At 50.2% G+C, this 1,039,415-nt stretch overlaps 24 protein-coding genes, 2 long non-coding RNA genes and 1 pseudogene across 108 annotated transcripts; 14 read left to right on the plus strand and 13 right to left on the minus strand.

Annotated features, from left to right (window-relative positions):
* Positions 1–2,435: 2,435 nt before the first annotated feature.
* On the minus strand, positions 2,436–40,753 carry ZSWIM4 (zinc finger SWIM-type containing 4). 2 transcript variants are annotated; one of them, XM_050770069.1, is made up of 14 exons: positions 40,372–40,753; positions 35,416–35,617; positions 31,245–31,601; positions 26,303–26,451; positions 26,068–26,218; positions 22,802–22,969; positions 21,138–21,488; positions 18,667–18,804; positions 18,044–18,298; positions 16,697–16,832; positions 10,601–10,755; positions 8,437–8,600; positions 5,297–5,378; positions 2,436–3,840 (listed from the first exon to the last, which is right to left on the minus strand). In XM_050770069.1, exons 1-14 carry the CDS (start codon positions 40,522–40,524, stop codon positions 2,981–2,983), a joined length of 3,321 nt encoding a protein of 1,106 aa, XP_050626026.1. In that variant the 5' UTR covers positions 40,525–40,753; the 3' UTR covers positions 2,436–2,980. The 2 variants fall into 2 exon arrangements, with proteins under 2 accessions (XP_050626026.1, XP_050626025.1); XM_050770068.1 differs by having other exon boundaries at positions 26,068–26,451.
* LOC126942919 (uncharacterized) lies at positions 16,828–26,040 on the plus strand. Its single transcript, XR_007721647.1, has 4 exons — positions 16,828–17,899; positions 18,114–18,266; positions 23,034–23,172; positions 24,735–26,040. It is a non-coding gene; the product is annotated as an uncharacterized LOC126942919 (long non-coding RNA).
* A 16,909-nt stretch (positions 40,754–57,662) lies between the features above and the next one.
* C19H19orf53 (chromosome 19 C19orf53 homolog) lies at positions 57,663–599,689 on the minus strand. Of its 50 annotated transcripts, none has more exons than XM_050770964.1 (4): positions 599,686–599,689; positions 61,861–61,972; positions 61,728–61,783; positions 57,663–58,052 (listed from the first exon to the last, which is right to left on the minus strand). In XM_050770964.1, the coding sequence occupies exons 2-4, from the start codon at positions 61,955–61,957 to the stop codon at positions 57,906–57,908; spliced, it is 300 nt and encodes a 99-aa protein (XP_050626921.1). In that variant the 5' UTR covers positions 61,958–61,972; positions 599,686–599,689; the 3' UTR covers positions 57,663–57,905. The 50 variants fall into 50 exon arrangements, with proteins under 50 accessions (XP_050626921.1, XP_050626903.1, XP_050626930.1 ...); XM_050770946.1 differs by lacking the exon at positions 599,686–599,689 and adding an exon at positions 597,367–597,370; XM_050770973.1 differs by lacking the exon at positions 599,686–599,689 and adding an exon at positions 591,233–591,236.
* MRI1 (methylthioribose-1-phosphate isomerase 1) lies at positions 62,141–71,948 on the minus strand. Of its 2 annotated transcripts, none has more exons than XM_050770617.1 (6): positions 71,752–71,948; positions 71,428–71,666; positions 68,035–68,123; positions 67,745–67,921; positions 67,419–67,643; positions 62,141–64,349 (listed from the first exon to the last, which is right to left on the minus strand). In XM_050770617.1, exons 1-6 carry the CDS (start codon positions 71,881–71,883, stop codon positions 64,189–64,191), a joined length of 1,023 nt encoding a protein of 340 aa, XP_050626574.1. In that variant the 5' UTR covers positions 71,884–71,948; the 3' UTR covers positions 62,141–64,188. The 2 variants fall into 2 exon arrangements, with proteins under 2 accessions (XP_050626574.1, XP_050626573.1); XM_050770616.1 differs by lacking the exon at positions 68,035–68,123 and adding an exon at positions 70,305–70,480.
* On the minus strand, positions 73,347–668,881 carry YJU2B (YJU2 splicing factor homolog B). Its single transcript, XM_050770555.1, has 10 exons — positions 668,860–668,881; positions 87,820–87,855; positions 81,462–81,515; positions 79,539–79,621; positions 78,351–78,406; positions 77,976–78,036; positions 76,259–76,401; positions 75,997–76,169; positions 74,207–74,345; positions 73,347–74,051 (listed from the first exon to the last, which is right to left on the minus strand). Exons 5-10 carry the CDS (start codon positions 78,397–78,399, stop codon positions 73,567–73,569), a joined length of 1,050 nt encoding a protein of 349 aa, XP_050626512.1. The 5' UTR covers positions 78,400–78,406; positions 79,539–79,621; positions 81,462–81,515; positions 87,820–87,855; positions 668,860–668,881; the 3' UTR covers positions 73,347–73,566.
* On the plus strand, positions 319,454–320,734 carry LOC126942927 (uncharacterized). The gene is made up of 2 exons (XR_007721655.1): positions 319,454–319,544; positions 320,208–320,734. It is a non-coding gene; the product is annotated as an uncharacterized LOC126942927 (long non-coding RNA).
* On the plus strand, positions 333,267–640,859 carry CACNA1A (calcium voltage-gated channel subunit alpha1 A). 6 transcript variants are annotated; one of them, XM_050769983.1, is made up of 47 exons: positions 333,267–333,635; positions 384,382–384,488; positions 386,575–386,714; positions 466,111–466,202; positions 472,653–472,805; positions 478,275–478,468; positions 502,056–502,159; positions 503,443–503,558; positions 505,010–505,064; positions 507,586–507,680; positions 521,422–521,631; positions 526,232–526,344; positions 530,446–530,558; positions 530,723–530,854; positions 531,128–531,200; positions 535,142–535,259; positions 535,413–535,480; positions 538,397–538,503; positions 540,014–540,823; positions 553,368–553,831; positions 555,125–555,263; positions 556,863–556,992; positions 563,373–563,432; positions 564,853–564,959; positions 578,189–578,288; positions 579,697–579,857; positions 581,954–582,091; positions 584,262–584,463; positions 586,793–586,957; positions 589,595–589,705; positions 598,628–598,711; positions 608,718–608,834; positions 609,168–609,233; positions 609,413–609,528; positions 612,138–612,288; positions 613,744–613,871; positions 615,161–615,257; positions 619,219–619,324; positions 632,389–632,496; positions 632,664–632,764; positions 634,561–634,670; positions 634,779–634,917; positions 635,092–635,205; positions 636,659–636,694; positions 637,810–637,996; positions 638,319–638,569; positions 639,272–639,371. In XM_050769983.1, the coding sequence occupies exons 1-47, from the start codon at positions 333,344–333,346 to the stop codon at positions 639,272–639,274; spliced, it is 6,783 nt and encodes a 2,260-aa protein (XP_050625940.1). In that variant the 5' UTR covers positions 333,267–333,343; the 3' UTR covers positions 639,275–639,371. The 6 variants fall into 6 exon arrangements, with proteins under 6 accessions (XP_050625940.1, XP_050625939.1, XP_050625938.1 ...); XM_050769980.1 differs by lacking the exon at positions 615,161–615,257 and adding an exon at positions 616,435–616,531 and having other exon boundaries at positions 333,270–333,635; positions 505,010–505,066; positions 507,591–507,680; positions 639,267–640,859; XM_050769977.1 differs by having other exon boundaries at positions 333,270–333,635; positions 639,267–640,859.
* Positions 579,908–701,523, plus strand: STX10 (syntaxin 10). Its single transcript, XM_050770726.1, has 9 exons — positions 579,908–579,911; positions 694,278–694,431; positions 694,673–694,842; positions 694,995–695,089; positions 695,488–695,550; positions 700,193–700,300; positions 700,709–700,815; positions 700,908–701,002; positions 701,095–701,523. Exons 2-9 carry the CDS (start codon positions 694,397–694,399, stop codon positions 701,169–701,171), a joined length of 750 nt encoding a protein of 249 aa, XP_050626683.1. The 5' UTR covers positions 579,908–579,911; positions 694,278–694,396; the 3' UTR covers positions 701,172–701,523.
* LOC126942584 (histidine-rich glycoprotein-like) lies at positions 601,323–606,642 on the plus strand. 2 transcript variants are annotated; one of them, XM_050770363.1, is made up of 3 exons: positions 601,323–602,568; positions 602,628–603,414; positions 604,035–606,642. In XM_050770363.1, exons 1-3 carry the CDS (start codon positions 601,792–601,794, stop codon positions 604,193–604,195), a joined length of 1,725 nt encoding a protein of 574 aa, XP_050626320.1. In that variant the 5' UTR covers positions 601,323–601,791; the 3' UTR covers positions 604,196–606,642. The 2 variants fall into 2 exon arrangements, with proteins under 2 accessions (XP_050626320.1, XP_050626321.1); XM_050770364.1 differs by having other exon boundaries at positions 601,323–603,414.
* Positions 686,009–686,785, plus strand: LOC126942887 (60S ribosomal protein L12-like). The gene has a single exon (XM_050771028.1). The coding sequence runs from the start codon at positions 686,150–686,152 to the stop codon at positions 686,645–686,647; it is 498 nt and encodes a 165-aa protein (XP_050626985.1). The 5' UTR covers positions 686,009–686,149; the 3' UTR covers positions 686,648–686,785.
* IER2 (immediate early response 2) lies at positions 689,718–692,734 on the minus strand. Its single transcript, XM_050770748.1, has one exon. It carries the CDS (start codon positions 691,431–691,433, stop codon positions 690,762–690,764), a length of 672 nt encoding a protein of 223 aa, XP_050626705.1. The 5' UTR covers positions 691,434–692,734; the 3' UTR covers positions 689,718–690,761.
* Positions 701,524–704,034: 2,511 nt separating the features above from the next.
* Positions 704,035–730,694, minus strand: NACC1 (nucleus accumbens associated 1). Of its 4 annotated transcripts, XM_050770436.1 has the most exons (7): positions 730,604–730,693; positions 729,420–729,558; positions 709,653–710,606; positions 709,401–709,574; positions 707,846–707,951; positions 707,647–707,744; positions 704,035–707,075 (listed from the first exon to the last, which is right to left on the minus strand). In XM_050770436.1, the coding sequence occupies exons 3-7, from the start codon at positions 710,596–710,598 to the stop codon at positions 706,816–706,818; spliced, it is 1,584 nt and encodes a 527-aa protein (XP_050626393.1). In that variant the 5' UTR covers positions 710,599–710,606; positions 729,420–729,558; positions 730,604–730,693; the 3' UTR covers positions 704,035–706,815. The 4 variants fall into 4 exon arrangements, with proteins under 4 accessions (XP_050626393.1, XP_050626396.1, XP_050626394.1 ...); XM_050770439.1 differs by lacking the exon at positions 729,420–729,558 and having other exon boundaries at positions 730,604–730,694; XM_050770437.1 differs by lacking the exons at positions 729,420–729,558; positions 730,604–730,693 and adding an exon at positions 715,745–717,512.
* A 75-nt stretch (positions 730,695–730,769) lies between these two features.
* TRMT1 (tRNA methyltransferase 1) lies at positions 730,770–743,184 on the plus strand. Of its 3 annotated transcripts, none has more exons than XM_050770278.1 (17): positions 730,770–730,887; positions 731,109–731,393; positions 731,487–731,542; positions 731,772–731,914; positions 732,074–732,261; positions 735,018–735,133; positions 735,212–735,324; positions 738,097–738,245; positions 738,393–738,479; positions 738,556–738,625; positions 738,710–738,844; positions 738,928–739,013; positions 740,250–740,358; positions 740,459–740,535; positions 742,485–742,604; positions 742,695–742,824; positions 743,010–743,184. In XM_050770278.1, the coding sequence occupies exons 2-17, from the start codon at positions 731,134–731,136 to the stop codon at positions 743,154–743,156; spliced, it is 1,986 nt and encodes a 661-aa protein (XP_050626235.1). In that variant the 5' UTR covers positions 730,770–730,887; positions 731,109–731,133; the 3' UTR covers positions 743,157–743,184. The 3 variants fall into 3 exon arrangements, with proteins under 3 accessions (XP_050626235.1, XP_050626236.1, XP_050626237.1); XM_050770279.1 differs by having other exon boundaries at positions 730,776–730,887; positions 731,201–731,393; XM_050770280.1 differs by lacking the exons at positions 730,770–730,887; positions 731,109–731,393; positions 731,487–731,542; positions 731,772–731,914; positions 732,074–732,261 and having other exon boundaries at positions 735,064–735,120.
* Positions 743,185–745,227: 2,043 nt separating this feature from the next.
* On the plus strand, positions 745,228–749,541 carry LYL1 (LYL1 basic helix-loop-helix family member). Its single transcript, XM_050770707.1, has 5 exons — positions 745,228–745,290; positions 745,407–745,571; positions 746,960–747,318; positions 747,407–747,498; positions 748,413–749,541. Exons 3-5 carry the CDS (start codon positions 746,984–746,986, stop codon positions 748,826–748,828), a joined length of 843 nt encoding a protein of 280 aa, XP_050626664.1. The 5' UTR covers positions 745,228–745,290; positions 745,407–745,571; positions 746,960–746,983; the 3' UTR covers positions 748,829–749,541.
* A 763-nt stretch (positions 749,542–750,304) lies between these two features.
* NFIX (nuclear factor I X) lies at positions 750,305–851,862 on the minus strand. Of its 8 annotated transcripts, none has more exons than XM_050770378.1 (11): positions 851,632–851,862; positions 821,939–822,470; positions 774,654–774,716; positions 774,280–774,354; positions 773,758–773,878; positions 772,149–772,285; positions 769,088–769,210; positions 765,986–766,161; positions 760,052–760,199; positions 757,803–757,894; positions 750,305–753,523 (listed from the first exon to the last, which is right to left on the minus strand). In XM_050770378.1, exons 1-11 carry the CDS (start codon positions 851,656–851,658, stop codon positions 753,509–753,511), a joined length of 1,509 nt encoding a protein of 502 aa, XP_050626335.1. In that variant the 5' UTR covers positions 851,659–851,862; the 3' UTR covers positions 750,305–753,508. The 8 variants fall into 8 exon arrangements, with proteins under 8 accessions (XP_050626335.1, XP_050626337.1, XP_050626333.1 ...); XM_050770380.1 differs by lacking the exon at positions 851,632–851,862 and adding an exon at positions 823,465–824,273; XM_050770376.1 differs by lacking the exon at positions 851,632–851,862 and adding an exon at positions 822,809–823,156.
* GADD45GIP1 (GADD45G interacting protein 1) lies at positions 815,578–897,789 on the plus strand. 6 transcript variants are annotated; one of them, XM_050770750.1, is made up of 3 exons: positions 815,578–815,585; positions 894,811–895,165; positions 897,421–897,789. In XM_050770750.1, the coding sequence occupies exons 2-3, from the start codon at positions 894,816–894,818 to the stop codon at positions 897,737–897,739; spliced, it is 669 nt and encodes a 222-aa protein (XP_050626707.1). In that variant the 5' UTR covers positions 815,578–815,585; positions 894,811–894,815; the 3' UTR covers positions 897,740–897,789. The 6 variants fall into 6 exon arrangements, with proteins under 6 accessions (XP_050626707.1, XP_050626712.1, XP_050626709.1 ...); XM_050770755.1 differs by lacking the exon at positions 815,578–815,585 and adding an exon at positions 827,604–827,611; XM_050770752.1 differs by lacking the exon at positions 815,578–815,585 and adding an exon at positions 829,845–829,850.
* On the plus strand, positions 836,289–929,769 carry FARSA (phenylalanyl-tRNA synthetase subunit alpha). The gene is made up of 14 exons (XM_050770457.1): positions 836,289–836,292; positions 918,798–918,960; positions 922,089–922,226; positions 922,311–922,409; positions 922,488–922,606; positions 923,817–923,909; positions 924,001–924,129; positions 924,207–924,322; positions 927,085–927,169; positions 927,255–927,354; positions 927,451–927,619; positions 927,731–927,808; positions 928,012–928,126; positions 929,362–929,769. The coding sequence occupies exons 2-14, from the start codon at positions 918,814–918,816 to the stop codon at positions 929,498–929,500; spliced, it is 1,527 nt and encodes a 508-aa protein (XP_050626414.1). The 5' UTR covers positions 836,289–836,292; positions 918,798–918,813; the 3' UTR covers positions 929,501–929,769.
* On the minus strand, positions 878,192–881,762 carry DAND5 (DAN domain BMP antagonist family member 5). The gene is made up of 2 exons (XM_050770763.1): positions 881,263–881,762; positions 878,192–878,575 (listed from the first exon to the last, which is right to left on the minus strand). The coding sequence occupies exons 1-2, from the start codon at positions 881,671–881,673 to the stop codon at positions 878,330–878,332; spliced, it is 657 nt and encodes a 218-aa protein (XP_050626720.1). The 5' UTR covers positions 881,674–881,762; the 3' UTR covers positions 878,192–878,329.
* On the minus strand, positions 898,306–906,024 carry RAD23A (RAD23 homolog A, nucleotide excision repair protein). Of its 5 annotated transcripts, none has more exons than XM_050770629.1 (9): positions 905,878–906,024; positions 903,911–904,072; positions 903,569–903,750; positions 903,377–903,432; positions 903,116–903,243; positions 902,770–902,848; positions 902,596–902,651; positions 899,096–899,260; positions 898,306–899,013 (listed from the first exon to the last, which is right to left on the minus strand). In XM_050770629.1, exons 1-9 carry the CDS (start codon positions 905,947–905,949, stop codon positions 898,900–898,902), a joined length of 1,014 nt encoding a protein of 337 aa, XP_050626586.1. In that variant the 5' UTR covers positions 905,950–906,024; the 3' UTR covers positions 898,306–898,899. The 5 variants fall into 5 exon arrangements, with proteins under 5 accessions (XP_050626586.1, XP_050626584.1, XP_050626585.1 ...); XM_050770627.1 differs by having other exon boundaries at positions 902,521–902,651; XM_050770628.1 differs by having other exon boundaries at positions 902,596–902,654.
* CALR (calreticulin) lies at positions 907,227–912,848 on the minus strand. The gene is made up of 9 exons (XM_050770556.1): positions 912,661–912,848; positions 912,198–912,299; positions 911,802–912,005; positions 911,285–911,379; positions 910,983–911,192; positions 910,782–910,895; positions 910,549–910,692; positions 908,088–908,180; positions 907,227–908,010 (listed from the first exon to the last, which is right to left on the minus strand). Exons 1-9 carry the CDS (start codon positions 912,749–912,751, stop codon positions 907,810–907,812), a joined length of 1,254 nt encoding a protein of 417 aa, XP_050626513.1. The 5' UTR covers positions 912,752–912,848; the 3' UTR covers positions 907,227–907,809.
* Positions 929,770–932,373: 2,604 nt separating the features above from the next.
* Positions 932,374–951,757, plus strand: SYCE2 (synaptonemal complex central element protein 2). Of its 2 annotated transcripts, XM_050770767.1 has the most exons (6): positions 932,374–932,439; positions 933,226–933,341; positions 946,452–946,626; positions 950,184–950,372; positions 950,730–950,843; positions 951,453–951,757. In XM_050770767.1, the coding sequence occupies exons 1-6, from the start codon at positions 932,425–932,427 to the stop codon at positions 951,495–951,497; spliced, it is 654 nt and encodes a 217-aa protein (XP_050626724.1). In that variant the 5' UTR covers positions 932,374–932,424; the 3' UTR covers positions 951,498–951,757. The 2 variants fall into 2 exon arrangements, with proteins under 2 accessions (XP_050626724.1, XP_050626725.1); XM_050770768.1 differs by lacking the exon at positions 950,730–950,843.
* On the minus strand, positions 950,848–961,610 carry GCDH (glutaryl-CoA dehydrogenase). Of its 2 annotated transcripts, XM_050770532.1 has the most exons (12): positions 961,439–961,610; positions 961,246–961,370; positions 961,118–961,153; positions 960,660–960,803; positions 960,456–960,518; positions 958,386–958,556; positions 955,640–955,769; positions 955,340–955,556; positions 954,761–954,864; positions 954,347–954,472; positions 953,912–954,072; positions 950,848–951,371 (listed from the first exon to the last, which is right to left on the minus strand). In XM_050770532.1, the coding sequence occupies exons 2-12, from the start codon at positions 961,334–961,336 to the stop codon at positions 951,298–951,300; spliced, it is 1,317 nt and encodes a 438-aa protein (XP_050626489.1). In that variant the 5' UTR covers positions 961,337–961,370; positions 961,439–961,610; the 3' UTR covers positions 950,848–951,297. The 2 variants fall into 2 exon arrangements, with proteins under 2 accessions (XP_050626489.1, XP_050626490.1); XM_050770533.1 differs by lacking the exon at positions 961,118–961,153 and having other exon boundaries at positions 961,439–961,509.
* On the minus strand, positions 955,778–957,818 carry LOC126942758 (40S ribosomal protein S6-like; annotated as a pseudogene).
* A 4,554-nt stretch (positions 961,611–966,164) lies between the features above and the next one.
* KLF1 (KLF transcription factor 1) lies at positions 966,165–968,947 on the plus strand. Its single transcript, XM_050770631.1, has 3 exons — positions 966,165–966,312; positions 967,232–968,057; positions 968,312–968,947. Exons 1-3 carry the CDS (start codon positions 966,226–966,228, stop codon positions 968,485–968,487), a joined length of 1,089 nt encoding a protein of 362 aa, XP_050626588.1. The 5' UTR covers positions 966,165–966,225; the 3' UTR covers positions 968,488–968,947.
* Positions 968,948–972,075: 3,128 nt separating this feature from the next.
* On the plus strand, positions 972,076–978,746 carry DNASE2 (deoxyribonuclease 2, lysosomal). The gene is made up of 6 exons (XM_050770578.1): positions 972,076–972,376; positions 972,513–972,693; positions 972,785–972,863; positions 975,137–975,301; positions 975,392–975,589; positions 977,930–978,746. Exons 1-6 carry the CDS (start codon positions 972,162–972,164, stop codon positions 978,301–978,303), a joined length of 1,212 nt encoding a protein of 403 aa, XP_050626535.1. The 5' UTR covers positions 972,076–972,161; the 3' UTR covers positions 978,304–978,746.
* A 799-nt stretch (positions 978,747–979,545) lies between these two features.
* Positions 979,546–1,023,541, minus strand: MAST1 (microtubule associated serine/threonine kinase 1). 2 transcript variants are annotated; one of them, XM_050770020.1, is made up of 28 exons: positions 1,023,538–1,023,541; positions 1,023,102–1,023,264; positions 1,018,929–1,018,960; positions 1,016,712–1,016,800; positions 1,016,179–1,016,254; positions 1,013,725–1,013,803; positions 1,008,919–1,009,079; positions 1,008,712–1,008,787; positions 1,008,342–1,008,551; positions 1,003,483–1,003,584; positions 1,003,271–1,003,403; positions 1,003,123–1,003,190; positions 995,944–996,023; positions 995,646–995,854; positions 988,085–988,223; positions 987,852–987,984; positions 987,549–987,714; positions 987,211–987,312; positions 986,927–987,049; positions 986,244–986,353; positions 985,351–985,529; positions 985,026–985,273; positions 984,172–984,378; positions 983,737–983,966; positions 982,345–982,467; positions 982,119–982,255; positions 981,003–981,190; positions 979,546–980,890 (listed from the first exon to the last, which is right to left on the minus strand). In XM_050770020.1, exons 2-28 carry the CDS (start codon positions 1,023,138–1,023,140, stop codon positions 979,629–979,631), a joined length of 4,701 nt encoding a protein of 1,566 aa, XP_050625977.1. In that variant the 5' UTR covers positions 1,023,141–1,023,264; positions 1,023,538–1,023,541; the 3' UTR covers positions 979,546–979,628. The 2 variants fall into 2 exon arrangements, with proteins under 2 accessions (XP_050625977.1, XP_050625976.1); XM_050770019.1 differs by lacking the exons at positions 1,018,929–1,018,960; positions 1,023,102–1,023,264; positions 1,023,538–1,023,541 and adding an exon at positions 1,018,585–1,018,777.
* Positions 1,022,494–1,032,095, plus strand: RTBDN (retbindin). 2 transcript variants are annotated; one of them, XM_050770742.1, is made up of 6 exons: positions 1,022,494–1,022,619; positions 1,026,925–1,027,111; positions 1,027,969–1,028,053; positions 1,028,156–1,028,266; positions 1,030,704–1,030,800; positions 1,031,640–1,032,095. In XM_050770742.1, the coding sequence occupies exons 2-6, from the start codon at positions 1,026,943–1,026,945 to the stop codon at positions 1,031,865–1,031,867; spliced, it is 690 nt and encodes a 229-aa protein (XP_050626699.1). In that variant the 5' UTR covers positions 1,022,494–1,022,619; positions 1,026,925–1,026,942; the 3' UTR covers positions 1,031,868–1,032,095. The 2 variants fall into 2 exon arrangements, with proteins under 2 accessions (XP_050626699.1, XP_050626700.1); XM_050770743.1 differs by having other exon boundaries at positions 1,022,531–1,022,619; positions 1,026,937–1,027,111.
* Positions 1,032,096–1,039,415: the final 7,320 nt, after the last annotated feature.

A 1,039,415-nucleotide genomic window follows, 5' to 3' on the forward strand; every position in this document is an offset into this window, starting at 1 on the left:
AGAATGCTGGGGGGGAACTTGGGTTTGAGGGATGTGACATGAAGGAAACCCCAGTTCTTAAGGGGGACATTTGGATGTGGCTGGGACCTGCGTGATGCCCTAGGTACATGGGAACATTCGTGGGTGAGTGACACCTGAGGGGCACAGTAAAGAGTCCCCCAGATCCAAAGGCGGCAGGGACCACAAGGGGGTGCACTCCGGGCTCTCCACCCACCTCCATCGTCCCAGACCTCCAGGCGGCGCCACGGAGCGCGCGGGGCAGTCCCGGGTCAGCCCGCACATACCTGCGGGATTACGCGCGGCGGGGCAGGAGGTGGGGCCGTCTCCGATTGGTCCACTCGAGCGGAGGGGCGGTGCCAAAAGCCAATCCTCGTGCCCAGCGCCGCCAAAGTCCCGCCCCCGGCTGTGGGCTCCACCTTCTAGCGGCTGGCCCCGCCACTCCGGGAAGCCTCTGTCCTCTCCTGCCCCGGCTCTGACAGTGATCCAGACACAGTACTTCCATTCGTCCAAAAGAGAGGAAGGCCCCGAGGAAACTGCTTTTCGGGGAGCCAGGGACTTTACACAACCACGGGCTTTCTCGACGTTCCTTGGATCCCTCACTCTATTTGGCGATTGGGAGCCTCTTCAGTGGTGCAAGATCCCAGACACGCCCTGGCCACGTCCCATGGCGAGCGTCCACGCGCCGACCACGCCCACTCCGTTTTTCTTCTCTTGGCCAGCGCCCCGCCCACCGAGGTCGAGTCTAAACTCGGGGTGTCTTCCACATCCAGCTGCACCCAACACTTGCCACAGCCTCCCATGCTCAGCAATTTGGAGACAAGGACCCCCAATATTGGTGTCTGGAGCCAGGGCGCTCCCAACCCCCATCTTGACCCTTCCCAGGGGCTCAAGGGCCCTGCAGCCAGGGGTGGGAAGGGGTCAGTGGCTGCAACCAGGTCCTAAATCAAACGTCCTAGCTGGTGCCCTTTTTTTTTTTTTTTTGAGACGGAGTCTCGCTCTGTCGCCCAGGCTGAAGTGCAGTGGCGCGATCTCGGCTCACTGCAAGCTCTGCCTCCCGGATTCACGCCATTCTCCTGCCTCAGCCTGGCAAGTAGCTGGGACTACAGGCGCCCGCCACCACGCCCGGCTAATTTTTTTTGGTATTTTTAGTAGAGACGGGGTTTCACCGTGTTAGCCAGGATGGTCTCGATCTCCTGACCTCGTGATCCGCCCGCCTTGGCCTCCCAAAGTGCTGGGATTACAGGCGTAAGCCACCACACCCAGCCGCTGGGTGCCTTTTCTTTCCACTTTGCAACCTCAGTTTTCTCATCTGTAAAATGGAAAAGATAATCCTACCAACTCATAGGGCTGTGGTGACAATTAAATGACATCGGTAACGCATTCGGCCCTGTGCTCCCTCATGGTGAGCTGTCCATCCCTGTTTTGAAATATTTACATAAGGCCTGGCGCGGTGGCTTACGCTTGTAATCCCAGCACTTTGGGAGGCTGAGGAGGGCAGATCACCTGAGGTCAGGTGTTCGAGACCAGCCTGGCCAACATGGCGAAACCCCGTCTCTACTAAAAATACAAAAATTAGCCGGGTGTGGTGGGACATGCCTGTAATCCCAGCTACTCCGGAGGCTAAGGCAGGAGAATCGCTTGAACCTGGGAGGCAGAAGGTTGGAGTGAGCCCAGATCGTGCTACTGCACTCCAGCCTGGGCAACAGAGCAGGACAATAAAAAGAGAAATATTTACGTAAGTACCATGGAATGAAGCCAGCAGTCGCTCCCATCCCACCCCTTGCTTGACGCTGCACCCAGAAATGAGGTCGTTTTTTTTTTTTTTTTTTTTGTAGAGGAAACGGGGTGGGAGACACACCCCAGTCTCAAAATTAAAAAAAGCTCTGTTCAGTCTTTAAAAAAAAAAAAAAAAGGACATATAATACACCGTTCAATAAATAGAAAAAAAGTTACAAAATGATGTGATCTTTTGTCCTTAATATACAGAAGGGAGATGTGGGGGTGACTGGGGGGGTGATGTTCTCCCTTCTCCTCCCTGGGTCAAGGTGGGGGAAAGGAAGGATGGCCAAAGAGAGACGGTGGCAGGGACTTAGGTGCGGAGAGAAAGGCAGGTAAGTGCCAGGAAAAATGAAAACAGAGTATGAAGGGGCGAAGCAGAAAGACAGGAGGAGAAAGGGTGAAGAGAGAGCCAGAAAAATGCCAAGATGCAGGTCTCTTTCCTTTCCTGATCGGGGGTGGGGTCTCTGGCTCTCTCTCATTTGTGTCCCCCCACCCCAGGTTGGGAGGGGCAGTGTGAGCCTCGCTCAGTTCCTGAGTTGTACGTCCAGTGACTAGCAGGTGAGAGGAGAGGGCAGCAATGACTTCCCTAACCCTGAGCCCACCCTGGGACCCTAGTGCCCAAGGAAATGGGGGTCCTGGCCACACAGGAGGATAAGGGGGTGAGGTATGAGGCTGAGGCCTGAGGCCTCTTCAATTCCTTCAGTGGGGGTGAGCCATTGGTCCGGGCTGGGCAGCCACTTTGGAGGTGGCATAACGGGGGGCCCTGAGGAGTAAGGGGTTGGGGAGGACCCCTGGCCACCCAGGGTGGGGTTGGGGGAAAATGTGCTACATTGATTTAGAGGGCTGATTTCTGGAAAGTCCTGCCTCCCAGCTTCCCTCCTGGAGCCCAAGCCAGTCTGGGTAAGGGGAGTTTCTCTATTGCTTTTGGGGGGCCCAAAGTGGGGTCATACCAGCAGCCCAAGGACACACCCCTTCTAAGCTTCTGGGTGGTAGTATGGCTTCGGCTTCTGGAGTCTTGCACACTTGCTCACACACTCCCAGGCACACATGTGGCAGGATGCCCCTTCCCCTGCCCCCCATCTCCAGCCGGGCTCCTTCCCTGACTTAATAATACTGAAATGCCACGTGGGCCTCATTGGAGAGCAAGGGTGGGGGACGCAGGGGCGAGGGGGATCCCCACTCCCACGCACCCCACTGCCCCTCAACCAAAACGCTCCCGCACCAAAAGCATGAGTTTCTTCTTGCCCTTGTAGGTCTGTTTGAGGTTCTCCAAGAACTGTGCGAACTGGAGGTGCCCATCGGGCGCCAGCAGGAAGGTCTCCCGGGCCTTGCCCAGGAATTCAATGAAGTCCCCATAGTGCCGCGGGCTGATGTGCGTGAGGCGCGAGTGGCTGGTGGTGATGTAGGCGGTGACTGCCGCATCCAGGAGCTGGCAGAGCGGCGCCCGGTCAGCACCCAGTGGCTTGGTGGCCCGGCGTGCCCCTAAGGGGCCCAGGCCGGGCGCCGAGAGAGTCCAGCGGCGCAGAATATCGGACAGCATTGGGGCACAGTGGATGCTGCGGATGATGAGGGGGACGATGGCAGAGAGCTCGTGCCGGCCCAGGGAGTGGCTGAGCGAGCAGGCCCAAAGCACGTCGTTGACGGCAGGGTGGCTGTCCTGGTTGAAGGCAATGCTGAGCTGCGCCAGGGCCAGCGTTGCCAGCTTGTAGGCCCGGAGCGGCAGCCCGCGGTGCTCCATATAGCGGGCCACAGTGAAGAGGTGGGCGTGGCCCAGGCCGCCGGCCGCCGCGTCCAGCACGATCTGGTAGGCCGCCTCGAAGGCCGAGTGGTTCTTCTCACACAGGGTCAGGGCAGGCAAAGCGCAGTTCTGAGGATCCTTCATGGCGCACTGCAAGGCCAGGGTGCGGGCGCAGGCCCAGAGCTCCTCCCTCCGGGGTGTGTCCAGCTGCAGTCGCAGCAGAGTGGCGTGTGTGGTGCCCGTCACTGCTACGATGGTGGCCGCCTCCACCGGTGTGAATAGGGAATACCAGTTCTGCATGATATTCATCAGGGCTTGCGGGCCTGGTGGGAGGTGAGGGGGGAAATCCATCAGGAGAGGGGGCAGAGACATGTGTATGTATGCGTGGGTTAACCATGACACTGTCACCTCCACTTCCACCTACACACCATGCTGAACAGAAACTTCCTTTCCAAATCACCAGGGTGCAGCTGGACCAGGTGGGAATGACCTGTGTAGAAGGCTAAGCTTTGGAGCCTCTTTCTGCACCCGCCTCACCCCGCTGCAGCCACATTAGCCTGGCCAGTCTCTAGGCCTCTGTCCAGCTCCATTGACTGGCCGGCCATTCCCTCCTGGCCAAGCCCTGAGCACAGGCTGGAATCGGGGAAGAGTCTCTACTTCTCTGTCCCTTTTTTTTTTTTTTTTTTTTTTGAGGTGGAGTCTCGCTCTGTCGCCCAGGCTGGAGTGCAGTGGCGCGATCTCGGCTCACTGCAAGCTCTGCCTCCCGGGTTCAAGCCATTCTCTTGCCTCGACCTCCCGAGTAGCTGGGACTACAGGCGCCGGCCACCATGCCCAGCTAATTTGTTAATATTTTTAGTAGAGACAGGGTTTCACCCTGTTAGCCAGGATGGTCTTGATCCCCTGACCTTGTGATATGCCCGTTCTGAGATGGAGTCTTGCTCTGTCACCCAGGCTGGAGTGCAGCAGCGAGTTCTTGGCTCACTGCAACCTCCGACTCCTGGGTTCCAGAAATTCTCCTGCCTCAGCCTCCCAAGTAGCTGGTATTACAGGCACATATCACCACACCTGGGTAATTTTTGCATTTTTAGTAGAGATGGGATTTTGCCATGTTGGCTAGGCTGGTCTCCAACTCCTGACCTCAAGTGATCCACCTGCCTCAGCCTCCTAAAGTGCTAGGATTACAGGGGTGAGCCACGGCGCCCGGCCCTCTTTACTTTTATTAAACAATTTTTTAGAGACAGGGTCTCACCCTGCCACTCAGGCTGGAGTGCAGTGGTACAGTCACAGCTGACTGCAGCCTCAATCTCCTGGGCTCAAGTGATTTTCTCACCTCAGCCCCCCCGATAGTTGGGACTATAGGTGTGTGCCACCACGCCTGGCTTGCTTCTCTCTTTTTTTTTTTTCCCCAGAGGGGGTTTTCCTCTGTCGCACAGGCTGGAGTGCAGTGGCACAATCATGGCTAACTGTAGCATTGATCTCCTGGGCTCAAGCGATCCTCCTGCCTCAGCCTCCCAAGCAGGTGGAACTATAGGCACGTGCCACCATGCCCAGCTAGTTTTTAATTTTTTGTAGAGATGGGGTATCACTATGTTACCCAAGCTGCTCTTGAACTCCTGGGCTCAAGTGATCCTCCCGCTTTGGCCTCCCAAAGTGCTGGGATTACAGGCGTGAGCCACCGCGCCCAGCTGCTTCTCTCTTTCTTGTCTGTCTGGTTCTCTCAGTGCCCTCTGCAGAACCAGAACAGCGAGGTGGGTTGCAGGTCCCCTTAGGGGCTCTCACCAATCTCTGTGGCACAGCTGACCAGCCAGCGCACCATCTCCCTCCGCCGCCAGGTCATTATGTTCAGAGTCATCCGCATCACCTGCAGGGTAGGGGTGGGGAGAAGGGGGTTAGCCCGAGTCTTGGGCTGGCCTATGGAGGGGCATTGGGAGATGGAGGACCCCAGAAACACTTGAGGTTAAAGCTGAACCAATGAACCTGGGTAAGTGATCTCAACTCTCTAGGCATCAGTTTCCTTACTTAGAAAAATGGAGATAAAATAGTATCTGTCTCATAGGATTGTTTTGCTGTTTTTGTTTTTGCTTGTTTGTTTTTTGAGATGGTTTGTTTGTTTTGTGAGATGGAATCTTGCTCTGTCATCCAGACTGGAGTGCAGTGACGCGATCTTGGCTCACTACAACCTCCGCCTCCCAAGTTCAAACAATTCTCCTGCCTCAGCCTCCCAAGTAGCTGGGATTACAGGCGCCTGCCACCATGCTCAGCTAATTTTTATACTTTTAGTAGAGACGGGGTTTCACCGTGTTAGCCAGGATGGTCTCAATCTCCTGACCTTGTGATACGCCAGCGTCAGCCTCCCAAAATGCTGGGATTGCAGGAGTGAGCCACTGCGCCTGGCCTTTTTTTTTTTCCTTTTTGAGATGGAGTCTTGCTCTGTCACCCAGACTGGAGCGCAGTGGTTCGATCTTGTCTCACTGCGTGCTCTGCCTCCCAGGTTCAGGCCATTCCTCCTACCTCAGCCTCCTGAGTAGCTGGGACTACAGGCACCTGCCACCACACCCAGCTCATTTTTTGTATTTCTTTTAGTAGAGACGGGGTTTCACCGTGTTAGCCAGGGTGGTCTCGATCTCCTGACCTCGTGATCTGCCGCCTTAACCTCCCAAAGTACTGGGATGACAGGCATGAGCCACCGCGCCCGGCTTCCTTTTTTTTTTTTTTTTGAGGGTCTCACTCTGTCACCCAGGCTGGAGTGCAGTTGTGGTCTCTCGGCTCACTGTAACCTACACCTCCTGGGTTCATGTGATTCTCCTGCCTCAGCCTCCCAAGTAGCTGGAATTACAGGCGCCCATAACCACCTGCGGCTAATTTTTGGTAGAGATGGGTTTTCACTGTGTTGGCCAGGCTGGTCTTGAACTCCTGGCCTCAAGCGATCCACCTCGGCCTCCCAAAATGCTGGGATTACAGGTTACAGGTGCGAGTCACAGCACCTGGCCCCAATTTCTTTTTTCTTTTCTGCTTTTTCTTTTAGAGTTGGGGTCTTCTTGCTCTGTAACCTGGGGTGCAGTGGTGTGATCATAGCTCACTGCTGCAGCCTCAAATTCCTGGCCTCAGGCAATCCTCCTGCCTCAGCCTCCTGAGGAGCTGGGACTACAGGGGTGCACCATCACATCTGGCTAATTTTTAAAGTTTTTTTTTTTTTTTTTGAGACGGAGTCTTGCTTGTCGCCCAGGCTAGAGTGCAGTGGCGCGATCTTGGCTCACTGCAAGCTCCACCTCCCGGGTTCACGCCATTCTCCGGCCTCAGCCTCCCGAGTAGCTGGAACTACAGGCGCCCGCCACCACGCCCGGCTAATCTTTTGTATTTTTATAGAGATAGGGTTTCACCGTGTTAGCCAGGATGGTCTCTATCTCCTGACCTTGTGATCTGCCTGCCTCGGCCTCCCAAAGTGCTGGGATTACAGGCATGAGCCACCGTGCCCGGCCCTAAAGTTTTTTTTTTAGAGCAGGGGTCTCACTATGTTTTCCAGGCCAATCTCAAACTCCTGGCCCCAAGCAATCCTCCCATCTTGGCCTCCCAAAATGCTGGGATTACAGGTGTGAGCCACTGTGCCCGGCCCTATTCCTTATCTTCTTAGTGAACTTCTGCCACCCTCTGAGGCCCCACCCCCACAGGTCTCTTACCTGTCTATTCCTGCAGTCTCCGCCCTCCTCCAGGTCCCATGGGACCCATACCCTACGGACGACTTCTTTCCAGCAAGCTGCACCCAAGATTTGCCCTTGCAGTACCACCCTTTGTTTGGCCCCTGGGGATGACCCAGACGCTCAGCTGCAGGCCCTGCATACAGGACTTTTTTTTTTTTTTTTTTTTCATGAGACAGAGTCTTGCTGTGTCCTTCAGGCTGGAGTGCAGTGGCGTGATTTCGGCTCACTCCAACCTCTGCCTCCCGGGTTCAAGCGATTCTCCTGCCTCAACCCGAGTAGCTGGGATTACAGGTGCGTGCCACCACACTTGGCTAATTTTTGTATTTTTAGTAGAGATGGGGTTTCATCATGTTGGCCAGGCTAGTCTCGAACTCCTGGCCTCGTGATCTGCCCGCCTCGGCCTCCCAAAGTGCTGGGATTACAGGTGTGGGCCACCACACCCTGCCGCATACAGGACTTTCAACCACAGACCCCACCCCTAGAGTTGGCTGGCATCTCATCTTCAGGACCTTACCCAGGGCCAGCCTCTCAGTGGTGAATCCCTTTCCATAGATGGGCGATCCTCTTCAGGCCCCACCCCCAAGGAAGCTCCTTATTGGTAGGCTCTGTCCCACCCTCGGCTTCAAACCCACCCACCCATGATCTTTAACCAATAGCACATCACTCCCAGGCCCCACCCCCAGATTTCGCTTGCTATCCATCCGCTGGCTTGCAGGCCCTGCCTCTCTGCTCCAGTGACAACTCTCCCCTAGACCTCAGTCTCCTCCATAGGTGGATTCTATTAATAATTCATAGGCTTCACCCCTAATGGGGACCCCATTCCCACACTCCCAAGTCTTACAGACCTTGCCCTTCTGTGGCTCTGCCCCCAAAGGTGAGGTTGACAGTCAGGCCCCACCTGCAGAGGTGTGGCCCACATGCAGACCCCATCGCCGAGACACGATTCATCTAATCCCCATTCCCAGGGGAGTGGCTCACTCATGCCACGCCCCCAAGGAAGTGGCCCACTCATGCCACGCCCTCAGAGGTGTGGCTCACTCACAGTCCCCGCCCCAAGGGAGTGGCTCTCGCTCAGGCCCCACCCCTGAGGAACAGCTCGGGCAAAAGCGGGGTCCCCAGCGAAGTGGCTCACTCACAGCCCATGCCCCCGGAGGCGCAGCTCACAATCAATCCTGGCCCCAAGCCAGCATCGCCCTCCCGCATCCACCTGGCAGCCCTCACCTGCAGCCCCAGCTCCAGTGCGATGCCCAGCAGCGTGGTGTCTGGTGGGGCGCTAACCGGGGTGGCTGTCTTGCAGGCGTCTTGCGCCAGCTTGAAGAGCAGGGCGGGAGAGTGGATGTTCTGCTGGATGGAGCCCAGTACCGCGTGTAGCCACTTGGGGTCTCCTGGGTGAAGGGAGGGACAGAGGACACCGTCAGGTACACCCCAGCACCAGCCTTTGACAACCACCCGACCTGTTCACACAGATCCTTCCAGAGACACGTGTGAGTGTAGAGGGATGTGTACTGGGCAATGGTTCTGTGAAGATTCAGACCTCAGCGCCCCCAGGCCTTGCCAATTATCTCCTCTGTGGCCCTTTCCTGTTACAGAAAGCCACCTAGGGGCAGGGTGCAGTGGCTGCTCACACCTGTAATCCCATCACTTTGGGAGGCCTAGGTGGGCGGATCACTAGGTCAAGAGTTCGAGACCAGCCTGGCCAACATGGCAAAACCCCGTCTACAAAAATTAGCTGGGCATGGTGGCGGGCACCTGTAATCCCAGCTACTTGGGAGGCTGAGGCACGAGAATCACTTGAACCCGGGAGGCACAGGCTGCAGTGAGCTGATATCGCACCACTGCACTCCAGCCTGGGTGACAGAGCGATATCCATCTCAAAAAAAAAAAAGAAAAAAGAAAAGAAAGCCACCTAGGGATCCTGTGGACCTCTCCCTCATCTCAAGGGCATCGGATGCACACCCAGAATGCCTGGGTTCAAATTCTGGTCCTGCCACCCACTAGCTGTGTGACCCTGAGTAAGTCACTTTACCTCTCTGTGCCCTGGCTGCCCCATCTGTAAAATGGGTAACACTCAGGCAATGGAACCCACCTCACAGGGTGGTGGTGGGCCCATACTTGGCAAGGCCTTAACATGGCAAGGAGCTGCTCAAATGTTAGCTTTTATTATTATTTTGAGATGGAGTTTTGCTCTTGTTGTCCAGGCTGGAGTGCAGTGGTACAGTCTCGGCTCACTGCAACCTCTGTCTCCCGGGTTCACGCGATTGTCCTGCCTCAGCCTCCCCAAGTAGCTGAGATTACAGGTGCCCGCCACCACGCCCAGCTAATTTTCGTATTTTTAGTAGACACAGGATTTCACCATTTGGCCAGGCTGGTCTTGAATTCCTGACCTCAGGTGATCCCCCTGCCTTGGCCTCCCAAAGTGCTGGGATTACAGGTGTGCGCCACTGTGCCTGGCTAATTTTTGCATTTTTAGTAGAGACGGGGTTTTACCATATTGGCCAGGCTGTTCTTGAACTCCTGGCCTCAAGTGATTTGCTGGTCTCAAACTCCCGGCATCAAGTGATTTGCCCTCCTCGGCCTCCTAAAGTGCTGGGATTACAGGCATGAGCTACCGTGCTCAGCCAATAATGAGGTTTGGATGAGGTCATGAAGTTCAGGTACTCATGAGAGGGTTACTGACCTTAGAAGAAGATACACTGGAGAAATTTAACTTTTCCTCTCGGTCTCTCCTCTCTCCCTCTTCTCTTTCTTCTCTCTCTCCTCTCTGTTACCTGACTCCTCTCTCTGTCCCCCTCCTACTATCTCTTTGTCCCTCTCTCTCTCTCCCCACCTCCTCTCTCTCACTTTCCTCTCTACTCACCCCTCCACTCCCCCCAACTCTCAACACAGCAAGAAGGCAGCCGTCTGTAAGCTGGGAAGAGAGCCCTCACCAGGAACTAGCCATACTGACGTAGTGATCTTAGACTTCTAGCCTCCAGAAATGTGAGAAAATAAATTTTTGTTGTTGAAGTCCCGCAGTCTCTGGTGTTTTGTTACGGCAGCCTGAGCTAAGACACCAGCTACCTGCATGGCTCCACCTCACCTTCCAGTCTCTGCTTAAATGTTCACCTGTTTTATTCCACTCCATGGTACTTGTTCCTTTCTCATTTACTGCATCACTTGCTTCTCCCCACTAGAATGTCATTCCACAGGGCAGGGGATCTGGGACAGTTTTGCCACCTGCTACATCCCCAGCACCTGAGACAGTGTCTGGTATATATAGGAGGCGCTCAAGGAATGTGGGTGGAATTTCGTGAAAGGATAAGAGGAAGTAGGAAAGTTAAGAGGGAAGGAAGAAGGAGATGACAGAGGAGGAAGATAAAGGAATCAGGACAGCTGCCACCCTCACCCTTGGCGGCTGTCAACATGGTGGAAGCCAGTTCACACTGGCGGGTCTCCAGGTGGCCAAGGATGAACCAGCGGGGGAAGCGGTTGCTCATGATGGAGTCCAGTGGGCTGGGATGAGGTTCTCCAGCAGGAAATGCTGTCTCCAGTACAGGCAGCCTGGGTAAGAGGAGAAGTGAGCCATGGTGAGGTGGGTCTGTTGTCCCCATTCTCTCTAGGAGACAGAGAAGCCCCCTGTCTTGGCCTCCCCACTTCAGCCAGCAGAGCCCTGACAACTCAAGATGGTGGAAGATGTGTGTGCAAGATGTTCACTGCAGTGTTGTTTATAAATTGATACATTTGGCCGGGTGCGGTGGCTCAAGCCTGTAATCCCAGCACTTTGGGAGGCTGAGACGGGCGGATCACGAGGTCAGGAGATCGAGATCATCCTGGCTAACACGGTGAAACCCCATCTCTACTAAAAAAAAAATACAAAAAAAAACTAGCCGGGCGAGGTGGCGGGCGCCTGTAGTCCCAGCTACTCGGGAGGCTGAGGCAGGAGAATGGTCTAAACCCGGGAGGCGGAGCTTGCAGTGAGCTGAGATCCGGCCACTGCACCCCAGCCTGGGCGACAGAGCAAGACTCTGTCTCAAAAAAAAAAAAAAAAAAAAAAAAAAAAAAAAAAAAAATATATATATATATATATATATATATATATATATAAATTGATACATTTACTTATTTTAGAGATAGGGTCTCACTCCGTCACCCAGGCTGGAGTCCTGTGGTGCAATCATAGCTCACTGCAGCCTTGAACTTCTGGGCTCAAGTGATCCTCCCATTTCAGCATCCTGAGTAGCTGGGACTACAGGCATGTGCCACCATACCTGGCTTTTTTCTTTTTGAGACCGAGTTTCGCTCTTGTTGCCCAGGCTGGAGTGCAATGGCGCGATCTCGGCTCACTGCAACCTCACCTCCCTGGTTTAAGCGATTCTGCTGCCTCAGCCTCCCTGGTAGCTGGGATTACGAGCCATGCGCCACCATGCCCGGTTAATTTTGTATTTTTAGTACAGATGGGGTTTCTCCATGTTGGTCAGGCTGGTCTTGAACTCCTGACCTCAGATGATCTGCCTGCCTCAGTCTCCTAAAGTGCTGGGATTACAGGTGTGAGCCACCAAGCCCAGCCTTTTCTTTCCCTTTCCCTTTCTTCTCTTCCTTCCTTCCTTCCTTCCTTCCTTCCTTCCTCCCTCCTCCCTCCCTCCCTCCCTCCCTCCCCTCCCTCCCTCCTTCCCTCTGTCCCTCCTATCTCTCTCTTTCTCTGTCTCTCTCTCTATAAAGATGGGGTCTTGCTATGTTGCCCAGGCTGGTCTCAAACTCCTGGTCTCAGGTGATTCTCCTGTCTCAGCCTCCTTGTAAGCTATATTGCTAAGTGGCTCACCATATATGCAGTTTTGTGTTTAGAAAGTTATTCAAGGCCAGGCACAGTGGCTCATGCCTGTAATTTTAGCACTTTGGTAGACTGAGGCAGTCAGATTGCTTGAGTCCAGGAGTTTGAGACCAGCATGGGCAACACAGCGAAACCTTGTCTCTACAAAAAATACAAAAATTAGTTGGGGGTGGTGGTGGGCTCCTGTAGTCCAAACTACTCAGAAGGCTGAGGTGGGTGGGAGGATCGCCTGAGCCTGGGAGTTTGAGGCTGCGGTGAGCTGTGACAGTGCCACTGCACTCCATCCAGCCTGGGTGACAGAAAGAGACCGTCTCAACAAAAACAACAACAGCAACAACAAAAAAAGTTATTTTTTTTTTGAGACGGAGTCTCGCTCTGTCGCCCAGGCTGGAGTGCAGTGGCCGGGTCTCAGCTCACTGTAAGCTCCGCCTCCCGAGTTCACGCCATTCTCCTGCCTCAGTCTCCGGAGTAGCTGGGACTACAGGCGCCCGCCACCTCGCCCGGCTAGTTTTTTGTATTTTTAGTAGAGACGGGGTTTCACCATGTTAGCCAGGATGGTCTCGATCTCCTGACCTTGTGATCCGCCCGTCTCGGCCTCCCAAAGTGCTGGGATTACAGGCTTGAGCCACCGTGCCCGGCCAAAAAAAGTTATTCAAAGTTGCCCAATGGTGGGATTAACAGCATGCAATAGGACTCAGGCTAGCCTCATTCCAAATATTACCTAAGCTTCCTTGCTGTTCCTGTAGATGGAAAATGAGAGTAAACATACTTATTTTGCTAGGTTGTTTTGAAGATTATATAAGGTACTGAGTCATGGACTCAGACAAGAGGCCAGCATATTTTTTCTTCAAAGGGCCGGACCACTAATATTTTGGGCTTTGCAGGGTCTTTGGTCTGTATTTCTTTTTTTTTCTTTTCTTTTTTTTTTTAGAGAGTCTCGCTCTGTCATCCAGCTGGAGTACAGTGGCGTGATCTTGGCTCACTGTAACCTCTGCCTCCCAAGTTCAAGCAATTCTCATGCCTCAGCCTCCTGAGTTGCTGGGATTACAGGCGTGCGCCATTGTGCCCGGCTAATTTTTACATTTTTGTTTTTATTTATTTTTTTTTTTGAGACAGAGTTTTGGTCTTGTTGCCCAGGCTGGATTGCAGTGGCACAATCTCGGCTCACTGCAACCTCTGCCTCCCGGGTTCAAATGATTATCTTGCCTCAGCCTCCCGAATAGCTAGGATTACAGGCGTGCACTACCGTGCCCAGTTCATTTTGTATTTTTAGTAGAGACAAGGTTTCTCCATGTTGGTCAGGCTGGTCTCGAACTCCCGAATTCAGGTGATCCGCCCACCTCGGCCTCCCAAAGTGCTGGGATTACAGGCGTGTACCATGGCTCCTGGCCCTAATTTTTGTATTTTTAGTAGACATGGGGTTGCATCATGTTGGCCAGGCTGGTCTTGAACTCCTGTCCTCAAGTGATCCACCCCTCTCAGCCTCCCAAAGTGCTGGGATTACGTGAGCCACCGTGCCCGGCCGCTGATCTGTATTTCAACAACTTAATTCTGTCATTGTCCTGCCAAAGAAGCCACAGACAGTTCACAGATGAATGGACATGGCTGTGTGCCAATAAAGCCATTTCTGGACACTGAAATTTGAATTTCACATATTTTTCATGTGTTATAAAATATTCTTTTGATTTTTTTCAACCGTTTATAAATGTAAAAACCATTCTTATCTCATGGGCTGTACAAAAACAGGTGGCAGGCCAAATTAGGCCTCATGGGCTGTATTTTGCTGAGAAAAAAATTTTTGCATAGAAAAGTCTGTTGTCTAAATCTTGGCTCTTACATGCTGCTCTTTCTAAATATTCTGGGAAAACACTCCCAACTCTGTGTGTGTGTGTGTGTGTGTCTGTGTGTGTGTGTGTGTGTGTTTTAAAGAGACGGGCCAAGATGAGAGGGTCGCTTGAGACCAGGAATTTGAGACCAACCTGGGCAATGTAATGAGATCCCATCTCTACAAAAAAAAAATTTAAAACTAGGCCAGGTGCGGTGGCTCATGCCTGTAATCCCAGCACTTTGGGAGGCCGAGGCGGGTGGATCACGAGATCAGATCAGACCATCCTGGCTAACATGGTGAAACCTTGTCTCTACTAAAAATACAAAAAGTTGGCCGGGCGCGGTGGCTCAAGCCTGTAATCCCAGCACTTTGGGAGGCCGAGACGGGCGGATCATGAGGTCAGGAGATTGAGACCATCCTGGCTAATACGGTGAAACCCCGTCTCTACTAAAAAATACAAAAAACTAGCCGGGCGAGGTGGTGGGCGCCTGTGGTCCCAGCTACTCGGAGGCTGAGGCAGGAGAATGGCGTAAACCCAGGAGGCGGAGCTTGCAGTGAGCTGAGATCCGGCCACTGCACTCCAGCCTGGGTGACAGAGCGAGACTCCGTCTCAAAAAAAAAAAAAAAATATACAAAAAGTTAGCTGGGAGTGGTGGTGGGCACCTGTAGTCCCAGCTACTGGGGAGGCTGAGGCAGGAGAATGGCGTGAACTCGGGAGGCGGAGCTTGCAGTGAGCCGAGATTGCGCCACTGCACTTCAGCCTGGGCAATGGAGTGAGACTCCTTCTCAAAAAAAATAAAATAAAATAAAATAAAAACTAGCCAGGTGTAGTGATGAGTGCCTGTAGTCCTAGTTACTTGAAAGGCTGAGGTGGGAGGATCCTATGAGCCCAAGTATACGAGGCTGTGAAGAGCTATGATCCTGCCATTGCATTCCAGCCTGGGCAATGGAGTGAGACTGTCTCTAAAAGGACAAAAAAAGAGAGATGGGGTCTTGCTCTGTTGCCCAGGCTGGAGTGCAGTGGCAATTCATAGGTGGGATCATAGATCACTACAGCCTTGAATTCCTGGCCTCAAACAATCCTCCCTCCTCAGCCTCCCAAGTAGCCGGGACCATAGATGTGTACCACCAGGCCGGATCCCAAGTTGTTTACAGGTATCTCTGAAGGATGGTTTCAGAAGGCGTGGAATAGGTTTCACCTTGTTGGGCATGGTTTACTATCGAGTTGGCCTTTTTTTTTCTCGAGACAGAGTCTCTCTCTGCCGCCCAGGCTGGAGTGCAGTGGCGCAATCTGGGCTCACTGCAAGCTCCGCCTCCCCAGTTCATGCCATTCTCCTGCCTCAGCCTCCCTAGGACTATAGGCGCCCACCACCACACCCGGCTAATTTTTTTTGTAGTTTTAGTAGCGATGGGGTTTCACAGCATTAGCCAGGATGGTCTCGATCTCCTGACCTCGTGATCCGCCCCCCTCGGCCTCCCAGAGTGCTGGGATTACAGGCGTGAGCCATCGCGCCTGGCCCCAACTGGTTCTTTTATGACATGTCCTTACAGTGGAAGACTACGCAGTGATTCACGTCCTGTGTGATACGACAAATCCTATAAGATGCAAAGCTCAATGAAAAAAAAGGTGCAAAGAATAGATACAGGATGTACCACCGGTATAAAAGGAGGACCAGCGTTCAATTTCCAGATTCTGGATTTGCAGAAACCTCAATTCTTTTTTTTTTTTTTTTTTTTTTGAGACGGAGTCTCGCTCTGTCGCCCAGGCTGGAGTGCAGTGGCCAGATCTCAGCTCACTGCAAGCTCCGCCTCCCGGGTTTACGCCATTCTCCTGCCTCAGCCTCCTGAGTAGCTGGGACTACAGGCGCCCGCCACCGCGCCCGGCTAGTTTTTTTATATTTTTAGTAGAGACGGGGTTTCACCGTGTTCGCCAGGATGGTCTCGATCTCCTGACCTCGTGATCCGCCCATCTTGGCCTCCCAAAGTGCTGGGATTACAGGCTTGAGCCACCGCGCCCGGCATAGAAACCTCAATTCTTGCAGGATAGATACGAAAGTGATAAATAATCACTCAAACTCAAAATAATACTACACATTTAGCCAGGTGCAGTGGCTCACGCCTATAATCCCAGAGCTTTGGAAAGCCGAGGTGGGCAGACCACTTGAGCTCAGAAATTCGAGACCAGTCTGAGCAACATGGTGAAACCCCGTCTCTACAAAAAATACAAAAATTAGCCCAGTGCGGTGATGCACGCCTGGAGTCTCGGATACTCAGGAGGCTGAGATGGGAGGATCACTTGAGCCCAGGAGGCAGAGGTTGTACTGAGCAGAGATTGCACCACCTTACTCCGGCCTGGGTGACACAGCCAGACCCTGTCTCAAAAACAAAAAACAAAAAACTCACATTTATACTTAACAATAGAAAGCACAGCTGTGCGAGGTGGCTCATGCCTGTAATCCTAGCACTTTGGTAGGCCAAGGCAGGTGGATCATGAGGTCAGGAGTTCAAGACCAGCCTGGGCAATATGGTGAAACCCCATCTCTACTAAAAATACAAAAATTAGCTGGGCGTGGTGGTGCATGCCTGTAATCCCAGCCACTTGGGAGGCTGAGGAAGGAAATTGTTTGAACCCAGGAGGTCGAGGTTGCAGTGAGCTGAGATCATGCCACTATACTCCAGCCTAGGTGGCAGAATGAAAAGCACATGGCATCATCATCAAATGCCAGGGTGAGGGAGAATCAATTAACTAGACTGTGAGTTCAGGCTGGCCGGGTGGGACTCTGAGCTCCCCTCCCATGCCCGCCCCTCTTCCCCCCAGCTCCCCCGCCCTGGCCACCTATCCTCACCTCATGGCTCGCAGCGCGAGGCGATAGGCCAGGTCGGGGTCATGAGGCAGCAGTGCAGTGAACAGGTAGCGGGCACAGGTGTGCATGGGCACGCTCTCCCGGAACAGCACCTCCCCGAAGCCACTGAAGGGACCCCCTGCAGGAATAGCCTGAGCTCAGTGCCCAGGTGTGGGCTTGCCTCAGCCCCTCCCCAGGTTTCACAAGACCCCAGGCTTTAAGTAGTGGGTGGGCTGGCCCCTGGGTAGAGTGGCTGTGGCTAGATGGGTCCCCAGGGGTAGGGGTTCAGGGCTGAGACTGAGACAAGCTCTGGGTAATACAAATAAAAGAGGAGGCCAGGCTGGGCGCAGTGGCTCATGCCTGTAATCCCAGCACTTTGGGAGGCCGAGGCAGGCGGATCACGAGGTCAGGAGTTCGAGACCATCCTGGCTAATAAGGTGAAACCCTGTCTCTACTAAAAATACAAAAAAAATTAGCCAGGTGTGGTGGCGGGCGCCTGTAGTCTCAGCTAGTCAGGAGGCTGAGGCAGGAGAATGGCGTGAACCCGGGAGCAGAGGCTGCACTGAGCCGAGATCGCGCCACTGCACTCCAGCCTGGGGGACAGAGCGAGACTCCATCTCAAAAAAAAGATAAAATAAAAGAGGAGGCCGGGACCGCGGCTCATGCCTGTAATCCCAGCACTTTGGGAGGCTGAGGCAGGAGAATCACTTGAACCCAGGAGGCGGAGGTTAGAGTGAGCCGAGATCGCGCCACTAGAAAAAAGGAAAAAAAAAAAGAAGAGACTCCAGGCACACTCCCAGGTGAGGAGCAGGGCTCAGATGCAAGGTGGGGCCAGAGGGTGGAGGTGGGGCTGCACCTGCCTTGGGGAGCGGGACCAGCGGCCAAGACCAGCAAGTCCGATAGCGTAGAGGGCCTGGAAGGGGCAGGGATAAGCGGCTCCCTGCGGCGCTAGGGGACGGAGTCTCACAACATACAGGCCAATAGGGCCAGGCCATGGGCGGGGCCCCTGAGGAACAGGCCGGGCCAGGGGCGGTGCCTAAGTTGCAGATGAAGGTGGGACGCCCTTGCTTTAACATCAGCCACTTGGCTCATTGGCTCCCGGGAGGGAAGGGGGCGGTGCCTCAGCACAAGCAGCAGTTACTGGCTGGCAGCACGCATTAGGTGGCGGGAAGAAGAGCCGGATCTCTCCTTTTAGAAACTGCCAAGGTATGAGTGGACGGTATGACCAGGAGGCGGGGCCAGGGGCGGGGCTGAGGCGGGGCCTCCCATCTTGCAGCAACCCGGCCGCTACAGGACCAGGGGCAGGACCCTACCTTTCAGGAACAGCCAGGCCTAGGGGCGGGGCCTCACCTTCCAGCAGCAGCCCCGCCTGTTTGCGCAGCACTTGCACCAACCGCTCATCCAATTCCACTTCCTCCAGCAGGGCCAGCAGCTGCTCCTCGTTGCGCACCACCTTGTCCTGGGCGTACAGCCCCTCCGGCAGGGCCCGCTGCTGCCCCAGCCCCAGCAGTGCCACCTCCAGCGCCAGCACCAAATAGGACTCTCCAGGGCTCCCGGGCACAGGCACGTGCTGGTAGGCCACCTTCCGCTTCTCGGGGCCTGAGTCTGGGGGAGACAGGGCCAGGGCTGCTGGAGACAGATCCCCTTCCCTAAGATCCCTGTAGCCCTTGGCCCCAAGCATGGAGACTTGGGCACAGGGTAGGTTTTAGAGGGAGCCCAGAAGCTCCCAGCACTCACGGGGTTGGGGGAGCGCGGGAGCCCCACCTTCTAGCAGCAGCTAGGCCTATGGTGGCCTCACTTTCAGGAGAAGCTAAGCTTACTGGCTCTGGGCACTGGCCAGGGGAGGTAGCCAAAGGTAGGGGCGTGGCCAAGGGTAAGAGTCTCAGAGTTAACTTATAGGGGTACTGGGCCAGGAGGCATGGCCAGCGAGGAGGGCTTGTCCCACCTCCTCCAAGAGTCCCCCATGTGAGTACCTGGGTAAAGGGTAAGTGTCTCCTCCTCCAGACGACAGGCCTCCAGGAGCGCCCTGCAGAGGCAGCCAATGGGGTCCAGGGGGTGCCCCACCCATCCTTCAGTGTTGGTGATGCAGGTGGAACCCTTCTGGAGCAGCTCTGCGGGTGGAAAGATGGGGCTCAATGCCCACACACCTGCCCAAGTCTCTAGGAGGGAGGGGTATTCCTCTTCTTGACCTGCCGTCCAGTCTAGCCCCATAATGCCCACCACCTGCTCACCCGATGGTCACCTTCAACTTTTTGTTTGAGGTGGGGTCTCGCTCTATTGCCCAGGCTGGAGTGCAGCAGCCTAATCATAGCTCACTACAGCCTCGACCTCTGGAGCTCAAGCGATCCTCCTGCTTCAGCCTCCCAGAGGGATTACAGGCATGGGCCACCATGCCTGGCCACTGGACGCTTTTTAAAACACCCAAAGTGTCATTCCCCTCCTCATTGCCCTTATTCCCTCTCCACCTCTCTGAAGATAAGGCCCCAACAGCCTTTAGGGCCCCCAAGGACCAGTATGAAGTTTTTTCATATACTGGTGACCTGTCTCATCTGGAAGCCAGTCCTCCAGCCTTGTCCTCCAAGCCACGTACTCTCTTCCCTCCTGGCTCCTGTTCACGGTTTCCTTCTATTCTGAGCACTTCCTCCACCCCCTTCTCCTGGGTAACTCCTGCACATTCTTTTTTTTTTTCTTTTTTTGAGACGGAGTTTCACTCTTGTTGCCCAGGTTAAAGTGCAATGGTGTGATCTCAGCTCACCGCAACTTCCAGGTACCTCCCAGTTCAAGCGATTCTCCTGCCTCAGCCTCCTGAGTAGCTGGGAATACAGGTACACGCCACCAGGCCTGGCTAATGTGTTTTGGATTTTTAGTAGAGATGGGGTTTCACTATGTTGGCCCGCCTGGTTTCAAACTCATGACCTCAGGCAATCTGCCTGCCTCCGCCTCCCAAAGTGCTGGGATTACAGGCATGAGCAACCTCGACCAGCCGTGCACATCCTTAAATACTCAGCTAATTAGCCACCTGGCTAATTTTTAAAATCTAGGTGCCTTTCACTGATGCTGCCAAGCCTGGTCAGAGCTCTGCTCAGGTCCCAGGGCCCCCATGTTTCCTCCATGACACGCTTTTCTTTGTTCAATTTCCTGACAGCTGATCCATCAACCCCATCAACCAGCTCTCTCAACTGGTGGCCTCCCTCCTGTCCCCCACCCCCATATCTAGTACACAATGTGGTTTTTGGGGCTGATACAGCCTCCTTCCCTCCCTCCCTTTCTTCCTTCCCCTCTCTCTCCCCCCCTCCCTCACCCCCTTTCTTTCCTCGTCTCTTTCTCCTCACTCTTTTCTCTTTTTTTTTTAATTTTTTGAGACGGAGTTTCGCTCTGTCACCCAGTAGAGTGCAGTGGTGTAATCTTGGCTCACTGCAACCAACCTCTGCCTCCCGGATTAAAGCAATTCTCATGCTGCAGCCTCCCCAGTAGCTGGGAATACAGGTGTGCGCCACCAAGCCTGGCTAATTTAAAAAATATTTTCAGTAGGACAGGCATGGTGCCTTATATCTGTAATCCCAGCACTTTGGGAGGCTTAGGTGGGTGGATCAAAAGGTCAGGAGCTCAAGACCAGCCTGGCCAACGTAGTGAAACCCTGTCTCTACTAAAAATAGAAAAATTAGCTGGGTGTGGTGGCGGGTGCCCGTAGTCCCAGCTACTCAGGAGGCTGAGGCAGGAAAATCGCTTGAACCGGGGAGGTGGAGGTTGCAGTAAGCCGAGATTGCACCACTGTACTCCAGCCTGGGTGACAGAACAAGACTCTGTCGCAAAAAAAACCAAAAAAAATTTGCCAGGCGCAGTGGCTCAAGCCTGTAATACCAGCACTTTGGGAGGCCAAGGCGGGCAGATCACCCGAGGTCAGGAGTTCGAGAACAGCCTCACCAACGTGGAGAAACCCCATTTCTACTAAAAATACAAAAAAAATTAGCCAGGCATGGTGGCGCATGCCTGTAATCCTAGCTACTTAGAAGGCTGAGGCAGCAGAATGGCTTGAACCTGGGAGGCGGAGGTTGCGGTGAGCCGAGATCGCTCTGTTGCACTGCAGCCTGGGCAACAAGAGCGAAACTCCCTCTCAAAAAAAAAAAAAAAAAAAAAAAAAAGAGAGGAAAAAAAAGAGATGAGGTCTTGCTCTGTCACCCAGGCTAGAGTGCAGTGGCACAATTATAGCTCACTGCACCCTTGAACTCCTGGGCTCAAGTGATCCTCCTGCCTCAGCCTCCAGAGTAGCTGGAACTACAGGTGTGAGCCACCATATCCAGTTAATTTTTTTTTTTGTAGAGACATTGTCTCACTGTGTTGCCCAGACTGATGTTGAACTCCTGGCCTCAAGCAATCCTACTGCCTTGGACTCCCAATGTGCTGGGGTCACAGGCACGAGTCCCCGTGCCCGGCTGAGGCTGACCTTTTTTCTGCTGCTTGTAGCTCTCCAGCTGATGCCGCCGCTGCAGCCGGAGCGTGTTGATGATGGCACTGGCCAGCCGCAGGGCTTGCCGGGGGTATCCGTGGGCACGCAGGGTGTCCACACGGGCGCAGGCAGTGGGGAAAGGTTCTCCCAGCCACAGTGGGCGGCCCTGGGGGTCGAAAGTCGGTTTGTCCCCACCCACGCTGCCTGTGAGGCTGGGCCCGTAGGAGTCACTGGCCAGGATCCTCTGCAGGTAGGCGTCATTCCAGTGCAGCTCTCCAGCCAGCAAGGCGCGGCCAAATACCGTGTGGCGGGGACTTGTGGCTGCCACCTCTTCCTCTTCCTCCGAGCCTGCAGAGAGGCACCCAACATGGCCCAGTGAGGGGTTTCCCTATAGCAGTTGAGCTGTGGCCACTTTCCCCACCAAGTACTAATTGGGGTTTAGGCCTGGGCAAAGCTATCAGCGTACACCATCTCCCCAGTCCTTGAAGCCACCCTTCGAAGATGCCTGTGTGGGCTGGGCATGGTGGCTCACACCTGTACTCCCAGCACTTTGGGAGGCCGAGGTGGGAGGATCACAGGAGGCCAGGAGTTCGAGACCAGCCTGGCCAACATGGCGACACCCCATCTCTACTAAAATTAACCCTGGCGTGGTGGTGCACGCCTGTAATCCCACCTACTTGGGAGGCTGAGGAATGAGAATTGCTTGAACCCGGGAGGCAGAGGTTGCAGTGAGCTGAGGTTGCGTCACTGCACTCCAGCCTGGGCATCAGAGTGAGACTGTCTCAAAAAAAAAAAAGGGAAGCATGTATGTGTTAGGAACTAACACTGATGGAAAACAGGTTGAGCAACTAACTGGCTATCTGTCTTTCTCTTCCTACTTGCTATTTTTCTTTTCTTTTTTTTTGAGACAGGGTCTCACTCTGTCGCCCAGGCTAGAGTGCAGTGGTGCGATCTCGGCTCACTGCAACCTCTGCCTCCCAGGCTCAAGCGATTATCCCATCTCAGCCTCCTGAGTATCTGGGATTCCAGGCGTGTGTCACCGCACCCAGCTAATTTTTGTATTTTTTGTAGAGACAAGGTCTCACCATGTTGCTCTGGCTGATCTCGAACTCCTGGCCTCAATGAATCTGCTTCCCTCAGCCTCCCAAAGTGCTGGGATTATAGGCGTGAGCCACTACGCCTGGCCTGTACTTGCTATACATTTTTTTTCCCTCTCTCCTCAATCTCTCTCTGTCTTCCCTCCTATCTACTCCTCTGTCTGCCTCTTCCCTCTCTCTATCCATCTCTGCCTCTCTTCACTTGTCTCTCTCTCCTCAGTATCTCACTTTCTCCTGTTTGAGTCCTCCTATCTTTTTTCCTCTCTCACCATCTCTTTGCTCCCATAACTAGTAGGAAGCCAAGCCAGACCAGCCCAGGACTGCAGGTGTTTTAAGCATTTTACTTCACTTGTCCACTTGGGCTGCCATTGCTCCTGCCCTCGGCACTCACTCTTTCCTGGCTGGACAAGTTGGGATTAGTCCTGGGAGGACAGCCAAGGACTGGGGTCCGCTTTGCTCTGCCCCACTCTCTGTCTCTCCTGGGAAGAGCACCATGATGATAAGTGGGGCCACAGTTAGTCGTGATGGTTTTGGGGGGGCATGGTAAAGACCCCTCTCTCCTACCTGGGATGGGGGCCACGGTGGGCTGCAGGCTGGGGCCGTCGAAGGAGTAGTTGCCTTCTTCCAGTGGGCACACGTCGAGCTTGTCCCACCTGCTGAGCAGCTGGAGCCAGCCTGCCCTTTCCTCTGGTTTGCAGTGGGGGCTCAGGACGACGCAAACCCACAGGGCCCCTGAGGAGGCACGGGGCAGGCTCAATATTCCTGCCAACAGTGGCAGTGACACACATTTCCGCAGTGCCCACTGTGTACCACTTGATGATATGCTAACCCCTCACCTCGACCCTCGGAAGTTGCAACCTACAGCCTTTACACCTTACAGACAAGCAAACTGAGGCACGGAGATGTAACACGGCTTGCACAGGCTCACACCGCTGGTAAATTAGAAGTTGGGATTAGAGGGTCAGGCGCAGTGACTCACGCCTGTAATCCCAGCACTTTGGAAGGCTGTGGTGGGCGGATTACCTGAGGTCAAGAGTTTAAGAACAGCCTGGCCAACATGGTGAAACCCTGTCTCTACTAATACAAAAAAAAAAAAAGCCGGGCACGGTGGCTCAAGCCTGTAATCCCAGCACTTTGGGAGGCTGAGACGGGCGGATCACAAGGTCAGGAGATCGAGACCATCCTGGCTAACACGGTGAAACCCCGTCTCTACTAAAAAAATACAAAAAACTAGCCGGGCGAGGTGGCGGGCGCCTGTGGTCCCAGCTACTCCGGAGGCTGAGGCAGGAGAATGGCGTAAACCCGGGAGGCGGAGCTTGCAGTGAGCTGAGATCCGGCCACTGCACTCCAGCCTGGGCGACAGAGCCAGACTCAGTCAAAAAAAAAAAAAAAAAAAAAAAAAAAAGCCGGGCATGGTGGTGGGCGCCTGTAATCCCAGCTACTTGGGAGGCTGAGGCAGGAGAATGGCTTGAACCCGGGAGGTGGAGGCTGCAATGAGATGAGATCACACCACTGCACTCCAGCCTGGGCAAAAAGAGCAAAGCTCCATCTCAAAAAAAAAAAAAAAAAAAAAAAAAAAAAAAAAAAGTTGGGATTACAACCCAGGCCTCTGTAGTCCTAGCTACTTGGGAGGCTGAGGCACATGAATCGCTTGAACCCAGGAGGCGGAGGTTGCAGTAAGCCGAGATCACACCACTGCCCTCCAGCCTGGGCAACAGAGTGAGACTCAATCTCAATAAATAAATAAATAAATAAATAAATAAATAAATACCAAACCAGGCCTCCAGACTCCTCTCAAGGTGTTTTGGGGTTTTCTGGGTAGCACTTATCACAATCTAACACAGGGGTCAGCAAAGTAGCAAACCACTGCCCATGGTGAAAACTGAACCACCCTTTATTTTTGATTAGCCTGTCTGCTAAGATTTATTTTTCCATTTTTATTTGTATTTGTTTTTATTTATTTATTTTTTGAGACAAGAGTCTCAGTCTGTCACCCAGGCTGGAGTGCAGTGGCGCAATCTCAGCTCACTGTAACCTCCACCTTGGGTTCAAGCGATTCTCCTGCCTTAGCCTCCCGAGTAGCTGGGATTACAGGCGTCTGCCACAATGCTCGGCTAATTTTTGTATTTTTAGTAAAGATGGGGTTTCACCATGTTGGCCAGTGATCTGCCCACCTCGGCCTCCCAAACTGCTGGGATTACAGGTGTGAACCACTGCAACTGGGCCTATTTTTCCATTTTTAAATGGTCAGGGAAACAAAACCAAAAGATTATTTTGCAACTTGTGGGAATAATATAAAATTCAAATACATTAATAAGTATCCATAAATAAAGCTGGTCTTTAAAAAACTTTGAGACAGCGTCTCACCATGTTGTCTAAGCTGCACTCAAACTCCTGGGCTCAAATAATCCTCCTGCCTCAGCCTTCCAAGTAGTTGGAAGTACAGGATCCCACCACTGTGCCAAGCCCCTTTTTGTTGTTTTTGTTGTTGAGACAGGGTCTTGCTCTGTTGCCCGGGCTGGAGAGCACTGGCATGATCGTGGCTCACTGCAGCTTCAACCTCCAGGGCCCAAGTGATCCCCCTACCTGCCTGCAAAGTGCTGGGATTACAGGTGTGAGCCACCGCACCTGGCCTCCCAGCTCTTAAATAAAGTTTTACTGAAATGCCACCATGCCCATTTGGTATATATGTCTGTGTCTGCTTTTTTTTTTACTATAATGGACAGAGTTAGGTTGTCATGACAGAGATCAAATGGCCTGCAGGGCTGAATAACATTAACTCTGCAGCTCTTACAGAAAACATGTGTTGGCCGGGTGTGGTGGCTCACGCCTGTAATCCCAGCACTTTGGGAGGTCGAGGTGGGTGAATCACGAAGTCAGGAGTTCGAGACCAGCCTGATCAACATGGTGAAACACCGTCTCTACAGGTGGCATGCGCCTGTAATCCCAGCTACTCAGGAGGCTGAGGCAGGAGAATCACTTGAACCCAGGAGGCGGAGGCTGCAGTGAGCCAAGATTGTGCCACTGCACTCCAGCCTGGGAGACAGGGTGAGACTCTGTATGAAAAGAGAAAAAAAAAAAACAAAAAACCAAACATATGTCAGCTTGGTGTGGTGGCTCACGCCTGTCATCCCAGCACTTTGAGAGGCCAAGGCCAGAGGATCACTTGAGCCCAAGAGTTTGAGGTTACAGTGAGCCATGATTGTGCCACTATACTTCAGCCTGGGCACACAGTGAGATCCTGTCTCTAACAAAAGAAAAAAAAGAAAGAAAACATGTAGGCTGGGCGTGGTGGTTCATGCATGTCATCTCAGTACTTTGGGAGGCTGGGCGAGAGGACTGCTTGAGTCCAGGAGTTCAAGACCAGACTTGGCAAGATAGTGAGACCCTGTCTCTTCAAAAAATTAAAAATTAGCTGGATGTGGTGGTGTGCACCTGTAGACCCAGCTACTTGGGAGGCTGAGGTGTAGGATAACTTGAGTCTGGGAGGCAGAGGTTGCAGTCAGCCGAGATTGTGGCACTGCATGCCCGCCTGGGCAATAGCGTGAGACCCTGTCTCAAAACAAAGAAAACATGTGTATCAACCCCTGGGCCAATGACATTTGATTGCCTGTGCCTCCTATCAGATCCACGTGAACAGGATTTTCACTCTCTTGTTCTCTGCTGACCACCAGTTCCCAGTACCATGCCTGGCACTTTAGAGGCGCTCATACATGTTTGCCAAACGAATGGAGGGCGGATTCAGGGAACAGACCCCAATTTCGGAGTGGGCCAGCCCCCATGGGAGCCGAAGTCCCAGTGTCCACCACGCACCGGGGTTCGGGCCTCACCCAGCTCATCCCAGAGCTGCCGGCACTTGTCCGTCATGCCGGCGCCCTGCTGCCGCCACAGGGCCAGGCGCGGGTCCTGCAGGAACTGCTCGGTCATGAGGATCAGCATGCGCGCTCCGTTGGAGTCCCGCATTCGCAGCATCTCCCGCACCTGTGCCGGGGACAGGGTGGTGAGGAAGGGCTGGGCGTCCACCGGGGCCTTCTGCACCCCGTGCCCCGCCGGTCCGCACGGCACCTTGCTGAACATGGAGCGCAGCTGCTGGCTAGCCCCGTAGTAGCCGCCGTTGGACAGCAGTTGCTTCACCTGCTCCTGGATCTGCTCCTCGTCCAGGTGCCAGCAGTTGGCGTCCTCGATTCCTGCGCCAGCGGTGGGGTCTGGGGCGCCTGTGGGGAGGGAGGGAAAGGAAGCTGAGGCTGGGACTGGGGTTGGGGGTTGCGGAGAGATAGCGACTGCCCCTGCCATCTGTCCTTTTTTTTTTTTCTTTTTTTTCTTTTTTTTTTCTTTTTGAGACGGAGTTTGGCTCTTCTGGCCCAGGCTGGAGTGCTGTAGCACCATCTTCACTGACTGCAACCTCTGTCGCCCGGGTTCAAGTGATTCTCCTGCATCAGCCTCCCAAGTAGCTGGGATTACAGGCACACCCCATCACACCTGGCCAATTTTTTTGTTATTTTTAGTACAGGTGGGATTTCACCATGTTGGTCAGGCTGGTTTCAAACTCCTGACCTCAGGTGATCCACCCACCTTGGACTCCCAAAGTGCTGGATTACAGGCATGAGCCACCGCACCTGACCCATCTATCCGTTCTTCCAAGTCACCCAACCCATTCCAAAGTTCCATCCATCCCACCTAAACCCCACCCACCCACTTGTCCATCCCACCCGAACATCTATTTATCTATTTATCCATCCATCCATCCCTCCATCGATCCATCTATCTCGTCCTAAACATGACTAGCTCATTCAACCATTTTCTCATTCATCCACTTAGTCATCTGATATGGTTTGGTTCTGTGTCTCCACCCAAATCTCATGTTGAATTATGATCCCCAGTGTTGGAAGTGGGGCCTGGAGGGAGGTGATTGGATCATGGGGATGGTTTCTAACGGCATAGCACCATCCCTTTAGTGTTGTCTCATGATAGAGTTCTCATGAGATCTGGTTGTTTGAAAGTGTATAGCATCTCCCCCTTTGCTCGCTCTCTCCTGCCAGCCATGTGAAGATGTGTTTGCTTCTCCTTCACCTTCTGCCATGATTGTAAGTTTCCTGAGGCCTCCCCAAATGCAGAAGCCTGTGTAGCCTGCAGAACTATGAGCCGATTAAACCTGTTTATTTTAAATTACCCCATTTCAGGTATGTCTTCATAGCAGTGTGAGAACAGAATAATACATCACCCATCCAATCCATTCATCTATCTCACCTGAAACACAACACACCCACACACCCACCCATCCATCCACCCATCCATCCATCCATGCATCCATCCATCCGTGCATCCATCCATCTATCCAACCATCCATGCATCCATCCATCCATCCATGCATCCATGCATCCATCCATCCATCCATGCATCCATGCATCCATCCATCCATCCAGCCGTGCATCCATCCATGCATCTGTGCATCCATCCATCCATCTGTGCATCCATCCATCCATCCGTGCATCCATCCATCCATGCATCCGTCCAACCATCCATCCATCCATCCATCCATGCATCCATCCATGCATCCATGCATCCATGCATCCATCCATCCATCCATCCATGTATCCATCCATCCATCCATACATATATCCATCCATCCATCCATGCATCCATGCATCCATCCATCCATCCATGCATCCATCCATCAGTGCATCCATCCGTGCATCCATCCATGCATCCGTGCATCCATCCATCCATCTGTGCATCCATCCTTCCATCCATCCATCCATGCATGCATCCATCCATCCATCCATCTGTGCATCCATCCTTCCATCCATCCATCCATGCATGCATCCATCCATCCATCCATGTATCCATCCATCCATCCATGTATCCATCCATCCATCCATCCATCCATCCATCCATCCATCCATCCATCCATGCATCCATCCATCCATCCATCCATCCATCCATCCATCCATCCATCCATCCATCCATCCATCCATCCATCCATGTATCCATCCATCCATCCATCCATCCATCCATCCATCCATCCATCCATCCATCCATCCATCCATCCATCCATCCATCCATCCATCCATCCATCCATCCATCCATGTATCCATCCATCCATCCATGCATCCATCCATCCATCCATCCATCCATCCATCCATCCATCCATCCATCTTGTCCAAAACACCACCAGCTCATTCATCCATTTGCTCCTTTATCCACTGAGTCATCCATCCAATCCATCTATCTCACCCGTAATAATATCCATCCAACCATCCATCCATCCACCCACCCACCCATCTTGCCCAAAACACCAGGAGCTCCTTCATCCATTTGTTCATTAATCCATTTACTTATCCATCCAATCTATTCATCTATCTCTCCTGAAACACTACACATCCATCCATCTACCCATCCACCCATTCATTTACCCATCCCACTCAAAACACCACCCACCCATCTGTTTACTCATCTGTCTCACCTGAAACACCACCCGCTCATCCACCCCGACCCAAGTCATGACAGTATCTATCTACTTGGCCGTGTCCCCCATATTCATACCCCTTAAACAACCACCTACCCCATCAGTCCATCATCCACCCTACCCATAATTCCCACCCACCTACTCATCTTATTGATTTATCTGCCCACTCACCCCTTTTAGCTTTCCAATCCACGTGAACCAACCACTCAGAATACCCACCCTCCCATCTGTCCACTGACTCATACAAGTACACTATCCACCCCACCCAATAACTATCATCCAATAACTAACCCTAGTTATCTAGGTGATAACTATTAGTTATCACCCAGTAACTAACCCTAACTCTCTATTCTTCCATTAAACCATCCATTCATTATCAAACCATCCATTCATATGTACCTCTCAAAACACCCACTATCCCATTCGTCCATCTATCCACCCTACACAAAGCGCCTGCCCACTTGGCCCACCCACAATGTTGATCCACATATATGAACCTTCCATTCACCCATCAACTCACTCCCAATCCATGTACCCATTGGATCTTTCATTCTTTTACTGACTTCATCTGTCCACCACTATCAGTCTACCTTAAGCCCACTAGTCAAAGCCCTCGCCACCCAACCACTTATCCTCACCTCCAATCACCATCAATTCCGTCCTTCCCTTCTTTTCTTTTTTTTTCTTTTTTAGTCAGGGTCTCAGTCTGTCATCAGGTTGGAGTTTTAGTGGCGTGATCATAGCTGACTGCAGCCTTTACCTCCCAGGCTCGTGATCCTCCCATCTCAGCTTCCCAGGTATCTACAGGTGTGCATGTGCCATCACACCCAGCTACTTCTGTTTATTTTTTGTAGCTCACTATTTTGCCCAGGCTGGTCTTGAACTGCTGGTCTCAAGTGATCCTCCTTCCTCAGCCTCCCAAAATGCTGGGATTATATGTATGAGCCACCATACTCGGCTTCCAATTCCCATTCACCTAACGGCATTCTTTTTTTTTTTTTTTTTTTTTTTTTTTTTGAGACGGAGTCTCGCTCTGTCACCCAGGCTGGAGTGCAGTGGCCAGATCTCAGCTCACTGCAAGCTCCGCCTCCCGGGTTCCCGCCATTCTCCTGCCTCAGCCTCCCGAGTAGCTGGGACCACAGGCGCCGCCACCTCGCCCGGCTAATTTTTTGTGTTTTTAGTACAGACGGGGTTTCGCCGTGTTAGCCAGGATGGTCTCAATCTCCTGACCTAGTGATCCGCCCGTCTCGGCCTCCCAAAGTGCTGGGATTACAGGCTTGAGCCACCGTGCCCGGCCAAACCTAACGGCATTCTTAATATCCCGTCCAGGCCAGGCATGGTGGCTCACGCCTGTAATCCCAGGACTTTGGGAGGCTGAGGCAGGTGGATCACCTGAGGTCAGGAGTTCAAGACCAGCCTGGCCAACACGGTGAAACCCCCATCTCTACAAAAATACAAAAATTAGCCGGGCATCATGGTGTGTGTCTGTAATCCCAGCTACTCGGGAGGCTGAGGCAGGAGAATTGTTTGAACCCAGGAGGCAGAGGTTGCAGTGAGCTGAGACTACACTACTGCACTCCAGCTTGGGTGACAGAGGAAGACTCGATCTCAAAAAAAAAAAAAAAAAAAAAAAAAAAATCCCACACCCACCCATTCGTTTTTCCACACCATCAGTTGTCCCCAGCGCCTGATCATGAACACTTTTTTCTTTTTGGAGACAGGGTCTCACTTTATCTCCCAGGCTGGAGTGTAGTGGCATGATCTCAGCTCACTGCAACCTCCGCCTCCCGGGTTCAAGCAATTCTCCCACCTCAGCCTCCTGAGCGGCTGGGACTACAGGCACCCGCCACCACGCCTGGCTAATTTTTGTATTTTGGTAGAGATGGGGTTTTGCCATGTTGTCCAGGCTGGTCTCGAACTCCTGACCTCAACTGATTCGCCCACCTCGGCCTCCCAAAGTGCTGGGATTGCAGGTGTGAGCCCCTGTGCCCGGCCAATCATGAACACTTTCTGTGCCCACCCAGCACCTCCCTCCATCATCCATCCATGCCTCCACCTTCTACTCGTCTTCCCCATCCTAGCTAGGCAGCCCAAGCCCCTCAGAACCCCCCCAAACCATCTCAGCCCTCACCACACCTCCTGGTGTATCCCCTCACCCATATTGCCTCTGACACCCACAAATGTCCCACATTCCCCTCACGTCCCCCTCCTCTCCTCCCACACCCAGGATGCTCCATCGATTGACACCCCCAGCCCTGGGGCTGGACCTCCCACTTGCCCTCTAACACAGGCTCTCCCCTCCTGCCCTCGCCCTCCGCCCATAGGCTGATTTGCAACTACTCATCAGTCCTGTGGCCAGATGATATCTGGGATCTGCCACTCACCAGGTGGATGACCTCAGATGATGCAGGCCATGGCGCGTTTTCCGCCCCCCGCCCCCACAACTTCCTGTCAGTAAGTGACCAGTGCTGGGCACACAGCAAGTGGCGTGGCTGTGCGCTTGGGCATCCTCTCCCCACCAGACCCCCGGGGTGCCCTTACCATGCACCAAGTTGATCTCAGAGCCCAGCAGGAGGATCTCATCAGCCAAGCGCTGAGCGGTGGGCAGCACCTCAGTGTGGTGGGCGCTGATGAGGTATTGCACGAACTTCTGCAGCTGGTCCCGGTTCATCTGGGAGAGCGTCTCGGAGATGGGCAGCCGTAGCTCCACCTGGCGGGCGTGCCGAATGCGGTACAGGGACAGGGCCACGACGTGGGCGCAGTAGAAGAGGTCGCGGTTGTCACAGCCGCAGCTCACCGACGTGATCTTGCAGCGATCAAAGCTGATGGAGACGTGGTAGAGGCGCTCGGGCTCTCCAGGACCCCCCGGCTCGCGGATGTTTCCACTCAAATGGAATCCTAAGATCAAAGCCAAACCGTCCCATCTGTGTCATCCCAGAGACAGGCGGTGTTTGTGACGCACCGCAAGACCCAGTTGCAAAGCCCAGCCAAGTCACTTCACTAGTGCAAGTCACTTCACTCTCTTTGCTTTTTTTTTTTGAGACAAAGTCTCGCTCTGTGGCTCAGGCTGGGTGCAGTGCTGCAACCTGGGCTCACTGCAACCTCTGCCTCCCAGGTTCAAGTGATTCTCCTGCTTCAGCCTCCCGAGTAACTGGGATTACAGACGCACACCACCACGCCAGGCTAATTTTTTTTTTCTTTTCTGAGACAGAGTTTTGCTCTTGTTGCCCAGGCTGGAGTGCAATGGCACAAACTCGGCTCACCGCAACCTCCACCTCCCAGGTTCAAGTGATTCTCCTGCCTCAGCCTCCTGAGTAGCTGGGATTACAGGCATGTGCCACCATGCCCGGCTAATTTTTGTATTTTTAGTAGAGATGGGGTTTTGCCATGTTGGTCACGTTGGTCTTGAACTCCTGACCTAGTGATCTGCCTGCCTCGGCCTCCCACAGTGTTGGGATTACAGGCGTGAGCCCCCAAGCCCAGCCCAACACTTGCTTTTAATTATGAATAATAGTATCATAGCCACGTCATTGAAGGTGGTTTTCTGAATCCCTGGGTTACAATGAATACGGCCAGGGCTTCAGGAGCCCCTCAGTTTCCTAAGACGATGCCAAAGGCCTATGGCGTTCGGGGCAAGGGGCTGATGAAGTAAGCCAGGGACCAGGTCTCCCCTTCACTTCCCCTGCCCCTCCCTGGGCAGCCCAGGTGCCAGGCTCATCTGGCTGGTTCGGCAGCTGAGGCCCAGCCTGGGTCATGCAGGGAGATGGTTTCCTCATACCAGCTGGAGGTGGCAAGGAGCCTGTGGTCAGCCGGACCATGTCCCAGCAAAGCGGCTCCAAGTCAGAGCCCACGGAGGGTCATCTCAGCCCAGCCTCGGCCTCCAGCTGGGAGAAATGGCCTGCTGCCGCCGGAGATCTGGAGTCCCAGGCCTCACTTGTTTTCTGGCTCAGCCTCTATTGGTCCCGTTCTGAGTCCAGCTGCCTGAGGTCTAAGGCCCTTCCACTGTTCTCATTACATCTCCCCCAGTCTCTGCAGCCCTTTTGTTTTCTTAGCTTGAGGTCTGAGCCCACCCCTCACAGCTGATCCTAAACTGCTACTTGGCCGGGCATGGTGGGGCACGCCTGTAATCCCAGTACTTTGGGAGGCTGTGGCAAGACGATCTCTTGAACCCAGGAGTTGGAGACCAGCCTGGACAACAGAGTGAGTCCAGGTCTCTACAAAAAACTTAAAAACTAGTCGAGTGTGGTGGTCTATGCCTGTGGTCCCAACTACTCAGGAGGCTGAGGTGGGAGGATCACTGGAGCTCAGATGTTTGTGGCTGCAGTCAGCTATTATCACACCACTGCACTCCAGTCTAGGCAACAGAGTGAGACCCTACCTCTTTTTTTTTTTTTCCTTTTGAGACAGAGTCTCTCTCTTTTGCCCAGGTTGGAGTGCAATGGCGTGATCTTGGCTCACTGCAACCTCTGCCTCCCAGGTTCAACTGATTCTCCTGCCTCAGCCTCTCAAGTAGCTGGGATTACAGGCACGCACCACCACACCTGGCTAATTTTTGTATTTTTAGTAGAAATGGGGTTTTACCATGTTGGCCAGGCTGGTCTTGAACTCCTGACCTCAGGTGATCCACCCGCCGAGGCCCCACAAAGTGCTGGGATTACAGGTGTGAGCCATGGTGCCCGGCTGAGACCCTATCTCTTAAAAAAAAAAAAAATTTGGCCAGGCGTGGTGGCTCACGCCTGTAATCCCAATACTTTGGGAGGCTGAGGCAAGCAGATCACGAGGTCAGGAGATCGAGACCATCCTGGCTAACACGGTGAAACCCCGTCTCTACTAAAAAATGGAAAAAATTAGCTGGGCGTGGTGGTGGGCACCTGTAGTCTCAGCTACTCGGGAGGCTGAGACAGGAGAATGGCGTGAACCTGGGAGGCAGAGCTTGCAGTGAGCCGAGCTCGTGCCACTGCACTCCAGCCAGGGCGACAGAGCGAGACACCATCTCAAAAAAAAAAAAAAAAATTCTAGGCCAGGCATGGTGGCTCACACCTGTAATCCCAGCACTTTGGGAGGCTGAGGTGGGTGGATCACCTGAGGTCAGAAGTTCAAGGCCAGCCTGGCCAACATGGTGAAACTCCATCTCTACAAAAATACAAAAATTAGCCAGGCATGATGGCAGATGCCTGTAGTCCCAGCTACTCGGGAGGCTGAAGCAGGAGAACCGCTTGAACCCGGGAGGCGAGGTTGCAGCGAGCCGAGATTGTGCCACTGCACTCCAGCCTAGGCAACAGAGCGAGACTCCATCTTGAAAAAAAAAAAAAGAACTCTAAACTTCTACTCTATATTCCCACCTCAGCCCTGTCGCCTTAGGTCTAAGACCATTGCCCAAAAGTAGCTCTAATCCTTTGAAATCCCAACCTCTCTGCCTGAGGTCTAAGACTCTCACCTCTGGCTCTAAAGCTTTGTGTCCAACTCCCACCTGGGCCCCGCTGCCTGAGGTCTAGGATCATTCTTACCTCTGGCTCTAAAGCCCTGACCCAAAGCATCACTGCTCTCAGCCCGAGGTCTGGAGCCTCCTCTCACTTCTGGCTGACAGCTGCTCCTCTGATCCTTACCTGGGACCTGCTCTTCTCCCCATCTCACTACTTCATTCCCCGTTCCCCAGCTCAGCAGCCTGAGGTCTAGGACTCTAGAAGCACTTTCTACCTTCAGCTCATAATCCCGAACCCGACCCCATCTGGGCCTGAAGCCTGAGGTCTGGCACCTTCACCACCGTGTCTCAACCTCTATCCTCATCCGTAGAGTGCCCTCACCCATCTTCCTTTTTTTTTTTTCTTTTTTCTCTTTGAGACAGGGTCTCACCCTGTAACCCAGGCTGGAGTACAGTGGTACAATCAGAGCTTATTGCAGACTCGAACTCTCGGGCAAAAGTGATCCTCTTGCCTTGGCCTCCCATGTAGATGTGACCACAAGCACCCACCACCATACCCAGCTCATTTTTTGATTTTTTTTTGGGCAGACAAGGTCTCACTGTGTTGCCCAGGCTGGTCTTGAACTCTCGGCCTCAAGCCATCTTCTTGCCTTGGCCTCCCAAAATATTGAGATCACAGGTGTGAACCACCACATCTGCCCTCACCCCTCCTTTACATGGGCTCTGCTGCCTAAGTTCTGGGATCTCCCCTCCCCTGATTTCTGGTTCACCATCCTCTCCCCTACCCCCTTGTCTAAACCCTGCTGTCTGGGTTCTAGGGTGATCCTTGAGCTTTTGCTCAAAACATCTTGTACAGGCTGGGCGTGGTGGCTCATGCCTGTAATCCCAACACTTTGGGAGGCCGATGCAGGCGAATCACAAGGTCAGGAGTTCGAGTCCAGCCTGGCAAACATGGTGAAACCCCGTCTCTACGAAAAATACAAAAATTAGCCGGGTGTGGGGGTGCACCCCTGTAATCCCAGCTACTCAGGAGGATGAGGCAGGAGAATCGTTTGAAGCTGGGAGGCAGAGGTTGCAGTAAGCCAAGATCGCATCACTGCACTCCAGCCTAGGCAACAGAGCGAGACAATCTCAAAAAAAAAAAAATCTTGTACAATCCTACCTGGGCCTCGAAGCCTGAGGTCTGTAACCTCGCATCCCCTGGCCCCAGGCCTCCCTCCAACTCCCCCATTTCCAGGCCTGGTATGGACCTCCTGTCCTCCCTGGCAGGAGCGGGGGACAAAGACTCACCCACTTGCAACACGCGGTCCACGGCCCCGCTCTGGAGCAGGTGCAGCCCACGGGTAAAGGGCACCCGGGCGTCGTGCTCGCCCTCTGGGGGCGGGTAACCCAGCGACGAGTACATACATATTTCCCGTTCACTGCGTGGAAACGACCAAAACACGATGCGCTTCTGGACCGGCTCAGGCACCCGGGAGAACCGCTCCTCCACCTGTAGGAAGGGCCACTGGGTTAGGAGCCTGGGGTTGATGTAATCTCAGCACTTTGGGAAGCTGAGGTGGGAGGATCGCTTGAGGCCAGGAGTTCGAGACCAGCCTGGGCAACATAGAGAGGCTCCCGTGTTTACAAAAAAACTGGCCGGGACGATGGCTCACGCCTGTAATCCCAGCACTTTGGGATGCTGATGCAGGCAGATAACCTGAGGTCAGGAGTTCAAGACCAGCCCGGCCAACATGATGAAACCCTGTCTCTATTAAAAATACAAAAGTTAGCCGGGTGTGGTGGTGCACGCCTGTAGTCCCAGCTACTCGGGAGGCTGAGGCAGGAAAATCGCTGGAAGCTGGGAGGCAGAGGCTACAGTGAGCTGAGATCCCACCACTCCAGCCTGGGCGACAGAGGGAGACTCCATCTCTTAAAAAAACAAAACAAACAAACAAACAAACAAACAAAAAAACACACAAAAAAGTAGCCAGGCATGGTGGCATGCGTCTGGAATCCCAGCTACTTGGGAGGGTGGGGCAGGAGGGTCACTTGAGGCCATGAGTTTGAGGCTGCAGTGAGCTATGATTGCACTAGCTGCAGTCCAGCCTGGGCAAAAGAGCAAGATCCTGTCTCAAAAAAAAAAAGGTCAGGGCAGTGGCTCATGTCTGTAATTCCAGCACTTTGGTTTTTTTTTTTTTTTTTTTTTTTTTTTTTTTTTTTTTTTTTGAGACGGAGTCTTGCTCTGTCACCCAGGCTGGAGTGCAGTGGCCGGATCTCAGCTCACTGCAAGCTCCGCCTCCCGGGTTTACGCCATTCTCCTGCCTCAGCCTCCCGAGTAGCTGGGACTACAGGCGCCCGCCACCGCGCCCGGCTAGTTTTTTTTTGTATTTTTAGTAGAGACGGGGTTTCACCATGTTAGCCAGGATGGTCTCGATCTCCTGACCTCGTGATCCGCCCGCCTCGGCCTCCCAAAGTGCTGGGATTACAGGCTTGAGCCACCGCGCCCGGCCAATTCCAGCACTTTGGGAGGCCAAGGCAGGTGGAGCCCTGGAGCTCAGGAGTTGGAGAGCAACCTGGCCAACAGGGCGAAACCCAAAAATACAAAAATTAGCCAGGCATGGTGGCATGCATCTATAATCTCAGCTACTTGGGAGGCTGAGGCACGAGAATCACTTGAACCCAGGAGGTGGAGGTTGCAGTGAGCCAAGATCGTGCCACTGCACTCCAGTCTGGGCCACAGAGCGAGACTCCGTCTTGAATAAATAAATAAATAAATAAATAAATAAATACGTAAAAATGAAAAAAGAGAGAAACCAGGCTTGAATCCTAGTTTTGCTATTTAGGAGCACTGTGACCCCAGGAAGTCACTTGGCCTCAGTGTTCTCAGGTGTAAAATGGGGAGGTCCACGGCACCAACCTCTTGAGGATTGTGGAGAGTAAATATGTGTTATGGTTGTAAAGAGCTTACAATAACACCTGGCCCATAGTTAGCATTCTGGAACTTTCTTGCAGTTTCTCTCCTGGATCCTCCTACCTGCAGGGTCCTGGGATTCTGGTGTAAGATCTTCCCATCCACCAGGCTTTGATGGAGCAGGAAGAAGTTAGGAAAAAGGAATAGGCCGGGCACGGTGGCTCACGCCTGTAGTCCCAGCACTTTGGGAGGCCAAGGTGGGCGGATCACGAGGTCAGGAGATCGAGACCATCCTGGCTAACACGGTGAAACCCCATCTCTACTAAAAATACAAAAAAATTAGCCGGGCGTAGTGGTGGGCGCCTGTAGTCCCACCTACTCGGGAGGCTGAGGCAGAAAAATGGCGTGAACCCGGGAGGCGGAGCTTGCAGTGAGCCGAGATTGCACCACTGCACTCCAGCGTGGGCGACTGAGCGAGACTCGTCTCAAAAAGCAAAAAAGAAAAGAAAAAAGTGATAATAATGATTAAGGTGCCCATCTTGACTGGACACCTGTAATCTCAGCACTTTGGGAGGCTGAGGCAGCAGCATCGCTTGAGCTCAGGCATTCCAGACCAACGTGGGCAACATAGTGAGACCCCATGTCTATACACATGCACAAAATTAAAAATTAGCCAGGTGTGGTAGTGCGCGTCTGGAATCCCAGCTACTCAAGAGGCTGAGGCAGGAGGACTGCTTGAGCCCAGGAGTTTGAGGCTGCAGTGAGTTATGACTGTGTCACCGCGCTCCAGCCTGGGTGACTAAGCAAGACCCTGCCTCAAAAAAAAAAAAAAAAAAAAGGCCGGGCGCGGTGGCTCAAGCCTGTAATCCCAGCACTTTGGGAGGCCGAGACGGGCGGATCACGAGGTCAGGAGATCGAGACCATTCTGGCTAACGTGGTGAAACCCCGTCTCTACTAAAAAAAAAAAAAAAAAAAACAAAAAACTAGCCGGGCAAGGTGGTGGGCGCCTGTAGTCCCAGCTACTCGGGAGGCTGAGGCAGGAGAATGGCATAAACCCGGGAGGCGGAGCTTGCAGTGAGCTGAGATCCGGCCACTGCACTCCAGCCTGGGCGACAGAGCGAGACTGCGTCTCAAAAAAAAAAAAAAAAAAGAAAGAAAAGAATGCACACAGTGTGCTGAATGCTTTATGTATGTAATTTCCAAATTCTCACAGCCACCTAGTGTGAGCTTGTCCAACCCACGTCCCACGGCCCTGGCCCATGATGACTTTGAATGCAGGCCAACACAAATTCGTAAGCTTTCTTAAAACATTATAAGATGGGTGCGGTGGCTCATGCCTGTAATTCCAGCACTTTGGGAGGGAGGCTGAGGTGGGCAGATCACTTGAGGTCAGGAGTTTGAAACCAGCCTGGCCAACATGGTGAAGCCCCATCTCTACTAAACATACAAAAATTAGCTGGGCACGGCGGCCCACACCTGTAGTCCCAGGTACTCAGGAGGCTGAAGCGGGAGAATTGCTTGAACCCAGGAGGTGGAGGCTGCAGTGAGACGAGATGGTGTCACTTGCACTCCAGCCTTGGCAACAGACTGAGAGTCTGTCTCAAAAAAAAAAAAAAAAAAATTTTTAAGCTCATCAGCTATTGTGTTAGTGTATTTTATATGTGGCCAACGATGGTTCTTCCAGTGTGGCCTAGGGAAGCTAAAAGATTGGACACCCTTGATGGCGCATTGATACTAAATCATGACCTTGTTTTATAGCTGGGAGAATCTGAGACTCAGTGGGGTGAATTCACTTGTTCAAGGTCTCAGAGCTGTGAGTTCTTTCAACTCCTAAGACAGACTCTGTCGTTCCTCAGTTTCCCTTCCATGCCCCATCCCTGGGAGGGGGCCCCAGGAGGGGAGGGGGTGTCCTGGCCACCGCTGTGGGCTCTGGGCAATGCAATGAGCTGGCTGAGCCTGCCTTCCAATCTGGACTTGCTATTCCCTGGCTGGGTGACCTTGGGCAAGTTTCTCAACTTCTCTGTGCCCCAGTTTCCTCAAAGTGGGAACGAGAACAACTCCCAAAGGGTTGCAGAGGATTCCATGAGCTTCTGTGGGCTCGGCTTGGCCAGGGCAGGTTTGTGGGAGACTTGGAGATGGTTTTCAGATTATTCTGTGTGTCTTACATGCAATGAAGGGGCAGCGGACCTCCTTAGCCCCCACTCCCACCTGGGTTTCTAGGGGAAGTGGGAGAGGCAATGACCAGCCCAGGCCTCAGGGACAGTTGGCAGATGACTAAGGAGGGATTTTCCAGTCCATGAATCAGAGCCTGCCCGTCCACACTTGGCCCAAACCCATCTGTCCAGGCCGACTTCCTAACTCCAGAGAGACCGGGCAGGAAAGAACGCCCTCTGAAGCTGGACAGAGGATAGAGCCCGTGTGTGCTTCCTGTTCAGGTCTGGGCCATGTCTCCAGCTCCTTGGGGGCCCACACTGAAGCTGAAAAAGGGGACTTAAAGGGCCCCCAGCTCTGGGACATTCTGGCAGTGCCCCCAGAAGCCAAAGAAGAGAGGTTCTAGGTGCACCTGTCCCGGGACCACCACCCAGGCTCCGCCCCTGCTGTTTTCCTCTGGGAAGGGATAGGATAGGATAGGGAGGATGAGTGGGGGAGGAGGAGGGACCCTGGCACTTGAGTAATCCCTGCTGCAAGCCAGAAGCTGGGCAGCCCTGAGAGAGGAATCTGGAGGAGTAGAGAGGGGTCCCCAAGGAACAGGTGGAATCTGGAGGCCTGAGGGCAGGAATGAATGGGGAAAAAAGGGGTGTCTTGAGCTGGAATCTGGAGAGATGGGGGAGTTATTTACTTGGGGTGTAGGATAGGGAGCTGGAGAGCAGGAATGGGGTAGTGTGTCTCTAGGGGCTATGATGGAGGGAGACAGGGTGTCCCCAAGCGGGGGGCTGAAGACTGAATGGGGTGCCCTGATTGGAGAACAAATATGCGGTAGGAAAAGAGGGGTACCATTGGGGGATGAGGTGGGAAAAGAGGGGTGCCTGGCGTTGTAGGCGGACCATGGGGGCCGGATCTCAGACATCTGGGGTTGGTAGGAGAAGAAGGAAGTGTCCTGACTTGGGATCTGGGGCGCTGAGGGGCAGAGATGGCAGAGAAGGGATGGGGATGGGTTACTGGGTTTGAAGGACAGAAATAGGAGGATGAAGGGGTATTTCCGGGCAGGGTTAAGGGTCCTGGGGGTGGAATCTAAGGGGGTGTCTCTGATTGGGGTAGCTCTGGAGTCTGGGGATCGGGGAGGAGAAGATAGGTAGGGAAGGCGTTGGGGGTGCGTCCCTGTCCCTGCCCCCGCCCCCTTCCCCCGCGGTCACCTGCTCGAAGGCCCAGCTCTCGGCTACCCGCTTGGCGCTGAGGTCCAGCAGCGCCTCGGGCCGGCCCTGGCCACGCGCGGCCCCAGCCCCAGCATCGCGCTCGTCGGGTTCCACGGGGCAGCCCCGGCTCCGCTTGGCCGCGGGGGGTTCCATCCGGCCGGGCCGGGGCGGGGCCTCTCTGGGGGGGGTCGGTCCGATGCCCGTTCCGCTTCGTCGGCTCCCGCGGCCCCTGCCCGCCTTTCCGTCCGTCCTCTGCTCTTGGCCGCCCCGGGACCCCAGCCGCACCCACCCCCGACCCGCGCCGGGCCGGCCGGGTGATGCGGCCCCTTTAAGACTCTTCACAACAATGAAGCTGCTTCGGCCGCCGCTTTAGCTCCGCCGTGGTCCCGCCCCCGCCGCCGGTCCCCATTGGCACCCCCCTCGGCCTCCGCGGCTCTCCCTCGCCATTGGCTGCGCCGCCAGACCCCTCTCCAAGCCTCGCTGTTCACTCGATGACTGCGATGCCAGTCTTTTCGTGTTTACCCAACCAGAGCGCGAAGCGAGGGAAGCTGTCAATCACGGGGCACCAGAGGCCAATCAGAGCGGGAGGACCCCCGCGGCCCAGGCCTTATGCGGAGTTTCGGGGCGGGCCCGGGGTTCATTCACAACATTCCTCCCCCGCCTCCCTTGGGCTGGACTACGCGCCCCGGGCTGCTGGAGCTGCGCCCACACACGGCTTTGTTTACTGAGGGTCGCTTCCGGGCGCCGCGAGGGGACAATCAACATAGCCCGGCCGGTGAGCGAGACGGAGCAGCGGGATCCCTTGGCAGTGGCTCAGCCCCTCGTCCCTCCGAGCTGTGCGACCTGAGAAACTCACTCAACCTCTCTGGGCACTGGCTCAAGTTTTGGGTCTGTTGGGGGCGGAGGGGTCGCAGGCTCACTGAGGGAGCTCATGTGGGCCGTGGACCCCCTCTCCAGAAACAGCTCGGTTATGGGGTTCATGGGTCATCCCTTGAGCCTCAAAACTAGTACCCCGCCCCTCCTTTCCATGCCCTAGATACTACCTTGGGTCATGTGAAATTGCTAATTTTGTTACCATTTTTGGCCTGTTAAAATGGCAATTCCATGAGGTTCAGTCTAACACTTATCAAACCCCAGCACCTCTGAGCATTTTTTCTGACTCAGCTTGTCTAGGCCACCATCTCTGGCCTGGAAGCCGGCCATGGCTTCCATCACCCGTCCCGTCCCGGCTCCTTGCCAGTGTCCTCAGAGAACCCTGCATTTTCCCTTCCTCATACTTCTCACCATTACCATTTATTTATCTGTTTTGGCGTTTTGTTTTTGTTTTTGAGACCGCCCAGGCTGGGGTGCAGTGGTGCGATCTCGGCTCGCTGCAACCTCCGCCTCCCAGGTTCAAGTGATTCTCCTGCCTCAGCCTCCCAAATAGCTGAAATTACAGGCGCCCACCACCACGCCCGGCTAATTTTTGTGTTTTTGGTAGAGACGGAGTTTTGCCATGTTGGCCAGGCTGGTCTCGAACTCCTGACCTCAAGTGATCCGCCTTTGGTGGTTGCTTAATTTCGATCTCTCCCTCTCCACTTTGAGCCTCAGGAGGCAGGAGTTTGTCTCATCTGTGCTTTACTGTACTGACAGCACCTGGAAGGTAGGCGCTCAACCTAGTTGGTTGAATGCACCAACCAACTCATGCTTTGCCTCCATTCAGTTAAATGATAGGCACAGCAGGAAAAAAAAAAAAGAAAAACAACAGTGATTATCCGCCCATCCATATGGAAGCACTCGCTTTTTCCTGGAGAAACTTTTGAGTCTCACAGCTGCCCCTCTGGCCAGTCTTCACCCACTCCCCCCGCCACCCCCTCAATTAATTGAACTCCCCTGTAGACCTGTACTGTCCAGTATGGTCACCAATGGTCTCTGAGCCCTTGAAATGGGACTGGCTGGAATTAGGTTGTGCTGGAAGGGTAAAATACAGAGTGGATTTTGGAGACATAGCAGGAAGGGAACGAGGAAAAATGTTTCTTTTTTTTTTTTGAGACGGAGTGATTTCGGTTCACTGCAACCTCTGCCTCCTGCGTTCAAGCGATTCTTCTGCCTCAGCCTCCTAATTATCTGGGACTACAGGCACCCACCACCACGCCCAGCTAACTTCTGCATTTTTAGTAGAGTTGGGGTTTCACAATATTGGCCAGGCTGGTCTCGAACTCCTGACCTTCTGATCCGCCTGCCTTGGCTTCCCAAAGTGCTGGGATTCCAGGCATGAGCCACCACACCCGGCCTAAAATGTTTCATTAAGAATGTTTGGCCAGGCGTGGTGGTTCACGCCTGGAATCCCAGCACTTTGGGATGGTGAGGTGGGAGGATCACTTGAGCCCAGGAGTTTGAGACCAGCCTGGGCAACATGGGGAAAACACATCTCTATTTAAAAAATAAGAAAATTAGCTGGGCTTGGTGGCACAAGCCGGTAGTCCCAGCTACTCTGGAGGCTGAGGCAGGAGGATCTCTTGAGCCCAAGGGGTCCGGGCTACAGTGAGATATGATTTTATCACTGTGCTCAAGCCTGGGTGACAGAGTGTGACCATCTCAGAAAAAAAAAAAAAAAAAAAACGAGGCCAGGCAAGGTGTCTCACGCCTATAGTCCCAGCACTTTCAAAGGCTGAGGCAGGTGGATCACCTCAGGTCTGGAGTTTAAGACCAGCCTGGCCAACATGGTGAAACCCCATCTCTACCAAAAATACAAAAATTAGGGCCTGGCACAGTGGCTCACGCCTGTAATCCCAACACTTTGGGAGGCCAAGGCGGGTGGATCATGATGTCAGGAGATTGAGACCATCCTGGCTAACACGGTGAAACCCCGTCTTTACTAAAAATACAAAAAAATTAGCCAGGCGTGGGGGTGGGCACCTGTAGTCCTAGCTACTTGGGAGGCTGAGGCAGGAGAATGGCATGAACCCGGGAGGCAGAGTTTGCAGTGAGCTGAGATCGTGCCACTGCACTCCAGCCTGGGAATAGAGCAAGACTCCGTCTCAAAAAACAAAACAACAAAAATTAGCCGGGCGTGGTGGCGGGCGCCTGTAATCCCAGCTGCTTGGGAGGCTGAGACAGGAGAATCACTTGAACCCGGGAGGCAGAGTTTGCAGTGAGCCAAGATTGCACCACGGCACTCCAGCCTGGGCAACAGACTGAGACTCTGCTTCAAAAAAAAAAAAAAAAAAAAAGAACAAAAGAAAACAAATGTTTAGTGTTACTAATGTGTTGAAATTATATTTTAGACAAATTTGGTTTAACACATTATTAAAATTGATTTCATACATTTCCTTTTACATAGGGACATTTAAATTACATATGTAAGCTGGGCACGGTGGCTCGGGGTTGTAATCCCAGCACTTTGGAAGGCCAAGACGGGCAGATTATCTGAGGTCACGAGTTTAAGACCAGCTTGGCCAACATGGTGAAACCTAAAAAAATTAGCCAGGCATGGTGGTTTGCGCCTGTAATCCCAGCTACTTGGAAGGCTGAGGGAGGAGAATCGCTTGAACCTGGGAGGCGGGCCTTGCAGTGAGCGGAGATCACACCACTGTACTCCAGCCTGGGTGAAAGAGTGAGACTCCATCTCAAAAAATAATAATAAACAAAATAAAGTAAAATAAAATAAAATAACGTGACAGGGCACAGTGGTTGGTGCCTGTAAACCTAGCACTTTGGGAGGCTGAGGGGGGAGCAGTACTTGAGCCCAGGAGTTCGTGACCAGGCTGGGTAACACAGTGAGATGCTATCTCAAAAATAACTAACTAACTAAATAAAAGTATATATGTGTCTCGAGTTGTATTTCTTTTCTTTTTTTTTTTTTTTTGAGACAGAGTCTCGCTCTGTCACCAGGCTAGGGTGCAGTGACACGATCTCGGCTCATTGCAACCTCTACGTCTTGGGTTCAAGCAAGTCTCCTGCCTCAGCCTCCCAAGTAGCTGGGACTATAGGTGTGTGCCACCACACCCAGCTAATTTTTGCATTTTTAATAGAGATGGGATTTTACCATGTTGGCCAGGCTGGTCTCGAACTCCTGACCTCAAGTGATCTGCCTGCCTCAGCTTTCCAAAGTCCTGGGATTACAGGTGTGAGCCACCATCCCTGGTTTTTTTTTTTTTTTTTTTTTTTTTTTTTTTTTGAGGTGGAGTTTCACTTTTGTTGCCCAGGCTGGAGTGCAATGGCGTGATCTTGGCTCACCGCAGCCTCCATATCCCGGGTTCAAGCGATTCTCCTGCCTCAGCCTCCGGAATAGCTGGGATTACAGGCGCCTGCCGCCAAGTCCTTCTAATTTTTTTATTTTTAGTAGAGACGGGGTTTCTCCATCTTGATCAGGCTGGTCTTGAACTCCCGACCTCAGGTGATTCGCCTGCTTCTGCCTCCCAAAGTGTGAGGATTACAGGTGTGAGATAGCACGCCTGGCCAATTTTTTCTGAATTTTAATAGAGAAGAAGTCTTGTTATGTTACCCATGGTCTTGAATTCCTGAGCTCAAGCAATCCTCCCGCCTCGGCCTCCCAAATTGCTAGGATTACAGGCGTGAGCCACCACATCCGGCTTGAGTTGTATTTCTGTTAGACAGTGCCCGTCTTGAGAAACCACAGCCTGCCACAGTGACAGCAACAGAAACAGCAATACTAGTAACGCGCTGAGTGCTCATGCAATGCCCGCAGCTATGGAGATATACGCTGACGTGTAAGCCCTCAGTGTTGCAAAGTGGGGATTGTCACTTCCTTTTCTTAGAGGAGGAAACTGAGGCTTGGAGAGGCTGAGCCACTTGCTTGAGGTCACCCAGCAGTAGGAGCTGGACTAGTGGAAGTCAACTGGGGGCTGCTTTGGAGCCCTAGACTTACTGGGGTATCTCCTTGCAAAGGATTTGGGGCAATGATAGACCTATGGGGAAGGAGTAACTGGGGTCAGAGGACACACAGGGAGGAGTTCAAGCAAAGGATGGCCAGGTGCAGTGGGTCACGCCTGTAATCCCAGCACTTGGGGAAGCTGAAGTGGGAGGATTGCTTGAGTCCAGGAGTTCAAGACCAGGCTGGGCAATACAGCGAGACCCCCCACCCAATTTCTAAACATTTTTTTGATGTTTATTTATTTATTTATTGTATTTATCTATTTATTCTTTGAGGTAGAGTCTTACTGTGTAGCCCAGGCTGGAGTGCAGTGGTGTGATCTCAGCTCACTGCAACCTCTGCTTCCCGGGTTTAAGTGATTCTCCTGCTTCAGCTTCCCGAGTAGCTGGGGTTACAGGCGTGTACCACCACACCCGGCTAATTTTTTTGTATTTTTAGTAGAAACGGGGTTTCACTGTGTTAGCCAGGGTAGTCTCGAACTCCTGACCTTATGATCCGCCCACCTCGGCCTCCCAAAGTGCTGGGATTACAGGCGTGAGCCACTGCACCCGGCCTATTTATTTATTTTGAAATGGAGTCTTGCTCTGTTGCCCAGGCTGGAGTGCAGTGGTGAGATCTCAGCTCACTGCAAGCTCCACCTCCCGGGGTCAAGCAATTCTCCTGCCTCAGCCTCTCGAGTAACTGGGACTACAGGCGAGTGCCACCAAACCCAGCTAATTTTTGTATTTTTACTAGAGACGAAGTTTCACCATGTTAGCCAGGCTGGTCTCAAACTCCTGACTCGGCCTCCCAAAGTGCTGAGATTACAGGTGTGAGCCACGGTGCCTGGCCTAAATTTTATTTTTTTATTTTTATTTTTTTTTTAATTAACCGGGTATGGTGGTGCGCATCTGTAGTCCCAGCTACTCAGGAAGCTGCGTGGGAGGATTGCTTGAGCCCAGAAGGTTGAGGCTGCGATGAACCATGATTTCACCACTGCACTCCAGTCTGGGCGACAGCCAGACCCTGTCTCAAGAAAAAACAAAAATGAAAAACATCTCTTTCTGGTGCTCCCCTTGCAAACAGGACCTTGGGGCTGGCTTTTCCCAGCAGCCCTCTTCAGCGTCTGATATGTGGCTATGTCAGCTAAGTCTAGCCTTGAAAGGGCTCCAGTGTATGTCCTGCAATGCTGAATCAGAGAAGTCACTCTAGGCCAGTGGGTAGACTTTAGGGGGAACAGAGAATGGGGTATCAGAGGGTGAGAATGTCTCATTTAATTCTCTAACAACAGATACTAATATATATATACGTGTGTGTGTGTGTGTGTATATATATATATAGAGAGAGAGAGAGACTCTCGCTCTGTTGCTCAGGCTGGAGTGTAGTGGAGCGTTCTCGGTTCACTACAGCCTCCGCCTCCCGGGTTTAAGCTGTTCTCCTGCCTTAGCCTCCTGAGTAGCTGGGATCACAGGCCACACTCGGCTAATTTTTTTATTTTTAGTAGAGACAGAGTTTCACCATGTTGGCCAGGCTGGTCTCCAACTCCTGACATCAGGTGATCCACCCACCTCTGCCTCCCAAAGTGCTGAGATTACAGGCGTGAGCCGCTGCGCCAGGCCTCTCATATTTAACATCAAGCTCATCTCTCAGGTGAGAAGACTAAGGCATGGTCTCAGGTGAGAAGACTAAGGCATGAACGGTCATGCGCCTTGCTCAAGGTCCACAGCTGGAAAGGGTAGGGTCTGCACATTATTTGGAAAGCAAGAATATTCTATTCACCTCCTCTGATTTTACAAGCGAGGGAAATGAGGTCAAAAGGGGTTGGAAAGCTGCCCAAAGGCCACCCAGTGGTCCTGGGACAATGTGGGAGGTTGGAGCTGTCCTCAGGATGAAATCTCCAGGTTTATTGCCTGCCTCCACTTCCTAGCAATTTTTAGAAAGGGAGAACTGGGCATGATGGTGCGTGCCTATAGTTCCATCTATGTGGTTTTTTTTTTTTTTCTTTTTTTCTTTTTTTTGAGACAGAGTCTCACTGTGTTGCCCAGACTGAAGTGCAGTGGCTCGATCTCGGCTCACTGCAAGCTCCGCCTCCCGGGTTCACGCCATTCTCCTGCCTCAGCCTCCTGAGTAGCTGGGACTATAGGCGCCTGCCACGACATCCAGCTAATTTTTTGTATTTTTAGTAGAGATGGGGTGTCACCGTGTTAGCCAGGATGGTCTGGATCTCCTGACCTTGTGATTCGCCCACCTTGGCCTCCCAAAGTGCTGGACTTACAGGCGTGAGCCACCACGCCTGGCCTTCTTTTTGGTTTTGTTTTGTTTTGAGACAGGGTCTCGCTCTTTTGTCTGGCTTGAATTGCAATAGTGTGATCACGACTCGCTGTAGCTTCAACCTCCCGGACGCAAGCGGTCCACCCGCCTCAGCCTCGTGAGTAGCTGAGAATACAGGCGTGTAGCACTATGCCTGGCTAATTTTTTAAAACAATTTTTTTAGAAGAGATGGGGTCTCACTATGTTGGCCAGGCTGATCTTGAGCTCCTGGGCTCAAGCGATGGATCCTTCCACCTTGGCGTCCCAAAGTGCTGGGATTACAGGTGTGAGGCACTGTCCCCAGCCAGTCCCATCTACTTGAAAGGCAGAGGAGGTAGGATCGCTTATGCCTCGGAGTTCAAGACCAGCCTGGACAACATAGCAAGACCCTGTCTCAAAAAAAAAAATAAATAAATAAAGGGGAAAAAAGGAGTTTGATGGGGGTAGTTCCAACCACTTGCGTCCTTCCTTCTCAGTAAAGCCAGCAAGCTTGGGCTTTAGGGAAATGGAAGCCACATTGATCCTGCCCGCGCCCAGCGTGAGCTCACTGTCTAGGCATGTACAGCTCCTGACCCCAAACCACGTGTGCTCTCAACCTGTGGGAGATGGGGCTACCCCGGGGGCTCGGATGAAGGCAGAGACAAGGACCCCCAGCTCTGTGGATGTCTCCACCCCAGCTTTCTGAGGGTCCCTCCCTTCTGCCAGCCCCCTGCAGCACCCCAAGTCCCCGTTGACTCAGGCAGGAAACCAGCTGGGTAAGCTTCGCTTGCTTCCCGGTCGTGACGACGCAGCCCCTGCGGCATGCCCAGCTGGCAAGATTTCCTTCTTGCATTTCTTTTCTTTCTTTTTGAAACAGAAGTTCATGGGCAAAGTGTCAGGTCCCTGCCAGGAGAAGTGGGCATGCCAGGTCGAGGTGGGAGAAGGTGGAGGCAGGAGAGAAAGGCTTAGGCAAGAATAACTGTATCCTTTTTTTTTTTTTTTTTTTTGAGACAGAGTTTCGCTCTTATTGCCCAGGCTGGAGTACAATGGTGCAATCTCGGCTCACTGCAACCTCCACCTCCCAGGTTCAAGTGATTCTCCTGCCTCAGCCTCCTGAGTAGCTGGGACTACAGGTGCCCGCCACCACGCCTGGCTAATTTTTGTATTTTTAGTAGAGACGGGGTGTCACCATATTGGCCAGGCTGGTCTTGAACTCCTGACCTCAGGTGATCCACCCACCTTGGCCTGCCAAAGTGCTGGGATTACAGGCATGAGCCACAACGCCCGGCCCATAACTGTCTTGAAAAGCCACATTTAACGACCCCCCTGTCCCTGGGAGAGGGGAGCTAGGGAGGGACAGAGAGGACGGGGGATGGCAGGACTTGGGTTCCCACCCGCCCTGCCCCCAGCACACAAGCGCAGCTCCTAGTCACATTGCTATGTCCTGCCGGGTGCGGTGACTCACGCCTGTAATCCCACCACTTTGGGAGGCCGAGGCGGGTGGATCATGAGGTCAGGAGCTGGAGACCATTCTGGCGAACACGGTGAAACCCCATCTCTACTAAAAAATACAAAAAAATTAGCCAGGTGTGGTGGTGGGTGCCTGTGGTCCCAGCTGCTCGGGAGGCTGAGGCAGGAGAATGGCGTGAACCCAGGAGGCAGAGCTTGCAGTGAGCCAAGATCGCGCCACTGCACTCCAGCCTCGGCGACTAGCGAGACTCCATCTCAAAAACAAAACAAAACAAAACATAAAAACAAAATAAAAAAAAACTGGTATGTCCCTTATCCTTAGGCTCCTGAATTCACACTGAGGGGGAGTGGGGGGATCCCAATGTAATAGAGAAACTGAGGCTCAGAAAGGTTTTAAATTTTTTTTTTTTTTGAGACGGAGTCTTGCTCTGTCACCCAGGCTGGAGTGCAGTGGCCGGATCTCAGCTCACTGCAAGCTCCTCCTCTCGGGTTCGCACAATTCTCCTGCCTCAGCCTCCCGAGTAGCTGGGACTACAGGCACCCGCCACTTCGCCCGGCTAGTTTTTTGTATTTTTTTAGTAGAGACGGGGTTTCACCGTATTAGCCAGGATGGTCTTGATCTCCTGACCTCATGATCCGCCCGTCTCGGCCTCCCAAAGTGCTGGGATTACAGGCTTGAGCCACCGCGCCCGGCCAATTTTTTTTTTTTTTTGAGACAGAGTCTCACTCTGTCGCCCAGGCTGGAGTGCAGTGATGTGATCTTGGCTCACTACAACCTTCGCCTCCCAGGTTCTCCTGCCTCAGCTTCCTGAGTAGCTGGGACTACAGGCGCCCGCCACCATGCCCGGCTAATTTTTGTACTTTTGGTAGAGACGAGGTTTCTTCATGTTGGCCAGGCTGGTGTTGAACTCCTGACCTCAAGTGATATGCCGGCCTCAGCCTCCCAAAGTGCTGCGATTACAGGCGTGAGCCACAGCCCCAGGCTGAGGCTCAGAAAGGTGAAGGGATTTGAAGCTCACACAGCCAAAAAGTGGCAGAACCTGGCAAAGAACTCAAGGTGTGGTTCTTCCGGAGTCTAGGGCTCCTGGCTCCAGCACTCATGAGGGCTTGGGGGAGTGCAGGAGGGAAAGTCACCCAGGAAAGTGAAGGGGAAAATGAGGCTGTCTGGGGAGGCCCCAGGGGAGAGGTGAAGGGAGAATGGGTGAGTGGACATTCCAGACCCCATACCTGCAGTGCCTGAAAGCCCCTCCTTGCCCCTGGGGTCCTTCTCGAAGGGGCTGGCGTCAGAGGCACAAAGGGAGCCAAATTGCAGGATTCCTGGGCTGGTCGGGACACCACCAGCCTGCGGGTGGGCTTAGCCCTGGTTAGAGGCGCCTCCTGGTGTCCAACTCCGGTGCCAGATGGCACCCAGAGCCCACCCCGTCCTGGCCCTTGCCTTTCTGATTCTGGGAAGCTAATTTTTCAAAGACGTCGAAATCACCACTCCCTTAACATATAAAGATGAATGGGTGCTAAAATGTTTATTTCTTCCTGTTCACCAGGTCAGAAATGTTTTTTACTTTGTTTCTTCTTTTTGTGTTTTTTTGTTTCTTCTTCTTTTTTTTTTTTTTTGAGACAGAGCTTGCTCTGTTGCCCAGGCTGGAGTGCAGTGCAGCGATCTTGGCTCATTGCAACTTTCGTCTCCCGGGTTCAAGCAATTCTCCTGCCTCAGTCTCTTGAGTAGCTGGGACTATAGGAGCGTGCCACCACGCCCGGATAATTTATTTATTTTTAGTAGAGACAGGGTTTCACCGTGTTGGCCAGGTTGGTCTCGAACTCCTGGCCTCAGGTGATCTGCCTGCCTTGGCTTCCCAAAGTGCTGGGATTACAGGTGTGAGCCACCGCACCTAGCTTTGTTTTTTTTTCTTTTTTTTTTTTTTTTGAGACTGAGTCTCGCTCTGTCGCCCAGGCTGGAGTGCTGTGGCCGGATCTCAGCTCACTGCAAGCTCCGCCTCCCGGGTTTACGCCATTCTCCTGCCTCAGCCTCCCGAGTAGCTGGGACTACAGGCGCCCGCCACCTCGCCCGGCTAGTTTTTTGTATTTTTTTTTTAGTAGAGATGGGGTTTCACCGTGTTAGCCAGAATGGTCTCGATCTCCTGACCTCGTGATCCACCCGTCTCGGCCTCCCAAAGTGCTGGGATTACAGGCTTGAGCCACCGCGCCCGGCCTGTTTTTTTTTCTTAATTTCACTGATGTGGGGAACAGGCAGATGTTATGTTCAAGTCTGAAAAATATACTTCTTTTTTTTTTTTTTTGAGATGGGGCCTCGCTGCATTACCCAAGCTGGAGTGCAGTGGTGCAATCTCGGCTCACTGCAGCCTCAACCTCCTATGCTCAAGTGATCCTCCCAGTTCAGTCTCCAGCGTAGCTGGAACTCCAGGCATGCCCCACCACACCCAGCTAATTTTTAAAACTGTTTTGCAGAGATAAGGTCTTGCTGTGTTACCCAGACTGGTCTTGAACTTCTGGCCTCAAGTGATCCACCCAACTCAGCCTCCCAAAGTGCTGGGATTAGGCTGGGCACAGTGGCTCACACCTGTAATCCCAGCACTTTGAGAAGCCAAGGTAGGCAGATTACTTGAGGTCAGGAGTTTGAGACCAGCCTGGGCAACATGGTGAAGCCTCGTCTCTACTAAAAATACAAAAATTAGGCGGGTGTGGTGGCGCGCGCCTGTAGTCCCAGCTACTTGGGAGGCTGAGGCGGGAAAATCGCCTGAACCCGGGAGGGGGAGGTTGCATTGAGTAGAGATCATGCCATTGCACTCCAGCCTGGGTGACAGAGGGAGACTATCTTAAACAGCAACAACAACAAAATCCACACACAAACACACACAAGGTGCTGGGATTGCAGCTGTGAGCCAAGGTGCTTGACCTTGAGAAAGACACTTTGCCAATCAGGCTATTCACGCAAAGGTGTGAATGGAGGCAAACTGGGTTTTCCACAGGGGAATAAGGGCTGTCAACTGACCCTCTAGGCTGGACAGGATGTGACATTTGCATGTCTGTAGATAAGACCTATTTTGTATTGCTAGCAGTTCTCACAACTTAGAGAGTTGTAAAATAGTTCAAAGACAATGATATGAATCAGGTATTCGGGAAGGGTGCGGTGTTTATAGCTAACAGGCTGAATGAACCATTGAATAATCATAACTCATTCACTGAAACAAAAGGTTTTAGAAGGAACCGTTCCTTCATTCAATAAACACCTGCTCATCGAGTGCCTATTGTGAGCTGTTCTAGGTGCTTGAGATACAGCCCTGAACAGAGTCGGGGCCCTTGAGAAGCAAGGTAGAAACAGAAGAAAGTCGCAGAAAGTGACCCTGGCTAAGACGACAAACAGGCCACTTCTGGGGGCAGGGGACAAGGAAGGCTCCTCTGAGGTGACGTCTCGGGGGGAAGGAACTGTGGGCGCAAAGGCAAAGAGGACGGTGGCCTGGATAGAAAGGGGATACAAACTTGGTGGTGTCCCTTTTATCTGTTACTAGAATGTCAGGTTTTTTTTTGTTTTGTTTTTTGAGACAGTCTCGCTCTGCCACCCAGGTGGAGTGCAGTGGCACCATCTCAGCTCACTGCCACCTCCGCCTCCTGGGTTCAAGCGATTCTCCTGCCTCAGCCTCCTGAGTAGCTGGGATTACAGGTGCATGCCACAACGCCGGCCAATTTTTGTATTTTTAGTAGACAGGGTTTCATCACGTTGGCCAGGCTGGTCTTGAAGTCCTGACTTCAAGTGACCAACCTGCCTCAGCCTCCCAAAGTGCTGGGATTACAGGCGTGAACCATCACGCCCGGCCTGAATGTCAGTTCTTAGTTCTGCCTAGAACAGAGGTTGGTATGAAGTAGTCACAATAGCTGGGTGTGGTGGCTCATATCTATAATCCCAGCAGTTTGGGTAGCTGAAGTGGGAGGATGGCTTCAGGCCAAAATCGGTCTGGGGAACATAGGGAAACCCTGTCTCTATGGAAAATAAAAAAATTAGCTGGGCGTGGTGGTGCATGCCTGTGGTTCCAATTACTTGGGAGGCTGAGGTGGGAGGATCACTTGAGTCTAGGAGTTTGAGTTTGCGGTGACTTATGATCACACCACTGTAGTCACGACACACCAAGATGCTGTTTCTGAAAAAAAATAAAAGTAATCACAATAAATACTGAACGAGGAGAACTTCTTTCTCAAGTTGCCCATCTGGCCCTCTTCCAAGTTATACTTTCCTTCTTTCCTTATTGTTTTAAAGCTTTTTAATAAACTTTTTTATTCTGCTCTGGAAAAAAAAAAACTGAATGAGCCAGGTGGCCCTATCTGAAAGGCCTTAAGTCAGCTGGGTGTTGTTGGTGGCTCATGCCTGTAATCCCAGCACTTTGGGAGGCCAAGGCAGGAAGACTGCTTGAGGTAGAAGTGTTTGAGACCAGCCTGGACAACACAGTGAGACCCCATCTCAAAAACAAAACAAAACAAACAACAACAACAACAACAAAAAACAGGCCAGGCACAGTGGCTCATACCTGTAATCCCAGCACTTTGGGAGGCCGAGGTGGATGGATCACCAGAGGTCAGGAGTTCGAGACCAGCCTGGCTAATACGGTGAAACCACATCTCTGCTAAAAAAAAAAATTAGCTGGGTGTGGTGGTGGGTGCCTATAGTCCCAGCTACTTGGGATTGCTGAGGCAGAATTGCTTGAACCTGGAGGCGGAGGTTGTAGTGAGCCCAGATCGCGCCACTGCACTCCAGCCTGGGTGACAGAGGGAGACTCCATCTCAAAAAAAAAAAAACAAACAAAAATAAAACAAAACCAAGGGCAGAAGTCAATTAGTGCCTTAGGTGGGCAGACGGCCAGAGAAACCAGGTTCCCTGGGTGGGGCTCAAGGATGTGTGCCCCGGGAGCTGGCACAGCCAATCCCTGGCCCTAAACAGAGGCCGGGGATTGGCTGTGAAAGGGAAGCCCAGAAAGGAAAGAGCTACCCTTATACCCTCAGTCTGGGATCTGGACCTCATTCATCCTCCAGCCCCTCCCTGCCCCGCCAGAAACAATGAGGGCGGGGCCTTCCTGGCAGCTTGGGAAATGCCAGACTACTCAGTCTTTCCATCGGATGCTGCTTCCACTGCCGCAATTCCTGCTTTTTCAAGATGCTAAGTTAGGACTTTTTTATGGAATTTCTCTCTGCATGTTTGGGCGGGGCGGGGTGGTGGTGGTAAAATTCACCATTTTAATTATTTTTTGAGACCATGTCTCACTCTGTCGCCCAGGCTGGTATGCAGTGGCACCATCTTGGCTCATTGCAACCTTCGCCTCCCAGGTTCAAGTGATTCTCCTGCCTCAGCCTCCCAAGTGGCTGGGATTACAGGCACCCACCACCATGCCCGGCTAATTTTTGTATTTTTAGTAGAGTTGGGGTTTTGCCATATTGACCATGCTGGTCTCAAACTCCTGGACTCAAGTGATCCACTGGCCTTGGCCCTGCAAAGTGCTGGGATTACAGGCGTGAGCCGCCACGCCCGGCTTAATGCACCATTTTAAAGTGTACAGTTCAGTATAGTCACAATGTTGTACAATCACTTCTGACTCCAGGACATTTTCATCCCCCCTGAAAAGAAACCCCATTCCCGCTCCCTCAGCCCCTGGCAATCACTCATCTGCTTTCTCCTCCCATGGATTTGCCTGTTTGGGACATTTCATGTAAGTGGGATGATTCAAAATATAGCCTTTTTTTTTTTTTTGTCTGGTTTTGTTCACTTAGTTTATTTTCAGGCTCATTCTTGTAGTTTTCTGTATCAGTGCTTCATCCCTTTTTAAGACTCGGGATCTGGCTTTGTCACTCAGGCTGGAGTAGAGTGGTGAGATCATAGCTCACTGTAGCCTTCAACTCCCAGGCTCAAGTGATCCTCCTGCCTCAGCCTCCTAAGTAGTTAGGATGACAGGTGTGAGTCACTGCACTTGGCCTTCCTCCCTAAGGGCAACTCTTCTATTGAAGGATAGACCTCAGTTGATCCCTTCATCTGGAGATGGACATGTGGGCTCTGTCCACTTTTTTTTTTTTTTTTTTTTTTTTTGGAGATGGAGTATCACTCTATCACTCAGGCTGGAGTGCAATGGCACGTTTTCCGCTCACTGCAACCTCGGCCTCCTGGGTTCAAGCGATTCTCCTGCCTCAGCCTCCTGAGTAGCTGGTATTACAGGTGTGTACCACCACGCCTGGCTAATTTTTGTATTTCTTTTTTGAGACGGAGTTTTGCTCTTGTTGCCCAGGCTGGAGTGCAATGGTGCAATCTTGGCTCACCACAACCTCCACCTCCCAGGTTCAAGCGATTCTCCTGCCTCAGCCTTCCCAAGTAGCTGGGATTACAGGCATGCACCACCAAGTCCAGCTAATTTTGTATTTTTAGTAGAGATGGGGTTTCTCTGTGTGGGTCAGGCTGGTCTTGAACTCCTGACCTCAGGTGATCCGCCCACCTAGGCCTCCCAAAGTGCTGGGATTACAGGCGTGAACCACCGTGCCCAGCCTAGTTTTTGTATTTTTAATAGAGACAGGGTTTCACCCTGTTGGTCAGGCAGGTCTTGAACTCCTGACCTCATGATCTGCCTGCCTCAGGCTCCCAAAGTGCTGGGATTACAGGCGTGAGCCACTGCACCTGGTCTGGTCTGTGTCCATCTTTTAGCTATTGTGAGTAGTGCTGCTATTTACATGGATATGCAAATCTACAAGTGAACACACCTGTCTTCCATTCTTCTGGGAATACACCTAGGAGCGGAATTGCTGGGTCATATGGTAACTCCAGAATGAATTTACTGAAGAACTACTGAACTGTTTTTCCCCTTTAAATAAAAAAATAGCCTGTAATCCCAGCACTTTGGGAGGCTGTGGTGGGTGGGTCACTTGAGGTCAGGAGTTGAGACCGGTCTGGCCAACATGGTGAAACCCCATGTCTACTAAAAATACAAAACTTAGCTGGGCGTGGTGGCGCGTGCCTATATTCCCAACTACTCAGGAGGCTGAGGTGTGAGGATCGCTTGAGCCTGGCAGGTGGGGGTAGCAGTGAGCCAAGATCATGCCACTGAATTCCAGCCTGGACTACACAGAGCAAGACTGTCTTCAAACAAACAAACAAACAAAAACAAGCAAAAAAAACCATTGTCAGTCTTGACTGTCACTGTATGGAACCCAGAAAACACACTTGGGATGGGGTTTGGGGGCAGCTGCTGGTGGCCCAGCACCTCTGTCTCCTTGGTAGGTGAGGTGGCCAGGAGAGGGTAAGATAGCAGGGAACCAGTCACCCTGCCCCGTCTCAGGCTGGAAGCTGACTGTATGCACAGGTACCACTCCCCAAAGACAGCAGCTCAGTATCACCCTGACTACAGCCCATCTTTTCCCTGTGCTATGACCTTGACCTGGATCCAGCAGAGGGAGAAAAGGTCATCAGACCAGAGATCCCAGAATATTCCACAGGCACTGTGTGGCACAACAGACTCAAACAATTTGGAAGTGGAGGAACCCCAGGATGGGCAGAAGTGAATTCTGCTCTTGTGACAGTGACAGGTAGCAGAGGGCCAGCTGAGAGCATGGATCAGGACTCTGCTAACTACAGGTTTAATTCTACTCTGCAATGTTATGCAGGACCTACACAGGGCATCCTGCTAGATGACATGTATAAAGCATTAGAACTGGCGGGGCGTGGTAGATCACACCTATAATCTCAGCACTCCGGGAGGCTGAGGCAGAAGGATCGCTGGAGGCCACGAGGTTGAGACCAGCCTGGGCAACTTAGCAAGACCCCACCACTATAAAAAGCAATAAATCAGCTGGGCGTGGTAGTGCATGCCTGTAGTTCCAACTACTCGGGAGGCTGAGGTGGGAGGATCACTTGAGCCTGGGAGATGGAGGCGGCAGCGAGCTATGATTGTGCCACTGCACTCCAGCCTGGGCGACAGTGTGGCCTGGCTCACAGGTAGTGCTACCGCTGGCTGTCCTGACTCCCTTACAGTTGGCACTTTTTTTTTTTTTTTTTTTTTGAGACGGAGTCTCATGTCGCCCAGGCTAGAGTGCAGTGGCCGGATCTCAGCTCACTGCAAGCTCCGCCTCCCGGGTTTACGCCATTCTCCTGCCTCAGCCTCCCGAGTAGCTGGGACTACAGGTGCCCGCCACCTCGCCCGGCTAGTTTTTTGTAATTTTTTTTTAAGTAGAGACGGGGTTTCACCGTGTTAGCCAGGATGGTCTCGATCTCCTGACCTCGTGATCTGCCTGTCTCAGCCTCCCAAAGTGCTGGGATTACAAGCTTGAGCCACCGCGCCTGGCCAGTTGGCACTCTTTATCCAGGTAGCACCACGTGGTTTCCAAATGCATTCCGGTGTAATCAGCACCTTGGTCCTGTGAGGTGGCATCTGACCTACTGATGTCCAGCTTGACTCTGGTTGTGTCCCCAGGGCTGAGGACTGGCCAGGAGGAGGGAGGGAGTCACCCGGGGTTACATGGAGAAAAGACTGTTTCCCGGCTCTTAGGCTCAGGGCCGGGGGTGCAGAAGCCCAGCTGTCCCCTGGGCATGTGGCTGCTAAAGGCGGTGGGGTGGGGTGGGGCACGCCGGGCCACGTCACTCATGGAGACTTGTGGGCTCACCTGGCCTGCTCACCGGAACACAGGTCTGCAAGAGGGATGACCAAGCCAGGTTTATTGTTCTGGGTTAAACCTGTGGAGGCAGGACCTGGGAAGGGGCATGGGGACAGATGAAGTTGGTGACTGTATCTTCCTGGTCACTGCTGGGTTCTCAGCACCCTTGGCCCCCACTCAAGTTCTAGGTGAAGCCCAGTGCTGGGGGACGGGGTCCTCTTCCTGACAGTGCAGCCTGTGGGATCACGTGTAAGATCCCACATGGAGGTAGGGGGTGGGGCCAGTGTCCTCAGGAAGGTGTCTTGGAGGAGGTGGCGGCAGCCGCCCCATTCTTCTTGGCCGGGGCCTTCAGCAGGGCCAGCTTCTTGGGCAGGCTGCTGCTGGCTTTCATCACCACGTCATGTTCGATCTTCTTCCGGATCCCGACTTCCAGGTTCTGAGGGACAAGCACAGGGCAGTCAGACTGTGACCTGGGGCTGAGAGAGGGCCTGACCAGTCACCCTCTTCCCGGCTACAGCTCGCCGGCGGTTAGATCCGCAACTGTCCCCTCAAACTGCCCCTGACTGTGGGTCTGGTGGCTGGGGTTTAAGTCCTGCATTCTCTGGGGCCTCCACACACACAAAAATCCTCACCTCTGCACCTTGACTTCTAAACCTCTGCTCATGCCCGTTTTATGGATGGGGAAACAGTCTGCTGCAGCCAGGAGGCACTGCTTGCCCAGGTCCCTAAACCGGATGGGATCCAGCGCGCCCACAGCCTCTGGTCCCAGCTTTTAGGTGGGCGCCTCCTCTGCCCCAGGTCATCTCTGCTTTGCAGACAGCAAGCTGAGGATCTGAGGGGTGGGCAAGGGAGCTGGCAAGTAAGGCAAAGGGGTGGGACAAAACCAGCAGTGTGAACCCCAAACTGGTGGCTCAGTCTCCTTCCCCAGACTGCCCCTGCCCTGCCGCTATGAGTTCCAATGGGCTGGGTGTGGTGGCTCAAGCTTGTAATCCCAGCACTTTTCAAGGCCGAGGCAGGAAGATCACTTGAGCCCAGGAACTTGAGACCAGCCTGGGCAACATAGCGAGACCGCATCTGTACTAAAATAAAAAATTAGCACAGTGTGGTGGTGCGTGCCTGTTGTCTCAGCTATTTGGGTGGTCGAGTCCAGGAGGTCCAAGCTGCAGTGAGCTATGATCGTTTCACTACACTGCGGACTGGGGGACAGCGTGAGACCCCGTCTCAAAGGAAAAAAAAAAAGTTCCGGTTGGGTGCAGTGGCTGTAATCCCAGTACCTTGGGAGGCCAAGGCGGGCGGATCACCTGAGGTCACGAGCTTGAGACCAGGCTGGCCAACACGGCGAAACCCAATCTCTACTGAAAACACAAAAAGGCTGGGCGAGGTGGCTCAAGCCTGTAATCCCAGCACTTTGGGAGGCCGAGATGGGCGGATCACGAGGTCAGGAGATCGAAATCATCCTGGCTAACATGGTGAAACCCAGTCTCTACTAAAAAATACGAAAAACTAGCCGGGTGAGGTGGCGGGTACCTGTAGTCCCAGCTACTCAGGAGGCTGAGGCAGGAGAATGGCGTAAACCCGGGAAGCGGAGCTTGCAGTGAGCCGAGATCGCGCCACTGCACTCCAGGCTGGGTGACAGAGCAAGACTCCGTCTCAAAAAAAAAAAAAAAAAAAAAAAAAAAGATAACACAAAAAGTACACAGGTGTGGTGGCAGGCACCTGTAATCCCAGCTACTCGGGAGGCTGAGGCAGGAGAATTGCTTGAACCCAGGAGGCAGAGGTTGCAGTGAGCCCAGACCGCAGCACCAAACTCCAGCCTGGGCGATAAGAGCGAAACTCCATCTCAAAAAAAAAAAAAAAAAAAAAAAAAAAAAAAGTTCCAATGACCACAATCACCAGCACTGGGACAGTTAACCAGGTACCTGGGCGCAAGGGTCATGGAGCCGGAAGTCAGTGCATGTACCGGGACAATATAAGCGTCAGTGGCGTAATATGTTACACTGTTAAAGGATGGTAAGCGCTGCTATGGCAAAAAGGAAACAGGAGTGAGGAGGAATGGGTACAGGTCACCATCAAGGCAGAACTCTCTGAAGTGAGCTGGAAGAAGGCAGCAGTGTGGATTATTGGGAGAGGAATCCAGGCAGACGAAACAGCCAGTGCAAAAGTTCTGAGGTGGGACAAGGAGCCCAGCAAGGGCTCCGGGAGGGAGGAGCCAGGGGCCAGTAAGGCTAGAGGGAGTGAGCAGAGGAGGGTGGAAGGAGACGAGGGCAGATTCTGCAGGGCTTTGGGGCTGAGTGAGGACTGGGCCTTTTTCCTGGGTGAGGTGGAAGCCATGGAGGATTCTGAGCCAAGGAGGGAAGGAGCCGACTCAGGTGCTCATGGGCACTCTCTGGCTTCTGTGAGAGGACCAAGTGGGATCCAGGAGATGAGAGAGAAGGTAGCTGCACCGGTCCAGGTGGGAAATGATGTGGGTGGGACCAGGTAGGGGCCAAGGAGGTGGGAGGCAGGTGGATTCTGGATTGATTCTAAGGGCAAAATAGGGGCGAGCCCAGTGGCTCATGCCTGTAATCCCAGCACTTTGGGAGGCTGAGGCGGGCAGATCATGAGGTCAGGAGTTCGAGACCAGCCTGGCAATATGGTGAAACCCCATCTCTACTAAAAATACAAAATAAATAAATAAATAAAATAAAAATAAATTAGCTGGGCGTGGTGGTGCACGCCTGTAATCCCAGTTACTTGGGAGGCTGAGGCAGAAGACTCGCTTGAACTCAGGAGGCGGAGGGTTGCACTAAGCCAGCATTACACCATTGCACTCCAGCCTGGGCGACAGAGCGAGACTCTATCTCAAACAAAACAAAACAAAACAAACTAAGGGCAGAATGGATGGGATGAGACCGGGACGTGAGAGAAAGGAGGGATTCAAGGACGACTTATGGCATTTGGAAGGAAGTGATCACAGGTGGAGGAGGGCGGAATGGGAAGGGAAGATCAGGAACTTGGTTTTGGACATGCTGACTATGAGGTTCTCCACCCCATGGAGGTAAGAGGGCCGCTGGGTACCCAGTTCTCAGAAAACCGACACTCTGGGGAGATGAAACAATTTGCTCAAGATCACCGGGCTGTTTACTGTGGAGTACAATTCAAACCCAGGTTTGACTCCCACCAAAACCAGTTTTAAATCTCTTTCCAACTTCTTTACAAGTTCAACCTCACCCATCTACACATAAATGTTACACTTAAAAACCACCACAGGGTGGCTCACGCCTATAATCCCAGCACTTTGGGAGGCAGAGGCAGGAGGATGGCTTGAGGCCAGGAGTTCAAGACCAGCCTGAGCAGCACAGTGAAACCTGTCTCTACCAAAAATACAAAACAAAATTAGCCGCATATTGGCGCGCACCTGCAATCCTACCTACTCGGGAGGCTGAGACGGAAAGATTGCTTGAGTCCAGGAGGTTGAGGCTGCAGTGAGCTATAATGGGGCCACTGCACTCCAGCCTGTACAACAGTGAGATCCTGACTCAAAAAAAATTACGATAACCAACGCACCTCACACTTCTTTGAGCCCTCTGTTGTTCTTGGAGGTTTACAAAGCTGGGCTTTCAATTCCCTTCCCATGTCACCTCGCTCCCTTCCTGAGTTCCATTAAAGAAAACAGTAACAGCAAAAGGCTGACGTTATTGGAATACTTTTTGCGCCGCAGGTCTTGCTTCTACGAGGCCCTGTTGAAACGGTAAGTGGTGTTCCTGCACCCTTTGCACAAGGAAGAAAAGGGAGGCTCACAGAGCTGGGAGTCCTCCAGGTTTCATCCCTTGCCCTTTGCCGATCCCTGTGCTCCTTCCCTTGCCAGGCCTCCAGGTTTCATCCCTCGTCCCGAGCACGTCCCCCAGCCCCTATCCCTCGCCAGCTTCCACCTCTTGCCCCCCTGCGCCCCGGGCTCGATCCTTCGCTCCTAACGCGGCCCCTGGCTCTATCCCTCGCTCCTAGCTCGTCCCCGGGATTCATCCTCTTTCCTCACCCACCCCCGGGCTCCACCCCTCGCCCCTCGCCGTCCTCCGGGGTCCACCCCTCGCTGCTCGCCGCCCTCCGGGATCCATCTCTCGCCCTGGCACACCTTCTTGAGCTTTTGCTGCTGCACGACGCGCGCCTTCTTGGGAGCGATAACACGACCTGGGGAAAGATGCGCTCACGTGAGGCCTGGAAGCCGCGGGTCCACCTCGCCCCCAAGTCCCCGGGCCGCTCCTTACCGCCTTTTCTCGGGCCCCGATTCTTTTCAGAGGCCGCCGCTGCTGTCTTGCTCTTTGCGGGCTTGCGCGCCTGGAACTTGGGCTGCCCCTGCGCCATGATCCGGCACGCAACGGAAGAGGCGTGGCAGTAGTAGCCGGAAGGCACAGGGAACCATGGGATACAGCGGGGCGGAAAAACGCAAGAACTCACGGGATACAATGTGGCACAGAGTTAAAGAGACAGTATCCCGTAATAGTAGTGGATCACAGCCGGAGTTTTCAAACGTTACGAACAAAAAGGTGACAATGATAAAGCTAACGTTTATTGAGTGCTTATGTGTTTTAGAAAACTTACAACGTTTTATGATCTTTACACATAAAAACTCAGACTAGGTTTAGGGTGCGGCACTCACCTCTGGTGCGGAATTTAAGAAGGTCCAAAAACTTTGGTAATCGTAAACAATATTTTCAAGACTTAAAAAATATTTTAATATCCAAAATAATCAAATTGTCAAACTACATCCTGCAGACCGGCAGCATAATTCTGTAAATAAAATTAGAGTGGAACCAGGGTATTGAGGTCAGTAAGCTCAAGGCACAAGTGCAGGGTTCCAGCCTCTTCAAAATTTTATTTAGGCCGGGCTCGGTGGCTCATGCTTGTAATCCCAGCACTTTGAGAGGCCGAGGTGTGCGGATCACCCGGGGTCAGGAGTTCGAGACCAGCTATGACCAGTATGGTGAACCCCTGTCTCTAATAAAAATACAAAAATTAGCCGGGCATAGTGCCGGACTCTGTAATCCCAGCTACTCGGCAGGCTGAGGCAGGAGAATCGCTTGAACCCAGGAGGCGGAGGTTGCAGTCAGCCGAGATGGCGCCACTATACTCCAGCCTGGGTAACAGAGCAAGACCCTGTCTCAAAAAAATATCTTTTTTGTTTTGTTCATCATGGATTTTTCTTTTTTTTCAAAGAGATGGGGTCTCACTCTGTTGCCTAGAGTGAAGTGCAGTAGTGCAATCAAAGCACCCTGCATCCTTGAACTCCTGGGCTCAAGCCATCCTCCCACCTCAGCCTGAGTAGCTGGGGCTAGAGGTGTGAGCCACCATGCCCAGCTCATTTTTTAAAAAATTTTGTTTGTAGAGACAAGGTCTCGCTATGTTACCCAAACTGGTCTCAAACACCTGGGCTTAAGCAATCCTCCCACCTTGGCCTCCCAAAGTGCTGGAATTACAGGCATGAGCCACCAAGCCTGGCCTCATCATGAATTTTTGCATTAATTTTGATTTTTAAAAAATACTGCTATACGGTCAGGCGCAGTGGCTCATGCCTGTAGTCCCAGCACTTTGGGAGGCTGAGGTGGGGGGGGGGGATCATTTGAGGTCAGGAGTTCGAGACCAGCCTGGCCGACATGGTGAAATCATGTCTCTACTAAAAATAAAAAAATTAGCTAGGCATGTTGGCGCATGCCTGTAATCCCAGCTACTCAGGAGGCTGAGGCAGGAGCATCTCTTGAACCGGGGAGGCAGAGGTTGCAATGAGCTGAGATCACGCCACTACACTCCAGCCTGGGCAACACAGTGATACTCCGTCTCAAAAAAAAAAACAACCAAAAACAAAATATTGCTTTAAAATATTTTTTATCTTGGTTGCTGAGCTTTTTTGGTGTCCTCTTAAAATTCTGCCCTGGAAGTGTCACCCTAGCTCCAGCTCTGACCTTAAGAGGGAGGTACTAGTGTTATCCACATTTGTTTTTTATTTTTTAATTAATTAATTAATTCTTTTTTTTTTTTTTTTTTTTTTTTTTGAGACGGAGTCTTGCTCTGTGGCCCAGGCTGGAGTGCTGTGGCGCAATCTCGGCTCACCGCAAACTCCACCTCCCGGGTTCACACCATTCTCCTGCCTCAGCCTCCCGAGTAGCTGGGACTACAGGCGCCCGCCACCACGCCTGGCTAATTTTTTGTATTTTTAGTAGAGACGGGGTTTCACCATGTTAGCCAGGATGGTCTCGATCTCCTGACCTCATGATCCCCCTGCCTCAGCCTCCCAAAGTGCTGGGATTACAGGCGTGAGTCACCACACCCAGCCTGTTATCCACATTTTATAAATGACAAAACCAAGGCACAGAGAGGCGAAGTGACTTGCCCAAGATCATATAGTGGAAAAAGTGGCAGAGTCAGGATTTGAATCTGGGCAGCCTGGCTCTAGATGCTGGGCTGTAGATGGAAGGCCCTGTCTGAGCTCCCTGCACTAGGAACAAGTGTGGTCAGGGGCAAGAAGGTCAGCTTTTGGGTAGCCGTTCAAGAAATGTATTAAAAAACCTAGAGAGGCAGGCTAGGGAGAGCTGTGTTGGTTACATCTGGGGTCCATCTAGGGTTCCATTCCTGGAAGAGATGGTGGTGGTTAGGGCTGCCCGGAGCTCCTCAGGGGCAAAGACCCCCAGTTCTGTGATGATGCCGCCAGTGATGAGGTCATGGGGGGTGACATCGAAGGCAGGATTCCAAACTCCAATCCCTGCAGGGGAGAGAGGGGAGGCAAGGAGGCAGGAATTTGCTTCTGTGAAAGTTCTCAGGTTGTGGTCACCTGTTTCTATCACAGTGGTTCTTGGTATTAGGGAGTCCTTGAGAACCTAAGGATTCTCACCTCAAAAGTACATGCAGGCACGGACATTGTATGCAATAGTAAGTTTAGATTCACCACCGCTCTTAGACTGTCACTCCCCAAGGAGAATTCACAGTCCTATACACATCTATCCCACTTATTTTTTTATTTTTTGTGAGATGTAGTTTTGCTCTTGTTGCCCAGGCTGGAGTGCACTGGCGCAATCTCGGCTCACCACAACCTCCACCTTCTGGGTGCAAGCGATTCTCCTGCCTCAGCCTCTTGAGTAGCTGGGATTACATGCATGCACCACTATGCCCGGCCACTATTTTTAGTAGTTAGTCCATGTTGGTCAGGCTGGTCTCAAACTCTCGACCTCAGGTGATCTGCCCGCCTCGGCCTCTCAAAGTGCTGGGATTATAGGTGTGAGCCACCGTGCCTGGCCTATCCCACTTATTTTTTTAGTTTTATTTTTAATTATTATTATTATTTTTTGAGACAGAGTCTCGTTCTGTCACCCAGGCTGGAACAGTGGTGTGATCTCGCCTTAGTGTAGTGTAACCTCTGCCTCCTGGGTTCGAGCGATTCTCCTGCCGCAGCCTCCTGAGCAGCTGGGACCACAGACGTCACTACCATGCCTGGCTGTTTTTTTGTTTTTTTGTTTTTTTTGAGATGGAGTTTTGCTGTTATCACCTAGGCTGGAGTGCAGTGACATGATCTCAACTCACTGCAACCTGTGTCTCCCAGGTTCAAGATATTCTCCTGCCTCAGCCTTCCAGGTAGTTGGGATTACAGGTTCTTGCCATCTCGCCCGGCCAATGTTTTTTTGTATTTTTAGTAGAGACGGGGCTTCACCACATTGGCCAGGCTGGTCTCGAACCCCTGACCTCAGGTGATCCGCCCACCTCAGCCTCCCAAAGTGTTGGGATTACAGGTGTGAGCCACTGTGCCTGGCCTTTTTTTTTTTTTTTTTTTTTTTTTTTTTTGTGAGACAGAGTCTTCCTCTGTTGCCCAGGCTGGAGTGCAGTGGCGCAATCTCGGCTCACTGCAAGCCCCGCCTCCCAGGTTCACACCATTCTCCTGCCTCAGCCTCCCGAGTAGCGGGGACTACAGGTGCCTGCCACAACGCCCAGCTAGTTTTCTGTATTTTTAGTAGAGACGGGGTTTCACCGTGTTAGCTGGGATGGTCTCGATCTGCTGACCTCGTGATCTGCCCGCCTCAGCCTCCCAAAGTGCTGGGATTACAGGCGTGAGCCACCACATTCGGCAATTTTTGTATGTTTTTAGTAGAGACGTGGTGTCGCTCTGTTGGCTAGGCTGGTCTGGAACGCTGACCTCAAGTGATCCGCCAGCCTCTGCCTCCCAAAGTGTTGGGATTATAGGCGTAAGACACTGCATCCGGGTGCATGGACTAATATTTAAAGGGCCAGTCATTGATCTAAATGTCCTGTGGGTTAATTCACTGATGGCCGTTGGGTTTATGCAGCAGGTTCTAGCCAAAGCCCATTTTACAGATAGGATCAGTGAGGATCTCAGGGAATTAGAGAATTTAGGGAACTTGCTAATGGTTGCACAGCCAGGAAGTATAGGCAGCTAAGAAAAGTCTTGCAGCAAGGCATGGTAGCTCATGCCTGTAATCTCAGTGCTTTGGGAGGCTGAGGCAGGAGGATCGCTTGAGGTCAGGAGTTCGAGACCAGCCTGGGGAACACAGCGACACCCTATCTCTATGAAAATAAACAAATAAAAATAAAAATAAGTCTAGAAATATCTTGTTTTTTCTTTTTTTTTTTTTTTTTTTTTTGAGACAGAGTCTCACTCTGTTGCCCAGGCTGGAGTGCAGTGGCGCAATCTCAGCTCACCACAACCTCCGCCTCTCAGGTTCAAGTGAGTCTCCTGCCTCAGCCTCCTGAGTAGCTGGGATCACAGGCGGATGCTACCATGCCCAGCTAATTTTTGTATTTTTAGTAGAGACGGGGGTTTCACTATGTTGACCAGACTGGTCTCGAACTCCTGACCTTGCGATCTCCCTGCCTCGGCCTCCCAAAGTGCTGGGATTACAGGTGTGAGCCACCTCGCCTGGCCGTCTTGGTTTTTCTTTACCAACACGTGGCCAGGCAGATATTCTTATTTCCTCTTAAGAAAACCTAAGTGGAGATTAGCAAGACAGTCATTCAAGACCATTCATATAACCGGTTAGTTGTAAGTTCTGATGTTGGATCTGACCTCCAGGATGTAACTGTTAGAAGAAGCGGCTTGGCCCAGGCACGGTGGCTCACACCTGTAGTCCTAGCGCTTTGGGAGGCAGAAGCAGACTGATTGCTTGAGGTCAGTAGTTTATAACTAGCCTGGTCAACATGTTGAAACCCCATCTCTACTAAAAATACGAAAATTAACCGGGTGTGGTGGCGCCCACCTGTAGTCCCAGCTACTCAAGAGGCTGAGGCAGGAGGATTGCTTGAACCCAGGAGGTGGAGGTTGCAGTGAGCTGAGATCACACCACTGCACTCTAGCCTGAGGGACAGAGCAAGACTCCATCTGAAAAAAAATAAAAAGAAGAAAAAGTGGCGGCCGGGCGCGGTGGCTCAAGCCTGTAATCCCAGCACTTTGGGAGGCCGAGACGGGCGGATCACGAGGTCAGGAGATCGAGACCATCCTGGCTAACACAGTGAAACTCCGTCTCTACTAAAAATACAAAAACTTAGCCGGGCGAGGTGGCAGGCGCCTGTAGTCCCAGCTACTCGGGAGGCTGAGGCAGGAGAATGGCGTGAACCCGGGAGGCGGAGCTTGCAGTGAGCTGAGATCCGGCCACTGCACTCCAGCCTGGGTGACAGAGCGAGACTCCGTCTCAAAAAAAAAAAAAAAAAAAAAGAAAAAGTGGCTTGTAGGAGCTGTGTATGTTCCAGAAGGATGACAAGGCCCTGCATATCACCTGCCTCCATGAAGTGCCCAGAAGCTGGGGTGTCGCCTGAGGGGGTGGCTTACCGGGTGCCGCAATCCGGACCCCATTAACATCAGTCAGCTCCTGGGCTGGTCGCTCTTCAATAATGATCTCCTTGCCGGTCTCCAGACGGAGGTCACATGAGGAGCTGGGGGCAGCCACGTAGAAGGGAATGCCGTGGTGCTTGGCGACAATGGCCAGCTGGTAGGTGCCCACCTTGTTGGCTGTGTCACCGTTGGCAACCACGCGGTCAGCTCCCACGACCACGGCTGGGGAGGGGGTGCATGAGAAGTTGGGGGTCATTACCTGGCCCCATGCCCCAGAGCCCCGCCCCCAGGCCTTACCCCCCCAGGACTTACTGTCTGCTTACCTGACACGCCCCTATGGGCCATGGCAGCAGCCACCATGCTGTCGGCGATAAGGGTGGCAGGGATCTGCTCATAGACCAGCTCAAAGGCCGTCAGCCGGGCTCCCTGGTTGTAGGGCCGGGTCTCTGTGCAGAAGGCATGCTCCAGGCGGCCCAGGCTATGCAGTGAGCGGATCACACCTGCGGGGGCCCCACACACCAGGAGAAGGCCCCGGGGAGGGGCAAACAGACAAGGTGGTCCATTGGTTAGGGGTGCAGGCTCCTAGACTGGGCGTGGATTGCCCAAGGCTTACCGAGCACAGTCCCACCCAGGGGCCTTCGCAGTGGCAGTTCTCTCTGCCTGGTATGCTCTTCCCAGTGCTCACATACCTCTGTTTCACGTCTGTTTAAAGGACACCTTCTCGGTGAAGCGTTCTCTGATCTCTCAGTTTTGCATAGCAATCCCCACACTTCCAGTGTCCTGCTCTCTTTCCTTAGCATTTATCACTTTTTTTTTTTTTGAGATGGAGTCTCACTTTGTCACCCGGGCTGGAGTGCAGTGGCACAATCTCTGCTCACTGCAAGCTCTGCCTCCCGGGTTCATACCATTCTCCTGCCTCAGCCTCCCGAGTAGCTGGGACTACAGGCGCCCGCTGCCACGCTGAGCTAATTTTTTGCATTTTTAGTAGAGACGGGGTTTCACCATGTTAGCCAGGATGGTCTCGATCTCCTGACCTTGTGATCCACCCGCCTCGGCCTCCCAAAGTGCTGGGATTACAGGCGTGAGCCACCACACCTGGCCCCAGCATTTATCACCTTCTAACACCTCATGTGTACAGGCAGTCCCCCTTTTCTGTGGGTTCTCCATCCATGGACTCAACTACGTGGACTGAAAATATTTGAAAAGAATCGCTGGAACCCAGGAAGCAGAGGTTTCAGTGAGCCGAGGTCATGCCATGGCACTCCAGCCTGGGTGATAGAGCAAGACTCTGTCTCCAAAATAAATAACTAAATAAAAAGCAATCCTCCCATCTCAGCCCCCTCCCGAATAGCTGGGACCACAGGTGCATACCACTACACCAGCTAATTTTAGTATTTTTTGTAGAGATGGGGTTTTGCCATGATGCCCAAGCTGGTTTTGAACCCCTGAGCTCAAGTGATCCGCCTGCCTTGGCCTCCCAAAGTGTTGGCATTACAGGCTTAAAAATAGAGACGGGGTCTTGCTATGTTGCCAAGGCTGGTTTAGAACTTCTGAGTTCAAGCAATCCTCCCACCCCAGCCTCCCCATTACAGGCCTGCACCGCCACTACACCTAGCCAATAACAACAATATACATAGTATTTACATGGTACTAGCTATGATATGCAATCTAGAGATGTTTTAAAATATAGGGGTGGGCTGGGCGTGGTGACTCATGCCTGTCATCCCAGCACTTTGGGAGGCCGAGGCTGGCGGATTACCTAAGGTCAGAAGTTCAAGACAGCCTAGCCAACGTGGTGAAACCCCGTCCCTACTAAAAATATAAAAATTAGCTGGGTGTAGTGGCTCACGCCTGTAATCCCAGACACTCAGGAGGCTGAGGCATGAGAATCTCTTGAACCTGGGAGGCGGAGGTTGTAGTGAGCTGAGATCATGCCACTGCACCAGCCTGGGCGACAGAGCAAGACTGTCTAAAAAAAAACCAAAAACAAACAAACGAACAAAAAAAATATATATATGAATGTGCATAGGTTATGCAAATATGATGGCATTTTATATTATGGACTTGCGCGTCCATGGATTTTGGTATCTGTGGGAGGTCCTGGAACCAGTCCCCCACGGATATTGAAGGACGACTGTATTTATCTTGCCTGTTGACTGTTCCTGCTGCTTGCCTGGGACCCCTGAAAGCAGACGTTTTGTCTGTTTTGTTCACTGCTGCGTCCCCAGCAAATGGAAATGTCTGAGCACAGCAGGTGCTTACTAAATGCTGTGTGAGTGAATGAATCAAAGGCAGAGGTCTTGCCATCAAGGCCTCGGTTCCCAGGGATGAAGGTGGGACTCAGGCAGGTAGGGAAATTTCCTGGGGGATTTAGGGTCAAGTGGAATCTGCTGCCTTGGCCCCCTACAGCCCACTCCCCCTGTCTCCTGGTCACAGCTACCTGATCTTTCTCTGCTCACTCCCTTCTCCCCAGTTCCTCTTGGACTCCACGTCCTGCCCTGGCTCTAGGCATATGGCTCAGGCAGCGCCCATCGAATGACTGCTCTGGGATGGGCAGTTGGCCCTAGTAGACCCCTGAGATACTTTTCTAGTACAGGAGGCTCTTTTCCTCCTGATTTGAACCCTAACACCCCCCTGCCAGCCCATGGAACCTGAAGATGAAGGAGGGCAGAGCTGAAGAACAGAGATAGATAGGTCCTGATGCTACTGGTTGAGCCCCTTGATCTAGCCATACCTGAAGCCAACCCTATAAGCGTTTCTGTACTAGAACTAATACCTTCATATTTTTTTGTGGAGAAAATGGTTGGGGTTTGGGATTCTTCCTCTTGTATCCAAAAAAGGTCCTAGAAGGCCCTCCCCTACCCCCTTAGGAGGCCCTCTCACCTAGGGCTGTACCATAGCCAGCGGTGGCCAGAGCACCGGTGTTACAGTGGGTCAGCACAGTCACCTTGCCACCGCTGGGGGCCACCCGCTCCAGGAGGTGGCGGGCTCCCAGGTCCCCAATGCTTCGGTTGTCTCTGAGGTCTTTCTCCAGCATGTCCTCGGCGCAGCGGATCACTCTGGGGCCGACAAGGAGTTTTAAGCACCAGCCACCAGGCCCCGGGGCCCAGGCCAACCCCTCCTCTCTGTCCAGCGCTGCTGTCCTGGAGCCCTCCTGCTCAAAGCCTCTCATTGCTGTGGGGCCTGGACCCTTCCGCCACGGCCACCGAAGTGTCACTCCATTCATTCATCCAAACACATGTTTACTGAGCAGTTCCAGTGTGACTCGGCAGTAAACACGACAAAAAAATCTCTGCCCCTATGGAGTTGACACTGGGGTGAGGGAACCAGTTGATGAATAATAAAATAAAATGCTCAAGCCTGAAAAGACTTTGGGAGGTGGAATCACGAGGCAGGAGAGAGCAGTGAAACCCCGTCTCTACTGCAGAGAGCAGCCGGGGGTGAGCTGGTCCCAGCTATCATATAGGGATGTAAACCCGGGAGGCGGAGCTTGCGCTATGGATACCTGGGCGACAAAGCTGCACCAATGGCATGGTGAATTGCAAAGAGCTGTAAGGCAGGATTGAGCATATTGGTGGGGCTATAAACCTGGCCTGTGACATTGCATGTGCAAAGGCTGTAAGGCAGGATTGAGCTTGGTGGGGTAAAGTGACATTGCAGGGAGGGGCTGGAGCAGAAGGGAAGTGGGGGGAAAAAGATGGCAGGAAGGGGACCAGGACAGGAAAAAAAGTTCTTCAAAAGCAGAAACCAAGAGGACAAGGTGACACCGAAAAGGGCCTCCAAGGGTGGATAAGGGGTTGGCTGTATTCAGGGGAGGCACGATTAAGGAGTTGGGTTTCCGGGTCAGGCTGACCAGGCTAGACTCCGGGCCCCATCTTTGGGACCCTGGACAAGGGACTTAAGGGCGCCGTGCCTCAGTTTCCCCATCTGTATAATGGGTCACTGTACTTAAAAAGCGTCAATATGATTCCTGCTCAGCACAGTGCCTGGTACCAGATCCCCGTACCTCTCCCGAACCGCCTCTTCCGTAGCGCCTTCCCGCTCGGCCTCCCGGGCTGCAGCGTCAGCCAGGTCGCGGGCGGCGCGGGCCATGTTGACAGCGGTGGGCCTGGAGGTGACGAGGAAGCTCAGCTTGTCGCGCACGAAGGCCACGAGTGCGGCGAGTCCTGGACCCCCGGCGCCCGCCTGCAGCTCCACGGCGAGACTGAGACAGCCCACCAGGGCTATGGCCGGGGCGCCCCGCACCTGCGGGGAGGAATTCGGGCGTCGGAGGCTGCAGGCGCGGGCGCATTCCCACCTCCAGCCCCGCCGCCCAGCCGTCCCGCCGCACCTTCATGGCGCGGATGGCTTCCCAGGCCTGGCGCACCGAGCCCACCGCCTCGTAGCGGCTCTGCTGGGGCAGCAGCAGCTGGTCTAGGATCTGCAGGGAGCCCCGCGAGTAGCGAATCGCCTCCAGGGTCATGGTGCAGTAACCAAGCCCAGCACAACTCACGAGGAGTGGGAGTCCTGCGCGCACTTGCGGGGGCGGGGCCTCCCCCGGAAAAAGGGACATGCGCATGCGCATCCAACCCGACCCCACAGGTTCCCAGAACTCGCAGTCCAGGTGGCCGAACCCACTGCACGTCTCACGCCAAACGCGGACGGAGTAAGCCGCCTCCTCGGGACCACAAAAGTGGCAGCATTTATGGGACGCCTACTGGATACCAGGCCCTGTGTTTAGCATCCTGCAGTCTAGAGTTAGGGGTGTATCCCCAGTGGCAAGGTAACATCAAGTGTTCAAACGAAAGAATTTGTTAAATGATCTTCCTTCTCCAAGGTTGAGGGGGAGGCAGTGGGGGGTCGTGTGCCCCTTGATGGATGCACGGCTGTTTCTGGGCCATTTTCTGCTCGGTTTCATTCAAAAGTAACATGCAGGATGGGCGCTGAGGCTCACGCCTGGAATCCCAGCACTTTGGGAGGCCGAGTCTGGTGGATCACTTGAGGTCAGGAGTTCGAAACCAGCCTGGCCAACATGGTGAAACGCCGTCTCTACTAAAAATACAAAAAATTAGCCAGGCGTGGTGGCAGGCACCCGTAGTCCCAGCTACTTGGGAGGCTGAGGCCGAAGAATCTCTTGAACCCAGGAGGCAGAGGTTGCAGTGAGCCGAGATTGCGCCACTGCACTCCAGCCCGGGTGAGAGCGAGACTCAGTCTCAAAAACAAAACCAACAAAAATACCCCCAAAAGTAACACGCATGGGGGGCTTTTCCATGGGCCACCCCTGGGCTGGGGATAATAAAAAGCTCACACCGGGCCGGGCGCGGTGGCTCAAGCCTGTAATCCCAGCACTTTGGGAGGCCGAGGCGGGCGGATCACAAGGTCAGGAGATCGAGACCACAGTGAAACCCCGTCTCTACTAAAAATACAAAAAATTAGCCGGGCGCGGTGGCGGGCGCCTGTAGTCCCAGCTACTCAGGAGGCTGAGGCAGGAGAATGGCGGGAACCCGGGAGGCGGAGCTTGCAGTGAGCCGAGATCGCGCCACTGCACTCCAGCCTGGGCAACAGCGTGAGACTCCGTCTCAAAAAAAAAAAAAAAAAAAAAAAAAAAAAAAAAAAGCTCACACCTGTGGGCTCCAGCCCCCACTGCATGTGGCACAGATCCTGGGTACCCTGTATGCCTTGTCCCTGGCCTTGTGTGTGTGGTTCCTGGCCCCCTTTTCACCCTTCACACTCGGCCCATGCCACCTCCTCCAGGAAGTCTGTCCTGGTTCCTGGCCAACCTGAACCACCACCTTGAGACTCTTGTCACTCTGGGAGGGGACCACGTCCATGGTCACAGCTATGACCCTATACTAGAATTTGCCCATGAGAGGTCCGTCAAGTGTGGTCAACTTGGGGCTTGTGGGGGGAAGCCCCAGGGCCCAGCTAACAACCCAAGACAGGGAAGAAGAGACAAGTCTTTAATGTACGGAGTCTCACAAGGCACAAACACCCTCACCAAGACCAAATAAATAACTCCACGGTTGCAGGAAGGTGAGGTCTGGGGAGGGGGTGGCATCTGAGCTCTCCCAGGGCTGGTGGGCGAGCGGGGGTCTGCAGTCTGTGAGGGGCCTCCTGGGTGTGTCCGGGCCTCTGGAGCGGGGCCAGTCCTCAGGCTGGGGACTGCTCACTCACTCTCCGAGTCAGAGTAGTCCGCCACGAGGGAGGAGCCGAGGCTGCAGGGGTGCCGCGTGTCTGCGGGGTCGGGGTCAGCTGCCTCCTGGGAGGAGCCTGCTAGTGACAGGGGCTTGTCCTGATGGCTCCCTTCCTGCCCCCTCGGCCTGCTGCACTTGGGGGTCTCAGCTGTTTCTGGAGGACAGTCTCCGGGGGACATGGGCCGGTCCTGGGCAGCCTCCTCTGGGACCCGCGGTTCCCCAGACTTGCGGGTGTCAGCCGCATACTGGGGGCTCTCCGGGACATCCCGAGACCTCCGCCGCACGATGCCCAGGTCCCCCACGGTGATGGGGGAGGTGGCAAGCGCGGTTCTGCGGCTCTGGGCCAGCTTCTTCAGGACGCCGCTGACCTTGCTGCTGGAGGCGGATCCGGGGGTGGAGGGGAACCAGGAGCGGCTGATGATCTCGGTTCGCTTCAGTTTCTGCTTGTCCTCGTAGGCTGGAGGAGAGGAGAGGACATTTCAGGGGCGGCAGAGGAGGGGGTCCAGAACTGCCCTACAGTAGACTAGAGTCCACTCAAGACTGAGGACCGCCCCCCATCTCCAAGCAACTCTGAGCCTCCCCGCCCGCTTTTCCCCATGGCTTTCTACGCACAGTCCAGGGTGTGGAACTTCAGCAGGGCCGCCAGCCTGCGGTCATCTTCCGTCTCGGGCACCAGCGGGATGGTCAGGCTCGCCTTGGCCTGCAAGGCCTGATCTCGCTCCTCCTCCTCCTGGATGGCTTTTTTCTTTTCCTGTGTGGAGGGCCAAGAACACCAGAGACAGGGGGTGTGTGTCAAAGCCCTGTCTCTTCTGTGTGCTAGGGGGCACTGCTGCAACTCTCGGGGTCTCAATTTACTCTTCTTTTTTGAGAAAGAGTCTCATTCTGTCACCCAGGCTGGAGCGCAGTGGCACAATCATAGCTCACTGCAGCCTCCAACTCCTGGGCTCAAGCGATTCTCTCATCTCAGCCTCCCAAGTATCCAGTACTACAGGTGTGCACCACCATGCCCAGCTACTTAAAAAATGTATTTTTGTAGAGGCTGGGCCTGGTAGCTCATGTCTGTAATCTCAGCACTTTGGGAGGCCAAGGTGGGTGGGTCGCTTGAGGCCAGTAGTTTGAGACCAGCCTGGACATCATGGCGAAACCCTGTCTCTATTAAAAATACAAAAATTAGCCAGGCGTGGTGGCATGTGCCTGTGGTCCCAGCTACTCAGGAGGCTGAGGCATGAGAATCACTTCAATCTGGGAGGTGGAGGTTGCGGTGGGCTGAGATCGTGTCACTGCATTCCAGCCTGGGCGCAAGAGGGAGACAGTCTCAAAAAAAAATAATAAAAATTTTTTTTGGTAGAGATGGGGTCTCACTATGTTGCCCAGGCTGGTCTCCAACTCATGGCCTCAAATAATCCTCCCACCTGAGCCTCCTAAAACACTGGGATAACAGGTGTGAGCCACCGCGTACAGCCTCATCCCACAAATATTTCTGGGATAGCCACCTTGTGCTAGGTTTTGTTCTAGACACTGGGGATGCAGCGGCAGGCAGGGAAAAACCCTTGCCCTCGTGAAGCTGGCCTCTAGTGGTGAGACAGTGATAAGGAGAAAAAAAAAATGCAGGACAGGTGGGTAGGGGATGGGCTGGGAGGTTCCATTTAAAATGTGGTGGCCAGGTCGGGTGCAGTGGCTCACGCCTGTAACCACAGCACTTTGGGAGGTTGAGGCGAGTGGATCACATGAGGCCAGGAGTTAGAGACCAGCCTGGCCAACATGGTGAAACTCAGTCTCTACTAAAAATACAAATATTAGCCAGGCATGGTGGTGGGCACCTGTAATCCCAGCTACTTGGGAGGCTGAGGCAGGAGAATCGCTTGAACCCAGGAGGTGGAGGTTGCAGTGAGCCGAGATCACGTGATTGCACTCCAGCCTGGACAATAAGAGCTAAACTCGGTCTCAAAAAAAAAAAAAAAAAAAAAGGCTTGGCGCGGTGGCTCACGCCTGTAATCTCAGCACTTTGGGAGGCCGAGGCGGACGGATCAAAAGGTCAGGAGATCGAGACCACGGTGAAACCCCGTCTCTACTAACAATACAAAAAATTAGCTGGGCGTGGTGGTGGGTGCCTATAGTCCCAGCTACTCGGGAGGCTGAGGCAGAAGAATGCCGTGAACCCGGGAGGAGGAGTTTGCAGTGAGCTGAGATCGCGCCACTACACTCCAGCCTGGGTGACAGAGGGAGACTCCGTCTCAAACAAACAAAAAAGACAGGGCATGATCACCATGTAGCAGATGGGGAAACTGAGGCTCAGAGGGTCCAGTGGCCTGCTCACAGCTAAGATGTGGGGCAGTGAGGGCTGGACCTGGGCCTTGGCCCACCAAGCATCCTCTCTGACCCTGGGCTGGAGCCCCCCTCACCCGGAACCTTCTCCGCAGCATGCTGTTCAGGGCGAAGTCGTCCTTCCAGGCGCTCTGGGCCTCCTGGATGTGGCTCAGGGTGGGCAGTGCCTTCTTGAGCGTGCTCCGGTCAGCCTCGCCATGCTCCAGCCGGAACATGGCGTCCGTCTCCAGCTTCTGCTTCTTCTCATGCTCTGCAACGACCAGAGCTTGGCTGGGCTTTGGGGAGCCCAGCGCAGACTCAGGGCCAGGGACCCCAGGCAGTTAAGTGGGTGGCGCTCACCTGTGGTCAGCACCTGCTCATTGTCCGCCATGTCCCAGCGCTCCTCCTTGCGCTGGGCGCCACTCACGATCACGTAGTCGCAGTTGGCGGGGTCCGTCTGCATCTCGATGTAGTTGACACAGAGGTGGCATTTCATCCGGAATCTGGGAGGAAGCGGTGGGCAGGAGTCAGGAGGCTATGGCTGTGCCCCAGGACAGCCCTGTCACCTCTGCCTGCTTCTTTCCACCCAATGGTGTCATTCGACAAAAATTCACTGAGCACCCACTGTGTGCTGTGTAGAACCATGGGCAAAAGGGGCACACCCCGTCACCCAGAACAGACCTTCTGTCAGTGGGGCTGCAGTTGGCTTCTTCATTTGTTCATTCAGCTGTTTGTTCATTCATTCATTGACTCATCCGTTGTTTTGATTCATTTATTCATTAATTCATTTGTTCATTCAGCTGTTTGTTCCATTCATTCATTCACTCATCCTTTTTTTGGTTCATTTATTCATTAATTCATTTGTTCATTCAGCTGTTTGTTCATTCATTCATTCACCCATCTTTTGGTTCATTTATTCATTAATTCATTTGTTCATTCAGCTGTTTGTTCATTCATTCATTCACCCATCTTTTGGTTCATTTATTCATTAATTCATTTGTTCATTCAGCTGTTCGTTCATTCATTCATTCACTCATCCTTTTTTGGTTCATTTATTCATTAATTCATTTGTTCATGCAGCTGTTTGTTCATTCATTCACTCATCCTTTTTTAGTTCATTTATTCATTAATTCATTTGTTCATTCAGCTGTTTGTTCATTCACTCATCCGTTTTTTGGTTCATTTATTCACAAATTCATTTGTTCATTCAGCTGTTTGTTCATTCATTCACTCATCCTTTTTTGGTTCATTTATTCATTAATTCATTTGTTCATTCAGCTGTTTGTTCATTCATTCATTCATTCATCCTTTTTTTGGTTCATTTATTCATTAATTCATTTGTTCATTCATTAGTGCATGTTTGTTGGTTCCCTGATTCATTTGTTAAATTAATTCATACGTTCATTTGCTCATCCATCCATTTGTCCATTCATTCATCATCTGTTCATTCGCTCCTTTGTTCATTCATTCATTCATTTGTCCATTAGTTCATTTATTCCACAAATCCACCCAAGACAGGCTGCTCTGTGGCAGGCTCAGTGCCAGCTGCTGGGGACGTTGCTGAGTAGTGGAAAAGCCAGCCTGCTCGTGGCAAGGCTGACGTCCCAGCAGGGGCCACCTTGATAGCAAGGGCACAAGCAACCAGTGTCGAGTCTCACTTTAGAAAAGGTGTCTCTGAGGGGTGGTGTTTGAGCAGAAACCCTGGGTGAGGGAGGAGCCTTGGAGCCACCTGGGGAAGAGCGTTCCAGGTGGAAGCACAGAGGTGGGTGTGTCCCTGGAGTGTGTGAGGGACAATGAAGAGGCCAGGGAGGGGGACAGCAGGAGGCGGTTAGGGTGAAGAAAGGACAGGCAGAGTGTGCGGGGCCTTGTGAGCCAGAGGGAGGACTTGGGCTTTTCCTGAGGAAGGTGGGAGCCATGGAGGGTTGGGGGTGGGGTGGGGGCAGGGCTGATTTACCAACCAGGGCGGTTTCCAGGAGAGTCCTGCAGGGAATGGGTTCCCTCCCACTCAGGCTCTTTGTAGTCCCCTCGCCCTGTGGCCACCCCACCTGTTCCCAAGACGCCACCAAGCCGCCCTTACCTGTAGATTGGGGTTGTGTAGTAATTGCCCACCTTCTTCTTTTCTGCGTTGTAACGAACACCTGAAGGGGGTCAGACGTGGGTGGTTATTTCATTGCCATGTGAATTTTGCAGATAGGTAAACTGAGGTACAAAGAGGCTCACTGTCACTTCCTGAGGGTTCCCCAACTGGTAGGAGTTAGAGATGGGACTGGAAGCCAGAGCTTGGCTTCTGCAAGGAGCTCTCTGCAAAGGAGCTTCCATGGCCAGCCAGTCACTCGGGTGCCGGTCTCCTCCCGCGTTCCTGATCAGGACTCTCCCACCCGCCCCCGGCAGCACCTAGCAGTTAGGGGGTCTGATGTCTGTGGGATTGAATGGAGGGCGGGCAGAGGCTCACCCATGCCGATGTGGTTCTTGCAGCCATCGCACCAGATGTTATACGGCATTTCGAATCTGCAAAGACACACAGCATCTTACTTGCTTTTGTCTACTTGGACACTCCCTGGGTGTCCACACCTGTGACTGGCTGCGGTTGTGATTTGAGCGGTGGGGTATTAGACTGCCCCCTCTGGATGGGAGTTGCTGCAGTTACATTACACAGGAAATGGATACATAGAAGAAAAAGAATCACAACCATTGTAACTGAGCAGGAACTTCCTGCCTGCTCGAAAGCAGACTGACCTGGTCCAGGGACAGCTGCCTTTGGGTGTTGCTGAGACTTTTTTTTTTCTTTTGAGACAGAGTCTTGCTCTGTCCCCGATGCTGGAGTGCAGTGGCGCGATCCCGGCTCACTGCAACCTCTGCCTCCTGGGTTCAAGCAATTCTTATGCCTCAGTCTCCCAAGTAGCTGGGATTATAGGTGTGCACCACCACATCCGGCTAATTTTTTTTTTTTTTTGAGACAGAGTCCCGCTTTGTTGCCAGGCTGGAGTGCAGTGGCACGATCTTGGCTGACTGCAACCTCCGACTCCATGGTTCAAGCGATTCTCCTGCCTCAGCCTCCTAAGTAGCTGGGATTACAGGTGTAAGCCACCGCACCCAGCCTAATTTTCTCCATTTTTAGTAGAGACAGGGTTTCACTGTGTTGGCCAGGCTGCTCTTGAACTCCTGGCCTCAAGTGATCCACTCGCTTCACCCTCCCACAGTGCTGGGATTACAGTCGTGAGCCACTGCGCCCAGCCACAATCACTGTATTTTTTGAGAGTCCTGTGTGATCAAGTCCAGGTTGGCCTACCACTGGATGAGATACAACACAGAGCAGAGCCCAGTTGTAAAGGTCAAGGCCCCGCTAGACCCGCCAGTCCCCAGCCAGCCAACTCGGAAACACATGGGAGCCCAGCCCAGATCAGGCCAGCCCAGCCCAGCCCAGCCCAGCCCAGCAGAGGTATTTTGCTGAGCTGCAGACATGTGAGCAATAATAAATGCTTATTGTTTTGTTACATGGCAATAACTGACTGATACAGTGACTTTCTGCTTTATGGACTGAAGACCCCGCAGCACTGGGCCAACGAGGGCACTTGAACTGTCCTTGAGACTGAAGGACGGGGGCAGGACGGTGGGGTCCTCAGGTGATGCCGAGCCTTACCGGATGATGAGGATGCCCTGTGACAGCTTCCGAGCCCGCTCCCGAAGCGGGTGGCTGTTGTGGTATCGGTTGAGAGAGCCATGCTGTGTGGAGAGGATGAGGGAGCGGATTAGTGCTGTGGAGCTGGGGGAGCTCATGCTTTTCTGCCACCCGTACTGCTTTGGGACAAGTGCCTCACAGGTGGGAGGGGCCTTGATTCTTATGTCCTGCAGGACAAGGTGTTCACAGCAATATGGGAGGCATCCAGGTCTTACGGGAACACGTAGGCTTGGAACCAGGAATGTGAGTTTGAATAGTCCCTCTCCTATTTATTTACTTTTTGAGATGGAGTTTTGCTCTTGTTGCCCAGGCTGAAGTGCAATGGCACGACCTTGGCTCACTGCAACCTCTGCCTCCCGGGTTCAAGCGATTCTCCTTCCTCAGGCTCCGGAGTAGCTGGGATTCCAGGCACTTGCCACCACGCCCGGCTGATTTTTTTGTATTTGTAGTAGAGACGGGGTTTCACCATGTCACCCAGGTTGGTCTCGAACTTCTGACCTCGGGTGATCCATTCACCTTGGCCTCCCAAAGTGCTGGAATTACAGGTGTTAGCCACTGTGCCCAGCCCCATTCCCATTTATGAGCTGAAAGAGCCAGGGGACCCTGGGCAAGTGACCTCACGTTTTGCCTTCCTGAGCCTCGGTTTCCCCTGTCAACTATGTATAATGGTCATTATCACTTCCAGGTTTTATAGGGAGGATGAGGCGAGGTGACAAGACTGGCAAACATTTGCTGGGGACTGCATGTGCATTACCTCATTTTTTTTGAGACAGAGTCTCACTCTGTCACTAGGCTGGAGTGCAGTGGCGTGATCTCAGCTCACTGCAGCCTCTGCCTTCTGGGTTCAAGTGAGTCTCCTGCCTCAGCCTCCTGAGTAGCTGGGACTACAGGCGTGGGCCACTGTGCCCAGCTAATTTTTTTATTTTTAGTAGCAATCGGGTTTCATCATGTTGGCCAGGGTGGTCTTGAACTCCTGACCTCGTGATCTGCCTGCTACCACCTCCCAAAGTCCTGGGATTACAGGCGTGAGCCACCATGCCCAGCTTTTTTTTTTTTTTTTTTTTGAGGCAGGGTCTGGCTCTGTAGCCCAGGCCGGGGTGCAGTGGCATGATTATGGCTCACTGCAGTCTCCACCTCCTGGGCTCAAGCAATCCTCCCACCTCAGCCTCCCGAGTAGCTAGGATTTATCCCTCAATGATTCTGTAAGGTCAGCTCAATTTATTTCCGCCTTCTGACATATGGAGAAACTTTGGCATAGAGAGGCTAAATCCTATACTCAGGACGAGGCAGCTGGGACACTCGGGCCCTTACTGAGCACCTACTGTGTGAGGACACAGCCATAAATAAGACAGACAAACATCTCTGCCCTTCTGGAGAGAATGTTCTAGTGGGGGAGATGGACAAGACACAAATAAATGAGTAAGTGAGGGAGTTATAAGGGTTGTGAGGTTATATAAAGTGCTCAGCAATGCAACAGAGAATGAGACAGTGGTCAGGGAGGACCTCTGAAAGAAAAGCACTTAAGGAAGTGAGAGTATGGTCAAATGGGGGAAGAGATTCCAGGCAGAAGGGACAATCAGGATGCCAGAGGTGCTGGAGCTGGGGAAGCCAGGGGATCTGACCCTTCATCCGTGCACTCTGTCTTATCCTGGGCCCCTGCTGTAAACACATTATACTCTATGCCGGACATGGAGTTACAGGTCCCTGAGGAAAGCCACAGTTACCATCCCAAAGTGAAGACAGCCTCGAGACTCAGGTGACGAGCAGAAGACAAAAAGACCTCGGCGGCCTCCCATCCTTCCATAGCAGTGACCCCAGCCCCAGGAGGGGATGACGTGGGTCTTTCTGCTACTGTGGACCCGGAGCGGGGAGCCTGCTCCTTACCTTCTCAGGGTTGAAGTCCGGAGGATAGTACTTGTTGACCCCTTTCCTTTCACCCTGCAAAGCAGAACAGAGACATGACTCAGAGAGAGGCTGATATGGTTTGGCTGTGTCCTTACCCAAATCTCATTCAAGACAATTTTTTAACATTTCTTATTTTACTATTAATTTTTAGAGACGGAGTCTTGCTCCGTCACCCAGGCTGGAGTGGAGTGGTGCGATCTCGGCTCACTGTAACCTCCGCCTCCCGGGTTCAGGCGGTTCTCCTGCCTCAGCCTCCCGAGTAGCTGGGATTACAGGCGTGCACTACCATGCCCGGCTAATTTGTGTATTTTTAGTAGAGATGGGGTTTCACCATGTTGGTCAGGCTGGTCTCAAACTCCTGACATCAAGTGATGCGCCCACCTCGGCCTCCCAAAGTGCTGGGATTATAGGCCAAATCTCATCTTGAATTGTAGTTCCCATAATCCCCACGTGTCATGGAAGGGACCCGGTGGGAGGTAACCGAATCGAATCATGGGGGCGGTTATCCCCATGCTGTTCTCGTGATAGTGAATGAGTTCTCGAGAGACCGCGTGGTTTTGCAAGGAGCTTTTCCCCTTGCTCATTCTTCTCCTTGCTGCCGCCATGTGAAGAAGGACGTGTTTGCTTCCCCTTCCACCATGATTTTAAGTTTCCTGAGGCCTCCCCAGCCATGCTGAACTGTGAGTCAATTAAACCTCTTTCCTTTATAAATTACCCAGTCTTGGGTATGTCTTTTTTTTTTTTTTTTCCCCAGACGGAGTTTCACTCTTGTTGCCCAGGCTGGGGAGTGCAATGGCGCGATCTCGGCTCACTGCAACCTCCACCTCCTGGATTCAAGCAATTTTCCTGCCTCAGCCTCCCGAGTAGCTAGGATTACAGGCATGTGCCACCACGCCCGGCGAATTTTTTTGTATTTTTAGTAGAGACGGGGTTTCACCGTGTTAGCCAGGATGGTCTTGATCTCCTGACCTCGTGATCTGCCTGCCTCGGCCTCCCAAAGTGCTGGGATTACAAGTGTGAGCCACCGCACCCAGCCCTTTTTTTTTTTTTTTTTTTTTTTTTTTTTGAGACAGAGTCTTGCTCTGTCACGCAGGCTTGGGTGCAGTGCTGCAATCTTGGCTCACTGCAAACTCTGCCTCCTGAGTTCAAGCGATGCTCGTGCCTTAGCCTCCTGAGTAGCTGGGACTATAGGAATGTGCTACCACATCCAACTAATTTTTGTATTTTTTTTTTTTTTGAGACGGAGTTTCGCTTTTGTTGCCCAGACTGGAGTATGGTGGCATGGTCTCAGCTCACTGCAACCTCCATCTCCTGGGTTCAAGAGATTCTCCTACCTCAGCCTCCCGAGTAGCTAGGACTATGGCCTCCCGCCACCATACCCGGCTAATTTTTGTATTTTTAGTAGAGATGGGGTTTCACCATGTTGGCCAGGGTGGTTTCAAACTCCTGACCTCAGGTGATCTGCCCAGCTTGGCCTCCCAAAGTGCTGGGATAACAGGCGTGAGCCACCGCACCCAGCCTAATTTTTGTATTTTTAGTAGAGACGGGGTTTCGCCATGTTGGCCAGGCTGTTCTCAAACTCCTGATCTCAAATGATTTGCCTGCCTTGACATCCCAAACTGCTGGGATTACAGGTGTGAGTCACTGCACCCAGCCTCGCAATGGTTAATTTTATGTTATATGAATTTCACCTTCTTAAAAAAAATGAAAGAAAGAAAGAGAAAGGAAGGGAAAAGGGAGGGGGAGGGGGAAGGGGGAAGGGGAAATTTAGGTCGAGTGTAGCGGATCACTTGAGGTCAGGAGTTTGAGACCAGCCTGGGCAACATGCTGAAACCCCGTCTCTACTAAAAATACAAAAATTAGTGGGGCGTGCTCACTTGAACCCAGAAGGCGGAGGTTGCAGTGAGCTGAGAGCGTGCCCACTGCACTCCAGCCTGGGCGACAAAGTGAGACTGTCTCAAAAACAAAAGAAAACCAAACAAAAAAACATTGAAAAAGCGCCCCTGGGTGATGTTAGTGCACAGCCACATTTCAGACCCACTGCACCAAAAGATGATGATCCAGAGATTGAAATCATCATCTTAGAGCTCTGGGAGGGGAGGAGGGGCTGCTTTCGGGGTCCTACAAAGACTGGGAGAGAAACCCAGGCACACGCGGCTGTCTACTCACCATCTTGGGAACTGCCTACCGGTCCTCACCCTCAGGGTGGACAATCAGAAACTGGCCTTGTGAACACACTGTCCTGTCCTGACCTCTTGCAGTGCCTGGCAGAGGGTCCACAGGCTTCCCTGAGAAGATGTTGTGGGCCGTGTGGTGGTGCCGGCTCAGACAAGACTCTCGCCAGGCACAGGAGGCATCCAAAAAGCGGCGTGTCTGTTTAGAAAGAGAGAGTCCTGTCCACTCTACAGCCAATATACACATCACATCTGACCCTTTCTTCCCTCTGTGACCCCACCGGGTCCAGCACCCATCATCACTCACGTGGGCCAGCACAGTCTTCTCCTCTCTCCTAACTCTGCCCTTGACACTTGCTCACCCCAAGCTGCCCGAGGGATCTTTTTTTTTTTTTTGAAACGGAGTCTCGCTCCGTCACCAGGCTAGAGTGCAGTGGCGCGATCTCTGCTCACTGCAACCTCTGCCTCCTGTTCAAGTGATTCTCCTGCCTCAGCCTCCCGAGTAGCTGGGATTGCAAGCATGTACCACCACAACCAGCTAATTTTGTATTTTTAGTAGAGGCGGGGCTTCACCATGTTGGCCAGGATGGTCTCGATCTCTTGACCTTGTGATCCACCCGCCTCAGCCACCCAAAGTGCTTGGATTACAGGCATAAGCCACCACGCCTGGCTGGGATCTTTTTTTTTTTTTTTTTTTTTGAGGAGTCTCGCTCTGTCGCCCAGGCTGGAGTCCAGTGGCGCAATCTTGGCTCACTGCAAGCTCTGCCTCCCAGGTTCACACCATTCTCCTGCCTCAATCTCCCGAGTAGCTGGGACTACAGGCGCCCACCACCAAGCCCGGCTAATTTTTTTGTATTTTTAGTAGAGACGGGGTTTCACCGTGTTAGCCAGGATGGTCTTGATCTCTTGACCTTGGTCTCGATCTCTTGACCTGGTGATCCACCCACCTCAGCCTCCCAAAGTGCTGGCATTACAGGCGTGAGCCACCGCGCCTGGTTGGGATCTTTTAAAATATGAACAAACATGTCACTCTCCTGCTTAAACCCCTCCCATGATTCATATTGTTTTTAGAATCAAGTCAAACCCCTTCCCAAGGACTGTGGGGCCCCTGCCTGCATCTCCAAACCCAACTCTTATCCCTCTATCTCTCGCTCACTCTGTTCCAGCAACACTGGCTTCCTGGCTGTCTTCAAAGGCCAAGTGCAGCTGTTCCTCAGCTTTGCGAGCTCTTTGTTACAGGTTGTTTTTTTTTTTTTTTTTTTTTTTGTGAGACGGAGTCTCACTGTATCACTCAGGCTGGAGTGGGGTGGCATGATCTTGGCTCACTACCTCTGCCTCCCAGGTTTAAGTGATTCTCATGCCTCAGCCTCCTGAGTAGCGGGGATTACAGGTACCCGCCACCAAGCCTAGCTAATTTTTTTGTATTTTTAGTAGAGACAGAGTTTCACTGTGTTGGTCAGGCCAGTCTGGAATTCCTGGCCTGAGGTGATCCACCCACCTAGGGCCTCCCAAAGTGCTGGGATCACAGGCGCAAGCCATTGCACCCAGCCCCTTGTCACAGGTCTTGACCTACATATCATATCCATCAAAGACCTCATCCGGCCAAGTGTGGTGCCTCACACCTGTAATCCCAGCGGTTTGGGAGACTGAGGCAGGTGGATCCTCTGAGGTCAGGAGTTCAAGACCAGCCTGGCCAACATAGTGAAACCGCATCTCTACTAAAAATACAAAATTTAGCCAGGCATGGTAGCAGATGCCTGTAATCCCAGCTACTTGGGAAGCTGAGGCAGGAGAATGGCTTGAACCGGGAGGCGGAGGTTGCAGTGATCCAAGATGACGCCACTGCACCCCAGCTACAAAGTGAGACTGTGTCTCAAAACAAAACAAAAAACAAAAAATGACCTCATCCGACCACCGAATCCATAGTCACTTGTTCCTGGAATTCTGATCACATCACCCTGTGTCTCCCCGGGCAGGTCACACTGTGCCATATCCCCAACACCTAGGACAGTGCCAGGCCGAGATAAATGTCAACTGGGTAAAGACTGAGATAACTGAATGAGGCTCCATAAGGGTCACCATCAGTGCAGGTGACACAAGTGGAAATACAGGGGCTCCTCGAACTAAAGGTGGTGAGACCCCCTCCCATGTTTGGAGGGAAGCTTTTAGGTCATATAGAAGGAATTTCTTCACGCCTGTAATCCCAGCACTTTGGGAGGCCAAGGCAAGCGGATCATGAGGTCAGGAGATCGAGACAATCCTGGCTAACACGGTGAAACCCCATATCTACTAAAAAATACAAAAAATTAGCTGGGCGTGGTGGTGGGCACCTGTAGTCTCAGCTACTTGGGAGACTGAGGCAGGCAGGAGAATGGCGTGAACCTGGGAGGCGGAGCTTGCAGTGAGCAGAGATTGCGCCACCACACTCCAGCCTGGGCGACAGAGTGAGACTCGTCTCAAAAAAAAAAAAAAAAAAAAAGAAGGAAGTTCTAGTTTACACTAAAGAGAGACTCTGCGAGGCAGTGAAGCGTATTCTAGAACAGAGATTGGCAAAGTTTCTCTGTCGAGGGCCAGAGAGTAAATATTTCTGGCTTTTTAGGCCAGATTATCTTTGCCCCAACAACTCAGTTCTGCCTTCATAGCTAGAAATCAGCACCAAACAATATATAAATGAACAGGCGTAGCTGCATGCCAATATAAATTTTATTGATGGACACAGAAATTTGAATTTCACATAATCGTCATCTATCACAAAGCATTATTATTCTGATTTTTCCCCAACCACTAAAAACTTTAAAACCATTCTTGGGGGCCGGATGCGGTGGCTCACACCTGTAATCCCAGCACTTTGGGAGGCTGAGGCAGGTGGATCACTTGAGGTCAGGAGTTCGAGGCTAGCCTGGCCAACATGGTGAAACCCCATCTCTACCAAAAATACAAAAATTGGCCAGGCCTGGTGGTGCACGCCTGTAATCTGTAATCCCAGCTACTGGAGAGGCTAAGGCAGGAGAATAGCTTGAACCCGGGAGCCAGAGGTTGCAGTGAACCAAGATGGTGCCACTGCACTCCAGCCAAGGTGACAAGAGTGAGATTCTGTCTCAAAAAAAAAAAAAAAAAGAAGCTGATGGAAGAGCTTCTGATGGAGTGGGGGTGGTGTAGTGAGGTGGTGAGGCCGTGGTGCAAAGTCCCGGATATAAACTGTTCCACCTTCACCTTAGTCTTGGATGCTGCAACTATAAAGTGTGCCCCTTAGATTGGATTATTCCAAGGTCCGTTCCAACCTAAAAATACTTTTGCCAACCAAATAGCTAAGTGCCCCTTGAGGTGTTAGGGGTCACGGTTCCCTGGGCTTGAATCCCAGCTCCACTCCTCATCAGCTGGGTGACCTTGGTCAGTGTCTGCGGTTCCCTGGGCTTGTATTTCGTCACCGGTAAAGGGCGAATGATGACGAAAAGACTGACTTTCTGGGGATGCTGTGAATCAACTAACACACGGGAAGAGCCTGCAAAGAGCAAATACTCCGTTTACAGGAGCTTGAGGGTGTGTGTGTGTGTGTGTGTCTTACGATGGTTTTGTTGACCCGGTAAATGGCAGACGGGGCTATCGGGTGGGCGTGTAGGTATCTCCGGTCCTTGCTGCAAAAGTAATTACCGACCCTGTTTGTCCTGGGCGTAAAGTTTGGGCTGGGAGCTCCACCCTGCTGCTTCCTATTTGCTTGATTTGAGGCAAATTGTTTTCTAAGCCTCATTTTCCTTACGTGTAAAATGGTTAAAGTATTTAGGGCAGCGCCTGACTCCCGAGTTAAATGCTGGCAGTTTAGTCATTTCTCCTGCTCACGGTTTTACAAGAATCATTTTTATAAAATCTGGTGAGGTAGGGACTTATTGGTCCCATTTTCCCGATGCAAAAACCCAGGGCCCTTCAGGCATAATATGGATCCGGGCTAGGAAGGGGCCGGGTCCCAGGCACTTGGGTCAGGGGTCTCAGCTGGGGCCTCAGGGACTTTGGTCCTGGGTGGGACTTGGGCCGGCTCCAGGCATCCAGATCGGGTCCTCAGCCCCGCGTCCCCCGACGCAGATGGGCGCGTCGGGCGGCTCCGAGGCCCGGGTGAGACGGCTGCCGGACCCCCGGCCCTCCCCGCTCCTCCGCCCGCGGGGACTTACCTGCCCTCCTCCCGACGTCACGCCACGACCGTGCCCGGAAGTGCGCGCTTAGAGCGCAGTGAAGCTGGGCGCCCTCTCCGCACCACCCGGACGCTGGCGTGAGGCGGGGCGAGGCAACAGCGCCGCACTGATTGGCTGAATGCCGATTCGCCGCGCGCTCTGCGACGCCGAAGTGGGCCAATCCGGGCATGCCCCGCCCAACCGCGATGCTCCATCCTCTGTCCAGAAGCCCAATCCGAGGCCCGGCTCCTGGCACCGCCCTCCGAGGAGTGCTGTCCTGCGCGCTGCAGCCAGTCTGCGAGGGTGAGCAAACTGCAGTACGCGGGTCGAAGCACACTATGCCCGTGTTTTTGAACGGCTAGTGAGCTAAGAATTACTTTTCCAGTTTATTTTTTATTTTTGAGACCGAGTCTCTCTCTGTCGCCCAGGCTGGAGTGCCGTGGCGCAATCATAGCTCACTGCAGCCTCGAACTCCTGGGTTCAAGCGATCCTCCCACCTCAGTCTCCCAAGTAGCTGGGACTACAGGCGCAAGCCACCGCGCCCCGCTGATTTTTTTTTTTGTTTTTTTTTGTTTTTGAGACGGAGTCTCGCTCTGTCGCCCAGGCTGGAGTGCAGTGGCCGGATCTCAGCTCACTGCAAGCTCCGCCTCCCGGGTTTACACCATTCTCCTGCCTCAGCCTCCTGAGTAGCTGGGATTACAGGCGCCCGCCACCTCGCCCGGCTAGTTTTTTGTATTTTTTTTAGTAGAGACGGGGTTTCACCGGGTTAGCCAGGATGGTCTCGATCTCCTGACCTCGTGATCCGCCCGTCTCGGCCTCCCAAAGTGCTGGGAATACAGGCTTAAGCTACCGCGCCCGGCCGATTTCTAAAATTATTTGCGGCCAAGCATGGTGGCTCACGCCTCTGATCCCAGCACTGAGAGGCCGAGGCAGGCAGATCACTTGAGGTCAGGAGTTCAGGACCAGCCTGGCCAAAACGGTGAAACCCTGTCTCTACTAAAAAAAAGACGAAAATTACCGGCTGTCGTGGCAGGCGCCTGTAATCCCAGCTACTCGGGAGGCTGAGGCAAGAGAATCGCTTGAACCCGGGAGGCAGAGGTTGCAAGGAGCCGAGATTGCGCCATTGCACTCCAGCCTGGGCAACAAGAGCGAGACTCCGTCTCAAAAAACAAAATTATTTGCACAGGCAAGGTCTTACTGTGTTGCCCTGGCTAGTCTTGAACTCATGGGCTCAAGCAATCCTCCTGCCTCCCAAAGTGCTGGGATTACAGGCGTGAGCCACTGGGCCCAGCCTTTCTGATCCTTTTTGGAGTCTCGTTTTTTGTGGGGCTCCCCTGCATAGGTACATAATTAAATATGGCTTTTGCCCTGTCTGTTTACATGTCAATTTAATTTGTAGCCCAGCCAAAGAACCTATAAAGGTGAAGGGAAGCCATTTTTCACCTACCTACAACAGGCAGGCCCATTCATTTATATATTGTCTATGGCTGCAACAGGGCTGAATTCAATGGTTGCCACAGAGTAAGAGCCCAAGGAGTCTAAAATATTTACCATCTGGCCTTTTACAGAAGAAGTGGGTGGACACTTCTCTTAGAGCCTTCAGATTAGCCTGGCCCTGCCTTCTGCACAGGTGAATGGCTTTTGAATTTATTTATTTTTTTGAGATGGAGTCTCACTGTCACTCAGGCTGGAGTGCAGTGGCGTGGTCTTGGCTCACTACACCCTCCGTCTCCCAGGTTCAAGTGATTCTCCTGCTTCAGCCTCCCAAGTAGCTGGGACTACAGGTGCCCACCACCACGCCTGGCTAATTTTTGTATTTTTAGTAGAGACGGAGTTTCACCATGTTGGCCAGGCTAGTCTCGAACTCCTGACCTCGACTGCCCGCCTCGGCCTCCCAAAGTGCTGGGATTACAGGTGTGAGCCACTGCGCCCAGACTGAATTTACTTGTATGCCTTGTAGGGCCTAACAGAATATATTTGTTCATTCAACAGCTAAGCTGTTCATTGGACACCTGCTATATGTCAAGTCCTGGGGATTCAGAGAGGAAAGAGCACACCCTTTTCTCAGTGATGAAGCAGACACTTCAACTGGCAATTTATCAAAGACAGGGTGAGAAGTGATGACAATATTACTACTATTCCTCCTGATGTATATATATATATTTTGAGACGGAGTTTTGCTCTTGTTGCTCAGGCTGGAGTGCAAAGGCGCGATCTCGGCTCACTGCAACCTCCACCTTCCTTCCGGGTTCAAGCAATTCTGCCTCAGCCCTAGGATTACAGGCATGCGCCACCACACCCAGCTAGTATTTTTAGCAGAGACGGGGTTTCTCCATGTTGGCCAGGCTGGTCTTGAACTCCTGACCTCAGGTGATCTGCCCACCTCGGTCTCCCAAAGTGCTGGGATTACAGGCGTGAGCCACCGCGCCCGGCCTCCTCATGCTATATTATTCGGTGCTAGGTTCCATCTCTGTTCTAAAGCCAGGCTCTAACAAGTGAATTCTTATGTAATCATGCTGCTGCATACTGAGTGCTCACCACCCACTAGGCACCACTGAGCAATGCTCGGTACTCACTTACATGCATAATCTCATAGAATGCCCCCTAGAAGGTATACTTTTCATCATTTCTGTTTTACAGATGATGAAACAGGCCTAGAGAGGTTAAGTCGCACAGTTAGTGAAGGGTGGAGGAGCTGACCTGCAACTCCGCATGCTAAACCTTGTTTCCTTATCCTCTGAGCTATACTGTTTTGGGTTGTGTGCATTCGACTTAAAGACCATGAGACGCCAGAGAAATCTTTAACGAGGGTAGGGTGTTTGGGAGTGGGCCGGAGTGAGGGTCAGTGAGACCCTGAGACAGAGCAGGGATCCCCTTCCTTACAGGACCCTAAGCATGGAAATACAGGAAATTTCTAAGTTCCTTCAAGGGAAATTCCAGGCCCCCAGCTAGCCCTGAGAAGTACATCAGTAACTTGTTAAACAAAAAAGTCATAATGACCTAAAACAAAAGCTAAGGAAGTTAGAGTCCCAGAGATGTTTGGTTTCCCTATAGAAATTAAAGATAACATCTTAACATATGTCCCTGCATTGTCTTTCAGAGTCTTGGAAACCCCAGATAAGGGGGGAAGTGAAGACTAAACTTTAGCTATGCCCCTTTTGTTCCAAGTTTCCTCCTGAGGGGCTTAGAGAAAATTACTTCCCCTAACCAGTAGACATTTCTCTACCGACTCAAAATTTGAAATTTTTAAATAAAGCCTCTCTTCCTTAATCCATTGCAAATCAGAAGATGTTTAAATCTTTTTCTTTTCTTTTGAGATTAAGTCTCACTCTGTTGCCCAAGCTGGAGTGCTGTGGCACGATCTCAGCTCACTGCAACCTTCACCTCCTGGGTTCAAGTGATTCTCCTGCTTCAGCCTCCCGAGTAGCTGGGATTACAGGTGCCCGCCATCATGCCCAGCTAATTTTTGTGTTTTTAGTAGAGACGAGGTTTCACTATGCTGGCCGGGCTGGTCTTGAGCTTCTGACCTTGTGATCTACCCGCCTTGGCCTCCCAAAGTGTTGGGATTACAGGCGTGAGCCACCGCACCCGGCCTTTCTATATATATATATTTTTTTTCTTTTTTCTGAGACTGAGTCTTGCTGTCACCCAGGCTGGAATGCAGTGGCGTGATCTCGGCTCACTGCAACCTCAACCTCCCAGGTTCAAATGATTCTCCTGCCTCAGCCTCCTGAGTAGTGAGGATCACAGGCATGTGCCACCACACCTGGCTAATTTTTGTATTTTTAGTAGAGACAGGGTTTCGTCATGTTGGTCAGGCTGGTCTCGAACTCCTGACCTCAGATGATCCTCCCACCTTGGCCTCCCAAAGTGTTGAGATTACAGGCGTGAGCCACCGCGCCCTGCCTAGAAGATGTTCAAATCTATCTACAAACCTGTAAGCCCCCACTTTAAGATATTCTTCCTTTTTAAGTGGAAGCCAATGTGTAATCTCCATGCATTGATTTATGATTTTGCTTGTAGCTTCTGGTTTCCTGAAATTTACACCTGCCTTTAACAACTCCCACCTGCAAGCCATTGGTGATTTCAGGTCTTAAGCATGAGCTGCCCCGATTCTCCTTGCATGGCGCCCTGCAATAAACACCTTCCTTTCTATCACTGCAAAGACCTTAGTGTGGGTATCTGGTTTTACTGTGCTGGGTGAGCAGACCTCAGCTGGGTTCTGTGAGAACTGCTGTAAGGAGGGACCTCTGACCTGGATGAGGCGGAATGAGTCAGGTGGGGGGTGTGCAGTAGAGAGGCGTGCTCGTGGATCCCCAGGAATGGCATTTCACCCCAGTAATCTCACTCAGTCCATCTGGATTTTGATTGAGCCCTTGTCTTGTACCTGAACCAAGAGGTAGTGACCGAAAAGGCACAGAATGATGTCATCTTTGGAGCAGTACTTCGCAGGGAGAGTGAGAAGCCTTGGCGTGTAGAGTCTCACTGTTACTACTTAATGCACAGGGCGAGTGATGGAGCCTGAACATCAGCCTGGGATACAAAGAGGCTGTTCTATAAAGATGCCAAATGCAGGCCAGTTCTGGTGGGGCCAAAGGAATTGATACAGGAAGGGGAAGGCATAGGGCGAAGGGAAAACTTGCCTTTCACCTTCTGAAGTTTCACTGAAATGAACTGACAATAGACAAATTAACAAGAGAAAGGGCATAGAAATCGATGAACGTGCATAATCGTGGGAGCCATATAAAATGTGAGACTTGTAATTCCAGCTACTTGGGAAGCTGAGGCAGGAGAATCGCTTGAACCTGGGAGGTGGAGGTTGCAGTGAGCCGAGAGAGATTGCACCACTGCACTCCAGCCCTGGCGACAGAGTGAGACTCCATCTCAAAAAAAAAAAAAAAAGAAAAAATTGAGACTCAAAGAAGGGCCAGATGGTTGTGGCTTAAATACTCTCTTCCTAGAGGAGAGAGAAATGGAGAGTGTAGGCAGCTTTGAGGGGAAATGAATGATTTTCAGGGGGATTGTAGGAGCCCAATGAACAGACAATGGCCTGGGACAAAGTTCCTCTGAACTCTGAGGGAGGCGACAGAAAGGTGAGGGGCAGAACTTTATATTGAATAAAGGCTGTCTTATTATACAGATAAAGTCTCCCATGTAATCTCCAAGCTGCCCACAGAAGAGTAGATGAAGTCTGTTGACAATATTTAGTCTTTTCTCTTTGCCAATGGTTAATATTTCTTGGATATTTGATGAGATTCTTAGGGAGGGGTCATCTTAAGACAACTGCATTTCTTTTGGAAGAAGTTTTCATCAGTCACATAAGGGAACTATAAAAAGAGAGCCCCTCCCCGTGCTTGGGAGATGGGGAGAAACAAGAGAAAGTTAGGAAGTCCTTGGTTCTGAGGCAGCTTATAAGGCCTTCCAATTTCCTTTATTTTATTTTTTTATTTTTGGTTTTTGCTTTCTTTGTTTTTTTTGAGACAGGGTCTCCACTGTCACCCAGACTGAAGTGCAGTAGTGCAATCACAACTCACTGTAACCTTGAACTCCCGGGTTCAAGCCATCCTCATACCTCAGCTTCCTGAGTAGCTGGGACCACAGGCATGTACCACCATGCCTAGCTAATTTTTTTTTTTTTTTTTTAATTTGTAGAAATGAGTTCTTCCTATGTTGCCCAGGCTACTCTTGAGCTCCTGTGCTCAAGTCATCCTCCCACCACTCCAGCCTGGGCACCATAGCAAGACCCCACCTCTTAAAAAGAAAAATTTCTGGCCAGGCATAGTGGCTCACATCTGTAGTCCCAGCACTTTGGGAAGCCAAGGCGGGTGGATCACGAGGTCAGAGGTTCCAGACCAGCCTGACCAACATGGTGAAACCCTGTCTCTACTAAAAATACAAAAATTAGCCAGGCATGGTGGCGTGTGCCTGAAATCCCAGCTACTCAGGAGGCTGAGGTAGAATTACTTGAACCCAGGAGGCAGATGTTGCAGTGAGCTGAGATCGCGCCATTGCACTCCAGCCTGGGTAGTAAGAGCGAAACTCCGTCTGAAAAACAACAACAACAACAACAACAACAACAACAACAACAAAAACTCTATAAAAGCCAAAAGCCTCTAGCCAGCACAAAGAAAGAAACAGACATCTGGAAAGACTAATTAAAGCCTACCTGGTTTTGACAATATGTTATCTCTGGTTGCATAACAAATTACCCCAAAGTATAGAGGCCTAAAACATTTATTATCTCACTGTTTCTTTGGGTCAGGAGTCTGGGTGTGGCTTACCTGAATCCTCTGCACAGGGCTGCAATTGAGGTGGTGGATGTTCTCATATAAAGAGGAGGGTAGGGCTGGGCAGACATCCCAAATGGCTTTGGTCACAGCCACAAATAAAATATAAAAATGTCTAAGGCCAGGCGCGGTGGCTCACGCCTGTAATCTCAGCATTTTGGGAGCCCGAGGCAGGCAGATCGCAAGGTCAGGAGTTGAAGACCAGCCTGACCAATATGGTGAAACCCCATATCTACTAAAAATATAAAAATTAGCCAGGCGTGGTGGCACATGTGTTGGGAATACAGTCCCAGCTACTCAGGAGGCTGAGGCAGGAGGATTGCTCGAGCCCAGGTGTTTGAGGCTGCAGTGAGCTATGATCGCAGCACAGTACTTCAGTATGGGTGACAGGGAGACCCTGTGTCTTAAAAAAGTTAAAGACAACAGAAAGCTATATGTATTTGAGTGCAACTGATTTATATAAATAACTATAAATCCATTTATTTGTTTATTTATTAATTTAGAGATGGAGTCTTGCTCTGTCGCCCAGGCTGGAGTGCAGTGGTGCAATCTCGGCTCACTGCAACCTCTGCAACCTCCCCGGTTCAAACAATTATCCTGTCTCAGCCTCCCAAGTAGCTGGGATTACAGGTGCCCACCACCATGCACAGCTAATTTTTTTTTCTTTTTTTTGAGATGGAGCTCGCTCTGTTGCCCAGGCTGGAGTACAGTAGTGGCTCGATCTCAGCTCACTGCAAGCTCCGCCTCCCGGGTTCACACCATTCTCCTGCCTCAGCCTCCCGAGTAGCTGAGACTACAGGCGCCTGCCACCATGCCTGGCTAATTTTTGTATTTTTAGTAGAGACGGGGTTTCATCGTGTTAGCCAGGATGATCTCGATCTCCTGACCTCATGATCCGCTTGTCTCGGCCTCCCAAAGTGCTGGGATTACAGGTGTGAGCCACTGCACCCGGCTTTTTTTGTATTTTTAATAGAGACGGGGTTTCACCACGTTGGCCAGGCTGATTTCGAACTCCTAATCTCAAGTGATCCGCCTGCCTTGGCCTCCCAAAGTGCTAGGATTACAGGTGTGAGTCACCTCACCCAGCCTTATTTTGTTTTTATCTGGCAAAGGAACTTAACACAAGAAACTTCTGTTAGGTAAGCAGTCAGTCTAAAGAGTTTTAAACACATGTGAAGAAATGGGTACCAAGAACTCAGGAGAAAATGAATCCGTAACAGTGATGATCTATGATGGCAATGATGTTATGGCTGTGATGATGTCATAATGATGGATGATGCCATTCCACGTGACTTTTCATCCCCTTTTCCACTTCTTCTGTTCATCCACTGAAATTTCCCGGGGGCCCAAGGCCACGATGAAGAGGAAACTTCCCAGAACAGACATGACATGGAAAAGTCATGCTTCACTAATTAGTGGAAAGTTAGGTGTTGAGGGACAGTCCAAAAGACACACTGAGCCTTTTCGGTTGAGGAGGAACATTTGAATCATAAGAATCAGTGTGGCCAGCTTTGTCTAGAATCCAATGGCTACTGGGATACTCAACACCAAGTGGCAGATGCCCTGTTTCAAAACAGGGAAGGCCAGAAGAGTGATCATTCTGATAGATTCGTCCATACAAAGAGCTAGCAGCACTTCGTTGGCATTCCTGAAGCTTATTTACCTTTGGAAAACTGTCTCATTTATATTATTTCCCAAGGGCATGGAATATGCTCTAGAACTGTCCAACAGGAGAATCACCAGCTACATATGGCTACTTAAATTTATTTATTTATTTTTTGAGATGGAGTCTTGCTCTGTCGCTCAGGCTGGAGTGCAGTGGCACGATCTCGACTCACTGCAACCTCCATCTCCCGGGTTCCAGCGATTCCCCTGCCTCAGTCTCCTGAGTAGCTGGGATTACAGGCACTTGCCGCCTTGCCTGGCTGATTTTTGTATTTTTAGTAGAGACGGGGTTTCCCCATGTTGCCAGGCTGGTCTTGAACTCCTGACCCCAGGTGATCTGCCTGCCTCAGCCTCTCAAAGTGCTGGGATTACAGGTGTAAGCCACCGTGTCCCGCCAGCATCCACCTGCTTTTTTTTTTTTTTTGAGACGGAGTCTCGCTCTGTCGCCCAGGCTGGAGTGCAGTGGCGTGATCTCGACTCACTGCAACCTCCACCTCCTGGGTTCAAGCAATTCTCCTGTCTTGGCCTCCTGAGTAGCTGGGATTACAGGTACGCGCCACCACGCCCAGCTAATTTTTGTATTTTTAAGTAGAGACAGGATTTTGCTATATTGGTCAGGCTGGTCTTGAACTCCTAACCTCGTGATATGCCTCAGCCTCCCAAAGTGCTGGGATTACAGATGTGAGCTACCGCACCCGACCCCACCTGCTTTTCTATGTACTCTGCAGTTGCTGGATTGGGACAAAGGGCCAGGAGTTTCTATGAACTACCTGGGAAGAGCAGGAACTTGAATAATTGGGATCCTGCTCCTAGAAAATGGTCTGACCAGTATCATCCACACTGAAGACACTAGAACAAAAGCTGAAGAAAGCAAAGAAGTGGCCAGGCATGGTGGATCATGCCTGTAATCCCAGCATTTTTGGGAGGCTGCAGTGGGAGGATCCCTTGAGCCCAGGGGTTCAAGACCAGCATGTGAAACCTAGCGAGATGCTCTCTCTTCAAAAAAAGTTTAAAAACTAGGCTAGGTGTTCTCATGTGCTTGTAGTCACAGATACTGTGGAGATTGAGGCAGGAGGATCACTTGAGCCCTGGAGTTCGAGGCAGCAGTGAGCTATGACTGTGCCACTGCACTCCAGCATGGGTGACAGAGCGAGACCCTCTCTTTCTCTCTTTTTTTTTTTAGAAAGAGTCTTGCTTTGTTGTTCAGGCTGAAGCACAGTGGTGCGATCTCAGCTCACTGCAACCTCCGCCTCCTAGGTTCAAGCAATTCTCCTGCCTTAGCCTCCCGAGTAGCTAGAATTACAGGTGGTCACCACCTGGCTAATTTTTGTATTTTTAGTAGGGACGGAATTTAACCTTGTTGGCCAGGCTGGTCTCGAACTCCTGACCTCAGGTGATCCACTCGCCTCGGCCTCCCAAAGTGCTGGGACTACAGGCGTGAGCCACCGCGTCTGGCCGAGACCTGTCTCTTAAAAAAATGGAAAAAAAAGAGCAAAGACTGCCTATTTTGTTTATCACTGCATCCCCAACATTTAGAGCTATGTAGTAGCACTCAGTAAATACACTGAATGAATGAATTGATAAATGAATGAGGGAGTACTTAGAAGATTTGGGTAAGTACAAAATAAAATTAGGCTGGGTGTGGTGGCTCACGCCTGTAATCCCAGCACTTTGGGAGGCCAAGGCAGGTGGATCACTTGAGGTCCGGAGTTCAAGACCAGCCTGGCCAACATGGTGAAACCCTGTCTCTACTAAAAAATACAAAAATTAGCCGGGCTTGGTGGCAGGTGCCTGTAATCGCAGCTACTTGGGAGGTTGAGGCAGGAGAATCACTTGAACCCGGGAGACAGAGGCTGCAGTGCGCCGAGATTGCACCACTGCACACCAGCCTGAGTGACAGAGTGAAACTCCATCTCAAAAAAAAAAAAAAAAAGCAGGTGGAGGCTCTAGAGAATTAATAAAAGGGAGTAGCCATGGCTTTTTGTACGCATATTAGCCAGGTCAGAAGAACTAATGATAATGGTATATCCTATAATTGACTTGGATATTCCTATATTCCAGACTTGGGATATTCCTAAAATACGCACCACAACATAGAGCAACAGGCCAGTTTTACATTTTATTTTTCCTCAGGCAAACCCCAGGGTGTCTTGTGCTTAAACACCATAATTTCCCACAAAGGAGCCCCTGCCACTGCTGTGTTAACCACCACCATAATTTACTCGTTAGCATCAGGAATAACAATGAGTTTGTCTGAGTGGTAACAACAGCTTGGAAGAGCTGACTCCAAAAGATGTGTTTACGGGACCGGGCTGGGGGCTGGAGAAAAAGAAAAAAAAGACAGGACACTGGGGCAGCTGCGTGGCTTAAATAACTTCTGGTGGGGGACAGTGAGGGAGCATCCTGTCAGAATCTGGGTGTTTATAAGTCCTTAGAAATCACCTCCGCCGGGCGTGGTGGCTCACGCCTGTAATCCCAGCACTTTGGGAGGCCAAGGCGGGTGGATCACAGGGTCAGGAGATCAAGACCATCCTGGCTAACACGGTGAAACCCCATCTCTACTAAAAACACAAAAATTAGCTGGGTGTGGTGGCGGGCGCCTGTAGTACCAGCTGCTGGGGAGGCTGAGGCAGGAGAATGGTGTGAACCTGGGAGGCGGAGCTTGCAGTGAACCGAGATTGCATCACTGCACTCTAGCCCGGGCGACAGAGCGAGACTACATCTCAAAAAAAAAAAAAAAAAGAAATCACTTCAACATCCTCATTCGACACAAGGGAAAACAAGTCCAGGGAAAAGTTAAGTGATAATGTCACAGAGCTTATAATGGCAGAACTGGGAACAGACTCAAGTCTCCTGATTTTTTGAGACAGAGTCTCGCTCTGTCTTCTAGACAGAGTCTCGCTCTGTCTTCTCGGCTCACTGCAACCTCTGCCTCCGAGGTTCAGGCGATTCTCCTGCCTCAGCTGGGAGTAGTTGGGACTACAGGTGCCCACCACCATGCCCGGCTAATGTTTTGTATTTTTAGTAGAGATGGGGTTTCACCATGTTGGCCAGGCTGGTCTTGAACTCCTGACCTCAGGTGATCTGCCCGTCTAGGCCTCCCAAAATGCTGGGATTACAGGCATGAGCCACTGTGCCCTGCTGAGGTCTCCTGAATCTTGGCCAGGGCTAGTTCCACTCAGTTGAACTGTTGATTACAGTCATCCATTGTGTTTCATATAATCCAACTGGGTCAACCAGTTTCCAGAAAATCTGGCTGTTTTAAGAATCTTGGCCGGGTGCAGAGGCTTATGCCTGTCATCCCAGCACTTTGGGAGGCTGAGGTGGGAGAATCACTTGAGCCCCAGGGAGTTTGAAACCAGCCTGGGCAACAAGGCAAGGCCTCACTTCTACAAAACAGAACCAAAACTAAAACCAAAAACCAATTAGCTGTGCATGGTGGAGCACACCTGTAATCCCAGCTACTTGGGAGGCTGAGGTGAGAGGACCCTTTGAGCCCAGGAGGTTGAGGCTGCAGTGAGCTATGACTGCAGCACTGCACTCCAGGCTGGGTGATAGAGTAAGAATCTGTCTTAAAGCAAACAAACAAAAGGGCTGGGCATGGTGGCTCACACCTGTAATCCCAGCACTTTGGGAGGCCAAAGCAGGCGGATCACTTGAGGCCAGGAGTTCAAGACCAGCCTGGGCAAACATGGTGAAACTCTGTCTCTACTAAAAATACAAAAATAGCCGGACGTGGTGGTGCATCCCTGTAATCCCAGCTACTTAGGAGGGTGAGGCAGGAAAATCACTTGAACCTAGTGGCAGAGGTTGCAGTGAGTGAAGATCGTGCCATTGCACTCCAGCCTGGGCGACAGAACGAGACTCCATCTCAAAAAAAAAAAAAAAAAAAAGAATCTCTACAGTGAGAGAATTAATATAGTATACACTTTCTGGTAGAGGACAATGGTTAAAGAATTCAAGACCAGGAGTGCTGGCTCACGCCTGTAGTCTCGACAATTTGGGAGACAGAGGTGAGAGGGTCTCTTGAGGCCAAGAGTTTGAGACTAGCCTGGGCAACATAGTGAGACCCTGTCTCTACAAAGGATACAAAAATTAGCCAAGCAGGGTGGTGCATGCCTATAGTCCCAGCTACTAGGGAGGCTGAAGTGGGAGGATCCCTTGAGCTCAGGACTTGGAGGCTACAGTGAGTCATGATTGCACCACTGTACTCCAGCCTGGGGGACAGAGTGAGATCCTGCCTCTCAAAATAAAATAAAACAAAAACAATAAAATAAAGAATTCAAATCTATTTAGTGAAAACTAACAGATTTCTCCCTTTTAATTCTTGGCTCGTGGCCAGTGTTTCTCAACAGGCGCCCTCTTCACCCCTCCAGGGGCAATGTCTGGAGACATTTTTGGTTGTGACAAATTGGGTTGGGAGGGAGTGTTCATGGCATCTAATATTTGTTTTTGTTTTTTGAGAAGGAGTTTTGCTCTTGTTGCCCAGGTTGGAATGCAATGGCACAATCTCGGCTCACTAGGACCTCTGCCTCCTGGGTTCAAGCGATTCTCCTGCCTCAGCCTCCTGAGTAGCCCGGATTAGAGGTACGCGCCACCACGCCTGGCTACTTTTGTATTTTTAGATGGGGTTTCTCCATGTTGGTCAGGCTGGTCTTGAACTCCTGACCTCAGGTGTTCTGCCCACCTTGGCCTCCCAAAGTGCTGGGATTGCAGACATCAGCCACCGTGCCTGGCCATGGCGTCTAATGAGTAGAGGTTGGATATGCTGCTCAACTTCTCGAAGTGCACAGGGCAGCCTTTGCACTACAAAGAATGATCTAGCCCCAAATGCCAGTAGTACCAAGGTTAACAAACTCAGAAATCAAAATAGGAGCTCAGTTTGAACAGGAAGTTGGTGGGCCGTTTGACTAAGATGGAGATGCCAGGTGGGTTTAAGAATTTTCCAGCAAAGGTACTGTTTCAAAAAGTATGCATTTTTTAGGCCGGGTGCAGTTGCTCATGCCTGTAATCCCAGCACTTTGGGAGGAAGAGGCAGGTGGATCACTTGAGGTTAGGAGTTTGAGACCAGCCTGGCCAACACGGTGAAACCGGTCTCTACTGAAAACACAAAAATTAGCTGAGTGTGGTGGCGCGTGCCTGTAGTCCCACCTACTGGGAGGCTAAGGCAGGAGAGCTGCTTGAACCCGGAAGGTGAAGGTTGCAGTGAGCCGAGATTGTGCCACTGTACTCCAGCCTGGGCAACAGAGTGAGACTCTATCTCAAAAAAAAAAAAAAGTATGCACTTTTTTTTTTTTTTTTTTAAGGAGACAAGGATCTCACTCTGTTGCTCAGGATGGATTGGCACTCCTGGGCTACGGCGATCCTCCTGCCTCAGCCTTCCAAGTAGCTGGGACTACAGACTTGGGCCACCAGGCCTGTGAAGGTTAGCATCTTTGAGCTCCTAAGTCCAACACTATCGCCATCACTTTTATGGTCCGGATGGCGTTTGGGGCATTTTGGGCATTCTATTTCTTGCCTTCATTCCTTCTCCTCACTCATAATATTTAAATATTATCCGCCTCCCTCTGCTGAGATAGGTACAAAGCTCATCCCACCTCTGGATTCTCCAGTGAGGGTTACTCCAGGGCGGGCCCCTTCCCCTTCACGTCCTGCCAGGCGATCCCATTGGGGCGAATCATAACTTTTCTGGACCTCAGTTTCCTTCCCTGTAAAATAAGAACAATAATAATACGTCCTCGGGCTGTTGTCGGGACTCTTCAGCCCAGCACTCCCAGCCAGAAGTCCTACCCAGCGCTCACCACAAAGCCTACCCTCTTCTGAGTTTTCTGAATCCTCAAAGCCTCCTCTGAGGTAGAGGCTGGGAACCCCTTTCCTACTAATGGGGAAACTGAGGCTGGGAGACGCGAGAACTGGACCATGATCTCAAACTTTTGAGGGAAGGAGCTACCCCGGAAGGCGATGGTCTTCTCCAGAGCCCTCCCAAGGGCGCTCAGTACCAAGTGGGCACCCAGACAAGTTTTCTTATCCCTCCTGGGCCCTTCGGATCTTAATTCTCCGCTCGGCGAGGTTCCCGGAGGCGGATTCAGCCTTCGCTGGTTGACGCCAGTTCCGAGGCGCAAGCGCAAGTGAGCGCGCGCGGTGGCCTGTGGGAGGCTGACTGTGAGCCTGAAGCTCAGCCCAGACGCCGGCGCTGTTGTCAGGGAGACCGGGGTGGGGCGGGGCCAGAACGTGGCCACGCCTTTATTTGCTCTTCAATGGCCCCTTGCTTTCACTGGGCCAACCTTCTCTTAATTGTTCTTTGTTGTCAGTTCGTTCCCTCCCCAGTCGGACAGAAGCTGACTTGTAGCGTGTGTCGACCGAAGGACAAGCGCAAGCAGGAGGATCTCGGCCATGATTAAGCGCCGGTGGAGACCTCTGTGTCAATTCTGTTCATATACACGTGTCATTTTTTTTTTCTTTCCTCTTTTGCCTTTTAATTTATTAGCGACATCTGTAATTTATCTACTTCTCCGGCCAGATCGTGCTTAGGCAAAACCGCAGACCTGAAGTTTGCAGAAATGACTCAGTGGTGACTAATTCCATTAGGAAAGCATTCTTCACAAAAGAGTTCACAGCAGGATTTCTTTAAATAGAAAACTTCCTCAGTGCACTGAAAACGATTCATTTTATATAAAACACATTTGGATACCGGATCCTCTTTCACTTTTTTTTGAGACTGAATCTTGCTCTGTCGCCTAGGCTGGAGTGTAGTGGTGCGGTCTCGGCTCACTGCAACCTCTGCCTCCCAGGTTCAAGCGATTCTCCTGCCTCAGCCTCCTGAATAGCTGGGACTACAGGTGCCCGCCACCGTGCCCAGCTAATTTTTGTACTTTTAGTAGAGACGGGGTTTCACCATATTGGCCAGGCTGTTTTCGAACTCCTGATACTCTGATCCGCCTGCCTTGGCCCCCCAAAGTACTGGGATTACAGGCGTGAGCCACTGCGCCCGGCCTATTGTTGTTTTTGTAGTTGTGTACAGACCTAGTCAGGGCCACTGTGTACGGTTGTGCACGTTGTGCCCTGAACAAGTGTGCCTGGCTAAGAGCATGAGAATGGGGCTGAAGCCCTCCAAGTTGGAGGATAGGACACCTACTTCTAATTTGTCTTTTAGACAGGGTACTTTATTCTATTTGCATGAAGTTTCCGTGTGTGCCAGCTGTCTTTCTGCACACGATACTTTTAGTGTCAAAAATGTAATCAGGCCGGCCGGGCGCAGTGGCTCAAGCCTGTAATCCCAGCACTTTGGGAGGCCGAGACGGGTGGATCACGAGGTCAGGAGATCGAGACCATCCTGGCTAACCCGGTGAAACCCCGTCTCTACTAAAAAAATACAAAAAAACTAGCCGGGCGAGGTGGCGGGCGCCTGTAGTCCCAGTTACTTGGGAGGCTGAGGCAGGAGAATGGCGTGAACCCGGGAGGCGGAGCTTGCAGTGAGCTGAGATCCGACCACTGCACTCCAACCTGGATGATAGAGGGAGACTCCATCTCAAAAAAAAAAAAAAGTAATCAGGCCTGGCGCGGTGATTTTATATATATATATAAAATCAAATACAGGTAGAAAAAATTTAAAAGTTCTTTGTCATACAGCAAGTACATGTCTTGATCCAGGAGATGTCAAATCAAGTGGTAAGTTCTCTTACAAAAGTTAGGGCAAGTTTATAAGGCAAAAAGGAAGAAGTATTTTGAGCTTTTTTTTGGTGATTGGCTGTTTTACATTAACTTCTTTTTAAGGCAAATAGAGACGTTTAAGCTCATTTGTCTACAGCGGATTGGTTTAATTTCACTGAATCATGCTGACAAGGATGTAAAACTTACATTTTTGTGTTTCATTTATGATTAGAGCTAGCGTTTCAGGGGAATCAGGATGACAAACTTTGATTGTGTGGTTATGGGTGGTTGGCCTTGGGTAGGGGGGATGAATCTAAACTACAGTCTTCATTTTAATGTTTTTTTTTTTTTTTTTTTTTTTTTTTTTTTTTGAGACTGAGTCTCACTCTGTCTCCCAGGCTGGAGTGCAGTGGTGTGATCTCAGCTCACTATAATAACCTCCTCTTCCCAGGTTCAAGTGATTCTTGTACCTCAGCCTCCCCAGTAGCTGGGATTACAGGCGTGCGCCACCAAGCCTGGCCCACAATATGCTCTTAATTCCAGGAAGTGGCACAAAAATATATAGCCGAGGAGAAAAGAGGCTGAAGTGTTGAAATGTCCCCATCTCATTGCTATTAGAAAAGTATGTTGAAACCATGCCTAGCATTTATCCTCTTGTGAGCAAGAGACTTAATTTAATTTATTTTATTTGACTATTGTTATTATTTTTTATTTTATTTGACTATTGTTGTTATTATTTTTTATTTATTTATTTTTCTTTTTGAGATGGAGTCTCGCTCTGTCGCCCACACTGGAGTGCAGTGGCACGATCTCAGCTCCCTGCAACCTCTGCCTCCCGGGTTCAAGTTATTCTTCTGCCTCAGCCTCCCGAGTACCTGGGAGTACAGGTGCACGCCACCATGCCCAGTTAATTTTTGTATTTTTAGCAGAGACGGGGGTTTCGCCATATTGGCCAGGCTGGTCTCAAATTCCTGACCTCATGATCCACCCGCCTTGGCCTCCCAAAGTGTTCGGATTATAGGCGGGAGCCACCATTCCCTGCCCTTAATTTTATTTTTTAAAAATTTACTATTATTTTTTTTCCCTAAGATGGAGTCTTGCTCTGTCACCCCGACTGGAGTGCAATGGCACGATCTTGGCTCACTGTGACCTCTGCCTCCTGGGTTCAAGGGATTCTCCTGTCTTAGCCTCCAGAGTAGCTGGGCTTAAAGGCTTGAGCCACCATGCCCAGCTAATTGTTGTATTTTTAGTAGAGATGGCGTTTCACCGTGTTGGCTAGGCTGGTCTCGAACTGACCTCAAGTGATCTGCCCGCCTTGGCTTCCCAAAGTGTTGGGATTACAGACGTGAGCCACTGGGCCTGGGCAAAAAAGACAGTGATATTGAATGAAGTCTACTTAATAGTATTGTACCAATGTTAATTTCATAGTTTTGACAAATGTGGTGTGGTTATGTAAGACACTCAGATTAGGGGAAGCCGGCATTGTCCAATATTTGCTTGCTTGCTTTCCTTCCTTTCCTTCCTTCCTTCCTTCCTTCCTTCCTTCCTTCCTTCCTTCCTTCCTTCCTTCCTTCCTTCCTTCCTCTCTCTCTCTTCCTCTCTCCTCTTTCTTTCTTTCCCTTTCTTCCTTCCTTCCTTTCTTTCTTTCTTTCTTTCCTTTCTTTCTTTCCTTCCCTTCCTCCCTCCCTCCCTCCCTCCCTCCTCTCTCTCTCTCTCTCTCTCTCTCTCTCTTTCTTTCTTTCTTTCTTTCTTTCTTTCTTTCTTTCTTTCTTTCTTTTTTTTGAGACGGAGTCTCGCTCTGTCACCCAAGCTGGAGTGCAGTGGCCGGATCTCAGCTCACTGCAAGCTCCACCTCCCGGGTTCACGCCATTCTCCTGCCTCAGCCTCCCGAGTAGCTGGGACTACAGGCGTCCGCCACCTCGCCCGGCTAGTTTTTTGTATTTTTTTAGTAGAGACGGGGTTTCACCGTGTTAGCCAGGATGGTCTCGATCTCCTGACCTTGTGATCCGCCCGTCTCGGCCTCCCAAAGTGCTGGGATTACAGGCTTGAGCCACCGCGCCCGGCCTCTTTCTTTCCTTCCTTCCTTCCTTCCTTCCTTCCTTCCTTCCTTCCTTCCTTCCTTCCTTCCTTCCTTCCTTCCTTCCTTCCTTCCTTCCTTCCTCCTTTATTTTCTTTCTTTCAGAGTTTCACTCTTGTTGCCCAGGCTGGAGTGCAATGGAATGGCACAATCTCGGCTCACTGTAATCTGTGCCTCCTGGGTTCAAGTGATTCTCCTGCCTTAGCCTCCTGAGTAGCTGGGATTACAGGTGCACGCCACCACGCCCTTTGTATTTTTAGTAGAGATGGGGTTTCTCCATGTTGGTCAGGCTGGTTTCAAGCTACTGACCTCGTGATCTGCCCGCCTCGGCCTCCCAAAGTGCTGGGATTACAGGTGTGAGCCACAGTGCCTGGCCCAAAATTTGCTTTCTTTTGCTTCCATAGCAGTGGTGGTGTTTCTGCTTGGTGGCCCAGTTAAGGGGTCACTTGTCCCAGCCTTCATTGCAGCCACGTGTAGCCATGGAGGGCACCGTCTGTCCAGTGAAAAATGAATAGTGATGAGGCATGGCATTTCTGGATATGGGCCTTCAAACACCTAATGTGGGCTATTCTCTGCTCTTTCTCCTCCATGGAGTGGAAACAGGGACATTCCTCCAACCCAGCACCAACCCTGCAGTGGGGACAGTGCTCGAGGTGATGGCTGTTAGGAGTTACCTTGTGTCCCCTCAAAGATACATCAATGTCTTAACCCTCAGTGTCTGTGAATGAGACCTGATTTGGAAATCTATTTGCAGATATTACCAAGTTAAATGATGTCAGTAAGGTGGGCCCCAGTCCAAAATGACTTCATGCTTGGATATTCTTGAAATTGCTACATTCTTGGGTCTCTATTATATAACAGCTTATTTTTTATTTGTTTTTTATTTTCATCTTTTGAGATGGAGTCTCACTCTGTTGCCCAGGCTGGAGTGCAATGGTGTAATCTCGGCTCACTGCAACCTCCGCCTCCTGGGTTCAAGCGAATCTCCTGCCTTAGCCTTCCGAGTAGCTGGGACTACAGGCACCTGCCACCATGTCTGGCTAATGTTTGTATTTTTAGTAGAGACAGGGTTTCACCATGTTGGCCAGGCTGGTCTTGAACTCCTCAAGTGTTCCTCTCGCCTTGGCCTCCCAAAGTGCTGAGATTACAGGCGTGAGCCACCTCGTCCAGCCATAGCTTAGTGTTTCTGTTTATTTGTTTTTGGAAATATTGGACTAGTGTCTTTTTATTATTATTATTATTTGTTTGTTTGGAGACAGAGTCTCGCACTGTCGCCCAGGCCGGAGTGCAATGGCGCGATCTCGGCTCACTGCAACCTCCGCCTCCCGGGTTCACACAATTCTGCCTCAGCCTCCTGAGTAACTAGGATTACAGGTGCCTGCCACCATGCCCAGCTAATTTTTTGTAATTTTTAGTAGAGACGGGGTTTCACTGTGTTGGCCAGACTGGTCTCGAACCCCTGACCTCGTGATCCACCCGCCTCATCCTCCCAAAGTGCTGGGATTACAGGCGTGAGCCACTGCACCTGGCCTTATTATTATTATTCTTTTTAAAGAGACAGGGTTTCCCTCCTGTTGCCCAGGTTGGAGTGCAGTGGCATGATCATGGCTTACTGAAGTCTAACTCCTGGGCTCCAGTGATCCTCCTGCTTCAGCCTCCCAAATAGCTGGGACTACAGATGCATACTACTATGCCTGGCTAATTTTTTATTTTTGGTAGAGACAGGGTATCACTATGTTGCTCAGGTTGGTCTTGAACTCCTGGCCTCAAGCCAGGATCCTCCTACCTTGGCCTCCCAAAGTGCCGGGGTTACAAGTGCCATCCACCATGCCTGACCTGACTAGTGGCCACTTTACAAGAAGAAGAGATGACAGAGAAAGATAAAGGGAAGATGGCCATGTGAAGATGGAGGCAGAGATTAGAGTGATGCGACCGCAAGCCAAGGAACACCAGGGGCTACCAGATGCTGGAAGAGGTAAGAGCGAGCCTTCAGAGGGAGTGTGGCCCTGCCGACACCTTAATTTCTGACTTCTGGCTACTTCATAGTTTTGACAAATGTGGCACGGTTATGTAAGACACTCAGATTAGGGGAAGCCGGCATTGTCCAAAGAACTGTAAGCGAATACATTTCTGTTGTGTTAAACCACCCAGTTTGTGACACTGTTATGGCAGCCCTTGGCAATGAAAACCTTGGTAGAACAAGAAATATCAAGAAGCTACGTCCCAAGTGATCCAACAGAAAGATGCTCTCGGCCGGGCGAGGTGGTTCATGCCTGTATTCCCAGCACTTTGGGAGGCCGAGGAGGGTGAATTGCTTCGGCTCAGGAGTTTGAGACCAACCTGGGCAACATGGTGAAATTCTGTCTCTACTAAAAATACAAAAATTACCTGGGGCCGGGCGCGGTGGCTCACGCCTGTAATCCCAGCAGTGTGGGAGGCTAAGGCGGGTGCATCACCTGAGGTCAGGAGTTTGAGACCAGCCTGGCCAACATGTTGAAACCCCGTCTTGACTAAAAATGCAAAAGTTAGCTGGGCATGGTGGCGGGCGCCTGTAATCCCAGCTACTCGGGAGGCTGAGGCAGGAGAATCACTTGAACCCAGGAGGCAGAGGTTGCAATGAGCAGAGATTGTGCCACTGCACTCCAGCACGGGCAACAGAGTGCGACTTTGTCTCAAAGAAAAAGAAATAAAAGAGAAGCTTTCATGCCCTTTGGTACCACTTACCTCAAGGTAGTTACCCGAGAAAGAGTCAAGCTTGGATGTTCTCTAAAATGCTCCCTTTTAGAGTCTCTGTTACAGCAGCTTAGTTTAGGTTAGTTTTTTTTTTTTTTAAGACAGGGTCTTCTTCCTCAGTTACCCATACCGGAGTGCAGTGGCATGATCATGGATCACTGCAGCCTCAACATCCAGGGCTCAAGCGATCCTCCTGCCTCAGCTTCCCAAATAGCTGGGACCAAAGGCATGCACCACCATGCCTGGGTAGTTTAAAGAAAATTTTTTTTCGTAGAGATAGGCGTCTTGTCGTATTTCCCAGGTTTGTCTTGAACTGGTTTCACGCAATCCTCCTGCCTAGCTCTCGCAAAGTGCTGAGATTACAGATGTGAGCCACCGTGCCTAGTCAGCTTTATTATTATTATTATCATTGTTTTCTTTTGAGATGGAGTTTTGCTCTTGTTGCCCAGGCTGGAGTGCAATGGTGCGATCTTGGCTCACCGCAACCTCCGCCTCCGAGGTTTAAGAGATTCTCTTGCCTCAGCCTCCCGAGTAGCTGGGATTACAGGAACCCACCACCACACCCAGTTAATTTTTGTATTTTTAGTAGAGACAGGGTTTCGCCATGTTGGTCAGGTTGGTCTCGAACTCCTGACCTCAGGTGATCCTCCTGCCTCGGCCTCCCAAAGTGCTGGGATTACAGTCGTGAGCCACTGCACCTGGCCTATTTTTTTTTTTTTAATACTCTACTAATAGACTTTGTGACACTGAACACTAATGTGTCTTTCTCCCGGAAGCTCCTCCTTCATTTTCCTTCTTCTTCCTTTTTGGCTCTTTCCATCTGTTTTGGGAAAGTTAACTTTCTCCTGTCTTGGAACATCCCTTGTTGAGCACCCTATCTTTGTGACTGTCTGCTTTTGAGTACTGCTTTCGAGAGAGAATAGTAGAAGTTGTAAGAGACGTATGTGACAAATTTGGCATCCTGGAACACCAAGAGGATTACCAGTTTTTTAGAAAGCAGCATGAATCAACCTCAATTATTCGTAAGTAAAATTAGAGTAGTTTCAAGCTGTCACTTCTTTCTGTCCTACACACGTTATTCAAATAAGTTGGTGGAAGAATGTTGTTTGGGTTTACAATAGGGAATTATGGGGACATAAATCTGGGTCTAAATTAGTGAAATTTAAAATGGGAAGTTGCTTAACTGTTAGAGGCAGCAGACTGGAATGATCGAGAGGGTAGACTGTGACACTGGGTTGTCTCGTTGGAGCCTTACCTCTGCCATTTCTTGGCTGTGTGACCTTGGGAGAGCTCCTTAACTTCTCTGGTCCTGATATGGTTTGGATCTGTGTCCTCTCCAAATCTCATGTCAGAGTGTAGTTCCCAGTGTTGGAGGTGGGTCCTGGTGGGAGGTGATCGGATCATGGGGGTGACGTCCTCATGGTTTAGTACCATCCCCCCGGTGCTATATAGTGTGTGGGTTATCATGAGATCTGGTTGTTTGGAAGCATGTAGCACCTCCTACCTCATTCTCTCTTCTCCTTCTTTGGCCATGTAAGATGTACCTGCTTCCCCTTCCCCTTCTGCCATGATTGTAAGTTTCCTGAGGTCTTCCCAGAAGCCGAGTAGATGCCAGTATCATGCTCCCTGTACAGCCTGTGGAACCATGGCTGTACTGTGGGTAAAAAAGCCAATGAAACCTCTTTTCTTTATAAATTACCTAGTCTCAGGTATTCTTTATAGCAATGCGAGAATGGACTAATACAGGGCCTCATCTCCTCATCTGTTACATGGGCTTGTCTTAGGTCTTGGCTCACTGCATCCTCCGCCTCCTGGGTTCAAGGAATTCTCATGCCTCAGCCTCCGAAATAGCGGGGATTACAGGCATGTGCCACCATGCCTGGCTAATTTTTTTTTTTTCTTGAGGCAGAGTCTTGCTCTGTTGCCTGAGCTGGAGTGCAGTGGCACGATCTCGGCTCACTGCAACCTCCGCCTTCTGGGTTCAAGCGATTCTCCTGCCTCAGTCTCCTGAGTAGCTGGGACAACAGGTGCATGGCACCACACCCGACTAATTTTTTGTATTTTTAGTAGGGATGGGGTTTCACCGTGTTAGCCAGGATGGTCTCAATCTCCTGACCTCAGGTGATCTGCCTGCCTTGGCTTCCCAAAGTGCTAGGATTACAGGGGTGAGCCACCACGCCCGGCCGAACAATTCTTTCTCTTTCTAACTGTGGCAAAATACACACAATATAAAATGTACCATCTTAACTTTTTTTTTTTTTTGGAGATGGGATCTCACTATTGGGAGATGGGGTTGCCCACGGCGGTCTCAAACTCCTGGCCTCAAAAAGCCTTGACCTTCTAGAGCACTGGGATTACAGGCATGAACCATCGCCTCCAGCCCGTCTTAACAATATTTAAGTGCACAGTTCAGTGACATTAACTACATCACATTGTTGTGCAACCATCACCACTATTCTGCTCCAGGATCTTTTCATCTTTCCAAACTGAAGCTCTGTAGCCACTGAGCAATAATTTCCTACTCCCTGCTTCCTCGCAGTCCCTGGAAAGCACTATTCTACCTTTTGGTCACTGTGGATTTGACTACTCTGCATATGAGGTTATGCATTTCTGGCAGGAATTCCACAGAAATGATGCGTCCTTTTGAGTATAGCCTATCAGGGCACATGTGATACGATGTGCTGATATTAAGTGTGATCAATTACACCCTGGATTTTTTTTTCTTTTTTTTTTTTTTTTTGAGACAGGGTCTCTGTTGCCTAGGGTGAAATGCAGTGGTGTGATCATAGCTCATTGCAGCCTTGATCTTCCACCTCAGCCCCTGAGTAGCTGGGACTACAGGTGCATGCTACCACGCCTGACTTTCTACAATTTGTATTTTTAGTAAAGACAAAGGCCGGGCGCAGTGGCTCAAGCCTGTAATCCCAGCACTTTGGGAGGCCGAGATGGGCGGATCACGAGGTCAGGAGATCGAGACCATCCTGGCTAACACGGAGAAACCCCGTCTCTACTAAAAATACAAAAAACTAGCCGGGTGAGGTGGCGGGCGCCTGTAGTCCCAGCTACTTGGGAGGTTGAGGCAGAAGAATGGTGTGAAGCCGGGAGGCGGAGCTTACAGTGAGCTGAGATCCGGCCACTGCACTCCAGCCTGGGCGACAGAGCAAGACTCTGTCTCATAAAAAAAAAAAAAAAAAGACAAGATCTGCCTATGTTACCCAGGCTGATCTTGAACCCCTAGGCTCAAGTGATCCTCCCGCCTCAGCCTCCCAAAATGCTGGGATTACAGTCATGAGCTACCATGTCCAGCTCACCCTGGGGTCTTCAGCCCCAAACTTTTGGGCTTCCTTGAGGGGTTGGAGAAGGCTGAAGGAAGCCAAAAGATGTGTGGTCCAGGCTTGAGTTGGGACAGGTAAGTCAGGTCTCTCAGGGAACTGTCTCCTGCAGATGCAGAGAGGGGACTTGAGGCATCAGAGGGACCGCTGCATAGGTGGTGATAAAACAGCCCATCAGGCCAGGCACGGTGGCTCACGCCTGTCATCCCAGCACTTTGGGAGGCCGAGGCGGACGGATCACCTGAGGTCAGGAGTTCGAGACCAGCCTGGTCAACATGGTGAAATCCCATCTCTACTAAAAATACAAAAATTAGCTGGGCGTGGTAGTGCATGCCTGTAATCCCAGCTACTCCAGAGGCTGAAGAAGGAGAATTGCTTGAACCTGAGAGATGGAGGCTGCAGTGAGCCAATATTGTGCCACTGCACTCCAGCCTGGGTGAGAGAGCGAGACTCTGTATCAAAACAACAACAAGAGGCCGGGCGCGGTGGCTCAAGCCTGTAATCCCAGCACTTTGGGAGGCCGAGACGGGCGGATCACGAGGTCAGGAGATCGAGACCAGCGAAACCCCGTCTGTACTAAAAAACAAAAAACTAACGAGGTGGTGGGCGCCTGTAGTCCCAGCTACAGGCTGAGGCACAATGGCGTAAACCCGGGAGGCGGAGCTTGCCTGAGATCCGGCACTGCACTCCAGCCTGGGCGACAAAGCGAGACTCCGTCTCAAAAAAAAAAAAAAAAAAAAAAAAAAAACAACAACAAGAACAACAATAAAACCCCAGCCCATCAGCCCACAGGGTGATTGTCAGGATTAAATACATTAATGCAGTGCTTGGGACGTAGCAAGTGTGCAGTGGCTGTTAGCCAGTTCTACGAGATTTCCAACAGCTGGCAATATCATGCTGAGACTATCAAGTTGCTCACCACTCCAGCTTGCCTGGTAATAGTACCTTTATTTCTTGGCATTTCCCAAGACTCGAGAAATTCAGCAGCCCTGCTGGCACTGAGACCAAACATTCTGTGTCCCTCAAGAAATATTTCATAAATAGGACAGGGTAGGGTGGCTCATGCCTGTAATCTCAACACTTTGGGAGGCCAAGGTGGGAGGATCGCTTGAGCCCAGGAGTGTGAGACCAGCCTGAGCAACATAGCGAAACCCTATCTCTGAAAAAAAAAAAAAAAAAAAAAAAAAAAAAATTAGCCAGGCATGACGGCACACATCTGTGGTCCCAGCAACTTGGGAGGCTGACGTGGGAGGATCATTTGAGCCTGGGAAGTAGAGGCTGCAGTGAACTATAATTGCACCACTGCACTCCAGCCTGGGTGGCAGAGGGAGACCTTTTCTCAAAAAAAAAAAGAGAGAAATATTTCTTTTATTTATTTATTTTTTTTGAGACAGAGTCTAGCTCTGTTGCCAGGCTGGAGTGCAGTGGTGTGATCTCGGCTCACTGAAACCTGTGTCTCCCGGGTTCAAGCGATTCTTCCGCCTCAGCCTCCTGAGTAGCTGGGACTATAGGCGTGTGCCACCACGCCCAGCTAATTTGTATTTTTAGTATAGACGGGGTTTCACCATGTTGACCAGGATGGTCTGGAACTCCTGACCTCGTGATCCACCTGCCTCGGCCTCCCAAAGTGCTGAGATTACAGGCGTGAGCCACCACGCCCAGGTGAGAAATATTTCATAAATCATAGAACTAAGGAAAGTATAATAACTGAAGTTCAAGAACTGAGGAATACCCTACAGCTTTCTCACGACCATCACAATCCACTTCTGCCGCATGGTGTGGTCTATTCTCCACACTGCAGCCAGAGGGAGCCTTTGTTTTTCCTTTTTAGCAAAAGTGTTCACATTTATATATCAGTTTTTTTCTTTTAGAAATTGAACTAGGCAGGGTGGCTCTTTCCTATAATTTCAGCACTTTGGGAGGCCAAGGCAGTAGGATCACTTGAGACTGGGAGTTCGATACTAGCCTGGAAAACACAGTGAGACCTCATCTCTACAAAAAATACAAAATGTTAGCTGGGAGTGGAGGTGCGTGCCTGTAATCCTGGCTGCTCAGGAGGCCGAGGTGGGAGGATGACTTGTGCCCAGGAGTTCGAGGCTGTAGTGAGCCAAGATCACGCCACTGCACTCCAGTCCACTGCACTCCAGTCCACTGCACTCCAGTCCACTGCACTCCAGTCCACTGCACTCCAGCCTGGGTGACAGAGAGAGACCCTGTCTCAATAAACAAACAAAGTTGAACTGAAATTCACAAAACATAAAATTAAGTTTTAGGCTGGGTGCGGTGGCTCACGCCTGTAATCCCAGCACTTTAGGAGGCTGAGGCGGGTGGATCACCTGAGGTCAGGAGTTTGAGACCAGCCCAGCCAACATGGTGAAACCCTGTCTCTACTAAAAATACAAAAAATTAGCCGGGCGTAGTGGCGGGTGCCTGTAATCCCAGCTACTCGGGAGGCTGAGGCAGGAGAATTGCTTGAACCTGGGAGATGGAGGTTGCAGTGAGCCAAGATCGTGCTACTATACTCCAGCCTGGGCGACAAGAGCGAAACTCTGTGTCAAAAAAAAGAAAATAAATTAAGTTTAAAAGGAACAGTTCAGTGGCAGTACGTTTGCAATGTTATGCAACTGCTACAACATGAAAACAAACAAAAAAAACCACACACACACACACATACACACACATACAAAATGAGACATGTTCTCACTATGGTTCCAAGGCTGATCTCAAATTCCTGGGCTCCAGTGATCCTCCCGCCTTGGCCTCCCAAGTAGCTGAGATCACAGGCAGCTGACCACCTCTAGTTTCAGAATATTTTCATATCACCAAAGCAAACCTGATGTCACTAAACTTGTGTTGAAGGCCATGGCCAGAATTCCTATAGCATGGGGGTTTTTGGGGAGGTGTTCTATGCATGATGTTGTGGGGGCATCCTTTACTGTGCCCTCATATTATCCTACTTTGCTTTCCCCCTCTTCCCATTTAGGTCTTTTTTTTTTTTTTTTTTTTTTGAGACAGAGTTTCACTCTTGTTGCCCAGGCTGGAGTGCAGTGGCGCGATCTCGGCTCACTGCAAGCTCCGCCTCCTGGGTTTACGCCATTCTCCTGCCTCAGCCTCCTGAGTAGCTGGGACTACAGGCGCCCGCCACCGCGCCCGGCTAATTTTTTTGTATTTTTAGTAGAGACGGGGTTTCACCGTGGTCTCGATCTCCTGAACTTGTGATCCGCCCACCTCGGCCTCCCAAAGTGCTGGGATTACAGGCGTGAGCCACCGCGCCCGGCCCCCATTTAGGTCTGAGCTGGGTAAACAATTAATTGAATCACTCATTGATTTGTTCATGGATGGTCATTTATTTTGTGTCAGGCATTAGACCAGATGGTAAGGCTACCAGGATGGAATCACTTGCCCTTGCACTCAAGGTAGTTTCATTTGATAGAAGAGATGAAACAACACGCTGTTATATGTGGTATAGGCCAAGCATGGTGGCCCATGCCTGTAATCCCAGTGCTTTGGGAGCCTGAGGTTGGAAGATTGCTGAAAGCCAGGAATTTGAGACCAGCCTGGGCAATATAGTGAGACCCCTGTCTCTACCAAAAAAAAAAAAAATAAAATTAATTGGGTATGGTGGTACGTGCTTATAGTCCCAGCTACTGGTGAGGCTGAGGTAGGAGGATCCCTTGAGCCCAGGAAGTTGGGGCTGCAGTGAGCTATGATCATGCCACCCCAGCCTGGGCGACAGAGCAAGATCCTGTCTCAAAAAAAATAAAAAAAGTGGTATATATTAGAGGTCAGCAAAGTATTGCCTGAGGGCCAAATCTGGCCCCCTGTGTTTCCTTGTAAATAAAGTTTTATTGGCACAGAGCTGTCAGAGGTGTTTGAACCAGAGCAACTCCATCTTGAATAGGGGCTGGGTAAAATAAGGCTGAGACCTACAGGTGTGCATTCCCAGGAGGCTGAGGCATTCTAAGTCACAGGATGAGATAGGAGGTTGGCACAAATACAGGTCATAAAGACCTTGCTGATAAAACAAGTTGCACTAAAGAAGCCGCCAAAATCCACCAAAACCAAGAGGGCGACAAGAGTGACCTCTGGTTGTCCTCACTGCTGCACTCCCACTGGCACCCTGACAGTTTACAAATGCCATGGCAACGTCAAGAAGTTACTCTATACGTTCTAAAAAGGGGAGGTATGGGCCGGGTGCAGTGGCTTACACCTGCAATCCCAGCACTTTGGGAGGCCGAGACAGGCGGATCACCTGAGGTCGGGAGTTGGAGACCAGCCTGACCAACATGGAGAAACCTCGTTTCTACTAAAAATACAAAATTAGCCAGGCATGGTAGTGCACGCCTGTCATCCCAGCTACTCGGGAGGCTGAGGCAGGAGAATTGCTTGAATCTGGAAGGCAGAGGTTGCAGTGAACCGAGATTGCGCCATTGCACTCCAGCCTGGGCAACAAAAGCGAAACTTCATCTCAAAAAAAAAAAAAAAGGAGAGGTATGAATAATGCACCCCTTGTTTAGCATATAATCAAGAAATAACCATAAAAATGGGCAACCAGCAGTCCTCAAGGCTGCTTTGTCTACAGAGTAGCCATTCTTTTATTCCTTCTCTTTCCTAATAAACTTGCTTTCACTTTACTCCATGGACTCGCCCTGAATTCTTTCTTGCACGGGATCCAAGACCCGTCTCTGGGGAGTCTGGATCCGGATCGCTTTCCGGTAACAGCCCTGAGCATTTGTTTACGTGTTGTGTATGGCGGCTTTCACGCTGCTATGGCAGAGTTGAGTTGCTGGGGAAGAGACCATCTGGCCTGCAAAACTAAAAATACTTACTACCTGGCCCTTTAAGGAAAAAGGTTTGCTAACCCCTGGTATATATAATTAGGGCAAATTTAATTTTTTTTTTTTTTTTTTTTTTTTTTTGAGATGGAGTCTCACTCTGTCACCCAGGCTGGAGTGCAGTGGTGTGATCTCGGCTCAATGCAACCTCTGCCTCCTGGGTTCAAGTGATTCTCCTGCCTCAGCCTCCCGAGTAGCTGGGATTACAGGCGCGTGCCACCACACCCAGCTAATTTTCGTATTTTTAGTAGATACCAGGCTTCACCATGTTGGTTAGGCTGGTCTCGAACTCCTGACCTCGTGATCCACCCACCTTGGCCTCCCAAAGTGCTGGGATTACAGACGTGAGCCACCGTGCCCAGCCTAATTAGGGCAAATTTAAAGTGTGGATGGAAAGCCTTGGAGACTGAGAGGGTCCATTAATAGCTGGGGTTGGGGAAGGTTGCAAGGGTAGAAAAGTTTTGCTGGTGCTAAAACTTAGGTAAATAAATGCATAAACCTTAAGCATATGGCTTGACGAGTGTTTTTTGCATATATATATATATATATATATATACACCATGTAACCACCACCAGTATCAAGAGATAAGGCATTTTGGCCAGGTGAGGTGACTCATGCTTGTAATCCCAGCACTTTGGGAGGTTGAGGCAGGAGAATCACTTGAGGCCCAGGAGATAGAGACCAGCCTGGGCAACATAGTGGGGTCCAGTCCCTAGCAAAAAAAAAAAAAAAAAAAAAAAAAGAATTAGCTGGTTGCAGTGATGTGCGCTTGTAGTCCCATCTACCTGGGTGGCTGAGTGGGGAGGATTGCTTGAGCCCGGAAGGTCGAGGCTGCAGTGAACCATGGTCGTGCCACTGCACTCCAGCCTGGGTGACAGAGCGAGACTCCATCTCAAAAAGAAAAATAAAATAATAATAATTTATAAATAAATAAATAAAATGAGATAGGGCATTTTCAGCTCTAGAAGTCTCTCGGAATCATTTGTTTAAAGCACACTGTGCTGTCAATTGAGTGCTACATCCAACCTTTTTCTTTTCCTTTTCCTTTCTTTTTTTTTGAGACAGAGTTTCGCTCTGTCGCCCAGGTTGGAGTGCAGCAGTGCAATCTCAGCTCACTGCAACCTCCATCTCCTGGGTTCAAGCGAATCTCCTGCCTCAGCCTCTCGAGTAGCTGGGATTACAGGTGCCTGCCACCACGCCCAGCTCAGTTTTGTATTTTTAATAGAGACGGGGTTTCACCATGTTGGCCAGGCTGGTTTCCAACTTCTGACCTCAGGTGATCGGCCCGATTCGGCCTCCCAAAGTGCTAGAATTACAGGTGTGAGTCACCACGCCCGGCCACCATCTCTATTTGTTTAATACAAAATGAAAATAAATTTAGAAAACACATTTAATGTATTCCTTCTATCTTACTGTATATTTGTACCCTTTAACCCACTTCCCTTCATCCTCCTCCCACCCTTGCCAGTTTCTGTTATCAATTTTTCCACGGAATACATTTTTGAGATCTCACAGCATGGTGACTACAGTTAATAATAACATATATTTCAAAATTGCTAAGAGAGTAAATTTCAAATGTTCTTACCACACACACACACACAAAAGAGTACGTGAGGTGACGGATATGTTAACTAGCTTGGTTTAATTATTCCACAATGTATACATCTATCAAAACATCACCTGGCATCCCACCCATATATATTATTGCAATTATTTTTTAGGTCTGGGTTGGGTAAACAATTAATTAAATCACTCATTGATTTGTTTATGGATGGTCATTTATTTTGTGTCAGGCATTAGACCAGATGGTAAGGCTATAAGGATGGAATCACTTGCCCTTACACTCAAGGTAGTTTCATTTGATAGAAGAGGAAAAAAAGAAGGCTGGGCATGGTGGCTCACGCTTGTAATCCCAGCACTTTGGGAGGTTGAGGCGGGTGGATCTCCTGAGGTCAGGAGTTCGAGACCAGTCTGGTCAACATGGTGAAACCCCATCTCTACTAAAAATACAAAAATTAGCTGGGTGTGGTGGTGCATGCCTGTAATCTCAACTACTCGGGAGGCTGAGGCTGGAGAATTGCTTGAAGCCAGGAGGCAGAGTTTGCAGTGAGTCGAGATTGCGCCATTGCACTCCAGCCTGGGCGACAGAGTAAGACTCCGTCTCAAAAAAATAAAAAAGGTTGTCGGCTGTGTTGTCCAGGCTGGTCTTGAACTCCTGGGCTCAAGTGATTTTTACGCTTTGGCTTCCCAAAGGTGAAGGCAAAGTAATCCTTGCCTGCTATGGTTACGGGCACGATCCACGGTGCCTGGCCATATTCCATGTTTGATAGCAGAGTAGAATGACTATACTTAAAAAAATGTATTGTACTTAGGTGATGACTACCCTGGATACCCTAAATACCTTGATTTAATCACTATGCATTATATACAAGTAAAAAATTTCTCATGTACGCCATAATTTGCACAAATAAAAAAAGTATTCCTTCTCGGCCAGACGCGGTGACTCATGCCTGTAATCCCAGCACTTTGGGAGGCTGGAGGGGCGGATCACTTGAGGTCAGGACTTCGAGACCAGCCTGGCCAACATGGTGAAACCCTGTCGCTACTAAAAATACCTGTCAGTACTAAAAATACAAAAATTAGCCAGGTGTGGTGGCACGTGCTTGTAGTCCCAGCCACTTGGGAGGCTGAGGCACGAGAATTGCTTGAACCTGGGAGGCGGAGGTTGCAGTGAGCTGAGATCACACCACTGCACTCCAGCCTGCATGACAGTGAGACTCAGGTGATGGATATCCTAAATACCCTGATTTAATCACTATGCATTATATACATGTAAAACCTTTCTCATGTACACCATAATTTGCACAAATAAAAAAAGTATTCCTCCTGTCTAACTGCAACTTATACTCAGACAAAAATCTCTCCACTTGCCACCACTTCCCATTCAGCCCCTGGTAACCTGGTAACTCCACATCTTTGAGTTCAGCTTCGTTAGAACTCAAAAAGCAGTGAGATCATGGTCTTTCTGGGCCTGGCTTTTGCACTTAGCATAACACCCTCCAGCATTTTGCTTGCATGCTAATGCTGGCCTTGGGGCCTGTAACTCCACTGATGGATGCATGCTTGTGTCTGACAAGCTTCTCCCAGCTGCGCCTAGAGCTGCTCTCCCGATCTGAGGCATGATGCCCAAGGGAGGGCACAAGAGTTCCGTCATCACATCTAGGTTTTAGGCGTCACCTCAAGGGGAGTTTTTTTTTTTTTTTTTGAGATAGAGTCTTGCTCTGTTGCCCCAGGCTAGAGGCCAGTGGCATGATCTCGGCTCACTGCAACCTCCACCTCCCAGGTTCAAGCGATTCTTCTGCCTCAGCATCCCTCAGCATCCAAGCCGGGTGTGTACTACCATGTCCGGCTAATTATTTTTACTTTTTGTAGAGATGAGGTCTTGCTATGCTGCCCAGGCTGGCCTTGAACTCCTGGACTCAAGTAATCTTCCCCTCTTGGTGTCCCAAAGTGTTGGGATTACAGGTGTGAGCCATCACACCCGATCCCACCTGGATTTTTTTAGAGGATAAATTGTATGTTTAGTCTTTGCCTTAGAATGGGTACAGGTGGGACTGGCTGGCTCTCTAGGCATTAACTCATATAAGGATGGTTTCCTATGGGTTTTCATGTCCTTAGGAACTTTGTTTTCTTTAATATCTTCAATAACCCCACTCATGAGTTGGGAGGACAGAAATTAGGCAGAGATAAATGGGAACATGTTGATTTGCTTTCTCTGTAAATTTTAATTAACACAGAAACTATTTTTAGAAAAATCACTAAACCAATCACTTCTCCAATTACTTCTCCTTTTGTCCTGAAAGTAGTTAATGATTTGAAATGGCTGTCCCCAAGTCTCAATTCTTTTTTTTCCCCCGCCTCTGTCTCACTCTGTTATTCATGGGCTGTCTGCTTTTATTTGACATCATGTGCACTCCTGGTTTTTCCAAGTGTTCTCTTTTTTTTTTTTTTGCTGAGAGTCTTCCCCCAGGCTGGAGTGCAGTGGCATGATCTCGGCTCACTGCAACCTCCGCCTCCTGGGTTCAAGCAATTCTTCTGCCTCAGCATCCTGAGTAGCTGGGATTACAGGCGTGCGCCACCACGCCTGGCTAATTTTTGTATTTTTAGTAGAGACAGGGTTTCACCATGTTGGCCAGGCTCGTCTTGAACTCCTGATCTTGTGATCTGCCTGCCTCGGCCTCCCAAAGTGCTGGGATTACAGGCGTGAGCCACTGCGCCCAGCCCCAAGCGTTTTCTTCGATTGCGTCTTCATTTTGCTTTTCTGATAGTTTATTTGGAACATGGCTTCAGGAAGCAGTAACAGGGATACTGGGAAAGGCAGACAGGTTAGGAGGAAAAGCCAATAAAGCGTGCATTATTGAGCTACTCCTGCAAGTAAATAGTGCAGGAAAAAAGTCAGAATGGTGCCCCTAGCGGATGAGGGTGGGGAGTGACACATTCATTTATTGACTCTCATTCTGCACTGGTTGAGAGTTACCTCCTGGGGGCTTTATTTCTTCTTAACTTCTGGCAGCATCTGCACGCAGGCAGCCTTCAATAGCTGCAAAAAAGCTCCGAGGCAGAAAAATGAGTTACTGTGGCTAATACTTGAGGTGGGAGGCAGTCTGGGTGCATGGAACTTTTGCCACTTCTACAGGCATGAGCCACCTCACCCGGCCCAGGGCAGGGATTTTTTCCCTGTTGTGTTTACTGACACATTCCCATTGCCTTAGACAAAATCTGAGGACTTAACACAATAAATCCTAAAGAAATGCTTGATGGATCCTAACTGCTAATGCTTTAGTTTAGGTCTTCGTGACTCATCTGGATGCTGTCGAAGAGACAGAGCTGGACACAGTTAAAAGTGGTAAAGACAGTTTTATTCAGTACTATTGTAATAGGGGAAAAGAGACTTCAGCAGAGAAATGAGCTCAATTTCCAAAACAGCAAAGACAGATTGGCATTTACAGCCGATGAGCAGAGTGAGGGGTTTAGTGGATGAAAAATGACTAAGAGGAAGCATCAAGCATAGGGGGATTCTTTTTTATTTTTAATAGACACAGGGTCTTACTATGTTGCCCAGACTGGTCTTGAATTCCTGGCCTCCAGCAATCTTTCTGCTTCTCCCTCCCAAAGTGCTGGGATTGCAGGCATGAGCCACTGCACTCGGCAGATAGGGGGATTCTTGCCAAACCAGTTGCTGTAGACAATGTTTGTGTCTCCTTCAAATTCATGGGTTGTTTTTTTTGTTGTTGTTGTTTTTGTTTTTTTGTTTTTAATTTTATGGAGTCTTGCTCTGTTGCCCAGGCTGGAGTGCAGTGGCATGATTCTTGGCTCACTGCAACCTCTCTCTGCCTCCCGGGTTCAAGTGATTCTCCTGCCTCAGCCTCCCAAGTAGCTGGAATTACAGGCACATGTCACCATGCCTGGCTAATTTTTGTATTTTTAGTAGAGACAGGGTTTTTCCACGTTTGCCAGGTTGGTCTCGAACTCTTGACCTCAGGTGAGCCACCTACCTTGGCCTGCCTCAGCCTCCCAAGTAGCTGGAATTACAGGCACATGTCACCATGCCTGGCTAATTTTTGTATTTTTAGTAGAGACAGGGTTTTTCCACGTTTGCCAGGTTGGTCTCGAACTCTTGACCTCAGGTGAGCCACCTACCTTGGCCTCCCAAAATGCTGAGATTACAGGCGTGAGCCACTGTGCCCGGCCCAAATTCATGTGTTGAAACCTAATCTGCAATGTGATGGTGTTAGAGGAAGGGCCTTTGGGAGGTGATAAAGTTATGGGACTGGAGCCCTCCAGAATGGGTTTAGTGCCTCTATCAAAGAGACCCCAGAGAGGTCCCTCAACTTTCCCACCATGTGAGGACACAGTGAAACAATGGCCATCTACGAATCAAGAAGCAGATTCTCAGCAGGCACTGAATATGCTGGTGCCTTGCTCTTGGACTTCCCAGCCTCCAGAATTGTGGGAAATGAATTTCTGTTGCTTTTAAACCACTCAGTCTATGTTATTTTGTTAGAGTAGCCCAAATGGATTAAGATGCTAACTTAAAAGGATTCTTGCTGAAGGCTGGCCAGGGTGATAAAATACTAAGGGTTGGGGTGTAATTTAGCAGGATTCTTTGCCAAGACTGACAGAAGCAGGCTAAGGACAGGACCCAAGAATGATGCCTAGTTGAAAAGAGGGGTCAGGCACGGTGGCTCATGCCTGCAGTCCTAGCACTTGGGGAGGCTAGTGTGAGGCTTGCTTGAGCCCAGGAGTTCAAGACCAGCCTAGCCAACATAGAGAGTCCCCATCTTTACAAAAAAAAATTTTAAAAATTAGGCGGGCATAGTAGTGCATGCCTGTGGTCCCAGCTACCCAAGAGGCTGAGCCAAGAGGATCGCTTCAACTCTGGTGGTTGAGGTTACAGTGAGCTGTGATCACCACTGCACTTTAGCCTGGGTGACAGAGCGAGATCTTGTTTCCAAAAAAAAAAAAAAAGAAGAAGAAGAAGAAAAAGAGTCTATCAATGCTTTCACGGCCTCTTTTTTTTTTTTTTTTTTTTTTTTTTTTTTTAGGTGGAGTCTGGCTCTGTCACCCAGGCTGGAGTGCAGTGGCATGATCTCCGCTCACTGCAAGCTCCGCCTTCCAGGTTCATGCCATTCTCCTGCCTCAACCTCCTAAGTAGCTGGGACTACAGGTGCCCGCCACCATGCCTGGCTGATTGTTTTGTATTTTTACTAGAGATGGGGTTTTACCGTGTTCGCCAGGATGGTTTCAATCTCCTGACCTCGTGATCCACCCGCCTCGGCCTCCCAAAGTGCTGTGATTACGGGCGTGAGCCACCAATCCCTACCTTTTTTTTTGAGACAAGGTCTTACTTTGTTGCCCAGGCTGGAGTGCAGTGGCACAATCTCACCTCACTGCAACCTCTGCCTCTCGGGTTCAAGCAATTCTCCTGCCTCAGCCTCCCAAGTAGCTGGGACTACAGGTGTGCACCACCATACCCGGCTAATTTTTGTGTTTTTAGTAGAGATGGGATTTCACCATGTTGGCCAGGCTGGTCTCAAACTCCTGACCTCAAGTGGCCTGTCTCAGCCTGTCTCAGCCCTCAAAAGTGCTGGTATTATAGGTGTGAGCCATAGTGCCCAGCCCTTTCATGGCCTCTTAACTGGAATTTTTGCATTGTATCCCCCTTCCAATCCTCCACATACTACAGATGGATCTTGCTGAGGTACAAATATAATCAGATCATCTCCCTCTTTAGCCAGGCTTGAATCAGATCTGCACTACGTCTTCATTCTCATTTTTTGACACAACTCATGCTCACTGTATGGGCCAGCCACACTGAACAATGGGCTATGTCGTTCATGCCCATGGGCCTCTGCGTAACCTTTCCAACAGCCTTCACTTTCTCTTAACTGTCAGGTCAAGCATCACTTCTTTCTGGAAGTGTTTTCCAATCCTCACAGTTAGTTCCACCCACTTCTGTGAATTAATAGCATTTATCACAATGTCGTGATCTTTAGGCTTCTCCTCTAGGAGAAGTATAGCACGGTGCTGAGAGCCTAACTCCGGAGTCAATCTGGATTTGAATTCTGACTTTACTCCTTACTGGCTATTCACATAACCTGTGTGGTTCTGTTTACTTGGGTCTGCCACATAGTGAATGCAATATAAATGCTACTTATCATAGCAATCAGCTATTGCTGCACAAGAAAAGAGACCCCAAAACTCAGCATCTGAAATAACAATACCTTAAGCTTTATTTCATTTTTCATATAGGCATTCAAAGCTATGCCTTTCCCTCTCAGCACTGCTTTAGCTGCATCCCACAACATTTTTTCAGGTATGTTCATTAGCACTCGGTTCAAAATATTTTCTAATTTCCACTCTGATTTTTTTTTTCTCTGACCTAGAAGTTATTTAGAGATGTGTGGTTAAATCTCCAAACAATCGTAAATCTCGAGTTATCTTTTTTGTTGTTGACTTCTAGTTTAATTCCACTGTGCTCATACTTTGTAGGATCTCAGTTCTTCAAAATTTGTTGAGACTTGCTTGACAACCTAGCATATGGGCTATTGTGGTGGCTATTCCAAAAGTAGCAATCATTTATTTTTGCCCACATGTCTGAGGACTTGGCTGATGTGGGTGGGGACCAGCTGAACAGTTTTGATGCATGCTTTGGCCTCTCTCTGCAGGTTGGGTTTAGATAAATTCTGCATGTATTCATTCTTTTTTTTTTTTTGAGATATAGTCTCACCCTGCTGCCCAGGCTGGAGTGCAGTGGTGTGATCTCGGCTGACTGCAACCTCCGCCTCCTGGATTCAAGGGATTCTCCCGCTTCAGCCTCCTGAGTAGCTGGGATTACAGGCACTTGCCACCACACCCGACTTTTTTTTTTTTTTTGTATAGATGAGATTTCTCCATGTTGGCCAGGCTGGTCTCGCACTCCTGACCTCAGGTGATCTGCCTGCCTCGGCCTCGCAAAGTGCTGGATTTACAGGCGTGAGCCACCGTGACTGGCTGGCACGTATTCATTCTGAGACCTTGGCCAAAGGAATAGTCATTCCTGGGAGGAAGCTTCCCTCATGATGATGACAGTGATAAGAAGGCAAGTGGAGACATGGGAGGCTTCTTGAGGGATACTTGGAACTGGCTACCTGTTGAGGAAAGCTGGTCCCACAGCCCAAAGAGCCCAAAGTCAAGAGGCAAGAGTTCTGCCTTTGGTGAGAATAACAGCAAAGTCCCATGGTACACAGCGTGTGGATCTACAGAGGGCTGAAAAAACTGGAACAATAATTCAAGCAGTGCCTTGTAACCCCAGCTACTTGGGAGGCTGAAGTGGGAGGATCTCTTGAGCCCAGGAGTTTGAGGCTGCTGTGGGCGATGACCGCACCACTGCACTCCAGCCTGGGCAGCACAGCAAGACTCCGTCTCAAAAAAAAAAAATTCAATCAAGCGTATTGTCACTACTTCTCCATTTCCCTCGCTGGACGACAAACTCGCAATGGCAGGAACTGGGAGAAGCTACTGTGTTTTCCAGAGCTTGGAACATAAGCACTCCATGAATGCATACTGCACAAATCAGTTAATCACCGGAAGCCAGAGTATTTTGGCGCCCTGACAGACTTGGATTAGGTGATGTTGCTTCTCAGATGCTGAGAAAGTGTCCTGATGCCGCAGTTGAGTGCTGACCCAGATTTGGAAGGAGATGAAAGGAGTATGTTTTCATGCCTAGTTTCTGCCCTCCTCTTTCAGCTTCTCAAAGTCTCCACTCAACATTTAATCACTCCGGCATTTGTCTGACATGCTGTGAAAGGGTGTTTTGAACAGCTCTATTTCAGGATTTTGGCAACGTCACCTCCCCACCCATCAACTCCTTCCACTCAATCTGTTCCCACGAGGGCAGAGAAGTGTTACTTGTCCTGTTTGTTGACTGGGTTGGGGAGGGGGGTGGGGTGGTGGCGATGGTGCTAATTTGTCTTGCAGATGCCTCTGCCTGGACATCCTTGTTTTACTTCAATTTTTTTCTCACCAGCTTTAAAATATTCTAACAACCCACATTCCAAGATTCACATCTATCCCAAGGTTCCCTGGCTCCTAAATGGCTTATGCAAATCTTAAAGGAGTCTGTACTTTCTGAGGAGGAAAACGGCTCTTTAATCTGGACTCCATGATGCTGTTGAAAACACACTTGCAGGTAGAGTTGGAAATGGGGAGCAGCATCTGGGGTTAATGTCTAAGCGGCAACCAAGCTGTTTCTGAGATTCTCAAATCTTCCTCTGTTTCCTTCATTAGGCTCTCACGAGGAGGATGTTTTGATACCCAGAGTCCATGCTTGAAATAATCAAAACACCGGCGATAGACTAGGTGGCTTCTTTTCTTTTTTTTTTTTTTTTTTTTTTTTTTTTTTTTTGAGACGGAGTTTTTTCAGCCCAGGCTGGATAGTGGGTCTTGCTTTGTCCCGGGTTCACCCATTCTCCTGCTGCCTCCCGAGTGACACAGGCACCCACAACCGCGCCCGGCTAATTTTTTGGTGCGATGATCCGCCCGCCTCGGCCTCCCAAAGTGCTGGGATTACAGGCGTGAGCCACTGGCCTCTTTTTTTCAAGATAGGGTCTTGCTTTGTCGCCCAGGCTGGAGTGAACTGGTGCGATCTTGGCTCACTGCAACCTCTGCCTCCCCGGTTCAAGCAATTCTCCTGCCTCAGCCTCCAAGTAGCTGAGATTACAGGCATGGGCCACCACCACACCTGGCTAATTTTTTGTATTTTGTAGAGACGGGGTTTCACTAGGTTGGTCAGGCTGGCCTTGAACTCCTGACCTCAGGTGATCTACCCACCTCGGCCTCCCAAAGTGCTACGATTACCCGTGTGAGCCCCTGTGCCTGGCCCTTTTTTTTTTTTTTTTTTTTTTTTTGACAGGGTTCTGCTCTGTCACCCAGGCTGGAGTGCAGTGGTGCGATCTTGGATCACTGCAACCTCCGCCTCCCGGGTTCAAGCAATTCTCCTGCCTCAGCCTCCCGAGCAGCTGGGATTACAGGCGCCTGCCACTATGCCCAGCTAATTTTTGTGTTTTTAGTAGAAACAGGGTTTTGCTGTGTTGGCCAGGCTGGTCTCAAACTCCTGACCTCAGGTGATCCAGCTGCCTCGGTCTCCAAAAGTGATGGGATTACAGGCATGAGCCACCATGCCCGGCTGTGACTTATTTTTTCAATATTTTATTTTGAAGATGTTCAAATCTGTAGAAAAATTACAATACAATGAACACCCATAAACCCTTCACCTAGACTCCTTAGTTGGTAACGTTTGCCATGTGGGTTCATCTGTTTCTGTCTCTACAGATACATACACGGATATATACATACACATACATTATTATTATTTTCCTGAATATTGTGAGAGTTAGTTGCAGACATACTGATCCTTCACTCTCAAATACTTTAGTGTGCATCTCTTAAGAATCAGAACATTCTCTGGCTGGGCACGGTGACTCACACCTGTAATCCCAGCACTTTGGGAGGCCGAGGTGGGTGGATCACTTGAGGTTAGGAGTTCGAGACCAGCCTGGCCAACATGGTGAAACTCTGACTCTACTAAAAATTTAAAAATTAGCTAGGCATGGTTGCAGGTGCCTGTAATCCCAGCTACTTGGGAGGCTGAGGTGGGAGAATTGCTTGAACCTGGAAGGTGGAGGTTGCAGTGAGCTGAGATCACACCACTGCATTCCAGCAGTGACAGAGTAAGGCTCCGTCTCAAAACAAACAAACAAACAAACATTTGCTACAACCATTGTAGCAAATAATTACAGTTATGTGAATGTGGTCTCTCTCTCTCTCTCTCTCTCTCTCTCTCAAAATATCTTATTGTACGGTATTCACCTATTTTCAGACTGCAGTTAACCGCGGGTAGCTGAAGCTACAAAAGTGAAAGCGCAGATAAGTTGGTGGTGGGGGGACTGGTGCGTTCCATGAAATTGATGTCAACATCCAGAAGATTGGGGCATGGAGACTTTAAGATCTGTGGATGGAGAGAATTCTAGAGGCTGAGGAATGGAATTTGAACCCAACTAGGATATCTCAGAAAGGAAGAAAGAAATGAAAACCTACCCCCAAGGTCAAACTGAGGTATTTCAAAGTCAGATCCTCCAAAAGTTCTAAAAGTTTGATATTCCAAAACAAGTGGCGGGGGTCTTGCTCTGTTGCCTGGGTGGCAGTGCAATGGTACAATCATGGCTCACTGCAGCCCCGGGGTTCAAATGATCCTTCCACCTCAGTCTCCCAAGTAGCTGGGACCACAGGTGTGTGCCATCATGCCTGGCTAATTTTTAAATTTTTTGTAGAGATGAGGCCTCCTTATGTTGCCCAGGGTGGTCTTGAACTCCTCACCTCGGCCTCCCAAAGTGCCGGGATTACAGGTATGAACCACTGCATCTGGCTTGTTTTTGTTATTTTTGGTAACCACTTCGCACATTTTACATTTTAGGATGATAGCTGCATTTTTATTTTATTTTATTTTTAAAAATATTATTATTATTTTTTTATGAGATGGATTTTTGCTCTTGTCACCCAGACTGGAGTGCAATGGCGAGATCTCCGCTCACTGCAGCCTCTGCCTCCCGGGTTCAAGTGATTCTCCTGCCTCAGCCTCCTGAGTAGCTGGGACTACAGGCGTCCACCACCATGCCCGGCTAATTTTTTGTATTTTTAGTAGAGATGGAGTTTCGCCATGCTGGTCAGGCTGGTCTTGAACTCCTGACCTCAGGTGATCTGCTCGCCTCGGTCTCCCAAAGTGCTGGGATTATAGGCATAAGCCACTGTGTCTGGCCGATAGCTGCATTTCTATGCATTACAAATTTGTTGCAATGGTTTGTTTGGGCAAAGGAAATCATGCACGGCAGAGAAAATTAGGCTGTTAAAAAAGTCCAATGTTGCTAAATTTAATATATGTAAACTTCTAGGACTGCCTGAGCTGTTATGATAATTATTTTTCTTTTGCAAAAGTTTTTTTTTTTTTTCTTTTAACTTCTTATCCTGCTCCAGGCATTTAGGCATTCACACGAAATGTCTGTGTGCCAACCTTTCATGTTCTAATTTGATGAATGTGACCTTTCAAACTGAGGACACAACACAACAGGGGAGAGGAGAGGAAAAACTGGAAGTAAATTTGGATATAATCAGTTGTGGGCGCAGAGAACTGTTTCCATGCTAAGGACAGACCAAACATAAGCAAACAGGCCATTTGTTAATTTCAGTGAGTTTGTTGGCAGAAAGAGGCAAGAGGGTGTTGCCAAAATCTCTTCCAAGTTTAAATTTAGGACAGCAGGTTCCCCAGGAGTGGGGAAGTTTTAGAATCCTTGCTCCCATTCTCACTCTTAACTTTTTTGTGATCTTCAGGGTTGCCACATGGAGGGAATTAATTCCAAATTTCCCTCTCTGCTTCTCTTCCCCAAATTATCATCCAGACTGAAACTAGAATTAGCTTGTTTTTTAAAAAAATTATTTATTTATTTATTTTTGAGACAGAGTCTTGCTCTGTCGCCCAGGCTGGAGTGCAGCGGCATGATCTCGGCTCACTGCAACCTCGGCCTCCCGGGTTCAAGTGATTCTCCTGCCTCAGTCTCCCAAATAGCTGGGATTACAGGTGTCTGCCACCATGCCCGGCTAATTTTTCTATTTTTAGTAGAGACGGGGTTTCACCATGCTGGCCAGGCTGGTCTCAAACTCCTGACCTCAGGTGATCCACCAGCCTCAGCCTCCCAAAGTGCTGGGATTACAGTAATGAGTCACTGCACCTGGCCCGATTTTTTTTTTTTTTTTTTTTAAAGAGAGGGTCTCACTCTGTTGCCCACACTAGAGTGCCATGGTGTGATCATAGCTCACTGCAGCCTTGAACTCCTGCATTCAAGGGATCCTCTCGCCTCAGCCTCCTGAGTAGCTGGGACTACAGGCATGCTCTGTCACACTGGGCCAATGAAAAACATTCTTTTTAGTAGAGATGGGTGTCTCACTATGTTGCCTAGGCTGGTCTTGAACTCCTGGCCCCAAGCAATCCTCTCACCTTGGCTTCCCAAAGTGTTGGGATTATAGGCATGAGCCACCTTGCCTGGCCAAAAATTTTTTTTGATGAGGAGATAGATTGCAGAGACCTTTCCATCCAGCCTTCCAAATGAGGGAACTGAGATTCACATGGGCGAAGTGACTGATATACATCACTGCTAGGAGAGGCTCTTAGCTATATCCTCTTTACAAAGAAGCTTGATATTCATCACATAATAAGTAAATTTTCCACTTGGCAAGGTGGCTTACTCCTGTAATCCCAGCATTTTGGGAGGCTGAGGTGAGTGGATCACTTGAGCCCAGGAGTTCAAGACCAGCCTGGGCAACATGGTGAAACCCTGTCTCTACAAAAATACAAAAAAAATTAGCTGGGTGTGGTGGTGTGTTCCTGTAGTCCCAGCTACTCAGGAGGCTGAGCGGGGAGGATTGCTTGAGCCCAGGAGGTCAGGGCTGCAGTGAGCTGTGATTACACCACTGCACTCCAGCCTGGGCAACAGAGTGAGACTCTGTCTCAAATTTTTTTTCTTCTCAAACAAATGGGACCAGCAAAGTGCTGCCTACCTATCTTTGGTAGTTCTTTGCTAAGTTCTGTGAGTTCCTCTCAGCAAATGAATTATGTAAATTGTAGCTGGGGATAATGACATGTAATGTTTGCAAGATTCCCTGAGAATTCATCATTTTTCCAGAAATGATGCTTGCTAGACAGCATAAGGCTATATTCAGTAGCAATAACAAACAAATCAGAAACTTCAGTGGCTTTATATAGCACAAGTTTGTTTCTTATTCCTGTAAGCTAGTTAGCAGGGCTCGCCTCCAAGCAGTGATGCAGAGATCCAATCTTCCTCCATTTTGAGACAGCACCATCTCTCACATGGCTTCCAAAGCCACCTCAGGGGAAAGAGAAGGACAGAGGAATGAATGTATCAGCTCTTAACTGCCTCATCCCAGTGGCGATAATCCATTGGCTGGAATGAGTCACATGGGTCTGTCTCATCTGCAAGGGATTCTGGGAAATGTAGGGGAACATATAGGTGAGCACCAACACATGGCTTATTATTTCTATTGGAAAGTAGAGAGAGACTTGCCTTTTAGGACCTAGAATATGGCAAGATAATTACGTTTGGATATCACCAGCATAATAAAAGGGCAAAACACTTTTCTTTTTTTCCTTTGAGCAGGGTCTCACTCTGTCACCCAGGTTGGAATGCAGTGGCACAATCCTGGCTCACTGCAGCCTCGAACTTCTGGGCTCAAGCAATCCTCCTGCCTCAGCCTCCTGAGGAGTTGGGATTACAGATAAGCACCACTACCCCTGGCTAATAATTTTTTTTTTTTTTTTTGTACGGACAGAGTTTCATCATGTTGCCCAGGCTGGTCTGGAACTCCTGGGTTCAAGCAATCCTCCTGCCTTGGCCTCCCAAAGTGTTGGTATTGCAGGCTTGAGCCACCACACCCAGCCACAGAACATGTTTCCCCTTAGACACAGCCATTTAGACATACTATTGGTCTTGACTATACATAGCTGACAAATCCTGTGTCTTCCACAAGACCAAGTAAACTATATTTGTTTGAGGGTGACGTCCTGCTCAGAGATTTAAACCCCTGGCTTTCAGCAGAGGGTGAATACGATGAGGGTGAGTCAGTCGGGATAGGCTAAATTTTAGGGGTGTTAAAACAACAAGGATTTATTTCTAACCCATTCCACCCATTTCAGTTATCTATTGCTGAGTAACAAACTGTCCCAGAACTCAGGCTGAGAACAATGATGATGATTTCTCATGACTCTTATGATTGGCTGAGCTCAGCTCGGCAGTTCTGTTCCATGTGTTGTAGGCTGAAGTTCCTCATTGGAAGGTGAGAGAGCTGGGGTATTTATCCACCAACTTTTGTCAGTTGCTAGTTGAAAGCTGCTCTCAGGGGCATTCATTCTGTGGCCTACATGTGGCAAGGCAGGTCTCAATAGCAAACAAAAGGCCCCAGTTTTGGCACTTGGGAAGCAGTCTGGTTTGCAGACTGTGAAGAGCTAAGGGCAAGGGGGCATGGCTAGAATTCCTGTGCAATTAGTAAAAACCAGATGGAAAATGCAGCATGGTTATTGTGGCAGAGACTGCTAATTGCAGTCTCAGTATTCATTTTTCATTCTTTTTCTCCTTCCTTCCTTCCTTCCCTCCCTCCTTCCCTCCCTCCCTTCCTTCCATTTTTTCTTTTTTGTTTTGAGGCAGGGCCTCACTTTGTTACCCAGGCTGGAGTGCAGTGGCGTGATCTTGGCTCACTGTAGCTTTCACCTCCCCAGCTCCAGTGATCCTCCCACCTGAACCTCCTGAGTAGCTGGGATCAGAAGTATGCACCACTATGCCCTGCTGGTTTTTATTTTTTGTAAAGAAGGGGTCTTACTATGGTGCCCAGGCTGGTCTCAAACTCCTGGGCTTAAGTGATTGTCCTGCCTCAGCCTCCCAAAGTGTTGGGATTACAGGTGTAAGCCACTGTGCCTGGCTCTATACTTCTTTTTAACAGAACCCCTACCCTCATATTTGTTGGGGGTAACAATGTGCTCAGGTAAAAGACTACATTTCCTAACTTAATGCCGATAGCAGTGGCCTAATGAGCTGTAAGTGGAAGTTATTGAATGAGGCTTTTAGTAAACTCTTTAATGATGATGGCTCAGTTGAGAAGTGTACCCTTTAGCCCTAACCCCTTTCCTCTTAATATTGCCTGGAACATGGACATGATGCCTGGTGCTCTTGCAGCCATTTTGTGGTCATGAGGCAACCTTGCGGATGGAAGCCAAGGATGACAGCAGAAAGTTAGAAGGCCTTTAGGTCCTTGATAATTGTGGAGCTGCCTTGCCAGCCATGAACTGCCTACTGTGGTACACCTACATGGGAGAAAAATATACCTCTGCTCTGTTTAAGCCACTGTTATTTTTTTCTTCTATGCAGCAGAATTGAATTTTAACTGATACATATATTCGCATACCGAAAGGGAAAAAAATGACTATTATTAAAATACTTCCTCTTCCCTCCTTTTCTCTCCTCCTCCTTCTATTCTTTTCCTCCTCCTCTTTCTTTTCTTTTTTTTTTTGAGACAGAGTCTTGCTCAGTCGTCCAGGCTGGAGTGCAGTGGCGCAATCTCGACTCACTGCAAGCTCCGCCTTCCGGGTTCCCTCCATTCTCCTGCCTCAGCCTCCCGAGTAGCTGGGACTACAGGCGCCCGCTGCCACGCCCGGCTAATTTTTTGCATTTTTTTTAGTAGAGACGGGGTTTCACCATGTTAGCCAGGATGGTCTCAATCTCCTGACCTCGTGATCCACCCGCCTCGGCCTCCCAAAGTGCTGGGATTACAGGCGTGAGCCACTGCGCCCGGCCCTTTTTTTTTTTTTTTTGAGACGGAGTCGCGCTCTGTCGTCCAGGCTGGAGTGCAGTGGCCGGATCTCAGCTCACTGCAAGCTCCGCCTCCCAGGTTTACGCCATTCTCCTGCCTCAGCCTCCCGAGTAGCTGGGACTACAGGCACCTGCCACCTCGCCCGGCTAGTTTTTTGTGTTTTTTTAAGTAGAGATGGGGTTTCACCGGGTTAGCCAGGATGGTCTGGATCTCCTGACCTCGTGATCTGCCCGTCTTGGCCTCCCAAAGTGCTGGGATTACAGGCTTGAGCCACTGCGCCCGGCCCCTCCTCCTCTTTTTTCTTTGCTAAAATGTGCTTAAGGGGTCTGGATATTCCAGCCAGGCATGGCGGCTCACGCCTGTAATCCCAGCGCTTTGGGAGGTTGAGGTGAGCGGATCACTTGAGACCAGGAGTTCGAGACCAGCCTGGCCCACATGGTGAAACCCCATCTCTGCTAAAAATGCAAAAAATTAGCCAGGCCTGGTGGCACATGCTTGTAATCTTGTAATCCCAGCTGCTTGGGAGGCTGAGGCAGAAGAATTACTTGAACCTTGGAGGCAGAGGTTGCAATGAGCCAGCCGAGATGGAGCCAACGTACTCCAGCATAGGCGACAAGAGTGAAATGCCGTCTCAAAACAAAACAAAACAAACAAAAAACAAACACACAAAGGTTCTGGATACTCCTGGCTGGGTTGTGGCTAGGATCAAGTAAGGCAATGGTCTTGGGGCACATGGAATAATGCCTAGTACCTAGAAAGGACCCAGAAATTAGCAGTACTTACTATTCTAAAGTAGAATAAGTCAGAAATTACACTTCCTGGTAATGGAATACTTTTCAGTGCGCTATGCTCCGTATTTTGATTAATCCGTGGCTCAGCGTGACTCTCCCGGGGGAAATAATGAACCATATTTTGCTTTTCAAACATCCCTGGCATTTGGCTATTTATTCTTGTTATGTGAAACCCCTAGATGGTCTGCTTATTTAATTGCCCTGATTGGAGCTGTAAGAAACTGCGTTGAACATCTGTAAGCAAGGTTTTTATGACATAGGCTTTTGACTAACAGAGGAGAATGTTATTGTCCCCATTTTGACCAGGGGGAGTGTCTTTCAGTTCGTTCCCATGTTCATTTAACAAAAACACTCCTTTAGGCTTTAAAGGCGTTTTCCTTGCTTTCTGATACAAGTAGATATTCTGAACTCTGCCTGTTCATTTCCAGGGCACAGATTTTTGTTTTGGTCATTCTTGTAGTCTCAGGGCTGAGAACAGAGCCTGATACTGAATAAATGAATGAATGAATGAATGAATGAATTTTTGCATTTCACTCCTTCCTCTGCTTCTTCCCCCATAACTCAATTTTCATCATTGATTAAGTCAGAAATCAGAACTTGGATGTTACTGGGCCACTCCAAAGGCTCTCTGAGGTGCCACCTGCCCCCCGATGTCCCATCCTTTCAGCTCAGTCCAGCTGGGCCCCAACTCCAGGATCCTAAGGCTAAAAATACCTCAGTGCAGCCTTGACAGCTCCCAGCATCCTGGCTATTTTTAGGGTAGAGGAAAGGATGAGGGATAAATGTGACTGAGGGTCACCGCCAGGGAGGAACATCTCCTTCCACCATCCAGAAATGGCCACATCTGGGAAAGACTCAAATCCAAGAAGTAGATGATCACACGATATGGTATCCCTGAATTCTGGATTTTGAATGCCTGCTGGGCAGCTGGCCTGCGCTGCTGGAGATGAAAGGAAACAATGTTGCAGAGTCAAATCAGAGAAGCCACTAAGATTCTATGCAGACTCTGAACTTTTATTACCAACCACTGAGCAGTTGTTATTGGATAACTCAGGGAATACAGTTATCCCTTGGTGTCCAAGGAGGATTAGTTCCAGGACCCCTACAGATACCAAAATCTGTGGATGCTCAAGTCCCTGACATAAAACAGCGTAGTATTTGCATATCACCTATGCATATCCGTCTATATACTTTTTTTTTTTTTGAGATGGAGTTTTGCTCTTGTCGCCCAGGCTGGAGTGCAATGGTGCGATCTCAGCAGCTCACTGCAACTTCTGCCTCCCGAGTTCAAGTGATTCTCCTGCCTCAGCCTCCTGAGTAGCTGGGATTACAGGCGCCCGCCACCACGTCCAGCTAATTTTTTTGTATTTTTAGTAGATACAGGGTTTCACCACGTCGGCTAGGCTGGTCTTGAACTCCTGACCTCAGGTGATCCACCCACTTTGGCCTCCCAAAGTGCTGGGATTACAGGCATGAGCCATGGCGCCTGGCCTCCGTATGTATACTTTATTTTTATTTTATCATATTTTATTTTATTGAGATGGAGTGTCACTCTGTCGCCCAGGCTGGAGTGCAGTGGCTCGATCTTGGCTCATTGCAACCTCCACCTCCCCCGGGCTCAAGCAATTCTCCTGTCTCAGCCTCCTGAGTAGCCGGGACTACAGGTGCCTACCACCATACCCCGCTAATTTTTGTATTTTTAGTAGAGACGGGGTTTCACCATGTTAGCCAGGCTGATCTCGAACTCCTGACCTCATGATCCACCCACTTCGGCCTCCCAAAGTGCTGGGATTACAGGTGTGAGCCTCCACGCCCGCCCCTTGCCTGCTTCTTTCTTTGGAAATCACAATAAAGACCTTTGCCTATGTTTTCCCCACTACCTCTGCCTCCTGATCAACCCTGGTGCTTCCCCATGTGGCCCTATATGGCATGGGGTGCCCTGTCCTCTTGGAAACACAGATTTTGTGTTTTCTAGTGGCAGTCATATCCTGATCTGTTGGCCTCACCATACAATAATAATAATACAACTTATTTTTTGTTTGTTATTTTTTTGAGGCAGGGTCTCATTCTGTCACCCAGGCCAGAGTGCAGTGGTACGATCTCTGCTCACTGAATCCTCCACCTCCCGGACTCCAGTGATCCTCCCACCTCAGCCTCCCGAGTAGCTGGGACCACAGGTGCTGCACCACCAATGCCTGGCTAATTTTTTGTATTTTTTTGGTAGAGACGAGGTTTCACCATGTTGCCCAGGCTGATCTTGAACTCCTAAGCTCAAGCTATTCACCTGCCTCGGCCTCCTAAAGTGCTGGGATTACAGGCATGAGCCACCACTCCTGGCCCTCAAAAAACTCAGGTTTTATTTTATTTTTTGAGATGGAGTTTTGCTCTTGTTGCCCAGGCTGGAGAGCAATGGTGCGATCTCCAAGTGCAATTAGCTAGGTATAGTGGCATGTGCCTGTAGTCCCAGCTACTTGGGAGGCTGAGGCAGGAGAATCACTTAAACCTGGGAGGCGGAGGTTACAGTGAGCCGAGATTGCACCACTGCACTCCAGCCGGGGTGACAGATCAAGACCCCGTCTCAATAAATAAAATAATAAATAAATAAATACATTCATTATGGTTACCTTGAAAATTGTCTCCTGGAAAAGCCTTGTTGACGCCCAGTTATGTTATTTACAGATTATTTCACTCCAAATTTCAGATGGCAGGGTATATCAGTCAAGGTTTTTGTTTGCATGCAACAGGAATGGGTTCTGTGGATCTTCAATTTAAGGAATGGGTTTTATGGAAACAAGTGCCGATGTTCACAGAATAGACAAGAAGCTGCAAAAACAGGCTTGGAGGAAGGGCAGAAATTCTGGGAGCTCTGGGGGTCTAACGAATACCATGAAGGTTATAAATTGTTGTAGCTGATACTAATGTTGAATTGCCCTAACCCTGGGAAGATGCTACCAGCTACCAGTATTTGTATCTTCTTGCCCAAGGGCTTTTTTTTGTTTTTGTTTTTTTGAGACAGGATCTTGCTCTGTCATCCAGGCTCAGTACAGTGGTGTGATCATAGCTCATTGCAGCCTCAACCTCCTGGATTCAAGTGATCCTCCCACCTCAGCCTCCCAAAGTGCTGGGATTATAGATGTGAGTCACTCTACTCGGCCCCCAACAGCTTTCTTTCATGATGGCCAGGCTGGTCTTGAACTCCTGACCTCAGATTATCTGCCTACCTCAGCCTCCCAAAGTGCTGGGATTATAGGTGTGAGCCACCATGCCTGGGCTATGCCTGGCTATTTTTTTTTTTTTTTTCATTTTTAGTAGAGATGGGGTCTTGTTATGTTGCCCAGGCTGGTCTCAAACTGCTAGGCTCAAGCGATCCTCCTGCCTCAGTCTCTCAAAGTGCTGGGATTACAGGTGTGAGTCACTGTGCTTGGCCCCAAGGGCTTTCTTTAAAGCTGCCAAAGACTGAATAGCAGACTGGAAGTATCTGAGAATTAACAGCCACATTCTTCATCCCCTAATAAGCCCTCCTAATCGGTGACCAATGGGAGCTGGTGGATAAATACCCCAGCTCCCTCTCCCCTCAAGTGGGATGACTCTAAGGTATGTATTCCACTCAGTCCCCAGGATTTTCCAGCAGGACTGAACCTTGTTGCCCACAGAGGTAACTTGCTCATCATGCACGTTTATGGACTGCCCTCTCTTCTCTGTGTCACACCCCTGTTCCCCTACTGGTATTGCCTGGCGTCTCTCTTGAACAAACTACTTGCCCATGAGTCCTTGGGTCATTGTCTACTTCTAGGAGAACCTAAATGAAGACAATTGCATTCCATGGCAAAAGCCCGCAGACCCATGAATTTAGGTGTCAATATTAGCACCTAGAGGTTCCTCAGAATTCTCCCAGTCACTTGGGGACAGTATTCTCCCAAGATAGGAGGCAGGTAGAGTGGAGGTCTCTAGGTCTGAAAGCCAGCTCTGTTCAGTTTCCTTCCTTGATATTGTGGAAGCCTTCAACAAAGCTCAGCACATCCCTTCTCCTGGTCACTTGTGTGTTACTGCCAAACATTCATGCGTTCACGCTGGATAAAAAGTTCATAGGAAGTTCATCCTTGGCATGTCTGTGTTAGATAAATCTTCCTCCTTGGAGCCCAGCTAGAGAGTTCAGAGCCAAGGTCACACGGCAAACAGCTCTGGCTACGTGCCATCTCTGCCATTTTCCTACAAACATTCTCAAATGACACTGGGACACTCATCCAGGAGCCAAAACAATGAGCTTTGGGTTGGCCACGTGTGTGTCACAGGCTTGCCCTGGGAGCCTAGTGTTGGGAACAGTCCTTGTGTTAAGACAACTTTCAGCTAGACAATTCCCCCTCAAAAGGGAAGTCTGGGTGCTAATGGGAAGGTGCGGTATAGCCAGAAATATAGCCAATGTCAGCTACCCAAGGGGAAGGAGGGCTTGTCACCTTCATGATTTCTTTGTTGCATTTACAGATTTTCCAGAGGGTGGGGGAAAAAAAAAGTATCCGGCTATAGCAGATGCTGTAAGTGTCCCTGCTCCTACCCCCTTAGACTACCCTGAAGGTCACTTGCAGGCTGTTCCTTTTTATTTTTATTGTATTATTGTTGTTTTTAGAAACAGAGTCTCATTCTGTTGCCAAGGCTGGAGTGCAATGGCACAATCGTAGCTTGCTACAGCCTTGAATTCCTAGGCTCAAGCAATCCTCCCACCTCAGTCTCCCAAGTAGCAAGGACTACAGGCATGTGCCACCACACCTGGCTAATCATTTTTATTTTTATTTTTATTTTTATTCATTTATTTATTTTTGAGATGGAGTTTCATTCTGTCGCCCAGGCTGGAGTGCAGTGGCACGATCTCAGCTCACTGCAACCTCCACCTCCTGGGTTCGAAGCGATTCTCCTGTCTCAGCCTCCAGAGTAGATGGGATTACAGGCACCTGCCCCCATGCCCAGCTAATTTTTGTATTTTTAGTAGAGACAGGGTTTTACCACTTAGCCAGGCTGGTCTCAAACTCCTGACCTTAGGTGATCCACCCACCTCAGTCTCCCAAAGTGCTGGGATTATAGGCCTGAGCCACCGTGCCCAGCCTAAAACATTTTTAAACAGGCTTTTTTAGGCCGGGCATGGTGGCTTATGTCTGTAATCCCAGCACTTTGGGAGGCCCAGGTGGGTGGATGACCTGAGGTCAGGAGTTCGAGACCAGCCTGGCCAACATGATGAAACCCCATCTCTACTAAAAATACAAAAAATTACCAGGCATGGTGGCGGGCACCTGTAATCCTAGTTACTTGGGAGGCTGAGGCAGGAGAGTTTCTTGAACCCGGGAGGCGGGGCTTGCAGTGAGTTGAGATTGCGACGCTGCATTCCAGGTTGGGCAATAAGAGTGAAACTCTGTCTCATAAAAAAAAAAAAAAAAAAAAAATGCTGGGCGCGGTGACTCACACCTGTAATTCCAGCACTTTGGGAGGCTGAGGCAGGTGGATCACCTGAGGTCGGGAGTTCAAGACTAGCCTGACCAACATGGAGACACCCCGTCTCTACTAAAAATACAAAATTAGCTGGGGTGGTGGCGCATGCCTGTAATCCCAGCTACTCGGGAGGCTGAGGCAGGAGAATCGCTTGAACCCGGGAGGCGGAGGTTGCGGTGAGCCAAGATCGCGCCATTGCACTCCGGCCTGGGCAAAAAAAAAAAAAAGAGCGAAACTCTGTCTCAAAAAGAAAAAAAAGGATTTTTTTTCTCTGTAAGTTAACTCTACCTGATCCATGGAGCCTTTTGGTTTCTATTTCTCTATTGTTGCGTCACAAAAACCTAGTACTGCTGATGTAGCAAGATTCTGCTCCCCAGGAACTCAAGGTCACACCTATCCCCTCACCCTCATCACTTTAGCAGACAGTGGCTTCATTTCCAGCTCCCCAAGACCTGCTCTGAGCACCTGCCTGTCTTTCCCTGGGGGCTTTCTCTTGCAGCCAGGGTCTGTTTTGTTTTCACTGTGGCATCCAGAAGTACTGGGGAATCTAAGTCCCCCAGGAGCCATCTTCTGCTAATGACTGACAGAAGTCACAGATCCATTCCCCAGCTCCCTTGCCCCTCTAGTGGGATAACTGTCAAGTGCATTTTCACCTCCCATTTCCCAGGGGATTAACCCCTCATTGCCCACAGCAGTAACTCACTAAGGATATATCCTTTGCTGGCTGCCTTCTCTTCCCCATCTTTCTTACTTATTCTCTACCAATGCTTCCTGGGGGCTATTTCCTAAATAGTCTGCTTATCCTCAAATCCTTGTCTCAGGCTTGGCTCCTGGGGGAATTCAAATTAAGACATTCTCAAAGTAGATAAGTAGATTGAGAATCTTAAGTCTATGCAACTCGAACTTGATTATTTGTGTGTGTGTGTGTTTGTGTGTGTAGAAAGTATAATTTAAGCTGGGTGCAGTGTGTGTGTAGAAAGTATAATTTAAGCTGGGTGCAGTGGCTCATGCCTGTAATCCCAGCACTTTTAGAGGTCAAGGCAGGAGGATTGCTTGAGATCAGGAGTCCAAGACCAGCTTGGGCAACATAGCAAGACCCTATCTCTAAAAAATAAAAAATAAATTAGCCCAGTGAGGTAGCGTGTGCTTGTAGTCCCAACTCCTCTGGAGGCTGAGGTGGGAGGATCACTTGAGCCCAGGAGTTTGAGGTTACAATGAGCTATGATTGTGCCACTGCACTCTAGCCTGGGCAACAGAGTGGGACCTTGTCTCTAATAATAATAATAATAATAATAATAACAATAACAATAAAAAAGAAAGCAGGCTGGGCGCGGTGGCTTAAGGCCGGGCATGGTGGCTTACACCTGTATCCCAGCACTTTGGGAGGTCGAGGTGGGTGGATCATCTGAGGTCAGGAGTTCGAGACCAGCCTGGCCAACATGGTGAAACCCCATCTCTACTAAAAATACAAAAATTAGCCGGGCTTGGTGATGGCTGCCTGTAATCCTAGCTACTCAGGAGGCTGAGGCAGGAGAATCGCTTGAAGCAGGGAGGCGGAGGTTGCAGTGAGTCGAGATTGTGCCACTGCACTCCAGCCTGGGCAACAAGAGTGAAACTCCATCTCAAAACAAAACAAAAAAAGAAGAAAAGAAAAGAAAAGAAAAGAAAGAAAGCACAAGTTGAAAAGGTAAAACCTTACAAAGAGTTCAAGTTGCCCCAGTAAAATTTTGTCTTACTCAGGAGAGGCTGAGGTAGGAGGATTGCTTGAGCCCAGGAAGTCAAGGCTGCAGTGAGCCATGTTTGCACCGTCACATTCCTGCTGTCTGGGGGACAGAGTGAGATCCTGACTCAAAAAAAAAAGAAAAAAAGAAAAGACTTTGTTTTGCAGTCTCCTATAGCACATGGAATAGGATCCCAGCAGAGCTGTGTATCCTAGAAATGGCTGGGTTGGTTTGTGATTTGAAGTGGGGGGAAGAAAACCAAGGAGACATTTTTGCCAGCAACCTAGAATTGCTAACAATTCTTTTAATATTTTGAAATGGGTCGTGGAGGAGTTGGCAACTCCCCACCTCCCTTCAGCATGCAACTGGATAGAACTGCAGACGTTTCTGAGCACAAAGAACATCCACACATCCATTATGCACCCGCTGACACTGTCAAAGGAGAATCTCCATCTTTTGACCCCATTTTGGAAACTAGCAGGCTGTCAATATCTGTTAAAGGGCTGAACGGTTTCTTTGCCAAACACGACTTCAACTGGTAGAAAACTGTCGGTCTTCCAGCTCAGGAGCACCTGGGATGCTTGGCACCCCACCTGGCTTGGCTGCTTTGGGGGATCGTGGAGTGCCACCTGCCCTCCTGAGTCACAGCCTCTCTGTGGGCACACGCCATTGTCAGAGATGCCAGCTCACTGACGGATGTCTCATTGCAGCTGCACCAACCACTGACTTGAGTCTTGAGTCACTGCCTGTTCAAGGGCCAAGAAATAGAAGCAGAAAATGGAATCTTTTCTATTTCACAGAAGTTGGCTGGCTTTCAAGGCAAGTGCGCTTTTTAAGACAAATGCTTGATTGGGCTTTGGGCACAAGTTTCTCCGTTTTTTTTGCTCAGTCTCGGAGCAGTTTGACAAGGACACCAACCAGGGCTTGGCATTGCCCTGGGGCCAACTGGATGAGGAGAAATCAAAGCCCTGCAGTCACTATTGGGGATTTTTTTGAAACATCTGGGATTTCTTTTGGCCAAATTACCAGACTGTGAGAGGAGACTGGAGATAATTCCGTGGAAATTTTTAACTCCAGCAGAAGAGATCTGCAGGCTGGCGTAGAGTGAGAGAAATCTGCAGATGTATGATTAAAGTTTGCTTCCCCCATTACAACAGGAATTTATAAGCTGTTTCTTGCTGATACAGCATTAGAGTAGCAGGCAGTGTGGGTAGCCACACCCAGACCTCACCCCACCTCGGCACGCCCATCCCCTGGTTTCTTAATGCTTACCTGATACCTGCTCACACCTGTGACCTTCAGAAGTTATTCTTGGGCCCTGGAGCTGCCCTGCCCATATGGAGGGCCAGAATGCCTTGGAGCTACGTCGCTCAACCTTCCTGGGCAGCCAGTCGTCAATAGGTTTACGGGTCAGTTATGGACTAAATGTTTGTGTGCCCTCCAAATCCCTGTGCCCCGCGATGTGACTGTATTCAGAGATAAGACCTTTAGGAGGCAATTAAGGTTAAATGAAGTATTCAGGGTGGGGCCCAATAGCATTAGCGTCCTTATAAAAAGAGGCAGCAGGCCAAGGTGCCGTGGCTGGCACATGTAATCCCAATGCTTTGGGAGGCTGAAGTGGAAGGATTGCTTGAGCCCAGGAGTTTGAGACCCAGCCTGGGCAACATAGCGAGACCATCTCCACAAAAATACATGAAAAAATAACTATCCAGGTGTGGTAGTGTACATCTGTAATCATAGCTACTAGAGACGCTGAGGTGGGAGAATTCCTTGAGTCCAGGAATGAAAGGCTGCAGTGAGCTATGATTCTGCCACTGCACTCCAGCTTGGGCAATAGAGCAAGACCCTGTCTCTTTTTTTATTTTTTTATTTTTTTTTTTTTTTATTTTTTATTTATTATTATTATTATTTTTTGAGACGGAGTCTTGCTCTGTCGCCCAAGCTGGAGTGCAGTGGCGCGATCCTGGCTCACTGCAAGCTCCGCCTCCTGGGTTCACGCCATTCTCCTGCCCCAGCCTCCTGAGTAGCTGGGACTACAGGCGCCCGCCACTGCGCCCGGCTCATTTTTTGTATTTTTAGTAGAGACGGGGTTTCACCGTGGTCTCGATCTCCTGACCTTGTGATCCGCCCGCCTCGGCCTCCCAAAGTGCTGGGATTACAGGCGTGAGCCACCGCGCCCGGCCAAGACCCTGTCTCTTAAAAAGAGAGAGAGAGGCCAGGTGCAGTGGCTCATGCCTGTAATCCCAGCATTTTGAGGGGCTGAGGGGGGTGGATCACTTGAGGTCAGGAGTTTGAGACCAGCCTGGCCAAGATGGTGAAACCCCGTCTCCACTAAAAATAGAAGAATTAGCCAGGCGTGGTGGTGCATGCTTGTAATCCCAGTTACTTGGGAGGCTGAGGCAGGAGAATCGCTTGAACTTGGGAGGCAGAGGTTGCAGTGAACTGAGATTGTGCTATTGCACTCCAACCTGGGCGACAGAGTGAGACTCTGTCTCAAAACAAACAAACAAACAAACAAACAAACAAACAAAAATAGAGAGAGAGAGAGAGAGACACCAGAGTTCTTTCTGTTTCTGTCTCTCTCTTCATGCATGAGAGAAAGGCCACATAGGGACACATGAGAAGGTAGTTGTCTATAGCCCAAGGGGAGAGCCTTCTGCAGACACTGACTTTGCTGGCACCTTGGACTTGAACTTCTCAGCCTCCAAAACTGGGAGAAGATAAATTTCTCTTAAGTCACTAAATCTGTGGCATTTTGTTGTAGCAGCCCAAGCTGATGAATACAGGGTCCAAAGCCCTTCTCCTTTGTCTCTAGGTGGGACCAGCTTTGAGGTATAATTTGTGCCCCAGGGGTCCCTGGCTAGAAAAGTCTGGGTATGAGACTTCAACTGGCTTTGAATATTTGTTTTGCTTCTTTGTTTTCCCTGTCCTCCTGCTTTCCCCACCACCCCCTTATTGATTACCCTGGGAACACTTCTTTTTTCTTTCTTTTTTTTTTTTTGAGAACACGTCTCACTCTGGCATCCCACCTGGAGTGGCTGCTTTGGGGGATCGTGGAGTGCCACCTGCCCTCCTGAGTCACAGCCTCTCTGTGGGCACCAGAGAGCCTCTCTGTGGGCACCCAGGAGGCAGAGAACCCAGGCTGGAGTGCAGTGGTGTGATCTTGGCTAACTGCAATCTCCGCCTTATAGGTTCAGGTGATTCTCCTGCCTAGCCTTCTAAGTAGCTGGGATTACAGGCACCCACCACCACACGGGCTAATTTTTGTATTTTTAGTACATACGAGGTTTCGTCATGTTGGCCAGGCTGGTCTCAAACTCCTGAACGCAGGTGATCCGCCTGTCTTGGCCTCTCAAAGTGCTAGGATTACAGGCGTGAGCCACTGTGCCCGGCCGGGAACACTTCTTAATAAATTATTTGCACCTAGATCCTTGTCTGAAGGACTGCTTTTGGGAGAATCTGACCTAAGAAAGTCAGTGATGGAGAACTTTGCCAAAGATAACCTCAGTACTGAGCTGAGGACAAAGGAACTGTCAGGACATGCATGCAACTTGCAGAGCCTTGGTAGTTCCTATTAATGGCTGTTCTGCTTCTCTCTGGGTATTAGTTAGACTAAGGAATGCCAGCTGCTGCAATAGTTAAGTCCTGAAATCTAGTGGCTTAGTAAAACAAAGGCTTATTTCTCACTCATGCACAGTCTGAGACAGGTTGGCCAGCCCTCTTCTCCCATCTAGAACATATGGTTTCCAAGGTTATTGGGCAGGGGGAAGAGAGAGAGAGGAGGAATGCCAGTTTTTCACTGCCTCAGTCTGGAAATGGCATGCATCATTTATGCTTACAGCCCATTGGCCAAAACTAATCACATGATGCTAATCAAGGCACAAGGGATACTGGGAAACGTAGGCAGCACATGGGATATTTGAGGGGCCGCAGTTGTTTTTACAGTGGAGTTGCACCTTCTACAGGGTGTAGGTTAGGAAGGCAGGGACAGAGGCAAAAATTGCACATGGCCCAAACTGCCTTTGAAGGCAACATTAATACAAGAGTTGTAGGCTGGGTGCCGTGGCTCAAGACTGTAATTCCAACACTTTGGGTGGCTGAGCTGGGAGAATTGCATGAGCCCAGAAGTTCAGGGCCAGCCTAGGCAACATAGTGAGACCCTGTATGCACAAAAAAATAAAAAAAATTAGCCAGGCATAGTAGTGTCTGTCTGTAGTCCCAGCTGCTCGGGAGGCTGAGTTGGGAGGATTGTTTGAGTGTGGGAGGTTGAGGCTGCAGTGAGCTATGATGGCACCACTCCCCTCCAGCCTTGGTGACAGAGTGAGATCATTTCAAAAAATAAAACAAAATAGCCAGGCATAGTAGCGTCTGTCTGTAGTCCCAGCAGCTCGGGAGGCTGAGTTGGGAGGATTGCTTGAGCCTGGGAGGTTGAGGCTGCAGTGAACTATGATGGCACCACTCCCCTCCAGCCTTGGTGACAGAGTGAGATCATTTCAAAACAAACAAACAAACAGGTGGGGCATGGTGGCTCACACCTGTAATCCCAGCACTTTGTGAGGCTGAGGCGGGTGGATCACTTGAGATCAGGAGTTCGAGACCAGCCTGGCCAACATGGAGAAACCCTGTCTCTACTAAAAATATAAAAAATTAGCTGGATGTGGTGGCATGTACCTGTAATCCCAGCTACTCAGAGGCTGAGGCAGGAGAATTGCTTGAACCCAAGAGGCGGAGGTTGCAGTGAGCCGAGATCATGCCACTGCACTGCAGCCTGGGTAATAGAGCAAAACTCTGTCTCAAAAACAAACAAACAGGCAAGCAAACAGACAAACAATAAGAATTGTAGACTCTTATATCGTCTTTTATTACAGAGAAATAATAACAGAAAAATATCTTCCTCTTTTTTTGAGTAAAAAGTAATAAATACTTAAACATTTTTGAAATTTTGCTAATAAAAACACCTAACATTTGAGTGGACTTTTGTGAATTTCAAGGAGAAGGTATATTATTTGGCTTGGATAAGCTGAATCAGATCCCAAAAAGCACTAATCATAAAGTAAAATACTGATTAATTAGACTTCATTAAAATTAAGAACTTTTATTCATCAGAGATCCCATGAAGAGAGTGAAAAGTTAAGTCACAAACTGGGAGAAGACATTTGCATCATGTCTTATCTCAAAGGACTCATATTCGAAATATATAAAGAACTCCCACAAATCAGTAAGTCAGGTGAGTGAATAAGAAAGTGGGTGAAGACTTAAACAGGCACTTCACAAAACAAAGATGAAAAAGTGAGGCTGGGCACGGTGGCTCACACCTGTAATCCTAGCACTTTGGGAGGTCAAGGCAGGTGGATCACTTGAGGTCAGGAGTTCTAGACCAGCGTGGCCAACATGTCAAAACTGTCTCTATGAAAAATACAAAATTTAGCTGGGCATGGTGGCGCGTGCCTGTAATCCCAGTTTCTTGGGAGGCTCAGGCACAAGAATCACGTGAACCCAGGAGACAGAGGTTTTAGTGAGCTGAGATCGTGCCACTGCAGTCCAGCCCGGGTGACAAAGCAAGAATCCACCTCAAAAAAAAAAAAAAAAAAGAAAAAAGAAAAAGCGGCCAGTATACAATAAGGTACTTAACACCCATGCAGAGTAGAGAAATACAAATTAACTATATCTCCATCCAAATGGCTAATATTTAAAGGACTGACCAGGCCAGGCCCGGTGGCTCATGCCTATAATCCCAGCACTTTGGGAGGCTGAGATGGGAGGATCACCTGAGGTCAGGAGTTCGAGACCAGCCTGACCAACATGGTGAAACCCTGTCTCTACTAAAAATACAAAAATTAGCCGGCCGTGGTGACTCACACCTGTAATCCCAGCTACTGGGGAGGCTGAGGCATGAGAATTGCTTGAATCCAGGAGGTGGAGGTTGCAGTGAGCTGAGATCGTACCATTGCACTCCAGCCTGGGTGACAAGAGTGAGACTCTGTCTCAAAACAAATAAATAAATAAGTAAATAAATAAATAAATAAAAGGACTGACAATAAATACTAAGTGTGGGTGAAGCTGTGGAGTGACGGGAAGGAAGGCTCATACATTACTGATAGGAGTGCAAATTAGTACAGCCACTTTGGAAAACTGGAAGGATCCACTGAAGCTAAATATACATTTATCTTACAATCTAGCAATTCTACAGCTAGGTGTATGTCAATAGAAATGGGTGGTTATATGCACCAAAACACGTGGAGAAGAATGTTTATGGCAGCCTTTTTAGCCAAAACTTGAAACTCAAATATCTATCAATAGTAGGATAATAATTTTTTTTGGAAACGGGGTCTCACTCTGTTCCCCAGGCTGGAGTGCAGTGGCACGAACATGGCTCACTGCAGCCTCAACCTCCTGGGCTCAAGCAATCCTCCTGCCTCAGCCTCCCGAGTAGCCGGGACCACAGGCATGTGCCACCACACCCGGCTTTTAGGTGCATTTTCTTTTTCTTTTATTTATTTATTTATTTATTTATTTTTGAGACAGAGTTTCACTCTTGTTGCCCAGGCTGGAGTGCAATGGCACAATCTCGGCTCACTGCAACCTCTGCCCCCTGGGTTCAAGCAAATCTCCTGCCTCAGCCTCCCAAGTAGCTGGGATTACAGGCATGCACCACCACACCTGACTAATTTTGTATTTTTAGTAGAGACAGGGTTTCTACATGTTGGTCATGTTGGTCAGGCTGGTCTCAAACTCCCAACCTCAGGTGATCCCCCCACCTCGGCCTCCCAAAGTGCTGGGATTACAGACATGAGCCACTGTGCCCGGCCCTGTAGGTGCATTTTTGTATGAGATTTTATTTCTTTTGCTGGTGTTGGTTCTGGGTGCAGGTGATGAATGACACTCTTGCACGTGAATGTTGAGTGGTGTGTGGATAATGACTCAGGAATACGGGCACATGCCACCATGCCAGGCTAATTGCTTTAATTTTTTTTTTTTTTTTTTTTTTTTTGAGACGGAGTCTCGCTCTGTCGCCCAGGCTGGATTGCAGTGGCCAGATCTCAGCTCACTGCAAGCTCCGCCTCCCGGGTTCACGCCATTCTCCTGCCTCAGCCTCCCGAGTAGCTGGGACTACAGGCGCCCGCCACCTCGCCCGGCTAGTTTTTTGTAGTTTTAGTAGAGACGGGGTTTCACTGTGTTCACCAGGATGGTCTCGATCTCCTGACCTCGTGATCCACCCGTCTGGCCTCCCAAAGTGCTGGGATTACAGGCTTGAGCCACCGCGCCCGGCCTAATTTTTTTTTTTTTTTTTTGAGTCAGTCTTGCTCTGTCACTCAGACTAGAGTGCAGTGGCACAATCTCGATTCTTCTGCCTCAGCCTCCGGAATAGCTGAGACTATAGATGCACACTACCATGCCGGCTAATTTTTGTATTTTTAGTAGAGACAGGGTTTCCCCATGTTGATCAGGCTGGTCTGGAATTCCTGGCCTCAAGTGACCCGCCTGCCTCAGCCTCCCAAGTGCTGGGATTACAGGCATGGGCCGCCCGGCCTTAATTTTTTTTTTTTTTTTTTTTCAGAGATGGGGTCTTCCTGTGTTGCCTAGGCTTGTCTCAAATTCCTGGCCTCAAGTGATCTTCCTGCCTTGGCCTCCCAAAATGCTGGGATTACAGTTGTTACTATAATAATGCCATGTAACAAACCACCCGAAACTCAGAGGCTTGCTTACTCACAATAAGCCTTTATTCTTATGCTCATGGGTCTAAAGGTCCAGTTTGGCTTAGCCGATCCTCCATTCAAGACTTGGATAAACGACTCTGCTTCAGGCTGTTGGATTGGTTGGGTTCTGTTGGTGCCAAGTCCAAGGCTGCGTTTACTCTGCTCCACATTTGATAATACTCAGGATAAGGGTAAGCAATTCCCTGGGGCATGCTCTTCTCCTGGCAGAATACTTGATCGAAAGAGCTCAGCTAAGTCCTGCGGGCACGTTTACATCTGTTGTTCACATCTGCTGACATCCCATATGCCAGAGGAAGTCACATGACCAAGCCCAGTATCAGTGTGGTGAGGAAATATACTTTACCCACAGTGAGAGGGCACAGTCACATGCAGAGTGCAGAGGTACTGCATTTCTGAAAATGCAATCCGGCCAGGCTGGTGGCTCACACCTGTAATCTCAGCACTTTGGGAGGCCAAGGCAGGTGGGGATCACTTGAGGTTAGGAGTTCAAGACCAGCCTGGCCAACATGGTGAAACTCCGTCTCTACTAAAAATACAAAAATTAGCCAGGAATGGTGGCGGGCGCCTGTAATCCCAGCTATCCAGGAGGCTGAGGCAGGAGAATCGCTTAAATTCGGGAGGCAGAGGTTACAGTGAGCTGAGAGAGTGCCACTGCACTCCAGCCTGGGCGACAGAGCAAGACTCTGTCTGTGTCTCATAAATACATAAATAAAAATGCAATCCTATCCACCATAGCTCTCATGGTGGTTACGGGAGAGGGGAGATCCTGTGGGTGGCAGAACTGACAGATGGAGAGAGAGTGTGACTCCTAATATTATCTTTGGTCAGCCCTGGATCTAGCCATGTTTGAAGCCAGATTTATCTTTGGACATCCCAGAGTCACCAATAAGCTCCCCTGGCACTTTCCTTTTTTTTTTTTTTTTTTTTGAGACAGGGTCTTGTTCTGCAGCCCAGGCTGGAGTGCAGTGGCTTGATCATAGCCCGCTGTAACTTTGAACTCCTGGGCTCCAGCAATCCTCTTGCCTTGAATAGTTAGGACTACGGGCACATGCCACCATGCCAGGCTAATTGTTTTAATTTTTTTTTTTTTTTTTTTGTCACCCAGGCTGGAGTGCAGTGGCACAATCTCAACTCACTGCAACCTCTGCTTCTTAGACTCAAGCGATTCTTCTGCCTCAGCCTCCGGAGTAGCTGAGGCTACAGGTGCGCACTACCATGCCGACTAATTTTTGTATTTTTAGTAGAGACAGGGTTTCCCCATGTTGGCCAGGCTGGTCTCGAATTCCTGGCCTCAAGTGGTCTGCCTGCCTCAGCCTCCCAAGTGCTCAGATTACAGGCATGGGCCACCGCGCCCGGCCTTAATTTTTTTTTGTTTTGCAGAGACCGGGTCTTCCTGTGTTGCCTAGGGTTGTCTCAAACTCCTGGCCTCAAGTGATCTTCCTGCCTTGGCCTCCCAAACTGCTGGGATTACAGGCATGAACCACTGGAACCAGCCTTTGGTTTACTTTTAGAATGTGATGATTTTTCAGGCTAAAGTTGGGTTTGCAACAAGGATACATTTCCCAAGTGTTTTGGGTGCTGAAATGGTTTTTTTTGCTGTTGATTATAATATCCCTCCAGGCTGAGGGTGCTTCTGTCTTATTGTAGTCGATGTTTCCTGTTGAAACAGCACAGAATGACATGTTGCCTTTCCCAAGCAGGCTCATTGAATGTTATTTTGGGTTACAGAGCCAGAGTAAGAAAAGACAGAGGGTGACACAGCTGTCACAAGGTCTCCAGAAAGTGGCATCATATTTCACAATTTCATGGTAACTGCTCCTTGGAAGTGTGACACCTGCCTAGGAGAAATTCAAAGCTCGAAAGAGAATTTGCCTATTAAGAAAACTGAATATATGAATCCAACTGATTTCCAGAAGGGAACAGTACAGAAAGGGCAAAACACTTTTAGGAAGCTATTATTGGTTGTCATTTAGATATCTGAGACTAGAACTTGGGAATCTGGACAGTTTCTTTTTCTTCTGAGACAGAGTCTTGCTCTGTCACCCAGGCTGGAGTGCAATGGCACGATCTTGGCTCACTGCAACTGCTGCCTCCCCGGTTCAAGCAGTACTCCTGCGTTAGCCTCCCGAGTAGCTGGGACTACAGGCGTGCACCACCACGCCCAGCTAATTTTTGAATTTTTAGTAGAGATGGGGTTTCGCCATGTTGGTCAGACTGGTCTCAAACTCCTGACCTCAGGTGATCCACCCACCTTGGTCTCCCAAAGTGCTGGAATTACAGGCGTGAGCTACCATGCCCAGCCAGTTTCTTTCTTTCTCTTTATTTTTTGTTTTGAGGTAGGGTCTCACTCTCTTAGCTAGGCTGGAGTGCAGTGGTACAATCATGGCTCACTGTAGCCTCGACTTCTTGGGCTCAAGTGATCCTCCCACCTCAGCCTCCTAAGTAGCTGAGATTACAGGAGTGCACCATCGTGTACAGCTAATTAAAAAAAAATTTGTTGAGATGGGGTCTCACTATGTTGCTCAGGGTTGGACAGTCAGTTTCTAACTCTTAGGGGAGACAAGGGAGTGGAGTGATTTAAATCCTTGCTCCTCAAATCCATGGCCCAATAGCATCAGCCTCAGCTGGGAGCTTTCCAGAAATGGAGAATTTCAGCCTCTGTCTAGGACCTACTGAATCAGAAACTTCTCCATGGGCTTGAAACTTGGCTTCCAATTCTGTCTGCATTCTTTGTTGGTTTGGGGATGGGGGTGGGGGGTGAAATATTTAACTTCCTCTGAGTCTCAGTTACCTTATTTGTGAAACGGGAATAATAATAGTAACCAGCCCACTGGATTGTTGTGAAGATTAAATGAACTAGTCTACTGTGTTAGGGCAAAGGTTAAGAAGCTATAACAAGCCCGGGCACAGTGGCTCAGGCCTGTAATTCCAGCACTTTGGGAGGCTGAGGCGGGTGGATCACCTGAGGTCAGGAGTTCGAGGCCAGCCTGGCCAACATGGTGAAACCTTGTCTCTACTAAAAATACAACAACTAGCTGAGTATGGTGGTGCAGGCCTGTAATCTCAGCTACTTGGGGGGCTGAGGCAGGAGAATCGCTTGAGCCCGGGAGGCAGAGGTTGCAGTGAGCTGAGATCGCACCACGGCACTCCAGCATGGGCAACAGAGCGAGACTCTGTCTCAAAAACAAACAAACAAACAAACAAACAAAACCAAGCAAACAAACAAGCAAAAAAAAAAAAAAAAAAAAAAAACTCAAAAAGGACTCCCAGATACAGTGGCTTATGGAGGACAGATGATTACCTCTCTTTCACACAATATTTGGCCATGAGCAGTCCAGGTTGGCAGGGAGGAGCTGTTTTACACACAGTCATTTGGGGATCCTGCTTCCTCTCATCTTGTTGCTAGGTCGTTACTTAGGGCATTGTCCTCATCTAACAGATTGATGCTGGGTCTCAGGCACATCTATGTCCCAGTACTTGGGCAAGCAACTCATCACTTTGGCTCACATTTCATTGGCAATAAGAAAGGAGACAGGCAGGACTCATCTCTGGACCAGATTAAAGGCACCAAAAGCACCTCTTTGTTGCCCATCACCATAAGACACTTCCACCAGCACCATGAGAGTTTACCATCGCCATGGCAACACCCCAAACTACCGCCGCTTGCCATGGCAACACCCAAAGTTACCGTCCATTTCCTAGCTATTTCTGAATAATCTGGCTCTTAACTAGCATGTATTAAAAGTGGGTATATGTATGACCACAAATCATTACTACTCTTGGTGCAATGCCTATGGGAAGCAGGAGTAGTCACAGAGCTGCAACACTGCTGCTACCTCAGTAAAGCTGCTTTCTCCAACCACCGGCTCAATCTTGAATTCCTTCTTGAGCAAAGCCAAGAACCTGCCCTGCATCAGCAAGACCTTACTCATCTGGTTACACCCAGCCCCAAGAGAGGCTGGGAGACGTAGTTTCCAACCAGGCATCCCTGTGCCTGAAATCGTCCTATAAACTTTATAAAATTAATCAGGGAGAAAGGGAGGGGGAGAAGTGAAAATAAGCCAAGCTTGTAGCACATTCAGTGTTAACCATTAAGTCACCTTGCTCTCTGGCCTGCTTCCTTATAGCTGTTTGCTTCCTATTGCATCAGAATCATGTAGACCCTGTTACAAGATTATAGTTTCCCTTAACTGCTCTATAGATGTCATCCTAAGCATTGTGAGGCATTAAATTTTCTATTTGAGATGTTTTTTTCAGACCCTGCATATTGGTGAAACTACTATCTCTTATTTTTTTGAGATGGAGTTTTGCTCTTGTTGCCCTGGTTGGAGTGCAATGGCGTGATCTCAGCTCATCACAGCCTCCGCCTCCCGGGTTCAAGCGATTCTCCTGCCTCAGCCTCCTGAGTAGCTGGGACTACAGGTACGCACCACCACACCTGGCTAATTTTGTATTTTTAGTAGAGATGGGGTTTCTCCATGTTGGTCAGGCTGGTCTCGAACTCCTGACCTCAGGTGATCCGCATGCCTTGGCCTCCCAAAGTGCTGGGATTACAGGTGTGAGCCACCGTGCCTGGCCAGTGAAACTACTGATGTCAACTGGTCTGAAGGACCCCACAAAGAGCTGACTTACCAAAGAATGGAGTTTCCATATCTTGATGATTTCATCCTCCTTACCCCAACCAATCAGACTCCATTTTCCAGTCCTTGCCCTCCATGATCCTCTTAAAACCCCAGCTCAGAACTCCTTGGGGAGACAGATTTGGGGATTCCTCCTTTCTCCTCACTCAGCTGCCCTGTGATCATTAAACTCTTTTCTCTGCTGCAAACCCTGTTGTCTTGGTGGATTCGTATGTTACTGCACAGCAGGCATACAAACCTGGTGGGTCTGTAACATGCCCACTCTATGAGTCTCCACTGCTCCTGTGTCAGGTACTTCTCACAGGGGCTGGCTCTGTGAATTTCAGCTTCTATGATGCATCATTTTTATCGTGATATTTCTCAGCCCAGAGGCACTTTCCACCTCTTATCCTGCGACACAGCTTGTGGACAGGTGTGATATATCACTGCATCTGCTATTTGGCTAAAGTGATTATCCAGTTCTTTCTAATTACCTGGTCAGGAGGGGAATGGATATCAACGCAGTCAAGACTGGGATTTAGCAGCAGTGGTGTATTTAGATACTTCCCATGTGTGGAAGGCTGATTAGCTCCATTTGCTAAGTAAGTAGCAGCTGCTATTAGTCTTTAATGACCTTAATTCCCAAAGTAGCTTGGTGGCAAAAAAAAAAAAAAAGAAAAAAAAAGAAAAAAATCTTAGATTTTTTTTCCTGCCAAGATTCCCAGGAGACAAATGTTTGCTCTCAGCATCTGTATATTAGGGAAAGGAAAGCAATATTCTTTGGCTCCCAAAGATTTCTAGCCAAAGGAGTTAGTAATAGAGACCATATTTGGCAGAAAGATTGGATCCTGAGATTGAAATTGCTCTGACTTCATCCTAAGGGCAAATAGATTATGTTCTCAAAGCAGTTACTTTTAGAGATAACTAGAGAGAATTTTTTTTTCTCTATTTGGTAAATGGTTTGCCTTCCTTGAACTAAACTAGAAACCAGTCGCTTTGCTAGCTTTCTTTTTCATAGTCCTAGAAATGTTCTTTGCATTTCCTCAAATAATTACTTTATAGGTGAATGCAAAGTCACTTTTTTTTTTTTTTTTTTTTTTTTTTAAGAGATGAGGTCTTGTCCATTGCCTAGGCTGGAGTGCAGTGACATGATCATAACTCACTGCAGCATCCAACTCCTACACTAAAGTGATCCTCCTGCCTCAGCCTACTGAGTAGCTAGGACTAACAGGTGCAAGTCACCATGCCCAGCTAATTTTTAAGATTATTTTTAGAGATGGGGTCTTGCTAAGTTGCCCAGGATGGTTTTAAACTCCTGGCCTCAAGTGATCCTCCCACCTCAGCCTCCTGAACAGCTGGGATTACAGGTGCAAGCCACTGCACTGACCAAAATCACTGTTTGAAAATGAATTTTCTTAAGGCTTTGACTAAAGAGTTTTAACATTCTAGTTGTACCACTTACTAGACATATGTCACATTATTTAGTCTATGTCTTTTTCTCATTTACAAAATGGGATTAATAATAGTAACTACCTCAGAGAGTTGAGGATTAAAGGAGTTGATACAAATGCTTAGAATAGTGCCCGGTACATTGTACATAAGTGGTAGCTATTATTACTATTTCTTAAAAATAATTGTGAGTTAACTGTAGCATCCTCTTTTTGATCTCCTGTCCCTTCATGGCAGACATTGTCATCTGTCCCAGAAATCCCTCTCCACTTCCTACTTTTGGGAATAGAACTCCCTTGAGTATCAGCAGGGCCCATGGTTGCCCAGTTAGAGACTACATTTCCCAGCTTCTCTTGCAGCTATATAAGGCCATGTGAACAAGGTCCCAGCAATAGAGTATGAGTGGAAAAACAATGTAACTTCTGTGTTGCTTCCTTAAAAAGAAATGCTTGCTGTCTACTTTTTCTCTTTACCCATTTCATGATGACTCGAATAAGGACACTGTGGTGAGCCAGATTGGCATACAGATGAAGACATATCCTGGAGATAATGGATCAGTGAGGTAGAAAGAACTGAGTTTCTGGGTGACTTTGTGCAGTGGAGCCCCCTGCTTGTGTCAGACCATCTGCCTCCTTCTGGATTCTTAGGTGAGAGAGATTATTACACTTGTTTCTTATTTCAGCCATTGTTTTTCTGAATCTCTTTGTTTAGTTTTTATTTTTTTTATTTATTTATTTTTTGAGACAGGGTCTGGCTCTGTTCCCCAGGCTGAAGTGCAGTGGTGCAGTCACGGCCCATTGTAGCGTCCACCTCTTGGGCTCAAGTGATCCTCCCACCTCAGCCTTCTGAGTAGCTGGAACTACAGGAATGCACCACTGCACCCAGCTTCTTCAATATCTTGACATCTTTGTTTCAGAATCTCATTTATATGCTAATACATTCACTTACTATCTGGGCAATAGAGTGTATCTGAGACAAATGGATTCAGTGCTTAACCTGAGCCAAAGTTTGTAAACAAAATTTAGAATTTATTGGTCAGTTAGTCGACCCTAAAAGCAAAAAAGTCCAGTCCCAATTAGACTGAATACAAATGGGGTCACATTAACATTAATGCCTGAATTTCAATAACTCATTATTTTCCACATGGAGGACCTCAGCATCTCCTCTCTACAAGCTTCTTACACTAGGTTGCAGGATTCTCGGGGGGATATTTCATTTGTGTCCAGGAAAAACTTTGCTCATAACAGATTTGCTGCTCTTAAAGTCCCAGTGGCAAGACTGGGCACGGTGACTTACGCCTGTAATCCCAGCACACTGGGAGGCCGAGGCGGGCAGATCACTTGAGGTCAGGAGTTGGAGATCAGCCCGGCCAACATGGTGAAACCCTGTCTCTACTAAAAATACAAAAATTAGCCAGGCGTGATTGCAGGTGCCTGTAATCCCAGTTACTCGGGAGGCTGAGTGGGGAGAATCACTTGAACCTGTGAGGCAGAGGCTGCAGTGAGCTGAGATCGTGCCATTGTAGTCCAGCCTGGGTGACAAAGCAAGACTGCATCTCAAAAAACAAACAAACAAACAAACAAACAAAACCCAAAAAACCAAAAATTAACCCAGCATGGTGGCAGGCACCTGTAATCCCACTACTGGGGAGGCTGAGGCAGGAGAATCGCTTGAACCTGGGAGGTGGAGATTGCAGTGAGCCGAGATTATGCCACTGCACTCCAGCCTGGGTGACACAGTGAGATCCTGTCTCAAAAAATAAATACATAAAAAAAAAAAAGTCCAAATGGCAGTCTCCTTGCTATCGTCTCTGCTTCTAGTGCTTTCCATGAGTGACCTGCTTTTTTGGATGCCAGAGCCCAGTGGTCCTCACTGGTGACCTTCCTCATCCCTCATGGCACCAAAGCTGTCAAGGGTCTTGAAGGGAGAATGGCTTTTGTTCCAATTATGTCAAGGTATCATTCCAATGCCTTCCATCTTCCACTATTACTGATGGAAAGTCAGCTGGGTTGAAATGGCCAGGCTTTGTAGATGATGTAAACTTTCTTCCTGGCTGCTGTTAAGATCTTCTCTCTATCTTTGGTGTTTCGTTTCACCAAGATGGGCCTAGGCATATATTTCTTTTTATTTATCCTGGTTGGATCTTCAATCTGTTCATCTTCAGTTGTGGACTTCAGTTTGTCATCAATTTTAGAAAATTTGCAGGTCTTATCTCTTTAAATCTTGTCTCGCCTCTATTTTCTCTATTTGATCCTTTGGGATGTTTGATTAGGTGCATCTTGAATTTAATTTTTTTTTTTTTTTTTTGATAGAGTCTCGCTCTGTTACCCAGGCTGGAGCGCAGCGGCATGCTCTAGGCTCACTGCAATCTCTGCCTCCTGGGTTTAAGTGATTCTCCTGCTTCAGCCTCCTTAGTAGCTGAGATTATGGGCATGTGCCACCATGCCCAGTTAATTTTTGTATTTTTAGTAGAGACAGGGGTTTTGCCATGTTGGCCAGGCTGGTCTCTAACTCCTGGCCTCATGTGATCTACCCACCTCGGCCTGCTTTCCAGAGTGCTGGCATTACAGGTGTGAGCCACCATACCCAGCCAAATTTAATACTCTTATCCTTCATCTCTCTTACTGTTTCATATTTTATTTTATTTTTTATTTTTATTTACTTATTTTTTTTTTTGAGACAGGGTCTCACCCTGTTACCCAGGCTGGAGTGCAGTGGTGCGATCTTGGCCCACTGCAGACTTGACCTCCTGGGCTCAAGCAATCCTCCTGCCTCAGCCTCCTGTGTAGCTGAGACCATAGGTGCATGAACCATGCCCAACCTTTTTTTTTTTTTCTTTTTAGTTTTTTGTAGAAATGAGGTCTTACTTTTTTGCCCAGGCTGGTCTCAAACTCCTGGGCTCAAGCAATCCTCCTGCCTCAGCCTCCCAAAGTGCTGAGATTATAGGCGTGGGCCACTGTGCCCAGCCTGTTTCATATTTTATATCTCTTGTCTCTTTGTGTTACATTCGAGGTTATTTCTTCAGCTACATCTTTGAGTTCATTCATTTCCTCTTGGGTTGTGTTTAAGCTGATTTTTGTCAGTCGAGTTTTTATTTCAGTGACTATATTTTTCATTTGTATAAGTTATATTGAAAAGCATCTATTTGTTCCCCAAAGTGTCTTGTTGTTTGATCACTTTTTTTTTTTATTTTTTTAAATTTTTTATTTTTTTTTGAAACGCATCTAGGTTTTACAGTGGCTGGATCTCCCAAAGTGTCTTGCCATTCTCCTTGTTTGATCACTTTTATGACTGCAGGATGGTCTCGATTCCATCGGCCTTCTTTCTTTCTTTTATTTCTTTCTTTTTTCTTTCTTTCCTTTTTTTTTCTTTTTTATTTTTTGAGACAGAGTCTTGCTCTGTTGCCCAGGCTGAAGTGCAGTGGCATGATCTCGGCTCACTGCAACCTCTGCCTCCAGGTTCAAGCAATTCTCCTGCCTCAGCTTCCTGAGTAGCTGGGATTACAGGCGTGCACCACCACACCTGGCTAATGTTTGTAATTTTAGTAGGGACAGGGTTTCATCATGTTGGCCAGGCTGGTCTCGAACTCCTGACCTCAGGTGACCCACCTGCTGGGATTACAGGCATGAGCCGCCACACCCAGCCACCTTTCATTTCTCCAGTCATTTCTCCTGTGGCTACTCTTCATCTGTATCTGACAATCCCAGTATCTGCAGACAACGGAAGAGGATTTACATCTCCTTTTGATTATTTCTTCTGTCTTTCAGTCAAAGCAGCTTCTCATATGTTTGGTGACTTTTAAGTTATGAGCTAATCTAGCATTGTGCCTGTGGTATCAGATTCCTGTGTTTGAATTCTTTCTCTGCCACCCACTATTAGCGTGGATTTTACTTTTCTGTATCTTGGATTCCTCATCCGTGAAATAGCGTAACGAGGGACATTACCATTAGTTGGCTACGTCATAAGGGTGTTTGAGGGTTTCAAGAATAAATATCTGAAAAACGGTCCAGAACAGTGCCTGACGCATCGTTAGCTCTCAATAATGGCGAGCCCTTGTCAACATCCAGTAAGCATTTGTTGAATGAATGACAAATAGGTGAATGCAGTCTCAGTTTTCTCACCTTTAAGAAAGGAGACAAATTGGCCAGGTGCAGTAGCCCACGCCTGTAACCCCAGCACTTTGGGAGGCCAAGACGGGAAGATCACAAGGTCAGGAGTTCGAGACCAGCCTCGCCAACATAGTAAAACCCCGTCTGTACTAAAAATACAAAAATTAGCCAGGCGTGGTGGCACATGCCTGTAATCCCAGCTACTCAGGAGGCTGAGGCAAGAGAATCGTTTGAACCCAGGAGGCGTAGGTTGCAGTGAGTTGAGATCATGCTACTGTACTCCAGCCTGGGTGACAGAGCCAGACCCTGTCTCAAAAAAAAAAAAAAAAAAAAAAAAAGAAGCCAAATTAAAAATTATCTATATAGTCTTTTAAAGTCTTAAATTCATTGATTTCCATACTTAATGTGTCCTGCAGCTAACATTTCTAAAAGCATATTGGGGACATAAAATGTGACATGACATTTTGGCTGGGTGTGGTGGTTCATGCCAGTAATCCCGGCACTTGGGAGGCTGAGGCTGGAGGATTGCTTGAGCCCAGGAGTTTAAGACCAACCTGGGCAAGACAGTGAGACCCCATCTCTACAGAAAATTTAAAAATTAGCTTGGCATGGTGGTGCATGCCTGTAACCTCAGCTATTTGGGATGCTGAAGTGGGAGGGATCCTGGGAGTTTGAGGTGGCAGTGAGCTATGATCACACCACTGCACTCCAGCCTGGGTAACAGATCGAGACCTTGCCTCTAAGGAAAAAAAATGTGACATTTTATTAACAAAATTTGTTAATAACATTCAGAAGGACTATAGGACAATATACTTCATTAAAAAGCATAGACCATGACCTAGATAGAACTTGGTAAATTTTACCTCTGAACCACAGTTTCTTATCTGTAGAATGTAGTAATGACAATGCCCACTGCACCACAGTATGTGAGGATTAAATCCACTATTACAAAGAAAATGCTCAGTACAATGCCTGGTACACAGTAAGCATTCAATAAATGTTATTTGAAATAATGAAAATTGAGGCTGGGCCTGGTGGCTCATGCCTATAATCCCAGCACTTTGGGAGGCCAAGGTGGACGAATCACGAAGTCAGGAGTTCGAGACCAGCCTGGCCAACATGGTGAAACCCCATCTCTACTACAGATACAAAAAATTAGCCGGGTGTGGTGGCGCACGCCTGTAATCCCAGCTACTCGGGAGGCTGAGGCAGGAGAATCACTTGAACCCAGGAGGCGGAGGTTGTAGTAGCCAAGATCCCACCACTGCACTCCAGCCTGGGCAACAGAGCGAAACTCTGTCTCAAAACAAAACAAAACAAAAACAAAAAAAGAAAGAATGAAAATTGAATGACTTGTTTGGAAATGCAATGGAAGTAGATAGGACAGAGGAGCTGAGATTCTATGAACTGTAAGAGGAATGGAATGGTCGGGGGTGGGATTAAGAATTCTTCCAGTTGGGTGCAATGGCTCACGCCTGTAATCCCAGCACTTTGGGAGGCCGAGGCAGGTGAATCACCTAAGGTCAGCAGTTGGAGACCAGCCTGGCCAACTTATTAAAAATACAAAAAATTAGGCGGGCGTGGTGGTGGATGCCTGTAATCTCAGCCACTCAGGAGGCTGAGGGCAGGAGAATATTTGAACCCGGAAGGCGGAGGTTGCGGTGATCCGAGATCGCGCCATTGCACTCTGGCCTGGGCAACAAGAGCGAAACTGTCTCAAAAAAAGAAAAAAAAGTTCTTCCAAGTCCCTGAAATAAAACTCTGCTCCATCAGAAATCTTCCCCATCTCAGCACTTTGGGAGGCAGAGGCAGGTGGATCACCTGAAGTCAGGAGTTCGAGACCACCCTGGTCAACATGGTAAAACCCTGTCTCTGCTAAAAATGGAAAAATTAACCGGGCGTGGTGGTGGCTGCCTGTAATCCCAGCTACTTGGGAGGCTGAGACAGGAGAATCACTTGAATCCGGGAGGTGCAGGTTGCAGTGAGCCGAGATTGTGCCACCGCACTCCAGCCTGTGCCACAGAGCAAGACTCTGTTTCAAAAAGAAAAAAAAAAAAAGAAAGAAATCTTCCCCATCTTAGTTGTGGATAAACTAATATGCAGTTTTTGAGTTTATCAAAGTTGCTTTTGTTTTGGAAGTTAATGTTATAAATGTGAGTGGTCTGTTTTCTGGGGAAGCCAGAGTCCCTCACCTGGTACAAACGGTCCATGTTAGCAAGTCAGCTCCTGGAAGTCACTCAGGTTTCCAGTCTCCTGTTCTCAATTTATGCTTCTTTAAGGCAATTGTTTTCAATGTAGCTACATTTTGGAATCATTCTGGAAGCCGTAAAAAAACACTGATACCTGGGCCCCACCTTCAGAGATTTTGATTTATTTTGTCTGGGGTAGGGCCTGGACATGGTTTTTATCTTTTTTCTTTTCTTTTTTTAAAAAAAGTTCCCAGGAGATTCTAATGTGTAGCCATGTTTACAATCCCCTGTCGTGTGGCATTGCTTTGTCTGCCTGGTCAATGCTGGATCCCCACTAAGTCTCAATTCCAGCCAATAGGAAGGAGGAAGAGCCTATGAAGAAAGTGCTTATGATGTCCTAAGACTCAGACCAGGAAGTGGAACATGTTACTTCTTCTCACACCCCATTGGTGAGAATTCAGTCATGTGACTCCATATGACTGCAGAGAAGGCTGGGAAATGTCAATCTGGGCAGCCATGTTCCCGGTCACCATTCTATTACTTTGAAAGAAGAAAATGGACTTAGGACGAGGGATGTGGCTCGGACATCTAGGAGATCTGAAGTGGTGAGAACAAGAGTGGATCTAGCCGTGAATACCACTGGGCAATGTGTTCATTTCCAAGGACTGCTGTAACTAAGTAGCACAAACTGGGTGCTTAAAACAACAAAATATATCACCTCACACTTCTGGAGGCTAGAAGTCTGACATCAAGGTGTTGTAGGGCTACATTCTCTAAAACCTGTAGGGGAGATAGCTTCTTTGCCACTTCCTGGCTTCTGGTGGTTTGCCACCAGCTCACCTTGGCATTCCTTGGCTTTCAGCTGCAGCACGTGGATCTCTGCCTTGTTACACGGTGTTCCTCCCTTGTGTCTCTATGTCTCTTCTCTTTTTCTTTTTTCTGAGACAGAGTCTCGTGCTATCACCCAAGCTGGAGTGTAGTGATGTGATCTCAGCTTACTGCAACTTCTGCCTCCCTAGTTCAAGCGATTCTCCTGCTTCAGCCCCTAGTAGATGGGACTATAGGTGCATGCCACCGAGCCCAGCTAATGTTTTTATTTTAGTAGAGACGGGGTTTCACCATGTTGGCCAGGCTGGTCTTAAACTCCTGACCTCAGGTGATCCACCCTCCTCGGCCTCCCAAAGTGCTGGGATTACAGGCGTGAGCCACTGCACCCAGCCTCCTTTTCTTAAAAGGACGTTAGTTATATTGGATTAAGGGCCTGCCATACTCTGATATAACCTCATCTTAACTAATTCCATCTGTAATAACCCTAATCAGGTCATATTCTGAGGTACTAGGGGTTAAGAGTGAAACATACCTTTTTGGGGGATGCAGTTCAACTCATGGCAGACAATAATCAAGCATCACAATTTTGAGGAACCCCTCCATGAGGCCATTGTGAGGAGGCAATGACTTGGCAATTTATTGCACCCTTCTGTCTCCCACGTCTAGGTACCATCCAAGCCCCAGGGAAATAAGATGCAGCACCAAGATACCAAGGAAAAGGGTAAAAGCACTCCGAGTTGACCTGAGATGAACTTTTCACCACCCTTGAAGAATGAGGACTTGAACTAGTGATCACTTTCAGTTCTTGAAAAATAAGGTGGCCAGGCGAGGTGGCTCACGCCTGTACTCCCAGCACTTTGGGAGACCGAGGTGGGTGGATCATGAGGTCAGGAGTTTGAGACCAGCCTGGCCAACATGGTGAAACCCCGTCTCTAGTAAAAATACAAAAAAAAATTAGCTGGGCATGGTGGCAGGCATCTGTAATCCCAGTTGCTCGGGAGGCTGAGGCAGGAGAATCGCTTGAACCCGGGAGGCGGAGGTTGCAGTGAGCCGAGATTGCACCACTGCGCTCCAGCCTGGGCCACAGTACGAGGCTCTCAAAAAAAAAAAAAAAAAAAAAAAAAAAAAAAAAAAAAAAAAAAAAAAAAACCCACACAAAACAAAAATAAGATTCCATCTCTTAAGTCTCTAAATTGGCAACTGAAATTGATATCTGCAACATCTTCAATGATCCAATGGAAGGAAGTCCAAACTCCTTGACCAGGGTTGCACAAATTATGGCCCACGGGCCACCTTTGGCTGGCTGCCTGTTTTGGTTATTAAAGATGTTTTGGAACACTGCCATGCCCACTTGCGTATGTATTGCCTCTGGCTATTTTTGTACGGCAGCATCAGGGTTGAGTTATTGTCACAGAGACAGTAGAGCCTGCAAAACCAAAAAGATTTATTATCTGGTCCATTTTAGAAGAAATTTGCCAACCTTTGTCCTAGATCAAATTTTCAAGACTGTCCACAATTTAAGACCTTTTTTTTTTTTTTGAGATGGAGTCTTGCTCTTGTTGTCCAGGCTGGAGTGCAATGGCACGATCTCGGCTCACTGCAACCTCCGCCTCCCAGGTTCAAGCAATTCTCCTGCCTCAGCCTCCTGAGTAGCTGGGATTGCAGGTACATACCACCACATTCGGCTAATTTTTTATATTTTTAGTAGAAATGGGGTTTCACCATGTTGGCCAGGCTGGTCTCAAACTCCTGGCCTCGTGATCCACCTGCCTCGGCCTCCCAAAGTGCCAGACATGAACCATCGCCCCCGGCCTCAGATTAGTTTTTAAAACATATACTCTGCCATTCTACCACATAAACTTTCCAAGGTACTAAAACCAGTGTATGCCAAATTCTCTAAGTTATCTGCTCTAAATTTTTTCCCACAGCCCAATTAGGAGGGAATTAAGGTTTCATCCCCATTCCCACTTTCCAGCAGAAAAACAAGTAGTTGATAAAAATGGAATGTCATCCTAAAAGCCTTCTAAAAGTTGAGGAATTGTGGGTACATCTGCTTAAGCAATAGGAGTACAGATGATTTCTATTTCTGCTCGATGCATACATGACTTAAAGTCTATTTATTGAACAATTATAGGCCAAAAATACTGCTGATGAAAATGAGTATTATTAAACACTGTAGAATTTGCCACACAACCCACAACAAATTAAATTGCTAATAACAAGCTAAACAGTGATTTATCATTAGCTAGGCAAAAAGAACAGCGGTTGAAAACCGTGGCCAATTCAAGATAACACAAAGACAAAATGTTCCTCCAGGAAATTATGGAAATTTATACTATCAGTGTACACTTGTGTGCAATGCTGTGAGGTATTGTGTGTCTGCCAGGCTTCTAGGTGGAATACCAAAATAGAGTGCTCAATAAATTACAGTAACTTTCTATTCTTAATATATGAACACTATGTTTCAGTAAGCTTAATGACTTGCTTAGCGTAGGTGGCCTGGGTATCAGCTGCATTTGCGGGTGCAGCATCCATGCCTCTTTCTTCTGATTTTCCCTGGGGGAGCTATGGTTCCATTTGCATCTCTGTGCTTGGAAAGGGGCCAGCTTTAGAATGGGGTACGTAGGGCCGGGCGCGGTGGCTCACGCCTGAATCCCAGCACTTTGGAAGGCTGAGGTGGGCAGATCACCTGAGGTCGGGAGTTCGAGGCCAGCCTGGGCAACGTGGTGAAACCCTGTCTCTACCAAAAATACAAAAATTAGCTGGGCGTGGGCTGGGTGCAGTGGCTCAAGCCTGTAATCCCAGCACTTGAGGCCGAGGCAGGCGGATCATGATGTCAATAGATCGATACCATCCTGGCCAACATGGTGAAACCCCATCTCTACTAAAAATACAAAAATTAGCTAGGTGTGGTGGTGCGTGCCTGTAGTCCCAGCTACTCGGGAGGCTGAGGTGGGAGAATCGCTTGAACCCGGGAGGTGAATGTTGCAGTAAGCTGAGGTTGCACCACTGCACTTCAACCTGGGCAACAGAGGTCTCAAAAAAAAAACCAAAAAAACCCACCAACAACCAAAAAACTAGTCGGGCGTGATGGCATGTACCTGTAATCCCTCAGGAGGCTGAGGCAGGAGAATCTCTTGAACCCAGGAGGCAGAGGCTGCAGTGAGCTGAGATCACGCCATTGTACACCAGCCTGGGCAACAGAGGAAGACTCCGTCGCAAAAAAAAAAAAAAAGAAAGAAAATGGAGCACATGACCCAGACTGGCCAATCTCATCCCTCTGCTCATAGTTCAATCATAAGCACATATCTCAAGACAAGCCAATGAGACGCCATCCCAGGACTTCTGTTAGAATTGCTAACCTTGGAGAATGGCATTGACAGTTGATGAAGCTGACACAAAGAAGACCGGGGTTGGGCGGAGTGTTTTATGCCTGTAATCCCAACACTTTGGGAAGCCAAGGCGGGAGGATCGCCTGAGGCCAGGAGTTCGAGATTAGTGGGCAATGTAGTGAGACTGTGTCTCTCCAAAAAATAAAATATTGGCCGGGCACAGTGGTTCATGCCTGTAATCCCAGCACTTTGGGAGACTGAGGTGGGTGGATCATTTGAGGTCAGGAGTTTGAGACCAGCCTAATCAACATGGTGAAACCCTGTCTCCCTAAAAATATTAAAAAAATTAGCTAGGCATGGTGGCACATGCCTGTAGTCTTAGCTACTTGGGAGCCTGAGGCAGGACAATCACTTGAACCTGGGAGGCGGAGGTTGCAGTGAGCCAAGATTGTGCCACTGCACTCCAGCCTGGGTGACAGAGTGAGACTGTCTGAAAAATTAAAAAATAGGCCGGGCGTGATGGCTGCTACCTGTAATCCCAGCACTTTTTGAGGCCGAGGTGGGTGGATCACCTGAGGTCAGGAGTTCAAGACCAGCCTGGCCAACATGGTGAAACCCCCGTCTCTACTAAAAATATACAAAAATTAGCTGGGTATGATGGTGCGCACCTGTAATTCCAGCTACTCGGGAGGCTGAGGCTGGAGAATTGCTTGCATCCGGGAGGCGGAGGTTGCAGTCAGCCGAGATCACACCACTGCATTCCAGCCTGGGCAATGACAGAGCGAGACTGTCTCACAATAAGTAAATAAATAAGTAAATAAAAAATTAAGCCAGGCATGGTGGCACACACCTGTGGTCCCAGCTACTTGGGAGGCTGAAGTAGGAGGATCACTTGAGCCCAGGAAACCGAGGTTGCAGTGAACCATGATTGTGCCACTGCACTCCAGCCTCGGTGACAGAGTGAGACCCTGTCTCTAATAAATATATAAATGAAAGAGACAGGTTCTAGATTCCTGAGACTGTTCAGGGACCTGGATCCAGCTGAGCCTGAAGCCAATGTGTGAGAGTCTCTTTCAAGAACTAAAGCAGGGGAGGGTGTGCTGGCTCACGCCTGCAATCCAGCACTTTGGGAGGCCAAGGCAGGCTGAATCACTTGAATCCAGGAGTTTGAGACCAGCCTGGGTAATATAGTGAGACCTTGTCTCTACAAATTAAAAAAAAAAAAAAAATTAGTGGGGCGTGGTGGTGTCACCTATAGTCCCAGCTACTTGGGAGACTGAGATGGGAGGATGGCTTGAACCTGGGAGGCAGAGGTTGCCACTGAACTCCAGCCTGGGTGATAGAGCAAGACTCCATCTCAAAAAAAAAAAAAAAAAAAAAAAAAGGTAGGCCTTGAACAGTGTCTCCCTCTGTTTCCCAGGCTGGAGTGCAGTGGTGTGATCTGGCTCACAGCAGCCTCAACCTCCCAGACTCAAGCGATCCTCACATCTCAGCCTCCTGAGTAGCTGGGATTACCATGCCTGCTAAGTTTTGTATTTTTATTGAGACAGAGATTTCACCACGTTGGCCAGGGTGGTCTCAAACTCCTGACCTCAAATGATCCACCCGCCTCGGTCTCCCAAAGTGCTGGGATTACAGGCATGAACCACCGTGCCCGGCCAGCTGGAATTTTTCTAAAGAAACTTCGCTTCACAAGGATGTAGAGAGAAAGCAAACAAGGCAGTAAAGACAATGCAATCCACAGAAAAAAGGAAAACTCGCAAAATGAAAGTTCTCATCCCCAGGTTTTACTAAAGGCTGCTGTCAAGACTTGTTGGTGCCTCCTGACGTGAGTGTGATTCCTGTCCTTAGCATTCATCGATCTCAGATGCTAGGCGCCTGGTGGTGGGAATCCCGCATGCTGTGCGTCTTCCCACGAGGGCTTTTGGGTTTCATTTGAAGGTGGAGGGAGATGTTATTTTGTACTTGTATCCTGTAGGCTATGGAGAAAAGTGACGGTTGGTTTGGATGCTTGTGCTGGCGCATTTTTTTTTTTTTTTTTTTTTTTGAGAAAGAGTCTTACTCTGTCACCCAGGCTGGAGTGCAATGGCACCATCTCAGCTCGCTGCAACCTCCGCCTCCTGGGTTCAAGTGATTCTCCTGACTCAGCCTCCCGAGTAGCCCAGCAGCATTTTTGAACGAGTTTGGAGACGACATAGAGATGAAGAGAAAGCTGCTTTTTTTTTTTTGAGACGGAGTCTCACTCAGTCACCCAGGATGGAGTGCAGTGGCACAATCTTGGCTCACTGCAAGCTCCACCTCCCAGGTTCCTGCCATTCTCCTGCCTCAGCCTCCCAAGTAGCTGGTACTACAGGCGCCCACCACCACGCCCGGCTAATTTTTTGCATTTTTAGTAGAGACGGGGTTTCACCGTGTTAGTCAGGATGGTCTCAATCTCCTGACCTCGTGATCCGCCCGCCTCGGCCTCCCAAAGTACTGGTATTACAGGCGTGAGCCACCGCGCCCGGCCGAGAAAGCTGCTTTCTTAAGACTTTGAGAGACTAAAGGCCCAGGGCACATTGCTTTGGGGCTCAGATGGCATAGGGTAAGACTACATTGGGGAGACACACCAAGCACCTCCTGCTGCGTAACTAAACTGGCGGAAGGAAACCCTCCTGCAGTCATGGCCAGCCCTACAAGATGTAAAGTTTCTCGAATGATCTTGCCCCCCAGGCATCGTGGTGGTGCGCACCTATAATCCCAGCTACTCAGGAGGCTGAAGCACGAGAATTCGCTTGAACCCAGGAGGCGGAGGTTGCCGTGAGCCGAGATCGCGCCACTGCACTCCAGCCTGGATGACGGAGTGAGACTCAGTCTCAAAAAAAAAAAAAAAAAAAAAAAAAAAAAAAGGCAACTCAACAAAACGCATGAAATAACAGATAACAGAAGCAGTTTTATTACTCACAAATCCCAGAGAGAGGAGGACAGAGTGCCTTGCAGGGCGATCGGAAGAGGGGAGCCATTTGGGACACGCCAGATCAACCAGAAGATGGGGAAGTGTGAGGCGGGGGGACCTGGAGGCCAAGGCCCTTATTGGGGTTCAGGGCATTACCCAAGAACGTTTCCCCTGGGGAGTTCTAATTTTTGTGTTTAGAGGAAGCAGCACAAATTCTGTGGGGTCACACTGTGGCTGAGAGGTGGTCACTGCCACCTGTACACCAGGGGTTCCCAATCCAGTACCAGTGGCCTGTTGGAAACTGGGCCACACAGCAGGAGGTGAGGGGCAGGCGAATGAGCGAAGCTTCATCTGTATTTATAGCTGCTCCCCATTGCTTACATTACCGCCTGAGCTCCGCCTCCTGTCAGATCAGCGGCAGCATTAGATTCTCATAGGAGCACGAATCCTATTGTGAACTTCACATGCGAGGGATCTAGGATGTGTGCTCCTTATGAGAATCTTTTTTTGTTTGTTTGTTTCTTCATTTTTTGAGATGGAGTCTCGCTCTGTTGCCCAGGCTGGAGTGCAATGACTCGATCTTGGCACACTACAACCTCTGCCTCCTGGGTTCAAGCAATTCTCCTGCCTCAGCCTCCCAAGTAGCTGAAATTATAGGCACCTGCCACCACGCCTGGCTAATTTTTTGTATTTTCAGTAGAGACAGGGTTTTGCCATGTTGGCCAGGGTGGTCTTGAACTCCTGACCCCCCAGGTGGTCCACCTGCCTCAGCCTCCCAAAGTGCTGGGACTACAGGCGTGAGCCACTGGGCCCAGCCAGGAGCCCTGGTTTAGAACGAAGGGGTAGAAAATGCCTGTCTTCAAAGAAGCAATTTTTTTTATCCCAAGCTTCCCTTCCTCGGCTAGTCAATCCTTATGATTTCCTGCTTGTCAATCACATACCTGGAATTGCCAATGTCCAGATACCTTATCAACTCAGGAAATCCTCACATAAAGCCTCCTTGCCCCATGAGTGAGAAATGTGGTTTCCATGGCAGCGAGGTTAAAGTTCTCTCCAACTTTATTTCACTTTGTTTGGAGTTTAGTTCCGTAGGACAAGAAAAAAAAAAAAAAAAAAAAAAAAAAGGCCGGGCGTGGCGGCTCAAGCCTGTAATCCCAGCACTTTGGGAGGCCGAGGCGGGTGGATCACGAGGTCAGGAGATCGAGACCATCCTGACTAACACGGTGAAACCCCGTCTCTACTAAAAATACAAAAAATTAGCCAGGCGTGGTGGCGGGTGCCTGTAGTCCCAGCTACTCAGGAGGCTGAGGCAGGAGAATGGTGTGAACCCGGGAGGCGGAGCTTGCAGTGAGCCGAGATCGTGCCACTGCACTCCAGCCTGGGTGACAGAGCGAGACCCATCTCAAAAAAAAAAATTAGCCAGGCATGGTAGCATGCACCTGTAATCCCAGCTACTTGGGGGGCTGAAGTGGGATGATTTCTTGAGCCCAGGAGGTGGGGGTTGCAGTGAGCCAAGAGTGCGCCATCGCACTCCAGCCTGGGTGACAGAGCAAGACCCTGTCTCTGAAACAACAACAACAACAACAACAACAACAACAAAACCAAAAAAACCCCAAACTATCTATTTACCGCAATGGGTGATTTTATTTGTCTGTGTCTTCAAGTTGTTCCTTGTTTTGAGATGGAGTCTCGTTCTGTTGCCCAGGTTGGAGTGCAATGACCCGATCTCGGCTCACTGCAACCTCTGCCTCCTGGGTTCAAGCGATTCTCCCACCTCACCCTCCTGAGTAGCTGGGACTACAGGTGTGTGCCACCACACTGGGCTAATATTTGTATTTTTAGTAGACACAGGGTTTCACTGTTGGCCAGACTGGTCTTGAACTCCTGACCTCATGTGTTCCACCTGCCTCGGCCTCCTGAAGTGCTGGGATTACAGGTGTGAGCCACCAAGCCCTGCCCATCTTCAAGTTTTTAACCAATGGTATGTGTTACTTCTATAATGAAATAAATATTGTTAAAAATGAAAGATTTTCCCAGGATTCTCTTTTACTTTGTTCGTGTATTCTTTATGGCTGTGTCCTTGTAGGGGATGTGCACTTGGAAAGACCCTACGATTGAATGGGAGACAACCTTCCCAGCTATGACCAACTGGCTTCCTAAATGGACACCAGATGTTTGAATTGTGGGCCTTTTGTTGTTTTTGTTTTTTGAGACACAGTCACACTCTTTTGCCCAGGCTGCAGTACAGTGGCGCCATCTTGGCTCACTGCAACCTCTGCTTCCCAGGTTCAAGCGATCCTCCTACCTCAGCCTCCTGAGTAGCTAGGATAACAGGCATGTGCCACCACACCTGGCTAATTTTTGTATTTTTAATGCAGACGGGGTTTCACCATGTTGGCAGGGCTGGTCTCGAACTCCAGACCTTAGGTGATCCACCCGCCTCGGCCTCCCAAAGTGCTGGGATTACAGGTGTGAGCCACTGTGCCTGGCTGAATTAAGGGCCTTTTAGAGGAAACATGTGTTTCTGTGCGGATCACAGGTTTCTAAACCAGGCACTTTTGCTCTTTAATTTCTTAACATGTGTGATGCCAAAATTCTGTGGTGATCTGCCGCTGGAAAGATACCTAACTCTATGATTCTCAGTGATGCCCTGTGGGTGCCGTGGGACCTCTCCAGGCAGGAAAGACTACTAGGCACTAGAATTAGGAGACAACTGTCCTGATGGAGTTAGGAGGGAGTTCAGGGCATCAGGACGGAGTCTATTAATAACTTTCCGAATGGCTAACACAATGCTGAAATTACCCAGGAAACATTAAGAAAGCAATATGTTTAGAGCAAAGGGCTCTACAGAGGTAGTTGTTAGAGATGCTTGAATTTTTTTTTTTTTTTTTGCTGTATTTATTTATTTTATTATTATTTTTTTTTGAGATGGAGTCTCACTCTGTTGCCTAGGCTGGAGTGCAGTGGCGCGATCTCGGCTCACTGCAACCTCTGTCTCCCAGGTTCAAGCGATTCTCCCACCTCAGCCTCCCGAGTAGCTGAGATTACAGGCACCCGCCACCATGCTGGCTAATTTTTATATTTTTGTAGAGATGGGGTTTCACTCTGTTGGCCAGGCTGGTCTCCAACTCCCGACCTTAGGTGATCCGCCTGCCTCGGCCTCCCAAAGTGCTGGGATTACAGGCACCCGGCCTTTTTTGCCCAATTAAAAAAATTTTTAATTTTGTTTATTATTGTGTTAGAGACAGGGTCTTGCTCTTTCATCCAGGTTGGATGCAGTGGTGCGATCACAGCTCACTGCAGCCTCAAACCCCTGGTCTCAAGGGATCCTCCCGCCACAGCTTCCCGAGTAGCTGAGACTACAAACACAAGCCACCATGCCTGGGTAATTTTTGTTTTTAAATTAATTTATAAAGATAGTGTCTCACTATGTTGCCCAGGCTGGTCTTCAGCTCCTGGCCTCATCCTCCTGAGTAGCCTGAGACTACAGGTACAAGCCACCATGCCCAGCCTACCTATTTAGGAAAAAAAAAAAAAAACAAAAAACAAACAAAACAAAAACCAAAACAAAAAACCAAACCAAAACAAAACAAAACTATGGTAAAAATACACATAAATCAAATTTACCACCCTCAGCATTTTAAAGTGGACAGTGCAGTGGCATTAAGTACATTCTCATTGTTGTGCAATCATCAACGCCATCTGTCTCCAGAGCTTTTTCTTGTAAAACTGAAACAACTCACCAGGCACGGTGGCTCATGCCTGTAATCCAAGCACTTTGGGAGGCTGAGGCGAGTGGATCACCTGAGGTCAGGAGTTCGAGACCAGCCTGGCCAACATGGTGAAACCCTGTCTCTACTGAAAATACAAAAATTAGCTGGGCGTGGTGGTGGGCGCCTGTAGTCCCAGCTACTCAGGAGGCTGAGGCAGGAGAATTGCTTGAACCCGGGAGGTGGAGGTTGCAGTGAGCTGTGATTGTGACACTGCACTCCAGCCTGGCGACAGAGAGAGACTCCATCTCAAAAAGAAAAAAAAGAAAAAAAGGAGAAAAAGAAAAAAAAGAAAAAAAAGAAAAAAAAAAAACCAAACAACAAACTGAAACAACTCATTTCTTCTTGCAAAACTGAAATTCTGTCCCCATTAAATACTCATGCCTGCATCCCTCTTATTCCCAGCCGCTGGCAACCACCATCCCGCTTTCTATCTCAATTAATTTGACTACTTTAAGACCTCATGGAATAATACAACATTTGTCTTTTTGTGACTTACTTCACTGAGCATATATAGAAATATATGCGCTCCTACATTATTCATCAGAGTATAAATTAATGCAATCTTCCTGGAGACAAATTGGAGATAGTTACTAATAGGCTTTGGCCTGGAAATCTTATTGCTAGATTATTTACTCTCCAGATAGAGTTTGCCAAGATATAGGGTTGATGATATTTTCTTTTTTCTTTTCTGTTCTTTTTTTTGAGATGGAGTCTTGCTCTGTCACCCAGTCTGGAGTGCACTGGCACGGTCTTGGCTCACTGCAACCTCCACCTCCTGGGTTCAAGCAGTCCTCCTGCCTCAGCCTCTCGAGTAGCTGGGATTACTGGTGTGTGCCAATGTGCCCGGCTAATTTTTGTCTTTTTAGTAGAGACAGGTTTTCGTTATGTTGGCCAGGATGGTCTCGAACTCCTGACGTCAGGTGATCATCTGCCCCGGCCTCCCAAAGTGCTGGGATTACAGGCGTGTGCCACCACACCTGGCCAGGTTGAAGATATTTTCTGTAGCCTTATTTGAAATAGCCCAAAACTGGAAAGTGAAATAGCCCAAAACTGGAAAGTGTACCTCATTTGGGGTTTGATTTGAACAAATTAATGCACAGTGTTAGTATTGCAACACTAATGCAGTTATTAAGAAGAAATGGCCGGGCGCGGTGGCTCAAGCCTGTAATCCCAGCGCTTTGGGAGGCCAAGACGGGCAGATCATGAGGTCAGGAGGCGGAGCTTGCAGTGAGCTGAGATTTGGCCACTGCACTCCAGCCTGGGCGACAGAGCGAGACTCCATCTCAAAAAAAAAAAAAAAAAAAAAAAAAAAAAAAAAAAAAAGAAGAAAGACATAGACCTGCGTAGAGTGTAATATTCTGGAAAGATCCCCACTATATATTACTATGTGAAAATGTACAAGTTGCAGAACGCTTGGCTGAGTGTGGTTTTGCAGAAGTGATCAGCATCAAAATGGAGTTACTTACATCAAATCCTAATACAATGGAGCCCGGAGGCCATGAAGAGGCAGCCTGGAGCACGTATGCCCTGGCTAAGGATTATCCAAAGAATTTTTCAGAGCTGTGGTATTCCAGATAAGCTACTTGCTTTTCTAAATAAATAAATAAATAAAATTTTGAGATGGAGTCTCACTCTGTCACCCAGGTTGGAGGGCAGAGGTACAATTTCGGCTCACTGCAATCTCCGCCTCCTGGGTTCAAGCGATTCTCCTGCCTCAGCCTCCCGAGTAGCTGGGATTACAGGTGCCTGACAACCACGCCTGGCTAATTTTTGTATTTTTAGTAGAGACAGGGTTTCACCATGTTAGCCAGGATGGTCTCGATCTCCTGACCTCGCGATCCGCCCATCTTGGCCTCCCAAAGTGCTGGGATTACAGGCGTGAGCCACCGCGCCCGGCCCAGATAAGCTACTTGTGCAAGGACACCTGCCTGAGTGACAAGTGTTTGCGTGTCCACCAATGAACTAACAAACTCCCGCAACAAGCTCCTGTAACCAATGGTCTTTGTTTCAAAACAGCTTATGTGGGCCTTTCTTATTTTTCTTTCTTTTAAATTAAATTAAATTTTATTTTTATTTTTTAAAGAGACAGGGTTTCTGTCACCTTGACTGGAGTGCATGGCATGATCATAGCTCTCTGCAGCCTCGACCTCCTGGGCTTAAGCAATCCTCCCACCTCAGCCTCCCTAGTCATTGCGATTGAAGGCCTGAGCTACTGCCCTTGGCTCTTTTTTTCTTGCGAAAGCTTTCCCCTGCCCTAACCTCTTTGGATGCTCCTACGGTGGGCCATAGCATGCGGATCTCAGATTGTAATCCCCTGCTATTCCCGAATAAATTATTTGTTGTCCGGCAGTGGTGGTTGATGCCTATAATCCCAGCACTTTGGGAGGCTGAGGTGGGTAGATCACGAGGTCAGGAGTTTGAGACCAGCCTGGCCAACATAGTGAAACCCCGTCTCTACTAAAAATACAAAAATTAGCTGGGCATGGTGGCGCACGCCTGTAGTCCCAGCTACTTGGGAGACTAAGGCAGGAGAATCACTTGAACCCGGGAGGCGGAGGTTGCAGTGAGCCGAGATTGCGCCACTGCACTCCAGCATGGGCAACAGAGCAAGACTCCATCTCAGAAAAAAAAAAAATTATTTCTTAAGGAGAGTTGATCTCTCTGTTGCTTATTTCAGATTAACAGTTCCTTTTAAATAAATAACAAAATTAAAGGCACATATAGATAGATCCATATGGAAAACAATATGGAGATTTCTCAAAGAACTAAAAATAGAACTACCATGTGATCCAGCAATCTCACTACTGATTATCTACCCAAAGGAAAATAAATCATTATATTAAAAGGGTACCTGCACCCGTATGTTTATTGAAGCACTATTCACAATAGCAAAGATGAGGAATCAACATAAGTGTCCATCCATGGATAATTCGATAATGAAAATATGGCACATATATACCATAGAATACTATTTGATGATAAAAAAAAATAATGGAATAATGTCTTTTGCAGGAACATAGGTGGAACCAGAGGCCGTTATGTTAAGTGAAACAAGTCAGACACAGAAACACAAATACCACACATTCTCACTCATAAGAAGGAGCTAAATAATGCCAACATTTGGACTTAGAGAGTGGAATGATGGGCAAGGGAGACTCAGAAGGGGTGGGAGGGTGGTGGATGATGAAAAATCAATGAGTGCAAAGTATGTTATTGAGGTGATGGTTACCCTAAAAGGTCTGCACTGCTATGCAATCTATGCATGTAACAAAATTGCACTTGTACCCCATAAATTTATTTTATTTTATTTTATTTTATTTTATTTTATTTTATTTTATTTTGAGATGGAGTTTCGCTTTTGTTGCCCAGGCTGGAGTGCAATGGCGCGATCTCGGCTCACCACAACCTCTGCCTCCCGAGTTGCCTCAGCCTCCTGAGTAGCTGGGACTATAGGCGCCTGCCACCACGCCCGGCTAATTTTTGTATTTTTAGTAAAGACAGGGTTTCACCATGTTGGCCAGGATGGTCTTGATCTCTTGACCTCATGATCCACCTGCCTTGGCCTCCCGAAGTGCTGGGATTACAGGCATGAGCCACTATGCCCAGCCTATTTATTTATTTATTTATTATTTTGAGACGGCATCTCGCTCTATTTCCCAGGCTGGAGTGCAGTGGCTTGATCTTGGCTCCCTGCAACTTCTGCCTCCCGGGTTCAAGGAATCTCGCTCTGTCTCCCAGGCTGGAGTGCAGTGGTGCGATCTGGGCTCACTGCAACCTCTGCCTCCCAGGTTCAAGTGATTCTCCTGCCTCAGCCTCCCAGTAGCTGGGATTACAGGCGCCCGCCACTATGCCCAGCTAATTTTTGTAATTTTAGTAGAGACAGGGTTTCACCATATTGGCTAGGATGGTCTTGAACTCCTGACCTCATGATCCGCCTTCCTTGGCCTCCCAAAGTGCTGGGATTACGGGCGTAAGTCACCACGCGAGGCCAATTTATACAAATTTTTAAAAAGACGGTAGTGTGTCTCCTTGTTGGCATTGTGGGGGTACTTTTCACTCCTGCCTGCATCCCCAGGCTGGTTTTCCACTCTTGTCAATTCTTCGACCTCCAATATCCTTAATAAATTCCACTTTTGCAACCACAGTTGCTACTTGCAACAAAAACTGTTAATTGACACAATGTCTAAGATGCTTTGTTTTTGAGGGAATCATGCACTGTTAAAAGTATTATAGTTATCCTTGGCACCAATTGCTGTCTTCCAAAATCCCATCTTCCTTTCCCCTAGAATATAGTTAAACTGGGCATCTGGTTACTCAACTATATTTTCCAGCCTTTTGGGGCCAGAATGAAACCATGCCCCTCTGTCCAGGGTTGATAAGGATTGCATGCCAGGTTCTGGATGGAAATATAGTTATAATAAAATGTGAATCAGGCTGCATTTTGGCCCGCTTCCTTGTTGCTAAACTAGACACTGACTATTTGCATCTCCATTGTTCTTTTGTTTTTATTTATTTATTTATTGGAGATGGAGTCTCGCTCTGTTGCCCAGGCTGGAGTGCAGTGGCGCATCTTGGCTCATTGCAACCTCCATCTCCTGGGTTCAAGTGATTCTCCTGCCTCAGCCTCTTGAGTAGCTGGGATTACAGGCACCCGCCACCACACCTGACTAATTTTTGTATTTTTAGTAGAGATGGGGTTTCAACATGTTGGCCAGCCTAGTCTTGAACTCCTGACCTCAAGTGACCCACTCACCTCAGTCTCCCAAGGTGCTAGGATTACAGGTGTGAGCCACCACGCCGGCTTCCATTGTTCATTGAGATTTCCAGCAAAACAGCTGATGCCAACCTGTTTGAAGACCCTCACAAAGGAATAGGATCAGCAGGAGACAACCGTGTCTTCATCTTCCAGTCACATGACTTCATGCTGCATTCTTCAACCAATGAATGATTTCCACACTTCAGCCCCCCTCCAACATGCATAAAAACTCTAGCCCTGGCTGGGCGCGGTGGGTCACGCCTGTAATCCCAGCACTTTGGGAGGCCGAGGTGGGTGGATCACCTGAGGTTAGTTAAGAGTTTGAGACCAGCCTGGCCAACATGGCGAAACCCTGTCTCTACTAAAAATACAAAAGTTAGCCAGGCGTAGTGGCGCGTACCTGTAATCCCAGCTACTCGGGAGGCTGAGGCAGGAGAATTGCTTGAACCTGGGAGGTGGAGGCTGTAGTGAGCCGAGATCGCGCCATTGCACTCCAGCCTGGGTGACAGAGTGAGACTCCATCACAAAAAAAAAAAAAAAAACAAAAAACAAAAACAAAAGCAAAAAAACAAAAAATAAAACAAACAAAACAAAACCAAAAAAGCCCTAGCCCCAAACTCCTTGGGGAGATGGATTTGAGGTTCCCTCCCAACTCCTCATTCAACTGCCCTAGAGTTAAACCTCTTTCCATGCTGCAACCCAATGTCTTGGCATATTCACTTGCTGTGTTCATGAGCCAATGGGCTTATTATGGTTACAAGGTGTGAGTCCACGATTATCACCACTGGAATGTGTTCAGAAGCAATGCATGCGATGTCTGCTGCAGGGGCCAGGGAAAATTTCCCCTTCACCCTTTGAAGTTTCACTGAAAAATCAACTCACCGAAGGCAGGTGAATCGGAGAAAAGGCATACACATTTCTTTGATCATAGTTTTACATGACATGGGTGCCTTCAGAATGAAAACCCAGAGATACAATGGAAACTGTCTATTTTTATGCTTAGGTTCCACAGAGTATGGACAGCTGTGCAGAAATAATGATTGGACATACAGGGTTTGATCTAATGGTAATAGACTGAGTGGAGAAATCTGGCAAGGTCTGTCTATCTAGATTCTTCTTGGCTTTTCTGTGCAGCATTACTTCCTTCTGGGTAAGGTAGGAGGCACGACTCAACTCTGGAGGTGGGACTTGAACACTGGACCAGGTTGAAGACTAGCTAAAACAGGGAAGAGGCAAAAGCACCTCTCCATGAGACACGCCCACTAGTGGGCCGTGTCAACTTACCATTGCCATGGTAACACGTAGACGTTACCATCCCTATCCTTAGCAATGATCCGATGACCTGGAATTTACCATCACTTTTCTAGAAATTTTTGCATCATGCACTCCTTAATTTGCACATAATTAAAAGTGGGTTATAAATATGCCTGCAGCACTGCCTCTATGTTGCTACTTTGGGCACACTGCCTACGGGGTGGCGCTGTTCCACAGGGAGCTCTCCACGGCTGCTGTCACTGCTGCTTCAGTAAAAGTGACTAACACCTCTGGCTCATCCTTGTATCCTTTCCAGGCTGAATCCAAGAACCCTCCCAGGCTAAGCCCTAGTTTTGGGGCTTTCCTGCCCAGCATCCTGGCTATGGGGTAGGACCCTCTCTGGAATGGGTGTCTTATGACCTACAGTCAAACAGGGTGGGTCGCATAATTTCTTTATGGCCAGTTTTTACACAAAAAGGCAGAGAAAAAGAGTCATATTTTTAGGTCTTACGGTTAACTTTGGGGAAAAAGGGGTTGTGGTTCTAAGACCCACCTTGGGGAAGGGGGATTCTAGTTTCTATGGCTAGCCTCAGGGGAGCATGGGACTGAGAGACAGGTGGTCAGGAGAAGACCAGAGAAAAACATTTGCTTCTGAGGCCGTTATTTTGGGGTATTGTTTGTGAGTCCCAACACTGCCTTACTTGCTGTATCAGTTAGTTATTGCCACAAAAACGCTGTGTAACAAACCATCCCCAAACTCAGGGGCTTAAAACAACAATCATGTATTTTCATTTACTTCTATGTGTTGTCTGATCTCAGCTGGGGCAACTGAGTTTTGTTCCACATGTGTCTCATTCTCCTCCTAGGACCAATGGACTAGTCTGGGCATGTCCTCCTCATGATGATGGCAGGGGCAAGTGGTAACATTCAAGGCTTCTCGAATCCCAGGGTGATGGTTAATTTTATGTCAACTTAACTGGGCAAAGGGGTACCCAGATTAAACATTATTTCTGAGTGTGTCTGTGACAGTGCTTCTGATTAATAGCATTAGTCTGCTGGGTGTGGTGGTTCACGCCTGTAATACCAGCACTTTGGGAGGCCGAGGTGGGTGGATCACCTGAGGTCGGGAGTTCAAGACCAGCCTGACCAAGATGGAGAAACCCCATCTCTACTAAAAATACAAAATTAGATGGGCGTGGTTGTGCATGCCTGTAATCCCAGCTACTCAGGGGGCTGAGGTGGGAGAATTGCTTGAACCCGGGAGGTGGAGGTTGCATTGTGCCATTGCACTCCAGCCTGGGCAATAAGAGAGAAACTCTGTCTCAAGAAAAAAAAAATACCATTATCCTTTGTTTTCTTTTGAGACAGGGTCTCACTCTGTTGCCCAGGCTGGAGTGCAATGGTATAATCATAACTCACTATAGGCTTGACCTTCTGGGTTTAAACGATCCTCCCACCTCAGTCTCCCAAATAACTGGGACCACAGGTGTGTGCTACTGTGCCTGGCTAATTTGTGTTTATTTTTTGTAGGGATGGGGTCTTGCCATGTTGCCCAGTCTTGTCTTAAACTTCTTGGTTCAAGTGATCCTCATGCCTCAGCCTCCCAAGGTATTGGGATTATAGGCATGGGCCACTATGCCTGGCCTGATTGAGAGTATTAGTGAAGTGGCATTGTTCATCTGGGGTAATACCCACGGTTCATTGCCTCACACCAAGGAAATCAAGGATGTGGACACACAAGGAGTGAGGTTAATAGTAGAGGTTTAATAGGTGAAAGAAAGAGAAAAGCTCTCTCTCCTGTAGAGAGAGAGGGGCTCCCAAGCAGGGCTTCCTGTTTGCGGCAAAGTACGGGATGTTTAATAGATGAGCTTGAGGAAGTCATATCTGATTTACATAGGGCATGAAGGATTGGTCAGACCATGTATGCCATTTGCATAGCACATGAAGAACTGGTTAGGACTAGGGGTGCCGTTTGCATAGTGCACAAAGAAGCTGGCCTCCCCACCCTAATCTTTTATTATGCAGGTGGGTTCTCTACCTGACTGGCACCATGTTGACTGTTTTTCTACTGCACATGTGGTGACAAAGAAAAGGGAAGATGGAGACTCCACATTGAACATACCTGGCTTCCAGGCAGTCCTTTTCTATTAGCACAGCTGCTGGCATTCACCTGTGCAAGCTTCCAGCTTGCTTATCTATGTTTGCAGCTCAATTGTTCTTTGTTAGAAAAGAAATTATTTGGGGGCTTTTTGTTAAAAGGGAAATTCTGCCGAGGACTCTCTTACCCTCACTGTCTGCCTAAATAATTTCTTTTTAACTCCTGTATCATTAGCCTTTGAATCACTGGACTCAGTAAAGCAGGCTGCCATCATTCCCAATTGAGTGGACATCATCCAATCTGTTGAGGGCCTGAGTAGAACAAATGATGGAGGAAGGAGAATTTTGCCTCTTTTACGGCTTTACTGCTTGAGCTGGGACATCTCATCTCATCTTCTCTGGCCCCCAGACTATGATTTATATCATGGGCTACACTGGTTCTCAGGCCTTTGAGACTCAAACTGAATGACACCACTGACTTTTCTAGATCTCCAGCTTGGAGATGGCAGATTGTCGGACTTCTCAGCCTCCGTAATCATGTGAGCCAATACCTCCTAATAAATCTATCTTTCCCTCTGGCTCTCTCCCTGTCTCTGTCTCGTATACTACTATACTACTGGTTCTGTTTCTCTGACTATATACCTAGGCTCAAAAATGACACACTGTCAGTTTTGTGGTTTTTAAAATTACTGTCCAAAGAAAGTCTTATAACGAAATCCAAAGTCAAGAGGTGAGACCATATGTTCTGCTCATAATAAGAGTATTGCAAAGTTACATAGCCAAAGGTGGGGATGCAGGGAAGGGCAACGATATGAGAACATTTTTGGGGGCCGGCATGGTGGTGTGTGCCTGTGGTCCCAGCTACTCGGGAGGCTGAGGTGGGAGGATTGCTTGAGCCCAGGAATTTGAGGCTGCAGTGGGCTACCATCATGCTACTGCACTCCAGGCTGGTTGACAGAGCAATACCATATCTCAAATGAAACAAAACAAAAGAAAACAAAAACCAACCCCAAATCCAAAAAACAAAACCCAACCGTGCCCCAAGTTAGGGCATAAAATAGAAACCAGTTTATGTGCTATCAGATTCTGTGGGTCAGGAATTCAGAATGGATGCAGAAAAAGATGTCTTGATTTTGCTGCGTAATGCCTGGGTCTTTACTGGGAACATTCAAAGTTGAGATGACTCAGCACTCAAGGTTGAGGTTGAGGTGACTCAACAACTGGAGGCTGAAATCATCTGAAGATTACTCATTCCCATGTCTGGTGGTTGATGTTGACTGTCAACTGGACCTCGGCTGGGGCTGTTGGTCAATACATACCATTTGCATCCAACACATTAATCTGTAATGTGAGAGAGATTTGGAGTATGAATGATCCTACCTAGCACACACACACAAGTCACAATATGGCTATGTGTTTTCTAGGCCGTTGAAGGGAAAAAAGTCAAGTTTTAAAACTTAAAACAAAACAAATTATTTATGCAATTCGAGGAGAGAGGTCTGAGAAGGAACCAATCTTGCTGATACGTTGATCTTGAACTTCCAGCCTCCAATACTGTGGGAAAATAAATTCTTGTTGTGTAAGCCACCCAATTTATGGTATTTTGGAGGCCCCAACAAATGAATACATGTGGGTCACAGGTCCTAGAATCGTACATTCAATGAATTCTATAGTTTCAGGGAACCATAGGGACCCCTTTTTTGATGAGATTACATGATTGTGTCCTGCTGCTAGTTGATGATACTTGGAATTGGACAGCAGATCTTTGGAGCCTAAATTCATTTAGAATCATTTCTGTTCCTCCTAGAAGAAGAGCTCATGAGTTTATATGAATGAAATTTTGGGTCTACACAAAGATCTCTTGGACTCATTGGACTGTGTTTTAACTTCCTGACATTACCAACAATTGACTGAAGGTCATGGCTTATGGTGTTAGCCAACAGGAAACTTGGATGGGCCCAGTTTACACAGCAAAGCTATTATTTTGACCCAGCAAGAATTTCAAGCAGGATATCCTACAGTGAGATGACAGGGTCCAACTTTCCCAGTGGTAAGTATTTTTGAAAGAGTAGAGACCAAGCCAGCTATTCTGGTTAAGATAGGACCTCTCTCATAGGTTCAGTTGCTTCTGACAATCAATTATGCAAGTAACAGCTGAATAGTTCTTAACAACTGGCCTTGCGGACAAAGCCACTCTGTGGTTTGCATTCAGCTCATTATTATTATTATTATTTTTGAGATGGAGTTTTGCTCTTGTTGCCCAGGCTGGAGTGCAATGGTACAATCTTGGCTCACTGCAACCTCCGCCTCCTGGGTCCTAGCAATTCTCCTGCCTCAGCCTCCCAAGTAGCTGGGATTACAGACACCCACCACTGTGCCCGACTAACTTTTTTTTTTTTTTTTTTTTTGAGACGGAGTCTCGCTCTGTCGCCCAGGCTGGAGTGCCGTGGCCGGATCTCAGCTCACTGCAAGCTCCGCCTCCCAGGTTCACACCATTCTCCCGCCTCAGCCTCCCGAGTAGCTGGGACTACAGGCGCCCGCCACTTCGCCCGGCTAGTTTTTTGTATTTTTTAGTGGAGACGGGGTTTCACCGTGTTAGCCAGGATGGTCTTGATCTCCTGACCTTGTGATCCGCCCGTCTCGGCCTCCCAAAGTGCTGGGATTACAGGCTTGAGCCACCGCGCCCGGCCCCGACTAACTTTTTAAATATATTTTTAGTAGAGACGGGAATTTCTCCATGTTGGCCAGGCTGGTTTCGAACTCCTGACCTCAAGTGATCCGCCTGCCTTGGCCTCCCAAAGTACTAGGATTACAGGTGCGAGCCACCGTGCCCGGCCCCAACTCATTAATTGTATCGTGTTTGAGGGGGATTTGAGGTATGAATGATCCTGGGTAGCACACACAGACAGGTCAAAATATGTCTTTGTTCTTGTTACGTCTTTGAAGAGGAAAGAGCCAAGCTTTAAGACTTAAAAAAACATAATTATTTAGAGCAGTGGTTCTCGAGCTCTTTGGTCTCAGAACCCCTTTGTACTCTTAAAATTATTGAGGCCCCTACAGAGTTTCTGTCTATGTGGGTTATAATTATCAATATTTCTTGTTTTAAAAATTAACATGTAGCCAAGTGCAGTGGTTCATACTTGTAATCCCAGCACTTTGGGAGGCTGAGGCAGGAAGATTGCTTGAGGTCAGGAGTTTGAGACCAGGCTGGGCAACACAACAAGGCCCCATCTCTACAAAAAAAAAAAAAAAAAAAAGCTACCGTGTGTGGTGGTACTCGCCTGTAGTCCTAGCTACTCAGGAGGCTGAGGCAGAAGGATCGCTTGAGCCTGGGAGTTCGTGGCCTCAGTGAGCTATGATGGCACCACTGCACTCCAGCCTGGGTGCCAGGGCAAGACTCTGTCTCTAAAAAACAATAAAAAAAATTAACATTTGAGAGAATTTAAAATATTTATTTTTAATTCACTTAAAATAACAATGAAAACCAACTGCATGTTAACACAATGAAATCTCTCTCTCTCTCTCTCTCTCTCTCTACACGTATATATACACACACGTATATGTGTAGACGTGTGTGTATATATACGTATATACACATATACGTCTACACATATACGTGTGTGTGTGTGTGTGTGTGTGTGTATATATATATTTTTTTTGAGATGGAGTCTTGCTCTGTCACCAGGCTCGAGTGCAGTGGCGCAATCTCCGCTCACTGCTACCTCCGCCTCCCGGGTTCAAGTGATTCCCCTGCCTCAGCTTCCCAAGCAGCTGAGATTACAGGCGAGCAACACCACGCCTGGCTAATTTTTGTATTTTTAGTAGAGACGGGGTTTCACTATGTTGGCCAGGCTGGTCTCGAACTCCCGACCTCAGGTGACTAGCGCGCCTTGGCCTCCCAAACTGCTGGGATTACAGGCGTGAGCCACTGTGCCTGGCCAACAAATTTTAAACAAGATTTTCTAGACATCTAATCTTGATTAATTATGTTCTGAAAACAGTCAATACTGAAAACAGTGGTAAGGACACTGGAAGGGGATTACATGACTTTGTCCTTGCCCTGGCTGTCATGCTACTGGTGGATGTGGGGTGGTTACCCTCTGGGGTAGACTGGAACCTTGACCTGTATGAGTCAGGGCAGGGACGTGATATTGACTCTGGCCATTGAGATGTAGAGTAAATGTAGTGGCCATTGTCATGCCCTGCCCAGATCCCCTCTGATCCCTTTACCAGTTCTATGTGTTTTGCTGCTGATGTCCAGCTTCTGTGGCCATCACAGTGTTGCCTTTGGACACGGGCACCTTCTTGCCTACACAGAGACTAGGGAATGTCTATGTATTTGCATCTTCCCTGGCGGCACCTATAGCCAGTAGCTAACTCCTTTTTCTCCAGGTGGGATATTTGGCTTTGGATAATGTCAATTTAGCCAAGCTGGAAGAACATTTCCCCCTACTCTCTTCCTTGTAAAGTTCTGGGTTAGAGTCGGCTAGAAGAATAACCTGCATAAGATTTGAAAGATGGATGTAAAGCAATGACCCTAATTTTTGTCTCCCTGGAGGTGTCAGGCATGGCGGCAACACACACACACATATTGCTGCAGGTCTGTTGGCTCTTCTCCAGCTCTTGCCAAATCTCTTTCATCTTCCCTGAGAACTGGGCCAAGTGAACACACAGTTCCAAGGTGAAGGATGACAGCTTCACTTGCAGGTCACTCACGACGTTGAGGTTGCAGGTGGTGCGAGACAGACGCAAGTCCCTCGTGGGTTCTGCTCCTCCCTGCTCTTGTGCACAGCTAGTGTTCTCTCCTGAAGGATGGGCTGGCTGACCTAGAGTGATTGCAGACCCAGTACCAGACAAAGGGCCACAGTCTGCTCCACTAACTCACTACTGCACAAGGTCAAATCCCATAATAAATTCCCTGTTCTAGATCACACTCATAGTGGTTCTGCTTCTCTGACCGCGAGACACAATGGGACAGTCTCCAAGATGGAATTTAGGCTCTGGAGCTCTTTGTAGGGGAGGGGTTCGGCTGGGACGTCCCCTCCATGTCTTGGCTTCTTCCCTTTCCTTGTTCTGCTTCCTTTATTCCCTTCCTGGTTTCTCCTGGAGCAAACCTTCTCAATAAACCCTTTGCATCAGGATGGTTATTTCAGACTCTACACTGGGAGAACTTGGCCTCTGATAAGGAAGTTTGCTGGAGGGCTCTTGAAGATGCAGATTTATTCCTTGTTAAAAGGCAAGAGCAGACTGGATGCAGTGGCTCAGGCCTGTAATCCCAGCATTTTGGGATGCCAAGGCAGGTGGATTGCTTGAGCCCAGGAGTTCGGTACCAGCCTGGCCAACATGGCGAAACCCCCATCTCTACAAAAAAAAAAAAAAAAAAAAAATTAGCCACGCCTGATGGGGGGTACTTGTAGTGCCAGCTACTCAGGAGCCTGAGGTGGGAGAATCACCTGAGCCGAGGAGTTCGAGGCTGCAGCGAGCTGAGATCATGCCACTTCACTCCAGCCTAGGTGACGGAGTGAGACCCTGTCTCATTAAAAAAAAAAAAAAAAAGAAGAAAAAAAGTAAATAAGTAATACAAAATTGACCGGGCAGCCCGCCTGTAATCCCAGCACTTTGGGAGGTGGAGGTGGGCAGATCACTTGAGGTCAGGAGTTCAAAACCAGTCTGGCCAACATGGTAAAACCCTGTCTCTACTAAAAATACAAAAAATTAGATGGGTGTGGTGGTGCATACCTGTAATCCCAGCTACTCAGGAGTCTGGGGCAGGAGGATCACATGAACCCAGGAGGCGGAGGTTGCAGTGAGCCGAGATTGCGCCACTGCACTCCAGTCTGGGTGACAGAGTGAGACTGTGTCTCAAAAAATAAAAATAACGGCCAGGCGCGGTGGCTCAAGCCTGTAATCCCAGCACTTTGGGAGGCCGACACGGGCCGATCACGAGGTCAGGAGATTGAGACCATCCTGGCTAACCCGGTGAAACCCTGTCTCTACTAAAAAATACAAAAAAATAGCTGGGCGAGGTGGCAGGCACCTGTAGTCCCAGCTACTTGGGAGGCTGAGGCAGGAGAATGGCGTGGACCCGGGAGGCGGAGCTTGCAGTGAGCTGAGATCCGGCCACTGCACTCCAGCCTGGGTGATAGAGCGAGACTCCGTCTCAAATAAATAAATAAAAATAATAAATAAATAAATAAAAATAACAAAAATTTTAAAAAAAGTTTTATTTTTAATTAACAAATAGTTGTACATGATACATACAATGTATAGTGATTAGATCAGGGATAATCAGTATACTGATCATTTCAAATATTTATCATTTCTTTGTGTTGGGAACGGTCACTATCCTCCTTCTAGCTATTGGAAACTGTATATTATTGTTAGTTATAGTCATCCTACAGTGGTATAGAACACTAGAACTTACTCCTCCTATCCAGCTGTAGCAGCCACCTTTGAGACTATGAAGTGATTAAATTTAAGGAGGAAAAGCAATATAGTGAGGATGGTGGGTGAAAGGAGAGAAGAATGGCTTTTTAATTCATTTATTTATTTTTTTGGGACAGTCTGGCTCTGTCGCCCAGGCTGGAGTGCAGTGGAGTGATCTTGGCTCACTGCAACCTCCGCCTCCCGGGTTCAAGTGATTCTCCTGCCTCAGCCTCCTGAGTAGCTGGGATTACAGGCACCCGCCACCACGCCTGGCTAATTTGTGTATTTTTGGTGGAGACAGGGTTTCACCATGTTGGCCAGGCTGGCTTCGAACTCCTGACCTCAAGTGATCCAACCGCCTTGGCGTCCTAAAGTGCTGGGATTACAGGCAAGCCACAGACAGAGGCCTGAGAATGGCTTTTAAAAAAATGGCTATCATCTACCTCCATACTTTTGCTTTGTGAGAAAAATAAAGTCCTATTTATTTAAGCCACTCTTACTCAGTTTATTGGTAACCTACAGATGACAACATTCCTAAATAACCCACTTTCCATGCATGTCTTCCAATATTTTCCCTTTCTCGCTGCTTTTCACTTGGGACTCCATCTATTTCTAGGGAAGTGAGTTTTTCCTTAGCTTCCGGGTAGACCACGTGACCCAGTTTAGCCGATCAGCATACCCCATCTACCTGGCTATAGTCATTGGCTCAGAGGTGGTCATGTGATATGGACTGGGCCAATCAGAGTGAATCTCAGAATGGAGGTACTCTATATCCATCACCGGTTGTGAACGTGGGGCGTGAAGTTGTAGGAGCTCCTCCTGGCAGCCATCTTGTGAGCCAACGCATCAAACCTCTTTTGAAAGCACATGCTACTTTTTATTTATTATATTTTTCATGTGAGCCAATAGTTTTCTTTAATGTTTAATTCCGTTTGGGATTTTAGTTATTCACAATTAGAAGCATCCCATGTGACGCAGTGGAAACTAATTTTTAACTTAAATGAAATAGCTTAAATTAATTTTTAATTGACATAAGCCTCAGTTTTCTCATGTGTAAAATGCATTAGAGGCAAGAGCTCTCTGCTTGCCTCCTAGTGTTATCCTGCAGATTAAGTGAAATAAAGAATTTTTGAATATTTGGAAAACTATGAAGTCAACAGAAGGTATTTATGAAAGTTAATATATGCCAAAGACTGTCAGACAAGGGTCAGGAGTGGGTATGGTGAGGCAGGGAAAAAAGGAACACAACATCCTGTTTTTCTGTAGAGACAGATAAACAGCAGCGTGAGCATGCATATTGGAGTATGCATGCCTGACTCACAAATCCAAAAATAAGTCATAAGGCGCTATATGGAGAGATTAACTATAAATAGAGCAATATTAGCTGTGAGTGACAAGCCCAATTAGAGGACATAGAGATGATTTAGAAGGTCTCCATGCAGTGCATCCTGAAGAGCTGTAAAAATACTTGATGTTTACAGCTTAAGAAAGAGATGAAAATTAGGAGATAGTTTATGATCTGATTATATATTCACTCTATAGAAGGAACGGTCAGCCCCTGGCCTTCCCCACTCATCCTCAGTCAGCACACCCTGGCCTAATTTCCAGTGGCCAGCACCTGCATTCCTTTGTTTGAGGACCGTCTCTGGTCTTTGGGGTACACATTATGATCTACACAGTTGGGCCAGAAATGGTAGAGATTTAATGTCCTCCATGAGGGGCTGTCAATCAGTGACTGGTAGGAAGGTGGAGGATAAATATCCCAGCTCCCTCACTCCTCAAGTGGGCAATTCTGAGATCTGTATTCTATGTTGTCTCCTAAAAGTCCCAGCAGATTGAGCGTCACTTGCCCACAGTGGTAACTTGCTTGACGCTTGTTGTTTTCCTTCCCTGTGTCACTTTCTTTTCCCATACTGGGTCTCCTGGAACTGACTCTAAAGTAAACAATTTTCACTTGAATCATGTCTCAAGGTCAGCTTCTGAGGGAGCCCAAACTAAGGCAGACTTTCCTTCCTGCATGTAATATTTTCCAAGAATAATAAATCCTTACAATTTTATACAACATTTCACTTTTATAAAAAAAAAGTGATGGAATATTCACATACAATGGAATATTATTCAGCAATAAAAAATACCAATAGGTGAATATCAAGTGTATTACTCTGAGTGAAAGAAGCCAGACTCAAGTGTCTATGTAGTGTACACTTTCATTTATGTGACCTTCTAGAGAAGGCAAGACTATAGGGACAGAAAATAGATCAATGATTGCTATGGGCTAAGGCTGCAGGAAGAGATTAATTACAAAGGACCAAAAGAGAACTGTCTGTGGATGATGGAACTGTACTATATCTTGATTTTTGCAGTGGCTACACGACTGTGTAGGTTTGTCTGAACCTACAGAACTGTATACTAATAAAAAGTAGATTTTACTGTATATAAATTATACCTCAATAAAAAATTCCTTAAAGAGCATTCACCACCATTATCTTATTTGGTTGTCATAACAACCCTGCAGCAATCAGGCATTATTCTTCATTTATTCAGCCAACTGTAATTCCACTTCCTTCTCTCCATTCACTCCAAACCCACTGTTGTTTGCCTTTCAATCCACCATTCCTATCAAATTGTTTTTGCCAAGGCCACTAATGACCTGTTATTTGCTCAAGCCAATGGCCACTTTTCAGCCCTTCCTTGACCTTTATGAACAACTTGGTGGTGTTGATACATCTGCCTTGGAGTTCCTTTGGCCCAGGCTGTTGCAGCCCACAATGCTGCTCTGTCCAGTCTAACTTTAGCTGTCCTCAGTTGCCCCTCTATCCTGTCCTTCCCCATTTATCCGCCCTTTCCTCTTCTCATATTTCCCCCCACACTCCCTGGGGGATCTCAACCATCCTTTTGACATCAAGGATCACTTATATACTTAGTCTATTTTGCATTACTATAAGCAAATATCACAAACTGGGTAGTTTACAAAGAAAATAAATGTGGTCGGGCACAGTGGCTCATGCCTGTAATCCCAGCACTTTGGGAGGCTGAGGCAGGTGAATCGCTTGAGGCCAGGAGTTTGAGACCAGCCTGGCCAACATGGCAAAACCTGCCTCTACTTAAAATACAAAAAAAAAAAAAAAAAATAGCCGGACATGTTGGCACATGATTGTAAGCCCAGTTACGTGGGAGGCCGAGACATGAGAATCACTTAAACTCAGGAAGTAGAAGCTGCAGTGAGTTGAGATTGTGCCATTGCACTCCAGCCTGGGTAACACAGCAAGACTCTGCCAAAAAAGAAAAGAAAAGAAAGAAAGAAAAGAAATGTATTTCTTACGGTTCTGGAGGCTGGGAAGGCCAAGACTAAAGAACTGACATCTGGTGAGGGTCTTCTTGCTGTGTCATAACATGGCAGAGGGCATCCTGTAGTGAGGGGGCAAGAGAGTTCATGTAAGCTCAGATCTCTCTTCCTTTTCTTGTAAAGCCACCATCCTATCATGAGGGCTTCACCCTGATGACCTTATCTGATCCTAAATACCTTCCCAAAGCCCTGTTTTGAATTAACATATAGATTTGGGGATTAAGTTTCAAATACATAAAATTTGGGGACACATTCAAGCCATATCATATACTCATAACTTCTAAGAGTGTTTTATGTTTTATCTCCTCATTATGTAGTTATTTGGATTTCCAGTTTATTTTATTTTTTAGAAAGAAGGTGTGACCCTGTCACCCAGGCTAGAGTGAAGAGACATGATCTTCACTCACTGCAGCCTCGAATTACTGGGCTCAAGAGATCCTCCCAAGTAGCTAGAACTGTAGGCGTACACCACCATGACTGACTCATTTTTTTTTTTTTTTTTTTTTTTTTTTTGAGACGGAGTCTCGCTCTGCCCAGGCTGGAGTGCAGTGGCCGGATCTCAGCTCACTGCAAGCTCCGCCTCCCGGGTTCACGCCATTCTCCTGCCTCAGCCTCCCGAGTAGTTGGGACTACAGGCGCCCGCCACCGCGCCCGGCTAGTTTTTGTATGTTTTAGTAGAGACGGGGTTTCACCGTGTTAGCCAGGATGGTCTCGATCTCCTGACCTCGTGATCCGCCCATCTCGGCCTCCCAAAGTGCTGGGATTACAGGCTTGAGCCACCGCGCCCGGCCAACTGACTCATTTTTAATTTGTTTTTGTAGAGATGGGGTCTTGCTATGTTGCTCAGGCTGGTCTTGAACTCCTGGCCTTAAGAGATCCTCCTGCCTTGGCCTCCCAAAACACTGGGATTACAGGTGTGAACCACCACACCTGCTTTTGGATTTCCAGTTTAATACGCAACAGTTGATTTTTCAGCCTCCCAAAATGCCATTAAGTCAGCCAAACTTTTTCTAAAGTTTCTGGGACAAATCTATAGCTCAGGGCTACTATTACAAGATCTAGTAGAATGATGTAGCTATTTTGTAACATCCATTGGAGAGCAGCTCTCTGAACTCTTATGAAACCATATTGTTCAAGAATAATTGAAGAAAGAAGAAAAATCCTGACTTTCATACATATGTGAAGTGAATATGTGTTAAAGATTTTATCTTCCTCGTGAATGACGGAACCAATGTTACAACTCATTCAAAGGAGCGTTCAAATGAAAGACACAGTTATGGATCAGAAACATGGAAATGATTGTGCAAATTGAGCTCTTCCGTAGCGGTGGAGGGAAGTAGGTTGAACTTCCGGTGGACATTACAGCTTTTTCTTGTCTACAAAAAGAGGACTATTTTGCATGGCTCTCAGTTATCGAGAACTTACAGAATTGTAAAATAGGTCAAAGGCAAGGAAAGGCTAGAATCAGGTAACTCAGAAGAGTGTTCTTTACCCTATGGGTTGCCAGGCTTTTTTTTGTAAAGGGCCAGGTAGTAAATATCTTCGACTTTGCTAGACATATGGTCTACGTGGCAACTACCCCACTCTTTCGCTGTAGCATGAAAACAGCTGTAGAAAATATAAGCAAATAGGAGTGGTTGGATTTGGTTTCTGGGCTGTGATTTGCCAATCCCTGCTCTCGACACTGTCTAATTCCCACTGAAGCAGAATTTTTCCTGTGGCCAGGCACGGTGGCTCATGCCTCTAATCCCAGCACTTTGGGAGACCAAGGCAGGAGGATCACTTTAGCCCACGCGTACAAGACCTGCCTGAACAACATAGTGAGACAAAAAATAAATACAAAATTAAATAAAAAATTAGCCAAGCACAGTGGTGCACTCCTATAGTCCCAGCTAGTAGGGAGGCTGAGGTGGGAGGATTGGAAGAGCTTGGGAGATTGAGGTTGCAGTGAACTGTGATCGTGCCACTGCACTCCAGCCTGGGTGACAGAGGGAGACCCTGTTTCAAAAAAAAAAAAAGGTATAAAAAAATTTTACCCTGCAATAGGACAGTGCCTAGAAGTCTTAAAAAATACCTTAAGACGATGACTGACATTAAAATATCATTTTGATAATCATGAATTATGCAGCGATCAGCCTAATTCATTCACAGTGAATTACTAATTTACTGGATTTAGGGGTTTGTTGGAAATCTCATGGAAAGGTAAAGCTTGGTCAGCTTTACTTTGAAAGTTCTCAGGCTGTTGGATTAAGGCAAGGGTCAGCAAACTACAGCCCGTGGGCCAAATCCACACGGCCCACAAAGCCTAAAATATTTATTTTCTGATCCTTTATATGAAAAGTTTGTTGCCCTCTGGAGTCAGGGTTTAGAAGCAAGGACTCTTTGATTCTACCCCTCACTAGCTATGGGCTTTCAGGCCAGTTATTTAACTTCTTTGTGCCTCAGTTTTCTCATTTGCTGAGTGGATATGTTAGTGATACTTATCTCGTTACCTGTGAAGCTTTTTGAGCAGTGTCCAGAACATAAGAATTGTTCAGTAAATGCTAGAGTTGATAAAGGAAGAATGGAAAGGGAAGGAGGAGGAAGAGAAGCAGATGTTCTGGCTGGATGTTTTCATCACCTCCTTTCCACCCCATTGGTGAGGGTGCCCCAGATATATGAGCAATAAACTTAATGTTGCATGCCACTGATGTTTTTGTATCCATTTGTTATGCAGCATTACCATGGCATTAGGTAACTGATACAGGCTGTTCTGAACATTTGTGCAATTGTCTGTCTAGGTTAGAGTTAAGGTTAGAAATGAAGTGCCGAGATAATTGTTATTGTAGTGAGCATCTTTTGGAGTGTCTACTTGTCTAAAATCTAATTTTTGCTGGTGAGCCAGTCCAGGTTTTACACTTTGCCACACAAAAGAATCTGAGAGCAAGTCCAAAGTAAATGTAAGCAAGAGGCCAGGCATGGTGGCTCATGCCTGTAATGCCAGCACTTTGGGAGGCTGAGTCGGGTAGATCACTTTAGCCCAGGAATTTGAGAACAGCCTGGGCAACACAGCGAGATCCCTGTCTCTACAAAAAAATACAAAAATTAGGTGTGGTGGTGCGTGCCTGCGGTCTCAGCTACTTGGGAAGCTGAGGTGAGAGGATCACCTGAGCCTGGAGAGGTCTGAGCTGCAGTGAACTGAGATTGCACCACTGCACTCCAGCCTGGGTGATAGAGTGAGATCCCATCTTGAAAAAAAAAAAGTTAGCAAGAAAGTTTATTGCAGCGTGAACGTACACTCTGACAGCTGATTAGGGTGGGCTGCTCAAAAGTGAGACAGAGATGACTGACACTGGGGAACCTCCCTTTATGGGAGCCTTACATGATTATTCATGAAAGAGTGGGAAGGGGTGTTGGTGTTAAGCGTGTTTTATGCACTATTGTCATACATGCTAATGTGTATATTGCATGCCTCATTAGCATCTTAAATCTCTACCCAGGGGTGATTTTCTTTTATTATCATAATGAGCATAGGTCAGTCCAAGGGTACTAATTATGGGTTTCTGAGCTTGTGCGAATTTGGCAACTCTTTGTACCTCCCCTCCCCTCCCCTCCCCTCCCCTCCCCGCCTTCCCCTCCCTTTCTCTCTCTCCCCCCTCCTTTCTCCTTCCCTTCCCCTTCCCTTCCACTTCCCTTCTCTTCCCTTCCCTTCTCTCTTGAGAGGGAGTCTTGCTGTCACCCAGGCTGGAGTGCAGTGATGCGTTCTCAGCTCACTACAAACTCCGCCTCCTGGGTTCAAGCCATTCTCTCCCCTCAGCCTCCCGAGTAGCTGGGATTACAGGTGTGCACCACCACGCCCGGCTAATTTTTGTATCTTTGTTAGAGATGGGGTTTTGCCATGTTAGCCAGGCTGGTCTCGAACTCCTGACCTCAGGTGATCTGACCGCCTCGGCCTCCCAGAATGCTGGGATTACAGGTGTGAACCACCACACCCGGCCCCTTCTTCTTTTCTATCTCCTTGTTGCAGGATGCTCTAACCACGAGCCCAGGATGAGTTTTGTGCACTGTTGGGTAGTTTGCTCTTCCTATATTTAGCAAGTTTGTTTCCCTTTAAGGGAGGATATGACCACCCTATCTAACCGAACTCACAATTACCTTCACCCCTTTCCTTGGAAATTATTCTCCATCCAAAGGGAAGGTTCTGGAAGCTATGTTGGTACAATGCCATCACTCCTCCTCTCCTCTCACCCTCTTCCCAGCAGAATTGATTGGACTGGGGAGGGCGTCTCACCCAAACCAGCTATTTCAGAACCTTTACTTTCTTTTGGAATTGGCACTAAAAGCTTCTTTGGTTTCTCCCAGATTGGTTTCTTGATTGAAAGCACCACAGGAGGGATTGTTTTCATTTCATTCCCAACATACTGAGTGCCCGGCACTGTTCAAGAAAATAATAACAAACCCATATTGAGTGTTTAGCTGTGCCAGGCACTAGGCACGTATTATCTCATTTCCTTACACCAGCCCTAGAATTCAAGTCCCATGATTATCCTCATTTTACAGATAAGAAAACTGGGACTCAGAGAGATTAAAGACCTTGTACAGGGCCAGGTGTGGTGGCATGCTTCTATAGTCCCAGCTACTCCGGAGACTGAGGTGGGAGGATCCCTTGACCCCAGCTGCACGTGAGCTCTGACCATGCCAACGAACTCCAGCCTCAGCAACGGGGTGAGATGCCATATCTAAGAATTTTTTTTTTTTTTTTTTTTTTTGAGATGGAGTCTCTCTCTGTCACCCAGGCTGGAGTGCAGTGGTGCGATCTGGGCTCACTGCAACCTCCGCCTCCCCGGTTCAAGTGATTCTCCTGTCTCAGCCTCCCGAGTAGCTGGGATTACAGGCACCCACCACCACACCTGGCTGAATTTTTGTATTTTTAGTAGAGACAGGGGTTTCATCATGTTGGCCAGGCTGGTCTCAAACTCCTGACCTCAGGTGATCCACCTGCCTCAGCCTCCCAAAGTGCTGGGATTACAGGCGTGAGCCACTGCGCCCGGCCAGAAAATTTTAAACATTAGTCAGGTATGCCAGCGCAGGCCTGTACTCCCAGTTACTTGCAGGGGCTGACATAGGGGGAATACTTGAACGCAGGAGTTCGAGGCTGCAGTAAGCTGTGATCGTGCCATTGCACTCCAGGCTGGGCAGCAGAGCAAGACCTTGTATCAAATAATAATAATGATAATAATAATAATAGTAAATAAAGACCTTGTACAAGAGCACGGAGTCAGGAAGAAGCAGAAACGAGACTTGAACCCAGGTCTGCCTCTCACGTGGTTAACCACAGTGCTATATATTCTGCCATCACGTGGTAGGAGCTCAATGAATATTTGAGGATGAACAAAGGGATGGATGCAGAGTGAGAGGATTAAAGATCGACACATAGACATGGAGGAGCTACTGCATTCAAATGCTTTTATGATGCCTGGTTTTCTGATGAGAGACCCATTTGATGCTTGACCTTGTATCATCGGAGCTACGGCCCATTCTTTCCTTCTTATCATCAACATCAGCATCATTTTGCATAGACTACCTTTAGTTTCTGCTACATACTTCCAAAAAAATCCAAATAAATATAAGTATGCATGTTGATTTTAAAATAATTTTAGGCGGGGCATAGTGGCTCATGCCTATAACCCTAGCACTTTGGGAGGCTGAGGCAGATCACTTGAGCTCAGGAGTTCAAGACCAGCCTAAGCCACAACGTGAGACCTCGTCTCTAAAAAGCAACAACGACAAAAAAGTAAATGAATTTTATTTTAAATAAATTTAAATTTAAAATAAAATGAATTATTTTATTACTAATGTGAAATAATAAAACTAATACTTTTATTTATTTTATTTTTTATTTATTTTAACAAAATTAATGATATGAATATTTAATCCCAGCCTTTTGGGAGGCTGAGGCAGGAGGATTGCTTGAGGCCAAGAGCTCAAGACCAGCCTGGGCTGCATAGGGAGATCCCGTCTCTACAAAATATAAAATAAAAATAAAAATGAATATGAATATTAGTAATATTAAATATGATTTAACAAGTGCATATTAGATTTCATATTAATACTACATTCCTAATTAATAAACAAATAATCACATATATTAAAGTATTAGTATATAATATTAAAATGATAATATTAAAAGATTCATATAATTTTGGCCTCCCCACATTTTTTAACAATGTATATACCCACAACAGAGTAAATTTTGGGTTTTTTTTGAGGCAGGGTCTTGCTCCATCACCCAGGCTGGAGTGCAGTGGTGCAATCATAGCTCACTACGGCCTCAACCTTCCAGGCTCAAATGATCCTCCCACCTGTCTCAGCCTCCCGAGTAGCTGTGACTACAGGCACTTGCCACCACACTTGGCTAATATTTGTATTTTTGGCAGATTTTTGTTTTTTTTTTTTTGAGACAGAGTATCGCTCTGTCACCCAGGCTGGACTGCAGTGGCATGATCTCAGCTTACTGCAACTTCTGCCTCTCAGGTTCAAGCGATCCTCCTGCCTCAGCCTCCTGGCTAATTTTTGTATTTTTAGCAGAGGCGGGGATTTTACCATGTTGCCCAGGCTGGTCTCAAACTCCTGACCTCAAGTCATCCACCTGCCTCGACCTCCCAAAGTGCTGGGATTACAGGAGTGAGCCACCACGCCCGGCCGAAATGGGGTTTTGCCAAGTTGCCCAGGCTGGTCTTGAACTGCTGGGCTCGAGCGATCTGCCTGCCTTGGCCTCCTAAAGTGTTGAGATTGTAGGCGTGAGCCACTGCACCTGGCCCAACAGTGTAAATTAATGTCTGTTTCCCACGTCCGAGAGCATGCTGGCTATTACCTGTATGTATGTGTTTTCAATGTTCAGAAAAGAGATGGCTGGGTACAGTGGTGCACGCCTGTAATCCCAGCACTTTGGGAGGCTGAGGCGGGCAAATCACGAGGTCTGGAGTTCGAGACCATCCTGTAACATGGTGAAACCCCATCTCTACTAAAAATACAAAAAAATGAGCCAGACGTGGTGGCACATGTCTGTAGTCCCAGCTACTCGGGAGGCTGAGGCAGGAGAATCACTTGAACCCAGGAGTCAGAGGTTGCAGTGAGCCCAGATTGTGCCACTGCACTCCAGCTTGGCGACAGAGCGAGACTCCATCTCAAAAAAAAAAAAAGTATACATATATGTATATATATGAGCTCCCCTGTGCTCACCTTGGGCTAGCGGAGAGTCTTCCTGGTACCCTGTCCCTAGATGTGGTCCTACCAGGATCCCTGCTTTATACAGGGAGCCTCAGTTCCTAATCACCGTCTTGCAAAGACCTGAGGCCTCATGTCCCACCCTGTGGTATGCCCAGTATGCCCCTCCAATCCACCCCCTCACTCCCACACCCTAAAAACCTCTGCAGTGCCATCTCACATGCCCACCTCCTGACACTCAGCAATGTCTTCTCTGACCCCCGGGCTTTCCCTTCCTCTCTTTGAAGCTTACTCATGCATGTGTATGCACACGACATCATTAGTCATTAGGGAAATGCAAATTAAAACCCCAGGCAGATGTCACCACACATCCACTAAAATAGTTATAATCAAAAAGACGGGCGATACCAAGTGCTGGCCAGGATGTGGAGTGATGCACACACTGTTGGTGGATGACAGTCTGGTAGCTTCTTATGGGGTTAAATGGACACTCACCAGGTGACTCAACAATTCCGCTCTCTGGTATTTACCCAGGATCCCCACAAAGATGTTTTTGTTTGTTTGTTTGTTTTTGAGACAGAGCCTCACTCTGTAGCCCAGGCTGGAGTGCAGTGGTGCAATCTCAGCACACTGCAACCTTCACCTCCCGGGTTCAAGCAATTCTCCCACCTCAGCCTCCTGAGTAGTTGGAGTTACAGGCATGCATCACCCTGCCTGGCTCATTTTTGTATTTTTTGTAGAGACGGGGTTTCACCATGTTGGCCTGGCTGGTCTTGAACTTCTGACCTCAGGTGATCCTCCCACCTCGGCCTCCCAAAGTGCTGAGATTACAGGCGTGAGCCACTGAGCCTGGCCCCCACAAAGACTTTTATACATGGATGTTCATAGCAGCTTTATTCATGCTAGCCAAACAGTGGAAACAAACCATATGCCCATTCACAAGCTAGAGGACAAACAGTGGTCCACCCATACACTGGAGTGTAATAGGAACAGATTCTGATAAAAAGATCAGAAGGATGCATCTCACAAGTGTTAAGTTGAGTAAAAGAAGCCAATCACAAAAGAGGACAGACTATATGATTCTATGATTCCTTTTCTTTCTTTTTCTTTCTTTCTTTTTTTTTTTTTTTGAGACAAGGTCTTGCTCTGTCACCCAGGCTAGAGTGCAGTGGCATGATCTTGGCTCACTGCAACCTCCACCTCCCAAGTTCAAGTGATTCTCCTGCCTCAGTCTCCCGAGTAGCTGGGACTACGGGCGCCCGCCACCTTGCCTGGCTAATTTTTGTATTTTTAGCCGAGACGGGGTTTCACCATGTTGGCAAGGCTGGTCTGGAACTTCTGACTTCAAGTGATCCACCTGCCTCAGCCTCCCAAAGTGCTGGGATTACAGGCATGAGCCACTGTGCTCAGACATTTTTTAAGAGACAGGGTCCTACTCTGTCACCCAGGCTGGAGTGCAGTGGCAGGATTGCAGCTTACTGCAGTTTTCAACTTCTGGGCTTAAGCAGTCCTCCCGCCTCAGCCTCCTGAGTCCTTGGGATTACAGATGTGAGCCACTGCACCCAGCTCAGGTACATTTTATTGTAGTAATTGATATCTTTTTTTTTTTTTTTTTTTTTTTTTTTGAGATGGAGTCTTGATGTGTCACCCAGGCTGGAGTGCAGTCGTGTGATCTCGGCTCACTGCAACCTCTGCCTCCTGGGTTAAAGTGATTCTCCTGCCTCAGCCTCCCGAGTAGCTGGGATTACAGGATAGCACCACCACTCCCGGCTAATGTTTGTATTTTTAGTAGAAATGGGGTTTTGCCATGTTGTCCAGGCTGGTCTTGAACTCCTGACCTCAGGTGATCTGCCCGCCTTGGCCTCCCAAAGTGCTGAGATTACTGGCATGAGCCACCATGCCCAGCCTGTGATCTCAGTAAAATTGATGACAGTGTTACATGATACCTAGCGTCACTCACTGATTTATCTGTAGGCTTTTCTCTGTGTTTCCTACAGCCCTGGACCACCCCGCCCCCGGAAGTCTTTAGTACATCTTTTGCTAGCCTAACGGTTTTTTGAGGACCCACTCTGTGCCAGAAACTGTTTTAAATGCCTCCCTTTTTCACAATCATTTCTTCAAGATTATTTGTCCATTCAAGGTTCTTAGCCTGTTTTACAGGGAGACTGAGACTCAGATTAAGTTACCATTTTGGGTTGAATTATGTCTTTGAAAGTTCATAAGTTGAGCTGGGCATGGCAGCACATACCTGTAATCCCAGCTACTCAGGAGACTGAGGTGGGAGGACTGCTTGAGTCCAGGAATTTGAGGCTGAAGTGAGCTATGATCACGCCACTGCACTCCAGCCTGGGTGACAGAGCCAGGCTGTGTGTCTTAAAAAAGAAAAAAGCTCCTAAGTTGAAGTCCTAACTTCTGGTACCCTAGAATGTGACTTTATTTGGAACTTGGGTCATTAGAGACATAATTCATTAAGATGAGGTCATTGGGGTGGGCCTAGTCTTAGTTCGTTCCTGCTGCTATAACAAAATACCGCAGAATGGGTAATTTGTAAACAACAGATATTTATTGCTTATGGTCTTAGAGGCTGGGAAGTCCAAGATCAGGGCACCAGCAGATTCAGTGTCTGGTGAGGGCTTGTCATCTGCCTTTGAGATGGTATCTTGTTGCTGTGTTTTTACATGGCAGAAGAACAAATGGGCAGCCAGGCATGGTGGCTTGTGCCTTTAATCCCAGCACTTTGGGAGGCTGAGGCAGGAGGATCACTTGAGCCCAGGAGTTCAAGACTAGCCCAGACAACATAGCAATACCCTGTCTCAAAAAAACTTTTTTGTTTTTTGTTTTCTAAAAGAACAGATGGGCAAAGGCCCTAGCTAGTTCCCTCAAGCCCCTTTTTAAGGCACTAATCCCATTCAGAGGGGCAGAGTCCTCCTGACTTAATCACCTCTAAAGGCCCCACTGCTTAACACTATCACATGGGTTTTAGGGTCCAACATTTCAATTTGGGTGCATGCATACATTCAAACCCTAGCAATCCCTAATCCAATATGCTCGTAGAAGGAGGAGAATTTTGAACATAGGTGGTGAACACACATACACAAACACACACAGAGAGAGAGAGAGAGGAAGGAACGAAGAAAGGAAGGAAAAGAGAGAGAGAGAAGGAAGGAAGGAAAGAAGGTAAGAAGGAAGGAAAAGAGAGAGAGGAAGGAAGGAAGGAAAAGAGAGAGAGAGACAGAGAGGAAAGAAGGAAAGAAGGAAGGAAGAAAGGAAAGGAAGAGAAACCACAGCTCCAGGAAGTGATAAAGTTGGGGTCTGAGCACAGAAGGATTCGATTTCAGAGACTGTGTGTCTTCTTACAGTTTAAATAATTGGCTCACACAGGCAAGGAGAGTGTACACTTTATCTCATATATTATTTCTTGGTTTCCTGTATCCTAATTGTCCTTCCCTCGCTGTTAATGCATGACTAGACTTTGCCCAGGATATGCAAGCAGCGATTTTCTTGCCTGGGCCAATGGCAAAGGCGTTCACTCTGCTGATGGTGGATGGTGTCAAATTTCCCAGTAGCGCTGTGTGTGCGGGGCTCAGCTGTTGGGCTCAGAAAGAGACCTCTGCCCCAATGGAGGGCATTATATGTTTGGCCAGCTGCCTGCTCTTTGGGCCAAGAGAAATACGATCAGAACATAAACAGTACAGTAACAGCACTCCACTCACAGTGGGGCTGGCTCAAAACCAGATGTCACGAGGAACATAAATGCATAAATGGGATTGTCCTTGAGGCTTACTGCAGGCTTCCCTGGAGAATCAGTTTTCCCTTTTGTATCTGTTTCCTTTGGTAGCCAGAGAAGGAAAAAAGAGTCAGATCAGCCAAGCCGGCTGCTGAGAAAGATGACCTGAATTGCAGGGATGTAGAAAGTGCTGAAGATGCTTTGTCAGCTGAGAATTGGTTAAGGGAAAGTGGTTAAAGCCTATTTTTCCTTCCAGCTCTACTCTTCCTCACCTTCTACCCTCCTCTGTTCCTGAGGCTGACCCTGGCTTTTGGTTGGCTCAGCCAATGGGAGTTACTCACAGATGAAAAGTGGGAGAAGGGGCCGGGTGTGATGGCTCATGCCTGTAATCCCAGTACTTTGGGAGGCTGAGGGGGGAGTATTGCTTGAGGCTGGGAGTTCATGACCAGCCTGGGCAGCATAGGGAGACCCCATCTCTCAAAAGAAAGGAAAAGAAAGAGAAAAAAAGAAAGAAGGAAGGAAGGAAGGAAGAAAGGAAGGAAGGAATGAAGGAAGAAAGGTAGGAAGGAAGGAAGGAAAGAGGGAGGGAGGAAGGAAGGAAGGAAGGAAGAAAGGAATTAGCTGAGTGTGGTGGCACCTACTTGTAGTGCCAGTTACTTGGGAGGCTGAGGCAGGAGGATTGCTTAAGCCCAGGAGGTCGAAGCTGCAGTGAGCTATGATCCCATCACTGCACTCCAGCCTGGGTGACAGAGCAGAAAAAAAAAAAAAAGTGTGAGAAGGATGAGGTTGAGGGAATTTATTTTATTTTCTTTTATCTTATTTATTTATTTTTTGAGACGGAGTCTCACTTTGTCACCCAGGCTGGAGTACAGTGGCACGATCTCGGCTCACTGCAACCTCCACCTCCTGGGTTCAAGTGATTCTCCCTGCCTCAGCCTCCCGAGTAGCTGGGATTACAGGCGCCTGACACCACACCCGGATAATTTTTGTATTTTTTGTAGAGATGGGGTTTCATCATGGTGGCCAGGCTGGTCTTGAACTCCTGACCTCCAGAGATCCACACCCCTCGGTCTCCTAAAGTGTTGGAATTACAGGCGTGAGCCACCGTACCCGGCCGGTTGAGGGAATTTAAATTTATTTCCTTGACTTCCTCTGTTTCAGGTTGCTATGGGTTGTGTGCGTCCCTCTTTCAGGCTGCCTTCTCTGCAAATTCTCCCTGTGTCTGTGGAGCCTGAACCTTCTCCTCTTCACTCCTTCAGGTTTGGGTGGTAACAGCTTCCTGCTGTTGCATTATCCAGCCGATCCAGCCTTTGCTGTAAATATATTTTATTAAATGCTTCTCAGGTTACCCAGTTTGAATGTGCCCTCTGTTTTTTGCGTGGGCCCTTCGGGGTAAGTGAGGTAGTACTCTCTGCCCCGCTCCTGGACTGGCTGACCAAGGCCCTCCCAGTTTTCTAACTGGATCAACACTTGACATTGCTTTCTAAATGGTTTTGCTTCCAGCATCTTTTCTTTTCTTTTCTTCCTTTCTTTTTTAAATTTTTTAAATTTTTATTCTTTAGATGGAGTCTTGCTCTGTCGCCCAGGCTGGAGTGCAGTGGCACAATCTCGGCTCACTGAAACCTCTGCCTCCTGGGTTCAAGTGATTCTCCTGCCTCAGCCTTCCAAGCAGCTGGGACTACAGGCGCCTGCCACCACGCCCGGCTAATTTTTTGTATTTTTAGTAAAGACGGGGTTTCACCATATTAGCCAGGATGGTCTCCATCTCCTGACCTTGTGATCCACCCACCTTGGCCTCTCAAAGCGCTGGGATTACAGGCATGAGCCACTGTGCCTGGCTGTTTTTTTTTTTGAAGGCAGAGTTGAAAAACCAAATGGAATCATAGAGAAGGTGCCCAGACTTTGGCTGTTGGACAGAAGTTCCTCCCCTTTTTTTTTTTTTTTTTTTTTTAAGACAGGGTCTCCTTCTGTCACCCAGGCTGGAGTGCAGTGGGGCAATCTTGGCTCACTGCAACCTCTGCCTCCCAGGTTTGAGCAATTCTCCAGCCTCAGCCTCCCAAGTAGCTGGATTATAGGCATGTGCCACCACACTTGGCTAATTTTTTGTGTTTTTAGTAGAGATGGAGTTTCACCACGTTGGCCAGGCTGGTCTCTAGCTCCTGACCTCCCAAGTGCTGGGATTACAGGCATGAATGAACATGGTGAAACCCCATCTCTACTAAAAATACAAAAAATAATGAGCTGGGCGTGGTGGTGCTAGCCTGTGATTCCAGCTACTCAGGAGGCTGAGGCATGAAACAGAGATATTTCCCGTTCTTCTGCTTTTTTGTTCTATCCTTGCCCTCAAAGGATTGGAAGATGCCGCTGCATCAAGGAGGCTGAATCTTTTGTACTCAGTCTACAAATTCAAATGCGAATCTCTTCTAAAAACACAGACACACCCAGATATAAGGTGTAACTAGCTATCTGAGCATCTCTTAGCCCAGTCAAGTTGACCCCAAATTAACCATCACAGCTGCATTATACATGATTCCAAAACTTAGTGGCTTAAAGCAATAGTCATTTATTCCCCATGAACATGTGCACCAGCTAGGTTTGGCTGATCTGGCTAGGGCTCAGCTGGGTGACTCCTCTGCTCCACATGTCCCTCCTCTTCCTTCTGGGACAGTTGTTTCTGTGGTGAGAGCAGATGTGCAAGAAGGCACACAGAAACACATGTGGCTTCTGAATCCTGGTTTGAAACTCACTCCTTGCCATTTCTGCCCACATGCCATTGACTGAAGCAAGCCATGTGGCCAAACCCAAGGCCAAGCAGTGGAGAAGTACCCACCACCTACGATGAGACCATTGCAAAGATAGGCACACAGGACAGAGTGACTCATCAGGGCCAATAGTTTAATCTATTTATGGTCACCAACTCTGGCAAAAAACACAAGAGTTTAAAAGATGGTTGACTCAGGATGGTCTCATTTGCATAAGAGGAAAAGTAGAACTTTTTGACATTTTCAAAGGACTTCTAAGGAAACCAGGATGACTATTTATGTTGATCATGGAGTGACTCATACAAGTCATGTGATTTAAAAACAGGAAAATTCAATGCTAATTTCATAGACTTATGACTCCCTGCATAACAATAACAGCTTATATGACATAGCATTTTTGAGTTCACAAGGCACTTTAATAACCATGACTTATGTTATACTAGAAACAACCTTTCTCCTTTTTTTTTTTTTTTTTTTTGAGACAGAGTCTCACTCTGTCATCCAGGCTGGAGTGCAGTGGCTTGATCTTGTCTCACTGTAACCTCCCTCCGCCTCCCAGGTTCAAGTGATTCTCCTCTCTCAGCCTCCTGAGTAGCTGGGATTACAGTCATGCGCCACCATGCCTGGCTAATTTTTTGTAGTCTTAGTAAAGACAGGGTTTCACCATGTTAGCCAGGCTGATCTCGAACTCCTGACTTCAGCTGATCCACCTGTCTTGGCATCCCAAAGTGCTAGGATTACAGGCATGAGCCAATGCACCTGGCCAAGTCTAGTATTTTTATTATCTGGCCTTTGACCAAAAAAAAAAAAGTATGCTGTCTCTTGACATGCTCTTGACATGCATGATCTCACATTTTAAGTAGATAAAATTTTTAATCGACAAGTAAAAATGGTATCTATACTTATGAATGTTTTGATATATATACATACATTGTAGAATGGCTAAATCAAGCTATTTAACATATGCATTAACTCATATAATCCATATTGTACTCACATGGTTTAAATTTCCTAAATATAAAAAAAATAAGCAGAGAAATGTCCCCTCCACCTCCAAAGCGAACTCCTATGATTGATTTCTTTTTTTTTTTTTTGAGACGGAGTCTCGCTGTGTCTCCTAGGCTGGAGTGCAGTGGCGTGATCTCGGCTCACTGCAAGCTCTGCCTCCTGGGTTCACGCCATTCTCCCGCCTCAGCCTCCTAAGTAGCTGGGACTACAGGCGCCCGCCACCACGCCCGGCTAGTTTTTTGTATTTTTAGTAGAGACGGGGTTTCACCATGTTAGCCAGGATAGTCTCGATCTCCTGACCTCGTGATCCACCCGCCTCGGCCTCCCAAAGTGCTGGGATTACAGGCTTGAGCCACCGCGCCCGGCCCCTATGATTGATTTTCATGTGTCTTTCAGAGATGGTTTTTGTCTTAGCCCTTTTTCTGTTGCTTATAACAGAATACCTGAAACTGGGCTGGGCTTGGTGGTTGACGCCTGTAATCCCAGCACTTTGGGAGGCCAAGGTGGGAGAACTGCTTGAGACTAGGAGTTTGAGACCAGCCTTGGCAACATGGCAAAACCCTATCTCTATAAAACATTTAAAAAATTAGTTGGGTAGGGTGGCACACGCCTGTAGTCCCAGCTACTTGGGAGGCTGAAGTGGGAGGATCACTTGAGCCAGAGATGTCGAGGCCACAGTGAGCTATGATTGCGCCACTGCACTCCAGCCTGGGTGACAGAGTGAGACTGTGTCTCTAATATTAAAAAAAAAGAAAAAGAAAAAAAAAGTATACCTGAAACTGGGTAATTTATAAAGAAAAGGAGTTAATTTCTTCCAGTTATGGAGGCTGAGAAGTTCAAGGTCAAGAGGCCAAATCCGAGGAGGACCTCCTTGCTGGTGGGGATTCTGTAGTCCCAAGTCGGTGCAGGGGATGGCATGGTGAGGAGCTGAGTGTGCAAGCTCAGGTCTCTCTTCCTCTTCCCTCTTCCCATCCCTTCCCTTCCCTCTCCTCCCCTTCCCTCCCCTCCCCTCCCCTCCTCTCCCCTCCCCTCCCCTCCTCTCCCCTCCCCTCCCCTCCTCTCCTCTTTCTCTTTTCTCGTTTTCTTTCTCTTTCTTTTTAAAATAGAGACAGGGGTGTCACTATGTTGCCCAGGCTGGTCTCAAACTTCAGGTCTCTCTTCCTCTTCCCCTTCCCTCTCCTCCCCTCCCCCCCTCCCCTCCTCTCCCCTCCCCTCCCCTCCCTTCCCCTGTCCTATCCTCTCCTCTCCTTTTTAAAATAGAGGCAGGGGTCTCACTATGTTGCCCAGGCTGGTCTCAAACTTCAGGTCTCTCTTTCTCTTCCCCTTCCCTTTCCTCCCCTCCCCTCCCCTCCTCTCTCCTCTCCTATTTATTTATTTATTTATTTATTTATTTTTTGAGATGGAGTCTCGCTTGTCGCCCAGGCTGGAGTGCAGTGGCGCAATCTCTGCTCGCTGCAAGCTCTGCCTTCCAGGTTCACGCCATTCTCCTGCCTCAGCCTCCTGAGTAGCTGGGACTACAGGCACCCACCACCACACCCGGCTAATTTTTTGTATTTTTAGTAGGGACAGGGTTTCACTGTGTTAGCCAGGATGGTCTCAATCTCCTGACCTCGTGATCCGTCCACCTCAGCCTCCCAAAGTGCTTGGATTACAGGTGTGAGCCACCGCGCCCGGCCATCTCCTTTCCTTTTTAAAATAGAGACAGGGGTCTCACTCTGTTGCCCAGGCTGGTCTCAAACTTTTGGTCTCAAGCAATCCTCCTGCCTTGGCTTCCAAAAATGCTGGGATTACAAGCATGAGTCACCACCCTCAGCTCATCATTCTCTTTTTATAAGGCCACCAGTTCCACTCCCATAACAACCCCTTAATCCATTAGTCCATTAATTCATTAATCATAAATGAATCACTCCATTCATGAAATCAGTCCATTCATGAACTCAGTCCATTCATGAGGGCTCTCATGACCCAGTTACTGTTCAAAGGTCCCACCTCCCAGTACTGCCATATTGGGGATTCAATTTCAACATGAATTTTAGGGGGGACAAACAGCCAAACCACAATAGTTTTAGAAGCAAATATTATTTTCTCGTCGTTCGTTTTTAACACGCTCTCATTTTTTTTTTTTTTTTTTTTTTTTTTGAGACCGAGTCTCGCTCTGTCACCCAGGCTGGAGTGCAGTGGTGCCATCTCAGCTCACTGCAAGCTCCACCTCCCAGGTTCACGCCATTCTCCTGCCTCAGCCTCCCGAGTAGCTGGGACTACAGGCGCCCGCCACCACGCCCGGCTAATTTTTTGTATTTTTAGTAGAGACGGGATTTCACAGTGTTAGCCAGGATGGTCTCGATCTCCTGACCTCATGATCCGCCCACCTCGGCCTCCCAAAGTGCTGGGATTACAGGCGTGAGCCACCGCACCTGGCCAACACGCTCTCATTTAATGCTCACAAAATCCCCACCAGGTATGAAGGATTAGCCTGGTCTTACTGATGTGGAGATGAAGCTTGGGCAGCGTCCCAGGCTGGCAGGGTGGATCGGGTCCTTTTGTTCTCCAGGCCCAGGGACCCCAGGGCTGACTTCTTCTCCACACTCCAGTGTAGGTGACGGACCTGGAGGCCTCCTGGCCTGGGGAAAATCCCACCAGCTTTGCTTTGAGTTGCTTCACATCCTAGTGGCTCCCTTGGCTGCTGAACTAGGGGCTGGACTCACCCAATGGTGCAATCTTGGCTCACTGCAACCTCCGCTTCCCGGGTTCAGGTGATTCTCCTGCTTCAGCTTCCCAAGTAGCTGGGATTACAGGCATGCACCACCTGGCTAATTTTTTTGTATTTAGTAGGGACTGGGTTTCACCATGTTGGTCAAGCTGGTCTCAAACCCCTGACCTCAGGTGATCCACCCTCCTTGGCCTCCCAAAGTGCTGGGATTACAGGTGTGAACAACTGCACCCAGCCAAAACCCCCAATCTCTGTCTGTTGGTCCAAGCCCATTGACATGGGCTGCATCCTTCCTAATCCACACTTCCCAGACATCTCTTTAAAATAGAAAATTTCAATAAAAGAAAAGAAAAGGAAACAAAACAAAAAAAAAATTAAAAATAAAATAGAAAATGTCCAGCCTGGGCAATATAGTGAGGCCCCATCTCTACACAAAAATCAAAAAAATTAGCTGGGCATGGTGTCGTGAGCCTATAGTACCAGCTACTCAGGAGGCTGAGGCGGGAGGATTGCTTGAGCCCAGGAGGTTTGGGCTGCAGTGAGCCATGACTGCACCACTGCACTCCATCCCGGGCATCAGAATGAGCTCTTGTCTCAAAAACAAAAACAAAATTTCAAAAATACACAAAGTAGAGAAGTAGAGAGAATACAATGAAAAATATAGCAAATCACCAAGGCCCTATCACCCAGCTTCTCCAGTTAGCAATTCCCTTCCCTTCCCTTCCCCCTTCCCTTCCCCCTTCCCCCTTCCCCCTTCCCTTCCCCCTTCCCTTCCCCCTTCCCTTCCCCCTTCCCTTCCCCCTTCCCTTCCCCCTTCCCTTCCCCCTTCCCTTCCCCGCCACCACGCCCTGCTAATTTTCATATTTTTAGTAGAGATGAGGTTTCACTGTGTTGGCCAGGCTGGTCTCAAGCTCCTGACCTCAAGTAATCGCCTGCCTTGGCCTCCCAAAGTACTGGGATTACAGGCGTGAGCCACCGCACCTGGCCAGAATTGCATTTTAGAATAGTTAAGTTTATGTTACGTGAATTTCACCTCTATTGAAAAAAAAACAAACAAAAAAATCCTACCAGAAAAGAAGGGAAAAGATACACCTGAAGAGCAGAAAACTAACTGGCCACGCACGAGGGTGGCTCACGCCTGTAATCCCAGCACTTTGGGAGGTTGAGGCAAGAGAATCGCTTGAGCCCAGGAGTTAGAGACTAACCTTGGCAACATAGCAAAACCCTGTCTCTACAAAAAAATACAAAAATGCATGCCTGAGGTCCCAGCTACCTGAGAGGTTGAGGTGGGAGAATCACCTGAGCCTGGGAAATTGAGGCTGCAGTGAGCTATGATCATGCCACTGCACTCCAGCCTGGGCAAAAGAGCAAGACTCTGTCTCAAAAATAAATAAATAAATAAATAAAAATACATAAATAAAATGCAATTCCATAGTACATTCACATTGTTGTGAAAACCACCACTTTTATCTAGTTCCAGAACATTCATGTCCCCAAAAGGAAACCCCATCCCTGACAGCAATCTCTCCAAATTTCCTCTCCCCTTGCCCCTGACAATCACTAACCTGCTTTTCATCTCTATGGATCTGCCTATTCTGGACATTTTGCATAAATGGAATCATACACCATGTGGTCTTTTGTGTCTGCCTTCTTTCACTCAACATCATGTTTTTGAGGTTCATCCACGTTGCAGCATGGATCAGTGCTTCATTCCTTTTCATGGCTGAATAATATTCCATTGCATAGCTATACCATATTTTATTTATCTGGTGCTGTTTCCTGGAGTTTTTTAAAAAGCAAATCCAGGTATCATATCACCTTATCCATAAGTACTTCCATATGCATCTCTAACAGACAAATACTTTTAAAGAACATCATAACAAAATACCGCCATCAGTCCTTAACAGAACTCACATGAATTCCTTAAAATCCCCTAACACCCAGCCAGGTTCGATTTTCCCCATCTGTCTAAATGCTGCTTTGTTCTTAATGAGGTAGATTCTCCCCATTTTGGCTCAGCTTTGGGAAAAATACAGAGACTCTCTGTACCTTTGATGCTGCTGCTTCTTTTTTTAATGAGAGTTTCTCTCTTGTCGCCCAGGCTGGAGTGCAGTGGCACAATCTCAGCTCACTGCAACCTCCGCCTCCCGGGTTCAAGCGATTCTCCTGCCTCAGCCTCCTGAGTAGCTGGGATTACAGGCATGCACCACCACACCCGGCTAATTTTTGTATTTTTAGTAGAGACGGGGTTAATCCACGTTGGTCCGGCTTGTCTCAAACTCCTGACCTCAGGTGATCCACCTCAGCCTCCCAAAGTGCTGGGATTACAGGCGTGAGCCACCGCACCTGGCCCCTTGATGCTGCTTATAGGAAAAACACAACCCCCATCTTTAACAGGAGGCCCCTTTGAAAAGAGACACGGGATTACCCTAGTTTTGGGAGCATAAGTCTACACAGATTGCAAACAAACTTACCAAGTTGCAATCGATCGCTGTTTTGCATGAAAAGACTCAACTTCCCTTTTCCCTGCCTTTCTTTTTTAACAATACAACCCCTCTGCCTAAGGGAGGAGATCAGCTACGGGGAAGCTGTTTCCAGAACCAACACGACAGACTCAGAGAGGAGGCTAGCAGCTGTCCTCTAATTATCATTTTTCTAAGCGCATAAATAATTTAGGTTGCAACGTGGCAGAGTGGAGATGGTTAAATTATAACACGATTCCATATCCCTGCTGCCTGCTGCCTGTTCTACACGCCCCCTCCCCGGACCCCCGACAGGAACCAGTGCAAGAGAGAGAATTCTCTTCTTAACACCGTTCCTCTGCTCTTTAAGGGATGCCTGAACGGGGGGGGGAAAAAAAAAAAGAAAAAAAAAGGCTCCTTTCTGAGACGACAGTTCTGCCCTGTGCTGGGAGGTCACGGTGCAGTGTTAAAGGGCGTAAAGAGGAGAGTAAGAAATCGTAAATTATTGTACCCCCTGAGGAGCAGTGGGCTGGCTTGCTCTCAGTTTCTGCTCGGATTGATCTCCCCAGGCTGGGTCCCCATGTAGCACTTCGCTAAAACGATCAGGAGCTGAGAACGATCGGTCCTCCTTTCCCTCCTCCCAGCATCAGGGAAACCTCCTCCTCCTCCTTTTTTTTTTTTTTTTTTCCCCTTGGCAGCTGGTACAGCATCCCCGTTCAGTGTCTGCTTTTGTGGGGAGCCCTCTGCTCAGAGAACTGCTTTTCTTGGCACCCACTTTCCTCCCTCCTCTCTCTGGGCCACCCTTCTTCTTTCCACTGGATGGGCCATGAATGCATGGACTTCAGATGGCTCAGACCCCTGGGTGCTGACGAGGTGGGACCCTCTGGACCCCTGGAGGACTCGCAGTGCTGACCACTAGCCGCGTCGCCTGAGCCCCAGCGCTGATGCGAGACAGGTGAGTGGGGCTTCTGAGAGTGGGGGACGCTGGAGGCAAAGTCCTGTAGGCAGTTTAGGTTTTCTTTCCTTGCTGCAAATTACCTCCATCTGCAAAGGTAGAAATACAAAGATCTTCCCCTGCTCCCTCTATGAAGAGTTTTTCTTGGCGGGTGGGCAGCTTATTTCTGAATTTCACTTGCTTCTGTCTTGAGAACCTCTTCCCGTTTCTGAACAGTTTCTCTTGCTGGGAAGAAGGGGGGCAGACTCTTCATTTCCAGCGTATTCCTGTTTCTTTCTTAAAAATCCATTTTCATTCAATTGCCCTTGGCAACCCCCCTCCCAGCAACCAATGTCTTTGCCATCTGCCCTGAACGTGTGACGTTTTCCCAAGAATGAGAATTTCTGACCTAAGTCAAATTCTACTTTTTAATATCTCCCCCACCCCCCCCAATTCAAGTCCACATTTTAAGTCTCGTGCTGCTTTGAACAAGTGACAACATTTAGAATTATGCAATATCCCCTCGCCGCCCCCAACCCCCCAATTGCCCATGGCTTTGGGGACCCCGAATAAAAGTTCCCGACGCCCGCATGCCTGGGCCTTGTTTGCCGTGATCAACGCAGCGCAAATGTGTTGGGAAAAGAGAGATAAATGGCAGATGGAGTTTAGGCTGTTGAAAATAATTACATCGTCTTAGGAAACCACTTCTTCCTTTTAATATTTAATATTCTTCCCTCCCTTGCCCCACTGGAAGGAAAAGCAGAGAAAGAGCTGGACACCCCCTCTAAGCCATCCCTCTTGCCCCTCCCCCTCTTTTCTTTACTTTTGGACCGAGTTGTCTCTCTGGGTGGCTTTTGTTTCTCAAGAAGTGGGAAAAACTGGCAGAATTCCTCTTCTCCCCTCTCCTTCCTTTGAACCTAACAGCTTCATACAACAGATGCTGCTGGGGACGGCAGGGCAAGGATGGCGGGGCATGTCTATTGCTCCAGGCTCCTTCCTTAGAGGCTCCTGAGAGGTTGACCCAGGAGAAGGGCCAATTTAGAATGTCAACAGGAGGTCAGAGCACCTTCCCAGAGGCTGAACCAACAAGAAGGAAGCTTCTATCTCTCCTTCTCCCCAAAGTCCTAGGTGCTATGGAGGAATATTCTGTAGGTATCCCCAGCTCAGGGCTCCTGGCCTGTTCAGGGACAGTGACTCTAGGGCAGCCTCGCCATATCCCGCACCTGCTCTTTCGGGGATAGCCTTCGGTTGCTTGCAGGGATCTCAGGTGCCTATAGCTGACCTCGACCTCTCCTTACCCATGTGACCCCTAGTCCCCCGTCAACACCCCAGTACTAGGCTGCAGGAAGGCCCCCCAACTCCAGAAGTCTAAGAGGCTGAGTTTATCCCTGTGTGGATACTCCATTTTCCTCCAAGACCCAGAGATCTCAGGAGATGTATCAAGATGTCACTTGGTGGCCAGGTGCGGTGACTCATGCCCGTAATCCCAACACTTTGGGAAGCCGAGGCGGGCGGATCACTTGAGGTCAGGAGATCGAGACCATGCTGGCTAACACGGTGAAACCCTGTCTCTACTAAAAATACAAAACATTAGCCGGGAGCGGTGGCGGGCACCTGCAGTCCCAGCTACTCAGGAGGCTGAGGCAGGAGAATTACTTGAACCCGGGAGGCGGAGGTGGCAGTGAGCCGAGATCGTGCCACTGCACTCCAGCCTGGGTGACAGAGTGAGACTCCATCTCAAAAAAAAAAAAAAAAAAAAAAAAGATGTCACTAGGCGCAAATGCCACTTTCCCTCCACGTAAGATGGGTTCAATTCAATGCAGCCTCCCCTAAGAGAAAACAGAAGATCATTACAGGGGTCGGGAGGGAGACGGTGGATTTGACACTGAGTGAAATTACTGGGCAAATGAGCTGTAAAACTCGTGGACATCAAAAGCTCTGGCGAGGGTTTCATTTATTATTATTATCTAAAATGTTAGTGTATAGGACCAGAGGACCGTCTGGTCCCAGGGCAAATGCGGGAGCTTCTATTCCAGGATCTTTCAACCCTAGCTGTCTCCACAGTGACAGACAGGCGATAGCTCTGGGTAAGCATTTTCCGACCCCCTCAGGCAAGGCCAAGTTTGTCCAATGGATGAGGGAGGACTGACTTAGCCTCCGGGGAAGAGATCCTCCCCTCAAAGTGCTGGTCTTGGCAGGGTGAGGTGGCTCACGCCTGTAATCCCAGTACTTTTGGAGGCCAAGGTGGGTGGATCACCTGAGGTCAGGAGTTCAAGACCAGCCTGGCCAACATAGTGAAACCCCGTCTCTACTAAAAATACAAAAATTAGCCAGGCACGGTGGCAGACACCTGTAATCCCAGCTACCTGGGAGACTGAGGCAGGAGAATTGCTTGAACCCAGGGGGCAGAGGTTGCAGTGAGCCAAGATTGCGCCACTGCACTCCAGACTGGGTCACAGAGCGAGATTCCGTCTCAAAAAAAAAAAAAAAAAAAAAAAAAAAAAAAAAAAAAAAAGTGCAGGTCTTGGCCAGTCTGGGGCTCCACTCAGCCCTGCTGAGTTAGAATCTGCGTTTGAACTTGAGGCTGGATGAGTCATGAGCCAGTCAGCATCTGAGAAGCCCCGGAGGGCGCACACTCATTGGTGTGTGACCCAGGGAAGCCAGTCAGCCCTCTGTGCCTCAGTGTCCCCTGCTGACAGCAAGGATGACAATGGCATCTGTGTCTTAGCATTGCTGGGAGGCCCAGCCAGGTGATACCCAGTGCCAGGCACCTAGTACGTGCTCACTAAATGTTGGCTACTTTCAAATTACTCTCCAGAGCGTGTGTTTAATTTCTTTTTATTATTTACTTATTTATTTATTTTGAGACAGAGTCTCACTCTGTCGCCCAGGCTGGAGTGCAGTGGTACAATCCCGGCTCACCGCAACCTCCACCTCCTGGGTTCAAGCCGTTCTCCTGCTTCAGCTTTCCAAGTAGCTGGTACCACAGGCGTGCACCACCACGCCCAGCTAATTGTTTGTATATTTTTGTAGAGATGCAGTTTCGCCATGTTGCCCAGGTTGGTCTTGAGCTCCTGGGCTCAAGTGATCTACTCGCAAGAGCCTCCCAAAGTGCTGGGATTGCAGGAGTGAGCCGCTGTGCCTGGCCTTCATTTTAACCATTTTAAAGCAAACAATTAAACGGCAATGTACTTCGTTCACAATGTTGTACCACCACCTCTATCTAGTTCCAGAAATTTTTCATCACCCCAAAGGGAAACCCTGTCCCCATTCGAAGTCACTCCACATTTCCGTCTTCTGCGGCCCCTCAGTGACCACTAATCTACTTTCTCTCTCTATAGACTTTTTTCTGTTCTTCATATTTCATATAAATGAATCATACAATAGGTGGGTCTGACTTCTTTCAGACTGTGGGTCTGACTTCTTTCACTTCTGATTTATTTAATTTAATTTAATTTATTTTATTTTATTTTTGAGACAGAGTCTTGCTCTGTCGCCCAGACTGGAGTGCAGTGGTGCCATCTCGGCTCACTGCAACCTCTGCTTCCTGGGTTCAAGCAATTCTCCTACCTCAGCCTCCCAAGTAGCTGGAACTAAAGGCACACACCACCACACCTGGCAAATTTTTGTGTTTTTAGCAGAGTCGGGGATTCACCACGTTGGCCAGGATGGTCTCGAACTCCTGACCTCAAGTGATCCACCTGCCTCAGCGTCCTCAAGTGCTGGAATTATAGGCATGAGCCACCACACCTGGCCTCTGATTTCTTTTTAAATTCACACTTCTTTCTTCTCCTCTACCACTTGTCTTACCCTCCATGAAATCGTCCTGGTCAGATATAAGTAACAGAACCATATTATGGACCCTACTAACTCATACATGAATTCTTGGCGAACAACACCAAAATCTTGAAGATGGTAGGCAGACACCATCTTTAAACATCTTTTTTCAGGACTCAACTCAAGGGCTACTCACTTTCTTTTCCCCAAAGGGACTACAAATTTTGGTGTCCAGTTATTTTTTTTCTCCAGCGAAAGCATCACTACATTTTCTTTTGACCCCGCCAAGGGGACACAGATTTTGTTTTTGCTTTGTTTTGTTTTGTTTTTGAAACAGAGTCTCAGTCTGTTGCCCAGGCTGGAGTACAGTGGCACAATCTCGGCTCACTGCAACCTCCGCCTCCCGAGTTCAAGTGATTCTCCTGCCTCAGCCTCCTGAGTAGCTGGGATTACAGGGTGCGTGCCACCACACCCAGCTAATTTTTTATATTTTTGGTAGAGATGGGGTTTCATCATGTTGGCCAGGCTGGTCTCGAACTCCTGACCTCAGGTGATCTGCCTGCCTTGGCCTCCCAAAGTGCTGGGATTACAGGCTGAGTTATAGTGCCTGGCTGGGAGGCAGTTTTTAGGTGATTTCTCTAGAGTCTTATGATCCGAAGGTGAATGATAATTGGATCGCAGTGGTACACTGTTGGTAGTTAATAAATATTTGTTGAACAAACAAAGCAAATCAGAATTCAAAATGACCACTGCAGGCTGGGCGCAGTGGTTCACGCCTGTAATCCCAGAGCTTTGGGAGGCCAAGGTGGGAGGATTGCTTGAGTTCAGGAGTTTAAAACCAGCCTGGGCAACAGAGCAAGATCTCGTTTCTATAAAACATTTTAAAATTAGCCAAGCGCGGTGGCCGATGCCTGTGGTCCCAACTCTCGGGAGGCTGAGGTGGGAGGATCACTTAAGCCCAGGAGTTAGAGGTTGCAGGGAGTTCTGATCATGTCACTGCATCCCAGCCTGGGCAACAGAGCAAGACACTGTATCTAAAAAAAAAAAAAAAAAAAAAAAAAAAAAACCAGAAAATGACCTCCGTAATGAATTATTGCTTTAACATGTTAATATGTTGATGACACACACAGACACTGTCTCGCCAAAGAGGCGGGATAAAAGAGGGAGATGGTGAAACACCTACCAGTTGCTCAATATTGAGGAGTCAAGAATACCTAATCAGGAAAAAAATTCAAGGAGATAGAATATAAGCAACATTACCCACCCACTCCTGCCCAAGAATGACTTAAGAGAACAGATGCATGGTTTAGTTTGTGGGAGATACATTAGAGAAATACAGTCCCCGTGGGAGAAGTTTTATTTTTTTCCTGGTACTCTGTACTGTTTCCTTTTAGCTCTCCAGTGCTGATGAAGTCAAGCAAGTTTGTGAGAGAGACAGAGAGAGAGAGAGAGAGAGAGAGAGAGAGAGAGAGAGAGAGAGAGGACGGACAGGGGATAACACATGGTGTTAAGTGTCCAGGTATTTGGTTCAGTTTCAGTATTGACCTGATGCCACTGGTTTTGCCCTGCTTGGACAAGAGGAATAATTGATCCACCCACCTTCCTTCCTTCCTTCCTTCCTTCCTTCCTTCCTTCCTTCCTTCCTTCCTTCCTTCCTTCCTTCCTTCCTTCCTTCTTTCCTTCCTTCCTTCCTTCCCTCTCTCCCTTTTCCTTCTTCCTTCCTTCCTTCTCTCCCTTTTCCTTCCTTCCTTCCCTCTCTCCCTTTTCCTTCTTCCTTCCTTCTTTCTCTCCCTTTTCCTTCCTTCCTTCCTTCCTTCCTTCCTTCCCTCCCTCTCTCCCTTTTCCTTCCTTCCTTCCTACCTTCCCTCTCTCCCTTTTCCTTCTTCCTTCCTTCTTTCTCTCCCTTTTCCTTCTTCCTTCCTTCCTTCCCTCCTTCTCTCCCTTTTCCTTCTTCCTTCCTTCCTTCCTTCTCTCCCTTTTCCTTCCTTCTGTCCCTCTCTCCCTTTTCCTTCCTTCCTTCCTTTCCTCCCTCCCTCTCTCTTTCTCTCTTTTTTTTTCTTTCTTTCCTTCTTTCTTTCTTTCTTTCCTTTCTTCCTTCCTTCTCTCTCTCTCTTTCTTTCTTTCTTCTTTCCCTTCCTCCCTCCCTACTTCCCTCCCTCCCTCCCTCCCTTCCTTCCTTCCTTCCCTCTCTCCCTTTTCCTTCTTCTTTCCTTCCTTCCTTCTCTCCCTTTTCCTTCCTTCCTTCCCTCCCTCTCTCCCTTTTCCCTCCTTTCTTCCCTCCCTCCCTCCCTCCCTCCCTCTCTTTCTTTTTCTCTCTCTCCCTTTCTTTCCCTTCCTTCCTCCCTCCCTCCCTCCCTCCCTCCCTCCCTTCCTTCCTTCCTTCCTTCCTTCCTTCCTTCCTTCCTTCCTTCCTTCCTTCCTTCCTTCCTTCCTTCCTTCCTTCCTTCCTTCCTTCCTTCCTTTTTCTCTTTCCCTTTCTTTCCTCCCTCCCTCCCTCCCTCCCTCCCTTCCTTCCTTCCTTCCCACCTTCCTTCCTCTCTCTCTTTCTTCCATCTTTTTTCTTCCCTCCTTCCTTCTCTCTCTCTGTGTCTCTCTCTTTTCTTTGTTTTGCTCTGTCACCTAGGTTGGAATGCAATGGCTTGATCATAGCTCACTGCAGCCTCAACTTCCAGGGCTCAAGTGAACCTTCTACTTCAGTCCTCCTCGTAGCTGAGACTACAGGTGTGCACCACTGCACCTGGCTAATTTATTATTATATTTTTGTTGAGATAGAGGGGTCTCCCTATGTCGCCCAGGCTGGTCTTAAACTCCTGGCCTCAAACAATCCTCTCGCCTGAGCCTCCCAAATTGCTGGCATTACAGAGGTGAGCCACTGCACCTGGCAATCTGCCTTTCAGCAATTATTTATTGAGTTCTTACTGTTGGCCAGGCACTGTGCTAGGCTTAGAGGATTCAACAGAGAATGAAACTATCATCGTAAACACAGTAATAACAATAGCAAACGCTCATATTGGGGCTTACATGTGTGGGACACTGTCCTGGACATGCTGCAGAGAATTAATTATTTCATCCTCACAATGACACTGTGAAGGATGTGCTTTTATTGTCCCCATTTTACAGATGAGGAAACTGGCCCAGAGAGGTGAAGTGATTTACCCAAGGTCACACAGCAGGAGGTGACTGATCCCGAATCCGAGCGCAAGCAGGCTGGTTGCAAAGACGGGGATATTTCTCTACCAACTCCTGGCAGCAACCATTGGTTGAGGAATATTCCAGGGGTAGCACCTGTGACCTGTCTGTCCCCTGCAGATGGTCCTCACTCTTGCAGCCAGAGGAACCGCGGGTCGGGAGCAGCAGGTGCTAGGGGCAGGGAGCCATGGGCAGACAGGAAGTGTGGGCACTGGTAGGATTTTCTAGAAGAGGCTTGTGAAGCAGAAATGTCTTTTGAGCTGGACGTTGGGATGGGGAGAGGGAAGGGTATTCAGGGTGGTGAAAGTCAGGGCTGTGGTCCGGATTGTCTCAGAGCATCAGCTTCATGTAGTGGGAAGTGAGAGTGGAAGGAATTCTGGGGCCACATCGTGGCACATATACGGGGCTGGTGAAAGGACTCACACTTTATTCAGCTGGCTGTGGAGAGAGTCTTTACGGGATTGACTGATGGATGAGCTGATTGCTTTTATGTTGTTGTTGTTGACTTTTTGTTTGTTTGCTTGCTTTTTTTTTTTTTTTTTTTTTTTTTTGAGATGAAGTTTCGCTCTTGTCGCCCAGGCTAGAGTGCAATGGTGCGATCTTGGCTCACCGCAACCTCCGCCTCCCGGGTTCAAGCGATTCTCCTGCCTCTGCCTCCCAAGTAGCTGGGATTACAGGCGTCCACCACCACACCCAGCTAATTTTGTATTTTTAGTAGAGATGGGGTTTCACCATGTTGGTCAGGCTGGTCTCGAACTCTTGACCTCAAACGATCCACCTGCCTTGGCCTCCCAGAGTGCTGGAATTACAGGCGTGAGCCACCACGCCTGGCGAGGACTCACGCTTTATTCAACTGGCTGTGGGGAGTCTTTAGGGGACTGACTGGCTAATGGATGAGCTGATTGTTTATGATGAACTGGAGGAGACAAGATTCAGGGAGGGATGAGTGTGGCCTACAGCAAATGGGAGGGGAAGGACAAGAGGACATCACCAGCTCTGATGATGAGTAGAATGTGGAAGTGAAGGAAAGAGAGAAGGAAGGAACCCCACAATATCTGGGGTGATCGATTCCACTGCATTTGGGGTTTCTTGCAAATGTGACCTCCAGAGGGCTCCCGTGAATACCTGAGTCAGGCCACATCCCTCATCTCCTTAGAGCCTTCCATGGCTCCCACCTCCCGCAGAGCAAAAGCCAGAGTTCTCCCTATGGCCCACAAGACCCTGCACCATCTGTGCCCCTCACCTCCCTGCCCTCACCTCCTGCCCCCTCACTCACTGTGCTCCAGCCACACTGGCCTCTGCACCGTCCCTTGAACACATCAGTCACACGGTCAGCCACAGTGCCTTTGCAGAGGCCTTTTCCTCTGCCGTGGAATGCTCTTCCCACAGACACCCTCCTGCATCCTCCCTCATCCTCACCTCCCTTCAGGTCTTTACTAAATGTTTCTTTCTCAGTGAGGCCATTCTGGCCACTTTACCTAAATGACAGTCAGCTTCCCCTTCCCCCTCCTCCTCTACCATTTTCTTTTCTCTGTCTGACGTTCTGTCTATTTCATGAGTTTTTCCTCTTTCTTATCCATCTCCTTCATTAGAACGCCAGCTCCAGGAGGGACTTTTGTCTCTGTTATTCATGCCTTAGTCCCCAGTGTTGAGAGCAGTGCCTGGCATACAGTAGGTGCTCAATAAATATTGCCAGATGAATGAATGAATGACGAATGGATGCATGAGTGATGGGGAGGACAACAGAGCCACGAAGTGAAGTTGGGAGGAAGAATTCAGCCTGAGATTCAGCCCAACAGCCTGCACCCCCGGGGATCTCCTCCCCTCCTTCCCCCGTCCTGCAACCTCACTCAGTGTCCTGGGGCTGCGCAACCATCCAGCAATCCTGGGCGATCTGTTCATCTCAGTGGGAGGGTACGTGTTTGTCTCACCGCACCGTGATCACACCGTCCAGCTGGTGAAGAAGAAAGTGGGTGGAACACGAGACCAGCTGTGACATGGTTTATTCTCACCAGGGAATGAACACTTCCAGCCACACTCGGGGCTATGCTGGCTTGCTGGTCTCAGCTTCCGTTCAACCTTGGCCATCTGGCCTGGCATTTTATTTAGCTCTGTTCTCATGTATGTGGGGCAGTTCTGGAGTTTTGCCCCAAGTGATGAGAGCTCTCCTTGGCCCCAGCTTTACTTTTTCTTTCATCTTGCTGGTTGCTTGTCTATGCAAAGTTGGGGCGGGAGGGGTTCCACCCTGTGCGAGATGGGGAAGCTCTGGGATGTAGCCAGAATGAGCATAAAAACCCTTGTATCTAACTATTGATGCTATCTCTACTTGTTGGTGCCTATATCCATTTATTGATGCCTATATCTACCTATTGATGCCTATATCCACTTATTGGCGGCTATATCCATCTATTGATGTCTATATCCTCTTATTGGGCCTGTAGCTACTTATTGATACCTATACCCACCTATTGGTGCCTATATTCAGTTACTGATGCTACGTCTGCTTATTGATGCCTATATCTACTTATTGGTGCCTGCGGCTACTTATTGATGCTTATGCCTACTTATTGAGCCCTATATCCACTTATTCATGCCTATATCTAGTTACTGGTGCCTATGTCTATTTATTGAGGCCTCTATCTACTTATTGATGCCTATATCCACTTATTGATGCCTGTATCTACTTATTGATGCCCATATTCACTTGTTGATGCCTATATCCATGTATTGATGCCTATATCCACTTATTGATGCCTATATTCACTTGTTGATGCCTATATCCACTTATTGATGTCTATATCTACTTATTGGTGCCTATATCCACTTATTGATGCCTATATTCACTTATTGATGTCTATATCTACTTATTGGTGCCTGTGACTACTTATTGATGCTTATGCCTATTTATTGAGGCCTGTATCCACTTATTCATGCCTATATCTAGTTACTGGTGCCTATGCTTATTTATTAAGGCCTATATCTATTTATTGGTACCTATGTCTACTTATTGGTTCCTGTATCCATGTATTGGTGCCTATATCCATTTATTGATATTTATATCCTCTTATTGGTGCCTGTAGCTACTTACTGATGTCTCTAACCACTTATTGATGCCTATATCTACTTATTGATGCCTGTATCTATTTACTGATGCCTATATCCACTTATTGATGTCTGTAGCTACTTATTGATGCTTATGCCTACTTATTGGTGTCTACATCTACTTATTGGTGCCTATGTCCATTTATTGGTGCCTATATCCATTTATTGGTGTCTATATCTACTTATTGGGGCTTACATCTTTTTTTTTTTTTTTTTTTTTTTTGAGACACAGTCTTGCTGTATCACCCAGGTTGCAGTGCAGTGGTGTGATCCCTGCTCACTGCAACCTCCACCTCCTGGGTTCAAGTGATTCTCCTGCCTCAGCCTCCTAAGTAGCTGGGACTACAGGTGTGTGTCACCATACCTGGCTAATTTTTTTTGTTTGCATTTTTAGTAGAGATGGAGTTCCACCATATTGCCCGAGCTGGTCTCAAACTCCTGAGCTCAAGCAATCCGCCTGCCTCAGCCTCCTAAAGTGCTGGGATTACAGGTATAAGTCACCGCACCTGGCCGTGCCTACATCTATTGATTCATGCCTATATTCACTTACCGGTGCTAATACCCACTTATTGATGCCTATATCTACTTATTGGTATTTATATTCAATTATTGGTGCCTATAACCACTTATTGATACCTGTATTCACTTATTCTTTTTTTTTTTTTTTGAGACAGAGTCTCGCTCTGTCACCCAGGCTGGAGTGCAATGGCACGATCTTGGCTCACTGCAACCTCCACCTCCCAGGTTCAAGCGATTCTCCTGGCTCAGCCTCCTGAGTAGCTGAGATTACAGGCATGTGCCACCATGCCCGGCTAATTTTTGTGTTTTTAGTAGAGATGGGGTTTCACACATTGGCCAGATTGGTCTCGAACTTCTGACCTCAAGTGATCATGCACCACCCACATCATTTTTTTTTTTTTTTTTTGAGATGAAGTCTCGCTTTTGTCCCCCAGGCTGGAGTGCAATGGTGCGATCTTGGCTCACTGCAACCTCCGCCTCCCGGGTTCAAGCGATTCTCCTGCCTTGGCCTCCCGAGTAGCTAGGATTATAGGTGTGCACCACCACGCCTGGCTAATTTTTGTGTTTTTAGTAGAGATGGGGTTTCTCCATGTTGGCTAGGCTGGTCTCAAACTCCTGACCTCAGGTGATCCACCCCCCTTGGCCTCCCAACGTGCTGGGATTGCAGGCGTGAGCCCCCACACCCGGCCGCACCACATGTTTTTGTTTATCCATCCCGCTGTCAATGCACATTTGGGTTGTTTCCTGGTTCTGAGTTTTCAATTCTAGGAAGATCCTTATCAGTTGCTCCACACCTGGCTCCCTACCATGGAGAGTGTTTGTTCAGGGCCTGGAAATCGCTTTTACTCTCAGCCAAATAAAACATCATCCGGAAGGTGACAAATGCATCTGAAGGTTGATTACAAATGACATTTAGATGATCTTCATCCCGGCGCCTCCTTAGGAGCCGTTAGAATCCACGGTCTGCTGATTTTCACACTCTGTGGCCTAGAACTTGGGAGGGGAGGCCATTTCCCTGGGTCTTAGCAACCCTGGTTTTGTCCAGGGCTGGATTAAGATGTTTAATTGGTGGAGCTTTTAGCACACAGAGAAAGGCAGGGTCAAATGACAAGTGGAAGAGAGAGGATCAAGGCCAGAGAGAGAGAGAGAGAACAAGAGAGAGGAGGGGAGGAGATGTGATTTCAAACATAGATGTGTTTTTAAGCTGCTTTTCTTTTTTATTTATTAAAAAATTTTCTTTAGACAGTCTTGTTCTGTTGCCCAGGCTGCAATGCAGGGGCGCAGTCTCGGCTCACTGTAATCTCTGCCTCCTAGGCTCAAGCGATTCTCGTGCTTCGGCCTCTCGAGTAGCTGGGATTATAGGTGCCTGCCACCACACCTGGCTAATTTTTGTATTTTGTATTTTTAGTAGAGACGGAGTTTCACCCTGATGGCCAGGCTGGTCTTGAACTCCTGACCCCAAGTGATCTGCCTGCCTCAGCCTCCCAAAGTATTTAAGCTGCTTTTAAAGGAACACTTCTGTGCTCTCAACCAGGACTCCACACCTGTGTATATTCCACTCGAATGCAAACCCCCCGAAGTGCTGGGATTACAGGTGTGAGCCACCTCGCCCAGCCTTACACTCTTTGACAGGGCAACTCCACCTCTGGGGATTTATTCTACAGACATACTTGTAGCAGAACCTGAAGGTCTACAATGCAGGACATTGGCTGCAACATTCTTGGGAATAGCAAGAAATCAGAAAGACCCAGAGATCCAGACCAGATACATTTGATGGAGTCATTGAAAAATACTATCGGAAACTGGGTATGGTGGTGTGTGCCTGTAATCTCAGCCACTCGGGAGGCTGAGGCAGTAGGATTGCTTGAGCTTAGGAGGTTGAGGCTGCAGTGAGCTATGATCGTGCCACTGTACCCCAGCCTGGGTGACATAGCAAGACCCCATCTCAAAAAACAGCAACATAAAAATAAACTATAGGAACTGATATGGAATGTTGGTAAGAAACATTCCTATAGGAGCTGATTTGGAATGTTATCTATTACTAAGTATAAAAAAGTTGTAGACTTTTAATATATATGTATGTATGTATATACACATATATAATCTCACAAATTCCATGTTTGTAAAAAATTATTCTACATGTAACTGCCTATTAATTTTTCTATTGCTGCCATTCCAAATTACCACAAAATAAATGCCTTAACCACACTCAGTGGGCCGGGGGCGGTGGCTCACACCTGTAATCCCAGCACTTTGGGAGGCCAAGGTGGGCGAATCAGCTGACGTCAGGAGTTCAAGACCGGCCTGGCCAACATGGTGAAACCCTGTCTCTACTAAAAATATCAGAATTAACCAGGCATGGTGGCAGGTGCCTGTACTTCCAGCTACTCCGGAGGCTGAGGCATGAGAATCGCTTGAACCCAGGAAGTGGAGGTTGCAGTGAGCCATGATCGTACCACTGCACTCCAGCCTAGACGACAGAGTGAGACTCCATCTCAAACAAAACAAAACAAAACAAAAAACAAAACAAAACAAAACAAACCACTCACTTAATATCTCACAGTTTCTGTAGGTCAGAAATCCAACAGGCCTGGCTGGACTGAAATCAAAGTGTTGCTTGGCTGTGCTTCCTTCCAGAGGCTCTAGGGAAGAATCTTGTTTTCTTTTTCTTTTTCTTTTTCTTTTGATGGAGTCGCACTCTGTCACCCAGGCTGGAGTGCAGTGGCACAATCTCGGCTCACTGCAAGCTCTGCCTCCCAGGTTCACACCATTCTCCTGCCTCAGCCTGCCGAGTAGCTGGGACTACAGGCGCCCGCCACCACGGCTAATTTTTTGTATTTTTAATAGAGACGGGGTTTCACCGTGTTAGCCAGGATGGTCTCGATCTCCTGACCTCGTGATCCGCCCACCTCGGCCTCCCAAAGTGTTGGGATTACAGGCGTGAGCCACTGTACCCAGTCCTGTTTTGTTGTTCATTTAAGTTGTTGGCAGAATCCAGTTTCATGCTGTGTAGGACTGGAGTCCTGTTTCCTTGCTGGCTGTCAGCAGGGGTCATTCTCAGCTTCCAGGGGCGGCCTGCATTCCCCGGCTCGTGGCCTCCTTCATCTCAGAGCCAGCAATAGCGGTTCGAGTCCATCTCTTGGACTTTCTTTTAAGAAACAGGGCCTCGCTCTGTATGCCAGGCTGGAGTGCAGTGGTGCGATCATAGCTCACTGCAGCCTCAACTTCCCCGGCTCAAGTGATTCTCCCACCTTGGCCTCTCATTTTTAGTTTTTAAATTTTCCTCCAAGATGGGAGGAAAAAGACATTTTCCCATTCCAGAGAATAAAAGGAGAGCTTGTAAGGTTACAGTCCAGCCCCTGCCTGGCTCTATGTTGAATTCCTTAGATAAAGGACATATTGGGGCTTCCTGAGCTCCCATCCCCTTCCAAGGAGCATCTTTCCCCTTCCTTTTTTTTTTTTTTTTTTGAGTCAGGGTCTCACTCTGTCATCCCAGCAAGAGTGCAGTGGTGCAATCATAGCTCACTGCAGCCTTGATCTCCTGGGTTCAAGTGGTCCTCTGGCCTCAGCCTCCTGGGTAGCTAGGACTACAGGCGCACGCCACAATGCCTGGCTCCAGCATCACGTGCTTTTCCAATATGTATGATGAACCTGCAAAGTTTCAGAGAATGTTTTTCCTTTACTTTTCAAAAATTAAGTGCTGTATCTTTTACTCGTTTTTACCAGTTGTGACCACTTCTTTCGTTTGTGAGTGGTGAAGCCTGGTGACTGCCACAGCCATGTAAATGTTTCTGTCCACATGGGAGGGTGACAGAAAGCACCCCCAGACTTCCCTGTGGTCCTTCCTTCTCTGTCTCTTCCCCTAGAGCTCCTGGACCAGGCTGTGTGAATCGGGAGCATCTCCAGCTACCATCCGGTTGCCATGGCAATTCAGGCCAGTCCAGGCTTGCCGACGGTGGGGTCAACCCCCATTTCAGGTGTGGGAAAGTAGTGGGTACCACCGATACCTGGCATAGCGGACAGCTGCTATGATTGTTATTCCATCAACAATGAGGCCTTCTGTGGCCTCAGGCTTCGGGTTGTTTATTTTCTTCTATTTACTTTTTCCATTGTCTTCTCTTTGGCGCTGTCTGTTGGTGGAACCCGGCTGATTCTCGATGAAGCCATGCCCGTGCACTTTGCCACTTCCTCCGTGCTGAGGTTAGGCAAACAGAGAGAGAGAGAGAGAGAGAACAGCACATTTGGTCATGGGGTCCCCACAGGTGCCAGGCGCAGGCACCCAGCTGGGGAGGGAGCGACCGCTGGCTGGAAATGTGTTTGTTTCTCGTGTGTACACAAAGGACAGCTGGGGCTCCGTTGGAACCGCTCACGAGCGCTCTGCAAAGCATCCTTGGTGGTGTAGCTGGAGCGGCTGACCCCCTTTCCTGCAGATGCCCCGCTCTGCCCACCTGCCCCAGGTTAACACTAGACCAGGTGTGGACCTAGCCCTTTCCGTGGCCCAGCGCTGTGCTCATTGCACTGACTTCTCATGGCGGAGCCTAATAACCCTTCACGACAACGGCTCTTTGAAGTACTTGCCATGATCCCCACATTGTGGAGAAGAAAACGGAGATTCAGAGGCTTAGGCAATTTTCCTGGAACCCAACAGTTCATTGTTGTGTGAAGAGGTGGGACCAGAATATGCCTTATTTCCTGGCATACTTTATCCCTTCCCTACTTAGAAAAACATCCCAGGCTGGGCACGGTGGCTCATGCCTGTAATCCCAGCACACTGGGAGGCTGAGGCGGGAGGACCATTTGAGGCCAAGAGTTAGAAATCAGCCTGGACAATATAGTGAGACCCCTTTTCTCAAAAAATAAAATAAAATAATTAGCTAGGCATAGTGGTGTGCACCTGTGGTCCCAGCTACTCGAGAGGCTGAGGTAGGATGATCGATTGATTTCAGGAGTTCTAGGCTACAGTGAGGTAGGATCATGCCTCTGCACTCTAGCCTGGGTGGCAGAGACCCTATCTCAAAAATAATAATAAAATGGCTGGGCACGGTGGCTCACGCCTGTAATCCCAACACTTTGGCAGGCCGAGGCGGGAGGATCACCTGAGGTCAGGAGATCGAGACCAGTCTGGCCAACATGGTGAAGCCCCATCTCTACTAAAAATACAAAAATTAGCTGGGCATGGTGGTGGGCGCCTGTATCCCAGCTACTCAGGAGGCTGAGGCAGGAGAATCGCTTGAACCCAGGAGGCAGAGGTTGCAGTGAGCTGAGATCACGCCACTGCACTGCAGCCTGGGCGACAGAGTGAGACTCTGTCTCAATAATAATAATAATAATAATAATAATAATAAAATTAAAAATAAATACATAAAATTGAAAAGTCCCAGACTGCTGGTGGTGATTTGGAAGGGGCTTAATGACATTTTCCTGGGTAGACTCATTCCTAAAATTATTCATTCATTCAGGCAAGAAATAGTGAAGGTACTGGGGACTCAATGGCAAATGAGGCAGGCCAAGATCCTTGTTCAAATTCAGCTGAGATCCTATCAGGGAGGTGGATGTTATAGAAGCCCGCATGTATGTACTGGTCTCAGGGAGCAACAAACACCATAAGGAAGACCTCACAGGCGAGTGTGATGAGAGCACTTGCTGGCGGTGGTGCTTTGGGCGGATGTTTCTGCAAGCCGGCATCTGATCACGGCCTTGCATGAAGACAGGAAGCTGGCCTGTCTGAGACTAGCGGAAAAGCATTCCAGGAAGAGGGAACAGCAGGTGCGAAGGCGGAATGAGCTTGGCACAGCCCAGAAACAGGGAGGAGGACAGTGATTCTGGGGCTAAAAGGGTAACAGGGAGAAGGGGAGGGGACAAAGTTACAGGGATGGGGCAGCCTGGGAGGATGCCGCTTGTGTTCCAGCAAAAGCAAATGTGCTGATTGACATTTTTTATTTTTATTTTTATATATTGTTGTTATTATTTTTTGAGATAGAGTCTCTGTTGCTCAGGCTGGAGTGTAGTGGCACGATCTCGGCTCACTGCAACCTCTGCCTCTTGGATTTAAGCAACTCTTCTGTCTCAGCCTCTTGCTGGGGTTACAGGCACGTGCCACCATGCCCGGCTAAGTTTTGTGTTTTTAGTAGAGACGGGGTTCCACCATGTTGGCCAGGCTGGTGTTGAACCCTTGACCTCAGGTGATCCGCCCACCTCGGCCTTCCAAAGTGCTGGGATTACAGGGGTGAGCCACTGCGCTCAGCCTTGTTTTTATTTTCACTTTTTTTTTTTTTTGAGACAGAGTCTCGCTCTGTCACCCAGGCTGGAGTGCAATGATGCAATCTTGGCTCACTGCAAACTCCTCCTCACGGGTGAAAGTGATTCTCCTGCCTCAGCCTCCCAAGTAGCTGAAATTATGGTGCCCAGCATCATGCCTGGCTAAGTTTTGTATTTTTAGTAGAGACGGGGTTTCACCATGTAGTCCAGGCTGGTCTCGAACTCCTGACCTCAGGTGATCCTCTTGCCTTGGCCTCCCAAAGTGCTGGGATTACAGGCATGAGCCTCCATGCCTGGCTTATTTTTATTTTTGAGACAGGGTTTCACTTTGTCGTCCAGGCTGCAGTGCAGTGGCTTGTTAATAGCTCACTGCAGCCTCAACTTCCTGAGTTCGGGTGATCCTCCTACCTCAGCCTTCTGAGTAGCTGGGATTACCATTGCCGTTGCGTGCCACCACGCTTCGCTAATTAATTTTTTTTTTTTTTGCACAGAGTCTCGCTATGTTGTTCAGGCTGGTCTTGAACTCCTGGGCTTAAAAGATGCTCCTGCCTTAGGCTCCCAGAGTGTTGAGATTATAGGCATAGCCCCCACGCCCAGCTCTCAGGATATATTTTGGAAGTGAGTCGATGGTACCTGCGGATGGATTTGATGCCCGGAGTTAAGGGAAGCAGGAACCATGATTGACAACTCAATTTCTGGCTTGGGTATCAGGGTGAATTTGGGGGCCTCTAATGAGATGGGGGAGACGGGGAAATTGAGCATCCCATGTCAGGCTGTGGGATAAGCACGTGCACGTCTCCAAAGATGTCACCTGGGATATGCGCCTTAGGTTTTGACTTCCTGCTTCTCTTCCTACCTTCCCAGGTAGAAACACTCCTTCTTCTTTCAGAACTTAATTAATTAATTAATTAATCTTCAGAGATGGGGCCTCATTCTGTCACCCAGGCTGGAGTTCAGTAGCGTGATCATTGCTCACTGCAGCCTTGACCTCCTGGGCTGATTCTCCCGTCTCAGCCTCCTGAGTAGCTGGGACCACAGGTGAGAGCCACAGAGCCTGGCTTGTTCAGAATCTTTGCCACCAAAGTGCTTACACTGTGTCCAGTTTCTGGGATTTTAGTTAATGTGTGGGTACTACACAGCCCACCCAACCTGTAAACTGGATTCTTTCTCTTTTTTCTGAGAAGGAGTCCTACTCTGTCGCCCAGGCTGAAGTGCAGTGGCGCAATCTCCGCTCACCGCAACCTCCACCTCCCAGGTTCAAGCGATTCTCCTGACTCAGCCTCCCGCGTAGCTGGAACTAGAGATGTGCACCACCACACCCGGCTAATCTTTGTATTTTTAGTAGAGCTGGGGTTTCACCATGTTGGTCAGACTGGTATCAGATTGCTGACCTCAAGTGATCCGCCCGCCTTGGCCTCCCAGAGTGCTGGATAACAGGCCTGAGCCACCGAGCCCAGCCGATTCTTTCTTTCTTTAATATTGATGTGGCCGGGCGCGGTGGCTTACACTTACCATCCCACAGCTTTGGAAGACCGAGACAGGAGGCTCATTTGAGGTCAGGAGCTTGAGACCAGCTGGGAGATCCCGTCTCTATGAAAAATTTAAAAATTAAAAAAATTAGCCTGCTGTGGTGGCACGGGCCTGTGGTCCCAGCTGCTTGGGAAGATCACTTGAGCCCAGGAATTCAAGGGTGCTGTGAGTTATGAGGGCGCCACTGTGCTCCCACCTGGGCGACAGAGCAAGACCCTGCCTCTTAAAAAAAAAAAAAAAAGAAAAAGAAAAAGAAAAATTTATATGTGCAGTAAGAATATTTTGGGGGAGGGGTGAAATAAACCCTTGTACCTGGAGCACTCTTGAATCAGTTTTCAGTTTTATTTCTGTGAAATGGGAAGAAAAATGGCATCCGTGCAAAAGTGGTTATAAAAGGAAAGCAGATTTCTTTTTCAGTGCAATGGGAAAGTATTTGGCAAAACAACAAAAGACTTTACAGATGCACAATCGTGGGCAATTAAGAGTGAGGTTTCACAGGAGTAAATTGAAGCTTAAAGACGTCATGAAGGATAGATCTATTAAACTCCATTAATTATGGGATTTGGAAAGAAACCAGAAAGTACCTGCATTTGTTAAGCTGATACTGAGTTGATCTGCTTAGGAGAGGCTGGGAGAGTTCTCGTTTCTTTGCATGCTTAAAGCAGGGTGAGAGGAAATGGAATGGAGATCATTCTTCCCTCCTTCCTTCCTTCAGCTGGTTCTTTGCAATCTGGGGGCAGCCTCATCCTGTGCACCACCTACTTATACCTGTGGGTGTTGGAGTGACTTACGAAATGTTTCTGCATGGGGTTGAGCTTCTTAATTTGTTTTCTTTGTTTCTTTTTCCTTTTTCTCTCTACTTTCTTTCTCTCTCTTCTCTTTTATTCCTCCTTTCTTTTCTTTTCTTTCTCTCTCCTTTCATCCTTTTTCTCTTTTCTTTCTTCTTTCTTTTTCTCTTATCTGTCTTTCTCTTCTTTCTCTCTTTCTTTCTCTTCCTCTCTCTCCTTTCTCTCTTTTCTTTCTTTTTCTCTTTCTCTCTCTTCTTCCTCTCCCCTCTTTTCTTTCACTTTCTTTCTTTTCCTTTTCTTTTTCTCCTTCTCACTCCTTTCTTTTCTTTCTCTTTCTCTCTTTTCTTTGTTTTTCTCATTCTCTCTCCTGTCTTTCTCTTTCTCTTCTTTCTCTCCCCTCTTTTCTTTTTTCTCTCTCATTTCTTTCTCTCTTCTCTTTCTCTTCTTTCTCCCTCCTTCCTTCCTCTTTGACAGGTTCTTTCTTTCTTTCTTTCTTTCTTTCTTTCTTTCTTTCTTTCTTTCTTTCTTTCCTTCTTTCTCTTTCCTTCCTTCCTTCCTTCCTTCCTTCCTTCCTCCTTCCTTCTTTCTTCCTTCTTTCTTTCTTTCTTTCTTTCTTTCTTTCTTTCTTTCTTTCTTTCTTTCTTTCTTTCTTTCTTTCTTTCTTTCTTTCTTTCTTTCTTTCTCTCCTTTTGAGACAGGGTCTCCCTTCCCTTCCCCTTCCCCTTCCCCTTCCTCTTTCTTTCTCTCTTTCTTTCTTTCTTTCTCTTTCTCTCTCTCTCCCTCCCTCTCTCTTTTCCTGCCTTCCTGCCCTCCTGCCTGTCTACCTGCCTGCCTTCCTGCCTGCCTGCCTGCCTGCCTGCCTGCCTTCCTTCCTTCCTTCCTTCCTTCCTTCCTTCCTTCCTTCCTTCCTTCCTTCCTTCCTTTCTTCCTTTCTTCTTGATGGAGTCTCAGTCTGTCACCCAGGGCTGGAGTGCAATGGTGTGATCTTGGCTCACTGCAACCTCTGCCTCCTGGGTTCAAGTGATTCTCCTGCCTCAGCCTCCCGAGTAGCTGGGATTACAGGTGCCCGCCACCATGCCTGGCTAATTTTTGTATTTTTAGCAGAGACGGGGTTTCACCATTTTGGCCAGGCTGGTCTTGAACTCCTGACCTCAAGTGATCCTCCTGCCTCGACCTCCCAAAGTTCTGGGATTACAGGCATGAGCCACTGTGCCTGGCCTCTTTCCTTCTCTTTCTCTCTTTCTTTCTGTCCTCTTTCTCTCTCTTTTCTTTCTGTCCTCCCTTCTTTCTCTCCCTTTCTTTCTTTTTTCTCTTTCTCTTTTCTTTTCTTTTCTTTTATCTTCTCTTCTCTTCTCTCTCTCCCCTTCCTTCCTTCTTTCTCTTTCTTTCTAACAAGGTAGCCTATCTGTAGCCCAGGCTGGAATGCAGTGGTGCAATCATAGTTCACTGCGGCCTTGAACTCCTGGGTTCAAGGTATCCTCCCATCTGTGCCGTTTGAGTGTCTAGGACTACAGGTACATGCCACCTGGCTAGTTTAAAAAAAAATTTTTTTTTTCATTTTTTTGTTTCTGTTTTTAGAGACAGGGTCTTACTATATTGCTCAGGCTGGTCTCAAACTTCTGGGCTGAAGTAATCCTCCGCCCTCGGCCACCCAAACTGTTGTGATTGCAGGCGTGAGCCACTGGGCGTGGCCTAATTCTATTTCATTCATGCCAGCCTCCGAATAGGTACGCTTTTCTTGGACAGATACTGAGAGGCTAGTCGCAGGGGCTGACTCAGGTGGGAAACATCACTATGGGACTGGAAATATGCTTTTGGGTGAGGTGTGGATTCCAAAAGCCATGGACCACGTCACCCACAGCCACACGGGCCTCGTTGTTCCTTGAGACACACAGTCCTGTCTCAAGACCCTTGCACGTGCTGTTCCTTCGGCCTGGAAAGCTCTTCCCTCAGATACCCACGTGGCTCCCCTCCTCCCTCAGGCCTCTCTCAGATGTCACCTCCTCAGTGAGGCTGTCTCTGCGTCCCTATTTAATAAAGTAACCAGGGCCGGGCGCGGTGGCTCAAGCTTGTAATCCCAGCACTTTGGGAGGCCGAGACGGGCGGATCACGAGGTCAGGAGATCGAGATCATCCTGGCTAACACGGTGAAACCCCGTCTCTACCAAAAAAATACAAAAAATTAGCAGGGCAAGGTGGCGGGCGCCTGTAGTCCCAGCTACTCGGGAGGCTGAGGCAGGAGAATGGCGTAAACCCGGGAGGCGGAGCTTGCAGTGAGCTGAGATCCAGCCACTGCACTCCAGCCTGGGCGACAGAGCGAGACTCCGTCTCAAAAAAAAAAAAAAAAAAAATAAATAAATAAATAAAATAAAAAAATAAAGTAACCAGTCTACCCAACCCTTCTTCTTCTTCTTCCTCTTCTTCTTCTTCTCCTCCTCTTCTTCTTCTTCTTCTTCTTCTTCTTCTTCTTCTTCTTCTTTTGACACAGGGTCTCACTTCATTGCTCAGATAGGAGTTCAGTGGGACGATCACGGCTCACTGCAATTTCAACATCTCAGGCTCAGACAATCCTCCTGCCTCAGCCTCCTGAGTAGCTGGGACTACAGACACGTGCCACCATGCCTGGCTAATTTTTAAAAAATTATTTGTAGAGACAGGGTCTTATTACGTTGCCCAGGCTGGTCTTGAACTCCTGGCCTCAAGTGATCCTCCTGCCTTGGCCTCCCAAGTGCTGGGTTTACAGGCATGAGCTACTGCACCCAGCCTACACACCTTACCCCTCTTTGTTAAGGACTCAGTGGTGTCTTCCCAAATTCGTATGTTGAAGTCTAAACTCCAGTATCTTAGAATGTGGCTGTATATGGAGACAGGACCTTTACAAAGGTAATTAAGGTAAAAGGAGGTCAGGTGAGTGGCGCTAATTCAATATTACTGGTGTTCTTATAAGAAGAGATTAGCCACAAAAAGACCTCAGTAAGTGTGTGAGGTAATGCATATGTTAATTAGCTCAAGTTAGCCATTCCACAATGCATACGTGTTTGAGAACATCATGTTGGACATCATAAATATATACAATTTTGTAATCCCAGGTACTCGGGAGGCTGAGGCAGGAGAATTGCTTGAAACTAAGAGGTGGAGGTTGCAGTGAGCTGAGATCGTGCCACTGCACTCCAGCCTGGGCAACAAGAGTGAAACTTCATCTCAAAAAAAAAAAAATACATATATATGTATGTGTGTGTGTGTGTGTGTGTGTATATACAATTTTTATTTGTCAATTTAAAAACTTGTTTTTTTTGAGACATGGTCTGGCTTTGTCACCCAGGCTAGTGTGCAGTGGCACAATCTTGACTCACTGCAACCTCTGCCTCCCAGGGTCAAGTGTTCCTCCCACCTCAGCCTCCCAAGTAGCTGGAACTACAGTCATGTGCCACCATGCCTGGCTAATTTTTGTATTTTTAGTAGAGATCGGGTTCTGCTACGTTGCCCAGGCTGGTCTCAAACTCTTAGGCTCAGAAAATCTGCCTGCCAAAGTGCTAGGATTACAGGCATGAGCCACCACACCTGGTCTTTTGGCCCTTCCCAGCACTTTTCTTTTCTTTTCTTTTTTGTTTTGAGATGGAGTCTTGCTCTGTCCCCCAAGCTGGAGTGTGGTGGCGCTATCTCGGCTCACTGCAAGCTCCGCCTCCCGGGTTCACGCCATTCTCCTGCCTCAGCCTCCCAAGTAGCTGGGACTACAGGCGCCCGCCACCATGCCCGGCTATTTTTTGTATTTTTAGTAGAGATGGGGTTTCGCCATGTTAGTCAGGATGGTCTCGATCTCCTGACCTCGTGATCCTCCGGCCTCAGCCTCCCAAAGTGCTGGGATTACAGGCATAAGTCTCCGTGCCTGGCGACCCTTCCCATCACTTTTCAACTCCTAATCTCTATATAATGTACCCACTTATTTTGTTCCTTGTCTGTCTCCCTCCTAGAATGTCTTGTCCATGAGGGTGGGGACATATGCCAGTCTTATTCATGGTTGCGTCCCCAGGATCTAGCACAGGGCCAGGCACAAATTGGGTGGTCGCTCAGAGTTTGTTGAATGATTAAGTGATTGGAGATAAAGATCCTGGGGCTACAAGGTCCTTTGGTGTGTTGAGTGTCCACTGATAAATGTGTGAGTGTAGGAAACCCTGTCTCTTTTCTCTTTTCAAAAACCAGCTGTTGGCCGGGCACGGTGGCTCATGCCTGTAATCCCAGCACTTTGGGAGGCAGAGGCGGGCGGATCACTCGAGACCAGGAGTTCGAGACCAGCCTGGCCAACATGGTGAAACATGAAACATGGTGAAACCCTGTCTCTACTAAAAATTGAAAATTTAGCTGGGTGTGGTGGCAGACACCTGTAGTCCCAGCTACTCAGGAGAATCACTTGAACCTGGGAGGCAGAGGTTGCAGTGAGACAAGACCACGCCATCACTCCAGCCTGGGCAACAGAGTAAGACTCCATCTCAAACAAACAAACAAACAAACAAACAAACAGCTGTAACCTGGTGTGGTGGTGTGCACCTGTCATCCCAGCTACTCAGGAGGGAGGCCAAGGCAGGAGGATCACTAGAGTCCAGCAGTTCCAGACCAGCCTGGGCAATGTAGCAAGATCCCATCTCTAAAAAAAATAAAAATGAAGTTAAAAGAAACAGAGAACCTGGTGAGAAGCAGTGTGGCTGGACAGGTGGCCACTCCCATGTGGATTTATTTATTTATTTATTTATTTATTTTTAGAGACAGAGTCTCACTGTCACCCAGGCTGGAGTGCAGTGGTAAGACCATGGCTCACTGCAACCTCCACCTCCTGTGTTCAAGCAATTCTCCTGCCTCAGCCTCCCAAGCAGCTGGGATTACAGGCATGCGGATTACAGGCATGGGCCATCACACTCGGCTAATTTTTGTATTTTTTATAGACAGGGTTTCACCATGTTGGCCAGGCTGGTCTCAAACCCCTGACCTCAGGTGATCCGCCCGTCTCTGCCTCCCAAAGTGCTAGGATTACAGGCCTGAGCCACTGCACCCGGCCTCCCATGTGCATTTAAAACTGCCTCTTGAACTCACCCTTTCAGCTTTCCAGAGCTCGCAGGACCCAGGGACTGAGGGCGAGCGAACCCCCAGGCTCATGGTGGCTCATTTTGCAGAAGGGGACGTAGAGATGCTGACAAATCCAGCATCCCGCCCTCTGTGGCCGGCACCTGGGAGGTGGAGGGAGTGTCCGCGGCACAGCCTCGTAGTCTTTTGCTCCATGGGGCACATCTGTTGCCGGGCAGCTCCTAAGAACTGGCTTTCTGGGCCCTGAGTTGCCAAGGAACTACTAAATCCCGGCCAGCCGGGGCTGGTGTGTATTTTGACTTTCTGCGAAGGAGGGTGGTGTGGCCTCTCTTGTCTTCTAAGTTCCCTTCTCTTTGCCCTCCGTGAGCTCTGCCTGCCTCTCCCTCACGCTGGCCCTCTCTCTCTCCTCTTTCTTCCTCTAGTTTCCCCCTCACTGTGCTGGAGGGAGAAGACCCTGGGATTTCTGAGCGAGGCCCATGGATGTTGAAGTCTTCCGGGGTCCCCGACTCCATGCTCTCGCGCCCCAGTTACTATGACGCCCTGCACAGCCGCAGCTCGGGGCACGCCCAGCGCCCTGCAGGACACTCGGCCTCCCCGGCTCAGCATCTGCTTCGAGGGGCCCCCTCTGAGGCGGCGGGGTGGCGTGGTGGATCACCGAGATGTCATCTTGGCCCACCAGGCCCACAAAATCCACAGCACCCCCCAGGCCAGGAGGAAAGAATGGGAGTGAGTATGCCCGGGTGGTGGTGTTGGGGCGGGGTGGCCGGGGCGTGCGGCTGTACTGGGGATCCCTTAGGGGTTAGGATGTTTTTGGCAGGCTTTTTGGGGAGCAAATTCATGCAGATGGAACACATTGATAAGGCTGTGCTGGCTTCTGAAATCTCAAAATCCTTCCCTGCTAATTGATCAATAATGGTTGCCTTAAGCCCCCTGGGCACCCCCATCCGGCTCTGCAGATCCCTGAGCTGCCTCACCCTGGGGCAACAAAGAGATTAACCATGGATGTGGCAGCCAGGACCCAGCTCCCAGGATTGTGAGTGTCCGCTCTGATAGGTTGGCAAATATTCCTTCCTTCCTTCCTTCCTTCCTTCCTTCCTTCCTTCCTTCCTTCCTTCCTTCCTTCCTTCCTTCCTTCCTTCCTTCCTCCCTCCCTCCCTCCCTCCCTCCCTCCCTCCCTCCCTCCCTCCCTCCCTCCCTCCCTCCCTCTCTCTCTCTCTCTTTCTTTTTTTCTTTCTTTCTTTTTTTTTTTTTTGATGGAATCTTGCTCTATCACGCAGGCTGGAGTGCAGTGGCCTGATCTTGGCTCACCGCAACCTCTGCCTCCTGGGTTGAAGAGATCCTCCTGCCTCAGCCTCCCAAGTAGCTGGGACCACAGGCACACGCCACCACGCCCAGCTAATTTTTGTATTTTTAGTGAAGACGGTGTTTCACCATATTGGTCAGGCTGTTCTCAAACTCCTAACCCCAAGTGATCCACCCGCCTTGGCCTCCCAAAGTGCTAGAATTACAGGCGTAAGCCACCGCACTCAGCCAGCAAATGTTTCTGTTGAGATGGCTGAGAAATGCTGCTTTCTGGGGAAAAAGTGGGAATCCCATTTCTACTTCCAGTGTTGAGTTGAAATCTGAGGGTTTAAGGGCTGGAGACAGAAGTGTGTGAAGGCAGAGCGGGACCTGGATAGGGCTGGGAGTACGCGGTGGCGTCAGTTGAGTCTGGTCCTGGGTTCCCCTTTTTCTTTGTCAGTGACCCCAGCAGTGGGTCTTCTGGTGGGAGACAGTGGGGGTGGAACTGGCTCCGTCGTGTAGTTGCTGCTGGGCAATGTTGGATGAACGGCTTTCCTGAGCTGTTGCCGGGCAGCTCCTAAGAACTTGGGGTCTTGGCTGTTGGAGGGTTGAAGGTGGTTTGTGTGAAGGTTCAGTCTCAGGCCAGCCCCTATGCATCGTTTTTCCACACAGTGGGGGAGCTAGTGGGTTTTTTCTCCTCCCTCCTTCCCTCCGTCCCTCCGTCCGTCCGTCCCTCCCTCCCTTCCTTCCTTCCTTCCTTCCTTCCTTCCTTCCTTCCTTCCTTCCTTCCTTCCTTCCTTCCTTCCTCTTTCTTTCCCTCCCTCTCTCCTTTCTCTCTTTTCTTTCCTTTTAAGACAGGGTTTTTCTTCTCTCTCTCTCCTCCTTCCTTCCTTTTCTCCTTCCTTCCTTTTTTCCTCCTTCCTTCCTTTTTGACAAGGTCTCTCCTTCCTTCCTTCTTTTCTTTCTTTCTTCTTTCTTTTTCTTTCTTTCTTTCTTTCCTTCCTTCCTTCCTTTCTTTCTTTCTTTCTTCTTTCTTCCTTTCTTTCTTTTTTTTTTCCTTCCTTCCTTCCTTCCTTCCTTCCTTCCTTCCTTCCTTCCTTCCTTCCTTCCTTCCTTCCTTCCTCTTTTCTTTCTTTCCTTTTGAGACAGGGTCCCTTCCTTCCCTTTCCTTCCTTTCCTTCCCTTCCCTTCCCTCTCTCCTTTTCTCTTTCCCTCTCCCCTTCCCCTTTCCTTTCCTTTTCCTCAAGAGTGTTTTTTTTTTTTTTTTTTTGGCAAAGGCACAGGCCTAGGGTGGATTCCTGAGCAGACATCAGGAGTGTGGGATGAGAATATAAATATTATTTTGTTTGGAGCTGAGGCTGATATGGACACTAATCAATTTAGGGGACCCCAAAATTTACTCTCTTACCCTCTTGATGCTCCAGACCTGACCGTGTGGGAAGCACACTTCACCAGACAGACGCCCTGGCCCCATTTTTCCATTTGCAGGAGGGGAAGTGGGGTTACAAATGCCATTTGGGTTGGGAGGGTGCTGGTGAGGGGGTGTGTAAATACAGGGTGCAATGCAAACTGTTTTATTAAAATGAGCCATTGCTCATTTTGAATCAAAGAGTTTCAGGATGGGGCTCAAAGTGTTGCAAGCTTGGCCCCGAGGTGATTTCCTGAGGTTAGTCTGACATCTACTGGTATGTTTGAGCATCGTTTAGGAAGGCATGTTGTGACTTCCCCGCCACCCGCCACAAAACTGGGTTCCTCTTAACTTTCCTTCCCCTCCATCCACTCATCCGTCCACTCACCCACCCACCACCCACCCATTTAAACTTCTAATTGTACATGCATCCATCCATCCATCCATCCATCTCGCATCCATCTTTCTACCCATCAATCCATTCATCCGTCTCCCTATTCTTTCTCCCATCCATCCATTTTCCAGCGATCCAACCATTTTCCCATTCACCCACCTGTCCACACATCTATCCATCCACTCAACCCACCCACCAACTCACCCATTCTTCCATTCACCCATTCATCCATCCATTCTTCCATTCATTCTTCTGTCCATCCACCCACCTATCATCTTATATACCAATCTGTCCATCCACCCATCCATCATTCCATAAATAACCAGGAAATGCACCCATTCCCTTTAACGTCTGCCTTGGTTTCTAGAACCCATAAAAGTTTCTTTTTTTTTTCTTTTTTGAGATGGAGTCTCGCTCTGTCTCCCAGGCTGGAGTGCAGTGGTGCGATCTGGGCTCACTGCAAGCTCTGCCCCCCGGGTTCACGCCATTCTCCTGCCTCAGCCTCCCGAGCAACTGGGACTACAGGCGCCCGCCACCTTGCCCGGCTAGTTTTTTGTTTTGTTTTGTTTTGTTTTTTTTTGTATTTTTAGTAGAGACAGGGTTTCACCGTGTTAGCCAGGACGGTCTCGATCTCCTGACCTCGTGATCCGCCCGTCTCGGCCTCCCAAAGTGCTAGGATTGCAGGCGTGAGCCACCGCGCCCGGCCAAAAGTTTCTTTAATTTATTTTCATTTTTACAAATTTTAACTAATTAATTAATTTTGGAGGCAGGGTCTTGCTCTGTCACCCAGGCTGGAGTGCAGTGGCCCTATCACGGCTCACTGCAACCTCTGCCTCCTGGGTTCAAACGATCCTCCCACCTCAGCCTTGCAAGTAGCTGGGACTAGGTGCATGCACCACACCATGCCCAGCAAATTAAATAATTTTTTTTTGGTAAAGATGGGATCTTGCTATGTTGCCTAGGTTGGTCTCAAACTCGTGGGCTCAAGCGACCCTCTTGCCTTGGCTTCCCAAATTGCTGGGATTACAGGCATGAGTCACCATGCCTGGCCCAAAGTGTCCTTATAGCCATGATGTCCAAATTTCTGAACTCCTACCCCAACTAGCAAAACAATTTTTCAGCACACTCATAGCTGAAATGAATAGCCACAGTGCATGCATTTTTATTTATATATAATTTATTTTGCTAAATGTGTTATATGCACATAAAATATACACAAAAATAAAAATGTGAAAAGGATGAGAGCTCAATGAGATATATCATCTTTCCAAATGGCTTTAATAGTTTGATTTAATAGTACAACATGCTTTTGCCCTTATGTTTTAGAAGTTTGCCTTTGCTTTTTGAATACCATGTTCTGTAAGAGCGTTGTATTCTGAAAACGTTCCAATATGCTAAAAGTAGGAAGAAGAGCTCAGTGAAACTTTCTTATCCATCAAAATTTAATAATGATCAGGGTTGTGCCAGACTTCACATCATAAATCCATATCCTCTTTCTGAGATATTTAAAAGTAAATCCCTGACCTTATGTGATTTTTTGCAAACTTCAGACTACATCTCTAAAGCATACAGACACATCTTAGTAATATCACACTGACAACATTAATCATGATTTTTATATCTGATTTCCGGTCCACATTCAGATTTCCTTGCTCGTCTTTTTACAGTTGAGTTTTTTGAATCAAGAAGGCCTGTGTGTTGCATTTCATCATTTCTATCTCTTTTTATTGTGGTAAAATATACACAACATAAAATTGACCATTTTAACCATTTTTAAGCATACAGTTCAGTGGCATTAAGTACATTCGCATTGTTGTGCAACCGTCACCACCATCCATCTCCAGAACATTTTGTTTGTTTTGAGACAGAGTCTCACTCTGTCATCCAGGCTGGAGTGCAATGGCATGACCTTGGCTCACTGCAACCTCCATCTCACGGGTTCAAGGGATTCTCCTGTCTCAGCCTCCCGAGTAACTGGGATTACAGATGACTGCCATCATGCCCAGCTAATTTTTGTATTTTTAGTAGAGATGGGATTTCGCCATGTTGGATAGGCTGGTATTGAACTCCTGACCTCAAGTGGTCAGCCCCGCTCAGCTCCCAAAGTGCCAAGATTATAGGCATGAGCCACCATGCCTGGCCGATCTCCAGAACTTTTTCATCACTCCAAACTGCAGCTCTGTCTCCATGAAACACTCACTCCCCAGACCCTATCCCCCAGCCCCTGACACCCACCATTCCGCTTTCTATCTTTATGAATCTGATGACTCTAGGGATCTCATATAAGTAGAAACATATAGCATTTGTCCTCTTGTGTCTAGCTTATTTCACTAAGCATAATGTCCTCCAGGTTTATCCATGTTGTAGCATGTGTCAGAATTTTCTTACTTTTTAAGACTGAAAAATATTTCATTGTATGAATAGACCACATTTTGTCTATCCATCCATCCATCCATCCATCCATCCATCCATCCATCCACCCATCCATCCACCCATCCATCATCCATCCATCCACCCATCCATCCATCCATCCATCCACCCATCCACCCATCCACCCACCCACCCACCCATCCACCCATCCACCCATCCATCCATCCATCCATCCATCCATCCATCCACCCATCCACCCATCCACCCACCCATCCACCCATCCACCCACCCATCCATCCACCCATCCATCCATCCACCCATCCATCCATCCACCCATCCATCCATCCACCCATCCATCCATCCATCTACCCATGCATCCACCCATGCATCCACCCATGCATCCATCCACCCATCCATCCATCCATCCACCCATCCATCCACCCATCCACCCATCCACCCATCCACCCATCCACCCATCCATCCATCCATCCATCCATCCATCCATCCATCCACCCATCCACCCACCCATCCACCCATCCATCTACCCATCCATCCATCCATCCAACCATCCATCCATCCACCCATCCATCCATCCACCCACCCATCCATCAATCCATCCACCCATCCATCCACCCATCCACCATCCATCCATCCATCCATCCACCCACCCACCCACCCACCCACCCATCCATCCACCCATCCATCCACCCATCCATCCACCCATCCATCCATTCACCCATCCATCCATCCATCCATCCACCCATCTATCCATCCATCTACCCATCCATCCATCCATCCATCCATCCATCCACCCATCTATCCATCCATCTACCCATCCATCCATCCATCCATCCATCCATCCATCCATCCATCTACCCATCCATCCATCTACCCATCCATCCATCCATCCATCCATCCATCCATCCATCCATCCATGAACACTTGGGTTGCTTCTATTTCCGGGCTATTGAGAATAATGCTACTATGAACACAGGTGTACAAATAACTCTTGGAGACCCTGCCTTCCATTCTTGGAGATATATTCCTAGAAGTGGGGTTGCTAGATCATATGGTAATTCTATATTTAATTTTCTGGTAGTCATGTCTTCAATGTCTTACTTAGTCTATAGCAGTCTCTTCCTGATCCCCTATTTTCTATCCTATTGACTCTGAGAAGAAACCAGATAAATCATCCTGTAGAATGTCTCCCATTGTTATTATTATTGTTGTTGTTATTATTATTATTATTTAGAGACAAGATCTTCCTCTGTTACCAGGCTGGAGTCCAGTGGAGCAATCATAGCTCACTGAAGGCTTGAACTCCTGGGCTTATGTGATCCTCCCTTAGCCTCCCAGTAGCTAGGACTACAGGTGTGCACCACCACATCCGGCTTTTTTTTTTTTTTTTTTTTTTGTAGAGACAGGGTCTCAATATGTTGCCCAGGTTGGTCTCAAACTCCTGGCCTCAAGTGATCCTCCTGTCTCAGCCTCCCAAATCACTGGGATTATAGATGTAGGCTACTGCATCTCCTAAGTGTCTTCCATTCTTCATTGCTGTTTGGAAGCTTTATTTTTATAACTGTAGTGGTTTTGTCCATCAGTAGGAACCCCACCTAGGCACAGTACATGCCACAGTGAAGCTCACAAGATTTCACCTCGCCGATTGTCTTCATTGAGAATTCTGAATGTTTTCTGGCCACCTTCTGATAGCAATTGAATTAGATCACCGTGATTACTTCTCGTGACTGACAGACTTTGGTCTCTTTGCTCCTGTCTGCTTGCATTCTATCTTCTTCAATCTTCTTTTTTTCTCTCTTTCTTTCTTTTGTTTTTTGAGACAGAGTCTTGCTTTGTCACCCAGACTGGAGTGCAGTGGCGTGATCTCAGCTCACTGCAACCTCTGCCTCCCGGGTTCAAGTGATCCTTCTGCCTCAGCCTCCCACGTAGCTGGGATTACAGGCACCCACCACCACACCCAGCTAATTTTGTATTTTTAGTGGAGATGGGGTTTCACTATGTTGGCTAGGCTGGTCTTGAACTCCTGGCCTCAAGTGATCCGCCCACCTTGGCCTCCCAAAGTGTTGGGATTACAGGCATGAGCCACTGCGCGTGGTCTCAATATTTGCTTTCTAGGCAGGAATCTTTTAAAGCCATGTGTCCACTTTATCAGCCAACATCCCAGTCCATCAATCCACTCATGCAGGTCTAAGCAGACTGCAATACATTGCCATTCACTGGAATTGTTATTTATCTCATTTCTAGTGGTCTGTCTTGCCCACTGGAATATCCCCAGTGGGGTTGCTTGTCTGTCCTGTTCACAACTGTGTCCCCAGAGACTGAGGCCAGCACCCAGTAGGTGCTCATAAAATATTTCTTGAGTAAAAGCATTGACTGACAATGAATGAGAGTCACTGCCAGCTAGCCAAGTGGATTTGGGTCAACCATTGGTTAAGGACTAATAAAACTCAACACTTGTCTTATTTTTATTTTTGAGACAGAGTCACATTCTGTCACTCAGGCTGGAGTGCAATGGCTCGATCATCGCTCACTGCAGCCTCAACTTCCTGGGCTCAAGCAATCCTCCTGCCTCAGCCTCCCAAAATCTTGGGATTACAGGTGTGAGCCACCACATCTGGCCTATAGGGTCTTCTTAAATGCAGATTCTGTTTCAACAGGTCTAGGCTAAGACTTGGGATTCTGCATTTCTTTCTAACAGGCTACCGGGTGAGGCTGACGCTGCCTGGGTCTAAGCAGCAAGCAGCTAAACCGTCATCTTCATCAGAGAATAGAGAGAACATTGGTGTGAATAGGGAGCAGAGAAAGGAGAGTTAAGGGAACTACCATGAGTATCATGAATAATACTTATTAGGCCATAACAATAATAATAATAACAACAAGGTTTTATGTTTGTTTGTTTTTTTGTTTGTTTGTTTGTTTTGAGACACGCTCTGTCGCCCAGGCTGGAGTGCAGTGGCGCAATCTCAGCTCACTGCAAGCTCTGCCTCCCCGGTTCATGCCATTCTCCTGCCTCAGCCTCCCGAGTAGCTTGGACTACAGGCACCCGTCACTATGTCTGGCTAATTTTTTTGTATTTTTAATAGAGACGGGGTTTCACTGTGTTAGCCAGGATGGTCTTAATCTCCTGACCTCATGATCCTCCTGCCTCGGCCTCCCAATGTGCTGGGATTACAGGCGTGAGCCACCCGCCTGGCCCAACCAGGTTTTTTTTTTTTTTTTTTTGAGATGGGGTCTCACTATGTTGCCCAGGCTGATCTCAAACTCCCAGGCTCAAGCAATCCTTCCGCTTCAGCCTCCAGACTATCTGGGATTATAGGCATGAGCCACTGTGCCCGGCAATAACCTGTAATCCAAGCACTTTGGGAGGCCAAGGCAGGTGGATTGCTTGAGGTCAGGAGTTAGAGACTAGCCTGGCCAGCGTGGTGAAACCCCGTCTCTACTAAAAATACAAAAAAATCAGCCGGATGTGGTGGCGCATGCCTGTAGTCCCAGCTATTCCAGAGGCTGAGGCAGGAGAATCGCTTGAACCCGAGAGGTGGAGGTTGCCGTGAGCCAAGGCCACACTACTGCACTCCAGCGTGGGCGACAGAGTGAGACTCTGTCTCAAAAACAAAACAAAAACCCAGTGTTGATGGAGCACTTACTATCTGTGGGGCACGGCTCCAAGACCTTTATATGCATTAACTCATTTAATCCTTATCATCATTGTTATAAATAGATTGTGGCGCATGTCATTGTTTTCCAAAGTGTTTCTGTGCAGCACATCTTATCAAATGCACACAATGATCTCCTGAAACAGCTAGGGCAGCTGTTGTTGGTATTGTTATTGTGGTTACTTATTATCTTATTATGATTACTTGTTTTTTTTTTTTTTTTTTTTGAGACAGAGTCTTGCTCTGTCATCCAGGCTGGAGTGCAGTGGCGCGACCTCGGCTCACTGCAACCTCCACCTCCAGGGTTCAAGCAATTCTCCTGCCTCAGCCTCCCAAGTAGCTGGGATGACAGGCATGTACTACCATGCCTAGCTAACTTTTTTTGTATTGTTAGTAGAGAAGGGGTTTCACCATGTTGGCCAAGCTGGTCTCGAACTCCTGACCTCAGGAGATCCACCCACCTCAGCCTCCCAAAGTGCTGGGATTATAGGAGTGAGCCACCATGCCCAGCCATGATTATTATTACCAGTAGTACCCTTATTATTTTGCCCCTTATATAGATGGGTGAACAGATCCTGAGAGGTGAACTCCAGGTTACTGAGGCATCCGAGAATCAACCCAAGACAGAGATGACATGACCTTGAATTCCAGGACAGAACTGGCCATTTATAGGATATGGGGACCCAGGCTCAGCCAAACTGCAGGTCACCAGCTAGGACTGGGTGACTTTCCCAGCTAGAGATCGGATGGCTGGCCTGAATTGTCCTGGTCCCCGAGGCCTGAGCTGAGAGAATAAGCCACACAAAGTGAGACTTTTATTTTATTTTTAGAGACAGGGTCTCACTCTGTCACCCAGGCTGGAGTGCAGTGGTGCAATGATAGCTGACTGCAGCCTTGACCTCCTGGGCTCAAGTGATCCTTCCACCTCGTCCACCTGAGCAGCTAGGACCACAGGTGCATGCCACCACTCCTGGAAAATTTAAAAATTTTTTTGTAGAGGTGGGGTCTTGCTATGTTGCCCAGGCTGGTCTCAGACTCCTGGCCTCAAGTGATCCTCCTGCCTCGGCCTCCCAAAGCATTGAAATCATAGGTGTGAGCAACTGAGCAACCATGCTCAGCCCCCAGAGAGATCATATTTTAACACAAGTCAGATTATATCCCTCCTCTGCTCAGAACCCCCCATGGCTCCCACCTGAATCATAGCAAAAGCCAAACTCCTCACCAAGACCCATAAGGCCCTGCCCCATCTACTCTGTCACTTCCCTGCCTTCACTTCCTCCCTCTCTCCCCCTTGTGTACTCTGCTCCAGCTGTACCAACCTTATCACTGTTCCTCCAATGCACTAGGGTGGTCCAGCCTCAGGGCCTTTGCACTGGCTGTTTCTTCTGCTAGGAATACTCTTCTCGGCACCCACACGGCTCCTTCCTTGCCTTCTTCCAGCCTTTGATTAAAAGTTTCCTCCTCATTGAACTTTTCCTCATCACCCTATTTAAAATGCAGCCCCGGCTGGGTGCAGTGGCTCATGTCTGTAATCCTAGCACTTTGGAGGCCAAGGTGGGAGGATCACTTGAGGCCAGGAGTTTGAGACCAACCTGGGCAACATAGCAAGGCATCTCCACAAAACATAAAAAAAATTAGCCAGGCATGGTGGTGTGTGCCTGTGGTCCCAGCTACTTGGGAGACTGAGGTGGGAGGATCCTTTGATCCTGGGAGGCCAAGGCTGTAGTGAGCCATGATCATGCCACTGCACTCCAGCCTGGGCAACAGAGCAAGACCCTGTCTCATAAATAAGTAGATAAGATAAAAATAAAATAAAATGCAGCCCTACTCGTGCTGATTCCCTGCCCCCCCTTAATTTTGCCCACTAGCACTCATAACCAGATCCTATGTGTTACACATGGAGCTTTCTCCCTTGTTCACTGTACTGGGACCTGTAGTCCTACCTACTCAGGAGGCCAAGGCAGGAGGATCCTGAGAGCCCAGGAGTTTGAGACCAGCCTGGGCAACATGGCAAGACCCCATCTTTACAAAAATTAGCTAGGCGTGGTGATGCGTACCTGTAGTCCCAACTACTCAGGGGACTGAGGTGGGAAGACTGCTTGAGCCTAGGAGTTGAAGGTTGCAATGAACTATAATTGCACCACTGCACTCCAGCCTGGGCAACAGAGCGAGATCCTGTCTCTAAATAAATAAATATAATTGAAAGAAAATAAAATGCAACCCCTACTTATGTTGGTTCCCTGCCCTGCTTAATTTTCCCCACTAGCACTCCTGACCAGCTCATATGTGTTACACATCGACTTTCTCCCTTGTCGATTGTCATATTTGCTCTGCAAGCTCCACGTGGGCCTGATTTTTATTTTTATTTTTATTTTTGAGACAGAGTCTTGCCCTGTCACCCAGGCTGGTGTGCAGGGGTGAGATCTCGGCTCACTGCAACCTCCATCTCCCAGGTTCAAGCGATTCTCCTGCCTCAGCCTCCTGAGTAGCTGGGACTACAGGTGTGCGCCACCACACCCAGCTAATTTTTGTATTTTTTAGAAGAGGCGGGGTTTCATTGACCATGTTGGCCAAGTTGGTCTCGAACTCCTGACCTCAGATGATGCGCCCACCTCGGCCTCCCAAAGTGCTGGGATTACAGGCGTGAGCCACCGCGCTCGGCCCGTTCATTAATTTTTGTTGTCGTATAATAAAAAGAAGGATAATTCTTGATAGGTGAAAGTTCTATGAAGTTCAAAATTTGGTGTCCATAAAGTTTTTTTGGAACACAGCCTTGTCTATTTGTGCGGATGTTATCTGTGGCTCCTTTTCTGTTACAACAGCAGAGCTGTCTCTGGGACAGAGACTGTCTAGCCCTCAGAGCCAGAAGCATTTCATCTGAGGTCCTTTATGGAAGAAGTTTTTGGACCCTTAAGCTGGAACAGCGCCTGACACACACTATGCTCAAAAAACAGTCTGCGCGGGTCTCCCCTGCGTTCACCCTGTGTCGCCCGCCGCTGCTACGACTGGCCACCAGGTGGCGCCATGGCTCCCCAGCCGGGCAGGCGCCAGGCAGCAGAGCGCTCAGCTCGCCCTCCTGGGTACCCACCTCCCTGCCGCATCCTTCCTGCTTGTTCCGAGAAATGGAAGGCAGGCCCAAATCAATAATTGAATTCCCAACATGTGATAACTAGTCATTACATATATGGCTATCGCTTTTTCATGCACAAAGGGCTTGGTAAAGACCAACTGGGGCGGCGGGGGCGGACTCGGGGCCTTGCAGGGCTCCCTGAGGTCTGATGGGTTACAAGCAGGTCCTGAGGTCGTGTGGGGCTTGCCTGGCTTCAGTCTGGGGTGTGGTTGAGTGCCCCGGCCAGGGTTCAAATCCCAACTCTGCCACTTGCTGACTGATTCTGGGGAGGAGGGTTCCTGTCCCTTTCTGTGCCTCAGTTTCCCTATCCGTCAAATGGGGAAAACAACAGCACCCGTCTCTGGGGCTCTTACAAAGATTAAGTTCACTGCATTATTACATAGAAAGCATTTAGAACAATGCAGCCACATAGCACTTATAATCGTTTTCCGTTTCTGCAGTGGGTATGCCATTAAGCATTTGAGGCCTCAGTTTACACAGTTAAAAAAAAAAAAAGGCTGGGCATGGTAGCTCATGCCTGTAATCTCAGCACTTTGGGAGGCTGAGGAGGGAGGATCGGTTGAGCCCAGGTATTCAAGATCAACTTGGGCAACATAGGGAGACCTTGTCTCTATGAAAAATTAAAAAAGAAAAATTAGCCAGGTGTGGTGGTGCACACCTGTAGTCCCAGCTACTCGGGAGGGTGAGGCGGGAAGATCGCTTGAGCCCAGGAGTTCCAGGCTGCAGTGAATGATGATCACACCATTGCACTCCAGCCTGGGTGACAGAGTGAGACCTTGTTTTGGAGGAAAAAAAAAAAAAAAAAAAGAAAAGCAGGTTGTTTTGTTTAGAAATCACAATTAAACTGCAACCTAACCTTTTAAAAAGAACCTACCTAGAAATCAGAGCTCTATTTCTCTTCTTTTTTTTCTCTTGTTCTTCTTCTTTTTAATTAATTATTCATTTTTTTTTGAGATGGAGCCTTGCTCTGTTGCCCAGGCTGGAATGCAGTGGCACGATCTCAGCTCACTGCAACCTCCGCCTCCCAGGTTCAAGTGATTCTCACCTCAGCCTCCCAAGTAGCTGGAATTACAGAGACCCACTGTGATTAGCTGCCACGCCTGGCTAATTTTTGCATTTTTAGTAGAGACGGGGCTTTAGCATGTTGGCCAGGCTTGTCTCAAACTGCTGACCTCAAATGATCCGCCTGCCTCAGCCTCCCAAAGTTCTGGTATTACAGGCGTGAGCCACCGCGCCTGGCCTCTTTCTTTCTTTTCTTAAGGGAGGCAGGCTGGCCAATGCTAGCCTAGTTGATATTTAAAAAAAAATAGGTCTAGTCCCAGGGAGCTTCTTTTTCAGTGCAGCTGGCTGACTTTCGGTGCAGAGAGACCCTTCTTTGTTCTTTGAATTAGCAGCTTTGGCAGCCATGGAAGGTCTGGGTAGGGCCCCCCAGAGATGGGGCTCCCCTATCTCTTTTGGTCTATCAGATTCTCCATGCTGGTCCTTGAAACCAAGCAGCTTATGAACAAACATCCCCTCACTACCCCCACTGCCAAATTATCCTCTCTGTTCAATGTGACTTTTCTATCTAGAATTTATCTGTACCTTGGGTTTCCAATTATGGGAACAACTATGCCTTATTTATTTATTTATTTACTTTTGAGACAGAATCTCACTCTGTTGCCCAGGCTGGAGTGCGGTGGCATCATCTCAGCTCACTGCAACCTCCACCTCCCAGGTTCAAACGATTCTTCTGCCTCAGCCTCCTGAGTAGCTGGGATTACAGGTGCGTGCCACCACACCCGGCTAATTTTTGTATTTTTGGTAGAGATGGGGTTTCATCATGTTGGCCAGGCTAGTCTCGAATTCCTGACCTCAGGTGATCCACCCACCTCAGCCTCCCAAAATGCTGGGGTTACAGGTGTGAGCCACTAGACCCAGCCTCTTCTCCTCTTATTTTTCTTCTTCTTCTTCTTCTTCTTTTTTTTTTTTTGAGATGGAGTTTCACTCTTGTTGCCCAGGCTGGAGGGCGATGGTGCGATCTCGGCTCACTGCAATCTCTGCCTCCTGGGTTCAAGCGATTCTCCTGCTTCACCCTCCTGAGTAGCTGGGATTACAGGCATGCACCACCACGCCTGGCTAATTTTGTATTTTCAGTTGAGATGGGGTTTCTCCATGTTGGTCAGGCTGGTCTCGAACTCCCGACTTCAGGTGATCCGCCCACCTCGGCCTGCCAGAGTGCTGGGATTACAGGTGTGAGCCACTGCGCCCGGCCTCTTTTCTTCTTGTGGGGTCTGCATACTCCCACTTGCCTACTGTTGATTCCTCTTTCCTCCTCTTCCACTTCCTCTTCTTCTTCTTCTTCTTCCTCTTTCTCTTCCTCTTCTTCTTTGACAGGGTCTCTCTGTCACCCATGCTGGAGTGCGGTGGTACAATCACAACTCACTGCACTCTTAAACTCTCAGGTTCAAGCAGTCCTCCCAACTCAGTCTCCCAAGTAACTAAGATTACAGGCATGTGGCACCACACCTGGCTATTTTATTTTATTTTACTTTACTTTTCGTAGAATTGAATCTTGCTATGTTGCCCAGGCTGGTCTCAAACTCCTAAGCTCAGGTGATGCCCCTCCCTCAGCTTTTAGCGTCCCTGGGATTACAGGCACGAGCCATTGTGCCCAACCTGATCCTTGTCTTTTATTCTGCCACCATCACTCCACGATTCTATCCTTTTGACACCCCAGGGTTCTTTTTGTTGTTGTTGTTGAGATAGAGTCTCACTCAGTCACCTAAGCTGGAGTGCAGTGAGGCGATCTCGGCTCACTGCACCTTCGCCTCCCAAGTTCAAGTGGTTCTTCTGCCTCGGCCTCCCAGGTAGCTGGAATTACAGGCACACGTCATCATGCCTGGCTAATTTTTATATTTTTGGTAGAGACGAGGTTTCACCATGTTGACCAGGCTGGTCTCGCACTCCTGACCTCAAATGATCCATCTGCCTTGGCCTCCCAAAGTACTGGGATTATAGGTGTGAGCCACTGCGCCCAGCCCTCAGGGTTCTTTTGACGGAATCTGTCCACACTCCAGGCTCCCTTAACTGCTTGAGCCTTGGTGCAGGCCTCTGCCCATGACTCTCTGTCCGTGAGTCCATCATTATTGCCTTCATTTTGGTTGAGTCCCGGTGGCCTTCCTTCTGTCCCCTGCATTTTCAAGGCCTCTGCACTTGCTGTTCCTCCCCCTGGAATGCTCTTCCCGTGGCTGGCTCCTTCACACACTGTGGTTTCAGCACAAATGTCACCTTCTCATGTAGAGACCCCTCCCCTGGGGCCGCTGCTCATTTTGCAGAGCCATTCTGCTTATTATATAAAATTACGTGTTTCTCGGCTCACTGCGACCTCTGCCTCCCAGGTTCAAGCAATTCTTCTGCCTCAGCCTGCTGAGTAGCTGGGATTACAGGCGCCCGCCACCACGCCCAGCTAATTTTTGTATTTTTAGTAGAGACGGGGTTTCACCATGTTGGTCAGGCTGATCTCGAACCCCTGATCTCATGATTCACCCACCTCGGCCTCCCAAAGTGCTGAGATTACAGGCGTGAGCTACCGCGCCCGGCCCTATGTGTTTCTTTCTAAATTGGATTGTCAGCTCCATGAGGGCAGGTTTGTCTGTTTCTGGTCTGTCTTTTCTGCTACTATGTCTCTAGTGCTTAGAAAAGTGCCTAATGCATAATAGATACCAATGTTTGTTGAGTGAATAACTAATGGACCCTTGTGAACTTAAACATCTATGTGGATCACCTCTTTATGGCTCTGGCTTTGAGACTGCAAGCCTCTTAGAGCAAGTGAACCCCATTTTCTCTTCCATTCTCTGCCCAGGGGATCTTCTGGTTCCAAATTTATGCACTGTACTCAAGGGGGCCTGCCTGGAGGAGGAGGCGGACATGTAAACAGCAGCTGTACAATGTCTATGAACTACACAGAGACTAGTCCCCATTTATTCCACACCCACCATGGGCCCAGCTCTAGGCCAAGGGGCTTTGAGTATGAGCTCATGGGTTACTCACCCCAGTACCCATTTCACGGAGGAGGCAACTGAGGCACAGAGAGGTTAAATAACGAAGCCAATAAGTTAGAACCAGCTTTGGAAACCAGGTCTGTCTGAATCCAGAGCCCATGTTCTTGACTCCTGCCTTTTCAAGGTCTTGAACTTGGAAATGCCTGGCATAGAGTGAATGAATGAATGAATGAACAGGTGAATGAATGAAATTGTGATCATTAACCTTTTCCCTGACCTTCAAGTACTAAAGTCTACAAAGGCGAGTTCCTTTTCTTATTTGACCCTTGAATCTATGGGAGTGCTCTGCATGGAGCTTTGCAGGAGGAAAGCACGCGATGTCTGTCGAACTTGGTTGTGTGAAGTCTCAAACAAACTTAGGATGAAATCTATACAATCCTGAAGGCCAGCCATGGCACATACAACCCATTCTCTAAGTCCTGGCCACTAGAACCAGCTTGAAAGAGACCAAACTGGGATTAAAATAAAATAAGACCTCACCTTCTGATATTTCCAGATTCTCACAGTCCTTTCACCTCCTCTGTCTCTTGCAACCATGAAAACGACATTTGGGAGGGCAGGTCTTGTAATCCCCAGATCGCAATTGAAGAAATGAAGACCAAGTACACATAAAGATGAGTCCTGGGTGAAAATCTAATGGTGACAATGAAGTTAAAAAACAATCCCACTATCCCCAGAATTTTGGGAGGCCGAGGTGGGCAGATCATCTGAGGTCAGGAGTTCGAGACCAGCCTGGCCAACTTGGTGAAACCTCATCTCTACTAAAAAATATAACCAACCAACAAAAAAACAACAATTAGCTGGGCATGGTGGTGGCACACATCTGTAGTCCCAGCTACTTGGGAGGCTGAGGCAGGAGAATTGCTTGAACCCAGAAGGCAGAGGTTGCAATGAGCCAAGATCACACCACTGCACTCCAGCCTGGGCTCAAAAAACACCAAAAAGCAAAAAAACAAAACAAAACAAAAAAACACAAAACACAACAACAACAACAAAAGCCCCAATCCACTATCTCTCTGAAATGCCACGTTGCAAATCAAATGTATTCCTTTGCCATCCAAGAAGGCCATTCTTGCCTGGTGAAATTCCTCTGGAGGGCCCCACATATGTTGCAAAAGACAGATTTGGGGACAAAAGGAGCCACCTTGAAAATCCCAGCTCATCCTATTACAGCTGGGCGACCCCGGGCAACTGCTATAGCCTCTCTGAGCGCTGAAGGAAGATAACAACAGTTCCTAGTGCAGAAAGTCTGGGAGAAAGCACTGACAAGGCCAGGTTCAAATAACAGTGTCTTGAAGGATAAGTCACTTTCATTTTTTCCCTCCTGTGGTCTGGGCACTGCGTGGTCAATATTTATGTGCAGTGCCTCCAATCTGTGTGCTAGGTGAAGGGCTTCTGAATAAGGAGACTGTGGAGCTTACTGGCTCTGGAGTTAGCCTGGCTGGATTCACACCTGGTTCTAACTATTTGCTGTGTGACCTTGGACAAGTGACTTCACCTCTCTGAGCCTCTGTTTCCTTGCCTACAAAATGCAGGAAAAGAATAGCACTGACTTCATAGGGTTATTACAAGAATTAAGCCTTTGAAAAATGCTTAGGACAGTACATCTCATAAGCAGGAATGGCCTGTTAAATTATTATTATTATTATTATTATCATTATTACTGTTTTGAGAGGAGTCTCACTATATTGCCCAGGCTGGAGTGTAGTTGTACGATCCTGGCTCACTGCAACCTCCACTCCCGGGTTCAAGCCATTCTCCTGCCTCAGCCTCCAGAGTAGCTGGGATTACAGGCATCTGCCACCATGCCCGGCTAATTTTTGTATTTTTAGTAGAGACAGGGTTTCACCATATTGGCCAGGTTGGTCTCAAACTCCTGACCTCAAGCAATCTGCCTGCCTTTGGCCCCCCAGAGTGCTGAGATTACAGGCATGAGCCACTGCGCCTGGCCAGACCTGTTAAATTAAGTGAAATGAACACATTTCCACCCACATCCCGAGGTGTGACCTCCAAAATGGCGTGGACTTTATCTTATTGGTTATGTTTCACCAGAGCCTAGCATATAGCAGGTGGTTAGTAAAGGCTGGGTGAAAGCAAGATATGAGGTTGGAATGTGTTTGTGGCTGAGAGATGAAAATCTGACCTCTAAATCTGGGATTTGCAAACTTCTGTAAAGAGCCAGATAGTGGGCAGTATCTGGCCTGCAGGACGTTGACTGCTAACTTCTGCTATAAATCACAGTGAGAGGTTAATGGGAACTAAGAGAGGATGTTTCAGATGGTGCTTTCTGGAAAGATGGTGATATCAAAGGCCCTTAAGTCTTAAGTCTTGTTACTTATTAACATTTATGAAGCACATTATCCTGTCCACATGCCAATCATTGTAATAGGCACTCATATTCTCTTTTTTATCTTTAGGACAATCTTGGAAAATCGTATCTTTAATTATTCCTCTCTCCTTTTAATTTTTTTATTTGTACAAATATATAGGATACATGTACAAATTCCTTCTTTTTTTTTTTTAAGAGACGGGGCTGGGCATGGTGGCTGACACCTGTAATCCCAACACTTTGGGAGGCCGAGGCGGGTGGATCACTTGGGGTCAGGAGTTTGAGACCAGACCGGCCAACGTGGTGAAACCCCATCTCTACTAAAAATAAAACAAAAATTAGCTGGGCATGGTGGTGCCCACCTGTAATTCCAGCTACTTTGGAGGCTAGAGCAGGAGAATGGTTTGAACCCAGAAGACAGAGGTTGCAGTGAGCCGAGATCGTGCCACTGCACTCCAGCCTGGGCAACAGAGCGAGACTCTGTCTCAAAAAAAAAAAAAAAAAAGCCAAATAAATAAAGGGACAGGGTCTTGCTCTGTTGCCCAGACTGGAGTACAGTGATACAATCATAGCTCACTGCAGCCTTGATCTCCTGGGCTTGGGTGATCCTCCTGCCTCAGCCTCCTGAGTAGCTGAGACTACAGGTGGGCACCACCACACCTAGCTAACTAAAAAAAAAAATTTTTTTTTTTGTAGAGACGGGGATCTTGCTATGTTGTCCAGGCTGGCCTCAAACCCCTGGTCTTTAGCACTCTTCCTGCCTCAGCCTCCCGAGTAGCTGGGATTATAGGAATGAGCCACAGTATCTGGCTCACCTCTTCCCTTTTTTAAATCAGGAAATTAGGGCCCAGAATGGTTAAAAAAAAAACTTTCCCAAGTTCATACAAGTTCAAATGGGTCCATTTTCTTTGTTTCTTTTTTTTTTTTTTTTTTTTTGGAGACAGAGTCTCGCTGTATCCCCCAGGATGGAGTGTAGTGGCGCGATCTCGGCTCACTGCAACCTCTGGGTTCAAGTGATTCTGATGCCTCAGCCTCCCGACTAGCTGGGATTACAGGCACCTGCCACCACGCCTGGCTAATTTTTTTTATTTTTATTTTTTAATAGAGGTGGGGTTTCACCATGTTGGCCAGACTGGTCTCGAACTCCTGATATCAGGTGATCTGCCTGCCTTGGCATTCCAAAGCGCTGAGATCACAGGTGTGAACTGGGTCCATTTTCAAAGCTCTGGCCTCTTCTGTCCGGACCAGAGAACAGCTGAGGCCTTGTCTCAAAGCTGTCATTTAAATGTTCACGGCTGAGTGCACAGGCCCTAGAAGCAAACTTCCGAACACAAGGCAGCATCCGAGGCACAATGTGTGAGGCTTTTCAGTAGACACGCATGACTACAATCCATCACAAAGTGGCATGGGGTCCGTGCATTGGTCCTGTGGGTTGGCCTGCAGGAACATTCTGGAACTCTTCAGTGCTTGCCTTAGAATGAGGATGTCCCCATTTAAAAAGAGGTTCCCTTGGCCGGGCGTGGTGGCTTCCAACATTTTGGGAGGCCGAGGTGGGAGGATCACAAGGTCAGGAGATCGAGACCATCCTGGCTAACACAGTGAAATCCTGTCTCTACTAAAAATACAAAAAATTGGCCAGGCGTGGTGGCAGGCACCTGTAATCCCGGCTACTCGGGAGGCTGAGGCAGGAGAATTGCTTGAACTCGGGAGGCTGAGGTTGCAGTGAGCCGAGATCGTGCCATTGCACTCCAGCCTGGGCAACAGAGCGAGAAAAAAAAAAAAAAAAAAGAGAGACTCCCTAAAGCAGGAGCACATGAAGCCCATTGGAGATCTCCCTGGGCTTCTCAAGTGTGGAGGATAGGACTCATTTTCATGCATTTTCTTTCTCCCCTTGGCAGGACCTCTCAGGCTTACCATAAATGTTCCCTTGGTTGGCTCCCACAGGCACAGCCAATTTTCTGGAATCTGGTTCAGTCTCTTGCGATCTGTGTCCAAAATCTCCAGCCCATGGCCAGGCACAGTGGCTCACGCCTGTAATCTCAGCACTCTGGGAGGCTGAGGTGGGAGGATTGCTTGAGGCCAGGAGTTTGAGACCAGCCTGGGCAACATAGTGAGATCCCCATCTCTATAGAAAATAAAAAATAAAAAAATTAGACAGGCACGGTGGTGCGTGCCTGTGGTCCCAGCTACTCGGGAGGCTAAGGTGGGAGGATCGCTTGAGCCTGTGAGTTCGAGGCTGCAGTGAGCTGTGATCATAGCACTGCACTCCAGCCTGCATGACAGAATGAGATCCCCATTTCAAAACAAAAACAAAAAACGAAGTCTCCAGCCCTAGATTAGCCTGTGTGCTGGACTTGGAGACCCCAGCATGTTCATGGCACAGTGGAGTTTTGGAGAGTTTTCACTGACCTTGCGGCCACGTGGCATGGAGGTCTTGCAAGAGAAACAGGTAATGGATCTTTCATTCTGCCAGCTCTCTGGTCCTTGAGCACACATCAGCACCCCCCTTGGAGGGCTTGTTAAAACACAGTTATTTCTGGGCTCACCTTAGGGTCACTGATTCAGTAAGTCCCAGCAGAGCCTGAGAATCTGCATTTCTCCAAGCTCCTAGGTGCTGCTGCTGCTGCTGGGTTGTGGACCACATTTTAAGAAGCATGGTTTTACATCAGTGGTTCCCAACCTGGGCTGCACAGTCACCTGGGCCGTTTTAAAAAGCGTGATGTCCAGGCCCTACCCCATTAAATCCAACTCTAGATGTAGGGTCCTGGCATTAGCACTTTTCAAGTTGCCTGGTGGGCTGGGCATGGTAGCTCATGCCTGTAATCCCAGTGCTTTTGGGAGGCCTGGTTCCTGGCTTTAGGCCAGGAGTTTGAGACCAGCCTGGGCAATATAGCAAGATCCCATCACTACAATTTTTTTTTTTTTTAATTTAGCCAGGCATGGTGGCATGCACCTGTAGTCCCAGCTACTCGGGAGGTTGAGGCAAGAGGATCACTTGAACTCAGGAGGTCAAGACTGCAGTGAATTATGATCACGCCACTGCCCTCCAGCCTGAGCAACAGAGCAAGACTCTGCTGCTATAAAAATAAAATAAAAATAAAGTTCCCAGGCGATTCTAGCCAGCGTGCGAGTCATCACGTTCCACTTTACTTATGATACACTCAACAGAGGCCCCCAGGTTTATACCCAAGTTGAAAATTTAAAATCCACTGGGGAATGAAAAAAAAAGATGATGGTGTCTAATCCATTTCTAAGCCAAGGCGGAATGATTGCGGTATGATTCATGGCTTGGATTCTTATTATTTTGGCTTCAATAATCTCCTTTGTGTGTATTCAGAGCAGATATTCATCTGAAACACATTGGTACAACTGATTGTTAAAATATTAAAATATTTCCATACCAGTTAGTAAATAGCTGTTGCCTGGAGGCCCCCAAGTGAGCTCCCCCACCCACCCAAGTCCCTTCCTGGGTCCTCCCATGCCTCCTGACAACCAGTACTCCAGGGATAGTGCCTCCTACTGGTAGCTACATACTTTAACCTTCCTCGCAGTGTGTTTGATCTGCTTACTCATGTCTTTATCTTTAGTTTTTATGTCTGAGCATGTGAGTATCTCAAATAGATAAGAAGGTCAGTTTGCAAACTCAGGAGTGTGAGAAAACTCCTCTATGTTTAGAGAGGGGGTACTAGTTCGAATCTTGGTCCTGATATTGACCAGCTAGGCAAGTAATCTAATCTCCCTGTTTCCTCACGGGTAAAATGCTAATAATATCTTCCAGAAAGGTGCAGGGTGAGGTTTAAGTGAATGAATGCATGGACAGGCCTTATAACAGGGCCTGGTGTGTAGTTAACATCTTATAAGTAATAGTATTTGTATTAACTAGCAATTGCTGTGTAACAAAATGACCAAAAATTGCGTGGAAAATGGCCACAAACTTAGTGGCTTTAAACAATACGCATTTATTTTCTTGCAGTTTCTGTGAGTCAGGAATCTTGATGTGGCTTAATTGGGTTCTCTGTTTTACGGTCCCTTATAAGGTCCTTATAATGTGTTGTCAAGAATTGGGTCTCATCTGGTGGCTTGACTGGGGAAGGATTTGCTTCCAGGCTCACCTGGTTGTTGGCAATATTCAGTTCCTTGCAAACTGTTGGACTAAAGGCCTAAGTTCCAGCTGTCTGTTGGCCAGAGGACATTCTCCGTTCCTCCCCAATGTGGCAGCTTGCTTTGTCAAAGTCAGCATAGAGAGGTGTCTACTAGCAAGACAGAAGTCAGAATATTTGGTAATCTAATTGTGGAAGTGACATCCCCCAACACTGACGTATTCCATTGGTTAGAAGCGAGTTCCTCAGGAGAGGGAATCATGCAAGGTCATGAGTACCAGGAGGTGGAGACTCCTGGGGACCATCTTAGAAGTTGCCCGCTACAGTGTTGCTAGTTTTTTCACTTCTTGGATGTAGATGATTTAATCTAGGTCATCATTGCTTGTTCTTAGGGCATGACTTTTATAAAGTGTTAAAACATCTGGCGACTCCTTGGCTCATAATCCACATTAGTTACCTTTGGGATGCTCTGTTGCCCCATCAAGCAAGGTCCACTCAAGTTGGAGGCTCGACTGCTTCTGGGCTGAGTTTTGGGGCTCAGAAATCTTTGGGGCAGCCCAGAATTCTGTCCTTAGGGTCATCCTTCCACTCTTGGGGAACACCTAGGGAGTGGGCTCCAGTCTGCATGTCTTCTCAGTTGCTCCCCACAAAGGCATCCTCCTCCCCTCTATCCTTGGGAACATGTGATATAATTTCTTCATTGAGTTCAGGAATTCTTAAGAGACAAGAGAGGTGTCGACCTTCCAGAAATATTTATTTCCTCTGAGACAGGAGACCACAACTTCCTATAATAGAGAGTTAAAGGAGAGGGACAAGGAAAGGACTGGGGACATACATGTGGGAGAGGGTCTGGGGAGTCAGGGGTGTGTCATTGAGATGGTGAGGAAGGTTTTCTAGGGCAAGGTTTGAGAAGAATAGTATTATGCCAAGGAGGAACAGCAAGAGCACATCCCCAAAGGTGGGAGATGACACACTGGAGCCGTTGACCAAGAGAGAATCAAGTGGGTTGAAGTTATGGTGAGAGAATAGGCTGGCCATGTTTTTGTTTTGTTTTCTTTTTGTGAGTGGTCAGGGGGACAGGGTCTCCCTCTGTCACGCAGGCTGGAGTGCAGTGGTGTGATCATGGCTCACTATAGCCTCAACCTCCTAAGCTCAAGCAATCCTCTCACCTCAGCCTCCTGAGTAGCTGGGACTGTAGGCATGCACCACCACACCTGGCTGATTTTTTTTTTTTTTTTTTTAAGAAATGGAGTCTCACTCTGTTGCCCAGGCTGGTCTCGAAGTCCTGAGCTCAAGCGATTCTCCCTCCTTGGCCTCCCAAAGTGTTGGAATTCCAGGCGTGAGCCACTGCACCCAGCTCCGTGGTCATTTAAAGCATCAAGAATTAATTATTATTTCTTGCAATTATTTAAGTCAAGGATTCTGTGGAACTCAGCTGGATGGTTCTGTTGTAATCTCAACATAATGCAGTTTCTCATTTAGCTGCATTATGTTGATGGCTGGCAGGGCTGGACAGTCCATGAGGTTTCACTCACATGTTTGCACCAAACATGAGCTTTTTCAGTATATTCTTTCTCTCCATGTGGCTAGCTTGAGCTTCCTTTTGGCATGGTGGCTTTGGATAATTGGACATTCAAGAGTCTGGCTTTCAAGAAGGGGCATGTCAAACTTGAAAGCAGAAGCTGCAAGGGAGGCTGCCAGGTTTGAAGGAGCTCAGATATCACCTTGGGAAGCTTGGGATTTATCCCATTATCATTGACCAGGCTATTGGAGATCTTTCTTCTTAGAGATAGGGTCTCACTCTGTCCACCATTGGCTGGAGTGCAGTGATGCAATCGTGTATGGCTCATTGCAGCTTGGAACTCCTGGGCTCAAGTAATCCTCCCACCTCAGCCTCCCAAGTAGCTTGGACTACAGGTGCACGCCACTATGCCTGGCTAATTATTTTATTTTATTTTTTGAGTGACGGGATCTCACTATGTTGCCCAGGCTGGTCTTGACCTCCTGGACTCAAGAGATCCTCCCACCTCAGCCTCCTGAGTAGCATTGGAGGTCTTCTGATGGGAGACCATGCATTTCAACACATCATAGTGGTATTTTACAAAGTAATTTCAGAAAAGAGTCCAGGTCGGTGGGAAGGACAGAGTCTGCAGAGAAAAATGCCAGATCTTTCTACTCTTATGCGACCCTGCGTTTTATTTAACTTTCCTGAGTTTTCAGTTGCATCCTCTGTGAAACAGAATAAGAATCTGTAACATATACACTCTGCAGGGCTTTTATAAGGATCTAATAAGGAAGTATTCATAAAGTACTTTGAAATCTAGGGTTGCCAAACTCAATTGTATACAGGGGCCAAGTGGGTAATGGTGACTGGGGCAGCTTCCATGTCAGGGAGACATTAGGGAGTGGTGAGGTCTTTGGGCAAACCGGATAGCTCCAGGCTCATCTGAAGGATATGACCATTATTCAATAGAAGCTGATTGCTGTCGTGCAGGAATGTAGGCTCAGCTCGGGTAAATCGTCTGAGTTTTTGAGAAAAAGCAAAAATTTCACTTTTATGTGTAATCTCCTGACTTGTTCTGAACATATTTTTATCTTAAGATGTGGATAGATCAAGGAAGTAATTTGTGAGCTCTGAGTTTGTAACATCTGCTGTAAACCCTAAAACTCAATGTAAATACTAGTTATTAATTTTGTCATAGATTTTTAAAACTGGGAAGGGAAGATGAGCAAGAGGGAGATGTGGAGGGAGGTGATGCCAGTGAGTCAGGAGATAGCTGAACTAGGACAGCCGTGTTGGGAATAAAGGTGGGGAGAGGATCTCAGAAACACTTTAGAAGGAGAATCAATAGGATTCACTTGCTAATTGGCTGGGGTGAAGATTCTTAACATTTTCTGAGCCATGGAGCCCTCTTCAGTTCGACAAAAGCCAAGGGATCTCTTCTCAGAATTGTGTTTTTTAAATGCATAATATCAAATGCAGAAGAAACCAATTACATTGAACATAGTTATAAAAATATTTGAAAGAACAGATTTGTCATACCATCACTAATGTGTTTCCTTCACAATGCGTAAAAAACAAGAGCTAGTGACAGACCTAACAACTTCAAGGTAGTCGTGAGAGTAAGTGAATTTCAAGATATCTGCAATAATTACAATGTGACATAATAAAAATGTGATTTCTGTTTTTCTGCGTTGGTTGGTTGTTTTGAGATAGAGTCTCACTCTGTTGCCCAGGCTGGAGTGCAGTGGTGAGATCACAGCTTACGGTAGCCTCTATCTCCCAGGTGCAAGTGATCCTCCAACCTCAGCCCACTGGGTAGCTGGGTCTACAGGTGTGCACCACCATGCCCAGCTAATTTTTGTATTTTTTGTAGAGCTGGGGTTTCACCACATCCCCCAGGCTAGTCTCGAACTCCTGAGCTCAAGTGATCCACCTGCCTTGGCCTTCCGAAGTGCTGGGATTATAGGCGTGAGCTACTGCACCCAGCTGAGATGTAGTTTCTGTTGATGACAAAGTCACAGGTGCCATGAACACTGCTAATATTGCTGCAATTTGTTGCCTGCATGCATAATTACAGCTAGAGGCAGTGAAAATGAATATGCGAATTTTCCCAACCAAATTTACAGGCTCCCTGAATTATAAACAAGTTAAGTACCACTTCATCTAGGAAGTGAAAGAACAGGTGAGTTCAAAGGGAAATCTGAGATTTCTAGTTTGGGGAGAGTCAAAGTGGAGGCTAGGAGGCTATAAGAAATTAGGGGATAGCACAGAAGAGACTAAAAGTGAGTAGGAATAGTGTTTGGGGAATTGTGAGAAATTGAACAGAGTGATTAAGCCTGTAGGCTCAGGAGCCACAGTGCCTGGCTTCAAATCCTGGCCCAACTTCTTACCAGCTTTGTAATCTTAGCGCATTTAACAGCACCCCACTTCTGGTACCAAATCCAGATTTCACTGGCTTGTATACCCAGTTACTGGACCAACATCCTGTGCCTCAGTCTTTTCAGCTATGAAATGGGGATGATAATTGCATCACCTACCTCTCAGAGAGATTGTTAGCATCAAATTAATTAATACATGCAAATTACTTAGAACAGTGCTTGGCTCACAGTAAGTGCTACACAGACATAGTTATAGAAGGGATGGAAGTGGATGAGGTTCATTCATTAATCATTCACTCAACAGAGTTCCATCAAGCAGTTTTAAAAATGATTTTAATTGACGAATAACAATTGTGTATATTTATGGGGTACATGTGATGTTTCAATCTATGTGTACATTATGGAAAGATTCGATCAAGCTAATTAACATATCCATCACCTCACCAACTTATCACTGAACACTTTGGAGGCAAGAACAAATCAGACAAGGACTTTATTCTCATGGAGTTTAAATTTTATAGGGGAAAACAGATAATATACTAGTAAATAGATAATAAAATAATTTGAGGCAGTGAGAGTGACAATAACACTGTGATGGGGTAAAATGTGACTGAAACAGGAGAACCTAAGACAAGGTGGTTAGGGGTGGTTCATCTGGTGAACTGATATTTGAATTGAATACTTAATGAAGAGGATGAGCCAGCCATGCAAAGTTCTTGGGAAAGGAAGTTCCAAGCAGAGAGAGCAGCAAGTGCAAAGGCCCTGAGGCAGGAAAGTGCCTCGTGTGTTTTGAGTATCAGCAAGACAGCTGGTGTTGGTTGGGACAAGGTGAGTGAGGTGGGGAGTGATGGGAAATGAAGTCAGAGGGGCTGATGTGGATCAGCTCCTGTGTTATCCATCAGGCATATATGGATGAATACATTATAGTCAGTGCCCTCAATGAATTCAAAATCATTGCCATAGACTGTCCCAGTGAGGTAAATGCTTTAAGAGAGGTATAACTGATGGATTAGCAACAGCTTCCTTCCTTCCTTCCTTCCTTCCTTCCTTCCTTCCTTCCTTCCTTCCTTCCTTCCTTCCTCCCTCCCTCCCTCCCTCCCTCCCTCCCTCCCTCCCTCCCTCTCTCGCTCTTTCTTTTTCTTTTCCTTTTTTGAGACGGAGTCTCATTCTGTCGCCCAGACTGGAGTGCAGTGGCGAAAATTTGGCTCACTGCAACCTCCACCTCCCGGGTTCAAACGATTCTCCTGCCTCAGCCTCTCAAGTAGCTGGGATTATAGGTGTGCGCCACTATGCCCAGCTAATTTTTGTATTTTTGGTAGAGAGGGGTTTCACCATGTTGGCCAGGCTAGTCTCGAACTCCTGACCTCAAGTGATCTGCCCACCTTGGCCTCCCAAAGTGCTGGGATCACAGGAATGAGCCACCGCGCCCAGCCTAGCAATAGCTTTCTAAGGGACTCATGAGCTGAAACCAAAAGTAGGAAAATAATCAAGAATGAACAAGAAGCCTGTGAGTTACGCGTTAGCATTATCCCCATTTAGAAGATGAGGAAACTCAGGCACAGAGGGGCTAGGTAACCTGTCCTAGGTCATATAGGGTACAAGTGGCACTTGAACCCAGGCAGCTTGACTGTGGATCTTGTGCCCTGTAACCACCAGCCTATTGTCCTCTTGAAGTTTGCCAGCTGTAGTGGCTCAGCCTCCGGCATTTCATTTAATCTTTTTACAGAAAGCCAGTGAGATGGGGAATCACCGATTTACCATTCATGGGATGCATTAAAAACCACGTGTAAAGGCCTCCTTGCAGGTCAGTTGGAGAGCTGGGATTGAACCCAGCTCTGCCTGAGCTCAGCGTGCAGCTGTTCACATCCCACGCCAGGCGGCACCCTTGGTCCCTGTACCAACCCCAGCTCCTGAGAGGCGGCCGGCATGGAAATCAGAGTCATTATTGTGATCGTTGCAAAATATTTTAGTGAGTGGGTTTCAAACACTGTAAACAGGTTTAGTCCTCTTCCGCTCCTTTGCAAAGAGGCAATTTACTCAGAGCAAAGGAAATCAAGCTAAATTGAACAAACTGAAGCTGGTGAACGGCTCAAGGAGCCCTGGGGAGGAACGACCTTGGCAGTGTCAGATAAGGTGGCCGAGAGCCTTCCTGGATGCTTTTCTCCCTCTCCCCGTCCAGTGGTCTCTTGAGTATTCCAAGCGGGGCAAGAAGCAGAGACGCCATGCCAACCGGGGGCGAAGGACTGAATAGAAGGGGCTGCCCAGGGCTGGGAGCGGTGGCTCATGCCTGTAATCCCAGCACTCTGGGAGGCCAAGGCGGGCGGGTCATTTGAGGTCAGGAGTTCGAGACCAGCCTGGGCAACTTGGTGATCTGCCTCTACTAAAATACAAAAAATTAGCCAGGTGCCCGCCACCACAGCTTCTCGGGAAGCTGAGGCACGAGAATCACTTGAACCCAGGAGATAGAGGTTGCAGTGAGCCAAGATCGATCTTTCCAAGTAGCTGGAACTACAGATCAAGTCACCGCACTCCAGCCTGGGCATCAGAGTGAGAGTCCATCTGAGAGAGAGAGAGAGAGAGAGAGAGAGAGGAAGGGGCTTCCTATTTCTCTCTTGTCTGTCTCTGTTTCTGTCTATCTGAATTCTGTTTTCTTCCCTTGGTCTGTCTTTCTTTTTGGGTCTCGCTCTTTCTTTGTGTCTCTCTTTTTCTTTTTTATTTCTGTCCCTTTCTGTCTCTCCCTTTGGGTCTCTCTCTATCTCTGTCTTTGCGTCACCCTCTCCCTCTTGTGTTCCCTCTTCCTCCAACAGCCTCCCTGCACCTGTGTGTGTGTGTGTATGTGTGTGTGTGTGTTTGTGTGTGTGTGTGTGTTGCTCTTTCTTTGTCTCTGGATCTCTCTGTCTCTTTCTCTTATTTCCTCTGTCTCTGTCTGTCTCTGGGTCTCTCTGTCTCCCTCTTTGGGTCTCTCTCTGTATCTTTCTTTCTTTTTCTTTTTCTTTTCTGTTTTTTTTGAGACAGGCTCTTGCTTTGTCAGCCACGCTGGAGTGCAGTGGCACGATCTCCGCTCACTGCAACCTCTGCCTCCCGGGTTGAAGCAATTCTCCTGCCTCACCCTCCTGAGTAGCTGTGATTATAGGCGTGCACCCACCATGCCTGGATAATTTTTGTATTTTTAGTGGAGACGGGATTTCGTCACGTTGGTCAGGCTGGTCTCGACCTCCTGACCTCAAGTGATCTGCCTGCCTCAGCCTCCCAAAATGCAGGAATTACATGAGCCCACGCGCCCAGCCATTCTCTTTGTATCTCTCTATATGGCTTTGGGTCTCCCTCTGTGTGCCTCTATGTCTTTGGGTCTCTGTCTGTCCTCCTGTCTCTCTCTCCCTCCTGCCCCCGCCTTTCTCTCTCACACATGCTTTCTCTCATTGCCCCCTTTCGCCCACCCCCGTTCTTGCTGCTCCATCTGCATGACCAGAAGGCTACCCTGGTTGTGGGCTGGGCTCTGGGCCTGGAAGAGGAAACTCCTGCACCCCCGGCATTGGGTCCTAGCTGCTAGTAGGCGCTTTCGGTGGACAGCAAGTGCGTGAGGTCAGATTCCCTGGAAGTGGAGCCTAAGCTGGCGATTCTTGGGTAAGGAGCTTACAAAGCGGGTGTTCTCAGGGGAGACCTCAACGGCAGTGCTTCTCTAAGTCAGCGCACTTTATAATTGCCTAGGGAGATTGTTCAAAATCCGTGTGGCTGGACCTCACACCTTACCAATTAAGTCAGGACCTCTGAGGGTGCTTCCAGTTGGAGAACCGGTGGTCTGAGGAGAATGAGAAAAGCAGCACACGGCAGAGGAAGAGAATGCGGTTCAGCCCAAGTTCAGCCTCCACCTGATCCTGGGGGAGGTTCTGGATGGTGAAGAGCTCATTGATTCGCCGCCTCAGGGTGGATCTACCCACCAGGGTATATGAGCAAGGGGTCTGGGCTCTTTTTTTTTTTTTTTTTGAGACAGAGTCTCACTCTGTCACCCAGGCTGGAATGTAATGGTGCGATCTTGGCTCACTGCAACCTCCGCCTCCCGGGTTCAAGCGATTCTCCTGCCTCAGCCTCCAGAGTAGCTGGAACTACAGGCATGCGCCACTATGCCTGGCTAATTTTTGTATTTTTAGTAGAGACGGGGTTTCACCATGCTGGCCAGGATGATCTCGATCTCCTGACCTGGTGATCCGCCCGCCTCAGCCTCCCAAACTGCTGGGATTACAGGTGTTAGCCACCACACCTGCCCAGGTCTGGGCTCTTAAACCCTAACTTCAGCCAGCTATGGGCAGTGGCTGCCTCCCGGAAGAGGGGGCATGGGTCTCAGGCATCTCATGGTGAAGCAACTCCCATCAGCTAAGGGGGTGTCTGGGAGCCACTAAGAACTCAACTGGGAGCTGTGGCTCACGCCTGTAATCCCAGCACTTTGGGAGGCTGAGGCGGGAGGATCACTTGACCCCAGGAGTTTGAGACCAGCCTGGGCAGCATAGCAAGACCCCCGATTTCTACAAAAAATTAAATTAAAAAAATTAGCCGAGTGTGGAGGTGTGCACCTGCAATCCCAGCTAATCGGGAGGCTGAGGCGGGAGGATCACTTGAGTCCAGGAGATCAAGGCAGAGAGAGCCATGTTTGTGCCACTGCACTCCAGCCTGGGCAACAGAGCAAGATCCTATCTCTTAAAAACAGAAGCAAAACAAAACCCCAAAACCAAAAAAAAAAAGCCAACTCACAGTAGCCTGGGACAGACCCCCAGCTGAGTCAGAGGGATCTGGCCGGGGGACCAGTAGCTTCCCATCATGACGTAGAAACAGCTGGATAATACGGTACCCGTAATATTAACATGTTTACATTTCTTTTTGGAATCCCATGCCTTCACTCCTGGGAGCCACTGGCCCTTGAACCAAGAGAAACTGAAGGTGCTAATGAGGTGGAGTTGATACATTTATTGAATTCCTATAACATGCTAAGGCCCGGAGTCTGGTGGTGGATAATATCAATGTGGAATTTACATTTGCTTTGTTTTTCTTTTTTTTTTTTTTTGAGACAGGGTCTCGCTCTGTCCCCCAGGCTGGAGTGCAGTGGTGCAATCACAGCTCACTGCAGCCTCGACCTCCCAGCCTCAAGCGATCCTCCCACCTCACCCTTCCAAGTAGCTGGAGCTACAGGCACGTGCCATCACACCTGGCTAATTTGTATTTTTAGTAGAGAGGGGGTTTCGCCATGTTGCCCGGACTGGTCTTGAACTTCCGAGTTCAAGCCATCTGCCCACATCAGCCTCCCAAAGTGCTGGGATTACAGGTGTGAGCTAACACCCCTGACCGGAATTTACATTTTCACGGGAAAGACAGATAATAAACGATTAAGCCCAAAAGGAAGCATGTCATTTCAGATTAGGGTTTTGAAGAGATATGTTTTCAGGAGTGATTATGAGATGGGCTAAGGAGGGGTGAGCAGTTGGGTAGAGAAGGCCTCTCAAGAGATGGCATTGAGGCCTGGATGGGGGAGAAGGAGGCAGCCGCTGAGGATGCAAGGATAGGCGTTGCAGGCTGAGGGAACAGAAAGTGCAAAGCCCTGAGGCAGCGATGAGACTGGTATGTTTTAGGAGCAGAAGGGAGGCTGGTGAGGATGGAATGGGATGAGTTGGGGGAGAGAAGTAGAAGATGAGGTTGGTAGGAGTCAGATTATGTAGACTCCTGTAGACCAGCATGGAGAGGCTGGGTCATTTTTTAGTTTTCTTTTAAATTTAATTTTATTTTAAGTTCCGGGATACATGTGCAGAACATGCAGGTTTGTTACATAGCTAAACATGTGCCATGGTGGTTTGCAGCACCTATCAACCCATCACCTAGGTATTAGGCCCAGCATGCATTAGCTATTTATCCTGATGCTCTCTCTCCTCCTCCCCCTCGACGACAGGCTCCAGCGTGTGCTGTTCCCCTTTCTGTGTCCATGTGTTCTCATTGTTCAACTCCTACTTATAAGTGAGAATATGTGGTGTTTGGTTTTCTCTTCCTGTTTTAGTTTGCTGAGGATAATGATAATGGCTTCCAGCTCCATCCATGTCCCTGCAAAGGACATGATCTCATTCCTTTTTATGGCTGCATAGTATTCTATGGTGTGTATGTTCCACATTTTCTTTATCCAGTCTGTCATTGATGAACATTTGGGTTGATTCCATATCTTTGCTATCGTGAATAGAGATGCAATGAACATGCACGTGCTTGTTTTTTCTAAGTGCAATGGGGAGTCATAGGAGGTTTGAAGCAGGGGAGTAACAAGATTTGATTTTAATTTTTTTGTTTTTTAAGAGATGATCTTGCTTTGACACCCAGGTTGGAGTGTAGTGGTGCCATCAGAGCTCACGGCAGCCTTGAACTCCTGGGCTCAAGGAATCCTCCTGCCTCAGCCTTCCAAGTAGCTGGGAATACAGGTGTATTCCGCCATGCCTAGCTAATTAAAAAAATTTTTTTGGCTGGGCGCGGTGGCTCATACCTGTAATCCCAGCGCTCTGGGGGGCCGAGGGGGGCGGATCATGAGATCAGGAGATCAAGACCATCCTGGCTAACGTGGTGAAACCCCGTCTCTACTAAAAATACAAAAAAAATTAGCCAGGCATGGTGGCGGGCGCCTGTGGTCCCAGCTACTTGGGAGGCTGAGGCAGGAGAATGGCGTGAACCCGGGAGGCGGAGCTTGCAGTGAGCCGAGATTGCGCCACTGCACTCCAGCCTGGGCAACAGAGTGAGACTCCGTCTCAAAAAAAAAAAAAATTGTTTTTGTAGAGATGGGGTCTCTCTATGTCGCCCAAGCTGGAGTGCAGTGGTGCAATCATAGCTCACTGCAGCCTCAAAACCCTGAGCTCAAGTGATCCTTCCACCTCTGCCTCCCAAGTACCTGGGATTTATAGGCCCTCACCCCCATGCCTGGCTATCGATTTAGAAATTTTTAGAAGATGTAAAATTCACATAACATGCAATTAACCATATTAAAGCAAACAATTCAGTGGAATTTAGTATATTTACGATGTTGTGCAACCATCACCTCTAGTTCCAAAACAGTTTCATCACCCCAAATGGAAATCAGACCAGTGTCTGATGCACAGTAAAAAAAGTCTGTCCAGATCATGCAGGGTTGGATAGCTGCTACAGTCAGATAATGATGTGTGTTCAATATCCACGGTGGTTAATTTTATTATGATTATTGGAATAATAATAATGTTATTATAGCAATACTAGTAATAGAGGCAGCGATAGCAGAGCAAGTCAAAGAAGGGAGAGCGGGTCCAAATGGCCTGGGTTCAAATCCTGGCTCTGCCACACTCACTAGCTGTGTGATCTTGGAAGAGTCACTTCACCTCTTTGGGCCTCAGTTTCCTCACCTGTAAAATGGGAGAGCAATTGGCCAGGTGCAGTGGCTCACACCTGTAATCCCCAGCACTTTGGGAGGCCGACGCGGGCAGATCACCTGAGGTCAGGAGTTTGAGACCAGCCTGGCCAATATGGTGAAACTCTGTCTCTACTAAAAATACAAAAATTAGTTGGGCGTGGTGGCATGCACCTGTAGTCCCAGCTACTTGGGAGGCTGAGGCAGAAGAATCACTTGAACCCGGGAAGCAGAGGTTACAGTGAACCGAGATCATGTCACCGCACTTCAGCCTGGGTGACAGAGTGAGAGTCCATCTCAAAAACAAACAAACAAACAAAAAAAAAAAAAAAAAAAAAGAAAGAAAAATAAAGAAAAAAAGAAAAATGAAAAACTGGGATCACAATCATATCTATTTCATAAGGTTAGCTAATACATGTGATGTGCCAGGTATGCAGTGACTGCTATGAAAGTACTTCCTATTTATCCTTCTTGCTATTATGAGATCTGTCACGTTCAAATCTTCCGGAGTTTGAGATATTTTCCATGTGTATCAAAGTGGGTAGCAGGTTAAAATAGCTGTTTCCAAAATAACCTCATTGGATGGTTCTTCTAATCCTGAATCGCTTCCCTCTTCTCCAGCTCTCCCTCTACCTTTCCTAGTTCTTAGCAAGATGGTGGCCATCTACATGGGATAGGAAGCCCACAGAAGGTGAGCAGAATAGATCCAGGCAGGACTGAATCCTTCCCTTCCTTTCCTTCTCCTCTCCCTTCCCCTCCCCTCTGCTTCCCTTCCCGGCGGAGTCTCGCTCTGTCCCCCAGGCTGGAGTGCAGTGGAGCAATCTCGACTCACTGCAAGCTCCGCCTCCCGGGTTCACGCCATTCTCCTGCCTCAGCCTCCCGAGTAGCTGGGACTACAGGCGCCAGCCACCACACCCAGCTAATTTTTTGTACTTTTAGTAGAGATGGGGTTTCACTGTGTTAGCTGGGATGGTCTCGATCTCCTGACCTCGTGATCCACCAGCCTGGGCCTCCCAAAGTGCCGGGATTACAGGCGTGAGCCATCGCGCCTGGCCTCTTTTCTTTTATTATTATTTATTTATTTATTTATTTTTTTTGAGGCAGAGTCTCATTCTGTTGCCTAGACTGGAGTGCAGTGGCACGATCTTGGCTCACTGCAACCTTAGCTTCCTGGGCTCAAGTGATTCTCATGCCTCAGCCTCCTGAGTAGCTGGGATTACAGGCATGCATCACCACACCCACCTAATTTTTGTATTTTTAATAGAGACGGAGTTTCAACATGTTGACCGGACTGGTCTCCAACTCCTGGCCTCAGGTGATCCACCTGTCTCAGCGTCCTAAAGTGCTGGGATTACAGGCGTGAGCCACCACACCCAGGCCATTATTATTATCATTTAGAGACAGGGTCCCACTCTGTCACCTAGGCTGGAGTGCAGTGGTGTGATCATAGCTTACTATAACCTCAAACTTCTGCTCAAGCAATCCTCCAGCCTCAGTCTTCCAGTTAGCTGGTACTACAGATGCATACCACCATGCCTGGCTATTTTTAAAATTTTTTGTAGAAACAGAGTCTCACTGTGTTGCCCAGGATGGTCTCAAACTCCTGGTTTTCAAGTGATCCTCCTGCCTCAGCCACCCAAAGTGCTAGTATTACAGGCGTGTACCATTGCACCTAGCCTGAATCATTCAAGTAGAATCATAGAATAGCCAGGAATGATGGCTCCCACCTGTAATTCTAGCTACTCAGGAGTCGGAAGCAGAAGGATTGCTTGAGTGCTTGAGTCCAGGAATTCATATAGTGAGCTATGATGGCGCCACTGCACTCCAGCCTGGGTGACAGGGTGAGATCCTATCTCAAAAAAAAAAAAAAAAAAAAAAAAAAAAAAAAAAAAAAAAAAGAAGAAGAAGAAGAAGGAAATCTTGTTATTTGCAACAACATGAATGAACCTGAATGACATTATGTTAAGTGAAATAAACCAGACATAGAAAGACAAATGCTGCAGGATCTCACTTACATGCGGAATCTAAAAAAGTCAAACTCGCAGAGGCAGAGAGTAGAATGATGGTTACCAGGGACTGGGGGCAGGGAAGAAATGCAGAAATGTCAGTCAAGCAGTGCAAGCTTTGAGTTAGGCAAGATGAGTAACTTCTGGGCAGTTAATGTACAGCATGATGACTATAGCTAACAATACCGTATTGTCTACTTGATTTTGTTTTGTTTTGTTTTATTTTGAGATGGAGTCTTGCTCTGTCACCTAGGCTGGAGTGCAGTGGTATGACCTTGGCTTACTGCAACCTCCACCTCCTGTGTTCAAACAATTCTCCTGCCTCAGCCTCCTGAGTAGCTGGGATTACAAGCGCCCACCACCACGCCCAGCTTTTTTTTTTTTTTTTTTTTTTTTTTTTTTTTTGAGACGGAGTCTTGCTGTGTCTCCCAGGCTGGAGTGCAGTGGTGCGATCTCAGCTCACTGCAACCTCCGCCTCCTGGGTTGAAGCGATTCTCCTGCCTCAGCGCCTCTGGGATTACAAGCACCCACCACCATGCCTGGCTAATTTTTGTATTTTTAGTAGAGACAGGGTTACATCATATTGATCAGGCTGGTCTCGAACTCCTGATCTCAGGTGATCCACCTGACTTGGCCTCCCAAAGTGCTGGGAGCCACCACACCCAGCCAGAGCTCTTTTTAATAACCAGCTCTTGCTGGAGCTAATAGAGTGAGAACTCACTCACTCGTTACTGCGAGAAAGCCACCAAGCCATTCACAAGGGTTCCACTCTGCTCCCATGACCAAAACACCTCCCGTCAGACCCCACCTCCAATACTGGGGATAAAATTGCAACATGAGGCCAGGTGCGGTGGCTTATGCCTGTAATCCCCGCACTTTGGAAAGTGAGGTGGGAAGATCACTTGGGGCCAGGAGTTCAAGACCAGCCTGGGCAACAGAGCGAGACCTCGTTTATACAAAAACAAACAAACAAAACACACACACACACACACAAACAACTAGCCAGGTATGGTAGTGCATGTCAGTAGTCCCAGCTATTCAGGAGGCTGAAGCAGGAGCATCACTTATGACCAGGAGTTTGAGGCTGTAGTGAGCTATGACTGCATCACTGCACTCTAGCCTGCGAACAGAGCAAAACCCTGTCTGTAAACTAATAATGATAATAATAAAATTTTTAACATGAGGTTTGGGGACACAAATATCCAAACTATAGCAAATGTACACCATTTTTAATTTGTCAATTATATCTCAACAAAGCTGGAGAAAAAAGCAAAAGCCTTCAAAGAGGGCAGGAAGAACAGCCTCGACGAAGGAGGAAATGAAGCCAGTGATGCAGGCAGAGGCAGATAAAAAAGCACCCCACCTCCTTTAAACTTCCTGGGCCTAAACAAATCCCATCCAAGGGTTGAGAGAGAATTTACACGTCTGGTCGGGGAGCCACTGGTTGCAGACTGAAAAGTTTGAAGCAAGCCAGACTGGACCAGGACCAGGGTGAGGTAGGGGAGGTGCTTATTTTAGGCACAAACTCTAAGAGTACCAACAAATTCAGGGATCAAGATAAATAACATTTTAGTACAGTAATTTTAAAAATAAAAATCAACGCAAAAATCCACGATGAGTAAAAATATCAACTTTCTCAATAAAAACGAGATCAGTATTTCAGATTTTTCCTTTGGCCTCGGGATGCAATATGGCTTGGCATGTGTGAAGTGTTTCCCTCTCCTACCCCTCACACTCATATGTTAAGGTCCTAATGTCCTGCCTTAATCTGTTTGGGCTGCTATAACAAAATGTCCTAGACTGTGTAATTTACAAACAATGGAAATGTATTGCTCACAGTTCTGGAGGCTGGGAAGTCCAAGATCGAGGCACCAGTAGATTTGGTGTCTGGTGAGGGCCCTTTCTCATAGACGGCACATTCTATGTGTCTTCAAATAGTGGACGTGGTTTTTTGTTTGTTTGTTTGTTTTTGTTTATTTATTTTTGAGATAGGTTGCCCAGGCTGGAGTGCAGTGGTGCAATCATGGCTCACTGCAGCCTCGACCTCCCAGACTCAAGCAATCCTCCCAACTCAGCCTCCCAAGTAGCTGAGACCATAAGGGCACACCAACCACACCTGGCTAAGTTAAAAAAATGTTTTTTTTGTAGAGACGGGATCTTCCTATGTTGCTCAGACTGGTCTCAAACTCCTGGGCTCAAGCAATCCTTTTGTCTTGACTTTGCAATGTGCTGAGATTACAGGCATGAACCACCCTTGAGCCTCTTTGATAAAGGCACCATTCCCGTTCGTGAAGGTGCAGAACCCGTGACCTAATCACCTCTCAAAGTCCTCCCTCTTAATACTATTGCACCGTGGACTAAATATCAACATACAAATAGTGGGCTGGCGTGGCGGCTCATGCCTGTAATCCCAGCACTTTGGGAGGCTTAGGTGGGCGGATCACTTGAGGTCAGGAGTTCAAGACCAGCCTGGCCAACATGGTGAAACCTTGTCTCTACTAAAAATACAAAAATTAGCTGGGCGTGGTGGCGGGTGCCTATAATCCCAACAACTCGGGAGGCTGAGGTGGGAGAATCACTTGAACACAGGAGGTGGAGGTTGCAGTGAGCTGAGATTGCACCACTGCACTCCAGCCTGGACTACAGAGCAAGACTTCATCTAAAACAAAAACAAACAAACAAAATACACATTTTGCAGGAACCCAACATTAAGACTATAGCATCTTGAGTACCCTAGAATGTGACCTTTTTTGGAAATTGCAGACATAGTTGCAGACATAATTAGCTAAGATGAGGTGGGCCCCTAATCCAATGTGACTGGGTCGTCCATATAGAAAGGGGGAAAACTGAACACAGCCATGTGCACTAGGGAGAATGTTGTGTAACGATTGGAGTTGTGGGTCTGGGGGCGGTGGCTCATGCCTGTAATCCCAGCACTTTGAGAGGCCAAGGGGGGTGGATCACAAGGTCAAGAGATGGAGACCATCCTCACCAACATGGTGAAACCCCATCTCTACTAAAAATACAAAAATTAGCTGGGTGTGGTGGCATGCGCCTGTAGTACCAGTTACTCGGGAGGCTGAGGCAGGAGAATTGCTTGAATCCGGGAAGTGGAGGTGGCAGTGTGCCAAGATCGTGCCACTGCACTCCAGCCTGGTGACAGAGTGAGACTATGTCTCAAATAAATAAATAAAATAAAATAAAATTAAATTAAAAAAAAAATTAGAGTTGTGCTGCCATACACTGAGAGACTACCAGAAGCCAGGAGAGAGGCCTGGAACAAATCCTCCCTCAGCCCCGTTGACACCTTGATCTATGAATTCTAGATTCCAGAACTGAAAGACAGTCTGTTTTTGTTGTTGAAGCCACTCAGTGTGGTGTCTTGTCACGGCAGCCGTAGCACACTCAAAGAGCCCAGCATGTAAGTGTTTAATTTTGTGTTCAAAGCCGGTGCTCATTCTCCTCACTCTGGTCCCAATCTCGATGCCCAGAGGTGTCAGGAAATGGGGTTTAGGCTGTTGTTTTCTCTCCTTTAAATAAAACAGAACTTTGGCAAGGCACAGTGGCTCACGCCTGTAATTCTAGCGCTTTGAGAGGCTGAGGTGGGAGGATCTCTTGAAGCCAGGACTTCGAGACCAGCCCGGGCATCATAGCAAGACCTTGTTTCTACCAGAAAAAAAAAAAAAAAATTAAAAGTTATCCAGGCATGATGGTGCACCTGTAGTCCCAGCTACTCAGGGAGCTGAGGCAGGAGGAGGATGGCTTGAGCCCAGGAGTTCCAGGCTACAGAATGCTGTGATTGTGCCACTGCATCCCAGCCTGAGCAACAGAGTGAGGCCCTGCATCAAAAAATAAATAAATAAATAAATAAATAAATAAATAAATAACTATTGGGCTATAACTCACATGCCATAAAATTCACCCCTTTAAAGTGTACTATCCAGTGTTTTTTAGCACGTTCATAGGTTGTATAATCAACAACACCATCTAATTTCGTAACATTTTTATCACCCTCCAAGGAACCTTATACCCACCATAGGCTGCTATTTTCTGGGTTAATAAAAAAAACCCTATTCTGGGCCTTACCTGACCAGCTCAGGTAAAGCGGATGACACCTTCCTTGTCCTCCCCACTGAGGACGCATCTCTACGATAGTGAGAGACCCGGCACAGGCATCAGCCAATCAGCGTGCAGTTGGCCCATAGCTCAGGACTGGTAGCCTAGGGTTTCCCTGAGTGCCCGAACTATCCCTTTATTTATTTATTTTTATTTTATTATCATTATTATTATTATTGAGATGGAGTCTTGCTCTGTAGCCCAGGCTGGAGTGCAGTGGCGTGTTGAAACCTTGATCTAGGAATTCCATATTCCAGAACTGAATTCTAGAATTCCAGAATTCTCAGCTCACTGCAACCCCCACCTCCCAGGTTCAAGTGATTCTCCTGCCTCAACCTCCCTACTAGCTAGGATTACAGGCATGAGCCACCATGCCAGGCTGATTTTTGTATTTCTAGTAGAGACGGGGTTTCTCTATGTTGGCCAGCCTGGTCTCGAACTCCCAACCTCAGGTGATGTGCCCGCCTCAGCCTCCCAAAGTGCTGGGATTACAGGTGTGATAGGGCCACCACGACTGGCCCTATCCCTTTATTTGATGGGTCAAAAGGAGGTCTGGCTTAGAGGAAAGACCCAGAGAGCAGGTGGGGGGCTCTCAGGGCAACTCATGTATTAATCAAAGTTCTCCAGAGAAGCAGAAACAATAGGATGAAGCCTATATCTCTAGCTCCATCTCCATCTATGCCTATGTCCATCTTCATGTATGTCGATTCATATCCACATGTATATCTACGTCTATGTCTGTATTTATCCCGTTGGCTCTACATGTGTATATGTAGGAGAGGGTTTACTATAAGGTATTGGTTCATGTAATTATAGAGACTAAGAAGTCCCCTGATTTGCCATCTGCAAGCTGGAGACCCAAGAAAGCTGGTGGTGTAGTTTGAAGGCCTGAGAACCAGAGGGCTGATTCCAGTCCAGGTCTGAAGGGCTAAGAACAAGGAGCACCAAGGGCAGGAGAAAACTGATATCCCAGCTCTGCAGTCCAGCAGAGTTAATTCAACCTTCCTCCACTTTTTTGTTCTATTCAGGCCCTCAACAGATGGGACAATGCCCACCTACATTGGGGAGGGCCATCTGCTTTACTGAGCCCCCCAGTGCAAATGCTAATCTCTTTCAGAAACACCCTGATACGGTTTAGCTGTGTCCCCACCCAAATCTCATCTTGAATTGTAGCTCCCATAATTCCCACGTGCTGTGGGAGGAACCCGGCGGCAGATAATTGAATCATGGAGGTGGTTTCCCGTATACTGTTCTTGTGGTAGTGAATAAGTCTCATGAGATCTGATAGTTTTATAAGGGGAAACCTCTTTCACTTGGTTCTTCTCTCTTGTCTGCTGTCAAGTAAGATGTGCCTTTTGCCTTCTGCCGTGATTGTGAGGCCTCTCCAGCCATGTGGAACTGTGAGTCCATTAAACCTCTTTTTCTTTATAAATTACCCGGTCTCTGGTATGTCTTTATCAGCAACATGAAAACGGGCTAAGACACAACCTCACAGACACACCCAGAAATAATGTGTAAGCAAATATCTGGGCATCCCATAGCCCAGTCACGTTCACATACAAAATTAACCATCATAACTCAGGACAGTGGCTATCTATGAACTTATATGGAATATTTCACCATTTTAACAGCCTGCGCAGTGAGCAGCAGCCATGATTACAACCTCCCAGTTGGTTTGGTGTTTCTCCCTTTAAATATGTTCTCCCTAATTTGACCTTCAGCTATTTGAGATCAGGGTCAATGAATCAATGTGGTGTTAGTACTTGGTATACTGTGGGTGCTTAATAAATGTTTGCCATATTTATATTTAAAGCCTAGACAGTCACAAGCCTGTGGGAAAGAGATGATGAGGGTGGCTTTACCCATAAATGTGCTTGAGAGGAGAGGATTCCCTTGTGGAGAAGTCCAGCTTACTGGACAGCAATGGAGTTAAGAGGTTGAATCCTGGAGTCAAGATGGGAATTTGGGTCTCAGCTATGTTACCTCCTTGCCGCATAACCTGGGATGACTCTGGACTTTCTATGTGTCCTGGTCTGTGCATTAAAGGTGATAATAATTTATCCCCAGACTTCGTCTGGGGTCTCCTGAGGCAGACTCTGAGAAAACAATTCAAGTGCAAATAGTCATTTGGGAGGTTATTCCAGGTGAGAGGGGAAGTGAAAGAGGGTAGGGAAGGTAGCTAGTGAATGGTATGTTATTAAGTCATCACTGTGGGCAATCGGGGCTCAGCCCCATCAGGAAGCACTGGAGGATAGCATAGACCTCAAGCATCCTACTTTAGAGGTGAGGGAGCTGGGGTATTTATCCACCAATTCTCATTATTCATGGGTTGAGGACATTAATTGTTTCCAGGGGTGTTAACTCCCAGCATTTCTGGGTGTACTCCCTCCCTCAAAATTTACTGAGGGGTTATTACTGGTGGGCTACCAAATCAGTTGGCATAGGCTTCTCAGGAATATTCAGTGAAATAATGCATCAAAACTGCAGATACTCAATGTTGGGTGCTGTTCTCTCTGAAATTGCAGCTTTCAGGCTCAGTAGAAAAAAGGCTGATATATCTGTTAGGCTAAGGCTAGGCTGCCGTTAACAAAGAAGCCCAATATTATTAATATTTCAATGCCTTAAAGAGAGTGGGAGTATTTTCCTCTCAATTGTTACAGTTCAAGTTGTTACAGTCTAGGTTGATGAGAGTGGCTCTCCTCCAGGCAGTCGTTCAGGAGCCCAGGTTCTTTCCGTTGTGTGGTTCTGCCATTGCTGATACTATAGATGTTCCAAGTGCCATCCTTCTGGCACTTCCCATATCTATACCTTCCGATCCAATGGTCAGCTGACAGCAACTGCATCTTTATGTCCTGGAAGCCAAAGTTCTCTATGTGTGCAACCAAGGCAAGCCTGAAGTGTTGGGGAGCAGGCCCAACAATGACTACTGAGGATTGGTGTATAAATACCCCAGTTCCCTCCTGCTTGGGTGGATCCCTCCAAGGTCTGTGTTCCACTCTGCTTCCCAGAACTCCCCAGTGCTATTCAGTCCCAGGTGCCCACAGTGGTACCTGGTTCAACAACACACCACTCACTGGCTGCCTTCCATTCCCTGTCTCACTTCCTTTCTGCCCTACTGGTGTTTTCTTGGGTCACTTCATAAATAAATGCAGCTGTATGCCACATAATGATGTCTTGGTCAATGACAGACCACATGTGTGAAAGTGGCCCCATAAGATTATAATGGAAGGCCGGGCACAGTGGCTCATGCCTGTATTCCCAGCACTTTGGTAGGCTGAGGGGGGCGATCACTTGAGGTCAGGAGTTTGAGACCAGCCTGGCCAACATGGTGAAACCCTGTCTCTACTAAAAATACAAAAAAATTAGCCAGGTGTGTTGGTGCGTGCCTGTAATCCCAGCTACTCAGAAGGCTTAGGCAGAAGAATTGCTTGAACCCAGGAGGCAGAGGTTGTAGTGAGCCGAGATCACACCACTGCACTCCAGCCTGGGCAACAGAGTGAGACTCTGTCTCATTAAAAAAAAAAAAAATCTAATGGAGCTAAAACATTTATATTGTCTAGTGACATCTTAATGATCCTGACCCTGTGTAGTACTAGGCTAATGTGTGTGTTTGTGTATTAAACTTTAACAAAAATGTTTTAAAAATAAAACTATTTTTAAATTAAATATAGAAAAAAGTATATAGAATAAGGATATAAACAAAGAAAATTTTTTTTACAGATGTGTAATGTGTTTGTGTTTTATGCTAAGTGTTATTATAAAGTTTATCAGTGTTACTCCAGTGTTATTACAAACAGCAGTGGCATCTAGATTCAGTAATCTTCAATTACTGAAGTGTTACTACAAAAAGTTTTTAAGGCTGGCACGGTAGCTCACGCCTGTAATCCCAGAACTTTGGGAGGCTGAGGTGGATGGATCACCTGAGGTCAGGAGCTCAAGATCAGCCTGGCCAACATGGTGAAACCCCGTTTCTACTAAAAATATAAAAATTAGCAGGGCATGGTGGCGCATGCCTGTAATCCCAGCTACTCGGAGGGCTGAGGCAGGAGAATCACTTGAACCCGGAAATCGGAAGTTGCAGTGAGCCGAGATTGCGTCACTGCACTCCAGCCTGGGTGACAAGAGTGAAACTCCATAAACAAAAAACAAACAAACAAACAAAAATTTTTAATTAAAAAGTTCATAAAGTAAAAAAGTTATAATAAACTAGGGTAATTTATTATCGAAGAAAGAAAATGTTGTTTTTTATAAATGTAATGTGGCCTAAATGTGGAGTGTGTGTAAATTCTATAGTAGTGTATGGTAATGTCCTATACCTTCACATTCACTCACCCTTCACTGAATTAATTTGTTGTCCTGTAAGCTCCATTTCTGATGAATGTCCTATATCGATGTACCATTTCTTATCTTTTATATCGTGTCTTTACTATATTTTTTCTATGGTTAGATATGTTTAGATATACAAATACTTTCCAATGTGGTAAGTATCTACCTGATCCAGTCCTGGAACAGGCAACTGCAACCTCTCCCATTTCCCTGGTCATATGACCACATAGAATTGCAAGGGCATCTGGGAAATGTAGTCCATGCCGTGCCCAGGACGCCGGTAGACACCAGCTTTCTCTTCTCATCCAGGAGTCGCAAAGGTGACTGATCAAGGACAAACACTTAAAAACCTTTACTCATAAAGTGCGTAATTCACTTAGAGATAACTTCACGCTCACAGTCATAACTGTCTTTCTCCCTGGGTTAACCTAAAAGTTCCTTTTCTATGCATTTCCAGCAGCAAAGTCAGTTCCTAGTCTTAAAATCTTAGTGGTATAGCACTTGAGCGCTGAAGAACAGAGAAATTTGCCTCTATTTTTGTGTTTCTGGTTAGATGACACTTCTATAGGTGTAGTGTCTGGACCCTGGGATACCTGCCCGCACCCAAGCCAGCCAACTAGACAGTCATGGAACACAAAAATATATGTGTGTTTCCTTTGTTAGGCTGACCTCGTATTTGCACCCAGTTTTCTTGGGAACACTTTCTGCATAAATATTCTTTAGAGGGTTAATTTTTTTTTTTCTTTTTTTTTGAGACAGCCTCACTCTGTTACCCAGGCTGGAGTGCAGTGGTACGATCTCGGCTCACTGCAATCTCTTCCTTCCAGGTTCAAGTGATTCTCCCGCCTCAGCACCCCCGAGAAGTGGGGATTACAGGCGTGCGCCACCACGCCCGGCTGATTTTTGTATTTTTAGTAGAGACGGGGTCTCACATTGTTGCCCAACCTGGTCTCAAACTCCTGGCCTCAAGCGATCCGCCCACCTCGGCCTCCCAAAGTGCTAGGATTACAGGAGTGAGCCACCGCCCCCAGCCAAAAAGTAATTTTTTTAAGTGAGCTCTATTTTCATTTGGGTGGTGGTGGTGGGGGGGGTTGTGAGTGAAGCTTAAATGTTGCATTTCTGGAGTTTTTTTTTTGCCTTTTCTCTCCAGCCTCCAAGGCAGTGTATTCAGATCCCATCAGAGCTGGTTCTTAATCCTTTTTTTTTTTTCTTCTTCTTTTTTTTTTTTTTTTTTTTTTTGCCTTGGAAGCATTTTTTTTTCCACCACCCCAGCATCTTGCCAGCCAGTTCTTCTGAGAGCTCTCCTCTTCCTCCCCCGACTCCGAGGCTTTTCCAAAGCTCTCAGATTAAAAAGTGCTGAGACCAGTGTCTCTAAGTGCTGTGCTCTCCTGTTGTCATGGGAAGGGAGTTGGCGCAGATGAGGTAACTCCTTCGTCCTCAGGGGCGAGCAGCAACCTAGGCCCACGGTACAACCAGGGGCGTTAGCCTCTTGCAGTCTCTGGCGGCAGCCTTCTACCAGCCAAGCCACTGTGCTCGTCAATAATTCAAAAATTTTTTGCATTTTAAAAGTTTTTAAAAATTGGGATGTCACGATGCACTTGATGAAATGTATAAAAATGCATATACTTTAAGTTCAGAGCACCACAAATTTTTACAGATGTATACCACTAGTGAACATCACCCACATCTGGACAGAGAACAACCCTGACCCCCAACAAGGTGCCTTGGCGCCCCTTCTGAGTCTATACCCCATTATTCTGATGTCTAACTTATTCTTATTTTTGAACTTCCAATGAATGAAACTCTCCTGCCTCCCCACTCCCCGTACAATTCTTGGCCATGGACCATTGACATTTTCCTAGTTTTAAGTGTGGATAAAAACGTCGGCTCCCCAAAGTGCTGGGATTGCAGGTGTGAGCCACCACGCCAGGCCTCAATCAATGTTTTTGACATGTTTGAGTTGATCTCTGATTTCCCCCGTAAGATGACCCCCACTAATGGTGAATGGTCCTGCAGAGTTTTTCTCATCCATGTACAAAGATAAGCAAAATTCATGTCCTACCTATCTGTTGCTTTACAACATGTTCTTTTCCACTTAATAATGATGATGTTGATGATGTTGATGATAATGTCTTCACGGCATGGGCTGGGATTTCTTTCAAATCTTCTTTCAGTATTGTTCAGTGAGCACCTACTCTGTGTTGCGCTCCAGAGCTGGGGATCCACCAGTACTTTCATTTAGAAAGATTTTTAAAAAATTCCTGCCTTGTTGGCTGGGCTCAGTGGCTCCTACCTATAACCCCAGCACTTTGGGATGCTGAGGTGGGATGATTTCTTGAAGCCAGGAGTTCGAGACCAGCCTGGGCAACAAAGGCAGACCCTATCTCTACCAAACAAACAAACAAACAAACAAACAAAACTCAGACTGGCGTGGTGGTGCATGACTGCAGTCCCAGCTACTGGGGAGGCTGAAGCAGAAGGATCACTTGCCAGGAGTTGGAGACTGCAGCAAGCTACAATCGTGCCATTGCACTCCTGCCTGAGCGACAGAGGAAGACCCTGTCTCTGAAAAAAAAAAAAAAAAAAATTCCCTACCTTGTCCTCTACTTTATTTTTGCTCCTCTTTCTTGTTTGTAAAATAAGGATAATATTGGAACCTATCCCATACAGTTTCAAGGAGAATGAATTGAGTTAATACATGTCAGATTGTCAGCTAAGTGCTTGGCACATAGTAAGAATGATATTTCTTAGCCATTACTGTGATCATTCTTCTTTTATCTTTTCCCTTCTTTTCTTTCCCCTTCTATTTCTCTTTTGCATATCTTCTCACTCTCCTTTTCTCTTATGGGGAGGAAGGATGGTTAAATTCCAAGTGTTCTGTGTGGGTCTATTACCAATGGCTAGGAAGAGAAGAATGAACTAAATTAGAAGATGCATTTGGCTAGCTCAGGGAGCAGTGGGGGAGAGCCAGAGCCAGCTGGAATGGAATGGACATATCTTCCTCCCCCTTTCCCATCCAATTCCCCCCTCAGACAAATTATTTCTTATTGTTTCTGGGGATCCAGAGGAGATTAGCCTGGCAAGTGGGCACTGGGGGCAGGGGTTGGCCACACAGTAGATGAAAGAAAGGCTTACTGCTGGCAAGAGCCACCCACTCGTTTATCTGCCTGTCTCTGAGGTCCCTCTGTTCCCTTCCCACACACCTTGCCTGCTATTTAATCAGAGGAGAGAACGCATGCATGCGCCCTGCAGCCACCATCAGTGGCACAGCCTTTTGTTTTTCTTACCCTTTTTAAAAATAAATCCATTGTCAGAGGAAAGCGAGACTTTTTACTATTTAATCATTCACTTACTGGTTCATTCAACACAACAGCTATTTACTGGGTGCTGCTGGGGTCAGGGCTGGGAACGCAAACACGAAGAGACCACAGTGCTCACCCCTCAGGAACGAACAATCTAGGGCAGCCAACACACAAATCAACAATCGTCACGGTGCCAGATGAATGCTGCAGGGAGGAAGGTTCGGAGTGAAGTAGGCACCCTTAGGTTTGCTCCATGGAATCACGGAAACCTTCCCAGAGGAGGAAGCATTGGGCCAAGGTGGGAGGTGAGCCAGAGTGTGTCAGGCTGATGAATGTGGTGGGCTGGGGAGGCCATTCCAGATGGATGGGATAGCCCAGGGGTATCCATTAGAATTCTTTAAATTGCAAGAGACAGAAATACAATGCAAACAGACTTAGATTAAAAACTGAGGTAAGGGGAATTTATTGACTCAAGTCATTTAAATGTAGGCTTCAGGAATGGCTGTATCTAGTGGCTGAAATAAGATCATTTTTCAGAAACAGCTGTATCCAGGTGCTAAAATAATGTCAGGTTTCAGGAATGGCTATATCCAGGGGCTGAAATAAGGTACCTGATCTTATTTCAGCTTTCAGAAATGGTTGTATCCAGGGGCTGGATAAATGTCAACTTTCAGAAATGATTATATCCAGGGGCTGAAATAATGTCAGTTTTCAGGAATGGCTGTAATTGGGGGCTGAAATAAGGTCAGCTTTCAGGAATGGTTGTATCCAGGGGGTGAACTACGGTTAGGTTTCAGAAATGGCTGTATCCAGGGGCTGAAGTAATGTCCAGTTTCAGAAATGGCCTATTCAGGGGCTGGAATGAGATCATCAACCTGCGGTATAATAAAAAATATTTGGTCTCTGTCCCCAGTTCCTGTGATATGCTCAGGGTGAAGCCAGCTCTTGTAGGACACACAGTAGGTTACAGAGTTAGGGGTCAAATGATTTCTTGTCTGGTTGTGTCCCACACTTTGTTGATTCCAGGCACCATTTCAGTTTTTCCACAGCTACTTTACTGCTTGTATTACTTCAGTAGGTTAAATAGTGTCCTCTGGTGTTATTATGATATAATAAGAAATACATATTTGATCTTCATCCCTGATTCCTGGTACAGCGCTCTTAAAACTCTTGTAATTTCCTGAGTAATAAAGATGATAGGAGCATCTTTTATTATGTTCAGTCTTAGTCTAGGGTTCCTAATACAAAGCTTCTAAGACCCTTAGAATCTCCTGAATGATAAGAGTGTCTTGGGTATGCTAATGATTGGTTCAGGGGTGCCTAGATGGTTTTAGGATGGGGCCTGGTCACCAGAAAAAACAAGATATGATTAAAGGGTTGAGATTTTCTTTCTTTCTTTTTTTTTTTTTTTTTTTTGAGATGGAGTTTCGCTCTTGTTGCCCAGACTGGAATGCAATGGTGCAATCTTGGCTCACTGCAACTTCCGCCTCCCAGGTTCAAGCAATTCTCCTCCCTCAGCCTTCCAAGTAGCTAAGATGACAGTCATGCACCATCATGCTCGGCTAATTTTGTATTTTTAGTAGAGACGGGGGTTTCACCATGTTGATCAGGCTGGTCTCGAACTCCTGACCGCAAGTGATCCACCCGCCTTGGCCTCCCAAAATGCTGGGATTATGGGCATGAGCCACCGTGCCCGGCCAGGGTTGAGATTTTCAATCTTACCCTTCAGCCTCCAGGGACTGGAGAGAAGCTGGAGATTGAGCTCTTTCATCTCTTTGATCACCAATGGTCAGTGATTTAATGAATCATGCCTACAAAATGAAGCTTCCGTAAAAATTCGTAAACAGTGAGATTCTCAATGAGGGAACTCTGATACATGACATAACATAGATGAACCCAGAGGACATTATGCTCAGTGAAATAAACCTGACCCAAAAGGACAAATACTATATGATTCCACTTATATAAGGTCCCTAGAGTGGTCAAATTCATAGAGACAGAAAGTAGAATGGGGGAGCCAGCAGGTAGGGAAGAGGGAATGGGGAGTTACAGTTTAATGGTGACGGAGTCGCAGTTTGGGAAGATGAGAAAGTTTTGCAGATTGATGATGCTGATGGTTCTACAACCACATGACTTCACTTAATCTACTAAACTGTGCACTTCAAAAGAGTTTTGCCAGCGTGGTGGCTCACCTCCGTGATCCCAGCACTTTGGGAGGCCAAGGCAGGAGAATCGCTTGAGGCCAGGAATTCGAGACCAGCCTAGGCAACATAGCAAGACCTCGTCTCTACAAAAAATTAGGTGCCTGAGATGACACTCACCTGTAATCCTATTACTCAGGAGACTGTGACAGGAGGATCACTTGAGACCAGGAGTTAGAGGCTATAGTGAGCTATGATTATGCCACTGTACTCAGCCTGGGCAAAAAATAAAGACCCCATCTCTTTAAAAAAACAAAAAAGGTTTTACCATCTCCTTGATCAGATGTGTAAGTTAGAAAAGGCCATCTGGGACCAGTGTAAGGGATGGTTGGAGAAAAATGATGCTAGAGGAGGAGAACCAGGAGGAAAGATACTGCTACAGTCCAAGCAAATGATGATGGAGGCTGGAATTGAGTGGTCACAGGGGCAGAAAGGAGGGAAAGGGTTATGGAAGTATTTGACAAGTGACTGGCTGCTTAATTGAATAGGGGTTGTGAAAAGGGCTTTGAATCTGTTTAGACCTGGTTATTAATGCTTTTCAAAACCTGTATTTGGACTAGGGCTCCCAGCAGGACCTAAACTGGGACTCTCGGTTTGACCATCTCAAATGCATCGTTGGGCTCATAGGCCACTTGGCAAATCTATACAGATTTGCTAGAACTGATACAGTTTCATGTGGTCCCACCAGGAAAGAGTGTTGGCCTACAAGTCACAGCAAACTGAAGCAGACTGAACAGCAAGGGAAGGTACTGGTTTTCATGACTGTAAGTCCAGTGGTGGTGTGGGCTTCAGGATGGGGTTGATCCAGCACTATTTTCACCTCTCAAGGAGCCAAAATCTTAAGATAGCTGCCACTGCAGTTGAAACTACCTGTTTTCCTGTTTATACCCAGTGGAATGGTTGAAAAGGGTAGTTTCCCATGACCTTTGTGAAAGATAAGAATTCTTTGCAGATGTCTCCAGTAATTTTTTTGCAGGCTGTTTATTACCCAAATTAAATTGTGTTGGAAAGTTGGGTCCCTTTGTGGTCACAGCCAGCCATGCAACAGGACTTGAGGCAGATTCTACAATGTCACATGAAGCTGGTTGAGTTAGGTTGGGGGTAAACATAGGAGATCCAAGGGTGAGGTACCCCCGTCATCCCATCATTCCACGAAGAGGGGTGCCAGCACCCGGCACCGTGGTGGACATTGCCTGGTTGGTGGAAATTGCCTTCTGGTGAGATAAAGGTGACTCTTCTTCCAGGCAGCCACAGCCCATCCTAGGGAGCATGTTTAAATGCACGTAAGCCTAACTTAAAACAATTTTCAAAGCCACTTTTTATTACGAACATTTTCAAACTCACCCGAAAATGGAGAGAAACATAAAGACAACCTTCCGGAAATCTATTTCCTGACTTCAAAAAATATCGTTATTTGGCAAATCTGGTTTCTTTATGCTCTCACCTATTATCTGCACTTTGTTGGATTATTTTAAAGCTAAGTCTAGTCATTGCATCATTGTATCTGTTAAGGTTACAGATGATTAGAGTCTAATCTAATAGACTGTAAGAGACACTGTCTATCATAAAGTACAGTCTAGCCAGGTACAGTGGATTATCCTGTAATCTTGATGCTTTGGGAAGCTGAGGTGGGTGGATCACTTGAGGCCAGGAGTTTGAAACCAGCCTAGGCAACAGGAAGATCCCACCTCCACAGTCATTATTATTTTTTTAATTTACCAGGAGTGGTGGTGTGCACTTGTAGTCCTAGCTACTCAGGAAGCTGAAGCAAGATGATTGCTTGAGGCCAGTAGTTGGAGGCTGCAGTAAGCTATGATCGTGCCACTGCACTCCAACCTGGCGACAGAGCAAGATCCTGTCTCAAACAACAAAGACAAAACAAAACTACAATCACAATACCATTGTCTTAAAACAAACTTTACATTTTGGAATAATTTTAGATTTATAGAAAAATTGCCAAGATAGCTGGGCGCGGTGGCTCAAGACTGTAATCCCAGCACTTTGGGAGGCTGAGACGGGCGGATCACGAGGTCAGGAGATCGAGATCATCCTGGCTAACATGGTGAAACCCCGTCTCTACTAAAAAATACAAAAAACTAGCCGGGCGAGGTGGCGAGCGCCTGTAGTCCCAGCTACTCGGGAGGCTGAGGCAGGAGAATGGTGTGAACCCGGGAGGCGGAGCTTGCAGTGAGCTGAGATCCGGCCACTGCACTCCAGCCTGGGCAACAGAGCGAGACTCCGTCTCAAAAAAAAAAAAAAAAAAAAAAAAAAGGAAAAATTGCCAAGATAATAGAGAGTTTCTACATTCAACTCATCTAGCCCCTCCTATTGTTACCATCTTACCTTACTACGATTTGTCACCATTTACTACATCACAGACTCTATTCAGATTTTACCCTTTTTTCATTAATGCCGTTTTTGCTGTTCTATGATCCAAACCCAAATATTATATTGCATTTAGCACTGTGTCATTTTCACATCTACCCAAAATGGCTGTATTTCCTTAAGACTCACTGAATAGCCAGTCATTATCCCCGTTTCCCTGATTGACTGATGTATCTTATAAGACTCTTAGAATCTTGAACAGTTTTGCCTCCTGCGTTTGTTTGCTTGCCACTTATTTATGGAAGAAAGTGGAACATTTGTCCTGGAGGCTGTTCCACACTTGGGATTCTGCTGATTGCGTGCCTTATGGTGTTGGTTTAGTGTGCTCCTCTCTCCCCTGTATTTCCTGTGAACGGGGGGCTAGATCTAGACCTGGGGTTGGCGAACTTCTCTGTAAAAATCTGGATAATACATCTTCTAGGTATTGCAGTTCATGTGGTTTCAACTCTGCCTTTGCAGTGTGAAAGCAAGCCACAGACAATACTTAAATAAATGAGTGTGGCTGTAGTCCCAGTGAAACTTTATTTATAAGATCAGGCAGTAGGCTGGATTTGACCAGGGGGCCATGGTTTGATGATCCCTGATCTAGAGGATGAATCCGATTCAGTTTCAATGTTTTTGTTTTATGCTTGGTTGTTTTTGCAAGGATCATTCTTTGATGATGACCGATACATCTTGCCTCATTGGATGGCACATCACGTCTGGCTGCCTCTCCTTTAGTGATGTTGAATTTGACAAGGGTTCAGATGTCACCAGCTTGATCCATCATCGTGAAAGTCTCCATCAGTGGGTTGTATTTCAGCACTCCTCTCTCTCCTGTGGCACTTGCGCAGCGCACGCCTTGAGCAACCATACATGGAGGCCCCTCCCCAGCCTTTTTTATTGGTAGCCGGATCTTGCCTCCCGGGTTCTCTGTTTTCAATTTTTTTAAAGTAGAGACGGGGTTTCACCGTGTCAGCCAGGATGGTCTCGATCTCCTGACCTCGTGATCCGCCCGTCTCGGCCTCCCAATACGGTATATGGAACAGTTGCCCTACAGGTCCTTAGAGTGCTACAAACTCTGCCACTCAGTCAAGCAAAACAACCTCCAGGGGATTTCCTGAGGACACAGAGATTCTGGATTCATCTGGATCAGAGGTTGTATACAGGCCACATAAATTCTCATTTTCTAAAAAATTGATTCCTTGCCAACATTTAAAATCTGGAAGGTTTCTTATAAAAATATGGTTTTCCACTCCTCTTGAAAAATAAGAGAAGCTAGCCACTTTGGACCCACATTTAGGGGTAGCCATAAAGAGCTGGAGCTGAGAGTAACTCAGCTTTAGATGAGATGAGAATTCAACATCAGGCAGACAATAGGGAGTGGTGGGGACTCAAGAAAATTGCAAGGCACGTGCCATGTCAATAATTAGATGAGAGGCTGGGTGTGGTGGCTCACACCTGTAATCCCAGCGCTTTGGGAGGCCAAGGCAAGCGGATAATTTGAAGTTAGGAGTTTGAGACCAGCCTGGCCAACATGGTGAAACCCCGTCTCTACTGAAAGTACACAAAGTACTGGGCGTGGTGGCACGCACCTGTAGTTCCAGCTACTTGGGAGGCTGAGGCAGGAGGAGAATTGCTTGAACCTGGGAGATGAAGGTTGCAGTGAGCCAAGATCGTGCCCTGCATTCCAGCCAAGGCGACGAGAGTGAGGAAACAAAAAAAAAAAAAAAAAAAAAAAAAAAGATGAGTGATGCTTTTCTCAAGTACCCATAAGCTTCTCTGGCAATTTCAAAATTAAATGCTAATGTTTCAATAGTTAATCGGTTTACATCTCCTGCCGTTCCCCAGTCTGCCCCATCCCCCTCCCCACTTTCATCTCCTTCCCCTGAAACATTTATTGCTTTCTTGTATGTCTTCCCAGAGTTACTTCATGCAAACACATGAAATGTGTGCAAATGTAAAATATTTATTTTACTTTCCCCTCTCTTCTTACATAAGGGAGCCTATACTCTACATGCAGTTCAGCGTCTTGCTTTTTTTCACCTAACAATATGTTCTTGGAGATCTTTCCAGATTAGTTTGGCAGAAGCTTCCTTATTTTCAGAGAGGCAGTATTACAACTGTGTGGTTGAGAGTGCAGAGACAGCTGAGGGAGGCAGAGAAACTGAGGCTCCCTCTTCCATCCCACCCACCAATATCTTCCTGGGAACCTGGGTGTGAGCAGAAGGTGACCCTACAGCATCCCGTGGCCCTGCTCACTGTCATTTATCATCCCTGTGCATCAAACAGCTATTTTTTTTTCTTTTTTGGAGACAGAGTCTCCTTCTGTCGCCCAGGCTGGAATGCAGTGGTGCCATCTTGGCTCACTGCAACCTCCACCTCCTGAGTTCAAGAGATCCTCTTGCCTCAGCCTCCCGAGTAGCTGGGACTACAGGTGCACACCACCAGCCATACCCCAGCTAATTTTTGCATTTTTGGTAGAGACAAGCTTTCACCATGTTGGTCAGGCTGTTCTCGAACTCCTGACCTCAAGCAATTTGCCCGCCTTGGCCTCCCAAAGTGCTGAGATTACAGGTATGAGTCACCATGCCTGGCCCAAACAGCTCTCTTGGGCTTCTTCCTTTTATAGCTACATCATTGTGCCTCCTTCCAGCCCCTCAAGTGACCAGCTCCCCTCACTGACCTGATTTGCTGCTTTCAGGCTGTGTGATCTTGGGCAAGTCACTGATCCTCTCTGGGCTTCAGTTTCTTCACCTTTAATATAGAAAAGTGGTTAGAGTGCACCTGCTATGGTTATTATGAATTATTACATATAACACATTTAGAATCATGCTAGGCATGAATGAAGTAAGTGATGTGTCTAGGCTATGATTATTATTTTTTATGTAGCGGTCCATAATTTATTAAACCAGCCTCTATTGATAGATTCACGGGTTGTTTGCAATATCCTGCCATTACATACAGTCTAATAATGAGTAACATTATACATATGTCCTCCTCTCCTCTCCTCTCCTCTCCTTTCCTTTCCTTTTGAGACAGGATCTCACTCTGTCACCTAGGCAGGAGTGCAATGATGCAATCAGAGCTTCTAAAACTGTGGCCACCTGGGCTCAGGTGATCCTCCTGCCTCAGCCTCCCAAGTAGCCGGGGCTACCAATGCAAAATTTGTTTTTGCAGAGATGGGGTCTTGCTATGTTGCCCAAGCTGGTCTCAAACTCTGGGTCTCAAGCAATCCTCCCGCCTCAGCCTCCCAAAGTGCTGAAATCACAGGTATGGGCCACGCATTTGTCACTTTTTAAAAACATGTCAGTTGCTGGGTGTGGTGGCTCATGCTCACAATCCCAGCTACTCAGGAGGCTGAGTAATAGCAAGACTCCGTCTCTAAAAAAAAAAATTCTTTTTCAATTAGCTGGCAGGCGCCTTTAGGTGCCTTTGGGCACCTGTAGTCCTAGCTCCTCAGGAGGCTAAGGTGGGCAGATCACCTTGAGCCCAGGGGTTCAAGGCTGCAGTGAGCTGTGATCGTGCCACTGCACTCCAGCCTGGGTGACAAAGCAAGACTGCCTCAAAAATGAATTTAAAAAAATAGATAAAAACATATCCATGTATCATAGACAATGGGATAAATTTGGAGAGACTGGATTGCTGGGTCAAAGGGTAAAGACATGGGTAATCTTGATGAATTTTGCCAAATGACTCTCCATGGAGATTGTACCGGTTTCCACTCCCATCAGCAATAGATGTGATTGGTGCCCCTCAGCCCCGCCAACAGCGTGTGTTATCATGCTTTTGCCCATAAGGTAGGTGAAAAATGGCATCTCAATACAGTTTTAATTGGTCTTCTCTTATTATGAGTGAAAATGGGCCCCTTGTCATCTGTTTAAGGACCACTTGTATTTCCTTGGGACCTGGGGAAAGTGATTACTGAAGCAAAAGGCAGGACATGCAAAATAGGTTGACGGGTGTATTTTTAAATCCCAGCTATCATTGCCAGTTAACACATTCTGAGGATCGTTTGGCTTGATTTTTGGCATGGAATTGGCATTCTCACTTGTTTAATTTTAATTTTAAGTGCCTGGGGTCTGGGATCAAATGCCACCCTTTTAGAGCATGTGGTGTGTGTCATCTTCTGGTGCCACCTGGTTTATTTGTATGTTTTCTGTTGTCTTTGCTTCCTTGCCATTATCTACTCACTCTCAAAGAGAATTCAAGGTCTACAAAAGCAAGGATGAGCAAGAATGTGATCTCATGGAACTTCTGGTTTTAGGGTCGTCCAGATGACAGTTATCTTTGGTTTTCCTTTGGAGTCACAGATTCACACTCAGCATCTTGAAGGAGAAATTTATTCAGCCATCTGTTCTTCCATTCATCCTTCCATCAATCATTCACTCATTTACCCATCCATTCATTCATCCATTCACTCATTAACCCATCCATCCATTCATCAAATTATCTATCCCAATCATCCATTCATTCATCCATTAAATCATCCATTCACTCATTCACCCACCCATCTATCAAATCATCCATCCATCAAATCATCTGTCCATCCATCCATTTTTAAAATTTATTCAACAATATTTTAGTAAGCACCTACTATATGTCATGCCCCATGCTTGACCCTGAAATCACAATAATGGACAATGCAGATGTTGTCCTTACTGGCCAGCTTACCAGTCTAGCTGGTAAATGGAGTGCTGTAAATGTAGGACATGGTTTATAATTGCAGAGTCAAATGCCATTTAACAAACTCAAAGAAGGCTTCTTGAATAAAGGAGCATTTAAGCTGAAACCTAGAAAATGAGTAGAAGTTTAGCTGGGGAAGAAGAAGAGGAGTGCTTTTGGCTATGGGAGCGGTATCTCAAAGGTCCAAAGGCAGGAAAAGAATATGGTGCATTTAAAGAATTGAAAGAAGTCCAAGTCAGTTAGAATGTAGAGTCTGAGAGGGAAGAGGCTGGGGTTGAGGCAGGGGCCAGATCACGCAGGACCTGTGGGCCACATTAACAGAATTGGAATGTATCCTAAGAGATGGTAGTGGCCTGGAATTTGATGGAAGCAATGGTGATGAAAATGGATGGATTTGAGAGGTATCTGGATGTAGAATCAATACATCTTCGTGACTGATAGAATAGTGGGATGAGGGAGGAGTCAAAAATAATTCTCAGCTCTCTGCCTCAATAACTGGGTTGTTTTAACAGCTTGTGTGCTTGGTTTGCCTAGTGGCTGGAGAGCAGTATCTCCAAGGCCAGAGTCATGGGTATGAGGCTTCCAAAGAGTTTTAAATCTGTCCTGCAGTAGCAAACAGCATCTCTGTCCATTCTGGTTGAAACACACATTGTCTGCAGTGCCGCTTTGGCATTCCAGGTGGAGATGAGTACAAGGGCAAAGAGACAGAGGCAAGAAACAGCTTAGAGAGGACAATGGCAGAGATGGGGATGCCTGGGAGGTGGTAAAGATGCTAGATGGGTGGTCTGAGCCTTGAAGGAGTATGAGTTCTTTCTCAAAGGCAGGAAAATAAATGTTTAGAAGCAGAATTGGAAGGAATGTGAACTCTTCTCAAAACCTGAATCCACACACACTGTTATGAAAAGGGTGTATTATACAGGATAAGGAATGTTAGCTGCTGTGACAGCTAAGCCCTGAACTCTCAGTGACTGAACACAGTGGGCACTTCCTTCTTGCTTACTCAGCTGTCCAAGATGGATGGTGTATTAGATAGGATAAGAAATATTAGCTGCTATAACAAATAAACCCTGAATTCTCAGAGGTTGAACATGGTGAAAGTGTCCTTTTTGTTCACTCAGCTGTCCAAAATGGATGTTTTTTCCTAGTAGGCTTTTCTCTTTTTTAAAAAGTTTTATAGGTACATTGTGTGTGTGTGTGTGTGTGTGTGTGTGTGTGTGTGTAAATATGATATATGGAATAGGGTATATACGGTATATGGGATATTTTGATACAGGCATGCAATGTGTAACAATTACATATGGAAAAATGAGGTATCTATCACCTCAAGCATTTATCCTTTGTGTTACAAACAATCCAATTATGCTCTTTTACTTATTTTTAAATATACAATTAAATTATCATTGACTATGGTCACCCTGTTGTACTATCAAATACTACATCTTATTCATTCTTTCTATTTTTGTGTACTTATTAACCATTCCCCCTCCCCTCCACCCGCCTCCACTACCCTTCTTAGCTTCTGGTAACCATCATTCTACTCTCTATCTCCATGAGTGCAATTGTTTTAATTTTTAACTCCCACAAATAAGTGAGAACATGCTAAGTTTGTCTTTCTGTCCCTGGCTTATTTTCCTTAACATAATGACTTCCAGTTCCATTCACATTGTTGCAAATGACAGGATCTCATTCTTTTTTACAGCTGAGCAGTACTCCACTGTGTATATGTACCACATTTTCTTTATCCATTCATCTGTTGATGGATACTTGGGTTGTTTCCAAATTTTGGCTATTGTGAATAGCGCTGCAATAAACACGGGAGTGCAGATATCGCTTCGATATACTATTTCCTTTCTTTTGGGTATATACTCAGTGGTGGGATTGCTGGATCATATGGTGGCTCTATTTTTAGTTTTTGGGGTAACTCCAAACTGTTCTCCATAGTGGTTGTACTTCCTGGGAGACTTTTCTCCAGGCAGTGACGCAGGGATCCAGGATCATTCCATTTTGTGGCTTTGCTATTGTCTAGGAAGGGCCTCTGCATTCCCCCAATTGCTTCTGAATTTGTACACAGATAATTATGCTGCACATTTTGTATGGGTTAGGCTTAGAAGTGGTTCACATCACTTCTACCTAAATACCATTAGCCAGAATGTAGTCCCAGGGCCCAACTAACTTCAGTGAGAGCTGGAACATGTCCCTTTGCTGTACGTATCCCTGGGAGGAAAAGAAAATGGGATTTGCCAGATCTGTAACATCATCTCTGCTACAAATGGGACCAGTCAGAGAGGGTGATTGGATAAACAAACACCTATCTCCATGATTTACCAAAACTGGAGGGAAAAGCACAGGTGCAAAGGGTTTCCTTTTGGTGCTGAAGGGTCAGGAACATTCTCTGGGAAGATGGATAGGGCTTTAGCGTTAAGAGCTTTGTTATTTCATTCTGCCAAGATCCCATTTAACATCGGAACCTCCTTTAGAAATATCTTTTTGTTTGTTTGTTTGTTTAAGAAAAAGCATATCCACTTTCCCTCCTAACCTCAGGGTCCCTTTGCTTTGCCACAACCTTTAGACTCTGTTTTTCTCCAATGCGTGATTTCTAGGTTGGTTTTTCTTTCAATGTCTCCCTGAGTCCTTGGTCCTGTCTTCAGTACGATTGGTTATTTTTCTTGCCAGCCCCAGGCAAGAGAGAGAGGTTGAGCAGTTGTGTACTAATTACTAGACTATTACTGTTATTATTCAGCTGTGGAAAAGAGAATTCAGAGAGACCCAAATATAATCCACCTCATTGACATCTCTCTCTGTCTCTGTCTCTCCTTGTTTCTGTCCCCTCCTGCCCACATTCTCTCCTTCCCTCTCTCTCCATCTCTTTGTTTCTTTTTCTTTCTCTATATCCCTCTACCTCTCTTTATGTAGCTGTCTCTCTCCCCAGTACCTCTAAGTATATATTTTTCTAGCGTCATATGGCTTGCTTTCATTACCCACATCAACATTCTAATTCGCTTTTATTGATTTTCTCATTTAGTTAGTATAAAGATAAGGACTGGCCGCTTATGGTGGCTCATGCCTGTAATCCCAGCACTTTGGGAGGCCGAGGCCGGCAGAGCGCTTGAGCTCAGGAGTTCGAGACCCACCTGGGCAACATAGTGAGACCCCTGTCTCTACAAAAATTAGCCAGGCGTGGTGGTGCATGCCTGTAGTCCCAGAACTTTGGGAGGCCGAGGCAGGTGGATCACCTGAGTTTAGGCGTTCGAGACCAGCCTGGCCAACATGGTGAAACCCCGTCTCTACAAAAAATACAAAAATTATCCAGGCATGACGGTACACGGCTGTAGTCCCAGCTACTTGGGAGGCTGAGGCATGAGGATCGCTTGAACCCAGGAGGCGGAGGTTGCACTGAGCTGAGATAGTGCCACTGCACTCCAGTCTGGGCAACAGAGCAAGACGCTGTCTCAAAAAAAAAAAAAAAAGATAAAGACTATGTCCAGTTTTGCCTCTAATCTCTAATGCATCCTTAGCAAGGATCAGGGGCTCAAAGATATTTATTAATGAGTCCACACACAGTTGTTAATACCTAACTGTTAACATCTCCTTCTTACTTTTTTTTTTCTTATTATTGTGACTAATTTCTGCCTCACCTCCTTCAGGTCTCTAATCACAGTTACCTTCTCGACCTCAACTATGTAAAATTGAAACTACTGTACCACCATTAACTTTTTCCTGCCTCTGTTCCTTCTTTCCTTCCTTTGTTCATTTTTTTCTTTCTTTCTCCCTTCCTTCCCTCCTTTCACCTGTTTCCTTCCTTCCTTGTTTCTTTCTTTTTTCTCTTTGTTTCTTTTTCTTCCCTTTCTCCCCTCCTTTTCTCCCTCCCACCCTCCTCCCTTACTTTTTCTTTTTTTCCTTCTCTTCCTTCCTTTTCTGTCTTTCTTTTTTCTTTTCCTTCCCTCCCTCCCTCCCTGCCTTCCTTCCTTTTTTTTTTTTTTTTTTTTTTGAGACGGAGTCTCGCTGTGTCTCCCAGGCTGGAGTGCAGTGGCGTGATCTCAGCTCACTGCAAGCTCCGCCTCCCGGGTTCACGCCATTCTCCCGCCTCAGCCTCCCAAGTAGCTGAGACTACAGGCGCCCGCCACCACGCCCGGCTAGTTTTTTGTATTTTTAGTAGAGACGGGGTTTCACCATGTTAGCCAGGATAGTCTCGATCTCCTGACCTCGTGATCCACCCGCCTCGGCCTCCCAAAGTGCTGAGATTACAGGCTTGAGCCACCGCGCCCGGCCCTTTCCTTCCTTTTCAACTCCCTCCCTTCCCTTTCTGACTTTCCTTCCTTTCCTTTTTTTTTTTTCTTTCTGTGATGGGACTATCACACAGCAAAGTTTACAAATTTTAAGTGTATGGCGCAATACATTTTTACGTGTGTAGACACCTGCATAACCACCATTAGTTCAAGAGAACGAATTTTTCCATCATCTTTAACATCCCTTCCCAGGCCACTACCCCACCCGAGACAACTGCCACTCTGATTATCTGTCACTGTGGATTGGTTTCGCCTGATTTTGAACTTCTTATAAATGGAATCATACCGTAGGCACCCTTTTGTGTCTGACTTCTTTTGCTCAATAGAATGTTTCTGAGATCTGTCCTAGTCATTGAGTGAAATAATAGTTTGTTCTTTGCTTTTTTTTTTTTTTTTTTTTTTTGATGGAGTCTCCCTCTGTCACCCAGGCTGGAGTGCAATGGTGTAATCTTGGCTCACTGCAACCTCCGCCTCCCGAATTCAAGTGCTTCTCCTGTCTCAGCTGGGATTACAGGTACCCAACACCACACCGGCTAATTTTTGTATTTTTAGTAGAGATGAGGTTTCACCATGTTGGCCAGGCTGGTCTCAAACTCCTGACCTCAAGTGATCCACCCACTTCGGCTTCCCAAAGTGCTGGGATTACAGGCATGGGCCATTGTGCCCGACCAGTAGTTTGTTCTTTTTTGTTGCTGTGTAGTATTCCATTGGATGAATACTCTGCAATTTATTCATAGCCATAGGTAATTGTGCTTGTTCTGAACTTTATATAAATGTTTCATCTTTATCCTAAGCAATCATCACCATTTAACACGCTATAAATTTTACTTATCTTGTTTGTACCTGTTTTCCCTTTAGAATGTCAATGCTCTGAGGGCAGGATTCCTGTTAATCGTGTTCATGCCCATATTCCCTGCAAGTAGCAATTGATTCTTATCAAATTAAGGAACTTCCAGTTAAGAAACTTCCAGTAAAATAGGTCAGATTGGCCAACTGCAGTGGCTCACGCTTATAATCCCAACACTTTGGGAGGCTGAGATGAGAGGATCGCTTGAGGCCAGGGGTTTGAGACCAGCCTTGGCAACAAAGCAAGATCCCATCTCTTAAAAAAAAAAAAAAATAGCCGGGCATGGTGGTGCACACCTGTGGTCCCAGCTCCTTGGGAGGCTGAGGCAGGCGAATTGCTTGAGCCGAGGAGGTTGAGGCTGCAGTGAGCTATGACTGTGCTACTGCACTCCAACCTGGGTGACAGGGTGAGACTCTGTTCCATCATCCCCACAAAATAGGTCAGATAATGCTTGGAGAAGAAGCTTTCTCTGTCCTATGGGTTACCAGTCTATGGAGTGCAAAGAAAATCTGAGATTGAGAAAAAGGACTCCAGGAGTAGCAGGTTTTTAAATTAAAGCATTTAATTTATTTCCCTGATAACATCTTTTAAAATTATTTATTAAAAAAAAAAAATATATATATATATATTTTGTGAAAGCACAGAAACCAGAGGGGGAAAATCACCCATATTTGGGAGACCACCACATTTTCATACTGTAATTTTAATGACTATAGAAGGGTCTTTTCCTTATAACCTACTGTTGGGTATATTTTGACATTATACATAATGCTATAATCAAATCTTTACGTACGTTTTCCCTTCATTGAGATTCGTTTCTTTGTATTAGATTTCCAGGAGTAGTTTTACTGAGTCAAAAATGAGTACTATTTTAATGGTGTCTTATACGTATGGTTTTTCCAAAGGGTTGTATCAATTTACACATCTAACAGCAATGCTTGACTCTATTCATTTCAATGCACACAGACCAGCATTGGGTTTCATTGTTTTAAAAACATTTTCTGGGCTAGGCACAGTGGCTGATGCCTGTAATCCCACACTTTGGGAGGCCAAGGTGGGAAAATTGCCTGACCCCAGGAGTTGGAGACCAGCCTGGGTCATGTGGGGAAACTCCATCTCTACTAAAAATACAAAAATTAGCCAGACGTGGTGGCACGCACCTGTAGTCCCAGCTTCTATGGAGGCTGAGATGGGATGATTGCTTGAGCCTGGGAAGTCGAGGCTGCAGTTAGCCATGAGTGCACCACTGTACTACAGCCTGTGCAATAGAGCAAGATCCTGTCTCAAAAAAACATGTTTTGTTGTTAATTTAATAGACAAAAATAGCATCACCTTATTATTTTTATTCTGGTTTATTTAATAGGAAGTGAGGTTAGTTATTCTATAAATATTCATTGAGCAACTTCTCCATGGCAGAACTTGTGCTGGGTCCGGGGTACTAGTGAGTAAAGCAGATATGTGTTCTGTGCCCTTAAACTTACCACCTGGTGGGGAGTGTCTCTCCGAGTCCACAGAGGAAACAGTTCACTCTCCAGCCCCCAGATATTTGAAAGGAAGAGGCATTAAGGAGGAGCTTTGCTGGCGTGATGGCTCAAGCCTGTGATCCCAGCACTTTGGGAGGCTGAGGTGGGCAGATCACTTGAGCCCAAGAGTTTGAGACCGACCTGGGCAACATAGTGAGACCCCCATCTCTACAAAAAATTCAAAAATTAGCCAGGCGTGGTGGCACATGCCTGTGGTCCCAGCTACTCAGGGGGCTGAGGCAGGAGGATCACCTGAGCCTGGGAGGCTGAGGCTGTAGTGTGCTGTGATCATGTCAATGCACTCCAGCCAGGGCAACAGAGAGAGACCCTGTCAAAAAAAAAAAAATACGAAAAGAAAAAAAGAAACAAACAAACAAAGAAAAGAAAAGGAAGGGCTTCCTTACAGAAGTGTGGACAGAGTTAACTCACGTGGGACATTGGCCACCCAGAGGCTAGCAATAGCAGGAAGCCCCTACCATCCTTGGACTGATGAAATTGCAATGTTGGAGCCAGTGGGAGCTGGAATGATGAGGGAGGAGCTGCTGGCAGGAGCTGTCATCGTGGAAGGGATCAGCCACTGCCAGGGATGTGGCACCAAGGCAGGGAGTGAATAGGGGAAGAAGTGCCCTTCCTGGGCCCGCAGCATTTGAAATTATAAAAGTCGTGCTACCTTACTCACTCGTGAATTCATTCGACAGTTCTTGAGGGCTTATGAAGCTAAATAAAATTGGTTTCTGCCCTCATGAAGTCTTCCTTTTTAACATTACTTTTATTATTTATTTATCGCTTAAGACAGGGTCTCGTGTTGTTGCCCAGGATAAAATGCCGTGACATGATCATAGCTCACTGCAACTTCAACCTCCTGGGCTCAACTGATCCTCCCATCTCAGCCTCCTGAGAAGCTAGGACTACAGGTGTGCACCACCACACCCAGCTCATTTTTGTATTTTTAGTAGAGGCAGGGTCTCACTGTGTTGTCCAGGCTGGTCTCGAATTCCTGGGCTCAAATGTTCCTCCTGCCTTGGCCTCCCAAAGTGCTGGGATTCCAGGTGTGAGCCACTGCACCCAGCCTCAAGAAGTCTTATGTGGAGAAACAGGCTGGTAAAAAGACTTTTTCAGAACATACGTGTGTATCAGTCAAAATTTTTATTTGGTGGTATATAAAACAAAAATACTGCAGTGGCCCAAGGATGTTCAGCCAGGACCAAGGTTGGCTTGGTCTTTTCCTCATGGTCAGTCTCAGGATGGCTGCTGCTGCCCCAACCATCACATCAGTGCTTCAGACACAAAGAAGGAAGAAGATCAAAGGACAAAGGTCAGCTGAGATCAGCATCCTTATGTTTGATTGGTCAGAATTGTTCACGTGGCCGCCTATCTCTGCAAAGGTGCCTGGGAAATGTAGTTCTGTTTTATTGCTGGGTCCTGAAAGCTAGGGAAGTTATGAGGGGATAATAGATGGCTGGGTAACCAGTGGTCTCTGAAACACTCTATCTCAGGCATCTAGTACAGTGCCTGCAACATAGTAGCAGCTTAATAATTGTTTGTTTCATGAGTAAATACACAATAGACTACAGCAGAGCAGTTTGTATGATCAAGGTGGCCGCAAACAACAATGGAAGCAGAGACACAGACTCTAATCCATCTGGCATTGGTGAGGGGTAGGCAGCAAAGAGAGAAAGAAGAGTGGAACTGCCCGTAGTGGGAGCTAGTTAGGTGTAATCGTCTCCTTCTAGCTTGAGAAGTCCTCATCTAGTCTTGCCAAACATCCTATCCCCCACGATTATTTTGTTTTCTCACTTCACGTCTTTCTTTAGCTCCGTTATGTTTATCTTTGTGTTCAGACAATCCTGGGTCTTACGGAAGGGTAGATGAAGGCATAGTAATGTTAGATTAAACAGATTCTCACATGAGGAAGGGACTTTGCCATTCTCCGTCTACTCCCTGATGGCATTTTATTGGCTTTAATAGCTGTAGAAGCTTATTTGGGGATTTTTTTCTGGCAAAGTTCCCAGAGAGCAGGGTTTATCTAAACTGGCTAATATGCAGCATTTGCGAATAATTATTAATAGATGTTTGCATTTTCATTCTTTATGAATACTGCTGTGGGGTGATTCTATAATTCAAGGGAGAAGTGGTGAGTGAATTGTTATCTTCCCCCAACACTACCCTCTCCCTCCCACCTCCCCGCCCCAGTTTTCTTCCCCTCAGCTGATGGCAGAGCTGTGTCCTCAGGCTGCTCATGTCAAAATCCCTGAGGCATTCTTGACTTCTCTTCTCCAGGCATCCTCCACTTCCAATCCATAAGCAATAGCTTTCTGCTTTACCATGTCAATATATCCAGAATTAATTCACCGTGGTATCCACCTGGTCACGCCCCCCGCCCCCAACCCAGTGTGGTTTCCTCTTCCTCCCCTCCTGCTTCTGCTTTCTTTGCCATCTGCTCTCTTCACCAGAGGGCACCTGTGAACACCTGAGCCAGGCTAACGCCCCTCCTCTGCTCAGAATCCTCCACAGCTCCTACCTCACTCACCATAGGAGCCAAAGTCCCACATGTGGTCCACAAGACCCTGCATGATCTGACCCCATCTACTTTTCGGTACACACTAAGCACGTTCCCGCCCCAGGGCCTTTGCATAGGCTGTTCCCTCATCCTAGAATGCTCTTCCCACGGATTTCTGATGGTATCCTTCCTTGCTGCCTTCAAATGTCTGCTTGATTTTTATCTTACCAAGGAGGCTTCCCTGATCATCCTCTCTGGATCCCACTGAAGCAGCATTGTTGTCTGGAGTAAATACACGAAGTCTGTCCTCGCATACCAAGGGAATCAAGGACACAGACACAAGAAGTGGGTTTAGCAGCAGAGGTGTAATAGGCAAAAGAAAGAGAAAGGAGAATAGCTCTTTCTCTTGTGTGAAACGGGCTTCCGAATGGGACTTCCCACCCATGGCAGAGTGCACCAGATTTTATAGACAGGCTTGAGGGGGCGGTGTCTGATTTGCATAGGGCCCAAAGATTGGTTGGACCAGGTGTGACGTTGACATAGCACGTGGGGAAGCTGGCTGCCTCGCCCTAATCTTATGCAAATAGGGTCTTTGCCTCACTGGTGCCATGTTACCTGCTCCTTACCGTACACGTGGCTGACAAAGGGAAGGGAAGATGAGGCCGCCATTTTGAACATGCCTAGTCCCAGGTAGCCTTTTCCTATTGGCGCAGCTGCCGGCATTCACCTGGCAAGTTTCCAGTTTGCTTGACTATGTCTGCAGCTGGATTTTACAGGCTGCTCTTTGTTAGAAAAGAAATGATTTGGGGGCTGCTTTTCATGAAAAGGAAAACCTTATTGAGGACTCGCATATCCTCACTATCTGCCTAAATAATTTCTTCTTAGCTCCTATATCACCACCCTACGTTTCTATAATACATCATGTCTACCACATTGAACAATTATTTGTTGCCTATTTTTCTGAATTTGACTGTCAGCTCCATGAGGGCAGCTATTGGAAGTCATCTCATTCTGGGCTGTATCCCCAGGTGCCTAGAATAGCGCCTGGCCTACAGTGGTGTTCAACAAATATATGTAATCTGTGAGGAGTAGAAATATCTCCCCAAATGTTTCTGATGGCAGGGTACATTTGTACAGACAATTTGGAAAGACACTGAGAAATATGTATCAAGAGTCATACAAATGTTGCAATTTCGCATCTAATCCAGTAATTCCACATGTGGGATAAAATCCTCATAGCTAAACGCACAAAGACATATCATTACTCATTTCCTTATTGCTTTTAAAAGCATCTCATCAGAAACATTATTAAAAGTTCATAAAAAAGGAATAAGTAAATAAATTAAATGAATGTAGCCATCAAAGATAATGGTGGTTATAATATGATTTTAAGTAAGAAAGTGCTAGAGGAAACCTATTCATTTCAGAGTACTAAGTACTGGAAAAAGCTGCTTAAACTGAATCCACTGAATACAGGAATCCGAATTTCACAGGGAGCAGCAGTTTGGGGGTGATGAGAGAGATGCAATTGGGACTTTGTCCTGTAAAATGAAGCCACACTTTCTAAGCCTCAGTTAATTTTTAAATTGTGTTCAACAAAGTTTAAATAGTAATTCCAAACATGATCAGCTTCTTAGAATTAACAAAGAATCAAAAGTTGATACAGTCAGCCCTACACACTGAATCCACAGATTCAACCAACCGTGGGTTCAACAAGTTGCAGATGTAAAATGTAATTAGGCCTGCAGTGGTTGCGTCTGTACTGAACATGTACAGACTTTTCTCTTGTCGTTATTCCCTAAGCAATACAATAACTGTTTACATAACATTTACATGATCTTGGGTATTATAATTAATCTAGAGATGACTTAAAGCATACTGGGCTAGGCGCAGTGGCTCATGCCTTTAACCCTAGCACTTTGGGAGGCTGAGACAGGAGGATTGCTTGAGGCCAGGAGTTTAAGACCTGCCTGGGCAATATAGCAAGATTGTCTCTACAAAATATGTGTGTGTGTGTGTGTGTGTGTGTGTGTATAATTTTTTTTTTTAATTAGCTGAGAGTGGTGGTGTACACTTTTAGTCCCAGCTACTGGGGAGGCTGAGGTGGGAGGATCACTTGAGCCTGGGAAGTCGAGGCTGCAGAGAGCCGAGATGGTGCCACTGCACTCCAGCCTGGGCAACAGAGTGAGACCTTGTCTCAAAAAATAAATGAATAATTAATTAATTAAAGTGTGCTGGAGGACGTGTATAGGCTATTTGCAAACACAGCACCATCTTATATCAGGGACTTGGGCATCTGTAGATTTTGGTATCCATCCGGGATTCCTAGAACCAACACCTCACGTAGGGATGACTGTATTCAAGTGTGTCTTATTTCCCAACAAAATTGTATGGTAGAACAACAGAACACCTTTCATTTCATCTTTGACTTCAGTGGTGTAATTTTTTCCCCCAGGGAAAAAATTTTAAGTTCCAGGGTACATGTGCAGGTTTGTTACACAGGTAAACATGTGCCATGGTGATTTGCTGCACAGATCATACCATCGCATCACCTAGATATTAAGCCCACCATCCATTAGCTCTTCTTCCTGATGCTCTCCCTTCCACCCCCTACCTTCAAAAAGGCCCCATTGTGTCTTGTTTCCCTCCATGTGTCCATGCGTTCTCATCATTCAGCTCCCGCTTATAAGTGAGAACATGTGGTATTTGGTTTTCTGTTCCTGCGTTAGTTTGCTGAGGATAATGGCTTCCAGCTCCATCCACGTCCCTGCAAAGGACATGATCTCGTTCCCTTTTATGGTTGCATAGTATTCCATGGTGTATATGTACCACATTTTCTTTATCCAGTCTATCATTGATGGGCATTTGGGTTGGTTCCCTGTCTTTGCTATTGTGAATAGTACTGCAATAAACATACACATGCATGTGTCTTTATAACAGAACAATTTATTTTCCTTTGGGCATGGACCTGGTAGTGGGAGAAAAAGGAATGCTTTTACACTTTTGGTGGGAATGTAAATTAGTTCAACTATTGTGGAAGACAGTGTGATGATTCCTCAAAAACCTAGAGGCAGTTATGTAATCTTCGACTTTGGTGGGAATCATTTTGTGGGCTGAAACAAGGTGCCTCAGAGGGCCTATTAAACCATTTGATCATCCGTTCATTCAATTTATTTTTTTATTTATTTGAGACGGGAGTCTTGCTCTGCCGCCCAGGCTGGAGTGCAGTGGCATGATCTCGGCTTACTGCAACCTCTGTCTCCCAGGTTCCAGCAATTCTCCTGCCTCAGCCTCCCGAGTAGCTGGGATTACAGGCACCTGCCACCATGACTGGCCACTTTTCTTGTATTTTTAGTAGAGATGGGGTTTCACCATGTTGGCCAGGCTGGTCTCGAACTCCTGACCTCAGGGGATCTGCCTGCCTCAGCCTCCCAAAGTGCTAGGATTACAGGCGTGAGCCACTGCTCCCAGCCCATTCATTTTATTTCAAAGCATTCATCACTATCATCCACTTGTCCTCTTCTTCTTGATTGTTTACCAGTCTCATTGCAAGTTCCTCACTTAACAATGGCATTCTCTGCATTGCAAGTAGCTCTCCATCACTTTCATTGACTTCATGAAATCCTGCTGCCCCTTGCAAAGATTTTCAATGTTCACTCTGCAGTTATTTCACATAGTTTTGAATTGTGTCATTGAATTTCAAACAACCATCAACAATCAGAGATAAACATTGACAAACACACTGATCTGATGGCTTCTAAAGCAATGTTTGTGTTACTCCAAAATGGATGGTGGAGGGGGATAATTGTGAAGTTGTCAGTTCATTAGTGACAATTTTTATGTTAGGATGACTTTTGCTTCCCTAAACACATAACGGTGTAAATACTTGGATAATGAGCCATATAGTGAATACTCAGATGATGAAAAACTATTGTGTATAAAATCTTTAAACTATAATTACATTTGTGTGAGAAATAAAAACCTTAGCGGGGAGAACCAGACAGAAATATGATAAAATACCCAGTGTTTGTATTGGAGAAGTAATGGGAGAGTGTCTTTAAAATGTGTTTTTTTCTTCTTTTGAGACTGTCTCACTCTGTCGTCCCGGCTGGAGTGGTGCGATCTCGGCTCACTGCAACCTCCGCCTCCCGAGTTCAAGTGATTCTCATGTCTCAGTCTCCCGAGTAGCTGGGATTATGGGTGTGCGCCACCATGCCGGCTAATTGTTGTGTTTTTAGTAGAGATGGGGTTTCACTATGTTGGCCAGGCTGGTCTTGAACTCCTGACTCAGGTGATCTGCCTGCCTCAGCCTCCCAAAGTACTGGGATTATGAGCGTGAGCCACCGTGCCCAGCCTAAAATGTTTTAAAATAAAAATTACTTTACTTTTGCAAAAATTTTTAAAACAAGTGAAAGAAATTTGGTTTATGGCTGGATGCAGTGGCTCACACCTTAGTCCCAGTGCTTTGGGACACTAAGGCTTGAACCCAGGAATTCAAGGCTGCAGTGAGCTATGATTGTACCACTGCACTCTAGCCTGGGTGACAAAGTGAGACCCTGTCTCTTAAAAAAATAAAAAGAAAGAAAGAAATTTAAAGAAAACTTTCAGACTCACTTTGTTTGTTCGTTTGTTTGTTTGTTTGAGATGGAGTCTTGCTGTGTCACCCAGGCTGAAGTACAGCGGTACAATCATGACTCACTGCAGCCTCAACCTCCTGGCCTCAAGCAGTCCTCCCACCTCAGTCTCCAAAGTAGCTGAGGCCACAGGCATGTGCCACCATGCCTGCCTATTTTTTTTTTTTTTCAGGTGGGGCCTTGCTATGTTGCCCAGTCTGGTTTTGAACTCCTGGACACAAGCAATCCTCCTGCCTTGGCCTCCCAGATCTCTGAGTTTACCAGTGACAGCCACCACACTGGCCACCATTGTTACATTCAGTGGGAGCTAATGTACTAAAATGTCCAAAGGACACGATTGCTTTTCACATGCTTTTGATATACCAGGAGCCCTCTCAGACTGTGGGAGGAGGGGAGTCACTTTGGTGATAACGAATGACTGTAAGTCGGAGGCAGTGAAAATTACCAACACTGCCGCCCAGGCTCTGAGCCTATCTAACATGTCTTTAACCCACGCAATCACCAATCATACGAACACTGCAATTTCCCTGTTTTACTAAGGAGCGTGCTGAGGCCAGAGAGGTTGAACAGCTTGCCTAAGGTCATACAATTCCAACATATGCCGTGCCGCCTTGTGACACATCTTTGAGTCCAGTTAAATCTCTTTCCCCTGATTCTGGTCCCCCAAGGTGACTTGGTTTTTTGTTGATTTGGGAACAAATCACACTTTTTTTTTTTTTTTGAGACAGAGTCTTGCTCTGTCACCCAGGCTGGAGTGCAGTGGCCGGATCACAGCTCATTGCAAGCTCCTCCTCTCGGGTTCACACCATTCTCCTGCCTCAGCCTCCCGAGTAGCTGGGACTACAGGCACCTGCCACTTCACCCGGCTAGTTTTTTGTATTTTTTAGTAGAGACGGGGTTTCACCGTGTTAGCCGGGATGGTCTCGATCTCCTGACCTAGTGATCCGCCCGTCTCGGCCTCCCAAAGTGCTGGGATTACAGGCTTGAGCCACCGTGCACGGCCAAATCACACTTTTATTCGTAGAGTAACTTGGACAGAATTTATTTTTACGCAGTATTGTTTTGCTCTCAATAACTGCGTTTATTTTCATGTATTGGAGGATTATACCACACTCTTCAGTAGAATTTTAAAGTTCTTTTCACAAGAGTTCTTCCCATTTCATAAGTTTATTTTCAATACAGTACTTTATCCTGGTTTGCTTTTGTAAATGAGATTTTCCCCCCATTTTATTCACTAAGCGGTCATTATATATAGTTAGCATTATTATTATTTTATTATTTTTGAGATGGAGTCTCGCTCTGTGGCCCAGGCTGGAGTGCAGTGGCACAATCTCGGCTCACTGCAACCTCCACCTCCCGGGTTCAACAGATTCTCCAGCCTCTGCCTCCAGAGCAACTGGAACTACAGGCACGCACCACCACTACTGGCTGATTTTTTGTATTTTTAGTAGAGACGGGGTTTCACCATGTTGACCAGGCTGGTCCTGAACTCCTGACCTCAGGTGATCTACCTGCCTCGGCCTCCCAAAGTGCTGGGATTACAGGTGTGAGCCACTGAGCGTGGCCAAGTTTATTTTCAATACCATACTTTATCTTGTTTTGCTTTTTAAAATGAGACTTTTTTCCCCGTTTTATTCAGGAAGTAGTCATCATGCATAGTTAGTATTATTATTATTATTATTATTATTTTTGAGATAGAGTCTCACTCTGTCGCCCAGGCTGGAGTACAAAGGTGCCATCTCGGCTCACTGCAACCTCCACCTCCTGGGTTCAAGCTTTCTCCTGACTCAGCCTCCCAAGTAGCTGGGATTATAGGCAGGCACCACCACACCCGGCTAATTTTTGTATTTTTAGTAGAGACAGGGTTTTGCCATGTTGGTCAGGCCTGTCTCGAACTCCTGACCTCAGGTGATCCACTCACCTCGGCCTCCCAAAGTGCTGGGATTACAGGAGTGAGCCACTGCGCCCAGGCAGCATTGATTTTTATAATAATTTTTTGTTTGTTTGCTTTTGAGACAAGGTCTTGCCCTGTTGGCCAGGCTGGAATGCAGAGTCGTGATCATAGCTCACTGCAGCCTCATCCTCCTGCCTCATCCTCCTGCCTCATCCTCCTGCATAGCTGGGACTACAGGTTTGCACCACCATGCCGTTGTAATACAATTTTCTTTTTTTTTTTTTTTTTTTTTTCCAGAAACAGGGTCTCTGCTATGTTGTCCAGGCTGGTCTTGAACTCCTGGTCTCAAGCAATTCTCCCACCTTGGCCTCCCAAAGCACTGGGATTACAAAGATGAGCCACTGAGCCCGATCCAATTTTTATATTAATTTGTACAACTAGCCACCTTATGGAATTATCTTATTGTTTCTAATATTTTTATTTAACTTCCTATGTTTTATAATTAGATCGTCATTTAATCTGCAAATAGTATTAATCTCTATACTTGTTCCTCTTAGTTTCCTTTTTCCTATGGATACATAATGCGCATATTCATGGGATGCACATGATATTTTGACACATGCGTCCAAGGAACACATAATCCTCTGAGGCGTGCTCTTAAATGAGTGCCTCAGGTGAGAGTTGAGTGATTTCTGTCGGCATGGGATGAAAACCCTTTGCACAACAAAAGACACAGCCGCCGCCAAGGAAGGGAAGGCAAGAGACACAGAAGCGAGGTTTAATGGTCTGTCAAGTCAACCCATTAAGTGATCTCTGTGGGACAACATGCATTTGAACAGTCTGAACACGAATGGGTTCGTGTTTCTCTCCACATGTAATTCTTAGGTGAAATTTTTACTCCCACCAATAAGTGATGCTGGGGTCTCTTTTTCCATTACCTTTATTTGATTGTGTCTCCAGTGGGTCTTTTTTTTTTTTTTTTTTTTTTTTGAGACAGAGTCTTGCTCTGTCGTTCAGGCTGGAGTGCAATGGCAAGGTCTCGGCTCACTGCTTCGCCTCCTAGGTTCAAATGATTCTCCTGCCTCAGCCTCCTGAGTATCTGGGACTACAGGTGCATGCCACTATGACTAGCTGTAATTTTTGTATTTTTAGTGTAGACGGGGTTTCACTATGTTGGCCAGGCTGGTCTCGAACTCCTGACCTCATGATCCACCTGCCTTGGCCTCCCAAAGTGCTGGGATTACAGGCGTGAGCCACCGCGCCTGGCCTCCAGTGGGTCTTTTTCTGTTTCTGCCTTCTCTGTTTCTGGAGTACCAGGTGCTTCCCTGGACATGAGAGGCAATTTCTTTCTTTTTTTTTTTTTATTTTTAATTGTATTATTATTATTTTTTATTTTACTATAAGTCCCAGGATACATGTGCAGAACGTGCAGGTTTGTTACATAGGTGTACTTGTGCCGTGGTGGTTTGCTGCACCTATCAACCCGCCATCTAGGTTTTAAGCCCCGCATGCATTAGGTATTTGTCCTACCTCCCTCCCCTTCCCTACCACTGCCCGACAGGCCACGGTGTGTGATGTTCCCTTCCCTGTGTCCATGTGTTCTCATTGTTCAACTCCCACTTATGAGTGAGAACATGCAATGTTTGGTTTTCTGTTCCTGTGTTAGTTTGCTGAGAATGATGGCTTCCAGCTTCATCCATGTCCCTGCAAAGGACGTGATATCATTCCTTTTTTTTTTTTTTTTTTTTTTTTTTTTGAGACAGAGTCTCGCTCCGTCACCCAGGCTGGAGTGCAGTGGCTGGATCTCAGCTCACTGCAAGCTCTGCCTCCCGGGTTTACGCCATTCTCCTGCCTCAGCCTCCCGAGTAGCTGGGACTACAGGCGCCCGCCACCTCGCCCGGCTAGTTTTTTGTATTTTTTAGTAGAGACGGGGTTTCACCATGTTAGCCAGGATGGTCTCGATCTCCTGACCTCGTGATCCGCCCGTCTCGGCCTCCCAAAGTGCTGGGACTACAGGCTTGAGCCACCGCGCCCGGCCTATCATTCCTTTTTTATGGCTGTATAGTATTCCATGGTAACTATGTGCGACATTTTCTTTATCTAGTCTATCATTGGTGGGCATTTGTGATCCTTGTATTACATAGGTTCCAAGTCTTTGCTATTGTAAATAGTACTGCAATAAACATACGTGTGCATGTGTCTTTATAGTAGAATGATTTATAATCCTTTGGGTATATAGCCAGTAGTGGGATTGCTGTGTCAAATGATAGTTCTGGTTCTAGATCCCTGAGGAATCGTCACACTGTCTTCCACAATGGTTAAGGTAATTTACACTCCCATCAACTGTGTAAAAGCGTTCCTGTTTCTCCACAGCCTTGCCAGCATCTATTGTTTCCTGACTTTTTAATAATCGCCATTCTGACTGGTATGAGATGGTATCTCATTGTGATTTTGATTTGCATTGTAAGAGGCAATTTCAACTGCACTCAGTAAAGAGGATCGCCAATGCAGTCAGTGCTTATTTTCCACTACCCTGTGCTTGGCCTGTCACATATAGAGGGAGGGCATTTTTCCATCCTTTTGTGATCCCATGGGGTGTGTCCTCCCCTCATCCTTGTTTTGCAGATGAGGAAACTGAGACTTAAAGAGTTGAAATGATAGTTCAAACTCACATAAGTAGGGCCCAGCTTGGATGTTAGCATGCTATTATTATTCTTTGTTGCTGTTGCGTTGTTCCTAGATGAGGAAACCATTTCTGAGGGGTCATGGGGCTCAGAAGCGCAGGGCTGGGGTAGTCATCCAGACAAGCACTGTCCAACAGAAATACAACAAGGGATCGGGGTGCTGTGGCTCATGCCTATAATCCCAGCTCTTTGGGAGGCTGAGACGGGAGGATTGCTTGAGGCCAGGAATTCGAGGCTGCAGTGAGCTATGATTGCACCACTGTATTCCAGCCTGAGCAACAGAGTGAGACCCTGTCTCTAAAGAAAAAAGAAAAAAGAGGCCAGGTGTGGTGGCTCGTGCCTGTAATCCCAGCACTTTGGTAGGCCGAGGGGGGCGGATCACTTGAGGCCAGGAGTTCGAGATCAGCCTGGCCAACATGGTGAAACCCCAACTCTACTAAAAATACAAAAATTAGCCCAGTGTGGTGGCAGGTGCCTGTAATCCCAGCTACTCGGGAGGCTGAGGCAGGAGAATTGCTTGAACCCAGGAGGCAGGGGTTGCAGTGAGCCGAGAGCATACTGCTGTGCTCTGTAGTCTTGCTCTGGGTGACAGAGCAAGACTCCATCTCAAACAAACAAACAAAAATAAGTGCAGGGCTTGGTAGTCATCCCGATAAGCACTGTCCAACAGAAATACAACAAGGGGTCAGGGTGCTGTGGTTCATCCCTGTAATCCCAACTCTTTGGGAGGCTGAGGTAGGAGGATTGCTTCAGGCCGGGAATTCAAGGCTGCAGTGAGCTATGATTGTGCCATTGTGTTCCAGCCTGGGCAACAGAGTGAGACCCTGTATTTAAAAAAAAAAAAAGACAAAGAAAAGAAATACAAAGATCTCATATGTAATTTTAAATTTTCAAGTAGCCTCATTAGAAATGGTAATAAGAAACAGGTGAAGTTAGTTTTAATAATGTATTTTTAACCCAATATATTGAAAATGTTACTTCCACATGGGATGAACATAGAAATTACTGAGATATTTCACACTTCTAAAAATATTGAGTCTTCAGGCTGGGCACAGTGGCTTGTGTCTGTAATCCTAGCACTTTGGAAGGCCAAGACAGGCAGATTGCTTGATTTCAGGAGTTCCAGACCAGCCTGGGCAACATGACAAAACCCCATCTCTACAAAAAGTTAGTTGGGCATAGTGGCATGTACCTGTAGTCCCAGCTACTAGGGAGGCTGAGGCAGGAGGATCCCCTAAATCCGGGAGATCAAGGCTGCGGTGAGCCATGATCACGCCACTGCACTCCAGCCTGGGCAACAGAGTGAGACCCTGTCTCAACAAACAAAAACAAACAGAAACAAAAGTCTTCAATATCTGGTGTGTATTTTATGCTTTACTTGATCTCAATTCCGATGAGTCCCATTTTAAGCACTCAGTGGCCACATGTGGCTTATGGCTACATTTTTGATAGCGTGTGTGGGTCTAAATCTTTGATAAGTATTTCTGGTATTTTTTTGTGACACAATAAGGCTCAGGTAGTAAACATATCGGGGGTACCCGATATATACTTGTTTTGTCATACCAGACCCTTTGCTTTTGGTCTGGATATTTGACCCCTCCAAATCTCATGTTGAAATTTGATTCTCAGTGTTGGAGATGGGGTCTAGTGGGAGGTGTTTGGGTCATGGGGGCAGATCACTCAGGAAGGGCTTGGTATTGTCCTCTCAGTAATGCGTAAGTTCTTGCTCTATTAATTCCCTCAAGAGCTGGTTGTTAAAAAAACCCTGGCACTTCCCTCTGCTCTCTCTTGCTTCCTCTGTGGTCTCTGCACATTCCAGCTCCCTTTCACCTTCCACCATGACTGGAAGCAGCTTGAGGCCCTCACCAGATGCAGATGCCTGTACCGTGCTGTACCAGACAGTCTGCAGGACTGTCAGCCAAACAAACCTCTTTTGTGTATAAATTGCCCAGCCTCAGGTATTCCTTTACAGCAACACTAATGGACTAAGACACCTTTCATACTCTTTTTTGATGAAGGAAGGAGAAATGAAGGAAGGGAGGAAAGAAGGAAGGAAGGAAGGAAAAAAGGAAGTCCTTCCTAAAAATATTTCCCCCAATATGGAAAAAAAAAAAAAAAAAAACCCTTTTTATGTAACACCGTTAAGCATTGCCCCAGCAGAAGCAGCCCCATGTCTTGAGCTTGAAGGAAGGAAAGAAAGGGAGAAAGAAAGGAGAATAAGAGGAAGAAACAGGAGGAAGAAATGAAGGAAAGGAGGAAGGAAGGAAGGAAGGAAGGAAGAAAGAAAGGAAGTTAGTTCAGTGGAGGATCCAGGAAAACTGCCCTGAATGCCCTGAAGTTCCTCCCTTCTGCCTAAATATTTTGAAGTAGCTAACAGAATCTGTCCAACTTCATTATCTTAATTTGAATCCCTGCCCCCAGCCCCCAAGAAGCAGATCCAGAAGCAGAGATTTGAATGCTTCTGGAGGAGATTCCAAAGCACACTGGCAGAAAAGTAGGAAACGGAAGACCCAGCAATAAGTGAGCCATCAGGCAAGTTACCACCATGAGCAACTGGGTCTCAATTACCAGTGGAGACCTCTGGGAGGCAGCAGAGAGCACATTCCTCCGCGTTATTGCATGCTAGTGGTAAGGGAGCTGGGGTATTGATCCATCAGCTCCCATCCATCACAAATTAAAGGATGCTCCTTGGTAGTATTAATTCTCTAACACCACAGACTGCTGAGTGGACACTTTGATAGCCAGAGAAAATGCCCTGGGGGCTGGCAGGGGGAAGTCAGACCTGCATACACTCAAGTGGTTAGGACATGGCTGGACAGTGTTTGCCACACTGGTGACGTACCTACTTCCTTATAATTAAAAAAGTTTACTTTTTGTACCATAAGCCCTTGTGAACTTTATGTCCATTAACTTTGTGACAGTCTGGCTGCCATATGGGACATGAGATGATTTAGTTGTTGTCATCTCAGTGACAGAAAAGGCAGAACAGCTATGGAAGGAGATCGCAGATGTATGCATATATTTATGTGTAACCTTGCAAACATGTGCGTGCGCTCCCATTCTTGTTGTCACCAAGCCTAATTCTCTTACCACATTCTCTGCTGTCTTCCCCATATACATACAAGCTCTTTTTTAGTCATTGGGCAAAACAGAAGAAAATAAAAGGACCAAGTCTCCATTTTCTGGGGAAATGATGCTGTTCTCCTTCTAAGGAGGCATCAGAATCAAATGTCCCCTACCTGTGTCTCCAGCTTCATTCTCTCTCTCTCTCTCCCCCATTGGAAAATAATTTGTATTGGTTTCTGGCTAATCTTTTGTTTCTTCTTGAGAATATGAGCAAAATGCTTTTTCTTTTTTCATGTATTTCTGTCTCTTTCTTTCATAAAGATAGCTCAACACCTGCACTTCTCTGCAACTTGTACTTTTCACTTCTGGAGGTGTTGGGTTGCTATTTTGACCTCTCTTCATGGCTGAGGCTGAGGCAGTGAACAGGACAGACAGGAGTTTTGAGGTTCTGTAACTCAAAACATTTTAAGAGCCCCAATGTGACTTAACAAGAGGAAACATCTTTGAGGCATGTTTCATAAAATCAACGTATTAACCATGTTTTTTTGCTCGTTTGTTTGGTTTTTGAGATGGAGTCTTGCTCTCACCCAGGCTGGAGGGCAGTGGCATGATCTCAGCTCACTGCAACCTCTGCCTCCCAGGTTCAAGAGATTCTCCTACCTCAGACTCCCGAGTAGCTGGGACCACAGGCACCCGCCACCATGCCTGGCTAATTTTTGTATTTTTTGTAGAGACAGAGTTTCACCATGTTGGCCAGGCTGGTCTTGAACTCCTGACCTTGAGTGATCCACTCCCCTCAGCCTCCCAATGTGCTGGAATTACAGGCATGAGCCACTGCACCTGGTCTTAACCATGTATTTCTGATTCTCTGATATGTCGGGCTTTGCTGACCCTACAAGAATGGCCCCTCCCAGAGCTAGCCAATTTCTAGATAGTAAAGGGCCTTTTATATGCAAACCAACCAATCCAGATCTACACCCCTAACCATCTCCTTTCTTGGGCTCTCACCCGCTGGGACACTATCCCCCTGCTCTAATCATCTCGGAGCCAAGTACCAAACAATGAGGGGCAGCTCCTATGCCCCGAAGCCCTTACCCAGCCTGGCTCATTCCTTCCCATGGAAATCACAATAAAGGCTCTTGCCCACATGTTTTCTTCATTCCTTTTGCCCCCCAGCCCAGCCCTGTGTGGCCCTGCATAGCATGGTGCGCCCTTTCTTCTTGGGACCTGTGAGTAACAAACTATATTTTCAATGGCAGTCGTCACCTGATCTAGTGGCCTTGCCATACCTGAATAATAATAAAACTGGGCTGGATGCAGTGGCTCATGTCTGTAATCCCAGCAATTTGGGAGACTGAAGTGGGAAGATTGCTTGAGACCAGGAGTTCAAGACCAGCCCTGGCAACATAACAAGATCCCTATTTCTACAAAAGAAACCCAGAAAAATTAGCCAGGCATGGTGGCACACGCCTGTAGTCCCGGCACCTCAGGAGGCTGGGGTGCGAGGTTTGCTTGAGCCCAGGGGGTTGAGGCTGCAGCGAATCTCCCCATGATCATGTCATGGCATCCAACCTGGGCAATAGAGCAAAAACCTGTGTCAAAAAGATAACAATAATAATAAAACCTACATTTTAAAACAATGAAGGCCCAACATGGGATGCCAGCCCCGTCATCCTCATCACCTCCCTGCTCTCATGTCCTTCTATTCTCTCCACTCCAGCCACACAAGCCTCCTTAATGTTCCTCAAGCATGCCAGGCATCTTGCATGTAGGCCTCTGTGCTGTTCCCTGTGCTTGCGATGCCCTTCCTCCAGATATCAGTACGTCTTTTCCTGCCTTCATGTCTCTGCTCAAATGTCACCTTCTTAGAGCAGTCTTTTGCAAAATAGCTCCCACTCCATCTGACCTTTACCTGCTGCTTCTTTTTCTTTCTCTTTCCTTCCTTCCTTCTTTCCTTCCTTCCTTATTTCTCCTTTCTTTCTTTCTCTTTCTTTCTTTCTTTCTTTCTTTCTTTCTTTCTTTCTTTCTTTCTTTCTTTCTTTCTTTCTTTTTCTTTCTCTCTCTCTCCCCCCTCCTTCCCTTCCTTCCTTCTTTCCTTCCTTCTCTCTCTCCCCTTCCTTCCTTCCTTCTCTCTCTCCCCTTCCTTCCTTCCTTCTCTCTCTCTTTCCTTCCTTCCCTCCCTCCCTCTCCCCTTCCTTCCTTCATTTCTCTTTTCTCTTTTCTTTCTTTCCTTCCTTCCTTTCTCTCTCTTTCTTTCTTTCTTTCTTTTTCTTTCTTTCTTTCTTTCTTTCTTTCTTTCTTCTTTCTTTCTTTCTTTCTTTCTTTCTTTCTTTCTTTCTTTCTTTCTCTCTCTCTCTCTCTCTCTCTCTCTCTCTCTCCTCTCCCTTCCCTTCCCTTCCCTCCCTCCCTCCCTTCCTTCCCTCTCTCCTCCTCCCTCCCTCCCTCCCTCCCTCCCTTCTTTCCTTCCTTCCTTCCTTCCTTCCTTCCTTCCTTCCTTCCTTCCTTCCTTCCTTCCTTCCTTCCTTCCTTCCTTCCTTCCTTCCTTCCTTCTTTCAACAGGGTCTTGCTTTCTTGCCCAGGCTGGAGTGCAATGGTGTGATCTCGGGTCACTACCACCCCCGCCTCCTGGGTTCAAGCAATTCTCATGCCTCAGCCACCCAAGTCGCTGGGATTACAGGCATACACCACCATCCCCAGCTAATTTTTGTATTTTTAGTAAAGACCGAGTTTCTGCATGTTGGCCAGGCTGATTTCTAACTCCTGGCCTCAAGTGATCCACCCGCCGTGGCCTCCCAAAGTGCTGGGATTACAGGCGTGAACCACCACGCCCGGCCTCCATTTTTCTTATAAAAACTATCTTTACCTGACAGATGATAAATCTGCCTGAGTTTATTTGTCTGATTTCTCTGCCCTAAACAGTGAGTTTCCTAAGAACAGGAAATTATTTGCTCTATTAATGGCTGTGCCTGGGATAGGATCTAGTATAGAATAAATGCATAATCAACATATGTCAAATGAATGAATGAACAAATGAACCTGATAATTTTTCTCAAGCTTTCTAGGTGAAATAGTGCACTTGATCTTATCGTTGGTAAAGCTCTGGTAAAACCTGTTATTTTGCAACTTAGGAAGACCTTACTCAGTTCTTAAGAAAAACCAGCTGGGCGCGGTGGCTCACGCCTGTAATCCCAGCACTTTGGGAGGCTGAAGCAGGAGGATCACAAGGTCAGGAGTTTGAGACCAGCCTGAGCAACGTGGAGAAACCCCGTCTCTACTAAAAACACAGAAACTGGCCGGGTGCGGTGGCTCAAGCCTGTAATCCCAGCACTTTGGGAGGCCGAGATGGGCGGATCACGAGGTCAGGAGATCGAGACCATCCTGGCTAACACGGTGAAACCCCGTCTCTACTAAAAAATACAAAAAAACTAGCCGGACGAGGTGGCGGGCGCCTGTAGTCCCAGCTACTTGGGAGGCTGAGGCAGGAGAATGGCGTGAACCCGGGAGGCGGAGCTTGCAGTGAGCTGAGATCCGGCCACTGCATTCCAGCCTGGGCGACAGAGAAAGACTCCATCAAAAAAAAAAAAAAAAAAAAAAAAAACCACAGAAACTAGCCGGGCGTGGTGGTGGGCGTCTGTAATCCCAGCTACTCAGGAGGCTGAGGCAGGAGAATCGCTTGAACCCAGGAGGTGGAGGTTGCAGTGAGCTGAAACCGTGCCATTTCACTCCTGCCTGGGTGACAGAGCAAGACTCTGTCTCAAAAAAAAAGAAAGAAAAGAAAAGAAAAAAGAAAAACCAAGGTCTGCATTTCCATAAGCAGGTGTAGCTCATTTGATTAAATTTCCCTTGCTAACTTCTTAGGATACACATGAATATATAACTAAGCATTTAATCAAACTCCTGACTTACCAGAGGGGTTAGATGCTGAATATAATTTGTAATTGCCTAAGAATATAGTAAGCTTGAGTACTTTTGTTTCCATAATTAAGTGTGAGGCCCTTGTCTCAATGTGAATTAAGAATACTTCAAGCACTGAATATGAAAAGTAAATTTATTTTCTTTTGGAAAAGTTCAAAAATATATGAAAGAAGAGAAAATAGAATGGTATCCCACCCAATTCCTATGACCCATCTTCAATAATTATTAACTCATAACACATCTTGTGTTTCTCTAGCCCAAACTTAAACATAACCTTAATTTGCAAATTGAAGCAAACCTTTAATTTGCCTTAACATATAACCCGGGGTTGTGTTTAACCCTCTTAAAGCAAATCTCAGACGTTGTATGATTTCATCTGTAAATATTTTAATATGTACTTCTCAAAGTTAAGGACTCTGCAGCCACTGTGGAAAATGGTATGGTGATTCCTCAAAAAAGAAAAAGCTAAAGAGTCACTTATGTTGCATGTTGTCCTCACTCTGGAGCTAGTCTTAAGGAGCATTTGCCACCTGGAGCTCTGCCAGTTCCTGTGCAGAAGAAAAAAGTGGTCCAGAGCACTGCTGTGGACCACTTTCAAAAGTTCAATAGAACTTTCCAAAAAATGTTCCCTATCTCCAATGTTTAATAAAGTAGCTACTAGATACATGTAGCTTTTGAGGACTAAAAATATGGCTTGTAAGACTGAGCAACAGGATTTTAAATGTTGTTTAATTTTGAAAGCCACATGTGGCTACTGGTTTGGACACTGCAACATTAGAGAGATTTGTACTGGTTATTAAATGCTTCAACCTGGGAGTGACACGTTTCATTTCCACTGAGAACTCATTGGTCAGAATTAGTCACATGACCCCAGCAGACCACGGGGGTGGTCTTACATCTTACATCTTACACATGCCTGTATATGGAGAACTGGAAATATTTGGTGAACAGCTCTAATGCCTGTCTCAGAGAATAAGTCTTTTTGAGATCCAGAAAGGAGAAAAATTGGCTATTTTATTTCAGGAAGAGAAGATAAGAAACGTGGAGACTTAATGTATTATTTATCTATTGTTGTGTAACAATTTACCAAAGCCTTGGCTGCTTTAAACAACATTTATTTCACAACTTATGTGAGTCAGGAACCAGGTGCAGCGGTTTCAGAGTCTCTCATGAGGCTGCAATCAAGGTATCAATTGGGGCCTCATTCTCATCTTAAGGCTTAACTGGGGAAAGATGTGCTTTCAAGCTTAAACACGTGGCTGTTGGCAGAATGCTATGGAAAAGGAACACTCAGAGAACAATTATAGCGATACCAAAAGGCTCTTGAAATTAAAAAATATAAAAGCATAAATAAAAACTGAATAAAAGGTGGAAAGATAAAATTAGAGAAATCTCTCAAAAAGAATATTAAGACATAATGGAAATACAAAATAGAAGAAAGGGAACAGATAAGAAGAGAATCAGTCCAGAAAGTCCAACATCTGAATAATAAGTTTAAAAGAGAATCAAGAAAAAAGGGTGGGAATCTTAGCTGGGTGTGGTGGCACACTCCTATAGTCCTCAGGAGGCTGAGGTAGGAGGATTGCTTTGAGTCCAGGAGTGCGAGGCTGTAATGAGCTAGGATCACATCACTGCACTCCAGCCTATGTGACAAAGCAAGACCTTGTCTCTAAAAAAAGGGGAGGGGGGTAAGAATCATACTAAGTGCCCAGTATAATGACTGAAAATAGACCTAAACTTACATCATAAGAAAATTTTGGAACACAATGGAAAAAGATTCTAAAAGCTACTAGAGGAAAAAAAAACGAGGTCTTATACAAGAAATTAGGAGTAAGAATGCTTCAAGCTTCCCAACGGCAATGCTGGAATTAGAATACATTGGAGCAATACTTCACATTTTTGAAGTAAAATGATCTCCAAACCAGAATTCTATACCCAGCCAAACTACCAATGAGGTATAAAGCTAAAACCATGGCATTTCATACATAGAAGGCTCCAATATTTACTTCCTGAGACCGATTAGACTGTTCAAAAATGGCTACACCATGGCTCCCATTTTACATTTGCTTAGAATTTTACCACTTCCCCATAAAGGATTGGAATCTATATTCTCTCCCCTTGAACCTGGGTGAATCTTTGTGACTGATTCAACTAATAGCGTAGGGAGGGAGTGATGCTTTGTGACTTCCAAGGTTAGGTCATAAAAGGAGATGCAGCTTCTGCCTGGCTCTCTCCCTTGAGACATGTGCCTTTGGAGTCCTGAGCTGGCATAAGAGAAGTTCAGCTACCCTGAAGTTGCCATACTGGAGACACCATGTGGAGATACCACATAGAGATGGAGAGAGATGCTTGAGAAGCCTCAGTTGTTTGAGTCTTTCCAGCCTAAGTGCCAGCCCTGTGACTGAGGAAGCCTTGGAGATGACTCTAGTCCCTCTCACCATCTGACTGTATTTGCATGAAAGACCCCAAGTGAAAACCACCCAGACGATCCCAGTTGACCACCCAAATCACAAAATGTAATAATATAAATGAATGTTGCTGTTTTATGCTACTAAGTTTGGGCTGCTTTTTATGCAGCAATAAGGTAACTGGAAAACTTGTCATGCATCCTTTCTCAGGAAGCTACTAGAGGATGTGCTTCTCCAAACAAGGGAGTAAACCAAGAAAGAGGGAAACATAGAACACTGGACTTAAGAAATCCAACAATGAGAAGCAAAGGGAATCTCCTGGATGATGATAAAGAGAGAGCCCAGGATGAAAGCTGTATGCCAGGGAAGGTCCTGATTAGACCATGTGACAAGTCTTCAGGAAAGACTGCTTCTGGATGATAAAATGAACTGAATAGCTGTTAAAGACTTGGGGGTCAAATTTGCAATAAGTACCAAGCAAAGAAGAATTTAAAACATGACGAGTCCCAAGGGAAACAATATGTTGTGAAGAAAAAGTAGCTATAGTTTGTTCATGCCATAACTGTAACTTGCCTTGTACATGACAATATAAACACCGAATCTTCCTGACTTTCTGAAAGAACAATATTGGGCAAATGCGCAGGTCTTGGAAGGTTCCATATGTAGGGGGATGGAGGGAGAAATTAGCAAAATCCTCCTTTTCTATAGCTAATACCTATAAAGTGCTACAACACCCATACAGGATACTTCTTTGTTGCTTTCATTATAATATCCTTGGGTATTGCTGTTGGCTATTTCTGAATACTAATTAAATATTCACAAGTGTACATCTTGTTTTCCCAACCTAACTATAAGCTCTTTGATAGTTAATGCTTCTCTATATTATCTGTAGTGGCTGACCTAGTGTGCTACACATAGTACGTGGTCAGTTTGAGAAATATTAGTTGAATAAAATAATAATGTTGGAACAAATAAATAATACCTAAAACTGAAAATTATTAAAGTAGAAAGAAGTAAGTGAATGAACGATATAGCGCTTGGTGTGGTGGCTCATACTTGTAATCCCAGTGCTTTGGGAGGCTGAGGTAGGAGGATCGCTTGAGGCTAGGAGTTTGAGACCAGCCTGGGCAACACAGCAAGACACTATCTCTACAAAATATATATATATTTAGCCAGGTGTGGAGGTGCGCATCAGTAGTCCTAGCTACTCAGGAAGATGAGGTGGGAGGATTACTTGAGCCCAGGAGTTTGAGGCTGCAGTGAGCTGACATTGTACCACTGCACCCCAGCCTGGGTAACAGAGTGAGACCTTCATCTCCGAAACAAACAAACAAACAAAAACCCAATATGAATAATAGGGTAGTAAATAGCAAAATAATCAGCTAAAGGGAATCAGGCACAGAAAGACAAATATCGCATGCTCCCATTTATATGTGGGAGCTAAACAAAACAAAACAAAAAAACAAAACTCACGGAGGTACAGAGTAGAGTGATAGTTACCAAAAGATGGGAAGGGTAGTGGGGAGGGTGGAATAAAGAGGAAATGATTAATGGGTACAAAAATAGAGTTAGATAGAAAGAATAAAATCTAGTGCTTGGTAGCACAATAGGGTGACTACAGTTAACAATAATTTATGTTCCCATCACAAAGAAATGGTAAATCCTTTCTTAAAAAATACTTTTAAGTTCAGGGGGTATATGTGTAAGATTGTTACATAGGTTACCTTGTGTCATAGGATTTGTTGTACAGATTATTATTCAGTCTACCATTGATGGGCATTTTGGTTGATTCCATGTCATTGCTATTGTGAACAGTGCTGCAATGAATATGCGTGCATGTGTCTTTGTAGTAGAACAATTTATACTCCTTTGGGTATATACCCATTAATGGGATTGCTGAGTGCGATGGTATTTTTGTTTTTAGGTCTTTGAGGGAGGAATCACCACACTGTCTTCCACAATGGTTGAACTAATTTACACTCCCAACAACAGTGTATAAGCATTCCTTTTTCTCCGCAAGCTCATCAGCATTTGTTATTTTTTGACTTTTTAGTTACGGCCAAGAAATGGTAAATGCTTGAGGTGGTAGATATCCCAGTCACCCATATTTGGTCATTACACGTTGTATGCTTGTATCAAAATGTCACATATACCCCATAGATAGGCACAACTATTATATATCCATAATGATTTTTTAAATCAGCCAAAAGATGGCCAGGTGCAGTGGCTCATGCCTGTAACCCCAGCACTTTGGGAGGCCAAGGAGGGCAGATCACTTGAGGTCAGGAATTTGAGACCAGTCTGGCCAACATGGCGAAACCCCATCTCTACCAAAAATATAAAAAATTAGCCGGGTGTGGTGGTGGGTGCCTATAATCTCAGCTACTCGGGAGGCTGAGGCAGGAGAATCACTTGAACCTGGAAAGCGGAGGTTGCAGTGAGCCGAGATCGTGCCACTGCACTGCAGCCTGGGTGACAGAGCAAGACTCTGTCTCAAAAAAGAAAAAAAAAAATCAGCAAAAAGGGATGATAGTGGGTATCTTTCAGGAGGAGGATATGAAGCATGGAGGGAGGCAGGGGACTGCTATTTTGCATAACAAAAGCTGTTTCAGAGACGCATTTGACTCTAATTCCCAATGGCAGCACCCCTCTATTCCCTTTCCTGCTTTGTTTTTCTCCTTAGCACTTAGCCCCATCTAACATACTATGTATTTTCCTTATTATTTACTCTATTTATTCCTCATCTCAATTCAACTCCACGACCACAGGAAATTCTGTCTGCCTTGTTCTGTGTTTGCAAAATTACTGGGCACATGGCAGATGTTCCATACAGTCAGGAGAATGAATGAACCTTGCGCCTCTGCAATGTTTGTAGCCGCTCATTTATTTTAACTTTTTATTTTGTTGAAATTTCAGATTTACCAAAAAGTTGTAAGACTGGTACAAAGAAGTCGCCTGTATCACTTATCCAGGTTTCTCAAATGCTAACATTTTACCACTTACACTCTATCCTTTCTCTCGCGCTCTCTCTCTCTCTCCACCCCAACCGTTGACCACTGAGAGTAATTTGTAGATATGATGGCCCTTTAACGCTATCTAATTCAGTGTGTTTCCCAAAACAGGGCATTCTCTTACATAAGCACAGCACAATGATCAAAATTAGGAAATTAGCATGGACACACTGTTATTATGTAATCCACAGATCTTATTCAGATGTCACCAATTGTTCCAATAGCATTCTTTGTAGCAAAAGGAGGTCCTGGCTCACTTGTTGAATTTGGTCAGTCACATTTCCTTTAATCTGGACAAGTTGTTCTGTCTTTATTTGAGCTTCGTGACATTAACACTTCCAAAGAATACTTATTTTATAAAGTGCCCCTTAATCTGAACATGGTTGTTTACCAGTTATTCAAATCACGCATTTTTGGCAGAAGTTCCTAGAAGCGACGTTGCCGCCTTCTTGGTACGTCATTCTAAGAGGCACATGATTTGCCAGTCACTTGCTTGTCTGCCAGCGTCCTCCACTGTCAAGTTACTGTTTTGACCCTTAAAACTAACAATTGTCTCGAATTGGAAATACCATTCGACCCAGCCATCCCATTACTGGGGATATACCCAAAGGATTATAAGTCATGCTGCTATAAAGACACGTGCACATGTATGTTTATTGCGGCACTATTCACAATAGCAAAGACTTGGAATCAACCCAGAAGTCCATCAGTGACAGACTGGATTAAGAAAATGTGGCACATATACACCATGGAATACTATGCAGCCATAAAAAAGGATGAGTTCGTGTCCTTTGTAGGGACATGGATGCAGCTGGAAACCATCATTCTCAGCAAACTACCGCAAGAAAAGAAAACCAAATACCTCGTGTTCTCACTCATAGGTGGGAACTGAACAATGAGATCACTTGGACACAGGAAGGGGAACATCACACACCGGGTCCTATTGTGGGGAAGGGGAGAGATAGCATTAGGAGATATACCTAATGTAAATGACGAGTTAATGGCTCATGTATACATATGTAACAAACCTGCACGTTGTGCACATGTACCCTAGAACTTAAAGTATAATAAAAAAATAAATAAATAGCAAAAAAAAAAAAAAACACAAACAAACTAACAATTGTCTTTGGGAAGATACTCTGACACTATGTAAATGATCTGTTATCCCCCAAACTTTCACCTGTGAATTTAATTATCCCTTGATAGTTCCTGTATGTTTTTATGGTAGTTGCCAAATTGCCTACATATATAACTTTTTTTTTTCTTTTTGAGAAATAAGGTCTTATTCTGTCACTGTAGCTGGAGTACAGTGGCAAGATCATAGCCCACTACAGCCTTGAACTCCCGGGCTCAAGGAATCCTCCTATCTCAGCCTCCAGAGTAGCTGGGACTACAGGCGAGTGCCACCATGCCCGGCTCATTTTTGTTATTTTTTGTAGAGATGGGGTTTTACTATGTTGCTCTGGCTGGTCTCGAACTCCTCAGCTCAAGTGATCCGCCCGCTTCAGCCTCCCAAAGTTCTGGAATTACAGGCATGAGCTACTGTGCCCGGCCTCCTTATGAAATAATTCTAAAGAATACTTATAGATACTCCCCAATCCAGAAGGGGGTAGTTATCCCTCTTCCTTAACTTCATGTGGGTAGGTCTTAGTGACTGTTCCAGAGGGTAGAGTAGGGAATGGGAAAAATAGTAGCTTGATGGTGGAGAAACCTGGCAGACACCACCTTAACCAAGGGATCGAAGTTAACATCACTAATGATAAGTCATGTAACTAGCGTATACCCTGATCTGAAGCAAAGAGAACGGCATTGCACCCCTGTGCAATGGTCTTCTTTCAAATCCATTATTCCAGTCTAACCATGAAAACGGACAAACCCAAGGTGAGGGACATTCTACAAAGTACTTGATCAGTGCTCCTAGACATTATTAAGGTTGTGAGGAACAAAGAAACAGATCAGAGGAGACTCAGGAGACAGAATGAGGCTGGGCACAGTGGCTCCCACCTGTAATCCCAACACTTTGGGAGGCCAAGGTGGAACGACTGCTTGAGCCCAGGAGTTTGAGACCAGCCTGGACAACAGAGTGAGACCCTGTCTCTACAAAAAATTTAAAAATTAGTTTGATGTGGTGTTTTGTGCCTGTGGTCTCAGCTACTAGGGATGAATACAAGCCTTCTTACCCTACAGATTGCTGTAGGCATGAATTAAGATCAAGCAGAGGCCAGGTATGATGGTTCATGACCATAATCCCGGCACTTTGGGAGGGCGAGGTGGGTGCATTGCTTGAGCCCAGAAGTTCTAGACCAGCCTGGGCAATATAGTGAAACCCCATATCCACTAAAAATACAAAAATTATCGGGGCATGGTAGCACATGCCTGTAGTCTCAGCTACTCAGCTACTCAGGAGGCTGAAGTGGGAAGATCGCTTGAACCCAGAAGGTCGAGACTGCAGTGAGCCGTGATTGTGCCACTGCACTCCAGTCTCTACAACAGAGTGAGAGCCTGTCTCAAAAAAAAAAAAAAAAGTTAATATTAGAGGAAGCTGGGTGAAGGGTATAATGTTAACTCTCTGGCACTATGTTTTCAAACTTTCTGTAAATCTAAAATTATGCCAAAATAAAATGTTTATTTAAGAAATGAAAAATAATGTAATATTTAATCAGTCTTGGTCAGTGATATTCACAGATTTCAGGTCTGGAAGATTGACTCTGGTGATTTTTAAAAAATCTACTTACCACTAATTCTTGACTGCTTATATAATATGTATGCAGGCCGGGCGCGGTGGCTCACGCCTGTAATCCCAGCACTTTGGGAGGCTGAGGCGGGCGGATCATGAGGTCAGGAGATCGAGACCATCCTGGCTAACACGGTGAAACCCCGTCTCTACTAAAAATACAAAAAAAATTAGCTGGGCGTGGTGGCCGGCGCCTGTAGTCCCAGCTACTCAGAAGGCTGAGGCAGGGAATGGCGTAAACCTGGGAGGCGGAGCTTGCAGTGAGCCGAGATCCCGCCACTGCACTCTAGCCTGGGCGACAGAGCAAGACTCCGTCTCAAAAAAAAAATAAAGAAATAATATGTATGCTAGTCATTATGCTGAGGGCTTATCTGCTTGATTTTTGTTTGTTTATTTTCTTTTTGAGACAGGGTCTCACCCCATCACCTAGGCTAGAATGCAGTGACATGATCACAGCTCACTGCAGCCTCAACCTTCCAGGCTCAGGTGATCCTCCCACCTCAGCCTCCTGAGTAGCTGAGTAGCTGGGACTACAGGCATGTGCTACCATGCCCGGATAATTTTTGTATTTTTTAGTAGATATGGGGTTTCACCATGCTGCCCAGGCTGGTCTCAAACTCCTAGGCTCAAGCGATGCACCCACCTCAGCCTCCCAAAGTGCCGGGATTATGGTCATGAGCCACCACACCTGGCCTCTGCTTGATCTTAATTCATCCCTACAGGAATCTGTAGGGGAAGGAGTCTTGTCTTCATGTTATTGAGGAAGCTGAAGTCGAGAGAGGGGAAGCACCTTTCCAAATGCACACTACTAAGAATTTCAAGAGCTAGGATTTGAACCCAGGTCTATGTCCAGAATTAGTCTTTGCCTCATTCGCTTTTGGAAGCTTGCAGGGCACATGCTACTGTGCAATGTCATGCCCAAAGTGACAGCCACATTCCATCTCTGAATTCACTCTTGGGTGCCTACATCATGACCTGCAGACATCTGGATGATCAAATTTGGCTTTGTCATTTTTATCCTCCACCTCCCAAAGATCTTGATACTCATTCCCCACGGGTATCCGGACCAGAAGGCAGAGACCAAATGTCTTTTGGCCGATCCATTTTTGCAACTCAACGTGACTAGATTTGCTGATAATTGTTTTAGCAGTCAGATGAATGCGATTTGCCGTTATTTATTTGGGGCATTTATTTCAAAGATGCTAGCCCTGTTCAATTGAATAACATTCTCAAAGCCGGTATGGTAATGCTGCTGCTGATTGATAAATTAAACCTCCAGCTGGTAGAGGTGTTAAAGATTAGAACCAATGGTTGGGGCTGGTTTCTGGCTGCCTGCTGTTAAACTGCTTCTGTCCGCAATGCTAATAACATTCTAAATCTCTCTACCTGGTCAACATTAGTAATTTGTATTAGTGGGGGTCTGGGAACTACCTACTGTAGTCATTTGAGGGGGCTGTGATGATTTCTTGCCCATCCATTCCCATTTGCTAGGTGATAGGTAAGATTCCGGTATTAGAGATTCATTCCTTTGGCTACAGAAATGTTATCTCTGCAAAGTGAATCTATAAAGATAATGCACATGGAGCCCTGCCACACTTTATAGTAAATGAGTTGAGTTCTTTCTGGAAAAGAGTTATTGAGCAATTGGGGGTTGAAGGACTTGAGAAGATTCCTAGGAAGGAGAGGGGAACCCCAGCATTCCAAACTTTGTAGTCAGGCAAACTTTGGAAGTGCCATTTGGTGAGAGGAAAGTGTAGACTCTTCTGTCACCTTGATGGCAGGTGAGAGGAGGCATTTGGAAATGTATATGGGTATGTCTGGTTATCACATGACTAGGGATGCTACTGACATTTAATGGGCATTTGCCAAGAAGGCTAAACAATCCGCAATGCACAGAACAGCCCTAAAGAGCAACAAATGTTGCACCGAAAATGCCAACAGCACCTCCATTGATAACCCTAGAGAATTCCAAGAAAGAGATGGTGAGTTTGCCCCCTTCCAGAGCCGTGGTCGCCAACACTGGCTATACCCCAGGGAAATGCTGAATAAATAAGAGAGAGTGGGGGATGGCTCAGGAATATGAATGTTTACAACACTTTGCAGGCAGTTCTGCACGCAGCCGCTTCTCTGCTGTCTAGGCACGGTTTGGGGGCATCCTGGAGGACTGTTCTTTGTCCTCCAGTAAAGATGCCTGATTTTGTTGTATAGGGGCTTCATGGTCAAAGTGTGCAGAGAGAATGATCACAAATCACCATGACAAGTGGTGCTGCGTGGGCTGTATTTCAGGAGCATCATGAATTTGTTTGTTTGTTTGTTTGTTTTTGAGATGGAGTCTCGCTCTGTCTCCCAGGCTGGAGTGCAGTGGTATGATCTCAGCTCACTGCAACCTCCGCCTCCCAGATTCCAGCGATTCTCTTGCCTCAGCCTCCCGAGTAGCTGGGATTACAGGCATGCACCACCACGCTCGGCTAATTTTTGTATTTTTAGTTGAGTCAGGGTTTTACCATGTTGGCCAGGCTGGTCTCGAACTCCTGGTCTCAGGTGATCCGCTCACCTTGGCCTCCCAAAGTGCTGGGATTATAGGCTTCAGCCACCATGCCCAGCCTACAAATATTTTTTATGAAAGTTTGCAGCACACACAAAACTGCACACATCAATCGCGTGTAGCTCAGTGAAAAGGTACAAAATGAACAAAACTTACAAAGTGAGCACACCCATGCCACTGTCACCCAGACGGAGATGCTTCCAGAAGGTATCCCTTTACCCTCAAAGTGACTACTCCTTTGACTTCTAAAGGCGATCAGTGTTGCCCATTTTTGAATGTTATTATTTATTTATTTATTTAATTTTTTAAAAAGAAGAGATTGGGTCTCGCTCTGTCACCCAGGCTGGAGCACAGATCACGTAGCTCACTGCAAGCCTCGAATTCCTGGGCTCAAGCCATCCTCCTTGCCTTGGCCTCCAGAGTAGCTGGGAATCAGGATAGCTGGGACTGCAGGTGCGCACCATTTTTAAAAAAAACTTTATATAACAGGAATTATACACCATGTTCTACTCTGTGTCTGGCTTCTTTGGTTCAGTATGGAGTTTATAAAATTCGTCCATGCACCCGTGTGTAGCTCCATATTGTCCTTTCTTATTGCTGCATAAAGCTCCATGTTCTACAGTGTATTTATCCATTATGGTATTTGGGAAATTTCCAACTTTTAGCAAGTATGAATAGTGCCGCACATTCTAGTGCATATATCCATATATCCTCATTCCTCCTGGAAATATACCCAGGAGTGACATTGTTGGGTCATAGGATGTTCAAATGGCCATGTTGATGGAAATGACCAAAAAGGTTTTCTTTTTATGTGGGTTTTGTTGTTGTTGTTGTTGTTGTTTGTTTTTTGAGACTTGGCTGTCTCCCAGACTGGTGTGTATGATCTTGGCTCATTGCAGCCTAACCTCCTGACCTCACACAATCCTCCCACTTTGGCCTCCTCAGTAGCTGGGACTACAGGCATGCACCACCATGCTCAACTAATATATTTCTTTCCTTTCTTTCTTTCTCTCTTTCTTTCTTTCTTTCTTTCTTTTTCCCTCCCCCCTCCCTTCCCCTTCCCTCCTTCCCCCCTCCCTCCTTACCCCTCCCTCCTTCCCCCCTTCCTCCCCCTCCCTCCCCCCTCCCTCTTTCCCCCCCTCCTTCCCCCCTCCCTCCCCTTCCCTCCCTCCCTCCCTCCCTCCCTCCTTCCTTCCTTCCTTCCTTCCTTTCTTCCTTCCTTCCTTCCTTCCTTCTGTAGAGGCAGGGTCTCACTATGTTGCCCAGGCTGCTGTCAAACTCCTGGGCTCCAGTGATCCTCCTTCCTCTGCCCCCCAAAATACTAGGATTACAGATGTGAGCCACCGCACCCGGCCAACAGTTTTCCAAAATGGTTGTACCAAATTCCTCTCTGTCCAACAGAATGCAAGAGTCCGAAATGGTTTCAGCTCCACATTAGTGACCTTGGGAAAGTTTTTAAGTCTCTCTCACCCTCAGTGTTTGCATCTCTTCCATGGGGCTGCTGCGAAGACTCAGTGGAAACTTTACCCGGGCAGGAACTCCATCAGGGAGCTGTCACTCTTTCCTGAAAAACTCTGGGGTCTTCACAGATCTATGCAGGTAGTGCTCCTGCTCTAAAACTGAATAATCTTCTCAGAGAGGTCCATCAAAACAAGTTGTAAGTTCAACTCGGACAGTGCAGCCCTCTCGTATGACTGGCTCTTAACATCTGAGCACGTGGGCTTGCCTCTTGTTTCATATTAGTTGCTGTTCACCTTTGATATCTGAAGCAATGTGAAGTACAAAAACCACTGATATTTGGTGAGCACCTTCACAGCCCCTCCTTCTCCCTGAATCCCACACAATTCTATCTCCTTGCAATTCCAGTCACTCTTGGTTTAATCATTTCATCCATATCTTGACAAGTTAGAAAATCTTGTAAGTGTTATGGGGCAATGTGTAAAAGTTGGTGCATTGGCACAGAACAGGGACTTTATATAAAGACATATCATCTTTCCAGAGTGTTCCAAAAGAACCTGAATACTGATATGTGTGCGTGTGGGGGCGAGGGGGGAAGGGAATTAACTAGGATTCAACTAGCTAAGGCTTGAAAGAATATTTGCCTTTTTCATCCTTTCCCCCTTCCTCTCTGTTTCGCCTTTCTGCCTATACAAGCTCCATGAAAATTCAATGTTTCTTGGTACGTTCAATTTGGAAGACAGTTTGGTGACATCTTATAAGCTCGAAGACATGAATACCCTGTGGATCCAGAAATTCCACACCTAAGGCTATTCCTAGAGACATGCATTCTTATCTGCACCAAAGGTATTTGAGGCAGTAATGTTTAATAGCCCCAACTGGAAAAAAAAAAACCAAAACAGATTCCCATCAACAAGATGATGGATAAACAAATAGTGGCATATTCTCTCGATGAAATACTATACAGCAGTGAAAGTGAATAACTCACAGCCACGTGTGACAACAAACAGGTGAATTTTTCTAACAGATTAGGATGTATGAATCTTTTGTGTGTGTGTGTGTGTGTGTGTGTGTGTGTGTGTGTGTGTGTATGTTTGACAGAGTCTCACTTTGTTGCCCAGCCTGGAGGGCAGCGGTTTGATCTTGGTTCACTGCAACCTCAGATCTCCTGGACTCAAGGGATCTTCCCATCTCAGCCTCCTAAGTAGCTGGGTCTACAGGTTCCCATCACCATGGATGGTTAATTTTTATTTTTAAAAAGGCTTTTGGAGAGACAGGGTCTTGTTATATTGCCCAGGCTTGTTTCAAACCCCTGGCATCAAGCAATCCTCATATGCCTCTGCCTCCCAAAGTGCTGGGATTACAGATGTAGACACCGTGCCCTGCCAGATGAATCTTAAAGACATAATGTTGAAGCAAAGAAACAAGAAACTGTAGAATACATACTATATGATTATTCCATTTATATAAAAGCCCAAAAGAAGCAAAGTAAAATTGTATTGGTTAGGAATGCATAATAAGGTAGTCAAACTTTTTTTATTTTTAAAGGAAGATATGAATACCATAAAGTCAGGTAGAAATTATTGCTAGAATAAGGGGCTGTGTAAGCGTGTTGGAGAAGGGGGTTCTGCAGAGGTGGTGATGTTCCATTTCTACCCCTAGACTTGGTTTCATGAGTGTTCATTTCAGTTTAATTTCTTAACCCCGTTACCTTTATGTTTTATGCATTTTTCTGTGTGCTTATTGAATTTCACCACATGAAAAAGCAGAATGGGAACTAATCACAGTGGTTCTGGAGACACGTGAGGTACCAAGCAAACTATACTACCCAGAACCCCTATCCAGCCAACTAGGACCTGATTAATTATTTCCTCCCAGGAGTTCAGACTTGTCACCTCTGGGGTCTCCAAGGTAGAATAAACCCTTAATTCCAACTTGCAGGAGTCTCTGTGATTTGAAACGTTCACAGAAGTAACCCCAAACCACTCTCTCCGCTTTCAAAAATGGTCTTTTGCTAACCAGAGCAAATTTGTTTAGAGACTGACGAATCGCACCTCTAGACACAAATCCCCTTCTCTTTTCTGTCTTTTAAGTTTTTTTTCCTGCCTCCATCCTGCCTTCTCCTTGCAAGATGCTGGGGAGCGTCCGGTTGTCTGCAACCGAAATGGAACCGGGTGGAAAACAGGCTTTCCTCCCAGGGGAGGAGGAAGCACCCCAATTCCCCCTTCCTGCCTCCCAAGCATGCGGCGCTCCCCTCTCTCCCCCACAAACTCCGCTGAGCCCGGTCCCCCCGCGCCTCCACGATTGGTCGCGGGCCCTCATGTGTCGACACTCTGGGTGGGTCCTTCTGCTGTTAAACTCATCAACTGCTCCCCTTTTCCGCTTGCTGGCCAGTGGTTCAGACCTTTGCGCCCATTTTTTTTTTCTTCCCTCTTTACCTTCTTCTACCCGCAACCCTCCACACCAGTCTTATTTTAGCAAAACCTAGAGAAGGAGGAGGTGGAGGGATTTGGAGGGTGGAGGGGCATTGCAGCATCCAGGGGCAGCGATTGAGTGGCTAAGCGGAGGGCGCATACCTCTCTCTCTCTTTTCCCCCTGTTGGGAATTTTCAGGATTTCACTGCTGCAATTTAACCCCAAGATGAGGCACCATTGAGCGAAACGCTGTGCGCACACACACACACACACACTTCCTCCGGGAGCAGAAGAGGCAGCCGCTGGTGATTCAGGAAGAATTTTTTTTTTTTTCTTAAACCTGGACCCTGCGGTGTGAAGACTCCTTAGGAATCCTCTGGAGCGTCTTACTCCCCCTCCCCCCTCTTACCCTTCCCTTTCATCTTCTTTATTTTTATTTTATTTTATTTTTGGAGCTACCGATCTTTCAGCATTTTTAAGGTCTAGGAACTCCAGCAAAACAGAAGGGGAGTTAATTTTTTTTTTTTTTTTAATTTTTTTTTTTTTGCTGCCCTCCCCACCCAGCAAAGACCTGGGTTTTTTCTTTCTTTATTTTTAAATAAATATATATATATATATTTTTTTTTTTAATGGGCCGAGCGCACTCCTTTTGCAAGATGCCAGCCTGACCTGGACCTCGGAGGAATTTGAAGCTTCCACTGCGTCCCGGGGGGGCGTCCTTTGCAAACCGTTCGCTTCTTAAAGGGGGTGTGCGTTGGGTGTTTTTTTTTTTTTTTAACTGTCTTTTTTTTTTTTTTTTTTTTCCGGAGTGGGTGGACTGGGGATTGCCTGGATTCCTTCCTCGGTTATTTTTTGCCTCGCTTCTCTCTCCCCTCCCCCCTCCTCCCCGGGCCCCCGCGCCCCGCCCCCGCACCCTCCTCCCGCCCCTCCTTCTCCGGGGTCAGCCAGGAAGATGTCCCGAGCTGCTATCCCCGGCTCGGCCCGGGCAGCCGCCTTCTGAGCCCCCGACCCGAGGCGCCGAGCCGCCGCCGCCCGATGGGCTGGGCCGTGGAGCGTCTCCGCAGTCGTAGCTCCAGCCGCCGCGCTCCCAGCCCCGGCAGCCTCAGCATCAGCGGCGGCGGCGGCGGCGGCGTCTTCCGCATCGTTCGCCGCAGCGTAACCCGGAGCCCTTTGCTCTTTGCAGAATGGCCCGCTTCGGAGACGAGATGCCGGCCCGCTACGGGGGAGGAGGCTCCGGGGCAGCCGCCGGGGTGGTCGTGGGCGCCGGAGGCGGGCGAGGAGCCGGGGGCAGCCGGCAGGGCGGGCAGCCCGGGGCGCAAAGGATGTACAAGCAGTCAATGGCGCAGAGAGCGCGGACCATGGCACTCTACAACCCCATCCCCGTCCGACAGAACTGCCTCACGGTTAACCGGTCTCTCTTCCTCTTCAGCGAAGACAACGTGGTGAGAAAATACGCCAAAAAGATCACCGAATGGCCATATCCTTTTGCCCGAACCCCGGCAGCGGCTGCGCCTCCCCCTCCTCCTTCCGCCTCCCCTCTTCCAGGCTGAGAGAGACCCGGGGGTTGATGGGAGGTGGGGAGGAGGAGGGGGTCTTCCAGGGGCTGGGAGAGGGGGCCCCGGGAGGAGTGTGAAAGAATCTCTCCACCTCGAGCTGGGTTGAGCTATCCTGGAGGCTTGGGAATGGGTTTGTGGGGGACTCGCGGGGGGCAGCGGAGAGTGGACCGACTCTGGAATGAGATCTGGGGCCTGGGGTCGTGCAGGGGCCTTTCGAGCCAGGTCCGGAGGGTTCGGAGTTCTACGGAATGAGCTTGGAGCGGGCTCGGGCCTGGGCGCTTCTGGCCAGGGCAGGGGAACTATGGGGGCCTTGGTTGGGTTTTCTTGGCCGTCCCTCACTGGAGTCCACGCAGGGGAAGCTGGACAGCCTCTCCGCTCCTGCTTTCCCCAAGGTGGGGGCCGCCGCACTTTTAGGGCAGGGCGCTTGGGGGCTCCCAGGGCTAAGAGCAAGAGGGAGTCCATGTGGCCTTCACACTGAGAAGCCAGCGCTGGCCGGAGTGAATACCCCAGGGTGGGCCGCTGGTCCGATCTGGAGCGGGTAGTGATGGGCTGGGGGCCGCTTATGTCTCCCTCATGTGTGTAGGTCCCATTGCCTTTCACAGCTGATTGGGGAAGCTCATCATCTTTGGGGGTGTAGAGAAAGAGAGCCCATTTGCTTTATCTGGGCCCCTGGCCTGGGGAGACCTGGTCTGGACACTTTCAATAAGAAAGACAGAGCAAGAGCAAATGAGGTGGTGGGTCCATTCTAGACCACCATGTCCAGCTTTTCCTACCCCAAGTAGCCGAGAGGGAACACCAGGAGAATCAACACCCATGTGGACATCTTAGGTAGGTAAATGCCTTTAAATTTTTTTTTTTTTTTAAATCAAAGATCCAGAGGAAAAAGGTGAAGTCCACATTTTCGTCTGTGGAGATGCTATCAAAATGCAGATCTTCTGTGTTTCTTTAAATCCCTGCCTGCTTGAAATAAACCTTGAGGAGGGCTTAACATCTATTGAGATGTAGGCAGGCAAGGGTGGGTAATTAGTCGGGCTTTCTAGCAGTTATCTAAGCATGACCCAGATTCCAGGAGGGGGGACACACCCTGCTGCCCAGGCTCGCTGGCCACCATGCCATGCCCAGATGTGCCGCTTCTCCGTTCGGTTCCAACCCACTGCCCTCCGTGTAAAAATGAACGGGCTGAATGGATCCCTGGGGCTCAGGGATGAGTCCCCCATCCCTTTTGTGTGTGTTTTTGCAGTTACGGACTCAACGGGGCTGGGCCCTGTGTGGTCCCCGGGGGTTGCTGTTTGAGGGGCATGGCGGGTGGTAGGGGGACTCACTTCAGGGGAGTTCAAATTTGAGCCTGGCTCTTGGACCCTGGGTGCTGGGATTGCAACAGAGGGCACTGAGGTTTTGGAGTGTGTGAGTGGTCTACTTTGAGGGTGGGGAAAATTAAGAAGTTCAGCAGAGGCGCTTTTGAGGGAAGCATACCTCTAACTACGATGCCATCTCCGTTGGTGCCCAAGGCAGGGGCCAGGTCTTTGCTTCCTAAGTTTCAGCCTGGTTGAAGAGCCTGGTTCTTAAGATTGGCAATTCCTCCCCATCCCAGGCCCACTGAAGTGCTCAGGGGTGGTGTGATTGCTCTGGCCATCAACAGAGTGAGGGGTGGGAGTGCCTTGCAGGAGGGCAGGGTATTCATGCATGCACACCCAGTTAGCTGCACGAGTGAGAGGGCTTTGCTGGGCTCACAGGTTTCCTCATTGAAAATGGCTTTAGATCGCCTTCTGGAGCCTGGATTTGGAGACTTCTAAGAGGAAAGGAAGGAGGTGGGGAGCCCTTCTGCTGTGTCCTCAGCTTACCTCTGTCCAGCCTGAATCCTGCAGATTGGAGGGCTGTAGGGGGAGCAGGGGATTGCAGCGGCCCCCGGAAGGGGGAATCGTGGGAGAGGGAGGCAGGTGAATTGCGAGTTTTGCTTGCCGCTTCATCTGTTCTTTGGCCAGCTCGCCCAGGGCTTTCTTGCTCTTATGATGAGTTTGTGCATTTTGTTCTCTGCACACTGTTTTTGTTCTCTTTGGCCTGAGGTAACAAACACATTATACAGCCCTACTCTGGAAGGGAAAACTGCCCACCCCACAATCTGTCATCGAGCTGGGGCGTCCAGGACTGAGCTTTCTCTGTCCTGGATGGAGCGGAGGGCGGTGGCGGGGGTGGGTGGGAGGACTGGAGATGAGAGGGGATGGACAGAGACCTGGAGGGGGAGGTAGTGAATAAAAGAATTCAGGCCAGTGTAAAGAGAAACACCATGTGGAATGTCAGAGTCACGATACCAGGGCAGAACATTTCACTTTTTTATCCAAATATTTCTACCATGAAAAAAGATGTTTAAGCATATCCTGAGAGTGAAAAAAAAAAAAATGTGTGTAGGTACTTATTCTGAACTTCCAGAATAAAGTAATATACGTACAGGCAAGTACATATATTCAGATTCGTAGATTTTTACAAAATGAACACACCCACGCATCCAGCAGCCAGGTCCTGATCAGTGCCCTGGAAGTCCCCTTCCCCATACCGCCTCCTAGTCGCTTCCCCAACAAGGGTACTGCTCACCTGACTTCTAAGATTCATTTTGCGTGTTTGAAACATCATGTAAATGGAGTCACACAGTACGTTCTTTTGCCGCTGTCTTCTTTCGCTCACATCCGTGTGTGTGACTCTGCCACAGTCTATCCATTCTACTGTTGATGGGCATTTGTGTCTTTTCTGTTTGTGTCATTGGGAGCATTCTTGTGTCTTTTATTATTTTTTTTCCACAGTTCTCTTGGATAGGAGTGAAATCATCCCTGCTACTTTTTTGATGCGTGTGTCGTGAGATGCGTATTTGGAAATGGTGTTGACTAAGGGTTGCAGGTCGATATGGAAAGCAGGTTCCTCCCTGTCTTGTGGAAGAGAAGTGAGTGAATGATCCACAAACTTGGCTATATGCTCACAGGGCCTAAGAGTGGTACTTCCGAATGCAAATTCCGGCATGGTACACTGGTGAAGGATGCAATCTTGCTTTCTCCACACTCAGGGCAATTTGTCACTATGATTGCTTCCTCTTTCATCCCTCAGTGGGTCAAACTTGAAGCCATCAATGAGAATTAAGAATCCTCATTTATTTCATTTTTCCCCTTTTCCTAAGTGAGAAAACTCAAATGGAAGTCTTTGATGTTCAGATTTACGTTACTGTGTTTTTCTCATGCCAGGCAGCAAGCCGTCTTGACCACATACCTTGGTTTCATGTTTTCATTGATTGGAATTGTGATTCAAATAGGGCCATGAGGGTCTCTGATGATTGCTGAAGAGCTCAGATCTGTCAACTCAAAAAGGAGCATCTGTCAACCTTCTTAGAGTTCCCTCTGCACTTAATGCCACTCACTCCTTCTACCAGGTGCCAAGGTGAATGTCATCTTTCCAGCCCTCCGTGTGCCACCAAATCTGCCACTGAATATGATGTAGAAACTCAGGCCATTGCAGGAACACTGGAAGCAGGTCTGTGTTTTATCACGCACAGTCTCCTGAATTACACGTAGAATTCCAGCTTTTCATCCGGTTTGCAGAAATCTTAACAAGACACCTAAAGTCACATTGACATCAGGTGACATCACTTTGACATCTGTGGACATTGGCTGATTGGCACTCCTCTCTCTCTCTCTTTTTTTTTTTTTTTTTTTTAAAGAAAAGCTCTCTAAAGAGAAACTTTCTGCATGAGAAGTGCTGGGATACATGGGAGCAGGTTATCAGACTCTTGGTCTGTCCTGAGAGATAGAATGTTCTAGAAGGTACTGTTGTAGGGGGCAGGATGGTGTCACTTGCATGATCTTTGCACTAGACCGGCTTGGCTGGTATTTCCAGAGGAGCAAAATTCTGCAAAGTAAAATTTAGCATGGTTTTTCCACTGGGAGATTTTCAAAAAGGGTGCAATTTCTCATCCACAATTCTCCAATCCCAAAAGCTCCAAAAACCAAAAGACAAACTCATATAGAGATAAAACCTAACCTGAACTGACTTCAGTTTGAAGTCTTAATTTACAGTTTTCATTCATTCCACTTGGTGTGCATTTGAGTATGTTTTGCAGGAGAAATGTTAGATGTGCTTGATGATGAGGTGCTGCTTCAGCTCCTGACTGTTAGGTCTGCATTGTAGTCCTGTCAAACTTTCAGATGCATGGAGATCGTCTTGTTAACGGGATGTTTCTGGTCCAGCGGGGTTTGGGTGGGGTCTGGGATTCCACTTTTCTAACTTAGCTTCTAGGATTCCCCATGCAGCAAGTTCATGGGCTAGGATTGGAGTATCCAGGTTAGATCATAGAGACATTTTGTTATCATTTTTCTTTTCCTTAAAAATCAGGTTTATAGGGGCCAGGTCTGATGGTTCACGCCTATAATCCCAGCCCTTTGGGAGGCTGAGGCCAGTGGATCAGGAGGTCAGGAGTTTGAGACCAGCCTGGCCAACATGGTGAAACCCTGTCTCTACTAAAAATATAAAAATTAGCCAGGCGTGGTGGTGTGCGTCTATAATCCCAGCTACTCAGGAGGCTGAGGCAGGAGAATCGCTTGAACCTGGGAGACAGAGGTTGCAGTGAGCCAAGATCGCACCATTGCACTCCAGCCTGGTCAATAGAGTGAGACTCTGTCTCAAAAAAAAAAAAAAAAAAAAGTTTATTGAGGTATAATTTATTTGTAGCAAAATTCACCCTTTTGACATACTGGTCTGCAAGTTTTGACAAATGGATGTAGTTGTAGCCACCACCCAAATCAAGATATGGAACAGTTTTGTCAACCCCCACAGTGTCCCGCTTGAGTCAGCACCCCACTTCCCCAGCCCCTTCAAGCTCTGATCTGTTCTCCATCCCTACAGCTTTGCCTTTTACCGAAGGTCGTAGAAATAGAATCTCACAGTATGTAGCCTTTTGAGTGTGGCTTCTTTTACTCAGACTTTGAGATTCATTCATGCTGTTGCCTGTGACAGTAGCGCCTTCCTTTTTGGTGTTGAGCAGGATTCCATGATATGGATGGACCAGAGTTTGCTTCCCAGCCGAAGGACATTGGGATGCTTCCAGTTTCGATGATTATGAATAGAGCTGCTATAAACATTGGCGTACGGGTTTTAGTGGGAACATTTCATTTCATACATTTCATTTCTCTTGGGTAAATTAACCCAGGAGTGAGATTGCTGAGTTGTGTGGTAGGTGTATGTTTAATTTTATAAAAGGCTCTCAAACTGTTTTCCTAAGTGGTTGTACCATTTTACATTCCCGACTTTGCGATGCCTCTAAAAGCCCTGGGTTCTGAACTCCAAAGCATATCTGGCCTCGATGGCTTAGGATTAGGGATGGGGATCTATGGAAAGGAGTGGAAGTAGTAGTGTTAAATCCCAGTCAGAGAAATAAGAAAGATTAAGGATGTCATTCAAAGCTATGTGCCTGCACTAGAGAGAGAGAGAGAAGGGGGTCTCTTGGATGGGGTTCCACCCCTCCCTGGTAGTTCTACCATTTCCCAGGAAAAAGTCAAGCTCTGAGGCTGTGAGACCCATGATCTTTACCCTGTTCTTCACCACTGCAACCCCAGTGTGCGGGACAAAGCAGGCACCCCATAAACGTTTGCTGAGTGAATGAGAAAAAGTGCCTGTCTTCATCCATTAACTAAATCGTACAACATCTGATCTACCCTTGTGCCAACGTTTTAGGATTTTGGTGGGTTTTAGGTGCAGGGGTTTGAGAGACTGTCCATGAGATGGTCAGACCAGTGGAGGTTTCTGAAATGTTAGTGCTTGAGTAGATTGGATGCAGTGGCCCCTTGAGAATGAAGTCTTTTTTCGGGGACTTGGAGTGGGAGGTATCTGTTGGGTGCGTAGGGTTTGTGTTACCCCCTCCCTGTTTCCCCCCAGTAGCAAGCACACACATACACTTTCTCAGCAATAAAAAGCACCGCCGGGAAGGTGGACACCATCCAGAGATGATCAGAGCCTAAGAGCCGTGCAGTAACGCATTTCCGAGAATGCCAGCTCAGCTCCTGAGAAAAGGGCCGGATGGTGCCTGCCCTGAAAGAGGGCAGAGAGGAGAGGGAAAACACTCCAGACTCTGGGTCAGACTGGCCTAGGTTCATATTATTCACCAGCCATGTTATCTTGGGCACCAGAGCCTCAGTTTCTTGACATGCATGATGAGGATATTCCTTCTAGTAGCATCTCCCTTGGAGGGCTCTCAGGAGATTAAATGGGGTCATGCGTGAAAAATGGCCAGCACAGTCTCCAGCATAGAGAAAAACCCCAAAATGCAAGAGCCGTAATACCAGGGAGTCATTTTGTTTCCAGTGTTCTTTTTTTTGGAAACTTTGGCTAGAAATGAGGCTTTCTGGGTAGGAATGCGAGGGAAGCGCCACCCCTCCCCCCCCACCACCACCAACTGGCCAGTGTGCATTGATTAACCTGAGTGTGGCACTCTTTAAAGCCACCTTTGGACATTTTGCATTCTCCGTTCTCTCTGGAAGCTTTCAGAGGAAAAAAAAATTCATGGCCACTTGACCCATTTTTCTATTCCCTTGGGTCTAAGATAAAATTAATTCTCTTTCCTCCTTTGGTCCCTCCCTCCCTCTGTGGGTGACAAGGTGAGGGAGTTTTAAAGTATATAATTAGCTTCCCTTTTCACCTCTTCCACACCCTGTCTCTTCCTTTGGGGCCGGTCGAGAGTCCAGCCCAGCATGGCCACCCCAGGTGTCCACTGCAAACTCGACAGAAGAACTTCGCTCAACTTTTGGGTTAGAATTTAGGTACCTCCCCTCCCCTTCCAAACTTTGGTCTTCCTTCTCCTTACTCCCTAAAAAAATAGGAAAAACAAGGAACATTCCTGGCGAGGGAGGGCACAGCAACTTGGGTTTCAAAAACCACTGGGCCTCAGTTCTTAGCTGAGTGGGGGGACCCTTCAGCCAGGGTTGCCTGGGACTATCCTGGGTTTAGCATCTCCAGAAACTCACAGTCCTGGGCGAACTGGGACGCTGATCCCCCTAATGGTGAGTTCTTAACACCTGAGAGAGAAGAGTGGTGCAAGAGATGGTGCCATTGACCAAGAAAGGGAGAGAGTCAGTTACTTATTCCCTCTGAAAAGCCAAGACTCTTTATTGGAATGAATGCAGCTTTTAGAAGCCGTCTTTAAGGCAGCTAATACAAGAGAGATTCCAGCTATGAAGGGAAATGCCTGAGTTAAGTCCGGATCAAGTTTTGACATCTCGCTTCGGTCAGACATGGCTTTATCTGCCGTTCAGACTGGGAGCAGCCGTGAGGCTTCCTTGAAGGTGCCTGTTGCTCAGGCTGCACCTGCAGTTAGAAATGAGCAGCCTCCCACCCCCAGCCCCCAAATAACAGTATTCAGGAGTCCCCTGTCTGGAGTCATGAGGGAAACCCAACTTAGTCACCCACTTGCCAGTAAATAATATTCACGCTGTTAAGTTCTGTTCTCATTTTAGGCCTATGTGTAAAAAAATATATGTAATTTTAAACTGATTTTTAAAGTATTTTCATACAGGCAGCATTTGCAGGAGGGCGAAGTCTGGATGTTGTTACCTTTTTGTAAAAGTGGATGGATTTGTCTTCAGTGAGACTCTGGGGCAGACTTAAAACTTGGCCTGCAGTGGGGTTACATGGATTCTGATCTTCCAGAGTCTGTCATGTTCTTTTATCTCCATGATCTTTATGATCTTCTTTATTGAGAATGATGGGCATGGTGTGTGTGGGTGGGAGGGCTATGCTGGCCATCACTGCAATGAAATGTGTTTGTGGCGTGCTGTGGCGTCTGCATAGGAATGTGTCTGTTTGATTAATACACAAGGAGTGGAGGCTGTAAGGAGGAAAAGAGGAGGGAAGGTGATATTGGATGGAGGGGGAAGCATATAGAGCTTGGGAACAGGCCACCCTGGCTGCAAATCTCAGCTCCAGCTCACAGTTGTGGAGTCTCAGTCTTTTCCTCTGTAAAATGGGGATAGTAGTCCTATGTCCAAGGAATTGTAAGCAGATTAAAAGATTCTGTACCCAGAAAGCACATGGCATGTATAATCATCCTGTAAAGTAGCCAACTCAATGAATTGTATTTATTTATTTATTTATTTAGAGTCAGAGTCTCACTCTGTCACCCAGGCTGGACTGCAGTGGCATGATCATGGCTCACTACAGTCTCAACCTCCTAGGCTCAAGCGATCCTCCTGCCTTAGCCTCCCAAGAAGCTGGAACTATAGGTATGCATCACCGTACCCAGCTTTAACAATATAAATTTAACCTTCCTTGCTTCTGAGCTCTTTCATCTTTTGGGACTTGCACTCTTTTTCCCCCACTCAACTGTATATGTATATATATTTCTTGAGACGGAGTTTTGTTCTTGTTGCCCAGGCTGGAGTGCAATGGCACGATCTTGGCTTGCTGCTACCTCTGCCTCCTGGGTTCAAGTGATTCTCCTGCCTCAGCCTCCCCAGTAGCTGGGATTACAGGCACCTGCCACCATGCCCAGCTAATTTTTGTATTTTTAGTAGAGACAGGGTTTCGCCATATTGGCCAGACTGGTCTTGAACTCCTGACCTCACGTGATCTGCCTGCCTTGGCTTCCCAAAGTGCTGGGATTACAGGCATGAGCCACTGTGCCCGACCCCCAACTGTATATTTTTAAGATTCGTCTCTGTTGTTGAGCGTTAAGTGTTGGTCTTTTGCTTTTCTCTGCTATATAATATTTCATTCTGTGATAATTCAAATAATTTATTCATTCATTTTCCTGGGTGATGGGCATTTGAGATGTTTCCAATTTGGGGTGGGGGATTGTTCATTTGTTTGCTGTTATGAACAATGCTGCTGTAAGGAATCAATTATTTTGAAAGAATGAATTCAAGGTGTTAATTTTAGTCTGTGTACTTGGAAATCTAGCTTCACTTAGAATCAGCTGAGATTCATCAACGTTTATGGTAGGAGCTAAGCCATTTCGCAGTTTACTTATCATTTTCTCTAAGAGGCTGGGTCAACCAGTTAGCTCTTGGTCCTTCTTGTATTCTGAAAGTTAGAACCTGTGGTTTAGACACTGGCAATTGATATGGTTGTAGAGAAGCAGCATGGTTGAGTTGAGAGCATGGATTCTGAAGCTAGGTGGCTAGGGTTCAAATCCCAGCTTTGCTAGTCACTGACTGCGTGACATTGGGCAAGTCACTTAAATGTTCTGTGCTTCAGTTTCGCAGTCTGTCCCGATGGGGATCGTAATAGCTCCTATCTGGGAGGATTAGATGATTTAATATATCTAATGTTTAGAATGGTGCCTGACACTTAGTAATCACTACATGTGTTTACATATGGAAGAGTGGATAGATGGATGGACTTATGTGGGTGGCCATATTTGGGCTTCTCTGACCCAGTGCTGAGAATAGCGTGTGGCACACAGTAGGTGCTGCCTAAGTGTTAATATTCTGCTCTTCCTTGCCAAGTCTCTCAGCTCCCTTGATCTCTGTTATTTTTGGTGTCTACATTGTTAACCCATTCTTCTGAAAGATCAGCTCAATCACGGTTGCTCCAATATATAAGCCAAGGAGAACACAATCACAAGGTCTCATTGATTGTCCATACTAGAATTCCAAGATTCCTAGGCCCAAGCAGGATTTTCCCCACCTCTCAGCAATCCTTCTTCCATGTTTCTAATCTCCTTTTTCTCTCATTTGCTATGCCCCAATGCCAGACTCTCCAGTCTCCCCACAGCTTCCCCTTCCTCTAACCATACTGTCTCTAGCCTTGCCTTCTCCCTAAGGGCACCATCTTTGAAGACATCAAATACTTAAGAGCAGCAAATATAGGTTAGCTTCTGTGAGGGTGTTACAAAGACTTGGAGTGTTTGGGTCTTACACCAATTGGAATTGTCAGAAATGTTTAGAGACTTGAGTTGTCTCTGAAAGAGTTGCCAGAATGCAAATTTTTGACTTGTGGCCCGTTTCTGATCACAATGCAGTCTTTTAAATTATGGATCATAGCTGGATGTTTGTGGTTTAGTGGGGATGGAGGCGTCCCCTGCAGTTAGTGTTGGATGGCTGGGTGAATGGATGGATGGATGGTTGAACAGATGCATGGATGACTGGATGGATGGGATGAAGGAAGGAAGGAAGGAAAGGAAGGAAGGAAGGAAAGAAGGAAGGAAGGAAGGAAGGAAGGGTGATTGGATGAGTAGGTGGGTGGATAAGTAGATTGGTAGATGACTTGATGGGTGGGTGGACAAATGGATGGGTGAATGGACGACTGGATGGATGGATGAGTGGATGGATGGATGGATAGATGGATGGATGACTGGATGGATGGATGTGGATGGATGGATGACAGGATGGGTTGGTGTATGAGTGAATATATGGCTGGATGAATAAATAGGCAGATGACTAGACTGGATTGAGGGGTGAAAATATGGATGACTGAATGGATGGGTGGATGAGTGGATGACAGATGGTTGAATGGGTGGGTGGATGGGTGGATGTTGGATATAAGGGTGTATGGAAGGATGGTTGTCTACACGTGGGTCTCTCTGATATTTGGTGTTCTGTTTGACTTGGGAATGACCAAGTCTCTCCGCTTACCACCTTATTTGTACCTTTTCCAGTATCAAGTGAATTTTGCATGCTTTTGTAAAAATCAGTAAGATTGTATGCTTAGGACTTTGGGAGGCCGAGGTGGATGGATCACAAGGTCAGGAGATTGAGACCATCCTGGCTAACACAGTGAAACCCCATCTCTACTAAAAATACAAAAAATTAGCCAGGCGTGGTGGCGGGTGCCTGTAGTCCCAGCTGCTTGGGAGGCTGAGGCAGGAGAATGGCGTGAACCCAGGAGGTGGAGCTTGCAGTGAGCTGAGATCGCGCCACTGCACTCCAGCCTGGGCGACAGAGCGAGACTCCATCTCAAAAAAATATAAAAATAAAAATAAAGATTGCATGCTTAGGTTTTACCTATGTAATTAGAAAGCTCCTTGAGGGTAGGGGACAGTGATTTGCCTTCCTCACATCCCCCAAAAGTTCCTGCACTATATCATGCATAAGTATTTAACTGAGTAATGGTGAAGAAAGTAAACAGTGTTATTGAACAAAGATTATTAACATTCTGGAAACACCTAGTTTTGTTTCAGCACTGGAAATGAAAGTGGAATTCCTTGGATTTTGCTCCACTGGTGGATAGGATAGTATGTAGTGGTGGACTGGTAGACTATTTCTCTTCCAAGCAGATTGGGTAAATGCCCCAGATTCTTACCCACTAGCCAGAGATTACAGATTACTGATTGATACGGTTTTTCTCTGTGTCCCCACCCAAATCTTATCTCAAATTGTAATACCCACATGTCATGGGAGGGACCTGGTGGAGGTGATTGGATCATGGGGATGATTTCCCCATGCTGTTCTTGTGATAGTGAGTGAGTTCTCATGAGATCTGATGGTTTTAAACTGTGTGGGCTTCTTCCCTCTCTCTCCTCTCCTGCTGCCATGTAAGACGTGCCTTGCTTTCCCCTTGCCTTCTGCCATGATTTGTAAGTTTCCTGAGGCCTCCCCAGCCATACAGAACTGTGAGTCAATTGAACCTCTTTTCTTTATAAATTACTTTTATAGCAGTGTGAAAACAGACTAACACACTAATGTAGCAGGGTCCTTTAAGGTCCCATGTGATCTGGTCCCTGTTTTGTCTTTGATCTCATCTCTTTCATTGTCTACCTTCCTTTCATTGTCTACTCTGTCTCAGCCCTGCTGACCATTTTTACTCACACACACGTCATTTGCATTATGTGATATTCCTTCTGTTCAGCATAAGGTATTTCCTCTGCCTGCATCACGGTTTCTCCAGGTCTCCCCATGGCTAACTCCTTCTCTTCATTTAGGTCTCAGCCCAAAAGTCAGCTCCTCCAAGAGGCCTATCCTCTTCATTTACTGAACATCTAATGTACAGAAAAGAATATAAAATATATGTATACTCTCTCATCCACAAAAAATCTCTGAAGACATTTTAATGTATTTCATCCCATACCTTTTTATGGATATAAACTTTTATGAACACATTTCTATGCCACTAGGTATCCTTGAAAAAATAAGGGCCACCATGTATAGTTGCACAGGTTGTGCACAGCACAAAGATAGCATGTCACATATCATAAGTATCATGGAGCTTGTATGTCTATTATTTCAGTACCCCAGCTGATAAAAGCTTAAGTATCTTGTTCTAGCAAGATGAAGCTATTATGATAATTTTTGACAGAGAAAGGGGTGTCTTGTTTAATTTCACAATCAGAGAAAGGGGTGTCTTGTTTAAATTCATACAGTGGTGCTGTATGGGTTGGCGGCAACCCCAGAAAACACCGTTGTTAATATCTGATAATGTTCCACTTTATACCTGTATTATATTCATGTAACCATCTCTAGCTGTTTGTTTTGCCATTATAAATAGCAGTGCAGTAAACATCTTTGTGTGTGAATCTCTGTCTAAGGTTCTGATAGTTTTTAGAATGAAATTCTTGTCTGTATATAGCACTCCACGCCCATAATTGAAACTCTGTTGTTACCACTTTCTTTGAATCTGTTGAAGGAATTTTGAGAACAGGTGACTGGTATATTCAGGATGTTGATGACAAGGAACAGAGAAAGAACAGTTAAATGGTTTGGAATTTTTCCTGGGCTGCATGTAAAGCAGTGCTTTTGAACTGGGAGCAATTTTTCCCCCAAGGGGACTTTTGGCAATGTTTGGAGACATTTTTGGTTGTCACGAATGTAGGGGGAGGGGAGAAGATGCTACTGGCATCTGGCTGGTAGAAACCAGGGATGCAGTTCAGCATCTTAAAATGCACAGGACAGCCTTTCTCAGTAAAGAATTATCCAGCTCCAAATGTCGGTAATACCAAGGTTGAGAAATCTTGATGTAATAGATGTCATGGGTTTCTTCAAGGGGAGTGGGTGGATTTAGGGTTTTTGGGTGACTTAAATTTAATTTACAGTTTGTCTTCCTAGCTGGGTGTCTAAGCCAGCTTTCTGTGAACTTTAGATCCCACACAAGAAGCAACAGGCTTGCTACCGACAGATTCGTTGATGTAAATATAGATGAGTATATAGAAGGAAATCTCACCCAGAGTTGGAAAATGTTGGAATGAAAACTGCGGCGGCCTCCCCTTCTCTCTCCTTCTCCTTCTGTTGCCCAGTTTGAAAATCGTGCCTTACTTTCCTTGGTCTCCTGGCATGGTGAATGCTGCTTGGTATGGACTGTGTTCCCTTGGTCCCCACACCCTTAGGAACGTACAGTAGAGAGACCTTGGAGTATATCAGCTTAGAGATGGAAGGGGAATGGGGAAGAGTGTGTTCATTCATTCATAAATGTTGACTGAGCGCCTACTGTATGCCAGGTGAATGGGAGGAGGGCAGGGAGGTGACAAGGGTGGCTTATTCTGGGCTTTGTGAACTATGGTGAGGATTTTGTTTTTTTCCAAAGGAAATGGAACAACCACTCCTTTTCCCCCCCGATATACCTAAACTTTTTGATTTTTTTTTTTTTTTTTTTTTGAGACGGAGTCTCGCTCTGTCACCCAGGCTGGAGTGCAGTGGCGCGATCTCGGCTCACTGCAAGCTCCGCCTCCCGGGTTCACGCCATTCTCCTGCCTCAGCCTCCCGAGTAGCTGGGACTACAGGCGCCCGCCACCACGCCTGGCTAGTTTTTTTTTTTTTTTGTATTTTTTAGTAGAGATGGGGTTTCACCATGTTAGCCAGGATGGTCTCGATCTCCTGACCTCGTGATCCGCCCGTCTCGGCCTCTCACAGGCTTGAGCCACTGCGCCCGGCAACTTTTTGATTTTCATAACAAAAATGGGCTTCCTTTTGTGTATTTGCTTTGAGACCAGCTGTTTTTCTACCAATACTGATCACACTGCAGTGAGCGTCCTGGTAGAGAAGTCTTTGCACACGTCTGTCACTGTTTCCCTAGGACAGATTCCTGGAAATGGTATGGCAGGGTCATAGGTCAAGCTTTTGGGCCAGGTTGCAAGAAACAGGAAGTCTGTGCCCTTTCAAATTCCAAGGTCTCCTTTCCCTGACCACGTGGCCCAATCAGGCTTACCCTCCCTTGATTTTACTTCTTCACCAATCAGATAAGTGAAAGTGGAATCCTGTTGTGGTATCATGTGCATTTCTTTGGTGACTTAAGACACAGAGCACTCTCCAGATCTCTGTGGTCTGTTTGGGTATCCTTTCCTTTGTTTTCTCAGGGACGTTCTTCACCAGTGTCTTTGGAGGATTGAGCAAGGTTCTGTCAAAATTGAGGGGTGCCATGGCTCTGTATGGGGCTTGAGACAGTTCAGCTTAGTGGAGGGAGGGAGGCTGTGGAGCCTGGCTGCCTAGATTCAAATACCAACTTTGCTTATTCCCATTCATATCATTTTAGGCACATTGCTTAGCCACCCTGGGCCTCCCTTTCCTCATCAGTAAAAGGGGTATAACATTAGTGCCTGCCTTGTAGGGTGGTTGTGAGGATTCAAGCAGTACTCAGTGGGTGCTGACACACAGTGGGTGCCAAATAAGAGTCTGATGTATTAGTGTTACAGGCATCAGCCTCCTCCCTCCCCAATGCAATAGTGTGTGTGCGCCTCTGTGTACCTCTGTTGGTGCTGACAAGCCCTTTATAAAATTTACTTTTAGAGGTGAGGTCTCACTCTGTCCCCTAGGCAGGAGCACAGTGGTACAATCCAATCATGGTTCACTGCAGCCTTGAGTGCCCGGGCTCAAGCAGTCCTCCCAGCTCAGCCTCCTGAGTAGCTGGGACTATAGGTGTGCACCACGACACCTGGCCCTTTGACAGCCCCTTTATTTCAAAGCAAAATGGCAGCCACATGATTTAGTGCAAGCTCTTCAAGCTTTAGGACCAGCTGCAACTCCTCTAACTGACCAAACAGGATTCCCCATGTCGCCAACCCCCAAAACCTGATGAGAAGCAAGCAGACCATTTTCCACACTCATGACGGGAAGGCCCTTCTCTTGGCCCCTGCCCTTGCTCATGTCAAGATTTCACTCCATCCCTGATGAAGGGGAAGCACCATGTCTCAGGAGGACATGGAAACTCTGCTTTGTGGTGAATAGTTATAATAACAGTAGCTCCTCTCTGTGGGGAGTTCATGATCCGCTAAACTTTATGAGAACTGCCCTGGCAGTTTATGAGAACTTCATCCCAGCCCCCAGAGCTCACGGCATTTATTTTTGCCCCTAGTTTGCAGATGTGCACACTGAGACTCAGAGAGCTAACACTGCTTGCCAAGGTCACACATCTAGCAAGTGGAGAAACTTTATGAGACAGGTGAAGGCACAGCAGGGATAAAACCCCAGAGGGAAAAATACTCAAGTTTTCTCTGGGAAACCATTTGCATTCCAGAGAGGAATGGGCAAGAGATGCCATGGGACGATGGTTAAGGAACAGAGTCTGAGCTCAACCAGGACTAGGTTCCTTCCTTCCTTCCTTCCTTCCTCCCTCCCTTCCTTCCTTCCTTCCTTTCTCTCTCTTTCTTTTCTTTTTCCTTCCTTCCTTCCTTCCTTTCTTTCTTTCTTTTCTTTCCCTTCCTTCCTTCCTTCCTTCCTTCCTTCCTTCCTTCCTTCCTTCCTTCCTTCCTTCCTTCCTTCCTTCCTTCCTTTTCTTTCTTTCTTTCTTTCTTTCTTTTTCTTTCTTTCTTTCTTTCTTTCTTTCTCCTTCCTTCCTTCCTCTCTCCCTTCCCTTCCTTCTCTTTCTCCCCTCCCCTCCCCTCCCCTCCCCTCCCCTCCCCTCCCCTCCCCTCCCCCCTCCCCTCCCCTCCCCTCCCCTCCCCTCCCCTCTCCTCTCCTCTCTTTTTTGAGATAGAGTCTTGCACTGTTGCCCAAGCTGGAGTGCAATGGCGTGGTCTCAGCTCACTGCCTCTGCCTGCCTTCCGGTTCAAGCGATTTTCCTGCCTCGGTCTCCCAAGTGGCTGGGACTACAGGCACGCGCCACCAAGCCCAGCTAATGTTTGCATTTTTAGTAGAGGCGGGGTTTCACCATGTTGGCCAGGCTGGTCTCGATCTCATGACCTTGTGATCCACCTGCCTCAGCCTCCCAAAATGCTGGCATTACAGGCGTGAGCTACCACGCCTGGCCTAGGACTAGGTTTCTATTGGTGGTGTGGCCTTTGGGAAGCTACCTAACCTTAACCACTCTGTTTCATCATCTATAGAATGAGCAGTGTAGCATTTTCTTCCAGGAATGTTGCAAGAATTAAATGGATGGTGACCATAAAACATATGCGTGGCACATAGTAAATTCTCAGCAGGCTGTCATTGCCGTTCATTTACTTTTCTCTAATGACCAGCAAGCTCTTAATTTCCTCCTTGGCATGGGCACTGGGACGGAGATGGACAAAACAGAGAGAAATAAACACACAGACAAAAATCCCTGCCCTGGTGTGGCTGATGTTCTGGGTGGGGAGAGAGAGAGAGAGTCCAAGGACCAGATAAACAGGTAAAGGATAGTTTGAGTGTGGTAAGTTCTAAGGCTCAGAAATAAAGATCTCCCGGGTGATTTTGGCTGCATTTGGAGGTGACAGGAGATACAACTGAGAAACTGAGATAGGAGGAGACCCCAGGGGAGATGTGGGCTTGATTTAGGGTGATCTGAGGAGTAGGAGAGGTAGGAGATGTGGGGAGGCTCTGATGGTTCTGTCTGGGGAGTGAAGCAGGGATTGGTTGGGGAGACCCAAGGGGACAGGCGAAGGCCCCTGAGCAGGTGGCAAGTGCTGAGAAAGGAAAGGTGGAGGACCCAAGTGAGTTCCTAATTTCTTCGTTGCTCCCCTAAGGTGTTGGTCTCACCCTTGGCCATAGGTCTTGGGTCACTTACAGATGAAGACCAGGCCAGGCTCAGTGGCTCGTGCCTGTAATCCCAGCACTTTGGGAGGATGAACCCAGGAGTTTGAGACCAGCCTGGGCAACATGGTGAAACCCCATCTCTATAAAAAAAAATACAAAAATTGGCTGAGGGTGTTGGTGCATGCAGATAGTCCCAGCTACTCGGAAGGCTGAGGTAGGAGGATCTCCTGAGCCCGGGAGACCTATGCTGCCAAATAAGGTAGCCAGTAGCCACACATGGCTATTGCAATTTTAGAAATTAATTACAGGCCACGCGTGGTGGCTCACGCCTATAATCCCAGCACTTTGAGAGGCCGAGGTGGGCAGATCACAAGGTCAGGAGATCGAGACCATCCTGGCCAACATGGTGAAACCCCCATCTCTACTAAAAATACAAAAATTAGCTGGACGTGGTGGCGCACACCCGTAGTCCCAGCTACTCAGGAGGCTGAGGCAGGAGAATTGCTTGAACCCCGGAGGCGGAGGTTGCAGTAAGCTGAGATTGTGCCACTGCACTCCAGCCTGGCAACAGAGCGAGACTCTGTCAAAAAAAAAAAAAAAAGAAATTAATTACGATAAAAACAACCCCTGAGTTTCACTGGCCACATTTGAAGTGCCCAATGACCCTGTATGGCTTAGCGCCCACTGTACTGAATAGTGCACATCTAGAACATCCTACTGGACACGTTGCCAGGGTCCCTGAACCAACAGTATCAGCATCTCCTGGGAGCTTGTTGGAAATGCAGAATCTCATCCCCTACCTCAGACTTGCTCAATCCCAATCTGCTCTTCAACAAGATTCCTCAGGTGATCTTGGCTGCACCTGGTAATCACTTGGAAGCTTTAAAAATGCTGGGGCTGGGCATGGTAGCTCATGCGTGTAATCCCAGCACTTTAGGAGGCCAAGGCAGGCGGATCACTTGAGGTCAGGAGTTCGAGACCAGCCTGGCCAATGTAGCGAAACTCCATCTCTACTAAAAATTACAAAAATTACCCAGGTGTGGTGGCACACGCCTGTAGTCCCAGCTACTTGGGAGGCTGAGGCAGGAGAATTGCTTGAATCTGGGAGGCAGAGGTTGCAGTAAGCTGAGAGGGCACCACTGCACTCCAGCCTGGGTGACAGAGTGGGACTCTGTCTCCAAAGAGAAAAAAAAAAAAAAAAAGAAGAAGAAAGAAAATGCTGATGCCCCAAGCTCCACCCCCACAGATGCTGGAGAGATTTGTCCAGGGCTTCCCCTGGGGTGGGGAATGTTTGAAAACTCCCCAAGGGTTTCTAAAGTTCAGCCAGAGTTAGCAGAGAGCCCACCGGGGGGGCTAAGCAGGTAGACTGAAGTTGGAGCTGTGTGAACTTGGGCAAGTCACTTACCCTCTCTGAACCACAAGCTCCCTTCTCTCTAAAACTAGAGACCTGCTGGCACCTCCCTCCCAGGGCTGTGAGAAGTAAATGATGGGATGATTCAAAGTGCTGAGTAGGGTCAGATGCAGTGGCTCACACCTATAATCCCAGCACTTTGGGAGGCTGAAGTGGGAGGATTTCTTGAAGCCAGGAGTTTTGAGACCAGCCTGGGCAACATTGAAACATTACCCAGGTGTAGTGGTGCATGCCTGTAGTCCTAGCTGCTTGGAAGGCTGAGGTGGGGGGATCCCTTGAGCCCAGGAGTTCAAAGCCACAGTGAACTATGATGATGCCACTGCACTCCAGCCTGGGGGACAAGAGGGAGACCCTGTTTCTAAAAAAGAAAGAAAGAAAGAAACCGAAAATGCTGAGCCGATGCCTTGGATTGATAGTAAGCAGTGCCTGTGTAATAAGCATGAATTTTAAAAAATGAGGTCAGCAGCCTTAGAGCTAATGGTTAATGGGTTTGGGTGTGTGAATTTGTTTTTTTTAATTTTTAAAGCCTTGAGATAAAATTCCCATAACATAAAACTGACCATTAACCATTTTAAAGTGTACAGTTCAGTGGTGTGTAAGACACTCAGTGTTGTGCAACCATCACCTCTTTCTAGTTCCAAGACCCCAAAAAGGAGACCCTGTACTCACTGAGCCTTCACTCCCCGTCTCTCCCCACTCCCCCAGCCCCTGGCAACCATTAATCTTCTCTCTGTATAGATTGACCTATTCTGGTTGTGGGGGTTTTTGAACTCGCCTTTCCTGGCGGACAACCTCTCACCATCCAGGTGAGACTGTGTAAAAGCCCAGCTCCCTGCATTTCTGGATCTTCCTCTCCCCACTGGGGGCTGCCCCCACCTGTTTCCCCCTCTGGGCACCCTGGTTCTACTCATCAGCCTGGCTTAATCCCAGCAGCAGGTCCATGTTCTACTCTCCTGTGGCTGCCACAAATGAGAGGTTTCATCTCAGCTGGGTTTCTCCTAGTTAAATATTTAATAAATAAGACCTACAACTTGTGATGCTGGGAGTGTTTGATAGTGAAATTAATGATGGGGAGAGAGTGGCAGGCGGCCCACAGGTCCATGCCGGAGCTGGGATGAAGCACCCTGGCAGGCGTCCATGCCACTGATGCTTGGGAACCACGGTGGGCCGCACCATCCCATTTCCCCCAGTCCGGGCCTCTTTTTTTTCTTAGCACTGTGTCCGGCACAGGGTAGCCGCTTGATAAATGTGTGTTAAAAGAAAGAGAGATTGCTTGTGTAGGGAAGAAAGAAGAGACAGAGGAGATGAAGAGGAGACACACAGAGAGAAAGAGAGATGAGAAAGAAAAGTGGAAGGTGAGAGAGAGACAGAGATAGAAGGGGAGAGAAAGACCTGGATGGAGGAAGTACAAGGAAGGCAATGGTGAGGGAAAACAGAGAGACAAAGATCGAAGGGACAGAGGGAGATGAAGGAGAAAGAGAGAGATGGAGGAAGAGGGGAAATAAAGAGAAAGAGAGACAGAAATAAGAGAGAGAATATTGCTTCTTGTATCTTCCCCTTCTCCTGTTATCCTTGACCATCTTATTTCTTTTCTTTTTTCTGTCTCTCCAGTTCTCATTTCCTTACCCTCGCCGTCTTGCCAACTCGTCGTCTCTTTTCATTTCCTGTGTCTATGTTATCTTTTAATTTTCTGTCTGGGTATTTTCCCCCTTTCTCTTTCTCAGCATAAACTGTTGCTTGGTGTATGTGTCTTCTTTTTTTTTTTTTTTTTAGTCTTTAGCTGATATGTGTGTGTGTGTGTGTGTGTGTGTCTGTGTGTGTGTCTGTGTGTCTGTGTCTGTGTGTCTGTGTGTGTGTCTGTGTGAGAGAGAGACAGACAGACAGAGAGAGAGACAGACAGAGAGAACAAACCTAGAGAAAAGTGTGGGAACATAGATGAACATTTTAAAGGCCAAACCATGAAGCATACACCCATTTTACCCAGGTCAAGAGCCACAGGGCCACCATCAGATTCTCCCTCATGCTCATCTTCAATCACAACCACTCCTTCCCTCCTGGAGGAACCACTATTGGAGATTGTATGGGGACCATTCACCTGCTTTCCTTTGTGGTTGAACCACCTAAGTACGCATCCTGAAGCAATATAGTCAGATATTATGTGGTTTTGAGTTGTTTTGTTTTTTTCTTTTTCTTTGTTCTTTTCTTTTTTTTTTTTTTTTTGAGATGGAATCTTGGTCTGTCACCCAGGCTGGAGTGCAGTGGCGTGATCTCCGCTCACTGCAAACTCCGCCTGCCGGGTTCACGCCATTCTCCTGTCTCAGCCTCCCCAGCAGCTGGGACTACAGGTGCCCGCCATCACGCCCAGCTAATTGTTTTGCATTTTTAGTAGAGATGGGGTTTCACCATGTTAGCCAGGATGGTCTCGATCTCCTGACCTCATGATCCGCCCACCTGGGCCTCCCAAAGTGCTGGGATTACAGGCGTGAGCCACCACACCTGGCCGGTTTTGAGTTTTATAAGAATAAAATTATGTGAGAGTTGTTGTTTTGTATTTTGCTTCATTGGTTTGCAGTTACCTTTGTGAGATTTCATCCTCATTGTCGTCACTGCAGCTCCTTCATGATCATGTTTATTCATCGACGATGAGCAGGTGACTTTGTTCTCTTTCGGGCACTGGCATGAGCAGCTTTGTTGATTGTTTATGGATTCTGCTACATGCATGCAGGAGTCTCTCTGGAGCACGTTGCTGTGTGAAATTGTTGGATCCTAAGATTTGTACATTTTCACCTTGACTAAATACTGCCAAACAATTTTCCAAAGTGCTTGTGCTAATTTACACTCCTGCCAGTGGTGGGTGAGCATTCAAGATGCTTCACAACCTTGCCAACACTTGGTATTGTCAGATTTTTAAGTTATAGCCTTTCTCATGGTGATTTCTCATTGTGATTTTAGTTTGCAGTCCCCTGATTACAAATTAGAGTGAACATATTTAAAAATATTTATTGACTATTCAAGCTTGCTTTTTTGTGAAGTGCCTCTACATGCTCTGTCCATTTTTTATTAAGTCACTTTAAAAAAATATATATATTGATTTATAGGTGATCCCTATATAGCCTGGAAACTGATTCTTCATCATTATATGTTGTGCAATATTTTCTCTTGGCTTGGCTTTTGATTTCTTTTTCCTAATGTCTTTTGATGACCAACAGTTCTAAATTTTGATGTGGTTGATTTTAGAAATCTTTTCCTTTATAGTCTGTGGGCTTTGTATCTTATTTAAGAAAATCATTTCTACCCTGAGGCCATGGATATATTTTATGCTATTTCTGAAAGTTTTACAGTTGTGTTCACTATATGTCTTTAATCAGCTTGGGATTGATTTTTATGTGTGGTGTTAGGTAGGGGTCCAATTTCCTTTTTATTCCATAAGAATTGTCCCAGCATCATTTATTAAAAAGCCCATTCTTGCCCAAATAATCTGCAGGACAACCTCTTGACTGTTTAAGTTTTACCCTCTTTCATCTGGTCTGTTTTTATACTCAACCTTTGAAGCCACAAATATTTATTGAGTGCCAACTATGTGCTAGGCACTGAGTTACAGTGATGGACATGACAGATGCAATCATGGCTTTCATGGCGTTTACAGTCTGGCAAGGATGACATATAAATAGCTATTACTACTTATAATTTAAAATGCTATGGGCCTTGCAAAAAGGGACAAGTCTGACTTGCTCTAAAAGAAACATGTAAAACAATATATTCCAGGGAAGTGGTGATAAACTGAGTCTTTAGCGGGCCTCTGCTATTGTAGGAGTGGGAATGGTGGAAAAGATGTTTTGGCCACAGGGAACAGCATGTGCAAAGGTCCTGTGGAAGGTGCTTAGGAGTTTGATATTTATCCTAAAGGCACTATCAGGCTACTGAAGCAGTAATACAATGATTTTATGTCTGTGAATGGTTCCACTGGTTGCTGCATGGAGAATGTATTGGAACAGAGCAAGAATAAAAAGCCATGAGACCAATTAGGAAATGATTTCAGTCATTCAGGGAAGACACAGTGTGCCTTGCTTGGGCTGGCATGGTGGCTGTGGAGATGGAAATCATTGATCAGATTGAAAGATATTTTGAGCTGGCATGATTTTTCCCCTCTCTCCCCCCTCTCTATCTCTGTTTCTTTTCTGGTTGTGTTTTCTGGGTGAGAAAAGCAGTTTGTGATCCTGCCAAGGGTATGTGCTCCGGAGGATGTATTTGCCACAGATGGTCTTTGGAATTCTGGCCAAGAGAGTCACCGGACAGCCTCTGGCCCCCAGGGTTTCTGGAACCAATTCAACAATGACTGTTTATTAACAACAGCAAGGATGAGTTGCTAGCCTTTCCTTCAGAGCACCTTTTAACTGTTACCTTACTTTGTTACCCAAACCAACACTATGAAATTGGTGGGGGAGAAGTCGAAGGGTTTTTATCTCTACTTTTTATAGAATGGGGAAGTTAATTGGCACTCTTGGAATCACACAAAAGATGTTGGTTTGGGGATTGGAATTCAGTTTCTGGACTTTCAGTCCAATCCCAATTACTCAAGCTCACACGCCCAACCCCTAAACATACTCTTTTGCAAATAATTTCCCTACTGAGGTGCTCCTGGCCAATTTAAAAGGTCCCCATTTCCTTGCCTATAAAATGGGAATTCAAGTAAAAGTATCTACCTGTTGACTTGCTGTGAGGTCAGTGGGCCTGACACATGGTTCGGACTCATTATATTTACCCATGTGAATCCCTTAGTTCCCTTTACTTGCAAGAGGTGGAAAACTCAAAGGGGCTTAAACAAGAAGTGGGGGTTGTATTGGCTCATGAGACCAAAGAGTCTCAAGGGTGTCCAGCTTCAGGCTTGTTTAGATCTAGGGATCAGATAACACCATTAGGCCTCTGTTTCTGTTTCTTGGCTCTACTTTTTGCAGTTGGCTCCATTATCCATGACTTAGCTGCACTTCCAGGCCTCCAGTCTGCCCGAGATCATATTCAAAGAGAGATTCTTCTCTCTTTTTGAGCCATCTTCCCAGAATTCGCAGCAAATGCTTTCTTGCTTTTGATTGGCTCTTGCTGAGGTCATGTGCTCATGCCAGAACCAATCACTGTGGGGAAATGGGAGGTGGAGAAAGTGGTGCTCTGATTGGCTTAGGCTTGGGTCACATGATTTTATGGAGTTGAGGTGGAGCCAACTTCTCCGAGTGGAGAAGAGGAGTCTTGTTAAAGGTGAATTAGGATATGCTTGCTGCTGTAACAAACAAGTCCCAAGTCTGCAGTGGCTTAAGGCAATAAGAATGTACTTCTCACTCACCCTAAATCCAATCAGATAATCAGCAAGTGGCATTCCATGTGGTGATTTCAGGACCGAGGCTCTTTCCATCTGTGGCTCCACCATCCCCTAAGAACAGAAAGTCCTTCACTTCCGGCCTGTAGGAAAAGAGTATGAAGGCTCACACAGGAGGTTTTGGGAGGCCACATACAGAAGTAATGAACGTCACTTCTGCCTGCATTCTGTGGACTGCAATTTCATCGCATGGTGGATGAGAGAGGGTCCCAGTAGGAAAACGGAAGACACACACCAAGAATCAAATTAAGAGATAGCTTAAGAATCAAGAGATAGCTTACAAAGGTGTGGACCCTTACTGAAATAGAGAGGGGGGAAGAGAGGAAGGAGGCAGAGAGAGAGAGACTGAGACTCACAAAGACACATGCACACACACTCACACTCACACACAAGCTGAGAGAAAGAGGTGGGGAGAGAAAGAGAGAGGGAACATTTCCTAACAGGAAGCTGGCAGAATAAATGTTCCCCATTGTCCAAAGCCAGAGGGCCAGGAGCCCAATGAGCCCATCCACATAGGTCAGCCCCCCATATGACAGTCCTAGAAAGGTAAAGAAGGAAGGAGAGTGGATTTGTTGTAACAGAAGACAGCTAGTACCTGTGGCCCATCTGACTGCAGGGGGAACTGAGAAATTTAGTCCGTGGAGAAGAAGATTTAGTGGACACATCACTTTGTCTTTTCCACAAAGTGAAATTAGGTTCTCAGGTAGGAAAAAGAAAAAGGTTTGCCTTGCTGCTATTCTTATTATTGGTGGTAGGGGTGGTGGTTACGGTTATTGGTTCTTGGTTCCCTGTACATGCCAATATCTGCTCTCTTCTTTTTTACTCCCTTACTTCTTTGTTTGTTCTGCAAATTCTTTCCCTTTAAGTGAAAATCTTTCTGTGTTCTACAAGGGAGGTAAATTCTATGCCAAGGTTGAGTATGGGGCCCTCTGCTTGGATAGCTGTCTTCTCCAGGAGATAATCAAGGTGGAACTGAGATAGTTGGGGTCTCTGCAGGCAGTCTGTGCCCCTGGCAAGCCCCTCACCTTAACCCGAGGCTGTGGGGGAAAGCTGCCTTGATGGAGTCAGATTAGAAAGCAAGTGATTGCTGCATGAATCAAGCAGTCACTTTCCTGGAGGTGAAACCAAGAAAAGGTCCCTCAGGCTGGGTCCAGGGAGGTGTACTTGGGTCCCAAGGGCAGAAAGCAACCTTCCCCTCACCTGCTTCTACCTCTTTGTAGCCTATCTTGGCAACCAGAAGTAGGTATACAAGTGACATTGAAGCTGGACGTGTTAACAATGGTGTGAGCCCACCTGACTCCAATCTGGTCCAGCTGTACTGGCCACACATCCTTGTCTCCAGCCCCCAGGGTCAGCCCAGCGGCTGTAACAATGGTCTGTCCCCTCCCTGTCCCACCCACTTCTTTGAACTCCTCCAAGGATCTGTGATGATAGGGCTGTCACTGTCTCAGCTTCCACCATTCAAGCTTAACCGACTTCCTCTCCATAGAGAACGGAAGAGCAACCCCTCATTGCCTCTGGCAGCTGGCCAGCAAGTCCCTGCCTTCTGCCACTCCCAGGTCCAGAACAATCAGGTGAGAAGTGGACAGGACCAAGTTCCCCAGCGCTGTCTTCTGGGTCCACCTATCATGAGAGCCATGATTCCTAGTTTTTATCACCCTCTCCCCAACTTTGCCAGCTCTCCACTTCTGGCAGTGATGGCTGCCCATGACTTCACCTTCCTGTGCCTCAGTTTCCTCATCTGTAAAATAAGGACAATCATGGTAATGAGAGTTCTAGTCAATATGCCAAGCACTTCACTTGCATCAATTTAGCTCATCCTTTCAATGCCCTGAGGGGTGGGTACTGTTATCATCCCATGTGACAAAAGAGAAAACTGAAACAGAGAGAGAATTTGAGGTCTTGCACCCCTCAAATGACAAAAGTGGGATTTCAGCCTAGGCTATCTAGATTCAGAGTCTGTGCTCTCAATCAACAATAACAACAATAATAGTAATGTCCTAATCCAATGAGTTTTTGATTAGATTCAATACAAGAGCATAAGCAGAAAAGCTTAGCCCAGTGCCCAGCACGTGGTAAGAACTCAAAATGTTATTTACAATAGTAATATACCATTTTATGTTAAATTCATAGATAAATATAGTTGACTCTTGAACAACATAGGGGTTGAGGCAGTGACCTCCTGTGCAGTCAAAAATATGTGGATAACTTTTTTTCTCTATTTTTTAGAATTTTTAAAATTAGAGACAGGGTCTCGCTTTTGTTGCTCAGGTTGGTCTCGAACTCCTGGGCTCAAGTGATCCTCCTGCCTCAGCCTCCCAAAGTGCTAGGATTACAGGTGTGAGCCCCCGCACCTGGCCTGTGTATAACTTTTGACTCCCCAAAAACTTAACTACTAATAGTCTACTCTTGACCAGAAGCCTTACCAATAACATAAACAGTCGATGAAGACAGATTTTTATATGTTATATGCATTATACACTGTATTCTTACAATAAAGCTAGGGAGAAGAAAGTATTATTAAGAAAATCATAAGAAAGAGAAAATATATTTACTATTCATTAATTGCAAGGGGATCATTATAAAGGTCTTCATCCTCATCATCCTCATATTAAGTAGGCTGAGGAAGAGGAGGCGTTGGTCTTATTGTCTCAGGGGTGGCAGAGGTGGAGGTGGAAGGGGAGGGAGGAAAGACAAGCACACTTGGTGTAACTGTTATTGAAAACAAATCTACATAAGTGGACCCATAAAATTCAAACCTGAGTTGTTCAGGGGTCAACTATATATGCTACAAGTACATAATATACTAATATAGTTGTATGTTATTGTTACAGTACAAGGGTCAGAAAATGTTTTCTGCAAAGGATTAGAGAGTAAATTTCTAGTAAATACTGTCTCTTTGGGACCACTCTGCTTTGCCGTTATAGCAAAGGCAGCTACAGGCAATATGTAAATGAATGGGCATGGCCTTTGCCAATAAAACTTTATTTACACAAACAGGCCACGGGCCAGAGTTGCCAAGGGCTGGTATGGTATGTGTTATTATATATTAGCTTTATTTTTTCTGTTGCTTTATGTTCTTCTTTGCCCTTCCTTTCTTAAAGGCCAACCTTTCTTTCTCTCTGTTGGTTTGTCTTTTAGGACAGCATGGCAGGCCACTGGGACATGGGCTCTCCTGACTCTAGGCTTGTTTGTCTGATAAGACATGAGGAGTGAGGGTGGCAGGACTCTGAGCTCAGGCCTGTCCTCCTCCTCTTCCCTCTCTTTCTTGTTTCTTTCCTCTTTCCTCTTTTCTTCCTAAGCTCTAGAAGTTGCCATTTTCCTTGCCCATTGCTGATTTTCTCTGCCTTGGGAGAACGCCCAAGAAGATCACTTGGGGAAGCCCACAAGCATCTCCGGCCTCACTCACCCAGCTCCTGCCGTTCTCTTTACTCTTTGTCAAACACACCAGGCACAGTCCTACCCCAGGGCCTTTGCACTGGCTGTTTCCTCTGTCTGCATTATTCTTCTCTCAGGTGACCTCATGGCTTCTCCCTCCTCTCCTTCAGGACTTCACTCAAAGGCCACCTTCTCAGCATTTGCCTCCCACCCTTCTGCCTTATTTTCCCCTTTGGAACTTTTCATTTTCTTATTTATTTGTCTGCTATCTGTCACCCTACACTATGATCTCCACAAGGAAATGTGATTTTATTTGTTTTTTGTTTTGTTTTGTTTGAGATGAGGTTTCGCTCTTGTTACCCAGGCTGGAGTGCAATGGCGTGATCTGGGCTCACTGCAACTTCTGCCTCTGGGTTCAAGCAGTTCTCCTGCCTGAGCCTCCCGAGTAGCTGGGATTACAGGTACCCACCGCTACGCCTGGCTAATTTTTGTATTTTTAGTAGAGACAGGGTTTCACCATGTTGGCCAGGCTAGTCGTGAACTCCTGACCTCAGGTGATCCACCCACCTTGGCCTCCCAAAGTGCTGGGATTACCGTGAGCCACCGCGCCCGGCCTTTTATTGGTTTTACCCACCAATGTGGACTGGAACAGCCTAGATCAGCAGGTGGCATGCAGTAAGCAGTTGATAAATGCGTGTTGGATGAGTGAGCACTGTGGCTTCTGTCATTCATGTTGCTGAATAGCATTCATCTGGAAATAACCACAGTTTGTTTATCCATTTACCTGTTGATTGGCATTTCTGTTGATTCTTGTGTGGGCCATTATGAACAAAGCTGCTGTGAAATACTTGTACCTTTGCCCAATTCTTCACTTGGTGAATCCTTATAAATCCTTTAGGCCAGGTGTGGTAGCTCACGCTTGTAACCCCAACACTTTGGGAAGCTGAGGCAGGAGGATCGTTGGAGGCCAGGAGTTCAAAACCAGCCTGGGTAACATAGCAAGACCCATCTCTACAAAAAATAAAAATTTAGCTGGACATGGTGATGCATGTCTATAGTTCCAGCTACTTAGGAGGCTGAGGTGGGAAGATTGCCTGAGCCCAGGAGTTCAAGGCTGCAGTGAGTGACTGGCGTCCTGCAATCCAGCCTGGGTGACAGAGTGAGACCCTGTCTCTAAAAAATGACAGCAATGACAATAATAAAGCCTTTAGGTTTCCTCTTAAATGGTACATCATCAGAGCCTTTCCTGACCCAGCAACTCACCCCAGGTCTCAATTAGACTTCACCCCATTTCTTTCATAACATTTATCACAATGACGTGTTTATTTTGTGGGGGCGGTTGGCATTCTGGCCAGAACTCTCAACTTCCAGAGTGAAAATACGGAAAAACCAAATAAAACACAACACACACATTTGCACAACAACTTGAGGGAGGTGCTTAGTTCTCTGAGTTTCCAAGAACAGAGAGCTGAAGATTTGTCTGAGGAGGAAAAATCAGGGGCTGCTTCTTGGAGGAGGTGGACTGTTGATGTCTCATCCACCCACACATTTGCAAATGTGCTGATGAAAAGATGACTGTCACAAGGTCTCTGAGCCCAGCGGGCCCATGGCTGAGTGCAAAGATAGTGGGGCTGACAAATCATCATTGTATAACAAAAGAAAAGCCACCACAGTTGCACAACGGAAAGGCGGCTTCTATAGAACGTTCAGATAATATCTGAAGGCATGTCACACTGTGTTCCCCAGTGGCCACTGTCAGAGCCAAAAGTGAGAGTGGATGAGAGTTTGGGCAGGAAACTACTGAACCAGGTACAACATCACCTCCATGAGGGCTCAGCTTTATCTATTTTGTCTTCTGTTGCATCCCCAGCCCTTAGAACGCTGCCTGGTCCATCTTTGCTGTGTGAATAATAATAAGGAACGATCACTGTGTTGAGAGTTTGGGCTGTGAATTCAGACTGAGTTTGGTTGCTGTGCAGCCACTACTGGCTGCATAGCTGATTGTGAGTCTCAATTTTCCTCCTCCATAAAATGGGCAGAAGAGAGTCCATGCCTCACAGAGCTGTGCATTTGTTGAGCAAACACTGAAGAAGTATACACGGTGGCCAAGGCACTGTTCAAGACACAGGAAGTAGACAAAAGTCCCTGCCCTCTGGGAGCTTACATGCTCATTAGGAGAGACGTATGATAAGAAACAAAAATAATAGGTAAATTGCATAGTACTTTAGAAGATTATAAGGGTAATGGGAAAAGAGCAGCAGAGAAAGGGCTGAGGAGGCCAGTTGCTGTATTAGATAGACCTTTATTGAGGTGGTGTCTTTGGAGCCAAGACTTGAGGAAGCTGTGAGGATGTCTGGGGAAAGAAGAAACAGCTAGTGCAAAGGCCCTGAGATAGGGGCATGTGTGACATGTGTGACAGTGAGGAGGTGAGTGTGGCTGAAGGCAGTGAGCAAGAGGGAGAGAGGGAAGGTGCAAGGGTGAAGACAGAGAGGTGATGGGACAGATTGTGGAGGGTCTTATGGGCTGTGGGGAGGACTTTAGCTTTTGCTCTGAGGGAGGTGGGAGCCATGGAGGGCTTTTGAGCAGAGGAGGGACAAGACCTGACTCAGATATTCATAGGCTCCTCTGGCTGCTGTGAAAAGAACAGACTTTGAAGGTTGGAGGCTGGGGGGAGGGGAGGGTGGGGGCGGCAGCCAGGGAATTAGGGAGGAGGCGACAGTATTGGTCCAGGCAGGTAATAGTGGGGGTGGGACCAGGTTGTTGGCTATGGAGATAATGAGTGGCTGGATTCTGGCTATAATTTTTAAATTTTTTTATTGTGATAAAATGAAATTTACCATTGTGAGGTGTGCAATTCCATGGCACTTACTACAGTCACCATATTGTATGACAGTTACCTCTGATTAGTCTCAGAACATCTCATCCCCACTAAAGGAAACCCTGCACCCATTAGTAGTTACTTCCAGTTTCTCCCTTCCCCTAGCTTTTGGAAACTACTAATTCTGGATGTAAGTTGAAAGTTGACCAGTAAGATTTCTAGGCGGACAGGTGGTGAGGGCTCAATGCATTCATGCATGGAAAGCACTCAGGTGGCATATAATAGGTGCTCAAAACTGAAATGGTGATGATGAGTTGGCAGTGATGGTGAGTCCTTCCAGAATCCCTGCTCTAGTGCTAAACTGACCTACCTGGCTGTGTAGAATTCCCACCTGCTGGCCAGGAGAGTGGCAGAACCAGGATCTGTTCTTACTTCCAGTCTGGCCTGGGTTAGGGATGGGGGAGGAATGATCAGAAGGACCAAGCCAGCACCATCCGTTCTGGAACATCATCCAACTCTTGTCCATATTTCCCAGAACTGAGCAGGAAAATGTCCAGGGAGGGACAGTGCAGCTGATGGAAGTCCTGGCAAGCCCTGGCCCTGGCAAGCCCTGGCCCCAGCTTCCTGGGCTGCTGTTGCACCAACTAGCGTTTGTTGAACCTTCAGTCTGAGCCAAGATGGCAGCTTCAGAGGAAGAACAAGAAGTGCACAAGTTTCTTTCATGGTTGTGTCCCCACCTCCTAATATAGCCTCATATAAATCCCTGCACTATCTCATTACTGTTTGCCTCTCCCTGAAAAGAGTGTAAAACTACCCCATTTTTTCCCTATTGTTCACAGTGTGTTTTGGTTTCTAAAGATGAAACTCCTTTGATTATGTTCTGGTTGTAATTTTCTGGCTCCTTTTATTTCTCCCTTACTTGACATATTATTTTCCCTTGTTCCTTCTGCCCCCTGCCTCTGTTGATATTTCTCTTCACTGATATCTAGGTTTTATTCTCAACTCCTACCAAGTTCAGGGTGGTAGAGCTAAAAAGACATGGACCATTTAGTCTTGAATTCAGGTCCCACTTCTGACACCTTGAAAGCTGCTTTACTTTGGGCAAGTCGTATGATCTTCCTGAGGGGGTATCCTTTACCTTGTTCAGCTAACATTTCTTGTTTTTCTCTGGGCACAGAGTAGAGTGTCACTTTCCCCACCTCCCTGAAGTTAGGTATGGCTGCATGATTTGGTTTCATCAATGAGATGTGAGAAGTGACATGAGTCATTCTGGACAGAAGCCTTAAGGGTGAGCATAGGATTCACCATGTTTCCTTTTTCCTGCCTCCACTGTCATAGATGCACAAAGATGGACCCTCTCTCAAAGTAAATGCTGGAGAGAGGATGACATAGATCAGTCCCCATCCCACTTCATAGCATGAGTGGAAAAATAGATCTGGGGTGTGTTCATCCACTGAGATCTGGGGATTGTTTGTTACTGCAGCAGGATGTAGACTAGGCTGACTGTATAGCTCATTATCTGCCTTTTGGGGCTAATATCTAATCACAGTGTCTCCAGGAGGATTATGTAGATGTATATTTTAGGGCTGGATATTCATATTTTCTTATAAGGGCTCAATAGGTTCAGAAATGTCACATGCATGTCAACTTCTGATTAACAAATATTTCTTCCCTTCCACTTTCTTCCTATAGTGCTTCTAATTTTCCTGTTTTTCAATCTTGAGTGAAATGTGAAAAAGAATTGTTTGACTTTTCCTTCGAGGAGATTAATAGTTTCTAAAGCTTGGGCATTGATTTAGTCATTCTCAACCTCCTTGTTTCTATGACCTTTTTTTCTCCTTCTCTAGTCACTTAGTGTCTCCTAAGGCATGAAGGAATCTCTGTTTTAACTCATAGCATTGTTTTTTTGAGATGGAGTCTTGCTCTGTTGCCCAGGCTGGAGTGCAGTGGCATGATCTCGGCTCACTGCAACCTCCACCTCCCAGGTGTAAGTGATTCTCCTGCCTCAGCGTCCCAACTAGCTGGGACTACAGGCGCCTGCCACCACTCCCAGCTAGTTTTTGTATTTTTAGTAGAGACGGGGTTTCACTGTATTGGCCAGGCTGGTCTTGAACTCCTGACCTTGTGATCTGTCCGCCCTGGCCTCCCAAAGTGCTGGGATTACAGGCATGAGCCACCACACCTGGCCAACTTACTGCATTTTTAACTCTTGACATCTTCATCTTCTTTTTGCCACCTGCCCTTTGCCTGTTCCTCCCCTGCCCACCCCACCAGGGAGTTTATAATCAGGTTCTAGAACCTGCAATGTTTTTCTGTTGTTGTCTTCTATCTTCCTTGAGTCTTACGGGAATTGGCCATAGTAGCAAATTAACAAATAGCTCTGAAGCGCCTCAAGCTTGGAGGCATTTCCTTTTGCTCACCTAAGCAAGATCCTGGAGCTGTTGCAAATATCCTGCCCCCTACAGTAAATCTGTCTTCATAGTTGTGAGAGATTCAGTCGGGGTCAGTGAAGACCCGAGCAGGAGATCTTGGCCGAGGCTCCTTGATGTTCTGGCTGCTGTGGGTGTTGTCATATTGATTAAGCTCCTGGGGCTGCTGCCAGCAGCCTGTAGGATTAAATCAATAGAGTTTGCAAAAGTAAAAGGTTCTTTTGGAGACACAGAATATGTGGGTTTGTTTTTTAATGATAAAGCTTCAAGGAGAATCTTCATGGATGGCAGAGCCAGTGATGGAAAAGGCGAGGCAGACCCAAATATTTGGGGAAGCGCGGTGGGGAGCAAGTGAGGGAGGTTTCATTGGGAGGCTGGGGCTTTCCAGAAAATCTGTTTAACTGGAGTTGCTAGTGCCGTGGCTCAGAGTTAGAAGTGAAGGTGGAAGATGCAAGAAGGACTGCTGCTGAGATGTAAAGAGAAATGAAGGAGAGGTGGATCCATTTGCTCATTCAATAAACATTTTGACAGGGGGGCCTGCTATGTGCCCGGCACTGGGATGTACATGATGGGGACGTGACAGTGGGCAGGACAGATGTGGTTCCTCCTGGCCCTCCTGGAACTTGTAATAGGAAAGGAAGGCATAAAATAGGAAATAAGCAAATACGGACATAATTACTAATTGTGGTAAGTGTTAGGGAGAAAACCAGCAGGGTGCTGTGTTTGTTTCCTCGGGCTGCCAGGACAAATTGCCATGAACTACATGGCTTCAAACAACAGAAATCTATTGTCGCCCAGTTCTGAAGGCTGGAAAACCAAAATCAAGGCATCAGCAGGGCTGAGCTCCCTTGGACGGTCTAGAGAAGAATGCTTCCTTGATTCTTCCAGTTTCTGGTAGTTGTTGGCGTACATTGGCCTGATTGGCTTGTGGCTGCATCACTCCAATCTCTGCCTCTGTCTTCACGTGGCCTTCTCCTCCATGTCTGTGTCTTCTCTTTCTCTTCTCTCTCTTTTTTTTTTTTTTTTTTTTTTTTTTTTTTGAGACAGGGCCTCACTCTGTCACCCAGGCTGGAGTACAGCAGTGCAATCATAGCTCACTGCAACTTCTGCCTCCCAGCATCAAACAATCCTCCCACCTCAGTCTCCTGAGCACCTGGGACTTACAGGCATGCACCACCATACTCAGCTAGTTTTTAAATTTTTGGTAGAGATGGGATCTCACTATGTTGCCCAGACTGATCTTGAACTTCTGGGCTCAAGTGATCCTTCCCCCTCAGCCTCCCGAAGTGCTGGGATTACAGGTGTGAGCCACTGCACCTGGCCTCTTCTGTCTCTTATAAGGATCTTTGTCACTAGATTTTGAGCCCATCAGATAATCCAGGACAATCTCATCTTGAGATCTCTAATTTGATTATACTTTCAGGGGCCGTTTTACTAAATAAGGTCATGGCCACAGGCTCTAGAGGCTAAAGCATGGGTTTGATTGCACCACTGCACTTTAAGCTGGGTGACAGAGCAAGGCCCCATCTCTGAAAAATAAAATAAAATAAGAAACCTACTACAGGTCCTCTGGGTAGAGGATAATTAGAAGTACAGAGGTACCATGTAAGTGAAGACCTGAAGGTCGTTAAGCACAGAGCAGAGTGTGAAAAGAATGAGAGAGAGGGAGGAAGAGAATCCCAGGCAGAGGGAACAGCATGTGCAAAGGCCCTGGGGAAGGAACAAGTTCATCATGTTAAAAAACAGCCAGTGTAGCTAGAGCCCAATGAGCAAAGGGACTCACAGGTAGGAAGACACCCAAGAAGTTGGCAGAGACAGGTCACACAAGACCTTCTAGGACAAGTTTTGAAATTGAACTTTATTCTACATGTAATGGGAAGTCTTCAGAGAAGTTTAAGTGAGATGGGACAGAACTGCTTTACTTTAAATATATATACATATATACATACATATAATATTACATATATAAAGCATATATATGTATACATATATACATATCCATCTATCCATCTATATATTTTTTAGCTGGGCATGGTGGCTCACACCTGTGATCCTAGCACTTTGGGAGGCTGAGATGGGAGGATCACTTGAGCCCAGGAGTTCAAGACCAGCCTGGGCAACACAGGGAGACCCCATCTCTACAAATAAAAATAAAAATTAAAAATTAGCTGGGTGTGGTAGTGTGCACCTGTAGTCCCAGCTACTCAGGAGGCTGAGGTGGGAAGATTGCTGGAGCCCCAAAGGTCAAGGCTCCAGTAAGCCGTTATTGTGCCCATGCACTCTAGCCTGGGCAACAGAGTGAGATGCTGTCTCAATAAAATAATTTTTGTATTGAGGTGAAATTCATGCAACATAAGTTAACCATTTTAAAATTAGCAATTCAGTGGCATTCAGCACATTCACAATATTGTACAACCTCCACCTCTTTCTGGTGCCAAAATATTTTCATCACCACCCCTCTGGAAAACCCTGTATCCATGAGGCAGTTGCTCCTCATCCTCCTCTCCCCGTATCCCCCCGACCCCCACCACTCCTGGTAACTACAAATTTGTTTTCTGTTTCTATGGATTTACCTATACTGGCTCTTTCATATAAATGAATTCAGGCACTATGTGACCTTTTGTGTCTGGCTTCTTTCACTTAGCATAATGCCCTGGCTTCTGTCTGGAGAATGAAATGGAGGTCGGAAAGACAGGCAATAGACCACTTTGGAGTCTACTGAGATTGTAGATGTTTCTGTGGGAAGGGACGGTGGCTTGACCTTGGGTGGTGCTGAAGAGGCAATGCTGAGCAAGAGGATTCGAAGTCTAATTTTGGAAGTAGAATTGGTGGGGTCTGATGATACATCAGCTGTAGGGGGAGGAAGATGTAGGAATCAGGAAGGTCTCTTAGGGTAACCTTATCTGACTGAGCTCCTTACTAGGCAGCTGGTGGTACAATTCATGACAAAGGTTAATAGAGGAAGAGACATGGGATTAGGGAGGGAATGGAAGAGTTTGGACCTTGGACACTGTGGTGGTTTGAATCCTGTCCACCAAAAATTCAGATGTATTTGGAACCTCAGAACCTGAGATCTCATTTGAAAGTAGGATCTTTGCAGATGTCATTGAGTCAGGGATTGATATGAGGTCATCCTGGATTACAGTGGACTCGAGAGTGCATGGTAAGTGCCTTTATATGAGAAGGTACAGGGGAGAAAGTCATGTGGCAATAGAAGCAGAGAATGGAGTGCTGCAGCCACAAGCCAAAAGACACGTAGAACCACCAGAAGTGGGAAGAGGCAAGGAAGGATCCTCCCCTAGAGCCTTTGAAGGGAAAGCCCCTAATTTCAGAACCTTGCCTCCAGGATGATGAGAGAATAAATTTCTGTTGTTTTAAGCCACCCAATCTATGACAGTTTGTCATGACTGCCCTAGGAGACTAATATAGACACTCCTATGAGATGCTCTAAGAAGATACAGAATGATATAGCTATTGCTAAGACCACAGTCTGTAGCAGGGAGGAAATCAAATGGAGAAATGCTCCAACTCCCCCTCCTCTCTGATCTCTTGCTGGTGCCTCCCATTGGCCAAGCCAACCCGGAAGGCAGAAGATGTGGTGGAGGGCAGAGTTGCGGGGCTTGGATGATGCAGTCACAGAAGTCAGCCCTGCCTCTCTACCAGGACACCAAACAGGACAATGAGTGGCTATTTTAGGGAGAAAGGGCTACAAGAGAATGGCAAAATACATCGAAATGCATGCAAGCTCTAGAAAGAGGGTAGAGGTAGAGAAAGGGTGATTACCTAGGATTAAGCCCCAGTGAAGACCAGTGTTTAGAGATTGGATAGAAAAAGAGGAGCAAAAAGGGAAGATTGAGAAGTAGAGACCAGGAGGATAGGAGGAAAACGAGAACAACATTAAGAAGGGCATGGTCAAGTAATCTGGGCACAGAAAAATGGCCGTATGATTTGGCAGCCTGGGGATCTTTGGCCATCCTCTTTGGAAGAGTTTTGGTTGAGTGATGGGGGCTGGAAACCAGCCTGGGGAGGGTAGGAGAAGAATGTGCAGTGAGGAAGTGGCGGGAACACGTGAAGGCAACTCTTTATGAAGGGGAGTAGAGAAATTGGTTGGTGGCTGAAGGGAAATTTGGAGTCAAGGGTGGAAGTTTTAATGATGGAAAAATATTGATTTCTGTAAATTGGGTCATTCCCATCCATTATACCAATATGCACAGGTGTCTGCTCCTATATAGGATGTTGGGATTCTCAAATGCCCATTTGAGGTTTAGCATCATGAATTTAATGTCACCAGCCCAGATAGTTGATCTCATTCAGGAATGCCCCACCCCCCAGGTATGGGAAAGGCAACTAGTTGACTTCATGCAGGGATGGATCTTTTCCAGGAGGGAAACAGGCAAGAAAGTGCGATGTAATCAACCTATGTAAGGTTGACAAGGCAGGAGAGGGTTCTAAGAAATGGCGGGGTCAGTGGGTTGCAGGACTCGATGGGATGGACGTTGATTTGCATTTAAGGGAGTTAGTGAACTGGAAGGTGGTTGAAGAGGAGGTGGTTCAGCCAGGCGCTGTGGCTCACGCCTGTAATCCCAGCATTTTGGGAGGCTGAGGTGTGCGGATCACAAGGTCAGGAGATCGAGACCATCCTGGCTAACACAGTGAAACCCTATCTCTACTAGAAATGCAAAAAAAAAAAAAAAAAAAAAAAAAAAAATTAGGTAGGAGTGGCGGCAGGCACCTGTAGTCCCAGCTATTTTGGAGGCTGAGGCAGGAGAATGGTGTGAACCCAGGAGGCAGAGCTTGCAGTGAGCCAAGATCGCGCCACTGCACTCCAGCCTGGGTGACAGAGCGAGACTCTGTCTCAAAAAAAAAAAAAAAAAAAGAAGGTAGTTCAAGACAAGGATGCTGGAAACAGGTGTTTTGGTGGTGGCTGGTGTAGCTTCCGAGCATGCATAGCTGGAGTGGCTTGGAGGAGACATTGGTTATTGATGAAGAGGTAGGGATATCCTCCAGTGATCAAGGAAGCAGGGGACAAGCATGGACCATGGTCTCTCCACAGGGAAATTGGAGGTCATCAAATGTTAACAGGTTCCATCGGAGTCTTAGCTCCCACCTTCTCTGTTTTCCTGTGGATCTCAGGATCTTGGCTGCTGGTGCTACCTCTGACTTTGGACTTCCCATTGAGCCCAGCAGCACTGGGAGGGACCTTCATGGCATTGGCTGGTTTAAGGAAGACCTTCTTGGCTTTGCTGACTTTCTTGGGAGCCTTCTTGGCTACAACTGCTTTTGAGGGAGCCCTCCTCACCTCACCTGACTTCTTGGGGGCACCTTTTCCACCTTATCTGAGTTGGGAAGGTCTTTGATTCTGTTGCTTTCTTGGGTCCCTTCTCACTGGTTTTTCTGGGGGCCGTGATGGTGGACATCTTCCAGAGCTGGGTTTTCCTTTTGTTCTTGGGAACAAATTTGAGGCTGCCAGTGGCCTCACCTTGGTCTTAGAGTTGATGGTCTGCAGGGAATTTCCAGGTTAAAGGGTTTTTTTGTTTGTTTTGTTTAATTTTGAGACACAGTCTCGCTCTGTCACCCAGACTGGAGTGCAGTGGCACGATCTCGGCTCCCTGCAGCCTCCGCCTCCTGGGTTCAAGCAATTTTCATGCCTCAGCCTCCTAAGTAGCTGGGATGACAAGCACACACCACCATGCCCAGCTAACTTTTGTATTTTTAGTAGAGACAGGGTTTCACCATGATGGCCAGGCTGGTCTCAAACTCCTGATCTGAAGTGATCCGGCCACCTCGGCCTCCCAAAGAGCTGGGATTACAGGTGTGAGCCACCGTGCCTGACCTCCAGGTTTAAGTTTAAACCATGAAGTAGATGAACTGTGTAGAGAGAGGCCAGGGAACTGGAGGATTTTACTGACCACTGAACAGGAATGTCACTACTGCAGAGAAGAAAAGGACTCCCCGTTGGTAGAGTGAACATATAAAGGAAAGTGGTTGAAAATTGAATCAGGAGACAGAGACCTCACACCACTCAGAGGTCCCTAGAGAACTTTACTGACCTGGAAAAAAAGAGAAACAGGGAGAAAGTCTTCAGTTCTTGTTTGGAATCTGACTCCAAAGCATCCTTACTCCTCACTCTCTTCCCAGAACCCGAGAGTTTGAAAATTGATGAATACTTTTTGTTTAAAACTTGGCTTGTTGTTGCTGTTTTTTTTTTTTTCTTTCTGTTTTCATCAAGAGATCTTTATTTTACTTTTGTGTATTTGTGTTTTCCAGGAGTCACGTTAATTCTTCCATGTTTAAACTTTTTTGGCCCAGAGGAATTTATACATTTAAATTATGGATTTAATTTCAGAAGGTATACACACAGACGCACACACACACACACTCATCTCACTTTTTAAAAACTGGAAAATGTAGCCCTGTAAATCTCCAGAAAATATCTAATGTGGGCCGTGTACGGTGGCTCACGCCTGTAATCTCAGCACTTTGGGAGGCCGAGGTGGGTGGATCACCTGAGGTCAGGAGTTCGAGACCAGCCTGGCCAACGTGGTAAAAGCCTATCCTCACTAAAAATAAAAAAATTATCAGGGCGTGGTGGCAGGTGCCTGTAATCCCAACTACTCGGGAGGCTGAGACAGGAGAATCACTTGAACCCAGGAGGCAGAGGCTGCAGTAAGCCGAGATCACCCCACTGCACTCCAGCCTGGGCTACAGAGTGAGACTCTGTCTCCAAAAAAAAAAAAAAAAAAGGTCAGTGTGCATCCCCTCTGACACCCAGCAACTTCACATCTTGGAATTTATGCTGCAAGAAGATTATCACAAGTGCACAAGGATGTATGGTGAGATTATTATTATCATTTTGAAAGATAGGGTCTCACCGTGTCACCCAGGCTGGAGTGCAGTGAAGTGATCACAGCTCCCTGCAGCCTCGACCTCCTGGACTTGAGTGATCCTTGTGCCTCAGCCTCCCCAGTAGCTGGGATTATGGGTGTGAGCCACCATTCCTGGCATCCCCCTTTAAAAAAAAGTTTTAATTATGAAAAGAATATGGGCTCATTGTTTTGTGTGGCTTTTAAAACGTCTTAAAAATGTGTAGTGTGTCATTTAGAAGGTGAAAAGCTCTTACGCCATCCCACCTCCCAGAGATAACCTCTGCTAGCAGTTTCGTGTTTGTCTTTCAAATTTTTTTCCACACACATTCTTTGTACTGGCTGCTTCCCCTCCTGGGTTACTCTTCTCCCAGATAGAAACAGGGTTCATTCCCTTGCCTCCTTCAGCTTTTATTAAAACATTATCTTCTCTCTAGCTGGACGCAGTGGCTCACGCCCGTAATCCCAGTGTTTTGGGAGGTGGGGAGGCAGGAGGATCGCTTGAGCCCAGGAGTTTGAGACTAGCCTGGGCAACATAGCAAGACCCCAGCTCTATAAATAAATAAATAAATAAATAATATAAAATGGAAATTTAAAAGAGAGGGAGGGACTCTTGAAAACCATCCATATCATGCTTCTCTAAGTGGTTGAGGGCTCAGAGGAAAAAAATCAGCAATTTCATATCATGGAATTTGTTCTGCAGAAAAATTCTCACAAGTGCACGAGGATGTGTGGTCAGATGGTGATGATGATGATGATGATGATTATTATTATTATTGATGAAAGTAGTCGTAGTAGTAGCAGCAGCAGCAGTATTTTAAAAGACAGTCTCGGCTGGGCGTGGTGGCTCACACCTGTAATCCCAGCACTTTGGGAGGTTGAGGTGGGCAGATCACTTGAGGTCAGGAGTTCGAGACCAGTCTGGCCAACATGGTGAAACCCTAACTCCACTAAAAATGCAAAAATTAGCCAGGTGTGGTCTTTGGTGACTGTAATCCCAGCTACTAGGGAGGCTGAGGCACGAGAATAGCTTGAACCCAGGAAATGGAGGCTGCAGTGAGCCAAGATTGTGCCACTGCACTCCATGCACTCCAGCCTGGGTGCTGACCCAGGTTGGGTGCAAGACTCCGTAAAAAAAAAAAAAACAGAGCCTCACTCTGTCGCCCAGGGTAGAGTGCAATGAGTAAAGGCCCATGATGGGAACCCTGAGGAGAGAGTCAAAGGGAAAGAAAAAAAAAAAGCAAAACCAAAATGGGATTTTAAAAATAATCAGGAGCAATTCACATAACATAAAATTAACCATTTTAAAGTGAACAGCTCAGTGGCGTTTAGTGCACTCCAGCTGTTATGTAACCACCACCTCTGTCTAGCTCCAAACATTTTCACCACCCCTAAAGGAGACCTTGTACCCATTAAGCAGTCTCTCCCCTTCTCCCCTCCCTGCCACCTTCCTCCAGCCTCTGGCAACCACCCATCTGCATTCTGTCTCTATGGATTTACCTATTCTAGGTAGTCAACAGGATGAGATAGCCCAAAAGTCCATCCATGGATGAACAGATAAGCAAAGTGTGGTATATCTTCCTCAGATATTAGTCTGCCTTAAAAAGGAATGAAATACCAATCCTTTCTACAACACAGATGAACCTCAAAAATAGGATGTGGCCGGGCACGGTGGCTTACGCCTGTAATCCCAGCACTTCGGGAGGCTGGGGTGGGCGGATCGCTTGAGTCCAGGTATTCAAGACCACCCTGGCTAACATAGCAAAACCCCATCTCTACAAAAAAATTTGCAAAAAACTAGCCAGGTGTGATGACATGTCCCTGTAGTCCCAGCTATTCAGGAGACTGAAGCAAGAGGATCGAATAAGCCCAGGAGGCCGAGGCTACAGCGAGCCAATATCGTGGCACTGCACTCCAGCCTAGGCAACAGAGTGAGACCCTATCTCAAAAACAAAACAAAACAAAACAAAACAGAAAAGTTGATGCTGAGTGAAAGAAGCCAGACACAAAAGGCAACATCGTGTATAATTCCATTTACATGAAACGTCCAATGAAGATTTTTTTTGGCAACATGTATTTTGAGTCTAATATTCAGTGAGTGGACCACACACATCCGCTGCAGTATGTTCTTGGAAACATTTCAGATTTGAGAGAAGGTCTGTTCAGTTATGATGACGGTAGGTGTTGTCCCTTCCTTCCCTCCTTGAAGAAAAGAGATTAAGCCTGGGTGCGGTGGCTCACACCTGTAATCCCAGCACTTTGGGAGGCCGAGGTGGGTGGATCACTTGAGGTCAGGAGTTCAAGACTAGCCTGGCCAACATGGTGAAACCCTGTCTCTACCAAAAAATACAAAAAAATTAGCCAGATATGGTGCTGCACGCCTGTAATCCCAGCTACTCGGGAGGCTGAGGCAGGAGAATTGCTCGCACCCAGGAGGTGGAGGCTGCAGTCAACCGAGATCGCACTATTGCACTGTAGCCTGGACGGCAGAGCAAGACTCCGTCTCGAAAAGAAAAAAAAAGAAAAGAAAAGTAAAGAAACCAAAAGAAAAGGAAAGAAAAGAAAAGGAACCAAGACCTAGAAAGGCAAAAATAGGAAAAGTTATTTACTATTAGCAGCAATTGTCGTAAAATAATGAACATTTATTGCATGATTACAATGAGATGAATTGTATCCTGTTTTTATAAGCACATTAAGTTTTCTTTTTTTAAAAAAATGTATTTATTTATTTTAAGAGATAGGGTCTTGCTCTGTTGCCCAAACTGGAGTGCCATGGTCTGATCATAGCACAATGCAGCTTCAAACTCCTGGGTTCAAGCAATCTTCCTGCCTCAGTCTCTCGAGTAGCTAGGACTACAGGCATGTGCCAACATGCCTAGCTAGTTTTAGTATTTTTGTAGAGACAGGATCTTGCTGTGTTGCCCAGGCTGGCCTCAAACTCCTGACCTCAAGCAATCCTCTGCCTTGACCTCCCAAAGGGCTGAGATGATAGGCATCAGCCACTGCGTTTGGCCGACATTAAATTTTCTAGTCATCACAGGAACTAAAGTAAACAATATAAAACACTCATTTATTGAGCACTTACTATATGCAGGGCCCTGTAATAGATTACGGTGTGTGTCAACTCGTTCCATTCTCACACAACCTATGAGGTTGGTGCTATTTCCTACCTTTTACATATGAGGAAACTGAGGCTTAGAGAAGGAAACTGCCTTGCTCAAGGTCAAAGCCACGTCTGATCCCCAAATCCTTTCAACTCCTCTATGCTACTATTTTTTAATGCCGATATTGCCAGTGTTCTAAGCAGAAGCATGACTTAGCAGCCCTGAGTAGACTTCTCATTTCAGAACAAAGTGTTGGACATTCTTGGATAATATGAAAAAACAAATGACACACAAACCTATCTGATACTCAGTTTTTAATTTTCTCTTCATTTGATTCTCCTGATGACATGATTAATCTTTTTCGCCTATACCCTGTAAGTGAAATGTAGGTCTTTGCAGATGTCTCAGAGAGTGTTAATACTTGCTGCTGGGTTTGTTTTCTCTCCCTGGGGCTTCCCATCCCTGGGTGCAAGTGAAATTAAACTTGTGCCTCTTTGCCGCTGGCCGTGGTGCTGAAAACATCCCGGGCGGCGCTAGGATTGCCCTTGTTTGCACGCCATCCCTGCTAAGAGGCTTGGGCTGATCAACGAGAGGAGAGATCTTTTCCAGGCTTCGTTTTGGTTAGAACTGTGTGTCGAAGAGTTTGAAGCCCATGTCTGGGAACTGGAGACTGTTTGGATTATTGGAAGTTGAAATAGTCATTAATAATTCCTACTTGAGTTGGGCTTATGAGGGTGTGGACTAGCATGCAATGGTTGGCCTTTACTAAGTTGTGGCAGTTGGTTGGGACTTGGGTGAGGTGTAACCCATTTGGTCTAATCCGTATGGTTAGGGCCCCAGGTGCACTTGTATTTTATTTTTTTAAATAAAGGCAAAATCATTCATCTTTTAACCAGGGTAGCTCCTGAGTGGTCTTTGGGGACCACCAGCTTAAAAGTGTAGACTGTGGACTCATACCTGTAATCCCAGCACTTTGAAAGGCCAAGGTGAGAGGATTGCTTGAGCCCAGGAGTTCAAGACCGGCCTGGGCAACATGGTGAGACCCTCATCTCTACAAAAATGTTAAAAATTAGCTAGGTGTGTTGGCATGCACCTGTAGTCCCAGCTACTCAGGAGGCTGAAGTGGGTGGATCGCTTGAGCCTGGGAGATCAAGGCTACAATGAGTTGTGATCATGCCACTGCATTTCAACCTGGGCAATAGAGCAAGACCCTGACCAAAACAAACAAACAAAAAAAAAAGGCATAGACTGTGGAGTTGGGCAGACCTGGGTGTGAGCCCGAACTCTGCCAGTACCTCCTATGTGACCTTGAGCAATTTGTTTAATCTCTCTGAGCCTGGATTTTCTTATGTGGAAAATGGGGCTTACCACAGAACCCACCTTGTTGCAAGGAATTAACTGAAACAAGATGCTTACCATGGTATCTGCCCAAAGAAGCACTTGGAAACAAGGCAGCTGTAATTATGGTTGCTGTGCTTGTTAATGGCCCCATAATAGTTGATCATATTGCAGAGTGAAATTGGGGCATGTGTTTAGTGGACCAAGGAATATGTCTTAAACCCATATATCTAGGGTCCCGGTACCCCCTACTCTTTTCCTGGTGATTGTGATGAGCATGGAACTAACATGAAAATAAGGTCTGTTTGGATTCTTCCCACAAGCTCAATGACCTGGTTGACTGCTACAAGTATCTGTTTTCTTACAACCCACCCATCAGCAGCCCCCATAGTGGAAACAAGGTTACAAAGAGTTGACAAACCTGATTTGATTTTCACACCAACCACAGGAGGTTTGAAATGAGATGAGGGTGAAGGGCACCACGGAGGGCTGCAAGGATTACTTGGACACTGCAATGTCTTGCTAAGGGATGGGAGCCATCAGCCATGCCCACTTTGAGAATTTTCCTTGATGTCCTGAATCCCAAGAGCAAGGTCCTGTTCACAGATGCAAGCCCTCCTTCTTCCCTACGCAGAATCGCTTGGTCTTTTCCAGGGTCACATACCTCTCTCCCGGGCCTCTGCAGGTCCTGATCAATTTCGTTGTGTATCGAGCTCTGTATCTCCTCACCTGCCTGCAGGGCTGTCTGCTATCCTGACTTCCGAGAGCCATTTCGGGAGCCAGCTTTTCCTTCCATCAGGGATGCTTCTCTTCTTTCAGCCCCTGCCCCCCTTTGGCCTCCTAGGATAGCTGATTTTTCTGGATCCCGCTGACACAGGTGCTTTCTCTCTGAGCCAATCAGGAAGCAGAAAGGCTCAGCTCAGCTAACAGAGGCATTGCTCACCGCAGCTGTGAGTTAGAACTCAGGCTTTCTAAATCGGGAGGATCAGGCATGACTTGAGGTCGGGCTGAGAAAGCCTCGCCACCCCCTAACTCGACTACCCAGTGCAACCTTTGACTTCTGCCTAGGGCGAGGCATCTCTTACCACACCAAGAACTCGGCAGCCCATCTTTCTTTCATCTGGGCACGAAGTACATCATTGCATATTTCAGGGGGTTTCACTGTGTCCTTAACATGCTCATGGAGACTTGGCTTGAGATGAGGTCAGGGTTTATAGGCAGGAGGACCCATACCCCCTTTCTTCATTTCCTCCACCGGTGATTTTTGTTTTGTTTTGCTTTGTTTTTGAGACGGAGTCTCGTTCTGTTATCCAGGCTGGAGTGCAGTGGCGTGATCTCGGCTCACTGCAAACTCCACTTCCCGGGTTCAGGTGATTCTCCTGGCTCAGCCTCCCGAGTAGCTGAGATTACAGGCATCTCCCACTATGCCCAGCTAATTTTTGTATTTTTAGTAGAGGTGGGGTTTCACCATGTTGACCATGCTGGTCTCGAACTCCTGACCTCTGGCTGATCCGCCTGCCTCGGCCTCCCAAAGTACTGGGATTACAGGTGTGAGCCACCACGCCAGACCCTTCAACCGGTGTTTTTTGGAACATCTACTATATAGTGAATGCTCTCCTGGGCACAGAGAATGAAGCAATGAACAAAGTAGACAAAAAGTCCCCACGTGCATAGAGCGTGCAGTCTCGTGGGAGAGACAGGGAACAAGATAAAGAAGGGAAAAAATAGCAGATGCTTGTCTGGGGACGGGAAATAAAGAAAAAAAAAAGCAGGCAAAGGGGTTTGATGGATATGACCTTTGAGTAAAGGCCTAAAGGAAGTGAGGGAGGGAGTCATGTGGATGTCTGAGGAAAGAGTATTCCAGGAGAATGAACAGCAGGTGCAAAGGTCCCTGGGTAGAAATGTGCTTGGGGAGTTTGGGGAATAAAGGGGAGGCCGATGTTGCTGGAGCTGAGTGACTAAGGGAGAGAATAGAGGAGATGAGGGGAGGGAGGTAATGGGAGCAGGTCATGCACCTTGCTGGTGCTGGGAGGACTTTGTTTTTGCTTTTGAGTGAGATGGGATCCATGGGAAGGCTTTGAATACTTCCACATGCGTTAGGCTGAAATTTTCTTTTCTGCTTTTGTCTCATTCCAACATTGCTCTTATATCTTCAAAATCTTGGGTTTCTTCTTAGGCTCTTTACCCAAGTGGGAGCAGAAGGCTGGTACCCAGGGCTCTTCAGTTCTCCCCCTGGGGTCAGAATGTGGAGGAGAAAGCTTGGAGGAGAAAGAGGAACCCCCACCTCTTTCTGGATGACTCAAAACCGCAATTACCTGAGCTCCTCCTTCTACCCCTGAAATAGAGGCACTTAGCACTTCCTAAACTTCCCGGTGCACACAAATCCCCTGGCGATCTTTTTAAATGCAGATTCTGACTCAGCAGGTGGATGCGGGGCCTGAGGCTGCATTCCTAACAGGTGCTGGTTCTGGGACCACACTTTGAGTAGCAAGGGTCTAAGGTCTTTGTTGCAGATGTCCATCTGGGGCATGTCTGTGGACACTTGCTGGTGTGTGGGTGAGCAGAGGGAGAGGGGATGATGTTGGAGAAGCAGTGTGAGTATCTGTGTTTTACAAGAAGTAAGAAAATGAAGCAAGGTGGGAGATAAGAACCTCTTTCTTTTTGCCTATGTGCTAAGGTTTCATTGCCATACCCAGAGCGCCCTGGATCTGAAATCCAGGTGACACTGACTGGTTGAAACCCTGATGTTGCAGCCCATGAAAGTGCTGCGTGCTGCATGCTGCATGGCGGCCTTCTGGGACTCTTCCTGGAACCTTCAGTGCCGGAGCCGATCCAAAGGAAGTCACATCCCTGCCATTGAGGGGCAGGAGGCCAGGGAACCGGAGGAGTGGGATGGTAGAAGCGCGTGTAAGGAGACTGAGTTGGCAGGGAGAGGAAGCGAAGTCAGCTTCAAATCATAGTGAGAGGAGACCAGGGAAGGGCTTGGCGTTGCTGCTCTGTGTACAAATATTGTCTCTTATTTTCCGGGCTGCAGGGTGAGGCAGAGTGGAGTATTTGTGCAACACGGCCCAGCTTTGTTCTCTGGGCTCCTAATGCCTGTCAGCTCGGAGGCAGAAAGCCAATCAGAGATGATCGTCGGCAAGGCCAGCTTTTGTTGGCTCCCCAAATTGCCCTGAGTCTCAGATTTTGCTTTTCAGAGTGTGCGTGGAGCTCGCCTTCAGCTGCTTTCAGCTGGAGGCAGAAGCTGAAGCTGGTGACAAAAGGAGGCCTGGTTTTCCTGGCTTTCCGAGAGTTGACGGAGGGGGTTTCTGTTTCACACTCCGTTTTCCCACCTGGAAAGCGGGTTCCACTCTCCCTCCGGCCTGGAAGGGATGGTTGTATGGTGCTTCCAAAATGCCAAACCTAACTCCAGGGCAGAAGAGGAGACTGAAACCAATTAATTTTCCAAAGGATAGAGCTAGGAGGAGGGGAGAGGTTTAGCATGGTCAAGTTCCCCAAGATGCACTAATTGATCTCCCTACGGAACACGGGTTTTCAGTGCCCCCAGGGGACACTCAGCAATGTTTAGAGACCACTTGAGGTTGTCATCACTGGACAGGAGGGGATGCTACTGGCATCTAGCCCAGGGATACTGTTGAACGTACTGCAGTGTCCAGACAGCCCCACCAAGGAGAACGATCCACCCCTAAACCTAGTGCTGAGGTTGGGAAAACCTGCTCCAGAGTAACCAACACCCTATGGCTTTTCCACTCAAGCAGCCCCTTCTCCAATGCCTACACCTCCTTCTCAGAGATTGCCAGATCCATACGCCTGTTGGAGTGGCGCACTTCTGAGGGGTGTGGCAGGGGGACAGTGGATATTCCCATTCACCGGCTGATCAGCAGGTCAGGAGCTAATATGAAATGAACAGGATAGACCCTCCCTACCTGCCCTGCAGATCCTCTGGTGGGACACTAGGGAGGGAGGCCTCCTCGACCCAGATGACAGTTCCCAGGATGCAGGGGGGAGTTTACCTGTGCAAACTGGAGAGAATGCAAATGGGGCACATAGAGATATGGACGTGGACGACCCCTCGCCTGCCTCGGGTCTTGGAAGAGCAGATTCTCAGAGGTCTGCCCTGATTACTGTAATTTTTTTTTTAATTGAGGTAAAATTAATATAATACAATTAACCATTTTAAAGTGGCATTTAGAGCTGGGCACTGTGATTCATGCCTGTAATCCCAGCACTTTGGGAGGCTGAGGAAGGAAGGTTGCCCAGGAGTTCAAGACCACCCTGGGCAACAAAGTAAGACTCCATCTCTTAAAAAAAAAAAAATTAGATACACGCGGTGGCATGCACCTATAGTCCCAGCTACTCAGGAGGCTGAGGCAGGAGGATTGTTTGAGCCTAGGAATTCAAGGCTGCAGTGAGCTGTGATCATGCTACTGCACCCCAGCCTGGGTGACGGAGCAAAATCATGTTTCTTTAAAAAAATAAAAATAAACAAAAAAAGAAAGGAGAGGGGAGGGAGAGGCATTTGGTACATTCACAATGTTGTGTAACTATCACCTTCATCTAGTTCAAAAACATTAAGCAGTCACTCCCATTTCCCTTCCCATTCCCCAGGAACAGCAAATCTGCTGTCTGCCTCTGGATGTGCCTATTAGGGACATTTTATATACATGGAATCATACAATATGGGGTATTTTATGTCTGCTTCTTTCACTTGGCATAATGCTTTCGAGGTTCATTCCTCCTTTTTTTTTCTTTCTTTCTTTCTTTTTTTTTTCTTTGAGACAGAGCTTTGCTTTTGTTGTCCAGGCTGGAATGCAATGGCACAATCTCGGCTCACCACAACCTCCGCCTCCCGAGTTCAAGCGATCCTCCTGCCTCAGCCTGCTGAGTAGCTAGGATTACAGGCATGCGCCACCACGCTCAGCTAATTTTGTATTTTTTTCAGTAGAGACGGGGTTCCCCCATGTTGGTCAGGCTGGTCTTGAACTCCGAACCTCAGGTGATCCGCCTGCCTTGGCCTCCCAAAGTACTGGGATTACAGGTGTGAGCCACCATGCCCGGCCTACTTCATTCCTTTTTCTGGCTGAATACTCTTCACTTCTATGGGTAGACCACATTTGTTTATCCATTCATCCATTGATGAAATTTAGGTTGTTTCCGTCTTTCGGCTATTGTGAATAGTGCTGCTGTGAACATTTGTGTATGAGTGTTTGTTGGAGTACCTGTCTTACCATCCTTTCCTGTTTATACCTTGGAATGGAGTTACTGTGTCACATGGTAACTCTGTGTTTAACGTTTTGAGGAATCAACAACTGGTTTTCTATGGCAGTTGCACTGATGTTGTTTTGTTGTTGTTGTTGTTGTTGTTGTTGTTGTTTTGAGACAGGAACTCACTCCCATTGCCCAGGCTGGAGTGCAGTGGTGCAGTCACGGTTCACTGCAGCCTCAACCTCCTGGGGCTCAAGCAATCCTCTCTCCTCAGCCTCCCAAGTAGCTGGCACTACAGGCCTGCGTCACCATGCCCGGCTAATGTTTTATATTTTTTGTAGAGATAGAGTCTCACTTTATTGCCTAGGCTGGTCTCAGACTCCTGTGCTCAAGTAATCCTCCTACCTCAGCCTCCCAAAGTGCTGGGATTACAGGCGTGAGCCACAGCATCTGGCCAGCTACACCATTTTATATTCCCACCAGCACGAGGGTTTCAATTTCTTCACATCTTCACCAACACTTGTTTTCTGTTTGTTTTTAATTTTAGCTATCCTTGTGGGTGTGAAGCTGTATCCCATTGGGGTTTGATTTGCACTTCCCTGATCACTAATACCTTCATGTACTTATTGGCCATTTGACTGTCTTCTTTGGAGAAATATCTATTCCAGCCTCCTGTCCATTTTTCAGTTGGGTTATCTTGTTGTTGTTGTTGTAAATGTTCTTTATATATTCCTGGTACTAGACCCTTATCAGATACATGATTTGCAAATAGCTTCTCCCATTCTGTTACTTGTCTTTTAACTTTCTTGATAGTGTCCTCTGATGCACAAAAGGTTTAAATTTTGATGAAGCCCAGTGTATCTGTTTTTTCTTCTGTGGCTCATGCGTTAGGTGTCAAATCTGATCACAATGTTTTATTTATTTATTTATTTACTTATTTATTATTTTATTTATTTTTGAGATGGAGTCTTGCTCTGTTGCCCAGGCTGGACTGCAGTGGCTTGATCTCGGCTCACTGCAACCTCCACCTCCCATGTTCAAGCGATTCTCCTGCCCCGGCCTCCCAAGTAGCTGGGACTACAGGTGTGTGCCACCACGCCTGGCTAATTTTTGTATTTTTGGTAGAGACAGGGTTTCACCATGTTGGCCAGGCTGGTCTTGAAGTCCTGATCTCAAGTGATCCACCCACCTCAGCCTATATTTGTCTATTTTTAATTTATCTTTTTTTTTTTTTTTTTTTTTTTTTTTTTGAGACAGAGCCTCCTTCTGCCACCCAGGCTGGTGTGCAGCAGTACAGTCATTGCTCGCTGCAGCCTCCACCTCCTCGGCTGAAGCAATTTTCTCGCTTCAGCCTCCCAAGTAGCTGGGACCACAGGTGCCGGCCATCATGCTGGGCTCTGCCACTATGTTTGAAATTGCAGCCCTGACCCTTTCCACTGTCTATAGCCTTCACCATCTTACTACATAACACAGAATATATGATGTACTATATAACATGGTACATGCAGTTGACTGTATAACGTAGTATACATGATGTAGTTATCTCAATTATTTGCTCCTCCTCTAGGAAGCAGGAGGAAGCTTCTCCTCTTGTCTGCTTTGCTCTCAGCTGTGTCCCTAGCCCAGAACAGAGTCTGGCACGCAGGAGGTACTGAATGAATATGTGTTCAATGAATATTGCTGGTGAGATAGAAGGTGAATATCCACATTTCCCTTTAGAACTCACCTGCTCTGGGTTTGAGATCTGCAGGGATCTACTCCAGAGAGGAGAAAGAATAATTCCACCTGTACTGATGAGTTGGGAGGATCTGGAGGGCTTGAGATCTTTCTATTGGGGTCACTGGGCGTGGGTGCCCCTCCAAACACCCTTCTTTTCTTTAAACAAGATTTTTCCTTAATTCCCCAATACTCCCTTTGAATATATGATTTTAGCCACCATCATAGCGAATTGCATCGTCCTCGCACTGGAGCAGCATCTGCCTGATGATGACAAGACCCCGATGTCTGAACGGCTGGTGAGTGGTGTCTTTTCTCGGGGGCTTCTCCTTGGCTTTAGCAGGACTTTGATTTTTGGGGGAGTGGAGCAGGGCACACAGGAGGCTCACAGTCCTGGAGCCCAGAGCCAAATCATGGGAAACCTAAATTTTTTTTTTTTTTTTTTTTCTTGAAACAGAATCTCGCTCTGTCACCCAGGCTGGAGTGCAGTGGTTTAATCATAGCTCACTGCAGCCTCCACCTCCTGGGCTCAAGCCATCCTCCCACTGCAGCCTTCTGAGTAGCAGGGACTACAGGTGCCACCATGCCCAGCTAATTTTCTTATTTTTGTCTTTTTTGTAGAGATGGGGGTCTCACTAGGTTGCTTAGGCTGGTCTCAAACTGCCTACTTTGGCATATGACATAATTTCAGGCAGTATACTCAAATGAACATTGTTAATGTTAATAATTATGTCTTGACCAGGCACGGTAGCTCACGCCTGTAATCCAGTACTTTGGGAGGCCAAGACAGGTAGATCACTTGAGGTCAGGAGTTCGAGACCAGCCTGACCAACATGGTAAGAGCCCGTCTCTACTTAAAAAGAAAAATGCAAAATTAGCTGGATATGGTGGCGCACACCTGTCATCCCAGCTACTTGGGAGGCTGAGGCAGGAGAATCGCTTGAACGTGGGAGGCGGAGGTTACAGTGAGCCAAGATCACATCATCGCACTCCAGTCTGGGCAACAGGAGTGAAACTGTGACTCGGGGGAAAAAAAAGAAAGAAAGAAAGAAAAAAGAATATTACAAAGGATATAGATGAAGCGATGCATAGGGTGAGATACAGGAGAAGGGTGTGGCTGGCAGTTTCCAGGTAGCTTCAGGAGGGGAACTGGCATGAAGACCAAGGCATGATTCGAGGGTTAGGACTTTCAGCCCCACCCCCCAACCTCTGGAAGGGCAGAGGAGCTGAAAATCAAGTTGATCACCAATGAATGATTTAAATCCAACCCTCTAATCATGCCTTGGTTTTCCCGGTGACCAGCCCCCATCCTGAAGCTACCTAGAAGCTGCCAGCCGTCAGTCAGTCCTTAGCCTATAAAAAGACATCCCTTTGGAGATCCCAAGGATTTTAGGAGTTGTACGCCAGGAAACAATGTCAAAGACCCAACATACATTTCACAAGGTCACAGTCTTCTAAAAACTATAACTAGCCTAGCAAACCTATGATGTCTAGACCTTTGCATTTTCACTTAAAGTAATGCTAAATAAAAAGAGTCCGTTGAAAGACTGGTAAGCAAATAGACGTACCAGTGGCAAGCTGATGTGGAAAAAAAATCATTCAGGCAGAATGAAATGATTGAAGCTTGAGAAACATTGTTGTAACAGATGGGAAGACGTTCACATAGGGGCTCTGATGGAGAAGAGCTTATAGCTTAATTTCAAATATGATAGATTATCAGCTGGAAGCCAGAAGCAGCTGGAGGTTCTGCAGAGGAACTAGAGGTGAGGATACTGGCCACTTATCAGCCAGTACAGAACTCCTATTCCAAACCTTTAACAATCTACCAGCTGAGAACCATCCTAAGGAGTCAGATTTAGGAGTGAGGTCAATGCACAAGCTCCAGCCTCAAATGCCTTGAACGCTGCGTGTGACAAGTAAATCCTCTAAACCAATGCTTTCCATTAGAACTTTCTGCAGTCACAGAAATGATCTCCATCTGCCCTGTCCAGTAGGATCGTCACTTGAAATGTAGCCAGTGTGACTGCAGAACTGCGTTTTTTAATTTTATTGCATTTAAATTAATTTTAATTGAAATAGCCACATGTGGCCTGTGACTGTCGTATTGAATAAAGCAGGTGCAAACAAGCAATTCTGTTTGGCCAAGTGATATGTGACGTTGGCCCAAAAGGATTGAAGGAGGAAGTTGCCTTCTCTGAGCATTGGCTTTGCTTGCAAAAGGCTTTGGACAAGAGAACTCTGCAAGAGGCAGTGAGGGGTGGTGAGTGCAGGAGGGTCGAGGGAAGTGAGACGGTGGTGGATACTGATTTCTAGATGGGCTGGTTCCCTGGTCTTGCCAACATCTGCCCAGCCCAAGACGCTGAACTTGCGTTCTCTCCCTTCCAGGATGACACAGAACCATACTTCATTGGAATTTTTTGTTTCGAGGCTGGAATTAAAATCATTGCCCTTGGGTTTGCCTTCCACAAAGGCTCCTACTTGAGGAATGGCTGGAACGTCATGGACTTTGTGGTGGTGCTAACGGGGTAAGTGGCACGTGCTATACTCTTTGGATTTAACTAGCTGAAGGATTACGAGGCTTTTGGTTGGTGTGGTTTGCGCCGGGCTCAGGAAGGCTGAACCCTTGTGTTCTCCCTCCCCTCATTATGCACCTGCCTCCTTTCTGCCAACACCCCACATCCATATCTCAGCTGTATATTACAGCAGATGCTTTCTGTTACAATTAAAATAATAGCTCATTATCGTTGGCTGCTTCCAGAGTGCTTTATGCGCATTCTCTAATTTAATCCTTGCAACAACCCACTGAATTAGGAAATATTAATATTCCCATCTGACCACTGAGGAATCGGAAACTCAGAGCGTAACTTGCTTAAGGCCACCAAGCAAGTAAGTGATGAAACTGGGATATGAACAGAAGATTATGCATTCCAGAACTCAAGGTTTTAAGTGTTGTACGTGCATGGATCTCTTGATTTGCTTGAGGATATCTTGCTTTTATTTCAACTTGGTGAATGTGTTTTGAGAATGTCTGGGTGCAAGGGATTGTGATTATGACAAAGGAGAAAAGCAAGCTAAATAAGGTGCAGTCACTGTCTTCAAGGAGTTTTCAGATCCATATATGATGAACTGTGGTTGAAATGTGTGTATGCTTTCCTTGAAGCACCCTGTATGAGGTAGCACTTGCTGGTATAACAAAAAATAATGACAACACAGCAGAAGTTTATTTGTCACTCATAGAAAATTCAAAAGTGAGCTGGGTGTGGTGGTGCATGACTGTAATCTCAGCACTTTGGGAGGCTGAGATGGGAGGATCACTTGAGCTCAGGAGTTCAAGACCAGCCTGGGCAACATAGTGAGACCCCCCCCCCCACCGTCACTAAAACATAAAATAAAAAAAAAATTAGCCAGGCATGGTGGTACATGCCTGGGAGAATTGCTTGACCCCAGGAGTTGGAGGGAGCAGTGAGCTATGATCATACCACCACACTCTAGCCTGGGCAACAGAGCAAGACCCCATCTCAAAAAAAAAGTCCAAAATAATTGTTCCTAGTTGGCAAGTTCATCTGCTCCAATGACTGATGGACCCTAACCCTTGCCGTATTGTGGATCTTCATTGTCAGCCCACAGCATCCAATAACTCCATGCTTGTCTGTATCAAACCAGGAAGGAGAAATGAGCATAGAAGGTGATACTTGGGAAGGTTTATGAGTTTAGAAGGGGTGTGACCCATACCTGTTTCATTCATATCCTGTTGGCTAGAACTGGGTCACATGACCACACATCACTGCAAGGGAAGCTGGGAAGTATCAGATTGTGCTTAGAAGAAAAGGGAAATGGATTTGGAGAATTACCCACTAGTCTGTCAGGGACCTTAAAGACTTTTATTAGATTCCAGTAGGGACTTTACTATCTGTTACCAGTGGCTGGTTCCTCCACTTCCCACTCTCTGCTCTCCTCTGAGCTAAGTCTGGGCTCTTCTATTCCAGGATCCTTCTTCACTGGGACACCTTTTTCATAGTAATCATTTACAGGATCGTAGCTCTCCATGTTTTGTTGCTGCTCCATGTTCTGTCTCTCTTGGTGGATGTGATGGGTTGCAGCACCCACGCTGTGCTGGCTGGACTCTCAGAATGCAGATTTGTTTCAGAGCAATGTTGCCTCTCACAGAAGGAACTGTGGCCTATTGGGCTGTTTCTGTAGAGGCCTTCAGATGTCAGTGGTCTGTTGTAAGGACTCTGGGCTAGCTCTCATGGGCTTGGTGGTCACAGAGGGATCTTTGTTGGTTGTGCTCACAGTTCAGTGACTTGGGACCTTGATGGGTTCCAAGGACATATTATGGTGCTGGGCACTTTTCTCTTACCCTACTAGGAAGCTCACCTGGAAACAGCCTAGTGGCTAACTTTTTTGTTGTTTACAAAATGTAAACCTGGGCAGGGTGGCTCATGCCTGCATCCCAGCACATTGGGAGGCCAAGGTGGCAGGATTGCTTGAGCCCAGGAGTTTGAGACCAGCCTGGGCAACATAGCAAGACTGCATCTCCACAAAATAAAAATTAAAAATGTGTAAAGCTGGGTACAACGGCACATGCCTATAGCCCCAATTACTCAGGAGGCTGAAGAGGGAGGATTGCTTGAGCCTAACTAGTTTGAGACCAGCTTGGGCAAGCTAGCAAGATCCCATGCAAAAATAAGTACAGAATAATAGAGCAAACACCTGTGTATACATTCATTTATTCAATGACTATTTATTGAACACTTCTATGTGCCAGGTCCTGTTCTAGGCTCTGGGACACAGCAGTAAACGAAATAGAAAAATCCCCTGTTCTCATGGAGCTGCGAGTCTACTGATGGGGATGGACACAATTGATGGATGAATCAAGTGTGTCAGATGGCGGTGAGGGGTACAGAGGAAATATAAAGCAGGGGAGGGATGGGATGTGTGGCAGGCAGGGGTGAGGGGTGCTGGAAGCCAGGGAAGGCTTCACTGGGAATGTGACATCTGAATGAAAACCTAAGGGGAGGTGAGTGAGTGAGCCATGAGGAGAGCTGGAACAGAGTGTCAGGCAAAGGGAACAGCCAGTGCAAAGGCTCTGAGGCTGGACTGTATCTGATGTGTTTGGTCAACAGTAAGAAGGCTCATGTGGCTAGAGAAGGTGACCAGAAGAATAGGGAGAACTGAGGATAGAGAAGTAATGGAGTAACCTGCCATCAAAACAAAACCTTTCTCTCTTTTTTTTTTTTTTTGACAGAGTCTCCCTCTGTCTCCCAGGCTGGAGTGCGGTGGTGCGATCTCGGCTCACTGCAGCCTCTGCCTCCCAGGTTCAAGTGATTCTCCTGCCTCAGCCTCCCAAGTAGCTTGAATTACAGGCGTGTACCACAACACCTAGCTAATTTTTGTATTTTTAGTAGAGACGGGTTTACACCATGTTGGCCAGGCTGGTCTCGAACTCCTGACCTCAAGTGACCCACCTGGCTCAGCCTCCCAAAATGCTGGGATTACAGGCATAAGCCACTGTACCCAGCAAAACAAAACCTTTCTAACCTTTCTAATCCCTGTTTTCTCCCTCCCTAGACCCATTCCTTTCTCTCCCCCATCTGGGGCACTTTCCTGAATTTTATGTTTATTATTTCCATTTATGTATTTACACTTTGGCTGCCTAAGTATATAAGAAATAGATGCTACCTATTTTTACACTTAAAAATGTTTTTTAAATAGCATCAGAGTGAGAACAGTTTACACTTTGACTACATACGTAGATAAGAAATATGTGGGCTGGGAATGGTGGCTCACACCTGTAATCCTAGCAATTTTGGAGGCAAAGATGGAAGGATTACTTGAGGCCAGAAGTTTGAGACCAGCCTGGCCAATGTAGTGAAACCCCGTCTCTACAAAATGAAATAAAATGTAATAAGATAATCAGCTGGCCATGGTGGTGTGCTCCTGTAGTCCCAGCTACTCAGGAGGCCAAGGTGGGAGGATCACTTGAGCCCAGAAGGTTGTCATTGTAGTGAGCTATGACTACACTCCAGCTTGGGCAACAGAGCAAGACTCTGTCCCTAAAAAATAATGTTTTGTTTTTGTTTGAAATAAAGGCCAGGTGTGGTGGCTCACACTTGTAATCCTAGCACTTTGAGAGGCCAAGGCGGGAAGACTGCTTGAGTCCAGGAGTTTAAGACCAGCCTGGGCAACATGGTGAAACCCCATGTATACAAAAAATGCAAAAACAAGCATGCATGATGATGCATGCCTGTAGTCCCAGCTACTCAGAAGGCTGAGGTGGGAGGATCACCTGAGCCCAGGAGGTCAAGGCTGCAGTGAGCTGTGATTGCACCACTACACTCCAGCCTGGGTGACAGAGTGAGACCTTGTCTCAAAAAATAAAGAAATAAAAATTTAAAAAAGAAAAGAAAGAAAAAAAAAGAAATACATGGTACTGTTTTTCAAACTTCACATTTCTCTAACCTGACTTTTGTGTTTGACATGAGATAAATCTGATTAACGAGAATAGTTTTCATGCATCCATTTTCACGACTGCGTAGTATTCTGCGGTAGGAGTATGCTGCCGTTGTATTTATTTATTTGGATTGTTTCCAGCTTTGGGCAATTTTGGAGCAAAGTGTCCCTGCTTTCTCCCGAGTGAGTTTCTCTAGGGTACACACCCAGGAGTGGAACTGCTGAGTTGTATACTGTGTGCATCCTCAGCCCCAGTAGGTATTGCCAAATTACTCTGCAAAGTGGTTGCGCCAATTCAGGCTCCCTGGGGGCTGGCTTCTGCTGGCTGGGGCTGGCTTGACCTTGCTGACAGGAAGGAGCCTTTAAAAAATCCCTTAAAAATCCCTGTGTGGTGTTTTTTTTTGTTTTACTTTTATTTTAAGTTTAGGGGTACAAGTGCAGATCTGTTACATGGGTAAACTTGTATCATGGGGGTTTGTTGTACGGGTTATTTCATCACCCAGGTATTAAGCCTAGTACCCATTAGTTATTTTTCTTGATCCTATCTCTCCTCCCACCCTCCAAAAGGCCCCAGTGCGTGTTGTTCGCCTCTGTGTGTCCGTGTGTTACCATCATTTAGCTCCCACTTAGAACACGCAATATTTGGTTTTCTGTTCCTGCATTAGTTTGCTAAGGATAATGACCTCCAGCTCCATCCATGTCCCTGCAAAGGGCATGATCTTGTTCTTTTTTATGGCTGCATAGTATTCCACGGTGTATATGTACCATATTTTCTTTATCCAGTCTATCATTGATGGGCTTTTGCAACCCTGTTTTTTGTTTTTCATAATAACGTGGTTATGGAAATACTTAGGGAAACTCATATACTACTGAGTGGTGTGATGGTTAATATTGAGTGTCAACTTTATCAGCTCGAAGGATGCAAAGTATTGTTCCTGGATGTGTCTGTGAGGGTGTTGCCCAAGGAGATTAACATTTGAGTCAGTGGACTGGGAGAGGCAGACCCACCCTCAATCTGTGTGGGCACCATCTAATGAGCTGCCAGTGCAGCCAGAATAAAAGCAGGCAGAAGAAGTTGGAAAGAGCAGACTTGCTGAGTCTTCTGGCCTTCATCTTTGTCCTGTGCTGGATGCTTCCTGCCCTCTAAAATCAGACTCCAAGTTCTTCAGCTTTTGGACTCATGGACTTACACCAGCGGTTAGCCAGGAGCTCTCGGGCCTTTGGCCACAGACTGAAGGCTGCACTGTCAGCTTCCTACTTTTGAGATTTGAGGACTCGGACGGATTCACCACTGGCTTCCTTGCTCTTCAGCCTGCAGATGGGCTATTGTGGGACTTTACCTTGTGATTGTGTGAGTCAGTGCTCCTTAATAAGCTCCCTTTCGTATATACATCTATCCTATTAGTTTTGTCCCACTAAAGAACCCTGACTAATACAGGTACCTAGTGGGTCTGAATAAGTGATCATTAAACTGAAGGCAGTCATTCAATAGGTCACTTTGTCACTTGTAAGTGTTCGTATCCACCTGCTTACAACAAGGTGGCCTTTCTTCAACTTTCCTGTCATCTGATGAAGGAGATTCTAGATTCATTCCTCTACACGAGAAATTCTTCATCTAGAACAGATAGATCCTAAGGGTGAGAGCTCATCGTTGGGATGAATGAATCTGCTGAAATTTTATGCAAGAAAAAAGTTGTGTATATGTATATTTTTTTCTGGTCTGTAGTTTGTTTTTTTTGAGATGGAGTCTTGCTCTGTCGCCCAGGCTGGAGTGCAGTGGCCGGATCTCAGCTCACTGCAAGCTCTGCCTCCCGGGTTTATGCCATTCTCCTGCCTCAGCCTCCCGAGTAGCTGGGACTACAGGCACCGGCCACTTCGCCCGGCTAGTTTTTTGTATTTTTTAGTAGAGACGGGGTTTCACTGTGTTAGCCAGGATGGTCTCGATCTCCTGACCTCATGATCCGCCCATCTCGGCCTCCCAAAGTGTTGGGATTACAGGCTTGAGCCACCGCGCCTGGCCAATCTGGTCTGTAGTTTTAATTAGATTCTCAGGGAATCCTGACCCTATCATGAAGAGCTTCTCTTCTAGGTTGGGTTCCTTTCGCATCCCCTTCTCCGTTCTTTTTGTATTCATCATGCATTTCTTTCACTTGCTTTTCTTGCTCTTATTTCTCTGGTAGTCAATTATCCTTCTTGTCTGGTGGTTCTGTCTCATTCAAATTAGGCGCATTGCTTAAATTTTATTACTCCAAATTCCAAGGTGCTGTTTAGTGTCCTTTTGTGTTGTAAGCTAGGAACAGGGAGGGGAAAGTAAAACGTTCTGCATGAGCTGGGTGCAGTGGCAAGCACCTGGAATTCCAGCTTTTGGAAGCTGAGGTGGGAGGATTCCCTGAGCCTAGGGGTTTAAGGCCAGTCTGGGCAACAAAGTGAGATTTTGTCTAAAAGAAAAAAAAAATTTAGGCTGGGCGCTGTGGCTCATGCCTGTAATCCCAGCACTTTGGGAGGCAGAGGCGGGCAGATTGCTTGAGGTCAGGAGTTCGAGACAAGCCTGGCCAACATGGTGAAACCCCATCTCTACTAAAAATACAAAAAAAAAAAAAAAAAATTAGCCTGGCATGGTGGTGTGGTGTGCACTGGTAATTCTAGTTATTTGGGAGGCTGAGGCAGCAGAATCACTTGAATCCAGGAGGCAGAGGTTGCAGTGAGCTGAGATGGTGACACTGCACTCCATCCTGGACGACAGAGTGAGACTCTCTCAAAAAAGAAAAAAGGAAAAAGAAATAAAAAATACACACACACACACACACATCCTGCAGACCTAGCATTCTGCCAATGTCAATGGTGAAGGAACACAGTAGACACTTAATTCTGTGTTTCAGAGAGGAGGGGACTCAAATATACTAATTTGACATTGAGACAGTGATGAGTTTAATGAGCACAATGAGTAATTTCTTTTTTTTTTTTTTTTTGTTTGAGACAGAGTGTAGTGGTGGTATCTCGGTTCACCCTCCTGGGTTCCAGCAGTTCCCTTGCCTCAGCCTCCCGAGAGCTGGGATTACAAGCACATGCTGCCATGCCCGGCTAATTTTTGTATTTTTAGTAGAGATGGGGTTTCACTATATTGGCCAGACTGGTCTCGAACTCTGGACCTCAGGTGATCTGCCCACCTTGGCCTCCCAGAGCGCTGGGATTACAGGTGTGAGCCACCGTGCCCAGCCTAATGAGTACTTTCTGATTAACCTGTTGTCCTCTCAGATTCCTGAAGCAAACCACAGCGTTAAAACATCATTCATTTTTTGTGAACTACCAAGGTGTTTGCCTTCTTCTTGGGTGAAGTTTGGTGGAAAAGATCTTACTCCAGATATCTGTTTGTTCTTTGTAGCTCAGAGCCTCAGAGAAATCCTAACTTTGTAATTTTGTCAAACCTTTGTAAGGCATATTTTTATTGTATTTGTGTTCTGATCATGAAACTGAAAATGTGTAAGAGGAAGATTTCAGAAGCTTGGCTGTATGTCTGAGATGATAGTTCTTTTACTGTCATTCTCAAATATATGTAAATATTGAAGAGCTCAAATAACACAAATTATGCATGTTAAGAAAAGAGACTGTGAACCTCACCAGAGAAGGGGTGAGCACAATTTTTTTTCTTTTTTTTATTCACAGGGTTAGCACTGTACCTGGCACATAATAAATTCTCAGTAAAATAAATGGTTGTTAAGCTGGAAAAGGGTAACACTTCTGATGAGTGTCCTGGGAAATTTACTAAGCTGTTTAGAAGATGGGACCAACACACTGATAGAGATAGTCAGATAGTCCAGAATTCTGTGGCAGATGCCCTGAACATCAGATGAGATATAAGACAGAGAAGCTCGGGTCTTTGCCAGCTCTGACATTTTGTGACTCTGTGAAAACGAAGGTTCCTTTTTAGAAGGGACTATATACTGCCTCAGGCTTTGGGCCATTTTGTTGAAGATCAGAGGCAAGGAAAAGATGGAACTACACAGGGACCAGCAGGGAAAGATGTTTTTGGTCTTGTAGCATCATTGAATTTTTTTTTTTTTTTTTTTTTTTTGTGTTGGAGTTTTGCTCTTATTGTCCAGGCTGGAGTGCAATGGCATAATCTTGGCTCGCTGCAACCTCCGCCTCCCAGGTTCAAGCGATTCTCCTGCCTCAGCCTTCCGAGCAGCTGGGATTACAGGCATGCACCACCAAGCCCGGCTAATTTTTTGTATTTTTAGTAGAGACGGGGTTTCTGCATGTTGATCAGGCTGGTCTCAAACTCCTGATTTCAAGTGATCCGCCCACCTGTCTCCTAAAGTGCTGGGATTGCAAGCATGAGCCACCGCACCCGGCCACGTCATTGAATTTTAAGGCTCCGTGGACTCTGGCAGGTCCATCCCTTCTATTTTACTCACAAAGAAGTGAAGTAGTTTGTCCAAAGTCACACAGAGATGGTGGCAAGAGATCTTCTAGAATAAGAAGGTATCTTCATGTCACGGAGCCAGGAACCCTGACTTTGTGGGCAATGGGAGTGGTATAAATGTTTAATATCACCCCTCAGGTTCTGCCAGTAGAGCCCAGCTCTCTCTTCCTTCCTCTTGCCTCCTGACTAGCCTGTGGTCTCTTTTCAGAGAATAAGAAAGGGATTCCCAGAGAATAATCCTAGTTCCCTTGCTTTTCATTATATAGTTGAGGAAACCAAGTCTCTCAGAGAGGTCAGTGTCTTGACCATACACCTCTCACGTCCTCTCTCCTTTTTGATTAATTGAATAAATACATGTAGTTGCTGCTTACCTCCTTTCTTTCTTCACCGCTACCCCATGCAACTGCTCTGAGTTGCCATCACATGTAAACAGCATTCCAACAACAACAACAAAACACAACCAGCATTCTAACTCATGAGACCAACAACAGTTCCTATAAATACCAGCAGCCTTTTATTTTAATGTCTCTCTGCAGTAATTTCTCCCCTCCATGGATCAGTCATCCTTGGTACCAAAAGGATTCCCCACTGTGACACAAATGCTTTTTGTCATTCTCAGTGAGTTATACCATTGAGAGAGCATCGATCTTTTTATTGTTCAAGGCATTTGGTTGTCATGATATTTGCTGGACGATGTTTCACCAGGAACCACATCACTTCCTAGCAGCAGGAGCTATTTTCTTCCATCTTCTAACAACACCAGCAGTGACAGTGATAATAACGATGTTAGCTGCCATGGTTGTTATTCTTATCATTTATTGAGTACTTACTATGTGCCAGGGACTACATTAAGAGTTTTATGTGCATTATCACAGTTAGCCTCACTAGCCTTTGTACAGATGAATCTGAGGCTCAGAGAGGTTAAGCTGCTCGCAAGGGAGTCACACAGCTGGTACGGGGTGGATCAGGATCTCAGCCTGTCTCTAGGACATGTCTCTAAACCTAGAATAACACTGGGTCTGTGTTAAGTTCAGCAAAGAGCTATATTCAACCCAGTGTCCTTAGGAATGTAATGCCTGTTATTAACAACAGTGGCAACTCTGATAAGCTGAAACTTACAAGGTGCTTACAATATGACATACTATATTTTATATACATACATAGGCACCCTCCTATAATCTCAGCACTTTAGGAGGCCAAGTCAGGAGGATCACTTGAGCCCAGGAGTTTGAGACCAGTCTGGGCAGCATAGCAAGATCCTGTCTTTGTAAAAAGTTTATTTTTTAAGTTGGCCAGGTATGTTGGTACATGCCTATAGTCCCAGCTAATGAGGAGGCTGAGGCAGGAGGATTGCTTGAGCCCAGGAATTTGAGGCTGCAGTGAACTATGATCACACCACTGTACTCCAGCCTGGGTGACAGAGCAAGATTGTCTCTAAAAATAAAAATAGAAATAAAATTATTTCAACTCTCAAAGTTAAATAAATACTATTATTATCCCCATTTACAGATGGAGCACCTGAGGCTCAAAGACATTAAATACTTACTGTCTTAGTCTGTTTTCTGTTGCTTATAACAGAATACCTGAAACTGAGTAATTTGTAAAGAAAAAGCCATTTATTTCTTACAGTTATGGAGACTGGAAAGTTTAAGGTCAAGGCTGCTTGAGCTATAATGCACACACACTACTGCATTCCAGGCTGGGTGACAGAGTAAGACTCTGTGTTAATAAATAATAATATAAAATAAATAAAACAAATTTCAACAAGAGTTTTGGAAGGTTTGAAATATTCAGACCAGAGCATCTGTCTCATACATGGTGGACCCAGGATTTGAACTAAGGCAGATCTGGATCTAGAACCCATTTTCTTGAATCCTATGCTATTTCCCTAAGGTCAAGTTTGCCAATGAAAGTAAACTTGAGAATTTGAATAGAGCTCTCTGGCATGGAAAGTCAGGGTGATCCTTCCTTCCCCTCCCTGATCTTGGGTTCCACTATGGCTGGGGAAAAACAGGAGCAGAAGAGATTTCAAGAAATGAGAGATTGGCCTAGCACTATGGTTAAGACCTGGATTTCAGAGTCAGAGGAAGCTCTTCCCTCTGTGACAGTGAAAATGGATTGAACTCACTGAACCTCAGTTTTCTCACCTGGAAAAAGGGAGTAAAACTAGTGTCTGCCTCCTAGGGTTTGCATCACACAGCTTACCTCTAAGTTCACTTGCAGCTTCCTCTTGGTACACTCCCATCTCTCTACATCTCTGTTGGAGGGCAATCTCTGGCATCACACAGTTTGCTGAGCCCCTATGCCAGATGCTTAATAACCTCGGTAGCATCCCTCAACCAGTGAGCTAAGGAGTCAGTGTATAAATACCCCGGCTTCCCCATTGCTCAGTGGGAAAACTTTGAAATATGTTATACAGCATCATAGAGGCTCCTCAGTAAAATTGAATCCTAGTTGTTCACCATAAAACTCATTCACTAGTGTACCCTTTACCAATCTCTCTCTTCCTCATTCCTCACTTGTAATTCCTTGGATCACCTCTCAAATTAACCACTGGACCTTAGTACTTGCCTTGGGGTCTACTCGGCACTAACTCAAGGAGCGAAAGTTGGAAGCTTAATGGGTTACAGGTTTCAGCACCCTGGACAGCTCCCAGCACACCGTATTGTGCTAAAATGTTCTCTTCCCTCCCTCTGCCTCCAGCTGGGGTGGAGAGGGACTGAGTGAAGGCCAGATGGCCAGGTGACCTTGTTCCATACTGAGCTTCTTGGCCATTTTCCCTGTGGGACTGGAGAAGACCTTGCCATCCATCTCTCTGCGGGTTTGGGGGCCGACTGAGGTCTTGTTCTCTCGAATTGCTATGACAAATACCAGCCTGCCTCCAAGGGGCATCTGTCCCACTGCCTCTACAGTTTGCATGCCTAATGACTCCTCTCCTCTCACCAGGGCAGGGAGATGGCTGCGTGGTGGGCCGCTTGAAGCCGGGAGGCCAAGATCGTGCCAATGGACTCGCAACAAACCAAGACTCTTGTTTTTTTTTCCTCAAGACAGGGTCTTGCTCTGTCACCCAAGCTGGAGTGCAATGGTGCAATCTTGGCTCACTGCAGCATCCACCTCCCAGGTTCAAGCACTCCCACCTCAACCTCCTAAGTAGCTGGGATCACAGGCGCACGCCACCATGCCTGGCTAATTTTTGCATTTTTAATAGAGAGGGGGTTTCACCATGTTGGCCAGGCTGATGAACTCCTGACCTCAAGTGATTCACTTGCCTTGGCCTCTCAAAGTGCTGGGATTACAGCCGTGAGCCACCACACCTGGCCAACAGAATGGCACTCTGTCTCAAAAAATAAAATTTTTTTAATGTTGCTTTACAGCCCAGCTGCTTCTTGTGCAGGCATCTCTAAAAGAGGGCAGCCAGTCTCCACAGACATGTAAGGAAGCATAGTGGTTAAGACCTGGTCTTTGGGGTTAGAGTAGATTCCCAACCTGACTCCACTGTTTCCAAGCTGTGTGACCTTGGGCAAGTTACTGTACCTCCCTGAATCTTCCATTTCTTAATCTGGAAAATGAGAGTAGTAACATTCCCTGACTTGATGGGGCATGGTGGCTCACGCTTGTAATCCAAACACTTTGGGAAGCTGAGGTGGGTGGATCGCTTAAACTTGGGAGTTCGAGGCCACTCTGGGCAACATGGTGAAACTCCATCTCTACAAAAACAAAACAAAGCAAAAATTATCTGGGTGTGATAGTGTGTGCCTGTAATCCCAGCTACTCAGGAGGCTGAGGTGGGAGAATCACTTGAGCCCAGGAGGTTGAGGCTGCAGTGAGCCGTGCTTGCACCACTGCAGTCCAACAGAGTGAGACCCTGTCTCAAACAAACAAACAAAACAAAACAACAACAACAACAAAATAACAACAAAATACTCCCACCTTATGGAGTTGTTTTCAAGGTTCAATGAGTTAATGTCTGACACATGCTGGGCTGGGTTTATGGATGTTATTTGCCCATGGACAGTCTGAAGAAAGAGAAAATGATATAGTCCATTGGGCCTCAGCTTCCTCATCTGTGGAATGGGAATAATAACTGCACTTACCTCAAAAGGTAAAAGTCAGTGAGATACATATAAGGCATTTAGAACAAAAACTGGCACAGAGTAAGTGCTCAATTATATTAGCTGTTGTAAGACTAATAACTATCATTATAATGATGATAATAATTATTACTACTTCTCCAGGCCTAGTTCCATAGACCAGTTAGTTAACCGTAGAGAACATTTGCTATTATTAGTTGGGTTCCCAATATCTGACCTCCCTTTCCAATCCCACGCTCACTTATAAGTTGAAGGTGAAAGGGATTCATTCTCTCCCCATCACCTGTTAGAGCATGTGATTTAAACAACCAGGGCCAGGTGCAGTGGCTCATGCCTATGATCCCAGCACTTTGGGATGCCAAGGCAGGAGGATAGCTTGAGCCAAGCCCAGGAGTTTGAGACCAGACTGGGCAACATAGTGAGACCCTTATCTCTTAAAAATTTTTTTTAATTAGCTGGGTGTGGTAGCACAGACTTGTAGTCCCAGCTACTCAGGAGGCTGAGGCAGGAGGATTGCTTGAGCCCAGGAGATCAAGGCTGCAGTGAGCCGTAATAGTGCCACTACGCTCCAGCCCAGCTTGGGTAACAGGGCAAGACCCTGTCTCAAAAAACAAACCAACAAAAAACTCAACCAGTCACATGTTTTCCTACCCAGGAATTTGAAAATGGACCAAGTGATCCAAACATGATGATTCAGATTCTTTCATGGCCACCTGCAGGAGGAGGTCAGGCGGGCTACGCTGTTCCTGCTCACTTCCCAAATCCCCTCTTCTGGCCCCCTGTTGATTATCTGAGTTTCCTAAAAATTCGTTTTATGCCTAAGATAGCCGGTCAGTGTTTGGTTTTGCAATCAAGAACCCAGACTGGGCTGGGCGCGGTCGCTCACGCCTGTAATCCCAGCACTTTAGGAGGCTGAGGTGGGCGGATCACGAGGTCAGGAGATCGAGACCATCCTGGCTAACATGGTGAAACCCCATCTCTACTAAAAATACCAAAAAAAAAAAAAAAAAATTAGCTGGGTATGATGGCAGTCACTTGTAGTCCCAGCTATTCGGGAGGCTGAGGCAGGAGAATGGCATGAACCCGGCAGGCAGAGCTTGCAGTGAGCTGAGATAGCACCACTGCACTCCAGCCTGGGCGACAGAGCGAGACTCTGTCTCAAAAAAAAAAAAAAAAAAAAAAAAAAAGAACCCACACTGATCCTGAGACAAAGATTTGAGGGCAACGGATCACGAGGTCAGGAGATCGAGACCATCCTGGCTAACACGGTGAAACCCCATCTCTATTGAAAATACAAAAAATTAGCTGGGCATGGTGGCGGGTGCCTGTAGTCCCAGCTACTCAGGAGGCTGAGACAGGAGAATGGCGTGAACCTGGGAGGCAGAGCTTGCAGTGAGCCGAGATTGCACCACTGCACTCCAGCCTGAGCAACAGAGCAAGACTCCATCTCAAAAGAAAAAAAAAAAAAAAAAAAAATTGAGGGCAAGTGGTTTGTTTGGCAATACCAGGAAATAGGAACAGGACAGTAAGAAAGAAAAGAGAAAGCCAGGCATGGTGGCTCACTCCTATAATCTCAGCACTTTGGGAGGCCAAGGCAGGTGGATCACCTGAGGTCAGGAGTTCAAGACCAGCCTGGCCAACATGGTGAAACCCCGTCTCTACTAAAAATATAAAAATTAGTCGGATGTGGTGGCGTGCACCTGTAATCAAAATAAAATAAAATCAGGACCTTTTATTTTAAAACTCTGTCTTAGTGTACCTTATATTTACCTCTTCTGTATGCTCCTTTGCATCAGTTATATATTGCCACAACACTGCTGTGTAACAAACAATCCCCAAGACCCAGTGGCTTATAATGACAAGCATTTATTTGGCTCATGGTTCTGAAGGGTGGCAGTTCAGGCTGGGCCCAGTTGGGTGCTTTATCTGGTCTCAGTTGAGCTCATTCATGCATCTTTGATCAGCTGCAGGTCAGCTGGGTGGCTCTTCTGTTTGGCTGTTGACTGGCTGCAGACTGGTCCAGGATGCCCTCGGCTGGAATGACTGTGCTCCACTCCCTGTGGTCTTTCACCCTCCAGCAGACTAGCCTGAGCTAGTTTTCATGGAAGCTTTTCATCCTCCGGCAGGTTACCCTGAGCTAGTTCACATGGCAGCAGTGGGACTCTAAGAGAAAGAGGAAGTGTTCAGCCTTCTTAAGGGCCAGTCCCAGGAATGGCCCAACATCATGTTGGCCACTGTTGTCCAAAGCAAGCAATGAGGCTGGTCCAGATTCAAGGAATGGGGCAACAGACTCCATCTGGTATTTACCTGGGGCCACTGGGACCCCATTCCTGTACCCTGAAGCCTTCTGCCCTGACTTCTGTGGGCCCTCAGAGCACATTTTCCTCTTCCTTTCCATCCCGCACCCATCAATGTAGATGACGTGTCATTACTGTGTCACTTGCACAGTGAAAAGGAGGAAAAAATGTCAGCAAAAACTCCGCCGAGAGCATAGGGCCCGTCATACAGCAAGCCGGAATGAAAAGTGGGAATGATTACATAGCCTTCTCAGCTTTTATCAAATCTCACTGTGATATCTGTGTTCTGAACCCTCACAGGTGGTTGGAGTGCAAGGGAAGAAATTCTTAGGGAAGAGATTTCTTGTCTGCCATGCTGACATGCACAGCCACGCAGCCTGGCTCCCTCTGTCCACTGGGGCTTTGGATTTTGTTTGTTGAAATGTCACCCACTCCTGATCAGAGCTGGATGGAAAGCTGGCTCTGATTCTATTGGCTCAGGTAGGGGCAGAGGCCAGATTTGTGGGTATCTATGTGGAGACCTTAACTTAACTCTTCTCCCTCCCGCCCCAACTCTTGTTTCTTTTTCTTTCTTTCTTTTTTTCTTTTAGGTGGTGTTTCGCTCTTGTCGCCCAGGCTGCAGTGCAATGGCGTGATCTCAGCTCACTGCAACCTCTGCCTCCTAGGTTCAAGCAATTCTCCCGCCTCAGCCTCCTGAGTAGCTGGAATTACAGGAGTATGCCACCATGCCTGGCTAATTTTTGTATTTTTAGTAGAGTCAGAGTTTTGCCATGTTGGCCAGGCTGGTCTCAAATTCCTGACCTCAGGTGATCCAACTGCCTCAGCCTCCCAAAATGCTGGGATTAGAGGCGTGACCCACCACACCCGGCCCTTTTCTTTTGTTAGCTGCCTCCACCTCTCTTCCCTTCTGCAGTGCCAGGTTTATGGAAACCAAGGTCAGTGTGGAGATCAACTTCAGAGAGCATGAACTGAGCATCTGCTGGGTCTTAGATCCTTTACATAGCTTATCATATTCAAACCTCCCCACCGTTCCGTGTAGCTAGAACCAGGATTTGGACACAGCTCTGTCCCCACTGCAGAACCAAGCTTCCTTCTGCCACTGTCAAATTTTAGAGGGAGAAAATGGGAAAGGGACACCAGCCTTCTCCACCAGCAGCTTCTGCCCGCTCACCCCAGGGACTTGCACATGCTGTGTGCCTGTGTCTGAAATATGCTCCCTCCTCTGTATCTGCTTAAATCTTACTCAGACATGATACTTAAAATATTTAACATCCGGGCGGCAGGGGCACCAGCCAACCTGAAAGGAGGTTCCCCTGTTGTGCCACATGTGTACTCATTGTTTGCTGCATTGTGGGGGCAGTCCAGGGGCCTTGAAGAGGGACCAAGGTGCCAAAGGGGCACTCTCAGGCCTCAAGGAAGTACGTGTTTACTGATATGATACTGTCTCTTCCTCCAGGAAGGAAGCCTTCCCTGATCTCCCCACTGCATGCCCACTGTGATACCAGTTTAGGTCCCCTCTTTATGGCCATCTGTGGCATCAGTGTGAATCCTCTTAATGTTGTCTATTTGGTTAATCATGTGTCTCCTTCCTCTGGGGGGTAAAGACGGACCCACAGAGCCTCATACAGAACTTGAGAATGGGGTTCAGTAAAAATCTGTTGAATGCATAAATGGGTGAGTGAGTGAATGAATGAATGAATGAGTGAATGAGTGAATGAGTGAGTGAGTGAATGAGTGAATGAGTGAGTGAGTGAATGAGTGAATGAGTGAATGAATGAGTGAATGAATGAATGAGTGAGTGAATGAGTGAGTGAGTGAATGAATGAGTGAGTGAGTGAATGACTGAGTGAATGAATAACTGAATTCATAGCTGATGGTACAGGCTTCATGGCTTTTGTTAGGTTTGCCCAGACATTGCTAGGGGACGGACAGAAGGAAGAAGAGCTATGCTTAATTCCAGTCCTGTTATTCTGTAGCAGGAGGAGAAAAGCAGGAACTGCCCGGCCTGATCTGGGTGGATTCAGGAGCAGCTGAGGTTCCGTTCTCATTTACAAACGGAATTCAAAAAGCCCCAACCTCAGAATCACACTCACCCCAGCAGCTGTGCCAGCCAAGGGGACAATGTGGGAAGCCTTGGGCACCAGGAATGCTGAGTGCCTCGAAAAAGCAGAAGGCTCAGGGAACAATCCCTGATTTTCCATTCCCTTGTCCCTTCTGAAGAAACAGGCAAAGGCAGGCCGGCCGCGGTGGCTCACGCCTGTAATCCCAACACTTTAGGAGGCTCAGGCGGGCAGACCACTTGAGGTCAGGAGTTCGAGACCAGCCTCGGCCAACATGATGAAACCCCATGTCTACTAAAAATACAAAAATTAGCTGGGTGTGGTGGTGCATCCTTGTAATCTCAGCTACTCAGGAGGCTGAGGCACGAGAATCACTTGAACTGGGTAGGTAGAGGTTTTAGTGAGCTGAGACCACGCCACTGCACTCCAGCCTGGATGACAGAGTGAGGCTCCATCTTAAAACAAAAGAAAACACAATAAAAACAGGCAAAACCTTGTATGTTTTTAAATTGTTGGTTCAACAGCAAAGCTCTGTAATAAGGAACTGGACCCTGCAGTCAGACAATCTTGGGCTTCCCCAGTGCCCAGCTGCATGACCCGAGGGAGTTAAGATAAACACCAACATTCATCCACAATTTGTACGTAGTGCTGTTCTCAACATCTTGAGTAAATTATCTCATTTAATCCTCTAGGCACATCTTTCTTGGTAGGTGCTCTCATTGTCCCCAATGTACATCTGGGAGAACGAGGGCAGGCTGGCAGAGCACCCTTCCTGCTCACCTCTGTTGCTCTGCTGACCTCTGGCAAGCCTGTCGTCTCTCTGAGCCTCAGTTTCCCCATCTGAAAATTGGGGCTTGTATTAGTCTGTTCTCACATTGCTATAAAGAAATGTCTGGCTGGGGCTGGGCGTGATGGCTCATGCTTGTAATCCCAGCACTTTGGGAGGTTGAGATGGGCAGATCACTTGAGGTCAGGAGTGTGAGACAAGCTTGGGCAATATAGCGAGACCCCATCTCTTCTAAAAATACAAAAAAAACAAACAAAAAAAATTAGCCAGGCCTGGTGATATGCACCTGTAATTCCAGCTACTTGGGAGGCTGAGGCAGGAGAATCACTTGAACTAGGGAGGCGGAGGTTACAGTGAGCCAAGACTGAGCCACTGCACTCCAGCCTGGGATACAGAGTGAGACTCCATCTCAAAAAAAAAAAAATAATAATAATTTAAAAGAAAAATTTTTGAAAAGAAATGCCTGACTGGGCACAGTGGCTCACACCCATAATCCCAGCACTTTGGGAGGCCACGGTGGGAGGATTGCTTGAACCCAGGAGTTCCAGACCAACCTGGGCAACACAGTGAAATCCTGGCTCTACTGAAAGTATAAAAATTAGCCAGGTGTGCTGGCATGCGTCTGTGGTCGTGGCTACTCAGGAAGGTGAGGTGGGAGGATCGCTTGAGCCCGAGAGGCTAATGCTGCAGTGAGCTGTGATTGTGCCACTGTACTCCAGCCCGGGCAACAGAGTGAGACCTTGTAGGCCGGGCGTGGTGGCTCACGCCTGTAATTCCAGCACTTTGGGAGGCCAAGGCGGGTGGATCACGAGGTCAGGAGATCGAGACCATCCTGGCTAACACAGTGAAACCCTGTCTCTACTAAAAATACAAAAAATTAGCCGGGCCTGGTGGGGGGCACCTGTAGTCCCAGCTACTCAGGAGGCCGAGGCAGGAGAATGGCGTGAACCCAGGAGGCGGAGCTTGCAGTGAGCCGAGATCGCGCCACTGCACTCCAGCCTGGGCGACAGAGCAAGACTCCGTCTCAAAAAAGAAAACAAAAAAACCCCCAAAAAACAGAGTGAGATCTTGTCAAAAAAAAAAAAAAAAACAAAAACCTGAGACTGGGGTAATTTACAAAGAAAAGAGGTGTAATTGACTCATGATTCTGCAGGCTCTACAGAAAGCATGGCAGCATCTGCTTAGCTTCTGGGGAGGCCTCAGGAAACTTACAATCATGGCAGAAGGTAAAGCTGGAGCAGGCGTCCTCACGTGGCCAGAACCGGAGGAAGAGAGTGAGGAGGTGCTACACACCTTTAAATGGCCGGATCTCACAAGAACTCACTCACTATCTCGAGAATAGCACCAAGGCGGAAATAATGCCCTCATGATCCAATCACCTTCCACCAGGCCCCACCTCCAACATCGGGGATTACAATTCACCATAAGATTTGGGTGGGGACAGGCACAGATCCAAAATACATGAAAAGTAATGGCAAAAACCACAATGACTTTTGCACCAGCCTAATATCTCAGGGCTCACTGTACCTATTTCACAGGGCAAATAAAGGTATCAGTAATAACAGTAGCCTGTAGTCCCAGCTATTCAGGAGGCTGAGACAGGAGGATCACTTGAATCCAGGAGGTCGAGGCTGCAGTGAGCTATGATCATGCCACTGCACTGCACCCTGGGTGACAGGGCGAAACCTTATCTCTAAAAATAATAACAATAACAACAATAGTGAACACAGATATAACATGTGTGTGGCCAGGCTGTGCCCTAAGGGCTCTGCAGGGATTATTTCATTCAGTCCCAGTCTCCCCATTTTACAGATGAGAAAATTGACATTCAGAAAAGCTAGAGCACTTTTCCCAAGCCACACGGCTGGGAAGTGGTAGAATTGGGGTTTGAATGAGGAAACTTGCGTTCAATGTTGAAGCTCTTAACTGCCACGCTCAATACATGGAGTACAGGTGGCTGATTCTGTGATTATCTGATTCAGGAAAGTAAAAACCCTGTTTCCAGGCTGTTTGCTGCTTGACTTGGTTCCCAGGGGATGGCCACTGGAGGGTGCAGTGTTGCCCAGGAGAGGTTAGCTAGACACACTGCAACTATTCCATTGCTAATACTTATACTCGCTCTTGTTCTGCTGGGTGGTATGCAGCGAAGGGCTGTCTGAGCCCTTTGCAAGAATTCTCCCATTGGTGCCTCCCAGTGATTCTGAGGTTGGGGGTTGGAGCTTTTTGCATCCCTTATTTGCAGATGAGACACCAAAGCCCAGGTCAATAAACTGACATGCATCCCCTGCCCACTGGCCAGACCAAGGTCACTTCCCCACAACGCAGGCCCTGATCCAAGGCTCTGGGTACAAAGCAGTTTCCATGACTCTGGGGGTCCATCTTCTTCAGCTGACTTTTTTTTTTTTTTTTTTTTTTTTTTTTTTTGAGACAGGGTCTTGCTCTGTTGCCCAGCCTGGAGTGCAGTGGTGTGATCATAGCTTATTGCAGCCTTGACCTCCCAGGCTCAAGCGATCCCCCAACATCAGCCTTTTGAGTAGCTAGGACTACAGGCACACACCATGATGCCTGGCTAATTTTTTTTTTTTTTGAGACAGAGTCTCACTCTGTCGCCCAGGCTGGAGTGCAGTGGTGCGATCTTGGCTCACTGCAAGCTCCACTTCCTGGGTTCACGCCATTCTCCTGCCTCAGCCTCCCGATTAGCTGGGACTACAGGTGCCCGCCACCACGCCTGGCTAATTTTTTGTATTTTTAGTAGAGACAGGGTTTCACTGTGTTAGCCAGATGCCTGGCTAATTTTTAAATTTTTTTGTAGAGGTGGGGTCTTGCTATGTTGCCCAAGCTGGTCTCAAACTCCTGGCCTCAAGCAATCTTCCTGCCTCAGCCTCCCAAAGTACTGCGATTACAGACATGAGCCACTGCACCCAGCCTAACTTTTTTTCTAACTGAAAAAGTAATTGTATATATTCATGGGGTACAATGTGATGTTTTGCTATATATGTTTACATTTTTGAATGATTAAATCAAGCCAATTAATATATCCACTACATCACATACTTATTTTTTGTGGTGAAAACACTTAAAATCTCTTTTAGCAGTTTTGAAATATACAATACCATATGTTGTATATTACATTATGTTGAAACATACACTACAATACGTTATCATTAATTGTGGTCACCATGCTGTGCAAAAGATCTCTAAAACTTATTCCTCCTATCTCACTGAAACTTTGTATCCTTTACCTAATATCTCCCCAATCCCTCCACCACCAACCCTTCGTAACCACCATTCTCTCTGCTTCCATGGGTTCAAATTTTTTATTTTTTTTAATTTTTAATTTTAATTTTTTATTTTATTTATTTATTTTTGAGATAGAGTCTCGCTGTGTCACCTAGTCTGGAGTGCAGTAGTGCCATCTCGGCTCACTGCAACCTCCGCCTCCTGGGTTCAAGCGACTCTCCAGCCTCAGCCTCCTGAGTAGCTGGGATTACAGGTGCTCGCCACCAGACCTAATTTTTGTATTTTTAATGGAGACGAGGTTTCACCATGTTGGCCAGGCCGGTCTCGAGCTCCTGACCTCACCTCAAGTGATCCACCCACCTCGGCCTCTCAAAGTGCTGAGATTACAAGCGTTGAGCCACTGCCCCCAGCCTAAATTTTATTTATTTATTTATTTATTATTTTTTTTTTTAGACAGAGTGTCACTCTGTTGCTAGTCTGGAGTGCAGTGGCATGATCTTGGCTCACTGCAACCTCTGCCTCTTGGGTTCAAGTGATTCTCCTGCCTCAGCCTCCCAAGTAGCTGGGACTAGAGGTGTGCACCACCACGCCCAGCTAATTTTTGTATTTTTAGTAGAGATGGGGTTTCACCATGTTGGCCAGGATGGTGTCGATCTCTTGACCTCGTGACCCGCCCGCATCAGCCTCCCAAAGTGCTGGGATTATGGGCCACCGCGCCCGGCCTCAAATTTTTTAGATCTCACACATAAGCGAGATTGTGCAGTATTTGTGTTTCTGTGTCTGGCTTGTTTCAACTTAGTATAATGTCCTCCAGGTTCATGCACGTTGTCGCAAAAGATGGAATTTCCTCCTTTTTCAGGACTGAATAGTATTTCATTGTGTAAATATACACCACATTTTCTTTGTCCATTCCTTTACTGATGGACATTTAGGTTGTACCCATATTGTAGCTGTTGTGAAGAGTGCTGTCATGAACACGGGTATGCAGCTGACTCTGAGGTGTTAGATGGATTACAGTTTCTCCAAAAGACCACCATCACCCAAACCTGCTCATCCTGCTGTATTTTCTATTTAGATAAAGGTGACTTCAACCCCCTGCAGTGCTCTGGCCTCAGACCTCCAGATCTTCCTCTGTGCCACTATGCCTCTTTTTCTCCACCCCCTGCATCCAGTCTGTTAACACATCTTATTGGCTCTACCTTCAGAATCTACCCAGAATCCACCACCCACCTCTCACCACCTTCACAGCCCCACCCCAGTCCAGCCGCCATCATTCCTGGCCTGGACTAAACCAGTTGCCCGCCACCTCCACCCCCATCTGGTCTCTTAACTTCTGCCCTTGCCCCACCCCCAGGACTGTTCCCCACACAGCAGCCAGAGGGCGCCTGTGAGCAACTGAGTCAGGACCTGGCTCCTTTTTGCTCACCACCTCACTTGGAGAAAAAGCCCAAATTCTCCTCACAGGGACCCACAAAGCCTCCCCCCCGTCCCCCTCTATTCCCACTCTCCTTTCCACTCACTCGGCTTCAGCGACACAGATTCCCTGCTGTCCCTTACACACCAAGCACTCCCCAGCCTCAGGGCCTTTGCATAGGCTGTTCCCTCTGCCTGGAACAGTCTTCCCCCAGATATCTGCTTGGCTCCCCCGTCTCACTTCCTTTGGGTCTTTGCTCAAGTGTCCTTCTAACATGTAACTGCCCCACCTGCACCGTGCCACCCTACTCCCCACCGCTAGGCTTAGTTTCCTTCTATACCCCTGAAGAGCATCTACCAAGCTATATTTACTTGTTTATTGGTTATTGCCAATCCCCCGCCCCCACTAGAATGCCAGTTCCATGAGGGCAGGGACTTCTGCCTGTTTTGTTCACTGCTATTCCCCCAGAGCCTAGAACACAGCCTGGCACATAGTAGATGTTCACTAAACAATTTGTAGTATGAATTGTCCCAGTAAGATCTTCCAGGGGAATCAAGTCCCTGCCGTGACTAGGTGGTAACATCCCCGCCCCCTGTCCACGTGCTTTCTCCTCCTGACCTGTTCGTCTCATTGTTCTAACAGTGGTTCACGCCTGTAATCCCAGCACTTTGGGAGGCCAAGAGGGCAGATCACCCGAGGTCAGGAGTTCGAGACCAGCCTGCCCAACATGATGAAATCCTGTCTGTACTAAAAATACAAACATTACCTGGGCATGGTGCTGCGTGCCTGTAGTCCCAGCTACTCGGGAGGCTGAGGCAGGAGAATCGCTTGAACCCAGGAGGCAGAGGTTGCAGTGAGCTGAGATCATGCCACCAGGCCTGGCTAATTTTTGTATTTTTAGTGGAGACGAGGTTTCACCATGTTGGCCAGGCTGGTCTGGAACTCCTGACCTCAAGGGATCCACCCACCTCGGCCTCCCAAAGTGCTGAGATTACAGGCGTTGAACCACTGCACCCGGCCTAAGAGAGAGATCAAAGCATAGAGAGAGGAAGTAACTTCCCCAAGATCCTGCAGCTGAAGACTCTGGGGTTGCAAATGTATATTTATATATATATGTATATTTGTGGTTACATATGCGTAACATAAAATATACTGTTTTTAAGTGTATAGTTCAGCGGCGTTAAGTACACTCACATTGTTGTACAACGAGTGCTGCCATCCATCTCCAGAACTTTTGCATCTTGCAAAACTGAAACTCTGCCCCCAGGAAACTCATTATCCACTCCCTGCTCCCCCTCCCCCCCTCCCCCTCCCCTCCCCACTCTCCCTCCCCCCTCCCCACTCTCCCTCCCCCCTCCCCCTCCCCACTCTGTACTCCCCCTCCCCTCCCCACTTCCCCTCCCCCTCCCCCTTCCCCATTCTGTACTCCCCTCCCCCTCCCCCTCCCCTTCCCCCACACCCCATTCCCCCACCCCCTCCGCACTCCCCACTTCCCACTCCCCACTCCCCACTTCCCACTCCCCCCTCCCCCTCCCCACTCTCTACTCCCCCCTCCCCACTCCCCCAGCCCCTGGCACCCGCCATTTTACTTTCTGTCTCTGTGAATTTGGCTACTTTGGGCCTCCCCTGTGAGTAGAATCATACAGTATTTGTCTTTTTGTGACTGGTTTGTTTCACGGAGCATAATGTCCTCCAGTTTCATCCATGTTGTAGCATGAGTCAGAATTTCCTTCTTTTCCAGGCCGAATCGTATTCCATTGTGTGGATGGACCACGCTTTGTTTATCCGTTCATCCATCGATGGGCACTTGGTTTCCACCTTTTGGCTATTGTAAATAATGCTGCTGTGAACCTGTATGTACAAATAGCTGAGTCCCTGCTTTCAATTCTTTTAGATATAGACCCAGAAGTGGAATTTTTTTCAAATCAAGATTTGACCCACTGGGGCCCTTGGAGGTCTCATTGGTTCTGAAGCTTTTTTTTTTTCTGAACACTTAGAAACTAAAAATAGGAGTGAGGGGCACAGTGGGGGGGGGGCACACATCTCTCGTGTCAGCGTTTTTAAAAAACGCCCCAGGAGGAAGATGTGTGAAATCCCTCCCTTCCCCCCGCTCCCACCCCCTCCAGGATCTCAAAATACCCCTTGTTTTAGGAAGCGGCTGTGACATCAGGCAGGCAGCGTGTGGCATCTGAGACACAATATCGCAAGTGGCTGGGAGCCCAGAGAAACCAGGACAGGCGTGCTGGGGATGTGGACTAGAGATGGAGCTAATTTTAGTGGCTGAAGAGGCTGCAAGAAGAGAGAGAAAGGGGTGTGTGTGTGTGTGTGTGTGTGTGTGTGTGTGTGTGTGTGTACGCACAGTGATAGAGGCTGGAGGGGGAGAAATGACGGATAAATCAGCTTGGGCAAAGGAAAGCTAACGGGCAGAGGAGTGAGACTCAGCCCAGAAGGTGGTCAGCAAATCTAAAGATGTGTGCCCGAGGGTCAGGGTGGTGGGGAGAATTCGCAGGCAAGTCGTAGAGAGGCTATTCCATTTACGGAGGCTCGCTCTGTGTGAGGCACGATCCACCTGTGCCGCCCTCAAGGCCATTCTGAGAACACCACTGTTGTTGTCCTCCTTTTATGAGTAGGGAAACTGAGGCACTGAGCTGCGTCCATTCTTCAGTGAGAAGCAGGGAGAACATACAGTAGAAGCAAAGAAATACAAACATGAAGGCTCTCAGGGTCTACGTGGTTGGCTGTGACATCCATGAGAGCGGATCTCAGGTTGAAGGAAAGACTCAGGTGGCAGAAAGTAGTTGAACATTTGGATTTGGGAATCCTGGTGGACGTGGCAAAAATTCTGGCTTTTCCCTTCACGGGCTGTGGGACCACTCTGACCTGCAGTTTCCTGATCTGTGAAATGGAACGATGCCACCTGTCTCAGCGTTGCTGTGAGGATGCGAGGAGATGATCCATGTAAAATGCCCACTAGGGGGCTCGCTCCAGGGTAGATTCTCAGCAAATGGTAGTCATGGTTTTTGTTACATTTGGGGATATTGGCAGGTAAAAAGGAAATACTTCATTCATTCCAAAATTGCTCACTGAGTTTCTACTGTGTGCTAGGCCCTGGTGACACAGTGGTAACAAGACAGGCCTGCTTTCTGCCCTTGTAAAACTTCAGTTCAACTACATTGTACTCATCAGCCTGATAATCCAGGCAAATTGTGATGACAATAACAACTAGCATTTACTATGAGCCCTTTACAAATATTAACCCATGTAATCTTCTAAAGAGCCTATAAAATAAGAGCTGTTGCCAGGCGCAGTGGCTTATTCCTGTAATCCCAGCACTTTGGGAGGCCAAGGCAGGTGGATCACCTGAGGTCAGGAGTTCAAGACCAGCCTGACCAATATGGTGAAACCCTCTCTCTACTAAAAATACAAAAATTACCCAGGCGTGGTGGCAGGTGCCTGTAATCCCAGCTACTTGGCTGAGGTAAGAGAATCACTTGAACCCAGGAGGCGGAGGTTGCAGTGAGCCAAGATCGCTCCGCTGCACTCCAACCTGGAGGACAAGAGTGAAATTCCATCTCAAAAAAATAAATAAAATAAGAGCTGTTATTATCCACATTTTACCTATGAGGAAACCGATGCCCAGAGAGGTTAAGTAACTTTCCGAAGGTCACACAGCTACTGAGTGGTAGAGCTGGGATTCAGACCCAGGAGTGTGGTCCCAGAGTGTGTGTGTGTTTTTTTTGTTTGTTGGTTGGTTGGTTTTTTGTTTTGTTTTGTTTTTACCGCTGTGCTTTCCTGCCTCTCCAATAGAAGTAATCACCAGTCACATTGAGCAGTTGCTACGTGCCAGGCCCTTAACACACATCTCCTTGGATCTTTGCAAAGAATCCTAAAAGCGTGGTTGTTCACGATCTACATTTTATGGAGAGAGAGATCAAAGCATAGCGAGAGGAAGTAACTTGCCCAGGATCCTGCAGCTGAAGACTCTGGGGTTGCAAATTTGGGACGGCCCTGGACCCTGCATTCCAGCTTCTAGCAGCTAACAGGGGGAATGCCTTTTTGGTTTTTTTTTGTTTTTTTTTTTTGAGACAGAGTTTCACTCTTCTTGCCCGGACTGGAGTGCAATGGCATGATCTCAGCTCACTGCAACCTCTGCCTCCCGGGTTCAAGCGATTCTCCTGCCTCAGCCTCCTGAGTAGCTGAGATCACAGGCATGCGTCACCACGCCCGGCTAATTTTGTATTTTTTAGTAGAGATGGGGTTTCTCCATGTTGGTCAGGCTGGTCTCTAAATCCTGACCTTAGGTGATCCGCCCATCTCGGCCTCCCAAAGTGTTAGGAATACAGGCGTGAGCCACCGTGCGTGGCCTGGTGGGGGACCACTTTTATTGGTGCATTTCTTCCATTTTCTCTGTGTCTGTGTAAAGATACACACCCCAAACCCCTTGGCTATGAACCGTGGGCCATAATTAGTTAATGGAAGGTAAATGTTTTAGAGATGGAAATTGCTGTGCTTTTTTTTTCCCCCTAGGCATTGTTGCCCGCATGCTAATGCAGCACAGCGTGCCTTCTTCTCTCAGGCGTTTTTAGACAAATTCTATTTTCCCTAAAATATTTTGCCAAAGAAAATAGCAAGTGGGAAAGACGTTCAGAGACTCAGGCAGAGAGAGGAAACCATTCCCTTGGGTTTAAACAGAATGGCAGAGTGGTTAACAGCACAGATCTTGAGTTAGGTGGATGCCAATTTGTGATTTATTTCCCAGCAAGCAAGACGCTGGCTCTCTGTGTACCTCAGTTTACTTGTTTGTCAAATGAGGAGAATAATGGTGCCTTTCACCAGCTTACCAGTTGCCTCTCTAGCTATGTCTGATCTGCTGTTAACCACGCCCACTATGTTTTTAATTCCAAGTATTAGAATTGTTTTTTTCCTACAGGCTCTGTCTGATCTTTTTTTTTTTTTTTTTTTTTTTTTTTTTTTGAGACGGAGTCTCGCTCTGTCGCCCAGGCTGGAGTGCAGTGGCCGGATCTCAGCTCACTGCAAGCTCCGCCTCCCGGGTTCACACCATTCTCCTGCCTGCCACCTCGCCCAGCTAGTTTTTTGTATTTTTTAGTAAAGACAGGGTTTCACTGTGTTAGCCAGGATGGTCTCGATCTCCTGACCTCGTGATCCGCCCGTCTCGGCCTCCCAAAGTGCTGGGATTACAGGCTTGAGCCACCGCGCTGTCTGATCTTTTTAAATCCTGCTTCATCTTTTGTAGTATTGTTTCCCTGCAGCAGGATTTCTCAACCGTGGCATAATTGACATTTTGGGCTAGATAATCCTTGGACGTGAGCCCCCACCCTGTGCACTCTAAGACACTTTGAACATCCCTGGCCTCTCACCCCACTCAATGCCAGTAGCAGCCCCTCCCCAGCTGTGATAGCCAAAAATGGCTCAGATATTGCCAAATGAAATGTCCCATGGAGGGTAGAGTTGCCCCCACTTGAGAATTGTTCTGTAGGTATTTTCAAGCATGTCTTACATTTCCTTGAGTATAATATGCAAAAGAAAAGGCTAAATCTACAGAAACCCACAATGTGCAAAGAATTTTTATAATCAGTGTCCAGTAACTTAAGTATCTAGAAGTGTTATGGCGTTTTTTCTGCTGTCTCTTGTTTCCCATGATTCCTCATTCCGGTGTCTTGTTTCCTTGAATGTCTTGTTATCTTTGGTTGTGTGAAGCTCATTTTCCACGGGACGCTATTTTTGTTTTGTTTTGTTTTGTTTTGAGACAGAGTTACACTCGGTCACCCAGGTTGGAGTGCAGTGGTGCAATCTCAGCTCACTGCAACCTCAGCCTCCCAGGCCCAAATGATTCTCCTGCCTCAGCCTCCTGAGTAGCTGGGATTACAGGCATGTGCCACCACACCCAGCTAATTTTTTTGTATTTTTAGTAGAGACAGGGTTTCACCACGTTGGCCAGGCTGGTTTTGAACTCCTGACCTCAAGTGATCAACCCACCTTGGCCTCCCAAAGTGCTAGGATTACAGGTGTGAGCCACCGTGCCCAGCCTCCATGGGACACTGTTGAAGGGAGTTAATTGAGGCCTACAATGAAAGTGTACCCTCCATGGACAATTTGCATTTCCTTTTTCCAGGTACCTGGGACACTCCCAGTCTAGGACTGCTGTAGACTTTTAGACCAACAATGTGTTGAGAATTTAGGTCACCAGTGTCTGCAAAAGCCAGCTGTGGTTATAATTTCTCAAAGACTTTTCTTTGTCTCCTTTTCTGCAAAGTGCCAAAGTAACTTCCTCAAAAATTTCTGGGGATGGAAAGACGGGAGTACATTAACTTCAGGTTTCTTACCTGAAAGTGATAGCCCCATCCTACTTGGGGAGTGGTGTGTCTCCTTTGAGACTTTCTAACGCGTGTGTACCCTGGAGTTTGCCCCACCCCTGCTCCCCAGAAGGCCATAAAACTTGAAGTGCGGTTCGGTGGGTTAGACAGATGCCCTCGGGGCAAAAGTGATTTTAATGCTCCGGTAGATGCTCAGGTTACCTCCAGGAAATTCTTTACTTCACTAATTTATTTGGGGCTGATAATTACTAATTGTCAGGTCTTTCTTGTTTCAACAACATGGCCTTCAGATTTTATGTAGGATTTGTCAGTTTTCAGCAAGAGTGTCAGCCTTATTACCCAGCTTACTATATTAGAAATAGATGTCTGGGTCAGGCGCAGTGGCTCACACCTGTAATGCCAGCACTTTGGGAAGCTAAGATGCATGGAACATGAGGTCAGGAGTTCGAGACCAGCCTGGCCAACATGGTGAAACCCCATCGATACTAAAGATGAAAAAAATTAGCTGGGTGTGCTGGTGCACGCCTATAATCCCAGCTACTCGGGAGGCTGAGGCAAGAGAATTGCTTGAACCTGGGAGGCGGAGGTTGTAATGAGCCAAGATTGCACCACTGCACTCCAGCCTGGGTGGTGGGGCGAGACTCTGTCTCAAAAAAAGAAATAAATGCCTGTTGTATGGATTATTTAAAACAGCAGATGGCCAAGAACTATGACTCATGCCTGTAATCCCAGCACTTTGAGTGGCTAAGGTGGGGGGATCACTTGAGGCCAGGAGTTAGAGACCAGCATGGGAAACATAGCAAGACCTCCATCTCTGCAAAAATAAAGTAAAATAAGTTAGTGTGCATGGTGGTGCAGACATGCTTCTAGCCCTAGCTACTCAGGAGGCTGAGGCAGGAGGATCACTTGAATCTAGGAATTTGAGGCTACAGTGATCTATCATCATGCCATTGCACTCCAGCCTGGGTGACAGATCAAGACCCTGCCTTTAAAACATAAAAATAAATACAAATTAACTTAAAAATAAATAAATAAATAATAGAACATCCAACACAGTTCTTGGCATGCATTGGCTATTTTTTGTTTGTTTATTTTGTTTTGTTTTGTTTTGTTTTTTGAGACGGAGTCTCACTCTTGTTGCCCAGGCTGGAGTACAATGGCATGATCTCGGCTCACTGCAACCTCCACCTCCTGAGTTCAAGTGGTTCTCCTACTTCAGCCTCCCGAGTAGCTGGGATTACAGGCATGCGCCACCACTCCCAGCTGTTTTTTTGTATTTTTAGTAGAGATGGGGTTTCTCCATGTTGGTCAGGCTGGTCTCAAACTCCCGACCTCAGGTGATCCGCCCACCTTGGCCTCCCAAAGTGCTGGAATTACAGGCGTGAGCCACTGCACCCAGCTGGCTGTTTTGATTGTTAAATGAAGATGGTATGAAAGGGAAAGAAGAACAGTGACATTTGCAAGGGACACTCCCTGGAGGGCAGGGCAAGGGGGCTGTGGAGGGGAAAGGTCAGAGAGTATGATACAGGTTGCCTTGGGTGATGTTTTAGATTTTAGCCAACATTGGCAAAGAGCCTGATTTATTTCTCAGAGTAGCTCTGGCTACTGGAAATGCTGCACAACTTAAGCTGGACTTTCTAGAAGAAAATTCTTGACCAGGTGCGGTGGCTCACACCTGTAAATCACTTTGGGAGGCTGAGGCAGGTGGAACACTTGAGCTGAAGAGTTTGAGACCAGACTGGGCAGTGTGGCAAAACCTCATCTCTACAAAAAAATATACAAAAATTAGCCAGGCATGGTGGTGCATGCCTGTATCCCAGCTACTCGGGAGGCTGAGGTGGGAGGATTGCTTGAACCTGGAAAGGTAGAGGTGGTAGTGAGCCAAGATTGTGCCACTGCACTCCCATTTGAATGACAGAGCAAGACCCTGCCTCAAAAAAAAAAAAAAAAAGAAAACAGAAAAGAAAAGAAAAGAAAATTATCTCTGGGATTCAATCCTGGCCCACACAGCATTGGCTTCACTTCACCTCCTTCTCCCCTCAGATACACAGCACCACTCCCCCAAGCTTCATCAACTTTATCTCTGATCTGGGTGCTGTGACTTGTCCCCATTCCTGGCCAGAATTTGAGGTACGGATGAACCCACTAGCCCTCCATCACGCACTCTGCCATAAAAGCACACTGCGTGCTGATTGCTATCTTTGATCTCCTTTCTGCCTTGCCCTCTAGACTCTGAGCTGCTTAGAGACAGAGACCAGTTTTGTCCATCTCCAAATCCCCTAAAGTCCTGTGGCCAGCAAGCAGGTAGGACATCTGAAAGTTCATCAGAGAGGGAATTGCTTTTCTCTTGAGATGCAGCTGGAACAGGAATCTTATTGACCTGGAGTAGCTTCAAGGTTGGAAGAGTATGTGTCAGGGTTCTTCAAGATCTCTCTCAAGTTTGAAGTTTGCTAAAAGGGCTCACAGGACCCAGAAAAGCTGTGAAATTCAGTTATGGTTATTTCAGTGAAATTACAGTGGACGGATAGAGATTAAAATCTGCAAAGCAAAAGATGCACAAGGCAACGTCCAGGGGAGATCAGGCATGATCTTCCAGCTGTCCACTCCCAATGCAGTTACGCAAACAGTGTTCAATTCTCCCAGCAATGGTGTGTGACAATGTACAGTGTACTGCCAAGCAGAGAAGCTCACTTGAGCCTTGGTGTCCAGGGTTTTTACTGGGGCTCGGTTACATTGACATGGAGCACCCATGTGACTGACTTGAACTGCTGGGTCTCTGGCACACTCCAAGATCAAACTGATATAGTGTGACCCAGAGCCCCAGCTGAACACAAACGGGCAGTCACCATAGATCCCATTGTGAGCATAAACTATGAGGCATGGCCCAAGGCCCTAGATATACAGATATTCCTTCCAGGAGCCAGCCACGGGCCAGTCTTTCCTTTGGAATATGTGGAGTTTGAACTCCCCAACCCCAAGGAGTTAACTCTTTTTTTTTTTTTTTTTTTTTTTTTTGAGACGGAGTTTTGCTCTGTCTCCCAGGCTGGAGTGCAGTGACGTGATCTTGGCTCACTGCAAGCTCCACCTCCCAGGTTCACACCATTCTCCCGCCACAGCCTCGCCAGCAGCTGGGACTACAGGTGCCCACCACCGCGCCTGGCTAATTTTTTTGTATTTTTAGTAGAGATGGGGTTTCACCATGTTAGCCAGGATGGTCTCGATCTCCTGACCTCGTGATCCGCCTGCCTTGGCCTCCCAAAGTGCTGGGATTACAGGAGTTAACTTTTTACTACACAGAATATAAGTATCACCAAGTCTTTGTTCTTGTCAAGTCCTTTCAAGGTGACCCATTGCTCTTAGCAGTGTCTTTGAGACCCTGTATCTTCTGGCCTTGACCCACATCACCTGTGTTATCTCTCCACTCTAGCTGCATTGAACTCTGCTTTTTTGAGGCTCAGTCTCACTCCATCACCCAGGCTGAAGTGCAGTAGTACAGTCACAGCTCACTGCAGCCTCAAACTCCTGGGCTCAAGTGATCCTCCCACCTCAGCCTCCTGAGTAGCTGGGACCACAGGCACATGCCATTACACCCAGCTAATATTTTTATTTTTAGTAAAGATGGAGTCTCACTATGTTTCCCAGGGTGGTCTCAAATTCCTGGGCTCAAGCAGTCCTCCCATCTTGGCCTCCCAAAGTGTTGGCATTACAGGAGTGAGCCACCACATCCAGCCCATTGAACTTTTTAACGATCCCCTACCATCCTATACTTTCTGTCACTGGATAGCCTTGGAATTATTTTTCCTTCTTGTTGAAATACTCTTCTTCTTTCCTCCCTTTGCTGTCAAGTCTCAGAATAGGCATTATTTCCTCCAGAAACCCTCTCCTGACCCTCCAAGTCAGGATGAGGACACTTCCTTTGCCCAGAGAGTGCCTCTTTTAGTCCTCTCAGGTGGCTATAATAAAATACTCTGAACTGGGTGTCTTATATACCTCAGAAATTTATTTTCCACGGTTCTGGAGGCTGGGAAGATCAAGGCACTGACAGATTTGGTGTCTGATGAGGGGCCATTTCTTGTTTCATAGAAGGTGTCTTCCTACCCCATCCTCACATGGTGAAAAGAGTCAAGGCAGCTCTCTGAAACCTCTTTTATGAAAGCATAAATCCCTCTGTCTTCATGATCTAATCACCTCCCAAAGGCCCCACTTCCTAATATCTTCACATTGGTGACTAGGTTTCAACATATGAATTTGAGAAAGATACAGACATTCAGACCATGGCAGTGCTCTTCCACCAGGTTTTTTTTTTTTTTTTTAATCCCACTGTATTATAATTGAGGTTTAAATAATCTGCTTTCCTTCCCTTAGATTGTAAGCTCCATGAGAGCAGGGCCCTACCCATCCAATCATTGTCCTATCCCCAGTGACTACAACTTCCTGGGTACATAATTAATATTTATTATATTATGTAGCAAAGATATGCCGCCATACTAAGAGACCCAAAAGGCCATGGGATTAAAACCTTAAAGAAAAAATAATAATTTCTCTCCTATAATAGCTACAAGGTTAGCCATGCAGGTTGGCAGGGAAGCTCACTTCCACAAAGTCACTCAGGGATTCAGGCTCCTGCTGCCCTCTTCTTCTACCACCAAATGATCTTCAGCATCATTTGCACAATCAAAACTTAACTGGTCTTGAATAGGCAGAAGGGGGGTGTCTCTTCCAATTTCTTAAGTCTCAGACCCAAAAGTGGCAGCTGTCACTTCCACTGACATATCATTGAAGGAAACTTAATCCTGTGATCATACCAAACTGCTAGGGATGCTGGGAAATGTAGTTTTCTTGGGAAGTCCAGGACGTGGCTAAATTTCCATTCCTGTAGAAGATGGTGGGGGATGGAGAAGTGGTGGACATCCAGTGGTTGCTACCATATTTATTGAATCAAATTGTCAGACAGGACCTATCTGATAAGGGGTTCTTTTCCAGAATTAATTGAATGATTAAATCAGGGGCAAAAGTGTGTCACCTTATCTTTCTCTGCCTATATTGGCTTTCTAGGGCTGCTATAAGAGAGTACCATGAACTTGGTGGCTTAAAACAGCAGAAATTTATTTTCTCGCAGTTCTGGAGGCTAGAAGCCTAAAATCAAGGTGTCAGCAAAGCCACCTGGACAGCTGCTCTAGGGAAGAATTCTTCCTTGCCTCTTCTGGTAGCTCCTGGCAACCCTTGGTATTCTTTGTCTGGCATCCACTTCAATCTCTGCCTCCATCTTCGTTTGCCTTTTTTCTCTGTGTGTCTATGTCCTTTCCTCTTCTTAGAAGGATACCAGTCATTGAATTTAGGGCTTACTCTAAATCCGGGATGATCTCACCTCAAGAGCCTTAATTAATTACATCTGCAAAGAGCTTATTTCAAAACAAGATTGCATTCTGAGGTTTCAGTAGACACGAATTTGGGGGAGACAGTATTCAACTCAATTCACTGCTTTATTTAAGAAAAGAGACTATGAAGTGAGCCGCCTTCTGCTTGAGAGAGAGAGAGCCTTTCTGTGCAACAGGTCAATGAATGGGTGCGGCTGTATTCCACATAACTTTATAAAAATAGATGGCCAGCCTATGGGGTTTGCTGACCCCTGCCCAAAAATCCCAAAGTCAACAGCAGTCTTTTTTTTTTCTATTTTTAAATTTATTTTTATTTTTATGTTGAGACAGAATCCCGCTCTGTTGCCCAGGCTGGAGTGCAGTGGTCGCAGCTCACTGCAACCTCTACCTTCCAGATACAAGCGATTCTCCTGCCTCAGCCTCCTGAGTGGCTGGGACTACAGGTGTTCGCCACCATGCCCAGCTAATTTTTGTATTTTTAGTAGAGACAGGGTTTCACCATGTTGGCCAGGCTGGTCTCGAACTGCTGACCTCAAGTGATCCACCCGCCTCGGCCTCCCAAAATGCTGGGATTACAGGCAGGAGCCACCATGCCCAGCTAGGATTCTCTTCATTTTAACAACATTCTTACTTGTCCCACATCCACTCCACCCTGGGTCTAGTTAGATAAAAGAATCTACAGATCTTGTTTAGCTGACATTGTCCTGGGGGATATTTTTTAATCTTTTGAGACAAAGTCTCACTCTGTTGCCCAGGCTGGAGTGCAGTGGCCTGATAACAGCTCACTGCAGCCGCGACCTCCTGGGCTCAAGCGATCCTCCCACCTCAGCCTCCAGAGTAGCTGGTACCACAGATGAATGCTATCACACCCGGCTAATTTATAAATTTCTTGTAGAGGTGTGGTCTCCCTATGTTACCAAAGGCTGGTCTCAAACCCCTGGGCTCAAAAGAGCCTCCCACCTTGACCTCCCAAAGTGCTGGGATTACAGGTATGAGCCACTGTTTCCAGCCCTGGGAATATAGTCTAAGAACTGAGTCATTACGCGATTTTGTCATTGTGTGGACATCATGTAGTGAACTTACACAAACCTAGATGGTATAAACTACTGCACACCTCAGTTATGGGGTATACCCCATTGCTCCTAAGCTGCAAACCGCACAGCAGGTTACTGTCCTGAATACTGTAGGCAGTTGTAACACAATGGTAAGTATTTGTGTATCTAAACATATCTAGGCCGGGCGCGGTGGCTCATGCCTGTAATTTCAGATCACCTGAGGTCAGGAGTTCGAGACCAGCCTGGCCAACATGGCAAAACTCCATCTTTCCTAAAAAATGCCAGAATTAGCCAGGTGTGGTGGCAGGCACCTGTAATCCCAGCTATTCGGGAGGCTGAGGCAGGAGAATCACTGGAACCTGGGAGGCGGAGGTTGCAGTGAGCTGAGATCATGCCACTGCACTCCAGCCTGGGTGACAGAACGAGACTCCATCTCAAAATAAATAAATAAATAAATAAATAACATATCTAAACAAAAAAGGTACAATAAAAATACAGTATTATAACCATATGAGACCACCATTGTATAGGCAGTCCGTTGTTAAGCAAAACATCATTATGTAGTGTATGACTGTACCATAAACTGCACGGCTTCAAACAAGGGAAATGTATTCTCTCACTGTTTTGGAGGACATAGGTCTGAAATCAGGGTGTCACCAGGGTCCCTCGAAAGGCTCCAGCGGAGGATCCTTCCGTTGGGTTTGGAGTTGCTTCACTCCAGTCTCTGCCTCTGTGGTCACAGGGCCTTCTCCTCTTCCCTCTCCAAGTTCCCTCTTCCCCTCTGTCATAAGGATACATATGACTGCATTTAGGCCCCGCTCAGAAAATCCAGGAATAAAACTCTTGCCCTCGTATTCTTTTTTTTTCTTTTTAAGATGGAGTCTCGCTCGTTAGCCAGGCTGGAGTGCAGTGGCGTGATCTCCGCTCACTGCAAGCTCCACCTCCCGGGTTCACACCATTCTCTTGCCTCAGCCTCCTGAGTAGCCCGGACTACAGGCGCCTGCCACCACACCCAGCTAATTTTTTGTATTTTTAGTAGAAACGGGGTTTCACCATGTTAGCCAGGATGGTCTCGATCTCCTGACCTTGTGATCCGCCCGTCTCAGCCTCCCAAAGTGCTGGGATTACAGGCGTGAGCCACCATGCCCGGTCTGCCCTCATGTTCTTAGCTAAATCATACCTGCAAATCATACCTGCATACCTTATTTTTTCTAAATAATGTAACATTCCAGGGATTAGGACTTCAACATAACTTCTGGAGGGTTCACTGTTCAGCCCACTACACCCAGAATGCACTTTGGAATTCAGGTGCTGACATCTGGGACTGCCTCCCACATACACGCACCACTACCTTGTCCTGAATACCTGAAGGGTCCTGCCCCCTCCTCCACTCCCCCAAATATTTGCAGTGGACCTGAGAAAGCTGACTTCATGGAAGCTTCATTCCACTGTTCTGAGGACTTTTCATACATTAACAAATGTCTTCTCTCTACGGGGAAATCCACAGAGAAATCAAGACAGAGCAGGGTTAAATAACTCACCTGAGGAGGAACAGTAAGTGGCAGAGCCAGGATTCAAACCAACATGGTTTTGCACGGTTTTGACATCATTTGCAACACAAATATTGTCACAGATACCTTTTTGAGCATCTACTGTGCTAAAACCGCCAGGAAGGAAAAGAACATGGGGCCGGGAGAGCTCATGACAGGGGACAGGGCTGGCCATGGGGGTCTGCACCTTGGTGGAAGATGCTATGGTTCTCTTTTTCTTTTTCTTTTTCCTGAGACTCTGTCAGTGTCTGACTCAGCCACTCAGAGTCTCACTCTGTCACCCGGGCTGGAGTACAGTGACGAATGGCTCACAGCAACCTCCGCCTCCCGGGTTCAAGCGATTCTCCTGCCTCAGCCTCCCAAATATCTGGGTTTATAGGCACACGCCACCACAGCTAATTTTTGTATTTTTAGTAGAGACGGGGTTTCACCCTGTAGGCCAGGCTGGTCTCGAACTCCTGACCTCGTGATCCGCCTGCCTTGGTCTCCCAAAGTGCTGGGATTACAGGCGTGAGCCACCACACCCGGCAACTATGGTTCTCTTTCAACTCCTTGTGCTGAAATTATTGCAGAAGCCCAGGCCAGTTCATCCCCAGGAAGTGAGGCATTTACATGCAGAGCTGTACAGGAGCAGAGAATCCATGACTGGTTGGATGGAGGCTGCCTCACTGCCTACAGAGTGGGCTCTGGGTGGATTGTTCTATTTGGGGAGCCAGCCCACCCACCAGTCTCAGCCCTTGGCGACTCTGTCCTGCTGTCACAGCAGCTGGACATTGAGAAACCGAGACATGACAGCCTTCCCTCCCTGTTCCTGCCCAGCGGAGTGGAAACCCCTCGGGACCCGCATTCCAAGCGTGCACCGCGGCACAGAGCTGCATGGTTAATACAGTGCTTCTCCTTCAGCCCTCCGGATGCGAGCTGACAGATTGGCAGCTGGCTGACTTCCAAGGTCCAGTGAGTTCTTGGCAGTCGCTTTCTGACCTGGACAAGTGGCTGCCACCTCCTGGAACATCAGGCTGCCCCCTTGGGGAGAGGGTGATGGTCTCTTTGGAAAGACTGTGAGCTTTGAGGTGGTCATCAAAAGCCATTCTTGGAAACTTTCTTTGAGCTGTGCTGTGCAATTTGGTCACCAGAATATCCGTATGTGGATATTAAATTGGTCTTGGGTTTTGTTTTGTTTGGATTGTGGCAAAATATACACAATAATCCTCCTGCCTCAGCCTCCCAAGTAGCTGGGATTACAGGCATGCACACCACACCTGACTAATTTTTGGATTTTTAAATTTGTTTGTTTTTGTTTCTTGGGATGGAGTGTAGCACTGTTGCCTGGGCTGGAGTGCAGTGGCGCCATCTCGGCTCACTGCAACCTCCGCGTCCCGGATTCAAGCAATTCTCTTGCCTCTGCCTCCTCAGTAGCTGGGATTACAGGCGCCCCCACCACGCCCAGCTGATTTTTTTATTTTTAGTAGAGACGGGGTTTTACCATGTTGGCCAGGCTTGTCTCGAACCCGTCTGCCTTGGCCTCCCAAAGTGCTGGGATTACAGGTGTGAGCCACCACGCCTGGCCAATTTTTGTATTTTTAGTAGAGACAGAGTTTCACCATGTTGGCCAGGCTGCTCTCAAACTCCTGATCTCAGGAGATCCACCACCTCAGCCTCCCAACGTGCTGGGATTACAGGCATGAGCCACCGCACACAGTCTAAATGCTGTGGCTCACATCTGTAATCCCAACACGTTGGGAAGCTGAGGCCAGAGGATTGCTTGAGCCCAGGAGTTTGAGACCAGCCTGGGCAACATAGGGAGACCCCAACTCTATAAAAAATAAAAATAAATTAGCCAGGCGTGGTGGTGCCGGCCAGTGGTCCCAGCTACTCAGGAGGCTGAGGCAGGAGGATCACTTGAGCCCAAGAGGTCAAGGCTGCAGTGAGCTGTGATTGTGCTACTGCACTCCAGCCTGGGTGACAGAGCAAGACCCAGTTTCAAAAAAATTAAATTAAGCGAAATTTAAAATTCTGTTTCTCACTCACACAGGCTGCACTTCAAGTGCTTAATCATCCCTTGTGGGTGGTGGCTATCATTTTGGACAGCACGGGTAGAGAATATTTTTATCAGTGTAGGAAGCTTCATCAGAGAAGACCGCTCAGAGGCCTGTGGGGACCAGCACAGTGCGGTAGAAAGACACAGCTCAGCTGGTGAGAGATTGGTCTTCTGATCCCAGATCTGTCCCTCACTTGCTGGGTGACCTTGGACAGCTCCCTTGGTCCCTCTGGAATTTTCTCATCATTGTAAAATCAGGAAATTGGCCTCAATGAATTCTGAGGCCCTGTTTTTGTGTTGTTTTGTTTTGTTTTGTTTTGTTTTGTGAGACAGAGTCTCGCTCTGTCACCCAGGCTGGAGTGCAGTGGCGTGATCTTGGCTCACTGCAACCTCCGCCTCCCAGGTTCAAGCGATTCTCCGCCTCAGCCTCTCCAGTAGCTGGGATTACAGGCGTGCACCACCATGCCTGGCTAAGTTTTGTGTTTTTAGTAGAGACGGGGTTTTGCCATGTTGGCCAGCCTGGTCCCAAACTCCCAACCTTGAGTAATCCTCCCGCCTCGGCCTCCCAAAGTGCTGGGATTACAGGCCTGAGCCATTACGCCTGGCCCCATCTACTTCTAAGTGTTATGACCCACTCAGCTCTGAAGACAAGGGAGGAGCATCCTCTCAGTCCAGCTCTAACATGCAGGAGCCTCTCACCCTATCCCCCAGGTCATAAAGGCAGGCGTGTTGCGAAGAGCACAGAATGGGCTGAGAGAAATATGCAGGGATTGCGTCTGTCTCCCTTCCTTCCACACGTTTCCTTGTCGGCACCACATGCCACTATTCCGCGCCACACACACACCCGCCTTCTCTCTGTCTCAGAGGAAGGCAGGATCTTCCATCCCCCAAATCCTGCCCTGATTCCTACTCTGAAGCCTCTGCCCTGACTCTCTTAAGCTCCCTGGGAATGCAACCCATCTCCTATGCCCTCCTCATCGCAGTAGTTCCCACATTCCCCAAAATCGCTTTGGGAAAAGTCCCCCAGTGAGTAACCAGCTGTCCTACATGGGCATCTCAGAACTTCTCTTTTGTCGTTGTTGTTGTTTGTTTTGCTTTTGTTTTGAGACAGGATCTCTTGCGCCCAGGCTCTAGTGCGGTGGTGTGATCTCAGCTCACTGTACCCTGGACCTCCCAGGCTCAGGCGATCCCCCGACCTCAGCCTCTGGAGTAGCTGGGACTACAGGTACACGCCACCACACCCTGCTACATTGTTTTTAGGACTTTTGGTAGAAATGGGGTTTCTCCGTGTTGCCCAGGCTGGTCTCTAACTCCTGGGCTCGAGCGATCCGCCCACTTTGGTCTCTCAAAGTGCTGGGACTACAGACATGAGCCACCGCACGCAGCAGAGCTTCTGTTTCTTGAGTGTGTTCTCAGCCATGCTGAGACATTTTCTCTTCTCAGCCTGATGATGCTTTTGGCTTGTGTTTCTTTGTTTTTAATTACGACTTCCCAGTCGCTGTCATGGGATCATGAGGGTCTTCTGTCCATCTAGATGATACCTTTTTTGTGCTACATATCTCTGACAGTCCCTGGTTTTTAAACCCTTATGGCTTTCAAAATACCATCCAAACGCCTTAATGTGACATATTGTCCTTCACTGGTATCTGCCTGCTTTTTTTTTTTTTTTTTTTTTTTTTTGAGACAGAGTCTTGCTCTGTTGCCCAGGCCGGAGTGCAGTGGCGCAATCACAGCTGACTACAGCCTCGACTTCTTGGGCTCAAGCAATCCTCCTGCCTCAGCTTCTCTAGTAGCTGGGAACACAGACATGCACCATCATGCTTGGCTAATTTATTTTTATTTATTTTTACAGAGAAGGGGTCTCCCTTTGTTGCCCAGGCTGGTCTCAAACTCCCGGACTGAAAGCTCATTGCAGTTTCAACTTTTTCCCTGGCTCAAGGATCCTCTCACCTCAGCCTCCTGAGTACCTGGCACTATAGATGTGCACCACCACACCTGGCTAATTTTTGTATTTTTTATAGAGATGGGGTCCCACTATGTTGCCCAGGCTTCTACCTGCTTTTATCTCACCTTCCACTCTTCCATCCTTCCTTTCTTTCCTTTTATTTCCTTTCCCTTCCTTTGCCTTCCTTTTCTTTCTTTCTTTCTTTCTTTCAAGACGGAGTCTCGCTGTGTCACACAGGCTGGAGTACAAGGGCAAAATCTCAGCTCATTGCAACCTCTGCCTCCTGGGTTCAAGCAATTCTCCTGCCTCAGCCTCCTGAGCAGCTGAAATTACACGTGGCTGCCACCACGTCCGGCTAATTTTGGTTTTGTTTTTTTTTTTTCAGTAGAGACAGGGTTTCACCATGTTGGCCAGGCTGGTCTGGAACTCCTGACCTCCGGTTATCCTCCCACCTCAGACTCCCACAGTGTTGGGATTACAGGCGTGAGCCACCACGCCTAGCTTTTTTTTTTTTTTTTTTTTTAAAGACAGGACCTTGCTCTGTCACTCAGGCAGGAGTGCAGTAGCACCATAATCCCTTACTGCCGCCTTGACCTCCTGGGCTCAAGGGATCCTCTTGCCTTGACCTCCCTAGTAGCTGGGATTACAGGCATGCACCACTACGCTGGCTAATTTTTAAAACTTTTTGTAGAGATGGAGTCTTGCTAGGTTGCCCAGGCCGGTCTCAAGCTTCTAGGCTCAAGCAGTCCTCTTGCCTGTGCCTCCCAAAGCACTGGGATTACAGGCAAGAGCCCCCACACCTGGTCCTAACCCACTTTCTGAACTTGCAACCTCGCCATTTTCTCCTGACTGATATTTAAGTCACATCATGACGTGTCCCACTTCAGAAATGCCTAGCAAATCAGTGGACCCTTTCTACCGAACAAACGTTATTTTTTAAATATTTATTTTAGAGTAATTTAGACTTTTAGAAAGGTTGTAGCTGGGCACAGTGGCTCACGCCTATAATCCCAGCACTTTGGGAGGCTGAGGCAGGTGGATCACCTGAGGTCAGGCGTTCGAGACCAGCCTGGGCAACATAGCGAAACCTTGTCTCTACTAAAAATACAAAATTAGCCAGGTATGGTGGCACGCACGTGTAGCCCCAGCTACTCGGGAAGCTGAGGCAGGAGAATTGCTTGAACCCAGGAGGCGAAGGTTGCAGTGAGCTGAGTTTGTGCCACTGCACTCCAGCCTGGGTGACAGAGTGAGATTCCATCTCAAAATGAAAAAAAGAAAAGAAAAGAAAAGAAAGGTTGTAATGATAGTACAAAGAGTTCCCATATACCCTTCACCCAGTTTTTCCTGTGGTTTGTAACTTATATTATCACCATATACTTGTCAATGCTAAGGAATTGCTGGGTGCAGAGTGGCACATGGCTGCAGTCCCAGATACTCAGGAGACCGAGGCAAGAGGATATCGCTTGAGCCCAGGAATTCAAGTCTAGCCTGGGCAACACAGTGAGACCCCTTTTCTGCAAAAGAAATAAAAGAAATAAAACATTTAAAAAAGAATGCACTGGAGGCAACGTGGAAACAAGGACCTCATTTGGGAGTCTGCAATGTTCTGAGCAAGCAGTGATGGAGGCCTCAAGTCAGGGCTGTGGTCATGGAGGTGGGGAGGGGTGGTTAGTTTCACTATCTGTGTTGACTTAATTTTAGATTTGCAGACTCAACTGAGTATGAACTTTAAGAGAAAGAGAGTGGCCAGGCACGGTGGGTCACACTTGTAATCCCAGCACTTTAGGAGGCCCGGGGGGAGGGCCACTTGAGCCTAGGAGTTCGACACCAGCCTGGGCAACATAGTGAGACCCTTGTCTCTGCTAAAACAATGTTTTAAATTAGCCAGGCATGGTGATGTGTGCCTGTAATCCCAGCTACTTGGGACAGTGAAGCAGGAGGATCACTTGAGCCCAGAAAGTTGAGGCTGTAGTGTGCTGTGGTTGCGCCATTGCCCTCCAGCCTGGGAGACAAAGTGAGACCCTGTCTCAAAAAGAGAGAGAGAGAAGTCAAGGAGGACCCCATATTTTTTGACATGGTGTATTAGTCTCTTCTCACACTGCTAATAAAGACATACCTGAGACTGGGTAATTTATAAAGGAAAGAGGTAGAGAGTAAATAAAGGAAAGAGGTAGAGAGTAAATAATAGTGGTGGATGCTTGTGGAAATTCTCTTCTAATGTTTTTCTATTTTTATGGTTTATCAAGGACAATTTATGTTTTTACGGTTTACCACAAACAAGTTCTAATTTATTCAATAATTATTTGTGGGTAGGCCGGGTGCAGTGGCGCATGCCTGTAATCCTAGCACTTTGGGAAGCCAAGGTGGGAGGATCGCTTGAAGTCCTGATTCACTTCTGAGCTTGAATCAGGAGTTCAAGATCAGCCCGAGCAACATGCAAAACACTGTCTCTACACAAAGTACAAAACTAGCCAGGCATGGTGGCATGCACATAGTCCCAGCTATTCGGGAGGCCAAAGCAGGAGGATCATTTGTGCCTCAAAGGTGGAGGCTGTAGTGAGCCAAGATGGAGCCACTGCACTCCAGCCTGGGTGATAGAATGAGACCCTGCCTCAAAAAAAAAGTCTTATTCTTATGCTTATTATTTGCGGAGACATTTACTTTGTACCAGGTGCTATGCTAGATGCTGGAGATACAGACATAAACAATGACAAGGCTAAGTGCCTGCTGTGTTTGTATTTTGAGTTTAATAAAAGACATCACACAGACACACAACACACACACACACAGGATTGTTAAAGGATCAACCATTTCACATGTGAAGATCAGGAATGATATTCATCTCCCGCCTTACCATGTCTCCTACCATGACCTCATCTTCCTCTTGCCGCATTTTAAATCTTTATACCTCGACTCCCAGAACTCTCTTCGCCTCACACCCTATCACAATGTCATCCCTACCCCGTGGCCAGTACTCCATCATTTGGGAAAGCAAAGTTCCAAAGAGTCAAGATTGTATCAATGGACCTGTCTCTATGGCAACAGTCATGAATGAGCCAAGCAAGGTAACCCTGGAGATGGCGTGAATGAGAAAGTGGCCTGTTGCCACGGAGACGTGCTGAATGGGAAGGCCCCCACGAGCCGGGCTACGTCACGAAGCTGAAACAGTCAGCATGAAGTCGGTATGTCTATTTTCAACTCGGAATTACAAAAATACATTTTAATAGAGCTCATGACCCATCTCTTTCCTCATGCCTGCCTCCCACCCCACTCTTCAGCCTTCATCCTACAACACAATCGAGCCTCACCAGGAATCCTTCGAACCCCTCAAGGACACCTTGAGGACTGTTCCTTCAGTACACAGTCCTGTCCCTGGGCTGAAATGGTATTCCTTACTGTCTCCCCTTTGGCACCAACAGTATTCTTAAAAACCATGAGCTTATGAGAAGAACATTAACTATGTTCTTTGGGGGCAGGAGCAGTTGCTCACCTGTGGACCAGCTCAGCTTGCACCTGTGAGAATGATCGCAATGAGTAGACCAGTTCTCCATCAAAGAATGGCCATAGCACCCCACACACAGTGGTATAATCTGATCATGCTGGTGTGTTGAACGTATAACGTTAGTGCCACATGGAAGGAATTTGTAAAAGGACTTAGTGCCTAGAAAGATACCTTTGAAGATCTTGGTATCTCTGAAATGTACCCAGGTTCCTTACATCCTGCTCAAAGTATCCAAACATTTATTTCTTCATTTATTAGTTCTTTTGTTTCATCATATATATATTTTTGAAACAGGGTCTCACTCTGTTGCCCAGGCTAGAGTGCAGTGGCGCGATCGTGGCTCACTGCAGCTTCAACCTCCCCATCTCAAGCAATCCTCCCACCTCAGCTTCCTGAGTAGCTGGGACCACAGGCACAAGCCACCACGCCAGGCTAATTCTTGTAATTTTTGTAGAGACAGAGTTTCGCCATGTTGCCCAGTGTGTTAGTTTGTTCTCACATTGCTATAAAGAACTATCTGAGACTAGGTAGTTTATAAATAAAAGAGGTTTAATTGACTCACAGCTCCACAGGCTGTGCGGAAGGCATGGCTGGGGAGGCCTCAGGAAACTTGCAATCGTGGCGGAAAATGAAGGGGAAACAAGCGCATCTTCACATGGTGGCAGGAGAGAGAGAGTGAGGGGGAAAGTGTTACCAAACCAGGTCTCGTGAGAACTCACTGGCTGTCATGAGAACAGCAAGGGGGAAATCCGCCCCCATGATCCAATCACCTCCCACCAGGTCCCTCCCCCAACACTGGGGATTACAATTCAACATGAGATCTGGGTGGGGAAAAAAAGCCAAACCATATCATCCAAGCTGGTCTCTAATTCCTGAGCTCAAGCAATCTGCCGGTCTTGGCATCCCAAAGTGCTAGGATTACAGACGTGAACCATAGTTATTAAGCATTGTTACAGCAAAGAGAAGCGTCATTACAGCATAACAATTGGAAGTCTCCATTGACGGAAGTCTCCGTCAACAAGAACTGTTGGATAAACTATGGTACAGCCATCCCCTGGTGTGTTGTGAAGACATTACAGAAGGAAGAAGCAGATCTCTGGGTGTCAATAAGAGCCAGTAGTTACAGAATGTCTACTGCATACAAGGTACTGTTAAAAAATGAGTATTATCTCGTTTAATTCTTGTAACAAGCCTGTGAGGTGGATTCTTTCATATCCCCATTTTACAGAAAAGGAAATAGGAATCTCTATATGCAAGATATGTTATCAGGTGACAAAAGCAATTTTTGAATGATGCCACCATTTTCTTGTAAGAGCAAGTCTGGAAGATTCCATAAGAAATTAATAATTGTGTTTGCCTTTGTAGCGGCACCCTGAAAGATTTGGAGGTAGGTGTGGAAAGGAAATTTACTTTCCTGTGTTTTTCTGAATTTTGTACTGTCTACGCATTTTGTCTTCCACAAAACCGAACAGAAAATGGCCACTTGGTGCATTTTGTGTGCCAGGCATTCTTCTAGTCGAGAGAAGCACAGGAGAGCAAAATACTTTATTGACAAGAAAAATGAGGCATGGAGAAGTTAAGTGACTTGCCTAGGTGGCACAGCTGGGATTCCACATCATAGGGTTTATACAGGAAACAGGTAAACAGAGCTGTGAGCGTGCATGGGTATGTGTGTACACATGCTTACACGTGTGCATGCATGTGTGTGCGTGCGTGTGTGCGCGTGCGTGTGTGTGCGTGCATGTGTTGTTTGCGTGTGTGTGAATGTGCTTGTGTGTTGGGAGAGGGAAATGGCAAGAGAAAAACCTACAGAAGGTCAGCAGGAACCAACCCATGTTTTGAGGGGTTTGGACTTTATCCTAAAGGCACAAGGGAGCCACGGAAGGATTTAGACAAGGAGTGGTTGTGCTCAGATTTTTATTTAGAAGGATGACTCTGGCTGAAGGGTGGTGGCCTAGAATACAGGCATATGTGAAGGACTCCTCCTGCCCTAGTAGGAGGATGCCCGCCCACCCTCTCTGCCCAGCACAGTATCAAAGGGCAGATTGGGTACAGAGGATTCTCACCAAGCTGTGTAGAACCCACTCCAACGCTGGAGAGTGGACATTGAGTGCACCAGCCTCTCCTACTGCTCAAACCCTGAATTGAAGCTGTTCCACTAATGTTAGGGATCAGATTCCCTTCTTTTTATATGTATATGTACATTTTACATATATATGTACATTTTACATATATATATATATATATATTTTTTTTTTTTTTTTTTGAGACAGAGTCTCACTCTGTCACCCAGGCTGAAGTGCAGTGTCGCGATCTTGGCTCACTGCAACCTCCACCTCCCAGGTTCAAGCAACTCTTGTGTGTCAGCCTCCCGAGTAGCTGGGATTACAGGCACCCACCACCATGTCTGGCTAATTTCTGTATTTTTAGTAGAGATAGGGTCTGTGTTGGCCAGGCTGGTCTTGAACTCCTGAGCTCAAGCAATCAGCCTGCCTCAGCCTCCCAAAGTGCTAGGATTACAGGCGTGAGCCATCATGCCCAGCCTTCTTCTTCTTCTTCTTCTTCTTCTTATTATTATTATTATTATTATTATCATCATCATCATCATCATTATTATTTATAGAGAGATGGGATTTCACTGTGTTGCCCAGGCAATTCTAAAACTTCTGGCCTCAAGCGATCCTCCCTCCTCAGCCTCCCAAAATGCTGGGATTGCAGGCATGAGCCACTGCATCGGTCCAGATTTCCTTCTCCATAAAGGTGGGGAAGTCCATCCAGGCAATATCAAAGTCCCATTGGTGCTGATGTGGGTGCTGAGACCACATGAATGGATGCATTCGGACTCTGCCACCTCTCAGCTCTGTGACCCTGGGCCAGTCAGCAAGTCCCTCTATAGCTCAGTTACCTCATCTGTAAAATGGCACCAACAGTAGCCAACCCCAGCAAATACTGTGAAATACGCAGAACATCATTCGAATGGTGAGGATGATGAAGGTGCTATGTTCCCAGAACACCTGGGCTTGAACCAGCTCCCCTTGTTGCAAGCTGTGTGACTTGGGGCTCATGCCCAAACCTTTCTGGGCCTCATTTGTTTCATCTGTTCAGTGGGGATAATAGCACTCTTACTTCATAGAGTTATGGAGATTTATTGAAAGAATTGACACACAGCTCTTAGAACAGTACCTGACTCCTTGTAAGTGCTCACGCCTGTAATCCCAGCACTTTGCAAGGCCAAGGCGGGCAGATCACTTGAGGTCAGGAGTTTGAGACCAGCCTGGCCAACATGGTGAAACCCCATCTACTAAAAACACAAAAATTAGCCAGTTGTGGTGGCAGGTGCCTGTAATCCCAGCTACTCAGGAGGCTGAGGCAGGAGAATCACTTGAACCTGGGAGGCAGAAGTTGCAGTGAGCCGAGATCACACCACTGCACTCCAGCATGGGCGACAGAGTGAGACTCCGTCTCAAATAATAGTATTAGTAATAATAATAATATCGTTTTTATCATCATTCTTACTAACGGTCTCTCACTCCTTGCCCTGCAGTTTTGCCTGTTTTCTTGGAATAACACTCTTCCACACCTTTCCCCTCAGGGATGGTCACGTTTAGCATCGTGACCCATCCCTGGGGATGAGTTAGCTCATTTCTGGAAAGCACTTTGGAACTACAGGTGCATTGCAGGCTGGAGACATCACGGGACTTGTACCATATTTAAGCAACGCCAGATTCTTCTGCCTGGCACGGGGAGGACACAGAGGATACGGCCCTGGTGTCTTTTCTCTCTGCCTACCTCAGCTTTGCTCTGAACCGTTTTCTGTCCTGTTCAGGGCAGCCTGGGACATTTGCCACTTTCAGCTTTCTCGGGCGAGGACGTCCTCCCTATGGCACACCTCTTAACACACACCTGGTGCTGTTGTTGAAAAGGCAACAATTGACTCCAGCGCCAGCACTGAGAGGCTTGACCTTAAAATTGGCAGGTGCCACTGGAAGATCGCCGTTAGCTCTTCTGACTGGAACACACCGTTCCCCAGGTGGCATGCGGCTGAATACAGTGCAGGGATTGGCTCTGCTCTCAGGTGGCCTGCTCCACGCTCCTGAGCTCCAGGTGGAAGCTGTGATCATTATTTCTTTAACAGACACATATATAGCAGCATTGACTATAAGCCTTATTACTGTGTGTGTCTGTGTGTGTGTATATATATATATGCACATTTGTATGTGCACATATGTGCATACGTGTGCCTATGAACCTGTTCTGAGCACTTTACAAATATCAATGTATTTTATCCTCCCAACAACCCATTTTACAGATAAGACTGAGGCACAGAGAGATTAAGTTACTGCCCCAAGATCACACAGCTGGAGAGGGGCGAGGCCAAGATTTGAACATATGTACCTTTGTACCATATGTACCAACTTTTTTATTTTCTTTTTGGGATACATTCTTGCTCTGTCATGCAGGCTGGAGTGCAGTGGCATGATCACGGCGCACTACAACCTCAGCCTCCAGGTTCAAGCTATCCTCCCGCCTCAGCCTTCCAAGTAACTAGGACCACAGGTGCACACCACCATGCCCAGCTAATTTTTACTTTTTTTTTTTTTTTTTTTGCAGAGATGGGGTTTCCCTATGTTACCCAGGCTGGTCTAGAACTCCTAGGTTCAAGCAATTCCCCCACCTCAGCCTCCCAACATGCTGGGATTACAGGCATGAGCCACTGCACCCAGGTCCTCCATCCTTACAAAGGTCGCCAAGCACAATCTTGTGAGCCTGGCCTTATCCACACCCATACACAACATGGTGTGTATTTTTCAAACAAAAACTGAACAAACACCTCTGGTTTGGGTTCCCCTCACACTTGTTCCAGGTTTATTGACTCTCTGTTGTGGGCCTAGACAAAGCAACGTCTGGAGGTCCTAGACCCAGGGACCAGACAGACTGGGTTCAAATCCTGGCTCTTCCACTTCTGCCTGAGTGCTCTCTCTGAACCTGTCTTTCTTTATCTATAAAAGGGAGATAATTTTGTAAAACTCATCACTTGGTCAAACTGCTTTGAGCATGCAGATGAGTTCATATGTATAAACCTCTTAGAATGTCCCAGGCAAAAAAACAAGCACTTCATTCAGATCAACATTTATTTAGCATCTACTGTGTACCCATGACTATTCGAGGTGATGAGGAGACCCTCTGGTTCTTATGAGGCAGTGAGGTGGGGGAGGGTGGGAACCTAAACATTGACGATGGTATGTTAGCAGGTGGGAAAAACAATAAAGTTGGGTAAAGGGAGTTTGGGAGTGCTGTGTTCAAGTCCTGGTCCTGTCACTTTCTGGGGTGCAAGATACAGCACTGAATAGGGTGGTCAGAATAGGCCTTATTGGGAAAGTGATATTTGAGCAGACGATCTAGATGTCAGCACATGTTGCTACTGTTTAATGGCACTAGTATGAGTTTGAGTTTCATTTACAAGTCTATCTATCTATCTATCTATCTATCTATCTATCTATCTATGAAATTTGGTCCATTTATTTATGCTGATAAATTAATTGATGTTGAAATTATAATTGAATGTTTTATTAATAAACGGATACCCACATACTATTTTTCCAGGAATTGTTAGGTTTGGGGGTTTTCTTTAGATTTTGATTATTTTTTATTCGCTTAATTTTTTCTTTTTTTTAATTTTATTTTTCCACAAGTTATTGGCGTACAGGTGGTATTTGGTTGCATGCATAAGTTCTTCAGTGGAGATTTGTGAGAACCTGGTGCACCCATCACCTGGGCAGTATACACTGCACCATATTTGTTGTCTGTTATCCCATGCTCCCCTCCTACTCTTCCCCCCAAGTCTCTAAAGTCCATTGTACCATTATTTTACTCACCCACATTCTTTGGCCTGAGATGCTGAGTGGTCATGACTCCCAGATCCCTTCTTGTTTCTCTATCAAAGATCTTTACCAAGATCCTGGCCTAGGGAACCCATTCCCTTTCCCCATCCCCAGTGGGAGAAGGGGCTTCCTCCCCAGCTTATTTGCCAGCTCATAGGAAAGGTATGAAGGAGAGGATTGTAGTTGTCTTGAAGCTGGTCAGATGTTGAAGAGATGGTAATATTTGCTGATCAAGAGAGACAAAGCAATGCTGGAAGAAGAGGCTGTGTTAGTTAACACCAGCTGCAATAACCAATAAAACAAAAAATCTCTGGCTAAGAGTATATAAGAGTGAGAAATCAACTTCTAAAGTACAACTGGTGGCCGGATGTGGTGGTTCGTGCCTGTAATTCTAGCACTTTGGGAGGCTGTGGTGGGAGGGTCGCTTGAGCCCAGTAGTTCAACGCCAACCTGGGCAACATAGTGAGACACCATCTCTACTAAAAATAGAAAATAATAAAGTACAACTGGTGAGGGCTGCAATGAGGTGGAGTGGTGGGTGACTCAAATATGGTTCGACTCCATGGAGTCACTCAGGGATCCAGGCTGTTGGAGGCTCTCCCTGCTTAAACACGTGGTTTCCAAGGTTGTTCTAAGAGCCTACATTGAGACAGCAGTTGGGGGAAAGGGAAAGTGGAGTGGGAGGTACTTATAAGGGTTCCTGGAAGTAGTGAACAGAACTTCTGCCTGCATTCTATTGGGTGGAATTTAGTCATGTGGCCCAGGCTAGCTGCATGGGAGGCTGGGAAATGTAGTCTCTGATTAGGCTGCCATTTCCCAGTCCCACTTGTGAATCTTTAGTGGGAAGCTCACCATGTTTGCACCAGGGATTCAGTCTACCTCCCACTCATGCCTCAACTATGTATCAGGCACTGTCCTAAGTACTTTACATATCAGTCTCCCTAACGCAAACAACTTTACTCAGTGGGTGCTTTATTAGTCACATTTATTAGTGAGAAAATGGAAACCCAGAGCTGTTAAATATCTTGTCCAAGGTCACAGAGCTAGGAAGTGGCAGAGTTGGAATTTGAATCCGGGAAATCTGCCTGCAGAGCCCCACGCTTAGTATAAATTCATTGTAGTTTAGAAAGAGGCAGAAGGGCCCTAGAAGTTGACGTAATCCATTTTTTGGTCACTAAGGAACTGACTAAATTGACTACTTGTAAAAATGAGTCCTGGACGGGCACAGTGGCTCAGGTCTGTAATTCCAGGACTTTGGGAGGCTGAGGCGGGCAGATCACCTGAGGTCAGGAGTTCAAGACCAGCCTAGCCAACATGGCAAAACCCCATCTCTACAAAAACACAAAAATTAGCAGGGTGTGGCGGTGGGCACCTGTAATTCCAGCTACTCAGGAGGCTGAGGCAGGCGTATTGCTTGAACCTGGGAGGTGGAGGTTGCAGTGAGCCAAGATCACACCACTGCACTCCAACTTGAATGATAGAGAGAGACTCTGCTTCAGGACCAACATGGCCCCCTGGGTTCTAGGTCAGAGTTTCTCTGCCACAGCACTGATGGCTTTGGGGGCTGCATTATTCTCGGCTCCAAAATGGGAGCTGTCCTGCGCACTGCCTCAACTCACTTGATGCCAGTAGCGCCCGCGCCCCAGTTGTGAGAACCAAAAATGTCTCCACACATTGCCAAATGTCCCCTGGGAGGTGAAATCACCCCTGGTTGAAAGTCACTGTTCTAGATTGTTAAATATTATCTTACACTATAGCACAAGTCCAAGGCAAACTGACTTAGAAATTACCAACCTTGCAAAAAATAGAAGATTTCATAAAGTCAGTGAGCATGATGGTGGCAAGCTGCTGAAATCACACCCCCAGACACTAACAGATGGGATCTGGACAGTATTCATCTAGTTAAAAATTGACAAGGACTGCAACACTGCAGGCTCTTCAAAAGAGAATCATCTGAATAACAAGGGGTCAAGACAGGGGTAACTGGTGAAAGCCCTTGCTCATAATTTGAAAGTATAAATAGGCATCTTGAAAATTCATCCTGCAGAGGTCAAAAGTCAAATGTGCAGTGTTATGCATGACCAGTCAATTTGGGAGGGGAAATTGCATGTACACATGAGAGCTTGCACACACACACACACACACACACAAACACACCTGGTCAAGTGTGTGTGTGCCAGTGCTCAGTGAGGACCATTTCTCCAACCTGTCTGTTCATCTTGCTTTGGGGTGACCCTATGGGTGAGGCAGAAATTCTTGGATCATACTTTTCTAATGAATATTATAATTGCCAACTTCTGATGGGTGCTGACTTTTTCATCTTTGCAACACTGTGCATAGATTTTTTTTCACTCTCCCCATTTTACAGATGAGAAAACTGAGGCTCAGAAAGATTGATTAGCTCTCCACGAAGCCAGGATTCAGGCTCAGCCTGGCTCCAGGAATCATGTTTTGAGTTACGTAGCTTCCCTGATTCTGAGGGACCCCCCACTTCTGAAATCTTCTAATCTCACTCCCCATGGCCCTTTTCTATTGACCGGAGGCACCCCAGCTCTTCACTCATCCATTATCTTACGAAACATGACCATGATGTGTGAATTCAAAGGAGAGACTGAGCTTTGTGGGGAAAACGAAGCAGAAAAAGAAAGGTGGAGATTGGTGGTTGTTTTTGGCATGGTGAGGAGCCTGTCATTGCTTGAAGAAAGCAAGAAAGGAGATTGCTGGGGCTTGGATCCATCTCTGGGTGCCTGTGGGTCTGTCTGTAAAAATGAGAAATGGTCGTGCTCATTAGAGGATTATGACCGTTAGGCCCTGGGCTAGCAATTTCGGGACTTTTTTCTGCTAAGACAAAGAATAATATGGTTCAGGTTCATTTTGCTCCTGCTTTCCCAAGCCCTACATCTCCTCTGAGCTTTTTTTTTTTTTTTTCTTCTTCTTCTTCTTCTTCTCATTTTTGGATCTGGACTTCTGCTGACTCATCTCTCTGAGCAAGGAAGGAGGGAGGAAGTCAGAATTGCTCATTGACCGTTTTCTTTCTTTAGTGACTCAGCTGTGATTCACATTTTAATTAATGGAGGAGAAAAAACCTGATCAGTCCTAAGGCATCTGCCCAATCACGCATAACTCCAGGCTGGTGATAATAATACCTGAGAAAAGTGGGGTGTCCTGAATTAAACTATGGCTCATTTCCCACATTAGTCTTGAGGACTCCACCAGGCCCTCTAAGTTCCAGGTCTCCAGTGGGTCTCCCTGAACCAGAGCAGCTAGTCCAAGCCCCAAACAGCATTTCTGCAGAGTTAGTCTGAGGTCAGGACAAGAAACAGAGGCTCAAGCCCTCCTGGGATCGCAGGAGGATCATGGGAATGTAATATCGTTTCCTGAGTTGGTCTTTGGCTATAATCCCAGGCTGAAGCCTGGCCTCCCTCCCCTCGGGGCCTGAAATTTGTCAGAGCCGATTGCAGGGGCAGCTTCTGTGCTTTTTGTTTGCCCAGAGAATGAGAAAAGTCCACATCATCATGACCACTACTTCCTGAGCACTTACTATGCATCAGGTGGCGTGCTCAGCACTTTTCATGAATGATCACATTGAATCCTCACTCCGTCCACAAAAAGAAAGAGCTTTTATATAATTCTCCATCCTCCCTATGAGGAAACCGAGGCTTGGCAATTGCCCAATGTAGACAATTAGTAAAGAATCGGGCAGGATATAAACTCAACCCTTTCCCACCTGTGAGCCAGAGCTTGCATCCACTATACTTCTCTGCCTTCCAGTCAGCTGCAAAGAAAAATTGGAAGCTGATAATTCATTCAACAAACACTTATTGAGCCTTTCCATCTGCTCAGTCCTGTTCTAGGCACCAGAGATCCAACGGTGAACCAGAGACCAATCCATGGTCTCATGAAACTGACATTTTAGCTGCCCAAGTGTATTAGTTACTGTGTATAAGTTCCTATTAAGTGTATTAGATATGCTTGCAGCTGTAACAAAGAATCCCAACATGCATAAGGGCTCAAAACAATAAAAATTTAGTTCTTGCACAGATAAAGTTCAAAAGGTGTACTCTTTTCTTTTTTCTCTTTTGCGACGTAGTTTTGCTCTTGTCCTCAAGGCTGGAGTGCGATGGCGCAATCTCGGCTCACTGCAACCTCCACCTCCTGGGTTCAAGCGATTCTCCTGCCTCAACCTCCCTAGTAGCTGGGATTACAGGTGCCCGCCACCACATCTGGCTAAGTTTTTGTATTTTTTAGTAGAGATGGGGTTTCACCATGTTGGTCAGGCTGGTCTTAAACTCCTGACCTCAGGTGACCCACCTGTCTCGGCCTCCCAAAATGCTGAGATTACAGGCGTGAGCCACCATGCCCGGCCAAAAGGTGTATTCTTAAATAGCAGGCACCTCTCCTCTAAGCAGTAAGTCGGGGACCCAGGCTTGTTCCATATAGTGGCTCCTCATCTTCAACCCATGTCTCCATGCTTCTTGATATCAAGCCACAGAAGGGAAAAGAGCATGAGGAGGGCACAGGAGAAATGTTTCTGGGACAGAACCAGAAGTAATCCATATGACTTCCATCTACCTCCCACTGGCTAGAGCTTACATGGTGGCACCCACTTGCATCCAGGAGGGGAGACAGACATCAGCCCCTGCGTGGGTCCTCACTGAGAATCAAGCTCCACATTTTGATCTATGTCACCTCCTTGCAAGCCCTACCTTAGGACAGTTTTAAGGGACACTCCTGTGTTCTTCCACCCACCTCCTCTGTTTCTTGGGCTTCCTGCTCTCAGCATTTGCCTTTGCCTTACAATGGGGTGAAGCAAGAATCTGAAAGAATGTCCCTCCCTACAATTTGAAGTCTTATTTGAAAAAAAGCAGTAGAGCATCCCTGCCCCTTGAGGTGGGAAAGCCTAGAATCAAATCCTGCTTCTCTACACTTTGACCTCAGAAACTGGGGGGACTTCAAGGTCTTCAGATGGGCAGCTTTCATGGACCATTCATTCCTCCCACCTCGTACCAATCAGGGTCCTAACAGGAAAAAGAATAACTTGTAGATGGTTCACATGAAGACCATGTCATGAAGAGACGCCTTAAAGAGATGGGAGCAGGTGAGAGAAATAGATAACGGCTGTATGAGGTCCTCAGAGAGAAGCCATCGTGAGCCCTACATTCCTGGAACCCAGTGGAGGCAGAGCTGTGCAGAAGGGACTACTGTCAGAACCAGAGAGGGAACAGGGAAGCAATATTCCAACCTCTTTCCCTCCCCTCATCTTCTGCCAGCGCTTCCCCTCAGCCAAACCCAACCGGAAACCGGAACAAAGCATTGTGGGAGTTGTAGTCTTCAAGGGTCCGCCTCGAGGGCACAGAGCCCGCTGGAGCATTGACCTAGAGGGCACACAGGGAATAACTAGTTTGCACCAGCATGTGACGGACTGCACGCCCTCGATTATGTAATCCACTCTGTAATTCAACTGCAGAGCTGCATGGTACAGCAGGATAGCCACTAGCCACACGAGGCTATTTAAATATAAATGTACATTCATTAAAATTTAACCAAATGAAAATTTTAGGCGCTCAGCTCCATTTCAAATGCTCATTAGCCACACGTGGCTCTTGGCTACCATATTGGACAGATCAGAATAGAACATTTCCATCATCCCAGAAAGTTCTAGGGGCCAGCGCAACTGTGGTGTAACCTGAGCCCATGCAGGTTACGGACTGGAGGAGAGAGAAAACAGCCCAAGAGGCAGTTTTGAAGGGAGACAGAGAGATGTGGATCAGTAGAGAGGAGACTCTCTAGGTAAAGGAGCAGTTGAGAAGCAAGAAAGTTGAGTGAGCTGCTTTGCTGGGATGGAGGCTTCCCTCACCGGGAAGAGTAGAGTCAGAAAGCTTCAGTGGCTGCTTCGGAGAACTTCATTTTGGGGTATTGTTTTCTGAGCCCCAACAGTTTGCTCATCAGTGAAGTGGGTGTAGGCGCCTACCTCCCACAGTGACGACGCTGTGAATAGGGCTTTGGAAGAGTAGAACTATGAAATATTTGTTGTTGCCATTTGGGGAAATGGTCACTAAAGCCAAAATCGTTCAAGAGAAGAAGCGGGAAGAGTTCCTTTCTTTCCTGCAAGTATCCCCTTAAGCTGAGTCTTCAGGATCCCCCGACAACATTTTCTTCATCGCTAATCAACACGTCATTAAATTCACCCCAACCCTGCTTCAAACCTTCACCTGGTCCTTGGGATCTTGCCAGCTTTTTCTGATGAAGTTAGTAGGCAACCTTATGGCGGGATCATCATCCCATGTTTTGTTTTGTTTTGTTTTTACGCTCTGACTTTGAGAAATCCTTGTCCTTTTACTTTTCCAAACCTGAAAGCATTGCAGGGAAGTTACAAGTAAGCAGGACATGGGCTTAAGACCCAGCTCAGCCATGTGCTAGCTGTGTGAACTCAAAGCAGTGACTCCACCTCTCTGACCTGGAAAGTAGAGGGAATGATAGGACCCACCACACCTGTAGGGTCATTGTGGGGATTGAATAAAATAATGCATAAGACTTGGCCCACAGCAAGCACTCAATAAGTGTTAGCTACTTCCTAAATATATTTTAAACCTTTTATTGAATATAGCATACATACAGAAAAGCACACATATCATACAAGTAGAGCTTGAGTGATTTTCAAAAACTGAGCCCGGTCATGTAACCAGCGCCAGGTTCTAGAAACAGAACATAGCTGAGTGAGGCTGAGGCAGGAGAATCAGTTGAACCCGTGAAGCAGAGGTTGCAGTGAGCAGAGATCATGCCACCGCACTCCAGCATGAGCGAGAGAGAGAGAGAGGAAAAGAGAGAAAAGGAAGGAAAGAAAAGAGGAAGACAGAAAGAGAGAGAGAGAAAGATAAAGAGAAGGAAAGAAAGAAAAGAGGAAGACAGAAAGAGAGAGAGAGATAAACAAGGAAAAAAGAAAGCAAGAAAGAGGAAGGAAAAGAGGGAGAGAGGAGGAGGAAGAAGAAGAAAGAGGAGGAGAATAGAGAGGGAAGAGGGAGGGAGGGAACAACTACAACTTCAAGGAAGGAAGGAAGGAAAGGGAGGGAGGGAGGAAGGAAGGAAGGAAAGGGAGGGAGGAAGGAAGGAAGGAAGGAAGGAAACAGCTGCAGCTTCAAGAAAGAGAGAGAGGGAGGGAGAAGGAAGGAGGGAAGGAAGGAAGGACGGACAGAAAAAAAACAGAAGAGCACCAACCTTTAGAAACCCCCTTGTGCCTCTGCAGTCACCAGTAACCTCATCCTGACTTCAAACAGTGTAGATTAGTTTTGCTTGGTTTTGAACTTTAAGCACATGGGGTCATACAGCATGCATGCATTGGCTTCTTTCCCTTGACGTTGTATGTGTAAGATTCATCCGTGCTGTTGCTGTTCATTCGTTCTCATCGCTGTGTGTGCTGAACCGCGTGTTCATTCTTTCTACTAATGGTGGGCATTTGGGTGCTTTCTACTTTGGGGCTATTCCAGAGAAAGCTACTTTGAACACACTCAGATATGTCTGTGGGTTCCACTCTTCACATTTCTATGGGAGATATTCCTAGGACTGGAACATCTGAGTCGGAGGGAGGAATTGGTTTAGCTTTGGTAGGAACTGCCTAACAATTGGCCAGGCACAGCGGCTCACTCCTGTAATCCCAGCACTTTGGGAGGCTGAGGCGGGCAAATCACTTGAGCTCAGGAGTTCTAGACCAGCCTGGCCAATGTGGTGAAACCCCTGGCCAATATGGCAAAACCCCGTCTCCACAAAAAAGTACAAAAATTAGCCGAGCGTGGTGGCGCATGCCTGTAATATCAGCTACTCAACAAGCAGAGGCAGGAGAATCCCTTGAACCTGGGAGGTAGAGGTTGCAGTGAGCAGAGATTGCACCACTGTACTCCAACCTGGGCAGCAGAATACATGAGACTCCACAAGAAGGAAGGAAGGAAGGAAGGGAGGGAGGGAGGGAGGGAGGAGGAAGGGGGGAGGGGGGGAGGGTGGGAGGAAGGAAGGAAGGAAGGAAGGGGGAGGGAGGGGGAGGGGGGAGGAGGGAGGGAGGGAGGAGGAAGGGGGAGGAGTGGGGGAGGGTGGGAGGAGGAAGGAAGGGAGGGAGGGAGGGAGGGAGGGAGAAGGAGGAAGGAGGGGAGGAGGGGGGGAGGGGAGGAGGAAAGAAGGAAGGAAGGAAGCAAGGAAGGAAGGAAGGAAAAAGAAACTGCCTAACAATGTTCCCAAGTGGTTGGACCAGTTTAAACTCCCACCACCTGTGAATGAGAGTTTGTTTTTATTTTGCTCCTGGAGTGCCTCTCCTATAGCAGATTCCCACCAAATGTCTGGGAATTCAAATGCAAATGCACTTGTTCATTTCCTCAAGAGCTTTCACTCCATCAGTTGGATTCATCCATTGGCTCTCCCATCTCCACCGACACTATGTTCTCGCCTCTATTTGGAAGACATCCTGCCTCCACCCGCCCAAATCACATTATCTTCTCCTTCCAGCCTCTCAAGGAGAGGTTTCTCTTTCACCACCTCCTCTATCCCTGGTGATTGGCAAGGTCATGCAGCAGTACCCTTCAAAACACTCATGACTCTGAACCACTGGCCTTCACTACTTCCCATTCTTTCTCTTTCTTTCTTTTTTTTTTCTTTTTTTGAGTGGAGTTTCACTCTTGTTGACCAGGCTGGAGTGCAGTGGCACAAACACAGCTCACTGTAGCCTCAAACTCCTGAGCTCAAGGGATCTTCCTGCCTCAGCCTCCTGAGTAGCTGGGACCACAGACATGCACCACTGTGCCCAGCTGATGTTTTTTTTTTTCTTTTTTTTTTTTTGGAGACATGGTCTCACCCTGTCAACCAAGTACAGTGGCATGATCACAGCTCACTGCAGCCTTGACCTCCCGGGCTCATGTGATTCTCCCACCTCAGCCTCCTGAGTAGCTGGAGCTACAGGCGCAAGCCACCATATCTGGCTAATTTTTGTACTTCTTATAGAGACCAGGTTTCACCATGTTACCCAGGCTGGTCTTGAACTCCTGGGCTCAAGCAGTCCTCCTGCCTCAGCCTCCCAAAGTGCTCAGATTACAGGTGTGAGCCACCAAGCCTGGCCATGGCTAATTTCTTTATTTTTTGTAAAGACAAGGTCTCACTTTATTGCCTAGGCTGGTCTTGAACTCCTGAACTCAAGCGTTTCTCCTGCCTCAGCCGCCCAAAGTGCGAGGACTACAGATGTGAGCCACTGCACCCGGCAGCTTCCCCTTCTTGACTTCTCCAGAGCACACATCCCTCTCGAACTCCTGTCTCTTCTAGAATCACTTACCTCACCACCTTCTGGGGGTTTTGCCTCTGTTCCTACTCCTCTTTATTTAAGAAAATACTGCACTTTAAGAGGCTTCAGAAACCACCCAAAATAGAAACTTGTCCTTTTGTTCAATCCTTTACTTTAAAAGACAAATAAAATGAAGAATTGCTCTCCGTGCAGAAGGTTAAGGAGCTTGAGAGAACCTTCTGTGAGTGGGGAGAACTTTACATTAAAGGAAAAAAAAATGCTGGAGAATAGCTGTGAACCCAGGAAGGGAGAAGGACTTCCTCCACTGAACTTTTAAAGCACAAACTCTTAAGGCAAAAAGGACTCAATTACACGAAAACTAAGATATTTGTTCAAATAAAGATGCAGTCGGGGTCAGGTGCGATGGTTCATGCCTGTAATCCCAGCACTTTGGGAGGCCAAGGCAGGCAGATCACGAGGTCTGGAGATCGAGACCATCTTGGTCAACGTGGTGAAACCCCATCTCTACTAAAATACAAAAAATTAGCCGGGCATGATGGTGCGTACCTGTAGTCCCAGCTACTTGGGAGGCTGAGGCAGGGGAATCGCTTGAATCCGGGAGGCGGAGTCTGCAGTGAGCTGAGATCGCGCCACTGCACTCCAGTCTGGGGACAGAGTGAGACTCCGTCTCAATAAATAAATAAATAAATAAATACGCAATTGGGGGTGGTTTGGGAACCAAACCTTACGTCCAGGTGCTGGTTGTCCCATTTCCTGTGAATCCTTGGCTGAGTTATCAACCTCTCTGGGCCTCAGTTTCCTCATCAATAAAATGGAGAAAATAGTATCTACCTATGGAATTGTTGTGAGTTTTGAATGAGTTAATATTTATAAATCATTTAGAATAGGAACTAGCACATGGTAAATAGTGGATAGAATCGTAGGAAAACAACTGATCGGGGGTTAATTTCTAACCGCTGTTTGTTACAGAGGTCCTCCCTAGCACTGTGTGGTCATTTTAAATTTAAATGATTCAGAATTAAATGAAATTTAAAACTCAGTTCCTCATTCACACTAGCCACATTTTAAGTGCTCAAAGCCCACAGGTGACTAGTGGCTACTATACTTGGCAGCACAGATTGAGGACAGATTTATCATCCAGAAAGTTCTGTCGGACAGTGTTGATCAAGGCCACGTGAGGGTCTGGGTGCAGTGGCTCACACCTGTAATCCCAGTGCTTTGGAAGGCCAAGGTGGGAGGATCACTGGAGGCCAGGGATTTGAGACCAGCCTGGGAAACAGAGAGACCCCATCTCTACCAACATTTTAAGAATTAGCCAGGCAAAGTGTTGCATGCCTGTAGTCCCAGCTACTCAGGAGGCTGAAACAGGAGGATTGCTTGAGCCCAGGAATTTGAGGCTGCAGTGAGCTATGATGGCACCGCTGCACTCCAGTTTGGGTGACAGAGTGAGACCTGTCTCTAAACATAAAAAATAAAAATTTAGATGGGTCGTAGTAGCTCCCGCCTGTAATCTCAGCACTTTGAGAGGCCAAGGTGGGCAGATCACAAGGTCAGCCATCCTCACTAACATGGTGAAACCCCGTCTCTACTAAAAATACAAAAAAATTAGCCAGGCGTGGTGGCGCATGCCTGTAGTCCCAGCTACTCGGGAGGCTGAGGCAGGAGAATTGCTTGAACCCGGGAGGCTTCAAGAATTGCTTGAACCCAGGAGGTTGCAGTGAGCCGAGATTGTGCCACTGCAGTCCAGTATGGGCGACAGAGTGAGACTCTGTCTCAAAATAAATAAATAAAGGGGCCGGGCGCGGTGGCTCAAGCCTGTAATCCCAGCACTTTGGGAGGCCGAGGTGGGCGGATCACGAGGTCAGGAGATCGAGCCTATCCTGGCTAACATGGTGAAACCCCGTCTCTACTAAAAATACAAAAAACTAGCCGGGCGTGGTGGCAGGCGCCTGTAGTCTCAGCTACTTGGGAGGCTGAGGCGGGAGAATGGCGTGAACCCGGGAGGCGGAGCTTGCAGTGAGCCGAGATCACGCCACTGCACTCCAGCCTGGGAGACACAGCGAGACTCCGTCTCAAAAAAAAAATAAATAAATAAATAAATAAATAAATAAATAAAAATTAAAATGCAAAGACTACCTGAGGAAATGTCTGCAAGTCAACCAGAATAACACAGCAACCCCAATAGGAAAACAGGCCGAAAATGTGAACAGGCAGATCAGGGAAGTGAAGTCTGAAAAGCTAATCAGCCTATGACATGGTACTCGAAGTCATTTGTAATCAGAAAGATGGAAATGAAAGCAGTATCTCTGTACGCCTTTAATACTGGGGGAAAAAATAGGTGAATAAGCCAAGGGTTTCCAGGGATGCGGGAACGGAGGAAAGTCTTGCACCACTCAAAGGGGTGTGGCCCAGGGAGGCCACTCTGGAGACATATCAGTAGTACTCAGTCCAATGAAGTCCAGCACTGTCAGCGGTTATGTCCCCAGGCACCCATCTCAGGCACATTCTTACCAGGTTTGCTAGGGGCAGGTACTAGAATGCTTACTCCAGCACCATCTATATAAGGGGAGCTGAAGGCCACCTGCTGTCTCTCCTGGGGACCAGGAAGCGGCATGTGACAGAGGCAGCCATGGAGCACCAGAATGAATGAGAGCTCCGGGCCGCATATCCAACAGATACTATGGGATGCGGCTTTTAAAAATATGGTTGTTGCCGGGCACGGTGGCTCATGCCTGTAATCCCAGCACTTTGGGAGGCCTAGGCAGGTGAATCACCTGAGGTCAGGAGTTCGAGACCAGCCTGGCCAACATGGCAAAACCCTGTCTCTACCAAAGATACAAAAATTAGCTGGATATGGTGGCGGGTGCCTGTAATCCCAACTACACGGAGGCTGAGGCAAGAGAATCGCTTGAACCCGGGAGGCAGAGGTTGCAGTGAGCCGACGTCATGCTACTGCACTCCAGCCTGGGTGACAAGAGCAAAACTCTGTCTCAAAAAATTTAAAAAACAAAAAATAAAAATATGGTTCTTGGTGAAAACAGGAAACAACAGAATGTGTCTAACTTCATCCTGTTTATGTCAGTTAAAAATAGACACACTCAAAATATCGCACGTGTTTTTGCGAGAATGCACTCCTATAAGGCCAAATTAAACATTCTCTCAGTTGTCTCGGAGGGAGAAGAAGGAAAGTAGGGTGTAGAGATAAAGGGGAATTAATGCATGAATGGATGAAGGTATAAACGAGAGAGAGGCATTGCACAGACTAACGGTGAAGATATCCCGTAATCTGAGGAGAGCAAAGAACTTGACTCTGCATTTGAAGATTCAGAAAATGAATTTCAGAAATAGTTTTCTCGCCGGGGGGGGTGGCTCACTCCTGTAACCCCAACACTTTGGGAGGGCGAGGCAGGTGGATCACTTAAGGTCAGGAGTTCGAGACCAGCATGTGAAACCTGGTCTCTACTGAAAATACAGAAATTAGCCAAGCATGGTGGCATGTGCCTGTAATCCCAGCTACTCAGGAGGCTGAGGCAGGAGAATCACTTGAACCCAGGAGGCAGAGGTTACATTGAGCCGAGATCACGCCATTGTACTCCAGCCTTGGCAACAGAGCAAGACTTTGCCTCAAAAAAAAAAAAAAAAAAAAAAAAAAAAGAAGAAGAAGAAGAAGAAAGCTGGGTGATTTAAGAATGAACTTGAAGGGGATCGCTCAGTCCTCAATTTAGGACTGGCAAAAATATAGACTGTATGGGAAGCAGTTATGCTCCTTGGTACCCATCTCAGAAATATTTGGCCTGAGTCTGTAAGAGGCAGGTACTTTATCTAACCTGAGGTTAGGGAGTCACTACATCCCCATCTCCTCCCCTGCTTTCTAACCATGCTAACGTCTCCTTCTCACTCTCCTGTCTCGTCTCCTTCTCACTAATCTGCCTATTTACATTTTGGGCCTGTTTTCCTATTGGGGTTGCTGTGTTATTCTTGCTGATTTGCAAACATTCCTCTATGTCATCTTTTTAATTTTGTTTTAATTTTTAGAGACAGGATGTCATTCTGTTGTACTGGCTGTAGTGACGTAGCTCACTGCGGCCTCAAACTCTTGGGCTCAAACTCCTGTCCTCTGCCTCCACTTCTCAATTGGTAACCTCACTCCTCTCCATGAGGTCTCTCCAGCCCCAGGGCCTTTGCACATGTTCCCCTCTCTTCTGAGTGGCACATGGTAGTTGCTCCTCTATAAATATTTATTGACATCCTGACTTCCAACCAGCAGAGAAAAATTGAGCTCCTTCCCATGCTCAGGCTAGTGAAGGCATGAGCTTGGCTGAGGCCCCAGTGGGGAAGGTGAGTGGTGTGGCAGAGTTAACCAGGAGCAGCATGGTGGAATGAGTGAAGCAAGACACAGCACCCAGGCACCACATGTTGGCTGGACAAGTCGTTTAACCCTATGGGTCTCAATTTCCCTATCAATGAAAGGGAGAATAGAACAAGTCCCTGGTAAGCAGCATAAAATGAGTTCGCAGACTGTAAAGTAACAAGCCCACAACCTGGCAGAGAATAAATTTAATGAATATTGGCTCCTTATATCAGCAAGTTCTGATATAACCTAGCTACAATTAAGCAAATAAAATTAGAGGCCAGGCACGATGGCCCACACCTGTAATCCCAGCACTTTGGGGGGCCAAGACAGGTGGATCACCTGAGGTCAGGAGTTCGAGACCAGGCTGGCCAACATGATGAAACCCCATCTCTACTAAAAATACAAAAAATTAGCCAGGCATGGTGGCACATGCCTGTAGTCCCAGCTACTTGGGAGGCTGAGGCAGGAGAATCACTTGAACCCGGGAGGTGGAAGTTGCAGTGAGCCAAGATTGCGCCACTGCACTCCTGTCTGGTCGACAGAGTGAGATTTGTCTCAAAAGCAAAAGAAGTCTGGAGGCCAGGAGGTTGGTTGCAGGGTTGGTTCCATGGCTCAACAATGTCTCCAAACAGTCCTTTTCATCTTTCCACTCTAACATCGTCACTGTAAGGACTTTCTTTAACATTTACCACTCACAGCCCCAAGATGACTGCCTTGGTTCTTTTTTTTTTTTTTTTCCTTCAGATAGAGTCTCACTCTGTCGCCCAGGCTGGAGTGCAGTGGCGGAATCTCGGCTCACTGCAACCTCTGCCTCCTGGGTTCAAGTGATTCTCCTGTCTCAGCCTCCTGAGTAGCTGGGATTACAGGTGCCTGCCACCGCACCTGGCTAATTTTTGTATTTTGTTTTTAGTAGAGATGGGGTTTCACCATATTGGCCAGGCTGGTCTTGAACTCCTGACCTCAGGTGATCCACCTGCCTCGGCCTCCCAAAGTGCTGGGATTACAGGCATGAGCCACCACGCCTGGCCAATGACTGCCTCAGTTCTAAGATACTTACCCAGCCATCCACGTAGACAGACACAAACCATCCGGCCAAAGAAGAGGGAGAGGAAGGGCTGTCTCTTACCACGCAACTCATCTCAAGGGGAATAAATCCTTTCCCAGAAGCACCCAGCAGATTTTTCACCCGGATCCTGTTAGACCTACAACTGAGTCATGTGACAAGTGCTCTCATTGCAAGGAATCTTGGGAAAAAGAGAATATTAGGCATTTTCTGCCTTTGATGAGAGGTGGGCTCTGCCAGCAAGGAAGGGGGTGGGTGGTAGCTCTTGGATGGACATCTGTGTCTTCCACTATTCTTTTTTTTTTTTTTTTTTTTTTAAAGAGACAAGGTCTCACTCTGATGCCCAGGCAGAAGTGCAGTGGCACAATCACAGCTCACTGCTGCCTCAACCTGCCAGGCTCAGGTGATCCTCCTGCCTCAGCCTCACGAGTAGCTGGAGGAGTGCATCACCATGGCTGGCTAATTTTTATATTTTTTGTAGAGATGGGGTCTCCTTATGTTGCCCAGGCTGGTCTTGAACTCCTGAGCTCAAGCAATCCTCCTGCCTTAGCCTCCCAAAGTGCTGGGATTACAGGCATAAGCCACCACGCCTGGACTCTCTTCTTTAAATACTGAGCCTTCCACCTCTTCTAGAATATACTCTGTTAGTTATCAACCACACTTTCCTACATTTTTGCTTCATTAGCCATTCAGTAAACATTTATTGAGTGCCTACTGTATGCCAGGCACAGCGTTAGGTGCTGGAGATGCTATGAACAAAACAGATGAAAATTTCTAAAAAATAAAATAAAAAATAAAAATAAATTTCGCAAAGCCAGGCACAGTGACTTATGCCTATAGTTCCAGCTACTCAGGAGGCTGAGGCAGTAGGATCTCATGAGACTGGGAGTTTGAGTCCAGCCTGGGCAACAGAGTAAGACCCTGTCTTTAAAACAGAAAAGAAGGCTGGGCGTGGTGGCTCACACCTGTAATCCTAGCACTTTGGGAGGCCAAAGCGGGTGAATCACAAGGTCAGGAGTTTGAGATTAGCCTGACCAACATGGTGAAATCCCGCCTCTACTAAAAATGTAAAAATTAGCCAGGCATGGTGGCAAGTGCCTGTAATCCCAGCTACTTGGGAGGCTGAGGCAGGAAAATTGCTTGAACCTGGGAGGCGGAGGTTGCAGTGAGCCGAGATCGTGCCACTGCACTCCAGCCTGGGCAACAGAGTGAGACCCTGTCTCAAAAAAAAGAAGAAAAAGGAAAAGGAAAAGAAAAGAAAAACAAAAGAAAAAAGAAAAGGAAAAAAAAGAGAAGAAGAGAAAAGAGAAAAGAAAAATCCTGCCCTACGGAGATGGACATGCTAGAACATCACAGTCCAACGGAACTTTCTGCAGTGATGAAAGTGTTCTATGTATGCACCGTCCACATGTGGCTTGGGAGCACTTAAAACGTGACTGGTACAAGTGAATTTTTCATTTAATTTAAATGAATTTAAATCTATATTTAAATAGCTATGTGTGGCTAGTGGTTACTTTATTGGGCAGTGCAGCTCTCTAAAGGCCAAGAGATACATCATCAACTTCTCTCCCTTGACCCATATTCAGTTCTCTGCCACCCTGAAAATCTCCTGTCCTGCCTGGGCTCACATTTCCAATTCTTCTCCTCTTGTTCTCCCTCAACCATCAGCCCCAGCAAGACTGATACGACCCTGATGCCACATGAAATGCATTTCTTCATCCTTTACTCTTACTCATCTCTGTGCGGTCCCGGAGACCAATGACTGTTCCTTTCTCAAAATGCTTTTCTATTTTTGTGTGTTTTTGTTGTTGCTATTGTTTTTTGGGTTTTTTTGAGATGGAGTTTCGCTCTCGTCGCCCAGGCTGGAGTGCAATAGTGAGATCTCGGCTCACTGCAACCTCTGCCTCCCAGGTTCAAGCGATTCTCCTGCCTCAGCCTCCCAAGTAGCTGGGATTACAGGCGCCTGCCACCACGGCTGGCTAATTTTTTGTATTTTTGGTAGAGACGAAGTTTCGCCGTGTTGGCCAGGCTGATCTCGGACTCCTAACCTCAGGTGATCCACCTGCCTCAGTCTCTCAAAGTGCTGGGATTACAGGCATGAGCCACCGTGCCCAGCCTCAAAATGCTTTTGAACTTGACTGTCAGGTATGCCATTCTCTACCGAGTCTCCTCCCATGTCTGTGTGTTCTCCCTCTTTCTCATAAATCTCTTTCCTCTACTTGTCTCTTAAAATGTTGCTCTCCTGCAATGCTCCACTGGGCACACTTAGCTTTTTCCACTTTACTCATCTCCCCTGGGTTATCTGTCTACCGTAACCCTGTCCTCTGCCACACCTCAATTATTCACCCACCCCAATATTTATTGAGTACCCACTAGGCCATGAAAGATGCTACCAAAAAAAGCCCCTGTCCTCTTGGAGCTGACATTCTAGAAGAGGGCATGAATAATAAATACGACTTAATAAATAGTATGGCCAGGCTTGGTGGCTTACACCTGTAATCCAAACACTAGGAGGCCAAGATGAGAGGATCAGTTGAATCCAGGAGTTTGAGACCAGCTTGGGCAACGTAGTGGGACCCTGTCTCTACAAAAAATATATATATATAAAAAATTAGGTGGGTAGGGTGGTGCATGCCTATAGTTCCAGCTACTTGGGAGGACACGGTGGAAGGATTGCTTGAGCCCAAGAGGTCAAGGCCGCAGTGAGCTGTGACTGTGCCACTGCACGCCAGCCTGGGTGACAGAGGGAGATCCTGTCTTAAAAATAAATAAACAAACAAACAAACAGTATAATTCCAGGTAGTGAAGGGGCAGGATCTCTTTAGCTAGGAAGTTGAGGGATGTTCTCTCTGAGAAGACAGAATCTGAGTTTCAACCTGAAGAATTCGAAGAGGCCAGCTGGGTAAAAGATGAGAGTTGAAGGAATGGGGATGGCAGAGGAGACAGCCAATATAGTAATTCTCAATAAAGCAGAAAATGAGCTTTTCCTGCTAGCAGGACAGAAAGGAAGTCGGAGTGGCCAGGGTGTTGTGGGACAAGGTGGTCAGCAGGAGTCACATCACGCAAAGTCATGTGGTCATGGTAGAGTTTAAATTTTACTCCACGCCTGATGGAAGCCATTGGAAGATTTTAACTGAGGAGTGACAGAAAACTGGCATCTCAAACTCAACATGTCTACGACCCAGTTCTTGATCTTCCTCGAAACCTTCTTCCTCCATCTTCCCCTTCTCCATTGACAGCAACTCCATGCTTCAGGTAGCTCAGGCCAAAACCCTGGAATCGCCCTTGACACTTCTCCCTCCTGCTCCACACTCAGTCTTTCCATTGGAAGCCCTAGGGGCTGCCATGTTCACACCGCCTGACATACTATATATTTTTCCATTATTGTTTTGTTCTTGGCAGCATCTTTAGGAACTCTGAGTATCTGGCACATAGTAGGTGCTCGCTAAATCCTTGTTGAATAAATGAATGAACATCACTCCGTGGTCCTTTCAGAACCAGAGCCATTCTTCCCTTTCTTCACCACCCTTTTCCCTCACCCTGCCCAACTAGTCACAGGAGTTAGAGGACAACACAGTGGAGAACTGGGATTCTGGAGTCTTGTGGCCGATCTGGGGTTCAAGTTCTTACTCAGCGGTAGGAACCTCCACGTGGGATTAACTTATCTGGGCTTTAGTTTCCTCCTCTGTAAAATGGGCCTCAAACTGCCAACCACTGGGATGCAGGGAGGATTTGATGAGCCCAGGCAGGCTCCCTGGAGCACAGCAATCAATGGCAGCTATATATAAACCGGGGCCTCTTTTGTACTCCCACTGCCTTTGTCCTAGTTCCAGCCCTCATTACACCAGCCTGCTCTTGCGGCTCCCTCCTAACTTCTGCTCCATCACCACCAATCTGTCCTTTCAGCTGTCAGGCTTGTCTTCCGAACGCCAACCCTAATCACATCCCTTCCTGCTCCAAAACCTTACATGACTCTCACTGTCCACAGGACAAGCCCCAGCATCTAGTTGACAGCCTCCACTGTCCAGCTCACCCAGCCTCTCCCCTACCACGTACACTGAGTGAAGCCTTCTGCCTCCATAGGGCGTTCTTAGGCAGAGAAGCCTCCCTTATCTTCCTGTTCCCCTCCTAATTCCTTCTTATCCTTCCCGAGAGGAGGCTGTGAGGTAATGCGTCTTGGGAGCCAGCTGGGATTGCACAGGGAGGTGAGATTATCTGCATTTCCGAGGCTTGAACAAGTTAAGGCGGTGGGAAAGGTCACACAATGAGAAAATGCAGGGCCAGGATTTAACCCGTCTTGAGATGTTCTGACTGTGCTATGCTGCCTCCCCGGACATGAGCTCTGCGATAATGCTGTCGCCGGGCTGTAATCGTTTCCTCTTCATCCCTGCCTCCTCTATCCCTGGGGTCAGAGGACTTGTAGTTGAATCTCTCATTCACTCATTGGCGTGGTCTCTCCCTAAAGCAGGGTGGCGTTTGTCTCAGTGTTATCGCTGCATCCAGTGCAACCTCCCTGGTCCAGGCTCATCAGTGTTCACCCGCATCAATGCAGTTGCCTCCTCCTCAATCTCCCAGCTTCCGGCCTTGCACCCAAGAGGGATCGTATTTTAACACAAGTCAGATGACATCCCTCCTCCCCTCAGAACCCTCCATGGCTCACACCTTACTCAGAGCAAAAGCCAAAGTCCTCTCCACAACACACAAAGCCCTGCACCATCCATCACCTCCCTGCCTTCCTCCCCTCGCACTCTCCCCCTCGCTCGCTCTGCTCCAGCCACACCAACTCATCCCTGTTTCTCAAATACACCAGGCATGGTCTAGCTATTTAATGCATGGTCCAGCTGGGTGCATTTGAAGAATAGGGATGAATTGGTGTGGCTGAGACAGAGTGAGTGAGGGGGAGAGTGGAGGAGGACCTGTGCACCAGCTGGACCTTTGTACCAGCTGTTCCCTTTGCCTAGAGTTTTCCCCGACATATTCCCATATTCGTATGGCTTACTCTCCTGCCTCCCTTGCTTTCTCCCAGTCTTTATTCAAATATCTATTTCTCTGCACTTGTGCTGTCTGATACAGTCACCCCTGGCCACATGTGGCCTTCGAGCCCTTCAATTGAAACACATGAAAGTGTAGAATATTGACCAGATTCCACGGGAAATAATGTGCAAAATGTCTTTTCTTTCTTAAGATACAGGATTTCGCTCTGTCTCCCAGCCTGGAATGCAGTGGCACGATCAAAGCTCACTGCAGCCTCAAACTCCCAAACTCAAATGATCCTCCCACCAACAGCCTCCCGAGTAGCTGGGGTTACAGGCACACACCACAATGCCATGCCAATTTTTAAAATTATTATTATTTTTATTATTAGCGACAAGGTCTTGCCATGTTGCTCAGGCTGGTCTGGAACTCCTGGCCTCAAGTGATCCTCCTGCCTCAGCCTCCCGAGTAGCTGAGATTATAGGCAGGAGCTTTTGTGCCCAGCAGGTCTACAATTTTATTAGAATGATTCAGTCTGGGCGCAGTGGCTCATGCCTCAAATACCAGCATTTTGGGAGGTCAAGGTAGGTGGATTGCTTGAGCTCAGGAGTTCGAGACCAGCCTGGCCAATATGGTGAAACCCCATCTCTCAAAAAAATGCAAAAATTAGCTGGGCGTGGTGGCTCATGCCTGTAGTCCCAGCTACTTAGAAGGCTGAGGCAGGAGGATCACCTGAGCCCGGGAGGCGGAGGTTGCAATGAGCTGAGATCGAGTCACTGCACTCCATCCTGGGCAAAAAGGAGACCCTGTCTCAATAAATAAATAAATAAATAAATAAACTAATAAACTAACTTTACCTGTTTCTTTTTACTTTTTTAATGTGGCTAATAGAAAATTTAAATTTTTTTTTTTTTTTTTTTTTGAGACAAAGTCATGTTCTGTCACCTAGGCTGGAGGGCAGTGGCATGATCTCGGCTCACTGCAACCTTCACCTCCCAGGTTCAAGTAGTTATCCTGCCTCAGCCTCCGAGTAGCTGGGATTACAGGCGCCCACCACCAGGCCCAGCTAATTTTTTGCATTTTTAGTTGAGATGGGGTTTCACCATGTTGGCCAGGCTGGTCTCGAACTCCTGACCTCAGGTTATCTGCCCGCCTTGGCCTCACAAAGTGCTGGGATTACAGGCATGAGCCACCACGCCTGGCCATAAAATTTCGTAAATAGCTCTTAATAGATTTCTCCTGGGCAGTGCTAGTCTGAACACTTTTTTTTGGACGGAGTTTCGCTCTGTTGCCAGGCAGGAGTACAATGGCTCGATCTCAGCTCATTGCATCCTCTGCCCCCCAGGTTCAAGTGATTCTCCTGCCTTAGCCTCCCAAGTAGCCTGGGACTGCAGGGGCCCACCACCACACCCAGCTAATTTTTGTATTTTTAGTAGAGATAGGGTTTCACCGTATTTGCCAGGCTGGTCTCGAACACCTGGCCTTGCAATCCGCTTGTCTCAGCCTCCCAAAGTGCTGGCGTGAGCCACTGCCCCTGGCTTTCTTTTTTTTTTTTTTCTGAGACTAAGTTTCACTCTTACTGTCCAGGCTGGAGTGCAATGGCGTGATCTCAGCTCACCGCAACCTCTGCCTCCCAGGTTCAAGCTTTTCTCCTGCCTCAGCCTCCAAGTAGCTGGGATTACAGGCGTGAGCCACCACGCCCGGCCCTGAACACTTTTAACACTGAAGTGGTTCCCTTCCAGGTGGTAAAGAGCAGGTGCCTTTACTGATAGAAATGTCACCACTCCGGCCGGGCGCGGTGGCTCAAGCCTGTAATCCCTGCACTTTGGGAGGCCGAGACGGGCGGATCACGAGGTCAGGAGATCGAGACCATCCTGGCTAACACGGTGAAACCCCGTCTCTACTAAAAATTACAGAAAGCTAGCGGGGCGCGGTGGTGGGCGCCTGTAGTCCCAGCTACTCGGGAGGCTGAGGCAGGAAAATGGCGTAAACCCAGGAGGCGGAGCTTGCAGTGAGCTGAGATCCGGCCACTGCACTCCAGCCTGGGTGACAGAGCGAGAATCCGTCTCAAAAAAAAAAAAAAAAAAAGAAATGTCACCACTCCCCTCACACCCCCAGCCCCATGTCACTGACACATCCTTTCCCCTTGCTCTTTGGCGACTTTCTCCTAAGTACTCATCACCCTAACATCTGTCGTACAGGTACACCTCAGAGACACTGCTGGTTTGGTTCCAGGTCTCCATAATAAGGCGAATATTGTAATAAAGTGAGTCATGTGCCTTTTCTTGGTTTCCCAGTGCGCATAAAAGTTATGCTTACACTATAGTCTATTAAGTGCATGACAGTGTTATGTCTAAAAAAAAAAAAGTACATACCTTAATTTTAAAATGCATCAGCGCTGGGCACAGCAGCTCACGCTTGCAATCCCAACACTTTGGGAGGCCAAGGCAGGAGGACTGCTTGAGCCCAGGGGTTTGAAACCAAGCAACAAAGTGAGACCCCGTTTCTACACAAAAAGTTATTTTTAAAAATAGCTGCTTATGGTGGCACATGCCTGTGAGTCCAGCTACATGAGAGGCTGAGGTGGGAGGCTCGCTTGAGCCCGAGAGATTGAGGCTGCAGCGAGCTATGATCACACCACTGCACTCTTCTTGCCTGGGAGACAGAGTGAGACCGTATCTCTCAACAAAAATTACAAAATAAAAAGGCTGGGCACAGTGGCTCACGCCTGTAATCCCAACAGTTTGTGAGGCCAAGGTGGGTGGATCACTTGAGGTCAAGAGTTCAAAACCATCCCAGCCAACTTGGTGAAACCCCGTCTCTATTAAAAATACAAAAAATAGCCGGGTGTGGTAGCGCACACCTGTAAGCTCAGCTACCGGGGAGGCTGAGGCATGAGAATTGCTTGAACCTGGGAGGTGGAGGGAGGGTGCAGTGAGCCGAAATTGCACCACTGCACTCCAGCCTGGGTGACAGAGTGAGACTGTCTCAAAAAAAAAAAATTAAAAATAAAAATAAATAAATAAAAATGTTTTATTACTTAAAAAAAAAAGTTGACAATCATCTGAGCCTTCAGCGAGTCCTCGTCTTACTGGTGAAGGGTCACTGGCTCAATGTCGATGGGTGCTGACTGATCGGGGTGGTGGTTGCTGAAGACTGGGGTGGCTGTGACATCAAGGAAATTTTCTGCATCCATCGACTCTTCCTTTTACGAAAGATTTCTCTAGTATGAGATGCTCATTGACAGCATTTTACCCACAGTAGAACTTCTTTTCAAAATTGGGGTCGGTCCTCTCAAACCCTGCCACTGCTTTGCCAACTAAGTTTATGTCATATTCTAAATCCCATGTTGTCATTTTAACGGTGTTCACAGAATTTTCACCAGGAGTAGTCTCCATCTCAAGAAATTACTTTCTTTGCTCTTCCGTAACAAGTAACTCCTCATGCATTGAAGTGTGATCATGAGGGCTGCAGCAATTCGGTCACATCTTCAGGCTCCACTTCTAATTCTAGTTCTCTTGCTATTCCATCACATCTGCAGTGACTTCGTCCAGTTAAGTCTTGAACTCCTCAAAGTCATCCATGAGGATTGGAGTTGACTTCCTCAAAATTCCTATTAACGTTGATATTGTGACCTGTTCCCATGAATCACAGATGTTCTTTTTGTTGTTGTTCATTGTGGATTTTTTTTTTTTTAGTTGAGTTGAGGTCTCACCATGTTGCCCAGACTGGTCTTGAACTCCTGGCCTCAAGTGATCCTCCTGCCTTGGTCTCCCTAAGTTCTAGGATTACAGGCATGAGCCACTGGAACCAGCCACAAATGTTCCTAATGGTATCTAGAATGGTGAATCCTTTCCAGAAAGTTTTCAATTTCCCTTGCCCAGGTGCATCAAAGGAATTTGTCTATGGCAGCTATAGCCTTATGAAATGTATCCCTTAAATAATAAGACTTGAAATACGGCCAGGCGCGGTGGCTCAAGCCTGTAATCCCAGCACTTTGGGAGGCCGAGATGGGTGGATCACGAGGTCAGGAGATCGAGACCATCCTGGCTAACACGGTGAAACCCCGTCTCTACTAAGAAATACAAAAAACTAGCCGGGCGAGGTGGCGGGCGCCTGTAGTCCCAGCTACTCGGGAGGCTGAGGCCGGAGAATGGCGTGAACCCGGGAGGCGGAGCTTGCAGTGAGCTGAGATCCGGCCACTGCACTCCAGCCTGGGCTACAGAGCGAGACTCCGTCTCAGAAAAAAAAAAAGACTTGAAAAACAAAATTACTTCTTGATTCATGGGCTACAGAATGAATGTTGTGGCTGGGCATGGTGGCTCACACCTGTAATCCCAGCACTTTGAGAGGCTGAGGCAGGTGGGTCACTTGAGGTCAGGAGTTCAAGACCAGCCTGGTCAACATGGTGAAACCCCATCGCTACTAAAAATACAAAAATTAGCTGGGCTGGGTGGTGTGTGACTTTAATCCCAGCTACTTGGGAGGCTGAAGCAGGAGAATTGCTTGAACCCCCTAGAAGACGGAGGTTGCAGTGAGCCAAGATCACACCATTGCGGCGACAGAGTGAGACTCTGCCTCAAAAAAAAAAAAAAAAAAAAAGAATGTTGTGTTAGAAGACATAAAAACAACATTCATCTTCTTGTACACGTCCATCAGAGGTCCTGGATAACCAGTGCAGTAATATTTGTCAGCAGTAATATTTTTGAAAGAAATCTTTTTTCTGGCTGGGTACAGTGGCTTGCACCTGGAATCCCACCACCTTGGCAGGCCGATGCAGGTGGATCACCTGAGGTCAGGAGTTCAAGACCAGCCTGGCCAACATGGTGAATCCCCAAGTCTACTAAAAATACAAAAAAAAATTATCGAGGCATGGTAGCAGGTGCCTGTAATCCCAGCTACCCCGGAGGCTGAGGCAGGAGAATCGCTTGAACCTGGGAGGCGGAGGTTGCAGTGAGCCAAGGTCGTGCCATTGCACTCCAGCCTGGGCAACAAGAGTGCAACTTCGTCCAAAATATATATATTGTATTATATATGTATATTTTCTGAGTAGATCTCAACAGTGGACTTAAAATATCAGTCATCCATGCTATAAACAGACGGGCTGTCATTCAGTCTTCATTGTTCCATTTATAGAGCACAGGCAAAGTAGATTTAGCATAATTCTTAAGACCCTAGGACTTTTGGAATGGTAAATGAGCATTGGGTTCAACTTAAAGTCACCAGGAGCACTAGCCGCTAACAAGAGAGTCAGCCTGTCCTTTGAAGCTTTGAAGCCAGGCATTGACTTCTCTTCTCTAGCTATGAAAGTCCTAGATGGCATCTTTTTCCAATAGGGCATTTTGTCTACATTAAAAATCCGTTGTTTAGTGTCACCAGCTTCATTAATAATCTCAGCTAGATCTTCTGGATAACTTACTGCAACTTCTCCATCAGCACTTGCCACTTCACCTTGCACTTTTAGATTATGGGGACAGCTTCTTTCCTTAAACCTCATGAACCAAGACCTTCTAGCTTCAGATTTTTCTTCTGAAGCTTCCCCACCTCTCTCAGTCTTCACAGAATTGAAGAGAGTTAGGGGCTTGCTGTGGATTAGGCTTTGGCTTAAGGGAATGTTGTGGCTGGTTTGATCTTCTACCTAGACCATTAAAACTTTCTCCATGTCAGCAACAAGCCTGTCTCACTTTCTTATCATTGACGTGTTTACTGGAGTAGCCCTTTTAATTTCCTTCAGTAACTTTTCCTTTGCATTCACAACTTGGCTCACCTCTAGCTTATGGCCTTTTTTTTTTTTTTTTTTTTTTTGAGACAGGGTCTCACTCTGTTGCCCAGGCTGGAGTGCAGTGGTGCGATCACCGCTCACTGCAGCCTCAACTTCCTAGGACCAAGTGATCCTCCCACCTTAGCCTCCTAAATAACTGAGACCACAGGTGTGTACCACTACACCCAGCTAATTTTTTAATTTTCTGTAGAGATGAAGTCTCCCTATTTTGCCCAGGCTGGTCTCAAACTCCTAGGCTCAAGCCGTCCTCTCACCTCAGCCTCCCAAAGTGCTGGGATTACAGGCATGAGCCACCATCCCTGGCCCTGTCTCGGCTTTTGACATGCCTTCCTCACTGTGTTTAATCATTTCTAGCTTTTAATTTAAAGTGAGAGGCATGAGACTCTTCCTTTCACTTGAGCACTTAAAGGCCATTGTAAGGTTATACACTGACCTAATTTCAATATTGTTATGTCTCAGGGAATAGGAAGGCCCAAGGAAAGCAGGAGAGATGGGGGAATAACCAGTTGGCAAAACAGTCAGAACACACCCAACATTTATCGATCAAGTTTGCCATCTTCTATGGATGTGGTTCGTGGCACCCCCAAACAATTCCAGTAGTCACATCAAAGATCACTGATCACAGATCACCATAACAGATGTAATAATTATGTAAAAGTTTGAAATACTGTAAGAATTACCAGAGTGTGACGCAGAGACGCGAGTGAGCACACACTGTTAGGGAAAAAAATGCCCTGATAGACTTCCTTGATGCAGGGTTGCCACAAATCTTCAATTTGTAAGAAACACAATATCTGCAAATTGCAGTAAAGCAAAGTACCGTGAAATGAAGTCTGCCTCGGCCGGTGTGGTGGCTCACACCCATAATCCCAGCACTTTGGGAGGCCAAGGCAAGAGGATCCCTTGAGCCCAGGAGTTGGAGGCCAGCCTGGGCAACACAGGGAGACTCCATCTCTAAAACAAAACAAAACAAAACAAAGCCTGCTTGTATTTATTGGGTTTACTCTCAGTCTCCCCCCACACAGAGACAGGGCCTGGCTTGTTATTAGTGCTCAGTTAATGTTTGTGAAGTGAAAAAGTAAGGACTTAGCCACTGCCTGTTCTTTGCTGTGAACACCTGACAGCTTTTATCTGCCAGCACAGAAGAAAACAAGGTGCAAGAAGAGAATAATGATCTCTAAGTCAGAATTTGAGGAACCCAAGTTAGTATCAGAAAGCTGGTAGGAGAAGAGAAAAATAAAGTAAATCAAATTAAAAGTTGAATGGGCCAGGTGCAGTAGCTCATACCTATAATCCCAGCACTTTGGGAGGCCAAAGTGAGAGGATCACTTGAGGCCAGGAGTTCAAGACCAGCCTGGGCAATATAGCAAGACCCCATCTCTACAAAAAATTTTTTAAATTTTCTGAATGTGTTGTTGTACACTTGTAGTCCCAGCTGCTTAGGAGGCAGAGGTGGGAGGATCGCTTGAGCCCAGGAGATTGAGGCTGCAAGTGAGCTGTTACTGCACCACTGTACTCAAGCCTGGGTGACAATAAGTCCCTGTCTCTAAAAATAAAAATAAATAAATTCATTTTTTGTAAAGTTGTATGTCATGGCCCCTGCCTACTCTGGCTTCATGGCTTGCTGCTTGAACCTCACCATCCAAATCCCAGTGGTGACACCATGTCATTTCTTGAATTTTCCAAGCCTCCTTCAGTCCCAAGCTCTCTGTCATGGCCGCTGTCTCAGCCTGGAAAGTTCTTTCCCCACTGGCCAGATTTCTCCTCATCTCTGGGAACTTGACTTGAAGTAGGGGGTATCCCCAGGCCCCGGACTAGTTAACACAACCTGCTGTGTGCCCCTCAAAGCCATTGTCTTCTTAGCTGAGAAGGCATCACACCTGCAACAGATTCATTCATTGTGTGCATGTTTTTCTTAAGTGCTTCTCTTCTGCATCAGCTCCGTGGGGCAGGGATAGTCTCGTGTGTCACTCTACCCAGCATATAGGATGTGCTCAGACGCCCACTTGTGGATGGTGGAAAAGTAGGTCAGTCCAACCTAATATGCCCATCTCTCCTCTAGGAGTAATCTTGAGGAAAAAAAAAAGTTGAGCACAGGCTTCGTGTTAGTTTAGGATGACCCAGAATAGACCCTGAAACAAGAATTTAGGGCAATCCTTGTACAAGTAGTTCATCTGAGAGGTGACCCCAGAAAGGGTTGGAGAGGAAGAGGGGAGGTGGGGCAAAGAAGGATGAGTTGTCCTGTGGGCATTTGAGCTCAGTCCCACTGGGAGCCCATGTGGAACTTACATCTTAAGTGATCTAGAATGAGGGGTAGGGAGCTGGGGTATTGATCCACCAACTCCCAGCAATCTTTGGTTGAGGGCTGCTCCCTTAAAGTTCATTCCCTGGGCCTGCCTCAGCTTTGGAGAAAGCCCTGAGGCAAGAGGTACAGATACCAGTTGGCCACAGACTGAAGTGTTAACACCCAAGCCCCTGTATAAAACTGAAAAATCAAGCCAGGTGTGGTGGTTCCCGCCTGTAATCCCAGATACTCAGTAGGCTAAGACAGGAGGATTGCTTGAGCCCAGGAGTTCAAGGCTGTATCGAGCTATGATTGCACCACTGCATTCCAGCCTGGGCATCAGAGCAAGACCCCATGTCTAAAATAAAAATAAACTGAAAAATCCCCAAGTTATTTGCCAACCTTCCATTAACCACAGACCCTCTGGTATTCGGCATTTCTTGTCCATTATATGAAGTTCTGATGACAATCTCTTTTATTGTATTGTGCCTTGACCATGCACTGTACATCACTTAGCTCTGAAATGGACATGTTCAGGAAACAGGGCCAGGAGGGACCCTGTATTTCAACAGCAATACTTTTACAAATGAGGTCTTATGACAGGGTCTTGCCCGGAGGGTTTCTACAGAAGCCTCATCCCACCTACCACTATCATCCTTACTAACTTGCATTTACAAAAGGGACTCTTTTTGACCAGAGGCTTGGGGTCTGTAGCTGCCTTCTAGCCGACTGATGCCGGCTGGTCCACACAGGCAAGATCACACCCATTTTTTTGTTTTCTTATTTATTCCTGAGTAGCTTAGCACAGCATACCACCTGTGTGCCTGGCATTGTGCTGACCACTTTTTATCAACTTACTGAATCCTCACAGCCCTTAGAGGTATTGATACTATTGTTATCGAGGTTATACAAAAGGGGGAAACTGAGGCACAGAGCAGGGACGTTCTTTGCCCAAGGTCACCCAACTGGAAAGTGGCAGAGCTGGGATTTGAACCCATGCAGGCTGGGCTCTTAACACTGAACTGCTTTCCTGCCATTTGTTAAAGAGGTACAAACCAGGCCAGACACACGCCTGTAATCCCAGCACTTTGGGAGGCTGAGGCGGGTGGATCACCTGAGGTCAGGAGTTCACGACCAGCCTGGCCAACATGGTGAAACCCCGTTTCTACAAAAATGCAAAAAAAAGCACCCAGGCATGATGGCAGGTGCCTAGTAATCCCAGCTACACGGGAGGCTGAGGCAGGAGAATCCCTTGAACCCGGGGGCAGAGGTTGCAGTGAGCTGAGATCGCGCCATTGCACTCCAGCCTGGGCAACAGAGCGAGACTCTGTCTCAAAAAAATAAATAAATAAAATAAAATAAAGAGTCACAAACCCCGAAAGGTCTGTCATTCCCCCAGGGCCCCAGGCCACCCCACAACCTATTGTCATTGTATGTTGTGAAATATACTGAATGTCACCCTAACCATGAGCCATCGGGAAGTTTCCATTTCTCTCACTGCAACATTTGTGGAACGTGAACCATCTGTTGGGGGTCTTTGTAAATCACCTTTTATCCCATGAGGCAGGTACTGTTAAGACCATTTTACAGGTGACAAAACTGAGGCCAGTGGTGTCGAGTCACCTGCCTGTGGTCACCCAGCCAATATAAGACGACTTGGAATCCCAAGCACCCCCGCCCTGCTGTCTGACCCCCGAAACCCACCCTCTGTTCTCCATTCTGGCTTCTTTCTTTCAGCATCTTGGCGACAGTTGGGACGGAGTTTGACCTACGGACGCTGAGGGCAGTTCGAGTGCTGCGGCCGCTCAAGCTGGTGTCTGGAATCCCAAGTGCGTGAGTTTCCGACCCTGACAAGGGGTTTGCTCAGGGGCCCCAGGAGCCCTCAGTTTCCCCTGTGTAGAGCATCTCAGGAGGCCACATCCCACCACCAGCCTGTGTGAGGGCAGTCTCCTCTTTGGGACTCCCTGTAGGGGACCCCGAGGAACGTGACTGTAGCTCCCCATGAGCTCCTGAAAGCAAGCTAGGAGCCACGCCCATTTATTGAGCACCTGCTGTCTATCAAGAGCCATGCTAAGCACCACATGTGATCTCATTCAATGCTCACAGCCCTATGAAGTCGATAGGACTGATGTCTCTATTTTATGGAGGGGGAAACTGAGGCTCAGAGTGGTGGAAAAATTGGAGCAGGGTTTTGTGGCTCAGAAGTGGCAGAACTAGGAGCAAGTGTGACTCCAAGCCTGGGCAATGACCATTCCCATTTGCTGAGTGCCTGCTGTATACAGGGCACTGCAGGAGGACTTTACATGCATTACCTTATTTCATCCTCACAGTCATCCAGTGAACACCCATTTTACAGATGAGAAGGTTGAGGCTCAAGGAGGTTAAATTACTCACCTGAATTCTTACAGTGGACACTAACGAGCCCTAAAATTCATACCCATTCCTTGCTGCTTTCTCATGCTCCACAGATGCATCTCCTCCCCCTTTAGGGGTGGCTGCCATATGCAGGGTCAAGATTAAGTATAGGTTGAGCCGAAAAAAATGTAAAAAGCAAAAATAAAACAGGGCTGTCCTTTTTCTGTCTTCTTGTCTTGGTTAATAATAATAATTTAGCCGGGCATGGTGGCTCACGCCTGTAATCCCAGCACTTTGGGAGGATCACTTGAGGCCACAAGTTCAAGACCAGCCTGGGGAACATTGTGAGACGCCCCCCCCATATCTACAATTTTTTTTTTTTTAAATAAGCCAGGTTGGCTGGGCGCAGTGGCTCACACCTGAAATCCCAGCGCTTTGGGAGACTGAAGTGGTCAGATAGCTTGAGCTCAGGAGTTTAAGAGCAGCCTGGGCAACATGGCAAAACCTCGTCTCTACAGGAAAAAAAAAAAAAAAGCAGGCATGGTGGTGCACACCCATAGTCCCAGCTACTTAAAAGGCTGAGGCAACAGGATCACTTGAGCCCAGGAGGTCAAGGCTGCAGTGAGCTGTGACAGCACCACTGCACTCCAGCCTGGGCAACAGAGTGAGACCTTGTCTCACAAAACCATACAACAAAAAGTTTAAAAACAAACAAACAATGTATAGGCTGGGTGCAGTGGCTCACGCCTGTAATCCTAACACTTTGGGAGGCCAAGGCGGGTGAGCGGATCACCTGAAGTCAGGAGTTCAAGACCTGCCTGGTCAAAATGGCGAAACCCCATCTTTACTAAAAATACAAAAATTAGCCGGGTGTGGTGGTGGGCACCTATAATCCCAGCTACTTGGGAGGCTGAGGCAGAAGAACCATTTGAACCCGGAGGGTGGAGGTTGCAGTGAGCTGAGGTCATGCCACTGCACTCCAGCCTGGGTGAAAGAGTGAAACTCCATCTCAAAAAAAAAAAAAAAAAAAAAAAAATGAAACACACTTACTATGTGCCAGACATTATTCTAAGTATTTCCATTTTTTTAAAGTCATGTATCCTCCCAACAAACTTGTGAGGTAGTTTCTCTTATTATCACCATTTTACATTTTATTGGCTTCGTTCTTCAGGCTCATTGCTACCCAGGTTTGAAGCGTAAGATTTCCCAGAGGATCCCCAGCAGGGTCTTTTCGTAGAAAGAAGACACTTCTATCCAAGGTCTCTGCAAGATCTCGGCAGATGCCTGCATCATATTAAATGAAGGGCCATCCCAAATCTAATAGTCCAAAGAGCCAGGTGCAGTGGCTCACACCTGTAATCCCAGCACTTTGGGAGGCCAAGGTGGGACGATTGCCTGAGGCCAGGAGTTCAAGACCAGCCTGGGCAACAAAGCAAGACGCTGTCTCTAAAAAAAATACAAAAACTAGCCAGGTGTGGTGGTGTGTACCAGTAACCTCAGCTATAGGACGGAGACTGAGATGGGAGGATCGCTTGAGCCTGGGAGTTTGAAGCTGCAGTGAGCTGTGACGGTGCCACCGCACTCAGCCTGGGCAACAAAGTGAGAGATCCTGTCTCAAAAAATAAATAAATAAATAAATAAATATAAATATATATATATATGTATATATATTATAGTAGCAATAGTAACAAGAGTCTCTGTTTAATGACCACCTATGACTTACCAGGTACTTCACTGTGTATGAACTCTCTCATTTAATCCTGTGAGGGAGATACTATTCCAGTCCCCATTTACAGATGGAGAAGCTGAGGTTTGGAATTCACTAGTAAGTGGATGACTATATCAAGTTCCCTTGAAGCGGGTACGTAGGTGGGTGTTCAGACGCACCTGCTTTATTCGGGGACGGCTCTCGGGAGAAACAGCACAAGGCCAGCAGGGTGGGGCAGGGGAATGGATAGAGCAGGGATGCAATTTCAGCTGGAATGTGTGTGACACCAGAGTTGTCCTCCAAAGTGTGTGACAAGGATGCTGGCCTTTTGTACTTCTATGGTCAGTCACTGCGGATGGGAGGCAGAGACGCAGTAGCTCCCTGGTGAGATAGCTTTTGATCACCAAGGGCAATTCTACTAAGAAGAGGGGCAGCTGGGAGGCATTGGTAACCAACATCCATAGCAGCTGGAGGGCGGGTACATCAGAAAGAAAATGGGATCTTGGCCAGACACCAAGAGTATCCAGCACCTTAACCACTGCACCACACTGCGTCTGTTAGCACCCACATTGCATTTTTAAGCCCTTGGAGTGGCATGGCCCCTCAAGCTTTCCTGACAGTTTCCCTTTCTTACTGTGGTCTCCACCCATCAAGAGCCATGGGAAGTTTCTCCAATCAAGAAGCAAAGCTCCAATCTATATGTTTGAACCTTCATTTTGACCACAGACTTTCTTAATAGATAGCACAGTGGTTACAGACATAGGATGTTGACATCGTTCAGACCTGCATTAATAGCCTCAAAAAAAAAAAAATGGTAGTGGAGCCAGGCATGGTGAAGTGTGCCTGTAGTCACACCTACTCAGGAGGCTGAGGCAGGAGGCTCGCGTGTGCCCAGGAGGTCGAGGCTGCAGTGAGACGTGATCATCCCACTGTATTCCAACCTGGGTGATAGAGCAAGCCCATCTCAAAAAAAAAGCCAATGATGGGCAAAGAAATACTAACTAAGGCTCTTGCTCTGTCGGCAGGCTGGAGTGCAGTGGTGCAATCACAGCTCAGTACAGCCTCAGCCTCCCCAGGCTCAAGCAATCCTACCACCTCAGCCTCCCAAATAGCTGGGACTCCAGGCACACAGCACCATGCCCAGTTAATTTTTTTTGTATTTTGTAGAGACAGGGTTTCGCCATGCTGCTCAGGCTGGTCTCAAACTCCCGGGCTCAAGTGATCCAACTGCCTCAGCCTCCCAAAGTGCTGGGATTACAGGTGTGAGCCACCACTCCTGGCCGGCTATTATTATTATGAACATTCTCCGAGTCTTACAACAGTGGAACTTTTAGTGTAGGATGGGAATTTCAGTATTAACCCCTTCCTCTCCCAAAAGGATTTGAAGCCCAGAGTCATTCAACCACCATGAATGAACCATTTGTTAGATGAGAGGCTACTGGAGGCTGAGCTTGGTAGGATGAGAGCTTACATGGGGTGCCTGATTGATGACAATACCCCCAGATTCAGGTCTTCAGATGCCCACTTAGGTGTGTCTTCTGTTCCACTGTGTCCCTTCGGGGACTGTTCCCTGCCTTCTTTTTTTTTTTTTTTTTTTTGAGACAGAGTCTTGCACTGTCGCCCGGGCTGGAGTGCAGTGGCACCATCTTGGCTCAGTGCAAGCTCCGCCTCCCGGGTTCACGCCATTCTCCTGCCTTGGCCTCCCAAGTAGCCGGGACTACAGGCGCCCGCCACCACACCTGACTAATCTTTTTGTATTTTTAGTAGAGATGGGATTTCACTGTATTAGCCAGGATGGTCTTGATTTCCTGACCTCATGGTCCACCCGCCTCAGCCTCCCAAAGTGCTGGGATTGCAGGCATGAGCCACGGCCCCCGGCCCCCTGCCTCCTTATCACCACCATCTTTCTGAATTGGGTTGCTCAGAACAGAGAAAGCAACATCAGCACATGGGCGAACATGGGGCCTCGCATCAGATGGACCTGGGTTCAAATCCTAGTTCTGCTTTTTTTTTTTTTTTTTTTTTTGAAACGGAGTCTCGCTCTGTCGCCCAGGCTGGAGTGCAGTGGCACAATCTCCACTCACTGCAAGCTCCACCTCCCAGTTTCACACCATTCTCCTGCCTCAGCCTCCCATGTAGCTGGGACTACAGGCACCCGCCACTGGGCCCGGCTAATTTTTGTATTTTTTTAGTAGAGACGGGGTTTCGCCGTGTTAGCCAGGATGGTCTCGATCTCCTGACCTCGTGATACACCCATCTCGGCCTCCCAAAGTGCTGGGATTACAGGCGTGAGCCACCGCGCCTGGCCTTTTTTTTTTTTTTTTTTTTTTTTTTTTGAGACAGAGTCTTACTCTGTGACCCAGGCTGGAGTGCAGTGGCACAATCCTGGCTACTTCTACCTCTGCCTCCCAAGTTCAAGCGATTCTCCTACCTTAGCCTCCCAAATAGCTGGGATTACAGGCGCTGGCCACCGTGCCCAGATACTTTTTTGTATTTTTAGTAGAGATGGGGTTTCACCATGTTAGCCAGGCTGGTCTTGAACTCCTAAACTCAGGTGATCTGCTGGCCTCGGCTTCCCAAAGTACTGGGATTACAGGCGTGAGTCGCCACACCCTGCCTAGTTCTGCTATTTCTCATGCATTCTCTTGGGTGAATCATATCATCTCTGTCAGCCTTGCTTCCCACTTCTGTGGGAAATGGGAGTGACTTTATATACATGGCCACCTCAGGGGTTTGTCGCTAGAAGCCAGTGAAATAGTGTTGAGTCTGGTTCCTTGGGGTTGAAATTGAGACCACCAACCGCTTTCCCTACCCAGAGCAGCAACCAGCCTATATGGGCGCCCTTTTATGAATTAGGAAAAGACGCCCCCTGTTGGCAGCAAAAAAAAAAAAAAAAAAAGAAAATGGCTTCCTCTTCTGGGTGCAAGTTGCCCAACACCCAGGAATACGGCTCCGAAAGTAATGGATTCCCACCCCTTTCTTGCCCAAAAGATCGTCAAATGGAACAGCATGTCAATTACTTTTATTAAATACTTTAAAGTTGGCTGGGCTCGGTGGCTCGTGCCTGTAATCCCAGAACTTTGGGAGGCAGAGGCGGGAATATCGCTTGAGGTCAGGAGTTCGAGACCTGCCTGAATAACATAGTGAGACCTTGTCTCTATAAAATACATATATATGTTTCTTTGAGACAGCGTCTTGCTCTGCTGCCCAGGCTGGAGTGCAGTGGCACAGTCATAGCTCCCTGCAGCCTTAACCTCCTGGGCTCAAGTGATCCTCCTGCCTCAGTCCCCAGAGTAGCTAGGACTACAGGCATGCACCATCATGCCTGGCTAATTAAAATACATGAATAAATACTTTAAAGTTAAAAGTGCTTTTTAAAAAATAATAAGGCTGGGCGCGGTGGCTCACGCCTGTAATCCCAGCACTTTGGGAGACCGAGGCAGGCGGATCACAAGGTCAGGAGATCGAGACTATCCTGCTTAACATGGTGAAATCCTGTCTCCACTAAAAATATGAAAAATTAGCCAGGCGTGGTGGCAGGCATCTGTAGTCCCAGTTACTTGGGAGGCTGAGGCAGGAGAATGGCATGAACCTGGGAGCCGGAGCTTGCAGTGAGCCGAGATGGCATCACTGCACTCCAGCCTGGGCGACAGAACGAGACTCCGTCTCAAAAAAAATAAAAACATAAAAAGTGAAAAATAATAATAATAGGGGCCAGGTATGGTGGCTCACACCTATAATCCTAGCACTTTAGGAGGCGGAGGGGTTTGAGTGCTCGGAGGCCGGGGTTTCAGGCCAGCCTGGGCAACATAGCAAGACCCTATCTCTACAAACAAGTTGTAAAACTTAGCCAGGCATGGTGATGCACACCTGTAGTCCTAGCTATTCCGGGGACTGAGGCAGGAGGATCGCCTGAGCCCAGGAAGTTAAGGCTGCTGGGAGTCTGTGATTGGGCCACTGCACTCCAGCCTGGGCAGCAGAGCAAAACCCTGTCTCAAAGAAAGAAAAAAAAAAACCTAGGAAGGGTTGTTCCTGTGATAAGGACCAGCCTCCGTGTGGTGCTTCCTTTACCATTGCCCAATCCCCAGGCTCCTGTGTGCTTGAGGTTCCCTCGGGAACACACCTGCTTTGTTTGGGAGAGACCTTGGCGTCTTGGTGGCGGGGTTTGGGGGTGCTTGCTCGTGGGCTTATGGGACCTCTCTCTGTGTCCCCCCAGGTTTACAAGTCGTCCTGAAGTCGATCATGAAGGCGATGATCCCTTTGCTGCAGATCGGCCTCCTCCTATTTTTTGCAATCCTTATTTTTGCAATCATAGGGTTAGAATTTTATATGGGAAAATTTCATACCACCTGCTTTGAAGAGGGGACAGGTAGGTCCACAGAGCATGATGCGTCTTTCCAGTTTTCTCCTTCAGGGACAAGCTCTTGGGAGGGTTGGGCAGGGGTGTGGTTCTTTCTCCTGGCAGCTGGGAGGATCGTCTCCTTCAGAGAGCGCTGCAGGAGAGGCAGCAGGTTCAATAGCCTCTGAGATCTTCGCTGTTGAAAGGGTTGGGGTTCCATAGAAGGTGACCCAGCAGAGAAAGAGTTTATCTGGGAATGATCCCAGGAAGCACCATCAGGGGAATGAGGAAGTGAGACAGAGAAAGGAAGGGATCCGTGAAAGGGTGTGCTATCAAGTGGGTTATCAGTTACAACTGGGACTGGATCCCCCTAGGCACCTCCGTGAGACAGCAAAGAACACACAACTCAGCTGGGTGCCGTGGCTCACGCCTGTAATCCCAGCACTTTGGGAGGCCGAGGCAGGCAGATCATCTGAGGTCAGGAGTCAGAGACCATCCTGGCCAACATGGCGAAACCCCATCTCTACTAAAAATACAAAAATTAGCTGGGTATGGTGGCGGGCACCTGTAGTCCCAGTCACTCGGGAGGCTGAGGCAGGAGAATCGCTTGAAGCCGGGAGGCAGAGGTTGCAGTGAGCCAAGATCGCACTACTACACTCTGGCCTGGCGAAAGAGCGAGACTCCATCATAAATAAATAAATAAATAAATAAATAAATAAATAAATAAGTAAAGAACGCACACCTTAGAGCCGTCCCAGCCAAGGGGCAAGGGAGCTGGGGTATTTATACACCAGCTTCTTTCTGACATTGGTGAGGACTGCTCCTAGAGTGGGAATGAATGCCTGGCACATCTGACTGAGTGGAACAGGTATTCTGGGTGCTTTCAGACCTCAGCCAGTCCTGACTTCTAAAGCAAGCAAGAAGTGGGGAGAGTTGGGCCAGAAAAGGGTTATTGCCTGAATGCATTGTGAGTGGTACCTTACAGAAGGTGAGAGTACTAGATGAGTCCTCCTGGTCTCCCCCAACCCCCAGGATGTATCAGAGATATCCCAGTTGGGAGTCCTGGCACCAACCAGTCAGAACCTAGCACTCAGCAGCGTCCTGCCCCTCCCTGACTATGCCCACATTAACCCTTCAGTGGCTGGGTCCAGGGGTGGGGTGAGCAGGGGAAAAGCCAGGCAGCCCAGAGACACACTCCCAGGGCTCAGCTCTGAACCAGCAGTGTGGAAGCAGTGTGTCCACCACGATCCACACTCAGGAACCAAATAGCCCTTGGATATGTTTTCAGTTAAATCTTTGCCTGTCCAGACTCTAGCTGCTTGCTCTGTAAAGCTCCAGAATGAAATGGAACCAAGTAGGAAGGGATGCCTTCAGTATTTCAATATTTAGACCACTGGCCGTCTGGGTGCAGACAGACTGAATGGCAAGGCTGGTTCTGATGATTTGGGTCAAGGGAGCAGAGAATGGAAGGAGTGGATAGAATGAATTAAGAAGCCCCAAGGGGAACCCAGGTGGGCACAGAAAGAGGTTTCAGGCCCCTTATTTGGGAAAGGCAGCCACAGAAGATTCTGTCTGGGAGTCGATTTCCACCCACCTTCTCCATCCAGTGACCCCCAAGTGGATTCGCAGAGGCAGCCCCTGAGCCCTCCTTCCCCACTCCTCCCCAGGGGGAGGGAAAACCCACTGGGGAAGGTTTATTTGCAGTGGTTGGAGGTTTTGGTTTTTTTGTGGGGTTTTTTTTTTTTCCTCTTTTTCTCTTGTTCCTCCTGTCTCCTTCTCTCCTGGGCTTGTGAAGTTTGCTCAATATGGAATGTCCTAATTATTTCTTTCCCCGATGAAGAAGGTGTTAATTGAGGCAGAGCTATTTCTGCTCCTGGCCTCGTCACCCAGGCGGAAATGCAAGAGAGAAAGAGAGAGAGAGACACACACACACACACACAGAGAGAGAGAGAGAGAGAGAATGTGACTACGGGGTAGGGCCTCTTGGAAAAATCAGCCTTGAGCCGAGAAACCAGGACTCCTGGATCCTAGGTTTCCGTGAGGTTTTATTTTATTTTTTTCTACCCTAGACTAGTTAAAGGAGAAGAGGCCACAGGGTTGACTTGGGTCCGAGTGGGGTTTTGAGGGGACAGATGTGGGTGGTGCCACCAGAGGGGAGGAAGCCTCGATTTAGGAGAAAGACTGAAAAGCTAGCTCACGATTAAAAATATAAGACGTGTGAGTAAGAGACAGATATATACAGACACCCAGGCAGTGGGTTAATTTTAAAATGTATTTATAACCGAATTCCTCAGACACTCTGGACGGTTGTTTTTCTAGAAGCAACGCTCAGAGTGTTTCATGTCGGTGGTTGGGGGGTTGAGGGGGATCGCAAAGCTGCTAAAGATAGACCCGTTTTCAGTAGCATTCCTCAGTGTCGGGAGCCCAGTTCCTGTGCGCCCAGCACCGTGCCAATCGCTTAGAAGGAAGCAAAGATAAAATGGAAGTCTTCCTGCTTTCTAAGAGCTTCCAAAATAGTTAGAAGACACAAGACCCCTCATTTGCAGCCATTTTTAACAGTGAAGGCTAATGTGTGATTATACCCACGCCCCCCTAAATATGAAAATTCAGTAGCTATTGTATGCCTGAAAGGGGCCAGGTGCGGTGACTCACACCTGTAATCCCAGCACTTTGAGAGGCTGAGGTGGGAGTATCCCTTGAGGCCGTTAGTTTGAGACCAGCCTAGGGAACATAGCAAGACCCTGTCTCTACTAAAATAAAAATCAAAAATCGGCCGGGTGCTGTGGCTCACGCCTGTAATCCCAACACTTTGGGAGGCCAAGGCAGGTGGATCACAAGGCCAGGAGTTCAAGACCAGCCTGGCAAACATAGTGAAACCCTGTCTCTACTAAAAATACAAAAAAAATTAGCCAGGCATGGTGGCATGCGCCTGTAGTCCCAGATACTTGGGAGACTGAGGCAGGAGAATCACTGGAACCTGGGAGGTGGAGGTTACAGTGAGCTGAGATCACGCCACTGCACTCTAGCTTGGGCAACAGAGTGAGACTTCATCTCAAAAAAAAAAAAAAAAAATTTAAAAATTAGCCATGCATGGTGGTACATGCCTATAGTCCCAGCTACTCAGGAGGCTGAGGAAGAAGGATCACTTGAGCCCAGGAATTGGAGGCTGTGAGGCTGCAGTAAGCTATGATGGTGCCTGCACTCCAGCCTGGGTGACAAGTGAGACCCTGTCTTAAAAAAAAAAAAAAAAAAAAGAGAGAGAGAGAGAAAGAGACAGGAAGGAAGGAAGGAGGGAAGAGATGGAGGGAGGGAGGGAAGGAGGGAGGGGCTGGGGCCGTGTTAACTGGGCTACACGAAGAGGCTACATGGAGGGTGGGAATTGAGCCAGACTTGGACATGGGGTGGAGACAGAGAAGATTCCAGGCACAGGTGCCATCCCAAACGATAGTTCTCATTTATTATAGGAGCCCATGGATTTATTTTATTCTTTGCCCTGAGCCTTATGTTTCAAAGATTTTTGCCTTCCAACCTGTATTTATCGAATAATAGTTCATGTACCGAGTCCAGCCTAAGTGAGGAAGGCGTTTCCAACAACTTAAGTCCGTGGCGAGGCTAGACTTGGAGTTTCTATTTAGCCACAGCTTGAAACGCCAACAAGATTCATTCATTCAGCATCGGTTTATTTCCCTCTGCTGTGTACTCAGTCAAGGGAGCAGAGAATTGGTGCTGCAAAGTCTATAGCACATACATTGAGAGAGATTTTTGTTGAGTAGGAAGCTTGAGTTTACACACACTCAGCTGTTTGTTTTCTTGTCCGACAATGCCACGGCCGTCTTTGAAAACCTTCAAGAGCATCACTCACAGAATAAGGTCTTCTGAGACCCGCTGCGCTGGTAAAATGAGGACACTCCCAGGATGTGAGTTTTCCTGCCTCCCTTACCTCATCAATACCTTAAGATTTGGACTGACCTTTAGCGTTCAGCCCGACTGCCACCTTCCCAGGAAGCTGTCTTTGGTTTCCAGCTAAAGGGGTGTCTATTGGCACGTTTCTCTCTCCTTGTGGCATTTTCACAGCCTGCCTCCTGCTATTTGGGGAGAAAGCTCAGCTCCTCTTCCTTACCCTTAGGCAAGGGTAGGAACTGTGTGTACTGGTGTCCCTCACCCCCAGAACAGCTCCCTGAGCCCAGTACATCCCAAGAAGAAAAAAATCAGCAAGGCTTATAGGAGAATAACACAACACACTTGACAAATTTGTCCTAATGGATGTCGGAAGAAGGCTGCACTTACCAGCTGCACTATGCACACGGCACATTTACAAAAACTGACTGTATTATGGACCATAACGTTTGTCTCAACGGAGGTCAAAAAGCTGAAAAAATACAAAACATATTTTCTGACCATAATGCAATGAAGCTGGAAATCAGTAACAAAAAGAGAACTCTAAAAGTGTTTGCAGATTAAGAGACACGCCTCTCATTTACAGATGAAATGATATGATGTCTGAGCTTTGCTTTAAAAATATTCTAGGCTGAGCGCAGTGCCTCATGCCTGTAATCCCAGCACTTTGGGAGGCCGAGGCGGGCGGATCACTTGAGGTCAGGAGTTTAAAACCAGCCTGGCCAACATGGTGAAATCCCATCTCTTCTAAAAATACAAAAATTAGCCAGTTGTGGTGGGAGGTACCTGTAATCCCAGCTTCTTGGGAGGCTGAGGCAGGAGAATCCCTTGAACCCAGAAGTCAGAGATTGCAGTGAGCCAAGATCGCGCCATTGCACTCCAGCCTGGATGACAGAATGAGACTCCGTTTCAAAAAAAAAAAGTTCTAGTGGCAAGGCAAAGTGTTTGGAGGGGATATAGATGTAAAAAGACTGGCCAGAAGTAAGTAGGTAAGTGTCTAAATTGGTGATAGGTAGATGGTGAATCATTATACTGTTCTATACTATTCTCTCTCTCTCTCTCTCTCTCCCTCCCCCCTGCCTCTCCTTCTCTCTCTCTCCCTCCCTCTCCCACTCTGTCTTCATATATATATATTAGGTATATATCTCTAATAAGTTTTTTTAAAAAACAAATACATCTAAATTATCTGTAGGTCAAAAAAGAAATACGAATGGAAATTGGAAAATATTTTACTTGAACAATAATGATAATGCATGACAAATTTTTGAGATGCAGGTAAAGCCACACTTAAAGGCAATTTATAGCCTTAAAGGCAGTTAATTCATCCATCTCAAAAGTTTAGGAAAAGAATAGCAAAACAAAACAAAACAAAAAAAGTCATGGAAAACAGAAAGAGAAGAGTAGTAAAACTCAGACAAGAAATTAATCAATAGAAAACAATTAATAGACCCACAAAGCCAAACACTGATTTCTTTGAAGACTGATCACATTTGTCCCAATAGTTATTTGTTCCAGCAACATTGTGGAGTCACTTGGGTCCCTATTTCTCAGAGCTGATTTTCCTGCTCCTTCCCCTGACTTTTCTCCCCTTCCCTTTTGTAGATGACATTCAGGGTGAGTCTCCGGCTCCATGTGGGACAGAAGAGCCCGCCCGCACCTGCCCCAATGGGACCAAATGTCAGCCCTACTGGGAAGGGCCCAACAACGGGATCACTCAGTTCGACAACATCCTGTTTGCAGTGCTGACTGTTTTCCAGTGCATAACCATGGAAGGGTGGACTGATCTCCTCTACAATGTAAGTGATGCTGGGACGGTGTGTGTGGACAATCAGAGTCTCAGGGAGGTGACCTCCTGGGACCAATGAGACTCCAAGGCTGCAATGGAGGGACCCTGAGCTGGGGGAGGCAGCCCAAGGATAACACAGCCCCCGTGAAGCTGGCCTGAGGCTCAGGCTTTGGAAGATTACAGGGACTCACGAGCAGAACTCTAACTATAGGGCGTAGAAGTCTGGAGGGCCCCCAGATGCAACATCATTTTTCATTGTGCAGGTGTTTAGGTAAAATTTTAGATTTTTGAATATGGAAAGGTTATGTGATCCAACATCAACACAGATAAAAGGTAGAGTAATATCTTTGGACATAGGCAAGGGGGCCCTGCACTGAGGTTCACCTGGCCCTCCTCCGGCCATACCAGTCCCCGTGGGATGAGAAGTTCCTGGAGCCAAGGGAATGTGTCTACCAAGAGCTTGTGCCTCACTTTCTAGACCATGTTTGGAGTTACCAGGATCCCAGAATTCCTGTTCATGCCCAGATTCCATGAACTTGCATGTGATTCTCATATGGATCTGTTAGTAACCCACCTGAGGGCCAAGGACATCCGAGGGGTGGCTGTTGGCACAAATGTGGCCAGCTTGGATGTACAAGCTGGAATGCCCACACGTGTGTGGAGCCCCTCTGGCAGGACATAGCCATGACTAGGAAGAGAAAGGAACAGGGCTGGCTCTCCCCACACCTTGACCCAGTGCAGATATCCAGATTCTAAATTCCACCGTGACCTTCCAAAGTGTAAAGGAAGGTATATTTGCAAAGTAGAAGCATAAAGCATGTTTTATTTAGTTACCTTTTAAATATTTCCCCGTAGTATATGGTCTTTTTTTTGTACTCTTGCCCTAGATCTTAAAAATGTTAGGGATGTTTCTGGAAAGATGTATCCCTGCATTCTATTTCCTCTTCCTCCAGTATGCAACCCCTTTAGTTCCTCAGAATATCCTTCCAGTGTTTATTTATGCAATTATAAACATAATCAAATCTATATCCTCCCCCCTCTTTCTTACCCCAAGGAATAGCATTCTATACATGCTGTTCAATTCTGTGATTTTTTTTTTCCTCATAACCACACATTCTAGAGATCTTTCCATTGCAGGACATGGACGGTCTCTTCATGGGTGCACACTAGTATGCGCCGCTAATTTTTGTAGAGACAGGGTTCTACCATGTTGCCCAGGCTAGTCTGGAACTCCTGGGCTCAAGCGATCCTCCCGCCTCAGCCTCCCTAAGTGCTGGGATTATAGGCGTGAGCCACCACGCCTGGCCTTCTTTATTCTTTTGCACAGCTGCATAGCGTTCTATTGTGTAGCTGCCCATAATTTATTTGTTTGCCATGAAGAGAAATGCTTGACTGGCTTCCTATCCACTGACATCGAACGTGATGCTGCTGTGCCAGGAGCAATGTTGCATGTACCTCGTCATACTTTTGCAGATATAGCTAGGGGGTTGGAGGGTGTCCATTCCCAGAAGTGGGACTGCAGGATCAAAGACCAAATTCATTTATAATTTTAGTTTGGGGAAAGATTTTTGTTTTGTTTTTTTAGAGACAAGGTCTCCCTCTGTCACTCAGGCTGGAGCACAGTGGTGCAATCATAGGTCACTGCAGCCTTGAACTCCTGGGCTCAGGTGATCCTCCCACCCCAGCCTCCTGAGTAGCTGGGACCACAGGCACACACCACCATGCCTAGCTAATTAAAAAAAAAAAATTTATAGAGATGGGGTCTCACTATGTTTCCCAGGCTGCTCTCAGACTCCTGGCCTCAAGCAATCCTCCTGCCTCGGCCTCCCAAAGTGCAAGGATTACAGGTGTGAGCCACCGCACCCAGCCTAAATGCATTTATAATTCTGATAGATATTTAGGTGTGCAAGTTTTAAACCCCACTCTGTCTTCACCACAGTTCACCTTCCCTCACCTACGATGCAGGTAAGCAGTCCCCAAGCAGGTCACGTGTCAGCAGCTGGAGTGGGGCAGAGCCAAGGATTCAGGATCAAACACAAGGATGCCACAAGTGTCGTGACCCCGTAGAGCACCCTGGGGCTTCTCCACACACACACAGCTCTGTTGACCTGTGGAGATCTTATCTTCACCAGCTGTAAGGGCCAAAATTACCATTTAAGGTTAGGCCAGGGGTTGGCCTTCCTAGGGAGTAATACCTGGCTTCCTCCTGTACGTAGAGAAGCTGAACTTTCCTCTTGGCTCTAGTGTATGTTCCTTAACAACCCATTTATGCCTAGTGTTCCATTATTGGAATGCTAGTTTTGTGGGAGTTATTTACATCCTGCTGCTCAAGGTCATCGCTAAGATCTGATTTTTCACACACAAAAAAATTGCAACCTCCAGCATAAATGGGTTAAGGAATTTCCCCACTTGTGGGTGGAGGGAGATTTGCAAAAACTCATCCTTGTAATCCTGATCAACAAAGGCCCGTTTTAGTTGGGAGTAGGCAGCAAAAGGAGCCCCATGAACAGTTGTGCCTGTCACGCACTGCACAAGAATGTCATTCATATCATAGACAACGTACGATTTCTGCTGTTATCATGATAATTTATTGACAGAAAAGAGGATGTGGGGAAGGGACATGGTGTTCTAATTTGCATGAAAACCTCATCTGAGTGTAGCATCTCTGGGAACAGGCGGCAGATCCGAGCTCAGGCCCTCTCTTGGCCCTCACCTGCGAACAGCTTGGACAAAGGGTCAGACCCAACTGGCCAGAACTCGCTGGGGAATTTTTATGGGTTCTAGGTTTTTACTTTGCAAGGCTGGTGTGAGAGGAGCTCCAGCAGGAAATGAACCCTCCTGAAGGCTAGGGAACTCAGGGAGAGAATGGGAGTGGGGATTGGGAGCTGAAAAAAATTGTGAGCATAAAAAAGGGATATGTCACAGGGTTGGATGACCAGAGAAAGCATCTGGGGGTTCAGGTTAAGATGCTGGGGGTGTGCCCAGTGGTGGGACAGGAAGCGTGAATTTCCAGAGGGCTCAGTTATAAGTATCATTGTCCAAAGGGTGTTTGCCCTGGAAGCCTCTAAGCTTAGAGCTAAGCCACCTCTGGGGACACAAACTGAGTGGTTAAGAGCAGAGACTCAGGTGTCAGCCTGCCTGGGTTCCTCCCGATTCTTCCACTTCCTTGCTGTGCAGCCTTCGACAAGGTGCTTGGCCTCTCTGTGCCCCTATTTCCACATGTGCAAAACAAAGAGAAGCATAGTCCCACCTCACAAGGCATGAGGATTGAGTAAGGTGGATTCGCATGAAGTATTTAGAACTGATCCTGGCCCAGGGTGACCTCCGTGTAAATCAAATTCCCCACCCTGAATGGTGTTCCTTTTAGAAACGTGCATGAATTTTTCATCATAACAGCTCCAGCAGCGCCTGAGGAAGTGGAGTGAGGTGTGAGAGGTCTTACTTTATTCCCCTCCCTGGCCCTGCTATTAACCACTAACTCAGAGTAGCTTTCTAGCACTTTCCACGCATTTACATCCCACCCTCGTCCTTTGGTTAGCAGCCCATACAATGATTTAGCCCTAATGTGAACCTAGAACACAGCTTCTCGCCCAGGGATGATTTCTGCCCCCAGGGAACACTTGGCAGTGTCTGCAGACATTTTTGATTGCCACAACTGGATGGGAAGGAGGATGCTATTGGTATCAAGTGGGTGAAGGTCATGGATGCTACTCAACATTCTGCAATGCACAGCATCCCCCACCTCTGCCCCACATAGAGAATGATCCAAGCCCAAATGTCAGTAAGGTTTCTGTCAGGAAACCCTTGGCCAGAAGACTGAGGTTCTTTGAGGGCAGGGATGCCTTATACTGCAATCACCTGTCACTCTCTGCCTCTCTCTGGGGCTGCTGTGATCCCCTGGCCTGCATGGACAACCCCTAGGAGCAGCCTCCAGCCAGTGCCTGGAGAAGTCAGTGGATAAATACCCCAGCTCCCTCCCCATCAGGCGTTTTGCTCTGCCCTGCATCTTTCCAGTGGGATCAGGCTCTGGTTTCCTGCAGGGTTAACCTGGTCACTTACACACCCTTCACTTACCACCTTCCATTCCCTGCCTGGTATTTCCTGGGATGAACTTTTAGATTTATTTCCTGGGGCTGCTATAATGAAGCACCACAGACTGGGTAGCTTAAAACAACAGGAATTTATGGTCTGACAGTTCTGGAAGCCAGAAGTCCAACCTCAAGATGTTAGCAGAGCTGACAACACGCCCCTCAAAAGCCTCCGGGGGAGGATCGTTCTTTGCCTCTTCCTGGCTTTTGCTGATTTCCCACAATCTTTGGGATTCCTTGGCTTCTAGAGCCTTCATTCTCCATTCCAGTCTTCTGTCATCTAATAGCACCCTCCCAGGCCGGGCGCAGTGGCTTATGCCTGTAATCCCAGCACTTTGGGAGGCCAAGGTGGGGAGATCACTTGAGGTCAGGAGTTTGAGACCAGCCTGGCCACCATGGTGAAACCCGGTCTCTACTAAATATACAAAAATTAGCCAGGCATGATGGGCGGGTGCTTGTAATCCCAGCCACTTGGGAGGCTGAGGCAGGAGAATCACTTGAACCCGGGAGGTGGAGGTTGCAGTGAGCCGAGATCATGCCACTGCACTCCAGCCTGGGCGACAGAATGAAATTCCTTCTCAAAAAAAAAAAAAAATAGCATCCTCCCTTGGTATGTCTGTGTCTCTTCTCCTCTTCTTAGAAGGACATCAGTTGTATTGGATCAGAACCTACCCTACTCCAGTCCAACCTAATTTTAACTAATTACGTCTGCAATTACCCTATTTCCAAATAAGATCACATTCTGAGGTGCCAGGGGGTTAGGACGGAAGCATTTGTGTGTGTGTAGCAGGAGGACACAATTCCATTTATAACACCTCCTAAATAAACGAATTGCATGTGGATTCTTGTCTGGGGCTTCCCAAAGTGAGATAACCTTTCTCTCCACCCCTAAAACAACCAATAGCGTCTGTCAATGCCAGGGCGCAGGGGCTAAGGTGCCCATCTTTGAGTTTCTGCTGAGGAGGACACAGCTGCTGCGTTGGGGCACTCTTGGGTTCTGCCCTCGTGCCCAGCCGTCTCCCTTGGGCTAGCGCTGCCCTGGTATGTCCTAGAATGCACCTCGCTCTGTTTGGCCATAGGCAAGCAGAGTGTCTGGAATCTTTGTCCTCCATGACTAGTGCTGGAGCCGAAGCCAGTGGGTGTGGCCTTGCCAGCCAACTCCTTTTACCCAGTTCTCAACAAGCTAGTAGTTGAGATCAACGGAGAGTCCAGAGACAGTCGCTCCAAGCGTCTTGGAATCCATAGACACAGATGTACCGCTGAGGCCGCCCACCTGGGTAGGCACCCTTTTGTAAGATCCTAGCACCATATTTATTCTCTTAACATCCTTTCACTTATCCAGTAATTATTTATTGAGCACCTACTGTGTGCCGGGCAATGATTAGGTGATTGGAGACGCTGCAAGGTAGAAGACAGACTAAAATCTCCACCCTGGTAGGAGACAGACGCAAATGGTAAACATGATAAATAATAAACCACTCAGAAAACAGGAGACACTAAGGAAATGTGTGTGTACTATGGGAAGCCCAGTAGGAACGAAAGCTGTACAAGAGAACAAGTGACGGGTGGTTCCCTAGTCTAGGTCAGGCAATCAGGGAGGGCTCCTCAGAGGAGGTGATGTCTGAGCAGAGAAGGAGGGAGCCAGGCAGATGTTTTGGAAAGAGCATCCCCAGCATGGAGGACAGTGGCAGCTCACCTACGGGACGTGTTTGATTCCCTTCCAGATTTTGTATTCGTTTCTTGTTTTTCTCCCTTGGCTTCCTGGTTTAAATGCCTTTTGAAGAAATCTAAGCTCAACTCATCAGCGATGCTGTCGAAGGTTTATATCAGGATATGCATCCCAGAGTTATTTACAAAATTAGAACAGAACTGGAAGCAATTGAAAGCCTGACAATAGATCGGTTAAATACCGTATGATCCTTCCGTATGATGGCATATTATGTCATCATTAAAAATCGTCTGCTGGGAGAATATTAAGGATACAGGGGAAAGGGTCACCATATAATGATGAGTGGGGGGTGCTGGGCACAGTGGTTCATGCCTGTAATCCCAGCAATTTGGGAGTCTGAGGAGGGTGGATCACTTGAACCCAAGAGTTTGAGGCCAGTCTGGGCAACATAGTGAAACCCAATTTCTACCAAAAAAAAAAAAAATGCAAAAATTAGCCAGGCATAGTGGCATACATCTGTAGTCCCAGCTACTCAGGAGGCTGAGACAGGAGGATCACTTGAGCCCTGAAGTCAGAGGTGGCAATAAGCTGTGATCATGCCACTGCACCCCAGCCTGGACAACAGAGTAAGACCCTGTCATAAAACAAACAAACAAACAAACAAAAAATGATGAGTGGGAGAAGCGAGTTTTTAAACAGGGATCAAGGAGGCCAGGCATGGTGTCTCACACCTGTAATCCCAGCACTTTGGGAGGCCGTGGTGGGCAGATCACCTGAGGTCAGGAGTTTGAGACCAGCCTGGCTAACACAGCAAAACCCCAGCTCTACAAAAAATACAAAAATTAGCCGGGCGTGGTGGCGGGCGCCTGTAATCCCAGCTACCTGGGAGGCTGAGGCAGGAAAATCAATTGAGCCCAGGAGGTGGAGGTTGCAGTGAGCTGTGACCACACCACTGCACTCCAGCCTGGGCAACAGAGCAAAAACTGCACAAGAGAACAAGTGATGCGTGGTTCCCTAGTCTAGGTCAGGCAATCAGGGAGGACTCCTCAGAGGAGGCAATGTTTGAGCAGAGAAGGAAGGAGCTAGGCAGATGTTTTGGAAAGATCATTCCCAGCATGGAGAACAGTGGCAGCTCACCCGCACTAGAAAAGAAAAACTGATGAGAAGGGAAAATGAGTTTTTAAAAAGGAATCAAGATGAGGTAAACCTTATGATCTCAAATGTACAAATATGAAAACGTAAGTAAAGAAAAATTGGAAGACACTTTACCAGGTTGACCTTCGGGTGGTGAGATTTGGGAATCTTGATTTTCTCAATACTTCTTTGTATCTTCAAATTTCTCTATGATGATCACAGTTTCCTTTTTTTTTTTTTTTTTTTTCGAGATGGAGTCTCACTCTTGCCCAGGCTGGAGTGCAGTGGCGTGATCTCGGCTCACTCGGCTAACCTCTCGGGTTCAAGTGATTCTCCTGCCTCATCCTCCCAAGTAGCTGGGACTACAGGCGTGCACCACCATGGCCAGCTAATTTTTTGTATTTTTAGTAAAAATTGGGTTCCGTCATGTTGGCCAGGCTGATCTCGAACTCATAAGCTCAAGTGATCCACCAACCTCAGCCTCCCAAGTTGGTGCGAGCCAATTAAACTTGTCTTGCTAAATGGTGAGGTGGGGGGAAAAAGGTCTGGGATCATTCCTAGACCAGGGAGAAAGGGAGGAGAATGAACCTTTCTTGGGCAAACAGTGTCCTGGGTATCCTTATCTTATATAATCTGTCCAGAGAGTCCACACTAAAATAAATAATTGATTGATTGATTGATACATCAATACTAAGTGGCCAGGCTTGGTGGCTCATATCTGTAATCCCAACTACTTAGGAAGCCGAGGTGGGAGGATTGTTTGAACAAGGAGTTCCAGGAGACCAGCCTGGGAAACACAGCAAGACTCATCTTTAAAAAAAAATTTTTTTTTTTTTAAATTAGCTGGGTACGGTAGCTTACGCCTGTAATCCCAGCACTTTGGGAGGCCAAGGCAGGTGGATTATGAGGTCAGGAGTTCGAGACCAGCCTGGCCAACATGGTGAAACCCCATCTCTACTAAAAATACAAAACTTAGCCGAGCATGGTGGCGCGCGCCTGTAGTACCAGCTACTCAGGAGGCTGAGGTAGAAGAATCATTTGAACCTGGGGGACAGAGGTTGTAGTGAGCTGAGGTCAGGCCATTGCACTCCAGCCTGGGCAACAGGAGCAAAACCACGTCTCAAAAAAAAATGTTTTTTACTTAACCAGGTGTGGTGGCACATGCCTATAGTCCCAGCTACTTGGGAGGCTGAGGCAGGAGGATTGCTTGAGCCCAGCAGTTCAAGGCTGCAGTGAGCTATGATCCCGCCACTGCACTCCAGCCTGGGCAACATCAAGACCCCATCTCTTAAATAAACACATAAATAAATAAATGATCATTTTTATTTTATTATTAAATACACAAGATAAATGAAAAACAGGCAAATCTTTCTTATAACAGAATTCCATTTAAAGTATGTAGACTTCACTCCCCACTGCCCCAGGAGGTGGAGACTAGTCTCCCCTTCTTTGAGGGTAGGCTGGACTTAGTGACTCATTTCCAAAGAATAGAGTAGGTAAAGGGGAAAATAGAAGTTTTATAGTAGAGGAACAGACAGATACCACTTTAACCAAATGATGAAGATTAGTATCTCCCGGGGATGTGGATATTATGTAACCCTTGATTTTATGCCTATGTAGTGTTCTTCCCAAAAACTCGTAATCCCTGTTTTTTGGGGTTTTGCTCTGTCTCCTGAGCTGGAGTATAATGATGCAATCATAGCTCACTGCAGCCTCAAACTCCTGGTCTCAAGCGATCCTCCCACCTCAACCTCCTGAGTAGCTAGGGCTATAGGCATACACCATCACGCCCAGCTAGTTGGATTTTTTTTGGTAGAGAAATGGTCTCAGTATGTTGTCCAGGCTGGCCTCAAGCTTCTGGCCTCTAGTGTTCCTCCCACCCCAGCCTCCAGAGTCACTGGGATTACAGGCATGAGCCACTGAGACCAGCCTAGAATATTTTTTTTTAAGGATTTTTGATGTTGTTTAAGAGATGATTCTTTATAACACATCAACAAGTCCCAGTGATGGGTTGGATAAGTCTTGTGATTTCTTGGGAGTATTAAGCTTAAAAGACTTTGCATGATATCTGTGAACTATATGTGATTTCTGTTGGTGATGGGGGTCACTGATTTTGCGGTTTGCCACCTCCGATCATCCTGGAAGAAAATGCTCCACTTCCAGTGAAAGTGAGAGGAAGTAAAGGGGTAATTATTTTCTATCTAAATTCAGGGACTCCTCAATTCTATCCACAGACCCCTAAGCATTTCCTCCCCAAGCTGAGACTGAAGGAATCTTGCCAGTGGCTTCTGTAGTCACTGTGGCTGGAAAACCCCTCAGAAGAGGTGATAGTTTAGCAGGTAACTGGAGTTCTCACCGTCCGTGTCTGGCTCAGCCCCCATCACACCCAGTTATCCAGCCCAAAATGTCAGTAGTACTGAGGTTGAGAGACTCTGCTCTAGGAGGCCAAGCCTCTTGGAGGAAGGAGGATTGGGGTACTGGCTGGGCATCGAGGTGAACCTACCCCCTAAGAGCTTTGGGACGGTGTGAGTTTCTGTCCATACCCAAGGACTACAAATGCAGGTTTACTGGAGATTCTGTGCTAAAAGTGAAGTCCAAGTCACTTCTAACTGCTACAAAACAAATCTCCATCAACACAGCCCATCTCTGCTCTTGACCTGGAGGCTCCAAAGTATCCACACGGCTCCCATGCCCACTAGACGGGCCTCTTCCCTGGACCTTCCTGGGCCAGAGCAGGCTCTGGGTAGCCTTGTGGAATCAAGATGGGTGACTGGCCACTTCCTCTGTGCCACCCTGTTCTGGCTACTTCTCCAGGCATCAGCCTGGGATTCCTTGATGGTAAAAATATAAAACCCTCTGAGCTAGGGCCTTTAATATCCCCATTTTACAGATGAAGAAACGAGTCCCAGAGCTGTGCACAGCGATTGAGAGTCGGAACTCAGCTCTGTCTCACTCAGTGTCAGCATCCTCAGGTTCTGCCATTTACAGCCTCCCACAGCAAACAGGATTGAGGGCTGCTTCTCTGAGCTCACGGGGATGGAATGGGGAACCCCATGAGTACTGCAACAAAACTGTGTGCTAGAGACAAGAGCTGGTGGCTCTGTGTTGCTCTAGCAACAGGTGGCCTCATTTCACAGGGACCCCCTCACCATATGTGCCCCATGTGGCTCAGAAAAGCCAGAAATTGTCTCCACCCTCACAGGGGAAGGTCCCCGACACCCTCTTTGCCAGCTGGGCCAAGGCAAATTGGGATCACTTCATGAGGGACAGGACCTGCCCTCTCTTGGTTGGCCCCAGGGAGGGGATGTGGAGGGGCTGGGGACCTGGCAGGACCAGGGTGTCTTGAGTTAATTTGGGGCTGCCTTTAGCTGAGGGCTTCTTTGTGTCTGGCATCAGCTTTGCATTGTGTCTTGATCTGTAAAACAGTCCTGTGAGGAAAGATATTTTTAACCCCATCTTCCAGATGAGGAAACGGAGGCCCACACGGGTGGTGTGACCTGCCAATCCCCTAGTCAAGAGTGACAAAGCCAGGGTTCACACACAGCTCTGGACACAATTCATTACCCTTCATCCGTCTCTCTCTAACTCTTTCTTTTTCCCTCTCTTTGTCTCTCTCTCTCTCTCTCTTTTTTTTTTTTTTTTTTTTTTTTTTTTTTTGAGACAGAGTCTCACTCTGTCACCCAGGCTAGAGTGCAGTGGCGCAATCTCAACTCACTGCAACCTCCACCTCCTAGGTTCAAGCGATTCTTGTGCCTCAACCTCCCAAGTAGCTGGGATTACAGGCATGTGCCACCACACTCAGCTAGTTTTGGGGGGTTTTGTTTTGTTTTGTTTTGTGAGATGGAGTCTTGCTCTGTCACCAGGCTGAAGTGCAGTGGCGCGACTTTGGCTCACTGCAGCCTCTGCCTCCTGGGTTCAAGTGATTCCCCTGCCTCAGCCTCCTCAGTAGCTGGGACTACAGGTGCATACCACCACGCCCAGCTAATTTTTTGTATTTTAGTAAAGACAGGGTTTCACCAGGTTGGCCAGGATGGTCTCAATCTCCTGAGCTCATGATTCGCCCGCCTTGGCCTCCCAAAGTGCCAGGATTACAGGCGTGAGCCACAGTGCCGGCCAATTTTTTGTATTTTTAACAGAGACAGGGTTTCGCCATGTTGGCTGGGCTGATCTCAAGCTCCTGACCTCAAGTGATCTGCCTGCCTTGGCCTCCCAAAGTGCTGGGATTACAGGCGTGAGCCACCACGCGCAGCCTTTGTCTCTTTTATTCTTGTGCTCTCTCTCTCTCTCGCTCGCTCTCTCTCCCTCCCTTCTCTTTCTCCACCTCCTTCTCCTTCTCTCCCTTTTCCTCACCCTTCTTTGTGCTTTTCTCTGTGAGTGTCTCTTCTCTATTTCTCTGCCTTGGTGAATGTCAATTAGGAAAGCAGAAAAACCGTGTTTAATTTGTGATCATAACTGCATGTCCCTGGCCAGGCGTGGTGGCTCATGCCTGGAATCCCAGCACTTTGAGAGGCTGAGGCAGGAAGATTGCTTGAGACCAGGAGTTCAAAACCAGCCTGGTCAAAAAGCAAGACCCTGTCTTTACAAAAGAAAAAATTAGTTAGCTGGGCATGGTGGTATGTACCTGTAGTCCCAGGCACTCGGGAGGCTGAGGCAGGAGGATTGCCTGAGCCCAAGGGTTTGAAGCTGCAGCGAGCTGTGATTGCACCAGTGTACTCCAGCCTGAGTGACAGAACTAGACCCTGTCTCAGAAAAAACTAATAATTGGGGGCCAGGCGCGGTGGCTCACACCTATAATCCCAGCACTTTGGGAGGCCAAGACGGGCGGATCATGAGGTCAGGAGATCGACACCACCTGGCTAACACGGTGAAACCCCGTCTCTACTAAAAATACAAAAATTAGCCGGGCGCGGTGGCGGGTGCCTATAGTCCCAGCTACACGGGAGGCTGAGGCAGGAGAATGGCATGAACCCGGGAGGCAGAGCTTGCAGTGAGTGGAGATCGCACCACTGCACTCCAGCCTGGGTGACAGAGCGAGACTCCATCTCAAAAAAAAAAAAAAAACCTAATAATTAAAAATAAATAAATAAATGCATGTCCCTTGGCAAGTGGTTACTAATGGTTGGAATCACCTTTGACCCAAGCCCTTTTTCATTCATAGATGTTTGTCTTGACCAAAATCAAAGCATTCGATTTTGGACTGTAAATCACTGGTTCATTCAACAACCACCATTGAATGCCTACTGTATGCAGACACTCTTCTGGACACAGAGGAGTTGACGTGCGAGTGGGGAAAGTCAGTGATCAATTGAGATAAAAAGGGCAGAGAGCAGACATTAAATAGTTTAGGCTTTGTGGGCCAGACAGTCTCCATCGCAATGAGTCAATCTGCTTCTGTAGCATAAAAGTAACCACAGATAAAACACACAAGTGAATGAGCATGGCTGTTGACCAATTAAACTTTAACCTATAAAAACAGGTGGCTGGCTCGTGGGCTGTAGTTTGTGGATCGCTGCCTTCGAAATAGTATTAGAGGGTGGTGAGAGGTCAGGAATAGAATAAAACAGTAGAGAGTTTGTGCGTCCTCAAGATGAAAGGTTGTTATCCTTATACACCCTGAATGGCCAGGCACCGTGGCCATTATGATCTATAATTCCAACACTTTGGGAGGCTGAGGCAGGAGGATCCCTTGAGCCCAAGAGTTTAAGATCAGCCTAGGCTCATAGTGAGACCCCATCTCTACAAAAAAAAAATTTTAAAATTAGCTGGACATGGTGGAGCATGCCTGTAGTCCCAGCTACTTGGGAGGCTGAGATGGGAGGACTGCTTGAGCCTGGGAGGTTGGGGCTGCAGTGAGCCGATCTTGCCACTGCACTCCAGCCTGGATGACAGAGCAAGAACTGTCTCAAAAAAAAAAAAAAAGAAAGAAAGAAAGAAAACACAGACCTGAAGGAACAAATCATATGAATGCATTAAAATATCATATGTATCCAAAAAATGTATACATCCATCAGCCTGGCATGGTGGCTCATGCCTGTAATCCTAGCACTTCGGGAGGCCAAGGCAGGCAGATTGCCTGAGCTCAGGAGTTCGAGACCACCCTGGGCAACATGGTGAAACCCCGTCTCTACTAAAATACAAAAACTTAGCTGGGCATGGTGGCAGGCACCTGTAGTCCCAGCTACTTGGGAGGCTGAGGCACGAGAATTGCTTGAACCCAGGAGACAGAGGTTGCAGTGAGCCGAGATTATACCACTGTACTCCAGCCTGGACAACAGAGCAAGACTCTGTCTCAAAAAAAAAAAAAAATATATATATATATATATATATAATCAATTTAAAGTTTTCCTTAATAAACATTTCTCTCCTTTTCTCCTTTGGTGAATGTCAAATAATGAAGCAGCAAAACTATGTTTAGTTAGTGATCGTAAATGCATGTCCCTGGCTGGGTGTGGTGGCTCACACTTGTAATCCCAGCACTTTGGGAGGCTGAGGCAGGAGACCATAGTTTGAGGCCAGCAGTTGCTTGAGGTTTTTTAAAAAGACATGAAGAGATGAGGGGAGCCATGGAGGTATCTCAGGGAAGAGCAGCCCAGGTAGATGGAAGAGCCAGTGCAAAAGCCCTCAGGCAGGATGTTCCTGGCATTTGTGAGGATACGTGGCTGCCCAGGTATCCAGAGGGGAGTGAGTGAGGATGAAGGAAGGAGCTGATGAAGGAAGGTGATAAAATACTTCATGGATCGGCCAGGCATGGTGGCTCCCACCTGTAATCCCAGCACTTTGGGAGACCAAGGCGGGTGGATCACGAGGTCAGGAGTTCCAGACCAGCCTGGCCAACATGGCGAAACCCCGTCTCTACTAAAAAATACAAAAAAGTTAGCCAGGTGTGGTTGTGCACACCTGTAATCCCAGCTACTTGGGAAACTGAGACTCGAGAATCGCTTGAACCCAGGAGGTGGAGGTTGCAGTGAGCTGAGATCACCCCACTGCACTCCAACCTGGGTGACAGAGTGAGATTCTGTCCCAAAAAAAAAAAAAAAAAAAAAAAGACTTCATGAACAGACAGCCTATATAACGTATGATCCAAAACAGCGCAGTTTTGAGAGTGAAAGGGGAAAAAGAGGACTGAAAAAATAATTAACAGGCCTGGCATGATCTAAAACGGGTGTAAAGTGGGACACGCAGCCTCCCTCATGGTCACCGTCAGACTTCCGCTTTTTCACGGTCAAATCCACCCCCATGTTTATCCCATATACCGGAGAATTGGGTGTTCTCGTGAGCTGAGTTTATCGTGTTTTTTTGTTTGTTTGTTTGTTTTAACATCCTGTATACTTTTTCTGCATGAACCATGCTCAAAAAAATTAGAGGAAAATAAACCATAAAACAGAAGGCACTTAAGGATTTTGCTGGGACTCAGCCATTCATTTGTTTGATGAGTATTTATGGAGCGCTTTCTAAGCACCAGGCGCCACCAGCAATACTGGGATGAATCAGTAACATCCCTTACCCTTGGAACTCTCTTGGGCCCATATACACTTAAAATACTATGCAAGTACAGAGAAGGGGTGAAGTGGGAAAAAATCAGTCGGTTGTAAGCCAGAATAACGGGTCTAATCCCACCCATGCCATCTGCACCCTGTGTGATCCGGGCACATCACATTGCCTCTCTCAGCCTCAGTTTCTCCATCCACCAAGGCACGGAAGTGGTAGGAATCGAGGCAGATATGGGGAGTATTTCATCAGCCGAAAAGACTTGGCTGATGTGACCATAATTCTGCCTTCTGCCTCTCCTTTCCCAGAAAAATAGCTTAATCATTTGGATTTGGGCTAAACACACTTCCTGTCTGTGTTTATTATTTAAATGATTCACCAAACTGGGCGTGGTGGCTCACCCCTGTAATCCCAACACTTTGGGAGGCTGAGGAGGGCAGATGACTTGAGCCCAGGAGTTCGAGACCAGCCTGGCCAACATGGAGAAACCCCGTATTTACTCTTAAAAAAAAACATGAAACAATTAGCTGGGCATGGTGGTGCGTGCCTGTAATCCCAGCTACTTGGGAGGCCGAGGTACAAGAATCACTTGAACCCAGGAGGCACAGGTTGCAGTGAGCCTAGATCGTGCCACCACACTCCAGCCTGGGTGACAGAGTGAGACTGTGTCTCAAAAAAATGAATAAATAAATAAAATGATCCACCAACAGAAACCCCAGGAACATTTGTATTGACTATGCAACTAATGCTTAGCAAGCACCTACTATGTGCCTGGTGCTGATCTGGACACTGGGATTAAGACAGGAAAATTTCTGCCGTCGAGGAGCTGATGTTCAAGATGACAATCTTGAAGTGCGTAAGTTGACAAGATGATTCAGACAGTGGAACGTGCTGGGAAGAGAATGAGATGTCTGGCTGAGCTGCAGGAAGGGGCAAGTCCTTTTGATTGAGAGGTCCAAGAAGGCTTCTCTGACGGGGGCACAGTGGATCTAAGGGTTGAGTGATAAGAAGAAATTGGCCAAGCAAAGACCTAAAGGCAGAGTTGCTCCAGGCAGAGGTTCAGAGGACAGAAATAATTGACTGATTGTGATCTTGAACTTGACCTTTCTTCTGCTAACTTTGGGTTTGGTTTGTTCTTGCTTTTCTGGCTCCTTGAGGTACGTGTTGGGTTCTTACTTTGTAGTTTTTTTTGTTTGTTTGTTTTGTTTTTTTACTTTTTTGAGACAGAGTCTCACTGTGGTGCCCAGGTTGGAGTGCAGTGGCGTGATCTTGGTTCACTGCAACCTCTGCCTCCTGGGCTCAAGCGAACCTCTCACTTCAGCATCCCCAGTAGCTGGGACGACGTGCACAGCACCACACCCAGCTAATTTTTTTTATTTTTATTTTTTAGAGACGGGGTCTCACTGTGTTGCCCAGGCTGATCTCAAACCCCTAGCTCAAGAGATCCTCCTGCCTCAGCCCCCTAAAGTGCTGGGATGACAGGCGTGAGCCACCACATCCGGCCTCTGTTTTTTGTGATGTAGATATCTGATGCTATAAACTTCCCTCTTAATTGCTTCTTGGCCCTTTAGCTAAGGTCAAGTGTAAACTTCCCTCAGCACTGCTTCTGCTGCATCTCACAAGTGTTGGTGTGTTGTGTCTCTGTTTTCATTCATTTCCAAAAGTTTTTAAATTTCCATCTTAATTTCTTCACTGACCCAATGGTCATTCAGGAGCATGTTGTTTAATAGTCATATATTTGCATCGTTTCTGAATTTTTCTTGGTATTGATTTCTAGTTTTACCCCAGGGTAGTCCGAGAAGATACTTGACAGAATTCCAGTATTTTAGAATTTGTTGAGACTTGTTTTGTGGCCTAACATGCAGTCTGTCTTGGAAAATGTCCAGGTGCTGATGAGAAGAATGTATGTTCTCCATCAGACATGCAGGAGACAGACACTTTCTCACCTGCCTCATGGGATCCATAAAAGAGTCAATCAGAAGTTGGCATTTAAGAAAGACCAGAAGGAGGCTGGGTGCGGTGGCTCATGCCTGTAATCCCAGCACTTTGGGAGGCCAAAGCAGGTAGATCACCTGAGGTCAGGAGTTCGAGACCAGCCTGATCAACATGGTGAAATCTCGTCTCTATTTTAAAAAATACAAAAATTAGCTGGGCATGGTGGTGGGTGCCTCTAATCCCAGCTACTCAGGAGGCTGAGGCAGAGAATCGCTTGGACCCAGGAGGTAGAGGCTGCAGTGTGCTGAGATCACACCATTGCACTCCAGGCTGGGCAACAGAGCAAGACTCCATCTGAAAAAAAAAAAAAAAAAGGAGGTGAAGGAGCAAACTATGGAGATATCAAACTGTATCAATCTGGCTGATTGTGGTGGTTCATGCCTGTAATCCCAGCACTTTGGGAGGCTGAGGCAGGAGGATCACTTGACTCCAGGAGTTTGAGATCAGCCTGGGCAACATAGAGACCCCCTCTCTACAAAATATAAAAAATTAATTAGAAAGATGTATTGGTCAGGGCAGCCAAGTTATGCTGCAGTAACAAACATCCCCAAAGCCTCCATGACTTTTAACAACAGATGTATTTCCTGCTCATGCTACATGTCCAGTGCAGGTTGGCAGTGGGGAAGAAGGGGGGCTCTGTTCAGTGTAGTCACTTGGGACCTAGCTAATCACCTAGAACATTGCCATTTGCTCTTCTAGAAGGGAAAAAGGAATGCCAGAAGGTCCTACACTAAAAATTCACTGCTCTGGCTCCAAAGTGATAGCTATTTCCACTCACTCCTCATTGACCAGCACTTAGCATGTCCTCAGCCAACCCCAAAGGGACCAGGAAGGACCATCCCGCCATATTGCTGGAAATATTTGATGGCAGCATTAATGGGGAACAGTGTTCCAGGCAGCAGAACTCTTTGAGCCCTTGGAAGAAAGAAAAGGCGATGTCTCGAGCACATCCTTCCCAGTATTATTAATGAATTTAACAAATGAGCAAGCCATCCTCCCCCACTCTCCTCCCTGAATCCAGACTTGTGCATATCCCTCCCTTTACTTGAACTGCCAAAGAAGAGATGAGAACCAGGAGAGGAGATCTGTGACCCCATCTTTGCTGATGAATTATCGTAGAACAGCCATGGCATCTCCAGTCTTCGTGCTTGTAAAATGTACTTTTCATTTTGCTCCTGAACAAAATCCACCCACCCCCACCCCCAAACCAGGGAAAACCCATCTCCTAATCCAAAACTGCACCCAGCCTTCCACCAGCTTCTTCCCTGTGAATTGTTGAATCCAGAGTATGGAATTGAATAATTGAATGAGTCTGAAAGAGAAAAAGTGTCTCTAAAATCAGGCAGCAGAAGCCCACTCCCCAGAGAGGATGGTGCAGATGAGAATTCAGGAGGGAACTTGGCTTGGGGTTGACGACTGAGCTATGCAGGGAACTTGGACCCAACTCTCAATCAGTCATTCAACAGACACCACTTATTGAGCACCAACTGTGTGCCAGATGTTGTCCTAGGGGGCTGGGAATACAGGAATACAGCAGGGGACAAAAAGGACAAAGCCCCTCCCCCTTGTTGAATGGACATTCCAGCCAGGAAGACGAGAGAACAAGAGAAATAAGTAAAGTGTGTAAGTGGTGAAATGCAAAAGGGAAAAAAGAAACAGGAAGTGGGGACCAGAAATGGGGGATGCAATTATAAAGGGCCATCAGGGGAGGCCTCCCTCAGAAGGTGGCATTTGAGTAAAAAACCTGAAGGAGGTGAGGGGGAACCATGTAGTAGTCTCAGGGAAGAGCATTCCAGGCAGGGGGAACAGCCTGTGCAAGGGCCCTGAGGTAGGACTGTGCTTGGCATGGTTGAGGAACTGCAAGGAAGCCAGGTGGCTGGAACGGAGTGAGCAAGGGAAAAGGGGAGGAGATAAAAGCAGAGAGGTGGGAGGGTTGGAGGCCCCCTCTGCCATTTAGTAGCTGAGTGACTTCATTTATTTCCCGTAGCTTGCATAACAAAGAACCACAAATACAGTAGCTGAAAACAACAGAAATTTATTTATTCTCTCGCAGTTCGGGAGGCCAGGTGTCCAAAGATCATCAAGGTCAGATGGGCCATGGTGCCTCTGAGACCTGGTCTGAAGTCCCTTCTTGCCTCTCTTGTAGCTTCTGGTGGTTTGCCAACAATCCTTGGTGTTCCTTCTCTTGTAGACACATCGCCCTAATTCCGCCTTCATCTCCATTTCACATGACCTTCTCCCTCTGTGCGAGGCTGTCTCTGTGCCCAGGTTTCTCCTTTTCTTATTATTTATTTGTTTGTTTATTTATTTATTTTAGAGACAGGGTCTTGCTCTGTCTCCCAGGCTGGAGTGCAGTGGCGCAATCATAGCTCACCGCAGCCTCAAACTCCTGACCTCAAGCAATCCTCCTACCTCAGCCTCCTGAGTAGCTGGGACTGCAGATGTGAGCCACTGCGCTCTGCCCAGATGTCCCCTATAAAGAAACCCGTCAGGTAGGATAAGGGTCCACCCTAATGACCTGATTTTAACTTGATTCCATCTGCAAAGACCCTATTTCCAATTCATAGGTACCAGGGGTTAGGACTTCAATGCATCTTTCTGCGGGGACCAACTGCAACCCACAACAGAACTGTGGGCATGTAATTTGATCTCTCGGCCAGGCGCGGTGGCTCACACCTGTAATCCCAGCACTTTGAGAGGCCGAGGTGGGTGGATCGCCTGAGGTTGGGAGTTCGAGACCAGCCTGGTCAACATGGTGCAACCCTGCCTCTACTAAAAATAGAAAAATTAGCTGGGCATGGTGGCAAGCACCTATAATCCCAGCTACTTGGGAGGGTGAGGCAGGAGAACTGCTTGAACCCAGGATGTGCAGGTTGCAGTGAGCCAAGATAGCACCATTGCATTCCAGCCTGGGTGACAGAGTGAGACTCCATCTCAAAAAAAAAAAAAGATCTCTCTATGCCTCAGTTTTCTCACCCGGGAGGGTGGGGATGATTATGTACCCACTCCTGGGGTTCATGAGAGGATTAAATGAGCTCAAACAGTCCAAACCTCCATGTGTGTCTGTTGTGGTGCTGGGTAGCGTGTCCTGTGCCCAGAGGTCCCCAAGCCTGTCGGGGACCCGGACAAGGGCAGATTCGAGTCTTGTTGGCAGCATCTGAGATGGACGGGCTGCCTTGGCATGGAAGGGCCTTGGCTGCTTTTCCCTGTTCAGTCCTGTCCCTCTCCCCCATCCTCCACCCTGTCCCTGTCATCTGAGCCTGCCCCTCGTGACGGCTCACAGTCTCCCTACTGGTGGCCGGTGCAGAGTTTCATTCCCTGGGCTATATTTAGCCCTGAGAAATGGGAACGAGAAGCCCTCAGCCGCCACAGTGACAGAGAGAGAAGCACAAAGCCAGTGCTGCCTTCTGTCCAGCCGTGGTTCTGCTGACTCGGTTCTTTCTCCCAGAACCTTCCAGAAGCGAAGCATTCGCATTTCTGGGCCTGTTAAAACAATGATGTGGGCTGGTGGCTGGCACGTTCATTGTCCCCAGAACCTGTCTGTGTCCATGATTAAAGTTGGCTTGGTTAGTTTTATTTTCAGGGCTTTTTTTTTTTTTTTTTCGGTATCCGTGGCAAACCCACAAGACATAAAATTTACCATCCTAATTATTTTTTTTAACTTTTTAATATTTTTTAATTGACAAGTCATAATTGTACTTATTCATGGGGTACATAGTGATGTTTCAATACATATAATGCATAGTGCTCAGATTGGGGTAATTAGCGTATTCATCTTCTCAGACCTTTATTGTTTCTTTCTGTTAGGAACATTCAAGCTCCTCCTTCTAGCTATTCGAAACCATTAATATACTGTTGCCATCCTAACCATTGTTAAGGATACAGTTCTGTGGCATTAAGTATAATACATTCACATTGCTGTGCAACTATCACCACCATCCATCTCCCAAACGTTTCCATCTTCCAAATGTAACTCTGTCCCCACTAAACACCAACTTCCTGTTCCCCCTCCCCCAGCCCTTGGCACCCACCATGCTACTTTCTATTTTTATGATTCTGACGACTCTAGGGACCTCCTATAAATGGAATCATACAGGATTTTCCCTTTTATGACTGGTTTATTTCACATAGCATAATGCCCTCAAGGTTCACCCATGTTGCAGCACGTATCAGTATTTTCTTTCTTTTTAAGGTAAAGTTGACTATTAAAAAAAAAAAATTTTGCCGAGCTCAGTGGCTCACGCTTGTAATCCCAGCACTTTGGGAGGCTAGAGCAGGCGGCTCAGGAGGTCAGGAGTTCAAGACCAGCCTGACCAACATGGTGAAACCCTATCGCTACTAAAAATACAAAAATTAGCCAGGTGTGGTGGCGGTCACCTGTAATCCCAACTACTCAGGATGCTGAGGCAGGAAAATTGCTTGAACTCAGGAGGCAGAGGTTGCAGGGATCTGAGATCACGCCACTGCACTCCAGCTTGGGTGACAGAGCGAGATTCCATCTCAAAAAAAAACAAAAAAAAAGTTTTAAAAATTGAAGTAGAATAAACATACAGAAAAATCCACAGATTATAAGTGAAGAGTTTGATTAATTGTCACAAACTAAACACACCCATGTAACCAGCCCACAAATGATGAAAAGAACCTTCTCAGCCCCAGAAGCCCCCCATCATATCCAGTTCCTAGTCACTACCTCCCCGCAAGGGTACCCCTACCAGGACTTTGAGCATCATTCACTAGTTTAGCCTGTTTTTGTATTTTGCGTAAGTGAAATCTTACATGTATGCTGTTTTCTGTCTGGCTTCTTTTGCTTGGCATTAACTTTTTAAGATCTCATGTGACCTGTGACATTGTTCATTGCATGTATCCTCTGTCTCCTGTTGATAACAATGTGGATTGTTTGCAGTTTGGGGCTATGATGAATACCACTGCTATGAATGTCCTTGTGTGTGCTTTCTGTTGGGTAACTATTCAGAATTACTCTCTAATTGTAATGATCTTGGATAGGTAACCATCCAAGAATTACTGGGTCTTGGCAAAGGTACATATGGTCATACACTGCATAATGGCATTTTGGTGAACAACAGATCAAATATATAACAGTGGTCCCATAATGGACCGAATATATAACAGTGATTATCACACAGTATTTTTACTATAGCTTTTCTGTTTTTAGATATTTTTAGATACACCATTGAGTTACAGTTGCCTACAGTATTCCATAGAATAACATAGGATCAATAGGCTAGACCATGCAGCCTAGGTGTGTAGTAGGCTATACCATCTAGGCTTGTGTAAGTACACTCCATGATGTTTGCACAACAAAATGACCTAATGACACATTTCTCAGAACATATGCCCATTGTTAAGCATGACCTAATCACTCTTAGTATAGAAACTCTCAACACCAATTTTTCAAGTAGTTGTACCATGTGTTATGGGTTTTATTGTCTCACCCCAAAATTCATATGTTGAAGTCCTAACCCTCAGCACCTCAGAATGTGACCTTATCTGGAAATGGATTCATTGCACATGTAATTGTTAGGTTGGTGCCAAAGTAATTGCAGTTTTAAAACTGCATAATAGCCAAAATGAGATCATTAGGGTGGGCCATAATCCAATATGATGGTGTCCATATAAAAAGGGGAGATTTTGGCACAGAGACAGGCACACACAGAGGAAGAATGCCATGCTTAAACAAAGGCAGAGATCAGGATTATGCCTCTACAAGCCAAGAATCAGCAAAGATTGCCAGCAAACCACCAGAAGCTAGGAGAGAGGGATAAAACAGATTCTCTCTCACAGCCCTTAGAAGGAACCAGCCCTTCTAACACCTTGATCTTGGATTTCTGGCCTCTATAACTGTAAGACAATAAATCTTTGTTGTTTAAGCCACCTAAGTTGTGGTTCCTCGTTACAGCAGCCACAGGAGATGAATACAGCATGGTACCCTCCGATTGGCAGGTTATGAGGGTTCCTGTTGCTCTACAGTTTCACAGATACCTAGTAGTAATGACCTCATCTTAACTTCTTTCTCATTTTAGCCTTTCTCCTAGGCAGCAGCAGTGTCATATATGCTTTTAAAGGTGGGCTTTTAAAGCCACTCTTGAGAGCCTGCATTCTGCAGGTGTCACAGGGTGATCAACCATTGAAAGGCTACCCCTGCCCTGATAGCTGGAGGCAAGGCTTCCCAGCACAGAGGTTAAGCCCATGGACTCTGGGGCCCAGCTGGCTAGTTCAAATCGCATGTCTATTACTGAATAGCTCTGTGACCTTGGGCTGATGATTTTGTCTTTCTGAGCCTCAGTTTCCTCAATGGTAACATGGACATTATAACATAGAGGCATCATGAGGATTAAATGACTAAGTGCACTAACATACATAATGTGCTTAGGAGGGTGCCAGCACACCATAAATACTCTGTAAGTGCTGGGTTTTATCATTCTTTTCTCTCTCTCTGTCTCTCTCTGTCTCTCTCTGTCTCTCTCTCTCTCTCTCTCTCAGTGCTGGTTTTTATCATTCTTCTCTCTCTCCTTCTCTCTCTCTGTGTCTCTCACACACACACACACACACACACACACACACCTCTCCTTGATTTTCTTCCCCTCATATTACTTCCTTCTTGCTATAGCATTCTGTTTTCTGTTTCAGACAGTATTCTATTTGTGGACTTTTTTCCCCTTGAAAATTGAACTGAAACTTCTGAGAATTTTTTGTGATTGACATTAAGGCTGCAAGGAATGCAGCAGGGAGACACTTAAGGAAAAGGCTCATGGGCCATCTGTCTGGCTTGGTGATTTCACCAGGTCATCAGACCCTGTGGTCATGCATCTCCTCTAAGGAGAGTCTGTGACTGTGTTGGGAGAAGGGAAGGAACCAGGGATTAATTAATCCATTTCAGTAGGTTTTGTGTTTTGTTTTCTTTTCTTTTTCTTTCTTCTCCTGGACTCTGGTCTGGGAAGTCCTTTTGTGTTTCTTACTCATTCCTAGGTCAATTATGTTATGTGAGGACAACATAATTAAGAGAGAGCTTTTCCCTTTGGATGTTTTCTCCAGAAAATGTTTCTCCATTTCACCCTCTGGGATGCCACAGCCCCAGAACTCCACTAGCCAAGAACATTTAAGACAGAGCCACAAGAGAACAAGAGCTTCCCCATCCCTCACCTGTCAGGTTCTATCTGAGTCCCAGTCAACTCTCACCTGCTTTCCCTCCTCACACCCTACAGAGCAACGATGCCTCAGGGAACACTTGGAACTGGTTGTACTTCATCCCCCTCATCATCATCGGCTCCTTTTTTATGCTGAACCTTGTGCTGGGTGTGCTGTCAGGGTAAGTCTCTGCTACTCCCCACCCCATCCCACTCACTCCTCTTGGCCAACTTCTTCCCAAGGACAGGCCATTGAAGCTTTGTTTTCATTCACTAGACAGAGAAAAGGCTTCTCCCCTTGTTTGGGTTACCAGACTGTTATTAGCAAGCCATGTACAGGTGCAGAGGTTGTGTACTGCTAGGGGTACCCAGTAAGGGAGTTCATATGGGCTTTACTTTCTTTACATTTTTTTGAAAAAACCAGTAGTTTGGGTTTACTTCTCCCCCATTTTCCAAATATAAAATCATAGCATGTGCTCTAACAGTATATTTTCCTGACCCATATTATCCTCTATCCCCAAGAGTTTTTTGGCTTAATCATAAATGGGCTTCATTTTTCTTACCATAAGAAGTCTGGGCACTTGTATGGTGGTTCCATAGCACCATCAGCAACCCCAGATTCTTCCAGCTTTCCATTCTGACATCTTTACCAGAGGCTTCCAATCTCATGGATACCTCATGGTCCTAAGATGGCTGCTGCATGCCCTCAAGATGGCCACTTCATGTTCCAAACAGGAAAAGGAAGAAGGGAAACAGGAAGAGGTGGGACCTATGGCAGAGAAGCCAACCTGCTGTAGGGCTTATTGGTCTAACTTAAAAGAGAGCTGAAATAATTATTAGCCAAGAGTATGAAGAGAATGAGAATGAGGTATGCAGCCAGTGGTGGTTGGCATGGCATGGTTTTATCCTTTCATTTTTTTTCTTTTTTATTGTTTTTTTTTTTTTTTTTAGAAACAGTGTCTAGCTTTATTACCCAGACTGGAGTGTAGTGGGGCGATCATAAAGCTCACTGTAACCTAGAACTCCTAGGCACAAGCAATCCTCCTGCCTCAGCCTCCTGAGTAGCTAGGGCAACAGGTGTATGCACCATGCCCAGCTAAATTTTTTATTTTTCATAGAGATGGGGCCCACTATGTTGTCCAGGCTGGTCTCAAATTCCTGGCCTTAAATGATACACCCATCTCGGCCTCACAAAGGGCTGGGATTACAGACATGAGCCACTGTGCCTGGCCTTTTTCTTTACCTAGGCGCAGTTGTTGGGAAATATGTGAAGCTGGCAGAAGCACTCATCCCTATAATATCCCAGTCTTTTCCCAGAAGACCTGACTCCTCCTGTTGAAAACTCCTAACCTCCAGAGACTTCTGAATCCCCAGACACACACACACACACACACACACACACACACACACACGTTTCCTAACATTTTCAAAACAGCCATACTCTGGCTTTTCTATGCTTCTGCAGGGAGTTTGCCAAAGAAAGGGAACGGGTGGAGAACCGGCGGGCTTTTCTGAAGCTGAGGCGGCAACAACAGATTGAACGTGAGCTCAATGGGTACATGGAGTGGATCTCAAAAGCAGGTGAGGCCCTTTCATCCTGGGGCCCAGGGATGGAGATCCCAGGCCACGGAGCACAAAGAGAGTCATGCAGTTTGGAGAAGGCTAAGCTGGGAGGGTTGTGATGGGAGGAGAAAGAGAACCTGAATTGGTAGTCCCAAATTTTATCAACAGGAATCCGGGGTCTGATATGAAAAAGTCTAGGATGAAGCCAGGATCTGACATCACATTACTTGAATTCTGAAATCAGACGTTGGTTTACATCCCAGCCCTGCCACTTTTTACCCGTGCACTACACATCCCTGTACCTCCGTTTCCTCAGCTGTTACATGGAGGCAATGATAGTGCCTACGTCATAGTACTATTGGAGTATTTAGTAAAATAATCTCAGCTAAGCTACTTGGGGAGAGCAGCGCCTGATACACAGTAGACACATATTTATTTGTTCAGCAATTTAATAAACATTTAGGGAGTACCTGCTGTGTGCCAGGCACTGATCTAAGCACTGAGGATATGGGAGTAAGTAATACACACCAAATCCCTGCCCTCAGAGCTCAGATATTCTAGTGAGAGAGATAAAACGAACAAATACATTTCATATTGGGAACTCCCAAATTCAGAGAAGGAAGATAAAAGACTAGGAAGATAAAACAGAGTAGGAAGTTGGCCGGGCGCAGTGGCTCACGCCTATAATCCTAGCACTTTGGGAGGCTAAGGCGGGCAGATTTCCTGAGGTCAGGCATTCGAGACAAGCCTGGCCAACATGGTGAAACCCAGTCTCTGCTAAAAATTCAAAAATTAGCCGGTCATGGTGGCGCATGCCTGTAATCCCAGCTACTCGGGAGGCTGAGGCAGGAGAATTACTTGAACCCAGGAGGCAGAGGTTACAGTGAGCCGAGATCACACCACTGCACTCCAGCCTGGGCGACAGAGCAAGACTCCGTGTCAGAGAATAAAAAAGAGTAGGAAGTCGGAGGCAAGGTGGTCAGGGAAGGGTTCTCTAAGAAAGTACCTTTGAGTAGAGAGACCTGAAGGACGTGAAGAAGGAAGCTGTGGGGACATCAAGGGAAGGGGCATTCCAGGCAGAGGCAACAAGTACAAAGGCCGTGAGCTCGGAGCGTATTTGAGACACAGCAAGGAAGCCAGTGCAGGTGAAACGGAGTGAGAGGTGGGAAGAGTCGGAGGAGAGGAAGACAGGAAGGTGATGGAGATCAGATCAAGCAGGGGCTTATAAGCTGTGGTGTGGATACTGGTTTTTATTTTGCGCGACGTGGGGAGAATGTTGGCTTTTGCCACTGTGGCGGAGGTGGGGCTTGAGGTCAGAAACCACCCAGCAGCATGTTTTTTGGCCGGTTGAGCTGTCATCATCAGCCAGGGGAGAATGGGGGTGGCCGAGCTGACCTTTCTCCTTCCCAGTCCAAGAGAGAACTCATCCTCCAAATCCGGGATCTTAACTCTGTGCTCTTCCTCTTCAGAAGAGGTGATCCTCGCCGAGGATGAAACTGACGGGGAGCAGAGGCATCCCTTTGATGGTAACCGCTCTGAACCCACCTCGGGGGTGGGTCCCAGGGGAGAAGGGAGAAGCTGTGGTGGGGGGTTGGGGGAGAGCAGGTGACTGGTTCTAAGGATCCTCCAGGGGGTGGACGTTCCTCCTGGAAGAATTTTAGGACTTCCATGCAGAGTTTCTCTATTCTGGCCTCCACTTTTTTGTTTTAACCATGGACCTGGTTTTTTCTGCTTTGTGCCTTGGTTTTTCTCACCTGCAAAATGGGTATGATATAAACAATACCCTAGATCATGAGATTGTTTCTCAGAATGATATTCATTATGGCAAAATAACACCTAGGATAGGGTCAGAATGTTTCTGCTTGCTAAATAAATAATAATCCCACCAAAAGTCCAGTTTACTGTGAAGGGCTGCTGTCTCCCATGTCAGAAACTTAACCAGACAGAACCATGACTGACTTTCTTTTTTTTCTTTTTCTTTTTTAAATTGAGACAGAGTCTCGCTCTGTCACCCAGGCTGGAGTGCAGTGGCATGATCTCACCTCACTGCAACCTCTGCCTCTCAGGTTCAAGCAATTCTCCTGCCTCAGCCTCATGAGTAGCTGAGATTACAGGCATGTGCCACCATGCGTGGCTAATTTTTATATTGTTGGTAGAGATGGGGTTTCGCCATGTTGGCCAGGCTGGTCTTGAACTCCTTGCCTCAAGTGATCTGCCCACCTCGGCCTCCCAAAGTGCTGGGAGTATAGATGTCAATTCATGGTCCCCTGGAAACCTGAATATGAAAGGAAGGACCATTAAAAACAGGTCGAAAACCCCAACCTGCCCAGCATAGCTGGAAGTCAGGGGACAGACTGCAAGAGTCACTGTGTATCCAACCTGGGGCTTCATGAAAGTAAAGCTTCCTAGAGTTTAGAGATAGGGCTGGATGTGGTCTGTCCGTGGCTCACACCTGTAATCCCAACACTTTGGGAGGCCGAGACAGGAGGAACACTTGAACCTGGGAGTTCAAGACCAGCCTGAGCAACACAGTGAGGTTCTGTCTCTACAAAAAATAAAAACGTAGCCGGATGTGGTGACGCACGCACCTAGGGTCCCAGCTACTCGGGAGGCTGAGGCAAGAGGATCACTTGAGCCTAAGAGGTCAAGGTTGCAGCGGGCATCACTCCACTCCAGCCTGGGTGACAGAGTGAGATCCTGTTTCAAAAGAAAAAAAAAGAGTTTAGAGATAGGCCAGAAGGATATGCCTGCAATATAATAATAAGAGCAATGAGAAAGATAATAGTACTCCCTGAAACACGCAATTTGTTGCTCGAGATTTATCTTCTCACACTTTAGAAAGCTGGTTAGACAGGGGCTGGGTGTGGTGGCTCACGCCTGTAATCTCAGCACTTTGGGAGGCCAAGACGGGTGGATCACTTGAGGCCAGGAGTTCAAGACCAGCCTGGCCATCATGGTGAAACCCATCTCTACTAAAAATACAAAAATTAGCTAGGTGTCGTGGCACACGCCTGTAATCCCAGCTACTCGGGAGGCTAAGCCACGAGAATTGCTTGAACCTGGGAGACGGAAGTTGCAGTGAGCCGAGATCACACCACTGCACTCCAGCCTGGGTGACAGAGCGAGACTCTGTCTCAAAAAAAAAAAAAGAAAGAAAACTGGCTAGACAGGGTGATGACTTTTGATTTAAAATCCCAGGGATTTGAGGGAAATAAAAGAACTGGCACTCTGTCCCAGAAGGTTATAAAATGAATTTTACAGTTTTAGCTGGGGAGGGGAGATTACCCATGGGTTGCCTAAATCTTGTTATTGGAAGTCTACACCTGAACTTACTGTCTGCTATGGAGGCCCTAGGGGTATATAGCTTGAATACTAGGGTAGAATCCCAAAATTGCAGCCTGCCTAGCAAGTATGCTACTGGTCAAGGGGTGAACTGTTTTCATAAGAAAGTTAGGTTTCTTAGAATTTGAAAATAGAGGCTGAGTGTGGCAGCTCGCGCCTGTAATCCTAGCACTTTTGGAGGCCAAGGCAGGCAAATCACTTGAGGTCAAGAGTTTGACCAGCCCTGGCCAACATGGCAAAATCCCATCTCTACTAATAATACAAAAATTAGCCGGGCATGGTGGTGCACGCCTGTAGTCTCAGCTACTCAGGAGGCCGAGGCAGGAGAATCGCTTGGACTCGGGACGCGGAGGTTGCAGTGAGCCAAGATCACATCACTGCACTCCAGCTTGGGTGACAGAGCGAGATTCTGTCTCAAAAATAAGTAAATAAATAAATAAATAAATAAATAAACCAGAGGGAAAATAGTGGCCGAGGGCCCAGACCTGGAGTCAGACTGAACCCGACTAGATTCTTGTCTTTACCCCTTTAAGCAAAGTGATAGTGCCACCTTGAACCTCAGTTTACACATCTGAAAAATGGGTATACTCTTAGTTCCTGTGAGAACAGTTGCCGTGAGAGTTAAATCCAAGGACACACTGTGTCCGTATGGTCTGTGTTGCAAAAAGGGTAACGTCTTTTTCTCTTGCCATGTTTCCATTGTTGGAGCTCTGCGGAGAGCCACCATAAAGAAAAGCAAGACAGATTTGCTCAACCCCGAAGAGGCTGAGGATCAGCTGGCTGATATAGCCTCTGTGGGTGAGTCCCTTCCTCTGCCACCTATCGGTTGTTCATCGCCTATCGTCCAAGAGATGGAGTGGGGTGGGGGCAGAGGGCTTGCAAACTGTGCTGCCTGGATTTGGGTCTCAGCTCCACCCCTTCCCGCCTGTGCGTGTGTCCTGGGGCAGATTACATCATTATGGGAATAACATCTGTGGCCAGCTTCTCGTTGTTTGGTGGGAATTCTACTGAATGATCCCCGTAAAGCATGGCGAACCGGCACCTGGCAGGGACCAAGCTCCCAGTCATGTTGGTGAATGTTTGTGACTCACTCGGGAAGTATTCATGGGGGACCTGCTTATATTAGGTGCCTGATTGCAAATAAGACACAGGCATTTAGGAGGCTGAACTGGGAGGATCACTTGAGCCTGGGAAGTGGAGGCTGCAATGAGCCATTATTGTGTTACTGCACTCCAGCCTGGGCACAGAAAAAAAAAAGACACAAATGGGCCAGCGCGCGGTGGCTCACGCCTGTAATCCCAACACTTTGGGAAGCTGAGATGAGCGGATCACCTGATGTTGGGAGTTCGAGACCAGCCTGGCCAACATGGTGAAACCCTGGCTCTACTAAAAATACAAAAACTTAGCCTGTAGTCCCAGCCACTCGGGAGGCTGAGGCGGGAGCATCACTTGAACCTGGGAAGCAGAGGTTGTGGTGAGCTGAGATCTCATCGCTGCCCTCCAGCCTGGGCAACAGAGCAAGATCTTGTCTCAAAAAAAAAAAAAAAAAAAAAAAAAAAAAGACACAAACCAAATCCCTACCTACATGGAGCTTGCAGTCCAGTGCAGGAAATAGAAATTAAACAGAGAATTACACAAATAAACCTGTAATGGTAATGGCACATCAGGGAGAGGCTCTGGGCTTAGTTTGCTCTGGAAGGATGGGGAGCAGTCAGGGAAGGCTACCCGGAGGAAGTGATGTTTAAGCTGGAAACTGAAGGATGGGGTAGGAGATCACGGTGGTGGTAATAGCAGAACGAACAGTGTGAGAGGCAGGGCTCAGACCTTTGCCACCACAAGAGCCAGAGTTTGAGGAAAGAGGGAACATTTATTCTTTCCCTTCTCATTCCTCTGTCCTGTTGATTCATTGACTGGGACTATGTTGATCGTGACCTTCTAAAGTGAGAATGTATTGTTGTTGTTCTTTAATGGATCTTTGTTTTTAATGGAAGGAAAAGCATCCAGGCAGAGGAAATAAGACTGGAATAAGATTGAGGAGATAAGGAATTTAGGCTGCTTAGAAAACTGTGTGGCCGCAATTTAGAGGAAGAAAGGATGGCAAGAGAAAGAGGAAGGGAGGAAGAGAGGGAGGGAGAGAAATGGAGGAAGGAGAGAAGTTAGCACATCCATGTGTTTCTGATCCATAGTTTCTGGTCTATTTCATATTCCCTTTTTTTCACTCACCCCTAGTTTATAACCTTATTGCTGAGTTTAGGCATAATTTCCATTGCGATCACATATCTCGTAGGGTGGATACACTTGGATACACTATGGTTTGTTTAGCCATAGTTCCTTTATAGGGTGTTTGAGTTGTTTCCAGTCATTTCTCTTACGAAGAGCACTGCTGTGCACATTTACGTACAATGACTCCCCCCCCCCACCCTTTGGGCGTATTTCCTTGGAGATAATTATAGGATCAAAGATATTAACAGCTTTTCAACTCATTATTCAAAGAGCCATTCTGAGTTTCAAAAACATGGAGCCCATTTATAAACCCTGCCAAGTATGCATATGTTCGTGGATTCCCCACCCAGGCCATCGAATATTACCAATTTAATTTCCTTTCCCAGTTAAGTGGGTTTGTAATGAAACCTGAAAGCTTGTTTTCATTTGCATTTTTAATTTCCAGCCAAAACATGCTTTTTCTTGTAATGGAGAACTCGTTCTACTTACACTTGTGTGTGCATCTGTTTAATCTCCTGTAAGCAAATGTCAAGAATTGGAGCGCTCAGTCGGTGTCTTGTGTATTTGATCAATTATGTCTGTCTCACGTGTTAGGTTACTTCCATTGTTTTAAAATCTGTTTTATGGCCAGGCACAGTGGCTCACGCCTATAATCCCACTGCTTTGGGAGGCCAGTGCAGAAGGATCTCTTGAGGCCAGGAGTTCAAGACCAGCCTGGGCAACATAACAAGACTCCATCTCTGAAAAACAAAATGTTTAAAAACTTAACCAGGCATTATGGCACACGCCTGTAGTCCCACCTCCTGGGAAGCTGAAGCAGGAGGATTTCTTGAACCCAGGAATTCAAGGTTGCAGTGAGCTATGATTGTGCCACTTCACTGCAGCCTGGGCAACAGAGTGAGGACCTGTCTCTAAAAAAAATAAGTAACATTAATTCTTAAAAATCTGCTTTGTTGGCCGGGCGTGGTGGCTCACGCCTGTAATCCCAGCACTTTGGGAGGCTGAGCAGGCGGATTGCTTAAGGTCAGGAGTAGGAGACCAGCCTGGCCAACATGGTGAAACCCTATCTGTACTAAAAATTCAAAAATTAAGTGGGTGTGGTGGCGTGTGCCTGTAATCCCAGCTACTTGCGAGGCTGAGGCATGAGAATCGCTTGAAACTGGGAGGCAGAGGCTGCAGTGAGCTGAGATGATGCCATTGCCCTCCAGCCTGGGCAACAAGAGTGAAACTCCATCAAAAAAAAAAAAAATCTGCGTGCGTGTGTGTGTGTGTGTGTGTGTGTGTGTGTGTGTGTGTGTGTGTATATATTTTTTTTGAGATGGAGTCTTGCTGTAGCACCCAGGCTGGAGGGCAATGGCACCATCTCAGCTCACTGCCACTGCAGCCTCTACCTCCGTTAACAAGGCAGGTGACATTGCAGCTTTCTAAACAGACCCAAAACCCAGGCCAGTGGCTTGTTAGTTCATAGCCACGTTTGCTACCGGCAAATCCACCAAAACCCACCTCATCAGCCTGATTACTCAAAAAGACAAAGAAAGGAGCCCCCAATCTAGCCAGTGGTTTTCTAGACCACTCCAAAAGAGATCTCTGGAATTCCAGGATTCTGGCAAGGAATCACATTTACCTTTATTTATTTATGTAAAGAATGCAATAATACAGGCAGGGTGTGGTGGCTCACGCCTGTAATCCCAACATTTTGGGAGGCCGAGGTGGGAGGATCGTTTGAGGCCAGGAGTTTCAGACCAGCCTGGGCAACATAGTGAGACCCTATCTCTATCAAATATTAGCTGGGCATTGTGGCACACGCCTGTAGTCCCAGCTACTCGTGAGGCTGAGGTGGGAGGATCACCTGAGCCCAGAAGGTTAAAGCTGCAGTGAGCCGCGGCATGCCCCTTTACTCTAGCCTGCATGACAGAGACCTTATCTCAAAAAAAAAAAAAAAAAAAAAGAATGTAATAATACAGTAATGCATATTTCAAAGTAAGGTGAGAGCTTTATGGTGTCTGCGTTCACATTCACATTGCACCACAATACGCACAGTCCTTTTTTTTTTTTTTTTTTTTTTTTTTTGAGACAGTGTCTTGCCCTGTTGCCCAGGCTGGAGTGCAGTGGTGCAGTCATACCTCACTGCAGCCTCAAACCCCTGGACTCAAGTGATCCTCCCACCTCAGCTTCCCTAGTAGCTGGGACGACAGGTGTAGACTGCTACACTCAGCTAAGTTTTTTATATTTTTTAAGAGATGGGCTCTCGATATATTGCCTAGGCTGGTCTCAAACTCCTGGTCTCAAACAATACGCCTACCTCCACCTCCCAAAGCAGTGGGATAACAGGCGTGACCCACCACACTTGATCCACACGGAGTCTTATATAATTGGTGATTCTACTGTGTTGTTGAATCAGTGGATAAACGCACTATAAAGCAGGTTCATTTCTAATTGATGAACTTACTGCTGAAATAAGGAACTTGAATCATTGACATGGAAAGTTGAGCCATGTTACTGAAAGGATATCCATTTTTTTTTTCTTGTTTTTTGAGATGGAGTCTTACTCTGTCACCCAGGTGGGAGTGCAGTGGCGCGATCTCGGCTCACTGTGACCTCCGCCTTCCAGGTTCAAGTGATTCTCCCACCTCAGCCTCCCAAGTAGCTGGGACTACAGGTGCACACCACCAGGCCTGGCCAATTTTTGTATTTTTAGTAGAGATGGGGTTTCACCATGTTGGCCAGGCTGGTCTCAGACTCCTGACCTCAAGTGATCTGCCCACCTCAGCCTCCGAAAGTGCTGGGATTAGAGGTGTGAGCCACTGCGCCTGGCAGGATATCAAATTTCATTTAGACTGGAGGAATACATTCAAGGGATCTATTGTACAGCATGGTGACTGTATTAATAACAATGTATTGTATACTTGAAAATTGCTCAGAGAGTAGATTTTAAGCGTTCTCACCATGACAAAAGTGATAAGCATATGTGGTAATGCATATGTTAACGAGCTCAACTGAGCCATTCCATAGTGTATACATATGGCCAAAATATCATGTTGTGCACTATAAATAGATACAGCCTGTATCTGGCAATTTTATGAATAATAATAAATGAATAATAATTTTAAAAAGAAAAATAACAGTATGGCTGGGCGTGGTGGCTCACACCTGTAATCCCAGCACTTTGGGATGCCAAGACGGGCAGATGATTTGAGGCCAGGAGTTCAAGAGCAGCCTGGCCAAAATGGTGAAACTTTGTCTCTAATAAATATACAAAAATCGGCTGGGCATGGAGGTGGGCACCTGTAATCCCAGCTACTCGGGAGGCAGAGGCATCACTTAATCGGGGAAATGGAGGTTGCAGTGAGCCAAGATCTGCACTCCAGCCTGGGTAATAGAGTGAGCCTTTATTTATTTCTGTAAAGAATGCAACAATACAGGCCAGGTGTGGTCGTTCACGCCTGTAATCCCAACGTTTTGGAAGACCAAGGTGAGAGGATCATTTGAGGCTACAGGCGCATGCCACAGTGCCCAGCTAATACTTGATAGAGACAGGGTCTCGCTACGTTGCCCAGGCTGGTCTCAAACCCCTGGCTTCAAACAAGCCTCTCGCCCTGGCCTCCCAAAGTGTTAGGATTGCAGGTGTGAGCCAATGTACCTAGCCTGTATTTAAAAAAAGAAGGAGGAGGAGGAGGAGGGGGAGGAGGAGGAGAAGAGGAAGAGGAAGAAAGAAGGAAGAAGAGGAAGAGGAGGGAGGAGGAAAAAAACAATTATAAATAAGTAAAATGTGGAACATATGAAAACAAAACAAAACAAAACAAAAAAAGTTGAGCCATTATGAATGGAAGCTGCCATTGTAACTCTGCTTTTTTAGGAAAACCAGATCCCATTTAGATGATTTTTTAAATTTGTTTTTAGAGGTAGGTTCTTGCTCTGTCACTCAGGCTGGAGTGCAGTGGTATGATCATAGCTCTCTGCAGCATGGAGCTCCTGGGCTCAAGCAATCCTGCCAGCTTAGCCTCCCAAGTAGCTGGGACTACAGGTGCCACCATACCCAGCTAATTTGTTGTTGTTGTTGTTGAGATGGGTTCTGGCTATGTTGCCCAGGCTGGTCTCAAACTCCTGGTCTCAAGTGATCCTCCTGCCCTGGCTTCCCAAAGTGCTGGGATTACAGGCATGATTTTTAAATTAATTTATTTGCAGCTGACAAATGGTAATTGTATATGTTTATGTGGTACAGTGTGATGTTTTAATCTATGTATGTATCATAGAATGATTCAATCATGCTAGTTAACACATCTATCACCTCACCATCTCACCATTTTTTTGTGTGTAGGGAAGGCATTAAAAATCTCTTAGCAATTTTGAAATACACAACACATTAATAATGCAATATAAATACACAGTAATGTATTAATGTATCACTAAATGCAATGCAATGCAATGTAATAGGTCACTAAAACTTACTCCTCCAGTCTAACTTACACCCTTTGATCAACATCTTCTCTTTCTCAATCCCTCCTCCTCCCCTGCAGCCTCCAGGAACCACCTTCCTGCTCTTTCTATGAGATCGATTTTTTTTAGTCTTAAGCTCCCACATATGAGATCATACCATAATTATCTTTCTGTGCCAGCTTATTTTACTCCTCCATTTCTATCCATGTTGTCACACATTACAGGATTTCCTTCTTTTTAGGGCTGTATAATATTCTATTTGTATATATACCACATTTTCTTTATCCATTCATCCATTGCGGGACACTTAGTTTGCTTCCGTATTTTGGCTATTGTGAATAATGCTGAAGCGAACGTGGGAGTGCAGATGTTCTGAAAAGACTTAAATGTCACACCTGAAATGGTAAAGATGCTCTGAGAAAACATAGGGAGAAAGCTCCATGGCATTGGTCTCGGGAATGATTTTTTTGGACAGGACCTCAAAAGCACGGGCAACAGAAGCAAAAATGGACAAATGGGATCGTATCAAACTAAAAAGTTTGTGCACAGCAAAGGAAACATTCTGCAGAGGGAAGAGACAACCTAAGGAATGTGAGAAAATGTTTGCAAACAATACTTGTGATAAGGAGCTAATATCCAAAATACATAAGGAACTCAAACAACTCAACAGCAAGAAAACAAGTAACCCAATTAAAAATGAGCAAAGACAGCTACTCGGGAGGCTAAGATGTGAGGATCCCTTAAGCCCGGGAGGAGGAGGTTACAGTGAGCTGACATTGCATCACTGCACTCCACCCTGAGCGACAGAATGAAACCCTGTCTCGAAATAAAAATGTACAAAGGATCTGAACATACGTATCCCAAAAGAAAAGACATACAAGTGGCCAACAGGTATATGAATAAAATGTTGAACATCACTCATCATCAGAGAAATGCAAATCAAAATCTCCATCAGCTATCACCTCACACCTGTTAGAGTAGCTGTATCTTTTTTGTTTGTTTGTTTGTTTGTTTGTTGAGAGGAAGTCTCGCTCTGTCGCCCAAGCTGGAGTGCAGTGGCATGATCTCAGCTCACTGCAACCTGTCCCTCCTGGGTTCAAGGGATTCTCCTGCCTCAGCCTCCTGAGTAGCTGAAATTACAGACACACGCCACCATGCCCAGCTAACTTTTGTATTTTAGTAGAGATGGGGTTTTACTATGTTGGTCAGGCTGGTCTTGAACTCCTGACCTCAAATGATCTGCCCTCCTTGGCCTCCCAAAGTGCCAGGATTACAGGTGTGAGACACCATGCTCAGCCTAGAGTAGCTATCATCAAAAAGACAAATGAGGTTTGTTGAAGTCCTAACCCCTGATACCTGCGAATGTGGCCTTACATGAAAATAGGATCTTTGCAGGTGATAATCAAGTTAAGATGAGGTCAAACTTAATTAGGGTGGGTCCTAAATCCAACGACTGCTGTCTTCATAAGAGGAGAAGCAGGCTGTCCAACATGGTGAAACCCCGTCTCTACTAAAAATACAAAAATTAGCCAGGTGCAGTAGTGCACACCTGTAGTCCCAGCTACTCAGGAGGCTGAGGCAGGAGAATTGCTTAAACCAGGAGGCAGAGGTTGCAGTTAGCAGAGGTCACGCCACTGCACTACAGCCTGGGTGACAGAGTGAGACTCCATCTCAAAAAACAAAAAAAAGACAAATCCTAACAAGTGCTGGCGAGGATGTGGGGAAAAGGGGATCTATTTACATGGTTTTAATAATACAGGCTCTATATGGGTGGTATTGAGTTCCCAGAGTTGCCATTACAAAGTGTCACAAACCCAGTGGCTTAAAACAACAGAAATTTCTTCTCTCACAGTTCTGGAGGCCAGAAGTCCAAACTGAAATCAAGGTGTCAGCAGAGCCACCATGATCCCTCCGAAGGTTTTAAGGGAGAATCTGTTCCATTCCATTTTCTTAGTTTCTGGTGCTGCCAGCAATCCCTGGTGTTCCTCAGTTCATAGATGCGTAATTCCAATCTCTGCCTCTGTTGTCATATGGTCTTCTTTCTGTGAGTCTCTATGCCATTTCTTTTCCTTTTTTTTTTTTTTTTTTTTTTTTTTTTCTGAGACAAGTCTCACTCCGTCACCTAGGCTGGAATGCAATGGCACGATCACAGCTCACTGCAACCTCAACCTCCCAGGCTCATGCAGTCCTCCCACCTCAGCCTCCTGAGTAGCTGGGATTACAGGTGTGCACCACCACGCCCAGCTAATTTTTGTATTTTTTAGTAGAGACAGGGTTTTGCCAGGTTGGCCAGACTGATCTTGAACTCCTGACCTCAAGTGATCCGCCTGCCTTGGCCTCCCAAAGTGCTGGGATTACAGGCGTGAACCGCAGTGCCCAGCCTGCTTCTCCTCTTCTAAAGACACCAGTCGTTGGATTTACGACCCACTCTAATTAAGTTTGACCTCATCTTAACTTGATTACCACCTGCAAAGACCCTATTTTCAAATAAGGCCACTTTTGCTGGTACCAGGGGTTAGGGCTTCAACAAACCTTTTTGGGGGACACAGTTCAACCCACAATATGGGCAGCAGCTACAGTCATATGCTGCATAATGTCATTTTGGTCAATGACAGATAATATATATGATTGTGAACCCATAAGATAATATGATGGAGCTGAAAATTCCAATAACTTAGTGACATCATAGCTGTCATAATGTTGTAGCATGAGCACGGTTACTTTTTTTTTTCCAAGACAGAGTCTTGCTCTGTGGCCCAGGCAGGAGTGCAGTGGGACGATCTCGGCTCACTGCAACCTCTGCCCCCCGGGTTCAAGCGCTTCTCATGCCTCAGCCTCCCGAGTAGCTGGTATTACAGGTGTGCACCACCACGCCTGGCTAATTTTTGTGTTTTTAGTAGAGATGGGGTTTCACCATGTTGGCCAGGCTGGTCTCAAACTCCTGACCTCATGATCCGCCCTCCTCAGCCTCCCAAAGTGCTGGGATTACAGGCATGAGCCACCGTGCCTGGCCCTAATTACTTTATTTTTTTGTAAATGTCATGTAGCCTGAGTATACAGTGTTTATAATATATACAGGAGTGTACAATAATGTCCTAGGCCTTCACATTCACTCACCACTCACTCACTCCCTCACCAAGAGTAACTTCCAGTCCTGCAAGCTCCGTTCATGCTAAGTACCCTATGCAGCTGAACATCTTTTCTCTTTTATACTGTTTTTACTGTACCTTTTCTGTGTTTAGATATGTTCAGACACACAAATACTATGATGTTATAGTTGTCTATAGTATTAAGTACAGTAATATGCCGGGCAGGTTTGTAGCCGAGGAGCTGCAAGCCACATAGCCCGGGTGTGGAGTAGGCTACAACATCTAGGTTTGTGTAAATTCACTTTAGGATGGTCACACAAGGACAAAATTGCCTAACACTGCATTTCTCAGAACATGTTTCCCTTATTAAGCCAAATATGGCTGTATTACAATTTACATATAATTTTAAGGGTATACAAATTGCCAGAAATCACCAGATGAATCCTTGGCGGTGACATACCCCTTCCCTCACCATAAAACATTGCAGACTGGCCCAGACGTCCAGTAGCTCATGCCTGTAATCCCAGCACTTTGGGAGGCTGCAGTGGGCAGATCACTTGAGGTTAGGAGTTCAAGACCAGCCCGGCCAACATGGCAAAACACCATCTTTACTAAAAATACAAAAATTAGCCAGGTGTGGTGGTGGGCACCTATAGTTCCAGCCACTTGGGAGGCTGAGGCAGGAGAATCACTTGAACTTGGGAGGCGGAGGTTGCAGTGAGCCAAGATCATGCCACTGCACTCCAGCCTGGGTGACAGAATGAGACTCTATCTCAAAAAAAAAAAAAAATGAAAAGAACATTTTGGACTGGTACCAGTTATACTGGCTCTTGATCCCTTGAATGTGGCTGACCATGAACTAAGATATACTTCATAATAACACATCAGACTTAGTACAAAAAGAAAGAGTATAAAATATCTTTTGAATCCATCTTAATATTGATTCCATGTTGAAATGGTAATATTTTGGATGTATTGGGTTGAATAAAATATCTCTTGAAAATGATTTTTAAAAATCCAGAAACTGTCTACAGTTATAATTCCAGACCATAGAGAAAAATGAGAGACAGGAATGTATAGAAAAAGGGAACATGAGTCAAAGTGAGCATGAAATTCAACTATAGAAGTAACAGTACCTAGCGTGGGGTCCAGCACTTAGTAGGTGTTCCATTAATATTCATTTCCCTCTCCCTTCCCAGTGAAGGGTACACCTGTTGTGGGGATGTGTCTCCAGGCTGAGTGATCAGGAAAGACTTTCTCAATGGCTGGCACGTGAACCTAGTCATTATTTCAGCTCTTGAGGTTATACTAGAAGATTTATATCCAATAATCATAAGGTATCAGGCATCATGCTAAGATGTATTAATTCATTTATGCCTTTGGATGGCCCTTTGAGGTAGGAACTGTGGTTGTCTCCAGTGTACCAAGGTGGCTTGCCCAAGGTCATCTGCTGGTTGGTGATTAAGCTAGGTTTTCAGTGTGGCTTCAGCAGGAGTGGGGGCTGGGGACCTTCTGCCTGTTGTGGTTGGTCTCTCTCTCTCTCTCTCTCTCTCTCCCCCCCTCTCTTCCTCTCTATCTCTCTCTCTCTCTCGATCTGTGGAACATCCCCTCTGACCCCCAAGGTCCCAAGGGTCTTATTTCTTTTGGCCAAGCCCTTTGGAGACCTGCAGATCTGGACACATCTTTGAGAGTTTCAGGGACTAGGGCCAGAAATGCTGGGCAGGGTCATGAGGAGCTGCCCCTGGGCTCGAGAAGGTGATGAACCCGAGGGGAATGGTATTTGCAGAAAGGAGAAGTGTCCCTGTAAGGAGGTCACAGCCACCGGGCCTGGCCAACTGCAGCCTAGTGGAATTGTGCCCCTGCCTCATGGCCACATGCCCCAGGTGTGCGATGTGGTGGCCCAGAGCACACCCTCTGAACTATCTTGACACATCTTCACCAGTTACTAGACCCCTCTCAGCCTGTTTCCTTGGCTGTAAAATGGGGATAACACTGGTCCCCACTTCCTAGGACTCTGAGGAGGAGCAAGTAGCTTGTCGTGTAAAACATGTTCCCTGCAGTGCCTGGTGCCTGCTAAATGTTCCATAAACGTCAGCTGTTATTTTCATTCAGGGGAAGCTGAAATCCATATTTTCATGGAAAATCTCCCAGTTTTTAAATGTGGACCAATAATTTCAGCTTTCACAAACCCAGTATGAGTCGGTATGGCCCCTAGGGTGCCAACTCAAAATCTCCGGTGAAAATTTTGCTGATAGGAAGTGGCCTCCTTGGAGGTGTTTGCTGTGTCCTGTGTCTGGCAAGTGGGGTGGTTTTGATAAGTGTGCTGGATGGATGAATGGGTGAATGGATAAATGGAGGAATGAATGGAGAAACAAATGAGCAAATGAATAATGAATGGATGGATGAATGGATGAGCCAATGAATGATGTACACACAAAGGAATGGATGAATGATGAATGTGCTAATGAATTTAAGAATAGTGAAAGAATGAATGAATAAATGAACAAATGGATGGATGAAAGAATGAATGTACTAATGAATGAATGAATCAATGAAGAACCACTTAAAAATGAATGCAACTGAGGGTTTATAAGAAAAGGTATCTTGGCCGGGCGCGGTGGCTCAAGCCTGTAATCCCAGCACTTTGGGAGGCCGAGACGGGCGGATCATGAGGTCAGGAGATCGAGACCATCCTGGCTAACATGGTGAAACCCCGTCTCTACTAAAAATACAAGAAAATTAGCCGGGCGAGGTGGCGGGCGCCTGTAGTCCCAGCTACTCGGGAGGCTGAGGCAGGAGAATGGCGTGAACCCGGGGGAGCGGAGCTTGCAGTGAGCCGAGATCGCGCCACTGCGCTCCAGCCTGGGGCACAGAGCAAGACTCCGCGTCAAAAAAAAAAAAAAAAAGAAAAAAAAAAGAAAAGGTATCTTAAGGCTGGGCATGGTGGTTCATGCTGTAATCCCAATGCTTAGGGAGGCTGAGGCGGGAGGATTGCTTGAACCCAGGAGTTCAAGACCAGCCTGGGCAACATAGGGAGACCTCATTGCTACCAAAAACAAAATTGTTTTAATTAAGTGGGCATGGTGGTGTACATGCCTGTAGTTGTAGCTACACGGGAGGCTGAGGTAGAAGGATCGCTTAAACCCAGGAGTTCAAGGCTGCAGTGAGCTATGATCAAGCCACTGCATTCCAGCCTGAGCAACAAATTAAGATCCTGTCTCAAAAAAAAAAAAAAAAAAAAAAAAGATAGAGGTATTTTAGAAGGTAAATTCAATCTGTCCAAAACTGAGCTCTGACCTTCCCCTAAACCTGTGCCCATTCAGTGGATGAGAGCTCCATCCCTCAAGGGGTTCACCAAAAACCTTGGCTCATCCCTGTCTCTTATACTCACACCATTCCATCAGCAAATGTTGAATCTGTCTTAAATGATTCATCCCAAATTCTCCCCGCTTAACTACCACCCAACTCCAGCTCCCTTCCATCATCATCATCACTTGCCTGGATGGGTCAGTCACCTCCAGCCTGGTCTCCCAGCTCCTGTCCTCACCTCTCACTGTCTACTGTCCCCCACGGCAGCCAGAGGGTGCCTGTGAACACCCAAGTCAGGTTCCATCCCTCCTGTACTCAGAACCCTCCATGGCTCCCACCTCACTCAAGGTAAAAGCCAAAGTCCTCCTTGTGGTCCACCAGGCCCTGCATGATCTGCCTATCACCTCCCTGCCTTCACCTCCTTCTCTTTTCCCCTCAACCACTCCACTCCATCCACACTGACTTCCTTGTGCTGTTCCCCAAAACTGTTGGGCAGACACATTCACGCTTCAGGACCTTAAATTTGCTGTTTCCTCTACCTAAGATATTGAAGTGACAAGTCAATACACTCACCTTGACCTTGCAATTTAATGCTGTAGCCTACCCCGTGGACTCTCCTAGGGCTCCCAGTCCCTCTGTGATGCTTTACTTTTTCTCTGTAAAAAAACAATTGTTATTTAAAAAACATGTCTCGCTATGTTGCCCAGGCTGGTGTCAAACTCCTGGCCTCAAACAGTCCTCCCACTCCAGCTTCCCAAAATACTGGGATTACAAGCATGTGCCACTGCACCCATCCCAACTTTTTTTTTTTCATAGCACCTTTCATTTTCCATCCCACTGTTAATTTACTTATTATGTCCACTGTCTGTCTCCTCCCCTTAGAAGGTCAGACCCAGGAAGTCCAGGCTCTATTGCCTAATGTATCCTGAGCCCCTGGAACAGAGGCTAGCACAAAATAGGTACTCAATAAATGCATAAGAGCAAAACTATATGCAGGCAGAGGACACACCCAGCTCATTCCTCAGTGATCACTTCTAAAGTGAAATGTCCATGGAAAACTAGAGTCTTATCCACATCTCTTTCTGGAGGCCTTCCAAACATGCTCCGTGCAGCTCTGTTGCCTGCCCCTGCATCAGGGAATGGAGGCCCTGCTTTATCCTGCCCTGTGGTGTGACTCCCAGAGGTATCAGATGTGCCTGGGAGTGGGAGTCATGGAAAATTGGCTCCTGCAACAGAGAGCTATCAACATCCTGCTTACTCATTGGTTATTTCTGATTCTGTTATTTTCAGGGACATTGTCTTCTCATAAGCTCCATCTATGCAAAACTAAGCCCATGGGTCATGATGGTTCCCTCAGGCCAGAGGGCTTGCTGGAGAGACTAATGGATCCCCTGGCTAAGATCTGTGCTTGGGCTGCACACTGGTTAATTTCTTCCACAGGAACAGCCTAAGCCTGACATTCTCCATCTTTTCCCTGGCAGGTTCTCCCTTCGCCCGAGCCAGCATTAAAAGTGCCAAGCTGGAGAACTCGACCTTTTTTCACAAAAAAGAGAGGAGGATGCGTTTCTACATCCGCCGCATGGTCAAAACTCAGGCCTTCTACTGGACTGTACTCAGTTTGGTAGCTCTCAACACGCTGTGTGTTGCTATTGTTCACTACAACCAGCCCGAGTGGCTCTCCGACTTCCTTTGTGAGTATCGCCCAGCCCCACCCCTGCCAACTCTGTGATCCCTCCCTCACACCCTTTTTCCACTTTCTCTTTTAGTATGTGTGTCTTCTTTGGTCCTCCTTGAATCTGCCCTTTCCTTTAGCCATTTCTATAACTGTCACTGGGGCCAATGTTGCTGTTGCTATGACAATGGAATCCATCTCCCTTAGGCCTGAGAGCTAGAAGCTGGAATTCAGGCCAACAAATGCTCCTTTCTAAGAGAGAGAGACAGAGGGGTGCTGGTGAAGGGGATGTTGGAAGAGAGACAGAGAAAGACAGAGCTCATAAGATAGACAGAAAAAGAAACATGTATTAATAATTTCTGGCCGGGCGCGGTGGCTCAAGTCTGTAATCCCAGCACTTTGGGAGGCCGAGGCGGGCGGATCACAAGGTCAGGAGATCGAGACCACAGTGAAACCCCGTCTCTACTAAAAATACAAAAAAATTAGCCGGGCGCGGTGGCGGGCGCCTGTAGTCCCAGCTACTCAGGAGGCTGAGGCAGGAGAATGGCGGGAACCCGGGAGGCGGAGCTTGCAGTGAGCCGAGATCGCGCCACTGCACTCCAGCCTGGGCAACAGCGTGAGACTCCGTCTCAAAAAAAAAAAAAAAAAAAAAAAATAATTTCTGTGTACATCTCTGGAAAAGTTCATAACTTATGGTTAAGAGATAGAGGATGCCTTAGAAATAAGGAGTGGCTCATATGTTGCCCTCATTTTCTCTGCTTATTTCTGACTGCTTCTCTCTTCTTTCAAACATTCTGCTTCTTTCCTGTTTGGTGCAAAATTAATTGCGTTTTTTGCCTTTTTTTTTTTTTTTTAACTACAATTACTTTTGCACCAACCTAATACTTCCTCCCCTGCCCTTTTTGGCTTTCTTATTCATTCATAGAACATTCCCTCCAGTATCTGTGAGAGCATCTTGCTCCCTCAGGGTACAAGGACCACCAAGGCTTTGCCCTCTGGGCCTATTCCCAGATTCTATATGAGTTAGCATGAGATAGTATCAAAATTGAGGGCCAAGTGAGGGTGAGGAAAAGCAGCAAAAGATGGGGAGATGTCTGAGCAGGATTTAAAAAGTAAAGAGCTCTGAGGAATCAACAAGAGCAGTGACTGGGGCTAGGCACGGTGGCTCACACCTATAATTCCAGCATTTTGGGAGGCTGAGGTGGGTGGATCACCTAAGGCCAGGAGTTCAAGACCAGCCAGGCCAATATGGTGAAGCCCTGTCTTTACAAAAAATACAAAAATTAGCCAGGCATGATGGTGCACACCTGTAATCCCAGCTACTCAGGAGGCTGAGGCACTAGAATTGGTTGAACCCAGGAGGTGGAGGTTGCAATGAGCCAAGATCATGCCACTGTACTCCAGTCTGAGCAGCAGAGAGAGACTCTGTCTCAAAAAATAAAATTAAATTAAAAGAGTAGTGATTGGGCAGTGAGGTGGGCAGGTGGATGCCCTGGCTTTGGCTTGCAGGTCCCAAGTAAGGACTTCCCAAAACGTCTTTTGCCTACTGGCTTTCACTGCCCTTCTGACCTGGTTCAGAATTGACTTAGGACAGCAAGAAGAGACAGTCTAGTCTTTGACCTAGAAAGGCCCATGAGCCTAGTCCAGGCCATTGTCTTCTTATAACCCTCCTTGTTCCCAGTCACGTTGGCTGACCCCCCAGGACACCCCTCAGGAACCAGTTCTCCTTCCCAGGGCCCTGACCTAGTTTCAAACTTAGTAATTGTTTTTGGTCCCTCTGGAGTCTCTTATAAATGAGGACTCTACTTCTTGTTTTAACTTCCTCTAATACTCTATTTTTAATCTCCTATATTCTCTCCACTAATGATCTTGTACAGTCTGTCCTGGTTCAGGAACAAGGGACTGAGACTTCCTGCCTGGGCCCTCAGTGTCTATAAAGGTCCTTTACTCATTCCCACTTTCCATTTGAGAAAACTGAGACACAGAGAGGTTAAGTAGATTGCCCAGGGTCACACATTAGCTGGGCATGATGGCAGGTACCTGTAATCCCAGCTACTTGGAAGGCTGAGACAGGAGAATCGCTTGAACCCGAGAGGCAGAGGTTGCAGTGAGCCAAGATCGCGCCACTGCACTCCAGCCTGGGCAACAGAACTAGACATCATCTAAAAAAAAAAAAAAAAAAAAAAAAAAAATACACGTTAATTTCAGAGATGTCAAAATGTGAACAAAAATGTACATCTTGGGATCAATGAGGTGTAGTTGTTTCTCTGGGTCTCAGACTCCACAACTATGTGGTAGAAACTGGATTTGATGGTCCTGAAAGTTCTTCCAGATCCAACAATGCTAGGGATAAGTAATTCTTTCAAGTCTTGTGCATCACTTGCTATCATGTTTCCATGGTAACTGAGGAACAAGATCTCAGAAACTCTTCAGTCCTCCCAGAGTTACTTCTCGTGGGTCTTGGAATGTATCAGATGTTACAAACAGACTTCCTTTGCTGATATTTTTGTCCTAGGAACCTTAGAGTTCCCCTCAGACACTAGGATCTCCTTAGTGTCCTATAAATAAAGAGAAATTTTGGTGATAAATAAGTGTGAAGGACTTTGACGGTTAGTTCAGAACACCTCTTAAAAGCGTGATATAGGAAACACCCTTGACAAATGTCTTAGTTCATTTGTGCTGCTGTAACAAATTACCTGAGACTGGGTAATTTGATAAGAACAGAAATTTATTTTCTCACAATTCTAGAGGCTGGGAAGTCCAAGATCAAGGCACTGGCAGGTTTCCTTGTCTGGTGAAGGCTGCTCTCTGCTTCCAAGATTGTACCTTGAACACTGTATCCTCTGGAAGGGAGGAACACTGGGTCCTCACATGGCAGAAGGTGGAGGAGCAAGAGGGACAAAATTCCTCTGTCAAGCTCTTTTATAAGGGCACCTAATCCCATTCATGAGAGCTCTACTGTCATGACCTAATCACCTCCTGAAGGCCCCACCTCTTAATACTGTTACATTGGCAATTAAGTGTCAACATAAACGTTGGAGGGGACACAAACATTTAAACCATCACAACCACCAAAGACAATTAGTTTTGTGGCCTTAATTAGCTATATGAAATTCATGGAAGTTAGTTTCAATCCTCTGTCTCTTTCCTTTCTGTATGCTTTCTGCTCCTCAGAAACCCTCCTCATCTCTCCTTTCTATCCATTAAGCAAGTACCCACGCCCTTCCTAACTCCTCATCTTCCTACCCCACCAAGAAAACCCTCTCAGAAAAGGATCTGATGTCAGCCATTTATTTGCTGGAGCAAATACATATCCATGTTTTACCCCTCCCTGAGGCATTTGCACTTTTATGCTTGCTCATCAAAGAACGAAAGATTTTGTCTTGCTCAAGACTTTTAGATCACTCACAACACAGGATTTCTAGGGGACGTAAGACAAGTTTTCCAAGTTGGGAGAAAAGCCATGCCTTAGTTGGGTTGCCTGTGTCGCTCCAACTAAGTACTTAACTTCAGGATTACAAATAGGATATCGTTATGATTTCTATTTCCTTTTTTCCTTTGGAGCCCAGTCACGTAGAAGTAGAATAAGTATAATTGTCAGATCACAGCACCCTGGCATTATGGGGCTGTTATGGTCCATTGTTATTATGTGAATTATTCAGTTAATTAGTTTATTTTTTAAATATCATAAACACCCAGGAACCTACCAGTCAACACAAAAGCTAAGTCCTTGGCAATAATCTACATCCAGTCCTTCTCATCGAACCAGGGCAAAAACTACAAGATGGAGACCCACAGAACTTTTTCTCATTCCTTTTAAAATTGGCCTAAGGTTGGTTGGCTTGTTGGTTGGAGGGTAGGAGGGCACAATTGTTGTTCTTCTTTTTTTTTTTTTTTTTTTTTAGACAGGGTCTTGCTCTGTCACCCAGGCTATAGTACTGTGGCCCAATCTTGGCTCACTGCAACCTCCACCTCCCAGGTTCAAGTGATTCTCATGCCTCAGCCTCCCAAGTAGCTGGGTTTACAGGCATGTGTCACCACACTGGCTAATTTTTATATTTTTAGTAGAGGTGGGGTTTGCCATGTTAGCCAGGCTGGTCTCAAACTCCTGACCTCAGTTGATCTGCCCACCTAGGCCTCCCAAAGTGCTGGTATTACAGACGTGAGCCACCATGCCCAGCCAGCTCTTCCTTTTTAACAGCGGAAACTGAGGCCCATGGGAAGGACACCTTGGACAAGGCGTGGGCACAGTGGTTCATGTCTATAATGCCAGCGCTTTGGGAGACTGAACTGGGAGGATCACATGAGGCCAGGAGTTCAAGACCAGCCTGGGCAACACAGTGAGACCCCCATCTCCACATAAAAATTTTTAAAAGAAAAAAAGATAAGTCAGAAGTTGGGTATGGTGACACATACCTGTAGTTCTAGCATGTTGGAGGCCAAATTGGGGAAACTATTTGAGACCAGGAGTTTGAAACCAGCCTAACAGGATAGCAAGACCTCATCTCTACAAAAAATAAAAAGTTTAAAAATGATAATAAAAGAAAAGTCAGAGCCACCTGGAACCCCTACCCTCAGCAAGCCTAACCTCCTCTCTGTTTCCTCCTTCTCCCTTCTAGACTATGCAGAATTCATTTTCTTAGGACTCTTTATGTCCGAAATGTTTATAAAAATGTACGGGCTTGGGACGCGGCCTTACTTCCACTCTTCCTTCAACTGCTTTGACTGTGGGGTAAGTGCTCTTGTTTCTAAGCAGTTCATTTCTCCAGCTCTTGCCTGGAATGACAGATTCTTGGACACATTAAGGGGAGAAAGGTAAAGTCACCCCTGAATATGAGAGACTCAGATGGATGCAGAAGGAATGAGAAAACAATCCCAAATACTGGCAAGGATACAGGGTACCCAGAACCCTCAACCACTGCCAGCGGGAGGAAAACGTATAGACCCCCGTTGGAAAGCTAAGTAGGGGACATAAGACAAGTTTTCCAAGTTGGGAGAAAAGCCATGCCTTAGGTGGGTTGCCTGTGTCGCTCCAACTAAGTACCTAACTTCAGGATTACAAATAGGACATCATCATGATTTCTATTTCTTTTTTTCCTTTGGAGCTCAGTCACGTGGAGTAGAAGAAGTATAATTGTTAGATTACAACACTCTGGCATTATGGAGCCATTATGGTCCATTGTTATTTTGTGAATTGCTCAGTTAATTAGTTTACTTTTAAATGTGATGAACACCCAGGAACCCACTAGTCAATACAAAACCTAAGTCCTTGAGAATAATCTACATCCAATCCTTCTCATCAAACCAGGGTGGAAACTACAAGATGGAGATATGACCCAGCATTCCATTGCTAAGAATTCATCCTAGAAAATCTCACCCAGATACCTAGGAGACACAGGCCAGAATGTCTCTGCAGCTGGAAGTGAAATTAAGGTTGTTCACAAATAAGTGGAGATTGCCTGGCCCAGGGCAGCCCTGATAACTTAGCACAGTCCTGTTGGTCTCAGAAAGGCTTAATAATTTATAATAACTGAATGTTGTACTGTTTTCTGCCATTATAGAAAATTATGTTGTTGGAGAAAACAAAATACATACAAACAAACAAACCTTCCCTACATAAATGAACCAAGTGTTTAAAGAATAAAACCAATTTCTTTCCATTAGAAAGAAAAGAGCACTTTGGGAGGCCAAGGCAGGCGGATCACGAGGTCAGGAGATCAAGACCATCCTGGCTAACACAGTGAAACCCCGTCTCTACTAAAAAATACAAAAAAATTAGCCGGGCCTGGTGGCTGGTGCCTGTAGTCCCAGCTTCTCGGGAGGCTGAGGCAGGAGAATGGCGTGAACCCAGAAGGTGGCAGAGCTTGCAGTGAGCGGAGATCGCGCCACTGCACTCCAGCCTGGGTGACAGAGTGAGACTCTGTCTCAAAAAAAAAAAAAGAAAAGAAAAAAAAGAAAAGAAAGCCGGGTGTGATGCCTCATGCCTGTAACCTCAGCTATTCAGGAGGCTGAGGCAGCAGAATTGCTTGAGCCCAGGAGTTGAAAACCAGCCAGGCACCATAGCAAGACCCTGTCTCTACAAAAAAAAAAAAAAAACAGCCAGATGTGGTGGTGCACACCTGTAGCCCCAGCTACTCAGAAGGCTGAGGTGGGAGGATTGCTTGAGCCCAGCAGTTTGAGGCTTGAGGCTGCAGTGAGCTACGATCACACCACTGAACTCTAGCCTGGACAAGAGACTGAGACCCCATCTCTAAGAAATAAAAGTAGACCAGGCGCAGTGGCTCACACCTATAATCCCAGCACTTTGAGAGGCAGAGGCAGGTGGATCTCCTGAAGTCAGAAGTTCGAGACCAGCCTGGCCAACTCGGCGAAACCCCATCTATACTGAAAAAAATACAAAAATTAGCCAGGCGTCGTGGCGCCTGCCTGTAATCCCAGCTACTTGGGAGGCTGAGGAAGGAGAATCACTTGAACCGGGGAGGCAGAGGTTGCAGTGAGCTGAGATTGCACCACTGCACTCCAGCCTGGGCGACAGAATGAGACTCCATCTCAAAAAGAAAAGAAAAGAAAAGAAACAAAGAAAAATTTTAAAATGACCTGAGCAGCCTTGTTTGTAATAGTTCCAAGTCCCAATATCCATGTATCCCTTTGCTGTAGAACAGATAAATATTTTGTGGCATATCTATATAATGAAATACTCTGCAACAATGAAAGTCCACCAACAACAGCCACATGCTTAACAACAGGAATGAATCTCACCCACGTAACATGGCACAGAAGGAGGCAGGAGCTAGCAATGTAAGTCCATACAGTTCATGCAAAGTTCAAGTGGACAAAATTAAACTATATATTTTTTTTCTTTTTTTTTTTTTTCTTTTTTTTTTTTTTTTTTTTTTTTTTGAGACAGGGTCTCACTCTGTTTCTCAGGCTAGAGTGCAGTGGCACAATCTTGGCTCACCACAACCTCACCTCCCGGGTTCAAGCCATTCTCCCACCTCAGCCTCCCAAGTAGCTGGGATTACAGGCATACATCACCATCCCCGGCTAATTTTGTATTTTTCATAGAGACGGGGTTTCAGCAATTTGCCCGGGCTGGTCTCGAACTCCTGACCTCAGGTGATCCACCCGCCTCAGCCTCCCAAAGTGCTGGGATTATAGGCGTGAGCCACCACGCCCTACCTTAAATTATATTTTTTGAGGATGATACTTGAATACTTTAAAAAGTCAAGGACCTCAAAAACACAATGCTCAGTAAAAGAAACCAAACACAAAAGGTCAAGTATTGCATAATTCCATTTGTATGAAATGTCCAGAGCAGGCAAATCCACAGAGACAGAAAGTAGATTAGTGGTTGCGAGGGTCTGGTGAGAGAGAGTGGGGAGTGACTGCTAATGGGAACAGGGCCTCTTTTGGGGGTGATGAAAATGTTTTGGAACTTGGTAGAGGTGATAGTTGCAGAATATCGTACATGTACCTAAACGCACTGAATTGCGCAATTCAAAGTGTGAATTTTATGCTATGTGAATTTCACCTCAATTTTTTTTCAAGGTAAGAAAATGATTATTACAAAATTCAGGATGGTAGTTATATCACAGTGTCTCTGGAAACTTCCAGGGTATCCACATGTCCCTTTTTATTTTATTTGAGATAGGGTCTTGCTCTGTTGCCCAGGCTGGAGTGCAGTGGCAGGATCGCAGCTCTCTGCTGTGTCAAATTCCTGGGCTCAAGCTGTCCTCCATTCTCAGCCTCCTAAGTAACTGGGACTACAGGCACATGCCACCATGCTTGACTAATTTCTTTTTTTTTTTTTTTTTTTTTTTTTTTTTGTGAAGTCAGGGTTTCTCTGTGTTACCCAGGCTGGTCTTGAACTACTGGGCTCAAGTGATCTGCCCACCTCAGCCTCCCAAAGTGCTGGAATTACAAGCATCAGCCACTGCCCCTAGCCTTCTCCTAACTGTTGACATAGGTAGTAGTTGCATGAACATTCACTTTGTAATTATGTGTTTCAGGAATTCTCAGTCCTGTGTGAGCTCTTAATAAATAAAAAAGAAGCCAGGTGTGGTGGCTCACACCTGTAATCCTAGCACTTTGGGAGGCCGAGGCAGGCGGATCACGAAGTCAGGAGTTCGAGACTAGCCTAGCCAACATAGTGAAACCCCGTCTCTACTAAAAATACAAAAAATTAGCCGGGCGTGGTGGCAGGTGCCTGTAATCCCAGCTACTCGGGAGGCTAAGGCAGGAGAATCTCTTGAACCTGGGAGGCGGAGGTTGCCATAAGCCGAGATCACGCCACTGCACTCCAGCCTGGGTGATGAGCAAGACTCCATCTCTAAATAAATACATACATACATACATATAAAAAAAAATAATAAGAGGCCAGGTGCAGTGGCTCAATGCTTTGGAAAGTGGAGGCCAACGCTTGGAGAGACCAAAGCAGGAGAATGGCTTCAGCCCAGAAGTTTGAGATCAGCCTGGGCAATACTAGCGAGACACCATCTCTATAAAAATGCTTTAAAATTAGCCAGGTGTGGTGGTGCACACCTGTAATCCCAGCTACTCAAGAGGCTGAGGTGGGAGGATCACTTGAGCCCAGGAGGACAGTGCTGCAGTGAGCTATGATTTGCGCCACTGCATTCCAGCCTGGGTGACACAGTGAGACCTGGTCTCTGTAGATAAAGGAATGGATGAGTGAGGGGGTCAAGGATCCTCACCCGGCTTCCATTTGGAGGGAGGAGTTTGGTTGGGTTCTTGCAAGGTTGGTGCCTAGGAAATGCTTGCCAGTTCTGGAGCCCAGACACTGTCCCTGGACATGAGACCAGGTCCTCTGCCTTAGGTTATCATTGGGAGCATCTTCGAGGTTATCTGGGCTGTCATAAAACCTGGCACATCCTTTGGAATCAGCGTGTTACGAGCCCTCAGGTTATTGCGTATTTTCAAAGTCACAAAGTAAGTCTTTGGGGTTCCTGGACATTTGTACAACGGGTGGGGATGGGGGACATGGTGGGGCCGCCTCCAGAAAGTTGGGAAAGTGAGCCTCATGCTTCGAGGGCTGACTCCGGGGCCCTGCCTCCCCCGCCTGGCCTGAGTCCTCGCCCGGCCTCTGTCGGCAGGTACTGGGCATCTCTCAGAAACCTGGTCGTCTCTCTCCTCAACTCCATGAAGTCCATCATCAGCCTGTTGTTTCTCCTTTTCCTGTTCATTGTCGTCTTCGCCCTTTTGGGAATGCAACTCTTCGGCGGCCAGTAAGTCCTTCACAGGAATTCCAACTCCTGGTTCCCCGGGGTCAGGCTCAGGGCATCCAGAGGCCCACGTTCCCCTCCACCATGCAGGCTGCCTTCCTTGTAGCCCAGACACCTATTGCAGTCACCCAGATGAGCAGGGCCCTGGGTACCACTCAGGGTTTCCTGGGGACAGAGATGATGGAGGCATTCGTTTCCTTGGAGATGAGATACTGAGCCACGCCCTCAGAGCACCTGGGGTGGGGCCAACATGAAATGTCCGTGTCCTCCCTGCAGGTTTAATTTCGATGAAGGGACTCCTCCTACCAACTTCGATACTTTTCCAGCAGCAATAATGACGGTGTTTCAGGTACGGCCTCCACCTGGCCCCATGGGCCAACGCCTCTCAGTGTCACAGGTGAAAGTGCCTGCTCCACATCCAAGGGGCTTCCCTGAACTCCTCCTTCTCTACCTTGCCTTTTCATACCACTTTAACATACAGATTTTATGATTATCATTATTCAAATGTGGTGAGGTCAACAAATCAGGAGATGAATGTCACTGGAAAGAGTTTGTGGCTGGGCATAGTGGCTCACGCCTATAATCCTGGCACTTTGGCCAGGTGCGGTGGCTCACACCTGTAATCCCAACACTTTGGGAAGCCCACGTGGGCAGATCACTTGAGATCCGGAATTCGAGACCAGCCTGGCCAACATGGTGAAACCCCATCTCTACTAAAAATACAAAAATTAGCCGGGTGTGGTGTCACGTGCCTGTAATCCCAGCTACTTGGGAGGCTGAGGCAGGAGAATTGCTTGAACCTGGGAGGCGGAGGTTGCAGTGAACCAAGATCGCGCCATTGCACTTCAGCCTGGGCAACAGAGTGAGACTCCATCTCTAAAAATAAATAAATAAATGAATAAATAAATAAATAAATAAAAACACTTTTGGGAGGTCAAGGTGGGAGGGCTACTTGAGGCTAGGAGTTTGAGACCAGTCTGGGCAACATAGTGAGACTCCGTCTCTACAAAAAAAAAAAAAATTAATTAGCTGGGCATGGTGATGCGTACCTCCTAGCTACTGGGGCAGCTGAAGTGGAAAGATCGCTTGAGCCCAGGAGGTTGAGGCTGCAGTGAGTTACGATCATACTGCTGCACTCCAGCCTGGGTGAGAGAGCAAAGCCCTGTCTCAAAAACAAAAAGAAAGTTTGCTATACTCGCAGATCCTCAGAGAAGGAGCACACCATGCAGGACCAAGCAGGGAAGCAACACAGTCAAGCAGGAAGAGAAGGAAAATGTGGGCAAGAGCCTTGATTGTGGTTTCCATGGGAAGGAATGGGTGAGGCAGAGTAAACAGCTTGAGAATGGCTAGTTTGGATCATTTCAGTGGGCCCTGGGGCAGAGGAGATGTTCCTACTTGTCTAGGACCTGACCTTGGAGTGTTAGGGCAGGTGGATAGTGTCGGGAAGGTAAAGGAAGTGGTTGGGATATGAGCTGGTTAGGATATTGTTTGGTTTGCATTTGAAAAGCCTGCTCAGGGCTAAATTGTTTACTACCTCTAGGGACTGGCTAGTGCTGGACAGGGCAGTCCCTCCAGAGTCAGCAAGACCCCAGATGCATCGGAATAAAGAAAATAAAATGCATGGCCAGGCCAGTGAGGTGATTCATGCCTGTAATCTCAGCACTTTGGGAGACCAAGGCGGGAGGATTGCTTGAGCCCAGGAGTTTGAGGCTGCAGTGAGCTCCAGCCTGGGCCACAGAGCAAGACCCTGTCTCTTAACAAAAAAAGGCAGAGAAACAAAACAAACAAACAAAAAAAAAAAGGGCTAATACACCCACCAAATCTGAAGATACCTTGGTCTCATATTCCAGGGTGATCAACTCAAAGCAACTTCTGCGCCCATGTGGGCACATTCCCTGAGGCTTGGAACTGGCCCAGCTGGGACCTTCAGAGCATCTCTGGTGGATTCTTTCTCTTTGGGGGACTGAGGTTGTATAGAAAATGTGACTTCACTCTCTCCTTCTCCTGGGGAGGTAGTTTCTAAATGAGACCCCTAGACAGGGAGTTGAAGAGGAAATCTTCCATGAATGGAAGTTCTGAGCCCTCACATAAGCAATTTTTTTTTTTTCTTTTGAGACGGAGTCTTGCTCTGTTGCCAAGGCTGGAGTGCAGAGGCACGATCTCAGCTCACCAAAACCTCTGCCTCCTGGGTTCAAGCCATTCTCCTGCCTCAGCCTCCCCAGCAGCTGGGTCTACAGGTGCGCGCCACCATGCCTGGCTAATTTTTGTATTTTTAATAGAGACAGGGTTTAACTATGTTGGCCAGGCTGGTCTCAAACTCCTGACCTCATGATCCGCCTGCCTTGACCTCCCAAAGTGGTGGGATTATAGGCATGAGCCACCGTGCCCAGCCCTTAAGTGATTATTAATAGCACTGATCACTAGTCATGTATCTTTAGCTCAGAGGTTCTCACCCAAGGGTAAGTCTGTCCTCCAAGGACATGTAGCAATCTCTGCAAGCATTGTTGGTTGTCATAGCTAGGGAGGGGGTGCTACAGGCATCTGGTGGGTGGAGACTAGGAATGCTACTCAACATCCTACAATGCACAGGATGGCCCCAAATAGAATAATCTGGCCCCAAATATCAGCAGTGCTGAGGCTTAGAAACCCTGTTTTAGCAGATTAATGTTTTGGGGGTTCTTTAACTATTACTCTATCCTCATGGAAATATGGATAGAAGGAAGGAAGTTGGATTTTTTTAAAGGAGCATGTAGGTACTGTTTGAATATCCCCTTGGTTCTTTCAATATGCATCAGCAAAACTTCTATCTGTCAACACCTAATCCTTCACCTTGGTCTTTCTCTGGTTGCCTGCTCTGCCCCCAAGGAACTGCAGTCCAGTAGTACTGTGAATTTTTTGCACCACACCCTAAAAGGAGCAGCGTTGGTGGATAAATACCCCAGCTCCCTCACCCTCAGGTGGGATGACCTCCAGAGTTCCCTAGCGAGACTGAGCCCCAGTTACCTACAGTGGAAACTCGCTTGATAACATATTGTTTATATTCCACCCTCTTTTCCCTTTCTCACTTCTCCTCTCCCCTACTGGTGGTTCCTGAGATCACCTCCCAGATAAACCACTTACACCTGAACCCTTGTTCCAGGGTCTGCCTCAGGCAGGGGGACCCCAAACATGTCCTTGTGCTACGTTTGTGCTATCCACATAGTAACTTATTTAATCATCACCATTACTACACGAGGAACACAGGTAAATATTAAAATCCTGTCTTAGTCTGCTCAGGCTGCTATAACAAAATACCACAGACTGGGTGGCTTATACAGGAAACATTTATTCTCTCACAGTTCTAGAGGCCGGGAAGTCCAAGATCAAAGTGTTAGCAGGGTTAGTTCCTGGTGGGGTCTATCTTCCTAGCTTGCACATAGCCACCTTCTTGCTGTGTCCTCATATGTCAGAGAGAGAGAGAGTTCTGGTGTTTCTTCCTGTTCTTTTTTTTCTTTTCTTTTCTTTTTTTGAGACAAAAATCTCAAAAACAAAAAATCTATTTTTTTTTTAGGCAAATCACATTTTTTTTTTATCGCCCAGGCTGGAGTGCAGTGGCGCAATCGTAGCTCACAGCAGCCTCAAACTTCTAGGTTCAAATGATCCTTCCACTTCAGCCCATTGAGTAGCTGGGACTACAGATGTGCACCAGCTATTTTTTTTTATTATTTTTTGTAAAGATGGGGTCTTGCTATATTGCCCAGGCTAATCTTGAACTCCTGGGCTCAAGTGATCCTCCCACCTCGGCCTCCCAAAGTACTGGGATTGCAGGCATGCGTCATGGCATGCGGTCTCTTCCTGTTCTTATAAGGGCACTAATACCATCATGAAGTCCCCCATGACCTCATCTAACCCTAGTTACCCCTTAAAGGCCTCATCTCCAAATACCATCCCATTATAGGTTAGGGCTTCAACACATGAATTTGGAAGGGAACACAATTTAGTCCATAGCAAATCCCCTTAATCACATCAGGTAAGACGGAGTGACAGGAGGGTTTGTGACTCCTCCAGGGTTCCATTTTCCTAGAAGCCAGGCTAAGAGCCACTCAGTGCAGGAACAGCCCTTTCTACTCGCAAAGAAAGAGAAAAGCCAAGGAGAAGCCAACACGGAGTCTAGTCCCGCAAACCAGGCGGGATTGTTGAAGACCTCCTGGGCTTGGGGATGGAGTGGGTGGATGCCGGCTCCACAACTGCGTCTCCGAGGGGCCTGTGGCTGAGAGGGGGTTGGCTGTGTGTTTCTTCCTCCCCTTTCAGATCCTGACGGGCGAAGACTGGAACGAGGTCATGTACGACGGGATCAAGTCTCAGGGGGGCGTGCAGGGCGGCATGGTGTTCTCCATCTATTTCATTGTACTGACACTCTTCGGGAACTGTATCCTTCATGGAGGGAGAGATGGGGACAGGCCTGGACCTCTGGCAGAGGAGAGGTGGCAGGGGCTCAAGGGAGGGTACTGAGAGACCCAGATACCCAGGGCCCAAGTGGTGTCCCACCAATGGTTGCTTTTCCTGACTCAGACATTTGCAGACACCCTCCTGAATGTGTTCTTGGCCATCGCTGTGGACAATCTGGCCAACGCCCAGGAGCTCACCAAGGTGGAGGCGGTGGGAGAATGTTTCTCTGGCAAAGTTACCACCTACCCATGGCAGATCAGGACGGGAGTAGGGGGTGGGGGCGCGGGAACGGGGTCACAACTTTTGCCGGGGATGCACTGTGCAAAGAGAAGGCACCTCTCCCCCCCCTCCCAGAAACAGACTGTCCCTCATCAAACAAATTCTACAGCCAAGAGGGTGGGAAGGGGGAAGGCAGTGAGGTCGCTGCAGGAAACAGATGGCAAACTCAACCCAAAGGCCGTTTACAGGGAGTAAGCAGGGTTTCCAAGGAATGGTGTCGCCCCCAGCTAGTGGATGGGAGCGGGAGTGCTGTTATGGGGACCCAATCAGAGTTGGGGCCAAGGAAAAAGGGCTGCCACCAGCCCCGGGACCTTAGAGGACCCAGAAGCATGGCAAGGCACAGATGGAATGGCCAATAAATGTCCCCACCTTCTCTCTTCCTCTGGCTTCCCGCTGGAGCCTCCCCTTAGCCAAACCTAGCATGTTAAGAGCTAGCCTCGGTCCAGCCTAAGCCCCTCCCCAAGGACCCTATTAAGTTAAGATTACATGTAACAGGTACAGGGTCTTCCTCTCAGCCCTGGGGTCTCCCTCAGCGTTCCAGCCCCACCTCCAGTGCCTCGAGGTGTTCAGGACATGTTTGTGAAATTGAACCAAACTAAGCAGACGGTTGCCAACGCTCCATCTGCCGGCCCTGGCAGGAGGGAGAGAGAGTTTCCCCGCCCCAGCTCCCGCTGGAGGGAAACGGAAGTCTCTGCCATCCCAAGCACACGGCCACGAGCCTGGCCACCGTGGAGCCGGCTGGCATGGCTGAGCCGAGGGCTGATCCAGCCATGAGCTCATCCAAGTTCCAAGTGTCCATCCTCAGGGGCTGGTGCAGGAGGGTAGGAGACGGGGAGGGAGAAAGGCCAGCTCATTTATCTCCTGGGAGGTGTGGACATTCCTCTCCAGACCCACATTCTTTCTTTCATTGATCCTACAAGCATTTCTTGGTCGTTTAATATGTGTTTTTAATCCTATTCAATCATCATGGAAATCTTAGGAGGCAAGCTCTCTGAGCCCCATTTTATGGATTTCATCATTCAGTAAGCACTTAATGAGCACCTACTGTGTGACCAAGACCCTAGTCTAGGACTTAGGGATTAAGTAGTGAACCAAAAAAGGTAAAAATCCCTGCCTTCGTGGAGCAGGGATTCAAGAGGGGAGACACACAAGAAACAAGATAAATTTGTAAACATACGTAGCTTGTCAGTTGGTGATAAACGCGACAGAGAAAAATTCAGTAGGGAAAGTCGGGGAGAGTTGGAATTTTAGATGAGATATGTTTCGCCCAGAGAGGTTGAGAGACTTGCCCAAGGCCACACAGCAGTAAGTTGTGGAGCTGGGATTTGAACCCAGGCTGTCTGGGTCTGCAGCTTGTGCTCTTAACTGCTGTGTACCAGTTGCTTGAACTTGAGCATGTTTCATGCTCACTTGGGAACCTGTGGGAAATGCAGATTCCAGAGCCCAGCCCTGGTTCTATAGATTCTTTGGGGGAGTCTGGGGATCTGCATTTTAGGTGTTTCTGAGGCAGATGGTCCAGAGACCTGGCTCTGAAAAATGCTGGGAATGGTGCCAGGAGAGGTGGGGGTGGCCCTATGAGAGCAGGGTGGCCAGCCAGATCCCATCTCCGTGTTGTCTCTGACAGTGTCCTGATCTGACCATTTCCAAGGTGGTAAGGTTGCTCCCCGTTCCAGTAACTCGGAGCACAGCGGGAGAGCTGTCCTGCAATGCCATGACTTTTCTTATGGGCGGGTTCATTTCTGGCCGTTTCTTTCTCGTTGCTTTTTCTTTGCTTTTTCTTTGTTGGCTTTTCTGTTTTACGAATGAGGCCCTGCATGAAGGCTGAAGAAGGATTTAAAGTCCAAAAACGTCCTTTTCTGTATGTATTTTTAAAACATCTTCCCCCATTGTCCTCCTCTCTGAACCTAACCACCAGTGAGCAGCAGCACCCTGGGCAGTTGGCTGTAGCCCAAGTGCCCTGCTCTCCTCTCCCCACCGCCTTCTTGTCGTGGGGGCTGGGAATATAAATTCCTCTCCTGATTCTCTTTCTGGGGGCTGTTGACAGTGCATGGCATGGGCCATCGGATGCCAGGCTCTTCTGTGTGTGAGGCTAGCTGGTGTTTGTTGAACGTTGGTTCAGAGAGTTCACATGGCTCAGAAAGCCTAGTGAGAGGAAAATCCTTGCGTTGCTTTCCAGCTCATTAAGACAGGATGCAGGGGCCAGGCACAGTGGCTCATGCCTGTAATCCCAGCACTTTGGGAGGCTGAAGTGGGAGGATCATTTGAGGCCAGAAGTTCAAGACCAGCCTGGGCAACATAGTGAGACCCTGTCTCTCCAAAAAGAAAAAAAAAAAATTAAATTTATCTGGGCATAGTGGCGTGCATCTGTAGTCCCAGTTGCTTGGGAGGCTGAGGTGGGAGGATTGCTTAGGTCCAGGAGTTCAAGGTTACAGTGAGCTATGATTGTGCCATTGCACTCCAGGATGGGCAACCAGGGGAGACTCTGTCTCTGAAAACAAACAAGCAAAAGAAAAAAGAAAGAAAAAAAAAAAAAAGATTGCAGAAGAGTCTTCATTGTAGGAAGAGAAGGGACATTTTCATTTTTGGCATCTGGTTGTGTGTGAAGATAGGCTTCATAATGAGTTAGATGTCAAGCTTATACATAGAGGGGATAGCAGTACACTTAACCAATAGCAGGTACCCATTCCAATTGGGGAGCCTTGGTTCCGATTGGTCAATACTCAAGCCAAACCTATTTTTAAATATTTCAAATGTTGCCCCTGGTCAGCAACAGGGTCAGAAGTGAGTCCCCAAGGCCTAGTTCATGTTTTGTGAACAAAGATTCCATGTGCCTTTTAGGACGAGCAAGAGGAGGAAGAAGCAGCCAACCAGAAACTTGCCCTACAGAAAGCCAAGGAGGTGGCAGAAGTGAGTCCTCTGTCCGCGGCCAACATGTCCATAGCTATGTAAGTGCCCCTAATCCCTGGGATGCTCCCCCGGCTCCTCAACCTCCACGCTATCCCAGGCACAGATTTGGGAAGCGTTGGGGGTGGTCCTTGACAGAAATGAGCTTTAGGAAGAGACACTTCTTGTCCTTCCACCCACTTTTACTCAATAAATATTTAATTAGCAGCTATTATGTACCCAGCACTGTTCTAACTTCTGGGTATACAGCATTAACAAGGAGAAAAAAAAATCCTACCTGTGTGTAGCCATTCTAGCAAGGGAAGGAGTCAATAAACTAGATAAATAAGTAAATCATATATTGTGTTAGATGGTGATGGAACTACAGAGAAAGTAGGGGACGGAAATAGAAAATACTGGAAGTGGCCGGGCGTGGTGGCTCAAGCCTGTAATCCCAGCACTTTGGGAGGCCAAGATGGGTGGATCACAAGGTCAAGAGATCGAGACCATCCTGGCTAACACGGTGAAACCCCGTCTCTACTAAAAAAATACAAAATACTAGCCGGGCGAGGTGGCAGGCGCCTGTAGTCCCAGCTACTCAGGAGGCTGAGGCAGGAGAATGGTGTAAACCCGGGAGGCGGAGCTTGCAGTGAGCTGAGATCTGGGCACTGCGCTCCAGCCTGGGCGACAGAGCGAGACTCCGTCTTAAAAAAAAAAAAAAAGAAAATGCTGGAAGTGAAGACAGTTGTGATTTTAAACAAAGTTGTCAGGGAAGGCATCACCTAGAATAGGGGTCACCAGTCCCTGGGCTGTGGACTGGGACCAGTCCAAGACCTATTAGGAATGGGGCCGCACAGCAGGAGGTGAACAGTGGGCAGGCAAGCATTAGTGCCTGAGCTCCACCTGCTGTCAGATCAGCAGGCGGCATTAGATTCTCATAGGAACACAAACAGTATTGAGAACTGTGCATCTGAGGGATCTAGGTTGCGGGCCCCCTTTAAGAATCTAATGCCTGAGGATCTCAGGTGAAACTGTTTCATCCCCAAACCACCCCCCACACCTGGGTCTGTGGAAAAACTGTCTTCCACAAAACTGGCCCCCGGTGCCAAAAAGCTTGAGGACTATTCATCTAGAAGGTTACATGGCCTGAAGGAGGTGAAGGAGGAGCCATTGGGGGGCCTGGGGAAGAGTATCCCAGGCAGAGGGAACAGCATAGGCAACGGCCCTGAGTCAGGAACATGCCTGATGTGAAGGAGGCCTGTGTGACTGGAATCGAATAGTAAGTGTGAGGAGGTGAGGGCAAGGAGGTGACAGGCAGATTACACAGGGCCTTCTGGGTCAGGGGGAGGGCTTGGGCTTTTGCTTCTAGTCAGGTGGGAGCCATGGAGGGTTCTTGAGCAGAGGAGGCTGGGCCCTGACTCAGGTGCTCACAGGCTCCTTCTAGCATCCAGTGGGGAGTAGAGGGTGGAGAGCAGGAGTAGGAGGCTGAGATGTGGGTTGGTTAGCCTGGGCCATCCATCCAAGCTACAGTGCCTACCAACGCTCTTAAGTCCTGTAATCACCCCACTGCAGGAAAGAGCAACAGAAGAATCAAAAGCCAGCCAAGTCCGTGTGGGAGCAGCGGACCAGTGAGATGCGAAAGCAGAACTTGCTGGCCAGCCGGGAGGCGCTGTACAACGAAATGGACCCGGACGAGCGCTGGAAGGCTGCCTACACCCGGCACCTGCGGCCTGACATGAAGACGCACTTGGACCGGCCGCTGGTGGTGGACCCGCAGGAGAACCGCAACAACAACACCAACAAGAGCCGGGCGGCTGAGCCCACCGTGGACCAGCGCCTCGGCCAGCAGCGCGCTGAGGACTTCCTCAGGAAACAGGCCCGCTACCACGATCGGGCCCGGGACCCCAGCGGCTCGGCGGGCCTGGACGCACGGAGGCCCTGGGCCGGCAGCCAGGAGGCCGAGCTGAGCCGGGAGGGACCCTACGGCCGCGAGTCGGACCACCACGCCCGGGAGGGCAGCCTGGAGCAGCCCGGGTTCTGGGAGGGCGAGGCTGAGCGAGGCAAGGCCGGGGACCCCCACCGGAGGCACGTGCACCGGCAGGGGGGCAGCAGGGAGAGCCGCAGCGGGTCCCCGCGCACGGGCGCGGACGGGGAGCCCCGACGGCATCGCGGGCACCGCAGGCCCGGGGAGGAGGGCCCGGAGGACAAGGCGGAGCGGAGGGCGCGGCACCGCGAAGGCAGCCGGCCAGCCCGGGGCGGCGAGGGCGAGGGCGAGGGCCCAGACGGCGGCGAGCGCAGAAGGCGGCACCGGCACGGCGCTCCGGCAACGTACGAGGGGGACCCGCGGAGGGAGGACAAGGAGAGGAGGCATCGGAGGAGGAAGTAAGTGGAGGCGACCTGGAATCCGGAGAATGACAGTAACAATAATGGCAACAGCCAAAGTAGCACGTGCTGTTTTTTTTTTTTATAAAAATGTGTTGTAAAATGCTGTATTTGGCCAGGCGCAGTGGCTCAGGCCTGCAATTCCAGCACTTTGGGAGGCCGAGGCGGGTGGATCATTGAGGTCAGGAGTTCAAGACCAGCCTGGCCAAGATGGTGAAACCCCATCTCTACTAAAAATACAAAAATTAGCCGGGCATGGTCGTGGATGCCTGTAGTCCCAGCTACTCGGGAGGCTGAGGCAGGAGAATCGCTTGAATCCTGGGGGGTGGAGGTTGCAATGAGCCGAGATCACACCACTGCACTCCAGCCTGGGCGACAGAGTGAGACTCCGTATCAAAAAAAACAAATGTGCTGTATTTGGCCAGGAGCAGTGGCTCACACCTGTAATCCCAGCACTTTGAGAGGCCGAGGCGGGCAGATCACTTGAGCACATGAGGTCAGGAGTTGGCGAACAGGCTGGCCAGCATGGTGAAACCCCGTCTCTACTAAAAATACAAAAATTGGTGGTGCCCACCTGTATTCCCACTACTCAGGAGGCTGAGGCGGGAGAATTGCTTGAACCTGGGAGGTGGAAGTTGCAGTGAGCTGAGATGTGCCATCACATTCCAGCCTGGGTGACAGAGCAAGACCCTGTCTAGAAAAAAAAAAAATGCTGTACTTTTTGTTTTTTTGATACAAGGTCTCGCCTTGTTGCCCAGACTGGAGTGCAGTGACACAGTCATAGCTCACTGCAGCCTCTACCTCCCGGGCTCAAGCCATCCTACTGCCTCAGCCTCACAAGTAGCTGGAACCACAGGAATGTGCCACCATGCCTGGCTAATTTTTGTAGAGACAGTGTTTTGTAGAGACAGGGTTTCACTGTGTTTCCCAGGCTGGTCTCAAACTCCTGAACTCAAGCATTCTGCCTGCCTTAGCCTCCTTAAAGTGCTGGGACTACAGGTTTGAGCCACCGCACCCAGCCTAATTTTTTTACCTTTAGTAGAAACGAGATCTGGCTATGTTGCCGAGGTAGGTCTCCAACTCCTGGCCTCAAGCAATCCTCCCACCTCAGTCTCCCAAAGTGTTTGGATTAGAGGCTTCACAGATGGGGAAACAGAGATTGAGTGAGCTCCTTAAGGTCATGCATCTAACCAGTGTCCTTGAACCCAGGCTATCTGGCACCAGAGGCCTTGAACATTTCAGGGAAACTATTAAGAGAAGCCCCACTGTCGTCCAGAATGATATCGTCTTCCATGTCCTTGCTGTGTGACTTCTGGAAAGTGACTTCATATCTCTGGACCTCACGTAACGGAAATAGTGGGATCTAATTGGGTCATTGCCAGGATTGAATGAAGTCATGTATGCAAAGGGCCTGGAAGAACAGTTGACACATAATAAGTGCTCAGTAAATTTAGACCATTGTTTGCCATTTTCAGCCAACTGTCTTTACCTAATGTTATTCTTCGGAAGTTTGAAAAGCCACACTGTTGGGAGGTCAAGGCAGGAGGATCACTTGATACCAGGAGTTGGAGACCAGTCTGGGCAATAGAGGCAGACCCCATGTCTATAAAATATAAAAAATTAAACAGATGTGGTGGCATGTACCTGTAATCCCAGCTACTTGGGAGGCTGAGGCAGGAGGGTCACTGGACCCAGGATTTCTAGGCTGTGATGAGTTATGATCGCACCACTGCAGTCCAGCCTGGGCGACAGAGCAAGGCCTTGTCTCAAAAAAAAAAATAAAAAAGAAAGAAAAAGAAAAGCCACTCTGGGCCCTAAGAATTAAAGGGGGAGCAGAGTTTCAAAGTTTTGGATGCAGCGGAATGTGGTGGCTCATGCTTGTAGTCCCAGCACTTTGGGAGGTCAAGGTGGGAGGATCCGCTTGAGCCTGGGAGTTCAACACCAGCCTGCACAACATAATGAGACCTCATCTTTTAAAAATAAATAAAAGCGGACTGGGCGCGGGCACGGTGACTCACGCCGTAATCCCAGCACTTTGGGAGGCCGAAGCGGGTGGATCACGAGGTCAGGAGATTGAGACCATCCTGGCTAACAAGGTGAAACCCCGTCTCTATAAAAATACAAAAAATTAGCCAGGCATGGTGGTGGGCGCCTGTAGTCCCAGCTACACGGGAGGCTGAGGCAGGAGAATGGTGTGAACCCGGGAGGCGGAGCTTGCAGTGAGCTGAGATCCGGCCACTGCACTCCAGCCTGGGTGACAGAGCAAGACTTTGTCTCCAAAAAAAAAAAAAAAAAAAAAAGGTGTTCCACAATGTTGAACACCTCTTGGTAAAGTTCCATATACAGAAGAGTCTAGTCTTTCTTCTATTTATTTAGTAGTTGCATTGCAGGAAAATGCAGTGTATATTAAAAACATGCAAAAAATATGTTATATTCTTATGTAAAACAGAGTTAGGTTTAAACTAAAGGCACAGGATCAGGTGCAGTGGCTCCCACCTGTAATCTCAGTGCATTAGGAGGCTGAGGAAGGAAAATCAATTGAGGCCAGAAGTTCGAGACCAACCTGGGCAACATAAGGAGACCTCCATGTTTACAAAAGAATTTTTTTTTTTTTTTTTTTTTTTTTTTTTTTTTTTGAGACGGAGTCTCGCTCTGTCGCCCGGGCTGGAGTGCAGTGGCGCGATCTCGGCTCACTGCAAGCTCCGCCTCCCGGGTTGACGCCATTCTCCTGCCTCAGCCTCCCGAGTAGCTGGGACTACAGGCGCCCGCCGCCTCGCCCGGCTAATTTTTTGCATTTTTAGTAAAGACGGGGTTTCACCGTGTTAGCCAGGATGGTCTCGATCTTCTGACCTCGTGATCCGCCCGCCTCGGCCTCCCAAAGTGCTGGGATTACAGGCGTGAGCCACCGCGCCCGGCCAAAAGAATTTTTTTTAATTAGCCAGGTGTGGCGGCAGGTGCCTGTAGTTCTAGCTACTTGGAAGGCTGAAGCAGGAGGATTGCTTGAGCCCAGGAGTTCAAGATTACAGTGAGCTATGATTATGCTATTGCATTCCAACCTGAGCAACAGAACAAGTCCTTGTCTCAAAAAATAAAATAAAAAGGCCAGGCGCGGTGGCTCACGCCTGTAATCCCAGCACTTTGGGAGGCCGAGGCGGGCGGATCACGAGGTCAGGAGATCAAAACCATCCTGGCTAACACGGTGAAACCCCGTCTCTACTAAAAATACAAAAAAATTAGCCGGGTGTGGTCGCAGATGCCTGTAGTCCCAGCTGCTGGGGAGGCTGAGGCAGGAGAATGGCGTGAACCCGGGAGGCGGAGTTTGCAGTGAGCCGAGATCGCACCAGTGCACTCCAGCCTGGGTGACAGAGCAAGACTCCGTCTCTAAATAGATAAATAAACAGAAAAAGAAAGAAGCCCAAACAAACTAAAAGCACAGGTAATTACAAGCAAGATTTTTCAACTCTTTGAGGGACATTAGAAAGTCATGAAGGGGAAAAGATAAGCCTTTCCCATATGGGACTGTCCTGTACGTGGTAGGGTATTTAGTATAACTGCCTACCATTCTCTAAGTGCCTACGGTGCCCCTCAGTCATTATGTTATTGGGTTTCCACATAGTTCTATAACACCTTCCTGAACGCCATTGTTCTAGGTCATTCTTTCACTTCAGTCTTCTCCTATGGGTTTATGCATTCATTCATTTAGTATTTACTAAGTGCCTATTATATTCTAAGCTCTTGCTGTGAGTTCAGTCATGTAACTACAGGTGAAGTGGTCTGAGGCATTCTGAGAAATATGATCAAGAAACTGCTCCCAGGGTCTCAGGGCAGGTTTTCAGAGGAGCAATCTGAGAAGGGAGTAGAGTGTTTCAGTCTAACAACAGCATGTGCAAAGGCCCTGGGGTGGACCAGAAGGAGGCCAGTTTGCAGGACATGAATAGTGACAAGAAAGTGACAGACAAAGAAATTGAAGGCGCATTGATGAGACTCTGAGGCTGTCAGTCACTCATGGGAATGAGAGGTCAAAAAGGGAGTTTAGGCCGGGCGCGGTGGCTCACGCCTGTAATCCCAGCACTTTGGGAGGCCAAGGTGGCTGGATCACAAGGTCAGGAGATCAAGACCATCCTGGCTAACACGGTGGAACCCCGTCTCTACTAAAAATGCAAAAAATTAGCCGGACGTGGCGGCGGGCGCCTGTAGTCCCAGCTACTCGGGAGGCTGAGGCAGGAGAATGGCGTGAACCCTGGAGGCGGAGCTTGCAGTGAGCCGAGATCGTGCCACTGCACTCCAGCCTGGGCAACAGAGCAAGACTCCATCTCAAAAAAAAAAAAGGGGGAGTTTAGGTGGAATAAAGTGTCTACCACAACAGTCTATATATAGTAAAGACCAATGAAGAGCCAGGTACAGGCTAGTGTGATGGTTTCTGCCTGTAATCCCAGCACTTTGGGAGGCCGAAGCAGGTGGATCACCTGAGGTCAGGGGTTTGGGACCAGCCTGGCCAACATAGTGAAACCCTGTCTCTACTAAAAACACAAAAAATTAGCCAGGCTTGGTGGCGGACGCCTGTAATCCCGGCTACTCAGGAGGCTGAGGCACAAGAATCGTCCCAGGAGGTGGAGGTTGTAGTGAGCTGAGATCACACCACTGCACTCCAGCCTGGGCAACAGAACAAGACTCTGTCTCCAAAAAAAAGAAAAAAAAGCCAGGTACAGTGGTATGCACCTGTAATCCCAGGGTGCATAAAACCTCCTGGGTGGAGGCTGAAACAAAGGATTGCTTGAGCCCAGGAGTTCAAGACCAACCTGGGCATTTAGAGAATGGGAGGCTGGTATATTAAATACCCTACCATGTACAAGACAGTCTCATACGGAAAAGAATTATCCTTTCCTCTTCATGACTTTCTAATGCTCCTCACACAGGTGAAAAATCTTGCTTGTAATTATCTGTGCCTTTAGTTTGTTGGTTTATTTAGGGGTTTTTTTTTTGAGTCAGGGTCTTGCTCTGTTGCCCAGGTTGGACTGCAGTGGCATTGCTCATTTTAGAGATGAGCAAGACCTCATTTCTAAAAAAAAAAGAAAGACCACTGATTATTAATTACTCTTGCTATTGTTACTAATATTACTATTATTATCAGCCTTATGAACAGATCCAGTATTATTGAAGGAGGCAGAGTGACAGGGACAGAATGTCTCTCCCTAACAATATGCCAGAAAGAGTTTTTGAAAGACAACAGTAAACATTGGAGATTACAAAAGCAACAAAGCCTAGTTGTGAAAGGCAAGGACTTTGGGGCAGGCAGTCACATTCCTGCCCTATCACTTCCAGGCTGTGTGACTTTCAGAATTTCACTCCTCCTCTCTGGGCCTCCATTTCCTCGTCTCTAAAATGGGGATAAGACTAGTAGCTACCTCCTACTCTGGATACAAGATTTAACTGAGTTAGTACGTGTAAAATGCTTTGAGTAGTTCCTGGCTTATAACAAGAGCTCAATAAATGTTAGCAATTGTTTTGTAGAGTTTTGGGGTCTCACTACATTGCCCTGGCTGGTGTCAAACTCCTGGCCTCAAGAAATTCTCCCACTTTGGCCTCCCAAAGTGCTGGATTTACAGGCATGAGATACTGTGCCTGACCATGTTAGCTATTATTAATATGAATATTATTAAGTACTCAGTGAATGCTATTTTTAGCAGTAGTAGTAAGCACTCAATAAGTGTCAGCTAGTACTGTTATTAATAGTCTCATCAATAAACATAAAAAAAAATAAGGACCCAGCTTGCCCAAATCCCACAGATGGTTCCTGCTCCCTCTCTTCTTCAGAGGAAGAAAATATCTCCCCACTTTCACCCCCAAAGCCTCAGCTGGCCAGACCCCCATTCTGAACCAGGGGAGCACTGCTAACTCCATTATGAATAGACACGTCAAACAACCCGGCCGGGAGAAGCATTATTCGTTTGGCTGATAAAGAGGTTCTAAGGCTCTTTGGAAATAAAACTTCATGAAGATTCATGCACTTTAAGAGGAAAAAAAAAAAATCCAAGATCAGTCATTCATCTGCTTTAAAAAAAAGTGGCAAAGATAAAACCTTATTTGAGAATATAAAATAATAAAAAGACATTTTAGTTCTCTGTTGTGGCAAAGCCAGTGGCCTTCCGAGGTCTGCCTTGTGCATGTTTCCTCTTTAGCCGTTCCTTGAGGCTTTTTGCAAACGTACCCTGTGTTTTTCATTCTTCAGCATATTGATAATTTTTTTTTTTTTTTTTTTTTTTTTTTTTTTTGAGAGAGAGAGTCTCACTCTGTCACCCAGGCTGGAGTGCAGTGGCGCGATCTCTGCTCACTGCAAGCTCCACCTCCCAGATTCACTCCATTCTCCTGCCTCAGCCTCCCAAGTAGCTGGGACTACAGGCCCCCGCCACCATGCCCGGCTAATTTTTTTTTTTTTTGTATTTTTTTTAGTAGAGACTGGGTTTCACTGTGTTAGCCAGGATGGTCTCCATCTCCTGACCTCGTGATCTACGCACTTCTGTCTCCCAAAGTGCTGGGATTACAGGCGTGAGCCACCGTGCCCGGCCACATATTGATTTTTTTTTTTTTTTTTTTTTTTTTGAGATACGGTCTCGCTTTGTCACCCAGGCCCCGGAGTACAGTGGTGCAATCACGGCTCACTGCAGCCTCGACTTCCTGGACTCAGGTGATTCTCCCCCCCTTAGCCTCCCGAGTAGTTGGGAACTACAGGCGTGCACGACCATGCCTCGCTAATCTTTTGTATTTTTTGTATTTTTTGTTTTGCCATGTTGCCAAGGCTGGTCTCCAACTCCTGGGCTCAAGCGATCCTCCCGCCTCAGCCTCCCAAAGTGCTGGGATTACAGGAGTGAGCTACTCTGCCAGGCCGATCATATTTTTTTTCCTTTTTATTCACTTTGTCTTCTCCTCATTCCTACCTTCATCTGTCTTTCAGTGGCCCACTCCAGTGAAAAGTGGACTGACGCACATTCTATTTCATATAATTCAATGGCTGCTGGCCCCAGATCCTCCATACCAGGTGGCCGAGCCCAGTGGCCCTGCAGGGTGGACAAAATGAGGGTGGAACTTTCCCAGACTCTCAGTAAAAATCTGTGGAGGACAGAGCATCTGCCTCTCCCTTGAAGCCAGGCAGTGCCTCCTCCCAGGCCTATCTGGGTGCAAAGGGAACTTTTGCCAAGAGCTACTCCACTGTAGAATTCTTGTCTCTGCTGTTCGCATCCTAATTCCATCTGCATCTGTCACCATGACAACCCACTCCCCAAAAAGAACAGCAAGAGAGATGCTGGACTTTTGACCTCCACAGTTTATCTTGCATGGGGGCAGGGCGTGGTTAATTCTTTAGCACTCTAATTCTTACGGCACCCCCAATGGGCCCTAGTTTTTTGTTTGTTTGTTTGTTTGTTTGTTTGTTTGTTTAGAAACAGAGTCTTGCTCTGTTACCCAGGCTGGAGTGGAGTGGTACAATCGTAGCTCACCGTAGCCTCGAACTCCTGGACTCAATTGATCTTCCCACCTCAGCCTCCCAAGTAGCTGGAACTGCAGCCTTATGCAACCACGTCCAGCTGATTTTTTTTTTTTCCTTAGAGATGGGGTCTCACTATGTTGCCCAGACTGATCTCAAACTCCTGGGCTCAAGCAATCTTCCTTCCTCAGCCTCCCAAAGTGCTAGGATTACAGGCGTGAGCCACAGTACCAAGCTGCCTGATTAAAGCATTGAACACCAGAGAGCCCAGCTCAGCTGTTTTCCAGCTGGGTAACACTGGGCAAATGACTTTGCCTCTCTGAACCTCAGTCTCTTCCTCTGAAATGGGGCCAATCACTATATCCATCGCAGATGCTGGTGGTTGCAGGGATGAAATGAGTTAATACGTGAGGTCCTTAGGACAGGGGGGTGGGGGTGAGCAATAAACAGGGACTGCTGTTATTATCACCCCCACATAATCTGATCTCGGGGTCTGAGTGTGCCCCAGGCAAGGTGTCCGCAGTCCTCCGCAGAAGGATGCCAAAGTGATTAGCTGGCACAAGAATGCCGTGCAGAGCAGGTGTTATGCAACTGGCCGCCTATTCCAGGCAGAGGATGCCAGATCCCCAGGGGGAAGGGGGAAGGGGGAAGGGGCCCAGCTTCAAAGTTTTCTGCCCCTTTTGAGTTCTCCTTGGAGACACTTTGGAAATGAAACCTCCTGGAAATTGATAATAGGCCTCTGCAGGCTGAGCTTGTTAAAATTTCCCAACAAACAGCCAACAGAAACTCTATGAGGAAGCAAAAACAAGACAAAGCAAACATTGGCAGACCCTTTTCCATCTGCTCTTGGTAGATGGTATTCCTCTAAGAAAATGCCCCCACGAGTTTCTCCATGGCCTCTTGAGCTGGTGGCCAAAGGATTTAGGTTCTCTTTGAAATTATAACTTAACTGGGCCTGCTTTATGGTAGGGATCTCTCTCTCTTGAATGTGTATATACATATACAGGGCCAGGTGTGGTGGCTCACACCTGTAATCCCAGCACTTTGGGAGGCCGAGGCAAGTGGATCACTTGAGCCCCAGGAGTTCAATACCAGCCTCAATAACATAGTGAGACCCTCTCTCTACAAAAATTAATAAAAGTAACCAGGCACAGCAGTGTGTGCCTGCAATCCCAGCTACCTGGGGTGGGAGGATCGCTTGAGCCCAGGATTTAAAGGTTGCAGTGAGCTATGTTCACACCACTGCACTTCAGCCTGGGCAACAGAGCGAGACCCTGTCTCTTAAAAATATATTATTATTATTATACACACGCATACCCACACACACGCATTACAGATAATGAGAAAATACTCTCAGCCAGGTTTTCACGTGATACACAACTTCTCAAAAAGCATCACAAGCAGCTTAGAACTAGGAATTTCTTTGTGGACTGTCCAAGATGTTGAGGAAATACTGGTTTAGAATTTACCTCATTTAGGCCAGGTACGGTGACTCACGCCTGTAATCCTAGCACTTTGGGAGGCCAAGGCCAACAGATCCCTTGAAGCCAGGAGTTTTAGCCTGGCCAACATGGCAAAAATCTTGTCTTTACTAAAAATACCGAAAAAAAAAATTAGCTGGGTATGGTGGCACACGCTTGTAGTCCCAGCTACTCTGGAGGCTGAGGCAGGAGAATCACTTGAACCTGGGAGGCAGAGGTTGCAGTGAGCCAAGATCACCGAGATCGCACATTACACTTCAGCCTGGGTGACAGAGCAAGACTCCATCTCAAAAAAATAAGATAGATAAGATAAATATATATAATATATATATATATAATAGAAACTATGAAACAAGTGATCTTTGTATGTTTCCAAAATATAACAGCGGGACAGGCATAGGATAGACGTTCCTATTGCAAAAGGGAGAAATTGGAAGGGATAAAGAGGTCACCAGTCCTAAGCAAGTGCTAAATCCAGCAAGACAAATCCCATTAGGTTTCAAGGCCTGAGAATAATCCTCGGTGACTCTCAGCTCATTAACATACTTAGTTCTCAGAGCCAGACTCAATGAGGTTACGGCCCCCATGTTATGGATCAGGAACTGAGGCTAAGTAACTCACTGGAGATTATGTGGTAAAGAAGGTCCAGGATCGGCCAGGTGCGGTGGCTCACACCTGTAATCCCAGCACTTTGGGAGGCCAAGGCGGGCGGATCACGAGGTCAGGAGATCGAGACCATCCTGGCTAACACCGTGAAACCCCGTCTCTACTAAAAATACAAAAAATTAGCCAGGCGTGATGGCCGGCACCTGTGGGAGGCTGAGGCAGGAGAATGGCGTGAACCTGGGAGACGGAGCTTGCAGTGAGCCGAGATAGAGCCACTGCACTCCAGCCTGGGCGACAGAGCGAGACTCCATCTCAAAAAAAAAAAAAAAAAAAGAAGGTCCAGGATCATTGCTTCAGTCTCCGGGATATGGAGAAGGTTCTACTCCTGCTATCCCAAATTTTAAAATGTGGGAACTAAGGCTCAGAGAGGTTAAGCAAACCACACAGGGTCACACAGCTAGTGATGTTGCCAAGATTTCCCCGGGTGTAGTGGCTCATGCCTATAATCCCAGCATTTTGAGAGACTGAGGCAAAAGCATCACTTGAGCCCAGGAATTTGAGACCAGCCTGGGAAATATAGTGAGACCTCATCTGTACAAAAAGAAAAATTAAACAGTTAGCTAGGCATGGTGGCATGCACCTATTGTCCCAGCTACTCGGGAGGCTGAGGTGGGAGGATTGCCTGAGCCTGGGAGGTGGAGATTACAGTGAGCTGAGATCGCACCAGTGCACTACAACCTGGGTGACAGAGTGAGACCCTGTCTCAAAAAAAAAAAAAAAAAAAAAAGGCATTGCCGAGATTCGAACCCAGGTTCAGCCTGTCTTCTGAAATGTCACTCTATGACCCACTCACGAAACTGAGAAGGCAGAAAGTTGCTTGGACCTGCCCATTTCCCCTGTGCGGTCTCAGAGAAACAGTGGAACTGCCTCGGTTTCTCCTTCTGGGAAGTATTAATAGAAACATCCCACTTACCTACTTTGGTCTGAAAATAAATTAGCTTGTCTCTCTTCCGCTTACTAAAAACACCCTGGGTTTTTGCACGTTAAAATGCAAAAATAAAATGAGGAGAATGGTGCTGGTAGTTTCGCCAGTGGGAGGCCCTCTGGGGAAAGCCAGCCTTTTATTTATTATTTATTTATTTATTATTTCTAAGGAGATTTGTGGGAAACCAGAGCTGTGTTGTCCAGGGGGTCTATAGTCCGGAAGGCATCAGATGGGCTGCTAAGTGAGTCTTTGTCAACCTGCAGATGGCAGGAGGCAGGGCCCAGGTGTCCATGGCTTGGAGACGCAGGGGTTGATGGGAGGTCTGAGGCTGTGGGATCTCTCCTGGAACCTCAGTATCCTCATCTAGATAATGGGGACATTCTGGCCAGGTGCGGTGGCTCACTCCTGTAATCCCAGCACTTTGGGAGGCCGAGGCGGGTGGATCACTTGAGGCCAGGAGTTCAAGCAGCCTGGGCAACATGGCGAAGCCCTGTCTCTACTGAAAATAGAAAAACTAGCTGGGCATGGTGGTGCATGCTGGTAATCCCAGCTATTCGGGAGGCTGAGGCACAAGGATCACTTGAATTCAGGAGGCGGAGGTTTCAGTGAGCCGAGATCCCGCCACTGCACTCCAGCCTGGGCAACAGAGTGAGACTCTGTCTCAGTTAAAAAAAAAAAAAAAAGAAAGAAAAAAAAGAAGAAAATGGGGGTATTCATTTATTCGCTTATCATTTGACAGTAAGTTACCCAGCATTGACTGTGTGAGAGGCCCTGTACTAGGCAGTGAAAACTCAGCTATGAATAAGAAAGTTAAAAACAAGCTGGGCATTGTGGTTTACGCCTGTAATCCCAACATTTTAGGAGGCCGAGGAGGAAGAATCACTTGAACCCAGGAGTTTGAGACCAGCCTGGGCAACATAGTGAGATGCCAGTCTCTACAAAAAATTTAAAAATTAGCCAGGCATGTTGGCGTGAGCCTGTAGCCTCAGCTACCCGGAGGCTGAGATGGGAGGATCACTGGAGCCCAGAAGTTCAAGGCTGCAGTAAGCTATGATCCTGCCACTGCACTCTAGCCTGGACAACAGAGTGAGACCTTGTCTGAAAAAAAAAAAAAAAAAAAAAAGAGGCCAGGTGCGGTGGCTCACACCTGTAATCTCAGCACTTTGGGAGGCTGAGGTAGGTGGATCACTTTAAGGTCAAGAATTCGAGACCAGCCTGGCCAAAAGGGTGAAACCCCGTCTCTACTGAAATACAAAAAATTAGCCAGTTGAGGTGGTAGGTACCTGTAATCCCAGCTACTTGGGAGGCTGAGGCAAGAGAATCGCTTGAACCCGGGAGCCAGAGGTTGTAATGAGCTGAGATCATGCCGCTGTATGACAGAGCAAGATTCCATCTTGGAAAAAAGAAAAAGAAAAAAAGAAGGAAAAGAAGTAAGATGATGGGGAGTTGTGGAAACCTGTCAGTGGGCATGTGAAGGTCTTGAACTCTGACCAAGAATTGAACAGCCCCTTCTCAATTCCAGGCGCTACAGGGATCTGGGACACAGCTTCTCCCTGACCAAATTGTACCCTTTCCTTTTCTTTTTTTTTTTTTTTTTTTTTTTTTTTTGATGACAGGGTCTCACTTTGTCACCCAGGCTGGAGTGCAGTGGGACGATCACAGCTCTCTGCAGCCTCAACCTCCCAGGCTCAAGCAGTGCTCCCACTTCAGCCTCCCAAGTAGCTAGAACTACAGGCACACACCACCACGCCTGTCAATTTATACATTTTTTGTAGAAATGGGGTCTCATTTGTTGCCCAAGCTGGTCTTGAACTCCCGGCCTTAAGCAATCCTCCTGCCTCGGCCTCTCAAAGTGCTGGGATTACAGGCGTGAGCCACTGTGCCCAGCCCAAGTTGTACTCTCGAAAGATGGAATCTTAGCTAGGATCCTGACCTGTTGCGTTTTATCCTAACTCAGTTGTTCGTTCTTTTTCATTCACTTGCCTTCCTCAGAGAGAACCAGGGCTCTGGGGTCCCTGTGTCAGGCCCCAACCTGTCAACCACCCGGCCCATCCAGCAGGACCTGGGCCGCCAAGACCCACCCCTGGCAGAGGACATTGACAACATGAAGAACAACAAGCTGGCCACCGCGGAGTCAGCCGGTCCCCACGACAGCCTTGGCCACGCCGGCCTGCCCCAGAGCCCAGCCAAGATGGGAAACAGTACAGACCCCGGCCCCACGCCGGCCATCCCTGCCATGGCCACCAACCCCCAGAACGCCGCCAGCCGCCGGATGCCCAACAACCCGGGGAACCCATCCAATCCCGGCCCTCCCAAGACCCCTGAGAACAGCCTTATCGTCACCAACCCCAGCGGCACCCAGACCAATTCAGCTAAGACTGCCAGGAAACCCGACCACACCACGGTGGACATCCCCCCGGCCTGCCCACCCCCACTCAACCACACCGTCGTGCAAGGTGAGACCCTCCGTCCTCACATCGCTGGGCAGGGGACCCGGCGCCCCTGGAGCCAGAGGCTCTGCTGAGTGACCCTGGACTGTGACCCCATCTCTCTGGCCTCAGTTTCCCCCCTGGAAAATGGGCATAGACGTAGTTTCCTACCCCGCAGGGCTGTGGAACATTCAGTGAGATAATTTGAGGACAGTGCCTGGCACGGGGACGTGTTCGATCAGGTTAGCAATATCTCCTACGTCCTTCCTTCCCTAGGGGAGCCAGGAAGTCACCCCATTTGAGGAGCAATAGGGTCCTCTGATGGAAGCTTGAGGGGATCAGATGATTGATTCTCTCGGCCCAGCACTGTCCAAAAGAAATGTAACACAGGCCACATGCAAATGTCAGTTTCAACTTTCTAGTCGCCACATTAAAAAAAGGGGCCAGATGTACTGGCTCATGCCTGTAATCCCAGCACTTCAGGAGGCCAAGGTAGAGTAAGCCAAGAGGGCACCACTGTGCTGCAGCCTGGGTGACAAAGCGAGACTCCGTCTCAGAAAAAAAAAAAAAGAAAAAGTAGTGAACTGCTGAGTAGATGATGTCTTAAGTGCCTCTAGTGTCAGTTCTGTGTGAGAAATTTTCATGGGTCTGCTGGATAAAGGCTTTCCATGGTCCTGAGACCTAAGATCCTAAGATCTTGTCACTGTGCCCATTTTATAGATGTAGGGACTGAGGCTCAGAGAGGCTCAGCCTGCCCGTGCGCACATAATCTGGCTGGGCTGCAGAATGGAAGCTCCAGAGGCTGATAGCTCCTCCCTCGAGTCGAGAGCAGTGCTAATGGGGGCACGACGTGCGGTTTATGGGAGGTCTCAGTATTTCCATCTGTTCAATGGATCTCTTGGCACTGTCCCTACCTGCCTGCAAGTGAGGACGTGAAGGTCCAACAAGGATAGGGGCAGGTCTGTGTTAATATCCCGTGAGGGCCCCACCACACTCAAGGCTATGGAGTGGTTGAGAGCAGGCTCTCGGGGGCCAGGCCTCCTGGGTTTCAAATGCCAGCTCTGCTACTTCCTGCTGTGTGACTTTAGACAAGTCACTTTACTTCTCTGTGCCTCAATTTCCTCATCTGTAAATGGGGGATCAGAATATATCAACCTCAGGGCCATACAAGGGTTCAGTGATGTCATAGGATGCCTGGTATATACAGCAGGCGCTTTATAAATGTCAGCGGCTTCTTGCCTGCCCTGGGAGTACACAGGAGTTCCCAGAGACTTGTGGGAAATTGTGGAGGGAGCCCTGTGTTGGTTCTTGTCCCAACAGTGAACAAAAACGCCAACCCAGACCCACTGCCAAAAAAAGAGGACGAGAAGAAGGAGGAGGAGGAAGACGACCGTGGGGAAGACGGCCCTAAGCCAATGCCTCCCTATAGCTCCATGTTCATCCTGTCCACGACCAACCCGTGAGTATGGCCCCCAGCAAGGGCAGGGGGGCCTGGGGCTCCCACCAGGGTAGCGGAATTCAGGCCAGATAGAGGGCAATGAGTGAGTGTTGACCACCATGAGTCCAAGGGTACCTTTGAACAAACTGAAAACAGATGCTCCTTCCTTAAGTCATGTAAGATGATTTGTCACAATATACTGACTTTGTTGGAAGAGATCCCCTTCCTGCCCTCCGCTAGAAAATCATTGTCATAAATATCCAGATCTATGCTGTCTGTGATGTAAGAGGCACCCCCTTAGAAATGGCTGCCTTGTGTAGTACACAGCCTGAACAACTGCACATGGCAGCCCTAGGACCCGAACTCTGTTCCTAACCTAGACTCTGTAAGCGTTTAGATTCTGGGCGGACAGTCTCTGAGTTCCATGGCCTTCTGTCTTGGGCATCTTTGAAATGGATAGATTATTTAGGGGAGAATTATCCTGTGAGTGTCGTGGTGGCTCGGAGGTTATTTCAGAATTGAATGTCTCCCAAGGCTATTTCTTGAAAGCCTGACCCCTCAAAATGCTTCTTGATAATGAAGGATCATGTCAGATAAGATGGGGGGAAGCTGCTTTCTATAATCTGCCTCTTGGCAACTCACTCTGAGTAGTAATAAATAAAAGTACTTTTAAAATACTTTTTTATTTCATTGACTTATCGATTTTTACTAAGGAAACACTTATGTGGTATTTACTCAGTGCCAGGCACTGTTCTGAGTGCCTTAAAATTTTTTAAAAATTTCTCTGAGGTTGTTAGTATGCTTAGCTCCGTTTGACAGATGAAAAACTGAGGTCCAGAGACGTGAATTCACCTGCCCAAGGTCACACAGCAAGCCAGTGGGAGAGCTGGAGTTTGAGCCCAGACACTGGCTGTAGCCTCCTTGTTCTTAATCACTCAGCTCTGCTGCCATTCACACAACCTTATGGACTATTTGTTATTGGCTCCACTTATTAAGAGGTTAACTGGCACATCCCATTGGTACCTTCAAGGCTCTGATAAGGCCTGCAGTTCATAATTTCAATAACTAACTTTTTGGAGCCCCTATCATGAGCCAGGTATAGATTAACTCTCGGGTCTCACGATTTTGTGAAGTAAGCATTAGTATTATGGCCATTTTACAGATGAGGGCACCAAGGCACAGGGGGACAAGCAACTTGCCCAAGGTCACACAGCTAATTTTTAAAAAAGAAAGAACCCTACTTAACCCATAGATTCACAATATTGTTTGACCCTGGGACATTTAATATCGAAAAGGCTTTTTATCTCCTACAGAATTAAGGACCGTATTTCTTCAACCTAGCTTAGGGATCAAGATATTTCAAGAGGGTCGTTTGGGAGTGATAGGAACATTGCTAAACAGGGCATGTGAATGTCTTCTCTCACCAAGGTCCCCTCTGCCTTCTTGGGGTTCCAGGACCCAGAGAGGGCCCCCACCTGGAGGAGCTTAATAGTTTGTTGTGTATGAGGCCTTGGAGGTCGGAGATCTCAGGTAGTGGTAGGTAACATGAGATTATGGAAGAAAAAGGTTTGCGAGCCTGTGGTCTGAGTGGACCTCTGCACACCCGTCTGTCTCCAACAGGCTTCGCCGCCTGTGCCATTACATCCTGAACCTGCGCTACTTTGAGATGTGCATCCTCATGGTCATTGCCATGAGCAGCATCGCCCTGGCCGCCGAGGACCCTGTGCAGCCCAACGCACCTCGGAACAACGTGAGTCCCACAGAGCACGCCCCTTCCTAGCCTGGCTCCTCTGCCTCAGGCCACTTTCTCCTGCATCCAAAATGCTATAGGTAGGGTGGGATGTTGGGGGCACCCCTAGGCATAGCCCTTATGGCTGTTGGTTGAGAGGGGAAGCTCTGATTCCTTGGGGATGCTCTTGGAAGTAAGACATTCCTTGAGGCAGTGGCTGTGTGAGCCTGGTGGGGAGGAGGTGGCCCAGAGTGGCTGGGGCTGAAAATTGCTGGATTCTTTAATGGAGGCGTGAGACTAACAGGATATGGATGTTGCACACTCTCTACATGGAATCGGGGGGTTACTGGGGCAGGGGCAGTGCTCAGAGGTGGTCCCCTCTGCAGTAGACATTTCCCTTTGGGCACGAAGCTCTGAAAGAAACAACTATTTGGTTCAGAAAGAGAGCCTAAGCTTTCGATTTTTATGAAAGCAAGCCCCTTTGCAGGTGATGGGTCTCTTGACAATCCCTGTTAATTGAGCACTTGCTGAGTCCCAGGAAGAAACTCAGCATGAACCATCCCGTTTCATCCTCACAATGCACCCCCGCTCCTTGCCCAGGCATCCCCACTTGACAGATGGGAAAACTGAGGCTCAGGGGAATGAAGGAGTGGTAAGTGACCCGTCCAGGGTCACACAGCAGAATTCCAACTCCGCATCCCCCAAAGCTCCCACTGCTTCCCCCCAGCTGTCTGCATTTACTAATCACCTACTGTATGCCACGGATGGGTGTGCGTAGCCCCTTTGAGTCCTGACAAGCAGGAATGAGTGCATGCTTGTGGTTGAGATGGGGAAACGGAGGCACCAACAGGCAAGGGCGTGCCTCAACCATGGGCTGCGGGCAGAGGCTTGTCCCCAGGGCCTGGTAGAGGGTGGACTGGTGGCTCCTGTTTCCCTCCCCAGCTCCCTCCCCCATCCCTTCCCTCCCAGCCCAGAGCCAAAGAAGTGTGTTTTCTGCTGGTCTGAGGCTCTGCTGCCCTGGCTAAGTAGGTTAGGACCCAGGCAAGGCTGGCAAGCCCCATCCCTCAAGCCCGCCCACAGCTTACCATGCACTTTCCCTTCCTTCCCAGGCCTGGCAGGCCCCCACGGGGACCCCATGGGGGAGATGGAAGGAAATAATTAGAACACAGCTCCCCGAGGAAGCCAGAGCCAGTGCCCAGCCTCCTCACAGCCGGCTCAGTTGCTTTCTGTAGCCTGGGTTCCCCCAGAGGCCTCCAGGAGCCAGGCATGGGGAGGGGGTGTCCCAGGAGGGGTCCACAAACTCCCTGCTGGCTGGAGGAGGCTGGAGAAGGCACAGGCATGGATGATGCGGGGGGCACGGCAGCTCCCAAGGCTGAAGGGAATCTAGGCAGCGCTCAGACCGGGCCCCAGGGAGTGTTTGCAAAGAGCATTCAGCTCCCCGGCCCCCTCCTTCGTCCATCTCGCAGTCGAAACTTCTCTACAAGAACACTGTGGCCCCATAACGTTCACACCACGTAACCGCCATCCAGGGCAAGAAATAGAACAAAAACGCCCCACGCGGCATGTGCCTCCTCGATCCCCCACCCCCACTGCCTTCCTTCCCTCTGGAGCTGCTGGGGACACTGTCTGGAGACATTTTTGGTTGTCACGACAGGAGAGGGGAGGTGCTCCTGGCATCTGGTGGGTGGAGGCCAGGGACGCTGCTCAGCACCCACCGACACGCAGGACGGCCCCCTCTCTAGAGAACGATCCTTCCCCAAATGTCCACAGAGCCCAGCCTGAGAAACCCTGCCTTACAGGTAACCACGACCCCAGCTTCTGGAATGAGCGTTTCTCAGCTTCTCTCTTTTTTCCCACCTGCACAGACTTTTTTTTTTTTTAAGAAACAGGGTCTCTCTCTGTCGCCCAGGTTGGGGTGCAGTAACGTGATCATGGCTCACTGCAGCCTCAACCTCCTGGACTCAAGTGAGCCTCCCAGCTCAGCCCCTCAGGTAGCTAGGACCACAGGCATGCACCACCACACCCAGCTAATTTTGAAAATTCTCGTAGAAACGGGGCTTCGCTATGTTGCCACGCTGGTCTCGAACTCTTGACCTCAAGTAATCGTCCCTCCTCAGACTTCCAGAGCCCTGGAATTACGGGCATGAACGACCGCACTGGCCAATTCTTAAAAACTAGAATTTATGTTTGCTCTTCTGTAACATTCAATAAATGTGACACCTATGCTTCCCCTTGTCACCCAACATTGTATTCGCACTAAGTGAGTATATGTTGCTGTTGCAGGATTGATGGGCATTCTTTTTTTTTTTTTTTTTTTTTTTTTTTTTTGAGATGGAGTCTTGCTCTGTCACCCAGGCCAGAGTGCGGTGGTGCAATCTTGGCTCACCGCAACCTCCGCCTCCCGGGTTTAAGCGATTCTCCTGCCTCAGCCTCCGGAGTAGCCGAGACTACAGGTGTGCGCCACCACGCCCGGCTAATTTTTGTATTTTTAGTAGAGATGGGGTTTCACCATGTTGGCCAGGCCAGTCTCAAACTCCTGACCTCAAGTGATCCACCCACTTTGGCTTCCCAAAGTGCTGGGATTACAGGCGTGAGCCACCATGCCTGGCCGATGGGCATTCTTTATGAGGCTGTTTTCAGATGTACTGGGTGGCATGGGGTGTGTTATCCATACCCTGTTGACAGATGTTTGGGTTGTTTCTAAGTGTGAATACTGTCCCCATGCCACACCCCTCAACATGTTTCCTGAGTCACCTGGACAAGAATTTCTCCAGGAGGCTGGATGCAATGGCTCACGCCTATAATCCCAGCACTTTGAGAGACCAAGGTGGGAGCATTGCTTGAGGCCAGGAGTTCGAGACCAGCTTGGGCAACATAGTGAGACCCCCCCCCCACCTCTACCAAAAAAAAATTTTTTTTTTGGTCGGGTGCCGTGGCTCATGCCTATAATCCCAGCACTTTGGGAGGCCGAGGCGGGTGGATCACGAGGTCAGGAGATCAAGACCATCCTGGCTAACACGGTGAAACCCCATCTCTACTAAAAAAAAAAACACAAAAAATTAGCCAGGCGAGGTGGCAGGCGCCGATAGTCCCAGCTACTCGGGAGGCTGAGGTAGGAGAATGGCGTGAACCCAGGGGGCGGAGCCTGCAGTGAGCTGAGATCACACCACTGCACTCCCGCCTGGGCGACAGAGCGAGACTCCATCTCAAAAAAAAAAAAAATTAAATTAAATTAATCGAGCATGGTGGTGCACACCTGTGGTCCCAGCCACTTGGGAGGCTGAGGTGGGAGGATCACTTGGGTCTGGAAGGTGGAGGCTATAGTGATCTGTGTTCGTATCGCTGCACTCCAACCTCGGTGACAGAGCGAGACCCTGTCTCAATAAATAAGAATTCCTCCAGGGTATAAACCAAAAGCGAAGTTTCCAGAGCATAGAATTTGCAAGTGGTTGGCCTCAGTAAATGCAGCTTGAATGTTTACTAGACAATAAACACTAGTGACCCTTTGGGAGGCCAAGGCAGGTGGATCACCTGATGTCAGGAGTTTGAGACCAGCCTGGCCAACATGGTGAAACCCCGTCTCTACCAAAAATACAAAAATTAGCCAGGTGTGGTGACACACAACCATAATCCCAGCTACTCAGGAGGCTGAGGCACAAGAATCACTTGAACCCAGGAGGCAGAGGTTGCAGTGAGCCAAGATGGTGTCACTGCACTCAGCCTTGGCAACAGAGCAAGACCCTGTCTCAAAAATGTATATAAATAAATAAAAATAAACACAGTGGGCCATGTGCCGTGGCTCACACCTATAATCCCACCACTTTGGGAGGCCAAGGCAGGTAGATCACCTGAGGTCAGGAGTTAGAGACCAGACTGGTCTCTACTAAAATTACAAAAATTATCCGGGCATGGTAGCATGCGCTTGTAATCCCAGATACTTGGGAGGCTGAGGCAGAAGAATCGCTTGAACCCAGGAGGCAGAGGTTCCAGTGAGCCAAGATTGTGCCACTGCACTCCAGCCTGGGTGACAGCGAGACACCGTCTCAAAAAGAAAAATTAAAAAATAAATGAATGCAGTGGCCCTTGCTCCAGTAGCTCATGGGAACTCCTATTCTTCCACATCCTTGTCAACACTTGGTGCTGTTGGCTGTTTCATTTGGCCGATCTGCTGGGTGTGGAGTGAGATCTTATTGGGGTTTTGCTTGGCATTTCTCTGTAATGAATGAGATCAAGCACTTTTTTGGATTAGACAGGAAATTACATGTGCAAATAGATCAAAAACATCAAAATATTAGGCATACTTGAAACTAATTTATTGGTCTTTTGATTTCTTCCTGCACACCTTACTAAGCACTCCAGAATTAGATTCGCCTGATCCCCTGGCCTGCCCTTTCCCAACTCCCTCTCTTCCTTCTTTCCTTCCATTCATTCCTTTAGTATTTAATAAGCAACTACTATGTGCCAGGTACTGAGCTAGCCAGGGAGGATTGACAGGGTGTGAGACGGTCCCTGCACTCCCAGAGCCCACAGAGCACCAGGCCTTTGACCAGGCTGTGCCCACTGCCTCATGCACCTGAAATACTCTCCCACCACCATCCCCTCTGCCCACCCAGGTCCTTCAAGCCAATCCCCTTGCACCAGCCCCTCCCTCGAGGAAGTCCCTCGCCCTGACCCCAGGCACTCTGGTCTCTGATTCCGCTTCAGTCACCGCACATAACAGGAATATAAGTTATAACCACACAGATCACAGAGCCCAGCTCCTCCAGGACCCAGTACAGCCCCAACTGTTCATGCATTCACTCAACAAACATTTCTTGAGCACCTACTGTATTCCTGACCCTGTATTATAAGCTGGAGATGCCATGGTGACAGACAGACATCCCTGTCCTTGTGGGGCTGACATTTGGGTGGGGGAGATGGACAATGAGATTATCGGTAACTCTAACAGATGTTCAAGGAGTGATAAGTGGCCGAGGTTGTGGTGGGCAGAGGGAAAGAGAGACTTTGTAAAGAGGATCTCAAGGACCAGGAGATGGAATTTAAACAGTCAGGCAAGTCCTCACTGGAAAACTGTTATTTGAGCTAAATCACAAGAATCAAATGGGATGTAGGGAAAAGCATTCCAGAGAGACAACAGCCTGTGCAAACGCCCTGAGGTGGGAGCATCTTGGGGGATAAGAGGAAGTGAGCAAGGGAGAGAGGGAGAAGAAGCGAGGGCAGGGAGCTGACTGGTCAGATTGTGAGGGCCTTGGGGAGGACTTTGACTTTTATCCCTGAATGAGGTGGGAGCCACGGAGGGTTGTAAGCAGAGGAAGGATGTGCCTGACTCGGGTTCACAGCGCCCTCTGGTGGCCATGTTCAGTAGTGCTCAGCCCTTGCAGCTTCCAGGTGGATCTGATTTGGGGTTTTTTTTGGTTTTGTTTTGTTTGTTTTGTTGTTGTTTTGTTTTGTTTTTAGACAGAGTCTCTGTCTCCCAGGCTGGAGTACAGTGACGCGATCTTGGCTCACTGCAACCTCCGCCTCCCGGGTTCAAGCGATTATCACACCTCGGCCTCCCAAGTAGCTGGAATTACAGGCACACGCCACCATGCCCAGCTAATTTCTTGTATTTTTAGTAGAGACGGGGTTTTGCCATTTGGTCAGGCTGGTCTCGAACTCCTGACCTCAAGCGATCTGCCTGCCTCAGCCTCCCAAAGTGCTGGGATTACAGGCTTGAGCCACCACGCCCAGCCAGTGTCCACCCCTAGTACCTAGCACCAGTCAGACACTGTGCCAGCACACCGTCATCTTCATGCCTGAGTGACACCGGAGGTGTGCTATGGTGTGTCCTGGAGAGGGGCTGGGTCAGAGGGCGCCGCTCATCCAGGCAGAAACATCGGGCCTGGGGAGGGGGACAGGAAGAATCAACCTATCCTGGGAGGGGCCTGGCCTTGAGGCAAGAAAAGATGCTGTGGCGGGAGGTTGGCCCCAGTGTTTAAGAAACCACGTAGCAACTGTTTCTCGCCCAGGATACCCAGGAAAGCAAGGGTACTGGGGGATTAGATCCGTCACCAAGAGGGATGCAGTCAGCCCTGAACTTCCGCTTCGAATCCACTATAGGGCTTGGCGCAAATTTTAAAAGGCACCCTTCCCGCGGGTTAGCGAACCGGTCTAGGACAGTGATTTTGTTTGTTAGGATTTGCTGCCATCTGCTGGACAGTTTCATTCACAACATACAAATCTGCGGTATGAAGAGATGGGAGGGGCCCTTGTGCAGTGCACACCCTGCCCAACTGTATATAGCAGCTGTGTTTCCTCTTCTGGGTAGAGACTCTGCTCCCCAGCAGGCAATCGTTAGTTTTACCGGGGCGCTGCTGGAACAGGCCAGTGATCCACTGCCCTCTTGTTTTTATCCCCAACAGGTGCTGCGATATTTTGACTACGTTTTTACAGGTGTCTTTACCTTTGAGATGGTGATCAAGGTGAGTGCAGATTATAAGTGAGAACATGCGGTAATTTTTTTTTTTAAGCAAGTGCAGGGCTGGGCACAGTGGATCATGCCTGTAATCCCAGCACTTTGGGAGGCTGAGGTGGGCAGATCACTTGAGATCAGGAGTTTTAGGCCAGCCTGGCCAACATGGTGAAATCTCATCTCTGCCAAAAATACAAAAATTAGCCAGGCGTGGTGGCTCATGTCTGTAGTCCCAGCTACTCGGGAGGGTGAGGCAGGAGAATCTCTTGAAGCCTAGGCTGCGATGAGCTGATGTGGAGACTGCAGTGAGCCAAGATCATGCCACTGCATTCCAGCCTAGGTGATAGAGTGAGATCCTGTCAAAAAATAAAATAAAGAGCCAGGGTTCCAGGAGATTCTGAGCCTTCAAGAATGCCCTACCTCGAGAGGATGAGTCTCCCGGAGGATTACAAATGCCTGGTGTGGGCCGGGCACGGTGGCTTAAGCCTGTAATCCCAGCACATTGGGAGGCCGAGACGGGCGGATCACGAGGTCAGGAGATCGAGACCATCCTGGCTAACACGGTGAAACCCCATCTCTACTAAAAAATACAAAAAACTAGCCGGGCGAGGTGGCGGGCGCCTGTAGTCCCAGCTACTGGGGAGGCTGAGGCAGGAGAATGGCGTAAACCTGGGAGGCGGAGCTTGCAGTGAGCTGAGATCTGGCCACTGCACTCCAGCCTGGGTGACAGAGCGAGACTCCGTCTCAAAAAAAAAAGAAGAAGAAGAAATGCCTGATGTGTTTGAAGAGCAGCAAGGAAGCTGGTGTGGCTGGGCAGAGCGAGAGAAGAGTGGGGAAGTGAAGGACAGAGAGATGAGAACGGGGAGGTGAGGGGCAGCTTGTGCAGAGGATCACAGAGAGCGAGCTCTTTGGCTTTTACTTTGAGTGAGGTGAGAGCCCTCGAGGGTTCTGAGCAGAGGGGGGACTTGACCCTTGCCCTCTGGCATCTGTGGGAAGCCAGAGAACCTGTGAGCAGATGATCACACTGGTCCCCATCCCATGAGCGATGATGAGAGGGGATCAGGCTGGTGACCAAAGAAGAGGTGAGAAGTGGACAGATTCTTGGAAGGTTCTGGAAACACAGCCAGTGAGCTTTGCTGATAGAGCCACCCATGAGGGATTTGGGACAAAGAGGCTTCAAAGAGGGCCCCAAAGTTTGGATCTAAGAGCCGGCAAGCCAGAGCTGGCTTCCATTAGGCAAAGAGGGGCCGCCTCATGGGGCAGGAGCTCCCCACTCCTCCCCGGAGTCCTCTGGCCACTGCCCATCCCTGCAAGATGAGGTGGCTTCATTGGCTTCCCTGCCTGTCCCCGAGAGGCTAGAGAGTGGGTGGCAGCACCCCAGGGTGGGGATCAGGTGGGGGTTCTGAGCACCCTCTCTTCTTCCCCAACAGATGATCGACCTGGGGCTCGTCCTGCATCAGGGTGCCTACTTCCGTGACCTCTGGAATATTCTCGACTTCATAGTGGTCAGTGGGGCCCTGGTAGCCTTTGCCTTCACGTAAGTCTCCTCTCGAGGCCTCTATTTGCCACTTTTCTCCCAACCCCCAGCCTGGGGCCACCCATCGGATTACAGGACGTGTTCTCAGGGTCTAGGGAATGGGTGTGTGGGCTCTGGGGACCTGTGAGATATCAGCATGCCACCAGGAAGAGCTTCGATTGGCTTTTTGCATGACGTCCGTGGAGGAAGAAGGGACCCGCCCCCCGCCCCAACCTTCTACCTCCTCGCACAGCAACGGTCTTCAGCCACATCACGGGCCCCTTGCTGTGCTGCTTTCCGTAGACTAGCCTCGCCGGAACATCTCATCCCCCTACTGCTCCGCAAGTGCAACCTAAACCGCTGTCTCTTTGGAAAGTCCCTAAAGAGACAATCAGGAAATGAATGTGCATGAGAATTCTGACCCCCTCCCTGTGCCTGAAGGCCCCGTAGTTGTAGACCCGGTGACTCCCTTTGTGTGTCTTTCACTTCTCCTGGCAGTCCTAGGATTCTCTGTCCTCTGAAAGGTCATGTGTCATCATGCAGCTCCAAGATGGCACCCCAGTTGTAGGCAGCCATTTCAGGATGGCACCCAAACACTTAGCAGTCATCCCAAGATGGCATCCAAGTTCTGGGTGGCCATTCCAAGATGGCGCCTGAGTTCTGGGCTATCATTCCAAGATGGCCTTTGAATTTGGGGTGGTCATTCTTAGATGGTCCCTGAGTTCCAAGGTGACCTTCAAGTTCTGGGTATCCATTCCAGGATGGCCCCCAAGCTCTGGGTGGCTATTCCAAGATGGCCCCAAGTTCTAGGCAGCCATTGTAAGATGGCCTCTAAGTTCCAGGGTGGCCCCCAAGTTCTGGGCAACCATTCCAAGGTGGCATCCAAGTTCTGGGTGGCTATTCCAGGATGGCCTCTGAGTTCTGGGCTACCATGATAAGATGACCTCTAAATTCTTGGTGGCCATTCTTACATGGTCCCTGAGTTCCAAGGTGGCCTTCAAGTTCTGGGTAGCCATTCCAAGATGGTCCCCAAGCTTTGGGTGGCTATTCCAAGATGACCCCCAAGTTCTGGGCAGCCATTTCAAGGTGGTACCCTAGTTCTGGGTAACCATTCCAAAATGGCACCCAAGTTCTAGGGCAACCATTTCCAAATGGCCCCCAAGTTCTGGGTGACTATTTCAAGATGGTACCCAACAGCTGAGTGGCCATTAGCCATTAAGGCCCTGATAGCAGACTTAGCAGTACATTCCTGAAGTTCTAGACATTTGGAGCAGGATGAGAAACATCTAATAAGTCTTTAATCTAGAAACAAATCTTGGGGACCCCTGCTGTGCCCATCATGGTGAATCATTCCCTGAAAGGTTTTGAAAGGATCTTGACCCACTCACTCCCATAGTGAGAAAATCAGGGGCTTCCTCCTCAGCCGATCTGGAGGGGCCCTTGAATGGTCTCCCTCACCAAACAATGAGGACTTGGTTTGTCAGGAGGACCAAAATGGCGGCCCGTTTCCAGTTGAAGGGCTATAAAGTAGGCCACACTTAGATTCTTCTCTGGGAACACAATGAGGTCAAGTCGTGTTAGAACAAAAAGTCTCCAGAGTTTCTGGATGCTTCAGAGCTGGAGATCTATCATGAAGGTTGGGAGGCTGATTGTATTTCTTTCTCTTTCACTCCTTCCTCCTCTTTCTCTCTTCTCTCTTTTTGTTCACTTACTCTTCTTTTCTTTTTCTCTCTCCTCCTCTCCCTCCCCACCTCCTTCCCTCTCCTCAAAGTTTTTGACTACTACCCTCTAGTATCTATTTAACTACTAGAGCAAAGCATGGTGGCTTACACCTGTAATCCCAGCACTTTGGGAGGCTGAGACAGGCAGACTGCTTGAGCCCAGGAGGCCAAGACCAGCCTGGGTAACATAGGGAGAACCCATCTCTTAAAAAAAAACTATTAGCCAGGCATAGTGGTATGCCTGTAGTAGCAGCTACATGGGAGGCTGAGGTGGGAGAATTGCTTGAGCCCAGGAGGTCAAGACTGCAGTGAGCTGAAATCATGCTGCTGCAGCCGAGTCTGGGGAACACAGGAAGACTCTGTCTCAAAAAAATAAACCTTTTTAAAAGTTAAAAATCAATGAATTCGCTATTTAGAGTATTACTCTTTATATGGTTACTGAATAATTTTAATAGTGATGAGTACAAAAAAACAGGTTTAGCAAGCTGTTCTGTAGGTTAAAAAGTAAATAAATCAATCAATAATTAAATAAAACAAAATACAATGCACATCAAATTAGGGGATAAAGACTGTGACAAATAAGACAAGGAGTCCATGTCCTTAAAATATGAAAAGCAGTTACAAGTCAATAAGAAACAGTCCTCCTCAATAGATAAATGGGCAAAGGACATAAACAGAAATCTGATAGAATGCTGGCAACTAGTAAAAATTGAGGTAAATCAACCCTTGGAATTCAGAGAAATGTAAAATAAAACTGAGATACAATTTGTTCCCTATCAAGTTAGCACTGTTCCTGCCCCCCCAAAAAGATGATTTTTTTTTTTAGCTAATAAACAGTGTACATAAGAATGTATTATAATAGGCTGGGCACGGTGGCTCACGCCTGTAACCCTAGCACTTTGGGAGGCTGAGGGAGGGGGATCACCTGAGGTCAGAAGTTCGAGAGCAGCCTGGCCAACATGACGAAACCCTGTCTCTACTAAAAATACAAAAATTAGCCAGGCATGGTGGCAGACACCTGTAATCCCAGCTACTCAGGAGGCTGAGGCAAGAGAATTGCTTGGACCCAGGAGACGAAGACTGTAGTGAGCCGAGATCATGCCACTGCACTCCAACCTGGGTGAGAGAGTGAGACTTTGTCTCCAAAAAAAAAAAAAAGAATGTATTATAATAAAGTATACTTTTCTCTCCCTCCATCACCTATTTAAGCAGGTCCTTCAATGTGCAAGGTAGACATGCTAGACTCTGAGAAAATTTAAATCCTAAAAAGCCAAAATGTTTTACCACCCTCAGCCTGGAATGAATCCTTCTCCTATGGAAATAACCTAAGGGTTTCTCGACCCCTCTCTGCCTCTCACCCACTTCCCTCCCTCTCCCCTGCTTTTCTTTCTCCCTCTTTCTCTTCCTCCTTTCTCCTCTCTTCCCTCCCTCTGTCTCTTTCTGTGTGTCTCTCCTTTTTCCCTCCACTTTCTTTCTCCTTTTACCCCCTCTCAGTTTCTATCTTTTTATTTTCCTCTTTCTCTCTCTCTCTTTTCCTCTCTTTTTTTTCTCACTCCCCACACTGCTGATGACCCTGGCCTACGTCCTTGGGTGATGTGAGCCTCACTTGGATCATGTAGCTTGGAAAGAAAGCTGACCCTCTGTCATTGGTCTGGAATCAGGGACTTGGCCCCCACTGCATTCTGATGAGATGTGCTATTCAGACACAGGCAGAGCCCAGGACACAGGAAGACATGCTCAGGCAGGCACCCCCCCACCGCTTTCCTCTGGGGCAGGGTCTGCCCAGCAGCCTCCAAGATTCCTAGGGCTCAAGAGGTGGCAGACAGCTCAGGGGACCAGGACAGGCAGTGGGATGAATATGTCTGTCATATCCACCTGTCCACAAACAATGCTTACCTTGGCCACCTGTGCCCAGGGGAGTGGGTTTTATCCTGTGAATCCTCCCAGTGACCACCACTGAGTGTGGCACAGATAAGTGGTACCAAGCCCAAGCCATTCAGGTCACCAGTGTCACTTTCCTCTCAGACCTCTGTTGTAGCTGACTTACTTTAATGCTGAGGAGGGCTGGGCACACTGGCTCATGCCTGTAATCCCACCACTTTGGGAGGCTGAGGTAGGTGGATCACCTGGGGTCAGGAGTTCAAGACCAGCCTGGGCAACATGGTGAAACCCCATCTCTACTAAAAATACAAACATTAGTCAAGCGTGATAGGAGGCCCCTGTAATTCCAGCTACTTGGGAGGCTGAGGCAGAAGAATTGCTTGAACCTGGGAAGTGGAGGTTGCAGTGAGCTGAGATTGTACCACTGCACTCCAGCCTGGGCAACAGAGCAAGACTCTGTCTCAAAAAAAAAAAATGCTGAGGAAGTGACTGTCCCACCTACATCCTCCAAGTTGACCATCACAATTTAGGGAGGGGAATGACCTTCAAAGGGCCTAGGAGCAAGTCTTTCAATCGTTGAGCTTTTGCCATTATGGGCCATTGTTTACAACATGCTGTTTCTAGGTTCCCTGGAGGTACAATTAGCCTCCTCTTTTAAACAAAGCTAATCTGCAAAAATGAGCCAAAAATTATTTTCCACCAGAGATCAATTAGCAGAATGAGCTGGGTGCGGTGGCTCACACCTGTAATCCCAGCACTTAGGGAGGCCAAGGCAGGTGGATCACTTGTGGTCAGGGGTTCAAGACCACTATGGCCAACATTGTGAAACCCCATCTCTACTAAATATACAAAAACTAGCTGGGTGTGGTGGGGAGCGCCTGTAATCCCAGCTACTCGGGAGGCTGAGGCAGGAGAATCACTTGAACCCAGGAGGTAGAGATTGCAGTGAGCCAAGATTATGCCACTGCACTCCAACCTGGGTGACAGAGCGAGACTCCATCTCAAAAAAAAAAAAAATAGCAGAATGATTCTTTGTGTTACAAAATAATCTGCCATAAGGAGTTGATTTTTTTTTTTAATTTCTGAGTTTTCTTTTTAAATATCAAGTTATACAAGGGCATTCAAAATTGGCCTACAACTCACATGAATTTGGCAGCCTGTTTGCAGAGTCAAGCTTTTACATTGTTCTTGTGAAATGGGTACAGGCATAAAGCCACCCTGCACTTTTGAAAATTCATTTTGAATGTTGTTATTGTTGTTATTGTTGTTTTAATTCTTATGCAAGAAAAGGATCTGAATAGGGATTTCAGGCCATGCTGTCAAGCCTGGCAGGCTTATAGATCATGCAGGAACTGGGAGGTGTGAGATTTTGCCAGTGAGATCCTGGCAAGTGCCTAGGACTCTCCCAGGGTTTTGAAAGAGCTGACAGACATGAGTCCAACAGGGAGCATCTTTATATGATGGCCAAAGGGATGAGAGAGGAGACCCTCAAACCTCACCCCTACCACATCCTCCCCACCCCATTGTCAACAGTCCATCTGGTGCTGCCGTTCCTCCCCCAGGACAGGGCTGCAGGCCCAGCACAGCTGGCCAGGTGCCTTGATCAAGCCATTCCTGCACACCTAAGAGCCAAACTGCTATAAAGCCAGAATAGGAGCTACTACTCGAGCTACTGCTTTTTTCCCCAAGAAAAGTTTTGGAATCTTTGCCTGGTTGCAGGTTTCTGGCCTCTTTTGCCTGAGAAGGTCTCTCACCCTATGAGGACTTTGCTTATTGTTTTTCCTTGTATCAGATAGTTGGCACATTGGAAGGAGCATGGCATGCTCTGAGGTTCTCAGCCTGACTGCTGAACTTCCCCGTCCCCCACCCCGGGTCCTCTGCTTATTTCCTTTCTGGTCTTTTAACTTGCTTTGTCTGTCCTGTGTGCATATTCCCTCATAGACAAGGCTGAGAGTCCCAACAAGTTTTAGATTGACCTTATTGTTTTAGGAAATGGTCCCTCCAGGTCTGTTTGATTTCTCTGTAGATGTGCAAGTCCTTTAGCCTCTCTGTGCCTCAGTTTTTCCCGTCTAGATGAGGAAACTGTGGCCCAGAGGGACTGTGGAGGGAAGTAAGTCCGACAGGATCACTGAGGTTGGGTTCAGCTGTCAGATGCTGCCCATCTCCCAACCCTGAATACGGAGGCTCACGGTGCGCAGAATGATATGCAGCAGCCCGGCCTGCCTGGGTTCTTTGAGGCCTGGCAGGGCTGCAAGATCCAGGAGAAGGGAGTAGGGGAAGGGAGCAGAAGGTTATTCCCTTCCTTGTTGAAAGGAATCTTGCTGTTCTGGCCTGTTGGGGTCAAAGCAAGGATTCCTCCCCCAGTGCTGTGATTGTGGCCCTGTCTCCGATATGGGAAAATATCCCTGTGGTCCCACCAAGGGATGTGTTGAAGCTCTCCTGAAGATGTCCACCCCTCCTGCCCCTCACCCAGGTATCTGTGTGTGTGTGTGTCCTGCTCAATTCACTGACTGTGTACCCTTGTGTCCATGCGTCCACCATTAACGCCCCATTTCATGAGCCATCACACATGGTATCACGCTCTGTGCCCATGCATCGGGGCAGCCAACTGACATTTCTCAGCAGCTGGCGGATCATGATCCTGCCCTCACTGCCAAGAGTCCATCTGGCGCGGCTGCTCCTCCCCCAAAGGCAGGACTGCAGCTGGCAGAGCGCCTTGATCAAGCTGCTTCTGCATACCCAGGAGCCAAACGGTCAGGAAGCCAAAGATGGAGCCCTCGGGTTGCTGTCTTTTGATCCGCATCTTCAAAACAGCCCCCACCCCTGAAGGCATTATTTTTTTGAGTGTGATGAAATGGAAAGAAGATTAGAGTGAAAGATACCCACACCTGGGTTTGAATCTCAGTCTGCCTTCCCAGCTGTGTGCCTGCCCTTGGGCAAGTCACTCTTTTTCTCTAGGCCTCAGCTTCCTCATCTGGAAAATAGGCAAAATGGTGCTGTCTTCCCACAGGCAAATGCAGTGATGTTCAAAAGACTCCCATATTAAACCTAAAGTCAGCAGATTCGGCAAAAATCACTATCATTGAAAACTCCCTCGATCATCCATAAAGAATCTGGGTGTGGTGGCTCTCGCCTGTAGTCCCAGCTACTTGGGAGGCTGAGGTGGGAGAATCACTTAGCCAGGGAGTTCAAGGCTGCATGCAGTAAGCTATGATCGTGCCACTGTACTCCAGCCTGGGCGACACAACAAGACCCCGTCTCTAAAAATATAAAATAAGGCCGGGTGCAGTGGCTCACGCCTGTAATCCCAGCACTTTGGAAGGCCAAGGCAGGTGGATTACAAGGTCAAGAGATCGAGACCATCCTGGCCAACATGGTGAAACCCCATCTTTACTAAAAATACAAAAATTAGCTGGGCGTGGTGGCACATGCCTGTAGTCCCAGCTACTTGGGAGGCTGAGGCAGGAGAATCACTTGAACCTGGGAGGTGGAGGTTGCAGTGAGCCAAGATCGCACCACTGCACTCCAGCCTGGCAACAGAGTGAGACTCCATCAAAAAAAAAAAAAAAAAAAAGTAGAATCTATATGATTCTACATATGCAATAATTCCTAGATATACTGAGTTTGAGAATCCCAAGTCAGACTACAGGAAAAGGAGATGAGGGGGTGTGGAGGAGAATCCACTGGGAATATTTGTAGACATTTAAGCCATTCTGTGTTTTAAAAAATATCACGGCTGGAAGCAGTGGATCACACCTATAATCCCAGTACTTTGGGAGGCCAAGGCAGGTGAATCACGAGGTCAAGAGAGCGAGACCATCCTGGCTAACATGGTGAAACCCCATGTCTACTAAAAATACAAAAAAAATTAGCTGCGCATGGTTGGCGGGCGCCTGTAGTCCCAGCTACTTGGGAGGCAGAGGCAGGAGAATGGCGTGAACCCTGGAGGTGGAGCTTGCAGTAAGTGCCAAGATCGCGCCACTGCACTCCAACCTGGGCGACGGAGTGAGATTCCGTCTCAAAAAAAAAAAAAGAGAAAAGAAAAAAGAATCACTAACTTCCAAAGGGGTCGTGGATGGAAAATTCCATAGAGTCTGTTTGGTGACAGGGTTTCTGCCATTCCTATGCTGGTCAAGTCTTTCTAACCTGGATCTCCAGTCATTGTTGAAGGTTCCTAATGATCCCCAAGCCTGATTCCAACAATGAGTCATGAGAGGACCAGCTGCCAGGTGCTGACAGCTTTCTCCAGGCCTGCATTTGCTCAAAGGACTTCAGAGTTGCTTCCAATCCCATCCCAAGTCAGAACTCTTTGCTGACCTCTCCATAAAGAGCAAAGCCAAAGCCATAGCTATTGTTAATCAAAGATCAGAATTCCACAGACCTGGGTTGGTTGGTTGGTTGGTTGGTTGGTTGGTTGGTTGGTTGGTTGTTTAAAGAGGCAGAGTCTTGCCCAGGCCTCAGTGGCTCACACTTGTAATCCCAGCACTCTGGGAGGCCTAAGCAGGAGGATCACTTGAACCCAGGAGTTTGAGACCAGCCTGGGCAACATAACAAGACCCCCGTCTCTACAAAAAATGGAAAAATTTGCCTGTATTTCCAGCTACTTGGGAGGCTAAGGTGGGAGAACCACCTGAGCCCTGGAGGTTGAGGCTACAGTGAGCTAAGATCCCGCTACTGCACTCCAGCCTGGGCGACAGAGGGAGACCCCACCTCAAAAAAAAAAAAAAAAAAAAAAAAAAAAGAGAGAAAGAGACAGGGTCTGACCTCGAACTTCTGGCCTCAAGCAATCTTCCCAATTCGGCCTCCCAAAGTACTGGGATTACAGCTGTGAGCCACGGCGCCCAGTCTGAACCTGTTTTGCAGATGAGGATAACGAGAGGCAGAATCAGGATTCAAACCCAGGTCCCCTCAACTTCAAAGTTCACAACCTTTAAGACATTCTGAAACGTTGCAGCTCCACAATGCCTGGAGAAGAGGGGTTTCTCCGGCTCTTGGCAGTGACTTTCCGTGGTGAATTCGCCTTCAGTAACTGACAGCTTTGCAGCTGTCCTGCTACCTGGAAATTCGGCTTTCCTAGGTGCTTTCTTGGGCAGTGCCAGGGGCCTGCCAAGGGCGGGGAACTGAACAGAGGTGGGGGCAGCTTCTAGATGGAAGGATGGACATCAGCCAGCGCCATGAGCCTGAGGCTCCCACACCTGGTGCCCGGGCGGGACTTGGGGGTGCTCAGGGGTGCGTGTGTGTACGTGCGTGTTCTGTGTTCTTTCTTCTGAGGCCGCTTACGATCTGTCTCTCCCTCCGATGCCACATCATCAGGAGCAGTGCACGGTAAAGTCTCTTTCTCCCTCTCTCTCTCTCTCTTTCTCTCTCTCTCTCTCTCTCATATTCTGTCTCATGATCTGTCCTCTGGTGTAGCCTCGTTAGTTCTGGGCCTGTTTCCGTGGCCTTGTGTCCTTGCCGCCGCCGTCCTGTCACTTCAAATGACCAGAACTCACTCCCTGGGAAAGAGGCATCCCAAAGGGTCCTGCCAGTGCCTCCGCCCATGCCCCACCAGTTCCTGCAGAGAACAGAAGGGGCAGAGGTTCAGTTTCAATAGGCAAGCTGGGTGGAGCAGTTGTCAGAAGCAATGAAAGTGGGCCGGACACTGTGGCTCACGCCTCTAATCCCAACATTTTGGGAGGCCGAGGCAGGTAGATCACTTGAGATCAGGAGTTTGAGACCAGCCTGGCGAACGTGGTGAAACCCCATCTCTACTAAAAATACAAAAAATTAGCTGGGCATGGTGGTGCACATCTGTAATCCCAGCTACCTAGGAGGCTGAGGCAGGAGAATCACTTAAACCTGGGAGGTGGAGGTTGCAGTGAGCTAAGATCATGCCACTGCACTCCAGCCTGGGTGACAGAGCGAGACTCTGTCCCCCCCCCCAAAAAAAAATTAAAAAATTTAAAAAAATAAAATGAACATGGAATCGTTTTCAGATGAGGAGATGCAAAACACCCATGGAGACGTGTTCCCAAATATCACTTGTTTGGGACATCAAGATTTTAGCCAGTTCCATGTGCAACCTGGATGTACGGTTCCTTGACATTTTTTTTCTATCAACACGTATTCTAAACTTTCGTTTCAAAAGGAAACTTTAGCCAGGTGCAGTGGTGCATGCCTGCAGCCCCAGCCATTTGGGAGGCTGAGGCTGGAGGATCACCTGAGCCCAGGAGTTGGAGGCTGTGGTGAGCTATGATCGCACCACTGCACTCTACCCCGAGACTCCATTACTTTAATTTTAAAAAAAAAAAAAAGGAAACTATATTATCCACTTACAACCAGCGTTGCTAACCTTAGATAAATCTGCAACTGCAAAAGTAAATCTAGGCCAGGTACGGTGGCTCATGCCTATAATCCCAGCACTTTGGGAGGCCGAGGCGGGCGGATCACTTGAGATCGGGAGTTCGAGACCAGCCTGAACAACGTGGAGAAACCCCGTCTCTACTAAAAATACGAAATTAGCCAGGCGCGGTGGCGCATGCCTGTAATCCCAGCTACTCAGGAGACTAAGGCAAAATAATCGCTTGAACCCGGGAGGCAGAGGCTGCCATGAGCTGAGATCACGCCATTCACTTCAGCCGGGGCAACAAGAGCGAAACTCTGTCTCAAAAAAAAAAAAAAAAAAAAGTAAATCTAACAGAAATCAAAGAATGTTGTTGCCTTCAAGCTGTGCTCTTTGTTAAAAGGAAAATTACTAAGTGTTAGCGAGGTGTTAAAGGCCTATTAGCATCTACCTGCGGCTTCCTTTCTAGCAAAAGCAGAACGTCTGAAAGATATGTGGAAAAGAAACTTAAAGTATAATTTTAAAAAGAAAGAAAAAGAAATGATTATGTCCCTCTGAGATCCAATTATTTAATCTGTACCCCTGTTCTGCCCAAAATTATCTCAGTGACTGTCCAACGTGTATCTCATACCTGGGGGCACGGCCTTGAGATGATAATGATGATGATGGTTTTAAAAAGAAAAAAAATGTTCAGACTGCTGAATCCTGGAGTATATCTCTGCCTAGCAGGCTAAAATACAATTCTCTTCTTTCTTCCCTGAAAACGAAAGAATGGAGTCCTTAAAAAAGCAAATGGTGTGAAGAGTGATGTTTTTACACTGGATACTGAGACACATCGTGATGGGGGGCTCTGGGGGCAGCTCTGCTCATGACTCCGGAGGTCACTGTAGGGAGATGTTTTCTAGGTGACCCCCCCCCCCACCCAAAGACTCCAATCTGGAGGCATTCACGTGTCCTGAGACCACCTGCGAGGCGCAGACTAGGGGCTGGGACAAGAATCAAGATTAAAGGGGAAATGGCCGGGCGCAATGGCTCACGCCTGTAATCCCAGCACTTTGGGAGGCCAAGGCGGGTGGATTACTTGAGGTCAGGAGTTTGAGACCAGCCTGGCCAACACAGTGAAACCCTGTCTCTACTAAAAATACAAAAATTAGCCGGATGTGGTGACTCATGCCTGTAGTCCCAGCTCTTCGGGAGCCTGAGGCAGGAGAATCGCTTGAACTTGGGAGGCAGAGGTTGCAGTGAGCCGATCATGCCACTGCACTCCAGCCTGGGCAATAGAGCAAGACTCCATCTCAAAAAAAAAAAAAGATTAAAGGGAAAATGAACACAGAGAAGAAGAAGAAATTGCACTGTTACACTATAAGCCTTTGAGGAGTTTTCTGTCTAAAACCAGAGATTGAAGAAACAAGATTAACTCCGAAACAGCACATGGGAGCTGGCAGGAGCCAGTGGTGGGCAATCAGGAAATGCTGTCGGAGGGAGCAACATGTAATTTGGGCTTTGAGGACCGGGTAGTTCTGTGACTGGAGAAGTGGAGGAGGGTCATTTCTAGCAACAGGAACAGTATATGCATAAGCAGACAGAGGCAAAAGAACGTGGCTGGGGCTTGAAATATGTAGCAATAAATGAGAATGCAAAGATGAAGGTAAGTTGGGCTAGATTTCCAAGAGCCTTGAATGCCATGCCCAGAAGTTCGTGCTTGCTCTTCTAAGAATTCAGGTGCTCCAGAAGAATTCTGAGCAAGAGAAAGAGTGACATGGTCATTGGCTTTGGCCACTGTGTGCATAAAACATGGAAGAAGAGAGAGACAAGGGAATGAGGAGCAAGCTGGGAGATGGGGGATGGGGGATGTCACCCAGGAACGGATGGTGGTGTGTTAAGGAAGGTGACCCACTGGGGACGGGGATAGAGGACAGGCAGTTGAACATGACTCTCAGGTTTCCGGTGTGGACAACTGGATGGGTCATGAGTGCCATGAACCACAAGCTATTCATGGTCCCACTCGATACCCTCCTTTTGGGGGCCCTGAGTCATGGTTGGCCAAGGGTGTCATGGCATCTCTGGGGTCTGCATTGCTAAGCTCAGTTCCAATAGATCTTGGACTGAACTTCTGTGCGGTCCTCTCTGGCAAAGATGGGCTCAGAGCGCCTTGGAGCAATGCAGCAGAGACCATGGCAGCAGCCGCATCAGCATCTGAAAGGAGCAGCACGCGGTTATTTTCCCCACTGCGGGCTCAGGGAATACAGTAGGGGAGGAGAGATTTAGTATAAGGGCCACTTTAAGCATCTTCCAGAATCCCATTGGAAGGGGGAGAAAATCCCATTTTTTGAAGAGCCCACTGATACCACCTTTAAAAAGAATACACAAGGGGGCCAGGTGCAGTGGCTCACGCCTGTAATCCCAGCACTTTGGGAGGCCAAGGTGGGTGGATCACGAGGTCAGAAGATCGAGACCATCCTGGCTAACATGGTGAAACCCCGTCTCTACTAAAAATACAAAAAAATTAGCCGGGCGTGGTGGTGGGTGCCTGTAGTCCCAGCTAGTTGGGAGGCTGAGGCAGGAGAACGGCGTGAACCTGGGAGGTGGAGCTTGCAGTGAGCCGAGATCGCGCCATTGCACTCCAGCCCAGGTGACAGAGCAAGACTCCATCTCAAAAAAAAAAAGGAAAAGAAAAAAGAGAAAGAGCTGTGACCAGGCACACTGGCTCACACCTGTATTCCCAGCACTTTGGGAGGGTGAGGAGGGCAGACTGCTTGAGCTGAGGAGTTTGAGACCAGCATGGGCAACGTGGTGAAACCCCATCTGTACAAAAAAGACAAAACCATTAGCCGGGTGCAGTGGCATGTGCCTGTAGTCCCAGCTACTTGGGAGGCTGAGGTGGGAGGATGGCTTTAGCCCAGGAGGCGGAGGTTGCAGTGAGTCAAGATCGTGCCACTGCACTCCAGCCTTGGTGACAGAGCCAAACCCTGTCTCGAAAAAAAAAAAAAAAAAAAAAGAGAGAAGAAAAGCTATGCAGAAATAGGGGTGGGGAATCAGCCAACTCCCTTGTGCTGGGTCTCAGGGACACTCCATGCAGATGGCAAAGGGCCCTCAACCAACCCTGGGACCAGAACCACAAAAAGCCACCTACTTACTGGCTCCTGAGCCCAAGCTTAACAGGTGAAACGGACCACTCTTCACCAGGAAGGGCAGGGCTGTGCCAAGCTCACCCCAGACTTCTAGGCCTGGTAGGGTAGGGTCCCATGGAGCTGTGGGCTGCCCCCTACCCAACCTGACCTCTGCTTCCTCTCTTCCCTTCTCCCCACCCTAACATTCCTCCACAGTGGCAATAGCAAAGGAAAAGACATCAACACGATTAAATCCCTCCGAGTCCTCCGGGTGCTACGACCTCTTAAAACCATCAAGCGGTTGCCAAAGCTCAAGGTGAGATTGAGAGATGGTGGGGTGGGGTGGGGGGACTGTCACGGTTATCATGTACAGTTGAGCAGGTTGCACACTGCTCAAGGACAACACATTAAAGGAGGTGCTGATAACATCCTAGCCATCGTATATGGATATTTGTATTATTACAACTTCCCAGCAGATGGCAGTAAAGTGGGTTGATCTAAAATAATCTGTGTATTATGACAATTTTTCTTTAGATGAAATGTCTCATAGTTAAGATTCCTTTTCCTAATTCGCATGAAAGCATCATATGGATTTAAAAGAGTATAATCGTGATCTGGGAAGCAGAAACTAGATTTCTTGTTCCATAAAATTTTGACTTTTCATCTACCTATTCTAGGCTCTAATATCTCCCATTCCAAAATAGCATGAACCAGCATTTCCCAAAAGTCTGTCATTGAAAAAGAAAAAAAATTAAAGGAAATAAAATCCAGTCATTAGAGCACCCACTTTCAGTGTATGCTTTACCTGAGGGTCCCCAGTATTATCTCTTATGTAATATGTTTCTTTAAATCAAATTACACCTGTAATCCCTGCATTTTGGAAGACCACGGCAGGAGTATTGCTTGAGCCCAGGAGAATGAGACCAGCCTAGGCAACATAGTTAGACTCTGTCTCTATTAAAAATTAAAGAAGAAAACAGATAGTGTTATTGAAATCTAACCAAATATGGTGCCTGCCCAAGGCTTTGAGCAGCGACAACTGCTCTTTCTTGGTTAAAGAGGGAAAGTGTCAATGGTAGGTGTTAACATAGTAGCAATTTCTCCTTCACTCAAAAGGACTGAGAGAATTGGAGAGGAAGTAACTTTGTTACCTTGTTTTTCTGTGTTGGGCTCACTTTGTATCACTTAAAAGCATCTCTGGTATCTCATTTGGGAGTTTTAGTTCCATAGAATGCCAGGATTGAGTCCAACTTCTCCAACACTTATTTCTGAAAGCTGGGGGGCCTTACCCTAGGGACTTGACTTATGACCTTGCCTGTAAAATGGGAATGATAGTGGCTGGACGTGGTGGCTCACGCCTGTAATCCCAGCACTTTGGGAGGCCAAGGCGGGCAGATCACGAGGTCGAGAGATTGAGACCACGATGAAACCCCGTCTCTACTAAAAATATAAAAAAGTAGCTGGGCATGGTGGTGGGCACCTGTAGTCCCAGCTACTCGGGAGGCTGAGGCAGGAGAATGGCGTGAACCCGGGAGACAGAGTTTGCAGTGAGTGCTGAGATCGTGCCACTGCACTCCAGCCTGGGCGACAGAGCAAGACTCCATCTCAAAAAAAAAAAAAAAATGGGAATGATAATGGCAGTATTCTGGTATTATGGGCCACTGGAGGCAGTAGGTTGGGCAGGTCCTCAGCCCCTCATGTTCTCTGTCAACCCCACCCCACAGGCTGTGTTTGATTGTGTGGTGAACTCGCTTAAAAACGTCTTCAACATCCTCATCGTCTACATGCTATTCATGTTCATCTTCGCCGTGGTGGCTGTGCAGCTCTTCAAGGGGAAGTTCTTCCACTGCACTGACGAGTCCAAGGAGTTTGAGAAAGATTGTCGGTGGGTCTCAGCTTTCTGGCACATTCCCATGGAACTAGCAGGTGGGCAGGGGGGAAGTGGCTAGAGGCATCGGCCACTTGGGCTCAGAGACTGGAGAAGTGGTGAGCCTTGGGAGTGACTCAGTTGCAACCAGCTTGGATCTTGGGTAGAAAGAAAACCGGTTTTAGAATTTGAGTCACCACCCATAGCCACAGGATGAGTCATAAGCAAATTGCTTGACCTTTCAGTCACCGCCCTTGTCATGTGAGGGATATTAATACACGTCCACAGTTCCTTACTTGAAATCTTTACCGGCAGATGTGTTTTAAAGTTAAGAATATTTTGAGATTTTAGAAAGGTTGGACTGTGTACATCCCATGTCGGACATGACATCCTCAGCTGGGTCTGAGGCAGCCCTATAATCAAACACAATATTTCTGCCATAAAATGTGTGTTCACACCAAATGGAGTAAATAACAAGTATAAAGAGCTTCATGTCCAATCAGATCAGGTTTCATTGCCAAATAAGTTAGGTAAGAGGCCAGGTGCAGTGGCTCACACCTGTAATTCCAACACTTTGGAAGGCTGAGGTGGGAGGATTACTTGAGGCCAGGAGTTGGAGACCAGGTTGGGCAACATAATGAGAGCCCATCCCTACAAAATAAATTTTAAAAGTTAGCAGGGCATGGTAGCACACACCTGTAGTCCCAGCTACCTGGGAGGCTGAGGCGGGAGGATTGTTTAAACATAGGAGTTCAACGCTGCAATGCACTATGATGGTACCACTGCACTCAAGCCTTCGTGACAGAGTGAGACCCTGCCTCTCAAAAATATATACATTGGCCGGGCGCAGTGGCTCAAGCCTGTAATCCCAGCACTTTGGGAGGCCGAGACGGGCGGATCACGAGGTCAGGAGTTCAAGACCATCCTGGCTAACACGGTGAAACCCCATCTCTACTAAAAAATACAAAAAAACTAGCCGGGCGAGGTGGCAGGCGCCTGTAGTCCCGGCTACTTGGGAGGCTGAGGCAGGAGAATGGTGTAAAAACCCGGGAGGCAGAGCTTGCAGTGAGCTGAGATCCGGCCACTGCACTCCAGCCTGGGCGACACAGCGAGACTCCGTCTCAAAAAAAAAAAAAAAAAAAAATATATATATATATATATATACATATAGGCTGGGTGCGGTGGCTCACGCCTGTAATCCCAGCACTTTGGGAGGCCGAGGCGGGCGGATCACGAGGCCAGGAGATCGAGACCATCCTAGCTAACACGGTGAAACCCCGTCTCTACTAAAAATACAAAAAACTAGCTGGGCATGGTGGCAGATGCCTGTAGTCCCAGCTACTCGGGAGGCTGAGGCAGGAGAATGGCGTGAACCCGGGAGGCAGAGCTAGCAGTGAGCCCAAATTGGGCCACTGTACTCCAGCCTGGGCAACAGAGTGAGACTCTGTCTCAAAAAAAATATATATATATATACACACACACATACACACACACACATATATATACACACACACAAAATACATATATATATGTGTATGTGTGTGTGTATATATATGTATGTGCATATATAGTGATATTGTTACCAGTGTAAAGTGGCATTTTGCAACATGTGATAGCCTGTTGTTATCTTGATGGCTATTTATTGAAATTAGGAGGATGCCAGATGTCTGGGTAGGAGTCTGGAACTAACCCTTGTTTCCTGCCTTGAAAAGGAGTAGCAACCTCCCTTAGCCTGATGAACCTGTGAATGTCCGCTGTGCCTCTCTGCCTCCTCCTAAACTCCCCCCACCCCACCCCCAGCAAGCCTGAGGCTCTCACCCCGAGGACTAGAAGTTATCACGTTGGAAGCGTTGGGCCCTGGGTCAGCTCTCCCACCAGGAGTAAGGTCGTGCCATCACCCATGGATTTATCTCGAAGTAGATGCACACGTAATCCCCCATGAAGCACAGGGACACATGGTGGCAGGGCGGGGAGCCACTGCTTCCCAGGCTGAGGGACGCAGCCTAGGCTGGTGGACCCCTCTTCTTTTCCCTCCCCCTGTCTCTGATAACCAAAGACAAGTGCAAGACGGCCCCTCTTTCCCATTTGCTAACAGTCCCCACTCTCTGTGGCAGAGGCAAATACCTCCTCTACGAGAAGAATGAGGTGAAGGCGCGAGATCGGGAGTGGAAGAAGTATGAATTCCATTACGACAACGTGCTCTGGGCTCTGCTGACCCTCTTCACCGTGTCCACGGGAGAAGGCTGGCCACAGTAAGTGACCCGACTAGAAACCTACCCAGGAGGAACCCCAGGGAGCAGGAGGATAAAGGGCCTGAGAGCTTAGCAATAAGAAAGGTCTTGGAAGCCGGGCATGGTGGCTCACGCCTGTAATCCCAACACTTTAGGAGGCCAAGGCAGGTGTATTGCTTAAGGCCAGGAGTTTAAGATCAGCCTGAGCATCATGGCAAAACTCTAAAAATACTAAAAATACAAAAAAAAAAAGAAAAAAAAAAAACAGCCAAGCATGGTGGCTCACACCTGTGGTCCCGGCTACTCGGGAGACTGAGACACGAGAATCCCTTGAACCCAGGAAGCAGAGGTTGCAGTGAGCCGAGATTGCACCACTGCACTTCATCCTGGGTGACAGAGCAAAACTATGGCCTCCTCCCCACCCCGCAAAAAAAAAAAAAAAAAAAAAAAAAAAAAACGGTGAGGCTGAATCATGGACTTCATCTTTATTTAAAATTTTGAGCCATTTGTGGTGGCTCGTACCTGTTATCCCAGCTACTCAGGAGGCTGAGGTGGGAGGATTGCTTGAGCCTAGGAGTTCAAGGCTGCAGTGAGCTGTGATTGTGCCATTGTACTCCAGCCTGGACAGCAGAAGGAGACCCCATCTCAAAAAACAAAAAGAAGAAGAAATTGGTATTTTTTCATCATGGACTTTTTGCATTAATTTTGATTTTTAAAAATATTGGAGCAAAAGATTATCTTGATTACTGGGATTTTCAGTACCCCCTTAATTCGCACCCAAAACAAATGCCTCCCTCCCTCACCTTGTCCAAGTCGTAGTCTTCCTCTCAGAGGTCTGGAAATACCAGGCCAGAAGCTTGGTAGATTCCAGCATGTACCCTCATTATCCTCACCTCCCTCCCTCTCTCAGCAAATATGCCAACCTGAACATGCTCTTCTGCCCACCCTCACACACATCCAGTACTCACACACATGGGAATAGTGCTAACCCACAAGGCCCCTTTGAGCAAAGTTTTTTAAAACACCCCTTTCTCAACAGACTTCACTTCCATCTGTCTGAAAATCATCGCAATAGACTTAAATGATTTTGTTCAAACAAGGCACTGGAGGGCCACCTGCCAAAAAATTGTCATCATGAATACACAAGTCTATCATGCCTATCATGTGAAAGTAACACTTAGACACAGCCTTTGAGCAGTGCACAACCTGCACAACTGTACAGAGCTGCTGTGCACTTACCTACTCTCATACATATCCTCATTGCACCTCCTCAGCACCCACCACCACCTGTGCTCAAATACCCACTCCACATTCATACACCCACTTCCACTCCCTCCATTGCCACAACCTGTCTTTAAATCCTAACTTGGCCACTTCTAAGTGGGTGATCTTCAGCATGTCCCTTTAAATTGCCGAACCTCAGTTTCCTCATATGCAAACTGGAGCCAGTAATAACCTCCCTGAGAGGGTTTCTGAGCAGGTGGGAATGAAACGTTGAATATTGTTTCCAGCACACAGCAAGCCCTTCATGCACTGCAGTAGAAATAACTGACATTGGCTGGGTGTGGTGGCTCACACCTGTAATCTCAGCAGTTTGGGAGGCCAAGGCAGGTGGATCACCTGAGGTCAGGAGTTCAAGACCAGCCTGACCAACATGGTGAAACCCCGTCTCTACTAAAAATACAAAAAAATTAGCCAGGCATGGTGGCGCATGTCTGTAATACCAGCTACTTAGGAGGCTGAGGCAGGAGAATCGCTTGAACCCAGGAGGTGGAGGTTGTAGTAAGTTGAGATCACGCCATTGCACTCCAGCCCGGGCAACGAGAGCAAAACTCCATCTCAAAAAATTAAAATTGGACCGAGCATGGTGGCTCATGCCTGTAATCCCAGCACTTTGGGAGGCCAAGGCGGGCGGATCCCGAGGTCAGGAGATCAAGACCATCCTGGCTAACGTGGTGAAACCCCGTCTCTACTAAAAATACAAAAAAAAAAAAAAGAAATTAAAATTAAGAAATAACTGACATTGTTGTCAAGCTTTCAAAAAACAGTGACTACTTAAATTTCTTTTTCATTTCCCTCTATTCCTGTTCTGCCATCTTACTTCCACCCTCTCTCCTCCTTCCTTATCACCCCTTGGGTCCTTGTCTCTCTCCTTCCTGTTCCTTCCCTCTCCCTGCCCCATTCCTTTCAGGGTCCTCAAGCACTCAGTGGACGCCACCTTTGAGAACCAGGGCCCCAGCCCCGGGTACCGCATGGAGATGTCCATTTTCTACGTCGTCTACTTTGTGGTGTTCCCCTTCTTCTTTGTCAATATCTTTGTGGCCTTGATCATCATCACCTTCCAGGAGCAAGGGGACAAGATGATGGAGGAATACAGCCTGGAGAAAAATGAGGTGCCACTTCCAATTCCATCTGTCCTTTAAAAACTGGGGACACAAACTTTAAAACACACACACACAACACCCAGGAACCCATTTCTAGGGGCACCTAGGGGAGAGAACAGAGGCATCCTCCAAACCAAATTCAGGGCTTCAGGGCAGTCCTTCATGGAGTTCCAGAGGAAACAAGTCATATAGTGTATGTATCAGTCAGTTTAGTCTGGATTGTGCCGCAGTAACAAGCAACCCCAGATTTCATTGCTAAATATCCATAAAGGGACTTATTTTTTGCTCACACTGCATGTTGAGATCAGTTGTGGATCTTCTGCTTGTCATCTTTTTTCTGGTTCCCAGGCTGGCAGAGCGGCAAAGCAGCCTCCCTCTGAGATGCTCCAGATGAAAAAGAGAGTATGTCAGACTGAGGCTCAGCTTTTCATGCTTGTACTCAAAAATGACACATGTCACTTCTGCTCACATTTCATCAGCCAAAGCAAGTCACACATCCATTCTGATGTCAGTGGAGTGGGGAAATACGATCTCCCCTAGTGAAGGGTGGTGAATATTTATGAATGAAAAGCCAAGCCAGGTGTGGTGGCTCACACCTGTGATCCCAACATTTTGGGAAACTGAGGCAGGAGGATCACTTGAGCTTAGGAGTTTGAGACCAGCCTGGCCAACACAGCAAGACCCAATCTCTACTACAAATCAAAAAAAAATAGCCAAGCATGATGGTGCACACCTTTAGTCCCAGTAACACGGGAGGCTGCTTGAGCCTGGGAGTTCGAGGCTGCAGTGAGCTATCATCATGCCAGTGCACTCCAGCCTGGGCAACAGAGCAAGACCCTGTCTCAGAAAAAGAAAACAAAAGAAAATCCAGTCCTCAGTCTACCAGAGAGTATAGACATGACTCTTTGCCTCTCTGGCATCATTCAAGCTAAATAGAGGATCTAGAATATATCATCTGCTCCCTTGACCCTTAAGACTTAATAACCACTATTCCTCCCTCTCTCTCCCTCGAAGAGAAGAAGGAGCAGCAAAGTATTCAGTAAGAAAGAATGGGCTGGGCACAGTGGCTCACGCCTATAATCTTAACACTTTAGGAGGCCAAGGCAGGAGGATTGCTTGAGCCCAGGAGTTCAAGAACAGCCTGAGCAACATAGTGATACCCCATCTCTATGATTTAAAAAAAAAAAAAGTTTTAATTAGCTGGGTGTGGTGGTGCATGCCTGTAGTCCCAGCTACTCAGGAGGCTGAAGTGGGAGGATCACTTGAGCCCAGGAGGTCAAGGCTGCAGTGAGCTGTGATTGCACTGCACTCCAGCCTAGGTGACAAAGCAAGCCCCTGTCAGAAAAAAAAAAAAAGAAAAAGAAAAGAAGGAAGGAGGGAGGGAGGGAGAGTGGGAAGGAAGAAGGAAGAAGGAAGGAAGGAAGGAAGGAAAGAAGGAAGAAAGGAAAGAGAGAAAGAGAAGGGAGGGAGGGAAGGAGAGAGGGAGGGAGGAAAAGAAGGAAGGAAGGAGAAAGAAAGGGAGGGAAGGAAAGAAGGAAGAAGAGAGAAAGGAAAGGAAAGGGGAAAGGGAGGAAGGAATGAAGGGAAGGAAGGAAAAGGAATGAAAGAAGGAGGGAGGAAAAGAAGGGAGGGAGGGAGGGAGGGAAAGAAGGATTAGGCTTCAGTTTGATTTGGCACACTTGGTAGCTGTGTCACCTCAGGCAAGTGGTTTAACCTCTCTAAGCCTCTATTTTTGTCATCTGCAAAGTGAGGTCATTGATAGTACCCACTTCCCATGTTTGCATTAGCCATGCAATAATGGGGAAATGTCAGTGCAAAATTGGCAGATGGTGACGTTTCAAGCAACTGTAGCTGTTAAGATAAGAAAGCAATGGTGAGGGCCAGGCGCGGTGGCTCACACCTGTAATCCCAGCACTTTGGGAGGCTGAGACAGGCGGATCAGGAGGTCAGGAGATCAACACCATCCTGGCTAACAGTGAAACCCCGTCTCTACTGAAAATACAAAAAATTAGCCGAGCGTGGTGGCGGGCACCTGTAGTCCCAGCTACTCGGGAGGCTGAGGCAGAAGAATGGCGTGAACCCGGGAGGCGGATGTTACAGTGAGCCGAGGTCGTGCCACTGCACTCTAGCCTGGGTGATACAGCAAGACTCTGTCTCAAAAAACAAAAAAGAAAGAAAGAAAGCAATGGTGAGAAGGAGGAGGGAGCCCAGGAATCCTGGCTGGGGGCAAGAGAGGCAGAGACTCAAGCAGAAGCACTTGAGTTAGACAGAGGGTGCCCGGTATACAGCCACCTTCCTGCTGCCTCTGCCACTCTCACCACTGGCCTCTCTCCCGCAGAGGGCCTGCATCGATTTCGCCATCAGCGCCAAGCCGCTGACCCGACACATGCCGCAGAACAAGCAGAGCTTCCAGTACCGCATGTGGCAGTTCGTGGTGTCTCCGCCTTTCGAGTACACAATCATGGCCATGATCGCCCTCAACACCATCGTGCTTATGATGAAGGTAAGCGCCCTACACCAACCCCCAGCACTGCTTAAGCCCCATCTCGTTCCTGCCTCTACCCTTGTAAAATGAAACCATCTGCAGTTTCCCAGACAGACCACATTCTGGATCACTTCTGAGATTTTTTTCCTGCTGTTCCCTCTACCTGACACACAGTTCCCACCACTCCCCCTGGCCAGCTGCTTCTTCCCAGCTGTACCTGCAGACCTCTTCCTCCAGAAAGCCTTCCCTGATCACCCAAGACTGCTTGAGGTGCCTGTCTTAGCAGGCATCCTATCTTTATGTCGCCTACCACAAAAATCAGCATCAGGTTGCACGACGGTGCCCCCCACCCACTTGTGAGGACCTCACCCCAGAATTCCTAGAGTCCAACAAGGATCTGGCTGGGACGGAACAAGCAGCTCTCTAAAAATGTTTGATTAATGAAATGAGGGAGCTGGGCACGGTGGCCCATGCTTGTAATCCCAGAACTTTGGGAGGCCAAGGCAGGCAGATCACCTGAGGTCGCGAGTTCGAGACCAGCCTGAGCAACATGGAGAAACTCCATCTCTACTAAAAATACAAAATCAGTCGAGCATAGTGGTGCGCATCTGTAATCCCAGCTACTCAGGAGGCTGAGGCAGGAGAATCGCTTGAACCCGGGAGGCGGAGGTTGCTGTGAGCCGAGATCACGCCATTGCACTCCAGCCTGGGCAACAAGAGCGAGACTCCGTCTCAAAAAAAAAAAAGAGAGAGAAAAGAAAAGAAAAGGAAATAGAAATGAGGGAGGAGGGGTAGGCGAGGGCCCTGAAATCCCCAGGGACAAGGAGCTGCTTCCAAAAAAAAACTCTGAGGCCGGGTGCGGTGGCTCAAGCCTGTAATCCCAGCACTTTGGGAGGCCGAGACGGGCGGATCACAAGGTCAGGAGATTGAGACCATCCTGGCTAACATGATGAAACCCCGTCTCTTCTAACAAATACAAAAAACTAGCCGGACGTGGTGGCAGGCGCCTGTAGTCCCAGCTACCTGGGAGGCTGAGGCAGGAGAATGGCGTAAACCCAGGAGGCGGAGCTTGCAGTGAGCTGAGATCCGGCCACTGCGCCCCAGCCTGGGCGACAGAGCGAGACTCCGTCTCGGAAAAAAAAAAAAGGCCGGGCGCGGTGGCTCAAGCCTGTAATCCCAGCACTTTGGGAGGCCGAGACGGGCGGATCACGAGGTCGGGAGATCAAGACCATCCTGGCTAACATGGTGAAACCCCGTCTCTACTAAAAAATACAAAAAACTAGCCGGGCGAGGTGGCGGGCGCCTGTAGTCCCAGCTACTCGGGAGGCTGAGGCAGGAGAATGGCGTAAACCCGGGAGGCGGAGCTTGCAGTGAGCCGAGATCCGGCCACTGCACTCCAGCCTGGGCGGCAGAGGGAGACTCCGTCTCAAAAAAAAAAAAAAAAAAACAAACAAACAAAAAACAAAACGTCTGAAAACTTTTCACCCTGTGCTTTGGACTCCAAAGCGTGGATTCAAGCCTAGCTCTGCCATTTCATTCATTCAACTTTGCGCAAGTAACCAGTGACTTTCTGGGGACTCGGTTCCCTGTCAATAAAATGGGAATGATAATAATAGCACCTTTGCCCCCTCCAGAGGAGGTGAGAGGATGGAATGAGAAAGTTGATGCAAGGACCTTAGTGCCTTCTCGGCACTTCAAAAACAATCATAGTGGCCAGGCGTGGTGGCTCACACCTGTAATCCCAGCCCTTTGGGAGGTCAAGGCAGGCGGATCACTTGAGACCAGGTGTTTGAGACCATCCTGGCCCACATGATGAAATCCTGTCTCTACTAAAAATACAAAAATTAGCTGGGCATGATGGCGCACGCCTACAATCCCAGCTGCTTGAGAGGCTGAGGCATGAGAATGGCTTGAACCCAGGAGGCAGAAGTTGCAGTGAGCTGAGATCACACCACTGCACTCCAGCCTGGGTGACAGAGTGAGACTCCATCTCAAAGAAAATAAGGAGGCCGGGCACAGTGGCTCACGCCTGTAATCCCAGCACTTTGGGAGGTCGAGGCAGGCGGATCACGAGGTCAGGAGATCGAGACTATCCTGGCTAACACGGAGAAACCCCATCTCTACTAAAAATACAGAAAGTTAGCTGGGCATGATGGCAGGCACCTGTAGTCCCAGCTATTTGGGAAGCTGAGGCAGGAGAATGGCGTGAACCCGGGAGGCGGAGCCTGCAGTGAGCCGATCGTGCCACTGCACTCCAGCCTGGGCGACAGAGTAAGACTCATTCTCAAAAAAAAAAAAAAATGGAAAGAAAAAGTATAATTCAGCCAGGCACAATGGTGTATGCCTATAGTCCCAACTATCAGGAGGCTAAGGTAGGAGGATTGTGAGTTCGAGCCCAGCCTGGGCAAAACAGGAAGACCCCGTCTACCAAAAAAAAAAGAGGCGGGGGAAAGTTTTTGTTTTTTGATGTGAAAAGAAGAGCCTAGTCTGGCGGAGAGCTGGGCTTTCCTGAACTATGCCTCCCAACAGTGAGATTGCTCAGCCCTTGCCTGGGGCCGGAGTGTTGCCTAGAAAACAGCCATGAAGCTGCCTCCCCACTTCCCACTTCCCACCCCCGCTCACTGACCCCTGCCACTCCTACTTCTTTCCCCCTAGTTCTATGGGGCTTCTGTTGCTTATGAAAACGCCCTGAGGGTGTTCAACATCGTCTTCACCTCCCTCTTCTCTCTGGAATGTGTGCTGAAAGTCATGGCTTTTGGGATTCTGGTAAGTACCACCTTGGGGCTACAGCTACGGGCTTGGGAGAAGTCCAAGGGGGAGCAATGGGTGCTGGACGATGGTCTCCCCACATGGCCCCAAGACCCCCAACCTCAAGGGTGGCTTCGGCATCCTGCCAGTGGCCACAGATCCTACTTAGGCATTCTGTGTTTGCCAAGGAGTCCCAGGGAGACCCAACACATGAGTGTTACTGTATGGCTGCTTATGTATTCAGGTCCTCAAAATGATAGGAGTCATCATGCTGGGAGTTGTTAGCATCCACTTTAGAGATAAGAAGACTGAAATCAGGCTGGGCGAGGTGGCTCATGGCTGTAATTCCAACACTTTGGGAGGCCGAGGTGGGCGGATCACCTGAGGTTGGGAGTTGGAGACCAGCCTGACCAACATGGAGAAACTCTGTCTCTACTAAAAATACAAAATTAGCCAGGTGTGGTGGCGCATGCCTGTAATCCCAGCTACTTGGGAGGCTGAGGCAGGAGAATCACTTGAACCTGGGAGGCAGAGGTTGCAGTGAGCCGAGATCACGCCACTGCACTCCAGCCTGGGCAACAAGAGTGAAACTCTGTCTCAAAAAAAAAAAAAAGAAAGAAAACTGAAATAGGCTGAGCACAGTGGCTCGTGCCTGTAATCCTAGTGCTTCAGGAGGCCAAGGCAGAGCAATCACTTGAAGCTAGGGAGTTCTCAACCAGCCTGGGCAGCAAAGCAAGCCCCTGTCCCTACAAAAAAAAAAAAAATTTAATTAGCCAGGCATGGTAACTCGTGCCTGTAGGCCCAGCTACTCAGGAGGCTGAGGTGGGAAGGTATTTTGAGCCCAGGAGGTGGAGGTTGCTGTGAGCTATGATCATGCCACTGCATCCCAGCCTGGGCAACAGCAAGACTCCACGTTTAAAAAAGAAACACAGAGGACGGACACAGTGACTCACACCTGTAATCCCAGCACTTTGGGAGGCAGAGGCAGGCAAATCACTTGAGCCCAGGAGTTCGAGACCACCCTGGCCAACATGGCAAAACCCTATCTCTACTAAAAATACAAAAAATTAGCCTGGCGTGCTTGTGGGTGCCTGTCATCCCACCTTCTCAGGAGGCTGAAGCAGGAGAATCACTTGTACCCAGGAAGTGGAGGCTGCAGTGAGCTGAGATCACACCACTGCACTCCAGCCTGAGCAACAGAGCGAGTCTCAAAAAAATAATGATACTAAAAATAGATACATCTTTATTTTTCACCAGCCAATAACTAAATTTTAACATTTTAAAGGGAGACAACAAGGGTTATTAGTATTATCAACCGTTAATATTAGCAACATGACCTGTGTCACTTACAAACATCAGATATTTTCATACTGCCTTATAAGAGCTGCAGATACCTTAACATTTAATTTGCATTCATCATTGCTTTAAAATGCTGCGTGTGATTAAACCTTTTTATTCAGTGTGTTAATGAAGTATATTCATTGTTAGATCGCCTTTTTTTTTTTTTTTTTTTTTTTTTTTTTTTGCGACGGAGTCTCGCTCTGTCCCCCTGGCTGGAGTGCAGTGGTATGATCTCGGCTCACTGCAAGCTCCACCTCCCGGGTTCACGCCATTCTCCTGCCTCAGCCTCTTGAGTAGCTGGGACTACAGGTGCCCGCCACCGTGCCTGGCTAATTTTTTGTATTTTTAGTAGAGACGGAGTTTCACCGTGGTCTTGATCTCCTGACCTTGTGATCCGCCCACCTCGGCCTCCCAAAGTGCTGGGATTACAGGCATGAGATACCATGCCCAGCCTTAAAAAAATTTTGATAGCTATTATAAAAGGTAACCTTTCAGTCTTGACTGTTTTGTTATGCATTTACAAGTCTTTATGCATAAAATAAAATAGCCAGGGCTAGTCTCACGTGGCCAAGGGGGTTCACAGAATACGCACAAAAGTATTATAGTTGGCTGGGCACAGTGGCTCACACCTGTAATCCCAGCACTTTGGGAGGCAGAGGGGGGCAGATTACGAGGTCAAGAGGTCCAGACTACCCTGGCCAACATGGTGAAACCCCATCTCTACTAAAAACTACAAAAATTAGCTGGGCATGGTGGCACATGCCTGTAGTCTCAGCTACTCGGGAGGCTGAGGCAGGAGAATCATTTGAACATGGGAGGTGGAGGTTGCAGTGAGCCGAGATCATGCCACTGCATTCCAGCCTGGCAACAGAGCGAGACTCCATCTCAAAAAAAAGGCTGGGCGCGGTGGCTCACACCTGTAATCCCAGCACTTTGGGAGGCCGAGGCAGGCAGATCACAAGGTCAGGAAATCGAGACCATCCTGGCTAACACGGTGAAACCCCGTCTCTACTAAAAATACAAAAAATTAGCCAGGCATGGTGGCGGGTGCCTGTAGTCCCAGTTACTCGGGAGGCTGAGGTAGGAGAATGGCGTGAACCTGGGAGGCGGAGCTTGCAGTGAACCAAGATAGCGCCATTGCACTCCAGCCTGGGTGAGAGCAAGACTCCGTCTCAAACAAAAAAAAAAGTATTATAGTTCACACCTGTAAGCCCAGCAGTTTTGGTGGCTAAAGTGGGAGGATTGCTTGAAGCCAGGAGTTCAAGACCAGGCTGGACAACATAGCAAGACTCCATCTCTACAAAAAAAAAAAAATTAAAGGCTGGACGCAGTGGCTCATGCCTGCAATCCCAGCACTTTGGGAGGCCAAAGTGGGCAGATCTGTTAAGACCAGCAGTTCGAGACCAGCCTAGCCAAAATAGTGAAACCCCCTCTCTACTAAAAATACAAAAATTAACTGGGCATGGTAGCACACGCCTATAATCCCAGCTACTCAGGAGGCTGAGGTGTGACAATAGTTTGAACTCAGGAGGTGGAGGGAGCCAGGATTGTGCCACTGCACTCCAGCCTGGGTGACGGAGGGAGACTCTGTCTCAAAAACAAAACATTAGGCCGGGTGCAGTAGCTCACGCCTGTAATCCCAGCATTTTGGGATGTAGAGGCAGGCAGATCACGAGATCAAGACCATCCTAGCTAACATGGTGAAACCTCATCTCTACTAAAAATATAAAAAATTAGCCAGGCGTGGTGGCAGGCGCCTGTAGTCCCAGCTACTCAGGAGGCTGAGGCAGGAGAATGGCATGAACCTGGGAGGTGGAGCTTGCAGTGAGCCAAGATCGCACCACTGCACTCCAGCCTGGGTGACAGAGCAAGACTCTGTTTCAAAAAAACAATTTTTTTTAATTAAAAATTAAAAATCAAACAGGCATGGTGCATACATCTATAGTCCTAGCTACTCAGGAGACTGAAGCAAGAATATTGCTTGAACCCAGTTAGTCAGAGTTGCAATGAGCTACAATTGCACCATTGCACTTCAGCCTGAGTGACAGAGTGAGACCCCATCTCTAAAAGAATAAAAATTGACCGGGCGCAGTGGCTCACGCCTGTAATCCTAGCACTTTGGGAGGCCGAGGCGGGTAGATCACGAGGTCAGGAGATTGAGACCATCTTGTCTAACATGGTCTCTACTAAACCCCATATCTGAAACCCCATCTCTACTAAAAATACAAAAAATAGCCGGGCGTGGTGGTACGCGCCTGTAGTCTCAGCTATTCAGGAGGCTGAGGCAGGAGAATCGCTTGAACCCAGGAAGTGGAGGTTGCAGTGAGCCAACATCGTGCCACTGCACTCCAACCTGGGCGACAGAGTGAGACTCCATCTCAAAAAATACATAAATAAATAATAAGAAAATGAAAATTATTTTTAAAAAATTGGAGGGCTGGGTGTGATGGCTCATACCTGTAATCCCGGCACTGTGGGAGCCTGAGGCAGGCAGATCCCTTGAGGTCAGGAGTTCAGGATCAGCCTGGACAACATGGCGAAACCCTATCTCTACTAAAAATACAAAAATTAGCAGGGCGTGGTGGTGCGTGCCTGTATTCCCAGCTACTCAGGAGGCTGAGGCACGAGAATCTCTTGAACCCGGGAGGCGGAGGTTGCAGTGAGCCGAGATCACGCATTACACTCCAGCCTGGGTGACAGAACGAGACTTTGTTTCAAAAAAAAAAAAAATTAAGGTGAGGAAGGCTTATGCTAATGGGCTAGGACTTGAAGTAAAGTGACTTATTGCAGGTCCCCAGTGTGTGGCCAGGGTGAGACTTGAACCAGGACATCCGTTCTCTTGACCACCAGCTTAGTCCATCCCTTTGAAGAGAATGACCTACAGCCTGGGTCTCAGCCATGGTCTCAGGAAACCAAGTTCCCACCTTGGCTTACGGAGGTGGTTAGGAGCATCAGCTTCAGTGCCAGAGTTCTAGGTTCAGATCTTGCCTCATCCTATATAAGCTTTGTCACCTCCCCATCATTAAAAGGAGCCATCCTCCGCCTCCACCTCAGCAGAGCCCTGGTAAGCAGCAAATGCACTAATGTGCATGTAGAGGACTGAGGATAAAACCTGGCCTGGAGTGAGCACTCAGTAAATGCTAGGGGCCAGGCACGGTGGCTGACACCTGTAATCTCAGCACTTTGGGGGGCTGAGGCGGGTGGATCGCTTGAGCCCAGGAGTCTGAGACCAACCTGGACAACACAGTGAGATTCTGTCTCTACAAAAAGTACAAAAATCAGCCTGGTGTGGTGGCGTGCACCTGCAGTCCCATCTACTCAGGAGGCTGAGGTTGGAGGATGGATTCAGCCCAGGAGGTCAAGGCTGCAGTGAGTTGTGATTGAGCCACTGCACCCCACCCTGGGTGACAGAGCAAGACCCTGTATCAAAATAAATAAATAAATGCTAGGAAAGGGGTCCTAATAATGGACCTTTTTCCTCCAAAATAGTGGCTTTGCTTTGGTAGAGATGCTACTTAATAGAAGCACTTCAGGCCAGGTGTGGTGGCTCATGCCTATAGTCCCAGCACTTTGGGACTCCTGCCAAGGCAGGAGAATTGCTTGAACCCAGAGGTTTTAGACCAGCCTGGGCAACATAGCAAGACCTCATCTCTACAAAAAAAATGAAAAATTAGCCAGCATAGTGGCACATGACTGTTGTCCTAACTACTTAGGCTAAGGCAGGAGGATTACTTAAGCCCAGGAGTTCAAGGCTGCAGTGAGCTGTGATCACATCGCTGCCCTCCAGCCTGGACAACAACACAAGACCCAGACTCTAAAAAACAAAAAAGAAGCACTTCGAGAAATTTTTTTTTTTTTTTTTTTTTTTTTGAGACGGAGTCTCGCTCTGTCGCCCAGGCTGGAGTGCAGTGGCCCGATCTCAGCTCACTGCAAGCTCCGCCTCCCGGGTTTACGCCATTCTCCTGCTCAGCCTCCGGAGCAGCTGGGACTACAGGCGCCCGCCACCTCGCCCGGCTAGTTTTTTGTATTTTTTTTAGTAGAGACGGGGTTTCACCATGTTAGCCAGGATGGTCTCGATCTCCTGACCTCGTGATCCGCCCGTCTCGGCCTCCCAAAGTGCTGGGATTACAGGCTTGAGCCACCGCGCCCGGCCGAGAAATTTCTTAAATGATACACTGAGCATACCCCAGAGGTTCTGATTCACTTGGTTTGATGAAGCGGGGGGGATCACTGAATCTGTAATTTTTGTTTGTTTGTTTGTTTGTTTGTTTGTGATGACTACTCACTCTGTCACCCAGGCTGAAGTGCAGTGGTGCAATCTTGGCTCACTGCAACCTCTGCCTCCTAGGTTCAAGCAATTGTCCTGCCTCAGCCTCCTGACTAGCTGGGATTACAGGTGGCCACCATCACGCCCAGCTAATTTTTGTATTTTTAGCAGAGACGGGGATTCACCATGTCAGCCAGGTTGGTCTCCAACTCCTGACCTCGGGTGATCTGCCCGCCTCAGCCTCCCAAAGTGCTGGGATTACAGGCGTGAGCCACCAGGCCCGGCCTAGCCCCTACTTTTCAGGGACCTGCCCTGGGGCTTTGCCACCCTCATATTCCAGTTGGACTACAGGCGTGAGCCACTGCACCCAGCCTGCAGTTATTTTATTCCTGAGTTGGTCTTCTCCTGGTGAAGTGATTCTTCCACTGGGGCCTGGAGCTGCATCTCCCTCACCCTGCCAATCCTGCAAGAGCCAGCACTGAGCTTCCCCTCTGCTTTCTGGTGTTTTTGTTTTTGTTTCTGAGATGGGGGTCTCACTCTGTTGCCCAGGCTGGTCTTAAACTTGTAACCTCAAGCAGTTGTCCCTCCTTGGCCTTCCAAAGTGCTGGAATTATAGGCATGAGCCACCATGTCTGGTCTCCCCTTTCAGTTTTAAATGAAGCCACAAGTTCCCTGTGTAACATTCGGGAGATAGAGGGGAGCTCTCTAGCCTAGGGGTTGAGGTCTGTGACCAGACGCCTATAAAGTTGTCTTTGTTTGGACTCCCATGGAAGCAGAGCCTGAGACAAGGATTGAGTGCAAGGAATTTATCTGGGATGCAAGGCAGTAAGGGACAGGGGAAGAGACACAGGGACAGAAAGGCAACCAGGAAAGAGTGTATTATTAAGCCAGTTCCTGCTGTGGACAAATGGGGCTCAGTTTCAGTGGGGACCTCCAGGAGGCAGCAGAGAGCACATAGCACAGAGTCATCCCACCTCACTGGGAGGGAGTTGGGGTATTTATCCTCCAGTGCCCATCAGACATAATCAAAGGCCATTTCCAGGGGAGCTATTAATTCCCTAACACATGTGCAGCCAGAGAGAGACACTGGGCCAAGTAATGTACTGTAGGTGTGCAGATGAGATATGGGCAAGGCCCCAACAACATCTGCCGAAATGCCAAAAGTGCCAGTAGGACCCGAATTCCTTTTTTTTTTTTTTTTACGGAGTCTCGCACTGTGGCCCAGGCTGGAGTGCAGTAGTGCAATCTCTGCTCACTGCAAGCTCTGCCTCCCAGGTGCACACCATTCTCCTGCTTCAGCCTCCCAAGTAGCTGGGACTACAAGCGCCTGCCACCACGCCTGGCTAATTTTTTTTTTTTTTTTTTTTTTTTTGTATTTTTAGTAGAGATGGGGTTTCCCTGTGTTAGCCAGGATGGTCTTGATCTCCTGACCTCATGATCCACCTGCCTCAGCCTCCCAGAGTTCTGGGATTAGAGGTGTGAGCCACCGCACCCAGCCCCCTGAATTCCTTTTATAGGAGTTGCGAAACAACAACATCCCATCTGTTGAGCACCTACTGTATATTCCATGCTCGGCGACCCACATTCATTGTCTGATTGCTGTGTTACTGCTGCCTCCCAGAGAAGGGCGCAGAGGCCCCAGGCACTTCAACTAGGAGGGAAGCACAGCTCTAAAGTCAGGCTCCTTCTCTGTAAGGTAGAGGGGCTACTTCAGGGTCACACTGACCACCCCAACCCCTGACCTGGCCTCTGCTTCTGCGAAGATGCTGATAAGGCCCTGTGTTTTGTGTTTTGAGTCCCACTGACCCCAGAGGGGAGGGCCATCTCTTTGACCCAGACTCTTGGATCCAGACTGGGATGCCATCCATCACCATGTCAGTACCCGGTTGAGGGGAGTCAGAGATAGGAGGAGACCTTGTGGGACTTGAGGCTGTGACTGTTTTCCAAACAATGTGGAGTATTTCCATATTTTAGCAACAGAAAGGCTATGCTTGTGTTTCCCCTTGAGCCAGCACCCAGCCCAGGAATGTAGCAGTCAGGATAGATCAAGTGAAGCTGTAGTAACAAACAGCCCCCACATCTCAGTGACTTAAATTGATGGGAAGGTTTTTTTACACTCAGCAGGGAAGCTGTTTGTCTCATAGTTACTCAGGGACCCAGGCTCACAGAGTAGCTGCCATTCAAAATGTTACTAGTCACCAAGCCCAGGGTTGAGAGGCTAGAGAGGCCAATGCTGACCAGAAAGTGACCGCACTGCTTCCACTCACAGCACATCGCTGCACCTAGACACACATGGCCCCGTCTAAACACAAGGGGGCCAGGAAGTGCATGTGCCTGAAAGGCCCCAAAGCCCCCTGTCCAGTTCCTGTTCTGTACCCTGTTACTATCCTCCTCCAGATCAGGAAATGGAGACCCAGAGAGGTTAAGCCACTTGCCCATAGCCACACAGCTCTGGTTGCAGAGTTGGGATTTGAACCCAGAGTCTCCTTTCTTCTCGAGTATGCTGCCAACCTAGTGGGGTCCTGAACAGACTGTGGGCTGTCTGAGGCCTGGGTTCAAATCCTGGCTTTACATCTCTGTGCTGCTAGCCTCAGGCAGATGAGTGGCTTGGTCACCTCCTAGAAAATGGGTATAGCTGGGAGCGGTGGCTCACGCCTGTAATCCCAACACTTTGGAAGGCCGAGGTGGGCAGATCACTTGAGGTCAGGAGTTCAAGACCAGCCTGACCAACATGATGAAACGCCGTCTCTACTAAAAATACAAAAAATTAGCTGGGTGTGGTGGCATGCACCTGTGGTCCCAGCTACTTGGGAGGCTGAGGCAGGAGAATCGCTTGAACCCAGGAAGCAGAGGTTACAGTGAGCCAAGATCGTGCCACTGCACTCCAGCCTGGGCGACAGAGTGAGACTCCATCTCAAAAAAAAAAAAAAAAGAAAGAAAGAAAATGGATGATAACCATTCCCTCCAGGATCTTCATGAGGATCTCGATGATGTCATTTATAAAGCCCCTGGGGTCTCGGGAGCCCTCAAAAATGCTGGAGAGATAAGCCACAGCTCTGAAGAGCAGCCCCACCCCCATGGAGCTGAAGCAGGGACTGAAGGCCCCCTCTGGGGCCAGGCCAATCATGGGAAGGCCCCCAGGGGTTCCCAGGGAGGGAGACTCAGCGCAGATGATGTTGAACAGCCTTTACCGCAGCCCTTTGAACAACCACAACTGTCCCGGGCACTCCGCTGATTGGCAGCTGTGCCTCTAACATGCCCCCGGCCAGCCTAGGGGGGCCGGGAACCAAGCCCTCTGTTGGCATCTCTTGTCTTGTGGGTCCCCATTCTAGAATTATTTCCGCGATGCCTGGAACATCTTCGACTTTGTGACTGTTCTGGGCAGCATCACCGATATCCTCGTGACTGAGTTTGGGGTAAGTCTCCCACCAGCTTCTCTCTGGGTGACTCTGGGCTGGACAAGGCGGGTGGTGGGGGGCGGGGGAGCATTTCCAGAAGCAGTGGGTCCCGACAGCCACAGCTGCTTGAGCCAGCACTTGGCCATGACCAGAGAGGGAGAACTGGGGCCCCCGGGGACAAGGGCAGCCCCTCCAGAGGGCATCATGGGGAGATGGGGGCGACCAAAGCCTGGCTGTAGGGCCAGCACTGAGGGGTGGGCCTCCCTGCAACCTGGCCTAGGAATGAATAATGCAGATGAGTACATTGAGGGAACTGAGACACTTAAAAGCTCCTGAAGCTGAGCCGGCTCCCAAACACCACCCCTTGTCAGGAGCCCAGAAAGAATGAGTTTCGAGTCAATCTTGTTTAAACCAACCCGCTCCTGGTACATGGGCAGGAGAGAGCCACAGCCCTCAGGCCAGAGTGGGAACACAACTCCCAGGGCCATAGTGGGGTACCCAGGATGTCTTCCCTCCTCTAGCCCCAGGCCTGGGGGACTCTCAACATGGGGGTCTCTGGACCTCTCTGTAGTGGCCCCACAGGACACATTGCCCTTCTTCTTTTCTGGAAGACTCAGGGCCCCAGAGTTCCTGTCCCAGACCCTCTCCTTGGCCATCTGCCAGTGAGCCCAGGCTCGGGGTCCCTCGGGAGATTGAGGGGAGGGTAGAAGATCCTTGCAGGGGGAAGCAATGGTCAAAAGGCATCAAAGCCAAGGGTTAAGGGTGATATCAATGTCATCTTAATAACAATAAAAATAACAATAGCTCACAAGAATCGCAGCCTTGCTGTGTGCCAGGGAACTGTGCTAAGTGGTTTACGTGGATTGGCTCAGGATAGAGGTCTCGGTCTCGGCCTGTAAGAGAATTCCCTCGAAGGGTTCAGCTGAAGGCACCCAAATGCAGAGATCACTGGTGGAAGGGAAGGGAAGGGGACCCACAAGGGTGGCAAGGTGCCCCGTGACCAGCCACCATAGGGAGCCGTTACCTGCCCAGGTGCTGAAGTGGGGAAGGAACCTGAGCAGGAGGCCAGGAGATGCCACCAAATGGGACCTGTCCTGTCAGTGTGGAGGCACAGAGACCAGGGCCAAAGCAGGTGGAGTGCAATGAGAGAGAAACACCCCAACCTTTCTCTCCCCTCGTCCCTTATCTCCTGCCAGAGCCTCCCATTGGCCAAGGTAAACCAGAAGGAAGCTGAATATGATGCTCAGAGCAGGCAGAGAGGTCAGGAGAATAGAACTGGGTGTGGTCAGGCCTGAGAAAGAGGGTATTGCCCCATTTCGCAGACAGGAAAACTGACCCTCAGCTGGGCACGGTGGCTCACGCCTGTGATCCCAGCACTTTGGGAGGCCGAAGCCGGTGGATCGCCTGAGGCCAGGAGTTCAGGACCAGCCTGGCCAACATGGTGAAACCTTGTCTCTACTAAAAATACAAAAATTAGCCAGGCGTGGCGGCAGGTGCCTGTAATCCCAGCTACTCAGGAGGAGTGAGGCAGGAAAATCACTTGATTCTCAGGAGGCAAGAGGTTGCAGTGAGCCAACATTGTGCCACTGCACTCCAGCCTGAGCAACAGAGTGAAACTCTGTCTCAAAAACAAAAAGAAAGAGAAAGAAAGAGAGAGAGAGAAGAAAGAGAGAAAGAGAAAGAGAAAAGAAGGAAAAAAGAAAGGAAAGAAAGAAAAGAAAGATTAAGAAAGAAAAGAAAGAGAAAGAGAAAAAGAAAGAAAAAGAACGAAAGAAAAAGAAAGAAAGAAAGAAAGAAATCAACGTGAAGCACTTGGCACAGAACCTACCAGGAAACCAGGAGTTTGAGAATGGTGGTTGTCATTATTATTGCTATTGTTGTTGTTATTGTGAATGGGTGTGTGTTAGCCAGCCCTGAATTATAATCAATTTGAGGGAAAGATAGTGGGTGGGTGTTTGGGTGCTTCTAGGACAATTAAGTCCCAACCTCGAGTAGGGAGAAGCATGTCCTGGTGGGCAAGGAGGTTTCAGTTGCCCCTTTCTGCCTCCCAGGTAAGCCCACTAATTCTGAGGCCAGGGCTTGGCCAGGCTGAGACAGGAAATGCCAGATTCTTGGGAGGGCAGGTCCCTGGGGTTTAGGGGGCAGAGGGCATGCGGCAGTACTAACCAGTGCTGCCTCAGCTGCCGCCCCCAAGTGGCTGGGGTGACGTGGGTTTGCCCTGTGTGCAATGGATAATGACTGTGTTTCTTGTCTTGTCTCTTTTCATGCCTGCTCTTAAAACTGTATATTGGCGCAACGCCGTCTGAAAAACTCATCCAATCAAAATGCACTATGAAATTCATTTGTTCATCCATGACATGGTCTGTGTGTTCATACACCAATGACTTATCTCCCAACCCACCGCCACCACCACCCCCACTCCCCGCCCGGGAACCGAAACCCATTGGTTTTTTGGCACTGGTTACAAATCAACCTAAAAAATGCTGAACACGCCTCCCCAACTGCCCCCGCCCGCCCGCTCCCCCTCATCTTCAACATCTGCATCTAGAATCCGGTTGGTCTTACTTCTTTCTGAAGTCTAAATGCCTTACATTAACTGTGAACGCATCTCCTCGCATCGGCATTGCATGCCACACCCCGCCTCTCCAACGTGGGATGCCTGACGCTCTCCCCACCCCTCTGCTCCCCTCTGTCTGTCTGTCTGTCCTCCCGCCCCCAGCCCCTGTGCCTCCCACTTCCTGCAGACTCTGGCTGTTTTTTTATCAGGTTCTGAATGGGGGTTTTCTGTTTTGGGTGGTTTGCATCTTTTGCAGAGAAAGGGATGGGTTTTCCCAGCGCAGCACCTCTGTCTCTCGCCCCATCCCGCACACACATCCTGTACACTCAGAGACAATGGAGGCAAATCCACTCCCAGCCACCTCTCACCTCTCCTGTCCCCCGTTCAGCTCCATGGACCCCAGGCCCCAGGAAAACTGCCAACTGTCTTCTTGCTCCTCCAGCTCTCTCCATCCTGCTGTCCCCAAACCTCCATCTCAAGCCCACAAGATCTTTGGCCTTGACCAGCAGAGTCTTGACTCTCCAAGTCTGATAAAGGAGACATGAAGGCCAGGCAGTGTGCCGGCAAAGATTCTCAGGCAGAGGAACTCAGAAGCACCAGACTCAGATCTGGTAGCTTCATGTGGGGCCGGCCCACTGAGGCCCTCTCCTGGAGCCTTGAACTGCATGTGCGTACACAGTCACACAGTCATTGCACACACACAGTCACTGCACACAATCACCGCACACACAGACACTGCACACACAGTCACTGCATACACACAGTCACTGCACACAGTCACTATGCACACACTGTGCACACAGTCACTGCACACACACAGTCACTGCACACACACAGTCACTGCACACAATCACCGCACACACAGACACTGCACACACAGTCACTGCACACAGACACTGCACACACAGTCACTGCATACACACAGACACTGCACACACAGTCACTGCATACACACAGACACTGCACACACAGTCACTGCATACACACAGACACTGCACACACAGTCACTGCATACACACAGACACTGCACACAGTCACTGCATACACACAGACACTGCACACAGTCACTGTGCACACACTGCACACAGTCACTGCACACAGTCACTGCACACAGTCACTGCACACAGTCACTGCACACAGACACTGCAGTCACTGCACACAGTCACTGCACACAGTCACTGCAGACACTGCACACAATCACTGCACACAGACACTGCACACACAGTCACTATGCACGCACACAGTCACTGCACAGACACTGCACACACAGTCACTGTACACACACAGTCACCACGTACACACAATCACTGCACACACAGTCACTATACACACACTGTGCACACAGTCACTGTGCACACAGTCACTGCGTACACACAGAACTGCACACAGTCACTGCACACACAGTCACTGCACACAATCACTGCACACAGACACTGCACACACAGTCACTGTGCACATCACTGCACACACAGTCACTATGCACACACAGTCACTGGGCACACAATCACTGCACACACAGTCACTGTACACACACAGACACTATGCACACACAGTCACTGCGTACACACAGTCACTGCACACGGTCACCACACACACAGACACTGCACACACAGTCACTATACACACACTGTGCACACAGTCACTGCACACACACAGTCACTGCACACAGAACTGCACACATTCACTGCACACAACCACTGCACACAGACACTGCACACACAGTCACTGTGCACATGTCACTGTGCACACAGTCACTATGCACACACAGTCACTGGGCACACAATCACTGCACACAGACACTGCACACACAGTCACTGTGCACACAGTCACAGCACACAGTCACAGCACACAGACACTGCACACACAGTCACTGCACACACACAGTCACTATGCACACACAGACACTGCGTGCACATTATCACTGTGCACACACAGTCACTGCACAGAGTCACTGTGCAGTCACTATGCACACATACAGTCTGTGTGCACACAGGCACTGCACACACATTCACTGCACACAGACACTGCACACACAGTCACTATGCACACACCAAACACACAGTCACTATGCACACACAGTCACTGAGCACACAGTCACTATGCACACACAGTCACTGTGCACACACACTGCACACTGACATTGTGCACACAGTCACTGTGCACAGTCACCGCACACAGACACTGCACACACAGTCACTATGCACTCACACCACACACACAGTCATTATGCACAGTCACTGTGCACAGTCACTGCACACACAGTTACTGTGCACATAAAGTCATTGTGCATGCACAGATACTGCACAGACACTGCACACAGTCACTGCACACACACAGTCACTATGCACCAGTCACTGTGCATACAGTCACTATGCATACAGTCACTGCACACAATCACTATGCACACATCATCACTATGCACACACAGTCACTGTGTACACTGTCACTGCACACAGTCACTGTGTACACTGTCACTGCACACAGTCACTATGCACACACACTGCAGACACAGTATGCACACATACACTGCACATCCAGTCACTATGCACACACAGTCACTGCACAGTCACTGCATGCACAGTCAGTATGCACACACACTGCACTGTCACTATACACAGTCACTGCACACACAGTCAATATGCACACACAGTCACTGCAGTCACACTGCACACACAGTCTGTGCACCACACACTGAACACACAGTCGCTATGCACACAGTCACTGCAGGCACAGTCACTATGCACACACAGTCACTATGCACACACACAGTCACTGTGCACACAGTCACTGCACACACAGTCACTGAGCACACAGTCACTGTGCAGTCTATGCACACACAGTCACTATGTATCCATACACTGCACACACAATCTGTGCACCCTGAACCACACAACACGCAGTCACTATGCACACACAGTCACTGCATGTACAGACACCACGCGTAGTCATGACCTCTTCTTTTTCTTGCTCATTCTCTAATTCTCTCTCTCTCACTTCTTTTTGTTTGTTTGTTTTTTAGGCAGAGTCTCGCTCTGTCACCCAGGCTGGCGTGCAGTGGCACAATCTCAGCTAACTGCAACCTCCGCCTCCCAGTTTCAAGTAATTATCATGCCTCGACCTCCTGAGTACCTGGGATTACAGGCATGTGCCACCACACCAGGCCACTTTTTGTATTTTTAGTAGAGACAGGATTTCACCATGTTTGGCCAGGCTGGTCTCGAACTCCTGACCTCAAGTGATCCACCTGTCTCAGCCTCCCAAAGTGTTGGGATTACAGGTGTGAGCCACTGCACCTGGCCTCTAATTCTCATTCACTGTCCCTGTCTCTGTGTCTCCCACACACAGTCATGCATGCATGCACACACACACACTGGCCCTCACTGCTACATCTACCCACCCTGTACCCCCACTCCAGTACATACTGCACACATCTCTCTCCCTCCCCCACTTCTCAGCCCCTTGCACACCCCTCGTTCTGTTAAATCTCAACTGCCTCTGCCCCTCCCCTACTCACCAATGAGGCCCTTAGAGGGAGGCCCCAATGGCATCTTTGCCTTGGGATCCGTTTCCTGCTGGCAGTACACATGCACTCACCTACCAAACATTTAATGAGCCCCTATTTGGTGCCACAGATGGAATTATGGGCCGAAACAGACACCATTACTGTCCCCTCTCACCACATACAGTCAGGTGGGGGAGGCAGGCATCGGTCAAATAACACCTTGACTCCACTTAAAATTATACCTGCACTGCGAGCTGAAGGATGAGCAATATTAACAAGGCAGACAGAGATGCACAGAGCATTCCAGGCCCAGGACAGCCTGGACGGAGCCTGTGGGAGGTCAGGATCTGCAAGCGAGGAGGTGTAGCTGATGCAAAGACAGCAGAGAAAGGCTGGCCTGGAGATAGCCAAAGAAGACAGCAGGGGACAGGACCCGGGGCTGGGGAGGGTGGGGCTATATTGTGGAATTTGGGCTTTCTCCTAAGCACCAGGAAAGGCCTGGGAGGATAGGAAGCAGGGGAGGCGTGAAAGGAGGTGTGACTAGACAAGCTCACTCTGGTTGCAGGGCAGGGAACAGCTTGACAGGAGGCTGGGCTGGAGGTGGGCACCAGGAATCACAGCAAGAGATGACAGTGGAGGAGAGAGTACAGCGGGATGGTGTCCCTCTCAGACGGATCTCTGCAGGACCCAGGGAAAGATCAGAACTGAACTGAGGGGATGAGGTGCCTGTGAGCAGTCGGGTCTGGCTTAAAACTGGGAGACAGGCTGGGCGTCGTGACTCAAGCCTCTAATCCCAGCACTTTGGGAGGCCGAGGCAGGAGGATCACCTGAGTTCAGGAGTTCGAGACCAGCCTGACCAACATGGTGAAACCCCATCTCTACTAAAAAATACAAAAATTAGCCAGGCGTGGTGGCAGGCACCTGTAATCCCAGCTCCTCGGGAGGCTGAGGCAGGAGAATCACTTAAACCCGGGAGGCAGAGGTTGCAGTGACCCGAGGTCGTGCCATTGCACTCCAGCCTGGGCAACAGAGTGAGACTCTGTCTTTAGGAAAAAAAAAAAAAAAAACTGGGCGATAGAGGTGAGCGAGTGCCAGGAAAGGGCCCGGTTGGGGGAAGAGAATAGGTGTGGGCATAGCAAGTTTGAGGTGCCGTTAGGACAGCCTGAAATAAGTCAGATAGGCAGGTGTTGTGGGGGCTGGAGCTTGGAGCTGAGGTCTACAAGTAGTAGGACTTTTCTGGAGCCCTTAGGTGGGTGGTCTCCATATCCTTCTGAGCACTTGAGGGACACCTGAGCACAGCACTGGAAAAGACAAGACCCGTCCTCATGCCTTCCAGGGGCTGTGTCCCACCCCCATCACATTCTAGCCAGGAAATTCAGGGGAGGTGTTGAGGAGAGGAAGCTGCATCTCCCAGGCTGTGGATTGAAATGTGGAAGGCAGGAAGAGGGAACTTGTCAGAAGTTCTGGGGGCAGTGGAAAGACTTGGTACAGATGCAGGAAGAGGTGGAGGGTGGGTGAGGGCAGCCTAGTACCCTTCCCCCACTGCCCCAAACCCTTCCCGTCTCCACCCCTACCTCCCTCGTGTGTCTCCTCCCCGACTTGACTCCAAGAAGGGAAGCACGTTTTCTGCATGCATATCCCTGCCAGATCCCTGGCTTTTTTGCATGGTTGCAAGCTTCCCCTGCTCTCCCCTAAACCCCGCTCCTGAGGCTGCTTCCAGGGTCCGCCTGCCTTCGCATGCCTGGCCGAGTTCACATGTTATGATCCGCCCCATGAAAGGGATGGCTTGTACTCTGGGGTTGAAAGGGAGGGGGCTGGGGATACCTGAGCCATCAGCCCCATCCCCAGGTGGAGCTGGGTGGCCAGGCAGGGATGGGGGTCAGGGCAGCAGGGCACAGAGAGTGACTCTGTTAGCCAAGCTGGGTTTGGGGGCTTTTTCGAGGCACTGGAGACATTCTCACAGCAGTTGAGCCCAGTGTGGTCAGGGTAGGATCCCCCAGCCCCCTTCTCCATCCTAGAGGCCTAAGGACGCACTGATTGTGTCCCAGAGAGCATCCTAGACATTGCCAGCAAACCCAGAGGCCTGTTGCCAGCCTCAGAAATTCCTTGAACTCCAGTCCTTGCCTCTCAGCTTCCAGGCCAAAGCTAGCACAAGACACAGATCTGGCAGCCAGAAAGCCTTCTGGAAGCCACCAAGTAGGATGCCCTCGTAATTCATCACCCAAACTAGGACACTTTTGAAACCGAGAGGGAGGCTGTGACTATATGGTCACCCTGTGCCATTTGGGGGGTAAAGGTTAGACCAAGTTAAATCTTGCTACATGGCCTGTAGCAAATCCTACAAATCCCATAGAACAAGTCTCATTAAGCCCCTTCCTTAGTGTAGAGAGACCCTCTGCTCCTCCTGCCTTCACCCTGCTGGGTACTGGCCAGCGAAGGAGGGTTTCCATGTCTGCCTGAGGCTGGGGTCTCAAACTCAAATGCCTCTGGGGGCCAAGCAGACACCAGTCAACCAGGAAAGCAAGTGCCATTTCTAGAACCTGCGGACCTTGGAAAACTGGAGAGCATGTGGCCTGCTTTCAGGGAGCAATCGCAGCAGGCCTGGGGTTGCCAGGAAGTCAGATTGGTGGGCAAAATCTCTTGATTTTTAAACAATGGCAATAATTTTTAATTAAAAACAAGGACAAATGAAAAAACACTGCTCCGGCGCAACACAACAGTTTTACTAGCTAGATTTGACCCACTCCTGACTTCGAGACTCCAACCCCCACCCCACCAAGGTCCCTTGAAGCCCCACAATGGCCACTTAACACTGGCAGTCCATGTTCACCATCTCCAGCTGGTCTCCTCCCTGACTCCCCAACTCTCTGGCCCCCTGGTTCTTCTAGCTTGGGTGGGAGGAGGCAGAGGCAGTGACTAGACAGGGGGTTTTTGAGCAGAGGCAGTGGCCACCCAGGGAGGTCCTGGGGGCAGGGATGGCCCCACCTCCCAGCCCCCAGCACCCGCCCCTTGGTGGGCCCGGGCTGATTTCTGAGCTCACCCACCCATGGGAGCTGAGTGCTTCCTGCTTCCTGCAGGCCTGGTCCCGTGCTACTCCACCCAGCCCCAGAAGCTGAGAAGCCATCCCTGAGAGGGGGGAAAAGGGCCCCAAATGCATCTTCTCCGACTCAGCGGGCAGCGAGGACTCACCCTGCAGCCGAACAGTCCCAGCTCCCTCCCGTCCTCCCCATTCCCGCTCGCCAAGGGGGTAAGAAAAGATGCTCTTCCGCTTCTCCCAATTGGCTCGAGCCGCTGCTCCTCTTGGCCGTGGGGTGAGGTCAGGGCGGGCAGGAGCGGGTGGGCAGCTCGGCAGGGCAGGGCAGGGCAGGGTGCCCGGTGAGTCCCGTGACAGATGCATTTCTGGCCCGGAGCGTAACATGCCCTCGGAACCCGCACATGTCCACCAGGCCTGAGCGTGCTGGCGACCTCCACCCCCACCCCCGCCCTGGTGTTTGTGCATCGTACACGTGTGATAGATTCCGCAACTTGACCGGCTTGTGTCCTTTCGTCTCAGTGCATTTGGTTGTTGGGAGAAACAAAAACCATCTCGATTTTTTTCCTGATTGGATGATTCGGATATATTTTCTTTTTCTTGTTCTTTTGTTATTTCTTCCCCATCCCCGTTCCTTTTTCCCTCTTCCTTTTTCTTTCATTTTCCCTGTTGCGGGTGGGGCTGGCAGGGAGGGCTTATGCTTTTGAGTTGATGCCTTTTCCTCCCTCCCACCCTCTCTCTCCCAACATTATTCCTTTTTCGAGTTTTTCCTCCGCATCATTGCATTAATAGTGCTTTCTCTCTCCCTCCTTATTTGGGGTCTGGCTTGCTTTTTTCCTGTTGGTTGGCTTCATGTAGGGGCCTCTGTGAGTGGTGACAGCTCTGAGCCCTTTGGGGTGGGTGGATGGTCACCCCTTTTCCTCCATCTCCCCAGAATAACTTCATCAACCTGAGCTTTCTCCGCCTCTTCCGAGCTGCCCGGCTCATCAAACTTCTCCGTCAGGGTTACACCATCCGCATTCTTCTCTGGACCTTTGTGCAGTCCTTCAAGGTGAGTCCTCGTCCCCACTGCTGGCCCAGGGATGCGGGGGTGACCCCCTTGCTCTGGCTGAATGTAGAAGTCAGATTGGAAGTGCCTCTGTGATGTAGTCATGCAGAGAATCTGTTATCTCCAGGGCTCTTGTCGAACTTCCTGCCCCTGGTGTGTCTTCAGAGCTGTAAGGGCCTCATCCTAGAGCCTCCAGAGATGGCCACCTGCCCTGGCAGGACTCTGGCACAGCATGTGGCCACCCAACCCAGTGGGGCAGAGCACTGGGACAAGGGAGGAAGACAGTGTGGCTGAGGGACTCTCAGCACTCTTCTTCATTGCCTTTTTTCCCACCAGGCCCTGCCTTATGTCTGTCTGCTGATCGCCATGCTCTTCTTCATCTATGCCATCATCGGGATGCAGGTGAGTGCCACACCCCTAAAATTCCCAGAGCCTCCCAAGGCCCAAGGAGGGCAGCCATCCTTAGAAAGGGGTGGGTCAGAGGAGCCTGGTCCACAGAAGCAGCCATGGAGGTTGAGCTGGGTATCCCAGAAGCCACTGGAGGAATGGCAGCCCCTGGTCGTCACCCTCCAATTTCGCAGGTGTTTGGTAACATCGGCATCGACGTGGAGGATGAGGACAGTGATGAAGATGAGTTCCAAATCACTGAGCACAATAACTTCCGGACCTTCTTCCAGGCCCTCATGCTTCTCTTCCGGTGAGAAGGGGGCCTGCTCTGATAATTATGTTCCCGTGGGGTGGGGTGCGTCCTTCATCCTTCTGTTCCCATAGGGGATGTGCCCTCCTCTTCCAATGGAAGACGTGCCCTCCTCCTTCTCTTCTGGCAGAGGCGTGCCCTCACCCTTCTTTTCCGGTAGGGGGCGTGCCCTCCTCCTTCTCTTCCGGTAGGGGGCGTGCCCTCCTTTTCTGGTGTAGGGGTGGCCGGATGTGCTCTTATCCTTCTTTTCCCGTGAGGCTGGAAATGGGCGTTTAGGGGCCCAGGAATCCTAGCAGGGCAGAAGCGGAGGGCCCTGGGACATAATCATGAAGGTCATTTTCCAGGCATTATCTCTGAATCTTCCTGATTACCTTGTGAGGAAGGGATTCTTGGCACCCCTATCTGACGATGAGAAAATAGGCTTACAGACCATGAGGCTTGATTATTTGGTTCGTCATCTTGGCTACACACAAAGTTCCTTCATTTGTTCAGCGGAGGTTTATTGAGCACCTACAGCATGCCAGGAACTGCTGAAAAATGAGAATGCACCAGGAAATAGAGAAAAGAGACATTTTAAGCACTTTGGGAGCTAACATCCCCATGGGGAAGACGAATAATCAGGAAACAAATTATAGAGAATGCTGGAAAAAGACAAATTTCAAGAATAAAGGGGAATAGGGCCGGGTGCAGTGACTCATGCCTGCAATCCTAGCATTTTGAGAGGCCAAGGTGGGAGGATCACTTTAGCCCAGGAGTTTGAGACCAGCCTGAGCAACATAGTGAGACCTCGTATCTACAAAAAAAAATTTTTTTAATTAACTGGGCATAGTGGCACACACCTGTAGTCCCAGCTACTGGGGGGTCTGAGGCGGGAGGATTGCTCGAACCCAGGAGTTCCAGGCTACAGTAAGCTATGATTGTTCCACTGCACTCCAGCCTGGGCAACAGAGCGAGACTCTGTCTCTAAAAACAAAAATATATATTTTTAATTTTTAAAAAAAGTTATAGTGGTGATAGTTGCATGATAACGTGAGTTTACTTAATGCCACTGAATTGTACACTTCAAAATGGTTAAGTTGATAAACTTCATGCTGTGTGTATTTTGCCACAGTAAAAAATATTAATAATAAATAATAATGATGTTTTTAATCTAACAACAGAGAAAGAATAGAGGGCCGGCAGGTTATGCCTCTCTGAAAGTGTGACATTTGAGAGAAATTGGCAAGGGAGGGAGCCAGTGGGTATATGGGGAAGGGCAGTCCAAGCCCAGGGGACTGCTTGTGTAAAGGCCCTGAGGCAGGAGTGTGGCTGGCATGTTTGAGGACTGTGAGGAGCCCAGCATACCTAGAACAGAGTGATCCAGGGAGAATATAGTATGAGATGACTGTCACCTGGATGGAGGGGAGCTTTTTTTGTTTTCGTTTTTCTCTGAGACAGAGTTTCGCTCTCGTTGCCCAGGCTGGAGTGCAGTGGTGTGATCTCAGCTCAGCACAACCTGTGCCTCCTGGGTTCAAGCGATTCTCCTGCCTCAGCCTTCTGAGTAGCTGAGATTATAGGTTCCCGTCACCACGCCTGGCTAATTTTTGTATTTTTAGTAGAGACGAGGTTTCACCATGTTGGCCAGGCCGTTCTCTCGAATTCCTGACCTCAGGTGATCCGCGCACCCCAGCCTCCCAAAGTGCTGGGATTACAGGCATGAGCCACTGCGCCCAGCCTGAGGGGAGCTTTTTTTTTTTTTTTTTGAGATGGACCCTCCTTCTTTGTCACCCAGACTGGAGCACAGTGGCGCGATCTCAGCTCACTGTAACCTCCGCCTCCTGGGTTCAAGCGATTCTCCTGCCTCAGCCTCCCAAGTAGCTGAGACTACAGGCGAGTGCCACCACGCCCAGCAAATTTTTTGTATTTTTAATAGAGACGGGGTTTCACCATGTTAGCCAGGATGGTCTCGATCTCCTGACCTCGTGATCCGCCCACCTCAGCCTCCCAAAGTGCTGGGATTACAGGCTTGAGCCACCGCGCCCAGCCAAGAGGGGAGCTTTTAAAACATACCAGTGACCAGCCTGAGCAATGCAGTGAGACCCTATCTCTACAAAAAAAAAGTTTAAAAATTAGCCAGGAGTGGTGATATGTGTCTGTAGTCCCAGCTACTCAAGAGGCCGAGGTGGAGGATCGCCTGAGCCTGGGAAGTTGAGGTTGCAGTGAGCAATGATTGTGCCGCTGTACTCCAGCCTGGGTAACAGAGCAAGACCCTATCAAAAAGGGATGGGGGGGCAGGGGATGGCAGGAGAGGGGGAGAGGGAGAGAGAAGGAAAAGAAAATAAAAAAGCATATCAGTGTCCTCAAATCCCACTGTAGACCAATTGAATCCAAGTCTGCTGGAAAGGGGCACGGGCATTGGTATTTTTTCAAAGCTCTCTGTGGACTTCAATGCACAGTCAAGAATGTGAATTCCCTTCCCTCAGCTCCCAGTAAAAGGAGATGGTCCACCTGGGACTTGCCTGGCCAGCTCCAGAGCCCAAGTGCTTGACGTGTATGCGCCACCTCCCAGGGAGGCGCTGGTGCCCAGTCAGGGCTGGGTGCCCGAGTCTCTGATTTCTCCCTGTCCTCAGGAGTGCCACCGGGGAAGCTTGGCACAACATCATGCTTTCCTGCCTCAGTGGGAAGCCGTGTGATAAGAACTCTGGCATCCTGACTCGAGAGTGTGGCAACGAGTTCGCTTATTTTTACTTCGTTTCCTTCATCTTCCTCTGCTCATTTCTGGTGAGTCTGTGGACCCTGTGAGGGCCGGCTGGACTCCCTAAGCCTGGCTTCCTTTCAGGGGAGTGGCTTTCTCTAGAATGTGGCTGTGTAGAAGGCTAGTTCACTCCAAGGCTTCTCTGAACCAGCCTGGGATCAGGTGACCCTGAGCATCTCACATTCAACACTGTCGACATTTGGGGGTAGCTGATTCTTTGGGGTGAGGCCATGCCGTGCACTGTATTGTATAGCAGCATACCTGTCCTCTCCCGACCAGATGCTAGCAACACACGCCACCCCTTCCTCCTGTTGGGACAACCAAAAATGTCTCCGGACATTGCCAAATGCCCCAGGGGGTGGGAGTGGGAGTGGGGGACAGAATTCCCCCATCTGAGACCCACTGAAACATTTCAGCTGGGCGTAGTGGCTGACGCCTGTAATCCCAACACTTTGAGAGGCCGAGGTGGGAGGGTCACTTGAGCCCAGGAGTACAAGACCAGCCTGGGCAGCGTGGTGTGAAACCCATCTCTTAAAAAAAAAAAAAAAAAAATTGAATTAGCTGCACATGTGGTGCTGCACACCTACAATCCCAGCTACTCAGGAGGCTGAGGTGGGAGGATCACTTGAGCTCTGGAGGTTGAGGCTGCAGTGAGCCATGATCATACCACTGCATTCCAGCCGGGGCGACAGAATGAGATCCTGTCTCAAAAAAAAAAGATTGGTGGGAAAGAAATATCTCACTTTGGCCTTGTTGGGGGCAGATGTGGGAGGAGTTGGGGTCAGGGTAGTTCTCTTGGTGTTAGTCCCCATTTCAGAAGCTTCCCCTCCTTCTCACTGACTCTGTCTCTTTCCATCATTCTTGGTCTTTGTCTCTGTTTTTTTTTTTCTTTTTCTTTGAAATGGAGTCTCGCTCTGTTGCCCAGGCTGAAGTGTAGCGGCGAGATCTCAGCTCACTGCAGCCTCCACCTCCCAGGTTCAAGCGATTGTTCAGTTTCAACCTCCCGAGTAGTTGAGATTACAGGTGCACATGCCACCATACCCAGCTAATTTTTGTGTTTTTAGTAGAGACAGGGTTTCACCATGTTGGCCAGGCTGGTCTCGAACTCCTGACCTTAAGTGATCCGCCCACCTCGGCCTCCCAAAGTGCTGGGATTATAGGCGTGAGCCACTGCGCCCGGCCAGTCTTTGTCTGTTTGTATCTCTCTCTCTCCATCTCTCTGTGTCTCTCTCTTCCTCTCCCCCATCTCTCCACTTGATCTCCCTTTCACTGGACCTCCTTGTGTGAGTGAGCATCACCTCTCTGTCCCCCGATCTCTGTCTCATTTCTTTTCCCCATCTTCTCTCTATCCCTCTCTCCATCTGGGTCTCTGTGTACATGTCTTTGGGTCTGTCTGTCTGTCTGTCCGTATCCTTCTCACTCACCCCTTCATTCCCTCGGTCTCTGCCTCCACTCTCTCTTGGTCCCCGGGATCCCCACAGATGCTGAATCTCTTTGTCGCCGTCATCATGGACAACTTCGAGTACCTCACCCGAGACTCCTCCATCCTGGGTCCCCACCACCTGGATGAGTACGTGCGTGTCTGGGCCGAGTATGACCCCGCAGCTTGGTAAGAATTCAGCCCGAATCCTCCAGCCACAATACTCGCCTCTCCCTGGAACTGGAACGCAGGTTAGGTCAGGCCCTAGACCCTGGAGCACTGAGCTCCTGGGGTCCTAGCAGGATCTCACAGGTTCCGTCAGGAGCGAAGATATAAGAATCATCGCCCTTGCATACCCCACATTAAACGTGTAGGGTGCCGACCCTGCCCAGACCCTGGGCTTTCTGGGAAATGAGGGAGGACGTCAACCACGAGGTGTCCTGAAGAGCCCTCTCCTCCTACGAGTCTCTCTTGTCTCTCACTGCGAAGTCTCCAGATGGTGAGGACGCATTAGCCAGGCTCCAGGGAGAAAACCAACAGCGTCCCAGCCTCAGTTCTCTTGAGAGTGTGGGGAGGAGGGCTGGCTTGCCCTTGGCAGACAGGATTAGCAGCAACATCAGAGTGGCAGAACTCAGCTCCCACTGGGACCTGTGAACCTTGGAGTGAGAGGACATACAGGCCAGGGGAGGACACAGAGCCTCAGGGGCCCTTGAATCTTTGTGGCCACAGAGGGAGCGGGTGCTCCCAGCTGGGTGGACACCAGAGGGGTCCCTCTCCACTGACGGGCAATGGTTTCAGGGGGTAGGTGCCACCTTGTGCGCGTGTTTTGAGCGCTCACCCAACAGCAAGCCTGGAAGCTCACTCAGGCTTTATCCGAATACCTGGAGCCCACCAGCCACTGAGGATTTAGTTCAGCCTGGGCTTGGGGCCTGAAGAAGCATTACTGGGGGGCCCTCAGCAGCCTAAGCCCCGTCTTCCTGTGGCTTCAGCACCAGAGAGGAGGCCCCCACGAGGAAGCTGGGCAGGAGGTGGTCTTGGCTGTTCCCATAGCCTCAAACAAGTCTTCCACGAGACCAAGAGGCTGTGGAGAGCCATGGGTCTGGGGCTGGGCTTTGGCTGGTTCCTAACTCTTCTTCTTTTGATTTTAGGTCACAGCAGTTGGATGCTGTCCCCAAGTCCTCTATTCCACAAGCCCCCCCACCCCTGTAGCCCATGTAGATTGTGGAGGAGGCAGATGCAGAGAGAACCCCGGGGGAGGTGCCCTGCAGTCCAGAGCTCCTGGCACACCCCGACTGAAATCCTCCACCCCTGGGTCTCCCCAGTGTCTGGGAATGTACTGGGGACCTTCACGTGTCCCAAGTCTCTCCCACTCCTTCAAGCCAGGGAGACCCCAGCCTCGGGCATCATGACCTCGCCGTGTGCCCAGGGAGCCCGTGTGAACCCACTGCCTGCACTAACCCCCTTTCTTCTCCTTTCAGCGGTCGGATTCATTATAAGGATATGTACAGTTTATTGCGAGTAATATCTCCCCCTCTCGGCTTAGGCAAGAAATGTCCTCATAGGGTTGCTTGCAAGGTTTGACTTCCACTAAAACCTGCTAGCATCCATGGAATGAGTGTGGCTTGGGGTTCTTCAATATATATATTTCATATATATATATATATATATATATCTAAAAAACAGAGCCATCTCTCTCTCTCGCATTAAACTAGAAAACTCTCTTAGCCAACAGAATGCAGTCATGTAGACTCGATAAAGCATGGAACATATTTCCTCCTTCCCTTCAGCCTTCAGCCATCTTTGCTTGCTCTTAGCTGAAGCTGCCCATCCTGGGGTCTCCACGGCACCCCGAATCAGACACATCCCCTGGGGGATTGTAACTTTGCATTTCTCCCCCAACCATCACCTCCACTCTCTCCCCCTCCACCCCTCACCTCTCAAAGCCCCTAGCCCTCCTCCCCTCCCTGGCACCGGCCCCTCCTCCCCACCTAGGCCCCCTCAGAGACCAGCCTCAGCCAAACCAGAGAATGTGACCCAACTTTAGAAATGACAGTGACGGCCGGGCGCGGTGGCTCATGCCTGTAATCTCAGCACTTTGGGAGGCCAAAGCTGGAGGATCGCTTGAGCCCAGGAGTTTGAGACCAGCCTGGGCAACATAGCAAGAACCCCCTTCTCTATAAAAAATTAGCCGGGCACTGTGGCACATGCCTGTAGTCCCAGCTACTTGGGAGGCTGAGGCAGAAGGATTGCTTGAGCCCAGGAGGTGGAGGCTGCAGTGAACTATGATCACATCACTGCACTCCAACCCAGGCGACAGAGAGTGACCCTGTCTCTTTAAAAAAAAAAAAAAAAAAAAAAAAAAGGCAATGAACAAAAGCATGGCTCTAAGTCTTCCAAAGTGAGAATCCCCCACTGCCCTCTGCATCCCTCCAGAACTGTAGCTCAGAGCCCAAGCTGAATCTGACTTTTCTCTTTTCTCTCTCTCTCCCTGCTCCCGAGCAGTGAAGTAATCTTTTTTTAATGACCTTTTCTTCCATTTTTTTTCCTCCTCTTTTCCATTGATTTGAAATACCTATTTTATCATTCTCTGCATCTTTCTCTCTCTATTTTTTCGGCTCGTGTGGATTTCTGTTTTCTTCTGTTCCTCCCCACCCCTCTTCCTTTGGTTCTCTGTTCCCATTCCCCCCACCTTTTTTTTTTTTTTTTTTTTTTTTTTTTTTTTTTTTTTTTTTTCCGTTTTCGGTGCTGCCAGGGGCCGCATGCCTTACCTGGACATGTATCAGATGCTGAGACACATGTCTCCGCCCCTGGGTCTGGGGAAGAAGTGTCCGGCCAGAGTGGCTTACAAGGTAGACTACCCTTGCCGACCACCAATGTCCGGGCACTGGGTTTTTTTTTTCTTCTTCTTCTTCTTTTTTTTAGTGCTGACCAGAAACACCCGGCCGACTCTCTTTTTCCAACGTTTCTCTTCTTTTTTGTTTTTGATTCTTTTTTTTCTTTTCTCGAGTAAACTGATCATGATCATCCCTTGATTCTAAGCAGCACACTGTGTCCGTCCTTTCTGATGAGTGTCTTCGTGTTTTGAGACTCCATTATGGCCGACACGCTGGGGGGAGGGGGAGGGGAGCGCCCAGGTCCCCTTGCACCTGGTCTCCCAGGTACCAAATTGGAAACAAACACGCTTCTTCGGGAAGTCAAAACCCACGCCTCCCACTTTTGCCCACCCAGAGCGGCCCCCATGCCCAGGCTGGGGCAGGCGCCTTGCAGAAAGGGGCTTTAGCCCCCAAAAGCAGGGGAAGTCCTGGTCCCATCTTTTGTGCCTCTAGCCCCCAGGTCCCCGCCCCTGCCACGCATACCTGAAGCTGATCTCTGACCTAGGGCCTTGGGGGATTCGAGACCTTCCAAGAAGCACCAAGAACCTCTCTTCCCCTTCCTTCCCTCCCCTGGAGTTTTGTCCCCAGCCCCCGTCCCTAATCCCCCCCAAGACACCCCAACATGCCTCTCCATTGTTCCAGAGTGGGCAGGCGGCCGCAGCTGGACCCCTGGACGGTGGCACACTGATGCAGGCCATGCACGCTGCCTTGGCGGGGCCTGGGGCGGGCAGGCACCATGGCCGACGGGGGGTGGTGCATGCTGGCTGAGAGAGCAAGCGTCCTGCCGCCAAGCGGCTGGGCCGGGCCACCCCTCCAGATCCCTGTCCTGGAATCTCCCTTGGCGCCCAAGGACAGATGCTCTGTTCCCTCCACTCATCCACAAGAAGTTCAGGGATGACCCCTAAAGATTCTCCCCGCCCAAAAAATATTACCCCATCATCCTATTCTCCCATCCACCTTGATCTTCCCTGTGTCCCCATCCATCAATGCTATTTGTACCCGCCCCATGTTGCCACCTCCCCACCTCATTCCTTTCCTTCCTCTGTGTACCCCTCCTCACCTAACCTATATGTCTCCCCTCACTTCTCAATCAAAGCCGGGGACACGGTTGTCCCACCAGCATCTCAGACAATGCGCCTGTCCTGGCACCTGTCGCTCCGCCCCACCCCACCCCCATACACACAGTTTTCCTCAAGTCGCTTCTCTCAGTCTCTGCTTAGATGAATGTGTGCGCATGTGCAAGAGAGGGACAGAAAGCCCTTCCTGTCCCGGTCTTTGTGCAGGCCACCATGGGTCCATAAGACAACTTTGTGCAAATTTGAAAAAGGCACCCTTTCCACAGAACATGTCTGTTGGAAAATGGTTGCAATTCACCAATGTGGTGAGAACAAGACACTTTTTTTCTATCAGCTGAGAAGCTGTTATATTTAATACACAAATCAGGGGCCGGGTGTGGTGGCTCATGCCTGTAATCCTAGTGCTTTGGGAGGCTGAAATGGGAGGGTCACTTGAGCCCAGTTCACGATTAGCCTGGGCAACATAGCAAGACCCCATCTCTACAAAAAGAAAAAATATTTTAATAAATAAATAAGTACATACATCTATCATTTCCAAGACGGGAGCCCTTTGTGCAGTATACAACCTGCACAACTGTGCACAGTGACCCAGTCTGTGTGTGTTTCTCTATTTCCCACCTCCTTCCCCACCCTGCCCCCAGTGTCCCCTCTACTGTCCTGCTCTGGATTTACCATACCCCTCCCCATCTTCAGCCCTGTGTTTCCGGCCCACATGTGTCTGAATCACCACCCAAGTCACCCTCACCCCCCTTCTCTGTGCCACCTCAGCCTGGGCTGGTGCGCACCAGCCCAGCATCCCCTCCCATGCCACCAAGCATGGTGGACAGAGCCCCTGCCTGGGACATGGGGAATCTTTTCTTCCCTGGGCTGGAAGGGAATGCCCCTCACCCCTTCCCCCTGCCACTGCACAGAGAGCCAAGATCCGGACATGTCCCTGAGATACACTTCCCACGGAGCTATGAATGAGTCTCGAGATTCCGTCTGCATGCACCCCTGTCTGTGCTGTTCTGTGTCATAGCCTTGCTGCATGCCTGCGAGGGGCCTGCCCCGTCGGTGGGGGGCTGCCTGCCTGCTGCTTCTCAGAGGAATGATGTGGTCTGTGCCCATCTGGTCTGTCCTGGTCTGGGCCAAGCCAGGGGTTGGGGATGGGGAGCCGGCGGCGCCCCCCACCAGCGGCTGTGGTTCTGGCTCCCTCAACCTTGGCTGTTGCACGCGCTGCTCAAATCCAGCTTGTGCTCTTTTTCTTTGGGGTCAGACCGAAACAGGGCCGTCCAGAAGAACTCTGGGGCGGGGCGGGGGTGGGGCAAGGATTGAGGCTAACCCTGGAAATGCCAGCTCTCAGGTCAAGCAGGTGGGGGGAAAAAGGAGAGGGCAGGGGACCAGAAATACAGGAGAGCCTTTTGTGCCCTCCCCACGGGCCACCAAGAGAAACAGAGTACTGGGACAGGTAACCTGAGTAAGGGTCACCTCAGCCACTGCAGCCTTCAGAGTTCTTCCTGAGACTCCCTGGGTAGGGGTGGGCGTGGCTCACGGGAGACCCAGGAGAGATGCCTGGGAATGACTGTGATTGCCTTGGGTTTTCTGTAGCGGCTTCTGCGGATGGACCTGCCCGTCGCAGATGACAACACCGTCCACTTCAATTCCACCCTCATGGCTCTGATCCGCACAGCCCTGGACATCAAGATTGCCAAGGGTAAGGAAGGGACAGGGGCGGGTGCAGACAGGCGGGACAGGGTGGAACTGGGGATCTCCCTCCCTGCCCCAAACTAGAGGAGCTGCTGTCACCGCCCGGATTTTCATTCACTCTTCCATTCAGTCGTTCCACAGCGTTTTTTGGGGTTTTTGGTTTGGTTTTTTTTTTGGGTTTTTTTGTTTTGTTTTTTTTTGAGACAGAGTCTTGCTCTGTTGCCCAGGCTACAATGCAGTGACATGATTGCAAGTCACTGCAACCTTGACCTCCCAGGCTCAAGTGATCCTTCCACCTCAGCCTCCCCAGTAGCTGGGGCTACAGGCACACACCACCACACTCAGCTAATTTTTTTTTTTTTTTTTTTTTTTGGTGACGGTTTCCCTCTGTCACCCAGGCTGAAGTGCGATGGTGCCATCTTGGCTCGTTGCTACCTCCACCTCCTGGGTTCAAGTGATTCTCCTGCCTCAGCCTCCCAAGTAGCTGGGATTATAGGTACATACCGCCACACCCAGCTAATTTTTTATATTTTGGGTAGAGACAGGGTTTCACCATATTGGCCAGGCTGGTCTCGAACTCCTGACCTCAAGTGATCCACCTGCCTCGACCTCCCAAAGTGCTGGATGACAGGCGTAAGCCACTGTGCCCAGCCTGATTTTTTTTTTTTTTTTTTTTTTTTTTTTTTTGAGACGGAGTTTCGCTCTGTTGCCCAGGCTGGAGTGCAGTGGTGCGATCTCGGCTCACTGCAAACTCCGCCTCCCGGGTTCATGCCATTCTCCTACCTCAGCCTCCCAAGTAGCTGGGACTACAGGCGCCTGCCACCATGCCCGGCTAATTTTTTGTATTTTTAGTAGAGACAGGGTTTCACCGTGTTAGCCAGGATGGTCTCGATTTTCTGACCCCGTGATCCGCCCGTCTCGACCTCGCAAAGTGCTGGATGACAGGCATGAGCCACTGTGCCCAACCTAATCTTTTATATTTTTTATAGAGATGAGGTTTCATCAGGTTGCCCAGGCTGGTCTGAAACTCCTGGGCTCAAGCAGTCCTCCCACCTCGGTCTCCCAAAATGTTGGTATTACAGGCATGAGTCACCACACCTGGCCCATTTGCAGATATTTAGTGCACCCCTTCAATGTGCCAGAGACCCGTCCAAGCATGGGGAACCCAGCAGCTTACATTTTAGGTGGACGGGGAGGCCGCCACTGAGGAGGTGGGGCAGTGTCTCGTGGATCCCTGGGGGGAAGGTGCTCCAGGCAGAAGGACTGGCAAAGGCCCTGACACGGGGGTGAACAGGGGACACCAGGGGTATTGAACTGACTCACCTTCTGAGTGAGGGCGTGCCACACAGGTTCAGAACAGAGGAGGAGCCTGACCCAACTCACATTTGAACAGGTTCCCTCCGGCCACTGAGGGGATGAGAGAGCGGAAGGAGGCCAGGGTCAGGGCTGCTGATATCATCCGAGTGGAGACAGGACAGTAGCTTAGAACTAGGGGTAGGCCGGGCATGGTGGTTCACGCCTGTAATCTCAGCACTTTGGGAGGTCAAGGTGGATGGATCAGTTGAGGTCAGCCTGGCCAATATGGTGAAACCCCCGTCTCTACTAAAAATACAAAATTTAGCCAGATCTGGTGGTGGGTACTGTAGTCCCAGCTACTCGGGAGGCTGAGACAGAAGAATCGATTGAACCAGGGAGGCGGAAGTTGCAGTGAGCCGAGATCACCCCACTGCACTACAGCCTGGGAGACAGAGCAAGACTCTGTCTCAAAAATAAAATTAAATTAATTAACTGGACATGGTGGCATATGCCTGTGGTCCCAGCTACTCAGGAGACAGAGGTGAGACGATTGCTTGAAGCCAGGAGTTTGAGGCTGCAGTGAGTCATGATTGCACCACTGCCCTCCAGCCTGGGCGACAGAGCGAGATCCTGGCTCAAAACAACAAAAAGAAAAAGAAAAAAAAAATTTTTAAGCTGAGAAGGGGCTGGGCGCGGTGACTCACACCTGTAATCCCAGGACTTTGGGAGGCCAAGGTGGGTGGATCACGAGGTCAGGAGTTCAAGACCAGCCTAGCCAACATGGTGAAACCACATCTCTACCAAAAATATAAAAATTCCGGGTGTCATGGTGGGCACCTGTAACCCCAGCTACTCTGAAGGCTGAGGCAGGAGAATCACTTGAACCTGGGAGACAGAGGTTGCAGTGAGCCAAGATCGCACCACTGAACTCCAGGCTGGGTGACAGAGCAAGACTCTGTCTCAAAAAAAAAAAAAAACGCTGAGGCCAGGCACGGTGGCTCATGCCTGTAATCCCAGCACCTTGGGAGGCCAAGGCAGGCGGATCACAAGGTCAAGAGATGGAGACCATCCTGGCTAACATGGTGAAACCCCGTATCTACTAAAAATACAAAAAATTAGCCAGGTATAGTGGCACACGCCGGTAGTCCTAACTACTCAGGAGGCCGAGGCAGGAGAAATTGCTTGAATCTGAGAGGTGGAGGTTGCAGTGAGCCGAGATTGCGCCACTGCACTTCAGCCTGGGTGACAGAGCAAGACTGTGTCTCAAAAAAAAAAAAGGCCGGGCATGGTGACTCACACCTGTAATCCCAGCACTTTGGGAGGCCAAGACGGGCAGATCACAAGGTCAGCAGATCGAGACTATCCTGGCTAACATGGTGAAACCCCGTCTCTACTAAAAATACAAAAAAATTAGCTGGGCGTGGTAGCAGGCGCCTGTAGTCCCAGCTACTCGGGAGGCTGAGGCAGGACAATGGTGTGAACCCGGGAGGCGGAGCTTGCAGTGAGTCGAGATCACGCCACTGCACTCCAGTCTGGGTGACAGAGTGAGACTCCATCTCAAAAAAAAACCAAAAAAAGTGCTGAGAAGGCTGGACATGGTGGCTCACACCTGTAATCTCAGGATTTTGTTGAGGCCAGGGACAGTGGTTCATGCCTGTAATCTGAGCACTTTGGGAGGCCGAGGTGGGTGGATCCTTTGAGGTCGGGAGTTCAAGATCAGCCTGGCCAACATGGTAAAACCCCGTCTCTACTAAAAATACAAAAATTAGCCAGGTGTGGTGGCAGGCATATGTAATCCCACTTACTCAGGAGGCTGAGGCAGGAGAATCACTTGAACCTGGGAGGCAGAGGTTGCAGTAAGCCGAGATCACATCATTGCACTTTAGCCTGGGTGACAGAGCAAGACTCTGTCTCAAATAAATAAATAAATAAATAAATAAAACTGAGAGATTCCCCCAAAGACCTAGCTCAGGGCTCACTCTCCATCATTAGGGGGAAAGAAGAAGGGGAGGCCAGGGAGGCGGGCAGAGACCAGGGCAGTGTGAGCTCCTGGAGGCAGTTTCTATGCTTAGAAGGGCGGCTTCAGGAGGAAGGGGACCAGCCACGTCAGACACTGCCCAGAGGCCAAGGATAATGAGGATCGCAAGTGACTGGTCATTATGGTCACTTTGACCAGGGCAGCTTTGGCGGAGGGGTCAGGGGTCCCCTGTCTGGAGTGCATTTCAGAGGCCTGAAAGGGGATGTGATGTGACGTGGCAGCTGATTAAGGACAGCAGGGCAGAGAGAGAGGCGCACAATCACCAGAAGAAATGGGGACCTGAGGCTCACACCTGTAATCCCAGCACTTTGGGAGGCCGAGGAAGGTGGATCACTTGAGGCCAGGAGTTCGAGACCAGCCTGGCCAACATGGCAAGACTCCATCTCCACTAAAAGTACAAAAATTAGCCAGGCGTGGTGGTGCACACCTATAATCCCAGCAACTTGGGAAGCTGAGGACAAGAATGGCTTGAACCCAGGAGGCAGAGGTTGTGGTGAGCTGAGATCAAACCATTGCACTCCAGCCTAGGGGACAGAGCAAGACTCTGTCTCAAAAAAAAAAAGAAAGAAAGAAGGAAAAGAAAAACAAACGGGACCAGAGAAAAGGAGCGGGTGGGAGAAGAGCGGGTGGAGAGTCCAACAGGTAGGAAGGGGCTGAGCCCAGCTGAAACCACTGGGAAGTCAGGAGGAAGAAAGACTGAGCCTTGGGACACATTTTCCTTCCAGGGTCTTGAGAGGAAGAAGGGAGGAAGAGCCAAGGCCACATGGCAAGACTCAAGGAGGAAGTGGCAGGGAAGGTGGGGGACTGGAGGGGTGGAGGACGAATATTGTTAGTGCCAGGAACAAAGTGAAGGTAAAGAGAGCACAAGGAGGTTGGGCGCAGTGGCTCACACCTGTAATCCCAGCACTTTGGGAGGCCGAGGCAGGAGGATCACTTGAGGCCAGGATTCAAGACCAGCCTGGCCAACACAGAGAGACCCCATCTCTATAGAAACTGTTTAAATTAGCCAGATGTGGTGATGGGCACCTGTAGTCCCAGCTACTTGGGAGGCTGGAGTGGGAGGATCACTGGGGACCAGGAGGTCAAGACTGCAATGAGCTATGTGATGACCACAGATATAGCAGCTTAAGACACACCCATTTGTCAGTTCACAGTCCCGTAGGTCAGAAGTCCAAGAAGCTGTACTGGGCTGTCTGCTGAGGGTCTCACGAGGCTGAAATCAAGGTGTCAGCCAAGCTGGGCTCCTATCTGGAGGATCTGGGGGAGAATGTACTTCCAGGTTCATTCAGGTGTTGGCAGAATTCAAGTCCTTGTGGTTGTAGGACTGAGGTCTTGTTTTATCACTGGCTTTTTAGCTTTTTGCTCCTGGAAGTGTATGTATCGTCCATGTGCTCCCATTCTCTTCGACTTCCCCATCTGCCACCAAGCAGAGAGAATATTGTGCTTTTCAAGGGCTCACCTGATTGGGGCAGGCCTACCCTGATCATCTCTGTATTTTGAGGTCAGCTGACTTGATATTTTAACTTTTTTTCTTGAGACAGAGTTTTGCTCTTGTTGCCAAGGCTGGAGTGTAGTGGTGCAATCTCAGTTCACTGCAACCTCTGCCTCCCAGGTTCAAGCAATTCTCCTGCCTCAGCCTCCCGAGTAGCTGAGATTACAAGTGCCTGCCACCACGCCCAGCTAATTCTTTTTGTATTTTGTATTTGTAGTAGAGACAGGGTTTCCCAAGGTTGGCCAGGCTGGTTTTGAATTCCTGACCTCAGGTGATCCACCCACCTCAGCCTCCCAAAGTGCTAGGATTACAGGCGTGAGCCACCGTGCCCAGCATTTTTTTTTTTTTGAAACGGAGTCTCATACTGTCACCCAGGCTAGAGTGTAGTGGTGCAATCTTGGCTCCCTGCAACCTCCACCTCCCAGGTTCAAGCGATTCTTCTGCCTCAGCCTCCCAAGTAGCTGGTATTACTGGCATGCGCCACCACGCCCGGCTAATTTTTTGTATTTTTAGTAGAGACGGGGTTTCACCATTTTAGCAGGATGGTCTCGATCTCCCGACCTCGTGATCTGCCCGCCTCAGCCTCCCAAAGTGCTGGGATTACAGGCATGAGCCACCTCACTGGGCCTCTGGTATTTTAATTATATCTGCAAAGTCCCTTCATAGCCTGGGCAGTGATCCCTAGATTAGTGTTTGAATAAACAGAATCTTGGCGGAAGGGCAGGTTTGAAGTCTGCCTACCACAGTTCCTTCATCTGTACAACGGGTCTAACAACACCCCCACTCTTCGCATGTAATGCCATCGTAACTCAGCTGCTGTGGCACTCTGAGGATCTGTGTTCAGGGGTCCCAAAACCACCCACAGGTTCAGTGATATCCTGGGAGAACTCAGAACTGAGAAAAGTTTTTATACTCACAGTTTATTGCAGTGAAAGAATACAGATTAAAATCTGCAAAGGGCCGGGCACGGTGGCTCACGCCTGTAATCCCAGCACTTTGGGAGGGTGAAATGGGCAGATTGCTTGATGTCACACAGTTCGAGACCAGCCTGACCAACATGGTGAAACCCTGTCTCTATTAAAAATACAAAAATTAGCCAGGCATGGTGGCTGGCGCCAGTAATCCCAGCTACTTGGAAGGCTAAGGTAGGGGAATCACTTGAACCCGGGAGGCAGAGGTTGTAATGGGCCGAGATCCTGCCACTGCACTCCAGGCTGGATAGAGTGAGACTCTATTAGAAAAAAAAAAAAAAATCTGCAAAGGGCCAGGCGTGGTGGTTCACACCTGTAATCCTGGCACTTTGGGAGGGCAAGTTGGGCAGATCACTTGAGGTCACAAGTTTGAGACCACCCTGGCCAACATGGCAAAACCCCATCTCTACCAAAAATACAAAAATTAGGCATGGTGCCAGACCCCTGTAATCCCAGCTACTCAGGAGGCTGAGGCAGGAGAATCACATTAACCTGGGAGGTGGAGGTTGCAATGAGCTGAGACTGCGCCATTGCACCCCAGCCTGGGCGACAAGAGCAAAACTCTGTATCAAAAAAAAAAAAAAAATTAGTCGGGTGCGGTGGCTCATGCCTGTAGTCCCAGCTACTCCAGAGTCTGAGGCACCAGCATCCCTTGAACCCAGGAGACAGAGCTACATTAAGCCGAGATCGTGCCACTGCACTCCAGTCTGGGTGACAGAGCAAGACTCTGTCTCAAACAAACAAAATCCCAAAACATAAAATGTGCAAAGGAAGGGGATCTGGGGAAGGGTCCAGGAGACACCAGGCATGAGCTTCCAGTTGTCTGCTCCAGTGGAGTTGTGCAGATAACACTTAATTCTCCTTGCAATGTGTGACAACACGCACTGTTGTCACTGTACTGCCAACCAGGGAAGCTCACCTGAGCCTTGGTGCCGCAGGGATTTTATTGAGGGTTTGTCATGCAGGCAGGGCTGACCATAGTTACTCAGTCTCCAGTCCCTCAAAAGGTCAAACTGATACCATGTGGCTCAAGACCCCAACTATAAATCACATTGTTAGAATTAACTGTATGGAAAATTAGCCAGGCGTGGTGGTGGGCGCCTGTAATCCCAGCTACTCGGAAAGCTGAGGCAGGAAAATCACTTGAACCCAGGAGGCAGAGGTTGCAGTGAGCCGAGATCGCACTATTGCACTCCAGCCTGGGCAACAGAGCAAAAACTCCATCTCAAAATAAATAAATAGAATGAACTCTATGGGCCAGGTACGGTGACTCACACCTATAATCGTATGAGGCCAGGGGTTTGAGAACAGCCTGGGCAACATAGTGAGACCCTATCTCTTTTTTTTTTTTAAAAAAAAAAAAAAAAAGGCCAGGCACGGGGTGGCTCACGCCTGTTACTCCAGCACTTTGGGAGGCCAAGGCGGGCGGATCACGAGGTCAGGAGATTGAGACCATCGTGGCTAACATGGTGAAACCACATCTCTACTAAAAAATCCAAAAATAATTAGCTGGGTGTGGTGGTGGGAGCCTGTAGTCCCAGCTACTTGGGAGGCTGAGGCAGGAGAATGGTGTGAACCCGGGAGGCAGAGTTTGCAGTTTGCAGTAAGCTGAGATCACGCAACAGCACTCCAGCCTAAGCAACAGAGCGAGACTCCATTAAAAAAAAAAAAAAAAAAAAAAAAAAGGCCGGGCATGGTGGCTCATGCTTGTAATCCCAGCACTTTGGGAGGCCAAGACGGGTGGATCACAAGGTCAGCAGATCGAGACCATCCTGGCTAACACGGTGAAACCCCGTCTCCACTAAAAATACAAAAAATTAGCTGGGCATGGTGGCGGGCGCCTGTAGTCCCAGCTACTCGGGAGGCTGAGGCAGGAATATGGCGTGAACCCGGGAGGCGGAGCTTGCAGTGAGCCGAGATCGCGCCACTGCACTCCAGCCTGGGAGACACAGCGAGACTCAAAAAAAAAAAAATAATGAACTATACAGTGTGGCCCAAGGCTCCTTGCTAAATACAGACACTATTTTCAGGCAGGACATTTCAAAGGCTTACAGATCACCTCCTAGGAGCAAGTCAAGGACCAGTCCTTCCACTGGAATGTGCAGGGTTTGGACAACACCAGCCTGCTGAGCTAGTCCTTACTGCTCAGAACCCCAGAAAGTCCAGCCTGTGTGACACCTACTGGATTCCCTTCCTGAGGGTTTCAAAGAGTCCCGGAGATGTCCCTGCGTTTGGCTGTCGCAGTTGTTACTTATACCCCAGATGCCACTGAGTTCCCTGAAGACAATGATTTCCCAGATTTCTTTTGTGTGTGTGTGTGTTTTGTTTTGTTTTTTTGAGACGGAGTCTCGCTCTGTCACCCAGGCTGGAGTGCAGTGGCCTGATCTCACCTCCGCCTCCCGGGTTTACGCCCTTCTCCTGCCTCACCCTCCCGAGTAGCTGGGACTACAGGCGCCCGCCACCACACCCGGCTAATTTTTTGTATTTTTAGTAGAGACGGGGTTTCACCGTGTTAGCCAGGATGGTCTCAGTCTCCTGACCTCGTGATCCTCCCGCCTTGGCCTCCCAAAGTGCTGGGATTACAGGCGTGAGTCACCACACCCGGCCGATTCCCCAGATTTCTGAGCCAGGGGCCCCTCCACCTCTTATCCTCAGTGAGTGCCAGGCCTCATTCTGGCGTTCCACAGCTGAGCCAGGCTCTCGGGGTTAAAGAAGGTCAGGAGGGTGTGGGGACAGCAATGGAAGAGTGGTACTAATGGCAGCCCTTTGAGCAGATGCGAGTCTCAGGAGAGCATGACACGCTTTGTTTTCACAGTTCAGTTCACTTTCTAAGCACACTGAGCTTCCTTTCCAGCAGGTTAAGGGGCCGCAAGGGGGGACAGATTAACCTCAATCATTCTTCAGATTCTCGAAAGTGGTGCCACCATTCATTGCTGGAGATTGGGAGAAAGTGGGCAGGTCCATCTCGTTCTCTCTGTCTCTGTCTCTCTCTCTCTTCCCTGTCCATCTGTTTCTCCCACCCACCCCCTGTTCTCTCTGCCCAGAAGAATCTGGTTTTGTTTTTGTTTTGTTTTGTTTTTGTTTTTTGAGATGGAGTCTCTTTCTGTTTCCCAGGCTGGAGTGCAGTGGCTCAATCTCAGCTCACCACTGCAGCCTCCGCCTCCCGGGTTCAAGCAATTCTCCTGCCTCAGCCTCCCGAGTAGTTGGGATTACAGGTATGCGCCACCACGCCCAGCTAATTTTTGTGTTTTTACTAGAGACAGGGTTTCACCATGTTGGCCAGGCTGGTCCCTATCCTCTTGCAAGCCCCCGACCCCAGGCATTGAGGGCAGAGCCAACCACCTGCCTGAATCAATTAGCATATTAAACGTAAGCCCAGTTAGCATATCCAAATAGCAGCCCGCAGTGACATTCTAACTTCTGCGGAGAGCTCACAGCAAGGGCGTTCTACACTGGGCTGCCCACATACGAATCCGTGGACAGTACTCTAGGATTGCAAGGTGAAGAGAGACTATGTGTGGAGGTTGGGAATGGTGCTGAATGCCCCGCAGTGCACAGGACAGACCCCGCCACAGAGAATGTTTACCAAAGGCATGAGGATGAGAGCGGGGAGGGAGACAGCCTTGGGCAGCCCCACCTGGGAACATGAACCATTCGTGGGTGACTCTTGCCCACTTGCAGAGACACCTCCTATTCCTGATAGTCCCAGTGTTAATATAATTATTCTGTACTTGAGGCTGGGTGCAGTGGCTCACACCTGTAATCCCAGTGCTTTGGGAGGCCAAGGCAGGAGGACTGCTTGAGGCCACAAGTTTGAGATCAGCCTGGGCAACATAATGAGACCCCAGGACTACAAAAAAAGAAACATTTTCAGCCAGGCGGGATGGCTCACGCCTGTAATCCCAGCATTTTGGGAGGCCGAGGGGGGCGGATCACTTGAGGTCAGGAGTTGAAGACTAGCCTGGCCAACATGGTGAAACCCCATCTCTACTAAAAATGCAAAAAATTAGCCAGGCACAGTGGCATGTGCCTGTAATCCCAGCTACTTGGGAGGCCGAGGCAAGAGAATCACTTGAACCTGGGAGGCGGAGGTTGCCGTGAGCCAAGATCGTGCCATTGCACTCCAGCCTGGGCGATAGAGTGAGATTCTGTCCCAAAAATAATTAATTAATTAATTAATTTTCATTATCCAGGCATGATGGTATGTGCCTGTAGTCCCAGCTACTCAGGAGACTGAGGCAGGAGGATCACTTGAGCCCAGGAGTTGGAGGCTGCAGCGAGCTATGATCATACCACACTCCAGCCTGGGCAACAGAGCAAACCCTGTCTCTCAAAAATGGGGAGACACCAGCCATATTGGATTAGGGTCCTAGGGACCTCATTTAACCTTCATTATGTCCTTCAAGGCTCTATCTCCAAATATAGTCACACTGTAGGTTAAAGCTTCAATATGTGAATTTGGGGTGGGACTCAGTTCAGTTACCACAGCAGGCATTTTCTTTTTCTCCATGAGAAACTTTTTTTTTTTTTTTTGAGACAGGGTCTCACTCTGTCTCGCAGGCTGGAGTGCAGTGGCACAATCACAGCTCACTACAGCCTGCACCTCCCAGGCTAAGTGATCCTCCCACCTCAGCCTCCCAGGCAGCTGGGACTACAGGTGCACACCATCACACCCAGCTAATTTTTTTTTTTTTTTAAAGACAGGGTCTCCCTATGTTGCTCAGGCTGATAAAGTAACTTTTAATAGGAAATGTCATGTTTTCTTCTTTCTCTGTCTCTGAGAAGGGGCCACAGAGACCGAGGGCACCTCACTTGGCTATAGTAGACAGTAAACATAGCCACGAATTCCAGCTGCTCCCCATGAGGGAAGAAAAACTGTTACAGGTTGATGTCAAGAGCCAGGTACAGAGATTCAGTGGCTCATGCCTGGAATCCCAGAACTTCGGGAGGCTGAGGCACGAGGATCATTTGAAGTCAGGAATTTAAGACCAGCCTGGGCAACATAGCAAGACAAAAAAAAAAAAAATTAAGATTAGCCAAATGTGGTGGCACACTCTTGTAGTCTCAGCTATGCAAGAGGCTGAGGAGGCCAGGCGTGGTATATCACTCCTGTAATCCCAGCACTTTGGAAGGCTGAGGCAGGTGGATCACCTGAGGTCAGGAGTTGGAGACCAGCCTGGCCAACATGGTGAAATCCCATCTCTATTAAAAATACAAAATTAGCTGGGTGTGGTGGCACATGCCTGTAATCCCAGCTACTCGGGAGGCTGACACAGGAGAATCGCTCGAACCCGGGAGGTAGAGGCTGCAGTGAGCCAAGATCATGCCACTGCACTCAAGCCTGAGAAAGACAGAGCAAGACTCTGTCTCAAAAAAAAAAAAAAAGAAAAAAAGAGCGCACCCATAGAACCATCTACTCAAGAGGCTGACGTGGGTGGATTGCCTGAACCCAGGAGCTCGAGGCTTCGGTGAACAAGGATAGTGCCATAGGCTGGGCAACAGAGCAAGACCCTGTCAATCGATCAATCGATCGATCGATGATAGATAGATAGATAAAAAAAAAATTTTAATAAGCTGGGTGCAGTGGCTCATGCCTGTAATCACAGCACTTTGGGAGGCTGAGGCAGGCAGATCACCTGAGGTCAGGAGTTCGAGACCAGCCTGGCCAACATGGTGAAACCCTGTCTCTACAAAAATATAAAAATAGCCAGGCATGATGGCAGATGCCTGTAATCCCAGCTACTCGGGAGGCTGAGGTGGGAGAATCTCTTGAACCTGGGAGGTGGAGGTTGCAGTGAGCCGAGATCGTGCCATTGCACTCCAGCCTGAGTGAGAGCGAGACTCCATCTCAAAAATAATAATAAATGCTCTGGCCCCAAAGTGGCACATTACATGGTGCACACTCTATTAGCAAGAACTCATCACATGGCCCTACCAACCACAGGAGGAGCCCTCTCCTGTACTCAGGTAGGAGGGCCAGGAAACACCGGCAGAGAGCTTTAGTGACCACCATGACTGGGGTGAGGGACCAGGGATTGGCTGTAGGCCAAGGGCACGTCCATGGCATTGGAGACTTGGGAAAAGATCTCCTCTGGGCCACGCACGGTGGCTCTCATCTGTAATTCTAGCACTTTGGGAGGCTGAGGTGGGAGGATCGCTTGAGCCCATGAGATCGAGACTGCAGTGAGCAATGATTGCGCCATGGCACTCCAGCCTGGGCGACAGAACAAAACCCTGTCTCAAAAATCAAAATAAAACCAAAACCAAAACCTCCTCTGTTGGGGATGCTCCAGGGCGTCCGTCCCAGCCTTGGACAGATGGGTCACTGCAACAATAATCCTACAGCAGACAGTGTCCCAAGGCTGCACGCACATTGCTTTGATCATCAAACAACCAGGTAACAGCCGGGCATGGTGGTGCGCGCCTGTAGTCCCACCTACTCAGGAGGCTGAAGCAGGATAATCTCTTGAACCTGGGAGGTGGAGGGTGCAGTGAGCCAAGATCACGTCACTGTGATCTTTTTAACAGAGAGACACTGTTAAAAAAAAAAAAAAAAAAAAAAAAAAGAGAAAAGAAAAAACAGACCAGGCGCAGTAGCTCATGCCTGTAATCCCAGCACTTTGGGAGGCTGAGGAGGGTGGATCATCTGAGGTCAGGAGTTCGAGATGAGCCTGGCCAACATGGTGAAACCCCGTCTCTAGTAAAAATACAAAATTAGTCAGGCATGGTGGCGCACACCTGTAATCCCAGCTACTCGGGAGGCTGAGGCAGGAGAATCGCTTGAACCCAGGAGGCAGAGGTTGCAGTGAACTGAGATTGTGCCATTGCACTCCAGCCTGGGCAACAAGAGTGAAACTCCATCTCAAAAAAAAAAAAAAAAAAAAAAAAAAAACCAGGTGAGGCAAGTACTCTTGCTATTGTCTCCATTTCACAGATGGAGAAACTGAAGCACTAAGTGGTAGAGTAACCTAAGTCACGCAGCTGATAACTGGGAGACAAGATTGGGACCCAAGTTGCCCAGCTGTTCTCCATGTTGGGCTGTCTCCTGCACAGCTGCTTCATGGTCCTGGCCCCATCGAGAACCAGAGCCCACAAGGTCATTGCAGCAGCACTGGCCAGGGCCTCCTCTGGGCCAGGCCCTCAGGGAACTGGAGACCCCACAGAGACCAGAAAGATTGGGGTCTCGTTCTCAGGAGCCTCTGGCTTTGCAGCTGACCCAGAGTCCAGCTGACACCCAGGCAGACAGTCAGGGTCTGTCTGCACCCCCATTGCAGGAGGAGCGGACAAACAGCAAATGGACGCTGAGCTGCGGAAGGAGATGATGGCGATTTGGCCCAACCTGTCCCAGAAGACGCTAGACCTGCTGGTCACACCTCACAAGTGTAAGAGCCAAGCCCAGCCCTGGGATCCGATCCATCAGGACAGATGGAGGGGGAGGGAAAGAGGAGGCCTGGGGAGAGTGTCGGCCCCGGCTGGTATACACAGGGACCCAGGACAAGGGCCCTAAGGAGGCCTGCCCATGGTGAGCTCGCCCTGTGTGTGCCCCCAGCCACGGACCTCACCGTGGGGAAGATCTACGCGGCCATGATGATCATGGAGTACTACCGGCAGAGCAAGGCCAAGAAGCTACAGGCCATGCGCGAGGAGCAGGTGCGCTGTTCGCCGCTCTGGGGACATATGGGCTAGGGACAGTGGCTTGCATGTCACCATGGGAACCAACTGGAATATGAGGGTGGCAAAGCCCCAGGGCAGGTCCCTGAAAAGTAGGGACTAGGCCGGGCCCGGTGACTCAGGCCTGTAATCCCAGCATTTTGGGAGGCCGAGGCGGGCAGATCACCTGAGGTCAGGAATTCGAGATCAGCCTCAACATGGAGAAAGCCCGTCTCTACTAAAAATACAAAACTAGCCGGGCATGGTGGTGCATGCCTGTAATCCCAGGTACTCGGGAGGCTGAGGCAGGAGAATTGCTTGAACCTGGGAGGCAGAGGTTGCGGTGAGCCGAGATCGTGCCATTGCACTCCAGTCTGGGCAACAAGAGCGAAACTCTGTCTCAAAAAAAAGAAAAAAAGTAGGGGCTGGGCACGGCAGCTCACACCTGTAATCTCAGTGCTTTAAGAGGCCAGGGCAGAGGGATCGTTTGAGGCCAGTAGTTTGAGACCACTCTGGGCAACACAGTGAGACTCCATCTCTACAAAATAAAACATTAGCAAGGCATGGTGGTGCACACCTGTAGTCCCAGCTATTTAGGAGGCCAAGATGGGAGGATCACTTGAGGCCAGGAGTGGGAGACCAGCCTGGGCAACATAGAAAGACCCATATCTCTACAAAAAACAAAATTAGCTGCATGTGGCGGCATGCACCTGTGGTCCCAGCTACTTGGGAGGCTGAGGCAGGAGAATCACTTGAACCTGGGAGGTGGAGGTTGCAGCGAGCCAAGATCACACCACTGCACTCCAGCCTAGGTGATAGAGCAAGACTCTATCTCAAAAAAAAAAAAAAAAGTTCTTGCCAAAGACACATAATGTAGATTCATTCAGCTGCTCCACCAACACTTACTGAGTACCTACTGTGTGCAGGGTGCTGTTCTCAGTCCTCAGGGGCTCACCCATGGACAAAACAGGCCAGAGTCCCTGCCCTCAGGGAGCAGATATTCCAAGGGGGGAAATGCCAATGGTAGCAAATGACTGAATCGTGCGGCATCCAGCAAAGAGAAAGAAGTGTCATGGGGGAAGGTGGAGAAGAATCCAGAAGATAGGAGTACCCAGAGGAGGAGGGGATGCAATGGGAAATGGGTAGTTGGGGAACCTCCCTGAGACGGTGAAATGTAAGCAAAGGCTTGAAGGAAAAGGGGAGAGAGAGGGAGCTAAGCAATTCCTGGAAGGGTGTTCAAGGCAGAGGGAACAGCCAGTGCAAAGGCTCTAAGGCTGGACTGTGCCTAGGTTGTTTGGGGAACAGCAAAGAGGCCAGTGTGACGGAAAAGAGCAGGGAGGAGACAAGGGCAAGGAGGTGGTAGGGCAGATCCTTCAGGGTCATGGGAGCTGCAGGAAGGACCCTGGCTTTTACCCCAAGTGAAGTGGGAGCCATGGAGGGTTCTAAGCAAAGGAGAGATCCAACCCGACTCAGGTGTTCATGGGCACCCTCTGGTGGCTCTTGTGGAACAGTGGGGTTGAAGGTAGGAGCGGGAGACCTCGGAGAAGGTGCCTGCAGTGGGAGATGAGGAGGCGGGACCAGGCTGGGGCTATGACTTGGGTGGAGGAGTGAGAAGTGGTCCAGTTCTGTGTGGAATTGGAAGGAAGGGTCTAGATGGACGAGATCTGAGTGTGTGTGTGTGTGTGTGTGTGTGTGTATCTTGTGTGTGTATACTGGGGATGTCGCAATGCCTTCTGGGTACCACCATCCCACCACCCTGCCCTTGTCCACACACTACTCTCTGCTCCCTTCCCCAGGACCGGACACCCCTCATGTTCCAGCGCATGGAGCCCCCGTCCCCAACGCAGGAAGGGGGACCTGGCCAGAACGCCCTCCCCTCCGCCCAACTGGACCCAGGAGGAGCCCTGTGAGTGTCGCCCCTACTAGGGAGGTGGAGTGCAGGGGTGTCACGGTCTCCACGTTCTGGAAGCCGCCTAAGCACCCACTGCTACCCTGGCCTCTGTCCCCCATGCAGGATGGCTCACGAAAGCGGCCTCAAGGAGAGCCCGTCCTGGGTGACCCAGCGTGCCCAGGAGATGTTCCAGAAGACGGGCACATGGAGCCCGGAACGAGGTCCCCCCACCGACATGCCCAACAGCCAGCCTAACTCTCAGGTGCCTCTGTCCCCCAACTCCCCAACGGCTCCCAGGGCCCGGGTGGTTCAGGAGGAAGGGATCTGGGCCCCCCCCCCCACACACACACACACCTGCAGCTCCCTCCATCTGCAGACACCAGGGATCTGGAGGTCAGGCCCCAGGGCTCATCCAGCTTCGCCATCTGCTCCGCAGTCCGTGGAGATGCGAGAGATGGGCAGAGATGGCTACTCCGACAGCGAGCACTACCTCCCCATGGAAGGCCAGGGCCGGGCCGCCTCCATGCCCCGCCTCCCTGCAGAGAACCAGGTGAGGGCTATCACCACTGCCCTGGGGCTGGCCCCCTAACTCTGCACCAGGTGGGGCCGGGCCCCCCGCAACAAGCAGCCCAGTGCATCCCATCCCTGCCGGACTCAGGCCTGGGTAGAGACTCCTTGGGCCTCTGAAGCAATCTGCAGGCCCCACCCACCACCTGGCCACACCTGGAGCACCTGCACACCCTCCTCCCTCACAGAGGACGGAGAGGAAAGTGCTCCCCTGGGGCAGAGGGCAGTGGCCACTGCAAAATGGTCTCTGGCTGCCCTGGTTGGAGGTTGCAGACAGGGGAGGTTGTGGAAGATTAGTGGGTGCAGCAGGGTTCAACAGGGCCAGGTGACACCTGCCGCGAAGATCACCCCTACACAAACACACACACATGCTCAGCATGCATGCACACACACGTGCAGCTGTGCGCCTACTCAGATGCTTGCATACACACACACATGCGTGTGCACGTGGGCATATACACACTGCACATGTCCTCACACATGCACACATGTACGAGCACACGTGTCTGTATATGGGAACTTGACAGGTCCTAGGATGAAGTAGCAGAGTCTGGGGTGGGTCTGGGGGCAGCTGGGTTCCTATTTTCTGTCTGGTCTCTGTGGGGGTCACTGGGGGGGACAGGGGTGTGTGCTTGACGTGTGTCTGTGTGTGGCCGCTTCACCCAGCTGCCAGGCCCACCTGCAGATGATCTAGTTGCCCTGGACTCGTGGGACAGAGGGCCCAGAAGCATAGCTGGCTGCTCCCCCGGCCTGAGCAGCGGCGGCCCATGCACACAGCCGGCCTCTAGAGGAGAACAGGGCGTGGCTTCAAGAGCCTGGCCCGGGCGCGTGGCATGTGTGGCTGTGGCGAGCTTTCTGTGTGCTGTGTGTGGCGTCTGCACGGGGCAGGAGGCTGTGCTGTGCCTGGCTGGACCAGGGTCACCTGAGGGCCTGGCCTCTGGCTGCTGGGAACATGGGTTGGAGAGCACCCAGTGTGCATGCTGCTGCCCCCTCAGGACCGAGCTGCTGGGCCCCAGGAGGGGGTTGGGACAAGCCCAGCTGACGGCTACCACGTGGAAGCTTTGAGCATCAGCTGGAGCCAGGGGTTGGGGTGTGCATCGCATGAGGCAGAGCCCAGGGCCAGGGGCTCGAGGCTGCGCCATCCCGTCTTTCAGTCCCATGCCTCTGCCATCTGTCTGTCTGTGTCTCCTGTCTGTCTCCTCTGTACCCATGGGAATGGAGGACATCCAGCCCTGGGGGCCCAGGACACCCACCCGCCAGGACTTTAACTTTTCTTTTCCTTCCTGCCTTCTCCCTCCGATTTCTCTTGATGCCAGTGCCACCCCCCTCCCTGGCTTCTTCTCCATGTACCGCCTCCTCACTCTCCCTCTTGCCTTTTATATTTATTTTCTTCTTTCTGTTTTTTCTGTGTGCACCATCCCATGGGGCTGTGACAGAGGAGAAGGGGCCGGCCACGTGGGAATAACCTCAGTGTATGTACCGCGCCTGCCCAGCGCCCAGCAGGGCTCCGGCCCCCTCTTCCTCCCCACCCCCCCTCCAGGGAGTCCCGTCATCTCTCACCCTCACCCTCAGACCCCACCCTTTCTTTGCCAATCTCACCCTCTCCCCCATGGAGCCCAATCCTTGTGTGTGGTGTCCTGTGTGTGCCCCCCACCCATACGCCCTGGTGGGCGGGGCCATCCCCATCCTCACTCCTACCACCTTTTCTTCAGGGCCCCCTACGCCAGAGGACGCGGGCTCTCCAAGAGCCTGGCCCACCCTGCACCTCTTTCTGGGGGGCTTCTTCCCCTACCACCACCACCAACCCATGGTCCTGCAGCTCCTACCTGGAGCCACCAGTGCTCAGCTGGGCTGGACCTTGGGAGGCGGACATCTGCCCCATCTCCCTCCTTCCCTCCTCTGCCTGCTGCAGAGAAACCTGTGTCAGGGCTTGACCCAGGGGTGCAGCACCCGGGAAAAGAGTGGGCCCCCAGAGCCTCAGGTGCCTGGGTATCCCCCACCCCCACCCAGAGCTCCCTAGCGTGGGCCTCACCAGAAGGACTCAGACTTGCGGGGGCAGCGAGCACAGCCCCGTTAGCCGGGAGGACCTGGAGCTGCCCTGCCGGGCACCTGTCCTGAGCCCATAGGTCAGCCAGCCACAGAGTCGGAGGCTTCTCACCTTCCCAGGAGAGCAAGCTGGGGCAGGGATGAGGGCAGCAGTCGGGGCTCCCAGGTTTGCACCCTGGATGTATGAGGGCAGGGCTTCCCTCTGGCCAGCCTGAGCCTGCCCAACCCTGGCTGGGCCCCAGGGGCTGGAGGATGAGGGTCAGATCTTTCTGGTCAGAACCCAGGATGGGCTCAAAAGGAGCAGTCTTGTCTCTGAGGGACAGAGGAGTCCTCACGCTCTACCCTCAGAGGCCTGGCCACACTCAGAGCCCTGAATGATCAGGGGGAGCCAAGGCCCCACGGCACCCCCTGGCCCCTGCCCCAGGATGGTCACACTCCAGTCATCAAAGGCCGCCGCCAGGCTGCCGCGATGGGGCAGGAAGGACCGGGACCACTTGGTGCTAGCTGCTGACCCCAGCCCACTGGCCTGTCCCCCTCCCAGACCATCTCAGACACCAGCCCCATGAAGCGTTCAGCCTCCGTGCTGGGCCCCAAGGCCCGACGCCTGGATGACTACTCACTGGAGCGGGTCCCACCCGAGGAGAACCAGCGGCACCACCAGCGGCGCCGCGACCGCAGCCACCGCACCTCTGAGCGCTCCCTGGGCCGCTACACCGACGTGGACACAGGTGGGCACCGACATGGACACAGATGGGCAGCCCCGTGGGGCTCAGGGACAAGCGGAACAGAGGAGAGGGGAGGAGAAGGCAGGGCGGGGGAGACACTGAGGAAGGAGAAAGGGAAAGGCCTCCTTGGAGAGGGGACAGAGGCGGCCAGGCAGCGGCTGCAGGAACCTGGGTACAGCCCCGTCCCCCCGACCCACTGACCTGCCTTGGTCTAGGGGATCTCTAGGGCCCTACACCCTCCGGGTGGCCTCCTGTGTGTGCATCTGCACCACTTGTCCCTCACGACCACCTGTCTGTCTGTCTGTCCCACCCTCGCCCGGCCCAGGCTTGGGGACGGACCTGAGCATGACCACTCAATCCGGGGACCTGCCGTCGAAGGAGCGGGACCAGGAGCGGGGCCGGCCCAAGGATCGGAAGCATAGACAGCACCACCACCACCACCACCACCACCACCCCCCGCCCCCTGACAAGGACCGCTATGCCCAGGAACGGCCAGACCACGGCCGGGCGCGGGCCCGGGATCAGCGCTGGTCCCGCTCGCCCAGCGAGGGCCGAGAGCACATGGCGCACCGGCAGGTGGGTGCGGCTGCAAGTGACCCCAGGCTGGGCTCACGGGCGGGGAGGCGGGGAGGAGAGAAGGGGACCCCCTACCCGACAGCCACTCTGGGCAAAAGTCCCCCGATCCCGGCTGTGACCACCTCCCATCCTGCCCCCAAGCCACAGGGGTGCCCGGCGGCCGGAGCAGACACGGCTCCCGGCCACATCAGCTGCCCATGCTGTCCCCCCAACACCCCCGCCCACCCGCCGCCCCCTCCCCGCCGCCCGCAGCTGCTTCCTCCTCGGTTGTGGATCACATTTGAGTTCTGGGCCGCGCCGCCCGACCTTTCGCTTTCCTTTAACCCGGCTTCCGTTTTTGTTTCGATTATAATTTGTCTTCTGGACGCCTGTGAGTAATTTTTGAAACTTCTGCTATTTTTAACCCCGAAACTTACAAAACTCCATTTCTCATTTCTCTTTTCACTTTGTTGTGTTGGTTTTCGACTCCTCCCCTCCCTCCTTGTCTCACTCCCCCTCCTCCCCTCCCTCCTCCCTGTGGCTGTTGCTTTTTTCCATTCAAATGTCCTGTGTCCCCCCCCCTCCTCCTCCTCCCCCTCCTCCTCCCTCCCCTCCCGGCCCTTCTCCCTTGGCTCCCCTCTCTCCCTCCCAATCCTGTGTCTCCTTTGATTTTGTTGTATCTTTTTTTTTGATTTCCTTTGTTTCAATTTTCGTGTAGGGCAGTAGTTCCGTAAGTGGAAGCCCAGCCCCCTCAACATCTGGTACCAGCACTCCGCGGCGGGGCCGCCGCCAGCTCCCCCAGACCCCCTCCACCCCCCGGCCACACGTGTCCTATTCCCCTGTGATCCGTAAGGCCGGCGGCTCGGGTCCCCCGCAGCAGCAGCAGCAGGCGGTGGCCAGGCCGGGCCGGGCGGCCACCAGCGGCCCTCGGAGGTACCCAGGCCCCACGGCCGAGCCTCTGGCGGGAGATCGGCCGCCCACGGGGGGCCACAGCAGCGGCCGCTCGCCCAGGATGGAGCGGCGGGTCCCAGGCCCGGCCCGGAGCGAGTCCCCCAGGGCCTGTCGCCACGGTGGGGCCCGGTGGCCGGCATCCGGCCCGCACGTGTCCGAAGGGCCCCCGGGTCCCCGGCACCACGGCTACTATCGGGGCTCCGACTACGACGAGGCCGACGGCCCGGGCAGCGGGGGCGGCGAGGAGGCCATGGCCGGGGCCTACGACGCGCCACCCCCCGCACGACACGCGTCCTCGGGCGCCACCGGGCGCTCGCCCAGGACTCCCCGGGCCTCGGGCCCGGCCTGCGCCTCGCCTTCCCGGCACGGCCGGCGACTCCCCAACGGCTACTACCCGGCGCACGGACTGGCCAGGCCCCGCGGGCCGGGCTCCAGGAAGGGCCTGCACGAACCCTACAGCGAGAGCGACGACGATTGGTGCTAAGCCCGGGCGAGGTGGCGCCCGCCCGGCCCCCCACGCACCCCACGCACACACCCCACCCGAGGAGCCGCGCAGAGGCGGCGGGGGCCCAGCACAGAGGGCCCGGGAGAGGGCCAGCCGGGAGACCCCAGACTCTGGAGAGACCAGGGCTGGGCCACAAGGGTGTCCCGCAGAGACCCTCGGCCAGAAGAGACCCTCCTGGGCAGCCACGGCGCCCCCCACCCAGCCCCGATCCCCCCCACCTACGACGGGCTCTCGGGTGGGAGGCAGGGGGCAGACAAACCACACCGCCAAGGGATTTGAATTAACTCAGCCATTTTTGGAGAACTTTGGGGAACATGGAAAACAAAAAAAACAAAAAACAAAAAAAAACATTTTTAAAAGAAAAACGGGGAGAAAAAAAATAGCTTCTATTGATGAGTTTTATCATCTCAATTGAATCTTTCCTTTCCCTGATGAACGAGAGCTGGTGGCCGAGTGCGGCAAAGAAGCCGGAAGGAACCGGAACCCCAGCGCCCAGCACCCATCACCAGACACACTCATATCCACACACGTTCTCAGACACACACAGGAGTGCTTGCCGGTTATACCAAACCCTACTATTACTGCCTGCAGAAATCAATTAAAAAAAATAATAACAATAAACAATTTTAAAAAGGACAAAAAAATTAATGATTGAGAAAAGAGGCATTTTTTTCTGACATTTGGTCCTGCTTGAAATAACAAAAGAAGAAAAAAAAAACCCACCATGACCACCGATTCCTTTGCTTCTTTTTTCCTTTTTTCCTACCTTGTTTGAAAACCGTGGGCTTGGGACTGTGAATTATTGCATGACATTCAAAAAGAAAAAAAAAAATAAAAAAAGTTGAATCAAAGGGTTTTTGGATGGGAGTGGTCTTTATCCCTTGGCTAGGTGCTGCCTGGGTGGGTCTCTCTTGGGGAATCATACAAAGAGGCACTTTGTTAGCTCCTAGAAGCAATGTTTGAAAGCGACAAAGAGGCCAGGCATTGTTGTGCACGCCTGTAATCCCAGCACTTTGGGAGGCCGAGGCAAATGGATCACTTGAGGTCAAGAGTTCGAGACCAACCCAGCCAACATGGCAAAACCCCATCTCTACTAAAAAAAAAAAAAAAAAAAAATTAGCCACGCGTGGTTGCACACACCTGTAATCCCAGCTACTCCGGAGGCTGAGGCACGAGAATCACCTGAGCCTGAGAGGCGGAGGTTAACAGTGAGCCAAGATCCCACCACTGCACTCCAGCCTGAGTGACAGAGTGAGACTCTGTCTTTAAAAAAAAAAAAAAAAGGCCGGGCGCGGTGGCTCACGCCTATAATCCCAGCACTTTGGGAGGCCGAGGTGGGTGGATCACATGAAGTCAGGAGTTCACAACCAGCCTGGTCAACATAGTGAAACCCCATCTTTACTAAAAACACAAAAATTAGCCAGGCATGGTGGTGGGCGCCTGTAATCCCAACTACTTGGGAGGCTGAAGCAGGAGAATAATTTGAACCTGGGAGGCAGAGGTTTCAGCGAGCCCAGACCGCGCCATTGCACTCCAGCCTGGGCAACAAGAGCTAAATTCCGTTTCAGAAAAAAAAGAAAGTGGCGAAGACGGAGGAAACTGCAGCTCTCCGGTCCCTGGCTATTTGCAATGTCTGGGTAATTGTCCCAGTGACACAGAGAGCAATGCAAGCTTCTCCTGTCACGGGCCCCAGTGGAATGAGCTGGCTGAGTTGGGAGCTCAGGAAAGCAAAAAACCGAAGATCCTATCCAGGTCCTTGGCAGCTGTCCTTGCTGGGGTGCAGGGCAGTGCACCCCGCCCTCCATGCACAGGTTCCCAGTTCTCCCAAAGCTTAGGTCTGAACTGAGAGCAGCCATCCTGGGCCAGGCAAGGTGGCTCAAGCCTGTAATGCAGCACTTTGGGAGTCCAAGGCGGGCAGATTGCTTGAAGCCAGAAGTTAGAGACCAGCCTGGCTAACATGTGAAACCCCGTCTCTACTAAAAATACAAAAATTAGCCAGGCATGGTGGCGGGCGCCTGTAATCCCAGCTACTCGAGAGGCTGAGGCAGGAGAATCACTTGAACCCAGGAGGCAGAGGTTGCAGTGAGCCAAGATCGTGCCATTGCACTCCAGCCTGGGCAACAGAGCAAGACTCTGTCTCAGATAATAATAGTTTGGTCTTGTGGACACCCCCACCCCAAAGTGTTTCAGCCATCCTCAGAGTCCAAGACTCCTTTGAGAACTTCTGTTCTCAGAACAGTACCTGACCCATAGCAAGCTATTATTGACTATCACCATTACTACTGTAGCATTAAGGCAAACATTTTGAACAGGTCTTGTTCCAGACAACAGGCCCTGCGTGAGCTTACCTCAGGCAAGAAATCTGCAGACTCCAGATGGCAAGACAGGTATAAGTCCTTCTAAAATAATGGTAAGCCAAGTGTGGTGGCACGCACCTGTAGTTCCAGCTATTCAGGAGGCTGAGGCAGGAGGATCACTTGAGCCCACGGAGGTCAAGACCAGCTATGATCACACCTGTGAATAACCATTGTACTCCAGCCTGGGTGATGTAGAAAGATCTCATCTCTAAAAAAAATTAAAAGTAAAAATAAATAAATAAAATAATGACATCTAGGAAAAGATCAGTCCAACAAGAAGTCAAAGTTTTGAGGCTGAGTGCGGTGGCTGACTCTTGTAATCTCAACACTTTGGGAGGATCGCTTGAGGCTGGTAGTTCAAGACCAGCTGGGCAACATAGCAAGACCCTGTCACTAAAAAAAAAAAAAAAGGTGTTTTGTTTTTTTTTTAAGGCTGGGCACAATGGCTCACACCTGTAATCCCAGCACTTTGGCAGGCCAAGGCAGTAAAATCACCAAGTCAGGAGTTTGAGACCAGCCTGGCCAACATAGTGAAACCCCATCTCTACTAAAAATACAAAAATTAGCTGGGTGTGGTGGTGCATGCCTATATTCCCAGCTACTCGGGAGGCTGAGGCAGGAGAATCGCTTGAACCTGGGAGGCAGAGGTTGTAGTGAGCTGAGATTACATCACTGCACTCCAGCCTGGGTGACAGAGTGAGACTCCGTCTCAAAAAAAATTTCAATAATTTTTTTTAATGGAAGGGAGGGAGCCTGGCAACCTGCAACCAACACAGGCTTCTAAACAAGCTGCCCGTCCAAGGCAGAGTTGGCCTCTGGTCCCCCTCCCATGGTGTTGGGGTTGAGTGTGTCCAGGAGCCACTGGAGAAAGCCAGGGTTCGTGCAATTCCTTCTGCTGCCAATGAGGCTGCAGTCATCTGTCCCCCCAGGAATGAAGTTCACCACCGAAGCCCGCCATAAGCCCTGAACTCAAAGGCCAAGTCTATGCCCAAGTGCTAACAGGTGGTCCGAGGCCTCCACAGTCCACATCATCAGGCTGGAGTGTTAGTTGCCCAGGAGACACAGGGGATGAGGAAGAGGAGGGGAGCTTGGCTTAGTCCCAGGTCTCACATCCCCTCAAGCCATTGTTTGAGCCTCATCACCTGGAAGGCTGAAAGGGCATGATTGTCATAGAAATGCCCTGAGGTTCAAAAGCCCAAGCATCGGCTGGGCTGGGTGGCTCATGCCTGTAACCCCAGCACTTTGGGAGGTCAAGGTGGGTGGATTGCTTGAGCTCAGGAGTTCGAGACCAGCCTGGACAGCATGGCGAGACCCTGTCTCTACTAAAAATGAAAAATAGCAGAGTGTGGTGGTACATGCCTGTGGTCCCAGCTACTGGAGAGGCTGAGGCTGGAGGATCACTTGAGCCCAGGAGTTCGAGACCAGCCTGGGCGACATGGTGAAACCCCATCTCTACAAAAAATACAAAAATTGGCTGGGAGTGGTGGCTCACGCCTGTAATCCCAGCACTTCGGGAGGCTGAGGCGGGCGGATCACCTGAGGTCGGGAGTTCGAGACCAGCCTGACCAACATGGAGAAACCCCGTCTCTACTAAAAATACAAAATTAGCCAGGAGTAGTGGCGCATGCCTATAATCCCAGCTACTTGGGAGGCTGAGGCAGGAGAATCACTTGAATCCAGGAGGTGGAGGTTGCAGTGAGCCAAGATCATGCCATTGCACTCCAGCCTGGGCAACAAAAGCGAAACTCTGTCTCAAACAATAAATAAATACATAATATAAAAATTAGCCTGGCATTGTGGTGCATGCCTGTGGTCTCAGCTACTTGGGAGGCTGAGGTGGGAGAATCAAAGGAACCCAGGAGATCAAGGCAGCAGTGACCTATGATCACGCCACTGCACTCCAGCCTAGGTGACAGAGAAAAATCCTGTTTCAAAAAGAAAAAAAGAGAGAGAGAGAGGGAGACAGAGAGTTATTTTAGAAAGGTTGTTTATGTAGACTCATCTTGGGACTGACTATCTGTAGTGAGAGGAGTTGCTCTGCTCTCCCTGGTAAGGAGATGGGGGGACACCTCCACAGAGGGAAATTTATGTCACCTTCTTTTTTTTTTTTTTTTTTTTTTTTTTTTGAGACGGAGTCTCGTGCTGTCACCCAGGCTGGAGTGCAGTGGCCGGATCTCAGCTCACTGCAAGCTCCGCCTCCCAGGTTTACGCCATTCTCCTGCTTCAGCCTCCGAAGTAGCTGGGACTACAGGCACCCGCCACCACACCCGGCTAGTTTTTTTGTATTTTTTAGTAGAGACGGGGTTTCACCGGGTTAGCCAGGATATATCACCTTCTTAAAGAGAAGTTTCTGCCTGGCTTTGAGGCAGAAAAGGAGAGAGCAGAGAATTCTTTCTGCCTCTACTGATTTTTTTTTTTTTTTTTTTTTTTTTTTTTTTTTTTTTTTGAGACAGTCTCACTCTGTCACCCAGGTTGGATTGCAATGTCAGGATCTTGGCTCACTTCAACCTCCACCTCCCAGGTTCAAGGGATTCTTGTGCCTCAGCCTCCTGAGTAGTTGGGACTATAGGTGCCCACCACCATACCCAGCTAAGTTTTTGTATTTTTTTTTTTTTGTTTTTTGGAGACAGAGTCTCGCTCTGTCGCCCAGGCTGGAGTGTGCAGTGGCACAATCTCCACTCACCGCAAGCTCCACCTCCTGGGTTCACGCCATTCTCCTGCCTCAGCCTCCCAAGTAGCTGGGACTACAGGCAGCCACCACCACACCCAGCTAATTTTTTGTATTTTTAGTAGAGACGGGGTTTCACCATGTTAGCCAGGATGGTCTCGATCTCCTGACCTCCTGATCCGCCCACCTCGGCCTCCCAAAGTGCTGGGATTACAGGTTTGAGCCACCACGCCCAGACAATTTTTTGTATTTTTAGTAGAAACAAGGTTTCACTATGTTGGCCAGGCTGGTCTCAAACTCCTGATCTCAGGTGATCCATCCAGCTTGGCCTCCCAAAATGCTGGATTATAGGCGTGAGCTACCGCGCCTGGCCATCTACTGATTTTCTATTGCATTCAGCTCAGAATAATTATTATGCTACAGTTGATAGCTAGCTAGCTAGATGATAGATAGATAGATAGATAGATAGATAGATAGATAGATAGATAGATTGATTGATTGATTTTTTTTTTTTTTTTTTTTTGAGACAGGGTCTTAGTCTGTTGCCCAGGCTGGAGTGCAGTGGTGCAATCTCAGCTCTCTGCAACCTCAGCCTCGCAGCCTCAAGCCATCCTCCTACCTCAGCCTCCCAAGTAGCTGGGACCACAGGTGGATGCCACCATATGCCTGGTGAATTTTTTGTATTTTTAGTGGAGATGGGGTTTTTCCACGTTGCCCAGGCTAGTCTCAAACTCCTGAGCTCAAATGATCCACTCACCTCGGCCTCCCAGAGTGCTGGATTACAAGCGTGAGGCACTGTGCCCAGTCTCTAAGTGATATATTTTTAAGGGTAACATATCCTGATCCCCTTCAGCTGCCATCAGAGAACTGGGGTGGGGACATGGAACGGTCACATCACCCGGCTGGAGGACTTGTGAGACAGCCATGACTGTGCGGGGGCCCCAGCCAGAGCACCTCAGGAGGCTGAGGCAGGAGAATCGCTTGAACCTGGGAGGTAGAGGTTGTTGCAGTGAGCCAAGATCATGCCACTGCACTCCAGCCTGGGTGACACGGCAAGACTCCGTCTCAAAAAAACAAACAAACAAACAAACAAACAAAAAAACTGCGGAGGGGAAGAAAATGGATGGCTTTTTAAAAAATTAAAGAAGTTGCCGGGCATGGTGGCTCATGCCTGTAATCCCAGCACTTTGGGAGGCCGAGGCGGGTGGATCACGACGTCAGGAGTTCAAGACTAGCCCGGCCGAGATGGTGAAACCCCTGTCTCTACTAAAAACACAAAAATTAGCCGGTGTGGTGTTGGGTGCTTGTAATCCCAGGTATTCGGGAGGCTGTGGCAGAGAATTGCTTGAACCCGCAAGGCGGAGGTTGCAGTGAGCCGAGATCGCACCACTGCATTCCAGCCTGGGTGAGAGAGGGAGACACCATCTTAAAAAAAGAAAAAAAAACAAAATTAAAGAAGTCAGATGTGGTAGCATGCACCTGAAGTCCCAGCTAAGGCTAAGGTGAGAGGATCACTTGAGCCCAGGAGTTTGAGAGCAGACTGGGCAACCTAGCAAGACCCCATCTCAAAAAAGAAAATTAAAGAAATAGGAGTTGGGCCAGGCACAGTGGCTCATGCCTGTAATCCCAGCACTTTGGGAGGCCGAGGTGGGTGGATCACCTGAGGTCAGGAGTTCAAGACCAGCCTGGACAACATGATGAAACCCCGTCTCTACTAATAATACAAAAATCAGCCGGGTGTGGTGGTGGGCACCTGTAACCCCAGCTATTCAGGAGGCTGAGGCAGGAGAATTGGCTTGAACCTGGGAAGCAGAGGTTGTAGTGAACCAAGATCGTGCCACTGCACTCCAACCTGGGAGACAGAGGGAAACTCCGTCTCAAAAAAATAAAATTAAATTAAAAATTAAAGAAATAGGAGTTGTATTAGTCTCTTCCTGTGGCTGCTGTAATAAATTATCCGCCGGGCATGGTGGCTCACGCCTGTAATCCCAGCACTTTGGGAGGCCAAGATGGGAGGATCACGAGGTCAGGAGATCGAGACCATCCTGGCTAACACGGTGAAACCCCGTTTCTACTAAAAAATACAAAAAACTAGCTGGGCGTGGTGGCGGGCACCTGTAGTCCCAGCTACTTGGGAGGCTGAGGCAGGAGAACGGCGTGAACCCGGGAGGCGGACCTTGCAGTGAGCTGAGATTCGGCCACTGCACTCCAGTCTGTGCAACAGCGAGACTCCATCTCAAAAAAAAGATAAAATAAAATAAAAAAATAAATTATCACAGGCTGTGTGCCTTACAATAGCAGACATTTGGCTGTGCCCAGTGGCTTACGCATGTTATCCCAGCACTCTGGGAGGCCAAGGCAGACAGATCACCTGAGGTCAGGAGTTCAAGACCAACCTGGCCAACATGGTGAAACCCCTTCTCCACTAAAAATACAAAAAAATTAATAAATAACCAGGCATGGTGGCAGACATCTGTAGTCCCAGCTACTCAGGAGACTGAGACAGGAGAAACGCTTGCACCTGGGAGACGGAGGCTGCAGTGAGCCGAGATTGCACCATTGCCCTCCAGCCTGGGCAACAAGAGTGAACCTCCGTCTCAAATAAAAAAGTCCTATTCTTGGACTTCCCTGCCTCCAGAAATGTGAGCTACACGTTTCTGTCGTTTATGAATCCCCCAGTCTACGATATTTTGTTATAGCAGTCCAAACGGATTAAGGCAGATGCTATTCAACCCAGAGCAGTAACACAACCAATAAAGGAGGTGCAGACGGTGTCCGCAAATGACCTGCCATCGTGGGACACGGCTAGCCGAGGAAGCACTGGACGCTCCGCTGTGTCTCCCGCTGTGAGTCCTATGGGAACTGGCTTCCCCCTGAGCGTTTGTCTCGAGTACACGGCGACTGTGATGACGAGTCACTCCTATTCCCTCATCTATGTCAGCTGAGCACCGCTGAAGGCCAAGTGAGGATGAGCAGATGAGGGCAGCCATCGTGGAGGAGAGACTGCAGAGGGGACAGACACGGAAACCAATGTCATCCCACCCACATCCTGAATCGGCGATGACAGCCGCGTCTGCTATACAGGGTGCCTACGTCCCATCTGGACTCCTGTGTCTGCCGCCCCTGCCCTGCCTGGAATGATGGCCGGTCCCACGCTGCGGTCTCCTGTCACACCCGTCACGCCTACCACCTCTCCCCCTGTGAGTTTCCCCCAGCCCCAGGCCCCTACCAGCCCTGCACACTTCTACATCAGGCCCAGCCCCTCTCACCCACCCTTGGTTCTCTCATACCTGCCCCTGCAGTCCTGCAAAAGGGGACCTCCCTCCTGCCCACTCTGATATATATATATATATATATTTTTTTTTGGACATATGAACAGGGTCTTGCTCTGTCACCAAAGCTGCAGTGCAGTGGCGCGATCACAGCTCACTACAGTCTGGAGCTCCTGGGCTCAACCAATCCTCCCTCCTCAGTCTCCCAAGTAGCTGGGACTACAGGTGCACACGACCACACCAAGCAATTTTGTGTGCAGATTGCATCTGTTACTATGTTGCCCAGGCTGGTCTCCAACTCCTGGCCTCAAACGATCCTCTGCCTCAGCCTCCTGAGTAGTTGGAATTACAAGCATGAGCCACCACACTCGATAGCTGTTTTAATTGATGCATCACAGATGTACATAGTTTTGGGGGTACATGTGATGATTTAATACATTCATATAATTTGTAAAGATCAAATCAAGTGTACTTGAGATATGCGTCATCTTAAATATAAATATTTAGGCTGGGTGCGGTAGCTTACGTCAGTAATCCCAGCACTTTGGGAGGCCGAGGTGGGTGGATCACCTGAGGTCAGGAGTTCGAGAACAGCCTGACAAACATGGAGAAACCTCTTCTCTACTAAAAATACAAAATTAGCCGGGCATGGTGGCACATGCCTGTAATCCCAGGTACTAGAGAGGCTGAGGCAGGAGAAGTACTTGAACCTGGGAGGCAGAGGTTGCGGTGAGCCAATATCATACCATTGCACTCCAGCCTGGGCAACAAGAGCGAAACTACGTCTCAAAAAAAAAAAAAAAAAAAGAATACAAAAATTAGCCAGGCACAGTGGTGGGTGCCTGTAATTCCAGCTACTGAGGAGGCTGAGGCAGGAGAATCGCTTGGGCCGGGGAGGCAGAGGCTGCAGTGAGCCGAGATTGCGCCATTGCACTCCAGCCTGGGTGACAGAGTGAGACTCTGCCTCAAAAAAAAAAAAAAAAAAACAACAACAAAAAAAAAAACAAAGAAGGCCAGGTGAGGTGTCTCATGCCTGTAATCCCAACACTTTGGGAGGCCAAGGCGAGCAGATCATGAGGTCAGGAGTTCAAGACCATCCTGGCCAACATGGTGACACCCCATCTCTATTAAAATACAAAAAAATTGGCCAGGTGTGGTGGCACACACCTGTAGTCCCAGCTACTCCAGAGGCTGAGACAGGGGAAATGCTTGAACCCGGGAGGCAGAGGCTGCAGTGAGCCGAGATCACGCCACTGCACTCCAGCCTGGCGACAAAGCAAGACTCCGTTTCAAAAAAAAACAAAAAAAATAAGAAAACATTGGGAAAATGCTCAGATGTTGGTCTGGGCAAAGATTTTTTGTGCGAGGTCCCAAAAGCACAGGCAACAAAAGGAAAAATCAACAAACGGGATTATATCAAGCACTTTTTTTTTTTTTTTTAAGTCAGGGTATTGCTATATTACCCAGGCTGGCCTGAAACTTGTAGACTCAAGGGATCCTCCTGCCTCAGACTCCCAAGTAGCTGGGACTACAGGCACATGCCACCATGCCCAGCTTGGAAAAATGTTTTAAACTTGAGGCTGGGTGTGGTGGCTCATGCCTGTAATCCCACCGCTTTGGGAGACCGAGGAGGGCGAATCATTTGAGGTGTCAGGAGTTCACGACCAGCCTGGCCAAAATGGTGAAACCCAGTCTCTACAAAAATACAAAAATTAGCCAGGCAGAATGGTGAGTTCCTGTAATCCCCACCATTGTAGTAACCCCACCATTGTAGTAATTGAGCTACTGGGAGAATTACTTCAACCTGGGCGGAGCTTGCAGTGAGCCACAGAGCGAGACACTGTCTCAAAAAACGACAAAAAAAAAGAGATCGAGACCATCCTGGCCAACATGGTGAAGCCCTGTCTCTACTAACTGGGTGTGGTGGCGCGTGCCTGTAGTCCCAGCCACTCGGGAGGCTGAGGCAGCAGGATGGCTTGAACCTGGGAGGCAGAGGTTGCAGTGAGCCAAGATCCCAACAGAGCAAGACTCCATCTCAAAACAAACAAACAAACAAAAAGAATCTAGAACTTGGGCCAGGTGCGGTGGCTCACGCCTGTAATGCCAGCTACTTAGGAGCCTGAGAGGCTAGAGAACCCCTTCAACCCTCAGGTCAGAGGTTGCAGTGAGCTGAGATCACCCCCACTGCACTCCACCCTGGGCAACAGAATGAAACTGTGTCTCAAAAAAATAATAATTTTTGAAATTTTTGAAAAAGGGCCAGGAGCCATGATTCACACCTGTAATCCCAGCACTTTGGGAGCTCGAGGCAGGTGGATCACTTGAGGTCAGGAGTTCAGGACCAACCTGGCCAACATGGTGAAACCCTGTCTGTAGGAAAAATACAAAAGTTAGCCAGATGTGGTGGTGCATGCCTGTAATCCCAGCTACTTAGGACGCTGAGACATAAGAATTCCTTGAACTGGGAAAGCGGAGGTTGCAGTGAGCCGAGATCGCACCACCACTGCACTACAGCCTGTGTGACAGAATGAGACCCTGTCTCAAAAAAAAAGAAAACAAAAAGTAAATCAATTGGACAATCAAATTAGATTCGGAACTCCACAAAGTTAGGTCCAGGGCCTTGCTCAAGGTAGTGTCCCAAGCTCCAGGCTCCAGGGGGCCTTATTTTACCTGAGGTTGCCCAGCCGGAACAAGCCAAGGAGTCAGGTCAACAGCGCCACCTAGAGGCCAGATGGCAAACAGCCAAACATGAGACCACCCTTTTTTTTTTTTTGAGACAGTTTTGCTCTTGTTGCCCAGGCAGGAGGGCAGTGGCGCGAACTTGGCTCACTGCAACCTCTGCCTCCCAGATTCAAGCGATTCTCCTGCCTCAGCCTCCTGAGTAGCTGGGATTACAGACATGCACCACCATGCCCGCCTAATTTTGTATATTTTGTCGAGATGGGGTTTCACCAAGTTTGTCAGGCTGGTCTCGAACTCCCGGCCTCAGGTGATCCACCCGCCTCGGCCTCCCAAAGTGCTGAGATTACAGGCGTCAGCCGCCACGCCCGGAGAGACCACTCTTAATTCTAACTGGATGAACGGGCGCTGTGGGCCACTACAGGTGGGTGCCACAGCGCCCAACTAATGTATTTATTTACTTATTTGTTTGTTTGTTTGCTTGTTTTTTGAGATACAGTCTTGCTCTGTCAGCCAGGCTGGAGTACAGCGACACGATCTCACCTCACTGCAACCTCTGCCTCCCGGGTTGAAGCAATTTTCTTGTGTCAGTGAGAGGAGTGGCTGCTTAGGAGAGGTACAGAAAGTGGCAGGCTGGGCACACGCCTGTAATCCCAGCATTTTGGGAGGCCAAGGCAGGTGGATCATTTGAGGTCAGGAGTTTGAGACCAGGCTGGCCAACATGGTGAAACTGCATCTCTACTAAAAATACAAAAATTAGCCGGGCGTGGCGGGGCATGCCTATAGTCCCAGCTACTCGGAAGGCTGAGGCAGGAGAATTGCTTGAACCCAGGAAGCAGGGATTGCAGTGAGCCAAGATCGCACCACTGCACTCCAGCCTGAGCAACACAGCAAGAAGACATTGTCTTAAAAAAAAAAAAAAAGAAAGCAAGAAAGACAAGAAAAGCAAGCAAGCAAGCAAGCAAGCAAGCAAGCAAGCAAGCAAGAAAGAAAGAAAGGCCGGGCACGGTGGCTCACGTCTGTAATCCCAACACTTTGGGAGGCCGAGGCGGGTGGATCACCTGAGGTCGGGAGTTCGAGACCAGCCTGACCAACATAGAAAAACTCCGTCTCTACTAAAAATACAAAATTAGCCAGGTGTGGTGGCGCATGCCTGTAATCCCAGCTACTCGGGAGGCTGAGGCAGGAGAATCGTTTGAACCCAGGAGGTGGAGGTTGCAGTGAGCTGAGATCGTGCCATTGCACTCCAGCCTGGGCAACAAGAGTGAAACTCCGTCTCCAAAAAAAAAAAAGAAAGAAAGAAAGAAAGGAAAGAAAGAAAAGAAAGAAAACCAAAACTGGAAAGACAGAGGAAGTCTCTTTTTTTCTTTTTCTTCTTCTTGTTTTGTTTTGTTTTGTTTTTCTGTTGTTGTTGTTGAGACAGTGTCTCACTCTGTTTCCCAGGCTGGAGTGCAGTGGTCCCATTATAGCTCACTGCACCCTCGACCTCCTAGGCTCCATTGATCCTCCCACCTCAGCCTCCCAAGTAGCTGGGACCACAGGTGAGTGCCACCACACCTGGCTACTTTGTTTTTAATCCCAGCACTTTGGGAGGCGAAGACGGGAGGATCACCTGAGTCCAGGAGTTTGAGATGAGGCTGGGCAACACAGTGAGACCTCATTTCTTTTTTTTTTTTTTTTTTTTTTTTGAGACGGTGTTTCGCTCTGTGCAATGGTATGATTGCTCACTGCAACCTCTGCCTCCTGGGTTCAAGCGATTCTCCTGCCTCAGCCTCCTGGGTAGCTGGGATTACAGGCATACACCACCACGCCTGGCTAATTTTATATTTTTAGTAGAGATGGGCTTTCTCCATGTTGGTCAGGCTGGTCTCAAACTCCTGACCTCCAACAATCCACTGCCTTGGCCTCCCAAAGTGCTGGGGATAACAGACGTGAGCCACCGTGCCTGGCCTGCCACACTCCTGTGGTCTCAGCTACTTGGGACGTTGGGATGGGAGGATCACTTGAGCCCAGGAGGTCGAGGCTGCAGTGAGCTATGAACACACTACTGCACTCCAGCCTGGGCAACAGAGCCAGACCCTCTCTCAAATAAATAGATAAATCAAATAGAGACGGATCTCACTATGTTGCCCAGGCTGGCCTTAAAGTCCTGACTCTAAGCAAATCTCCCACCTGGGCCTACTCAGTAGCTAGGACTACAGGTGGATGCCACGCCCAGCTAATTTTTATTTTTTATTTATTTAGTTTTTTTGTTTTGTTTTGTTTTGTTTTGAGATACAGTCTTGCTCTGTTGCCCAGGCGGGAGTACAGTGGCATGATCTCACCTCACTGCAACCTCCACCTCCCGAGTTGAAGCAATTCTCTTGTGTCAGCCTCCCGAGAAGCTGGGACTACAGTCGCCTGCCACCATGCCTCACTAATTTTGGTGTTTTACTAGAGAGGGGGTTTCACCACGTTGGCCAGGCTGGTCTCGAACTCCTGACCTCGCCCACCTTGGCCTCCAAAAGTGCTGGGATTACAGGTGTGAGCCACTGCACCTAACCTTTTTTGTTTGCTTGTTTAAGAGACAGGGTTTTGGCCAGAGCCAGACTGTCTCAAAAAATAAATAAATAAATAAATAAATAAATAAATAATTAGCCGGGCGTGGTGGTGCATGCCTGTAATCCCAGCTACTCGGGAGGCTGAGGCAGGAGAATCGCTCGAACCCAGGAGGCGGAGGTTGTGGTGAGCCGAGATCACGCCATTGCACTCCAGCCTGGGCAACAAGAGTGAAACTCCGTCTCAAAAAAAAAAAAGAAAGAGACAGGGTTTTGCTATGTTGCCCAACCTTGTCTCAACTCGTGGCCTCAAAGGACCCAAGGGAGAAAGTTTCTGATCAGAAAAATAAGAGTCAGGCTGGGCTCAGTGGCTCATGCCTGTAATCCCAGCACTTTGGGAGGCCGAGGCAGGTGGGTCACTTGAGGTCATGGGTTCAAGATCAGCCTGGTCAACATGGTGAAACCCCATCTCTACTAAAAATACAAAAATTGGCTGGACATGGTTCTGGGCACCTGTAATCCCAGCTTACTTAGGAGGCTGAGACAGGAGAATTGTTGAACTCAGGAGATGAAGGTTGCAGCGAGCCGAGATCCCACCCTGGCACTCCAATTTGGGCGACAGAGCAAGACTCCGTCTCAAAAGAGTCAGAAAGGCTCAAAAAGGCTCAATGACTTGTCCAGTGTCACACAATTATAAAAAGGGTGAGACTTGCCGGGCGCAGTGGCTCATGCCTGTAATCCCAGCACTTTGGGAGGCTGAGGCGGGCAGATCACGAGGTCAAGAGGTCGAGACCATTCTGGCCAACATGGTGAAACCCCATCTCTACTAAAAAAAGTACAAAATTTAGCTGGGTGTGGTGGCACTTGCCTGTAGTCCCAGCTCCTCGGGAGGCTGAGGCAGGAGAATTGCTTGAACCCGGGAGATGGAGGTTGCAGTGAGCCGAGATCGCGCCATTGCACTCCAGCCTAGCGACAGGGCGAGACTCCGTCTCAAAAAAAAAAAAAAAAAAAAAAAAAAGGATGAGACTTGAATCTGTAACCGCTTGGTTTCTGGTTTCCGTCCAGTCACACTTGCCATTTCCCTGAGGTGAGGACATGCCCCTGCTGGTTGAGACCTAGTTAACTTCTGCCACGTCCACCCCACCCTCGCCTCCGCCTCGTGATCCAGAACAACAATCTCCAGGTCCTTGAACTTCAGATGGTCCAAAGTTCAGGGTGGTTCAAGATATTGAAACCATCTCTTTCCCCTTCCCCTCCCAGCCAGCCAGGGAGTTAGGTTCTGCTACCTCTGGAACCAAACCATGAATCCAAAGTCCAGTCAGTGGGCCATGCTTGTAATCCCAGCACTTTGGGAGGCTGAGGGAGGCAGATCGCTTGAGGCCAGAAGTTCAAGACCACCCTGGGCAACATTGCAAGACCCCCATCTTTACAAAATTAGCTAGGCATGGTGCCTCATGCCTGTAGTCCCAGCTACTTGGGAGGCTGAGGCAGGAGGATCACTTGAGCCCAGGAGGTGGAGGCTGCAGTGAGCTATGACCACACCACTGCATTCCAGCCTGTGTGACAGAGTAAGACTGGCTTAAAATAAATAAATAAATAAATAAATAAATAAATAAAGGCCAGGCACAGTGGCTCACACCTGTAATCCCAACACTTTGGGAGGCCGAGGTGGGTGGATAACTTGAGGTTGGGAGTTCAAGACCAGCCTGGCTAACATGGTGAAACCCCCCCGCCTCTAGTAAATACACAAAAATTAGCTGAGTGTGGTGGCAGGCGCCTGTAGTCCCAGCTACTCAGGAGGCTGAGGCAGGAGAATATCTTGAAACCAGGAGGTGGCGGTTGCAGTGAGCCAAGATCATACCACTGCACTTCAGCCTGCACAACAAAAGTGAAACTCCATCTTAAAAAAATAAAATAAAATAATAATAATAATTAATTTAATTTAAAAGAAAAATAATTAACTAATTAATTAAAAAGAAAAGTCCAGGCCAGGCATGGTGGCTCACACCTGCAATCTCAGTATTTTGAGAGGCCGAGGCGGGCAGATCACTTGAGGACAGGAGTTCACGACCAGCCTGGCCAACATGGTGAAATCCTGTCTCTAGTAAAAATTACAAAAATTACAGGCACGTGGTGGCACATGCCTGTAATCCCAGCTACTAGGGAGGCTGAGGTAGGAGAATTCTTTGAACCCAGGAGGCAGAGGTTGCAATGAGCCGAGATTGCGCCACTGCACTCCAGCTGGCCCACAAAGTCAGACCTTGTCTCAAAAAAAAAAAAAGAAAAGAAAATTCCAGTTAGTGGGTGGACAGCTACAGCTCTCCTACCCACCTCGGCTCCTCTAAGACGAGTCTCTGCCTTGCTGTGGGTCCACAGTGGCCCTGGGGGTTTCCACCTTCTGGGCAAAGGAAATAGGTGTGATGTGTTGTCTCTGGAGATACAGCGGTGTTAAACCAGAACCTTCCAACAGAAATCCAACGTACGTCACATTTAAAATTTCTAGCCTGTTGCGGTGGGTCACAACTGTAATCCCAGTATTTTGAGAGGCCAAGGTGAGCAGACTGCTTGAGCTCAGGAGTTCGAGACCAGCCTGGACAACAAAGTGAAACCCCCATCTCCGCCAGGCGCAGTGGCTTACGCCTATAATCCCAGCACTTTTGGATACCGAGGTGGGAAGATCACCTGAGGTCAGGAGTTCGAGACCAGCCTGACCACCATGGAGAAATTCCATCTCTACTAAAAATACAAAATTAGCCAGGCATGGTGGCGCATGCCTGTAATCCCAGCTATTTGGGAGGCTGAGGCAAGAGAATCGTTTGAACCCGGCAGGTGGAGGTTGCAGTGAGCCGAGATTGCGCCATTGCACTCCAGCCTGGGCAACAAGAGCAAAACTCCATCTCAGGAAAAAAAAAAAAAAAAAAAGGAAAGAAAGAAAGAAAAGAAACCTCATCTCTACAAAAAATACAAAATTTAGCCAGGTGTGGTGGTGTGTGCTTTTAGTTCCAGCTTCTCAGGAGGCTGAGATAGGAGGATCGCTTGAGTGTGGGAGGAAGAGATTGCAGTGAGCTGAGATGGCGTCACTGCACTCTAGCCTGGGCAACAGAGCCAGACACTGTCTAAATAAATAAATAAACAAACAAACAAAAATGTTCTGGTAGCCATGTTAAAGAAAGTAAAAAGAGGCTGGGCCCAGTGGCTCACACCTATAATCCAGGCACTTTGGGAAGCTGAGGCAGGCAGATCACCTGAGGTCAGGAGTTCGAGACCAGCCTGGCCAACACAGTGAATCCCCGCCTCTAGTAAAAATTCAAAATTGGCGGGGCATGGTGGCTCACGCCTGCAATCCCAGCACTTTGGGAGGCCAAGGCGGGCGGATCACAAGGTCAGGAGATCGAGACCATCCTGGAGAACATGGTGAAATCCCGTCTCTACTAAAAATACAAAAAGAAATTAGCTGGGCGTGGTGGCGGCCGCCTGTAGTCCCAGCTACTCAGGAGGCTGAGGCAGGAGAATGGCGTGAACCCTGAGGGCGGAGCTTGCAGTGAGCAGAGATCACGCCACTGCACTCCATCCTGGGCGACAGAGGGAGACTCCGTCTCAAAAAAAAAAAAAAAAAAAAAAAATACAAAATTAGCCAGGCTTGGTGGCAGGTGCCTGTAATCCCAGCTACTCTGGAGGTTGAGGCAGGAGAGTCGCTTAAACCCGAGAGGCGGAGGCTGCAGTGGGCGAAGATCATGCCATTGCACTCCAGCCTGAGGGAGAAGAGCAAGACTCCCTCTCAAAAAAAAATTTTTAAAGCGGCTGGGCGCGGTGGCTCACGCCTGTAATCCCAGCACTTTGGGAGGCAGAGGCGGGTGGATCACGAGGTCAGGAGATTGAGACCATCCTGGCTAACAGGTGAAACCCCGTCTCTACTAAAGAAATACAAAAACCAGCCGGGCGAGGTGGCGGGCGCCTGTAGCCCCAGCTACTCCGGAGGCTGAGGCAGGAGAATGGCGTGAACCCGGGAGGCGGAGCTTGCAGTGAGCCGAGATCGCGCCACTGCACTCCAGCCTGGGCGACAGAGCGGGACTCCGTCTCAAAAAAAAAAAAAAAAAAAAAAAAAAGCCTGGCCGTGTGTGGTGGTTCATGCCTGTAATCCCAGCACTTTGGGAGGCCGAGGCGGGTGGATCACCAGAGGTCAGGAGCTCAAGACCAGCCTGACCAACAAGGTGAAACCCTCCACTAAAGGGTTTCTTTACTAAAGAAAAGTACCTCACTTGCTGTGGACAACGGAGCCAGCTCCCACAAAGTCTGCACAAAGCCCGTCTCTACTAAAAATACAAAAATTAGCCAGGCGTGGTGGCAGGCACCTGTAGTCCCAGCTACTCAGGAGGCTGAGACGGGAGAATTGCTTGAATCTGGGAGGCGGAGGTTGCAGTGAGCCGAGATTGTGCCACTGCACTCCAGCCTAGGTGACAGAGCAAGACTCTATCTCAAAAATAAATAAATAAATGCACATACAAATACAAATACAAAAAATTAGCCAGGTGTGGTGGCAGGCCCCTGTAATCCCAGCTACTTGGGAGGCTGAGGCAGAGAATTGCTTGAACCCAGGAGGCAGAGGTTGCAGTGAGCCAAGATCATGCCATTGCACTCCAGCCCGGGCGACAGAGCAAGACTGTGTCTCAAAAAAGAAAGAGAGAAAGAGAGAAAGGGAGAAAGGGAGAAAGGGACGAAGGGAGGAAGGGAGGAAAGGAGGAAGGGAGGAAGGGAAGAAGGAAGGGAGGGAGGGAGGGAGGGAAAAGAAAGAAAGAAAGAGAGAGAGAGAAAGAGAAAGAAAGAAAAAAGAAAGAAAGAAATAAAGGGAAAGAAAGAAAAGAAAGAGAGGTGAAACTAAGTTTTTTTAGTTGAGGTGAAATTCACATAGCATAAAATTAATTGTTTAAAATGTACAATTCTGAGGCATTTAGTACATTCACAGTGTAATACAACCACCATCTCCATCTAGTTTCAAAATATTTTCATGACTCCACCTGTAATCACAAGTACTCAGAAGGCTGAAGTGAAAGAATTGCTTTCCCTCAGAAGTTAGAGACCAGCCTCGGCAACATAGAGAAACCCCATCTATAAAAAAAATTTTTTTGGTTGGGCGTGGTAGCTCACACCTGTAATCCCAGCACTTTGGGAGGACAAAGCAGGTGAATCATTTGAGGTCAGGAGTTCGAGACCAGCCTGGCAAATATGGCAAAACCCCATCTCTACTAAAAATACAAAAATTAGCTGAGCATGGTGGCACATGCCTGTAATCCCAGCTACTCTGGAGGCTGAGGCACAAGAATCGCTTGAACCCAGGAAGTGAAAGTTGCAGAGAGCCGAGATTGTGTCACTGCACTCCAGCCTGGGCAACAGAGCAAGACTCTGTCTCAAAGAAAAATATATATATTTTTTTCTGAGGTGGAGTTTCACTCTTGTTGCCCAGGCTGGAGTGCAATGGCGCAATCTCGGCTCACTGCAACCTCCGCCTCCCGGGTTCAAGCAATTCTCCTGCCTTAGCCTCCCGAATAGCTGAGATTACAGGCATCCGCCACCACGCCCAGCTAATTTTTTTTTTTTTTTATTTTTAGTAGAGACAGGGTTTTGCCATTTTGGCCAGGCTGGTCTCAAACTCCGGACCTCAGGTGATCCAGCCACCTCAGCCTCCCAAAGTGCTGGGATTACAGGCGTGAGCCACCGTACTTGGCATATAAATATATATATATATATATACTTTAATTAACTGGACACAGTGGCTCACCTCTGCAGTCCCAGTGCTTTGGGAGGCGGAGTCAGAATTGCTTGAGCCCAGGATTTTAGGGCTGCAGTGTGTTTATTATTATTTTTTTTTTTTTTTTTTTTTTTTTTTTTTTTTTTTGAGACGGAGTCTCGCTCTGTCGCCCAGGCTGGAGTGCAGTGGCGCTATCTCGGCTCACTGCAAGCTCTGCCTCCCGGGTTTACGCCATTCTCCTGCCTCAGCCTCCCGAGTAGCTGGGACTACAGGCGCCCGCCACCTCGCCCGGCTAATTTTTTTGTATTTTTAGTAGAGACGGGGTTTCATTGTGTTAGCCAGTATGGTCTCGATCTCCTGACCTCATGATCCGCCCGTCTCAGCCTCCCAAAGTGCTGGGATTACAGGCTTGAGCCACCGCGCCCGGCCCAGTGTGTTTATTTTTAAAAATAAAATTAATACGAGGCTGGGCGCAGTGGCTCACGCCTGTAATCCCAGCACTTTGGGAGGCCGAGGCGGGCCGATCATCTGAGGTCGGGAGTTCCAGACCAGTCTGGCCAACAACATGGTGAAACCCCGTCTCTAGAAAAATACAAAAAAATTAGCCGGTCATGGTGGCGGGTGCCTGTAATCCCAGCTACTCCGGAGGCTGAGGCAAGAGAATCGCTTGAACACAGGAGAGGTTGCGGTGAGCCAAGATTGTGCCATTGTACTCCAGCCTGGGCAAGAAAAGCAAAACTCTGTCTTAAAAATAATAGTAATAATAATACAATAATACACATAAAAATAAATTAGCCCAGCATGGTGCATACCCGTAGTCCTAGCTGCTCAGGAGGCTGAAGTGGGAGGATTGCTTGAGCCCAGAAGTTTGAGGCTGTATTGAGTGATAGTCATGCCACTGGACTCCAGCCTGGGAGACAGAGCAAGACCCCATCTCTAATAAATAAATAGGAAAAGGCCATGAATGTGCCCCTGTGGGAGGAGGTGGATGCCTTGGAATCCTGCAGGAGTTACTAGCTGTTACAGAGGTCACTGCATAAGCCCAGGGGGCCTCAGCTCCCTATGGGAACTCCTGAGTCAGGGGCCACCCGCAGTGCTTCTCATGGTGTGCAGAGCTGGGCAGGGATCGGTGAGGGCAGCCTAGGCCACGAGACACCCAGGGACCACAGGGACCAGCCCAACATGGCTTCTCAGGGAGACACTCCCAGCATCTCAGGGAGGACCCCTTCAGGGCTTGCTCTGAACCATTCATCCTGGTGAGGACCCAGCAGTGGAGGCGGAGAGAGTGTCCTTTATTTATTATATTTACTTTTTTTTTTTTTTGGAGGTGGAGTCTCACTCTGTCACCCAGGCTGGAGTGCAGTGGTGCGATCTTGGCTCACTGCAACCTCCGCCTCCCGAGTTCCAGTGATTCTCCTGCCTCAGCCTCCCAAGTAGCTGGGACTACAGGGATCCCCCACTACCATGCCTGGCTAATTTTTGTATTTTTAGTAGAGACGGGGTTTCACTATGTTGGCCAGGTTGATATTGAACTCCTGACCTCAAGTGATCTGCCCTCCTCAGCCTCCCAAAGTGCTGGGATTACAAGCATGAGCCACCATGCCCAGTGTTATTTATTTATTGAGTCAGGATCTCTGTTACCCAGGCTGGAGTGCAGTGGCACGATCATAGCTCACTGCAGCTTCAATCTCCTGGGCTCAAGCAATTCTCCCGCCTCAGCCTCCCAAGTAGCTGGGACTACAGGTATCAGCCACTGCACTTAGCTAAGTAAAATACATATATATATATATATTTGTAGGGCCGGGAGCAGTGGCTCCCACCTGTAATCCCAGCACCTTGGGAGACCAAGGCAGACAGATCACCTGAGGTCAGGAGTTTAAGACTAGCCTGACCAACATGGTGAAACCCCATCTCTACTAAAAATACAAAATTAGCTGGGTGTGGTGGCACAAGCCTGTAATCCCAGCTCCTCAGGAGGCTGAAGCAGGAGATTATATATATATATATATATATATAATCGCTATATATATATTAAAAGATGGGGTCTCACTATGTTGCCTAGGCTGGTCTTAAATCCCTGAGCTCCAGTGACCCTCCCACCTCAGCCTCCCAACCTCAGCCTCCTCCAACCTCAGTGCTGAGATTAGAGGCGTGAACCATGGTGCCAGTGTCTTAAAATATAGCTGTGCACCATCTGACACTGGAGGGCTGTGGCCCCGGCCTGCGTGCCATCAGTGCCAGTGGAAGGAAGCTAACAGCCGCCCCTGACCCAACTATCCTCCTTCCATGTCAGGGTTTCAGACGCCTCCGCCTCTCGGTCTCTTCCCTCAAAGCCTCAGACAGCCCACTGACAGGCCCAGGCTCAGAAGTCCAGGCTTTCTGTAAATGTGAGATATAAAAAGAACCGTGGGGTAGAAATGGCCCCCAGCTTGCTAACAGATGCCACCCCCACGCTGCCCACAGCACCGCAAACACCCCCCCACACACAGATGTGCGCTCGTGCGCCTACATGCAGACACACGGTGACAAGCCCGCATTTAGAATCAGGGAGAAGGAGGCCAGCCAGCTGGGAGAAAGCCAAGCCTGACTTTATGAGGAAGGCCTCTCTCCTCGGGCAGAGCTGGCCCCTGGAAATGGCAAATCCTGTGGCTTCCTCAGCTAAAGTGGGTCAAGCCTGCACTAGGAATTCACCTCTCAGCAAGGACACAAGGACACTAGGACACTGTCAGGCCCTGGCTGCCAGGCCTTGACAGGACTCAGCCCAAGACTGGCCTTTCAGGGCTTTTTTTTTTTTTTTTTAACAGACAGGGTCTTGCTCTGTCACCCAGGCTGGAGAGCAGTGGCACGATCATAGCTTACTGCAGCCTCAACCTCCTGGGATCAAGCGATCCTCTTGTCTTGGCCTCCCAAAGTGCTAGGATTACGGGCTAGAGTCCTTCCCAGGTTTTGTTACTTTTTATTTGTATTATTGTTATTTTTTTTTTTTTTTTTTTTTTTGAGACGGAGTCTCGCTCTGTCGCCCAGCCCAGGCTGGAGTGCAGTGGCGCGATCTCGGCTCACTGCAAGCTCCGCCTCCCGGGTTCACGCCATTCTCCTGCCTCAGCCTCCCGAGTAGCTGGGACTACAGGCGCCCACAACCGCGCCCGGCTAATTTTTTGTATTTTTAGTAGAGACGGGGTTTCACCGTGGTCTCGATCTCCTGACCTTGTGATCCGCCCGCCTCGGCCTCCCAAAGTGCTGGGATTACAGGCGTGAGCCACCGCGCCCGGCCTATTGTTATTATTATCTTTTTTTTTTTTTTTTTTTTTGAGACAGAGTCTCGCTCTGTGACCCAGGCTGGAGTGCAGTGGCGTGATCTCGGCTCACTGCAAGCTCCACCTCCCAGGTTCACGCCATTCTCCTGCCTCAGCCTCTCAAGTGGCTGAGACTACAGGTGCCTGCCACCACGACCGGCTGATTTTTTTTTTTTTTTTTTTTAGTAGAGACAGGGTCTCACCGTGTTAGCCAGGATGGTCTCAATCTCCTGACCTCGTGATCTGCCCGCCTCGGCGGCCTCCCAAAATGCTGGGATTACAGGCATGAGCCACCGCGCCTGGCCTATTATTATTTTAAGTCTCTTTCTGTCTCCCAGACAGACAGTGGCACCATCTCAGCTCACTGCAACCTCCGCCTTCTGGGTTCAAGCGATTCTCCTGCCTCAGCCTCCCAAGTAGCTGGGATTACAGGCACCTGCCATACCCAGCTAATTTTTGTATTTTTAGTAGAGACAGGGTTTCACCATGTTGGCCAGGCTGGTCTTGAACCCCTGACCTCAGGTGATCCGCCTGCCTCAGCCTCCGAAAGTGCATGAGCCACCACATCGGGCCCTTCCCTGGCTTTGAACGCACATGGAGGACGACTAAGAATGTGACCATGGAGCCTCCGCACCTCCCGTCCCTCGGTCCCACCTTCGCCTGGCCACATGGCTGCACTTCTGCCTGGGGAGCCCATCTCTCTGTGCCCACTTCTCTGCTTCCAAAGACCCTTTTTCCTCTCTCCAGGCATCTACAGCCTCTACCCAGCCAGCCCCCTGAGATCTCTGCTCATGCACCCAACCCCACCTACAGCCTGAGAGCTCCCTAAACCCACCCAGTGCCACAAGGCATTCATCTCCTGCCTCAGCCCATCTATCCTCCCCAGCAGCGGACTGCATCCTTTGCCCACCCATCTGGAATTTTCTGCCGTTCCTTCAACTATATTTTGATCATCAGCTGAGGATCAAGCACAGGCCTGGGAGCCGGGAGTGCACAGTGCTGAGGAAGAGAGATCCTGTTCCAGCCCTCAAGGGCTCACTATCAGATGGGGGAGGATCCATCAGCCCAGCCTACATCAACAAACCAAAAGGAGGCCAGGCGCAGTGGCTCACATCTGTAATCCCAGCACTTTGGGAGGCCGAGGCGGGCGGATCACCTGAGGTCAGGAGTTCAAGACCAGCCTGACCAACATGGTGAAACCCTGTCTCTACTAAAAATACAAAAATGAACCGGGCATGGTGGTAGGGGCCTGTAATACCAGCTGCTCGGGAGGCTGAGGCAGGAGAATCACTTGAACCCAAGAAGCAGAGGCTGGAGTGAGCCAAGATCACACCACTGCACTCCAGCCTGAACAACAGAGAAAGACTGTCCCCAAAACAAAAAAAGGAAAGCTTACTGGCTTAGAGACAGGAAGTAGAATGGTAGAAGGGGCTGGGGGTGGTGGTGCAGAGAATATTGATTTGATGTTTAACAGAGACAGAGTATTCAGTTTGGGATGATGAAAGTATTCTGGGCCAGGTGCAGTGGCTCACACCTGTAATCCCAGCACTTTGGGAGGCCGAGGCGGGTAGATCACCTGAGGTTGGGAGTTCGAGACCATCCTGGCCAACATGGTGAAACCTCGTCTCTACTAAAAATAGAAAAATTAGCCAGGCATGGTGGTAGGTGTCTGTAATCCCAGCTACTCGGGAGGCTGAGGCTCGAACATTGCTTGAACCTGGGAGGCAGAGGCTGCAGTGAGCCGAGATAGCATCACAGCACTCCGGCCCAGGAGATAGAACGAAACTCTGCCTCATAAAAATATGTAATAATAATAATAATAAAGCACTGATCCATGTTGCAACATGCATGAAGCTCAAAAAAAAAACAAAAAAAAACCATGATGCTAGGCTGGGCGCAGTGGCTCATGCCTGTGATCACAGCACTTTGAGAAATCAAGGTAGGAGCATGACTTGAAGCCAGTTGGACACCAGCCTGGGCAACAAAGCAAGACCCTGTCTTTTTTTTTTTTTTTTTTTTTGAGAAGGAGTCTCGCTCTGTGGCCCAGGCTGGAGTGCAGTGGATTGATCTCGGCTCACTGCAAGCTCCGCCTCCCAGGTTCACACTGTTCTCTTGCCTCAGCCTCGCGAGTACCTGGGACTGCAGGCGCCCACCACCACACCCAGCTAATGTTTTGTATTTTTAGTAGAGACAGGGTTTCACTGTGTTAGCTAGGATGGTCTCGATCTCCTGAACTTGTGATTCCCCCGCTTCAGCCTCCCAAAGTGCTGGGATTACAGGCATGACCCACCGTGCCCAGCATTTGTTTTTTTTTTTTTTTTCAGAAGGAGTCTCCCCAGCCTCCTGAGGAGCTGAGATTACAGGCGCACGCCACCACGCCCAGCTAATTTTCATATTTTTAGTACAGACGGGGTTTCACCAGGTTGGTCAGGCTGGTCTCGAACTCCTGACCTTGTGATCCACCTGCCTCGGCCTCCCAAAGTGCTGGGATTACAGGCATGAGCCACCGTGCCCAGCCACAAAAAATAAAAAAAGTTTTATTAGTCAAGCATTGTGGTACACACCCATAGTCCCAGCTACTCAGGAGGCTGAGGCTGGAGGATTGCTTGAGTCCAGGAGGTTGAGGCTGCACTGAGCTATTTTCACACGACTGCACCCCAGCCCAGGCAACAGAGTGAGACTGTTTCTAAAACTAAATTTTTTAGGCCGGGCTTGGCGGCTCATGTCTGTAATCCTAGCACTTTGGGAGGCTGAGGCGGGCGGATCACAAGGTCAGGAGATCGAGACCATCCTGGCTAACACAGTGAAACTCCATCTCTACTAAAAATACAAAAAATTAGCTGGGCGTGGTGGCGGGCACCTATAGTCCCAGCTGCTCGGGAGGCTGAGGCAGGAGAAAGGCCTGAACCCGGGAGGTGGAGCTTACAGTGAGCCGAGATTGCGCCACTGCACTCCAGCCTGGGCGACAGAGCGAGACTCCGTCTCAAAAAAAAAAAAAAAAAAAAAAAATTTATAAAAATTTTTTAAAATCATGCTGAGTGAAAGAAGCCAGACACAAAAGGCCACACAGTAGATGATTCCATCGATATGAAATGTTCACAATAGTCAAATCCACAGAGACAGGAAGCAGATTGGTGGGTGCCAGGGGCTGCTGGGAGGGGGAATGGGGAGTATTTAATGAGTTCAGTGTTTCAGTTTTCCAAGATGAAAAGAGTTCTGGAGATGGATGGTGGTGACGGCTGCACAACAATGTGAATGTTCTAAATGTCACTGAAATGTTCTCTTTAAAATGGTTAATTTTGAAATGAAGTATGGAATGAGGAAAAAAGTTTTTCTAAAAAAGTTAAAAAAAAAAAAAAAAAAAAAAAAAAAGGCCGAACACAGTGGCTCACGCCTGTAATCCCAGCACTTTGGTAGGTCGAGGTAGATGGATCACCTGCAGTCAGGAGTTTGAGACCAGCCTGGCCAACATGGCGAAACCCATCTCTACTAAACATACAAAAATTAGCCGGGCGTGGTGGTGGGCGCGTGTAGTCCCAGATACCCGGGAGGCTGAGGCAGGAGAATGGCTTGAACCTGGGAGTCAGAGTTTGCAGTGAGCCAAGATTGTGCCACTGCACTCCAGCCTGGCGACAGAGTGAGACTCCGTCTCAAAAAAGAAAAAAAAAGAAAAAACGGCCGGGCACGGTGGCTCGCGCCTGTAATCCCAGCACTTTGGGAGGCTGAGGTGGATAGATCACAAGGTCAGGAGTTCGAGACCATTCTGGTCAATACAGTGAAACCTTGTCTCTACTAAAACTACAAAAATTAGCCGCGCATGGTAGCATGCGCCTGTAGTCTCAGCTACTTGGGAGACTGAGGCAGGAGAATCACTTGAACCCAGGAGGTGGAGCTTGCAGTGAGTGGAGATTGTGCCACTGCCCTCCAGCTTGGGCAACAGAGCGAGACTCCATCTCAAAAAATAAAGAATAAAAACAAAAGGAAAAGAAAGAAAAGTGCACTAGTTGCGCTGAGAAGAGGAGATAAGAGAGGCTGGGGACCAACTAAGGGAGCTCAGGGCACATCTCCAGATCCAAGACAATGAAAGAGATGGAGCCTGGTGTAGACACTGACAGTAGACGGGGGTAGAGAAACACAGAGACAGCAGATGGGCCTGGGGGACTGGTTAGGGGAGGTGACCCATGGAATAGATCTGACCCATCCGCCAGGAGATGCGACAGGGGAGCTTGCTTGCTGATTTTTCTTTCTCTCTTTTTTTTTTTTTTGAGACAGTCCCGCTCTATCGCCCAGGCTGGAATGCAGTGGCATGATCTCGGCCCACTGCAACCTCCGCCTCTCGGGTTCAAGTGATTCTCCTACCTTAGTCTCCCAAGTAGCTGAGACTACAGGCAAGCGCCACCACACCCGGCTAATTTTTTTGGTACTTTTAGTAAAGATGCGGTTTCACCATGTTGGCCAGACTGGTCTCGAACTCCTGGCCTCAAGTGATCCACCCGCCTTGATCTCCCAAAGTGCTAGGATCACAGGCGTGAGTCACCGTGCCCCACCTCCTTCTTTTTTATTTTCTCTCTCTCTCTCTGTCTCTCTTTCTTTCCATTTATTTATGTATTTTTAATTAATTAATTAATTAATTATTTTGTGAGACAGAGTCTCCCTGTGTCGCCCAGGCTGGAGTGCAATGGCATGATCTTTTTTTTTTTTTTTTTTTTTTTTTTTTTTTTTTGAGACGGAGTCTCGCTCTGTCGCCCGGGCTGGAGTGCAGTGGCCGGATCTCAGCTCACTGCAAGCTCCGCCTCCCGGGTTTACGCCATTCTCCTGCCTCAGCCTCCCGAGTAGCTGGGACTACAGGCGCGCCGCCACCTCGCCCGGCTAATTTTTTGTATTTTTTTAGTAGAGACGGGGTTTCACCGTGTTAGCCAGGATAGTCTCGATCTCCTGACCTCGTGATCCGCCCGTCTCCGCCTCCCAAAGTGCTGGGATTACAGGCTTGAGCCACCGCGCCCGGCCTATGGCATGATCTTGACTCACTGCAACCTCCTCCTCCTGAGTTCAAGTGATTCTCGTGCCTTAGCCTCCCGAGTAGCTAGGATTACAGACATGCGCCACCATGCCCGGCAAATTTTTTTATTTTTAGTAGAGACAGAGTTTTGCCAAGTTAGCCAGTCTGGTCTTGAACTCCTGACCTCAGGTGATCTGCCTGCCCCAGCCTCCCAAAATACTGGGATTACAGGTGTGAGCCACTGCGCCTGGCCTTTTTTTTTTTTTTTTTTTTTTTGAGACAGAGTCTCGCTCTGTCGTCCAGGCTAGAGTGCAGTGGCACAATCTTGGCTCACTGCAAGCTCCGCCTCCCAGGTTCATGCCATTCTCCTGCCTCAGCCTCCTGAGTAGCTGGGACTGCAGGCACCCGCCACCACGCCCGGCTAATTTTTTTGTATTTTTAGTAGAGACAGGGTTTCACCGTGTTAGCCAGGATGGTCTCCATCTCCTGACCTTGTGATCCGCTCCCCTCAGCCTCCCAAAGTGCTGGGATTACAGGCGTGGGCCACCATGCCCAGTCTCTTTGGGTTTTTTTTGTTTTTTTGTTTTTTGTTTTGAGAGACAAGGTCTCACTCTATTGCCCAGTCTGGAGGGCGGTGGTGCAATCATGGCTCACTGCAGCCTGGAACTCCTGGTCTCAAACAATTCCTCCCACCTCGGCTTCCCGAGTAGCTGGGACTACAGGCATGTGCCACCATGCACGGCTAATTTTTTTTGTACAGACGGGATTTTGCTATGTTGCCAAAGTTGAACTCAAACTGAGAGGGGGAGCTTGAGTTGAGGCAGAGGTCTGGCCTCCTGGTCTTTGCTCCTGCCGTGCCCATAGCCAGCCTGCCCACCTCAGTCCTCAATCCTGTTTCATCTTGAAGAGCCCAATGCCCCTCCTCCCCAGGGGGCAGCCAGTGTTAAGGATCAGTCCTTAGCGAGTCCTGCCTCCAAATCACACCAACCTCTTTGCCATGCCAATGAAGAAATAATCCTGGGACAGCCTGAATCAGGGTCAGATTGACGTGAGGGTCTCAGGCCCCTTAGAAGAGGGGTCCACAAGCTTCTTCTCCAATGAGCCAGACAGTAAATATTTTCAGCTTCAAGGGCCAGACAGTCTGTTCAATGACTCAATTCCGCGGTGGAGCGTAAAAGCAGCCACGGATACAGGGTAAATGAATGAGCACAGCTCCGTGCCAATAAAACTTTATTTATGGACACTAAAATTTGAATTGCATATACTTTTCCCCATGTCGTGAAATTTCCCTTTTGATTTTTTTTCCCCCAACCATTTAAAAATGAAAAAGCCATTCTTAACTCACAGGCTGTGCAGAAACAGGTGGCAGGCTGGATTTAGCAAGCCCCGGTTTAGATGGTTCCAACACCAGCTCCTCTCTCCCTCCGCCCCACATCTGCCCCTTCAACTCCCATATCAGGGAGTCTGGGAGGATTATCCATTTTTTAAGAAGTATTCTTATAAGGATAATAGAGTCTTACATTGTGAAAATAAAAACCTGAGTCCAGCTACTTGGGAGGCTGACACTAGAGGACTGCTTGAGCTCAGAAGTTTGAGTCCAGTCTGGGCAACATAGTGAGACCCCTATCTTTAAAAATTAAGGCCGGGTGCAGTGGCTCACACCTGTAATCCCAGCACTTTGGGAGGCCGAGGCGGGCAGATCACAAGGTCAAGAGATTGTGATCATTCTGGCTAACACGGTGAAACCCCATCTCTACTAAAAACACAAAAAATTAGCCGGCGTGGTGGTGGGCGCCTGTAGTCCCAGTTACTCAGGAGGCTGAGGCAGAAGAGTGACGTGAACCCAGGAGGCGGAGCTTGCTGTGAGCCGAGACTGTGCCACTGCACTCCAGCCTGCGTGACAGAGACTCCATCTCAAAAATAAATAAATAAATAAAAATAAACTTTTTTTTTTTTTTTTTGAGGCAAAGTCTTCTTCTGTCACCCAAGCTGGAGTGCAGTGGTGTGATCACAGCTCACTGCAGCCTTGACCTCCTGGACTCAGCAGATCCTCCCACCTCAGCCTCCCAAGTAGCTGGGACCACAGGCACCTGCCACCACACCCAGATAATTTTTTGTATATTTTCTAGAGACAGGGTTTCTCCATGTTGCCCAGGCTGGTCTCAGACTCCTGGGCTCAAGCAATCTTCATGCCTGGGGCTCCCAAAGTGCTGGAAATAGCTACTGCACATGGCCTTAAAAAAAAAAATGTTGACAAAGAGTCTTTGTCAACATTTGGGACAAATGTTGTCAACATTTGGGAGGTGGAGGTTGCAGTGAGCTGAGGTCATGCCACTGTACTCCAGCCTGGGCAACAAGAGCGAAACTCTGTCTCAAACAAACAAAAAAATTAGCCAGATGTGGCCCAGAGTGGTGGCTCACACCTGTAATTCCAGCACTTTGGGAGGCTGAGATGGGTGGATCACTTAAGGTCGGGAGTTCCAGAGCAGCATGACCAACAAGGCGAAACCTTGTCTCTACTAAAAATACAAAAAATTAGCCGGATGTGGTGGCACGCGCCTGTAATCCCAGCTACTCAGGAGGCTGAGGCAGGAGAATCACTTGAACCTGGGAGGCAGAGGGTGCAGTGAGCCGAGATCGTGCCACTGCACTCCAGCCTGGGCGACAGAGTGAGACACCATCTAAAAAAAAAAAAAAAAAAAAAAAAAAGCTGGGTGTGGTGGTGGCTCACACCTGTAATCCTAGCACTTTGGGAGGCTGAGGCGGCTGAATTACCTCAGGTCGGGAGTTCCAGTCTAGCTTGGCCAACATGGTGAAATCCTATCTCTACTTAAAATATAAAAATTAGCCGGGCGTAGTTGCAGGTGCCTGTAATCCCAGCTACTCAGGAGGCTGAGGCAGGAGAATCGCTTGAACCAAGGAGGCAGAGGTTGCAGTGACCCGAGATTGCGCTATTGTACTCCAGCCTGGGCAACAAGAGCAGAACTCTGTTATCTCAAAAAAAAAAAAAAAAAAAAGTGTGAGGGGGAGGAGTGGACAAATAGGAAAGTTGTTCAGCTTTGCAGGGTCTCTGTCAAAACAGCTGCAATCTGCCATAGTAGCAAAAAGGCAACCACAGATAATATGGACTCAAATGGGTGTAACCTGTGTACCCTGAATTCGTGAAGGCTGAAATTGCAATTTCTTATAATTGTTATGTATCATGGAATACTCTTCTTTTGTTTTCAACCGCTTAAAAATGTAAAAAACTATTCTTAGCCCAAGGGCTGTGCAGAAACAACGGAAGAATGCCGCCTATGGGCTGCGGTTTGCAGACCTGGGTCCAGTTGGCTGCTTGTTCTCCCACACATTGTTGGGGGCTGGCACAGGCTAGGCTTTGCCCACAAAGGTGTTGCGTGAATGAACACTGCGTGCGTGAATGGTGGCAGCCAGCCGGGCCAGCAAGAGAACCCTTTCGTCATCACCTCTTTCCTGAGCAGCCTTGGGAAAGCCGCTTAACCTCTCTGGGCCTTGTGTTTACAGCTGTAGGTGATCCCGATGTTAGTCTTGCTGGTTTGTTTTGAAGATGTTAAATGTATCTGGCCTGCACAGGGCCTGTGTCAGCCTTGGTGGGGGCCTAGGGATTCCCACTCCTCCTCCCCAAAGCTGAGAGGCTGTCCTTAAAAGGGAAAAGGTAGCTGGGCACACTGGCTCACACCTGTAATCCCAGCGCTTTGGGAGGCCGAGGCAGGCGGATCATGAGGTCAGGAGTTCGAGACCAGTTTGGCCAATATGGTGAAACCCTGTCTCTACTAAAAATACAAAAAATTAGCTGGGCCTGGTGGCAGATGCCTGTAGTCCCAGCTACTCGAGAGGCTGAGGCAGGAGAATCGCTTGAACCCAGGAGGCAGAGGTTGCAGTGAGCCGAGACCGCGCCACTGCACTCCAGCCTGGGAAACAGAGCGAGACTCCGTCTCCAAAAAAAAAAAGGGAGAAGGCAGAAGTCAGGAGCCTCCCCACACTAGCTCAGGGCCCCCCAGCATCACCCCTCAAGCCCGCCGGGCTGGCGCCAGGGCCTGGCCAGCACCACACACACACTCTCCTCCTGGCCTAAATATATTCCAACCTCAGAGACATTCCACGCCCCACGCTCACTTCCGCCTTCCTGCCCTAGCGTGGTACCAGAAAAAAAAATCCCACCGAAAGAGGGTGGGTAGAGGAGGAGGAAGCAGGAGAGGGCAGTGTGGCTGGTCTTGAGATGTGACCTGAAGGGTCCTGGCCTTTATGGGGATGCTGGGATGGTAGAGATTGTAGGATGAAGAGGACCTCCATTCTGTTTCTCTCCTCAGTCGCTCTGAGTCACCATTCCAGCAGCCCCTGGCCTGGAGCCAAGGCGGAGTGGGACATGAGGGCAGAAGGCAGGCAGGGAGATCTGCTTGAGTCCCTGGTTTCTCCTCCACGCCCATAGGGGCCATCGGTCTTGGAGCACACACCTTAGCACCCACCTAGTAAATTTGGAGGCAGGGTCAGGGCACTCCACGCCCTCTGGCTCCAGGGCACCACTGCCACCACCCACCCCTGGGAACCAGGAAATAGAACAAGGCAGCCTGACTCCACCCACCTCAGGCTGCTGTCCAGCAAGCCCACCCACCAGGAAATGGGCGGCTGGCACCCCTCGCTCCAGGTAGAGGGACAGTGCAATGGGCCATGCTATGGTCTCACTAATCCCTTCCTAAGATTCTGGAACCCACAGATCACCTCCACCACAAGGACTCGATCCAGGCCCAAGACGAGAAATCACATGTTCCTGGCCCAGTGCGATGGCTCGTGCCTGTAATCCCAGCACTTTGGGAGGCCGAGGCGGGCAGATCTAGAGGTCAGGAGATTGAGACCATCCTGGCTAATGGTGAAACCCTGTCTCTACTAAAAATACAAAAAATTAGCCGGGGCTGGTGGCAGGTGCCTGTAGTCCCAGCTACTTGGGAGGCTGAGGTAGGAGAATGGCGTGAACCTGGGAGGCGGAGCTTGCAGTGAGCTGAGATCACGCCACTGCACTTTAGCCTGGGAGAAAGCAAGACCTTGTCTCAGAAAAAAAAAAAAAAAAAGAAAAAAAAAAGAAAACACACGCTCCAAGTTACTTTGCAGGTTGGTGTGAGTGTGGACAGGTAGAACAGTTGAAGCAGGCGGCAAGGCTGTGCCCCACCCCGCCCCAACATTTGGCAACATCTGGAGACATCTTTCATTGGCACAGGGTTAAGGCCAGGGCTACTAGTCAACATCTAAGATGCACGGGTAACTCCCTGCACAAAGAATGATCTGGCCCCACATGGAGAAACCACAGACCGGACACAGTGGCTCATGCCTGTCATCCCAACACTTTGGGAGGCTGAGGCAGGAGGATTGCTTGAGGCCATCCTGGGCAACACAAGAGAGATCCCCATCTCTGAAAAAAAAATTTTTTTTTTGTTTTTGTTTGAGACAGAGTTTCACTCTGTCACCCAGGCTGGAGTGCAGTGGAGCGATCTTGGCTCACTGCAATCTCTGCCTCCCAGGTTCAAGCAATTCTCCCGCCTCAGCCCCCCAAGGAGCTGGAATTACAGATACTCACCATCATGTCTGGCTAATTTATGTATATATATATATGTGTGTATATATATATATATGTGTATATATATATATATAATTTTTTTTTTTCTTGAGACAGAGTCTTGCTCTGTCGCCCAAGCTAGAGTGCAGTGGGGCGATCTCAGCTCACTGCAACCTCCGTCTCCTGGGTTCAAGCAATTCTCTGCCTCAGCCTCCTGAGTAGCTGGGACTACAGATGCCCATCACCATGACCGGCAATTTTTGTATTTTTAGTAGAGATGGGGGTTTCACCATGTTGGCCAGCTCATTGCAACCTTTGCCTCCTGGGTTCAAGCAAGCCTCCAGGCTCAGACTTCCGAGTAGCTACGATTACAGGCATGCAACCACCATACCCGGCTAATTTTTGTAGTTTTAGTAGAGACAGGGTTTCACCATGTTGGTCAGGCTAGTCTCGAACTCTTGACCTCAGGTGATCCGCCCGCCTCGGCCTCCCAAAGTGCTGGGATTATAGGCATGAGCCACTATGCCCGGCCTAAGAAAAAAACTTTTTTAATTAGCTGGCCACGGTGGTGCGCATCTGTAGTCCCTGCTACTCGGGAGGCTGAGATGAGAAGAATTGCTTGAGCCTAGGAATTTGAGGCTGCAGGGAGCTATGATTGTGTCACTGCACTCCAGCCTGGGTAACAGAATGAGACCCTGTCTCAAAAAAAAAAAAAAAAAAGGAGTTGGAAGACAAAGTTTTGGTGAAGATGTGGGATTCTCACTGGCCTGGAACACCAAGCGAGAGGGGGCTTGGAGCTGCTTGGGTGCCTGGGAAGAGCTGCCAAGGGGCCTGTCCAGTCTAGGGAGTGGCCAGGCTAGCAGGGAAGACAGTAGGAATATCCCTCCTAGCTGAGATATGTCCCCAGCTTTTCAAAATGTACAGGTCAGCTGCCAGGGAGGGAGTCACCTGGAGCAGGGGATGCGATCACTCGGGTTATCTGGGACAATCACAGGTAACCTCAGTCTGTCTGAGGCAGCCTGAGGGTGGGGCAGAGAATTTCCCAGGAGCCCTGTGGGATGGGGTGTGCCTGGCTGTGTGGGATCTGCTGAGCCTGGACAAGGCAGCTCTGAGCGTTAAGGAGACCGAGCTAGCCCATCCAGTCTGACCAGAAACCCAGGCTCAAGCTTGGGATATGAGGCCATGGGGGAGGATCCTAGCTCCAGCCGCCCAGTCTCAGGGACGGGGCTGGCTTAGTCATCGTGGAACCACTGGGAGGTTGAGGGATGTGTGTGCCTGCCCCACCCTCTACCCCAGGGATGTCCAGAGAGTCATGAGAAAGAGGGACAATGACCAGGCATAGTAGCTCATCACAGCACTTTGGGAGGCAGAGGCAGGAGGCTCACTTGAAGCCAGGAATTGGAGACCAGCCTCAGCAACATAGCAAGACTCTGTATCTGCAAAAAAATTTAAAAATTAGCCAGGCATGGTGATGTGCACCTATAGTGCGCAGCTACTTGGGAGGCTGAGGTGGGAGGATCACTTGAACACAGGAGTTCAGGGCTTCAGTGAGCTATGATCACGCCACTGCACAGCAGCCTGGGCGACAGAGTGAGACCCTGTCTCTAAAATGAAGGGGTGGCCTGCCCCTCCACACCTGTGGGTGTTTCTCGCAAGGTGGAACGAGAGACTTGAGAAAAGATATAAGACACAGAGACAAAGTATAGAGAAAGAAAAGCGGGGGCCCAGGGCACCGGCGCTCAGCTTACAGAGGACCCACGCCGGCACCGGCCTCTGAGTTCCCTTAGTATTTATAGATAATTATCTTTACCATCTTAAAGATAAGGGAGTGGCAGGACAATAGGATCATTTTTAGGGAGGAAATTAGCAGTAAGACATAAGAACAAGGATCTCTGTGACATGAATAAGTTTAAAGGAAAATCCCGTGCCTTGAGATAAACCTTTTAGCAACGTTGTTTCATCCTATCACATGGGGATAAACCTTGGACAATACCTAGCTTTTCTAGGAACAAAGACGCACCCTGCACGCCCAAAATCCATTAAACCTTGAGTTACCACAGCACATGTCTCTTGCAAGGACAAGGTTGGGGGTAGGGTCACAGATTAACAGCATCTCAAATACAGAACAAAATGGAGTCTCTTACGTCTACTTCTTTCTATATAGACACAGTAACAGGCTGATCTCTTTCTTTTCCCCACATAAAAAAATCAAACAAAAGAAAAAAGAAAAAGAAGAAAGGCCGGGCACAGTGGCTCACACCTGTAATCTCAGCATTTTGAGAGGCTTAGGGTAATGGATCATTTGAGGCCAGGAGTTTGAGATCAGCCTGGCCGACATGGTAAAAACCCTGTCTCCACAAAAAATACAAAAATTAGCCAGGCGTGGTGACACACGCCTGTAGGCCCAGGTACTGGGGAGGCTGAGGCAGGAGAATTGCTTGAACCTGGGAGGTGAAGGTTGCAGTGAGCTGAGATGGCACCACTGCTCGGCAGCCTGGGTGGAAAAAAAAAAAAAAAAAAAAGTCAAGAAAAAGAGGCACAAGCCTGGGAGAAAGGAAGGGAACCAATGAGGATCCCAGGCCGCGTGCAAAGGTACAGCAGTGCCCACTTAGTGCTCAGAGAACAAAGACCCTCCCATGAACACCCCCAATACAAGTGGCCTCATCACAGCACCTGCCGCCCTGCCCCTGCCAGAGCTGCAAAGCAAAGCAGAGAGGTTACATTATATACATGTAACAAGTGTTCTCATATACACCATGTACATGCACAAATAAGTGATTTTCTTGAGACAGGGCCTTGCTCTGTTGCCCAGGCTGGAGTGCAGTAGCATGATCATAGCTCACTGCAGCCTCAAACTCCTGGGCTCAAGCCACCCTCCCGCCTCGGCCTCTAGAGTAGCTGGGACTACATGTGTGCGCCCCCATGCCTGGCTAATTTTTTGCAGAGATAGGGGAGGGGGGTGGTCTGACCATGTTGCATAGGTTGGTCTCGAACTCCTAGCCTCAAGTGATCCTCCCACCTCAGCCACTCAAAGCTTTGGAATTACAGGCATCAGCCACTTTGCCTGGCTCAATTTTTTTTTTTTTTTTTTTTTGAGACGGAGTCTCGCACTGTTGCCCAGCCTGGAGTGCAGTGGTGTGATCTTTTCTCACTGCAAGCTCCACCTCCCGGGTTCACGCCTTTCTCCTGCCTCAGCCTCCCGACTAGCTGGGACTACAGGCACCCGCCACCAAGCCTGGTTCATTTTTTGTATTTTTAGTAGAGACAGGGGTTCACTGTGTTAGCCAGGATGGTCTTGATCTCCTGCCCTCATGATCTGCCCGCCTCGGCCTCCCAAAATGCTGGGATTACAGGTGTGAGCCACGGCACCCGACCTTTTTTTTTTTTTTTTTTGAGATGGAGTCTCAAAGTCTGGAGCAACCTCGGGCTCACTGAAACCTCATCCTCCCAGGTTCTAGTGATTCTCCTGACTCAGCCTCCTGAGTAGCTGGGACTACAGGTGCACACCACCACCACCAGCTAATTTTTTTTTTTTTTTTTTTTGAGACGGAGTCTCACTCTGTTGCCCAGGCTGGAGTGCAGTGGCGCGATCTCCACTCACTGCAAGCTCCGCTGCCTCCGGAGTTCATGCCCTTGTGCGCCTGCCACCACACCCGGCTAATTTTTTTTTTTGTATTTTTAGTAGAGACAGGGTTTCACCGTGTTTGCCAGGATGGTCTCGATCTCCTGACCTAGTGATCCGCCCGCCTCGGCCTCCCAAAGTGCTAGGATTACAGGCGTGAGCCACCGCGCCCGGCCTAATTTTTGTATTTCTAGTAGAGACAGGATTTCACCATGTTGGCCAGGCTGGTCTCGAACTCCTGACCTCAAGTGATCCGCCTGCTTCAACCTCCCAAAGTGTTGAGATTACAGGCGTGAGCCACTGCACTTTGTGAAACCCGTGGTGAAACCCTGTCTCTACCAAAAATACAAAAATTAGCCAGGTGTGGTGGCGCACGCCTGTAGTCCCAGCTACTCGTGAGGTTGAGGAAGGAGAATCATTCAAACCTGGGAGGCGGAGGTTGTAGTGAGCTGAGACTGTGCCACTGCACTCCAGCCTGGGCGACAGAGTGAGACTCTGTCTTAGAAAAAGAAAAAAAACCTCCCAGACTGAAGAGAAGCAGCCCCAGGGGCATGCACCCTCAGCTTCCCCCTCCAAACTGGCTTCATATCTAACCCTCATGGGGGGGAATTTCTGGTCCCAAACAGCATGACAGCACTTTGAACATTCCAGTATCTGTTTATAAGGTAGTGTCCGCAGGGATTTGGAAGGTGTCTGGAGAATGCCTGGAAGGCAGCGCGCTAACTTCAGTGGCCTCCCCCAGCCAGCAGCACGAAGGGGTGAAAGGGTCCCAGGAGCCCCACCCCACCACCTACCGCCACCTCATCCTGAGTCTGAGAGCTGCAGCCGGCACAGACCAGGCGGTGAGTAATTGCAGGTTTGCTTCAAGCCTTCTGGGTCGTGAGAAACCAAACCAAGTTTCACTCCGGAAGGGCGCGCCTCCGCAGCAGGGGAGAGAAGGAAGGGGGTTGGGGGTGGGGTGGTCTCAGGTGGAGGTTAGCAGCAAGCTGGCCTGGAGCCCAGGCTCCAGAGCTTACCAAGCCCCAGCTGCTGGGCCCCGGCCCCTCTGGCCTCTGACACACCCCTGACTAGGCGGCCGCCCGGCAGGCCCTCCCTGCCCTTGGGTCTAAAGGCTGAAGCAATGAGCCATTTCCTTTCCTGTGCCCTCTGCCAGGGCCCCGCTGATTCCAGACACCAGCTAGGACGGGTAGTGCCGAGTGGCTGGAGGCAGAGGGAGGAGACTTGCAGCAGCCTCTCTCTAGTCTAGCTGTTGGATCATGCTCAGTAAATAATGTTTACAAAATAAGTAAAGAAACAAGTCAGGGTGGGGCACGGTGGCTCACGCCTGTAATCCCAGCATTTTGGGAGGCTGAGGCGGGTGGATCATGAGGTCAGAAGTTCAAGATCGGCCTGGCCAAGATGGTGAAACCCCCATCTCTACTAAAAATACACAAATTAGCCGGGCATGGTGGTAGGCGCTTGTAATCCCACTCCTCAGGAGGCTGAGGCAGAGAATTGCTTGAATCCGGGAGGCGGAGGTTGCAGTGAGCCGAGATCGCGCCTAGTCTGGGTGACAGCGAGACTTCGTCTCTAAAAATAAATAAATAAATAAATTTAAATAAACAAATGAACAACAACAAACAACTTTGTCTTTATCCAGCCCCTGGACTGAGGGTACAGAGATTGACCTCTGGGGAAGTTTTCATCCTGCAGAAAGGGGAGAAGAGATAACTTGGCAAATGGTTCTAAGAGGGAACCTGGTGAGTGATCAACCCTGGATGTGAGGAAAGAGAAAACAGGTAGCCCAGGAGTGGCAAGGAGACCTGGGGTGCGGCTCTCAGCTCCCAGAAGAAGCTGGTTCCTTATCTGAGAACCTCAGCACTTTGGCAGGCCCAGGCGGGAGGATCACTTGAGCTCAGGAGTTAAAGACCATCCTGGGCAACATAGCAAGACCCCTAAAAAAACGAGTGAAGTGCCTACTTTGTATCCTGACCCAGGCTTATGGGGAGGGTTAAGTGAATGCATGGAAGTGACCAAGTACAGCATAGCTTCGGGGCCTGCAGCTGCCATAAGCATCACTAAGTCTCATGACTATGGGGGAGGTTATCTTAGCTGTAAAAAACCGGAAGTCTCCCGGGCAGAAGCAAAGTCTCTGGGGCCTTTGGAGGCTCTCGGAATCTTCCGAGGGCATTTCTCAGACTCTCTGTAAACAGAGGGGACTTGGCTTGAAGCCTCAATTAACACAGCAGCTAATTCCCCCAACATAACTTCCCAGGGCTCCCAGGAGGAAAAAACTGTTTCCAAGGCTCCCAGCTCACTCCTGCCCCTTAGGGAGCTCCTAGACTGCCTGTGTCCTCCTGGTAGGCCCCTGGGAGTAATTCTCAAGCCAAGGGAAACTGAGACCCAGGATGCCAAGGGAACTGGTTCAGGGATCGTGGCCCCTAAATAAGCCTAGCAAGGCAGCTAGAACAGTGATTTGCACACATGGCTGTTCCTTGGATTTACCTAGGATGCCTGGGTTCCCCGACCCCATCCCTGTCCATGCCCTGGAGATCCTGGTGTAACCTATCTGGGGAAAAGCCTGGAACATCTCAGAGCTCAGTGCACAGGCTTCTCCCAGGCTAGCCCTGCCCTGTCCCTGACTGCACAGCCCTCAGCAATAGAAGAGAAAGCCCTGTAACTCCATTAAGTGAGAAAAGGTGTGATTCACCTCACCCCTGCTAATCACACTCACAAAAGCCTCAATTAACACAACAGTTAATCCCCGCAACAAGATTTCACCTCGGGCTGCCTCTCCCCCTCCCCATAAGGCAGGACCTGGGAGGTGCTCCCTGCAGCTGCACCCCAGGAAAGGGTTAACAGGAAGTGCCTGGCGTCCTGCAGCCACAGAAGCCCCATTGTTTTCCAGCCCGTCCCCTCCCCCTCGTCCAGGAAGACCCTCCGGGGAGCCCCTTCCAAGTGCCCTGGAGTCTCTCTAGGCTGAAGGCCAGCCCATCGGGAGAGTGTGCACAGGAAAAGGAAACCGGCTGGGTGCGGGCTGGGGAGGCACAGCTGTCACTGACGCATCTCAGGCCGGGGGCAGTTTCCGAGGAGGGGGCGCTCCACCTTGCCCGCCTGGTGTGTGTGGGAGGGGGTCAGCCCTCCCTACAGTCCCCATCTGGAAGCCAAAAGCCTTTTATTTGGGGTTCTTAGGTAAAACTGGATCCCCTGCCTCCCTCCAGCCATGCCCCCACCCCACCCCACCCCACCCCAAGCATCCCTGGGTCCGAAAGTTTAACACCCACCCCTCCTCCATCTGATTTCAGATCACTCCTCCAGGTCCTAACTGTCAGCTTTTTCTGATTAACTGTGCTGGGTGGGGTGGCCTGGATGGGGTTGGGGTGGTTGCAGGAAGAACTGTTGGCAATTCCCTGGGAGCCCGTGGGGGCGGGCTGGCTGAGGGTGAGCAGCTGGCAACCAGACAGGCCGAGGCCCTGGGTGGACAGGCCGAGGAGGAAATTAATTGGTGCCAGTCAGGTGGCCAGCCGACTGGGAGGACGGCACCGCAGGGGGCCCGGCCAGACAGTGAGGTGCGGGAGAGCTGGGGGATGGGCGGACGGTGAATGCTGGGATTATGTCTTAACTAGGACTCAACAATGTACTGGGGGAGGGGCCAATTGCACCAGGAGGCTCGAAGACAGGGCAGGGAAGGGCAGCAGGGCTGGGGCCCCTGAGTGTTTCTTCTGAGAAAGGGATTCACCAAAGGGCCAGGCGGGGAGCACGATGGGGGGAGGCCTCAGCTATCTTGGACATAAGTTTCGGGAGACACAAGCGCCCCTTAACACAGACATAGGTGGGATGACCCCCTAGGCTGAGCCTCAGGAAACAGGAAAGGTCCTAGAGCGCTTCTGGACCCAGGTGGAGGAGGTCTGGGCTTCCCTGGACAAACGTGGGGGTCTGAACTCATCTGGACACAGGTGGAGAAGATCCGGTCTCCCCCAAACACAGGTGTGTGGATCTGAGCTCCACTAGACACGGCTATGAGGGTCGTGGCCTCCCCTAAACGCTAAAAAACCGGGGAAGGTGTAGGTTTTCCTGAGCACAGCGGGTTCTGAGCTCCTCTGGGCTCCCTAAGTACACGTGGAGGTTTCAGCAACCCCCAAGCCAAACAGAGTAGTGTGAGCCTCAAACTCTGGCAAGTCCCATTACTCTTTCATTCTCTCGGCCCTTTTTCCCTGATTGGGAGCCGAACCCCCGAGGGCGGTGCAGAAGCCGCGACTTCCCCACGCCTCTGACGCCCCCAGGCCCTGGGCGCGGCCTCCGCCTCCGCCTTCCCGCTGCGCCGCAAGCTCTGCCCCCGCCTCCCTGGGACAGGCAGGGCGGGTACGGGAAGGGGGCGTGGCCCGAGCAACTGACCACGCGGGGAGTTCTTGGAAGTCGCGGGTTGCACCGCGCAGGGGCGGAGCCCAGGGAAAAGCCAAAGGCGGGAGTCAATTTGCATGCCCCGCCCCTGGGCGTGATAGACGCAGGATGGCTCGGCCCCGCATAGTGACGCCCTACCCACCTCCAACGCTAAGCCTCCCGCTCACATTTCCTTGGTAAGATCAAGTCCCTGCCCTGCCTGGCTAGCAACTGGGCCGCGGCGTGGCCTGCGTCGTCCCTGCCCCCGGGCGGGTGGACTTCGCCCAAGGTCCTGAAACCGGGTAAACCGGTCTAGGTGCTGCTTCTGGGTTGGTCCCGACCTGTGGCCCGGCCCTTGCCCAGATCTATAGCGGCTGAACTGGAGCGCCCTTCCCATAAGTCCTGCACGGCACAGCAGGGCAGGGCAGAGTGGGGAGAAGGCTTCGGGAGGGAGGACCTGACTAGAGTGTCCTTTATTTGCTGTCTTGCAGAGCAAAACTCTGGGCCTGTTTCCTCATCTGTACTCAGTGGACGTTAAGAGGACAGATCTCAAACGAAGGTTGCAAAGGCATCATTCATTCACAAAAACCACTTAGTTAACCATCTGCTAGACTTGGTCCCTGCTATCATGGAGGCCATAGGCTACAAGAGGAGACTAACTCAGAAACAACGGTTTAATTCTACAAAGGTAAAATTGCACTTGTGATAAGCATTAAGAAAAAAAATATTTATTTAATTTATTTATTTTTGGAGACTGTCTCGCTCTGTTGCCCAGGCTGGTGTGCATTGGTGCAATCTCAGCTCACTGCAACCTCAGTCCCCCAGCCCCGGGTTCAAACGGTTCTCCCATCTCGGCCTCCGGAGTAGCTGGAACTATGGGTGCGCACCATCACGCCTGGCTAATTTTTGTATTTTTAGTAGAGATGGGCTTTCACCATGTTGGCCAGGCTGGTCTCAAACTCCTGACCTCAAGTGATCCGCCTGCCTCAGCCTCCAAAAATGCTGGGATTACAGGCATGAACCACCGCTCCCAGCCCTGCAAAAATTTATTTTATTATTATTATCTTTTGAGACGAAGTCTTGCTCTGTTGCCCAGGCTAAAGTGAAGTGGTGTGACCTCGGCTCACTGAAACCTCCACCTCCCGGGTTCAAGCGATTCTCTTGCCTCAGCCTCCCAAGTAGGTGGGAAAAAGGCTTCTGCCACCACGCCTGGGTAATTTTTGTATTTTTAGTAGAGACGAGGTTTCACCATATTGGCCAGGCTGGTCTCGAACTCCTGAACTCGTGATCTGCCCACCTTGGCCTCCCAAAGTGCTGGGATTATAGGTGTGAGCCACCGTGCCTGGCCTCATTTTTTTTGAGACAAAGCTCTGTCGCCCAACTGGAGTGCAGTGGCGCAATCTTGGCTCACTGAAACCTTCACTTCCAGGGTTCCAGCGATTCTCCTGCCTCAGCCTCTGGAGTAGCTGGGACTACAGGCGTGCGTTACCACGCCTAGCTAATTTTTGTATTTTTAGTAGAGACGGGGTTTCACCATGTTGGTCAAGTTGGTCTTGAACTCCTGACCTCGTGATTCTCCTGCCTCTGTCTCCCAAAGTGTTGGCATAACACGCATAAGCCACCATGCCTGGCCAAATGTTTTAAATAAAGTAGCTCTTGATCCAAGTGTCAAATATAGGGGTCTTGCCTCCCATCAGAGACTGGTTGAATAAATAAATAAAATAATACCAGTCTGGGCAACATAGGAAGTCCATCTCTACAAAAATAAAAATAAAAAATTAGCCAGGCATTGTGGCATGTGCCTGGGGTCTCAGCTATGCTGGAAGCTGAGATGGGAGGATCCCTTGAGCACTCGACTTTGAGGCTGCAGTGAGCCTTGGATCACGCCACTACACTCCAGCCTGGGTGACAAAGCAAGACCCTGAATAAAAATAAAATAATTAATTAATTAATTAATTAAACTACTTTGGGAGGCCAAGGTGGGCGGATCACGAGATCAGGAGATCGAGATCATCCTGGCCAATATGATGAAACCCCGTTTCTACTAAAAATACAAAAATCAGCTAGGTGTACTGGTGGGTGCCTGTAATCCCAGCTACTCGGGAGGCTGAGGCAGAAGAATCGCTTGAACCTGGGAGGCGGAACTTGCAGTGAGACGAGATCGTGCCACTGCACTCCAGCCTGGGTGACAGAGAAATACTCCATCTCAAAAAATAAAAATAAAATAAAGGGATCCTTAGGCCGAAAGAGGGTTAGACAGGGAACGTTTCCCTAAGGATTTCCCCTTTGAGTTGAACTGGCTTCATTAGGTGAGCAAGGAAGCTGAAAGATCTCCAGGAGGTCACAGCATAGCCAGAGGCCATGTGGCTGAGAAGACTGTGGAAGTCTGAGGGACAAAAAGCAGGTCCATGTGGCGTGGCGCATCGTGGTGATGCACGATTCAGCCAGAGATGCGATGGCCCCAGATCAAGCAGGGCCTTGCGGATCACCATAGGAGTTTGTCCCTCTTCCAGAAGCAGAATTTTCTAAATTCCGGGAGAGTGTGGCAAAATAATTCAAGGTTATTTATTTATTTTATTATTATTATTATTGTTATTGTTATTATTATTTTTTTTTGCGACAGAGTCTCGCTCTGTCACCCAGGCTGGAGTGCAGTGGCCGGATCTCAGCTCACTGCAAGCTCCGCCTCCCAGGTTTATGCCATTCTCCTGCCTCAGCCTCCTGAGTAGCTGGGACTACAGGCGCCCGCCACCACACCCGGCTAGTTTTTTTGTATTTAGTAGAGACGGGGTTTCACCGTGTTAGCCAGGATGATCTCAATCTCCTGACCTCGTGATCTGCCCATCTCGGCCTCCCAAAGTGCTAGGATTACAGGCTTGAGCCACCGCGCCCGGCCTATTATTATTTTTTGAGACAGTCTCACTCTGTTGCCCAGGCTGGAGTGCTGTGGTGCGATCTTGACTCACTGCATCCTCTGCCTCCCAGGCTCAAGCGATTCTCCTGCCTCAGCCTCCTAAGTCACTGGGACCACAGGCACTCACCACCATGCCTGGCTAATTTTTGTATTTTGAACAGAGATGGTGTTTCACCATGTTGACCAGGCTGATCTCAAACTCCTGACCTCAGGTGATCCGCCCACCTCGGCCTCCCAAAGTGCTGGGATTACAGGCATGAGCCACTTCACCCAGCCCAATTCAATATTATTTGAATAAGATAAACTGAATCTCTCCAAATTTCTCCCTTTTCAACTTGCATCCCCCTTCTCCGCCCAAGCATAGTTTTCTTCCCTTGGAAACAATGTGTCCTTAAGGCTGGCTAATCTCTCTTTGAAACTTAAACCTGTTACTGTTTCAGCAGGATCTTTTGACATTGTTTTATTTTCATTGTAACCTTTTAAAAAACTGTTACTTTCTAAATAGGGAGAGTGATTAATAAGTGGGCTAACTCAAAGAACACTATTAGATGAATACAGTTAGCTGGGCATGGTGGCATACGCCTGCAGTTCCAACTACTCCAGAGGCTGAGGTGGGAGGACTGCTTGAGCCTAGGCGGTGGAGGCTGCAGTGAGCTATGATGGTGCTACTGTTCTCCAGCCTGGGCAACATAGCAAGACCCTGTCTATAAGTGATAATAATAATAGTACAGTTGTTATGAGAATATCACAAAATCCTGACCCCTCAACCATCTGAGGTTTGAGAAATTCTAAGAGTAATGTAGAAGCCACTGATTTAATGAGATGATAAATATTAAGCATGTAACACCTGTTTACCCAAAACAACCTCATTCACTCATTCAGGCCCAGTTTGGACATTGGTAAAATTAACAGAATTAACTTCTGAGTTAGGGCACAGATCCTAAGTAAAAAAATAAATACCTGCAGGTGCAGTGGCTCATGCCTGTAATCCCAGCACTTTGGGAGGCTGAGGCAGGCAGATCACCTGAGTTCAGGAGTTCCAGACCAGCCTGGGCAACATGGTGAAACCCTGTGTCTATAAAAAATATGAAAATTAGCCAGGTGCAGTGGTGTGCACCTGCAATCCCAGCTACTCAGGAGGCTGAGGTGGGAGAATCTCTTGAACGTCTTAGGAAGATGTTGCAGTGAGCCAAGATTGTGCCACTGCACTCCAGCCTAGGCAATAGAGCAAGGCCCTGTTAAAAGAAAAGAAAGAGCCAGGCGCGGTGGCTCATGCCTGTAATCCCATCACTTTGGGAGGTTGAGGCGGGCGGATCACGAGGTCGAGATCGAGATCATCCTGGCCAACATGGTGAAACCCTGTCTCTACTAAAATACAAAAAATTCCAGCCAGGTGCAGTGGCTCATGCCTGTAATCCCAGGACTTTGGGAGGCAGAGGCAGGTGGATCACCTGAGGTCAGGAGTTTGAAACTAGCCTGGCCAACAAGATGAAACCCGCCTGGCCAACAAGGTGAAACCTCGTCTCTACTAAAAATACAAAAATTGGCCGGGCGCGGTGGCTCAAGCCTGTAATCCCAGCACTTTGGGAGGCCGAGACGGGCGGATCACGAGGTCAGGAGATCGAGAGACCATCCCGGCTAACACGGTGAAACCCCGTCTCTACTAAAAAAAAAAAAATACAAAAAAACTAGCCGGGCGAGGTGGCGGGCGTCTGTAGTCCCAGCTACTCGGGAGGCTGAGGCAGGAGAATGGCGTAAACCCGGGAGGCGGAGCTTGCAGTGAGTGGAGATCCGGCCACTGCACTCCAGCCTGGGTGACAGAGCAAGACTCCGTCTCAAAAAAAAAAAAAAAAAAAAAAAAAAAAAAAAAAAAAAAATACAAAAATTAGCCAGGCATGGTGGCGGATGACTGTAATCCCGGCTACTCAGGAGGCTGAGGCAGGAGAATTGCTTGAACCCAGCAGGTGGAGGTTGCAGTGAGCCAAGATTGTGCCACTGCACTCCAGCCTGGGTGACAGAGTGAGACTTCGTGTCAAAAAAAAATTAGCTGGGCTTTCGGCTTGGAGGAGACCAAGGTGCAACTTTCTTTGGTCATCCAGAATCCAGGTTCTTCTGACATCAGCCAATTCCACCATGCTGCCAAAGTTCAACACCAACAAGATCAAATTCGTATACCTAAGGCACACCAGGGGTGAAGTGGGTGCCACTTCTGCACTGGCCCCCAAGATTAGTCCTCTGGGTCTGTCTCCAAAAAAACTTGGTAATGACATTGCCAAGGCAACGGGTGACTGGAAGGGCCTGAGGATGACAGTGAAACCGACCATTCAGAACAGACAAGCCCAGATTCAGGTGGTGCCTTCTGCCTTTGCCCTGATCATCAGAGCCCTCAAGGAACCACCAAGAGATAGAAAGAAACAAAAAAACATTAAACACAATGGGAATATTGCTTTTGATGAAATCGTCAACATTACGCGACAGATGCGGCACCAATCTTTAGCCAGAGAGTTCTCTGGAACCATCAAAGAGATCCTGGAGACTGCCCAGTCTGTGGGCTGTAATGTTGATGGCCGCCACCCTCATGACATCATAGATGACATCAACAGTGGTGCTGTGGAATGCCCAGCCAGTTAAGAAGCGCAAAGAAAAATATTTCAATAAAGGGTCATTTGACAACTGGAGGAAAAAAAAAAATTAGCCAGGCATTGTGGCATGTGCCTGTAGTCCCAGCTACTCAGGAGGCTGAAGCAGGGGAATTGCTTGAATCCAGGAGGCGGGGGTTGCAGTGAGCGGAGATTGCGCCACTGTACTCCAGCCTGGCAACAGAGCGAGACTCTGTCAAAAAAAAAAAAGAGAAAAAAAGAAAAGAAAAAAGAAGAAGAAGAAAAGAAAGAAGAAAGAAAAGAGAGAGAAGAAGAAGAAAAAAAAAATTAGCTGGGTGTGGTGGCGTAGTCTCAGCTACTCCGGAGGCTGAGGTGGGAGCACTGCTTGAGCCCAGGAGCTCAAGGCCACAGTGAACTGTGATCAAGCCACTGCCCTCCAGCCTGGGTGATAGAGAGAGACTCCAGTCGAAAGCAAGCAAGCAAGGAAGAAAAGGAAGAAAGAAAGAGAGAGAAAAGGAAGGAAGGAGGGAAAGAGAAAGAGAAAGAAAGAAAAAGAAAGGAAGGAAGGAAGAGGGAGAAAAAAAAATTAGCTGTGCATGGTGCCTGAGCCTGTGGTCTAACCTGCTTGGGAGGCTGAGGTGGGAGGATTGCTTGAGCCTGGGAGTTCGAGGCTACATGGCTACTTTGAGCCATGACTGCACTGAAAACTCTTGGCCTCAAGTGATCCTCCGACCTCAGCCTCCTAAATTTTTGGGGTTACAGGCATGAACCACGGCACCCAGCACATTTAGCACCTTCTATGTGCTAGGCACTCTGCTAGGTTTGTTGTAAGGATTACATGCAGTATCTCAATCCTCACAACAAACCTAAAAGGCAGGGACTATTACTGTCCCCAATACGTTGCTGGGGAAACAGGCCCAGAGGGGGTCAAGTGACTTGCTCACTTGCTCAAGGCTGCATAGCAAGAAAGTAGACCTGGTTGTCTCCCTCCAGAATGTTCTTCTTCTTCTTCTTTTTTTTTTTTTTTTTTTTGAGACAGAGTCTTCCTCTGTAGCGCAGGCTGGAGTGCAGTGGTGCGATCTCAGCGCACTGCAGCCTGTGCTTCCCGGGTTCAAACGATTCTCCTGCCTCAGCCTCCGGAGTAGCTGGGATTACAGGTGGCTGCCACCTTGCCTGGCTAATTTTTGTATTTTTAGTAGAGATGGGGGTTTCACCATGTTGACCAGGCTGGTCTCGAACTCCTGACCTCTGGTGATCCACCCACCTCAGCCTTCCAAAGTGCTCAGACTACAGGCTGAGCCACGTGAGCCACGGAGGGGCCCGGAATAGGTGCTTCTTACCCCACTCCTGCAGCTGGCCTTTGTCACTCAGCATCATGTTTCTCGTTCCGAGTTATCTGTGTGGCCTGTGTGTGTAGTTCTGTCTGGCTCGGGCCTTTTATCCTCTAGGGAGAACCCATCTGGGAGGATGGGCATATAGGCTGTGCTGTACGCAATTTGTGCCAATTTAGTACAAGCCAGCAGCAAACACCTTTCTGGAGTCTCCTGCTGCAGGCTTGGGGTTCCCTGCTGGAACCTGCTGGTCACAGGATGGGTGACCTTTTTAGTTTTCACAGCTAGTGTCCAATCAATTAGTCCAGGCCTCACCGATGTCATTTGCGGTGACAAGGTTCAATGCTGCCTTTTCTGATGGGTCCAATGGGGTCTTGGGGATGGGTGTGTCTCAAGGGGATGTGTCTGTAGGGTGTTTGTTCCTGCCCCATCTTCCGTCCCATCACTTTCAGTCCCCAGCCCCACGGCGGCCGGGCACCGGAAACCCCCAAGGCCCGGGCGGGGGCGGGGGTCCGCCAAGCCGCTTCCCGCGGAAGGAAGGGCCCGGCGGTTCCTGCGACAGGATGCGCGGCGAGGCCCCCTCCCCAGCGGCCCGGGACTTCCCCAAGCTGCGCCACGCTAGCGGGGGAGTAACTCCGACGTGGGTGCATTGAGCTACTGCCTGCGGTGTGGGGCTCCAATGCCCCCACGTCCCCTGGGGGAGTTGGGTGGGTCAGGAATCAGAGTAGGTGGCGCCTTTTAAAAGTCCCCCCACGTGTTCCCAGGAAGGAATCAGGCAGCCGTGGGGGCGAGCTTGGCTGGAGGAGAACGGTGAGAAGCTCTCCTTCACAATCCACACAGGAGGGGAAAGGGGGTGTGGGTTGGGCGGAAGGGGAACCAAAGCTCCCAGATTCCACCAGCAGACGTTTTGAGGCCGGTCTGCCCCTCCTTCTACACTCCGGCCACGGGGTCAGTTCCCCTGGGGTCATGGGAAGCCTGCGGCGGCAGAGCCAGCCGTCGGGGGGGCGGGGCGAGTGCTTTCCCGGCGCCTCCCGCCGCCACCACTCCCCGCACCTGCGACTCTTTTGTCTTCCCGACAGGCCCCCTCCCTTCGCCCTGGGGCAACGCCTACAACCCCACTCCTAAACATACGTGGGGGACATTGAAAGGGCTTTCTCCTTTTAGGGTGGTTATTCTAGAGCTGGGGAGTCACCCAAGCAAATAACTAGGGCTGTAATGGGCATTTTTAAAAACCTAAAGCCGGGTGGAGACACTGCTTAGAGGCCCATTTCACAGATGAAGAAACTGAGGCTGCACGTCCCTGCCTAAGCCACAAAGCGATTTCTCCAGGAAGATACGGGAATTGGGGCATAAATAGCCCTTCAAAGCTCACCCACTCAGCTCCACCTGAGGCTGTAGGGCCCCGGCCGCAGCTGATTCAGTTTGGTCTCGGGGTGGGGGCGGGGGGAGAGATCGACCACCTTTCAAGGCTTCAAAGGGCGATCAGGCCCCAGCTCCGCTTGGGGCACTGTTTAGTACTATCGTCTCAACTCAGAAAGCCCCGACCTCCCTGTCCCGGAGTTGTAGGACAATTTCAAGGGAACCCCCAAATCTGGAGGGGGCGGGGCTCCAGTTAGGGAATGCCCGGACAAGGAAAAGAGGGCCCAGCCCTCTCCCGCCCACGTGGTAACCGGTCAGACCGGTTCTTGGGGCCCCAGCGAGCCGCCGCCAGCCCCTGACCCTTTAACCCCGCCCCTCCCCCACCAGAGCAGAAAACCAGACAGCACCGGCTTTTTTACTCAAATGGTCTTTATTTTCCTATCTGACATTTCTAACAAAACGCCAGGTAGACGGAATTAAAAAGAATTCACCACACGAAGGGTAAACAAAACAGACCCTCAGGAACTCCCTGGCAAAGATATTCCCCTCCCCAGATTGGCCCAGTTTCACCAGCAACTGGTCTCAGCTCAGCTTTATGCCTTTCCACTGACACCCCCACCCCTCCAACATTCTCGTGATTCAGACCAGGAACTTCTGGGATGATTGTGTCCGTGTCTGAGGGAGGGGCACGCTGAAACCTGGGAACCTACTGGGCACCTCTAATGCAGATGAGAAAAACTTGAATGTGAAACTAGATCAGCCCCCGCTCTCACCCGAAGGTGCAGAGGCGCGGGACATTAACCAGCAGCACGCGGGGGTGAAGTGACTCAGGCCACTCTCCTCCCCACTCCCCAGGGCGGGTGCACGCCCCAGACCCTCCTCCCAGGCCCCACACCCACGCAAGGCGACAGGAAGCTCCCCACGCCTGCCCCATGACGCAACGATGACCGCTTACACAAGTATGTCAGTGGAGGGGGAAGGGGAGTGCCTGGAATTCTCCGAGGTTGGAAACGCAAAACCAACTCTTGAAAAACCTTGAAAAGGGCCACCACAGCCCCCAGTACAAAATCAAGTCCGACCCTGAGGAGATCTAAAAAACAAAACAAAACAAAAATACAAAACAAAAACCCAAGCCTCCCTTCTCCCAGTCCAGAAGGAGAGCGAAAGGTTCACGTCCCAGTCCACTAAGACAGCACCTCTGGGCGCAGGTCTCTGCGGCAGGCGCCCGCGCCCCCGGCTCAGACTCCTCGGTGCCGTCGCTGCACACTGAAGGCGATGGCTCCCCGGGGACAGAGTCCCTCTCCGGGCCTCTCAGCAGCCCGGGCGGCGGCTTCTCTCCACGGTTTTCGCGGGCGCTCCCCCCGGGATGGAGGGGGGTCGCCTCGTCTCGGGTCTGCGCCCTCCGGCCGACGGTTCGACGCGCGCTCTGGGATCTGGCAGCGCCGCTCGGGGTCCTCAAAAGGCCACCACGGCCCGCACGAGCACGTTGAGCATGCTGTCCGCCGGGCGGCAGGCGGGCTTTGCCTCGCACGCGGGCGGCGCCGTCGGAGGGGCCGCGGGGCTGCAGTTCAGGAGGCCGGAGAAGCGCCTCTGCAGGACGCGGGCCAGGTTGGGAAAGGCGCCCTCCGCTTGCGCCGGGGGCGGTTGCAGGCGATCGGCGACTTCGGATGACGCCCCCTCCTCTTCCTCCTTTTCTTCCAGCCGGGCTTTCTTGCTCGGGACCAGTCCAGCGTCCCCGCCGTCGCTCAGGCTGCTGCTGCGTCGTTTGCGGCTGACTTTGGCGGGGCGCGGGCCACAGTAGGCGGAGGTCTCCTCGGCTGTCGGCGCCTCCTGCGTGTCCATGGGCTCCGGAGACGGGTGCTCACCGTCGGGGGTCGCTGTCTCGGCCGTGGACTCAGCTTCCCGGGGCGGGTGCAGGCGAGGGTCAGAGGGGAGGGCGGGCGGCAAGGACACTTCGGGCTCGAGGGCCTCTACCTTGGCCGAGAGGTAGAGCTCCCGGGCGCTGCGCATGACCAGCGACAGCTGCAGACTCCGGTGCAGCCGCAGGCCACCGCGCTGCATGCGGGAGTGATACATCTTCCACACCGACAGGGTCATGATGCGCTGTGCCTCCTTCTGCACTTCCATGGCGACTCGACGGCGACGGCGGCGTGGGCTCCCGGGACGGACAGAACAGGCAGCAGGTGCACTCCGGACAACGGGCTCGCTCACGCCTCTCTCCACGAACCAACCCACGCGGTGACACTGCTAGGACGCTCTGCCCGGGCGCCCGCCACCCAGGCCCTTTTATACCCCCAGTGACGTCACTGAGAAACCCCGCCCAACCGAAGGACGCATCCGGGCTTTCCAACTCGTCGCGGCCAAACACTCCTTAAAGCGACAGAATGCGATTTACCCAGCAGGGAAAGCGGACGGGAACCCTGGCGAAGCTTCCCCCCACTCCACGCTGAGCTCTCTGGGTGGGCTCCTTTCTCTCGGCCCCGCCGATGCATTAGCGCCTTGGCCCAAGGAAGGGGGGCCGGGGATGGGGCTCAGGGCCTACCCACATGCTCGCGTCTGGAGGCCCCAGTGGGTCGTGGGTGGCAAGTTTCCCTTCACACAGGGAAAGACCTGGGTTCCAGCCTGACCATGAGTGTCTTCTGCACCAATAATCATGCTAACAGCGCTTACTACGTGCCAGGCTAGGTTAAGAGCTCTCCTTTTATCCGTAATTCACCGAACCGCAGCCTCCACTCCTCGGAGGATACTGTTCTATCTGCTTCTTTCAAATGGGGAAACCAAGGCACAGTCACTGGGCCAATATTTACTAGACAAACAATATTTGCTACTGCTGTGAAAGGAGGCCACTGGGGCCTCCAGCTCTTCGGTCTCTAGCGTACGACAGCCCTTGCTTGTAGGCGGTGAGCCGCTGCGGGTTCCCGTGATTCGTACCAAGCCATTCCCCCGCAGTCTCCTGCGACAGGAGCTCCATGGGTGGGTTTAGAGCTCGCAAGGCTGCGAAACCGGCGCGCACGACAGTCCCCGTGAACACGTGGCTGCCGCCCCCCAGACAAGGGGGGACGAGTTCCGCCTCCGCGCTCCGGGAGGCGGGGTTCTGTTGGGAGCTGGAAACCCAGCAATGCAGAGACACAGCAAATAGAAAACCTCCGCCCTACCCTCCGCTACGCGCCGTCTCTCCAAGAAATCCTAATTGCAATTCCTCCAAAAAAAGGATGCAGACTTGTTCGAATGGCTCCATTCATTCCTGGTGCGGGCCCTTTAAGGGGTGGTGCGCCTCCCGTTTCCGCCCGCACTGGCTCGCGGCGCCTTCCCGCCACCAGCGCCCGCTGACTTCCACAACTAAATTTGGACGGAGTGACGTAGGACAGTCGCGCGGGCCGCTTCCGGTTGCCCATATTAGGAAAGGGCCCGTGATCGCCTTACCAGGCGGTGGCGGGGCTTCCGGGGGGCGAGGGGCGGGACTTTGCGCTCCGGGCACGCCCCTTCCCATCCCCAGTCTAGCCAGCCCGAGCAAGCTGGAGCCCCAGGCTTCCTGACTCGCATTCCAGCCATGTGGGTGGGGAGGAGAGTTTCACTTCCTTCCCTCCAGGGGCCAGGAAGGCGTGACGCCAGGAAAGCACCCCGCAGCGGGTAGGGGCGACCGGAGGGCTCCCACGAAGGCCATCTCCCAGAGACGCTACAGAACGACCCTACATACACAAGAGACGACCCGCTGAGACCCCGTTCATCCCATCTCTCCCCTTCCCAATTATTTCCCCCATACAAGGCCCCCTCCCAGGTTATCCCTGACCCCTGCCCCACACTGATCTTCTCAGGCCTTGGGGCACCCTCCCGTCCCGCCCTCCCCCCGCACGGTGGGAACTCAAAAATTATTCCCCCTTAAAAGACCATTCCCAAACTCGTCCCCATTCAACGATGGTGCCACACTGCGACGACCTGCCGAAGACGCCCCCGTCCCCGCCCCGCTAACCTTACCACGGAGACCCCACAATGACTTACCCGGCCCAGGCGCTATCTCTGAGACCCCACGCAGCAACTCTGACGCGCAAGGGGGCGACCCTCTGAGGACTCCCTCGGATAACCCGCCCACCCTCCAGGGGAGACCAGGCCCCCTACCACTCAAAAATGTGCTTTCCCGAAGCTTCCCTCACCCCTCAACACACAGAGCGCCACTGTCACACATAGGGACGACCCTGAGTCCCTTCGCTGATATTCCTGGCCCGTACCCAGACGGAGACCCCACACAGAGGGCCCCCCTGGAGACCATCCTCAAAGCCACCATACCTCCCGCGACCCCCAGGCTCGCACCCAGAAAGAATCCGCGCTTCTGAAGACACCCACCTCCACGCACGCTCTCGAAGGTGACCTCCCCCCGCCCCTGGAATATCTGGGACCCCCACTCACGGCCACCTCGCCCCAAGGCGACCTCGAGGTGCCCCCAGCTTGCCCACTTCTCAGGAAAGAGAGATTTGGAGAATGCGGCAGAACTCCCCGCAGGAGCAGGCCCGCTCCTCGCCCCGCCCCGGCAGGGGGAAGGAAGGACCACCTCTCCCCCAAACCTTGCCCAAATCTGACACTCGGGACCCTGGACTGGGACGATCTCCCAGGTGCCAGCTCAGGGAGTCCATGAAAACGTTCAACCAATCGAATGAGCCCCTTCCCCAGCCATAGTCCCCAGCCGCCAGAGATAAGGGAGGCTACCATTATTTACATTGCCCGTGCCTGGAAGGGAAACTGAGGTTGAGCAGGAACAATCCGAGGAACTGAGCCTTGAACCGAGATTCCGAACTCGGACCCGAACAGGCCCAGCCAGAACTCCGACACCGCTCCCTACGGTGCAGCACAAGAGGGCGAAGGGGCGGGGCATGCGTACCGGAAGCTGCCTCTGCCCACAACCAAGATGGCTGCAGAGAGGGCGGAAGTGTCCGCACGTCCGGCCTCCGAGGCCTCTCTTTCTGCCCTGGCGGTCCCGCTCTCGATGGTGGCGTGACGGGGGGCGGGGGTGGTGGCGCGTTCTCCTGGGTTGGGAGAGAACCAGCCCGCGAACCCAGGCCGGGAGGGGGTTTCGGCCTGGGGGGAAGGGGATTGACATGTCTCTCGAAGACCCCTTTTTTGTAGTCCGAGGGTGAGTGACCACGACGGGGGAGGGCGGAGGGTGCTCCGTCCCCAATCCAGCTAGTGCCCGGGTGCCGGCTCCAGCGTGCCCGGCGGGCTAGGCAAGGCCGTCGGGGTGCAAAGTGGGAGGCGCACGCAGGGGTATATGGGGGTCTCCGGAGTCCCCCATGCGTTTGGGTTTGCAATCGGGGGCAGAGGCAGGCGGAAGGACCGCCTGCCCCCAGCTGCGCCCGCCGTGCCCCTGCCCGCAGCGAGGTGCAGAAGGCGGTGAACACGGCCCGCGGGCTATACCAGCGCTGGTGCGAGCTTCTGCAGGAAAGCGCGGCGGTCGGACGCGAGGAGCTGGACTGGACGACCAATGAGCTACGGAATGGCCTGCGCAGCATCGAGTGGGACCTCGAGGACCTGGAAGAGACCATCGATATCCTGGGGCTTTGTGGCGGGGGGTGGCATGGGAGAGCTCACTGCGGTAGCAGGGGGCCTGGGAGCCCGCCCTCGGGGAGGGCTAGACCCCTAGGGAGGGGGATGATGATGCTATCTGGCTCTGGCCTTGACCCTTGACTCTCAGCCCACGTATAGTGGAAGCCAACCCAGGCAAGTTCAAGCTCCCGGCCGGGGACCTGCAGGAGAGAAAGGTGTTCGTGGAGCGGATGCGAGAGGCAGTCCAGGTCAGGAAAGGTCCTGCAGGCGGGGAGTGGGGGACGGTTTGAGTGTCTTTTTTGTTTTGTTTTCTTTTCTTTTCTTTTTTTTAACAGAGTCTCTGTCGCTCAGGCTGGAGTACATTGTTGCCATCTTGGCTTACTGCAACATACGCCTCCCGGTCTCAAGCGATTCTCGTGTCTCAGTCTCCTGAGTAGTTGGGACTTCACAGGTGCCTGCCACCATACCCGGCTAATTTTTGTGTTTTTAGTAGAGACGAGGTTTCACCATGTTGGGCAGGCTGGTCTCGAACTCCCGACCTCAGGTGATCCACCCGACTCGGCCTCTCAAAGTGCTGGGATTACAGGCCTGAGCCACCGCGCCGGGCCTGAGTGTCTTTCCTCCCTAATGCTGTCCTCACCTCCAGGAAATGAAGGACCATATGGTCAGCCCAACAGCCCTAGCATTTTTGGAGAGGAATAACAGAGAGGTAAGCCTTCCTAACCCACTCGGTCCACCTGAGCGCCTGGGGGTGACCACGCCTTTGAGTGCAAGCCAGATCCCTCTGCATGTGTTCGCCTGTCCCTTTTGCGACAGTGCCCGTCCTCTCTGTGTGCAGTTGTCTTCTTGCTGTCTACCTGCCTGCACTTTCTCGGTGTGTGCACCTGAACTTCTCTGTGTGTATATGTCCATGGGTTCCTCTCTACTGTCTCCTCTGGGTCTATACTGGTTTCCTGTTGCAGGGGACGGCTGGGGGCCTGTGTACCTATCTGATTTCTGCTTCCATGCCATTTGTCCTGTTTGCAGCTGTTTCCAGGACGCATGCCTGCCTTTTACTCTTTTTTTTTTTGAGATGGAGTCTTGCTCTGTTGCCCAGGCTGGAGTGTAGTGGCTCGATCTCAGCTCACTGCAAGCTCCGCCTCCTGGGTTCAAGCGATTCTCCTGCCTCAGCTTCCCTAGTAGCTGGGATTACAGGTGCCCATCACCATGCCCAGGTAATTTTTATATTTTTAGTAGGGTTTCATCATCCTGGACAGCCTGGTCTCGAACTCCTCACATCTCACATCAAGTGATCTGCCCGCCTCAGCCTCCCAAAGTGCTGGGATTACAGACATGAGCCATTGCGCATAGCTTCCTTTTTTTTTTTTTTTTCCTGAGATGCAGTCTCGCTCTGTTGCCAGGCTGGAGTGCAGTGGCGCGATCTTGACTCACTGCAACCTCCGCCTCCTGGGATCAAGTGATTCTCCAGCCTCAGCTTCCTGAGTAGCTGAAATACAGGCACATGCCACCATGCCCGGCTAATTTTTTTTTTTTTGAGATGGAGTCTTGCTCTGTTGCCCAGGCTGGAGTGCTGTGATGTGATCTCGGCTCACTGCAACCTCCGCTTCCCGGGTTCAAGCCATTCTCTGTCTCAGCCTCCCGAGTAGCTGGGATTATAGGCTTCCACCAGAATGCCTGGCTAAATTTTGTATTTCTTTTTTCTTTTTTTTTTTTTGAGACGGAGTCTCGCTCTGTCGCCCAGGCTGGAGTGCAGTGGCGCGATCTTGACTCACTGCAACCTCCGCCTCCTGGGATCAAGTGATTCTCCAGCCTCAGCCTCCCGAGTAGCTGGGACTACAGGCACATGCCACCATGCCCGGCTAATTTTTTTTTTTTTTGAGACGGAGTCTTGCTCTGTTGCCCAGGCTGGAGTGCTGTGATGTGATCTCGGCTCACTGCAACCTCCGCTTCCCAGGTTCAAGCCATTCTCTGTCTCAGCCTCCCGAGTAGCTGGGATTATAGGCTTCCACCAGAATGCCTGGCTAAATTTTGTATTTCTTTTTTCTTTTTTTTTTTTTGAGACGGAGTCTCGCTCTGTCGCCCAGGCTGGAGTGCAGTGGCCGGATCTCAGCTCACTGCAAACTCCGCCTCCTGGGTTTATGCCATTCTCCTGCCTCAGCCTCCCGAGTAGCTGGGACTACAGGTGCCCGCCACCACACCTGGCTAGTTTTTTGTATTTTTTTAGTAGAGACAGGGTTTCACCGTGTTAGCCAGGATGGTCTTGATCTCCTGACCTCATGATCTGCCTGTCTCAGCCTCCCAAAATGCTGAGATTACAGGCTTGAGCCACTGCACCTGGCCAAATTTTGTATTTCTAGTAGAGACGGGGTTTCAACATCTTGGCCAGGCTGGTCTTGAACTCCTGACCTCGTGATCCACCCACCTTGGCCTCCCAAAGTGCTGGGATTAGGTGTGAGCCACCGTGCCCGGCCAATTTTTGTATTTTTAGTAGAGACGGAGTTTCATCATATTGGCCAGGATGGTCTCGATCTCCTGACCTTGTGATCCACCAGCTTTGGCCTCCCAAAGTGCTGGCCTCCCAAATGGCATGAGCCATTACGTCCGGCCAGCTTCCTTTTTTTTTTTTTTTTTTTTTTTTTTTTTTTTTTTTTTTTTTGAGACGGAGTCTTGCTCTGTCACCCAGGCTGGAGTGCAGTGGCCGGATCTCAGCTCACTGCAAGCTCCTCCTCTCGGGTTCACGCCATTCTCCTGCCTCAGCCTCCCGAGTAGCTGGGACTACAGGCGCCCGCCACCTCGCCCGGCTAGTTTTTTGTATTTTTTAGTAGAGACGGGGTTTCACCGTATTAGCCAGGATGGTCTCGATCTCCTGACCTCATGATCCGCCCGTCTCGGCCTCCCAAAGTGCTGGGATTACAGGCTTGAGCCACCGCGCCCGGCCTTTTTTTTTTTGTTAAATGGAGTCTTGCCCTATTGTCCAGGCTGGAGTGCAGTGGTGCACTCTTGACTCACTGCAACCTCCACTTTCTGGGTTCAAGCAATTCTCCTGCCTCAGCCTCCCGGGTAGCTGGGACGACAGGAGTGTGCCACTATGCCCGGCTAATTTTTGTGTTTTTAGTAGAGACGGGGTTTCCCCGTGTTGGCCAGGCTGGTCTCGAACTCCCGACATCAGGTGATCTGCCCCCACCTTTTCATCTGTGCATGTACCTCACCTATTTGGGTGTGTGCACTTGGCCTCTGAGTGTATCTGCATTTCCCCCCGTCATATCCTCATATCCGCCAATTTTATCTGTAATGTGCCTGCCGTGTGTGTGTGTGTGTGTGTGTGTCTGTGTCTGTGTTTCTCCCAACCACCCCTGTCAGTCTACCTTTTCTCTTGGTGTTCTCTGTTGATATTTTTCATATGTTGAGAACCACCAGCCTTTCTCTGTCCCTCATAAGCCTACATGGGGTCAGGGAGGGTCCTACCAGTTTGTCATCCCATAGCTGTGCCCACATGCCTTCCAGATGTGCTGCCTTGGGGGAATTGAAGTCCAAACTCTAAAATACATCTGTTGAAGCCGGGCATGGTGGCTCACACCTAAAAGCTCAGCACTTCGTGAGGCCGAGGCAGGTGGATCACCTGAGGTCAGGAGTTCAAGACCAACCTGGCCAACATGATGAAACCCTGTCTCTACAAAAAATACAAAAATTAGCCAGGCGTGGTGGTGAACACCCATAATCTCAGTTACTTGGGAAGCTGAGGCAGGAGAATTGCTTGAACCCGGGAAGTAGAGGTTGCAGTGAGCCGAGATCACACCAGTGTACTCCAGCCTAGGTGACAGAGCAAGACGCTGTCTCAAATAAACAAACAAACAAACATCTGTTGGGCCAGGTGCAGTAGCTCACGCCTATAATCCCAGCACTTTGGGAGGCCGAGGCGGGTGGATCATTTGAGGTCAGGAGTTCGAGACTAGCCTGGATAACATGGGGAAACCCCATCTTTACTAAAAATACAACAATTAGCCAGATGTGGTGGCAGGTGCTTGTAATCCCAGCTAAAATCCCCCCCGAAATAAATAAATAGTAAAATGTGACATTTACTAGCATTACTATGTGTTGGGTACTGCTCTAAGTGTCCCCCATGAATTAATTCTTTTTTTTTTTTGAGACAGAGTCTCGCTCTGTCGCCCAGGCTGGAGTGCAATGGCCAGATCTCAGCTCACTGCAAGCTCCGCCTCCCGGGTTCACGCCATTCTCCTGCCTCAGCCTCCCAAGTAGCTGGGACTACAGGCACCCGCCACCTCACCTGGCTAGTTTTTTGTATTTCTTTAGTAGAGACGGGGTTTCACCGTGTTAGCCAGGATGATCTTGATCTCTTGACCTTGTGATCCGCCTGCCTTGGCCTCCCAAAGTGCTGGGATTACAGGCTTGAGCCACCGCGCCTGGCCTTTGAATTAATTCTTTAAATCCTCATTTCAACCCAGAAAACTTCCCATTTTATTTATTTTTTTTGAGGCAAGTTCACTCTGACACCCAGGCTGGAATGCAGTGGTGTGATCTCAGCTCACTGCAACTACCACCTTCCAGGTTCAAGTGATTCTCCTGTCTCAGCCTCACAAGTAGCTGGGATTACAGGCGTGCACCACCACACCTGGTATTTTTTTTATTTTATGTTATGTTATGTTATGTTATGTTATGTTATGTTATGTTATGTTATTATTTTTTATTTTATTTTTTTATTTTTTGAGAGAAGGTCTTAATCTGTCACCCAGGCTGGAGTGCAGTGGTGTGATCTTGGCTCACTGCAGCCTCCGCCTCCCAGGTTCAAGTAATTCTCCTGCCTCAGCCTCCCGAGTAGCTGGAATTACAGGCACCCGCCACCACGCCTGACTACTTTTTGTATTTTTGGTAGAGATGGGGTTTCACCATGTTGGCCAGGCTAGTCTCAAACTCTTGACCTTGTAATCCATCTGCCTCGGCCTCCCAAAGAGCTGGGATTACAGGCATGAGCCACTGCAGCCAGCCCAATTTTTGTACTTTTAGTAGAGATAGAGTTTCACCATGTTGGCCAGGCTGGTCTCAAGCTCCTGACCTCAAGTGATCTGCCCACCTCTGCCTCCCAAAGTGCTGGGATTACAAGCCTGAGCTACCATGCCCATCCTGTTCTCTGCATTTTACAGATGAGGAATCTGAGGCACAAGGAAGTCAAATGACGGGGTCTCTGGGTCACCTTGCTAGTAAGTGGTGAGTGGGGAATGCAGGCTCTCCTGCCCCAGAGTCTGCCTCCCTGACTCACCACTGTGGGGATTTGTCCCCCATGCCCCTCTGGGAGTTGGGGTCCCTCCCCGAGCCTATGTTGTGTGCCCCTGCAGATCCTGGCAGGCAAGCCAGCTCCCCAGAAGTCACTCAGCGACCTGCTGGATGCCAGTGCAGTCTCGGCCACGTCTCGCTACATCGAAGAGCAGCAGGCCACACAGCAGGTTTTGGGGCCGGTGGGGTGGATCCAGGGAGGGGAGAGTCTTGCAGACCGATCTGAGGTCTGAGGTCCCTTTATGTTGTTGTTGTTGAGATGGAGTCTTGCTTTGTTGCCAAGGCTGGAGTGCAGTGGCGTGATCTCAGCTCACTGCAACCTCCCAGCTTCAAGCGATTCTCCTGCCTCAGCCTCCTGAGCAGCTGGGATTACAGGCGCCCACCACAATGCCTGGCTAATTTTTATATTTTTAGGAGAGTTGGAGTTTCACCATGTTGGCCAGGCTGGTCTTGAACTCCTGGCCTCAAGTGATCCACCTGCCTCGGCCTCCCAAAGTGCTGGGATGACAGTCATGAGCCACCGCGCCTGGCCTTCTGGGGTCCTTTTCAACAGCACCTCCCACCCCTTCGCTCTGCAGCTGATCATGGACGAACAGGATCAACAGCTGGAGATGGTGTCTGGGAGCATCCAGGTTCTGAAGCACATGTCCGGCCGCGTTGGGGAAGAGCTGGACGAGCAGGGCATGTGAGGCCAGGACCCTGGGGGTGGGCCAGGGTCTCTCGGCCACCCTGGTGTGTCTGGGCCGTCTGGGGCTGATGCCATCCTGTTCTTGGCAGCATGCTGGATGCCTTCGCCCAAGAGATGGACCACACCCAGTCCCGCATGGACGGGGTCCTCAGGAAGTTGGCCAAAGTATCCCACATGACGAGTGGTGAGTCCCCTCGGGGGCGAGGTCAGTCCTAGTGGGGGCAGGTTGTAGGTGGTACCCTCTCCCCCGGTGACCTCTGATCTTCTCGTTCCCAGACCGCCGACAGTGGTGTGCCATCGCCGTGCTGGTGGGGGTGCTTCTCCTCGTTCTTATCTTACTTTTCTCTCTCTGACCCCAGCCCTCCCTGGCAGGCTGGTCCGTTAAGCCTGGGGAGCCACCAAGCACTTTGGAGCTGGCCTAGCCCCCTAGGAGGAGAGGGTCCCTCCTGGGTAGCTGGAAAGTAGAGGTTCCTGCCTGGGGAACTGTCCCCACGGCTCCCCCCCAGAGCCAGTGGTACCCTTCAGGACCCTGGGCCGAAACCACCACCACTGGTCCTGTCTCAAGTGCACTTAGGGGGTGGTAGAGGCAGCGTCACCTCAGACACACCCCTCTCCATTTCCAGTTCCGGGACCCCAAAGCCATTCGCCCCTGTGCCTTACACATGTGCCAACCTGGAAATAAAACGTCAGCCTTTTTTATACGTATTTGTGTCGTGTGGTGTGTGTTGACTGCAAATGCGTGACTGAGCCCTGATTGGGACTCCCATTCTAAGCCAGTGCTTGCACAAGTGCCCCAGTGTGTCTGTGCACGTGTGCGTGTTCCGGATTCCTTTTTTTTTTTTTTTTTTTTTTGAGACAGAGTTTCACTCTTGTCACCCAGGCTGGAGTTCAGTGGTGCGATCTCTGCTAACTGCAACCTCCGCCTCTTGGTTTCCAGCAATTCTCCTGCCTCAGCCTCCCAAGTAGCTGGGATTGCAGGCATGTGCCACCACACCCAGCTAATTTTTGTATTTTTAGTAGAGATGGGGTTTCACCATGTTGGCCAGGCTGGTCTCAAACTCCCGACCTTAAGTGATTTGCCTGCCTCAGCCTCCCAAAGTGCTGGGATTACAGGCATGAGCCACCACGCCCAGGTGAATCTTTTTTTTTTTAATGGCTTAGGTTCTCTTGATCTTTTTATTTTTATTTTTATTTTTGAGATGGAGTCTCGCTCTGTCACCCAGGCTGGAGTGCAATGGCGTGATCTCGGCTCACTGCAAGCTCTGCCTCCTGGGTTGAAGCGGTTCTCATGCCTCAGCCTCCTGAATAGCTGGGATTACAGGAATGCTCCACCATACCCAACTAATTTTTTATTTGTAGTAGAGATGTGGTTTTGCCATGTTGGCCGGGCTGGTCTTGAACTTGAACTGACCTCAAATGATCCGCCTATCTCGGCCTCCCAAAGTGCTGGGATTACAGGCATGAGCCACTGTGCCTGGCCTGTTTTGGGTTTGTTTGTTTGAGACAGGGTCTCTCTCACTCTGTCTCCCAGATGGGAGTACAGTGGCACAATGATGGCTCACGGCAGCCCGGAACTCCTGGGCTTAAGGCAGCCTTCCACCTCAGCCTCCTAAGTAGCTGGGACCACAGGTGCATGCCACCTCGCCTGGCTATTTTATTTTTGTAGAGACAGGGTCTCCCTATATTGCCCAGGTTGGTCTCAAACTCCTGGGCTCTACTGATCCTCCTCTCTCAGCCTTCCAAAGTACTGAAATTATAGGTGTGAGCCACTGTGCCTGGCCTCTATGTTATTATTTATTTATTTAGAGACGGAGTCTTGCTCCGTCATCCAGGCTAGAGGGCAGTGGCACAATCTTGTCTCACTGCAACCTCCACCTCCCGGATTCAAGTGATTCTCCTGTCTCAGCCTCCCGAGTAGCTGGGATTACAAGCGCCCGCCACCACACCCAGATAATTTTTGTATTTTTAGTAGAGATGGGATTTTGCCATGTTGGCCAGGCTGGTCTTGAACTCCTGACCTCAGGTGATCCACCTGCCTCAGCCTCCCAAAGTGTTGGGATTACAGGCATGAACCACCACGCCCTGCAGATCTTTTATGTTCTTTCTTCCAACGTATGAGTGCTCTTCTGAATGCGTTGTGGAGTGTATGTGTATGGGATGTGTTTCTGGGGCTTGAGGGATCAGCCACGGCACAGGCAGGCACTGAGTGAGCGAGCCAGTGATGCTGTAAACTTGACAGAGTCACAGCTCCCTTTTTCTATTGAGATGGGATCTCACTCTGTTGCCCATGCTGGAGTGCAGTGGTGCCATCGTAGCTCACTGCAGCCTTGACCTTTCCAGTTGAAATGATTTTCCTGCCTCAGCCTCCCAAATAGCTGGGAGTACAGGTGCATGCCACCACACCTAGCTGATGAAAAGTATATTTTTAGGCTAGGTGTGGTGGCTCACATCTGTAATCCCAGCACTTTGGGAGACCAGACTGACCAACATGGAGAAACCCATCTCTACTAAAAAAGTACAAAATTTAGCTGGGTGTGGTGGCGGATGCCTGTAATCCCAGCTACTCAGGAGGCTGAGGCAGGAGAATTATTTGAACCTGGGAGGTGGTGGTTGCAGTGAGCCGAGATCACACCATGGCACTACAGCCTGGGCAACAAGAGTGAAACTCCGACTCAAAAAAACAAAAGGCCGGGTGCTGTGGCTCATGCCTATAATCCTAGCACTTTGGGAGGCCAAGGCGGGTGGATCACCTGAGGTCAGGAGTTCAAGCCCAACCTGACCAACATGGTGAAACCCTGTCTCTACTAAAAATACAAAAATTAGCCGGGCATGGTGGTGGGTGCCTGTAATTCTGGCTACCCAGGGGGACTGAGGCAGAATGGCTTGAACCCGGGAAGTGGAGGTTGCAGCGAGCCGAGATCATGCCACTCTAGCCTGGGCAACAGAGTGAGATTCCATCTCAAAAAAAAGAAAAAAAATTTTTTTTCTTGTGTTGCCCAGGATTCTCCTAGGTTTAAAGAGGCCCACTGAAGCCAGGCTGGGGGCTTGAGTGTGCACAGCCAGCTCCTATGTTGCGTTATCTGTATCTGTTTGGGTAACTTGCACACGTGTTACAATCGGAGGCTATCAGTTTGCAGTCAGCAACCTGGGGCTGCTGGGCACAACCCGGGTGTGTTCCTCCCTGGGCCCCCCAGTAACAAGCATGCAGCAAGGCTGTTACAAAGGCGTTTAGTTTATTCTCATCAGTATCACTGATATTCTCATGGTTCACATTTGCCAACGCCGCTCCTCTCCTTACAGTAGTTAAATGTGCAATCTCACTTGGGGGCCCAGGGAGGGATGGGGGCTCGGCCCAGGGTGGGGAGGGCGTTGGCACTTCACGTGGACAGGGTGGGCAGCCTGTCCTACGTGAAAGAGGTGTGGGTGAGTGGGCGGCCAGGGAAGGGGAGTTGGCAGGGGAGGGCCCCACAGTCTTTTTTCTCTGGTGGTTGGTGATTCTCCATTCAGACTCCTTCCTGGCTGCCCAGGGTGGGGGAACCATGCAGCTCAGGGCAGGACAGGGGAGGAAGAGAAGGAAAAAGCAGCAGGCCGCCCGGGGGGAGGGGTGGAGGGTGAATGGCAGGGCAAGGGGGGCACAGGGGTGGCTCCTGGGGTAAGGCACAACCCTGTCTTTGGCTCTCCTGGTGAGGAGTTTCCTCCCCTGCACCCCCTGCCCCACCCTTCTTCCCCCCCATCCCCCAGACCCACACACAGTCCCGGGAGCCAGGGGGCACCTCCTGGGGTCCCTGAAACAAGTGGGCTCTGCCACCCAAGCCAGTGCCACAGGGGCTCGAAGAGGGACACCCAAGGAAAAGGCAGAGAGGGGCAGGCAGGGGCCTACCCAGGACAAGGGGGTGGGGGAGAGAAGACCCCAGGCCCAGAAGCTGCCCCCCCACCCCAACTAAGGCCTGGAAGTGGGGGAGCTTCCTTTCGGGGGTCTGGCTGGAGCCCCGGTCTGCCCCTCGGCCTCCGTCAGGCCCAGCTGCTTGCCAAGTGACCAGGGCATTGTGCTTTGGGGTAAACGCTGGGGTAGGGTGGCAGGCCAGGAGGCAGGGGGAGAGGAGGGGCGACTAAGGTGCTTGTGCTTTAGCTGGGGGTGTCAACATCCCCCACTCAGACCGGCTGGGGGCTAAGGTGCCAGGCCCCAGCCAGGAAGACAGTGCCAAGACCCCAGCCAGACCCTGGCACTCATGACTGACCCCCGCAACAAGCAGATGTTAAAAGGGACCCCCAGTAGGCCGGTGGGGCTGCTGGTCCCATCAGGGGGATGGTCTCCGAATCAGATTCCAAGGGTCCAGTCGGGGCTGGCCCCCACTCCATCTCCTGAAATCCCCCTGCCCCTGGAGAGACCCCTGGGAGCAGTGGGTAGGCAGGGGTTGGGGAGGCAGAGGAGAGGCAGAGGAGAGGCAGGGAGGACGAGGGCCAGAAACACAAACAAGGATGTGGATGGTGAAATGACACCCCGCGTAGGGGGATGGGGAGTTTAAAAAAAAAAAAAAAACTCTCTGCCTTCACATGAAAATCTAAAACAACAACAAAAAACCACCCACTCTGGGTGAGAACAAAAAGAGAGGAATGGTAAAAGAGAAAATTCTGCAAACAACTGCTAACAATGGAAGTGGACCCGGCCCGGCCCGGCCCGGCCCGGCCCTGCCCTGCCCTGCCCTGCCCAGCCCAGCCCAGCCACCAGGAGCTGGGCGCAGCCAACCAGCCAAGGCCTGGGACGCCCTTAAACTATAGCCCTGTTGGGGAAGGTGGACAGGGGAGGGGGAACCCGGCGGGACCCACAGGAGCCTAGGCAGCAGCTGGGACTGGAGTCCTACCATGGAAACACACACCCACACCCCAGACACACACACACACACACATTCAGGCTGCCCCCAAGTCCCCCGACACCATCCTGCCTTCCACGGTACTCCCCACCCCTGGGGACCAAGGAGGACAACAGACACAGCCCCATTGGTTTGAAAAATAAAAGGAATCTTATACTTCAATATTTCATTCGCTAAAAAAATGTTTTAAAAATTATGTACAGGGGGTGGGGGCCAGGAGCCCTGCCGTGGGGTGGGGTGGGGGTGGGGAGATGGAGGGAGGGGCAGCAGCCCCCCAGTCTGCTCCCCTGGGTTCCAACCCAGGTCCTACTGCCTCTCGTATCTTCATTTGTTTGAAAGCAAAACTTTTGCACACACACACACGCACACGCTCTGCCAGCCCTGGAAACCTCTCATTCTATCCTCCGAGACCCTTGATCTGCCCCCAAGAGACCCCCCCTCCTTTAGGACCTGCCTCTCTGAGGCCCCAGAGGACCAATGGGGGCAACAGAGGCGGAAAAGAGGAGAAAGGGCACCGGGCACACCACTGCCGGCCACCTTAGGTCGGTTGTGCAATTTCTCGGAGCCTCAATTTCCCCAGCTGTAAAATGGGTAGTCCCCATGGCCTCGCCTACCCCAGCCCCCAGGCGCAGGGACAGACGAGGGTGACAGGAAGGCGCTTTTGGAGACGTGGAAGCACTGGGAGGTGGTGGGAGGGGTCCTGAGAACCCCTGGGGCCCCCTCAAGTCCCAAGGGGCTGCAGTGAGGGGCGGAGGCTGAAGGCTCCGCGAGGTGGCCCAGGGCCTGGGGAGGGGGCCTTCCCGAGACCCCCAGGCCAGCCCCCTCCCCTGGCGGGCCTGGTGAGTGTGGAGATGACGGCTAGGGGTTAGGTTGGGGAGCCAGAACTCCCCCACTGCACGAGTGTGTGTTAAAGAAGGCAACACGGACCCCACGCCACCTGCCCTGCAGTCCTCTCCCGGCCCAGCTCTTGGTGGGGGAAGGGGGTGGGACAGGAGGGGCAGAGGGCCGGGAACATGCAGCACCCACCGCGGGTCCTGGGGAGGGACAGACAGTAGCTCATGACCAAGATGGCGGGTGTGTGTGTGTTGGGAGGGGGAGTGTGAGGCCCCGCAGGAGGCCGGGCGGGTTACTGCAGGGCCTCGGCTGAGGGACCCGCCTCTCCCTCGTGGCTGGCGGTCTCGAAGCCATGCTCCACACCCATCATGTCCGGCTCGATCTTGCCCGTTTCACTGATGAAGGTGGTGTAGGCGTCATCCTCAGCCTTGAGCACCTTGACCTTGGGCATCCAGCTCTTGCGCACGACGCGGCGGGCATTGGTGCACATGTCGGCCGCGATGGCATTCATCTCGCTCTCCTTGAAGTTGGGGGCAAAGTTCTGGCAGTAGTCTGTGGGGCAGGGTGGGTGCGGCCTTGGCACGGGGGCCAGGTGACTCCCACAAGGCCTACTCACCAGCCCCCCCGCCAGCGTCTGCGACTCCCCTTCAAAGGGAAGACGAGTGAGGCCACGTAGCCAGGACACCACACCATGTGCACCCAGCCCTACACCGGACTGAGTTCAGCCATGTATGGGGATGTGTGGGTTTTGATGGGATGGCCCCGTGTTCTTGAAAAATTTGGATCATTTGCCAGAATTTAGTAACTGGGAGAGGCCACCCGAAAATCTAGATGCCCCCATGAGGAGTGGCTAGCACTGTCTGGCTGCCTCATCCCTCCCAGACTGCCCTGAGTTCGAGACCCTCCTGCCTGACACAGGCTCCCTGGCTTCCCTTCGGCACCCGCATCCCTCAACCACGAATAAATCTCTAAACAATCACAGCCGGTTTCCCAGAAAGGCTAGACTGAGTCCCAGAATGCTTCTCAACACCAAACTCTAGCCCCCTCTGAGAGCCAAGGCTGAGAGAAAACGTCAACCTGCATGCCCGGGGCCCACGCCCTGTCCAGCTGGGCCGACACTCACACTTGACGGCATGGAGCACGCGGCTGTCCAGGGGCTTTCGGCGGGGATCGTTGGTAGAAGAGCGGATGCCGGTGCCACAGCTGTTGGCCAGTGTGTTCCTGGGGGCAGGGGACATGGAGGGAGTCAGCGCTCAAGTTGGTGGTGGTGGGGACATGGGGCAACCCCACCCCGCTCCCTGCGGCTCTGGCAAGGGCCTTACCGGTCAAAGAAGGAGGCCAGGAGCCGCCGCAGGAGAACCTTGTGCCGTGTGCCTGCGCTGACGTGGCAGTTCATCAGCTGCGCCCTTGTGATGTATACGTTGGTGCCTGGTGAGGGGAAGCCAGAGGATGGCCTGGGGTGCCCCCAAACCGCCACAGCCCCCATGATGCCAGGCCTCATCTCAGAACACCCCATGCCCTCCCTGGCTCTGGGTCCCAAAAACTCACCTAGGGACCTTCTCCCCTACACCTCTACCCACCAAGGGCTCCTTGGGACTCAGGGGAGGCTCCTTGGGACTCCCTCCACCTCATCAGTGCTCAGGAAAGGACAGAAAGGGTGGCTTCACCATCCTCAGGGCGCCTGCCGTGTGGCCAGTCGTGCCGCAAGCCTGTGTGAGGTGGGCACGCTGGCTATCACCAGCTAGAGATGAGCCCAAGCTCGGCAGGACCAACAGGGAGTGGAGGCTCACAGCCAGGAACTCTGACCCAAGGGCCAAACACAGTCGTCGTCTTTTTTTTTTTTTGAGACAGTCTCGCTCTGTCGCCCAGGCTGGAGTGCAGTAGCACGATCTTGGCTCACTGCAAGCTCCGCCTCCCGGGTTCACGCCATTCTCCTGCCTCAGCCTCCCCAGTAGCTGGGACTACAGGCACCCGCCACCACGCCCGGCTAATCGTTTGTATTTTTAGTAGAGACGGGGTTTCATCCCGTTAATCAGGATGGTCTCGATCTCCTGACCTTGTGATCCGCCCGCCTCGGCCTCGCAAAGTGCTGAACCACTACGCCCGGCCTCTCTTTTTTTTAAGAGATGAAGTCTCACTCTGTCGCCCAGGCTGGAGTGCAGCGGCCACCATAGCTCACTGCAGCCTTGACCTCCTGGGCTCAAGGGATCCTCCCACCTCAGCCTCCTGAGTAGCTGGGACTACAGGCATTCGCCCCCCTGCCTGCCCAAATTCTTTTTTTTTTTTTTTTTTGAGATGGAGTCTCGCTCTGTCGCCCGGGCTGAAGTGCAGTGGCCGGATCTCGGCTCACTGCAAGCTCCGCCTCCCGGGTTTACGCCATTCTCCTGCCTCAGCCTCCCGAGCAGATGGGACTACAGGCACCCGCCACCTCGCCCGGCTAGTTTTTTGTATTTTTAGTAGAGACGGGGTTTCACCGTGTTAGCCAGGATGGTCTCGATCTCCTGACCTCGCGATCCGCCCGTCTCGGCCTCCCAAAGTGCTGGGATTACAGGCTTGAGCCACCGCGCCCGGCTCCAAATTCTTAACCTAGGTAAATAACTGACCTTCACAGGAGCCCAGGAGTAGCTTTTCTACCCATGTGGCCAAACAATAATTGCCCATGCTCACCCCGACCCCTTAAGTCAGAAACCTAGAGGCCAGGCCTTGCTGTATCAGCACCTCCATCTCACCAACGCCCCCACCCTGAGGGTGGCTGTTACCAACACTACAGCACAGATAGGAAAACTGAGGTGCTGGGGGCTCCTAACTAGCTGCCCAGCCCAGGCCAGCTGGCTCCAAAGTTGTGGAGGGGAGAGATCTGGGGCAAGGCCAGCCCACCTGTCACCAGCTCCAGCTTCTCAGAGGGGTCGCCCTCGTCGTAGAGCTTGGGGTGGCAGCGGTTCCCAATCTGGTTGATAAGCTCAGCCGGGAGAGACGCCAGGTCTTGCCGAACCCGGATACGATTCCGGGACTCGGGGGCCACCTGCTCCGGGAGGGCCTCCACTTTCTCGGCTGCAGGGAGAGAGTAGAGCACGAGTGGCAGGAGAGGCAGGGGTTGCTAGCGGGCTGGGGGGCAGGGCAGCATCTCACCTGTCTGGCCGACGTTCATCATGCTGTACATGGTGTACATGTTGCAGATCTGCCGGTACTGCTCATCCATGCCCTCCTCGCCGCCGTCCTCCTCCTCGTCCTCCTCATTGTGGTAGGAGCCAGGGCTGTCGCTGGTGTAGGCGCTCGAGGTGCCCGGGCTGGTCCGCTCCGACGTGCTGGGCCCACTCACTACGCCCCCTGCTGCCGCCACCCCACCGGCCGGCTGCCCTGCTCCCGTGGCCACGGCGGGCTGGGCTGCTGCCACCACCGGAGCCTGTTGGGGTGGCGGGGGCTGGTGAGGCCGGTTGGCAGCCAGGTCCGGCGTGGAGAACTTGGCCATTTTGCGGCTGCCGTTGCTGCTGCCCCCGGCCTCCTTCTGGCCACTGTCCCACAGCCGCTTGGCCACGGGCATGCACTGCACAGAGTCCGACTCCTGCTGCTCTGTCTTCACCCGTGACACGAGGGGCAGTGGGGTGCTACAGGCTGGCCAGCCCGACGTCTGTGCCACGGGGCTCTGGGGCTCCGACGACGGGGCCTCCTCTGCGTGCAGGCCCTGGGAGTCGCAGCTTGGAGAGCTCACCTTGAGGAAGAACTCGGTGCCCTTCTCCATGATCTCCTGGATCTGCAGGAAGCCAGCCGTGTACATGAGCAGGAACTGGTCACCCACGTTCATGCTCAGCCGGCCCGTGTAGCAGAAGCTGAGGATCTGCTGGAAAGACTGGGGTTGCACGGCCGCCGGCAGCTCCACCACGGCGCTGCGGCTGTTGTTGAACAGGTCCCGGAAGTAGGAGCTGCTGGCAGCCAGCACGGCCCGGTGGGCCTTGAAGGCATGGCCCTTGACCACCACCGACACGTCACAGTACAGGCCCTGTAGCCGCTGCTCATTGAGGCACTCCAGGATGCTGTTGCCAAAGTTCGGGATCTCCATCTGCAGTGTCTGGGCCATGGCGGCGGCTGCACGGGGGCAGGGAGGAATGGAGAGACAGAGACGGAGGAAAAGGGTCAGGCGGCAAATGTGGGTGCTGGTCTAGCCCTGGCCCCAAAGACCTCCCCTGCTGGAGGGACATCCACACGATGGAATCTGCCATGGTGCTAAATCGCACAGAGCCCTCTACCCTATCTGTCCTGGTACACTCACTTTTACAATATGTGGTCAAATCTGCTAACCTAGTTGCAGACCAGGGTGGCCACGCACTGTCCCTTGCAAAGAGGAGGGGGCAAACGCATACTTATTCCGTATGTACTTAAAGAGTAATTGAATATGCTTAAGTGCTTGGAAGAGTAGCTAGGACACAGTGTGCTACCTCTGAGTGCCAGCTATTGCTAGCACCAGGTACATATATGGTATCTCTGCAGTGCACTGGCATGGAAGTGCCAGTAAGGTAGGGTCATCTGACTGTGCACCAGAGTCTGCAGTGCTGGGCACATGCCCCTCAATCACTGTTTGTTGAATGACTAAATGATCACTCAAGAAATTACATGAGGTCGGGCGTGGTGGCTCACTCAAGTAATCCCAGCATTCTGGGAGGCTGAGGCAGGCAGATCACTTGAGGCCAGGAGTTCGAGACCAGCTTGGCCAACATGGCAAAACCCTGTCTACCAAAAATACAAAAATTAGCCAGGTGAGGTGGCGTGGGCCTGTAGTCCCAGCTACTAGGGAGGCTGAGGCCAGAGAATTGCTTGAACCCAAGAGATAGACGTTGCAGTGAGCCGAGATCATGGCACTGTACTCCAGCCTGGGAGACAGAATAAGACTGTCTCAAAAAAAAAAAAAAAAAAAAAAAAAAAAAGGAAAAATAAATTATACGAGGCTGGGTGCAGTAGTGGCTCATGCCTGTAATTTCAGCACTTTGGGATGGCGAGGCATGTGGATCACTTGAGCCTAGGAGACTGAGACCAGCCTGGGCAACATGGCGAAACCCTGCCTCTTACAAAAAATACAAAAATTAGCCCGGCGTTGTGGAGCACACCTGTGGTCCCAGCTACTAAGGAGGGTGTGCAGGGGTGGATCTGTTGAGCCCAGGAGGTCAAGGCTGCAGTGAACTGTGATTGCGCCACTACACTCCAGCCTGGGCGACAGAGACACTGTCTCAAAAAAAATAAAATAAATAAAGAACTTACATGAAAACATCTCTAGTCATCAGGGAAATTACAAGAAAACATCACTAGTCACCAGGGAAATGCAAATCCTAACCACAATGAGACACCATCTCACACCCACTAGGCTGGCTAGAATCAAAAAAGTTGGCGAGGATGAGAAATCCGGAACCCTCTTCCACTGCTTGTGGGAATGTCAAATGGCACAGCCACCATGGAGAACAGTCTGATGGTTCCTCAAACGGTTAAAGAAAGTTACCATATGACCCAGCAATTCCACTCCTGGAATTCATGCCCAGGAAAAACAAAAACATTTGCCCGCATTGAAAACCTGTACACAAACGTTCACAGCAGCATTATTCACAATAGCCCAAAGGTGGAAACGATCCAAACGTCCATCTGCGGATGGATGGGCCAACAAAATGTGGTCAGTCCATACAATGGGATATTATTCAGCTATAAAAAGGAAGGAAATTCTGACACACGCTACAACATGGATGTCCCTGGAAAACATTATTCCAAGTGAAAGAGGCCAAACAAAAGGACCACAGATTGTATGATCCATTTATAGGAAATGTCCAGGACAGGCAAATCCATGCAGACAGGAGGCAGATTAGTGGTTGCCAGGGGCTGGGAGGCAGGGAGAATGGGGGTGTGGTGAGGGAAAGCAAAGGTGTGTGGGGTTTTTTTTATTTTTATTTTTTGAGATGGAGTCTCACTCTGTTGCCCAGGCTGCAGTGCAGTGCTGCGATCGTGGCTCACTGCAACCTCTGCCTCCCAGGTTCAAGTGATTCATCCTGCCTCAGCCTCCCTGAGTAGCTGGGCTTATAGGTGCGCACCACCACACCGGCTAATTTTTGTATTTTTAGTAGAGATGGGGTTTCACCATGTTGGCCAGACTGGTCTCGAACTCCTGACCTCAGGTGATCCACCTGCCTCAGCCTCCCAAAGTGCTGGGATGACAGGCATGAGCCATCACGCCCGGCTGGGGTTTATTCTTGACGTAATGAAAAATCTTCTAAAACTGACTGTGGTGATGGTTGCATAACTCTGTGAATATACTAAGACCATTAACTGTACACTTTAAATGGGCATGGTGTGAGCATCTCAATAAAGCTGTTAAAAAAAGAAAGGAGGAAACTGTGAGACTGATTTCCTTTGGGCAGAAGTGGGGAGGAGACTTGCAAAGTACACTTTCAGGTCTTTTGAATTTTAAACCTGGTGAACGAAATGCCTATTTGCAGAAGTAAATAATATTTAAAAAGAAATAAAACTGTGAAATCATGCCATACATATTTAATTCAAGCAAATTGGCTCAAAAGTGCTCGAGGGCAGGGAGGGAGGAAGAAATGGGAATTTTTTTTTTTTTTTTTTAAAGAGACAGGGTCTCATTCTGCCATCCAGTCTAGAGTGTTGTGGCAAGATGATAGCTTACTACAGGTCTTGAACTCTTTGGCTCAGGGGATCCTCCTGCCTCAACTTCCTGAGTAGCTGAGACTATAGGTGTACACCACCACGCCTAGCTAAGTTTTAAACTTTCTGTAGAGACAGGGTCTTTCTATGTTGCCCAGGTTGGTCAAGAACTCCTGGCCTCAAGCGATCCCCCACCTTGGCCTCCAGAAATGGGAACTGATGCTGCTCAGAGAGCCCACCCCCCACACTGAACAGCTAGGGGAGGTGGCGGAGGTGGGGGTCTCAATGTGTGAACTTCTGCATCGGACCCTGTACTGCCTCTTCCAGGAGGAAGAACTGGCTGTGTGGGACGTGAGAAGGCTGTCCTTTGATGACACTCTGGGGCAGTCATCAAAGGAAGGTGTGGCTTTCTACCTGACCCCACTGGTAAAAGTGAGAATTCTTTTTTTTTTTTTTTTTTTTTTGAGATGGAGTCCTGCTCTGTCACCCAGGCTGGAGTGCAGTGGCACGATCGCAGCTCAATGCAAGCTCCGCTTCCCAGGTTCACGCCATTCTCCTACCTCAGCCTCCCGAGTAGCTGGGACTACAAGAGCCCGCCACCACATCTGGCTAATTTTATGTATTTTTAGTAGAGACAGGGTTTCACCATGTTGGTCAGGATGATCTCGATCTCCTGACCACAGGTGACCCACCTGCCTCGGCCTTCCAAAGTGCTGGGATTACAGGCATGAGCCACCGCGCCTGGCCTTTTTTTTTTTAAAATTGAGATGGAGTCTCACTCTGTCGCCCAGGCTGGAGTGCTGGGATTCCAGGCGTGAGCTATCACGCCCAGCCTCCTCTGTAATTCTATAGGGTCTCTAGAGTCCTAACTGGGCAGAGTGTGAGTGAGAAGTCTTCCCTAAGACAGACCTTTCCAGAGAGACTCCAGCTGGCCAGTGGGAGAAAGTAACAAGTACATGCAAAGGCCCTGGCGCAGGAATGCACACCTTCCCTCCCTCCCAGTTAGCTCTCAAGCACCTTCCATGTTTCATTAGCAACTCCACTCAGATCTGCCTCCCTGGGCTGGGCACTGAGAATACAGTGGCCACTCTGCTCTGATCTGGTAACACCTGTTCAGTCTGAAAGGGCTGCTGTGAGGAATAGAAGTGGCAAGTGTTCAAAGGCTCAGAGTTGCAACCTAAGTTGAGTCCTGGCTCCGGCACCAACCTGCTCCTCCGACCAGGAGCTCCAAATCTCTGCTTTCTCCATTTGGAAATCGAGGCTGAGGAGGCCAACTGATTCTACAAACTCAGCCTACACTTATTGTTACTGAATGATCATTCAAGAAGTTACACGGGGCCGGGCGTGGTGGCTCAAGCCTGTAATCCCAGCACTTTGGGAGGCCGAGGCGGGCGGATCACAAGGTCAGGAGATCGAGACCACAGTGAAACCCCGTCTCTACTAAAAATACAAAAAATTAGCCGGGCGCGGTGGCGGGCGCCTGTAGTCCCAGCTACTCAGGAGGCTGAGGCAGGAGAATGGCGGGAACCTGGGAGGCAGAGCTTGCAGTGAGCCGAGATCGCGCCACTGCACTCCAGCCTGGGCAACAGCGTGAGACTCCGTCTCAAAAAAAAAAAAAAAGAAGTTACACGGAAACGTCACTAGTCATCAGGGAAATGTGAATCCTAACCACAGTGAGATACCATCTCACTCACTGAGCTGCTACCCTGGCAGGCCACAGGCAAGATGCGGGCCCTGCCCCCTTGCAACACCCAGGCGAATGGAGGAACCAACTCACAACTTCTATGAACTGCCTGAATCCTCTTAGCAAGACTTCAGGGCTGGTTTCATACTCTCCTTGCAAAGCTGGAAAAACTGAGGTCATGTGGAAATTAAGGACTGTCCTGAGGTCATCTAAAAATTCATCCACCAGGTTCAAAATTCAAAAGATATGTCCTGAAGGGTGGGATGGCTCAAGCCTGTAATCCCAGCACTTTTTTTTTTTTTTTTGAGACAGAGTCTTGCTCTGTCGCCCAGGCTGGAGTGCAATAGCGCCATCTCAGCTCACTGCAACCTCTGCCTCCTGTGTTCAAGTGATTCTCAGCCTCCCGAGGAGCCGGGCCTATAGGCGTGTGCCACCACTTCTGGCTAGTTTTTGCACTTTTAGTAGAGATGTGGTTTCACTATATAGGTCAGGCTAGTATTGAACTACTGACCTCAAATGATCCTCCCGCCTTGGCCTCCCAAAGTGCTAAGATTACAGGCATGAGCCATCACACCTGGCCAATCCCAGCACTTTGGGAGGCCGAGTCAGGCGGATCACCTGAGGTCGGGAGTTCAAGATCAGTCTGGCAAACATGGTGAAACCCATCTTTATTAAAAATACAAAAATTAGCTGGGCATGGTGGCAGGTGCCTGTAAACCCAGCTACTCGGGAGGCTGAGGCAGGAGAATCACTTGAACCTGGGAGGGTGGAGGTTGTGAGCCAAGATTGTGCTATTGCACTCTAGCCTAGGTAACAGAGTCAGACTATGTCTCAAAACAAAAACCAACAAAAAAACCCAAGAGATGTCCTAAGGTATCGGCTACCCCCTACAACTTACATGCCAGAAAGTGGTAAGGCCAAGATTCAAACCAGGGTCTGTCTAGGCACTACAGCCTGTGACTTCCCTTGCTTGTATCCTCCTTCCTCTTCCCCTCCTCAAAATCACTGCCACCATCCTACAAAAACACAAACAAAACAAAACAAAACAAAATCCCAAAACATCCTTAGGACAAACAGAGGGTGGAGGCTGGATCTAGGAATCCCAGTTACAAGGCAGCAAAAATCTCCTCCTAGGAACTCAAACTCAGAGCTGAATGGGCCAGGAGCTGGCCCCTCTGTATGAAGACGCAGGAGAAACAAGCACCGTGTTGGGGGGCAAAGGACAGAGCCCAGAGAGCCTACTTCTGGGGTCCTGGCAGCCCTGAACCACCTCCCTAGGCAGCCAAATTAAAGCCACCCCTGGTACTGGGGCCCAAATGACAAGGACCAAGATGGTCAAGGGAAGAGGCTGGCACCCCAGTTCCTAGAGGGGTGCTCCAAGCTCATTCCCCAGGGAGGAGGACAAAGACAGGACAGGTGTGCAGTGCAGCCAAAACCCCCCACCTCCCTGTGCCCCAGTTTGTTCATCTGTAAAATGGGCTGTTCATCCAACCCATCCTGATGAACCAGATCCTCCTTTGTGGGAGGTGCTGGGGATACAGTCCTAAAAGGACCAGCTGTGCTTATGTGGAGCTGTCTAGTGAGGAGACACAGGGGATGATTTAATTACAGTTGGGGTGGGTATGTCAACTGAGCAGATGGCCTTGGTGGTAGGGACCATTAAAGGTTGAGCAACAGCCAGGACAGAGATAACACTCCTGGGCAGGAAGGTATCGGGTGTGGTCCAGGGACCCAAAGAAAGCTGGTGTAGCTGGAGGGCGATGCAGCAGGGACAGGACTGCCAGGAAGGGTATGGGACAAATGGGGTCCTGGCCTAGGGAGTGTGGACATCTTTGAAAGTGAGTCCCAGGGTCAGGGCAGCATTTTAAGAGTTGTATGTACAGGCCAGGCACGGTGGCTCACGCCTGTAATCCCAGCACATTGGGAGGCCAAGGCAGATGGATCACCTGAGGTCAGGAGGTCAAGACCAGCTTGGCCAAGTTGGTGAAACCCCGTCTCTACTAAAAATACAAAAATTAGCTGGGTGTGGTGTGCACATCTGTAGTTCCAGCTACTTGGGACGCTGAGGCACGAGAATCACTTGAACCTGGGAGATGAAGGTTGCAGTGAGCCAAGATCAAGCCACTGCACTCTAGCCTGGGCAACAGAGCGAGACTCCATCTCAAAAAAAAAGAAAAGAAAAGAAAAAAAGAGTTGTATGTAGAGTTAAACCCTCCAAGGGGACTGTCAGCTCAATGAAGGCAGACATTCTGGCTGGTTTTATTCAACATTAGTTCTTTAGAATGAAATAGATGCTCAGTTAAATATTTGTAAATGTGTTAAAGAACAGTACAGAGAGGCTGGGCACGGTGGCTCACGCCTGTAATCATAGCACTCTGGGAGGCAGAAGCAGGAGGATCCCTTGAAGCCAGGGGTTCAAGACCAGCCTGGGCAACATAGCGAGACCTCTACCTCGACAAAAAATTTAAAAATTAGTGGGGCTTGGTGGCTTGCACCTGTAGTCCCAGCTACTTGGGAGGCTCAGGTGGGAGGATCACTTGAGCCAAAAACTTAGAGGCTGCAGAGAGTGATGACTTTGCCACTATATTTCAGCCTGGGTTACACAGCGAGACCCTGTCTCTAAAAACAAAAGCAAAAACAAAAAACCGCATCCCCCGACCCCACTACCCCGCCAAAACCAACCAACCAACCAACCAACCAACCAACCAAAAAAACAGTGCAGAACAGGCAAAGGACTACTTCAAGGTGACCTTACCAAGCGCCCGGCACCGGCCACAGGTAATTTTTTTTTTTTTTTTTTAAAGACAGGGTCTCACTATGTTGTACAGGCTGGTCTCGAACTCTCCCCTTTGGCAATGGAGACTGAAAGGTTTTGGGGATAACAGGAGGCAACAGAGATGTGGGGGGTTGGGAAGGTGGCCCAGGTCCCCTCCTGAGAATGAGAGCCAACCTGATGCTCAGACTGGGGTCCCCCATACCTTGTGAACCCCAGCTTCAGAGCCCAACATCCCAGCACCCAGGGCTTTGGAGCCTTTGATTAGCAATTGGTCCAAACAGCTCAGCCAATTAGCACACGGGAACCCTCCCTCCCTCCATGCTGCTGGGGACGAGCGGAGTGGTGCGACGGGTCTGTGAGCCACAGTGACCTGAATGCTGTTCCGTCTGGTTCCCCAGTAGCCCCTGCACAGAGTGGACGGGGTGAGCTGCAGTGTGGGCCAGAGCAGACTCATCTCTGGGAACCCCTCCATCCGTCTGTGATTGGCCCAATCCTGCCCAATGGACTCAGGAGAAAAACTACGTGGGCCCCTGCAAGAAGCCCTCACCCACGCCAGCCCCAGGAATGGAGCTAGCATGACTGGACTCTCAGAGGAAACGGGTCTCTCACTGGCAGGTCCCTGACAGGGTCACCTGCTGGCTGAAGCAGGGGTGGGATGGAGTCGAGGATTGAGGCCTCTAAACCACCTAATGGTTCTAGTCCCCACCAAATCCCCACCTAGGTCAGGCTCAAACACACTGCCCGGTCCCCCTCTACTGTGGCGAGGCCTTTGCCCAAGCTGTGCACCCTGCCCGGAATACCTTCTTCCTCCACCCTCAGCTACTCACTTCTCCAGGCTAGAGAAGATGTCGCTCTCCTGCCCCACCCCAGCCACAGCGCCTTAAGCTTACCTCTGAGGAAACTAAGTCCCCCTGGACTATAAACTCCCCAGGGGCAGAAAGCCCTATCAGAATCATCTCTCCTTAAAATTCAGCATGTCAGCACCCCTGAGGGTGTGGGGGACAAGGGCAGGAGGCCACAGGGCAGCTGGGACCTTCCTGGCCAGGACAGTACCTAGTCCTGGCCCTGCATGTGAACAGATCTTCTGGTGAGACCCAAGGGCACAGCACACGGTTTCCATGACTTCCCAACAATTACTCAATAAATATTTGCCAGGTCCCTGCCTGGGCAGGCCACAATGGTGGCAAGTAGCCCTGCCTCTGGAGCTCACAGTCTGGCAGGAGACAGGGCCATTCATCCTTGGTCACACAGATCAATGTGCTGCACACCGGTGTGACTGACCTTGCCCAGAAGCGGTGACACTGGAGCTGAGATCTAGGGAGGGCACTAGTGGATGGGGAGTAAGGCCCTTCCAGAAAGGGTTTTCACCTCCAGGGGACTGGGCTCAGTCTCAGGGCTCTGCTATGGACGGAGTATGTCCCTCCAAATTCACAGATTGAAATCCTAAGCCCCAGTGTGCCTGTATCTGGAGATAAGACCTTTGGGAGCTAATTCAGGTTAACTGAGGTCATAAGGGTGTATTAAGAAGGCAGCTGTCTGTATGCCACGAAGACAGCCCTCACCAGAACCTAACCACACTGGCACTCTCATCTCAGACTGAAAGTCCCCAGCACTCTGAAATGTAAATGTCTGTTGTTTAAGTCACCCAGTCTATGATATTTTGTTGTGTGGCAGCTTGAGCTAAGACAGGCCTGAAGCGCCATCTATTCACTGATGCCTCCCCCACTGGAGTCTTTGGCCCGGACTTCCCTGTGAACGCCAGACTTGCACACACCCCAGACGCCTCCACTCAACACTTTCAGGACCCGGCTCCAGTCCTTCCCAAAACCTGTGAATGCCGTAGCTTCACCAGCTATGGCCGTCCTCGCTCAGATCCTTGGATTCATCTTCAACTCCTTTAAAACCACTTTGCACTACCTTGGCCCCAAGTGACACTGCTTGGGCCCCTACAATGCTTTATTGGGGCCCCTGGCAGTCTGCCCTGCTTGCTCTCGGACCTACTAGAATGGGAATGGGACAGCCATAGCTCTTCATACTCTCCCCGGGTCACATAAAGCCCTTTCTCTACTCATTTTTTTTTTTTTTGGAGACAGGGCCTTGCTCTGTCACCCAGGCTGGAGTACACTGGCACCATCATAGCTCACTTCAACCTCAAACTCCTGAGCTCAAGCAATCCTCCCACCTCAGTTTCCCAAATAGCTGGGACCACAGAAGCTACATCCAGCTAATTTTTTTTCTTTCTTTCTTTTTTTTTTTTTGAGGCAGAGACTCACTCTGTCGCCTAGGCTGGAGTGCACTGGTGGGATCTCAGCTCACTGCAAGAATTGTTCAAGCGATTCTCCTGTCTCAGTCTCCTGAGTAGCTGGGATTGAAGGTAACCACCACCATGCCCAGCTCATTTTTGTATTTTTTAGTAGAGCTGGGGTTTCACCACGTTGGCCAGGCTGGTCTCGAACTCCTGACCCCAAGTGATCCACTCCCCCCACCAACAAAGTGCTGGGATTACAGGTGTGAGCCACGGCGCCCGACCCATCCAGTTAATTTAAAAAGTATATATTTTTTGGTAGAGATGTGATCTCACTCTATTGCTTGGGCTGGTCTCCAACTCCCAGCCTCGAGTGGTCCTTCTGCCATAGCCTCACAAAACACTGCGATTATAGGCATGAGCCACTGCGCCTGACCGACAAAGCCCTTCCCCGCACCGACTCCTAAGCTTGATTCTCCCTGCTTGCCTTATCCTTCTTGGGCGTTCCTATGATTTAGCAAGCTGGGTATTTTTCTTTTTCTAAAAAAAAGTATTTTATTTGTGCATTTTTTAGTAATAGAGATGAGGTCTCCCTAATATTGCCCAGGCTGGTCTCAAACTCTTGGGCTCAAGCGATCCTCCTGCCTCGGTCTCCCAAAGTGCTGGGATTACAGATGCGAGCCACTGCCCCCGCCAAACTGGGCATTTTTTGGGGCTTCAGCTTCATGTCAGTTTCCCTGGGGCAGGGAGTTTGCCTGTGTAGACCCCTGTTGTGTCCTCTACCCCTAGGACCTGACCAGGTACACAGTGGGTGCTCACAGTCCTTTATGGAAAGAACAAACAAAGAATTACTTCCATTCCTCCTAATCTAACTCCCTTTTTTTGTTCCACATTAACGTGGCTCAAACAGGAATAGGGCTCAGAAACATGATCTGTGGCTGGGCAGACAGACGACCTCCTATGACAGTTGCCAAGGTGGGTAGTCAGCAGTCAGGGGCCTACTGAGGCCTCAGTGTTACCTGACGAATTGCTCACACTGCCGGTGGATCCTGCCATCTGCGGGAAGGGCGCTGGCAGGATGATTCCTGGGAGTAGTAACTGCCAGCTCTTAGGGAAGAGAGCCGCGGAATTCCCCAGCCAGCAGGGGCCTGTGAGAGACTGTCAAAGGCACAGTCCTTTCCTGATGTCTTTCCAGGGAAGCTGTGACATGGCCGTCGACAGATGCTATGGTCTGAATGTTTGCATCTCCCCAAAATTCACACACTGAAGCCTATCTCCAATGTAGTGGTATTAAGAAGTGGGGCTGGCTGGGCGCAGTGACTCACACCTGTAACCCCAGCACTTTAGGAGGCCAAGGAGGGCGGATCACGAGGTCAGGAGACGGAGACCATCCTGACTAACACGGTGAAACCCCATCTCTACTAAAAATACAAAAAATCAGCCGGGCATGGTGGCACGTGCCTGTAATCCCAGCTACTCGGGAGGCTGAGGCAGGAGAATCGCTTGAACTCGGGAGGCAAAGGTTGCAGTGAGCCGAGATCACGCCTATGCACTCCAGCCTGGCAACAGAGCAAGAAGACTCCGTCTAAAAAAAAAAAAAAAAAAAAAAAGTTAGGCCTTTCAGCCAGGTATGGTGGTTCATGCCTGTAATCCCAACACTTTGGGAGGCCGAGGTGGGCGGATCACCCGAGGTCAGGAGTTCAAGATCGAGACTAGCCTGGCCAGTATGGTGAAACCCCATCTCTACTAAAAATACAAAAATTAGCTGGGTGCAGTGGTGCACGCCTGAAATCCCAGCTATTCGGGAGGCGGAGGCAGAGTAATTGCTTGAACCTAGGAGTTGGAAGTTGCGGCAAGCCAAGATCACGCCATTGCACTCTAGTCTGGGCAACACAGCAAGACTCCATCTCAAAATAAAAAAGAAGTTGTTGATCAAAAATTTAAAATGAAAAAAAAAAAAAAAAATGGGGCCTTTGGGAAGTGATTCTTAGGAACTGTGCCCGTATAAAAGAGGGGGAGCTTGTTTGTCCTTGCCACCCTATGCAGATAGCTAAAAGGTGCTAACTATGAGAGATGGGCCCTCACTAGACAGGGAATCTGCTGGCACTGTGATATGGGACTTCCCACCCTCTACAACTATGAGCAGCTCATCTCTGTTGTTTATCCATGGCCCAGTCTGTTTTGTTTTTTTGAGACAGGGTCTTCCTCTGTCACCCAGGCTGAAGTGTAGTGGTGCAATCTTGGATCACTATATCCTCAAACTCCTGGGCTCAAGTTATCCTCTCACCTCAGCCTCCTGGGTAGCTGGGACTAGGGATGCGTGCCACCACACCTGGCTAATTAAAAAAATTTTGTGTAAAGATGAGAGACCTGTGTTCTCAGGATCTCCTGAGGGCTGTGTCACAAGCGAAAAACAAATTGAAATTAATTTTTTTTGTAAAGATGAGGTCTCACTATGTTGCCCCGGCTGGTCTCGAACTCCTGGGCTCAAGCAATCCTCCCATCTCAGCCTCCTAAATGCTGAGGTTAGAGGCATGAGCAATGTGCGTGGATTCCAGTCTAAGGTATTTTATTACAGCAGCCCAGATGGGCTAAGACCTACAAGACCTACAAGCCAGTTAAGGGAGACCAGCAACTCCAAGTGTAACAAGGAACAAAGGCCCCAGAGAGCCCCGCAGTGCTTCATGCAGCTCAGCAGGATGCGGCTAGATCCTGGCAGCTGCTCAGGTTGCCTGCCTGACCCAGAACCATGCAGACCCTTCTGTAGGGGCTGAATGTGAAGGCAGTCCAGGAAAACGGTTAGTGAGAACAAAGTGTTCAGTGGGGGGCGGTGACTCACACCTGTAATCCCAGAACTTTGGGAGTCTGAGGCAGGAAGATGCTTGAAGCCAGGAGTTTGAGACCAGCCTGAGCAACATAGCAAGACCTCATTTTGCATCAGTATTTTCTTTTTTGTTGAGACAGTCTTTCTCTGTCACCCAGGCTGGAGTGCAGTGGCGTGATCTCGGCTCACTGCAACCTCCACCTCCTGGGTTCAAGCAATTCTCATGTCTCCGCCTCCCAAGTAGCTGGGATTACAGGCACACACCACTGCGCCTGGCTGATTTTTGTATTTTTAGTAGAAACGGGGTTTCTCCATCTTGGCCAGGCTGGTATCAAACTCCTGGCCTCAAGTGATCCGCCCACCTCAGCCTCCCAATGTGCTGGGATTACAGCTGTGAGCCACTACACCTGGCCTGTATTTTTTTTTCTTATACATGCATAGATTTGTTTTTTTTTCCTGAAAGACTGTCATTAAATCCATGGTGGCAATAGGATTAGTAACAGTGTCCCCAACTCAAGCCTCACTGTGTGCCCATACCTGGCCAGGGCTCAGACAGGCTTATTTCACTCACTCTTCTTTTTTTTTTTTTTTTTTTTTTGAGACGGAGTCTCGCTCTGTCACCCAGGCTGGAGTGCAGTGACCGGATCTCAGCTCACTGCAAGCTCCGCCTCCCGGGTTCACGCCATTCTCCTGCCTCAGCCTCCCGAGTAGCTGGGACTACAGGCGCCTGCCACCTCGCCCGGCTAAGTTTTTGTATTTTTAGTAGAGACGGGGTTTCACTGTGTTAGCCAGGATGGTCTCGATCTCCTGACCTCGTGATCCACCCGTCTCGGCCTCCCAAAGTGCTGGGATTACAGGCTTGAGCCACCGTGCCCGGCCTCACTCACTCTTCTTTACAGTTTCTGAGGAAGAAATGAGACTGCCTGCCATTTCATGGATGGGAACGAGGCCCAGAGAGGTGAAGCCAGAGGCAGGGACCATGTAGCTGATGAATGGCAGGCACAGGTTAATGCCCAGGCCATCTGGCTCCCGAATCAGGCAAAGCTGTGAGGCAGCTGTGACTAGACCCATTTCACAGGTGGGAAAACTGGTGTTCAGAGAAGCAAGGCAGAGACCACACGGGAGCCCCGGACAGGCCGAGGCCAGAGCTGGGGCTCTTTACCTGAGCTACTGGATGTGTCCTCTCCAGAAACAGGGTCTTCTGCCTGTCTGAGGACCCCACCTCAGGGTCTGGGATGCCCTCTCTCTAATCCCCAAGGAAGGCCTTCTTCGTTCTTCTTTTCCCAATCCTCCCATCTGCAGCTATTCTCTAGCCCTTCCTCCCTTCAACCACCATCTCCGGGAATGAGCAGTCTCCGCGTGCTGCCTCTCCCTCCTCCCTCCTCCCACTCGCTCCTCCTCGCAGCCCTCGGCAATCTGGCCTCCCTTTGCAGGCAGCAGATCCAGCTCCTTGGAGAGCCTGGCAGAAGCTCTGCCTCCGTCCTCATGGAGCTCACAGCCTGCCCGCTCCCTCCCCACCAACTCTAACCATAAGCCCACCCTTTGGAGTTACATCCCACTCCCTGTGTGCAATCAGATCATACCCAAAAGACAGGGCAGCGGCAACCAAGGGTGGAGGGAACAACAGTAAGTGCAAAGGCCCTGAGGTGACCCTGGTGCCACTAACACAAAGGAAGCTGGTGGGGCTGAAGGGATGGGGATCATCCAGGGAGAGGGGCCTGCTGGGCTGTGCTAGGAAACCACGCAGGGCCTAAGATTTTGAATCCTACTATTGTACTAGGCTCAAATCCCTTATAGAGCTTGTCACTCAGAATTACCCTCAATAGTGCCAGCCCCCCATATCAGTCTCCCATCTAGAAAATGGGCTGACAGCAGCAACCACCTCACAAGGCTATTTCAAGGATTAAACAACCAAAGAACACAGGCCGATCGGCACTCGCCCCGTAGTCAGTGCTCATGAATGCCAGCTGCTGTGAGTTGAATCCTCTGGCCCATGCTGGGCCGCAAACTCCCTGGGAGTAGAAGACATCTTATGCCTCTCACCATCTCCCAGACCTTGCACATTTCACGGGATTAACAGGCAGTGCTCGCTGGGGTTTTCCCCAGGGCCTTCACAGCACTGTCCAATCACACCCCAGATGCCACCCTCTCCCGTAAACCTCACGATAACTAGACAGTGGAGATTCTCCACCTGGCCACTGCATTTGCGTCAATCATTCTTTGTGGTGGGGGCTGCCCACCACCCACTGTCTGATGTTGAACCACATCCCTGGCCTATAGACTCGCGAGATGCCAGCAGCACCCCCACCCCGGCAGGGACAACCAAAAATGTCCCCAGACACTCCCCAAGTGTCCCCGGAGGAGGTAGGACTGCCCCCGTTTGCGAATCACAGCAGTGTAGATGTGCCCACTTGCCACTCCTACCAGAGGAGGACACTGAGGCTCAGAAGTCAAGACCTTTGCCGAGAGTCTCATGGCTGAGACGGGTGGTATTAAGTGTGAAATTTCACTCTCCACTAGACCATGTCTGCTCACCCTTACCTACCCTCTCCCTTTGCTAGATTTAGAAAACACCAACTGGGCACAAAGCCCTCAGAGAAAACGCACAGGTCTCTAAGAACTGAGACCTTCGCCAAGCAGGCAGCACATGAGAAGCCTGGAAGGACATTACCACAACCACACACAGATCACAACCTCAGACACGTGACCTCTGCCGGCTCAGCTGGTCCTCACCCCACCTAACGTGCAAGCAGGCCCAGTCCCACCCCCCCCGCCCCCCCCCCCGTCCCACCTCATGCGGCCCAGAGGGTTCTCTAGGGGAAGGCATTAGCGGCCAAGGGGACTGAGGGGCAAATGCAGAGACAAGGAACATGAAAGTAGCTGGAAGGCAGCACAGGGGTGGTAGCCAGACCACTATGCAGCTTGTGTGAAGGAAGGACTCTGGTGCCTCAATTGCCTTGTGTGTCAAATGATGACAACAGGCAGGACCTGCTAGTCATGGGCTTAAATGAGTTCGAGTGCGTAAAAGTGCTGAGAGCAATCTGGGAGGAGAAACGAGGGGCATGGAGGACCTGAGAGAGGACGCAGAGTGTCATGAACACTGACTCATGTTTTCCAGCCCTGGTGGCTCACCACCATCCCAAAAGCAACGTGCCCCACTAAGTCTGATGGGATCCCTCTCTCCACACAGGCTCTGGCAATGACACTGATGAAATCTAGGGTCAGACAATGTTGGGTCAACCTCCATCTATCTCCAAATCCCCGGGCCTCCAGGCAGACTCCTTCGATAGATCCTGTAAGGCTGACCAAAACTCACATCTCCTCAAAGCCCAGCTCAAGAACCTGCTGGGGCTCCCTGTTGCCCAGCCAGGAGGTCAGATTTTTTAATTACCCTGGATGCAGGCCAAGGGGTTCTGAACTTCCATCTGGGGGTAATGGGCAGATCCAGGAGACCCAGAGACAGAGTTTCTCTTTCTTGTGAATGGCACTAAAAGTCTGTCTCCACAGTAGGGTCATCCCCCCAACTCCTTCCCTCACGAAGACAAAATGTTTACAGCACTCAGGAGACTGGTACATGCTCAAAAAAGGCTGTCCATGTGTTGTCCCCTGAGGCTAGAACACTGACCCCTCCCTTGCACCCCAGCACCACCCACCCCTTAGCTAATTTTATTATTCAGATCTTAGCTCTCCCGGAATACTTCTGGCCACCCATCAAAACCTCTCCATCCCCTCACGGCTCACGATGACTCCACATTGCTACACCATCTCTGTAAACACAGAGGTATGTGAAATTCTCATGATCCTTTGCTTGTGGAAGTTTGGTTGCTTGAGAGCTAGTTGCTCCGGATCTGTTACTCCGGGATGCTTCCCCAGGCCCCAGCGGGGAGTCGGCAACCAGCAGTGAAATGAAACTGTCTCAATGGGCTGCCTACTTGTTGCACTTGCCCCCACAGAGTCTGTGCATGCTAAGTTCTCACTGAAAAGCAGTTATTACTGGTGCCTTCTCCTCCAGCTCCAAGCACAAACCGGAGCTGCCCGAGGCGCTGCCTGTCCTCCACTCATCAGGGCCAATTCCCAACCGTCTCAGTTGAGTGACTGGATGGCACCCCCATCCCCCTATCCCTGGTATCCAACCCAGCTTAGGTCCAGGAGGACCCAGTCTGTGCTGAAGCAGACCTGCAGCGATCCTAGCCCAACCAGGCAGGGAGGATGGTTCGGTCTCTTTTGCGGGGCTGCTGGCCCAGTTCCTATTCCTCCTAGAACCAAGTGGCTAGCCAGACAGGGAAGAAGGGCAGGGCCCAGGTTGGAGGGTGTCCTGGGAACTATAGGGAGACTGGGGAGAATGAGGGTGACAAACCCATCATTAAACCCAGAAGAACTGGCTGACACCACTTGACCCAGCAGTTTGTGGCTCCTGCCTCAGGTGCTGAGGATCCCAAATCAAAGTCCCGAGGACACCCTGGTAACAGCCTTGCAATTAGCCCAGAAAGGAACAAAAGCTGCTGCCATCCGACTGGGGGCCAAAGTGGGGCAAAAACAGTCTAGGCAAGCAAAGTCAAGTCCAGCCCTGGTGGTGCCAGGCCTCCTCAGCTTCCCACGGCCAGCCCACAGCTCCATGACTCCTGACCTCTTGGCTCCCAGGAGGGAAATGGGGAAGAAGGGGTGACCAGGCCTCTGAGAAAGCCACCTCCACTGTTCCAGTCCCCGGGGACACCATGGAAACTCAGTCTGTCCCAAAGGGGATTGACTCATCCCTCGAGGTCGGCAGGAGGGAAGGCCTGGATGGAGGAGAATGCCCACCAGGGAATGCAGAATGAGGAGCTCCTTCAGTCACCCCCCTGGAAGACCACTTGAGTGACTATGGATTTGTGTTGAGGGCCAGACAATCCCAGTTCAGCCACTGTCTGCTCATGTGACCTGAAACAAGCTACACCACCCGAGCCTCAGCTTCCTTGTCTGGACCACAGAGAAGGCCTAAGTTGACCCGGTGGTGGTGAGCCATCAATGAGCTCATCCAACCAGCGAGCTCAGCACAGGGCCTGGCCCAGGACTAGTGTCCCAGAGGTAGATCCCTGGGCCAGGGTGTGAGTGCCTGATTTGATCCCCTTAACTTTTCTCTGTGCCCTGCCTTTACCCCATCGGGAGCCTCCAAACCACCATTAGCAGAGTTTTACATGCTCACTCCCTCTAATTCTTCATCCCTAGGGAGGTGGCACACAGAACTCAGGCTCAAGGAGTTGGTGCCTGGGAGGCCATGGTACTAATATATATGACGGTGGCTATGAGGTCCCATCCACTAGGCTTGAACCAACAGCTTCTGGCCACAAAAGGTAGAGAAAGAACGCAGGATCCTAAAATACCCAGGTAATGTCTGCTGGGCTGCCTCCCTGTAGATATATAAGGTGGGGGTGGGCGAGGGCCACCTTGCGATAAACAAGATGCCTAAGCTAGGTGTTCCAGACTGTCTCCAGCTGCCCACACAAACACCCACTGGCCAGCGCCTTTGAACAGTTGGCAGAAGCTTGCTCAAGGGGTAGGGTCAGGACTCTAGAGGCTTCTGGGATGAGGTGTGGGAATGAGGGAACCCCTTAGATGTGACTCTGAACTAACACTTCGAGTTGGGGTCGATGGGGGGCGCATCTCAGTATATACCTGCTGGTCACACTAGCTTTTCCTGACCTGCCCCCACATCCCCCCAGCCTAGCCCAAAGGCTCTGCTCCCCCGACTCGCAAAGCTCCTACAGCAGTCCCTCGCCTTACCTAATCGCCCCCAGATCTAGCCTCCCCCTCCCCACATCTGAGTCCTGACCTCATGTGACCCCCGGAAAACATCTCTGGGATCTCCTATCCGCCCCCACCCGAACTAACTCCGCCCACACCCACCGTGCCCCACTTCCTGGGCTTCTCCTCAGCCGCCCCCAGGCCTGTAACTTGACCCACCCACCTCCTCCAGCGCCCAGGCGGTACCTGCAGGCCCGGCCCCTCCCCGCCCCCCTCCGGCCGCGCCGCTCTCCTCTCCTCCCCCACTCGGCCTGGCCAGAGCCCGACTCCTCCTCCCCCTCCCCCTCCGGCATCCACGGGCGCCTCCTCACTTTTCCGCTTCGGACCCTCTAACTTCCCTGGATCCCCGGTACCTGCCCCGGCCCGACCTGGCCCCCTCCCTCGCTGGGAGCTGGGGGAGCGGTCCAGGTACGATCCTGCCGCCCCCAAGCCCCGAGGTTCGGGCTGGACGCTCAAGTCTGCCCGCGGTAGCCGGGCCTGCACACACACGCCTGCCCGGGCACAGTGCAGGCTGCGGGCCCGGCTCCTCCTCAGTCCGAGAAAGCACCCAGGCCCTCCCCACTCAGCCCTCGGGCCGCCCCGGCTGGAGAAGGCCGGAACCGGGCCTGAGGCGGGCCGCCTCACCTGCGCCGTGGCCGCGCTCCGGGGGCTCCCGGCGGGCTCCGCAGCGGCGGCTGGGGCCGGGCCTGGGCCCGGGGCGCGCCCCCCTGCGCCGGGGCCTCGGCCTCCGCCTCCGCGGCCTCCGCGGCCTCCGCCTCAGCAGCAGCGGCAGCCGCGGCGGCCATTCATTGTGGGCCAGGCCGCCCCAGCCGAGCGCCGAGCGAGCGCAAGCCGCGCCGCCGCCGCAGCCAGGCCAGGGAGGAGCGGCACCGGCCCCGCCCGCGCACCGCCCTCAGGCCCCGCCCTCCAGGCGAGGCCAGCCGAGCTCCGAGCGCGCCCCATCTAACCGGCTCCGTCTCCTCTCTATGCCCCTGGGAGGATCCTCGCCGGTACGTCGGCTCAGCTCGGTGGTTCGAATCCCGACCCCGCCACCTTCTAGTCCCGCGACCTTGGGCAAGTCGCTCTACCTTTCCGAACTTTAGTTTCCTGTAAAACAAAAACAATAATGACTGCTGTTTATTGTAGCAGGCACCGTGTTAGGTTCTTTATGGGAATTAGCTCGTTTAAACTACACAGTAACATTTTTTAGTGGGAACTATTACACACTAGAGAAAATAAAGGCGGCTGGGCGCGGTGGCTCACGCCTGTACTCCCAGCACTTTGGGAGACCGAGGTGGGTGGATCGCCTGAGGTCAGGAGTTCAAAACCAGCCTGGCCAATATGGCGAAACCCTGTCTCTACTAAAAATACAAAAATTAGCCGGGCGTGATGGCAAGCGCTAGTAATCCCAGTCACTCGGGAGACTGAGGCAGGAGAATCGCTTGCACCCGGGAGGCGGTGGTTGCAGTGAGCCGAGATCATGCCACTGCATGATCCAGGGCGAGACTCCGTCTCAAAAAAAAAAAAAAAAGAAAAGAAAGAAAGAAAAGGAGGCACAGAGAAAGCTGGTCAAGATCATCACACAGCAAGGAAGTGATGGCGGGTGCCAGGATTTAAACGCAGGCTCAAAAGCGACAATAACAGCTAAGACTTTTATGATGCTTACCGGATGCTAGGTTCTGTTAGCATTTTACGTGCACTAACTCGTTTACTTCTCACTACAACCCACTAACAAATGGTAAAAAGTTCTGCCCTTTTGCAAAAGCGGTAACTTAAGTTCAGAGTTAACAACAAGTCGCAGGGCGAGCTAAGACTGGAACCCAGGTACCCGGGAACCACTTCGCTGTCCTGCCTTCGTACACTGGTTAGAACTTTACCGAGCGCTTACAAGGTCAGAGTGGCTCTTTACACACTTTCCAGGAATCTGTCATTTAATCTTTGTTCTATCTGAGAAACCACGATTCTTATTTAATAGATAAGAAAACTGAAGGCCCTAGAGTAACCGGCCCAGAGCATGTGGTGGGACTGAGATTCAAACCCAGTAAATCCAACTCCAGAGCCTGAGTTATCCCTGCAGAGTGCTCTGAAATAATGTGTGTATAGCACCCAGAACACAGAAGAGGACCAATAGCTGTTGGGTTTCTCCGCTTACCGCCCCTTTTCTGAGCCACAACTTCCTCATCTGTGAAATGGGACTAGTGACGTGTCCTCTCCCAGGGGATCCACTGTGATTAAAACCCCCGGAACAGCATGATCAGCGCGCTTCCTTTATGGCATTCATTTTGATCCCGGCCGCCCACCGTCCACGTCCTCATTGATTGGCCAACCACTATCATGTGATTTCCCCCACCCACCGTGCCAACATGGCGGCGCCCAGGTCCTAATTTGGGAAACGTGCACCTTGACTAATTCGGTTTTCTGTGGCTACGAGACCAGGTGAGGAGGGGCTGGGCAGTGCGGGAAGGGATTCGGACTCAGGGCGGGCCTGCACGAGGGCATCGGCTCCGCAGGAACCAGTCATCCCCAAAACGAGGGGTTATCAGCTTACCGAGGCCGCAGGTCTTCCTAGTTTCTACTTCATAGATATGTAGGACACCCCCGGGCCCAGAATGCGGCTCTCTGACCCTCTCTGTGCCTTTCCCCGCCCCCCGAACCAGGCTTGGCGGACAGAGGCACCAGCGGATGTCTCATGCAAGGATCGTTCTGTGGCTAAGCCTCACTCTCCGCCCCACCCGTGTGCTCTGTACAGCCCGGTTTTTCGAGGGGCAGTCCCCAGGGCTGCCGAATCCAGCAGCGATGGAGAACGGCACCGGGCCCTGCGGAGAAGAATGCCCACGTGAAGTCCAGGAGACGACAGTCACCGAGGGGGCTGCCAAAATCGCCTTTCCCAGCGCCAACGAGGTCTTTTATAACCCGGTGCAGGAATTCAATCGGGACCTGACGTGAGCAGGGGTCAGAGGTCAGCCTGGCATCGGCTAGTGGGTCAGTGTGGATGGCGGGGGCGGGGTATGAGCTAGTCCTCTGTCTCCCACCAGATGTGCTGTGATCACCGAGTTTGCTCGCATTCAGCTTGGGGCCAAAGGAATCCAGAGTGAGTGGAGGTCCAGGCTTCTGGCGGGCGGGGGTCACACAAGTCTTATCTCCCTGCCTGGGCCCTTCTGCCGCCCAAATCCAGAGAGGCTTCAGCCACATAGCAGGCCCTGGGTTCTGCTCCTTCAGCCTTTCCCCAGGGATTTCAGGGAAGCTATTTTGGAGATTAAGGGGAGGTTTCTCAGAGGGGACTTCGTTACTCTCTGACTTGTGCCTCTGGGTGGCTGCAGTCAAGGTGCCAGGAGAGAAGGACACGCAAAAGGTGGTCGTGGACTTGTCAGAGCAAGAGGAGGAAAAGGTTGAACTGAAAGAGAATGAAAACCTGGCCTCAGGAGACCAACCTCGCACAGCGGCCGTAGGGGAAATCTGTGAGGTGGGGCCTGAGCATAGCAGCTGGCAGTGCTGGAATTTAGCGGGAGACAGAGGGCTCCTGGAGGGGGAGAGCTATAGGAGGTGGGTGGTGGGGGCTCCTTGGGGCCCAGAAGAGGATGGAGATGGAGGTGTGAGGGAGGTTTTCTGCTCACTCCAACAGGAAGGCCTGCATGTGCTGGAAGGCCTGGCAGCTTCAGGCCTACGTTCCATTCGATTTGCCCTAGAGGTGCCTGGGCTCAGATCTGTGGTTGCAAACGATACCTCTGCCCGGGCTGTGGATCTCATACGCCGGAATGTCCAGCTCAATGACGTGGCACACCTGGTACAGCCCAGCCAAGCAGATGCCCGGTAGGTTCTGGGCATCACAGCCTAGCTATGGGACAAGGCTGCCTGGGATCAAAATTCTGGCTCTGTCCTATTCTCACTCTATGACCTTGAGTGAGTGACTTAGCCTCTTTGAGCCCCAGTTTCCTTGTCTGTCAACTGAGAAAACTAGTTTTACAGGGGTTGCTGTGATGAGTAAGTAATAGATAATTATTGTACGATCCATACTCTGTGCCAGAAATAAGTAGCATTCTGGTCTCTGTTTTAACTTCTTATACTCCTTTTATTCATTCAAATGAGCCATAGTATATGCAGTGTCTGCTATGTGCCAGGCACCGTTTTCAGAGCTGGAAATGCATCAGGAAACAAAACAGGCAAAATTGGTGACCTTCGCAAGGTGACCTTCGCAAGGTGACCTTCGCAAGAGTTGGCAAACAATAGCCTATGGGGCTCACAGCCTGTTTTTTTTGTTTGTTTGCTTGTTTGTTTTTTGAGATGTAGTCTCACCCTTGTTGCCCAGGCTGGAGTGCAGTGGCATGATCTCAGCTCACTGCAACTTCTGCCTCCCGGGTTCAAGCGATTCCCCTGCCTCAGCCTCCCGAGTAGCTGGGATTACAGGCACGTGCCACCACGCCTGGCTAATTTTTATTTATTTTTATTTATTTATTTTTTGAGATGGAGTCTCCTTCTGTTGCCCAGGCTGGAGTGCACTGGCGTGATTTTGGCTCACCACAACCTCCGCCTCCCAGGTTCAAGTGATTCTCCTGCCTCAGCCTCCCAAGTAGCTGGAACTATAGGCATCTGCCACCACACCAGGCTAATTTTTGTATTTATAGTAGAGATGGGGTTTCACCATGTTGGCCAGGCTGGTCTCGAACTCCTGACCTCAAGTAATCTGCCCGCCTCGGCCTTCCAAAGTGCTGGTATTACAGACGTGAGCCACTGCGCCTGGCCTAGCCTGGTTTATTAATGGCCCAAGAGCCAAGAATGTTTTTTACATTTTTAAGCTTAAAAGGCCGGGCGCGGTGGCTCAAGCCTGTAGTCCCAGCACTTTGGGAGGCCGAGACGGGTGGATCATGAGGTCAGGAGATTGAGACCATCCTGGCTAACACGGTGAAACCCCGTCTCTACTAAAAAATACAAAAAAATTAGCCGGGCGTGGTGGCGGGCACCTGTAGTCCCAGCTACTCGGGAGGCTGAGGCAGGAGAATCACTTGAACCCAGGAGAGGGAGGTTGCAGTGAGCCAAGATCACTCCACTGCACTCCAGCCTGGGCAACAGAGGGAGACCCCATCTCAGAAAAGAAAAAAAAATAGGCCGGGCGCAGTGGCTCACACCTATAATCCCAGCACTTTGGGAAGTTGAGGTGGGCGGATCACGAGGCCAGACGATCCTGGCTAACACGGTGAAACCCCGTATCCACTAAACATACAAAAAATTAGCCGGGCATGGTAGCGGGCACCTGTAGTCCCAGCTGTTCCGGAGGCGGAGGCAGGAGAATGGCATGAACCTGGGAGGCGGAGCTTGCAGTGAGCCGAGATCGCGCCACTACACTCCAGCCTGGGCAACAGAGCGAGACTCCGTCTCAAAAAAAAAAAAAAAAAGTTTCAAAAAGAAGAATATGCAGTAGGTACCATATATGACTCACAAAGCCTAAAATGCCATCTGACCTTTTCCAGAGAAAAAAGTTTTTACTTTTCTGACCCTACTAGAATCCAAATAGTAATCACAGACAATGAAAATTAATTAGCTGGGCATGGTGACTCATGCCTGTAATCGAGCATTTTGAGAGGCCAAGGCAGGAGGATCGCCTGAGGTTAGGATTTCAAGATCAGCCTAGGCAACACAGTGAAACCCCTGTCTCTACAAAAATTTTAAAATGAGGTCAGAGCAGTGGCTCACCCCTGTAATCTCAGCAATTTCGAAGGCCGAGGTGGGTGGATCACTTGAGGTCGGGAGTTCCAGACCAGCCTGGCCAACATGGTAAAACCCTGTTTCTACTAAACATATAAAAATTAGCCAGGCATGGTGGCACGTGCCTGTAATCCCAGCTACTTGAGAGGCTGAGGTAGGAGAATCACTTGAACCCAGGAGGTGGAAGTTGAAGTAAGCTAAGATCCCGCCACTGCGCTCCAGCCTGGGTGACAGAGGGAGACTCTGTCTCCAAAGAAAGAAAGAAAAAAAAAATGTGTTAATACGTCTATAAACTGCTTGAAATGGTGTCAGGCAGATACGTCTTATATCAGTATTGTTGTTGTTTCAGATGTGTGGGCTGAGGTCCACATGGTGCTTTTCTTAAGTAGGAAAATTGTGCAGTTTAATAAATGACCAAGGCCAGGTGCAGTGGCTTACACTTGTAATCTCAGCACTTCGGGAGGCTGAGGCGGATGGATCACATGAGGTCAGGAGTTTGAGACCAGCCTGGCCAACATGTTGAAACCCCGTCTCTACTAAAAATAGAAAAATTAGCCGGGCATGGTGGCACATGCTTGTAGTCCCAGCTACTCGGGAGGCTGAGATACAAGAATTGCTTGAACTGGGGAGGCGGAGGTTGGAGGGAGCCGAGATCACGACACTGCACTCCAGCTGGCCGACAGAGCAAGACTCCGACTCAAAAATATATACAATAAAATAAATAAATAAATAAGCCAGGACGTGAACTTGGGAATCTGCCCCCAGAGTTCAGATCCAAACCACTGCGCTGTAGGAGTTAATATGTGTAGGGGACAGAGAAGGTACCTGGTGCGGGAGGCTGAGGACCTGGCCCTCTTTGCACCCAGGATGCTGATGTACCAGCACCAGAGGGTGTCGGAGAGGTTCGACGTCATTGATCTGGACCCCTATGGCAGCCCAGCTCCCTTCCTGGATGCAGCTGTGCAGGCTGTGAGTGAAGGAGGTGAGGCTGGGATGGCACTGGGGTAGGAGCAGGGCCTAGGGTGTTGGAGGGTTCTCACTGCCCAGCCCCTCTCTACAGGGTTGCTGTGTGTGACCTGCACGGACATGGCAGTGTTGGCAGGAAACAGCGGGGAGACATGCTACAGCAAGTACGGGGCCATGGCCCTCAAGAGCCGGGCCTGCCACGAGATGGTGAGGGGCCCTCTGCCAGCCAGCCAGGGAGACCGGGGGACAGGTGGTTGTCTGAGTCCCTTCCCAATACACTTTCCCCCTCCTCAGACCTGCTCAGCTTCCTCCACGCAGATGGCCAGATGCATCCCAGGCTATTAACGACAGGCGTGTCTTCAACCCACGTAGTTCCTAAGAGCATGGGCTGATAATCGTGGTCATTTGGGGACAGTGGCTTTGGCCAGGATAAGAGTGCATGGCCACATTGTTTTAGTTTTCTGTATTAAAACAACTTTTCAAAATAAATATTTTTTTTAAAGGTGGTTTTTCCAGGACTGAGTTTAAATCCTAGCTTTGATGGTGGCTCTGGGCAAGTGACTTCACCTTTCTGGTCCTCAGTTTTTTCGCATCTGTAAAATGGGCACAATGATATTCTGAAGGCCGGACTCAGTGGCTCATACCTGTAATCCCAGCAGTTTGGGAGGCTGAGGCAGGTGGATCACTTGAGGTCAGGAGTTTGAGATCAGCTGGCCAACATGGTAAAACCCTGTCTCTACTAAAAATACAAAAATTAGCCCGGTGTGGTGGCAGGCACCTGTAATCCCAGCTACTCAGCAGGCTGAGGCAGGAGAATCACTTGAACCCAGGAGAGGGAGGTTGCAGTAAGCCAAGATCACTCCACTGCACTCCAGCCTGGGCAACAGAGGGAGACCCCATCTCAGAAAAGAAAAAAAAATAGGCCGGGCGCAGTGGCTCACACCTATAATCCCAGCACTTTGGAAAGTTGAGGTGGGCGGATCACGAGGCCAGGTGATCCAGACGATCCTGGCTAACACGGTGAAACCCCGTATCCACCAAACATACAAAAAATTAGCTGGGCGTGGTAGCGGGCACCTGTAGTCCCAGCTGTTCCGGAGGCGGAGGCAGGAGAATGGCGTGAACCCGGGAGGCGGAGCTTGCAGTGAGCCGCGGAGCTTGCAGTGAGCCGAGATCAGGCCACTGCACTCCAGCCTGGGCGACAGAGCGAGACTCTGTCTCAAAAAAAGAAAAAAGGGCCACGAGCGGTGGCTCACACTTGTAATCCCAGCACTTTGGAATGCTGAGGCGGGCGGATCACGCGGTCAGGATATGGAGACCATCCTGGCTAACACAGTGAAACCCAGTCTCTGCTAAAAATACAAAAAATTAGCTGGGCGTGGTTCCGGGCGCCTGTAGTCCCAGCTACTCCGGAGGCTGGGGCAGGAGAATGGCGTGAACCCGGGAGGCGGAGCTTGCAGTGAGCCGAAACTACGCCACTGCTGCACTCCAGCCTGGGTGACAGAGCGAGACTACGTCTCAAAAAAAAAAAAAAAAAAAAAAAAAAAAAAGAAAAAGAAAAAAGAAATAGGCTAGGCGCGGTGGCTCACGCCTGTAATCCCAGCACTCTGGGAGGCCGAGGAGGGCGGATTACCTAAGGTCAGCTGTTCAAGACCAGCCTGGCCAATATGGTGAAATACCGTCTCTACTAAAAATACAAAAAAAACAAAAAAAGTAGCTGGGCGTAGTGGCAGGCGCCTGTAATCCCAGCTACTTGGGAGGCTGAGGTAGGAGAATCGCTTGAACCTGGGAGGCGGAGGTTGCAGTGAGCGGAGGAGTTTGCATCATTGCACTCCATCCTGGGCAACAAGAGCAAAACTCCGTCCGTCTCTAAAAAGGGAAAAAAAAAAAAAAGATCTGACCCTGCTGAGTGTCTGATCAGGATGCAAGAAGACTGAGTGTCCACGTGCAGCAGCTCATGCCTGTAATCCTAGCACTTTGGGAGGCCAAGGCAGGAGGATCACTTGAGGTTAGGAGCCTGGGCAACATAGTGAGGACCCCATCTCTACAAAAAAAAAACCCTAAAAATTACCTAGGTGTGGTGATGGATGCCTGTGGTCCCAGCTACTCTGGAGACTGAGGCAGGAGGATCACTTGAGCCTAGGAGTTCAAAGTTATCGTGAGCTTTGATAGTGCCACTGCACTCCAGCCTGGGCCACAGAGGGCTCTCATCCTTGTTCCTAAAGGGTCCTGTCATCAAGTCAGCCTGGGAAATGCCGTCTCCTTCCCCTATCAAGAGTCTCACACTAGCAGAAAGGCCCTGGCTGTTTTCTTTTCTCTTTTTTGAGATGGAGTTTCACTCTTGTTGCCCAGGCTGGAGCGCGGTGGTGAGATCTCAGCTCACTGCAACCTTCGCCTCCCAGGTTCAAGTGATTCTCCTGCCTCTCAGCCTCCCGAGTAGCAGACGCCCGCCACCACACCCGGCTAATTTTTTGTATTTTTAGTAGAGATGGGGGTTTTGTCATGTTGGCCAGGCTGGTCTCAAACTCCTGACCTCAGGTGATCCACCTGCCTCAGCCTCCCAAAGTGCTGGGATTACAGGCGTGAGCCACCGCGCCGGCCCAGGCCCTGGCAGTTCTACAGCACCCAGTATCCCTGCTTCATGCCCACAGAGCCCTTGGGGGCGGGAACGTGGGTCCTCAGTAATGCTACAGGGCACAGCAATTATGCTAATCAGAATAGGCTGGGTCTATGCTTTCCTCACTCATTTAGTGTCCCCAGCAGTGCCACAGAGAGGGACTGTTGTGATTTTGCAGATGAGGAAACTGAGGCACAGAGAGGGAATACTTACCTGTTGCGGGTCCCACAGCCAGCACTCTCGGGGGTGGGCTTGGAGACCAGTGAGCTGGCCCTGAGCCTGTATTTGTGAGTACCATATAGGGCTCCTGGTGGGGTGGGTGGATAGTGGAGGGGAGGCTGACACCCACCCCCCGCCCCCAGGCCCTGAGAATCGTCCTGCACAGCCTGGACCTCCGCGCCAACTGCTACCAGCGCTTCGTGGTGCCGCTGCTCAGCATCAGCGCTGACTTCTATGTGCGTGTTTTTGTCCGTGTCTTCACCGGCCAGGCCAAGGTCAAGGCCTCAGCCAGGTCAGCCCCGGGGCCAGGGGCGGGGGGGTCGAGGATTGAGAGAGGAGACGGGAACTTGCCCTGGGGGATCTGGGCAGAGCCAGTCTAAGGGAGGATTGGGGTGTGGTGGTCACGCTGGGAACTCGTGGCCACTGATACCCCCCACAGCAAGCAGGCGCTGGTGTTCCAGTGTGTGGGCTGCGGGGCCTACCACCTTCAGCGCCTCGGCAAAGCGTCAGGAGTCCCCGGCAGCCGGTGAGCAGGGAGGAAGGAGGAGAAGGGGAGCCCCAGGGTTTTCCTCCCTCCCTACCAACCGCCCCTCTCTGTTTAGGGTCAAGTTCTCTGCAGCCTGTGGTCCCCCCGTGACCCCTGAGTGTGAGCACTGTGGGCAGCGACACCAGGTAGGGCGAGGCCAGGGGAGGCAGAGGAGCGAGAGGGTCTCGGAGGTCATGGTCCCTGCTCACCTGTCCCCGGTGCTCCCCCAGCTTGGTGGTCCCGTGTGGGCAGAGCCCATCCATGACCTGGATTTTGTGGGCCGTGTCCTGGAGGCTGTGAGTGCTAACCCCGGCCGCTTCCACACCTCGGAGCGGATCCGAGGGGTTCTGAGCGTCATCACTGAGGTGAGGGCTGGGCTGTGATGGGGGAGGGGGCTCCACCTATGCCCACCCATCTCCACTCATGCCCATCCTGTCCCTCATCTCAGGAGCTCCCGGACGTGCCTCTGTACTACACCCTGGACCAGCTGAGCAGCACCATTCATTGCAACACGCCCAGCCTCCTGCAGTTGCGGTAAGAGCCCCTGGGGCTGGGAGGAGCCTGTCCCTGACCACAGGGTGGCCTGGGGCAAGTCCAGGGATTCTCATGCATAGAACTTGTGAGGGGGTGGGGAGAACCCTGTGCAGTGTCTCTTGCCTCTAACCCCAGTACCCTGGGAGGCTGAGGCAGGAAGATCACTTGAAGCCAGGTGTTCGAGACCAACCTGGGCAACATAATAAGACCCTATCTCTAAAAAATAAATTAAATAAATAAATATATATACACATACACACGCGCACACACATATACATACGTATGCATATATACACATATATATGTATATATACACATACACACACACGCACACACATATACATATATATTAGTCTGGCATGGTGGTACATGCCTGTAGTCCTAACTACTCAGGAGGCTGAGGCAGGAGGATCATTTGGGCTAGGAGTTTGATGCTAAAGTGAGCTGTGATCATGGCACTCCAGCCTGGGTGAGAACCTGTCTCTTAAAAAAAAAAAATTAGGCTAGGCTTATTGGCTCAGGCCTATAATCCCAGCACTTTGGGAGGCTGAGGCAGGCGAATCACTTGAGGCCAGGAGTTTGAGACCAGCCTGGCCAATATGGCGAGACCCCGTCTCTACTAAAGATACAAAAATATTAGCCGGATGTTGTGACCCACCTCTGTAATCTCAGCTACTCAGGAGACTGAGGCAGGAGAATCGCTTGAACCTGAGAGGCAGAGGCTGCAGTGAGCCAAGATTGCGCCATTGCACTCCAGCCTGAGCGACAGAGTGAGACTCCACCTCCAAAAAAAAAAAAAAAAAAAGTAAAGAAAAAGAAGGCCGGACGTGGTGGCTCACGCCTGTAATCCCAGCACTTTGGGAGGCCGAGGCAGGCGGATCACAAGGTCAAGAGATCAAGACCATCCTGGCCAACATGGTGAAACCTTGTCTATACTAAAAACACAAAAATTAGCTGGGCATGGTGGCACGTGCCTATAGTCCCAGCTACTCGGGAGGCTGAGGCAGGAGAATCACTTAAACCCAGGAGGCGGAGGCTGCAGTGAGCCAAGCTTGCGCCATCGCACTCCAGCCTGAGCGACAGAGCAAGACTCCATCTCAAAAAGGAAAAAGAAAGAAAAGAAATGAATTCTGTAGCCATGAGCCCTTGCCGAAGGTAGTCTGACCCACACTGGTCAGCTCAGGCTTTGGGGTCAAGGGGTCCGGCCTCTCCCTCATGATCCCTGCTGTCCCCCAGGTCGGCCCTCCTCCACGCTGACTTCCGGGTCTCGCTCTCCCACGCCTGTAAGAACGCTGTGAAGACAGATGCCCCTGCCTCCGCCCTCTGGGACATCATGCGTTGCTGGGTGAGGGGAGGGCTGACCTCATGCAGGTGGGAGGGCAGGTGGTGGTCACCTGGAGGTCCCTTGGGCCTAGTACTCCCTAACCTCTGACCTCTGCCCCCAGGAGAAGGAATGTCCGGTGAAACGGGAACGACTATCAGAGACCAGCCCAGCGTTCCGCATTCTCAGTGTGGAACCCAGGTAGGGGCAAGCACATGCGGGAGGGGCCAGGGCTGCCCATAGGCATGGGAAGCACACGTGTGTGCAGACAACACACATGCTGCCCCATCTGTGTTGACTCGTGCCCATTCTTCAAGTGAGATTCAAAATCTGCTGACTGGGGCTGGGTAGGTGGCTCACGCCTGTAATCCCATGACTTTGGGAGGCTGAGGCACCTGAGGTCAGGAGTTCAAGACCAGCCTGGCCAACATGGTGAAACCCCATCTCTACTAAAAATACAAAAATTAGCTAGGCGTGGTGTGGTGGTGGGTGCCTGTAATCCCAGCTACTCGGGAGGCTGAGACAGGAGAATCACTTGAACCTGGGAGGCAGAGGTTGCAGCGAGTCTGGATCACGCCATTGCACTCCAGCTTGAGCGACGGAGCGAGACTCCCATCTCAAAAAGAATCACAAAATAGCCGGGCGCAGTGGCTTGCGCCTGTAGTCCCAGCACTTTGGGAGGCTGAGGCAGGCGGATCACAAGGTCAGGAGATCGAGACCATCCTGGCTAACATGGTGAAACCCCATCTCTACTAAAAATACACACACACAAAAAGAAATTAGCCGGGTGTGGTGGCGGGCGCCTGTAGTCCCAGCTACTCGGGTGGCTGAGGCAGGAGAATGGCGTGAACCCAGGGGGCGGAGCTTGCAGTGAGCCAAGATCGCACCACTGCACTCCAGCCTGGGCGACAGAGCAAGACTCCGTCTCAAAAAAAAAAAAAATTAAATAAATAAATAAATAAATAAATGTAAATAAAAATAACAAAATCTGCTGACTGGGCTGGGAGTAGTGGCTCACACCTGTAATCCCAGCACTTTGGGAGGCCAAGACAGGCAGATCACCTGAGGTCAGGAATTCAAGACCAGCCTGGCCAACATGGCAAAACCCTGTCTCTACTAAAAATACAAAAAAAAAAAAAATTAGGCATGGTGGCACATGCCTATAGTCCCAGCTACTCGGGAGGCTGAGGCAGGTGAATCGCTTGAACCTGAGGTAGTGAGCCGAGATTGCACCACTGCATTCTCCGTCTCAAAAAAAAAAAAGGGAAAAGAAAATTAGCATTATCAGCATACCAGGGGTAGCTTTTTGTCCATTTTGTTCACTGTCTATTCCCAGCACTGAGAACAATGCAGGCACACAGTCGTTAAATAAAAATGTTTATTAGGGCCAGGCGTGGTGGCTCATTCCTGTAATCCCAGTGCTTTGGGGGCCAAGGCGGGAAGATCGCTTGAGCCCAGGAATTTGAAATCAGCCTGGGCAACACAGTAAGACTCCATCTCTACAAAAAAACAAAAAATTAGCTGGGCATGGTGGTACCTGCCTGCCGTCCCAGCTACTCAGGAGCTTGAGGAGGAAGCAGGAGGATTGCTTGAGCCCAGGAGTTCCAGACTGCAGCTTTGATGGCGATCACACCACTGCACTACAGCCTGGGCAGCAGAGTGAGACCGGATATCTTTATTTCATTATTATTTTTTAGACGGAGGCTCACTCTCTTGCCCAGGCTGGAGTGCAGTGATAATGATTTCAGCTCACTGCAACCTCCGCCTCCCAGGTTCAAGTGATTCTCCTGCCTCAGCATCCCAAGTCGCTGGTATCACAGGCACCCGGCACCACGCCCAGCTAATTTTTGTATTTTTGGTGGAGACGGGGTTTCACCATGTTGGCCAGGCTGGTTTCCAACTCCTTACCTCAGGTGATCCACCCGCCTTGGCCTCCCAAAGTGCTGGGATTACAGGCATGAGCCCCTGTGCCTGGCGGAGACCCTATCTCTTTAAAAAAAACCAAAAATGTTTATTAGATGAATGAGAGAATCCTGACATGAGCAGACACCTCGTGCTGTGTGGTGGAGGCGGACAGGCCCTATGGGGAGTCGGGACACACTCGTGTGGCAGCTGCCCCCAGCCCCGACGCCCCACCCCTGCTTCCCTAGGCTGCAGGCCAACTTCACCATCCGGGAAGATGCCAACCCCAGCTCCCGCCAGCGAGGACTCAAGCGCTTCCAGGCCAACCCGGAGGCCAACTGGGGTCCCCGGCCTCGTGCCCGGCCAGGGTGAGTGGTGGTAGAGTTGGGGTGGGGCTCAGCCAGGGAAAGCAGAGGTAAAGGGCAGATGAGGTCCCACCTACTCCTCCCCTCGCACAGGGGCAAGGCGGCCGACGAGGCTATGGAGGAGAGACGCAGGCTGCTTCAGAACAAGCGGAAGGAGCCGCCGGAAGATGCGGCCCAGCGGGCTGCCCGGCTCAAGACATTTCCTTGCAAGAGGTTTAAGGAGGTAAGGTCCCTCCTCCCTTTCTCCCACGACAGGACATGTGAGTCTCCCCTTTGGGCAACAGGGAGAGAACTGGGGGAGCTGGAGCCAGGCAAGTGCTTGGGAGTGGGCTTCCCATTCCAGGAAAGGAACCCATCAGGGGCTGCTGAGCTCGGGGCAGGGGTTTACACCCACCATCTTCCCACCAGGGCACCTGTCAACGCGGGGACCAGTGCTGCTACTCCCACAGCCCCCCGACACCCAGGGTTTCTGCTGATGCTGTCCCTGACTGTCCAGAGACCTCCAACCAGAGCCCCCGTGGACCTGGGGATGCCGCTAGGCCAGGCATAGACTGAACCAATAAAGAGATGTCACGTCACCTTCTCCCGATTGCCTGTGATTTGTGTATTGGTCCATACAGCTGCATGACTGGGATCTGTTCCTGTCTTCCTCTGGGGGTCGTTCGCCCCTGCCTGACTGGAGTGTTGAGCCTGTATGGGAGGTAGGAGCTGACCATCTGCACAGTGGTCGGCCCCTCTGCAGCGAGGGTCACTGAGCCACCCCAGAGTCGGAGCCTGCGGTTCCCGAAGTGGCCACGGTGCGGCAGCTGTGCGCTGGCTCCCGCGGGGGGTTCTGTCCCTCTTCCCCCTCCCACCTTCAGCGCGCTCCAGGCCGCGGGCTTGCGCATAGGGGGGCGCTCCTGCCCGGTAACCCCCACGTGTCCTCGCGCTGCTGCCTCCTCGCCGCCTGGTTTCTTTGGCCCAGCTCTCCAGGGGCCGCAGTGGCGGAAGCTGGACCGGAACCAGGCGCCCTGTGCATCCGCTCCAGACCAGGTGCTTCCTGCCCTGAGGCCCGAGGGGGCGTGCACACAAAGAGGGACCTCGCAGGCTGCTGCCCAGACACCTAGTGAGGGGGAGCTGTACCCCTCCCTGCCCTCCAGAGCGGGCTTTAGTAACGTTAAGGAAGAGTTCTGGGGCAGGATCCCCTCTCTGGCTCCTGTGCCCTTCATCCCCATATGTAATGAGGCTAATCTTAGGACCCTCTTTGTAGGAATATCAGAGTTAGTTTCAGTGCTTAAACTTTTTTTTTTTTTTTTTTTTTTTTTTTTTGAGGCAAGGTCTAGATGTATGGATGGCCCAGGCTGGAGTGCAGTGGTGCAATATTGGCTCACGGCAACCTCCACCTCCCAGGCTCAGGCCATGCTCCCACCTCAGCCTCCAGAGTAGCAGGGACTACAGGCACACACCACCACAACCAGCTAATTTTTGTATTTCTTGTAGAGATGGGGTTTCGCCATGTTTTCCAGGCTGGTCTCAAACTCATGAGCCCAAGCAATCCGCCAGTCTCAGCCTCCCAAAGTGCTGGGATGACAGGCATGAGCCACCACGCCTGGCCTTTATTGCATAAAACTTTAGTTCCTGCTGCTTTGGAGGAAAGCAATGGAGGTGTTGATCGTGAGGTCCTGTGCTCCGCCCCATTCCTGGGGGGGGTGGTAGTAGTCCTGGTGCTGGGTGCCTGCCTGGGGGCTCTTGCAGTTGCCCAGACACACACATGGGCCAAAGCATGAGTATCAGAAGTGGGCGGCAGTCCTGTAGCTGCTGCGGCCTGGCTGTGCCCAGAGCCTCTCCCTGTGGGAAGCTCCAGTGGGATCTTGAGGTTTACCACCAAGCCAGGATACCTGCCCCCCATGAAGGGGTCGGGTGCTGTGGGGTGAGGGCCACGGACCACCAAGTTGGAGTTATGTGATGCTGTAGCCAAGAGGCCTAGAACTGTGGGGACCTGTTGGGCATCTACTGGAAGGTCACACCAGCCTCGACACCCTAGGAAATCCAACTTCCCACCCCACCCCCGACAGCCATGGCACTTCCTCTCACCCTCCTGGGCTTGGAAATGTGTGGATACTGTGCTGAGGGCTTGGGACACCTGCCCAGGCTGGACACCCAAGGCCAGACTGTTAGAACTGTTTCCCTTCGGGTGCCCCACTCCCGGGTAGGGGTGGTGGAGAGGCGGGAAGGGCCTCTGTAAAAAGAGGAACCAGGCTGGGTGAAGAGAGGAGAAGGTGGGGGCCCAGGGTCACGCGGCCCCAACGGGCCGGAAAGGGCTCTCCCTCACCCCCATCAGCATAGACATTCGGGCAGGGAGTGTTCAAAGCCAAAGGGCAGACTCAGAGGACATAAGAGGAGGCAGCTTCCCTGCCTTAGTTTACCCCCTGTGTGCATCCAGGCACCTTCCTCCCCGGCTGCCCTCGGGCCCGGGTCCCCAGAGGCCCGGGGTCCCTCCAGTGCCTGGGGGAGCGGAAGGCGAAGCCCTGAGGGGTGGCGGACCGAGTCCTGCCAGCGCCGGCTGGGGGCGGGGCCGGGAGGCCCGCGCTGCTAGGTCCCCGCCCGCTGGTTTCCTCCGGGGTCAGCCCGGCTCCTTATCAGGCGCGGCCAGGCAGCCCGGCCCTTATCTGCCCTGGGCCAGCATCCTCCGGTCGCTGCGCCGCCAGGGGTGAGAGGGAGGAAACCGGGCCGCCAGGGGCGGGGAGAGGGAAGGCCGGCCCGGGAGCCGCTCACTTTCCCTGGAGGAGACCTAAGCGGAGACCTCGGCTATCCTGGCCCTCCAAGGCCCACGAGGAGGCGCGGCCCGGCGCCGGGGCCTGGAGCATTGAGGCTGGACCCGAGCGAGACAGCAGAGCCTGGCCTGACGCTGGAAACCACACCCTGGCCCAGACTGCCAACCCTGACCGGACAGAGCCAGGGCACTCACCAGGCTGCAGGAACAGTGCTGGGGTAAGAAGGGAAACGGCCTAAAGGTGGAGGATCCCAGGCCTGGGACCCAGCCTGCATTCCTTTGTTTGTTCATTCATTCATTCATTCATTCATTCATTCATTCATCCATCCATTCATCCATCCATCATCCATCCATCCATCCATCCATCCATCCATCCATCCATCAGCAGGGACCTACTTGTGAGGGGCCAGGCCTGCTTCCCCAGGGCCTAGCTGAGGAAGACAGGGCAGAGGGGCCAAGAGTCTCACACCTTGCTAGGACATCCTGGACTCTGGAACCAAGAGCAAACAGGGATGTCAAAACAGTATGCAAAAGTGTGGATGATGGAGGGGCATGGTGGTGCATGCCTGTAATCCCAGCACTTTGGGAGACTGAGGCGGATCACTTGAGCCCAGGAGTTCCAGACCATCCTAGACAACAGAGTGAGAACCTGTCTCTATTGAAAAATTAATTTTTTTTTAATTTAGCTGGGCATGGTGGCACATGCCTGTACTCTCAGCTACTCAGGAGGCTGAGACAGGAGGATGGCTTGAGCCCAGGAATTTGAGGCTGCAGTGAGCTATGATTGCACTACTGCACTCCAGCCTGGGCAACAGAGGGAGACCCTGTATCTAAAAAATAAACAAATTTTAAAAAGTGTGGATGCCGATGAGGGTGGGGGCTTCCAAGCCAGAGGGAGGGTTGGGACATGACTGGACTGGGCAGTGGGGTCAGTGTTTGGGGGTCTAGGGTCAGCATTGGAGGTCATAGTGTCAGTAGTGGGGTCACAGGGTTGCTATGGGGGACGTTTGCAGTAGGAATGGGGGTCACTAGAGCAATTACAGAGCACTTTGAGGGACAGCAATGGGAAGAACTACAGGGTCATTCCTGAGGTGCAGAGGGTCAGCCTGGGTGGGGGGTGGGGGGCATCTGTGAAGGGTCAGAGTCCATCTTGGAGGGATTCCAAGCTCACATGGCATCAATGAGTCAATGAGGAGTCTCTGGATCGGATCTTTAGATCTGAGGGTAACAAGGTTAATCTTGGGGTTTCTGGAGATCCCAGGATCAGTTAGGGGCTCCCTGTCTTGTTCCCTCCAGGCTGCAGAGGTGAGGGAATTCTGGCAGAAGGAATATTTGCTCAGAGGCGGGGCAACAGCGCCCCTCCTGGGTCACAAAGAGCGCAGGGACAGTGCGCTGCCTAGCACCTAGGTGGGCGCCTCCTACTCTAATGCAGGACCCCTCCCATGTCCTGGAAGTTTCTGGGCCTGCCCCTGCCATCTGCCTTTGCCTACTGAAACCCCTCCCCTCCTCCTTTCCCCCCCCTTCCCATTTGAGGGGTTTTTTGGGCTAAGAAGGTGGGAGCGGGGCACCTAGTCCTCCTTCCCACTGGCTGCCTTCTTTCCCACAGGTGAGTACCCCCACGTCGGGGTCCATGTGCCCGCCTCAGGCACAGGCAGAGGTGGGCCCCACCATGACTGAGAAGGCAGAGATGGTGTGTGCCCCCAGCCCAGCACCTGCCCCACCCCCTAAGCCTGCCTCACCTGGGCCCCCGCAGGTGGAGGAGGTGGGCCACCGAGGAGGCTCCTCGCCCCCCAGGCTGCCACCTGGTGTACCAGTGATCAGCCTGGGCCACAGCAGGCCCCCAGGGGCAGCCATGCCCACCACAGAGCTGGGCACCCTGCGGCCCCCACTGCTGCAACTCTCCACCCTGGGAACTGCCCCACCCACTTTGGCCCTGCACTACCACCCTCACCCCTTCCTCAACAGGTCAGTGGGGAGCTGGGGTGGGGTGGGGTGGGGATTGGGGGCCAGGGTCCTTGCCCACAAGGCATTAGTGACCCACGACCCCTTACAGTGTCTACATTGGGCCAGCAGGACCTTTTAGCGTCTTCCCTAGCAGCCGGCTGAAGCGGAGACCAAGCCACTGTGAGCTGGACCTGGCTGAGGGTGAGTGTGGGTTTGTGTGCCTTGTGGGTTTGCATGCCTGTGTGTGCACTTGTGGGTGCACGGAAGGCCGGGCCATCTCTGTGTGGGGCTCATGTCTGTCCTCTACTCCCACCTTGGGGGAGAGGTGCTTCCAGCACACACAGAGAACAGCCCACACAGGTTCTACCCATGTGCACAACCGCAGTCCCATAGCCAGCCCCACACAACCACCGCCACGCAACAGACCAGGCCTTGTAGCCGCAGTCATGGCAAAACAGAGCATGCCATACCAGGTATGGGAGCCACAAAATGACAGCTCCACTAGAATGTGCAGCCACGCAAAAGACAGCCACAAGACCACAGCCATGCAAGAGACAGCCACAGGACCACAACCACACACAAGACAGCCACAGGACCACAGCCACTTAGGACCATGGCCACACAAGAATCAGCCACACAACCACAGCCACTCATGAAACAGCCACATGGCAACATCACACATAACCACAGCCATGAGACATAAGAGTCTCACACAGCCTATGAGACACAGGACAGTCAGTCATAATGAGAGGACCTCTCAGACCCACGAGCACACCCAGCCAGCCACACTTGGGCACACTCTGAATGAGGTCCCCAGGGACAGCTTCCTAAACAACCACGAGGAAATCTTTCCTTAGGGAATCTCAGTCATTGACATAAAGGAGCCCATAGTCACAGACACAGCAGGCCATTGTCCGCAGGCCGGGCCTGTGATGATTCTTGTCTGGGTGGCTTCTGGGAGGGGTGGGGAGAGCTACCCGTGGACCCCTTGGGTGGAGAAAGTCCCAGCCCATGGCCTGGGTTTAAGTTCTCAGGAGGGTGCTGCGTGCCTAGGGGGAGGGCAGGAGAGGCCGCCCTTTGGGCCATGGCGCCAACCCGGCCTTCCTTGTCCACAGGGCACCAGCCCCAGAAGGTGGCCCGGCGCGTGTTCACCAACAGCCGGGAGCGCTGGCGGCAGCAGAACGTTAACGGCGCCTTCGCCGAGCTGAGGAAGCTGCTGCCGACGCATCCGCCCGACCGGAAGCTGAGCAAGAACGAGGTGCTCCGCCTAGCCATGAAGTACATTGGCTTCCTGGTGCGGCTGCTGCGCGACCAAGCGGCAGCTCTGGCCGCAGGCCCCACCCCGCCCGGGCCCCGCAAACGGCCGGTGCACCGGGTCCCAGACGACGACGCCCGCCGGGGATCCGGACGCAGGGCCGAAGTGGCAGCGCGCTCGCAGCCCGCGCCCCCGGCCGACCCCGACGGCAGCCCCGGTGCGGCGGCCCGGCCAATAAAGATGGAGCAAACCGCTTTGAGCCCAGAGGTGCGGTGACCGCACGCGCCAGCATTTCTGAGCCGGAGGGCACCAGGGACTCGGCCCAGGGCCCTCGAGGAAAGGGCAGTGGACGTGCTGCGCGTGTTCGGGTGCGAACTCCCCCGAAGAAGGACCAGTGACGACGTCAGGGGCAAGGTCTCGGGGTTCCGGAAGGGTGATCATCGTCCCCCAAGGGACCCACAGACTCTTAAAAAAAATCACCCACCGCCCTGTGGAAGTGGCCTTGCCTGGTTCCCCTTCGCAGGGGCGCGGTTGGCAAACTAACATGGCAGAGCAGTCACAGGACCCAAGTGGTGCCTCATTTTTTCCGGGCTGGGGTCGCGGGGGGAGGCCAGGAGGGGCTGGGGAGCCTTAGCTTTTCTCACCGTCGGCCCCTCCCGGAGACCCAGGGACAGACGCTTGTCGACGGCGTCTGCTGCGCTCGCGGCGCTTGGAGAGAGGCGCAGAATCCAAGTTGGGGACGCACCCTACCGACCCCGACCCAGTCCCGCACGGTCGCGTTAGCGAAGGGTCAGGCGCTCCTGCGTTTGTTTTTCTTTATTTCTTTATTTCACATACACATTAGCCATTCAATGGAGAAGCCGGAGAGAGTCAGGCAAAGATGGTATAACAGAAGCGCAGTGACGGGGGCGGGGCGGGGCGGGGCGGAGAGGGAACAGACGGGCTGGCTGCCTACTTGCATTCCGCTAGGACACTGAAAACCCAGAAAACAAAACAGACAGTAAACTACCCTTGTTTCTTATGTATCTCAGTGCAGAGACGGGGGTGGAGGGCAGAGAAGAGGGGGAGACCAGGCTGAAGGAGGAGGAGCAGAGGGAAGGGGACGCTAAGGGGGAAGCACACCAAATCCATTAGTACTATATATAGATACTCGTATATACTGCGTTTCTTAGCCTAAGAAGAAACTTGTTTGACGGGACGGGCGGCCTTTGCGGTCCGCGATGCTGGTGCTGGTCGGGCGCACGGATCTCCCGGGAGGGGCCGAAGCGGGGCTGGCCCAGGCTGGCTTGCGGGGGGAGGGGGGCGCCCCGAGGGTGGGTGGGGTGGGGGGGAGCAGAGGCGGGGCTGGGGTGCCCCTCGGGCTCTCGATTGGGGGACGAAAGTTCTCGTGACTTTATTGCTCCTTTATTTTCTCTCGTGTGGGGGGTCTGTTCAGCACGGTCGGGGTGGGGGGAGTGGTGGGTCGTCTGAGCCACCCGGCCCCTCTGGGACCCAGAGCGCGGCGTCCGCTCCGCCAGCACGGGGGTGAGAACAAGGCACTAGGTCGGCCGGCCAGCGCGGGGGCGGGTGTGTAAGGCAGTCGACAGGGCTGGTTGCGGGGTGGGGCGGGGCTGTGTGCGGGGCCGTGTGCGTGCGTGCGTGCGGGCGCGGGCCTGGGCAAATCGACCTGTCAGCGTGGCTGGTCCTGTCCTGGAGCGTCGAGCCTTCCCGGTGTTCCCCGGAGGGGGTCGGGGATAGGATGAGAGATGTTGAATGGGGGCGGGGAGGGGCGCCGGGAAAGTGGGGAGGAAACTACCAACTTGCTGAGCGCGCTCCTGATAATGCTGGTGAGGGTCAAGTTGGCGTCTGGCTCAAAGAAGGGCGCTCGGGGCAGAGAGGGAGGGAGGGAGGGGACGTTTGTTCGTTGGCATTGACCTCTGCGGGGGAGGGGCCAGGGACCCCTGCCGCGCCCCTGTACCCAGACGGGGATGGGGCGAGGAGGGGGTGCTGGGCCCCAGGGAGGGGCGCCCGGGGAGACCCGCGACCGGAGCAGTCCAGCCGCCGGGGGCACGCCGCTGTCCCGTTCCGTTAAACTCAACAAAGAAGGGATATGCGTATTCCTAACAAGTGCAGGATATTTAATTGATTCATAAACTTATGTATAATAGTTTGTGGGTTCTTTAAAACGTACTTTATAATGTAAGAAGCACCAGGGTTTTATGTTTAATTATCTTAAAAATAATTTTTCTCTCGTCCTTTTCCTTTTTGATCTTGTGTTGGTTATTTTTTAAATGTCGAGGTGTTTTTTTTAAACTCTAAAATGTGAACGTTTCCTTCAGCCCTCCCACCGAAACTGAGAACGAACGACGAAACAAATAAAAACCCCAGATCATCCTCGTCAACGCAGGAAAACGACTTGAAAAAAAAAAAAACTAAAAACGAACGAAAAAAAAGGGAAAAACACTCAGCTTTCGTTATCCCCGCACAGGGCGGGGCAGGCCCGGTTCTTTTAGCGTCCCCAGAGCCGCGAGGACATTACAACAAAAATAGAATTTTTTTTTCTTAATCTCTTAACATACAAAGATAGGAAAACTCTCTGATGCATTGCACTTGGTTCAATGAAAAAAAAAAAGTTCATTTCCCCCATATATATTTTTGTGTTTTTTTTTTTTTTCTCTCCTAACACGTCCCCACATCTCCTGTTGCCCTCATTGCCCCTCACAACACCACTTGGGAAAGGAGCAGCCCCCACCCCCTGCCCGCCCGGGCAGCCCCGCCGGGCACGCTCCGGCCCGGGCCCAGCTGGCCTGCAGCTTCCGACCTCGCCCGGGCAGGCGCCCCGCAGACCCTGGCTCCCACAGTCACACAGCGCCTGAGGCCCCGACTGTCGTCGAGGGAAAGGGCACGTGCGGCCGGACAGGGAGCCCCTTCTGCTTCGCTCTCAGCTCTGACCCTGTTTAGCCAACCGAACTGAAAAATCATTGCACTTTGACCGCGCGTCATGCCCGGCCCACCCGGCCCCCCACCCCCGGGGCCTTACTGTACCCCACGCCCCGGGAGACTCCCGCAGGATCCACTGCCCTTCAGCCCTGGGGTCCTCTAGGGCTGCACGCTGAGGACAGAGGGAGGGCTTCACTCAATTTCCAACAAAAGCCGCCCCTGGGGTCAGCCACCTTGTGGCTTCCAGCTGGGTAGCAGGCACCACCTGCCTGCCCCTTCGGCCCCAGGTCGCTGACCTCCCCTCCCCAGACACTCCCTCCTCTCTTCCCTCCCTCCGCATGCTCAGGGCCACAGCCTCACAAACTAGATTCACAATAAATACAGCCCATAACCCACCCCTACGTGGTGCAATGTTGGATTTTCTTTCAGAGGATCCTGACCTGTGCTTTGTGTTTTCATACAATGAAGAAAGAGAGAAAGAGAGAGAGGCACAAGGACTCGAGAAGGGGCCAGGGACGGGAGACGCAGGAGGAAGGAGTAAGGCACAGAAAGACAAGCCAGAGGGGCCAAGTCACACCCTGGAGGGGAGCTGGGCGTGCTCATCCTCCCCTCCCTCCCAGGGGGGCTTCTGAAGACCCTCTGGACAGGCCCCCCAACCCTCCTTGAGGGAAGAGGGGGCTGGGGGGGAGAGCTACTTCCTGTGGTGTGTTACCAAATTGTTCCCAAGTTGCTCAAATGGAGGAGTTCCCATTCCAACAGCAAAAGACCCAAACAATGAATGCCCCACCCCTAAATAAAGAGTAAAGACATTACAGCTAAAATCCAGAGAAAAGTGGCCACGGGGGGGGCAGGGGGAAAGTGGGGGGCACAGAAAGCTCCAAAACACTTTTGAAAAGGACGACACCCAACACCCTCCCAAGGAACTGAAAGTCGGCGAGCAGGACGCCTACCTAAGCGCAGGTGGTGACTTAGCGGCGGCAGCGGCGGCTGCCTGGTCCTCCTCGCTTGGCTCCGGGGTCCCCTTTCTGCTCCACCCTCCGGCCCGGCCCCAGCAGGGCAGTCTGCGTGACGGGCAGGGGCAGGGACTGATGGGGCGGAGCGAGGGCACCTGCATGCAGGGCTGGGGGTGGGGGCGACCTGGGGCCCGACTCCCCTCCCTCGTGGCAGGAAGGAGGCCCTCCTGGCCTGCAGAGAGAGGAGAGAGGGGGCCTGTCCCAGGCTAGGACAAGGCCTTCGAGAGCATTCCGACTTTCTCCTACGGACTGTACAGAGGGGTCCAGGGCCCCAGGAACTGCTCTTGAGGCTCAGGGTGAGGTGACAGAACACCCTCCATTCTGGGACACGCAACTAGCTCCAGGGGTCACCCCCTGCCCGCCTGGAGGCTTTTAGCCCGAGGGTGGGGAGGGGTAAGTGGAGGCTGCTCTCCCCCTCCTGGTCTGGAACAGCTAGGGGAAGAAGCTGGAGCCTTGGCAGGGAGGGAGGGAAGGAGGAAGGGAGGAAGGGAAGGGCGGAGTCTGGAGGGCAGAGCCTGAGGGATCTAAACCCCATCATCTTTACAAGCTGGTCCTCCAGGCTCCCTAGGACAGCTCCGACCATGTGGAGGGTGGGGTTCCCCTAGGAAGGGGTGAGGGTGGAGGCCAGGCCCCTTCAGAACTGTGCTGGTTGCTTTGTTTGGGGACTTTGTTCCTTCCCCAGAAGGCCGGGGCGGGGTGGTGGGGAGGAAGGCAGTTCTGCATCCTTTCTTGCTTTCTGTCCTCTACTTGACAGAGTCCATGTCGCGTGTTTCTTTCTGCTTGGCTGCTGGTGCACAGCTCCACCGAGACCCCTTCCGAGGGCTCTCCAAGAACTGGGCTGCTTCTGGGGCCCGCAGGGGTCCCCGGGCTGGAGGAGAGAAGGGCTGAGTGGCTGACGACGTGTAATTTTTGCTTTTCGGTGGGGCTGGGCTGGGCTGGGGGATTTTTCCATGTCTCAAAATTTCTTCTCCCCCATTTCGAGGAACCTCTTCTTTTCATTTTGTTGTTTCTTTTGTCGATCTTATCAGAGGAACCAGGACTGAAACAGGATGAAAAAGAGGTGACACTGAGAACAGCTGTGGCAGGTCCCATCTCACTCCTACCTGGCCCAGTGACCTGGCCCCTCAAGGGCCCAGCTCCCAAAGAGCCAGGGTGCCAGGCAGCCACCACCCACCTCGTTCCCGTGGAGAAGAAAGGGCATCCCCATTCTCTCCCTCCCTCCTGCGAGAACCCTGCCCCCTCAGAGACTCTGCCCCTAGTGCTAGAGTCCAGCTGGCCTTCCCGTGGGCACTGTGCCCAGCGGGCGGGACCCCCATGGCTGGCGCTGGCACAGGCCTGAGATCTGGCCATGTTTCCAATTGTTTAGGTTTTTGTGTGGGTCCTGGAGGGTGGGGAAGATGCCAGGCTGGGGCTTTTGTACCCAGAGGGGTTTTAGGGATGGGGTGGGGGTGGCCCAGCTTCTTGCTGAGTTTTCTTTCTGTCTCTTTGGATTAAAAGCAGAAATTCCCATCTATATACCCCAGCCAAGGTCCCACAGGCTGAAAAGCTGGGGGCAGAGGAACCACTTGGCTTCAGTCCCTAGTAGCGCCAGGCCTAGGGGAGGGGCCACGTAGCCCACGGTGCTTGATCTTCTACCCTCAGGACACTAGACACTGAGGAAGGACCTGAGGCTCCCTGGGGTGAGCGTCACTTCCTTCACAATGCCAGCAGGGGGTGCTGCCTTCTCACAGACAGGGCCTTGTCTGCCTGTGTCTGGTGGCTCAGCTCAGAGCATACCCAGGGCAGACCCCAAGCTGCTTGGCTATGCCCTCCATCCAAGGCTCCAGCCCCACCTCCTGGCAAAGTGGTGGGTCAGGGTCTACTGTGGTCTACTGGGCCTGGGTGCACCTGGTAGCACCCTTGGGGCAAAATGAGGGTCCCTGAAAATGCATCTTGGGGCCTCTTCCAGGCTGTCACAGACTCTGGTCTGCAGAGGCCAGGCAGAGCCAACTACAGAGCACATACCAGGTCCTGGTTCACTCCACCCCTGCCCTGATCCCACAGGGAAGCCAGGCACTGAGCGGGTGGGTGACCTGCCTGAGGCCACACAGCCCTCGGGCAACAGAGCCAGGGTTGAAATGTAAAAGGCAGTGCAGGCTGTGCTCCTAACTGCTGCCTGTGCTGCGAGCACGAGGAAGCAGGTTCTGTGGTGGCCGGAATGCCTGTGCCCTGCCTAGGTCAGGGTGAGTGAAGGCCCAGGGCAGCTCATCTGCCAACTTTTCAAAAGAAACCAGAAGCCCAGACAGAATTTCGTGTGAAAATTTCCAATATTTAAAACATTGCTTTGGTCAAACATTCTGCCTACAGGCCAGACCTGCTCTCAGGCTCTGGTTTGGGACTGAGGATAGGGACACTGGGTTTCAGAAAGGGCCTTGGAGATCATCTAGCACTTTCTGTGACAATGGAAATGTTCTCATTTCCATTGCAGTAGCCACTAGCCACAAGTGGTTTCTAAGCACTTGAAATGCGGCGACTGTAACTGAGGAACCAAATTTTTCTTTACTTAATAAGTTAATTTAAATGTAAACAGCCACACGTGGCCCATGGCTACCACAATGGACAGTGCAGATCAAGAGCATCTGGAAGTGTGGGGTTTGGGATTGCCACAATGACCAGGCGCTGCTGGGTGGGCAGAAATGCTAAACTTCCTGCATGTGCTGGACAGTACACACAAGAGACCTGCCCTCCCTCAGCGGGGCTCCTCAAGCACCTGCCCCAAGTCCAACCGGTCAATTGACTACAGGCCAAACAGAGGCTCACTGGAGCCTAGTGAGGCTAAGGCGGAAACCCAGGTCTGAGGCATCCCCAGAGTGGGTGGGGGGGAACCAGCCCGCAGCCAGCTCCTGGGCTTCTGGCCCAAGCCCGGGGGTGGGAACCGCCTGGGCTGGGTGACCCCCACCCGCCACAGGCTTGGGCCTGTTCCCTGGGACCCCCTTCCCAAGGGGAGACTATAGAGGAACCCTGTGCCATTGCTCCAAGGTGGAGGGGGAGGCTGGCTATGGTGGTGAGCCCACCCCTCTCCTCACCAGGCAAATGAGGCTTGTGGACAATAGGACAGGGAGGGCCCCACCTGCCCTATCTGCCCCTGGCAGACCATGCCAGGGCCCCACACTGGCCCCTTTGGGGTTTCCTGAGCTGTACAGCTGGGGACAATTGCCAATGCTCAGACTGGGGGGTCCTCCTCAGGGAGGGAAGACTCTGGTTCCAGGTCTGGAGTTAGGGACAAAGGCTGCCCCAAGGGGGCTCCCCGGCACCTCCCCAAAGGTCCCAGGAATGGGGGATCTGCTGCCAAGCACAGAGTGGCTTTCTCTGCTCACCCCTCCCTACTTCCTGAGCCAGGTCCAAAATTGATTAAAACTAAGTAAAAAGCGCTGCCCAGGGAATGACAAAATTGCTAAAATTCTCTTTTCTTCCCTCATTCTATTGTTCTCTCTCCATCTGGTGCTCCAGAGATCAGCTAAAGTCACTGGTTACTGTGGAAACCACCCCCGGTTGTACCCCCTGCGCCCGTTGCAGCCGCCTGCCTGCCCCCAGGCCTGAGGGCTCCAGCTCTGCTTGTCCAGCTCCAGCTCCCCCCACCACTCCCAGACACACCTGCCTGCTCAGGGGCCCTGGATCCCCGCTGGGACTCCTTCCTCCTACCTCCTGGAGCCCAAGACACAGGGAACATGGGGGGAGACAAACTTTCTCAAACTTGTCTCAAACTCTGTCTTGGCCCCCAAACATCCAAGCAAAGTGAGCAAAGAAAGTAAAAGAGGCAGTGGAAACAGGGTTAGCCGGGAGGGCTCGTGGCAGTGGTCCCCGGAGCGGAGCGCACGACCGACCGCAGAGCTGCGAGCAGCCCAGGCAGGCGGCAGGAGGGAGGGAGCAATGGAGCCCTGCAGCCTGGTGCCAGCCCAGAGCCAGGAGGGGAGGCCCGCCTGCTGTCCCTTCCTCTGGCACCCCCTCCCGCTTCTGCCAGCAGGGCTCTCTCGGCCTCCCTGGCACAGAGCAGAGGGGGCTGGCTCCAGCCCCTGCTCGGAGCCATTGTTTTTCTTCTCAACACCCCCAAGTTCAAGTTCATCTGGGTGTTACATCATGTCTGGTTGCTCCTGGAAACCAGACGGGTCAGACGTGACTCTAGGGAAAGGGGGTGGGAAGCTGGAGGGGGTTGAAGTTCTCTTCCCCTCCCCTCCTTGCCACTAGGGAGCTCTGAAGTTTGAAGTTTGACAAAGTTTTTTGGCTTTTTTTTTTTTTTTTTTTTTTTTTTTTTTTTTGAGGGAAGGAAAGGAAAAGAAAAAGAAAAAGAAAAAAAAAAACAATCTCAAACCACACACAAAACTTCCATCCACCAACTTTCTCTGGACTCAGGCCCCAGAGCAGAGAGAGGCAGAGCAGGAGATGAGAGGTGGCCCCAGGGGCTCTTGACAGAGGTGGATTTCCCAGAGCTGAGGACACCTCCAAGGAGGTGTTTTTGTAAAATGTGCAAAAGAAAGATATTTGCATGTTATTTTTCAAAACCCTGGGCTGTAAAAGCCTCAGGCCCCCTAAAGCTGCCTCTGCCCTCCTCCTGAGATGGGTCTTCCCTGTGCCCCCAAGGGCACTGGGCTCTGTGCGCACTGGCCTCTGGGGTCTCCACCTGGAGGGCTAAGAGTTGTCTTATCTCTTGCTTGTGACAGGGATCTGTCTCCTTGTAAGAACTAGGGGTGGTGTCAGCAGGAGACAGGAGCAAGGATGGGGTCTCCAGCATGCTGGCCTTCTCCCTAACAGGACTCCTGAGGACTTGGGTGAGGGGCCTCTAGGGCAGCGGCCTGCCCTGCCCTGCCCTCAGTGCCAGTCTCTGGGCACGTAGCCCACCAGGCCCTCTGTCCCTCCTCCACCAGTCACCCAGCCCACCCAAAGCCAGGGGAAAGGGAAGGGCTAGGGGCCAGGGCTTCCAGCCGGGGTGGGTGAAAGCAGTGAGGCAGACTCTATTCTCCTCCTGATGGGCCTCAGGCTTCCATCTTTGCTTCCACCAGGCCTGGCCCAGAGGGTCTCTAGACTTGGGTCCTTGGCCGCCTTCCCCAGGGCCAGGGCTGTCAGAGCTAATTATCCAATTAGCTGATTAGCCAGGGAGCCTGGGGGCTGCCTGGGGAGATAGGCTCAGCTGGGCGTGCAAAAGCCTGGGCCCTCCAGCCCTGCCTCAGACCTCTCTCTCCGTTAGCCCCAAGGACTCCAGGCTCTTCCCTAACACCAAGATGCCCTGCAACCCTGCCTGCTCTCCTGGTCCCTGCATCCAGGTGGTGGGCAGGGTCTCCTACCTGAGACTGCTGTGGGATGTTCAGAAAGTTGCCGTCCCGGGGTCCGATGCTGACAAACCGGTTGGCAGAGGAGGCGCCTGTCGTTGCGAATGCTGTGGGGAGCAGGGGAGAGAGGGAGAGACCCTGTCAGGCCTTGGGGCCCACCTGGGCACTGCCCCTCGGGGCTGCTGAGAGAGGGAGAGACTGAGTTAGACCATGCTGCCCAGGTTTAGGCTGGCAGTGGGAAGGACGGGCCAGAGGGGCATCCGAGCTGGAGGCCAGGCTCCGAGCCTGCCCCCCCACTACAGAGGGATACTCTCATCTTCTCACTGACCAGGAACACACACTACACCCCCGACACACCCCCACTCCAAAGCCAGTCTCAGCCAGGCATCCTTTTTCACGGCTGGGATGAGGGAGAGGCCCTGGGGGCTGAGACAAATGTCCCTTGGACCCAGTTCCACCTGCTAGTGAGGCACTGGGCAGGGCTGGGGATAGTCCTGGTCCACAAGCACCCTCAGTGGATACCCCTGCTTTCCCACTGGCCCCTCTCAGGTACTGAAGAGAGGGGGCCACGGGAGAGGGGAGGCTTTGGCAGCCCGGCCCCACCCTGCTTCGGGAAGGCCTTCCCAGCCAGGCTACCTCTCCAACCTGGGTGGCCTAGCTAGATGCTACACCTCTTACCACCCTGGGCAGGCCCAAGGACCAGGCAGGCAGGCTTGGGGAACCCAAAGGGTGCCCAATGGAGGGCTGAGCCAGGTAGGGCAGGGTCAGAGAGGGGCCTAGGAGCTGGCTGCCTGGCTTGGGCCCAGGGGTAGCAAGGCTCAGGCCCATGGCATTCTCCTCCTCTGACTGATGCACCAGGTCCAACAGGTCTGTGGTTCCAGGACCAATGCAATAGAGGAGGAGGAGGCTAGAGAGCCTGGCAGAGCCCCAGGGCTCAGATGCCTGGGGGCAGCCATCCTGGGGCCCAAGGACAAAATGATCCCAACAGCTCTTGAGTTCCTCTCAGGTTTCCAGATGGAGCTCTGCCAGAGGGAACAGGCCCTGCACCCCCAGAAGGGAAGATGCCCCCAGAGGAGGCAAGGAATATCACAGGTTACCTGGGAGGCCCACCGCTGCCCTGCACCAGACACACCCAGGGACTCCATGCTCACCAGATTCTGCCCACCTCTCTCCAGAAGTGGCCCCCAAACCCTGTAGCCCAGCTCCCATCCCCCACCCTGCCCACCTCCAATGACTGTGACTTCATGTCTTATGGCGGATGCAGATGGGAAGATGGCATGAAGAGGATGGAGAGGGGAAAAGAACTCAAACCACGAGAAAGGAGGAGAGACAGAGCGAGCGGAGAGCAGTGTGAGATGGGCCACCCCTCCCGCCGCCACCGAACTGCCCTGGCCTGTGGCCTGCCCACCCCCAGAGCTGCCCACCCTAGCCCACAGACAGCACCCGCCCCATCCTCTGTCCTTCACGCCGGGTCTACCTGGGACCTCTCGACTGATTTTTCTTCTTTTCCCTTTGACAAAATTTGTCATTGGTTTAAGAGGAAAAAAAAAGAAAAGAAAAGAAAGAGAGACAGAGAGAGAGATGAAGTAAGCCAAAGCCCACAGCCCTCCCTTGTCCTTGGAACATCTAACCTGGGAAAGGAATTGAGGAGAAGGGAGGGCAGAGGGATGGGAGGGGGAAAAAAAAAGAGGAACAACGAGAAACCAAATGTGAGACTGAGGGGGAAGGGGTCAGGGGCTGGCCTGCTGCGTCTTTGAGGCCCAAGGGCCCAGGGATGGAGGTGAGGGGCAAGGCAAAAAGGGGATGGTGGTGGCGTCGCCTTGTGGTTACATTTGATTTTCTTGGTGTGGGGGGAACAACGAAACAACAAAAAAATTAAAAAACAAAAACAAAAAACAAAAAACAAAAAAACAGCAATCAGGCATGAAGATGGCATGGCTGTGCCTCCCCGCCCCCTCCCACCCCCGCCAGCACCCCTGGCCTGCGCACCCCCGCTGTGCTCTCCCTCCCGCCCCCCAGAGGGGCCTGGGCCAGGGGCCCCGGCTGGGAGCAGCGGGCAGGGGGCTCGTGGGGTGCTGGCTGGTGCAACTGAGGCCCGGGAGGGAGGCTGTGGTTGGAGGGCTCGGCTCTGCTCTTATCCATGGTGCTCTGGGTTGAGGGGCTTTGGTGGTGGGGAGGGGGAAGGCTTTTCTTTTTGCAGTGGAGACTGTTTGGACGGGCCGGGGATGCTGGGCGTTGTGGTTTCGGTTTCATCGTCCACTTACAAGGTGATGGAGGAGTCAAGGCGGCGCCGTCTGGGGCAGTGCTGGTGGATTTGGAATCAGGCATAGGAAGGGGCACAGGTCTGGCCACTGGAGGCGGCGGCGGTAGCAAAAATGACCCCGGGACTTTGCCCTGGCCGCTACCGTTGGGCTGCGAACAACATAAATAGAGTGACGCATGAAGGCACATCACACACAGACACACGCTCCCCTGCGCGGCCGCGCCAGCTCGCTCCTGAGAGCGGGCGCTCCCGGTGGAAGATCCAGGATCGGGTCCTCTCCTCCAGGGCACGGGATGGGTGAGGGTGTAAGGCCTCTATTTGGTCTCTCAGGTGTTTCTCTTTTTTTTTTTTTTTGGTCCTCTTTTGAAGTTGTGGGAGGGAGGGAGGGGTGTTCGACGGGTGGTTTGTTACTTCCTAGGGAAAATGTTTTAGGTACCAAAATGTGCCACCTAGCAAATATGTGCAGCTGCACCTAGAACTCTCACACTCCTGAAGACCATCTCCTACAGCAGGAAAGATGAGCGCGCTCACCCTGCTCCCCCGGTTCCCCAAAGCACATGCCCGCCTCCCTCTGAGGGCTGCCAGGCTGAGCCAGTTCACCCAACCAAGGACGGCAGTCCTGCCAGCACCCACCCCATAACATGTCCTCAGGAGGCCACCAGAAGTTGGGGAGCTCGTCCTCGGCTCCAGCAGCCTGGGTCCTCACTGCCTGTGGGTGGTAGGGCGCTGACCTGTTCTCTCAAGAATGGCCAGGGAAGAAAATCCGTCGCTGCCAACTCTACTGCCCGTGAGGTTCTTCAGGAGGACTTCCCTGTAGGACGCCCTCAGACACCATGGATGCTCGGCCGCCAGGATGCATTCCTTGTCCTTTATGCCCTCATTTGCTTCTAACTGGATTTTCTCCTCCAGGCCCCGTGCATGGCCTTGCGTGGGTTGGCCTTCTGGCTTCAGGACACACAGGTGCCAAAGGACAGACAGAGGTGCCCCTGCCTCTCCCAGGCAGGTTCCCTGGAGAGACTTCCCTGGAGGTTTGGGCACACACCTCCTGCTGCTCTGAACAGGACCCTGATGACCACTGAGGCGTGGGCTCAGGAAGGCCTGGCCTGTGCTTTTCATCCTAAACTGGCAACTCTCCTGTGGGATAGAGTTCCGCCCTTCTGGGCACCCAGATTCGAGACCCAGAGAGGATCCTGTGTACTCCTCCTCCTATCGGTGAGCAAGCCCCGAGGAGCCCATCCCCTTGATGTCTCCAGCCAGTGCCTCCTTCTGTCCTCACTGATTTCAGCTGGACGATGACAATGAGCTGGTATGTGGGGCTCCCCTGTGCTGAAACTGTGGTTATCAGCTCAGGACCCTCAATGTCCAGCCCTGGACCAGGTGCGTTAGTTCTGTTGCATAACTCCCGACCCATCCCAGAAAGCATCCGTTCTCACCCAGGGGTAATTCTGTCCCCCTCAAGGAGACACTGGCAATGTGTGGAGACACTTTCAGTTGTCACAACAAAGGGGCTGGAGGGGCTGGGTAGAGGCCAGGATGCTACTCGACATCCTGCAGTGCACAGGACAGCCCCCACAAAAAAGGACCATCAGTCCAAGCATTAATAGGCCCGCCCTGGAAAGCCTTGACACAAAGGACGCTCTATTCTCCCTATTTCACAACTGAGGAAACTGAGCCTCTGGGCCATTAAATGGTTTATCCTAAGTCACCCAGCTGCAATTGGCCAGACCTGGAATTCACATCCATGTCTGTCTGACTCCAGGGATGATGCTAGGATTCTTTCCAGCAGGCTCATCAATCCTCTCCCCAAAATCCACATCAGCTCAGGTTTCTCCAGTCTTCTGGAACCTTCCACGGCCCCAGCTACACCCAACATGAAGTCCAATCTCCTCAGTTGGGCATTCAAAGCCCCCATGGGGGACGCCTCTACCGGTCCACCCCCTACCGCCCCTATGCACTTCCCATTCCAAACTAACTGGGGTTTCCAGAACACAGGCCGAGCAGGCAGGACTGCACGCTGGCTTGCTGTGGAGCTCTCTGTATGAAGAACTATTTCCCACACCCTTCAAGGCCTGCTCAAAGAACCTTGTCCCCTCTGTGGGGACCAGCCAGATCCCCTGAATCACAACCTATCTTTCTCTGCCCTGTTCCTCTAGGACATTCTTGATCTCACTGGAACCTTCAGAACAGGCCACCCCCTCAATCCCTGCCAGCTCCCCAATGAGTCGGCAGAAGCATGCAGTACCCAAGTACCATAAAGCATGTGGGATCGACTTGTCCTTCCTGTTGCACTTTAAAGTCACGGAAGCCCAGGCTGGCCTATGCAGCGCCCCCTTCTGAACTCTGGCTTCTCTGCCCACTGTTTTTTTTTTACCACTATGACCAGCATCTAGGTCTGACATATTGTCCCTCTAAATGGTTCCTTTGACCCATTCCTGCCCACTCCAAGGATGACAACTCTCAGTGGCCCTGACAAAAGCAAACAGTGGCTGCTGGTCCCCATATGTGTCCTGGGCTGGAGAACTTTTGTGCGGGTATTGTTTTGGAAAGGGACCCTCAGTTCCAGGTAACAGTGCAGGTCAGAGCGCGGAGGTTTGCAGCTCTGCAGAGAAAGGTGATGCGACGCCTCCCCTCATCTCCATGCCTTCCTAGAAGGAGGGAATGGGATGGTCTGATCACAGCCTCACTCCTCCTCTCCAGGTGTCCTGAGCTCACGCTCCCCGGGGGCTGGGACACAGAGGCCTTCCAAGCAACCCCAAGGCGGCCTCTGCCTTCCTCCAGCTTCAGAGCCTGTCTCCCCCAGGAGTATCTAAATTGTTAATCCCACCTGATAATGCTAATCCCTGCCTGATATGGCCAGACATTGAAACCTGCTGATTTACAATATTCAGTTTCTAGATGTAAATTCCAACCAGGCTGGCATGTCTCAGCTCTGATTGGGGTACAGTTGAGGTTTTAAAAACCTCAAGGTCTTGTGACCGTGTAGTGCCTTAAAATCTCATGAGTTAGGAGCTAGAAGGAGCCGGAAGCTGGTATAGCTCCTCACTTTTTTTTTTTTTGAGACGGAGTCTTGCTCTGTCACCCAGGCTGGAGTGCAGTGGCCGGATCTCAGCTCACTGCAAGCTCCGCCTCCCGGGTTTACGCCATTCTCCTGCCTCAGCCTCCTGAGTAGCTGGGACTACAGGCGCCCGCCACCGCGCCCGGCTAGTTTTTTGTATTTTTAGTAGAGACGGGGTTTCACCGTGTTAGCCAGGATGGTCTCGATCTCCTGACCTCGTGATCCGCCCGCCTCGGCCTCCCAAAGTGCTGGGATTACAGGCTTGAGCCACCGCGCCCGGCCTTTTTTTTTTTTTTTTGAGATGGAGTCTCACTCTGTCGCCCAGGCTGGAGTGCGATGGCGTAATCTTGGCTCACTGCAATCTCCGCCTCCCAGGTTCAAGCGATTCTCCTGCCTCAGCCTCCCAAGTAGCTGGGACTACAGGCACACGCAGTCACATCCAGCTAATTTTTTGTGGTTTAGTAGAAAGGAGTTTTACCGTGTTGCCCAGACTGGTCTCGAACTCCTGAGCTCAGGCAATCATCTGCCTGCCTCACCCTCCCAAAGTGCTAGGATTACAGGTGTGAGCCACCGCGCCCAGCCTAAAATTCTTCTATGCAAACATTTTCCTGCAAAACTGATCTGTGACTTCTGATTCTCAAGGAGGTTAGAAACAGCATCAGCATCACCTATGAAGTTAGGAAAAATGCTAATTCTCAGTCCCCATCCCAGACCTGCTGAATCAGTTGCTCTGGGGGTGAGACACAGCCATCTGTGCATTAGCCAGGGCTCTAGTTGACTCTCGCGCATGCCAAGTCTGAGAAGCACTGCTTAACAGTGGCTGTAGTGCAAGCACAGCTGGGCATTGCCACTCCCTGCCCACTGGATCAGTGGTGGAGCCGGGCCCTCTGGCTCTCTGCAGCTATGCATCAGCCTTTTGTGTAGCACAGTGCTGTCTCTAGCCTCCTCCCAGAAGCCAGGGGTGGGCCCCATCAAGCAGGCTCCTCACTGAGCCCCCTCTCTCTCTCTTCAGTGGGACAGGCCACACAAGGAAACTAAGAGGTTGCTCCCCAGGGGGCCACACTCCTTGCTTAATCAAGGTGCCTGTTTGCAGTTCCTGTCTGCAGTGTTTTGTTGTCCATGGTCTGCTCGGAGCAAGTGCCTGCCTCAGGAAGAGAAACTTCTAGGCAAAATGAGTCCTCTGTCTTTTTTAAAAACTATGGCTCTATATCAGAGTCCTCAATCTTGAACAGTCAAGTCAAGGGAAACGCTCAGGACCTAGCCCTCAGGACCAGAGGCTCAGAATGGCCAGAGGACTAAATGACCCACTTTCTCAAGGGTTCTATGGTTAGGTTTGGCTGCTTGGCCTAACCTGGTCTCTAGGCCAGCCTCAATTTGACTCCAAATCCTGGCTCCCTTGGTAGTTGAGAAAGCAGGTAAGTTAATGTTCCAGGCCTCTCTGCCACAAATCCCAGACCCCAGGCCCCTTGGGGGCTAGGCATAGGCTGATAGCTCCCCTTGAACTCTGCTGGTATCTCTGATGAAAGCACAGCAGCTGTCAGAGGTCAGGTCTGCTCTTCCCTCCATGACCCTAAAAGTGGACAGAGCTTGTCCAGAGAGGTGGGCGAAGCTACCAGTACACTAAGGAGCTGCAGAGTCAGCTAAAAGAAATCCTTGAAGGGCAAAGGGGGAAGGAAGATGAGGAGGAAAGCAGCAGGAGGGGAACAGGAGGGAGGGAAGAGGACTGGCTTCCCTTACGGACAGAGCGAGAAGGCGGAGCCACAGCCCCGCCGCATATCAATACGCCAGCACTTAGCAAATGCTCACTCTGCCAGAGCACACCAAGGCAGCATGGGGCTGGTGGCAGCAGGCAGCCACTGGTGTGGACTTCTGGGATGCCTTTCCCCACCACAGCCCTTTGAGCATCCTCCCTGCCTGACCTCTCACAGCAGGCTTCCAGGCTGGGAGGGCTGGCTATAGAGGAGCTGGGGCTTCTCCTATTACAGCATGCTGCTGAGGCTCTGGACTTTTCCCAGAGGTCTAGAAACCTCCACATTCCAACCAGGGACCACTGTCCCACTGAAGGGTCATCTCTGGCCCACCACTCCTGGGATCATTCTTTCGCTGAGCAACCCTGAGTTTCTGCTCCTCAGTGACAGAGAAGGGCTCCGGGGGCAGCCAGTGTGTCTCCCAGGGCTGAGGAGCAGCAGGGTTTCACTCTAGAACCGGGAACGTCCTGGGAAACCTTTGTTAAAAGTCTTGCCAACAGTGGTCTCACTGGCAGCTATGTGGGTCGGGGCTTTCCCTTGACACAGTGCTCGTCACTAGGGATAGTCTTGCCCTCCTGGGCACATTGAAATCTGGAGACTTTTTTTTTATTATCAAGACTGGGGAGAAGGAGGTGTTCCTGGCATCTAGCAGGTGGAGGCCAGGGATATTGCTCAACATCCTACAGTGCACAGGATGGTCTCACACAATAGTGAATAAACAGCCCCAAATGTCAACAGTGCTGATACTGGGGAAACCCTGGTCTAGAATCTAGCAAATCCTTGCAGTTCCAAAGTTTAAGAGGAGTGCTGGGAGGTCGGAGCCCAGATCTGAGTTGGATCATGAGTTCACTCCTGCTGAGGGGGCAAGGACCATGGGAAGGGCAAGGAGCCTGAGCAAAGGGGCCCAGATGCTGCCCCCACCTCTCCAGACCATGATAGACAGGCCCTGGCATAATACACAGACCCCCGCCCCCAGACCCAGAAAATCGAGGCGTTTGGTACTACCAGCTCCCTGCTGCTCCAGCCCCAGGCGAGCTCCTGGCTTTTGGGCCCTCTCCCTGTGAGCCCTGAGACAGACAGATAGATGTGGAGATGAGGCTGTAGCTGGGCTCCTGGGGCCCTCTGGACTCACCTGTCCGGTGGCCTGGCCCGAGCCATCCGAGCACACAAACTGCACAAACTCCTTCAGTGAGTCCTGCCCGTGGTGGTGGTGGTAGCGGATGGTCGGGTGCGTGAAATACGGGCTCGACTGCTGGATGATGGACGTGGAGGGGAAGTGCAGGGCTGACGCTGTGGCCCGGGGGCTCCCTGCATGCACGTGGGCAGGGAAAAAAGGGCGTCAGGGCCAAGGAGGCAGCCAGTGGGAGGGACAGGAGAGGAGGGGAGCTGCAGGTCAGAGGGCTGAGGGTCCTGAGGATCCTGAGCAGGTGAGGCAGCCGCCACAGGCACAAAAGTTAAGGCAGCACAAAAAAAGTCAGTCATCAGTTTTAATGCAATATAAATAAATAATAAAATCAGCAAACTAGGGTCCAAAGGCCAGTCATTTGTTTTTGTAAATAAAGTTTGATCACAACCAGCGCTGGGAGATTAGGATGAGGCAGATGAGGCAGGGTAGGATCTTGTCTTTATTTTATTTGGCTTTTTAAAAAAGTATTATTATTATTTGAGACAGGGTCTCACTCTGTGCAGTGGCACAAACACGGATCACTGCAAGCAATCCTCCCGGGCTTATGCAGTCCTCCTGCCTCAGCCCCCCAAGTAACCAGCACTACAGGTGCATGCCACCATGCCTGGCAGATTTTTGCATTTTTTTTTCTAGAGATGAGATTTTGCCATATTGCCCTGGCTAATCTCAAACTCCTGGGCTCAAGTGATTCGCCTGCCTTGGCCTACCAACATGTTGGGATTACAGGCATGAGCCACTGTGCTCAGTCTAAATATTTTTTTTTTTTTTTTTTTGAGATGGAGTCTTGCTTTGTCATCCAGGCTGGAGTGCAGTGGCGTGGTCTCGGCTCACTGCAAGCTCCACCTCCCGGGTTCATGCCATTCTCCTGCCTCAGCCTCCTGAGTAGCTGGGACTACAGGCACCTGCCACTATGCCCTGCTAATTTTTTGTATTTTTAGTAGAGACGGGGTTTCACCGTGTTAGCCAGGATGGTCTCGATCTCCTGACCTCATGATCCACCCACCTCGGCCTCCCAAAGTGCTGGGATTATAGGCGTGAGCCACCGCACCCGGCCAAGATTTTTCAAATAGAAACGGGATCTCGCCCTGTCATCCAGGCTGGAGTGCAGTGGCGTGATCACAGCTTACTGCAGCCTCGAACTCCTGGCCTCAAGCAGTCTTCCTGCCTTGGCCTCCCAAAGCATAGGGATTACAAGCATAAGCCACTGTGCCCAGCCTCAACATTTTAAATCATTTTAAACAAAGACATAGCTGAGTGCTGTGGCTCATACCTGTAATCCCAGTGCTTTGGGAGGCCAAGGTGGGAGGATCACTTGATCCAGGAGTTGGAGGTCAGCCTGAGAAATATGGCAAGACCCCGTCTCTACAACAAACATTTAAAAATTAGCCAGGGTGGCACACAGGAGGGATCACTTGAGTCTGGGAGTTCAAGGTTTCAGTGAGCTATAATCGTACCACTGCATTCAGCCTGAGTAATAGAGCAGGAAACTGTCTTAAACAAAACAAAACAAAAACAACAACAAAAAAACACCTAGTATGTGCTCATCATACCCTTTTTTCTGCAAAGTTTGGATTTTAAAAACATGTTCCATTAAAATATTATTTATCTTGATGACTGAGTTGATACTTGCTGACACTCTGCACCTAAGGTGAGTGCCTCACTAGTCCTGCCTAATTCAGGCCCTGGGCGGGAGACTGGGTGGTGGACAAGAGGAGGCAGAGGGTTCCCTGGGGCTCTGGATGAAGACAAAGCCAGCGTCTGCTCAGGATGGCCATCTGACATATGCACACACATCTCCTGAGTGCGAACTGGTGTGCACCCAGCCACCGCCACCTAGGCGGTGTTCTCATGTGCTCAGCCCCATCACTCTCACACACGTGTCCTCACATACGCGTTCTTGCACACGCAATTGCCAACCCAGACCAGGCCCCAGCTCTTCCCCCTCCCGTCTGTTTCCAATCAGCTCGCTCTTGCTCTCGGTTTCATTAGGGGGCTGAGGAAACTTGGCTTCTCTCTGGAGTTCATAAAAGCTGAGTTGGAGCCGGAGGAGCCAGGCCTGCGCCCTCCTGCTGCCTGTGCAGAGGGCCTGGGCTCCCCGCCCCCACCTTGCGGCCACCACACCCTGCCCCAGCACCGGTTGCCTCTAGGCTCCCAGCCAGGAGGCCCCAAGGAGGAAGCCAGGAGGTAAACCTCCTCGTTTTCTGTGTCCTACATACAAGCCCAGGAGATGGCAGGCGGACACAGGGCCATGTCCAGAAAAAGTCCAGGCCTCTTGCTGCCAGGTGGGTGCCCAGAGAGGGAAGAAGAAAGGGAAGGAGTGACAGGGCTGAGGTCTCAGCTCCCACAGCCTCCTGCCTGATCCTATCTCCTCAGGGCGACCTAGGTGTTCTCATCCTGAGCACCTTCTCAGCTGGGACACTGAAGTCAGACCGCAGCCGCACGGCAGTGAGCAGTTCCTTTTCCTGGAGAGCAGCCCAGGTACCACCTGCTCCCTAAACCCAGCCCTTCCTTTCTAGAAAGTGGCAGGGAGGCCCAGACAAAGGAGCTACTTGCCGCAGGAGCCTGGGCTCCTTAGGAGTACTCTTCTCCATCCAGGCCCCACACCAACCGGGGCTCACGCTGGGAAACAACCAGAGCCCGGGCTCAGCCAGGAGCTAAGAGAGAGGAGCCAGCAGGAGGGCAGGGGAGAAGGCTGTGACTTCCCGCCCATAGTTGGCAGGACAAAAGGAGAACTGGGCCAGAGTTGGGGAGGCCTCGGGACAGGCTTGTGTTGTATGTAGCACCCACGCACGCGAGGAATGAGAAGAAGTGGGAGGTTGCTCAGGAGCCAGGTGGACAGCCCAGGGGCCCAGCCTGGTCCTCCATGGGGTGCCACGTGAAGTAGGGGCCGGTTCCCATGCCCACCACATGGTGCTGCTGCACCACATCCTACTCGGAGAGCTTGGGGCTGTCACTCGGGGTCAGCCCTGGCCCCTTCACCTGGCCAGCTGCCCCTAGACACTCAGCCACCTCCCCAACTGCCCCCCTCCGGGGCCCCCCATTTCTCACCTGGTCTGACTCCAGCAAGCACAGGCAGCGGGTGGTGGGTGAAAGCCATGCGCGGGGAGCTGCCCTGAGAGGAGAGGGCACTGCAGAAGTCCAGCTTTCCTGACTTCTTTAGAGAAGCCGGGCCTGGGGGGAGGAAGCAGCAACACAGGGCAGATTTAGCTGGGCTGGGGTGGGCGCAGGGAAGGCGGGAAGCCAGCAGCTTGCTCCTTCTTTCCTCAGCCCCTCCCCACCACCCCTTCCTCTACTGCGCTCCCTCCTGCTGCTCCTTGCCCAGTCCCAGGCCTTGTTCTGGGCCTGGTTCCGAGGCCCTGTGTGTAGGCCAGCCAAGGGGTGCTTCTGACCAGAGAGGAAAACAAGGCCCCTGAGTAATGTGGGGTGGTGTGTGCCAGGCAGGGGGTGAGCAAGGGGCCCAGCCTGTGCCCTGGCAAGCAGGTAATGAAGTGAAAGGGTGGGATGCAGGACTGACATCGGGAAAGGAGTGCAGGAGGAACCCCAGGGCACCAGCTTGAGAGCCGGGAAGGGGTAAGTTTGGGAGAGACAGGCTGGGGTCTATGCCATGGTGCCCTGGGCAATGGGAGATTCTGGTGGGAAGAAGCCAGGGCCCCGTTTAGGGAAGGGAACACACAGCCATGAGCCCTCAGGAGGGACACAATGCCCAACGAGACAGCAGGGACAGGGGCCAGAGGACCTGGAGAGTCCTCGGGCTGCTCAGGCCTAGCTGGGCTGTGGAGGCAGAGCCAGAGGGGAGAGGACTCCCCCAGCCAGGGGACCCAGAAACTCAGCTACCACAAGATGGGTAATTTCAGGGCTCTGCCCTTCTTCTGGTGCCAGAGGTGTGGGTGGCATTCAGCATGAAACAAGGGCACAGAGAACACCTTGTTTGAAGTCTGTCTTTAGAAATTCATCTCTGCCCAGTGGCCATAGCATCCAAATGACAAAGCAGGGTCCCCAGGGGGCCAGGTTCTTCCATCTTGGGCTGAGCTTTAAGGTTGTACCCAGGTTGGGGGGGATACAGTAGAGTTGGGGCAGATCTCTAGAGCTACCATCCTTGGGGGACAAATCGAGTCAGTTTGGGTGAGGGGTGGAGGGGCTGCAGAACAGAGAAATAAAGAGCCATCTTAACTGCAGAGGGAAGGGACGGGGGAAGGGCAAACTCCCAGCCGCCAGCAGAGGTGTTATCTGGCAGCAGCTGTGTGCCACCTGATAGCTGGCACGGTGGGGAGGGGGGAGCATCCTACCAGCTGTGCACAGCTGTCCCCACGGCCGCACAGTGCCTCCCCAGCTGTTCACTGTCCTGCAGCTGGGCTGCTTAATTGGCGATTTGTCGCAGCCCAGGGAAACAACACACAGCGGGGTGAGGGGGAAAGGGAGCTGGGGGTGCTGCAGAAGGATGTTGGGGGGCCGTGCGTGGCAGGACTGCCAGAAGGAGCAGAAATGCAGAAATGGCAGGCACAAAAGCAAACAGCCAAGGAGAGAGCAGGAGCCAGGAAGAGGGGGGCTCCTCAGGAACTAGGTCTGGGCAGAGGAGCCCAGGAGCCCTTGCCTCAGAAGCCAGCTGCAGACACAGCTCTCTATGCACCCCAGGGGCAGTCCTTGCAGAAGGGATCACCTACTGAAGCCCTGGCCAGGGACCCAGGATGTAGCCCAAGAGTCTCCCGGGCCTTCTCAACTCCTCTCTCCGCCTCTCAAGGCTCCCCTAGGGAAGCATGTGGCCCATGCTGGCCCAAGTCCCTGCCTGCCACGAGGAGACCCTGGGAGGGACCCCAGAGTCACACAAGGAAGCCTTCTCACAGAGGCCAGCCTCTGCTGGCCGTCTAGAGGGTCTCCAGCCTACTCCCTCAGCCTGAGGCCTGGAGGCAAGCCCTCCTTTTCTCCTCCCAGGAGGAAGAGAAGCTGCTGGAACTTGCATTTGTTCTGGGGCAGCAGAAAAGCAGGAGTGCCTCCCAGCCCCATGCCGCTCCACCCCAGCCTCTGCCTGCCCACTTGGCCCTTCCCAGTAGGGGCATATCTGGAAACCATCACATCAAAGAAACCATCACACAAAAGGTCAGAACCTCATCTTCTGGAAGAGGAGAATGATGCTCAGGGCCCAGGCCTGTCCAGAGCAGACATGCCCTGTGCACAACCCACACGCGTGAGTCTGCACTCCCAGGCCCTGTCACACCCACAGTGAGGATAAACACAGGCTGTACCACTGGCACATCAGCGGGGGGCTCCTGCAGCCAGCCTCCTCACACACGTGTGCTCATGCACATGTACACACACACGCACGTGTTACATGCTCTCTTCCAGAGTCCTCTCCAGGTCTGTCTGCACCCTCAGTCAAGAACGGAGGTGAAGGGGGGTGGGTTCAACAGGAAGAGGAGTCCTAGAGGGGACTGGGAAGGTCTGAGCTGGCTTCTTCTGTACTCTCTCCCCTTCGCTAGCTTCCCTGCCTGGCCTCAAAAGGACTCTGCTCATTCTTCACTAGACTCTGAGCCTCTCTCTGTAAAGCTGGGCCCTTGAGACCAGTGGTTCTCATCCTGGGAGGATTCTGTCCCACAAGGGGACGTTTGACAATGTCTGGAGGCATTTTTGGTCATCAAAACTGGGGGTGGTTTTGTTGCTGGCATCTTGTAGGTGGAGGCCAGGGATGCTGCTAAACATCCTGCCATGCACAGAACAATCCCCCTACACAGAATGATGAGCCCCCAGATGTCATGAGTGCCCAGGGTGTCAAACTGCTTTAAACCATGAGGCCACAGGGTGGGGCAACCTCTCTAGAGAAATAGCAGGAGGGGCTGCGGCCATCCCACTGTGGGGTACCAGAGGCTTAGCAGTCCCTCTGCTTCCCACTGCCATACCACGGGCTCTACTGCTAACTCTGACAGCATCCCTCCTCGCCTCCACTCCCTTCCTTCAGCCTGCTCTGCCCTCCCTGGAAGATCAGGAGGCAAGAAAACAGATGGGTAATGCCCCCCGACAGGGGGATAACTGGTGGGAGGCTCACCAGGTAAACTGAGAGGGGGACAAAAAGGCTCTGGGCTTCCCTTGCTCTGCTCAGGATCCCCCGCACCCATACCTGCATCCACATCGTTGGGCCACCCACTAGACTGGCTGCTGCCAGCTGCTGGGGAACGGCCTGTCCCGGGATAGAACACGTCGTCGACTGGGCTCTCCATCTCGCTGTCATCGATGGACTTGGGGCGCTTGGTGGTGCTGGGGAAGGAAGACAGGGTCAGATGGGCCAAGGATGGGCCGAGGCTCCAGGGAGTGACCAATTGTCCAGGCTAAAGAACTGCGCATGGATGGCCCTCTACGTGGGAAGTGGTGCCAGCTGACAGCAGCATTTCTGGGCACTTACTGCGTGCCCAACCCCAAGATCAGCCCTAGGGCCCCTCAAGCCATCAGCTCCAACCTGCTCCTCTTCCTCAAGCCCCTTCCTGATCTGTGATGCCATGGTCCTCCAAGCTGCCCACATCAGAGAAGTTGGCAAAACCCTCAGCTGCCTCCTGTATCCCACCTATGATTTCCCAGCAGCCCGCAGGGCTAGGGTGAGGTGAATGAGGTACTCGCAGGGACAAAAATGCCATAAACTCAGTTATCAATATAAATAATATTTTAGTCCCTTTTTTTTTTTTTTTTGAGATGCAGTCTCGCTCTGTCACTCAGAGTGGAGCACAGTGGCGTGATCTCTGCAAGCTCACTGCAAGCTCCACCTCCTGGGTTCACAACATTCTCCTGCCTCAGCCTCCCCAGTAGCTGGGACTACAGGTGCCCGCCACCATGCCCGGCTAATTTTTTGTATTTTTTAGTAGAGAAGGGGTTTCACCGTGTTAGCCAGGATGGCCTCGATCTCCTGACCTTGTGATCCGCCCAACTCGGCCTCCCAAAGTGCTGGGATTACAGGCGCGAGCCACTGTGCCTGGCCTAGTCCCATATTTTTAAAAAATCAAAATGAATGCCAAAAATCTCACAATTAATATAAACGCCCATGTTTAAAAAAAAAAAAAAGCACGGTGGACCATGCCCAGCACAACTTGCCCTGGCCAGAACCCACATCCCTGCCTCACAAGCAGCTCCCTCCCTCTCCATGCCACCCCACCCTCCAGACCCTCCCCCACTCCAGCCTTTCCAATGGCCTCCTAACTGGCTATCAGTCCCGCCCACACACACTGCTGCTGGAGAGAGCTTTCTGGAACACACACCCTCAGCATCCCCTGCTTAAAACCCCACAGGGGTCCCCACTACCCAGCGATGAAGTCTAAATGTCTTCTTCTGGCCTCCAAAGCCCTCTGTGGGGTGGTCCCACCAGCCTATGTGGGCTGAACTGGGATAGAGGCTACCCTCTTCTCTGGAACATTTTCCCCAGACCTCCCAACCTCCTCTGTGTCTGGGCTCAAATGTCACCTTCCCAAGACAGAGACCTTCTCGGACTCCCATTTCCAGGCAGAGCTATATCTTGTGTGAGTTTGTGTCCCCAGGGCTGGGTGCTTCATGACAGCACAAAGCAGGAGCTCAGGGGGTGACTGCGCATGGTGGACTCTAAAGTGTTAGAGCCAGTGCCCTCAAAGAGAGGTGACATTCTGAAGCACCGCAGCCTCGGTGACATAGCTGACTATAGCCACTGGGAGGGCCCTGGCCCTGGGGGAAGTGGAGAGAAGATGGAAAGGCAGGACCACTGGGCTCACCTGGTGGAAGGAGGGGAGGTGATGGACCGCCGCCCCAGGGTCACCTGGTTGATGTTGTAGTAGCTGGGACTCTCCAGGTCCGCCAGCGAGAAGTTGGGCCCTGATGCTGTTGCAACAGGAGCTAGGAAGAATGAGACGGTGATGAGGTTTGGAGATGCGGGGAGGCCTGATGGGGTCTGTTTTGTTGTCATGAACGGCTTCCCAGAAGCCCAGAGTGGGACCAGGAGATGGGAGAAAGTGGGCCATCTGGGCTGCTAAGGAACCTCCTCCCAGCTAGGGGTTCACAGGAGAAGAGCCTTTGGTTGTGACTTTTTCTTTTTCCTTCAAAGCAATGGAGACTAGAGACAGGCCTCTCTGGAAGACTCTGTTGTACCCAGCCCAGCACCAGTGGGGCCGAGAGTGTCCCAGAAAGCATCTGTCCCCATCCACCTGCCCTAAGACCCCATTAGGAGGACATCCCATGAGGTCCCACCTCCTCATTTTCAATCCCCATCCCTGGCCTGGAAGGAAGGACTCACTTACTCTGTGATACTCTCACCAGCTCCGTCACATTCCAGACCCCGGAAGTCACAAAACAGTCCTGGAAACTTAAGTGCCCTGAAGAGGGGAAAGGATGAGTGAGTCAAGACAAGGCCAGAAGGGGGCTGCCTGGCTATTTCCAAAGATCTTCCCCACTGCTGACTGTCCCTCCCAAGTCCCGTTTCCAGCTCCAGGCTGGCCTTCAGGTCTACACTGAGATGCTCTAGGTGTGCCCCCATCCCCTCAGGCAGGCTAAGCTCAGTCAAGGGACAGCTGAATGAAGGGGAAGAAGTGAGGGTGGCCAGGGCAGCCAGGGTAGGGGAAGGAAGTGGAGGGGCATGAAGGACAACGCAGCTGGGCAGGTTGGGGGCACTGACCGTTGGGCAGTGGTTTGATGTCCGCATCTCCTTGCTGGTTTGAACTATCTGATTGTCCGGATTCTGCAGGAGACACAAAGGGGAGGATGTGTCAGGAGCAAAGTTCTCCATAAGCACCAGCCAAGCACTGGCCCCTCCAGCCTGGTGCAAGAGCAGGGAGGGCCCAGCCCGGCCACAGAAACCTTCACCCCACTCTCTCCCTAAACCAGCCCCGGGAGGCTCAGGGAGACCCAAAGCAGGGAAGGAAAGATAGGCCCAATGCAGGTTTCTCAGCCTCAGCACTGATGACATTTGGGCTGGATTGCTCTCTGTGGTGGGGAACAGCCTGTACACTGTAGGGTATCTGAGCAGCATCCCTGGCCTCCACCCACTAGATGACAGTAGCACCCCAGTTGTGACAACCCAAACTGTCCCGAGACATTGTCCACTGTGCCCTTAAGGGCAAAGCCACCCTCAGGCAAGAAGCACCGGCCAAGAGTCCGGAGCAAGGAAGGTCCCAAGAGAGAAGTCAGAGACTCTCTCTCTCCACAGTGGGGACAGACCCAAGGGTCCCCCATCCCCCACCCAGCTTCAGCTCCCAGAGGAGCATCCCCTTCCCTAACTTGGTTAATTGAAGCCATTCCTGTCTGCCTGCGCCTCCCCCACCTCACCTTTATGCTCACAGGCAGTGCCTGGCAACCCAGAGGGGGGAGGTTTGCCCTGACGCTGTCGCCCGCTCTGTGCCAGCCTGTCTGGGCTGTCTCATGCCCCGGTGCCACAGCTGCTCAGAGGGAGCCCCGAGACAAGGGCTCATTGTGCAGTGGGAGCTCACAGAGGACTGGGGGCAGGGTGGAGTGTGTGTGTGAATATTTTGCTGAGCTTGGGAAAGCCCCCCACCCCCGTCCCCCTGGTCCTCAAAGCTTTGTGTGCCAGGGGCGCAACGGGGACCTCCAGAATGCCTGCCTGGGCATGACAGCTGGCGAGAGGGTGGTGGAGGGGGGCCAGGCAGGTTGTGGGGCAGGAGGAAGCCAGGCATTTGGTGAAGAATCAGCTGCTCACAGGGGGACCACATGGGGGTGGCATCTGAAAACCTTGCCTTGGTATTGGCCAGGGCTTTGCCCAACTTTAAAGAGCATTCCTGCCTCCTGGGTCTTGCCACCACCCTGATTCAACCTGCTTGCCCCCACCATAAAGGAGGTTCCCAAAAGGTGACATCACCCCTAGGGTTGGGGTGAGGGACCCCATCAGTCACTCAGGAGGCAAGGAACAGAGCTGGGTGCTAGGGCTGGATGACAGGATGCAGCCCACCTGGGTGGCACCCCTGCTTGCAGCATGAGGGCCCCACCATGTCTGGGGCTGAAAGCACTGGCACGCTCCAGGCTACCTGCCTTAATGTAATGGGTGAAAAAAGGGTGACTGTTTCAGGCCCCACTCCCCCTCCACCCCATCCCCACTTAACTTTGATTTTTTAATTCCAAAAAATAAATCCTATTGTAGCGAGTCAAGAAAATGTAGTTCTTTTTAATACGGAAAGTGCTAACAAGTGCTTTTAATATGGAACGATACACTTCACCACCTCTGGTTTGGGGTGTATCCTTCCATACCTCCCCTTTCACTCAGCCCTGATGATATGTTTGACAAAAAGAGGTTCCCACCCTGAGTCATCTCTTTGTTAGTGACACTCTCTGCTCTGGAGGAAGCCCACCCGTGTTCCCTGAGAGGGCAACCTCTCTGTGCCATAGCATGGTGTGAATGTGAACTTTCTTGACACTACCTCACTCTCTCACCTTGGCCCATTGCTGGGTTTCTGGGTCTGATTTGAGCCCCAGCCAGGCTGGCAATGGCAGCCAAGGGGTCTAGGGAGCAGGCAGCCCGCCCCAGGGCCTCCTCAGACCCCAGTCCTGTGGCTGCTCTAAATCATGGCTTGGGAAGGGCACAGCCTCACAATACATGTGCAGAGGTCAGTGAGGGGCACAGTAGAGTGGTCCCCACTCTACTGCCCAGGGGTCTCTCTGCTATGAACCCCACCCATCCTAGGGACAACTCGGTCCCCAACAGGCCCTCCAGAGATGGATCAGTAGAGTCAGGGGAAGAAGGAGGAAGCCTCAGAGTCCACCCCATGGGAGCGGTCCCAACCCACTGCGAAAGGCCAAGTGGAGATGGTAAGCCATGTGCCTGTGCACACGCATGTATGGATGCACACGTGTGTACTCAGCCCAGGGACAGCCGAGAGGGAACCCGACAAAGAGATGGAGGTGGGCCAGCGACTGAGGCAGAGGCAAACGGGGCTCCAGGAGAGCGCGACAGACAGGAAATCCTTCTAAATCAGGACACAGCCCCAAAATGTTATTGCTGTTATTACTATTAGCTCTGTGTAAAGGAACAAGAGGGAGCGAGGATCCGGTGCGAGTGAGGCCCCTGCCACGCGCCTCCGGGCGCTGCTCCGGGCGCTGCTGGCAGCCATTTTAGACCTTGGCAGCCATCTTACGGCTGGCGGCCCCAGCCGGAGGCCCACAATGCCGCCACCGCCGGCCCCTGACATGCTCAGCTCAGCTCCAGGACAAAAGGCAGAGACATGGGAAATCTGGACCCAGGCTCGGAGGCACGGGAGCCAGGCCTGCGGCCGGGGCAGCTGCAGCCAGGGCCCCACTGATCTGCTCAAGTGGTGTTCCCCTTCTCCCCTCTGGCCGGCACAGTGAAAGGAGCAGGGAAGGCTGAGGCCAGGAGCGGGGGACACCGCAGCTCTACTCAAAGGTGGCTGAAGTCCTCACAGGGCATCTCAAGGCCCAGGGACTTAACTAGCTCAAGAGTAGACCCCTGTCCCGAGAGGGCAGCAGGTATGTGGTAGACCCCTGTCCCGAGAGGGCAGCAGGTACCTCGGGACACCAGGGATGTGACAGGGGAAGGTCTCTGAGCACCCTGTCAGCTCGGGGATGTGCCTTGGATAGATGGAGGAAGGAGGCTGGCAAGAACCAGCAAGTGGCTGCAGGGCCCAGAGAGGCCACTAGGTCCATGGTGGAAGTGCTCCTGGGGAGGCAAAGAGATGTCCTGCCCACCAGAAGCGCAATGTGGGCCAGCTTTCTTACCTGGTGGGCTCTTTGGGGAGCCTTGCCTTGAGGTCCGGGCCTGCTCTGGACAGCCCCCCGGGCAACAGGAGCTGCAGAGCATCTCCACGTCGTGACTGCCTTGCCTGTCTGGGCTCCCCGGGGGAAGGGATAACCCCGGGATTTGGGACAGAGAGGAGGAAGGCCCCTTTAGGATGCCCCTCCCCAGGCCCTGCCTCGTGGCTGCTCTGCTTTTATCTGGCAGAATGGGGCTTATCACAGCCACCAGCTGAACAAATACACAAATCCACGGTTAGTGAGGAAAAACACTCTGCCTGAACTCTTTATCTCCTGTTCACAGGCCCCGCACACTGCCCACTGCCAACAACACAGGAGGGGACCTGACTGCAGCATGGCAGGGCTCTGTTCTCCACTATGAAGGTGGATGGCGGCCTCCCGGACTCTGGCCGGGCCTCCCACTCAGTCTCCACGCTCCGTCTCTCGGCCACCCCCCTTCTTCCCTCCTCGCCCCTGAGCCCGGGGTGGCTCTCCCCTGGCAGTCCCTGCCAGGCAGGCGTGCATGAGTGAGCCCCTGCCCACAAGGGAGCCCCCTTCAGAGTCTGCTCTCTCACTGGGGACAATGGGCCAGCTGGTGGCCTATGGGCCAGTGGAGGGGCAGGGACAGCGTTGGCTGGCACAACGCAGGCAGGTGCCGGGCTCCATCTTTTATCTTTTATCCTCTGTCATCGGCCCACGCCCCCGAGGGCTGTGTCTCTGATTCCCCAGTCTTCTGGGGCCATGTCCCCTGGAAGCCTTTCTGGCCTCAGGCTTCTCTCCAGCCTGCTTGCCAGCCAGTGAGGACATTAACTGCATACCTTTAAGTTCAGGGTCACCCAACCACCCTCCCAATCACTTCAGGGACTGTGGCTCCCGGTGCTTCCTGGAGAGACTGGTTGGAGATGGGAAAGAGTGGGTGCTGCTGCTTCCCCTCGCCCCACACCAACACAGAGTTTCCCTCCATGCTGGTGCTGGGAGCTGGAGAGATCTTTCTGTGCTCTCAGCTGCTTCCCACTCGGCCCATCAAAATGCAGCTGCCTAAAACCTGAGCCCAGCCGCTGTGTCCGACAGGTGCCTTGGCCAGGCTAGCATTCGAGGTCCCTGGTTTCTGGGCCAGGCTAGGGGAGGGAGAGTATCTCAGAGCCCACAGCTCATTCTCGATGCTGTTTGGGGGTGTCAGGCTGACTCATGTCACACAAAGACACAACTCTGCTGGTTGTCCTTCTCTGGGGACCTGGGCTACTCATGAGATCCATGTCTCTGAGGCAGAGGCTTCCCCTGCCCATGATTCTGGCCACTTTGCAGACATCTGGAAGGGAGGGCTATGAAGGAACAGGCGATAAGACTGGACTCTGTCTCTGCATGGGCCCAAGTGGGCTCTGCTGAACAAGCCTTCGAAACGGGATTTGGCTCCAGGTTCTGGGGCCACTCTGTATTCATCTGCACACCACGGGTCATTCCCCAGCATCAACAGCTTGTGGGCTGGAGGCTTCTGGCAGTGCCCAGCCCAGAGCCAGGCTCAGCCAAGTGGCCACTCTGGGCCCCTCTCTTCCTTGGGGGCCCCTCAGTATCCCCTGGAACAGTCACAAAGTTCCCCTGCAAAATTTCCCTTCTCACACCCACACCAGCTCCCCTTCTTAGCCCCTGGAACAAATCCCCACCTTACTTCTTTTATTCAGCTCTTTGCCTTTCCCCTTGGATCCCCATTTGTGATCTTACTTCCCTGTCTCCCTTGGCTCCCCTCCCTCTGTCCTTCCTTTGCCTTCCCCTCACCTCTTCAGCACCTCCCTCTCTTCCTTCTGCTGTTTGCAGGCACGTGTGCTTGCGCCTGTTTCCAAGAGGACTCTGCCTCTTCAGTAGGGCTCTGGAGGGGAAGCTCCAGCAGCCAGGAGGAGCCTAGGGTTACACATAAACTCCAACTGACAGCACTTTTTTTTTTTTTTTTTTTTTGAGACGGAATCTCACTCTGTTGCCCAGGCTGGAGTGCAGTGGTACGGTCTCAGCTCACTGCAAGCTCCGCCTCCTGGGTCCACACCATTCTCCTGCCTCAGCCTCCCGAGTACTGGGAACTACAGGCGCCCGCCACCAGGCCCGGCTAATTTTTTGTATTTTTAGAAGAGACGGGGTTTCACTGTGTTAGCCAGGATGGTCTCGATCTCCTGACCTCGTGATCTGCCCGTCTCAGCCTCCCAAAGTGCTGGGATTACAGGTGTGAGCCACCGCGCCCAGCTGCATGATTTTAGTATAATATTTTTCCAGCTACAGATGGGGAGATAGTTATGGTTCCCACTAGGGTGAGGGAGGAATTCCTGCTGGCTACAGCCAACACTGGCCTCAGCTCCCACTCGAAACAAACTTGTGCTGTGAAAGGAGCCATGTATAATTTGCTGGCCAATTGCCCCCACGGACTTTGGCCTAACAAATTTTATGGAGGCTGAGGGGCGTGCACAGATTTGGCCTTAGCTGAACCCACATATGCATACCCAGGCATGTGCATACACTTGGATGCATGCACTCATATTCTCAGACATACACACACACACACACATGGAGGTGCCACTAGCCACTTCTCGCTGTCAAGAAAGGGTGGAGTGAGATGGTACATCTGGAGCCACCAGAGAGGAACCCCCTTCAACTCTGCAGGAACCGCTGGCCTTTGGAATGGGGAGAACAGCCCTTGGGGCGTGCCTGCCCATCCCCTGGCCCTCCCAGGCCTGACGTTCCAGAAGCAAGTGGGGGTACATTCTGTTCTGGGGGTGCCTCTGGGCAGCTGCAACACCCCATCCTCTGAAGGGCTGATGCGATTCTGGGGCCAATCACTGGTCCTCCCAGCACTGCACCCGCCTCCTACTTCTCTCCCCCTTCCTCTGAGATTCCGGAGCATCCAGGGCACGGGAAACCCAATCTCAAGGGGAGCCAGAGGCTCCGCCTGTAGCAATCAGAGCTGGAGAATGTAACTATTGTGCCTCCTGAAACCCAAGTCTGAGAATGTGAGACACCCTGAGGAGGGGAATGGTGGATAGATGGGGGGCTAAGGGGACGGGTCACAGAGGGGTTCTCCCCGTCTCAGCAAACAGGAGACTCAGGGGACCGAGGAAGTCCTTGAGAATGCAGGGCAGCCAGAGGGCAGACGGAGGGGGTGAGGCTTGGCCAGGGCCTGGGCCCACAAGGCTTCTAGGGTCTTCCTCTCCTCTCCATTCCTCACCTGCCCCACCAGCCACCATGCATGTGCACACACACATCCTGGAGTCATCCTGAGGTGGCAGGTTTTTTCCTCCTCTGTCATCCCTAGAGTCTCACATGGTTTAAAGCAGGCGCCCCAACAAGAAGCATAGCCCTCAAGCTGTGGGTGGGGGCAGGGATAAGGACAGGGGAACATGTCACCCCATTATTGTCCTCTCCCCTTTCCTCATTCCCTCCCTGCTCATAGGTCCAAAGAGGCTTCCGCCTTTGACTTGACTGACCTGCTGGAGATGGGGGAAGAGGACATGGCAGAGGGGATAAGTGACAGGAAAAAGGAAGAAACCAAGTCACACCCACATGTGGTCTAGGCCTGCTCTGGCTGCCCCTAGGGCCTAGGCTCAAGGAAAGCCATTGTGGGGGCGGGGGCGGTAGGGAAGGCACAGGAACCTGGCAGATGAAGGGCCAGCATCTGGATGGGACATTCCCCTCTCCATCTCCTGACCCCAGGAAGAACTACTTTCTCCATTCCAATGCACCCCAGCCTCTACGGGTGCCCCTGGAGCAAGGGCCAGGCCTGGCTACTGCAGGACTCACAGCTCGGCAGTGAGGCTTCGGGAAGCGAGGAGAAAGCAAGTCCGTCAGCTTATCTTATACCCAGGAGACCAGCAGAGCAGTCTCAGGCTTCATCTGAAAGCCTCAGGTCCCTCACGGTGTCGAGGTGAAGAAGGCCTGTCTCCTACAGTCCTTGGTTGCCTCCATTCCCCATGTGGAGACGGACTCCTAGCCAGAAGCCTTCCAGCCACACAGCCCATCACTGCCTCCCTCATAAAATGAGAAAGGTGTTCCTAAGTTCAAAATTTTCCTCCAAGAAAACAATAGAACTCCCACCTCCCTTCCATCCCCAACAAGTGGCCCCGGAGCCCTCCAGGGATTTTTTTTGGTGTGAGCTGCTCAGCGTTCTCTGCCCGGCTCCGGTTCATTAGCAGCTGTCCCCAGCCCAGGGAGAACTCCTGGAGATGGGCCCAGGCATGGAACAGTGGGAGAAGCCAGGAGGCACTGGGGAGCTGAATGCTCAGTTGCTCTTCCCCAAGGGATGACAGGCAGTGGCCAGCAAAGGAGAGAGAGAAGGGATATGCCCCTGGTGCAGAGCAGAGCACCCGGCAGGTGGACAAAGGCCCACCTGCCAATGGCCACTCCAGGACCAGCCCAACAAGTTAATAAATGAGACCCCTAGTCACAGCAGCAATGAGACATGCGAGGCAGCCTGCAGGCTCCCCCTAGGTCTGCCTATGGCAAGGTGACCCAGCACCAACCTGGCACCTCAGACACCTGACTATGGAGAGAACAAGTGGACCCAGGGCATGGTGGCAACACTGTCTGGGGTGTTTCAGAGATACCTGGGGCAGGAATTCCCATCAGAGCAGAAGAGATTGAAGATGACAGGCAAAGAACAGGCAAAGAAGAAGGCAAAGAAAAACATCTTGGGGAGATGGAGAGAGGCAGGAGCCATTGGCCTGGGTCTGCTTCACCTGTCCTCTGAGCCTGCCCTTGGCCTACCCAGGGAGGTGCCCTTGGTCTGGAGCCTGTGTCCACTGAGGGGGTACAACACGGTGCTCTACCACTTTGGATACCCTGTCCTGGGTAAGTTGGCCTTGCCCCAGCAAAGAGGGGCCAAAGGGGGCAGGCTGAAGTGGAGGGTAGGAGGAGGAAGGAGGTGGGTGGCCAGCAACGGCATACCAGGGCTCCCCCAAATTCACATCCATGCTCCAGAACCTACCAGCCCGTGACTTTGGCCAAGTTATGAACTGTTTCCTCATCTGTAAAAGGGAGATAACATCTACTATTAGCATTCCTGGGTGAGGAATAAATGAGAAAATATGTATAATAAGGTGCTTAGCTCAGGGCCTGGCTCATAGTTGGGGCTACATAAACGTCGCCTGTCCTTCCACCTGGATTACTATTTCCCTTTATCTCCATTTGCTGAACGCTTATTCCTCCTTCTCAACTCTATTCAAATGCCACCTCCCACCCTCGGGGGGAAGCTGTGGCTGACCCTCAGCTCCCCTCCCCAGGAGCTCATGCTCTTGAGTACATGGTGAGTGTGTCCTAGATTGCAGTTTTTGGTGTCCTGCCCCAGAGACCACTGCCAGTGAGCAGAGGGGCTCCCTTGGGGCCTGGCCCACTACCATCTACAAAGAGCAACAGGGAGGGTTCTCTGTAAATATAATGGCAGAGCCTGGGCAGACACCCATACAGACATATCCCTCCCCACATCAGTGTGCAGTAGCCATCCAGTGGTCTCAAGACAGTCACCATACTAGAAATGGGGTGGGGGAGAGAGGGCCAACAGGGAACAGGGAGGTGAGAGCTTGTCCCCCCAGACTCTGGGAGTACTAGGCCCAAGGCCTGCCCAGCCCAGCCCAGCCCAGCCTTGGAATACAGAGAGCTGAAAAAACCAGGAGCACAGGCACAGGCCCATGGGCAGCCAGGCCAGGCGCCTCTCCTGGCAGTGCTGGCTGGTGCCACGATTCAGCCAGCAGCTGGAGCCAGCATTTCTAAGAGGGCCTGGGGCCAGGAGTCATGTGATGGTGGGGTCCAGGCAAGTGGCCCCCAGTCCCTGAAGCTTCTATCCCCTCCCCAACCTGATGAAGAAAAACTGACAGTGGAGAATGTCCTCCACACCCCACATGCCAAGAAAAGAGAGGGGCCCTGGGGAGGGGGTGTCCCATCCTGGTTCCACCCCCACCCGCTTTCTCTATTTCCAGCACTGCCCTTTCTGGCCCTTTGAGCTGCCCAGGACAAGACAGGCTGGCCAGACAATCACTCTCACCCCCAGCTGCTCTTAGGGCTATTAATAGTGTCCCCACCTCCCAGGGCTAGGCATCACCCTCCTCCTACCCCCATATACACTTGCCCTTGGTCTAATTATTCATAAAGGGACAGAGTCCTCCAGACCCTAATGCCAACCTCGTATGAGAAGCAGGAGGCAGAGGCTCTGCAGGCCACTCAAGGGATGCGCCTGGGACAAGCAGGAGTTTAGAGGAGGGATGCGAGAAGGCAGGAAGCCCCAGAGCCAGAGAGCAACCAAAGGACAAAACTAAAACTAAAACTAGAAGATAGAGAGAGAGGGAGAGAGAGAAGGAGGAGCCACAGCAGAGAATCAGGGTCAAAGCAAAGAAAGAAGACTGGGGCAAAAAGAATCAGAGAAGTACAGTACAAGACTCTGAGAGAGGCAGGGAAAGAGGGCAAAAACAAAAACAGGAGAGAAGAAATTATTCCTTTGGGAGAAGAAAAAAAAAAAAACAGAAAGAGGAAAACTTTCCTAAAGATACTCAGGAGTAGCTTTGTGTGCACAACTGCTGGGCTGCATGTAGCTGCCAGTATCTGTCTGGTGGGCACTCAGCAGAGTGAGGAGCTGCGGAGACCCCAGGACAAGTAGCCCCTACTCACCCACCCCTGAATGCTTCTGGGGAAGGGAGGGAAGGAAGAGGAAAAGGAAAAGGAGGAGGCTCAGAGAAGGAACAACTGGCCAAGAAAAGGAAGGTGGAAGAAGTGAGACCCTATAGAGCAGGAAATTCACTTTAGCCCAGGGCAGGGGAAGGTCCCTAAGCTCTCTGCCTATTTGCCTGAGGAAATCAAAAGGGACAGAGAATCGGCAAGGATTAGGGAGCATCAGCCTCTCCCACCACCTCTCTCTGCCCCCTGCTCTCTTTCTGGCCCTAAGCAGAGTTCTGCTCCTGCCTCCCTCCACTGTTCCCTTTCCTTGGAAGAATCCATCCAGGAAACCTCAGGGCCTGGGATTAGAACTGTAGAACCCACCTACGTCAATTCACCCTGTGGGGAAGTGGGAGTTAGGCCGAAGCCACCTGCCTCCCCTCCTCAGGTGCTAACTTTCTCAACCCCCCCTATGACCTATGAGAGAGCACTCAATACCCAGGCTGGTGACTCCAAAGGGGCCTCTTTCACCCGGAGACTTGCCTTGGTGTGGCAGAGACTGAGCCTGGCTCATGGACAAGCAACAAACACAAATGCCCACCATAATCAGATGTTTAAGTGGGGCCCTTCTCCCACCTGGAGGCTGGGAACTAAACAGTCTTTCCTCCAAATCCCACCTACACAGGGAACCTCTGGCTGGTCCATGGCTGGGGAAGTGGGAGACTCTAGCTCTGGAAGGTATGAGAGCCCCAGAGAACTGGCCACCAGGCCACTCAGGCCAGGAGGTCCTGACCCCACTAGACCATCAGCCCCTTGAGGACAAGCCCTCTCTGTTGGTTTTGTTTGCTGCTACATCCCCCACATCTCAAAGCACACCTGCAGTGGATGATAAGACTCCGAAGAGATGCTTCTAGATCCTTCTTCAAACCATGGCTACACTGACCACCCAGAGAACAGAGGCACCAGCTGATACCTTCCCCTTCCTGAAGAAAGAATAGCTTTCTTGTAGCCCAACCACCGACACTCATGTCCAGTGAATTAATGTGGAAACCCTGATGCCGCTAATCCTCCTGCAAAGCCGAGGTGGTTCCAGACACAGGACTGGACATATTTGCGCCACACTCAAGGGCTGGAATGATCAGAGGAAGGAACTGGAGCCTGAGAACAGCACAGCACAGGAAGGTAGCGGAGCACTCTCTCGCAGGCCTGCTCCTCTCCTTGCCCTGGAGACTCTAAAACAGCCACTGTCCAGAGGAAATACGAGGAATCTGGGCCTCTGACTGCAAATTTCCAGCTTGGAGCCCTAAGAGCCTGGGCAGGGCTGGTCTGAATGGACGGCACCGATTGCTGCATAGAGCCCTGGGCCTGGAATCAGAAGCTTAGGCTCCAAATCCTAGACTTGCTGCTGTTAGACCTCCAGTGTGTTTCTCTTGCTTCTTGGTGCAACACAACCAAGACCTGCTCAGCACCATGAGATGTGAGTGGGGATTTTTACAGAGTTTTTTCTTTTGAACATATTTTAACTTTCAGTTTTATATACTATACAGTATCAAGCTTGCATAAGGACAGCAAAGGCTGCTGAAGGGACAAAGTGACATTGATCCTCCGACTGGCAGGTGCCAAATTCCTCATTCATAACTCCCTGAAGGACCCAAAAGAGGCTTTCCCCAAACTGCCGGGCAGCAGGGCTCAGGGAGAGGCGCGGCTCAGGAAGCGACGCGGTTCAGGCAGCGAAGCGCTGCTCTCCCCGATGCCGTAGCTAGGTGGCGCAGCGAGTTAACACTAGCTGCCCTCCGAGGGCTGCGGCGGGGCGCGGCCAGCTACCAGCCCAGAGCTACAGGGGATGTGGTTCCCTCTGCATACCCAGGGGGTCCCAAGAGGAAGGAGAAGAACCCACTCAGGCCCAGGCCACTCGGACCCTGGGTTATGCACCAAGGAAGGAGCTACCCGTGACAGCGGCTCCTGTTGCTGTCGCTGCCAAACACATCCCGCGATGTGATGTGTTGTGAGGGCCGAGTTTCCCGTTCGCATTGATTAGGAACAGCTTGCGATGCGGGGGCCGGATGGAAAGGGGGCCGCGAAATGCGTGGGCGAACAGAAGGCGGGGGACCTGCCAGGTATATAGCTTGATTGGGGGTTATCCAGTGAGCCCGGTCCCACCCTGCGTGGCTGCCGCTCTGAGTCCTGCCTGCTTGTTTCAGAACGGAGCTGCCCTCGATTTGGGGGGGGGGTCTAAGGTCATGTGACCCCAGGAGTATTCCTAACGCACCCAGGATGTCCTTACCTTTTGGCAATGCAGACTTGTCTCTGCAATTGGTAAACACTTGAAAAGGAAGATCTCTACCCCACCCCCATAAAAAGTGAAAAAAATGAGACTAAAAGTCAGAGATCAGGAACCAGAGACAGAGAAAAATGGAGAAAAGTCAGGAAGAAAAAAAAAAAAATCAGCGCCCTCTGCAGTGGCGGCAGCAGCCGGGCGGGCACACCCTCCCGGGCGGGCGTGGAGAAAGGCCCCTTTGTTCCGCTGGGAGGTTAGCCGAGGTGAGGCCTACCCCCCCATCCCTCTGACCCTGGGCAGTGCAGATCACTTCACAGGGCCCGGGGCTGGGCCTGGTTGCTTCCCTGACCCCCTAATCCTCAGGCCCCAGAGCAAAACAGTCTAGCTGGCTGTGCGAGCGCTGCTCCCTACCCCCCTGCCTTGCCAAGCACCAAGGGTCGCACATGTAGGGCTGGACTGGGCTCCTCCAACAGGTCGCTGGACACCCATACTACCAGCCATTAGCAGCTTGCCCATGCTTCTTCTAAGCTATAGGTTTCGGGGTAGATTCTACACACAGCAGGTGCCCCACAAAGGCGTGGTCAGAGAGTGCAGCACAAGCTGGGAGCTGATGCCCCAGGAGGCAAGGCTGGTTGACCACGCCTCTCCCACCCACAGTGAGGCTCCCGGGCTCTCTCCTTCACCGGTTCCGGATATAGGCCCTTTCCAATGGCCTCAGGCTCTGGGCCAGGAATGGTCCATCCAAGGCTTCCTCAGAGTGGGGGCTGGGCTCGGTACTAGGTCCCTCTGAGAGGTGGGGCCTGAGCTCAACTACTCTGTTCTCCAAGGAGCGGCCAGAGTGAAATCACCTGTCCCTAGTAAAGGGGAGCTGAGAACAGGCTTACTGCCACCCCCAGAGCCTGTCAAAGCAGAGGCTGAAGTGGAGGGAAGAAATGGAGGTCAAAAACATCCCTTCTGGCTGGGTGCGGTGTCTCACGCCTGTAATCCCAGCACTTTGAGAGGCTGAGGCGGGTGGATCACCTGAGCTCAGGAGTTTGAGACCACCCAGGGCAACAATGGTGAAACCCCATCTCTACTAAAAATACAAAAAAATTAACTGGGTGTGGTGGCGCATGCTTCTAGTCCCAGCTACTTGGGAGGCTGAGGCAGGAGACTCGATTGAGCCCCAGAGGCGAAGGTTGCAGTGAGCCGAGATCCCACCACTGCACTCCAGCTTGGGCTACAGAGTGAGACTCCATCTCGGGAAAAAAAAAAAAAAAAAAAAAAAAAAAGAAGAATTCTAATTAAATCAAATTAGAAGGAAAAAAAAAAGCATCCCTCCTGCCCTGCAGCACACCCCATCCACTGGCACCACTCCCCCAACCATTATGGCTCCTGGCCACTCCAGTAGGGTTCCCCAAAGCCCTTAGACCAGACTCCACCTTTCAGTCAAAGCCAGGTGGCTTACACTTGGCCAAGAAGTGTCCACTTTCCAACCAGTGGCAAGCAGCCTCCAGCTCCTACCCCAAGAATGGTCAGCAAAAAACCTGGAAGCAGGGATTTGCCTGGACTGTTCTGTTCTGACAGTCCCCTGGCCTCACGCTGGGGGTACCTCCTCCCCAGGAGGCCCTAGCCTCCCACTAGCTTCCAAAATGCAAGTGAGAGAAGGGAAGAGGAGTACATTGAGTGTCCCCAGCCTCCCCAGGCCTTGTGCCGGGGGCTCTGGCCTGGGAAGTAAAAGGAGAGAGAAAGGGAAGGGGAAAGGGGACAGGCGCAGGCCCAGCCACCTGCCCACAGGGAGTGGCAGCAGCTGGAATTACAGGGAGCCTGAACCATCAGCCCCTGAAACGGCTGCAAGAGGCTGCAGCTCAGATACACAATGTCCTGCCAAACCCCAGTCCTTTAATTCAATTAAGTACGGGACAGACTTCCCAGATTTGTCTATGTGTGTGAGTGCATGTGAAAATCCCGATGTGCATGAATCCCAGGATCTGTGCGCTTGTGTGCACGTGCATGTGTATGTGTATGTGTATGTGTGAATCCTAATGGTGGAGGAGTAAGATGAGAAGAGGCAAATGACGATGGAGGATGGGGACAGGAGAAAGGTGAGATGGTGGCTCAGGGGAATAGTGGGGACCTGAATCTTCGTGGAGGGACAAACTCCAGACCAGGGTTCTCAACCCCCACACCCTGGGGATTGGGACTGTTTCATTCACTCAGTCTAGCTCTTTTCTCAGACCTACCCCTCCCCATCTTGCCTGTCTGACCCCCAGGAGGCTCAGCAATGGTTTCATAAAGCTGGGTACGTTTCACGTGCTCCTGTACTTCTCTCCCTGCAAGTATCCGGGCCCTGAGCTTTTTTTTGTTTTCTTTTTCTTTTTTGCTTTTTTTTGAGACAGGGTCTTGCTCTGTCGCCCAGGCTGGAATGCAGTGGTGCCATCATAGCTCACTGCAGCCTCAATCTCCTGGGCTTAAGGATCCTCCTAGCTCTCCTAAAAAATTAGCCGGGGGTGGTAGCATGCACCTGTGGTCCCAGCTACTCAGGAGGCTAAGTAGTTGGGACCACAGCTGCATGCTACCACCCCCGGCTAATTTTTTTTTAATTATTAGTAGAGGCAAGTTCTCCCTATGTTGCCCAGGCTGGTCTGGAACCCCTGGGCTCAAGCAACCCTCTGGCTTGGGCCTCCTAGTGCTAGCATTGATTACGGGTATGAGCTCCTGCTCCCAGCACACATCCTGAGCTTTTAAAGTCATGAGCCTCAGGTCATGCCTACCGAGGTCCAGATGGAAGCCTGTGCTCCTACATAATTGCAGGCAGGGCCTACAGGAGAGGTGAGGGCTTTCCTGAGGACAGATGCCTGGAAAGGTGTCCTGCTCAGCCCCTGGAGCCTGGCGGAAGCCCATGCAAAACCCCTCTTGCCATCCAACCACCCCTCCTGATTGAAGGCTCCAGAGAAGCAGGAGTTGGGAGGGTCCCCACCTCACCCCAACTTAGGGCAACCCCCTCCCCTGTTCCTAGGGTCACTTGTAGCTGTACTGTCCTGGGGGTGGGGCCAGTTCCAGCTGTCTTTCTCCCCTTAGGCCCCAAAGAGCTTGCCTCTCTCCCCAGCCCTCCAGGATCCCTGAACAGCCCCCTTCTGGGAGCAGAGCCAAAAAGATGGGAGAAGGATGTTTATAAGCTGCTAAAAGGGAAAAGGAAAAAGTGGGAGGCGGGGCAGAGAGGCCCAGGCTTCCAGGTAGTATAGACTAGGGCCTCGGTGGGGAGGGAGGGAGGAAGGGAGGCTGCCTTCCCCAGGTAGTCCAACATCTGGCTGACTGGACAAAGAAGTGCCCCCCTGCCCTGCCCAGCCCAGCCCACCACAACCAGACCTCAGTGTACACACTCAGGGGTCTCTAGGCCCCATGCTGGCCTGCCAAATGACAGTTTCTGACATTCTCATCCTGACCCACAGGACTCTGAGACACTAGTGGGTTTTCTTTTTATGTATTTATTTACTTTTAATAGCTTGTTCCCCTCTCCTCAGCCTGAAGAGGACAGGAGCAGGGGAGGGCCCGGGGCCCTGGGGAGCCAAGGCTGGGGGTGTGGCGTCAGGAGCCGGCTTGGTAGGAGCGAAAGCCGAGTCTGCAGCTCATAGGGCTCCTCGCACACAGCTAATGGGAGGCTGGCAGCGGCAAATTGTTGTTTACTTTTAATTAAGTAAACAATGTCGGCTTTCCGCCTCCTCCCCTGCCATCCCAGCCAGTAATTTGGGGGATGACAATGGGGTTGTTTCCTTCCTCCTGCCTTTTTCCCTCCCTCCAAGCACTCCTGCTCGCTTCCCGCTCTGCACAGGCACAGCCGTCAGAACTTGTCATTGGTGAGGGAGGCTCCATCCCAGAGGAGGGGTAGGTCCCACTGACCCGCTACTGGCTGGGCCCAGGCTGCAGTTTCCACCTCACCAGGGATATGGTTCCACTGTCAGGTTCACTTAAGGGTGACAAGTGAGGCCTTGCCCTGAGACTCTCTAAGCACTGAAGGTGTGATCCATTCTCATTCTGCTCCCTCCCCTCATAGCTCTCCTCCCTAACCAACATCTTTAAAATCCAGAAAGTAAGAGTCTCTGAGGGATGCGGCAGCAGTGAGATGACCGTGCCAGGTTGCGAAGAGATTCCCCAGGATCCAGGAAACAAGCAGGTGGAACCTCCTGTTTCAGATCAGGGTAAAGGCCACAGCCCCTGAACCAGTGGGCTGCTGGGTGATACCAACTTTCCTCGGAAGCGGGGCTGGCTTCATAACCTTGACTTCCACCGTTGTTGTCTTGAAATTCTTAATTTTTGAACAAGGCACCCTAAGTTTGCATTTTGCACTGGGCCCCACAAATTCTGCAGCTGATTCTGCTCAGGAGCCCTTAAAGTGAGGAACAGAAAGAAGAATGTAAGCTAAGCCAGCTTTTCACCCCTGGGCCCCCCTGAGTGGAAGGACAGGCAAGAGGGTCCCACCCCGCCCCAGGGAGGCCGAATTTCAAATGAAGCATCCTAGAAGGTGGGACTCCACGCAGGATCTTTGTGAAAACAAAGTGCTCCTAACACCCTTTAACTGTAAGAGTAAATGCCACTGAGTGGGTGGGCCCACCCTATGCAAGCTCACCTCTCCAATCCCTCTGCATGCAGTGAGCACCTCGTAAGTGCAGCAGAACTGAACAAGAAAGACAGAGGGAATCCCTCCCCACTCCCTCCTCTGCCTCCCAAGGATCAAACGGTCGGGTCCCGAGCCAAGCCTGGCCCTCAAGCTCCTCCCCGTGAGGCAGAAGAGACTCTCCAAGGTGTGTGCGTATAGAGCGGGGCAGGGGCGCCTGAGTCATGTGCAAAGCCCGCTCCTCCCCCTGCCCGCCTGCTTCCCCAACTCCTTCCGAAGGGCGGGTACTGCGGCGGCAAAGTTGGCTGGGGCTGGATGCAATTTCAGCCGCAGAGCAGGACTCCCTGGCTGGAAGCAATTTTCTCATTAGGACCCCAAGCCTGCTTCCTCGTTGCTTTTCAGCCCTCACTCCCCTTCTGCGAAACCGCACCCCACAGGCCTCCCCACAGACCACTCACACGCACAGGGAACCACACGTGTATTGAGTTGAGGGGCGACTGGGGGGTCACCCCTGTGGCGCTGGGTGCAAGGAGAGATTTGCTGGCACAAAGTCGCCGGCCAGGGAGGCTCGAGGTGAGATGAGGACTCCTCACCCAGGCTCCCACACCCACAAGCCGGCGCCTCCTGGCCTGCCCTACAGAGAGAGGATCCTAGACTGCAGGACCCAGAGGAGAGGCTAGGGAACCGGGGGCCAGCCGAGCCTGAGGGCTGGCCTCACGCGACACTCCCAAAAGAGACCCCCAAGCACTCAGCCCACCCGCTTCTTCCTCAGCTGGGCCCGGGGCAAGCAGATGGGCTCTCAGGAGGCAGACTCCCCCTCCCCCAGCCCTGAGGCTCTTCCAAGTGGAGGGTGGTCTTGGCTGAGGGAGGAGGAGAGCCGAGGCCCCGTGAGGGGCGGCTCCTCACTCCGCAGACACATGTGGTTGGACTTAAAAAGCTATTAGGGAGCAAGGCACTGGCGGGAGTGTGGCCGGCCCTCGCACCAGAGGCAGGGGGAGGGCAGATGCCGAGGCGGTGAGCTCAGCACCGCCCTCCCTGGCGGGGCCCCCGGATGCAAGAAGGACTCGGGGGACCCTCACCCTGCGGGAGAGTGGGGCAGGTCCTCGGGGAAGGGCAGGCAGGCTGCCGGGCCTGGGTCCAGGCACAGATTCTGGGAAGCTTAGCAATCTGAAGACTCTAGGCCTGTGGGGGCCAACCTCTCGGTGGGAGGGAGGAGTGGGGGGGGGGGAAGGGAGGGTTGTGCCTGGCGCTTGGATGGGGCCCAGGAGGGCACAGACAGGTCCTCGGCTTTCCTCCAGTTTTCTTGGGGTGACAGCCGGCGGGAGGTCTCCTAAAGGGTGTGTGTGTTTGGTGAGGCTGGAAAGGGGGGATTATTAGGAGAGCGGGGGAGAGAGAGAAGGAAGGGAAATGTGGGCCCCACCCATCACGAGGCCAGAAAGAACCGACGGAAAGTTCCCTAGAGCCGCCAGCTTGTAAAAAGCTCCTTTTCTTTCCAAATTATGAACATTTTTTAACAAGGGGGGGGGAACCCCCCAGAGCAGTGATCTAGGACTTCATTAGGACCGTGTGTGTCTCTGTGTGTGAGTGGGGCTGGTGACTGAGGGGTGTGCATCTGCTGACATTCAAAAGTGTTCTCCAAAAGCTGGGCCATCCCTCCTTGGACCCCCTACCCCCGCCCTCCTCAGGTCTGCTATTTTCAGGGCTCTAGGCACCACCCTGCTATGCCTAACCCAGGGAGGACACCCCACTGCTGTTACAGAGTGACACAGATGTCAGGACGGGCTGGGGGCACACAGAGCAGGACCAGGCCTAGGACAGGCAGGTCACTTGCTAGGGACCCAGCTCCAACTCTTGGTGGAGTAGGACTCCCTGGGGTACTGGCCTCAGCACTCCCAGGAGTGGGCCATAGGTTTGGGGGCCCCATAGGAGTGCAGGGAAACGTCCCACCTAAGACTCTGGAGACTCCTCTGAGCTCCTCAGCCGCCCACCAAGCCCACTTCCAGCCCCCTAGGAACCCAGGGAGCAGTGCTGAAACGGGGAGCTCGAGTTACACGCTGCCTCTTCCACTCTGCGGTAAGCAGGAGCTCTGTGTTCTGTAGACATTGAATCTGCCTGATAGCCCCAAGGGGTGGTTATTTTCCCCATCTTTACAGATGATAACATCTCATCAACAGAGGCTCGGTGAAACCCACCAAGGTCAGCTGGAGCCGGGATGCAACTGAACCTCCACTTGTCCCCCCACCAAAGGCCCAGTGGCCAAGCTCCTGGGAGTCTCTCTTCTCTGTCCAGATCTGTCCACGGTAGAGATGGGAACTGGGGAAGGACCCTGGGCAGGACAGGAGAGGGGACTGCTCTGAGCCACCAGGAGTCAGGCCGGGAAGGAGGCTGGATGGGGGAGGAGCTGACCACGAAGCTGGGATCCGTGCTCAGGAAACACGCAAAGAATGCCGTTGGCAGCAGGCCAGTAGGCCAGGACCACAAAGAGGCCTTTGTTTTAGGAGGTGTCCAGGGAGTGGATGGACAGAACGGTAGAGGTGGGGGCAGCACCCCTTGAGGGTGGGACTGGGGGAGGGCAGTGATCCCTGCACTGTCCTCACACACTACCCCCTCCTGTCTGTTCCCCTACACCTCAACCCCAGCAGTGGCAGGTTCTTCTATCAGGCCCCAGACTCCAGGGGAGGGCGTCCTTGGGGACAGGTTCTCCCACTTCTCTCAGCTCCTGACCTCCGTCAGCTGGTGGGGGGATATGTCCCAAATCCACCCTTTTGAACCCCAGAAGTTCCTAGGTGCCCCACTGACATCCTTCTCTGCCTCTACCTCTACATGCTGCTGGGGCCTTTGGGAGTAAGGATGGAGGATGGGCTGGGGGTAGCAAAAATGGGATGGTTAGGGGCCTCTCTGCCTTCCAGGTGGACTGTCTGAGGGCACCAGAGTCACCCTGCTCCCCTAGTTATCCTTGCCTCCAAGCGGAAGGGAGGGAAGGCCTTGGAACATTTCCTCTCCCCTTCCCCCCTCTGCAGTTACAGTTTCCCTGGCCCCTTCTTGGCATCTGGAAAAGTTTGGGAAACTTAAAAAAAATTTTTTTTGGAGAGTTTGTCTATTGCTCCCCAGCCCTGTGAGGGAGCTACAGCCAAGAGGAAGAAGGAAAAGGGGTGGGTTGGGGTGATTAAGGGACAGAGAGTAAAGTCAAAGAGAAGCAGAGCACTCAGAAAGAGGGCAGCACCCAAGGGTGCTCCCTCAGCCAGCCTGACTGCCATCTAGGTTTCCTGGACCTACAAGAAAGACCCCCATAAAACACTGTCTAAACCCACTCAGCACACCAGACCTTGCTGAGCCCTACCCTGCATTCTGCTTAGCACCTTCTCTGGGCCATCTCCTGCCAGACATGTGTGCAGTCTGCAGGAGGGGCAGCCTGTGGCTGTGGGGCCCCACGGAAGGAAGGGACATCTTAAGGCTGGATGGTCAGAAGCAGTACCAGCAGCTTCAAGTGGGGATGGAGGAGAAGGCAGGTTTCTGTCTGGATTTCCACCTCCCTGTGAGCAGGACGAAGGGAACATGGGAATACACAGACTCCTGGGGACTGGGGCTGCAGTGCCAGGCAGAACAGGAACTGTGATTAATGTCCCTGTCCCCATGATGCTCGCTCCTCTGGTCTGTGTGTGTGGATGGGTGCAGGGGGTGCCAACCTCATGGCCCTGGAGCCGTCCCAAGAAGCACAGAAGTGCAGCCTCAACTGGGTCGAGATGAGCACAGTATATGCAATCGGCAGGATTAAGGCCAGGCTATGAACAACTCTAGGTTCATCCCAAGAAAGGGCGCATGTCTGACATGCGACTGTTTCTCTGAGAGAATCTGGATTGTCTTATCTAAGCCAGCAGTGTGCCCCCTTCACCCTGACATGGCTCTCAGCAGAGCCAGAGCCAACAACGCAGGAAGCTCACTGGCATGACCCCCAGTGACTCACGGTGGCCCTGCCTGGCAGCTCCTGCATCGTCACCAGGACATCTTCAGGTGACCCACCTGTGTTCTGAGAACAGGGGGATCACTCAGGTGGTTTGTGCCATCCAGGTGGGCTTCCATCTGGGCTCTACCCCCAGCCTAGAGGGCCAGGAGTATGCCCCTGCCTCCTAAGGATGGCTCCATCCCTGGAGACAAAGGAGCAGCTGGCAGAGGCTGGGGGACAGCCTGGAGGACCAACAGCAGCTGGGTACTAGGTGGAAATGCAGATTCACGAGTCTGCCCAGACCTACCCACTTGGACAAGCCCCAGGACCTGCGTTTTAACAAAGTCCCCAGAGGTGCAAGGGCAGGCAGCTGCATATCAACCCGGGCACCACCTGGATGCCTGCGGGCGTTTGGTCTCAAATCTTGCAAGCAGAGTGGACAGCAAAGGAAAAAAAGACAGAAGGGAAGTGGTGGCACAGAGGAGTGGGTAATCGGCAGGAGGGAGGTCTGCAAAGGAAGTGGAGAAACCAGGAGAGCAAGAAGTCGGAGCAGAGAAGGCGGGCACTGTGAAGAGGAGGCGGTGCCTAAGAAGTGCCTTCCCGCCGCCGCCCGGCTGCTCCCGGGAGCCGCCCCGCCCCCTCCAGGCACCTGCTAAGGCGGCAGCGGCGGGTTGTGTTTCTTTAACCCCTGGGGCCTGTTGACACAGATTAGTATCGCTGGTCAGGGGTCAATAGGGAAGGCTCTTGAGGTCAAGACCTGAACAACTGGAGTTGTAATGAGCCACGTGGGGAAGAGGCCCAGGGAGAGGAGAGGGCCAAGGAGGGAGGAGGAGGAGGGCTGGGCTTCTACGAGGAAGGGCCTCCGGAGTTCACTTGCCTGAGAGGCTGTCTCCTCCCCGAACCTGCCTGACTTGAGGCTTGGAAAAAAATCTGGCTCACTGGCCTGGGTGCGGAGGAGATGTCACTGGCTGACTAGAGCTGGAATCCCAGCTAGAGAAGGACAGGGGAGAACCAGAGGGAAGAAAAGGAGCAAAGAGCCGCCTTGCAGGACGGCTGACTTGTGCAATGCTATCAGGTCAGAGAGCATTCCCCTCCTCTTCCCTCCCATTCCTAGTACCCTGAGTGAGCCCTGGATAGTGGCCAGACACACCCCTCTTCCTCCTTGAGTCTTTGGCAGCACCGTGATGTGCCCATCTGAGGCGTCCGCCTACCCTGGGCCACCTGGCAAAGCCAGAACTGAGTGACTCATTTAGCGCCCTCTGGCCCTGAGAGGGGCTGGTATAGGGGCCAGACAGCATCCCAAACACCTGGAGGGACAGCCTTAGCCACACTTTCAGTGATGAGATCTGCAACACAGCACCCAAGCCGTGGGGCAGCTGCTTCGTGGCTCCCCTGCTACTTTCCTCCTGAAGGTATGCACCCTCTTCCCTCCACTGCCAAGTCATTACCAACACCACCAGGGTAGCAACTATGCTTTTCTCCCGGGACCTGGAGGCTGCTTTGGGGCCTGCCTTCTCCCTGCCCAGGGCCATCTCTAAGGGAGCTGGTCTGGATGGTCGGAAGGGACAGGCCGTCTGCCTGCAGACTACTCAGCCACATGCTTAGAGGAGTGAAGGGGAAGAGCCAAAAGACAGGTCACATGTCCCCTGTGACCAGAGCTTCCCCAGCAGTCTGGAACAGTAAGTCACCTGTTTGGGTTAAAGGGGACTGGGTTTCCTCAGAATCACTCTGGAGCTCTCCAAGTCCTGTCTGGGTCACAGAGAAGCAATTGTGAGGCCACTGACACCCAGGGGTCCAGAGAGTAATGGTAGGTACACCTTGATTCTATATTCATTTATATGTCTGCAGGGGCAGACAAATCTGTGTGGGTCACACACAGATCTGTGACATGCACACTTGGAAAAGCACATGCAGTGCCTTAAAGTTAATTCCACATGTGTTTGTTAGGCACCAATTACCTGCTACATGCCAGGTATCACACAGATACAGAGCCAGAGAAGCTGCCTGGGTAAAACCCCCCTGCAGCCGAAAGCTGGTGTGTAATGGACAAAATGGAGGCCCCCTCAGAGGGAGGGGATTGGCCTCAGAGGATGAGAAGTGATGTGGGAGAAGGCTGCACCAAGGAGGTGACAGCCAGGCTGGGGGTAAAAAGAGGCTGTCAGACAAAAGGGGAAGGGGCTACGCCAGATACACATGAGCAGAATTCTGCCCAGAGGCAGGAACAGCACAGCACACTCAGGGGCTATGGAGAGCTCCAAATGCTGCAATACACAGTATAGGGGAAGTGAAGGGATGTGGTGATGGAAGAGTCAGCAGGGGCCTGACCCAGATAGGCCCTAGGTGTCCACTAAGGGGACAGCACTGCTGGGCAGACAAGATGGACAAGGAAGGCAGTTATGAAACTCTAGGACAGGGCAATTCCTCTCTAAGTATATACCCTAGAGAATCCAAAACATACATCCACATAAATGCTTGTACATGCATGTTTATTGCAACATTACTCACAATCACCACAAAGTGGAAAGAGCCCAAATGTCCATCAATGTATGAATGGATAAACAAAATGTGGCACAGCCATACGATGAAATATTATTTGGCCTTAAAAAAAAAGGAACTGGCTGGGTGCAGTGGCTCATGCCTGTAATCCCAACACTTTGGGAAGCCGAGGTGGGCGGATCATGAGGTCAGGAGTTCAAGACCAGCCTGGCCAATATGGTGAAACCCCACCTCTATTAAAAACACAAAAATTAGCTGGGCATGGTGGGGGGCACCTGTAGTCCCAGCTACTTAGGAGGCTGAGGCAGAAGAATCGCTTGAACCCGGGAGGCAGAGGTTGCAATGAGCAGAGACTGCGCCACTGCACTCCAGCCTGGGCAACAGAATAAGACTCTGTCTCAAAAAAAAAAAGGAACCACTGATACTTGCTGCTACAAAATACATGAACCTTGAAAACATTATGCTCTGTGAAAGCAGCCCGACATGAAGACCACATAGTGTATGATCTCATTTATATGAAACATCCAAAACCAGGCAAATCCATAGAAACAAAGCAGATTAGCGGTTGCCAGGGCCTAGGAGGAATGAGGAATTGGGACTAACTACTAATAGGTATGGGGTTTCTTTTGGGGGCGATGGAATTGTTCTGGAATTAGATGGTGGTGATGGTTATACAACATTGTGAAGGTACTAAATGACACTGAATCCTACGCTTAATTTTTATTTGTTTTTATATTTTTTAGAGGCAAGTCTTACTCTGTTGCCTGCCCAGGCTGGCGTGCAGTAGCGTGATCATCACTTGCAGCAACCTTAAACTCTTGGGTTCAAACAATCCTCCTGCCTCAGCCTCCCAAGTAGCTAGGACTACAAATGCACACCACTACCATACATGGCTAATTTTTGTTTTGTTTTGTTTTTTAGACAGAGTCTTGCTCTGTTGCCCAGGCTGGGGTGCAGTGATGCGATCTCGTCTCACTGCAACCTCTCACTCCTGAGCTCAAGTGATTCTCCTGCCTCAGCCTCCCGAGTAGCTGGGATTACAGGCTGCATCACCACACTTGGCTAATTTTTTTTTGTATTTTTAGTAAAGACGGGGTTTCACCACGCTGGCCAGGCTGGTCTCAAACTCCTGACTTTAAGTGATCCGCCTGCCTTGGCCTCCCGAAGTGTTGGGATTATAGGCGTGAGCCATTGCTCCTAGCTGCTAATTTTTTTATTTTTTATTTTTTGCAGAGATGAGGTCTCCGTGTTGCCCAGGCTGGTCTTGAACTCCTAGCCTCAAGCAGTCCTCCTGCCTCGGCTTCCCAAAACGCTGGGATTACAGGCATGAGCCACCATGCCTGGCCCTGTACACTTTAAAATAGTGAATTTTATTATGTGAATTATATCTTAATAAAATACAAATCCAACCTGAAGAGATGGGGAATTAAAAAAAAAAAAATACAAGAGAGAGGAGAAGACAGAGTTCAGAAAACACAGTGGTGGTGAAAAGGCAGGGAGGCTTCAGGCTTCTCCCGGGCCTGTGGTTAGTTTGGTTGTGAGGGCTCAAGTGCTTGGCTAGGTGGTGATGCCCACAGCCAAGACAGGGAATGGAGCAGAGAGCAGAGGGCAGCCAGGAGTACAGGGAGGTACCTTGTGGATATGGGGGCAAGCTGTCAACAAGGCGTCTGCCTTGTAGCTGGAAAGAAGAGTTTAGAGTTCACAAGGAGAAATTAGACCCTGAGATAAGCCAAGGTGATCAGCAGTGAGGGGCAGATGTGCAGGGCAGGGACAGGCCCCAGGGCTGCTGCTCACTAGCGGGTGGCCTTAAGCAAGGTTCTTCCATCTGCCAGCTTCTAGGCATAACACAAGGATTATAAAAGTGCTGAGTTCACTGGACTGTTATGGGCTTAAATGAGATAGGGTTCAGAGACACTGACAAGTGGCATTGCTGATTACAGGTGAAAACACAGGTCAAGAAGCAGAGCATGGGCAGACCCCAGGGAAACCAGCTTTTACCTTCATCGAGCAGACAGAACAAGAGGACCTGGGAAGGATGCATGCAATTAACCGGGCGGGATGCTGCCACCATGGGACAAAGAGAGAGGCCTTCTTCCCCAAGTCCACAGACCAGCCATATCACAGGCAACTGCAGATGGAAAGCCAGGAGAGAGCGAGCAGGGGACATGGCAAGTCCTCAGGTTCTTGACCCAAGGTACGTGGCGATGTCCGGGAAGTAAGGGTCTCCTCCCAATGGCCTCCACATCCTATGCTTCCACACTCCTCACCCTGAGCAATAACCCTGCCCACAGTTCTGGGGCCTAGAGCTCAACACATGGCACCACTCAATGGTTTCTGGCACTGAAGAGGAATTTATTTCCTGGACAAAGCAGCCAAAATCATTCTGCACCTTTGTTCGCAAGCATGGTGTAGTGAGAGCCGACATTTTCTAATGGGGCCAGGGAAGAGCAACTCAAAATGGATTCAGGGAGGGTGTCAGCTGAGGAGCAGCTCAAAAGCAGAGCATTCTGTGGTCTGGAAAGCTGATGGCGGGAAAACAGATGTGGCCACGTTTTTGAAATCAAATTGACCAATGTTTTTAATGAGTCTGCTGTAAATCAAATCATAGGATAGGTAAGCCACCTGAAGCTTAATAAAGGCGCCCATCTAAAGCAACAAGGCATCCTACTTTTAAAAAGAAAGAAAGAAAGAAAAAAGAATCAGGAAGAGGTCTTGCAGAGGAACCTGTCTCCAGGGAGAAATGGGTTTCCCATTCATGGTGGAAGATTGATATTGATCCCGAGAATCCAAGGCTCATCGTTGATGCTGGGCAGGACAAACAGTCTCCATTATGACCTACACTCAGAGCCTTAAGAGCCCTGGATAACTAGACTTCAAGGTCAAGTTCCAGATCTGACAGCCTTAGTGGGGAGTACAGCCCCATCATCCCATTCCAGCCCTCTGTGAATAGCCAACCCAGAGCCACCTCGGATGGCAGTAGCTTCACTTCTGATGTTCTTCTTGACTCTTCAAGAGTCTGGAACTCTGACCCTCTCCTGATCAGGATGTGTGATTTAGGCCAAGAAGGAAGAGAGCCATCCCAATGCCCCCAAACACCATCCCTCTTCTCTCTCCTCCCTTCTTCTTCCCTTCTCTTTCTCTCTGCTCTCGACATTCACATGCTTGGAGACATGCTCAGATACAAAAAGATGCTGTCATACACAGGGATCCATGTAGAATCACTGCCTCACAGCCTATTTACAGACATTTTACCAAACAAAACATCAACTCCCAATGTTTGACAGGAAGCCCCTCCCCTCTTGTCAGGAGCAATCCCTCCTAAAGGGGGTCCCCAGCAATGAACAGCAAAAGCCCCAGGAACGGGAAAGGGAAGAAAAAGAGCATATGCAAGGAAAAAGAAGGTAAAATTATAAGGTTGGAGCTGTCAAGGCAAAAAAAAGGGGGGGGAAAGGCAACGCGATTCCACTATTAGGGACTCGGTGTGAAACGCAGAATTCACAACAGCTGAGAATCTCCATGCTTTGTCTGCAGAAAACACAAGACATAGTGGCCTGAGGGCTGGGAGGGCATCAGAAGACGCCCTGCCCACAGCAAGCAGGCAGCACACATACCCTTAAACGCAGGGCTGCGTTCCCACACCCATCTCACCCAGCCCCACAGACTACCCTCCACGGTGCCCTCCTAACCCACAGGCCTACCCTCTTTCCCAAGAACTCCTTGGTAGTGGGAGTCAAAGTTGAAAACAAAAGTGGAAAAGGAGGCAGGAGTGCCTGCAGGGATGCCCCTTTGGTCAACAGGAATGAATGGTGGAAGGAGGCTTCCTACACTCCATCCAGAAAACAGCAAATGGGTTTACTTGCCAGGCCTCTGCCCCACCCAGCTCTATTTCTCAGAGCAGGCCAGACGTGTGTTAGGGAAAAGCCAGGGTGGGGCCTGTGTCCTTGCAGGATGGAAGCTGTAGAGTGTCAGCCCTTCCCATTTCTGCGTACCCTCCTCTGGACCCCTCCCACTTGGAGGGGCCCACGGGGCTCAAGCTGGGGAAGAACATTCAAGCCCCTCACTCCCAGGTGCCTCAGTCAGCAACAAGGACATCGAGAGGCGGGCAAGAGCAAATTCTCCAATCCTGGGTCCTGGAGGAGGAAGAAGCCTACCAGAAAAGGGAGGGGGAACGGACAGGCGCAACCACAGCCTGTGGTCCCCTGATGCCCGCCATGGGGTCAACACAGTGCAGCTGTCAACCCAGTGTGCCTGCTGCCCCTCTCTCCTACCTCCCTGGCAACAGACTGCTGAGCACCGTGGGCCAAGGTCGCCAGACTCAGCACCAGGGAGTTCTTAGAGCCCTCCTTGGGCCTGACTTGCCCTGCTCCCATTCCTTTCCTTGGCTAGTCAGGGTTTTTCAACCTCATTACCCCTCATGCTGGGGCTAGATACTGTCTTCTGTGGGGGGTCATCTTGTGCAGTATAGGACAGCTAGCAGCATCCCAGCCTTGACCCACGAGATGCCAGTAGCAACCCCATCCCAAGTAGTGACAACCACAACTGTTTTCAGTCACTACCAAATATACCCTGGGGGCAGAACCACCCTCACTGAGAACCCCTGTGCTATCAGGAGCACACGCATCACACACAGCTCTGGGGCCCGTGCTAGGCACAGACCAGGATACCTCTGTTTGTCCACCTAAATCCATGGTGGCTGTGGAGCTCCCTCAGAAGAGAGCCACTGTCTCACCCTGACAAGTGCCACCAGGTCTCTTCCATTCCATGCAGGTGAAGGCCTGTCCAAAAGTAAAGCAGCCTTCAGCATGGAGCCCATGTGGTCAGGGTACTGAGCCCTGTGCTGCTCCCAGGTATCTGAGCTGCCAGGGGGCCACCGCTGTTCTCACCATCCTCAGTCCTGCAGTCATCCCGTGTCATCCCACAGCCTGCAGTGGGACATTGGCCCACTCCTCACCCCCGGGACCTGACCTGCCTCTTGTCCCAGATCTCCTTAGCCCCCAGGAAGGGTTGTTGTCCTTGTGCCATATCCAAACAGAGGGCTTTTAATAGCAGCTTCCTGTGGGGCTGGGTTCCCCCCACCCCTTGCCTCTCACTCAGCTCAGTCATGACGATGGAGACGCAGTGCCCTGTAATTACGGCAATTGTAATCTCTTTTACTAACAGGTAGATTAATAGCGAGGCAGGTTCACAAAGAACCCCAGAAAGGAACTGCTCAGCTGCTGAGCGAACGGGAAAGGCCTGACACTTCTCGGCAAGCACGCACGCCCTCTGACTCAGAAGCTACAGGCCACAGGGGGCAGGTCAGAGTTGGGCCCAGGGGGTACATACCTGCTGTGCCCCCTACTCACTGCACTCCTACTACAGGTCATAGGAGCAACAAGAACTTGAACCTCATGACTGAGAAGTTTCCTCTTACGTTCTTGGGGTATGAATTAAGCTGACATTTATACACACACACCCCAACCCATACTTGTACACAGACACCTACCTCCTGACACTCAGACACCCACACAGACACCCGCAGGTTAGCACATCCTGAACACTCTGCAGAGGAAAGAACAGAGCAAACCTCATGAACATATGCATCCCACCCACGACTACATGGCCACAAGCCCTCTAGACACTGGATGGCCCACACTGCCATGCCACAGCCCCAGCTGAAGGAAGAAAGCGGGGAGACAATGTTGTCGCCTCCCTCTGTCCTACACAGCTACCCACCTCCACTGCTGCAATTCAAAAGCCTCTTGTTGGGGCCTCAGGAGTCTTGAGGCAGCTCCCACCACCCAGGGCCTAAGGACAGTCAGGTTCTGGGTAAGATGGAGTATCACAGAAAAAGGGTGAGGGACAAGGGTCAACAGAGGCTGCAGACACTTAAGCTTCCATGGGCAGAATAGGATATAGAAAATGATGTAAGGCCCGATTTTCTCGTTTCTCTTTTTTTTTTTTTTAATTTTATTTTATAGAGATGGGGGTCTTGCTATGTGGCCCAGGCTCGAACTCCTGGGCTCAAATGATCCTCCCACCTCAGCCTCCCAAAGTGCTAGAATTACAGGTATGACCCACCACACCTGGCCCTACGGCCCAGTTTTCAAGGCAAATAAGCATGCATATTCAGGCACATAGAAAGAGTGCCATGGCAGTGGGGACCAAGCCTGATGAGAGCATGCTCACTTACACACAGGGACTTGGGGCAGGGCACAAGGGGGCTGTGTGTCCCTGCCTGCATGGCCCTGGGGGACACTGTCTGGGATGCAAGGGTGAGAGAGGGGGTATCCACCGGTGATGTCAAAGTCTACAGCCCACAGCAACAGCTCACCCTCCCCTAGTCCCCCTTCAAGTCCTGGGAGGACCTGTGTGACATTGGCAGCCCTAGGGGCCTGGTGGCAGACTGCGTGGCTGGCCTCAGGTGTCAGCAGCAGCTGCTTCCTCAGGAGCTGTCTGGCATGTGCTGGTGGCCAGCATGGGCTTGCACCTCAGAAGTAGACCTGGGGGCTGCTGCCATTAAGATACCATGGCCAGCACCTGCTCACCACCAGACAGCCTCAAGAGCCACTTCTGCAGTCCCAGGGCCAGGAGCTGACGGGAAACTGCCATGCCACAGGGACCCCCAAGGGTCCCTCCCCTTCTAGCAGTGCTAACAGGAAGTGGCTGCAGAGGCCTGGAAGGGGGCACCTCAGATTCATAAAAACATAGATTTGAAGGTGTGAGAACGTGGGCTGATGTCCATGACTAGCTTTTACAGTGGGTAACACCATGTGTCCATCAAGGAATGTGTAAGCTGATGCAGAGAATAAATATGGGAACGGGACATACACCTATGACAGGGATGGGAGACTTCACTCATAAAAGTGCATCCTGACATGCCATGTATGTGAAATGTACACGATATGTACAATGACGGCAACATCTTTCTGAGGCTCTGGGGAATAGGAACAGGGTACAGGGACAGAGTGAGATGGATCCTTGTGTGCTGCCTGAGGGTGTCAAGTTTCCATATGGCAATTTAACAGGATAGACGAAGAGCCTTCAAGAGTGTCTATACCTTTTGCCTAGTAATTCAACCGCTAGGAAGCATTATCTGAAGGTAACAAATAGAGCTAAAAAGCTTGGTGCAATAGGATGTCCATCCTAGCAGAATTTACAATGGGGATGAATGCAACACAACTCAAAGGCCTCAGTGGGGGTGGGGTGGGGTTTACATCAACTCTGGCATGATGAAATCTCATGAAGCTGTTTAAAAGCATGTTTTTCTTTTTCAGGCCAGGCATGGTGGCTCACACCTGTAATATCAGCACTTTGGAAGGCTGAGGCGGAAAGATCACTTGAGGCCAGGAGTTCGAGGCCAGCCTGGCCAACATGGCAAAACCCCGTCTCTACTAAAACTACAAAAAAATTAGCCAGGCTTGGTGGCACACACCTGTAAACCCAGCGTCTCCTGAAGCTGAGGCATGAGAATTGCTTGAACCCTGGAGACAGAAGTTGCAGTGAGCTGAGATCGTGCCACTGCACTCCAGCCTGGATGACAGAGCAACTGTCTCCAAAAAAAAAAAAAAAAAAAAACAGCATGTAAAAGCATTTTTTGATTTTTCAGTAAGCACCTATTACATTTATAATAAGAGATAATTTCTCATTTTCAAAAGGAATAGGGGACAGAAGTCATTAGAAATGTTGACAATTTAGGGGTAATGCAGCTAATAAGAAAAGATGCTAAGGCTGGGCACAGTGGCTCACGCCTGTAATCCCAGCACTTTGGGAGGCCAAGGCAGCCAGATCACAAGGTCAGGGGATCAAGACCGTCCTGGCTAACACAGTAAAACCTTGTCTCTACTAAAAATACAAAAAAAAAAAAAAATTAGCCGGGCGTGGCAGTGGGCACCTGTAGTCCCAGCTACTTGGGAGGCTGAGGCAGAAGAATGGCATGAACCCAGGAGGCGGAGCTTGCAATAAGCCGAGATCCCCCCACTGTACTCCAGCCTGGGCGACAGAGCGAGACTCCATCTCAAAAAACAAACAAACAAACAAACAAAACAAAAAGAAAAGATGCTAAACCACTAAAACTTAGGTTTTGAAAAATAGTGACGTGGTAGAATACACAATGGTACTGATTTTTTTTTTTTTTTTTTTGAGACGGAGTCTGGCTCTGTCACCCAGGCTGCAGTGCAGAGGCACAATCTCGACTCACTGCAACCTCTGCCTCCTGGGTTCAAGCGATTCTCCTGCTTCAGCCTCCTGAGTAGCTGGGATTACAGGCGTGTGCCTCCACGCCCGGCTAATTTTGTATTTTTAGTAGAGACGGGGTTTCACAACGTTGGTCAGGCTGGTCTTGAACTCCTGACCTCGTGATCTGCTTGCCTCAGCCTCCCAAAGTGCTGGAATTACAGGTGTGAGCCACTGCGCCCTGCAGTATTAAATTTTAAAAGCAGCATCCCTAAGTGTCTATACCATAAATTCCAGTAAAAATAAAATATGTGCATGAATAAGTAAGGGAAAATGCAACAAAAGTTAATGGTAGTTATTTCAGTGGCAGAATTGTAATAATTTTTATTTCCACCCCCTGACTTCATGCTAATTTTGTATTTTTATTATGAATGTGCAGTAGTCTTATAATCAGAAAAATAACCTTTTTAAAACAGTGGACAGATGAGGGACTATATGTACCAGGCACACTCTCCAAATCATAGAACAACATAATAAGCTGATCGTGAAACTAAGCCCCTGTGCGTCCAGAGTTTGTGAGAGGCGGGCTTGGCCTCCTGAACTTTCATGCTCAAGTGGACTCCAGCCCAAAGAGTGGTGACAAGGAGGGAGATGTCCTCATGTTACTGTCATGCTGTGGCATGTGACACTACCAAGACTGGGTACCTGGTGGGCCTCTAGCTACCCCTCCACTGAACGAGGACTTCAGAGGGGAAAACCGGTCTCAGAGAAAGTCAAGAACTGGCACATGGAGCCAGAGGAAAGAGGTTTGGGACCAGGTGAGAGGGGAGGAAGGAGCTATCTAGAGAGTCTTAAGGTGGAAAGGGGAGAGCTGGGAATTCACTCAAAAACTACTGGAAACAGTTCTAAGATCTGAGGTAAGCAAAGGTACAGCAGCGGCAGCAGAAGCAACTTTAAGATCTGCTTCGAGAAGTGGCTGTGTGTGTGCGCGAGTGTGTGAGAGACAAACCTCCCTCCCTATTCACATTCCTTTAATAATTCATTGTTAATAACCAAACCCAGCCACCAGAGCCGCAAGCACATGTACCAGCTGGGGGACGGCAGTCAGCTCTGACCCGAGAGGCCCAGACTGGAGGGGTCTCCGGGAGAGGGAGGGCAGGAAGAGCTGCCATGAGTCTGTCCACACAAGGAGCCTGGAGGCCAGGGCTCCTGAGGAGAGGGAGGGAGGCGAGGAAGAGCCTCAGAGCAAAAGGCAAGCAATCTCAGTGGGCCCAGGACTGATCCCTGCCAACCCCTGCCGCAGGGCATCCACCAGGCTAGCGTGGCAGGGAAGATCTGGCACAGGAAGAGACCCTGTCACGAGTGAGTTTGGCTGCTCCGCAGACCGAGTCTGGAGAGGACATGCTTTGTGGCCAAAAGGGAGGATGTCCCCAAAGATGACTGTCCAGCAGGGACAGTCAAGGAGACCAAGGAAAGGCCTATGAGAGGGTGGGGTGGGCTGAGCCCACCTAGCAGTAACCCCTGTAACAAGGAACCCAGCAGGGGCAGGGGTGAAGGAAGGGGCTAAGGGCTGCTCCTTCCCCATTTTCGTGAGAGCTCATTCACATAAAATAGAAATAAATATTTTGAAAAACTCTCTCTTTGAACCCATTAACCCACAGCTTCTCACTTGCCTGCCACACTCCTTCCAGCATTCTGGAAGCTTCCACTGCCCCTCCTCTGTCAGGATTGTCCCCTCATAATGCCCACTCAGAGAGCACACCTGCCACTCTTCCATCTTGGCTCTCTTCCTTCATCAGCCCCCTTTCTGATTTTTATACCACCGTGAGCCTTTACATCATCTCAAGGATGGGCCATGGGCTGCTTCCCATCTGAAGGTAATTCAATATTCAAAATGGGTTTATGGAGCCTATAAAACTATATGCTGGGCAAGAGACAGATGCAAAGGCGGATAAAACACGGTCCCAGCTCCAAGATTCCAGCCTAAGAGAAACTACAAAACTGCATGCTAAGTATCACAGGGGAGCAAAATAAACTGGCCCTCAGCTGAGCCCAGGGCCAACTTGCATAGAAACGGGGCCTCGCCCAGCAGATTGCTCCCTTCTGCAGCAGACTCTCCAAGGTCCCTGTTTTCCTGACAAGACACGTAAAGGTAAGACTTGCCACCATGGGGATGCACTGCCTCTCCCAGGGTGCACTGAGGAGGCCAACACATGCCTTCTGCCCCATTCACAGGCAAGGTAGCAGAGCTCAGGCTCCCCAGGGGCATTTCTGCAGCCGGAGCGCTTTGTTGAAGAGGAACACAATTCAAGAGGCCTTGCCAAGCCAGGCTGGCATCTGAGTAATTATATTAATGAATCTCTGAGTTACAAAATCTAATATTAGACAGTGGCTTCAGTACCATCATCCTCAGTTACTGTCCCACGTGGCTGGGAACACTCCTGGGCAGCAGCACGGCTTGAACAGACCCTACACGCACGCGTGTGTGTGTGTGTCTGTGTGTGTATGTGTGTGGTGTTTAATTTAAAAGAAATGCATGTACTTGAAACTATGCCCAGAGATCTGTGTGCTGGGCCCACTTTGTAAACCACGATACCATAAATAAGTGAGAGAAATCTGGTCATTGTCCTCAGGGCAGGGGCCTCTGTCTTGGCCATATCTTTTGGGCTGGCAATATCCTGAGGATTATTGCTCCATGGAGCAATGGCCTTTGTGTTCGGAGCCAGCACTGTTCCCCACAGAGTCCCCTTTGGCACAGCAGGCAGGACCTTGCATGCAGACCCTTGGGCTCTTCCTCCCCATCCATGCTTATTAGCTGCCTCAATCTCAAGTCCAAACTCAGAAGTTGGGCCTGACACACACCAGGGGCAGCCCACAGCCCAGCTGATCCCCTCTCTCTGGCCAAATCTCTGGTGCAGACCAGACCACTGCGCCACCACCACCATCCTGGCCTTCATCTGTGGGCCCTGTCCGAGGCCAGCAGAAACGATGACCCAGTTGGCCACGCTACGCATGTGGTCAAGGCCAGAGGGCGCCAAGTCAACTGCAGCCAGGTAGTAAACTAAACAGGCAATAAAGGCAGGTGAAAAACAGTATCTGCTATGCTTTCATGATTACATTTCACATATGTCGGGCTAAACGGAAACTTCTATAAATGACATGAGAACACTTAGAACCTAGATTTCTGTAAACTCCATGTGCCAGAATAGGATTTGGCTCTCTTCTGCTTCTGCCTCATTTGTTTCATTTGGGAAGCTTCTTTGGGTGGCAGAGTCCAGCCCTGATCACTGGGTCTGGGAAACTGGCTTTTATGGAAATGAGTTCTTACCCTGGGACTGGTACGCTCAGGAAGCCCCAGGAGCCACAGTGGCCCGTTCAGGTCTATATGGGAAGAGTTGGCCTGAAAGGCAGGGAAAACAGGCAGGTTTTGCCTTTTAGAAACTCTTTGGTAGGCAATAAGGGATAGGTAGTTGATGATTTTTCCATTCTTTATAAAATAACAGATGAAGGATCCACACCAATACCACACTGCCTGGCAGGGCTTGCTTTCAGCACTGTCTCACTTTGAGACGGCGCTGTCTCAAAGGGTCTCTGAACTTTGACACGGGAAAGACCCTCTCAGAAGCCACACGATTTCCTAGAAAAGGTTTCCAGGCCACAGAACCCTAAACGCAACCAATCAAAGCACAGAAAACAAGAGCTGCAAGAAATTCAGGAAGGCAGCCAAGCAGCCCACTCTGCTAGCAGAGGCAAGAGGCGTCCTAAGGAGAGACCACGCACAGCAGGGTCTGCTTATTCTCCCTCTAAGGCTGGGTTTCTCCACCTCCGCACTTGTGACGTTTGGGGGCGAGATGATTCTTTGTTCCTGGGGGACTGTCATATGCACTAGACTCTTCCCACTAGATTCCAATAGCACCCTCCCCCCACAACTGTGACAACCAAAAGTGTTCACAGACATTGCCAAATGTTCCCTGCAGGACAAAATAGCCCTTGGTTGAAAACCACTGTTCTAGGGTGACCAACAACCCTGGTTTGCCGGAGACTGAGGGGTTTCCCAAGGTGAGGGACTGGGAAACTCTGAGCAAACCAGGACGAGCTGGTCATCCAGCCTTCTTCCAATCCCCTCATCTGCCAAAGGCAAATTTCCTCCTCTATGCTCAGGGCTCTGAAGACTAGTTCTTCCCCACCCTATATGAAGCAATTTCCCATGTACCTAAAAAGATTATATCCCACCTCATAGTTTCTTCTGGGGCCAGAATACTATCCTTGTCTCCTCTTTCTTTCCCAGGCGCCATCTCTCAGCGCCATTACTTCCACGAGGCTCTCTGAGATCCGCATCAAATTGCTCACATATTTCTTAGATTACTAAGGCTGAAACTGGCCTAATACGTCTGGTAGGGGAAACGGTCATGCCCTGGGGAGGATGTGACCAGGCACAGAAGTCGGGTCTCCATTAAGCAAGTGGCCCCAGAGCCCTGTAGAGGTCACCTGGGAGAGAGAAGGACAGGGAAGACCCTGTAGCTCCCCTCTTCTCCCTGACACATAGCCAAGCCTGGCAGAATCTGCTACACACAGGAAAGGGGACTTGAGACCCCCTAAAGATGAAAGGAAAAGGAGTCTACTGCCTTGCTTCCGGTTGGGTCAAATACCCAAGGGCAGATGGCCTGTCTCACCCATTAAGGACTCTGCCCAGGAGACCTCACCCTGTTCAGCCCCAGGCTTAGCACCCACCCCTGACTCAAGCTTCCTATCTATTTGCCTCCTCCCTTTAAAGGCCTTTCTTCACTTGGTCCCCCGGGAGCATTCCTGTTACTAAGGAAACAATGATGTCATGTGTCCGGGTGGGGCCGCAGGTCCCTCCTACCACCTCCTAACTAGGTACCATGCCCGCTGACGTCACTGCTCAGAAATTTATAGCCCAGCACGGGTATTTATAAGGTGGCTCTGGTGTGACCACATATTTGGTGTGGGGCTGGTGGCTATTTATAGCCAGAGGATATACACTTATTACACCCCCTGTCTGTATTCTGGGCCACCTGTTATATAACTGCCATTATGCAATAACGCCCATTATATAATAATTATGCACTAATGGGGATATAATCTGCAGGCATAATAAGGACACACTCCCCAAGGGCTGTACCCGGCTGGCCTCCTGCAGGTTGCCTCAGGGGATCTCCTGATCGTTCCACACAGCTCCGCCCAGTCCAGAAGAGTCACCAGGTGTCACCCTACTCTCGGCTGTCTGGAGAGCAGCCTTCTCCAGACTGACAGACCCAGCCGCAAAGCCCTCTCTGGATTCCTTCTCCATCTTGTCTGGTTTCTCATTTCCACAGCCCTACCCCTGGCCTGGAGAGGATGCTCTTCTTCCTCTGCCACTCTTCTCTCTGCTGTATCGTTAAGACCGAAACAAACAATTATGATGAAATAAATCCTGGAAGCATGACTGACACTTCATCCCCCCATTTTAAGAAAGGAAGCCTCCCGGACACCAGGCCAGTTGGCGAAGGGTCTGCTCCACACGAAGGAGTGCCCTTGCCTTCCTAGAAGACTTGGGAAGTTGACTCCAGAGGCCAAGCCAGGTGCAGCCAAGCAGGATACTTCCCAGGGGCCCCTCCCTCCAGCGGCAGCCCCCTCGGCGGGGGTCTCAGGGCAGGCTGAGGCTTAGGCCCTGACTTCTGTGGTCGGAGTTACACCACCAGCAGGAATCCCCCAGAGTGGGATCCTAACCACTCAGACACCAGTACATGCCCTGCTGGTCACTCCTCCCAGGAATGACACACCGAAACTGTCACCTCAGGGAAAAGATGACAGGGACATTGGCTCTGCACTTGGGATGATGCGGGCGACGGTACAAAAGGCAGGGGGTGGGAAGAGTTAAGACCACAATGGCACTTGATGGAGCCAATTCAATTAGCCCAAATATACCGTCTGCTCTTAAAATAGACACCTCTATATTTAAAAGTTACTTGATATATGAATTGATGAAAAAAATTCGAAGAACTGACATGGATCTGTGAAGTGAAGTTGTCTCAGGCACAGGACAGTAGTTTGGGGAATTTGTCTGTCTCTCACATTCTCTATTGTTTAAATTTTTACAAAAAATGTGTTTTACTACTATGATTTTAAAAAAAAATCAAATCATTTAAAAAGAGTAGTACTAAGACCCAGACAACAGTTCTGGTCTCTGTGTCTCATGCTACAGAAACAAACGTCTGCTGTTCTTTGGGGTCTGCTATGGGCCTCACAGGATCACCAGTTGCTGCACATGCCTGGGTCAGCCCAGTAGCAGATCCCCTGTCCGGTTCCCCAGATCAGCAGCCCCAGCACACAGAGACCACTACGCAAAAAAATCAGAGAGGAATCACTCAGTAGCAGACTTGGAGGCAGGCTTATAGTTCCAGCCAGGGGGAAGTGAAAGGGGAAAGCCCCCAAACTGCTTCAGCCCAGGGCCCTGCTATCCGGAAAAGCGAAAACAACACAGGACACACAGGAGCAGATGACGCTCAGAGGTTCAGTCGACATTCAACACAAGGTAAATGAGGACCTAAACTGGTGGTGAGGCAAGAGGTGAACGCAGGTGGCATTCTGTCTGAATCCCTGTTTCTTCCAGGCCAGAGGTTCTCAGCCGTGCATGATTCTGTTCCAAGGGAACTCTTAGAAATGTCTGGAGATATTTTTGGTTGTCACACCTTGGGTAGGGAGGTGCAACTGATTTCTAGTGGGTCAAGGCCAGAGATTCTGCTAAAACTCTACAATGTCCAGGACAGTCCCCCACGACACAGAATGATCTCACTTGAATGTCAACAGTGCGGCAGTTGGGAAATGCTGCTCAAGGGGAGCTGGTATCAACGGTGAGAGGTAAGCCTCTAATTAGCCATGGACACAGAGGAAAATCTAGAGTGGTAAGCCAGCCTCTCCCTGAACCCAGCCCTAGTCATGCTAGGAGAGTTTTTATACACACAGCCTGAGAGTTTTCCAACTTTAAGAAAAGGGTAAAGGTGAGAGTCAATGTGAAGGAGCAAAAAAGGCAATGAGTAGCAGATTACTGTAAAACTTCCAGCGATCACCTAGTTAATTATGATAATTACATTCATTTTTATTTCAAACTGTGACTCCAAGGACACTCCCAGGAAAAGGGTGTGACAGTGCAAGGATCAGGAATCCCAAGGTCTAGCAGAACTTGCCTGGCCTCACACCTAGACTTCCTGCCCCCTCTACCTGCAAAGGTCAGGTGGGATCCCTCCCCCATGCTCCAGGCAGGTATGAAAAGAAGCAAAGCTGGCTGCAGCAGGGTGAGAGCGTTCAGCCAACCTGCCCCCTGTCTATGCTAGACTCAGCCCATCTATGCTAGCATGCTGCCTCTCGAGGTTGGAGGCAGGGATCCAGGGAGCCATGGCCTGTCAGGAGGGAGGGAGGCCAGTGTCAGGACAGGGCCAGGTGCCCATTCTCTGTTTCCACCCCACATGCTCAGCCACTGGGGGAGCCCTTGAGCTGAGCCGCAAGCTGGGCTCTCTTCTAGAGCGCGACAGAGACCACAACGATGAAACTGGCTCCAACGGGGACCCATGAGATTTTCTCCTCTGAGACTCTGCCAAAGCCAGTAATCCTGATGAAATTCAAGGAGCAGCAATGCCCTCAAAATGAGCTTGAGGTACTCAGTGACCTAGAACACGGCCCCTTCTGCCGGAAACCCATCATGTGACTGGAGTCCCCCGACATCTCTGTATTTCGGGTTCCTCCTCTGTGCAGTAGATATAATAATACCTGCTCTGTCTATATCACTCAACCATTGTGAGGAGGAAATCAGCTCCAGGCACACCGAGAAGGCTCAGTCAGCTGACAAAACAAGCTAATTCCTCACTGTCTTTTAAGGTGCAGGTCAATCAGGTCGTCTTCTAGGAAGCCTCCCTGGTCCCCAGGTCTGGTTTGCTGATTCCTCACTACACACATTATGCATGTCACCTGAATGCATACACACCCAGCCAGAAGCACAGGTTTAAAACTAGAATAAGGGTGAGAATTCAGGCAATTAATACATAGAGAGGACTTAGCCTGGTGGTAAAGCCATAGAGGGCCTTCAATGGAAAAATGGAATTAAAGCAGGTGATAGAGACCAAGGGCATGCCCACAGGGGACAAGAAGTTGTTAGGAGCCTGGACAAACAGGTGCCCCTTAAGTTATTGGGTGTCCCCAAATAACAGCTAATAAGTGCCCTGTACTGGGGTGGTGGTGGCATGCCATGTCATCAGTAAGGCATCAGGAGTGAGAGAAGAGCCAAGATGCCCCCTACTGATAGGCCATGGCAGCTGGCGGTGAAACAAGTCACTTGGGAGACAGACCCACAAAGGGCAGCCCCAGAATATTTTTTAAATCCCCAAAGAGCCAGGAAACAAGGTACGAGATATCTACTATAGACAAAGTAAGGAACCCAGGCACCTGGCGGGTAAGGTCCAGTCCAGCCAAACTTCCCCTCCCTAGGCCCTCCGCCTCCTGGGACCCCACTCTAACGCCAGCAACCCTTAAACTCAAACATGTTTAAAATGGCGACAGCGGCCTGCAGGGCCGGGCGTTTGTCGTGCTGTTTTCCACGGTGCCCTTGGTGCCAAGAAAAACCTATCATCAGAAATGCCATCAGCTATATTTATCTATCTCTCAGCCCCCCAGCCTCCTCCTCCCGTCTGCCAACCAGGCCCTGCGAGCCCCCCCTCACCCAGTGGGCACACTTCCCTGTTGCTGATGCCCGTGACCACCTGCCCGAGTCTCGGTCTGTGGCGCTCTCTTCCCAAGCCCTGACAATTAGACCTCCACAAGGGCATGTAAACCAGCAGGCTGCACCTCTTCTTACTGGGATGTAGGGACGTGCCCACATGTGTTAAGGTACATACCCCAACAGGCACTGGTTTGGGTGTCTCTTGTTCCAAACCTTGGACAAGCGTGGCCTTCCATCTCTCTTCAGCCTCAACTCCCTACTCACCAGGGTCTCAGCAGCACTGACCTGCCCTCAAAGTCCAAAACAAGCTGTGGGCCCAGGTCCTCTGCACACCATTCCCAGGAAGACACCTAGCTGCTCTATAAACCTCTCGCTCCCTCTCCCCCATTCTCTGATGTAGAGTGGGAAACCCCAACCTGTATTCTGAAGTATTGAGTCTCCAAGAAGTGTGTATGCTAGTAGAACCCCCTTCAAAGGTGAAATCTGGGACAAAAAAAGGAAAAATAACAAAGTCAAAGTTCACAACTGTGCAAATCCACAGCTGTGAAGAGTCCTCCTCGAAGGATGCAACACACAGAGGAATGTCATGTGCCAGACACCTCAGACCTTTCCTCTACCCAAGAGGCAGGGCTACCCTTAGGCCTAGCACATAAGATCTGCCCAAAGTGTTTGTAGGGTGAATCAATAACTATATTTAAACCCCTACACCTCCTCCTATCACCCTGGGAGCTCCACCCAACCCCCACTCCTACACTAGCCCTCTCTTCAGAAGGCCGCCGCTCAACTCTGAGCCCCCAACTCAGAAAGGAGTTCCAAGGAGCCAACTCCTCTGAGAATGAAGCAACCCAAATAAAAATTTTAAAACCCAGAAGCTCTTTCTCTCCTGCCCCCCTCCCCCTCCACTGGCAAATGAAAACAAACAAGAAATCAAAGAGGCCTTTTGTGCGAGCACCGCGCGCTGACACGGCTGGGGCCTTTGAAAAGACTTCTGAATCGGACACTGAAGGATAAAATAACTGAAGCGTGGCAGCTCCTGAGACAGAGGGGCGGGGTGGGGTGGGGGCAGGACGGACAGGGCAAAGAGAAAAAGGGGTGAGGAGGGAGTCACCTTCTTCCCTAGGCAGAAAGGGGGACATTCAGCTGTCCCCTCTCTGCTCAGCTGCTACAGGACACCAGAACAGAGGGAGAACGTAGCGCTTGCCTCATTACCCCTTCTAACCCACTCTTCCTCTGGCATCCCAGGTCTCTGCAACACTAGAGGGTGGCCAAGAAGGACCTTGCCTTCCACTTCACAGCCCACTGTGAGCTATCCCCCAAATAAGGTCCTTTGGGCCTTTCCTCCCCTCCAGCATGGGTCACTGCAGGTTCATGCCTATGCCTACGGGAAGAAGCCTTCTAGAAGATATCACGAGGCCTTTAGCCAAAGCCTGCCGGGTACATGCAGGATTGTCTTATTCTTAGAGATCTAGGAATCCCTAGGCCAGGGCCTTGCTCACAGTAAGTTGACTAAGTGTGCATTTCATGGATAAAGGGAATTCCACCATGCTTTGGAAGTGCCAAAAAGTAAACCAAGTTCTCAGGAAGTCCTTCTGCACGTCTGGACCCCAGCCTTCCTGCTGCAGAGTAGCCCTGTTTCCTCTGGGTCGGCAATAGAGCACAGCTGGTCACCATGCCCATAATTATGGGATCAGGCCTCTAGGTCCCCTCTGGCTTGTTCACGGTCGGCGCTTTGCTGGCTCAAGCTCCGACAAAGGTGACTCTTTTTTCCCCTGCGCCACAGCCTCCAATTCAGCCAGCAGAGCAAGCGCTCTACTGAGACACCCCCTGCATGTTGTAGGCAATGGGGGCTCTTGACTGGTTGGCTGGACAGCACTATGAACAAAAGGGACAAGAGCAGGTGGTCAAAGGAGTCTGAGAATAAGACCAAGCCCAACCGTAAGGATTGGGTCTGGGCATTTCTGTTCTCCTTTTTGGGGTCATGCCCCTGAGGCCAGCCTGAGCCCCATCATTGTTCCACACCACCCAGACCCAGCACCCCAAGTTGTATTAACAGACACGAATGTCCGAAACAAAGGCGGCCTGGGCCAGCTTCACGGGTGTGCAACCTGCATGCCCCCCACACTTGGTTAAATGCTCTAACTGATGTCATGCTGTAATTCCTAAAAATTTTGAACAAGGAGCCCCACATTTTCATTTTGCACTGAGCCCTGCACAGTATGTAGCTGGAAGGCCCTGAAAATTATGTAGCCACCATGGCTGGCTAGGATCTGATCATGCTTGGAGTTTCTGTGTTCAATTCTGAACACTCCAGTTTCAGAAATTTTATGAATCAGAGGGACCAAAACAAACCAGAGGGCCTCCAGGAGGTGGTGACCAAAATGGCAAGGGCACTAGGAGCTGTGAAATGTGGGAGGCATTAGGGACTGGTGATATTCAGGCTGGAGAGGAGACAGCTTCCTGGGGAGAAGGGTGGAAGGGAGACATAAGAGCTGCCTTTGGTATTTCAAATGCTGTCCTGTTACAGAAAAATCAGCTTTCACCTGGGTCATCCCTTAAGAGAAAAGAAAGACCAACAAGTAAAGGTGACAGAGAGTCAGCCTTGGGCTCCCTAAATCAAAACAATTGTTCCCAATCACAGCAGCTGCCGTCCTGCTATGTGCCAGTATCTTTACATATTAGCTGGTTTAATCCCTGGAACCATCCTACAAGCTAGACATGGAAGAATGGAAGAATTTTACAACCAAATCTGACCTTTGAATGACAGTGACACCTCTTCCGGGATGTTCTAAAGGGGACCCTACATTCGGTTAAAAGATAATCTGTAGATCCTGCTAATTTTAGGCGTCAGTTCCACGGCCCCGCGGTCTTTGTCAGCCCTGGCACCAGATGGCGCTGCCTCAAAGACGTAGACCAGTGGCATTTCTGGGCCTCAAAAAAGGAGGCAATGGATGAGGCGGCACAGGGTCCACGGTGGGGGTGGACCCAGAGAAAGTGGCGGGTGCTCCTGTGGACCCTCCCACATAACTAGCCCCAGAGCCAACAGTTGGGTCGGGCACCCAGCACAGGCTTGGGGGACCTCGCTGGCACCAGCCCTGTCTTGGCAGCATGGACACAGCTGAACAATGCCTTTCACCGCCAAGGAAGGACGTGGATGGGCAGTCCTCCCTCAGACCTGAAAATTAGTGCTTGCTACAAAGCCCCAAGCCCTAAACTAAAGTGCCAAAACCCGGAAGCTCTCATACCTGAGAAGGCAACCCCACAGGTGAAAAAGTTCACTCAGATAAATCTTCAGGGTCTAACCCATTTCCTGCGACAGGTAAGGCCAAGCTCAGCTGTCCCAGGACCTGAAGGTAGAGTGGGGAGGCCAAATCTGCTCTCAGAGCACCACACTCACGGAATCACCCGGGGTAGTGCTGCCTGCAGGGTCCAGCTGAGGAAACCCCACAGGACAAACAACCTGGTTCCTTCAACGACAACAATGACAACTGCCAGAAAAGAAACAAAGACTAAGGAAGAAGAAGAGGCGAAGGACCACCTAGAAATTATGATGAGTCTTTAGAGACTGATCAACCCATCGCAATGCAGGACTGACCCTATCTGGATCCTGATTCAAACAAACTATAAAAAAAAAAAAATTAAGTGATAATTAGGGAAATGTGAACATTAGCCAGGTTTCTGATGATACTAAAAAAAAAAATGCTAAATTTTTAATGGGTATAATAGTGGTATTGTGGTTCAGTTTTTCAAGAGTCCTTATCTTTAGAGATGTGCACAAAAACATTTACAGATGAAAAGCTATAATGCCTGGATCTTCTAAATAACTCAGCGTGGGCGGGCAGTTGGGAGGATGGTTGAATTGAGATTGGCCGTGATCTGGTGATTGCTGGCACTAGTGGTGTGTGCACAGGGGTTCCTTCTGTGTGGGAAGCTCTCCATCATTAAAGAGTTTAGATAAAGAAAAGAGCCACCACTCAAATACCTGGACTTTGTGGGGATTCCGCTGCAGGCCCACGGGAGGGATCTGACAGGGAGATGCTGACAGTTCCATTTGCTCAAGTATTTTATTAGTTTTAGATTTTTTTTTTTCTTTCCTAGGACCAAGGCTTAGGTGTCAGGGAAGGTCTGAAGGCACTGGTTCACCTTCAGAGTGCTGCAGAAACTTTGGAGATGCTCTAGCAGCAGTTCTAGGCCAGCTCGGCCATCCTTTCTCACACAAGCAGAGGTCTCTCTCCTGGCCCTCCCCAGCTCACCCGTCCCCGGCCACCTGTTCTGGGATACCCACTTTGAATGGAAGGGTATCACCAGGAAATGGATACCCTCCTCCCCAAGGCAGTGCTTTCTGACCCTGCCCTGCTTCAACCTCCCTTCCTAAACACAGACAAACACACAGAGAGACTTCTTCCCAGCAGGAAGGCCAGCCTCATGGCAGGCTTTTGGACCTAGTATTCTGTATTTGGACCCAGTATTCTGGGAGTGGAGTTTCGACGCCAAACACACGTCCTTTAATCCCTCTCAAACGTGTCAACTCTTGAAGCTTCATCTGGGACATAACAAGGGCCCAGGAAGGCCATGGGTGACAATGGCACCTAGGGGCAAAGCCACACCCCCACATGTGCTACCACATCAATGTTACTGTCATCAAACCCAGGATCCCCAGCTCAGCCCAGATCTGGCTCTTCAGCCCTATCTTAAGAGAAGGAAAAACACTTCTTTCAGAGTCCAAAGCCTGTGCCATCCCAGCCCCTGTCCCCAGTTTATCATCCTGGAAGGAAGGAGCAAGTGGCAACTCTGCTGAGTGTGTCTGGCAGGCATGGGCATGGATAAAGTGGTACCCACAGATCGATGCTGTTTGGTGGCTCAGCCACAGAAGACATTTTCTAGCAAAGTGGGCCAGCTCAAGGAGGAATTCATGCCTGTTCTGCTCCATCTCAAGACCACCCAACCCAACTCCAAAGAGGAACAAGTGATGCGGCCCACTGGTGACCCGAGCTGTACCAACTTGCCCCAACTCACTTCAGGAAGGCACGCTCAAACTAAAGCAATTCCAGTGAGAAAAATCCTACCTTCACTGAAATTATCTGGAGTCTGGGGCCTGAATAATATAGAATACACCCTTAGTTCCCTACTCTGCTTTTGTAGAGGAGACTCGGCCTCAGCCCCAGCCCAGAGCAGTGGCCTTGGGTACATGGAATGGGGTATGAATTCGCTCATATTCCTGGGCGAATGATCTCATAAGCTGGCAGGGAGGCATGGGGGGCCTTTCTTCTGGCCAGGAAACGGTCTCCTTCCTCACATACTTTTCATCCTACCTTAGCCCCACGCTGGCAGCAGTCAAGAATTTGGCCTAAAATAAAAGAGGCCAGGGAAACAACTCGGCTACAAGGATCCAGTCAGAGAGTGGGGTTGGAGGAAGCCAGCTCAGAGGAAGATGAGTGTTGATTTTCATCTTAGATGCTCTCGAGCCCCTGGTTCTAAAATTGGAAGGTGCAGAATCCCCTTGTGCAGGAGTACCTGATGGCCACGCTGGTAAGCTCGAGGCTCCGAGCCTTCTGCAAGCCACCAGCCACCTCCAATACTACCAGGCACACACCCTCCCACTTTGGCTTGCTGTATAGACAGAGAATGAGGGGATAACTTTTTTTTTCCCTCTTAGTCTCTTTTCCAAAAAAAAGAAAAAAGAAAAAATTCAAGATGAAGGGAGGTGGAATGACTGGCCCCTGGCCCTTCAGTATGACGGGTCACGATGGTCACACAGGGCCGGGTGCAGGCCTAGAAAGATCTACAGAAGTAGGTAGGGACTTGGGGGGTGAGAGTGGTGTCCCCTGCTTCTAACCAGTTACCAAAGCAACCTCTCAGGACAAGAATTCCAATACCATCTTCTCCTCTCCACAGTTCTCCAACATATAAACTCAGGGCACTCTAATCTAGATTACATTCCTGACGCAGTGCTGAAAGCACCCCCAAACCCAAATTTTATTTCTGGATCCAGAGATATCATTCCTCCCAACTTCCCAAACAGGCAAGGGGGTGACCATAGCCATTGTGAATTGCTTTTCTTTTTTGTGAATGGGCAGGAAGGAAGACACAGAGACACACACTCGCGGGAAACAACCTTTGCGAGAGTTGAAGTTAAGCCACATTCTCTCACATTCGCATAAAGAGAGGAAAAAGGGAAATGAAGGGGAAAAAATACTGGAATGGTGGAAAGGAAACACACACACACACACACACACAGAGAAAGGTTTGGTAGCCCTCTCATTACAAGTTGGTTGGGCATAATGTAAACACACTTCTGCCTTGCTTAATCACAGAGTGCCGCCCGTTTAGGTTTCAAAGGCGGCAGTAAATTGGGCGTAGCTGAGTGGAGGCTAAAAATTAACCAGCCATCTCTGTTTCAATTTGTAAGAAAACAAAAGCGGAAAGAAATTATAAAAAGGGAAAGGGTAAGGGAAAAAAAGGAACAGAGGAGGAGAACTAAACCACCCTGACCCAAAATGCAGGGTAAAACTGGAAAAGCGAAGAGGAGAAGCAGAACTACTTGGAACACAAAAGGAAAAGGAGATTTTACAGAGTTTTTTGTTTGTTTGTTTGCTTAAGACCTCTTCCACAGCAGTGCTGCTCCCTGCCATGCTTGTGCCCCGAGAAAGCCTCTCTGCTCCCCAGCAGAGTGCCAGGGCTGTGGGCATCCATCCTGAGGCCTTGCCACTTTAGCTGAAATAAGGAGAAGGGAAAGAGCTCAAGGAATCTCGTGCTTGTTTTCACTCTCTATGAAATCAAATTACTTTCATACTCTCTGACAGCCAAATCCCAGCCAAACAGCTCCCGCCTGAGTATTTAGGCTGCAGAATCTGCCCACTACTGTCTTCTCTCCTCTTTTCTGTTCATTCAGTCTCATCTCCCGGGGTTTCACATGCCCCTTCTCTCCACCAACTCCTGCCCATCCCGCTTGTACCAAAACCAGTTTTTCCTGGGACTGGAGGTGAAGCTGCAGGAAAACTAGTACCTGCCCCTCAATACTTCTTCTGACTCATTTTAATAAGAGCAACTATTGGTGTGCTGTTGTTGTTGTTCATCTCAAACTCTCACCATCATGGATAATTCTGGGGGCATCATGTCCCCAATCCTAAGACCTGCAGCATCTTTCTGATCAGATAAGTCCTCCAACGATGGAAATGCACAAAGTCAATAACATGGCCAGGAAGCAGAGGAGAAAGAATGGAGCAGGCTGGGGGAGACAGAAGACAGGAAAAAGGAAAAGGGCCCATAGAACGTGTTGCAGGCCCGGCAGGACGGGCATACACCAGTTAGGCCCGCGGCGAGTTATCGCTTGGAAATTAGAGAACAATAAACAGAACAAATGCCAGCAAGTAAAATAAAATGAGGGGGAAAAATGGTTGAGAACGACCTACCCGGAGTGTGGACAAAGTAAGCCAGATAAAGATCCAGTTCTTTGATTGTGACTCCAATGTGATGTGGCTGGACGCACAGGCCGGGGTTCGAGCACTGAGGCGACTTGTAGAGCCGCTCCCCATCAGTACTTTCCAGGGGGATCCCCTTAAACAAAATCACCATGACCAGGTCCAGCCGCCACACCTTGTCAGCCTGGCGCAGGCAGTCAATCCGCCGGATCTTGCCCTTCTGGTCGGGGTTGGAGAGCACGCAGCAGGGGGGCTTCTTGCCCGTGATGGTCAGCACGAAGTCCTCGCGGAACTCGGGCCGGATGTCCTTGCGCAGCTTGGCCAGCAGCCGGGATGCCCACTTCTGCTTGATCTCGGGCTTCTCGCCCAGCAGCTCGTCCTTCACCGCCCGCTCCTCGTCCTTCGACATCCGCTTTTCATGCTTCTTGAAGTACTTGCGCTTCCGCGCCTGCAGGTTGAACCAGGTGTAGGAGAAAGCGCGGACGTGAGGCAGCAGTGCCTCGATGAACGGGTGGAACTCATCCTGCAGGCGGCAAGCCGGGAGCATGCGGGGCGAGGGAGGACGGGAGGAGGGGAAGACGGGATGAGGGGGAAAGAGAGAAGGAGAAAAGCAGCGTTAGAAGGGGGGGCACAAGGAAAACCGCCTTCTCCTCCTCCTCCCTCCCCCCAACAATTTTCTCTTGCAATTGTTCTACAAAAGTGTGGTTTGAAGCCACCACCAGCTTCGCCAGCCGCTTGCTCCCATCTCAGCCTCAGCAGCCAGACAGAGGCACCGGGAGCCTGTACACACACCTATTCTCTCTCTCTCTCCCTCACTCACTCACACACACGCGCACAGACAACGTTGCCGTCCACACACACACGCTGCTGGTATCCCCGCCAGGCTCTGTCGCGCCCATGACATCTCCATGTTCTATCGCAGCCGTGAACTCCTGTCAGCTCGCCCCGGCGCAATGTCCGTCTGCACAGACGCCCGTGGACGCACACGCGGGGGCGTGCGGGGCCGCCTCTGGTCCCCGACACCGGTCGATTTTTGGCCGCCCCCAAGAAGAGAGAAAATGACATCCACGAGCAAGCGAGTGAGGAAACAGATCAGGCTTCCCTCTCCCCAGGCTGTTTTCATTTTCTTTTCTCCTGATCCAGTTGGAACATCCACCCCAGCATTTTTTAATCAGACCTAAATCCTAAATATGTGATTTCAGCTTTGTTATCGACACCAATACTAATGTTAATCACAGTAATAATGAACAAAACACTTCTTGTTAGCACAAATAAGGTGCTTGTCTCGGCCACATTAGGGTTAAAAGCTACATGGGTCTTCTTGCGACCCCTTCCCCAGCCTCCCACAACCCCTTCACCCTCTTTCCCACTCAGTCAGGTGACAGAAGGATGGGCTCTCTCGGTTTTGTTTGTTTTTTTTTTTTTTTTTTTTTTTTTTGGTTGTTTGCTTGTTTGAAGTTTAAATAATAATTGATTTCTGTTTACAAAAATAAAACTGGAAAAAATTAAATAATTACCATTGATCTGAAGCACCCGGCAAAGCCCAACGCCCGATTCTGAGATTCTGGACTCAACAGAGTTGTGAGTTGGGGGCGGGTGGGGGGAGGGGGGAGGAGGAGGAGCAGGGGAGGAAGGTAAATGTTTTAAAGGGGGTTATTATTGGTGTTCTGGGGAATAGGGGCTGGGCTTGGGTGGATTCTCAAACCCTTCCCCCTCCTCCCCCCCCCATGCTCCATTGCACAGAAGGGGGAAATTAATATTTTTTTTGAAAAGGAGCAAAAAGAAAGAAAGGTCAGGGATAGCAAGCAGAGAGAGGGAGCGAGCCGGTTGCCACACACGCCAGGTAAACAAAAGCCAACAAATTTTTTTTCAATTTCTTCCCCTGTGCATCCTCTTCCAGTTAAAAAAAAAAAAAAGAAAGAAAGAAAAAAATGCAAAATTTAAAAATCAAAACCAGCCTCCCACCATCTCCCCGCAACCAACAACGCACCCCACCCCACCCCCGTGCAAAACAAAAACAAAAACAAAACCCAGGAGGGAAAAAGCGGCAGCTGAAGAAAAAGGCTTTCGGCTTTGGCAGCGGCACAGGGGTGTAAACTTCGAGCTGCCTGATCGGAGGAAAAGGGGGAGCTCGCAGATTCCCGGGGAAGAGGACGAGTTCTGACCGGCTGCAGACCGTTGCTGGCAGACGCGTGCAAAAGAGAGAGAGGGAGTGAGGGAGGGAGGAAAGGAAGAAGGGGGGGAGGGAGAGATCGAGGATCGAGGGAGGACGTGGATGGGATGGGGCGTGTGTGTGAGTGTGCGCGTGTGTGTGCGCACTGGTTGGGTTTTGGGGTGTTTTTTTTTTTTTTTTGCTCCTTTTCTCTCTCTCAAACTCCCTCTCTCTCTCTCCTTTCAGGCTCAATCCCCATCCATTTGCTTGTGCCAAGCCAGTAAAAAGGGGGGGGGGGGAGAAAGAGACAGAGAGAGAGAGAGAGAGAGAGAGAGAGAAGGATCCACCTATTTGGCAAAGAGACATCCACGAGCAGCCAATGGCTGCGTCTAAGGGGAGGAGGGAACCAGGCGAGCCGGGAGGGTGGGGAGAGCCCCCGGCAGTTGGAGACCAAAAACAATTTGCCCAATCGACAAGTTCACGTCTAATGAACAAGCAAAGTCCAGCAGTTATGAATTTTTCATTCCAGGCTCCCACTCGGGTCCATTTGGCAGCAGCCACCCAGCAAATCTGGGGGTGGGGTGGGGCAATGGGGGGGGACTGGGATTGTGGAAGACTAGAAATTTTTTTTAAGCCTGAAAAAATAAATAAATAAAGGCCTGACTCCGGGCAGGCTGGCGGGCGGGAGCCCCAGAAGGCCTTGGGGAAGCAGCTGCGCCTTCTCTCTGTGTTTTGGTTTCAGTCTTTCTCTCGGGCCTGCACACTCTCTCTTTTTCTGTTTCTATTTCTTTCTTTCTTTCTTTTTTTTCTTCCTATGGAGCACACAGGGGCGAGTGGAAGTTTTCCTCCCCGGCCACATACACACAAGCCTGCGGTGCTATGAATAGAAATAAGAAGAAAGAGCTCAGAAAGTGTCCATGCCAGCAGTACTTCCAGGGCAGGGATCTGGTGCCCAGGGTACTGCCACCTTGTGATGCCCCCCGGTCTGGCTGCTGAAAGAGCACTCTCAGACAAGGGGTAGGCCACCACCCCACACGTCCCTCTCTTCTCCCCCAGCAAGCTCAGCCTCCTCCTTCGGCCCACACCCAGCCACGCACGCTCCATTAGCGGTGACGAGGGATGCCAACGCAACACAGCTCGGCTCGAGAAACTGCAACAGTTTATTAAAATAGCCTCCTGTCACAGCACTCCGCCTGACAAGCTCTACACGCAGCCACAAACAACAGCCAGACCCGGGGAGAAGTGACAAAGGCAAAAAGATGGACACTACCTCTGAGCAGAAGCAAGGAATCTGACCAACGCCCCTCACCACTGCACAGGCATTTAATTCTTCACTTCCTCCGGATCTGCCCTCTCCAGTTGACCTGAGATTAGTTTTCTTACCTGTCTCCCAAATCAATTTAGACTAAAGGGCCCAAACCCTAGCAGTGCAAAGTACAGAAGTATAAAATGAGAAACCCAAATGAAAAGCAAAGAGCTAAGAAAGGACACAACAAAAAACAGCAAAGGGCTCTACCAAAAGCAGGCCACCTGGGGGAAATCAAGTCACAGAGAAGAGACCCACCAGGGAGTTCCTGCTCTGGTCCTCTGCTTGGGACCTTCCTCACAGTAGGCAGAAAAGGTGAGCACTGGGGAGGGGAGTCCCACCTCTGAAGGGGTCTCTCCAGTAAGAGCTAGGGAGCAGCCATGCTTGAGGCCTTTGAAATGCAGTAAGAAGGAAATAGATATGAAAGGAAAAGCAGAGGAGGAAGGATGTGGCTGCAGACAGGGAGAGCGGGATCCAATTCCACTCAGAACTCCATCCCTACAGCCGCCCTCTCCCCCAGCGAAGCTCAGTCCTCAGCTGGCAACGGAAAAAAGGTCACTGCTCACTCGGGCCCCTTTCTTCCCCAACTGAAACCCTGTGCTTTGTGGCCTTTATGTTGGCAGAAAGGTTCCCGGAAGAGCACCTGGGGCGTGCCAAAATAAAACATCCAGCCCTGGGCTGGTGCTGAACCCTGACAATGGGACAGGGGCTGCCCAACACCTGGGACCCCAGTCTGTGCCCTGAATGATCCATCTCAAGTGAACTGAGCTCATGGCTGACCCCTGAAAGAAACGGTTAGAGGTGAGAGTACAGAAGGCAGGTGTTATCAGAGACAGGCCTCTTAGGGTGGTGTCCGATAATTCACATCATGTTAATAACCAGCTTCAGTCCAATCAGCCAAAGATGTTAGCTTAGCGACATGACATAAGGTACCAAATTCTGCCTCTCCAACTTGCAGAGGCAATTTTGCCTTCTAAAGTCAAGGTGAGGTCATTAAAAACTACAAGTGAGTTTATATTTGGCATTGAGGTGTTTTTCTTGTATTCTGATTTATACTAAATATTAGATACCAAACAGAAAATGGCCAACACGAGCCTCCTGGAGAATCCTGGCATGTTCCGCTTCACAGACCACAGTGCCACAGTAGAAGAGACGTGCTCAATATGGGTTGAATCTGAATCTGGTGGTACAACTGGGTCAGGGATAGAGGTGGGGACAGCAACAGTCCCACAGCTGGGAGATGACAGATGGAAGGATCCATGTAGAAGTTACGGAAACAGGACAAGATGCACGATTGGCTCCTGGAGAGGGGTTGGGGGTCAAAACTCCATGGAATGGCGGAGAGATCAGAGGACAGGCCGCAAAAGAGTGTCTCAATAGAGCCTCAGGGACCCACAAAGAGCCCCAAGCACCCCCTCAAGGCTCTCTTAACAGAAGGAGCCACAGGCCTTTCCCAGGGCAGAAAGTTGGAGGAAGAACAATTGTCAATTGTCCTTCTCCTGCCAGTGGCTATAACCTTGCAGGTGGGCAGAAGATTCTCACGCAAATACTTTCCCCTCACCCCATTCTCTCTATGGGCTGCTGACTCCCAGTGGGGGAGGCCTTTCTGGAGGAGTGGCCAGGATATTCTGATGCTTAGGGCGATGAGAAGGTCTCTTTCTCTACTTCTCTCTCCTCCCTCCCTCCTTTCCTCCCCTCCTACTTTCGGCGCACACAGAGGAATTGCTCAGGTTCCATTAGAAACATTTCAAGCACCCTCCACTGCGGGCCCCCTCCTCCTGCATGCCACTGGTGGCGGCCATCAGCCCAGACACGCCCCTCATGAGCCCCAGACAAAAGGAAACTGTCCCCCTTTTGTTAAGAGAGTGGAGACTCCTGTTGGAAGATTACCTGTCTCCGGCCCAGCCTCCTTCCCTTCTCCCCTCCAGCCCCAGGCAGGAGATCAGACCGCTTTACATCCTGCACCAAAGACCAGAATCAAGACAAAAAAATCCCTCATACGATTCAAGGCTTCTCCAGGTCTGAGTCACTGGCAAGTGTAAGAGTTCAGGCGATGGAAGAAGCGAGGGGACATGCAGGCCACAGAGTAGAAGGACGCGGGAAACGGGGAAAGGAAGCCAGTGATACTGGTAATAGGAAGAGGAAAAAAAAAAAAAAAAAAGACAAGGGGGCAAAAAGGAAAAGCAGGAAGCATTGGGGGGAAAAGGTATTTCCCCCATTGGAGAGAATCATCATTGAGAAGCCAGAAATAAGACTTTTTAAAAATTCACACGGGCTTTCGGTTTGTGGAAAGGGATTTTGCTGCCTTTGTGGAAGAAAAGCCTCTGTCTTTTATTGTTGAGTACTATTTGGTGAAAAAAAAAAAAAAAAAAAAAAAAAAAAAAAACAGCAACAGTTTTCACTGAAACATTTCTAAAATACATACCCATGCCAGTTTCAGCCATCACTAGGAGAAATGTGCCCCCAACAGAAAAAGACTGAAAGGGCCACGGAGAAAGAGAAATAGAGAGAAGGAGAATGAAAAAAGAGAAAAAAGCCAAACCTGGAGAGAGAGTGCCAAGCTGGGCCCACAACTGCAAAGAAAGAAGGACAAAGATGGAGGGAAACAGAACAGCAGAGGAGGAAAAATAAGAAGACAGAAAAGGGCTCTGCGTCGCAGCAGAAAAAGAAAAACCAGTTAAGGAAAATGACCGCTTCTCCATGAGAAGAAATGCATGGTTTTCAAAAACTCCACACAACAGACCTGTCCACTGAGGCCTTATGGATTATTTTAGGAAAATATGTACAGTACCTCAATCACATATACAGTGTTAAAAATTCTTCAAGGAAACAAAATAATCTTCCCAGACTGAGATAGGTTTTGCAACCTGCCCGCATCTACCCATAGTGAAACATCTAGAAGCATAAGAAGTTGTATATTTTAAGACAGGGCCACTTTCAGGAGGCTTCTTTATCTTAAAAAAAAAGAAAAAAAAAATCCTATTTGTCCACATCCTGCTGGCCTTAAGGCCCAGATTTATTCTTTCAGATCCTGGACACTTGGGCCCATGTTGATCTGGGTAACTACAGGCAATTAGAGCAAATAACTGACAAAACTGCACAGAAATGACCAGATATTCCAGTATCCATTTTACTAAAGCGTATCTGCAGCCTGGGTAAGAAAGGACACGGGAAATTAAGAAGGCCATAAACAGAGCCCCAATTAGTTTGCCCAGTGGTTGGAATTTTGTAATTCAGCCTTGGTCTGAACCAAAAGAAGCCGGCTTCGTAACCCTGAGCTCTCTCATCTTGTCCCAAGATTACCGCTGCTTCGTGGAAGGCCACAAGAAGACAGTGGCCAGACAGCGGCCAGAGATGGGAAGGGAACTGCAGACATGACGCGGCGGCAGCACCGGGCAGCCAGGGAAGGGGCCCTGCTGCTTATCCTAGAGGAGGGTGGGGCCTCCCCTCCGTTGGGGGCCAACGAGAAGGGGCTCTGCAGTCAGAACAAAATCATCCAAGAGTCTGGAAACTCCAGGAATGGAAACCGGAAAATGCACTTTGCGAGGGAGCTCGGATAATTTGGACAAAGCGGGTTTTTGGCTGACTTGGGCCTGTTTTCCTCTGCTCAGGAAAGGCGGCTCTGCGCAGTTTCTTTCTAGTGTCCTCATGCTGGCTGAATGGATTCACCCCACACCCCGGTGCTGGGTCCAGGACAGGGTCTGCCTCACAGCCAGGCCGCACACTTCTCTCCTGTAAACCGCCCCCCCTCTTCCTTTTCTCCTCCAGACTACAAACCCGGAGCGGTGGCCTGGGATCGGGCCAACAGGCAGCCTCGTTCTGGCTCCAAATGCTCCTCTGCTCCAGGCACATCTCCCTTACCCTCTTGGCACAGAATAAAATAGGGTAGGAATGGGGATATTGGGGGAGACAATCTATTCTCTCTAGGGCAACTGGAAATTGTTTACTTTCATCTCATCCTCTACAAGGAATGGGAAACAAAAACCCTAGTCTTTAATTCATTATTTAGCTTGAAACTTCCTTGTGTCACCAAATAGAAGTAAAAGCTGGGGAAGGCCAAAGCTCTCTTCTCCAGCCGGCAGGCTGCATGGGGATAAAACCCTCCAAAGTGCGTGAAGGACAGATGACAACGAAGGGCTTCCGGGGGCAAGGGAAGTGCAGAGCCTCACACACCTAACCGGCTTGGGAAGTGTCACTTCATGGTGGTCAAGGGCCCTGGAAGAGGGAAGAACTGCACAGGCCAGCTTCACAACTTTTTCTGAAGAACTGAAAAAGTGACAAAAGGCAAGGCAAAGAGAGACCAGCGCGTGAAGATGAGATCTGTGCCCAGCACACTGTGAAAATATCTGGAAGGCGAGAGAGAAGGCCAGAGCAAATGGCAAAATGTTGAAAACTCACCCCAGACACCACAGCAAATCCTCTCCTTGGGGTGGGGAAGGGGGGTGGTCAGGGCAAGGTGACAAAACCCAAAAGGCGGGGGCCTTCCCAGTCCCTCCGTAAGAGCTCCATCAGGATCAGTCCAGATAACCCCCTTCATTTTACCAGTTCTGTTTCCCCTGCCACAGGAGAGACAAGGAGCAAGAAAGGATTTCTCCTCACCACCTGCCCTCAGATCGGCCTGGCACCCTCAGTCCTGAGGGAACCTCTTTCTTGCAATTGCTTCAGCCACAGGCAGTGGCCAGAACCCCAAAATGTACAACTTTAGGAGTTAGAAAGAGGTCATTTTTCAATTCCTCAAAATGTATTGCTCCCCCAACTATTTTATTATCAGGATCATTGCCCAGGAAACCCAAGAATCCACATTTCCCTGGTGTCTAGCCCCTGTAGAGCCTGACACTGGGGGTGCTTTGAGGAGCTCGGACCATGCCCACCCCTCGGCCACGCTCCGTCCCTCCCCGGCTCCCTTTCTTTCTCACCCTCTCTCCCCCTCTGCGTCCTTCAGCTCCAACACAAACTGTTTGCACGGGAAGTCTCCCTCTATGACCCGATTCAGCACACACAAGAGAAAACTGTGGGCGACAGACCCAACGTCCTAACGAACTTGAGTTAATTAATGCTAAGGAAGAAAAGAGGCGCCCTCGCTCTGTTGAATCACGGTTCACTAGCCCTTTCAGTTTGCTGTGGGTGGAGGAAAAAAAAAAGAGGCTTTTTGGTTCAAATATTTTTGGGGGGCGAAGAGAAAACAAAAACACCGCAGAAGGGCCATGGAGGGCGAAGCTGTCAGTACCTGCCCGGAGGAGCAGACGCGAAAGGAAGGAGCCCGGCAAGGGCTGCCGAGCGTCCTCCCCCTCACTGCTGGCCTGAGCAGTTCTGGGAAGACAGAGAGGGTGAAAGAAAAGGGAGGGGATTATCAATGGCTCCTGGGCCTGTTTAAATAAATCCCTCCAAAAATTATACTGTCAGACTACAAGATCCTTTAAAAAAAAAAAAAACTCAAACCCAACAACCCAATTTGAACAGAGCCATGGAATTGTTTTAACAGTGCAGAAAACCGAAGTATAAATGGCAAGCATACATAAAATTTAAGTGTGCAAAGAAAAAAAGAAGAGGTGGCAATCCAGGGGAGCAGGGGCAAAGAGAACAGCTGCAATTTTGCTTTCCAGATGTTGACAGCAAAATGTAATTGGCACGTAACTTACTCCTTACCATTTCTTATCCTTTAGCCCTGAGATGTTAAAATCCTACCTCTATACCTGTCTGTAGGCGGTTTTCAGGCACTCCACACATGTGGACCGGTCAGGATGCCTCGTGGACCACATGCCTGCTAGCTTTTTTATCAGCCCGATATTTTTTGCAAGCCCTCCCACCATTCCTAGCAGGAAGGACTAAGCAAAGCAGGCTAGAATAAATTTTTATTTAAATTTTTATTATTATTTTGTAATGCACAGGTTTTTCTTTACCTTTGAGACTGGGGCTTCTTTTTTTTAAAGTAAACTTTTTAACTGAAGCAAGGCATGTATAAAAATTGCACACATTGTAAGCTGTGCCGCTTGATACACTTTCACAAAGTGAACACACCCATGTAACCCCACCCAGATTAAGAAATAAACATTTTCAGCCCCGATGAACAGGCCTTAAATTTTTAAGCTATACAGTTCTCATAATTTATATGGCTTAGAAATACCTCCCTGTCACACCAGTATCGTCAAATGCAAACACCTATGTGCATACACGTGTTATAGAGCAGAGTGTGCTATTCATGTGACCACAAAAATGTGTGGCAAATAGAAGCCCCTCTCATCCTCACTGCTGCAGAGTACGTGTATGAGTACGTGTGTGTGTGTGTGTGTGTGTGTGTCTTCTATGCCTGCCCAACTCTGATCCCATCAACAGGGCAACCAACTGTGCAGCGGGTTTAGCAGACTAACAGGGCATGTATGGGGGACAAACAGGACCCACCGAGCTGAAAGTTAAACAGCCTTAGTGTCTGAGGGGAGCAAGGGCCCCTCCTCTCGCCCTGCTTGCCTGGCAGGCAGGGAATGGGGGGCCTCAGTATGTAGGTCATGAGGGAAAGTGACTCTGCAGAGCCAGGAGTTCCCAAAGGGAGAATGGGCACCCACTGGGATACACTGTCCCCATCCCTGTCCACAAGAGCCCTGCAGGGAGGTGAGGGGAGCAGAACGGCATCAAGAGAAGAGAGCAGAGAGAGTGAGCAAGCGGCACCAGGCTGGGCCCAGGGTCCTGGGGAGGGGCTGCCTCAAGAAGGGAGGCAGAGAACCCTGCCTCTGCCTACCCCTTCCCTGGCTCCAGCCCCAGCTGGTTCCCCCCCCTCACTTTCACTAGCACTAAATTTACTTTATAATTTTAAAATTAAATTTTAAAAAAAGCAGGAAAGAGAAAGCACTGAAGGCAAAATACCTCCCACAGTATCTCTCTAAGGAGGAAAAAAAAGTTTCTGCTTATGTAAAAAGACGGATACAAGGGATCGCTGAAAAGTCTAAGGACCAAATAACAAGGAAAATAAAAGGGAAACACATGTAATGAAAAACACCTGAAGCAAATAAATAAAAAGCTCCCTTTGCAACTCAAAGGCACTTCACAGCCACTAATGCCTGTGGGCACTAGCCCCTATGCCCATTTATTGCCCATTTTTCCCATTGCTTTCTCACAGGGAGCTGTTTCTTCCCCAGGCACTTCAGGATCCCCTTTCCCTTCTAAGCGGTCTTCCCCACACCTGGGGGAAGGGCCACCGCAGCCACCTCGCCTACCACCAGCCCCCTACCACCAGCCCAGAGTCTAACCTCTGCATCCCTGATAAAAAAAAAAGTCCTTTCCCCAACTCCCCCATCTCTCCAGGCCGTGCCCAGCCACTGGCCCTGGACCCTGCTCTTCCTCCCCAAATCCAGGCCCTGTGGCCAGTGGCAAGAGCACTCCTCTGGGGCTGGATGCCAGGCCCAGCCCAAGTGGGCAGCTCTCTCCTCTATCAAGGGCACAGGGTTGCCAAGGCGGGCTCTCCAAGACCGCATTTTCTCTTCCTATTGCATATAGGGCTGGAAAGAAAGAACTATTCAATTTAATTTAAAATATGACAAGGGATCTGAGCCCTATGAGCAGGCGATCTCTAGAAATACTTGATTCTTTTTAGGGGAGAGGATGCAGAGTAGGCAGCGAGGCTGCTTCCCCACACCCGGGTTTGACTCTCCCACCAGCCCGCCGCCTGGGAAACGCGCCCTCGGCTGGCATCGGGGTACCAGAGCCCGGCTCCTTTCTTCCTTTCTTTCTTTTTTAAACGGCTCTAGCGCAAACCAGGCAGTGGGTCAGGGCCCAGAGGCGGGGGAGGGAAGAGGAGAGGGCTGTCTCCAACTCGGGGAGAAGAACGGCCGGCCGCAAGTTTCCCGGTTTGTGCCAGTTTGGGGATTTGCGAATCAGACCGGAGCGGAGGGAACGGCGGGTGAGAAAAAAAGCCCGCATTAAAAACTAACCAGCTCTGCCGAAAAGCGCGCTTTCCGCCCTTAAATAAGACAATGCTGAATGGAGAGGAGAGAGGAGAGACGAGTTATTTCTCACTCTTTAATTATTCCAATGCTTAGCATTATTTAAAAAGAAAACCACACACATTAGCCAATGATATATTCTAACCCTCAACAAAGCTGGTATTTTTCTCTGATTACAGACTTTGCCGTAAGTCTGGGAGCTTGGGGCGGGGGTGCTTATGACCGGCTTCCGAGGGGACTGGGGACAGGCGGCTTTCTCTGAATGCCCGGGGGCTGTTCTGGCTCCGGGGGTGGCTCGGGGGACTTCAGCCCGACACCAGCTTCCTCCTCCAACAGGTTAAGTCGGGTCCGCAGGGCGCACACGTTCTTTTTCCACTTTTCCGTCCTCTCCCCTGGCCTGCCCAGGAAGTGCTGCAAAAGGGCTGGAAGCAATGGGTGGGGAGGCCTCGACGCCCCAAATTCAAGAAATCCGCCCGAGAGGGAAGGTGGCGTAGATCGAAAGGGACTTGGAGGGGAGGTTTTAGGTTTTTAAAGATTTTTTTAGAGGCTGCGCAACTCCCCGCGGCCTGAAGGCAGAAGAGAGAAAGGGAAAGCGCATTTTCTGCCACTTAGTCACATTTGTTCCCCGCGCTCGCTGGAGGCCAAACTCCCCCAAACCCAGCCAACCCTGGAAACAAACAAAAATCTCCCCTGGTAAATTTCCCCGCCTTTACTCCCCCAAAAGAGAAGGCTCGGGGATTGAAGGTGAGGTTCCTCAGAGACCGAAGTAGTCTAGAGGTGGCGACGCTCACTATGCGACGCGGAGAGACCCTCTCCGAAGGGACGCCCCCAAGCTGTCCTCGGATTTGGGGGCAGTTAAACCCCAAACTCTCCCAAGCACCCAAAGAATCACAGCAATCATCAACATCGCATTCACAGCCAAAGCCTCCGAACGCTCATTATCCTCCGTCGCACGTCAGGATGGGCGGAGGAGAGAAACGACCCACTAGAGAGACTACGGCGTCCACGGTCCACGGTCCCCACTCTCCACTCAGCACCCATGGCGGTTCCGTCGTCGGAGCCACCCTGGTACATGCCACAGGTCGCGTCTCACATCCGGGGCCTCGAAGGGCTGCTTCCCGCCTTTTCGTCGCCGCGCACGCGCACGCGCACGCCGGGCTTTGCGCACAGCCCGCTCGTGTCCCGCGGCCTCTTCGCGCCCAGGTTCTGGGCCTTCTGCACGGTCTAGGCACTTGCTGTCCTCTTCCACCCCGCAGTGTGCGGTGCAAGTGGCAGTGACCGTCAGCACCCATTTTGCCCGCGACATGGAAAGCACACGACCTTCCCTCCTCCTGCCTGGGCCCCGGGGAGACCTCCCCACCACCTTTACCTCCAATAAGCCCCCTCCCCCGAGTCTGAGTCTGTTGCAGCGGGTCCGGGAAATGCCACGTGCCTTGAGAACCTCCAGAAAGGCTACAATGAAAGGAGCCCGTGGACGACGGACACCTGTCGAGGGGCGCACTTGGCAGAGGGGCTATCTCAGGTAGGGTACGTACTGGCACGCGACCTAATGCACAGAGAGGCTGGGGAGGGGATGTTTGTGCCAACATGGGGTGCAGCCCAGCTTCTCTGTTCCGGGGACCCGGAGGAGACGCTGGAGTACCATCTAACTTTCTCCACCCAGGCTGGGACATCGAAGAGCTATGATTGGGCAGTGGAGCGTCTGGGGAGTCCCGGCATAACCCCCTGCCTCTGCTCCCACCCCTCCAAAACCCACCCAGCCTCACTCCTGAAGTCCATGGCTCACGCAGGGAATCGTCTCCACTGCCCGGGCGCACCTGGAGCGAAGGCCTGGAGGGCGGGTAGCGTGCCGCCCGAGCTGGACTCGGTCGGGGGCAAGTGGAAATTTCTCCCGAGGTGGGGTGGTGGGGGGCATTAAATGGCCTCTTTGTGGCGAATTGCAAGTCGTCACTCAGGGTTAATTTAAGCGGTAACTGCAAACACACACCAAAAAGCAATGTCTCGCCGCCAGCACCCACCCCCGCGATTGTGTTTCTGGGGCTTCGGGATTCGGCGCTGCAGTCCGGCCCTTGGGGGAGGGGGGTCCCCGTCTTTAAGAACGTGGGACGGCCGCAGTGGAGAGGGGGAGGGCTGCTCCCGCCTCCCCCTACATCCCTGCCTGGCGAAATGGTTTTTGCAGGTTTGGGTCGAAGCCTAGTGGGGGTGGTAAAATCCAAGTACAAACGTGGAGCGGGAAGAGGGGGGAGCGGTTCTTACATATAAAAAGTATATATAAAGGTACAAATTTCAAATATAAATATAGCACATGCAGGGGCGCCACTGGGCAGCAGCAGTTCTGGGATGTCTCACCTGTGCCCCCAGGGACATATGGGGAGGCGGGTGTTCCGAGAGGGATGGGGGAGGTGGGAATTAGGCCTCCCTTCCCTGCCAGCTCCCCCAACAACCTGAATGCCACTTTGAAGCCAGATGCCCTGGGCGGCCTGGCAGGTGTGTGACTCGTGAAACACGCGCGTGCAGGCTGGAGAGGTGTGTACCCGCATAGGCCTGGAGCCACGTGTGTGGGCACCAGAGCAGGCTCACAGACCCACCTGGAGCTCCCCATGGGGGCCCTGGGCACGAGTACTTGTGCTTGGAAGCTCCATCGGAGGGAAAGCAGGGGAGTGAATGCTTGTGTTCAGGACCCCCGCGTGGTGCCCGATAGGGGCATGTTTATGGGTGTGAGTACACCAGCCAGTATCATTGGGAATGTCAGGCCTAGGTGAGCACATAAGCTTTCGGTGCCTTAGCTCCTGATTGGGGACACCGGGCAAGGGCCTGCTGCGGACCCGGGTGGGAGCAACTGTATGACAGCATGCTTATGTGTGTGCACATGTCCGAGTGCCGGGCTGGGGTGTCAAACAGGGATGTGCATGAGCACGCCTAGGTGCCCTTCAGAGCAGGGCAGGGCAGGGGGGTGTGTGAGTGCTCTCGCATGCCTTGGGAGTAGCCACGTGCGCGGGGGCTGCCGTCTGGACCCAGTTGAGCCCGGATCTGGCCCCTGAGCGGGCCATGGGGCAGGGCCGGCCGCCCGGCAGGCCAAGGCGGGATGTCGTTGGAGCCCTGTTGGTTTTGGCCGAGGCAACTCCAATGGGGGAAGCCCCAGGAGCAGGCGGGGGCGGAACAAAGAAGGGGAAAGCAAGGGAAAAGTGGGTTGCAGAGGAGGAAGCGCCCTGGACCGCGGAGGGCCCCAGGGGCGGTGGAGGCTGGGGCCTGCCTGGGCCAGGGGGGCTCCTGGAGGCCCCCCGGGCCCAAAGTGGGTCAGTCCACCTGTGTGGACAGGGTCAGGATGTTGGTTTGAAGTCCTGAGACTTCTCTGCCTTTGAAGACCCTCTGCCCGATTCTACCCACCAAATCCCCTAAAGGACAAGCTGCCACCACTGTGGACCAACTCCAGTCCTCCACATGGCCACTCACACATCAGACACTCAAGCCTAGTGCCACTGTACTTGTAGTTGCCCCTCTGATAGCCCCCACGCTGGCCAGCGGTTTCTCAGTGTCCATCAGTACCCCGCTTGGAGCCAAGTAGCATTTGGTGGGGAGGGCGTGGCCCAGTTTTCCCAGCCAAAGGCAGACAGTTTTGAACACCCTTAAGCGGGAAACCAGTAAGCCTCTTCCTCCTGTTTCTTGCTCTGGGCTTCTTAGAACCAGGGAATAGGAAGGGAATTCCCATGGGAAGGCCAGAAGGAGGAGCCTCAGGTGGCCAGGAGGGGGTTGAAAAGCTGGAGTGAACCTGTTTAAGTTTTGCTCACTCCTGGGAATCTGGCTGGGTAATCCCCACCACCCTGCTTCTAGCCCCATGACCTTGGCACTTGACCTTGTGGCCTCTGTTTCCTCATCTGTAAAACAGGTTACTCATACCTGCCTCGTCTTGGGAGGGTCACAGGAGGTCACGTATGCCCGCCCGCCTTCCCCCCCACCCACCCGCTGCCCAGGCATAATTGCTCTGGAGTCGGTAGCTGTTATTTTTATTGTGAGGAATCTATGGCTGTGACAAGCTGTGACGCTTGGTGTGATCGCGTGAGGCTGGCTGTGTGTGCGACTGTGCCGCTGTGTGTGTGTGTGTGTGCGTGTGTGTGACAGGTTGTGTGTGAGACTGTGCGTGGACGACAGATTGTGCCGGTGTGCGGCAGTGCTTGTGACAGGCTGTCACTGCGCGACAGACTGCGGGTGGCGGGGTGTTGCGGGCGTTGACTGTGAGTGGGGATGAGGCGGTGTGTGGGACTGGGACTGGGAGACCCCCGCAAATCTACCTCCTTGAGGACCTGGCTACAGCGAGGATAGGGAGGCTCTCTGGAACTGCAGGAGGAACTCACTCCGGTTTCCTCCTGGGCCTTGGCTCTTCCATCACATTCAGTGGGACTACACCTGTCTGCAAACCTTGGAGGTGACAGGTCTCAGAGGACCCTGTGACAGAGCCTCTCCTTCACCTATTGTGTCAGCTCAAGTGCTCAGCCTCCAGCTTCTTGCTGGGGTTTGGGGGGGCCCAGGAGGGTAATCAGGGGGCTCAGAGAGCGGAGGACTGCAGGCCTGGCTGGCTTCAGTGAGGGATGTGTACCCTGTGCCTGTTTCCCACGTTTTCCCTGAGCTCCAGGCCTGGGCAGGGCCAGCAGAGACCTGGAGAAAGAAGAAGAGGGACTTGGGGAAAGATCAAGAAAAGCTAGGAGAGAAAGGGAGGAACAAAGTGAGAAAATCAGAGAGACGGGAAGATTGGAACAAGCGAGTAACGTCAGCATGGGCTCCTCCCGGGACCCGGAGAACACCAAGCTGCTTGCAGTCAGGGCCACCAATCAAGAGGAAAACACACCAGGTTTATGGGGTCAGGACTGGCAGAAATGCCTGACGACACTGGAGCACTGCTTGTATACCAGGCCCTGTGCTCAGAGCCTACTTTTAGGGACTCACCTTTAGGGATGCAGCCCTGTCAGAGGGATGAAAAAACCCAGACTCGGCTGAAAAGTCCATAGTGGGCCAGGCGCAGTGGCTCAAGCCTGTAATCCCAGCACTTTGGGAGGCCAAGACGGGCGGATCACGAGGTCAGGAGATCGAGACCATCCTGGCTAACACGGTGAAACCCCGTCTCTACTAAAAAATACAAAAAAATAGCCGGGTGAGGTGGCGGGCGCCTGTAGTCCCAGCTACTCGGGAGGCTGAGGCAGGAGAATGGCGTAAGCCCGGGAGGTGGAGCTTGCAGTGAGCTGAGATCCGGCCACTGCACTCCAGCCTGGGCAACAAAGCGAGACTCCGTCTCAAAAAAAAAAAAAAAAGAACAGAAAAGTCCATAGTGGCCCTCTGCAGATGGGGAAACTAAGCTGGGGGGCCTCATCCCAGCACCCCGTCAAGCCCTGGAATCATGAGAATACAGGACCCCAAGGATCGGAGCCGTACGTTTTTCCCAACATGGCAAAACCCCACCAGCTGGAAGAATCACAGGACTCCATGGGCTTGGGGGTAGTGCCTTGTCACCCCCTCCTACCTCCTTAGCATGTCAACATGTGTGTGTGTTGTATGTTATGTGTGCCATGCTCCAGGGCTGTCCTGTAGCTGTTCCTGGTGTTTAGGCCACAGGATGATGTCTGCATCTCTCTGTAGGCACAGGCCTATGTGTGTCTGCTCTGTGTGTCTGTGTGTCCGTTCAGGGCCAGCCCCTGCCACAGAGCGGGGAGCGGTATTGGAGCACCCCCCCCTCCGAAAGTGTGTCTTTGATACTTGCAGTCTCGGCAGCGAAAAACAAGTTTCCACAGGGCCGCCTTGGGTTGAGGCCAGGCCGTCCTCAAATAACATTTGAAGTTACTTAGCAAACTTTGTTTAGTGCCGAGAGAGGCGCGGGCAGCGGGTGTGGGGTGGGGGGGAGGGCAATAAACCGGTTCCTCCGAAGTCCCTTACCCCATCTGGGGACACAAGTACCCAAGGTGAGGGCTTGGTTCCCCCACCCCAGCTCTGGGGAGTAGAAGCAGGAATCTTGGAACCTTGGGGAGAACTTAGGAAAGGGGAGAGGTTGGGGTACACTACAGATGAAGCCTTGCCATTGCCATGCCAGGGCCTGGGCTTGGGCAGAGATGCCCACCCTGGCCCCCTGGTGGCCCAGATGCCAATACCAGGTGCGGGGCAATCAGAAATGGAAGGGTCCCCACTTTTGCTACAGTCCTGCTCTGCAATTTTGAGACTAAATGAAGGGGTGGATGGAGCGAGCTGGCTTAGAACATGTGCCCCCCAACCCCAGACATACACACGAGCACGCAGAAAGCCCCTGATGTCCACATGCCCGGCCCCCACCCCCAAATTCCCATTCCTGGGTCCCAGCCCCAGGCGGCAGAGAAGGCCGGAGAGCCAACGATGGCGGCGGGTTTGGAAGTGAGGTTGGCGCCTATGGGAGGGGGAGGGGGAAGAGATGCCAAAAATGGTGAGCCATTACAGGCGAGCAGGCGAGAGAGGGAGGAAGGGAGGGAGCAAACGGGGAAGATGGAAGCCAGGCGGGCATCCTTGCTGAGCTCCAGGCTGCAAAGGGGCAGCGGAAGAGGCAGCCCGGCCCTTCCAGGGAACAGGCATGGGGGATGATCCCCAGGTGGCACAGGACAAGCAGGGGCCCGGAGGCACCCAGCACTTCCCCACCCCCACCCCAAGCTTCGAAATGGAGACTGGCAGCAGCAGCCGCTCGGCTCTGCCCGGGCATGGGGTGGGGGTGGCAGGCAGGCAGGGCGCCAAACCAAATGCCACCAGGCTGGGCATGGTGGTTGCCAGCCTGCAGTGCCGACCCCGCCGGGCCTCAGCCCAGAGCTCTCAAGCCTGGAGCTTTGGGGGTAGAGAGAGTCTGGGGTCCTGGTGGGAGTTGGGGAACCCAACAGACAAAGCCAGATACCCCCAAGCTGTGGGCAGATCCCCAAGACCCTGCAAAGATGGCGCAGCCTGGTACTGCCAGGGTGACAGGCTGGGGTAAAAATAAACCCAGCCCGCCCCGGGGGAGCTAAATTGAGGGGCCCAGGTGGAAGTGCCACTCTGGGCCACCAGCTGCCCCCGCCCCATCCCCCAGCTCAGAGCAGCAGGGTTGCGAATACCCAGTGCCCATCAAGCCCCAGTTTCTGTACAGGAAAGGCCTCGGCCATCTTGTCCCCAGGTTTTGGGCGGGCACCGTATGGCATATCCACAAATATGGATAATAGATGAGCTCAGATTGAAGAAACGACAGGCAACATGGTCTGGGCAAATGATGGGCATGCCATGCTGAGCCACACATCCTTGACCTCCAGTCTGCCCCTTGGAGAGAGAAAGGGGCCTGGCGGGCTGCACTTAAGCTATAGCAAGGCAGCGTTCAAAATCAGCATCTCACCATGAGGCCTCCCTGCCCACCTCTGCTAAAACCACAGCTGCCCAGCACTCCCGAGGGCCCAGCCGGCTCTGTTCTCCCCACAGCACCTAGCGCTGTCTCAAGGACTGGACACTCCCTTGTTTATCAGGTTCACAGTCTGCCCTCCCACTGGGGCTGGCATCTTTGCAGATTTTGCTCCCTGCCGAGCCCCCGGGGCCTAAAACAGAGCCTGGCACCCAGGAGGTGCTTGGTAAATATTTGTCGAAGGAATGCACAGGCCCCCGGCTGCACCCCCAGCATTTGGGCTCCGGCTGGGTGCCCAGTAAGGTGTGGGAGAGGACGTTTGGACCTGCGGGGGTGAGGGCAAGCCTGGCCAGCAGGGGTGCAGAGCGGATGAGACCACCATCCACCTTTATTCTGAGCCCTGGATGGAAGAAGATCTGAAGGTCAGAGTGGTAAGAAAGGTTCAAGGGTCAACCACTGGGGCATGTTTCAAATGGGGGTGTGGGGGTGTGCAGGTCCATTCTGAAATTTGGGAAAGGCCAGAGAACAAGCCGCAATTCTGTCGCATCAGCAGGATTTAGGGTGATGACGATCTTGGAGAAGGAGCTCCCTGCCCTGGACCCTAGCACTGGATACCTCTACTCTGAGTCTCCGTTTTTCATCCATAAGTTCAAAGCAGTTTTTTCACATCAAGCACAGTTTTAAAGCGTGTGCTGTGAGCCAACTCTTCAGATCCTTACCACAACCCTGCTTTCTAGATACAGAAATTGAGACCCAGAGAGGTTAAGCAACTTGCCCGAAGTTACACAGCTAGTGAGTGGTAGAGCCAGGAGTCAAACCCAGGAAGGTGGCTCTGCAGGCCCCACTCTCCTAATAACAGTACCTGCTGAACACAGGATTCGAGAAGACAAGCTGGGAAGGCACTTAGCAAGGGCGCCACGCAGCAAGCACACAGTTCACATTAGTTGTTGCTACGATCTTAGGACAAACATTTATTTTGCTATTATCCTATCTTCTACCATTCTGCCGACCGCTATCTCTTCTGTCTTTCTCTGGGGTCAGAACTGGGGAGTCAAAGGCCAAAGGATTAGTAAGACAGCCCCACGGAGGACAGGAGTCTCAGAACTTAGCTTTGTTGGCCGGGCACAGTGGCTCATGCCTGTAATCCTAGCACTTTGGGAGGCCGAGGCAGGCGGATCATTTGAGGCCAGGAGTTTGAGACCAGCCTGGCCAACATGGAGAAACCCTGTCTCTATTAAAAATACAAAAATTAGCCAGGCATGATAGTGCACGTCTGTAATCCCAGCTACTTGGGAGGCTGAGGCACGAGAATTGCTTGAGCCCGGGAGGCCAATGTTGCAGTGAGCCGAGATTGCACCACTGTACTCAAGCCTGGGCAACAAAGTGAGACTCTGTCTTAAAAAAAAAAAAAAAAGAATTTAGCTTTGTCCCCGTCCCTTCTCTCGGTAGCTGCCAGGAGCAAGGAGGTGAGGGTGGAGCCCTCGGCCACTGAGTCTAGAAGACTGCAGGTATTCTGGGTAGGGGTGGGCATATGGTTTTCCAGGCTTTGTCTTGCCCCAGGCTTCTACAAACCAGGGCAGGGATTTGGGGCTCCCAGTTCTACCCTGAGAAGTCAGGGTGGCTGTAGCTGCTGCGCAAAGACAGCTGGTTGTGGCTGACAAACAGAGGGGAGGTGCCACCAGGGCAGGTCTCATCTCAGGCACCATTTCCAACCACTGCCAGGTGTGGCCCAGGTGCGAATGTGTGTGGGAGTGTGACTCTCGTCCCTGTGTGCTGGGGTAACACCAGACTGTGTACATGCCATGCCGATTGTGCCTAGGTTTGGCAGGGGAAAGGGGCATATATGCGACAATGCCTGCGTCCTGGTGAGGGAGAGTGTGTGTGTGTGACACTGCGTCAGCTGGCTTCTTGTTTGGGTGTGACTGTGTATGTGGGTGCATGTGTAATGGGTGTCAAGGGTTAGCTGTGCCTGTGTGTGTTACTGTGTATCTGGGGACTCATGGCAGGGTTTCCAGCCTTGGCACTACTGACATTTGGGGCTGGATCATTCCTTGTGGTCGGCAAGGGTTGGGAGGTTCCATTGTAGGGGACTGAGCAGCGTCCCGGGTCTCCACTCACTAAATGCCAATAGCACCCCCTCCACAAGTGTGACAACCAAAAATGATTCCAGGCCGGGCATGGTGGCTCATGGCTCCCAGCACCTTAGGAGGCCGAGGCAGGAGGATCACCTGAGCCCAGGAATTCAAAGCCAGCCTGGAAAACATAGCCAGACCTCATCTTTACTACAAATTAAAAAATTAGCTGGGTATGGTGGTGCTCACCTGTAGTCCCAGCTACTTGCGAGGGTGAAGCAGAACTGCTTGAGCCCAGAAGTTCAAGACCAGCCTGGGCAACATAACAAGACTGTCTCTACAAAAAATTTTAAAATTAACCAGGTGTGGTGACATGCACCTGTAGTCCCTGCTACTCAGGAGGCTGAGATGGGTAGATCACTTGAGCTTAGGAGGTCAGGGCTGCAGTGAGCCGAGATTGCACCACTGTGCTCCAGCCTGGGCTGCAAATGAGAGTCTGTCTCTTAAAAAAAAAAAAAAATGTGGCCGGGCGCGGTGGCTCAAGCCTGTAATCCCAGCACTTTGGGAGGCCGAGACGGGCGGATTACGAGGTCAGGAGATCAAGACCATCCTGGGCTAACACGGTGAAACCCCGTCTCTACTAAAAATACAAAAAAAACTAGCCGGGCGAGGTGGCGGGCGCCTGTAGTCCCAGCTACTCAGGAGGCTGAGGCAGGAAAATGGCATAAACCTGGGAGACAGAGCTTGCAGTGAGCTGAGATCCGGCCACTGTACTCCAGCCTGGGTGACAGAGCGAGACTCCATCTCAACAAAAAAAAAAAAAAAAAAAATGTTTCCAGACATTTCCCAATGGGCAAAATCACTCCTGGTGACACTGGGTTAGGGAGTGTGTGGGATGTTTGTGTGTCTGAGAGCGTGTTATTGCATGCATGTGCGTGTACCTGTGTGCTTGGTGGTGTGTGCGGGTGTATCGGCGCCTGACATTATGAGTGCGTTTGCTGTGTGTTTCTAGCTATGCCTGTGGGTCTGAGCGTTTTACGGTGGCAGAGCCTGTGTCTGTGCTGTGTGCTTCACGGCATGTGATCGTGTGATTGCGCGTGTCCCGTGTGTCTGCACCCACGTGCACGTCCCTGCGTGTGTAATGCCGCATTGATGTGTTCGGGTGTGGCCAGGTGCCTCTAAGTGTCTGTGAGTGAGGGCAAGCTTCTTTGCATGGGGACGCCTGTGTCTGTTTGATTGAGGGAGGTGCAGCATGCCAGTGTGTGTTAGCGTGATTCTTTGTGCCCGCAAGTGCCAGCGAGAGTGTGTGACTTTGTGCGAGATGGACCCAGAATAAACCCCCCCCTCCCCGAGATGATTCGACCGAAGCCGATATTTGGACGGAACCACCTGGATAATTTGGCCCCCATCCCTAGCTCCTGCCTGCCTTGGACTAAAAGGCCCAGGGGGGTCGGGTGCACCTCCATGCTGTCCCTTCCTCCAGCCTGGCTCACACAGATTCAGGTGGGGACAGACAGATCCCCGCTCTTGCCCGATCTGTGCCAGGAAGGCTGGCACTGAGCTTCAGCTGAGGGGGCAGGGTCCTTGGCGATGGTGGTGGGTACTGCCCCCTGCCTGCTGCTGGCCACTACCCCCGGCTCCCCTCAGGGTGGGGCCCAGGGGGGGAGAGCTCCCCAGTGCAACCCTGGCTTCCGATTGGCTGCAGAGCGCCGCAGTGCCCGCTACCCGCCTCCCCTCCCTGGCTGGCGCAGCCACATCGGTAGTGGTGGCAAACGCAACTTGGAGTTCTGGGCACAGCTGCGCCTCACAGAGGCCTGCCAGCCCCACCAGAAGCCAGACACCCCAGCTCCGTGCCCCCGACCCCTCCCTGCCCGCCCGCCCCGCTGGGCAGCTCAGTCACCCTGCCCATTGCCTCCCTCCGGCTGCCAGGCCCTGTCCACCCTGCTCCCTCACCCACCAGGCCTGTGCCCCCCTGGCCAAGCCCACTCAGGGGGCCCAGGCCCCTGCACGAGGCCACTCCCGCCCTCAGAGGGGCTCCTCGGGAGGGGGGAGGCGGTGAGGAAGGGGGGGTTGGGGAGCTAGCCCTTCTTCCTTTAGTGAACGCGCCCAGAGCTGGAGCCAAAAATCGAGGAGGAGAGATATTCAGACGGAGCCAAGACGCGTTTGGCAGGAGGAGAGAGAGAGGGAGAGAGGGAGCGGGAGGAGGGGAGGAGGGGAGGAGAGAGGGAGGAAAGAGAGAGAGAGAAAGGGGGAAAGAAGGGGGGACCTCAGTTTCCAAATCCGCGCCCTCAGAGCCTCGGAGGGATGGCGGCTGGCCCAGGGGTGTGGGGCCCAGGGCCTGCCTGGCTGTGGGGGCAGCGAGGATAGTGGGCTCAGGCCCACGGAGACAGCCGGACACCCAGCTGGCCAGGCTAGAACGGACACAGGCAGAAGCCAAGATCAATGTGCGCCGGGCAGACAGAGGGAGGCCTGTGGGCGGCCCGAACACACGCCCGCACCTCGCCGCCGCACAACAGGCTTCTGTCCACGCCAGGCCAGGGGCACGGGCGGGGCCCCCAGCAAGGCCACTGCGGCCGCACGACCTCATGGGAAGGGACTGAGCGGCCAGCCTGCTCCCAGCCGCTTGCCCAGCCGCCATAGCAGGCATCTTGCATGGTGCTCAGAGGCCAAGGGAATGCCCGGGAGAGGTGCCCATGGGGTGAGACCCACAGTGATCGTCCCAGGGACAAGCCTAGGAGGCCCAGTGATATGAGGGTGGTGACACCGGAGACACGTGGGTTGACACGTATGTGGACACAAGTTGACACGGACAGGCCAACATGTGTGTGAGACACACGGATACACTCTTTGCCGTGACGCACAGACACCCAGAAAAACACTGCTGTAGATGTGACGCATGTCGCTGGGACACTGTCACCCCAGATACAAAGCGCAGATACAAAGATGGCGACCGGTACACCGATACCCGTTGACGCGCGCAGCGCCACCGTGACACAAAGACTACATCCGGCACACCGACACGCATGGTGGCATGCTTCCCGACCCCCCGCTACCGAATACACAAGAGACAGGGTGTGCGATGATCCGTGGAGTCACATGCAGGTAGCACCCAATGATGGACACTCGGAGACATGGAGAGGCATGGAGAGGGACCCGGGCAGGCACACACTGCCACACAGACATCTGTGGGAAAATGGTGGCTCTGAGACCTGACATGCCGATTAACACGCACGCCGATCTGGGAGAACCCAGATAGTGGCTCACAGCTGTCCCCCTGGCCCACTCACCCCCACATCCAGGGCTTTGGGGGCAGGAAAATGAAGACACCCCCCTCCTTTCCTCCACCCCAGCTGGGAGGGAGGGGACACAAGGCCCATCCTCAGCACCTCGTTGGAGAAAATGCCCAGCCTCCCCTACCTCTCTGGTTCAGCAAGTCCCCAGATTCCAGCTTCATGAGGGTGAGGGAGACAATATCTGAGCAGATTTAAAAGGCCAGGCTCCCTGTGGGTTAGATGGGGAGGCCAGCAGTCAAGACACCGACCACGGGGGCATTTTGCCCGCAGCCACGGCGCCACGGCCAAACGCCCAGCATTGCTCCCACCCGCAATGCGCCCTGATCCAGCCAAGTGCCCACATTGCCCACATAGGATCCTGCACGTGTGTCCTGTCTCCATGACGGGTCCAGGTGACAATGCCCAGGTGCAGACTCAGAAACAGTTCTGGAGCTTGGGGACATCCCTGAAGTCATCATCTAGATGTACCAGGTCTCTTTGTCCCACGTATATTTGAATGAACGCGTGCACACATACTCTTATACCAGGACTCAGGGCCCCCAACCAGGGCATCTGGTCCTCATGGAACAGTGGAGGCCTCGTATCGCCCATCCTGCCCCCCACCCTCCCCCACCATCTCTCCCCTATCTTGAAGTCCTGCCACCTTCTGCTTGGCCTACAGGTCCCCATCCAAAGGTAAAAGAGCTGGGCCATGTGCAGTCTCCCATCCTTCCAAACTTTCTTCTTGCCTCCTCCTCCTCCAGGAAGTCCACTTGGATGTCTATGGTTGGGAGGTGCTCGACCCTGTCTTCTACCCTTCAGAGGCATCCCTCTCTCAGCTGGGAGGTTGACAACCAACAACTGGCAACAATTACCATTTCTGGAGCACACACTCAGGCACCACACTGAGCCTAAGTACAGCCCAAGAGATAGACACTGGTTTTCGCCCATTTTACAGGCCAGGAGAATCCTGTGCTTCAGGTCGCAAGATTAGAAGATGTGGACCTGGAGCTCAAACCCATTTCTGTCTGATGGCAAAGCCTAGCCCTTGACTCTGCTCCCGCAGCCTCCGTCTAGGAGCTCTCAAGGCTATACAAGACATTCCAGGCCTGGCCGGGCGCGGTGGCTCAAGCCTGTAATCCCAGCACTTTGGGAGGCCGAGACGGGCGGATCACGAGGTCAGGAGATCAAGACCATCCTGGCTAACACAGTGAAACCCCGTCTCTACTAAAAAATACAAAAAACTAGCCGGGCGAGGTAGCGGGCGCCTGTAGTCCCAGCTACACGGGAGGCTGAGGCAGGAGAATGGCGTAAACCCGGGAGGCGGAGCTTGCAGTGAGCCAAGATCCAGCCACTGCACTCCAGCCTGGGCGACAGAGCGAGACTCCGTCTCAATAAAAAAAAAAAAAAAAAAGACATTCCAGGCCCTAGGGAGACTGGAGCACCCTGTTCCCGGCAGAGGCGTCGGCTCTGAGCTCGGCAGAGCATTGAAACATCTCACGGAGCCCCAGCTCATCTCATGAGCTACCCCATCCCGGCCCACACCTGGGCACACCACCCACCCCAGCAGTGGGCATGAATCGGGCAGGGCCAGAGCCGGAGAGAAAATGCCAAGTGCCATGAAAACAGGGCACCAGGCCGGAGCAGGGACAGAGAGCGATAGCTTTGCAGGGACAGAGGGGTGCCAGAGTGACCCAGAGAGAAAGCTGAGGGAAGGGGGCATCAGGGAAGCCCCAGCCATCCCCCTCCCATGGAAGGAGTGTCGGGGGAGCTATGCAGATACAAAAGTACAGGAACTTCGGCTGCTTGTGTGGCCAGGAAAATGGGCGTAGGTCGCTGCGTGTCTGAGAGTGGGTGTATCCGTGTGTGCGCCCATGTATGTCTTTGTGTGTGTCAGCAAATGTTGGCATGTTTGCCTATGTATTCCTGTGGCAAGGAGGGGGAAGCACACATTGGGGGGGGGTGTGTGTGTGTATGTGTGTGTTTGAAAAGGTATTTGTGGCCGGGTGCAGTGGTTCATGCCTGTAATCCCAGCACTTTGGGAGGCCAAGGTGGGTGGATCATGAGGTCAGGAGTTCAAGACCAGCCTGGCCAAGATGGTGAAACCCCATCTCCACTAAAAAATACACAAATTACCCGGGTGTGGTGGTGGGCACCTGTAATCCCAGCTACTCAGGAAGCTGAGGCAGAGAATTGTTTGAACCAGGAAGGCGGAGGTTACAGTAAGCCAAGATTATGCCACTGCACTCCAGCCTGGGCAACAGAGCAAGACTCCATCTCAAAAAAAAAGGTATTTCTGTACACACCTAGGTGAGCCAACTGCGTTGTGTCTCTGTGTAAAGATGTGTAGCCATCCATCCGCCTGTCCATCCTTGGGTCCATGTGAGCATGTGTGGGGGCGAACACACATTTGTGTCTGCCTGTATCCAAGCGTGTGATGAGGGCTCCATGAGTCTGGGAGGTGTCGTGGTCTCCATGTGCCTTCTTCGCTATCTGTGTCATCTCGAGGGGTTTGTGTTTATGTGTGCGCTGGGGGTGGTTGTGAACACAAGTCCACAGTTTCCTGTGTCCGTACGTGCATCAAAGAGGTACTGCTGGGTCTCTAAGCCTACACCAATACATGTGTCCCGTTTCAAGAGGTGCATGTGTGTTAATGGGTGTGTGTGACAGTGTGAACACAAGTCCTCGGTTTCCTGTGTCCATAGGTCTGTAGGCTCATCAGTGGTCGTGTGTCTGGACATTGGTGTGAACAGGACACTTACATCTCCATCTTGGCGGTGATGGTGGTGTACATGAGTTCACATCCTGGTTGTGTCTCTGTTTCTTGGCGGGGTCGGGATGGGGAAGGGGGTCCATCCATCCACCTCCCACCCCTCTCTCTGCCTGAGACTCAGGCCCGTGGCTGCAATGGACTCCAGCAGCTCCAGCAACCGCCCCGCCCGGCCGCCCTGAATTTCGATGCTTTTTCTAGAAGGAGATTTTTCCCCCCGCCCTTCCCCCTCGCCCACAGTACCTTTCCCCGCCAGGGCCCCGCTGCTCCAAGCTCGTTCCTGCTCAATCATTTATTGACTTTAAAATCGAAGCCAATTCTGGTTTGAAAAAAAGAAAAGGGAGAGAGAGAGAGGGAAAGAGAGAGAGGCAGGCCAGAGAGACAGAGAGAGAGAGTCCGAGACGCCAGTGGAGGGGGGAGCAGAGATGGGGCCAAAACTGGAGTCAGAGACAGAGATAGTCAGAGATATACAAAAGGACAGAGATGGAGAAAGAGAGATGGAAAAGGGCAGAGTACGCCAGAGACCGATAAAAACAGAGACCGAGAAAAAGACAGCGAACGAAAGAGGTTGTCAGAAAAACAGACCAGCAGGGCAAACTATGGAAGCAGAAAGATTTGTAAAAACAGAGATGTGATTGTTAGGGAGGGGCAGGCCAGACCCCACTGACCAGCCGACAGCAGCCACCTGCCCAGAGCTGAAGGGTTTCCCTGCCCACCATGAAGGGCTGGCAGCCTGGTGACACCATGCCCACTCCCCTCTCCAGCCATCCTGGCACACTGGAGCTGTCGCAACCTGGGCCTTCAGTCACACATAGCCAAGCACCCGCCACTGCCCTGGGTCTAGCAGCCGCCCCAGCCCCTTCCTAGCCGTGTCACTGGTGGATCTGCGGGCATTTTCTCTCCCAGGGTGCTGTGAAATCTGAGGGGCGGGTGTCTCACCCAAGCCACGGGGGAGCAGGCTCAGATGTCTGGTGTGCTTGGCATGGAAGGCCGAGCTGGCAGCCTGGTGGGCAAGGGGCTGCTTGAGTGTGGGGTCTTGGTCCCACTAGGCCCCAAACATCGGCCACACAGCCCAGCCAAGCGTAACAGCAAAAAGGCACAGCTCAGACACCGCTGGGTAGGCAGTTGTTGTGAGGGGCGTCCAACATAGAGTGGCCGTGGAACTGGAGGTGCAGATGTAGGGGTTCCCCACACTGCCATGGTGCTCAGGGTGCATGCACACTGCAACATGTATGCATGCCCGTGCGCCCTCGCCAACACATACTTGGGCCTGCTTTCTACAGGAAAACCCGCTCCCTGGGCCATACACGGCCATGCCACGCAGGCCTGCCCATGGCCGGCCCACAGGGGCCACACACAGACTCTAGATTGATTCACACTCACATACACTTGCACTTGTGCATACAGGAGCATGGTGTGGCCACAAATGACATGCACCCCGACAAACCCCTCGCCCCTTGACACCACTGCACACTCGCGGCACGACCCAAAGTAGCAGCCATACCCACGTGGATTGCCACTGTAAGCTGTGGACACACTTGGCACATAGCTGACAGGGATCGGGCTGGGCAGAGGGGACAATTAGGGCCTGGCCTAGAGAACCCCCACATGCAGGCCTGGCTGGCAGCAGGGCTAAACAGCCTCAGATGTCCCCTCTTCAGAGACTGTTACCAGCTGTGGCCTGGCCCTGCAGGCAATGCTGTCAGGGCCACTGTGGAACTCTGGGCAGCTCCTGTGCCCTCTTAGAGCCTCAGGCCACAGCCCGGGGAGAGTTGGGTGGCCCGACAGGCATCCTCGAAGCTTTTGCCGCCGCCGTGCGCCGCTCAGGGAACTTCGCTGCAGGCGGGACGCGCTCTAGCAACGCGCCAAGGTCGGCGCTGTTGTGCCAGAGGCTGACCCGACGGTGTGGCCGCAGCACTGGCGGCTGTGTCCACGGCTGCCTCCCGCCCCTCCCGCCTCCAGGCGACGGGACGGGATTCCCCAGGCCTGCCGGGTCCACTCCGCAGCAGCGCGGGTCGCTAGGGCCAGAAAGTTTGCGCCGAGGAAAGTTTGGGGGTGGGGGGGCTGAGGCTGCGACGTCCAGGGTCGGAGAGGCGCGGCCACCGCTGGCAGCGCGCCCGCCCCTCTCTCCCCTCCCCTGCCCCTCCGAAATTTGGGAGCCCCGCCATTTTCTTAGCCCCGCTCCCATGTGAGGCCTGAACAAAGACTTTGGGGAGACGCCCGGGCCGCTCGGCCCGCCCCAGGCACCCCGGCCGCACGCAAGGGCCGCTGCCACGCACGCCGGCCACTGCCACCCTCGGGAACCGAGGCGCCCGCCCCAGGAAGCGTCGCGGGACCCAATGTCCCCTCTGCGCCCTCGGGACCACCCTCTTGCCACTCTGTCACCCCCGCAAACACTGCCAGCGGCCACGCTGCCCGGGTGCGCCTACAGTAGCCCACAGGTCGGCCAGAGTCCCGCTGCCCATCGCACCCTAGTCGAGCGCGCACACACACATACACACACAGACACATACACACACACACACATACGTACACGCACTCCCGCCTGCGCTCCAAGGGCAGCGCCACGACGCAGCTGGCCACCCCCGGAGCCCCCAAATGGAGTCCGCCCGGTGGCCAGGGTCGCACGCGCACGGTGACGCCCGCACGCGTGCCCGGGCTCACCGCGGCACAGCCTGCACCCCTCGGCGGCCCGCGGGCTCTCGGCCCCCGCCTTCCCGGCCGCCGCGCGTCCCCTCCGCCCGCCCGCGCCGCCGGCCGGCCTCCCGCGCCCGCTCCCCTCCCCCGGTCGCGCGGGGGCGGCGGCCGGTACCTGGGTGAGGCAGTACGGGGAGTACATAGCTGGGCGCCCGGGCGGGAGCGCGGCGGCCGGCCGCGGCGAGGGGAGGGGAGGCCCGGCAGGCGGCGGCCGCACTCCGGCTCGGGCTCCGGCTCGGCTCCTCCGGCCTCCGCCGCGCTGCGCCCGCCCGGCCCGCGGCCCCGCGCTCGGCCCGGCGCCGCTCCGCGCTCGCCGCTCGCAGGCTCGGCCCCGCCGGCTCCGGGGCCGCCGCTGCCGCCGCCGCCGCCGCGCTCGCCGCTGCCTCTCGCGTCCGCCGCCGCCGCCGCTGCCGCCGCGCGTCTACTCCATGCCGCCGCCGCTCGGCCGGTCACCCTCGCCCGCCGCCGCCGCCGCAGCCGCCGCGCTGTGAAAGTGAAAGTTTAGACAAAGTTTGGAAGCGGCGCACTCCGGGGAGAGGGAGCGGGCGGGCGGCGCGGGCGGGAGGAGGGGCGCGGGGAGGGGCGGGCAGGGCGGGGGAGCGGCGGCCGGCGCACACACACACGCACACACATGCACACACACACACGAACACACGCACACGCGCGCGGGGGCGCACACCGACGCGGCCGCCCCGACACGTGCTGGCCCGCGTTCCAGCGCAGACACACGCTGACACACAGCGGGACTCGGACCCCGCCACACATGTCACGTCCAGAACGCCTGGCCACACGTTCCGCATTGGAACAACAAAGCACGCACGGACACCAATGCACACAAGGCACGGACACACAACCCCTACACACAGGCACTAACACACTCGCCAGTCTGGGAAAACACCCACGACCCACGCTCTGACATGTACCATCCCACCATGGTATCCAGGCACACAACAAGGAACCGCATATAGACATATACCAACGCAGGCGTCACATAGACACACACTGATATGCACGAAGACCCACCAGTGCATGACACATAGAGATGCACACTGATGTACACACACTGACGCATGTTCCTGCAGAACACAGACACATGCAAGATCACACAGCCACACGCCGATACCTTCCAGACACACAATTCCTACACGCAGACACATACACAACACACACACATCGCAGTGCCAGAACACATTGGCAATTGTGGCAATACACCCCAATGTACAGAATGACACTGATGATTGGGAGGCCGAGGCCAGCAGATTGCTTGAGCTCAGGAGTTCAAGACCAGCCTGGGCAACATGGCAAAACCCCTCTCTACCAAAAATACAAAAATTAGCTGGGTGTGGTGGTGGATGCCTGTGGTCCCAGCTACTTAGGAGGCTGAAGTCAGGGGATCCCTTGAGCCCAGGGAGGCCAAGGGTGCAGTGAATCATGATCATGCCATTGCACTCCAGCCTGGGTAACAGAGCAAGACCCTGTCTGAAAAAAAAATAAATAAGAATGACACTGGCCGGCGCGGTGGCTCAAGCCTGTAATCCCAGCACTTTGGGAGGCCGAGGCGGGCGGATCACGAGGTCAGGAGATCGAGACCATCCTGGCTAACACGGTGAAACCCCGTCTCTACTAAAAATACAAAAAACTAGCCCGGCGCGGTGGTGGGCGCCTGTAGTCCCAGCTACTCGGGAGGCTGAGGCAGGAGAATGGCGTAAACCCGGGAGGCGGAGCTTGCAGTGAGCTGAGATCCGGCCACTGCACTCCAGCCTGGGTGACAGAGCAAGACTCCGGCTAAAAAAAAAAAAAAAAAAAAAAAATGACACTAATGAAGGGAAGATACACAATGTCACATAAACACACACCATCAAACACCTGGCAGTGAATGCAAAGGATGCCGATACAAAGAGATACACAGTGTCACAGATACAAAGCAACACTGGCTGTCACAACACAACACACAGACACACACACCATACTGGGTTGCCCAGATGTACCCACAGGCCTTGGACACACTGACCAACTGTCTGATGCCCAAGCGGCTGACAACCCCCCTGGGAGAATCATCTAGCCATACACACAGGGATCACACACATACACCCATGTCCCTCACATGCCACATACACACACACTTATAATGTGGCCCTGATCATCGACATAGGCAAATACAGCAGGACACCCACAGCTCAGCTGTCAGGGACAGAATTGGGCATGAGGGCCTCCATACATGTACACACATACACTTTGGTGAGGTTCCAGCCCCTCTTGCAGGCCCTGACTCCTCATTTTCAGAATGTAAAGGCCTAGGGGAAGAGGTAGTGCTGGGGACCCTCGAGCAAGAGGAGAGGAAGCCCTCTGGTAACCCCCAGGGTGGGTGGGGAGGCAGTGACTACAGCCCCCAGGCAGCTCCTGCTGAGACAGAACACCTGCCTGCTGCCAGGAGCAACCAGCACCTTCTTGCTCTCTTGGGCCAAAAAGCTGTGGCAATTCTCAGCTATGCATTGTCTGTTAAAGGGGGTGTCAGTGCCCAGGGTGGGGGGTGCACATGCACACAGGGTTGGCTGTGCCCATTGAGCTCTTGCAAGCAGGCACAAAAGTGTGCATGTGCATGTATGTGTACACGTCCCAGAAATGATATGCTCCTGGTCACAATACTGTATTAGGCTGTGTGGCAGGCAGTGTGTCTGTGGGTGTCTAGATGGCTCTGGTGTCTTCTGGGGACACCAAAGAAATGCAGGTCATGATAGGTGCCAAGAGTCTGGCCGGGTACAGTGGCTCATACCTATAATCTCAGCAATTTGGGAGGCCGAAGTGGGTGGATCACCTGAGGTCAGGAGTTTGAGACCAGCCTGGCCAACGTGGTGAAACCCCGTCTCTACTAAAAATACAAAACTTATCCAGGCGTAGTGGCAGGTACCTGTAATCCCAGCTACTAGGGAGGCTGAGGCAGGAGAATCGCTTGAACCCAGGAGGCAGAGGCTGCAGTAAACCAAGACCATACCACTGCACTCCAGCATGGGCAACAGAGCAAGACTCTGTCTCAAAAAAAAAAAAAAGAAAAGAAAAAAACGCCAGGTGTGGTGACTCACACCTGTAATCACAGCACTTTGGGAGGCCAAGGCAGGCAGATCACGAGGTCAAGAGATCGAGACCATCATGGCCAACATGGTGAAACCCCATCTCTACTAAAAATACAAAGATTAGCTGGGTGTGGTGGCGTGCACCTGTAGTCCCAGCTACTTGGGAGGCTGAGGCCAGAGAATTGCTTGAACCCGGGAGGCGGAAGCTGCAGTGAGCCGAGACCACATCACTGCACTCCAGCCTGGCGACAGAGTGACACTCTGTCTATAAATAAATAATAAAAATTTAAAAAAACAAAGCGAGAATCTTTTTTGTGTGGATCTGTGTGTTGTGCAGCAGAGACTGGGTCTGACTTTGTACTTGGGGTGTTGTGAGGCAGAGAAGGTGCCTGCCTGGCCCTGTACCAAACACTGGAGACATGGTGGGGGAAGAAAACAAACACCATGGCCAGGCGCGGTGGCTCACGCCTATAATCCCAGCACCTTGGGAGGCCGAGGCAGGCAGATCACCTGAGGTCAGGAGTTCAAGACCAGACTGACCAACATGGTGAATGCCCATCTCTACTGAAAATATAAAAATTAGCTCGGTGTGTTAGCAGGCGCCTATAATCCCAGAAACTGAGGAGGCTGAGGCAGAATTGCTTGAACCCAGGAGGCAGAGGTTGTGGTGAGCCTAGATCGAACCACTGCACTCCAGACTGAGCAACAGAGCGAGGCTCCATCTCATAAAAAAAAAAAAAAAAGGCCGGGCGCGGTGGCTCAAGCCTGTAATCCCAGCACTTTGGGAGGCTGAGACGGGCGGATCATGAGGTCAGGAGATCGAGACCATCCTGGTTAACACGGTGAAACCCCGTCTCTACTAAAAATACAAGAAAATTAGCCGGGCGAGGTGGCGGCGCCTGTAGTCCCAGCTACTCGGGAGGCTGAGGCAGGAGAATGGCGTGAACCCGGGGGAGCGGAGCTTGCAGTGAGCCGAGATCGCGCCACTGCACTCCAGCCTGGGGCACAGAGCAAGACTCCGTGTCAAAAAAAAAAAAAAAAAAAAGCCAGGCGCGGTGGCTCAAGCCTGTAATCCCAGCACTTTGGGAGGCCGAGACGGGCGGATCACGAGGTCAGGAGATCGAGACCATCCTGGCTAACCCCGTGAAACCCCGTCTCTACTAAAAAATACAAAAAACTAGCCGGGCGAGGTGGCGGTGCCTGTAGTCCCAGCTACTCGGGAGCAGGAGAATGGCGTAAACCCGAGAGGCGGAGCTTGCAGTGAGCAGAGATCCGGCCACTGAACTCCAGCCTGGGCGACAGAGTGACACTCCGTCTGAAAAAAAAAAAAAAAGGAAAAGAAAGAAGGAGGGAGGGGGAAGGAAGGAAGGAAGGAGGGAAAGAAAGAAAGAAAGGAAGAAAGAAAAAGAGGCCAGGCGCGGTGGCTCACACCTGTAACCCCAGCACTTTGGGAGGCCGAGACGGGCGGATCACGAGGTCAGGAGATCGAGACCATCCTGGCTAACACGGTGAAACCCTGTCTCTACTAAAAATATTTAAAAATTAGCCAGGCGTGGTGGCGGGCGCCTGTAGTCCCAGCTACTTGAGAGGCTGAGGCAGGAGAATGGTGTGAACCCGGGAGGCGGAGCTTGTGGTGAGCCGAGATCAAGCCACTGCATTCCAGCCTGGGCAACAGAGTGAGACTCTGTCTCAAAAAAAAAAAAAAAAAAAAAGAAAGAAAGAAAAAGAAAACAAACACCATAGCCTCGGGGCTGACATCCCAGCAGGTATCAGGTATAGAGGTCAGGCAATGAGGGTCTGGGTCTGGGTCTCATGGAACGCGCTGGTGACAGGGTGCCTGGATGACCGTATGTGCCAGCCCCATATGTTGCCAGCTTTTATTAAAAAGCGTCAGTGTAGGCTGGATGAGGTAGCTCATGCCTATAATCCCAGCACTTTGGGAGTCTAAAACAGCAGATTGCTTGAGGTCAGGAGTTCGAGACCAGCCTGGGCAACATGATGAGATTCCATCTCTACTAAAATACAAAAAAAAAAAAACCCCAGGCGTGGTGGTGCATGCCTGTGGTCTCCGCTACTCCAAAAGCTGAGGTGGGAGGATGGCTTGAGCCCAGGGAGCGGAGGTTGCAGTGAGCCATGATCGCGCCGCTGCACTCCAGCCTGAGTGACAGTGCAGTGTCAGTGTATATGGGTCACTGTGTGTGTGTGTCTTGGAGTGCGATCACATGAGTGATTGTGCAAGGGTCCCAGTGGGTCTGGGACCTGCTTGCAAGAGCCCAGTGGGCATAGCCAGCCCTGTTTGTGATCAGGGTCTGTGGGGCAGAAAGTGGCAATGGGTGTCACTAGGTGTATGTTTTGCCGTGTGGGTCTAGGGCAGTGATGAGGATCTTTGTGTTCCAGGATGTGTGCACAGGTGCTCAGGAGTGTCAGGGATCAGGGCTGTCAGGACGTGGGGGCTCTGTGTGTCAAGGATGTGAGCCTGTGTGTCAGGCCATGCCAGAGAGTATGTGTGTAGCCATGCTTGTGTATGTGTCTGTGTGTGAGAGAGAGCGAGGCCATGTCGGTGTGTGTGTCTGTGTATGAGGGAGGAGGTCTCTGGGTGTCCAGATATGTGTGTCTCTGTGTGTCAGGTCATATGTGTGTGTGTATGTGAGGCCATGTTAGTGTATGTGACTAGGTGTGTGTATGTATGTGTGTCAGGGAAGGGGGACTCTCTGTGAACCTGTGTCAGAGATGTGAGTCTGTGTCAGGCCATGTTGGTGTGTGTGATTAGTTGTGTGTATTCATTTGTCAGGGAGGGGTGGTCTGTTGTGTGTCTGCGTCAGACCATGTCCGTGTGTGTGTGTGAATCAGGCCATGTCAAAGCGTTTAACTATGTGTGGGGGTGTGTGGGTCTCAGGCCATGTCAATGTGTGTGTCTTTGTGAGGCCGTATCAGTGTGTGTAACTAGGAGTGTGGGTGGGTGTGTGGGTGTCAGGGAGGGGGGTTGGTGTAAACCTGTGTCAGAGATGTGAGTCTCTGTGTCCGGCCGTGTCAGTGTGTGTGACTGGTGTATGTGTATGTCGGTGTCAGGCCATGTCTGTGTGTGACCAGCTGTGTGTGTGTGTATGTGTGTGTATCAGGAATCGTGTCCCTGTGTGCCCAAGGGTGTGTCTGGGTATGTGTGTGTCTGTTATTCCGTGCTTGGGGGCCTAGGACCCTGGGCTCCCACCGGTCTGGGCCTCCCCACTGTGCCTGAGGCCGCCACGCCGCCACCAAGGCAAGGCTGTGGAGCAGGGAATCGATACGTCCTTAAAAATTCAAGGGTTTCTCGTAAACAGAAACTTTTAACACCGTTTAAAGTTTCAGGACGGCTGCGGCTGCCTGCCTCCACACCACCGCTGCCCCAGAAGGGGGAGGGGGCTCCGAGGGCGGGCGGAGAAGGGGGCTCCGAGGTGCGGACGGGGGAGGGGTTGGAAGCGGAGCAGGGGTGCAGAGGGGAAGGGGCGGGGCCTCATGGGGGGCTGGGAGCGGTAAGGGGCTGGGGGAAGGGCCAGGAAGGGATTTGGGGATCAAGGGGGCTGGGCCCCTGAATGGATGGTTCTGGAAAGGGGTAGAAGACAGAATGGGGGTCCAGGGATAGGGAGGGTAGGGAAGCTGGAAGAGGCAGAGGGAATGAACGGAAAAGGGTCTGGGGGGCCTTTGAGGGGCCCTAGAGAGGCTGGGATGTCTGGGAGAAGGAGTTGGGACATGTGGGCTTTCCGGGAGTGATGGGGGATGGAGGCGGGGCGGGGGCTTGGATGGCTGTAGAAAGGAGCAGAGGCAATGTCTGGGGGATCTGGGGGGCCTGGGTGAAGGGGACAGCAGATTAGTGTGGGTCTGTGGGGGGATTGAGAGGGAAACTGTGGGAAAGGGCCGGGGGAGGTGTGAGACCCTTCACGAGCTGGGGGCTTGGAGGATCTTGAGAGCCAGGCGGACCCTGCCCACTCCCTGCAAATGGCTGTGAGGGGGCACATGGCTCAGAAATCCCCAACTCCAGCTGTCCTACCCCACCTTTCAGCCTGTGCTCCAGCCCTGACCACCAGCCCCCAGGTCCCAGGCTCCTGGGCTGATGGTTCCTCATGGCCTTTCTGGTCCTTGCACCTGGCCCAGACCTAGGCTCTGCTTGAATCACCAACCCAGCCCCACTGCACACACCATGCCCATCCTTCATCCACACGCACAACACCCAGCCTTCATCCACACGCACAACACCCAGCCTTCATAGCCTTCATCCACACACACAACACCCAGCCTTCATAGCCTTCATCCACACACACAACACCCAGCCTTCATCCACACACACAACACCCAGCCTTCATCCACACGCACAACACCTAGCCTTCATCCACACGCACAACACCCAGCCTTCATAGCCTTCATCCACACACACAACACCCAGCCTTCATCCACACGCACAACACCCAGCCTTCATCCACACGCACAACACCCAGCCTTCATCCACACGCACAACACCCAGCCTTCATAGCCTTCATCCACACACACAACACCCAGCCTTCATAGCCTTCATCCACACGCACAACACCCAGCCTTCATCCACACGCACAACACCCAGCCTTCATCCACACACACAATGCCCATCCTTCATCCACACACAAAGCGCCTATCCTTCATTCACACACACAACACCCAGCCTTCATCCACACACACATCCAGGCTTCCATACCCCGACACACAACACCCATACTTCATATACACACAACACCCGTCCTTCCATACACACACACAACACCCAGCCTTCCATACACACACACACAACACCCATCCTTCATACACACACACACAACACCCATCCTTCATACACACACCTACAACACCCATTCTTCATACACACACAACACCCATCCTTCATCCACACACACAACACCCAGCCTTTATCCACACACACAACACCCAGCCTTCCTTACCCCCACACACAATGCCCATCCTTCATCCACACACAAAGCGCCTATCCTTCATTCACACACACAACACCCAGTCTTCATCCACACACACATCCAGTCTTCCATGCCTCCACACACAACGCCCATCCTTCATCCACACACACAACACTCAGTCTTCCATACCCACACACAAAACGCCCATCCTTCATTCACACACACACAACACCCAGCCTTCATCCACACACACAAAACACTCATACTTCATCCACACACACGATGCCTATCCTTCACCCACACAAATAACACCCAGCCTTCATCCACACACACAGCACCCATCCTTTGTTCACACATACAACACCTATCCTTAATTCACATACACAACACTCATCTTTCATCCACACGCACAACATTCATCCTTCACTGACACGCATGCACAACACCCATCCTTCATTCACACACACAACATCCATCCTTCATTGACACACATGCACACACTCAGCCTTCACTGACACACATGCACAACACCCATCCTTCATCCACACACACAACATCCAGCCTTCCATAAGCACACACACAACACCCAGCCTTCCATACGCATACACAATGCCCATCCTTTCATATGCACACACACAACACCCATCCTTCATCACGCACACACACAACACCCATCCTTCCATACACACACACACAACACCCATCCTTCATCACGCACACACACAACACCCATCCTTCATCACGCACACACACAACACCCAGCCTTCCACACGCACACATACAACACCCAGCCTTCCACACGCACACACACGACACCCAGCCTTCCATACGCACACATGACACGCAGTCTTCCATATGCACACGACACTCAGTCTTCCATATGCACACACACACCCCCAGCCTTCCATACGTACCCACACAACACCCAGCCTTCATCTACACTTACACAACACCCAGCCTTCATCCACACACATATCTCTCCTACTTTTTTTTTTTTGAGACTGAGTCTCACTCTGTCACCCAAGCTGGAGTGCAGTGGTGCGATCTTGGCTCACTGCAAGTTCCGCCTCCTGGGTTCAAGTTATTCTCCTGTCTCACCCTCCTGAGTAGCTGGGACTACAGGTGTGTGTCACCACACCTGGCTGATTTTTTTTATTTTTAGTAGAGACAGGGTTTCTTTTTTTTTTTTTTTTTTTGAGAGAGTTTCACTGTTGTTGCCCAGGCTGGAGTGCAATGGCATGATCTCTGCTCACCGCAACCTCCGCCTCCTGGGTTCAAGCGATTCTCCTGCCTCAGCCTTTCAAGTAGCTGAGATTACAGGGATGCACCACCATACCCGGCTAATTTTGTATTTTTAGTAGCGACAGGGTTTCTCCATATTGGTCAGGCTGGTCTCGCTCCCAGCCTCAGGTGATCTGTCCACCTGGGCCTCCCAAAGTGCTAGGATTACAGGCGTGAGCCACCGCGCCCGGACCGAGACAGGGTTTCACTGTGTTAGACAGGATGGTCTCAATCTACTTACCTCGTGATCCGCCCGCCTCAGCCTCCCAAAGTGCTGGGATTACAGGCGTGAGCCACCGTGCCCGGCCTTTTTTTTTTTTTCTTTTTTTTGAGATGGAGTCTCGCTCTGTCACCCAGGCTGGAGTGCGGTGGTGCGCTCTCTGCTTAGTGCAAGCTCCGCCTCCTGGGTTCACGCCATTCTCCAGCCTCAGCCTCCCAAGCAGCTGGGACTACAGGTGCCCACCACCACGCCCAGCTAATTTTGTTTTTGTATTTTTAGTAGAGACAGGGTTTCACCATGTTAGCCAGGATGGTCTCGATCTCCTGACCTTGTGATCCGCCCGCCTCAGCCTCCCAAAGTACTAGGATTACAGGCATGAGCCACCACGTCCAGCCATCTCTCCTTCATTTTTACACACACAACAGACCCTTCATTCACACCCACACAACACTCATCCTTCACACACACAAACTTGTCCTTCCATTCATACACACAGGACACCAGCCTTCCAAAGGTGCGCACACACACATCCTTCACACACACAGTCACAGACTCTATCACACTCAATATCACGCCAAAACACCTATTTCCTTATTCATTCACACACACAACTTATCCCTCCATTCACACAAAAACACACACTTAACACACACACTTCCATTTGTACACACATACTCCTCCCATAACACCCTCCCATGTACACGCCACACTCTGTCTTCCTTGCATTCAAAAACAACTCTCACACCACATCCACACTCACACAGACAAGACACTCTCACATTTACACACACATCCTCATTCAGAGTTCTTTCCCCACACTCAGCACCCCTCCTCTACACTGACAGCAACCTCCTGCACTCACACACACACACACACACACACACACACACACTCCCTCGCTCTGCTCCCCTCCACAACTACAAATGGGAAGAATTTATGGGAAGGCAGAGGGACTGCCAGAGAGGGCAGCGCAGCGCTGCCCCTCCCCATCCCCCCTCCCCAGAGCCCAAGTATTAGGGTACACCTGGCCTTCAAGAAATCTCACGGGAGGAGGGTGCTGCCAGGGGGCTGGGCACAGCTGGCGTGCCACAGCTGGAATCCCCCACATTCCTCCCTGCCGGGCTGCCCACCTGGCTGTGGCTGGCAGCAGGTGTGTTCCATCACACCATGCAGGTGTGTTGGGGGAGGAGGAGGAGCAGGAAGCGGGAGCCAGGCCCATGGCACTACCTGGCCAGGATGCTGCGGGCAGTGTGGGTGTGGGTGGGGGAAGGGCTGAAACATCTGGGCTCTGGCAGCCACATTCCAGGGCACAGAAGGTGGGGCCGGGCAACGTGAGGCTCCAGGGCTGCTTGGCAACTGAGCAGGGCTCTTGGGCGAGGTGGGCAAACATCTGGCATGTGGCATAGGCAGGGAGCCAGGCCATGGGCGCTGCCAAGCTGGGAGAAAAGGGTGCTCTAGGCACCCCCAGTAGGACCTGGATCCCCACTCCCACCAAGAGGGCCTGATGCCCCCGTACTTAGCATGGTAGGCTTGATCTGTGCCCTGGGCCTGGGGTCCTAGCCTTGAACTCACTGTCCACCTTCCAGGGTGATCTAGAAGCCCCTCTTAGGGACTCAGTCTGGGGAGTTACAGGTCGTTGCTCCTAAAGCATACCTCGAGGGGCACCCACAACCACACCACACACGTGGATGCAGGCACCAGACTCTATCACACTCACTCAGGGGCACCCAAACATACACAGGCACACTCAGACACACAGAAATACAAACACTTCTCCTTCCCTCTCCCCTCCCCTCTTTTCCTCTCCTCCTCTGTACCCACAGATAAAATCCACAACGACACACAGACACAGGGTCACCCAGATACCGTCACACACCCTTCTAGAATATCACACAGACATACAAACACACACGGTCACGCCAATAATCCCACACAGACCTTCCCATAGCCACCCACAGAGTGACAGCCAGGTCATACACACAAAGACCTTCACCATCACACAGATCCCCATAGAGACCCAGATAATACACCAAATTGCAAAGACACACACAGACACACACAGTCACACGGACTCCCAGAATCTCACGCTGAGCCCAGTTCCACAGGTACACACAGGCCACCCTAAGTCACACAGGTTCACAAAAATCTCACACAGGACTGCACGTACCCAATGGGTCACACACGTTGATGTTCTCAAAATCATCCACAGATGTAGCACACAAAACATCACTCAAAGGCCAGGCATGGTGGCTCACGCCTATAATCCCAGCACTTTGGGAGGCCCAGGCGGATGGATCGCTTGAGCCCAGGAGTTTGAGACCAGCCTGGGCAACATAGCGAGACCCTGTCTCTACAAAAAATTTATAAATTTTCCAGGCATGGAGTGTGCATCTGTGGTGCCAGCTAATCAGATGGGAGGGTCACTTGAGCCCAGGAGGTTGAGGCTGCAGTGAGCATTCCAGCCTGGGCAACAGAGTGAGACCCTATCTCAAAAAAAGAAACAGGCCGGGCGCAGTGGCTCACGCCTGTAATCCCAGCACTTTGGGAGGCTGAGACGGGCCTCCCAAAACCTGAGGTCAGGAGTTTGAGACCAGCCTAGCCAACATGGCAAAACCCCATCTCTACTAAAAATACAAAAGCTAGCAGGGCATGGTGGCATACACCTGCAATCCCAGCTACTCGTGAGGCTGAGGCAGGAGAATCACTTGAACCCGGGAGGCGGAGGTTGCAGTGAGCCGAGATCGCACCACTGCACTCCAGCCTGGGTGACAGAGTGAGACTCCGTCTTGAATACAAAGAAAAAAGAAACAAAAGTCACACAAAGATATCTAGATCATGCACACACACAGGGAAACACAGACACACACTCACCCTTGCCCAGGCAGCACAGCCTGGGCAGGGCCTCCTGTAGCTGTCGCTCATCTGGAGACGAAAGGGAAGGAGTTGGGGAAACATTTCATTTGCAACGGGCCAGCCAGAGACCCACCCGTCCTGGAAACCTGGCCCTGGCTCCTGAATGGAGCCTCTGTGCACTGCTGCTGGGGCCGCCAGCAATGCTCAGCCATCCCAGGGTGTGGGTATCAGAGCGGGTGAGTCGGCTATACTGAGTTCCTGGCCAAGCCACGTATGCTGGGAACCTGGGGCCTCCAGGGCCACCCAGCCAGAGGCCAGAGTCCCCTAGACTGGAGAAGCACGTCCCATCCCAGCCCCTGCTGGTCCCAGCTGCATCTAGAGGCCACTCCTCCAAACCCAGCCGATGGAGGGGAAGACGGAGGGACGAGGTTCTGTGCCCCAGCTGGCGTCGAATCTCCAGGTGTCCCTGTCTCAGGCTGACATGCGGCCCCTGTCGAGGCAGCTGCCAATCCCATGCTAGGAGCCCACTCACTCCAGCACCCGGCTCCCTGTGCAGCCTGAAAGTGGGGGTACGACAGTCATAGCCCTTTGGTTCAGATCATCAAACACAATCACTGTCACACCTTCAACCACACAAAGATCCATGCTGTCACTGCCACAGTGTCACCTGCACAGCAACACCATCACACCCTCGGCCACTCTGTCACATGAAGAACTACGGTCACACCCTTGACAATTCTGGTGACACACACCTCAGCTGCATGGTCTCATACATCCTCACAGGAACCCCGACACTCTGACCCTCACAACACATTAACGTCACACTGGCCAGCAGAGGCACACTGACATACTCAGTCCACATGTCGCTGCAGCTGTGCTAGCCACGTGGCCACACGGAGTCACCGCCCCACCCGGTCACAAGGAGGAAAAGCAGCACTGACCACTGCCTCCCTAGGGTGCAGACTGCAGCTGTCCCTTGAAGAAGGTTTGACCCAACCCAGTTATTCCAATAGTACAATAACACACCCTTGTCACGGTGTCACAGAGCAGGCAGCCAGTAGGTACAGACCACTGGTCACAGTCACTCTAATAGCACACACTCACAGTCTCCCTGTTGCAGGTGACAGGTACACATCTCACTCACACTGCCACACAACGCCCACAGTCCCCGGACCAAGGAGCTACAATGCAACCGTGGGTGACAGCCTCACCACGATTACAAGGACAACCTGTCACACAACAGTCACTCTCCCAGTGCCTGTCACAACATTGAGACAGCCCCTTAGCCGTCCACACAAGCAGCCAGGCATGCTGACTGGGCCCCCACGATTGTCCCTAGGACACCCCCGCCCCCGAGTCTTGGAAACAGGGACAGACACACGCCGACACCCCCCTCCCCTTTTCAGTCAGTAGAGGCAGAGCAGGGAGGGGGACTAATGGACCCGCAGCTGTTGGCAGTGGGTGCCAGCCCCCCCACCTCATGAATATTCATCAGCTGGGGCTCTCCTGAACCTGTGGGGAGTCGGAGGTCCCAGGCAGCTGGTCACCCCCTTCCATGCCAGGAGGCCCCCAGGTGGGGGAGGAAGACTCGGCCAGGTCCCCGAAGTGCTCAGAACTCACACCCAGTTCCACACAGAAGCACACATGAGTTTGTGAACACAGACCCCCTGACACGCAAACAACATTCACACAAACTTACAATCACACCCATCCACCATCACAGACACACATACACTCATACACACACACACACCAGGCATGCAAACACAGCCACACACACCACATCCAAACCATAGACACCCACAACACACACACACACACGCCAGACATGCAAACATGGTGCACACACAGTCACATGAACTCACAACCATACAACCACACCCAAACCACAGACACCCATCATACACACACACACACACACACACACACACCAGACATGCAAACATGGGGCTCAGTTACATGAAGTCACAACCATACCCAAATTACAGACACCCACCACACACACACACAGACGCCCCAGACATGCAAACATGGGACACAGTTCCCCAAACTCAGAACCACACTCAAACCACAGACACCCACTATACACACACACCAGACAGGCAAACATGGGGTGCACAATCACAGGACCACAAACACACGGACACACTGTCACACACAAATGACACCAGCTAACATCATCACACACAGGCATGAAAATACAAACACACACACTTCCAAACACATGGGCCCCCAAGTCACCCCCAAATTACAACCAACCACTTCTCAACTTCTCATAAAACACCCACACAAGCGCACAAACATGGACCCACAAATTCGCACACACATATACCCACTGACTCATGCGAACTCAGACACACAACCATCTCCAAGGAGCACCGCCTTCTCCTTCCCCTTTCTTCCTTCCTCCTTCTCTCTCTTTCACACTCCGATATCGCTCTGCCCATCGCCCCCGTTTTACAGATGGGGAAACTGAGGCACTAAGCAGCTGAAGGCCCCTTGAAGCGGGGAGGACCGCCCCTTCTGACTCCGGGCAGAGGCTACTGCCGCGCGCCCCCTGCTGGCCTGGCCCCTCCCTGCAAGAGCGCGCGGGACGGCGGCGCGCGCGACGGGCACGCGCCTGACGTAACCATGGCATCCTCTTGGCACGCGCGGCCCGCGCGCAGGGAGGGCGGGGCGGGCGCGTTGCCATGGCGCTGGCGGCCCGCGTGAATGGGGCATTGTTCGCCGCGGCGCCCGGGCCGTCCTGGACCCACCCGGACCCACCCGGGTCGACAGAGACGGGGAGACCGGGACGGGGAGAGACAGAGAAATGGAGAGAGAAGAAAAACAGGAGAGACAGGGAGAGACCAGAGATGAGAGACACAGAGAGACCAGAGAGAGAGGGAGACCTGATGAGGAGACAGAGATGAGGAGACACGAAAAGACACTGGGAGAGCCGGAGAAAGCTGGAGAGATGGGGAGACAGAGAGATGGGAAAACAGATGAGAGAGGCCGGGCGCACTGTAATCCCAGCACTTTAGGAGGGCGAGACGGGCGGATCACGAGGTCAGGAGATCGAGACCATCCTGCCCAACATGATGAAACCCTGTCTCTACTAAAATAGAAAAAATTAGCTGGGCGTGGTGGCGGGCGCCTGTAGTCCCAACTATTCGGGAGGCTGAAGCGGGAGAATCGGTTGAACCCGGGAGGCAGAGGTTGCAGTGAGCCGAGATCACCCCACTACACTCCAGCCTGGTGACAGAGTGAGACTGCGGCAGAAAGAGAGAGAGAGAGAGAGAGGAAAGAAGGGAAAGAAAGAGAGAAAGAGATGAGAGAGATGGGGAGACAGGGAGATGGAGAGACATGGGGACTGGGTAGGGAGAGACAGAGAAATGGAGGGAAAAAAGATGGGAGACACAGGATGAGAGAAGAGATACGGGGACGGAGCGATGGAGAGAGACAGGGAGACTAGGCAGGGAGAGGCAGATAAGGAGACACTGGGAGAGAAAAAAGACAGAAAGAGACAAAGATAAAGGGAGAGAGGAGGCCGAGCACGGGGGCTCACGCCTGTAATCCCAGCACTTTGGGAGGCCGAGGTGGGCAGCTCATTTGAAGTCAGGAGTTTGAGACCAGGCTGGCCAACATGGAGAAACCCCCATCTCTACTAAAAATACAAAAATTAGCCGGGTGTGGTGGTGCATGCCTGTAATTCCAGGTACTCGGGAGGCTGGGGCACGAGAATTGCTTGAACCTGGGAGGTGGAGGCTGCAGTGAGCCGAGATGACACCATTGCACTCCAGCCTGGGTGACAGAGCAAGACTCCGTCTCAAAAAATAAATAAATAAATAAACGAGAAAAAAGGAGGAGAGATAGGGAGATGAGAGAGACAGGGAAAAAATGGGAGAAAAAGAGAGAGATGGAAACAGACATAAACAGGACAAGATTGGCCAGGCGCGGTGGCTCACTCCTGTAATCCCAGCACTTTGGGAGGCCGAGGCAGTCGGATCACGAGGTCAGGAGATCGAGACCACCCTGGCTAACACAGTGAAACCCCATCTCTACTAAAAATACAAAAAATTAGCCGGGCGTGGTGGCGGGCGTCTGTAGTCCCAGCTACTCGGGAGGCTGAGGCAGGAGAATAGCATGAACCCGGGTGGCGGAGCTTGCAGTGAGCCTAGATTGTGCCACTGCACTCCAGCCTGGGCGACAGAGTGAGACTCGGGCTCAAAAAAAAAAAAAAAAAAAAAAAAAAAAAAAACAGGGCAAGATTTAGGGCTGGGAAGAATGGACAAGAGGAGATAGAGTGGGAGAAATTAGACACAAAAGGGGAAATAAGGCCAGGCGCAGTGGCTCACGCCTATAATCCCAACACTTTGGGAGACTGAGGCAAGCGGATCACAAGGTCAGGAGTTCAAGACCAGCCTGACCAATATGGTGAAACCCCGTATCTACTAAAAATACAAAAATTAGATGGGTGTGATGGCACGCGCCTGTAATCCCAGCTACTCATGACGCTGAGGCCGGAGAATCATTTGAACCCAGAAGATGGAGGTTGCAGTGAGCCGAGATCACGCCACTACACTCCAGCCTGGGTGACAGAGCGAGACTCTGTTTAAAAAAAAAAAAAATGGTGGGGAAATAGAGACAGAGATGGGGAATCCAAGAGGCAGAAACAGATGGGAGAGACCTGAAAGGTGGAGAGAAACACACCAACGAGGAAGGATGGGGGGAGGGAGAAGACCATGGAGAGGCAGAGCCCGGGAGCAAGATGGGAGAGGCTGGGTGGCAGACAGGACAGGACCAGTTAGCCAATACCCCTGGACCCTCCTTGCCTAGTGTGCTGTGCCTGGCAATGGGAGAAATCAGGGGATGGGGGATTGGGTGCAGTGGTTCATGCCTATAATCCCAGCACTTTGGGAGGCCAAGGCAGGTGGATCATTTGAGGTCAGGAGTTCAAGAGTAGCCTGGCCAACATGGTGAAACCCTGTCTCTACTAAAAATACGATAATTAGCCAGGCAGTAGTAGTGGACACCTGTGATCCCAGCTACTCGGGAGGCTGAGGCAGGAGAATCGTTTGAGCCTGGGAGGCAAAGTTGCAGTGAGCCAAGATCACACCACTGCACTCCAGCCTGGGCGACAGAGTGAGACCCTGTCTCAAAAAAAAAAAAAAAAAAAGGCCGGGCGCGGTGGCTCAAGCCTGTAATCCCAGCACTTTGGGAGGCCGAGACGGGCGGATCACGAGGTCAGGAGATCGAGACCATCCTGGCTAACACGGTGAAACCCTGTCTCTACTAAAAAATACAAAAAAAAGTAGCGGGTGGGTGAGGTGGCGGGGCGCCTGTAGTCCCAGCTACTCGGGAGGCTGAGGCAGGAGAATGGCGTAAACCCGGGAGGCGGAGCTTGCAGTGAGCTGAGATCCGGCCACTGCACCCCAGCCTGGGCGGCAGAGCAAGACTCCGTCTCAAAAAAAAAAAAAAAAAAAAAAGTCAGGGGAATGGGGATCCCCAGACAAGAAGTGCTGAGAGTTGGGAGGATACCCAGCCATAGAAAGACATAGAGGCTGGATGTGATGGCTCACACCTGTAATCCCAGCACTCTGAAAGGCCAAGATGTGTGGAATGCTTGAGCCTAGGAGTTTGAGACCAGCCTGGACAACATGGTAAGACCTCATCTCTATAAAAAACATGTTAAGGGCTGGGCACAGTGGCTCACGCCTGTAATCCCAGCACTTTGGGAGGTCAAGGCAGGTGGATCACTTGAGGTCAGGCATTCAAGACCAGCCTGGCCAACATGGCAAAACCCTGTCTCTACTAAAAATACAAAACATTAGCCGGGTGTGGTGGCATGCGCCTGTAATTCCAGCTACTCGGAAGACTGAGGCAGGAGAATCGCTTGAACCTGGAGTTGGAAGTTGCAGTGAGCCAAGATTGCACCATTGCACTCCAGCCAGGGCAACAAGAGTGAGATGCTATCTCAGAAAGAAGGAAAGAAGAAAGAAGGAGAGGGAGAGGGAGAAAAAAAGTTTTTTTTAATTAGCCAAGCATGTGGCCTGCACCTGTAGCCCCAGCTACAGCTGAAGTGGGAGGATCACTTGAGCCCAGGAGTTTGAGGCTGCAGTGAGACATGAACACACCACCGCACTCTAGCCTGGGTGACAGAGCCAGACCCTGTCCCAAGGGAGGAAAAAAGACAGAGCAAGAGGGAGGGTGAGACATACCCAGATGTGAGGGAATGAAGGAGAGAAACTTGGAGAAAAGCCCAGCTCCCTGCTCTGACAGTCTCTGATCCCACCTGCCCCTTCCACTCACCCTGGTTTCATACTCTCAGAAAACATACAGTCTGTCCTACACACCTTCACACAGCCACTAATAAGACACCAGTGACACAGAGGCTCAGCCTTCAGGAACAGTGCTTCTTTATTTAATTTTATTTATTTATTTATTTATTTATTTATTTATTTATTTTGAGATGGAGTCTTGCTCTGTCGCCCAAGTTGGAGTGCAGTGGCGCAATCTCGGCTCACTGCAACCTCTGCCTCCCGGGTTCAAACAATTGTCCTGCCTCAGCCTCCCGAGTAGCTGGAGTTATAGGTGCCCGCCACAACACCTGGCTAATTTTTGTATTTTTGGTAGAGACCAGGTTTTGCCATGTTGGCCAGGCTGGTCTCAAACTCCTGACCTCAGGTGATCTGCCCATCTCAGCCTCCCAAAGTGCTGGAATTACAGGCATGAGCCACCGTGTCCAGCCATATTTATTTATTTTTGAAACAAAGTCCTTCTCTGGCACCCAGCCTGGAGTGCAGTGGCACAATCACAGCTCACTACAGCCTCCAACTCCTGGGCTCAAGTGATCCTCCCACTTCAGCCTCCTGAGTAGCTGGGACTACAGGTGCACGCCACCATGCCCAGCTAATTTTAAAAATTGTTTGTAGAGACAGGGTCTTGCTATGTTGCCCAGGCTAGTCTCGAACTCCTAGGCTCAAATGATCCTCCCACCTCAGCCTCCCAAAATGCTGGGACACTGCTTCTTTCTTTTTTTTTTTTTTTTGAGACAGAATCTCACTCTGTCACCCAGGCTGGAGTGCAATGGCATGATCTCAGCTCACTGCAACCTCTGCCTCCCAGGTTCAAGCGATTCTCCCACTTCAGCCTCCCTAGTAGCTGTGATTACAGGCACACACCACCGCACCTGGCTAATTTTTATAATTTTAGTAGAGACACTGTTTCACCATGTTGGCCAGGCTGGTCTTAAACTCCCAACCTCAGGTGATCCGCCCACCTCAGCCTCCCAAAGTGCTGGGATTATAGGTGTGAGCCACCGCATCCAGCCAGGACACTGTTTCTGACACTCCAGTACACCGTCACCCAGTGACACCTCCCCTAGATGGTCACAGTCATACCTATGGATACCTATAGATGCCTAGTGACACAATCATAGATGCAGACACATGAATATGACACAGACTCATACAGGGGCTCCTGGTGACATCTCCCAGTTACAGACACAAGCGTGTAGGTGCACTATCTCATGAGCACCTTGTCAGACATGCGAATGCAGTGAGTGGTGGTCACACACCATCCAACACACAGGTTGACATTTTTGTTGTTGTTACTTAGATGAGGGCTCGAACGCCTGGCTTCGCTTTTTTTTTTTTTTTTTCTGAGACAGAGTCTTGCTCTTGTTGCCCAGGCTGAAGTGCAATGGCGCTATCTCGGCTCACTGAAACCTTTGCCTCCCGGGTTCAAGCAATTCTCATACCTCAGCCTCCCGAGTAGCTGGGATTACAGGCACGCGCCACCACGACAGGCTAAATTTTGTATTTTTAGTAGAGACGGGGTTTCACCATGTTGGTCAGGCTGGTCTCGAACTTCTGACCTTGTGATCTGCCCGCCTTAGCCTCCCAAAGATCTGAGATTACAGGCGTGAGCCACCGTGCCCGGCCTTGGGCCTCACTTTCTTATGTGCCAGGACAACAGGCCTGAGCCACCGTGCCTCCTAGGCTCACACTTCTTAGCAATGCTATCGTATGTGGCCACTCCTGATGAACAGTGCACCCTCGCCTTCACACCTGGACACATGTTTTCAGACACTCATTGTCACCCTCATGGACACGCGTGCCTTCAACACTGGGTCTGACCTACTCACTGGGCAGGCACCTTGTCCCACGGTCCTGTTCAGAACGGTGTTGGGATGCTCAGTCGAATTCTCCATGTTTGAGTCAGTGGGGGCTGACAGATTTCAGGTCCCAGCGGGATGGAAGGGGAGGGAAGTGATGTCCAGCCCCTGGTCCCCCTGAAAGGGTTGAGTCCAACTGGGCCACAGTGGTCCCAGATTCCTCCTCCAGTCGGGCAGCTTGGACCAAATGTAGGCCAAGGGTGTCCCCTGGTGGCCATAGGTACTCTCTGCACCCATCCATGAGGGACGACAGGCAGCTGCCCAGTTGCTGAGCTTGAAGCTGTGGACAGAGGGGAAAACAGAGCACACAGGCGCAGAGACTTGGAGTCCAGAAGCAGGAACACAGATAAAGAACTAAGAGCTGGTAATCCAGATGCCAGGGCCCAGGATCAGCATCTAGAGTCCAATCATACCAGGCCGGGCGTAGTGGCTCCCGCCTGTAATCCCAGCACTTTGGGAGACCAAGGCGGGCAGATCATTTGAGGTCAGGAGTTCGAGACCAGCCTGACCAACATGGTGAAATCCCGTCTCTACTGAAAATATAAAAATTATGGCCGGGCGCGGTGGCTCAAGCCTGTAATCCCAGCACTTTGGGAGGCCGAGACGGGCGGATCACGAGGTCAGGAGATCGAGACCATCCTGGCTAACACGGTGAAACCCCGTCTCTACTAAAAAATACAAAAAACTAGCCGGGCGAGGTGGCGGGCGCCTGTAGTCCCAGCTACTCGGGAGGCTGAGACAGGAGAATGGCGTAAACCCGGGAGGCGGAGCTTGCAGTGAGCCGAGATCGCGCCACTGCACTCCAGCCTGGGTGACAGAGCCAGACTCCGTCTCAAAAAAATAAAAAAATTAAAAAATAAATAAATAAATAAATAAATAAATAAATAGGCCGGGCGCGGTGGCTCAAGCCTGTAATCCCAGCACTTTGGGAGGCTGAGACGGGCAGATCACAAGGTCAGGAGATCGAGACCAGCCTGGCTAATACGGTGAAACCCCGTCTCTACTAAAAAATACAAAAAACTAGCCGGGTGAGGTGGCGGGCGCCTGTAGTCCCAGCTACTCGGGAGGCTGAGGCAGGAGAATGGCGTAGACCCGGGAGGCGGAGCTTGCAGTGAGCTGAGATGTGGCCACTGCACTCCAGCCTGGGCGACAGAGCGAGACTCTGTCTCAAAAAAATAAAATAAAATAAAATAAAAATAAAAATTAGCCAGGTGTGGTAGTGGGCGCCTGTAATCCTAGCTACTCAGGAGGCTGAGGCAGGAGAATCGCTTGAACCCGGGAGGTGGAGCTTGCAGTGAGCTGAGATCGCGCCACTGCACTCCAGCCTGGGCAAAAGAGCAAGACTCCATCTCAAAAAAAAAAAAAAGATTCCAATCATACCATGATCTACACTCCAGATCCAAGAACTCAGCCAGGCGCGGTGGCCCACAGCTATAATCTCAGCATTTTGGGAGGCCAAGGTGTGAGGAGCACTTCATGCCAGGAGTTTGGGACACCATGGGCAACATAGCAAGACTTTGTCTCTACAAAAAGCTTAAAAATTAGCTGGGTGTAAGCCGGGTGCGGTGGCTCAAGCCTGTAAACCCAGCACTTTGGGAGGTCGAGGTGGGCGGATCATGAGGTCAGGAGATCGAGACCATCCTGGCTAACACGGTGAAACCCCGTCTCTACTAAAAATACAAAAAATTAGCCAGGCGTGGTGGCGGGCGCCTGTAGTCCCAGCTACTTGGGAGGCTGAGGCAGGAGAATGGCGTGAACCCGGGAGGTGGAGCTTGCAGTGAGCTGAGATCTGGTCACTGCACTCCAGCCTGGGCGACAGAGCGAGACTCCATCTCAAAAAATAATAATAATAAAAAAATAAAAATTAGCTGGTCGTAGTGACACATGTCTGAGGCTGCAGGGAACTATGATGGTGCCACTGAAGCCATACTCCAGGATTCAGATTCCAAAAATCTAGATCCTATTGTTCAAAACTAGCATTCACCAGACCCAGAATCTAGCTCCAAGAATTTAGAATCCAACGGCACAGTCCAAAGGCTCTGTGCCCACCTCCTGCCAGCCAGGGGAGCCAGCTAGGAACCTTGGTGCCAGGAGGCCCCCAGAGTCCCTGCCCCCTCCCAGGGGCTAAAAAAGCCTTTGAGAGTTTTTTTGTTTTTTTTTTGAGACAAAGTCTGGCTCTATCACCCAGGCAGGCTGGAGTGTACAGTGGTGCAACCGTGGCTCACTGCAACCTCTGCCTCCCACGCTGAAGCCATTCTCCCACCTCAGCCTCCTGAGTAGCTGGGGTTCCAGGTACACACCACCACGCCCAGCTAATTTTTTGTTTGTTTGTTTTGTTTTGTTTTTTTGAGACGGAGTCTCGCTCTGTCGCCCAGGCTGGAGTGCAGTGGCCGGATCTCAGCTCACTGCAAGCTCCGCCTCCTGGGTTTACGCCATTCTCCTTCCTCAGCCTCCCGAGTAGCTGGGACTACAGGCGCCCGCCACGTCGCCCGGCTAGTTTTTTGTATTTTGTAGTAGAGACGAGGTTTCACCATGTTAGCCAGGCTGGTCTCGATCTCCTGACCTCGTGATCCGCCCGTCTCAGCCTCCCAAAGTGCTGGGATTACAGGCTTGAGCCACTGCGCCCGGCCGCTAATTTTTTTTTGAGATGGAGTCTTGCTCTCTCTCACCCAGGCTGGAGTGCAGTGTTGCACTCTCAGCTCACTGCAACCTCCACCTCCTGGGTTCAAGCGATTCTCTTGTCTCAGCCTCCCAAGTAGCTGGGATTACGGGCATGCACCACCACGCCTGGCTAATTTTTGTATTTTTAGTAGAGACGGGGTTTCGCCATGTTGGCCAGGCTGGTCTTGAACTCCTGACCTCAGGTCATCCACCCACCTCAGCCTCCCAAAGTGCTGGGATTACAGGCATGAGCCACCGCGCCTGGAGCCCAGCTAATTTTTTATGTATTTTTGTGGAGACATAGTTTCGCCATTTTAGCCAGGGTGGTCGCGAACTTGTGAGCTCAATCAATCCACCTGCCTCAGCCTCCCAAAGTGCTGGGATTACAGGTGTGAGACTCCTCGCCTGGCCAAAATCCAGATTCTTAAGCCGTCCTCAGAGCCCTCCTGATCACATTCAGGTAGCAGGAGTTGGTGAAGATAGAAACAAAGGGATAGCTGAGGAGCTCAGCAGTACCACACATAGCCTCTCCCAGCTGATACCCCCTCCCAACCTACCCCTATCTATTTACACACACACACACACACACACACATGCTCACACACCATCAGGCTGGGTGTGGTGGCTCATGCCTATAATCCCAGCACTTTGAGAGGCTAAACCAGAAGGATGGCTTGAGCCCAGGAGTTTGAGACCAGCCTGGGCAACATAGTGAGACCCTGTCTCTACAAAAAAATAAAATTAGCTGGGTGTGGTGGCATGAGCCTGTAGCCCCAGCTACTCTGGAGGCTGAGGAGGGAGGATCACTTGAGCCCAGGAGTTTGAGGCTGCAGGGATCGGGCCATGATCACTCCACTGCACTCCAGCCTGGGTGACAGGGCAAGACCCTGACTCAAATAATAATAATTAATACAATAAAAGAAAAAAGACACACCATCAACCAGACACACCTCCCTCCATACATTCTTGTCCCAGCATGCAGATGCATGAACATCTGTGCACCCACAAAATCTCAGAGCTCCGCCCCCAGTCATCCCACCAAACTCCTAGACACACGGCCGCCACGGAGACACACACAAACGTATGATTTCCAGCCCTGCCTCCAGACCCACTTAGAGAACTGTAGAGACTGGGATGGGTGTGCACACACACACAGAGATACAGTCCCCTAAGAAGCTCCACGCCTTGGCAGCCACGCAGCCCCTGGGAAGGGGACCCTAGGGATGGGGCTCAACGCACAACCCCATGCCCACCCCAGCCCTCCCCCGCCTGGCCGGCTGGCGGGCTTTAATACAGATGCCAAACTCATAATTGTAACTGAGGGTGACAGGGTCACCTTGAGCCCCAGATGCTCGTGCGGTGACAGATGGCGTTGGCAAACCTGATTAGCAGCCCCCGTGCCAGCGCCTGTGGCACCTGCATCCCCTGCCCCTCCCCCGCTCCCCCAGCACTCATTACCCACCCATTACTGGGCCTGGGGGGCGGGGTGGGGGCCGGCTGGCACTGCCCGGGAGGGGGCAGGGACTCTGGGGGCTCCCCTGGCACCAAGGTTCCCAGCTGGCTCCCCTGGCTGGCAGGAGGTGGGCACAGCAGAGGGAGGGAAGGCAAACGCCTCATGCCCACCGGAGGGGGTTTGCCCATGGTGCCAGGGCTGAGCTGCCCACTCGGACACTGCCTGGGGTTTGGCACAGAACTCTGGAGGGAACAGGGAAGGGGCAGCCCCCCTAGAGCCCTTCGTGACCCTCCCCTACAGGGCCCTTCGAGCAAGGGGCCTTGGGAGCTGCCTGCCTGGCCTGTTCCCATCTCTCTGTGAGGCCTGCGAGGTCAGGGGTCTCAGGCTCCCACGCCCCACTGGCCCATCTGTTTCCTCGGGTCCCCTCCTGCTCCCCTCACCTGGGGCCTTCCTTCCTGAGGCAGGAAGAGGGCTGAGAAGGGCCCGGCCGGCTCCCCGCCCCACGCTCCGGGGGGCATTTGGAGGCAACACTGACAACGCCACATGTCCCTGCGTCTGTGCCAGACAGGCCCATCTGCCAGGGCCCTGGTTCCAGCCGCCCAAAGCCAGGCTGCCCTCGCCCGCCGAAGACCCTGAGCCCCAGCTGGGGAGGGAGCACTCAGATGCCCACACCCTGTCATGGGGCCACCCACTCACAGGGAACCCCAGTTGGAGGAACAAACAGATGCACATATAGACAGCTGGACTCAGCCAACCTTTATGGTTTCTGTGGAATGCCACGCCAGGCATGGGGCTCTGTGGAGACTCAGGTGGGGGGTCTGAGAAGGGTACGGCAACCACTATCAAGGCAAGAGGCAGCTGGGAACACGAGGGTCCTGCCTCTGTCTCAAGGACCCCAGGATTTCCCCCAGCAGCTGTCTGCCTGCCTGCTTTGGTTTGCATTTTTGGTTTGGGTTTTTTTGTTGTTGTTGTTTTTCTTCTTTGGTGTCCCGAGGACAAGGTCATCGCTGTGTCTCCTGGTCTGGGTGGGGCCATCTGCCCTCCCTGCAGCTGGGAGTGTCTTTGATCTCATTGTATAAGAGATGATGGTTCAGCCTAGTGATTAACAGTGGATTTGATCCCAGCACTTTGGGAGGCCGAGGCAGGCAGATCACCTGAGGCCGGGAGTTTAAGACCAGCCAGGTCAATATGGTGAAACTTTGTCTCTACTAAAAATACAAAAATTAGCTGGGCATGGTGGTGGGTACCTGTAGTCCCAGCTACTTGGGAGGCTGAGGCAGGAGAATTGCTTGAGCCCCGGAAGTGGAGGTTGCAGTGAGCCGAGATCACACCATTGCACTCCAGCCTGGGTGACAGAGAGAGACTCTGTCCTAAAAAAAAAAAAAAAAACCCAAAAAAACAAACAAACAAAAAACAGAGTAGATTTGAATCCTGGCTGTGCCACTTACTGTGTGCCACTTACTGTGGTGTGACTCTGTACTGTGGTGTGACTCTGTACTGTGGTGTGACTCTGGGTGAGTGGCTTCGCCACTCAGGGCCTTGATTGTCTCATCTGTAAAATGGGGTGATGTTAGCCACTATCCCATTGAGCTGCTGTAAGGATTACAAGAGTTAGTACGTGTCAGATGCCTAGCATGGGGCCTGGTAAACAGTCAATGGTTGGCCGGGCGTGGTGGCTTCCGCCTGTAATCCCAGCACTTTGGGAGGCCAAGCAGGGCGAATCACTTGAGGTCAGGAGTTTGAGACCAGCCTGGCCAACATGGGGAAATCCCATCTCTACTAAAAATACAAAAATTAGCCGGGTGTGATGGTGAGCACCTGTTAATCCCAGCTACGTGGGAGGCTGAGGCTGGAGAATTGCTGGAACCCAGGAGGCGGAGGTTGCAGTGAGCCGAGATCAAGCCACTTCACTCCAGCCTAGGTGACAGAGCGAGACTCTGTCTCAAAAAAAAAAAAAAAAAAAAAAAAAAAAAAGTGAGTTGTCAGTCAGCGTGTGCTGTGACTATCAGTGGTGCAACTCCAGGATGGGCACGGTGTCTAGTGTCTGGGGAGCAGGGTGAGGACGCTGGGGACCTGTCTGCCTAACCCTGCATCCCTGGTCTCTTGACCCAGAGTACATCATCCAGGTGCACGTCTTTCTTGGTCCGTCTCCCCTCATCTCTCCAAGGTGCGTGTCTCCGTGCACCCATCCATGATGCTCAGTTCATGCTTTCAGACTGCAATGACACCCCTCGATCAGCACGGTGGTTATCTTCACCCGTCGACGGGAGGCTGAGCTGCCAGTGTGACACCACAGGACCACAGGTGCCGAATGTTTGCGAGCAGGCATACAGCTGTTGCACAGGACTAGTGGGGTGGGGTCCGAGCCAGGGATGTAGAGAGAGGAGCAATGACCAAAGCAGAGGTGATTTCGGAGGCGTGTGGCTGAGCAGCCGGGCCGGGAGAACACCTGGGGCCGGAGGCATGGAGACGGTCAGGGTGGTGGAGTTTGGAGCCAGAGCGGTGAGGATAATCACCTGTCCACTTCCACCCCACCTTGACAGGTATGGATGCTGCAGCCAGGTTGCCTGGGTTCAAATCCTGACTCTGCCATCTCTGGGTGCAGTGGCTCACATGGGGCAAATTACTTAGCCTCTCTGAGCTTTTGTTTCCTCACCTGTAAAATGACTGAAATTCAACAAGGACAGCCAGGCGCGGTGGCTCACGCCTGTAATCCCAGCATTTTGGGAAGCTGAGGTGGGCGGATCACTTCAGGCCAGGAGTTTGAGACCAGCCTGGCCAATATGGCAAAACCCCATCTCTACTGAAAATACAAAACTTAGCCGGGCTTGGGCGTGCACACCTGTAATCCCAGTTACATGGGAGGCTGAGACAGGAGAATTGCTTGAACCTGGGAGGCGGAGGTTGCAGCGAGCCGAGATCACGATTACACTCTAGCTTGGCTGACAGAGCGAGACTCTGTCTCCAAAATAAATAAACAAATAAATTAATTAAATGAGAAAAAGAAGAAATCACTTTAGGCCTTTCAACAAAGAGGACTAATTCAGGGAATTGGTTACCTGGGTGTTTGAAAGCCAAGGGCTGGATGTAGTGGCTTGAGGCCAGCCTGGGCAATATAGTGAGACCCTGTCTCTACAAGGAAATTAAAAAAAAAAAAATTAGCTGGGCTAATGTTGTGCACCTGTAGGCCTAGCTATTCAGAAGGCTGAGGCAGTAGGATTGCTTGATCCTAGCATTTCAAGTCTGCAGTGAGCTATGATCACACCACTGTACTCCAGCCTGGGCAACAGAATAAGACCCTGTCTCTAACAAAAAAACATGAAGATGCCGGGTGCGGTGGCTCACGCCTGTAATCCTGGCACTTTGGGAGGCCGAGGTGAGTGGATCATTTAAGGTCAGGAATTCAAGACCATCCTGGCCAACATGGCGAAACCCCGCCTCTACTAAAAATACAGAAATTAGCTGAGCATGGTGACAGGCACCTGTGGTCCCAAGCTACTCAGGAGGCTGAGGCAGGAGAATTGCTTGAATCTGGCAGATGGAGGTGTAGTGAGCCAAGATTGCACCACCGTACTCCCGCCTAGGCGACAAAGTGAGACTCTGTCTCAAAAAAACAAAACCATGAAAAGAAAAGTAAAGAAGGCTGGGTGCAGTGGCTCACTCCTATAATCCCAGCACTTTGGGAAGCAGAGGTGGGTGGATCATGAGGTCAGGAGTTTGAGACCAGCCTGACCAACATGGTGAAACCCCGTCTCTACTAAAAATACAAAAATTAGCTGGGCGTGGTGGCATGTGCCTGTAATACCAGCTACTTGGGAGGCTGAGGCAGGAGAATCACTTGAACCCGGGAGGCGGAGGTTGCAGTGAGCCGAGATCCCCCCATTGCACTCCAGCCGGGGCAACAGAGCAAGACTCCATCTCAAAAAAATAAATAAATAAACAAGAAGACTAAAGAAAAGCCAAGCAGGATATGATGATAAGGTGGCCTGGTGATGGTACCAGTAGGAAGCCAACTAGTACCCCTAGGTGTAAGGGACAGCAATATTACAGGAGCCCGGAAGCATCCAACAGAAAGCCCTTAGCCCACTGCCTGGCACAAAGTAGGTGCTCAATGCGTGTTAGTTCCTCCTATGATCCCCTCCAAGTGGATCTATCATGTCTCCCCCAAATCCTAGTCCTTCTCTGCTTAAATCCTGAGCCACCTTCCTCATAAGTGACTTCTCACCGGCCTGGTGTGGTGGCTCACGCCTGTAATCCCAGCACTTTGGGGGGCCAAGGCAGTCAGATCACCTGAGGTTAGGAGTTCGAGACCAGCCTGGCCAACATGGCCAAACCTCGTCTCTACTAAAAGTACAAAAATTAGCCGGACATGGTAATGCACATCTGTAATCTCAGCTACTTGGAAGGCTGAGGCACGGGACTCACTTGAGCCCAGGAGGTGGAGGTTGCAGTAAGCCAAGATTGTACTACTGCCCTCTAGTCTGGGTGACAGAGTGAAACTCTGTCTTGAAAAAGAAAAAAAGAAAGAAAGTTGGTATATCAAGCAGGAGATGGGGGCTCACACCTGGAACTCAGGAGGCTGAGGTGGGAGGATTGCTTGAGGTGAGAAGCTCAAGACTAGCTTGCGCAACATAGCGAGACTCCCATGTCTAAAAAAACAGAAAGAAAGTTGGTGTCTGAGGAAAAGGAGGCTGATGTGTAGAAGCAAAGTAAGTGAGGGGGAGAGTGGGAGGAGGTGAAATCAGGGAGGTAACGGGATCAGACAGTACAGAAATCTGTGGGCTGTGGGAAGGACTTGGCCTTTTGTTCTGAGTAAAGTGGGAGCCATGGGTTCTAGCCGGAGGAGGAACCAGATCTGACTCTGGTGTTCACAGGTGCCCTCTGGCTGCTGGGTGGAAAACCAGGCTTGGGGGTGGAGAGGGGCATGATAGTGGAATCAAGGAGACCAGGATAGAGGCAACTGCATCTGCCCAGCTGGGAGAGGCTTGGGTCCCATTTTATAAGGGAGGGAACTGAGGCACGGAGACATTCAGGTGGAGGATACAGGACTTGAACCCAAATCTGTCTGGGGCCACGACCTGTGCCTTCTGCCAATGGTGAGACCCAGCCCTCTCCTCCCCACACCTACACACTCACCTGAACGAAGGGCACAGCCTTACACATGCCCTGGGTCACTTCCTGAGGGTTCAGTGGCAGAGTCACAGCAGCCACCTCGTCCTGCCCACGCTGCAGCCTGCCCATCCCCAGCTGCCTGGCTTTCTGCAGGCCCAAGAAGGCCTTCCAGCTCCTAAGAGCAGGAGCTGGCACCAGTGGAGGCGGGGCCCCTGGGCCGAGAGCCCAGGTCTGATTGGCCGCAGCCCAGGACTGAGGTCTGAGAGCCTGGGGTTCAGGCCTCCCTGAGCCTGTAGGCAGGGCCCCGCTAAGCAGGCACAGAAGAGTGATTAGCCGGCCAAGGAGCATCTGCTTCTCTGTGCGTCCGTCTGTCTGTCCGTCCAGGACTGGGCTCAAGGTCACTAGCAGTCGACCCTGCTGTCTGGTGAGTGGCATCTGAGCCCTCTGAACCTGCTTTTAATCTCTTGGCCCCTCCTGAATAGCCTGGGAGGCATTTCTATAGACCCACAGCGGGGGAGGAGAGTAAACTCAGACCGGCTGGGTTCCCACACTCCCTCCCAACTTGCTGAGAGACATGGGGGCTGGTCCTGCTGTGTGCGAGCTGTGGGGACCAGGAAAGACAGGTCTGGGGCCAGGGGCCGAGACACACAATGCCTGAAGCCCCTGGGCAGCTGACTTTCCAGTCCTGGGACCCCGATTCTCCAATTAGCAAAAGCACACTTTTGGCTGGGCTCAATGGCTCACACCTGTAACCCCAGCACTTTGGGAGGCTGAGAAGGCCAGATCACCTGAGGTCAGGAATTCAAGACCAGCCTGGTCAACATGGTGAGACCTCGTCTCTACTTTAAAAATACAAAAATTGGCCAGGTGCAGTGGCTCACGCCTGTAATCCCAGCACTTTGGGAGGCCGAAGTGGGCAGACCACGAGGTCAGGAGTTTGACACCAGCCTGACCAACATGGTGAAACCCAGTCTCTACTAAAAATACCAAAAAAAAGTAGCCGGACGTGTTGGCGGGCGCCTGTAATCCCAGCTACTCAAGAGGCTGAGGCAGGAGAATCGCTTGAACCCGGGAGACAGAGCTTGCAGTGAGCCAAGATCACGCCACTGCACTCCAGACTGGGCAACAGAGCAAGACTCCATCTCAAAAAAAAAAGAAAAAATAGCAGGCCGGGCGCGGTGGCTCAAGCCTGTAATCCCAGCACTTTGGGAGGCCGAGGCGGGCGGATCACAAGGTCAGGAGATCGAGACCACAGTGAAACCCCGTCTCTACTAAAAATACAAAAAATTAGCCGGGCGCGGTGGCGGGCGCCTGTAGTCCCAGCTACTCAGGAGGCTGAGGCAGGAGAATGGCGGGAACCCGGGAGGCGGAGCTTGCAGTGAGCCGAGATCGCGCCACTGCACTCCAGCCTGGGCAACAGCGTGAGACTCCGTCTCAAAAAAAAAAAAAAAATAGCATACCTTGCAGCCAGGTTTCTTGGGTTCAGTCCAGGCATTGCAATTTCCTGGCTGTGCAACCTTGAGCAAATCCCTTAACCATCCTGGTCCTTACCTTCTTCTTCTGTAATATGAGGATAAAACAGTCCCTATCTCATTGGGTTGTTCTGAGGACTCAAGGAGGTAATTTATGTAAGGAGCTTAAAACAGCGGTTCCTACACAGTAACACCATGAATCAGCTATGAATAACATTATTGCTGCTGGGTTTTTTGTTCTTTTTTTTTTTTAGATGGAGTCTCACTATTATTATTATTATTATTTTATTTGACACAGGGTCTCACTATGTTGCCCAGGCTGGTCTTGAAGTGCAGGTCTCAAAATGCTGGGAATATAGGCACAGGAGGCTATCTTGCCTGACTTGTTTTTTCTTTTTTTTTTTTTTTTTTGGGAGACAGTCTTCCTCTGTCACCCCCAGGCTGGAGTGCAGTGGCGTGATCTCAGCTTACCACAACCTCTGCCTTCTGGGTTCAAGCAATTCTCCTGCCTCAGCCTCCCGAGTAGTTGGGACTACAGGCCCCTGCCACCATACCTGGCTAATTTTTTTTTTTTTTTTTTGTATTTTAGTAGAGATGGGGTTTCACCATGTTGCCCAGGGTGGTCTCGAACTCCTGAGGTCAGGTAATCACCCGTCTTGGCCTCCCAAAGTGCTGGAATTACAAGTGTAAGCCATGGCACCCGGCTTTTTCTTTTTTTTTTTTTTTAAACAGGGTCTTGTGTTGTCACCTAGGTTGGAATGCAGTCCCACAATCACAGCTCATTGCTGTGGTCCAGGAGACCAGCCTGGACAACATGGTGAAACCCCGTCTCTACTAAATAATACAAAAATTAGCGGGGCAAGGCCAGGCGCGATGGCTCACACCTGTAATCCCAGGACTTTGGGAGGCTGAGGAGGGTGGATCACCTGATGTCAGGAGTTCGAGACCAACCTGACCAACACGGAGAAACCCCATCTGCACTAAAAATACAAAATTAGCGGGGCGTGGTGGCGCATACCTATAATCCCAGCTACTCCGGAGGCTGAGTCAGGAGAATCACTTGAACCCAGGAGGCAGAGTTTGCGATGAGCCGAGATCTCACCATTGCACTCCAGCCTGGACAACAAGAGTAAAACTGAGTCTCAAAAAAAAAAAAAAAAAAAAAAAAACCGGGCGTGGCGGCCTGCGCCTGTAACCCCAGCTACCTCTGGAGGCTGAGGCACGAGAATTGCTTGAACTCGGGAGGCGAAAGCTGCAGTGAGCCAGATCGCGCCACTGCACTCCAGCCTGGGTGACAGTGAAACCGTCTCAAAAATATTAATATTAATAATAACAATAATAAAGATCATTTCAGAGTCTTGATTAAAAAGCTGTTAAAATGGGATGTTCCTTAGAGGGGTCAGGGCGGAGGCTTCTGTCTCCAGGGTGGTCAAGGAAGGCCTCCCCAAGTAGGTGGCATTTTTACAGACACCTGAGATGGCGCTGGAGGCGGTGGGAACAGCTTGGTGTGGGGGTGGAAGTTGGGAGTGTTAGAAGCAGATAAAGAGGGTGAGAGTCGCATCCCAGGCTTTGGAGCCCCGGAGGTGTCTGGGGGGTCCTGGCTGGATCCTGGCACCTCTATCTCGCACCCAGGTGAGGAGCTTGGAGGCCGCGGGGGTCGTGGGAAGAGACCAGGCCAGCCCTTCCCGCGCCCTCGCCTCCAAGGAGCTGCGAGTGTGATGCGGCGTGCTCGCCCTCTGGCGGCGGCTCCCGGGACTGAGCGGCCAGGACACCCGCCTCCCAGACGCCAAGCCTGGAGGGGCGGGCGTGCTTCCCACCTAGCTCTGCTACATCCCAGCTCCTGACTGTCGCCCAACCTGCCCTTCTGGTGTCCTCTAGACCCAGTTAACGGCAGCTCTGTCCTGCCAGGTGCTCAGGCTCCAAACTTTGGAGAGCACCTTTGACCAATCTCTTTAACACCCATCCCCGCCACCAATCTTATATGGCAGTAACTCCGGTCAGCTCCAGAATCTACCCAGAATCCGCCCGCTTCTCACCCACTCCTTGTCCCCCTACCCGGATCAGTGCAGTCACTTCCTTCCAGGTCTCCCAGTTCTCGCCCTGGCCACCAGTGCCCTCCAGTCTATTCCGCCCACAGCGGCCAGGGGGCGCCTGTGAGCACCTGAGTCGAGACTGGTCCCCCGATAAGAAACCCTCCATGAAAAAAGCCTCAGGAGGAGGCCCGCGAGGATGTGCCCCCATCACCTCCCCACCCTCCTCTCCCCACAAGCCCCCCTTTTCTCCCTCCAGCCACACTTGCTCATTCCATTTTTCCAAAAGTACCAGGCACACTCTATAATGCTATTTATGCCAGCTATACAAGAACGCAGAAGCTCTTTTAAGTTTCAGCAAGGAAAGATATCCCCTCAAAAATTAAGTAAAAAGGAAAACATTCAGAATGGGCTATATCATTCCAACCTTTTGGGGAAAGAGAAAATAATAATTTACAGCTATTGTTTATTTGTATTTGCATGTTGCAAAAAGCAGCCAGGTTTTCCTGCTGAGGAGGGGCACGGAAATGTACAGATGGTATGAGGGAGCCTCACTTTAGACTATAAAAATTGTGGCCAGCCGCGGTGCCTCACGCCTGTAATCCCAGCATTTTGGGAGGCAGATAACGAGGTCAGGAGATCAAGACCATCTTGGTTATTAACATGGTGAAACCCCGTCCCTACTAAAAATATTTTAAAAATTAGCCAGGCGTGGTGGTGGGCACCTGTAGTCCCAGCTACGCGGGAGGCTGAGGCAGGAGAATGGCGTGAACCCGGGAGGCGGAGCTTGCAGTGAGCTGAGATCGCACCACTGCACTCCAACCTGGGCGACAGAGCGAGACTCCGTCTCAAAAAAAAAAAAAAAAAAAAAAATTAGCTGGGCATGGTGCTGCGTGCCTCTAGTCCCAGTTACTCAGGAAACTAAGGCAGGAGAATTGCTTGAACCCGGGAGGCGGAGGTTGCAGTGAGCCGAGATCATGCCACTGCACTCTTGCCTGGCGACAGAGTGAGACTCCGTCTCCAAAAAAAAAAAAAAAAAAAAAAACATTGCTTTAATCAGGCCAGGCACAGTGGCTCACACCTAAAATCCCAGTACTTTGGGAGGACAAGGTGGGCAGATCACCTGAGGTCAGGAGTTAGAAACCAGCATGGCCAACATGGTGAAACCCCATGTCTACTACAAATACAAAAAAACTAGCCAGATGCCATCTCAGCTACTCGGGAGGCTGAGGCAGGAGGATGGCTTGAACTCGGGAGGTGGAGGTTGCAGTGAGCTGAGATCGCGCCACTGGACTCCAGTTTGGGCAACATAACAAGACTCCATCTTAAAAGAGAAACAAACAAACAAACTAAAAACGCTTTAATTTCATGATTCTCAGCAGGTTTTTTTTTTTTTTTTTGAGACGGAGTCTTGCTCTGTCGCCCAGGCTGGAGTGCAGTGGTGCAATCTCGGCAATCTCGGCTCACTGCAAGCTCTGCCTCCCTGGTTCATGCCATTCTCCTGCCTCAGCCTGCCGAGTAGCTGGGACTACAGGCGTGTGCCACCACGCCTGGCTAATTTTTTTTGTATTTTTAGTAGAGACGGGTTTCACTGTATTAGCCAGGATGATCTCAATCTCCTGACCTCATGATCCGCCCGCCTCAGCCTCCCAAAGTGCTAGGATTACAGGCATAAGCCACCGCACCCAGCCTCTTTCTTTCTTTCTTTCTTTTTTTTTTTTTTTTTTTTTTTGAGATGGAGTCTCGCTCTGCTGCCCAGGCTGGAGTGCAGTGGCCGGATCTCAGCTCACTGTAAGATCCGCCTCCCGAGTTTACACCATTCTCCTGCCTCAGCCTCCCGAGTAGCTGGGACTACAGGCACCCACCACCACGCCCAGCTAATTGTTTTTGTATTTTTAGTAGAGATGGGGTTTCACCGTGTTAGCCAGGATGGTCTCAATCTCCTGACCTCGTGAACCACCTGCCTGGGCCTCCCAAAGTGCTGGGATTACAGGCGTGAGCCACCATATCTGGCTAGCAGATTATTTTTGTTTGTTTGTTTTTTTGTTTTTGAGACGGAGTCTCGCTCTGTCGCCCAGGCTGGAGTGCAGTGGCGTGATCTCGGCTCACTGCAAGCTCTGCCTCCCAGGTTCATGCCATTCTCCTGCCTCAGCCTCCCGAGTAGCTGGGACTACAGGTGCCCACCACCACGCCTGGCTAATTTTTGTATTTTTAGTAGAAATGGGGTTTCACCATGTTAGCCAGGATAGTCTCGATCTCCTGACCTTGTGATCTGCCTGCCTCGGCCTCCCAAAGTGCTGGGATTACAGGCGTGAGCCACCATGCCCGACCTAAATTGTTTTAACTATGTGCAGTGTACTGTCAATTCAACAAGAAACCTAAGAAAAAGTCTCCCTGTCCTCCTAGAAATAACCACTTTTACTTTCTTGTAAATATTTATGTATTTATCTCTTCCAGTCTCTTTTTTTAACACAAATGTTCCCAGGCTGCAATGCAGTGGTACAATGATAGCTCATTGCAGCCTCAACCTCCTACACTCAAGTGAACCTCCCTCCTCAGCCTCCAAGTAGCTAGGATTACAAGCATGCACCATCATGGCTAACTAATTTAAAAATAAAAATAAAAATTCAGGGCCAGGCACTCCAGCCTGGGCAACAGACTCCATCTCACAAAAAGAAAACAAACAAACAAAAAAAGATGCTATACACTTCAGTTTTGTTTTCTTGAGACTCAGTCACCATTCTGTGAGAAAGCCTAAACTGGCCCATGCAGAGAGACCTGTGTGTAGATACACCAATTGACAGTCCCGCTGAGGCCCCAGCCAGCATCAGTCATTATACATGAATGAATGATGTTTCCTGAGGATTCTAGCTGCCAGGTGTCATGTTGCCCCAACCTTCAGATCTTCCTGGCTGTGGTTACAGATAGCAGTGGGCAGGGACAAACTATCCCCACTGGGCCCTACAGAAAATCCTGATCCACAGAGTCCATGGGCTTAATAAAATGGGAACGTTTGTTGGCAGCAACTGGAGCCAGAACACCGGTACATACACACATGTATACGTGCCGGAAATGAAAGTTTTGTAAAACAATACTTATGCTTACTACAGTGTGATAGTAATTACCAGAAACAATCTGGTAATTCTATTCTATGCTACTTTATTTCATTAAGAATAAAAACCTGAGGCCAGGCGCGGTGGCTCATGCCTGTAATCCCAGCACTTTGGGAGACCGAGGCGGATGGATCACGATGTCAGGAGATCGAGACCATCCTAGCTAACACAGTGAAACTCCAACTCTACTAAAAACACACACACACACAAAGTTAGTCTGGCCGGGCATGGGCTCACGCCTGTAATCCCAGCACTTTGGGAGGCCGAGGCGGGCAGATTACAAGGTCAGGAGATCAAGACCATCCTGGCTAACACGGTGAAACCCCACCTCTACTAAAAATACAAAAATTAGCCAGGCATGGTGGTGGGCGCCTGTAGTCCCAGCTACTCAGGAGGCTGAGCCAGGAGAATGGCATGAACCCGGGAGGTGGAGCTTGCAGTGAGCCGAGATTGTGCCACTGCACTCCAGCCTGGGCGACAAAGTGAGACTCCGTCTCAAAAAAAAAGAAATAAATAAAAACCTGGCCGGGCACAGTGGCTCACGCCTGTAATCCCAGCACTCTAGAAGGCTGAGGTGGATGGATCACGAGGTCAAGAGTTCAAGACTAGCCTAGCCAACATGGTGAAACCCCGTCTCTACTAACAGCACAAAAATTAGCTGGGAGTGGTGGGTGTGCCTGTAATCCCAGTTACTTGGGAGGCTGAGGCAGGGGAATTGCTTGAACCTGGGAGGCAGAGGTTGCAGTGAGCTGAGATCGCACCACTGCACTCCAGCCTGAGTGTCAGAGCAAGACGCTGTCTCAGGGCAGGGGGGGGAAAGAATAAAAGCCTCAGCACCTTGGGAGGTGGAGGTGGGCAGATCACTTGAGGCCAGGAGATTGGGACCAGCCTGGCCAACATGGTGAAAATCTCATCTCTACTAAAAATAAAAAAAAAAAAAAAAAAAAAAAAAAATCAGCTGGGTGTGGTGGTGCACACCTATAATCCCACCTCCTTTTTCCTGTTTTTTTTGTTTGTTTGTTTGTTTGTTTTTTGAGACTGAGTCTCGCTCTGTCGCCCAGGCAGGAGTGCAGTGGCGCAATCTCAGCTCACTGCAATCTCCGCCTCCCGTGTTCACGCCATTCTCCTGCCTCAGCCTCCCGAGTAGCTGGGACTACAGGCGCCCGCCACCACGCCCAGCTAATTTTTTGTATTTTTAGTAGAGATGGGGTTTCACTGTGTTAGCCAGGATGGTCTGGATCTCCTGACCTTGTGATCCTCCTGCCTCGGTCTCCTAAAGTGTTGGGATTACAGGCATGAGCCGCCACGCCCGGCCTCCTTTTTCCTTTTTTTTTCCCCTGAGACAGAGTCTCACTCTATCCGCCCAGGCTGGAGCGCAGGGGCGCAATCTTAGCTCACTGCAACCTCTGCCTCCTGGGTTCAAGTGATTCTTGTGCCTCAGCCTCCCAAGTAGCTGGGATACAGGCGCCCACCATAGCACCTGGCTTATTTTGTATTTTTAGTAGAGACGGGGTTTCACCACATTGACCAGGCTGGTCTTGAACTCCTGATCTCAGGTGATCCACCCACCTCGGCCTCCCAAAGTGCTGGGATTACAGGTGTGAGCCACCATGCCCAGTCATAGTCCCAGTTACTTGGGAAGCTGAGGCAGGAGAATTGCTTGAACCTAGCAGAGGTTGCTGTGAACCAAGATCATGTCACTGCACTCCAGCCTGGATGACACAGTGAGAATCTGTCTCAAAAAAAAAAAAAAAAAAAAAAAAAAAGAAGAAGAAGAAGAAATGCTGTACACTCATGTTCATAGAATCATTATTCACAATAGGCAAAAATTGGAGGCAGCCCAAATGTCCACATACAGATGAATGGATAAACAGAACGTAGTATATTCTTTTTTATGAGACAGAGTCTCACTCTGTCTCCCAGGCTGGAGCGCAGTAGCACTATCTTGGCTCACCGCAGCCTCCACCTCCTGGGTTCAGGCGATTCTCCTGCCTCAGCCTCCTGAGTAGCTGGGACTACAGGTGGGTACCACCATGCTTGGCTAATTGTTGTATTTTTAGTGAGACAGGGTTTCACCATGTTGATCAGGCTGGTCTCGAACTCCTGACCTCCTGATCCTCCTGCCTTGGCCTCCCAAAGTGCTGGGATTACAGGCATGAGCCATCGTGCCCGGCCTAAAATGTGGTCCATTCTTTCAGCCTCACATCTGCAATTGGGAAAAAAAAAAAAAAATGTGGTCCATCCATACAATGGAATAGCATTCAGCCTTAAAAAGGAAAGAAAAAAAATTTTTGAGATAGTGTTGTTCTGTCACCCAGGTTGGAGTGCAGTGACATACAGCTCACTGCAGCCTTTACCTCCCCCAGGCTCAAGTGGTCTCCTACCTCAGCCTCCCAAGTAGGTGGGACTACAGGCATGTGCCACCACAGCCGGCTAATTTTTGTATTTTTTGGAGAGACAGGGTTTCACAATGTTGCCCAGGCTAGGAAAGAAATTTTGACACGTGCTACAACATGGATGAAACTTTAGGATATGCCGGGCATGGTGGCTCATGCCTGTAATCCCAGCACTTTGGGAGGCTGAGGCATGCAGATCACTTGAGGTCAGGAGTTTGCGACCAGACTTGCCAACATGGTGAAATCCCATCTCTACTAAAAATACAAAAATTAGCCAGGTGTGGTGGTGCGCACCTGTAAGCCCAGCTACTCGGGAGGCTGAGGCACAAGAATTGCTTGAACCTGGAAGGTGGAGGTTGCAGTGAGCCAAGATCCCACTGCCACTGCACTCCAGCCTGGGTGATAGAACGAGACTGTCTCAAAAAAAAAAAAAAAAAGAAGAAGAAGAAGAAGAAAGGAAAGAAAAAGGAAGGAGGGAGGGAGGGAGGGAAGGAAGGAAGGAAGGAAGGAAAGGAATTTTAGGATACTATACTAATAAGCCAGCCCCAGGTGGAGTGGCTTACACCTATAATCCCAACACTTTGGGAGACAAAGGCGGGAGGATCGCTTGACCTCAGGAGTTCAAGACCAGCCTGGGCAACATAGTAAGATCCTGTCTCTACTAAAAATAAAAAAAAATTAGGCCAGGCGCAGGTGGCTCCCACCTGTAGTCACAGCTACTCAGATGGCTGAGGCATGAGAATTGCTTGAGCCTAGGAGGCGGAGATTGCAGTGAGCTGAGATCACACCACTGCACTCCAGCCTGGGCAACAGAGCAAGTACTCTGTCTCAAAAAAAAAAAAAAAAAAATTAGCCAGGTGAGCACCTGTAGTTTCAGCTACTTGAGAGACTGAGATTGGAGGATCACTTGAGTCCAGGTGGTCGATGCTGCAGCCAGTTATGATCGTGCCACTGCACTTCAGCCTGGGCAAAAGAGCAAGACTCTGTCTCAAAAAACAAGCCAGTTACAAAAGGACAAGTAACGTATGATTCCACTTATATGAGGTACCTAGAGTAGTCAAATTCATAGAAACAAAGGAGAATAGTGACTGCCAGGGACTGGGCGAAAGGGAAACTGGGGAGTGAGTGTTTGATGGATACAGTGTTATAGGTTTGCAAGATGAAAAACTTCTGAGGTCAGGCATAGTAGCTCATACCTGTAATCCCAACACTTCGGGAGGCCAAGGTGGGAGGATAATTTGGGCCCCAAGATTCAGGACCACCCTGGGCAACATATTGAGACTCTATCTGTACAAAGAATACAAAAATTAGCCAGGCTTGATGGTGACTGCCTGCAGTTCCAGCTACTCAGGAGCCTGAGGTGGGAGGACCACTTGATACCAGGAGATTGAGGCTGCAGTGGTCATGCCAGTGTACTCCAGCCTAGGCAACAGTGAGACCCTGTCAAGAAAGGAGGGGAGGGGAGGTGAGAAGAGAGGAGGGGAGCCCAGGAGTTCAAGACCAACCTGGGTAACAGAGAAACCCCGTCTCTACAAAAAAATTTAAAATGTAGGTGGGAGTAGTGTTTCATGCCTGTAGTCTTGCTACTCGAGAGACTGAGGCGGGAGGATCGCTTGAGCCCAGGAATTCAAGGCTGCAGTGAGCTATGACTGAGCCAGGGCACTCTAGCCTGGGCAACAGCACAAGACCCTGTCTCAAAAAAATTAAATTTTAAAAGCGATCATATAGGTCCTGCTTCCTTTGTTGCACATTATGCTTATAAGAATCATCCAGGCCAAGTACGGTGGCTCATGCCTGTAATCCCAGCCCTTTGGGAGGCCAAGGCAGGCGGATCACCTGAGGTCAGGGGTTTGAGACCAGCCTGGCCAACATGGTGAAACCCCGTCTCTACTAAAAATACGAAAAATTAGCCAGGCATAGTGTTGGGTGCCTGTAATCCCAGCTACTCAGAAGGCTGAGACAGGAGAATCACTAGAACCCAGTAGGCGGAGGTTGCAGTGAGCCGAGATTGTGCCACTGTACTCCAGCCTGGGCAACAAGAGTGAAACTCCCTCTCAAAAAAAAAAAAGAATCATCCATCTTGCTGTGAGAAGATGTAATATCTGCTCTTTCATTCCTGTGTAGTATTCCATTGGCTGAAACAGCATAATTTAGCTGTCCATTCTACTTCAGATGGACATTGGGTGTGAGCTATTTCCAGCTTGGGAATGACATATATACGTGGTATTGTTATGAATATTCATGTCTTGAGAAAACTGCAATTATTTTTTGCGGGGGCAGAGAAGGTGTGCATGTGTGTGATTAAAAACAACAGGCCAGGCGCGGTGGCTCATGCCTGTAATCCCAGCACTTTGGGAGGCCAAGGCGGGCAGATCACGAGGTCAGATCGAGACCATCCTGGCAACACAGTGAAACCCCATCTCTACTAAAAATACAAAAAAATTAGCCGGGCGTGTTGGCAGGTGCCTGTAGTCCCAGCTACTCGGGAGGCTGAGGCAGGAGAATGGTGTGAACCTGGGAGGCGGAGCTTGCAGTGAGCTGAGATCGCACCACTGCACTCCAGCCTGGGTGACAGAGCGAGACTACGTTTCCAAAAAAAACAAAAAACAAAAACAACAACAACATTTGGCCGGGCATGGTGGCTCACACCTGTAATCCCAGCACTTTGGGAGGCTGAAGTGGTCAGATCACTTAAGGTCAGGAGTTTGAGACCAGCCTGGCCAACATGGTGAAACCTCGTTTCCAGTAAAATACGAAAATCAACCAGGTTTGGTGGCTTGCGCCTGTGGTCCCAACTACTTAGCAGGCAGAGGCTCGAAAATCCCTTAAATCTGGGAGGCAGAGGTTGCAGTGAGCCAACATTGCGCCACTCTCACGTGGGAGACAGAGCGAGACTCTTGACTCAAAACAAAACACAAATTCTTTTTATTTTGTATATTTTACAACATAAAATATATTATACATTATAAGCAATAACTCCCACTCCTCCACCCCCAACCCCTGGAACTCCTAATGTACTTTCTGTCTCTCTGAATTTGACTACTCTAGTTACCTCATATAAGTGGGATCATACAATATTTATCGTTTTGTGACTGGCTTCTTTCACTTAGCCTAATGTCCTCAAGGTTCATCCATGTCACAGCATGTGACAGAATTATTTATTTATTTATTTATTATGAGACAGAGTCTCACTCTGTTGCCCAGACTAGAGAGCAGTGGTGTAATCTCAGTTCACTGCAACCTCCGCCTCCTGGGTTCAAGCAATTCTCCTGCCTTAGCCTTCCGAGTAGCTGGGATTACAGGTGTGCACCACCAGGCCCAGATAATTTTTGTATTTTTAGTAGAGACAGGGTTTCACCATGTTAGCCAGGCTGGTCTCGAACTCCTGACCTCAAGTGATGCCTGCCTCAGCCTCCCAAAGTGCTAGGATTACAGGTGTGAACCACCGCATCCGGGTACATTTACATAAAAAAAATAATAAATACTAGTGGGTTGTTTGTTTGTTTTAGACAGTCTCACTCTGTCACCCAGGCTAGAGTGCAATGGCACGATCTCAGGTCACTGCAACCTCCGCCTCCCTGGTTCAAGCGATTCTCCTGCCTCAGCCTCCTGAATAGTTGGGATTACAGGCGCCCACCACCATGCCCAGCTAATTTTTGTATTTTTAGTAGAGATGAGGTTTTGCCATGTTGGTCAGGCTGGTCTCCAACTCCTGACCTCAAGTGATCCGCCCACCTCAGCCTCCCAAAGCACTGGGATTACAGGCGGGAGCCACCGAGCCCAGCCTAATAAATGCTAGTTTAAATGTATAAAAGTAAAATTAAAAATACGATTTTTACCCAAAGAACATTGAACACTGCATATATTTGCAACCAGGTGAGCATATACATATTTATTTATTTATTTATTTATTTATTTATTTATTTTAGATGGAGTTTCGCTCCTGTTACCCAGGCTGGAATGCAATGGCGTGATCTCGGCTCACCGCAACCTCCGTCCCCAGGGTTCAAGCGATTCTCCTGCCTCAGCCTCCTGAGTAGCTGGGACTACAGGCATGGGCCACCACGCCCAGCTAATTTTGTATTTTCAGTAGAGACGGGGTTTCTCCTCTCTTCCCGGGAGGCGGAGGTGACAATGACCCGAGATCGCGCCATTGCACTCCAGCCTGAGCGGCAGAGCGAGACTCTGTCTCAAAAAAGAAAAAACAAAAAAAAAGAGGCTGGTCTCAAACTCGCGACCTCAGGTATTCCGCCCGCCTTGGCCTCCCAGAGTGCTGGGATTACAGGCGTGAGCCACCGCGCCCGGCTAAAAATATATATTTTTAAGTGTCAGTGTGCAGAAAGGAGAGGGAAAGAAGTGAAAATAAAAAATGACTAAGTAACTGCTTAACTAAAATTTAAAGCTGTACGTGGAAACGTATAAAATCCACACTACTCCCTTGGCCGTCTTCCCCGGAACTGAGGCAGCAGGGACACCCCTCTCCCTGCCCTGGCCCACACCGGGCCTCGCGCTCAGGCAACGGGCGTGGACAGCCCGGCGGGCCTGCAAGGACCCCGCACAGCCAAGATGGCGGCGTCCGTGCGACAGGCACGCAGCCTGCTAGGACTGACGGTGACCCTGGCCCCGGGTTCTCGTGGCTACCGGGCGCGGCCGCCCCCGCGCCGCGAGCCGGGACCCTGGTGGCCAGACCCCGAGGACCTCCTGACCCAGCGGTGGCAGCTGGGACCGCGCTACGCGGCTAAGCAGTTCGCGCGTTACGGCGCCGCCTCCGGGGTGGCCCCCGGTTCGTTGTGGCCGTCGCCGGAGCAGCTGAGGGAGCTGGAGGCCGAAGAACGCGAATGGTACCCGAGCCTGGCGACCATGCAGGAGTCGCTGCGGGCGAAGCATCTGGCCGAAGAGCAGAAGCGTCAGGAGAGGTGCGTGCGTGCAGGCAGATGCGCGGGGCTGCCCTCTGTGCCCCGTGGGCCAACTGGTCCCCAAGCCGTGCCTACCCCATCGGGGTCACGTCGTAGCATCTGTATGTTGTAGATTTATATATTCGCTCACCTGGCCGCAAAACAAACTCAGAATAACAGTCTATTTAGTCATTCATCAGCAAGTCTTTTTTTTTTTTTTTTTTTTTTTTGAGACAGTCTCGCTCTGTTGCCCAGGCTGGAGTGCAGTGGCAAGATCTCGGCTCACTGCAACCTCCGCCTCCCGGGTTCAAGCGGTTCTCCCGCCTTAGCCTCCCGTGTAGCTGGGATTACAGGCGTGCACCACCACGCCCGGCTAATTTTTGTAATTTTTAGTAGAGACGGGGTTCCACCGTGTTGGCCAGGTCACTCCGTACTTCAAGTGATCCACCCGCCTCAGACTCCCAAAGTGCTGGGATTACAGGCGTGAGCCAACGCGTCCAGCCATCATCACCAAGTATTTACCGAGCGCATACCTTGTGCAAGACCCTGTCCTAGGCTGGGCGCGGTGGCTCATGCCTGTAATCCCAGCTATTTGGGAGGCCGAGGCAGGCCCCCAAAGGGCCCTTAATATCAGATGGCGACAGCGGACTATTAGGAAGGTAAAAGAGTGAAGAGTGCGTGCCTGAGGGCGGCTTTGGTTTGGGAAGCCTCAGGCCTCTCTGAAGTGATGTTTAAGCAAAGCCCTGAATAACCAGACTTAGCTATGGGGTGATCTCTTGGGTAAAGAGTTCCTGGTAAAGGGAACAGCTGGGGCAAATGCCCTGAGATAGGATGTTGCCTTAAAGAACAGCCAGGAGGTCAGTGTGGCTGGGGAAAGTTGCTGGCAGGAAGGTGATGGGTCCTGGAACCAAGGGCAGAGGTCGGATACAGAGGCAGGTCTGAAGGACCAGGGGCATCTTTTTTTTTTTGAGGCAGAGTTTTGCTCTTGTTGCCCAGGCTGGAGTGCCGTCTCAGCTCACTGCAACCTCCGCCTCCAGGGCTCAAGCGATTCTCCTGCTTCAGCCTCCCGAGTAGCTGGGATTACAGGCACCTGCCACGACGCCCGGCTCATTTTTCGTATTTTTAGTAGAGATGGAGTTTCACCATATTGGCCAGGCTGATCTTGAACTCCTGACCTCAGGTGATCCACCCACCTCGGCCTCCCAAAGCGCTGGGATTACAGGCGTGAGCTACAGCGTCTGACCAGACCAGGGGCATCTCTTATAGATAATGCCACATCCTGGAGGGTGAAGCGGGTAGGTCGAGTGTGTTCCTGGTGTTTAACCTTCTTGTTTTCCCAACAGCCTTAAGAGGAAGAAGGGATTGCCCTAATTTTGGAGATGAGGAAACTGAGGCTTGGTGAAGCCATGTGTCTGATCACCCAGACAGGGAACCATGGAGCAGGGACTCCTGTTTCTGCCCCTCCTCAGCCAGATGACCGTTATAGGGCTTAATTCTTCACTTTTCAAATCCTTAAATGAGGCTGTCACAAAAAACGAGATCATGTCCTTTGTAGGGACATGACAGGAGCTTGAGACTGTCATCCTTAGCAAACACAGGAACAGAAAACCAAATACAACGTGTTCTCACTTATAAGTGGGAGCTAAATGATGGGAATGCATGGACACACAGAGGGGAACAACACACACTAGGGCTTTTTGGAGGGTGGAGGGAGAGGATCAGGAAAAATGACCTCTGCGTACTAGGTTTAATACCTGGGTGATGAAATAAATCTGTACAAAAAAACCCCCATGGCACAAGTTTACCTGTTTAACAAACCTGCACTTGTACTCCTGAACTTAAAAAAAATGGGGCTGTGACTGGTAGCTACAAACTCAAGGATTGGTGGGAAATGTCTTTCTTGCTTTCACTCCTGTGCCTAGAATTGGGCCTGGCCTCTGTACAGGAGATGCTCAGCAGTGTCTGTGGAATAGAGGTGTGAAATTACCCATGGGAGTGGCACTTGGCTTGCTCATAGGCAGCTCAGTGAAATGTTGATTTGGCTTTGGCACCTGGGGTTTACTGGGGCTTGACACACCCTTGTGATCAAATTCATGCACAAGTAACTTTCTCATCTGTTCCTGTTCTTCACTTGTCAAGGGCTTTTCCTGACAGTTCATCTACAGGGGGAGTTGAGGAGGCAGGCCTGTAGGCAAAGGCCTATCGGTGAGATATAGGTGGGTGGGCTCTGCCCTGGCTGAGTACCAGTGTCACAGCCCACTCTCCCTCCCCTGCAGGGAGCAGCACATCGCAGAGTGCATGGCCAAGATGCCACAGATGATTGTGAACTGGCGGCAGCAGCAGCGGGAGCGCTGGGAGAAGGCCCAGGCTGACAAGGAGAGGAGGGCCCGACTGCAGGCTGAGGCCCAGGAGCTCCTGGGCTACCAAGTGGACCCAAAGAGTGCCCGCTTCCAGGAGCTGCTCCAGGACCTAGAGAAGAAGGAGCGCAAGCGCCTCAAGGAGGAAAAACAAAGACAGAAGCAGGAGGCGCGAGCTGCTGCATTGGCTGCAGCTGCAGCTCAGGACCCAGCAGCCTCTGGGGCACCCAGCTCCTGAGGCTTTGTCCCTTCCCAATAAAGCCTGCTACTTGGCAGTACCCCTGAAGAGATCTGTGTCCTCTCAAGGTGTGCCTCTCTGGGTCCCCTGGTTCCTCCTTCAATACTTAAGGGCTGGGGAATCCCCCACTTGGCTCTACTCAAAAGGGGACAGGGACTCTAGGCCCTGCTGACTAACTGGAGCTTCAGGGGGAGGAAAAGGGGGGTGCAATGGGCAAATAATGGAGAAGCAGATGGCAGAAGAGAAGGCGGCTTCTGTTTACCAACATTCATCTCCAGTAATTAGCCAATTACAGGGCTGGTGCAGGAGGGGGGAGTATAGCCAAAACAGACTGTGGTGATGATGGTGGGGGCTGGGGAGCAGCAGTCTTTGCAAGGTTGGGCTGGGGTCCACTGCCTGGAAATGGCACACTGGGGGAGGAGACACTGGGAGCCTCAATCTGCAGGGTCTCACAGACTCCTCTCCCCCTTCCCGGCACCCGGCACCATGCCTGCCTGTGCCCAGCCAGCCCCCAAACCCAGACAGGCAGGCGCGGGGAGCCCCAGCAGGTACAGACCATAGGGCTGGTTTTTAAAACTTTATTCACTTCAAAACCTTTATCAGAGACACGGTTCTGTTCTGGGGTGGGGGTGGCCTTGACACTGAGCTGATGTTAGCCCTTCTCCAGGCTGGAGGCCAAAGCCAGACTGGGGAGAGGGCCTTGGGCCTTTTAGGGCTTGCCCCAGATGGAAAGATTTGGGCAAAGTTTGGGGCTCCAGCTTCCTCTCATCCTAGAAGAAGATGGGGTGGGGAGGGGTCCTCGGGTTCTTCGGAGGATGGAGAGGCAAGCAGCCGCCTTTCCATCTGGCCGCAGGGAGCTGGGACAGAGGCCAAGAGGGGCCCATCTGTCGCCTCCCAGTCCTGCCAGCTTCTCTGAGCAGGCTGGGCTGGGGAGGAGGATGGGGGGACAGCTGTCTGGCCCGGGTCTTCTCAGACCGAGATGGGAACAGGGGCCACTTTAGGAGGACAGGAAGCTGGACTGTTTGCTTTTTTTTTTTTTTAAGGTTTTTGATTTTTTTTTCCATTTCTTAAATAAACATGAATATATATATATTTTTCTTTTATAAAACTTTCATGGAGTAGGGGTAGGGTGAGGGCTTGGGTGGCCTGGCTTCCTGGCATCACTCGTCATCAAAGTTCTGACTCAGGAGGAAGTTGGCAGCCAAGTTCTCATTTTTTTCACACGCGAAATAGGCCTGGATGACCAGGCTCTCTGGGAAGCCTAGGGCCTTCAACTGTGGGAAGATGGGTTAAGTGTGAGCAGCAGAGGGTAGGGGTCCTGCCCACCCGCAGTCACCCCTCAGCCAGGCCTCTTACCCTCTCTATAGCTTCCTTCTCCTGCGGCGTCACCTGGATGTAGTTCATCTGCGGGGCCTCCTCTCCTATGGCGCCCACCTCCCCCTCCACATCTGAGATGTCCGCCAGCTCCCCAGGGGGCTCGTTCAGCATCTGGATGAACTGCTCCTGGTGCCGGCTGATTTGCTGCAGGAGAGGGTGGGGAAGGGAAGGTAATTCACAGCCCCTCCTCTCCCCAGGTCATCAGAGCCCTTGCTTTTTCATTCAGTCAGGCAAATATCCAGAGGAACCTATTCTGGCCAAACACAACATAGCAGTCAACACAAGCCCTGCCCTGGAGGAGCTGATGATGGGCTTTTAAATGAGCCAAGAAATAGGCCAGGCGTGGTGGCTCACACCTGTAATCCTAGCACTTTAAGAGGCAGAGGCAGGTCAAGATCACTGGAGGTCAGGAGTTCAAGACCAGTCTGGCCAACGTGGTGAACCCCCCATCTCTACTAAAAATACAAAAAGTAGCCAGGTGTGGTGGCAGACGCCTGTAATCCCAGCTAGTTGGCAGGCTGAGGCATGAGACTGAACCCAGGAGGCGGAGGCTGCAGTAAGCCACTGAACTCCAGCCTGGGCAACAGAGCAAGACCCTGTCTTGAATAAATAAATAGACAAATAGGCTGGGCGCAGTAGTTCACACCAGTAATCACTTGAGGTGATTTGAGACCAGCCTGGAGTTGGAGACCAGCCTGGCCAACATGGTAAAACCCCATCTCTACTAAAAATACAAAAATCAGCTGGGTGTGATAGCACGTGCCTATAATCCCAGCTACTCAAGACGGCTAAGGCTAAGGTAGGAAAATCACTTGAACCTGGGAGGCAGAGGTTGCAGGGAGCTGAGATAGCGCCACTGCACTCCAGCCTAGGCAACAAAGTCTCAAAAATAGTAAGTAAGTGAGCCAATAAATGAACCAGACAACTGCAGGTGTCTGGCTAGGAAGGAACTGCAGACGAGGGCTGGAGGACAGGCCTGCAGTATAGGGGATGCAGAAGGTTTCCCCCAGGTAAAGCAAAGAGCAAGTGCAAAGGCCCAGGGTGGATGCATCTGGGAAGTCTCAGAAACAGAAGCAAGAACAGAGTGAATGTGGCTAGGCACAGTGCCTCACACCTGCAATCCCAGTACTTTGGGAGGCTGAGGCAGGCGGATCACCTGAGCTCAGGAGTTTGAGAGCAGCCTGACCAACATGGAGAAACGCCGTCTCTACTAAAAATACAAAATTAGCAGGGCATGGTGGCACAAGCCTGTAATCCCAGCTACTCCAGCGGCTGAGGCAGGAGAATCTTTTGAACCGAAGCAGTGGAGGTCGCAGTGAGCCGAGATTGTGCCACTGCACTCCAGCCTGGACAACAAGAGCAAAACTCCATCTCAAAAACAAACAACAACAAAAAAACAGAGCGAACAAGGGAAGGGGGAGGAAGCAGACAATGACACCAGAGAGGAAGGCCCAAGTCAGACCCATTTTCTAGAGCAGGGGGAAGCCACGATGGTGACAGTTACAGGGGAAAAGACGTGGTCTGTGGATCTTTTAGAAAGGTAAACTTGGCTGGGTGTGGTGGCTCACACCTGTAACCTCAATAATTTGGGAGGCAAGGCAGGAGGGACTGTTTGGGCCCAGGAGTTCAAAACCAGCCTGGACAACATAGACTGTGTCTCTATTCCCACCCACCAGCCACCAAACCAAAAAAAGTGAACTCATCTGGGTGTTGGGTTTAGGTATCTGGAAGTTCGTTTGTTCATTTTTGTTTCTGTTTTTTTTTTTTTTGAGACGGAGTCTCGCTCTGCTGCCCAGGCTGGAGTGCAGTGGCGCGATCTCGGCTCACAGCAAGCACTGCCTACCAGGTTCACGGTGTTCTCCTGCCTCAGCCTCTCCAATAGCTGGGACTACAGGCGCCCGCCACCACACCCGGCTAATTTTTTGTATTTTTAGTAGAGACGGGGTTTTACCATGTTAGCCAGAATGGTCTCAATCTCCTGACCTCGTGATCCGCCCGCCTCTGCCTCCCAAAGTGCTGGGATTACAGGCGTGAGCCACTGTGCCCGGCCTTTGTTTCTGTTCTTTTTGAGACAGTCTCACTCTGTCACCCAGGCTGGAGTGCAGTGGGGCAATCTCAGTTTACTGGAATTTCTGCCTCCTGGGTTCAAGCAAGTCTCATGCCTCTGCCTCCCGAGTAGCTGGGACTACAGTGGCCTGCCACCATGCTCAGTTACTTTTTGTACTTATAGTAGAGACAGGTTTTTGCCATGTTGACCAGGCTGATCTAAAACTCCTGACCAAGTAGTCCGCCTGCCTTAGTCTCCCAAACTGCTGGGATTACAGGCACGAGCCACTGTGCCCTGCCTGGGTATCTGGAAGCTCTCATGCAACTCTACTATTGTCTACATTTGACCATTTTCGCATTAAAGCAGAAAGTGCTTTTCAGTTATCTGCCTCATGATGGAAAGTGGACTGCGGGACTGTGCAGTGGCAGAGGCCCAGGAAGAGGCTGCCAGGGAGCTGGAGTGCAGGAGGCGCTGAGTGGGAAGAGCAGACAGGACGAGGGATGGACCCCAGCAGGTCCCCAGGGCCTGGGGCCGAAGCAACCCCAGGCTAGTCCTTGCAGAGATTGGGGAGGACTGAGGAGGTCTGTTCTAAGTCTTAGAAGTCTAGTCTAGAGAGCACTTTGATGGAGAGATTAAGCCAGCCATGGAGTGTGGCATTCAGAGAGGCCTGGGCTGGCTACATAGATGTGGGGGTTCCCATACAGACTGAAGGCCCCAGGACATTATGAGGGAGGGCTGAGTGCAGATGAAGAACAGGATCGAGCAGGAGGAGCCGGAAAAGGACTGAGAAGTGAGGAGAATGGGCAGACAGCAGGGTCCTGAGCCAAGACCGGTAGGCACTTCACCAAGGACCCAGAGGAACCTGCTTGCAGCTGGGGGGTCACTCCCCCACTCTTCCTGTGAACCTTCAAGGGCAAGGTGGAGCCTCACAGAGCAGAGTCATCCCAGAGCCAACTGGGGCACAGCTGTCCTGGGTGATGTCATGCCACCTTACAGACATTTACGCAGCACCATCTGTATGTGGAGCCAGAGCCAGAGCCCCAGCCCAGGACCCTGAGGCAGCAGGCAGACACATACATTACCAGTTGTATGACCCTGGGAATGACAGGCTGCTCTAAGCTTCTGGTGTCTTCTTCTGTGGGAGGTGATGTTGACAGCACCCACATCTCACAAGATGGTTGGGAAGACTGAGAAACCGTGGGGATCAACAGGTCACAGGAAGCATGGGGGCGTGGGGGAAGCATGTGCTTAGTCCTGCTTTCCAGGCCTAGAACAATTCCTACATGTTATGGACTCTGGTGCCCACAGGGAACAAAAATGGTGGCTGCCATGGCTCCCTCTGCCCTTGGGATCACACCTGCAAAAGCTGAGGGTTCTCCTGGCCCAGCTGCTGGAGCAGAGCGGGCAGCAGCGCAGGGTTCTGCTGAATCACCTGCCGCATGTTCTGGAACTGGGGCTGGTCCCGCAGGAACTCCAGGGGGTTCTCTCCTGCTGATAGTAGGAAGGGGTGCAGTCAGACACCATGCCGGGCTCCTAGGAGCACTGCGGGGTGGAGTGTGATGTGAGTCAGGTACCTGGAGGGCAGATGCAGCACGTGCACACCCACCTGCTTCCGTGGCCGGCTGCTCGGATACCTGGCTCTCCTGGACAGAACCGTGTTCCGGCTCGGGGCTCCCAGGAATTCCCTGTCAGGGGTCCTGTTTAGTTCTAATGCACAGACCTCCTGCTGCCACCCTCCTCCATGCCCTGGCTGGACACAGATGAGGCCTCGGCCCTGCCCTCCAGAGGCCCACCCACCACTCACATCCAGCCTCCTGTGGGAAGCCTTTAGTGGCTAGAATCACTACCCAAAGGCTCTTCAGGGCAGGTTTTGCCTTCCCAACCGCCCATCAGGGCAGTGAGGCCCGTATACACCCTCAAGGCCTTCCCAGGAGGCAGCAGCCCCACCTCACCGTGAGCAGATACTCCACGGCTCGGTGGGGGTTGTTGTAGCTGGCTCTCAGGGCGGCCACGACCCGCTCCCGCTCATAGCCCATGGACATGATCTCCGTCAGCATCGTCTCATACTCAGAGCCCGTCACTGTGGAGGGAGCAGAAAAGCCTGGGTCACCAGGAAGAGGAAAGGGCAGCTCCCAGGCCCTCCCGCACCCAGACAAGGCCCAGCTGATGGCTGGGGCACCCAGTCGCCTCTGCCCTGGGGACCACCCACCCACCTAGCGTGGAGGCCGCGTCTTCCTCTCGCCCGCTGCTACCTGAAGAGGGAACAGAGCTGCAAATTCAAGAGAGAGAAATCGGACCCTGGCTTCTGGCGGCTTGCCCTCCCTCCAGGTGTGTGGGCCACTTATGTGGACACTGGAATGTGCTAGGAAGACAGGGCCCAAGCTGGGACTGCTGCCCCGCCTTACCCTGACACAGACTCTGGGGACGTCGTAGGGGCGGATTCCTCTGATGGGCTCTTGTCCTCTCTGGCGGCAGGTTGGGGATGGGACATGCCTGAGGTGGGGGCAGGCGGGAAGGATGTAGAGGACTCTGGGGCAGCTGTGGGTGAGGCCTCTGGGGGTGCTGAGGTACCCTGGCCGGCTTTGGTCTGCGACAGCAAGAAAAAGGGAGCTGGCATCAGCAACCCTATCAGACCCAACAACCCGCTCCGCTGTGGCCCTGCCCTGTTCATGGCTAATCTCTCCTGGGCACACAGGCTCTTTGCCAGCTCCCCTGCTCGTCCCTCCCAGCCAGCACACGTCACCCACCTTGGTCACCATGACGACCACAAAGTTCTTCTCATCGATGCGATAGTCCCTGATAGGGACATCATCGCTCAAGATCTTGCCGGCATAGATGAGTTTCTGTCCAGCCACGGGGAAAGCATCACGACCCTTCTCAGCTTCTATCTTCTCCTTTAGCACCTTCACCTAGAAGAAGTAGTACAGACAGTCACTGGAGACCCCAAGATTCTCTCTTCTAGTTTAGGATGGAGAAGCTGCAAGCCCTGATGGCAGAGAGGCAAGCATGCTGGAATTTTTAAGCTTTCTCAGCATCTAAAGCATGCTAGATAAGAATTCATTCAATCATCATGCCATTCAACACAGTATTTATTTATACTAAACACCTATTACGTGCCAGGTGCTGTTTTAGACATGGAGGCCACAGCACAGAACATAACACAAGTCCCTGCTCTCAATGAGAGAACACTAATGTGAAGAAAACGTTAATTTCAGGTGGCATAAAGTATGATAACAGAATAAAGGGGACAGTCCCCCACTCTACACTGTATCTTGGACAATAACAGTGATTAATAGTTCACAGTGATATTTTTTTTTTTAAAAGACAGGATCTCACTGTTGCCCACACTGGATTGAAGTGGCACGACCACAGCTCACTGTAGCCTCAAACTCCTGGGCTCAAGTGGTACTCTCACCCAGCCTCGGGAGTAGCTAGGGCTAAAGGTGCACACCACCACACCAGGCTAATTTTAAAAAAATTTATTTTTGTAGATAAGAGTCTCCTTATGTTAGGCTGGCTGGTCTCAAACTTCTGGCCTCAAGCAATCCTCCTGCCTACGCCTCCCAAATCATTAGGATTACAGAGGCATGAGGCACCATGCCTGGCCAATAGTGCTACTGTAAGTGTGTATGTGGCATACCTTTTAAGCTTCCTATGAAATACATTTAATTGGCCTCCTTTTATTTATTTATTTTTGTTTCTTCTTTTTGTAGAGAATGGGGTCTCACTGTGTTGCCAGGATGATCTTGAATTCCCAGGCTCAAGCGCTCCTCTTGCCTCTGCCTCCCTAAGTGCTGGGATTACAGGCGGAAGCCAGCAGGCGACAGGTTCATTTGATATTTTGAGAAAACGGAGGCACAGAGAGGTTAACTTGCCCAAAGCCAAACCGTTGAGCTGATCAAAAAATGTGTGTTTCCTTTTCTACAAAAAGTGGACTTCAATGTCTCCCTCACTGTGCAAAAAGTGCCAAGTACCCAATAGTCATTATGTTTGAATTAGGTCCTAATTCTATTTTTGACTAAAAAAGCAGCATAATATTTATATAGTGGACGCTCACACGAGGCAGAACCGAATGTGAATCCCAGCTCTGACATTACATGTGTGACTGTGACAAAGTTCCTTAACCCCAAGGTTTCCACATCTGTAAAATGGTCAGAGGTCCCCAATGACAAGCCCGTTCTGCAGAGCAGTAAAACAACACTAAAACACTCGATGACTGATAAAAAATAAACGCCCAACAAACACGGACCACCAAAATTATAAAGACTGAGATCCCTTTATTATCATTAACATCGTTGTTGTCGTCACTACTCGTTATCTCCTGGTCATTACTCCTAGATTCCACCACCAGTGTCCCCAGGAGAAGCCTGCAAAGCTGAGAACGTGGAGCCCAGTCCTGGAGAGCTTGGCCTGCCCAGGCCTCCGAGCCTGTGACTCCCGCGCCCCGCGAGAGCGCTGACATTGGAGCCGGGACCTGGCCAGAGGCCCGGGGGTGGGGCCTCGCCCGGAGACCGGCCCAGGAGCGCCGCCCGATCCGCTGGGGACTGGGCTAAAGACCATCGGGGGGTCCAGGAAAGTCGGGCAGGTCGGGGGTCTGGACAGGGCCGACCCGCGCCGTCCTCCCTGCCCCTCCCGTTGGGATCCTAGTCTCCCCGCCCCCACCCCATCCCCGGCACCCGTCACTCCCGCCCCCGGGCTCTGGCCTGGCCCGCACCGTCTCGTCAGGCTCCATGCGGATCTTGAAGGTCTGCTGCTGCAGCGTTTTGAGCGTGATGGTGACGGCCATGGCGGGGCCCGAGCGACGCGGCGGCCCCTGGATCCTCACACAACATGCAACTCACGCCGCCGCCATCTTAGCGCCCAGGCGCGCCGCGCCGCGCGCCGACCACTTCCGGGGCAGGCGATGCGCGCGCTGACCACCGGCGCACGTGACCTGTGCGCACCCTCCTTGGCCTTTATGGGCATGCGCACGAGCGCGGTGTCGAGCGAGGCATGCGCAGACTAAACTCCGCGTTGTGGGCGTGGGCGGGGCTTCTCATTCCGCCAGCACACGAGATCTCCAAAGTGACGCCATGTCCGTTAGCGGTGACGTCACGGGAGTGCAATGGCGCGATCTCGGCTCACTGCAACCTCTGCCTCCCGGGTTCGTGCAGTTCTCCTGCCTCAGCCTCCCGAGTAGCTGGGATTACAGGGAACCCCCACCATGCCCTGATAATTTTTGCATTCTTAATAGAGTCAGGGTTTCACCATGTTGGCCAGGCTGGTTTCCACCTCCTGACCTCAGGTGATCCGCCCGCCTCGGCCTGGCAAAGTGCTGGGATTACAGGCACGAGCCACTGCACCTGGCCCCGAGTTTTATTCTGGCAGATAGGGCAAAGTGGAAGTTACTCAAGACTAGAAATACCTGAAAGGCCACCAAGCAGAGGAAAAAAACCTTACATTGGTAGCAGGGGCAAGGTGCCATTTTGTAGCCTCATCCATTCTTTAGGGATCCGGATTTTTGGAATGAACCTACTATTTTAATTCCTGGGTCTCCCGCCAGGAGTACTTTGTTGTACTATCCCCAATCTGACCCCAAAAGTATTTAAAGATGTTAACTTTCAAAGCCTCACGACATTAAAAACAGAATTCTCCCTTGGATCTGCCAGTCCTAGAGGCATCCCAGAGGGGTTGGGCTGAGCCACAGGACCCCAAAGGAATAGAAGCATGAAGGAGGCCAGTTTAAGAGGCAGGGTGAACCAGATTAAGCCATTGTAGGCCAGCCTGGGCAACAGAGCAACAGTCTATCTTAAAAATAAAACCAATAAACAGAACCAAAACTTACCAGTTAGGTTCAAGGATTCAGTAAATTAATATGTGGAGTATTTACGGCAGCAACAGTCATTCCCCCGTTGGTTTTGAGGGTTATGGGGTAAATACGGGTCCCTGGAATCTTGTGGAACAGTTAGTAACCTCTCTAGCAACAGCTGAAAAAGGAGATATACTGGAAACCCTCCCCACCCCCAAAAAGACCACTGCTGGGTTTCCTGAAGTCTGTCTTTCCCCAAAAGGAGACACAGGAGGGAGACACAAAACTTAATTTAATAGAAATTTTGTTTGTAGTTCTTACATTCTCAGTGTGAGCCAATCTGGGACCCACTGCCCCACCCAGAAGTGGCCCAGTCCTGGGGGCAGGGGAGAAAGGGCGGGGTGAAATGAGAAGAGCCCCATTCTTCCTCAGTGCTGGGGGGTTGGAGACACCACCCCCTTCTCCTGCCCCCCTCTGGGCTCCAGGAAGGAGAGCAGATGAAATTTCAGGCCTGCAGCTTCTCCACACCACTGCCCCCCAGGTTGGAGGGGAGCTAAGAGATATGGTGAGAGAAGGGGACAGAGGCAAGAAAAGATGTTGATCAAGAAAGATGAGAACCAGGGGTGAGGGCTGAAGGAGAATCAAAGATAAAACACCAGTTAAAAAAAAAAAAAAAAAAAAAAAGGCGGGGGGCGGGGGGGGAACAGTGGAGGAGGGGACAAAACCAAAATCCACCCCAAATCCGAACCAGCCTGGAAAAAAATGAAAGTTCTCGAGTCTCACAGAGACATTATTTGGCGCGGCCAGCTCTGCGGCAGGAGCGCTCAGGCCTCAGTCCAGCCCTGGAGGCAGGCCTCTCTACAGCTCATCCTTGGCCTGGCCGGGGACATCTTCCTCCTCATCTTCCTCCTTGTCCTCCTCATCCTCCTCATCCTCATCTTTGTCCTCATCGTCCTCCTTGTCCTCTGCCTCCTCCTCCTCTTTGCGCTTCTTGTCTTCTTCCTCCTCCTTAAGCCTCTGCTCCTCGTCCTGTTTGTCCTTCATTTGTTTCTCTGCTGCCTGCAGGCAGAGCACACACCTCAGGGCCTTGCACCCTGCCTTCCCTGCCCGCCCCCCACATCAGGACCAGGACTCACCTTTGTCACGCCCCACGTCTCATTGCCAAACTCCTCGGCGTATGCCTCATCGTTGGTGATAAGGAAGTTGTCAAAGATGGTGCCAGACTTGACCTGGAGGATGAATGGGAAGGATGGTCAGAGGTGACACCCGATAGCCCTTCCTTTGGACAGGGTTTCCACCTGTGTTCCTATAACCACTATACCCTGCTGCCTGCATCTGCAGAGAAGACAAGGAACGCTGCTGACATTGCAGTTAAAAAGATGGAGAGTCCGGGCACGGTGGCTCACACCTGTAATCCTCACCCAGAGGCCAAGGCGGGTGGATCACAAGGTCAGGAGATCGAGACCATCCTGGCTAACACGGTGAAACCCCGTCTCTACTAAAAATACAAAAAATTAGCCGGGCGTGGTGGTGGGTGCCTGTAGTCCCAGCTACTCGGGAGGCTGAGGGAGGAGAATGGCGTGAACCCAGGAGGCGGAGTTTGCAGTGAGCGGAGATCGGGCAACTGCACTCCAGCCTGGGCGACAGAGAGAGACTCCATCTCAAAAAAAGATGGAGAGATGGCCAGGCACAGGCTCACGCCTGTAATCCCAGCACTTTGGGAGGCCATGGTGAGCAGATCACTTGAGGCCAGGAGTTCAAGACCAACCTGGGCAACATAGTGAAACCGTCTCCACTAAAAAAAAAAAAAAGCCCGGTGTCTGTGGTGGCACATGCCTGGTATGCCTGTAATCCCAGCTACTCAGGAGGCTGAGGCAGGAGAATCGCTTGAACCTGGGAGGCGGAGGTTGTGGTGAGTCAAGATTGCATCATTGCACTCCAGCCTGGGCAACAAGAGTGAAATTCCATCTCAAAAAAAAACAAAACAAAACAAAAAAAAAACAACCCAGCGCTGTGGCACATGCCTGTAATTCCAGCTGTTCGAGAGGCTGAGGCCTGAGAATCACCTGAACCTGGAAGGCAGAGACTGCAGTAAGCCGAGATCAAGCCACTGCACTCCAACCTGGGTGACAGAGCAAGACTGTCTTTATATTTTAAAAAAAAAAAAAAAAAAAAAAGGATGGAGCGACTCAGGTGTTGTACTGCCCGGGTTCAAACCCCAGCTTTGTGGTTTCCTGCCCCCATGACCTTGGGCTACTGACTTCAGTTCTCTGCACCTGTTTCTTCTGTTTCTCACTCTCTTATATTCAGGTATTTTTCAGGTACCTACTAAATGCCAAGAAATGTCTTGGGCACAGAAGGTATTTCAGTGACCAAAAAAGACAAAAATTCAGTCCCAGCTTTTTTTGAAACAGGGTCTCACTCTGTCACCCAGGCTGGAGTACAGTGACATGATCATGGCTCACTGCAGCCTCGATGCCCCAGGTTCAAGTATCATCCTCCTTCCTTGGTAGCTTGGACTACAGGTATGCACGACATCTGGCTAATTTTTAAAGTTTTTGTAGAGGCTAGGCACAGTGGCTCAACCCGTGTAATCCCAGCACTTTGGGAGGCTGAGGCGGGCAGATCACCTGAGGCCAGGAGTTCGAGACCAATCTTGGCAACATGGTGAAGCCCTGTCTCTACCAAAAAAAAAAAAAAAAAAAAGGCTGGGTACGGTACGGTGGTTCATGCCTGTAATCCCAGCACTTTGGGAGGCTGAGGCCGGTGGATTATGAGGTCAGGAGATCGAGACCATCCTGGCTAACATGGTGAAACCACGTCTCTACTAAAAAAAAAAAAAAATCAGCCAGGCGTGGTGGCAGGCGCCTGTAGTAGCAGCTACTCGGGAGGCTGAGACAGGAGAATGCCGTAAACCTGGGAGGCGGAGCTTGCAGTGAGCTGAGATCGCACCACTGCACTCCAGCCTGGGCGACAGAGCAAGACTCGGTCTCAAAAACAAAAAACAAACAAATTAGCCTGGCATCCATAGTGGCACATGCCTGTAATCCCAGTTACTGGGGAGGCTGAGGCAGGAGAATCGCTTGAACCCAGGAGGCGAAGGTTGCAGTGAGCTGAGATCGTGCCATTGCACTTGAGCCTCAGCAACAAGAGTGAAACTGCGTCTCAAAAAAAAAAAAAAAAATTTGTAGAGATAGGGTCTCCTCACTACGTTGCCAAGCAAGGTTGTCTAACTCTTGGCCTCAAGCAATCCTCCTGCCTCAGTCTCCCAAAGTACTGTGATTATAAGGGTGAGCCACTGTGCCCAGCCTCAGCTAACTAAGTGGGTTACCTGACCACCTTCTAGTTCTTTGGGGGTATTTAAAGAAGTTGATTTGCATAAAAGTACTTGGGGAAGTACTTAGTTCACAAGAAGTACAACCTCAAAAGCATTGCTGTGAGGACTCCACAGGGACAGACCAGGAAGTACTGTTTACAAAAAGTACCATTTTTGAGTCAGACCCGCCTGGGGTGCGATCGTATCCTGTCACTTTCCCCTTGGGTGATCTTATGCACTTGAGGTACCCCAGGGATCCTCCTTTTTCCTCCAAGTCTCACCTGCCAGAGGTCCAGGCCCAGCACACCAAAGTTATCATAGGCATAGATACTGGGATCAGGAGAGTACTCGGGATTGTCAATTTCTGGGTGGATCCAAGTGCCCTTGTAATCTGGGTTGTCGATCTGCCGGGGCTTCCACTCACCCTGCAGAAGGAAGAAGGGAACTAGAGGGTGAGTAAGGTTGGTGCACTCCCCACTGTGAGCCCCAGCCCTGCTCAGAGCCCCAAACTCACCTTGTACTCAGGGTTCTGAATCACTGGGGGTTCCCACTCTCCATCCATCTCTTCATCCCAGTCCTCGGGTTTCTTAGCATCGGGGTCAGGGATATGCTCGGGCTTGTCCCAGTCCTGGGGGGTAGATGAAGAGGTCAGAGTTGGCCCAAATGTCCTCACACCCTCCAATGTGGAGAGCAGAGCCCCCACCCAAACACCAACCTCAGGCTTGGAGTCTGTGGGATCATCGATCTTGGCCCGCTCATCCCAGTCTTCAGGTTTTGAAGCATCAGGATCCTTTATCTTCTTGGGTGGCAGGAAGTCCCAATCGTCTTCCAAGGAGCCCGACTCCACCTGGCTGTTGTCAATCTTCACCTCATAAGTGTTGTCTGGCCGCACAATCAGTGTGTACAGGTGTGTAAACTCATCATCCTGAAAAAGGAAGAAGGTGAGCAGCCCCCCCTCAATCAGGCTGACCTCTGAACCTCCCCATGACACCCATTTGCCACCACCCCCAGGCACACCTTGCAACGGATGTCCTTGTTGATCAGCACGTTTTTGCCCTTGTAGTTGAAGATGACGTGAACCTTCTTGGTGCCGGGGCCACAGATATCAGGACCTAGATGTGAAGCAGATCCAGTTAAAAGTCAGAGACTACCCACCATTTCGAGTTCCTCACCCCTCTTTACAAAAGGAAGACCTGGTTCCTAAACTCGGGTCTGTCAAGGCTGAAAAGAGAAACTCAGACCCTGATTCTGTCCTGAATGGGTTGTGGGTGAAGCCTTAAGTTTAAATTAAAAAAAAAAAATCAGTGCTCTAGAACTCAACATCCTCATTTGTAAGATTGGGAAATAACTATATACAATGACACAAATTAATTAACAGCCTAGATCTGCGATCATAACGCAATAAATTGTTGCTGTGACTTAATTCTTTTAGCGCCCCTTCCAAAGACAATCATAACTATTAAGAAAGTCAATGGGGTCTGGGTCTCCCTCCAACTAATGGGACAGAGGTCAGCACCAGGAAGCAGCCCCTCACCAAACATGATGTTGTATTCTGAGTCTCCGTGCATGTCCGTCTGGTCCAAACTATTAGGAAACAGCTTCACATAACCGCCCCCACAGTCGATGTTCTGCTCATGTTTCACCGTGAACTGCACCACCAGCGTCTGGCCTTTGTTGCTGAAAGGCTCGAAACTGGCCGACAGAGCATAAAAGCGTGCATCCTGGCTTGTCTGCAAACCTGAGACGGGACGGTAGTGTGGTCACCGTTGGGTCCTGACCCGCGAGGACCCTCGATTTAGACGATACAGACGACTCCCCCACTTCCTCCACCTGCCCTGCTCCTAGGGGACTGTCCCGGCTGTGTGTGTGCGGACAAGGACTTCTGCCAGGAAGTCCTCGCGGATCTGAGCACCCACTCCTAAGCTCTTACCTTTATCTTTCTCCTCGTCACCGTAGAACTTGCCGGAACTGAGGACGAATTTGCCAAAATCTGACTTGTGTTTGGATTCGATCCAGCGGGAAGTCCACCCGTCTAAGTGGGGGGTTAGAGAGTTAGGTCAGCGCGGCTCTGCTAATCCCCCCCACACCAAGCATCTGCGGAGAACCACAAGCTGCTGGGGACAGGGAAGGAGATCCCCGACTCTCCCCACCCCAACCTCTAGTTGACACGTCGGGTGCCTTCAGCGATCCTCGGGCGAACCCTAACTCCCGCCGCGGGAGGCCGCTACGCCTTCCGCGCTCCCCAGGGACGCAGAAGAGGGATCGCCCGCAGCTCCAGTCGCCGGGGACCACTGTGTTGGCCCTCTAAGCGGTAATTACGGGAGACGACGCAGATCCGGGATGGGGGGCCGGCCGCGTCGTCGGGACGGCCTCGAGGTGGGACCAGGCGTTACCTCCGTCCAGAAACTGCTCCTTGAAGTAGACGGCGGGCTCGGCGGCGGCCAAGCCGAGGAGGCCGAGCAGCAGCGGCACGGATAGCAGCATGGCGGGCCGAGGGGGCGGCGGCGCGCGGGCCCTTTAAAACGACCCTCCGGCGGCGGCTCTGCAGTACGGACGGACGCCGCCGCCCGCCTTGCATTTTTATACCCACCCGCCTCTCAAACCAACCTGACCCAGCCCTTGGGCCCGCCCCTGACACTTTATCATTGGCCTGCGCCCACGGCCGTCTCTTTCCATTGGACCTTCGTCGGTTCACTAGGTTAGGCTGCGCCTCGGAACGCTGGGTTCCCAGATGGCCGATTTCTATTGGCCTCACCACTGACCAATGATGGTCGACCACGCGTTGTGGGGGACGCCCACTGGTGGGGTGGGGGCCGCGAGCCCCTCAGGCCAGGTCATGTGACCAGACCTGAACCTAAGACCGCCCTTGCCCGTGCGCGTCGTTCCCCATCTGGGCGTTTAAAGAACCCGCGGGAGCGCAGGTGTTTCCACGCGGGATCGGGACCCCGCCTCAGCTTCTCTTCCTCCCGTTCCCTCTAGGTGGAGGGGCTGGGCAAGGCTTTCCTAGCCAGTTCTTATCTTGCATTTGGGAACCAGCACCCCACTGCTGCTCCCCCACCCCCGCCCAGGATAGGAGAGAGCTCATGGGTTGGGGCCCTGGGGCTACGCTGCACCCCGGTGCTACAGCCACGCGGGCCAGTGGGAAGAATGCCAGCCCTCTCCTCATTCTGCCCCTAGGGCCCTGGCAGCCTATCAGACTGCTGCTGTGTGACTGGGGCAAGTCACTTAACCTCTCTGAAGTGACAGACGTTCCTGAGCAGACAGAGGGGGTGACCCTGGCCAGGTGCTACCCAGCAGAAATGCTGTTAACGTTTTTAAAGCTGGCCTGGGACAAGAGGGGAGGAAGACTTAACGATGTGACTGTGACTCCTGGGGTGGGGATAGGGTTACTACCCAGATTGCAGCAGCCCCTTTACTCTCGTCTCAACCGGTAAATGAAGGAGGTCGCTGTCTGTGGTCTCCCACAAACGGCCTGGCTTTTGCAATTAAACGGCTATAGGCGAGAGGGCAGGGGGTTCCGTTTGGGGAGGGAAAAAAGACACAGATGGTAGCGAAGATAAGGTGCTAGGGAGATGGGCAGGACCCCCCCACCCCACCCCAGTCTGGAGACTTCTGAAGCCAGAGGCATGTGACTGGCACCAGTACCCTGCCCCCACGCTGTAGAAAGGAGAGCTGGGGGTTTTCCAAACTCTGGGCAAATAAGCCCTGGACCTGGGAACACGGGAGTGGACTGTGGAAGGAGGGAATGAGGGGGATCCAGGAAAGAGGGTGAGGAGGGGGTGCTTCCTGGCTAATGGTTGTGACTCACAAAAGGGAGGAAGGAAAAAATGAAAAGGAAAACAAAGTGGAGTGGGGGAATGACTTGGCAAGGGTCTTTGGTTAAGAAAAGAAAAAGAAATGGTGGCCGGGCGCGGTGGCTCACGCCTGTAAACCCAGCACTTGGGGAGGCCGAGGCAGGCGGATCATTTGAGGTCATGAGTTCGAGAGCAGCCTGGCCAACAGGGCGAAAACTCGTCTCCACTAAAAAAAAAAAAAAATTAGCTGGGCGTGGTGGCGGGCGCCTGTAATCCCAGTACTCAGGAGGCTGAGGTGGGAGAATCACTTGAAACCTGGGAGCCAGAGATTGCAGTGAGCCGAGATCACACCACTCCAGGCCACCAGCCCAGGTGATAGAGCAAGACTCCATCTCGAAAAAAAAGAAGGGGGAGAATGAATTGGGAAGTTGGGGTTCTACCCCTTCCTCTAGGTAGTATTCAGTATTGCCTAGTCTGGTCCCCTCAATGAGGATCCCGAGGACCATCCCAGGCCTCTGGCTGACCCTTCCTCCTGTTCCTGTGTCAGGCACCTGTGGGCTTGGCACTTCCTACCTGAGATTAGACACTGCCTGTTTTGTTCACTTTGCATCCTCCAGTGTCACCTGCAGCATCTGGCACAGAACAGGATTAAAAACTACTTGCTGCATGACAGAAGAGAGGAAGGAAGGACTTGTAGAAATTAACTAAAAACAGGCTGGGCACAGTGACTCATGCCTATAATCCCAACAGTTTGGCAGGCCAAGATGGGAGGATCACTTGAGGCCAGGAGTTCAAGACCAGCCTGGGCAACATAGCAGGATGCCATCTTTACTAAAAAAAATTTTTTTTTTTTTTGAGACGGAATCTTGCTCTGTCACCTAGACTGGAGTGCAGTGGCGTGATCTCGATCTCGGCTCACTACAAGCTCCGCCTCCCGGGTTCACACCATTCTCCTGCCTCAGCCTCCTGAGTAGTTGGGACTACAGACACCTGCCACCACGCCCAGCTAATTTTGCTTTTGTATTTTTAGTAGAGACAGGGTTTCACCATGTTAGCCAGGATGGTCTCGATCTCCTGACCTCGTGATCCACCCGCCTCAGCCTCCCAAAGTGCTGGGATTACAGGCGTGAGCCACCGCACCCAGCGAAAAAAAGTTTTTTAAATTGCCAGGCATGGTGGCGCCCGCCTGTGTTCCCAGCTACTCAGAAGGCTGAGGCAGGAGGATCACTTGAGACCAGGAGGTTGACGCTGCCGTGAGCGGTGTTCTTGCCACTGCACACTCTAACCTGGGTGACAGAGCAAGACCCTGTCTCAAAAATAAATAAAAATAAGCTGGACACGGTAGTTCACACTTGTAATCCTAGCACATTGGGAAACTGAGGCAGGCAGATTGTTTTAGCCCAGCAGTTCAAGACCAGCCTGGGCAACATGGTGGAACCTTGTTCTTACAAAAAAAAAATATACACATTATATATATATGTCAAATATATGAGATACATAAATTGTATATGAGATATGTATGTCACATATATCATATATCATGTATTATGATATATATAACAATTAACTTGACTATATTTATATATAGTTATATATATAGTTATATATATATACACACACACCTGGCACATATATATGTAACTGGCATATATATATACACATATATATATAAAAAAAAATTAGCCTGGACTGGTGGCACACACCTGTAGTCCCAGCTACTTGGGAGGCTGAGGTGAGAGGATCACTTGAGCCCAGGAGGTGGAGGCTGCAGTCAGCCAAGATCATGCCACTGCACTACAGCCTGGGCAACAAAGTGAGACCCACTCTCTAAATAAATAAATAAATAATCAACAAAAAATGGGAGGAGAGAAGGGACTTTGAGAAATGTATCCTGAATACAGAACCTCATATAGGGTCAGGACTGGGGGATATGAGTCATCCCATTTTGCAGACTCAAATAATAATTGTGATGTAAAAGGAATAAATGTGTTCTGCTTATAAGAGTGTTCGAACGTGGACCACACTCAATTTAGTAAGCAGTGTGAATATGTGTGGGCATTTAATTCTCACAATAACCTGGGCTCCAATCATCTCCATGTGGGCAAGAAACTGAGGCACAGAAAGATTAAGCCTTCTGGTTGAATGACATAAATGGCAGACCTAGAATTCTTTTTTTTTTTTTTTTTTTTTGAGACAGAGCCTTGCTCTGTCACCCAGGCTGGAGTGCAGTGGGGCAATCTCCGCTCACTACAAGCTCCGCCTCCCAGGCTCAAGTGATTCTCCTGCCTCAGCTTCCTGAGTGGCTGGGATTACAGGCATCCCCACCGCACCTGGCTAATTTTTGTATTTTTAGAGGAGATGGGGTTTCGCCATCTTGGCCAAGCTGGTCTTGAACTCCTGACCCAGGTGATTCGTCCACCTCAGCCTCCCAAAGTGCTGGGATTACAGGCATGAGCCACTGCACCTGGCCTGCAGATCTAGGATTCCAATCTACCTGTGCTGACATAAATCACCACTGCCCACATGTGATTACTGACCATTTGAAACGTGGTTGGTCTGAACTGAGATGTGTTGTACGTATAAAATACACATCAGATTTTGAAGATTTAGTATGGAAAAAAAAAGTGCTTTTTTTTTTTTTGAGACGGAGTTTCGCCTTGTTGTCCAGGCTGGAGTGCAATGACATGATCTCGGCTCACTGCAACCTCTGCCTCCCAAGTTCAAGCGATTCTCCTACTTAAGCCTCCCAAGTAGCTGAGATTACAGGCATGCACCACCATGCCCTGCTAATTTTGTATTTTTAGTAGAGATAGGGTTTCTCCATGTTAGTCAGGCTGGTCTCGAACTCCCAACCTCAGGTGATCTGCCCGCCTCGGGCTCCCAAAGTGCTGGGATTACAGGTGTGAGCCACCGCGCCCAGCCGAGTGCAAAATATTTTATTAGTCATCTTTTTTTTTTTCTTAAGAGTCAGGGTTTGGCTGGCTGGGCACGGTGGGTCATGCCTGTAATGCCAGCACTTTGGGAGACCGATGCAGGAGGATAACTTGAGCCTAGGAGTTTGAGACCAGCCTGGACAACATGGCAAAAACCCATCTTTAAAAAAAAAAAAAAAAAAAAAGACAAAAAAGAAAAAGCTGGGTGTAGTGACACGCACCTGTAGTTCCAGCTACTCAGGAGCCTAAGGTTGGAGGATCATTAGAGCCTGGGAAGTCAAAGCTGCAGTAAGCCGAGGCCGGGCACGGTGGCTCAAGCCTGTAATCCCAGCACTTTGGGAGGCCGAGATGGGTGGATCACGAGGTCAGGAGATCGAGACCATCCTGGCTAACATGGTGAAACCCCGTCTCTACTAAAAATACAAAAAACTAGCCGGGCGAAGTGGCGGGCGCCTGTAGTCCCAGCTACTCAGGAGGCTGAGGCAGGAGAATGGCGTGAACCCGGGAGGCGGAGCTTGCAGTGAGCTGAGATCCGGCCACTGTGCTCCAGCCTGGGCGACAGAGCGAGACTCCGTCTCAAAAAAAAAAAAAAAAAAAAAAACAAAGCTGCAGTAAGCCATAATTGCGCCACTGCACTCCAGCATAGGTGACAGAGCAAGACCCTGTCTCAAAAAAGAAAGATGTTGGCCAGGCACGGTGGCTCAAGCCTGTAATCCCAGCACTTTGGGAGGCCGAGACGGGCGGATCATGAGGTCAGGAGATCGAGACCATCCTGGCTAACACGGTGAAACCCCGTCTCTACTAAAAAATACAAAAAACTAGCCGGGCGAGGTGGCAGGCGCCTGTAGTCCCAGCTACTCGGGAAGCTGAGGCAGGAGAATGGCGTGAACCCGGGAGGCGGAGCTTGCAGTGAGCTGAGATCCGGCCACTGCACTCCAGCCCAGGCGACAGAGGGAGACTCCGTCTCAAAACAAAACAAAACAAAACAAAACAAAAAACCCAAAAAAAACCAGAAAGATGTTTTGCACTATATTTCTATAGGGCAGTGCTAATCTAGGCCATGCAGTATTTGCACCGACGTTGCTCTCAGCGCACAGGGGTGGGGGATCTGGAAGGTTTATAATTTATGGCTTAATTTCCACCAACTCTCTGTAGAACCTTGGGCAAGTCATACCACCTTCTGAGCCTCAGTTTTCTCATCTGTGTAATGCGGTTATATCAGTATCTACATTATAAAGTTTTGGGGAGAAATGAAATTCTACACGTGAAGTACTTAGTTCTGGGCTAAGTACTACCACATAGGAGGTAGTCCACACAGGTTAGGTGCCACCTTGACTTACTAGATGAATCCTTTTCCCCTCTATAAAAAGGGATGGTACCTACCCAGCCTTCCTTTGAAATTTTAAAAGTAGCTGACATCGCCAAAATGACCATCTCTGGAGCCCACCACCCACCGCCTCTCGTAGGGCAAGAGAGAATACCAGAAGGGCAGAGATTTCTGTAACCCAGAGAGGGTTAAGTCCAAGGTCACACAGCCCGCTCGAAGTGAGGCTAGATAAAGCTCAAAACAGGGCGGTGCTTCTGACCTTGAGATAATCGATTTTCCTCTCTGGTCAACCAGACGCCACTGATGGAGCCAGGGTGGAGGTGGGAACTGAGTGCCGTGCACCTTCTGAGGCTCCGTCGCCACACTCAAGATGACGACACATTGAGCCCTGCTCTGCGGTTAGACACATTCAAGATGGCGATGCACAGCCCGGATTCCGGTTCCGGTGGCTCAGGCCCCGGCCAGGACGCGCTGAGCACACTGGAAGCAGCCATGGCGGATGGTCCGGTGGCGGAACTGCTGCTCCGGCGGCTGGAGGCGTCCGATGGCGGCCTGGACAGCGCCGAGCTGGCGGCTGAGCTGGGCATGGAGCACCAAGCGGTGGTGGGCGCCGTGAAGAGCCTTCAGGCACTGGGCGAGGTGAGCCGGGCCCGTGATGCCGGGCCGCCTTGCCCTTGCACCTACGGTCCCCTTGCCAGGAGGGCTCTACGTCCAGACCAAATTCCCTCAGGCCTAGTTTGGGGTAGCTGTATATGTGTCCACCCCGGGATGCGCGGACGGGAAGTGGGACGAGTGAGGGCCCAGATGTTCCTCATGCAATAAACGTTTATTGAGGCGCGGTCAGCGTGGGTAGGGGGAACGATAATGGACGAGGAGGACGCGGTTTCTGCCCTCACGCAGGTTGCGACCTTATAGGAAGGTGCTTCAAGAACTAGAGTGATGGAGGGAACACAGGGGACCCAGCTGTGACAGCTGACCCAGGCTTGGGGGTCAGGGAGAGCGGCCTGGTGCAGGTGACGGCTGAGTCGGTTCTCTGTAGAGGAAAGTGATACCACTTTAGAGATCAGTGGCCGGGATATTCGGGGATGGCAGGCGGCGAGGGAGACCAGCATAGCTGTAATTGCAAGGCCTCTTAGGTCTTTACCTCACGAGGGAACTGGGGAGCGATAGCAGGACCTAGAGCCCGGTCAGATGAGTGTGCTATCCACATCACCTTTGGGAATAACTGGCAGGGACAGGACAGGAGGTGAAGGGATGAAAGCAGAAGCTGGCACTTCCCCAAGCTGGATGGCATGATGTCTGGCTATGGGAAGGCAGCTTGGGGGAGGTGGGGAAGGCGTGGGATTCAGGACAAGGCAGGGGGCACACCGATGAAGTCCAGCCTTCTGACTTGGGCAAGTAGACAGTGACAGAGTCACAGGAGGAGGATGCTGAGGGGCCCGTGGGCCACCCAGAAGGCTAGATCCATGAGGCCAGGATCTGGGCTGTTTATCCTTAGAGCTCACGTTCTGCGCCCCACTTTGGTCTCAGCTTGTTTGTCCAATTCATTCCATAATCCTGGCTGATGGCCATGTTATTCCCATTTTGCAGATGTGACAACTGATGGTCAGTAACATAATCAGTGTGAATAGAAGAGGCCGATGAACCCAGATTTGAAATTAGGCACTCAGGCTGCAGAGCCCATAGTCCTCAATGCAGAGGCAGCTGTGTTCTGTTGGGTGACAGTGCTTTGATCAATATGATTTGACATTTGTATACGTCACAGAGAGTTAAATAATATAAGGAGGTAAGGTTAAATCTAATGACAGTAATAGCCATAAAAATAATTATAGTAGTTAGAATTTATGCCGGGTGCAGTGGCTGACGCCTGTAATCCCAGCACTTTGGGAGGCCGAGGCGGGTGGATCATGAGTTCAGGAGTTCAAGACCAGCCTGGCCAAGATGGTGAAACACCGTCTCTGCTAAAAATACAAAAAATTTAGCCAGGCGTGGTGGTGGGCGCCTGTAATCCCAGCTACTTGGGAGGCTGAGGCAGATAATTGTTTGAACCTGGGAGGTGGAGGTTGCAGTGAGCCAAGATTGCACCACTGCACTCCAGCCTGGGCGACAGAGCGAGACTCCATCTCAAAAAAAAAAAAAAAATTTATGCAGCAGTTGTCACATGGTAGGCACTATATATTTTTTCTGAGTATTAATTTAGCTACTCCTTAAAATCATCTGAGGTAGAACCCATCACACCTTTCTCTTATGGATGAGAAGAGTTGCTCAGACGTTAAGCAACTTTCCCGAGGTCACACAGGAAATGAAGGGCAGAGGTAGGATTAGAACGAAGTGGGAGCCAGGTCCTGTGCACTCTATTTATTCTTTTTGTCCTTTTCTTCGTGACTCTGGACCTGGAACCTCAGTTTTTGTTTGTAATGTGTACCTCCAGGGCCCTTGTCTGACATTCTGGGCACTGACATGTGAACATTTAAACATGGAGACAGGTTGGGCGTGGTGGCTCATGCCCGTAATGCCAGCACTTTGGGAGGCTGAGAAAGGAGAATCACTTGCGACTAGGAGTTTGAGACCAGCCTGGACAACATAACAACACCCTGTCTTTAAAAAGTAATTTAAAGGGGCCGGGCGCGGTGGCTCAAGCCTGTAATCCCAGCACTTTGGGAGGCTGACATGGGCGGATCACGAGGTCAGAAGATCAAGACCATCCTGGCTAACACGGTGAAACCCCGTCTCTACTAAAAAATACAAAAAACTAGCCGGGCGAGGTGGTGGGCGCCTGTAGTCCCAGCTACTCGGGAGGCTGAGGCAGGAGAATGGCGTGAACCCGAGAGGCGGAGCTTGCAGTGAGCTGAGATCCAGCCACTGCACTCCAGCCTGGGCGACACAGCAAGACTCCGTCTCAAAAAAAAAAAAAAAAAAAAAAAAAGTAATTTAAAGGGCTGGGTGCAATGGCTCACGCCTGTAATCCCAACACTTTGGGAGGCCAAGCTGGCCGATTACGAGGTCAGGAATTTGAGATCAGCCTGGCCAACATGGCAAAACCCCATCTCTACTGAAAATACAAAAATTAGCAGAGCATGGTGGCACACACCTGCAATCCCAGCTACTTGGGAGGCTGAGGCAGATAATTGTTTGAACCTGGGAGGCTGAGTTTGCAGTGAGCCGAGATCGCGTCACTGCATTCCAGCCTGGGCGACAAAGCGAGACTCCATCTCAAAAAAAAAAAAAAAAAAGAAGGGTAATTTAAAAATTAACCAGGTGTGGTGGCACGTGCCTGTAGTCCCAGCTACTCAGGAGGCTGAGGCGGAAGGATCACTTGAGTCCAGGAGTTCAAGGCTATAGTGAGCTATGATCACACAACTGTACCCCAGCCTAGTAACAGGGTTAGGCCCCCTCTCAGTGAAAACAAAAACAAAGAAAAAAATGTGAAGGTGAATCAGTTCACCTAATTTTTCACCTTAAAATCTGTCACAGGTTCAAAACTGACAGTAAGAATTTGTCCTCCGCCAGGTAACATCCTTAGTGGTATACTTTACCCAGGGAGGTGTAAACTACCATTATTATTACCCCTGTGTTACATAAGGGAAATGGAGACACAACAAGGTCTTTCCCTTGAGACCACTTGACTGTAAAGTTGCATAGCTGGGATATGAAGCCAGCTTCAAGGGCTATGCTTTGAACCTGGGACCCAGTGCTGCCGAAAGGGGGTGCCTGACTCTGAGCCTCACCCCTGCCTGGACCCCCCACCCCCCACCATTTCTCTCTAGGTCATCGAGGCTGAACTTCGGTCCACCAAGCGCTGGGAGCTTACTGCGGAGGGTGAGGAGATTGCCCGGGAGGGCAGCCATGAGGCCCGTGTGTTTCGAAGCATCCCCCCGGAGGGCCTGGCCCAGAGCGAGCTTATGGTAGGAGCTGTGGGGTGAAAGGGGAGTGAGTGATGGGGTGAAGGTGGCCCTGGTGCCCCACTCACTGCAGCCTCTCTTTTCCAGCGACTGCCCAGTGGCAAAGTGGGCTTCAGCAAGGCCATGTCCAACAAGTGGATCCGGGTAGACAAGAGTGCAGCCGACGGGCCCCGGGTGTTCCGAGTGGTGCGTTCCTGCGGGCTGGCCAGGGGGCAGGTGGACAGGCACGTGGGCCCCTGGCCCTCACACCCCTTATCCCGGCAGGTGGACAGCATGGAGGACGAGGTGCAGCGGCGGCTCCAACTGGTCCAGGGGGGACAGGCTGAGAAGCTGGGGGAGAAGGAGAGGAGCGAGCTGAGGAAGAGGAAGCTGTTGGCTGAAGTGTGAGTGGGTGCCCCCTGCAGGCTCAGGCCCCCACCACCTGCATGGCATGGTGGAAGCATGGTGGGAGGGAGACAGACACCTTGCCCACACCAGGCACAGGTGTGGCCAGTTTCCTCCCAGCTCGCTTAATGCCATAGTTGTCAAGCGTATGTGCCTCGGGGTCTTTGTCCATGAGGACCCTTCTGCTGAGAACTGTTTTCCCTCTGATCTTTAAAGTCGGCCCCTCATCAAGTCTCTCTCCTGCGTCCGCTTAAAGAGGCCACCCTGCCACCCCTCCTCTCCTCTTGAGTTCCATGAAGCCCATCACCCCTAGTCTTCATCTTTGGTGCTTGTTCATTTCTTTCACTGTCCTTAGTGTGGTCTAAAGTTTAATGAACACACGCTGGACAGGCTCCTGGAACCTAGATGGTCTAGGGGCTGTCCTCTCACAGAACAAATGTCCCCTTTGAGCAGACACAGAGTGGCAGAGAGAAGACACTAGAGCTGGGATGCATAATTGAAGTACACAAGAGTGAAACTCCGTCTCAAAAAAGAAAAAGGGGCTGGGCGCTGTGGCTCAAGCCTGTAATCCCAGCACTTTGGGAGGCCGAGACGGGCGGATCACGAGGTCAGGAGATAGAGACCATTCTGGCTAACACGGTGAAACCCCATCTCTACTAAAAAATACAAAAAACTAGCCGGGCGAGGTGGTGGGCGCCTGTAGTCCCAGCTACTCGGGAGGCTGAGGCAGGAGAATGGCGTAAACCCGGGAGGCGGAGCTTGCAGTGAGCTGAGATCCAGCCACTGCACTCCAGCCTGGGCGACAGAGCGAGACTCCATCTCAAAAAAAAAAAAAAAAAAGGAAAAGGAGAAAACCAAAAAAACTGCCCTCTTTCAGGGGCTTGCGGGAAGACTTTCGCAGAACAGAGCCTGGCACAGAATAAATCTGCTAGACTTTCCCTAATTTCATCACTCAGTCGTGTACTTAGCACCTTGAACAGACTCTGGCACACATTAGGTTCTCAATAAGCGTTTTTTGAATGAATAAGTAAGTGCATACGGGAGATAGGACATGGCCACATAGGGGGATTTCAGGTAGTGATGAATGTCAGGATGGAAATAAAGCAGAGTGACTTGGTAGGTAGCGTGGGGATCCTCATCAGGCGGGAGATCAAGGAAGTCCTCTAAGAGGAGATAGCAGTGGCATCTCCTTTGTTCCCCTGGCCACAGGACCCTGAAGACCTACTGGGTGAGCAAAGGCAGTGCCTTTAGTACCAGCATCTCCAAGCAAGAGACAGAACTGAGCCCAGAGATGATCTCTAGGTAGGGGTCAACCCCAGGGTCAGGGCGGATGGGAGCTGGGGCAGGGGGCGGGGACGGGCAGCCCTTACCAGGCCCTTGCATCCTCCCCCAGTGGCTCTTGGCGGGACCGGCCCTTCAAGCCCTACAACTTCTTGGCCCACGGTGTCCTCCCCGACAGCGGTCACCTTCACCCCCTGCTCAAGGTCCGCTCCCAGTTCCGACAGATCTTCCTGGAGATGGGGTGAGCACAGGGCTGGGGGCAGGGCCTGGTGCTGCTGCTGGGTACAGGCAGGGCAGTCAGGCCGCGTCTCCCACCAGGTTCACCGAGATGCCGACCGATAACTTCATTGAGAGCTCCTTCTGGAACTTTGACGCCCTCTTCCAGCCCCAGCAGCACCCAGCCCGTGACCAGCATGATACCTTCTTCCTTCGAGGTGGGTCAGCCCCTAGGGCCTCCCTGAGACATGAGAGACACCAGGCGCCAGGGTAGAGCCTTTACAGGATGGGCATCCCATTTTATCAAATTAGGTCTAGAACTGGGCATGGTGGTGTGCACCTGTAGTGCAGCTATTTGGGAGGCCAAGGCAGGAGGATTGCTTGAGCCCAGGAGTTCAAATCCAGCTCAGGCAACCTAGGGAAGAGTCTACCTCTAAAAAAATTAACTAAAGTCCATCCTTGTTGAACGTGTCAAGCTCTGTTCTCATTATATCACCTCCAGTCTTTTTTTTTTTTGAGACAGGGTCTTACTCTGTCGCCCAAGCTGGAGTGCAGTGGCACGATCTTGGCTCACTGCAAACTGCCTCCCGGGTTCAAGCAATTCTCCTGCCTCAGCCTCCCGAGTAGCTGGGATTACAGGCTCGTACCACCATGCCCGGCTAATTTTTGTATTTTTAGTAGAGATGGAGTTTCGCCATGTTGGCCAGGCTGGTCTCAAGCTCCGGCCTGCCTCAGCCTCCCAAAGTGCTGGGATTACAAGCGTGAGCCACTGCACCTGGCTGTTTTTTTCAGCCAGAGTCTCATTCTGTCGCTGAAGCTAGAGTGCAGTGGCACGATCTCAGCTCATTGCAATTTCCCCCTCCCAGGTTCAAGCGATTCTCCTGCCTCAGCCTCCTGAGTAGCTGGGATTACAGGCACCCGCCACCATGCTCCGCTAATTTTTGTGTTTTTAGTAGAGACAGGGTTTCGCCATGTTGGCCAGGCTGGTCTTGAACTCTTGACCTCAAGTATTCCTCCTGCCTCGGCCTCCCAAAGTGCTAGGATTACAGGCATGAGCGACCACGCCTAGCTAAAAATTAGTGTATTTTTGTATTGTTTTGTCTTGTTCTATGTTGCCCAGGCTAGTCTCGAACTCCTGAGCTCAAACAGTCCTCTTGCCTCAGCCTCCCAAAGTGCTGGGATTACAGGTGTGAGCCCCTACACCCTGCCTGCCTGCATGTCTTCTTTGAGCATTCCAGGCTGTGCACACCTCAGGGCCTTTGCTGACATTCTGTCTTTAGCTGAGAGCTGTTTTCTCCCAGATCTTCAAGGCAGGCTGCAGCCTCAAACCTCTGCTCACATGTCACCAGAGACAGGCCAGCCTAACACTCCCAGGCTCACCCCCAGTTCTACAGAAGCCCTTCACCCCTAGTGTTTATTCTTCTGTCACATTTCTTTCTTTCATTGCCCTTAGCACTGTCCGGAATGGAATGACTTCCCACAATGGGGTGGCCTTCCTGACCAAGAGGGCAGTTGAGGTCATTGGGTGCCGACTTACCTGGCCAGGAGGAGCAACATCATTCTTGTCATTATTGTCATAGCACCCAAAACTTACTAAGCACTCATCACATGCTAGCCACTATTCTAATCTTCCTGCCAACTACTGGAAGCACTACTATTACCCCTTTTTACAAAGAAGGAAACTTGGCCAGGCTCAGTGGGTATAATCCCACTGTTTGGGAGGCTAAGGGAGGAGGATTGTTTGAGCCCAGGAGTTTGAGATCAGCCTGAGCAACATAGAAAGACCCCATCTTACAAAAAAAATTAGCTGGGCATGGTGGTGCATGCCTGTAGTTGTAGCTACTCAGGAGGCTAAGGTGAAGGATTGCTTGAGCCTGGGAGTTTGAGGCTGCAGTGAGCTATGATTGCATCACTGCACTGCAGGCCAAGCAACAGAGCAAGACTCTATACCTTAAAAAAAAGAAAACAAAAGGCCGGGCGCAGTGGCATAATCCTAGCACTTTGGGAGGCCCAGGCAGGCAGATCACTTCAAGTCAGGAGTTTGAGACCAGCCTGGCCAACATGGTAAAACCCCATGTCTACCAAATATAAAAAATTAGCTGGGTGTGGTGGCACACTTCTGTAATCCCAGCTACTTGGGAGGCTGAGGCAGGAGAATTGCTTGAACCTGGGAGGAGGAGGTTGCAGTGAGCCGAGAGTGTGCCACTGCACTCCAGCCTGGGCAGTGGTGCAAGATTCCATGTTAGGGCCAGGCGTGGGGGCTCACGCCTGTAATCCTAGCACTTTGGGAGGCCGAGGCGGGCGGATCATAAGGTCAGGAGATCAAGACCATCCTGGCTAACATGATGAAACCCCGTCTCTACTATAAAAATACAAACAATTAGCCGGGTGTGGTGGTGGGCGCCTGTAGCCCTAGCTACTCAGGAGGCTGAGGCAGGAGAATGGCGTGAACCCGGGAGGTGGAGCAAGACTGTACCTCAAAATAAATAAATAAATGCATACATACATATGTACATAAATAAAGCCCAGGTGCAGTGGCTCTCGCCTATAATCCCAATACTCTGGAAGGCTGAGGCGGGTGGATCACCTGAGATCAGCAGTTCGAGAGCACCCTGACCAACATGGGGAAACCGCACCTCTACTAAAAATACAAAAGTTACCCAGGTGTGGTGGCGGGCACCTGTAATACCAGCTACTTGGGAGGTTGCAGTGAGCCAAGATTGAGCCATTGCACTTTAGCTGAGGTGATCGAACAAGACTCCGTCTCAAAAAAAAAAAAAAAAAAAAAAAAGAAAAAAATACACACAAATGAGAAAACTGAGGCACGAGAATCGCTTGAACCTGGGAGGCAGAGGTTGCAGTAAGCCCAGATTGCACCACTGCACTCCAGCCTGGGCAACAAAGTGAGACCCTGTCTGAAAAAAAAAAAAAGAAAGGGAAATGCTCGTTGACTGACCTGATGTTGCTCTGTCCTGCCCAGATCCAGCTGAGGCCCTGCAGCTCCCAATGGACTACGTCCAGCGGGTCAAGCGGACCCACTCTCAGGGCGGCTACGGCTCACAGGGGTGAGGAGGACTCACCTGGTATGGAAGGGAAGGAAGCTGGGGACCCCTGGGCCATTGCATGGACTTCCCACCTTCCCTCCTGAAGGTACAAGTATACCTGGAAGCTGGATGAGGCCCGGAAAAACCTACTTCGTACCCACACCACATCAGCCAGCGCCCGTGCACTCTATCGCCTTGCCCAAAAGGTGCGGTTGGCCCAGGTGGGGGCCAGAGTGGGGAGAGGGTGCTGTCAAAGGGACCTTCTGACCCATACTTGGGCCTGGCTCGGTTGTCACCCCTAGAAGCCCTTCACGCCGGTCAAGTACTTCTCCATCGACCGCGTATTCCGGAATGAGACCCTGGACGCCACACACCTGGCTGAGTTCCACCAGATCGAGGGTGTGGTGGCGGATCACGGCCTCACCCTGGGCCACCTCATGGGCGTTCTGCGGGAGTTCTTCACCAAGCTGGGTGAGCAGGGGGGCAGGGGTGGGCAGCGGTGGTGCGGCAGCAGGCGGGTGTGTTGATCACCAGCATTATCCTCCAAACCCCTGCTCTCCTGCCCGCCCCTACTCCCTGCAGGTATCACGCAACTCCGCTTCAAGCCAGCCTACAACCCATACACAGAGCCCAGCATGGAGGTGTTCAGCTACCACCAAGGTCAGGGTGGGCCCTCGTACTGGGGTGGGAGGGAGGTCTCAGGCTACCATGGTTCAGCCTGGGTCCCCCCACTGCCACACCTGTACCCCACCGCCACACCTGTACCCCACCTCCCAAGCTCACCACCAGACTCAGAACCTGTACCAGCAGTGCCCAGAAACTCAACACGCGCTGCCCCTGTCTTCTCTGTCCTGCCCCTACAGGCCTGAAGAAGTGGGTGGAGGTCGGAAACTCGGGGGTCTTCCGTCCAGAGATGCTGCTGCCCATGGGGCTTCCCGAGAATGTGTCGGTCATTGCCTGGGGCCTCTCCCTGGAGCGGTAAGTGCCCAGGTGGAAACTCTGGGTGTCCAGCTGCCTCAAACAACTCTCCAGGCATAGGGGCCTGCGTGGTTTCAGCACCACCCATTCATTCATCCAATGGACAAAACTTTCATAGTAAGCACAAACTGAACACCCGGCCCCGTGCTGTGAACATGACAGCTCATGTCCCTGCCTTTGAACCTGGGGTCCCAGTGGAGCGAGAAGGATGATAACTAGCAAGACCAACAAGCATATCAGGCCAGGTGTGGTAGCTCCCAGTGCTGTGGGAGGCCAAGGCAGGAGGATTGTCTGAGCCAGGAGTTTGAGGTCAACCTGGGCAATAGAGCAAGTCTCCGTCTCTACAAAGAATAAAAACAGGCCAGGCGTGGTGGCACATGCATATAATCCCAGCACTGTGGGTGGCTGAGGCAGGTGTATACCTGAGGTCAGGAGTTTGAGGCCAGCCTGACCAACATGGCAAAACCTCGTCTCTAATAAAAATATAAAAATTAGCCAGGTGTGGTGGCAGGTGCCTGTAATCCCAGCTACTTGGGAGGCTGAGGCAGGAGAATTGTTTGAACCCAGGAGGCAGAGGCTGCAGTGAGCCAAGATCATGCCACTGCACTCTATTCTAGCCTGGGCAACAGAGTGTGACTCTATCTCCCGTCTCTACTAAAACTACAAAAATTAGCCGGGCACTGTTGCGTGCGTCTGTAGTCCTAGTCCTAGGTACTCATGAGGCCTAGGTATGAGAATCACTTGAACCTGGGAGGTGGAGGTTGCAGTGAGCTGAGATTGTGCTACTGCACTCCACCTTAGGTTATAGAGTGAGACTATGTCTCAAAAAACAAATGCACTCAGCAAATAAAGACACAAGTGTGTACCAGGGCAGTAAGTGGTATAGGGAGGGCTAAGGCAACTACGTGGTCAGTGAAGGCATCATGGAGGAAGAAGTGCCATCTTAGCAAAATCTGGAGGTAGATAAAGGGGTAAACTGTGAGAGTATCTGGGGAAGGGTGTTCTAGGTAGTGGTCACAGTTCAAAGGCCCAGAAGTGGGAATGTGCCTTTTGTATTAGGAGAAGCACGAGTAGGCTGGTGTGGCTGAAGGCAGAGAGGTGATAGAGCAGTTGGCGCAGGGCCCTATGGGTCATGGGGAGAACTTGAACTTTTCCTCTGAGGAAGATGGGAGCCATCCTAAGCCAAAGAGTGCATGTGCTGACCTCATGGTAAACTCTGTTCCCTTTCTTACAAGCCCAACGATGATCAAATATGGCATCAACAACATCCGGGACCTGGTGGGCCACAAGGTGAACCTGCAGATGGTGTACGACAGTCCCCTGTGCCGCCTGGATGCTGAGCCGAGGCCCCCTCCCACACAGGAGGCTGCGTGACATGGGCCAGTCTAGGACAGCTCATCCTCCCTGAGTCCCTGCTGCTGCACTCCTTTGCATCCCTGGCCAGTGACCTTGTATTTATGAGGCCTCTGTGAGGCCAGCCCCCACCTTCCTCTTTCCCACCTGTCCCAGAACCAGAATCCCAGGGACAGAGGACCAGGTAGCAGGTTCCTTCTGTTGTCCTGTGTGGTGTGTCCACTGTGAGGGTGGGCCTTGAGGAGACCTGTGGGCCACCTACTGTCTAATAAAGTGGGCAGTTGCCCCCATCTGGTGGCTTTCCTTAGGGGTGACATGTCTTGTTGGGTCCCCCTAGCTCAGTGTGCCACTTGATAGTCAAAAATCTGGGTACTGGACCAGGCACAGTGGCTCACTTCTGTAATCCCAGAACTTTTGGGAGACCGAGGTGGGTGGGTCACTTGAGGTCAGAAGTTCAGGAACAGCCTGGCCAAAGAGGTGAAACCACATCTCTACTAAAAATAAAAAAATTAGGCCAGGCATGGTGGCTCACGCCTGTAATCCCAACACTTCGGTAAGCCAAGGCAGGCAGATCACTTGAGGTCAGGAGTTCAAGACCAGCCTGGCCAACACAGTGAAAACCCATCTCTACTAAAAGTACAAAAAAAAAAAATCAGCTGGGCATGGTGGCGAGCGCCTGTAGTTCCAGCTACTCTGGAGGCTGAAGCACGAGAATCACTTGAACCAAGAGGCAGAGGTTGCAGTGAGCCAAGATTGTGCCACTGCACTACAGCCTGGGTGACACAACAAGACTCTTGTTTCAAAAAAAAAAAAAAAAAGGCATGGTGGCAGGCACCTGTAGTACCAGCTACTTGGGAGGCTGAGGTGGGAGAATCGCTTGAACCCAGGAGGTGGAGGTTGTAGAGAGCCAAGATCACACCACTGCACTCCAGCATAGGCCAGAGAGAGACCTGTCCCCAAAAAACAAAAATTAGCTCAGCATGGTGGCTCATGCCTATAATCCCAGGTACTCCAGAGACAGGTAGATCAATTTAGCCTGGGAGGTCGAGGCTGCAATGAGCCGTGATTACACCACTGCACTCCAGCCTGGGCAACAGAGTGAGACCCTGTCATTAAATAAATACATATTTATGTGTCTAAATAAACACAAGTACCCTGGAATCTGTTGCCATTTCCATCAAATCTGAACCTCGGCTGTGTAGGGATGAAGAGAAAGCTTCCTTATTGCTCTCTGAAGTTTCACTAAAAATTACTGACAAAAGGCAGATTAATAAGAGAAAAGGAATACGAATGTATTTGATCATAGTGTTACCTGACAAGCCTTCAGAATGAAGACCCAGAGATAAGGGGAAACTTTTGTTTAGAGATGGAGTCTGGCTCTGTTGACTGGGCTGGAGTGTACGGGTGATCTTGGCTCACTGCAGCCTCAAGGGATTCTCCTGCCTCAGCTTCCTAAATAGCTGGGATTATACGTGCCTGCCACCATGCCTGATTAATGAAAAGTGTCTTATGCTTAGGTTCAACAAAGTTTGAACACCCAGGTAGAAATCTAATTGGACAAAAAGGGTGTGTTGTGGTTCACGCTTGTAATCCCAACACTTTGGGAGGCTGAGGCGGGTGGATCACTTGAGGCCAGGAGTTTGAGACCAGCCTGGGCAACATGGAAAAACCCCATCTCTACTAAAAATACAAAAATTAGCTGGGCATGGTGCATCTGTAATCCCGGCTACTCGGTTGGCTGAGAATCGCTTGAACCCGGGAGGCCAAGGTTGCAGTGAGTTGAGATCTCGCCACTGCACTCCAGTGTCGCCAGGACAACAGAGCAAGACTCAAAAAAAAGGTGGGGGGGTTGTCTAATACTAATAGGTTGAGTCGGGAAAGCCAGCAAGGCCTGTTTGTCTAGATTCTTCTTGGAATCTCAGGAATGCATGCTCAGAGAGACCAAGAAAAATCTACATAGGTAGGCCTTGTGTGGGGCAGAAACTTCTTTGAAACGGAGGTCTTATGACCTACAGTCAATAGGGTAGGTCAGATAATTTCTTATTTTTTTGAGACAGCACTTTGGGAAACCAAGATGGGAGGATGGCTTGAGCCCAGAAGTTGGAGATCAGCCTGGACTCAGCACAGAGAATTCTCATTTCTACAGGAAAAAATATATGTAATTATGTGTATATGTGTTTGTTTATTTATTTATTTATTTTTGAGACGGAGCCTCACTCTGTCACCCAGGCTGGAGTGCAGTGGCATGATCTCAGCTTACTGCAACCTCCGCCTCCCAGATTCAAGCGATTCTGCCTCAGGGTGGCGGGCACCTGTGGTCCCAGCTACTCAGGAGGCTGAGGCAGGAGAATGGCGTGAACCCGGGAGGCGGAGCTTGCAGTGAGCCGAGATCGCTCCACTGTACTGCAGCCTGGGTGACGGAGCAAGACTCTGTCTGAAAATAAATAAATAAATAAAAGAGCGTGGTGGATGACACTGGTAGTCCCAGCTACCTGGGAGGTCGAGGCTGCAGTGAGCCATGATCGCACCACTGCACTCCAGCCTGGGCGACAGACCAAAACCTTGTCTCAAAAAAAAAAAAAAAAATTGTTATTGAGAATATTTTCCAAGGCAGAGTGGATGAAGTTAGATGTACAGAATAAATACAGGACTCTCTGAGATCCCTATAACCTGAGCGCTGCGTGTGACCCTGGAGCCTCACAGGGGCACACACGGGCACACAGAGCTTAGCCTCCTGTTCTCCAGCAGCGCCTATTGCGCGCGCAGCCCCAGGACCACGAAACTGCTGCTTAACGGTCGGCCCCGCCCCATTGGCCCCGCAAGTTCTCAAAGGGGGCGGGGCTGGGAGCACGAGTCGCACAACAAGCACGCGCCGGCGCGGAGCTCACCAGGGGCGGGTCGGCGCATGCGCAGATGGTGCGAGCTTGAAGGCGGGAAAATACGTAATGGAGCGACAGGGAGTACGCGGCGCTTGTTTCCTTCGCGCGCGTGGGGCGGGCGGACAGATGGGCAGGGAACGGCTGCGATCCCAGCCTTCTCCAGCGGACCTGAGCCCCGCCGCTTGTCCTTTGCTATTGGGGCTGCCTCTCATCAGGCCTGGCCCCAAATTTCCTGACTGACTGAACCCGGCCCTGACTGACGCACTGACGGTCTGATTTCCACACATGGCGCATGGCCGAAATGGAGTAGAGAAAGGCACAAAAACCCACGCACCGCACCCGTTTCTTTCATTTCTTTTCTCCCAAGTAGCTAGGATTATAGGCATGCCCCAACCACGTCAGCTAAGTTTTGTATTTTTAGTAGAGACGGGGTTTCACCATATTGCCCAGGCTGTTCTCGAACTCCTGACCTCGTGATCCGCCCGCCTCGGCCTCCCAAAGTGCTGGGATTACAGGCGTGAGCCACCACGCCCAGCCTCATTTCTTTTCTCCTACCTCTTCTTTCTGGAAGGACTCCAGCCAACACACATACCAGTTAGGAGCCCAGGTCCACCAGTTACATTCCTACAGTCCTGCCCTCACCCGGCCGCTCTAGGTCTGGTGTCCAGGTGTCCCCTAGGGACAGAGTGTCCTTTCACCCCACGCCCCTGCCCTCATGGCACCTGCCCAGCCCTGCCTGTCTCTCCTGCGGGTCCCCACCGTCCCGCAGTGGCACATAGAGGTGCCCAGGGTTGAAGGGTCGGCAGGAGGACGATCTGTTCACTCCTTATCCTCCCTCCTTGGCCTCCCTCCTGACTGTGCTCGCAGGTGGACGTGCCCCATGTGAAGTGCAAAGACCAGGAGCCACAGCCCTTGGGGGAGAGCAAGGAGCATCAGCGGTGGGAAGAGAACTGCAAGGAGGAAGCTGGTGGAGGGCCAGCTAGGTGAGGAAGATCCCAGCCCTGCGGGTCCACACGGGCCCCTGGGTCCCTCTCATTCGCCGTTTTCTTCCCCAAGGCTCTGCCAGTGTCTGCTTCTTTCTTTTTTTTTCCTCCTAACACAGCATCTTGCTTTGTCACCGTGCAGCGGCATGATCACAGCTCACTGCAACCTCCACCTCCCAGACTCAAGTGATCCTCCCACCTCAGCCTCCGAAATAGCTGGGACTAGAGGCATGCCAGAATGTCTGGCTAATTTATTAAAATATATTGACTGGGCACAGTGGTTCATGTCTGTAATCCCAACAATTTGGGAGGCCAAGGTGGGTGGATCACCTGAGGTCAGGAGTTTGAGACCAGCCTGACAAACATGGAGAAACCCCATCTCTACTAAAAATACAAAATTAGCCGGGCATGGTGGCACATGCCTGTAATCCCAGCTACTCAGGAGGCTGAGGCTGGAGAATTGCTTGAACCTGGGAAGTGGAAGTTGCGGTGAGCTGAGATCGCGCCATTGCACTCCAACCTGGACAAAAAGAACAAAACTCTGTCTCAAAAAAAAAAAAAAAGCCAGGAGTGGTGGCTCACAAAAAATTAGCTGGGCGTGGTGGCGGACGCCTATAGTCCCAGCTACTCGGGAGACTGAGGCAGGAGAATGGCATGAACCCGGGAGGCAGAGGTTGCAGTGAGCCGAGATCGTGCCACTGCACTCCATACTGGGCAACAGTGCGAGACTCCATCTCAAAAAAAAAAAAAAAAAAAAGAGATGGAGACCATCCTGGCCAACATGATGAAACCCCGCCTCTGCTAAAAATACAAAAATTAGCTGGGTATGGTGGCACACACCTGTAGTCCCAGCTACTCTGGAGGCTGAGGCAGGAGAATCACTTGAACCCCAGAGGTAGAGGTTGCAGTGAGCCAAGATCATGCCATTGCACTACAGCCTGGCGACAGAGTGAGACTTTGTCTCAAAAAAAAAAAAAAAAAATTTAGTAGGCCAGGCACCGGTGGCTCGTGCCTGTAATCCCAGCACTTTGGGAGGCCGAGGCAGGCAGATCATGAGGTCAGGAGTTTAAGACCAGCCTGGCCAATATGGGGAAACCCTGTGTCTACAAAAATTAGCCAGGCATGGTGACAGATGCCTGTAATCCTAGCTACTCAGGAGGCTGAGGCAGGAGAATTGCTTTAACCTGGGAGGCGGAGAGTGCAGTGAGCCAAGATTATGCCATTGCATTCCAGCCTGGGTGACAGAGCAAGACTCGTCTCAAAAAATATATATATATACACACACACATACATATACACACACATACATATATATATATATTTAGTAGAGGCTGGGCACGGTGGCTCATGCCTGTAATCCCAGCACTTTGGGAGGCTGGCGCTGGCAGATAACTTGAGGTCAGGATTTCGAGACCAGCCTGACCCACATGGTGAAACTGTCTCTACTAAAAATACAAAAATCAGCCAGGCGTGGTGGTACACACATGTAGTCCTAGCTACTCAGGAGGCCAAGACAGGAGGATCCCTTGAGCCCAGGAGTTTGAGACCAGCCTGGGCAACAGAGGGAGACACATCTCTCCAAAAAGAAATAAAAGAAAGAAAGAAAGCACGGTGTGGTTGCACACACCTGTGGTCCTAGCTACTTGGAAGGCTTAAGTGGGAGGACCACTTGAGCCCGGAAGGTCGAGGCTGCAGTGAGACATGATTGCTTCACTGCACTGGAAAAGCAAGACCCTGTCTCAAAAATAAATAAGTAAATAATGTCATTTCAACTGGTGGCAAGTAAGTGGAATGAAGAAACAAAATATAGTAAGGAGCAAGTAGAGTTACAGGGACCTTAGAGCAGTTGGAGAACTCTGAAGGGGTCACATGAGAAGGGCCCAGCCAGGAGGCATTCTGGGCTCAAAACTTCCACGAAGAGGGGGCCCCAAGTATGAAGTCCCTGAGGTAGGAATAAGCTTGATGTGTTCTCAAAAGAGCAAGAAGGCTGATGTTGGCCCCCAGCACTTTGGGAGGCAGAGGTGGGTGGATCATGAGGTCAGGAGTTTGAGACTAGCCTGGCCAACATGGTGAAACCATGTCTCTACTAAAAATACAAAAAATTAGCCGGGTGTGGTCGCGTGTGCCTGTAATCCCAGCTACTCCAGAGGCTGAGGCAGGAGAATTGCTTGAACCTGGGAGGCAGAGGTTGCAGTGAGCCAAGATCGCACCACTGCACTGTAGCCTGGGCAACAGAGCCTGACTCTGTCTCGGGGAAAGAGGCTGATATGGCAGGTATTGTAATTGGCAGCAGGGACACCCCCGTCCTCCAGACAGACATGCTCATACCCTCCTGGTGTTTGCATCTGACCAAGCACCAACACGGAACAGATCATAGTGCTGGGAGACCTTTCCCCTGGGGGCAGCCAGACGAACGTGGAGCCAGGGAAGGTGTCCTTGTAGAAGAGATGTGGAAGCAGAAGGTGTGGGCTGGGCGGGGAAGGAGGAGTTGAGAGAAGGGCTTGTGCAAAGTCCCTGCTTGTGGCATTCGGGGAGCTGAAAGAAGGCCAGTGTGGCTGGGCAAGTGGGGTACAAAGGTGAGGGCAAGGTAAGGGCTGCAGAAGGGGCCAGGTCATGAGGCATTTTGTGGGCTACAGACTTTACCCTAGAGGTTTTTTCAGTAACAGCTTTCAGATATAATTCACATACCATCCAGTTCACCTCTTTTTTTTTTTTTTTTTTTTTTTTTTCCCAGACGGAGACTTGCTCTGTCGCACAGGCTGGAGTGCAGTGGTGCAATCTTGGCTCACTGAAACCTCCCCCTCCTGGATTCAAGCAATTCTGCCTCAGCCTCCCGAGTAGCTGGGACTACAGGCATGCACCACCACGCCTGGCTTTTTTTTTTTTGGTAGAGACGGAGTTTCACCATGTTAGCCAGGATGGTCTCAATCTCCTGACCTCGTGATCTGCCCATCTTGGCCTCCCAAAGTGCTGAGATTATAGGCATGAGCCACCGCGCCCAACTCACCTCCTTGAAGTGTATGATTTGATTGCTTTTGGTATATTCAGAGCTGGACAACCATTCTCATAGTCAACTTTAAAACATCTTCATCACTCCAGGCTGGGTACAGGCCTCCCAAAGTCCTGGGATTACAGGCGTGAGCCACTGCATCTGGACTTCCATCTTTTCAATGGCTGAATAATATTCCACATGAGTCTACCGCATTTTGTTTATCCATTCATCTGCTGATAGTCATTCAGGTGGTTTTCACTTTTTCGCTGTTACGAGCAGCACTGCTATGAAATCTATTTAGAAAAGTTTGCATGTAGACAGATGATTTCATTTCTCCTGGGCATACTCATACCTAGGAAGGGAACTGCTGGCTCACAGAAGTGACATGCTCAGGTTCCAGTTATAAAAAGATACGGCTGCAGGCCGGGCACGGTGGCTCACGCCTGTAGTTTGGGAGTTCGAGGTAGATGGATCACCCGAGGTCAGGAATTCGAGACCAGCCTGGCCAACATGGCAAAACCCCGTCTCTACCAAAAATACAAAATTAGCCAGGCGTGGTGGTGCATGCCTGTAATCTCAGCTACTTGGGAGGGTGAGGCAGGAGAATCACTTGAACCCGGGAGGCGCGGGTTGCACTGAGCCAAGATTGCGCCACTGCACTCCAGCCTGGGCAACAAGAGCGAAACTCTGTCTCAAAAAATACTATTAATTTTAAAAATGGCTGCTTTGTAGAGAATGGCTGGGAGGGAGAATGTGTGAATGTAGGGAGGCCTAGTGAGAGGCTTCTGTGGGGGCGTGGCCTTTAGCAGGGCAGGTGGAGGGAGTGCCTTGTACCATGGGGCACAGGAAGGGGATGAGGGAGGATGTTTCCCGGCCATGACGTGCTGGAGCGAGCTCTTACCGGCTTGCAAGAGCCGATTCTACACATCTCTTCCCAACTTAGCATTTAGCGTCTTGTCTTCATGTTGGTAGCCTGAAGTTGGTTATGGTGGGAGGCTCTGCACCACGGAAACTGGCAAACGCTATGAATCAGGGCTTCCCCCCCATCACACAGCCAGTTGCTAAATGCTTACCAGCACATCACTGTTGCCTGCTTTCCAGCTTGTGGTGGTTTCCAGTAGGTGGTGGCTTCTTGGCAGAGACAAGAACACGAGTTCCGTGTTGTCCTTGTTTTTCTGAGCCATTTTAGGTGGCCAGGGACATCCACCTGTCCAGGATACAGTTGAACTTTCTGACCCGGAACTCGGGATGGGACGAGGGGCTGGAGATGGTGCTGTGGGAATCACTGTTTCAGCAGCAGCTGTGGAATGAATGAACTCACCTGGGGAAGGAGTGAGAGGAGGGTCAGGACAGGGCCCTGAGGACTCCAGGCAGAAAGCAGTCAGCTTCCCTCACCTGGCACATTCCTCTGCTGGAAAGCAGGCCACGGGTGTGAAATGGTTTCTAGTGTGTGCTATCAATTGGAGACCAAAAAAAAGGGAAGCAATGGTTGAAGTCGTTTGTTTGCTAATACCTTACTGCGGAATAGCATGTTTAGACCAGGATCTGTGTAGTGAAAAGACAGACTGCTGCAAATCATTTAGAGACTTCAAGGAGCTCCACGGGAACTCTGGGCCAAAAAACAGATGGATTAAAACCAGTGCAGGGGCCAGTTAATAGATCCAGCAGCAGATACTCAGCAACATGATTAAAATGTTAACACGTTTCCAGAGAGAAAAGGAGAGGTTGAGGAACTGGCTCATCAGCTCCCATTCAAACCTTCCCCCTTCCTGGCTGTACTTCAGCAAAACATTGTTTTGCCTAAGCGGCAGAGATTCTGTTGTGTTCCCCCCTTGAATGTTTGATTAGCTTGCCTCCTCTACTGGGACTGCCACCCGCGGTGGTCATAAGTGGCTGGCGGATTGTTTACTTGTATATCTGTTAGAGGCCACGGAGGGAGGGCTCCGCCAGCGGGCGGTTCTGGCTCAGTCGCCTGCCAATCACAGCTTTACCTGGAGCGAACAGATGGTCTCTTCGCTTAGACCCATTTCCTCCCCAGCTCCTGGGCCCCCTGCCAGCGTGGGCCCTGCTTGGGAACTATGTCCTAATCCTCGCAGCCAAATTAGGGACTTCTTAGAAGGACAGACCATAATAGATGAACGAAGCGCTGTGTTCACAGCCCCCAGCCCACTGCCCAATGCGGGCGCAGGCCATGCACACCCAACGTGCTGTGTAGGGCTGACTTGCATTTTCTGGCCTCGGTCCAGGGTTCCGCAACAGAAGCCGGCCTAGGAACCGGGAAAGCCAGCAGAGAGGACACCGCGCATTTTGTTTATTAAAGTTAATTGGTGAATGCAGGCCCAGGGAAGCCTATGATTCATTAGCATCCTGATTAATATGCAGCTGCTGAGTATTAAGAAAAATGAAATCGAAAGGAATAAATCCCCAAAGGAGAGGTTGGAAAACTAAAGAAGCTCTCAGCAGACATCTGATGCAGGCCTTTGTCCTACCATGAAACTTGAATTAGCTGAATTCAAGTGATTTTTTTTTTTAACTGTTTGCTTAGCTGCCATGAAAACCGGTTCCAGCCTCATCCCTTGAGCCTTAGAAAGGAGCAGCTCTGAACCATTAGCAGCTCAAGCAGGTTGTGAACAATCACACACAAAGAAACACCTGGTGCTCTCATTGATTTTAATTTTAGGGTCTGAAACTGTTGAGAGCATCCAGGAGAGGTCGAGATAACAAAGCAAACTCAGTAGGAGGAGGTGTGGGAGTCCCAATGTCAGTGCTGCATTCATTTAGATATTCAGCAAACTGATGAAGCCTTTGGGGTGCTGCAGAACAAATGAGTAGGGTGTAGTCTGCACCCTCAAGGTGTCGTGTGCTACAGGGGACTGATGTTCATAAACTGTGGCAGCTTTGTGACCAGCAAGGCCAAAGTGTAGTGGGGGTAGAGAAGTAAAATTCCAAATGTTCCATTTTGAAGGAGGCAGGCAGGGAAAGTCATTCCAGGCAAAGGCTGACATGTTTGGGGAAATTGTGGAAGGTCCCCAATTGCTGCAGATGGAGGGACTGTAGAAAACAGTAAGGCTAGATTGTGCTTGGTGGCTCACGCCTGTAATCCCAGCACTTTGGGAGGCCAAGGTGGGCAGATCACGAGGTCAGGAGTTCGAGACCAGCCTGGCCAACGTGGTGAAACCCCCATCTCTACTAAAAATACAAAAATTAGCCGGGTGCAGTGGCGGGTACCTGTAGTCCTAGCTACTTGGGAGGCTGAGGCAGGAGAATTGCTTGAACCCGGGAGGCAGAGGTTGCAGTGAGCTGAGATCACGCCACTGCACTTCAGCCTGGGTGACAGAGCAAGACTCTGTCTTGAAAAAAAAAAAAAGAAAGGAAACTAAGCCTGTGCTGGGCGCGGTGGCTCACGCCTGTAATCCCAGCAATTTGGGAAGCTAAGGCAGGCGGATCAGCTGAGGTCAGGAGTTCCAGACCAGCCTGGCCAACATGGTGAAACCCCATGGGCATGATGGCGGGTGCCTGTAATCCCAGCTACTCATCAGGCTGACATGGGAAAACTGCTTGAAATCAGGAGATGGTGGTTGCAGTGAGCTCAGATCGCACCACTGCACTCCAGCCTGGGCAGCTGAACGAGAACTTGTCTCAAAAAAAAAACAAAAGGCAAAAATTAGCCAGGCATGGTTGTCAGGCACCTGTAATCCCAGCTACGGGAGGCTGAGGTGGGAGAATTGCTTGAACCCAGGAGGCAGAGGCTGCAGTGAGCTGAGATCATGCCACTGCACTCCAGCCTGAGCGACAGAGTGAGACCCCTTCTCAAAAAAAAAAGTAAGAAAGAAAGAAAAAGAAAAAAACCCATTAAGGCTGGAAGAGAGGGGAGGCCAGGGCCCTGGAAGGCCTTGTATGCTGTGCAAAGGAATTTAGACTTGATCTTGTGGCTGGAGGGGGCCAGTTTTAGGCTGACAAACAGGAGTAGGAAATCAGATTATAGTGTAGAAGGTCACTAGGGGCTGACCCACGGCTCACGCTTGTAATCTCAGCACTTTGGGAGGCTGAGGCAGGAGAATCGCTTGAACCCGGGAGTTGGAGGTTGCAGTGACCTGAGATCGCTCCACTGCACTCTAGCCGGGGCGACAAAGCAAGACTGTCTCAAAAATAAACAAAAAGGCTGGGCGCGGTGATTCACGCCTGTAATCCCAGCACTTTGGGAGGCCGAGGCGGGCGTATCACCTGAGGTTGGGAGTTCAAGACCAGCCTGACCAACATAGAGAAACCCCGTCTCTACTAAAAATACAAAATTAGCCGAGTGTGGTGGTGCATGCCTGTAACCCCAGCTACTCGGGAGGCTGAGGCAGGAGAATCACTTGAACCTGGGAGGTGGAGGTTGCGGTGAGCTGAGATTGCGCCATTGCACTCTAGCCGGGGCAACAAGAGTGAAACTCCGTCTGAAAAAAAAAATTAAAAATAAAAATAAGGCTGGGTGCGGTGGCTCACGCCTGTAATCCCAGCACTTTGGAAGGCCGAGGCGGGCAGATCACGAGGTCAGGAGATCGAGACCATCCTGGCTAACACGGTGAAACCCCGTCTCTACTAAAATACAAAAAAAAAATTAGCCGGGCGAGGTGGCGGGTGCCTGTAGTCCCAGCTACTCAGGAGGCTGAGGCAGGAGAATGGCGTGAACCCGGGAGGCAGAGCTTGCAGTGAGCCGAGATTGCGCCACTGCACTCCAGCCTGGGCGACAGAGCAAGACTCCATCTCAAATAAATATATAAATAAATAAATATAAAAAAAGGTAGAAATGAGAGGATTTTGAGACAGGATGCGGAGGGACAGAGAGAAGCCGGACTCTAGGCTTCCTGCTAAGTTTTGGGCTTGGGAACCAGGTGGCTTTTTTTTTTTTTTTTGGAGACGGAGTCTCACGCTGTTGCCCAGGCTGGAGTGCAGTGGCGCGATCTCGGCTCACTGCAAGCTCCGCCTCCTGGGTTCACGCCATTCTCCTGCCTCAGCCTCCTGAGTAGCTAGGACTACAGGCGCCCGCCACCGCGCCCGGCTAATTTTTTGTATTTTTAGTAGAGACGGGGTTTCACTGTGGTCTCGATCTCCTGACCTTGTGATCCGCCCGCCTCGGCCTCCCAAAGTGCTGGGATTACAGGCTTGAGCCACCGCGCCCGGCCCCAGGTGGCTTTTTATGTCATTCACTAAGGGAAGGGAAGATGAAATTGGGTTGCCAGGGAGATGATGCTTTTGGTTGTGCAAATGCAGAGTTTCAGATGCCTTTGAGACAGCCATGTGGGGAGACTGGGAGGTTTCATATATTCTTGGGAGCTCAGGAGAGAGGCATGGGCTGGGATGATAGAATCTAGATGATAGAATCCGAAGTGTGGATGGTAATGGAAAGTACTTGCAAGTCATTTATTTATTAGCAGCACACTTATTGCTTCTCTCATGAGGAGTAGGTACTGAAGATACAAAGACAAAGGAATGAGACATGGCCCTGGCCCTTCAGGAGACTACAGGGGAGGCCAAGGTGTAGACAGTGAGACCGTAGGTGCTGTGTGCACCGAATCCAGCAAAGGAACACTTTCCGGAGGAGACAGGACGTAGGTGGGAAAGGGGACTGTTCAGGGATCCCATGCTACGGGAATGAATGCCTTTGGAGAGTAACAGCCTGTGCACTGTGGAATGGTGGCTGGAATATTAGCTGCAGGGGCCAGCAGGGAGGAGGCATGGAGGCCTCACTGCAGAGCAAGTGTGTGATTGAGGGTGTCTGGGAAGAAGACAGCAGAGGCCCAAGCACAGACCCCTGGGATACCACATATCAGGAGTAGCAGGGAAGGGTGGTCAGCAGTGCTGGCTGCTGCCAAGAGGTCAGCGTGTTGGTCTGAGATGTCTACCGCTGTAACCACAAGGTCATGGGGACTGGTAGGAGCTGTTTCATTTGAGAACCGGGGTAGGAATCTGATTGCAATGGACTGAAAAGTGAATGAGGGGTAAGAAAATAAGCCCAGGATGGCTGGGTGTGGTGGCTCATGCCTGTGGGCCAGCACTTTGGGAGGCTGAGGCGGGTGGATCACGAGGTCAGTAAGCCGAGATCGCGCCACTGCACTCCAGCCTGAGCAACAGAGCAAGACTCCGTCTCAAAAAAAAAAATAGAAAAAGAAAAAGAAAAGAAGCCCAGGGTGAGACCCTCCTCTCTCTTTAAAAAAAAAAAAAAAGGCTGTGCACAGTGGCTCCTGCCTGTAATCCCAGCACTTTGGGAGGCTGAGGATCACGAGGTCAGGAGATCGAGACCATCCTGGCTAACACGATGAAACCCCGTCTCTACTAAAAATTAGCCGGGCGTGGTGGTGGGCGCCTGTAGTCCCAGCTACTTGGGAGGCTAAGGCAGGAGAATGGCGTGAACCCGGGAGGCAGAGTTTGCAGTGAGCCGAGATCACGCCACTGCACTTCAGCCTGGGCGACAGAGCGAGACTCCGTCTGAAAAAAAAAAAAAGCCCAGAAAGTGTAAGCAGCTGCTTCTAGAACCCTGGCCTTGATGGGGAGGGAAGAGGGAGGTGGTTGGCTGGGGGAGACTGGGTGGGAAGGGAGGGATGTATTTGTGTGTTGTGGTTGTTTTGTTTGAAACAGGGTCACCCTCTGTCGCTCAGGCTGGAGTGCAGTAGCGTCATGTCACCTAGGCTCCAGTGCAGTGCCATGATCAAGCTCACTGTAGCCTCCACTGCTGGGCTCAAGTGATCCTCTCACTTCAGCCTCCTAAGTAGCTGAGACTACAAGTGCACGCCACCACACCCAGCTAATTTTTGTGTTTTTCGTAGAGATGGGGTTTTGCCATGCTGCCCAGGCTGGTCTCAAAACCCTGAGCTCACGATTCACCTGCCTTAGCCCCTCAAAGTGCTGCTATTATAGGCATGAGCCCACTGTGCCTGGTTCAGATAGCTGAAAATTATTATTATTTTTTTTTTGAGACGGAGTCTCGCTGTGTCTCCCAGGCTGGAGTGCAATGGCCTGATCTCCGCTCACTGCAAGCTCTGCCTCCCGGGTTCACGCCATTCTCCCGCCTCAGCCTCCCAAGTAGCTGAGACTACAGGCACCCGCCACCACGCCTGGCTAGTTTTTTTTTTGTATTTTTAGTAGAGACGGGGTTTCACCACGTTAGCCAGGATAGTCTCGATCTCCTGACCTCGTGATCCACCCGCCTCAGCCTCCCAAAGTGCTGGGATTACAGGCTTGAGCCACCGCGCCCGGCCTATTTTTCTTTATTTTATATTTTTGAGACGGAGTCTTGCTCTGTTGCCCAGGCTAGTGTGCAGTGCCACAATCTCGGCTCACTGCAACCTCTGCCTCCCAGGTTCAAGCGATCCTCCTGCCTCAGCATGCCTAGTAGCTGGGATTACAGACACATACCACCATGCCCGGGTAATTTTTGTATTTTTAGTAGAGATGGGGTTTCACCATGTTGGCCAGGCTGGTCTCAAACTCCTGACCTCAGGTGATCCACCAGCCTTGGCCTCCAAAAACGCTGGGATTACAGGCGTGAGCCACCATGTCTGGCCAAGATTTATTTTTCTAAGTAGTCAGTAACCTGCTTGTGGACACAGCTGACTTTAAGGTTTTGTGTGACCTGCTGCATTCATTAACTGCTCTGTCCACACCTACAGGGCTTGGCCTTTCAGAGCTGGAGGACCTCAGAGGAAATGTAAGATCCAGGAGGGGAGTGGCGCCTGAGTGCCTTAGTAGGAAGCAGGATACCAACTGGGAAGTCAGGCCTAGTGGGTACAAAGCCCAGCTCTACCACAGACTGTCCTTCACCTTGAGAAGGTGGTGTAACCACTCTAAGCCCATGTCCTCAGCCATAAAGTAAAGAGAACAGCAGACGACCCGAGTGTGGTCGTGAGGCTGCACGAAGAAAAGGCATGTGGCTTAGCTCAGTGCCGGGAACATGGCTGAGGAAATATTAGCTGTGACTCACAGGGGCAGCTCTACCTGGCCAGAACCACTAACTGATCAGACATCAAACAGGTCAAATAAACCAGAGAATCAGAAGAAGAAAAAATATGTCTTAATTTAAAATACCAATGGGTTGCCTTATCAGATCACAGTATAAACTTCATTCACAATGCATTACCCACAATTTTCAGTTCTGTTTTAATTTATTTTAATTTAATTTAATTTATTTTTGAGATGAAGTCTTGCTCTGTCGCCCAGGCTAGAGTGCAGTGGCACGATCTTGGCTCACAGCAGCCTCTGCCTCCCGGGTTCAAGCAATTCAACTACCTCAGCCTCCCGAGTAGCTGGGATAACAGGTGCCCGCCACTGTGCCCATCTAATCTTTTGTATTTTTAGTAGAGATGGGGTTTTACCATCTTGGCCAGGCTGGTCTCGAACTCCTGACCTTGTGATCCACCCACCTCGGCCTCCCAAAGTGCTGGGATTACAGGCTTGAGCCACCGTTCCTGGCCCCAGTTCTGTTTTTAAAGCAGAGAACAAAACCTTGGCAGAGCAATCTATATGCAGAATTTTTCTAGATTTTTATGATCTTTGCTTCAATTTTAGTCATCTCCCCCATACCCAACCGAAGTTCCATTTTATTACATTGAATATTATGAAGTTACATAACATTACATATTACTCAACATTTTTCATTCTGTTTAGCTTTTTAGACAGTTGTCACTCTTCTGCCACTATTTCACTGGTTAACACAATATTTGAATTATATCATTAGTTACATGTACAGCATGGGATCAACAACTTTTTGCGTGTGTGCACATTTCTTTAAATGCTCTTTAAATATAATTCAACAGGTATTTACCTCACCTGGTGGGAGCAAGGAGGTGTAAGTACTCTGTAGCCCCAGGTGGTGAACATCACCCAGTAGGTTTGGAAAGGGATGCAGCAGGTTAATGACAGGACGGTCACTTAAGAAAGCATCAGGCTGGGCGCGGTGGCTCACCCCTGTAATCCCAGCACTTTGGGAGGCCGAGGCAGGAGGATCACTTGAGGTCAGGAGTTCGAGACCAGCCTGGCCAACATGGTGAAACCCTGTCTCTACTAAAAGTACAAAAATTAGCTGGGTGTGATGGTGTGCACCTGTAGTCCCAGCTACTCGGGAGGCTAAGGCAGGAGAATCGCTTGAACCCAGGAGGTGGAGGTTGCAGGAGATTGCTGATTACATCAGTCAGGCACAGTGGCTCATACCTGTAATCCCAACATTTTGGGAGGCCAGAAGTTTGAGAGCAGCCTGAACAACATAGTGAACCCCAGTCTCTATTTAAAAATTTTAAAAATTAGCTCTGCATGGTAGCACGTGCTTGTAGTCCCACCTATTCAGGAGGCTGAGGTGGGAGGATCGCTGGAGCCTGCGAGGTTGACACTGCAGTGAGCTATGATTGTGCCATTGCACTCCAGCCTGAGCAACAGAGCAAGACCTGTCTCTATAAAAAAAAGGAAGAAAGAAAGCATTGATACTATTATTGGTATTCCAAAGAAGCGAGTTGGTGTCATAAAATAACAGTGGGCTTTGGGGTCAGACAGACCTCCTTGGTCTGGAACCTTGTGCATATTTAGTCGTGCGTCTTGGTCTGTTTTCTCAGCTATAAAATGCGGTGCCATTCTCATCGTTCAGGGCATGTGTGTGAATGGAATAACCTAGGAAGCATGCCTCGTATCACCCATGGAAGGCAACAATGTGGGTCCCCTCCCACCATGTAGCTCTCTCAGATCAGCTAGTCTTGGAAGAGTCTGGTGCTGATCTCAGTGTCCTGTACTTTTTTTTTTTTTTTTTTTTTTGAGATGGAGTTTCGCTCTGTCACCCAGGCTGGAGTGCAGTGGCATGATCTTGGCTCACTGCAACTTCACCTCCTGGGTTCAAGCAATTCTCCTGCCTCAGCCTCCCAAGTAGCTGGGACTACAGGTACATGCCACTGTGCCGGGCTAATTTTTTGTTTTTTTTTTTTTTAGTAGAGACGAGGTTTCACCATGTTGCCAGGCTGGTCTCGAACTCCTGACCTTGTGATCCGCCCACCTCGGCCTACAAAGTGCTGAGATTACAGGCGTGAGCGACCGCACCCGGCCGCATCCTGTACTCTGTGAAGTCAGGTTTCTTGCCCTTGTGTCACCATCTCCAGTGCCAGTTGCCAGCTGACAGTGCTGGAAGGGAAGTCGGGACTCTACTTCTCCTCTCTGGACTCAAGCATCGACATCCTGCAGAAGAGAGCCCAGGAGCTGATCGAAAACATCAACGAGAGCCGGCAAAAGGACCATGCGCTCATGACCAACTTCAGGAACAGCCTGAAGACCAAGGTGACAGACTTCACCCAGCGAGAGGGGGGATTCCTTATGCAAAAGGGGAGGGAATGAACCACTGATGAATGTCTGTTGTACACCAGGCACGGTGCTAGGCCATTCACACACAGCACAGGCGCTCCTCCACGTATGATGGGGCTACATCCCAATAATCCCATTGCAAGTTGAAAATGCTATAAGTGAAAAATGTAGTAAGTTGAACTGTAGTAAGTTGGGGACCATCTGTATCTCAATTTACCCTTAGAATAGTCCTACAGTGAGGAGATTGGACCCATTTTATAGATAAGTCTTAGAAATGAATGATTTGCCTGATGAGAGAGCCAGGCTGAAGGAGCAGGGCATTGGATACCCTCCTGCCTCCAACACCCAGCCCTCTTACTTCACACAAGGTCAAGCAGCCATGGGAGTAGGGGGTCAAGGCATAACTTGCATTGTCACAACCGTATGTCCAGCAGAAGCCATCGAATGGGCTGTGATGGGGCAGTGGAGGTTTTTCAACATGCCTGGGGCTTATGTCTTACAAAAGCTGGTGTGATGTTCAGGTCTTACATGAATGGTTGCGCCTGATGCCTGTTCAAAATATATAATGGGGGGACCAGGCACAGTGGCTCATGCCTGTAATCCCAGCACTTTGGAAGGCTGAGGCAGGTGGATCACTTGAGGCCAGGAGTTAAGAGACCAGGTTGGCCAACATGGTGAAACCACATCTCTACTAAAAATAGAAAAATTGGCTTGGTGCAGTCACTCTGCACTGCAGCCTGGGCCAGAGAACAAGATTTTGTCTCAAAAATAAATAAATAGGGGCCAGGTACAGTGGTTCACGCCTGTAATCCCAGCACTTTGGGAAGCTGAGGTGGGGGGATCACAAGGTCAGGAGATGGAGACCATCCTGGTCAACATGGTGAAACCCCGTCTCTACTAAAAATACAAAAATTAGCTGGGCCTGGTGGTGCGTGCCTGTAATGCCAGCTACTCGGGAGGATGAGGCAGGAGAATTGCTTGAACCTGGGAGGCGGAGGTTGAAGTGAGCTGAGATTGTGCCACTGCACTCCAGCCTGGTGACAGAGCGAGACTCCATCTCAAAAAAAAAAAAAAAAAAAAAAAAAGAAGAAGAAGAAAAAGGAGACTGCTTCTTTCTTTCTGGTTTTCTTTTCTTTCTTTTTTTTTTGAGACAGTCTTGCTCTGTTGCACAGGCTGGAGTAGCGGCACGATCTTGGCTCACTGTCTCGAAAAAAAATTAGCCAGGCATGGTAGCACATGCCTATAGTTCCAGCAAACAAACAAAAAAATACATAATGGGTCATGTGAGTGGGACAGCTTGCTGATTCTAGGTGTCTTGATGACAGATTATTTTCTTTTTTCTTTTTTTTTTGAGACAAGACTTGCTGTTGCCGAGGCTGCAGTGCAGTGGTAGAATCATAGGTCACTGCAATCTTGATCTCCTGGGCTCAAGCAATCCTCATCTCAGCCTCTCGAGTAGCTTGAGACTATAGGTGTGCAACATCAAGCCCGGCTCACTTGTTTTATTGTATTGTATTGTTGTGTTGTGTTGTTGTGTTGTATTGTTGTGTTGTGTTGTGTTGATTTATAGTTTTAGAGGTGGTGTCTCACTCTATCGCCCAGGCTTAGAGAGCAGTGGCACGATCATAGCTCACTGGAGCCTCAAACTCCTGGGCTCAAGTGATCCTCCCACCTCTGCCTCTTAAGTAGCTGGGACTACAGGTGTGCACCACCTTGCCCAGCTAATTTTCTTTAAACATTTTTTTGTAGAGTTGGAATCTTGCTATGTTACCCAGGCTGGTCTTGAACTCCTCACCCCGCTGCCTTGGCCTCTAGTAGAAAAGATACAAAAACATTTATTTATTTATTTATTTTTTGGATACACCACCCAGAGGCCACTTTGTTGGATGCCTCTTCTATTCTGTGTACTTTCTTCCTAACCTGGCTGAGCTTGTCCTGTACAGTTCTGTGACATGCATCCCTAGGTGACACTGTCATCATCTGAACATCATAGAGTGAATTTACACAAACCTAGATGGTATAGTCTACTACACACCTAGGCTACGTGGAAGAGCCTATTGCTCCTAAGCTACAAACCTGCACACAGCTTGTTACCTGTTACCATACTGAATACTGTAGGCACTTATAACACGATGGTAAGTATTTGTGTATCTAAATATATCTAATCACAGAAAAGGTACGGTAAAAATATGGCATTATATTCTTGTGGGCCATCATTGTATATACAGTCTGACATTGACCAAAATGTCAATATGCAGCACACGACTGTATATACTTTTGCCTGTTAAAAAAATTTAACAGGCCAGGTGCGGTGGCTCATGCCTGTAATCTCAGCACTTTGGGAGGCCGGGGGGTGGGGGTGGATCACCTAAGGTCAGGATTTTGAGACCAGCCTGGCTAACATGGTGAAACCCCATTTCTACTAAAAATACAAAAACTTAATTGGGCGTGGTGGCGCTCGCCTATAATCCCAGCTACTCGGGAGGCTGAGGCAGGAGAATCCTTTGAACCCAGGAGGCAGAGATTGCAGTGAGCTGAGATCATGCCATTGAACTCCAGCTTAGGCAACGAGAGTGAAGCTCCGCCTCAAGAAAACAAGAAAATTTAACATATAGGCAATCTGACCCCCAGTCACTGCACTGGGTTTTAGTTTTTGGTGTTTTTCTTTTCTTTTTTTGAGGTAGGGTCACTCAGGCTGGAGTGCATTAGTGTGATCATGACTCACTGTAGCCTCTAACTCCTGGGCTCAACTGATCCTCCTGCAACAGCCTTCCGAGTAGCTGGGACTGCAGGTGCCCGTCACCTATGCCTTGCTAATTTTTTTTTTTTTTTTGAGATGGACTTTCACTCTTGTTGCCCAGGTTGGAGTGCGATGGCATCATCTTGGCTTACTGCAACCTCCACCTCCCCAGTTCAAGCAATTCTCCTGCCTCAGCCTCCCAAGTAGCTGGAATTACAGGCGCACGCCACCATGCCCAGCTAGTTTTTATATTTTTAATAGAGATGGGTTTTCACCATGTTGGCCAGGCTGGTCTTGAAGTAATCCACCCACCTCGGCCTACCAAAGTGCTGGGATTACAGGCATGAGCCACCATGCCTGGCCTATTTTGCCATTTTCTTTCTTTCTTTTTTTTTTTTTTGAGACGGAGTCTCACTCTTGTCCAGGCTGGAGTGCAGTGGTGGAATCTCAGCTCACTGCAACCTCCACCTCCTGGGTTGAAGTGATTCTCCTGCCTCAGCCTCCCGAATAGCTGGGATTACAGGCATGTGCCACCATGCCCAGCTAATTTTTGTATTTTTAGTAGAGACGGGGTTTCACCATGTTGGCCAGGCTGGTCTTAAACTCCTGACCTCAAGTGACCCACCCGCCTCTGCCTCCCAAAGTGCTGGGATTATAGGCGTGAGCCACCATGCCCGGCCTATTTTGCCATTTTCATAAGATAAATTACAGAAATCTAAGAAACCCACTTAACAAATATGTCTTGTGATACCTCTTGTTTGATTTTCCAAGAACACATCTTATTCTTTAAAAGGTTTCGGATCTGACAGAGAAATTAGAGGAGAGGATCTATCAGATTTATAATGACCACAACAAGATCATCCAGGAAAAGCTCCAAGAGTTCACCCAGAAAATGGCAAAGATCAGCCATTTGGAGACAGAGCTCAAACAAGTCTGCCACAGCGTGGAGACTGTGTACAAAGACCTGTGTCTCCAGCCTGAGGTATGAGGAAACTCACATGGGGGGCGCTGCCGGAGGAAGAGGACAGGGATGGCCCAGCCAAGAGTAAATGTGAACAGAAACCAGGCACCCAGCACTGACCCCACCAGGCCACAGTCCCTGCAAAGCCCCTGGTGCACTTACCATCTTGTTTGTGGTCCCCTATAACATGGTGTGTCTGGGCTGAGAAGCCAACCCGTTGTCATGTCCCACTGTTGTATGAGCAGCTCTGTGGTGACAGAAAGGACAAAGTCCCCTGCACCCCTGCCACTCAGAAATCATCCCCTCTGCCCACAGCCCTGAGCCCTGCAGCCCTGGCACAGGCTGTCACTGCTAACCTGGGTTTCTTTTTCACACCAGAGCCTAAGACTCAGACGGGGGCCAGACCACTCTAGGGGGAAGTCCCCACCACGTCCCAGCGACTCACAGCCCCCAGACGTGTTCGTTTCTTCCGTGGCTGAAACTACTTCTCAGGTGGTTACCAGTAAACTGGCCTGACACCTTGGGGTCAGATGTGCAGCTCTTTATTTTCCTCTCCCTCACTCCGCTCCAACACCCAGCATAAGGCACTACCCCCAGATGGGAGGGACGGAGGGCACACTGTGAACTCGGTGTGAGGGGTCGGCTGGAGCAGACGGAGTTGCTTCAATGTCACTCTCCTCTCAAGAAAAGCTGCTATTTCAGGGTAAATGGAGTCTGTTCTCATCCATGGTTAAAAGTGGATTGAGACGCTCTACAGAGAATTCCATCTTCTTTTTAAGGAACACATCTGAACGACTTCAAAGGGAAATTTTGATATTTAAAAATCAGTGTCTCTCACTTCCCACGCCATCCGCCACCTCCCTCTCAGAGCATGGCGCTCCTGCGGTCCAGCCAGGCCTCTCTCCAGAAAGGGGCTTCAGAGTTTTGGGCCCCTGATGGGACGGGCTCACTTGCTGGCTGTGAATGCCTGGATTCCCGTGATAGCTCTCCCAAGGATCAGGGCGTGAATGTCATGTGTACCTGGACAAGATTAATATAGAGTTGGTTTGGAGTCTTCACGGCTCACAACTTCCTTTAAAATGAATTTTCATGTCCCCCCAGGCCACTGCTTCAGAAGAACAGACCCACAGAGATGGTGAATGCTGACAGCTGCCGGGAGACTCACGCCTTAGTGACAGCCTCCAGAAGACTGTGAGGCCACCATTTGGGCCACACTGAGAAATTGTTTTTCATGGTTCTATAATGCATCTTGGCAGAAAAAAAAACAAAAACCCAAAGCTCCTTGTGCTGAACTCCCAAAACATAGCAAGTCCAGCCCCTGCCATGGGCCCAGCCTTCATGCTCCCCACCCTTGGCAAGTTCTCCTCACCCCCAGGCCCACAGTTTATTAAATGTTTGATTTTCAACCTGGCCACGCTTCCTTGCTGCAGAGGCTAAAAGCACCCCTGAGCTCCAGAGAAACACAGTAGGCCCTTTCTTACCCTTGGGAGGGACGGGAGGGACAGCACGTCGGAAAAGTAGTCACTTGCCTCAGCTGACCTCTGCCCACCTGAAGCCACCTCTCCCAGAGAAGAGGTCGCTTCTCCCACACCTCACGCCCTGGTGTCTCATCCTTTGCTCCTCCCCAGCTCCATGGAGCAGAAGGCAAGATTGTAGCCTCCTTTTTAGAGCCAATTCTGTTTACTTCCTAAAGTACAAACCTATTTTTTTTTTTTTTTTTTTTTTTTTTTTTTTTTTTGAGACAGAGTCTCGCTCTGTCGCCCAGGCTGGAGTGCAGTGGCGGGATCTCGGCTCACTGCAAGCTCCGCCTCCCGGGTTCACGCCATTCTCCTGCCTCAGCCTCCCGAGTAGCTGGGACTACAGGCTCCCACAACCGCGCCCGGCTAATTTTTTGTATTTTTAGTAGAGACGGGGTTTCACCGTGGTCTCGATCTCCTGACCTTGTGATCCGCCCACCTCGGCCTCCCAAAGTGCTGGGATTACAGGCTTGAGCCACCGCGCCCGGCCACCTATTTTTTGTTTTGTTTTGTTTTTGAGACGGAGTCTCGTTCTGTTGCCCAGGCTAGAGTGCAGTGGTGCGATCTCGGCTCACTGCAAGCTCCGCCTCCCAGGTTCATGCCCTTCTCCTGCCTCAGCCTCCTGAGAAGCTGGGACTACAGGCGCCCACCACCACGCCCGGCTAATTTTTTGTATTTTTAGCAGAGACGGGGTTTCACTGTGTTAGCCAGGATGGTCTCGATCTGACCTCGTGATCTGCCTGCCTCGGCCTCCCAAAGTGCTGGGATTACAGGCTTGAGCCACTGCACCCGGCCTTTGTTTCTGTTCTTTTTGAGACAGTCTCACTCTGTCACCCAGGCTGGAGTGCAGTTGCACAGTGATCATTGCTCATTGTAACTTCTAACTCCTGGACTCAAGCAATCCTCGCACCTTAGCCTCCAAAGTGCTGGGATTACATGTGTGAGCCACTGCGCCCAGCCTGTAAAGCACCAAATCTGACTCATGCCATCTCTGCATAAAACCGTCTCACGGCGCCCTCTGCTTGTCCTCAAGGTCATTCTCACACTTGTAGGATCCCCCCACCCACCAGCTGCCAGATAGAGATAAGATCTGGGGCTGTGGCGCAGGGAAGGCACCCCTCCTGCATTTGCTGTCCTCTGTCTGGAAGCCTGTCTGCCGGCGGGGGGGTCCTCATACCTCCCTCTGTTCCTGCATAGTGCACACTGGGTTTGCACTTTATTTTTTTTAGGTATCTTTTTCCACATCTGTCTTCCCACCAAGCAAGGGGTTCTGGGCCGCCATGTAAATCACCATCAGTTGCAGGGTGCAAACGCCGTCATCTGAAGATGACTTTTGTCTCTTAACATAAAATGGAGCGTTGAGTCCTGCGTGTAGCTTCGCTCACACCCACCAGCCTGCTAGGAGTTGGGCCTCATCCCTGGGCTGCCTTCGGAGCTTACCTGTCTCAGGAACATTCCTCATCCCCAGCATGTGGGAGAAAGAGCTGGGAGCCCAGGCCGGGCGCGGTGGCTCAAGCCTGTAATCCCAGCACTTTGGGAGGCCGAGACGGGCGGATCACGAGGTCAGGAGATCGAGACCATCCTGGCTAACACGGTGAAACCCCGTCTCTACTAAAAATACAAAAAACTAGCCGGGCGAGGTGGCGGGCGCCTGTAGTCCCAGCTACTCAGGAGGCTGAGGCAGGAGAATGGCGGGAACCCGGGAGGCGGAGCTTGCAGTGAGCTGAGATCCAGCCACTGCACTCCAGCCCGGGCGGCAGAGCGAGACTCCGTCTCAAAAAAAAAAAAAAAAAAAAAAAAAAAAAGAGCTGGGAGCCCCTCGCAAGGCATGATGGGGCCTCCATGTGGTGCATGAAGCACTTCACTTCCACAGTCCCCGTGTAAGCAACTCCAGATGAGGGACAGAGGGGTGAGGCTCGCCCCAGGTCACACTGTCACTTAGTGATAGGTGGAGTCAGACTCAGGCCTGTCCCCGTACCACCTCGCTGTACCCCCACCCCAGACACTGAGGCTGCAGTGAGCCCTCTGAGGTCCAGCTCCCACCTTCGTAGGTGTTCACAGCCTCCAAGTTCATGGCGTGCCGGATCACGTGATACTCGTCAGAAATCCCATTCCCCCCCAGCATGTCTCGGGCCTGGCGGGCGATGTCCAGGGCTTTCCCACAGTTATTCCTCTTCAGCAGAGAGACCATCTCGGGGGCAGCCCTGGGAGCAGCATATGAGGGTAACAAGGACTGGGGATCCTGGCATCCCGATGCCCCAAGCAAACCTAGCCCGGGGTGGGGATTCCCTGATGCAGCCAAGCTCCCAATGAGGGACCAGTGGGGCTGTCCTCAGCCCAGCCCATCAAAGACAAGAGGGAGAGCAGAAAGTTCAGGTCCCCGGGGCCACCAGGCAGAAAGGACCTTTCTCTCCAGGAAAGACACAAGGTCCTCCACCCACAGCTGTCGTCCCCCAACCCCCGCCACACAACCCCTACTTGTCCTGGTCCTTCAAGCGGCCAAGCTGCAGGCAGGCGTGAAGGCCCAGGGTAATCTCAGTGAGCATGTCTGCCAGCTTCTTCTGAATCAGCTGGTTCCTGGCCAGCGGGACACCAAACTGCATCCTACAGGGGCAATGGCAGGGTAAGGGTGAGGGGAGGTCCACTCTCCCACCCCGTCCCTGTCCTGGGGCCCCCTGCTCTAGGAAGCCTCCCAGGCTGCCTCAGTGCCCCCGAGCTCGCCCTGGCCCTGCTGTTGACTCAGCCCATGACTGCTCAGAAGGACGTCACTGGTCATTCCAGAGTAAGGAACTCAGGCCTGGTGGGTGGGGGCTGGGGAGTCACCCATGGGGTAGAGAATGAAACCCAAGCTGCCCCACAACCCCAGGGGATCTCACTGCAGCCCCCACACACCTGTCCAGGGCGTACTGCCGTGCCGTGTGCAAGCAGAACTCCGAAGCTCCGAGCACACCCCACGCGATGCCGTACCGGGCGTTGTTCAGGCAGCCGAAGGGACCCTGTAGGGTTGAGATGGCACCTCAGCCCCACCCAAGAGACACCAAGAGTGCCTATGTAGAACCAACTCTGAAGCAGGGAAAGCCTCCTCCCCAGCCACCCCACGCAGGGGGTTCACATCACAGATGGCCCTGGCACCGACGCTCGGTGCCTGCTCACTTGGTTTGCACACAGTCCCACCCAGCCTGGGATCTGGGTTCCATGCTCAAAGCTAGGAGGCTGATGGATGCCAGAAGATGCACTGTGAGCCAAACGACTGAGCTGGTTCAGGCCCATGTGTCCCGGGCAGAGCCGGGATGAGCGAGACGGTCACCAAACAGGGGCAGTTTTCAGCACATCAGTGAGTCCGGCTGAGTAAGAATCACCGCTGTGTGGGCTCCACAGGAACAGGGAGCTGTGTCCCCAGCACGGAGCCTGCCTGACAAAGCCGCACCCGCAGGTGACCCAACACCCATTCCCAAAGTGGCTGCCACTCACCCCCAGGCTGGATGCACCAGGGAGCATGTTCTCCTCTGGCACCTCCACGCCATCCATGATGATCATGCCTGTGGCTGAGGCCCGCAGCGAGAACTTGCCCTGGATCCTGGGGGCCGAGAGACCTCGCATCCCCTTCTCCAGCAGGAAGCCCCGAATGCGGCCATCTTCACACCGAGCCCACACTACAAACAGGTCGGCCATAGGCGAGTTGGTGATCCTGGGGATGGAACAGTCGGTGAGGGGTCTGACCAGCGTCCCTTTGCCCCTGTTCACTGCCTGCCCACTGCCTAGACCCCTTACCAGGTCTTGGTCCCGTTGAGGGTGTAGCTCTTGTTGGATGAGTTGTAGCGGGCTCTGGTCTCCATGCTGCTGGGATCACTTCCGCTGTTGGGCTCTGTGAGCCCGAAGCAGCCCAGGAGCTCTCCCTTGGCTGCAGGCACAAGACAAGGTCACATGGCTGCCTGCTCCCCAATACATCCCCTCACTCAAAAATTATCCTTGTGGCAGGATGCAATGGCTCACGCCTGTAATCCCAGCACTTTGGGAGGCCGAGGCGGGTGGATCAATTGAGGTCAGGAGTTCGAGACCAGCCTGGCCAACATGGGGAAACCCCATCTCTACTAAAAATAAAAAAAAAAAAAAAATAGCCAGATGTGGTGGCGTGTGCCTGTAATCCCAGCATTCAGGAGACTGAGGCAGGAGAATCGCTTGAACCTGGGCAGGAGAGGTTGCAGTGAGCCAAGATTATGCCACTGCACTACAGCCTGGGCAACAGAGAAAGACTCCATCTCAAAAAAAGAAAAAAAATCCAGCCTGACCAACATGGTGATACCCCATCTCTACTAAAAATACAAAAAATTAAACCAGGCGAGGTGGCTCACACACGTAATCCCAGCACTTTGGGAGGCCGAGGCGGGTGGATCACTTGAGGTCAGGAGTTTGAGACCAGCCTGGCCAACATGGTGAAACCTCATCTCTACTAAAAATACAAAAATTAGCCAGGCATGGGTAGCAAGCACCTATAATCCCAGTTAGGAGGCTAAGGCATGGGAATTGCTTGAACTGGGGAGCCAGAGGTGGCAGTGAGCAAAGATGGTACCACTGCACTCCAGCCTGGGGGACAGAGCAAGACTCTGTCTCAAAAAAGAAAAAAAATTACCCTTGCCCCTGAGTCAGGCCTCATAACTAAGTTAGGTCTGGCCCTGCTTTCAGGAGACAGGTTACCCCAAAGTCATGATCACAATGTAAGATGAGGAGGGGAACCCAGGGAGTCAGGAAGGAGTTGGCCAAACTGGAAGGGCGTGAGGAGTTAAGCAGGAGGAGGCTGTGGGGAACAGCAGTGCCAGGAGAGGGAACAGATGTGCAAAGGACTGGCGGTACTTCTGGAGAATTTCCAGGAGCTAAGTCTGGCTGGGAGGAGCACGTGAGTGGCCAGAGAAGAGGTGGGAAGGTCAGCAGAGGCCTGGTTACATAGAGCCTTGTGGGTTTTTTTGTTTGTTTGTTTTGTGAATCTGATCTTATTTATTACTCAAAAAATCTTACTTCTGACTGGATTCAGACTTAGAAGTAGAAGCTCGCAGAGAGGACAGTCTGCGTCTCTTTGCGATTTGTCCCTGGTGCTTCTCCTTAGCCTCCTTCTTGGCCAAAAGTTTAGCATATTCTGCAGCCTCTTCCTTATTTTTCTTAGTACACTGCTTCTTCTGAGCAATACACTGCTGTTTATGCTGCAGGACATGTAGAGTAACAAGACGCTGAATCTTGGGTGCTTTGGTCCTAGGTTTCTTATCTTCTTTGTTTAAAGGCTTTCTTACAACATACTGGCAGACATCATCTTATTTAGAGAGATTGAAAAGTTTACAGATTCTGCTAGCTCTACTGGGCCCCAGGCAATGAGACACTGTAGTATGAGTCCAGGAACATCCTTCTTTCCTTTTTGTTTTTTAAAATAACCAAGTTGAGAATGCTCAGATTGGTATCCACAATGCAACCACGAACTGATTTTTCTCTTTCTCCAGTTCTCCTTGGTCTGTAACAGGAATGCCCCTTACTCAGTAGCAGGTGGACACGTCCGTGGGTCAAGACACCCTGCTTCATGCGGAAACCTTGTTTTGTTGTTCCCACCACTGATTCGGACCACATAACCCTTCCATTCTTCACCCAGAGCGTCAGCAGCAACTTCTGTGGCCATATGCCTCTCCTAAACAGTACAAAGTTTGCGTTCATCGTCCACTTCAATGAGTTTCTGGCAGCCAGTGGCTGGGAAGGAGATGTTCAGCTTCATCATGAAGCAGCTGAACGCCTCCGAGGCGCCATGGAAAAGAGGGTCAACGTCCGCTTAGCTCAGGCCACATAAGCACTTTCCTTTTTTCTTTTTTTTTTGAGACGGAGTCTCGCTCTGTCGCCCAGGCTGGAGTGCAGTGGCGCGATCTCGGCTCACTGCAAGCTCCGCCTCCTGGGTTCACGCCATTCTCCTGCCTCAGCCTCCTGAGTGCTGGGACTACAGGCGCCCGCCACCACACCTGGCTAATTTTTTGTATTTTTAGTAGAGACGGGGTTTCACCATGGTCTCGATCCCCTGACCTTGTGATCTGCCCGCCTCAGCCTCCCAAAGTGCTGGGATTACAGGCGTGAGCCACCGCGCCTGGCCCTTTTTTTGTTTTTTAATAGACATGGGGTCTCCTTACGTTGCCCAGCTGGTCTCGAACTCTTGGGCTCAAGGGATTTTCTCACTTCACCCTCCCAAAGTGCTGGGATTATGGTGTGAGCCACTGCACATGGCCAGCAGGGACCTGGTGGACTTTACACTTTGGGCTGGGCTGGGGAACATAGAAAGCGTAGGGAGATGATGGTGGTCACAGGGGGGGACAATCAGGCTGGCAAGGGATCAGATCTCTAGGTGAAGCCCAGGGTCTGGCAGGGGGTCCAGGTGGCCACTTATGCTATCTTTGAGATAGGGACAGAATAGATTCAGGGGACAGCCCCACCCTTGAGTTCCAGACCTCAGGGACTATCTTCCTTCCACCAGGCCCCATGGCCAGCCACTCACCCAGCCGGGGCAGGTACTTCTGCCGCTGTTCCTCGCTGCCATAGGCATAGATGGGGTGCATGACGAGGGAAGACTGGACACTCATCGCCGACCTGTAGCCACTATCCACCCGCTCCAGCTCTCGGGCCAGGAGCCCATAGGCCACAGACGAAACCCCAGCACAGCCATATCCTGGTGGCAGTAGGAGGGGAAAGCAGGACAATAGAGAACACCGCCCTGCCCAGCTAGGACCCAAGAGACAGGGCGGGATAGGGACACACAAGGAGGCAGGCACCAAGCTGGCCCTAGCTGAGGTTTATTCATTTCATCTCCATAGCCACTTTCAGAGGGTGGGACAACAGCCCCACTTTACAGACTGGGAAATTGTGGCTTAGGGAAAGAAGGGGGCTTTCAGTAAGGCAGGAGGATCGCTTGAGACCAGCCTGGGCAACATAGTGAGACCCTGTCTCTAAAAAAAGAAACAAAGGGGCCGGGCATGGTGGTTCAAGCTTATAATCCCAGCACTTTGGGAGGTCCAGGCGGGTGGATCATCCAAGGTCAGGAGTTAAAGACCAGCCTGGCCAACATGGTGAAATTCCATTTCTATTAAAAATAAAAAATTACCATCCTGGCTAACACGGTGAAACCCCGTCTCTACTAAAAAATACAAAAAACTAGCCGGGCGAGGTGGCTGGCGCCTGTAGTCCCAGCTACTCGGGAGGCTGAGGCAGGAGAATAGCGTAAACCCGGGAGGCGGAGCTTGCAGTGAGCTGAGATCCGGCCACTGCACTCCAGTCTGGGCGACAGAGCGAGACTCCGTCTCAAAAAAAAAAAAAAAAAAAAATTAGCTAGCCGTGGGGGTGCGCCCCTGTAATCCCAGCTACTTAGGAGGCTGAGGTGGCAGAAGTGCTTGAACCTGGGAGGAGGAAACTGCAGTGAGCCAAGATCATACCACTGTAATCCAGTAATCCAGCCTGGGTAACAGAGCAAGACTCCATCTCAAAAAAAAAAAAAAGAAAAAGAAAAGGGCCGGGCAACGGTGGCTCACACCTGTAATCCCAGCACTTTGGGAGGCTGAGGCAGGTGGATCACCTGAGGTCAGGAGTTCGAGACTAGCCTGGCAAACATGGTGAAACCCCGTCTCTACTAAAAATACAAAAATTGGCCAGGCGCGGTGGCTCAAGCCTGTAATCCCAGCACTTTGGGAGGCCGAGACGGGCGGATCACGAGGTCAGGAGACTGAGACCATCCTGGCTAACACGGTGAAATCCCGTCTCTACTAAAAAAAACAAAAAACCAGCCGGGCGAGGTGGCGGGCGTCTGTAGACCCAGCTACTCGGGAGGCTTAGGCAGGAGAATGGCGTAAACCCGGGAGGCGGAGCTTGCAGTGAGCTGAGATCCGGCCACTGCACTCTACCCTGGGCAACAGAGGGAGACTCCGTCTCAAAAAAAAAAAAAAAAAAACAAAAACAAAAACAAAAATTAGCCAGGCGTGGTGGCGGACGCCTTTAATCCCAGCTACTCGGGAGCCTGAGGCAAGAGAATCACTTAAACTCGGGAGGTGGAGGCTGCAGTGAGCCAAAATCTCACCACTGCACTCCAGTCAGGGCAACAAGAGCAAAACTCTGTCTCAAAAAAAAAAAAAAGGCTGAATGCGGTGGCTCATGCCTATAATCCCAGCACTTTAGGAGGCTGAGGTGGGTAGATCACCTGAGGTCAGGAGTTTGAGACCAGCCTGGCCAACATGGTGAAACCGTGTCTCTACTAAAAATACAAAAATTAGCCAGGCATGGTGGCAGGTGCCTGTAATCCCAGCTACTAGAAGGGCTGAGGCAGGAGAATCGCTTGAGCCTGGGAGGCGGAGTTTGCAGTGAGCCAAGATAGTGCCACTGCACTCCAGCCTCGGCAACAGAGGGAGACTCCAGGGGAAAAAAAAAAAAAAAAGACAGGAAAGAAAAGGAAAGGAAAAGAAAGAGAAAGAAGGGAAGGAGGGAGGGAGGAGGAGGGAAGGAGGGCGGGAGGGAGGGAAGGAGGAAGAAGCTTTCAGAATACAGAGGGGTCTGCAGTGTGTGGAGAGACACTTGTTCCTACCTTTGATGGTGGGGCCCAGCACACCCAACTCCCCCATCTCCGAAATGATCTCCCGATGAAAAACTGCAAAGGGACAAGTGCCCAAATTCAGGCCCAGCCCTAGGCCACAGGAAGCCCCAGCCCCAAGGACAAGGGGGCCTTGAGGCGGGGTGGCTGTGGCTCCAGGGGGAGGAGCAGCCTCAGGGCACCCACCAGCCCGCCCACCTTCGTTGCGATTGGCCAACAGGATGCGAGGCATGAGTCTCTCCTGGCAGTAGGTGCGGAAGGTGTCCCTGATGAGGATCTCATCTGTGGTCAGCTGTTCCTCCAGCACCAGCGGGTCCCGCCAGTCAAACTCGGGACGCGAGGCTGGGAAGGGGAGAAGGAATTCGCTTCGGTCCAGTCCGCCCGATCACTGTGCCCTCCCTTCTCGGACCCTCATCAGCCCTACCGCTCCACACCCATGTCGCCTCCCGGGTACTGGGAGCTGCAAACGAGACTGACCAGGTGAACTTTCTCCGGCCCCGCAGGCACAGCGCACTCACTGCCTTAGTGCCTCTGACCCTGGCCACGACCCTGCCACCCTGCTCGGGCAGCCCTCGGATTCTGGGACAGAGTCCACCTAGGGCAGACAGACAGCTGAACAGGGGCAGTAGACACACGGCGCGACCAGAGGTCCTTACACTTGGCCAGTTGGCTCTGTGTCCTCCCGCCTTTCTCTGCAAGCACAGAACGGGAAAGTCAACCCCGGAAAGTCCCTAGGCCCCCAGTTCCTCACTCCTTCCCTCCACACTCCCGACCCCGCACTGACCGGTCTGCGCCGCCGACGAGACCCACGTGCGAAAGACGCGCAGGCCGGGAACGCGGCTCAGCAGCTGCACGGAGACGCCTCTCAGGGCCATGCTCTCTCAAAGCCAGCGGAGCAACGACGGCGACCTACAGGAACCGGGGTGTCACAGCGGAGCTCCTCTCACCCACGGCTGGAGCCACCTTACCTTCCTTACCTGGTACCTCCCAGCTCACTGCCGAGGCTAGAGTGCAACTGACGCAGGCCTTTGACCTCAGCAAAAAGGGGAGGAGCGGAGGCCGAGTGAGGCTTTTCATTGGTTCCTCGTAGAATCCGGCCCCCTCCTCGCTCTGCCTTTTAAAAGGGCTAAGGTAGCCTTGCCTGTGGAAATAGGAGGGCCCATACAGAGATAGGTTAGCCCCTTTAAGAAGCGGACGGGGTAGGGGCGGAAGACGAGTGAGGGAAATCGATTGGCCAGCTGGGTTTCTCCTCTTATTGGCCGTAGAAAAGTGCTCGGCCCACTCCTGGTTGGTCAGTTGCAGGGGGTGTGTGCGGAGGGAGCCAAGAATTAAACAAAGAAATTCTGGCGCGAGCGCTAGGCGTCCTCCCCAACCCAGGAGGCCAGTCTCGAGTTCTCTGAGCGCTGGTTATGGGGAAGATGATCTCCGAGTGGGCGATCTTAGTAAACTTGTCTGCCAGTCTGTCCCAAGAAGCACATGTAGGCCGGGCGCGGTGGCTCACGCCTGTAATCCCAGCACTTTGGGAGGCCGAGGCGGGCGGATCACAAGGTGAGGAGATCGAGACCATCCTGGCTAACACGGTGAAACCCCATCTCTACTAAAAATACAAAAAATTAGCCGGGCGAGGTGGCGGGCGCCTGTAGTCCCAGCTACTCGAGAGGCTGAGGCAGGAGAATGGCGTGAACCCGGGAGGCGGAGCTTGCAGTGAGCCGAGATCGCACCACTGCATTCCAGCCTGGGCAACAGAGCAAGACTCCGTCTCAGAAAAAAAAAAAAAAGAAGCACATGTCGATACTTGTGACTGTGTGTGTGTGTGTGTGTGTGTGTGTGTGTGTGTGTACTTCTATGATTCTGTGAGTCTATGTGGGTTGTTTTGTTTTGTTTTTGTTTTTTCTTTTTAGACAGGGTCTCATTCTGTCGCCCAGAATGGAGTGCAGTGGAGCGATCATAGCTCACTGCAGCTTCCACCTTCTGGGCTTGAGCAATCCTCCCACCTCAGCCTCCAAGTCGGTGGGACCACTGAAGCATGCCTTCATGCCTGGCTAATTTTTTTTTTTTTTTTTTGAGACGGAGTCTCACTCTGTTGCCCAGGCTGGAGTGCAGTGACGCCATCTCTTCTCACTGCAACCTTCATAGGCAGAACAACTCCGAGGGCTGCTCGTTGCCCATTTTTATGGTTTTGTTTGTTTGTTTGTTTAATTAAATGTATTTATTTATTTATGTATTTTGAGACAGAGTCTCGCTCTGTTGCCCAGGCTGGAGTGCAGTGATGCAGTCTTGGCTCACTGCAACCTCTGCCTACCAGGTTCAAGCAATTCTCCTGCCTCAGCCTCCCAAGTAGCTGGTATTACAGGTTTGTGAGCCACCATGCCTAGCCTTTTTTCTTATTTTTAGTAGAGACAAGGTTTCACCATGTTGGTCAGGCTGGCCTCCTGTGATCCACCGCACTCCGGGAGCCACCGCACTCCGCCTGTTTTGTCTTTTGTGTAGTGTGTTTGTGGTGCACCCACTCTGATTGTGTATCCGTTGAGAAATGTGTATGTCTCTCAGGACCTATGATGCCATGCCCTTGTGGTTGTCTGTGTTTAACTGGGTGCATCCCCTATGGTTGGGCACTGGTAGCTATGCAACTGTGTGACTAAATAATTACTTACATATTGCAAAAGTGATGGGTGGTGTGATCATATAAAGTGTAGGTTTTGGCTGGGTGAGGTGGCTCACGCCTGTAATCCCAGCACTTTGGGAGGCCAAGGCGGGTGGATCACCTGAGGTCAGGAGTTCGACACCAGCCTAGCCAACATGGGGAAACCCCATCTCTACTAAAAACACAAAAATTAGCCAGACCACCAGGCGCGGTGGCTCACGCCTGTAATCCCAGCACTTTGGGAAGCTGAGGCGGGCGGATCACGAGGTCAGGAGATCGAAACCATCCTGGCTAACATGGTGAAACCCCGTCTCTACTAAAAATACAAAAAATTAGCCAGGTGTGGTGGTGCGCGCTTGTAGTCCCAGCTACTCAGGAGGCTGAGGCAGGAGAATGGCGTGAACCCGGAAGGCGGAGCTTGCAGTGAGCCGAGATCGCGCCACTGCACTCCAGCCTGGGTGACAAAGCGAGACTCCATCTCAAAAAAAAAAAAAAAAAAAAAAAATTAGCCAGATGTGGTGGTGGATGCCTGTAATACCAGCAACTCAGGAGGCTGAGGCAGGAGAATTGCTTGAACCCAGGAGGCAGAGGTTGCAGTGAGCCGTCATCATGCCATTGCACTCCAGCTTGGGCAACAAGAGTGAAACTCTGTCTCAAGAAAAAAAAAAAAATTAGCCTTGTGTGGTAGCAGGCACCTGTAATGCCAGCTACTCGGGAGCCTGAGGCAGAGGAATCACTTGAGCCCAGTAGGTGGAGGTTGCAGTGAGCCAAAATCAAGCCACTGCATTCCAGCATGGGTGAGAGAGAGAGACACAGTCTAAAAAGGAAAAAGTTCTGTGACAATGTATCTGACTCCCCACATATGTCTGCTCAATTATAGCTAAATTGTGTCAGTAGGATTGTGTAACTGTGCCTGCCTGTGGATTATGAATTCTGTGTTTTAGGGATTGTTTGGCTATGACATTGTGTAACCAATATAACATAGGGTTGTGTTTTAGTGCCTGGGAATTGTGTGTCTGTGTATAGTCCATATACACAGACAGACACACAATTACATGTGCAGGAATTATATGATCTGATCAGTGTGACTGAGGGACCAGGAACTCATGTCATTATGCAATTGCATGGTCCCGTGAGTAACTGTGTTTTCGTTTTTGTTTTTAGAGATGGGATCTCACTATGTTGCCCAAGCTGGTCTCGAACTCCTGGGCTCAAGCATTCCTCCTACCTTGGCCTCCCAAATTGCTGGGACTTCAGGCATAAGCCACTGCTCCCAGTCTGTTTTGTTTTTGTTTTTTAGACAGGGAGTCTCGCTCTGTAGCCCAGGCTAGAGTGCAGTGGTGTGATCTTGGCTCACTGCAACCTCTGCCTCCCAGGATTAAGTGATTCTTGTGCCTCAGCCTCCCAAGTACCTAGCATTAGAGGCATGTGCCACCATCTCCGGCCTATTTTTGTATTTTTAGTAGAGACAGGGTTTCACTGTGTTGGCCAGGCTGGTCTTGAACTCCTGGCCTCAGGTGATCTGCCAGCCTCGCCCTCCCAAAGTGCTGGGATTACTGGCGTGAGTCATTGCGCCTGGCCCCCCGCCTCCCAGTTTCAAGCAATTCTCCAGCCTCAGCCTCCCACGTAGCCACGATTACAAGCACATGCCACCATGCCCGGCTAATTTTTGTACTTTTGGCAGAGACAGGGCTTCAACATGTTGGCCAGTCTGTTCTCGAATCTCCCCACCTCCGCTTCCCAAAGTGCTGGGATTACAGGCGTAAGCCACTGCGCCTGGCCTTGTTTTTGTTTATGTCACCCAGGTTGATCTGCCAGGAATAAAGATGGCCACCCAACTTTTCTCTTTTTTTTTTTTTCAGTGACAGAGTCTTGCTCTCTGTCCCCCAGGCTGGACTGCAGTGGTGTGGTCATATTGCAGTGTTGTGATTATAGCTCAATGCAGCCCCGACCTCCTGGACTCAGGCGATCCTCCCATCTCAGCCTCCTAAGTATCTGGGACTATGGGCATGCACCACCACTCACAGCTTTTTTTTGGAAATATAGGTTCTATGTTGCCCAGGCTAGTCTTGAAATCCTGGCATCAAGTGATCCTCCTGCCTCAGTCTTCCAATGAGTGACTATGAATTATGTGTCTGTAATATGTATCCATGTCCCCTTCCCAGGCTCCCAGGGCACCAGAGTGGAGGTCCCTGTTGTAGTAACTCAGATCCTCTCCTCATTTTGGGCAGAATCAAGGAGCAGCCAGGCCCAGAGCCAGGGTACTGGTCTCCTGCAGGTCAGATACTGCCTATGGCTTGGTCCAACGGTCCTATCCCACCCAGGACGAGACAGGGTCACTTTTCCCATGGCTGCCCCCATCGCACTAAAGCAGCTGGCACTGAACCAGCCTCCATGCAGTCCCATGCAGTGCCACCCGAGAGTCCCCAGTAGACAATGGTGGGCCAGTTGGCAGGGGTGTCCTCCTGCTATAGGGCTCAGACCCTGGGAGGTCCCAACCCAGGCAAATTGAAAGCCAGGCTAATTTGAAGACCCAACCCCCAGCCCTCCCCTTCACCGGAGGACAGAGCTCTAGCTGGCCTGGGCCCCCACCTGATAGCAGCCTCCAACGTCTGGGGTGTCTGATAATGCTTGGCGGGGAGTTTGTGCCAAGTCCCGCCATCGGCACGGTTTTTGCTGTTTACTGGGGAGGGGGAGGGCTGTAGAGCCTCAATCAGGGGGACAGGGGGTCCCACAGCTTCTTCCCAGAATACCCTTTCTGCCTTTTCCAGGAAAGTAAACTGAGGGCAGACCCCCAAGTCTCTCCTTCTTTGGAGACCCAATGTCTCCTTTTACCCAGCACCTGGACCCTCAAACCCTGAACCCCTCAACCCCTGATATTTGACTTGGCTTTGGACACAGGGTTAGTCTTTAAGTCCCAACCCCATACAGGCCAATGTGAAGTTTGTGCCTCAGAAACAGTGACCCCCCGCCTTGCCTTGCCTTGCCTCCCCTTATCAGAGGCTGCAGCCAATCAGCTAAGGGCAGAGAGGAGCCCTCGAAGGGGCTATCACAGCCTCAGAGTTCACCAGGCAGCCAAGGAAGAGGAGGCTCGAGGCCCAGGGTGGGCACCAGCCAGCCATGGCCACAGCCAAGACCGCCTTGCCCTCCATCAGCACACTGACCGCCCTGGGCCCCTTCCCGGACACACAGGATGACTTCCTCAAGGTGGGGCCTAGAAGGTGGGGTCTAGGTGGGCTGGCTGGGATCCAGGGCCACAGTCACAGATCTTGGGGTCCAGACCTGCATCTTGCCCTGCAATCAAGGGACTTAACCAGAACTGAGGTACACTCAGTCCAGGTGAGGGGATCTCAGCTTAGTCTGGCAGAGGGTGAGGAGGGTGGTCTGGGGGCTTGAGGTTCTAGGTGTGATCTATTTCTGTAATAGAAAACGAAGGTAGCCTGGACAACATGGTGAAACCCCATCTCTACAAAAAATACCAAAAACTAGTCAGGCGTGGGGGCATGTGCCTGTAGTCCCAGATACTCTGTAGGCTGATGCAGGAGGATTATTAAAGCCCAAGAGATTAAGGATACAGTGAGCTGCACCACTGCACTCCAGCCTGGGCAAAAGAGTGAGACCCTATCTCAAGAAACAAACAAACAAAAAGGAACGAGATCTAGGCTCACAACCTTCCAGATATCAGAGGGAAATGATGAGTGTGTCTGGGGGACATCCAAAATTTCGGAATTATTCTTGTTTTAGGAGACAGGGAAGGAGAGAGATGTTCCAGGGGGAAACTAAGTCAAGGCTGGCACCCTCTCCCCTAACCCCCGCCAGTTTTCCATCTCCAGCAGTTCTGCTACCCCTTCCCCCATCCCCAAGTGTGGTTCCAGATAGTGGAAGTCTTATCTCCTGTCTCCAGCCAGACCTGATCGGCTTCTGTCCCTGGAGCTGGAGGAGAGGGGGGAGAGGGGCGGCTAGAGGGCGGCTAGTGTTGGGGAAGTGGGACAGAGAGACAGGCAAACAGGACCCTTTTCCAAAGCCTCTGGCCAGCCTCTCCCCGTAAGAGTACCCAGCCTGCGATGTCCCTGGGCAGGGCACCTCAGTGTCCACCGAACCTCAAGCTGCCTGCTCCCTCCCGCAGTGGTGGCGCTCCGAAGAGGCGCAGGACATGGGCCCGGGTCCTCCTGACCCCACGGAGCCACCCCTCCATGTGAAGTCTGAGGACCAACCCGGGGAGGAGGAGGACGATGAGAGGGGCGCGGACGCCACCTGGGACCTGGATCTCTTCCTCACCAACTTCTCGGGCCCGGAGCCGGGTGGCGCGCCCCAGACCTGCGCTCTGGCGCCCAGCGAGGCCCCCGGGGTGCAATACCCGCCGCCCCCCGAGACTCTGGGAGCCTATGCGGGCGGCCCGGGGATGGTGGCTGGGCTCTTGGGTTCGGAGGATCACTCAGGTTGGGTGCGCCCTGCCCTGCGAGCCCCGGCTCCCGACGCCTTCGTGGGCCCAGCCCTGGCTCCAGCCCCGGCCCCCGAGCCCAAGGCGCTGGCGCTGCAACCGGTATACCCCGGGCCCGGCGCCGGCTCTTCGGGCGGCTACTTCCAGCGGACCGGGCTTTCAGTGCCTGCGGCGTCGGGCGCCCCCTATGGGCTGCTGTCCGGGTACCCCGCGGTGTACCCGGCGCCTCAGTACCAAGGGCACTTCCAGCTCTTCCGCGGGCTCCAGGGACCCGCGCCCGGCCCCGCCACGTCCCCCTCCTTCCTGAGTTGCCTGGGACCCGGGACGGTGGGCACTGGACTCGGGGGGACTGCAGGGGATCCCGGTGTGATAGCCGAGGCCGCGCCATCCAAGCGCGGCCGACGTTCGTGGGCGCGCAAGAGGCAGGCAGCGCACACGTGCGCGCACCCGGGTTGCGGCAAGAGCTACACCAAGAGCTCCCACCTGAAGGCGCATCTGCGCACGCACACAGGTGAGGGGGTGGGACCCGGACATGAGAAAGCGGGTGGCACCTGCTGTAGTTACCGGGGAAGAAGGGTTGCAGAGGGCGGGACTTGGACTTGGCTGGCTCTGAGAGTGAGTGCCTCCTTAAATTTTGTGCCCTAGGGGCCTCACTTTGTTCATCCTAGTCCCAGCCCAGACTGAGTAAAGGGGTGTGGCCAGATGCAGGGGACCCGGGGACATGACTGGGCTGACAATAGCGCTTATGACTTCCTCGTCCCCTAGGGGAGAAGCCATACGCCTGCACGTGGGAAGGCTGCGGCTGGAGGTTCGCGCGCTCGGACGAGCTGACCCGCCACTACAGGAAACACACGGGGCAACGCCCCTTCCGCTGCCAGCTCTGCCCACGTGCTTTTTCGCGCTCAGACCACCTGGCTTTGCACATGAAGCGGCACCTTTGAGCCCTGCCCTGGCACTTGGACTGTCCTGGGGATTGGGGATGGGACAAGAAGCCTGTTTGGTGGTTTCTTTACACGGACAAGTGACACAATGCCGGGTGGTTTTCCCACGAATGGACCCTCTCCTGGACTCGCTGTCCCAAAGATTCACCCAGATATCAAAAACGGACCCATAGACAGCCCTGGGGGAGCCTCCCACGGAAATCCGACAAGTCTTCAGCCACAGGGAGCCACACAGAGATGTCCAAACTGTCATGCAGACCCAGTGAGACAGACCACCAAATAAACGGACTCAGTGGACACTCAGACCAGCTCCCAGATGGCCCTGGACAGCAGAAGAGGGTGTGGGGTGAGGCTTCCCAGAGACCCTGGGTCTAGAAAGGGGCTCCTGAAGGTCCCTTATTGTGGCTGATATTAACTGTCAATGGTTATGGGTCCTATAAAAATGCCCCTCCCAGATAAAGCTTCAGCGTTTGCCTGAATTTTTGGGTTTTGGAGGCTGGAAGATAGCAGGAGGCTGTAAACCTAGAGGTCATATTAGAGGGCCTTACACACCCTCATCTCCTAAACTACAGTGACACCCCTTAACTCCAACAAGCCTCCTTGGGCACTGCAGGCCTTGCTGTCCTCTCTTTTCCTGCCCAGTTCGGGCTGCACCATGTTTGTCTTCTGCCTCAAACCCTGGGGACATTGACAGCAAACATCTCCCTGCATTTGAGAATCCACAGCCTGCGACTGCCCAGGGGGTTCATCTTGCCCACTGCCCAGATAGAGCCAATTTATCCAGACAGACGGATTGCAATAGAGAAAGAGTTTAATCCACATACAGCCAGCTAAATGGGAGATGGGAGTTTTATTACTTGAATCAGCCTCCCTGAAAATTCAGAGGCTAGGGTTATTCAAGAACAGTTTGGTGGGCAGAAGGGCTAGGGAATGGGTGCCTTGATGCAATCATGGGACTGCGGAAAACAGTTGCTGAGTCAGCTTTTGGATAGGGACCATACAGTCACTAGTCTGGGTGGGGTCATCCAGTTGTCAGATACACAAAAAGCCTCAAAAGACATCTAAAAAGGCCAGTGTAAGGTTTTGCAATACTCATGTTATTTGCAGAAATAACTGGGGAAGTTGCAAACCTTGTGACCTCCAGAATAATGGCTGGCCATCTTTGTTTTTGTTTTTGAGACAGAGTCTTGCTCTCGCCAGGCTGGAGTGCAGTGGCGCCATCTCGGCTTACTGCAACCTCTGCTTCCTGGGTTCAAGTGATTCTCCTGTGTCAGCCTACCGAGTATCTGGGATTACAGGCACGTGCCACCACGCCTGGCTAATTTTTGTATTTTTAGAAGAGACGGGGTTTCGAAATATTGGCCAGGCTGGTTTCGAAATCCTGACCTCAGGTCACCCCCCGGCCTCGGCCTCTCAAAGTGCTGGGATTACAGGCGTGAGACACTGCACCCGGCCAGAATAATGGCTGGTCATAGTTTAACTACTACAACAACTACATTTTAGCAGAATTCAGGCTCCTCTTATCCTCCTAACCTAGTGCCCTTTCATTATTTCTACAAAGGCAGTTTAGTTTGGGGAAAGGCTATTATCATTTAAGCTATAAACTAAATTTCTCCCAAAATTAGCTTGGGGCCGGGCATAGGTGGCTCCCTCTTTAATCCCAGCAATTTGGCAGACCGAGGTGGGCAGATCACTTGAGCCCAGGAGTTCAACACCAGCCTGAGCCCCAAGGCGAAACCCTATCTCTACCAAAAACGGCGAAACCCAGTCACTACCAAAAATACAAAAATCAGCAGGGCATGGTGCTGCATGCCTATAATCCCAGCTACTCAGGAAGCTGAGGCAGGAGGATTGCTTGAACCTAGGAGGCGGATGTTGCAGTGAGCTGAGATCATGCCACTGGACTCCAGCCTGGGTGACAGAGCGAGACAACGTGTCAAAAAAAAAAAAAAAAAAAAATGTTGGCCGGGCGCGGTGACTCACGCCTGTCATCCCAGCACTTTGGGAGGCCGAGCTGGGTGGATCATAAGGTCAAGAGTTTGAGACCACCCTGGCTAACACGGTGAAACCCTGTCTCTACTAAAAATACAAAAAATTAGCTGGGTGTGGTAGCAGGCACCTGTAGTCCCCGCTACTCAGGAGGCTGAGGCAGGAGAATGGCGTGAACTGGAAAGGCGGAGCTTGCAGTGAGCCAAGATCGTGCCACTGCACTCCAGCCTGGGCAACAGAGTGAGACTCCGTCTGAAAAAAAAAAAAAAAATAGCTTGGCCCCACACCCAGGAATGACCAAGCAAGGGCAGTTTGGGGATTAAAGGCAAGATGGAGTTGGTTTTCTGTTATAATTTTTGCAAAGGCAGTTTCAAGCCAGTACTCAGATTCCCATAGCCCTTTGCCCTGCCATGATCCCTTGAGGCTGAGGTAGGAGAATCACTTGAACCCAGGAGTTCCAGAGCAGCCTGAGCAACATAGTGAGACCCTCATCACCACAATGAACAATTATCTGGGCGTGGTGGCACAGGCCTGGAGTACCAGCTACCTGGGAGAATCACTTGAGCCCAGTAGGTTGAGGCTGCAGTGAACCGTGATGGAGTCACTGCATTCTAGCCTGGGTGAGAAACCATTATCCTGTCTCAAAATAACAAAAAACAAACATAAAGTCACGTCTTTGCTAGCTCAGGGAGTCCTGGGGAAAACGTGCAGAATGAAAAAGGGGAGTCTGGGTGGGGTGGATTACATGCCTGTAATCCCAGCACTTTGGGAGGCAAGGCAGGTGGATCCCTTGAACTCAGGAGTTCAGCCTGAGCCACATGGTGAAACCGTGTTTCCAAAAAAACTACAAAAATTAACTGGGCATATTGGCACGTGCCTGTGATCCCAGCTACTCAGGAGGCTGAGGTGAGAGGATCACTTGAACTGGGGAGGCAGAGGTTGCAGTGAGCCAAGATCATGCTACTGCACTCCAGCCTGGGCAACAGAGTGAGATATTGTCTGGGGAAAAAAGAAAAAAAAAAAAAAAGGAAGGAAGGAAAAAAAAAAAAAAAAAACCCAAGAAAGAAAAAGGGGAAGATCCACTGGAGCACAAATGCTTCTTAAGAGAACAAAGATCATGGCAGGGCACGGTGGCTCACTCCTGTAATCCTGGCACTTTCGGGGGCCAAGGCGGTTGGATCACGAGGTCAGGAGTTCGAGACAGCCTAGTCAACATGGAAAAACCCCGTCTCTACTAAAAATACAAAAATTAGCCGGGCGTGGTGGTGGGCGCATGAAATCCCAGCTACTCGGGAGGCTGAGGCAGGAGAATCGCTTTAATCAGGAAGGCGGACGTTACAGTGAACCGAGATTGTGCCATTGCACTCCAGCCTAGAGGACAAGAGTGAAACTCCATCTCAAAAAAAAAGAAGAAGAAGAATAACAAAGGTCACAAGAGTTGGACCCAGGTCGTAGGGCTGGAAATAAAATCAAACTTGTGCCTGATCCAGAAACCGAGGCAGGAGTTGGGTCGAACAGAAGTGCATGGGCTGGGATTAGCTACCACTAAAAGGAACGGTGACCAGGCTCCAAGAGACGCTGGAGCGCCTGGCCCGTCGTGGGCGTGGTCTGAGCAGACTCGGGGCTGCCTTTTGCCTCTCCAAAACGCAGCGTCGCGTCTCGGGGGAGGAGTCTCTACCCTCGTGATGTCCCCGCCCGGGTTCCCAGGCAAGTTTAGGGAAATAAAAGGTGCCAGGTGCCAGTCCTGGCCTCTGTTGCAACCCATCACCCCGCAGCCCCGACACAGATTCCTGGATCTCAGCCCCATAGCAGCGATGATCCCGCTGCTGCTGGCCGCGCTGCTGTGCGTCCCCGCCGGGGCCCTGACCTGCTACGGGGACTCTGGGCAGCCTGTAGACTGGTGAGTGTGCAGCGGGGGCCTACCATCGCCCCGGGATCCGGCGGGGGTCACTCGACCGGGATGGCTGCCTCCTCGGGGAACCCTGGGGTGCTTTCTCTTCCCTCTCCCCTATTTCTGTGCATTCTCCGACCTCCAGGTTCGTGGTCTACAAGCTGCCAGCTCTTAGAGGGTCCGGGGAGGCGGCGCAGAGAGGGCTGCAGTACAAGTATCTGGACGAGAGCTCCGGAGGCTGGCGGGACGGCAGGGGACTCATCGACAGCCCGGAGGGGGCCGTGGGCCGAAGCCTACAGCCGCTGTACCGGAGCAACAGCAGCCAGGTGAAGGGGGCCCGGGGCCAAGTAAGGGTGAAACTCTAGGGCCGCCCTGCCTGGGAGGAATTTCACGTTGTCTCCGTTTATTCGCCACCAGCTCGCCTTCCTGCTCTACAATGACCAACCGCCTCAAGCCAGCAAGGCTCACAACTCTTCCAAACGTGGGCACACGAAGGGTGAGGACTGGATTGGGGGTTGGGGAGAGACTTGGGTCCCTATACATTTTTCCAGGCTAACCCCTGACTGCATTGGGTGGCTGGGGAGATCCGCACTGTCAGACCCTGGGCATCTATTCCCTCCAGCATTTTTTTTTCTTTGTTTTTTTTTAAGACGGAGGGAGTTCACTCTGTCACCCAAGCTGGAGTGCAGTGGCACAATCTTGGCTCACTGCAATCTCTGCCTCTGGGGTTCAAGCAATTCTCCTGTCTCAGCCTCCCAAGTAGCTGGGATTAAAGGTGCCCGCTGTCACACCAGGCTAATTTTTGTATTTTTGGTACAGACGAGGTTTCATCATGTTGACCAGGTTGGTCTTGAACTCCTGTGATCTACATCAAGTGATCTACCCACCTTGGCCTCCCAAAGTGCTGGGATTACAGGAATGAGCCACCCTGCCCAGCCAAGTTCCTATACATTTTTCCAAACTCACCCCTGATCTCCATAGCCGGGTGGGAGATCTCCCCTATCAGACCTTAGTCATCTTTTTCCCCCATTTTATTTTCTTTGAGACAAGGTCTCACCTAGAGTCACCCAGGCTGGAGTGCAGTATCACAGCTCACTGCAGCCTTGACCTCCCAGGGCTCAGGTGATCCTCCTACCTCAGCCTCCCAAGTACCAGGCCTGTCGGTACCCACCACCACGCCTGGCTTTTTTTTTTTTTTTTGCGACACTCTCTATCTCCCAGGCTGGAGTTTGGTGGTGCAATCTCAGCCCACTGCAATCTCCGTCTCCCCAATTCAAGTGATTCTTCTGCCTCAGCCTCTGGAGTAGCTGAGATTACAGATGTGCCCTACCACGCCCGGCTAATTTTTGTATTTTTTAGTAGAGACGGGGTTTCACCAGGTTGGCCAGGCTGGTCTCGGACTCCTGACCTCAGGTGATTCACCTGCCTCGGCCTCCCAAAGTGCTGGGATTACAGGTGTGAGCCACCACGCCTGGCCTACTTTTTGTATTTTTTGTAGAGTGGAGTTTCGCCATGTTGCCCAGGCTAGTCTCGAAGTTCTGGTTCAAGCAATCCACCCACCTTCACCTTTTAATGTGCTGCGATTGCCGGCATGAGCCACCACAACTGACCTGTTTCCCTACCTTATATTAATCTTGGCGTTATTCTGGACTATAGGAGTTTAGGCCTGCAAAAACTAAGCTCAGCTGTGGTTCTAACACTGCTGGCACCCTCTCTAAGTCCCGCTGCAAACTGAGGGTGTTCCTGGTTGCAGATGACCTTGCTGGGAGGCCTGGAGCAATACCCTCTAATTGCCTTTGTTTTGTTTTTGAGAAGGAGTTTCGCTTTTGTTGCCCAGGCTGGAGGGCAGTGGTGTGATCTCAGCTCACTGCAACCTCCGCCTCCTGGGTTCAAGCGATTCTCCTGCATCAGCCTCCCAAGTAGCTGGGATTACAGGCATGTGCCACCACGCCCAGTTAATGTTGTATTTTTAGTAAAGATGAGGTTTCTCCATGTTGACCAGGCTGGTCTTGAACCCCTGACCTCAGGTGATCTACCCGCCTCAGCTTCCCAAAGTGCTGGGACTGCAGGCATGAGACACTGTGTGAGGCCTGCCTTCTTTTTTAAAATTTTTATTTATTTATTTATTTACTTACTTACTTGTTTTTGAGACGAAATCTTGCTCTGTGGCCCAGGGTGGAGTGTAGTGGCGGATCTCAGCTCACCGCAACCTCCGCCTCCCAGGTTCAAGCGATTCTCCTGCCTCAGCCTCCTGAGTAGCTGGGATGACAGGCATCCACCACCACGCCCAGCTAATTTTTGTATTTTTAGTAGAGATGGGGTTTCGCCATGCTGGCCAGGCTGATTCCTTTTCTTTTTTTTTTTTTTGAGACGGAGTCTCGCTCTGTCGCCCAGGCTGGAGTGCAGTGGCCGGATCTCAGCTCACTGCAAGCTCCGCCTTCCGGGTTTACGCCATTCTCCTGCCTCAGCCTCCCGAGTAGCTGGGACTACAGGCGCCCGCCACCTCGCCCGGCTAGTTTGTTGTATTTTTTAGTAGAGACGGGGTTTCACCGTGTTAGCCAGGATGGTCTTGATCTCCTGACCTTGTGATCCGCCCGTCTCAGCTTCCCAAAGTGCTGGGATTACAGGCTTGAGCCACCGCGCCCTGCCGGCCAGGCTGATTTCTAACTCCGACCTCAGGTGATCCGTCCGCCTTGGTCTCCCAAAGTGCTGGGATTACAGGCATGAGCCACCGTGCCCGACCTCCTCTAATGCCTTCTTTTGGTCCAGGTGTCCTGCTCCTCGACCACGACGGAGGCTTCTGGCTGGTCCACAGCGTACCTGACTTCCCTCCACTGGCCTCCTCTGCTGCATACAGGTGGCCTCATAGCGCCTGTACCTACGGGCAGACCCTGCTCTGTGTGTCTTTTCCCTTCACTCAGTTCTCGAAGATTGGTGAGTGGAGTCAGGGACACAGGATGAGTCCTGGGTTTACCGACCAGAACCTAGAATGATCTTGCATTTCCTCCTCCCCTTGTCCTCCAGGCAAGCAGCTGACCTACACCTACCCCCAGGTTTATGACCACCAGCTGGAAGGGATCTTCGCCCAGGAATTCCCCGACTTGGAGAATGTGATCCAGGGCTACCACGTTAGCCAAGAACCCTGGAACAGCAGCGTCACACTCACATCCCAGGCCGGGGCTGTTTTCCAGAGCTTTGCCAAGTTTAGCAAATTTGGAGATGGTGAGTCTGAAGGTTGAGGGTGGAGAGCTCCTTCTCTGCAGAAGGGGTGACTGGTGCGGCCATGGCTGAGTTCGAGTCAGGGGTAGAGACCGGGTCTGATTGGGAGCTATAATCACATAAGCAGTGAATAGACCTGGGTTCAAACCCTGGGTTCTAGCTGTGTGATGTATAATTTCACCTGAGCCTCAGTCTACTCATCTGAAAAATGGGGATACTGACATCTACTTAAAAAATTGTTATGAATGAAGTGGTACATATAAGGCATTTGGGCACCAGAGGTGGTGCCTCACTCCTGTAATCCGTTACTTGGGAGGCTGAGGCAGGAGGGTCATTTGAAGACAGGAGTTCAAGACAAGCCTGGGCAACATAGCAAGACCCCATCTCTACAAAATTAAAAATTAGCCAGGCAACTTGGAAGGCTGAGGCAGGAGGATAAATTGAGCCCAGAGTTTCAGGCTACAGTGAGCTATGACGACTCCACTGCACTCCAGCCTGGGTGACAGAGCAAGACCCTGTCTTTATTTAAAAATAAATAAATAAATAGGCTGGATGTGGTGGCTCACGTCTGTAATCCCAGCACTTTGGGAGGCTGAGGCAGGCGGATCACAAGGTCAGTAGATCAAGACCATCCTGGCTAACACGGTGAAACCCCATCTGTACTAAAAGTACAAAAATTAGCCGGGCATGGTAGCAGGCGCCTGCAGTCCAAGTTACCTGGGAGACTGAGGCAGGAGAATGGCATGAACCTGGGAGGCGGAGCTTGCAGTGAGCAGAGATCATGCCACTGACCTCCAGCCTGGGCGACAGAGCGAGACTGTGTCTCAAAAATAAATAAATAAATAAATAAAAATAAATAAATAGGCCAGGCACAGTGGCTCACACCTGTAATCCCAGTCTAGGCAGGAGGATCACTTGAGCTCAGGAGTTTGAGACTAGCCCGGGTAACATAGTGGGACCCCATCTCTATAAGAAAAATTTTAGGCCGGGCGCGGTGGCTCAAGCCTGTAATCCCAGTACTTTGGGAGGCCGAGGCGGGTGGATCACGAAGTCAGGAGATCGAGACCATCCTGGCTAACATGGTGAAACCCCGTCTCTACTAAAAATACAAAAAACTAGCCGGGCGTGGTGGCGGGCGCCTGTAGTCCCAGCTACTCGGAGGCTGAGGCAGGAGAATGGCGTAAACCCGGGAGGCGGAGCTTGCAGTGAGCCGAGATCGGGCCACTGCACTCCAGCCTGGGTGACACAGCAAGACTCCGTCTCAAAAAAAAAAAAAAAAAAAAAAAAAGAAAAATTTTAATTAGTGGGGCATGGTGGCACACGTGTAGTCCCTACTACTCAGCAGGCTGAGATGAAAGAATAGCGCCCAGGAGGTCGAGGCTGCAAGGGAGTCGTGATCCTGCCACTGCACTCCAGCCAGGGTGTCAGAATGAGACCTGGTCTCAAAATAAATAATTAATTAATCAAAAACACTTAGGGCTGGACGCAGTGGCTCGCCTATAATCCCAACATTTTGGGAGACCGAGGCAGGTGGATGACTTGAGCCCAGGAGTTCAAGACCAGTCTGGCCAACATGGTGAAACTCCATCTCTACTAAAAATACAAAAATTAGCTGGGCGTGGTGGCAGGCGCTGGCAGATTACAAGGTCAGGAGTTTGAGAGCAGCCTGGCCGACATGGTGAAATCCTATCTCTACTAAAAATACAAAAATTAGCCAGGTGTGGTGGTGGGCACCTGTAATCCCAGCTACTCGGGAGGCTGAGGCAGGAGAATCGCTTGAATCCAGGAGGCAGAGGTTGCAGTGAGCCAAGATTGCACCACTGCACTCCAGCCTAGGTGACAGAGTGAGACTCCATCTCAAAAAAAAAAATCTGGGAAGGGCAGTTAATATTAATGTCATCATTCCCAGGGCTGGGAATTGACAATGGAGCTCAGAAATATGGAAACTATGGCAGGGCTCGGTGACACATGCCTGTAGTCCCAACACTTTGGGAGACCCAGGTGGGCAGATTGCTTGAGATCAGGTGTTTGAGACCAGCCTGGCCAACATGGTGAAACCCCTGTCTCTTTATTAAAAAATTAACCGGGTGTGGTTGTGCATTCCTGTAGTCCCAACTACTCAGGAGGCTGAGGCAGGAGAATCACTTAAACCTGGGAGGCAGGGGTTGCAATGAGCCTAGATTGCACCAATGCACTCTAGCCTGGGTGACAGAGCAAGACTCCACGTCAAAAAAAAAAACCAAAAAAAGATATATGGAAACTGAGCTGAGAGAGGGGAAGTGGCCTAGGGACTCCCTAGCAGTGGCCCTGACCTTACCTGTGCCCTCTCTCCATCCTTTGCAGACCTGTACTCTGGCTGGTTGGCGGCAGCCCTTGGTACCAACCTGCAGGTCCAGTTCTGGCACAAAACTGTAGGCGTCCTGCCCTCTAACTGCTCGGATATCTGGCAGGTTCTGAATGTGAACCAGATAGCTTTCCCTGGACCGGGTGGCCCAAGCTTCAACAGCACAGAGGACCACTCCAAATGGTGCGTGTCCCCAAAAGGGCCCTGGACATGCGTGGGTGACATGAATCGGAACCAGGGAGAGGAGCAACGGGGTGGGGGCACGCTGTGTGCCCAGCTGCCAGCCCTCTGGAAGGCCTTCCAGCCGCTAGTGAAGAACTACCAGCCCTGTAATGGCATGGCCAGGAAGCCCAGCAGACATTATAAGATCTAACCCTCACGGCCAGGTGCAGTGGCTCACGTATGTAATCCCAGCACTTTGGGAAGCCAAGAAGGGAGGATCACTTGAACTCAGGAATTTGAGACCAGCCTGGGCAACATAGTGAGACTGCAGCTCTACTAGAACTTAAAAAAAAGTTAGTCCGGCATGGTGATAAACGCCTGTAGTCCCAGCTACTGAAGCCAGAGGAACGATTGAACCAGGGAGATCATGGTCACAGTGAACTATGATTACTCCAACCTCGGTCACATAGCAAGACCCTGTTTCAAAAAAAAAAAAAAAAAAAAAAAAAAGGTAGGGGGGTGGGCGCAGTGGTTCACATCTGTAACTCCAGCATTTTGGGAGGCTGAGATGGGTGGATCACTTGAGGTCAGGAGTTCAAGACCAGCCTGGCCAACATGGTGAAACTCCATATCCATTAAAAATATTTAAAAATTTTAGCCGGGCGAGGTGGCGGGCGCCTGTAGTCCCAGCTACTTGGGAGGCTGAGGCAGGAGAATGGCGTGAACCCGGGAGGCGGAGCTTGCAGTGAGCTGAGATCCGGCCACTGCACTCCAGCCTGGGCGACAGAGCCAGACTCCGTCTCAAAAAAAAAAAAAAAAAAAAAAAAAAAAAAAAAAAATTTAAAAATTAGCCAGGCATGGTGGCATGTGTCTGTGGTCCCAGCTACTTGGGAGGCTGAGGCAGGAGAATTGCTTGAACCCAGGAGGCAGAGGTTGCCATGAACTGAGATAACGCCACGGCACTTCAGCCTGGGTGACAGAATGAGACTCCATCTCAAAAAAAAAAAAAAAAAAGGAAAAGAAAATATAAGGGCTCAGGAACCAGTTTGGACTTGATTTTGAATCCCAGTTCATCCCCTTCCTAGCTGTATTACCTTGATTGTGTGCCTTAACTGCTCTGTGACACAGTCTGTCTGCAAAATGGAAACATAATACCTGCCATCAGGATTGTTGAGGAGTAAATAAATGGAAATTGGTGGACGAGCCTGTTAACCTTTTCTTCAGGTGGACGCTGGGACACAAGAGCATCGCAGCATCAATTCTCCCCCTAAAGGTTTGGGGACAGTTGGTGCAGAGGTGAGACCAGAAGTGGGACCACAGGAGGTGTCTATCCAAAATTCCTTCCACTCTCCATGGTAACCAGAACTGGAGTCCCACCTCCCAAAAAGCACCTGGGCACGGGGTGGGGTCGTGTGATGATGTTTCGCCTTGCCTGGAGTGAGCCCCAGAAAACTCACGCAGCACGGACGCACTTTATTTATATGTGTACATATGTATACAGGAGGCTGTACAGCGAAGGGCCAACGCCCACCTTAGCTATGGTCCCGGGGGTGCGGGACTGGACACTCCTTTTTTGGTCAGGCCTGCTGGGGGCAGAGCTTCAGCAGGGCACCGGGAGGTCAGCCCCACTTCAGGCTTGGTGCCCGAGCCCAAGAGGGAAGACGGTAGGGCTGGGGTTGCTGCACTGCTGGGTGCACTGCACTTCGCCTGGGCTAGGGAGGGTGTCTGGGGCTCCGGGGAGAGCTTTGGGGAGGCAGGCTTGGAGCGAGGCCCGCTCAGCGTGGTGCGCTCCTCCACCACTTCCAACACCCAGCGCTCCCGGCCCCTGGGGGCCTCGGGCACGGAAGGCGCCAGGGGTGCGGTTTCCTGCAACCCCTTGGAGTCCGCGCCCAGAGGCTGAGGCGCCACAGCCTTAGCCCCAGGCCGCGCAGGCTCTACTACAATGGGTACCAGGGGCGTGCCCGCCTCGCCAGAGCTGCTGCGCCGGCCCGTCTCGTGTTCCTGCACCGGGCTCAGCGCCGCCTTGGCTACAGCCCTGGCCATCCCGCCAGGGCCATCCTCCGTCTGCACGCTCTGATGCCGCGTGCAGCCGACATCCCGCTCCAGGGTCCGGCCCCCGGGGGTCGTCGCGCGGGGCGGGGTGCACGCCTCGGCGCCCCCCGGGGATTCCTTCTCCTTGCTCGATGCTTGTGGCCTGGAGGCACCCTCGGGCAGCAATGGGTCCGCGCCCAGGCTCAAAGGTGACTCCTGTCGGCCCAGGCGGCGGACGGCGACCTGCCGGGGCGCGCCAGGGCCCTCGACTGGGGGCGTCTCGCCGTCGGACTCGGCAAGGCTATGCAGCGCCAGCTCGCCATGGAAGTCCTTGCGGAAATCCGGGTGGCCCACCTCGAGGCTGTGTTTGCGCAGTGCACCCTTCTTGTCCGCGCTCAAGGAGGCTCCCAGCTTCTCGGCCGACTGCACGCGCTTGAGGAGCGGCGAGCGAGGGGGCTCGGCACTCTTGGGGCGCGGGCGCACGACTGGAGGCGATGAGTGCAGTTTGGCCGGGAAGCTCTGCGTAGTGTGCGAGCTGCCCACTGTGTGGCCCGGCAGTGGCGGCGGTGACGCCTGCGTGGGGGACGGCGTGTGTGCCAGCGGCGACAGAGGGATGTTGCCGGCCGACTTGCATCGCGCAGAGCGGTACTGGCGGTGGAGCTTTGGCGACAGTCCGTGCAGCGTGCTGGGCCGAATGTGGTGCGACGCGGACGACGCAGGCGAGTTAGGCGTGCTTGAGGCTGGGGAGCTGCTCTGGGATGAGGCGCCTGCAGGTGACAGGAGGTGAAGCGAGTGAATACAGCCCGAGCACCAGCCAGGCCACCCTGCGCACCAGCCCGAGCACCAGCCAGGTCCCGGCGCAGGTGCAAGAGGTAATACCTAGGTAGGCGGAGTCAGGCGTGGAGCGGTAGCTGTGCGTGGGCGAGCGTGCCGGCAGCCCGTGCGTAGGCGAGCCCGGGAGACTATCGCTGGATGACAGCGAGCGGTTCAGCGACGACAGCGAGCGGCTAGTATGCAGCAAGTTCGACTGCTTCGTGATCTTCCGGAAGAGGGAGCTGCGCTTCTTGCTGCGGGACAGGGAGGGTGCCAAGTGTCTTTGACCTGGAAGCCGGAGCTCAGGGCTCCTCCCACTTCACGGTCTCACCACTGTAACCTCCCACCCCTTCTGGCCCTTCCCTCTCCAGATACAACCCACCTATCAAGACAAAGAACTTCCTTTAGCTCAGTGCTGCTTGGCTCCTCCCACTTCAGTCCCCACCCCCGCTTTGGCCACTCCTAGTCCAACCTAGAAACAAGCATCCAAACAAAACCAACCTATTCTGCCCCGCCCACCTCTCTAGCTCCTCCCTCTTCCGCTATAACCCACCTATCAAGATAGAACGTCCTTTAGCTCCTCCTACTTCAGGCCCCGCCCAACTTTAGGCCACTCCCAATCCTGGCTACAAACACTCATCCAAACTGGTCCGATCTCGGCTCACTGCAAGCTCCACCTCCCGGGTTCACGCCATTCTCCTGCCTCAGCCTCCCGAGTAGCTGGGACTACAGGCGCCCGCCACCACGACCGGCTAATTTTTTTGTATTTTTAGTAGAGACGGGATTTCACCGTGTTAGCCAGGATGGTCTCGATCTCCTGACCTCATGATCCGCCCGCCTCGGCCTCCCAAAGTGCTGGGATTACAGGCGTGAGCCACCGCGCCCGGCCTTAATTTTTGTATTTTTAGTAGAGACAGGGTTTCATCATATTGGCCAGACTGGTCTCGAACTCTTGATCCCCAGATCTGCCCATCTCGGCCTCCCAAAGTGCTGAGATTACAAGTGTGAGCTACCGCGTCCAGCCCGCAGCCCCTCTTAATTGTTTGTCCTCTTCTCTTTGCTTGTTGGTCACTTGTTCCCGCCACCTTTCCCGTGCTCTTCCCTTCTCCATCCTCACCTGTGCCCCTCCCGCCTGAGTTCCACCTACTGCTCAAAGATTAAGCTGTTTACAGCTGTGCCCACCTCTCCTGGCCCTCCTTGGCGGAGGGTCGTTTGTTCCTCCGAGCCATTTTGGCCTTGTAGCTGCTGCGCCTTGCGGGACCAATGCGGATAGAGGTATTTTCGAAGGGCGTTGTGGTCACTGCTACCTTGTTGCCACTCTGGGGGAAGAATGGGGGAAAATACTCTGCTAGGGGTTGCTCAGGCCTCCCCTACCCTCTGCCCAGGGTGCTTCCTTCCCTGCACTCACCTTAAGGATTAGCTCCACGACCTCAGGATGCACCATGCCATGCACAGGCTCCCCATTCACGTGGGTGATGAGGTCCCCAGCACAGAGTCCTGCCTCCTGGGCTGGGCCTCCTTCCTCCACGTGCTGGGGAAAGAGCACCCCACAGGGGCAGGGTTAGTGGGACTGGTAACAAGGAAAGCTCCTAAACTTATATGCAGTACACTTAGTTCTCCATGCACTAGAATCCTGATAACACCTTGAGAAATAACAACTATTCCTACCCATTTTTTTTTTTTTTTTTTTTAGACGGAGTTTCACTCTGTCACCCAGGCTGGAGCACAGTGGCGTTATCTTGGCTCACTGCAACACCCGCCTCCCAGGTTCAAGCGATTCTCCTGCCTCAGCCTCCCAAGTAGCTGGGATTATAGGCATGCGCCACTACCTCCAGCTAATTATTTTTTTATTTTTATTTTTTGAGACGGAGTCTCTTGCTCTGTCACCCAGGCTGGAGTGCAATGGCACGATCTCGGCTCACTGCAATCTCTGCCTCCTGGGTTCAAGTGATTCTCCTATCTCAGCCTCCTGAGTAGCTGGGATTATAGGCACCTGCCACCACACCCGGCTAGTTTTTGTGGGTTTTTTTTGTTTTTTGGTGTTTTTTTTTTTTTTTTTTTTTTTGTATTTTTAGTAGAGATGGGGTTTCACCATGTTGGTCAGGCTGGTCTCGAACTCCTGACCTCGTGATCTGCCCGCCTCAGCCTCCCAGAGTGCTAGAATTACAGGCATGAGCCACTGCGCCTGGCCAATTTTTGTATTTTTAATAGAGACGGGGTTTCACCATGTTGGCCAGGCTGGTCTCGAACTCCTGACCTCCAGCGATCTGACCACCTCAGCCTCCCAAAGTGCTGGGATTACAGGCCTGAGCCACTGCGCCTGGACTATTCTCCCCATTTTGCAGATGAAGAAACAGACTCGGCCAGGTGCTGTGGCTCATGCCTGTAATCCTAGCACTTTGGGAGGCCGAGGTGGGCGGATCACGAGGTCAAGAGATCGAGACCATCCTAGCCAACATGGTGAAACCCCGTCTCTACTAAAAATACAAAAATTAGCTGGGCGTGGTGGCACGTGGCTATCTGTAGTCCCAGCTACTCGGAAGATTGAGGCAGGAGAATGGCTTGAACCCAGGAGGTGGAGGTTGCAGTGAGCCAAGATTGTGCCACTGCACTCTAGCCTGGCGGCAGAGCAAGACTCCGCCTAAAATAAAAAAGAAAAATAAAAATAAACAGGTTCAGAGAGGGAAGAGGGATAGAGGGTCACAGAGGTGTCTCACCCAGGCTAACTGGTTTGAGCTGGAGGGGCCTTTCCCCCCCCAGCCTCCACTCTGTGATAGAGACTCCACCCATGAGTACTCACCCAGACAATGTGGTGGACACTATAGACATCCGAGTCACCCATGTAGACACGGATGGCACGCAGTGTGAAGCCATACTTCTTGCCTGAGCGCTGGATGGTTATGGGGGAGCGGAGCCCACTGACAGCTGGTGAGTAGTCCCGGCTGGGTGAGGAGTCCCGTGAGGATGGGTTGGAGGACAGAGATCGTGGAGACATGGGACTAGCAAGGGGTGAGCTTCCATGTGGGTCCACTACAGACATACAACCGTGGTCAGAAATCAGAACCAAGAAGACACACATCTCCCTGTATCTGCTCCTCCCTCCTCCCAAGTGTAAGTGGCAGAGCAGCCTCTCATTGGTCCAGCCTGGAGCCAATCACGGTGGACAGGGAATATGCAGCATTTTCATTGGTCTGTCCTGCCTCAAATGGCGGGGGGGGCAGGGGCCCAGCGTTACCTGCAGGAATCATGACAGATAAGGCAGTGGCTGAGGCTGACTTGATGACTTTGCCCCCAGTTCGAGAAGGCCTCTTCTCTACTGCCGCGTCCCCTGACATCTGCTGGTGCCGCGCCCGGCGCAGAACCAGGTCATTGGTAGCCCTTGGGCCTGATGCATCCCCATCCTTCGAGGGTGGGCAGAGGTCACCTGGGCGTGGGCGGTCAGCTGCAACAGAAAGCAGGTGTGTTAGGAATCAGTCCAAGGCCGGGGATTTCCCACATGCTGTTTCCCTGCCTGGAATGCTCTTCCCACTTTTTACCCCTGATGTATGGTGAGTTTCATCTGAGCAGGTAACCTGCATCCCGCACTGCTGCTCATATAGAGACATAGTCTGTATAAGACTGTATCACTGACTGACCATGGCATTGGGGTGTTTCTAATGTTAAGAATCTCAAATAGGGCTGGGCACGGTGGCTCACGCCTGTAACCCCAGCACTTTGGTAGGCCAAGGAATGCAGATAACTTGAGGTCAGGAGTTCGCGACCAGCCTGGCCAACATGATGAAACCCCGTCTCTACTAAAAATACAAAAATTAGCCGGAGGTGGCGTCACGCGCCTGTAATCCCAGCTACTTGGGAGGCTAAGATGCGAGAATCACTTGAACTTAGGAGGTGGAGGTTGCAGTGAGCCGAGATCACGCCATTGCACTCCAGCCTGGGTGAGGGAGTGAGACTCTGTCTCAAAAAAAAAAAAAAATCCTAAATTAGAATGTGAATAGTACGTGAAGTCTTTCACAAACAGCAACAGGCTCATGGGATGCTCACTATATGACTAGTAGGACATTGGGGAAGGTAGCACGATAGGGCACTCACTGGCCTCGGAGTCCCCGGCGCTGGAGGTGCCTTCCCCTTGAGTCTCCTCTTTGGCGGCCCGTGCATCCAGGGAGCCCGGGGGGTCGGAGCTGGGCCGGGGAGGCCTGCGCAGCCGGGCCTCATCTTCGTCCTCTTGGGGTGCGCTGAAGCGGCTGGGCTCCAGCAGCGCGGAGAAACGGCGACGGGCGCCCAACGGTGGACTGGCCTCTCCCTCCAGGAAAGTGGCCTCGGACGCGGAGAATCGCTTGCTGCACGGAGGGGGCGTGGTCAGGGAAGACACGCCCCCTTCAACCCCGCCCCCAAACTCCGCCGTTACCCTGCTCACATCTCCGGAGAGCCCCCTCTCCAGGTCTTCTCACGCAGGGTCAGGCCGCCCAGCCCCTCCCGCTTGCCGGCCACCTTCTCCTCGGGGCCCTTGGTGCTCGGCTCCCGCTTGCTACTCCCTGCAGCCGCTACTGGGGTCTTGGGCTCGTGCTGTGACAGCTGCTCCATGCTGCTATACACCTGTAGGTGGTGGTGGGAGGCAAGTCCAGCCCGGATTCCACCTTGACTCCAGAGCTAATCATCTTCCTGGCAGTGGATCCCCGCAAAGCGCACTCCACCCTCCGAGGCCTGGCTCCGACCAATTGTGCATGGTCCGCCAACCTACAATTCTTCAGTTCAGGCCCCACCCCACAAACTTAGGCCCTGCGTTTTATTCTACACTCTGTCCCTAGAATGCCCTGACCAGTCTGCTCTCTACACACCCCATCTTCCCAGCAACCCCCTTAATTTATGTCTCCTTCACCCAGGCTAGACCTTGCACCCCTCTGCAAGTTGTTTCTCAAAGCAAAACCTATGGCTTCTCTGCCTGTTATCAATAAATAAATAAATAAATAAATAAATAAATAAAAGCACCCTTGTTGGGCTTACCCCGCCTTTGCTGCTGGCCTCATTCCCACGTCCTGACCCCGCCCCGCCCAGACCTAGCCCCGCCCCACCGTGGCCTCAATCTGCACAACTGTCCTGATTCCTGTTAGATTCCACTCAATGCCAAAGGCCCGTCCCATAGACTCCCGAAACTGCCTGTCGCGTGGTCTTACCACTTTCCGGACTCCCACCCCATCAATAACTTCCCGCTCCTGAAACCTTGGGCACCAGGGAAACTGTTTCTCACTGTCTCTCCAAGTCCCATCCCTCCCGAGGTCTCGCCCTGTCCCACACTCAGCCTTGGCCCACCTTGCTGAAGCGCGGAGAGCAGGAAGAGAACTGGCGGATTTCCACGGGCTCCTCCTCCGTCGTGTCATCCTCGTCATAGGAGTTCACATGGTGATACCTGTCTGAGCGGGCTGGGGAGCGGGTATGGGCTGTGACTGCGGGTACGTGTTTCCTCCTCATATCACATCCCCGCAGGAGCCCAGTCCTGGTTCAAGCCCGGTTTACAAGTCTTCAGGTCAGGCCACGTCCGTGCCTCATTAGTGTATTTAATTTAGTCTCCGCTCCCAGGCTAGGTCCTTGCCCCATTCTCAGTGGCACCGTCTAGCCCCGCCTCCAAAGATGCCACGCCCCCAGATTCCACCTACAGTGCTCTGCACCCTGGCCTCACCCCAGGCCATTCTGAGCGCTAGTACCTCTCTCTAGCTCAGTTACAGGCCCAAGCTCACAACTCACCCCAGTCCACGCCCCACACCCACCCCAATCTCAGGTTCTTACCTACATTTCAGCCTGAGCCCCATCCCATGTCAGCCCCGCCCCATTGGCCCCGCCCCTGATAAAGTCCGCCCCCGCCAAAATACCACCTTTGCACCTAGGCATCACATCTAAGTACTTAGCCGGGCCCTATCCCAGGCTTTACTTACCCCAGGGTCCCTCTTCCCGGATCCCACCCCTCGACCCAGGCCGTGCCTGGTGTCCCAGCTCACTGTCAAAGTAGCTAGTGTCATCTTCCGACTCTAGGTGGGGGATGAACTCGGCCTTCTGCCTCAGCAGCCCTGTCCAGTCCAGGTCTCGAAAGAAACTGTGCTGCTTCACCTCAAAAGCGCCACCTGGGAGGGAAGGAATTCCAGCCACAGCTGATGGCCAACCCAGCAGCCAAGCCCCGCCCCCCATGTCTTCCGCCCCGGGGCCACAGCACAGGCTGGGCCTGGGGTTTTGGAATCCTGCTCTCCATCAGTGGACCCTCAGCTCCTCTGCATGGCAGACTTACCTGCCCCAAGCCTGACCAGAGGGTTGGTCTGCAGGAGGCTGGATATGAGGAGTTGGGCCTCTGTGGGTAGGGCTTCATCCCCCTCGGGCCACAGGATGTCATCTGCAAAACAAAACGGAGTTTAGGGGCGTTTTTGTTGTTGTTGTTGTTGTTTGGAGACAGGATCTCACTGTGTCACCCAGCTGAAGTGCAGTAGCACGATCATGGCTCACTGCAGCCTTGACCTCCTGGGTACAAGCAATCCTCTGGGGGGTGGCTTTGAAGTCCCTGGAACACTGGGCCTGTCCATCTCTTCGTGCACACTACGCCCTGCCCCTGTGCACTGCAAAGCCACGTACCACTGATGACCTGTCCAAATAGCTCCTCTGGCGTGTCTCCGAAGAAGGGCACACAGCCCACCAGGAACTCGTAGAGGATGATCCCCATGGCCCACCAGTCCACTGGCTTGCCGTAGCCTTGACGCAGGATGACCTCGGGCGCGATGTACTCTGGGGTCCCACACACCTGGGGGCAGGCTGTCAGCCCACGCCCTGGCCACAGGAGGGCCCTCGAGGGAGAGCTGTGCCCCCCACCAGGCCCTGGGTTCCCGAGGTCCTGCCGGGTCACTCCACCCGCAGCGACCCCCATGCCCGCACACACACCTGTTTGTCCAGGAACTCCCGGGCGTCCTTCTCGATGTGGCCTTCATATAAGTTGGTGGTAAGGCTCATGAGCCCCATTTTGGAAAGGCCGAAATCTGTGAGCTTGATGTGACCCATGGAGGTGATAAGGAGGCTGTAGGCATAGGCGGGGGTCTCAGGGATGAGGCCTGTCCATTCTGCCTCCTGGCCTCCCAAGGGGCAGAGAGGGAGTAATGGGAAAGGTCAAAGCTCACTTGTCAGGCTTGAGGTCGCGGTGCACGATGCCATAGTTGTGCAAATACTCCAGGGCTAGCACCGTCTCGGCAAAGTACATGCGGGCCATCTCTACCGGCAGCGCTCCGATATTCTTCAGCAGAGTGGCACAGTCGCCGCCTGCAGGCCAGGAAATGGGCCCAGGTAAAGAGAGCATGCACCATAGCACCAACTTCCCATGTTATGTACCCATTTTACAGATAAGGGAAACTGAGGCTCTGAGAGGGGCCTCCCTCTCTCTAGGTCCTCTGCTGGGTTCTTCTCTTTTTTTTTCCTTTTTTTCTTTTTTTTTTTTTGAGATGGATTCTCACTCTTTGTCACCCAGGCTGGAGTTCAGTGGCGCGATCTCGGCTCACTGCAAGCTCCGCCTCCCCAGGTTTTTGCCATTCTCCTGCCTCAGCCTCCCGAGTAGCTGGGACTATAGGCGCCCGCCACCACTCCCGGCTAAATTTTTTGTATTTTTAGTAGAGACGGGGTTTCACCATGTTAGCCAGGATGGTCTCGATCTCCTGACCTCATGATCTGCCTGCCTCAGCCTCCCAAAGTGCTGGGATTACAGGTGTGAGCCACCGCACCCGACCCTCTACTGGGTTCTTCTTGTCCTCTTAGCTGTCCTCCAAAGTTGGTGTCATCAGCTCATCTTATTCACAAAGGGATGGAGACTCAAACAGAGGATGGGTCATGCAGGCAGTTGTTGGAGGAGGTGACATTTAGTTGGGGAAGGAAGGCTGCCCAATTATCAACTGCATCTGGAAGCACAGCCCTCTATCTCATGGTGTCTGAACCTTGGAGCTGGGAGCCTTAGATGCAGATTCTTGGCCTTCACTGGATTTTTTTTTTTTTTTTTTTTTTTTTTTTTTTTTTTTTTGAGACAGGGTCTTAGGGCTTACTCCATTGCCCAGGCTAGAGTGCAGTGGCAAGATCACAGCTCACTGCATCCTCGACCTCCTAGCTCAAGCAATCCTCCTGCTTCAGCCTCCTGAGTAGCTGGGACTACAGATGTGAGCCACCATGCCCAGCTGATTTTTTAAAAATTGCTCAAGGCCGGGTGTGGTAGCTCACGCCTGAAATCCCAGCACTTTGGGAGGCCAAGGCAGGTGGATCACTTGAGGTCAGGAGTTCAAGACCAGCCTGGTCAATATGGTGAAACCCCATCTCTACAAAAAGAATACTAAACTTAGCCTGGTGTGTTGGCAGACAACTGTAATCCCAGCTACTCAGGAGGCTGAGGCAGGAGAATGGCTTGAACCTGGGAGGCAGAGGTTGCAGGGATCCAAGATCGCGCCACTGCAGACCAGCCTGGGTGACAGAGCAAGACTCCGTCTCAAAAAAAAAAAAAAAAAAAAAAAAAAAAAAAAAAAGTTTTTTGTGGAAAGAGTTTCATTGTGTTGCCCAAGCTGGCCTCCAGCTTCTGGGTTCAAAGGATCCTCCTGCCTCAGCTTCCCAAAGTGTTGGCCACTGCACCCGCCCCTCCACCAGATTTACTGTAAATGACGTTGGTATTTCAGTCTCTCAATATCTATTTCCTTTTTTTCTTACAAAGGCTAGATTTCCTTCCAGGTGCAGCAACTGGTCAGTATGTAACCCAACTTGCTCCAGTGACTCAGCCCTTGGAATTTTCACTCTTTTCCCATAAGAATTGCGACACTCGGCCGGGTATGATGGCTCACGCATGTAATCCCAGCACTTTGGGAGGCAGAGGCGGGCGGATCATGAGGTCAGGAGATCGAGACCTTCCTGGCTAACACGGAGAAACCCCGTCTCTACTAAAAATACAAAAAATTAGCCGGGCATGGTGCCAGGTGCCTGTAGTCCCAGCTACTTGGGAGGCTGAGGCAGGAGAATGGCATGAACCCGGGAGGTGGAACTTGCAGTGAGCCGAGATCATGCCACTGCACTCCAGCCTGGGCAACAGAGCGAGACTCTGTCTAAAAAAAAAAAAAAAAAAAAAGAATTGCTACACTCATAGAATGTAAGTTGAGATCTGCTAGACGGCAACCTTGCTAGATAAGGGCTTGTCTAGAAGGAAGCCCACATGTTAGAGTACAGAGCCAAGAGATGGAGAGGTTCCTGATGGAATGGTTTGAGTGCCTAGATCCAGCCATTCCTGAAGGTAATAATTGGTTTTTCAATCACCAATGACCAAGAAAGCTAGTATATTTCTTTCTTTTTTCTGTTGTCTTTTCTGCGAGATTTTGCTGGGTTTCAGAAACTCTCTGAGAGTGGGGCCCAGGAATCTGCATTTGAGCACATTTATTGTGTACTCAGAACTCACCATAGAGATATTGATTCAGCCCCCTTCTCTCCTTCTCCTCTGCAATGAGCCTGGACTACAGAAGTCACCTACCTCCTACTCTCCTGATCCTGCTCTGTCCACAGGAGTTAAATGGATTTTCTTTTCTTAATTTTTTCTTTTTCTTTTCTTTTTTTTTTTTTTTTTGAGTCAGAGTCTGGCTCTGTCACCCAGGCTAGAGTGCAGTGGCTCCATCTTGGCCCCTTGCAACCTCCCCTCACCCACCGCCCCCGAGTTCAAGCAGTTTTTTTTTTTTCCAAGACAGAATCTCTCTCTCGCGCTCAGGCTGGAGTGCAGTGGCGCAATCTCGACTCACCGCAAGCTCCGCCTCCCAGGTTCCCGCCATTCTTCTGCCTCAGCCTCCACAGTAACTGGTACTACAGGTGCCTGCCACCACACCCAGGTAATTTTTTGTATTTTTCGTAGAGACGGGGTTTCACCATGTTAGCCAGGATGGTCTCAATCTCCTGACCTCGTGACCACCCGCCTCGGCCTCCCAAAGTGCTGGGATTACAGGCGTGAGCCACCGCACCCAGCCAAGTGATTCTTGTTCCTCAGCCTCCGGAGTAGCTGGGATGATAGGCATGCACCACCACTCCTGGCTAATTTTTGTAATTTTAGTAGAAATAGGGTTTCATTGGCCGGGCACAGTGGCTCACACCTGTAATCCCAACACTTTGGGAAGCCGAGGCAGGTGCATCACCTGAGGTTGGGAGTTCGAGACCAGCCTGACCAACAATGGAGAAACCCCATCTCTGCTAAAAATACAAAATTAGCGGGGCGTGGTGGTGAATGTCTATAATTCCAGCTACTCAGGAGGCTGAGGCAGGAGAATCGCTTGAACCCTGGAGGTGGAGGTTGCGGTAAGCCAATATCACACCATTGCACTCTAGCCTGGGCAACAAGAGCGAAACTCCATCTCAGAAAAAAAAGAAAAGAGGCCGGGTGCGGTGGCTCACGCCTGTAATCCCAGCACTTTGGAGGCCGAGGCAGGCAGATCACAAGGTTAGGAGATCCAGACCATCCTGGCTAACACGGTGAAACCCCATCTCTACTAAAAATACAAAAAATTAGCCAGGTGTGGTGGCAGGCACCTGTAGTCCCAGCTACTCGGGAGGCTGAGGCAGGAGAATGTCGTGAACCTGGGAGGTGGAGCTTGCAGTGAGTTGAGATGGCACCACTGCATTCCAGCCTGGGGGAGAGTGAGAGACTCTTTCTCAAAAAAAAAAAAAAAGAAAAGAAAAGAAAAAGAAAAAGAAAAACAAACAGGGTTTCACCATGCTGGGTAGGTTGGTGTTGGACTCTTGACCTCAAGCGTTCTGCCCACCTCGACCTCCCAAAGTGCTGGGCTTACAGTCGTAGGCTACCATAATGGCCTCCAAATGGATTTTCTTAAAGCATAAATTTGATCATATCAAATCTACTTAAAACCCTCCATTAGCTGGACATGGTGGTGCCTGCCTGTAATTTCAGTTACTTGGGAGGCTGAGGTGGGAGGATCGCTTGAGCCCGGGAGTTCAAGGCTGCAGTGAGCTGTGATCACACCACTGCACTCCAGCCTGAACAATGCACTAAAAATAAAACAAAACAAGGCTGGGCGTGGTGGCTCACACCTGTAATCCCCGCACTTTGGGATGCCGAGACCAATGGATCATTTGAGGCCAGGAGTTCAAGATCAGCCTGGCCAACATGGTGAAAATCTGTCTCTACTAAAAATATAAAAATTAGCCAGATGTGGTGGCACATGCCTGTAATCCTAGCTACTCAGGAGGCTGAGGCAGGAGAATCGCTTGAACCTGGGAGGCGGAGGTTGCAGTAATCTGAGATCACCCCACTGCACTCTAGCCTGGGTGACAGCGTGAGACGCCATCTCAAAAAAAAAAAAAAGGCGGGCGCGGTGTCTCACACCTGTAATCCCAGCCCTTTGGGAGGCTGAGGCAGACAGATCATGAGGTCTGGAGTTTGAGACCAGCCTGACCAACATGATGAAACCCCATCTCTACTAAAAATACAAAAATTAGGTGGGTGTGATGGCGCGTGCCTGTAGTCCCAGCTACTCAGGAGGCTGAGGCAGGAGAATCGCTTGAATCTGGGAGACGGAGGTTGCAGGGAGGCGGAGGTTGCAGTGAGCCAAGGATGCGCCACTGCACTCCAGCCTGGGCAATAGAACGAGACTCCATCAGGGATGGGAAGGGAAGGAAGGGGAGGGGAGGGGAGGGGAGGGGAGGAGAAGGCCACTGGAGCGTAGTTTTTTGCTTTTTGTTTTTTCCCTTCCCTTCCCTTCCCCTCCCCTCCCCTCCCCTCCTCCAAATCCAAATTGTCACCTAAGAGACTTTGTACTAACAGGTCACTTACCCCATCATAACCTAGGCCTCTGAGAAGCTCCCTGCCTGCCTCCCCATCACCTCCTCCAGCTTCAGGGACCTCATGTCCTCACTATGAAATGTCCTGGCTGGGCGTGATGGCTCATGCCTGTAATCCCAGCAGTTTGGGAGGCCAAGTGGGCTGATCACCTGAGGTCAGGAGTTCAAGACCAGCCTGGCCAACACGGGGAAACCCCCATGTCTACTAAAAATACAAAAATCAGCTGGACATGGTGGTGGCGCACCTGTAGTCCCAGCTACTCAAGAGGCTGAGGCGTGAGAATCGCTTGAGCCTAGGAGATGGAGGTTGCCGTGCACCAAGATCGCGCCATGGCACTCAAGCCTGAGTGAAAGCGCAAGACTCCATAAATAAATAAATAAATAAATAAATAAATAAATAAATAAAATGTCCTTATCCCTTTTGGCTTGCTCTGCTTGTTTATTGTCTGTCTATACAGACCAGAATGGAACCTCCATGAGAGGGAGGTGTCTTTGCCTGGGCCCCCTCTGTGTCACTGGCACCTAGCACAGCATGTGACATGAGAGAGATGATGAGGAAGCGTTTGTTGAGTGACTGGATAGTTGACTGGAAGTCTTGGAGGAGGCATAGCTGAGGCCCCAGGGATCATGTATGTGTCCTAATAGCCACAGCATGTGTGTTTTTGGACAATAGATGGATTAACATTTGGGTGAATACATGCACGGATGGATTAAAAACAATATATGGGCTGAGAGCTATGGCTCACGCCTGTAATCCCAGCGACTCAGGAGGCTGAGGCAGGAGAATTGCTTGAACCCGGGAGGCGGAGCTTGCAGTGAGCCGAGATTGGGCCGCTGCACTCTAGCCTGGGTGACAGAGCGAGACTTCGTCTCAAAAAAAAAAAAAAAAAAAAAAGAAACAAGAAAAATAGGTGTGTAATGGTAAACAGACATACGGATGGATAAACAGATGGACAACCACATAGATAAATTGAGGGATAGATGGAAAGGTGAATTAATAAACAGGTATATGGGATGGGCTCAGTGACTTGTGCCTGTAATCCCAGGACTTTGGGAAGCTGAGGCAGGACAGTTGTTTGAGCCCAGGACTTGGAGACCAACTTGGGCAATACAGGGAGACTGCATAAAAAACAAAACAAACAAACAAAAGAAACAAAAACCAAAAAAAACTTTTTTTTTTTTTTTTTTTTTTGTGGGACAGGGTCTTGCTCAGTCGCCAGGGCTGGAGTGCAATGGCACGATCTTGGCTCACTGCAACTTCTGCTTCCCGTGCTTAAACAATCCTCCCACTTCAGCCACCCGAGTAGCTGGGATTATAGGACTGTGCCATCTGGCTAATTTTTGTATTTTTAGTAGAGTCAGGGTTTCACCATGTTGGCCAGGCTGGTCTCAAACTCCTGACCTCATGATCTGCCCGCCTTGGCCTCCCAAGAATTAGCCAAGTGTGGTGGCCTGCACCTATAATCCCAGGTATTTGGGAGGCTGAGGTGGGAGGATTGCTTGAGCCCAGGCATTTGAGGCTGCAATGAGCTGTGATCGCACCTTCTGTGCGATCGCACAGCTGTGATCGCACATTCTAGCCTGGGCAACAGAGTGAGATCTTGTCTCAAAAATAAATAAATAGGGCCGGGCGTGGTGGCTCATGCCTGTAATCCCAGCACTTTGGGAAGCCGAGGTGGGCGGATCACGAGGTCAGGAGATCGAGACCATCCTGGCTAACACGGTGAAACCCCGTCTCTACTAAAAATACAAAAAATTAGCCGGGCGTGGTGGCACATGCCTGTAATCCCAGCTACTTGGGAGGCTGAGGCAGGAAAATGGTGTGAACCACAGAGGCGGAGCTTGCAGTGAGCTGAGATTGCGCCACCGTACTCCAGCCTGGGTGACAGAGCGAGACTCCGTCTCAATAATAAATAAATAAATAAATAAATAAATAAGTAAATAAAAATAAATAAATAATAGGCCTGGCACAGTGGCTCATGCCTGTAATCTCAGCACTTTGGGAGGCCCAGGCAGGCAGATCACTTAAGATCAGGAGTTCAAGACCAGCCTGGTCAACATGGCAAAACCTTGTCTCTGCTAAAAATAGAAAAATTAGCCATGTATGGTGGTACAGGCCTATAATCCCAGTTACTCAGGAGGCTGAGGCATAAGAATCGCTTGAGCCCGGGAGGCGGAGGTTGCAGTGAACCGAGATTGCACCACTGCACCGCAGCCTGGGTGACAGAGCAAGACTCTGTCTCAAAACATAAATAAATGGCCAGGTGCGGTGGCTCACGCCTGTAATCCCAGCACTTTGGGAGGCCGAGATGGGCGGATCACGAGGTCAGGAGATCGAGACCATCCTGGCTAACACGGTGAAACCCCGTCTCTACTAAAAAATACAAAAAACTAGCTGGGCGAGGTGGCGGGCGCCTATAGTCCCAGCTACTTGGGAGGCTGAGGCAGGAGAATGGCGTGAACCCGGGAGGCGGAGCTTGCAGTGAGCCGAGATTGCACCACTGCACTCCAGCCTGGGCGACAGAGCAAGACTCCATCTCAAAAAATAAATAAATAAATAAATAAATAAAATAAAAATAAAGAGGTTCATGGATGTATGGATGGAAAAACAGATAGATTACCAAATCAGTAGATAGAAGGATAGATGGATGGATAATGGGTCAGACTGAATATATCTATATTGAATGACATGAAAAACAAACCAATAGATGACTGAATAAATATATAGGGAGAATGGATGGACAAATCAACGACTGCAGAAATAAATAGATGGATAAACATACAGGCTGACTAATCAATATGGTGAATGTGGCTCAAGCAGGCCACCCCGCAGCCCTGACCAGTGAGCATGGCCCATCTTCCCTGCGGCCCCACAGGCAGCCACACCTTCCACATATTCCATGACCATGCAGAGGTGGCGCCGAGTCTCGAAGGAGCAGAACATGCCAACCACAAACGGGTTCTCGGCGAAGGTGAGGATGTCGCGCTCCACGAAGGCCTGCTGGATCTGGTTGCGGAGGATCAAGTTCTGCTTGTTGATCTTTTTCATGGCAAAGCGCTGCCGTGTGTCACGGTGCCGCACCAGGTAAACAGCCCTGCAGGGGGAGAGAGCGAGGACCGGCCGTCACCTCCGAGACACCCGGCCTCCGCCACCCTCCCCCCGCCAGAGCCCCGGGTGGCTCACCCGTAGGCACCGTTGCTTATGAGCTTGATGGTGTCAAAGTCATTCTCCCCGGGAGGTTTCTTGGCCTTGCTGCTGCGGCCCTTCAGGGAAAAGATGAAGACCACACCTCCATCATCATCATGACGGTAGGATGCTTTTAATTTCATTTTACACATGGAGAAACTGAGGCACAGAAAGGATGAGAAAGTCCTTCATCCAAGTGCCATAATGAAAGAGAAAGTCAGGAATTGAACCCAAGACTGACGCTGAAGACATATTCTCATTTTCTTCCTTTAGAAAAGATAGCAGGAAACCTACAAAATAGTCACCCTAATATATAAATATATAAAGAGTTCCCAAAAATCAATAACAAAAGCCTAACAATTGAAGAGAAAAAAAGTAGGTGAGGAAAGTCAATTACAAATTACAGTTAGAGGTGTTTTTTTTTTTTTTGAGATAGGTTCTCTTTTTTTTTTTTTTTTTTTTTTTTTTTTGAGACGGAGTCTCGCTGTGTCTCCCAGGCTGGAGTGCAGTGGCGTGATCTCTGTTCACTGCAAGCTCCGCCTCCCGGGTTCACGCCATTCTCCCGCCTCAGCCTCCCAAGTAGCTGAGACTACAGGCGCCCGCCACCACGCCTGGCTAGTTTTTTGTATTTTTAGTAGAGACGGGGTTTCACCATGTTAGCCAGGATAGTCTCGATCTCCTGACCTCGTGATCCACCCGCCTCGGCCTCCCAAAGTGCTGGGATTACAGGCTTGAGCCACCGCACCCGGCCGAGATAGGTTCTCACTCTGATGTTCAGGCTAGAGTGTAGTGGTGCTCACTGCAGCCTCCACCTCTAGGGCTCAAGTGATTCTCCTGCCTCAGCCTCCCAGGTAGCTGGGACAACAGGCACATGCCACCACGCCAGGCTAATTTTAGTAATTTGGTTTTGCCATCTTGCCCAGTCTGCTCTTGAACTCCTGGACTGAAGCAATCTGCCTGCCTTGGCCTCCCAAAGAGTAGGGACTACAGGCATGAGCCACTGTACCCAGCCAGTTGTAGCTCTTAAACATATTAAAAGATTTGGGCCGGGTGCAGTGGCTCATGCCTGTAATCCCAGCACTTTGAGAGGCCGAGGCAGGTGGATCACGAGGTCAGATCGAGACCATCCTGGCTAACATGGTGAAACCCCGTCTTTACTGAAAATTTTAAAAATCAGGAGGGTGTGGTGGCATGTGCCTGTAATCCCAGCTACTCGGGAGGCTGAGGCAGGAGAATGGTGTGAACCCGGGAGGCGGAGCTTGCAGTGAACAGAGATCACGCCACTGCACTCCAGCTTAGGCGACAGAGTGAGACTCCGTCTCAAAAGAGAAAAAAATAAAAAATAAAAAAGGAATCTCGGCCGGGTGTGGTGGCTCACGCTTGTAATCCCAGCACTTTGGAAGGCCAAGGTAGGTGGATCACCTAAGGTCAGGAGCTCGAGACAAGCCTGGCCAACATAGAGAAACCCCATTTACACTAAAAATATATAATCAGCTGGGCATGGTGGTGCATGCCTGTAATCCCAGCTACTCGGGAAGCTGAGGCAGGAGAATCACTTGAACAGAGGAGGCTAAGGTTGTGGTGAGCTGAGATCGCGGCAGTGCACTCCAGCCTGGGCAACAAGAGCAAAATTCCAGCTCAAAAAAAAAAAAAAAAAACTCAATCTCACTTATAATAACAGAAAGACAAATTATAATTACCACAAAATACCATTTTTCACCTAGTAGATTGGGAGAAAAAAATCCAAAACCTGACAACCTCTATGGGCAAATATGTGGATGAACAGGTACTTTTTTTTTTTTTTTTGAAACAGAGTCTCGCTCTGTCACCCAGGCTGGAGTGCAGTGGCTGCGATCTCCTCTCACTGCAAGCTCCACCTCCTGGGTTCACTCCATTTTCCTGCCTTAGCCTCCTGAGTATCTAGGACTACAGGCGCCCGCCACTATGCCTGGCTAATTTTTTGTATTTTTAGTAGAGACGGGGTTTCACCATGTTAGCCAGGATGGTCTCGATCTCCTGACCTCGTGATCTACCTGCCTTGGCCTCTGAAAGTGCTGGGATTACAGGTGTGAGCCACCGCGCCTGGCTGAACAGGTACTTTCTTTTTTTTTTTTTTTTTTTTTTTTGAGACGGAATCTCGCACTGTCGCCCAGGCTGGAGTGCAGTGGCCGGATCTCAGCTCACTGCAAGCTCTGCCTCCCAGGTTTACGCCATTCTCCTGCCTCAGCCTCCCGAGTAGCTGGGACTACAGGCGCCCGCCACCTCGCCCGGCTAGTTTTTTGTATTTTTAGTAGAGACGGGGTTTCACCATGTTAGCCAGGATGGTCTCGATCGATCTCCTGACCTTGTGATCCGCCCGTCTCGGCCTCCCAAAGTGCTGGGATTACAGGCTTGAGCCACCGCGCCCGGCCATGAACAGGTACTTTCATACCTTGCTGTTGGGAGTGTAAATTACTGTTTGGTACAGATCAGAATTACAAATACATGTTCCCTTTGACTCAGCAATTTCACTTTTGAATTTATGCTACAGATATACTTGCACATGTGAAAAATGGTATATCTACTATCTTGCTCATTGTGAGATTGGAAATAATAATCCACATGTTAAATTAGCCAAACAAACACATGTGGGGTAGTTATATAAAGAAACACTGCGCCACTGTTAAAAATAATGAGGAAACTGTCTAGGGATTTAGAAAGTTCTCTAAAGTATTTTATGAAGTGTAAAAATGCAACAGGCAATATGTATTGTATGTTTTTGTGTTAAAAAATGTGGCAAAGGCCAGGTGTGGTGGCTCACGCCTGTAATCCCAGTACTTTGGGAGACCAAGGCGAGTGGATCACCTGAAGGTCAGGAGTTAGAGACCAGCGTGGCCAACATGGTGAAACCCCGTCTCTACCAAAAATACAAAAAAATTAGCCAGGCGTGGTGGTGGGCACCTGTAATCCCAGCTACTTGGAAGCCTGAATCAGGAGAATCGCTTGAACCCAGGAAAGAGAGGTTGCAATGAGCCAAGATCACACCATTGCACTGCAGCCTGGGCAACAAGAGTGGAACTTTGTCTCAAAAAAAAAAAAAAAGTGGCAAAGTAAAACTATATAATCATATTTCAGGGTTATAGGGCAATGGAGAACAAAGGTAGGAGTAAGATTTTTTCACTGTATATCTTTCTTGAAGATTATTTTGATTTTTCTTTTCTTTTTTTTTTTTTTTTTTTTGAGACGGAGTCTCGCTGTGTCTCCCAGGCTGGAGTGCAGTGGCGTGATCTTGGCTCACTGCAAGCTCCGCCTCCCGGGTTCATGCCATTCTCCCGCCTCAGCCTCCTGAGTAGCTGAGACTACAGGCGCCCGCCACCACGCCCGGCTAGTTTTTTGTATTTTTAGTAGAGACGGGGTTTCACTGTGTTAGCCAGGATAGTCTCGATCTCCTGACCTCGTGATCCACCCGCCTCGGCCTCCCAAAGTGCTGGGATTACAGGCTTGAGCCACCGCACCCGGCTTTTTTTTTTTTTTTTTTTTGAGATGGAATCTAGCTCTGTCACCTAGGCTGGAGTGCAGTGGCCGGATCTCAGCTCACTGCAAGCTCCACCTCACGGGTAAGCCATTCTCCTGCCTCAGCCTCCCGAGTAGCTGGGACTACAGGCGCCCGCCACCTCGCTTGGTCAGTTTTTTGTGTTTAGTAGAGACAGGGTTTCACCGTGTTAGCCAGGATGGTCTCGATCTCCTGACCTTGTGATCCGCCTGTCTCGGCCTCCCAAAGTGCTGGGATTACAGGCTTGAGCCACCACGCCCAGCTATTTTGATTTTTCTTAGGGACAAAGAGATATATTACATAGACATTACATAAAAAGACCTATGATATATAAAAATATTGAACTTATATGCTCCAAAGAATGTAGCCTAAAAATATCTGACATAAAAATTGACAGAATTACAAGAAGTTGCTTAGAATAAGGTTTCACATATCTCTCAGAAACTATTTAGATTAATCAGGCAAGATAAATGAATAGGGAGATGGAAGATTTGAATCACTCAATTAACAAGTTTGATTAAATGGAATAACAGAATCCTACAAACAATGAGAGATAAATACCTTTTTAGAGTTTTAGACTTTTGAGTGATGTCATTCCATTACCTATTCAAAAAATTAAACAAATGGCATGTATCATGAGATTCCTTTTAAATATATACATGAAGGAAAGGTGTGTGTATATATTTGTGTGACTGTATAGACACAATTTGAAACAAAGATTACAAACTTAAGCATCTTCAGGGGCCAGTAGACCAGGGTGGAGGCCATGGGTGACAAAGGGGCAGGTACCCAATATCACAGGACCACCCCCACTCAGCTGGTTCCACCACAGTTTTATTAGAACTTCTTCTTCGTCTATTTTTTTTTTTTAAGTAGAGACAGGGTCTTGCTATGTTGCCCAGGCTGATCTCGAACTCCTGGGCTCAAGCAATCCTGCCACCTTGGCTTCCGAAAGTGCTAGGATTATAGTCATGAGCCACTACACCCAGCCCTAGAACTTCTGATTTTTCAAGAGAAGGCCCAAACCCAGATTTTGAAGCAGAAATCTTTCAATTTTTATATTTTGCTTCTTTTATTTTTATTTATTTATTTATTTTAAGATGGAGCCTCACTGTCTCACTCTCTCACCCAGGTTGGAGTGCAGTGGTTCAATATCGGCTCACTGCAATCTTTGTCTCCCTGGTTCCAGCGGTTCTCCTGCCTCAGCCTCCCAAGTAGCTGGGATTACGGGTGGACATCATCACACCTGGCTAATTTTATGTATTTTTTTAGTAGAGGCAGGGTTTCACCATGTTGGCCAGGCTGGTCTCGACTTCCTGACCTCAAGTGATCCACTCACCTCACCCTCCCAAAGTGCTGGGTGGCTGTGAGCCACCATGTCCTGCCCAAATTTTTGAAAAACACTAGGCAGTTCAGAGAAAACACATGTGTGACCACTGGGGTAGGACTCTCCAGTAGACATCTGGAAGATCTGCCAAAGTGTGGCTGGCCTGGAAATAGAATTGGCAATTTTCCCCATGCTGAGCTGCCGTTAACACATACAGCCAGTTAGCTTGCTCAAAAGCCCATGCAGGATTCCCCTATAAGTTAAATATAGAGCTACCATATGACCCAGAAATTCCACCTCTATACATGTACCCTAAATAACTCAAAACAGTTGTCCAGCCAAATATTTGTACACCCATGTTCATAGGAGCACTATTTATAACAGATGAAAGATGGACAACCCAAGGTTCACCAGTGGATGAATGGATCTACCATTCAATGGAATATTACTCAGCTTTAAAAAGGAATGAAGCAGTGATACAAGCTACAACAACATAGATAAACCTCAGAAATGTTATGCTAAGTGAAATAAGCCAGACGTAAGAGGCCACAGAGCATATGATCCCATTTATAGGAAATATCCAGAAAAACGCCAGGCATGTGGCTCACGCCTATAATCCCAGCACTTTGGGAGGCTAAGGTGGGCGGATCACCTGAGGTCAGGAGTTCAATACCAGCCTGACCAACATGGTGAAACCCTGTCTCTACTAAAAATACAAAATTAGCCAGGTGTGGTGTCACATGCCTGTAATCCCAGCTACTTGGGAGGCTGAGGCAGGAGAATCGCTTGAACCTGGGAGGTGGAGGTTGTGGTGAGCCTAGATCATGCCATTGCATTCCAGCCTGGGCAACGAGAGCGAAATTCTGTCTCAAAAAAAAAAAAAGAAAAGAAAAAAAGGAAATATCCAGAAAAAGCAACTCCACAGAGAGAGAAAATAGATTAGAGGTTGCCAGGGACTGCGAGGAGGGAAGAATGAGGAGGGAGGGTGTAATGGGTGTGAAGTTTCCCTTTGGGGTGATAAAAAAGTTCTGCAGCTACATAGATCTAATGACTATACAGCATTGTGAATTACTAAATGCTGCTAAATTATTTACTTATTAGTATTAGTCTTTATTACTATTATTATTATTATTATTGAGATGGAGTCTCACTCTGTTGCCCAGGCTGGAGTGCAGTGGTGCGATCTCAGCTCACATCACACCAACCTCCACCTCCCAGGTTCAAGCAATTTTCCTGCCTCAGCCTCCCAAGTAGCTGGGATTACAGGCATGTGCCACCACGCCCAGCTAATTTTTTTGTATTTTTAGTGGAGACGGGGTTTTACCATGTTGGCCAGGCTAGTTTTGAACTCCTGACCTCAAGTGATCCGCCCATCTCGTCCCCCCAAAGTAGTAGGATTACAGGCATGAGCCATTGCACCAGGCCTATTCTTTATTATTTTTAATTTCATTTTTTGAGACAGGGTCTCACTCGGTTGCCCAGGCTGGAGTGCAGTGGTGTGATCATGGCTTACAGAAGCCTTGACTTACTGGGCTCATACAATTCTCCCACCTCAGCCTCCCGAGTAGCTGGGACTACAGGCATGCGCCACCACGCCCAGCTGATTTTTTACGCTGCCCAGGCTGGTCTCAAATGCCTAAGCACGAACAATCCTCCTGCCTCGGCCTCCCAAAGTGCTGTATTACAGGCCTAAACCACTGCACCCGGCCACGAATTGTTCATTTTAAAATGGTTAAAAAGGTAAATTAAATTTTATGTTTCATGGATTTTAACATGACAAATAAAGAGGTCACAGGGGAAGAGCTATTATTTAATTTAATTTAATTCAATTTTATTTTATTTTATTTTATTTTATTTTAGTTTTTGAGACAGAGTTTCGCTCTTGTTGCTCAGGCTGGAATGCAGTGGCGCGATCTTGGCTCACAGCAACCTCTGCCTCCTGGGTTCAAGTGATTCTCCTGCCTCAACCTCCCAAGTAGCTGGGATTACAGGCATGTGCTACCACACCCAGCTAATTTTTGAATTTTTTTGTTTTTAGTAGAGATGGGGTTTCTCCATGTTGGTTAGGCTGGTCTCGAACTCCCGACCTCTGGTGATCCGCCTACTTTGGCCTCCCAAAGTTCTGGGATTACAGGCATGAGCCACCGCGCCAGGCCCTGGAAGAACTATTATTAACCCCATTTTATGGATGGGAAAACTGAGGCTCAGAGTGCAGGACCAAGAGATCCACAAAGCCTGGGGGCAAAGAAGCTGGAGTTGGGCCCTGCCCTGCCCTCCCAGGAACCAGGGTACTGACCACTTGGCCACCCAGCTTTACCTCAGAGAGATCATCTTGCTCAGGGGTGTTGGAGCCACCACTGTCCTGTTCCTCCAGGTGCACCACGTCTAGGGAGGGACCGAGAGTGAGCACGAGCTGGGGTCTGTGCCTGCTCACCCCCAGTCCCCCTGCGCCCACCAGCCAGCACCTGGAAAGGGGTCACGGGTGAGGCCCAGCTGGCGGATGATGTAGCGGGGGATGTCTGTCTTGACAAGGTGGCCCTCCTTGGCGTGTCCCTCGGCTGCCTCCAGCAGGTGGTAGAACTCCTCAGGGTTGAATTCCTGAGGCAGGGCAGGAGTGGGCTCACCACAGGCTCCCCAGATCCACCCCCCCGCCCCTACCCATGCCCAGCCCCCTCACCAGGCACTCCAGCAGCCTCGCGGGACGTGAGATGATAATAAGCAACTTCTTCACCAGCTGAGTAACAAAGGCCACCTCCAAGCTCTCAGAGCGTTCATAGGCCTGTGGCAGGGGACACAGAGGGACAGGGCTCACAGGCACCCTGCCTCACCCCGGCCCCTCTCTCAGCACCTTGGAGTACATACTGCTGCTATGTTCCATCTTATAGGTGAGGAGACTGAGGCCCAAGGCACACAGTAAAAATAATGAGGCTGGGCACAGTGGCTCATGCCTGTAATCCCAGCACTTTGGGAGGCCCAGGTGGGTGGATCACTTGAGGTCAAGTGTTTGAGACCAGCCTGACCAACATGGTGAAACCCCATCTCCACTAAAAACGCAAAATTAGCCAGGCGTGGTGACAGATGCCTGTAATCTCAGCTACTTGGGAGGCTGAAGCAGGAGAATAGCTTGAACCTGGGAGGCAGAAGTTGCAGTGAGCCAAGATCATGCCACTACACTCTAGCCTGTGTGACAGAGCGAGACTCTGTCTCAAAACAAAAGCAATAACAAACAAACAAAAAACAAAACCATAGTGAGACCCTGTCTCTACAAAAAATAAAATTAGCCAGGTGTGGTAGTGTGTGCCTGTAGTCCTAGCTACCTGGGAAGCTGAAGTAAACAGGAGAATTACTTGAGCCTGGGGGGACTAAGGCTGCAGTGAGCTGACTGCACCACTGCACTCCTGCCTGGGTTACAGAGAGATCCCCTGTCTCAAAAAAAAAAAAAAAGAAAAGAAAAGAAAAAGAGGCCAGGCACGGTGGCTCATGCCTGTCATCCCAGCATTTTGGGGGGCAGAGGAGGGCGAATCACTTGAGGTCAGGGATTTGAGACCAGCCTGCCTACCATGGCAAAACCCCATCTCTGCTGAAAGTACAAAACTTTGCTGGGCATGGTGCCACACACTTGTAATCCCAGCTACTTGGGAGGCTGAAGCAGGAGAATCACTTTAACCCGGGAGGTGGAGGTTGCAGTGAGCCAAGATCACATCACTATACTCCAGCCTGGGTGACAGAGTGAGACTTTGTCTCAAAAAAAAAAAAAAAAAAAAAGAAAAGAAAAAAAAGAGAAAAAAAGAACTAATATCTTATTGTAATACTAGAAAAGCCTAAAATTAATGCCAAAAATCTATCATAAGCAAAATATCAAAATTTAAGCCAGATGTGGTGGTACATGCCTATAATCCCAGCTACTCAGGAGGCTAAGGCAGGAGGATTGCTTGAGCCCAGGAGTTCAAGACCACTCTGGGCAACATAGAGAGTCCCCCATCTCAAATGAAAAAAAGAAAAAGAAAGAAAGAAAGAAAAAGAAAATTAAATAAAGACAGAATTCAACAGGCTGTGCCTAGTCATATTTTAACTTGAGTCAAAAAAAGTGTGCACCAACCTATATGTGTGTGGTTTTTTTTTTTTTTTTTTTGAGACAGAGTACGGAGTCTTGCTCTGTCGCCCAGGCTCGAGTGCAGTGGCCCGATCTCAGCTCACTGCAAGCTCCACCTCCCGGGTTTACGCCATTCTCCTGCCTCAGCCTCCTGAGTACCTGGGACTACAGGCGCCCGCCACCTCGCCCGGCTAGTTTTTTGTATTTTTTAGTAGAGATGGGGTTTCACCGTGTTAGCCAGGATGGTCTCAATCTCCTCACCTCGTGATCCACCCGTCTCGGCCTCCCAAAGTGCTGGAATTACAGGCTTGAGCCACCGCACCCGGCCTATATGTGTTTTAATGTGTCTTAGGAAATGGCTAATAGCTTCAATGAAAATAGTATTATTGAGGCCGGGCGCGGTGGCTCAAGCCAGTAATCCCAGCACTTTGGGAGGCCGAGGCGGGTGGATCACGAGGTCAGGAGATCGAGACTATCCTGGCTAACATGGTGAAACCCCGTCTCTACTAAAAATACAAAAAACTAGCTGGGCGTGGTGGCGGGTGCCTGTAGTCTCAGCTACTTGGGAGGCTGAGGCAGGAGAATGGCGTGAACCCGGGAGGCGGAGCTTGCAGTGAGCCGAGATCACGCCACTGCACTCCAGCCTGGGAGACACAGCGAGACTCCGTCTCAAAAAAAAAAAAAAAAAAAAAAAAAAAAAAAGAAAATTGTATTATTGATGAGTTTGCTTTCATTAAAACCAGGACAGTAAAATTATAACAGATTCTGGCTTGGTTATAAATAAAATATGTAAACTTAAAATAATGTTGGGTTTTCATTTATCTACTTTTCAAGTTTTTCAAAAATTAATCTAATGTTCTGGGGGAAGAAATAATCACTTGCTTCACCTTGGTCCTGGTCGCAGCCTTAATGTCTATTGGGTTTTTGTTTGTTTGACTTGTTTTTCTGTAGAGACAGGGTCTCGCTATGTTACCCAGGCTGGTCTCCAACTCCTGGGCTCCAGAAAGCCTCCTGTCTCAGCTGCCCAAAGTGCTGGGATTCCAGGGGTGAGCTTCTAATACCTATTGTTTATCCTCGGTCTCTTCCTGCTATTAACAGAATGTCAGCTCCCCAAAGACAAGAATTTTTGTTTTATTTCCAGTTGATTTCCCAGCTTCTAGGCTAGTGTCAGGCCCATAATAGGTGCTTCATAAATATTGGTAGGGGCTGGGCATGGTGGCTCACATCTGTAATCCCAGCACTTTGGGAGGCAGAGGCAGGTGGATCACCTAAGGTCAGGAGTTTGAGACCAGCCTGGCCAACATAGTGCAACCCTGTTGGGACTAAAAATACAAAACTTAGCCAGGCATGGTGGTGGGTGCCTGTGATCCCAGCTACTCTGGCTGAGGCAGGAGAATTGCTTGAACCTGAGAGGCGGAGGTTGCAGTGAGCCAAGATCGCACCATTGCACTCCAGCCCCAGAGGATAAAGCGAGACTCTGTCTCCAAAAAATTTCTAAAAATTTTTAATAAGTAGCCAGGCGCGGTGGCTCACGCCTGTAATCCCAGCACTTTGGGAGGCCGAGGCGGGTGGATCACAAGGTCAGGAGATCGAGACCACGGTGAAACCCCGTCTCTACTAAAAATACAAAAAATTAGCTGGGCGCGGTGGCGGGCGCCGGTAGCAGAGATCGCGCCACTGCACTCCAGCCTGGGCGACAGAGCGAGACTCCGTCTCAAAAAAAACAAAAACAAAAACAAAAATTTTTAATAAGTAAATAATAAATAAATATTGGTGGAATTAATGAATGATCAAGTGATCCTCCTGCCTCAGCCTCTGAAGTAGCTGGGACTACAGGTGTGTGCCACTATGCCTAGCTAATTTAAAACTTTTTTTTTTTGGTGACAGAATCTCACTGTCGCCCAGGCTGGAGTGCAGTGGTGCAACCTCAGCTTACTGCAACCACTGCCTCCCGGGTTCAAGAGATTCTTCTGCCTCAGCCTCTTCAGTAACTAGGATTACAGGCACACACCACCACTCCTGGCTAATTTTTTTGTTTTTTTTTGTTTTTTTTGAGACAGAGTTTTGCTCTGTCGCCCAGGCTGGGGTGCAGTGGCCGGATCTCAGCTCACTGCAAGCTCCGCCTCCCGGGTTTAGACCATTCTCTTGCCTCAGCCTCCCGAGTAGCTGGGACTACAGGCGCCCGCCACCTCGCCCGGCTAGTTTTTTGTATTTTTTAGTAGAGACGGGGTTTCACCGTGTTAGCCAGGATGGTCTCGATCTCCTGACCTCGTGATCCGCCCGTCTCGGCCTCCCAAAGTGCTGGGATTACAGGCTTGAGCCACCGCGCCCGGCCAATTTTTTTGTATTTTTAGTCAAGACAGAGTTTCACCTTATTGCCCAGGCTGGTTTCAAACTCGTGATCTGCTCGCCTCAGCCTCCCAAAGTGCTGGGATTAAAGTTGTGAACCATCTCACTTGGCTTAATTTTTTTTTATTGTTTTAGAGATGGGTCTTTCTATGTTGCCCAAGCTGGTCTCAAACTCCTGACCTCAAGCAATTCTGCCATCTCAGCCTCCTAAGTAGCTGGGACTACAGGTGCATGCCACTGCAAAGGGACATTCATGCATCAATTTACCTAGCATTAATTGAGTACCTACTGTGTGCTGGGTATTGTTCCAAACAGCAGGGACACAGCAGTGGACAGAACAGACAACCCCGCCCCCCCATCCTTGCCACCTATGGGGCTGACATTGGAGAAGGATAGACATGAAATAAAATAAGCAAAAATATACTGTATGATGGATAGTGCTGAGTGTCAAGGAGAAACTAAAGAGAAAGTGGGTGATAAATATGAGTAGAGTTTAACATTTTATTTTATTTCATTTATTTATTTATTTTTGAGACAGAGTTTCACTCTTGTTGCCCAGGCTGGAGTGCAATGGCATGATCTTGGCTCACTGCAACCTCCGACTCCCAGGTTCAAGCGATTCTCCTGCCTCTGCCTCCCAAGTACTTGGGATTACAGGTGCAAGCCACCACGCACCGCTAATTTTTGTATTTTTAGTAGAGACGGGGTTTTGCCATGTTGGCCAGGCTGGTTTCGAACTCCTGACCTCAGGTGATCCACCTGCCTCAGCCTCCCAAAGTGCTGGGATTACAGGCCTGAGCCACCGCACCCGGCCGAGTTTAATATTTTAAATGGCTGGGGACCGCCTAAGAAGCCACCTGAGAAGGTGATACTTGAGTAAAGACCTAAGGGAAATGAGCGAGGTGAAATTCCTGCCTCTTCAGTCAGTTAGACCTAGGGAAGGGAACATTTCCACCCCTGAGTCCTCAGCTCCACGCCAGTGCCTGGAACGTGGTAGGAGCTCCCTAAATGGATGTGGGGTGAAGAAAGGGGTGCATTGGGCACAATTTGGCGGTGCTGAGCCTGAGATCAGCCCGGCCTCCGCGTGCACTCACGTCTTGAAGGAGCTTCTCCAGGTTCTCCTGCAATTCATAGAAGTAGACCGTGGTAATGAGGCCGTCACGGGACTTGGTTAGGCAGTCCCGGGCCAGCTCGATGATCTGGTGGTGGATGAAGCTGAGCACGCCATCGGCCAGAGGCAGAACGCTGTCGGGTTCGTAGGCACGGGTGAAGTCACGCAGCTTCTCCTCCATCTGCGCAGTGGCCTGCGGGAGGGACGGAGGAGGGGCGCGGGGCTGTGCCCGGAGGCTGTGGCCGCCAGGAGCCTGCGCTGTGCACCGACGCCGCCAGGGGGCGCGCGGGGATAAGGCGAGCGAGAGTGCAAGCCGCCAGGTCACCCCGCGACCGCCTCGGGTCCCACCTCACCTTCGGGAACCTCTCCTTGTAGACATGATTCATCATCACGATCTCGTTGTCGTAGGAGGAGGGGGAGCGCCCGGGACTGCGGGGAGAGAAGCCCATTCTGTCCAGTCCTCTGCCTCCAAGCCCGCAGAGAGCCCTCGCCCCGAGATGTAACCCTTTTATTCGCGGGGACAGGGGTCTCTCTATGCACAAGTCCTAAGACCTGCCCACCTGAGGCTCCGTGAGCGGGGACGCACGGCTGGGGAGCGACGGCCACCATCCTCGTCTGTGATGCTCTCGGTGCTCCCGAAGTGTTTGGAGAGGAAGTGGAGCTCGTCCACCGTGGGCTGGTAGGGCAGCTGGTGCAGGCGCTCCTGGGAGGAGCAGGAGGACTGGGGAGAGGGGCAGGGCCGGGGTCAGAGCCACCATGGGCCCCCCAACAGCTCAGGATCTTGAGCTGGGACTCCCAAGGCTGATGGGGTCACTGGGCAAGGCCAGGATCAGGACCTGATTTACCATCCTTGGATCCTAGGGTCTTGACTGGGATTCTTGGCCACACACAGGTGGACAGGGACAGACAGGGGTGGAGACAGTGATTCTGTTAAAGCTTGGCTCAATTCATGAGCCTTCTCTGTTCAGAACCCTCCGTGGCTCCCACCTTACTCAGGGTGAACCCCCAAGTCCTTCCCCAGTTATACAAGGTCCTGCCTCATCCCGCCCTGTGTCCCTGCCATGGGTTTTTAATCAGTCTCCTGCTTACTTCCTTTGCTCCAGCTACGGTGGCCTCCTTTTTTTTTTTTTTTTTTTTTTTATTGCAGTTTCGCTGTTGTTGCCTAGGTTGGAGTGTGATCTCAGCTCACTGCAACCTCCGCCTCCCGCATTCAAGCGGTTCTCCTGACTCAGCCTCCTGAGTAGCTGGGAATACAGGTGCCTGTCACCATGCCCGGCTAATTTTTTGTATTTTTAGTAGAGACAGTGTTTCACCATGTTGGCCAGGCTGGTCTTAAACTCCTGACCTCAGGTGATCCACCAAAGTGCTGGGATTACAGGCGCAAGCCACCACGCCCAGCCTAGTGGCCTCATTGATGGTCCTTGGACAAGCCAGGCAACCTCCTTCCTCAGGTCCTTTGCACTAGCTATTCCTTCTGCTTGGAACACATCAACTATGGATCCCTCCTTCTTATCCTTCAAATCTTTGCTTCAATGTCACACCTTGGGAAGACGTCCTCTGAACACACACCCATTCTTCCCGATCCCTACCCTATCTTGTTTCCTCTTGCTTTATTATTATTATTATTATTATTATTATTATTATTATTTTAGAGAGAGGGTCTCCACTGAATATGGTGACTCACACCTGTAATCCCAGCATTTTGGGAGGTGAAGGCGGGAGGATCACTTGATCCCAGGAGTTGGCAACATAATGAAACCTTGTCTCTGTTTATTAAAATTATTTCAAATTTTTTTTAAAAGAGAGAGAGAGGCCGGGCGCGGTGGCTCAAGCCTGTAATCCCAGCACTTTGGGAGGCCAAGGCGGGCGGATCACAAGGTCAGGAGATCGAGACCACAGTGAAACCCCGTCTCTACTAAAAATACAAAAAAAAAATTAGCCGGGCGCAGTGGCGGGCGCCTGTAGTCCCAGCTACTCAGGAGGCTGAGGCAGGAGAATGGCGGGAACCCGGGAGGCGGAGCTTGCAGTGAGCCGAGATCTCGCCACTGCACTCCAGCCTGGGCGACAGAGCGAGACTCCGTCTCAAAAAAAAAGAAAAAAAAAAAAAAAGAGAGAGAGAGAGAGACAAGGTCTTCTTATATTACCCAGGCTAGAGTGATGTAATGCAATCATTGCTCATGGAAGCCTTGAACTCCTGGGCTAAAGTAATCTTTCCACCTCTGCCTTCTGTGTAGCTGGGACTACACCATGCGTGGCTAATTCTTTTTTGTAGAGACAGGGTCTCCCTATGTTGCCCAGGCTGGCTTCCAACTCCTGGCTTCAAGCAATACTCCTGCTTTGGCCTCTCAAAGTGCTGGGCTTGAGGGCAGGGCATGGTGGCTCACGCCTGTAATCCCAGCACTTTGGGAGGCTGAGTCGGGCAGAAAAACTGAGGTCAGGAGTTCCAGACCAGCCTGGCCAACAGGGTGAAACCCTATCTCTATTAAAAATATAAAAAAATTAGCCAGGCATGGTGGTGGGCACCCGTAATCCCAGCTACTCAGGAGGCTGAGGCAAGAGAATTGCTTGAACCCAGGAGATGGAGGTTGCAGTGAGCTGACACGTTGCCGTTGCACTCCAGGCCTGGGCAACAGAGTGAGACTCTGTATCAAAAAAAAAAAAAAAAAAGTGCTGGGATTATAGGCATGAGCCACTATGCCTGGTCCTCCTCTTGCTTTATTTTATTTTATTTTATTTTATTTTTATTTCGAGACAGGGTTTTTCTCTGTCCCCCAGGCTGGATTGCAGTGGCTCCACCTCCACTCACTGCAACCTCCACCTCCTGAGCTCAAGCAATCTTTCCATCTCAGCCTCCTGAGTAGCTGGGACTTGAGGTACAAGCCATCACACCTGGCTAATTTTTTTTTTTTTTTTTTTTAGAAACAGGGTTTCATCATGTTGCCCAGGTTGGCCTCAAACTCCTGGGCTCAAGCAATCCTCCCACCTTAACCTCCTGTAGTGTTGGGATTACAGGTGTGAGCCACTGTGCCCAGCCATACAGCTGTCACCCAGGCTGGAGTGCAGTGGTGTGATCTTGGCTCACTGCAACCTCCACTTCTCAGGTTCAAGCAATTCTCCCTTCCTCAGCCTCCTGAGTAGCTGGGATTACAGGCACCCACGACCACTCCTGGCTAATTTTTGTATTTTTACTAGAGACAGGGTTTCACCATGTTGGCCAGGCTGGTCTTGAACTCCTGACCTCAAATGGTTCACCCGCTTCAATCTCCCAAAATGCTGGGATTATAGGTATGAGCCACCGCGCCCGGCCAGAATGATATTTTTATTTATTTATTTATTTATTTTTTTATTTTTATTTTTATTTTTTTGAGACGGAGTCTCACGCTGTCGCCCAGGCTGGAGTGCAGTGGCGCGATCTCGGCTCACTGCAAGCTCCGCCTCCCGGGTTCCCGCCATTCTCCTGCCTCAGCCTCCTGAGTAGCTGGGACTACAGGCGCCCGCCACCTCGCCCGGCTAATTTTTTGTATTTTTAGTAGAGACGGGGTTTCACTGTGGTCTCGATCTCCTGACCTTGTGATCCGCCCGCCTCGGCCTCCCAAAGTGCTGGGATTACAGGCTTGAGCCACCGCGCCCGGCCCAGAATGATATTTTTAAACATCACATTGCTCACTCCCCTGGTTAAAATTCCCCACCCCATCCATCTCTTTTAGTTTTTAAATGAGTGTACATTATCTATGGCCTACAGAATCACAATTTCAAATGGTTCAAACTGAAATTTTAGTACAATTTAATAAAAAGAAATAAAGCCATTCCATGGCTCCCCCACTGGATTTAGAATAAAATTTCCCTTGCTGCCCCAGCTGACAAGGTTCCAGCCTGATCAAGGGCACTGCCTGCATCGTCTCTATTCCTCCCCCGCATCCCAAAGTTTCAGCCCCACAAAGCTTTCTTTTTTTTTTTTTTTTTTTTGAGACGGAGTCTCGCTGTGTCTCCCAGGCTGGAGTGCAGTGGCGTGATCTCGGCTCACTGCAAGCTCCGCCTCCCGGGTTCACGCCATTCTCCTGCCTCAGCCTCCCAAGTAGCTGAGACTACAGGCGCCCGCCACCACGCCCGGCTAGTTTTTTTTTTGTATTTTTAGTAGAGACGGGGTTTCACCATGTTAGCCAGGATAGTCTCGATCTCCTGACCTCGTGATCCACCCGCCTCGGCCTCCCAAAGTGCTGGGATTACAGGCTTGAGCCACCGCGCCCGGCCAAGCCCCACAAAGCTTTCAACTTTTCAAATGCAGCAAGTTCTGTGGCCTCTATGGGTTTGCACATGCTCTTCCCCTTCCTGGAACACTCTTCTCCCTTCTCTTCCACCTGCCAAACTCCTGCTGGTCCTTTGTCTTGGATTCAATGTCACCTCCTCCAGGAAGCCTTCCTTGACAACCCCCTAAGCTGAATCACATGCGTCTCCTTTGCTATCACCTCCCCTTGTTCTACTTGCATCAAAGTTCTGACCATTCTATTTTGTGAATGCCTTCTTACTGGCTTGTCTTCCCCCATGAGGGCTGTGTGAATCTTTACACTCTGACCCAGCTTGCAGAACCCTCCTACCACATGACAGTCTCATGACAAATGTCTGCTGAACATCATGCCAATGGATGAATAAGGGAACCATGGGCATGGATAGAAAAGGGAGCAGATGGAGAGACTTTGGGTATTGCAAAGGGTGAGCAAATGGGCTCTGGGTGAAAGCTGTGGCCTGGCCCAGCCCAGCTGCTGATATCAGGGTAAATGGCTTAACTCACAGAGCCTTATGTCACCAGCTGTAAATGAGTGAGTCAGAAATGAGTAGGAAGGACCCTCCCATAAATGTGTTGAGGGCAGAGCATAGGGCTTTGAGTGGAGCAGACTCATAACTCTCTAATAGATGGACAAGTGAACACCCTTGAGGATGGGGAAACCCAAACTGTCTTTTTTTATTTTTTTCTTTTGAGACAGGGTCTCACTCTGTCGTCCAGACTGGAATGCAGTGGTGCAATCTCAGCTCCACTGTAGCCTATACCTCCCAGACTCAAGCGATCCTCCCATCTCAGCCTCCCAAATAGCAGGAACCACAGGTGCGCACCACCATGCCCAGATAATTTTTAATTTTTGTAGGGACAAGGGTCTCCCTGTGTTGCCCAGACTGGTCTGGAACTCCTGGGCTCAAGCAATCCTGTCTTGGCCTTCCAAAGTACTGGGATTACAGGCATGAGTCACTGTGCCTGGCCCTAAACTGCCATCAAGCCCAGCCTGGACTGCTGGCCTGGGTGTGGGTCTTCAGGCTGGAGGGCCCCCTGAATTCCTTACCCACCGGCCCACCCACCCACTTTCCACACTCACCGAGACGGTGGAACTGGGCGTGTTGGTGCCATAGCCAGATGAAGGGAGCGAGGCCAGAGACCACCGGCGTCCGTCCGCCCTGGAACCCAGCCAAGGTGCTCAGAGGCCACAAGGCCCCAGAGGTCCCCCTACTCCTCAGGGTGTGGGTGAAGCCACTGGCCACGGCCAGGGTGGGGGCTGGGGGAATATGTCTGCACTCTAAGATTACTCAAGGCCCTCAGAATCAAGGGGGTAAAGAGGGACTCTTCCAGGCAGACACCAGGAATTGGAGGGAGGATCCGTCTCCGCTCTCCTCCCCACGGTCCCCTCTCTTATCATCCAGAGTGGACACCAAGAATTGGAAAAGCCCCCACCCAATGAAGCCTTTCCAGAGAGATTCTAGAATTTTTCCCCGAGTGAACACTCCATGAGAAAGCTCTCAGAGGGGGACCCTTGGATCTTCTCAGAGAAGAAAGACCCCTCCCATCCCCCAACACACTGACATAGAATCTTGTGTCCTTATGCTCTCGTGCACACAGACACAATCACTGCTGTAGCCAAACCCATTAATGTTGGTGTGACTATCAGGTCAGGTTCACATACTGGCAGTGCACACATTTACACTTCACACACCCCCAAGACACACACTCACACATGACTCCTCAACACAGACAGCCACACGTATTGACTCTCCCATCCAGGGGCCCAAATATCACACTCTCACACACTAATGCACAATCGCACGTGCAAGACCAGACATGGGCTCATCTGCAGACACACGTGCTTACAGAGACTCAGCACTCACACTCTGACACATAGACTCACCCAAACATACTCTACACTTTCACATTCACGCAGACGCACGTTCCAGACACCCGCGCTCACTGCCACACATTGAAACTTGCACACAGCGACACGCTCGTTCACACTTGCACGCAGATACACACTCACAGGGACACACATCGGCCCATACTCATGTGAGTGCACAACACACATTGGCACGTGCACATGTGAGTGTGTGGCTGTGAGACTGTAAACACTGGCCAGGCGCGGTGGCTCACGTCTGTAATCCTACCATTTTGGGAGGCCAAGGCAGGTGGATCACCTGAGGTCAGAAGTTCGAGACCAGCCTGACCAAACTGGTGAAACCCCATCTCTACTAAAAATACAAAAATTAGCCGGGTGTGGTGGCGGGCGCCTGTAATCCCAGCTACTTGGGAAGTTGAGGCAGGAGAATCGCTTGAACCCGGGAGGCAGAGATTGCAGTGAGCCGAGATCCTGCCATTGCACTCCAGCCTGAGCAACAGAGTGAGACTCTGTCTCAAGAAAAGAAAAAGAGAGAGAGAGAGAGACAGAAAACACTGTGACTTTGCGTTTACTATCTCACAGCCACACACTCACACACGCTTACACCCACACACAGATTGCACACTCACCTGGAGACACACCTGACTTGCTCCCCTCGAATATTCATGGATGCTTACAATCCTACAGACACACGTTCACACGTTCACATTCGGAGACTCGTGCCATTGCATAGGCACGTAATTCCTCACACAGTCACAATCACACACGTACACCAGCACACAGATTGCACAGTTACAAGGACACACGCACACCCATTCATTGGACTCCTCCCTTCCTCCTTCCTCCCAGCAGTCCCCTCGCTCAGCCTTCCCCGCTTGCGGATAAACACGTGAGACCCAATCCCAGAGCCTTACCCTGCCTTTCTATTGCCCTCAGCTAAATTCCATGGTCAATAAGCGGTTTCCCCCACTTTCCCAAGGGAGCTGTCCTCTGTCCCCACAGTCTCTCTTGACTCTCACAACACAGCCTTCATCAGCCTTTGTAACGATCCCCATTCTCTGGCCTGCCTGCTCTATTCAACTCAGAGGGTAGAGACAGAACGTCATTGACCCCATACGCCCAGCTCCTAAGAACATAGCAGGTGTTTAGTCACCATTTTTAAAATGAATAGAGTTCAAAGAAAAAGAGACGGGCCTAAACTCCCAGAAAAGTTTCTCCAGAAAACATCAGAGAAACCTCTCTGCCTCCCCCAGTTTCACCAAAGGCCCATAGAAAATTCATTTAAGGACACCCCAGAAACCCTCAGAGATTCTTGGAAAGAAACCTGAGATTCCTCCCCTTGAGAAACAGCCCTAGTCGTCCTCCCCCACCTCGGGGACCAAGAGTCCCTCGATAGGCATCGCGCAATCTGCGCTTACGCACCTCATCTTGGCTACCCCGTCCTGTTGCTATGGAAACACCTGGCCGGGAGAGCTAGGCTCGAGGAGACAGACTCCACGCCCAGGGCGCACGCGCTTTCGACCAGCCGCAAAACTGGGACCTTGGGGCACTTGCTGGTCCCCTCAGGCCCTAGCTCGGGTGCTATTAGGAAGAGAACAGATGGTGGCCCAGACGGTGGGTGGAGAGGGTCTGCCCAGGGTTCTGGGGCCCTGGAGGGGAGGGACTCACCTTCGGGAGGAGGCAAATGAGAAGTGGGCGGGGGTGTTGGGGGAGAAGTTTCGGGGGCTGTCCAGGGGACTGCTGCCTGTGAGAGAAAGAGGGGGCAAATCCCTTCAGGCCTCTTGTTCCCTAAAGCGGCGTGCAAACAGCAGCATGTCCTGTCTTTAGTCTAGTCCCGCCTATTATGGGGAGACCACGCCCCTTCGCCTGTGGCCCAGCCTCTCTAAATTTTTTCGTTGCCAACTCAGCCCGGCCCCTTCCACGGAGATTCTGCCTTCATCTGGGATGGCCCCGCCCCTCAGGTACGACTCCTCCTTTCTGTTCCGTCCCATCTGAGTCTCCGCCCACCTGAGTCTCCGCCCTCCAATGCCCGTCCCTCTACGACTGACCACACCCACACAAGCATGGCCCCGCCCCTTATCCAAATCAGTTCGCCTCCATTCAAACTGCTCCCCTTCTGTAGCATGACCACGCTTCCTCGCCCGAGGCCCCGCCTCCTGTAGGCCACTCCGCACCCACCAAGTCTCTGCCACTGGTCTCACCTAGGTGACCTGGCAGCGGGGAGTGGGGTCTCGGCAGCGTGGGCGAAGTGCTGGTCAGGATGAGGCTTTTCCGGTTACTGGTGCGGCAGCTGCGGGGAAGGCAAGGCAGGGGGGCCGGGCCGGGCCGCAGCCCAGTGAGTTCTTGTGCCCCACCAGCTGACCTCCCGTCTCAGATCCCCGCCTATCTCCCATCTATGTGTGTTTGGAGGCTCCCTGGGAGGGTTTCTCGAAGGAAAAGGTGGTGGAGGCTTCGGCAGGACTGTGTATGGCAGGGGATTTGCATGTGACATGTGTGTGAGAAACTCCCAGTGTTGATTATGTGTACGGCAGTGTCTGTCATGGTGTGATAGTCACTGTGTCTAGGTGACACTATTGGTGATAGTGTGTTTCGGTCTATGCGGGACATTCACTGTAGGTATCCACATGTGGCATCCACTGTATGAATTCCACAATGTGTGACCCTGAACGCATTCTAGTGTGATATGTGTGACACAACGTGGGTTTATCTTGTGTGACACAATTTGAGCATTTGTGTGTCTATGTGACACAGTGTGAAATGCCACTTGTCCATAACAATGTGTGCTGTAACACAGGGAGGCTGCATTTTTTTTTTTTTTCTTTTAAGTCAATGTCTCGCTCTGTCGCCCAGGATGGAGTTCAGTGTGCAGTGGCTCACTGCAGCCTCAAACTCCTGGGCTCAAGCTATCCTCCCGCTTCACCCTCCTGAGTAGCTGGGACTACAGGCGCCTGCCGCCATGCCTGGCCAGGATGCATGATCCCCCCTACATGTATCTATGTCTTTGTGTGGCATTCTGAGTCTATGTCCGATACTGTCCTTCCGTCTGGGTGTGACATTCACCATATGTGTCCATGTGTATGTAGCATCTATTGTGTGAATTTAACATCTTGTGACACTGGCCATGCCCAAACATATCACCACGTATGACATTCTCTAGGTGAGTATCGCATGTGATAACGTGTGATTTTGCGTGGTTCTCTCTCTGTAAGATCCCTACATCTGTTTATGCTGATGTTAGTGTGACACAGTATGTGAGATTCCTAGATATGACATCATGTGTTGTGACATTGTTGGATGCATGGATGGGATATTGCCACACATGTGTGCATCTTGGATGACATAATTGTGTGTGTGGATCACCATGCAAGTGACATCTTACTAGGTGTACACGACGTGGTGCCCCTGTGTGTCTGTGCATGGTTCTAACCTGTGGCAGCTGCAAGGCTAGGTATGTGTGGCACCTCCCAGTGTATCTGGGCCACTAGGGCTGTTGTGTGTGTATGTGTGTGTGACATCATGTCCTGTGTGACGCTGTGTGTCACTATTTTCAGTGTAAGGCTGTGTTCTGGGGGGGGTTGTGTTATGATAAACCCCCCCTTTTTTCTACCCCTCAGCATCCCAACTCCCGAAGAGGGAGCCCCAAGCCCCTCCGTCCGTCCCCTCACCCACAGCCGCAGTGACTGAGCATATTAGCGCGTCCAGGAGCACGCGGCATGGGGGTGGGGGGAGGCCAGGCTGCGGCTATTGTTCTGAGGGTGCCAAGCCCCCCAGCCTCCCCTTCTTCCTCTACCCCCACCAGGCTGTTGGAGCCCGCAGCTCCAGCAGACAAAGGCGCCACAAACCCCCAGTGGCGCAGCCCCCTCCCCCCGCGGCCGTCCTCTCCAGCGTGCAATCCCCCCAGACTCGGCCCACACCACCCCCATTCAACCCCATCCCCGGCGGGAAGGCGCAGCTCGGGCACCTCTGGCGCAGCTGTACCGGGCGCAGCATCCCGGGCCCCGCCCTGCAGCAGCACCCGGAGCGGAGGCTTTTGCGGGGAGGGCTGGGACAGTGTCTAGGGGATCGGGGGTCTACCTCTTGGTGCGGCGGAACATACTGCCGCCGGGGAAGGAGGGCATCGAGAAATTGGAAAGCGCGGTCCAGAGAGAGTCAGACATGACCCGGCGGCGGCGACATGGTGGCAGGTGCGGCAGCGGCGGCGGCGGCGGCGCGGGGAGCAAGCGCGCGGGGCGGAGGCTGGAGCCGCCGCAGCGGGCAGGGGAGGGCAGGGAAGGGGAGGGCCCTGCGGCTGCAGCTGGCCGGGAGGGGGCGCTGCTGTGTGCGGGCGAGCCAGGCCCCGCCCACGCACGCGCCTGGCGCCCCCACCCCGGCGGGAGAAGGGGCGGCCAGCCCCCGCCACGTCTCTCCCCAAGGCTCACCTGCTGCTTTTCCGGGGCAGGGGCAAATCCTTCTGGAAGGCAAAGAAGCAAAACGATGAAGGTCAGCGTGGACCTACCGTTGCTGCCCACAAGCATGCTCAGCTCCCTGGAGGAGCAGAAGCAGGGTAAGACAGGCCCCTCTTCAGCATTGTCACTTTCACCCTTGGCCATGCACTGCGGGCCAAGTTTCTTGGGGGAGAGGATCCCCGGGTGATTCCTCTCCTGACCCTCAGAGACCAACAGAGACCCAAGTACACAGGCGGGGTCCCGTATAAAGGCAAGTGAGTTGGCATCTCAGTGTGTGTTTGTGCAAATGAAATAGGAATCTTTATTTGAAAAATATGTCTTGAGCACTACTGTATGCTGACCCTATCCTAGGCACTAGGGACACAGCAGTGAATAAGTTACAAGCCCGGTGTGGTGGTGTGCACCTCTGGTCCCAGCTACTTGGGAGGTTGAGGCAGGAGAATCGCTTGAGTCCAGGGCAACACCAGCCTGGGCAACACAGCAAGACTCTCTGTCTCAAGGAGAAAAAAAAGTTTCTGGCCTTTTGGGACTAGTATTTGTAGGGTAAAGGGGACACTAAACAAGATTAGTGTAGAAGTGAACAAAATCATTTTAGACAGTAATTTGTCTTATGAATAAATTAAACAGGGTGATATGATGGACAATGGCTGGGATGGAGACACATTGTCAGAGAGGGCTGCTCTGTGGAGGTGACTTTTAAGCTGGTGGCTGAAAGATAAGAGCCAGCCATGGGAGGATCTGTGGAGAGAGAATTCCAGGTGGAGGGAACTGCAAGGGCAAAGGCCTGGAGGCGGGAATAAGCTTGGCATGCTCAATGAATGAATGAAAGGTTGAATGAATGAAAGGTTGAAAGAATGAATGACTCATCTACACCTCAACAGATCGATCTGACTCCCAGCTAGAGTCACAGAGTTGGGGTAGGGGGTGGGGGGTAGGTAAGTGGAGTGACTCACAACTGAGAATTAAAATGGGAACCAGGGAGGCTAAGGTGGGAGAATCACTTGAGCTCAGGAGGTCGAGATTATAGTGAACTGTGATTACACCACTGCTGGAGTGAAACACGGTCTCAAAACAAAAATAAAAACAAAAACAAAAACATAAAAATTTTAAAAATAAAAAAATAAAAATGGAAATTCAGGTGATGGCCACGTAGTCATTTTTTATAATGACAATAATAATAATAATTAGTGGGTATTAAGTTTATGTGTCTGCATTTGAAGAAGGTCGCCTTCCATTTGTCAAGCTCTCAGGAAGTCTCTGTAGGGATCAGGAGATATGGGGTCTTGGCCCTTTTCTGAGGAAAGGAATGGGGGACAAGGGGCAGCACCTTCCAGCCAGTTTTCTATCCACAGGGTGAGGTGGAAGGAAGAAAACTCAGTGGGGCTGCATATGGAAAGGTTTGGGGGAGAGTTTCAAAACCTCCAACAAGAGGAAAATGAGGGATGTTCTAGACTATTTCTAGGATCTCTAAAAGCAGAAAACCCTAGGTTCAAATCTCAATTTTGCCTTTTATGACCTTGGCAAATGACCTTCCAATACTCCCGTGTCTCCTTGAGGATTTTGTGAGTTGATGCAGATGCCTAGCCCCTTAGCATGGTGCCTAGCACATAGCAAATGCTCAATGAATACTAAGTTCGGAGAACAGGCGTTATTAAGGAGGGACATGCTGCATGACAGAGGATGGGTCAGAGGGTCGTCCCACCCCCTTGTACAATGAACAAACATGTAAGCGGTGCCAAAGGGCAGCCCTGCCCTCCCGAGCCACGGGTGACCGGTAATCCAAACCAGGTTTTCCCTCTGTCTTTGCACGACCGGCGTGAATGAGCCGCAGCCAGGACCAGTTGACCTGGCTGCGCGTCTGCAATGGTCCAAGAGAAATCAAGACCTGGATTTTCTGGCCCAGAGCCCGGGGGGTCCAGACCCGGATAACCCAGCCTTGGAGGGTAAGCCCCTGGAGGGCTTTTAAGCACAACACGAAGAAAACCTTGAACCCAGCCCCATCCGCTAGTGCCCCCAAACATTCTAGGGACGAAGAAAGGGTCAAACTGGAGCGGCGAAAGTTCGGATCTTTGACGTCAGTGTAGATAGACGCCACCTCCAACCTCAGCTGCAGAGCCGCTCTGCCAAGTGGATTCCGCTTCTCCTGCACGGGATTAATAGTTGACACTGCAGACAGGACATTCGAACTCAGGATGCTGTCTATATATAAGATCCCAGGGCGTGGTGGCTCACGCCTGTAATTCCAGCACTTTGGGAGGCCGAGGCGGGCGGATCACCTGAGGTCAGAAGTTCAAAACCAGCCTGGCCAAAATGGCGAAACTCGCTGTCTACTAAAAATACAAAACTAGACGGGCATGGTGGCGTGCGCCTGTAATCCCAGCTACTAGAGCCTAGCTGCACACAGGGGACCCTCGGGCGCTCAGCAGTGATGCGACAGTTTCTAAGAGGTTGCAGCAACGTGTGTGGGTGTATCCAGGCAACGAAGTGGTTAATCCCACCAGAAGGGAAGCGGTGGGGACAGGACTCCGACATGGGTCACCAGACCCAGAGCATGCCTCGGGTTGAGTGGGTGGGTGGGTGAGTGGAAGCATCCCGCGTTGGGGGCGGTGTCTTGAGCGGGAGTCTAAAGTCCCGCGTGGCGACGAGCCAATGAGAGTTGACGCCGGCCCGGAGGGCGGGGACACACAGTGCAGGCCCCGCCTCTTTCCTCCCTTTTCTCGGAGACCCGACGGCGCGAACCCAGCCTGGCTGCTGCAGCACTTGCTCTAACTTTGCCGCAGCTGCCTCCCTTTTCCCGGAACCCACTCTCCTAACCCACCCCTGGGAGGGGGAGAGAATGTGGGGAGCACTTCAGAGAGGCCTAAGCTCCAGAGAGCGGGCCATCTGGGCTCTGAAAGCAAATTAGTTTTCCAACTCATGTCTGGCTCCAGCGTTATCCAGACGCCTGGAAGGTCCTTCCTGCAGTCTGATCACCATTTTTCCTGCTGCACTGACCTATCAGCTCCCCTTGGTCTTCAACCTCGGGAATGATGGATTAGGGGAGTCTAGAAATGGACGAAGCCCTAGGTGAGGGTTTGAATCCTCCTTTCCCAAGATTCAGGCTGGGGATGGAGCCTGAGTCTGGGCCGATTCTTGGCTTTATCTAAACTCCAGATTACCAAGCCTGGGGCTGAGCTCCAAGGAGGCTCAGAAGGGCCAGACCCCACGCAAGGCCTTGGGGCACAGATACCATCACCTTCCTCTCTGGAATGTTTGGGACCGAACCTCTGTGTTAACCCTGAACTTCCCTACTAACCCCTCAGAAACGCAGCTGAAGACGAGCAGAGGACGCTTCTCGGCTACAGAATCCCTCCCCACCTTGGAGGTAGGAGCTCCCGACACCTGAGTTTGTCCCCACCTTCCCCACACTGACTCCACAGCGATCCTCAGTGTCCCACTCCGTGCAGTGGACGCACGCCTCCTGCGCCTGCGCAGCCTCGAGACCAGCATCTTCTAAGGCTGCAAGGAGCTAAAAATCGCTCCCGCCCACCCACAAGCTGGGCTGGACTTGAGGATCGCGGTGGGGGGGCGGATGTTGTAGTGGAGGAGGTGGAATGAAGAGTGAGAAAGCTGTCTAGGTGCCTGTCCAATTAGGGCAGTAGGAAGAATCCTGGTGGCCAGGCAGGTGCGTGGGGGACGCAGGGCGTCCTATGCCTCGGGAGGGGGCTCCTGGGGTGGTGAGGGGCGAGGCTGCTGCACAAACATGTTTACGCCTCCAGCGGCGCCGATGGCCCTGAGGGGCACGAACCCTAGGGTAATAACTTTGCTCTGCGCCCCCTCACCCCCAGCCTGGCGAGGCGCCAGGACGATGACTTCGGCCCCAGCCCCCTCCCCCTAGGGCGGGCCAAGCGCCCATCAGGCGATCCTCGAGGGGGAGCGCTAGGCTGCACCCCTCCGGCAGCTCCCTGGATCGCCGGGCGGCGCCTGAGGGGCGGGGTCCCCAGCGCTGCGGGACGCGCGGCCACAGCGTTCTCTGCGGTTAGCGTCCCGAGCCCATGGGTGGGGGAGTCCCGGCCGACCCTGGTGCAAGTTCGCCCGCCTCCTGCCCGGCCCCGCCCCAGGGCGCTGACCCCTTCCTCTCCACCCGGAGCCCAGGCAGCCGCGTACCTGCAGCCTCCGGCGGCGGATGAGGCCCGAATCGTCCATGGCGGCAGCGGCGGCGACTTCGGCCCGGGGAGGGAGGAGGGAGGCAGCGGCGGCGGGAGGAGGGAGGAGGGAGGGAGTGAGAAGCCGCGGGGACCGCGGCGGCGGCGGCGGCGGCGGCGGCGGCGGCTGGTTGGGGGGGGGGTGGAGGGGGCGGAGCGAAGTGGGGCGGGCCCGGCGCCGTCACTGCGTCTGGGCACCCGAGCCCGAGCTCAGCCACCGCTGCCCGCGCTGGGGGGGGAAGGGGTGGGCGGGGAGGCGGAGCCTCCTGGTGCCCCCATGGGAGCCAAGCTGCCGAGAGACCCCTATAAAAAGACACACCCCAGGGGAGAGACATTCTCAGGGGTAGAACCCCCACTTAAGAAACACCCCAAAGGAAGCCTTCTCCCTGAGATACATTCCCCCCACATTCATCCCCCAGAGACCCCCCCTTGGTGAGACACATTTCCCGGGGGAGATAGTTTCCACATGGACGCCCTCTCCAATCAAGAAGTCCCCCAACCCTGAAAATCATTCCTAAGAGATATGGTCCCTGAGAGGTGACTTTCCTCTCAAAAGCCATCCCCCTCCCCACGGAAGAGGCATTCCCCAAAGAGAAAGATCCCAGGAGTAACAATTCCCGTGGAGACCCTGGGGGGGATACCTCCAATCAGAGACCCCTAAAAGCCGTATCCTCTGTGGAAAACTGTCCCCACCCATGAGACCTCTACAGCCCCAGGGGAGATGTCATGCTTACAGAGAAACATTTTCACTGAGGAGACCCATCTTCACAGGAGAGGCAACCTCAGAAAAACATGTGCCTGCATATTACGCCCCCCGTCCCCCGCAATCAGAGCCTCCTCAGGGAACCCTGCAGCCCCTCTAGCGACCCCTCCCTTATGGTCCGGATTAAGGAGCCAGGCCAGGCCGTCTGTATTTATAGGAGCGATTAGCTGGTAGTTGGAGAGGGGGGCAGTTAAAGCGCTTTTCAGCTCCCTCGACGCTCCTCCATGTTCACACAGGTGAGGCCAAATCCACCATGCTTCCCGAAGTTGGAGAGGAGGGTGTCCGAGCCCTCCGAACTCCATGTCTTGGCACTGGGGGACAGAAGGGCTTCCCAAGGGGTGGTGGCCAGTATCTGGCCCCAAGGTCCGGGAGGGCGCGGTTGCTGGGTAAGAGCGACCCCTGCTGGACGACGGCGAGGCTGGGTCCGGGTTTTCCCCAGGAGCTTGTCGCCTCAAGTTCGCGCCTTTGCCTGGGTTATATCTGTCTGTGTCTCTATATGTTTGTCGGCATGTTTGTGTCACCGTCTCGCTGAGTCCCTTGCTCGCACATCTCTCAGTCCATGGCCCGGACTCCGCCCCTGGCGACCTAGCTCACGATGACGACCGCGGGAGCTCTCCTTGGTGCTGGTCTCGCGCGCTCCTGTCCACGGTGCTGAAATCCAAGCGCAGGGTCGGGGGCTGAGATTAGGGAAGGACAAAGGGTGCGGAGGCTCTGGCGTGAGGCATGGCCCAGAGCTGAACAGATCTGACCCACAAACATCTGCGACCACCTCAAGATGGACCAGGAGAAGGCTAGGTCCGGCAGATCTTGCTTACTGAGGCCTCCAGCACATCACTGGGTGCACACAGAGGGACCCAGAGATAGTATCTACTGATTCGTTCACTTACCACATATTGAGCACCTACTATGTGCAATGTAGTATTTTGGGATCTGGGAGGGAATACAGTGATAAAAGAGGCAGACAAAAAGCCTCTCTTGCCCTGAGATGAGAGGCACACAAACACTTACATACAGTCACATATTCGGGAAACACAGACACGCAAACACTTATTCGAACACACTCTGCAAACATATACTCCACAAACACAGACCCACACGTTCTGCAAATTAACACACATACAAACACATACTCAGCAAATGCAAACACATGCAAACATCCACAAATACAGATACACACAAACTCACACTCTGCAGCCATGCAAACACATGCTTAGGAAACACAGACATACACACACTCATCCAATGCAAACACACACAAACAACACATATAAACACTCAACCAGTGGAAGCACAGCCACATATTTGCAAAACCAAGGGATGTCCAGTTGCACACAAATTATAATCTAAAACAAATTATTCTCCCAACACAACACATAGACACACACACCCGTACCCACTGCAGGGATGTTTTTCTCATCCGATTCTCCCCCTAGAATGTCAGCTCTATGAAAGTTGAGATTTGTGTATCTTTTATTTTTATTTATTTATTTATTTATTTATTTATTTATTTATTTTGAGACAGAGTCTCACTCTGTTGACTAGGCTGGAGTGCGGTGGAACAATCTTGATTCACTGCAACCTCTGCTTCCCAAGTTCAAACTATATTCATGCCTCAGCCTTCTGAACAGCTGAGATTATAAGCACGTGCCACTATGCCCAACTAATTTATTTTTTAATTATTTTTACTAGAGATGGGGTTTCACCATGTTGGCCAGGCTGGTCTCAAACTCCTGGGCTCAAACAATCCTTCTACTTCGGTTTCCCAATGTGCTGGGATTACAGGTGTGAACCACCATGCCTGGCTGAAATTTTCATGTATTGTTCACTACTGCATCCCCAGAATCTAGCACACAGTAGGTGCTCAATAAATGTTTGTCGAATGAATGGATGAGTTAAGGGAGTGTTCACAAGCAACACACATTCGCAGAAACTTCAGAAGTTGTTGAAGTTCTGAACTGGTTGACACTGGTTGAGTGTTTATATGTGTTGTTTGTGTGTGTTTGCATTGGATGAGTGTGTGTATGTCTATGTTTCCTAAGCATGTGTTTGTATGGCTGCAGAGTGTGAGTTTGTGTGTATCTGTATTTGTGGATGTTTGCGTGTGTTTGCATTTGCTGAGTATGTGTTTGTATGTGTGTTAATTTGCAGGCCAAAGACACCTTCCTCACACACACACACACACTCCCCTCATATACAGATACCACAGCTTAAGCCACAAGCTCAACATAAAAGCAAACACAAGGATATATACACACCAGCCCAAGTTGGCCAGCCTTTGGTCAGCAGGCATGTGGGCGGAACGGTGGGAGGTCCCGCCTCTGCATTAAGCCATGCGCCTTTCAGTTGCCAGTTTCCTGGAGTGGATCCTGAGGTGTCTTATCAGCCTCTATACCCCAATCCAGCTAACAGGTGAGGGGCTGAACTCGGGGAGGCAAGAAGGGGACAGTCTTGTCTCTATAGACGGCTAGCTGTCCCTGCCTTGTAGTTTTGGGCCCCAGTGACAGAACCTGAGCCCTGCCACACCATGCTTGGTCCCAAAGGCCCAGCTCTGGGTGGCCCCTAAGCCGATTGTGGGCCGAGAGAAGGTGACCCAGAGAAGGGCTGGCAGAGAGTGAGAGAGGGAGGAGGGAGGCCGCATAGAAGAGAAGGAATTACTGAACAGTAGAGGGGGATTGGAAGAGCTAGGGAGGTCCCCTTCATTCTGAGAAAAAAAGGGGTCCCTTGAGGACTAAAAAGGTGGGAGATCCTGCTGGATGGGGGAGGGCGACTGTGGTCTAAGCTTGGTGGGGGTGGCACTTGGTGGGGGACAGAGAGGTCAGGATTCTGATGGGAGGGGGGTTCCTAGGATGGAGGCAGGCCCTGGTGGTCTCCTGGGATTTGAATATCCTTGGCCACTGCCCCAGCCTCCTCCTCAGTTGCACTTTCCCTACTCTGTCTGGCACTGCTTCTTGGGTATGCATTGGGTGGGTGCCACCCTAAGCTCACAGAAAGGGATGGCTGAACCCCACACTATGCCTGCCAGCTCTTATCTCAGGTGGACATGGCCTGCAGGGTCCACATGCGACCCATTGGCCTGACCTGGGTCCTGCAACTGACCCTGGCATGGATCCTGCTAGAAGCCTGTGGAGGGAGCCACCCACTCCAAGCCAGGTCCCAGCGACACCATGGGCTGGCAGCTGATCTGGGCAAAGGCAAGCTGCACTTGGCAGGTGAGCACCCCAGACCCTGCCTCACCACCAACACCGAGAAACCCACACCTACCCTGCCATGGCAATGTTAGAATTTCCTTATGAGAGGGGCCTAGCAGGGCCACGAAGGTGGGAGGCAGGGATAGTGCTGAAGAATGATGGATAAGAATTAGACTGCCTGGGTTCAAATTCAACTCTGTCACTTTGTAACTATGTGACCCTGAGGAAGTCATCTAACCTCTCTGGGTCTCACATGGACCCCCAAAAAGAGAGAAATAACAAACATACCTCACAAAGCTGTTGTTAAGATTCAGCATATGAGCATATGAGCGGGGCTCGGTGGCTCACGTATGTAATCCCAACACTTTGGGAGGCCGAGGTGGGCAGATCACTTGAGGTCAGGAGTTTGAGACCAACCTGGCCAACATGATGAAACCCCTGTCTCTACTAACAATACAAAAATTAGCTGGATGAGGTGGCATGCGCCTGAAATCCCAGCTACTTGGGAGGCTGAGGCACCAGAATTGCTTGAACCTGGGAGGTGGAGGTTGCAGTGAGCCAAGATCGTGCCACTGCACTCCAGACTGGGCGACAGAGCAAGACCCTGTTTCAAAAGAAAGAAAGAAAAATAAAGGAAAAGGATTAAGCACATGTGTCACTACCAGGCTCATGACAAATAAGTTGATTATTATAAACAATAAATGATCATTACTACTTGAAGCTGCATTTGCATTCCAAAGGAAGGGTCTTAAGTTAGGGGTTTGTGAGGATTGATGTAATTGGTTGGGTTCTCCCTTGTCCAGGGGATCCCCAGCCCTCAGTTCCCAAACCTTATCTGAGGATCCAAGACCCTGGCTCACAGGGTTCCCCTTTGCCAGGAACTTGTTGTCCCTCAGAGATGGACACAACAGAGATATCAAGCCCTGGGAACCATCCAGAACGCTGTGGAGTGCCGAGCCCCGAGTGAGTACAGCACCCTCCACTGTTTTCTCGCGTACTTTGCCCATTGCCCTGGAACTCCCCTTGGGTCCTAACCCATCCAACCCTCTCTCTCCCGATGTCTAGGTGCGAATCCTTCCTGGAACACCTCCAACATGCCCTTCGCAGTCGCTTCCGCCTGCGGCTATTGGGGGTACACCAAGCACAGCCGCTCTGCGAGGAGCTCTGCCAGGCCTGGTAGGACATGCGGGGGCAAGGGGCGTGGCTTGTGACTTGGGCAGGGGAGAGGGCGGAGCCTGCAGTTTGCTTGGCCTTCTGTGTAAAGGGGAGTGGCCTCCAACAGGGCCAAGGTTTAAGAGATGCAGCTTTTTTTTTTTTTTTTTTTTTTTTTTGAGACAGAGTCTTGCTCTGTCGCCCAGGCTGGGGTGCAGTGGCCGGATCTCAGCTCACTGCAAGCTCCGCCTCCCGGGTTTAGACCATTCTCCTGCCTCAGCCTCCCGAGTAGCTGGGACTACAGGCGCCCGCCACCTCGCCCGGCTAGTTTTTTGTATTTTTTAGTAGAGACGGGGTTTCACCGTGTTAGCCAGGATGGTCTCGATCTCCTGACCTCGTGATCCGCCCGTCTCGGCCTCCCAAAGTGCTGGGATTACAGGCTTGAGCCACCGCGCCCGGCCAAGAGATGCAGCTTAATGTTTAGAGCCCAGGTAGAAGCCCCCAGTTTTTTTTTTTTTTTTTTTTTTTTTTTTTTTTTTTTTTGAGACGGAGTCTTGCTCTGTAGCCCGGGCTGGAGTGCAGTGGCCGGATCTCAGCTCACTGCAAGCTCCGCCTCCCGGGTTTACGCCATTCTCCTGCCTCAGCCTCCGGAGTAGCTGGGACTACAGGCGCCCGCCACCTCGCCCAGCTAGTTTTTTGTATTTTTAGTAGAGACGGGGTTTCACGGTGTTAGCCAGGATGGTCTCGATCTCCTGACCTCGTGATCCGCCCATCTCGGCCTCCCAAAGTGCTGGGATTACAGGCTTGAGCCACCGCGCCCGGCCGAAGCCCCCAGTTTTTAAGATACCTGCCATATGGCGATGTGGCTTTTCATAGCCCTGAGATTTCTTTTTTTTTTCTTTTCTTTTCTTTTCTTTTTTTTTTTTTTTTTTTTTTTTTTTTGAGATGGAGTCTCACTCTGTCCCCTAGGCTGGAGTGCAGTGGTGCAATCTCGGCTCACTGCAACCTCCACTTCCCAGGTTCAAGCGATTCTCCTGCCTCAGCCTCTTGAGTAGCTGGGATTACAGGTGCACACCACCACACCTGGCTAATTTTTGTATTTTTAGTAGAGACGAGGTTTCACTATGTTGGTCAGGCCGGTCTCGAACTCCTGACCTCGTGATCCTCCCGCCTTGGCCTCCCAAAGTGCTGGGATTACAGGTGTGAGCCACCGCACCCGGCCTTTTTTTCTTTTTTTTGAGATAGAGTTTTGCTCTTGTTGCCCAGGCTGGAGTGCAGTGACACGATCTCGGCTCACTGCAACCTCAGCCTCCTGGGTTCAAGTGATTCTCCTGCCTCAGCATCCCTAGTAGCTGGGATTACATGCTTCCGTCACCACGTCCGGCTAAGTTTTGTATTTTTAGTAGAGACGGTGTTTCACCATGTTGGCCAAGCTGGTCTCTAACTCCTGACCTCAGGTGATCTGCCTGCCTTGGCCTCCCAAAGTGCTAGGATTACAGGGGTGAGCCACCATGCCCAGCCAGGCCCTGAGATTTCTTAAGGAGTGAGTCCTCCTGATTGAAAAGAGAAGGTAAAAGGGAGGCCGCCTATAATCTCCGTCATTTGAGAGGTCAAGATAGGAGGATTGGTTGAGGCCAGGAGTTCAAGATCAGACTGGACAACATGGCAAGACCCAGTCTCAACAAAAAGTTTAAAAATTAATCAGACATGGGCCAGACACAGTGGCTCACGCATGTAATCCCAGAACTTTGGGAGGCCAAGGTGGGCGGATCCCCTGAGGTCAGGAGTTTGAGACAAGACTGGCCAACATGGCGAAACACTGTCTCTACTAAAAACACAAAAAAGAGCCAGGCGTGGTGGTGGGCGCCTGTAATCCCACCTACTCGGGAGGCTGAGGCAGAACTGTTTGAACCTGGGAGGCAGAAATTGCTGTGTGCAGAGATTGGGCCACTGCACTTCAGCCCAGGAGACAGAGCAGGACTCCATCTCAAAAAACAAAAAAAAAAGTACTAATCAGACATGATGGCGTGTGCCTATAGTACCAGGTACTTGAGACACTGAGGTGGAAGGATTGCTCGAGCCCGGGAGGTCAAAGCTGCCATAAGCCATGATTGTGCCACTGCACTCCAGTTTGAGTCACAGAACAAGACCCTGTCTCAAAAATAAATAAAAGGAAAATGAAAGAGTGGGAAAATATGAGGGACTGGCCCGTAACAAATGGTCTGAGGTCTGCAGGGACGAGGCCAGTTGTGACATGGCCCAGAGTATGGAAAGATCTGATAGAATATGGGGTGGGATGAAATCTGGAGAGATGAAATCTGGAGTTAGCAGGGGAGTGGTTCTAAGAGGCAGGGCCTGGATCCCAGCGGGAGACATATACTGAACACAGTCTAGAAGAACCGGAATCCCGCTGGCATGTAGCTACAAAAGCTTTACCCACCTCTCCACTCGCCATCTCCAGGTTCGCCAACTGCGAAGATGATATCACCTGTGGCCCGACTTGGCTCCCACTCTCAGAAAAAAGGGGCTGTGAGCCTAGCTGCCTTACCTATGGACAGGTGAGTGTGAGGCAGAAGGTGAAGAGAAGAGACTGAGATCCTCCCTACCAAGTTCTTTATTTTTTTTCTGAGACAGAGTTTCATTCTTGTTGCCCAGGCTGGAGTGCAGTGGCACAATCTCTGCTCGCTGCAACCTCTGCCTCCCGGGTTCAAGTGATTTGCCTGCCTCAGCCTCCCGAGTAGCTGGGATTACAGGCATTCGCCGCCATGCCCAGCTAATTTTTGTATTTTTAGTAGAGTCAGAGTTTCACCATATTGGCCATACTGGTCTCGAACTCCTGACCTCAGGTGATCCGCCCGCCTCGGCCTCCCAAAGTGCTGGGATTGCAGGCATGAGCTACTGCCCCTGACCCCCACCAAGTTCTTTCTTACCGTGTCTAGACCCCAGAGACCGGATTGGCACTTCCCAGGTCCCTACTCCAACCCTTCCCTAGCCCAACCTCCCATTGGGTTGCGCCCTTTGACCCCAAAAGCTCCCTAAGTCCAGATTTGCCCTTCCCAAGGAACCATCCCTGCTCTGGGTCCATCCAGTTTACCATGGAGGACCCAGAAGCCCAGTCACCCTCTACAAAACCCCAGCCTTGATACAGACCTCTCTGCGAGCCCCCCGACTGCCCCAACCCTGATTCATCCCGCTAGGGCCCAGTAAGAACATTCACACTCCCCAAGGACCTGCCACCACTCTGGCCCCGCACCCAGACTCCCAAACTGCACACTCCGCCTCTGACGCCAATCCCAAAGGAACTTACAGACTTTCCCTTCCCGAGGCCACGCCCCTGAGAGAAAGCCATGCCCCTCTGGACTCCGCCCACTACGGCCCTAACTCCACTTTTTCGTAGACCTTCGCAGACGGGACGGACCTTTGTCGCTCGGCTCTGGGCCACGCCCTGCCGGTGGCCGCTCCTGGAGCCCGTCACTGCTTCAATATCTCCATCTCCGCACTACCTCGTCCCAGACCAGGACGGCGGGCCCGGGAAGCTCCCTCCTGGCGTTCCCGCCGCCCTCGCACCTCCATCCTGGACGCTGGGGGCAGCGGGAGTGGCAGTGGAAGCGGCAGCGGCCCCTAGCGGACGCGTGGCCCTGAGTTGGGGGAGGGTCCCTTCCCCCAGCCCTGCCCCTCAGAACACCCAGAACCCCACCCCTCGCCCTCTCGGCCTTCTATAATAGTTTTGAGATGTCTGTCCCTCCTCCCTGGAGCTCCAGAGACTCACCCCTCTCCAGGTTATCCCAGAAATGACCCAACTCTCTCTCTCACTTTTCCCTCTCCCCTTTGAATAAAGTCGCCAGCAAGAGCACGTGATGTGTGTGGCTGCTTCTTGGGGAAACAGGTGGGAAGGAGAATTGCCAGAAAGTAACAGATGTCTCACGTCTAATCCTCAGATCCTAGAAGCAGTGACTGATTCATACTACAGTGTAAATGATGGATGGCCTGTGACCTAGAGCAGTCAACATAACTCGGAACACCCAGGTGTTGGAAATGGAGAGGGGGTCAGAACAGGGGCTGACAAGGGCAGGAGGGGTTCCTTCCCACTGTGTGCCACCAGGGCTCCCAAAAAGCTGCCTAACTTGTATAGGCCTCAAGACACACTTCAAGGCCGGGTGCAGAGGCTCGTGCCTGTAATCCCAGCAATTTCACAGGCCAAGGTGGTTGCATTGCTTGAGCCCAGGAGTTCAAGGCCAGGCTTGGCAAAACAGTGAGAACCTGTCTCTACCAAAAAAAAACAAAAAGAAAATTTTAAATTGGCCCAGTGTAGTGGTGCATGCCTGTATTCCTACCTGCTCAGCAGACTGAGGCAGGAAGATCACTTGAGCTCAGTTCAGGGCTGCAGTGAGCCATGATCACACCACTGTACTCCAGCCTGGGTGACACAGTGAGAGCCTGTCTCAAATAAAAAATAATAAGACATGCAGACACAGAATACCAAACTGGCCATGGTAGTATGTGCTGAACTCCAAACTACTTGGGAGGCTGAGGTAAGAAGATCACTTGACCCCAGGAATTCGAGGCTGCAGTAAGCTATAATCCTGCCACTGTACTGCAGCCTGGGCAAAAGCCAGACCCCAGTTTTTTTTTTTTTTTTTTTTTTTTTTGAGACAGAGTTTCGCTCTTGTTGCCCAGGCTGGAGTGCAATGGCAGGATCTCAGCTCACTGCAACCTCCACCTCCCAGGTTCCAGTAATTCTCCTGCCTCAGCCTCCCTAGTAGCTGGGATTACAGGTGCCTGCCACCAAGCCCGGCTAATTTTTTGTATTTTTAGTAGAGATGGGATTTCACCATGTTGGTCAGGATGGTCTCAAATTCTTGACTTCAGGTGATCAACCCACCTCGGCCTCCCAAAGTGCTAAGACTACATGCATGAGCCACCATGCCACGCCCTTTTTCTTTTTTTGGGACAGAGTCTAGCTTTGTCTCCCAAGCTAAAGTGTAGTGGTGCAATCTTGGCAAACTGCAACCTCAGCCTCCTGGGTTCAAGTGATTCTCGTACCTCAGCCTCCAGAGTAGCTGGGATTGCAGGCACACACCACCACATATGGCTAATTTTTGTATTTTTAGTACAGATGGGGTTTCGTCATGTTGGCCAGGCTGGTCTCAAATTCCTGACTTTGGTGATCCACCCACCTCGGCCTCCCAAAGTGCTGGGATTACAGACATGAGTCACCATGCCTGTCCAAGACCCCATATTATACATATACAGACTACAGAGTTTGGTGACAATGACCCTGTGTAGTGTCCACCTGTGTTCACAACCCAGCTCTACCACTTACTTACGCTGTAACTTCCGTTTCACACATTGCCCAGCTTGAGCCTCAATTTCTTCATCTTTAAAATGGGAATGTGGGCTGGGCATGGTGTCTCATGCCTGTAATCCCAGCACTTTGGGAGGCTGAGGCAGGCAGTGCATTCACTTGAGTCCAGGAGTTCAAGACCAGCCCGGCCAACATAGCGAAAATCCATCTCTACCAAAGATACAAAAATTAGCCAGGCGTGGTGGCACATGCCTGTAATCCCAGTTTCTTGGGAGGCCGAGGTGGGATAATCACTTGAACCCAGGAGATGGAGGTTGTGGTGACCTGAGATAGTACCACTGCACTACAGCCTGGGTGAGAGAGTGAGACCTTGTCTCAAAAAGAAAAATTAAAATAAAATAAATAAAATAAAATGGAAATGAGTTCCTTTTACAGAATTGAGAAAGAATTCAGTGAGTTAGTGCAAGTTTTTCTGCTTATCTAACACTGCATACCAAGCAACTCCAATATAGTGATGATAAAAAAGTCACTAGCCTGGGCACGGTGGCTCATGCCTGTAAGTCCAGCACTTTGGGAGGCCAAGGCGGGCGGATCACAAGGCCAGGAGATCAAGACCATCCTGGCTAACATGGTGAAAGCCCATCTCTACTAAAAATACAAAAACTTAGCCGAGCATGGTGGCGGGCACCTGTAGTCCCAGCTACTAAGGAGGCTGAGGATGGAGAATCACTTGAACCCAGGAAGCAGAGGTTGCAGTGAGCCGAGATCATGCCACTGCACCCCACCCTGGGTAACAGAGCCAGACTCCGTCTCAAAAACAAAACAAAAAAAACCCCAGCACTTTTGGAGGCCGAGGCAGATGAATCACGAGGTCAGGAGTTCAAGACCAGCCTCATCAACATGGCGAAACACCACCTATACTAAAAATACAGAAAATTAGCCGGGTGTGGTGGTGGTGCATGCCTGTAATCCCAGCTACTCAGGAGGCTGAGGCAGGAGAATCGCTTGAACCCAGGAAGCAGAGGTTGCGGTGAGCCAAGATCACGCCATAACACTCCAGCCTCCTGGGTGACAGAGCGAGACTCCATCTCAAAAAAAAAAAAAAAAGTCACTATCTTTCATGGTTCTGGGGTTTGACTCAGTCCAGCCTGGCAGTTCTTCCTGAAGATCTGTCATGTACTTGCAGACAGTGGCTGGGGCTGGAATCACGTTGAAGTCTTCCTCGCTCACATATCTGCTAGTTGGCGTTGGCCGTTGTCTTCAACTTCTGCTGGGGCTATTTGCCAGAATATCTGCACATGGCCCCTCTGTGGCTTGGGCTTCCTCTCAACATGGCAGCTACGATCTAAGGGAAATGTCCCAAGAGAGCAAGCCAAGTGGGAGTTCAGTTTTGATGACTTAACTTTGGAATTAACACAGTGTGACATCTCTTTCTATTCACTACAGGGAGTCACTGAAGCCAGCTCATATTCAAGGAGAGGCATCATAGACTCCACCTCCAATGGGAGGGATGTCAAATAAAATGCTTAGAAAGTGTGGCACGTAATTATCACTCAATGAATGTAGACACCGTCTATTATGATTGTTTCTTGTGGATGATGTTACATACTGGGTTATTGATGTTATAGACTGTGTTATTGTGACAAGGAAGAGGAACAAGCATTGAAGGAAGAAAAGTAAAGCAAGTCTTTTTTTTTTTTTTTGAGACAGAGTCTCACTCTGTCACCCAGGCTGGAGTGCAGTGGCACGATCTCAGCTCACTTGCAAGCTCAGCCTCCCGGGTAGCTGGGATTACAGGCGTCCGCCACCATGCCCGGCTAATTTTTTGTATTTTTAGTAGAGACGGGGCTTCACCGTGTTAGCCAGGATGGTCTCGATCTCCTGACCTCATGATCCGCCCACCTCGGCCTCCCAAAGTGCTGGAATTACAGGCATGAGCCACCGGGCCCGGCCCAAGTAAAGCAAGTCTTTAAAGGATCGCCAGTCAGATAATCAAGCTGTGGAGGACATTCCAAGTGAAAGGCCTGGAGATTTCATGTTCTGGGAACTCTGAGCTGACCAGGAAGCCTGGGATAGACCATGGGAGATGGGGTCTGGTCCTGGAAGACACTGGATGCCAGGCAGAGGCACTTGAATCTGAGGATAGATTGTGATGTACCAGGAGTGGTGGCTCACACCTGTAATTCTAGCATTTTGGGAGGCTGAGGCAGATGGATTCTTTGAGGTCAGGAGTTCCAGACCACCCTGGGCCACATGGTGAAACCCCATCTCTACTAAAATTTTAAAAAATTAGCCAGGCATGGTGGCACACGCCTGTAGACCCAGCTACTTGGGAGGCTGAGGTGGGAGGATTGTTTGAGCCCAGGAGGTGGAGGTTGCAGTAAGCCGTCATTGCACTGCTGCCCTCCAGCCGGGGCAACAAAGGGAGATGGTGTCTCAAAAAAAAAGAGAGCGACAGGGTGTGATGCAAGGTTTGGCAGCTCGTGGCTATAGTCTCAGCTACTTGGGAGGCTGAGGTGACGGTATTGCTTGAGGCCAGGAGTTTGGGAACAGCATGGGCACCACAGCCAGACCTCATCTCCAAAATACAAAAAGAAATTAGGCTGGACAAAATTAGGCAGGACAGCTCACACCTGTAATCCCAAGACTTTGGGAGGCTGAAGTAGGAGAAGAGCTTGAAGCCAGGAGTTCAAAATCAGCTTGGGCAACATAGTGAGACCTCATCTCTACCAAAAAAAAAAAAAAAAACCACACACACACACACACACACAAACAAAAAAATTAGCGAGGTGCTATAGTTTGTGCCTGTAGTCTCGGATACTCAGGACCTCATTTGGAAAAGGAAATATGTGAGAGCCATAGGTTTTTTGGTTTTTTAGACGGAGTCTCACTGTTGTCACTTAGGCTGGAGTGCAGTGGCATGATCTTGGCTCACTACAACCTCTGCCTCCCAGGTTCAAGCGATTCTCCTGCCTCAGCTTCCTGATTAGCTGGGATTACAGGCACCTGCCACCACACCTGGCTAATTTTTATACTTTTAGTAGAGACGGGTTTTTGCCATGTTGGCCAGGCTGGTCTTGAACTCCTGACCTCAGGTGATCCACCTGCCTCAGCCTCTCAAAGTGCTGGAATAAGAGGCGAGAGCCACCATGCCCGGCCTTGAGTTTTTTTTTGTTTTGTTTTTGAACAGGGTCTCACTCTGTTGTTCAGGCTTTGAAGTGCAGTGGTGCAATCTTGGTTCACTGCAGCCTCAACCTCTCAGGCTCAAGTGATCCTCCCACCTCAGCTCCCCAAGTATCTGGGACTACAGGCGCTCACCACCACACCCAGCTATTTTGTGTGTGTGCGCGTGTGCGTGTGTGAGACGGAGTTTTGCTCTTTTCACCCAGGCTGGAGTGCAATGGCACGATCTCGGCTCACCCCAACCTCTGCCTCCTGGGTTCAAGCGATTCCTCTGCCTCAGCCTCCCAAGTAGCTGGGATTACAGGTATGGGGTTTCTCCATTTTGGTCAGGATGGTCTTGAACTCCTGACCTCCTGATCCGCCTACCTTGGCCTCCCAAAGTGCTGGGATTACAGGCGGGAGCCACAGTGACTGGCCAAGACCCTCTTTTTTCTGTTGTTTTGAGACGAAGTCTCACTCTTGTCCCCCAGGCTGGAGTGTAGTGGTGTGATCTCGGCTCACTGCAACCTCTGCCTTCCTGGGTTCAAGCGATTCTCCTGCCTCAGCCTCTCAAGTAGCTGGGACGACAGGCGCCTGCCACCAGGCCTGGTTAATTTTTGTATTTTTAGTAGAGATGGGGTTTTACCATGTTGGCCAGGCTGGTCTAGAACTCCTGACCTCAGGTGTCCCACCCGCTTCAGCCTCCCAAAGTGCTGGGATTACAGGCGTTGAGTCACTGCATCCAGCCAACCCTGTTTCTTAACAAAACCCTCAAAAACATGATACTGGGGATCTTGAGCAGGTCAGTGTGGAACCCTGGACTCTCTCCAACTCCCATGTGAGCTTCATGCTGCTAGGATGGGGACCCAGCACTGAGTTCACACAAATTCAGACTGTTGTTAGAAGTAACATTTGCAGCCTGTAATCCCAGCACTTTGGGAGGCTGAGGTGGGTGGATAACCTTAGGTCAGGAGTTCAAGACCAGCCTGGCCAACTAGGTGAAACCTCGTCTCTACTAAAAATATAAAACTTAGCTGGGAGTGGTGGCACATGCCTATAATTCCAGCTACTCGGGAAGCTGAGGCAGAATTGCTTAAACCTGGGAGGCAGAGGTTGCAGTGAGCCGAGATCGCACCACTGCACTCCAGCCTAGGCGACAGAGCGAGACTCTATCTCCAGAAAAAAAAAAAAAAAGAAAGAAAAGAAATAACATTTACAGGCCACACGTTGTGACTGGTGGCTTTTACCTATAATCCTAGCATTTGGGGAGGCCAAGGCAGGAGACCACTTGAGCTCAGGACTTCAAGACCCACCTCCCCTGACCCCCGGTGTCTATAAAAAGTCAAAGAAGGTGGAGTGCAATGGCTCACGCCTATAACCCCAGAACTTTGGGAGGACAAGGCGGGCGGATCATGAGGTCAGGAGATCGAGACCATCCTGGCTAACACGGGGAAACCCTGTCTTTATTAAAAATGCAAAAAGTTAGCCAGGTGTAGTGGAACGTGCTTGTAGTCCCAGATACTTGGGAGGATGAGGCAGAATAATTTATTGAACCCGGGAGGCGGAGATTGCAGGGAGCCAAGATCACGCCACCACACTCCAGCCTGGGAGACAAAGCAAGATTCTGCCTCAAAAAAAAAAAGAAAAAAAAAAAAAATTAGCTGGGTGGGGTGGCGGGTGCCTATAATCCCAGCTACTCAGGAGTTTGAGGCAGGAGAATCACTTGAGCCAGTGAGGCAAAGGTTGCAGTGAGCCGAGATCCAGCCATTGCACTCTAGCCTGGGCGATAGAGCAAGGCTCAGTCTCAAAAAATAAATAAATTAATTAATTTAAAAAAAAAAAAATAGAAAAGAAAAAAAAGAAATACAAAATTAGCCGGATGTGCTCACTTGAACCCATGAGGTGGAGGTTGCAGTGAGCTGAGGTGCCACTGCAACACAGCCTGAGCAACAGAGCAAGTCTCTATCTCAAAAGAAAAATAAAGTTTTTAAGTCAAATAACAAAATAATAATAACAACAGGATGAGGGTTGGATAGATGGTGTCTCTTGGGTGGAGACCAAACCTCCTCCCGAATGCCTCCTCTCACTGCCCTGCTCTTGGGCCTTTTTTTTTTTTTTTTTTTTGAGACGGAGTCTTGCTCTGTTACCAGGCTGGAGCACAGTGGCGCGATCTCAGCTCACAGAAACCTTCACCTCCCAGGTTCAAGTGATCCTGCTGCCTCAGCCACCAGAGTAGCTGTGACTACAGGCGCCCGCCACCACACCCAGCTAATTTTTGTATTTTTGGAAGAGATGGGGTTTCATCATGTTGGCCAGGATAGTCTCCATCTCTTGACCTCATGATCCACCCACCTCAGCTTCCCAAACTGCTGGGATTACAGGCGTAAGCCACGGCGCCTGGCCTCTTGGGTCTTCTTGAAGCCAGGTCTCCCATTTCTAGGCCTCTACACGTGCCCACTGCCTGAAACCCCCTCCATCCTCCAGTCACTTATTCCACTGCATTCACCCCGCAGACCTCTGCCAGTTGGTTCCTCAGGCTCTGAGGGCCCCAGATCAGAGCTGGGTCCCCCATCATGCATTCCCAGGCACTCTAGCCTCCACTGTCCAAGGGCAGTTCTGGGATTCTGGCTGGCTGGGGCAGTGCTGGCTTCTGTGTCCAACACAGTATTTGCATGGAGTGGAGAAATGCTCTGTTTTGGGTTGAAT

Source organism: Macaca thibetana, chromosome 19 (genome assembly GCF_024542745.1).
Source record: "Macaca thibetana thibetana isolate TM-01 chromosome 19, ASM2454274v1, whole genome shotgun sequence".
NCBI classification, from domain to species: domain Eukaryota; kingdom Metazoa; phylum Chordata; class Mammalia; order Primates; family Cercopithecidae; genus Macaca; species Macaca thibetana.

Bases quoted from the DNA above. Each gene is read 5' to 3' on its own strand.
- ZSWIM4 (XM_050770068.1), bottom strand. From the start codon at position 40,524: ATGGAACCCCCCGCGGCCAAGCGGAGCCGGGGCTGCCCCGTGGAACCC. The intron at 31,602-35,415 runs GTGAGTCTTTGT...CTTTGATCTTAG, and splicing joins GGACCGCGTGTTGCAAGTGG to GATTCCATTTGAGTGGAAAC. The intron at 10,756-16,696 runs GTGAGGATAGGT...CCTCTTACCCAG, and splicing joins CTCGCGCTGCGAGCCATGAG to GCTGCCTGTACTGGAGACAG.
- C19H19orf53 (XM_050770964.1), bottom strand. From the start codon at position 61,957: ATGGCGCAGGGGCAGCCCAAGTTCCAGGCGCGCAAGCCCGCAAAGAGC. The intron at 61,784-61,860 runs GTAAGGAGCGGC...ATCTTTCCCCAG, and splicing joins TCGGGGCCCGAGAAAAGGCG to GTCGTGTTATCGCTCCCAAG. The intron at 58,053-61,727 runs GTGTGCCAGGGC...CTTGTCCCTCAG, and splicing joins AGCAGCAAAAGCTCAAGAAG to AACCTGGAAGTCGGGATCCG.
- MRI1 (XM_050770616.1), bottom strand. From the start codon at position 71,883: ATGACCCTGGAGGCGATTCGCTACTCGCGGGGCTCCCTGCAGATCCTA. The intron at 67,922-70,304 runs GTGAGAGGGCCT...GGGCCCCCGCAG, and splicing joins TGGCTATGGTACAGCCCTAG to GTGTGATCCGCTCACTGCAT. The intron at 67,644-67,744 runs GTAAGCAGACAG...CCCCCTCCCCAG, and splicing joins GGCCCATAGGGGCGTGTCAG to CCGTGGTCGTGGGAGCTGAC.
- YJU2B (XM_050770555.1), bottom strand. From the start codon at position 78,399: ATGCCGTATAACATCTGGTGCGATGGCTGCAAGAACCACATCGGCATG. The intron at 78,037-78,350 runs GTGAGCCTCTGC...GACCCCCTTCAG, and splicing joins CAAGAACCACATCGGCATGG to GTGTTCGTTACAACGCAGAA. The intron at 76,402-77,975 runs GTAAGGGCGGCT...GCTTCCTCCCAG, and splicing joins TACACAACCCCAATCTACAG to ATTCCGGATGAAATGCCACC.
- CACNA1A (XM_050769977.1), top strand. From the start codon at position 333,344: ATGGCCCGCTTCGGAGACGAGATGCCGGCCCGCTACGGGGGAGGAGGC. The intron at 535,260-535,412 runs GTATCCTTCATG...AGACATTTGCAG, and splicing joins ACTGACACTCTTCGGGAACT to ACACCCTCCTGAATGTGTTC. The intron at 632,497-632,663 runs GTAAGAGCCAAG...GTGTGCCCCCAG, and splicing joins GCTGGTCACACCTCACAAGT to CCACGGACCTCACCGTGGGG.
- LOC126942584 (XM_050770363.1), top strand. From the start codon at position 601,792: ATGAAGGCCAGGCAGTGTGCCGGCAAAGATTCTCAGGCAGAGGAACTC. The intron at 602,569-602,627 runs GTCACTATACAC...GCGTACACACAG, and splicing joins ACACAATCACTGCACACACA to AACTGCACACAGTCACTGCA. The intron at 603,415-604,034 runs GTCACCGCACAC...CTGTGCACACAG, and splicing joins GCACACAGTCACTGTGCACA to TCACTGCACACACAGTCACT.
- LOC126942887 (XM_050771028.1), top strand. From the start codon at position 686,150: ATGCTGCCAAAGTTCAACACCAACAAGATCAAATTCGTATACCTAAGG.
- IER2 (XM_050770748.1), bottom strand. From the start codon at position 691,433: ATGGAAGTGCAGAAGGAGGCACAGCGCATCATGACCCTGTCGGTGTGG.
- STX10 (XM_050770726.1), top strand. From the start codon at position 694,397: ATGTCTCTCGAAGACCCCTTTTTTGTAGTCCGAGG. The intron at 700,301-700,708 runs GTTTTGGGGCCG...TTCGCTCTGCAG, and splicing joins AGCAGCAGGCCACACAGCAG to CTGATCATGGACGAACAGGA. The intron at 700,816-700,907 runs GTGAGGCCAGGA...TGTTCTTGGCAG, and splicing joins GAGCTGGACGAGCAGGGCAT to CATGCTGGATGCCTTCGCCC.
- NACC1 (XM_050770439.1), bottom strand. From the start codon at position 710,598: ATGGCCCAGACACTGCAGATGGAGATCCCGAACTTTGGCAACAGCATC. The intron at 709,575-709,652 runs GTGAGATGCTGC...CTCTCCCTGCAG, and splicing joins GATGAACGTCGGCCAGACAG to CCGAGAAAGTGGAGGCCCTC. The intron at 707,745-707,845 runs GTAAGGCCCTTG...CCCTGCCCCCAG, and splicing joins CTGGCCTCCTTCTTTGACCG to GAACACACTGGCCAACAGCT.
- TRMT1 (XM_050770278.1), top strand. From the start codon at position 731,134: ATGTCTCATGCAAGGATCGTTCTGTGGCTAAGCCTCACTCTCCGCCCC. The intron at 731,394-731,486 runs GTGAGCAGGGGT...GTCTCCCACCAG, and splicing joins GAATTCAATCGGGACCTGAC to ATGTGCTGTGATCACCGAGT. The intron at 742,605-742,694 runs GTGAGTGGTGGT...CCCCTCGCACAG, and splicing joins CGGCCTCGTGCCCGGCCAGG to GGGCAAGGCGGCCGACGAGG.
- LYL1 (XM_050770707.1), top strand. From the start codon at position 746,984: ATGTGCCCGCCTCAGGCACAGGCAGAGGTGGGCCCCACCATGACTGAG. The intron at 747,319-747,406 runs GTCAGTGGGGAG...GACCCCTTACAG, and splicing joins CCTCACCCCTTCCTCAACAG to TGTCTACATTGGGCCAGCAG. The intron at 747,499-748,412 runs GTGAGTGTGGGT...CCTTGTCCACAG, and splicing joins TGAGCTGGACCTGGCTGAGG to GGCACCAGCCCCAGAAGGTG.
- NFIX (XM_050770376.1), bottom strand. From the start codon at position 823,012: ATGTCATTTTCTCTCTTCTTGGGGGCGGCCAAAAATCGACCGGTGTCG. The intron at 822,471-822,808 runs GTGTGTGTGGAC...TGCCGCCTGCAG, and splicing joins GGCGGGGATACCAGCAGCGT to GATGAGTTCCACCCGTTCAT. The intron at 774,717-821,938 runs GTAGGTCGTTCT...TGTCTCCTGCAG, and splicing joins TTACTTTGTCCACACTCCGG to AATCCGGACAATCAGATAGT.
- DAND5 (XM_050770763.1), bottom strand. From the start codon at position 881,673: ATGCCACTCACCAGACAGCAGGGTCGACTGCTAGTGACCTTGAGCCCA. The intron at 878,576-881,262 runs GTGAGTGTGTAG...CTCCGGCCCCAG, and splicing joins AGGCTGTGCCCTTCGTTCAG to GTGTTCTCCCGGCCCGGCTG.
- GADD45GIP1 (XM_050770750.1), top strand. From the start codon at position 894,816: ATGGCGGCGTCCGTGCGACAGGCACGCAGCCTGCTAGGACTGACGGTG. The intron at 895,166-897,420 runs GTGCGTGCGTGC...CCTCCCCTGCAG, and splicing joins GAGCAGAAGCGTCAGGAGAG to GGAGCAGCACATCGCAGAGT.
- RAD23A (XM_050770626.1), bottom strand. From the start codon at position 905,949: ATGGCCGTCACCATCACGCTCAAAACGCTGCAGCAGCAGACCTTCAAG. The intron at 902,849-903,115 runs GTGAGGTGGGGC...GACCCCTGACAG, and splicing joins CCGTGGAGTATCTGCTCACG to GGAATTCCTGGGAGCCCCGA. The intron at 899,014-899,095 runs GTAAGAGGCCTG...ATCTTCCCACAG, and splicing joins AGAAGGAAGCTATAGAGAGG to TTGAAGGCCCTAGGCTTCCC.
- CALR (XM_050770556.1), bottom strand. From the start codon at position 912,751: ATGCTGCTATCCGTGCCGCTGCTGCTCGGCCTCCTCGGCTTGGCCGCC. The intron at 912,006-912,197 runs GTAAGAGCTTAG...GTCCCGTCTCAG, and splicing joins TGACGAGGAGAAAGATAAAG to GTTTGCAGACAAGCCAGGAT. The intron at 910,693-910,781 runs GTGAGTTTGGGG...TTCCTTCTGCAG, and splicing joins TTCAGAACCCTGAGTACAAG to GGTGAGTGGAAGCCCCGGCA.
- FARSA (XM_050770457.1), top strand. From the start codon at position 918,814: ATGGCGGATGGTCCGGTGGCGGAACTGCTGCTCCGGCGGCTGGAGGCG. The intron at 923,910-924,000 runs GTAGGGGTCAAC...ATCCTCCCCCAG, and splicing joins AGCCCAGAGATGATCTCTAG to TGGCTCTTGGCGGGACCGGC. The intron at 927,355-927,450 runs GTGCGGTTGGCC...TGTCACCCCTAG, and splicing joins TCTATCGCCTTGCCCAAAAG to AAGCCCTTCACGCCGGTCAA.
- SYCE2 (XM_050770767.1), top strand. The intron at 933,342-946,451 runs GTGAGGAAGATC...CACCATCTCCAG, and splicing joins GCTGGTGGAGGGCCAGCTAG to TGCCAGTTGCCAGCTGACAG. The intron at 946,627-950,183 runs GTGACAGACTTC...ATTCTTTAAAAG, and splicing joins GGAACAGCCTGAAGACCAAG to GTTTCGGATCTGACAGAGAA.
- GCDH (XM_050770532.1), bottom strand. From the start codon at position 961,336: ATGGCCCTGAGAGGCGTCTCCGTGCAGCTGCTGAGCCGCGTTCCCGGC. The intron at 961,154-961,245 runs GTCAGTGCGGGG...CTGTGCTTGCAG, and splicing joins CTCGTCGGCGGCGCAGACCG to AGAAAGGCGGGAGGACACAG. The intron at 960,519-960,659 runs GTGGGCGGGCTG...GTCCCTTTGCAG, and splicing joins GTTGGCCAATCGCAACGAAG to TTTTTCATCGGGAGATCATT.
- KLF1 (XM_050770631.1), top strand. From the start codon at position 966,226: ATGGCCACAGCCAAGACCGCCTTGCCCTCCATCAGCACACTGACCGCC. The intron at 966,313-967,231 runs GTGGGGCCTAGA...TCCCTCCCGCAG, and splicing joins CACAGGATGACTTCCTCAAG to TGGTGGCGCTCCGAAGAGGC. The intron at 968,058-968,311 runs GTGAGGGGGTGG...CTCGTCCCCTAG, and splicing joins GCATCTGCGCACGCACACAG to GGGAGAAGCCATACGCCTGC.
- DNASE2 (XM_050770578.1), top strand. From the start codon at position 972,162: ATGTCCCCGCCCGGGTTCCCAGGCAAGTTTAGGGAAATAAAAGGTGCC. The intron at 972,694-972,784 runs GTGAAGGGGGCC...ATTCGCCACCAG, and splicing joins ACCGGAGCAACAGCAGCCAG to CTCGCCTTCCTGCTCTACAA. The intron at 975,590-977,929 runs GTGAGTCTGAAG...CATCCTTTGCAG, and splicing joins GTTTAGCAAATTTGGAGATG to ACCTGTACTCTGGCTGGTTG.
- MAST1 (XM_050770019.1), bottom strand. From the start codon at position 1,018,667: ATGTCTGACTCTCTCTGGACCGCGCTTTCCAATTTCTCGATGCCCTCC. The intron at 1,008,788-1,008,918 runs GTGGGCAGGTCT...CTCTCCCCGCAG, and splicing joins CCCCGCTCACGGAGCCTCAG to TCCCGGGCGCTCCCCCTCCT. The intron at 982,256-982,344 runs GTGAGTGCAGGG...TTCTTCCCCCAG, and splicing joins TCGTGGAGCTAATCCTTAAG to AGTGGCAACAAGGTAGCAGT.
- RTBDN (XM_050770742.1), top strand. From the start codon at position 1,026,943: ATGGCCTGCAGGGTCCACATGCGACCCATTGGCCTGACCTGGGTCCTG. The intron at 1,027,112-1,027,968 runs GTGAGCACCCCA...CCCCTTTGCCAG, and splicing joins AGGCAAGCTGCACTTGGCAG to GAACTTGTTGTCCCTCAGAG. The intron at 1,030,801-1,031,639 runs GTGAGTGTGAGG...ACTTTTTCGTAG, and splicing joins GCTGCCTTACCTATGGACAG to ACCTTCGCAGACGGGACGGA.